This window comes from Ambystoma mexicanum, chromosome 4q (genome assembly GCF_040938575.1).
Source record: "Ambystoma mexicanum isolate Mex_15411 chromosome 4q, UKY_AmexF1_1, whole genome shotgun sequence".
Classification (NCBI taxonomy): Eukaryota; Metazoa; Chordata; class Amphibia; order Caudata; family Ambystomatidae; genus Ambystoma; species Ambystoma mexicanum.
In genome coordinates, this window is record NC_090928.1 from 1,237,555,517 (window position 1) to 1,238,623,402 (window position 1,067,886).

General features: G+C 48.1%; 1 protein-coding gene across 1 annotated transcript; it reads left to right on the top strand.

The window, feature by feature from the left end:
- The first annotated feature begins 239,519 nt into the window (after positions 1-239,519).
- On the top strand, positions 239,520-743,580 carry ZNF318 (zinc finger protein 318). Its single transcript, XM_069608802.1, has 10 exons — positions 239,520-240,340; positions 470,543-470,697; positions 549,315-550,215; positions 595,112-596,104; positions 605,860-605,959; positions 628,413-628,795; positions 735,904-736,092; positions 736,742-736,841; positions 737,498-737,616; positions 738,030-743,580. Exons 1-10 carry the CDS (start codon positions 239,699-239,701, stop codon positions 740,427-740,429), a joined length of 5,982 nt encoding a protein of 1,993 aa, XP_069464903.1. The 5' UTR covers positions 239,520-239,698; the 3' UTR covers positions 740,430-743,580.
- Positions 743,581-1,067,886: the final 324,306 nt, after the last annotated feature.

The following is a 1,067,886-nucleotide window of genomic DNA, read 5'->3' on the forward strand; positions in this document are numbered from 1 at the left end:
TTTAGGTGGACATGATTTGATACATAATGTTGATAAGGCCCATTTGAATGGCTGTGCGGAAGCTTAATATGCTGCCCCCTGGGACTTCCCCTTTAATGACGTATATTGTTACTTTTTGCTTTTGCTCTTTGTACTGGCATTTTGCGGTGAACATTCCTTTGCAGTCCAGTGGCCTGTTGGACCCATATGGATATATTAATGTGTCAGCCTTTTGTAATTCTTTCTTCACATCAAGAGCTTGGTATACTATGTCACTTATAACATTGACAGTAGCTCCTGTATCAATGAGGAATTCTAAATTTTGTCCATTTAGCTGAAGCAACAATGTGGGGCTGTACTCAGTTGCTGTGTCATTACCAATGGCATGAACGTATGCTCGTTTTCTCTCTCCACTGAACGATGATGATATAGCGTTTCTTCTGTCTTGTGGTGACTCGTCCAGGTATCTGATCCTTTGCCGCGGTTTTCGATGAGGAGAATGATGTCGGCTGTTGCGATGACTAGATATGTCTCTCCTTCCTTCCCGCCACCGGGTGGATGAGGTGTGCTCTCTTGATGAACTGGGCGAGCGCCGCCTGTTGGATGTGGCGGAGTGTTTGTGTATTTGCGTGGCCTTTCCCACCTCGAGCCTCTGCCGTATTGTCTTCCTGGCTCTCTGTTAACCTCAGTGCTTTGAAAGAACTTAATGTTTTTGCAGACTGACTGGAAGTGGTTCTCTCCCCACATTTGTCGCAGTGGTGCTTTATGGCAGGACAAGGTCTCACATGAGGAAATCGAAAGCCGCATCTGTAGCATTTCTTTTTATCTGACGAGTCATTCTGTGTGCGAATTGGGCAAGAAGTTGCTGCATTTGCAGTCTGCGTGATGGTGATGTTTCCTAGTGACTCAGTCTGGAGCGTTAATGCTGCATCAGCCCTTGCTATTTGAAGTATTTCTTCTAGCGTTCTGCTTTTCTGTAGCAATTTTTTGCTAAATTCAGGGGATCTACAGCCTGCAATGGCTTGAGATTTGAGTGCCTCATCCGTGGAATATTTATCAAAATCGCAATATTTGGCTCTTTTTCTTAGTCTCATGACAAAATTATCCATGCTTTCATTTTTGTCTTGGGTAGTTGTGTGAAATACATGTCTCTCATAATCAACATTTCTCAAGGGTGCAAAATATGTGTTCAGTGAGTCAATTATGCCTTGGAATGAGTCAGTGCTGGAATCAGGCATTTCAAAGACAATATCACGTACCGTGGGACCCAGTGAGTGTAACAGGATGCCTTTCAGGCGGCGTTCCTCTCTCACTCCCGAGGCATCAATGTAAATGTGGAGTTCTTTTAGCCACCTGGCCCACCTGGGCGCCAGACTATTAGTGTCTGTCATGTCGAAATGTGGCACTGCTTGTAGCTGCAGAGATTCGGAGTTGCCTTCTTCTTTGTTGCTGGCATGTCTGGGAGTGGAGCTGGTCTGAGGGCTTTGGAGGCCGCTATCTAGATTGTCCTCTGACACGGCTGCAGGTACATGATCTATAATGATTTACTTGGCTGTCGGGCAAGTCTCTCTCTGCAGTGCAGGACGGCATGCTTTTAATACGAGTCAGGAGCGTATGAAGGGCCACGGCATTGTTTTCATGGTCCGTGTCACACGCTGTGTTTCCTCCGTGGCGGTGCCACTGTAAGTGCACTGATTGATGTGTGCTTGTGTGCGCGGATGAGCACCACGCTCCGCATCGCAGCTGCTGCCAGCGTGTGAGCGATCGCTCGTTTTAATAATATGGAATGCTACGAGGGAAGTAAGTGCGGCTCTCGCACCTTACCGCAGCACGAAACGAATGGGTTCAGCTGGCGCGACTGCCCGGTCAGGAGATCCTCGTCGACAATGTTATATTCAGACTAGCATCTGAATCAAGTAGTAACGCAATGAGGCTGGCACAATCAATATAACAAATAAGACGCGGGAGCCGGGGTTGTATGCTTCTTATCTCTTTATTCACCGGCGCGAAAACTGGCGCCTGAGGCGGTAACCCCGCCTCTTCCCTTGTACGTGAGGCGAACACTATACTAAGTCTCTTCAGCCACGTTCCATTTGAGACAACTCACTTTGGACGATTTAATAATAATTGAACCCTGTGAGAGTGGCCGGTGGGATAGCTCATACTTGCACACAACCTCTCCTATAGTGCAAAATATCCTAGTCAAGGAAGTAGAAAACTTATGAATTCTAGGATACGACTTGGGAGAACTTAAGCAGGAGGGAGAGCAAAGAGAGAAGGAAGATGCTAATCCCCCCAAATGCACGAGGAGTGCCTGGCATAGAAAGGGCCACACCGACACGAGGCCTACTGTAGGTCACACATCAAAAACTATTCACCCATGGAAAAATCAAGACAAGAAACCAACAGCAGAGGTAACGATAAGGATGCTAGGAACGACCAACACTTACGTGGAGAACATAAAGCCCACCTGAGTTGCAGGCGGCACAACACAAGAGTACCCACTAGCTATACAGAAAAGAAGCCTGAAATCTCAAGAGACCCAGGAAGGGTTTCACGAGGGATGGATGAAAAAATAAGGATTACTTTCGACCAAAGTCCTAGATCAAAGAAGACAACATGTCTGTTAGTCGGCACGGAACACAACAGAAGCACAAACAAATAGTTACCTGGCAATGTTACAATGCAATGATGACTGAGAGAACAACTGACGTCATGCTCATTGTAAATACTTCTTGGAACTCAAAAGACATCACAAATGATCACTACATATCTACTGTTGACAAACTGTTTCGAAGAAGCCTGAGAACTACACCAGGTAAAATATATAATCATAAATGGTGACATAAATGGTGACCTAAACACTGTCAGGGTAATTCATGGAATTAATGTGCGCTGAAAAGGGGAGCGCAAGCGTAAAAATCGCAGCGCACATGTGCTAAAGCTATGCACGCAGCCGTTTGTCGATTCATGGAATGTGCTACGCGTGTTTTCCCTGGGATGTGCGCTAAATTCGTGGGTGGCACAGACGGGCACACACGTCATTAAACGCTGTGCGCAAGGCGCACAGCGAAAGCGCACACAACAAAAGGGGGCGGTACACAGGGCGGAACACGCGGAATGGGGAACAACACGTGAAAATGTCGGCATTAAGGGGGAAGTACCACAGCTAAATGCTCGCAACACCCACACGCGCGCTAACAACACATATTCATGGAATCGAACAGGGGAAACCCGCACGGCAAAAAAGACGTGCTAATCCAGAAACACGTACGCCAGCAGGAAGCAGGCGTAAGTGGCCCTGCGCAGCATAAAAGTACGCGCAACAAACAAACAAGCTCATACGCTACGATGAATATACCGTTCCTCGCAGCAGTGGTTGTGGGACACCGCAGGAGGAGGAGGATAGCCAGGCCTTGCATTCTTTTACCCAGGACCAGCCTTTTTGGGATGCCTGATGGTATATGGGAGGTACAGGTTTCCACCACAAATAATCCTAGAACTGGTTGCTGAGTGGGAGGATGAGCTCACATCACCCACCCTGTGCTCCCAAGCACTGAGTCCCTTGGAAAAGGTGCTCAATGTACTGCATTTCTTGGCTACTGGGTCATTTCAGTGGACAAGTGCCATAGTTGGGGGTGTCTCACAGGCCACGCAGTCACGCTGAATACACCAGGTGTTGGCAATCATGACTGCGCGCCCCTCAGTCCGCAGGCACATATACATGCCCAGAACACCTGCAGAAAAGCAGGCCGTGGTCCAGGACTTTTACGGGGTAGCACACTTCCCCAAAGTGCTAGGTGCCATTGATTGCACCCATGTAGCTCTACGCCCTCCCAGGGCTACTGAGCACATCTATCGAAACCGCAAGCACTGGCTTTCCATCAACGTGCAGGTTGTATGTGATGCCAATGGAATCATCACCTCAGTATATGCCAACTATCTGGGGTCCAGCCATGATAGTTTTATTTTCAGAATGTCACCCTTAAACCGGGACCTGGAAGCTGGGAGGCATGGCGACACATGGCTCATTGGTGAGTACAAATGCCTCTGCACATGCATGCATGTCAGACACTGAGAAATGGGAAAACCCAACTAATGACAACCATTATCACCTCCCCAGGGGACAGTGCCTACCCTCTGAGCACCTACATGATGATGCCAATACAGGACCCCACCACACCACACGAGGTAAGACACAACACAGCCCATATTGCAATCCGGGGCATAGTGGAGCACACATTTGGAGTGCTCAAGTCACGTTTACGCTCCCTTGACCGCTTTTGTGGCCAGCTGCTATATGCGCCCCCAGTAGTGCGCAGGATCATAGTGGCAGCATGTGTCCTGAAAAACGTTGCAACCCAGCGGGGTGTGCCGGTGGACATGGTGGTGCCCCCATATCCCCAACCATATGAACGCCCGCTGCGCATTGGAGGGGAAAGGGCACGTGGTGAGGCAGCCCGTACCCAGCTTGTGGCAAATGTCTTCACCTAAAATCCCACCCCTGCGGAGTGCATACAGGCCTGGCACATAACAGCTGTCAATTGATGATGATGATGACAAAAGGGACAGTCAACTGTCACAACCATACCACCCTGAGATTGTTTTCCTGGAAGTGCTACATTGTGTGCATCCCTAGCTACTTAAACAGACCCAATGCTGTGTCAGAAAAAGGCACACATGCATGCAGCATGATGGACCACCCCCTTGCAAAATAGTACACCCAAATAGAGGCATGTCACCCAACCCCTCCCTAACCCCATCTCAGCTACCCAACACACCATGGCATGGCATGCTATGTGAAAGCAACCAAATGAATGCACAATACATGACACAAGTGTCACAAAGTGCACTATCCCAAATGGAAATAGGCCACAGACAATTTCCTCTCACTAATGAAAAAGAAACATATGAACAAATACTTACCAGCAAGACAAAACATTAGTACAGGATCCAACAGTGGCAACGTATGACAGTAAAAAATGAAAGTACTGCAAGTGTCACAACCTGACAAAGGCAGCACATCGACCCCTTCCAACTGCAGTGTGTTGCTGGTAGGCAAATGTGGCAGTGTACTGCATACAACATGAACTGCATCTGCAATGGAGACGGGCTTGTTAAGACATGAAGAAGCTACATGTATATATGCAAAAAATCCTGTATGTAATACAATATACAAATCAACCATGCAGTGGAGAAAATCAACACCAATCCCCACTAGGGATGTATACACAGTTTGGACTACAGACTGCCCACATAACTTATGGGAGCCCAATGCCTCTGTGTAAGTTACTGTAACTTGGTCACACCCTTTGCGAGACCATGGAAAGGGGAAGCAGGAGGGACGTGTGTGTCAGGAACCCAAGTTTCTAACCCAAACACAGGACAAGCCTGCATGTGCCCAGCTGGAATACACAGTGGATGCCTACGGGAGCCACACAAAGCAACACACTGTAACATGAATTTCAAATCTGAAAGAAAATGGTTATCAACAAAAAAGTAAATGCAAATTAAATAAAGAAAAAGAAAAGTAAATGAAAAGTAAACAAAATAAATTAAATAAAAAAGTAAAACTAAAAATAAAAATTAAATTAAAAAAGAATAAATAAAAAGAAAATTAGAAAATCAAATTAAATATGAAATGAAAATGAAAATAATAAATAGAAAAAAGAAGAAAAAATGATAATCAAAAAATGTAATTATAATTTGCAATTCGGAATGAAATATGAAATAACAAAAATAAAAAAAAATTAAAAATATTGTAAAAAAATTAAAAATAAAAATAAAAAATGCCCATGTGTCGACCAGGGGAAGGCACCCAGGAGGGAGGAGGTACAGGGTGCACCCCAACACACACATGCGTGGATGTTGAGAAAAAGAAACCTCCATGGGCTCATGGCCTGCACGGCTACCCTCTAGTGGGAGAACTGCCTTCGCTGTCATCATCCTCTGGTGGTACAATTGAAGGTTTGCCTGATATCGGAGGCAGACGATGCAAAACCCTGGCATGCTCCTCCATGGCAGCAAGCATGCAGGTCTGAAAGGTTTGGTTCTACAGGATTATGGTACGGAGATCCCAGGTTACCTGGAGTTCAGCTGAGAGTGTGCGTGTTAGCTGCTCTAGCTGCTGTTCTGACCTTGTACTCTGGGACACCTCAAGTGCACCCAGAGTATCTCTGAGGGTACAGTGTTCTAACCTCAGGGTGACCCTGCAGATATGGCTGTGCGCAGAGTCTCCAGTCCAGCCGTCGGTCCCTGTTGGACGACAACATGTCCTCCCTGTGTGAGCGGCACATGGACTCTGTTGCCTGATGCTGGAGCTCCACCTGCCTTTTAGGGCCGAAAATGGAAGTGGCCACCCTATCCACGCCCTGAGCCATCATCTCACACGATGCCCCCTGTTGTGCTGCAATAGTATACATGGAGTTCTCCCACACAGTATTGCCTGGTGGCGCACAGCCACCGCGTTGACAGGCACCACACCTGTTTGGGGCAAGGTGATGTGCACCTTGCAGTGCTGGCACTGCCTGAGGCTGTAGGACTGTATTCCTCCTTTGATCTGCGGGCCCAGGAAAAGGAGCAAATATAGTGGAGTGTGACCCTGCATCCGTAATCACCACAGGCGGACATTCCAACACTAAATGCCCCATAGAGAGGTCTACCCCCAGTGCAGGTGGGTTGGACAGAACGGCATCCCTGCCAGAACCACTCACCTGTGACGGGACATTTGTCTCAATGTCAGATTCAGCACCTGAGCCATAGAGGTCTTCGGAGGTGTACCCAGAGACACCCGTGGATATGATGGTCTGTAGGAGTAATGGATTTTCACCCACCACCACCCCACGTCCTCTACTGGTGCCTGGTTGGGGCTGTGAGTACTCCTGCCCCTGCGCCATCTCCTCCTCCTCAACAGCATCTAGTGCCTCATCACCTGCACAAATATAAAACAAAAGTAATTGAGACTGGTATGAACAGCATAGGCGACACACATAGGCATCACAATTTACACATTGAATACATAAATTACACATGTCACACATGACACTAACTGTGGCATGCATGCACTAGTTATGAAGTGGAAGGGGACCCTAAAAGCAGACACTGAGGAGTCCAAGATGGAAAAGCAAAACATGTGCTGCATGCTGCATAGCACCTGCATCACACATTAGCCTGTGAGTGGCATGAACAATGACACATGCCAGCACACAGATGGCACGTAGCATAGCCATGGCAGATTTGACAAGGACACACAGATGGTAGTAAATCAGTACTGTTTCCCATCCATGTGAGATGGACATCATGAAATAGAACATGCAAAAGAGTGTGACAAAACATGCATGGGTCACACGCTGCAACAAAGCCAGTGTTTACTAATACAGTGATGGCAGGCACATGGATACATCAATGGTTGGTCACTTGTACATGACAGAAGTAAATTGTCATGTTGAACATTGAAAAAGGGCCCCGAAGTGATTGTGTGCAGAGCATGTGTAGGTGCTTAAAAGTCAATCAGTCTGATTTACGAAATTATTCCCATAATAAGTAAACAAATGTGGAGCATTGTGTGGTGAAATGTATGTCTGACGTATGGTGAATCTGGGGCACAACGGCACTAAAATGTGTCTTTAACATGCAAATGATTCCATCAATCAGGCAGAATGAACAGGAAAACAGTATCAACAATGTTGTGGCATGATGGCAGTTGAAGGGCAAGTGCAGTAATCCGGTGCAAAGTGTAAACTGCGGTCAGAAGGTATACTGTGAAAGCCAAACCCAAGGCCGGGGGATGGTTTGGAGGGAACACATGGATGACCCATCCCAGTCATCAATACACAGCCTCACCTGGCACTCAATCAGAACACATCACCCAAGCAACATACACATGGTTTGCACACACATGCATGACCACTCACCGGACATTGCCTCAAGATCTGGTAGGTCTCCCACGCCTTGGATCTGATCCTCTGTGATGAAGCCTCCAGCGATTGACTCATGTTCTGTGAGTACTTCCTCCTCTGGTGGAGAACCACTGCCAGTCACCAGAGTAGAGGCATGATTGGAAGCCAGCTTGTTTTTTGCTCTGCGTTTGAGGTCATTCCACCGCTTAGAGCAATCATCAGCTGTGCGCTTCACGAATCCAAGGCAACTAATCTGGTCCGCGATGCACTGCCAGTGGACCCTACGTTGAGCAGTCGTAGTCTTGCACCCTGCAGTCACCAGAATTTTGCGGCCAGTGGCCGACACGTAGCCCACAAGTGCGTCTAGTTCCACATCATTGAAACTCCACTTCCTTGACGTGCCGGAGGGGTGAGCCGTTTCTTGGGTCCCAGCCTCTACCGCAAGAGCACCCTTCTTCCTCTTGAGAGGTGATGTGGACCCCGAGTGGCTTACGCCGCTCTGGTCGCTAGGGCCAGAAGTGCAAGTGGACTGGGCACTGGAAGTAGCCAAAGGCACGATGACCAAAGGTCTCACTGCAGGCATTGGCAGCTGGGTGCTGTTGGCAGGACCAACTTTGGTGTGATGGTCTTGGACCAACACTGTCCCAGCTGGGTGACTCGGAGCTGGGGTGGATTGAGCTGCAGCTGCCCCTGCAGCCTCCTCACCCTGGCTACTTGGGGCAGCAGATGACATTGCTGCCCCAGATCCACGTGGCCTGGTGACAGCAACTTTCACCGCCACACGTGGCTTTGACTTGGTGACACGGAAGTCGGCCTGTGAGTCATCCCGTGCCAGTTCGGTGAACAATATGGGCCGGGTGAACAGGGCCTGAGCTGGGATGGTGTCACCTGCATCTCCCCGACCCATTGGAGGGGGCATAGGTGTCCCTGATTGGTCCTCCACACACTGGCCTCTTGGACCACCCTGCACATCCTGGCCATGTCCCCTACCGCGGACACCTCTTGGAGGTCGGCCACCTTTGCCTACCTTACCACTTGGTCGCCTCCCAACCATGGCACTGATGTTCTTGTGCGAATGGGAGGTGCACTAACAATTGTTCTGGGCAATTGGGGTGAAGGGGGCAGGGTACTAGATGGAATACGTACCCGTACCCTAGTGCTCTAGCAAGGCTGTCTGTGACCCCTGGGGGAAGATAACGGGTCAGGCAACGCTCAGGCACCCCGAAAACAAAATTTAATGTGCACGTGACCCCTGGTAGCTCGCGTACGTGGAATAAAGGACCTGCACTACGCTGTGGCACCCAGAAACACAAAAATAAGCGTACACGTGGTACACGCAGGCTACAATGACCTCTGAATGGGTACGCGACACACAGGGGCAACCACAGTAGAAAAATACGTGTGCGACTCACCGTCTGCCTGGAAAAATAACGTGAAAAAGACACGCGTGTGCACGTTGGCAATACCCCCGCCAAAAGAAGAATTGAACGCTGTCTGAGTATACAAGGAGTACGAAATGGAACCGTTGTGAAGTAATCGCATGTGAACCGACAAGAAGTACAAGAATCACCTGCTCGCTCTCCACAAAAAGCATGTACAAGAAAATGGTGTCCTACGCGTACCTTTTAACCCTGCCCACACGTACCACGTCACTTACGCGCTTACTCGCTATGGGCCTTTCCTCCAATTACACACAGTGACACCCGGACGTGCAGTTTTTGCACGTGTAGAATAACTATGCACGTGTGGAGGGAAATGCCCGTGCGTGTTACGTCACAGGCGCGCTTACGCGCTAAGGGCTTTTCCTCAGATTACACGCTGATGTGCATTTTTTTCACGTGCCAAATCACTCCATATCAAGCTGGCCACGCGACAACACATGGAAGACCATGCTCCTGCCCAGAAGGCCATTTTCCTGCCCCCCAGATCCCAGAGCCCACGCCCACCTCTCACCTGCCATCTGCTGTTGCCTGCCTGCCTGCTGGCCACGTGCCCTGCTATTTGGTGCCTGCACATCAGCCATCTGCAGGGGTCCAGTTGCTGTGACCACCCCAGCTGGAACAGTAGACTCCCGACTGCAGTTCCATCGCACCACAACCCAGCACCAGGACCCAGTTGCCCACCCACACCTGCCTCGGGGGTTGCCATGTCGGGGGAAACACCATCAGAGACCACTGGCATCCCCCAGCCAGAGAGGCAGAGGGCTACCAGCTTCAGTGCCGCAGAAGTTGGTATCCTGGTGGAGCAAGTCCTGGTGCATTATGATGCCCTCTTCGGAAGACCACGCGCCAACAATGAAGGACGGAAGAGGATCTGGAAGGACATCGTGGCTGCCATCAACGTGGAGGGGGTGGCAGCCCACGACATACAACACGTCCGGAAGCGCTGGGAGTACTTCAGGTCCAGGACCCTCAGCAAGGCCTGGCGCCTCTTGGAGGCAACGCATGAAGAGGGGTGCCGGGTCTGCCTTACCAACAACCAGATGAGGGTCCTGGAACGTATACGCCCAACGCTCCACCTCCAGGTCCTTCAGAGGCAGAACCGTCTGGAGTCTAGCGGTAAGTGTCCCTGTGTACTGATTGGATGCAGTGCATGTTGAGGTGTGCCAAGAGTGTGCAGCTTGGACATATGTCTTGAAAGGCCCATGTATGGATGTGTATGCACAGGGTCATGAGCCTGCCGCATGTGAGTCCAGTCATGAGTGAGGCACATCAATGGTGTATGTGTTCTAATGCATGATGCACGAATGCATGTGGGGATGCACACATTAGCATTTCTGTGTATATACTATGGCATGGTTGGGGTGTGACACATGGATGCTGCTTCCACCTTCATGTATGTGCACGGCATACATGTGCGTGTGTGTGTTTGACATATGTGTGAATGTGATACGCCATGGATGCATGTGACACAGACATGTGGGAACCCGATTGGCAGATGTGACATAGTCGACGATGATTGCACTGTGACAGGTGGTGGAGATGTACAGATGCATGTATGTCTGGTGGCATGTGTGCATGTGTTCGGCACTCCCCGTGTTGCATGTGATGTCAGGCTAACCTTCGGATGTTCATGCTGTTGTATGTGTATGGATGCTGCTGCCTGCTGCAACTTTCCTGTGAATTTGCACATGTGTGTGGGTTCATATGATATGTGTGTTGCGGAGTGTGATGCCAACTGTGAAGTTTGAGACTGCCACTCATGTGCAACTGTCATTTGTGTATCAGACCATTGTACAGTGCCCTGATGGCAGTGTTCTGTCTCTCCCTGTCTGCAGCGTCAACTGATGAAGAGGGTGGAGACGGTGCTGTGGAGCACAGCGTCCGGGATCCCACCGCCAGCAGGAGACGCAAGGCCCAGCTCCCCTCCCAGGTTTACATCTCTTCGGGAAGTGAGGAGTCTGGTGCTGCGTCCGCAGCCGCAGCTGCCGAGGGTAGGTCCAAGAGGCAGATGTCGGAGGGGGACTCCTCGGCAGCAGAAGGGGCAGCTGAGACTCCACAGGGGCCTATGCAGGAAAATGGCACAGAGTCATCCAGGTTGGTGGGGAGTTTGGTTGAGGAGGAGGCCGTGGAAGGCCCACGCATGGGGCCTGGAGGGGGGATTCCACTGGTGCTAGTGGTGCAGTCCAGAGGCACGGACAGGAGGCAGCACTGGCCGCCGCGGAGGTGCCTGTGTGTAATCCTGTCCCCGATCCTGTGACTGCATCATCCGGCACCAGCAGGGATGCCTCCGTCCAGACCCGTTTTCAGGGAGGGGATGCGCACACAACAACTGGCCTTCCTCTCCCTGCGGACGTGGCAATCCGGGACCGTGTTGAGCCTGTCCTGGCTGGGATGGCGTTGCGTCAACGTGGCATTCGGGATGACGTGCATGGTTCTCGTGTGGACAATGCACGTCATTTCGAATGCCTCATTGACCGCGTCAACCTACAAGGACGGATCAGCAGTGCTGGGTTCCTCCGTGTGCTGGAACATTTATCGACCCCCACCTCAACTGAACTCCCTATGCGCCAGTCATCCTCCGTGCCATCTTCCTGCCCACGTATCACCTGGGCACCCTGTGGAGCTGCCCCTGACCCAGCGGCCAGGCTAGTGGAGGACACATCTCTGCCACAGTCGGGAGTCGGAGGTCCAGCAGGGGTGGCCACCCCAGCAACTGGACCCCAGCGGGAGGAGGACGTGCAGGCATCGACAGGCAGGGCACATGCATGGCAGCAGCAGGTTCAAGGTGGGAGCAATGATGGCTCTGGGCCATCAACATCACAGGGACAGGCATCGGTCAGAGGGCAGGAGGACCCTGGATTGGGAGTGTCTTCCGTGTGGCAGCGGTTGGGCCGGCAAATAGATGCGGAGCGGCGGCGGGTGGAAGAGGCATGGCTCACTATGGTCAGGGCAGAGAACTCCATGTGCAGGGCGTTGAGGCGGGCTGAATGCCTCAAGGCAATTCGCAGGGAGTTGGAGGAGGCCATGGTTGCATCGCTGCGAGACCTCAGGGCCAGGAAAGAGCCTGCCTCCAAGACATTGAAGAGGAGTTCGATGATGCCCTGGCCCGGGACATCAACAAGTGAGCCGTTGGACTTGCCCGCGGCCTTTGTACATAGTTATTTAGGGTTAGGCCTCCTTTGTTTTTTCTTTATTTTGAAGTTCATGGACTTTGCTCCACTTTATGTACATAGTTATTTTTATAGGATTTTTGCTAGGTTTCCTTTTGTTTGGGCATCATGGACCCTTCGGACTTGCACTGTATATAGTTCCAGTTCCAGTTATTTTAATATTCCATGGATCAATGGTTTTTAAAAAATATTTCATGTACTTTATTTGGACATTGGAAATGGACCACTTCCCTTTTTTCCTCTTGTGGATTTTTGTTTTACATTGCATTTTTTTTCTCATTTCATTATTTCTTACTTTACAAGTTTGATATTTCATAATGTTTTTTCATTACATATTTTAATACAAATCATATATCTTCATTATTGGTGTTGTGTACTGTCATTGGTTTTGTGCATACCTCAATGAGCATTGCCTCAGTCATGTGTTGCCACTGTGTGGGTCTGTTGTACATTTATGCATGGCCATGGTGGTTCTTTTGAGGCTCTCATGGCATGGGTAATTTGGGAGTGGGTGCAGTGGGTGGTTGTGTGCTTGTACTGGGGTCACGGGGGATTTGTGTTGGCATTAGGCGCATGGGTCTGTTTTCTTAGAACATGGTGTTTGGCGGGACACATATCAGGGCCTGCTGGCAGGTGCCCGTAAATGGTGGGTGGGTGGTTGGGTGGGGGACATGAGTCAGGGCCTGCTGGCAGGTGCCCGTCAATGGTGGGTGGGTGGCGATATGAGTGGGGCCTGCTGTCAGGTGCCCGTCTAGACATGAGTCAGGGCCTGCTGACAGGTGCCCGTCAATGGTGGGTGGGTGGGGGACATGAGTTGGGGCTCAAAAGTGCATGGTGCCATGTGGGCTGCCTGCAGGGCATGGTCAGGGGTGTAGGGTAGTTCCCTGTGGTGTGGGATGCCTGCAGGGCATGGGGAGGGGGGAAAGGGCACACCCGAGAGGGTCCACAATGCCAAATCACGTGTAAAAGTACCCGCACACCCCTGAAATACACGTACCCCGCTCACGCCAGGCCTATCACGTGTGTAACACCCCGTGCACCCCCAAAATACACATACCACACTCACGCGAGGCCTATCGTGTGTGTAACTCCCTGCGCACTCCCAGAATACACGTACACCGCTCGCGCCAGACCTATCGCATGTGTAAATCCCTGCGTACCCCCGAAATACACATACCACGCTTGCGCAAGGCCTATCACGTGTGTAACTTCCCGCGCACCCCCGGAATACACGTACCCCGCTCACGCCAGGCCTATCGCAAGTGTAACTCCCCGTGTACCCCCGAAATACACGTACCAAGCTTGCGCAAGGCTTATCGGATGTGTAACTCCCCGCACACCCCCGGAATACACGTACCCCTCTCGCGCCAGGCCTATCGCATGTGTAACTTCCCGCGTACCCCTGGAATACACGTACCCCGCTCGCGCCAGGCCTATCGCGTGTGAAACTACCCATGCACCCCTGGAATACGAGCAGGCACCCCATCCACCCTGGGCATGCCCCACAGGAAGCCCATTCACCCTCCCCCTGCCCCACAGGCAGCCTATCCACCCTGGGCATGCCCCACAGGCAGGCCACACCACAGGGGTTACTTTTTCAATGCAATTTACCTGGCGCGTGTGGGTACGCGTATTCCGAGGAGTGCGCAAGTACATTTTCACACGTTTTGGCTGCTGTGAGTGGGGTACACGTAGTATTTTCACGCGATTACAGTGTAGCAGCCCTGTAAACTGGTGTAGGGTTAGTGCAGCCCTTTGCGCCCATTTGGGGATTTCAATGGCTTCTCCTTGCGCAAGGGGCGTTCTTGGGGGTGTAACTGGTGCTGAGGGATGTTAGCTGCGCCAGCGCTCAAAATGGCTTAGAAAATCCATGAATATGCGGTGCGCCAGAATGCTGTTTAGTGCACACGGCTGGCGCATGCTGGTGCACGCTCCCTCTCTGCGCTGCTCGCGTGCGCTGCCTCTGCACTGAAATCTATGAATTACCCCCTGTATGTCCAGAACTAGAAACAGAAAGTCCCATCAATCCCCATGTCCACCTTGCACGGGAACGAGGAAGAAGGTGGGAGAGTCTTATGGTCAAATGGAATTTACATAATCTCCACTGGCTGAGAGCTAGTAACAACTGGTTGCTACCAACGTGGGAAAGAGCCGACCAACGTGGTACCATGGACCACAACTATGTATCAAAGGAACTACTAGCTCTGATCGAATTGTTTAAAGTGAAAATAACGAAAAACTGTGGCCACAATATATTGGTAACATCTTGGCAGTCTCAGCAACCAACAATAAAACAAATGCCTCGAGAGATAGAAGTCTGCTCCAGAGGTCATCGGCTAAAACTGACTGATAAAATAATCAGAATTATCACGAAAATGTACAAGGAAAAAGAAATAGACTTTGACACAAAAAACTTCTGCCGAACTGCCAAAGTGGACTACGTGCCCCTACTGACAGCTCATTGTGTAACCAAAATCGGAGATGCACAAACTCGGGAAACCTTCCATCACACATAAAATCGACAGTTGGTTGCCCAAAGAGCGATTTTGAGGAACATCAAACGTTTGGCAAAAAAATCACCATCTTTAGAAATGTACACAAATTTAAAGTGGCAAAACGCACCTATAAAAACTGGGTGCGCCAACAACAAGCGAACATGTATCAACAAGATGCAGAGCAGATGCTTCGCACACTATGCACAAAAAAACTACGGACTTCTGGTCTCTAATTAAGTCAACTAACAAAAGCACAAACGACTGGCTCCAAAATAACTTGAGTGAAGCAAAGTGGGTCAAGTTCTTTGAAGACATGTACAAGGCTCCAACAAATTCAATTATAACTCCTAAACAATCACGTAAAACACCTTGGCAGATCCCATGTGACAAAGAGACCATCACAAATAAAATCATTAAACTGAAAAACTCTAGAGTCCCAGGTCCTGATGGGATATCAAACATGGACCTAAAGAACAACATGGACGCATGGACACTGCTTATTAGCAACATTTTCCAGAACTGCAATTTAAACAACTCAGTCCCTCCCTCTTGGAAGATAGCAAACATTGTGCCTATCTTTAAAAGAGGAGCAAAGGAAGATCCGAGACACTATCGCCCAGTAGCCCTGCTTGACGTCATCAGCAAGGTATTTGGGTAATTTGTTCTGGACACTTTTCACATGTGGTTAAAAGAATCAGATTTCATCGATCAGTACTATATAGGCACTACAGCAAACATCCTACTCTTGAGCAGCTTGAAAGCGAAGGTCCAACAAGGCAGCCCCAAAACATTCATGGCCTTTGTAGATCGTGTACAAGCCTTTGATTGAGTTAATAGGGATCATCTCTGGGAGAAGTTAACACTACGGCACTGCCCGAAAAAACTCCTAGCACCCATTAAAGCTCTTTATCAAGGAACATCGATGAGAATTAGATTGAACAGAGCAGGAGATCTATCAAGAGAAATCCCAAACGCACGAGGAGTGAAGCAAGGCTGTCCACTGGCTTCAGCCTTATACAGCGCCTATATAGCGAATTTTGAAGACTGGGAAAATAACATCAGAAGTTTCCCACCGACGATAGGCAAATACAAGGTGTCCAGACTCCTCTATGCAGATGACATCATATTACTAGATCAAACTGAAGTCGGTCTGCAAAGATAACTGAGTTACCTTCTAGAATACCTGAAGGTGAATAACTTGAAACTGAACAAAACAAAAACCAAAATCATGCTGTTCGAGAAACCGTTAAGGAAGGTGGAAAAAGGTAAATGGCATGTGGCAGAAGAGAAACTTGAAATAGTTAAGAGCTTTAAATATCTAGGCGTCACATTGAGCAACAGGCCCACAGAAGTTCTAATGCAGGTGACTCTGAAAGAAAAAATGAAGTCACTGACCACCCAGGCAAAGGCAGTGGACAAGAAGTACGGGCGTTTTTCACTTATCCCAGTAATGACCTTCTTCAAGGCAAAGGTAGTGCCGAGTATAACATACGGCATGGAAGCCATGCCCCAAATCCCAAAACATCTTTGGGACAAACTTGAAGGTTACTTTTGGCGGCAGGATCTCAGTTTTCCACAATCATCTCCGGTAGGTATCATCAGGTGCGAACTGTGTCTAACATCTTTGAGGGGTATCAGCGCAAGAAACACCATGATGCTTTACAGGAAAATCCTTCTGGAACCAAGAACAAAAATCTTTGACCTTATAAAAAAGGAAATCGACAGTGGAAAGAACAAAATGCTGTCAACGTGAGCTGCTGAAAACATCAACCTTTTAGATGAAATAGCCTCTACTGAAGAAACCCTTATAGGTAACCGAGATAAGGTGGCAAAGAAACTGATCGAACTAGACTGGATCAGAACGCAAGAGGCGGCAGCAAACTATAAACTAACAAAAAACTTTCCAATCCATCCAATGAAAGTGAATGAAGTCAGAGACTACCTGAGCAAATTTCCAAATAAAAACCTTGGATGCACCTTCCTGAGAATTCGACTAAATGTTACAAGGACAAACGAGGTAAGTGCGATCAGAGGCGAATCTTCAACCAACGATTGTCGCTTCTGTAACATAAAGGAGCAGGTAGAGACAACACGTCATTTACTGCGACGTTCACTGGCACGCAAAAAGCAAGAGACATCTACCTAAGTAAAATCTTGAAAGTGGCAACAACGCATGACGAAGAAACGTGGTGGACATTCTTAATGAGTGGTGAAAAAACTCACTGGACAATAGATGTGACATTATTCATGGAAAACATTGGCCTGGCCCAGCTAGACAATGACAAAAAAACAAACAGAAAAAACAGGAGAAACCAGGACATAAAGACACTTAGATTTTGATAACATTGGAGGCTATCATTCAATCCTTTTGTAAAAATTGTAATACAATTAAATCAAATAAGAAAAAAAAGAAGAAAAAATAATATTATTGTGCAGTAAATGCTAGGGCTCTTAGAGTAAACAGTTCAGAGTGCCGAAAAAACCGAGCTCAAAAATAACTTCCTTTTCACTTGCAGGTTACATGAGACTGAACACATCCATTTCAGAGTAACTGGACAAACGTGGGACATGATTTTGCACTTCTTAGCAGAACACAAAAAATAATGTATTTGCCTTTCTCAATATGATTGTCTTAGAATGATAAAAAATGTAGGAAAATAAAGGTAATCTTTTCTTTCACCTTTTTTCCTCTTTCAGATTAAAGAAACGAAGGTTGGATTCAGCTGCAGAAGAACTCGTGGCAAAAAAGTAAGTAAACTCCACTGTCCATATACAAATCCATGTGCTGTGCATATACTTAAGGCTTAAGAGAGTTCGGAAACTGACGAGCCTGTGAGGTCTTCTGGAGAAGGTTGCAACAATGCCTCCTATAAATGCTGAGAGCTGCCTCACAGTGAAGAAATAATGAAATTGACACTGCCTTGAATAATGTATCCTTACACACGGCGTGAGCTGCCTGGAGGCAAAGAAATAATGAAATTGACACTGCCTTGAGTAATGTATCCTTACACACGCCGTGAGCTGCCTAGAGTCGAAGAAATAATGGAAAGTAAGAAAAAGACTGGCACCGGTGATCAAGCTGAGAGCCATGAACTGAGCAATTGACACGCTGACTACACCAGTGAACACGCCACGGCGCGCAGCTTTCATATAAGAAATTAAAACAAATTCTCTTCCGGTGCAATTGTAAATCTTGAAATCCACAGTAGCTTTACAAAAGCAATGTTCCTACCACACGTAGTTTACTGGAGGCTTCTGGTGTCTTCCACAGCTGCAAGCTTCTGGCAACAGATACTGCAGGCATGGGCACTTGGAAACATACCTGACTTGCAAATAAACTGTAAGCACAGGATCCCCTCTTGATTGGGGGTCATTAAGGGGTGAACAAAGGCAGCACTGCACAGTTACTGGTACCTAGCATTTCTTGACCCCACCTGTGGCTGTCTTAGGACGTTTCTTTACTGACACGGCGGCATCCATCTTAACATGTCTTCTATGTACCATAACTTTCCATGTGCTTAAAGGATTGAGTCATGTTTCAGACAATGGGTTCCTGACAGCATACACTACACATGTTCGATGATTGTTCAAAACATGCCATGTTATTAAGGTACAAATAATATTAAATGCCTCACTATCCCTGCTCTACTGAGGATTTCCATGCCTAACAAAGCTAAGGGGAAACACGAACACAGGAGGTCTGGCCCTCCCACTTAAACATTAAATAAAAATATATGGCCATTCAAATATCAACAACATTCACAGTTTCTTGATAACCTCTCAATAACCTGGGCGAGTTCCCTTGCCCAGGATTCAATGTGAATTGAACTCCAATGTTCAACAAAAAGAAACAAGGAAATCCCTGTAGGTAAGATAGTCTCAGATCGGTTCTTCATGTCTCAATGTCAAGGCAAAGTTTTGTTAACTAAAGTTACAACAATAGCAAATCTTTTCTTCTTGGTGAAATATGGACTTTCCATTTCCTCAGAACAGCACCCATGGTATTCCCAGCCACGATGCTTGGCCACCGCTTCCAGTAATCCAAGAAGACATGCCACAGTTTAAAAGAAATACAACTTTTACAATTGTTAATGTTAATGTTAATGGAAATGTATACCACACACTAGCACCACCGTAGTGGTCCCCTGGCGCTCTGGCAGACCTGAAAGGTAAGAGGGGAGGATGGGTTGATAGGGCATAGTGGGACAACGGTAGAGCGAGAGTTGTGCTGGCCTGTTGAGTGCTTCAGTTCGGTTAACACATATCGCTGAGCTTGGGTGCGATTTACGGATCGTAAACTACCATGTGCTGTTGTGCGGGACTTTGTGTGGTTTTTGTTGTTGCAGTGTAGTGAAGTGTATGAGGATTGCTGTGCAAAGATGAAACACAGTTCTTGGTTAACAGTTATTATTTCACTAGTCACAAGATTTGGATTCACAATAGGTATCTTTGTCAGGATGACTTCACAGTGCGCTACTTCTACTTCAACAACTTCACTTGTACTAAAGTTTAACATGAGAACATTCTCCTTTGTCTCATAGTACTCCTCTTCATTTGTACTACTGACTTTTTGCATCTACAGACAACCAGATATGCCACCACAGTTTCAGTACTTTATGATTCCACCGCAGCCTCAGTACTTTGTGATTCAAAACAGGTTTTGAATCCGACAAGATTTACTTTAAGGCACTTCAACACCTTCCAACAGGCAAGGCACTCTTCCTCTGAATATCTCTCTTCAAAAGGGGCAGCCTCTTTGCCTCTCATGTCTGTCACAGCAACTAAAGTTTGCCTGTATGAACCACTTCTCTCTGTTGCTTAAAGTCTTTGGCAATATAGATTATGTCAACTTCAAATAATATTGAAGCAGGAGTCGGGATCCTGCCAATACCCCCCTCACCCATCGAGTTAATGACAAGACGAAAGGCCATAAAACACTGCAATCATCCATTCTATTTCGGCCTAATTCACAACGGACCAATGATTGATAAATATGCTGAGAGGTATCCCCTCACCCCTCAGCCAGCCACACAGACAAGGCGTGGTACAAATCTATCCATTTGTGGATGAAGAGCCGCAGGCCATGGTCATAGACACCTATATGTAGAGTCTGGACTAGAGCACCAAGAAGCCATGTTGCTGATGTCGATAGAGACACCACGACATAGCAGCATTTGACACAAAGCACACCTGCCATCCACACTTCAGGACACAAACACACACTCGAAAACATGAAGAACACGAGCGTACAGTTCTATAGTTAGAGGACAGACACATATACATACTGTCATTGCGTTTATTATTTTTGCCATTATCAAGTTCAGCAACGCACAAACCACATGGCACAAGAGATCCTGAGCAAAGCTTGCAGATGCTTAAACGCAAATAATCCTATGGAACTGCAGCAGCACCCATGGGACCAGAGAGAGCCAAGTGTGAGTAACCTATGGAGAATATAGTATAGCATGGACAATGTAGAAACCGCACTATAAGGTTTAGGAAAATTACAGCAGGCCCCGGACCACTGAGCAAGGGACAAGCTGAGCTGATTCAGGCTGGACAGAGAGCAAGACGTGTGAGACAGGACCCGCAGCCAGGTTCAAGAGATACGGATGACATTCCAATCCCAGACGACAAAGGGTCCAGCTGCAGGAAAAGGGAAGAAATCCTCATAATTCAGAGCTGCCGAGCTCAATTTTGTGGTCTCCAAACACGTGATACAGCTCAAGCAGACAATGGACAGTGATTGGTGGTGGTAAAGGAGAGCCAGTCTCAGGCAGCCAGACACAGACTGCAACAAGTATGCAACAGTATGCAACAAGAGTTGCGCCGAGCAAGAGAGCATTCTCATAAGGCAAAGGTGGTACACACAAGTTACAATACATACACATAATTGTTCTCATCACTTTGAAAAGGTACACAGCAAGCTGAGAACCATCTTAGGTCCCAGGCCTGGGGACGTCAGCTCTAGCCAGTTTAGTACCCTAGAGGTGGGTAGCAATGGGCAAGAACCAATGGTAAGTCCACAACACTGCAATCATGTTATAGTTAGTGAATTGGGGATGGACCGGGCCAGCCACCTGACCTGCGAGGGCCAGTAGAATAACACCTATAGTGTCCTGTGTAGATTATAGAATACTCAATCACCTGGCCCGATAGGTTTTCCTGAGAATGGCCAAGGTTTTGATGAAGTGCTGATGCCATTTGAGGGTAATACCGGCCTGCGGGCCGAGAAAGAGCGAGATGTGCATGAATAATTTTTTGTTCCATTGCTGATCCCTGTTAGTTTTGGCTGTAATAAACCGCAGTTTGAACTTGACGTTGACTGAGTCCTCTGTGTATTCTGGGGTGTAACGCTTACCTTAGGTCTCTGCGGGAGCGTAATGCCTTTTCAGCTGAGGACCTGTTGTCTGGGCACTGATTCTGTGGAAGCAACAATTATAACAAAACCATGATTGTAATCCCCATTCACAAACTAAAACTGTGATACAGTGCAGTGTACCTTCAAATAACCCTCCCTTCTCACCTGTGCTTTTGTTTTGTGGAGCTCTCCATCCTGTATTCTACAGGGGCGCGTTGGATAGGTGACTTTAAATCTGAGGTGGCTGTGGTGTCAAAAGATTCTTAACTGAACAATGCCCAAAACTTCTTCTAAAGGTATATTGGGCAAGTCTTTTGGTGAAAATAATAATTATATACAGTTCATCAGATACTGAATGGTCCCTATGTTGGAGAGATCTCTCTTGCTAGAATTTCCTTACATTTTTGCAGGTTTGTGGTTCCCTAACAAGGGCTGATGCTGTGGAATGGCTGCAGCTATACTCGTTCTGAGGAAACATTAATTTATGTCAGTTTATCGAAAAAACTGAGTAATAGCTGCCTTCAGAAACAAGTGCGGTAAGAAATAAGCGAAGAAAAGCCTTGCTGAGATTTCAGGTAAGCACATATGCAACTTCTTCTTTCTTTCCTTTTTACAAGTTAATTCATTCATTAAGTACCTTTGTTTTGCAGGTCTTCAGAGAAACTGTTGAAGAAAATACCTTCGGTTGATGCAGTGACTGCTGAGGAAAACTTTAGGAAGAATACACTGCGACCGTGGATGAAAGCTGCTGAGAGAAGAAATGCTGCGGCTGCGACGGAGCTTCTGACAGAAGATGCGGAGACTACGAATATAACACCGAACTGAGTAAAATACTTGTAAAAAACTTTGGTTCGGTAAGTCTTTACAATTCTACTGCTATTTTGTTGATTTTGCTGTGGAAATGAATACCTTTGACTTGTTTTCTTCTATTGACAGGTTCTGTCAAGAGATCGCTGGCAGCGTTACCCGCTGTCAGCAGAGAAGATGCGAAGCGAGAGCTTTGGCGGAGGCAGGGCTTAAGTAGCTCCCTCTGCAACAGGTGTAGAATGCACTGTGAGTTATCTATGGACTTAGCAGCAGCCATGTTGAGGGTAGGGAAGGCAATGCAAGTGTAATGAGCCTATAGGCATAATGCTAAGAGTGAGATAAATGTCTCTTGCGCCAAGCTTGAAGCCACTGTTGACCCACTGATGGATATGAAGTTCCTTGCCTCCCTAGTTTACTGAATGGGATCTGTATTCCTGTGCTGGGATCATGACAAGGGGAGGGTGTTGGGCCCTCTGAGTCCACGATCTTACAGTATCCTTCTTACATACCTGGGAGTTCTTCCCAACAATATTCATGAGCAGGAAGTTTCCCTTCCCCAACGTTGCCTTCATCTCTCTGCCAACTGTTAGCCAAAATAAATACCTAGAAGCCTTGGTGCCACTCTCTTGGCTTTAGGTAATGCTTGTTCACTTGTATCCTAGGTAGGATTGAACTTCTCTTAGACTCAAAGTATTGTTTAGATTGCGTTCTGGCTATAAGAAAGGCCGCTTTAAGTCTTAATACGGGAAAACACTTGGCTTGGGCAATGCTTGCTCTAACTTCAACAGTAGGTATAATTGTTTAAACACTTAGTTTCCTTTATGAGCATTTAACATTTGCGTGACTAAAGATGTCAAGGTCACTCTTCCATTGAAAAGTGAAATTAGGCACATGCGACCACTTCTTCATAAAGTTTACAACGTTTAAATATTTAATAATGGCTTTCTGCAGCATTTGCTCTTCACGCAAGTGAAAAGAAAAATTACTGATCACACACGAATGCTACTTTTTTATTGTCCCATTGTTAAAAAGTTCAACAAACAACTTCAGCTCTGCTTATAGGCGAGTGTAGATTGGACTGGATACTGTTGCCGGCAGTGCTTGCGCAAGGAATCAGAACGCCAAGTTTGACTCACTCGCTTCTGTGGTCCTTGTTCTATGGGTTGCACAACTTCCACAACTTCAGACACAACTTCTACTGCTTCTGGCTTCACAGGGACCCACACCCTTCGTCGCTGAAGGTGTCTCCGGTCCGGCCACTTCGTTAAGGAGCCCCTCTCGCTTATAAGGTCCACAACTTGAAAGCAGCTCCTTGCCTCGGTCTCCGAGACACTTCTGGCACGGCAATCTCCACAATCAGGCTCACATGGGGAAAAGCAGCCTTCATGTACGTCTTCTGCTGCGTAGCCTCTGCAACTCAGAGTTTGGGGGAACAGGACCCTCACAGAACAAGCAGGTGAAATCTGCTGCATCAATGTTTCGGCGTCCCTTTGGTTCTCCTACTTCTGCCTTGATTACCAACATAGTGGGACTCATTACGAGTGTGGTGGTCCGGAAACAAGGTTGCTGGTAAGCTTACCAGCACCCTTATTTCCAGACCACCACACTACAAGTCTGCCTGCCAGTGACGCCGCGCCCGACAGCTCTGACCCTGCTGGGTGCAACGGCCCCAGTAGGCAGAGTTGTCATGGAAGCACCGGCACCGTTAGCAATGGTGCTGGTGCTTCCAAGTCCCCATTCCCGTGGCGTCCTATTGGACGCCACGGGAATGGGGACTTACCAAATCCCCCGCCTGACTTCTCCCCCCGCCGGGATTTGTATTGTCCCGGTGGCACCCAGGAAGTAAGGTGGTGGATTTGGTGTTTCGAGGTCGGCGGCAACCCGCCGATAACCGGTGGGTTACCGCCAACCTCGTAATAAGGCCCTGTGTCTTCTTCTTTCTGCCTCTGCTACTACAGCACATACTCCAGCCACAGTTCCAGCACCTTCTTATTGCCTACACCTGAGGGGGACTTTTATGGCTGCCAAGTTCCTTCAGGTATGGGCTGTTAGGCTTAATTGCCTGACTACTGCTACAGCATGCCTCTTCAGTCCTCTTCCTCATCCCAGTACTCATGGCTTTATGGGATTTATAGTCCCCAACAACAAAGTTACTTCTTTCAGGCAGCTGCTTGTTTTTGTAGGGTAGATTCACTTCCCTCAAAATCATTTAAAGGTGAGCTACAGAGGAAGACAATTTACTTAAGGCAATATTTCTAGATTCCTTTACATTATACCTTTGGGAGTAAGGAGGGTGTTTATCCTGAAATACCTGGAAGGTTCTTTCTGTTGGTAATGCTGGCTCAGGTTTTATGGTAATTGTGCCATTCGTCAAAGATTTTATATGTGGTTCAGATACATTATAATGACAATACGCCATGACCTGTTTTGACAACCTTGAAAGGTTCTCCCTTTGAAAGGACAAATACTGTGCTTCATCCCACAGGATCACCTCATCACCCTGGGCCTTGTCTCCTCCCAGATGATCCTCCTGAAGTACACCATCCCCACGATTAGGGTCAGGAAGCATCTGCCCTAACCACCTGGGAGGAGACTTTCGGCAGGGTTTTAGTGAGTGATTCGTAGGATTCTTCACAGGGACTAATACCATCACTCTGGGGCAGTGGGACGGGTATGTCCAGACGTGGGTCCTGTGCCTGCTGGCCTAGCGACCCAAGCTATTCCTCACTGATGATACCCAATGAGACCGAAACATGCCTGGGAATGCTGGTGGTTTCATGCAGTAGGGATGTGACCTAGCAGTTCAGGCTGGGCTGCCCCTTTGTGGGTGGGACCAAGCCTGATTTGCATATGGTCTTTCACCTTTCTGTAATGGCTTGGCAGGCAAAGTACGAAGGCCTGGAGTGATGCCCAGAGCAATTGCCAGAGGTTTAAGATGAATACATTCTAAAGTTTCCAGCCATCACCTCTTTGTTTTTGCTTTGTCACCCCAAGTGGGGCGGGTATGCCCAGACGTGGGTCCCATGCATGCTAGGCCTAGAGACCCAAGCTTCTCCTCACTAGTGATGCCCAATGAGGCCGAAACATGTCTGGGGATGCTTATGGTTTCGTGCAGTAGGAATGTGACCTAGCAGTTCGGGCTGGACTGCCCCTTTGGGGGGGTGTCCATCGCCTGCATATTTCCTGTCTTTACATTATTGTGCAATCTATGTATACTGTACTAGTCCACTGCCGCAATTGTATTACTTAGGATTGCCAGTCCTCATCCTAGCAACCTGTAATGACTAGATATATTTTCTGCACCTAACTCTCCTGACCTCCTTACTCTAGCCTACACCGCCAGTAGCATACCCAGCAGCTTAGCAACCCACCATGGCCTCTCTAAGAGGAGCGACACTTGCTATGGCTACCTTCCTTCCTCTACTCCACAATATCTCACCTTTGAACTGTCTGCCCGCTTCAGGACAAAAAACAATACCCTACACTCACATTATTGCTCCGTCCCATCCTTAACCACCTTTGTCGTCAGCAGAATGGATCACTAGATTCGCCTCCCCTCCAACACCTCCTATCCCTTATCCTACGCCTTCGAGAAACGCTAGACTAGGTTCTCGCCTTAACATACCAAATGACATTAGGCCTGATGTCGCCTGCCCAATTCATTTGACAAATGCCAGATTAGGTTATCGCACCAGCTCTAGGCTTAAGCCCCCCAGGATTGTCACCCAACAGACCAGGAACCACAAACAGCGACGACTCATACTGAAACCTATATTAGCCACGATTGTGTCACATCCTACAACACTCCACCAGATAACCTCACAGCACCTACCTCCACTACCATTAAGGGCGCAATCATTAACGCTCGCTCTTTGGTAGCTCACGCCCCAGACGTTGCAGACTTAATCATTGCAAACCATTTAGACCTCCTTGCGGTCACTGAAACATGGCTCCACCAAGCAGCTGGCCCCACACTAGCTATTGCCATCCCAGAAAACTACAACATCATCCGCTCTGATAGAAAAAGCGGAATTGGGGGTGGGGTGGCCCTTATTGCTAAAACCAATCTGAACATTAGAGAAGTCACGAACACAACCCTACCTTCCGCTGAACTTCTTTCCCTCAAATTACCACTATCTAACACCCAAACCATACTCTTACACCTTATATACAGACCACCTAGTGCCATGTCCTCCTTCGAGGAGGACATCTCACTCTTACTGACAACCAATACTAAACCAGGCTCACAAATTATTCTCATGGGTGATTTTAAATTGGGCCTCAACGACCCTAATGATACTAACGCCACTTCTCTCAATGACACTATCACTCATTCAGGCCTAACACAACATATCAACAAGCCCACACACACAAAACGGAGATCCTTGGAATGGCTAGCTGACGCCAATTGCAACCTATCCATGACTGACATTACTCCTTGTGCATGGACAAACCACCATCGCATCACCTTCTTGCTACTTAGAGACGTGCCTAAAACTGTACCGTCTATCAGGGCACCACAAACCACATCCACGAATAATCGTAATATTACCACAGAAAACCTCAGACCTCTCCTAATGCCTATTACTAATGCTAACCATCCCGTACTGAATGCTACCCCGACTGCCCTTGTAGAACTCTACAACAACACTATGGAACAAGCCCTCAACCAGATAGCTCCCCTCAAACTAAGAAAGGCCAAACCAAATGCCCATATGAACAAATGGTTCTCAGCACAATTAAAAGCCCTTCGTAATATTAAAAGAGCTGCAGAAACTAACTGGAGAAAAGCCCCTTCCCTCTGATCTGCAGCTTCCACTATAAAACTGCTATCATAAACGCTAAAAAAGAGATTTACAACTTGAGAATACACAATGCCAAATGTGGCACGAAAGAGTTATTCTCCATTCTAAGAGAGCGAGCTCGAATCACCAATGTCACCCACAGAGGACTGTATCAAAGATAAAGCCTGGTGCAATAATATCCAACTAGCATTATCAAACAAAGTAGCCCTCCCACAAGCTAAAATAGAGTCTAAAAAAGCTAGCCTCGCTTCTAAAGACCACCTTAGCAGTAAAAAGAGCCCTACCACCCCCGCCTGCCCTCTTTTCCACTTCTCCCGAGTCACTGAGGACGAAGTAGTAAAGATAATTACCAGCCTTAAACCATCTAATTGCAAAGGTGACCTGTGCCCTGCCTCAGTCATCAAGGATGGAGCCAAAGATCTAGCTCCATTCATCACCTCTCTGATCAACTCCTCGTTCGGAAATTCAGCCGTACCAAACAACCTTAAAGAAGATTGGGTCCTTCCCCTCCTTAAAAAACACAATCTAGACCTTAATATACCTACGAACTATAGGCCCATCACAACCGTCCCCTTTCTCCTTAAAATACTAGACAGAGTGGCTTACCTCCAAATACAACAACATTTGGAAGACAATAACCTACTAGGCCTGCGACAATCCGGTTTTATACCCAGGCAAGGGATCGAAACTGCCCTCCTGGATCTAAAAATCCAAATGGATGAAGCCAAAGACAAGGGCAACTTAGCCATATTGCTCCTGTTGGATCTATCTGCGGCCTTCCACCTAGTTGACCACAAATTCTCACGCAACACCTCTCTTCGGCTGCCGCATTCTCACAGAATGCCACCAATTGAATTCAGTCCTTCTTGTCTGATAGGTTGACTAGGGTCTTTGCTCCATCTGCTGCTGACCCTGTCCCAATCCAATGTTGAGTACCCTAAGGTTCCTGTATTTCACCCATGCTTTACAACATCTTCACTAAGCTCCTTTTTGACCGTCTTGACAATCTGGCCGTCACTTATATCAATTACGCAGACGACACCCAGGTCCTCATCACACTCACAGGGTGCTATGAGAGAGATGTTGCAAAACTCAACGAAATCTACCTCGAAATTCAAGCATGGATGGCCACCCATAGCCTCTGCTTGAACGATAACAAGACGGAATTGCTCATCGTAGGCTCACAGGCCCGCCTCAACAAACTGGACACTAGGTACTAATCATTCACTATTGATGGCAACATCATAATAGTCTCTAAAGAAGTCAAAACGCTAGGCGTATACCTCGACTCCACTCTATCGCTCAAATTAAATAAATGCCACCATCTCATCTACGGCCTATACGAACAAACTCATTAATGCCTGCAGGCCATTCCTATCTACCACAAGCTGCCTCACCCTGTCCAGAGCACTGTTATTATCTAGACTAGACTATTGTAATACACTTTTCCTTAGCACCACTAACAGTAGTTTGAATAGACTCCAGGTCCTACAGAACAATGCCCTTAGATGCGCCCTCAACCTTCCGCACAAGGCCCACATCTCTACCGTCAGCAAGCAAGTCCACTGGCTCCTCATCTGGGAAAGAATTAAACTAAAATCGCTTGCCATCATACACAAATGCCTCTCACTGACCGCCCCACGCTATTTATCAGACACATTCTCCAGACACAACACCTCTAGACCCACCAGAACACTGTACATGCACCAACTGAACATTCCCAAATTCAATCTGAAAACAGCAGGAGGAGCTAGCTTCCCTGTGCTAGCAGCGAAATGTTGGAACACATCCCCTTGACAATCAGGTCTGAAGAATCTTTCTGGCCTTTCAGAGCCATGCTGAAATCCTGGCTCATTACTCAATGAAATGATATCTGCATGCTCACCTATACTGCATCTAGCAACTTCCATTCCGCACTTTGTAACTTAGCCTATACCACGAATTGGACCACCCTGTAACCCGGTCCTATGATACCACTGTATATGCCTTTATGCTACCCACTGTATTTGCTTCTATGCTACCTACTGTATGTGCCTAATGCTTCCATCACGTGCAACTTCTATGTAACTATGTTGTTCCTCAAGACTAATGCGCCCAGCTACCTGAGGGTTTGGTTGCGCTTTATAAATAAACTAACTAAACTAATCTAAACCTGATTTGCATATGACCTTTCCCCTTTCTGTGATGGCTTGGCAGGCGAAGAACAATGGTTTGGAGGGTTGCCCAGAGCAATTGCCAGAGGTTTAAGATTAATTGTCAATCTTCCAGCCATCACCTCTTTGTTTTTGCTTTGTCAACCCAAGGGGGATGGGTATGCCCAGATGTGTGTCTCGTACCTGCTGGGCCTAGAGACCAAAGCTACTCCTCACTGATGAGGCCCCATGAGGCCAAGAAATGTCTGGGGATGCTTATGGTCTTGTGCAGTAGGAATGTAACATAGCAGTTCGGGTTGGACTGCCCCTTTGGGAGGGGTCCAAGTCTGATTTGCATATGGTCTTTTCCCATTCTGTAATGGCTTGGCAGGCAAAGAACAATGGTCTGGAGGGTTGCCCAGAGCAATTGCCAGAGGTTTAAGATTCATTCATTCTAAACATTCCAGCCATCACCTCTTTATTTTTGCTTTGTCACTGTCAGGAATCCAGCTACAAGCAGCATTAAGCGATTACGGAGTCCAACATCTGCTGCTAAACTCATGAATAATTAACGTAGTTCCCATCATGTAGTTAGTTTGCCTTTAGATACATCCTGTTATACGCATGGGTTAGCTAAAAGAACATCTGCTGGCAAACTGAGAGTTCATGTTCAATGCAGTACTATTCTCCGGCAAGGTTTACGGTTCCGGAGATGCTGGGGGTTGCCATGGCCACTGTGGTCTCCGATCCATGTCAGACGCGGTTCATCATCACGACCGTTCCACGGGCAACGGATCAGGTGACCCTATATAAGCTCCTCCCCCAGTTGGGCCGGTGCTTCTGAATTTGTTTGAAACTCAGTAGAGTTTTGTGCTTTTTCTTGTCTTTTGAAACCATTGCTTACGAACTCGGCCTGCTATTTGGATTTCGTCTTCTCTACCCCTTGCATCGGATGTTTGCCTGGCTTTGACTTCGGACTTCGTACCTTGACTTGCATTGCTACACAGATTGTTTTTGTTCTTGTTCGCACAACGCCAACTCAGAACATTTTAAGGATTCCTTGATTTTCAAGTACGCGTGGCTTCTATTCCCATTGTACGGATCCACACTACCTTGAGACCACTTCACGTATTCTACCAAGGTTGGTCCCACAATTCTTCAGCTCCTGTTGAATCATCATTGCTCAACATCATTACACAAGGACGGCAATTAGGCATCCTCGTGCCGGCGGGGCAAGAGATAGTGCTTGACTTGAGACTTCCATTTAGCACACCTCTTGCCAGGTTTAGGCGTCCTCGTGTCGGTGGGTTTCAGGTTTTGTCTGTCTACCATCTGAACCAGCCAATCTCTTCTTCACCTGCTACACTGATTACTTCTTCCAGACCTCATCAAAATACAGCTCAACTACGGAATTGGTAAGAGATTTCAAAAGTCTTGTAACATTACGCATTCTAGTTAGATGTTCCTAGTTTTAAGTCTCTATCTGTTTACAGGGTTCTACCATCTGGTGTCATAAGGGATCTGCCTTGCTCAAGTGTTTATTCAGTGTCAACTATCCTAAAACAGGTCAGTCCACATAGTCATTAAGTATCTATTAAAGTAGTAGAGAGATTTTGTTTCTTTTTGACCTTGTACCTTTTTTCCCTCACAGCCAGCAGTGTCCCACGAGGTCCAGGAAAACATATCTTTTGGTCAATAGCTCCTTTAGGTTATTGATTTGAAAAACCTAAAAGTTACATTGACAGGAAGAACTTGTCTTCTACACAACGGGTTCAACTGTCAAGTGGGTTCCTCTCTTCCATTTCTTGTAACGGATTTCTGACAGTCACCCCGAGTGGGACGCGTATACCCAGATATGTGTCTCGTGTCTGCTGGGCCTAGAGACCCGAGCTACTCCTCACTGATGACGCCCAATGAGGCCAAAACATGTCTGGGGATGCTTATGGTCTTGTGCAGAAGGGATGTGACCTAGCAGTTTGGGCTGGACTGGCCCTTTGGGGGTGAGTCCAAGCCTGATTTGCATATGGTCTTTCCCCTTGCCAGAGGTTTAAGTTTAATTCATTCTAAACCTTCCAACCATCAACTCTTTGTTTTTGTTTTGTCATCCCGAATGGGACGGGTATGTCCAAACGTGGGTCAAGTGCCTGCTGGGCCTAGAGACCCAAGCTACTCCTCATTGACAATGCCCAATGAGGCCCATACATGTCTGGGGATACTTGTGGCCTTGTGCATTATGGATGTGACCTAGCAGTTTTGGCCTGGACTGCCCCTTTTGGGGTGGAAGCAAGCCTGATTTGTACAGGGTCTTTCCCCTTTCCGTAATGGCTTGGCAGGTGAAGAACGATGGTCTGGAGAGGTGCCCAGAGAAATTGCCAGAGGTTTAAGATTAATTCTAAACCTTACAGCCATCACTCTTTGTTTTTGCTTTATCACTTTTAATATTGGCATTGAAAAAAATCAAGGATAAGGAAACATGGCTTGCTGCACTAAGGTACAGAATCTGGAGGATGCTTGAGTGCTTTTGATGGGAGGTAACTATATAATCAAGTGACCAAGCGACCACAGTAACAGCCCTCCAGGGTCTGCAATAACATGTGGCTTTCCAGATGCATAGTCAGTGGTAAGGGAACATGGGAGTTATAGTGCAGAACATCAGAAGAGCTGCAATTTGCAGACCCCTGCTTTATTATCTACACAAGCATGGAATAAACATGTATGTCAACCCTGGAAAAGCCGAGCACGTTTCCTGCAACAGAATATTATTACAGGTGCAATTTAAATAATCGCCAAACGGGATCAGAAATGTTGTGGCTAAAACCATCTATGTTCTAGGATAGTATTCCGAGAGCACTATTCCTATTTCCTGTGTGGTTAGAAGAATGAATATCACAATGATGGGCAGTAATCATGGACTTAGTTGTGGATCCAGTCAATCACTACCTTGCAAGGTGGGAAACATTGCTAACCTTTTAGAATATGCCGCAGAGAAGCACAGTGCAGTGACTGCGGATTAGATCAAATGTATTGTAGGCTGCATCTAAAATAGACACATTGACATGGGAGCTATACAATACACCTCCTTCTCTCCACCTACAAAGCAACCACATCAGGAATCAACCTATCCACAAAAAAGGACCCAGGCGATGTCGGAGGAAGCCCTATTATACTGGCCAGAACAATCCACCCACCGCAGCATGCAGACCACTGCAATGCAGCATAACCCCACCAACAGACACCAATAAGAACCCGGAACAAAACCAGAGTCCCCTGCCTGTCATGTATCGACGATATCGACCCTTCTGGTCTGCCTGTTCCCTCAGTCAATAGACTTTATTGCAGTCACATTCAACAGGGCTGACGCTATGTTCAGGAGCGGTCTAGTTGTCCGTGCGGACCTCATGCTTCCTTGAAAACAATCACTCCCCCGCGCTTTCACGCGTCTCAACGCTCTGCTTGCCTGCCCTTCACCTGGCAAGTTGTGTACTCACGTTAGCCCTTTCCCTTCGCAAGCCCTGGTGTCCAATTCCTTTCATTCCTGGTTACCTTTTTCCCCAGTGCTCTCTCGGAACCCCTTTTCCCCGTATTATTATCCTGATTCCATCCTGGATTCTTCCTGGACTCTTCCTGGAGCAAATGAACGTATCCGAGCCTCAGCCTCTCTGCGCCCGGGAGCCGCGAACCTCAGCGTCTCTCCGAAGTCCAGCAGACTGGATTCAGAAGACTCCAGAGCCTACCTTTACAAGGCATGCTCATCCAGGAAAAAGAAACCCGCGCACTCAAAGAAGAAAACCACAAGAAGCAAACAGGTGAGTCACGAATCCGAGAACTCAGATTCTGACAGTTTGAGACACCATCTTACTACAACCGTACCCGTCATGGAAGCAGCCGTTCAAGACCTAATGAGAGGCATGCAGGAACTCACTACGGAATTTCAGAATCTTAAGGCTGAAAACGCCACCTTAAAACAGCTTGTTTTATCCAGGGACTCGGCATATCAGGAAAGTGCATCGGTCAGGGGCATTGTAGACAAGTATGATGGGAATCCAAAAACATTGCGCTCCTTCCTGGACTATTGTTTGGTTCATTTTACCTTTAAACCATACTACTTCTCTACCCCCAGAGCTAAGGTGGGGTTCATGATCTCTCATCTGCCTGGCAACGCACTGGCCTGGGCTACTGTTTTGGTTTCAGCTGGGGATTCGGTACTTGATAATTACGACAGATTTGTCCCTGCCCTCAAAACCATGTTTGACCGCCCAGATCAGGTGTACTCCGCCCAGGAAAAATTGTTAGAGTTTCGGCAAGGAAATCAGGATATGTTGACCTATGTTACTCGTTTCAAACAATTGGCTAAGGATGGTAACTGGAATTCAGAAGCCTGTTTTACCTTGTGCAGGCGCGAGTTAAGCAAAGAAGTCAAGGATGAATTAGCGAGAGTAGCCCGTCCAGCCTCCTATCAGGCCGTCTTGGATCTATCCTTACAGATAGATTTACGGATACAAGAGAGAAAGACCGAGCACAATAAGACACAGAATCTGCCACCAAAACCTCTACCTGAATACAACAGTCCCGGAGAACAGGAATCCTCTCTCCAAGCTCAATCCGAACATGGACCCATGCAACTAGGGTCCCTGAGAGGCCCCATTTCTAACCAGGAAAGAACAAGAAGGATCAATAGTGGTCTCTGCATGTATTGCGCGTCAGATAAACACTTACTGCGTAATTGCCCGATCGCCCCTCCTCGTCGCTAGGGAAACGCCAGTGTAACGCTCACCTGATTCCCACGGAGGCGCTGATCCCGGCTGGGCTGCTATCGTTTCTTCAATTGAGAAGCGTAGAGCTCGGACAACTCTCAGGACTTGGCTTCCTCTTATCGAATGTCTGACTTGCAGGGTAGGTTTTCTGCAGGTGGAAGAAAAAGGGTTAATCACCGTTTGATGGGATTCCTTCTCCCACCAATCGCCAGTTTCTCCCACAGCCTAGCTTTCTACTTGTCTCGGCGAGCTCTCACCTTAGGCGTATAAATGCTGAGCTCTCCATCCTGCGTCTGGTGCAGGGGTGCGTGGATTCCAGTTACGTCACTGGATGAGTTCACTGTTGAGGCTCAAGTCTTTTGCGGCCTTAGTTGTGGCACTGGTGCTGGGATGCCGAAGAGCGATGCCGCCGTTACTGCACGAGCGGATGCCTGTAAGTATACTGTAGTCTTTAGGCTTTAAAAGATGGGCACCTCAATAATGTCCCTTTTCCTTTGTTTCAGGCCTCGGGATGCTGTGGGCGTAGTTTTCCGTTGCCGCTGCACGTGCCGATGCACGTGAGTATAATGTTCGTTGACCGCTTTTAATGGCACCTCTAATAATGTCCTTTTTCTAGTTTTCAGGTGCCGGGATGCTGCGGGCTTTATATCCGTTGCCACTGCACGTGCCGATGCACATAAGTATAATGATCGTTGGCCGCTTTTAATGGCACCTCAAATAATGTCTTTTTCCTGTTTTTCAGGTGCCGGGATGCTGAGGTTGATGCGGCCGCTACCACGCGTGCAAAAACTGGTAAGTTAAGATGAATGCGACTGCCTTCACCCGGACCCCTTTTTAATTATGTCCTTTGCCTTTCAGGTGCAGAGAAGCTGCCGAAGAGAAGGCCGTGGTTAGCTCCGTTGCACGGATGGATCAGGTAAGCGGGCGCGGCTGCGAGCGAGTTGCACTTTTCTAACCTTATGTTTATTCTTTGCAGGTTTTGCCGGTGACTGGATTCCGGGATCTGGTAAGTATTGTTCTGTGTCTTTCTTCATCCACAGGTTGCTGCGCGGAAGCTGAAGATGACTCTGGACCTGGAATGCAGGAGCCGACTCGGTGAGCGTCCTGCTGCTGCTGCAGAATAACGCGAAGCACGTGTTTTCCATCGGGCGTGGTTTAAATAGCAGAGAAGTGCTTCCAGTGTGTGTTCTTCCACCGGTTCCACCCAGGTAAGAAAAGAGTTCCTGAATGGAGGGAATAGTTCCTCCCAGCCCTGATGGCTGGGGACTTCAACCAGACTGGATTGTTCTGGGTAAATATGCAGCATGGTCTGCCTCAGGTAAGTCCACCCAAGCATTATTACACTGTTTATCAATATGAGCCCGGCGCCTATGGCGCCGGGACTGAAACCCTTCATGAGCCTGGCGCCAAAGGCACCAGGACACGGTCCAAAGGGCCCCTGTAGGGGTCTGCTGGGTCCGGAGTAGTGGAAGACGGGTCTGCTTCCGAGGGCGCTGGACCAGTCCTGGCCCCTCGGGAGTAGCGCCCATGACAGCCAGCTCCCGATCCTGAACGGAGCCCAGTTTTGGGAAAAGGAAACCTGCTCTGACATTTCTCCTTCACAAGACTGTTCTTTGACCAATAATTTGGTGCTACTCAAGGTAAATCTTTCAACACCCAACCAAGAAATACATTCAATACTGGCCCTGGTGGATTGTGGTGCCATGGGTCTTTTTTTGGATGACGAGTGGGCACAGAGACATCACATTCCCCGAGAGAATAAGATGGTTTTCCAGGCGGTGGAAGGAATTGACGGAAGACCCTTGTCCTCCGGCCCCATAACTCAACAAACTTCAGAGCTTGCGCTGTCTATTCACAATCACCAGGAAATGTTGCGTTTTGACATCATCAGAGCAGCTCACTATCCCATTGTGCTTGGCATGCCATGGTTGAGAAAACACAATCCACATATCAACTGGACAGCTGGTTCCTTGTTCCTGGGTTCCGAGTTCTGTCTCACTAACTGTCTATCTGGGAAACCAAAACAGTCTACCGGAGTGAAGCTCCCAAAACCACAACACCTCACGGTCTCTACCATTACCCAGGTACCCGAGGAGTACCGTCAATTTTCAGATGTATTTTCTTCTGCCATTGTTCAATCACTCCCTCCTCATCGTCCTAAAGATTGTGCACAGAAGAGAATGCAGTTATCCCGTTTGGAAGGATGTTCATTCCATCAGAACCCGAGAAAGTTGCCTTGCGAGAGTACCTAGACACCAGTCTTTCCAATGGAACTATTCGTCCATCTAAGTCCCCAGCCGGAGCATCTCTATTCTTTGTACCCAAGAAGGATACCAAGGAACTCCGCCCATGCCAGGACTACCGAGGTTTGAATAAATGTACCCTGAAAGATAAGTACCCCTTGCCTCTTATCTCGGACATCCTGGAGGCCCTACGTGGAGCTGTCATTTTCACCAAGTTGGACTTAAGAGGGGCTTACCATCTGATTCGCATAAAGGAGGGCGACGAATGGAAGACGGCCTTTCAGACCCCCTTTGGTCACTATGAATATCTGGTGATGCCTTTCGGCTTAGCAAATGCTCCTGCCATGTTGCAGCGTTTCATGGACCGGGTCTTTTCTGACATGTTGTTCCTTTTTGTCATTGTTTACCTAGATGATATTTTGATCTATTCCCAGGACTTGACCTTACATCAGAAACACGTCTCCTTGGTCTTACAAAGGTTACGCCAACACCATCTGTTGGCCAGACCCGAGAAATGTATTTTCCACATGTCCACAGTCAAGTACTTAGGATTTGTTTTGAGTCCCCTAGGAGTATCCATGGATCCATCTAAAGTGGAAGCAATCCTCTCTTGGCCAGTGACAACCACAGTGAAACAGGTGCAGTCGTTCCTAGGACTTGCAAATTTCTACCGGAAATTCATTCCTTCATTTTCAGCCATCGTTCAACCCATTGTCCGTCTTTTAAAGAAGGATATCCCCTTTCAAAGTACTATCAGTCAAGAAGCAGCCTTTCAGAGACTCAAACATTTGTTTACTAGCGAACCCATCCTGGCTCAACCAGACACAACCAAGCCCTTCCTGGTAGAAACTGACGCTTCCGAACATGCTATTGGGGCCGTTCTCAAGCAAGCTACGGGAGATGGGTTGGAACACCCAATTGCTTATTTATCACGCACATTACAATCAAGTGAAACTCATTACTCTGTCCTGGAGAAAGAACTACTAGCCATCAGACAAGCCTTCACAGATTGGCGTCACCTCCTTTTGGGCGCAAGGCATCCGGTCGTGGTAAGAACCGACCATTGGAATCTCCAGGTTCTACAGGCCATGGAATGCCGAAATAGTCGTCAGGCAAGATGGGCCTACTTTTTTGCCCAATACCAATTCAGCATCCAACCCATCCCTGGACCATCCAATGTAGTAGTGGATGCTCTGTCACGAAGACCGGATTATGTAAAAGAGGGTGATCAAGTTCTTCCCAAGATGTTTTCCGACAAGGTGTTCATAGCACATGCTACCTCTCTCTTGGAACTGATACGTGAAGAGACTGCAACTTCTGATATTTGGAAGGAGTTCAATACCGATAATTCTTGGGCCCTCTCAACCACAGATGCATACCTCTTTAAGGACAAAGGTTTGGTTGTGCCAACCCCAAAGACTCAATCCAAGATCATAAGTATTTGTCATGACACGTTTCATTACGGGCATCGTGGTATAACCGCCACCTATCAGACAATCAGAAGAAACTTTTGGTGGCCTCAGTTGCGCTCTGATGTACGCGCTTATATACATGCATGTTCAGTCTGCAACCAAAATAAAATTGACAATAGGAAACCAGTAGGGTTGCTTCAGCAACCTGAATTACCATCTTGACCCTGGGAATTCATTGCCACAGACTTTGTTGTGGACCTTCCTCCCTCCAGAGGATTTACCACTATAATGGTCACTATAGACCTCTTCTCTCACATGGCCCATTTTACCCCCTTAACCAAGCTTCCTTCAGCTACCGAGATGGCACAGGTCTTTGTTTCTCACATATTCCGGTTACATGGACTACCCTCCAAAATCATCTCTGATCGTGGACCTCAATATGTTTCCAAATTTTGGAAGCATCTTTGTAAGCAATTGGGTATTCAACGGGCATTGTGATCAGGTTATCACCCTCAAACAAACGGGATTACTGAGAGAGTAAACCAGACCTTGGAACAGTATCTACGTTGTTTTGCATCTAAGGTACAAGATGACTGGTCGCTCCTTATTCCTGTTTCCGAATTTGCTTACAATAATTCAGACCATTCCACGACAAGAATAAGTCCGTTTTTGTGTACTCAAGGATTTCACCCTTCAGTGATACCCACACTTCTGCCTCCCCCCACAGTGGTTCCTTCAGTAGACGCATGGATTGCTCAACTAACTTCCATCCACAAGCAAGTTAAGGAACATCTTGAAAAAGCCAGGACGGACATAAAGAGATTTGCGGACATCAAAAGACGTCCCAGACCTTCTTACTCTGTCGGAGATAAAGTTTGACTCTCATCTCGTTATCTGCCCAAACACCTAAGGCCAAACAGGTTAGCCCCTCGCTTCTACAGTCCCTTCACAATAATTGAGATTATGAACCCAGTCGCCTTTCGACTCCAATTACCCACCACCTGGAAGAAGAGCCACCCTTTCTTTCATACATCACTGTTAAAACCTTTCCATCAGTCAAGCATGCCAGGTCCTCGACCTCCTCCACTTCTTGTTGACAACCAAATCGAATTTGAGGTGTCCCGGATCGGGGATTCCAGATACAGAAGAGGTTGTCTACAATATCAGGTGGAATGGAAAGGCTATCCACCTAGCGAGCGAACGTGGGAACCTGTCTCCAACTTAAATACACCACGCCTACTATTACGTTTTCACCGGTCTCACCCAGGCAAGCAGGGTGGACTGGAGTTTAGGAGGAGGCATGCTGTCATGTATCGACGATATCGACCCTTCTGGTGTGCCTGGTCCCTCAGTCAATAGACTTTATTGCAGTCACATTCTACATGGTCGACGCTATGTTCAGGAGCGGTCTAGTTGTCCGTGCAGACCTCATGCTTCATTGAAAACAGTCATGCCCCCGCGCTTCCGCACGTCTCAACACTCTGCTTGCCTGCCCTTCGCCCGGCAAGTTGTGTACTCGCGTTAGCCCTTTCCCTTCGCAAGCCCTGGTTTCCAATTCTTTTCATTCCTGGTTACCCCTTTCCCCAGTGCTCTCTCGGAACCCCTTTTCCCTGTATTCTTGTCCTGATTCCATCCTGGTTTCTTCCTGGACTCTTCCTGGAACAACTGAACGTACCCGAGCCTCAGCGTCTCCGCAACCAGGAGCCGCGAACCTCAGCGTCTCTCCAAAGTCCAGCAGACTGGATTCAGAAGACTCCAGAGCCTACCTTTACAAGGCACGCTCATCCAGGAAAAAGAAACCTGCGCACTCAAAGAAGAAAACCACAAGAAGCAAACAGGTGAGTCACGAATCCAAGGACTCGGATTCTGACATTGCCACAAACACACCTTTCATAACGAGAGATCGGAAAACATGCTATCCAGTCAATCAAAAGTCCAACTACGATGACACAAAACAGATAGGCCCATCAAGGAACTGACAGGAACTTCTCAACGAAGGGACAGAAAACTGTGATGAATCGTGGGATTCAGTCACTTCTCCACACAGGGGAGCATTTCCCTGTGAGGCTGGGGGGGGTGAGTCTACTATGCAATAATCCCCCTACGGTTGGCAGCAAATGGGACCTCACAGGGAGAGACTCCCCTCTTAGGGACAAGGACTCCCGTTCCACAGAGGAACTCCCTTAAACCCTTCCTTTTGGAACAGCAGTAACATCAGGACTTAGACTCAAGATCCAACCTGAAGAAATAGTAAAACTATTGTGAAGAAGAAGAAGAGTAAGCGGGTAATATCGATCACTCAGTGGTTGGAAACCAGCAACACTGTGATGAAGAAAATTGAGCGAGTAATGAGAGTGCTCAACTGGAAGAGAAAAGGAACTACAATCCTCCACTGGGGATGCCCAAGCAATGCATCATAAAAAGGAAAGAGGGACGGCTGTCAGAAAAATGTGGAGCATGGGAGTTTCATATCAGCAGAGTTGTGGAAGCTGACTGAGACCGGGAGATCCTCCATCGGGAAGAAGCAACAAGGGCCATGTGCGAGGAGCACTGAAAGAGCAGACGGCCCAAGGAGAACAGGGGATGAAAACCCTAAGAGAGAAAGCTAGTTGTGAGTGGAGGCATGACCTGTGAGAGGTGGACTGGTCAGTGTGGCATCAATGCCGAGATTGCTATAATGCTGGCCTCGCGGAGTCACAGACAAGAACCAGAAAGAGTCGGAATGAAAGCCGAAGCCGTACTGACTCAAAAGTGACGTCCCTATCCTGCAAGCAGGCCTGGCGATGCTAACCCAGGGAAAGCAAGGCAATGGGATGGCAGGAGACCCGGGAGGGAACTCAGGAATAAAGAGTACCATCAGCCTACTGGTCCCAGTGAATGGCCAGAAATGAAGAAGCGTGAGAAACATTCAGAGACTCAGCGTACTCGTCCCAACGAATGGCAAGAAATACGAAAAGTGAGAAGCATTAAGGGGCTCAACATACTTCTCCCAGTGAATGGCAAGACATTAAGAAGAGTGGGAAACATTCCAGGGACTCAGCATACTCATCCCAGTGAATGACCAGAAATTAAGAAGAGTGAGAAACATTCAGGGACTCAGCGTACTCGTCCCAGTGAATGGTCAGAAATTAAGAAGAGTGAGAAACCTTCAGGGATTCAGGATACTCATCCCAGTGAATGTCTCCATTATAATAAAAGTAAAACATATCACGGGAGTCTTCCAACCTGTTCCAGTGATACGAGAAGGAACAGAGAGAGTGAAACTCATCAAGAGACTCATCCTAGTCAAGGAAGAGCAGAGAGAGTGAAACTTATTACAGGACTGATACCACTTGTCCCAATGACACGAGAGAGAACCAAGAGAGTGAAAATCGATTTGAAACTCATTTTACTCATCTTAACAATGTAAGAAGTGAACAAGAGAATTAGAATAACTATTGGGTCTGTGTGTCCAGTCAAAGGGTCGAATACATTGTTTCGAATTACAATAGTTTCGAAACAAAAGGACTGAAAAAAAGGTTGAATGCCTTTTTTTAAATGTATTTTTATTTTTTGGCTTCCGTATAGGAAACAAATGTTTTTTACAACAAAAACAGAGGATTGGGGGCAGACCCCCACCCCCAAAAAAAAATATACAACCTTTTTTTTCTTGGTACTTTTGACTCGAATCGAAACTATTGCATTCGGATCAATTGCGGTCGACCCTTTCACCTACAACCTTGGGTCTGCTATATGTGCTCCAATAAGAAAATCAGTAAGCCAGAAAAGGAGGATCCTGATATCAAAAATCTTATTCCTAAGGAGCTAAAGAACCATAGGTATACGGGGAACAAGAGCCAAATAAAGAGGGGTCCAACATCCCTAAAAATATCAGAGAAAGAGAGACTTTTAAAAGATGTTTCAGAAAAACATTGTAAGAGAGATTCCAAAGCCAAGAACGCTAAGGAGAAGTCTACAAAGAGGATAGAAAGGGGTTTGTTTGTTTTGTTTTATTCGTATTTATACAGCGCACAACAGTCCAAGGACATCGTGGCACGTTACAGTACAATGCTTAGTTACATAGTCATGAGGCATGCATTAACAAAGACTGGGAAAAGTCCACTAGAGGAACAGAGTAAGCTAATCCAAGAGATAGCCAAAAAACTGCTAAAATGATCTATTAAGGCTGGGGAAGCCTATCCAGGAGAAGGGGGTGATTTTCCTGGGCTTTGGTGTTGTTTTGTCAAAACTATCTAAAAACTATCATGGCTGGAGAAGCTTATACAGTAGGTGGGAGTCATTCTCCTGGGCTTTTGGGTTGTTTTGCCTTAGTGGTAGAGTCAGTAGAGCTTAGTTTTGGACAGAGGACAGATTGTTTACTCTGGACTTCACATCAGACGACGAGCACCTTAGCTAGTTTGGTTAGGCAGGAAAATCCACAGACTAGGGATAGTAAGGCCATTTTACTTATTATTTCAATAAAACAGTTGTCAGAATACCAAAAACTGGACTGCCTCCTTCTTCTGACCTACCACACAATCTATCCATACACCAAGAAACAACCAGCACCCCCCTATTGATAGAAAAAAAAAACATGCATCCCACCCCCACTGGATCGGCAGAAAATGCACCCACAAACGAGTCATCCAAAATACACACACTATCCTGCAGCCTGCTCAACCTACGATTTATGGTAAAACACAAAACTGAAATCTACAACCTCCTGAACGAACGTGGCCTCGACGCTCTCGACCTCACAGAAACTTGTCTATCAGACAACTACAAAGTCATCGCTCACGAAGCCAGAACCGACAATTACAAACTAATAAAATTTAACACAGAAGGCAGAAGAGGAGAAAACCAAAAACCACATCAGCTCCACACTTTTACCGTCAAAGAATGTAGAAGACTGAAAATCACTCTTAGTCAATCTCAAATTCAACAAAAAATGTAAGTTCCTCTTCCATCTCACCTACAGACTTCCCATATACAACCCCAACTTTGCCAACATACTCACTGCTACCATAGACAACCTAGCCATACAACACAACAACATCATCGTTCTGGGAGATTTCAGAATTTGGTTTGAAAGAGAAAACAGAAACCACAACTAACTCCCTCATCGCCCTCCTGGAAAGCATCCATCTCCATCAAATGGTGAACAGTCCCACTCACAGAGCTGGGGACCCCCTCGATGCGATTTTCTGCAGGGATGGACTCTCTACTGCCACCCCACCAGTACCAATCATCTGGAGCGACCATCACATGATTCCGTTCACTGTCAAAATCCCAAAATGTGTAATACCCACAAACATAAAACATTCGATGACAAACATAAAAAAAACTGTAAAAGATTTGATATAGAAACACTAACACAACTACAAGAAACCACCAAACCCAATACTTCTCAACTAGACAAAACGGCGCCAGACACCGTGGAAGATTATCTACACACTTGGATCACTGATGTGTCTGACCAACTGGCACCCTTAAAATCGTTCATACACCATAGAAAGTTACAGTGAGATAATTCACAGAGGACCTGAGAGGATTCAAGAAAACAAACCATAAACTAGAAAAGACATGGTGAAAAAACTACAACTCACTGAACAAAAAGTACTACCAACGTCAAATTCAACTATACAAATCGGCTGTTCTGAAAGCAAAAAAGCACACTACGCCGCAAGAATCCAACTGGCAACAAACCCACAAAAAATAATTTACAGAATTATCAAGTGAAAAAAAATAACTTCCTGCAGCAATAACACTGTACCCTCGCAACTGCTATTTGAAAACATTGCAGACCACCTTAGAGCAAAAATACACTCAGTTTTAGAGGCTTGAGTCATCCAGTAGGACCACAAAAACACTGTACCTGAAACCAGAACCTCAATAACCAGCACAACTTTCCACAGATTTGGAACCAATTAGCAAAGAAACTTTCAGAAACTTACTAAAAGAAAGCAACACAGCCAGATCCCTCAGCGACCCATGCCCACCAGTGTCTACAAACAGCTACTCACCCATACACTCCAACCCTCAACACCCAACTACTAATTAACCTATCCCTGAACACTGGAATAGTACCACAATCATGCAAATCAGCATACATCAAACCACTCTTAAAAATCGAGGTTGGGAAAACAGATGACCCCACCAACTACAGACCTATATCAAACTTACCATATGCGGCAAAACTATTGGACAACCATGTGCACAAAGAACTACTGAGCCATCTGGAAACAAACAGACTACTTGACAAACCCAAGGTTGGATTCAGACCCAAAAAATGTAACTGAATCAACACTTCTTTCCATATGGGACAACCTAAAGTGCGACGCAGGCAACAACAATCAGTCCGCCCTTATACTACTAGAAATATCAGCTGCCTTCAATACGATTAAACATGCAACACTGCTCAAGAGACTGGGATAATCTGGTCCTCACCAACATAACTGAAAGAACCTACCTACCACTGCTCACATCGAACACAAAAATCATTACCTGTGGTGTACCACAAGGATCAAGCCTCTCCCCACCTCTCTAGTATTTACATGGCCTCCATGACCCCCTTATGAAGCTCCTACAAACACATGGGCTGATATCCTACAACTATGCAGACTACACCCAGCTTTCTTTGAAGATGGCGACAAAGAAGACCCTGACAATGTCGTCAATAAATGCCTCACCGACATAAACACCTGGATGGCAAATAACAATCTTACACTAAACCAACCAAAATGGAAATAATGATAACCCCACGAGACGACAACCTAACACAGACATCTCTGACCTAGCCCCTGAGTATGGGAAACCAAACTGAATCCTCAACATTGATTAAAATTTGGGAATACTCACAGACACCGGTCTCACCCTGGAACCAAGGATCAATGCAATATTTAAACATGTTTCTACCACTTTTGTCTAATAAGAGGGATCCTCCCATACAGAAACAGCTAAAAACCTGGCTATCAACTTGATGGGATGAATATGGATCAGCACCTACTATGCAACAACCATGCTTACATTGAGACTACTTCAACCCATATAATGCCTAAACCACATCCACAATCTGTATGCCAATGCAAATGTAAACACCCTACAATAAGAAAACAATAGCACAGCTGCATAATCGTCAGAGACCATTGAAAACCTATTTACCATTTCCTTTCTTTCTATCACCCTCCACCGACAACACTTACTTATACACACCCAGGTGACAAAACACCTAAACCGCACATCAGCCTCAAATCAACTCTCAAACCCATATAGCCTCCAACACCCAACAGAACAATTACTGAACAACACCCACCCGGAAACAAACATCCAGTGTACAAAGCAAAGCAAATCCGGAAAGCACACATGCTCATGAAACCAGTTTCTCCTGTTTCTAGACGCTTCAACAGATGAGCACAACACCTGCCTTGTCCCTCTCTTCCTAACCAACCACCCCACCTTCCCTTACAGAGGACAAGAGCACCTGGGGACCATGGAAATGGCAGCGGTTGGGTGGTACATAGTAACTTACTGTAACATAACATGCGGGCTATACAATAGCATAATGGTCAAAGGAAATTTGAGCTCTTCAGATTCCCAACAACTTAAACCGATAGTAGGATCTCCCCCAAATGATGGGTTATGGAAAGCGAGGGGAATAAAATCACCCCCAATGTTCTTCTTGAGTTTGGCAAGATATGACCTCAGCTAGCTCTCTGCTAGAGCTCTTGTGGCCTTATGTAGAGGGACCTCAAGGTTAATCGGCTGTTCTCCGATGCAGAAAGTGTGCACCATGGTGAAAGCTCTGTTGTGGTGTCAGACATTATTTTAAAGCTAGTTGCACTGTGTATGTTGGGGAGACAATTGTTAGAGGTTGCTTTTGTTTCCATGCTGCATTGATGTTTTACCCACATCTGCGCTACATTACAGTGCAGTAAAAGTATAAAATGATGAGGCTACCAATGCAATCCATAGCAACCAAGTCTCTGTGATGAAGAGTAGAGTTTGGGTCATTCCCACTTAACTAAAGTGGTAGTTTCACAAGCGCCATTTTGGATTTGGCAGAACACTCCTGATGAAACATTACAGTAAATGAAGCTCTATATTATATTACAGGAGAACATTTTGTGTTACAGGCTGTTTATGGAAGATAGAGCAATTCAGTGGTGCGCAACATATGGCTAGTGTGCCCGATGTAAATCTATAGAGCATGATGTATGCTCCTCGAGTCACTGGAATTTTACAATGAAATGTGGCCTGCTTCCAGATTGTTTGATCTATAAATGATATAGAGCAAACAAAGCAAAACCGGAGTTAAAGTAGTTGGCAGGTCATCTTCATTCTTTGTGTTTAGTTTCTTTTCAAGTAGGCAGTACTTCAACTGTACCATTAAAGGAAAAAAAAGAAAAATCAGTGCAGGAATGCTGCTTCAAGGGGCACCACAAGCTTCTCTGCATACTAAAAACCTTATCAAGCGTATTAGAAATGGCTCTTAATGGAGTGGTTATTGTTAGGAAAGATTCCCATTTATGTGAAGCTTTCCCTCCAGTTGTGTACACCCCCAACTTTTTGCTGCTGTTTTACACCATAGTCTGACTTTGCCAGTGGAGCACAGCCTTCTGCTGCACTCCCCTGGGCTTTTCGCTCACTTTATTATGGGAGACTTTGTTTCCCTTAAACCTTGTCAATGTTGCAACTTTTCTGCAAAATGTTGCAAGTGCACAATGTACCTTACAGTACAGTGCACCTGGGTCTTCCTGTCATTTCTAAAGGCCCTAGACACCCTCGAAGGATTTTTCGGGAGAAGTGCAGATGTGCCTTACACAGGGGTGGTGGCAGCTTATCTTTTCATATATTTGTAACCCTTTCCTACCAGGTAAACCGTGTTTACCGCGTTTGGCACAAATAGGTGGCCTGGCTCCAAAATGGCCATGCCACAAGGTTCTTTGTCCTGTCCTTTGGCCATCCTGCCCCTTCACCTTCCCCAGGCTGATCTGACCTGGGTCAGTCCTTATTTGGGCATGCATTTTCATGCGAAACGCCAAGCTTTTGCAGGCTTCTGCATGCCTTGTGTGTGTGCTTCCAGGATGTGGGTTGGACTGTTTGGTTCCAATACACATCCTGGGTTCCCAGAGAGTCTGGTGTGCTGTGAATGCCTTGGACCACTGTGGTGTGTGATTGGTCCACATATGGTGTGCCTGTATGTGAGAAGATCTCCCATTGGGTCCTCTTTGTTTTGGCGTGAAGTTGATTCTGGATAAGAGAAGGCTCCAAACACCCATACCAGGTCGATCTCTGGAGTTCTCACTGAACGAAGGATAGGATCCAAGTATCCTAAAACTAAGAAGCCGAGTCAAGGAACCGCTTTTGATCCGTTGGAAGGTTTGGCACCCTGAGCCCGCTGTCGTACCGGTGGACCCCTCTGCATCTGATTGAACTAGAAGGTCTGCGAAGACGCTTCGACCCATTTGAATAGTGGGGCCAACTATTCTCGGCACCTTCATCAAACCCTGCAAATAAGCCTTCTCGTAAGTGTCCCTGGGCCAACCTGTGGGCTGACCAGCTTGTGCAGGACCTTTGCTCTGACAACGGCGCTGTTTTGAAGAGGCCCTTGAAACTTGATACATCGCAAACTCTGTGTTCACGGCACTCGCACACCGAATCTCGTACACTTGGCGTTCCCATGTCTGAAGTAAAGAGAGAGCACACAAACCGGAGTACCTGCAGTTACTGTGTCACCCAGTGGTGACAAACTTTGCAGGTGCCTTGCAGCTGTGCCCCTCTGTGCCCTGAAGCCTGCTACAGTGAAACTGGCCTGATCCATCCACCAGGAGTGGGTAAATCGCCACTGTCCTGTTTGGGAATCAATGCTGTAACTTTGTCGCTGAAAGTCGCAGAGCCGCAGAATTTCCGCATTTGAACCTGCAACCAAGGTGGACTCGACTACTGAAATTTGGTCCGGAGTGCGCAGGGATCGATGAGTACTTCCCGGTGACCCCTAGTGCATCCACCTGTTGTTACACGAGTGGCCCATGAGGGCCCCTCTCTTTTCCATAGATAGCCTGAGCCATCGACCCATTCCTAACTCTTGGAACCTGCTCTGCCCCTTTGGGTAGAGCATCTACGAATAGTGGGAACAGAACCTGAATTAGACCCCGGTTCGCCCATCAGCACTATTGCGTGCGCCAGCATTGCAAGTACATTTGAGCAATAGGCTTCCCTCTTCTTAGGGACTGGATTGCCTTTCAGTTAGAATTATGACTACTGCAGAGCTGCCTAAAGACTCTCTGCACTACCTGCTTCCTTCCCTTTCAAGGTTGTGGACCCATTTTGTGCATTAACCGTTTAGGCCACTTGGTCTTGTATATATGTATTTTAGTAGGATTGTTTTGGTTCAAAAGCCTTACTGTTAATAACTATTGTGTTGAAACTCAAAGGCCTTGAATAAATGTATTTGTATTTTTAATATATCTACACCTGAGTGGGTGTGATTTCTAAGTGTCCTTTGCTCTGTGTGCTCATTGAGGTCTTTCAGTCACCCTCGCCCCTCCTGAGACCTAGTCATGACAGCCGGCAACACTACCTTGATTGGTCTGGCTTGTCCAGAAGGTTACCCTCTTCCAAGAAACTAGGCTGGCCTTCTGAATCTCCGCCCACCAGGTCAGAGTTCAGAAATCCATCTTAACAGTTATGAAACTGATCAATGTAAGGCTGACATAGAAAATGGTACTGTGGATCTATATGATTTGGTCAAATTATGTTTTACTGAATTTTTGTTCACCAAATTTAGTACTGAAAAATGAAGGGAGAGAACTCCCGGATCCCCCCTTTATGGATATGCCTAATTGCAACCCATCGTTTACCTGTTTGCAGTAAAATATCTGTCAAAGGTCATTTCTAATTAAAGTAGCTAGAATCTCCGGGGGAGTTTGCTGAGTTCATCCAATCCTATCCTAACTCATTGGGAATGAGGAAGAAATGGGGGTAACCCCCATTCTGGCTCCCTATTCATCTATCACCAACAACGCCGATTTTTTACCAGGTCTCGGGGGGCAGGGGGAGAGAGGGAGGCGCGTTTAGAGCATGGACAAGAGGAGGTCTAAAAACCCTGGCAGGTCGGCCCCTCGGTCTACAGAGTCTGTTCATGCTACTAAACTCCAATTAAGAGGTGATTGCTGCACTGAAGTTATTCTAAAGGTTTAACGTCTGGGCTGAGGAAGGGGTCTGAACAAGTAATTAGGGATGACTAGGTACCAATTGTTCAAATGGTCATCAACAAATGTGGCATGTTTCTAGCATAGATTCTGCACAATTTAAACTGACCCTCTTTGCCATTGCAAAATGTGCCAAATGTATGATGTTTATCCTTCATCCTTGCAAATAGACACTTCCTACTCTTTTTAAATACACTTTAAGGTATGTGTCTAAAGCAAGGGGCTTGTGGATGAAGCATACATCCTCTGTACACAGCAGGTTTCCACCACAATCCACCCTCCATGGCACAGTCACTACAGCCACTTGTGCAGTTGTGGAACTTGTGACACATAATTTGACATACCCTGACGATTATAAAAAAAAATGGTATCAAATAAATGTGTGAAATATGATATCCCTAGTCAAAACGAAAGCCAGTTCTTAAGCAAGCAAACTGCGTCGGAAAATGCTGTATTTAATCATTTGCAAAGTCATGCCCAGACGTGTGTATAAAATGTACATCAGCTAAATGAGCATGTTCTAAGTGCGTTAGTCATTGCTAGAGAATAAACAGGCTGCTTGTCGAAGATAAAAGCTTCTCACTGCTTGGGGGCGGGACCTTTATTTGCAGTACGCCCCACGTCACCGCGCATGCGGGCCGTGAGGCGGGTCTAACACTGTTATTTAAACATGCCAACTGCTCGATGATTGTTTGAGAATTGATAACGGCTCAGTGGCAACATGCTCACTTTGGAAGCACCACTACACGGAACAACACAGGTTCGATCCCTGGGTCCACCCTTAGAAACTTCTGGGTATTAAGCGAGTTATAACAAAAAATATCATATCATAAGCAAACAGGTCTCTTTGTCTCAGGATAAAATATACTTTAAAAATGGGTAAGAAGGCCGCTGTCCCAGTTTTGAAACATTGTTGTGGACTGAGGGGTGGTTAAAAAGAAGTATTGTGAACCGATTGTTAGTTCCGCACTAGAGTAACTCTCTTCTGCCCTCCCTTGCCGCCAGGGCACTTGCTCGCAGTAGGATGAATATTTCCCGTTGTGTCCCTATGCGCTGTAATGTTTCACATCTGTTCTAGGATACACACATTACTCCGCAGCCGAAAATGTCGCATTTATTATGCTGCATTTTGCACATATATGTGGAGGTGCGGGATAGGGTGATAATAAATGTGGGGGAGCATGCAGAATTTCTTGGCATCTGTTACCCATCTCTGAAGCCTGGGGGCGTGTTCAGTGACATAGGAGTGTGAGAGGAGGAGCCCATTCCTCTTAGTGGGTGATCCCAGCGCACCCCTACAGTGTTATTGGCTGGTGATTCCCACCTGCAGCAAAGTACGCAGTCCGCGTACCTCCATTGTACACTCCGGCGATCCCGCTGAGCGGTTGAATGCTCAGATCCTGCGCCCTCATCACAGCGATCCTGCTGTCTTTTCCTGCATCCCGGCATGGGAGATATACAACCTTAGTGCCTCCAGAGCCCCCACCGGCGATCCTGAGCCTTTAGCAGCAAGCCTCCTGTCACTGGACTCACTCCACGTATAAGCCGCGCGGCACTGCACCAGTGGTTCTCCTTCCCTGCCCAGTTTCTTCATCCACGGCCCGCACATAAAGAGGTCAGTGACTTTTCAACCTAAACGCTGACTGCATCAGAGCCACGACTCCTTCCCGTGCGACGCCCCATGTGCCTGCTACCTTGCCCTGAGTGATAGCACAACAACACGCAGCAGCAGACAAGACCCTCGAGTGTGTCGGCAGCTGAGCCAGTGAGAGCCACTGCACACAAACATGGCCCAGGCTCACGCCAACGCTGCAAGGAGTATAGTGCAACATGCACACACAAGGACAGACACGTGGTACGTCCCAAAAACAGCTCCAGCCAGGGACACAGTCATCCAGCTCACAAGACCCACCAGCGACTATGAGCAACCCTGCTACGCCGCCCTCTGTGCGCACCACTAAATCAGTCATGTTGCGCATGCCCCTTCCTTTTTCAATGACCCCACAAGCTGATAAAAGGCTGCGATGGACCGACTGGATGGAGGATTTTCATCACTTTGTGAGGGGATCAGGAGGGGACGGGGACTCGGCCCACCTGCGAGATGTATTCCTTAACCTGGTCGGCAGTGAGATAAAGACTATTGTTAAAACAATCCCAACAGCTGACCAGCCTGACTTCGCCTCCCGGATCACTGCACTGAACAAATTACTCATTATTGAACCAAACAGGGACTACGAGAGATATATATTCAATCAATGCACACAGAAGACTGAAGAGAACGTTGATGAGTTAATTACCCGCCTGAGGGTCGAGAGGGCCCATTGCCAGTTCCGTGCTTTCTCCCTAGATGAGGCCCTAAGGCTGCAAATCATTGATGGTTGCCTATCACCCACCCTCAAGAAACAGTTACTGAAAAAGCCACTCTCGATAGAAGTGGTCAGCAAGCTCATGAGAATCTTTGAGAGATTTGATGCCCAGGCCGCCTCCATGTCAGGCACCCCAGCTACGAAACATGATGGTGTCAAACTCATCGCCGCAGTCCAGCACTCAACTCAATGACCTGGGGAGAGGGGAGCCACTCCCTACAGGTCTAACAACCAGCCTGGACCCAGACAACAGAGGCAAGGGTCCTGCAGAGGTCTGCCAACTGTGGAAGGGAAGGACACTTCCAATCCATCTGCAGGTAAGGGAGACCGTTCCCTACCCCGAGACCCCATATGCCCAACAGGATGCCCTACCGACCACCACAGCCGCAATACTACCAGAATAGATTTTACCAGCCCAACCAACAACGCTATGTCAGGGCCGTGGAAGAGTACCACACACCGGACTACCCCCAAAACTATGGCTACTATGATCAGCCCTCCTGGGTGGTCGATGAATGTGACGAGCCCCCTCACGACTACCAAAAACATGACAACCCGAACCAGACCACGCCTTACCTGGGCACCACCTACTACGACCAACCGCTCACGATGAATACGTCAACCTCATCCAGGACCACAAAGAGGCGAGGGAGGCCCCAAGGATCCCAGTCAAGATGGGAAACAGCCTTTTCTATTTTCTAGTTGACTCTGGGGCTACTGTCAATATCATGGGGGAACAAGAATACCTGAAAATCCCTGACAAACCATCATTAAAGAAGACACATTAGAGAATTTTCCAATGGGGAGTGACAATGCCCCTACATGCCATTGGACACTTCAAACGTCAACTCCTTCACAAGGGCTTGAGGGTCGACACAACCATCCATGTCATTAGAAGCCCGACGTAAGGCTGATGCCTGCTCAGTTACCACACAGCTTTGTGCCTGGGGCTCATTGACATCCACTTCGGTGAAGGTAACGTGATAACCTCATCGGTGGAGGGTTGCGGATGTGAAGGCAACGTGTGCGCAATGAACACAGTCACCCTCCATGGCCTCGTCACCAAAGGCAAAATCCTGAAAAAGTTTCCCCGACTGTGCACAGGACTAGGAAAGCTGAGAGGTCCCCCCGTCAAGCTTCACATTGACCCGTCGGTGCAACCTGCCCCCCAGCACTCTAGAAGGGTTGGGTTCCACCTCCAGGAAGCGGTCTCCAAAGAACTAGACCAGCTGCTCACCGTTGCATGATTGAACCAGCCACAGGCCCGACCCCGTGGATGTCCCCTCTGGTTATTGTCCTGAAAGAAGGTGGGAGTTTGTGCCTTTGTATAGACATGAGGATGGCGAACATTGCCATTCAGAGGGAGAGGCACCAGGGCCGTGCATTGAGGACATGATAGTGCAACGCACCAAAGCAGTGATGTTCTCGAAGCTTGACCTGATTCAGGGCTATCACCAGTTAAAACTTCATCTCGAATCAAGAGGCATCACGACGTTTGCTACTCATGAGGGCTTATTCAGTTACCGACGTTTGAACTTTGGCATCTCGTCAGCAGCCGAAATCTTGCAAGAGGCCATAAGACAAGTGATTAGGCCGATCAGGTGCGCGCTAAATTATAGCGATGACATCATTGTGTTTGGGACCTCAAGAGAAGCACACAACGCATCGTTGCTCGCCACATGCGCAGCAGTACAAGACACGGGTCTGACGCTTAACATTGACAAATATCGATTCAGCAAATTCAAGCTGAAGTTTTTCTGCCACTTTTTTTCCCGCCGACTGGGTGACTCCAGACCCAGACAAAGTCAGCAACATCACCAATTTGAAGGAACCCCTGCAAGTGGCAGACATTCGCTCGTTCTTGGGGATGGCTAGCTATTGTGCAAGCTATATCCCGCACCATGCGTCCATTACTGAGCCCATCAGGAGGCTTCTGCAAAAGGAGATGGTGTTTGTCTGGTCCCCTGCCTGCCATAAGGCCTTCGAGTCCATCAAAAGAGCCCTGGCTAAAGCCCACCATCTGGCATACTTCGACCCAAGCTGGCACACTGAGATCACCGTTGATGCCAGCCCTGTTGGCCTTGGGGCCATCTTAGCACAGACAAGCGGCGCGGACACACATCCGAGGCACATCGTCGCCTATGCAAGTAGAGCCCTGTCTGCCCCTGAATCTGTGTACTCGCAGGCTGAAAAGGAGAGCATGGTGGCCATTTGGGCCTGCAAACAGTTTTATAATTTCCTAATTGGGAAGAAGTTCACACTGATTACGGACCACCAAGCGCTGTTGTCCCTGTTTGGCAATCCGCGCACAAGGATGCCCCCCAGAATAGAGCGATGGGCATCAGACATCAGACTATAAGAATACGACTACGACATCGTCCATAGACCGGGGGTGACCAGAATCCAGCCGACTACCTGTCCCGCCATCCTGAGGGCTCTCCAATCACCCGAGTGGGCGACGGTGAATACATTGCTTATGTCGGCCTCCCGTATTGTCTCTTGAGACGGTTGCAGCCGCATCGGCTGCTGACCCGATGATGGCACTGGCAATCAATTTGACTAATAACAACAAATGGAAGGACTACCCACGAGCGATGCTGAGCCACCCGGGGGTGTGCAGGGAGGAGATGGAAAGACTGGCAAGGATCCATACTGAGCTGGCCGTCAAGGACCACACTGTCTTACTGAGAGGGTGCCAACTAGTCATTCCTGCGGCTCTCAGAGCCGAAGTAGTTAAAACAGCCCATGAAGGACACTGCGGGGCAGAGAACACCAAGAGACAATTACTGTGTCACGTATGGTTCCCCTTCCTAGACTCACTGGTCGACAGCTGGGTAAAGAACTGCCTGGCCTGCCAGTGCACAGCATGAGCAGAGCCCCCAGTACCACTACAGCCAATGCACATCCCAGATCGACCTTGGGAGAGCGTGGCCGTTGATTACCATTGGAATCAGGGGATTACCTCTTGCTGCTGATAGATGAATATTCTCATTTCCCCATCGTCAAGAAAGTCACTACCACTGCATACTCCTGCATAGCGGCAACGCTTGATGAAGTCCTCAGTGAATGGGGCATCCCTAGAATAATAAAGTCGGACAATGGGCCGCCCTTCAATGGCTGAGAGTTTGCGGCATTTGCTAAGCCGTTAGTCCGAAAATAAGAGGCTACTGTAAAGCAATGAAGACACACCAGTCACGAGGAACAAAGGTATAAACAACAGTTTATTCACACTCGAGTGCGGACCGACTTTTACAAATGCACGGCATACAAGCATAGGAAAAGTGAGCTCCAACTTGTGGGTTTACGGATTTTATATACAGTTTTACAATATCATGACGAATTTTGGCTAGCTCATCACGTGATCATTGTTTGTGACCTAAAGACCCATGAACGTGGGCAATTCTCCATGGTAACATGTGGTCGAACACTCCATGTCACCCTGCAGATTATTTACTGTCTGGGAAGCAAAGCAGAAAGGATGTAGGAAGATATTGGGCCTCATTACAAGTCAGCCGGTCCGGACACAACGGTTACCGCCACTGTTGTTTCCGGACCGGCTGATTCCGAGTCCTGCAGGCGGGAGGTGTCACTCCCGATAGGTATGACCTGGCAGGAGTAACACCACCTGGCTGCAGGCGGACATGGAAACACCGGCTATGTCATATACTGAACCAGTGTTTCCATGGTCGCCGTCCCCATAGAGTCCTGTGGGACTCCATGGGAATGGGGATTTACAGAATTCCGCCTCCAGAATTACCGGGTCATCGGGGTTGTAATGCCCTGGTGATTCCGGCAATCACAGAGGCGGAACGGTATTACGGGTCTGGCGGCAGCCTGCTGATTTTTCCGGCACAGCTCCCACCGGACTCGTAATGAGGCCCATGGTGTTCTTCAGTACAAGGTAACATTCCTTGCGCTACCTTATCTATATTTGTGCTAAGCTAAAAGGTCAGTCTGCATGTCTAATTAGTAGTTTGTTCATTTTAGCAACAGAATATGCTGTAAATCGTGCTTTGCTTTAATAGTTTGGATGGCACATTCACAATTAACTGCAGAAAACAAGACAGTCAGGAAAGACAGAATGGCACCGAATTTACAGATTAGCTACGTTTGTGCCAGTGTTTCAAGGTTCGCTCTTGCAGAGTTCAGCGTGCACAGTGATTCTTAGCATTCCTGTGTGGGGGCAGGTTTTAGGGAAGTTTCTGAAGCTGTGACTTTATGAGCTTTTGTCACGCCTGGTCTCTCCCTCCCCTGACTCCTCCTCCTCACCTGTCTCCTCCGTTACTTCTTCCACCCTGGCTGTAGTCTTCTTCTTCCTGACTCTTTCCCCTTCAGCCGGCTTGTTCTTTTTTTTTTGTTGTAGGTAGGGACGCGCTCCCTCTACTCTATCTACTCTATCTGTCACAGTAGATCTGACTGTGACAGATCTAGGGGCTAATCGAGGAGCACGCCCTAAAAATGGGGAAAAAAGCCTCGAGGCAAAAAAAAAACAATTTAGATTCAGTTCACCTTTGAGATGGAAAAACGAGTCCTGGCAGGAGGTGTAGCCTTTGAGGTTCGAAGATTTAGGAGGAACGCCCACATCTGGCTCCACTCGTTCCAGTGAGCTGCGACTAGTAAGGGCTCAGTTTCCAAATCGGGTGTCTGGTTGACCTCGGGGTGGAGTTCCGGTGCAACGGAATGAAGGGGAGACTCGCTGCACACTGTGGCAGGTAAGAGATCCAAAAAGGAATGGAAGAGGAGAGGGGAAAGACAGAAGAGTATAGTTCAGCCGATACTACGAACAGTGGAAGAGAACGCTGATCGTTCTGGCTGGAAGAGATACAAGGAAGAAATAACATATATACGGAAGACGCCTGGTAGAACGCGTCGTGTGAGTCAGAAACGATCCCAATCACCTTACCTGAAAACAAAAGCGCACCTCTAGGGTAAGGAAAGTATAGGGACTAGGTATAGGAGGTAGTAGTAGTTGAAAGGCTGGACGCTGGAAGCGACTAGCAGGCACGTAACGAAAAACGATACAACGCAATGGGCGTTGCTCTGGTTTGCAGGTTAAAGCTTCCGTCAGCCATCTTGGAATAAACTAGACCCGTAAGATGGGACAGGCAGCAGCCATCTTAGTAGTACCTCCAATGATACATCTCCAAGGCTGATGCATAACAGTATGCCCCCTTCAATATCTGCACCCTCCTGGCTTTCCTGGATACAGCCTATGAAAACGCTGTACAAGTCGGGGAGCGTGCAAATGGGATCTTGGTTCCCATGTTCTTTCGGTGATAGGGTACCCTTTCCAATGGATTAGATATTGCAGAGTTCCTCTCCTGTAACGGGAATCCACGATTCTGCCAACTTCATATTCTTCAGGCTCTTCAGGCGGGGTAATCGCTGTTCTTCGCAGAGGTCTCTTGTACTGATCTTCTTGATGTGTCTTGAGTAAGGAGGCGTGAAAAACAGGATACACTCACCGCAAAGAGTGCGGTAGTCTGAGCTTAAAGGCTACAGGGTTGATCTGGGATATGATTGGGTAAGGACCAATATACCTGCTGCAAATTTCCCCAGATGAGTCCAGCGCGGTAGATATCGTGTGGACAACCAGACTAGATCCCCGGGTTTCCAAAGAGGAGCAGGACTATGTCTGGTATCCGCATAGGCCTTATAATTCTTGCGGCTTTCTTCCAAAGTTTGTACGGCCTCCTTGTGTATACGTTTGAGTTCCATCAGCATCTTCTCCAAAGCAGGAGTTATGATTTGGCTTTTGAAGGATAAGGCTCCTGTCACGATGCCCGCTCCCGGGGAGCCGGCTCAGGCCCTGTGTCCCCGAATGCGGACATCAAGTCCCTGGGGAAGGTCCCATCAACCCCTTATAGGGGCCCTTTGGACAGCGTCCTGGTGCCTATGGCGCCAGGCTCATAGAAAACGTCAGTCCTGGCGCCATAGGCGCCAGGCTCATTATGAAAGTGTTTGGGTGCACTTATCTGATGCAGACCATGCTGCAGAACCCCGGCCTCCTTGAGGCCTGAAAGGAACTACTTTACCTGTGGGACTCATTTACCACCCGGGCGGGGTCGGGGAAGGATACATACCTGATTGGAGGAAGGACACATTCTAGGAACTTCTTCCAAGGCTATTTAAACCACACCCGATCAGCCACGCGTGCTTCGCGTTGTTCTGCATCTAGCAGCTGGACGCTCACTGTGTCTGCTCCTGCATCTTGACTTCTGCCACACCTGCCAGCATCCTGAATCACCTGCAAAGGAAGGGAACAAGAGAACAGAAGAAGGAAAAGGCCTCACCTGCTAAATCTGCATCCCAGAGACATTTCGCCGACAATCCTGAAAAGGAAGACATTTATTTTTAAAAGCACATTGCATCGATCGCTGCAGAGCCGCATTCTACTCACCTTTACAGGGCGCCTCCATGTTCAGCAGTGACCATCCGGATTCGCAGTCGCGCCCCCGCGCCTAGGGAGAAAAAGACAAGAACAAAGGTGAGAGAAAGAAGGGAAAAGGGAAGCTAAAACTCCATGTCAAGACTTACCTGTTGGGTCATTCCCTTTTCATTTCGGGTCCGCGCCGCATCCAGGCATTTTCGGACCCCGGCCCCTAAGGGGAAAAAGACATCAGCGTTAATGAGTGAATGAAAAGACATTACCAAAACACTCATTAAAGACTTACCTGATTTCCACAAGGATTTCACCGCTCACCTCGGGTCGGTGCCTGTTCCCCGGCATTCCGTACCCCGGCCCCTATGGGGAAAAAGACACTAGCATTAGAACATTAATGCATGGACACAAGGGGAAACACTTATAGAAAAACTTACCTGGAAGCCAAGCAAGTTTGGTTCTCACCCATCCGAAAATCCAGTGACGTAACTGGATACCAACGCGCCCCTGCATCAGAAGCAGGATGGAGAGCTCGTCCTTCCAGACCCTAAGGTGAGACGCTACGGGGAAGCACAGGAGGGTGAGAGGGGTAAGTGGGAGGCCGATTGCATTACCCCGCAGACAGTTAACCCCCTATTCTCACCTACAGAAGGATACTTCTGCGAGTCAGACAAGCCAGATCTGGGGCCCGGTCCAGTCCGTCTTCCGAACCCTGCGCATCACCTTAGACGAGCTCACAGCAGCGCGAACCAGGCCAGCGCCCCCGTGGGAGTCAGGTGAGCATTACAGAACGCAAAGCCTTCCTACAAATTCCCACCCAGGCGCTATGGAAACTTCTGAGACTGATCAGGTGGCCCAATTACTGGGGGCATTACGGGTCGAAGTACATGCCGCTCGCCAAGAGACTAATGCCCTCAAGAGGGAATTAATAATATCAAAGGAAAGAACTGATGACCTGGCCAGACGGCTTTTGCAAGGTCAAGCTGGACAAACTCCTCTACCCTGTTCCGGGGGGTACCCCGCTCCTGTGGTTCCCAGTAAGCCTGTGCAGATTAATCTACCTGGAAACATGCCGCTGGCCCCACCTGAACGCTTTGCTGGGGACCCCAAACGATTCGCCGTATTCATGAATCAGTGTCGTTTGCACTTCCTATGCAGACCTGGGGCCTTCCCTAATGATCAGACCAAAGTAGCCTTTCTATTGTCATATCTCAGCGGCTGCGCTGCCGATTGGTCAGTTCCACTGGTTACTCAAGATGACCCGATTCTCTGTGATTTTCAAGGATTTCAAGCAAGCATGGAAAGGTTATTTGCTCGACACTCTCAGGGGCAGGCTCTGGATGACGAACTTCTATCCCTGCGACAGGGCAATCAGGACCTCCTATCCTATATTGCAACCTTTAATAGACTAATTGTGGAAACGGGATGGCCAGAGGATAAAAGAGTCACGTTATTTTATCGAGGTCTATGCGGAGAACTTAAAGATGTCTTGGCCCAAGTTGTAAATCCGCCCCAAGAATGCACAGAATATATAGACTTAGTGGTCCAATTGGATCACAGACTTCAAAACAGAAAAACAGATCGGTCCAGGTTTGAGACCCGGGTGTTGGTCAAGACCCACGCTAACCCCAAGGGAGTTGATGTCTCTGAGCCTATGCAAATTGGAGGGGTTAAAGAACCCTTAACTCAAAAGGAATGTGAAAGGAGGCGGCAGTTAAAATTATGTCTCTATTGTGGGAACTCTGGACACTTTCTACCAGATTGCCCGGCAAAACCACCCCGAAAAGCGGTAGGAGCCGCTGATAAAAACCATGAAGACTCTGTTTCGGGAAACGACTCAGCCCGACAAGCGTAGGGGTCCGCTTGCCGAGCTTGAAAACTAACTCTCAGACCTCGCATTTCATTGTGCCAATGGTTCTCGTAGATCCAGAAAAGCCTAAGCGGTTGCATGCAATAAAGGCATACATCGATAGTGGGGCTATTGGAAACTATGTGGATCGTGAATTGGCCTCTAGGATTAACTTCCCTCTCCGTCCTAAAACCAGCAAAGATGTCATCACCACAGTCGATGGAACTGAAATTGCCTCTGGACCGGTAACACATTCCATTACTGGGGTGACTCTTATTGGTCCTGACGGCCATCGGGAGGCAGTTGTGTTTGATGTAATCAAGGCTCCACAGTTTCAGGTTATTCTTGGAATTCCTTGGTTAGAGACACATAATCCTCGAATTGATTGGCGAGCTAAGAGAATAACCTTCCCGGATTGTGCACAAACATGCTACCCAGAAAACCTGAAGATTAATCTAGCATCTGTAACCTCTGCCTCCATGCAATTACCTCCGGAATACCAGGACTTTCAGGACGTCTTCCAAAAGGAACAGGCCAACACGTTACCTCCTCACCGATCGTACGATTGCCAAATCGATCTGGTGCCCGGTGCACAACTCCCTTGTAGCAGGATTTATGCCCTTACCGAACCTGAGAACCTGCATTTGAGACAATATTTGGATCAATACCTCGCCAATGGCTTTATTCGCCCGTCAAAGTCCCCGGCATCCTCGGCTTTGTTCTTCGTGCCTGAAAAAGAAGGCGACCTTAGAACTTGTATCGATTACCGCGCATTGAACCAGATAACAGTTAAAAATCGTTATCCTCTGCCTCTGATTCCTGAACTCCTTGACCAGGTGAAGGACGCTTGCATATACACCAAGTTAGATCTCCGGGGGGCATATCATCTGGTGCGAGTAAAAGAAGGCGACGAATGGAAAACAGCCTTCCGTACAAAATATGGATTATTCGAATACCAGGTAATGCCTTTCGGGTTGTGCAATGCGCCTGCTGCCTTCCAATTCTTCATGAATGATGTCTTTCGGGAACTCATCGATGTTTGTGTTGTCGTCTATATCGATGACATTCTAGTGTACTCCTCTTCGGAATCTGATCACAGAAAACACGTTCGGGCAGTTCTGGAAAAACTGTGCCAACACAAACTATTTGCTAAACTGGAGAAATGTGTTTTCCATACCACAGAAGTTGAGTTTCTCGGTTTCATCCTGACACCCAAAGGAGTCCGAATGGACTCAAGAAAAGTGGATGCCATCCTCAAATGGCCATCACCTAGCTCTGTAAAAGGGGTTCAAAGCATGCTCGGCTTTGCCAATTTCTATCGCAGGTTTATCGCGGAATTTTCACACATAGTACAACCCATTACTGCACTCTTGAGGAAAAATAAACGTTTTGAATGGTCTGAAGAAGCCGAGCAGGCCTTCCAGGATTTAAAAGCTAAGTTTACCTCTGCACCTATATTGAAACACCCACGTCCAGATCTCCCGTATGTCGTCGAAACTGACGCATCCAGCCTAGCCATGGGAGCAGTTCTGTCTCAAAGAGATCCTAAAACCAACCAACTGCATCCCGTAGCATTTTGGTCCAGAAAATTCTCGGCACCAGAGATTAATTACGCAATCACTGACAAAGAACTGTTAGCCATAAAGTCCGCTTTTAAAGCCTGGCGGCATTACCTGCTTGGCGCTCGACATACCATCACAGTGAAAACTGATCACCGGAATTTACAGTATTTAAAAACCGCCAAGGCTCAGTCATCACGGCAGCTCCGATGGGCTTTGTTTTTCGCTGAATTTGATTTCGTGATTACCTATCGACCTGGCTGCAAGAACGGCAAAGCAGACGCCTTATCCCGAATTGGAATGGGAGAATCTTATACAAACTCAGAACCAGTACCAATAATTCCCGAACAGAGAATTCTAGGCATGACTTCGTTACAGACGCTTGAAGACATTCAAGTCAGAGTGAAAAAACTCCTGGACCCTACAGTCCTACAGGATTGGATACAAAAGGGATCAGACTTTACCATAGATAATGGTTTACCTTATTACCAAGGACGCTTATTCCTGCCGCACAAGGATTTACACGAACTAGTTATTTCAGGTTATCATGATACATTAATAGAGGGACACCCCGGTATTGCCAAGACAATGGAAAAGGTGAAACAACAATTCTGGTGGCCCTCTTGGCGAAAAGATGTTAAATCTTTTGTGATGTCCTGTGGTGTTTGCGCCCAAAATAAAGGTCAAAAGAAAAGACCAGCCGGTCTCCTTCAACCTCTAGACATACCGCCAGCACCCTGGCACACCCTATCAATGGATTTTATTACGGACTTGCCTCCTTGTTCGGGATACAATACCATTCTGGTAATTGTGGATTTGTTTTCCAAAATGGCCCACTTCATTCCTTTGAAAGGTTTACCTTCAGCCTCTGTCCTAGCCAAAGAATTCCTCGAAAATATTGTTCGGCTACATGGATTCCCATCTATACTAATCTCTGACCGGGGAAGCCAATTCATTTCCCACTTCTGGCGCAAATGTTGTCAAATGGCACAAATCGACGTAAGATTATCGACCAGTCACCACCCTCAGACCGATGGTCAGACCGAGAGGACAAATCAGACCCTTGAGCAGTACTTACGGTGTATGTTACAGCAATCTGAAAGCAACTGGAAAGACATTCTTTGGATAGCCGAATACGCATATAATAATTCGGTACACTCTGGAACTGACCATAGTCCTTTTTATACCTTGTTTGGACATCACCCTCGAACCTCAAACCTCGACTCACCTCAGAACCTCGGAGTGCCCGCAGTAGAACATCTGCATTCTACCATTACCCGAGCCTTCAAAGAGGCAACCACGCATTTGCAACAAGCCAAGAGAAAATACAAGGAGAATGCTGACCTCCATCGGAGTGAAGCACCTCCGTATCAGATTGGGGATCAAGTGTGGTTAGCTACCAGACATTTACCGCTCAAAGGGCCTCGAACTTTTAACCCAAAATATCTGGGACCTTATTCTATTACGGCAATAATTAACCCAGTAGCGGTTAAACTTGATTTACCAGCTAATATGCGAATTCACCCTGTTTTTCATGTGTCACTTCTGAAACCAGTGGTCCCCAGAACCCGACTACTCAAACCTCCAGAACCTATTCAAATAGATGGGGAACCCGAATTCGAAGTGAAGAACATTTTAGATTAAAAAATGTTTAGGTCAAAGCTTTTCTACCTAATTGATTGGAATGGGTACGGACCTCAGGAGAGGTCGTGGGAACCCAGTGACCATGTGCATGCACCTCGATTAGTCAGGAAATTCCACCGACTCTTCCCAAACAAACCAAAACCCCCGGAGGGAACAACCTTGGGAGGGGCCTTGGGGGGGGAGTGCTGTCACGATGCCCGCTCCCGGGGAGCCGGCTCAGGCCCTGCGTCCCCGAAAGCGGACATCAAGTCCCTGGGGAAGGTCCCAGCAACCCCTTATAGGGGCCCTTTGGACAGCGTCCTGGCGCCTATGGCGCCAGGCTCATAGAAAACGTCAGTCCTGGCGCCATAGGCGCCAGGCTCATTATGAAAGTGTTTGGGGGCACTTATCTGATGCAGACCATGCTGCAGAACCCCGGCCTCCTTGAGGCCTGAAAGGAACTACTTTACCTGTGGGACTCATTTACCACCTGGGCATGGTCGGGGAAGGATACATACCTGATTGGAGGAAGGACACGTTCTAGGAACTTCTTCCAAGGCTATTTAAACCACACCCGATCAGCCACACGTGCTTCGCGTTGTTCTGCATCTAGCAGCTGGACGCTCACCGTGTCTGCTCCTGCATCTTGACTTCTGCCACACCTGCCAGCATCCTGAATCACCTGCAAAGGAAGGGAACAAGAGAACAGAAGAAGGAAAAGGCCTCACCTGCTAAATCTGCATCCCAGAGACATTTAGCCGACAATCCTGAAAAGGAAGACATTTATTTTTAAAAGCACATTGCATCGATCGCTGCAGCGCCGCATTCTACTCACCTTTACAGGGCGCCTCCATGTTCAGCAGTGACCATCCGGATTCGCAGTCGCGCCCCCGCGCCTAGGGAGAAAAAGACAAGAACAAAGGTGAGAGAAAGAAGGGAAAAGGGAAGCTAAAACTCCATGTCAAGACTTACCTGTTGGGTCATTCCCTTTTCATTTCGGGTCCGCGCCGCATCCAGGCATTTTCGGAACCCGGCCCCTAAGGGGAAAAAGACATCAGCGTTAATGAGTGAATGAAAAGACATTACCAAAACACTCATTAAAGACTTACCTGATTTCCACAAGGATTTCACCGCTCACCTCGGGTCGGTGCCTGTTCCCCGGCATTCCGTACCCCGGCCCCTATGGGGAAAAAGACACTAGCATTAGAACATTAATGCATGGACACAAGGGGAAAGGAAACACTTATAGAAAAACTTACCTGGAAGCCAAGCAAGTTTGGTTCTCACCCATCCGAAAATCCAGTGACGTAACTGGATACCAACGCGCCCCTGCATCAGAAGCAGGATGGAGAGCTCGTCCTTCCAGACCCTAAGGTGAGACGCTACGGGGAAGCACAGGAGGGTGAGAGGGGTAAGTGGGAGGCCGATTGCATTACCCCGCAGACAGTTAACCCCCTATTCTCACCTACAGAAGGATACTTCTGCGAGTCAGACAAGCCAGATCTGGGGCCCGGTCCAGTCCGTCTTCCGAACCCTGCGCATCATCTTAGACGAGGTCACAGCAGCGCGAACCAGGCCAGCGCCCCCGTGGGAGTCAGGTGAGCGTTACAGCTCCTAAATGATTTGTGTTGTAACCATAGGTGCACATGAAAGGACTCATCTTGATAGCTGTGTGGTAGGTGTTATTGTACGCAAATTCTGCCATTGGTAACAAGGTAGCCCAGTCGTCTTGTTTCCTGTTGCAAAAACAGCGAAGGTATTGTTCCAAATTTGAGTTCAATCTGTCTGTTTGTCCGTTGGATTGGGGGTGATATCCTGAGGATAACGCCTTCTGTATTCCTAATTGGCTGCACAGTGAATCCCAAAACTTGGAAGTGAATTGCGTTCCCCTGTCGGAAATGATGGATCGCGGTAATCCATGTAACCTTACTATCTCGCGGAGGATGACTGTAGCGGTCTCTGAAGCCGAAGGAACTCCTGAGAGGGCTGTAAAGTGGGCTAACTTGGTGAATGAATCAATTACCACCAGAATCACCCTTTTCTCCTGAGAAACTGGGAGCTCTGCAATAAAGTCCAAGGAGAGGTTTTTCCAGGGTCCTGTAGGCATCTTGGCTTGATGTAAAAGTCAGAGTGGTCTGTGATGAGGAGTCTTGATGACGGCACAGACAGGACAAGTCGACACATAAGAAGTAATGTCTCTTCGCATTGATGGCCACCAAAAAGTCCTGGATACCAGTTCGAAAGTTGCCGTCTCCCCCTTATGTCCTGCCAAGGGAAGATCATGACAAAAACTAATGGCCTGTCTATGGAGGTCATTGGTGGGCACAACTAATGCTGAATGGTGAAACCACAATCTGTTGCGTTCCTGTAATTTGTTGGATTGTCTCTCTTCCTGAGAAAGATTGTCGAGTTCACCATGTACCTTCTTAAGGAATATGTTTGCAATAGTGTGGCAACAGTCCTTGGGTAGAATTACCTCTCTTTCTTGACTTCTGAGAGATCCGCTTCCAACCAGCTTCGTGATAGAGCATCCGCCACACTGTTTTGGGATCCTGGTATGTACATGATCCGAAAGTCAAAATTAGAGAAGTAATAGGCCCAACGTGCATGCCTTGAATTCCTGCACTCCATCTGTTGGAGGACCTTAATATGCCTGTGATCCGTCCGGATGACGAACTGATGTGAGGCTCCCTGTAGTAGATGTCTCCACTCCTGACAGGCTGCCCGTATTGTTAACAATTCTCTCTCCAGTACTGAGTAGTTTCTTTCACTTCCTGTCAAGGTGCGAGAGTAGTAGGCGATGGGACGTTCCTCTCCATTGCTGTCTTCTTGCAACAACACCGCTCCTAAGGCGCCTCCTGAAGCATCTGTCTCCAGAATAAATGGCTTATCCTGATTCCGCTGAACCAGAACCGGGGCTGTGGTGAAACGTTTCTTCAAAGTATCGAACGCCTCTCGAGCTGTCGAACCCCAGTGGAACACTGTACCCTCCTTGAGAAGGGCTGTGATGGGTACTACCAGATCAGAGAAGTTGGGTATAAACCGGCAATAAAAGTTTGCTAGTCCTAGAAAACGTTGGATTTCCTTAACTGAAGAGGGTTCTGGCCATCTGTCTATGGCTAACACCTTGTTAGGATCCAAACGAATTCCGTTCTCGGATAATAGGAACCCCAGGTAAGGTATCTCAGTAGTCTCGAACAGACACTTCTCTGGTTTGGCAAAGAGTTGATTTTCCATCAACCTATGAAGAACTTCACACACGTGTATCTGGTGTTTCTCCAGGGAAGGGGATAAGATTAGTATATCATCAAGATATACGACTACCGATATGTACAACATATCGGCGAAGATCCTATCCACAAATCTCTGAAACACTGGGTGTTAACCAGTCCAAATGGCATAACACAGTACTCGAACAACCCCAGCAGTGTCCTAAATGCGGTCTTCCATTCATCCCCGTTCTTTATCCTTAACAGATTATATGCACCACGGAGATCAAGTTTAGTGAATACCTTGGAATCTCTGACGGCTTCCAGGATGTCTCTGATGAGTGGCATCGGACACTTGTCCCTGATGGTGATGCTGTTTAAGCCCCTGTAATCTATACTCTTTTAAAGCCTCCTTTTCGTTTAAGGACAACGGATACATCCGTCCGAATGGTAGAGAGGTCTCCTCCTTAAGATCTATGCTACAGTCCTCGTGGCGGTGAGGTGGGAGGAGTCTAGGGTTTATGTCTTCAAATACTCTTGCAAAAGCTTGATACTGTCCTGGTATGGAGGATATGGAAAGGTTGTACGGTGCCTGAGTTAGACTGGAATGTACTTTGCTCTGGGATTCTCTGCTTCCCAGGCAGTGTTCCTGGCAGTATTCGGAGTCGAAACTTAGCCTGTTGTTAGTCCAGTTGATTTTGGGGTTATGTCTTCTTAACCATGAAACACCCAATATCAATGGAAAATGAGCTGCTCTGATGAAGTCAAAGGAGAGTGTCTCGATGTGATGATCCATTCTTACGGTCACCGGTTCCGTCTCCATTGTAATGGGTCCGGATGAGAATGGACGGCCATCCACACCTTCTACTGGTATCGGTTTGTCCTTCTTCCTCAATGGGATTTGATTTTCCAGAGCCCAGGTCACATCTATAAAGTTGCCTGCAGCTCCACAGTCTCGCATAGCCAATACCGAGAGGTTCTGAGAAGGATACCTGGAATACCATCAAACTGTTTTCTTCTATTCTTTCATTAGTGGGTCGGGTAAGGTTGCTAGGGCTTGAATGGTTGTCCCCAGGGTTTCCCTTGCAAGCGCGTGGTGTCTGGCATTTCCCTGTCTCTTAGAGGGAATGTCTGGACAATCCTTAAGGGTGTGTTTCGACGAACCGCAGTACATACAAAGGTTTAATTCTTGCCTTCTTCTCCTTTCGGTCTTTGTTAGAGGTCCCCTGGAGGACCCTATTTGCATAGGTTCCTCTGGCGTGGGTCTTTCCCTTCTTCCTTGAGGGGGGCTATAGCGAGGCACCGAACCTCTTCCTCTCCTCCTCTCAGCCCTTCTTTCTTGCAGACGGTAGTCGATCTGCAGAACTAACGTAACCAGTTCTTGGAAGTTGTTGGGACGAACCACTCTGGCCAGTTCGTCCTTCAGGTCCTCATTTACCCCTCTGCAGAAAATGGTTTGTTGCGCCGTATCGGGCCATCCTGTGGACAGCGCCAGTGCTTGGAATTGAGCAATATAACCCTGCAAATCCTGGTTTCCTTGTCTGACATCGAGAAAGGCATCATATTTTGAATACTGTATGTCAGAGCGCTCGAATCTGTTCTTGAAATCCTGAACAAAGAGAGCGTAATCGTTTACCAGAGGGTCCTGATTAGTCACCAAAGGGGTAGCCCATGCCAGGGCCCTTCCCGTCAAGTTGGCTATGAGAAACCCAACGCGGGCCCTTCCAGATTCGAAAGCTCGAGGCCTAAAGGAAAAATAGACTGCACAAGCATCGAGGAAATCTTTGATTGACTTGGGGTTTCCATCGTATTTGCCGAATGTAAATGGCATTGGAGGTAGATCATCCCGACCAGCTTTCCTCGTGGCAGCTTGTTGGCGAAGAAGAAGATTCTCGGCGTGAAGCGACTGCATGTCCGCTCTAAGGCTCTGGATGGCATTACACATTTCCTGGATTGGTTCAGGTGACGCCATAGTGTCTTCTGGGCGTTGTATACTGTCACGCCTGGTCTCTCCCTCCCCTGACTCCTCCTCCTCACCTGTCTCCTCCGTTACTTCTTCCACCCTGGCTGTAGTCTTCTTCTTCCTGACTCTTTCCCCTTCAGCCGGCTTCTTCTCTTTTTTTTGTCGTAGGTAGGGACGCGCTCCCTCGGTAGCCTCTGTGATCTGACTGTGACAGATCTAGGGGCTAATCGAGGAGCACGCCCTAAAAATGGGGAAAAAAGCCTCCAGGCAAAAAAACCCAATTTAGATTCAGTTCACCTTTGAGATGGAAAAACGAGTCCTGGCAGGAGGTGTAGCCTTTGAGGTTCGAAGATTTCGGAGGAACACCCACACCTGGCTCCACTCGTTCCAGTGAGCCGCGACTAGTAAGGGCTCAGTTTCCAAATCGGGTGTCTGGTTGACCTCCGGGTGGAGTAGTAGTCTAATTGCTCTTTGCTCCAATGTCATGTTAAACAAGATGTCAGTAGTCTCATTAATAGTATTCTATAATACTCTCGCCAATCTCCTAATATCCTGTGAGTTAAGGACTTGGCCTCAAAAAGGAATCATGGCTTTTGCTATGTCACCTAATACCTGGAGGGGGGGGGGTCATCATCTATTCCCCTCCTATCTTTAGGCAACCAAGGATAGGCCTCTTTTCCACAAACAAAGTATATGGGTCCTCCAATGTATGAGGGCCTATTTTCGTTTACTAAAACAGCAGTACTCACACATTTATCATATGTGCCCATATACCGGGATCCTTCTTTTCTCAAGAAGAATGGTACTATATCTGGATCAGGATTAATAGTGTAAGAGGGAGGAACTGCGTCCCGGTTCCCTAAAGGTGCCATTTTAAATGAAATCATAGATTGATAGAGTCTAGAACGTTTATCAGAGTTCCTAGTGGAGGCAATATTTGTTGTACTCTTATTTGCAAAGACAGAGCATCTTAAGGGTAACAATACTAAACTATCGAATTTATTGATGTTCGTCCCATCAAAGTTACCAGTGGCACTATCGTTCCACTTCCCAAAGAATAGGGCTCTAAAGGATGCACAACACAAAGTTGACAGTGGAAGTGGATAGATGTACCATCCCAAAGCTTTCTCACCGTCATGTGGTAGATGAGAACATACCCAACAGTTGGTTTTATTCAAAATTGCATGTGTGGCATTCATAATTTGTATGAGTGTGTTATTGTGGTAACCTTCTCGATGTTTCAAATCATGTGGTTGAAGTGTGTGAGAGTGCAAATAAAGAGGAGAAAATGGGACGGGCAGTAGGCAACAGTATACTAAGCGGATGTGAACTCTCCAGGTACCATAACACAGGTATTAAAATGATCATAACACATGCTGCAAGAGTTATTACGATTAGTTTTTCCTTCGTTGACCATAACACTCTAGACATGGGCTTTCCAGTAGCGATTACATTTCTGCCCTCAATTACACATGCCCCAAAGATAGACATAGTTTTTAGTGTCTGTTTAGAAGCCTCACTAAAACAGGCTTTAAAAGTTCATCCGTCGGTGGCACTTGACCACGTTGCCTATCTTGCTTGTCTTCTTCTGGATCGATAAGTGTCTCAGTCTTCTTTTCCCAGCCCCGCTGTTACTCCAAAACAAAAATGTTGTCCGCGTCTTTGAGGGGATTAGAGGGAAGGCCGTTGGTTTCTTGTGGGTGCAGTATACAAACTACACTTTCCTAATTTAGCAGAAATATCATTCCCTATCTAGTTCTGTGGTTGAAGACTGTACCTTCTGACACCAGGAATAGTGTGATCGGTGAATAAAGAAACAGGATCTGAAGAAAGTGAAGAATTCCCAATTCGTTTGGGCTCAAAATGTAGCCCCTGATCAGAATAGCCCTTCCACCTGGTGCACTTGTGTTCCGGTCCTCTATGGTGTTTGCACCCTGCCTTTGGTACCCATCGACTCTTGTGGGCTTCTGTATCCCTGTGGCTGTTCCACAGTTCTTGGTCTCTCAAAGACGTCCAATCGTATGCTGCCGCTCAGTTCGCTTCCCTTGCTGCACCGGACGTCTAGTTCTCCAAGTCTAGGGTATGTTCTTCGGACACACTCCCTCCGTATCTCGGTCTGCGCCATTTGCTCTCTGTGGTGTGTGAGAAACCAGAAGGTGTATCAAACACTAGTCCCCGGGGATCTGTCATCCAGGTGGGCAGGACACGGCCATCGCTTTTGGATCCAGTTCCTGGGGTTGGACCAGTGCGAGAGAATCCCCTGGGTTAGGGGTCTTTGGGGAGTGGGACACTGGATGGTGAGACGTGGTATCCCCTTCCCTATAACACCTTTACCCCATCCTACCAGTTAGGATATTTAGGGCCTCATTACGACCCAGGCGGTAAGTTACCGCCTGGGCCGTGACTTTACCACCATGGCGTAAACTACGTTTACGCCATGGTGGTTGGCGGACTTACCGCCCCATTCCGACCTAGGCGGGGCGGTAAGTCCCCAATCCCCATTTACCCTTCCCCATTCCCATTTTTGCCCCATAGGGCATAATGGGAGTGGGGAAGGCGTTAACTACGCCACCGTAAATTACGGTGGCGTAATTAACTCCATGGTCCCTTAGCGCCATGGATTTTAACACCTGCTAAAAGCAGGTGTTAAAAGCACCATGGCGCTAGGGGACCTCGTACTCAGGCGGTAAGGGTCGGCGCTGTTAGCGCTGCCGTAAACCCCTTACCGCCTGAGTTGTAATGAGGCCCTTAGGAACTCTACCCCCAGACTCCTTTTACAACACAAACACTTTCTCACGGACAGCCCACTATGAGAGAAACCGGACTAACACCTGAGCCATATACCTGACGTGTCCCAATACAATGGTCAGGCAAGGGCAGGCAATTACTGATCATCACACACACCTGACTTCCATTCCACTTCCCCACACAGATAAAAGGCGGAGCATGAGAGCATACTCTGAGCGGGGCAAAGCACACAAGGAAACAGCAGTTTCGAGACGGCAGCTGAATGAGAAAGAAAGACGGCAAAACAGAAGGGGGTCGCAAGGAGAGAGATTCCCTTGACCTTGCAACAGGGAACCGTTACTTTCCAGAAACCTCAAGAATAAAAGCCTATCACTAATAAACCAGGCTGGAGAATCCTGTATTGTGTGTCAGAAATACCTGGGGTTCTCCCACATCAATAATCAAGGCTGAGAGATGCAGCAGCCTCTGTGGTACTGTCCTTGGCTCGAAGATCAAAGCAGCGTCAATGAAATCAACAGAGCCGGTGAGTTGGGGAGACCAACACAAGACCAGTCTGTGTTGAAGCCAAGGTTGCAATCAGCAACATTGTGTGGCGAGTGCTGGTACGAACATTGTTAAAACGCGTGTGATAAATGACGCAAGTAAAATTGAACTGCTGATGAGTGATTGAACTTTAAAAACAAGATATAATGGGCCTCATTACACGGTAGGCGGTAAAAATCGGAATTTTACGGCATGGCGCCATTAGCGTGTCCGCCCTCGCAAGAGGCCGCTAATAGCGTCCCATCACGAGTACGCGGACACGAGCATAGCGCCATGCCGTAAATGACCGTTCCGCCCTGCCGCTAAATACCCCAAAAAGCCCCTTACCGGCGCCCGCAAAACCGCCGATAGCGCCTCCGCCCTCCCACTACCTGTAAATAGCGGTCACCGCTATTACCGGTCACCGTTAAAAGGCGGAACCGGAAATAACGTCATCGCACAGGAACGGGAAAGAGCACAGCGGCCATCTTTAAAAACACAATCCATTGCCATCCTCTGCATCCAGGATATATATCCAGGCAACTCCGACCAGGAACCATACCGGATAGCTCGAGGATGCCGAAGGCGCTTAAAAAAACTGCTGCTCGCCAGCGCAAAGAAAAGTTTTCTAATGAGGAACTTATGATGCTGACCACCACACTTGCTGCAAATGCAGAAGTAGTATTTGTGAACGATATGCGGCGGGAGGCCCTCCTTAAGAAGAAGGCCATCTGGGCCGAAGTCACGCAAAAAGTCAGTGCGGTGGGCACCACCACCCGGAGTGTCAGGGAATGCCGCAAGAGGTGGGACGACCTCCGGGTGCGTGTGCGCAATATTTCATCTGTGAACCGCAACATGGCAATGGCCACAGGAGGTGGCGCAGAGTCCCCCTTGAAGACGAAGGAGTAGGAGGAGATATGTGCCTCCACAATTGGAGTCGAGTCGATAGAGGGGGTCAGCGATATGGAGCATGGCGTGGCCGTTTCATCGGATGGAGGTGAGTGTATACACCCAAAAATGCGCAGTGAAGGGTGAGGGGTCCCACAATCATGTGTCCATATGAATGCCGTGGATCCAGCCACAAACAGACATGCATGCATCATCACATACCCGCCAACACAGGGCCAATCATGCATGAGCCAGCCAACATCCCCATTCCATGCCTCCACAATGATGACCCCAAAATGCATCAAACTGCATGACGTATACATCTGCCATAATGCAGGTAGACCCATAGATGATGATTTACCCTTTTTATCACCCCTGCAGGATCACACACGGAAAATGAGGAGCCACGCACGTCAGCACCCACTCCCACACCCATGGAAAAAGCCAGGAGGGATGCCACCGGGGACCACGCAACATCCTCTAGGGGACCCAAGAGTAGTGACCGGGACAAAGGCAGCAGGAGCAGCAGTGCCACGCAGCCAGAGGCCATGCCTGCCGCTGTTGTGGTAACCCCGGGAGTGTGTCTCCCATCAATTGAAGGCAGCATGGAGGGAGTGCACTCTGCTGCCACCAGCTCTACGGGTGAGGCAGCAGCCACTGCCCCACTTTCCGATGCGGAGGAAGCACCGGTGATTGAGGATCTGAGTCAGAGCCCCATCCCGACACGCCACTTACTCACATCCCCAATGTTTTCACCAGGTCCGTTTAGCCAAGGCGGATCGCCCACCCACACACATGATGTGTCATGGAGCCCCCTGGAATCCACACCTGATGCCAGTGCTATTGATCCAGGCGCATCAGCCATTCCACCGGCAGACACCGTGCAACTTGACCTATCAGCCATCTTCCAGAGGCAGACCGAAATGGCTGGTCTGGTAGGTCAACATGTGGCTGAGACAGGGCGCCTGAGGGAGGACATTGGTGCATTCGCACGGCAGACGAGGGAGGGCATGGAGGCATGCACCAACCGGATCTGCAATGAGATGGGGCAACTCAGGCAGGCCATGAACCGCATTGCAGAGGCTATTGAGCGCAGATGTCCACTCCCTACCCAGGAGGAAACAGGCCCAGCCTCCTCTGGGAGTTCACGGCAAACAAGCCCCCTACGCCGCTCTATGCGCAACCTCAGGCACACAACATCGCAAATACCCGAAGAAGGAGCGGACAAATAGGGCCATCAAGGAATATCGGCCACATTTGGGGAAGGACATGTTCACGCCTTGAGACTCACGTGGGAGTGTTGTGGGGGGAGGGAGGGGAGGGTGTATTCGGGGGTGTTGTGGGGGGAGGGGGGTGAGGGTGTATTCAGGGGTGTTGTGGGGGAAGGGGGGGAGGGTGTATTCGGGGGTGTTGTGGGGGAGGGGGAGGGAGGGTGTATTCGGGGGTGTTGTGGGGGGAGGGGGGTGAGGGTGTTTGCACAGTTGGGGTAATGCACTTTCTGTTCACGTTATGTTCAAAATACACTCTTCTGCAGTTGAAAAACAGGCATGGTCTCCATCATTGTGTATGTGTGATTTTCTTTGGGAGAGGGCCCTTTGTGGGCCTCAAGACGGCCACAAGGGCAACAATGCACATCTCTCCATGCATGATATTCCACCTTTGTTCCTGATGCTATTCCTGATTCAGATGCTGACGCAGATCCTGTCCCGCCATGCTATCGCCTCTTGCATGTCCGGGCTGGGCATTTCAACAATACTCATCCACATCCACATCATGCTCATCTGGTGTTTGCATGGTGCCATGGGCACATTCTATCAGATGCACATTTAGTTGTGCCTTACACATACCATGGTCATCTTCGCCTTGATTCCGGGGGTTTGTTGGCTGCCCTTGTGGTGTTTCTGGGTGCCCCGGTGGTGCTTGCTGCGCCAGTCTCGACCTCCTCCTCCTCCTCCTACTCCTACGTCTCTTCGGTGCTGCCTTTTGTTGTTGGTGCTGCACTGCAGTCATGTACGCAGGCCCATGACATGCTGCTGGTGTTGGGACCATCTTGCTGTGGGAAGGGGTGTGGGAAGGGGTGTGGTGTGCTCTTTAGTGCTGGCTGTCTCCATTGACTCCACCTGTGCTGGTTGTGTCCACCTGGGGCAGATGGGAACACTGCTCAGGTCTCTTAACGTGTGGTTTTCGATGCTGTTATTAGCGCCATGCCGGTAAATGCTTTTTGGGTCTTTGGGATGCTGGTATTGCCGTGTGCGCATGGGTTGTGATTGCGTGCTATTAGCGCCATGGCGCTATTTATGGTGTGGGGGTCGCGCGCAAGCGGCCACGCCGCTATTGGTGGCACCGTACTTTACGGGTCCACTAATAGCGGTGGGTCCGGGTCGTGATCGGCTTGGGAAAATACAGTTACCGGTATTTCGTTACCGGTAACGGTATTCCCTTACCGCCTACCGTGTAATGAGGCCCAATACCTTTAACAGAGTGGTCCGGCACCATGTGGGTGCTCAATCAAAGGTCTCTCTAAGGTATCCAGCTGAGAAGTGGCAAAAGTGAAAGTGAGAAAAAGGTTATATCAAGAAGGGAATGAGTAATTGTCAATTGAAGTGGTCCTGCGATGGGTTGAGAAAAATCCTGCGTACAGTCAAAAGTGTTTGATTTTGATGGAGTAAAGAAAGTTTGGAAAATTAGATACATTTGGCCCGAGCACGACAGAGGGAGACAAATTGAATTATTTGTGTTAAAGTGGGTCTGAGCCAGGCAGAGGGGGACCCGGGTGAACAAATAAATCACCTGAGAAGTTGTATATGTGAAATCCCAAGAGGAAAGGAACTTTAATGTTTGTCGTGTTGCATCAGGCCCTCTGAAATAAGAGACTTTGAATGGAAAAGAGACTTTGGCACAGCAGGCCCTGATTTTGCGGTTTTGAACTGCAACACCATGTTAGAGAAGCCAGAGAGTGTGACGCCTTGTCCAGTGCTGGAAACGTGGGAAGGGAAGCCAACAGCTTAAATATCCTGACATATCATTTCTCGAACACTTTTTTTTTGCATAACATTGTTTCCCACACTATTTGTATCCAGGAGTAAGGACTGTCAATAGGTTTATTAGTATAGGCCCTTTAATTTTGACAGACATCACTAGGACTGCGTTACTATTATTTGATGGTCGTAGCTTGCTCTCATCTTTAGATTTAGGATTAGATAGGCATTTTTCAAACCCAATTGAAGTTCAATAAACCCCCTTGAACTGTGATCATTTGTGTCTGTATTACTGTTTGATACCATGCCTTCCTTACAGCTGCCTCGCTCGACTGTCTCTGGCTCCCCCACGGCCAAATGAGTGACAATGCCGTTCTCGCTTTTTACAGTTAGAATTGTGCAGGCTTTCTCCAGAGCACTAGGTAGCTGGTTGATGGTTTGGGGGTTGATCTATATTGTTCCTTGTCTCCTCCTCGTCCCAGTCTTGCGCCAAATTATTCTTAGTGGGCAATCCCCCCCTCCTTTGGGCATTCTGGTCTCTTCTCCATCTTAGTCCGCTTCTTCAATATAGTGTAAAAGAAAATAGTAGAATTAATATTCATACTATTTCTACTATGGTCTGGTTTAAGCGTCCCATCAACATTATGATCACCATACTTCAAAGCACGGATATCGCAGTGGTATATATTAGTATTGCCAGAGGAACTCATTATAGCCTCCAGGGTCTCACTGAGCTCATTAGAAGGAGCTTCCCTTCGGGAGAAAGGTTCGTCACAACAAGGTGAACATTGTTTTCCACCGGAAAATAATGATGCCACAATAGAATTAGAGGCTCTTGCTATTAAATGGTCTGTAGGACAACTGTGATATTACCTCACAGGTGGAAAATTCAAACTGGTGACAGATCACTCACCCTTAACCTGGCGCAGTCTATGTAAAGACACTAACCCTTGCAATATGTTATGTTAATGGAATTTATAAAGCACGGCTTACACCCAGAGGAAACATGGCACTGAAAAACCAAACAAGTAGTAGAAAATGGCTGAAGAAGCAAGAAAAGGACACTAAAAAAGAAAGGTCTTAAAATGACGTCAAAAGAGCAGATGGTTATTAATAGCATGAAGAAAATGATGAAGCATATTCTAAAGCTGGGCAGCTGCTACTGAAAAGGCACGGCCACCAGTTGTGGAGCGATGAAATCTGGGAACTTGGATCCAAAGGTCAGAGGCAGAATATAGTGGCGAAACATGGACTGTAATTATTCAGCCCCACAGCCATAGAAAGCCGGTGCACAACGCACAATGACTTAAACTCCATCCGTCGAGCAACTGGGCGCCATTGGAGGCTTCCCAAAATGGATGTTATGCGTTCATGCCTAAAAAGACTATAAACTGCTCTAGCAGCAGTATTCTCCAGAACTTGTAATCGATTGAGTACGTAAGTAGACTGGGACAAAGAAAAAGGGCATTACAATAATCCAATGTGCCAAAGATCAAAAAGGCATCCAGTAGAGTCCATAGATGGAGAGGCAACAAGGGAGAATCTTCCTCAGAATCTTGATTTTGAAATGTCAAGCTTGGAGCATCCATAGATAGAGTGGCAGAGATCTTAACACCTAGATCTTTTACTACCAAAACCCAGTCGAGGAAGCAAGCCCAGGGAGCGAGGACAGAAAGCAGGGGTCCAGAAAGAGGCCGCCAAAGGGGGGCCAATTACAAGGACCTCCGTCTTCTAGCCATTCAGTTTAAGCAAGTTCTGGCTCATCCAATCACCAACAGCTTTCAAGCAGGTCGTAAGCCTTTCTACCACCTCAGATTGGGTTGGATTGAGAGGAACCACAGTCTGAGTGTCGTCTGCATAGGTGTAACAACGGAAATGGCAAGACTTGGTAAGCTTAGCCAGTGGCTGGTGTGAGAAACCTGAGGCTCTTCTCCCACACTGTTTCTGGGGATCCCTGACTCAGGTGGCCAGTGAAAGGCCATCCCTCTGGGATCCCAACCCTGGGGGTGGACAAGCGAGGGAGAATCACCTGGAAAGGGTACCCTTGGAGATTATGGGAGGAACGTCTCTGGGTGAGACGCAGTATTCTACCCTTTCCGACACTCCCCTACCTAACACCCTCTCAGTCATTATGGGATGCTGTCATTCAAATCCCATCAAACCCCAGTATACTTCTATAACAACAAGAAAGAAACACAAAAGGAAAATAAAACCACCTTTGTATATTTACCCCCTTCACCCTGATAACAAAAAAACATGATTTTGATACATTTCTTCCCGACAACTATAATTTCCATAATTCCTCCCCACTGGGGTGAGGAAGAGGCAGACAAGTGTGATGGAGCTTACCCATAGGGACCAATACACCATGAGTTCCTATGGGCAGTCTCTCTGTTGTCCCATTAACAAGGTCAGGCAGAGTCAGGCAGGGCTGGACAATTGCTCACATATGACTCTTATTACCCCTCCCCACCAGTATACAAGGTGAAGCACAGAGACACACACAGAGGGAGCTGGGAATGCAGAAGGGTGCAGAGAAGCCTGCGAGAGACCGGTGGAGCTGGAAGGAACCTGAAAGCCCGCAGGAAAGAGAACTACCCAGTCACTGAGCCTGAGTGTGCAGGGGAGGCTGTAGTGTGGAGTAGAAGCTGTGCCTCCAGGACACCAAACCCAGGGAGAGCCGGGGATGCCTGGTGGCACCCACATCAGAGCTCCTCCACTGGGCGAAATTGGGGAGCCCAGGCCTCTGGGGGCAGGTGGTAAGACCCTGAACCTGGGTAAACATTCCTTTGTGCTCCTAATGCGCCTAAACCGCAAGAATGCCGTTTTGGGGAGCGAGTGAAATAGGTGCAAAATAGAGACAGATGCATTCTGGGACTGGAAGTCCAAAACTATTTATTTTAAGAAACTGTGAGCTAAAGGCCCGAGCCCGGCTGAGGGAGGCCTAAACAGGTCTGAGCCCGGCTGAGGGAGATCTGTGAACTTTTGAGAAGGAAGGCGTGAGCCCAGCTGAGGTAGGCCTAAACAGATCTGAGCCTGGCTGAGGGAACTCTGTGAACTTGTGAGAAGGAAGGCACTAACCTGGCTGAGGGAGGCCTAAAGAGGTCCGAGCCAGGCTGAGGGAGATCTGTAAACATTTGAGAAGGAAGGCACGAGCCCGGCTGAGGGAGGCCTACTGTGAATACTGAACTAAAGTGGAAGACAAGTCTGAGACCGAGGGAGACCTGTGGAAGTGTGAACTGTACCTATTGAGCAAGGAATAAGGCACGAAGGAGCTGCTCTTCCAGACAGGTGGCTGACCAGGCGAAGGAGAGCGAGAGGTCAAAGAACCAGGGGAGAGAGGCTGTAAGCGAAAGCCCCTTATTTGCCAGAACACGAGAACTCCAAGAGGCCAAGAAGGTTATGAGAGCCAATCCAGTTGGAAAGAGACTATTGCATACCGTGCCATAAGGCTGTCAGCTGCCCTCCCAGGTGAACGGCAGAGTTGGGGAGGTACCAGCAGATTGAGAAAGCCACAGCCTTGACTTCAGTTGAAAAGCCACGAAAGTAGCAAGCCTCCCTTTGCAACCAGTGAGTCAAGCAAGAGGATGAAAACCTGTGTCGTGGAGTACTTGCAAAAATTGTGTCAGAAGCTGAAGGCTGCGCGTAATGAAAATGAAACGTGAGTAAAGATTAAAGAACATGTATGAAAGGAATAGATAAGGATACAAAATAACCAAGTGGTCAGGCGAAGAATGAAAGCCCAGTCCAAGGTCTCGGTGAAATGTTCTCCCAAAAGTGATGTGTAAAAAAGAAGACTCAAGCCCGACCGAGGGAAGTCTTGAGTCTTGACAAAGTGCTAGCAAAACCATAGGGGAAGGGAACCCCGAGAAAGTGAGTGATGAAAAGAGACTTTGCTGGCTTGAGCGTGAGTGAGGGGAGCAATTGTTGAACTGTTGGTTTTGAGAAGGAGAGGCTTGAGCCCGAGCGAGGGGAGCCATTGCTGAACTATTACTATTGAGAGACATTGGGCCTCATTCTGACCCTGCCGGTCCAGAAACAAGGGTGCCGGTAAGCTTACCGCACTGATGTTTCTGGACCAGCAAATTACAGGTCTGCCTGCCGGAGCCACTGAGCCCGACAGGTCTGACCCTGCCGGGCGCAGTGGCCACGGTAGGCAGACTTGCCACTGGAGCTCCCATGTCCCCACACACATAGAATTATTATGGGTGTGGCGGGAACCCGCTCGTAGCACCGGCAGGGTTACCGCTGGACCCGTAATGAGGCTCATTGTCTGCACAACCAAGAGACTTTGAAAGACAGAACCAACTGCCGAAGTGTTCTCCAGACATAGTGTGCCCAAGGGCCGGTGTTCCACCTTAAACCCATGTGCAATATAACATGGGGAAGGGGAGACATAGCCATACTATATGCCATAAATGCTAAATTAAATAAAATACATACACTTGCCATTCTGGCATTTCTGTTCCAAATGTATTTTCCTGTGAAAAGCACATATACCTATATACATTTTTTTAATAGAGTGAAGGCAGGCATTAGGTTTATTAGTTTAACTGATTATGATTTTTTGACACGACTGACTAGGCACTGTTTTAATTTTTCTTTAAATGGTAGAGCAAGCTCCCATCTTAGGTTTAAGGCCAGACAGGAGTTTCTTCATCCCTTTTACCATAAATAAAGGTTTTCGAAACTGTTCATATTGTGCCATTCTCTACTTGCGAAACCATGCCTTCCTCACACTGGACATAAGCATTAAACAAGATTGGAGAAAGGGCAGTCCCCTGAGGGATGCCACAAGTAACGGGAAGAAGAGAAGACAAAAAAATAGTTAAGAGAAAGAGACTGGGAACGATTAACTAAAAAAGAACGTAACCAGGCCAGCACAGAGCTGGAAATACCTGTGGCAGTTATCCTATCTATCAGGATGGCATGGTTGATGGTAACAAAATCAGCTGATAAGTCAAGAACAATTAGACCGCCAAGGCCACCCGGATCCGAGAGCTGAGCGAGATCATACATGGCCGAAGCTAGGACCGTCTCGGTGCTGCGACCGGGTCGAAATCCAGATTAGAAAGCATCCAGAAAGCAAGAATCTTCAAGAAAAGAACTAAGAAGAGGAGTAACTAGAGATTCTAGTAATTTCATAAAAAAGAAAGGAGAGATATAGGGTGGTAATTAGCAAGGAGAAGGGGTCAAAGGAAGTGCTTTTTCAAAAGGGGATGTCCAACGTGTGTTTCAACGCAGAAGGGATGAAACTGGAAGCAAATGAATAATTGACAGCAGAGATGTCCAAAGGGCTGATTTCAGGCATAATTGACTTAATAATAGAACGTGGTATGGGGTCCAGAGAGGAGGCACATTTTAGCCTACTAGTTGCCTGAATGATATCATTAGTATCAAACACAGGAAAGGAAGACCAAGATTGGGACAAAACTGGGATGGAAAGGGGAACAACCCCAGGAATAGTAGTTGAGTTTGCCAAAACAGTGGATATTTTTGAGGCCTGAAAAAGGATCACTGAACTAGATGGAGAGATCTGAGACGACATGGATTTAACTGTTATAAATAGCTCTTTCAGCTGATTAAGAGCTGCCTCGATCTGGCAAGTAAAGTAAAGTTGTTTGGCTTAAAAAAATGGCTTGGTTATACGTCCGGTTAGCTTTACGATTCAGTGGGCCTCATTACAACTCAGGCGTTAAGGGTTAACGCCACCGTTAACCCTTAACGCCTCATTCTGATTTTAACGCCTGCTTTTAGCAGGCGTTAAAATCCATGGCGCTAACCTGCCATGGTACTAATTACGCCGCCGTAATTTACGGCGGCGTAATTAGCGCCTTCCCCACTCCCATTATGCCCTATGGGGCAAAAATGGGAATGGGGAAGGGAAAATGGGAAATGGGGATTTACCGCCCCACTCACCTTGGAATGGGGCGGTAAATCCGCCATCCACCATGGTGTAAACGGAGTTTACACCATGGTGGTAAAGTTGGTACACTTAGCACCAAGGTTGTAATGAGGCCCAGTGATTTGGCTAGCGGGCAAGAGTTAGCTTGCCATTTCCTTTCAGTCTCTCTGCGGGAAAGCCTCAGTTCAGCAAGTTGAGAAGAGAACCAGAACCAGAACCAGGCATGTCCGTAGTTTAGTTGGCTTCAATGGAGCCAAGTATTCAGCATTGTCACTAAAAACCTGTGAAAGCTGAGGGAAATCAGTGATATCAGAAGCATAGACTGTTTTAATCACTTCAACCACCTGGGAAGTGTCTATTAGGCGCCCTCGCCATCTAGGAAGATCACAGAACAGGGAACACCAAAGGGGAGGGACGCAAACCAGGGAAAGGTAGAATAAGATGATCGGTTCATAGAACACTAAAGGAAGGAAACATGTTGATCAAAGAGAGGGGGTGAACAAATCAGGTCTAACTTGTTGCCCTGGTTATGTGTATGGCCATTAACCAATTGCGGAAGTACAAGAGGCCATGACAGATAAAAAACAATCAGCCAATGTGGTAGATAGCTGAATAGAATGCAAATTAAAATCACTGAATATAAAAATAATTAGAGAGGAGATGTTTCAAATTAGCAGCCAGATCTAAGAAAGCAGAGCAAAATGCTGAATCACGCCCAGGAGGGTGATAAACTAAAAGTGGATGAAGAGTTACAGAAGCCGATATTGAGACATGAATAAGCATTGCTTCCATTTGAATGCTATGGACAAGCGGCAACAAGGAACAGGTTAGCACAGAATAAAAGAAAACAGCAAATTTTGGAAATATGAGGTTTGTCAACCTCGAACAAGTGCCGATACTGTGAAAACCAAGAACATATAGAAACAGTAAAACATCTCGTGCTATCTTGTCCAGGAACCACCAAACTAAGGAAAACGTATTTGAACCAGCACCTTGACAAACTGGAACTATATGAGGAGTAAGCCTGGTGGTCGCGACTGATGAGTGGGGAGAAGACCTCATTGGTGATTGCAGTGGCACAGATCCTGCAACAGACACTGGCCCGATTGAAAGAAGAATAAAGTAAAAGGAGGAAGGAAACGAAAATGGCAAAGCAAAATCAAATAGACCCAAATAATTAAGAACATAACAGTCATGGGAGGACAGTTTTGGAAAATCTTGCATATTCCTCCACAAGCTCTTGGCTGGACATTATGAGGAGGATATTTGTGGGGATCGACTTCCCTTGCACGCTCTACCCAGTCTCACTCTTCTTGCTTTTTCGTCTTTCGCTTCTTCCTTTCTCCACCCCCTTTTTCTATTTACCCACACGTTTACTTTGGTAAGAACGGGACTGGAGCAAAAGATTTACGCAGCACAAGTTGAGGAAATTGGTGTAAAACGGGACTGAAGTAAATGTTTTATTTCACAGAAGTTAAGAAAATTGCAACCTGGTAAAAACTGTAAACAATTAAAACAAGTAATAAAAATATAAAATAAAAGAATAACAGCAAGGCCACTCCCCGAATGGGCAGAATCCCTATCAACATGCAAAATGCTATAGTCAGATGGCAGGCCAAGCACTAGAAATGGGTGTGAAGAATCCTGCGGATCGCTCATTGAAAACCTACCTAAAGTCTTCTCCCAGGTAACTCAGGGAAGGCAGACGTTTCCTGATCCCAACCCCTGGGGGTCGTGTACTGCGGGAGGACCACCTGGGTGGAGACAATGGGCCTCATTACATTAGCTCCATGGCTGCTGCCAAACCGGGCTCCTTTACCGGGTTCCCAGAATGGGGAATTACCAGTCCATTCCAAGTTTGGAGGGCCCGGTAATTCCTCCCTCTGGGAACCCAGGCCCGGACCTTCCCCATTCCCATCTGAGCTCCCATAGGGCTCAATGGGAATGGGAGAGAGAGCTAACAATGGGCCGATTACGACCGGCCTGTTAGCTCCCTCTTCCCCTCGCGGGACCCGGTAACGACGCCTGGTTTTACCAGGCGTCCCTACCGGGTCCCCCGAGGGGATATCGTAATTTCACAGAATGGGTTTAACGGGTCCGCCTCCATTAGCGTAGCCCGTTAACCCGTTCCACGAAGGTCATAATGAGGCCCAATGCCCAGGGAAGTGAGGAGATGCCATGGGCTGGCACACTGTTTTTCCTCTAATGAGGAGAATATTACCGCTGTGCCAGGAGAGCTCAAGGCCCACTGTCATTTTAATATCTCTAAACCTCCTATGGAAACTAAGGTGGTAAACCCTAAAATTGTAACACCAAAACTTAATAGGCCAAAAGAACGAATATTTTCCATACTTAAAATTAAAAACCCTCTTCACTACCAAAGGTACACTACAAGGGATGGCGGAAATGTTGTCTTCTCTAAATCATCTTCCTCTAACCCAGTTAAAACATACAGCTCCTCTGTTAAAATTATAAAGGGAATTAAATCTACCCAAGTAGAAAAATATTACTTTGATAAAGTAAACTACATGTCCCAGAATCCTACTGGGACTGAGATGAAGAAGAGGACTGAAGAAGGATGTAGATGTAGTCAGGCAATTAAGCCTAACAGCATTTGCACAGGTCAGGCAATTGAAGTCAATGGTTTACACCTGAAGCCAGTTGCCAAACTTGTGAGGTATAAAAGGCTGCAGCAGGAGAGGAGAGGAAAAAGAAGCTGGAACAGGAGCTGGAAGGCTGGCATTAGAAGCAGTAGTAGCAGAGAACGAAGTTGGCAATTGAAGAAGAAGTGTGGTTACAGAAAGGACGCCAGAGCGTGGCGACAGCAGATTTCGCCTGCAAGTTCTGATAGGGTCCTGTGGTCTCGAACCCTGCATTGCCATTGCTGCACTAAGCAAGACGTGTTGAGAGTGGAGCTTTCCCCATGTATCCCTAGTAGCTGTGATTGCAGAGCCATGTCCGTGCTGAAGCTCATGGCCCGTAGCGGAAGGCAAGCTGAGGGACTGAGGGGTGAAGGAGACTCCCAATTAAATTGGCCAGTCCGCAGACACCAAGGCCTCAGGAAGCAGTGGGTCCAAAGAGTGTTAAGTAGCAGTAGTAGCAGTTGAAGAAGTCGGGAACATGAAGCAGCCCGCAATTGCAGTGTTCCTGGAGCCGGTGAGTGAAGCTTGGCGTTCAGGTTCACTTTATAAGCCTTGCCGGTAACGGTTACAAGCTAAGAAGTAACATGCGCAAGGTATAAAATGAGTATAAACTATTTCGTCATTGTGGAAGCTCTTCGTAATAATGGAAATGTATTACACGCACCATTAGTGAGAGCAATAGTGTACACGTAAGAGGGAGAGCCTGTTAATTCCATTGTCGAAGAATATACTGTTGCCGGAATGGTTGCGTGTCTCTCATAAAAAGGGGAACGCTTTTTATAGCCACTCCGAAAACCTTTCTTTAACTTCCCCAAGTGTTACACAAATATTCAGCATCAGAGGAAGGTTGAATGTGACCCATTGTATTTTCTTACAGGAGTCTCTGTGATATTAAATAAGAAATACAATCACCGGCATCTCTTTAAAGTTAAGAATCTATATGAAAGAATGATCGCGTGTACCTAAATCGTGTTGCCCTTTAAAGACTGAACTTTGCAGTAGTTCAAACATTTATTCCTGGAATCCTGAAGTTGTTTCGTTAACTAAAAGAACAAGCATTATCCAAGCCAAGAGGCCATCCCTTTCTACATTAAAACCAGCTCTATTAAGAACTATCCATCTGGTTTGCAAAGTTGTTAAAGGTCCAGTGTCTTCTGATACAAGTGTGGCATTACTACCTGAAGCTGGAAGAGTGGCAATACAGCTGGAGGGTGGTTACTGGAACCAAGAAGGAGTTAACAAATCTGGGGAAGGGAGCTGGGTACTTGTAATGAGTCAAGCAGAAGTACTTAAGTGGCAGAAAGGCAGACAGAAGAGGCAAAGAGGCTGCCCTTTTCTTGAAGTATAGGAAAGAAGAGTGTCTTGGCGACCTGTAGAGTTTGAAGTGTCTTGTCTTAAAATGCCTAAAATTCTGAAGTATGAAGGGGCATAAAAAGAAGTAGATGTACCCGAGCGACAGTAAGGCAGACGACAGAAGCGGAAAAGCAGCGGCCCTTTTCTTGAAGTATAGGAAGGAAGAGTGCCTTGCCTACCTCTAGAGGTCACAGAGTCTTGTCTTTACATGTCTAATAATTTTGAAGTACCAAATTGTAGAAGAAGTAGAAGAAGTACCTGAACTGTGGTGGTGTACAAACTGTCAGTGGATGTCACATTGGAAATGGTTGAAGAAATAGTATACTGTAGAACGAACAAGAATGTTCCCACTGTAACATGTTTAACACTGGTTCTCAAGAGTAAGTTAACAAACCAAGAAGAAGCATCCTGACAATTATACCAAATTTATTGCAGAAGCATCCTGACAATTATACCAAATTTACTGCAGAAGTCTTAACCAATTTTAAAGTTGTCGAAGAAGAAGTTGTTAACCTAATCTTTGAACTATGGGTATTAGTCTTGGAAAGAGAATGCCTAGAATTACCATTGGCGCTGTTTCCTTGGCAGAACTTGGAGGGGCATCTTTTCAACTGAAAGCTGAAGAATTGTTACCAGTGGATTTTTGTTTGTTGAACTTTTATATTGACTTGGAACTTAAAAGAACTGGTTCAAGCCTTTTCTTTCCTTTGAACATCTGGAGAACTGACTTTTAAAAACCCTGGGGAAGGTCATCCAAATACTGGTTAAATAATGTTTATACTTTTTATGTTATTTATGATTTCCTTTGAATGTTTTGTTGTTCAGTGTTAGGGCCAGTTTGTGTATGTTAGGAGATATTCCCTCAGCCCTTAGACCAGGTAGGAATTCTCTGATACAGTAGGGTTAGCAAGGATTTATTTTCAAATTGGTTTCTTAATAAAATGTGTATTGTTGGGAAAAACACAAGCAGTTGTCCACCTTGCATTACTGACCCCTCACAGGGGTTGGAGGACTCCCACAGCCAAGTCTCGGTGACAAAGCTCAGATCAGGAGAAAGCTCAGCAAGAAGTGCTGGATCAGAGGGAGCTAGTAAAAGCTCCGATGAGCATGAGTAAGTAATGGGCTAAAGAGTAATAAACACAGTATCAGAGCACGGCCTGTCTGAGACCCGGATGGGCACAGATTGGCTAGATTTAAGTGTGACTTCAACACTGCTAGCAAGATCCTGCTGCAGTTCCTGATTGCAATGTCCTTATGATGGTTCATGGTATCGCTGAAGCCAATCCCATGGATCTGGCTAGTAGGCAGCAAAGACAAACTGCTCATAATGAAATCGAGCGAGTAAGAAATAAAAACAGTCAGTGGTTTCCGGGCGCGAGACCCCAGAGCACTATCTGAGGTTGCCTAAATGGCATGCTTGGAACAAAAAAGAAATAAAGTAAAATAAAGTTTACAGAAATAATGAAATACAATGAAATAAAGATGGTAAGTGAAATAAAGTGTTCAGTCACATGCTGTGGCCCAGGAAAACCCAGCGCCTAAACGGAAATGAACAATAAAGGAAAGAAAACAAAAGTAAAAAGATTATGCAATTATGCATTGGTTTTTGGAACTACAACCATTTTACTTTCCTATCGGGCATAGGAAGGGGCAGGAACAAGGAAATGTGGATTTCTTGCCTTGGTTTCCAATGGGAATGGATGGGAAGCCGAAGGCTTATGGAAGGGGTATGTGATGATCCTTCAGATGGTGTCATTTCTCCCCAGAAAGGAGAACCTTTCCAGGAAGCTAGTGATGTGTGGCTGTTAAACAATAGTCCCCCTAGCAGTGGTAACATGCGGGAGGACATAATGAGGAGGAACTCCCCTCTTGGGCATAAGCACATGAGTCCGGGACACAGTCACTTTAACTCCGACCTCACCAAGTAGCAAGAACCCCCGTGCCTTATCTACCTATAATTCAGTCTGAAGCCATGTGTTATTGCAAACTGTCAGACAAGCTTGCTGTAACAAGTACAGCGAACAAGCAGATCCCTAGCACATTACAATCAAGTAGGAACTGTGCTCGACCAGCTGTTGTTAATGGACTTGATGTTACGTGGGGCAATCCCAACTATTTAAACCAAACAGCAAAGAAGAACCTTGATCTGTTCTGAATCCAGAAGGAGAACCTGACGAGCAAGGGCGCCATCGAGAAGCCCACAAGGGAGAAACTGGGGCGAGGCAGTGTAGCAGAGACGAGTAGCGGAACGGCTGGACTGCGTCTTGCGAGTCAGCTGGGAGCTGGCGTAATTGAAGTGGAGAAACTGAGAGGTGGTAGTGTGACCTGATGTGGGCAGATTGTGCAGTCTGAGAATGGTGCTGAGAATGCTTACTCTGGCCTACCGTGAAACCGTGTAGGCAAATATATGCGCAGTACGAAAATCGGTGGTGGTGGCATGACCTGTAACGGGTGGGCAGTCCGGTCTGGAAACTTGCGCCGAGACCACCAGCAGTACCTGGTCGTGAAGGATAAGGGAGTCATTCGCCAGAGTGGCACAAGAACTGTTTTTCTTAGATTAGAATTTATGTTTAAGTGGTAGGGATAGAATAGGAGTTTGGACTAAGATGGTGAACTTTGATTTGGACTACAGAGACTTTCTGATTGCCTGTGTTTTGAGTTGGTTTGGAAACCACCTCCAGTTAGGGATAGGTAGGTTTGGTTGTTCTATACATAGAAGTCTATAACAACCAATATGCCACCTTTTGGACAGACTTCTCATTCCATGCTGCCACATACCTTATTCTTACCTATAGCCAGGTGGAATAAAGCATTGGTCTCTAGCATGAGTGCAGTCTGCACTTCACAAATTCGTATCCCATGGCAGGACCAAGATTGATAAATTGAGTACAATAAAATGGTATAATAGTGACACCTGTTATTATAGTGCTTAGAAATGGGAGGAATCCATGATGAAGAGCTATGTAAGAGCACCATTTATTATTAGTTGGAAAAAAGAAATTCAGCACCAGCCATAGAAGGTTACCAACATAGAACATTACAGATTCCATATGATATATAAAAAAGTATAAAAAGATTAAAATAGAGTGAACACCATAGTAAAAAGAGAAATCATACAGACACATTTAAACATTTCAGGCAAAGCGCACAACCCTTGCATCCAGGCCACATTCAGATCGGGTAAAAGAGCTCATCTGCGCTGCATGTGTTGCTGAGTGTCATATTTGACGAGTGTCATATTTGACCAAAACAACAGAGTAGTGGAGGCGGTCACAAGGAGCAAACCCTTGATCTGTTACTCCCTGTTTTCTTTGTCATCGGTATTTGCCAAAATGTAGGGTTCGACGGAGAAAAGACTGAAAGTTATTTTTCCGAAAATAACGTTCTGTCTTCTCTCCCCTGAACATTTCAGACGTTGCCATGGCCCTCTCCCCTGCTTCTTACCTGTGGGCAGCACCGCCTTCTCCAACATCCCTCTGCAACGCTGGTTCCCTTCACTTATGTGCTTGGGAACCGGCGCCGCAGGGTCCTTTCCCTTTTTTTCCAAAACTTTTTTTTTTCTTTTACATAGGGGCAACCACCGCTCCTCATGTTCAGTATTTTCCCATTCGTACGAATGGTACAGGCCTTTTTCAGTCTTTTGTACCATTTGTACGAATGGATACAGTCTTTTTGGACATTTCCGCAAGAAGAAAGGGTTGAAGGTATCCCAGCGAAGCAAGATAACAAAAGTATGAAAAAACACGTGAAAAAGGGATAATGGTAAGTGGTAAAATGGAGCGCCGAAGAGAAGGCATGGATATAAAGAGTGGAGGGGAAAACTCCAACCCCACCACCACCAGAGGACGCATTTAACCAAACATGCATTTTTGTAGAAAGAATTAAAAAAGAGAGCACAACTATACAGTAAATGGGAAATGTCCAAAAAGACCTTATCCATTCGTACGAATGGTAGAAAAGACTGAAAAAGGGCTGTACCATTCGTACAAATGGGGAAAATACCAAACATAAGGAGTCGGGGCTGCAGGGGTGTCCCCCGCTCCCCATGTTCTGCATTTTTGGATTCGGGGGATGCAGAAGTGTCCCTCACATAGGGGTCACCCCCTTTGTAAGAAAAAAAAGAAAAGGAAAAAAAGGAAAGGACCCTGCAGGCACGTAAGTGAAGGGAACCGGCGTCACAGAGGGATGTTGGAGACAGCGGCACACAAAGAGGTGTGCCGCCCACAGGTAAGTAGGGGGTGGGGAAGGGCAAAGTCTGAAATGTTCAGGGGAGAGAACACGAAAGTTATTTTCAGAAAAATAACTTTTGGTCTTTTCTCCCTCGAACATTTCAGCTTCAGTCTTACAACCCAAATCCTCTTCTTCCAGCTTGCATCTGTCGCCAATGCCTGGTTTGTGAGTAATTCACCACTTAAGCCATATCTTTTTTAGTTAGAAACTTTCAGTCAATTTGATCTAAGTAAGTCCCTTATACGGCATGCATTTTGCTGTGCCACAGGGCAGCAGCACCCAAGGGAACCTCCTGCCACACCAAGTTCTGCAGCCACCAATATCATACTATGCCATGCTTCTTATAACTATGAAGAAGGATCAGTAGAACAAAGGAGACAAAACCAAGCCAAGCACCTTTACTTTCACAGACAACAGGTTGGGTGGGGTGGACACCTTTTAGGGGCTGTAGGGCCTGTCTATGCAACTTACTGTCCAATCAGAGTTCCCTAATACAAAGGAAAGCCCAGCAATACAGCACCCTGCAAGCTACTTATCCTTACAGCTCCCTTGCTTGGGGCATTACCTTATTTCACTCCTTCCAGTCAAGTGCTCTAAAAGGCTTCGCCACACCACAGGGTTCAAGTGCTTTCACCTTGTGCTAAAAAAGCTCTGCAGGACCTTTTTGCAACTCAGGATTCATGCACTTGAGAGTCAAGTTTCAGCATCTTGAGAGTCAAGTGCTCTGCAGCATGCTCACTGCTCCACCATTGCTTCAGCCCCAGCACTCCATTCTCACAACCAAGAAGAGTTCCTGATTTCTCAGAGGGTTAAATGTGCCTTCGCTTGAAACCACACATCCACACAGAGGCATTTAATGGATCTGCGTGTGTACATCTGTGAGTTCACCCAAAACCCGAGAAATTAAGCTGAGCAATGGCAATCTGTGCACCATTGGAGTTTCCGAGAAGCTGATCAACAAACCCTCTTATCCACACACCATGGAGAGAGACTGTAAGAAGAACAGACCCATAGTGGATTCTCAAATGGTATCCAGCGGAAGAAACAAAATGGCGGGTGGCGTATTTGTAAACTTTGAGGTAGCTGTATAGTCAAGCAAAGAAGAAGCGGCATTCTGAGGACTCAGCCAATCACTTTGAAAGCCAGAGGCAGATAACCTAGTAATTACAGGCCAAGGAATGAATGCAGATGCAGACCAGTGGAGTATAAAAAGTAGCCACCAGAGACACTGAATTGTTTCTTGTCGATCAAGGCAGTGTGACAAACCAGAAGGTGTCTCACCCACTAGTCACCAGGGATCTGTCATCCAGGTGGCCAGGACACGGCCATAGCTTTTGGATCCAGTTCCTGGGGGTGCACCAGTGCGGGAGGATTACCTGGATTAGGGGTCTTCGTGGAGTAAGACACTGGATGGTGAGATACGGTATCCCTGTTCTTGTAACACCTTTACCCCATCCTAACAGGTAGGATATTTAGGAACTCTACCCCCTCACCGCTTTACAACACAAACACTTTCTCACGGGTAGCCCGCTATGAGAGAAAACAGACTAGCACCTGAGCAGTATACCGGATGGGTCCCAATACAATGGTAAGGCAAGGCCAGGCAATTACTGACCATCAGACACACCTAACTTCCATTACACTTTCCCACACGGATAAAAGGAGGAGCACGAGAGCACACTCTGAGCGAGGCAAAGCACATGAGGAAACAGCAGTTTCGAGACGCCAGCTGAGCAAGAGAGGAAAGACAGCAAAAGCAAAGGAAATCACAATGAACCGTGAATCACCTTAGCAGCTGTATAAGTGAAAATACTGAGAGGAAAGGAACTTGAATGTTTTGTTGTGTTGCATCAGGCCCTCTGAAATAAGAGACTTTGACACAGAAGGTCCTGATGTTGAAGCCTTGAAATGCATCATTGTGCTATAGAAGCCAGTGAGTGTGTTAAGCTTGAGTGTACCGCTTTGTCACGTGCTGAAAACGTGGGGAATGGAAGCCAACGGTTCAAATATCCTGACATATCATTTTGTGAACACTTTTCTTTTGCACAACATTGTTTCCCACACTATTTGTATCCATAGGTAAGGATTGGCAATATTTATTAGTATAGGCCCTTTTATTTTGACAGATCGCGGCTAGGACTGCGTTATTATTATTTGATGGTCGTAGCTTGCTCCCATCTTTAGATTTAGGATTAGATAGGCGTTTTCCACACCCAATTGAAGTTCAATAAACACCCTTGAACTGTGATCACTTGTGTCTGTCTTACTGTCTGATACAATGCCTTCCTTACAGCAGGTAGCAGGATTCTGAGAAAGCGCGGCGGAAGGACACCAAGAATTGAGTGCTGGCGACTAAAGCAATGGTGGAACAGTGGACATGCCACAGAGCACTTGACTCCCAAGGTGTTGAAAGATTGAGACAAGCATTTGAACCCTGAGGTGCACCTAAGGTGCGAAAATCAGTTGACCCACAAGGTGCTAAGCGGCATAGAACCTAATTCACAAGGTGGTGGGGCGGACACATGAACCCTGAGGTGCAGACAGATCCTGAGGAGCTCTTGATCTACAAGGTACTGAGAGGCAGAGGAAGAACTTGAACCCCGAGATGTGGAGAAGCCTTGCAGAGCACTTGCCTATGAGGTCCTGGGAGGCTGAGACCAGCCCTTTAACCCTGAGGGGCAGAGAAGTCTTGAGGACCGAGAGGTTGAGAAGAGCACTTGAGCCCTGAAAGACAGAGAATTCTTGAAGAGCTCTTGACCCATGAGGTCCTCAGAAGTCTCAGGAAAACATCAATCATAGAAGTACTAGGAATCCTAAAGAAATCTAGAGCACAACACTGATGGGAACCTGGAGCAATACTTTAATATAGGAAGAACCATGATCCTGGGGTAGGTGCTTGAAGAATCTCCTCACGCAGTATGATGATTAGAAGAGGATTTATTGAATATAAACCTAAGACCACCGGTCACATCAATGTTACAGTATCAACTGACCAACACTGCATCCTTCCTAAACCTCTCTATGTTCTAGATCCTTCTACCACAACATTCTCCTACCTGTAATACAATGTTCTAATCCTTTTCAGATAAATGTAAATAAGACAATCAAATACATAAATGATAAACAATGAGATACTACAGTGCTGCAATCAGTAAATGCTTTTAAAGAAACAGGTATTAATAACTACCTCACCAGAATTAAGTATAAATTCTATATGTTATGTAATGTAATGTAACGTAATGCATAATTTGTATAGCGCCTTTCACCATTTATATGGACAGGACGTGCTGTAGGTTGAACGCCGTTGGAAGGACTGAATTAAAGGTATGGAAATTCAAGGAAGTGCTAGTATGCTGGTATGCGTGTGTGCATTTGGCCAATACGAGGATTGAAAGGGTGGCCAAGTCGCTGCTAACCACTTATGTCTAGATGGTATGTGGATGGGTGGTCTAGAGGGGATATGCGAGAGTGGGATAGTTTTGTGTGCAGCTACCTATTGTATTGTTGTTGTGAAGGCTAGCTACATCCTTATGGCACATGCTGTATTCTGATGTAGTAATTTAAGGTCGGATATGGGAGAACGGTTATATCATCACCAGAAGAAGTTCCCAAAGCAACTAAAAGGTTACCCGAGTTAGAGAAGTTGTTATTTTGGAGAAAAGCCACGAGAAGGACAATTCGGATATGTTGGTTTATTTTGTTCATTGCGATCCACTTCCCCACACATTTTTTTTTGAACAATTTCTTTATTAGCATTTCAGTTAACAGCATAACAGTCAACCAGACAACCAATCCCCTTAAACCGTCAAGTACACATGTGAAGGCAATACCGGAAACCAGAACCATCCTGAGTGACGGGTCAGTGTCTATCTGGGGAGCCCCTCAATGCAGTCCCCCAATCGACGGCACCGCATATCTCAAAGCCTTTATTCCTTGGATACAGTTCTAGAGGAGGGGTGGAGACTACATCCCAGAGTGCGGCCGAACAGGCGACCCCCGCTCCGCAGAAGGCTCAGGACCCCCCCTCCCAGCCGGCCAAGAAGGTATGCCGTGTATGCATCCCACATTCGACTGTCACCTCGGCAGTTCCCCTGCATCACATCACATCTCGTTTCCATATCATTACAGTATAGTATATCCTTCGACCATTGGGCGATTGTCGGATTCCGTTTACCACCCCACTCCATAGCTACCCGCCTCTTTGCTAGAATTAGAAGGAGATTTACCAATTTCCTAGTGTCTTTAGGCATCTGCACCGTGTACCCCAGCAGGGCTATCACAGGATCTGGCACACGCCGTTGCCCCACAATATCCCCAATCACCACAAACACCCCATGCCAAAAATGCACCTGCACCCGACACTCCCAAGCCACATGGAGGAAACCCTGCCTTCTCCTGTCCGCATCTGAGACAAGCCCTGTATCTCTGAGGAAAATAAGCGTTTAGCTGAGCTGGAGAATAATAGCACTGGTGTAAAAACTTAAATTGAACCAGCTTGAAGTTCGAATTGACCGCCTCCTTCCTGGTCATTTCACAGCAATACTCCCACATGTCTGCAGAGATATCCTTCCCCAACAATCTCTCCCACGACTCTTTGGGCGATCTCCCACCCACTAGTTTAGCCTTCAAAGCTAACCTGTACAGCCCGGAGAGCACCCGCTGTCCAATACCCCCCCAGCACGCCATCAAGCATAACATCCGTTGCCGGCGGCTCCGGGAAAGAAGGGAACAGCCGCTGCAATATTGCCCTCAGCCCATAGTATAGAAACACATCCAGTGCTGACAGGGCCCCTTTCTCCCTCAACTGGTCCAGCGAAAGGAACTTCCCACCCGGGAACAGGTCTCCTAACTGACTGACACACAACCGTTTCATAGTGGCCACGTAATGCGCTTCACTAGTCAGAGGGATTCCAGGGATAAATATCGGCGGAATATCTGGTGAGTAAAGTACACTACCAATGGGCGCATGCCTCAAGGTGGACCAGGCCCAAGACGTGAGTTCCACCAGATTCACAGGAGATCGAGCCCGGCTTGGAGCAGTCAGGATAACCAACCGTAGCAGCGCAGGCGATGCAATTGACCTTTCTATCTCGACATGCCTATGCTCCGCCCCCATCCCGTACCAGTACCGGAGATAGCTCGCCTGTGCTACTACGCTACTACATAATATAACTCAAAATCGAGAAGCGCCAAACCCCCCTCCCGAACTGGTGCCATAAGCCGCTCTAGAGAGACTGCGCTTTTTTCCCAGCCCATATGAAGCTCGTAATCGACGAACAAAGATCCCGAAAATATTTTTGATGGACTTTTATGGGCACATTAAGAAACACATAAGTGTTTGGGAAGGACAGACATCTTGACTACTGAGATCCTCCCGTATAGATTAAGAGGTAGTAGAGCCCAGCCCTGCATCGGTCTTTTAACCGAGTTCAAAGCTTCTACATAATTCGCCCCATACACCGTCTCTACACTCCTCGCAAGTTACCCCTAAATAGCGAGTACTCTGAAGGACCCACTGAAATCCCCAACTATCCTGAAACTGAGATGCCCCACCAGTCAATGGGAATATAACAGACTTGCTGGCATTTATATTAAGCCCTGAAAAGTCACCATAGCGCTGGAGGTCCTGCATAACCGGGTCCAAGTTAATTTCAGGATGACGAATGAACAGGACCATATCATCCGCATACAATGATATTATCACTTTATGGGTATGCAGTTGGATTCCCCGGTGTAAGTAAAACTCCCAAATCCATTCAGCCTACGGCTTTATCGCCAAGGCAAAAAGCAGGGGGGGACAACGGGCAACCTTGACGCGTCCCCCTTTCAAGTCACACCACACCTGTGGTCTGCCCGTTGACCCTCACCCTGGTCACTGGATCGGTGAAAACCAAGGAGACAAAGAAATTGCCCAAGCCCAACCTGCGCAAAACCGTAAACAAAAACGGCCATTCCACGGAGTCAAAAGCTTTAGCGGCGTCCAATAGGAATGCCACTGCCGGGTCCTCCGATGGTAACGCCGCCATCATACCAAACATCCTCCGCAGCCCGAACAAGTTCGAACGCCCCAGGACAAATCCCACCTGGTCGGCTCTCACCAAGGGTGGCATCAGCGGCACCAGCCGCCTCGCCACAATCTTCGCCAAGATCTTATTATCGAGATTAATAAGCGAGATCGACCGGTAAAATGAGCAGTCGTCCTCCGGTTTACCTGGCTTCAACAGCACTACCACTACAGCCTCTCTAAGGGAATCAGGCAATCAGCCCAAGGACACCGCCTCTTGGTACACCCGTAACAGATATGGCGCCAATCTGTCCGCATAACACTTATAAAAGTCGGCGCTAAAGCCATCAGGACCCAGGGACTTCCCACTCGGCAACGACTTAATAGCATCCACCACCTCCTCCAGTGTCACCGGCCTATTCAACCAGCCCCTTTGTTCCTCCAAGCACCAATACAGCCCCACCTCATCAAGAAACGCCTCTATATCTGCCTGCGCCGCCGATAGGCGGGACGAATATAGCTTACCAATAAAATTCCTGGAACTCATGAACAATCCCTTTAGCCTCATAATGAACAACTCCCCCTTCATCTGCGATCGCCGTCACTCTGTTCTCCCGACTACCCAACTGAATAAGTTGTGCGAGCAACCGCCCCGGGGCCTGTCCTTCCCCATAATGCTGAGGAGCCACCCTATCCCACATAAATTTAACCTCTCGCTAAGCCAGGGTATGAAACTCCTGTAGCTTCTGTTTAATACCTCCCCTTTCAGATGCATTCGGGACAGGTGTCCTTTCCTGCAGAACCCGTATTTCATCCTCCGTGGCCGCCAGATCCTTCTGTAGCTTCCTTAGAATCCCCATTTCCTTAGCGATACATTCACCTCTGATCACACATTTAAACCCTTCCCAGAGGGTGCCCACCGACGACACTGGCCCATCATTGTCCTCAAAATACGCCTTAATAGCCTTTGACAATTCCTCCTTAAAGACCACATCCATAAGTACCTCACTTTTGAACCGCCAGGGCGGCCTCACCCTATCTCTGCCTTCAATACGAATTGACAGCAGAACAGGAGCGTGTTCCGATAAGGTACGGGCTAAAATACCGACCCGCACAGATCGACCAATAATTGCGCGGGATACTAGGAAATAATCCAACCGGGCTGCCGAACCATGTGGGGCGGAGTAGTGCGTGAACTGACACGCCCCAGGATTTCTCACCCTCCATATGTCCTCCATATCCCACACCGGGAGCATGCCCCGAATTCTGGAGGAAGCCTTACTTCCAGGACGAACCGCTTCGCCCACTCTGTCCAACGAGGCATCCATGACCAAGTTAAAATCTCCTGCCCAAATAATTTCCCCATCAGGAAGTGCCCCTGGTTGCTTCTCCACCCAGTCAAGGGACTCCAACGTATCATGATTAGGACCATAGTAGCTTATCAATGTATACAACTTCCTCTGGACTACCCCTTGTAACACCAGTGCCCTGCCCTCTTGGTCTTTCACAGCCTTAACCAAACGGAAACCCACCGACCTATGTACCAAAATACACACTCCTCTAGAGTAAGAAGAATAGGAAGAGTAGTATCGGTGACAACCCCAGCTCTTGCCAAACTTAGACTCAGTGGCCACGGTCAAGTGGGTTTCCTGAAGAAAAGCCACCCCCACCTTATGGCGCTCCAAGTAGTGCAAAACCTTCTGACATTTGGGCCAACTACAATTCAGTGTGCCATTTGGGAACATTAGAGCACCTGTCAGCCCATCCACGCTCAGATCCATGGATTTCCAGCCCGTCCATGTGTACCACCAAACACCCTAAAACCCACCTCCTGCCCCCCCACACTACCAGCAACCCCCCAACCTGCCGGTGATTTCCCTCCCTCCGCAACCCCTTCCCACTGTAACCCCAACCCACAACACATAATCCCCACCCACCTTGCCCAGAACCCCAACAGTCTGGCATCCCCACCCCCCTCAAATAGAACACACACAGCTTTCGCACAAGGGACATCCAGGATCCCAACCTTCCCCGCACCCCTCCAGGATAGTCGTCTCCATGCTCAGCAGTAGCCCCCTTTGCCCTATGTGACTGCTGCATCCGGAAATCCTACTCTGCCTGCACTCATTCAATCAACCTCTACCCGCGGCCCAGGCAACCGAGGCAGCATATCAAGAAAAGAGGAAGCCTCCTCCGGAGTTTGAAAAAACATCGACTTGCCCTCATATACCACATGTAATTTGGCCGGGAACAGCATTGCATATTTCAAGCCCCTTTCCCTCATCCTCTCCTTGACATCCAAAAAACGTTTCCTGGCCGCCTGCACCTTATCTGAAAAGTCCGGGAACAGTTTGATGGTATCCCCTTTATAGGACAGGGTACCCTTCTCCCTGGCCTTCCTGAGTGCCATGTCCCTATCCCGATAATTCAGTAACCGGGCAATCAACAGACGAGGCGGAGCACCCGGAACTGGCCTCCGAACGCCTGGGATCCTATGAGCCCTTTCAACCACACAGACCGGAGAAAAGCCCTCCATGCCCAACATTTCCCGGAGTATGTCCTCCACCAGCAACTCCATGTTCCCCTGGTTCACCGACTCCGACAGGCCCACAATACGAACATTATTGCGACGGGCTCTCGACTCCAAATCCTCTTGCTTCTCTCTGAGTTCTTTTAAGGCTCTCCTGACCTTAGGCATTTCTCCCGCCACTGAAGCCGCCGTCCCCTCTATGGCTGCCAGGTGGCCCTCCGCTTCATCCAGTCGCTCCCCATGCCTGTCCAAACGGACCTGCATATGATCCACCTTGCATGTTAGAGTGTCTAGTTTACCATCTAGGGACTGGATTCCCGATTGTAGCTGCGTGAACATGTCCTTAATGTCCTGAAAGGCGGCCACTGGGTCCGGTACCGGCTCTGCGGCGTGCGGCACCGCATTGTCAGTCATCGCAGCACAGTCTTTGGACTGGGTGGGCACTTCAAAATTCAGCTTAGATTGATTTTTACCCCCCTTTCCAGACCTAGACATGGCCGGCACGAGGGGACGGTCCTCAGGCAGGATATCAAGTGCCAGCACCAAAGCTGACGGTGCCCCTTCACCCACCTCCCCTCGCTTCCTGGGGGCATCAGAATTTCACCCACGCTTCCTAAGGGATACCGGGTCGGGCCCCCACACCGGACCTCAGAATAGAGGCACATGCAGTGTGGGAAAAAAATAAAAAAAGGGGAACCCCCCCCAAGGCCACTCTGTTCCTAAATCCAGGGAACACCAGCTTATGTCCACCGGGGAGGCAACCATGAGAAGTCTTTGAGGAAATCAGAGGCAGCCAAGTCTACAGTGCCACGGCTGGGTAACACCCCTAATATGCAGCCCCCACCATCCAGTCCCCCGAGCACCATCTCAGGGCTATCTCGCCAGCGAATGGACCAGCGAGGGACCAAAGCACCACCCAATGCGCAGGCCGTCAGTGCCCCTCGCCGGGCCGCAGAGAACCCCCAGCATGCAGCCGCAGAACAGGTCCCACGAAAGGCAGTGCAGGACCCCCACCTCACCCGCCTGCTCCAACGTCCATGAAAGTGGCGGAGGCCCTCCCGATCCGCCCCCCAGGCCACGGAGTGCTCTGAGGTCTTATGCGCCGCGGCAGCCGCACCTGGGATCCTCAGCCACCGAGGGCCCCCCACCGCTGTCCAGCAAGACATGCCGCCAGCACACGCCCAGTCTTCCCGGCGCGGCCGCACACAGCACCGGGTACCGGCTGCCCTCACGCCGGCTCCAACGAAGGCATAGCTCTCAACCATTTGTGTTGCAATGGCGGGTGAAATCACCCGATTTTGTTTTTGGCGGGTGAGACGCCCATTGGAATGAATGGGCGTGCAGGAGGCTTGGCGGGTGAGTCAGCCTTTTACAAGTTGGGTGACACCCGCCAAAAGCGTGTGAGTTGAGAGCTATGCGAAGGGCAAGGGGCTCCGCTGCAGCCCTCACCAGCCTCGCCCACACAGCTTCGGCGACGCTATTCCAGCGGTCCCCATCAGCTCCGCTAGTCCGCAGGGGACGACAGGGGGCCGCGGCCACCCACCTTCGGCACCACCCTCTCAGTGCTGCGCCGCACCAGCAATCTGGCAGGTCCCAACTCCAAGACTCCACACCTGCAGGGACCGGGGATTCGCCGCCCACCACAGCCACCTCAAGACCGGGCTCGCATAATCACTGCAGCCGGTGCCTGAAACGGGGACGGAGCACCGCCCCTCCCCCTCCACACTTCACCAGGCCGCAGCTGCAGATCTCGTTCAGTTTGGCACCGTGCTTCACCTGGGGCACCCTCTTCGATCCACCACACGAGCAGGCAGAGATCCTCAACGAGGCTTCCTCCCAGAGACACGGAGACCGCCAAATATACCATCAGGATTTACGGGTTGTGAGGGAGCTTCACGGGCCTGCGGCCATCTTGGTCGGGCTCTCGAGCGGCCCCCTTCCCCACACATATTTAACTACTGTCAAGGAAATAATTCCTACCGAGCTTGGTACTCACACACACCTCTACATGAATTGTAGCTAGTACAAAGCCCTACTACCAGAGTCACACTGGGCTTAGCTTGCCAAGGTTCCCGGTGCCAAGTCCTTGGCTTCAAGGCTCAGCTGGTGGCCCATCAAGGACTGGTTCACAAATCGCAAAGCACCCAGTTGTGTGACCCAACAATACGAGGCCACCTATTGGTTGCAAAAGCCCCACAGTTTCCAAATGTCTTACCGAGTACAGCTATGTCCCATGGATAATAGTGTTTAACCCAAATTAAGTAAACTCTTCCCTCTGTTTACCTAAAGCTAACCATATGCAACATACGACGGCTGTATTTAAAGCCAATAGCCACGTGACAAGTCATAAAAGATCCCCTAGATGGATGTGCACTTATGGATGGATTTTATCTAGAGGAAACCGAGCTGGGAAGCAAAGTATTTATTGTACAACAAGCAGATGATGCCTGTGATATGATCACATAATATGGTAGAGTTGGAAGCCTATGGAGAGAGGTTTACAGACAGTGGGCACAGGTTAGGGCATGAACGGCACGAGCAGACTGGGTCAGTTACCTACCACCACTGTTTCCCTGTAGAGGCTATATTTCTGGGAGCTACCAATGAGCTGACTTTCTAACTGCACAGGTGAGGCCCCCGCTCAGGGAGTCCCTCTCCCTCCTATGGGCAGACCAACTCTTGAGTGTTCCTGTGTTCATTATTACCCATTGTCCCAAAAAGTGACTGGAAGCAGCAATTTGGTGCCATTTTTGTCTTTAAAAAATATAAAGACATTTCAAGAATGTGGAAAATCAAGCTTTGAGTTTTTTGTGGGCCTTTTTAGCTTCAGTAAATCATCTTCCCGCAGCAAGCTACCCTAGGGAGTCACTGGACCACACTACAAATGCTTTGGCTGATAAAGGACCCCTCAGAGCCTTTCAGCAGGCTCACAATAAACGAGCGCACATCAAAGACCCCCAGATCCAGATGACAGACATGGATGGGAAAGGGATGCCCCATGAATGGGACTTTGTGGCAGCGCCATTCAGTGTTACAGAATTTCTCTCATGGTAGGAAACCCCAGGGATGGAAGGTTCTGGTTCACAGATGGGTCTGTGTTCTGCTGTGCCAACATTTAGCATGAAGGAACAGCAGGTATGAGATGCCAAACTAAGAAAGGGAAGTGCGTGTAGGGTTTAAACAAACCAGCTCTGCTTTGAGCGTGGCCTCTGATCTATAAAAATAACACATTATACTAATAAGACAAAAAGATAGGTGTTACCAGGCTCGGACTGGCCTGTAGGGCAATAGGGCAATGCTGTTGAAAGTGGCCCTCGCACTACAAGAAGGATGCAACACCAGAGTAGTGGAACACACGCCCTCTTTATTCAATCTCCAATATGGAACTGCCCTTCCTCCTCCTTGGCCATAGCTCCCAACCTTTTTTGTCACCAAGGCGGGTGAAAACACCCGATTTTCTTTTTGGCGGGTGAGAGGCCCATAGAAGTGAATGGGCGTAGGAGGGGCTTGGCGGGTGATTCATCAGCTTTCAAGGCGGGTGACACCCGCCAAAAGCGGGTGAGTTGAGAGCTATGCCTTGGCTCCTCCCCTTCCTTCCTCGCTCCGCTTCCTTCCTGAAACCTGGGCTCTCCCTTAAAGGTGCAGAGACCTCTAACATCACCCCCTGACAAATGTTTTGTCATTGGGCTTAACATTCTTCCACCAGGCATGCTGGTCTCCTGATTGTACCTGAGGGTGTATGTTTCGCTGTGTCCTGATACTTCTGGCGCTCAGATGGGTCCTGTATTGCATGTCAATTCATCTCAGGGGGGATCCATGTGTCCTTTTGTGGTTCTCTGGGTCCATGGTCCGGTTCCGGTGGGAGTAGTTCAGGTTCTTCTCTTTTGATGAGGTGTTTGAACTGCAAGCTGTTCCTTCTTATTTCATGGGCCTAGTTCTGGGCTGTCACCATGGATCCTTTGACGGCAACCACTTTCAGCGTTCTTTGTGAGTATCTCGTGTTTGTTTTCCTGGTCATGGCTTGCTGGGCTAGGACTTCACCTCCGAGCTGGAAGTCTTTGGGCACTGCCCTTCTTCTCATGTCAGTGTCTATTTATGCATGTTCTTTTCTCTCTGTGTTTATCGTTATGATTTCTTCACTTTCCTTCTCTTGCTCACTGGTGTTTCTGACAATCCTGGTATGGACTTGGCAGCGCATCATTAACTCTGCAGGTGTCTTGTTGGTGGCTTCAAGGGGCGTGTTGCGATAGTCCTGTAGCAGCCTACAGAGTGCTTGATGAGGGTTGGTAGCTTCTTTGCGAGCTCTTTGGACAGTCTTCTTAATTGACGACATGAATCGTTCTGCCATTCCATTGGCTTGTGGCCATCTCGGGGTAATATTTTTGTGCAAGAATCCCATGTGTCTTGTGAATTCCGCAAACTCATTACTATTGAATGGGGGTCCGTTGTCTGACTTTATGGACCATGGAATGCCCCAGTGATATTGCGGGTGGTAGGGCGTTGGCAGCCATGTAGTTAAGGTATTCTGAGTCTCCTTTGTGGGTCATCGGTGCCCAAGACAGCTGGCGGGAGAGGCAGTCCACCCGATTTTGGTCACCTCCTGGCCTGTGGACGATGGTGTGATCATATTCCTGCAAACTGATGCCCCATCGTTCTATCCTGAGCCACAGTTTAGTGCAAGGGTTTCCAAAAAGTGAAAGCAGTGCTTGGTGGACCATGACCAACGTGAATCTTTTCCCAATGGTGAAATTGTGAAAATGCTTGCATGCGCACACTGCTGCCAGGCTCTCCTTCTGAGCTTGTGAGTATGCCGGCCGACAGGGCTCTGCTCGCGCATCTGGGGTGCGTGTCAGCTCCACTTGTTTGGGTCAAGATGGCACCCAGTCCCACCATGCTTGTGTCCACGTTTATTTCTGTGTGCCAATTGCGGTCAAAGTATGCAAGACGGCGTGCCTCACTATCCTCTCTTGAAGAAGTGCTTCTTTGGAGTCCAGATCTTTACTACACCATTCAGAGATCCTGCTGATTTTACATGTTCATCAACACTCCAGGTCATGTGACTGCAGTGTCCCTTCGGATTACAGTAAATCCATCGTCCCACGTGCTTCCTGTGATTTCTTGGATGCAGGAACTTCGCTCCCTCACGTGCTAAGATGCTGGCCTCTACATATTTTCTGATTTCTTCATCCATCAGTTCCTTAGGTCCAACCCCTGATTCGACATTGATCATAATCTTCATTCCTACTGTCTTTTTTGCTATCTTCTTGCACTGTGTGATTAATATCCTGATCACACAGAATCCAAACATCACCATCACTAATATTGCTCCCAGGAACTTGAAGATGTTCGCCATCCATTGTGGAACCCATGAGAAGATAGCAACTGTCATCTGCAATGTCTTCTGTCTCATCTTCCATTTGATCGTGCAACTTCATCAGCAACGTTATGGCCTCTGTCAAGGTCCCATTCTCGTCATCATGAGAAAGTATGAACATGCAATATGATTCTCCGATTTTGGCACCAACTCCTCCATCCATCGCTGTGATCATATCAAGGACATATCTATTCTGGAGGGTCATCAGTCTTATGGCCCTCAATCCTTCTTTGATCGCATTGAATCCCTTTATGGTAGTGTTGTTCGTCTGCAGGAGCTCCCAGCGAGTTATCTGTAACCACTTCACATTCGCCATTGTCTGGATCCCTGGCATAAAGATAGTTGCAAATATTGCTGAAGTCTGGCCGAACAACATGTGCTCATATGGAATAGAATCAAAGGCTTCTATTGACTTAGCTGAAAGGTAATTCTCCCTCTTTGTTCGGTTGAGAAATTCAAATAATCTTCTCCTCTGCTTTTGGAAACTCTCCAATGTTCAGGTCACTCTTCGGAATCACTAATGCTGAAACATGAATAAGTACTATAGAACACCTCCCTACCCACTCCTTGGGCAGCTTCATGTAGGCTCTGGACCCACAAGCCCAATAGTGGTCCATTAAGACAACTGTTCCATCCTTCATACCTTGTACATCGAAAATTCGGCCACACTGGTGATTTTTTTCCAACTTTCCACGTGCCATTATTTCTGAAACACAGGGCTGCACTAGCTAGAGGTACTATCTGCAACGGTCCTCCTTTATCGTCGACCCATATCAGTAACTTTGCAATATTTGGCCAGTGATGTTTGCATTCATTCTCTGCAGTATCTATAACTGTCTTGAAATACCCAGTTAATGCTGTGGCTTTACACACAATTAGGCCTTCAGCCCATCCTTCTGGAGACAACACTATTCCTTGGATTTGCAATTAGCCTCTTTCCTTACATCTCTGTATCTCTTCTTTATTCTTGCCTTGACAATTTAGCATCTGTCACATGTTTTTCCCCTTCTCACCTGTTTCTCTTTACTTGCGACCTTCTTGGAAGTGGCTTCCTTCTTTCGTACTGTCCGAGACTTGTATAGACCTGGGCGTGGGTCTTTGGATTCCAGCGTGAGTTCTTGATTGCCCTTGGCTAGGAAGTGTTCAGTATCCAGGATGTGGAACCAGGAGGGAGATAGAGTCCAGGCTCGGAAGGAGCCGAAGCGCCGTAGGACCGAGCACAAGATTAATCCATGAATGAACCACGGAAGGAGGAAAGGAAGGGAACGAACGGGTACCAGGAATAGGAAGAAGGAAAACAAAGGAATCAAAAAAGAGCATGGAGCGGACTCCGACAACACACGTCTAACTACTCCAAGCAGTAGTGTTGAGACGCGTGGCGCCACGGGGGCGTGGCTGTTTTCTAGGAAGTCGAACGTAATGCGCAAGTGCTGGTGTGCGGTGTTTCGAAACCTTCGGCCATGTTGGAAGGATCACGGAGTTCATACCGCGGTGCATCATGGACCAAGAAGTCCAGAATGGACGAATTCGGCGGTTCATGACAGCATCTTGTTTTCTTCCTTTCTGATTCCTGCTCCGCTCATTCCAGGCTGTTCATATCTTATTACTAGATTCCTTGTTTCTGGCTTCTCTTTTCTTCAAATCTTGCACATAGTTATCTTCTCTTTGAGACATCTTTTCAGTTATCCATATCAAGGATGCTGTTCAGCTCTGGAACTGTCCTCTTGTCTGGCAGAGTGTGCGATGCATCATGCAATGAACTCTTTGCACTGGTACTTCTGTAGCTATGAATATCTTAGAGGTTCCAATAGCATACAGTATGAGCGCGCAGACATAGCATCTCTCCTTAGACGTTCTTTCTCCCACCTTTTTAATGTGCTGATACCACATGTTATTACCCAGGTGTGCTGTACTATCTAGACAAGTGTTTATCCCATCATTGTCTTCCTCTGCACTCCTCCTGTCTCTTCCTAACAGGATTTTTGCAGCCCATGGAAACAACTCTAAAGCAGTCTTATGCTGGGGAGACAACACAAGGGGTGTTTTGGCTTCTCACTAATAAGCAAATCTACACGAGTTACTGGAGTGGGGACAATCAAAGGGAATTCTGCCTTCTTTGGATCAATAAAATAATAATCAGAAGGAACAAAAAGGCACCAAGCATAATGGTGCATATGTATAGCGCAAACCAACATATTAATCCCCACCATTTGTGCCATTCCGGTGTCTCTTTTGTCTCGCTCATTCTCTGAAATCGTACCATTTTCACCATTCCTCATTTTTACATCAATTTAAGGAAGGAAAAACACTTTACTCTGGTAACTGTAGTAGATTGGACAATTGCAGTACCTCCTCTACTATTGCTACAAGCAGCCTCCTTATTACAGGGCCCTTCTTAGGATCCTGAAAAAAGTGTGTATGTCCATGTCTTTTCTAACAAGAGCCGGATAAGCTCGAAGAATTAACACAAAAACAGCAAGCACGAGATGATGTACATCACTTTCTGGGAGGACCATGAACTCAGTCGAACAAGTACTCAGTCAGAAACTAATCGGTGTACTGTTCACATTTCTAATTATTAACCAAGTGTCATTCAGGCATAATCATGATATATTGACATTTCTCTAAAGTTAATTTTCAAAGATTTCTATGGCTCAAACAAGGAGTTGCATGCCTGCTATAATATCTATAAAGAGTGTTGAAGGGAAGCCACAGTCCAAATGCAAATCTGCATTTATTAATCCATTGGTTTATCATCCTTCTTCCTTGTCATCGATCGAGTCTGCACATGCTGAAATTCTCATTCTTGTCTTGCTTCTGTATCGATGGCTGGGGGTGTATAGTTTGACGTTGTTCAGGTGGATCCATGCTCGTCTGCCTTGAACTTTCACTGCTGAGGGAGTAATGTCCTCTACTACAAATGGGCCATTAAACCTTTGCTCGTGCCATTTCCTAGTGAAGTTTTTTAATCAACACGTTATCACCAGCAAAGAGTTTTGGAGCGGATAGAAGTTCAGAAGATCTGGTTGCTGAATTGTTTTAATCTGTGTTCTGAGACCGACCCCCCTGACGCTTGAGTTGATATGAAATTAGAGATACTAGCGGTCATACATGTCAAATAATCACGCATTTCATTTCCTAACATTTTTGCTGTATTCTGGGCATCAATTCTACTCCTTGATGTTGGAGTTAAAGGCATTCTCATTCGCCTTCCTGTCACTAGTTCATGGGGTATGGGGTGCTGGTTCCAACCAGGCTAATTCCTTACGGCTTATAAAGCTAAGGGCAGGCAATATAGCCATCCATTTTTCAGCATTAACTTAAGCTTGGCAATCCTTTTTTTAAGGAGGCCCTTGAGTCTCTCACATATCCCGTTTGCTTGCAGGTCATAAGCAGAAGAAAACTTGTGTTTAATGCTCAACAATACACTTATCTGTTCAAATACTTAATTAACAAAATGTGGCCCATTATCGGTTCTCAGCACCTCACACACTCCCCACCTTCGAAAGACTTCACATACTTAAAACTTTGCTGTGCAAGTGGCGTCAGGGTGTGTACATGGACCTGCTTCGATCCACCTGGTTATAGGACACACCACCACCATCAGGTACCTGTATCCACTACATACTTGCAGCATATCAACATAATTAATATGTAAATGCTGAAATGGACCATTTGGTCAAGGAATTACTCCTCTAATCGTTCGCAGTGTATGCCCAGCAGTAAAATCTTGACATACGATATAGTTTACTACATAAAATGCAACGTGTTCTAACAAATCTGGAATGAACCAGCGTTTCACAATTATTGCAGCAAGACTTTCCCTAGTTAAATGTGCAGGGTAGTGCTTTGTTCAAGCGCTACCTCTAACAGTTCTACTGGCATCCCCGGATTTCCAGAGCTGTCCTGTCACCATAATGCTTCAGCGGGTGATAAAGAACACCCCCTTTGTTTCTAGAATTCCTGCTGTTCCTGTTGTGCACTTCCTTGAATCTCCATTGATTGAGTTTTTCGGCAAATGATTAAATCCTTCCTTCACTACCATAATCATGACTAGTGGAAAGTCCTGGTTACCTTGCAAAAGTGAAGTTTCTTGTGAATCTTATACAAAAGAAGATTCTCATAATCATGACTACTTTCTCTTTGATCTGTGGAGTATCAAAACTTGAAAATGCAACCCTTTTGGCTTCTGCGGCTTTGTTCCCACAAGAAATAAAGTCAGTTTGCTTAGTATGCGCTGCGCATTTATCTATCGCTATGGCTACTGGGAGTTGAAGTCAAAAAACCAAGAAACCTAGTCGCACGGGCAAATAATTATGTAAGTAAAATTTGCAAATAAATTTGACTTCAATACACGAACAAAAGGGGATAGGCTTGGTCAGTGGGAAATGACATATTCATATTTTATTCATCAAATACATGCAATAGTATAAAAATAACAACACATGATTGACCATAAAACTAATGATAATACATTGTAAAAGGAACACAAATTTGATACTGCCTAAAGCTAAAATAATTGATCTGTATGAAGAGAGAATACTGATATAGAATAGCATGAATTGCTAACTAAGCCTAATTACATATGACCCTGCTGCAGTCAGGGTTAATGGCTATATTTCTCTCAAATTATAGATTTTATCTGAATGGGCATAAATAGTACCAAAATATTTATTTTGTGCAAATCGTCATAAAGTGCTATGTCAGTGCTAAAGAGCACACAACAAAAAGTGCTAACTGTCGACTACTAGTACCTTGTATAGTTTTATTGTATACATATCTCAAGGTATTCGGTTGTTGTGTAGTTTCGATGAATCCTTATATCTAATTCAATCCAGTCAAACAAGAGAGGAGTGAGCTGATATTCGTCTTCATCAGGACATACACACGGCAAGCTGAATTTTTGACAATTAATGTACAAAAACATATACAAAAATTAGTTGACATCTAGGCTTTCTCATTTCTGATCGATGATGAGGTAATCTTCATCTCGGATCCATTTTCAATCCACTTGTTGACTTGTTACATCCAGAGGAGGTTTGAAGAATAAATGCTCAATGCAACCGCCACGGAAATAGGGCAGGCACTGAAGAAATTAATCTCCATTAGTCTAGTAGAGAGCACATGCAATCTTAATGCGGATCCCCATCAAATTCTGATGACAGTGGGGTATATGAACGCAAAAGTCAAGCGTCCATTTAGAAAAAAGGCATGATGTGGAGCCTAGAAAATGAAAAGTGCCAAGTCCGCGAGACAGCCATCAAATCAAGCGAGCCTGGTCACGAGCAATAAACTGGGAGTCATAGTGCCTTGATAAGCCTGTCCAATAAGGATACATGCTGCACTGGAGACCCATCCGCACGGAGGTAGCCCCTTCGTTTCCAACGTGCTAGCCCTGCGTATACGGTTGACATCACATAGGCGGAGTCACTGTACACTGTAACTTCCTGCCCTGCATGATTCACGTACGCGCCAATGAGCGCTACCAATTCTGCTGCTTGTGCTGAAAAGTGAGACGGTAGTCTTGCACTTGCTACAACCTCAAACTCGCCATTTGCTCTATGCCTCATTACAGCTGCGCCAGAATGCCTTCCTCCACTTGTTTGATCAATTTTTGAAGAATTATCAATAAAGAGAATTGCCTCTCTTGACAATTCGTTCTCCTTTAAGCGCGGTACATCATCATAAAATTCTATGTAGTTTGCACAATCATGCACATGCTTGCCCTCTGCCACTGGCTCAGCTACAAATGTGGCAGGGTTCACTATTTTACATCTGACAATTTTAATCGCTCGGTTTGAGATCATCACTTCATATGCCGAAGCTCTCTGGGATGTCAACGTACCCTTGATGTTCTCTAATATACCAAACAAAGCATGTTCCACCAAAAGCGCCATAGAGCAACCCATTACAATACTTGTAGATTTCTCAATTGCGAACGTGGCGGCTTTCAGTGACTGTTTGCAAGGAAAGTGCCCTTTCATAACTGGATCTAAAATCCCACTGTAATATACCAGAGGTTTGTACCCTAATGTAGTCCTCTGTGTAAGCACTGCTGTCATGACTGTCCCATTTGTGTGCGAAAACAAGAAAAACTCCTCAGCATAATTGGGAATTCCTAAAACCGGAGCTGTACAAATTGCTCTCTTCAACTCTTCAAACCCTCCCTCCATGTCCTCAGTCCATTCTATTTCCTCCTTGCTCACATGTGCTTTCTTTAAAGCCTGCAAAAGGGGTCTTGTGTATGAACTATAGTCAAACACCCATGCTCTAACATAATTGCATAGTCCCAAAAACGTTTTCATCTGCTTTACCGTGCCTCAGCTCTTTCTCTGTTGTGAAATCAACTGGCCTATGTACAACACCTCTTCTTGACGGTGTCCAGTCAAAGGGTCGACTACATTGTTTCGAAATACAATAGTTTCGAAACAAAAGGACCGAATAAAAAGTCAAATGCCTTTTTTTAAATGTATTTTACTTTTTGTTGCTTTCGTATAGGACAAAAATGGTTTTTACACTAAAAACAGGTGTTTGGGGGGGACCCCCGTCAACAAAAAAAACATACATTCGACTTTTTTTTGTGGTCCTTTTGGCTCGAAACTATTGCATTCAAAACAATTGCATTCAACCCTTTCACCTATAACCCTTCTTGACAATACTGTAGCTTCTCTTTGTCTACCTTATATCCCTTGTCTGTTAGAATAGTCATCAACTAAATCAAGTCCTATCTGCATTCATCTTATGTGGTGATACAAACTAAAATGGCATCTACGTACTATATCACAGCGTTCTTCAAATCAAATTAGCCTAGCTCCGTCTGTATGACTCAATTAAAGATCGATGGGGACTCACAAACGAGTGTGTTTCAGATGATTTTGGCGGAACGTAAATGAAGTCAAGTCTTATGAGTCTTGTGAGTCTTTGTGCAACGGGATTGAGAAAACACATTTTCTAAATCGATCACTATAAAATCTCGAGCTTCTACTGGGATACTGCATAGTATCGTCGCTGGATTAGGAACTAAAGGAAATTCTGCCTCTCCAATCTGGTTAATCTGTCTCATATCTTGTATAAATCTCCACAACCCTCCCTTTGATTTTTTCACAGGGTATACCGCGGTCTTGCACGAAGATTCTGACGGCACCAGGGTACCTTGTTCCATCAGTGCTGATATAGGGCCTCATCACGAGTTGGGCTGTAGCCCTTTAATGCGGTGGTAACGGTATTACTGCCGCATTTAAGGCTGGCCCTATCCCGAGTTGGGCACTAAAGGGGCTGTTTTACCTCCAGCCTTTCCCTGGAGGTGAAAATCCCCTGTTTTCGGCTGTATTACTGCCGGCTGTATTAGCCCGCTTAATTAGCGCTGAAAATGCCCCATTGAATCCTATGGACCGAATGGGGAATGGGGATTTACCGTTAACACCCAACCCGTGATCCGGTGGTAATACCGCCGGACCGGCCGGTGCTAGGGCTATTACAGTCGGACGGTATTACAGCCGGGATACAGCCCAACTCGTGATGAGGCCCATAGTCTTAAAAATACCCTCATCCGCCTCTCGAGACATTGGGTACTGTCTTGCTCGTGGTGAAATTGCTCCTGGCTTCAACTTTATCTTAACTTCCCCCTATCTCCTTCAATAGGCCTACGTCATAAGCCCATGTAGTCCATAAGGCACTTACCATTCGCTGTGGGATCTCCCTTTTCTCTATTCTAATCCAATATGTAATGGTCATAAAGAACACTACTTCATCATCTGATGGATCATCTCTAAACATGTCATGGTCAGTGATGTCAGTCAACCTGTACCCTTCTCCAATAGCTATCATAGTCCTCCATGGCCTACCCTCGTCATCTATTCCTTCGAGCATTGCCCTTTCCCCTCGTACTATGGCTGCATCTAATTCTATAGGGATGGTCTGTCCCCCCTCTTCGTCCATTGGTATCTGTGGTCTAAACAAAAATTCATCAGGTATCCTCATAGCCCTCCCCTCTAAGCCGTGTAGCCATGTCAACACGATGCTCAACCCATAATGAAAAACCTCAGGCCCCATTGGAACTCCTGCAAGAGCCACATGCCCTGTAAACGCCAATATAAATTTGCCCACATTCATTATGTATCCCAGGAGTGGAGCACATTATCCCTTTGTCAGTAAATTTAATCGTCATGTTAGGCTTTGTCATCAAATCTCTTCCCAAAATGTTAACTGATGTCTGCCGTGAATACAACAATGGAACAGTCACGTCACACTCTCCTATAGAGACTGGTAATTCATCAGTAAAAGGAACTCGACTCGTAGCTCCAGAGAACCCTTGAGTATTCATGGCAATTCCCGACATTGGATATTTTCCTTCTCGTATACATGAACGAGTAGCCCCAGTGTCTACTAAAAATGAAAAAGATTTGCCTCCTATAGTCACATCGACCCTTGGTTCCTCTTGGGTGTCTGGTGTCACTGATAGTACTGAACACATCAAGTCGCCCTGTGAGCTGTCCTATTGTGGATACATACATACCCCGTTACCTGTGAAAGGATTTCCTCCCACCACAGTGACACTCCTGTTCTAGGTGTCAATAATTGTCCTTTGTTTGCATTCTGCTGTATCTGCATAGGGGCATACTACGACTGCCCTTGTGGTGGATTCATTTGCACTTGCTGTGGCTGCTGTGCCTGTTGCATTCGCGGAGTTCGTATCTGATACCCTGTCTGATCTTGGGCAAACCCTTCCCTAGCTTGTGAGCTATATGCTGGAGTATAAGCTGTCCCCCCTCTTGAGAATTGGCCATTCTGTACATACCCTTGGCTCCCACATGGGCGCGCAATGTGCCCTGTCATCCCAAAATTCCAACATACAGGAGGAGCCCTTCTAACTTGTCCCCCTTTGTTGAACCCTCCTTGCGCATTCTGATTCTCATTCTCGCATTATGAAACCCACCTTGATTGTTTTGGAATCCACCCCTTCCTCTGTACCACCATGCATCTACCTCGTTGTACAAATACAAACCCATTTCCTCCTTGGTCCATTGGGCGCTGATTATTCGCTGTGGTGTACCCGCCGTTTGCTGTACTCCCAGCCCTTCTCCGCTTGTCAATACCGCCCCTTCCATGGCATACTTTGACAATTTCTTCTGAACTAATTTAGCTTCCTCAAGTTTCTTAACCTCGTCTTTTTTCCTGTTTTTCTCGTGCAACAGCCGACAGTGATGCACTATTGTCAACTGTATTTCAGCCCATGGCTTTGCTTCCATTCACACTTGTTTTTTCATTTGCCTCTGTACTTGCTCGGGCAACCCTTGACATAGAATGTGGTAAAATAATGCCACAGTTTTTTCCCACGGTTCGTGCGTTTCAAGAGTCCACCACTCTTGAATGTCCTGAATGTAAGCAAGAGGATCTTTGTCTTCTTTCATCTTGCGTGTCATGTTTGCACCCATGACTGATGTGTCAGGATACTGCACCCCGTGAGCCCTCCAGACATCTAATCTACAATTATTAAACAGTGCTCCATTGTGTGCTCTGTTCTGTGCTGTCACACTTGAATAGCCTGCTCTCTTCCATATGTCATCAGCTCATTCCACAAGAATGGCTGCTAGGAGACCCTTAATGTCTCCTATTGACAAGGTATTTCCTCCTGTAATTTTTTCCAATTCCTAAATCCATTTTCCTGCATCCAGGAGTTTGCATCTTAAATTATCCTTATCCATCTGTGGTCTTGCTCCCCCTTTTTCCAGTAAGGGAAACTATGTAAACCCTAACATAACAACATCAGCTCCCATCGTCTGCCTATCCATGGTGGGGACAATGGTTCCTGACCGTCTCCTCCCTGGCTCAAATATGGCAGTGATTCTCCCTTCTCGCCATACGATCGTCCTTTAGGATGCTCTGGATATGCTATGGGATCTGGTGTCCTATCCTTAGTATGTCTCTAGATCGGACCATCTTACTTCCTTGTCTGCTTGCGGCTTCCCTTGGGGGCACGTGCACCTCCTCCCTCTTCCCCTCAGAAGTGTTCCCTTTCTGCGTCTGACATATCTAGTCCCCAACTAGTGTGACTCTCGTCCCCTTCACCCTTTTCTAAGGTCAGTCTGCTTAATGATAAGGCTCTATGCTCAAGGCTGAATGGATTATTCTCTTTGCTTCGTGATTGGAAGACCAGTGTTTGATCTCCCTTCCCTCGGCTTCCCGATTTACTACCTTCCCTTAAGTCTTGATAGGCTTTATCGATCCTATACCTGATGCTTCCTAAATATAAAGTTCTCTCCTAAGGCTACTCTAAATGGCCCTGACGTTGCTCCCTGTAACAGGAGGAACAGCTCTATACTGCCCCATTGTGTTGCTGGATTTGTCTCCATTAACTCCTTTTGAATGCGATCAATATCACACTCTCGCTGTCTCCTCTTTCGTTCTAATTCTTCATCTAATTCTCTTTGCTTCCTTGCTTCCCATCTAACTCTTTCCTCTTCCTGTCTTATTTCTTCTCTCCTTGCCCCTGCTCTCATTTCTTCCTCTTCTTTCCGTCTCTGTATTCTTTTATCCCTTAATTTCTGAGCTTCTTCTTCTTCTCCTGGAGGTGGAAACCTACCCTGCTGGGGTGTTGAGGGACATGTCTGACAGTTTCATCGATATGTAGTCTGACGGGTGCCCTTTGAGTTTTCCTAGACCTTTACATAAGTCCCCGAACCTGGATAGAATTTTCTCTTTTGTGATGTGGTTTGGTCCTGCAAACCTGCTCTCCATTGTTTCCCGCAAACGTGGTCGATTAAATCACCTCACCCTCCTGGATGTGGATGTCAATGAGGCCAAGACAGCATGCTGTATGATAGCTAAGGAGGCAGCGACCTTTCGTCGGGCTCCGGATGACATGGATGGTGGTGTCTAGCGCCAGACCATTGTGCGTCAGGTGTTTCTTGGATTGTCCAATCTAATGTAGGGGTAGTGCTACTCCCCATTGTAAAATTCTTGAGTTGGCTTTTGCAAGCACGGGTCTCTCCAGCATCTTGATGTTAATTGTCGCACCTGAGTCGATAAGAAAACAGCATTGTTTATTCCCTAAATTGACTGCTATTCTGGGCGCTTCTCTCGCCTCGTGGTCATCTTGGATGTGGTTGATGTATTCATCCAGTTAGCTTTGGTCATAGTTATCTCCACCTTGATACTGGGAGTTGTGTTGGTGTTCACCATAGGCCTGGTATGTATTTGGGGGTTCATCATATTCATCCCCGAATCGGGAGTACTGATCATATAGATCGTAGTCCTGGTCACTGTCCTGCAGGTGGGCCTCCTCTATTGCTCTAATGTACCTTCTCTGCCCTTGGTAGTATGGTATGATGGGCCTGTTCTGGTGGGTTGGGGCCTCGGGAGGCGGGCAGCCGTATGTCATGCTTTGCAGCTGTGCATTCATTCATGGGTGGAGAATGGTCTTCCTTCTCTGCAGACTGTCTGGAAATGCCTTCCCTGCCACAGTTGGCGCATCTTTGTGACAGTGCTGGGCAGGTCTCTGAATGTGGGAAGTTCATGGCACACCAGTAGCATTGTCTCTGTGACCTGAAACCCATTTGGCTGGTCATTCTGTTGGGCGTGGTCCCTCGATCCGTGGGTCATTGTGGTAGCGGTTAGATGGCAGCAATGGTCTCTCCTTTCGCACGTTTTGAGTTTGGGTTTCCTTCAATGAAGGCTGCTTGTGCGTCCACCCTCTCAAAGATTCTAGCCAGCTCGCTCACTTCATCAATGGAGAGGGGATTCTTCAGTAGTTGTTTCCTGAGGGCGGGCGATAGGCATCCTTTTATCACTTGCAATCTGATTGCCTCGTTGGTGGCGAATAAGTGGAACTGGCAATGGGCGCTCTTCACCCGGAGGCGAGTGATACATTCACAGATGAGTCTTCCACCCATTCAATCCACCTTGGGCCTTTGTCTGCCTGGGGTGTCAGGGTGAACGGTAGTGGCTTGCGCAGTAGGGCCACCTTGGACATGGCGGCAGGGGCGTGTGGTGGTGCCTCCAGATTACTCATAATGGCAGGGTGTTGAGTTGTGGTCGGAACTGCAGACCCTGGCCAGATGTGTGGAATGACTGGCAGGACTGCGACTGTGGTAGTGCTGTGTGTCTTTTTTGCTGGGGTGGTGCCCTTTGGTGGAGCGCTGTGCATGGCTCTTTCAGGGACCAGATGCTGGTGTTGTGGATGGAGCGCCTGCATGCTTCTGGCCGTGGCTCTGTTGCTAGTGTGCCGTGGGTCCTCGTTGGGAAGGAAGACTTATTTGTGGTTGACATTATGTGAGTAGCCTGTTTCAGTCTTTCAATATTTTATTTTCCTGGCAAGATCACCGTGTGGTGAGAGCAGATGCTGCTGTTTGGAACTTTGGAGGGATCGCCGTTCTCCCGTGATTGATAGGACTGCCGTGTTGTGAGAGTGGCTGCTGCTGTGTGATGCTGGCGGGTTCTCTTTGCACTTACTGTGCTTTTTCTTGTGTGCAGCACCTTCTGCTGCCACGTGGACCATGTGTCCTGGACCGGGAAGGTTGCTGGCGGATTGCCACTTGGATGGGCCTTGGCGGGATCGCCAGGCACCGCAGGGATGCTGATGGATAAACGCTGCGTGGGCGTGGAGTGGCAGACTGCCACGGCAGCGATTGTATCGCGGGAATGCCAGGCACCCCGGTATGCTGCGATGGAGGCGGGATCGCCCCTGGGAAGGAGTGGCGGACTGCCAGGAGCGGGCATGTCACGGAATCGCTAGACACCCCAGTGTACAACGTTGGAGGCGGGATCACTGGGTCAAACGGAGGACTCTGGTGTGCGGGGAGAACTCCCCGTCGCCAGTTGTTGAAAGTGGCACTCGCACTACAAGAAGGACCCAACACCAAAGCAGTAGAACACACGTCCTCTTTATTCAATCTACAATATGGAACTGCCCTTCCTCGCTCCCGCTTCCCACCTGAAACCTGGTCTCTACCTTAAAAGTGCAGAAACCTCTAACAAATGCCTGAACCACAAATGCAAAATGCTAGTTTTTTCGGTCAAATTGGGCCACTTTTTGGGCTTATCTGATGAGTTACTTCACTATGCAGCTAGTAGTTCTGGTCATTGTTGCTGAATACATTTTATTTAAATAGCACAATTTGTATCACATTTCATCAATAAACTCCCCCTTGGGTACTATTCAAACAGTCTGTCACAAAAGGAATGAATTGCCCTTTGCAACGGTGGTCCACTTTTTAATTGGTGCCGAGACCATTTTATGCCCCAGTCCGACCCTGGGTGTTATGTGTTTAAACCATTGGTGTTTAGCATGGGCAGTGCAGCCCGCCATGTTTTAAGGTGTTCTTATTACATGAAAAACATTGGATATAGTGTTTTGGGGCTGTGTAAACTCATGCATACATTATATATGTTTGTAACTTTTCCAAACATTCATTAATGACTACTGTGGACTTTTAAAACGATATGTACTGTTAACAGTATGTTATTTGGCACCAATTTTGACAAGTTGTTTAGCATAATTTCTATTGAATCCAAATATACACAATGCCTAACAGCAAGGCAGGTAAACATATAGACTTCCATAACATTGATCTATGAAACCTTTTGGGGAATTTCATAATAAAGTGGTTAGTGAATTGGTTCACAGCATTACACTCAAAGCATTTGATATAGAGACAGTTATAAGAGTTCCATGGTAAAACTGCTTTATATTTTGTACAAAGTGGTTTTTAGGGATTAGCCTTCAAGTTTTAATGTGGTTTTGAGAATCCAGCTTTAGTAGCTCTTAATGTACAGCTTAGCTTTGCAGGTCAGATTGCCAGTTAGACTTTTACAAGGTGGTGGGGGAGTCCCTGGCCCCACCGTAGTGCTCTATGAGCCCCGGGTCACCTCCCTCCTGAATGAGAGATTCAGAGACGGAGTTCTTTGCTCGGGCTCCCCGGTCGGGAATGACGTGGCCGGGAACACCCCCTTTATTAATAGTGCACGTGGCGGCATGCAACGTCACGCCACCGCGTGCATTCCCTTAAAGTGGACAGCACCACACTCCTCCTTTTTCATGACATAGCTCTCAACCATTTGCCTTGCAAAGGCGAGTGAAATCACCCGATTTTGTTTTTGGAAGGTGAGACGCCCATTGGAATTAATGGGCGTGCGGGAGGCTTGGCGGGTGAGTCAGCCCTTTGCAAGGCGGGTTATACCCGCCAAAAGCGGGTGAGTTGAGAGCTATGTCATGAGGACAAATAAACAATAACATAACAAACTGCACAACTCCAAATAACACAATAAACACACTAACACCCTTAACCCAAATAACTAAACTTCCCCATGAGCCCCTTTATTCACAGCTGACCCCTTAGCCCACTCAGCAGGTGCCTCCATGCCGGGATCCTTCACGAATACAAAGTCACTGAAACGAGCAGGTTTCCCTCGCCCTGCCCTCAGGGGGTACCTCCTGCTCGCCTCAGGGTTGGGGGTCACATTGTCGGCTGGCGTCCTCACCGGGGATCAAGGAAGGTGCTCGGCACCACCGCCTTCGTCGGGTATGTCCACACAGTCCTGGTCGGTGGGCGCATCAGCCCTGGGTTCACCCGGCTTCTTGAAGAAGCTGACGCTCCGGGTGACTGACGTCCGACCGTCAGGCGCTGTCACCATAGACCCCTTGACTGCTACCACGTCCAGCGGCTCAGGCTCATAGGTTAGTGACATCTTCCCTCGGGGGTGCCTATTTCTTATCAAGACCTCGTCCCCATGCACAAGTTGTTGTTGTTGCAGACCTCTCCTCTCATTCTCTTGTGCGGTTCTCAGTTGCCGCTCCAGCTCCATCTGTTGCATGTCGATGACCACCGGCTCCTTATCCCCCACCTCAGGTATCAGTCCTCTCGGACATCGCTTGAAGAGAGCTTTGGAAGGGGCTACCCCTGTTGAGGTGGGTGGGGCTGTTCTATATACCCTCAGGAATTGGTATAGCGCCCTCTCCAGACTCTGTCCTTGTCCATGTGCGAACCGAAAGACTTTGTTGAGCGTGCGCATCATCCTCTCTGCCTCTCCATTGGCACGTGGCCACAGGGGTGTGACCTTCCTGTGGTGCACCCCATAGTCTTCCATTAGGGCCGTAAAGCGCTCTCCTTGAAATGGGGCCCCATTATGAGAACAGAGTATTGTGGGGAGAACATGGGCCGCGAACACTTTCTCCACCGTCACCACCATGTGCTCGAAGGCCACCGACTGGATGAATTTCACCTCCGGGTACCTGGAGTACTCGTCCACAACCGCCAGGAAGTGGGTGCCCTGCGATGTAGACCCGAAGTCGGCATGGACCACCTCCCAGGGTTTCGTGCCGCATGGCATGGCCTCTATGGCAGGCTCCCTCTGGGCAGGTGACGCTGCCTGGCACCACACGCATGAAGCGACATAGTCATTCACTTGTTTTTCCAGCTCAGGGAACCAGACTTTGAGGCGGAGTCGGTCTTTGGTTTTTGCCGCCCTTTGATGGCCTTGGTGTGCGAGGCCTATCACCTCCTGTATATTCGCCTGAGGGACGACGATTCGGTCACCTCTGAGCAGCAGTCCTTTGTCTGAGAATGACAGCTCTTCTCGCACTCTCCACAGCTGTTCGAGGGTCACCTTCGCCTCCTGCGTGCACCCAGCCAGCGACTCCAGCACACTCTTCCATGAGCCTTGCTTCAGAGCCGCCTTTAGAATACGGAAGCACTCGTCGTTGGTCGCTGCGGCTTCCAGATCCTCCACCGGCAGGGCATTTGGAGTGGCTGCTTCGACTACCAGCTGAACATGGTCACTGGCCTCTTCCGCACAGTTGTCGTCTTTTCCGCTCTGGCGTCTCCCGGATGTTGAGAGAGGTAGTTGGCCGTGTTGTTTGCCCCGGCTGATACACCAGCAAGACCCCATACTCCAACAGGGCAAGCATCCACCTCTTGATCCTCGCCGGTGGCTTGGAGGATGAGCCAGCCAGGATCGGCAAGAGGGGCTTGTGGTCAGTCACCACAGTCACGGGCCTCCCCAGGATGAAAAGCCGGAAATTTCTGCACCCCCATAGGACCACCAACGCTTCCCGCTCAATCTGCGAGTATCGCTGCTCAGTGTCTGAGAGGACCTTGCTGGCATAGGCCACGGGGCGGATGCAGGAGTCCCACCCCACTTGCGTCAGAACCACTCCAAGGCCAAACTGGCTGGCGTCTACGACAATCTCAGACTGCAGGGCTGGGTTGAAAAAGGCCATTGTGTCTTCCTCCGTGAGGGCGCTCTTAATGTCCTCGAACGCTGCCTGTTCCAACGGGCCCCACTGCCACGCCGTTTCCTTCTTGGTAAGAGCCCGCAACGGCTGCGACCTGGATGCAAGGTTCCTGATGAACCGGCCACAGTACGTTACCATCCCCAGGAAGCTTCTCACCTCAGACACATTCTCGGGTGGTTTTGCTTCTTTGATGTACTTTACCTTCCTGGGGTCTGGCGACACTCCACCCTCCCTGAACATGAAGCCAAAGAACTCATTTCTCACACGGTGGAGTGTTAGGCCCAGCGACTGTAGCCTTTCGAACGTCTTTGCCAGTCTCTGTAGATGGTCGACCTCTGACTTGGCGAACACCAGGATGTCGTCACTGATGTTGAGAACACCCTCTAGGTCCGCCAAGGCCCCCTGATAATGTTTTGGAATACCTCAGCCGCGGAGGATACCCCAAAGCTGAGTCGTTTGTATCGATACAGACCTCGGTGAGTCATGAAGGTCGTGATGTACCGTGACTCCGGATGCAGAGGGACTTGATGGTAACCAGCCCTGAGGTCAAGCTTCGAAGAAAAACGAGCACCCTGCAGCTCTGGGATAATGTCATCAATCGTGGGAGTTATATGGCGTTCTCGCTTGATGGCTTTATTGGGGAGCCTCATATCCACACAGATCCTCACCGAATCCGGTTGCTTCGGCTTCCTGGCGATCACAATTGGGGACACCCAGGGTGTCGGACCTTCCACTTCTTCTATGATGTCCAGGTTCACCAGATTGTCAAGTTCTTTGTCCACCTGATCCCTCAGATGGAACGGCACCCTGTGATGTTTGAGTGCAATTGGCTGCACCGACTCATCAATGTGAAGTCGTACCGGTCCCCCAACCATTCGGCCAATTCCTTGAACGAGCCCTGAGTACTTGTCCAGGAGTGTTTGTATGTTTTCCACATACACGGAGTATGCAAAACACACCAGTCCCAGTGCTTCCGCTGCCGCACAGCTCAGTAAGGTGTTGGTACTGACTGGGGTGACAAAGAACCGGGCCTTGATTTCCGAACTTCCATGCCCGACCCGAGCCACAAACGCACCATCCAGGGGAATAGGATGTGATCCCCCAAATGTGAAGATGCGCGCTTTCAGGGTTGACAGTCTAGGAGGGCAGGGCATGGCATCATAATGCTGACGGGCCATCACGTTGACCGAGGCCCCCGTGTCCACCAGCACCGACACCGGAGAGTCATTTACAGCAACGATGCATCTCGGCTGTCTTAGGCCCTTGGACTGGAGGGTGTCAATGCTAGAAACAAAGAAGATGTTCTCCTCTTCCTCCTCTTCCTCGTTGGGCAGTTTCCCCCCCTTGATCTACTTGGGCAACGTTGGGAGGGTGAGACTGCCGGAAGAACCCAGACCGAACTGGGCCCCTCGGGACCATCACTGGCAGGGCCGCTCTGCACACCCTCGCAAAATGGTCCATCACCCCACACCGTCCACATGGCCTCCCTGCAGCTGGGCATTCCCCGGGGTGGGGCAGGTCGTACCCGCACTTATGACACGCCTCGCCTGGCTTTCCACCCCTGTCACAGAAGTTCCCAGGCGGTCTTCGGGCACCACTGCCACCCCGGCCCACCGCACACACTTCTTCTGACTTGGCTGCGTGGGACCCCACCTCCATCCGTGACGCACGTACCTCCGAAATCTCCTGGCAGCGGCCCAGCTCCAGGATGGGGGGAAGGGTGATGCCAGGTTCCCTTAGCACCTGTCTCCTCAGCTTGCCCGAGGAGCACCCTTGAATCAGTTGGTTCCTAATCATGTCATCAGCGTTGTCCCAATCACAGGCCACAGAAAGCCTCCTGAGGCGACCATGAAATGTGTCGAGGGTCTCGTCCTCCTTCTGCTTGGTGGAGAGCATTACAAACCTCTCGTAATCCGCATTGGCCAAGGGAAGGAAGTAGTTCTGCAGAGCTACTTTTGCTGCCGCATAGGTGTTATTCGCTGGCTGAAGAGAGTCAAAAATCTCATGGAGCACTGGGCCGGCGGCATAAAGCAGCGTGGCCAGCTTGCTGTCATCGCTAGTTTCCATGGTGGCCCAAAAGTACATGTCCAGGCGATCAACCCATCTCCTCCACCTGGGCCCCAGACTGGATGGGGGGCCGACACATCAAATTCGGGATTGGGTGGTAGCGCCGCTGGAGCCCTCATCTGGGCCATTGCTGGAGGTTGTGGTGGTGGGTTTGCTTGTCCTTGTGGAACAGCCTGAGCCCCGTCCTGATTGGCCTGGTCATTCATGGGTTCAAGCGCACAGGCACCCCTTCTTCATGCACAGAGGCCGCAACTCACCCAGCCAGCATGATCTTCACCTTCCCCACCAGGATCACTGGCCTCCAAGCCAACCTGATCTTCAAACACCCCCACAATCCTTCTTCCAGTGCGCACACGCACTCACCAGCCTCCAGCCGTAGTGTTGGTCCAGTGGCCAGCTGTTGGTGTCCAGTGAATGAGGATTATCCAAAAATTGAGTCAGTGACAAGCCTAGGTCAGGAGACACAGAATAGCAGGCCTCCCTCCCAGGGCTTACAATTCACTCGGTGAAAGTGTCCAAAAAATCACAAAAGATGAGAAAATTTGGCATCTGCTTGTAGGGACAGCAGTCAGCTATCAAATGCTCCACAAATTGTGCCTGGATGGCACTCAGAGGCCTCACCGGAGCTCTGAGAAGCAAAATGGCCGTTGCCGCGTGGGCTGCCCTTCCCCGTGCATATGGAACGAGATGATTTCTCCCTCGTTCAGTAAAAAAATGTGCATAAATGAATTCACCGCTGGGACCTGGCATAGCGTGCTCTTCGTAGCCACTGTCACAAGGCGGTGGGGGAGTCTCTGGCCCCCACCGTAGCGCTCCGTGAGCCCCAGCCCGCCTCCCTCCTGAATGAGAGACTCGGAGACGGAGTTCTTTGCTCGGGCTCCCTGGTCGCGAATGACTTAGCCAGGAACGCCCCTTTTATTAATAGTGCACGCGGCGACGTGCAACGTCACGCTGCCGCATGCGTTCCATTAAAGGGGACAGCACCACAGACATTACCTATTTGCTTGGAAACTGGATTTAATTGCACAAAGTGCGTAGTGCCTAGCAGCAACGATGGATATTCTATAATAAAGTGGATAGTGCTCAGTGCAAACTAATTAGTTATATTAATTTCCAAAGCTTTTAGCGTTGAGGCAACAATGATGGAAATTCCATAATAAACTTTAGTTAAGAAAAGGTTAAGGTGAACCAATTCAATGCAAAAAAAAACATGACACTTAGCAGGTGTTGGGAGTAACTCAGAGTCCCTGTGTTGGGTTCATCATGTCATTTCTGAGGTCATTGTTGATGCAATCTGAAATATCATGGATGTGCTCTGGGACTGAGCAATGGGAGCAATGCTTAATTTGTACAAAAATAAGTGCAAGGGCCCACACAATTTTTCTAGTATGTTTGTGACACGTTGGTGCGGGCAGCTCACTGCAATTGTTGCCACAAATCATGGCTGTTCCCCCACAGTGTCAACTGTGAAGGCATCATGAAGTAAGACACAGACAACAATATTAAAGTTCAAAATAAAATAATGCATTAAATGAAATGTCAAGATGGTAGAAGACCTAACTTTCCCTATGCTAAGGTGGTATTTCCCAACCTGAACAAAACTAAGGAAAGTCTTGGTCAAAGAGTTCAACTGAAAAGTCTGTTTGTGTCCACAACCTATCCTTACCCTCACAACTAAAACTAGAAAATGTGTAGGGATGTCAATAATGAAAGTACTGGTGATCAACATAAAGTTCTGAGCTTCGTCCAGCTCTTAACTTACTTTTCAGCACTCCTTCCCCAAGTTCAAGAAAGTTCACCAAAGTTTAAGATTACCTTTCCAAGGACGTCATTTAGGGGTCGCCAGAGGTCACAACCACGACCTCTGAGGTCTCCCTTTGCGACCTCTAAAAAAAAAAAAAGATATATCTTTTTTTTGTTTTGTTTTTGTAATTCAAGCTCCTGGGCTGTGACCAGCACCATGTGGCTCGTGACTGGCTTTCTTGTTCAGGCCTCTTAAAAAAAAGAAGAAAAATAAGAACAGGCGTGCCACAAGTAACACTTTCAGCACTGACCCTAAATAAGAAAGAATAGGAATACCAAATAATGTGTCTTTCTGGAATTCTATACAATAATTGCTAGACTCATTAAAGGTTTATTTCAGGCACACTTCAGTGGGTGAGTCACTGATTTAGTCTATTCCTAAATGCCTCAACTCAGCCTTTCATCCTTCTGAGGTCGATAAATGAGTACCAACACAGGTTGGGTGATATTGGGTGTATTTTTGTTCTACATAAAGCGCTTAAGCGTAAGTGCTTCATAATAACACATCATTATCATTTGGTCATGGACATCTGCTTGCATTCACAGTAATTTGGTAATATGGGCCTACACACACTGATCTTAACGATACATACGGCGATCCATTCTTGTATGAAATGTACATCACATTATAGTAATATCGTAACCATATTTTTAGTAGTTTGCAATGCTATGTGATGCCACTTCCTATTTTGTCAATGGGTGAAAGGTCGTGTTCCATCACTTCCTGCGATATTACTTTGGGGTGGGGTCAAGTGACATCACTTCCTCTGATGTCATCAGGGGGTCAAGGGTCGTATGATGTCACTTCCGCTACCCTTGGCATTTTGGTGAAATGACATCCCTGTACCTTTCCCGAATTCAAATCAATACAGTTCCACACAAGCCTCGGGGCTCCCTTCCCCAAGTCTCATGCAACACAGCTAAAAAAAGAGGTCTTGAGGCTCTGTCATCAAGACAGCACTTGTAGTCTATAAAGTCTCAGGGTTCCCTTCCCCAAGACTTCAACATAGCACCCTCTGGTTAGCCTCATCAGTCTGATTACATTGATTCGACTTGATTTCTTTCAGAATGCCTTTTAGCTTTCATCATTTTGGACTCAATGGTCTAGGCGCAGTTGTCAGACAACACGGTCCACCCATCACAGGTCGCGCAACCAGGAAACCCCAAGGTCTCCAGCTCAAACACGTTAATCTGTGTGTGCTCCTGTGCACAGATTCACATACATTTGCCAAGTCTCAGCCTGTTCACTTTAGGGGCAGGTTCACCCTTTCCTGGTTTCTCCTAGTTAGCCTCTTGGCTCCACATATTACACATCTCTTGCCAGGCTTTGCCCTTATCACTCTGTTTCCAGTCATAAAGTTCACTTTGTGGTGGTCTGGTTCATACCCCACTTTTTATCATACTAGCGCTTTTTTCTGCATGATGCTTTTCTAATGGGCACTTTCCACTTGGCTTCTGTTCGGCATTGGCTTTACCTATAAAACATAAAGTCTGTATTCAATATGCCTACTTTGGCTTAGATTCCAATTTTCACTCTGTTCGGTTTTTAATATATATATTTCAGCAGTGTTACAAGTTGGCACCCTATTTGGTACTCAATATGCATACTTTAACTTTGTTTCAAAGTTTCATCCCATTCAGCATTCAGTGATCCTTATAAGGCACTGCGTTACTTACTCGCAGTGCTCTAGAGGCGTCCTGGCTCTAAGTGACTTCCCCGACACTCACTGGTCTTTGGGGTCTTCTCTGGCGGCTCCGGCAGCCTTCTTCTTGCTTCGCTGGTCGACGGACCGGCCCCTGTGAGCCCCACTCGCACTCCTGGTGCTCTGCAGCACACGGCGGCATCTCTGCCTCCTCCATGCGGATGGCGTCCCTTTCTTCCTGCTCGCTCGCAGGTGCTGCTACAAGCAGCCCAGCACAGAGGTTCCAACTCCTGTGGCAATCCAATGGGCCACTTAGCCTGGGGGAGCACAGTTTTTCTGGGCATCGGCCGGCTCCCTGGCTTTATCGCAGGCCCCACCACATCTGCCTCCTCACGACACAGGTCCCCTACTGGTAGCTTCCACACAGGCCTCCCTGTTCCTCACCATGTTGTTTCACTGGCCTCTCTTTATACACCTGCAACCCTTTGTCACGCGGCGCGCGCCACTCGCCTGTTCTGGGGGTCGGGGTCCTCAGCTACGGCGGTCTCCCTCCTGGAGATTGTATCCGCGTTGGCGCCTTTCTCTTCGGCGTACCGCGGTCCGGGCTCCCGGCTCCCTGGGCGCGGCCATCTTGAATGTCCTGCGCATGCGCGGAACGTCAGTATCCGACGTTTCGCGCATGCGCAGTGACAGCGGCTTGCGTTCCAAGCCTCACTTTGGTCCCAGGCTATAAATAGCCGTTGCAGACCCGGAAACAACGTGTCTCAACGCGGTTTGTTCCGTGTTTGCGCTCCAGGAGCCCTACTTGCCTGAATCTCTGTTCTGCTCCTGTCCTGTTCCTGTTTCTACCTCGTGCTAGCCCAGTGCTCCTTATCCTTGCCTTGTTCCTTTTGCCCTGCCCTGCCTTGTTACTTGCCCTTTTGGGTTCCAGTCTGGTACTTGGTCTTTGGGGTAAGGTAGGTCCCTGCCTGGGTTCCTCTCTAGCCCTGCACCATTCCTTGGTTGGGAAGGGGTCCGGTCCTGGGGTGTTCGTTCTCTTCCCCTACTCTTCCTTTCCTCCTTGAATGGTCTGCCTCCCCATTTCCTTTCTGCTGGTCTTGTGCCCTGCCCGTATCTGTGCCATTACTACCACCGAGGAATTACCGAAGATCTGTCCCTCGAACTGCTGGTACCGAAGTGGACTTCACCTGGCCTTCTCTGTCAGTGTTTACACTGTCCTGACGTCACGCAAATACAGAGAAGTGCTACCCGTGACGTTGGGAGCTGGTTCAGCTCAATCCTGTCATTTATTGTCAGGAGGGTGTTGGGTCGGCTCCCCGCGTTGCTCTTTCATCTTTGCGAAGATCCATCGACAGACTGGCAGCCTCATCCCCTCGCTCCCCAGGAAGAAAAGGTAACCAGCGATCTCGTGACGCCTCTTATAACAGATTGAGACGCCTTTCCTCCAGCTCCGACATGGCAGACATGCAAGAACTACGTGAGGAAGTACGAGCCCTGCGTCTCGAGATGACCACCCTTCGCCAGGAGAATGACACTCTTCGGCAAGCAATGGGTCGAGGATTGAATATTGCTCCACTACCTGAGAATTCTATGGCCCACACAACTCCTATGAAGTTCGATGGTGATCCACGTCGAGTGGCGGAGTTTTGTACCCATTGCCGGATTCATTTTCAGTTTCGATCTAGCCATTTCAATCAAGACAAAGCCAAGATAGGGTACATCCTTGGTAACTTGACCGGCAACGCTCTAGCTTGGGCTGCTCCCCTGGTTTCCGCCGATAGTCCCTTGTTGAGTGATTTTGCTGCTTTTGAAAAGGCCTTTCTGGATATCTTCAAACCACCCAACCTGGCTGCCGTGGCCCAGAACCAGCTGATGGAAATCAAACAGGGATCTGGTGACATCATTAACTACATTAGTCGGTTTCGGCAGCTTGCAACTGATTCCCAATGGCCCGAAATCACTCAGAAGACTTTATTCCGTCGTGGGTTACGAGACGAATACAAGGATGAATTGCTGCATATTCCTGAACCAGAAACCCTACCCGCATTGTTGGATCAGGTCCTCCGTATCGACCACCGACTGGCTGAAAGGAGAAGTGAACGTCGTCGAACGGAAAGATACCATCCGGGACTCTCAGTACACCCTTCGGGATCTACAACCCCAACTGACGCGGGTCCTGAGCCCATGCAACTGGGAGCTATTCGCGGACCATTATCTGAGGCTGAGAAGAAGAGAAGACGTCAACAAAACCTATGTCTGTATTGTGGAGGGACTGGACATTATCTAGGTACCTGTCCTCTACGTCCCTTGAAGAAATCGGAAAACTAAAGGGCCCGCTGTGTGGTGAGAAGGCAGCGGTGGGCCGTTTTTCTGATTCAGACCTTCCTCCCATGCACTCGGTGCCCTTATTGGTCTTGGAAGTCGGTATTGCATGGCAAGGGAAATGCATTACGACCAGGGCTCTTCTGGACTGTGGAGCATCGGGCAATTACATTGATGCCTCGTTTGCGGTTTCCAATGGGATCCACCTGTATCGCAAGGAACATTCAGCAGTGGTTGAGGTAATCGATGGTACACCTTTGTCTTCGGGTCCTGTGTGCCAACATTCCGGTCAGTTATGGCTATCAGTGGAAGAACATCTTGAATGGATTTCGTTGGATGTGATCAAGTCTCCCTCCTTCCCGGTAGTGCTCGGCTTGCCTTGGCTGCTTTACCACAATCCACAGGTCAATTGGACTTCCCGAACCATGGTCTTTTCTTCTGCACGTTGTTCTCAGGAATGTCGTCTTCGTGATACCCTTCCGGCAAAATCTGGTTTGGGGCTACCCACTCCTGGAAACACCTCTGTCCGCCTATGTGTTACTCAGTCCATACCTCAGGAATATGCTGAATTTCTCAAGGTATTTTCCAAACCAGAAGACATTCCATTGCCTCCTCACAGACAGTTCGACTGCGATGCAGTCATTCCTTTCCTCATGGCAAGGTTTATTCTTTGACGCAATTAGAAAAGGGTGTCCTGCAGGAGTACATCGAGGATTGCCTTGATAAGGGCTACATTGTACCATCTAAATCCCCCGCGGGATTTCCGCTTTTCTTCGTCAAAAAGAAAGAGGGTACTTTGCGCCCGTGTATTGATTATCGCCGGTTGAATGAAATCACGTGCAAGGACCGATACCCCCTGCCACTCATCCGGGACATCATTGAATCCTTGAAATCTGCTCGGATCTTCACCAAGTTGGATTTAAGAGGAGCCTACCACTTAGTGCGGATTAAGGATGGTGATGAGTGGAAGACGGCCTTCAAAACACCTTTTGGGCATTACGAGTATAGGGTAATGCCGTTTGGACTTTGCAATGCCCCGGCCGTCTTCCAACGGTTCATGGATGTTGTCTTTTCAGATCTTGTAGGAGTGTCAGTATGGGTATATCTGGACGACATCTTGATTTTTTCTTCTACTCGCATGGCTCATGTTGAACATGTTCAGGAAGTCCTCCGTAGATTATCCGCCAATCATTTGTATGCCAAAGCTGAGAAATGCCAATTTCATCTGGAAAGTGTGGAATTCCTGGGCTATGTAATCAGCAGCACAGGAGTTCGGATGGACCCCACGAAACTGCAAGCCATACGGGAATGGAAACAGCCCCATGATGTTAAGTCACTGCAACGGTTCTTGGGCTTCGCTAATTTCTACCGACGTTTCATTCCACAATTTTCTCACTTAACTGCCATGTTGACTCGTCTGATCAGCAACAAGATTCCTTTCTTTTGGGATTCTCAGGCCGAAGTGGCATTTCAGGAATTAAAAAAAGCCTTTATTTCAGCTCCTATTTTGAATCATCCGGATGACAAAGAACCATTCTTAGTTGAAACGGATGCCTCGGACTATGCAGTTGGTGCAGTCCTGTTGCAGCGTGATCCAGTTACAGAAATAGAACATCCTGTGGCCTACTATTCGCGGAAGCTGTCACCCAGCGAAAGAAACTACGCTGTGATCGAGAAGGAACTTTTGGCCATAAAAGCAGCCTTCAAAGAGTGACGACATCACTTGCTGGGTGGTAAATATCCAGTGGAAGTGCGCACAGACCACCGTAACCTTCAATTTTTACGTTCCTTGCATTGCAGAACCTCACGGCATGCACGTTGGGCCTTTTTCTTTTCTCAGTTCGATTTCGTGGTGACTTACATACCTTGCTCTCAGAACATAAAGGCCGATGCCCTGTCCCGATCCTTGGAGGACGACATAGACAGAGCCAAGACCAAGGAACCCTTGATTGCTTCGAAGCATTTCCTATCGATGTTGACTCCTCAGCTTCAGCAACTCTTAGATGCGACTCGGGCGGATCCCTCCAGATCCCTGGTGTTGCGACATTACGACATCTGTGAACGCGACGGATTGCTTTTCTTCAAGGATCGCCTGTACGTCCCCACTCAGAATCTTCGAAGGACTGTCCTACAGAATTGTCATGATTCCGTTGTCTGTGGTCATCGTGGGGTCAATACCACCCAAGAATTGGTTGCACGACAATTCTGGTGGCCAGGATGGGCCAAACAAGTTAAGCAATATGTGGATTCTTGCCCTGTTTGTGCTCAAGTGAAGGTTTCACGCAAGAAACCCCTTGGTCTACTGCGACCTACGTCTACGCCACCGTACCCATGGCATACTATTGCCACGGACTTCATTGTTGAATTACCACCCTCTGGTGGGAATACGTGTATCATGGTGGTGGTGGATTGTTTTTCCAAGTTGGCTCACTTCATACCTTTTCCGAAGCTGCCCACTGCCTCCCAGATGGCTCGACGTTTCTTACATGAGGTGTATCGTCTTCACGGCCTTCCTGAGAAGATTCTGTCGGATCGTGGTTCGCAGTTTGTTTCTTCTTTCTGGGATCAACTGTGTCGTCATTTGGACATTCAGCGCGCTCTGAGTTCCGGTTACCATCCCCAAACCAATGGGCAAACCGAGCGTACTAACCAATCCCTAGAACAGTACCTGCGATGTTACGCCAATGCCACTCAGGACAACTGGTCAGATTGGTTAGACACCGCGGAGGTGGCTTACAACAATGCTGTTCATTCTGCTACCGGACTCAGTCCCTTCGTTTGTTCTGTTGGTCTGAACCCCAAGCTGCTGCCTCTTCGTCCGATGCCTCCTAGTGCCGTTCCGTCGGCTGATGCCATGGTGGCTCTCATCCGCGATCAACATCGCCTGGCGGCCAGTACCTTGGCAGTGGCACAAGCACGTATGAAGGTTCAGGCCGATAAACGGCGGAGTCCTGAGCCCGACCTTCAGGTTGGCGATATGGTTTGGCTATCTTCCAAGAATCTGCCTGCTCGCAATTTGCCCGTGAAATTGGCTCCCCGCTTTTTTGGGCCCTTTCGCGTCCTTCAACGCATTTCCCCTGTTGCCTTTCGTTTGTCTTTGCCTCACTCTTGGCGGATTCATCCTGTTTTTCATGTCTCCCTTTTGAAACCCTGTGTGCCCGATGTTCTTGGCCGTCCATGTTCCCGTCCTGCCCCGGTGTTGGTCCAGGGGGTCCCTGAGTTTGAGGTAGAGGAGATTTGTGATTCGCGGATTAGGCGTGGGGTGCTTCAGTATTTGGTCAGTTGGAAAGGCTATCCGGCTTGTGACCGCACTTGGGAGCCTTGCTCCTTTGTGCATGCCCCGCGCTTAGTTCGGGACTTCTTCCGTCGCTATCCCTGGAAACCTGGTGCCCCGGGGTTGTCCGGGAGGGGGTATGGTGTCACGCGGCACGCGCCACTCGCCTGTTCTGGGGGTCGGGGTCCTCAGCTACGGCGGTCTCCCTCCTGGAGATTGTATCCGCGTTGGCGCCTTTCTCTTCGGCGTACCGCGGTCCGGGCTCCCGGCTCCCTGGGCGCGGCCATCTTGAATGTCCTGCGCATGCGCGGAACGTCAGTATCCGACGTTTCGCGCAAGCGCAGTGACAGCGGCTTGCGTTCCAAGCCTCACTTTGGTCCCAGGCTATAAATAGCCGTTGCAGACCCGGAAACAACGCGTCTCAACGCGGTTTGTTCCGTGTTTGCGCTCCAGGAGCCCTACTTGCCTGAATCTCTGTTCTGCTCCTGTCCTGTTCCTGTTTCTACCTCGTGCTAGCCCAGTGCTCCTTATCCTTGCCTTGTTCCTTTTGCCCTGCCCTGCCTTGTTACTTGCCCTTTTGGGTTCCAGTCTGGTACTTGGTCTTTGGGGTAAGGTAGGTCCCTGCCTGGGTTCCTCTCTAGCCCTGCACCATTCCTTGGTTGGGAAGGGGTCCGGTCCTGGGGTGTTCGTTCTCTTCCCCTACTCTTCCTTTCCTCCTTGAATGGTCTGCCTCCCCATTTCCTTTCTGCTGGTCTTGTGCCCTGCCGGTATCTGTGCCATTACTACCACCGAGGAATTACCGAAGATCTGTCCCTCGAACTGCTGGTACCGAAGTGGACTTCACCTGGCCTTCTCTGTCAGTGTTTACACTGTCCTGACGTCACGCAAATACAGAGAAGTGCTACCCGTGACGTTGGGAGCTGGTTCAGCTCAATCCTGTCATTTATTGTCAGGAGGGTGTTGGGTCGGTTCCCCGCGTTGCTCTTTCATCTTTGCGAAGATCCATCGACAGACTGGCAGCCTCATCCCCTCGCTCCCCAGGAAGAAAAGGTAACCAGCGATCTCGTGACGCCTCTTATAACACCCTTCAACGGGTTCCAGGTGTGGACTCACCATCAGACTTGCACGACCATAGTTAAAGGGACATGCCTGGCCCTCACAATACTCTGTAGGCATCTTCCTCGTCCCAGTACCAAAGTGGTGAATAAAGTTTGAGTGTTCATTACTTTTAGTCGCTCTTCCTCATCTCAGTACTGTCAGAGGTTAAATGTGGGGAAATGAGGGGCGCTCTTCTACAGTAGCTTATAAGGGCCGGGGAGGGCTAGGCTCTTCGCCAACAGGGAAAGGGGAATACCATGTCTCTCTCGAGGGCATCCCACTCCCAAGCCCCAAGGAGCCTCCACCCAGGTGATCCTCCCTCGCTTCTCCGCCCCAGGGTCAGGATCCAAAAGCAACAGCCTTTCCCTGGCCACCTAAGAGAGGATCCAGAGGGTGTAGCAGTGAGGATACCCTTAGGTTTCTCACACAACATATTTTGGGATAAAGATGCGACTCACACAGGCTCATTGGGGTTGATGGCTGCGCTGACTATGGCAGATTTTTGGTTTACAAATACCAATGACCATAATACAAAATAACATGACATACTAGTTGTGACTTCAAGTGAGACACATATTTTAGTGTCTCATGAAATATATAATCATCGTTATCATTGTGCTGTGCTTCTTTAGATGGCAAGTGGAAGTTATTGACTGTCTAAACAACCAAAGCATGCTTTCCTCCTATGGTGAATGGATGGGCAAATGCAGGTAAAATCATTACTGAACAGATTAACTTTCCCGTCAAACACTGCAGCAAGATCTTCTTGTGTAGGTTGGTGCTCGGGACAGACACTCTTCCTTGGCAATGGCCTTTTGGCTGGCATTGCTCTGGTGTTGGTGCTGCAAGCTATCCTATTGTTGTCAGCCCGTTCTGCTGTGGCAGTGACTCTGGTTATTGCAGTATTGGAGCAGAATGACGGAAGTAGTGCAAGGGCATGGCCAGCACGGTCACTCAGTATTGTCACATTCCAACTCATTGGTATGCATGAAAATGCGTAACTGGCACTGCCACATCAGTGAGGGTCTTCAGGTTCATGAATTATATTGAGCCAGCCCCACATGCAGAGACACGTGACCAGTGTACACTGTTAATGCTTGTTGTGCGGCTACTACTGACTGATAAACAAAAGAATAACATTTCCAAAACACCATATCATAACTGAGTTTGTGACAGTAAGTGCCGGGGCTCAAAAATAAAACACCCCCACAAATTTAGCACTGTACAAGGGACTCCGAGTTAAGCTTGTCACCATTTCCAACACCTGCGGAATTTCATGGGTTTTGGTGCATTGAATTGTTTCACCTTAAATGCCTCTTAACTAAAGTATTTTTTACTGAATTTCAAGGGTTGTGTTATTCTATATCTTACTTCACCTGTAGTTGTAAATAACCATGGCCCACTGGCTATAGCCTATGGCCATGGCCAATTGACACATACTTTAGATGTGTCTCTGCCACTTTGAACCAATTATGATGAAAGACAATGGCCCACTGCCCAGTAATTTCACCTAGTTAGAGTAAAAGAATGTGGGCCACTGGCCATGCACTTTTGCTTTTGGCGTCTATCCCTTTAGTCATAATTTCCCATGGGCCACTGTCCACCAATTTGGGTAAAATACTTGCGCCCATGGCCTTCTGCGGTGGGCTGTTGCCACTTTCCACTTTTTTTTCTTTCAAATATGCTTTATTAGTGAATTAGCACAAATAGAACCAAAACAATACATGCTATTATCCATATATTACGAGATTCACAGTACACGTTTTAAAATGTGTCCCCCTCCCCAACAAAAACTTTGTATTCTTACCCAACCTCCCCCCTACCTCTACCCGTGACCCCTCCCCCACCCTCCACTCTAACTAGGCCCCAGGGTGGCCACAGCTGATATCTCGTTGGAGCCTGCTTTTGCTAGGCTCCTTCCATCGTTTGCCCCACCTTTAAGTTTGAGACTTTTTTTCCATGTTCACTGGTAGCTTCTACAGTATCTCTGTGGGGTCTGAGTTGAGGTCTGCCGGCATTATCCCTTTCCCCTTCCCCCTGTCTCCGTCTCAAGTCGCCTCTCCCCTCCACCTCCTTCTCTGTTTATGCTCACTGCATCGGTTTATACTCTCCTCACGGGGTCCCCCATAGACTCTGGGCCCCCATTCCTGGCATCCAAGTGCAGCCTCCCTGGGTCGTACTTCTCAAGGAAGGCTGCCCACTCCATTTCCCTTGATGGGGTCAGGTCATGTAATTGTTGGTCAGCTGTTCCATTCTATACATGTCCATGTCCAGAGCTTTTCAAGCCCATTGTCTTTCACTTGCAAGTTCCTCTCTCTTTTATTACTCTGCTAGGCAAGCCCTGGCTGCTAACAGCAAGTAGTGGGGCATATGCAGGAGTTTGTCCCAGTCCTCCTCCACTTCCTCCACCCCAAACAGTACAAGAAGGGGGTCCAGACGCCTGTCTACCCTGTCTAGGCTCCGTATCCATCCCAGGATATCCTTCCAGTATTTCTGTACCTTCTCGCACACCCACCACATATGCCAGTAGTCTGCCATTTGCCCGCATTTCCTCAGCAGTAGAGGCAGCTCCTGGATACATCTTTGATAGTCTTGTTGGGTCCCATTGACAGCTATATAGGAGTTTGAGCCCATGCAGCTTATATTGACAGGCTACTGAGGTGTGGTGTGCATTCACACATAACCTTCTCCACTGGTCTATCTCCATTTTCATTCCCATGTCCCTTTCCCATCTCTTCTTAAATACTTCAATCTCCCCACCCTGCGCCTCAAGAAGAGCTTGGTACAATTTAGATATTAGGCCCCTGATTCCCCTTTCCAAGTTCAGTATCCTCTCCGTACCTGTCAATTCCCTCTGGAGTTCTTCCTTCCAGTCATCTGACATCAGCACCCCTTTAAGCTGCAGGTATTTGAATATATAGATTTTACCTCCACCCAGAGTCTCTTCCAGCTCCCCCAGGTCTATGAATAAATCCTTCTTTAGGACTTGCCCCACTCTCTCCAACCCTGCCTCAAACCAGTCTTGGAATCTCTCATGGTCTGGGATGTGGTCTCTTATCGGTGGTGCCCATATGTGACTCAGAGGTGAGAGCCACGTCGTGACCCCTGCCATTTCCCTTTTGACCCTCCACAGACTCCAAAGCGGACTCAGAATCTTGTGCGTCTTTACCCTTCTTGGGGCTGCTTCCTGCGGTGCTCAGAGCCACTCCCCCAGTGTGACCGGTCTAAGTAGATAATTCTCGATGCCCACCCATTGCTTCTGTTTGTCCACCTGCACCACCCTCAGATGAGAGACCAGGGCTCTGAATTGAGCTTCCCTGTAGTAGGTGCGCATATCGGGTAAACCTACTCCTCCTTTTTCTTTGGGCTGCACTAGTACTCTATAAACTACTCTTTGTTTCTTTCCTTGCCACAGAAACCTCACTAACCTCCTTTTTAATTCAGTGAAATGTAGTTCCGGCAATCCTATTGGCAATTCCTGATATGAATATAACACCCTGGGGAGAAGCAGCATCTTTTTTTTTTTTTAACTTTGTTTATTAATTATGGTAGTACACGTCGCAGCTTGAACATGACATTACATAGAATACAATTGTTCTTATTACAAAGTCGAAACACAATTACAACCAGCATTTTCTTACACAGTCTGTTCGTTTTCGGGTCTAGTTGGGCTACTTCCGTCCGAACCCAGTTCACACAAGTAGACGCTGAACGGGGCCCAGATGTCTTTAGGCTTACATGGTCTTGGTAGCGATAATACATACTGTTCTTCACATTCGTTGACCTGAGACAGTTCCCTTAGAAAATGATTGATCAGTGGTGCGTATGCATTCTTCCACTGTTGCAGTATACATTTTTTTGCTACTATACATGCTACAATAAATAAACGCCTGGCCATCTCCGAGGTCTTACCAATGTCTCTGAAAAGATATTTTCGGGGCGACAGGTCTACAGGGATCTGTGTAATGTCCACCAGGATGGATGCAACTTCCCTCCAGAACTCGTATATGGGTGGACAACTCCAATACATATGGAAGGAATCGGCCTGTGCGCTTCCACATTTCGGACAACTGGTCGGGCCATTTCGAGTGAACTTAGCCACCTTCACAAGCGTATAGTGTAATTTATTTAGTACCTTAAATTGGATCTGGCGTAAGCCTGCATTTATAGACACCCGTTTGGTGAGGACACAGTATTTTTCCCATGCCTTGTCTGAGATGGTGCTTCCCAGGTCAGCCTCCCATGAAGCCCTGATACTATTTGTCGTGGGCGTATTCGCCTGTACCACTGCATAGAGCCCTGAGACACTAACCTTCTGTTGTGTAGACAGTATTGTGAGGCATGGGTGGGCAGGTGGTTCTTCTGGAAACAGGGGCCATCTGGCCTTAAAGGCCATCCGCATCCGTTGGTACTGTAATCTCTTCAGTTGATCCTTCCCCATACCAACTTTAAATTCCTCTAGTGTTATGAATTTACCATTAGGATATAAATCTTTCAGTTTGAATTCCTCATCTGGATCCCAGTTTTTTTGGATATCTGGGTCAAAAGATGGTGCTATACCGGGGAAGTTCCAGAAGGGGGCTTCCGAGTAATAGGGAGTCTCCAACCCCAGCCTGCGAAATAATCTGGACCATGCATGCACTGTTATGCTAACCGGGTGGAATGGGCAGTCATCCTTATGTTTTTTGCTAAAGATTATGGAGCGTAAGTCGGTGGGGCAAACAGCATGTCTTTCAATATCAACATGGGGGGAGGTACACTGTATATCATACCAGTGCCTGATAAATTGTGCCTGCGCCACTAGGTAATACAATTCAAAATCTGGGGCTGCTATGCCCCCTTTATTGTGAGGTTCAACCATTTTTTCCCACTTCATTCTGGCTGTGCCCCCTCCCCAAACAAATTCCACCGCCAAGGAGCGAAGGGTCGTAAAGAACTGTGCCCCCGGCCATAGTGGGACGTTTGTGAATATATACAATAACTTTGGTAATATTACCATTTTTAATATGGCCACTCGGCCCATGAGCGAAATGGGGAGTTTCGTCCATAAACGGAGCTTGGTGGACCTAGGAGATGTTCATGATTGTCAGAATAAAGGGTGGCACCGCCACTGGACACAATAATTCCCAGGTATCTCATTTTGCTTGGGGACCATTTCAACCCATATGTGTTGGCTGGGCATCTCGTGGCCGGGGTGAGGGGGAAAATCTCAGATTTGGATCTATTTGTTTTATAACCAGAATACTCAGCAAATTCCTGGATGGTCTCGATCGCCGGGCCTAAGTGTATATCTGGCTCACGGATATATAACAACGTGTCATCGGCGTATAGGGATATGGAGTGAGTCAGGCCGGCCATTGTGATACCTCTCTGTCCCTGGTGTTCCCTAATTGCCGCAGCCACTGGTTCAGTGGTGAGGGCGAATAGTATTGAGGAGAAAGGGCAACCCTGTCGCGTACCTCTCCCTAGCCCAAACCAGTCGGACATCGTGCGATTTGTCAGTACTCTGGCTCCAGGGTCAGAGTACAGCAGACTAACGCATCTCAAAAAGTATGGGCCTATACCAAATTTCTTCAACACTTTAAACAAAAACAACCAAGATACAGAATAGAACGCTTTTTCAGCGTCTAATGACACAGCCACTGCCTGAGCTTCTAGTTTTATCTGGGCCATGATCCCAAACAATCTCCTAAGGTTGAGGGCCGTTGACCTAGTGGGAATAAAGCCGCACTGGTCTGGGTGTATGAATGTGGGCATGTGCGGGAGGAGTCTCGTGGCCAGGATCTTGGCAAATATTTTAGCATCACAATTTATTAGGGACAAGGGTCTGTTAGAGGACATCTCGTTGGGCTGCCGCCTGGGCTTCAGCAAGACTGTTATTATGGCCTCTCTCATTGATGGTGGCAGGGTACCCACCTCAACTGCCTCCTCCCAAAACCGACAGCAGCACTGGGGATAGTTCCTCACTTAACTCCTTGTATAGTTCCGCCCCCAACCCATCTGAGCCCGGTGCTTTGCCGCTAGCCAGTGACTTGATCGCTTCGGCAATTTCATCCTTGGTCAGGGGCTGCTCCAACGCAAGTCTGTATTCCACAGGGAGTGTTGGGAGGGGAATGCTGTCGAGGTACGTTTCCACGTCACTCGATGATTTTGAATCATGGTTGGAATACAGGTCTGTGTAAAAACGAGTGAATTCCCTATTTATCCCTTCTTCGCTAGTGACCGCCGAGCCGTCACCCGTTGATATACTGGAGATCATCAAGTGCTGTCTATCTGCTTTAAGGAGATTGGCCAAGGTACGTCCAGCTCTGTTGCCCTCACCGTATCTACGCGCTCTATGAGGGGCTGACATATACAGCAGTTCTCTAGCCGCTAGTTTATTAAATTCCAATAGGGCACTATTGATTTCCGCAAGGGTCTCGTTGTCATGCTCATCAGTGTATTTCGCTTCTAAACTGCCCAATAATTGTTCCACCACTCCAAGTTCTTTCCTGACTGCCTTCAGCATGCCTGTGGATTTAGAAAGCAATATCCCTCTCACCCACACCTTGAAAGCCTCCCAGAGAGTATGGCGACTATCTACTGATCCTGTATTGGTTTCAAGGAAGTGTTCAACTTCTATATACAATGCCTCCGCTACTGTAGAGTCCTTAAGGATGTCCGGTGGCATCCTCCATCGCCTAACCATGGGAGCTGTATCCCTCAATGACATTTCCATTGTAACAGGGGAGTGGTCTGAAAGGGTGCGGGGAAGTATCTCACATATATCTATATGACTCATGAGGCTTGTGGAAGCAAGCCAATAATCTATTCTGGACTCTGGGTCATGTACTGTAGAGTGAAATGTGTATTGTTTCTTATAGGGGTGTAGTGATCTCCATGCGTCTATTATTGTCAATTGCGACAGAATTTGTGACAACATTACCGCAGCCTTGGAGGGGGATCAAGATTTTGTATTGGACCGATCTAGTGTGACGTCAAGGATTGTGTTAAAGTCTCCTCCCTAGAGGATCTGTTCAGAGCCCGTATACTCCAATTCCTGTACAACATTTACATTTCCCTCCCCGCAACACTACCCCACACTATAACATAACACCCATGAATGTCCACCTTACTCCTACCGAGTCGAAAACCCACAGAATGGTGTATGAGAGTGAGAACCCCCCTCGCCTGCGTGGAGTAGTCAGTATAGAATCTATGTTGTCCCCAGTTTTTCAAAAAGTCCATGTTTACCTTTCGGAGTGCATGAGTCTCTTGTAACATAATCACCTGTGGGAGGTGTCTAGTTACGTAAGCCCCAACCTTTCTAGACTTAGCCCGCCCGGTTATTTAAACCGCGGACATTCCATGTCAGGAGCTTTAACTTCATTCTGCTATCCCTTGTTCCGGTGTATGCCATGACTGTGCCTCAATATCATTTCACTTGTATCGGATTGAACCAGATGAATGTCATGTGCAACGACGCCACCAACATTTACAACCTGTAGAACCCTTTCAACTGGTTCTCCAATGCCCACCCCTCCATCATGAATCCCATATATCTCAACAACCAACATTGTAACATCCCAACTCATCCCCCCACCCACATCATCACCCCCAACAAGACGATGCTGCCCCATAACGCTCGGGTCTACCCCGATAGGCATTTTCCCCGATAACTTTGGAACTTTCCTAGGGGTACTTGCTGCATCCATCCGGCCGCCCTTTCGGGGGCTCACGGCTCAAGACTACATCGAATCTACATCTAGGCCGCTCTAAGCCATTCTTTTAGTTTTCATCCTCCACGTGGTCTCCCATGCCGGGAATCAGATATTGTAGACCCAATAGTCCGCTACATCAAGTCTATCTGCTCCAGGCTGGACTCCGCCGTTTTGATCATTTGCCCTTTCTCTGGGAGGCAGTGGTATAGACGCCTCCACGTAGGACATAGCGTCCACCGGATTCTCAAAAAAATGGGCTCTGCCGCCATGTTGAATTCTGATTTTCGCGGGGAAGTTCAGGGCATAGGGTACATTCCGCATTCGCAGTTGTCTTTTTACGGGTTCATGGGATCGACGTTGCGCCTGTACCCCAGTTGAAAATCAGGATATATGTGGATTCTTTGGTTATCAAAGTGCAAAGTACCTTTCTCTCTGGAGAGTCGAAGGATAGCGTCTCTGTCCCTATAGTTAAGGATGCGTGCTATTATGGTGCGGGGTGGTGTTCCGGGTTTCGGTGGAGGTGCCAGAGTGCGATGGGCTCTCTCCACTAGGAAATGTTCCGAGAAAGATTCAGCCCCCAGAGTATCTTTCAAAAGATGTTCCACTTGCCTCTCCATGTCGCCCTTGCCAAAGGATTCTGCCACACCCACAATCCGTATCTAATTTCTGCGGGACCTTGACTCTAAATCCTCGCATTTAACCTGGGTTTTACAAAGTTCTGTTTTATTTAGGGCTATGTCACGGCCATGTTGCGTGATGGTGTCCTTGTTTGCACTTATCCTGTTCTCTGTTTCTGTGATCCGCGAGCTTTCTTTCTCAACCCTGGCCTTAAGGGATCCGGTTGTCGCCACAATTTCGTCAAGTTTGACGTTTACTGCCATAAAGCCGTTTTTTACTAGCGTTGCCAAGCGCTCCAATGGGTCTTCATCCTGCCTATCCGACTGTTGCTGTGTTTCATCAGGCGCCTTGCTTGGTTGGGAGCTGGTGAAGGAATCCATTGGGCTCATCCTTTTCCCTCCCGTGCCTTTTTTTTTCGATGCGGCCCAAGTGGAATAGTGTGTAGTCTGGGAATGGGTTATGTCCTCCCACGTGTATTGTCGTTGATAGAGGCAAAATGATATGCGAGCCCAGTGTCTCCCTCGCTCACTGCCTGGGCCAAGTGGATGTGCTCCCACACTTGCTCTAGATCAAACAGACTGGCATTGCCACTATGCGGCTCCCCCCCGGCTATTTAGGATATTTGGAGCGTGTAGTTCTTAGGGGGGTGGTCCACGTGTCCACTTCGGATGATGCAAAGGGATTTATCGGCCAGTCCCGCTGTTGTGGCTGCTCAGGATGTTGGGGGCCCCCCGGTCTCACAGCAGGGGCGGATATGGAACCAAAGGCCGTATCACTCCAATCAGTGCGGGGCGCTGTCCTCTGCTTCTCTCCGCTTGCCTCTGCTAGTAGCCGCTCGGGCACACACCAACAATGCAGGCCGCAACCCCCGCCTCCAACCACCCGCTGCGTTCGTAGGGCCTTGTATCAGAAGTGGAGTCAGGTTCACACAAATTTCGCACCGTCCAAGGGCATCGCCTCGGTCGGTCTAGCAGCCCCGGGCAGCTTCACAGCATGGGACCCTCCGATCCAGCTGCACTTACTTGTTTTTGCTACGTCCGCCTTCGCGCAGTGTTCCAGGCGCTCCCGCACCGGCGGTGTCATGAAGCGGGCCCCAGCCCCAGGACAGCCGCCTCACGGCCTCCGAGGCTGCCTCCAACCTCGTCCGACACCGGAGCAGCCGGCCAAGCAGGTTTCCCCTCTGAACTCTGCGGTGCCGCAGATCGAGGATGTCGGGTCTCCGTAGCTCTGCTATGAGGGTTCGGCACCGCCACGCGTCACGTTGCGCCCCTCCCCCTCTGCGGCCTGATCCTCTGCGCTCAGCCAGCAGATTCCAGCAGGAGTGCCGTGGAGCCGCGGGGCGGCGACGCCCACACCACGCAGCCGCCTCTCTCCCTCGGGTGTAATTACTCAGCAGCCCGGGCACAGAAATTCTCAATTTTTGCAGGGGACCTTCAGGAGTCCCTACGGCACAGGAATCTTCGTGTCGTTAGTATAGAGAGCAGCGTAGAGAGGATATTCTTAGATCAGGATGTCTGTATGAGCCGGAGCTCTCCCTTCAAGCGGCCATCTTTGATGCGCGCAACAGCGCCCCCTCAAGAAGCACCATCTTTAACGCATTCAGCCGTCCTAGCCACAAAATAATGAGTTTCGACCACATGTCCAGTTCACCAAAGAGCCGGTGCAGTAGTGGGGGGAAGTTCCTCTCATATAAATTGCCCAGTTCCTTGGGTATTCTCACCCCCAGGTACTTTATGCTGTCCTCTTCCACCGGTATCCCTAGCCCTCCCCATTCTTCATTTTGTTCCTTGGTCAACTCTTTCAGGGGAAGGAGCACTGACTTATTCATGTTTACCTTAAAACCCGATACACATTCACACTCTTCTAGTATCTGGAGCACCCTTGGGACTGGCCCCATTACCTCTGGGAGATATAACAATATGTTGTCTGCATACATGATTATCTTATGGCTATCGTACCCCACCCTAATACCTTTTGTCTGGTCATCCTTACGTATCTTCTCCCCCAGTGGTTCCATTGTCAGGGCAAATAGCAGGGGTGACAGCAGGCACCCCTGCCTAGTACCCCTACTAAGACCAAATTCCCAGGACTTTGTCCCATTTACGACCACCCTCACTGTGAGTCCTGAATAAATTGCCCTGATAGCTCGGCACATTCTATCTCCCACCCCTACCTGTCATTGTACCGCAAATAAAAAAAAAATTTGACTCTGTCAAAGGCTTTTTCTGCATCCAAGCTCAATTGTGCATAATCCCCTGAGTCCCCCGATGTGTTCCATAAGATTCAAGGTCTTCCAAATTGCTTGCAGGCCCTGCCTACCTGCTATGAATCCCAGCTGGTCTGGGTGGACTATTCGGGGCAATTTCTCTTCAAAGCGCGTCGCTAAGACCCACGTGAATATTTTCTAATCCACATTCAGGAGCGAGATGGGGCGATATGATGAACATTGGGCTGGGTCCCTTCTTCCTTTGGGATTACCGATATTAATGACCTACTGAACGTGGCCGGTGCTTCCCCCGTTTCTAGGATGTGACTATATAGCTTCACCATGTGTTGTGACAGGGCCCCAGCGTATCTCTTATAAAACCCAATAGTATATCCCTCCTCTCCTGGCACCTTTCCATTTGGGAGGCGCAATATCGCCTCCTGTACCTCTTCAGGTGTTATTGGGCTATCTAAGTGTTCCACCTCTGGGCCTGTGAGTTTGGTCATGCTCACCTCCCTTAGTTATTCCCCCACTGTGGATTCCTCGCTGGGTTCGTCGGATTTATAAAGCTTCTCATAGTACTGGGCGAAACCTTCTGCTATATCTTTTGGTGAAACCCGACTGCCCCCTTCAAGGTCTCCCAAATTGGACACCCCTGCTCTCTTGAAACTTGTTTGGAGGTTCTAGCAGGGGAGCGCAGCTACTCATATACCCAGGAGACACCTGAGACCGGTACTTCTTCTAGTGGGGAACAGCCGTCTTCTGCGACCGAGCGCACAGCTTCGGGAGAGACGCATATGGAGCAGTGAGGGAGGAAGGGGGCACCCACCTAGCCAGCCAGATAGCGATCAATGGGGTGACAGATGACGCAGCCAGATCGACCTCACATCTGTCTTTCTGCTCTCTGCGCCCGGAGCCTCGTGGCTAGTAGCGCATCTGCCTTGTCCCCTTTTTCGTAATATTTCAGTTTGAGATACCTCAATTTCCACATGGTCTCTCCCACCCCCAGCGCTTTCAACTGCGCTCTCTTTGTTAGCAGCTCCTCTCTTATCTCCTCTGTGTTCCCATCTGTAGCATGCATCCTTTCCTCCCCCTCCACTATCTCTTTCCTTAATCTCTCTTCCTGTAGAATTATTTCCCTTTTACGCCTTGCCCCCTCTCTGATCAGTAGCCCCCTCCAGTTTGCCTTTCCCACATCCCAGACCACCTTTGTATGTACTTCCCCGGTGTCATTTAACTCAAAGTATTCAGTTATTGCCTTGGCCAATTGGTCTGCGAAGAGAGGGTGCCTCCAGAGCGATTCATTACAGAGCCAGCTACTATCCGGCCTAGCCTGATATCGCAGCCCATCGCCCTTGTCCCCCGGTCTCTGTTTAAAAGTAGGTAATCAATCCTAGTGTATGTTTTTTGCGGGGCTGAGAAAAAGGTGTTCCCTTCCTCCTGCGGGTGCTGCCGTCTCCACGCATCCAGTAGGCCACGTGTCTCTATTGCCCGCCCTAGGTACCACAATCTATCTTCTCCTCCCTTTGGCCCTCCCTCCTCCTGCCCCACCCTTCTGTCCCAGGTTTCATTCGCCCAGGAGTTAAAGTCCCCCCCCCTATGATGTACAGATCAGCTTCCAGCTCCTGTATCGCATTGAGCTCACTGAGTGTAAATTGTACTTGCCCCTGGTTGGGCGAGTATATCGCTGCCAGTAGCACTCTTGCCCCCTCTATGTTACTTTGCAATATAAGCAACCTTCCTTCCAACAGGTTCTTAGCTACGCACTCCCGTAATTTACATTGTTTGTGTAATACAATTCCGACAGCATCCCTCTTGGAGCTCCCTGATGCCCAATGGACTTGACCTATCCCTGCCCCTCTTAGTGTCTGCTCTTCCCCGCGTATTAGGCGCATTACCCGCTGAAAGAGCACGTCTAGGGAGGCCTTACGGAATTCTCTTGTGACTAGAGATCTCTTCCTCTGGGAATTTAGGCCTTTTACATTTAGCGTTCCTACAACCAGACCCCTGTTAGCTTCACCTGTCCCCATTGCGAATGCACTACCTTGCCCATCTATTCCTTGTTCACCTAGCTTGCCACTCTACACTTTCCTCCTCTCCCCTGTCTTGGGGACTACTTTCCTTGTGGCCGATGTCCTCTTCCCTGGGGCCATACCCATAACAAAAACCCCTTAGCAACTTCATAACTTTTTGTAACTTTAACTTGAGTTAAAGAGTCATTGAGTCATTGAGACGCCCACTCTCCCACAGAGGTCCACCTTGGAGCGGAGATATTTACCTCCCTCCAGCAATCCATTTTCATATCTGTACTTTCCACCTGGTATTGCAATTATCACTTCAGCTGTCACACTGTCTTTTCTCTAGAATTATTCTCCTGCGGCTGCTCTGGCGTTTTGGGTGTCTTGTGTGGCGACGGTCCATTCAGCCGCATGTATTTTCTGCCCGTTTGTCCTATCCTCTTCCTTTGTTGACCTGATGCAGAGCTTGGTCTTTCCCTGCATGTACTCGGTCCTTCAGGGTCCCTTGCTTGGTTTATAGTCATTTTTTCGAATGCAAAAATGTCGAAAGTCATTTTTTCGAAAAAATAATGTTGAAAAAAAAAAATCGCATTTTTTTTAAAATACGTTTTTTATTCGAAATGGGGGGTTTCCACCCCAACCCCCCTTTTTTAAATGTTTTTTTGTTTTACCCATTTTTTTTGACTCCCAGACCCCAAAATAAATATATAATAAAAAAAGGAATTCGACTTTTTTTTTCGACATTTTTTTTCTCGAAAAAATGACTGACCACCCCCTTGCTTCGATCTCTGTGTCCGCTGTGAGGTGACATATGGCGTGCTCTGCGTCTTCCGAGGAAGTTATGCAGTAATCCGCTGCTTCTACCTCAAATTGCAATGAGAATGGGTATCCCCCTCTGTACCTGATGCCGTTCTCTTGCAGCCACTTTGTGAGGGGCCTACAGTTTCTGTGCCTAGAGAGCGTGAGGTTGGACAAGTCTTGATAAATCATCACCTTGGAGCCATCGAAATCCATTTCCCTTTGTTGCTTCGCCCTGTTCAGTACCTCTGTTTTGTCCTTGTAGCTCAAGAACTTTGCTTATATGGAGCGTGGGCCGCTCCTGTATGGTTTACCTCCTCTGTGCTTCCTTTCAAATTGCACCTGTTTTCCCCCTTCTGCTTCAAATAGGTGGTGCACTAGAACTTGTACTCTCTCCTTCATTTGTCTGTGGGTTTCTCTGGCTATCTCCTTCAAGCCTAGTATCCTTAAGTTGTTCCATCTCTCTCTATTTTCTAAGTCATCCATTTTCAATATCACTTCTTCTTCTTGAAGTTCCTGCTCTGTCAGTCTGACGTAGAGCCTCATTTCAACCATGTCTGCGTTGAGTTGGTTGTTCTCTAGGCCCTCCACTTTGCTCTCTACCGTTATCATCCTGCTAGTTAGATCATTCAGCGAGGACTGTATATCTACCCTGAGGGCCTTAATGTCTGCCAAAATATGTCCTGAGTCCTCCTTGGTCGAGAATAGGGACATGTCCATCTCTGTCATCATTTTCATCTCCAGTGCCTGCCTTGTAGTCCCTCCTGGTTCCCCTGGTTGCGATGTCATGCCGTCCATCCCCGTCTTGTTGTTGTCCCAGGAGCCCCCCTTTGCTTCTGGTTCTTTATCTTCCCCCCTTTCTCTTACCCGAACATTTTCCTTTCTTCCCTGTTTGCCCAGCTTCCACTGTAGACTTGTGCTCCTTCTGTTCTTCCCCCAGGCCCCTGCTCTGTGCTCCTCCACTCTGCACCACCTTTATTATTATTCTCCTCTTCCCTCAGTGGTTTTTCCTTCTTTTATTTTCCCGGTAATGTTGGGCTTTCCCCACTTCACGTCCCTCCTTGAGGCTGCGCGTCTGCGCCCTAGTTTGATTGTTTGGCGGCCGTGTATCGTGTCCCTTGTTCTCCGTGTATGTCCTCAACGGCCAGACCCCTTTCCCTCTTCTATGGTTTGCAATAAATGTGGGGTGGCTCCCAGTGCTGGGCGTACTTCTGATCCTCGCCGTAGGATTCGTGTCTTGTTCATTCTGTGGGTGTTGGCACCCATGGGGTTGTATCAGCTACTCCACTGCCCTCCACCCCAGTGTTCTGAACATCTCTACTCACAGCCGTCAGGTTAGGTTGTGGGCCCTTCTCTGTGTATTCCTTGGGGTTCTGCTCCTCACAGCGCCCTCCAGCCACCTCTCTGGGCTTCTCTGGCCTCCTGCTGCGTATTCTATGGGCAAACACTCACCTCAGGGAAAGGAGGCGCCAGTGGGGAGTCTCCCTCCTGAGCACTCCGGTGCGCGGCTGGTTCTCCTCGCTTTATTTCCCTCTTATTTCCCTCTTATCCTGCTGCGCCGCTGTCTGCCCCTTTCCACTTGAGGGCTTGTGTGCTCTCTTACTGTTCTCTGATCTGCCTCCTTGGGCCTCACTGAGGGTAGTGTCACAAGCAGTGTGCACCCCCCTTCTGACGGTGCACGGTGGTGCCCTCGAGGGTAGTTCAGCCCCACCTCTATCTGCTGTGTGACCCTGGGGGTATATTATTCCCTTATGTGTCAATGCAGGGGGTCCAGGTCACATCCACACCTCACCTCTGCCTCCCCGGGCCTCCCCCACTCCTTGGTCTTACCCTCCACTCCACTGCTACTGGCTGGGGGAGTTGGGGAGTGCGGCTCAATGGTGGAGGGGCTGGCCACTCTGTGGGTCTCACTCTGCATGTCTACCCTGCCCGGCTGGCCTCTCTTCCCTCCTTGCCGGATCTCCTCCACTTCTCTAATTCTCCACGCTCCACCGGGGGGCCTCCTCTCACATGATGGGGCTGCACCTACCTCCACCACTTGTCCGCCTTCCCGCCTGGATCACGGTCACGGTCACGGCTCCTCTTCCTCTCTGGGCCGCCACGCCTCTCGGATCTCCCCTCGGTACACCTCTCAGTGGCGCACTTATCCGGGACTCTATACTTGCGTTTCGGCATCCAGAACCCTTGCCTGTGTACTTTTCCGTTGGGGGGACCAGCCCCTCTCCCCAACGCCGCTGTTCCCACCGGGCTCCTGAGGTGGCATGCTGCACTACTACGCAGCGCTGTCTGTATCGGGACACGGGCCGAGTCTCCTCTTCTTCTGCCGGAGGGCCTAGGCTTCGCCTCCCGCCACTGTTTGTTTCTTGTGGCCCACTTTCCCTCTTCCAACTGTAGTATTTTGCATTTCGTATGCCGTCGCCCACTTCCAAACACATTAATTTACTTATGTTCTGTGGGTGGAAATGCACAATATCATCTCTATCTTGCTGGAGGGAGCGGGAGCTGCACGCTTATGCTGCCATCTTCTCCCGCTCCCCCTAGAGGGCTCGCCACTTTCCACTTTTAAAGTAAAACACTGTGGCCCATTGGACAGTGATACACTTTTTTTTGTTTTAATTGCTTTAATTCCCTCACGATTTATCCCAGAGAATTTCCTACGGGAACATACATGCGAAACCCATTGCGGTGACTCTATTCCCACAAGAATGATTCCTGTGAAAATGCAACGTAGTGAGACAAAATCACCTTAAAATGTAAAGGTGTTACACAGCCACCCTTCAAATAAACACGTGCTCCCCTTCCCCTTTTGGATTCCTGACTTTCCCCGACAGTCAATGTGGCCTCTCCTTCTCTCCTAATATCATTTGTCTACCCCTTTCTTCCTGTGACGCACTTCAATTCCTGCTTGATTCACAAGATTTACTCACAAGGATTGGTCCAACCCTTAAATGCGGTGGTAATAGTGTTACTGCTGCATTTGTGGGGCCCTTGTCGGCCTGGGGCCTCAATCCCTTCAACTCTCTCTTCCTAAATATCTTCCTTCTCGAGCTCTTTGCTCATCCGCCTCCAACTCCCCCAGGGTCAGTCGCTTCTCCAAGCAACAAGTTGGTGGTAGATCTCTTTCTTCGGCTGGGGCCTCCCTCTGGAACAGCCTCCTTGTTTCCCTGAAACTTGAGGAGAACCACCTCCGGTTCCGGAAGCACCTCAAACCCTTCCTCTTTGCTTCTTCTTTCTCTCCTACTCTCCCCTGCTGAATTTTTGGCTGAAACTGCTCTGGTTACCTGGTCACCCTCTGATCTCGGGCCCAGGTCCCCTCCCCCACCAGTTACACACCTGCACTGCTTCCATGGCAGCCCCCGCACTTGGGGACTGTTTATCTGTAGTCCTACAGTCCCCCTCCAGCACTTGGCACCCGATGTCTGCACTTACCCTTGCACTTGCGACCGCTGACCTATTTCGCCTATTGTTTATTTATTCTGTTACCCCCTGCACTGTCGCCACCCCACCTCCCACTCTGCACTTTTCCTCTTACCCTGCACTTGCACAATCTGAATGACACCTGGCCTAGTAGGATCGCTGTCTCTGTCTTCCCTCTGTTCCCCCTCCCTTGCTGCATCGTGCCTTGAAACACTTGTGTATAGGTGCATTATAAATGCCATATCATATCATAACACATCATTTAACGACTATAGCACAACTCTTAATGAGGCCCGTAATGTCAAACTCCACATTTGGTTATCTTTCACCCACCCCGCACATCCTACTGAATGTCAAACCTCGCCTTTCCCTCAACCAAATATGATTTGGAGTGCTTTTCCTTTTTTCTTTTCCACTGTATTATTGCAGGAAAATCTTGCATCGAGCAAACAAAACAAATGGCGAATTTTCATTTTGGAAAAGCCTCAGTGCTGCAATGCACCAGGGGAGATACGGAAGTACATGAAAGTACTGTTAGCTGTGTGAGAACGTTGGGTGCAATTGACTGCATTACGGATCTTCGTGTTCACCTTTCAAGTACTTGCTCTTCCGTGCTCTGCTGAATTGCAGGATCAAAGCTGAGCGGATGTCTTTAAAAGACACACAGGAGCTGCCTGACTCGTTTCAGAGAAGTAAATAGTGAAAGTGACTTAAGTTCCTGTACTGGAAAGTAAACGTATACTGCCATTTCTATCTACTTGTGGCTGAACTAAACACCTCCCTCTCTTACTTGTTTGCAGCTTCTTTCTGATTGGGCTAGTGACTCCTTCTCCCACCCTTGATCCCGCCCACTTAACCTCAAAAATAGAGTGTGCAACGCCCTCGCGCGCGCACACGGAATACATGAAAGTACTGTTAGCTGTTTGCTGCTTTGCTGTTTGTGTACTTATACTTGCAACCTGCACCGTAGTTCAGGGGGAGAAACTGAATAAGTCTATTAGTGGAATATTGTATGGTGAGTCGATTCAATTTTTGTGTCATTTATATTGAACTTTGTTGTCACTGCTATTGTCCTTTCTGGGTTTTGTTGGAAAAGCTTATTGACAAAGCGAGAGAAAAGTAAGCCGCGACTGCCGGTAATTTAGTGATCTGCTACTTGAAAAAAAAGGGAAAAAACAAAATATACTCTGCAGTCCTACCATAATGGTGCTAACGCTGAAAACAGGAATGCCGCCCCAAGACAAAATAAAAGCTTGTGTGGCAGCGGCTTTCCAAACCCCAAAATCCTCCTTGCGCACCATTCAATTAGTACGTGCGTGTAAATCTGCTACAAACATACGATCCTGTGCACCCTTAGTTGACATATGCACATTTTGTGAACTGGGTGCTAAAATGGGGGGAGGAGGTGAAAAATCTCAATTTTCTCACTCAACCAAGGGGACTTGTATTGAACATGCAGATAAACAGGAAGAAATCTGGGGGGGTGATTGATTTGATAAATACCCCGCCTGATTCTCTAATAGCAGCTGATGCGCTGGCTATCATTAAAGAACAACTAGGAATAAGAGGGGAGTGAATGAAGTCGTACATACGGCAAAACCCCCAAATCCAACAAAGGACTTTGTATCTGATGATAAGGTTGAAATTATGGCTGAAACTGATTTCCCTGATATAGCTTTGAAAACAGCAACATCAAGCAGGGAAAATTGTACTAATAATAATGATGTTCGTGATGTGAGTTTTCCTAACTACAGCAAGGAAGTTAACTTAGAGTGTGAAACTGGAGCGAGCATTCATGATGATCTATCTAAATCACCAATGATGTTCTCCCCCTCGCCTATTGAGTCATCTGTATTGTCTTGCTCCTTCACGCACCCCACTCCACGGCGAAATCAATACACTCCGGCTTTAAAAAACCCACCCTCTCAAGGGACGTTTATCGTAGGTGTCAAACAATGAATGCAGCGTTATTTTCACTGACACCACTGTATGATTCTTTAGATTCGAAAATGAATGAGCAACATGTGTTATTAACTAAAGTACTACAGAATCAAAAGAATGCCAAGCTTTCATGCGACTGCTGTAATAATCAATATAATAGTGATTCAAATGTGAAAAAAATCTGTGAAGAGAAACCGGGGAAAATACATGCTGATAAATTTGAAAAAGCTGATGTACTACTAATTGATTGCTCACAGAATCAAAAACTGGTGTTACAGCATCAGGCAGGAAAGGAGAAAATACCAGTGCAAAATAATGATGCTGCTAATAAAGCTGGAGAGAAAGTGCTAGAAATTAAAAAGGGTGTAACTACTCCCACTCCTGAAGTCGAAATGTGTGTGAAGGATAATTGTGTTACTGGACAGCTATGCGCCAAAAAAAGAAAGGCAAAACTGAAGAACAAGAAACCCTGGCTCCATCTTCTAGTAGGAATGGCCAACAAAGCAAGGATGTTGAAATTGTAAAGGATTCTGTCCCAGATAACAAACGTACCACTTACATTATATTTGAGAAGCAAGCTAAAAAAGGACAAATTCCGATACCTAAGGCTACAAAAAAAACAAAAAATGTTAAATCTATTTCTAACTCTAATATTTCTGGGACAAGACAGTTCATACAGACGCTATCAAAACCTATTTCGGCAACTACAATGGCGCGGAAAGCTATTGCCAATAAATATCGTGATGTGTTATTGTTTAAAGCTAATCAAACCAAATTGGCCAAAATAGCGTCTTTGGTGTATGAACCTCTAGATAGCCTGGTTTCATTAAGTAATCACAACAATGCAATCGCCACCAATCAGGTGGCCTTGGCTTCAGCTCTGTTAGGGAATGACACGGTTTCTGTGGAGCCTGCTTCTGTAAATATAGTGAATGCTAAAGATTTGAAATCCTCTGATGAACTTTTGCCAGGAGAGCCTGCAAAATTGCCGGGTGTGGACACTTTAATAATGAAAGAATGGAAAGAAGAAATTGAGAAATCAGTTCAAAGAATTGTCTCTATGGTAAACAAATCTAATACAGCGGACTCTTTGGAAAAGAATATTTCGATCCAAGCAGTTCCAATGGCCTATCCAAATAAAATGTTACATCAAAGAGATCTAAAAACGAATCTTGCCTTAAGAGGGGCGCAGCCAGTGATGGACTGGCCCACCGGGAAACCGGGACTTTCCCCGGTAGGCCTCCGGGGCATAGGGCCTCTTTTCTTGCTTGGTGGAAGGATACAAAATGGGAACGAACATCATCCATGATCCAGGCCAGCCTGGGACATTTGCTGTTAACTGGCTGCTGCATTTCTCCCTGGGGCGTGCCAGCTCTATGGCTCATGCCTGTGTATTTGTGAGGGACCGTGCATTAAACAAACCGCAGGTGCCCTAGTGCCCATGTGACTGACTGTGCTTGCATACGCACTTGCGCAGGTGCAGCCCAGGCGCCCATGCTGACATTGCTCCAACGTCGAGAGCTGCCACCCCGTTCCAGATCCACCACAAAAACACAAAAAGGGATGTACGTGTGCTGCTACGGCTTAGGGCTGCCAGGGCACCCTGGAGCTCAGCGCAGATGCGGACGTTTAAAACGATCCGCCTGCCAAGAGCTGCCTCACTGGATTGCCTGGAGCCAGCTCACACCTACAGCTGTGTGTGTGCACATGAGACGAAGGGAATCTATGGAGTGAAGTGGGCAGATCGAAACATTTCTAGTAATGGTTTAATTTGTGAGGGTGCGGTAGAGGGCTTTCTTATCACAGTTAATAAGTACTCACTTAAAGCAGACGATTGGGGTTTGAATCTTGCGTGGGGTAGGGGAAAACAGAAAGAAGTGCGCAAGGAGTTAATAGCACGTGCACTGTGTAGGAGGGAACCAGAACTGTGCAGGGCTGGGAGTAGGACAGTGCAAAGGACACAGTGCATACAGCAGACTGGAGTGGGCAGACCGCAGACTGGGGGAGTAAAAGGGCATGAAAGTGCTTGGGAGTGCCTAGGCAACATTGTTTTGGGTAGCAGAAGGGAGCGGTCATCACAGGGCGGGGGAGGGAGCTGGACGTTCAATCTAGAAGGTCCTCAGCCATATGGTGCCAGTTAACCGCTTGTATTCGCTTATGGTACTAATGACCCTCTTTTAGTAGTGGTGACCCTCTTGTGACACTCGTATCGTACTAGTGACCATCAGATCCAATTATAGTCCCAGTGAGCCTCTTATGGGAACTTACTGAATTGGTGGCCCTCAAGTGTCCGCTTGCTGTACCCTCCTTGTAGGAATGCTGACCCTCTTATATACGCAATTCTGGTGCTAGTGAGTCTCATGTGTTCCCTTATGGTACTTGTGACCTTACCCTCTTATGGTACTAGTGCCCTCTTATAGCCACTTACTGTTCAAGTCATCCTCAAGTGTCCGCTTGTTGTACAGTGACCCTACCTTTAGTGGTGCTGGCCTTTTTATATTGGATCATGATGCTAGTGAGTCTCTTGTGTTCCTTTATGGTACTAGTGACCTGACCCTCTCATGGTACGTATAGCCACTTACAATAATAGTGACCTTGATCCAACTAGCCAGAAGAGGAAGTGCCGGTCGGAACAGTGGCCTGCAGGTTGCCAGCGCTCTAAAGGATGGGGAAGAGGGGACTCTAGTTTCAGGAAGGGCTGAGTCTGAAAGCTTCAAGGGGGGCGGGGGAATGAGGGTTGAAGAAGGGACAGCAGGCAGGGCTGAGGGATGCAATAGGGACCAAAGAATACATGGTGGGGTGAGTCTGCACTATAAATTGTGATCTGGAGGATAAACTGGGGCGGGGGATTGAGGAGATAGGCGAAGTGAGGACTACAGGAAATGTCGGAAACTGTAGAAATCGTAGAGGGACAAGGGCTTGATGAGGGAAGTGCCCCAGTCAGAAGAAGGAACTAATGTAGGCAAGAGGGATCACATATCTGCAGAGGGACTGGGCTCTGCAGGAGGGAGCGAGATCTGCAAAAAAGTCACTGGCCTGCTTAGCAGTGACCTCTGGTTGGTGTTGGACCAGTGGAGGAACCAAGGACCTCAGGCAGAACCAAAGTCTATGAAAAAGATAAGAACTAGTGAGATGGGTTACCTAGAAAGGAACAGTTCTTCGCAATTAACTTAGCTCTTCAGGGGGTGCCAAAAGCTGCTTGAGGGGTTCTAGGAAATAAGCCATCAAGTGGGGTCACAACTCACAAGGAGTGTTAATGGAGCTAGGTGCTGTGGAGAAGGTGGGCAGGCGAGGTGTCATGTGGGGGGGTGGAAGTGGATGAATTCTGGAAGAGGAACTGAAGGCTGCAGAGAGGTGTATGTGTGGAGAGGTGAAGGGGGGTACTAAGTGTTGCCTCACGGTGAGCGCGGGGGCTTGAAGTGAACCATAGAGGTTCTGTCCCAGTAGAGGTGTGTCGTAGCCCAACTCCCTCCATGTGGCCTGGCAGCCTGCAGCTGATACTCTGCCGACACATGGACCCTGGACAGTTATATTTCAGAAGGTATCCAGTTATAATATCGAAAGAAAAAGTGGAATGCAAAAAGGTTAAAAAAAATGTCGAAAAGAAATGTGAATGTTTTTTTTATTTGTATGTTGTTTTTGGGTTTAGCTAGTAAAAATAAACGGGGGGTTGGGAGGGAACCCCCCTGAATGAATTTTTCTTTTTAAAACATTCAAATTTTTTTTTCTACATTTTTTTTTCGACATTTTTGCAGTCAACGTTTTCACTATAAACCATTTCAGAAGGGTCCTGGAGATGGGCACTCGAAAGGACATGCAAGACAGGAATGGTGTTAGGACTTTTCTTCCATTTGAAATGGGTCCCAGGATTCTGGGGGTCCCGCAGCAGCTGCCCTCTGTGGGTAGTGTTATGGCACAGAAACATGCTCCTTTAAATCCGGACAATAAACATGTGCGGTTCACTCATTGCAGGCTTCCTTTTCTGCCATCAGGCCTGTGACTTCCCCAGCAACATTCTATTCACCTCATTGTTTTTCGTATACAGTTTCCCCATCATTGGCACCCTCCTGGCAAAGAACGATTAATAGTTTTTCAGCTGACATTGTGTTTCCAATCCCCTGCTGGCTGCCTGTCCCATGATACTCTGCAGCTATTAACCACCTTGATGTATTCCTTTGACTTCATTTTAATTTAAATACCCAAGGCGCACAGCTGAGTCTTTTGTAAGGCAAGGGGGTCTCAAACATCATGTTGAAATGGCCCCTTGCAACCTAACACATCTTCATCTGGCCCTGATACAGGGACACGTGACAGTGGATTCATGCCACCATTTATGCATATGGACATATTTAAGGAATACTGTGCATATACCAGTGTGATAGAAACAATACCTATTAAGTGAGTCCATTGAGTCTTTTGTAATTTGCTTGAATGTATCCTGGCAGCGTGTTCTCTTCTGTCCGCTGTACTGTTGGATTTCAGGAACACATGAGACACAAGATGCAGGGCACTCTTCCCATGAGCATATTCTCTGTCTCACTGAAGATTAGACATGTGCCAATTTCCTGTGTGCCATGGAACCGCACTCACCCACTGACAGATGCAGATGCAATGGCAATACCTTGCTTTGGCCTTTCATTGCAGCACCGCCCAATGATGCCCCCTCGCCCCCATCCTAGGTCTTGGCCATTTGGCCATGAGCTGCGTGTGCGGGACCTTTTAAAACACCCAAAGCACACACATCCATCAGAAACTGAAATGTCCTGATCGACCTAATAGACTGTTTCTGGCTCATTCGAGACGATGATACCTGTGAGTAGCGCGCACTGAACACGAGCCTCCAGAAGCTAAATGAGTGCATGCATCTATCTGAGCAGCAATGCATTTATATGTAAAAGACAAGGCTACGGGGGTGGGTGGCTTCTCAGTTGGACCGCCCCATGCAGTATGAGAGTGGGTGGCTTCTCACTTGAACCACCCCGTGCAGTTTGATGGTGGATGGCTTCTCACTTGGACCACCCCCGTGCAGTTTGAGGGTGGGTGGCTTCTCACTTGGACTACCCCTGTGCAGTGTGAGGTTGGGAGGCTTCTCACTTGGACCACCCCTGTGCAGTGTGATACAGCTATTTATTGGGGTGTATACCTGTGCCTGTTTGGACATGCAGGTTATTTGACTGGACTGGGTCCCTCTGTGTGCTGTAGCTCTGCTACTCAGTGCCATGACCACCCTACCCTACATAAGTAAGTGATGTTAGCGTTAGCGGTATTCTCTCAGCTCCCTACCCAACCCCTGCAGGTGTCGCCAGGGTACTCACTCACCAGTATGCCACTCCGGCATGCAGCAGGCTATTTTCTTACATGATGCTACTTTCACCAGCAAAGATAATGGGCCTCATTACGAGTTGGGCACAAAGGAATACCGGGCACCGGTAAGGACACCGGGGCCGGTAATCCCTTTGCGCCCTATTCTGAGTTCCCTTAGCGCGTCCCTTCCTTAATGCCTGGTTTTACCAGGCGTTAAGGACGGGACCCGTTAAGGGACTTTAGAGCTAATAACGGTACCGCAATTTGCGGTACCGTTATTAGTGCCTTCCCTCTTCCCATTGAGCCCTATGGGGGATCAAATGGGAATGGGGAATGGCTTTTTCAATGGGGACTTACCGGTCCAGCAAAGGTCAGAATAGACCGGTAAGTCCCCATTGAACGAGGGCGGACTCAGTATCGGTATTGGAGGCGGTATTGGAGGCGCTAATAGCGCCATGATTACCTCCAAACTCGGAATGAGGCCCAATATATCGAATCTCGAATAAGCGAGTAACCATTGAGTCTTTGACTCAGTGATTGGAAGTAGAGGCGTGGGGGGGGTGCTGGCTGGGTGGAGGCGCCGAGTTCAGTTGTGTATAATGTGAGCTATTAAAGCGATTTCCACGACCGGCATAGGTATAGTACGTACGTATCCTATGCATGGCACACACTTATTCTGCTTGGACTGGCAGGAGCTACAGATCTCATTCACCTTTGTTCAGGATTACATCAAGTAATTTGATTAATTCCAAACATCCTATCCCTCCCCTTGCAAAGCCATGGCTGTATGTCAGTGGGGTCACATTTAAAGCGTCACAGCCCAGTTCATCACTAACTGGGTCCTTATAAGGCGGCCCAGCCCCATGCATTATCACAGTGCCATGAGGCATGGTCGCCTTCCAGCACAGATAACACAGGGTAGCATTGAGCCTTTCCAGTCTGCAGCCTCAAGCACAGTCCATTATTGTATCACCCACATAGAGGAAATGGCTTTGAAAGTGAACAAATGGTGATTGTCAGTGGGTCTCCAGCAGCGGCTCCTGGGAGCAGAAGGAACGTGCAAATGCTCTGTAGGAAAAAGTGCCCCCGTATCACTACCCGTATGCCCGCAATAAGCAAGCCATACCCGGTGGAAGGCGAATACCGCCAGCCAATAGGAAATTGCCTGCAGCAACAGCATTGACCATTCTCATCTTCCTAGGCCGAACAGCTCTCTTGTAACTCAGAAACTTTTATTTTGGCTAAAACATGGAGAACGCCCCGATACATGAACATTGCTTGCTGATAGCTGACATCGGCCACCCTTTGCCCATGTGAGGATCATTTTAAGAATATTGGGTTTTCGAGGTGCAGTGGCTTGTGTACCCCTCCAGTCCAGTGCAGGGTCATCTCTTAAAGGGGCCATGTTAGGGAGAATTCTCCAGAATGGCTAATTTCCCTTACCTACTGAGTCCCTCAGCAGTTTTGCTGGATTTCTAGGATTTATTCTTTTCACCTGGTAAGAGTGTGAGGCTATGTTCCCACTCGTTCATGTGTTTTGCTGTGTGTTTTACATTGTTGTCTTCATAGACTGTGGACCCTCACCTACTCCATAGGCATCATCTTTTTACTCTGGGCCACACAGCACCTTTAGTGCAGTGACACAGGGTTGGCTTTTTCAGACTTCCCACTTTGAACTCCATTTTATGGGACTGACTACTGTCTCCCAGAACATTTAAAGTTGCCATTGACTTTATTAATCTTTTCAAATCCACAGATCCAGTACAGACTATCTTTCATAGAGTGCTGGAAAGGGTTAATAGTTATTCCTTTTTGTCTGTTTCTCATGGAACATTATTTCGTTCCTCTTTCTTTAAGATTTGGCTGGTGGCAGTGGTATCTACAATTTTTTTCCCTACCGTGGACTATGAAAATAGCCTTGGTACTGTTTTGGGCTAAGTTAGTAGCCTCAAACTTAAACCCGCTGGACCTCTTTACTTTTATTTCGGTTCCGGCTGGGTTTATTCGCCATTTCTTTTTGTAAAGGTCTTTCTCGTGTTTTACTCTGCGCGCCAAACCAGGTTTGGTTCCTTTGTTTGTCGTCCTTTGGCGGGCTTCAGCACAGAAGCCCTCCTTAGGCGCCTGAGTGTCTGGGTGGGCTGAATGTGAGAGAGGAGTTTTAGGCCCCCTGCACAGGGTCTCCTTGGAGACCCAAGTCGCCCTCTTGTTTGATTGGCTAGGTGACTGTCCCGCCAGGACAGCCACCCTGCTGTGTGATTGACAGCCAGGCTGTGTGAATGGGGGAAAAATGCATAAAAAGCAGGTCTCTGGGACTGGAAGGCAGAGTCACCACTGGATCGAGAGAACCGAAGAGAAGCTGAAGGGAGAGGACTATTGCAACTACTGAACCTACCGGTGAAGCCCTGCTGCGGGTCCAAATCTCCTACACTTCAACAACAGGGAAGATCTGCAAAGAGTCTTCTCCCCTTGAGCCTGGTGGGATTAACCAGCCCACAAAGCCCCTGGACCTCCCTCGTCAGCCTGGTCGAATTTGCTGTGCCATAGTGAACCGGATAGCCAGCTTGAGAGAGACTCTTTGTGCTTTTAAGGAGCGCACCTTTTATTAATCGCTTGGCTCCGTTGCTGGCTTCTTCCCTGGGATGCGCAGGACCCTCCAGTCTTCCTCCTTCTTGTCAATCCGACAGTCGCTTCAGGAACCGTGAGCCTGCCAGGAACTACCGCCGCAGCAACAGCATTCTTCTTCATCTAAGGTACTGTTCAAATCCGGTCGTTTGTTCCATCCGTCCGCGGTGAAAGTGTTTGAAATCTTTCGGTAATCCGAGGGCTTGTCCTTCTCTACTCTTTTAAATAACTTTTCTGCCGGCCAACTTCGTTTCAAACTCTTGGCAAAGACTTAACCGGGAACTACTCTGAACTATGTGATCCTCTGCAAAGACTCTGAACCATTAACATTGGCCCAGGCCTATTAATTTGAATCCTAGTTGTAGTTGTAGTAAGCGTTTTCTAGATTGACCTGCCTACTTACTTGTTGGTGCTGCTTAATTTTGTATAACCATGTCCTTTTCCTCCCTTTTTAAATTGCTAGAGTGCCATTTTGCACACACTTCATTTTGAACTTGTCCAGAATTCATTGGGTGCCATAAGATTGTGATTTTCCGCTGCTTTTACATTAGTGAATTGTTTTCAAATGATTGTGTAAATAGATGTATATTCTTTTACTCAGAAACCTTGAGTCAGTGTTTGTTAGAACCATAGCAATTGCTGCCCTTTGTGTAACTTCTGATACTGCTCACTTTACTCTTCAGATAAGTATGGCTGCTCAGCCATCGCTACCACTTTACTGTGTAGTACAGGCTTGTACCAAAGGTGAATTTGTACTGTCACTTGTAGTCTTAATTGTGTGTGGTGTACCCAAAGGGTACTGCATATGATTCTCCCTAACAGGCCAGGTGATCAGATCCTACATTGTGGGTTTACGAGAGCATGGTCACCTCCCAGCACAGATAACACAGGGTAGCATTGAGCCTTTCCAGTCTGCAGCCTCAAGCACAATCCATTATTGTATCACCCACATAGAGGAAATGACTTTGAAAGTGAACAAATGGTGATTGTCAGTGGGTCTCCAGCAGCGGCTCCTGGGAGCAGAAGGAACGTGCAAAATGCTCTGTAGGAAAAAGAGCCCCCATCTCACACCATGTATGCCCGCGATAAGCAAGCCAGACCCGGTGGAAGGCGAATACCGCCAGCCAATAGGAAATTGCCTGCAGCTACAACATTGACCATTCTCATCTTCCTAGGCCGAACAGCTCTCTTGTAACTCAGAAACTTTTAATTTGGCTAAAACATGGAGAACTCCCCGATACATGAACATTGCTTGCTGATAGCTGACATCGGGCACCCTTTGCCCACGTGAGAATCATTTTAAGAATATGGGGTTTTCGAGGGGCATTGTTTATGCACCCCTGCAGTCCAGTGCAGGGTTATCTCTTAAAAGGGCCAGGTTACGAGAGCAGTGAGCCCTACCACATGGACAGTGATGAAATAATTAGGGCATGCTGACATCTGTGGCGAAACCCATTCACCTAAATTATAATAATACACAAAATAGTTAGCTGCCTGATTGGGGTAGCAACGTGAACTGGCTCATCTACCCAAGAACTGCCCTCCAGCTAGGGATGGGGCTAGCCTCATAGTTTGGGGGTTAGGTGCACCTTTCACTCCAATGCAGGGGTATTTAATTTCACAGTGCCATGCTAATCACTGGAGGCGTGGGCCATCTGCAAATTGATCCCAGCCTTTGGTTTCATCATAGGGTTATTTTAACATGGCCCAAGCAGGCCTTTGTCCTCTGGCTCTGCATGTTTTCTGCTGCTGTCGCAAAGTTAAGGATGTAAATCCATTCTCCCAGGTGAGAAATTTGACACGCTCTTGCCATCACAAACCTTTGCCATAGGAACTCCCTACTGGGCAGAAAACTAATGCTACCTTCTGCCTCAAAGTCAGAGGTTTTAAGCTCTCCAAAGCCAGAGCCTGGCACTGCCTATGTCTCCAGAACTGGACCACGATGGGGACACCCACCCCAGGCTCTTCACTGCCTTATTCTCCGGAAACTTGTAAGCAGTAGGAACGTTTAGCTCTATTACAAGCAACACATTCATAGGTTTAAGACACTGCCTTCTCCAGGCCACTCTACCACTGAAGATCTACTTTGAGAGATCATGAATTTATTTAAAACAAGACTTTTTAATCCATACATGTTTAAAACATGCTTTAAATGCACTACTCTTGACTAATTGTATTCAACATTTATTTTCTTGGGGGTTACTCCCAATACCATCATAGAAGGGTTGTGCTCACGTGCTGTGCTTGCACGTTCAGCGAAATATGGGGCCACTTTGAAAAACAATTTCCAGGGCCACTTTTAGTTCCCAGTCCGGGCCTGGGCGCAGCGTACCCCTCTGAAACCTGTGTTAACACACCATCTAATTTTGCAGTGCTGCTCGCATCCGTTCCACGCATTTGATCTCAACAGACAGTCAGTCATGAACATCTTTGTGGATGTACCAGCTCTGGAAGGAATATGTTTGGCTGACATTGACCAGATAGAGTTCTTGCATCAAACTGACTTATCTGTCGTAAAGTTGTGGTTGAAATCGGGCTTTGTTAAAAATGCATTATGGCAAGCAAGAATGGATTTATACGAATTGGGGTTTCAACTGTTAAATAATTCAATGGCAGATCCCCCACAAATGTCTATAATGAGGAATCAATATCAGTCCAAAGCTTTCACAAATGCACAATATCAGTCTATAAACTGACAATCAGGTTCATCAATTGAAAGTGAAAGATGTTACAATGACAGAGAAGAGAAACCATGCAGAAATTAACTATCCCAGAAGTCAATCACTCTTTCTCTATCCTCTTGGAACCTGAGAGGATTTAAACATCTGACAAAAAGTAAGGATTGTCTGTTGGGTAAATTTGGTATCTTGGCTTTTCAAGAGATATGGTTAGCATCTGCCCCGGTCTGGGACAATCACATTATAGCTCTAGTTCCAGCAATTATGCCTATTAAGGGTAGACCTAGAGCTGGATTTATGGTAGCCATAAACATATCTCCAAATATTCAATTAGAGCTGTGGTTTTCCCCAAATAGTTTCCTTCAAATGGTGAGGATAAAAATTGATTCCAAGACCATAGGATTAATAAATATATACTGGAACCACGCAGTGTTAGGCACTCTGTCACTCATCCACACACACCCCAGAACACTGCTAGCATTTCCGCTACACCTTCGTCCCACTCGCACAACATTTCCAGGGTACGAGACTCACGTGCTTTGGTTGCCCCGCAGGACCGATTACCGCGTGCCAGGTGCAATATGCAGGCACGCCTACATCCCTTTTTGCACTGGCAGTTGCCATGGAGATCGCATGCTAGGAGGATCGGCAGAACGCTTCCGCATCGCCCAGCTGATTCTACCAGATCACGTGGTGCACAGCGTCCGTCACGTGACAGCAGTACGCGTCACGTGATCAGGAAGCGCCCAATACAAAACGCTTGATACCCGAAACATTCCTCGCTTCTCAGCTGTCTTCTGGACCCTGTTTGGCGTTACGTCTTGTTTAGCTTCCTGGAAATACCTTGACCTCGGATTAGTCACCTGGACTTCTTTGGATTTCCCTTTTGCTTTGTCACCTTGGAACTGTTACCTCGTTGCCGACTCTTGGACCATCCTTCACACTGCACTTGGATTTCCCTTGAACACTTGAAAGCACTTTGGCTACGTTCTTGTTCTCTGGCAGTTACGCTACGCAACCAAACCCCTCGCTCAGGTGGGTTAGCCTGCGACCACACGCAGCGTTGTTCCCTGCAGGACTTGGGGCTGCCACGCACTTGAGTCTCGAACCACCACTAGGTTTACCGCATTCTGACCCATTGGATAGGTAAGACCCTTTCAACTTGTTATTCTCTGCATTGCATTACTGTTATTGCCTGGTACTTAATATCGTTTTTCCTACAGCGGCTTTGTGGTTCTCGAGGCTCCGTGGATCCAGGCAGCGACATCTCCCACCTGTGGCCCCAAAGGTCGCACAGGGAGTACTTTTGGTTTCCCTGTGCGTCACTTGAGGACGGAGGTATCTTCGGTCTACACGACTCTCAAGTCAGAACAGACTGAGAAGCCATATAGTCGTGTTGGACCATGCAGGGATCCACGGATGAACCCATGGCCGCGCTAGTTCAGGCCATCACAGTATCAAGGGCAGATATGGCCGCTGCAAATACGGTCATACACCAAAGGCTAGACTCCATACAGAGCGTACAGCATCCCCTCCCTGCAGACCCCGAATTTGGGGATGCTGCTGCACCACCCACACCACCTCTGGTGCCTAGCACCCCCGCCCTGGCTCCCGTAGTTCTCCCAACACCCTTCCCGTTAGCAGCTCCTGAACACTATCATGGCAATCCCAAGAAATGCAGGACCTTTATCAATCAGTGTAAACTACACTTCTTGTGTAGACATCTGGCCTTCCCTGATGCAACCACCAAATCAGCCTTTACCTTATCGCATTTGGCAGGTACAGCCGCTACCTGGGCTAATCCATTGTTAGAGAATGACAGCCCTACACTCTATGACTTCGACCTCCTTGTGGCTGAAATGTCCCGAGTCTTCAACACCAGGCATAAGGTGCAGTCCAGGGATTTGGAGTTACTCGAGTTAGCCCAGAGCAGGGGTTCACTAATAGACTACATTACACACTTCAACCAGTTGGTCGCAGAGACCTCATGGCCAGAAAGTAACGGGCAGTGGTTTTCTACAGGGGTCTGAATAATCCTATGAAGGATGCACTATCAGTGGTTCCCTCCTTGCCCACTCAGTATCAAGAACTCGTCGATCTGGCGCTGCAGGTTGACGCACGTCATCTGAGCGCAGGGCCGAGTTGGGGTTCTCTCAGTCAGCACACGTCACTCCAACTGCATCCGCCTCAGAAGAACCTATGCAGGTGGGGGGAATACGGAGTCCCATTACCTCGCTAGAAAGGGAACAGAGGCGGGTGGACAACGCATGCTACTATTGTGGTTTAACAGGACATTATGTTAAGGAGTGCCCCCGACGCCCAAATAAGCCTCAGGTTTTTCGGACTGCTCGGCCCTAGATCTGGGGACTAGGTCGAGCACTCAATCTTCATCCTCGGCCACACCTCCTGCTTTTGGTCGCATACACCCCATTTTTGTGCAGGCCATCCTGCGTCCCTCTTCGGGTGTTTCTCACTCAGTCATGATAATCATAGATTTGGGTGCCATGGGGAACTTTATAGACATTGCCTTGGCTCACACACTCAATTTACCTTTAGTAGTTAAGTCCCGACCCGAACCGGTACAAGCCGTGGACGGGACTGCTTTGATTTCTGGTCCGATCAAGCACCAAACTGCCCCCCTTTTATTGACCATTCAGGACATCCACACGCAGACGATGAGTTTTGACTTGATTTCCATGCCCCAGTTTGGCATCATATTAGGAATACCCTGGTTACGTGAGCATAACCCACTCATTGACTGGAAAAGAGTACTGTTGTCTTTGAATCAGAGATCTGTCAAAACTACTGTCTCCTGGATCAACACGGGGTCGACACGCCATCACAGGCCCTGGGCACTATAGCAAATCTCACGGTGGAAGACAATGGGCCCATGTTCCCGAGCACACACACTATTGGGGTGATTGCCAATGGGGTTCCGCCTGTGTATGGGGATTACGAGAAGGTGTTTGACCGTAGCTCCTCTGAGGCGCTTCCCCCTCACCGGTCTTATGACTGTCCGATAGAGCTAGTCCCTGACTCTGTCATTCCCTCGGGTAGGATCTATTCCTTATCCCCCTCAGAGGAACAGGCCTTGAAAGGATACATACATCAAGCCTTACAGCTAGGTCACATACGCCCCTCTGCTTCACCAGCCGCAAGTCCCATTTCCTTTGTCCCAAAAAAGGAAGGGGACCTCCGTCCCTGTGTGGACTACCGCCGCCTCAATGCTATTACCAAAAAAGATAGATACCTGATCCCTTTGATCACGCCACTTCTGGACCGTTTGTCTCACGCATCCATTTTCACCAAACTAGACTTACGGGGTGCGTACAATTTGGTACGTGTCCGCGAGGGGGATGAGTGGAAAACCGCCTTCTGTACTCGCTATGGATTATACGAATACCTAGTCATGCCCTTTGGCTTGTGCAAGGCCCCGGCTACTTTCCAGCGTTTTATGAACGACATCTTCTGGGACATTCTGGACGTATTCATGGTAGTGTACTTGGACGATATCCTTATCTTTTCACAAAATCTGGATGAGCACGTACAGCATGTCCGAGAATTTCTGTCTCGCTTTAGGGAACATTCCCTATTTGCCAAACCTGAAAAATGCCAATTTCACCAAAGTTCTGTTGAGTTTCTGGGCTTCCACATCCACATCACCCCTGGAGGACTAGCAATGAATGAATCAAAGGTCCGAGCGGTCCTGGAATGGCCGGTTCCCCAGACACTCAAGGCTTTACAGGTGTTTTTGGGCTTCTCCAACTTCTAAAGGCGCTTAATTTCTTCGTTTTCTGCTATTGTAGCGCCTCTTACAGCTTTAACCCGTTCCCAGGTACCCTATCATTTGCAGAAAGAGCAGCAGGATTCCTTTGAGGCACTCAAAACGGCTTTCACCACAGCTCCGGTCCTCCAACACCCCAATCCTGAGCTCCCTTTTGTAGTTGAAGCGGATACTTCTTCATTCGCCCTCGGTGCTGTCCTGTCACAGATCTGTCCTACCTCTGGCAAACTACATCCGTTAGCATATCATTCCTGCAAGTTCACCAGTACCGAGGCCCATTATACGGTGACGGAGAAGGAGCTCCTTGCGATAATGGATGCCTTTCGGGTTTGGCGACACCACCTCCTGGGGGCCACACATCAAGTCACTGTATACTCTGATCACCAGAACTTGCAGGACATGGCTTCATTGAAGTGTATCAATAGTAGACAGGTCAGGTGGTATCTGTTTTTTGCCGCTTTTGATTTCCGCATCATGCATCGCCCTGGGGTCGCACATGGTAAGGCGGATGCCTTATCTCGTTCTCCAGGTGGGGTCTCCCTGCCATGTTACCATGAGACTCTTCTCAACAAATGCCACGTGATTTGTCTTTGTACGCCTTCTCTCCCTTTGTTGGATTCAGTGCGGGAATGGACAAGAGGTCACCCTGACCAACTGCAGGAGTGAGACCCGATTTACCATGAAGGGTTGCCCTTTGTCCACGAACGCCTGTTTCTACCCACACCCGACACCCGTAATTTGGCCCTTGAATGGTCCCATGACGCTCCAGTCAATGGACATCCCAGCCAGAAACGCACCATGGACCTCCTTAAACGCTGGTGTTGGTGGCCCTCCATGAAGCGTGACGTAGAGGGTTATGTGAACACTTGCTCTGTTTGCGCACAATGCAAATACCGAAGGGGTCGTCCGATAGGACTTCTGTTACCGCTACCCATACCCACGAGGCCATGGCATAAATTAACCATGGATTTTGTGACCGATCTCCCCAGGGTTCGGGGTTTTGATACCATCTGGGTGGTAGTGGATTCATTTACTAAGATGGCCCGATTCGTTCCATGTAAGGGGATTCCCACAGCTCCTGTCCTGGCAGACTTGTTTTTTGAATCTGTGTTCTCTTTGTTTGGGCTTCCCTCCGTTATCATCTCTGACTGTGGTTCTCAATTCACCTCACGCTTTTGGCGTGCATTGACTAAGCTGCTTGGCATTGATACACAGTTTTCCTCGGCCTACCACCCAGAGACCGACGGACAGACTGAGCGGACTAATCAGTCCATGGAGCAGTATTTGCGCTGCCTGGTTATGCAGCAGCAGACCCTCTGGCTGGGCGTTTTACACCTTGCCGAATTCGCCTATAACAACGTGACTCATTCTGCTACGGGCCAGTCCCCTTTCTATGCCCTTTACGGTTGGCATCCCAGGGTGTTGCTCGTTCCTGATTTTTCCGTGTCCTCGAATCCTGCTGCTGCGGCTTGCCTTAGGGACCTGTCTTCTGATCATACCCGTACCCTTGCTCACCTTGGAGAGTCAAAGGCCTCTATGAAATCAGGTATTGATGGGAAATGCTTGGCTGCCCCGTCTTTTTCTGTGGGTTCCCGTGTATGTCCTCTCGTCACCTGCGCCTGGTTGGTTGTCGCAAACTTCTGCCCGCTTTGTTGTTTCCCTATGTGATCTCTCAGGTGACCAATCCGGTGGCTTACCGTCTGGTTCTCCCGACTTCCTGGCGCATTCACCCCGTTTTCCATGTCTCCCTTCTCAAACCCTGCCCCGATGCTTCCCGTCTCTGTTCCCCGGTGGCCCCGGTGTCTTTGTCTACCCCTGATGTGTTTGAGGTATCTGCTATCCTGGGTTCTCGTTTCTTTAGGGGCCGTCTGCAGTACTTGGTGGACTGGACGGGGTATGGTCCGGAGGAACGTTCTTGGGTCTCGGCCGTGGATGTCCACGCTCCCCGACTGGTGGCCCGTTTTCATCTGGACCATCCGTCCTGCCCACGGGGTCGTGGGCCCTTGGGGGTGGGGGGGCTCTGTTAGGCACTCTGTCACTCATCCACACACACCCCAGAACACCGCTAGCATTTCCGCTACACTTTCCTCCCACTCGCACAACATTTCCAGGGTACGAGACTCACGTGCTTTGGTTGCCCCACAGGACCGATTACCGTGTGCCAGGTGCAATATGCAGGCCCGCCTACATCCCTTTTTGCACAGCAGTACGCGTCACATTATCAGGAAGCGCCCAATACAAAACGCTTGATACCCGAAACATTCCTCGCTTCTCAGCTGTCTTCTGGACCCTGTTTGGCGTTACGTCTTGTTTAGCTTCCTGGAAATACCTTGACCTCGGATTAGTCACCTGGACTTCTTTGGATTTCCCTTTTGCTTTGTCACCTTGGAACTGTTACCTCGTTGCCGACTCTTGGACCATCCTTCACACTGCACTTGGATTTCCCTTGAACACTTGAAAGTACTTTGGCTACGTTCTTGTTCTCTGGCAGTTACGCTACGCAACCAACGTGCCAAAAGAGGGGACATTCAGGAAGTCTCAGTGTGGAAAGCACAATATAGAAAAGACAAAAGACAGGTGATGTATTTGAACTGTTGTGATAGGGGACCCAAACTCAGATCGCTAAAGTGTAACTATAAGAACTGGTTGAAATCGAAACATGCTATATTGTACCAGCAGGATGCAGAAAATATGTTAGACAAACTGAAGTCTAAGAACTCAGCTAAGATTTGGTCCCTGTTGAATTACAGACAGTCCAAAGATCAAACAATCCACCAGCTGAATCCCATATCTCAAGAAGTATGTGCCTCTTTCTACAAGTCCCTGTATGCGGATATTAATTTAGAAGAGGCCACTACTTCAACTGATAATAGACAAGCTAAGGACTTGTCCTTCGATCTGGATGACATACTGTTTCATATTTCTAAACTGTCAACTTCTCGTGCACCAGGGCCTAATGGCTTATCTAATTATATGATAAAACAACATCCTATTGCTTGGGCGAAAATTTTTCTATGTATTTTTCTGAAAATAGTGAGAACTCGTTGTATACCTAGCTCTTGGAGGAAAGCAATAACTATACCCATCTACAAAAAAGGAGACCATGGGAATCCTGCTAACTATAGGACAATATCTTTACTAGACATACCAAGCAAAGTTTTTGGTAGATTGTTGTTAAGAGATCTGAATGACTGGTTGAATGTTGCGAAATTGAGAGACCCAAATCAAACTGGGTTTATGCTGGGAATGAGGACAGCGATTAATCTGCACATTCTGGAAGTTATCAAAAAGCAAGAACAGCTAAAAGTTCAAACATTGTACTTGGCCTTTATTGATTTTCAAGCGGCGTTTGATTCTGTGTGCAGGAAATTGTTGATAAAGAAACTCCGGGAGGCAAATTGTCCAGAATATCTAGTATTTTGGATAAAAGAATTGCACTCGGAAACAACTGTGCAAATCAGACTAGCCTCGGATGGAACACTATCAGATCCAATTCCGACATTCAGAGGCCTCAAGCAGGGGTGCATCCTGGCCAGCACTCTCTTCAATTTTTTCATGGCCGTGGTGTGTCATGACTTTTTGAATTGTAGAGCAGATGCCCCTCGAATTGGGGGTCGTCCTGTGCCGTGGTTGTTTTATGCGGACGACCTGGTGTTATCGGCCAAGACTCCTGGGGGTTTGCACAACCTGTTGGCTGCCCTGAGTAAGTATGCAGATGCAAACTTTTTGACAATAAATCAAGCGAAATGCAAAATTATGATATTGGGTCTGAAGAGAAAAGGTCCTCAGTTTAACTACCGTTGGGTGATACAAGATGTAGAAATTGAAATAGTGGCAGAGTATAAATATCTAGGCCTCCAATTTAGTAATGATACAGCTGATAAACCATTTTTTAGAGTTTTGAAAGAAAAAGTAGCAACTGGGATACACCAAATGAAAATATTACAGGCACAATATGGCAAGTTTTCTCTGAGGCCAGCAGTGATATTTTATAAACAGAAGGTTGTCCCTATACTAACCTATGCTTCTGGAACAAGAGAAATAATGAAGAAGTCTATATGGGTCAAAATGGAAGGCGAATTTTGGAAATCTGTATGTGGCCTTCCAATGTCAGTTTCAGTATGCCTATTAAGACATGAACTGGGTTTGGTATCCCTGAATGCAGTTTATCTTTGGAAAGTGCGGAGTTTATATCGCAAGTATTTGATGGTTTCTGAAGATAATGGTGTGATGTTTATGATGGGAAAATTCATGTTGAATACAGACAACAATAACATTATTAAGTGGTGAAAGTGGATTCAATCAATAATGACTGGTATTGATGACAAGCTCTTAACAAATAACCCAGTAAGAGCTAAAAAGAAACTATGGATGTTTGATTGGATCAAGACTAGGGATGCATGTGCAAAACGAAAGATTTATAAATGCCAATCTTTCGCTATCAGTGAAGTACATAAAGTAGAGCAATAACTTGTCCAATTTCCTAATCCAAAAAGCAGATTTAACTATCTGAGAATAAGATTGAATATTTGTCTTTCAAATGAAGTGCGTTTTATGCGTAGGATGACGACTAATGGGGATTGTAGATTTTGTAAGGAGCCGTTAAAACTTTAAAACATTTAATTGCTGTCTGTCCTGCATTGATTGAAAAGAGATGCACATTTTTCAAACACTTGTTCGGGAAACATGTCGTTACTGACTATGAGATCTTATGGGACAAATTGTACCATAGTCAACTGGCTAAAATTAATTTAGCTATACTTATGTTTGTTGAGACACTAAATCTGAAAGAATGTAACGACAAGTGTATTCTGGAAAATATGTAATATCTGAAAAGGACATTCTAAATTATATTTCTGGGTAGATAAGGATGAGCAAACTAAACTAAGAGACTGTAAAGGTCATGGCTAAATGTGAATGAACAAACTTCTTGAATTTAGTGCTAAATGTGATAACCATAAAAGGTGTGCAAAATAAATTGGTTTAAAAATGATTGATATTTTAGCATTTAATAATTTTTAATGTGAAATTTAGGGTGAAAAATGTAACTTTTTCTGATTTTTATTTTAAGAATGTAAAATGTAAAATGTATCTATGTAATGATTGGACTGTTTTTTGTAATGTTATGTTTTTTGTTATTTTGTCATGTCTTTTTTGAAAGGCTGTTTTCACAGCTAAATCAAATTTTTAAAAAAAATGTAAAAAAAGATATATAAACATATTTTAGGGCTGGAGGCACCACATTCTCTGTCCATTTTTTTTTTAAACTAAAGGATGGCTTTACTTCAAACCACAAAAAAGAAATAATTGCAGCCTGCGATTGCATTTTCTGAGGCATTGTGCAGAACTTTTTATTTTTGAAAATCAATCATTTTACATCTTTCTTTTAGCCCAAAAAACAGAAAACCGATGCACTATAGTAGATTGTACATTGTTACAAGTATGTTTGATGTAATGTGGAAAGCTTTTTACAAATCTCCCAGCACTTACTGCCTCAACACGAGTTTGGCAGTAACCCTTAAATGCGCCGGTAAAGCTATTACTGCCGCATTTAAGGGTCCGCCAAATCATGGGTTTGGCAGGATTTACCACCAGTTCTGAGCTGGGGGCAAATATGCTGTGATTTTGTCAATTTCCGGTGTTATTACTGCTGCGCTAATACCGCTGGCGATAGTAGCGTCGAAAATTCCCCATTGGGCCCAATGGGGTATGGGGAATTCCCGAATGGGCCCAATGGGGAATGGGAACTTACCGTTCTGCCAAACCCATGATCTGGCGCTAATAGCGCCGGGGGGTTTGGCGGTAACGCTAATAGACCCGGCGGTAATACCGCCCATCTCGTGATGAGGCCCCTAGTCTTCATTAGACTCATCTTCAGCCTCAGGCTCTCAAACCTGGCAGTTTTGCTGCAAGTCCTCGGATGAATCGGAGTCTAGTGCTGCATCCTGCTGTTGCTTGTTGTACTGCAAAAACACAAGTGCACCGACTATTTTCCTGCCAAATGATTACCCACTAGCAGACAAAATGATTTTGTAAATGGTAATGTAATAATGTAAATGCTGCTACTCTTCTGCATCAGCAGAACTTACTGTGAAGTCTTTGCACACTCTGTCCACTTTTGATAGTACTGGTAGACGGTCACCCATCACTAGCAGACAAAGGTCAATGTCATTCGTCTCAGAGACAGTTGCGCAAACTGCCTCAGAACCTACAAACTCCAAATACAGGGCGAACATCTGATCGGGACTCTCACTTAGTCCAGGTATTCCATAGTATTGCATTGTAGTTATTTTTTTAAGCTGCTGTATGAGTTGAGTTTTTCTTATTCAGACTCAAAGGAAGCAGCTAGCTAACCTGAGTCACAAAAAGGTACAGTGGCTGCAACGTGAGCAGTGCATTGTTAGTAAAGGTAATTTGGATGTCTTTGAGCAAATCGTGTGCCCTCCTAGCTAAAGGTGTCCGACTTTGAAAGATTCCTGTTAGATACCAGATGCTCTAAAACTTGTCAGCCACCAACTCTAGGTGAACTATCGTGCAATTCTTGCTATCGCTATTGAGTATGTTCTGCAGGGTGTCTAAGGAATCTGGGGGGGGGGGACTTGATCAAGCCCATCTCAGATCGAACCAACCATGTGTGGAAATTGTGACAAAATCTCTTGACAAAACGATGGGATGCAAACCTCTCTTCTCAAGTACTCTATTGTGCACCCGCTACTAAAAAAGTATTCTGCCAACCCCTCCATTCCAGAAAACTATTGCCCGATCTCTATCACCCCTTTCCTGGGCAAACTCCAGGAGAGGTTGGCTATCTCCCAGCTAACCCTCCACACTGAATCTGCTGGTTGTCTGCATGACCACCAGTCTGGCTTCAGAGCAGCTGCTCTCCTGAACACCTGTGAGGAACTGCTCTCTAACCTTGACTCCAGATCTCCCTCTGTCCTCATTCTCCTTGACCTTTGCTCCGCATTTGACACGGTCATCCACGCCATCCTGATTAATAATCTCTGCAAGAACCTAGGCAAAACGGATCAGGCCCTGGCATGGCTGACATCCTTCCTCTTGGATCGACCCTCCCAGGTTCAGATGGGGTCCTTTCTCTCCACCACCTCTCTTTCCACGTGTGGTGTTCCCCATGGCTATATCCTCTCACCCTGGCTCTTCAATGTCTATCTGGCCCCTTTGGCCCTCTTGATCTCGACATTTTCCTCTAACTTTCAGTGTTATGCGGATGACACGCAGCTCTCTTTCAAGCTACCCTCAGCCTCCTCCTTGCTCATCCTTGACTGTCTACCTGCTATTCAGTGTGAGAACCCTGAAGGTGTCTCACCCGCTAGTCCCCCAGGATCTGTCATTCAGGTGACCATGACACGGCCATCACTATTGAATACAGTTTCTGGGGGTGGACGAGTGCGAGAGGATCACCTGGATGAGGGGTCTTCGGGGAGTGAAAATGGGACACCGAAGGGTGAGACGCGGTATCCCCTTTCCTGAACCACCTTTTCCCTATCCTACCATTCCTGGATACCTGGAAGCTCAACACCCCCTCCCCTTTACTGACACACAAACACTTTGCAACAGACAGTTCATCGTGAGCGACTACCGTGTAACACTAGAGCCGTATACCTGACATGCTCCAACACCCTGGTCAGGCAAAGGTCAGACAATTACTAAACATTACACACACCTGACTGCCATCATACTTCCCCAAACGGATAAAAGGCAGAGCTCGAAAGCACACTCTGAGCAAGGAAAAGCATGTGAGGAAGCAGTAGTTCCAAGGTGGCGATTTAACACGAGGAGAAAGGCTGCATGACCAGAGAATGTTGCGAGGAGGGAAGTATCCTTGACCTATAGAAGCCGTTACTTTTACGAGCCGTGGAAAGTGAGAAGCCTAAGACCAGGAAGTGAAACTGAACAAGCCCACGCTGTGCATCAAAAGTATCCAGAGTGCTCCTGTGTCGATAACCCAAGCCAGGAGGAACAGTTGCCTCTATGGTTCTGTCCTTAGCTCCTGCAAGAAAGCCGCGCAAGTAGAAGCAGCACAGCCGGTGAGTCTGAGAAACTGATATGAAATCCACTTGTGTTTGATCCAAGGTTGCAAGCAGCAACATTGTATGAAGAAATACACAAAGAAAAGTATTTGAATCTCACGGAATGAGAGGCGCAAACAAGTGGAAACTAAAGGAGTGAATGTACTTGGAAAAAACCAAATCAGATACTATGTACAGAGTGGTCCGGTGCCAAGTGGGTGCTCATTTGAAGGTCTCTGTTAGGTATCCAACTGAATGGCAACTGCATTGTAATGAAGGAACTTTTTATAAAAGTGATCCTGCGATGGGTCAAGCTAAACCCGTGCACATTTGAAAGTCTTCCATAAGTATAAAGTGAACTGAAGTTGGTCCGAGCCTAACTGCGGGAGACTAATTGAATGTGAAGGTGAATAAAGGGATCTGAGCCCGGCTGAGAGGGATCCCCAGTGAACCGTGAGTCACCCGAGAAGGAATAAAGGGATCTGAGCCCGGCTAAAGGGAATCCGGGGTGAACCGTGAGTCACCAGAGAAGAAATAAAGGGATCTGAGCCCAGCTGAGGGGATCCAGGGAGATATACCCCAAATCACATAGTTATAAGAAGAAAATAACTTTCTAGTTTGTTTTGTACATCAGGCCCTCTGAATCAAGAGACTTTGATGGAAAAGAGACTTGAGCACCAAAGGCCCTGATGCTGGAATCTGAACTGTATCCTCACGTCAAGAAAACCAGAGTGCGTGCTTGGCTCGAGTAAACTGCCTTGCCCTGTGCTGAAACATGGGGAAGAGAGGCCAACAGCCCAAATATCCTGACTTATCATTTTGCGAACACTTCTTTCTTTTTCATGAACATTTCCCCACACTATTTGTAAAGTAGCAGTAAAGATTGGCACATTTCTTATTTTAGTATAGGCCCTTTTCTTTTGACAAGGCTCGACTAGGACTGCATTATTATTATTTGATGGTCGTAGCTTGCTTCCATCTGTAGATTTAGGTTTAGATAGGTGTTTTCCACCCCCCTTGTGAAAGCTCAATAAAACACCCTTGAACTGTGGTCACTAATATCTGTCTTACTTCGATACCATGCCTTCCTTCCATCAGGCATATTGCGCCTCTAACGATCTCTGCCTTAATGCTAGTAGGACTGAGACCCTTCTCATTGGACCCCTGCGCAAGCTTTTCCTCCCTCACTTTGGCCACCCTACTTGCGCCCTCACCCTCTTGTGAGGCAAAAAACCTAGGGGTCATCTATGACTCCACTCTCTCCACATCACAGACCTCGCCAAAAAGGCTCATGTCCAGCTGCGCCTCCTCAGAGGTATTCTCCCTTTTCTCACCTTCCCCCAGAAGCTCACTGTATCCAGAGCTCTGGTTCTCTCTAGGCTGGAATACTGCAACACCATCTTTCTCAATCTGCCTAACTCTACTCTTGGCCCTCTTCAACTAATCTAGAACAGGACCCCAAGACTTATCCTTGGCCTCAAGCCCAGGGAATGCATCTCCCCGGCCCTGAAATCCCGCCACTGGCTACCTGTGGCTGCAAGGATCAGGTTCAAGACCCTCGGCATCGCCCACAAGGCTTTCTGAGGCCGTGGCCTGACTATCTTCAACTATCTCTTCCTAGATACCTTCCTTCTAGAGCCTTCCGCTCGTCTACCTCTAATTCTCTGCAGGTCCGTCGTTTCTCCAAGCAGAGAATGGGGGTAGATTTCTCTCCTATGCAAGTGCCTTCCTCTGGTATGGTCTCTCTCCGTCTGCTGACTGGCTGCTTGGTGTCCTTTGAGTCTTACAGGGCACCAGGCACCAGCGCCCCACACCCCTGAACAGCCCCTCTGCACTTGCAGCCTGGCCCACCTTGCACAGCCGCCTGACTTACCTTGCACTACCTGGTTGGGATGCTTCCTGTAGCCCCAGCTTTCCTTGCACTTAACTCATAGCTCTGCCGCTGTGGTTGTACTTCCCCCTATACCATCTTCCCTGCACTTCTTGTTGCGCACTTGCACAATCTAAATGATTCCAGGCCTAGTAAGATTGTTTCTTGTCTTCCTTTGTTTCCCCCTCCCTTGCCTGGTTGCCCCTTGAAATACTTGTGTAAAGGCGCATAATAAATACTAAGTCAATTAATCAATCAATCAATCAATCAATAGAGGTAGAAAAAAGCAGATACCTGTCACTATGCATCAGAAGAGAGAGTAGGCAACAAACCCCTGCAGTGGGTAGCTACTCTGACTCATCCACACAGGACTGAGTTGCTAATGTCACATATATTTGATTGATGGCCCACTGCTCAAACCTTCTACTAACCCCTATCTTATCAAAAAATGCACCATATACAATATGTCAATATACAGTACTAAAAGTAATAGATGGCCCACACATAATGCACATGCACAAATGCTTCTGGTTTGATTCCCAATAAAGAACACTCAACAAACACTCTTACACTCTCATGTATAGTGTAATTCTTTTAATTATGAGAAATGAGTAATAAAGAGACATTTCCACTAGTATTAAGCTATACATAACACACTCAATATACAAAAGGTTATATATGAATATGCAGCTATTTTTGTCATTGCCTCGATGCCTACTCAAGACCAATCAACCATAATAGCCACTTCAAAAAGTAACTGATTACGTCAATACGTCTTCCTAGGCAACCCCATGAAATGAACTGCCTTTTCAATACCTCTCCTCTTTTCCAATGTGGTATTAAAGATGGGTAAAACAGGCCCTCATACTCACTACTGTCCTTAGAGTGTAGGGAGATGAGAGCTGGATGTATGGAGCCTGGAGGCTTGTGATGGGCACAATCCAAGAATAGGATTGAATCCAATTGGAAAATCTGTCTTTCAAAATCATCCCATGGGCCCCATCACAAGTCCGGTGGTAACCCTTAAAAGGGGCGTTAACGGAATTAGCGCTGCCAATACTGCTCTACTGCATCATGAGCCGGCGCAAATACTGCAGACTGCAAAAGCAGCCGGCACTATTACAGACGGCGCTATTACAGCCGGCGACATGAGGCACAAATACAGCCGCATCACAAGTCTATGGGCCTCATTACACGGACGGCGGTGGACCAAGGTGCTATTAGCACCTTGGTCCATGCCGGTAAAATACCGGCACCGCCTTGGTGGAAAGGGGAATTACCGCCCTATTCCAAGGTTGGTGGGGCGGTAATTCCCCCTTCCCACATTGCCCTTCCCCATTCCCATTTTTGCCCCATAGGGCATAATGGGAATGGGGAAGGTGCTAATTACGGCACCCCAAATTGCGGTGCCGTAATTAGCTCCCGGGTCCCTTTGCGGGTTGGTTTTTAACGCCTGCAAAAAGCAGGCGTTAAATTCTCCAACCCGCAAAGGGACCTCGTAGTAAGGCGGTAAGGGTTAACGGTCACCGGTACCATTAACGGTGACCATTAACCCTTACCGCCGTCCGTGTAATGAGGCCCTATGTCTGGCTCAATTAGCGCCAAAAACACAGCGCTGTTACCTCCAGCTTCCAGCTGGCGGTAAATGAACACAGGCACCTCAAATGAAGCCACAGATGATCTCAATCCACCCCAGAAGGCTACATAAGGCACACCCCTACCCCAAACACTGTTTCCAACACCATGCTGCCATTGGCCACTGTGAGCTGGGACAGCCATGTTGCTCATGCCGTGCCTGCAAGTAGAGAGGCAGAACAACCAAGCCAGGGCACAGGGAGCACAGGGTGGGGGTAGGGAAGAGGAGGGGGAGGAGAGCCCAAGCAAGCCGTGCACCGATCCCCAGGGTTAGGCCCTCATCTGGGCCCTTACAGACAGCCAGGTGGTCACCCTGCGCTGCCTCCACACGGAGATATAACAGAGTTGCTCACCATAATACAGGATGACATAGGGAGCAGGATCAACATCCGGACAGCTGTGCCCCCACTGCTGAAGCTAGTGTCTATCCTACAATTCCTTGAAACTGGCACCTTTCAGCACTCAGTGGACTTTATGCACGGCATGGCAAAGCCCACATTCTGCGCAGTGTTGGCCAAGTGCTTGAAGCCTTCCTGCGGCAAGTGCAGCGCCGCATCTCACAGTCTACCACCCCAACCCAGGTCAATGCAATACAGGCACAGTTATATGCCATTGCCCAAATGCCAAATGTGATCGCTGCCCGGGACTGTACCCATTTTGCGCTGGTGGCCCCCCAGGCCCACGAAGCAGTGTACCGAAACCGCAAGCACTACCACTCCCTGAATGTGCAGGTGACCTGCAACCCCAACCTGTACACCACCCACTGCTGTGCCCGCTACCCTGGTTCCACCCACGATGCCATAGTCCTACGGAAGAGCACACTGTCAGGATACATGGAGAGGCACAGAGGACAATGGAGCTGGATAGTGGGTGAAGAGAAAACCAGGCGCCACAAAGGACATGCCCAAATGGGGGAGGGGGTAATGTGAAGGACTATACAAAGAATGGCCTGACAAACGAATGCAAATACTGTACTTCACCACCTCCTGCACCATCGTCACAGTGCAGGCCGGTGAGCATGCAAATGTCAGACTTACCTGCATGGAGAAGCAGTTGTACACATACAGTAGCAACCATATACACCAAAATGACTACAGATACCACAATTGAACATGTACTTACCAAAGCAATGCTGACGAATCTCCACATTGTCTCACACAACACAACAACCCTGCCAGTACCAAAATCATCAGTGAAATAGACGGCACATGCCACAGAGAATCTATATCACATACATAAAGATTAAAAGGAATTGGAGCAAGAGTACAGCCCTGTTTTAATCCTATGTGTGTGTTAAATACAGTAGAAAGAGAACCCTCCCGGGTCAGACGCTCCCCCAAGGTAGTTCCTGTTTGCAAAAGAGCAAGAAGTTGGACCATCTTCCTTGGAATATTCCTTTTTAGCAGTTTGGTCCACAACATTGATCTCACGACACAATCAAATGCGCTGATCATGTCCAACGAGGTCATGTATACCACACCCACTTGACTGTTCTGGATGTTAGATAGAAGATGAGCATGAATAGTAGCGTTGAGAGAGGTCCCTAAATATTCCCTAAACCCCACCTGGAATCTGGACAAAGCATGGGACTGAGCAATATTGAAAACACCTTACTTGTCACGTCAATGAGAGTGATCGGCCTGTAGTTTGTTAGGTCAAGTGGATCGCTCTTTTTGAAAATTGGAATAACAATTGATTGGGTCCAAGATATGGGAATAACATGGGTGCTAAATAGTAGCTCAAATAGGGGTTTTAAGAGGGCTGCCCATAAAAGGGGGGAATTTTTCAAAACAAAAGGGGGGATGCCATCGGCCCCCGATGCCCGGGATGGTTTTAACTGATCAATTTCCCAACTAATGAAAGGCCCCTAAACAGGATCATCAAGTTTCGAGAAAGGCTCAACTAGTGTGTATTTGTTCTTGTAGTAGTACACCCATGTCTGTTCATTGATCAGGGACTCAGTAGAGATCCCAATAGATCCCAAAGTGTGATTGATGGTATCCCAAAATGTTCCTTCCCTTCCATGGTAAAGCTGGTGTAACATGAGCTGGTTATCCCTCACATACAGATCTATCTTTAGAGATCTGACAAAATTATTGTGGGATTGACAAAGCCTTTTCCTAGCCATCGTAAATTCTAATATAGACAGCCTCTGTTTCTTTAGAATATTTTTACATTTTAATATTTTTACATTTTAATCTCTTAGACTTCATGATTATCAAGTCAAAAGAATGTCTTAGCCCACTGTTGTCCTGAGAGGATTTCTGGTGTACAATGGTACTCACGCAGCCCATTTCATTGTCCCTCGTCTCAAGCATACTAAATGAATCAGACACTACCATCCTGTGATTCCATTTAAGCATAAACTCTCCTCTAGCAGGCAAAAGGCAAGCAAGGTCAGGTCCCAATTCAAAGGTGCACGGGGGTAGATCCAGGGAGAAGAGCAAAAGCAAGATATCCCCCATAACAGTTTTAAATGGTGCAGGGGACCACATTAAACCCTTAGGGTCGAGGAGATATAGAAATAATCTATCCTCGAGGTTAGACCACCTCTATGCGAGGTATAGGCCGGTTGGTCTGTATTCAGCACCCCCTCCAGATAGTACATGTCCTACTCCCCCAGTTAACGGTTCCAGCTCATCTCCCTTTGGAAATCGACCCGTAAAAATGTGGGGGTGGCATTATTGATATTACACATCGACCCCTCCGCACAATTTGAATTGAAATTGCCTCCTATTATTATACAGTTGTTATTTCCTTTTACAAACCATTCCTCAAAAAGAACTCCCAAACATGTCTGAATGAATTCCAAGGATACCTGTGCAGGATTCCAATACATATTAACCAACAAGATGTGAGGCTGAGTTGGACCGATAGCGAGCTTTACCGCCAAAAGCCATTCTGATTGGTGGAATAATACACATCTCATCTCTAGATTAAAATCTATCGCCAGAGCCAGGCACCCCCAGGTCATCCCAAGTTGTCTTTAACTGCGGGACTAGTAAATGTATGATAGCCTTCCAAATCAAAATGGGTAGTTGACATGGTCTCATGGAACATAAAAATATTGGAAGGTTCCACCCACCTTGTGGACCCCCCTCTTCTTTAAATGCCAGAAATAGCTTTGCGTCTGCAACAGATTTAATGCAAAACAATTCATAGCCCAAAATGATGAGGTTAGCCCGCTGCTCCCACACCATACTGGACACTATTTCCAAATGGAAATAACAAACCACACATTAGTTATTCATATTCACAAGGGGTAAGGTTATCCAGTCAATGTCATCCTATGTGATCAGCCTCAAGTGGGGAATCTGCTGGAAGATATCCAAGACCCTGGATCTATTTACTCTATTAGAGACATTTATTTGGTCATTGGATATCTTTGGTCATCCCAAACTCTTCGATGGGCAAGGCTCATCCCTAGCTCAACCCAACTCCTGTTTTTAAGTAGGTACTCCATCTGAGACACCCCATATACCTTGGTTTTGTTAGCAATCTAAGGGTACTCTCCCGATTAGACTCCAAGAATCCCTTATTCAGGTGGCCAGGGAAGGGCTGGCGTTCTCAGATCCCAACCCTGGGGGTGACGAGCAGCAGAGGATCACCTGGGTAGGGGAGCCTTGGGTTATGCTCAGGGGAATGCCCCAGGTGAAATGATGTATTACACCGGGGAAGAGGACGAGGAGGATGAACACGCTGAGGCTTTTATAGGCTGTTCCAAATCAACGTCCCTTCCACCCAAGGAAACTCTAGCAGAATCCAACAACCCCTCATCATCTGGTAAACCTATTAGGAACCCAAACCCTGTTGCAGTGGGAAATTACATCTCCCAGGACCCCTATTTTCCCGTTGCCTACCCGAGTATTCCCAGTCATTCTTCTCCCGTCCCTCTGATTATTATTTCCTGAACTCCCAGTCTGCTTTGACGAACACTACAGTTCCCACAATCCCCCCTATAAATTTCACAACAATAATCCCAGTCATTCCCTGGACAGACTTCCAAACTATTATTTTATGGGTTTTTCCCATTCCTTTCACAAACCCTACCATTCTCACCCTTCCGAGTTTACCAACCTCCCTAGGATGAGGTTTGATGAACAAGGAGGTAGAAAGAATCCCCATGGGAATATGAGGACTATAATTCCCTATGAAAGCCTGCCAGGTTGTCCCAATTTTGAGGCCAGGCAAGTCAGGCAATTGCTGATAACTACATCCACCTGACAGCCCTTTTGCTTCCCCATAGGGATATAAGCCGGAGCACAAGAGCACACTCTCTAAGCAAAGCCAAGGGCATGAGGAAGCATCTATTCCAGGACGGCGGTTCAAGCGGAGGAGAATGGCGGTGAGACCTGAAAGGACGACGAGAAGGGAATTGCCCTTGCCCTTTTCAACCCAGACCCACGGAGCCTCCGAGAAGGGAAATGTAAGGCCGGGTATTGCATCTGGCGAATAGTGCGATGGATGTCAGTGGTACATGGGACCCTCCTGCACTGATAGCCAGGGCGGGGAGAAGCAGTTGCCATCGTGGTACCGTCCTTAACTCCAGAGGCAGGAGACACCAAAAGAGTTGGGCACAGCCAGTGATTCAGAAAGAGCTGATAATAGATATAATACATAGTGTTGTGAAGAGCAACATTGTATGAAGAAGGAAGACTAAATCGTAAAGGTCTTTTGTAAGCAAAATAGGTATCAGTAAGGGTGGTCCGGCGCCACATAGGTGCTCAATCGAAGGACTCTGATTGATACCTCACTCCTGAAAAAGGAGAATGTGTTAAACTGAGAAATGGAAGTGGTCATTCGAGTGTCAAGCCAAACCCCTTGTACAGTGAAAGGTCTTTGGTTGTTGTTGAAACTACTAGGTGAGGCCGGAGTGCAGTGTCGAGGTGGCTGTACAACGGTCAAGCCAAAACCCTTCTACACTCGAAAGTCCTTGGCACGTTGCAGTACTCTTTGAGAAATATGAAAGTGTAAACCCAACTAAGGGAAATGTGAAGCTGGCATTTGAACCCAGATGAGGGGAACGCCGTGTGAACTGTGATATTTTGAAGTACGTACTTGCCAGAGAATAACAGAGTGACCCAGCAAGACGTGATCGCCCTTTGGAAGTCTTCGTTTGAACTAGCAAGTGCTTTAGGAAGCCGGTGAAGGAAGGTCTGTGCCCGGATGAAGGGGACCTAACTAACTTGATGGCTGTTTAAAAAGACAATTGGGGTGATTCATGGAATAAATGTGTGCCGAAAAAGGGCAGTTGCGCGCATTTTGCGTGCAAGCGCCCATTTACGTATTCATGGAACACATTGTGTGTGGATTACCTGAGACATGCGTTGAATCTGCGTGGGTGCAACACATCACTGCGACACCACGAACGCCTTGCACGATATGGCCAGCGAAGGCGCACACCATCCAGCGCACACACCTAAAAAGGGGGCGGAACACGTGGAATGGAGAACAACACGTGAAAATGAGGGCATTACGGGGGATGCACCACAGTAAAATCCTTGCAACGCCCACACACACGCTAACAACACGTATTTATGGAATCGAACAGGGAACACTGGCAAGTGGCAAAAGACGCGCTAACCCGGAAACACGTACGCCACGCGAAAGCTGTCATAAGTGCCCCTGCACACCAAATACCAATGCATAAAAGTGCGCGCAAACAACAAACGCACGTATACAGCTACGATGAATGTAGCATTCCTCGCAGCAGTGATCGTGGGACACCGCACGAGGAGGAGGAGGATAGACAGGCCTGCATCTTTTACCTGCCTTTTTGGGATTCCTGATGACCACGTCTATGGCAGGTATAGGTTTCCACCTCATATCATCCTAGACCTGGTCATTGAGTGGGAGGATGACCTCACATCACACACCCTTCGCTCCCGAGCACTGAGCCCCTTGGAAAAGGTGCTCAATTTACTGTATTTTTTGGCCACTGGGTCATTTCCGCGGACAACTGCCAAGTTGGGGGTGTCTCACAACCCACACAGTCATGCTGCCTACACCAGGTGTTGGCAATCATGACTGCACGCCCCTCAGTCCGTAGGCACATATACATGCCCAGAACCCCTGCTGAAAGGCAGGCCGTGGTCCAGGACATTTATGGAGTGGCACACTTCCCCAAAGTGCTTGGTGCCATTGATTGCACCCATGAGGCCCTACTTCCACCTAGGGCCACTGAGCACATCTATCGCAATCGCAAGCACTGGCATTCCATCAACGTGCAGGTTGTATATGATGCCAAGGGAATCATTACCTCTGTCTATGCCAACTATCCAGGGTCCACCCATGATAGTTTCATATTCAGTATGCCACCCCTAATCCGGGACCTCGACGCTGGGAGGCATGGCAACACATGGCTCATTGGTGAGTACAAATGCCTGTGCACATGCATGCATGTCACACACAGACAAATAGACAAACCCAACTAATGACAACCATTATCACCTCCCCTGGGGACAGTGCCTACCCTCTAAGCACCTACATTATGACGCCAATACAGAACCCCACCACAACACCCCAGGTAAGATACAATGCAGCCCATATTGCAACCAGGGCCATAGTGGAGTGCGCTTCCGCTCCCTTGACCACTCCGATGGACAGCTACTATGTGCACCACCAGTAGTGTACAGGATCATTGTGGCAGCATGTGTCCTGCACAAGTTGCAACACGGCGGGGCGTACCAGTGGACATGGTGGTGCTCACACATCCCCAACCACATGCATGCCTGCTGTGCATGGGAGGGGAAAGGGCACATGGAAAGGCTGCCCATACCCAGCTTGTGGCACAATTCTTCACCTAAGATCCCACCCCTGCAGAGTGCACACAGGCCTGGCACATTCCAGGTGACAATCGATGATGACAAAGGGACAATCAACTGTCACAACCATAACACCTGAGAATGTGTCCTTGGAAGTGCTACATCCCTAGCTACATAAACCAACACATTCCTGGGTGACCAAAAGGCACACATTCAAGATACAGTATGCCACTAACTCCATGCAAAACAGCACATCCAAATACTGGTATGTCACCTAAACCGTCCCAAAAGCCATGTCACCCGGCCAACACACCACTCCATGGAATGTAAAAAGTCACAAATAAATGCACAACACATGACACAACTGTCGCAAACTGCACTCTGACAAATGTAAATAGGTCACAAACAATTCCCCCTGGCACATAAAAATAAAACCATACACAGGAACATCCATTTACCAGCATAACATATCATAAACACAGGACCCAACAGTGAACATGTCAGACAGTGACCAATCACAATAGCACAAGTGCCGCAATGTGACAAAGCCACCACATGGACCCGTTCCATCTTGAGTGTGTCTCTGCTAGCTAAAGGGGGCAGGGTAACGCATACAGCATGAAGGGTATCAATGATGGAGACAGGCAAGGTAATACATGAAGATGTAACATTATAAAATACACATTTACCAATATCCAAAGCAAAATGCATGCTAAACATACAGTGTTCAAACAATCATGAATCCCCACACAGGGTGTATACACAGGTTGGACTTCAGACTGGCCACAGAAATGATGGAAGCCCAATGCCTCTGTGTAAGTTACTATCACACACTGCCCTCCTTGCAAGCCCATTGAAAGGGGAAGCAGGAGTGGCATATGTGTCTGGACCCCAAGCCACAAACACAAACAAGAGACAAGCCTGTATGGGCACAGCTGGAACACAAAGTGGATGCCTACGGATGCCACACAAAGCAACACACTGTTACATGAATGCACAATAGACAATTTAAATATAAAAATGGCCATGGGGGTAGAGGGGGTAGATACTCTTCTACAGGGGTAACCCCACGCTCTGGTGATAATCCCGCCTACTAAGTGAGGATGTATAACATGTATTTCAACAAAAGGAAGGAATATACAACAAACTATATCAAACAATGAACATATCCCCTCAGAAAGCAATATTAAATAACAGCCGCTAAACCAATATAGGCTGCATTATGTATTCTCAATGAACATAAAACAGTATTGTCAAAAAATATCATTTTTAATATATTAATCTCTAATTCAGCACAAGTAATACAAAAATTGTTTAAAAAACATATACACTTACAGGGTAATTCATAGAATTTCGCAGAAAAGTGTCGCAAGCGGCTGGCGCAGAGTGTCCGCGTGCGATTGACTGCGCCAGGCACGTGCGCTAACACCGATTTCCGCGCACAGCGTATTCATGGATTTTAGGCTCCCAAACCAGCCGTGGCGCAGAGTATCGCAGCGACCCTGCAGCAGCGCCAGTAACGTCCCCAAGAACGCCCTCGCGCAAGGAAAAGCCATCAAAATCGCTAAATCATCGCAAAGGGCTGCGCTAACCCTGGACCAGTTTACAGGGCTGCCAAACAAGGAACGCAAAGCGGGTAACGTGCATATCAGGGGTACGCGGGAAGTTATACACGCGATTAGCCAGGGTACGTGTATTACAGGGGTACGCGGGAAGTTTAACACGCGATTGGCCAGGGTACGTGTATTACAGGGGTACGCGGGAAGTTTAACACGCGATTAGCCAGGGTACGTGTATTACAGGGGTACGCGGGAAGTTTAACACGCGATTGGCCAGGGTACGTGTATTACAGGGGTATGCGGGAAGTTTAACACGCGATTAGCCAGGGTACGTGTATTACAGGGGTACGCGGGAAGTTTAACACGCGATTGGCCAGGGTACGTGTATTACAGGGGTATGCGGGAAGTTTAACACGCGATTGGCCAGGGTACGTGTATTACAGGGGTACGCGGGAAGTTAAACACGCGATTAGCCAGGGTACGTGTATTACAGGGGTACGCGGGAAGTTTAACACGCGATTGGCCAGGGTACGTGTATTACAGGGGTATGCGGGAAGTTTAACATGCGATTAGCCAGGGAACGTGTATTACAGGGGTACGCAGGAAGTTTAACACGCGATTAGCCAGGGTACGTGTATTACAGGGGTACGCGGGAAGTTTAACACGCGATTGGCCAGGGTACGTGTATTACAGGGGTATGCGGGAAGTTTAACACGCGATTCGGCTGGGTACGTGTATTACAGGGATGCGATTTGGCCAGGTACGTGTATTACAGGGGTGCGCAGGAATTATCACACGCGATTTGGCTGGGTACGTGTATTACAGGGGTGCGTGGGAATCATCACACGCGATTTGGCTGGGTACGTGTATTACAGGGGTGCGTGGGAAGTCACACGCGATTAGGCTGGGTGGGTCCTCACAGGTGTTCCCTGTACACCCTCCACGGCCCCTGCAGGCAGCCTACAAAACAGGGGACTACCCTGCACACCTGCTCATGTCCCCCTGCACCCCCACCCCCCAGCAGTGCAGGGGCAGCCTCCACCAGGCCCCCACTCATGTCTCCCACCACCCCCACCCTCCCGCCACCAGGGGAAGCCTCCACCAGGCCCCCACCCATGTCTCCCACCACCCCCACCCTCCCGCCACCAGGGGCAGCCTCCACCAGGCCCCCACCCATGCCTCCCACCACCCCCAACCCCCAGCAGTGCAGGGGCAGCCTCCACCAGGCCCCCACCCATGTCTCCCACCACCCCCACCCCCCCGCCACCAGGGGCAGCCTCCACCAGGCCCCCACCCATGTCTCCCACCACCCCCAACCCCCCGCCACCAGGGGCAGCCTCCACCAGGCCCCCACCCATGTCTCCCACCACCCCCACCCCCCCGCCACCAGGGGCAGCCTCCACCAGGCCCCCACCCATGCCTCCCACCACCCCCAACCCCCAGCAGTGCAGGGGCAGCCTCCACCAGGCCCCCACCCATGCCTCCCACCACCCCCAACCCCCAGCAGTGCAGGGGCAGCCTCCACCAGGCCCCCACCCATGTCTCCCACCACCCCCACCCCCCGCCACCAGGGGCAGCCTCCACCAGGCCCCCACCCATGCCTCCCACCACCCCCAACCCCCAGCAGTGCAGGGGCAGCCTCCACCAGGCCCCCACCCATGCCTCCCACCACCCCCAACCCCCAGCAGTGCAGGGGCAGCCTCCACCAGGCCCCCACCCATGTCTCCCACCACCCCCACCCCCCCGCCACCAGGGGCACTCTCCACCAAGCCCCCACCCATGTCTCCCACCACCCCCACCAGTGCAGGGGCACCCTCCACCAGGCCCCCACCCATGTCTCCCAACACCCCCACCCACCAGCACTGTGGGGCACGTGGCCAGCAGGCAGTCAGGCAGCAGCAGATGGCAGGTGGGAGCGTGCTCAGGGCTCTGGGGGGCAGTAATTTGGCCTCCTGGCCAGGAGCGTGGTCTCTCGTGTGTGAACGCGTGGACAGCCTGATAGGGAGTGAAATCCCACACGTCAGCAAAGGCCCTTAGCGCGTAAACCCGTCAACAGCATATGCGCGCCTATAGTCACCTGCACGTGCAGGAAATTGTTGCGTGACACGTCCCAGTGTCAAAGCGTGTGATTGGTGAAAATGGATCTACACGCAGAAGTGACAAAGCGTGTGATTGGTGAAAATGGATCTACACGCAGAAGTGACAAAGCGTGTGATTGGTGAAAATGGATCTACACGCAGAAGTGACAAAGCGTGTGATTGGTGAAAATGGATCTACACGCAGGAGTGACAAAGCGTGTGATTGGTGAACGTACACGCCGCGTAAGTGACGCTGTACGTGTGGGCCTGTATATAAGGTACATGTAGAACACCATTTCCTTGTACGTGCTTTTCGTGGAGAGCGAGTGGGTGAATTCTGTACTTCTTGTCGTTTCACACGCGATTTACTTCACGGCGTTTCCAGTTCGTATTTCCTGTTACCTCTGACAGCTTTTTCTCTTTTTTCTCTTTTACTGGTTTACCTGGGCCTGTTCCCTCAAACAGTGTCCCCTTCTACTGTTGTCCTGTCTTCTCAGACAGCGTACACATCTTCTTTTGGCGGGGGTTTAGCCAGCCAAACGCGCTCATTTTTCACGCTGGCAGACGGTGAGTCACACACGTATCCAACTTCTGTGCTTGCCCCGTGTGTAGCCTACCCCTTCAGAGGTCATTCTAGGCTGCGTGTGACACGCATACGTTCATTCTTGTGTTACTGGGAGCCACAGCGTAGTGCAGGTTTTTCTTTCTGCACACGTGGTCTAGGAGGGGTTGCGTGCACGTCATCTCCCTTTTTTGGGCCTCCTGTGCGTTGCGTGACCCGTCATCTTTCCCCAGGGGTTACAATCAGCCGTGCTAGAGCACTAGGGTACAATTACCATCTGGTACCCAACCCCTTTGACCCCCAATTGCCCAGGACAATTGTCTACAGCCACTCCCATACGCACATTAATATCAGTGCCATGGCTGGGAGGCGAGGATTCCGTAAGGGTGGCAAAGGTGGAAGAGCCACAAGTGGTGGCCGTGGTGGATCCGGTAGGGGACGTGGTCGTAACTTGCAGGGTGAGCCTGTCCCCCCATGTGTGGAGGACCAGTCAAGGGCACCCATCACCCCCTCCCTCCCCCCCCTCCCCCCCTCCCGTTGAGGCTGAAGTGGCTGACACCATCCATGCTCAGCCCTTGTTGGACCAGCCCATTGTGGCACCAGACCTGGCTGACTCCATGGCTGACTTCCAGGTCAGCAGGGCTACGACACGTGCGCTGGTGCACGTTGATGCCATCATGCCACGTGGATCTGGGGCAGCAAGGTCATCTGCTGCACCAAGGAGGCAGGGCGGAGAGGCTGCAGGGGCAGCTGCGGCTCCATCCACCCCAGCCCTCACACACCCAGCCAGGACAGTGTCGGTCCTAGTCCATGCTGCTGACATTCCCCCTGACACCATCACACTAGAGCCAATGCCTGCACCAACTCCCATGCTGAGTGTGCAATCCCACACTCCTGATACAGAGTCCACCAGGGCTCCTGCCCCTAGTGTCCAGAGCGGCGCAGGACACTCAGGATCACCACCACCTTCCAAGCGGAAGAGGAAGAGTGCTCGTCCGGCACAGGCTGATGCCCCAGACACGGCTACACAGTCCGGCCCGTCCAGGAAGCCCAGCTTCACGGATGACGAACTGAATGCACTTGTCGAGTATGTGTCCGGACATGACAACGAGATGGTCATTGTTGCAGGATCCAAGACCACACCTGCACAACGCCAGGCACACTGGCAGACCGTTGCGGACATCGTAAGTGCCCTTGGAATCGTGAGGCGCACAGCCAATGATTGCTATAAGCGCTGGAATGACCTAAAGCGCAGGGCAAAGAGTAAGCTGGCCTCAAGTCATGCCGCAACTCTAGTGACTGGAGGTGGGTCTCCAGTAGTAGACATGGAACTCACTCCACATGAGTCAGTCGCTGGGACCTACGTCACGGAGGAACAGATCCAAGGCGTGGGAGATCTGGCTGATTACGAGGCATTGTCCGGTGAGTGCACATGCATGTGTGTGTCATCCATGTGCATGGTGTGTGTGTGAGGGCTTCTGTTTGGGTGCCAGGTGAGAGTGTGTGCGCCTGAGTCGTATGGGTCAGCCATGTGCTTCATGCAATCCTTCCTGCGCAGCTGCATTTGGCCATAGCAATATCCCTTCTGCCAACAGTAGACATCTAGCACAACTGCACGCCAGTTGCCCTTGAAGTGTCACCTTGACACAACGGCCCTCATTACGACCCTTGCGGAAATCGGAAAACGATGGCGGAAATGCAATACCGCCATCGAATAGCGCTCGGTGCGACTATGACCCGTCACCGCAAAGTACGAAGCCATTAGCGACACCGTAGTGAACGCCAGCGCTAACTGCACCAAGCACGCGCGCGCGCGCCATGCAAAACCGCAAACACCACCATGGCGCAAGGGTACGCCAATTCCGACCCTAGCGGACATGTACCTAACGCCATCAGGCATGGCGTAATGTACCATTCCGCCATGGTGAGAAGTACGGCATCGCGAATCAACCGTAAACGGCCCCACTGAGTGCCTGTACACCGCTCCCTGCCCACAAAGTACAACTCCCCGTAGGTGCAATGAAGTCACAATGCAACCATTGAAATGTACAAGTCACCCATGCATGGCAACGAACAAAAGAAACACAAGAGGGGCCAATGGGAGCTGCAGGGCACAGATGGCACGAATACAGAAGCCATCCCAATGGACATGACCACAGTCCCCTACCAAGAAACGCACGCAAACACAGGCACCTGTGACCAGCAATATTCCGAGAATCACATCATTCCACCAGTCCACCTGGCTGACCGGCATCTGTTACACAAAACCCAATCCCCCGCCCCTGAGCATGACAACATTCAAACTGTCATATTGGCAGCCCCCATCCCTGACCTCACGGGCTTAGTAGGCAGACGCGCCCAGTACAGTACCACGCAACTAAACTCCGAAGCTGGAACCCAATGCAGATCTCCTCACAATACATCGCCCCCCAAATAGGCATATGCCACATCACTTGCAAAGAAAAACGCTACACGGGCCAAATCAGAATAGAAATTTAATGCACATCAAAGTCACCAAGCCCATACAGCCATCAGGCCATGAACTCCAAAACACCAATCACCATTGTGGGCTGCATCCGCAAGAAATGACCAGCCACTACTTGTGTGTCGCCCTGTTCCCCCATGGTACACAGAGCCACATTCACGTACGAAAAGGCAACATGGAAGCGCACAGAACCGCAGGGCCGTCCCAATGGGGAGGCACTAGTCCAGCTGAAAGGCCGAAATGTTGCTCCGAGCCACCAGTACTGCCTAAGGGCATGTGGGCCATTGGCGATCGTCCCATAAGATCGTAATGCTGCTCCACTGATTAACACGAAGCAGCAGGTGTCGGGAGTAAAACCCATCTGCAGGAGTGGCATACAGATGGCAGTGGCAAAAGGGGAGGAGATACCTGTCAACCAAAAGAAAAGAAAAAGAACAGAATGGCCATCAGAACTACATTCCAACAACTCACTTCAATGATCACACGAAATCCACAGCCATATGCATGCTAGCCCACTCCAAAGGATCATCACCACCCCAAAACCACTTGCGACTCATAACCATCTATATCGAGGTGCAAACACCATCACAAACGAGTGTACCTGTGCATGCGACTGTCAAAACAGAATCCATCAGATGGGAATGTTAACGTGCATGGACACAAGTGTCTGAGGGCGCGTCGAGACAGGGAGGGCTCAACAAGGCCAGATAGACGATGGTCCCACTATGGCAGCCCTGCATCACATAGCGTAGGGGAGGCGGATAGATCCCAAGAAGCCCTGTACATGGCAAACTCTGTATCAAATCACCTGCCCATGCATCCATTCATCATTCCCTCATCCCGGGATCAAAACGCCTGAATAATTACTCACATAACATTAGAAACATCCATTGAGTCTGTGCGTTATGCAGCCTGCAAAATCCACAGTGCCCCAGCCCATAATTCCAGTGTTGTGAAGTAACATGTATTTGGGAACGGCCGGCCTCATCGCCCACGTAGCTATTGCGCATCCCAAACTATTCATATCAATCATTGCTTCCTCGCCATGGGCCCTGTCTCAAGGACATTGAACAATAGAACGTTATATTTGCAGTCAGACCTGTGGGCATCTCCTCGCCGCTAGCTGGAAACCGAAAGCGCCGCCCTTCGAATTCCTCATTTGCAACATCACGTTGAAAAGGCATCTGTGGCCGTTTGAAATCACTAATTATTCCATCGAGTGCGGCTGTGTGTGAAAATGGCAACTGCCTTCACCCACAAATGGGACGCCCCGCCCGTCGTTGCAACTCGGTACAGTGATGCATGAGGGCCCACCGTTACTCGAGTACTACGTTCCACTGACCCTTCACAAGTCTGTTCGCGACTGCACAGATAGTATGTGAAACAATGGGACCACAGCAGAATGAACATATCAACCAATCTTACACGGCCATCGGGTACAAATACATGATTGCAATAGCAAGATGCCATTCCCCGAATTGCAGCGTTGTGCGCGGGACGTGCTCGGCCAAAGGGGAGAGCAGTTTGCACAGGTGGAATTAATCACCACAGGTGGAGGCCATACAGCCTGAAAACACATAAATTGCACAGCCAGTCTCCTCCCACAACCACACCGAAATGCTACCGGCAGGACTTGCGATGTTGGCCCTGGGGGACCTGATAGCACTGCAAGTGCTCCAACTCCAAGAAGAAGACGAACACCAACTACAACGAGCCGCACGGAGGAGACGCAGGAGGAGGAGGAGGCCAAGGCAGGGCCAGCAAGGCCCACCAGCACAGCCACTACCACCACGCAGGCAGCCCGCAATCCCACGCCTCCGAGCACATCCGTTCAACCTCACTGATGAGCAGATCCACACCCTCTACCGTCTGGACCGGGACACCATAGCCGCCATTGTGGACATGACACAGGCTGACCTTGTCAGCATGATAGATAGCCCAACCGCCATCCCACCCCTACTGAAGGTGGTGTCTGTACTCCACTTCCTGGCCACAGGCACCTACCAGCACACAGTCGGACAGTTGCATGGCATTTCTCAGCCACTGTTCTCACGGTGCCACTATTTCAAGTGCTCGATGCCCTCCTGCAGCACGCAGACGACTACATCTCTCTACCACGCTCGGAGCAGGAAATTACCAACACAAAAGTGGGATTCCATGCACTTGCCGGCATACCGGGTTGCATTGGTGCCATCGACTGCACCCATGTGGAATTGGTCGTCCCACATGCCATGGAGGCCCAGTACCGCAACCGAAAACAATTTCATTCCCTGAATGTACAAATGGTGTGTGACTCCAACAGGATCATTACACATTGTTGTGCCCGATTCCCTGGATCAACCCATGATTCTATGGTCTTGAGGAACTCTACAATACCACGCTACATGGAGCGACACGCAGGGAACAGATCCTGGCTACTCGGTGAGTCTCATTACATGCATGATTATGTGGGGTATGTGAATTGGCAATGACCTGGCAGGAAGGGGGGGGGGGTGTGCGTACGTATCAATGGCATTCCACATCATACGTTTCTCGTCCACATACAGGTGATGCTGGATATCCACTGAAGAGATGGCTCCTCACACCAGTCCGGAACCCACGGGACCAGCATGAGGAGGACTACAACCATGCCCACTCACGTACCCGTGTAGTCATTGAACAGGCATTCGGCCTACTGAAGACTCGTTTCCGCTGCCTCAGCAGGTCTGGCGGGGCACTCCTGTACCGCCATGAGAAGGTTGCAAAGATGGTCATGGCATGTGTCATTCTCCACAACATGTGCGTACGTAGAAATGTGCCCATGCCCCCTGACGCAGAACTGCAAGCACCTGATGATGGTCATGATGAGGGTGGGGATGTGGCAGCACCTCATGGAGTCTGCGAGGCACCGGAGGCCCGTGACATTCGTCAGCATCTCATTGATGTATGCTTCTAGCACTCACGCCTGGTGGCTGATACATGGACACGGGACTCGTGGCACTGCGTGTGTCTGGGACATGCACAATATGGACTGTACGCCTATGATGGCCTAGTACACAAAGATCAATGTCCACACATCTCATTGGTTGATCGTGCACTTTTTATGGCATATGTGATATCATGTTGAACACCCTATCGACCCGCCACCCAAGTGAGCCCAACACACCCCCTCCACCCTCCTACCTCCCCCCCGAACACCAGTGTCCAAAGATGCTCATTGTCAGTGGGCTGTCGCTATTGCAAGCCCCCTCTGCGGGTATCAGGGGCACCCCTGCCTGTGGAGCGCAGGTTCCTTCCAGATCTACGTTGGGGGCTGCCCTGGACGGAACTTGCAACGGATGATGTGTCTGCCTGCTCACGTCCATTCATGTCCCTAAGGGTTTGCGAGAGCTCAGTGAGCACACGGCGCACTGCGGCAAGTTCGGCACATACGTCTTTGGACGTCGCATGCAGTTCCCCCCTCAGGCTCTCGGTGCTTCTCTCCATTTGTGCCCTTAGCGTCTCTGTACCTCTCTCCATTTCTGCCCTAAGTGTCTCAGTTGATGTTTCTATGTCTGCCTTAGTGCCCCCACATTCATCGGCATGGTCCTTGAGGAGTGTGGCCAGTTGCTGCTGTTGTACGATTGACTGGTCGAGGGACTGTTGCCTCTGCTGGGCCATGGCCATTTGCGGGGGTGCCACAGAGGGGCTGTTGTCCTCATGTTGCCTTGCCACAGGGCTTGTGGGGGATGGCCAGTCGTCGTCTTGTGGGTGCCCCTGCGTGGTATCCTCATGTTGTACGGGATGGGACAGACAGACGGATTGGGACAGGTCATGGATGGATCTGACTTCGACATCCCCGTTTTCTGTGTCCGAGCATGCTGCCATCAATGGGGTGTCACCTATGGTGCTGCTGCCACCAGAGGCAGTGCCTTCTGTGGCATCCATTGGGGGGACCTGTGGTGGTGGTGTTGTGGGCATGCTGGCTGCTGGGGTGCCTGTTGATGTTCCCTCCTCTGTGCTGCCACCTGATTTGTGCTGCTGCCGTGTCTTGATGCGTGCAGCTGAGGTGGAGGGTCTCTGGCCGTTGGTCTTGGCCCTCTTTGCAGGTGTGCTGGTAGGGGTGTCCTGTAGCTCGTCGTTTGGATCGGACCCTGTGGTGGAGTAAAGGAGGGCGAGGGTTATTGATGGGTCTGTGGGAATTGGAATGGCATTGTATCACATGCTTTGGGGTGGTACCTGAGGGTGATTTGGGTCGGGGCCTTGGAGGTGCTTTAATTTGTGTGTGGAGTGAGGGTGCAGTTGTTTGGCAGCCTGCAGTTAGGGTGTGCCTGCTGCACGTGTAGTGCGTGTATTAGGGGTTTTTAATTATTTATGTATTTATTGTGGGTTTTAACGTGCGCTATCAGGCCGATGTGTGTGGACGTTCTCCTGGACATGTGTTTCTGTTGCACTATGTGGACGCATGGTACTTCACATGGATGGACTGTGTGGATTTGGCATTGTTTTATCGGGCCCACCTACCTGAATCTTCGGATGTCTGCACTCCTTTCTCCATCCCCCCGACTCCCTCTATGCTCTCCATTCCGATGGTGGAGGCACAGATTTCTTCCCAGGGGGTCAACTTGATGGGTGATTCAGGACCTCCCCCGGTGGCTGTGGCAATGTTGCGGTTGGCAGAGAGTATGCTGCGGACGCGTATCCGCAGGTCGTCCCATCGCTTGCGGCATTGCTGTGGGGTGCGGGGTGCGGTCCCCACCGCACTTACCCGCTGTGCCACCAGAGCCCATATGGTCTTCTTGTTTGCAAGTGCCGTTCTGGTCATTTGCGTGGAGAAGACGACGGCAGCATTCTCCTGGAGGGTCTCTGTTAGCACGGTGAGTTCCTCACGGGAGAAGTGGACCTGCCGCTTGCGGTCGCACGCTTTCTTCGCTACTTTTCCCATTTTTCTTGGTTTCGCTAGGGTGGGTGACGGGTTGGGGTGTGTTTCAGGGTAGTGATTTTAGTGGTTGTGTGGTTTTAGTGGTTTTATAGGTGTACGGCGGGATGTTTCCCGTTCCGGGCCCATGTTTTTACTTCCGTTTCCGTATATTTCCGGTCACCGTACTTTCCGGTAGGCGCACACTGCGGTGACCGCTAAGAGGGGTGGCGGTATAGCACCTAGGGCGCCGTACGGCGGCGGTGTGGGCCGTTTTGGGGTCATTTCCGCCATCGCGGACTTTGCACTTCCGCCGTGGCGTGGTGCTCGTGCCCGATGGGTCGGAATGGGCCGCACTTTGCTCCTTCGTGCAATGGCGGAAACGCTATTTACGCTGTGGCGCTCCGGTCAGTCACTTTCCGCCAGGGTCGTAATGAGGGCCAACATATTTGCTTCTTTTTCACTGTTCATTCAGTCAGTTTGTTTGCATTCCACCACTTTCACTAGGCATGTCGCTGTCCACTAGTCACATGTCTGACATGGGTATGGTAAAGTGGAGTGACTTTGTTACCTGGATATCATTTGTACACACATGTCCCTGTGCAATTTGACCATTTCAGACTGGCAGCTCCAGGTGAAAAATCTGACCTGTTAGAATTAGAAAAGCTATTACATGCGGGAACTGGACTGAATGAATAGGTGCTGCCCTCCTCTCCATCTTCACTCAATAGCAATGGTACATGCCATCTGTGTGATGGCATGTGTGTTTCACCTGCCAATCACAGGCCAATGTGTGATGCCACTGCCAGGCAGCATGCAGACAATTTGTTCATCTTCCATCTTGGTGTCATCAGTGTGTGCCATTTGCCTGCACTTCATACGCAGTGAGGGTGCATGCATGGGAGGGTTTTAGTCATGTGGGACATGTGTCAATCAAGTACTGGTTCTCTTGCTTCTCAGCCCTCAATGTGTGCCATGGTGCTAATGCCTGTTTCCATTTCTTTGTTTTCATGTCTTTGCAGGGGAAGACGCACCTGATACTGCTGGGGTTGTGGAGATGGTGCAGACCCAGGAGGTGTCCCAGGGCCGACCAACCACCAGTGAGGGACGTGGTGTGGTGGTGGGGGAGAACCCACAAGTGCTGCAGGTCGTGCTCTCAAGGGGTGTCTCTGGCTGCACCTCCCCCGAGCTGTACTCAGGTGTTGATTCGGATGAGACCTACGTGCCGTCGCAGGTGAGTGTTCCAGGGAGGGATTCTGTTCTGTCTCACCCACCTGCACCAGGGTCAGTACCCTCCATGGGGATGTCAGTGTTGGCAGCTACGCCTTCGGTGGTTACGGATGCAGGGTCACACTCCGCGACATCTGATCCTGTTCCTAGGCCAGCAGATCAGAGGGGGAATGCAGTCCTGCAGCCTCAGGCAGTGCCGGCACAGCAAGGCGCAGTTCGCCTTGCCCCAGACAGGTGTGGTGCCCGCCGACGTGGTGGCCGTACGCCACCCGGCAATACCGCCTGGGAGCAATCCATTTACGGTATGGCTACCCAACAGGCTGCATCATCCGAGATGATGGCTCAGGCCATGGATAGGGTGGCCACTTCCATTGTCCCCCCAGAAAGGCTGATGGAGCGACTAGAGCAGGCAACCGACTCCATCTGCCAGTCACACAGGGAGGACATGTTGGGGTCCAACAGGGACAGGCGGGCGGCACTGGCGACTCTGCAGGAGGCCATCTCCATTGAGTCCCAGGGCCACAGGGAAGCCCTGAGGCAGGAGCTCCTACACCTCAGGACGACTCTTGTTGAGCTTGAGGCTTCAACACACCAAAGGACAGAACAGCAGCTGGAGCGTCTCACCCGTACGCTCTCAGCTGAGATGCAGGCAACGAGGGCGGAGGTCCGGGCATCCCGTGAGTTGTTGCATGGGGACCTCCGCACACTCATCCTCCAGAACCAGACCTACCACACCCGCATGCTTGCAGCCATGGAGGAGCAGACTAGGGCCTTGCGTGGGCTGCCTCCCATAGTGCAACCACCTCCGGATGCAGCTGCACAGGGTGATAATAGCGACAGCAGTGATACTCCCACAATAGGGTAGCCGTGTGGGCCATGAGCCCATGGAGGTGTTTTATCTTCCCAGGATCCACGCAGGTGGGTTCTGGTGTGCATCCTGTCCTCGGACCTCCTGGGTGGCCTCCCCAACCCCCCCGGGCCCATCAATGGCCATTTTTGATTGTTTCTTATTTTTATTTTTATTTTGATTTCTTTTATTCCCAATTTTTTTGGGACGATCTGTTGGCTTCGATCTGTTGGCTTCGATGTGTTGGCTTCGATGTGTTGGCTTCGATCTGTTGGCTTCGATCTGTTGGCTTCCGTGGTTCCTGTGGGCATACGCTGCATTGTGGCTGGGCACATGCAGGCTTGTAATGTATTTGGTTCAGATGCTTGGGTTTGAGTCACACACACCCCTCCTGCTTCCCGTTTCCATGGGCTTGCAAAGGGTGTGCCCAAGTGACAGTGAATTACACAGTGACGTTGGACTCCCATGAGCTGTGTGGCCAGTCTGTAGTCAATACTGTGTATACATTCATAGTGCATATTGCTGTTGTGTTGTACACTGCATGTTGCATTGATGTGTAACTCTTCTTCTGTGTCTACCTCCCAATTTGCAGGTCCCTTCCTCAAGTCCACACAAGGACCTCTAGTCTGGAGATGGGGACCATGTTGGCAGCAGTGCACCTACAACTCTACATGGCGCCAACACTGCACAGTTGGTAGTGGTGGGAGTGCAGGCATTTCCAGGTGGTGAGACTACTAATATGTAACATTTGTGATGTCATGTTAATGGTACTACGTGCTCAAGTATGTTGTTGGTCCGGCATTGCTGTGAGCATTTCAGGTGTTGCAGGTTTCTAATAGTGCCACTGTACATAGTGAGAGTGATGTCATGTTGTGGGGATTACTTTGTTTACCTGCAATTAGCATGACATGGCACGGTGTGTCGTGTGGCAGTGCTGGGGTTGGGTTGGCTGACATGGCACTGTCCTCTTGTTGCATTTTGCAAGTGGGTATTCATTTTAGCTGCTTCAATGTGTAACTTCACAAAACTGCATTGGTGGTGTCTGTGTGGGTAGGGATGCACACATTGTGACACTTCCAGGTGAACAATCTCAGGCTGACATGGAATTCCCGGTTCATTCTCCAGACATTCAGGATCAGTGTCAGGTTGAGTCATCATTGATTGTCAGATGGAATGTGCCAGGGCAGTGTGCACTCCACAGGGGTGTGATTTCTATGTGAAGTAATTAGCCACTAGCTGTGTACGGGCTGCCTCCCCCCGTGCCCTTTCCCCTCCCATGCGCAGCGGCTGTGCATGTGGTTGGGGTTGTGGGGCCACCACCATGTCCACGGCCAGGCCCCGGCGTGTTGCAACGTTGTGCAGGACACATGCTGCCACTATGATCCTGCACACTACTGGGGGAGCGTATAACAGCTGCCCGCCAGAACGGTCAAGGGAGCGAAAGCGTGACTTTAGCACTCCGAATGTGCGCTCCACTATGCCCCTGGTTGTAATGTGGGCTGTGTTAAATCTTACCTGGGGTGGCGTGGTGGGGTTCCGAATTGGCGTCATCATGTGGGGGCTGAGAGGGTAGGCACTGTCCCCTGTGGAGGTGGGGATTGGTATCATTGGTGAGGTTGTGACCTTGCTCAGTATCCAACATGCATGCATGTGCAGTGGCATACATACTCACCAAGCAGCCATGTATCGCCATGCCGCCCAGCTTCTAGGTCCCGGCTTAGGGTGGACATTCGGTAAATGAAGCTGTCGTGGGTGGAGCCGGGATAGTTGGCATATACTGAGGTGATGATTCCCTTGGCATTACATGCTACCTGCACGTTGATGGAATGCCAGTGCTTGCGGTTCCTATAGATGTGCTCAGATGCCCTGGGGGGACGTAGAGCCACATGGGTGCAGTCGATGGCACCTAGCACTTTGGGGAATCGTGCCACTGCGTAAAAATCCAGGGCGGCAGCATGCCTTTCTGCAGGTGTTCTGGGCAGGTATATGTGCCTGCGGACTGATGGGCGTGCAGTCATGATGTTCAAGACCTGGTGTAGGCAGCGTGACTGGGTGGCCTGTGACACCCCACCCACTATGGCACTTGTCCGCTGAAATGATCCAGTGGCTAAGAAGTGCAGTACATTGAGGACCTTCTCCAGGGGGCTGAGTGCTTGGGAGCACAGGGTGGGTGATGTGAGGTCATCCTCCCACTCACTCACCAGGTCCAGTATGATGTGTGGTGGAAACCTGTACCTCCCATACACCTGGTCATCAGGCATCCCGAAAAGGCTGGTTCTGGGTGTGAATATTCTGGCCCTGACTATCCTCCTCCTCCTCCTTTGGTAGCCCACTGCCACTGCTGCTAGGAACGGTATGTTCATCCTGGCGTCTGAGCTTGTTATTGTTAAAGTCCGCAATTTATGCTTTGCGCGTGTTCTAGGCGAGCGTGTGACCCGCGCACCCCTGGAATCCAGTTCCCAGTCCAATAGCGTGTGGAAATTCACACGCACCACGGGATACAGCGTGTGACCCGCGCACCCCTGGAATCCAGTTCCCAGTCCAATAGCGTGCAGAAATTCACACGCACCACGGGATACAGCGTGTGACCCGCGCACCCCTGGAATCCAGTTCCCAGTCCAATAGCGTGCGGAAATTCACACGCACCACGGGATACAGGTTCGCTGACGTACTTGCGTGTGTAAGTGGCCGCGCACCCATTAAATACACGTACATAGGCCAATCGCGTGTACGCGCACTTTTGTCCAATTACACGCGATGACACTCTGACGTGCAGTATCTCCACGTGTGCCCCGTCATCACGTGCTGAGTGGGGAACACCCGTGCGGGTCACGTCACAGACGCGCTTACGCGCTGAGGGACTCTGGTCCAATAGAATCGCGTATGCGTGCTGACGCGCTTACGCGCTAAGGGCCTTTCCTCGGATTTCACGCTGACGTGCAGGATATTCACGTGCCAAATCACTCCGTATCAAGCTGGCCACGCGAAAACACACGGAAGCCCACGCTCCTGCCCAGAAGGCCGAGTTACTGCCCCCCAGTGCCCCGAGCAGCCTCCCACGTGCCATCTGCTGCTGCCTGCCTGCCTGCCTGCCTGCTGCCACCGTGCCCTGCCATTTGGTGCCTGCACATCAGCCATCTGCAGGGGTCCAGTTGCTGTGTCCACCCCTGCTGGAACTGAAGACTCCCGACTGGGATTACATCGCTCCACAGCCCAGCCCCAGGACCCAGTTGCCCACCCACACCTGCCTCTGGGGTTGCCATGTCGGGTACTTCCACATCTGGCACCAGTGGCAACCCCAGGCCAGAGGGGCAGAGGGGCACCAGCTTCACTGTCACCGAAGTTGGTGTCCTGGTGGAGCATGTCCTGGGGCAGTATGATGCCCTCTTTGGATCGTCCCGCGCCAGCAAGGAAGGACGGCAGAGGATCTGCGCCTCGTGGAGGGGGGCCGGGGCCGCATGAGTTCCATCCAGATGAGGGTCCTGGGACGCGTACGCCCAGCGCTCCACGCCCAGATCCTTGAGAGGGAGGCCCGTCTGGAGTTGAGCGGTAAGTGTCCATGCATTACTGTGTGAGACAGGGCATGTTGCGGTGTGCTGGTTCTATGATACTTGCCTGTATGTGTGCCATAGGCCATGTATGCATGTATGTGTGCAGGGACATCATGGTAATGCATGTGCGACCAGTGATGTGTGATGCACATGGTTGTTGCATGTGTTGAAATGCCGCATGGGGAGCCCTATTCAGATTTTGAACATGAGAGCATGCCAGTCTCTGTACCTGGACATGGGTGGGGGTGAGGGATGGGTGCTGATGCCAGGTACATATATGGTAGCCATGTCTGTGTGCCTGACCTGCGTGTCTGTGACTTGTGCATGCCATGGATGCATGACACATGTGTGTGACAATGCAGAGATTCAGTAAAGCAGCCAAATTACCCTTGTATCCGCTGTGTTTGGTGTGTTTGGGGCCAGATGGATGTGACTGAGGTGAAGTGTGTGCATGTGATGGGCATGAGCCATGATGCATGTGAGCTACATATCATTGAATGTTTCAAGAGTCCATTGGACATGCATGGAAATGTCCATGGCATGCACCATGCCTGTTACTGTGTGTGTTTTGCCTGGACTGACCCATGTGTTGTGGAGGGACATGATGGAAGTGTACTTTGACAGTGGTGCTCATCTGCTATTGCTTCCTGTCTAGGGGACCATTGTACAGTGCCCTGATGCTTGTGTTCTTTGTCTCCCTCTACGCAGCGGCTAGTGAAGAAGAGGGCGGAGACGGCGCTGTGGAGCAAGGCGGCGGGGATGCCCCCACGGCTGCAGCGGAAGGGGTGGGTGAGCCCCCACAGGGGCCTGCTACGGTGGGAGACGGTGAGGAGCCATCCAGGTTGGTGGTTTGCACAGAGGAGGAGGAGGCCGCCACTGGGGCACACATGGGGCCTGGTGGGGGCATCCCTGCTGGTGCAAGTGGTGCAGTCCAGGGCCAGGGGCAGGAGGCAGCACAGGTCACCGTGGAGGGGCCTGTGCATGTCGCTGTCCCTGACCCTGTGAGTGCACCACCATGCACCAGCAGGGATGCCCCGTCCCAGGCCTGTCCGCAGGTAGAGGGGATGTCCATGTCACCTGACTCCCCTCCACCTGCGGACGTGGGAACCCCTGGCCGTGCGGAGAAGGTCCTGATTGGGGTCGCGATGTGCACGGCTGTGATTCGTGATGCCGTGCGTGCTTCCCGGGAGGAGCACGCACGTCATCACGAAGTGCACCGTGCCGACGTGGCCCAATTGGGATCGGCCATGTTCGGGGGTTTCCTGCATGTGTTGGCCAATGTGGCGGCCCTCTCCTCCTCTGTGCAGGCTATCCACCAGTCGTTCTCCTTGCCGTCTTCCAGCCCAGATGCCACCAGGGCCCCCTGTGGACCTGCCCCGACCAATGCAGCCAGCTCGGTGGGGATCCCATCCCTGCCACAGTCGGGAGTCAGAGATCCAGCAGGGGTGGACACCAGAGCAACTGGACCCCAGCAGATGGAGGATGTGACGGCATCATCGGGCAGGGCACGTGCACAACGGCGTCGGTGGTTTCCATCAGCCTGGATGCCGTCGTGCTGGCACAGGCAGTTGCGTCGGAGGCAGCAGCAGGCTCAATGTGGGAGGCATCATGGCTCGGGGCCATCAACATCAGGGGTGCAGGCATCGGCCGGAGGGCAGGAGAACCCTGGAATGGGAGTGGCTTCCGTGTGGGAGAGGTTGTGCCAGCGGATAGGTGCGGAGCGGCAGCGGGCAGAGGAGGCACGGCTCACGATGGTCAGGGCGGAGGACTCCATGCGGAGGGCGCTGAGGCGGGCTGAGTGCCTCGAGGGTCTTCGCAGGGAGTTTGAGCTTGACACTGCGTTATCCCTGCGGGACCTCAGGGCCAGGGAACATGCCCGCCTCCAAGCCATTGACCAGGAGTTCGATGATGCCCTGGCCCATGACAACAACCAGTGAGCCGTCCGAATAGCCCGCTGCCTTTGTATATAGTTGTATAGTTAGGGTTAGGTTTCCCTTGTTTTTTTGATTTTTTTTTGGTTGCGATTGGACAATGCACCACTTTTTTGTATATAGTTCACTTTTTAGTTAGTAGTCAGTTAGGTTTAATTTGGTAGGGCTCATGGACCCAGGATGATCTTCTTCATTGGCTTATTTTAATTTTTCAGATTATTTTCTTGGACATTCATCTTGTTTTGTTTGATTTGCTTTGTGTTTTTTCTTATTTCATTTCCATTCTACTTGCTGTTAAATACATATTATTTTTTTAATCTTCAATGTGTCGTATCATCTCATTGCTTTCAGGCATGTCATGTTGGGTGTTTTGTCATTCACTTGCAGCCATTGTGTGTGACAGACATGTGTTAAATTGCATTATTTAAATTGGGGGTGTAACATGTAATTGCCTTTGATATGTGGGTGGGTGTGATAGTTGGTTGGGCCTTTTGGCAGGGGAGGATGGGCATTACGGACATGATTGGGGAATGTTGGGACCCAGGTGCAGGGGGGCATGGATTGGACATGGGTGGGGGCCTGCTGGCAGGTGCCCCACAGTGCTGGGGGGGTGGGGGTGGTGGTAGACATGAGTGGGGGCCTGGTGGAGGATGACCCTGCACTGCTGGGGTGTGGGGGTGGTGGGTGACATGAGTGGGGGCCTGGTGGAGGGTGACCCTGCACTGCTGGGGTGTGGGGGTGGTGGGTGACATGAGTTGGACATGGGTGGGGGCCTGCTGGCAGGTGCCCCACAGTGCTGGGGGGTGGGGGTGGTGGGAGACATGAGTGGGGGCCTGGTGGAGGCTGACCCTGGTGGCTGGGGGGTGGGGGTGGTGGGAGACATGAGTTGGACATGGGTGGGGGCCTGCTGGCAGGTGCCCCACAGTGCTGGGGGGTGGGGGTGGTGGGGGACATGAGTTGGACATGGGTGGGGGCCTGCTGGCAGGTGCCCCACAGTGCTGGGGGTGGTGGGGGACATGAGTTGGACATGGGTGGGGGCCTGCTGGCAGGTGCCCCACAGTGCTGGGGGGTGGGGGTGGTGGGAGACATGAGTGGGGGCCTGGTGGAGGCTGACCCTGGTGGCTGGGGGGTGGGGGTGGTGAGAGACATGAGTTGGACATGGGTGGGGGCCTGCTGGCAGGTGCCCCACAGTGCTGGGGGGTGGGGGTGGTGGGGGACATGAGTTGGACATGGATGGGGGCCTGCTGGCAGGTGCCCCACGGTGCTGGGGGGTGGGGGTGCAAGGGGACATGAGTTGGTGTTCATTAGTTCAAGGAGACATGTGCCTTTGCTGGGGGGCATGCCCATGGTGGGTGGGCTGCCTGCGGGACATGACCAGGGATGCAGGGTAGTCCCCTGTGGTGTGGGCTGCCTGCAGGGGCCGTGGAGGGTGTACAGGGTACACCTGGGAGGACCCACACTGTCAAATCACATGTGGAACTTCACGCGCACCCCTGATATACACGCGCCCAGGCTATTCGCGTGTGGAACTTCCCGCGCACCCCTGAAATACACGCGCCCAGGCTATTCGCGTGTGGAACTTCCCGCGCACCCCTGAAATACACGCGCCCAGGCTATTCGCGTGTGGAACTTCCCGCGCCCCCCTGAAATACACGCGCCCCCAGGCTATTCGCGTGTGGAACTTCCCTCGCACCCCTGAAATACACGCGCCTAGGCTATTCGCGTGTGGAACTTCCCGCGCACCCCTGAAATACACGCGCCCAGGCTATTCGCGTGTGGAACTTCACGCGCACCCCTGAAATACACGCGCCCAGGCTATTCGCGTGTGGAACTTCCCGCGCACCCCTGAAATACACGCGCCCAGGCTGTTCGCGTGTGGAACTTCCCGCGCACCCCTGAAATACACGCGCCCAGGCTGTTTGCGTGTGGAACTTCCCCCGCACCCCTGAAATGCACGCGCCCAGGCTATTCGCGTGTGTAACTTCCCGCGCACCCCTGAAATACACGCGCCCAGGCTATTCGCGTGTGGAACTTCCCGCGCACCCCTGAAATACACGCGCCCAGGCTGTTCGCGTGTGGAACTTCCCGCGCACCCCTGAAATACACGCGCCCAGGCTGTTCGCGTGTGGAACTTCCCGCGCACCCCTGAAATACACGCGCCCAGGCTGTTCGCGTGTGGAACTTCACGCGAACCCCTGATATACACGTAGCCCGCTCCCCCAGACCCGATCGCGTGTGAAACTTCACGCGAACCCCTGTGATGCACGTACCCTGCTGAAATCGCGTGTTAGACTTCCCGCGCACCCCGGTATACACGCACACGTATTTTTTGTCAGCGGGTGTCCGTGTTTTTGGGTACCCCTTTGCACGTCATTTTTCCTGGAGGGCCACAGTATGGGACATTCATCATGGCAGTATATAGGTGCGATTTGTTGGCGCACCTTTTGCCGCACATTTCTTACAGCCGCAGAGACGCTACCGCCTGCTTTCTTGTGGCGGTCGTGTTTGTGCCTGTGCGCTGGTTTGAGCGTGCGCTTTTTTCCCCTATTCTATTCCATGAATACGTGTTGTAGGCGAGCGTGTGGGCGTTCCGCGCACTTGTGCCCTGTACTTCCCCCGTGACGCCCACGTTTTGGCAAGTTGTTCCCCATTCCGAGTGTTACGCCCGTGTTCCGCCTACTTTTGTTGCGTGCGCCGCGCTATGTGCGATTTTCGCTGTGGCCTGTGCGATTTTCGCAGTGACCTGGCGCACGCTGTTAGATGGCCTGTGCGCCAACGTGCGCCGCGCACTTTTTATCGCACATCCGCTGGTTTTCTCGCGCACGGCCTTCCATGAATCGACGTGCGCTGCTTTTCGTGCGATTTTCGCAATTGCACTGCGATTTTCGCTATTCCACTGCGATTCGCACGTTTTTGCCCACTTGCGCCGCGCTAATTATTCCATGAATCGGCCTCTTAATATAGTCATATACATGTTAAAAACATTCCACCTCACAGTATAGAAACATTTATGCAGACAAATAGATCAGCATAACACAACAATGGCAACTTAATTGATCTCATTTCCCATTGTGTGTCACAGCCCCAAGTGTAGGGTAGAGGGGGTAGACCACCCAGGATGGAGGAGGTGCAGGGTGCACCTCAACACCCACATGCGTGGATGTTGAGAATTAAAAAAAAACTTCCATGGGTTCATGGCCTGCACGGCTAACCTATAGTGGGAGAGCTCTCACTGCTGTTGGCACCCTCTGGTGTAACATTAGAAGGTGAGTGTGGCAAGGGAGGCTGACCACGCATAGCCCTGGTAAGCTCCTCAATGGCAGCAAGCATGCAGGCCTGATAGGTCTGATTCTGCATGATTATGGCACCGAGGTCCCCATGTAGCACCTCACGTGTTGCAAGGCCTCACGTGACGTACAAATCTCCTCCCGGGTTGCATGGAGTTCAGCAGAGATGTTGTGTGTCAGCTGTTCATCTGCTGTTCTGCCCGTCTACTGCTGGCCACCTCAAGTGCAGCCAGAGAAGTTCTGAGGGAGGTGTTCTCTTCCCTCAGGGCATCCCTGTGGGCCTCTGCCTGTGCAGCTATGGCTGTGCGCAGATCCCCAATTTCAGCCCGTCGGTCCCTGTTGGCGGCCAACATGACCAGCCTGTGCGAGTGGCATGTGAACCGCACTGCCTGCTGCTGGAGCTCCATCTGCCTTTCGGGGGGGGGAATTGGCCACCCTTTCCACGCCCTGAGCCATCATCTTACATGATGCCCCCTGTTGCTGTGCAATTGCATACATGCAATTCTTCCACACAGTATTCCCAGGTGGCACACGGCCACCGCGTTGCCGTACACCACACCTGTCGGGCCCAAGGATACCTGGCCCTTGCTGCGCTGGCGCTGCCTGTGGCTGCAGGACTGTATTCCCTCCTTGCTGAGCTGCCCCAGGAACAGGACCAAACCGTGTGGAGCGTGACCCTGCATCCGTAACCACCACAGATGGATGTACCAACACTGACTGGCCCAGTGAGGGGTCTACCCCCCTGCAGGTGTGTCAGTCAGAACAGCATCCACAACAGAATCATCACCCACCTGCGACAGCAATGAGGGTTCAGTGTCCGATTCCGCACCAGAGGCATAGGGCTCTTCAGAGGTGTACTCAGAGACACCCCTGGCCAGGATGGTCTGGAGCACCATTGGATTTTCATGGCCCACCACACCACCGCCTCCACTGGTGCCTGGTTGGGGCTCTGAATACGTCACCCCCTCCACCATCTCCTCCTCCTCCACGTCCTCCTCCACTGCATCCAGTGTCTCACCACCTGCAGAAAATCAAAAGAAGACATGAACACACATGTTAACAGCATAGGCCACACACATAGTTATCACAATGTTGACAGCCAACACATGAACCAGCCATGTCACACACTGAACTGAAAGGGAAGGGGAGTCAGAAAGAAGACATGGATGCGTGTGAAATGGAAAAATAAGACATGTGCTGCATGGTGCATAGCACCTGCATCACACACAAGCTTGTGACTGGCATAGTCCTTCCACAAGCATGACAGATGCCAACACACATATGGCATATAACACAGCCATGCCCGATTGTCAACCAGACCCAGATGGAAGCTCAATACTACTGTCCATGAGCCATGTATAATGCATGTCATTTGACATTTCATTGAAATCACTATGATAAAACACACATGTGTCACAGGCTGCAACGCCACTAGGGTGTTGAAATACAGTGAAGGAAGGCACACAGATTCATCAATGGCAGGTCACCTTGACATCTCGCAAGTGAATAGGCAGGTGGAAGGGGAGAACAGGGTTCAGAAGTGTGTGGGTGCAGTGCAGTACATGGGTACGGCCTCAACTATCATTGAGAACACAGAGGCAGTATTGTGTATGTCGTGGACTGATGGCAGTGTAATGGCAAGTGCAGTCATTCTGTGTAAAGTGTTGGTAGTGGGTTGTAGGGATACAGTAAACCCCACACCCAAGGGCGGGGGATGGCTTGGAGGCAGTGTATGGCTCAAAATGGTTGCTCAGAGTACCGTTTTCTAGCAAACAGTGTGGGCAGGTGTCAATTGCATTATTTCAGTAATATGGGGCTACAGCAGGAGAGGAGGACAGTAAGCACAACACATGAGGAAGCATCAGAAGTGCCCCCAGACCCAGGGAAGCTACAACAGCAGTTGCATAGAGGCAGGGAGGCTGTACCAGAGGGAGGCTTCCGCACGACACAGACGAGGACCCCAAACTAATGGCCATGAGGAGCAATTGACCCTGAGTGCGCAGGAAAGGGATGATCAAATACCATGAGAAGGAAGCAAATACTGACGATGGAGTTGAATGAATTGCTTTCCCTGGACCCATAAGGACTTGCTGGGAATGCACAGGGTCCAGTAATGAACACTCATAGTCACTGTGAACCTGTGCCATCCGCACAGTCTGAGTGAGATACCCTGCACCAAGGCCAAAGGACGTTCCACACAGTCCAGGTCTGGCAGAGTTGCAGAGGGAAGAGTGTATATTCACAGAAATTTGGGTACAGCCCGTTGCAGTAGTCCGCCATCGGAATCAACAGTCCCATGGAGACAGTGAGCTGCTGGGGGATGGAGAGGTAAGGAAGATTGCCTCTGAGGAGGAACAGCTCACAGGGTGACCTCATAGAGATGTCAGTCATGAGACGATAGAAGGTGAGCGTTGAGTGGAAGATCGTCACAGGCTATCTGCGACCATAGGTTGGAGCAAGAATAGGGCCAAGAGAGGCTGCACAGAGATTGTCATGGAAGGAGGGAGCAGGTGTGGTGATGAGGATTGCCTCCTTGTGCAGGACATGGTTTGTATGCAGTCTGCATGACAACAAGCACGTATCAGTCCAACATCACATGGGTCACACATGGCAGTCATGTCAATGTAGCCTGAACTGGCAGACAATCATAACACATCAACCAAGCAACATACACATGGCCTGGACACACACGCATCACTACTCACCGGATATTGTGCCTCAATACGAGTTTGGAGGTAGCCATGCCGCTATTTGTGGCATGGTTGCCTCCAAACTCGGGTCCGGGATCCTTGAATGAGGAATTACCGGGCCATTCCAACCTTGGAGGACCCGGTAATTCCTCATTCAATTTACCCATCCCCATTCCCATTTCAGCCCCCATAGGGCTCGATGGGAATGGGGCGGGAGCTAACAACAGGCCCGTTAATAACGGGCCCGTTGTTAGCTCCCTGGACCCTCGCGGGTCCAGCAAAGGACGTCTGGTCTGACCAGACGTCCAGAGCGGGTCCCGCGAGGGAACCTCGTAATAGGGTGGAATGGGTTTAACGGCACCGGCACCATTACCGGCTCCGTTAAACCCATTCCGCCAGGGTCATAATGAGGCCCATTGTCTCATAATTTGGCAGGTCGCCCACACCTTGTGTCTGCTCCACTGCGATGAAATCACCAGCGATCTCCTCATGTGCAGTGAGTTCCTAGTCCTCTGGCGATGTCCCACTGCCAGTCACCAGTGTAGAGGCGTAAATTGCAGCCAGCTTGTCTTTCGCTCGGCGTCAGAGGTCATTCCAATGCTTAATGACATCATCTGCTGATCGCCTTTCATGTCCCAAGGCACTGATACGGTCCGCGAGGCACTGCCAGTGGGCCCTACGCTGAGCAGGCGTGTGTGTGCTCCCTACTCGCACCAGCATGTTGCAGCCATTTTCCCTCACGTAGTCCACAAGTGTGTCCAGTTCCTCATCACAGAAACTCTACTTCCTTGACGTGTGGGACTCCGTAGCCATGTTTGGGGTACCAGCATGTACCACTGGAGCGCGCTTTTTGCTCTTGCGAGGTGGTGCGGACCCTGAGTGGCTTCTGCCGCTCTGGTCAGTAGGGGCTAAAGTGCAGGTGGACTGGCCAATGGAATCAGGCAATGACATGACGACCAAAGGTCGGACTGCAGGTATTGGCAGCTGGGTGCTGTCATGCAGCTTTGCCTCCCTTACCACTTGTTGCCCTCCCAGTCATGGCACTGATTTACTAGCGCAATGGGAGGTGCAGACAACAATTGTTCTGGGCAATTGGAGTCAGGGGACAGGGTACGTGATGGAAAACGTACCACTGTGCTCCAGCAAGGCTGTATGTGACTACTGGGGAAAAAATAATGGGTCACACAACGCTCAGGCGCCCCAAAAAAAAAACAACGTGCACGTGACCCCTCTGTAGCCCACGTGCGATGAAAGAACATCCCGCAATACTCTGCGGCACCTAGAAACACAAACAATTCGTATGCAGGGAACACGTAGGCTACTATGACCTCAAAAATGGTATGTGACACACAGGGGCAACCACAGTGGGAATAGGCGTGCACGACTCACTGTCTGCCTGGAAAAAAGAAGAAAAACACACACGCTTGTGCGCATAGGCAGCTCCCCCACCAAAACAAGAAGTACGCACTGCCACAGTAGTGAACAATTTGCGTGTGAACCCACCAAAATATGAATCTCACGTGTCGGTCTCCACGAAAAGCACGTACATTGCACTGTTGTCCTACGTGGACCTTTAACCCATACTGAACGGCAACACCCAATGTCCAGTGCGCATCACATAACTTACGCGCTTAGGGCCTTTCCTCTGATTAAACACTAACACGCTGTTTCCGCATGTGCGGAGTCACTCTGCATCCGGCTGGTCACGCGAAAGCACACGGAAGACCCACACTCCTGCTCACATGGCCATTTACCTGCCTCCTACGAGCCATCTGCTGTTGCCAGCCCACTCTGTGTGCCTGCTGCCCACATGCCCTGCATTTTGGTGCCTGCAATGAATCCACCTCTGCTGATCCTGAAGACTCCTGACTGCCATACCACTGCTCCACAGCCCAGCCCCAGGACCGTCTTGCCCACCAACACCTGTCTCAGGGGTTGCCATGTCCGACCCTACACCATCTGAGGCAAGTGGCAACCCCGCGGCAGAGAGGCAGAGGGCTGTCGGCATCCTGGTGGAGCATGTCCTGGGGCATTATGATGCCCTCTTCCCTGGACCATCGTGACTCGACAAGGAAGGACAGAGTAAGATCTGGGCGGACATTGTGGGTGCCATCAACGCAGAGGGGGTGGCACCCCGCGACTACCAACATGTCCGTAAGCGCTGGGAAGACTTCAGGTCCAGGACCCTCAACAAGGCCCAGCGCCTCCTCAAGGCTGGTGATGATGGAGCGAGGCGCCGGGCCGGTTGACCAACGATGAGATGCGGGCCCTGGAGTGCATCAACCCAGCGCTGTACGCCCAGGTCGTGGATTTAGTGCTACGTCTGAAGTCGACTGGTAATTGTTCATGTCCATCATAGTGCATGTGTATGTTGACGTGTGGCTGGAGTGTGCACCTTGGCCTTATGCCTGGCATGCCTCCTGTACAGATGTCTGTGTGTATGTCCCTGACAGTGCAGCATGTGAGTCCATTCAAGCATGTCCCACATCAATGTTGTCTGTGTTGCAATGTTTAATTCGCACCGGCATGTACCGAGGTGCACATGTTTGCATACCTGTGTCGGCACTGGGGCATGTAAGAGGTCTGACACATGGGTGCTTATGTCACCATCATGGACATGCATGGTGTACATGTGCGTGTGTCTGAGTAGTGAGTGTCTGACTGGCCAACCCCATGGATGCATGACACATGAGCATCTCAATGCTTGATTGACTGATGCGGCCCAGTTGTCCCCAAGTGCACTGTGACGGGAGGTCTACATGGCCTGATGCATGACTGTCAGGTGATGTGTGTGTATGTGATATGCATGTACCATGATGCATGTGAGGTTCAGCCCCTCCTCTGATGTGCCCGCAGTGCCTTGTACATGGATGTTAATGTTTGTTGCACATGGCATGTGTGTTTGTGTATGTGTGTTGCTTGCACTGACCTGTGTGTTGGGGAGGGTGATGATGGTTGTGACGTTTAACAGTGCCACTCATGTGCATTTGCAAGCAGACATTTGTTCGGTACACTGATACTTGTGTTCAATGTCTCCCTATCCACAGCGGCGATGGAGGAAGAGGGCGGAGATGGCGCTGTGGAGCACCGCAGCAGGGATGCCTCTACCAGGCGGAGGCGCAGGGCCCAGTCATCCTCAAAGGTACCAACATCTCCGGGAGCGAGGAGACTGGTGCTGCGCCCGCAACAACAGCCGCAGCTGCTGAGGGGAGGCCCAAGAGGGTGACCTCGGTCGTGGGCTCCTCGGCAGCGGGAGGGACAGGTGAGACCACACAGGGGCAATCCAATGCGGAAGACAGTGGGGAGTCATCCAAGTTGGTGGTGGATGAGGAGGAGGAGGCCACATCAGCCCAGCACATGGGGCCCAGCGGGGGTGATGGGGTAGGTGTGACTAGTGCAGTCCAGGATCAGGGGCCAGAGGCAGTGCAGGTCACCGCAGAGTGGCCTGTGACTGATCTTGTCCCTGACTCTCCAACTGCATCAGAATGCACCTGCGGGCATGCCTCAGGCCGGACCTGTCCGCAGGTAGCGGATGCATCCACGGAAATGGATCTTCCACTACCTGCGGATGAAGCAATTTGTGACAGGGTTGAGCCGATGCTAGCCGGTATTGCGAGGCCTGCAGGCGCCATTCGTGTTAATGTGCAAGCTTCCAATCAGCTCATAGTCACAAATTTCTTATGTGTGCTGTCCACTGCTGTGACCCCCTCCTCCTCTTCTGTGTGCCAGTCGTCCTCCCTGCTGTCTTTCAGCCCATATACCACCAGGGCCCCACGTTTACCTGTCCCGACCACGGCAGCCAGTCTGGTGGAGACCACATCCCTGCCACAGTCGGGAGTCGAAGGAGGATCAGCAGAGGTGGTCACCGCAGCAACAGGACCAACGGCAATGGAGGTAGTGCAGGCACCCAGCAGCAGGGCACGTGCACGACAGCCCCGGGGGTTGTCATCATCCCAGAGGCTGTCCCGGAGGCGTAGGCACCAGGCTTTTCGGCAGCGACAGCAGGCTCGACGTGGGAGGCGACAGGACTCGGGCCCCTCGACATCAGGAGGGCAGGTATCGGGCAGAAGGGAAACGTGGACTTTGACACAAGGATGTCTTCCTTGTTGCAGCAAATGGGCCAGCAAATCGGAACAGAGCGGCAGCGGGCACAGGGGGCACGACTCACCATTACCCGGGCAGAGAACACTCTGCATCGGGCAGAGAGGCGGGCCGAGTTCCTCGAGGAGTCTCGCAGGGAGTTTGAGAGGAGCACGTTGGAATACCTGCGGGCCCTCGAGGGGAAAGCAGAGGCCCGCCACAGGGAAATTGACGCAGTGTTCGATGATGCCCTGGCCGAAACTATTGGTGAGTCGTAGGACTAGCCCGCTGCCTTTGTAAATAGTTCATTAGGGTTAGGTCTCCTTTCCTTTTGTTTTAATTTGGAGTTCATGGACTTTGCTCTGCATCTTGTAAATGGTTCTTTCTTCATGTGTTTCTTCGGATTTGGATTTATGTTTTGGGATCATGGACCCTGTAGCTTTGTATATAGTTGGACCAAGACTTTTTGTGGACGTTTTTATTCACCATGGAGAAATGGTTTTCGTATTATTTCAGTTTGCAATTTGAGAGGCACCACTGGACATGGACCACTTTTTTGTGTTTTACATTTTTTTCCATTACATGTTTTTTTTTCATTTCATTTTCATTTGGATTACATTCATGTTGATTTTACTGGTTGTCTTTTACATTAATACATTTCTATACCTTGCAATCAAAGTGGTGTCTGCTCTCAATGGTTTGGTGCATGTCGCACTCTTCCTTGGCTCAGTTATGTGTCCCTGCTGTTGAGCTATGTTGTTCATGTGTGTGCAAACATGCATGTGTGAATTTGTGATTGCCATGCCATGGGGCATGTACTGCCGAGTACAACCAATGGATGGGTGTTGTGGTGCACTGTGGTGGGACAGCGTGTGGTGGCATTTTAGTGGACATATGCTACATGATTGCATGTTGGGCCAATGTGTTGGAGGGGAGGGGGGACATGAGTTGGGGCCTGCCAGCAGGATGCCGTCACTGGTGGGGGATACATGAGTCAGGGCCTGCCTGCAGATTGCCGTCACTGGTGGGGGTGGGGGGGACATGAGTCGGGGCCTGCCTACTGGTTGCTGTCACTGGTGGGGGGGACATGAGTCGGGGCCTGTCTGCAGGTGGCCTTCACTGGTGGGGGCGGGGGGTACATGAGTCGGGCCTGCCTGCAGGTTTCTGTCACTGGTGGGGGTGGGGGGGACATGAGTCGGGGCCTGCCTGCAGGTTGCTGTCATTGGAGGTGGTGGGGGGGACATGAGTCGGGGTCTGCCTGCAGGTTGCCGCCACTGGTGGGTGTGGGGGGACATGAGTTGGGGCTGCCTGCGAGGTATGGTCACAGGTGGTGGGGGAGTCCCTTGTGGTGTGGGCTGCCTGCAGGGTATTGTCATGGGTGGGCAGCCTTTGGGGTATGGTCACAGGTGGTGGTGTGGGCTGCCCGCGGGGTATGGTCACGGGTTGTGGGGGGTTCCCTTGTGGTGTGGGCTGCCTGCGGGGTATGGACACAGGTGATGGGGGGGTGCCTTGTGGTGTGGGCTGCCTGCGGGGTATGGTCACAGGTGTGCTGCCTGCGGGGTATGGCCACCGGTGGTCGGGGGATCCCTTGTGATGTGGGCTGCCAGTGGTGTGGGTTACGGGCAGTGGGGGGTCCCTTGTGGTGTGGGCTGCCTGCGGGGTATGGTCGCGGGTGGTGGGGGGTCCCTTATGGGATGGGCTATCTGCACGGTATGGTCATGGGTGATGGGGGGGTCCCTTGTTGTGTGTGCTGCCTGCGGGGTATGGCCACCGGTGGTGGGGGGGTCCCTTGTGATGTGGGCTGCCAGTGGTGTGGGTTACGGGCAGTGGGGGGTCCCTTGTGGTGTGGACTGCCTGCGGGGTATGGTCACGGGTGGTGGGGGGTCCCTTATGGGATGGGCTGTCTGCACGGTATGGTCACGGGGGGTGGGGGGATCCCTTGTGGTGTGGGCTGTCTGCAGGGTATGGTCACGGGTGATGGGGGTTCCTTGTGGTGTGGGCTGCCTGCGGGTTATGGTCACAGGTGATGGGGGTCCCTTGTGGTGTGGGCTGCCTGCGGGGTATGGTCATGGGTGATGGGGGTCCCTTGTGGTGTGGGCTGCCTGCGGGGTATGGTCACGGGTGATGGGGGGTCCCATGTGGTGTGGGCTGCCTGCAGGGTATGGGCATGGGTGGGCTGCCTGCGGGGTATGGTCACGGGTGATGGGGGGCCCCTTGTGGTGTGGGCTGCCTGTGGGGTATGGTCACGGTGGGCTGCCTTTGGGGTATGGTCACGGGTGGTGGGGTGTCCCTTGTGATGTGGGCTGCCTGTGGGGTATGGCCACGGGTGATGGGGGGTCCCTTGTGGTGTGGGCTGCCTGCGGGGTATGGTCACGGGTGGTGGGGTGATCCCTTGTGGTGTGGGCTGCCTGTGGGGTATGGTCACGGGTGGTGGGGGGGTCCTTTGTGGTGTGGGCTGCCTTCGGGGTATGGTCACGGATGGTGGGGGGTCCCTTGTGGTGTGGGCTGTCTGTGGGGTATGGTCATGGGTGACGGGGGGGTCCGCAATTTGGCTGGTGCAAGCGGGGTACGCAAATTTGCGTGGGTACGCACAGACATTTACACGCGAATTGGCTGACGGGATCAGGGTATGCGATTTCGCAGGGGTGCAGACAGGGCACCTGCAGTTTTTTGCACGCGATTTGGCTGGCGCAAGCGGGGTACGCTCCGAATTTTTCACGCAATTACGATGGAGGGGGGCTGTATGCTGGGCCACGGATGGCACGGGGCCTTATGCCCTATTGCCCATTTCACTGGCTTTTTCCTGCGCACAATGTGGTGTTGGGGGCGTTGCTGGCGCTGCTTGCTGTTCATTGTGCCACGGCTACTGATGCGTCGGGAAATCCTTTCTCGGTGTGCGATGCGCGGCGCTTGCGCTGGATTCTATGAATCGGGCCCATTGAGACTTTTGAATACCAAAAATGAAGATAGTGTGATTGAAAGACAAATATGAACCCGGCTGAGGAATGGCTGCGAATTAGGATGAAGGAAAACTAAGTGAACAGTGTTATCTTGGCAAATGTGAACCCAACTGTGGGATGCTTGCTAATTAGGGTGAAGAGTAATACACCCGTGAACAATGTGACGGCAGACGTGAACCTGACTGAGGGATGTCCACAGTGAGTTGTTGGTCTGAGCCCGACTGAGGGAGGCTAATGTTGAGAAAAGGATTGGAGCCCAGCTGAGGGGGATCCTAGGTTGAAGAGTAATCGCCCAACATTAAGTTTAGTAGAAGAGAACTGTAACCTCTTGCTGGAGAAGCCCACGAGTGTGCTGTGCTCAAGAGACCAGCGCTTAAAACGCATGGAAGGGAGACCCCGGCCATAACATTCTGACTTATCATTTTGTGAACACTTCTTTCTTTTCTTGTGAACACTATCCCACACTATTTTGTAGCATAGGGGTAAGGATTGGCAATAGGTTTTCTTAATATAGGCCCTTTTTATTTGACAAGACTCCACTTGGACAGTATTCTTATTTGATGTCTGTAGCTTGCTCCCATCTTAGATTTAGGTTTATATTAGGCATTTATCTCACCCGTTTTTACAGTTTAATAAACACCCTTGTACTGTGATCACTTGTGTCTGTCTTGCTTTGATACCATGCCTTCCTTACAGTTCTCATGTCTACATGTCTGTTAGGAGTTGTTGTCCCAGAAAGGACCAAAGATGAAATACTACTGGACTCCAAACCCACATTAACACCATCCCCGCCATCTATGCAGTTTGGCTAGCGAATGTAACGGAGGGATGATTTTTTACTCAGTAGCTTCCCAAACAAGGTTATCTTAGTTTGCTTACTACAGGGATGATCCCCAAATCCCAAATTCTGTCCCTGTGTCTGTTGCAGTAACGTAAGTAACAAAATATAGCCAATCCTATATCCAGGTCTGTCGACAGAGACCCGAGACAAGTACGGTACCCTATCACATTTTACAATCTTAGGGTTTATCGGGTGAACCTCCGACCTGGTAGAGTTATCAGGAGGTGATGTAGTCTTAGAATCCACCCTGTTTGCCCTCCAGACATGAGCTTGCCCACCCAGCGAAGACACACCATCAGTCTCTTCATTTATTCTCAACTGAAGATCGAGGTCAATCAGAGTGTCAACCTCTAACAGTTGGTGTAATCCTTTTAAGGACGAGTTCCTTCCCTTGGACTTTGGAGCTGGCACGTTTTTAGCTTTTTTTTGTTGGATTACTGGTTGATTTCTTCCCTTTAGTAGATAGGCGATTGCTATTCAAAACTATGGTGGCCGCTTGTTCAACCATTGTCACTGAATTGTCTCCAATTACCTAGTGGGCCGAAGACACCATTTAGATATTCTCCAGACTTGTGGCAGCCGCCAATAATGCTGCCAGACTATTGGGCATTACTGAAAATATAGTTGTGTTAATATCCACAAAAGGGGGAAGCTCCACCAAATCGGGCACTGGCACATTTGATTCACCTACCAAACCCGCCTTCTCTATACTTGGCCCCACAGGTGATATCAGGTCCACCTCGGCAACTTCTGCTTCTCTAAAGATAGTATAGTCAGTTTGTTTTCACATAGTCAGCTGTTGGTACGGGGTATACCAATGTCCTTATCTGATGCAGAATTCTATATGGAAGAGGATTGCAAATTCAACAAGTAATCACCATTAATAGATCCCCTCCACCCTTTACGAACACGAGGTTCATCTGTGCTCTTAGCCCCAGCAATAGACGACCCTGGGCGAGCAAAAGAGTGGATAGTACAGTGTGAACAGGCAGTAGCTTTAGTAGTAGTAATGGGATACCTGTCCATTGAATCAACCCTGGGCCCCTCTTGGGTTGGACTGCCTGTGCGTCTTGGCCGTTCAAAAAGCGTACTCCTTCAAACACAGCGTTGCCCTTAGCACAAGTTTGTTTACCCTTCTGCTTAAGTGATGCCAAATCCTTGTGTATCGAAGCCATCTCCAAGTCTGCAATGTCTGTAAGAAGACCTTTAGTAGCAGACGAAAGAATGTGATGTGAGTCGTTAAATTTCACTCCCTCCCTCGGATCCACAAGTGGTCCCCATTGCAGCCCCCACTAGAGATAGAGCCTGTGTTTGTATGGAAGGTTGCTGTGTCAGTGTCGAAGTTGCTGGTGCCATCCCAACATTAGACTCACCGAATACAAATACTGCAGGGTTCAAAGGACACTGAGGTGTCCATGGATAGTCAGAGTTAGCCAAGTCAATCGAACTGTTACTATTCCTATTTCAATTTTTGATGTTGAATAGATGCAATCTTTTTTCGAGAGAGCTGGGTTGGGACTGTTGCGGAGTGGAGGTATGGAATCTAACAACCTTCCTCAACACCATAATAAGGGATTGCAGATGTACACTCCTGGCTGGACTCAAACTCGCCCAGACATAAATCTGAAGATTTTACAGACAGGTGGAGAAGACTCTTTTTAGACAGAAAGTGAGAGGACTGAACTTCTGTCATCCTCATTTCCTCCCCACCAGGCACGGACGTGTCCACAATCCTGTCTCTTTGTCGGAGACCTGGAGTCTCTTTTCCGAGACTGGAGCCGCTCCTCAAAGTTGGCATTGTATAAAGAAAAAAGAAAAAAGTAAATACAATACTTCAGGGGGTGCGAGAGATAATCTCTGAACCACTGTTTCCTTCCCACCAAACTGTGCCTTACCGCATCAAATATTGAATGTTCTATACATAGTTGCAGGGATGACGGGGGTGATGGATAAGGGCCTGCAGCCAAACGAGCACAGTGATCTTAAGCGTCAGGAAAGACAGGGGCAGTAACAGGGGCGGGGGTGGATGCAGTAAGCGACAACTGGTCCCAGAAGGCAAACTCAGTTGGTTCAAGCACCCTGCAACCCCTACCAAACACCTCCAAACACATAGCTGTCACTTTGATCTGCTTTGCGGAGTCGAGAGGTTATGTGGGAAAACCAGTTAAAGAGACAACAAGTTGTTTTCTGTTTCCTGTAGTAACAGCAACCAGCAACCAGCCGCTGTAGCACGATCCACATTCTCCTCCAGACACCTCCAAACACTTAGCTGCCACTTCGCAGCAGGGTTAAGAGGTTTTATGGGAAAACCAGTTAAAGAGACAGTACGTTATTTCCTGTTTCCTGTAGTAACAGCAACCAGCAGCCAGCCACTGTAGCATGATCCACAATCACCTCCAGACACCTCCAAACACTTAGCTTCCAGTTCGTACCAGGGTCAAGAGTCCATTTCGCACCAGGATTCGTGCACTGTTGCACCCAGGGCCACATGTGCAATGAGTAACTTTAAAAGAAGTGTACATCACTACAATTCCTGGATGTCTAGTGTGAGTTCAGTTTTAAAAGGCTTACTGGCTCATGTGTACATCTATTACAGCAATCATCTTCATTCCTGGATCAATTTGACTTTGATGTTATGAGTATTTGTAAGGTGCCACAAGACATCAAGTGGGTAGGGAATGTGAGAAACTTGAAAGGGTCACCCTGACTAGTCCCAGAGGATCTGTCATCCAGGTAATCAGGAAATGGCCATCGCTATCGGATCCAGTTCCTGGAGGTGGACCAGTGAGGGAGGATCACCTGGATGGGGGTTCCATGGGGAGTGGAAGTGGGACACTGATGGGTGAGGTGCGGTAACCCCCTTCCTATGACACATTTTCCCCAACCTATCACGTAGGATACACAAACACCTTACTCCCCCTTTCGTATATTACAAAGGACAACAGACTTACACTTGAGAGCCATTTACCTGACATGTCCCAACCCAAGGGTTAGGCAAAGTCAGGCAATTGACCAGAAACGCACACACCTGACGGCCCTTTCCCTTCCCCACAGGGATAAAAGGTGGAGCACAGGAGCGTAATACGAGCAAGGAAGAAAGCACAATGAGAGGGCTAACTCCGCATAGCAGTTCACGAGGAGGAGAAAGACAGCACCAACCGAGAGGGTGAGAAGCAGAGAAGCGACATTGCCCTTTCCAACCAAGGCCGTGAAGGAATCGTAAAACCGCAAACGAGAGAGATAGAGAGAGAGAGAAAGAGAGAGAGAGAGAGAGAGACAGAGAGAGAGAGAGAGAGAGAGAGAGAGAGAAGAAAAGCAAAGTGGTTCATTGGGTCATCACAGTCGAGGGGAGAACCGATAAGAAACAGGACTGTGTTGACCGAAAGTAGCAAATGGCTAATTGAACTGTGAAATAACAAAGAACTATTGATACCAAGACGGGGAAAACCAGCAGCAGAGGAGTCCGGCACTACGTGGGTTCTAACTCAAGAAAAGCTGGGTGATTACTCGATTGTTGAAACTACCAGAACCAGAAGACCTTGGGGAAGGCGAGAAGAGGATCAAAGTGGTCATACAGGGGTCTTGTAAAACCCTTTGTGCAGTCGAAAGTCTTTGACCGACAGATGATTGTGAAGCTAAGGGAAGTGAATCCTGCATCGTAAAAATTGAATGTGGAATTGACAAAGTTGGCAGGGGTGAACCCGAAAGAGGGATGCCGAGAAAAGGGAGCGAAGTCTAAAGTCCCAAAATACAGTGGGCCTCATTATAAGTTTGCCGATCCGGTAACAATGGTACTGGTAAGCTTGCTGGTACCGTTCTTACCGGACCGACAAACTACAAGTTGTGCTTGCGGATTCCAGAACTGGCCTGGCGGACTTACCGGCAACCCGCGAGCAGAGCATCCCACCTCCCCATTCCCATTTGAGCCCTCTCGGGCTCAAATGGGAATGGGGAGCATTTTTCTCCAGTGCCCGCAAATGGGCCATTACTGGGGCCGGCTGGCCCGTAATGACCCAGTAACTGCCCATTCATGGGCGCTGGAAAAAATCGCAAGTTTGGTGGCAGCCTGTCGGTTTTACCAGCAAGACTACCGCCAAACTTGTAATGAGGCCTAGTGTGTTGACAAGAGTGAACCCGGCAGAGATATGTCCACAATGAACTGTGTAAAAAGACATTAAGCTTTGTGAATGCCAAAAGGGGTCTGAGCCCGGAAGAGGGCAATTTAGGGGTGAAAAGGATCACCCAATGTATATGTGAAAAGGAACTATTTGTTTGTTATTTGAATACATCAGGCCAACGGCGGCAAGAGACTTTTTAATAGAAAAGAGACTTAACCACTGAAAGCCCTGATTGATGAAAGCAGAACTGTTAGCTCGTGTTGGGAAAGCTCGAGCGTGTACTTTGCTCCAAAGTCCTACCTTGTCCCATGCTGAAAATGTGGGGAAGGGAGACCTCAAGTACTGCATCCTGACTTATTATTTGTGAACACTTCCTTCTTTCTTAAGAACATTATCCAACACTTATTTTGTATTTATAGTAAGGATTTGGCAATAGGTTTTTTAGTATAGGCTCTTTTATTTTGACAAGACGCCAAAAGGACTGCCTTATTTTTTTTTGATTGATAGTCGAAGCTTGCTCCCATCTTAGATTTAGGTTTAGCGTAGACGTTTTTCCAATTTACCTTTACAGCTTAATAAACACCTTTGAACTGTGATTACTTGTGTCTGTCTTTACTGTTGCACTATGTGTTCCTTACAGGAAACAAGGGGAGTAACTAAACAATAACAATAAATAAACAATAGTAGTCCCATAGTCCTTGTCTCATTCGTGCAAGTGCAGTTAGAAGTGAAGGAGAGAGCGAAGGGGGAAGGGTGGTGGACCAAGGTATGGGCAGGTGCTACTGGGAACCCAGAAGGGGCAGTACCAAGGGGTGCCAGGGGAGGAGGCTACTGGCTAAGTGCTTGGGCAGAGGTGTCTCAAGTGGTGGATGCCCAGCAGTCAGGCGGGGGACCAGTGGGCCGTGCTGATGGAGTGAGTGCTAGTGTCGACCTGTAAGGCATGAATGCCCAGGCTGCCAGTCACAGCGGCTGTGGGTGACCACTGGGAGCCAGTGGAGAGATTTTAAAGCTGGAGAGATGTGGTCCCTGGCCTTCAGGCCAATAATAAGTCTTGCAGCCCTATTCTGTATTAGTTCAAGGGGGCAAAGAGAGGAAAGAGGCAGATTGAGGAAGAGGCTATTGCAATAGTCCAGCTGGGAAAGTACCAGATCTCTGAAGACATTGAGCTTCTGGGGGAAGACGAGGAAAGTGAGAATGCCTTGAAGGAGGTGAAGTTGAAAGTGTGCCTATTTGGAAAGGTCCAATATGTGAGGGGTGAATGAAAGAGTGGAGTCTTACATCACTCCCAAGAAGTTTGGTTTTCTAAGTGCAGATCCAGGATTCGAACCTCTGTTGCTCTGCGTGGTCTGGCTTCCAAGACCTGCGCGTTGCCCCTGTGATATCCTCTGTGCAAGTACATGTGACTCACAGGGTGGGATGTTGAGCCACCAAGCAAGGGCCCGCAGTGCAGGGGTGGCGGGGGGTGCTGGAATTGACTGGGACGAAGGGCCAGGGAACATGTAAGATTCACGAGTGTCAAGCCACCGGTCACAGCGGCAGTGGGGTGATTAGCAAGGAAGGGACAGAGGTAGAGAAGAGCACAGTTTTGAGCAGTTTCCAGAATTTAAGGAGATCCTGCTCAAGTCTGAGGAGGGTAGGGAGGCTGTTCCAAAGTGAGGTACCAGCCGAGGAGAGTGACCTGCCCCCCACTTTCTCGGCTTTTTACAATTAAACAAAAGTTGCAAACACTGTGTAGACGGTTCAAACTGGATTTATTAACGAACAAACAAAAAATATTGTGATGAGTGACACACATCATTTGAATCTTGAAGTCAACCTTTCAACAAGTTCAAGTTTGGGAGGGCAACCGTGTATTGCAATGTTTTGTGGCATAGACTGGGCCCTGGGAACATAATCTAGAGCTATTCCATGCGTTTGTATGGCCAGCACGTTCAATGTTAGATCTTTTACAAATTCAAAATCCATCGGCTGGAAGATTGGCATTGCCACCCACTGTTTGGTACCTTTGGTAAGCTCCTTGTTGTAATGGAGATTCCTGAATGTTCCTGCAGTTTTTGATTGTTTTCTGCCAACTTTTTTGTTATTTGCACGTACAGCCAGTCATGTTCTGGCCTCCATGCCACCTGTGGCAAAATGCAACCTTTTAGGCCCATACTTAAAGCGAATATCATGAAACACCTCCAAATCCCTGGTTTGGCAGAATTCAGTGAGTGCCCTCATGTTTCTTGAAAGCGTTTTGTAATACACAATCTGCTGGAGTCCTGTGTGAGAGGGGGAGCTTGGCACCAACCACCTTTTTTTACGCTCATGCTCCTTGCTTAATGGTCCATGTGCACATTCGTGGACATGTTTGTTTGATCCCCATGAGTGTTTGTTTGAACAATGGTGCATCAATTAACGCTATTTCTCGAGCAGTATATCTAAAGATCCATCACATGTTTTTGCGCTCTACCAAAGATGGTTGCTGATAGAATGGGACCAACTTAAATTTTTCTGTAGCCTTTTTTTTTTTAATCAAAATCTTTTTATTGAAACATCAAAACATTGCATTCATCAATAAACAAGTCAGTGGCAAAATGGTTGATTAAACAATACATCGATCAGTCGCCCCCTTGGCGCCTGTCCCTTGAATCCCTTCCTGCCACTCATAAGGTTTCATAAAGTTCAGCGTTTGTCACTGTTCATACAACTTCAATTAATTTGTCACAATGCATTAACATTTCATTTTAACATCTTTACAATTCTTGGTACTAAAACTGATTTGTGGATATCCATTTGGGGTATAGTATTGCCGCTTTGCATTCAATAATGCACTTAATTGGAAGGGAGAAGGAAGGAAAAAAAAATACATTTACAGTACCACTTTACTCATAGTCACCGTTAAATTAATTTAGATTCAGTTCATATCAACCCCTTCTTCAATTTTCCCCTGGATCCAAGTGTTGTCCTCAATGTCCCTCGGGATCGCCGTCCTTGCTCTCCAATCAATGGATCCTTCGTTTATTCCCAAGGTGTTCAGGGTTGAAGAAGGAATTTAATCAGTCTAGGTTGGAAGAACATGTGTTCTTTTTCCTCAACGTGTTCTAGGAATGGACCCCAGGTATTCTGAAATTTGTTCAATCGGTTTTCCATAGTGGCTGTTAATTTCTCTACTCCCAAAATGTCCCAGACTTTAACCCACCAGTGCGCAATGTGGGGTCCTTCTCGCTCTTTCCAGAATCGGGCGCGCATGAGACGTGCCACCATTAACAGCTGAGTTATTAGCTGCGCTCTGTGGCCAGATTGAGGGTGTGATCCGTCCTCTGGGGTGTCGCCCAGTACCATTATCAATGGATCCAAGGGGAGAAGAGTGCCGCAGATATCCTTAATTTTGGACCTGATCTCTAGCCAGAAGGATTGAATGATCGGGCAGTGCCACCACATGTGTCCCAAATCCCCCTTCGCCCCACAGCCATGCCAACAATCATCTGGGTAATCTATGTTTATTGCATGCAGCCTCTGTGGCGTAAATTACCATCTATATCTTAAGTGCACACTTTCTGGTAGTTGTGCATCTAGAAGACCTATGTGCCCTAACCATATTCTCCACCATGATTCTGGAGCTATCTCTCTCCCTATATCTCTTTCCCATGCTGTCATGTAAGACAATTTTTCTTCTTCTGGGACATGTTCTAGGAGGCGGTAGCAGGTTGCCACCTTGTGTGTTCGCTGCCCTTCCGCGACCGTCAATTCTAGACCCGTGGGCTGCCTAGAGGCCGCTTTCTTCACATTCGGGTTGGTGATCCAGTGTCTAAGTTGTATGTATCTAAATCTCTCCGTCTCTGGGAGGCTACATTTTTCTTTACATTGGATAAACGTCAGGAGGTCATTATCAGCATATAGCTCCTGTAGTCTCAGGGTCCCCGCTCTCGACCAATTATGGTAAGATTTAGAGTGGAGCCCTGGGGTGAACATTGGGTTCTGCGTGATTGGGGTCAGGGGGCCCAGTCCCGGGGCTAATCCTCTAAGAGTTATCTGCCTGTCCCAGCATCGGAGCGTGGAGCGCGTAGTTGGGAGAAGGGGTCTCCGGGAACCCTGTGCTTCCCGTGGTAGAAAGGGGAGGTGAGAAAGGGGCGCCCCTGCGAACAACTGTTCAGTATCTTGCCATTTGGGGGATCAACTTGAATTGCCCAGCTCAAGATGGGAGTAATTTGTGTGGCTCTATAGTATCTTAAAATTGAAGGGAGTCCTAGGCCTCCCAATTGTCTGCTTCTAGTGAGGATCTGGCACTGGATTCTGGGTGTTTTGCGCAGCCAGATAAATCTGCCTATTTCCTTCTCCAGGTTATGTAAGTCTCGCTCCGGGATGTGAATTGGGAGCGCCTGAAATGTGTAAAGCATTTGGGGTAGTAGGGTCATCTTGATGGCTGTTACCCAGCCAAGATATCTCCTGAGGGGCCCATTTGAGTAGCGAATCCTTCGCCTCTTTCAACAAAGAAGGGATATTGGCTCTTACTAATCCTGCGTATGTTGGGGTTAGGTGCACGCCCAGGTACGTTATTTTGGAATTTACCCACCTAAGAGAAAAGGTGTCCTGTAGAACATTTAGCACCTCTGGCATTTCAGAAAGGTTTAGGCCTTTTGACTTCGCCTTATTAACTGTGAAGCCCGCTATCCGCGCAAACCTTCCCAACAATCTCATGAACGGAGGGACCGAAGTCTGAGCCTCTCTTAAAAAACAAAGGACATCATCTGCGTACAACGCCACTTTGTGGGTTTGGGCTCCCACCTCGAACCCTTGAATTTCAGGGTGCAGGCAAATGTGTTGGGCTAAAGCTTCCATAGCTAAAGCGAAAACCAGAGGTGATAGGGGACATCCCTGCCTGGTCTCTTTGCCCAGTCTTATCTGCGGTGTCCATTGGGCATTGACCCGTATTCGAGTAGCAGGGATCTGAAAGTTGGCCAGGACCAATTTGGGAAAGTGTGGGCTGAAACCAAACCCCTCCAGAACTTGACGCAGGTAATCCCATGACATACTATCAAAGGCCCGGTGGGCGTCTAGGGAGAGCAATGAAAGGGGGCCAGGTATAGAGGGGGCTAGAGCTATTAAATCTATTGCTCTCCGGATGTTATCATGGGCCGATCTTCCAAAATAAATCCTGTCTGATCCCTGTCTATTAATGTAGGTAATATTCCTCCTAATCGCTGTGCTATGATTTTGCTAAACAGTTTGGCGTCCGTATTGAGCAAGTCTATGGGTCGGTAGGAGGCACAATTTGCTGGGTCTTTTCCGGGTTTTAGAATTAGGATTGTGGTAGATTCAGCCATAGATTGGGTGACCGGTCCCGTTTCCCATAGGATGTTGAACAGTTTTGTAAGATGTGGTGTGAGTTCCTTCGCAAAAATGTTATAGTATTTATTTGGGAATCCGTCCGGACCCGGAGCCTTGCCCATAGGGAGAGTTTTGATGGCGAGTTCAACTTCTTCCGACAATATTGGGGCATCGAAGAGTTCTAAAGAGGAATGGGGCAGCTGTGGGAGGTCCGCCTTGGATATAAATTCTTTAACACCTTGCGGGTCCCCCTTATGTGAGGTTGTATGTTCCCTGAAAAAATCTTCTATAATGCGGCATTTGCTCTCCTCAGAATATGTGTCTTTGGCTGATTTAACTCACAGGAGGTCTATCCTGTTTTGTTTCATTTGTTTACCTAGTTTAGCTGCCAATCGTTTGTTAGCTTTGTTTCCTTTAGTGTAAAAACATTGTTTAGTGTGCATCATGCTGTATGTCGCCTTTCCCATATGATGCGGTTCCAGGGCCTTTTTTGCCACTCTCAGGTCCCTTTATGAGTGCCGGGAGGGCTTTTTCTTGTGCGCCCCTTCAAGTCTGAGTACTTCCCCCTCTAATTGCTCTCTCAGGAGTCTCCTAGCTCTCCCTCGTTGTGTTGCCTGTTCTATCAAATGGCCCCTGAGCACCGCCTTACTCGCATCCCAAATCGTTCCCCAGCCCACCTCTCCTGTGTCATTCTCGCTAAAATATGCTTCGATAGTTTCTCTAATGTTGGCGTGGGTCAGTGGGTCATCTAACAGGAAGTCGTTTAGCTTCCAAGCAGGTTTCCTTGGTAGGGCCAGTCCAAGGGGGGCTATAGCCAACAGAACCGGAGAGTGATCTGCAAGCGCTTCGGGAAGTATGTCCACCATTCCAACATATTGAATTAGTGAGTCAGATATAAAGAACATGTCTAACCTTGAGAATCCCCCATGGACCGCCGAATAATAAGTGTAATCCCTTTCTTCCTGATGGCAGTATCTCCATACCTCAATCAGGGAGTGGTCCTTCAGTAGAGAGGTGAGGGCCTTAAAATTGTTTCTATCATTAGCTGTTGGGGGTAGGGTTTTGTCAACTAGGGGATTGACCACAGCATTGAAGTCCCCCCCAGAATCACTTCTCCGTCAGCATGATCAGATATCGCTTTTGATCATTTCAGGAAGAATTCGCTTTAGTTACTATTGGGGGCATAGATGGAGATCAAAGTGACCGTACAGCCATCTAATATGTCGTTGATCAACAAGAATCTCCCCTCCTCATCTCGGACCACTCCCTGAGTTTTAAATGAGATCCCCTTGCGCACCAGGATGGCAACCCCTCGCTTTTTCATCCCGCTAGAGGCAAAAGATTTGATGGGGTATGGCTTATCGTTGAGGCGGAATTCATCAGCCGGTTGTAAATGGGTCTCCTGAAGGAATAGGAGTGATGCATCTAGGGATTTTAATCTGTCGAAGGGGGCTTTGCGTTTCAGAGGGGAGTTTAATCCTTGAACATTGAGCGAGATGAATTTATAGCTAGGGGTTGCCATGGTGTATTCGCACAGGCTTTTGTCTAGCGTAACCACCTTTAATTAAGTTCGGCGAGCTGTTACTTTTGGGATTGAACTTTACAGTGCAGCACAACTCAGTGTAGTGGTAAATCAAAGAATAATAACCCCTCACCAGTTGCCAGATAGGGGTAAACACAAAAGAACTAAGAAAAGAATTATAATAGAAGCAGGTCATAACTAATGAGCATGTTACCTTCCTCAAAAATTGCATTACCCTTAGTCCCCAAGGTAATTCAAACTTAATACAAAACATGTCAGGCGTCATCCGTTCCGACGCCCGGATCAACTTTCAAACAGGATTTTCAGAACTTTCAAGCCCAGGCTCGGGTCAATCTAACCATGAGCTCAAGGGGGAGGGGGGAGAGGGCGCATAAACGCCCAAGATCCTCTCGGTTTGCTATTGTGTTGTGGTAGACTCACGCCACTACTTCGTTTGCAACCCGTCTAAGCTTGCAGCAAGAAGTTCCCAGGTGTTCTTCCGGACCAACGCAAAGTTTTCAATACATCCAGAGTTCCCTCTCTCATGGATCCCGCCTCCTCATGTAAGAGTATAATAAGGCCCAACCGGGGTCCTGAACGATAAACAACTCCCCACTGAGTACCTCAGAGTACCTTCAAACCTTCAAAACTCCCATCCTTGGACTGTTCAGGTTGCTGCCCAGCTTTCTCCCTCAGACGATGCTGGGAGTGAGGCATTTTCAGGGGGTTCAGGTGTTTTCCCCGGGTCTGGTCCATGGTTTGGGGTCGTGGAGTGGTGCGGTCGACGTTGTGACCTTCCCCGCCTCGGTTTCGATGGGCTACGTGGTGCGGAGTCATTCCCTTCCTGAGTTTGTGGATTGAGTTTGTGGATTGTGGGCGTCATCTTCAGGTGGTATCTCGCCCATTATATCTCTCGCTTCCTCCTCTGAAGTGATTATATTCTGTTGGTTATGAAGTTCAAAGATCAGCTTACATGGGAATCCCCAGCGGTAGCAGATTTTCCGGTCTCTCAACCAGGATGTCACTTTCTGTAGTCGCCATCTGCGCGCTAGTGTGTAAGGGGCTAGGTCTTTAAATAATCGGATCTCCGTGCCCTGAAACCGTATTGCGTCTGAGTCTCTGGCTGCAGCCATGATTTCCTCCTTTTGGCGATAGAAGTGCACTCGAGTGAGAACATCTAGGATTAGGTTTTTCTTCATCTGGGCCGATGAGTACACCCGATGTGTTCTATCCAGCTTAAGGTCCTCGTTTGGTGGTAGTTCCAAGAGGGCTCTGAAGAATGTCTCCACGTAGTCTGCCAGCTCCCGATCGGGTATCTTCCGGGGGATCCCCCGCAGGCGCACGTTGTTTCTCCTTGATCTGTTTTCTAAGTCGGCTTGTTTTGCCCAGATCTCCTGGCCTTTACTCTACCCGCCAGTACTTCGCTGTCATGAGATTGAATGCAGGTTACATTCTCCAAGTCGCTGACTCTGCATTCCAGCCCCCCAAGGTGGGATGTAATATCTGCCAGTGATTGGGCCAGGGAGTCTTTGGAGGTTTTGATCTCCTTCTTTATTTTTTGCGTGATATCTTGTTTAAGTGATTTCTTTTTTATTTTATTTTTATTATTTGATTTATTGATTTATTAAGTGATTTAAACATTCCCTCCAGATCCTCCCTGGATACCGCCATGTTGGTGGACCGGTTCAGGGGTGGGAGCAGGTGAGTTTCAGCCGTAATGGTACTTGTGTGAAGCGAGTCCTGGAGTTGTGGTTGTGGTTTCATATATGTCTGAATGCTCCGTGGCTTTTTTTTGGCTATTGGTTTGGGCATCACTTGCCAAGGTAGCCGCTGTCGCCTAATTGCCTTCACATATAGAACCTCCAGATGCTTCCCAAAGGTAAGGCGCGCAGGGGTTCCTCGCATATAACATACTGTTCATCAGGGGGATTCCAGGACGTATGAGGCTTGAGTTATCTATTGGGGTGTCTGTTATCGTCCATTAGGATTGCCTCACCAAGTTCTCTCTTGGAGCGTTGACCCTCCTCAGCCAGCCATCCTCATCTTAATTCTGGGGTCTCCGCATTTATCTGCTCCCTACTTCCCCATCCGTCTCCGATATATCTCTCTCAGTTAACACGCCGGATATCTCCGGCGCCGCCTGACCTGCTGGGCTGGCGAGGCAGCAGAAGCCTCCTTTTCCCGTCTCCAGGCCCCCCACCGGGCTCCAGTTCCACCGAGCCAAGGCAGTCCCTCTCGTGCCGCTCCCAGGTTGTCAGCCTAACAGTCTCATCAGGGGGGAAGGGCAGGAAGGGCCCTGCAGGTGCCGACTCTGGCTCCCAGCGCCACCCAGAATGAAGCGTCCCGGTGTCGGAAGGCTCACCTCCCCCTCTGTGAGTCTTCTCTTCTCGGCCTGCCGTCACCGCGCCACCGCTCGTCTCTCCAATGTGGTTCCCGTAGTTCGGGCCAAACGGATACCTCGCTTCTGTCGTGGACGGGGTCCCTCGGGAATCGCCTTCCCCCATCCGGTCCTCCTCTCTCCGCCGTGGGTTCATCAGCCAGTGGAGAGGCGGCACAGGCTGATCACGATTGCAGCCCTGCTCCCCCTCCCGATCGGAGGTTCTCTCGCCGCTGCTGCTCTCGTTGGTCGCTCCACCGACTTCACTCTCCCCGCGATCCCCAGCGGATCTCACGATGTGTTGCACGGGCTCGGTGGGGTCCAGCGCAGGGCTCAACGTCTCAGGGGCAGCACCGGGTGGCACGCGCCGCCATTTTGTGGATCTCTCCCCGACCCGTCTTTCCACTCAAAATAAGGCTCCGGGTCGAGCGTTCAGGGGAAATGAGTTCAGCGATAAATGCACCACCTTCTTGTTGTCATTTTCCTATGGTCTCCGGCCGAAAGTTACTCATTTTAAGGGCGAATTCAGCCGATCCGGGCGCCGTGACATGGAGCTCACGGGAAGCACGACCGCATGGCGTGCTACCCAGCCACGCCCCCTCATAGCCTTTTTTTACCAGCAGCTGTAACGTTTGTAGAAATTGATTTTGCCACGTACCATACATCATACTGATGCTGTATGTGTGGGAACTGCTCTTGCATGACCTTGTCTATTCCCAAGTGTTTGTCAATGGCTATCAGGCCTTTTGCATTCCTCTGAATTGCAGAGGTTCAATGGATTTAATTAACCCATATTTTTCCATTGCAACCAAAGATGTACATTCAAACACTTGCACAACGACTGAACTCACTATTTGTTTGGTTTCCGTGTCTTGGAAGTGGTAAGTGCAGTATTTAGCTGAAAAACCTGGACTGTCACACTGTCCATAACCCGCAATCCTGAGCCTTTTTCCATCGAAAGCACTGTCCAAAGATATTTGTTCAAGTATCCATGCCTGGCTAATTGCCGGGAACAAGAATTTCTTCTGATATCTGTAGTATTGGGTTTTTGCAAGGAACCCAAATCCCACAAATGTACAGAAGCTTGAGATTTTACTGAACGTTGATCCGCTAAACAGCAAATCAGATTAACAAAGTACATTTCCAGCAGGCACTTTTCGTAGTATAGGTTGAGCAGGCCATGAAAATGTGTTATGGTTGTGTACACAACTATCCTTCATCTTCAGGTTTGTGCCTTTAACTATACGGGTAAAGTTCAACAATGGTTTTCCCCAAATCCTCCTATATCATTTATGTTCACATCTTTATCATTTTCATAATCTGAATGAGCCAGCAGTCGAATACAATGTATTTTGGCCCCCGTACAGCTAATCGTCCTGCAGTACAGTGGTTTGTGATTCCATGGTGGAGGATAATGAATCTTGACTGGACCGTATAGAGCTTCAAAATGTAGCTAGTCACAATTGACATCAGTTTGGCAAGCCATATCATTAGTTTGTGTTGTTGTCTGCATCTTCATGCTCCTCTTCATCCTGGGTCTCTAATGGATGAAAAGAAATATGCTTAATTTTTTTGTACACATACATTATATATGAATTACAACCTCAAAATGTCAAATCAATACAATGCTTCATAAAGAACTTATTTAAAAACAAACATTTTCCTTATTTACCCTTTTTTTCTGAATTTTCCTTGGAACATTCAATTCCGATTTGCCAACCACAAGACCAAGCTGAAAAACCACATTTTGCAATTGTATCAACCATGCAATTTGCTCTTCAACATCAAGATTGATATATACAAATCTACACATATAACCAATTTTACTCTGGTAAACCTTAAAGAATGAAAAATATTACATGAATTTTATAAATGATGATAACTCTAAATTGATAAATATCTTATGTATACCTATGATCCATGGGTCTCTTCAATTTTGACCACTTCAGTATTACATTCCTTTTACATAACAAATCCAACAAAAATTATTTGTTAAACAATGTAAAGTTACAATTATTGATCTCACAAACTACATCAATACATTCTCTTTTTTTTAAAAATAAAATGTTTTATTGGTTTTTAAAGGCACATTATAAACATCAATACATTCTCAGTTGTTATACCTCATCCATCAGACCCGTTGCAGTAGACGAGTAGTACATAGTAGAAGTTCCAGCCTCACCCTATATCACGGAAATATCAATAATAAAGATTATAAAAGAAAATAAAAACAAAATTACACGCAAAAGATGGTCAATATTTACATAGAGGTCTACATGCCACTTAGAGAGGTTTCTGGATTTCTATGCACTTGGGTGGATTTCCAGTTATTGCAACAACATTCCGTGCTAATAAAGTCCCTCGTCTAAATACACCTCTCAAACTACCTCCACAGAACTGCAGTGTGCTATCTTTCTCTTTTCATGCTCAACCCCACTAACTACCCACCCTCCCTCCTTGCATTGCAGATCGGCCTTTGCGCCTGGAGACCACACAAGTAACGGGGGTTCTGGGAGTGTCTCTATCTACCGGAATATATTCCGGGTTAGAGTCTCAACTAGATTCTTTAGCTCACCATCCTTTCACAAGTTGCATCTTGCGTGTTAACTTTGTTTTGAAGGCTAAAATTGTACATAACCATAATCAATATTATTTATGTTTAACTTAAACAAATAAATATTTGGTATAGTCACATCTGAAGGATGGGTATTAAAAAATTACTTTAATGGTTAGTGCAGTTACTGTTGACTCCGGGATAGTGGTAGATGTACAATCTCGGTCATTTGATACATATATTAAGACCATGGTTAAATAGAAAATGTACATTAGTATTATAAATTAGACCACATCAAAAGCGAGAAAGTAGGTTTATGTGCAAGTAACTCAGCCTCACCATGTGGATGTTGGACGTGTCTGTGGTTCGCTCCATGGTAACGGTCTGTTCTTTCAGCAGTATGGTCTATGTAAACACAGAGATGGTAAACAACATATTTTACAGCATGAATTATTTGTAAATGACATAATGTATGTTTTTCGAAAAGGCTCACATTGCACCAAAGTATTAGTGTATCCCTAAACTAGGGATACACAAAGTTATCTACAGTTATAATTGTATAAACCATAGTACATTGTTCCATGAAGTCAACTTGTACATTGTCAATAGAAGTATTCCACAGAAATCTCCAAACAGTTTGTTACGTTGCCTGTTCAGACAATGTATTGAATAATCATTTGGAAAACATATTATATTGAACAAATTTAGAAACAAATCAAATACATTAACATATTCTGCATCCACTACACTACTCACCTGGGTCAGCGTATGCTAAAATTCAGTAGGTACTGTTCGTACATATCTCTGGAGAAGGGCATGCTGCAGATGCGGAATCGATTGTTCCTTACGTCAGCCAAGATATCGTTGGCTCCGCCTTCAATTTCGAACATTGGTAATCTTCAGTTCGACAGCCATTTTTCCACTTAATTGATATCCTTCGGCAAGACAAGCAGGACTGTTTTCTCACTTTTGGCATGGCTGACATTGGTGCATCCAAAAACGATACATGTGTTAGGCCTAGAAACCCTTGTGTACAGGCACGTTATAAATGCCACATCATATTATATCATATCATGAAGGCATTTTGGGATTTTCCTTATGATCTGTTAAAAAAACAACTACAAGAAATTACTATAAAGAATTGTCACAGGGAGTACATCAAACATTGCATTGCATTGATAATGAAGGTACATTTTAAAAAATGCCATCTAAGGCAAACATCCTTTGAAAACTATGAAATATTAAATTTGGAAGCAATACTCTGTAATGTTATATGATACGATATGTCAATTATAATGAACTGTACACAACTGTGTATAGGCAACAGAAGCCAAGGGAGGGAAGATAGGGGGAACACAAGGCAAATGGTCCTAGTAGGCGTTGTGTCATTCAGATTGTTGAAGTGCGACACCACGAAGTGCAGGGGGAAGGGAGAGGGTGAATTGCAAGGGAGAGGGTAGGAGGACGTAGAATCAGGGCAGCATGGCTCTGAGTAAGTGCAGCTAGAGCAGAGCGGCTCTGGGTAAGTGCAAGTAGTCAGGGGGGGCTGTATGGGTTAAGAGTTACAGCCCATAAGTGCGTGATAGGCCCAGGGGCAGTGCAAGGAAGACTGTTAATGGATTAGTCTGGTACTCAGTGAGACTCATAGGGTAGCCAAGCAACCAGTCTGCAAAGTAGACTGGTAAGTTAACAAGGAAGCGGGAGAGATAAGGCAGAGATAAAATTGAAGGTCTTGAGCTGCTTCAGGAACTTCTGGTGGCCTGGCTCAAGTCTGAGAGGTGCAGGGAGGCAATTTCAGAGGGAGGCACCTGCAGAGGAGGGAGATCTACCCCCCACTCTCAGCCTGCAGAAGTGTCCGTCCCTCTGCGAGTTGGATGTAGCTGAGTGAAGAGCTCTAGAAAGAAGGTATTTCGGAAGAGAGAGTTGGATTTAGTGTGGGCCCGGCCCCAGGAAGCCTTGTGGAAGATGCAGAGGGTATTGGACTTTATTCTTGCAGTCACCGGGAGCTAGTGGAGAGATTTCAGGTCTGGAGAGATACAGTGCCTGGGCATGAGGCCAATGAGGATAAGTATTGCAGTCCTGTTCTGGATTAGTTGCAGAGGGCGAAGAGTATAGTTAGGCAGACTGAGAACAAGGCAGTTGCAGTAGTTCAGCATGGAGAGAACTAGGGCTCTGGAAACAGTGAGCTTCTGGGAGAAAGTGAGAAGAGGTAGAATACCTCTGAGGAGGTGCAGCTGGAAGTGGTCCTTCTTGACAAGCTCTGTGATGTGAGGAGAGAAGGAGAGACTGGAGTCGATGATGACACCTAGGTTGTTTGCCTCACAGGAAGGCGAAGGTAGAGGGCCCCAGGAGGGCGGACAGAGTGAGAGAGACGGAAAGCGGGAGCATGGGTGCCAATGAGAAGGATATCAGTCTTACTGGCACTAAGGCAGTGATCGATTGAGGCACACCAATCCTGAATCACGGATAGACACTCAGGAATGAGAGAGGGAGGAGAGGAGGCTGAGGTGAGCCTGAAAGAGAGCCGAGTGTCATCGGCATAACACTGAAAGTTAGACGAGAAGGTATAGATCAAGTGGGCCATGTGCTAGTTACAGAGATAAAAGTACATAGGATGGTTGATAATGGTGTAGACTTTTTGAATATATTAAATTTAAAATAGGATGCTGTTAAGTAATGAGCTAGAGACAGAAAGGAGTGGTAACAGATTTTTATTTAATTCCAGCAGTTATCACGACGCTCAGTTAAATATGTCACTTATATTTCATAAGGCACAATCAGTAACATAGGACTTTCTCCATGATTTTAAACGTTCTTCAATAAAGTTTGTCAAGGCAAACCAGAGCGAGCCGGGTTTCAACTTAAATGCAGTCCATAAAGCCTTTCCTTAAAAAAAAAATGCAATTCGCACCTTAATAATATGTATGGAAAACCTCCTCGAAGCCGAACGTACTTTGTACTGGATTAGAGCGTTTTCTCTGCATGCCTTCTACTCCAGTGCTTGTTTCATAACCTTTCCCTGACTTGCTGATGGCTCTCCAGGATGCAGTCGTTCCTTGCTGGCCTCGGGCTTGGAATTACTTAGACAAACAAAACGTCCGGTGTCTGTTTTCACACTGGAATCTCCTTTTACTCAGGAGCCTTCATCCGCTGAGCATTCGGTCTGCAAACCAGGTATGGGGCACTTCGGTGTGTTTTTCGTTTCCTTCTAATATGCCCACCGATATGGGGAACTGGCCTCATACCAGTCCGAGTTCGCTCCGTCAGCCTCCTTCCACTCCTGCAAGGCGAGAGAGAAGTTGAGTTGTTTTCACCTGTTTTTAACTCCTGTGGCCCTCCTCCCCAGCAATTAACATCGGGCGTTCCCAGCCATGTGTTTCTCACCCCTGGGGCTAATTCTCCTCCTCCCTGCTTAACCCTCGCATAGCCTGCCTTATTTTTAACACCTGCCTGCCAGTGTTCCTTGTTATATGGAAACATGGTTTTCCGTCTTCCCCATCTCATTTCTTTACCCCTTTTCAGGCTTTTATGTTGAACATGCATCGGCTGGGGCATTCTGCGATGTGTAGATTGGGTCTTTGTTTGTTCACTCGTGTCCCTTCTATTTTGACTAGTAGTTGGCTGGTGGGGCATTCTGGGATATGTAGGTTTTCCACTTTTGACTCTTATACTTAGTATTTTGGTATCTTGTGGGACAATTGGCTTGTCCTCTTCACTGGTGTTTTTCCCGCAATGCTGGCCGCTACTGTTTCCCCATTACAGGTGTACATTGAGTAGAAAGCAATAGAAAGTGTCAGAGCATATAACACACACACTAAAGAAAACAATATTAAAAGTTGACTAACCGTTAGCTAGAAGAGTAGATGACCCGATTCAGCAAGCAAGGAAAAAAGTGGATAGATGGCGATATCCCAAGTCGATTTTAGAGATGTTTTCTTGGGAACTTCCACAGTGTTTATAAAGGCTTCCAGAGGTGGGTGGGTATGTGAATGTCTGACATGTTCAGTCACACCCACCAGGCCTCTGTGACAAATGTGGACCTCCTCTATCCCGCCAGTGAAACCCCCTTGCCAGCCCATGGCCACAGATGCAAATTGCCATTGATGGCAGAGGGGTATGAATGGATGTAGATAAAGGGTGCGCAATGGGACCGGAACACATTCAAAGAACACAGCCATATGTTGATTGCAGGGACGAGGCCTTCAAAAGGGAGTCTGGAGACACTGTGTCTGTGCTGGCTACATTGTTGATGGTACCGTGCAGAATGGCCCTTTGAGGTGTACATCAGCGCGCGGCCACAGGTGCAAGCTGCCATTGATACAGGAGGGGGATGGATGTGGATGAGGCAAGCACAATAGGCCCGGAACACAGTCAAAGGACACAGACATATGTTGATTGATGTGACGGGGTCTTCAAAGCGGAGTATGGAGACACTGGGTCTGGGCTGGCCATGTGGTCAATGGTCCCTGTGCCAAAGAGTGTTTTGAGCTGTACATGGCTTTCGGCAGCCTGATCCTTCCCACCCACCCTACCCCCTTGCGAGCGTCCGGCCACAGGTGTGAACTGCCATTGATGGCAGAGGGGGAATGGATGGATGTGGATGAGGTGAACGTGATAGGCCAGTAACCATGTTGAAGCACACCAATATTTCACAATACTCTTAGATGTTTGTACGTGTTGTGGATTTACTAATAATTTTGAATTTTCATATCGACTCATTTTTTTATTTCTTTTTATTTAGGTTTGTTAAGTGGATGGCAATGATAAACTACAAATTGTACTGCTGCATTCGAGATACTGTCTGCATAAAACTGCAGTATTGTCCGGAGTCACTGGGGAATTTCTCATGAATGTCGCACCACACAGGCAGGTATCACTCATTGATCGCGGAATCCCAGTCTTCCATGAATCCACCATGTAAACGCACGATAGGCCACAAGCCTGTACCACCTGTGCAAGAGATACAGAAATTGTTCATTTAAATGAGTCCAATAATTGCATGTATTTGTCATAAATCTCCCCCCGTCTCACCTGTGATCGGGATCTCCCTTGTTCAGCCGCAGGACTCTTCCTGTGGGTGGTTCGGGTCTTGAATAGGCTCGCCCGAGCCTCGTCAGGTTGCAGAGCGCGTTCAGAGTTCCGGGAAGTTCGTGGTTCAGGATTAGCGATAAACAAGCAATGTAGGGGGGAAGTCCAGGAACAGGAAAAAAGGCAAGGAAGGAAGTATGAGGATCAAGGAAGCAAATGTAGAGAGCAAACACACGTCGGGTCACTATTGAAGATAGCGTTGAGACGCGCGGACCCGCAAGGGCGTGACCAATTTATAGTACGTGCTACGACGTGAAAGCTAGTGCGTAGCACGGAGCTTGGTACGGCCATGTTGGGAGGAACAAGGAGTACAAGCCCTTCGTGACAATGACCATGAGGTCCAGAAGGGGCAATTTCGCCGGGTCATGACAGTATTATGTTTGAAATACCTTTTTAAATGATAATGATACAGTCATCACCACGGATGCTAGCTTGTGTGGTTTAGGTGCTATACTCAACCAGAAGAAAGGGCATACTGAACACGTAGTGGCATTCGCACGGCTGAGAAAAATTACTCCACAGCGGAGAAAGAGATGTTTTCCTGCGTATGGGCAGTAGAGCATTTCAGGACTTATGTATGGGACACCACTTTCAAACTGGTCACCGACCATAAGCCCCTCATTCATATGCTCATTCCAGGGGGGACAAGGTCGTCAACGCCTGGGTTGGCACGCATCACGGCAAAACTTCATGAATCCACATTCGAAATAACCCACATAGCCAGTTGGAGAAATTTCCATGCGGACTGCATGTCGGGATACCTGGAAACAAAGAGAAAGCCACCACGTTCCTGCAAGATGAATGCATTGTAGCATCTATCCAAGCCCTCAGGGGTCCAGAGTTGAGTGAAGGACACTGGAACGAGGAGGACAGTAAAGACCCCACCATGGTGAGACTTAGAGAGTGGGTCAGGAGCAGACAACTAGAAAAAAGGGCCATACCGGAATGAATGAGTCCGTATTGGAAAGTGGCAGAAGAAATTTCAGAGGTGGAAGGATTCTTCATCAAGAAAGACCAACTAATAAGCCAGTAGGAATGAGAAGAGTCATCCTGTGCAGGGCCCACTCAGGGCATTTAGGAAACACTGTGACACGGCGTCGGGTGAGAGAGGCGTACTGGTAGCCTGCCATGGACCAGGAAATACGCTCCATGATTGAGAGATGCCACAAGTGTCTCAACAGTGACAAACGCTTGAAAACTAGACAAGCCCCGATGATTCCCACCGAGAACCCAGAAGCGGTGTAGCACAAAGGGGGTTGGGTTTCCTAGGACCATTGAATGCAATGGCTCCCGAGCATCGGTATGGCATAGTGATGGTAGACTACCTGAGAAAATGGGTAGAAGCAGAATTTGTCCCCAACATTACTACAGCCACTGTCATAGAAGACCTCACATCCATTTTTCAGAGGGAGGGTCTCCCCAAAGATTTAGTCATGGACAATGGAGTACAGCTAGTGTCACGTGAAATTGAGTTATTCCTCACAAAAATAACATAAAGCACAGCAAGGCCGCGCTGTACCATCCCCAGGCAAAGGACTAGTGGAGAGGGCAAATAGGTTCATCAAAGGAGCCATCCAGTTAGCAAAGCATCGCACAACGGAAAGAAGCCAAGATGAATTTACCCCTTGTAAAAACCCTGACAGACATGCCAAGAGAGAGCAAGAACTAGAAACCTCTGCGAGAGAAATCACAAAGAGACAGAAAGAGAGGCGCAGGAAACATCCCAAGAAGTGAGTCAAGCACAGGACGCTGTTGGTAGGAAGATCATCCGAGAAGAGAGTACAGAACAACGGTGAAGTATGATGACTTTGTAATGGAATAAACTTTGCTTTGTTATCAAAAGGAGGTTTGTAGGGACCTTGCGAGACGCGTCACTGCATAGTCTCACGAGATTTCCTGCGCAACTCAGTGAGAGCCACGAAAAGAAGGCACCAATGCTCTGGAGCAGGTCACGGTCCCGGTGCTCTTCCTTACCAGAGACTCAGGACTGCCACAGCACTACAGAGCAGCACAGGACACCTCTGTCCTGCATTACTTACCTCCCTTGCTCATGAACATTTAAGGAACTTAGTTTCAAGTGTTAACTGCATTGTTGTTGCCATAACCAATAAAGTTGTCAAATCCAGCTGGCTGTTTCTCCTTTATTATACAACTACACTTCGGTTCTCCAAATGTTCTTGTAGCAATGTGTGCTTGAAGGTGCGCGTGTCTCGCGTGTGTGGTGTTGGGCACGTGCGGGTGTTCTATGAGTGGCGGTTGGGAACAGTTGTGGACCGCCGGGTGGGACGCCAGTGTCCCTCACATGCTATTTCTGTATGCCTAAGTGACCTAAGATGCTAAAGCAATAAACCTATCAACTATCTTACCTGACTGGAAGCTTATACTTACCTGATTGTTACAGTTCTCCCATAAGAATGTGCTCTTTAAAATTACTATGGTGGTGATACAGTGCAGGACAACGAGCATAGCAACATAACAAGAAGTAAACTGTTTCCCAGATGTTCAAGGTGACCCAAACAACAATTATTATGTATTTTAACGTATGTTAAAACAGCAGTCATTTAAACATCAAACCAGTGATTTTGTAATGCACAGGTATTGTTTGTTATGTAGTTCAATAAAGCCTATTTAAACAATGCCTACGAACGACTCCAAAAAAACGTTGAGATTCGTATACAAATTTCTAATAAAATGGCGGCGCGTTGCTAAGGGGGAACCCTTGGGAAGCAACTAGTGACCAAATTGTACAAAGAAGACCAGTCACCTGGGCACGAGCGTTATCTTGGTCTAGGGCACTGTCCATGATAATCTCAAATGCCTGACCCTAACATGGCTGTGCTCGTTCAGTTGCGCATGCTTAGTCAACGGCCCTTTCTGCTGTAAACGAGTTTCTCGTGCAGGTTGTCCCCTCACGCCGTTGCGTCGTTGCGCGCGCCCGCCGCTCCTCAGACACAGGCAGGCAGTGAGGGCGAATGCGCACTTTGCTGTGCGGCGCTTCTGTCAGTGTGTGTGAGACGTCAGCGCGCGCGCGCGCACTCACGACGGAACGGCCGCGGAGTAATCACCCCCGAGTACCGGACGGAGCTCGGGCGCTGGTAGCGAGCGGCTTCCGCCGCCATGTCCGAGATTGGGGAGCCCGCCTTTCCCAGGAAGCCCGCTCTCCTCCCGACCCCAGCCTGGACGCCACAGAATCCCCCTGCAGAGGCGCTCCATCGCCGTCCTCCTCTCCTCCCAGCGCCTCATCTCTCCGCCACCTACCCGTACCCGGAGCCCCCTGTGCGCCGTGGTTTGTCACCGCCCCCCCGCCGCTCCCTGCTCCCCACCCCGGTGTCCCCACCCTCTGCGGATCGCAGGGCCCATAGTCCGCCAGTAGGGCACCGAGGTATTTCCCCGTCCCGTGTCTACCGGCCCCCGAGTCCCACTGGGGGATACAGGACTCACCACGTAGGATACTTACCGCCCAGCCCTCCCAGGGGTTACAGGCCCCTTTCACCCCCGGGAGGATACCGAACTCTGTCTCCTTCCCGCAGACCCTATTCCCCTCCCTATAGGAACCTGTCCCCGCCTCCCTACAGGAACCTGTCCCCGCCACCGGGCTCCTACTCTCCCCCTGGATCCCGTAGACGTCCTTCTCCAACTCAGGGCAGGTCCCCCTCCCCCGAATCACGTGGGCCTTACACCCCGCACCACGGTTCCTCGCGCAGGTACCCTTCGCCGCCCTCGGAGAGATACTACCGCGAGCCGGAGAGCAGCAGACGGGTAAATAAAGACCGGGGAGTGGGTGGTGGGGAAAGAAAAGTGAAAGGCTCATCCGTTGTACTCACCCGGTTTGTTGTCCTGAGTAATTTCTGTCTTGCTCCATCTAACGTGCGACTATGACGTATTATTGGCAATTTAGCAAAATGTAACCATAGTCTGCATGGGCGCTGTACACGGACATGTTACCACTCATCAATTGTTGAAAATCAATGATCCTGTAGGTCGCTGTTCCAAGTGGCTCATCGCATTGATGTGCTTTGCACCCTGAAGTAAAGTGCACTGAGAATGGGTGTGTGTGGCTGGCTGACATACCCCGGAGCAGACATTGGGGGGGAGGTGAGAGTTGGGGTGCTGTGGCATACTGTGACCTTATGTGCACTCGCGTCACCTTGGTGTGGTTAATATTAAAGCTATTTCTATAGCGCACAGTCACCAACGGAGTTGGTCTCCAGGCGCTCAGGTGGTTCTGTAAACAAAAGGGGGGCGGGGTGGGTGAAGGGGGCGGAGGAAAGTGAGAGGTGGTGTACTATTGGCAGCTTCAGTTCGGTTTTCACTGTGCGCTGAGCTTGGGTGTGCATGTAGGATCGAAGCAGGTCCTCGCGTGCTGTTGTGGCATTCTATGTGTTTGTGGTTGCAGTGTGGTGAAGTCCATGCGGTTTGCTGTGAGAGGTGGTTGTGTGGGTTTTGTGTGCATTAAGTAAGCAGAAATTGGAGGTTCTATGTCTCATAATCCCTGTAGTTTAGTTTATGTATCAGATAGTCGTATTGGGTTGGTTTATTCTCTCTCTAGATATACTTGTCTAGTTTTTATGGTGATACTGTGGCTGGATTGGCTGATTAATTGGCATAGTACCCCTGGTTTGGTGAGCATTGTCCTTACATCGATAGTCATTAACCAGCTTTATTTACTGGCGATAGTCCATTGGGTGGTAAAACTTTTCTTCCCTTCCCTGACTGTCTAGTATCAGGACTCGGGGATGAGGTTGTCCTCCAGCTAAGGTGCACATATTGAAGGCAGGCGTCCCCAACCGGCACAATCCTCCCCGCAATGAGAGACAATGAAGGACTCTCCCAAATCGGGAATAAAGCCAAGACAGAGTGCGGGTGAGCTTAAATGGGAGTTTATCAGTCAGAATAGGGCATGCAAAGAACTCTGCAAACTCCGAGAGCGCGCTGTCTGACAATAGCAAAGACAGGCATATATATTTACAAAAAACGTCATAAGAACCTACATACTATAGGGGGCACAAGTTCGATGGGATTGGGTGGCGATGACTAACTATAGGTGCTGCTGCGATGCGGTTGGCTTTGGCTGGAAGACGTTACTGGTCAGCCTCGTGGGTTGGGCTGGGCCTGGCAGGTTGGCTGAGTTCATCCGGGCGGTTTTGTTGTGCCATCGCGGCCAGTGTCAGAGATGAATGTCTTTTCCTGACTTATTTGCCCTAGGCCATGCACACCGCAGTCATTCAGTCGTTGCAATATTATCTTCTTTAGTAAATCTTCCAATAGGTTATCCTACAGGTTAATGCAACACAGGAGGAATGCACCTTGTGAGGGGTGTGATGGTAATACGTCAGGACATGGTTACCAGTGTCCTGTTGACCGGGGCCATAGGTCGAGGTGCGAAGCTTCAGGGCCTGGGACGGGCGGTACAGGTCTTTCTGTCTTGTTAGAAGTTGTTATGGATGTGCCGCTGTGTGTTGTCAAAGTATTGGGCGTCCTGATTGCACAGGGCCATAAGTCTAAGATGATCCGGTGGGTTGTGGGGTTTACGAGGGGGCGCCTTTGGAAGTGTGTGTTCAGGCAGAGGTTTACTGCTGTGCTGTAAATAATGCAGGTGGCGGGCCGCGGCCTTGGGTGCTGCAGAGGGGGCTACAAATCTTTGAAGCGGCTCCAGTCTGTTTGGGGGAGGTGGAGCAGCGCGGCGCGGGCCTCTGCTCTCATGTTTTGGCAGCCTTCGCAGGGTGGGAGGGGGAATGGCCTTGCAAATATTCACAAAGGTATCTCCCTCGTGTGTTGCCGACTTTAGGTAAAAACATCACAAATATTTGAGCACTCTATAATACTTATTCAAATCACTTTAAAACATGCATTTCAACTTTGCTGGATGTGTCTCGATTATATCCAGTCTGAGCACCGTATTCGTACACTATGTTTTAACAACTACAGTATTTAGTTATATGCATATACATTTACAGTAAGTGAGGTAGTAGTCGGGTTGGTGGAGTACATAGAAAATGACCCGCCACTGTACGTGATGGTGGTGGCACATATGGGGCTTAGACATACACACATGACAAGTGCATTCTCGCGCATCCTTCACATGAGCCCTCTGTATGGTTACATTCGTCTTCTCTAGCAGCATTAGTTTGGTTATGGCGCAAAACCATGAAGTGTAAGTTTCCCAGTGATACACGTAACAAATAGATCCCTGGAATGCTCCTTCATTATTAGTACCCAACTGCAGTGGTGTGGGCTCGCCATTACTTATATCATGGAAGCATGCTTTCTTATGCTTATACATTTTACAGGTTTTTGTAATATAAGAGATTTTGTGGAGAAAAGCATACTTTGCAAGTGGTCTTGGCATTAATATGTAGAGACTTTCTGTCATCTAATGACCATTTTACTGTTCTTTTCATTGCCCAGGCCTGCTGGCCGGGTCATGCTGGGAGCGATGATACACTGCGGAAGGTGAACTGTTACAATGTTAGTGTATTACGCTAGCTCATGTCCGTCTTGTTCGTGGGAACGGGCTCGCAGCGGATCTGCCATGGTGCTGCGGCGACAGGGATAACAAACTTTCCGAAGGTGGGGGCCGCGCTACAGTGCGCTGAGCTCACACCATTTTTAGTAGACAAAATGGTTTCTGAGGCCTAGCTAAATTCTATACGTGCGGGCAATGTCTTCAGCAGGTGAACCCTCCACCACCTGGGCCCTGGTGGTAAGGAGGGGACGCCCAATGAGCCATGGCCCTCACCTGGGGTGGAGGTGTAGGCAAGGGGGGGGGTCTTTTGGACCACTCCTCCCCTACATTTCCCCCCTTTCGTTACTTAAGTAACGAATACTTTAAGTCCTCCAGCCTTCTACATTCTTCTTCGTCCATCACTGCCTCGTCCCATGCAGGTGTGCCTTTTATGGGCATCCATGCTCTGCACACCCCCCGTAAGCTTTCCCCTCTTCTGGCATATTCATCAGGGGGACAAGTCAGGTATATACATCCGCCATCTCCTGCCAAATCTACCCACACCTCCTGGTACCATTCTAGTACACGGGGCTCTCTAATGGTGGTGTGCCATGCTTTATCTATGATATCTTTGTTGTGATAGATAGGCACTAGCTGATATCTCGGTGTGTCATCTGTTCCTGTTTGTACCTGCACTTCCTGCATGTTTTGCATTGTCCCACGGGGGTTGCCCATTTGTCACCATCATCATTGCACCATTTGGTACTGCGTTAGCACAAACTCGAAGACCCACCTGGCAAGGCAAAAAATTAAAAGGAGGAACACCACAGCTGGCATCAAAAACTTCAGTCGTTCCAAGCCATGAGGGGACCCAGGAGAAGATGTTATCGAACCACGTGCTGTCTTCTGCTCCACCTTCCATTTTCATTTTTTCTCCTAGGTTGTGGACTGCTTCGATCACATGGGACAGGGAGCCGTTCTCTGCGTCGTCAGAAGGTACGAAAGTGCAGCAGGCACTTCCTATTTTTCGGCAAACACCTCCATCCATCGCCGTCAACAGGTCCAGGACATACCTGTTTTGCATGGTCATCAGTCGTAAGGCCCTTAGTTCCACTTTTATTACGTTGAACCCTTCTTCAGTGTCGTTTGCCAGCTGAATCAATTCCCAGCGTGTTATCTGGAGCCATTTTGTGTTTGCTCTTGCTTGGACACTTGAGACGAGTGAGGCAAAGAATGTTTCTGCTGAGCTGAAATATCGATATCTGTCTGGGATCTGAGCCAACAGTTCTGATGATGCCTTTGATATGTAATTTGATGCTCGTCTGTTACGGGTCAGCACCTCTCCCTTGCTTCCGGAAGACAGGACATATATTTGTGACTCTGCAGTTGGTTGGGCCGCACTCTGTTGTATGCGTTCCTGTGTCCTTTTGCTCCCATCGATGTGGCTTTCTGGTATCACCATTAGGGCTGAGTGCAGAGTGGCCATTGAGCAGCTGCCACTCCATGACGGGGGGAGGTGCAGGTATGCCTGGTTGCCGCATACCCAGTACGTGTCCATCAGGGCCGCTGTGCCTTTTCTTAGATCTGGGATGGTGAGGGTCTTGTTACAGTTCTTGTTTGTTCCCATGGAGGTCTTCCCCTCTCCTTTAAAACATAGTTCATAGTCTATTTCGTTCTGTAGTTTGAAGGGTTTTTCAATGGCGGTCACCCAAGTTAGTTTAGAAATATGTTCCTTCCACACTGGTGTGCATGTTTCTTCTATCCACTGCAATTTCTCTGGTGCCACACCTCTCAGTGCTTCAGCTTTACACATTACTTCTTCATCCTTCCACTTGTTGTCTGAAAAAAGTGTCCCTTGTATTACAAAAAATGGTTCTTCCAGACATACCACCCCTGCCGTTTTTGGGTAGCAAGTTTTCTCGTTCTGCAGCATTTGAAAAGTGACTTCGTGTGCCTGGAAGGTGTTCTTAATCCTGCATAACGTGAGATGAAGGAGACATTGGGCATCTATGATTGGCAACTCTTTGGGTAGCAATACTTTGGGTGTACCTGAAGCGTGAGGAATGAGGGAGCAGACATAACAGCTCTCGTTTGTTTAGCTGTGGCACTCATATCCGCATACCATTTATTTGTCTGGTGGGGGTGCCGTGGGTCTTCCATTTTATCTAGTCCTAACCCATAGTACTCATCATACTTCCTCCTCCCTGCTTCCCTCTTTCGTCTGTTATTCTTGTTCCTCATGTACTAGACCCCCCTTTCTCATTCCCGCCCCCCTTGGCCCATGCATCATATAATATTTTGTGTATTGCTAGCAGCTTTTCCTTTTTGTCCCTGACATTATCTTGCAGGTTGTTTTTTAGTATGGGGGCAGGCTGGCTGGTGGGGGTGTTGTACAACCATGATATGGCAGACGGGTTTCGGTCATTTAAACTGCGGGCATTGTAATTAGATATCCCTGGTGGAGACACTGTGTTGTCTTGCACTCCACCCTGTGGCTCTTTCTTTTGTAAGATGACAGCACTGGATGGTGTGGTATGATAACCCCATACAAGTTTAGTTCCGTCTCATACCAGAAAATCACCTTCCCTCGTATTGGCACTTGCAGTTGCGTTGGTCCCAGTAGTGCTGTTAATCCCAGTAGTGCTGTTAATCCCTCCCCCCTCGTTCATCTCGATAGAGATGAACGCTATAAACCAATATGTAACCAGGCCAAACATTAGTATAAAAAACAATGTAATGCACACAGATAATCCACACTCATACGAATATCTGCATCTCTCATGTAATAATTCTCTCATTCTACTAATTCTATCCGTTGCAGGCTGCCCGTTAGATGCCATGGTAGCTCCTGTTTGAGATATAAAAGTGCATTAAGTGCATGCATGTAAACATTTTGCTGGCACCATCAGTGCCAATATATATTGACGGGGAATGGAAGCGGGTAGGGATGCGCGGAAGGGTACTCGCAGACAAGGGTGTAAACATGTCATAATTTGGTCACTTCATTAATTACATATAAGTCCACAAGATAAAAAAGAAAAAAACGGTTTTTTTTTTTTCCAGTAACATAAGAATGCAAGTATGCTAATCAGTCATTTTCCCATTCAAGTCCAGTACTAACACACGTACACAAGTTCATATTCAGACATTCTGCTCAGTTGCATCGTTTGCTGTTGTCTGTGCCTCCTCATCTACCTCCTCTTGCACATTACTATATGCTTTCCGTACATCTGTCAAGTGCACCCAGTACCTCAAGCCCTTTACTTTCACTGCCGTGGGCGTGCAGAACACTACCTCGTACGGGCCATGGAACCGTGGTGCATTCCATCGACGCACAAAACTTCTGACATAAATTGAGTCGCCCGGCATCAGCTGTAGCTGTTCAGGCTCCGTGACAGACCCTGCTATGTTTCCCCCCTCTCTAGTGAAGGGTGGAGAGAGCTGCTTTGATATTGCGCGCGCTGCCCTTGTCAATTTCTTCAAATAGTCTGTAAACTCATCCCCCAATATCGCAGCGCTTCTGTGTGCATCTGAGTGTTCGCGCAGTGGAGAGTGTGCTGTGCACATTCGTCTCCCAGTCACGATCTCGTGCGGGGACAAATGGTGGTCTTTGCTTGGCTGATTCCTCAGCTCAAATAGCGCAAGGGGCAGACAGTAAATCCAATTCTTTTTAAGTGAGAAGCATAGTTTTGATAACCTGCCTTTTAACAGTCCGTTCATCTTTTCCACTACGCCATTACTTTGAGGATGATAAATCAGACACAACTTGTGTTTTATTCCCAATAATGTAGTGACTTCCTTGAAAAGTTCATTTACAAAATGAGTGCCATTATCTGAGCGAATCACGTCACAAATTCCCCAGCGCGGAAACACTTCCCTAACTAGGAACTTTGCAGCGCTTTTGGCATCAGGTCGTGCACATGGGCCTGCTTCTACCGACCTTGAGAATGGGCATACAACCACGATCATGTACCGTGCTCCATTACACCTCTCCCCAATGTCCGCGTAATCAATATGTAGCTCTCTAAATGGGCCAATGGGTTTTGGAATTGTTCCCCGGAGCGTGCGTAATGTCATTCCTGAATTGTATATCTGACATGTTGTGCATTCCATCGCTAATCGAGATACGTGCTCCTGGAGACAGGGCACGAACCATTCTTCCTGTATTTCTGCTGCAGTGTGCTGTCTGGTATTGTGTGCAGGTTAGTGTAGTTGTTGAAACGCAATTTCTAATAACTTGATTGGCATTACCACTTTCCCTGAGTTGTTTTGTCGCCACAGTAAGTCTGTTGCCGACTTGCTGCACCCTCGTTTTGTCCACATCAATTTTTCGTCTGCACTAGCTCCTTCCTGTAATTCTAGTATTCGTGATATAGGCATCATACTGTAGCCTTCTGGGAGCTCTTCGTTTGTTTTGTGCTGCAACATGTACTCACCTGCTTCAAATTTTTGAAAATAGGAAGCCTCCTTGGCGGCAGCGTCTGCTGCCGCGTTTCCCAAAGACACAACGTCTGTGTTGGATGTATGTGCTTGGCACTTCACTATTGCTACTGCAGTAGGGTTTTGTAGGGCCTCTAACTCTTTCAACAATTCTGCATGTTGTACTGGTGTTCCGTCTGCCCGTCGAAATCCCCTCTGCCCCCATCTTGCTAGACCTCCATGTACTGTCGTCGTCATGTAAGCTGAGTCTATATATTGTCACTGCGCAACCCTTTGCTGCATGTAGTGCTTCTATGAGAGCAATCAGTTCTGCTGCTTGTGCGGAGTAATGTGATGGGAGGCGGTACTGTACTAGTGTTTCATACTCACCGTCTTCTAACCTCACTACTGCCATACCAACATGTTTTTCTCCCGTGTCCACGTCAATCGATGCAGACCCATCCACGAAGTACACTTCCCCCTCGCTCAGAGCGTTCTCACACCACTGTGTCCTCCCCTTTTTCTCCTGTGTAAGTAGCACAATTGTGGTCCTGCATGTCCTCTAATGTGCACGCTTCTGTAATGAATGTGGCGGGGTTCAGTGTCTTGCATCTCACCACATGGATATTGGCGCTAGACAATATGATCTCATAGGCTGTTGCCCGCTGTGTTGTCAGTGTGCTTTTTGACCTCTCAAGTATTGCAAATAATAATGTTCCACAAACAATGTCACAGGGCAACCCATTACTATTGTGGCACTTTTCTCAATCGCGAACGCGGCTGCAGCAAGTGATTGTTCGCACGCGAAATGGCCTTGCATCACGGCATCTAAAGTGCCACTATAGTAAGCCAGAGGCTTGTGTCCTAGGGACGTCTTTTGTGTCAGAACAGCTGTCATGAGTGTTCCCTTGCAGTGTGAGAATAGGTAAAATTCGCGTCCATAATCGGGATTTGCTAGCACTGGAGCGCTTGAAATTAACTCTTTTAATGATTGAAATGATGCGCTCATTTCTCCTGACCATTCTATTTTTTTGTTCTCCTGTTGTGCTTCCTTGAGTGCTTGTAGGAGGGGCCTTGTGTATGCTGCATAGTCTAATATCCATGCTCGGCAATAGTTGCACATTCCCAAGAATTTCTGCATGTCTTTCACTGTTGTGGGTTCTCCTACTGATCTTATTGCTTCTACCCTGTCAGGGATTATTCTTTTTCCATCTTTTGATATCAGCTGTCCCAAGTATAAGACCTCTGTCATGCAGTACTGTAGCTTTCCCTTGTCTACCTTGTACCCCTTGTTGGCCAATAGTGTTAGGAGTGTTGTTGAATCTTTTCTGCATGTTTCCTGGTCTTGTGCACACACTAGTAAATCATCTACGTACTGAATGATTGTACTCTCAACTGATAGGTTTCCCAAGTCTTCATGCAATATGCGGTTGAATATGCTTGGGCTCTCACAGTATCCCTGCGGTAATCTGCAGTGTTCATATCTCTTTCCCCCCAATGTAAATGCTGTCGGGTATCTGCTCTCTTCAGCCAGAGGGATTGAGAAAAATGCGTTTTTCAAGTCTACCACTGTGAAATGTGATGCCGTTTTTGGGATGCTGCATAATATTGATGCAGGGTTCGGGACCAAAGGGAACTCTTTCTGAATTACATCATTTAGGGGGCGTAAATACTGTATCATCCTCCAAGACCCTCCCTTTGCTTTTTTGATTGGATAAATACATGTGTTACATGGGGAGTTTGAAGGCACTATTATCCCTTGTGCTAGTAGTGCATTTATTGTCTCTTTTATCCCTTCTTCAGCTTCACGGGACAATGGATACTGTTTCACTCGGGGTAAAATTGCTCCTTGCTTTAGTTTTATTATCACAGGTTGTACTCCATGCAACAGCCCTACATCATGGGGGCCCGTTGTCCACAAATTATTTGGTACGAGTCTCATGTCATCATCAAAAAATGACGGCGGTGCTCTTACCACTGCCATCAGTTGAGCAGGGATTTCCCTAGCTTGAATCAAAATGTCACAGGGCATCGCTATTTCCATTACAATTTCACCATCCCCCTCTGCATCTGAAAAGAGATCCTCGTCTGTTAAGTCTCTTAGGGCGATGTTGGCATTTGTGCACAGTACTGTACGCCACTCACATCCTTCCATATCTACTCCAATCACAGCAATCCTTTTCGCTGATACCTGTACAGCGTGCAAGTCTAATGATACCACTGACCCTGGTGCTGTGTCGGGGTACACTATGGGGCGGAAGAGGAACTCTGCTGGAATCCTCCAGTCCATCTTTCTCAGCTCTGGAATTATTAGAGCCAATGTCTTTAGCCCTTCGATGAACATTTCCTCATTTTCCGGCAACCCCCGCACTTCTTGTGTGGTTGTGTGGGCCTGTACTACCAACATTGTACGCAATGGGCATATTCCGGGTGTTGAACACACTATACCTCTCTCAGTGAATGATATGGTCATGTTGAGTTTACTCAGGAGATCCCTCCCTAATAAATTTATTGGTGAATGTTCATAATACAGTAAGGGCGTCTTTACAGTCTTACCCCCCCCCCCCCCACTGTTACATCCAATGCTTCTGTGTAAGGAACTTCAATTACAGCCCCAGAGAACCCCTGCGTCTCTAACTTCCGGTTAGATAACGGGAACCGGCCCTCTCTAATGCATGATTTCTCCGCTCCCGAATCAACCATAAATATGAACTGCTTGTCTCCTATCTGCGCCCCTACCAATGGTTCCTCTGCTGCATCGTAGGTGGTAGATAGAACTGGACACGCAAGTGTTCTCTGTGGGCTGTCCTATGCGGGGTGTCTCATCGCCCCCCCTTGATTAAAGACACTTCCTGAAACTACTGACACGCCGTTGTAGGGTGCTGGTGCGGGGGCCCCGTTTGCTGTTGTCGCAAAAGGGTGCCTGGCGTATACTGCATATTGTCATTGTTTTGTAGGTGGCTCTGTGTTCTATACTGGTGTCTCTGTTGTTGCTCATTATTTCCTTGGCCTGGGTTTATCGGTTGCTGTTGTTCCATTGGAAGACCATATGGGCTCCCCGGGTGGGGATGGCCATACTGTTCTACCTCTTGGAACCCGTTGTTGGGTCTGCTTCTGCACTCCCTAGAGTAATGCCCCCATCTCCCGCAGTTCCAGCAACTTCCTTGTGCACCTCTAGGACCCTGCCATCCATTTCCTCCCATTCCCCCGTACCCCGGTCCGCCTCCTCTTCGTCCCCTGTACCCACCTCGTCCCCCTCGAGGGGTCCACTCTTGCCACTGCTGACCTCCACCTTGTTCCTGCTCGTTCCACTGCCGCTGTCCTGCTCCAACCCAATTAGTTGCCATCCTTCCTTGTATTGCTATCAGCCCCTCCTCCTCTTCATCTCCCTCCCTGCTGTGTGGGAGCGCGGCTACTGCTGCTGCGACCTTCACCAACTTTGTCTGCACTAGTTTTGCTTCGTCTGCCAATCTCCTCTGCGCCACCTCCTTCTCCCTTTCCTTTATTCGCTTACAATGGTGCACTATTATGCTCTGAATCTCAGGCCATCCCTTCGCTTCAATGCCTGCTATTTTGTCAAGCGCCTTTTGCACCTCTTTTGGGAGCCCTCTTTTTATAATGGAGTAAAATAAAGATGTCGATTGATACCAGGGCGTACCCGTTTCCGCTCTCCACATCTCTTGGACCCGAAAAATATAATCCATAGCCTCCTCCCCGTCATTCATGGTACACTGCATTACTGACTGTAAGTCTGGTGTGTCTGGGAACGTTTCTCGCAAGGCATCCCACACCCTGGCACGCACTGTGTTAAAGGAAGCTCCGTCATGGCGGTCGCAGTCTAATGTTACTCCCGGGAAACCGGCCTTAACCCATACTCTATCAGCCTGATCCCCCACTGCTGATACGAGCAAGCTCTTCACATCTCCTATTGCTAGGGGTACCCCGGCAGTGTGTTTCTCAAAAGCGTATATCCACTTACTTGCCCCTCCTGATAACAGGGGCAATAGTTTTAATAAATTGGCTTTATCCATCTGAGCCCATGGGATATAATTCGGCCTCCCTCCTCCCCTGTGTATCAACGGGAGCTGTAGCCTTCCTTTTGTCGTTGCATCTACCCCTGTTTTGGCTGCTGATGTTCCCAGTGATGCTATTTTCCCCACCCTGTTCCTTAATCGTCCTGTCCACTCATCCAGTGTTCTCAGTGAACATGTACCATCCACCCCTTCACTTCCCCCTCCCATTGCCATGCTCAACCTGTCGCTTTCTTCTACATCGTCCCTTATATCACATAGTAGTTCCTCTCTGTCCCCTATAGGCCTTTCTTCATTATCAATATCAATACCTCCCTCTCGTGTCCCTACTTCAATTATTCGTGTCTGTTCTTCCTCAATTCTGAACAGTATCTCACCTTTTTTCCACCCGTCTTCGAGTGTTCTATTCTCACTCGGCGCTCTAGACATGCGCCCTGATCTTGCAGCATTAAGTGCTGTTTGTTCACATATGTCTTTTATCCTTGAGAGCTCATCTTTCGCTATTGAGAGCCTTGATTGTAAATCACCTGTTAGCTTTTCTATGTCCACCCTTTGTGTACTTGCCTGGGCTCGCTCCCTTGTACTTTCATATGGTGGGGGTGCTGTTGGTCGGTGGGGTGTAGTAGTTGTCGGGGGAGGCACATAAGTGGGGTCACTGTACCCCTCTGCGGGCACAGGCTTGTTTAATATCGGGTACAAGCTTATTACTTCTATGGGTGGCTCTACATTTGACAGTTCTTTAGCATCTTTCTGTATCATCAGTGGATTGTCTGTGGTGGATGGTAGGTCAGGATTTATTGCTGGTGCTTTAGGCGGTGGTATCTCTTCAAATAACCTCCAGAGATCCAATATTTCCCTCCTATTGTGCAACTGCTTCCCCTTGTATTTCAAACAAATGCATGTGGCCACCATATCCAGGACACTTTTATCAAAGGAGCCCCCCTCTGGCCATATCTGGGGTAGCCCCTCTCCCTTCAGCTCTGTTATCCATTGGTCGTGATATTTCTTAATCCGCTCCGCGTACCCTGGTAGATTCTTACAAATATGTGATAGGGGTGTTTCGGCCCCCATCTTTGTGCCCTCCTAGTACTTGTGTGTCTCTGTGTGTCCGCAACTAAAATGTAGATGTATTATCAATATTATTTTTCGTTTTCTACTTCACATTCAATAATGGGATCCTTTGTGCTCTTCCCCCTGCCTGCACAATACAAAACAGGCTGTACACAGTTTCTATTCTATCCTCTTTGGGGGGGGGCGCATACAAGAGCAAACCATCAGTGATTTTGACAATAACAACCCGGAAATCAAAAAGGTACCCACTCACTTCACCTTGTCATTTTTGTCTCCCAGAAGCCTTATCCGGCCACACTTACCATGACCATTCAATTACTATGCATTTATAGCCATTTTATACGCTCGCAGTTCCAAATTCTCTTCTGACGCACACAAGGTGCACACACCTCTCTGTAACACTCTACTCACAATTCAGGCTGCCCTCCCTTTCCTCCCTAACCGGCTGTCCCTGTCCGTCTTATTCAGATATATTGATGCGCATATATATATATATATATTTTGATTAACTCTTCCCTCTTCTAGTAGAACTCTCTGTGTCTTACTTTCTCCCTAACGTTTTGTACGGATCTCACCTTTATTTTCCCCCAACCTTAAAGAAAAGAATAGAAAAAAGAAATAGCAGTCACTAATATATTCTCCGTGTCCCCCTTTGCCAGACACTTTTAACTTATTATCCACTTCTTCATATATTCCCAGTACTAGTCAAGATAGCACTATGCGGCGCCGCCTTCCACCCCCTTTCAGGTTCCCGTCACTTTTATCTCTTATTCACCTCTTAATCCTAATGGCCATATGCAAAGAAAAAGCAAAGAAAGTCTAAGATGGTCCTTAGTAGACCTACGCGCCCCCCTTTCTACCCCTCCTCGTTCCCTGTCCTAAATTTCCTCCTCCACCCCCTTTATGATCGCTCGCACTCAATACTCACGTGCCCGTCTTGAACCGATAGTCTCCGAAACTGGGTCCGTCCAGGCAGTGTTGCCGTCAGCTCAACAGTCAGCCCCGGCTCCGGCGAGCGGTACTCAAAGGGGATTTTTCAACTGGGATCCCGTACCCTCTCTCTATTGAGTGCGCACTTCTTAGTGTACCGGTCGCCGTTGGCGGGCAGCCTCCCGGAGCCGGCTCACCGTGCGAATCCCTTTTCGACCGGAGATTCTCGTGCCAAAAGGGGACGGTAATGTTAAGTCGGGAAAAAATAATAATAGTAATAATCACGCTTTCGGGGTCACCACTGAAGGCAGGCGTCCCCAACCGGCACGATCCTCCCCGCAATGAGGGACAATGAAGGACTCTCCCAAATCGGGAATAAAGCCAAGACAGAGTGCGGGTGAGCTTAAATGGGAGTTTATCAGTCAGAATAGGGCACGCAAAGAACTCTGCAAACTCCGAGAGCGCTCTGTCTGACAATAGCAAAGACAGGCGTATATATTTACAAAAAACGTCATAAGAACCTACATACTATATGGGGCACAAGTTCGATGGGATTGGGTGGCGATGCGGTTGGCTTTGGCTGGAAGACGTCACTGGTCAGCCTCGTGGGTTGGGCTGGGCCTGGCAGGTTGGCTGAGTTCATCCGGGCGGTGTTGTTGTGCCATCGCGGCCAGTGTCAGAGATGAATGTCTTTTGCAATATTATCTTCTTTAGTAAATCTTCCAATAGGTTATCCTACAGGTTAATGCAACACAGGAGGAATGCACCTTGTGAGGGGTGTGATGGTAATACGTCAGGACATGGTTACCAGTGTCCTGTTGACCGGGGCCATAGGTCGAGGTGCGAAGCTTCAGGGCCTGGGACGGGCGGTACAGGTCTTTCTGTCTTGTTAGAAGTTGTTATGGATGTGCCGCTGTGTGTTGTCAAAGTATTGGGCGTCCTGATTGCACAGGGCCATAAGTCTAAGATGATCCGGTGGGTTGTGGGGTTTACGAGGGGGCGCCTTTGGAAGTGTGTGTTCAGGCAGAGGTTTACTGCTGTGCTGTAAATAATGCAGGTGGCGGGCCGCGGCCCTGGGTGCTGCAGAGGGGGCTACAAATCTTTGAAGCGGCTCCAGTCTGGTTGGGGGAGGTGGAGCAGCGCGGCGCGGGCCTCTGCTCTCATGTTTTGGCAGCCTTCGCAGGGTGGGAGGGGGAATGGCCTTGCAAATATTCACAAAGGTATCTCCCTCGTGTGTTGCCGACTTTAGGTAAAAACATCACAAATATTTGAGCACTCTATAATACTTATTCAAATCACTTTAAAACATGCATTTCAACTTTGCTGGATGTGTCTCGATTATATCCAGTCTGAGCACCGTATTTGTACACTGTTTTAACAACTACAGTATTTAGTTATATGCATATACATTTACAGTAAGTGAGGTAGTAGTCAGGTTGGTGGAGTACATAGAAAATGACCCGCCACTGTACGTGATGGTGGTGGCACATATGGGGCTTAGACATACACACATGACAAGTGCATTCTCGCGCATCCTTCACATGAGCCCTCTGTATGGTTACATTCGTCTTCTCGTGTACTCTAGCAGCATTAGTTCGGTTATGGCGCAAAACCATGAAGTGTAAGTTTCCCAGTGATACACGTAACAAATAGATCCCTGGAACGCTCCTTCATTATTAGTACCCAACTGCAGTGGTGTGGGCTCGCCATTGCTTATATCATGGAAGCATGCTTTCTTATGCTTATACATTTTACAGGTTTTTGTAATATAAGAGATTTTGTGGAGAAAAGCATACTTTGCAAGTGGTCTTGGCATTAATATGTAGAGACTTTCTGTCATCTGATGACCATTTTACTGTTCTTTTCATTGCCCAGGCCTGCTGGCCGAGTCATGCTGGGAGCGATGATACACTGCGGAAGGTGAACTGTTACAATGTTAGTGTATTACGCTAGCTCATGTCCGTCTTGTTCGTGGGAACGGGCTCGCAGCGGATCTGCCATGGTGCTGCGGCGACAGGGATAACTGAAACTTTCCGAAGGTGGGGGCCGCGCTACAGTGCGCTGAGCTCACACCATTTTTAGTAGACAAAATGGTTTCTGAGGCCTAGCTAAATTCTATACGTGCGGGCAATGTCTTCAGCAGGTGAACCCTCCACCACCTGGGCCCTGGTGGTAAGGAGGGGACGCCCAATGAGCCATGGCCCTCACCTGGGGTGGAGGTGTAGGCAAGGGGGGGTCTTTTGGACCACTCCTCCCCTACAATATCTCGGAAAAGGTGCATCCTTGGGCCTTGAAACGTGGTAAAGGCGGCTTGAGCTTTTTTCCTTGTGTGGAGATGATTTTTTGTCCAGTCCTCCTACGATCATGTAATATTTTGCCGATTTCAGGAATCTGTCTCATGTGCAGTGGCTGAAATCCAGGTTAAGGGGTGGGTTTCCAAATCTCATGTAGCCTGCAATGTCCGGAGGGTCTTAACGGGTAACTGCAAAATTTGGTGCAGATTGGTGGAACAGTATGGAATTGTATAAGGAACAAACAGATTTTCTGCTTTATAATTATAGATTACAGCTGACCAGTTGTGTTTGCGTATGTTTGTTGCCAAACAAGTTGAGTATGTTGGTTTTCCCACCACCAACTCGGGGATTCAAAAATGGGTCTTTACTAGTGTTTATAATCGTAGTTTTGGCCATAAGTAATGTACTTTTTCCTATGTATCTTTCTATGGTGAATGTAAATGGTATGTTGGTGTAAAATGTGTAATTGTATCCAAGGGACACGTAATTACAATCCATAAGTAATGTTAAGTGGTTTTATATAGCGCCCTTCTGCTCGTTTTTTTGGCCTTTAATAATCATGGGCTCTGTAAGAGGGGAGGGTTAGCAGGGGCGGCAGATGTGATTCCTGTGTAGTTCACGTCAGTGTCAAGTACCTGCTTCCTGGCTGCTGCTCTGCTTTCTATGGGTTTGCTGGAAACTCAGTGAGGTATCTGATTTGGGGGAGGGGAGTGTTTGGGGTCTGATGGATTACAGTGCAACAAATATGTTTATGGCAGATGAGTAAAGGACCGTTTGGAACTCGTTACCGAAAGTTACATCCAGTCCTCCAGATAAGCACAGTACCAGGCCATTTACGCATTCAAATCCTGTAAATACGACAGCTATTTTCGCACATGTTCAGAGCAGAGAGCAGTACAAAGGCAACGTTACTTGATAACACCAGAACGCTTCTTTTGATTTATATCTGCATAGATGTAATTGCAGTCCATGGGGGGGAAAAACCTCTGAAACCGTCACTTTTATTTCTCTGAAACCCTTTATAAAGAAACTGCAAACATTGCTCTACGGAATGGTTTCTTTCTAGTCGGCTCCTGCTGTGTTTTGTGTCTAGATGCTCATTTATTTATGTCCATGTTTATTTTCCTAGCATTCTAAGCACTTATAATTAATACGATGGAATATTGAGTTTCAACTGAGAATTATCTTTTGTAACAAACTATGCTTTATTCAGTGAAAGCAAATCAGTATTACACAAGTATTTTTCAGAGTTCCTCTGCTGTGTTAAATTATCTTCACGTTTTGGTTGCCATTTGCATACTTTTTACACGCTTTGTATTCTTATTTAAGTTGCACTCTAATCATAAAAACAGTATGTAAAATGAGTATGCAAGGTCTAGTTTACATCCATTCAACCTTAACTTGCAGTCAATGGGTTCAATAATTATAACTGGTCTGTGGCAGCGGAATCCTTGCTCAAGAGTGGGCCATTTGTCATTGCACCAATCACAAGAGTCGCAGCCTCTGTCACATTTTCAAAACTACAATTAAAACATCCAAAACCTGAGACTCAGTGAGGTTGATCAGTTATTTGTAATTGAAATGGAAACTAAGCTAAACCTATCCTTGTATGTGGTATTCAGATATGTATTTTAACTTGTGTAGCGGTTCGTCAATCTTCTGGGCACTTTGATTATTGTATCTCAGTCGGTAGAGTACCGACCTCCTGAAGTATGTTAGCTGGTCAAATAGCTCAGCCGGTTGAAGGCTCGCTGCTGCAATCTGCGCGATATACAGGTTCAAACTCCTGCAAGGCCAACTCGACCATGTGTGCTCTAGCACTTTGAAGGGCCCTCTATGCGCCATATGGAATTACCAGTAAATATCTTAGACCAATTAACCATACAGACCCAAGGAAGCTGGTAAAATACTGCTTTAATTTCAATGAAAGAAAGCAGGGGAGAAGTAACTATCAAAATGGATGCATGCGTTTTCACACCTTCTTGTTTGTACAGAGTTTATATACTTTTCATACGTCATTTATGATGTCATCCTACGTGTCATTTGCAAAACCGTTAACGGGGGGGGGGGATTGGATTAGGGGAACACGTCTAATCTCATTGCCTGCCCCTGAGCTCCTTCAACATATGTAGTATACTGATTATAGCAGAGATTATGGCAGTGTGTTAGTAACTGCAACATTGTATGCAAAAATGCGTGGCAGGCTTTATGATTGGTTGGCAACCCCATCCAACCTTGGACTTTCGGCTTGTTTAGCAGCACAGGAATAGAAATGAAATGTCAGTGTTTGAGATGCGTCATTTCATTTCTTGTTTTCCCATTTATTCCATTGTATGTTATAGCCAAGACCTTCTGTTAGTAGCTGAACTTGTAGTCTGCTTATTGTTCTGCAACATTCAAGGGAGTATGAGCAGACTGCTATCTCCAGCTGGGCTTTTTAATAAATGGCCCTTGTTTTCAACTTCTGAGTCGCGTGTTAGACCACAATTTTGTCCATTTCAGCCCTCATTTATGACTTTGATTTTATCAAACTGGTGCAACTACCCTTTCTGGCCTTTTAGAAACTTGCTCACTCCACCACGCATAGGCTTTTGCCCTCATGATTGCCCTACACTTACCCATCTAGCCTACTTGATCCCAAGTACTCCCTTAGTCTACACACACAACAGCTTTCAGTTTCTCAATTGGCAATTCTAGGCTCGTCTTTTGATGTAGCAGTGTGGATTTTTAACACAGGCCGTCGTCCATTTCCTTCCCATGGCTGTCCTTAATGTTGTGTACATATCCAGCCGTACAGATAAAGGGCGTATCGGCAACTTTTACTCCATTAAAAATAGGCAAATCGTCCCCAAAAATAAATATAGGGAGTAAAAATACTCATAATAAAAATGGAAAACTGACACATAGTAGGAGGCTTTATATTGTTTTTATCCACTAAGCTCCATGGATATGTTTGGACCAGTAGTAAACTTGATGCTACAAGAATAAAGTCTATATTCTGAATGGCTGTCTTAGTGCATATAGTCTTTCACGCAGTGTGATGCTGGAAATGCATTGGATGGACAGGGGATACCTGTCTTTGTTCTGTAGTCCTTTTTTGTGTATGTTCTGTTATTTTCTGTCCAGGAGTCCATAGTGCAGCTCTTCCTGTTTTTGGTTTGGTGTACAGACCCTTGGGATACCCTTATGGCACCCATTGGTGGGGGTACAACCCCTAGTGTGTTTTTGGCCCCCTGTGTGTGGCCCACATAGAAGGGTATGGGCTGGTGGCAGCTCCATCCTGAATTTGACAGGTGCTGAGTATCCTCCATTTTGGGATACCCAGGCACTGCCATTGGAATCAGTTGATTACTGATAGGAGACAAGATAGCCCCTGTGACCTCTTGATTTCTATTGCCTGTTACCTTGTTTTTCCCAAAGTCCTGGGAAGCCTTGACTCTGTTCCTTCCCCCTGACTGGCTGTTGGGTGGAAGTTCCATATATGGTATTGTGGGGGTAAGTCCAGGCCAGACTGCACTTCTTGTTATGGGTGTCTAGTTGATAGTATGTGATGAAAAGACTGAGACAGCCCTGCCCGAAACTGGTATGAATGCAGTGTGGAGTGTTGAATGGCTGGGTACTTGTCCCAATACTCATTCCTTGTTGTGAGTGTCTGAGAGGGAGGAGGATGGCCTAAATGCACTGTGAGCCTGATTGGCTGCCTGAATGCCCTTCTGAGTGATTGGTTGCCTGAGGTGACCCAGCAGAATGAATGAGAGTGCAAACTGTATAACTAGGGGCTTCTCACTGCTAGAAATCGCTCAGAAGCTGAAGTCGAAACTGATGCTTAATCTCGAAGTTGACCCCGAAGAATGTTGACTGCTGTTACCTTCACTGCAATCCGAAAGCTGCTGTGTGAACTGATCCAAGAGAGGACCTGGCTAGGAAACCTCTCCTTGAGCTACGATGGACCATCGTGCACTGCTATCCTTCGCTGAAGCGCCCTAGAAACCAGCCTTTGAAAGACTACCAGAGACTGGGTCCGCCGAGGAGAACGAAGAGAAGCACTAGACAGCTGTCCACTGTCTTTGACCAAGGTTTGCTATAACTGCTGAGGCCCCGTTGGATCCGTATTGCCCAGTAGAGGGATGAGCCGCTGACACCTGGAGCCGCAACGATCCATTGATTAAGACACTTTAAATTCACGGATGCTCTCGCCAGCACCGCCGGCTGCTTTGTCCCACTGGAGAAAGTGCAGGCCGCCGAGGAGCATCTGCCGCTGGGTTTCCCGCCAGCTGAAGACTGCGTAGACGCAGACGGCTCGATGCCCTTGCTGGGACAAAATTCTTCAGTGACTCTTTGCAGCAAAAACTATATTGTTGTTGATGTGCACTGCATGCCTCGTCTTCGCAGGACGTCCGCAACCGTTCGTTGACGCGCACTGCCAAGGCCGGAGCTGCTGCCTCTACGCCTTTGTTTGCTTTTTCGAGGGATCTCGGCGATCCTTGGCTCCTGCCTCAAAGGGAGCCGCTCAAGAAGGATCCGTGGACTACCTGTCGTCGAACTCTGCTATTCCAGGTACATTGGGGTGGTAGAACCTTTCTAGGGGGAAATAAGACTCATATGAACTATATAAGGACTGGGCTTGTATTATATCTTTATTTACAGGTTGCCCAAGTAGGGGGCACCTCACACACAATTGTGTAGGTAACGTGGCCAGTATTCTGCCTATTGTTTTAACCAACCTGCTTTCCTCCTATGTGTATTGTTGGTTCACTTTATTAACTGATTTGTATGACATTTGAACTGAATAAAGTTGATGCATGTTAATGGAATCAGAGTAATTGTGGTACCACATAGAAACGGTATATATTTACCATTTTAGATTAACTTGAGCACAACATGTGTATTATGATTATGTACACAGTGAAGGCAAGTGTCCCCAAAAGGCATTACCCTCCCCGCAATGAGAGGCAATAATAGACACACCCCGAAGTGGAATGAGGCTAGGAACAAGTGCGGGTAAAAGGTTCTTTATCTAATAAAATCGGGCATGCAAAGGACTCTGCAAGCTCCGAGAGCGCTCTGTCTGACAATAGCAAAGACAGTCTTATTTATTACAAAATTTCGTCATAAAAACCTATACACTATAGGGGGCACATGATCATGGGGATTGGGTGGCGTTGACTAACTATAGGTGCAGCTTTGATGAGCTGCTCCGTGGTTGGTGGACATCAGCTTGGTTCCTTTATTGTTGTGTGATGCAATCTATCTACTACATCCCCATCATAAGGTATAGGTACCATTCTGTACTTTGGCCCGGAAGCCTCACCTGTTTGTACTTGAGCCTCGTGCATGACCTGCGCCACTCCTCTAGTGTTGCCCTTTGTCACAATCATTGCACCATTAGGCACTACATTTGCGCAACAGCGAAGACCCAGCTGGCACACGCAAAAAAATCAAAAGTAAAAATACCACGATGGGCATCAGCCTTTTGATTGTTAATCCAAGCCAGGATGGTACCCAAGAGAAGAGGTTGTCGAACCAGGTGCTGGCGTCTGCTCCTCCTTCGTTTTTCATTTGTTCCCTCAGTTTGTGCACTGCTGCAATGACATGTGACAATGTACCTTATCTGCGTCTTCAGAAGGTACCAATTTGCAACATGCGCTCCCGATTTTTCCGCAAACACTGCTGTCAACAGGTCTAGGACATACCTGTTCTGCATCGTCATTAACCGCAGGGCTCTTAGCTCCACCTTGATCGCGTTAAACCCTTCTTCAGTGTCGTTAGCTAGCTGGATCAGCTCCCAGCGTGTTATCTGGAGCCAATTAGCGTTTACCTGTGCCTGGATGCTTGGAAAGAGTGAGGCAAAGAATGTTTCTGCAAAGCTGAATAGTCGATATTTGTCTGGGATTTGCGCCAATAATTCTGAAGAGGCTTTGGATATATAATTGGATGGCCTTCTACTCCTTGATAGCTTGTTGCCGGAAGACAGGACATACATTTGTGGCTCTCCTGTTGGTGGGGTGTTTTGTTCACAGGGGGCATCTGGCACTCTTTTTTTTCTCCCCCCGGCAATATGACTCTCCGGAATCACCATCAACGCAGATTGTAGCATTGCCAACGAACATGTGCCCCTCCAGGACTGCGGGAGGTGCAAGTATGCCTGTTTGCCGCAGACCCAGTAAGTGTCCATGAGTGCTGCTGTTCCCTTCTTCATGTCTGGTGAGTGTCCGATTACAGTTCTTGTTCACACCCATGGCGTTTTTTCCTTCCCCATGGAAGCACAGCTCATACGATATTTCTTTCTGCAGCTTTAATCGTTTTCTCTATGGCTATCACTCAGGTTAGCTTCGTGATCTGCTCTTTCTAGACTGGTGTGCATGTTTTTCCGATCCATTGTAATTTTTCTTCCGTCAGCACTCGCAGTGCCTCAGCTTTGCACAATATCTCTCCATCTTTCCATTTATTGTCCAAAACAATGTCCCTATGATTATGAAAAAAGGTTCTTTCAGACATATCACTCCTTTCACTCTCGAGTAGCAGGTTTTCTCATTCTGTAGCATTTCGAAGGATACTTTGTGTGCCTGAAAGGTGTTCTTAATTCTGCACAAGGTGAGATGAAGGAGACATTGGGCATCTGCAAGAGGCAATTCTTTTGGCAACATAACTTCAGGTGTGCCTGAGGCATGGGGGATAAGGAAACAGACACAACAACTTTCATTGGTTGTCTGTTTTGCGGTAGAACTCATGTCCGCATACCATTTGTTTGACTGGTGTGGATGTCTCGGGTCTTCTATTGTGTCTAGATCCAGACCATAGTACTTGTCATATTTTCTCCTCCCCCCAACTCCCTCTTCCTCCTATTGCTTCTAAGGTAGCCCCTTGCTTCTCGGGCTATGTGCGATATTGGACCCGCGCTCCCCTTTTTCCATTCATCATATAGAGACAAACTTCTCTGCCACTTCTTCATTCTCTTCATTTCCTCCTATAGGTACTGTAATCTCTGTTGTGGGAGTAGCTTCTAATGAAGGGGATATGGCAGTAGTATTGTATAGCCATGACATGACAGAAGGGTTGCGGTCATTTAAACTATACACATTATATTCCGAGACATTTGGGAGTGAGGTTGGGTTTATACTTGAGCTGCTATCGATATTACTTGAGAGCTATGCCTTGGGTGGGATTGTACCATAGCCCCATACAAGCTGGAATCCATCCCATATTAAGTAATCGCCGTCTTTAACCACTTTAGTTGCATTTTTTGTGTTGGTTTCATTCCCCCCTGCCCCCTCATTCAACTCTATTGAGATGAATGAAATGAACCAGTACGTACCTAAGCCAACATCATTGCAAAAAATAAAACGGCACACGCAAACAAACCACATTCATATGAGTATCTACACCAACTGAATATATTATTTACCTTTCTAACTGCCCTAACACTATTCGTTGCGGGCTGCCCGTTCGTTGCCATGGTCACTCCTATATGTTAAAACATAAAAGTGCATTAAGCATAGTTGAACAATTGACATTTTCATTTCTTGAGAGAGATTTTTGTAATTCAAAATTTTTTGCTTTTTCATCAGTAATTTTCATTTATCACCACAATACTCTTTGGCATTTCACTTTTTTCCATATTTTGAACCTTTTATTCTGTATCTGTTTCATGTACATCGTTTTGCTTTTTTCTGTATTGTTAATTATCTGCTGTTGTCTGCGCTTCCTCTTCTTGTTCCTCTTGGACACTATTATATGCTCTACGTACGTCGGTTAAATGTATCCAATACCTCAAGCCCTTGACTTTCACTGCAGTCGGGGTGCAAAATTTCACTTCATAAGGGCCATGAAATCTTGGAGCATTCCACCTTCGTACAAAACTTCTAACATAAATCTGGTCCCCTGGCATCAACTGCCCTTGCGGGCTTTGTTCGACAAATGTTACTGCTTTGTGCCCTTCTTCTCGTGTGAATGGTGGTGCAAGCTGCCTTGATATCATGCTGGCTGCTTTCGTGAGTTTTGTCAGATAATCAGTAAACTCCTCTCCTAATATCATGGCACTTTTGTGTGCATCTGAATGTCTGCGGAGTGGAGAGTGTGCTGTATGCGTGCACCGTCCCGTCACGATCTCGTGCGGTGACAAATGGTGGTCCTTGCTTGGCTGACTTCCAGCTCAGACAAGGCCAAAGGCAGGCAATAGACCCAGTTCTTTTTTAGGGAGAAGCACAATTTTGACAACCTGCTTTTTAGGAGACCATTGATCTTCTCAACCACGCCACTGCTTTGCGGATGATGAATCGAGCATAACTTATGTTTTATTCCTAACAAGGCTGTTACCTCTTTACTCAGTTTGTTAACAAAATGAGTGCCATTGTCTGAGCGAATTACATCGCAAATTCCCCAGCGCGGGAATACTTCCCTCACTAAGAATTTTGCAGCGCATTTGGCGTCAGGTTGTGCACACGGCCCTGCTTCAACCCATCTCGAGAAAAGACAGACCACCACTATCATATACCGTGCCCCACTACACCTTTCCCCCATATCTGCATAATCTATTTGCAGCTCTCTGAAGGACCCTACTGGTTTGGGTATTGTTCCTCTAAGTGTCCTCAGTGTCATTCGAGAATTGTATATTTGACATGTTGTACACTCCATTGCTAGTTTTGAGATGTTCCTGGAGGCCTGGCACAAACCAGTCCTCTTGAATTTCTGCTGCTATGTGTTGTTTAGCATTGTGGGCAGGGAAGTGTAGTTGCTTAAATGCTATTTCTAGGAGTTTGAGGGGCATTACTACCATTCCTGTGTTACTCTGACGCCACAAAAGATCTGTTGCTGATTGACTGCACCCTCTCTTCTCCCACAGCCCTTTCTCTTCCTCGCTTGCTCCTTCCTGTAACTCTATTATTTGTGACACGGGCATGGTGTTGTATCCCTCCGGAAGCTCCTCCACTGTATGGTGTTGTACTAAGTACTCACCTGATATTTCTTTTACTAAATATGAAGCTTCCTTGGCTGCAGCGTCTCCCAGAGAGATAACATCTGTATTGGACGTATGGGCTTGGCATTTCACTATTGCTACCATAGTGGGTTCTCTCAATGCCTCAATAAGTTCCTTCAGGAGTTCTGCATGTTGTACAGGTGACCCATCTGCTCTGCGAAACCCCCACCGTCCCCATCTTGCCAACCCACCATGTACTGTGGTTGTCATGTATGCTGAATCTGTGTAAATAGTCACTGCATCTTTTTGCTGCACGTAATGCTTCATTAAGGGCTATAAGCTCCGCTGCTTGGGCCGAATAATGGGAGGGCAGGTGATGCTGTGCTATCACTTCGTACTCACCTTCTTCCAATATCACAACTGCCACCCCCACATGCTTTTCCCCTGTATCTGAGTCGATTTATGCTGACCCATCTATGAAGTAAACATCTCCTTAGTTTAGGGCATTTTCACTTACCACCGTTCCTTCCCCCTGCTCTCCTGTGTAAGTGGCACAGTCTTGTTCCTGCATGTCTTCTAAGGTGCATGGTTCTGTAATGAATGTTGACGGGTTTACTGTTTTGCATCTAACTATGTGTATGTTTGCACTGGACAGTATTATTTCCGAAGCAGTTGCTCTTTGTGTTGTCCGTGTGCTTTTTGATCTTTCGATCGAATAGGGAGTGTTCCACAAATAGCGTCACAGAGCATCCCATCACTGTTGCACTTTTTTCAATGGCGAATGCTGCGGCTGCGAGAGATTGCTCGCAAGCGAAGTGTCCTTGCATCACTGCGTCTAGTGTGCCACTGTAATAAGCAAGTAGCTTGTGTCCCAGGGATGTTTTTTGTGTCAGTACTGCTGTCATGAGTATCCCCATACAGTGGGAGAACAGGTAAAACTCGCTGTCGTAATCTGGGTTAGCGAGTACCGGTGCACTTGAGATCAATTCCTTGAGTGAGGTAAATGAGTTACTCTTCTGCTGGCCATTTGATTTCTCTGTTCTCCCGCTGAGCTTCTTTGAGTGCCTGCAGTAGTGGTCTTGTGTATTCTGCATATTCTAATATCCATGCTCGACAATAGGTACAGTCCGAGAAGTTTTTGCATGTCCTTGACTGTGCTAGGTCTTACTGCCGTAATGGCCTCTACTCTGTCTGGTATTATCTTCTTACCTTCCTTTAGATATTAACTGTCCCAGGTACAGCACTTCTGGTTGGCAGCATTGTAGTTTTCCTCTGTCAACCTTGTATCCTTTGTGGGCCAACAGTGTCAAGAGAGCGACGGAATCTTTCCTGCATTCTTCCTCATTCTGTTCGCAGATGAGCAAATCGTCTACATACTGGATAATTGTGTTCATGTTTCCTAAATCTTCATGGAGGATGCGATTGGATATACTGGGGCTCTCACAGTACCCCTGTAGCAACCTACAATGTTCATACCTCTTTCCCCCAAGTGTAAAGGCTGTCAAATACCTGCACTCTTCTGCCAGTGGGATGGAGAATAAGGCATTCTTCAAATCAACCACTGTGAAATGTGAGGCATTCTTGAGGATGCTACACAATATCGATGCAGGATTGGGGACCAACGGGAACTCTTTTTGAATGTCATTGAGTGGGCTTAGATCTTGGATCATCCTCCATGCCCCACCTTTTGCTTTTTTAATTGGATAAATACAAGTATTACATGGCGAATTTGATGGTACTATTATTCCTTGGGCCAGTAAGGCACTGATTGTTTCTTCTATCCCCTCCTCTGCTTCTCGGGACAGTGGGTACTGCTTTACTCTGGGCAGAATAGCCCCATGTTTTAGTTTTATTTTGACTGGTGTAACTCCATGCACTAATCCCACATCATGGGGGGGGGGGCCTGTAGTCCACAGATTGCTGGGCACTAACTTCATATCATCATCATCAAAGAAGGAAGGCGGTGCCCCCACCACTGCCATCAGCTGTATTTGCACCTGCCTTTCTTGTATCATGATATCACAGGGTATTGCTATTTCCATTATTATCTCACTGTCACTTTGAGTCTGAAAAAAGATCTTCGTCTGACAGATCCCGCAATGCAATGTCGGCATTGATGCACAACACTGTGCGCCATTCGCAGCCGTGTATAGCCATTGCAATTACGGCTATCCTCTTGGCTGAGATTTGAACTGCATGTAAATCTAGGGACATTGCTGTTCCTGGTACAATCTCTGGGCATGCTATTGGTCGGAAGATGAATTCTGCGGGCACTCGCCATTCTAGCTTTTTCAACTCGTGTACTACGCGTGCCAATGTTCAGTTCTTGGATAAACATATCAGGATCCACCGGTATGCCACGTACTTCTGGCGCCGTTGTTCGTGCATGCATCACCAGCATTACGCGCAAGGGCCAGATCCCGGGGGTGGAGCAAACTATCCCTCTCTCCGTGAAGGAGATGGTCATGTTAAGCTTACTGAGAAAGTCCCTTCCGAGCAAGTTAATCGGTGACTGTTCGTAATATAGTAGGGCTGCTCTCACTGTCTTATCCCCCACCGTGGCATCTAAATCTTCTGTGTAAGGAGCTTCGACAACAGCCCCAGAGAACCCCTGCGTCTCCAATTTACGATTCCATAACGGAAACCGCCCTTCACGTAAACATGATTTCTCAGCTCCCGAGTCCACCATAAATATGAACTGTTTATTGCCTATCTGCGCCCCTATTAATGGTTCCTCTGCTGCATTGTAGGTCGTAGATAGAACAGGACACACAAGAGCTCCCTGTGGGCTGTCCTATGCTGGATGTCTCATGTTCCCCCTCCTCCCCCTTGACTAAAGACATTCCCTGATACCACCGCCACTCAGCCATATGGGGCTGGTGCACCGGTAGCAGTTGTGGTGAAAGGGTTACCTTGTGTATACTGCATGTTATCGCAACTTTGTGGATGCTGCTGTACATTGTGAGGGAGTTCTCTTCGCTGTTCCACATTCCCCCGCTCTTGCTGCCCTTGTGGTCCTCCCATGGGTAATCCATAGGGGCTACCTGGGTGAGGGTGACCGCATTGTTCTATATCTTGATACACATTGTTTGGTCTACTTCTGCATTCCCCCACAATTCCAACAGTTCCCCTGTCTCCCCCTTGGGCCTTGTCCTCCATACCCTCCATTTCCTCTGTACCCTTGACCACCCACTCTGTGACCCCTGTACCCACCTCGTGCTCCGTGGGGGGGGGCGGGGGGCAATCTTGCTACTGCGGACCTCTGTATTGCTCCTGTCAATTCCACTGTGGCTGTCCGTTGCCTGCCTAATTTGCGGCCATCCTCCCTTGTATTGCTACCAGCCCCTCCTCATCATCCCCCTCCCTGTCGTGGGGGAGCACCGCCACAGCTGCTCAGCGACCTTCACGTGTTTCGTTTGTACTAGCCTGGCCTCATCTGCCAACCTTTTCTAAGCAATCTTTCTCCCTTTCCTTCATTCTTTTACAGTGGTGTACTATTATGCTTTGTATTTCTGCCATCCTTTTGCTTCAATCCCTGTGATTTTGTCAAGTGCTTTTTGTGCTTCTTTAAGGAGTCCTCTCTTTATTATAAAGTAAAATAGAGATGTTGACTGATACCAGGGCGTGCCCGTTTCGGCTCTCCACATCTCCTGTACCCGGAAAATGTAATCCATAGCATCCTCCCCATCATTCATTGTACACTGCATTACCGATTGTAAATCTGGTGTGTCTGGAAATGTTTCTCTTAATGCATCCCATACCCTCGCGCGCACTGTGTTAAAAGACGCTCCATCATATCTGCTTGGTCTCCTACTCCTAATGGCACTCCTGCAGTGTGTTTTTCGAAGGCATATATTCACTTACTTGCCCCTCCTGATAGCAGGGGCAATGATTTTAACAAATTGGCTTTGTCCATCTGAGCACAGGGTATATAATTTGGCCTCTCACCTCCCCTATGTATCAATGGGAGTTGCAGTTTACCCTTTGTTGTCTTGCCAGTACTCGCCTTCAATCCTTTACTTCCTAACGGTGCCATTCTTCCCATTCTATTTCTTAACCTCCCTGTCCACTCCTCTTCCATTGTTCTTCCCAGAGATGTTCCTTCTCCTCTACTGGACTCTCCACCCATTGCCACACCCAGCCTCCCATTTTCCTGTTCGTCGTCTTCAATATCACACCACAATTCTTCCATGCCCCCGGTAGCCATTCCCTTATCACCTGTATTTTCATCCATCTCCTGTGGCCCCAGTTCAATTGTTCGAGTTGGCTCTTCCTGAATTCTGAATAATATTTCCCCTTTCTTCCATCCCTCCTCAGTTGTTTTGTCAAGTGTCTGTGCTCTAGGTGTTTGCTCACTTCTAACGGCATTAGTTCCATTCTGCTCACATATATTTCGTATTCTAGATAACTCGTCTCTTGCCATTCACAGTCTGGAATCTAAGTCCTGTTAATTTCTCTATCTGCTACAGGGGTACTCACCTGTCCGCGCTGTCTGGGGCCTTCATATGGTGGTGGTGCAGTTGGTCGTGGGGTGGCTGTAGGTGCTGCAGGGGGTACATATGTGGGGTCACTATAACCTTCTGCTGGCACTGGTTTGTTTAGGAGGGAGTACAACCGTGTCCCCTCAATCGATCCCTCTGTTCCTACCTCGTCCTTTCCAGCTTTAGGTATGAGTAGGGGGCCATAAACTGTGGAGGGCAGGTTGGACACCGATTCCTTTCTTTTGAGGGGAGGCACTTCCTCAAACAACCTCCCTTAGTTTAGTATTTCTCTTCTATTATGAAATTGTTTTCCCTTGTACTCCATGAATATGCATGTGGCCACCATATCTAGGACGCTCTTATCAAAGGATCCCCCTTCTGGCCATACTTGGGGGGGGTGGGGGGGGGTAGTCCTTCTTCCTTTAGTTCTGTGACCCACTGATCGTGGTATTTCCTAATACGTTCAGCATAACCAGGTAGATGTTTACAGATATGGGCCAGGGGTGTTTCCGCCCCCATTTTGTAACCTCTGCCTTTTTTTTTGTCCTCGTATACTAGTGGTATTTGACGCAGTATTATATATGTGTGTGCATGACTTTAAACATTTCTTAGGCGCACAAATAAAAGAAGAAACACTTGCTCACACTATTACTACCTTCAGATCAAAAACCATTTGCTTACAATATTATTACCTTCAGATCTTACCGGGTCACACTTAAATGACCATACCATAGACCTACACAATGTCATTAATTCAACATTATTTCTTCATATCCCATTAGAACCTTGTTACTTTAACATGTACAACATTGGACAGACACTTGACAGACTTTTGTCATACAACACAACATTTACCCCTCCCTTTTCCCTTGCCCCGTGTTTCTCTCCCTTTTCCCTGGATCATTAATTGTCCCTACACCTTTTAAACCTTCTCTTTCACGCAGTACTAAGATACCCGGACTAGAGAGAAAGAAAAAGAAAGTAGCAGTTTCTAAGTATACACTGTGTCTGCCTATTATCAGACCTCTTTATTTTATTCTCCACTTTTTGACTTATTCCCAGTACTAGTTGAGATAGCACTACCCGGCGCCGCCTTCTACCCCCTTGGAGAGCTAGGTTTCCGTCTCTTATCTCACCTTTTTGTCCTAATGGCCATATGCAGAGAAAGTAGATACTAGATAGCATTAACAGTTGAAAGTACCCCTTTTAAATGACCTTGTGTACTCTGACTCCCTGCCCCTTCTCCTTTTACAGTCACTCGCACTTAATACTCATGTGCCCGTCTTGAATCGAGATTCTCCGGACTGGGTCCGTCCAGGCGGCGCTGCCACACACTCAATGACCGCCCCGCAGCTCCGGCGAGCGGTACTCCAAGGGGTTTTTTCGAGCGGGATCCCGTACCCTTTGTTTTATTCCGTGTGCACGTCTAAGCGTACCAGTTGCCGTGGGCGGGCAGCTCTCTTGAGCGGGCGCACCGTGCGTCTCCACTGCCGCCCGGAATTTCTCGCGTCAGAGGGGGCGATGAAGAAATTTAAAAATGTAATCACGCTTTCGGGGTCACCACTGAAGGCAAGCGTCCCCAAAAGGCATTACCCTCCCCGCAATGAGAGGCACTAATAGACACACCCCGAAGGGGAAGGAGGCTAGGACCAAGTGCGGGTAAAAGGTTCTTTATCTAATAAAATAGGGCAAGCAAGGGACTGTGCAAGCTCCGAGAGTGCTCTGTCTGACAATAGCAAAGACAGTCTTATTTATTACAAAATTTCGTCATAGAAACCTATACATTATAGGGGTCACATGATCATGGGGATTGTTGTGATGAGCTGCTCCGTGGTTGGTGGATATCAGTGTGGTGCCAATGTGGGGCGGATAGGTCAGCTGGGCTCATCGGGGTGGTGCTGCCAGGCCAGGCGCTGTCAATGTCGTTGATGTACGGGCGCCCTAACTTTCTGCCCACACACAACATTCATTCGTTTAGATAATTCTGGTTGTCCTGTGAATCCTGCAATAGGTTACTCTAAAGGTTAATAAGACACAAGATGAATGCATATAATGTGAAGCTTTACCGATACATCAGGACACTGTTACCTCTGACCTGTTGAGCGGGTGTCGTAAACCCTGAGGTCTGGTCTAAGGGCATGAGGTGAGCTGCATTGTCATTCTGGTCTCCTTTAGATGTAGTGAGAGATTACTTTACGATGTGTTAGTACAAGGTTAAATATCTGCTCTCCGAGGCCCATTAACTTGGGGTGAACTGGAGTACCACTAGGTCAGTGAGGATATACCTCTGGCCCCTTGGGGTGGTGGGGTTTTAGGACCGGGTTGTAAATAATTCATTTGGCCGACCATGGCGGTCTGGGACATTGGGGGGGCGCGAATGCTTGAAGCGGGTCTAGCAGAATAGGCGGAGGTGGGGCTGTGTTGCTTGCACACCGGCTCGTCTTGGCGTGCATTGGTGGGAGGGGAGATGTCCTTGAATGTGTCTGTGAGCAGTTCTCTGTGCATGGGCTACACATTATGTAAAACAAGGACATGATTAATAAAGTGGGTAACATTAAAACAATCACACATTTCTACTTGTCTATACATTCTCACATTATTTTATATTTGCCTACGATAATTTGACAGTACTACATGCATCATTAAACATCTGGATGACTATATTTGAACTATTTCACACATGAGGTAGCAAAGAGGCAATACATTCAAAGATGATGATGCATTTGAACGTGTCCCTTCATGCACATATTTACATATACACATACTTGCAGCAATGCTCTGTTTGCCTTCCTTTGTACTTAGCAGCATTCGTTAGTTAGCTCTAGGTGGTCAGTATCAATTTCTTTTTGTTACACATGGTACTGCGTATACGCTGAAGCCATACTCGCTTTACCAATATTTATGACTTTTTATCTCTTTCTTAAACATGGAGGTTTATATTTACTTTGACACCCTTTGTAAACCGACAGGCATCGGAGTGTGGTGGGATATTGATAAGGGTTCATATGAGAGGGTATTCACATGATCAAGGCCTGTTCTGTTAGGATGGTTTTCTGTTATTTTCCAGACTTGAACCACGAGTCAGGTCACTCGGGGAAAGTGATGTACTGCGGAAGGTAAATGATAGTGTTTGTTCTGATACTTGTTCGTGTCTGGTTGCTCGTGAGAACGGGCCTTCAGCGGATCTGCCATGGAGCGGAGGCGCCAGGGGAAGGCTCTCTGTGTGGGGGCCAAGCGGCAGCGTTCGCAGGCAGGCTCTCATTGGGATTCGGGTTGGCAGTGTCTAAATTGGAGTCCTGATACTTTCCAAAATGGTGTCCATGGTCTGTTACAGTATGGCATGATCAGTCCTGTGTGTCGATCAGCAGCCACCCTGTCACCTGGGCCCTGGCGACAGGGGGCGCCTTTGACGAGCACGAACCTCACAAAGGTGGGGCTTGCCTGGGGGTGGGGGGGCCCCCTCAGACCTGTCCTCCATACAATAGCTTGAATCTTATTTATATAAAGCATTTCGTTTTCACTAACAGTGTGTGAACATTACTTTGTGGGGGTTTGTGGACTACACTGTACTTAAGAACCAGCCCGCATCACCTCCTTAGAGCTGAAGCCTTGATTGCTCGCCCATAGCTACCGAATAGAGAATCTTGGCTGGGGTGCCCTGTGCTTCCACTCTGCCATATAGAGAGCAGGAGTACATACACCCCCGCCCCCCCACCCCTCCCTCCAGTCTTTACACGCGGTATAGGAATGTTGCATGAATTCATGCATGGGCTCCCACTTGTTGCTCTTTGTCTGCTACTCCAATAGGACAGTGGTGAGAGGGCGGGGACCAGAGGAGAGGCATCCACCTGCTCCCCTACACTTGTGAGTTTGATAAATGATTACCAACTTTGGTTGGGTGATCATTTTATGTAAGTATGTTCTATGTACAGCCCTTTAGCAAAAGTGCTATATAAATAACAATCCTTAACTCTGTCGAGTCAAAATGTGACCAGGAGATTAGGTATAGAATTTAGCATTCAAACCTAGGGTTAGAAATCGAGTGGTGCTGGGAGCTATTTACCTCCTGCTTGCAGCCTACAAGAGCCTGGTTAGCTTGATTCAAACAGCCACTGCAAGCTGTTAGCCCCAAGCCAACGGATGCTGAACAAATGCACCTATTTGAAATTACCTGTGTGTGTTTGGGACCATTTATAAATGCACATCTATACAACATTTAAAGCATACAGGGTCCTGATAATGGACACGAAATGTTATGTTTGCATTCTATGTGGAAGTTGGATTTATGGAACGCTATGCATTAGCTCCTTGTTCCCCTTTGGTAGCTCCTGGTCACTGGTGAAGGCTGGATACTCAGGAGTTGCTTTTAGCGGCTGCTTATGCAGTCTTAATTTCGAGCCAGGGAGTCCTTACCTTTGTGCTATTCTATCATAATACTAGCATACCATTGGGTAGTACTAGTTCAGGAAATGTGGACTTTGATTAAACATCAAAAGACCATTCTGCTATTGAACCTCAACGCACAATGCAATTCATGTTTGCTTTACTGTGTAATTGGCCATGATTTTGTGTCAAGATCTAATGGCCAGGCATTGGAGAAATAATGAAAGGTGTATTGAGTGGCTTATCGCTCTGTATTATATTAACATCCCTGATCAATTGGCTGGCTCTCGCCCAATCTGAGATCTGACATCACATTTCTAGCCGGATCTTGGGATCTGGCTTGCCTCTGCCCCAGCAAACGATGCCCTGTATGAGATTTTTCAGTGCGTCCCCCGACTACCGGGGGCTGGGGTGTACTGAACAAACTACTCGCTGTCTCTTCTGTCCTATCAATTAGTGCACAGAGAGAACGGGAAAAAAGTTTCAGCTGGCCACAAACAATATAAGAACGGCAGGGGGCTCTGTTGCTGAGTGCTGTTCTTGTATTGTGTGTGGCCTGGCGTGTGCTCCTGGGTGTCAGAACTCTAGCTCCTGACACACACGGACACAACCCCCCCCCCCCCCCCCCCCCCCCCCCCCCCGCTTTGCTAACGGGTAAACTGTAGGCAGTGCAGACTTCCAGTGACCTGCCCGGTGTTGTAGGTCACTGAAAGTACTTCTGACTGCAACGTACTCCTTCAGGGATCCACAAAAGTGTGCAAGACCAGTCAAAGGATGCCACTTAGATCACTCATAGCTCCACAGAAGGTCAGGGTGCAGTGAAGTGTACAGGATGCAATGTTTATGCTGTTATTTGAGCATTTCCTTTGGTCAGAGTTCAACTGCCAGCTCCGCCCCTCTGAGCGCTGCCTCCTTGAATCTCTAGCACTTTCAGAATTCTACCCTGGATCCCCCTTCAAATGTTTTCCATTTCCACCACTGGGCACTTTAGTGTGCCTTTACTAACACACAAGTGCGGTTTTCCTTGTATCAAGGAATTATTTGTGCTTTTTCTCACTTTATAAGTCGTCTTAACGTGTTTCGGTCGCGTGTCTGTGACTAAGCCAGAGCATTGACAGTTGAAACGGAGCCCGTTTTATAGCTCAGGGAGTATGGACAGCTATGTAGGTGTATAACTCCTAGAACTGCCAGTCGAAATTGCTGTCACTCATTTATGTCTGAGGGGAATTTAGAAATGGGCCGCAAACGTCGGCATGCTCCCAAATCGCCCTCTTACCAAATGAGCTGTGCTGAAAGCCCGGCATACCGAAGACTGAAATACGCCAGTTTTTGAGCACCTCGGAAGCCAAACAAACAAAGGGTCCGTGGGCATAGGAGTGTGATGTTGCCAGAGCTACGTGCCTGGAGTCCCGCCTTTGTCAAGAGAAAACGGGTGCTGGGAGGCAAGGGGCACAGTGGCCTAGACAGGCCAGACAACATGTGGAGCAGGAGAGGCATATTGTCGCTGAAATCCATCAGGATTCAGCAATCGCGGGCAGAAACCAATTGAGCTCTGCATGAAATCTTTCAAAGATTTGTACGAGACTGCTTGACGAATCCTTGGGTTTTGGTCAAAAACAATGTTTCTGCTTTTTAAAATTTATTTAAAGATTTATAATTTTTGCAACAAGAAAACTATGTATATTCTCTGCCTTCCCTCTACACACTGGTATTATGCCTGTGACCCTAGAGTTTACGTCTTGGTCGAAATACTAGGTGATGTCCAAAAACGTAATTTTCTGCGGGAACATTTGAAGCCGGTAATACTCCCAGAGGTATTTCAAACCATCCCTCCCCCAATTCTCCCGAAATTTCATGTAGTCCCCTTTCATATTATGTTACCCACTCCATTGCTGGGATGTGCCAGATCTTCAGTAGCCATTCATGGAGAGTTGGGGCTTCCTTGCTTTTCCATTTCCGGGCAAACGCCTGTTGCACTGCCAGCACCATGACCATACATGCTTTATGCAGTGCCCTCCCCTGTGTCACCGAGTCACTTTCCCATAGACCCAGTAAGCACTCTTCCCATCCCCAGCAGGAAGCCTTGAGTCATTTCTTTTATTGACTCACCCGCTCTCAAAAGGGCAACGAAGTCGGGCATGACTATACGAAGTCGGGCATGACCATCGTAGGTGAGCCCAGTCCCCTCTCACCCTACAGCTGGTATGTGGACCCCAGTCTCTCTGGTGTGTAGTGTGCCCTTGGGTGAGCGATTTATATCGCACCTCTCATAGTTGAATCGACCGGGTGAGCTTGGGGATGTTAAACCACAGCAGTCGCATTCCTCCTGCAAAATGTGCCGTCCCAGCATCCTTTCCCATTTTGCCATGTAAAGCCTTTTCCCCTTCGTAGCCTCTTCAGAGATTATGGCGTATAATGCGAGGCCCCTGTGTGAAATGTGATCTATTTTTCAAACGTGGTGAATTGTCTGCACGCTGCTAGTTTGTTGGAAGGGTCCATCACCCAATGCCTGATATGATAGTACACGAGCCCATCTCCTTCGGACAGGCTGAAGGGTTGTTTGCACTGCTCAAAGGGCTTAATTTCTTGCCCCGGCATAATATCTCTTAGTCGTGTGCACTCCTGCATTTTTCCACTTCTCCATTGTCCCTGCTTCCATTCCTGCCGTGAACTGAGGATTCCCAAACAGTGGTGTGAACAGGCCTGGCAAAGTCGGTATCCCCCCTTATTTTATTAAGTCGTCTCACACTTCCCCCCCACCGGAGCCGTAATCTGGGACGACTGCATAGCTTAGCCAACCACAGCACCTCTGCAAGGGGAGGCCCCCAACCACTGCCCTGTCCATGCACACCCACAGTTGGACATCCTCCCCTGACAACTACTGCTTCAACACCTGCAGTAGGGTGGCTTGGTAATACTGTCTGAAGTTGGGGACCATGAGTTGCCCCCCGCCCCCCCACCCCACCCTCCTTGCATCTCGTGGCCATAAATACCAGCAGAGCCACTCTCGGCTTCTTATTACCCCCAGATAAAAGCAGATAGGAGCTGGTTAAGTGACCGGAAGAACCCCCGGGGCAGGGGAACTGGTAAGGCCTGAATAAAATAGAGAAATAGAGGTAACACGGGAGGGTCCCTATTCTTATCAAGGCCATCCATGAAATATAGAGCGGGTTCCAATGTGTCAGGCCCCTCTTCAGAGCACTAAGCAGGTGGGGGTAAGTCACGTGATAGACGGCGCCCAGAGATTTTATGTGGACCCCCCAGGTATTTAATTCTGTCCTTCGCCCATTGAAATGGGGAGTGTCCTTGAGCTTCCCCCAGGGTCTAGCCTTGGTATTGTGAGATTCAGCACTCCGACTTAAGCACATTCATTTTTAGCCCTGACACCTCACAGAAGGACACCATCTCCACAGCAACTTCTTTGAGCGATGCCGCTGGCTCTGAGAGAGCCAGGAGCATAATAGCCATTGTCTTGTGGACTATATCCCCAAGCGGAACTCCCTTTACTGCTGGTGCCTCTCGCAAACCTGGAAGGAAAGGTTCCAAGAAGAGTGCGTAAAGTAAGGGTAAGGGTGAGGGTGGACAGCCCGGCCTGGTTCCTCTTTCTAGGCGCATGGGACCAGAGAGTTGTCTGTTTATAGATGGGTGCAGGGTTGGTACTTGGTAGTTTGCCTGCTCTCGTCGAAGATGCCTCTCACCGAACCCCACGTGTGCCAGGGTGAGAAAGAGGAACGTCCACGCTATGCGGTCAAATTCTTTCTCTGCATCCAAGTACAGCTGGAATCCTATGTTTCGTGATCTTCTCCACTAGGTTGCACGCCTGCCTTGTGGTGTCAAATGTATGCCTGGATCTAACAAATCAAGATTGATCGGGGTGAATAAGGTCTGGGAGTAGACCCTAGAGCAGTGAGCAAAATGTGGGCAGTCTGGGCCCCCTCTAAAAATGCCAAATGGACAGTAAGTCCAAAATCGCTACATAAAATTTTGCATGCCGTCACCGCACCTACTCCAAGTATAGTGCCTGTGCGCCCCCACCTGCTCCCATCAGTCTGAGCTCCTCATCCGACTCCTAACCCAGTCCCTGGGCTCTCCCCACCACAGACCCTGGGCTCTCCCCAACCTGCTCCCATCAATGTCCCTGTGCCCCCCTTGCTCCTACCACTTCACTATGGCTCCCCCATCCTGTCCTCACAACAGTCCCTGGGTTCGCCCCACACCGCTCCCAGCACAGTCCCAGTGGCAGCTGGTGAATTTTTTTAAGTGGAGGGGCATAATTGTTCTCCCAGATCTGCCACAGCAACAGTGTAGCGAGGGAGCCCGAGCTAATCAAGGGGAATTTGGGGGGGGGTGTCTCCCTCCTGTACACTTTAAAATAATGGATGAAGGTGTGGCATTTAGAGTTTACTTTTTTAAACGGTAAAAATGAGTTTGCAATTGGCACTGGGGGTTGGGGATGAACCGCACTCCAGTTATTGGGTGATATATATATCGCGCCCATAGACAAGTGTTTCAAGGCACAACGAGGCAAGGGAGGGGTACAAGGGTGAAATAAAACAATGATCTTTCTAGGCTCAGTGACATTAAGAATGTGCAAGTGCAGGGGAGAGGGGGGCAGGAGGGTGGAAGTGCAAGGGAGGAGTGGAAAAGTGCTGTACATGTGATCAACAAATGCAGGTAGTGCGGCCAGCAGGTGGCAAGTACAAGAAAAAGGCGCAGACAACAGGTGTCTAATAAGTGCAGGAAAGGAACTGTAGGGTTGCAGATACAGACCCAAGTGCAAGGGTTGCCAGGAGGCAGTGCCGATGTGTGGCTGGGTGGGAAGGGATCTGGACCCGAAATCAGAGGGTAGCCAGGTGTCCAGTGCTGAAACAGACAGAGATCAGCAGGGGAGAGGAAGAGAGAAGGCAGAAGCAAAGAGGAAGGCCTTGAGGTGCTTCTGGAACCAAAGGTGGTTCTCCTCAAGTTTCAGAGAGGCAGGGAGGCTGTTCCAGAGGGAGGCCCCACCCGAAGAAAGAGATCTACCCCCAACTCGTTGCTTGGAGAGGCGACTGACCCTGAGGGAGTTGGAGGAGCGAAGAGCTCGAGTAGGAAGGTATTTCCGAAGGGAGAGTTGAAGGTATTGCAGACACAGGGCCCAGAAGTCCTTGCAAGGGGTCTTGAACTTAATCCTTGCAGCCAGAGGGAGCCAGTGAAGAGATTTCAGGGCTGGAGAGCTACGATCCCTGGGCTTGAGGCCAAGTACAAGTTTTCCAGTCCTGTTCTGGATGAGTTGCGGAGAGTAGTAGCAGGCAGATTAGCCTAGAGAGAACCGAGCTCTAGAGACAGTGAGCTTCTGGGGGAAGGAGAGGAAAGGAAGAATACCGCGGAGGAGGTGCAGTTGGTAGTTTGGCTTCTTAGAGACATCAGAGATGTGTGGAGAAAATGAAAGCGTGAAGTCGAACATGACCCCGAGGTTCATATCCTCACAGGTGGGTTCAGGGGAAGGGCCAAGGGAGGCCAGCCAGAGAGTGTTAGGAAAGGAAGGTGCAGGAGTGCCAATGAGGAGGATCTCTGTCTTACTGGCATTAAGGCAGAGGTTGTTGGCGGCACACCACTCCTGGATTACGGACAGTCCGAAAGGAGAGGGGGAGAAGAGGTGGCAGAGGGGAGCCTGAAAACTAGTTGCGTGTCATCTGCATAGCAGTGAAAATTGGAGCAGAGAGCAGCAATGCGGTAGGTGAGGGTTGCCAGGTATTGGTTGAAAAGCCAGGGAGAGAGTTTAGACCGCTGGGGAACACCAGAGCTGGAGAGTGAGATAGAGGAAAGGAAGGACCGAAGTTGGACCTGGGAGGATCGGTTGGAGAGGAAGGTCAGCCAGGCCAGGGCCTGATAAGTGATACCCAGATTAGCAAAGAGGCGGTTGAGCAAGATTGTTCCCAATGGTTACGCAAACTTCTTCCTCTGTGATGTCTACCTCTAGTGCCACTCTATTCGCCTCTAAAAATGCTGCAAATGTTGTTGCCCTTCAAGTATTCTTTCTGTGGGTCTTGAGGCCTATCGGAAGCATAGAGAGCACCATAAAGCACCTGATAATTCCCTCCTTGTCTACTAAGTCCTCCCCTGCTTCCTCCCGGATTCTCAGGATCGTCTGGGCTGCTCCATTGTGCCGAAGCTGCCTTATTAGTAGCTTACTGCTCTGCTCCCCCTTACATAGAATCTCTGCCTTGCTTTGAGAAAGCTCTTCTCCTCCTTGGCCCTCAGTAGGTCCAGTGGGCCCTGGTTGCCCTGTAGCTTGTACTTCCAGGTCTTCCTCCAGTTTTCTTGTCCATGGAGGCCTTGAGAGCAATCTGCTCTCCCCTGATCACCGCTTTGAAGGCATCCCACCAGTTCCCCGGGGAGGTGTCGGACATGGTGTTGTCGTGAAATGAGGCCTGTTTTTTTCCCCCTCCCCACAATAGCTGATAGGGCTGTGTCCCGAGTGTCCATTCTGGTAGGAACCACTGTCAGAGTCTCCTCTGTCCTTGACATATACACTGTCATGCCCAAAGGGGCATGGTCAGATAGTGCAGTCGTTCCCAGAGTTACCTCCCGATTCTGTTCTGCCAGTTGTGCAGACACCCAGATGTAGTCTATGCGTGATAGTGCCTTGTGAACACGCGATTAGTATGTATATACTGCCCCGAGCCCCTGCATTTGCTTCAAACATCCACCAGCCCTAATCCCTGAAACCTCAGAACAGTGTACCCTGAATTGTATGTCCTTTTCCACTGTGATCTTCCCCCGGCACCCACGCCACATTTAGATCCCCGTCAGTATTACATACACCTCGGGCCATCTCTTCAAGCTCTGTGATGTGACCTCGGCAAATGAGGTCCGTTAAACAGGTAAATTATTGTCATACTTTATTCCTCGTTACAATGCGGTACTGCCATAAGATGATCTGTGCGACACCGGCAACACCCCACCCGGCAGTAACAGTTAAGTCAAACTGTCAACCTTAGAATGTATCCACGCCATCACGCACTGCACGCTCTCATCTTCACGAGCCCTGCTTCCATTCACGTGCACAACACTCCAGCATGTAATACACATTACGACACACTGCCAATGTTGCTCTGAGAAAGCCATCTTGCTCAGTTTGTTGTGTAAACTGTTGCTAGGGTGAATATGTCTGCATTAAGACGGAATTTGACAAAAATAAATCGCCCTTTGCGTATCGCCCTTTGTGTCCTGAACCACCAGACCAGGAATGTTCCTGAAGGCTATTGAGACCCTGCTGTTTTATCGGCTGCATTAGCCTGAAAGATATGTGGATACATTTTTATGCAGAGCCTTCATTTATCGCTCTTCCGGATGTGGGTCTCTTGGAGAGTGAGAAACTCTGGTTTCTCCCGCCTTAAGAAGTGGTCCGACATTCGCTGCTTTACTGGTGAATTCAATTCCCTAATATTGTACGTGAGGACTTTGAAAGTGCTGTGCGGTCCACCCATGCACCACCTCCGTTCCCTTCTCTCTGTCTCCGCAAGCAGTTTCCCGATCCCAGTCCACCACATTTGTATGTTGTAACTAGCTATTTGTTGATGACCCCATCTCCCGCTTTCACTTCTTTTGACCTTCTAGTTCCTTCACCTAGAACCAATTCCAATGTGCCGAGACCTGTTCTCAAGATATTTGTGTTGAAGTCACAGGTTGGGTGACATCCGTGCTAGTTGGTCCAGTGCCTCAGCATTTTTCCTGGTGTCCTCTGCTAGTTCTTGAGGGCCTGTTGATTTGTGTCCACACACTCTTCCCCCCCCCCCCCAATTTCGAGAGTTCTCCCTTGATCTCTTGCACCCCTCCCTTGAGGTCTGACTTTTAGGATGAAAGCTGTCCTGACGTGAGTCTGTGATGCTCTTCTGTAGATCAGCTAGGCACTAGACCAAATCCTCCTCCTTTACTGCCATGGGGTGGCACTGTATCAAATCCTCCTTCTTGACCGCCATGGGGTCCGATGTTGGGGGACGGGGGGGGCTCGGGGGCAGTTAATCTCCCATCTGACCCAGTCTGCGGATGATGTGAATTTTATGACCCTCTGTCCAAATGCCAGCACTTGTTTAACCTGTTTATTGTGCTCTCTACCAGCTGGGAGGACGCTGTTGTGTGAGCTGTGGACCTGGGGTCTCCTTGTTACTTGCTTTGCTCTTTGACTTCGACATGCACACCATGGGGGGCGGGGAGTAACCCCCCCCCCCCCATACAAACTCCCCCCTGCCCCTGGCTCTCCAATGCTTAGGGGCCACATACTTCTATGTAGGGGCCCGCTCCTCCCGAGGAATACATGGGTGGCTTGCTCCCTCTACTGCCAAAACTTTCCACTGCTACCCCAGTACCCCCCCAACCCAACAACACCCCCCCCACTAGGGTGGACTCCTGCTGGAATATGAGCCCGTGTTGTCCAGGCCCCCTGGGCGCGATTTCTCCGTCTTTTGTTACTGTCAGACAACAGTTAACCAGTTATCCCTCGAAGGGTACCTACCAGCCGGAAAGCCCCTTTCCTTTCTTCCTCCAGGCTCCTCCTGTGTTTTCCCCCCTTCTGCTAATATGTTCTGATAATATTGCTGGCCCAGCTGCGTGGTGAGGGGGTACCCCTTCTTTATGTAACAACTGCTGTGTTAGTTGCAGCTTTCTACTGCTCCTCGGGAGAGGCGGGTCCCTCCACCGTGCTCCCTCTGGGCACGTCATCACCAGATCTGCGCACTGCACCGCACCTGCTCCCAAGTTTGGCCAGACCACACTCCGTGCTGGGCCCCGTGTTTCGTTATGCGCCTTCTATCTTGTGGCAGCACCTGCGCCGGCCCGCTACCCTCTGGCATCGCTGTTCAGGCTCCTGCAGCGCTGTCCATGTTACCATTTGCAGTGTGAAGGTGCCCACACGCCCTGTATACTTATCTCAGGGGTGGGGGGCTCGGACTACTTCATTGTCAACTTAAGTTACAGGCCGCGGACGAGCTGGCCTCGGCACACACTTTGGGTCGGCCATTTTGGAAAGTTGTTCTGCTTTTTAGCACAAAAATCAAAGCGCGCTCTTCATAAAGTAAAGCAACTGTTTCAAAGTTAAAGCTTGAAAGTCACATGCTGTGCAGGGTGAGGCATGTGAGGATCCATAAATAATTCCAACTATTTAGACATGGTAGTGTGTGCAAATATTTCGTCACACGGTCTCGCATCAAGGCTGTTCGATATCTAGTCCAGAATGATTTAACACTTCAAATACTAGCAAACTCACAGGCACAGCTTCAACATAGTCCAGGAACCCAATGGGCAAGGATGAGGACTCTTGCTGAGGGGGAGCAGTGGGTATATGCGCCTGCTGCAGAGATCTGTGTACTACCAGAGTGTGCTGGTTTGAATCTAGCTCAAGCCTTTCATCCTCCTGGGACCGATAATGGATGGAATTAGTTCTTCGAAAAAAAAAAAACGTATTTGTAACGGCGGATATTTATGAATCTGAGGTGGACGTCCACATTCTTTGTATTGGACAGAGAGAGAGAATCGATTAATTCACTGCAGGGTTTAGAGGTCAGGATGCCTTGCCATGCAGTATGCATAGATACTTTGCCTACCTGCCCAGCATTGTAGTATTTGCATCGCTCGTACACAAAGCAGTGGATATTTTATCAGCTCCACACAGTTTGGATATTATTCACATACTATAGCTTGGATATCTTAATGAGTTAATGTATCTACACTATGTTAAACTGTGCAATACTGATTTCAATACCAGGATAACTCATCCTTTTACCTTTCTAGGGTCAATGTTGAGTATGCTATGGTTAATAGTGGTATGCATTATTTGTGGTACTTGAAGCCTCCTAGTTGTATCCGAGAGGACTATATAAACACTAAGCATTGTTATGCAATTAACTTTGTACATGGCGACAGTTGACGCCTCAGGGCAATTTCAGTAACCTGTTGAACTGAGTTTGCTGGTGTCGTGTTCCTTGTCATTACGGATCACCAGACTAGGCTCTGCTTTCATGCCTTTCCATTCCTTTCCATTCTCTGTCTGTATGTGGCAATATAGATTTTTCATTTTACAGTTTTGTATTCTGTCCATTCCCAATGCACAACGAGGTTACTGAGGTGTACAAAGGGCAAGCGACTTACTCCAACATCACACGTCACTGTAAAACCAGGTTATACGTACGGTTAGGACAGCAAACCACAAATTGCCCTCTCCCAAATGCAGTTTTTTTTTAGATTGTGGAAAGTTCTGTTTTAGTGATGCACCCTTTAGCCACCTGCAAATTGGTGATATAGTGTTTTTTTTTTTTTTTTTTTTTCTTTTCCAAAATTGTTTTTATTGTTTTGGGCACAACAAGCTTTGCAAATATTCAAGTGTTACATGCTTTTGAGGTTTGTAATGGCACACAAGAAAAAAAAAACTGCAATTAATACAACGGAATCATAACAAATCATAAACTTTCTCCGAGAACAGAACAAATAATAACTAGAGGGGGGGAAAGGGGACAAGATTCAGGGCAGGAACGGGAAGACTGCATCTTTCACAGTTGGCGTACTGTGAAGCTGCCCTTATGTCTCGGTGCTTGGGCTCGGGATGGGTTCTTCGGGAAGTTTCTGCGGATTTGTGCAACCTAGTCTCGACAGTATTTAGTGATTCGGTTGTAAACGGGAGTTTTTTGATTCACCGGCTGTTTGTTATGCCGCTTTCCTTTCAGTCCTAGGTTTCCATCTAACGCAGTGCCAGGGGCCGTCTTGCCATGCCGGGGAATTGTTGTGCATATTCCAGGAAGGGGGCCCAGATACGCTCGAATTTGGTTCTGTTGTCGAGTATGATGGCCGTGATTTTTTTCGGCTGCTAACGATTTCCCAACATTTGGACCACCACATTTGCGCAGATGGACCTTCCGGGTTTTTCCATAGTCTGGCGATGGAAATTTTGGCGGCTGTCAGGAGGTGAGAGCAGAGGTCCGCCATGCAGCCTATAAAGGGGAGTTGACCATCCCCCCCCGTCGCCCCCAGCAACACGATTCCTGGGTCCCAGGGGATAGTAAGCCCAGTTATTGTTTTGATCTGTTCAAGGGTGTTCCTCTAGAATTGGGTGGCTTTCAGCCAAGTCCAAAAGCGGTGGAACAGGGTTCCTCGTTCCGGTCAGCCTCTCCAGCATTGAGCATGGGTGGCCGGGTTACTCTTGTTTAGGATCTCAGGGGTGCGGTACCATCTGTAGCAAACTTTGAACGCCCCTTCTTTGTCACACATTTTGAGCTTTTGTGCGCTCGGGTCCAGATATGATTCCATTCCTCCGGTTCGATCGTTCTTCCTATGTCGTCTTCCCATTTTAGCATGTATGGCTCTTTTTTGGTTGGGTCTGTTCTGTCCAGTAGTTTGTATAATGTGGAGATTTCCCCCCCTCGGAGGGTTGGCAGTGAGAGTGTGTTCTAGCGCTGTCATTTCTCTGCTGCCATGCTTCTTGGCTAGTTCACTCGAGAACCAGTGCCTCAGTTGCTTGTAGCAGAACCTTTCCGTTTCCGGGACCTTAAATTTGGCTTTGCACTCCTCGGAAGTTTAGTGGGCGTCCGTTCTCAAAGAAGTCTGTCATGGTCTCCAAGCCCCGTCTCTCCATTTCGCGAAATGATTTGGTGCAATTCCCGGGGAAAAGTCTGGGTTGTCCCAGATTGTTATGAGGGGTCCCATTGTGCTTCTGCACTTCCATAGGCGGGCTGCCTTTTTCCAGCTAGCGATTGTATTTCGCGTTGAGGGTAGAGGGCCCGAGTCTTGGGTCTCCTTGGGTTCTTTGATGTGGGGCAACGTCTCAATCGGGGTCTTGCTCCAATCTTCTTCCATTTGTAGCCACCGGGGTGGATTAGCGAGAAGTTTCCATGCAAAGGCCGGGGCTAGCTGAGCTACGAGGCAGTACCTGGCCACATCCGGGACCCCTAGGCCGCCCATCGCGGCACTCCGGAGCATGATGTGTTTCGGGATGCTTGACTTCTTTCCTTCCCAGACAAGGTTCAGTATGTCCCCCTGCAGCTTTTGGAGGTCTTTTTTCCGGATAGCCACTGGAAGGGCATGTGCAAAGTATAGCAACCGTGGGATTAAGTTCATTTGTATCGCCGTGATCTGACCAAACCATGAGATTTCTTGTTTTCTCCAGCGTCCAATGTTGTTTTTTACTCTTTAGAGTGCGGGAAAGTTTATCTTGTACAGCTTCTCTGTTTTGCTGGGTATCTGGACTCCTAGGTAGTTGATACTCCCCTTTGCCCAGGGGATCCGATACTCTGCTTCCAGTGCCGTTTTGAGCTTTTTTTAGTACGTTGATGCCCATCCCTACATATTTTGAGATATTTATTGTGAACCCTGAGGCTGTTCGCCACTCTTCCAAGGTTTGCCATAGGGCCCCTATGGATTCTTTCGTTTGGGTGAGTGTTAGCAGCACATCATCCGCGCATAGGGCCACTTTGTGGGATTCCTTCTTGAATGTGAGACCTTGTGTCGTTGGGTTAAGGCAGACTCTGTCAGCAAATGGCTCCATAGACAAGGCAAAAATGAGTGGGGAAAGGGGACATCTCTGCCTTGTGCCTCTGGTTATGTTGATTCTGTTGGATTTGGCACCATTTAAGCGTAGTCTCGTGGAGGGACTTTGGTAATTGGCTAGGACCCATTTTACAAAGTTCGGACCAAAGCCATAATGCAGCAGGGTTTCCTTTATGTATCCCCAGTCGAGCATATCAAATGCCTTATGCGCATCTAGGGAGAGGACTGTCAGCTTCGAGCCCATCCTATTTGCTGATTCTATTATGTTGATAGTTCTGCGGATGTTGTCCTGAGTACCCCGCCCTGGAATGAAGCCAGCTTGATCTGAATGGATGATGTCTGGGAGGAGCGGGGCCAGCCTGTTTGCCAATATTTTGGCAAATATTTTAGCGTCATTGTTTAGAAGAGTTATTGGCCTATATGAGGCGCATTGCGTCCGGTCTTTCCCCGGTTTTGTTATTTGCACCGTTAGAGATTCGTTCATGGCTGCCGTAGTGGAGTCAGAAGAGAGAAATGAGTTGTATAGGTTTGCCAGTTGGGGTGCTAGAAGGTGAGAAAATTTCTTGTAAAATTTTGAGGTCAGCCCGTCTGGTCCGGGAGTAGTGTTTTTCAGGAGGCGGATTGTCTCGCTTACTTCCACTGAGATTCAGCGCTCTAGAACAGGCATAAGGGGGTGTGGTTGCTTCTTTGGGATCGGGGCCAGGAATTGCACAGTGGCCAGGCCCGGTGTCGGGGACCCTGCCATAATTTCCTCGTGATGCTGAACCATTGTCTCAAGCTTTTCTATTTCCATGTGGTGCGGGGTGCCATTTTTGTCGACCAGGCATTGGATGTAGTTCCTTGTTTGCAGTTTTTTCAACTTATGCGCTAGGAGGCGGTTAGCTTTGTTGCTATTGAGGTAGTAGAATTGCTTAGTGTAGGTTAGTGCTCCGGCAGCCCGGTCTGCTAGGTGTATTTCCAGCTCCCTTTTCACTCTTTTTAGGTCTCGGTTTGTTGTTTTCGTGTGGCGCTTCTTGAGCTTGTTTTCCAGTTCTACAACCCTCTCCTCCAGCTTTCGTTGCTTCAGCAGATTTTGTCGGCTGAGTCTAGCTGTTGTGTCCATTGCTACCCCCTGAATTACAGGTTTCATAGCGTCCCACACAGTTTCCATTGGAGAGTCTGGGGTTGTGTTTTCTATGAAATAATTCTGAAGCGCCTCAGCGAGGTCAGAGCTGGCGGCTGCGTCAGACAAGATATGATCCTGCATTTTCCATTGCCGTTGGGCAGATTCATCGTGACCGGCGCATGGTCTGAGATTGCTATTTGCCCAATTTGGATTTCCTCCACATAGGGGGCCATCGTGTTTGCGACGAGCAAGAGGTCAATCCTCGAGTACCCACTGTGGACATGGCAGAAGAATGTATAGTCCCTTTCTCCCTGGTTGCGCAGTCTCCATATGTCAATCGTCTCGGTTTCCCGTAGGAATTCGGCCATGGCCAGGGCTTTGCTAAAGTCTTCCCTTGAAGGTGGTATGGTCTTGTCGAAGCTCGGTTTTGTGGGGAGATTGAAGTCTCCTCCGATTAGTAAGTGGCCGGCAGAGAAGGCAGTGATGATCGGGAGGAGGTTGCGAAGAAACTGGTCTTGCTCTTTGTTTGGACTATAGATTGCCACTAGGGTGATTGGGAGTTCAACTAGTAAGCCTTTTATGAGCAAGTAACTCCCCTCCGGGTCTCCTTTGGTAGTAATCTGAGTTCATAGCAGATTTTGACTCAGTAGTATCGCAACTCTTTTCTGTGCAGCGGAGGCGAAGTAGCATTTAGGGAAACGTCGGAAGCGTATCCGTTTTTCGTCCTCTGCTATCAGGTGAGTTTCCTGAAGGTAGACTATGTCGGCTGCTAATTGGTCCAGTCTATGTTGCACCGATTTCCGCTTTCTTGGGGCATTAAGGCCCTGTACATTCCACGTCGTGATGGAGAGTGTTTTATCCAAAACTTAATCTAGAGGTAGACCTAATACCACCTCCGGTGTACAGTCAAATCTAGAACTATACTTAATAGTACCTAATACCCTAACATCATCTCCGTGTACAGTTGAAGCCAGAAGTGCACCCAACAGTCTAATATCATCTCGGTGCAAATTGAACTTGGAAGTGTACCTAATAGCGAGCTCCCACTGAATTTAGAACTACAATTAGAAAGCCCTCCTAAACTCCACCTAAAAGTCCAACTAAAACCATACCTGGAGCGTTGCTACATTAAACTTCTCCTTAAATAGCCTTCCCATATTCCAGCTTACTAGAGGAATGCCAGCCCACTAAAGAAACTCTACCAACTGCTTAACTGCTGTAGCTACAACTAAATAGACTGCCTAACTAGCATAGCCTAGGGTCTAGCTACACCCCAAAATGGCCTAATATCTATAAACCCAAGTTTCAATTGAGACCACTCCTAACAGCTCGTACTAAGCATGAGTGCACCCACTCAAACAGAGTCTGTTGGAAACTACCACTGTGGACTGCCCTCACTTCCCGGTGTACCTTCTGCCCCATACCCCCCTTCCCAAATCACCCCACCCTCCTTTGCACTCCCTACCATTCCACTCTCCAAACACCAAGCCAGAGGGACGCGATGGCGAGCCAACCACCCTAAGACCACTCCTCCCCCGAACCCCACCACCGGCCAGCCCACGTTAACCACGCCCTCTCCCCTCACTAATTTAGCGGGCACACCTTGCCCTGCAAGCATCCACCTCCCGCCTTGCCCACAAACCCCCACCACCTTCCCGCCCTGAACACACCCTTTCCTGTCCCTAAAAACTGCACGCCTAGCCCTAGCAAGAACCGAAGCCGCATCCCTCTCCCCCTCCAACCCCCCTTCCCTCTCTCATACTCTAATCGCAACAAGGAAACTAAAGAGGAATCGCATCTGGTCCCCCTCAATCTCTCAGCACTCCTCGCCTCCCCTGTCCCGACCCACCTCCACTTTCCCCCAATCACCTCCATCCCCCGTAGCTTCGCCTGTCCTGAAACCCGTCTCCCTCGACTTCTCATCAACTGTAATGGAAACTCCTAACCGCCCACACCCCACTTTCAAATCCCCCGAGCCAAACCCGATCATCCCAACTCGCGCAGCAACCCAATCCCGCCCGAAGCCCGCCAATCCTTCTGCCCGCCCACTCTTCCCACTGATCATCACCCACCCCCTCCCCAGCTTCCTCTTGCTCTGCCACTACCCCTTTCCGCCCCAGCCCTGAGACCAACCTCGCCTGCCGACGTAAGCTGCATCCTATTTAATGCCCGATCCGTAGCAAAAAACAGATTCTCCATCTTTGACCTCCTCACCTCTGACAATCCAGACCTGGTTTTCATCACTGAAACTTAGTTCTCTGACGACTTTGCACCAATCGCCAGTGAAGCCCCCCCCCCCTGACTACTCCCTCATCCCACTGAACCGTCCCTCTAGAGGAGATGGAGTCGCATTCGTCTACAAGTCTTTCTTCCACGCCTCAATCATCGACAACCAACCTTCCATTCCTTCCTGCGAATCACTCCTCGTTAAACTATCCCTCTCCCCGTCGCTCTCGCACAGCTTCCTAATCTACAGGCCCCCAGGCTACGATAGACAATTCGCAAACAACCTCTGCGACTCAATCGCCACCCTTCAACTAAACCATCCCAACCTCACCCTTCTTGGAGACTTCAACATTTGGCTTGACATCCCCACCAACCCTATGACACACTCTCTGGTTGACGGTTTAGACGCAATTAACCTCCAACCCCACATAAATGGCCCGACTCACTATAAAGGACACACTCTTGATGCTATCTTTAGCTCCAACACCCGAATTCATTTAAACCCCCCCACCCCATCATCTGGTCCGATCACTTCATTCTCTCTTTCGCCATTCACTCACCCGACCCCAACCCCAACCCCGTACATGAATCTGAACCGCCAAATCTACGCAAATGCTGGAAAAAACTAATAATCGTCCCGGACCTAGCCGACGCACTCCTCCAATCTCCACCACCTACCTGCCAGCTGACTAAACAACTAACCCCCGAAGCCTTTGACTCATGGCTCAACGCATCTCTGATGCCGCTCACACCCCCTTGTAAGCCATCATCCCGCCGTGGCCTTTACCCGAGATGGTTCACTCCCGAGTTGAAGACCACTAAACAACTATATAAATACCTAGACCGCAAATAGCAGAAAGACAAAACCAAGGAGAACAGGACCATCTAGGCCCGACACCTCTATCAGTACAAGGCCGAAATCCGGAAAGCAAAAGAAGCCCACTACAACTCCCGAATCGTAAACTGCGAAAACCCAAGCAAGGAACTCCACAAAATCATCTCTTGAGTTCACCAAACCAGCTTGCACCACGACCGTCCCGACCCCCTCTCAATCACTGTGTGACTCGCTCTCCCTCCACTTTTACACCACGGCTCTCGAAAGAACAAATACTCTAGCCACCAAACTGGCTCTCTCACATCCACCAGGCAATACCCCTCCCACTTAGCGGCCAACCCCCCCAGCAGCGACCACTACGCAACCAACGTTCGAATCCTTTAGCCCAATATCACCAAAGCAATTTCTCAAACTTCTATCTGCCCGCAAACCATCTGGCTCCCCGCTGGACCCTTGCCTGGCCACAACCCTCATTTTCGCTTCCACCTGCGCAGGAGAACACGCAAGATCCATCATAAATGCCTCCCTTTCCTCTGGTATCTTTCCGGACGCATTCAAAACTGTTCATGTCAAACCACTAATTAAAAAACCTTCTCTCGACCCTCTCCAGCCCAAAAACTACCGCCCATCTCAAACACCAGATTCCTTGCAAAACTCACTGACCGAACCGCCTACTCCCAACTAAATGCCTTTGTTGAAGCCAACAATCTCCTAGACCCTGCACAATCAGGTTTCAGAGCCTGTCATGGAACCAAAACCACCCTAACCTCAATCTGGGATGACCTTAAAATGACGGCAGACTCCGCGGGATGCGCGGCACTAATCCTTCTTGACCTGTCCGCCGCCTTTGACACAATCATTCATTCAATCCTCCTAGACCGCCTCCACTCCCTAGGAATTCGTGAAACCACTCTTAAATGGATAGCGTCATTCCTCAAAGATGGGTACCAAATAACGATACTCTCCTCCTATACCTCCCAAGCCCGACCAGTCGACACGGGAGTCCCACAAGGAGCATGCCTATCTGCACTCCTGTTCAATCTCTACTTGATCACCATCCTTCCAATAGTTTGTTCACACAACATCCTGTTACAACTACGCCGACGACACTCAACTAATTCTAAAACTAATGAACTCAAACCCCAACTCCCGACCTGACCTGGCCTCCTGCCTCCTCGACTTAGAACTCTGGATGACCCCAAGCCACCTATTGTTAAACCCCTCCAAAACTGAAATCATGGTATGTGGCAACTCTGAGCTTCTTCCGCAACCACTACCCTGGCCACCCGCCATGGGCAGCTCACCGATGCCCCCCCCCCCCGCAAATCGGTGAAAAATCTTGGCTGCATCCTTGACTCTGAGCTAACACTCTCGCGCCAAGTCAACAATGTCTCAAAATCCTGCCACTACCACCTTAAAACCCTTAGGCGCATCTTTCCATATCTCTCCTTTCCTAACAGACTCTCTGCGGTCCAATCAATTGTTATGTCAAGACTGGACTATGCAAACCCCCTATACCTCGGTCTCCACGCGTACCAACTGAATAAACTCCAAAGGGCGCAAAACGCGGCAGCCAAATTGCTGCTTGCGCTCGGCCCAAGAGACCACATCTCTCCAGCCCTTAAGACACTGCACTGGCTTCCAGTAGCCCGAAGGGTGACTTTCAAAACATTATGCGTCTCCCATCGAGCACTGCATAAAACCGGACCTCGATATCTTCAAAACAAACTAAAACCCGATCACCCGCCTCGCACCCTAAAATCAAGCTCTGCCGGCCTCCTAGTCATACCTAAGACAAACTCAGCCAGATTAGGCGGATCATCATTCTCAGCCTTGGCCCCCACCCTGTGGAACTCATTCCCACCCCACATCCGCTAAACTGAGGATCTAACATCTTTCCGCAAACTGCTGAAAACCTGGCTCTTCCCCTAAAACCAACCGATAACCAAACCAACCCAAACAGACAGACAGCATCTCAACGACACCAACCCTTCAAACTACCTGAGACGAGAAATGGACAGCTGATAACCCTGAATATAAACTAGAAAGACAAACCGAATTAAACGAGTAAATTAGATCAAAACAGTGAAGTGGATAATAAGAATAAGTCATATGGAAACAGTAAGGAGATGTTAACTGCTGAAATGCACATAATGCGTGAGGAGGGAACGAAGTGAATAGCATCAATGAAATAGTTGGAATGGATGAAGCGTGTGAACAGATGAATGCACTGAATGAAAGAATGCATGAGTGGAAGAACAGATGACTATATAGATTGAATAAGTGTGTAAATCGAACGAGTAAGTACATCGGATAAGTGTATGGAATGGATGAACATGATAAGCGGCCGAGTGTGTAGAGTGGTTGGGTACGTAGATCAGACAAGCGCGGATGGCGGACGAGGGCATAAAAACAGAGAAGCGAATATAGAACTGATAATTGCACAGAACGTATGAGCGTGTAGAGTGGGGGCGATCAGAGAGCGGCTGAGGCCAGAGAGCGGCTGAGGCCAGGGAGCGGCTGAGGCCAGGGAGCGGCTGAGGCCAGAGAGCGGATGAGGTAAGAGAGCAAATGAATTTTTAGAACAGGATTACTGCATACTAACAAATGACTCTAAGGGACTGATGAGTGCATACTAATGTTGAATGCATGGAAAGCATGAGCGCATAGAGCGGATGAGTGTGCAGAGCTGGTGAGTGCCGGTAATGGGTGAATGCGGTGAGCGGATGACTGTGCACGGTGGGTGAATGCGAAGTACAGGCGCAGACAGGGTTTGCGGGCTGTCAGGAGCGTGCGGGGCGGACTGGAATGCATGAGTACGTTGAACAGACCGGAGTGTGTAGCACTGACGGAGACGCATGGAAGGAATAAAAGTTCATAGAACGTATGAAAGAGCATGTAACCCATCATGTAACCCCCCACGCTTACTCTCTTCTTTACACCACCACTCAACTAGAACACAGAGATACTATGACACCATTCGGTATACCAACAACTCCCACTCACTCCCCTGCTGGTTAAACACCCCCCAGCCAGGCGTTCTCCTCAGGCCTAACGCAGCCACAGTCAGTCTGTGTAACGCTTACCTGGACTCTGCGGGGACACTCACGATGGAACTACGTAACACAGTTCTTCTCAATTGGTGTAGCTCCCAATCCTCCCTTCAACCATACGAAGATGAGTTCCTAGGACAAACACAAGAGATTTCTAAGAATTTTGATTAGCACTTCTATGGAGTTTAAACTAATTCTACACTCTCATATAACACTTCAGCTTTTCTAATTACCTTAGGAATTTATGTTGTTAGCTCTCCATCCTGCATCTGTGCAGGGGCGCTAGTTCTGAAGAGGGGAGATGGTGCTAACTAATGTAGCTAGGAAGGAAATTCACTAATGTTCAATAAACTGGAAAGGTACAGCGCACAAATAATCACACAACAGATAAGAGTGTGAAACCAAGATAACTGCGCCTGACTGAAGTGACTGGAATTAGGACTGGGAAATTTAGGAGTACCTAAAGTGTGAGAGGAATTTCTACACCCACGCATTCATGGGCACCACAACCGGAAAACGAATTTACCTCAGCAAACGCACTCACAACCCCCAAAGCGTTCAAGCCTTTGAAAATAAGTGAAAAAGCATACGGCAAACATGCCATACAAGGCTTGTGGCGAACTCAAACAATATGTAAAGAACACACGCCAAACTAAGATCCAAAGCTAAGGAACACTCAGTAGCTAATGAAGCGCAAACCCAGCTCCATACGTTACGCGCAACAAATGCTCAGTAACTGATTACAACGCAACACTGAACTTCACAATATCATGGGAAAAGTTATGCTGCTTCAGAGGATAAGAGCAAAGATACTTGCGAAACATTTCTGACAGGAAACTCTTGAATTATGGAAGTCGTTCCGTGACTGGAAAATGACGGGGCTAAAGGAGTGACCGGAATGAAGTCTGTGACGAGAGTTCCAAACACCGACTGTGGAAGATACTATGACTGGAAATTGTAGGAATTGCAGGGAACTCAGGGAAACAATAACGGGCTGAAAAGGGAACCAAATGACAGAAAGGGAAGTGTAACTAGTGGCGCTGGAACGTGACAGGACCTAAAGCTGGACAGCGGCAAGCGTTGACTGGATTCTTTCCGAACGCGAAGCAGGGAATGCTCGAGGGGAGGGGCTTAAATAGGAGGAGAGAGAAAACAACTAGACCTACACTGCGCACTCTACCAGCATAAACCAGGCAGCCCTGTTGAGTGTTGGGAAGTACTGCCCATGCCTAACACTGCCCTGAGTTGCTTTTTCTTAACATCCACGAATGGTAGATTGAAGACCAATTCTTTTTGGACGCAATTGTAGGAACTTTTGCTGTGATCATGACAGTCTGGATAAATCCTGGCAGAACGAACACACACCCCTGATCTCAACCACCACACCTACCGCTAATAAGCAGCTATTTAACGAAAACCGCACCAGCTGCACACATACCCGGTGCGCACATGCGCCGTTGACTCTCTACTGACCTGAACTTCGGTTCCCAAGGGCGTTCAACCTACCAGCGCCTTCATACCATACCAATGGTATATAAGGCGCTATATAAGTGCAAAATAACATAACATCACATCTAGCGAACCCATCTTTTGAGCCCATGATGGTTCAGTTCGTTGTCTTCCCTGGAGGTTACTTGTTCCCAACTTGTCGTTTCCTTTTTCGGCAATGCCCCCCCTCCGCGTGGACCCCCCCTCCCACTATGACCCCCCCCCCCATCCCCTCCAGGGTTTCCGTACCAGCCTTCAACCAATGGGGCAACTGGCCGGACCGGTATAATAATGCTGATGGAGGCAACACAGTAAAGTTTGAGAAAATTCGGCTTTCTGATCTTAGGCGGAACTGTTAAAAATGTTCTGAAGGTGTTCAGGCCTTCTTCCCCGGGCCAGGCGTTCTTTTGGATCGATTGATCATACTGGCCTGACGGTCCAAGAAGATGGAGAGTCCGTGGTTTAGGTCAAGCGGCAGCTGTCTCGGACTCACTCCCCGCCAGGTTGGCGTTCGGAGGCTTGGAGGGGGACCTGTTAACTGCCCCAAATTGAGGTTGTAGCTGGAGGGGCTTCTTTCTTAGAGGTTGTTATTCCTCCTATTTTTGGTCGGGGGGCCCTGTTTGTGACGCACCTCTACCCTAGTCCAGGGCCTGGTGGGGTCCCTTTGGGGTCATTCCGTGTCTTCTGCAGGCCCCCTAAGATCCCCTTTCTCATTGTCCGGGTTAATGAAGCGCTCGGCTTCCTTGAGGGAGGGGATTAGACGTGGCTTACCATCCCATGTGAAAATCGGAGCCGTGGGGAACCCCCATCGATAGGTAGTCTTCCTCTCCCGCAGCCATTCGTTCAGTGGTTTAAGGGCTTTTCTTTTTGCGAGGGTGGCCGCTGCTTGGTCTTGGTAGAGGGATATTGAGGCGTCTCTGAAGCCAATTCGGGCCGAACTCTGGCTTCGCGCATTATTTCTTCCTTGACTCTATAGAAGTGGACTCTCGCCAGGACATCTGGTGGGGAGGTTGCATTCTGTTTGGCTCTGACCCTATGGACTCTGTCCAGTTCTAGGGCGGCTTCATCTGGGAGCGTTAGAATAAAGCGGAATAAGTCGTTGACATGGGCATTTAGTTCTTCCTCAGGGACAGAACTCGGGATTCCACTTAGGCGGATGTTGTTGCGCCTTGACCTGTTGTCTGCTTCTTCCTGCTTGTTTTCGAGGGCATCACATCTGGCCTCCAGCGCAGTGAGCCTGTCAACCCCCCCTCCCCAATCTCGAAGTTTTGCTCCTAGAGAGTTGTTTCAATTTCTTCTGTTCTGGCTTCGATTTCGCCAACTCTTGTCTAGGGACGAGATTTTGCTTTTTAGTTCTTCTGTGCCTTTTTGGTATTCCCTGGTTATGGCAGAGAGGAGCTCTTCGAGATCTGCTTTTGTGACTGCTTGGGTTGGCAAATCGGAATTGGGTTCAGGGGGTGCGTTGGAATTTGCATTGTCATTGCGTTCCCCTTTCTTTGACTTCTCCCCCATGGTAGTAGACAGCAGGATAGATATATTGGCCTGTTTGAAAGGTTTAGGGTTTCTGGACATTGTTCTGTGTAATTGTAGCGGGGATCTGATTCAGCCCTTCACGTCTGATGGGCAGATTTGGTTAACAGGAGGCGCTCTTCTAGCTCAGACTCCCAAATTCCCGCCCTGGAGGCTTCCTGGGGTTGTTGTGTGTTGTTTGGTGGCTCTGCCGTGGGGCGCTGAAGCGTGGCAGTCCTCAGTGCTCTACTGTTGTGCTGGGGCCCCAGGGGGTCCTTTGCTGGAGAGGAAGGCCTCCGGCCCCCACCCGGGGAGTGATAAGGACGCGATTGGCGCCCAGCTGTGTCCTCTCGTGCAGGAAGCTGGATGGAGTTGTTGGGGGAGACGTGTCCCCCAGCGGCCCTCGAGCGGCCCGCCCCCAGCTAGCAGGCCAGGACAGGGAACACCGGCCCGACTTTGGTCCCCCCCCCAGGTGGAGCTGAGGGGGAGAGACGCGGTTGCCTTTCTTTGGTCCAGATGGCCTGTTGATTAATTAACTTCGGGATGCCATCCTAATGTGATCCGGGGCATGCCGGACCCTCCTTGCCGTCAACGTAGAGATGTGTGAGGCTACACGGGCCTGGGTGGTGCGGCAGGTGCCACCCTACCTTCGTCCGGAAGCGGGTGCAGTAATCGGGATGTAGGGCCACTGGAAGGCCGCCTCCGCCTCCCACGTCGGACGCGTGCTGGAAACGAGCGGCTGCAGTGGGAAGTGCTGAATCACCGAAGCTGCTCGGGGCGCCGGTTGCACTGGACTGTCGGTGGAGGCCAGCAGGGGCCTGGTTGGTTGGACCGAAAGGAGCCTTCGCTGCGTTGCTTTGCGGTGGGACCCCCTGCGCTGCAGTTGGCCACCGTCCGTCTTGCTTAACTGGCGTTTTGTTAGCTGGAGCGGCTTGGTCCGCTGGGTCTCGGCGGGTGTCGGGTCCGTGCTACGCTCGTACCCGATCACGCCGGCTGCCGCCCATGGGTGAGCTCACCCCCCGGAGGTTGCTGACAGATTTGTCCAGTGTCGTAACGGGGATTCCCCGCCGCAGTCCTCTGGGTTATCTCTTATCCACCTGCCAGGGCTGATCGGGCTGAGGGGATCGGTTTAGGCACTGCTGCTGTCCGCCATCTTGGGAGCCCGTCAGACGCGCCAAGCCGCCTCGTTAGGAAGCCCGGCCAAAACTGTCTCTGCCGGGCCAGGAACGTTGAGATTGTAGCATGAGCTGCCTCAGCCTTCCGGCTCTTCAGGGCGCCAAGTTTTTAAGCAGAAGTTTTGACTTTACTGGGGCATTTTAGATAGACACGCGGTCTCGGCCAGGAGCTCTCACCGGGCCAGACCGTCCACCATGGCGCCAAGCCACGCCCCTCGATATTAGTGTTATTATTAAGCATTTTGAATTAAAATTCAATATGACTGAGCTGGGACTAGGCTGTGGCCTGTTGCATACATTCCTGCTTCAACACAAGTTCTGGGACACAACATGGCTTAAGCATTTCCCCCCATCCACTGCTGTCTGACAGACACTATGGTCCAAACACCTCTTGGAGCAGCAGAAACACTGTATTCCTTGATTTTCCCCTCTTCTCCCCCCACCAGCCCCCCGATACGTACCGACTCCTAATTTCTATAAATCTGTCAGAAATCTGAACATGTATTTTCTACCCCTGATTTGCAGTCTGTTAACTCTCATGACATTTCAGTCATGTGGGTGCACGTCTGAAACATTAGAAGGAAGCAAAAAAGGCAACCTCTATGGGTCAGCAAAAAGGTTATGATGGTGCAGCCTGCACTGACACCCCCCAGCCAGCACTCCACCTGCACTGCATGCAAATGCAAAAAAATGGGTCAATGCGAGATGCTCTGCCTAGTACAGGAGAACTTCTTGTGACTCAATAGAGATGTGTGGTGTCCATTGCACTAGCCCTTCCATACACCATACCATTCTGTGGTCCTATTAGTCGTGCTGGCAGTCCAATTGTACCCCTACACTCAGCTCAATTCTCCCATGTATCAGATATTGCCAGCTCTTTTCTATACCTAAGGGCCACCCACCATCAACCAACTCCCTCAGAAGGATGCACAGCAAGAATCTCTTTAAAGACCGCAGCGATACCCAGAGCAGGAGAGTGGCATAACACCCACTATTCCCCACGTACAGTCTTGCTGAAATGCAAGTTGCATTTTCCAGAGGTGGGCCCCTAGGAGTAGTTCATGGGGCAATCAGCACACCATGGAGGGCTGGCAGGCAATGGTGGACAAAACATATGCGTGTTTTTGATACTTCTAATAACTTCCCACTAATGTGCTCCACGGTTCGCCTTTTTCTTGTCTGTTTTCTGTTTTGAGGGTATGGGATTGATGAGTGTCTGATGGTAATATAGCAGCAAATAGCACGTCTTGCATGGCAGGAGTATATAGTGGAGCCAATGTATGGCACTTGTAAATTTGCAGTGATACCTTGCATCTTATTCCTTTGCCAAGCCTTCCTCGTCATTGATGGTAAACAATGGCTTTTCAAATAAAATCACAAAGCAGTGGGCTGCTGGCTTGCCAATGACCAAAGCTTTTCATATAGAAGGCATGGCAAGTAACCAATACTTGCTTACTTCCTTCCTTTTCTAAAAAAAGGCCTCCAACTGCCCCTCAAGAGGCCGCTCCTTGAAAGATCCATATCCACTCCTCTTACAAGAGTTGTTAACCCTGTTAGTGAAAGGTGCAGTCGAATTGGTACCTGCGGCGGAGAGGAATCAAGGCTGGTACTTGCTGTATTTTCTGATTTCCCCCAAAAAGGATTGAGGATCGTGACCCATTTTGGACTTATGATGCTTGAACAAGTTCCTCAGAAAGGGCACGTTCAAGATGTTTACTCTTTTGCAGATCCTCCAGGCCCTTCAGCTCCAGGCTTAGATGGTGACATTGGACCTCCAGGATGCTCACTTCCTGTGCTTGTGATGTATTGGCACATGGAAGTACCTGAGATTTGCCATTGGCAGTTCACGTTCTAAGTTTTGAGTTCTGCCTCTCGGGTTCACCTGTGCCCCAACAGTCTTCACCAAGTTGATGGTGGTGGCAGTAAATTTAAGGAGGGGGAGGGTTTCACATCTACCCCTACCTGGACAATTGGCTGATCAGAGTCCATTAACCTGAACAGGTTGTGCAACATCTAGACAGCACGTGTGTCATGATCTCTGCTTCCAAAAGGTCAGGGTTTTCCCAACTCCTTTGGAAGCAGATCCATAACCCAGGTTCCGAGTGCCAACCAGTCCCAATTGGGACCTTTTGGACCCAGTCCTGGCGCCAGTGGCACCAGGCTCATAAATATGCCCAGTCCCAGTGCTGGAAGCGCCGGGCTCATAATGCTTGGGTGGACTTACCTTCAGCAGACCATGCTGCTTACTTGCCTGCCAGTTGAGCCTCTGATCCTCTTCTGTTTGGAACTACTTTTCCTGTTGGGTGGGGCTGGAGCCACTCCCTAGATTCAGAACACTGGAACTCTTCTGGAAGGCAGGAACTCTTTTCTTACCAGGAACTCTTTTCTTACTTAGGCGTGGCTGTAGAAGGAGACACCTAAGCACTACAGGATGCTATTTAAACCACACCTGGTGAATGAATCTTGCTTTGCGTTATTCTGCAACCTCTGCAGCAGAACGCTCTTCGTGTCTTCTGCATCCGGTCCTGGGCCTAAGGAAAAAGGCTTACCATCCTGAATCCAGTCTTCAGCAACACCTATAAAGACAAGAAAGAACAGGTTAGCATTCCGGCATCTGAAAGGCAAAGGCTTACCATCCTGAATCCAGTCTTCAGCAACACCTATAAAGACAAGAAAGAACAGGTTAGCATTCCGGCATCTGAAAGGCAAAGGCTTACCTACTCTTCGTGCGCTCCGGAGGTCTTCACACTGCATTCCGGCATCTGAAAGACAAAAGTTTACCAACTCTTCGCACGCTCCGGAGGCCTTCGGCGCTGCATCCCGCATCTGAAAGACAAAACAAGGTGCGTTTAAAGACATCGGGGAACTTTAATACTCACGTGCCATTACTCCTTTCCACATCTAATCCAGTGGGTATTCCGGCACCCTGCAGCCGCTCTGAACTCGTACCTGCAAAATAAAAAGACAGTTAGAGGGCATAGTGAAGCAGGCAACAAGCGCTTACTTACGTGCTTCCAGGCGCTTCTATTCATTACACGGGCTCCATCTTCAACTCACTTCAGCCCGTCATCCGCCATCGCCGGAACCCTGCAAAACAAGAGACATCATTACTAAAGACTTTAAAGACATTTGAATGACTCGAAACTTGCCGTTCGTGCAGTAAACGACGGACAGCAGTCCCCTGAAGTCAAGAGGCCTGCGCTACCTATCCAGTGAAGAAACTGGTTACAGCACCCTGCCCCGAGGCAGATGGAGAGCTCGGCTTCACTTACCTAAGGTGAGAGCGTTAACCTTTGGGGGTCTACAGGAGAGGAGAAGAGGAAAGAGATAGGGACACCCCAATAACCCCAGTTCATTAACCCCATATTTTCTATCTGCAGACATCTTACTCTACACGTCAGGCATACAGTGCACAGAGGTCCAGCCCAAAGAGCCAACCGGGTGCTACACATCACCTTTGAAGATACGGTAGTCGCCCAGTCAAGACCGGCGCCTCTGCGAGAATCAGGTGAGCGTTACAACGTGCCACTCTTTCCACAAACTCGGCTCCTCCCTCAACTTCAAGAAGTGCCACATGACACCTTCCGAAAAGCTGCAATTCATTGGAGCAGTCCTGGACTCTTCCTCATGGAAAGTGTCTCCACCCGAGGTAAGTGCTCATCACATTTCAAAGATGGTAAACAAATTTCAGTGATCAACGTCTACCGACCTTCGATTTTTGTGAGGTTGCTGGGCCTCATGGCATCCAGCATTTTCCTGGTGCCAGAGGCTTGTCTGAGGGTGAGAGCCCTTCAGCGGGCCCTCACATCCCAGTGGTCCCAGTTCTCCGGCAGAAGGATGGACCTTATTCGGATCCAAGCAAGGTCGCTCGGGATCTCCTGTGGTAGGTCGGCGAGGAGAACGTATTGAAAGGGGGACCTTTTTGGCAACCATGGTGGACATAATGGTAGTTAAGGATGCCTCCCTCAAAGCTTTGGGGGGGGACACATAACCAACAATCTGATGATCAGCATTCGCTGGTCTCCGGAGTCCAAACTATACAACCTTTTAGAGCCCAGGGCCTTTCTGCCATCTGTATGAGGAAGACGTGTCCTTATAATGACGGACAACAGTGGCCATGCATTACCTCCTCTCTCTGCTGGCTTTTCACCTAGCCGGAGAGGCGAAAATGGCAGCGGACGCTCTGAGCAGCCAGAGCACAGCATCCTATCCCATTAGTGGGAATTGGCTTAGGAAGTCCTTCTAGAGATCTTTGCCCTTTGGGGATCTGTTCACATCCACTTTCAGCAGGAAGTGTGACCTGGGAATTTGGTGGATTAGGAATTATCGCTCCTGTATGCATTTCCACTTGTGCCTGTCGTTTCTCATGTTCTCAGGAGATTGTAAAATATCCAGAAGTTATTGATCCTGATTGCCCTCGATTGAGCCAGGAGGACGCGGTACTCAGAACCTCTGGAAATGTCCATCTGTCCTCCATTTCATCTTCATCAGAGGGAGGATTTACTCACTCGGGCAGGAGGTCCTCCACCTAGAAATCAAAACTCTGAACCTTCAGGCTGGTTCCTGAGAGGTTGAGATGCAGAGAGTGGGACCTTCCTGAAGACGTGATGGAGGTGTTGCTTTTGGCAAGAAGACCAGCAACAGTCTCTATACCGCTGCCTTTGGCACAGGTTTTATAGCTGGTGTAGACCGAAGAAAATTGACCCATTTTGCTTGTGACACACCATCAGTGTTATGTCTTCTGCATCTGACCCATCGGGGGCTTCAAGTTTCTAAGGCTAAGGGCTATGTGGCTGCGCTGCCCATTTTCAAGCGTTCGACGGAACAAAAGTACCTATTGTCATCCAATTTCTGGTTGACTAATATCTTCCCGGCGGTTCCCTTTTATTGTTCCGGTCTGGGACCTCAATCGAGTCTTGAGTTTCCCGATGGGTGCTCCTTTTGAGCCTCTGAATTCCTGTCCTCTCGGGATTCTTTCTCAAAAAACTGTGTTTTTAACAGCTATTACCTCTGTTGGCAGGGTTAGCGAGCTGCAAGCTTTGTCTAAACCACCATTTTTATTTTATTTCTAAAGACAAGTTAGTTTTGAAGGTTTGCCCTACTTTTTTTTTTACCCAAGGTGATTTTAGAATTTCATTTGTCGAAAAAGATCGTTTTGCCTACTCTCTACCCCCTTCCTCATCCATCTAAGGAGGAGGAAAGACTTCACAGACTGAATCTTTAGAGAGCGTTAAGTTTTTATATTTCTATTTAGACTCTCGTTTCTGCGGATTATCCTGTGTGTTTCTGAATGCTACAATCTGGCTGGAAAGGAAATTCCTGAAGGCATGAGGGCGCATTCCACTAGAAGGGTGGCTAATTTGTCTGCCCTTCAGAGAGGGGAACCATTGCAGGATATTTGTAGTGCTGCCACCTGGTGTTCGTGGCATACCTTCACAAAGCATTATTGCTTCTATTCCCTCTCTGGTCCGGATGCCTGATTTGGAAAGGCTGTTCTACACAGCATAAATCGGTAATAAATTCTCTTTTCCTACCTCCTGCAACGTACTTCTATGGGAGTATATGAAAGATGAGAAATACATGGGAGGACATAAATCCACTTGAACAAATTACTTATCCCTGCTAATGTTCTTTTGACTGGATGTTCTTCCCTTGATAAGTTACGTGGGAGGAACATCCAGTTGAAAAAACATTACCAGAGGTAAGTAATATGTTCTCCTAAATACAGACATTTGTGTTATTTCGAATACAAGGAGAGAAATCCGACCCCCAAGAAGGCATAAAGGGAAACGACCTAGCGATGAGAGACACTCTTTTTGGCCTACTTTAGTGTGAGAACCACCCACGCCAAACTTGGTAATACCAGGGTTCAGTTGATTGCGTAGTGTAGCCGTAGAAACCTTCCAGACAATGCAACTCCCAATAGTACAAAGGGACTATATTGGAAGGGGAATTGCCCAGAAGGTTATATGAGTCGGAACACAGCTACCTAGACAAAGAACACAATATCAGGAGTTGGGTTCATGAAATAAGTCGTAAACAAGGCAAACGGATGTAGATCAAACAACGTACTCATGAAGAGAATACCTCTGGGCTGGGCAAGGATAGCAAATCAGGCAGGACAGAGGGCCAGGATATCCAGGACATCAGTTTCGGTGCTTGACGGGTAATATCCTAGTCGTTGAAAAGAAGATGAAAGGAAGTTCGTCCGATGATACTGGTTCCAGTGAAAGGGACAATCCAACCTATACCTATACCCGCCGGCACGCGGACGCCTAATAAACAAATGTCCGTGAATAATCCGAGTGTCTTGTGATAAGTTCTGAAAGAAATGTGGAAGGTCCAATTAACAAAGTTCCGAGAGTCAAAGTTCCATGAAGTGCAAAATTCTGAGATGCCAAATCTAGAAAATGCCAGGCAAAAGAAGGGTCGTTCGTTCCGAGGTCGAGTAAACAGGCAGATCCAATACAAGGTTAAGGGGAAGTTCAAGATCAATCCGTGAGACAAAACAGGGTCCAAGATCCAAGAACACAGGCCAGACAAGAACACAGATAGAGCTCCAAAAAATAGTAAATTCAGAAGCAGCGTTCCGAATGCCGGGCGGAGATTTAAACTAATCACGTGACCCTGCGTGGAACGTTGCCATGACGTAACCGTGCACGAACGTGCTCAGGCAACCAACGTTTCCACGGCAACCCCCAGCGTTGTCTGATACTCTGGAAACGCTTCGGCTCCGTGTGTTGAGGAGTTGTGGAACGTGTAGTCTTGACGTAACGCTGGATGGGACGAGGAGCAGAAGCTGGTTTCTTGACAGTATCCTTCCCCAAAGATGCCCTCACTCCCCGAGAGGCCAAGAATCGAGCCAAGAGGACCGGAGCATGTACATTGGATTCAGGCTCCCAAGTACGATCCTCGGGTCCATAACCCTTCCAGTCAATAAGGAACACCTCGGGAAACCCTAGTGTCTAGAATAGCCTTCACCTCATACTCCTCCTCCCCCTGTATTTTGACTGGAGGCGGACGAACTGGGAGCCTGGTCCCCTCCGAACAAGGCTTCAGTAGAGATACATGAAAAACTGGATGGATCTTCCAAGTATTCGGTAGTTCAAGTCTCACTGCAGACTGATTGATTACATCCTTGACAGGATAAGGACAAACATATTTGGGTTTCAAACAACTCCTCGTAGGAATACGGAGATGTTTAGTGGAAAGCCAGACCAACATACCCGGGTGGTAATCGGGCGCAGGAGACCTATGCCGGTCGGCGTACTCCTTAGAACGATCCTGAGCTTCCTTCAAACGGGAATGAACATGTTGGTGTAGAGAAGTAATATCCCTAAGACTGTCTTGGACCGCAGGATTGTTTGACAAGACTGGAAGATCCAATGGCAGAGAACGGGGATGACAACCATACAAGGCAAAGAAAGGAGAAGTACCTGTGGAAGTATGAACAGAATTGTTGTACGCAAATTCGGCAGTCGCCAACGCCGACAACCAGGATTCCTGACGCTGCATAGTTAGACAGCGTAGATACTGCTCAAGCGTGGCGTTCAAGCGTTCCGTTTGACCGTCCGTTTCCGGATGATAAGCAGTGGAATACCTCGCATCAACACCCAGGGACATAGTAAGATGCTTCCAGAAACGCGAGGTGAACTGCGAGCCTCTGTCGGATATTATGATATCAGGAAGACCGAAACGGCGGAAAACATGGCGAAGAAACAGATCCACCAGAACCGGTGCCGTAGGCAAACCTTGACATGGAACAAACACGGCCAGTTTGGAGAAATAATCGATTATCACCCATATGGTGTCAAAACCCTGAATGGAAGGGAGTTCCGTGATGAAATCCATAGATATCATGGTCCATGGTTTGCTAGGAACCGGAAGAGGGCACAATAAACCCACGGGTTTCGTGGTTGAAGACTTACACTGGGCACAAATAGCGCAGGTAGAGATGTAATCTGAGACATCTTTCTGCATCGAAGGCCACTAACACCATCTCTTGAGTTGTTCCAGAGTTTTGCGTACCCCAGAATGGGCTGAAACCAAAGAATCATGACCCCACCTTAAAGCTGTTCGTCGGGAGTCGACATCTGGAAGATACAGACGACCTTTAACATAAGGCATAAAGTTAACTATGGTCATATTCAAATTCTCAATCTCCGGAGGATTCCCCGAAACCCATTCTCTAATGGATTCCTTCAATTGAGTCTTCAAGGTACAGGAGCATATTACCTGATTTGGTAACAACAGTCCACCAAAATCCTTGGGAGAAAAGTCATCCCCATACCTCCTAGAAAGTGCGTCTGCCTTGGAATGTAGGGCCCCAGGACGATACGTGATCTGGAAATTGAATTGTGAAAAGAACTCATGCCACCTGGCATGCCTGGCTGTGGTGCACTTCACTGACTGCATGGCAAGAAGATTGCGATGATCAGTGTAAACTTTTACTGGAACAGCAGTACCCAGATGATGGTGTCGCCACACCTTGAATGCATCACGCACAGACAATAACTCACGCTCAGTGACAGTGTATCTTGTTTCATATTTGGTAAGCTTCCTGGAATGAAACGCCACAGGATGAAAGAAACCTGTGTCCTTGCAATACTGAGACAACACCGCCCCAACCGCTTGATCCGAGGCATCAGCCTCCACATAGAATGGTTGCATAGAATCGGGATGCTGGAGGACTGGCGCAGAGGTGAACGCGACCTTGAGATCGTCAAAAGCTCTTTGTGCTTCCGCCGTCCACTTGAACCCATTCTTAGGACTGGTAAGGGCAGTCAACGGGGCTACAATATCAGAGAATGAGCGAATGAAACGTCTATAAAAGTTCGCAAACCCTAAAAAAGACTGCAAGGATTTGATAGATGTAGGAGCAGGCCAGTCCAAAACAGCCCTTACTTTGGAATCGCTCATACCGACTCCCTGGTTCGTGATATCGTATCCCAGGAATTCCACATGTTGAACATGGAAGATACACTTCTCTAGCTTAGCATAGAGATGATTGTCTCGGAGCCTTTGTAGCACCGTGGAAACGTGTTGAACATGGGTATCATAGTTCGGTGAGTAGATCAGGATATCATCAAGATATACAATGACATAGTGGTCGAGTAAATCACTGAAAACATCATTGATAAAGTACTGAAACGTAGCCGGGGCATTGCTCAAACCAAAAGGCATGACCAGATACTCATACAGGCCATACTTGGTTTTAAATGCCGTCTTCCACTCGTCACCCTTCCGTATTCTGACCAAATTATAAGCGCCCCGCAGATCCAACTTGGTGAAGATGGAAGAAGAACCCATTTGGTCTAGAAGAACCGAGATGAGCGGATTTGGGTATTGATTACGGATGGTGACAGCGTTCATTGCACGGTAGTCGATGCAAGGGCGCAATTCGCCTTCTTTCTTTGGAACAAAAAAAAGAGGCGATGCCGCCGGAGAACGCGATGGCCTGATAAAGCCAGAAGCCAAAGACTTGTCCAGATACTCCTTGAGCACCAAATCCTCCTTATGGGTTAAGGAGTAGACACGACCAGACGGTATAACAGCATTAGGAACCAAATCAATGGGACAGTCATACTGTCGATGTCGATGTGGTGGTAGAATCTCAGCACCTCTCTTGTCAAATACGTCCTTATAGTCTCGGTACTCCCCAGGCAACACCGAATTCCTTACTGCTCCAATGACCAGAGCGGACTCCAAGAGATGTGTACTGGGTCCCACAGATGAGGATCCTGATGTCCCACAAGAAGTATCACAGTATTCAGAATGAAAAGAAACCGTCCCTTTAGCCCAATCCACTAACGGATTGTGTTTCCTTAGCCAGGGCAACCCAAGGATTAACTTAAACTGGGGTGCTGTAATGATGTCAAAGGTTATGGTCTCGGTATGCCCAGAGGACATAGTCATGAAAAGATCCACCGTTTGTTCAGTAACCAGACCAGATAACAAGGTCGTGCCGTCAACGGCGTTGACCAATTCAGGAGAAGGCTTGGGAATCAGAGGAATACCATGATTCTTAACAAACTGGCTGTCGGCATAATTCCCAGTGGCCCCTGAATCCAATACAGCGTCTTCTGTACAAGAAACAATGGAAGGAGCGCAAATATCAACCGTTATGGGAAACAAAACCATGAGATCAGAGCCCGTATTCAAGGGACTCGACAAAGGGGCTCTGCTCTCTCTATTGCCGAGCTTTGGAGTTTCCCTGTTTTCGTGGTTTTCTGGGGCACTGTCTCAGGAAATGTTCCGAGGAGCCACAGTAATAACATAAATTGTTTTTCCTACGGTTCTCTCTTTCCTCAGACGAGAGCGGAGCCCTGAGGGTACCTATCTGCATAGGTTCAGGCGTAGCATGGCTCTGATCAGCAGCTACTGGCGTAGGATAAGGAACCAGACTCCTTTCCCCTTTGCGTTCTGCTCTCCTGGCATCAATTTGGAGTACTAGATCAACTAACTCCGAAAAACCAGTAGGAATCACTGGGACAGTGGACAAGACATCTTTGAGAGAGTCTGAAAGCCCTTTGTAAAACAGAGCCCCTTTCTTTGCCTCGGGCCAATCCGTCTCCGCCACTAGTTGGTTAAACTTGGCTAGGTAGGACAACAAAGACATATCCTTCTGTTGTAAAGAGAGTAGTTCCAAATCCGAGGCTTGGGATTTATATCGTGTGTCAAAGACACGGGACATAGCAGAGATGAGAGCATCACAGTCGTACAATAGATGGCTCCCTTGTTCCAATAATGGATTTGCCCAGACCGCTGCCGTACCCCCAAGGTAGGATAACACAAACGCCGCCTTGGTAGTGGCATCGGGGAAAGACGTAGGACGGCACAAAAAATGCAGCCTACATTGGTTGATGAAAGTGCGGAACGTCTTAGGATCCCCCATGAAACGTTCCGGAGGGGCCAAGGGAAACTGGGCCGTCATGTATACAGGTGCATCATCTTGTCGAGGAACGCCAGCTCCAAGGGCAGAACCAGAAGGAGAGGCGCTAACACCGCCACCCGCCTGTAAACCGGCCTGAAGGGCGTCGATCCGACGCTGGGTGGCATCATGAGCCGCAGTCATGTCTGCGCGTAAACCAGCAACCAACTGAACCAAAGCTGCCAATGGATCATCGGCAGCGTCCATGATAATGGAGATATGGCTTCTGAATATGTGAGAACCACCCACGCCAAACTTGGTAATACCAGGGTTCAGTTGATCGCGTAGTGTAGCCGTAGAAACCTTCCAGACAATGCAACTCCCAATAGTACAAAGGGACTATATTGGAAGGGGAATTGCCCAGAAGGTTATATGAGTCGGAACACAGCTACCTAGACAAAGAGCACAATATCAGGAGTTGGGTTCATGAAATAAGTCGTAAACAAGGCAAACGGATGTAGATCAAACAACGTACTCACGAAGAGAATACCTCTGGGCTGGGCAAGGATAGCAAATCGGGCAGGACAGAGGGCCAGGATATCCAGGACATCAGTTTCGGTGCTTGACGGGTAATATCCTAGTCGTTGAAAAGAAGATGAAAGGAAGTTCGTCCGATGATACTGGTTCCAGTGAAAGGGACAATCCAACCCATACCTATACCCGCCGGCACGCGGACGCCTAATAAACAAATGTCCGTGAATAATCTGAGTGTCTTGTGATAAGTTCTGAAAGAAATGTGGAAGGTCCAATTAACAAAGTTCCGAGAGTCAAAGTTCCATGAAGTGCAAAATTCCGAGACGCCAAATCTAGAAAATGCCAGGCAAAAGAAGGGTCGTTCGTTCCGAGGTCGAGTAAACAGGCAGATCCAATACAAGGTTAAGGGGAAGTTCAAGATCAATCCGTGAGACAAAACAGGGTCCAAGATCCAAGAACACAGGCCAGACAAGAACACAGATAGAGCTCCAAAAAATAGTAAATTCAGAAGCAGCGTTCCGAATGCCGGGCGGAGATTTAAACTAATCACGTGACCCTGCGTGGAACGTTGCCATGACGTAACCGTGCACGAACGTGCTCAGGCAACCAACGTTTCCACGGCAACCCCCAGCGTTGTCTGATACTCTGGAAACGCTTCGGCTCCGTGTGTTGAGGAGTTGTGGAACGTGTAGTCTTGACGTAACGCTGGATGGGACGAGGAGCAGAAGCTGGTTTCTTGACATTTAGTTCATATTGGTGGTAGGGTCAGGTAGTGTTATGTTTTGGTCTGGGGACCTTTACTTTGGTCTTAGTGATAGTTACTTTAGAATTGCTGGGAAATCCCTTTAGCAATTTGGAGAGCGAGGCCTTTTCTTTATACTTTCATTAAATTAAGCAAACCTGTTCTTAGTTTGTCTGACCCCCAACATCACCTACCCCACACGTAGCTGGCAACACCTTGGACCCTTGGTTTCAAGCAAAAAAACATGTCTCTATGGAAAATTGAATCTACCACCCCCTGCTTCTCCCCTTCCCCCATCAATGGCAGACAAACCGAGAAACCCCCTTATTTCTTGCCTCGACTCGCACCAGCCCCCTCCCCCGCGCACCATCATCAATCATTGCACAGGCATTTGGCAACATTGTCCTCCTCAAATCACAATAAACCATGCCCCACCGTCAGGTCACCCCCTCAAATAATGCTGCAACAAATGTAAAACCGCCATATGCAATGCCTGTGCCACCTACTGCACCCAAAAATTTCAATCCCTATCATACAAACTTTCGAACATCGTCAACTCCCTTTCCAAACCACCATACTCGCGAATGTGCAACTTTATTGAGCTACTTCAACACTAAACACAACAGCAGGCAAGCTACTCTCTGCTCTCCTGTCCCCACTCCCCCAGACCCATGGGACGCCTTACACCCTATTCCCACAGATACCCCCATTCCCTTACTGCCAAAACAAAACCTGCACACTTCCTGGATGATGGATGCCTACTTCAAGCTGCATATAATTGCATCCCCGCTCTCACTCCCCACTGGCTGAACATTATCAGCTCCTTTCTCTCACATTGTACTATTTCCCCCTGCACTCAAAACTGTACAAATGTCACCCCTCCTCAAAAACTGTCTCAACCAAAGCTCCTTAAAACTTTATATCTTACTTTCTGATGTTTGTTAATCTGCTTAGAATCACAATCTGTGTATAGGTCCGACATCCAGTGGTCACTGCGGAGTATTGCATTTTGTTTTTCGTAGTCGAAAAGGGGACGTCGACAATGGAAATGCAATAAATTTGACTCAATTGAACAACTGAATACTCTTCCCTATCTCACCTCCCCCTGCCCCCTCGTTGCTATCCCACTGTATATATCCATTGTACTATGTAACCAAGTCCTTCTGCTTGTAACAGCGCCACGATGCCTGATGGCTGCTGCATGCTTCATAAATGTGAATAAATAAATGGAACACTTCGTCACTACCCAACTTCACCCCTTACCACAAACTGCACTACTTGTACTTCTCTGCCGCCTTCAACACCTTTCGACTCCACATCCTATCCCACAGGGTGAAACTCTCAGGCACTGTCCTAGACTTGTTCACCACCTTCCTCACTGACAGAACATACTTTGTCTCCATGCCACCTTATTGATCAGATCCCACCCTGATCAAATACAGTGTCCTGCAAGGCTCCTCCTTGTTGCCACTCCTCTTCAATTTATACGTAGAATTCCTTGGGTAGACCTTTACCAAGCACAAAGTCCATTTCCGCCAATACGTGGACTTTGCAAATATACTTAAACAGTCTGAACTCCTTCACAACTCCAAACCCTCAAAAGCTGTCGCTCCACTACCACCACCTGGTAGGCCACCCACTTCCTCAAGCTCATCCCTTCCAAAACTGCTTATCATTCCCCACTGTACCTGAATCACACACCTGCCTCCCCTGGCACAAACCGGGCCTCACCCCCTGGGTCAAAGAACTTCACACTGACAACCAACCCATATCTCTCGACCACACTGTCAAATCCCTTGGCTTCACCTTTAAAATCCATGTTTACTTCACAAAACATGTAGCTGCTGTCACCAAATCATGCAATCTACCACTGCAGCCTCTATGAAGGATCGAACACCCCCCCCCCTGATGATTTTCTCACCAAGATCCACCAGAGCACCAAGAGACCACGCAGGTGGCAACAGTGCACGTTCTAAGATCCTTTTACCAGAGTCCAAGCTGGGCTACAGGATTGATTTCCTCACTGGGCACCCCAACAGCAGCATTACCCCCCCCCCCCCCGCATGCTATACAAAACGCACTCCAGGCCATTCACCAGACACAACCCACTTACCTTCATAACAAACTCAAATCTATCACCCACACAAACGCCAGACAGAACGCATCTTCTACACATTACACTCTGTAATATGTGAAAAATCAGAGGGTCATCCTGTACACAGGTGGCCAGGGAAAGGCCATCGCTTTTGGATTCTGACCCTGGGGGTGAACAAGCGAGGGAGGATCACCTGTGTATGAGGTCCTTGTTGAGTGGGGGAGAAATGCCCAATGGTGAGCCATGTTATCCGCCTTTGTCCACAAGCCATCTAAGCCCTATTCCTACTTATTTTATGGGAAACTGCAATGAGGAATGAGGTTAGAACTATGACCTCCCCTGACTTGTATTGGCTCTGCCCATGTAATTAGTCCAGGCAGAGTCAGGCACTTACCTCTAACAATGTACACCTGCCACTCATTAACGCTCCGTGTGAAGATAAAAGGTGGTGCCCACAGGCACACTTTGAGTGAGGCTGGATACGAGAAGGAACAGCTCTTCCGAGGCTGATGCGAAACAGACTGTGAAAGGTGGAAGGCCAACGTTGAGCGGACCAAGAGAAAGCCATGCAAGATTTCCATGCTTCCGGGAGGCCTTGAGTTTTCAAAGAGCTAAGCCGAACAACCGGGGGAAAGAAACCTTCAAGTTGGCAGAAGGTGGCCTGCAAACCTCCCGGGTGAGCTGCAGAGTTTGGGAGGAGCACAAGAGGCGTTGGTAACTCCAGCCATGAGCTGCAAGAAAGAGATCCAAGTAACATAGCTTGTGAGTTATTGAGGGAAACAAAAGTCCAGTTGATAAAGTAAAAATGATTAATTTGAAGGTTGTGTGTGTGCCGATTTTAAAACTTGGATGAAGAGAATAATTGTTGAAAGACAAAGATACAAAGTCGCAGAGTGGTCCTGTGAGATGAAGTCGCACACTGTGAAATGTTATGAATTTTGAAAGATATTACAAGCAGAGATCAAAGGAAATTGCAATAAGGAAAGAAAGTTGAATAAGAGGAAAGTGACATTTGTGAACTGAACTATGTCAAGAGGGCAAAAGTGAACTATAAGAACTTGGGAAAAAGGCCAAGAAGGCAAGAGAAGGAGAATGAGAACTACAAGTACCAAGAGGCAGTGGTGCTGCAAGACAAAATTGTGAATTGAAGGATTGTTGAAAGAGAGGTCGAAGTGGTCATGCAGAGGTCTATGTAAATTCCTTGCACTCTCGAAAGTCTTTGACAGTCAGATAGAACGTGCAAAAGGGAACCCCCACGAAGGAGAGACCCGCTTGAAGATGGTAGAGGGGAAGCCTGTGCAGAACTGTAAGAAAGGTACAATATAGGAACTGAGTATTGATGGCAAGGTGGGCGAAGTCTAAAGAAGTGAGAGAACTACCAGAAGTTGAAAGCCTGGATGGAACTATTGAATTGAACCAAAGTGTGCAGGACCGACAGAACTGTGCCATCCTCCCATCCTTTGTTTTTATTGAGAGACTCTCTAGACCCTGTGGGGTTGAACCTGGAGAAGGGAGTTGGTGCTCAAGCCATTCTGGCATTGCTTATGAGACACTATTTTCATTTTGTATTCCCTTAATACCTTTTGTTATTCTAAGAAGGAGGGCAAGGTTAGGTTTTCTTAGTATATGCCTTTTTATTTTTACCAGACTGACTCCCATTTTAGAGTTGGGGCCAGTTAGGAATTCTACCGTCCCAATAAAAAGTGTTAATAAAGGTTTTTGAGACTTGTATCCATTGTGTTTGTGTCTACTGCTCAATATCATGCCTTCCTCACAAATCTAACCTGCATACAGAAACGAGCATTCACCCAGTGTGCACCCATAGCATGGAACACCGTACTGCCTCACATCTGCACTTCACACACAACCCTGCCCGCTTCACCTCACCAGCTACCTTTTTTGTCTATACAAATCTTCTGATCCTGAAAACATTTTGTAATGACTGTCTGGGTAGGGCCATCACTAAACATAATTTAAATTAAATAAATACAAACATAGATATCCTACACAGATTCTCCTAAAACAGAAAAGGACACAAACTAATTGTGCACAGTAAGTCGTGTATCTATGTGCATGACTGTAAGGACTGTTTATGCACATTGATAAAGGACAAAAGCAGGTAATCTCAGAAAGTAGGAATAGATGCAAGCAACCTTGAACATCCGAGGGCAACACAAACCCGGACAAACACAAACCCCAAGAAAGTCACCTATCGCCCATATTAACTATTTACCCAATTTTCAAACAGAAAGGGCATTCATTTATCTTGTATGGGCACGTATCACAGTAAATGTAGTTGATATCAAGTTCCATGCAGTACCCATTCACATGTGTCTGTTTTCAATATCTATGTGAAAGAGCACCATCACCATTCATTAGATCAGTTCAAACCTTTTTCAGTCCATAACCGATGTCTCAAGTCACCATTTCTCCCTTCAATAGCCACAACATATGTTTGTATGTAGAATTCCCCATTATGCTTCCTCGTAGGAGTCCAATTTAGATGCTAAACACTTTTTGTTGAATGAGCTTTAGGTTCAGATCCGCTTTGCTGCGATCAGTGTTCCGACTGATCTGGTGAAGATGTCGTGACGTAAGTCAGGCATCCATTTCTTCCCCGGCCATTCCCAGCTTTTGGCATAGTCCCTTTTCTTGCATCGATCCTAAAAAGGCTGCAACAGCTCCTGGTGTTGATTTTAAACACTTTCGTATGTTTGGTTCGCTAGCTAATCTAGGTTCCATCTCTTGCATGTAGCCTGACCTTTCCTGCCAGGAAACAAATGTATCTCTTAATGCATCGTGTGGTGTTTTTTTATTATTTTCTTTGACACCCAGACACTACCAAACGTTGCTTTCTGTTAAGAATTGAAGTGCAAAAGTGTACCATAGGGAAGATTTCTCGTGCAGCCAGACTGTTTGCTGATTATCTTTTTTTAAATTGAGCTAACGGTAGGAAGTATGTGCCCATTGTCAGGCAGTCCATATATAGAGTATTATATAAACCTAGATTTCAGGGCTTGACAGTGTGGTTCCATATCCACCCAGGCCAGCTTGTCACGACTCAAGTTCAAAACCAAAAATGTTTTTTTTAATAGTACTAAATCACTTGCTGGATGTGGATTGTTATCCTATGCATCTTACCCTGAGCTGCTTTTCCTGTCCCTCCCCCAACCTTCTGCGGATCCCCTATGAACACATTTCCCCAAAACATTATCAATTTTCCTAAAAATATGTACCAAGTGGGAACGTAAGTGAACGGAAAATGTAGAGGGCTTTCAGGAGACTGTCATGCGTATGGCATACTTTTTGGCCCAAATACCTGCAACAATTTCTCCCACCTTTTTCCGTCATTTGCTTTAAATTCAATGCAAATCCTCCTTTAGAGGAACAAAGCTCACTTCATGATTTCACTGCAGGACCATTTTGTCATCTGCAGAAATCTATTTCCCCATGTATAACTTTCACAGCTTTGCTCTAACTGATGTAGGCCACCAGTTGTTCAGAAGTCGCATCTAAAATTAATGGCAATAGGGAGCTGGGGGGAGGGGCACCATTTCCTTGTTATTTTTTTTCGTAAAAGGTTCCTGATAATACTCCATTTGAGCGCACACTTGCAGATGCACCCTTAGATAGGCATTAAAATGGAGGTCTACAAGCTGGTTGATGAACACCAACTTGCTGAGTTTGCCTACCAATCACCTCCCTGTTGACCCGATCAAAGGCGTTTCCAGTATCAAAAATGTATGCTGTTGGAGGCATATTGCTATTAACCATCCTGATTAAACCGAGTAGTTTCTAGATATTGTATCCATAACCCTGCTCAGTAAAACCTGTAAGCGAGCATTGTATTTTATGTATGCACCCTTCCAAGCTATTGGCAAATATTTTGAAATGTGCAACAACATTTAGCAATGACATAGAATCAGTGCTCCAGATAACATTTTGAAGTGGGAGCTCCCTATTTTTAAAAGTTGGGAGTCAAATTATTTTTTGGGGAGTAAAATTTAAGTCCATTTCCCAATGGGGGAGTGAGGGGGGAATTTTTATAAGCGAGTAAAAATATTTTTATTGGAAACCTGAAATGTTTTTGTAATAATTTATTTCATTGCACCTATTCGTTAAGATACACATTTACTTTTTCCGAGCAGGCAGTGACAATAGCAGTTTGTTCCTGTGGTTAGCCCCACAGATAAGGGGAGTATCAGCCACTTGTTCTCCCTGATTGGCAAATATTCCCAAAAAATAAAAAGCGGAGTAAAAATGCTCCCAACAAAAAATCAGAAAAAGATATGTAGAATCTTGCACCACTGCTCTCACCTTCACAGCTACATAGATATGTTTGGACAGTAATACATGTAGTACCACAGGAAGAAACTACTATTTTAAGTGCCTCATTGTAAGAAGTAAACCTCTCTCTTTTAATGTGCATGAATAACAAGGTACAAAAAACATTTGTTTTTCAGTTAAAACATATTTAACTCGCTTATAAAATACTCTCATTGGGAATTGGACTTAAATTTTTACTCCTTAAAAATAATTTTACTCTCAACTTTCAAAAATAGGGAGTCAACATACTCCCACTTGCAAATTTTGTCTAGAGCACTGCCTGTGGTACTACATGCACAACTGGTCCAAACATAGCCATGGAGCTGTTTGGGTGAAAGAGGGGCACAAGTTCCTGCATGTCTGTTTACTATTTTTTATTGTGAATATTTTTACATTCTATTTTAATTTTTGGGCAGTACTTGCCCATTTTTAGGGAGTAAAAGTGGCCGATACACCCCTTATCTGTAGCACAATTTTAGATTTCACTGCTTGCAAAGTCTGTTTGTGTTCAATGTTGGCATGATAAAGACTTTCTTCATAGACTAGCAGAGCTCCCTCCCCTCCCCCACACTAGATGATTAAACCACTGACCCATTACTGGCACAGTTGGAGCCATAACTGGCACTTTTGTAGCCTTAAAGATCTGATCAAATTCTACATTTAGCGGTAGCCCATTGATTCCAAGACATTTACCTACAAATAGATGCCATTTGCACTGTAGTAATGTCATCCAGACTAATCCTTTAATCTGTTGTCGTCATAAGTGGTTGCTTGAATTGACCAGATTCTATTCTGATGCAGTAGGCATTGCCTTCTCTGCATATAGAAAGATAGAACTATGTACACATGCATTCATTCGTGGAATTGGAAGCATTATCATCCAATAACCTGGTAATCGGTCTCAGTTCTTTTATGCATTCAGCAGGGGGCAAACATTCAAGCTACTAGCCAGCCATAAAAAGTCTCTCTCCGCTTCAATTCTATACATGCACACAGACCATTTCTTACTCGTCAAGAGTCCAGTATTATTAGCCAATGACTAGTGACAAGTGCACATTTTGCACCCTGCCTTCAGTCTACTTTCTCAATGTTTCTGCTTGCTATAAAATCCCCCCTTCTCAGACAGAATGTTAGTATGTAGTATGTCATGTTGACTCTTCCCCGCCCCTAGTTTGCATCTACAGGTACAGCACAAGATAAAGCCAGAGTCCTTTTGAGTTTTTCGCAGCCCCTCTCATAAGCACTTGTTCTTGACATACCTTCTCTTGCTAAGAAACTGTCCACTGATCATAGCTTTAAAAGTCTTTATACCTCATGTTCTTCAGCTACAACCACATTTACTTTGTTTTTTTAACTCGTACAGTGCTGCTCACCAATTTGTCTGAGACCAGGAAATGATCAATCCTGGAGAGAGAAGCATGAACTGGAGAATAAAGGTAGTACTCCCTCTCGCCTGAACGCTGCACCCTCCAGACATCAGTTAGTTCATGTTCCTCCAGTATCTTGGGTTCCATGGGGGAGGTGTTCTTTCCCTCCCCACTTCGGGGTGGGGGGGTGCTTGTCTCTTTCTCTCTTTCCACTCTGGAGTTAACCCAGCTCTCCGCTCACTCAGGGCCTTCTTCGTTCTTAAGATGCATTTCTGAACTCTGACCTGGTGGGCAGAGGTTCAGAAGGCCAGCCTAGATTCTTGGAACAGGGTAACCTTCTGGACAAGCCAGACCAGTCAAGCTAGCATTGGCGGCAGTCTAGACTAGGTCTCAGGAGGGCAGAGAGTGATCAAAAGCCCACACAGTAAACAACACTACAATTTACTCTATCGGGTGTATATATCAAAAATACATATACACTTATTAAAGGCCTTTTAAATCGAACACAAAGCAAATTTCAGCAGTAATAACTAAACTAACACAAAGCTACTACGAAACCTATATACAGTTACAAGTGGCCAAAAGGAATAGTTCACAGTACGGGTCCACAACCTGTGAAGAAAGTGAGCAGACAGTGCAAATATTATTAAGTCAGTCTTTCACTTATCAAACCCTAACTAAGATGTAGTACATTCCCTACGATGAGTCGAGCCTTGTGCTCAAAAGTACTTTTGGTGCTGATGCATGCGATCGTGCATTTGAGCCGGACCGATGTCTCTTGCGGGGGCTGCAGCAGCATAGGAACGCGGGTGAGGCATTGAAGAATAAGTTCCCAACTATTTGAGGAGGGTCTCCCCAAGGGGGCAGAACAGGATCCAAGAGTTGGGAATAGCTTGGTAGCATAGGCTACCTCAATAAAGAAGAGTGTCCCTCAAGGGACACTCGTACGTAAAAATGGATGGATGCACCAGTAACCCCCGGTAAGGGTTGCAAGTACTCACTGACCCTCGGAGCACTCCGGACCAAACTTCTGCAGTCGAGTACACTTCGGTTGTGGGTTAGAATCCTGCAGTTGTACGGTTCTGCAGCTTTCAGGGGTTGCGTTCCAGGGATGATTCTGTGGCAGGACAGTGGCGATTGTACCGCTCCTGATGAAGGGAGCAGGCCATTTCCACTGCAGCAGGTCTGAGGGCACAGGGGGGCACAGCAGCAAGGCACCCACTAAGTTTGTCTCCACAGAAGGGTGACACGGTGACCGCGTATGCTTGGGTTCAGGCGTACTCTTCTAATTCCAGACCTAGGAATGCTAGGTGTAACGAAACTCGGCAAGCGAGTGCCTTATAGCCAGAGCTTAGTCTCCAAATGCTCAAGTGCCAACTCCAGACGGTGGCGGTTCCACAGCAAAGGTCCCGTGCAAGCTGGTCAGTTCACTGGGCGGTCCAGGAACACTTCCAAAAAAGGCTCGCTTACAGGTTAAGTTGGAGATGCCGAGAATAGTTTGTCCCACTATTTCTATGGGTCGAAGCGCCTTTGCAGACCTTTTTGAGTTCGAACAGAAACGGAGGGTGGGGGGAGGTGCGGACGACAGCAGCCTTAGGGTGCCAAACCTTCTAGCGGGTCACCAGCGGTTCCTTGGCACAGCTTCTTGGTTTCAGGATACTTGGTCCTAAGTTCGGTGATAACTCAAGAGATCGATCTGTTATTGGTGTAAGGGGCCTTCTCTTATCCAGATTCTCCTTCGCGCCAAAACAAAGAGGACCCAATGGGAGATCGGTTCACATAAAGCGATCGCAGACGTGGACCAATCGTGGACCACGGTGGTCCCAGTCATTCCCAGCACACCAGACATCCTGGCACCCAGGATGTGTATTGGAACTAGACAGTCAGTCCACATCCTGGAGGCATACACACAAGGCATGCAGAAGCTTGTGAAAGCTTGTGTTTGCATGGGGATCTGCATGACCAAATAGGGGTTTTCCCGGGTCTGGCACAAGATAGCCAAAGGGCAAAACAAAGGACCTTGTGGAATGGCCATTTTGGGTCCAAGCCACAGTCCTGGGCCAAACGCGGTAAACGCAATATGGACCACAAAAAAGGGTTACAAATATTAGAAAAATAACAGCTGCCACCAACTCTGTCCAAGGCACATTTGTACTTCTACCGAAAAATCGTTTGAGGGTGTCTAGGCCTTAAAAATGAAAGGAACACCCCAGCGCACTGTACTATAAGGTACTTTGTGCATTGTTAATATGTTGCTAAAAACTAGCAACAAAGTGAAAGACTAAGGGATACAAAGTCTCCCAGTATTGACTGTCTTTAAGGGCATGTCAGTTCCCGCCTTAACAAAGTGAGCGAAAACCCAGTGGAGTTCAGCATAAGGCTTGGCTTCACTGGAAAAAGTCAGGCTAGGATGGTCAGACAACAGCAAAAAGTTGGGGGGTTCACAACTGAAGGGAAAATTACACATAAATGGAAATCTTTCCAAACATCCGTTCTCTCCCCACGCTGGGGGTTCTTTCTCTCTCACTCCCTTCTTTTAATCCACCCATTCTGTGGGACTTCTCCTTTTACTGCCCACTCTGGGTTTCGTTCGTTCTCCACCCCACTTAGAGGCTTTTCTCCTTTTCCCCGAGCCGGGAGTTATTTCAGTCGCCTTCCTGGCTGGAGGCTCTTCTACTTCTCACTTCCCACTTTAGGCCTTTTCTTCTTTCTTTCTGTCCATTCTCCCCACTTTAGCTTAATAATAATGTATTTCTTGTATAGCGCTACACACCCATAGGTCTCGGAGCGCTCGAATAACAGAAGACATTATTATCACAGAGTGGTGCACAATTTATCGACCTCGGAAGGATAAAAGGCTGAGCTGACCCTCCGTGATTTCAACCTGCTACATCAGGCTGCACACAGATATCATGGGCGAGCGCTTAGCTACTGTGCTATCTGACCGGTGTTTCTTTCTCCCCATCCCGCCCCCACACTCCCCTTTGGGGTTTTTCTCAGCCCCATCTCCACGTTTCTTCTTCCTATCCCCCTCTGTCTGGGTTGTCTTTCTCTCTTTAGTCTTCCTTTCTTGTATTATCCCCTGGACACCCACATGCTTCCTGATTATTTCAAGCCAAGGGTACATAAAACCTTTACCTTGTAGATGACAGTCCCATCCCCAATGCCACCTCAAGGCCATAACCAGGAAGCCCTAGTTGAACTAGAGTCAACCTGGTCAAAAGCCGCTTCATCATCGAGCCCATTTCTCCTCCAACCCACTTGCCTTCTCTACCTCCAGCGGTAAAAGCCTGGTATTGAAGGAACATGGCAACTAGCGTGTAACAACTCCTGTTTTATCATAGCAAATGCTGTCTGATTATGTACCCTGCATGGCAGAATGTTCTGGAGATGCGATGGAAGGTCTTTTGCAAGAGCTTGCGGCCTGTGTTGAATATTGTGATGGGCCTACAGTTTTTAGGTAAGATTACTATCCCTTTCAGTCTTGGGATAATGTTCATCAAGGCCTCTATAAAAGTACATTCTGCTGTTCCAATCTCTCAAAAGCTGTGATACAGTTCTATTTGTTTTGGAGCTAACATCTTAAAAAAAAAAAATAAGGGCCAAAATATCTGTCATTGTCCCATTTTACCTGTGGTCGTTATTCTCTTTTGTATAACACGTTGATATCTCTTTCTGTGCCAATGCCAGCGGGCCATCTAATGGTTGAAAATCATCACTATTAAACGTTGTGAAATGTGGGATCTCCTCCAAGTATTAAGTGATGTTCAGAGTAGATGGATCACTTAGCTGGATACAGTTCACTATAATATTCAGCAAGGCCATCTGCAATCTACTGATCTTGCACAATGACCACCCCCTCCAGAATAAAGATTTTCCATAATAACTTACTAGAAAGTTTTAATTCTATTAAAGACACGGAGGCGAGCATTATGCTTCTCTTTCTTTCTTTAAATATTTAAAGAAAGCTTCGCAGCAAGATATTTTCTCAGTGTACAGAAAATATAACAATAAATTTAACAATGAAACGACACTATGTCCTATAAATCCTGAAAATAACATAAAACTTCATTTCCCAGGGGCCTGTGGAAAATTTCAATATAAGGTCACCAACGTGTGACCAGTATCCTCCACTGAGCGATCAAGTCCCCACATAAACAGTCTTGAATATGATGCACTTCCTCTTTCGAAGCTGCGAACTTGACCGATAGAAGATTCGGAACTGAAGTCAACTCATAGCAGTAGGTAAAAAGGTGCCGTGAATTAGGTGGATTTGTCAGTAGACGCTGTCAAGAGAGTGATATAATTGCAGTTAGTTCATGCATATTACAACCCTAGTTCCCGTAGAGGGATGTGAGAGAAATCCGTTGTGTTATTTTGATAACCAGTCATGCATTCAAAATCATATAACAATTATCAGTGCAGATATATAATCATTGAACGTGATACATTCCAGTTTCTCGCCGGGTGGGATAATGCTCCCCTCCGTGTCTTTAATAGAATTAAGACTTTCTAGTAAGTTATTTATTCTATGTCAAGACCGGAGGCTCACATTATGCTCGTTTAAAGCTTACTTACAACAATAGATGCCGGCTGTTCTACCGGTTTCAGGTAGAATTGCTTGAATACCGATTCACTTGCTCAGTCTGCCATTTTCATGATATCTTCCAGTCGGATCCCGACTTGAAAAGCCTTTGAAGCCATGGCTCCTCTCACGGAATGGGCTCCGAAGTGCAAGGTATCTATTCCTGCCTGGGTTAAAGTCCACCACACCCAGCGCGCTAGCGTCGGAGCGGAAACTGCTTTATGAGGTTTACGTAAGGCTATTAACAGTTGCCCATCAGGAGAGGTTCTAAGGGGAGCCGTGACCTCTTCGTAAACCTTGAGGCATCTGACTAAGCAGAGTTTGGGCTGGTCTCTAAAGGCAGGATAAGAAATTACTCTTGAGTTGCACTTCGTTCTTCTATGTATGTGGAACACTATGCCGTCGGGGGAGAAGGTTCTGCCCGCCAGATCGATGGCTCTGACATCAGAAACTCTCCTGCAGGAGACGAGACAGAGCAGTGTAGTGAGTTTGCTGGATAGGGCAGTGCGAGATAACGCCTCATTATCTGGCCAAGATAGGGAAAGGTTCAACACTTTAACGTCCCAAAGTTTACCGTAACGAGACGGGGAGGAGCCGTAAGTCTGACACCCTTGAGTAGCCTGCAGACCAGGTGGTGTTCACCTGCTGGAATTCCTTCTATGGGGTCGTGGCCTGCTGAAATAGCAGAGCGATATGCGTTAACTGTTCTGTAGGCCAGACCCCTTTCCACTAAGGGTGCCAGGAAATTCAGAATTTCCTCTATAGGTACCGAAACTGGATGTAAGCCTTTGTCTTGACACCAGCTCCTCCAGGCGTTCCATGAGTTACAGTATCTTTTGAGGGTGGCCGGGGCCCAACTCTCATCGATGAGGCTGACTGCCATGCGAGACATGCCTAGAACTCTCCACCTTGACCTGAAATCCTGCAGGCTGCTAGTACAAGAGATCCTTGGAGGAGAAGGGGGTGACGCCGACCCACAGGATTCAGCAGGAGATCTGGAAGTTGGGGTAGAAGGATTGGAAAATCCGAAGAAAGTTCCAGAAGAACTGGATACCAGGTCTGAGCGGTCCAGTCTGGGGCTCTAAGAACCAATTATGTTCGTTCCTGATGGGCTTTCGCCAGGGTCCTCGCAATCATGTTGAAGGGGGGAAAGGCATATTGTACCCCTTCGGTCGAGTGTTGGAGGAAAGCATCCGTTGCAGTCGCTGCTGGATCTGGGTTCCAGCTGGAAAACACAGGTAGCTGAGTGTTCAGGTGTGAGGCAAACAGGTCTTTGGACATGGGACCCCAAACCTGCTAAAGGCGAAGGAAGACTTCTCTGTCGAGCCTCCAGTCGCTGTAATCGACTGCATGTCGGGAGTACCAATCCGCCACTACGTTCGTAAGGCCTGGTAGATATTCTGCCGTGACTGAAATTCGATGCACTAGACAGTAATGCCAAAAATCTTTGGCTAGTTCCGCTAGGGGCCGAGATTTGGTGCCACCCAGATGATTGATGTATCTTACTGCTGAAATGTTTTCCATCTTTAGTAAGATACAACAGCTCACTCTGTCTTTGGTAAAGGAGCGTACTGCGAAGTAACCCGCTAGGAGCTCTAGGCAGTTTATATGCATTCCGAGTTCCTGAGGTGACCATGTCCTCCCTGTGGCCGCTGGACCGCATCTCGCTCCCCAGCCGGAACAGCTGGCGTCTGACTCTATCACTATGTCTGGGGCAGATCCGAAGATTGCCCGGCTGTTCCAGGCCTCCATGTGTATGAGCCACCAGTTGAGTTCCGTTCTCGCTTCTGGTGATAGTCAGCCGCTGTGAGTAAGAAAGACTGTGACTTGAATGCTGTCCCTTTAGCCTCTGTAACTCTTGATAGTGTAGAGGTCCGTGAAAAATAGCTTGGATAGAGGAGGAGAGAAGTCCTATTATCCTAGCTAGGTCTCGAAGGGATATATCGTCCCTCTGCAGGCGTCTGCGGATTTCCCGTTTGGTGGAGTGAATCTTGACCGCCGGAAGACGGAGCTGTGTCGACAACAAACACTAAAAACTCTTCGTTTCTGGATGCATGGAGGAATGATTTCTCCCAATTTATGAGGAATCCGAGACTGTAGTAGATCTATGGCCAGCTTGAGATTGCGCCATGAAGATAATATCGTCCAAATATATTATCAGTCCGAAACATTGTTCTCTTAAATGTGCCCCTACTGGTCTCAGGAGCTTGGTGAAAGCCCAAGGAGCTGAAGAGAGACCGAATGGTAGGCTCGTGAATTCCCAGTCTCAGTGTTTCCAGGAGAATTTCAGGTAGCTTGCGTGGTCCTGATGTATGGGCAACGCAAGCTACGCATTTTTCAGGTCCAGCCGCATAAGCCAGTTGTTGGGTCTCAGGAGGTCCCTGAGCATGTGAATACCCCCCATCTTGAAATGACGGTAAAAGATAAAATCGGTGATGGCCCTCAGGTTTATCACTGGACGCACTTTCTGCTTCCTGCGTACCAGAAATATCGCCTAGACTTGTGCAGGGGCGAATCGCTTGTTTCAATGCTAAACTGTGAATGTCCTTGTCTAGCGCTACCTCGTCCTCTTTGGACATTGTAAGTGGAATGGGTCGACCTGTCTGAAAAGGTTGTGCGAAGAATTCCAAGCGCAACTGTGTCTGACCCAAGTGTCCCCAGATACGGAATCCCATGCATGTGTAAAAGGAGCTAGCATCCCTCCTCTAGGCGTTAACTGCGCGGGTGCTGCGATAGGTAGACTGACCTGTGGTTTGTTGCTGTGCTGGGTATCGGACGGCTCTCCTCCAACCACAACCTTTTCCCCGCCCTCTCGAAGGGAAGAAGGTGTCTGTTCGATCCTGCCAGGCTTGATGATCCCTAGATTGCTGAGGTCTTCGATCAAGAGAGTATCGGCCAGACGAGCGACCTCTACCTCGTCCGGCCCTGGCGAAAAATTTTGAACAGAAAACTCTTTTGATGGAGGATTGCGCTTTGTCTAGTGCAGTAAAGGTGCCCACAAACTTAGACATCTCCTTCACAAAGGAGTCACCAAAGAGCAGATCTTGGGCATCGGTTCCGGTTAGAATGCTAACTCGGATAGCTTGGCATCGATTTTGTAAAGGATACCCTTGCGGTGCTCGGCTGAAATGGCACAGCTGGCGTAGCCCAACAAACAAATGGCTCTTTGAGCCCAGCCTGAAAGAATCACTGGGTCAATAGGATCACCTGTGGCTATGGCTGCTTCAGCCAGATCCATCATTTTTGCTAGCGGACCAGTGACGTCCAGCACCTTGTCTTGGCAGGACTTCCAGGCACGGTCTTTGCCCTTTCTTGGATCCATAGCATTCTTTCCCAGGAAAGTAATCATTTTGGAGTCTAACTCTGGTGTCAGGGCTACCTTGTCTGGGATTCCCGGGCGTGGGCATTCTGCTTTGAGTCTCGCTCGAACTTCAAAGGCTTGCGCAGCCTGTCTTTAATGTCTCTGTTGTCCTTGGAGATGGCTCGGAAGATCCGGGAGGCACTAAGTCTTACGGGCAAAACATCCCCTTAGAGGAAGAATGCTCCTTAGCTGTCTTCCTGGGGACGGGGGCTGCTGCAATCCCTGAGGTGGAGGGTCGTGACCCTATTGTTTGTCTTCGTTGGAAGAGACGGGAGACAAGCTGTTATAATCATAACCTTCTTGGTCAAAGCCCTGTTGGTATCCCTCCGGGCTCAATGGTCTTGTGCCCTGGTTTTCTTCCTCGGGGCAAGAGGGTCTATCAGCGGAAGGGGTCTCCTTCGTATTCAAAAAGGCCTTTTTCAGCCTGGAGAAGGCGTCTGAAAGGGCAGCAGTGGCTGGTTCTGTCTGGCTCGGGGGGGGGGGTCATAGAGTCTTTACTCAAGCGAGCCGGAATACATCCCCCACCCGAAAGGTGCTTTTCTTTTTTTTAGTCTTTTTTCTTGGTAGGGAGTTCTCTTGTAGTTGCTCCTCCATGTTGTCCAGGTGCTGCTGGATAGGCAGGAGCATCGCCGATACAGCTCTCTTGATGCTAGTCTCCACTGTGGAACCCAGCACCTTTTCTAGGCTGCTTGCCATCGCCACTTTCGTAATTTAGTAAGTATCTTCCTCGTATTCAGGCCAATCCTGGTCCTCATGAGTGAAGTACTGAGCTGCCATGATGTAAAATTGCACCTTTCTGTACTCCCTTATCTTTCTCTTTTTTTTTTTTTTAAAGTTTCTTATATATATATATATATATATATATATATATATATATATATATATATATATATATTTCCTGTGTGTGTGTATGTATGTATGTATGTATATATATATATATATATATATATATATATATAATTTCTTATCATTTTTTCTTTCTTTTGTGCGCACAAACCGCCTTCTCTCAAGCCCACAGTTGTGAAAATGAGGAGCCTCTATATAGCCCTGCTCAAATGGGCAGTGTCAGCGATAGGCTGTCTCCTCGTATGCTTTTAAAAAAAAAAAAAATGTTTATATGCTGAGTCAGATGAAGAAGAATGTGGAGAAACACAGCTCCTGGCGCTTGCGATCGCAAATTCGTTATGAAACGTAACGAAAAATGCGCTCGTGAGCGCAAGAAAGCTGAAGAAAGCACCTGCTGGAGCAGGCACTCCCTCTGGTGACTGCGGGCGGAACCTGGATCACACGGAGGTCGAAGCCGCTGCTTCCCCGAACTGCCTCACACAATGCCTGTCGTAGAAGCAGCAGAGAACACAGGCGAGGGTTCGCTTAGGCGGACCCTCGCATTGATAGTATACACGGCTTGTAAAGCCGAAAAATAATGATTACTTTGCCGCACAGTACTCTCCGACGCCAGCAGGAAGTAGCTGGCGTCAGAGAGATCTGATTACGCAGCTGATGGCGCGTAGAGCGTCTATGACAAACAAAGAAGGTTAACGACGCGCTGCGAACTCTAAATTTGAAGCAAAGCGTCGATATAAACAAGCATATGACAAAATGCAACAAACACAAACTAGCAGACAATACAGTATTGAATATGATGTGCTTATCTCTTGCTGTCAGCAGCAAAGAACGAGGAAGTGCATCATATTCAAGACTGTTTATGTGGGGACTTGATCGCTCATTGGAGGATACTGGTCAAATGTTGGTGACCTTATGTTGAACTTTTCCACAGGCCCATGGGTAATGAAGTTTAATGTTATTTTCAGGACTTATAGGACATATGTCGTTTCAATGTTAAATTTAGTGTTATATTTTCTGTACACTGAGAAAATATCTTGCTGCTGAGCTTTCTTTAAATATTTAAATAAAGAAAGAGAAGCATAATGTGAGCCTCCGGTCTTGACATAGAATCTTGATTCCACTAACAGGGATCGAGGATTTCTGTTTCTTGATCTTCAGATATGAAGCCAGAAAAAAATCTGGTACGCAGTGATAATGTTGCTGGTAAAATGTCTTCCGGTTGGTGACATTTCCCTAAAAATAAACCCCCAGACAAAGACTCGCCAAATGTTGTGGGGTTGGAGGTAATAATATATAATTATACCCCTCCTAGAATATTTGGGGCAAGAATATAGGGCCCAGGAAAGAAGTTGCCTACCTGGCGGCTTTTTCACAGCGACATTATCACATGGAACAGAAAATTCACTGCTCTGTGGACCATGCCATGGTATTTGGTCTTTATCTTTAATATTGTTCCACACACTGCGATGGTCACTGGCATATTATATTCAAATCTCAGGCAAGTAGACCCTAATGTAATGTTTAGGCCTGTCCCTATCCTCCCTTTCTGTTCTCTTGACTTCATCCACTTCTTTGAGTGCAGCACTTTCAAATGTGGTGTCATTATACTGTCATCTGCCTGTTTTATAGCTACTCATTGCTATGTCCAAATTAACATCCAGAGGCTGCTAGGAAAAAGACAATTGGATATCTGTCAGCCGATTTAAGGCATTAAGGAGTTGTTTGCTAATAATCGCATAATCTGTCCTTGACAAAGCATTGTGTGCTGGGGAGAGCAAGTTGTAATCCCCATCCTTTGATAGGGGTCAATATTTCAAGAGGCAAGCTATAAATAAGCTATAAAAAGTCACTCACCACCGCAATTCTATGCATACACACATCACATTATTTCATATTTGGCAGAGATATTTAAAACAAGGTGCATGCATTCTGCACTTCTCATTCGCTAAACGGATGCCACATGCTATTTTATAACTGTCAAATATGCCAGACCGCTGCATGAAATCAACAACATTGGCTCCTATGAAGTCCTCTCCTGACACTTCCCTCGCTCCCCGACGGATACAGTCACTTTCCATCTCATCTACAGACCACCAAAACCCAACACTGCCCGCATCTGAGATTTCATCGATCGGGTCACCACCATGTCCCTCACGCACGCCAATAACATCTTCCTCAGTGACTTCAACCTCCCAGGCAGCCAACCTCCTTGTCACCCTCAGCATCACACAGCACATGAAAGACACAACACGTTAGAAAGGTAACATCCTTGACCTAATCATCACTGCACTGTCTTCCCTCCACTACAGCTCTCCTGCTTCACTGGTCTGACCAAATATCCGTGCCTTTCCTGCACACCACCCCAGGGGAGCACTATCAGCAGAAATCCATCAGACAAACCTTCAGGTCCTTGAAGAACCTCCTTGTGGAAGACCTCGCCAACCTCCACTTTACATGGTCCCAACCCCCCACCCCCAACTGAACTGCGACTCTACTAGAAGCACTCAACCCTCCATCGACTGACCCGCACCTCTGAAACAACACACCTGCATACTGAAACCATCAGCACTCTGGCACGCGCAAGAACTCAACCTCTGCAGTCATCGGGAAATAACCTGGTGCTGCTTCAGGATCGAATCCGATCTGGTGCTCCTCAAAGAACTTGGAGCAACCCGCCGGTGCCTAATTAGCATAGCCAAGGCCTCCTACTGTCGGAACACCATAGCAGAAGCCGACAACAAAAGCAGAGCGCTCTTCAAAGCGGTCAAGCACTGTGTCAACTTGCTAACTGCCCCAGCCATACGAAATTCCATCAAAAAAATCCACCGCCATCAATGCCTTCTTCATCGACAAAATCATCAATATTTGCCAGCACATAGACGCCAACTCTGTATCCACAGACCCACCTTGCGTCCCTCCTCGTGAAATCTCCACGCCCTGGACAACATTCAAGGCACTCTCGGGTCCATGACACCCTCAACATCCTTGATGATGGCCACCTCTGCCTCCTGGTTCTACTCGAGCTTTTTTTGTTTGTTTTTTGTTGGCATTTTGCATTGACAGCAAACCAACCCCCTCCACAACCCAGAAACTCCAACCACCCTCGCCTCCCTTTTCCCTGCTGTGCATGGCTTAAATCATAAAACTGTAATTGTTACAACTCAATCAAGCAATTCCCAAAATTCGAAGTTTTTGCGGGCAAGACCTAACATTGTGGTCCTCATGCAAAAAGTCCAGAATTATGTTCCATTCTTTGGAGAAGTTGGAGTGTTCCCCCTGCATAGCGTACGTCACCCATTCCAAAGGCTATCGGGTAATATTATCCCCATATATATGGTCGCTGTAAATAATATCGCCGGGAAAAGGTTGTGGCGATATTATTTGGGTGACCATATATATGGGGACAGGGGCAAAAAAATAATGTTGCCACAAAAAACGGCCATTTTTCAGCAATATTTTTGTATGGCGAGATTTTTGTGGTGACATTATTACATGGAATCTTCCAAAGCCTGAAAGTTCCAAACCTTGGTGAGCCATTTGACAATATGGGGGGATTCCTTCGATTTCCATTATTTGTGCAAACGCCAGCAGAGCGCTACCTGTAGTATAGCAAAAGCCTTCAATGTTTGTTTTGGGCTTTGTCGTAGCTGCTACTACCAAAAGACATGATCTCAAAGTCCTGGGTTCCTGCAAACCATACATTTGAACTATACATTTATTAACCTACCCCCAATATTGCGTCGGCCCAGGACAGCCCCACCAATTTGGTTCCAATCTCCTACCATTCCGCATTCTCTACATCATAAATCAGAGAGAGGATTTCATTTTTCTTACTCGAAGACGCTTGTAGTGCCACTGCACCATAATTTGTACCAAAATTTGTACCAGACATTCTGAAGTGACTCAGTGAGTCTAGGTGTTATTTGCAGTTGTGCCTCCCAGTCTTCGCCTGGCACCACCTCCCCAATGTAAAATGCCAGCGTCGTTTATACCTTATTAAAGCCTCAGGAGTGACACTGTCCATCAAATTGTATACATTTGTTGTAAGAGCCTTATTTCCAGGGCTGGATGTCACACATTTTTCGAAAGGTGTCAGATCTCTTATTCCCACTTTTCTTATTGGTGGGGCAAGGATCCAGTGTCTCCCCTGAAAATATTGGGAGCGACTGGTTTCACGCAGAGCAAGCTCCTGTTTGCAATGCATACATTTATTTGGGTTACTCCCCTGAAACATGTCTCTCACACACCCCGTTCTCTTCCATTCCCCAAAGGCATTAGGTTTGAGTCTTGGGGTGAATTGGGGATTAAAAAATGGCAGTTTAAGAGAAGGAAATGTCGTCAGTTGATCATTTTTAACTGCTGCATCCCACACCTCCTCCACCAGATTCGTAATTACACATGCATGCATATTCAGTGGTCAGTCTTGCTTAGGCAGCCACAGGTTGTCCCCCATCCTAGGGCCCTCCAGCCCCCTCTCTATCTGCACTCATATTTTCCCTGCGCCTGCTGCGCACCAGCCTTCGAGGACCATAATTTGAGCTGCCTGATAATATTTCTTAAAATTCAGGAGACCCACAACCCCCCCCCCCCCCCCTTTTCTGTAGGGGCCTTTACCGTACTGAACACTAACCTTGGGGTTTTTCCTTTCCATATAAATGCAGAGATCGTTCTGTGCATCTTACGAAAGAACGGTGTAGGAACCCAAATAGGTATAGCTTGGAACATATATAAAATCCTTAGAAGTGTGACAATTTTTACTGAATTGATTATACCCAACCAAGATATTGTGAGGGGGCCCCAATTTAGTTGAGTTTGAATTGCTCTCAGCATAGGGGGATGATTAGCATATTATAGCCCATCCATTGTGTGAGTGATGGTTACTCCTAGCAGTTTGATCGCATCTTGCACCCACCCGAATTGTGTACACAACCTTAAATATTGCTCTTCGGAGGGGGTAAGGATTGGGGTCAAGAGCTCTGATTTAGTTTCATTAATTTTTAGTCCCGCGACCTTACCAAATTTCACAAATTCTCGGGTTGCTGCTTACAATGTATTTAAGGGGTCTGAGGCCAAAAGGAGCAGGCCAGGTCGTCTGTGTACTCAGTAATTTTATATGAAAAACCCCCACGTGGATGCCTCTAATCTCCTTGGTCTGCCTAACTTTAGCGAGTAGCATTTCCAAATGAAAAGTGCATACACCAGAGGTGATAGGGGACACCCTTGTTTAGTCCCACATTGCAAGAAAATGGGAGAGGATAACTGTCCGTTAATAATCTCGATCATGGTTGTTTATAGTTAGCCCTGTGTATTATTTTTGGACCAAATCCCATCTTTTCCAAAGTAAGAAAAAGAAAAGACCATTCGACCCGGTCGAAAGCTTTCTCTGCATCAATGGAGACAAGCACAGCCGGGATCTTTTTCTTCCCTATTTTTTTCTAATATATGACATGTTCTGCGAAATATTATAATGCGTCTGTCGGGACTTGATAAAACCTCTTTGGTCAGGATATATTAATGATGGGAGTAGACCCTCCATCCTATTGGCTAACACTTTGGTGTAAATCTTTGCATCCATACTCATTAAGGCAATAGGACGATATGACCCACAAGTAGTCGTGTCTTTGCCCTGCTTAGGAAACAAGACTATTTCTGCCTCTTGTATAGTAGGGTAGATACAGCCTGAAGAGGAAAAATAATAAAATTTAGTTAATTTAGGCACCAGTATATTTCGGTATGTTTTGTGAAACACTGCTGAGCATCCATCAGGGCCAGGGGATTTGTTTAGCGGGAGATCACAAATCACCCGTAGTACTTCCTCCTGAGTGATCTCGCATTCAAGCCGCTTGCTATCTGTCTGCGCAAAGTAGGGAAAGGTGACCGTCTCCAAATATTCCAATTGGGAATGTAAATCGGGGACTTCTGGTATATATAGTTTTGAATAAAATGCGTGGAATTGCTTACGAATGTTAGAGGTCTCAGTGACTACGACTCTGCAGTGAAGCTGAACCACTGTATAGTACGAGAGGCCACTCTCTGGCCAAGTTGGGCAGCTAATAGTTGATCTTTCTTGTTAGATTTGATATATTTTTGTTTAAGGAAAAGCAAGGATTTCTCCGCTTTCTTAGTCTGGCAAAGATTAAGCCTCCCGGCAGCGGCTCTGATCTCTTTTTGTATAGACTGGCCTGTGTTTGTTTCCATCTTTTTCATTACCTGTCTGGGGTGATCCTCGAACTCTTTCAACTGCCATTTTCTGCTTGCTTCCAGTAGCCTCCTCCACTTTTAGGGTGCCCCTCAGTGTAGCCTTCAGAGCATCCAAAATTAAACTAAGCGTAGTTTCCCCCCACAGGATTGAACAAAAACAATTCTCCTATTAGCATTTCTATTTTATCTCTAATCACCTGGTCTTGCAGCAGTTCCGATGGGAATCTCCATGCCCAGAGTCTCTAGGTCTTCTTGGCCACCTCTAGATCTTCTTGGCCACCTCTAGATCTATCGTTATTGGTGCATGATCAGACAGTGTTATTGTGGGAGTCGTGATTTGTGTGATCTTGCCAATCAATGAGATAGAGCAGGGGATGTCACAATACTGCTCATTGAAGATTGTGGTTGGTAATGATTACACGTACATTTACAAGACCCAGACTAGACTGTAAGCTTGGGGGTGGCCGCAGAATTCCTACGCGGAATGCTCAAGTCTGGTCCTCAATGGAGGAAGATATATCAGTTAACGTTACAATGCTTTTAAGGAATAGTGGGGTTGTATTAGAGAAGAAAGGGAATATGGTTAACACCCTTGTCTGCCCACCTCACTAAGGGAGAGAACAATGAGGGCTCTCATTGACAACTCTCAGGTTCAGCCTATTTGCCCCTTACTGTGGCAATAAGGGTTGATCTCTGTCTGACTTTCCTTGCCCTGGCCTCAGTTCCTGGTTAGTGTCTTTGCGTCTTTGCAGGAAAATGAGTTTACAGGGTGGGATGCCTGTGTAAACCTAAACATATGCTATATTAAATAATGGTTAGATAAGGTTCCCACCCCCCTGTTGTGAATAGTCTGAACAACACCCGTAGGGCCAGGATCCCTTCCAGGATCATCTGTTAATGCCTTGGACTCTCAAAGCTTGGTGCAACACATTTTTAAATAAATGGTTTGGATTGGTCATTCCTCGGTCTGTCCCACTTCGTTTCTTGGTACTGGTGTATTTGATCTGATTTTGTTGATAATTAAAGTTTGTCACAGATGGCTTCAAGAACACAGCAACTTTTGAAGACTGTTCAAGAGCCTTTATTGATATACCTCAGAAGGGACGCACTAAGGATCGTCCCCCTCTCTCGTCTCCCTGAGCTGGTTCCCTCTCTAGCCCAGGCATCCAAAAATCTAGGATGGTCACTAGAGCTTGGAAACTCCAACTGACTGACTGGTTGTGATGTCCTATAGTCAAACACACTTTCTCTAACTCTGGAAACAATTTAGGGGACTCTTAACCTAGGCCCAAAAATAATATAGTACAAGAACATGTGGCTGTCAATCACGCACAATTACGTCTTTATTGATGTCTTGTTGACAATTTGATGAACACTGCACTATGCATCACTGACTGCTGCATGATCCAGCTGCAGTGCACCTTGAACTGAAAAAATGTTATCAGAGCTTTTTTTTTTATCAGATCTATTAATGTGGTCCATTCATGCAGCGAACCTTTACATTTTAAAAGACACTCATTGCACTGATGTATTACTTCAGAGGTACATAGAAATGCTGTATTCTTGCTAATTGTATGTCTTGGGGGAGGGGGGGTAAAACTAACTTCTGGTGACATTTAAAATAGGAGTACAAAATTGCTAATCAAATATGTCTATTTGCTAATCAAAAATATTTTAATTAGCAAATTCTGCTAATCAACGAATTTATGCCTTACCATACCTGGCTATCAACCATTACTCTGAGGACTTCACATTTCAGCTCACCTCCTGCGCCAAGTCCCTCGGGTTCCACATCGACAAGTACCTCTTCAGCTAAGAAAACTCACTTCTCCCTCCTGCGGAAAGCCAAGCCCTTCCTCCCACCGGACAGCTTTATATCCACTGTTCAAGTACTGGTCCTATCCCACCTGGATGGGGCAGTGCACTCCTCAAAGGCTTCCCGTCGTCCTCCCTTGTGCCCCTGAGAATTGTCTTACACAGCCGCATGCCTCATCAAGGGTCTATGCAGATACTACCACATCACTCCAGCCCTCAGCCACCTTCACTGGCTTCCACTGCACGCACAAATCACCTTCAAGTCTTGCTGCATCATCTATAAGGCAGTTGCCCTCAAGTCATCCAGCTACCCCGCGGAGAAACTCAGCATCTCCAATGGACAGCGCACTACCAGAAGCCAGGACACGTGCAGACTTGAAATCTGCAGCTGCAAAAAGGAAAGGACCAAGCCTTCTCTGCCTACGCCCCAAAACTAAGGAACCTCCTCCCAGACGGCATCAGCCTTGCCCCCCACAATTCAGAAAAGAACTCAAGACCCACCTCTTCAAGGAATCTCTCCTCCTCAACACCTAGGCCATCACGTCGCCCTTGCGCCACCTGACTCGCTAGATGCCCCTTGCTTTTTACTGTTCTGTTGTTACCTCTAAAAGTGCTCCGTTCTGCATCTGTAGTGTTGTCTACCTCTGTAAAGCGCTCCATTGCTTTTTGAAGCTAGGTCTGTGCTCAATAAATGCCATAATAATAATAATAATAATACAACACTGCATGTTCTGCTACAGCTAGAACTTGAGCTATCAAAGTGTATTTAAAAATTAAAAGGGGGCCTACAATGGGAAAAATAAATGTTTATATGACTTGGACAGCACAATTAAGTACTTGAGTTATGCTGAAGAAAAAAATAGAAAAAAATGCATTTAAAACAAAATAAAGTTTCCAGATCACACTTTCCAGCACATCCATGCAATCATCAGCAGTAGGAGGGGATATTGGGCGGTTCCATTGACCGCTTCACTTTGGTTGTTGTGGGAGGAGTGAGGAAGAGGTGCATTTATCAAGTTGGGAGGTTTGATCTGTAGTGCTGAGAACATGGTACTCCGGTTTTGTAGCTGAAAAGTGAAGAAAGAGGAGGTCTGCACAAAGATGAATGAATCTACATTATTACCAAAGGACCGCAATCAAAAGGGCCTGTCTGCAGCTGTCCGCAGATGGGCGCATCAAGAGGCTTCTTATACGGTCAGATTTGCAAGTAACATAGTGCTTGTTTGCTCATTTTTAAAAGCTCTCCCTACAGGCCATTCTCGCCCTCGTCTTTGCACGCCGCTGCCTATAGTGCCCCTGTCTGATCTGAACATTCCCGCATTACCGTGCCGACTCATGCTTATCACCATGCTGCACTAACGTTGATCTCCACCACGATAGTTTTAGCACCACACTGACTTCGCAACTGTGCACCAAGACTCATTTCGAAACTATGCCCTGCCTGTTGGCGTCACGCCAATATTGTACGTCATCGTGTCCTGCTGGTCCCTACTGTGACTTTATCTATATCTGCCCCATGTTGGTACATACAATGATATGCTGTTTGCTGTGCACTGTCTAGGGCTGTATCATAACTGTCACTATAGACCTCTGTGGCCTATTCTACTCTGTTGCCATTGTATAGGTTGCATCTTGCCCCCAGGCGCCGCATGCTGGATTTTTGCATTTAGCCTATATTGATTTTTGCATTTAGCCTATATTGACTTCTACATGCCCTGTTGCCACTATGTATGTTGAATCTTGCCCAAAGGCGGTGCATGCTGGATTTTTGCATTTAGCCTATATTGATTTTTGCATTTAGCCTATATTGATTTTTGCATTTAGCCTATACTGATTTCTACCTCCCCTGCTGCCATTGTGTCTGCTGCATATGTATTGCATGCATTGCTATATGTATATATTGCATGTATTGCCACCCAAATTCACTCTTGCCACCCTGCAAATTGTGAACCCGCAATACCTTGCCTTCATCCTCTGCCACTACTACCTTCTACCACCACAACCTGGAGCCTAATCACCCATGATGGCCACCCTAAGAGGCGCCACCCTGACTATGGCAACACTCCTCCCTTTACTCCACCATGTCTCACCTCAGAACTGCACTTGCTCGACTACTCCACTTTACCCAGAATGACTATCCCCAGTGGAATGGATAAACACATTTGCCTGCCCTTCCACACCTCTTAGAAATACACGTCTAAGCTCTCGCCTCTTCCTACCCACCACCACCACCATCCAGTATGTAGTCCCGCCCATCCAGTTTAGAAACGCTAAACTCAGCCTCCGCACTAGCCTTAGCCACAAATCCGTCAGAGCAACCACCAACCAGACTAAGAACCATATGCAGCAGACGCCGCAGACTCCACAACTAGCCAAAACCTCACAACACCCCACACCCCGCTTCCCATGAAAGTCAACCCTACCTCCATTCCCATTAAGGGTGCTCTCATCAATGCCCGCTCCTTGGTAGCTCACGCCACCGATGTTGCAGACATTATCTCCGCTAACCATCTCAATTTCATCGCCATCACTGAGACGTGGCTCCACTCAGCAGCCGGTCCTACATTAGCCTTAGCCATCCCTGATAACTACAACATCATCCGTGTTGACAGAAAAAATGGAATAGGAGTAGGTGTGGCAATTATTGCTAAATCTAACCTAAACATTAGAGAAGCAACTAACACAACCTTACTTTCTGCCTAACTCCTTTCCATCAAACTCCCATTATCAAACACCCAAACCCTCCTCCTACACATTATATACAGACCTCCAGGAGCCCCATCCACCTTTGAAGAGGATAACTCTCTGCTACTCACCACCAATACTAAACTCAAATCACAAATCCTCATCATGGGTGATTTCAACCTGGGACTCAATGACCCCAACGACAATCACACCACCTCTCTCAATGACACCATCATTCATTTAGGCCTCACTCAACACATTAACAAACCAACACACACAAAAGGCAGATCCTTAGACTGGCTAGCAGACACCAACTGCAACCTCGCTCTGATAGACATCACACCCTGTGCTTGGACCGACCATCACCTCATCACCTTCTCTCTACCCAGAATTGTGCCCAAAATGACACCGCCTTCCAGGACACCACAAATAATCTCCAGAAACAATCGCCATATCACTATTGAAAACCTTAGACCACTACTAAAGCCCATTACTAAAGCCAATTTACCCACTCAGAATGACAACCCGTCCACCTTGGTAGATCTCTACAACACCACGTTGGAACTAGCCCTCAACCAGAACAACGAAAAGCCAAACCCATTGCCTATAGCATCAAATGGTTCTCAGCAGAACTAAAGGCTCTCCGCAACATCAAAAGAGCTGCGGAAACTAACTGGAGAAAAGCCCCATCTCCCTCCACTAAAGACAAGTTCGCCACAGCTAACTCCACCTACAGATCTGCTATCTTAAACGCCAAAAAAGAGATTTATAACACAAAAATACATGACGCCAAATCTGGTACGAAAGAACTATTCTCTATACTAAGAGAACTTGAATCACCACTGCCACCCACAGAGGACTGCACTAAGGATAAGGCATGGTGCAATAATATCCAACCAGCCCTCTCCATCAAAATCGCCCTGCTACAAGCTAAGATAGAAGCCAAAAAAGACCCCACCATTCCCAACTGCCCCCCTTTCCACTTCTCCCCGGTCACTGAGGAGGAAGTAGTTAAGATAATCGCTAGCCTTAAACCATCCAACTGTAAAGGCGACCTATGCCCCGCAGCCATCATCAAAGATGGAGCCAAAGATCTAGCTCCTCATCACCTCACTGATCAATTCTTCTTTCAAGAACTTGGTAGTCCCTAACAACCTCAAAGAAGCGTGGGTCCTCCCCCCTTCTCAAAAAACCCAACTTAGACCCTAACATCCCCACAAATTATAGACCTATCACCACGCTCCTTTTTCTCCTCAAAATATTAGACAGACTAGCCTACCTCCAAATACAACAACATTTGGAAGACAACCTCCTAGGCCTGTGACAATCCGGCTTTAGACCCAGGCATGGGACCGAAACCGCGCTCCTAGATCTAAAAATCCAAATGGATGAAGCCAAAGACAAGGGCAACTTGGCCATCTTGCTCCTATTGGATCTCTCCGCAGCCTTCGACCTGGTTGACCACCAGATCCTTACACAACACCTCTCCTCGGCTCCCGCATTCTCGCAGAATGCCACCAATTGGATTCAGTCATTTCTGTCTGACAGGTCGACTAGGGTCTTCGCCCCCCTCAGCGGCTGCTGACCCTATCCCAATCCAATGCGGATTTCCCCAAGGCTCCTGCATCTCTCCCACACTTTACAACATCTTCACTAAGCTTCTCTTTGACCGTCTTGACGAACTGGGTGTCAGCTACACTAATTACGCAGACGACACCCAAGTCCTCATTAAACTCACTGGTTGCTATGAAGAAGATGTTGCAAAGCTCAACGAAATCTACCTAGAAATCAAAGCCTGGATGGCCACACACAGTCTCTGCCTCAATGACGATAAGACAGAACTGCTCATTGTAGGCTCCCACGCCTCAATAAATTGGACTCTAGGTACCAATCTTTCACCATTGATGGCAACATTATAAAAGTCTCCAGAGGTCAAAACTCTAGGTGTGTACCTCTACTCCACCCTTTCTCTGAACAAACACCCAAATAAATGCCACCATCTCTTCCACCACCTACGCAAACAACTTATCAATGCCTGCAGACCTTTTCTATCCCCCTCCAGCTGCCTCACTTTATCCAGAGCGCTGATATTGTCTAAATTAGACTACTAGAACACTCTTCTTGGGCACCACTACAAAAAATCTGAACAGACTCCAGATTCTTCAAAACAACAGCTGCGCTCTTAACCTCCCACGCAAGGCTCACACGGCCAGTAAAGATGTCCACTGGCTCCCAATCCGAGACAGAATTAAGCTAAGAACCCTTGTCATTAAACACAAGTGCCTGTCACTGACTGCCCCGCGCTACCTATCTGACAAATTCTCTAGACACAGCACCATCAGACCCACCAGAACTCTTTACTTGCACCAACTCAACGTCCCCAAATGCAATCTAAAAACAGCAGGAGGCTCCAGCTTCCCAGTTCTTGCAGCTCAATGCTGGAACGCACTCCCTCATGCAATCAGATCGGAAGCTTCCTTCTGGCCATTCAGAGCCATGATGAAATCCTGGCTCTCGGCCTAACACTATGCCTCTTATTCACGTACCGACTAGGTCTTCTCACTCTACCAATTACTTCCCTATGTCTTAACTATACCTTGAAACGGACCACCATGTAACCCGGTCCTATATCTATTGTATTTATCTCATGCCACATACTCTTTTTGTACCATTGAATGTATGTACCTTTTTTTTTTTTTTTTTTTTTTTTTTTTTTGCTGCGCGCAACGATATGTAACTATGTTATCCACATGATTATGCGCCCAGCTACCTGAGGGTTCGGACGCGCTCTATAAATAAACTATACTATACTAAACTAAACTACCACTATTCTGTCCCAGCATTTTTGACCACTACTTCAGATTATGGGAAGTTAATGGAAAAAGTGAGGTGGTGCATTTGTTAGGTGCCTATACAACAAGTACATTGTGTTTCAAAGCGCCCACAGGGCAAAAGGGAGGGGGAAATGGGAAAGAAGCAAGAAATACAACAATGAATGATAGAGGCAGACCTACTAGGCCTAGCAAGCATTCGGAGGGGGGAAGGGGGGAAGAGAGGGATAGGGGAGCGGGAGGGGGGAGAGGGAAGGAGAAGGAGAGGGAGATATCGATATCTCTTGTAGCCTAGCCAGCTGATTGTGAGAATCTGTGTACAAGCTAGAGAGTTCTCACAATATTGTGTATGTATGCGAAAACTATTAATTCAAAATGAATATGCCCTCACAGACCGAAATGGCTGCTCTCACAACTAACGCTATTGTTGCACCGAAATCTATATCTCGAACCATTCACCTGTGGCACACAAAGTGCCCAGCTCTGTATGCCCGAGCTCGCCCTCCCACGTCTGACATTCGGGAATTTTGTGCAATGGACACGAAATCAACAGCCAGGCCTCGTGCTGTTTGCTCGCTTCCCACGTCAGATGCAACACCGAGCGATCTTTCTCAGAACTACATCACGGAAACATGCGTTGATTTAACTGATACGCCTAATGATTCCTTAGGGCTTGCAGGTGCTATATTAATTCCCACCTTATACTCCGAAAAGACATCAAATGTAATAGTGGATAAACTAAGCTGCCAAGCACTGCCACGCCTTCGTGTAGCGACAGTCGAGCACGAATCAGCAGCTCTGCAACCGATATAATGCTGTTAGAAACCAGCGATGAAAAATGGACACATCCATCTCAGGAGACTGTGGCCGGCATCTCACATCTGAGTTTATATACAGCCACTAGTGCCCCGCAGATCAGAGTGTTCAAGAAGAGATCAATCACAATCTCCTGTAATGTTTTGTAATGTAGATCAGAACTCTTCAGTGCTGTCCATTTCCTTTAATCATCCAACACCAAGGCGAATGCATGCCTCGCCCAGTATCAGATCATCCTTGGCTGATGTGAACTAGTCCACAAATGTGGATACTTAACTTCTGTCCATGAACGTAGCGCTTTTTTCCCTGACCAAACTCTACGAGACTTTGGATGCTAAATTTAATGCACATTACGAGCTCTTAATTGATCTTAAAAACTGGCCAATTAACGTTTTACGTGATTACTCTATTGGAAGCATCCAGCAAGTCTCTGCCTGCCATGCCCTCACGTGCAACGTTCCAATTGCTTATAAATGTGCGACTGATGTAAAAACAAAAGATTGTGTTGACCCTCAGCTACCACCTGATTCCAAATATGCACAAGAAAATGTGCAAGACTCTGTACCCCCAACAGGTTCCAAGGAGAAAATATTAAGTTACAGCTGTCTCAAATAATTCAAATGAGTGTGACTGTGAACTTGATAAACCGTCTATGAAAAAAAGGAAAGCAAAAACCAAAAACGTTACGGTCCCCGTCCCTTTGAAAGAGGACCCGCTGACCACAGCGGAGCCCCAAGTGGCCGCTCCAGAATCTGTTGTGGTTACTTCCACCACCTACAATATACTTAAGAAGAAAAGCAGTAATAAAGCTGCTAACTTATCAACAAAGAATATAAAAACAGGTGCCAGTGATAAACCAAGCGGCTCACGACATTTCAATGAAAATCTGTCTCTTCCCAAACCCGCGTCGAGCCTTGTGAGCCAAGGTATTTTGAAAAAATATAAAAAAGCGGCTGCGAAGCAAATTTCATTTGAAAAAAATGAATGATCCACAAAAACATTTTTTAATATGAGCCCATGGATGCTTTGGTCAGACTAACTGAAATGCAAGGAGATCTACAATCTGTGAACATTGCAAAAACGCAATGCAAAGTAAATACTAGCACTTTGCTAGCGAATAATATAAGGACCTCCCATACCATACCCCTCACAAAAAAAGCTGCTTCAGGTGAGCAGTTGAGCCCCGACTCGGTTCAATTCCTGTTGCTTGAAGATAGACGAGAGCAAATTGCTCAATCTTTACAAGTCTATTTTTCTCATCCAAGGCAAGCTAAATTGCTCTTGAAAAATAATGAGCAAACAAGCAAGGGTTACCTAATAGAACCCCTGATTTTAAAAAAAACAAACAGGTTCCTCAACCTTCTCCCATTCATTCTGTTCGCCATGTAAAACCGGAAGCGAGAATCACAACTGAAAAAAGTGAACTTATTCCAACATATTCTACAATGCCGAGCTCATCCCTTTCAATCTTATGACCTAAATAGGCATTCTATCATGAACGTTCTTGCCGTGATTCCCGACATAGGGAAATTTCTACAAATTACATTGATCAAGTCGAATTTTTACAGAACCATGATCTCTCGGTCGTTAAACTATGGATGAGGTTGGGTCTAGTGAGAAATGCTTTGTGGCAAACTCGTTCGGCCCTGTATGATATGGGTTTCCTCCTAATCAATCGTTCCCTGACCGACAGCAAATCTCTAATCTAGGGCAAGCTCATGCGAAATCCTCCAGGGACCCATATAATCAATTCCTATCGGGGCCATCTATAAAAAAACAATCGGAGTAGACCAAATTGTGACCTAGCAACAATTACAAGAACCATTAGGAATTCATCTTAACCATCCATTAGTACTGGCTTTTATAGCTTGGCATCTTGGAATACTAGAGGATTTAAACATTTAAACTCTTCTAAATGTAATCCTTTAATGAAATATGACATTGTTGCTCTCCAAGAGTTCTGGCTTTCCATTCCAGATACTATTCCCCTGCGTGGACGGCCCATGACTGGCTTACTAGTTGCTATTAATATCGCTGTGAATCTCGTGTGCAAGCCGTTGGCCTCACCCAACTCCTTTTTCCAATTGGTTGAACTGAAATCCGATACTGAGATCTTGTGACTATTGGAATCGCTCACAAATTCCAGATGACTTCCATTACAGATCTAGAATTTGTTGTGGATTTAATAGCTGCCGATCGCACTTGCGATCGCACTATATTCTAGTTGGTGATTTTAATATTCAATGTATCAAACGTACATCAGAGCTTCTCTCTCCCTTAGCCCTTGGATGGAATTCCATAATGAAAAAACATCAACTGTTCATGCTAAATGGCAGCCTCCGTGGCGACATCCTGCCGGCTGACACCTGTCATAGAGGCAGCCATAAAGCTCTCATTAATTATACTTTTACCAACAAGATCATGTTGAATACCATCTGCTCCTTCCAGGTAAATCCCCAAAAGATCAGCTATCATGACATTTTGAAGATCACGTGGTGTTGGTATACTCCTCGGCAGAAATTACTTCCTTCTGCTTCCCATCATCTGGCACTGAATAATGGCAATAATAGATTTCATTGGACTCTTGCCTCTTTATGCCTTCGACAAAAAGCTCTGTCAATCATCACACCAGTGCATTGCTCGTAATTCTGAAGATCAGTCTTATTTGGGAGTTATGCAAATTTAAAAGAAACAAAGTATCCCTAAATAAGAAGGTAACAAACTACGCTACATATGGAAAATTCTCGGTTTCAAAAGGAAAGGTTGATCCTATCCTCACCTTTGGAGCTGAGACGAGAAGCTGGCCATCCAGGCTTTACTGGCAAAGGCTTGAAGGTGCCTATTGGAGATCCATCTTATTTCTGCCACAATGAACTTCAATATGCAATATCCTTATGAATTGGGAATAGTTTTCCTTTATGCAATTTATACTTGGAAACTCCTATCTTTGTATAGGAAATACCTGATGGCAGACAATCAGTATGGTATTCTAGGTATTATATCAAAATATGTACTAATGAATAAAAAAATGCAATGCTGGAGACATAACATAGTTATAATCCCGAAGTAGCTAAGAGGAAATCTACTTTCCGTGCAGAGAAAAGACAACTTGCCCTTTTATCTCCCCCTATGAAGCTGGCATGACTAAAAGCCCTCAAATGATCTTATATAAATTGGTTGAAGGCTAGGAAAGCTCTACTTTACCAACATGATGCTAAAGAAATGATGAAGTAGCTGGCGTCTAAAAATTCAGCTGCTATATGGGGTCTCCTGAATCGAGCTCTCACTCCTTTGCATCCTACTGCCCAAATCAATGTCATTCCAGAGGAAGTCTGGGTGCTTTTCTACATATCAATATATGCCCCTACTCTGAACACATTTGCACCATTCTACCCTTTTGAAACTTGTGCAGGTCAGCTCCAATTTGATAATGATTTTCTTGTTTTCTTTATCTCTAAATTGAGTAATTCTTGAGCCCCTGGGCCCGACGGGTTGACGAATCTAATGCTAAAACTACATCCGACAGCCTGGCCCTGAATTTTATGTTCCATCTTTAGACATGCTAATCATTTCCATCGAGTTCCCCCGTCGTGGAAAAATGCCATTGTTATCCCCTTTTACAAGAAGGGTACCGTTCTAACCCTGCTAATTATAGGCCCATCACTCTTTTAGATGCTCTGTGCAAACTTTTTTCTAAACCAATTCTATGAGAATTTGATCAATGGCTTGATTCCTCTAGTATAAGAGACCCTAATCAAACAGGATTTATGCCCGGTTTAGGGACTGCCATTAATCTCCACACATTACATGCTATTAAATAACAGTAGCAACAACAAAACCAGCCTGTATATATGGCCTTCATTGATTTTCGGTCAGCTTTCAACTCTGTCTGTAGACACCACTTTATGCACAAGTTGACTAAAGCTGCTTGCCCGAAACATCAAATTTTCTGGATCAACCAACTCCACTCAGAAACATCAATCCAAATAAGATTATCATTAGATGGCAACCTCTCTGAACCTATTAAAACCGACAGAGGCCTCAAAGAAGGTTGCTTATTGGCCTCCACGCTTTTCAATTTCTTTATAGCAGACTTTCGTCATGACTTTGCTATTGTCTTTTCTGACTCCAAGATTAGAGCGTTGTGCGGCCCCCTGGCTATTCTACGCTGATGACATTGTTTTGTTGGCTAAGTCACCGAGGGGACTGCGTGCCCTACTATCCAGATTGAGCGAATATGTAACGCTAAATCTTCTGATGATTAATCAGAATAAATGTAAAATAATGATCATGGGTATGAGCAAAAAGAAAAAGGTCAAAAATCATCTCTGGCAATTCCAAGATATCAAGCTAGAAGTCGTACCAGAGTACAAATACCTGGGCATCCTCGTTAGCAATCAGATCTCTCATAAGCCTTATCATACTGATCTGAAGCGAAAACTGAAAACCGCAACCTCTCAAGCCAAAATCATACAGGCAAGATATGGAAAATTCTCAGTTTCAAACGGAAGGTTGCTCATATCCTCACCTTTTGGAGCTGAGACGAGAAGCTGGCCATCCAGGCTTTACTGGCAAAGGCTTGAAGGTGCCTATTGGAGATCCATCTTATTTCTGCCACAATGAACTTCAATATGCAATATCCTTATGAATTGGGAATGGTTTTCCTTTATGCAATTTCTACTTGGAAACTCCTATCTTTGTATAGGAAATACCTGATGGCAGACAATCAGTGTGGTATCCTAGGTATTATATCAAAATATGTACTAATAAATAAAAAAATGCAATGCTGGAGATCCAAAATTCAGGGCATCCTGCAAAATGAGGGGATTGCACCCACTATGCTGATATGTGATCCTGACACAGCCAAACAAAAACTCTGGCACAGTGATTGGATTAGAACTATGGATAAATGTGCCACACTACACAAATTCTTAGCACAAGCACTCGGATCAAAAAAACTTTATACCATTGAAGCATATATGTCACGTTTCCCTGATTTTCACTACAGAAACCTCTAAATGAGATTAAGGCTGAATCTTTGGCATACAAATGATGTTCTATACAAACGAAAACTTAACAAAAACAACAGATGCATATACTGTGCTCAGCCCTCTCAACTTGAGACATTAAGACATCTTATTACTGAGTGTCCTATGTTGACCGAATTAAGAGCTACATTTTTCTATCATTTCCTTCAGGAATTCCGATATGTGAACTCAGAAATGCTGTGGTGTTTTTTGTTTGAATGTCAAAGGCCCTTGATAAATATAGCAGTAGTTACATTTATGAAATCTATCCACATACTAGAGTGCCAATCCCAACTAGAAACCACATGATTTTGCCTGATGCACATGAAAGATTGTTTTAAGAGTTTTCACTAATAATGTCATACACTTCATTCTTGAAAAGTAAGAACAACTTGCACCTGCTTATATGTCTTTGGCACTGTTCGCCAATTTTGATCATTGTAATGATTGTATATGGAAAGCATGCGGACTGACTAGGTATTTTTAGTCATCTAATTCAAGTTCTTAAAAAATTACCTTTACTGTATTTGAGTTCCTTTTATACTTACCCTTCAGGCTTATGCAAAAATGTGTAAAATGATGCGTATTCTGTGATATTTGAAAGGCTGTTATTATTTTTATTTTATTTAATATGGCTGTAAAAAAGTAATACAGACCTTATCCTGACTGCTGCTAATGTCAAGCTGTGGAAGGAGCTCACCGAGTTTCAGGAATGCATTCCTCCTGATAGGCTCCAAGACTTTAAGGGCAGCTTATCCGATGCCAGAGTTCTGGCGCAGGATCTGCTGGATGCCGCAACCCATCATGTAGACACTTCCGCTCGAGGCCTTATGGTCGGAGTAGACATCTCCCGCCAAGCGTGGCTGCATGCTATGATGTCTTCGAAGGAAGTTCAGGACAAGTTGCTTGATCTCCCCTTTGAGGGTAAGGAACTTTTCCACTACTCCACGGATGAGGAACTTGCAAAGACCAAGGCAAGTACTCAAACTGCCAAGTCATTGTCAGTCCTTGCAAAAACTCCAGTAAAGGCACCATATACTCGGAGGTCAGGGTCTCATACGAGGTCCTTCTCTGGTTTCAAAGGCTTTCAGGACCGCCGTGTGCACCGGGTAGCGGCTCCCTTTGGTGGCCCTCGCCATAAAGAGCAAAGGCAGGGTGGACGGTTTTTCTCTGTCAACAGCCTCCTCTCCAGCAACGGGTGGTCTCCCTGCCGATAAACCATCTAAATGATGTTTTCAATTAGTCGCACAAGACTCCGGTGGGAGGACTAATTTTGTCTCATCTGGAAGCGTGGTAGACCATCACAGAAGACCAAGGGGTTTTGGCCTTCCCTCGGGTGGGCTTACGCTTACCCCACCCTCTCACCCTCCTCTCCAGCAGACTGGGTCGCCCTCCCTCAGAGCCAAGGTACAGAAACTTCTAGACCTTGGAGCAGTGGAACCTGTTCCCTTGCGGGAGCAAAGGGAGGGCTATTACTCCTGTCTGTTTACAGTGCCCAAACCCAGCCAGGCTGGCTTGCGCACTATCCTCGACCTCTCCAAGTTCAATCTCTTACTACCCCAAGAGAAATTCAAGATGATTATGCCCTGCCAGATAAAGTCCTCTCTTCGGAAGGGCGATTGGCTCAGCGTAGTAGACCTTCTGGATGCCTACATGCATATGCTGATCTGAAAATATCTGCGGTTCTCTGTGGGAATGGAACACTTCCAGTAACGCGTGCTTCCGTTTGGTCTCAGCTTGACACTGCATGTCTTCACGAAGATGATGGCGGTCAACGCAGCATTCCTCAGAGTTCATGTATATCCATACTTGGACGATTGGCTCCTGCGCAGTCCTTGCACACATGCTGCTACGGCCAATCTTCAGTCACTCCTTCAGCTCTTGTTCCATCGTGGGCTATCAGTGAACTGTCGGAAATCGTCTGACAGTCGCTCAAGACCTGATCTTTCTGTTTTCCGTTGGGATACCGTCAGTACCAGAGTGCTCCTGATGGAGGACAGGATTGCGGACCTTTCAGCCACGTGCCAGCTCTTCCTGCAGTACTCCCACATGTTGGCCTGGGGCTTCCAGAGACTCCTGGGCCTCATGGCCTCTTGTGTGTTAGCTCTACTTCTTGCATGACTGAAAATGAAGCACACTCAGCTCTTTGGTGCTGCTGGTCCAAGGCTACATATCCAGACTCAAGATGATTCCAGTCCCATCCTGCATGACGGCGGATCTTCAGTGGTGGTGGTCTGCCAGCAACCTTTCAGTGGGAACCTCCTTCCAGGAGCCCTGCCCACAAGCGACTGTTACTACAGACTCCTCCCTTCTGGGGTGGGGAGCGACACTGCGCCACCTCTAAGTGTACGATTTGTGGACGCCGCCGAACTGGCGGTTCTGTATCAATTATTTGGAGCTCGTAGCAGTTTTTCTGGCGCTCAAGGCTTTTCAACCCTCCATCACCAACAGTGTGGTTCGAATTTGCACGGACAATTCTGTAGCGATGTTCTAGATCAACAAGCAGGGGGCACCAATCCTCCTCCTCTGATGGACCTTGCTATCTAAATTTGGAATAGGGCTATCCAACCCAATGTCTGGCTTCAAGCTGTGCACATTCCAGGTCACATCAATCTGGCTGCAGTCTCCCTCGGCCGCCAATCTGCGGCGAGTTACGAATGGGAGAGGAACACTGATGTTCTCACCAAGATCTTACAGCAATGGGGTTCTCCAGCGGTGGACCTCTTTGCGATTTCATCGAACCAGAAACTTCCTCTTTATGCTTCCAGGGATGGGCTCGGAGTGTCTTCCTTGGGGGACACCCTTGAGATCACGTGGGACAACATGAAGGCTTACGCTTTTCCTCGTTTGCCGGTGATTCATTGGTCACTCTGGAAACTCAGGAGTGCCTCCAACTGCACTCTCCACTTCATAGCTCCTTGGTGGCCAGCCAGGTTCTGGTTTTCGAAACTGCCGCACTTGTCATTCGTGTCTAGCCAAAGAGCTTGATCCAAAACAGGCTTCTATTGACTGTCTTGTCTTTTGCATTTGACCTTGCAGCCTCTGGCATCCATGTCTTATCATGCAGGACATATTTATCTGCCATTGCGGCTTATTGGTCTACAGACAGTTGCTCTTTTTCACTGGCGAAAGCAGTCATCAAGAGACATTTTGAATGTCTTCTCCATCTTTTTCCGCCGGTTCGGGCCCCTCATCCCAAAGGGGATCTGAATGTGGTCTTCACCGCTGTATGTCATAAGCCCTTTGAACCTATGGCCACTACCGAGCTCAAGTACCTTTCTTGGAAGATGGCTTTTTTGATTGCGGTAACATCTGCAAGACGAATAAGTGAGCTTCAAACTCTGTCTGTCGAACATCCGTTCCTAACTTTCCACAAGGATAAGGTTGTGCTTCGCACTCATCCTTCTTTCCTTCCCAAAGTGGTTTCTGAATTCCACTTAAACCAGTCAGTATCTTTACCAGCCTTCTTCCCGTACCCAGTCTCCGGTTTCCGATGCCGAGAGGGTTTTACACAATCTGGACATCAGACGTGCTCTGAAGTTTTACCTAGACAGAACAAGCAAAGTTCTTCACAACTCTTTGTTAGGTTTGGGGACCCAAAAGGGAAACCAGCCTCAAAAGCGTTCATCTCTCGTTGGATAGCTTCATGTATTTCCGGGGCCTACAAAATTAAGGCCTTCAGCCCCCAAAGGGCATTCATGCATATCTGGTTTGTGGCAAAGCGGCTGCTGTTGCCTTCCAAAATACATACGTCCCTTGGGAGTCCATTGCCAAGGCTGCTACGTGGGCTTCCCCATCGGCTTTTTGCAGACATTATTGTCTTGACCTGAGCTCCCTGGCTGATGCCCAATTTGGCCAGGCAGTTCTTAAGATTTTGTTCCAATAAGGGAATTGCCATCCACCCGTATTTCCTGTGGGAGATTCCCAAGCACTGACCGTAAGTATGGAGGAAAGGCGACGGGACATAGGGGTATGACCAAGTTACTGACCATAGTGACTTCCTTACTCCTAGTCCGTAGTCGCCTTTCCTCCATACGCCCCCCCCCCACCGTCCCCTCTAATAAGTATCCTCTATTGTTGCTAAATGGTCCTGCACCTGGCGATAGAAAAGGACTGAAGGGCGATGAATGGTCCTGCACCTGGCGATAGAAAAGGACTGAAGGGCGATGAATGGGGCGGAGCTCATGAAGGCGGGGCAATGGTCACGTGTGGTGGATCCGTGTAAAAATAAAAGGATGACAACGAGTTAATTTTTTGATGCTTTAAAAGTTCTCCGGTTCTTCACGAAAGATGGAATGTCCCACAAGTATGGAGGAAAGGGGACTATGGACTAGGAGAAGTTAGTTGCTACGATGAGTAACTTTGTTAGTCCCTTCACTTAAAAAATTCACCAGCTGGGACTGGGCTGGGAGCAGGTTGGGGGAGCCCAGGGACTAAACTGGGAACAGGGTGCGGCGACGGCATGCAATATTTCAGAGCCATTTGGACTTGCTGTCCATTTGGCATTTTTTGGGGGGCTCGTTGTCATGCCTCCTCACGTTCTCCATGCTCCAAACAGTGTTTTGCACGAAGAACGGCTGCCAGTCCTTTTTATTCTTGCTATAGGCTCTTTGGCAGGCTCTCAAGGGAGAACCTGCCAAAGGACTGTTTACTTTAAGATTGTTTCTGTTAGCTGATTTAACATCTGACAGTACCGGGTCACATGGCTGGGGGGCGTGGTGTTCTTTACTTAAACACTCCTCTCACAGGAGCCCGCTGCTTCTGATTGTTGTTTCCATTCCTGAAGCTTTGTTCCACGTTTGCGTTGTTACTTTCACCTGGTCCCCCTAAGCGGATGCTCTGCATTACCTGCAAGCTACAACGTTTCACAGCTGCCTTCCCGTGGCTGTTTTCCTTTGAAGTACTTTTCGTTGAAGCTGCTCCTTCCTGCTCCGCATTGACAGGCGAGCTTCAGCGTTCCATCACCGCCTTCTCTCAGCTATTTTGCTTTGAAGTTCTTTTGCTGAAGCTGCTTCTAAGGCTCCTTCCTTCTCCGCATTGACATGTAAGCTTCAGCATTCCTTAACTGCCTTCCCGCGGCTGCTTACCTTTGCTCCCGGTTTTCCGCTTTGTGTTGGCGCGCAGGCTCAGCATTTCCCAGCCACCTTTGTCCGCAGCTGTTTTTTCAGTTTGTTTGCCTAATAGTTGAAAGCTCACACGAAGCACGCGGGATTCCTGCGTTTAGGAACTGGCTTGGTTTGCGTCCCTTTCATACCTCGAATATGTTGCTACATCCACTGATTTAGGGGCCATAGAGTTAACTTTGTTGCACCCAGCCTCTTTGGAGATTACAGCTTCAAGTTCTTATCGCTGCTCCACACTTGTTACAAGGATATTCCTTCTTCATCCATTTAAGGATTTGGTGTTTGCCGTTTGGATACTTTATGAACTGTTCCAAGTGCACACACTCCTGGACTCTTTGCAGATTCAGTGCACCAGCCCGACACTAGTGCGTCCCTCGTGCCGCTCAGGTTTAGTCCCTTACTAGCCTTCTCATTATTCACTGGATTCATCTCCTCAAGGACCTGGTTATTCCCTGAGAAGATAGGGTTCTTTTATTTGTCCATCTCAGAATTGGCTAGGGAACAAAGGTGGGGGAATGAACACTGGGAAGGTTTTCTGTTCACAGGAAGAGTATCATCAATAGGCATCTTAGCAATAACTCATCCTTATCTTATTGCATTTGGCGGTATTTGGTACGCCTAGTGTAACACCCGGCCTGACCACATTTTGCTTAGGGGGGCTCAAGCCAAAAATGTTTGAAGACCACTGCCATTGACTATTTATAGGCACAAAAACACTTGTGTTACTAAACACGATTTATCACACACTCATGCACTTATCTGTTTCCCCTGGACCCGCTTGCGAGTCCAGAGGCCCTAGGTTTTCCAGCAGTAGTCATCCTCTCCAATCTCGCTGCTGGCGTGTCTTCAGTCTCGCTGCTGGCGAGTGTTTCAAACCGTCCAACTGAGGCCACCGTTCACCACTGCGGCCTGGCTGCTTTAAATAACACCGACAATGGAACAGAATGCTCCCATCTTCAACGCTGCGGCCCGCACTTCACAGAACAACCACTTGGAATAAGGTACCGCAGCCTGTCCGCTCACAAACCCAGACACGCTGGCACCACATGTGCCTCTGGTGCTTTATCACAAGCACATGTGCCAGGGGCACAGGCCTCCTTTAGCTGCTTGCACGCGCACACGCCTTCTGGGAAATGCAGTCCCGTGCCGGAATCATAGCTTCCCTTTGCTCCACACGACTCTGAAACTGGCACTCCTGACATGTGGCCCTGACATTTGTTAAAGTACTCGCCCAATGCACCAGTCTGCGCTTTCAGGTCCAATCATTTTGATATCTCACATGGACTGTAGAGAGTCTGGCACCAGCTGCCACACTGTACACATGCCCCACAGCTTTCGCTTTAACATCCTCTGAATGGATGCATGGGATAGAAGGATCTTTGCATCTTGAAGCTTAGTGCACTATTTGATAAATGCAACATGCACTATGGCTCAGTGCACTGTGAAGGGTCAGGAATGAAACTCGGACACAGTGGATTCATTTTTTGGATATAGACTTATGAAACCAAATGGGTTGGAAAAGGCCTTTCTGCCCATTCTGTAAGAGGTATTCTCCCGAACAAAACAAAATGAATGGGTCAGTCCTTTGTCAGACTGTCCAAAACAATATGTCCCGTGTCCAAAGTACTATTCTGACCCTTCCATTGTAACAAACAAAAGTTCCAAAATAAATATGGCTCATAACTCCTGAGGATAATTCCCTTCCCCTGGATTTCTCTTAACTTAATAGCAGTTCCTTTATAGCAGTAGAATGAGTATACAAAGTACCGCCTAGTGTACTCTACTGCTAGGCTTCCTCTTACTCTGTGATGTTTTTTTCACTCTTTGGTTATCTCTTGAAATCTTTCTGTCAAGATTCTCTCATATAACATTGTCCAAATTGACCTTGCCTGGAAAGTCCTCTTGCCAGGGGCTTACCTTTTGCACAAGCACCTCTTGCTTGCAAAAGCCTGTTTTACTCATCTGACATGGCTTTACACTTCTTTTCATATACTTGTATTTTGAAAATGCCTGGTACACTCTCCTGCCAGGGCTTTATCTGCATGTAAACCACTTTTCTCATACAGTTATTTTCATATTCATATTCTCTGAGTTACAATGCCTGGTATACGCTACAGCCAGGATTTCTTTCAGATGCACACTTCTGTACTTTAGAGCGGCATGGTATACTCTCCTGTCAGGACTTCTATACTCTTACTCTACACACTTGTTAACTTGATAGCCCTTGTTGTAACACTGTTTGGTTTCTTTAAATATTTTAGCTCCTCTCGTGCCGTGCCGTCTCATTCAGCTTATATGCTTTATTTTCCTTTCGGCGCCATTGTTTGCAACTTTGACAATCTCTTGATATTATATGGTTCTGATTGTTTAAATCATAATCCACCTACCTTTCCTTTACTTTGGTTGCCTTTCGGAATGTTTGTTTGCCATATAAGGAAGGCATGGTACCAAACAGTGAAGACATGCGCAAGTGATCACAGTTCAAGGGTGTTTATTGAACTTCAAATGGGCTGGTATAATGCCTATCTAAACCTAAAGCTAAGGATGGGAGCAAGCTACGACCATCAAATAATAATGCAGTCCTAGTGAAGTCTCTGTCAAATAAAAGAGCCTATACTAATAAACCTATTGCCAATCCTTCTAAATACAAAAGGGTGTGGGAAAATGGTGTATGCAAAAAGGAAAGTGTTCAAGAAATAATATGTCGGGACGGTTGAGCAGTTGGCTTCTCTGTCACACACTCTGGCATCTTGGCCACAAGGCTACAGTTCAAAGCACAGATGTCGGGGCCTTTTGCCAAAACCTCTTCAATAACAGTCTCTTACTGCAAAGGGTCTGTCGTAACAAACAAAGTCTCAAAGTTCCATTCCTGTCCGGATTTTCACATGCACAAGTTCTCGCTTTCAATGTTCATCATGGGTCTCCCTCTTCAGGCTGAGACCCACTTTTGTCACACTATTCACACTTGGTCTACCTCGTTCGTGCTCGGACGATGGATCTCCCTCATTTGGGCTCAGATCCTCTTTAAACGGATCTCCCTCATTCGGGCTCGGATCCTCTTGATAACAAAATCGAAGACATTCGAATATGCAATGGGGTTGGCTTAACTTCAATTAACTTTGCACAATTATTCACATCAATCTTCTCTTGTAGGGATACCTTAAGAGGCTTTCGATTGAGCTCATTCACGGTGCTGGACCACTCTGTCAACATCATCATATATTTCCTTCTTAAGTTCAAACATTCATCAGCCGTGTAGCTTTACCTGCATCGTTTACCACATGCATTTAACAATGTTCGTTCCAGCGCTCGTTATACAATGTTGCTGCTTGCAAACTTGACTTCAACACAGACCATTCTTGCATCGGCCTCCCCAACTCACCGGCTGTGTTGTGTTCTGATACTTCTTGGTTCTTGGAGCCAAGGATGATACCACAGCGGCTGCTGCTGCTCCTCCTGCTACTCCCCGCCTTGGTCAGACAACGCTGGAGGGCCTTCGGTATCTCCAACACAATGCAGGATTCTTTAGTCTGTTTTCCTGGCCTTACACTTTATGCCTCTGAGGATTTTTTAAAGTAATAGCGTCTGGCCGAAAAGGTCAAGGGTAATTCCCTTCTTACGAACCCTTCTTGGTTTGCTGTCTTTCTCTCTTTGTTTAGCTGCCGGCATGAACTGCTGTACCTTCATGTGCTTTGCCTCGCTCAGAGTGTGCTTTCGTGCTTTGCCTTTTATCCGTGTGTGGAAGTCTGATGGCAGTCAGGTGTGAATGATTGTCTGTAATTGACTGACCTCAGTAGCGGGACTTGTCAGATACACTGCTCGGGTGTGAGTCTGTTTTCTCCCAGAGCGGACTGTCTGTGTGAAGTGCTGGAGAAGGAAAAGAGGGGGGTGGGGGGTTTAAGGTTCCCACGTATCCTACCTGGTAGGATGGGGTAAAGGTGTTGCAGGGGGGGGGATACCGCATCTCGCCATCCGGTGTCACACTCCCCAAAGAACTGTCACCCAGGTGATACTCCCTCACTGGTCCACCCCCAGGGTCTTCAGCCAAAGGTGGGGGCCGGGCCCTGGCCACCTGAGAGAGAGAGAGATCTGCGGGCACTAGCGGGTCAGACACCTTCTGGTTGCTCACAGCATTCCCCGGTATCCCCTCTGCCCTTGAGCAAACTCACTGGGTTGTTGCAACGGGGATAGCCTCTTGCGGTAAAACGCCACTGGCCTGCCGGTGTCCTGTTACCTTATTTGAGGCTCGCCGCCTCTGCCGTACGGTTCTCGTCCTTCTCGCTTGTCTCTCTCGCCTGCTGTTCGCTTTCCTGGACTCGAGTAGCGCGGATGCTGTTCTCGGTACAGCTGCATGTCGGTACGCCATCTTTCTCACTCTGGTGTTCCCGCAGCTTGCCGGTCTGAGCAGTCTTCCTCCTCTGTTTCCTTTTCTGAGTCGCCTGGCTCCGCAGACCTCAACTCTTGCTGGTAGTCCTTCGGTCAGCACTGAGTGGAATATCGTCCGCCATGCAAGCTGTCCCCTACACAGCTGATATCTCTGTTTAAATGTCCTGCCTGCAGGCAGACACTCACAACCACTAGAACGCAGCGTGCGTTCCTGGCCTTCAGTGATCCTCATTACTCTGCTCATTTTCCTTGTGGCAGTGGTTTGAGTATTAGAAAAAGTAAAGTCAACTTGTGTTATTATACAGGCAGAGTTTGAGGATATTCCTTCAAGGAGTCTTAAGTGCAAGTTTGACCTTCTGTGTGTAGGATTGAAGAGATGTTTGCAATAATTTTAGAAGGGGCATTTGGCAAGTTATTTACAGTGACTTGATTGGCCCTTAGGGCGTGATTCCCTGCCCGCCTCCCCACCCCCCTCTACCCTTAGGTAGGGCTGTGTGGGGGGGGCACAGAATCACAAGTTATGATGAGAGGCGCCTCAGGGGTTCGGCCTAGCGCTTTTGACAGTTCCCCGAGTTCTGCACCCCTTGTCATACTTTACAAAAATACAGCCAGAAAATATTGTGTAGTTGTTGTGACTCAGAGACCTTATTATGAAGCTGACACTTGAAGGTAGCAAGTCAATATATTTATTATCGCTTCTGTTCTCGACCAGCTTTGACTGGGACTCCAGTCTGGAATCAACCTTATGTGCTGGTTGATTGTGATGTTTGTTTTGGCTTCTGAGGCCGTTTTTGTGGTCTGGGCTGTATCCAAAGGGTGTAGTTCTTTTGTGTCTGGCCTTTTCCCAGTCCCAACCTCCCCCCCTCCAACCCGCCCTGATTGGTACATTCACCTGGTCATAACTGACCTTCCCATGGCAGCCCTCTGCCCGGCAGCCCCTGCGGCTAAGGACCTCAAGGCAAAGGGCGGCTCCTGCAATGGCGGCTCCAGAAAGTGTCTGCCGGTCTCAGCAGGGGAAGCCAGTGAAGCCAGCAGTGAACATACACCAACAAAACTGTAAGTGTGGCATGGGTGGGGTGTAGAGCAATCACTCTACTCCAGAAAGCCCCGCCACTCTACCTTATCTTTCCTTAACGTAAACTGCCATAGACTCACACCATGCACACCTAGAGTGATTTGACGTCCAAGCTAAATCCATTCAAGGCTGGAATGTAAATGTTGTCCTGCATAACATACTAACATACTTACCAATGTTAACTTGTGCCACTCCCAGAGACAATGATGAAGATTAACCATCCTCACACTAAGAAAGGTGCAACAATGTTACCAAGAGCCACACTTAGATGGAATCATGAATGATATAATGTCCCACACTTAGATGGAATTGTAAATGATAGCTTGTACCTCATCTAGACAGATTTATGACTGGTAGCATATAGCTCACTTAGTTGGTACTGCAAATGATAGATAGAATTGCGAACAATAGCATGTGCCACACCTGAAAGGAATTGTGAATGATGGCATATCCCACACTTAAATAGACTGGTGAATGATATCTAGAGAGTGTGCCTGCCCTAATAGCATCTCTGTGTCAGAGCTGAACTTGGAAGGTGTGCCCTAATAGAGTCGCTGTGTTAAAGTTGAACTTGGAAAGCATGCCCGAATAGCGTTGCTGTATTAAACTTGAACTTAGAAAGCGTACCCTAATTAGCGTCACTGTGTCAATGTTAAATCTAGAAGATATTCCCAACATCAACGTGTGTGCCCTAATAGCGTCATTATCTTAAAGTTGAATCTAGAAAGTGTGCCCTAATAGCGTCACTGTGTATTGAAGTGTGCCCTAATAACGTCACTATGTTAAAGCTGAACTTAGAAAGCGTGCCCTTATAGCATTATTAAACTTGCAGCAGATTGTGATTTCCTGTGATAGTTAGCATATCCCGCTCTTGGTTGGAATTGTGAATGTTAGCATGTCCCACTCTTGCAGAACGCTGAATGATGGCATGTCCCACTCTTAGTTGAATTGTGAATGATGGTATGTGCAGCACTTAGACACAATTGTTATAAATACCATGTGCCCTAATAGCGTCAATGTGCTAATATGGAAGCTAGACGGTATTTCCAACACCATTGAGTGTGCCCAATGACATCAGTGTGTTAAAGTTGAATCAAGAAAGTGTCACCATGTGAAAGCTGAATCTAAAAGTGTGCACTAATAGCGTCACTGTGTTAAGGTTGAATCTAGAGTGTGCCCCAATAGCGTCACCATGTTAAAATTGAATCTAATAAGTGTTCCTTAAAATCGTCACTGTGTTAATGTTGAATCTAGAGAGTGTGCCCTAATAGCGTCACTGTGTTAACCCTTTAAGTGCCATGGGTATTTCCCCCCAGTGCCAGGGCTTTTTTTGGTGATTTCGGTATGTGGCCATTCAATGCCTTGTATCTTTTTTGTTACATGAGATATCTCGGCCAAATTTGGCTCCTTTTTTTCCCCACATGTAGGCGGTCGGAATCCTAGGTTGCTGTAGGTTGTGTAGGTTGCCCACAATTTATTACCCAGAAACCCAGACAAAGTGAACATTGTGTTTTTTCCCCACCAAATATCACACTTTGTCGGGGATTGTGGCTAGTAAAAACAGGGGCACTTCGCGCAAATCAGACCTCTGTGGATTCCTACGGGTGTCCTCTTTTGGGAAATGCATGGGGTTCCCTGTTTTCCTTGCTGGCTTCGTCACCCTAGGCCCAAATCTGTAGGTTGCCCATATGAACAAATTGTGCTTTGGCGAAAGGCTTGGGGTTACCATCGGGTTACCCTTTTCCTTTTGTGCCCCCGGTAGGTGCACCCACACATGTGAGGTACCTTTTTCGTCGGGACACCTGTGGGAACGCGAGAATGTATGTCCTCTGTTGTTGGCGACGTGTTTCGGTGAGTGGACACAGGGAAATGTCTCTGAAATTGGCTGGAAATGAAGACAATTTTCAGACATTTCGCTCTTTTTAGGGGGGGCCCACAGCCCCCCTAAAAAGTGTTCCACCATTTTCACTTTAAAGATATGGGGAATTTTCTAATGGGACGGGGTAGTGACCCTCACCCCAAATGGGTGGCGGGGCACCTCATGCAGGCCTCCCTGGTCCTCCTACAAACGGCTGTAGGCTTGGGGTGGAGGGGGGAGAGGGCCCCCAAAAATGGTGGGGCAGTAAGGTTTGGGCACCCCGGCGCCAGATTGGCACACCAATGTGCCCCTCTGCGCCAAGGCAAGTTTTCGTAAACCAAACAAATAAATGGAAAATGTACACTACACATTAGGGCGGGCTGAGGGGCACCCTAAACTGCCAGGTAATTTTCTAATGTACTGGGGGGTGACCCTCTACCCCCCCCCACACCAAATGCAAGGGGGCATCTCATTCAGCCTTCCCTGGGGGCAGATAAGAGGGAGGCATCTCATGCAGCCCTCCCTGGAGTCAGATGCCCCTTCCTAGGAGCAGATATCTGCCCCCAGAGAGGGCTACAAGGGGTGCCCCCATTTCCCCTTGGGGTGAGGGGGAAAGGGCCACCCCCCATTTCTGTAAAATATATCCCTGGTGGCTAGTGCCCCCCCCATCCCACCCAAAATTCCCTTTTTCTTATTTTCATTTTTTTGTTTTTTTTTTGTTTTGCCCCCTTCCCTGGGGGCAGATGATCAGCCATCAGCCAAACGGATCTCTATTGATCCTGTGACATTGCTGCTCACGGATCGGGCGCCCCGCACCTGATCCGTGAGCAGAAATGCCACACAATGGGTATCGTTGGAAAGGGGAATATCTCCCCTTTCCAACGATACCCACCTCGATCTCCGGCTCGAAATACAGCCGGAGATCGAGGCTGACAAAGAAGGGCACTCACCTTCTTTCTTCACTGCAGCAGCCGAAAATGGCGGCTGCAGTGATTTTACTTTGTTTCACGCCGACGTGAAACTGAAGGTAATCCAGCCCCCTGGCAGTGAGGGGGGAACGCCCCCTCACATAGCCCGGGGGTTGGATTACAGTTTTGAGCGATCCCTGCTTTGCAGGGATCGCTCAAAACAAGGTGCCAAAAAGGACGAGCTATCTCGTCCTTGGCACTGTACATGCACTTCCAAGGACGAGATATCTCGCCCTGGGCACTCAAGGGGTTAAAGTTAATCTTAGTAATTGTGCCCTAATAGCGTCACTGTGTTAAAATTGAACTTAGAAAGTGTGCCCTAATAGCGTTGTTGTGTTAAAGTTGAACTTGGAAAGTGCGCCCTAATAGAGTCGCTGTGTTAAAGTTGAACTTGGATAGCATGCCCGAATAGCGTTGCTGTGTTAAAGTTGAATTTAGAAAGCGTACCCTAATTAGCGTCAATGTCTCAATGTTAAATCTAGAAGATATTCCCAACATCAATGTCTGTGCCCTAATAGCGTAATTATTTTAAATTTGAATCTAGAAAGTGTGCCCTATTAGCGTCACTGTGTTAAAAGTTAAATTTAGTAGGTAGATTGTGCCTGATTGCATACACTTCACTGATTACCACAATATCACACTACGACGCTTACTCTCCTATACACCACCAATCAACTAGAACACAGCAGTACTATGACACGTTTGATAAACCTGTTCTCATACTAACATGACCCATCAAACCACCCATCATCCTATTAAAACACAGCTAGCTAGCACACACCGGCTAGCTTAGGCGTCTCCTCGGGCCTAACACAGCCATAACTCAGTCTGGGTGTCAGCCATCCAGACTGAACACATTCAACTGATCTCCTCAGCACCACACCTACCGCTAAGAAGCAGCTATCATGCAACAACCACACTGGCTGCACACATACCTGGTGTGCCCACGCACTTTACGACTCTCTCTCTCTCTCAACTGACTTGAACTGCAGTTCCTGAGCACGTTCAACCTACCAGCGCCTTGAGATCATACCAATGGTACATAAGGCGCTATACAAATGCAAAATAACATAACATAACATCATTATGCCTGCTATAATGATAGCCATAATAACATAGGATACTATTATATATATAAAGCGTTATTGCATAAGCTACAAACATAATTGTCATCTAACAAAGATTGAGTACAATTCATAATTCTTAAAACACCAGCTTGAGCAATCATGTGGTTCATTTTATGTAGTCTAAGCTATGCTATGCTATGGTATGATCAGGAGTGGAGTGACATAATAAAGCACGCTGTCAGTCTAACATGCAAAAAAGTTCAACCAATGCACTTAAAACTCACGATTTCCAGGCCTTGCTGTTCTGAATGCAAAGTGACCACGGGGGCCTGCTGCTCTGACCTGCTATCGAATGCTCTTCCCAGCCCCCCGCGATCTCGTTTTCTCTCTGCTCGCTACAGCCGAGTTCTCTTAGCCTTAGTCTGTTGTGCTTTTTATATTGGCAGACGTGACTTAGTCTACATGTACTATGTGCGTCATTTCCTTGGCCTGGACAGAACGTCTACGGTCTGACCATGCTCTTGAGCTTAGCTTTGCATTGCACCCATGATTTACCTATATGAAAACTCAAGTGACGGGTACTGTCTTTGCTTCTTGATTATTTCCATTGGAATGCTTGGGTTTCCGCTTGATGACCAAGCAAAGCGCTGTGTTCTCTTCTGGCCTATTTCAAATGCCATTATATTGGATGCATTTTCTGAAGGGGTTTGAGCGCGACAATAGCTTTGAATACTTAAACCGGATATCATGCTTCCTGTTCAAAGGTGCTTATCAGTGCAGAAGCATCTCTTTGCTCTGCTATAAGCTCATCTACAACAGGAAGCTGTCACTTGTGGTTGGCTTTTTTTCTATTGGAACCGGGGAAAATGTTCGCCTTTAGCTGACCCTAACGGCACGTGTTTGTGAGTCTACAGTTAGTGTCTGATTTTGTTCTTTGGAAGCCAAGCTCGCATTGTATGTGAATTTGTGCTGTTTGCCAAAGTACATCCATAGCTTATTACTAGGATGGTGTCAGCACCATGTGTATTTTCAAGGCATTAAACAGTTGAAGACAAGAGTCTACTATTCTGTGGTTAGGGAGAGGAATCATGTCTTCTTAATCACCTTTGCTAAAGCCACGCAACAAGCTATGCGCTTGCTTTTTGCTGAACCCATGAGCGTTATTCATCAATGACAATATATTGTCTACAGTAAATGTCTAACTTTGTCTTCTGACACTAGCCCTTGTGCAATCGTTTACTTTGCATTCTGTGGCACAGCTGTCTTAGCTCGTTCGTAACATTTGTAAATCATGACAACAGAGCTGGAAAAAGCATTTCCAATAGTCGCAGATGGCAAATAGGGTTTTAAATAACTTGACAGTGATAAATATCCTCATCACCCTCTGACTAGTCCTAATTCCAATAGCACGCCTAATCTCCCTAATGGGGCTTTGATGGCCAGACACTCCATCCTTACCTTTAGATGACTATTGGGGGTAACTATATGCCATTAAGGCATGGCAGACTGGGGAAACACTCTTTAAGGGAAAAGGAGGATATGTGTTTTCCTACGCTGATGTCAACAGGTTTCCCTGAGAGCAACCCTCCCCCAGGTGGTCCTCCCTCATATATCAGCACCCAAGGTTAGGATCAGCTATTGGCTGCCATTCCCCTGGCCACATAGGAGGGTGCTCTCCCAGGGAAAGAAGTGATGGCATCCTTGAATTCATCACAGCACCCACCGAACACGACCAGTGAAGCGGGTCCGAATTTGACTCCTGATCTTCAGGGTCTGTTTCAGCAACTTATTTGTGATTGAAAGGAAATATCAAAACAACCGCTACTTACCATGGTTGATGCCACTAACAGCGAGATTCATGGGCTTTAGTGCCTTGTCAGTCGCTTTTCATGGATGAGGACTTCGCATTTTTGATATGGACCTCTATTGTGCGTTTTTCCTGGAGAGGATTTGGTCCCTATCATCCTCTACAGCCTTGGCATTGTGTTGAAAGACTCCCATTACAAATTTAGTCCTTCTCTTCACCCTCTTGTGTGCTCACAGATATTCTGTCCGTGGGGGCAGTGCCAGCCCACTTTTACAGTGTGATGGTGCACATCTTTCCACACCTCCATGACTGACTCTTGAGGGTATGGTCAGTATGTGCTCTCTGGGCTCAAAAGATTTGCTAGCCCACTCGCATTGGTGAGAAGATTTTATGATGGGTGAGCACTGTTTTCATGGTACTCCAACCTTGCTGACGAGTAAGGGGATGTTAGAAACCTTTCAAATAAAGTTTCACTTTTCAGGGCTGGTCTTTGGTGGCAGCATTGCAACAAATATGAAGTGTGCTTATGCACCATTTTATAGAAAGCAATGGTAAATATTTTGTCACCTGTCACCATGGGGCAAGTGCTGAGTATTGGGGCTGTGCGATATTTCGAGTTTTGGAAATATATCGATATATTTTCAAAATCGATATGGGATATGAGAATATCGTTAGCATCGAGATACATTATTACATAATCTACAATTCTATTATTTACATTTTTCTATTTACACAGCTGTCTGTATTCTCAAGCAGGGAGAGGAATGCTGTATTTGCACTTTATTTTGATCAATGTCTTATAAATAAAGGTGTTTGTGACATCTTGCATGTAATCGGCACCTTACAACTGAGCTTTTAACCCACATAAACAATATCGAGATATATATATATTGTATATCACCGTCAGCCTGGCTTGTTTTCATTTATTGGGATTCTCAATCAACCTGAAGATTCCATTGATCGCCTGCACGCACCACCAATTCATTGGGGTAGTCCAGATGTGTAGTTTTCATAGTCTAACTCTCTGGGGGTGGAAATATTATCATCCAGTCAACAGCATCTCTGTTGTAAACCAAATGTTGAATTTGTGCCTGGGGTTTTTCTGAGAATGCTGTGTCTCATGGCGGGAAATATGTTCTTGGTTCGGAAGCAAGAATGCAGATGTGACAGTTCTCCATGAGGAGGTCCAAGATTCTAGTGGACACGCTCTTTGCCACCCCTCAACCTGGTCAGGATCTGCAGGGGTGGATCCATCTGGTCAAAACATCATCACTCTGGTGACAGATTTGTTATTGATTGGTTGGGAGCCACCGTCTACATCTATTGTTTAAAGGGCTATAGACTGCCGGCAGTAGTTCTTTGACTTAAGTTTACATGTGCTTTGGGCCGTTCATCTGACATTACATTGGTGCCATCCAGTTGACTTTCTGGGCCCTCATGGGCAACACCAAAATGCCCTACATCAACAAGATCTTTGTGTTGGGGAGGTGCAGGGGTGAAGTTTCTCTCCCTTTTTATTGTGTGCAAACTCCTATCTTTGGGGGGAGATTAACAGTAAGGTGATTGTAACAGCTTCTCGCCTAGTGGGCAGTCTGAACACTCAATTGGATGTGGTGAGACGACTCTCAGGAGTGTCGTAAGAGAGGGAGCTGAACAAGAACGTTGTGGAGGATGTGCCCTAAACCCCACTGATTTATCCAGCTCTGAGAAATTTGGAACATAGCAGGACCATGGCCTTTATTGGTCCAGGCTGGGCACGGATGACATCATACTAGACATACCTCTGTGGCATCCTTAGAGGATCTCAAGGAATGAAGATTCTCCGACACAGGCTTGCGCAAACATAGTTAACACCAATGCTCAGCAATTGAACCTTCATTCATGACTTATTGAGGGGTCCCTCTGAAAAGGTTCTTAGTGAATTGACACCTTGCACACAGCATTACACAGTCTATTAAGGCATGTTGTTTGGACCTGGATGTACAGTTATTTGCTTATCTTTTTTTAAATTGAATTTGATAATTAATCATTGAGAATATAACATGTAAATTACATACAATTTTAAGAGTTGTCCAATATCTTTTGATAAGCAAGGCCTCAATGTTGGTACAGTAAAGGGATACCTGGCGACCCTGTTTATAAGAACCCCAGAAGAATGGCAATATTTCACAGTCCTCAGCGATGAAATTCCTCAGGGACCTGACAAATTCACTTCCTTCCAAGCCTTCTTTTATGCTTTTATGGAACTTTAATCTAATGAGGCATTTTTCATGAAGGCTCAGTTTGAGCCTGTGCACTCTTGCCCTTTACTTGCCCTTTACTCGTTTAAAGTGTGTTTCTTTGTTGAAATAATATTTGCTCAACATTTCCTATCCAGGCTTTTTCTGTTGCACCACACTTTTTTGGGTGTTTTTGAAAGAGGTTATGGGTAGAAAAGAAGGTCTGATCCTTAAAGAGGTCTTTGAATTCCACCTTCTAATGTTCTTCCTTATTCTGCTTCCATTGAAGACAGAGGAGCACGTTCACATGGTGGATACAGTATTCCTCCAGACTTCTCATCAGCCTTACCACCTAAAAAGTGGTGGATAGGTTGTTCCTGTTGTAAGGTTATAACAAAACCATTTAAATAGTTTATCCTTCTAGATTTTTTATTTGATTTTTACTAAGCTTTTTTCTTTAAACTATGAACATAAGAAAAAAAAACATAAAATAGAGAGATCAGAGTACTCTATCACAGAAATTAGTAAAATTGTAGCACTACTTTACATACCCTCCTTCCTTATGCGTTACCCCATGAGCTCTGTGATTCAAAGAGAGACTTAAACAGCAACACCCATCTTCCAATTCCTTCTCCCTCCCAGTCCCCTCCTAATCCACACGCAGTAAACATTTAACAACATGTGGATTTCATAGTCGGTTAACTCCTGTCACTTCTCCACAAATTGGAAGCCGGATCAAACGCCTGTCTCTCGTCCCCCTACCTTTACTCCAGCCCTCTACTGTCTTTCTTACTTCTGACTGGACCTGCTGTCTAGTCTCCAGAAAAACTCTTTTCCCCCCTTAGCAAATTCCCCCTTCACACGCATCATCCTTTCCTGACTACCACTTCGAGTGTACCCAGTCTATTCTCAGTACCTATTCTGTCTTGTTCTCACTTGCTGCAGTATTCTCCTATCTTTTCCTTTTCCCTTTGCCTTTATCAATCCTAGTTATCCCTTTCACTCCCTCAACTGTTGTCTTCTCCTGTCCTCACTCCCCCCTCCTCTAGTTACCCTGCTGCACCCGTTCACTGTAACTGGTTCTTGTTCCAAAAAGAGGGAAAAAAATGCACTACCTGAACACACTACTCCGTGGCGACTTTACATGCATCTGTCTACTTTGCCCTCCCTCTCGCAGCTCTTCCTCAGTCCGGATCTGTACATTCTGTCTCGTATCCCATTAAAATATTGGGAAGGAGGCAAGACTATTTGGTAGCTATCCTGGAACTAGAGAGTACTGCTTTAGAAAGACCCATCACTCCTCCGTAAATGTACCCACGTAGTCGTGAACTAAGAGGTCTTCGCTGTCAGAAAAATACTGCATATCTCTTGTAGCCAGTCAACTCTGTCCGGAAGAAGAGAGGCCTTCCATGTCAGTGCTACTGCCAATCTCCTTGCTCGCAGTACTGCTCCCCATAGCTTAGGCAGTCTACATGTCTCGTTATTTTCTGGAGGTGTCCCAAATAAGATCAGTATGGCATCTAGCTCCAGCAGTGTTTTCACTATATCTTTTATTCAGCTGAGAAGTTCTGCTTAGTAAATCTGGATCTCCGGGCACCCCCACCACATATTGCAATATGTCTCTTGACCTCTGCATCCTCTCTGACACTTGGGAGAGGATCCTTGGAACATCTTGGGTAGCCTCACCGGATCAAGATGCCATCTGTGATGAATCTGAAAATTAAGAATCCTAGCGTGTGTAGAGAGGTTGCTGTGTAGAATGTGTGAGAAACCTGAGGGCGTTCTCACATCTACTCCCCATGGATCCTCTATACATGTGGTGAGGGAAAGGCCATCGCTTTTGGATCCTACCTCTATGGGTGGACAAGTGAGGGAGGACCAGCTGGATGGAGGACCTTTGGGGATTGGAGGCGGGCGGCCCTTGGGTAAGACACAGTATTTCACACACTCCTGTCTGGAAGGAACCCCTATACCAGAGGTGGTTATGGGATATTGTTCTCTTGTTCCTGAGAACGACAGGAGATATTATCACCCCAGACGTGTTTGAAAGAGGAGGAGACAAATTGTCGATGAGGTACTTTGTGACAAAACACACTATTCCCCTTGTCCTTGTAATAACCAGCACAACCCTTCCCCGACCTTTAGGGGTCATCGAGCAGTTCCCCTTTATTCCCCTCCTGGGGTACATGACAGTACTGAGACGAAGAAGATGACCAAAGAGGCACACCAGTATACTGAACAGCCATGTCCCACTAATGGGTTCAGGTAAAGTCAGGCAATTGAAACCAAGTATGCCGACCTGCAACCTATCAAAGTCTGTGTATGAAAGGAGTAGTCACTGGAAGGAAGTTGGAAGAGTAGCCGAGATGCCAGAGTTACCCAGGACCAGTCGGTGGAGAGTGAGACCTCGAGAGTCTGCAAAGTAAAACCGTAAGAAGAAACATGGCGAGGGAGCCATGTCTCTAGGGAGCTGGAGGAGTCCAGAGAAGGGAGCAGGAAGGCATGCTGATTCCTTGTGAAGTGGTTTGGGGGAAATGGCTAGTTTCCCTGGGCTGAGAAGGAAGCCTAGGAGTGTATGAGGGGCTGATGGCGAGGCCCTGACCCAGCAGGGAAAAGAAGTTTCACTCGACTCCAGCGGGAAGCCAAGAACACAACCAGCGAGTTTCAAATTGGATACCCTGTATGTGAAAGCTCGAGTGAATAGATTGTAACTAACCGTGTGTGAACAAACGCACATCCTTAATCTCCGAATAACGTTAGGTGAATGAACAATGATGAAACTAGAAGGCTAAGTGATACTGAGTAACAGAGTGGTTGCGTGTCAAGAGCTACGTTCTCAAAAGCCTCTGTGAAAAGAAAGAAAGCCTTTTTAAGGGGGGGGGAGCGACGCGAAAGGCCAAGTATGAGGAAGAAGCCCAAGAAAGATCGAACTGGATAAAAACAAGCAAACTACATATATATATATATATATATATATATATATATATATATATATATATATATATATATATATATATATATATATATATATATATATATATATTATTTTTTTTCTATTGCCGTTTTGTATTAATAAAAAAACAATTACTTATACCAAAATTCTCTTATTTGGATTGACCTTGTACATTTGGGTATAGCTTTCCATAATACCTCCCAATCTTCTTCCGGTACTTCCTCCCCCAATGTCAAATGCCACTGTGCTTTATAGCTCAGTGAGAGTCTTGGGGGTGGGGGGACCTGTATACACCAACAATTTGGGTATATTAGAAATGAGGGCTTTATTCCCTGGGTTAGATCTCACATATTTTTCAAAGGGTGTAAGTTCTCTCACCGCCGCCTTGTGAACCGGTGCGGCCAGGATCCATTGCCTAACTTGGAAGTATTGAAACCGACCAGTTTACCGAATGACGAAATCCTGCTTACATTGTGAAAAAGATTTAGGATCATTCCCCTGAAACATATCTCTAAGCCTCTCACATCCTGCATGTTTCCATTCCGTGAATGCATTGGACCCAAGACCTGGGATGAATTGTGGATTTAAAAATATAAGGGTAAGGGGGGGGAAGGAAAAGTCATCAGATGGAACTTTTTAACTGCTGTATCCCAGACGACATCTACCAAACACGTAATCACACGCAAATGCATATGCCGGGGTTGGTCTTGTTTAGGCAACCACAGTTTATCCCTGAATCGCGGGCCCTCCACCGCACTCTCCATCTATACCCACCTTTTCCCCATGTCTCGAGCGCACCAATCTTTGAGAACCCTGATTTGAACTGCCTGGTATTATTGTAAAAACATTTGGAAGACCCAGCCCACCCTACTCTGTAGGGGCCATTAGAGTACTAAACGCTACCCTGGGATTTTTATTGTTCCAGATAAATGCAGAGCTTGCTCTGTGCAGCTTCTTAAAAAATGTTATGGGACCCCGGATGGGTAAGACCTGGAACATATATAACTCTTTGGGAAGTGTAACCATTTTTACTGTATTAATTCTTCTCAGCCACAAGATTGTAAGGGGACCCCAACTAGATCATTGTGACTTCATTTCTTTCAACAATTGGGGGTAATTAGCTTCATGTAAACACTTGATTCGAGGAGTTATCGAGACCCCGAGCAGTTTAATCCGACCTCAATTCCTGCACATCGTCAGAGGAAAGGGAAAGATTCAGAACCTCCGACTTTGTTTCATTTATTTTCCGGCCCGCGACTTACCCCCAAGTTCACACATTCTGGTGTCACTGCCTTTAGCGTAGTTAAGAGGCCAGCAAAAGCCCCCTAAAATGGATTCCTCTTATATCTTCAGTCTGTCTTACCTTGGCTAATAGTTGCTCCAAATGAATAGCATACAGTAACAGTGATAAAGGACACCCCTGTTAAGTTCCTCGTTACAAAGAGATAGGTGGGGACAAATTACCATTTATTGATAGTCTCGCGATAGGATGTCTAGACTTTGCCCGAATTTTGTGTATGAATTTAGGGCCAACCCCCATCTTTACCAATGTGAGAAAAAGAAACGACTATTGTACTCTATCAAAGTCTTTTTCCGTGTCTATAGAGACGACTACAGCCGGGATCTTATTTTTCTCCACTTTTTCTAATATGTGACAAGTTCTACAAATTGTGTTGTGTATCTGACGGTGCTTAATAAAAACTGTTTGATCTGAGTAGATTAGCATGGGAAGTAGATCTTCTAACCTATTGGCCAAGATTTTTGTATAAATCCTGGCATCCACATTCATCAGTGCAATAGGGCGGTATGACCCACAATTTGTTGGGTCTTTGCCTGGCTTGGGAAATATTACTATTTTCGCTGCCTCCGTAGTAAAAGACCCTGCCACAGTTTGTGAAGGATTTAAATAATTGAGCTAATTTGGGATTAAAATGCCTACGTTTTATGAGTCCTAGGTAACCGTCCGGACCAGGGGATTTATTTAGGGGAGGGTGCAAATCACGTGAAGCACCTAGTCCTGAGTTATGTCAAGTTCGAGCGGCTCCCCTTTCCAGTTGTGTCAGGCATGGGAGGGTAACCGAGTCCAGAGATACACGCTGAGGGTGCTGCTCTGGGAATTCCAACTGATATAAAGTGGTAGAAAACAATTGATATTGTGAAAGGATGTGGGGGGTTTCAGTGATCCCTTCCCACGAGGAGAGCCGAATCTGCTGTGTGAAAATGGAGGCAGCTTTCTGGCTGAGTTGGTTGGCCGAAACACTGTCTTGTTTGCTTTAATATGATATTTCTGTTTAAGAAAAAGTAGGGATTTCTCTGCTTTCTTAGTTTGATAAAGAAGTCTACCCACAGCGGCCCTAAATGTTTTCTGTGTAATCGGACCAGTATTAGTTTACATATTTTTCATCAGCTGTCGAAGTTCCTTCTCCAGTTCTATTTCGAGTGCCATTTTTTGCTTTTGTCTAATTGCCTCCTTTGCTATCCATACCCCCCTCAGAGCAGCTTTAAACGCATCCCATAGTACATTGAACTTGATCCACCCGCCCTCCTGCCTGGTTTAAATTAAAAAAATTCCCGGAATTGCATAGCGCTTTAATCCCAATAACTTGATCTGGCAATATGTCAGATGGGAATCTACACACCCAAAGAGTTACAATTGGTGACCTTTTTTTTTATTTTTTATTTTATTTGTTTTGGTTTATAACCAACCTTTACAAAAAGATACAAGAAAAAAAAATCAACAGCGAATATACATGAATAAACGAAATGAAAAGCACAAAACAATATGATAGCGAAAAAAGACCATAATCTCAAGTGAATTTAAAACACAATTGAATCAGTTTCAGAATAAGATAAGTTTACAAAATAAAAATCAGATAGTCAAACGAATTCATTGTTTTGCATAAAATACTTATTCATAGTGGGCATAATAGGTAAAGAATCAATAAGATAGCTGAATAGACAAAAGTGTAACAACAAAGATCTTGGTACAGTTCAAACAAGAAGAACAAAAAAAAATCACAGTAACTTTTAGAACCTAACATAAAACCTCTTTCATTTACTTAGAAACAGCCCTAGAACAATTTCAAACCAATTTCGAAATAGAGGAGCGCTCTTTCGCCACACTAACATAAGTCGCAAACATTTCTTAGAAATGAAGTGACACAAATGTTCATTATTCTTGAATTCTCGTGTAACATTCTGTGCCATATAAATTCTCTGTTTACCTCATAGGTGGAAGGAACAAATTAGGCAAAATAACTTATCCTATAAGGTAAAAGCCCAGGACACACCAACAGAATATGTTGTACAGTTTCTACGACTCCTTCCTTTTTACAGAAACACCATTTCCAATCCCCTGTAGTGCAGTTTCTGATGCATTTAATTTGATTGGTTTGAATTACATTAAAACGAAAACGCATGTAATTGTTCCGCATTTGTTTGCTAGGGTATTTCTTAAGGTAGCTTTCCATAGCCGGAAGCCATTTCCAAACGGAGTGTTTGTATAATTTTGTTTCAGAAATGTTTCTTTTGGTTTCTTGCCAGTCAAGGAGACTGGTTTTGACTTTGACTTTCTTGGGTTTATTGCAAAGTGAAACTACAGACATACCAATCCTAACTAGACTTTGCAATGTCTCTTCATGTAGCAAGTTGAAAAAAGGGTTGATAAGGTCCCTGGCCGCACTTACATACAAAGAGTCCTCTGCCGCCTTGTTGCATTTACGCCACAGGTTCATACGTTTCCAAGCAACAATAGTGGCAAGGGAAGTAAGTCCAAATTCATATTTAATTAGTTCAAATGGCAAACATTTAGGCAGAAAAAAAGAGTACGGACCTCCAAATATTACCTTCTATATAAGTCAAGTATGTGTGTAGATCGTCAGAAAACAGTTCCAGGCCATAGGTAAGACGGGGCATGGCTTTACTGATATAGAACTCCCTCATTGGAGTTGCTGAAAACTTCCAAAAATTTGTATCAATCGCACGCATTTGTCTAATCACAATCTCAGCTTTTAGTTTCAGTTGATTTTTAATTAGAATATTAGACCCTGTCCCAGAGAAGTGGAAGCCCAAATACTTGAAAGCAGATTGGGCCTTGATGGTTTTATTGCCACAAAGCCAGGAGAAAGCGTTTTCCTTCTTATTAGGTCTACCAAAGCGTACAATGACCGTCTTGGAAGGATTGATTTTTAATCGTAGGTCACAAATGAACTTCTCAAAGGCCTTGAGCAACAGTGAAGGCCGACCTTAGTGTTGTCCATAAGTATGAAGTCATCTGCATACGCCATCCAAGATAAACAGATACCATTCAACTTGGGACTGATCAAACCCTTATTATTCAAAGCCTTATTGGCACCACTCAAATAAAGATTAAAAATCGTAGGGGCTAACATGCAACCTTGTCTAAGGCCATTGGGAATGACAAGTTCTTTGGAGAGAAGACCTTCTGAATTTAGTCGCACTCTTATCCTAGTATCTGAATAAAGAGCCATGATAATTTGAAGCAAATGAATAGGGATATCAAGATCTTTAAGTAATAGCCATAGTATTTTCCTGTCAACAAGATCAAAGGCAGAGCTAAGATCCATTTATGCCCCAAAAGTGGATGGGTTGCCCCCCTTTATAGATCTGGAAGTTAGAGATTTTAGTATTAGGCCTCCACAGTCGGTACCAACAGTTTTTTTTAAGCCTATCTGTTTTACGTCAAGAATGTGCTTGTCAGTAATCCATTTTTCCAAAATCACGTAAGACCAGCGAGGCAAAGATTTTGGATTCTAGATACGCAATTGCAATAGGTCTATACCTTGACGGATCTAACCGAGAGCCCTTTTTAAATACAGGAATTACAATAGACACCCTCCAAGATAAAGGAATGTATTTACATAAAAGAACATTTTCAAACAGCAAGAACAAAATGTGGGCCCAAATGGATGGATCAAGCTTAAGCAATTTGTTAGAAAGGTTGTTGGGACCAGGTGCACCCGAATTCTTGGATTTAACAATAAGGTTCACAATGTCCTCTTTAGAGTATTCTAGATCCCAATTCAAACTCCATTCTATCTCCAAAGGAGCAGCACTTGTGTTAAGAGTGAACAGATTAGCAAAATGACCCAGCCATATATCTTCACCAATGGTATTCATATTGGACAGCTTTTGAGGTCTCTCCACTTCATTGATTAAGGATCAAAAGGTGGAGCAGTTGGAACCTTTTAAAGCATGTAGCATAGCTTCACCATCCATTTGTGAGCGTTGACCTTTGTGGTGGATCAGCCAGTTTTTGTAGCTTTGTTTTTCTTTTTTTAACATGATATCTAGTTGGGAAACACTTGATTCATGAAGATGTCTTAATTCTTTCCTATAGGCACATCTACGTTCATGGACAGTGATATCAGTACTATGATTATAACGTTTTTTAATTCCAGTTTTTTGCCTATTTGTTTTTCTATTTTATTAGTAGTGGAATGGATGTATGCAGTAAATTTCATAGCAGAATAACAATCTGCCCGTTGACAAGGAGTCATGGTATCATAGTCTGTCACCATAGTAGAGGTGAACTTGACATTCTTACCATGTGTCCATTTTATTCTGTTTCCTTGTACACTGGAGGTCAGATCATATTTGTACATATAAACCTTTGTACTTTGTACATTGACATTTGTTTCGAACATCAAGAAGCAATGGTCGCTACAGCTAGTTTCTTTGATCTGAAATTTGCGCATACAAATAGATAATCAGTAGACAGAAAAATATAATCAATGGTAGAGGTGAGACCTCGGGCTTTCCATGTAAAATGGTCATTGTGCAATAGATCAAGAGCCCATAGTTCCGCAAAATGAGTCCACATTCTACCCCTCATCTTGGAGTTACCCCCTGTTTTACCCAATTCACTATCATTGGCTAAGTTGATGTCACCAGTCAGACGTTCAGTATAGCAATCAGCATTGAGGTCTCCTGCAATCACAATCTGGCCACCTTTGTTGTTATCCAACCACAATTCAATGATAGATCCCAATTTAGTTAACTCATTGGCGAGTTCCTGATCTGAGAGTTCATTTGGGTTCCAATACAAATTGACAATAAGAAGGGCTATACAATCTTGATGAGCCCCAAGCTGGAAGGAAACCACGAGAAAGTGATGAAGACATCGCCATTCCCCCGTTTTTACCAGATCATTTGTTATTTTGGCGGCTATAGTAAGGCCCTCTTTGGGGCGACCCTTATTGCCACCATATGCACAGTTAGAAATCATCAAATAGCCATCCCAACACAATTCTGTTCTAGACCATGTTTCTTGTAATAAAATAAAATCAAACTGTACCAAAAAACACATAAGATCCTCATTATGTTGGAGGTTAAAACTACCCCTCGAGTTCCAACTTACAAAATTTAGAGCACGCTCAGAGCTAGAGTGGTTTGCCTAGCTGTTTGAGCGAGTCAATCGACTCGCGTAAAGACAGGGCTAGCCACCTCCACTCTTGCTTATCAAGTTCAGAGTTGGCGTTAGAATTGACCCTTTCTACATTGTGCATTGGGTGGCCTGTATCACCATTCGCTTGCCTACAAGGCCTGGTGGGGACCTCAGGTAAATGGGCCTTGTGTTCGTATATGTCAAACCCTCGAGATTGGAGTTGCTCGGCCTCTTTCAAGATTAGCTCTCTCACCAATGGAGACGGAATGATCAATCTAACATAGTCATACCTGAATTTATGAAGGAAATCAACCATAAAGATATCAGTGGATGAAATGAGACTAAGTTCAGGGATAGCCGCAAACAGAGATAAGATGTATGGTCTGTTTAAAACGGCATTGCCGTTGTCATCAAATAGCGTTGTAAGGATTAATCCACGTAGATCTGACCTTGCTGGAGGTCTAAGATCAAAGTCAGGCTGAACAATAGTTGATATTCTCTGTTCGTAGCATTCTTTAGATTCATTAGGGTATAGTTGCTCACCAAACCCTTAGTCACTCGGGGGGCAATTCCTCTCTCACTATCACATTTAATTGTATTGTTTTTGGCTGGTGAAGCAGGCAGGTTACTCTCTGGTTGTAGTAGCATATTGTCTTTAAGCACTTTCCGAATAAGTTGGTACATTTCTTCCTCCCTATTATCAAAGACAAGCCCCTCCGGCCCTTTACCCACAGTACTAGGTAACTTAGGGAACTCATGCATGTTATTTGCCACATTGACAGGGTGGCCTTGACTGTTTGCTGTTATCTGAGTGGGGGTTTTAGGTACTTTTGGACCGATGGTAATCAAGCCAGTACTAACAGTAGTGCCACAGTTCTTTCCAAAGTTGACCATGGGTCCGGTTTTAGGGACCTGTTGGTCAAGTTTCTTCTCAGTCATACAATTATTTACAGTCATGTCAACTTGAACCTTCTTTCCCCAGACCTGATTAGTAAAGGGCGGCCCTATATAATTTTCTAGTGAGGGGGATGCTTTAAAAATCTCATACATGGCTTCCCTTTTTTTTTCAAAACATCACACAAAGCCTGTTCCGCCTCAGAGAAAAAGCCTTGTGTATCAGGGACATTCACTACATCTAAGTCCGCATGGTTACATTGTATGTTCATGTTTTTTTTGTGATTTACATCCGGTACAAAAATTACATCCACATCTTCCAACATTTCTTGTTTGATTTCAGGTCCCCTCATGAATTTAAGAGAAGATTTTTTTAAAAGCTTCATTACTATTTTTTTTCCTAATTTTGGCCAGTTTTTTGCCCTGTCTTTTTGATATTTTCACTTCAAAGTCATTGTTATTGGAGATCTCTTTTTCAACTGTGGACAATTTAGCTTTCTCCCCTTCACCATGGGTCTGAGCACCACAGACCTCCTCCTGAGTCGGAGGTAAAATTATTATTTCATTGGTTGTTGGGGGGTTAGTTGTCACATTCAGATCGTTGGCACATTTTTTATTCCTCAGTTCGTTCACCAGAATAGGGGGGAGTACCATGGCGATTGACTCACACACCTTCTCAGGTAGGTTCCCTATTACAGAAGCCAGATGAGTTTGTGCATCTGTCTGTTTTTTTAATTCTGATAGAATTGGCCGATAGAAAATCCCCATCATTGCCATCAGGTCAGTGTTGGCAGCAGGAAGTCTGTGGTCGGCCAGCTTTGCTGTACCAAAAGCAGCTGATTGACCCGAGCCCTGTGCGGACAAATTAACTTCATCTAATGGAAAGGAAGATGGAAGATCAAAGTTTTCATAGTCAAAACCACTAGATGTACATGGTTCTAGGGTGTTGGTATCGCTATCTTTAGATACAGATGCTTTGGATTTGGGTTGGCTTTCCTCAGGGAACTCGAGCTCTAAAAAGAGTGGTTGTGAAGGGTCAATTTGGTCATCAATGATTTTACCAGCAGTAGAGCAATCTTGTGCACATTGCAATAGTGCTTCTTCATCGTCATTGATGTCAGGTAAAGGGAGGGAACCAGCACGGGCCAGGATGCCAGGCTCTGACATCATTTTTCATACCTAGCATTTTGTTTTTCCTCATGTTTGGATTACAAACAGAGTGGGGTTGCAAAAAAAAAAAGAAGAAGAACTGAATGCAAATATAACCACAGATAGTAATAGCAGTTTCAACAAGCAGAAATTTGCCCAAAACCTCAACCCCCAACCGTCACCAGCGGACTGGAGGCAGTAGGCGGGCAAAAAAGCAAGAAGAAAATTAAGAGTGCCCCAATAAGCACACAAAATAACACTGAGCACTCACCAGTTGGGGCAGGAGCAGAAGCAAAGCTACCCACAGAGCCTTTCAGTAAGGGGTTGCCCTATACAAATATTCCCCTGGAGATTACCCCATAAAAAATGAAGCCCCAACGCCCCGCGCCGCGCACCGTGAACAGTAAACAGTACTTAAATGTACTTCTGGGAAATGGGCTTTTATCCTTGTTGGAAAAAGCGGCGTGGACGCCCAGGGGGCGGAGCCAGAGCCACAAGGCAAGACCTAAAAAATAAAAAAAAAAAACACAAAAAGATGGTATCAGGAGCACAAACACTGAAGGCAGTTCCAAACGTGCACAGAAACAGCCAGTTCCAAACGTGCACAAAAACGAGTTCAAACGTGCACAAACGTGCATACGAGCATTAGCAGTCCCCTTTGTCTATGTTGATGGAGCCAGGCAGAAAGTGCAACTCAAAAGGACGTCCGCCAGACGAAATTCACTCGTGCCTCCCTGCTGGAGATGCAAGGTAGCAAATCTTCACGAAGTTTAACCAGCACTCGCAGATGACAGCCTGCCGCCCCAGTAAACAGTACTTAAATGTACTTCTAGGTGCGCGCGCAGGTGCGCTGGGAAATGGGCTTTTATCCTCGTTGGAAAAAGCGACGTGGACGCCCAGGGGGCGGAGCCAGAGCCACAAGGCAAGACCGGGGTCCCTTGGACTGGATGGGTTTTCTTGTTGATGATTGCTCCGATTTTGGGTATTGCCAGCTTTTGTAGGGTTTTGATCTTGAGTTATATACTGCGCGTCCTGCGCCGTCAGAAGCACATCAACTTGGGTCACGTAATCCCAGAGAAGGGGGAAGTTCTGACCTTTAAATCTAGCGGTATGAGCGCATGATCCGATAGTGCTATTGTGTGGATATTAATCTGTGTAATACGTCCAAACGGCGGAATGGATACCCAGGCATAGTCTATTTGTGAAAATAAATGGTAAACATGCGAATAAAAAGTATTCCCTTTGTCCGTTCCCTTAAGAGATAACCAGGCGTCCACTTGGGACAATTGTGCAAATGTTGGTTGTAGAGTGACAGAGGGGGGAGTTTGGGCATATCGTGTCTGTGTACTGCGATCCCGAGCTGTATCCCACACCATGTTAAAGTCACCTAAAAACATTCATTCCCCCTCCCTGAAGGATTCTAATTACCCCAGGTTTTTCAACAAGCTTTCCTGACCCGTATTGGAGGCATATAATCATGGCTATCGTCAATATAAGAGACTTTAATTGTAAAATTGTAAATATCTGCCCTCTTTATGCGCTTCTGTGCTTTGTGTTCCGGCCCCGATTACTAGGAGCATCCCTGCTACCTTCCCCACCGCAGTTGCCTGTAAAATAATCGGGTACTGTGATAGATGCAATCTCCATATGCCTTTGCCCCGAATATGGGTTTCTTGGAGCGTCACCAAATCCTGTTGGTGGCACCTCACCAAACCCACCAGTTTCCGTCACTTAACCGTTAACCCCCAGACATTCAATGATAGAAACCCGAAATGCACTCTATTCGCCTTGTCCTGGGGCTGATCAGTGTGTCTCCTTTCCCACTAACCAACTTCAAATAACCCCATGCAGAGCACATTTCCCTTACCCACAAACCCCTTTCCCCCCAACAAATATCCCCCCGCAAGGTCCCCTGGTGTGAGACACAACCTACTGTTACCCGGGGTAAAGACCACCGGCCGTGGATCATGTTCTATCACAGGGCAAAGGGCACATGTGCTACCAAAGCAGGTTGATTCCAAAATGTTGCGCTCCATCTCTTCTATCCTAACTGTACCTTTTGCCGTTTCTTTAACTATTCCCCAAAAAGTCACTTTACAGAACCTTATTTTGAAGATTATGGGTTAGGTCCTCTAAGACGGATCCGCCAGTCATCCTTTTGCACATCTTTGGGTTTTCTTCTCTGCTGATCAATTGGGGACCATTCGCCAGATGCAGTCGGCTTGGTACGGTGTCCCATTGTGTCCTCAGCTCCTCCCATTGTTCCCATGGCTTCTCCTTCCTCGATTTGAAGCAGCACTATGCCCTCTTCTCTGGATGTAATTCTATGCTGTTTACCATCCAATGAAAAAATCAAACCAAATAGGAAGGTCCATCTGTACTTAATGTTACGTGCCTGGAAAGTTTTCCTCACCTCCTGCATTTCTCAACGCCTTTGTAAAGTTACAAGTGAAAGGTCTTGATACAGTTGGATCTCCATCCCATTGTACATAATCGGTGATACATTTCTTGCCTCTCTCAATATTTGTTCCTTTTGCGAATACTGTGCGCATACTGGCAATACATCACGTGGACGTGCCCCGTGGACGTTTTCGGTCCCGTCCTGTGGACCCGATCTAATGGAATGGTCGTAGGCTCTTCCCCTGCAATAAGATCTGTGAAAATCTGCATGACTGCATCTTTTAATTCTGATTCCAACACCGATTCAGGGAGATTTTTAACTGGGATATTGGAGCGTCTGGATCGATTTTCCAGGTCTTTGTATCGAATTTCGAAATTATGGGTAATCCTTCACAGTTCTTCTAGGACAATATCCGATAGTTTGTCTTCCGTTAGTTCTTGAATAGCCTGCTCATTATTAGTGTCTACGTGCTCCCTTAGAGAAGAATACTCTTTGCTGAATTCAGCAAGTGAATGCCTAATTTCCAAAGTTAACGATGTAAATTGTACCTGGAAAGAGGCTGAAAACGTATCTTGAAAGTCCTGAAAGCTTTTGTTGAAGTCTTCTTTAGATGGAGCCATGTCCAAATCTTCCGTGGTAGGGACTGATGGAAGCTGAGGCGCTGACAATCCAGCTGGCAATGTAGATTCCAAACGCTTTGTCCATAGCTTTTCCAAAGGACTAGGCTGTTTAGAGCAGGGCTGTATGTTCCCGGCCGCAGTCTGTTTTTACCTACCACCAGACGTGTGCTTAGAGCCTTATTTATTAATGGCATTTGTGTAACGCCCAAACCCAGGGTATCACAGCGTTTGTTACAGGCATTAAGTGATCGGCGTGTAGTCATACAGTGATGCAGTAATATCAAAACCGAGGTTAGTCATATTTATCAAAAAGCCAGCTTTTGGCTAAGTTTCTCATGGAAGAGGGTAGAGAGTTTCAGAGGGTGGTAGCAGAAGCTGTAAAGCTGGAGCCTCCTGCCCTTACACTTTTGTAACAGTAAGTGACAAGAGAGAGGCTGGCGCTTGATTTGAGGGTGCGACTAGGTGTTTTCCGAGTGATGGTCATTTAGGAAGGGCATTGCTTCTTCGTAGATGCATTTGTGAACAACGGTAAGTGTTTTGAAGACAATCCGAGCTTTGATGGGCAACCAGTGGCGATTGTGTCCGATGGCAGAGATGTGGTTGCTGCGTTTTAGTCCAAGAGCGGCTCAACAGGCTTTGTTTTGTAGAAGCTGCAGTTTGGATCGGTTAGAGGCTGATGTACCTAGAAGGAGTGCATTGCAATAGTCCAGTTTGGATAGTATTTGCGCTCGTGCACGTGTCAGGCAGTTTTCAGGTGATAGAAATTGTCTACTCGGAGGTATGAGTCTGGAGGTGTAGGCCGTGGAGGAAGGTAGAGAGTTAATCTGTTTGGACATTGCCAGCTCGGCATCCAGGTAAACTCAGTGTTTTCACCTGTTTGAGGACTGGGATTGCTATGCCATCAATTCAGATGGAAGAGTAGCTGCTTTCAAGTGCTTTTAGCCGAGAGGGGTGCCCATAATGTGGAGCTTGGTTTTATCATCATTTAGACAGAGGCTGTGTGTAGCCATCCAATTTTGAATGGTGCTGAAGATTTAGTTGATTGTGGTGGTGTCCTGAGTGTAATGACCAGGTCTTGGGTGTCATCAGCAAAGTTTGTGTATGTGATCCCCATTGAGTCTAAGGTCAAAGAGTGGTTTAGTATATAGGTATTGTATAGTGTGGATTAGAGGCAGGAGCCTTGGGGGTCTCAGAGTAGCACAGGGATGGGCTTGGCTGCCTCTTAGCCAAGGAAGACTCTGGTGGTACAATTGGATAGGAAGGACTGGATGCAGGTGAGAAATGAAAATTGTAACAGTGGTTTTGGCACAGTTCTTCGTGGTCAACCAGGTCGAATACTGCAGACAAATTGAGAAGCCGTAGAATACTTTCCGCAGTCACATATGCTCTCCATCTGGATTTTTAGGTGCAGAAGGGCGGTTTCTGTGCTGTTTGGGGTGGGAACCCGATTGTCTGGAGCCAAGGAAGTGGTTGAGCCCAAGGAAGGATTGGATTTGTGAGTATGCTACAAGGCCAAAGCGACGTACGCTCCGTGCTGCCCTCTGCATCCCACTGGGATCTTCACCAGGCTGCCTGCATACCTGTATCCCACTTGTAGGTGTATGGGATATCACACGCTATCGCCGGTAAGATCTGTCCCACATCTGCCACTATCCGCACCCCAGATTGAGCGCACCTCTCGTTCCCTGAACCCTAAAAGTAACACGTACGACCCAACCAACTTCGTTTGCTAGCGGCATCACGCTGCAATGTTTTGATTACCCATGCGCCACTAGTGCACTTCCCAGACTCTACGACCGCATGAAGCCCGAACTTGCTCTAATACTTCACCAACGCATACCACGCTATGCATTGCATGCCTGGTCAGCCCAACACCGGCACATTATACCCCTGCCACCTGACAATTGCATTTAGCCTATCTGTGCCTTGCCGTTGACAATTGCATTTAGCCTATCTGTGCCTTGCCGTTGACAATTGCATTTAGCCTATCTGTGCCCTGCCTTTGACAATTGCATTTAGCCTATCTGTGCCCTGCCGTTGGCCATTTGACCATTGCATTTAGCCTATCTGTGCCCTGCCTTTTACAATTGCATTTAGCCTATCTGTGCCCTGCCTGTGATAATTGTATCTAGCCTATGTCTATGCCTGCTTTAGCAGTATACTAGTTTCACACCCATACTGTGCCTGAACTCGCCCTTTGCCAATTCTCTGCCTGCTCCAACCCACTGCCCATTGTGGCTGATAAAGTTAGTTTAGCCCCGCCTTACCATATTATAACGGATATAGCTATGATAGGTTGGATATTGATCACCATGTTCCCCTTCTGCCTTGTCCAAGGAGACGCACCCTGCACAGGCAGTCACTTTCTCACTTTCAGAAACGGTCTCACCAAATTGGCTTGCCCGAGACATTGCCCACTCCCATGCCCTACCCCCTTCCTCCCACACATGCCTCCATTCCTGCCTTTTCCCAGCCAGACTCTCAGCCCTAATGACCGTAATACAATAGATGAGAAAGATCATTCTTCATTCTCAACTCACCCGATGACCTGTTCTCACTCCCCAAACTCACAGCTAACGATAAAACATATCCAATTTTAGGGAATGAGTGAACGCCTCGCCTAAGAGCACGGACTAAAGTACCCTACCACAATCCTACTCCCACCTCCCTGCCCTCTAGACCACCTAAACCCACGGATCTCAGGAAAAACAAAAAGTTGGCACATCCTACAGCAACAAATACCAAAGAACTCCTAACGATCCCACCGTTCAAACAACCAAGCATGCTCCCATAAAGGACCCCAAACCTCCCATCAGCCCCAACAATGCTCCCATTAACGCCTGTTCCTTAGGAGCCCACGCTATCAAAATACATGATCTTATCATCGAACGAAATCTGGATTTTCTAGTTATCACAGAAACCTGGCTACACAAGCTTCAGGTCCACCGTTAGCATTGGCCATCCCACCAGATTACACCATTCTCAGAACCGACAGAACCACCTCCACAGGGGTGTTGCCATCATAGCGAAAAATGCCCTCCAAATTAGATCAAGCTCTATCGAAATAATCGCAAGATATGAACTACTGCTCGCCAAACTCGCCATGAACAAAAACACCACAGTCCATATTGTGGTTATCTACAGAACCCCTAGCACCAATAGCCACCCAGAAACAGACATCCCACTAATACTTGCACTCATCCTAAAACCTAAAACGAAATGTATCATCATTGGGGACTTGAATCTCGGATTCAATGCCGGTCAAGTGGCACAGCGAGTAGAGCGCTCGCTTTGACATCAGTGCAGAGACTGCGAATGCAAGTTCGAATCCCGGCAGCGCCAAACTCAGCGTTTCATCCTTCCGAGGTCGATAAATGAGCACCACACACCGTGGGTAATAATAAGCAGCGCTCAGATACCTGAGGGTTCGTAGCGCTATATAAATGCCGAATTATTATTATTATAATGATGACCAAGACCAAGAAGCAGCCGTCCTTCTCCTTGCACTTAAAGACATGAACTTCAGCCAACACGTTAATGCCCCCCCCCACATTAAGGGCAGAACCCTTGATTGGATCCTCACCCTCAGCACTAAAATTACAATAGGCCTGATTACTCCACTTAGCTGGTCAGACCATTACTGTGTAGAATTCACCCTCATGAGTGATGTTCCCTGCCCCCCAAAGGCCAAAATAAGGCCAAAATAATGGACCCCATTGAAAGTAGAAATCCCAGGAAGCTTACTGTATAAAATCTCGACCCCACCTTGAATAAAAACTCACTCAATCCTCAGCAACGATCCCACTGCCATTGCTGAGTAGTACCATAAATAACTCTCCACTGCTATTGATGCAGTAGCTCCCGTCACTACCAAATTGCGACGTGTCAATAAAAAAATCCAACTTCTGATTTAACGAAGAACTAGTCGCCCTAAGAAGGAAGAAGCGCTCTCTTGAACACGCCCATAGTAAGCACCACTCCCCTGACTCGGCCAAAGCTTTCAAAGACGCCAACAAAACCTACAAAACGACCATCATCGCCCACAAAGACAATTCCTACAACGCCCACATCAGCAATGCAGCCTCAGACTCTAAAGAGCTCTTCTCTATCCTTAGAGAACTAGAAAACCCCCTACCAGCTGAAACTTCCACCAATGCCAGTAAAGAATGGTGTACTCCCATACAAGACGCACTTGCCTCCAAAATTGCTGTACTCCAGAACAAAATAACCACCAAAAGACTACTAGCAGATAAAAATACCCCAACCCCCTCACCACCACCAGCGATAACCCTAACCCTCCATTCCATTTCACACCTGTCACACAAGATCTTGTACTCAACACTATCTCCAAATTAAAAGCTTCCAATTGCAAAGGAGACACAGTCCCAGCTAAACTAGTCAAAGCTTGGGCCTCCACCTTGTCCCCTACCATTACCAAGTTCCAGCCAGCATCAAAGAAGCCTGGTTTACCCAGCTTCTAAAAAAAGACAAACCTAGATCCCACCATTCCGACTAATTATCACCCCATAACCACGGTCCCGTTCCTACTTAAAATCATTGACAAACTAGCTTACAACCAAATCCAAACCCATTTGGAATCGCATCAGCTCCTTGGCACCAGACAATCAGGATTTAGGCCGAACCACAGTACAGAAACAGCACTTCAAGTGCCTTGTGTCCTCCAACGTATTCCTCATCTTAGATATGTATTCCATGAAGCCCTGAGGTGGAAAGGGCTGTGGAAGCAAAGCTGTTTGCTGTGGCGAGTGGAAGAGAGACATTATATCTATCCTCCTCTTAATAACCTGAGAAAACCAGAGAAGCCCGTGGAAGAGGGGAGAGGTGCGTGTGCCTTTAACATTTGGGTTGTCAGCTGACCACCCAGCTGACTACTTGAGGCCGCCTCCGTGACCCTTGCGGCGTGAAGCCCTGAGGTGGAAAGGGCTGTGGAAGCAAAGCTGTTTGCTGTGGCGAGTGGAAGAGAGACATTATATCTATCCTCCTCTTAATAACCTGAGAAAACCAGAGAAGCCCGTGGAAGAGGGGAGAGGTGCGTGTGCCTTTAACAGTTGGGTTGTCAGATGACCACCCAGCTGACTACTTGAGGCCGCCTCCGTGACCCTTGCGGCGTGAAGCCCTGAGGTGGAAAGGGCTGTGGAAGCAAAGCTGTTTGCTGTTTGGCGAGCGGCGAACAATGGAGTCTACCCAGTCCCCTGTGCTAAGGACCCGGGCACAGAGGCGGCGTGATGGTGTGGCAGCCTCTGATGAGATAATGGCTACTCGGCGACCTGCACGCTTACAGAAAGTAAGTTGTTATCATTCATGCACCTCTGAAACTGATGAGCACAACGAAGGTCTTATTCAAGCACACGAAGCACAGCTCCCCGAAAACGCAGCAATCAACATTTCTAATCTACCCCCTCTCTGTGACAATGTGTTCGACACTGCATGTTTCACACATGATGTCATTAAGGGTCGCGACTTTACTCACGGGTGGCACGGGGCGGCAAATGAATGCCGCGCGCCGGATGTCGGTGAGCCCCTGCATGCAATCGCGGGGTCTGGGGATTGTGCGGTTCTTGGAGCCCCGCCGACTCGAGGTGGCGTCAGCGCCAGTGGCGAACCGTTTGGACACCGTCGCGGCGGTTCTCTCATCCCGGCACTTGACGTGGGGTGTGTTCGCTTGGCCGCCGCTCCCGCGAGCGATTACGCTGCGGGGGCGGGTCTTGGAGCGCGCGAGTCCTTGAACGCGCGCGGCCAAGGCAGCCTAGTCTCCGTCACGGCTCGAGGTCTCGCTGAAGACGGAGCAGCTCCCTCTAGTAGTGTGCTCGCTGCAGAGCAGGATATTGATCAAACGAAGGAACCGAATTCTGCCGAAAATCAGACCGCTGGCCCTCGGCCGGCCATTTATTCTCCTGCTATTTTACCCTGTGACGATGTGGGGCTCATTTTAAATGACTCTAGTACAATGATCACTGCGAGTTCTCCAGGGAGTGTAACCACGAGACCGTCCACAGTGGGCTTGCATGAAGAAATCGTATACATGAATGCGAATGATTCTAGCAATCAACATAGCATTTTGACCTCAAGTTTGCACGATTGTGATCGCAACTGCGTTCTTAACTTGGAGCACGGTACAAGGGGCGAGCCAGAGGCGCGTGATTCAATGCTCGTAAGAAGAGACTCCCGTGGGGCAGAGAACAACGTTCCTCACAACTTATCGCTCTTGAACAAAATGTGCGCCAGTAAGGCATCTAAAGAGCCGATCCTTTCAGCCGAAACGAAAGCAAAAACTGCAGTTAAACGCAATAACAGCCAGCTGTTGGGGGCAACTTCTGACATATGGCCTGACTCGTGTTATAAACGGTTAAAAGCAACCGATCAATCCTTAAATGTCGACTCGAGGCACGAGACATCTGATTTACATCTGACTTCCCAAAAAACACTTGCCATCTCTAAATGGATGAATCTGATGGTAACGAACATTCCTCACATAACGGGTCTATGGACTCTTCATTAATGGAACGCCCATTTCCGAAAATTCGTCGTGACAAGGAGCCACATGAGACCAGACCTGCCGAGTCTCAACCCAATTCATCTTGCACAAACCTGTCGACGATGTCTTCTTCAACGGAAATACAAGCCCTTTTCATGGCCTCTTTGTCGATTTCCTTGGCCCCGTTTACGAAACTGTACGAAAATATACACGAAGCCACTAAGGACTTAACAACGGTGGTCGCAATGATGAGCTCCAAATTAACTCAGATTGAAAAAACTTGCGACCGCTCGTATGTAGAGCAACATGAGTGCCTTAAACGACTGGAAGGAGCGTTTACCTTGTTAAACGAGTGCAAGAAAACCGACTCCTCTGACAAAAGACTGTTCGCCGAAGTGGCGCGAGAGACCCTTGCCCTATTTAAACATGACATCAAAAATGCAAGTAGGCGGCTATCTGAAGAGTGCCCATGTGGCAAGTTCACTAGCTTGAAAGATAAGCCTCAGGTTGAACAAGACCTTACTAGGACATCAAAACAACAGCACTCATCAATTGATGCTGCTCCAAACCAAGATCCTCTGTGCTCTCAATCGTCACAATCGACACATATCTCTTTAGTGGAAGTGGATCTTGCTCTGGCACCTGTAAAGGCCCTTGGAGCCCCTCACGACACAGGGCTCATGATCGTTTCACCTACTTCAATCACTGGGCATTGCTCATCGGTTATTCCGTTTGTACCAAACAGTGTCAACTTGTCATTTAACACAGCATTTGAGCAAGCTAGATGTGCTGCTAACAAGGCCTCCGTAGACCCCCAAACGGCTTCTTCCTCGGGCATTGGTTCTGTAACTAAAGCGACTGCAGATGTTGCGACTATCCCCGCAAATGTAGGTTTACCCAAGGTCTTTTCCGTTTTTACAGGATCCTCTAATGTTACAGGAAATCTGGCGACTTCGTCTTTAAACTCAAAACTTGCTGTAACCAGTAAGAAACCGAAAATCCAAAAGACAAAGAAAAAAGTCTCAAAGGGATCTCAAAAATTTTTACGCAACATAAAGATGGTACAGGCCGCTTCTATTGACTCGGACAAAACTTTAACGGCTCAAGCTCCAGCTATAAGTAACGCCTTAATATCACAAAAAAGTGCACATTCGATTTCAGCCAATCATTCTCAATCAAAGAATACTAAGCCATCTGATGACGACATAACTGAACTCCTGGACGTCTCAACTTACGATGACCCAGAATTTGTAGAGTTAGAACCTGTCTCACCCACAAGCTTTGAGGTGCCCCTAATCACTGTGCCATTACCTAAAGTTGATCCGATTTCACGTGTGGAGAAATCCGTACCATCATTGGTCAAAGTCGCTTCAAATACTGTAATAACAAATCAGCCTTGTACTAAGGAGGATACTGGTAACAATTCGACATTCAAACACAAGTCCCACGAAAGACACTGTGAGCTGATTGAAGTTTGTGATAATTCGAACTCTACGTCCCTGCCAACAATCAGTCCTGTGTTTATGACCATGGCCGACAAGCGGAATTTTTGCATAGCTCAGGCTCAAATCACCAGACCAGGGGGACCCTTGGCATTGTCACGCCCCTCGATCAAAACAGATAAAAATAAGGAGCCCGTAAGGACTCCGCTGGAATGTATCGAGGAAGATCACCTTGAAACCAATCGAAGAAGATTTAAAGAATTGGTGGTTGAAAGACGTCCTCAAACTTCACACGATAAGGTTCTAAAATCAGCGCTGAATAAAGTCTGCATATATAAGCTGGCAATTGAGAGCCTGGAACCAATCAAGAATCTGATCTTGAATCGAAGAACGGTGCTTCAGCTACTTCACCTCGTTCCAAGCCTTCGTGCAATCTCCTCAAACGACATAAAAGTCGTGGAGTTTCCAGCGGAAGGCACGAACGACAAGGTGTTGCTTCACTTTACATCGAACCTTCTGATCAACTCAATATTAAAAGAAAACGTAGCATTGTTTTCATTAGGTTTCGATGTTTACAATCTGAACGTCTCTGATGTACCACCGCAATACTCTAGTGGAGTGCCTAATAATGGAAAGGACGCACCTTCGATTGATGTTGCAGTTCCAATGCTGTCGAAAGATGTGCCAATAAGGACACCGGAAGGATCGTCTCTTTTGACAAACACCCGTATTCAAAGCTTCAACCAATCACCGCGCCGGCCAAGGATTCCTCAATTGCCATCTAGCGAGGCTACTGCTAAATGTGACGGCTCCAATGCTCAAATAAGAATTACAATTAAAAGAAAGGATTCTTTCAACGGAACTCTTAATTAGTGTCAGCACCTCACAACACCTGCAGCTGAAAATCTAGAATGGAATTGGCTTGCCGGGGCGTTAAATGCTAAAAAGAGCCAATAACGCCAGGACTCTAAAGCACCTACGGTTTGTTCTGTTGCCTCATGGAACACTCGAGGGTTTTTTCACCTGTTTAACAACCTGTTTATTCAAATTGTGTGCCTACAGGAAACATGGCTAAGTGAATTACCACTCATAGCGGACTTTGAGTCTGTAATAAATCCGGCCATAAAACCCAAGATGGGTCGCCCTATGTCAGGGCTTCTAACGATGGTCAGAAGGACTTCTGGCTGGCGCGTCACAAATTCCGTTAATCACTCTCCATATATTCAGGAAATCACCATTGAAAATTTAGGGAGACGGGCCATGCAGAAGGACATGATGATAATATTGAACGTATATTGGAACCATCTACGTGCCGGTAAAATGGAGTTCATTGACCAGATCACCGGCGTTATTGATCATCTAATGGAACATTCTGACTCTCCAAACATTCTCCTGTGCGGCGACTTAAACATCGATCTATGTAAGGAGCCACAGTTAGCCCAAAACTCACTGGCACTGGCTTGGATAACTGAAATGAAGCTACGTAACTTTCAGATGTTGAATGGTAACACTCGCGGCGATTTACCATCTATGCAAACATGGCACCGTATGAACTCATCCTCAACAATCGATTATATGTTCGCATCCGAAGCTTTACATCCGAGGATTCAATCGTTGAGGATTTGTGAAAAAGATCATAGCGGCCACAACATGTTGCTTATGGAATTTGTATCAAGCTGCACCATTCAAAGACCAAAATGGACTCATAAGCTCGAGGTTGAATCTAACAGAGTTCGCTTAAGACTAGAGGAGAGCGAAGTTAAGGGGGTGATGCTCCAGTATTGTCATCCGAGTGCTGACCTCGAATATGAACATCTTTTGACACAATTCAAAACGGTAAAAGTGGGCTCCAAAAACCCCAACATGGTACGTGCCCACCATTTTGATATTGAGATATTGACGCAAAAACGAATGATGCGCACAGCCATAAGGAGAGCTAAGGCTCTTGACAGGGTCACTCGTAAACTAGAAATAAAGGCGGCAAAGCAAAAATACAAAAATTGGTTGAAAATGCACAAATACATACAAGTGCAAAACGACGCAGAACAGATGTTAAATACTTTAAAAAACAAAAACACGTGTGATTTTTGGAGACTCATTAACAACTTTCAGGCTCCTCAATTGGCACTACAGTCCAGCATGGTTTCAGAAGAAACCTGGATTAATCATTTTGAAGCCCTATATAAAGATAAAATCCCTGAGATTACCACTTTGGGATTATCCGCGAATCCATGGAATTTGACGTTCCCAAGAGAAGAGATTGTGTCTATTATTAACAAAGCAAAAAAATCAAGAGCTCCTGGACCGGATGGGCTTTCCAACTTCACGATCAAACAACAGCCTGAGCTATGGGCGTCCATATGCGTAATCCTATTTGATAGGATTTGTAAATCTCCAAAAACTCCGAAATCCTGGAAATCTGCGGTTATTGTCCCAATATTTAAGAAAGGCGACAGATCATGCCCAAAGAACTATCGTCCTGTGGCTTTACTCGACAGTTTGGGGAAAATCTATGCCACAATGTTACAACACAAACTGGTGAAATGGGCAAATGAGTCTAATCACGTAGATAAAAGACAATCGGGTTTCGTTAAGCAAGTAGGCTGCTCTTTAAACTTGTTAGTCCTAAATTTGTTGAAAATGGAAGCATTAAAATCTAAATCTAAGGTCTACTTGGCCTTTATCGACTTTTCTTGTGCCTTCGACACCATTGACAGGTCCCGCTTGTGGTCAAAATTGCAAAGTTGGGGATGTCCTGTCGACTTATTGGCAGCAATCCGCGAATTGCACTCTGAAACCTCCATAAAAATCCGGTTGGATCAAATTGGAAACGTAACAAGCCCAATTAAAACCTATAAGGGGGTAAAGCAAGGTTGTCCCTTAGCAGCTGCAATATTCAGCCTATTTATCTCCGACATTGGATTGGCAATTAATGCCGTAAGATCTTTTCCGCCGAAGATTGGCAAGACCTGCTTAAGTTGGCTGTTATATGCTGACGACCTTGTTCTTATGGATCTAACTCCCGTAGGTTTGCAGAGGAAATTGAACGCAGTTGCCCAATATGTTGCATCAAACCACTTGGTAATAAACACAAAAAAGTGTGAAATTATGGTGTTAAAAAATCTTAATAGCGGAAGTCAAAACAAGAAAAATCAACCAAGATGGTATTTGGGTAGTGACACCATCCAGACAACTCTGAACGTAAAATATCTTGGAATGTTACTAAATTCATCAGTCAACGACGGCCCTTGGATAACTGAAAATAAAAGGAAATGCAAACAATTGGCCAGTCAAGCAGCCATCATACAGAACAAATATGGGAAATTTTCACTAAAACCGGTCCTTGCCTTTTACCATCAGAAGGTAATCCCAGTGTTACTATATGGCGCAGAAAACGCCTTGGGCTGCAGTTATGAGACATGGTCTTCGCTGGAGCATTGCTTTTGGTCGAAGGTACTGGCGTTGCCTCGGGGGATTGCTACTGCTTGTGTGAGGTACGAACTTTCGCTTATTTCGTTACACGCAAGGGTGTGCTGGGCCCTAATAAGCTTATTTCGAAAATCGCGCCAGCGTGAGCACATTCCACAATTTGACATCTTTCACGACCCTTCATCGGCATATAATAGCATGTTGTCATTATGGTCGAGAAGATGCGAAGAGATCTTAAGTATTCATGGAATCACCATGGATCAGCTGCATAACGACCCGAACGCTGCGAAATTAAAAATCTGGCGTGCGGACTGGGAACAAACTTGTACTCGACGCACCACAGCTGCCATGATGAAGGACGCCCCACTTGAGATGAGGCCTTTCAACATCCTACAACGTTACATTGAATTATTTCCAGGCCCACAGGCCCGAAGAGCGTTCATGCTGATGCGGCTGAATGCATTTAAAACTAGCGAACGGCTGGCGTCTTGGCGAGCAAATAAAGTTGCATCCTTGAAGTGTAGAATATGCACTAAAGACAAGGAAACCCTAAAGCACTTGGTGCTATTTTGCACTAAGCTTCGCTCTGAAAGGACATTTCATCTGGGGCCTTGGGGAGCAAATTACCCCTCCCGTTGTGCGGATGAGTGGTGGGCTTCTATGTTTCAAGGATGTGACAGGAAGCTGATATTACCATTAACCCGATTTCTGATGTTGATTGAAAATCGACTGAACGCACTGTCGGTTGATGTTCAAGGGTGACAATGTCTTGTATTGTTGTCGGCGATCTTGGAGGGGTATCGCTAAGCGATTGCTAAGGGACTGTCAAGCGATTGTCAACGGACATTTCTCTCTTGATGAAATCCAGTGTTGTTTGTTTGTAAACATTTTAAAGGTTTGTAATAAACCGATAAAAATAAAAAAAAAAATAAAAAAAAAAACAAATTTGTATTCCATCCAGCTTTGCTGCTCTTTGGAAATTTTTTCAGCAGAGGGCGCCGTGCGTCCATGTCGTCGAGTCAATGGTCCCTCGAAGGCCTCCATCGAGGGTGACGTCATCGCGTGTATAATTGGCACGCGTGGCGCCCGTTGGCCTCAGTTCTGTTTTTCGAGAGCATTCGTTGCTTCGGACATTCGGCGCGTCTCGAGTTCTGTGAGAAGATAAATAATATGTCCTCGTCATCGACGCCGACCATGACCCTGAAATCGGGATTCAAAAAGTGCAAATCGTGCGGGTCAAATATGTCGATCACGGACCCGCATCGAGAGTGTTTGTGGTGCCTCGGAGAAGACCACGACATAGAGGCCTGTACGAAGTGTCAGGCGATGACGGGCAAGGCCTTGCGAGAGAGGAGAGGAAAGTTACAGGTAGGTAGAAAAACCGATCGAAAAACCTCTAGCGTCGAGTCGAGATCCCGTGAGGAGAATTCTCCATGACGCGAAAGGCATCGATCGAGGTCCCGTAGCGATTCCCATAGCTCGTTGTCTTCGTCAAAAAGATTGAAGAAACAACGCCACAGGTCTCCCTCCACCTCGTCGTCAGACGAGTCTCCAAAAAAGATGAAATGCCCCACGAAACATTCGTCTATCGAAGAGTGGGAAGCATTCAGGGTCAAAATGATGGAGGTGTTTGAAAAAGCGAAGCCTCGGTCCGCGCCTTCTTCGGAAGCCAGCCGGGAGCATCATCGCCCCGACACTCGCGCGCCCTCGAGCCCGGGTGGTCGAAAAAGGAAGGATAGAGAACCTTCCTGGACGCCGAGTGAAAAACGCTCGAGTCGACCGCTCGAGGTCATCGACGCCGTCCGAGACCCATCATACCTCGAAGGGGAAATCTTTGAAGGTCGCCTCGACGTCCTCGAAGCAGACCCTGTCGACGACTACAATGTCGTTGACGCCGAAACCCTCGGCGCCAAAGGCTCCAGCCAAGCCAGGGAAGCCAGAAAAAGAGAAGGATAAGGTTACAAAACCTGTATTGTCCTCGGAGCCAGGTACTAGACCTCTTCCTCCTCCTCTCCCAGAGAAGGTTTTCAAGCCTCTCCCCAGAAAGGAGTTTTTCAAATCCCTGACCTCAATTTTTGAGGAACAGGAGAGATCTGATGAGGAGAATGTACCTTTTGGGCTGGAATATGGCACCCCAAATGTCCCAGAATGCTCAGAAGAAAGCAGAATGAGGGACTTGGTGGAATCATGCCACAATGCAAATGGCATTGACAAATCTCCTGAAAACGACTTTGGTAGACCAGAACCAGGAGAGCATGCCAGTCCATCATACCGTCAATTAATGACGAAGGTAGTAGATTACTTAGGATGGGCTAAACCATCAGCCCAATTCATCCAGGATGATTTAACAGATCTATTGGACCATGGTCCCACCGAAGACACAGTACTACCCTTTCATGTAGCCCTGCAAAATAGGGTGGCCAAGAATTGTGAAACTCCGGATTCTATTCCTCTGGTAAATAAATCGCTCGCCTCAAAATACCGCCCGGCCAGTAGCGACCCCGGCTATCTGTCCAAACACCCAACTCCCGAGAGTCTGGTCATACAGGCAGCCATAGGTTCTAACAAACTTGCATACCCGTCTATCCCTCCAGACAGGGACGATAAGCATGTGGATGGTTGGGCACGGAAGGTATTTTCAGCCGGGAGCATGGCATTAAAATCTGCCAACTCCACATGTGCCTTGGCAACATTTTCGTACACTCTTTGGGAGTGCATTGCAATGGCGGCGGAGCACAAGGGGAAGAAAGGGAAGGGTTATTGCCATCGTTAGAGATAGAAAGGAAGCCATGCAGGAATCCCTTCAATCTGGATTGGACACTGCAGATAGTGTAAGGAGGACCATGGGCACTAGCACGGTAATGCACAGATTTTCGTGGTTACGGAAGTCGGGTTTCGCACCGGACGTACAGAACCACCTTCTGAACATGCCTTTTGACGGGTCCCACCTTTTTGGCAACAAGGCTGACGAGAGCCTTGAGAGGTTGCAGACCTCAAAAGCAGCTGCCAAATCTTTAGGAGCTGCTATTAGGCAACCTCAGCCTTTTTGTGCGCAAGGAGAGTCATGGAGGGGACGATCCTATCGTTACTACACCTCATATGGAAAGGCAAGAGGAATGGCCAGTCAAAGGGGCCAGAGAAAGGCCACTCGTGGTGGACGAGGAAAACGTGCTAAACCAGCTCCAGCTGCAGCCTCTCTGCCATCAGCGGCTGCAACATCCGCCATAAAACCACTTTGAGGACTTGCATCACAAAACACCTATAGGGGGCAGGCTGTCACAGCATCTGCAAGAATGGCGAGCCATTACTTCAGATGTTTGGGCTCTAGAAATAATAGCCCAAGGTTACTGCCTTCCTTTTCTAACGCAACCTCAAAGCAATCCACCAGGGAGCCACCCGTTGAAGTCTTCAAACCCGCTCCTACAGCAGGAAGTTTTAACCCTGCTGGAGAAAGGTGCTATAGAACCAGTACCTGTAGCGGAGAGGAACAAGGGATGGTACTCCCCATATTTTTTGATCCCCAAAAAGGACAGAGGACTGAGAACCATCTTGGACTTAAGAAACTTGAACAAGTTCCTCAGAAAGGACAAGTTCAAGATGGTTACCCTTTCTCAGATCCTTCAGGCCCTTCAACTTCAGGACTGGTTGGTGTCATTGGACCTCCAGGATGTTTATTTTCATGTGCCGATTCATCTCAAACACAGAAAATACCTGAGGTTCGTAGTTGGCGACTCACATCAGTTTCGAGGCCTGCAAGTTTGTGTGGACCTCCGCCCCGAGGGTCTTCACCAAGTTAATGGTAGTGGTGGCAGTGCACCTCAGGAGAGGGGCGATTCATGTCTACCCCTACCTGGACGATTGGTTGATCAGAGCGCGTTCTGCCAAGCAAGCACTGGATCATCTGAAAGTCACCTGCCACTTCCTCCACAAACTGGGCTTCTCCCTCAATTTCAAGAAGTCACAGATGACACCTTCCCAACAGCTTCAGTACATAGGAGCTGTATTAGACACGTCCTTGGGAAAGAGCTCACCTCCCAAGTCGAGGACTCAAGACATTCTTCAGATGGATTCCAATTTCCAAAATGCCCAAAATCTCCAGGCTTACGACTTTTTAAGGTTGCTCGGCCTCATGGCATCCTGCATCTTTCTGGTGCCAGAGGCACGCTTGAGGATGAGATCCCTTCAATGGGCCCTAAAGACTCAGTGGTCCCAGTTCTCGGGTCAAATGACAGATCTTCTTTAGATTCCGAACAAGGTCAGACAAGACCTTCTATGGTGGACCTGTACAGAGAACATCCTAAAAGGAGAACCTTTTTGGCAACCATGGCCGGAGATCACAGTAGTGACGGACGCCTTTCTCCTGGGGTGGGGAGCTCATGCCAACGATTTGACTATCAACAGTCGTTGGACTCCATCAGAGTCCAAACTACATATCAACCTTTTAGAGCTGAGGGCAATCAGACTTGCGCTGAAGGCCTTCCTGCCATCTGTCAGGGGAAAGAATGTCCTAATAATGACGGACAACACCGTGGCCAGGCACTACCTAAACAAAAGAGGAGGTGTGGGGTCACTACCTCTGTGCAGAGAGGCAATGCAGCTCTGGTATTGGGCGATTCAGGAAGGAATCTCTTTAACAGCAATTCATCTAGAAGAGAGTATGACGGCAGATGCTCTGAGCAGGCAGAGCACAGTATCCCACGAATGGGAACTGGCTCAGGAAGTCATTCAAGAGATCTTCGCCCTTTGGGGAACCCCTCAAGTAGATCTGTTTGCAACCGGAATCAACCGAAAATGCGGAAGGTATAGCTCAAGGGAATTTCCCCCGAGAGGAGCCCTGGGGGACGCGTTTGTGGTGGAGTGGAATTTCTCACTATTGTACGCGTTCCCTCCGATTCCCGTCATTCCTCAGGTCATCAGGAGGCTGAGAAGGTTTCGTAGCCGCATGATCGTAATTGCCCCGGATTGGGCCAGGAGAACGGGGTACCCGGACCTTGTAGACATGTCCATCTGTCCTCCAGTACGTCTTCCTCAGAGAGAGAACCTTCTCTCTCAAATGGAGGGTCTGGCTCTCCATCCAGAGGTCAAAACGCTCAACCTTCATGCTTGGTATCTGAAAGGCTGAGATACAGGGATTGGAACCTTCCAGATGACGTTATGGAGGTGTTGCTTTCGGCAAGAAGGCCAGCAACAAAGTCTCTATACCGTTGCCGTTGGAAAAAGTTTTGCAACTGGTGCAGAGAAAAGAATGTCGATCCTTTCCTATGTTCTATTCCGGAAGTATTATCTTTCCTTCTGACCCTAGCACATAGAGGTCTGAATATCGGAACAATAAAAGGTTACCTTGCGGCGCTTTCCATTTTCAAGCGCTCATCGGAAGACTGCTCCTACTTCAAAATTCATTTGATAATACAATTCTTAAAAGGACTCACTAATGTGATTCCTCCTCACCCATTTCAAGTACCGATCTGGGATCTAAATTTAGTCCTAAAATTCTTAATGTGTGCTCCTTTTGAGCCTATGCACACTTGTCCATTAAGATTACTAACGTGGAAATCTGCCTTCTTGGTTGCTTTAACATCAGCAAGAAGAGTGAGCGAATTGCAGGCACTGTCTTCTGGGCCACCCTATACTGTGTTCCATAAGGACATAGTTGTGTTGAGGGTAAAACCATCATTTTTACCGAAAGTAATATCTGATTTTCATTTAAGTCAGAAAATTCTTACCCGCATTCTATCCTCCACCCCATCCTTTGAAGGAGGAGGAAAGATTACACAGGTTGGATCCGAAAAGAGCTTTAAGCTTTTACATCTCTAGAGTTTCCAGACTTAGAGTGGACAACCAGCTGTTTATAGGTTACACAGGAAGGAAACTGGTCAATCGGTGACAAAACAGACAATTTCATGCTGGATTGTGCTTTGCATTTCAGAATGCTACAGACTAGCTCAAAAAGACCCTCCGGAAGGGTTAAGGGCTCATTCCACCAGAGGCATCGCCTCCTCCACGGCCCTTCAAAGAGGTGTTCCAATAAGATCCATTTGCGAAGCAGCAACTTGGTCTTCCCTACACACCTTCTCAAAATTCTATAACCTGGATGCTTCCCAGTCTAGGGAGCTAACTTTTTGAAAAGCAGTACTATACTCAGTAAGAGTATCGAAAAATCTACCCCCTCCTCCAGAGGAATTGTCCATACTGCTTTGCGAGTCTATCTAAGATGTGGAATATGTTGGAGGACACAATCCACTCGAAGAACAAGTTACTTACCAACTGGTTACGTTCTTTCGATTGGATGTTCCTCCAACGTATTCCTCATCGCCCTCCCAGCCTACCCCTCTGTAGATTTTTCCGGGTTATTACCATCTCAAATCTCGCATGGCTCATACCTGTCTGCCGGTACTATCTACACAGTACATGATCAAAGATAAAAGGGGAAAAACAGAACTGAGGCCAACGGGCACCGCGCGTGCTACTTATACACCCGATGACGTCATCCTCGACTGAGACCTTCGAGGGACCATCGACTCGACGAGATCGACGCACGGCGCCCTCTGCCGAAAAAATTTCCAAAGAGCAGCAAAGCTGGATGGAATACATATCTAAGATGAGGAATACGTTGGAGGAACATGCAATCGAAAGAACGTTACCAGTTGGTAAGTAACTTGTTCTTTTGGACCTCAAAATCCAGATGGATGCTATTAGAGATTCTGGGAAATTCTGCATACGCCTGCTGTTGGACCTCTCTGCAGCATTTGATCTGGTGGACCATGATAAACTTTGTACCTCACTCGCCCAAGATTTCAACTTCTCCAGCGAAGCCACTGCATGGGTAAAATCCTTCTTAACCGATCGTACCTCCAGAGTGTCTATAGGCAAAGAAGCGGCCAACCCCATCCCAGTCCCCATAGGAGTGCCCCAAGGTTCTTGTCTCTCCCCTGCGCTGTACAACGCTTGTACCAAATTCCTTTTTTCAGCACTAGATGACATGGGTGTCATATATACAAATTTTGCGGATGACACCCAGATCCTCATACCACTCACAGGCAACTATGACCAGGATACTGCAACTATTAACAAAATAAACGTCATCATTCAAAACTGGATAGCACTAAATAGTCTGTCTCAACAACGAGAAGGATCCCCAGCCAAAATAGCAACCCTCCACCCAGACTACTCAGCCATTAATATCGATGGCACCGTTATTCCTGTGCTGAAGCAAGTGAAAACATTAGGAGTCTACATTGACGCTAGCCTTACCATGACTAAACATATTAACGCGCTCTCCTCTTCCACGGCCTACACTTCCAAACTCATTGTCCTCTGCCGACAATTTCTGACCGCAGCTAATTGCCTTACCTTAGCTAGAGCTTTAGTATTATCGAAATTGGATTACTGTAATGTATTATTACTAGGCACATCCAATCTCAATCTCTCCAAAATGCAACTACTGCAAAACAAAGTCCTAAGTGCAGCCTTGGATATAAAAAAATCAGACCACATCTGCAAGACAAGGAAGGACGTTCACTGGCTTCCTATCAAAGCTAAAATTATCTTTAAAACACTATGTATTGCACACAAATGCCTGACCAAAAACGGCCCAATTTATCTTAACAATACTCTACACCTAAAAGAATACAGGAGATCACTAAGATCCAACGATAACCTCCTACTGGCACCCCCTCGCTTCAAAACCACTAGAGCGGGGGGCAGCAGCTTCACTGATTTAGCCCCTAAACACTGGAACACCCTCCATCAATATCAAAAAAAGAATCCTCCTTCCCCGGATACAAGAAATTGTTAAAAACCTGGTTATTTAACCAATATTAGCACCTAGGGACAGGTCTCCGACAAGTGTAACACGCCAGGGAAAACTGTAAACGGTAAATATGACCTATCCTGTTGCACCAGCTAGCCAGTGATACTTATATCTGTACTCTGTAACAATGTTTTACTAATTCGTAAGCTGTCTTGTAACCACGCCGTGATACCCGAGGGTCTGGGCGTGTAACAAATAATAGATTTTTATTTATTTTATCTTCAAAAGGAAAGGGACTGTGGTAATAGGTCTGTAGTTGATAGGAATGAGTGGGTCAAGTGTAGGTTTGTTGAGGCAGTGGATGATCTACGCTGCTTAGCTGTTTGCTGGAACAAGGTTGGTGGTGAAGGATACGTTAATGAAATCAGTGATGATGGGGATGAGAGTGGGGGCACATAGTTTTAAGTGTGCGGGACAGATGTCCCCTTTACAGTTAGTAGGTTTTAGGGCTAGGATGGTGGACAGCACCTGTTATTGCAATACCTTGGTGAATTTGAATGGTGGCGTGTCGGGGGGGGGGGCAGTTTTGTTACTGTCGATTTTGCTAGCTTGGGGCAGTTTGGTTGCGAGGGAGTCTCTTGGCATTGATTTTGGTTAGAAGAGAGTCAATTTGGTTAGCTAGTGCATTTTGAATGACTGCACCATGTTTTGTACGCTTGGGTGGATGGGGCATCTGGGGTGGGCAATTCTAGTTTTCTGAGTATAGTGAAGAGCTTTTTGGTGTTGGAGTTAGCATTGGAGATGCGCATATTGTAGGAGTTTGTTTTGGTTCCACGACTGCCGTTTTGTAAATTCTTGAGACTGTGGTTAAGGCTTTGCCATTGGGGAAGGTGGGGTTCTTTTTGTACAGATGTTCGAGGGCTCTTTGGGCGCGATGTAAGTTAATGAGATCTTCATCAAACCAAATGCTAGCTGGTTTGTGTGGTTTCGGGGTTTTACCAATGAGTGGAGCATGGGAGTCTAGCGTAAGCTGCAGGCAGGTGAGGTAGAGGTTGGAAATGTTGTATGGAATGGTGTTGGTGTGGTTGTGTTTGGAGAGTGAGGCAAGTAGTGTAGGCTTGAGGCAATCCAGTGAGGCGGCTGTGTAATGAGCAGGTTAGCGATACATAACTCAAAGTTGATGAGGAAGTGATCTGACCAGGGGATTTCTGTGATAGCAGAGATATTGATGCTGGTGTTGGAGGAGAGAATCCAGTCTAGGATTCGGCCTTTGTTATTGGTGGGCGTACTGACTAGTTGGTTGAAGATCATGCCATCCATGGCTGCGGAGAAGGCACATGCTTTAGGGTCATCTGGATCGGTAAAGCCTAGATTAATATCAGCCAAGGTCAGAATGTGTCTGAAAGTCCCAGCAATGCACCTAGTCTTCAGATTACTAATTAGACCTTAAGAATCGGGCCCCTAGTCCAATGTTTCTGCCTGAATGCAACACAAGATGTTCCCTATATCCTGTTACTCCACATACCAGTAGATGATTGTTCTTCCCCTCCTATCAGCCTGCCCGCTGTAGGCGCCACTCCAAAACGAAAAGGAATGACTTTAGCGTATGGGGTTAAAGTAGTTGCATATCACGAAGAGCACTGCTATGCACCCAGTGTTCTATTGCAGCCAGCTGCCAGGAACGAGATTTGCAAATTGTTACTCGGCTACATGGGCAGTTCCACCAGGGTGCCCAGTAAGCCAGGTCAGCTGTAGATTCCGTCCTCCATCTGGCCAAAATATGTTCCTGTGCAGACCCCCAGCTCACTGTTCGCCCAACATTCAATTAATGTATAAGGAGGTTTTGCGGAGTGCAGTGTCCCCCACTCACCACATGTGGGGAGCCGCCTTGCAGCAAACAAGAAGTTCCAGTGGAGCAGCGCCCAGTCTTGCGGTGCTAACTCCCTCTTCTCTGTGCCGTCCCCACTGCCTCCGGGTCCTTCTTTCAGGGGTCCTTCTTTCAGTTACTGGGGCCCACAAGGAGCACCCACCTTCCACAAACCGGCGATCAGCCCCAGGGTTAAACGCCAGAGGCTTCCAGGCGGGTGGCCACACCCACCGCCAGCATTAGCCCTGGTCGCAAAGTCGCAGGATAAGCCTGATCCCCTCGTGCTGGGATCACACAAAGCACCCCCGAACACTGTATGTTAACTGCGGCCCACCGCCTCTCAATTTCTGAATCGTCAAAAATGTCAGTTGCTGATGGAGCGCTTGCGCGCACAACCTCACTGTGTGGCGGCCATCTTGGAATCACATACTACTAATATTGAATACTGAGCTGAATGAAAATAAGCAAACTGCTAATATTGAATACCGAAATGAATGATTGAAAAGAAGTACATTGCTAACACTGAATATTGAACTGAATTATACATTTTCGACATAGTCCATATCAGGTCTTGTGCTTAAGGAGATGGTTACATCCAGTTACTTTTGATGCTTAGTCAAATATTTAATGCAGAACAGGAATATGGGGTACTAGGTAAATGAGCGCCCGGGTGAACTGGTCAATGCCGCTGTACAATTTATAAGATCTGAGGAAAAAGAGGGGTGGGGCAACTGCTGCAACCCAAAGGAACTGTAGGTAACCCCAATCTACTTCTTAGAGATAAAAGAAACTAGTTGTTCCAAGGAGATGCGCTGTCGCATTTGGTTAATGAAGGAGAAAATGTTAGAAGGCTTTGCATGGTGAAATACTGAAATCACCAAAAAAGGCCGTGGCACTGGGCTGGAAAACCCATGGCAGTTAAAAGGTTAATTATAGAGCAGATAACAATACAGTCTTTCGGTCTGTTTTTTAATCACAATCAATATTAGATTTGAGCTGGACTTCACAAAACAAATGCCTAAGCCGAACTTAACCAAACAATTGCTAACATGTGTTTCGACCACCTTTGGTATTTTTCAAGGCAAAACTGACTTGTTACAAATCACTTAGTTGGTATGAACATGGTGAACAAAATATCAAAAATTTGTCGAAGGGACCATAAACAGAAACACAAATGAATAAGCATTGTCATTACGTAGCAAGAGAGAGGAAGGGAAGAAATATAGATATTTCAAAAGCATCATAATGTACATAGAAATTGTGTTGATATTCATAAAGAAAAGAAACCAGATACGCCTTTTCAATCATATTATGTACATCCTAAGTTTAAGGATTAGCCTCAACGGATCATTACATGTCCATTGAAAATGGGCCTACCAATGTTGATTTGTGCTTTATCATGTCACAGATTTTAAATACATTGAAGACCAAACGAGATCCGCCCTCACAAATAGTAAATATTTATTGCATGAAATAGTCTATAGAAAGACATCTAATGTCTGAGTCTGGTGTTATTGCGTTCTGTTATTGATGACTGACGCCATGTGAGCCCATTTTCGAGTTTCGAAAAACAAACTGTAATACTCCGCAACTTCTACTAGATGTCGGCCTATGCACAGCATGTGAATCTAAGCAGATACAAGCATCAGAAATACGATTACGGTGAGTAATTTATCTTATATATATATATATATATATATATATTTACACACACACACATGATAAAGTAGATCAACTGATTACCTGAGCCAATTGTGAATGCTCAAGAACAATCTGAATTCAAATGTAGTAATCATAAGAAAACATTCATGATCTTGGTTGAAACCGAGCGGTGTACACATCAATTTACATATAGTCCGGTCTTCTAGCTAACATAAAAGTGGCTGGCGGGCACCCACTCTGGTATGTGCATGTGCCTGCTGTAGTCCTACAAAGCAAATGTCTTTTTGTTGTCCCATTGATGGTGACTCTGCCAATGGACCGCAGACGGTAGCTTCGGGTTCTGGCTGTTCAGAGTTGAGAGGTATTCTTGTATCCGTATACAGAGTTTGCGTATTGTACTGCCAACATACACTTTTTTACACACACATAAAATAGCGTAGACAAAAAAAAATGATTTACAGTTGATGAAATCACGTCTGTAGATTGTCAGGCCTTGATGACACGTGAACTTGCTTATTGGTGGGAGAGCATATTGACAACAATTGCACACGCCACATTTGTGAAACCCTGAGGGTCGACTTTTAATCCAACTCAAATGTTGGAATTGGTCAAGCCGGGGTTCAAGGAAAAAGGGATTAAGTTTATTTTTCAATGTCTAGTTTTTGGTAAAAATACGCTTAGGTCTTGTAGAAATGTATGAACTTAAGTCTGGATCCAATTGTAAAAAGTGCCAGTGTTTATTAAGTAACTTCTACAGGACATCACTGTCTTGCACATATTTAGTAATAAAGTTCACCTCTTGGGTGGACTGTGCTACCTTAGAACTGGTTGAGTGCAAAATAGAATCTCTCGCGAGGAGATTAGTCTTGTGTAAAGCCTTATTAATACACTGTGATGTATATCCCCGTTGCATGAACCTTTGCTTGATCAATTTACATTTCTGCTCGTACGCTGCCTGTGAACGGCAATTTCTTCTCGCACAATGAAATTCCCCAACTGGGATGTTGTTAATAACTGACTGCTTATGGCAACTACTAGCATGCAGCGGCGTAGCATTAACAGCTGTGGTTTTCCTGAAGGTCCTAGTGTGCAAGGTGTCATTAATTATGTCAATCCCAAGGTCGAGAAATTCAAGCGACTTGTTGGTGCAACCAGAAAACTCAATACCAAATGTGTTACAATTCAAATATTGAATAAAAGAGTAAAAACGCTCCGATGTTCCATTCCAGGAATTCACAAAACAAGTGCCTAAGCCGAACCTAACCATACAATTGCCAACATGTGTTTCGACCACCTTTTGGTCTTTTTCAAGGCAAAACTGACTGTAACAAATCACTTAGTTGGTATCCAACATAGTGAACAAAATATCACTCATTTGTCGAAGGAACCATAAAAAGAAAAACAAATGAATAAGCATTGTCATTACATAGCAAAGAGAGAGGGAAGAAATAGAGATGTTTCAAAAGCACCATAATCTTTATAAATTGTGTTGATACCATTCATAAAAAGAGACACCAAAACAAATTAAAAGCATGATGGGAAACAAAGGATTTATGCAGTTACAGTTACAGTTGCGCTATGGATACGTTTCAAGCTTAGACCGAGTCATAACAATTGACATATTGCATAATACTTATCTTGGATCACTTAGATGTGCCTCATCTGAGGAGGCTAGGGTGGTGTTTAGTGCTCAGGGGCGGGCAAGGGGTAGTTTTTAATATCTTGGTTGAAGATCCAGGTTTTGAGTTTTCTACGGAATGACCAGAGTGAAGGCTCCGTCCTTAGCTCCGGGGGCATGGCATTCCAGTAGTTGGCTGCAATACCAGTCCGCTGTATCACTGTGGGGTCAGCTGCCCCAAGTAGGCATATGTTGTTGTTCTGGAGGGTTGAGCTTTGGATATTTGGTTGGAGAAGTAGCGTGGGGCGGTTTTAGGCATTTGTGTGTGAGTGAGAGTATTTTAAATTTAATGCAGTCTCTGACTGGGAGCCAATGGATATTTCTTCTGGTTGTGCTGATTTGGGGATGCTGAGTGCTGCTCTAATCGCATTGTTTTGGACAATCTGAAGTTTTGGGATTTTTTCTGCTGAGGAGCCTGCGAAGATGGCATTACAGTAATCGATCCTGGAGAGGATCAGGGCTCTGGCCAATGTGATGCATTTCTCAGCGGTTAATAGAGGTTTGCAAGCTGTGATGAGTTTCACAGTATATGCAGAGGCAGAGGTGATGGCATTGACTTGATGGGTGAGAGTTAGTGCTGAGTCTAGGTATACCCCTAGTGTTTTGACTTCTTTGGCAACTGTGATGTTGTTTCCATCTGTGTCAAAGGATTTGTAGGTGGATGGGTGTTTCTTCGGCCTGGTAGGGCTGCCTATGATCAGAATCTCAGTTTTATCGTCATTAAGACAGAGTTCGTGTTGAGCTATCCATGCTTGGATAGCGAGATAGATGGAGTTCAGGGATTTGGAGACGGTGTTGTAATCATCCGTGATTGGTAGGAGTATTTGGGTCTCATCAGCGTAATTTGTGTATGTGACACCCAATTTGTCTAGCCGGTCAAAGAGCGGTTTTGTGAACGCATTGTGTAGCGTAGGGGTGACATGCAATCCTTGTGGGACTCTGCATGTGACTGGGATGGGTGTGCTGCTGCCGTGGGGGAGAAGACTGATTGATCGATTTTAGAGAGGAATTATTCTATCCAGCTCATGGCGTTTTTCGAGAAGTGGGCGTCGCTAGCTAGCTGGCGGCATAGGAAGTTCTGATTCACCAAATCGAAGACCCCTGAGAGGTCAAGTAAGAGGAGGATGGCTAGGTCACCTCTGTCTCTGATTTGATCCATTTGGATTTTAAGATCTAGCAAGGCTGTTTCAGTGCCATGGCCGGGATTAAATCCTGATTGGCGAAGGCCGCGTAGATTATGCTTTTCGAGGTAGTTCTGGATTTGTACATAGGCCACTCTGTCTAATATTTTTAGTAAAAAGGGAACGGTGGTAATGGGCCTGTAGTTGGTTGGCACTTTAGGCTCTAGTGTGGGTTTCTTCCGTAGTTGAAGTACCCATGCTTCCTTCAGATTTTCTGGCACCTTGTTAGAGGCAAAGGAGTTGTTAATTAAGGATGTGATGAACGGGGCTAGATTATTTGCACACTCTTTGATCAGCGTGACAGGGCAAATGTCTCCTTGACATTTTGATGGTTTTAGGCCTGTAAGTTTTTAGTAATAGGTGAGAATTCGAACCTTGGGTGAGTTTAAATAATAAATGTCTGGAAGATAATTCAAGGTTCATGGCTACATGACCTGTAATGGGTGGACCTTGCGCTTGAACAACTACGCCAAGAGCAGAGAACCCCTATATGCTAACAAGGATGCCTGCTGTTGTGTTGAAAGGAAAACTACTATTGGTGCCTATGAGACTTGGGGAAGGGAACCCTGAGCTGTGAAGACTTGCTGAAAGTCAGTTTAAAGACAAAGCTTCAAGATACTTCTTTTGTGACATCTTTTTGAAATTGAACTTGGGGATGAAACCCTGAGACTTGCTGCCCTGGAATTATATTGAACTTGGGGAAGGGATCCTGACATTTATAAAGGTGTGGAACTTTAAGTCCAAGAGAAGGTAATTTGAACATTGTGATGAAGTTGTTGGTATTTGGGGAAAGGAAGCTGAAGATTAAGCTCCAACTGGAAATAGCTCAGAACTTTGCTTGTCAAACACTGTTTAGTTTATGGTTGACATCCCTCCACACAGTTTTGTCTTAGTTGCAAGGGCATAGCAAAAACAAAGAGCAATGCCAGTGGTTAAGATTCAGTCTAAACCTTCCAGCCATCACCTCTTTGTTTTTGCTTTGTCACCCCGAGTGGGACGGGTATGCCCAGACGTGGGTCCCGTGCCTGCTGGGCCTAGAGACCCAAGCTACTCCTCACTGATGAGCCCCAACAAGGGTGAAACATGTTTGGGGATGCTTGTGGTCTCGTGCAGAAGGGATGTGACCTAGCAGTTCGGGCTGGATTTCCCCTTTTGGGGTGGGGCCAAGCCTGATTTGCATATGGTCTTTCCCCTTCTGTAATGGCTTGGCAGGCGAAGAACGATGGTCTGGAGGGTTGCCCCGAGCAATGCCAGTGGTTAAGATTCAGTCTAAACCTTCCAGCCATCACCTCTTTGTTTTTGCCTTGTCACCCCGAGTGGGACGGGTATGCCCAGACGTGGGTCCCGTGCCTGCTGGGCCTAGAGACCCAAGCTACTCCTCACTGATGAGCCCCAACAAGGGTGAAACATGTTTGGGGATGCTTGTGGTCTCGTGCAGAAGGGATGTGACCTAGCAGTTCGGGCTGGACTTCCCCTTTTGGGGTGGGGCCAAGCCTGATTTGCATATGGTCTTTCCCCTTCTGTAATGGCTTGGCAGGCGAAGAACGATGGTTTGGAGGGTTGCCCCGAGCAATGCCAGTGGTTAAGATTCAGTCTAAACCTTCCAGCCATCACCTCTTTGTTTTTGCTTTGTCACCCCGAGTGGGATGGGTATGCCCAGACGTGGGTCCCGTGCCTGCTGGGCCTAGAGACCCAAGCTACTCCTCACTGATGAGCCCCAACAAGGGTGAAACATGTTTGGGGATGCTTGTGGTCTCGTGCAGAAGGGATGTGACCTAGCAGTTCGGGCTGGACTTCCCCTTTTGGGGTGGGGCCAAGCCTGATTTGCATATGGTCTTTCCCCTTCTGTAATGGCTTGGCAGGCGAAGAACGATGGTCTGGAGGGTTGCCCCGAGCAATGCCAGTGGTTAAGATTCAGTCTAAACCTTCCAGCCATCACCTCTTTGTTTTTGCTTTGTCACCCCGAGTGGGACGGGTATGCCCAGACGTGGGTCCCGTGCCTGCTGGGCCTAGAGACCCAAGCTACTCCTCACTGATGAGCCCCAACAAGGGTGAAACATGTTTGGGGATGCTTGTGGTCTCGTGCAGAAGGGATGTGACCTAGCAGTTCGGGCTGGACTTCCCCTTTTGGGGTGGGGCCAAGCCTGATTTGCATATGGTCTTTCCCCTTCTGTAATGGCTTGGCAGGCGAAGAACGATGGTCTGGAGGGTTGCCCCGAGCAATGCCAGTGGTTAAGATTCAGTCTAAACCTTCCAGCCATCACCTCTTTGTTTTTGCTTTGTCACCCCGAGTGGGACGGGTATGCCCAGACGTGGGTCCCGTGCCTGCTGGGCCTAGAGACCCAAGCTACTCCTCACTGATGAGCCCCAACAAGGGTGAAACATGTTTGGGGATGCTTGTGGTCTCGTGCAGAAGGGATGTGACCTAGCAGTTCGGGCTGGACTTCCCCTTTTGGGGTGGGGCCAAGCCTGATTTGCATATGGTCTTTCCCCTTCTGTAATGGCTTGGCAGGCGAAGAACGATGGTCTGGAGGGTTGCCCCGAGCAATGCCAGTGGTTAAGATTCAGTCTAAACCTTCCAGCCATCACCTCTTTGTTTTTGCTTAGTTGCAAGGGCAAGCATAGGTTTTGGACACAGACAGTTTTCAGTTGAACTCACTGATGCAGACTATCCTTAGTTTCTTTAGGTAGGGAAATCCCACCTTAGCATAGGGCAAGTTAGGCCTTACACCACCTGTCATTTTCTTTTGTTCCACATTGAATCTGTTGTCTGCATCTCCTTCCATGATGCCAACCTCACAAATGGCATTGTATATTTGAATCCACAATTTAAGGGGTACCATCCCTAGATCTGTCCCTGGTGGTTTTAAAGGCAGGTTTAACGCTCTCTCCACTTATTGAGATTGCCCTGTGATTTCATTCCTTTCCTCCTCTGCACTGTAGAAATGGCCCTCTCAGCGGGAGCCAGTTCCCAAATCATTTTCCTTTTGTGTTAAGGCATCCAGTAATAGGTCATCAATCCGCAAACTCTTCTCCTAACATCTCCCTAATCTCGTCGTTGATTTAATTCTGCCTCCTTCCACCAACTGGTGTTCACTCTCCAGACCCGCATCCGACCAGGCATGTGCTCTTCGTATGTCCAGCTTTCCCAGGTCTATGGGAATACACCAGTGAGTTCCAATGTAATGGCCATATCGATAGAAAATTGTTAGCCACACCATCTTTCACATATACAAACTGGGTGCTTACGAACCTTCTGCGGGTCCTGCTCCCTTGGTGACCATAGATAGTCTCTCACGTTCTTCAGATGAGTCACCCAATTTTCATAAAAGGTCCAAGATGTCCTCTGGTCGTCCCTCATATATTCCAGACAAATTCGAAGTTGAGACACCGTCTAGTAGTCCAACTTACTTGGGAATTCAAATCCCCCCCACCCCCATATCTTTTGTAAGCGATAGCACTGTTATCCCAATTCTCGCCCACTTAACATTCCACAGAAATGTTATTTCATAATTATTATCCTTGTTAAAGGATTGGGGTATTGTTACTGGGAGCATTGTGAATAGGAGCACAAGACTGGTCAGCAGATTGATTTTAATGGCTGTCATTTTGCCCAGAAGCGACGGTTAGCCCTCCCCATATGGATAAGTCCCCTTTCATCATTTGCAAGAAAGGCACTACATTCAGGAAATATAAGGCCCTCTGGTCACGAAGCATCTGCACTGCCAAGTACTTTATCGATTGCCCCGCAAAATTCATCCATTTGCGTTCAGTATTTATTTCCGGTTGATTCTCAACCTTCCTCAATGGGAGGATGTAGAATTCTGTGTAGTTCACTTTGACACCCAGACACTGCCTGAGCCTTATGTGGGTAACTCTAACATCACTGCTGCCACAGATATCTCCATATTTGACAAGTATTAAAGGATGTCATCAGTGAACAATGAAATCTTAAACTCCTATATTGTGGCTCTGTGCCCGTGACCTCAGTTTATTTTGTCTGCGCACTCAGGAACTCACTAGTCAAGGTTTTTGAATTTCTTTGATACCACACCTAACCCTCTGAAGGCCTCGGGGCACACACTGTGCACGTGTTGCGGTCAGCAGTTGTTGGCATCGGATCCACACCAATATCTTTCTATAGCTTTGGAGAGGAGCACGACCATCCAGGACTGCGGGTCGTGCCAGACCATGCACCCGAACATGTGAACAGTCGGCAAAGATCTTCACCTACGTCCATAAGGCGAAGGTTTGAAGTTGTGCGATGTGGATCGATGTTCCGAAGAGAGGGCACCCCTGCACAAGGAGAAGGACAAGAAGAAGCACTGCAAGAGATCCCGCTCCCCAGGTGATCCTAACACTGGCCTTCTTCGTCCTCTTCTAAAAAGTTGAGTCACTGCTACAGGGATTCCCCAGAGATGGTGGCTCACATTCCAACTCAGTCCTCCATTCCCGAGGAATGGGAACATTTTTGTCTGAAGATGCTTCACATCTTCACAATTCCGCTGCAGCTTTGGCGCTGTCTGCTCCGGCAACAGCTCTGACGGCCACTGCGCTGATGGGTCTCCCCGCATCCTCTGTGATCAGCAGGGTACCTGCTGCCGACTACTCCCACATGCCTGCAAACTCGGCCCTGGACCCAAGGAGTCCCTCAGCAACGTTAAGCCCTGCCTTTGGTCATTGAGGTCTCAGTGCCGACCTATTCCTTTCTGCCCACCTCTTTCCCAGGTTACCATCTCTACTAAAGAAAGATAAACTACTCTGTATTAAGGCAATAGAGACGGTCACACCGACATGGTAAGGCTGCAGATTTTTTTCTTGTCTATTTACAGTGACTAAACACAACCAGACTGGCCTGCGCATGATGTTACAGTTGTCCATTGTCAACCTGCATCGTCCCCTAGAGAAATGAAAGATGATCTCCATGCACATAGCCGAACTACTATCCAATAGAGAGATTGGCTCGCCTCATCCCGGTTTGGTGCCAGCATCGGGAGCGTCTTCAATTTTCAATCGGAAAAGCTTATACTCCTACGTCCCGTCCCCTTTCCTCCATACTTATGGGACATTCCTCCGTCCTGTGGGACGGGACCAGAGCACTTTGTAAAAGCATCCAACATTTTGCTAAAAAAATGTTTTAGTCCTTCCTCTCTTTCTACACGGGGGCCGGCACGTGGCCGTAGCCCCGCCCATCTCGACTCCGCCCCACGCATCATCCATCAGTCCTTTTCTCCGATCGTTCAGGACTGGACGCACTTGCATCCGCGGAAGATTTTCTTCCTTTTTTCCTCCTCTCTGGCTCTCGCTAGCGATCGTGTACTAGTCTGTCTATGTCGTTCAGACTAGACTTTCCACATTGTTCATCGTGTCATCGACGCTTCGCGAGGGCGGATCCCCATTGTTTAGATTGTTTGGGTCCGGACCACCATTGGGACTCCAGTTTTTATTGCGATTCCCTTTCGGTCCGGGCACTTCAACGTCGATTGGAGCGGTGGGAGGAGGTGTTTCTACGTACTCCTCCTTCGCATTTTCATTCTTTTATCGACGAGAAGAAGAAGAGCCCGGTAAGTTCTTGTCATGATCACTGCTTCCAAGGAGCCAGGACCAGCCCAACGTCCTTGGAAGCAGGCCCCTAATCCTAAGCCTAGGCACCAGCCGGTCCCTACTGGGACCTTTTGGACCTTGTCCTGGCGCCAGTGGCACCAGGCTCATCAAAGCCATCGGTCCCGACACTGGAAGCGCCGGGCTCATAATATGTGTGAAGATGCTTGGGTGGACTTACCTGCAGCAGACCATGCTGCTTACTTACCAGCTACATAGGAATCCTCTGTAAGCCGGAACTATTTTCTTACCTGGGTGGGGCAAGCTCCACGCCCTGGATACAACACTGGAACTCTTCTGGAACAGGAACTCTTTTCTTACCTAGGTGGGCCGTGGAGGAAGACGCCTCATCACTCCTAGGCTATTTAAACCACACCCGATCGATGAAACGTGCTTCGCGTTATTCTGCATCTGCAGCAGAACGCTCACCGAGTCTGTTCCAGCTTTTCTTCCGATCCTGTACCTGCAAGTACAATACTTACCATTCCAGTATCCAGTCTTCAGCAGCGCCTGTAAAAGACAAGAAACAACAGGTTAGCACGACGACTTCACATGCAACGCATTCCTTACCTGGTCCATCGGCAGCGACCATTTCTTCACGCTGCACCTCCGCCTGTGGAGACAAAAGCATAGTTATTTCTTACCGGCAATCCGCGAATTCCGGATGTTTTCATTACTGCAACCCAGCATCTGAAAGACAAAAGAAGAGACATTAGACAGGTATTTACTTACGCCCATCGCGCTCTCCACAATAGAGCGCCTGCAACTACTCCGGCGTTTTCCATCATCTCTTCAGCACGAACTCACAGCTGTGAAGGAAAAAGACAGTTAAAGCGCTTGCATATACTCACGCATTTCCAAGCGCTTGTTTCCAAGGCTCTGGCTCCAGCTTTGAGCTCTGCAAAACAAATAGAACAAAGCATTATTCCGAGCCCTGTTCAATACTTACGTGTCCACGCACCTAAAGACTATATGGACTAAAAGGTGTCCGGAAACTCACCGCTCGTGCTGTTAACGGCGGTTGCGATCCTCCGATGTTAAGAGGCCTACGTTTCACCCAGTGAAGGAACTGGCAACGGCACCCTGCACCAGACGCAGATGGAGAGCCCAGCATTCACCTATCTAAGGTGAGCACGTTACCCTGGGGGCTCTACGGAGAAGCTTAGACGAGAGAGAGAGAAAGAGAGAGAGAAGGACACTCAATTGCCCAGATCTTTAACCCCATATATTCTTTCATCTGCAGAAATCTCACCCTTCGAGTTCGACACACAGTGCGAAGAGGCTCCGCCCCAGAAGCCAATCGAGTCCTGCACATCACTTTTCGAGTCACAGACTCCTTCCTGCCTAGACCAGCGCCTCCGTGGGAATCAGGTGAGCGTTAAAGAACGCGAAGCCCACCACAAAACTCCTACCCAGGCGCAATGGAAACCTCGGACACAGACCAACTGGCCCGAATGCTTGGGGAACTAAGAGCAGAGGTACATGCAGCTCGTCAGGAAACAAACTCTTTGAGAAGAGAGCTGATAATATCCAAGGAGCGAACGGAGGACCTCGCTAGGCAATTACTACAAACACAGGCAGGATAGACTCCTTTGCCCGCTCCAGGAGTAAGTTACCCTTCAGCATCCTCAAATCCAGTGGAAATCAATCTACCCGGTAATGTGCCTTTGGCTCCACCCGAACGCTTTTCTGGTGACCCAAAGAAATTTGCAGTGTTTATCAACCAGTGCCGCCTACACTTCTTATGTCGCCCAGCTGCCTTTCCAACAGACCAGACCAAGGTGGCTTTCGTGCTTTCTTATCTCAGTGGCAGTGCCGCAGATTGGTCGATCCCTTTGGTCACTCAGGATAGTGGAAACTCAATGGCCGGAGGATAAAAGAATAACGCTTTTCTACAGAGGCCTGCGTGGAGAGCTCAAGGACATGTTAGCTCAAATTGTGAATCCTCCACAAGAATGCTCAGACTATATTGACTTAGTTGTCCAATTAGACCACCGATTACAGAACAGGAAGGCTGACCGTTCCAAATTTGATACCCGAGTATTTTCTAAACCACAGACCTCTACTAGGGGAGCCGACACCGTGGAACCCATGCAATTAGGGGGCATGAAAGGACCTTTAACTCAAAAGGAGCGGGAAAGAAGAAGACAGCTGCAATTATGCCTCTATTGCGGAAACTCGGGGCACTTTCTTCGAGACTGCCCAGTGAAACCAGCTAAGAAGGCTGTAGGAGCCGCAGATACCTGTACCCAAAATTCTGAGCAGGGAAACGACCTAGCCCGACAAGTGTAGAGGTCCTCTTGCCGAGCGTTAAAATGTGTCCCGTGACCTCGCATTTCGTGGTGCCTATGGTCCTCATTAGCCTAGAACGTCCGGATCGTTTGCATGCAATTGAAGCTTACATCGACAGCGGAGCAATCGGTAATTATGTGGACCGTGAAATGGTATCAAGGATGAATCTACCTCTTGTCCCTAAGGCAGTAAAAGACGTCATTACTACAGTGGATGGCACGGAGATAGCCTCCGGACCAGTAACACATGCCACCCAAGAAGTGACGTTAGTGAGCCAAGATGGACACCGAGAGAAAATCGTGTTCGATGTGATCAAGGCCCCTCAGTTCCAGATCATTCTGGGAGTTCCTTGGTTAGAGAAGCACAATCCTCAGATCGATTGGCGAGCAAAGACGGTTCAGTTTCCAGAATGTTTTACCACTTGTTATCCTCGGCCTGATGTTTCACTGGCAGCGATCTCTTCCGAGGTTCCCAAATTACCTCCCGAATACCAGGAATTCCAAGACTTCTTTCGGAAGGACCAAGCTAACACCCTGCCTCCTCATAGGTCCTACGACTGTCAAATAGACCTGATACCCGGAACAACTCCTCCTTGTAGTAGGATTTATGCCCTCACCGAGCCAGAGAATCTTCACCTCAGACAATATCTGGACGAATACCTAGCCAACGGGTTTATCCGTCCTTCAAAATCTCGAGCTTCCTCGGCTTTGTTCTTCGTTCCGAAAAAGGAAGGAGACCTTAGGACTTGCATAGATTACCACGCCCTGAATCAAATCACCGTTAAAAACAGATACCCGTTACCTTTGATCCCTGAACTCCTGGACCAAGTCAAAGACGCATGTATGTATACAAAGTTGGATCTCAGAGGAGCCTACCACTTGGTACGAATAAAAGAGGGCGATGAATGGAAGACGGCATTCCGCACCAAGTATGGGCTGTTCGAATATCAAGTGATGCCCTTTGGACTTTGTAACGCTCCTGCCGCTTTTCAGTATTTTATGAACGATGTCCTTAGAGAACTCATAGATGTGTGTGTTGTTGTCTACATTGATGACATCCTCGTCTATTCATCATCTGAAGAGGAACACCAGAGACACGTCAAAGAGGTTCTCGAGAGATTGCGTCAACATAACCTTTTTGCTAAGCTTGAAAAATGCGTTTTCAAAGTAACTGAAGTTGAGTTCCTGGGATTCATATTGTCACCTGACAGAGTCCATATGGATTCAAAGAAAGTCGATGCAATCATTAAGTGGCCATCACCAACCTCTGTAAAAGGAGTTCAAAGCATGTTAGGCTTCGCTAACTTTTACCGCAGATTCTTTCCTGAATTCTCTCGGATAGTCCAGCCCATCACCGCTCTGTTAAAGAAGAACAAACGTTTTGAGTGGTCTACTGAAGCAGAACAAGCTTTTCAGGACTTAAAAGCTAAATTCATTTCTGCACCTGTTCTAAAACATCCTTGCCCAGAACTCCCATACATCGTGGAAACGGATGCTTCTAGTCTTGCTATGGGGGCAGTTTTATCACAAAGAGATCCGGTCACACACCAATTACATCCTGTAGCCTTTTGGTCCCGCAAATTCACGGCTCCCGAGATCAACTATTCAATTACAGACAAGGAACTTTTAGCCATCAGATCGGCCTTTAAAGCCTGGCAGCATTATCTTTTGGGAGCCAGACACACAGTCACCGTAATGACTGATCACCGCAATTTACAATATCTGAAGACAGCCAAAGCGCAGTCTTCCAGACAGCTTCGCTGAGCTCTGTTTCTGGCTGAGTTTGACTTTATAATTACTTATCGACCAGGCAGTAAAAACGGAAAAGCAGATGCTCTCTCCCGGATGGGAGTAGATGAACATTTGACCAATCCAAAACCAATACCCATAATCCCAGAACAAAGGATTTTGGGTTTGGTCAGCGCTCAATCCTTTGAAGACATCAAGACTACAGTCAAATCACTCCTAAATCTGGCCGATTTGCAGGACTGGCAATTAAAGGGAAAAGAGTTCTCAGTGGATCAAGACCTACCATATTTCCGAGGACGATTGTACTTGCCCTGTGAGAAAATACAAAAACAAGTAATCTCCTGTTATCACGACTCTCTGATGGAGGGTCACCCTGGCATTACCAAAACCATGGAAAAGATCAAAAGACATTTCTGGTGGCCATCATGGAAGAAGGATATTAGAGACTTTGTAATCTCCTGCGGTGTGTGTGCCCAGAATAAAAGTCAGAAGGAGAAACCAGCCGGCCTATTACACCCATTAGACATCCCTCCCTGTCCATGGCATACCCTGTCCATGGATTTCATCACGGACTTACCTCCATGCTCAGGGTATAATACCATTTTAGTAGTCGTGGATCTATTCTCCAAGATGGCTCACTTTATTCCCCTGAAGGGCCTACCTTCAGCTTCAGTATTGGCCCGAGAATTCTTAGAAAACATTGTTCGGTTACATGGTTTTCCCTCGGTTTTGGTCTCCGAGAGGGGAAGTCAATTCATCTCCCACTTTTGGCGAAGTTGCTGTCGTCTAGCCCAAATTGATGTAAGACTTTCAACCAGTCACCATCCCCAAACTGACGGACAAACTGAGAGGACAAATCAGACGTTAGAGCAATATCTATGTTGCATGCTCCAACAAACTGAAAACCCTTGGAAGGATATTCTTTGGATCGCTGAATACGCTTACAACAATTCGACTCATTCTGGAACCGGGAAGACTCCCTTCTTCCTATTATACGGACACCATCCTAGAACCTCTAACCTGGATCCTCCCCAAGAATTCGAAACACCTGCTGTGGATTACTTGCACTCGGAGATCACTCGTGCTTTTAAGGAAGCCACTGCCCATCTGCAAAGAGCTAAAGCGCAATTCAAAAAAGGAGCAGATCGACACCGTAAAGAGGCCCCTCACTACGCAGTAGGAGACCAGGTCTGGTTATCCACTAAGCACCTGCCTCTAAAAGGACCCCGCACCTTCATCCCAAGATACCTTGGACCCTATCTCATCTCTGCCATAGTTAATCCGGTGGCTGTCAAATTGGAATTACCTGCGCATATGAAAATACATCCAGTCTTTCATGTCTCCTTATTAAAACCAGTACAACGAGAAACCCGATTGACTAAACTCCCAGAACCTGTTTTGGTAGAAGGAGAACTTGAATTCGAAGTAAAGAACATCCTAGACTCCAAAATCGCCAAATCTAAATTATATTACCTGATTGATTGGAAAGGAGACGGCCCCCAGGAAAGATCTTGGGAACCCTCAGAATATGTCCACGCACCTCGTCTGGTCAAGAAATTCCATCTGAATCACCCCGACAAGCCAAAACCCCCGGAGAAGACACGCTTAGGAGGGGCCTTGAGGGGGGGTACTGTCATGATCACTGCTTCCAAGGAGCCAGGACCAGCCCAACGTCCTTGGAAGCAGGCCCCTAATCCTAAGCCTAGGCACCAGCCGGTCCCTACTGGGACCTTTTGGACCTTGTCGTGGCACCAGGCTCATCAAAGCCATCGGTCCCGGTACTGGAAGCGCCGGGCTCATAATATGTGTGAAGATGCTTGGGTGGACTTACCTGCAGCAGACCATGCTGCTTACTTACCAGCTACATAGGAATCCTCTGTAAGCCGGAACTATTTTCTTACCTGGGTGGGGCAAGCTCCACGCCCAGGATACAACACTGGAACTCTTCTGGAACAGGAACTCTTTTCTTACCTAGGCGGGGCCGTGGAGGAAGACGCCTCATCACTCCTAGGCTATTTAAACCACACCCGATTGATGAAACGTGCTTCGCGTTATTCTGCATCTGCAGCAGAACGCTCACCGAGTCTGTTCCAGCTTTTCTTCCGATCCTGTACCTGCAAGAACAATACTTACCATTCCAGTATCCAGTCTTCAGCAGCGCCTGTAAAAGACAAGAAACAACAGGTTAGCACGACGACTTCACATGCAACGCATTCCTTACCTGGTCCATCGGCAGCGACCATTTCTTCACGCTGCACCTCCGCCTGTGGAGACAAAAGCATAGTTATTTCTTACCGGCAATCCGCGAATTCCGGATGTTTTCATTACTGCAACCCAGCATCTGAAAGACAAAAGAAGAGACATTAGACAGGTATTTACTTACGCCCATCGCGCTCTCCACAATAGAGCGCCTGCAACTACTCCGGCGTTTTCCATCATCTCTTCAGCACGAATTCACAGCTGTGAAGGAAAAAGACAGTTAAAGCGCTTGCATATACTCAAGCATTTCCAAGCGCTTGTTTCCAAGGCTCTGGGTCCAGCTTTGAGCTCTGCAAAACAAATAGAACAAAGCATTATTCCGAGCCCTGTTCAATACTTACGTGTCCACGCACCTAAAGACTATATGGACTAAAAGGTGTCCGGAAACTCACCGCTCGTGCTGTTAACGGCGGTTGCGATCCTCTGATGTTAAGAGGCCTACGTTTCACCCAGTGAAGGAACTGGCAACGGCACCCTGCACCAGACGCAGATGGAGAGCCCAGCATTCACCTATCTAAGGTGAGCACGTTACCCTGGGGGCTCTACGGAGAAGCTTAGACGAGAGAGAGGGAAAGAGAGAGAGAAGGACACTCAATTGCCCAGATCTTTAACCCCATATATTCTTTCATCTGCAGAAATCTCACCCTTCGAGTTCGACACACAGTGCGAAGAGGCTCCGCCCCAGAAGCCAATCGAGTCCTGCACATCACTTTTCGAGTCACAGACTCCTTCCTGCCTAGACCAGCGCCTCCGTGGGAATCAGGTGAGCGTTACAGTTCTTTACTTTTCAGAGCACCCCGGCCGGGAGACATCTTTCTGGGCTCTTCCCGGGCTGGGAGGAGCGTCGACCGCTCTATCACCGGGGATTGCCCCGAGGTGCCTTCTGGGCCTAATAATAGTACTGGAATTTTCTCCGAGGGTCTCCGTAAGGTGCCTGTGGATACTGGAGTACGCTCCGAGTCCCCTCCTGTGGGGGCTGCTTGTAGACCTAGTTTTGAGTCATGGGCTAACGGAGCTCGCTCTGAGACCTCTTTATCGGCTTCCCTCAAAAGTACTGGGGTGCGCCCCGCGGCCATGGTTGGGATTGGTGATACGAAGCGCATGTTCGAGGCCTGTGCTTGTAAGGCTGTGACCGGACCTGGGTCCGAGGTCACTCGTCCCTTATCGGTGAAAGCTGTTTCTCACCGTTTCTGCTCTTGTGGCGACTCAAGAACTGTTGAGGGGACAAGGAGTTGAAAGTTCCTCCTTTACCGGCAGTGCCGAGGTCCTTCCTGTGAAGGCTAGTCACTTCCCCACGTGCCGCATTTCCCCTCAGGTGATGGCAAAATGGCGGCCCTTCCTGCCACGACCACGGCAGCTATTTTGGGTGCTTTCCCTACAACTACGCCATCGGCCTCGGGTGTAGGGGTCAGTTCTGGGGGTGAACATAAGATTCCTTGTTCACATCCGTTTCGTCCAGTTTAGGACTGGAACGCTCAGATGCCTCTTCCGCACAATATCTCGTTGCCTGTGAGTTCGGCACCCTTAATTTTTGTAGACACTTCGGAGGATGGTTCTGTTTGGCAACCCTCCCCTCTGCGTCCCTGGAAATATCCTCCTCATGAGAGGCCTCCGGCAGCTCCAAAACCGTCTCCGGACGACGCCTTTTTCAGCAAATTTCAGACACTCATGCGTACCGACCCCATGAGAGAGTATTTCAAGGGTCTTTTTAGGGAGATATGCCCGCCTGCGCCTCCGGCTCCACCCGCTCCCCCGTTGGTTCCGCCGGCATGGCCTTTGCCTACGGTGCCTCCCCCGACCCTTCCGCCCTTGCCTCCATTGTCCCCGTGGACAAAGCGGTGCCTGACACGGTTCAGCAGGATCCTGACCTGTCGAATGATGCGCAGGGCGATCAGGACAGCGAAGAGCAGCCACACTCTATTAGAGCTTTCTGTGACCGCGTACTGGACATGATGTGCCTATTGGATATTCCAGTGCCTGAGGCACCCACTCTGCAGGAGGGTGTGCTTTCGGGGGCATTCATCCTGTCTCCTTCAGAGCATACTGGCCTGTTCTTGCAGAAGGACGTTTTGGCCGAGGTCCGTAGGGTCTGGGAAAAACCACACTCTGGACTTTTCGTCAATAAGAAAATTGACGCGCGATACAGGCTGCATTCTTCGGAAGAGGTGGCCCTATCATCTTGTACGCCTCCCTCCTTCACGGTGGTGGCTGCGGCCACTTTACAGTCCAGGCCTGCAGCATCCTCTTCTACTCCTACTCAGGTTCTGGGTAAAGAGGACAAGCTCCTCGACTCCCTTGGGAGGAAGATTTTCGCTAACTCGGCCTTGCAGCTCTGGCAGGCCAATGCAAAACTGGTGTTAGCGGAGGCGAATATGAAGATGTGGAAAGGTCTGTCTGAGTTCAAGGAGTTCATTCCGGTCGAGAAGCTGGAAGACTATAAGGCGGGATTGTCTGATGCCAGGGTCTTGGCCTGCTGGAGGCCGCGGCGCATCATGTCGACACTTCGCCTCAGGGCCTTATGCTGGGAGTTGATACCTCTCGACAGGCGTGGTTACATGCCACCAAATTCTCAAAGGAGGTGCAGGACAAGGTGTTGGACCTGCCGTTTGACGGTAAGGAGCTTTTCCATTCCATAACGGATGTGGAGCTGACCAAAACGAAGGACAGCACCATACAGCGAAGTCCTTGTCCGTCCTGGTTAAAACTCCTCCTTTTAGGACCCAGATACCGTTGTCGCAAAGCCGGCCCTCCTCTGGTTTCAGGGGGTTTCTAGACTGGAAATCCCACAGAGTGGATACCCCTTTGGGTAATTCCCGCCGGAAGCAGCAACGGACTTGGTTTTTCTCCCGCTCCTCAGCCTCCTCAGGTTCAGGTGGTAACACCACTGAAAAGCCTGCCAAATGAGGGTTCTCCGCGCTCGCACGAGACCCCGGTGGGAGGAAGCATTGCGTCTCATTGGGAGGCGTGTCAGACCCTCACCGAGGACAGGTGGGTCTTGTCAGTTGCTCGGGCAGGCTTCCGCTTACCCTTACCCCACCCTTCAATCCTCCCTTCCAGAGTCGCTGTCCTCCTCCCTGAAAGCCGAGGTTCGGAAACTGCTGGACCTCAGAGCTGTGGAACCTGTTCCACTTGGGGAACAAGGGGAGGGCTCCTACTCCTGGCTGTTTACGGTGCCCAAACCCAACCAGGCTGGCCTGCGCAGCATCCTAGACCTTTCCCAGTTCAATCTTTTCCTACCCCAAGAGAAATTCAAGATGATCACGCCCAGCCAGATACGGTCCTCCTTGCAGATGGACGATTGGCTCAACGTTGTGGACCTTCAGGATGCGTACATGCATATCCTGATTTGGGCCCCACACAGGAGGTACCTCCGTTTCTCTTTGGGAGAGGAGCACTTCCAGTTTCGGGTGCTTCCTTTTGGCCTCAGCTCGGCACCGCGTGTCTTCACAAAGATGATGTTGGTGATTGCGGCCTATCTTCGTCTTCAGGGTATCCATGTGTATCCTTATTTGGACGATTGGCTTCTACGCAGCCCTTGTCCGCTGGCGGCAGCGGGCAACCTCTAGTCTCTCCTTCAGCTCCTGTTCCATCTTGGGCTGTTGGTGAACTGGCGGAAATCCTCCATGACGGTCTCACAGGACCTGACTTTCCTGGGTTTTCGTTGGAACACAATAGACTGCCGAGTGTATCTGACCGGGGACAGAATGGCGGATCTGTTGGCCACGTGTCAGATGTTTACGCAGTCGGACAGCATGTCGGCCTGGTGGTTCCAGAGGCTTCTGGGCCTCATGGCCTCGTGTGTACTGGCTCTTCCTCTTGCTCGTCTCAAAATGAGACGGACCCATATGGCTCTGCGGAGTTCCTGGCGTCAGGCTGTGGACCCGGATTCCAAACGGATAATGATTCCAGATTCCATGAGAGTGGACCTGGACTGGTGGTCATCTCTCAGCAACCTGTCAGTGGGCGTGGGGTTCCAGGACCCAGCCCCCATGGTGACGATCACGACAGACTCCTCCCTTTTCGGGTGGGGTGCAACGTTAGATCTTCTTCAGGTCTCTACCCTCTGGTCACCTCAGGACAAGCTCCTGCACATAAATCAATTGGAGCTTCTGGCGATTTTTCTGGCGCTCAAGGCGTTCAGACCTCTCATTATCAACAAGGTGGTCCGCATAAGAACGGACAATGCGGTGTCGATGTACTACATAAACAAGCAAGGGGGAACGAAGTCTCCCCCTCTCGTGGATCTGGCCATTCAGATTTGGGAGTGGGCCATGCTTCATGGGGTCTGGCTGCTTGCAGTGCACATCCCGGGCCGGCTGAATGTCACCGCGGATGCCCTCAGCCGGCGGACAGTGGTCAGCTACGAGTGGGAGTTGAAGGCGGAGATCCTCTCATGGATTTTCTCGCTTTGGGGCACACCGGAGGTGGACCTCTTCACCACGGCGGTAAACAAGAAGCTTCCTCAGTACGCCTCCAAAGGGGGGCTGGGAGCCTCCTCTCTGGGGGACGCACTCGAGATCCCATGGCACAACATGAGAGGTTACGCCTTCCCGCCTCTTCCTCTGGTTCATCGAGCAATTTGGAAGTTGAAGAGTTCTGTCAACTGTTCTCTTCTACTGATAGCTCCGTGGTGGCCGGCCAGGTTTTGGTTCTCAGAACTTCAACACCTGTCGGTGTGTCCGCCGATCAGGTTACCAGTAACTCCCGATCTTCTTCACCAAGGGGAACAGCAGATGTGGCACCCCTCCACACAATCGCTCAACTTGGCGGCATGGTGCCTGAGTTCATGGCTCTAGAGCCTTTGGATTTGTCTGCGGATAACATGCGCATTATCCAGGCAGCCAGGAAACCCTCGACCAGATCCCAATACAAGAGTAAATGGCTCAGGTTATGTCATTGGTGTTTGGAGAATGAATTGGACCCGAGGGTGGCGACGATTGAAACGGTGCTGTCCTTTGTCTCCTCCCTAGCAGAGTCAGGGGTTCATGTCTTGTCCTGCAGGACTTATCTCTCGGCGATTTCCGCCTACCTCTCTACAGACCAGTGTTCTTATTTGTTAACTAACCCGGTGGTGAAGAGACATTTTGCTGGTTTGACACGCCTCTTCCCTCCGGTTCGTAGTCTGCACCCGCCTTGGGACCTAAATGTAGTCCTGACGGCGCTGTGCCATAAACCCTTTCAGCCAATGGCTACGGTTGACCTCAAGTACGTGTCCTGGAAAGTGTCCTTTCTGGTCGCCGTTACGTCAGCGAGGGGAGTGAGTGAGCTCCAGGCATTGTCGGTGGAGCATCCTTTCTTGGTCTTTCACAAGGACAAGGTAGTCCTTCGGACGAACCTAGCTTTCCTACCAAAGGTAGTGACCGAATTCCATCTGAATCAGTCAATTTCCCTTCCGGTCTTTTTTCCGAACCCTGCCTCGGAGGCGGAAAGGGTTCTACACTGCCTGGATGTCCCAAGAGCTCTTAAGTTCCACCTGGACAGGACTGCCGAGTTTCAGAGCTCTTCCCAACTGTTTGTGACCTTCGGTAAACCCCAGGGCAGGCCGGCGTCTAGGGCATCCATTTCGAGATGGATTGCTGCCTCTATCACGGAATCTTTCACCGTCCAAAAGCTGAAACCTCCTAAGGGTATCCATGCACATCAGGTGCGAGGCAAGGGAGCTGCAGTTGCTTTTCAGAAGTATGTTCCCTGGGAGTCCATCGCTAGAGCGCCTACTTGTGCCTCCCATCTGCTTTCTGTAAGCATTACTGCCTCGATATGAGCTCTAGGGCTGACGCTCAGTGCGGCCAGGCTGTGCTGAAGTACCTGTTTCAATAAGGGGTATTTCCATCCACCCATAGTTCCTGTAAGGAGTGCTTTGGAATCTCCCATAAGTATGGAGGAAAGGGGACGGGACGTAGGAGTATTACCAGGTTACTCACCGTGGTGACCACCTTACTCCTAGTCCATAGTCCCCTTTCCTCCATACGCCCGCCCGCCGTCCCCTCTAATAAGGTTCCTCTGTTATTGCTAATGGGTCTTGGACCCTGCGATAGAAAAGGACTGATGGGCGATGCGCGGGGCGGAGCCAAGGTGGGCGGGGTTACGGCCGCATGCCGGGCCCCGCGCAGGAAAGCGAGGAGGGACACATTTTTGAAAACAATTTGGATGCTTTTTACAAAAGTGCTCCGGTCCCGTCCCACAGGACGGAGAGATGTCCCATAAGTATGGAGGAAAGGGGACTATGGACTAGGAGTAAGGTGGTCACTACGGTGAGTAACCTGGTAATTCCTCAATGGTCTCCTTTGCCTAGGGTGGTTTGTCAAATGGAACAGTCCGGTCTGTGTGTGCGTTAAAGTAGTAGCCACTAAAAGGTATTACTAACTCCTCAGGCACCATCTCTTAATATTGCTAGACATTTAGCTCTATTGGCACCTTCCTTATAGTTAGACATTTACATCCAAACCTCAACATTTCAAGAATCTTTCAAATCTTAAGTCTTAAAATCTGTCCCACCGAATCTCCCCCCTAGTCTGGAGCATTTTACTAGTCCTCGATCTGTTTTCACTTTAGTTGGGTAAGCAAAGGTTTCCATAATGTGGAACCCTAGCATGTTTGCGCATATTGGGCACTACTATTCTTCAACTTTGACGTTTTCTCTCCAGGTAAAACTAGTCCAGTTTTAAAATTGCATATAATCTGTTTGATACCACTTTGACTACCTGAAAATATTGGGTTGCGACGATAAATGCTTCAGCTTTTGAAGTCCCAGATTATCCTGTGGCCACCATCTGATGAATTGATCAAAAACTTTGTTCTACCATCCCAGCCTAATATTTTCGATTGGTCCATAAAATGGGTCAAAGGATTTCTGGAGGGGCGGTGGGGATGATGGATATTGGGTAAGGATGCCGGTGCCGTTAACCCCCTACCGCTCTATTAGGAGGTCCCTTGGCGGGACCCGTTAAGGGACCATGGAGCCAATAACGGGCTGTTATTAGCTCCTTCCCCATTCAGCCCTGTGGGGGCACAAATGGGAATGGGGAATGGTTTTCGAAATGGGGACTTACCGGGTCCGCATAGGTCGGAATGTCCCGGTAAGACCCCATTCCGACACCATGGACATGGACCTGAGCTTGGAGGCAGCCATGGTGCTATTAGGCCCATTGAATTTGAGGGGGGGGGGGAGCAAGAGTTTCAGGACTCACAAAGGTCAGAAAAAAACGGACTTCAACTACTAGTGATGTGCATGCTTGGAGTTATTTTTTTTTTTAAAATATTTTTATTTTATTTTTAAGTCAAACAAACACACTACAACTGTTTCAAAGCATAGAAAGCATCATAGTCCAACACATTTTCATTAGAACTTCCCAACTCCCCCCCTCCCTCCACCCCTCCCCCCCCCTTAAATTAGAGCCGGTTCTCACATGTCATTTACAGGAGCATCATTGGGTAGCACAGTACTTAGGCAGTCGTCATCCGGGTCCTCTGTACCGTTGTTACCCTGATGAGAGTTTGCCATAGAGGCCACCAATTGCCGCCAGGCCAGCAAGGGCCCTACTTCCTCCTCGCCCCCCCTAGTGACCGCTTCAAACCAGACTACAGATTCAGCTTCCGCCCACCTCAAAAGGTCCGCCCACCATAGCTCCACCCTGGGTCTGTGGGCCGCCTTCCAGCCCATGGCAATCCTTCGCTTGGCCAAAACACAAGCCAAGCCAGGTCCTTCATCTTGCTTATGTGTTTTGAATGCCGGGGTCTAGGAAAAAGCCCAAGCATGCAAGCCCAGGCCGATTCCACATCCAGCACCACCTCCCCACCGGCCAGTTTCGTCTTAACCTCGTCCCAAAATCTGTGCACTTCCGGGCAAGCCCAAAACTTGTGTAGCGGTCCCGCATTCACCTCCCCACACCTAGGGCATTGCTGCGTAGCTGGTCCCCCAAATTTTGCAATCTTCCCGGGAGTTAAATAAGCCCTGTGGGTAACGTACAATTGAAGCTGTTGGAATCTCGCGTTCCAGGACACCTTTTTATGGTACCTCTGGGCCCATTCCCATTGCCCGTCTGTCATGGGTCCTCCCACCTCTTCCTCCCAATCTTGTCTCAATTGAAGCAACTCCTTCCCTGCCCTTACTCGCAGGAGCTCGTATAGCCTTGATATTTCGTGCCCGCCCTCCGATACATCATACATAGTTTCCAGGGAGGCGTCGGGGTCTTCCGCTAGCACTGTCTCGGGCCATCTTTCTCTAGTCTTTTTCACAAGCCTAGTGTAGGTTATATATTGGCCACCATGTACCCCCGTCTCTTGCTGCAACCTCTGAAAGTCCAATGCCTCCCCTTCCTGCCATATGTCCCCAAGGGTGGCCAGGCCTACCTGTTCCCAGTATCTACGGACCGATTCAAGTAGTTGAGTCACTCCCGCACAGCGCCGCCAAAGGGGCCTACTGGGAGTACGGCTCTGAATCCCCCACAATCTTCCATGTCCTGTGCCAGATCTCCCAGTCCAGCCTCAGTAGCCGCCCCCTGCCCACCAGTTTGTCTCTGCCCAACCACACCACTTCCATTAGAAAGTATGGGGCTAAGTCTCCACGCAGAAGCCTAGCTTCCGCCAAGTCTTCAGCCGAAAGCCACCTGGCCACGTACTGCAGCTGCCCCGCCAGGTGAAAGAGTTCAAAATTAGGCAGGCCTATTCCCCCCCCCCTGTCGCATGGGTTCTGGAGCTTCCACAGAGCAACCCTATTCCTAGAGCCGCCCCACACGAAGCCCCTACACACACGCTGTGAAGTTTCGCAAATAGGCTCCTAGGTATCAAAAACGGGACATTCATGAAAAAGTGCAAGAGTCTAGGCAGGACCACCATCTTGAGCAAGGCCGCCCTCCCCATCATGGTCAGGGGCAATCTAGACCAAAATACCATGCTGTTCTTGATCCCCTCTATTGCCTTTTCCGTGTTATGCTTGTGTTCTGCCTCGACCTTGTGGTAAATATTTATTCCCAAATACCTAAACGTCACGGGCTGCCATGGTATTGGCAGGACAGGCAGCCTCTGTACCGGGACATTCCTGTATCTGCCCAAAGGAAACAGACTAGAATTTCTAGGGTTCACCGAAATGCCCGAAAGGGTGGCGTACTGTTCTATTACCTCCAGCACATACTGCAGGTTTTCTTCTGGATAACGCAAATAAAGGAGCATATCATCTGCATATAGTGATATCAGGTGCCCTCCACTGACAGTGCTTATGCCCACCTCCCCATATTGTTGTCGCAGGCATATTGCCAGCGGCTCTAATGCCAGTATATATAGCATGGGTGACCAGGAGCATCCCTATCTGGTCCCCCTGCAAAGTTGCCAGGTATCTGAGATTGTGGACCCTGTTTTGACTCTCGCCATCGGGGTGCTGTAAAACAACTGGACCCATCTGAGGTATCCAGGTCCCATTCCGCACCCCTTCAGGACCTCTTTCAGCCAGGGCCATCGTACCGAGTTGAAGGCCTTGACCGCATCTAATGACACTATAGCCAACTCGCCCGTGTCCTCCTCAGTTTGGTCAATGATATGGTGTAGCCTCCTGTGGTTATCGGTGATGCTCCTGCCTGGAACATATCCCGTCTGATCTGGGTGTATCAGTTTCCCAATCACCTTCTTCAGTCTATTGGCCAGCACAGCCGTAAGTATTTTGCTGTCCTGGTTAAGCATGGACAACGGTCTGTAAGACCCGCACTCCACGGCCGGCTTGCCTGGTTTCAAGAGTGGGATGATCACAGCCTCGCGGAGGGACAATGGGAGTTCCCCCTGCTCATAGGCCTCGTTGAAAGTGGCAAGCAGTGGCTGAAGCAGCTCTTGCTTGTATGTTTTGTAGAACTCACTAGACAGCCCATCCGAACCAGGCGCCTTGCAGGTGGGCAGATTCCGAATCACTACCTCCAGCTCATCCGAGGTGACGGGTGCGTCTAACTCCGCGCGTTCTAGGTCATCCAGGGTGGGCAGTTCTATGTCCTCCAATGTGTCCAGTATGTCTTGACACATATCCTCCCCCGTGTCCTCATACAAGTGTCTGTAAAACTTAAGGAACTCCTCATTTCTCCAGCATTGGATCTTTCATGGATTCACATGCTTAGAATATTCCCCGTTGTCAGACTGGGACCCCTGGGTACACATATATAGCCTTTTCCTATAGGAAAACTTCCGACACTTTTGTGTCCTATCTACGTCCTTTTAGGACCCGCCTACGCATGCTCCGTAGGCCGTCCCAGTATAAGAGGCCCGCCCCCGCGGTTCCCCTTCAGATTTCAACCGTCTCCAAAGTAGTGGGATCTCCTCGCGTTGTCTTACTATTTTGTACAAGGTTGTATACCTGGAGTTGGAGTTGGAAAAATGTCCTCCATGTCAGGAAAAGCGCTGTTCCGTCCATGCGCGACGTGCGGCTTGAAAAAAGTTTACGTGTGGGACGGACATATGGATTGTATATATTGCCTCCACCCTCATCATTCGGCTGATAACTGCGACATATGCAAAGGGTTTTCTCAAAAAACCCTCAAAGACCGGAGTCGACGGCTGGTGGCATGGCTGAATGATGGAGCGGGGGCATACCTCCCTTCGGAGGTAGGCTCCACACAATCGGTGAAAACATCACGCCGCGCTACCTCGTCGGAACCGCCGGCGAAGAAATCTCGACCGACGGAAAAAGAGTCTTCTGGGAGTCACTCAGCTAGAGACTCCTCGTCAAAGAAATCATCTTCATCGAAAAAGCATGAAAAGGAAAGGAAATCCTCCTCGGGCGATCATCATAGATCGACCACGAGTCGAGAGTCGAGTAAAAGCAGGCCAAGTGTGGAAAAGGCGGGACCGCCTAAACCAGCTGCTAAGTCACCGTCGTCGACGGCGGTCCAGTCATCGGCCTCCACCCTGCCACTAACGCAGGTGGCATTCACCGTTCCACCGACAACGGCGGCAACGTCGACGGGGGTTCTACAGGAGGCCTGGAGGCCTGAAGTTTTTGATCCGATCCCCCCCGGATACTTTACTGCAAGAACAGGCTGTGTCGCTGTCCTCGGAGGACGAGAACGAGAGAATAGCTGGCCCAGCTGACCTAGGGCTACGAGTGGCTGACAAGTCGTCGACGAGGGGATCCGGTATACCGGTATCTGCCCCTCTTCTCAATCCTCAATCTGTTTTGTCGTTGGAAAATCTGTCCACGCTTCAGTCCTTGCTACAGTCGTTGGACCAGAGACTACCTCAGGCAAACCTGCCACAGTCACCCGTCGACGAGCCGGGCCTGTCCCGTCCACCGACGCACCTACGCACGCCAATCTCAGCACTGGCACAAGAGGAAGGTGAGCTGCCAGATTCGGAGTCTGACAGGGGAGCCATGTCGGATATCTCATCTTCCCCCTCCAGGGATCCAACCTGGGAGTCGGAGGTGGAGTTGGAAACCCCTAAGCCCAGCTCACCCGTCCCCTCCGGACGACATTGCATCATTCCATTCTATGATGGAGAAGGCGTGCAAAGAATTTGGTTTGTCCCAGGAAGAACAGAAAAAGGACTGTTTTTTGTTCGACCACATGGGCAAGAGAAGGAGGTCTGTGTTCTCAATACCAATACTAGACCACGTGTGGAAGGAGGGGTTGCAGACAATGCATCACCCTTTTTCAGAGCCGGCAGTGAAAGGACGCCTCGAGAAAAAGTTTAAGGCTCCAGAGTCTACCTCCAAGTGTTTATCCTCCCAACCAACGCCAGACTCGGTGGTGTCAGCGGCAGCGGCGAGGAAGGCGAAGGCCCAACACAAATGCACGACTCCACCTGAAAACGAAGCGAGACGCCAGGATGCCTTTGGCAAAAAAGTGCTATCCGTGGGAGCAACCACAGTAAAGGCCGCAAACTCTCTGGCGATTGTAGCCAGATACGACAGGGAGATGTGGCACAGGCTAGCTCCGTTGCTTGATCATCTTCCGGAAGAGCATAGGAAGGCAGCGATGTTACTTGTCCGAGAGGGTGAGGAAGCCTCAAATCACGCAATAAATATAGCGGTGGACCTCGCTGAGTCAGGCTTCAAGCAAGTCAATAATGGGGTCGTATTACGACGACAGTCATGGCTTAAGTGTACCTACTTCAGGCCAGAGGTACAATACAAAGTTTTAGATATGCCCTTTGAGGGAGACCTTCTTTTCGGTGAGAAGGTGGACAAAGCCGTAAAGGGAATGAAAGAGGACTCGGACACGGCACGTTCATTGGGTGCCCTCCAGAGTGGCCGAAGCTACAAGTCTTTTCGTCCCTTTAGAGGGGCTTCAGGTAATTCCAGATTCTCTGCGTCTGGAGACAGATCCTTTGGCAGATCGGCTTACCCCTCCCAAGGATACAGACGTGCTTCCCAAACGGCAAACCGACGCCGTAACTTCCAGACGTCCAGGAAAAGACCATCATATCCGTCGTCGTCGAGAGACAAGCAAAATAAAGATCAGCAGTGACATACAACACACCGTTCTGGGGGGAAGAGTGTCAGCATATGTCGACGAATGGGAACGAATAACGACGGAATCATGGGTGCTGGACACTATAAGAAACGGACACTCTCTACAATTCAAACACAGCCCTCCGCACATTCCACCTGCGTTCACCGTTCATTCCCATCTGAAGATACTGCAACAAGAGGTAACACTCATGTTAGCAAAGGGCGTGATAGAATTAGTTCCAACATCACAGAGAGGTCAAGGAGTCTACTCAAGATATTTCGTCGTAAAAAAGCCGAACGGCAAATGGCGTCCCATTTTAGACTTACGCGATCTCAACAAGTCTTTAAAGAGCCTAAAATTCAAGATGCTCACTCTGCAGGAAGTGATCCGCGCCGTTCAAGAGGGGGATTTTCTAGCGTCCCTGGATTTACAGGACACGTACTTCCATATTCCAATGTGTCGGAAACACAGGAATTTCCTGAGATTTGTAATAGGGCGGACTCACTACCAGTTCACGGTTCTCCCCTTTGGGTTCAAGACCTCCCCCAGAACGTTCACGAAATGCCTGGCTCCAGTAGCGGCCTGGCTAAGGAAGCAAGGCCACCATGTATACCCATACCTCGACGACTGGCTGGTAAGGGGATCCTCCCCAGCGTCGACCAACACAAGTTTACAAGCTACCATGCAGCTTCTACAACAGCTGGGATTCGCCATAAACTTCGAAAAATCCTCTCTGCGGCCATCGAGAACGCTGGTATTCCTGGGGGCACAGTTCGAGACCCAGTTAGGGCTAGTGAAACCTTCTCTCGACAGATCCTCAAGACTCAATCAGCAAGCGAGCCGACTACGGCGAAACACCAGGCTCTCAGTGAGAAAATACGTTTCGGTCCTAGGGGCCATGGCATCCTGCATCCATCTGGTGGAAAACTGTCGCCTGTTCATGAGGCCAGTCCAGGAATTCCTCGCGGACCAATCGACGCAGGCTCAAGGATCGTGGTCAGGCAAGATAAACATCGACGACGACAAGCTGCTTCGGACCCTTCAGTGGTGGCAGAGTTTCCACAATCTGAACAATGGTGTACCCCTACAGGAACCGGAGTTTCAACGAACCATAGTCACGGATGCGTCCCTAACCGGATGGGGAGCTCACATGGGTGCTCTCCAAACGCAAGGTCGCTGGTCTCCAACGGAGTCACTCCTACACATAAACGTGTTAGAGCTCAGAGCAGTACGATGGGCCTTGAAGGCATTCCTACCACACATCAAGGGTTCGCGAGTACGTGTTCTGACCGACAATACAACGGCCATGTTTTACCTGAGGAAACAAGGAGGGACGCGATCAAGAACTCTTTCCATAGAAGCCCAGAAAACATGGCATTGGGCATTAAAGCACGAAATTTCCATCGTGGCTCACCACCTCCCAGGAGTGAGGAACTCCCAAGCAGACTCCCTCAGCAGAAGCATGGCCCAGATACACGAGTGGGAAATGGACACAGTGTTCGAGAAATGGGGTCACCCCCCTCTGGACGCCTTCACGACCAAAGACAACAAGAAATGCGAGCAATTCGCAAGCAGATGGCCTCAAGAGGGTTCCATGGGGGAGGCATTCTCCTTCCCATGGACGGACATGTTCCTTTATGCTTTTCCCCCGTTTCCCCTCATACGGAGGACGATACAGTGGATACGCAGATACAATTGCCGGGTAATACTAGTGGCACCATACTGGCCAAGGCAACCGTGGTTCTCCGACCTGCTTCACCTGTCGCTGGAACATCCCATAGCGTTTCCGAGAATCCCGAACCTACTATCCCGGGACAAAGGCACGGTGTGGCATCACGACCCGGACAGTCTCAACCTTACAGCCTGGCTCCTGACTTTTCGGAGTTCGGTGCTTTAGACGTTTCGGAGGATTGTCAAAAAATTCTGCAGGCGGCTCGAGCCCCTTCTACAAACAAATCTTACTCCTATAAGTGGCGGAGGTTCTGTGAATGGTGTAGAGGACAACAAGGCCTTCAACCGATGTTGGTGACGCCGGAACAAGTTCTACCTTACCTGCTCCTCTTGGCGGAGAGGGGGTTATCCTTCACATCGATAAAGGTGCACCTGGCGGCCATCTCAAGGTTCACGAGGAAGAGGCAGTCGTCTCCTTTATTTAGCGACAGACTTGTGAAACACTTCATGAGGGGTTTATTTCGAGTTTTTCCCCCGGTAAAACGTTTCCCCCCAACTTGGAATCTCAACACAGTGTCGGCAGGCTTAATGAAACCGCCTTTTGAGCCTATGGCCACGTCCGACATAAAATTCATGTCGTGGAAGTTGGCATTCTTGGTTGCTATCACATCAGCTAGGAGAATCTCGGAACTGCAAGCGCTGGTCGTAGACCCGCCATACCTAAGATTCTTTAAGGACAAAGTGGTCCTGGCAACTAATCCTACGTTCGTCCCAAAAGTTCCGACAGTGTATCACAAACACTCGTCCATTGTTCTCCCTACTTTCTTCGCCACACCATCATCGACAGCAGAAAAAGCTCTTCATACCCTGGACGTTAAGAGGGCTCTGAAATTTTACCTACATCGTACACAGGAACTCAGGTCTACTCGACAACTGTTCATCGCATATGGTCCGTCGACGAGAGGAAAAGCAATCTCTAAACAGGGATTGGCTCGATGGGTCTCATCGACGATTGCGTTTTGTCACTCCAAGGCCGGAAGGCCACTGCAAGGACATCCTAGAGCCCATTCTACAAGATCAATGTCCTCCTCAGCAGCTTTATGGGCAGGAATTCCGCTGACGGACATATGCCAAGCGGCGGCATGGTCAGTGCCCCACACGTTTACCCGCCACTACTGCCTTGCCAGGCAGCATGCGGACGAGGTGCAGATGGGAAGAGCTGTCCTGCGCCATCTGTTTCAGTAAGGTAAGCTCCACGCTGTGGAGAATCTGTTTTCTACCTTTTTTGATGACAGTATACTTTCTGTGGGTAAGGTTATATGAGTTAACTTATTCCTACTGTACATATGCATTGTGTAGTATGGTGAGGGTATATTACATTACATTCTCACCGCCGTCTCAAGTGTTACTGCTATACAATCTATTCTAAGCATGTGAATCCATGAAAGATCCAATGCTGGAGAAGGGAATAGTTTCTTACCTGTAACTCCATTTCTCCAGCATTGGTATCTTTCATGGATTCACATGCGCCTGCCAACCTCCCCGGAATGCAATGTATTTGATTGATAAGTTTAACCCTTCCTAATTTGGAGGGGCCGAAATCTGAAGGGGAACCGCGGGGGCGGGCCTCTTATACTGGGACGGCCTACGGAGCATGCGTAGGCGGGTCCTAAAAGGACGTAGATAGGACACAAAAGTGTCGGAAGTTTTCCTATAGGAAAAGGCTATATATGTGTACTGAGGGGTCCCAGTCTGACGACGGGGAATATTCTAAGCATGTGAATCCATGAAAGATACCAATGCTGGAGAAATGGAGTTACAGGTAAGAAACTATTCCCTTATCTCTTTCTGAGTGTTGCATATGCAACCTCTCTCATCCTTGATCTCACTGACCCCCGAGCGGGGGGTCTCACTCTTATACAGCCAGGCCAGCAATCTTCCCGGCTTGTCGCCCCATGCGTGTATCCTCTCCGTATATTTCCTGTAATTGAGTCTGCATAGCCTATGCCAGAGTGCGCTGCAGGACAACTGTAGTTCCTTTACTTTGGTTCTGTTATCATGAGCGGTGCTCTCGCAACGCGTGAGATCCTCTAGCTCCCTTTCCGCCTCTTGGAGTTCCCTTTCGATACCCCCCTGTAGCCCCTTAGCTTGGGAAATGGCTACCCCGCGCACCACCACCTTAAAGGCTTCCCAAAGTGTGCCCACAGAGCTGACGCTTCCCGTATTTATATCAAAGTATTCTTCGATGGCATCCCTCAGGCCCTCCCGAAACCCCTCGTCCTGCAGAGCCTCGGTCCTGAGTCTCCATGTAGGGATCCACGGTCTCGGGGGCTGGTGTCTCCAGTCCACCACCAAGGGCGAGTGGTCATATAGTACTCGGGCCTTGTATTCCGCTCCTTCTATGTCTCTCACTATTTCGGCTGTCACAAACATGTAGTCCAACCTTGTGTGCAAGTCATGTGGCGCTGCGAAGTGTGAATACTGCCTATCCGTGGGATGCAGCCTTTTCCACGCATCCTCTAGGCCTAGGTCTTTCAGTAAGGTACCCAGCGCTTTGGCCGCCGGTGCCGTTTTCCCTACCCTGTCCTTGGACCTGTCCATTCTGGGATTCACGGTACAGTTAAAGTCCCCCCCCACACTACTGTGCCCCCTGCCAGCGAGCCAAGTTTACTGTAGAGGGTCCTAAAGTAAGCCGCTGTGTCGTTATTGGGGGCGTATAAATTTATTATATGCACTTCTCTGTTTTCCAGGAGACCCGTCACCACCACCATTCTACCCTCCGGGTCCACCGTAGAATCAAGCAGCCGAAACGGCACATGAGGCGCCACCCAAGTAATGACCCCTCTCGTGTACGCCGAGTACGCCGCCCCCACAACATTGCCCTTCCATTTTCACCTGACCACCTCCAGCCTTTCCCTAGTAAGGTGGGTCTCCTGCAGCAGGGCTATGTCTACACGCATCCTCTTTAAATTCAACATCACTTTATTACGTTTCAGGTAGCTGTTAAGGCCCCGTACATTCCAGGTCACAATTCTGAGATTACCCGATGCCATCTGGTCGGACTATCCCCATCCCATCCCCTCCCATAATGCTCCCCGTGCTAGTTAGTTTCCTGGCTCTCTCCCTTCTATTCACAAACACCACCCCCTCCCCCCCCAACTTCACACCACTGCACACAACTCCCCGCCAACCCCCAACAATAGCCCAGCTCCATCCCTGGATCTCAGGCCTACCCACGTCTGGACCTGTCTCGTATCCGAAGACAAGGACCCCGCGGGGTGTCACCTATCTAACAGTGACCTAACTAAGTGTACTACTATTGGGTACAGAGGGTGCTCCCCAGTAGCTCCCAGTCATCTATTTAGGAGAAGTGCATTCAACAGGACCCGCCGGCAGATACCATGACTTCCTCCCCACAAGCACAATATCGTACTATATTCCAGTCCCAATGTCGTAACTATGGCCTCACGGGTGCCTCTGCAGCGTGCTACTTATCTTCAGCCGCTTCTGTCTGGGCATCCGATTCCTGAGGTCGACGCTGCATATCCAGCCATTCCCATCGCTTCGGTCGGCGTCTCAAAGAAGAGGGATCTATTCTTATAAAACACCTTTAACCTAGCGGGGTAGAGCAACATGTAGCGATGGCCTGCTTCTCTAAGCCTCCTTTTCACCGTTCCAAAGTTCATTCGACTCCGCTGTACGACTAGCGTATAGTCCGGATACGCCGTTATTTTCGCTGACCCCCTTTCTATCGTACCTCCTTTTCGGAAAAATTAGAGGATCTTTTCGCGGTCACGATAGTTCAAGATCTTCGCGATCAACGGCCGCGGGGGGGCTCCTCGGGCCGGTCTCCTGGTCAGGGCCCTATGCGCCCTTTCAACCGCGAACCCCTGGGTCAGCTCCCCACCTGTAATCTCCTGCAAGAACATGGTTTCAACGTATTCCGTGGGGTTCGATCCTTCCATTCCCTCCGGAACACCCACTATGCGTATGTTGTTGCGCCTGGCGCGCCCCTCTGCCTGCTCTGTTCTGTCCTCCAGATTGCCCACTCGTTGCACGAGGGCATGAAGCTCCTTAGCATGTGCATTGCACGCCTCCGTGGTCGGTGCCAACTCCTTCTCCAGTTCCCCAGTGCGCTCCGCGATCGTTCGCACGTCTTGACGCAACAGGTTCACCTCTTCTCGGACCGCTCCGATCTTAAGGTCTAGGCCCTCCTGCAGCTCTTTCATGGCCAGGCCCAACTTCGTCTCCTAAGCCACCTTCAAGTCGGCAATTGCTGCCAGCACCTCCTGGATAGTACCCGGTGGGTCCGTCGCCGCCGCAGGGGCTTCTTTACTCTTGCTCCCTTCCGCGCCCGGGGGCGACCTAGCGTAGGCCTCCATCGTGGGCTGTTTGATCTGGGGTCGCACCACCTTGGAGGACATCCTGCTGCGTCGGTTGGGCACACGCGCCCAGATGTGTCTCCGGCGCTGCGACCCCTTCACGGCAAGACTCTGCTAAACTCAGGTTCGCTCTGCTGGCACGCCACGATCCAGGGCCTCCTCAGTGGGGGCCCGCACTTATGTTCTTGCCACCGCCCATAGACGCCTGCGACGCGTCCCTCTGGTTGGGCTAGCCCCCGCTCCGGCCGGCTTTGTCTTCCTCAGCTCCACGGACCATTTATGGCCCTTTGTCCACGGGCGGCCATCTTGGGTGCTGCCCTTCCACTGCGTGACCGCCACCTTCTTCGAAGTCTAATTCTGTGGATATGCAGTCTCGCTGGCGGGGAGGCCACTCACCATGTGCCCCCCACTTTCATGCACCCTTGGATGCACCGTGGGCTCGAAAGTCCGCCGAAAACCATCACTTCTTCCCAGGATCAAAATCGGATCATCGGGAGCTCCTCCAAGGAGCGTCCTCTCACGTAGCCATCAAGCCACGCCCCCCCTGCTTGGAGTTATTTAGCTCCTGCTTCTAGCCTGGAAGTGTGGTTGCCTCAACAGCTACTGGGAACACCTCTGGCCGAAAGGTACTAACAAACCTCTACGTGACCAGCTCTGGGTTTGGGAATGTGTTACCCAGAGCATTCGAGCACATGATGTCGAATCATAAATTATCTGTCAAATATCGTGTGGAACTTGCATTGCGACTTGCAATTTACTAGCTCCTACTACAATTAGTTTAAAAAATTGATTAGCAGAGTTTGCTAATCAATTAGTGAACAGACCCATTTGATTGCAATGTTGTACTAATATTGCTAATGTCACCAGAGGTTATTGTACCGAATACATGAAATGAGCAACAATTGCATACAGCTGAATTAGTGAGAACAGTTGGATAGAACGGTTGGCGTGCATAGAACAGTTGGAGTGCATAGAACGGTTGGAATACATGGAACTACTTGAGTGTGCTCGATCACAAGCACCTATGCTGAACCACCATATCGCATCCCCACGCTTACTCTCTCCTTTCACCATCACTCAACTAGAACACAGCAATACTATGACGCCATTCGGTATAGCTGTTCTCATACCATCACTAGCCTCATACTCCACATCATCCTAACTACACACAGCTGGCTACTCACCCTCCAGCCAAGCGTTCTCCTCAGGCCTAACGCAGCCAGAATCGGTCTGGATAACAACCTGCCAGAACGAACGCATACTCCTGATTTCTCAACCACCACACCTACCGCTAAGAAACAGCTATCACACGTATGCCACACTTGCTGCACACTTATCCGGTGCTCACAAGCACCTTATGACTCTCTCTCTCTCCGCTGACTTGAACTTTGGTTCCCGAGGGCGTTCAACCTACCAGCGCCTCCTTCAGCTCCTGTTCCATCTTGGGCTGTCGGTGAACTGGCAGAAATCCTCCATGACGGTCTCTCAGGACCTGATTTTTCTGGGTTTTCGTTGGAACACGATCGACTGCAGAGTATACCTGACCGGGGACAGAATGGCGGATCTGTTCGCCACGTGTCAGATGTTTGCGCAGTCGGAGAGTATGTCGGCCTGGTGGTTCCAGAGGCTTCTGGGCTTCATGGCCTCCTGTGTGCTGGCTCTTCCTCTTGCTCGTCTCAAAATGAGACTGACCCAGATGGCCCTTCGGAATTCATGGCGTCAGGCAGTGGACCCAGACTCCATGCGGATAATGATTCCGGATTCCATGAGAGTGGACCTGGACTGGTGGTCATCTCTCAGCAATCTGTCTGGGGACGCAGGGTTTCAGGACCCGGTCCCTATGGTGACGATCACGGCGGACTCCTCCCTCCTAGGGTGGGGTGCGACGCTAGATCTCCTTCAGGTTTCAGACCTCTGGTCGCCTCAGGACAAGGTCCTGCACATAAACCATTTGGAGCTTCTGGCGATTTTCTTGGCGCTCAAGGCGTTCAGACCGGTCATTGTCAACAAAGTGGTCCGCATAAGAACAGACAATGTGGTGTCAATGTGGTGTCAATGTATTACATCAACAAGCAGCACAAAGTCTCCCCCCCACCCCCCTCGTGTACCTGTCCATCCAGATTTGGGATTGGGCCGTGCTTCATGGTGTCTGGCTGCTTGCAGTGCACATCCCGGGCCAGCTGAATGTCACAGCAGATGCCCTCAGCCGGCGGACAGTGGTCAGCTACGAGTGGGAGTTGAAGGCGGAGGTCCTTTCAGGGATTTTCTCGCGCTGGGGCACACCACAGGTGGACCTCTTCGCGACGGCGGCGGACAAGAAGCTTCCTCTGTATGCCTCCAGAGGGGGGCTGGGAGCCTCCTCTCTGGGGGATGCTCTAGAGATTCCATGGCACAACATGAGAGCTTACGCCTTCCCACCTCTGCCTCTGGTTCACCGGGCAATTTGGAAGTTGAAGAACTCGGTGAATTGTTCTCTTCTACTGATAGCCCCATGGTGGCCGGCCAGGTTTTGGTTCTCAGAACTCCAACACCTGTCGGTTTATCCGCCGATCAGGTTACCGGTAACTCCCGATCTTCTCCACCAGGGGGAACAGCAGCTGTGGCACCCCTCCCCACAATCGCTCAGCTTGGCGGCTTGGTGCCTGAGTTCAGGTCTTTAGAGCATCTGAATTTGTCTGCGGATAACATGCGTATTATCCTGGCAGCCAGAAAACCCTCGACCAGATCTCAGTACAAGAGTAAATGGCTCAGGTTCTGTCATTGGTGTCTAGAGAAGAAATTGGATCCAAGGGGGGCCACGGTTGACACGGTGTTGCCCTTTGTGTCCTCCCTAGCAGAGCCAGGGGTTCATGTTCTGTAGTGCAGGACTTACCTTTCAGCGGTCTCTGCTTATCTTTCTACAGATCAGTGTTCGTACTCTCTGGCTAACCCAGTGGTAAAGAGGCATTTCGCTGGTTTAACACGCCTTTAACCTCCAGTTCGTAATCCGCACCCGCCATGGGACCTGAATGTTGTCCTGACGGCGCTGTGCCATAAACCCTTTGAGCCGATGGCTACTGTGGACCTCAAGTACTTGTCTTGGAAAGTGTCCTATTTGGTCGCCGTCACATCGGCAAGGAGAGTGAGTGAGCTCCAGGCATTGTCGGTGGAGCATCCTTTCTTGGTCTTTCACAAGGACAAGGTAGTCCTTCGAACTAATCCGGCTTTTCTGCCGAAGATAGTGACCGAATTCCATTTGAATCAATCGATCTCCCTATCGGTCTTTTTTCCGAACCCCGCCTCTGAGGCGGAGAGGGTTTCAACACTGTCTTTATGTCCGAAGAGCTCTTAAGTTCTACCTGGATAGGACTTCCGAGCTTGGAAGTTCTTCTCAACTTTTTATGACTTTCGGCAACCCTCAAGGCAAACAGGCGTCTAAGGCAACTATTTCTAGGTGGATTGCCGCCTGTATCACAGAGTCTTTCACTGTCCAAAAGCTGAAACCTCCTAAAGGTATTCATGCACACCTGGTGCGGGGCAAGGCAGCTGCGGTTGTTTTCCAGAAGTATGTTCCCTGGGAGTCCATCGGTCAGGCTGTGCTGAAGAACCTTTTTCAGTAAGGGGTATTTCCATCCACCCGTAGTTCCTGTAAGGAGTGCTTGGGAATCCCCCACAAGTATGGAGGAAAGGGGACGGGACGTAGGAGTATTACCAGGTTACTCACCGTAGTGACCACCTTACTCCTAGTCCATAGTCCCCTTTCCTCCATACGCCCGCCCGCCGTCCCCTCTAATAAGGTTCCTCTGTATTGGTAATGGGTCTCTGATCTGGCAAAGAAAAGGACTGAGGGGCGATGCGCGGGGCGGAGCCAAGGTGGGCGGGGTTACGGCCGCGTGCTGGGCCCCGCGCTGGAAAGAGAGGAAGGACACATTTTTTGGAAAAATGTGGATGCTTTTTACAAAGTGCTCCAGTCAAGTCCCACAGGACGGAGAGATGTCCCACAAGTATGGAGGAAAGGGGACTATGGACTAGGAGTAAGGTGGTCACTGCGGTGAGTAACCTGGTAATTCCTCATCATGTTTTTCATTATTCTTCCATCCATTCACCAGTCTTTATTTTGGATAAACCATCTTTTCCATAACAGCACATACAGAGGCTTCTTCATAAAATTATCATAATCCTACGCATACCCCCTGCTATGTTATTTGTTTAATTCCATGCAACACATTTTGTAGATTTTTGTTCTTCTTTCTTTGATTGGCTTTTATTATTATGCTTCTCATAATACATATGCTTGGATACAAACTGTCAAATTAGTATAGACACTTATATGAAAATGTTTTCTCATTAAAGGCTTTTTTAATGTATTACAAATATCTATTCAGCTTGTTAATACATGTTAGATAATAATATGCAATTATTTGGTGTGTTCTTGGTGTAGTACTATATACAGGATGCAACATTTGCTCACGCCACTAGCCATTGATATTACACTCTGGGTGAGTAAGAAATGGCTTGCCTTTTTTATTTATGGCTGGCTAGTAACTTGAATTTAAAGTTCAACACACATTTTTGAAGACACAAAATGCATGCTTTGAGAAACTAGAAGGTGCCATACCCACTAGTGCCCGGGGATCGGTCATCCAGGTGGCCAGGACACAGCCATTGCTTTTGGATCCAGTTCCTGGGGGTGGATCAGTGTGGGAGTATCACCTGGGTGAGAGGGTCTTCGGGGAGTGGGATACCTGATGATGAGACGTGGTATCCCCTTCCCTGTAACACCTTTACTCCATCCTACCAGGTAAGATATTTAGGAACTCAACCTCCCGACCCCCCTTTTACAACGCGAACACTTTCTCACGGACAACCCGCTATGAGAGAAAACGGACTAATAACCGAGCAGTATACCTGACGTGCGCCAATACATTGGTCAGGCAATTACTGACCATCACACACACACCTGACGTCCATTACACTTACCCACACGGATAAAAGGCGGAGCACGAGAGCGTACTGAGCGAGGCAAAGCACACGAGGAAACAGCAGTTTCAAGATGGCAGTTCAACAAGAGGAGAAAGATGGCAAAACAGGAAGGGATTGCAAGGAGGGGAGTTCCTTTGACCTTTTTGACAAGGGACTGTTACTTGCATGAAGCCTTGAGAACAGAAAGCGTAAGACCAGAAAACCAAGCTGAGTGACGATTACTGCATTGTGTGTCGGAGGTACCCGGGGCCCTCAAGCGAGGAGGAAGAATCGCCTGCTGCCGTGGTATTGTTCTTGGCTCCAACAACAAAGCAGCGTCAGTAAAATCAACACAGCCGGTGATTCGGGAGACGGAAACAAGACCGGTCTGTGTTGAAGCCAAGGTTGCAAGCGCCAACATTGTATGGCGAGCGCTGGAAGGAACATTGTATGAAACGCGTGTGATAAGCAACGCAAGTAAAGTTGAACTGCAGATAAGTGATTGAACTTTTAAACCAAGATACGGTACCTTGGACAGAGTGGTCCGGCAGCGCGTGTGTGCTCAATCGAAGGTCTCTGTAAGGTATCCAGCTGAGAGTTGACAAAAGTGAAAGCGTGGCAAAGGATTGTGAATCGAAGTGATCCTGCAACGGGTCAAGCAAATTCCTGCGCACAATCGAAAGTCTTCGATGTTGATACAGTAAAGGATGTTTTGTGTTACCATAGATAAATTGGTCCAAGCCCGACAGAGGGAGACTGATTAAAGATTTAGTGTCGAAGCGGATCTGAGCCTGGCGGAGGTGGATCCGAGGCGAAGAGTAAATAACCAAAGAGAATTGTATATATGTGAAATACAAACATGAAAGGAACTTTGTTTGTTGCATCAGGCCCTCTGAAAGAAGAGACTGAATGGCAAAGAGGCTTTGGCACAGAAGGTAATAATGTTGACGCTTTGAACTGCACCCGCATGCAAGAGAAGTCGGAGACTGTGCTAAGCTCGAGTGTGCCGCCTTGTCCCGTGCTGCAAACGTGGAGAAGGCAGCCAACAGCTTGAATATTTTCAGCAGAGGGTGCTGTGCGTCGATGGCGTCGACTCGATGTCCCTCAAGGGCCTCAGTCTTGAGGATGATGTCATCGAAGGCATATATAGCTTGCGCAGCGCCCGTTTGCTTTAGTTCCATTTTTACGCGAATGCTATCGCTTCAAGAAATACTATGCGCTTCTTTACTTCAAGTAAAAACTTCTTGCTTCGAAAATCGAATGTCTTCTTCGTTGACACAGACTACCCCGAAGACCGGGTTCAAGAAGTGTCCAGATTGCGGGTCAAAAATGTAATTGACCCATCCTCACTGTGTATGTTTATGGTGTCTCGAGGTGAAGCATAACATCTCGGGCTGCTCCAAGTGCCAGTCAATGACAGGAAAGGCTTTGAAGGAACGAAAGGGGAAATTGACGGTAGGTCGAAACCCTAAATCATTTACCCCGACAAAAAACCTTCGACCACAGAGTTGAGAGGTGACTCACTCTCCTCGGAGGAACAAAGTTAGAGGTTGAGATCAAGGAGTGGGGAGAAGTCCAAGAAGAGGCACCATAGGTTGCCTTCTTCGACTTCGTCGGACAGTTCCTCTGAGAGGCAAAAAAATCCACATTCCAGAGCTGAGATGCTAAAAATATTTGAAAAGCAGGAACCTCCAAGCCATGCTCCTACCGCGCCTTCCAAAGAAGCCTGTAAGGAAAGGGCCCGACCTAAATCCTACGCGCCCTCGAGCCCGGGACGAAGGCCTGATCCCCATCTGGAGCTGTTGAGGCCTCGATCCAATGACGTGTCATCGAAGGATCTGTCGAGCCGAAAGCATAAACACAAGTTGAGATTGACGCCAGCTGCACCTTCGAGGCCATCAATGCCAGCTGCGCCATCGTTGTCTGCTGCGCCATCGACGCCAAGCACCCCATTAAAACCTATGGCGCCAGTAACAAAAATGTTTTGACGGCTCTTCCAGCGTCTAATCCATTATTCACTAAACCCTCGATGCCTGGAAAAACGTATGTGCCTTTACCAAGGAAGGACTATTTTAAGTCCCTTACCTCAATATATGAGGAAAATGAACACTCCGATAGCGAGGCACCATTTGGCCACCAGTTTGGTAAACCAAATGTATCAAAGTTTTTATCTTTGAGGAATTAAGGTTGAGAGACAGTTATGACAACCTGCAGACGGCCAGTGGGGTGGGCACCTCACCTGAGCTAGAATTTGGAACACCAGAGGCAGCGGAGCATGTTGATGCATCATACAGACAGCTCATGTCCAAGGTAGTGGAGTATATGGGGTTGAGTAGGCCTCTGTTACTATTTGAACAGGATGATCTGACAGGCATCCTGGATAAGGGTCCTCAGTCGGATCCTATATTACCTTTTCATATTGCTCTGCAAAAATGGCTGGTGGCGAATTGGGAAACACCAGAAACCAATCCGGCTGTTTATAAAAATTGACCAAAAAGTACTGCCCTTCCAGTAGTGACACCGACTACCTGTCAAAACACTCCACACCAGAGAGTTTGGTGGTACAGGCAGCAACAGCAACTTCTAAGCAAGCATCTTACCATACCATCACTCCAGAGGGGGACGACAAAAGAGTAGATGGATGGGCAAGGAAGGTATTGTCTGTAGGGAGTAAGGCGCTTAAATCGGCCAACTCCACATATGCCCTTGCAAAATTTACATTCACTCTAATGGACTGCATTTCCATGGCGGCAGAGCACATTCCCGAGGGGGATTAAAGAGATGGGTTTTAGCCATAATTAGAGACGGCAAAGAAGCCATGTGTGAATCTCTTCAGTCAGGTTTGGATTCCGCTGACCGCACCGTTATGTGCAGGTTTGCGTAGTTGCGGAAGTCGGGTTTCGCACCGGATGTGCAATCCAGACTTCTGAACATGCCCTTTGACAGGTCTCACCTTTTTGGCAACAAGGCTGACGAGAGCCTTGAGAATTTGCAGACCTCAAAGGCGGCAGCCAAATCTTAAGGTGCCGCTATAGGTGCTGCCATTAGGCAGCCCTAGCATTTTCGCCCCTATTGGACAGCCTTGGCGTGGTAGATCTTTTCGCTACTACTACTGCTAAAGTGCCCTCGTGGTGGACGAGGGAGAGCTGCGAAGACAGCTCAAGCAGGCGCATCTTTATTTATTTTATTTATTTATTTGCATTTTTAAAGCGCACAACTGCCCTCGGGCATCGTGGCGCTGTTACATGAGGCTTACTTGACATGGGAATAATATGAGGACAAGAATAAGAGATTGGTTACAGACCTTGCTTATGTTCCAAGATTACATGGGAACACTGAGCACAGGTAAAATGTGTGGGCACAAGTAAAAGATTGTTACAGACATTATTCGTGTTTCAGGTATACTCCTACGTCCCGTCCCCTTTCCTCCATACTTTGGGGCATCTCTCTGTCTTGTGGGACGGGACCAGAGCACTTTGTAAAAAGCATCCAAATTTTTCCAAAAATGTGTCCTTCCTCTCTTTCTTGTGCGAGGCCCGGCGCGCGGCCGTAACCCTGCCCACCTTGGCCCCGCCCCGCGCTTCGCCCATCAGTCCTTTTCTCCGCTCGTTCGGGGCCGGACGTACTTGCATCCTCGGAAGATTTTCTTTCCTTTTTTCCCTCTCTGGCTCTCGCTAGTGTTCGTTTATTAGTCTGTCTATGTCTTTCAAGTTAGACTTTCCAGATTGTTCATTGTGTCACCGTCGCTTCGCGAGGGCGGAGCCCCATCCTCTTTGTTTACAGTGTTTGGGTCCGGAACACCGTTGGGACTCCTGTTTTTACTGTGACTCCCTTTCGGTCCGGGCACTTCAACGTCGGTTGGAGCGGTGGGAGGAGGTGTTCCGACGAACTCCTCCTTCGTATTTTCAGGCGTTCATCGACGAGAAGAAAAAACGTCCGGTAAGTTCTTTACTTTTCAGAGCACCCTGGCCGGGGGATACCTTTCCGGGTTCCTCTCGGTCCGGGAGGGGCGTTGATCGCTCTGTCACCGGGGTTCGCCCTGAGGTGCCCGTCGGGACTAATAATTCTACCGGAGTTTTCTCCGAGGGTCTCCGTAAGGGGCCTGTGAACACCGGAGTACGCTCCGAGGTCCCTCCTGTGGGGGCTGTTTGTAGACCCAGTTCTACTGAATCGTGGGGGTACCGGAGCTCGCTCTCTGGCCTCTGTCGGCTTCCCTCAAAAACAAGACCGGGGTGTGCCCCGAGGACTTGGCTGGGCTTGTTACCGAACGGATGTTCGAGGCCCGTGCAGATAAGGCTGTTACCGGGCTTGGGTCCGAGGTCCCCGTTCAGAGGCTAAAGCCATCAACAGTTCTGAGAGGCCAGACAAGGCCTTGTCGGTGAAAGCGGTTGCTCACCGTTCCCGCTCTTGTGGTGACACCAGATCTATTGAGGGGGCAAAGAAGCAAAGTTCTTCTTTTACCGGTAGTGCCGAGGTCCTTCCTTCGAAGGCTAATTTGGCGGTTGGTATGTCTCAAAAACATTCCAGGCCTCATAGTACCGGCTCTGCCGAGGTTCCTTATGTTAAGGCTAAGATTAAGACCCCTGATCCATCGATGGGGACCCCTGCCTCACTTCCTCACGTGCCGCATTTCCCCTCAGATGAGGACAAAATGGCGCCCGTTCCCACCACGACCACGGCGGCCATTTTAGGTGCTACCCCTACAACTACGCCATCGGCCTCTGGTGTAGGGCTTGGTCCCCTTTGTGAACCTAAGGTCCCTTGTGCGCATCCTTACCGGCCGGTTTATGATTGGAACGCCCGGATGCCTCTTCCGCACAATGTTTCGTTGCCCGCGGGGGCGGCACCTTTGATTTATGTGGATACGTCGGTGGAGGGGCCGGTGTGGCATCCTTCCCCGTTACGTTCCTGGATTTGTCCACCTCGTGAGAGGCCTCCTCAGGTTCCGAAACAATCTCCTGAGGACTCCTTTCTCAGTAAATTTCAAGCGCTTATGCACAAAGACCCCATGAGGGAATATTTTGAAGGGCTTTTCAAGGAGATATGTCCACCTACGTCTCTGGCTCCACCCGTTCCTCCAGTGGTTCCGCCGGCGCCTCCCTTGCCCCTGGTGCCTCCCCCGGTTCTTCCGCCTGTGCCTCCGTTGTCCCCAGTGGACCAGGCAGTGCCTGACACGGCTCAGCAGGATCCAGACCTGTCCGATGATCCTCAAGGCGATCAGGACAACAAGGACCTTCCCCGCTCTATCAGAGCCTTTCATGACCGGGTACTGGACATGATGAGTTTCTTAGATGTTCCGGTGCCCGAGACACCCGCTCCGCAGGAGGGCGTGCTTTCTGGGGCGTTCACCCTGTCTCCCTTGGAGCGTACCGGCCTGTTCCTGCAGAAGGACGTTCTGGCCGAGGTCCGAAGAGTCTGGGAAAAGCCACACTTGGGACTTTTTGTCAATAAGAAGATTGACACGAGGTACAGGCTGCATTCCTCGGAAGAGGTGGCCCTGTCGTCTTGTCCGCCTCCCTCCTCCACAGTGGTAGCTGCGGCCACGTTCCAATCCAGACCTGCAGCATCCTCTTCCACGACGGCTACTCAGGTCTTGGGAAAGGAGGACAAGCTCCTTGACTCCCTAGGGAGAAACATTTTTGCCAACTCGGCCTTGCAGCTCAGGCAGGCCAACGCTGAGTTGATATTAGCGGGAGCTAACATGCGGATGTTGAAAGGTCTGTCAGAGTTTGAGGAGCACATCCCTGTCGAGAAGCTGGAGGACTTCAAAGGAGGCCTTTCCGATGCCAGGGTCTTGGCCCAGCATCTCCTGGAGGCTGCGGCTCATCACGTAGACACCTTGGCTCAGGGCCTTATGCTGGGGGTTGATACCTCACGGCAGGCGTTTCTGCATGCCACTAAATTTTCTAAGTAAGTGCAAGGCAAGGTGTTGGAGCTTCCATTTGATGGTAAGAAGCTTTTTCATTCTTCTACTGATGTAGAGCTCACCAAGATCAAGGATGGCACTCAGACGGCTAAATCATTGTCTGTTCTGGTCAAAGCTCCTTTCAAATCCCAGAGACCGTTGTCACAAATTCGACCCTCCCCCGGTTTTAGGGGCTTCCTCGACTGAAAATCCTGCAGAGTGGATACTCCAGTGGGGAATAACCACCGTACCAGCGCTCACGGTTTTTCTCTCGCTCCTCAGCCTCCTCATCAGGTTCAGGTGGCACCGCCATCGATAAGCCTACCAAATGAGGGTTTTCCGCGCTCGCACGAGACCTCGTTGGGAGGACGCATTGCGTCTCATTGGGAGGCGTGGCAGACCATCACAGAAGACAGATGGGTCTTGTCAGTCGCTCAAGCGGGCTTCTGCTTACCTTTACCCCCAAACCCCACCCCTCAACCCTCCTTTTCAGCTGTCGGGCTCACCCTCCCTCAAGGCCGAAGTTAAGAAACTTCTGGACCTCAGAGCTGTGGAACCCGTTCCCCTTGGGGAGCGAGGGAAGGGCTTCTACTCCCGGCTGTTTACGGAGCCCAAACCCAACCAGGCTGGCCTGCGCACCATCCTAGACCTTTCCCAGTTCAATCTTTTCATACCCCAAGAGAAATTCAAGATGATCACGCCCAGCCAGATACGCTCCTCCTTACAGATGGGCGATTGGCTCAGCGTTGTGGACCTTCAAGATGCGTATATTCATATCCTGATTTGGAATCCACACAGGAAATATCTCTGCTTCTCTTTGGGAGAGGAGCACTTTCAGTTTCGGGTGCTTCCTTTACGCCTCAGCTCGGCGCCGCGTGTCTTCACGAAGATGATGTCGGTGATTGCGGCCTATCTTTGTCTACAACTGGCGGAAATCCTCCATGACGGACTCACAGGACCGGATTTTCCTGGGTTTTCGTTGGAACACGATCGACTGCAGAGTATATCTGACCGGGGACAGAATGGCGGATCTGTTAGCCACGTGTCAGATGTTTGCGCAGTCGGAGAGCATGTCGGCCTGGTGGTTCCAGAGGCTTCCGGGCCTCATGGCCTCGTGTGTACTGGCTCTTCCTCTTGCTCGTCTCAAGATGGGACGGACCCAGATGGCTCTTCGGAGTTCCTGGCGGCAGGCTGTGGACCCGGATTCCAAGTGGATAATGATTCCGGATTCCATGAGAGTGGACCTGGATTGGTGGTGATCTCTCAGCAACCTGTCGGGGGGGCGGGGGAGTGCAGGGTTTCAGGACCCAGCCCCCATGGTGACGATCACGATGGACTCCTCCCTTCTGGGGTGGGGTGTGACGCTAGATCTTCTTCAGGTCTCAGACCTCTGGTCGCCTCAGGACAAGCTCCTGCACATAAATCACTTGGAGCTCCTGGCGATCTTCCTAGCGCTTAGGGCGTTCAGACCGCTCATTGTCACCAAGGTGGTCCGCATAAGCACGGACAACGTGTTGTCAATGTATTACATCAACAAGCAAGGGGGAACAAAGTCTCCCCCCCACCCGCCCTCATGGACCTGTCCATCCAGATAAGGGAGTGGGCCTCGCTTCATGGTGTCTGGCTGCTTGCAGTGCACATCCCGGGCCAGCTGAATGTCACAGCGGATGCCCTCAGCTGGCGGACGGTGGTCAGCTACGAGTGGGAATTGAAGGCAGAGTTCCTCTCATGGATTTTCTCGCGTTGGGGCACACCGGAGATGGACCTCTTCGCTACAGCGGTGAACAAGAAGCTTCCTTGGTATGCCTCCAGAGGGGGGCTGGGAGCCTCCTCTCTGGGGGATGCCCTCGAGATTCCATGGCACAACATGAGAGCTTGCACCTTCCCGCCTCTGCCTCTAGTTCACCGTGCAATCTGGAAGTTGAAGAACTCGGTGAACTGTTCCCTTCTACTCGTAGCCCCGTGGTGGCCGGCCAGGTTTTGGTTCTCAGAACTTCAACACCTGTCAGTGTATCCGCCGATCAGGTTACCAGTAACTCCCGTTCTCCAGCATTGGGTCTGGCATGGATTCACATGCTCATGAATATTCCCCGTCGTCAGGCCGGGAATCCTCGGTATAGAAAAAATCAGTATCAGTTTCGTTTCCGATCTGTCTTTCTTAGTAGTAACCAATCACTGGTCTCTGGGTCATACTGCCCCCAGCCAATGACTGCCCTCTCCCTAAGCCCCGCCTCTGGCAGCCATCCTCAGATTTTTACTGCATGTTCAAGTTTTGGGAGTCCTTGTGCTGTAGCTCTCGAGCTTTTGCTGCGTTTTTGCGCTTTTTCAGGAGATTTTTCTCATTTTTCGGTTAAATAGAGCCTCAAGCTCCACCGTTTCTACATCCGATCAACGGGGACCCGTTTCGGAGTTTTGTACGCCCCTAAAGGGTGAAGATTTCGTCGAGTTACATTTTTGGAGGATTCCAGAAGTTCCGAGGCCTTCCCCGGACATAGCCCAGGAGAAAGGAAGCTCGACGCCCGGGAAGCTGTTCAGGACCTGCCCTGGATGCCAGCTTCAGAATGTGTTCAAGGAGGACGAGCACTCGTTATGCCTCTACTGTCTCCATGAGGACAAGACACACGTGGAGAAGGACTGTGTGTTTTGTGGGAACAAGTCGGAGCGGACTATGAAGGATCGCCACCTCCGCCTCGCCAACTGGCTGGAAGGGAAGAGCCTGTCAGGCGAGAAGAAGAAGAAGAAGAAGTCAGAGCGGGCTTCTAAGTCCTGTGAGGGCTCCCCGGTGACGGGGGCCCAACAAAAGGCCAAGCACCGGGAGTGCCGAACGGTCGGGCTCCTTGGCTGCCAGGCAGGGCTTTTACTCCCTGGCGCCATCAACCACGAGCAAACGCTCTGGCTCGGGTAAGAGGAAGTCCGAGAACCCGACGAAGCTTCTGGAGAGGCCCCGGTCAATCTCAAAGATTTCGGCAGAGGGGGAGTGAGGCTGGGACCCTCCCCCCAAGGTGAAGGCCCCAGGCGTGCAGAAGGTGACAATGGCCTTAATTCACCCTGCTAAGACCTTGATTGAGGATGTCGCAGCGGCCCTGGCTCAGCCTGTGGAGGCTACACCAGTGGAGACGACCTCAGGATCCAGAGTCTCCCTGCCACCGCGGAGGGAGTCGTCTTTCAGGCCCATCGAGAAGACCCCCACGAAGTCCCCATTGGAAAAGGAGGGGGAGGGGGAGGGGCAGGTGGCCATCGTAGATACGGACACGACCTCTGAAGAAGAGCTCATCGAAGTCGTGGAGGAGGCCCAGCCCATCGGGAGGGATCCCGACGAGGGCGACTACGAGAGCGACGGTGTCGCGGACGAGGTTCCTCAAGAGCACTCGCGCCCGTCGTTTCTGGTACCGCAGGACACTTCGGCGGCCATTTTGTCAGCGAATCAGTCTGTATGCTCGGAGATAAGGACAAGGTTTCCCCTCCCCCCGACGGAGGTACTTGAGCCAGACCCGACAGGGGAACCGGAGCCGGGACCTTCGGAAAGTCCACCGCATAAGAAGAGGAGGATGCATCCTCTGCCACTTCTCCCACCTCTGCGGCCTGCTCTGCCTTCCCCCCGGTCAACTACCCACAGGGATGATACAGGCACGGACACGGCTACGACAGGTACAGATGACGACGGAGGTGACAACGGGACGTGTCCCCCGTCGCTCCCTGCTCAGGCATTCCCGCCCAACGAGATTGGATCCTTCCATGCCATGATTTCCAGGGCATCTGAGCTCTTCCAGCTCTGCCCCGAAGAGAAGAAGAAGGAAGGGTTCCTTTACCAACAGCGGGAGGCTAAAAGGAAGACGGTCCTCGCCGTACCACTTATTGATGACATCTGGGATGAGGGCTTTCCCTCCTCAAGAACCCTGCCACGGCGCCTGCGAAGAGGGACCGGTACGAGAAGAAGTACCGGGTCCCCGACGCTGCCCCCTTGTGCCTTCGGGCGCAACCTACCCCGGATTCGGTCATCTCGGCGGGCTGAGGCCCTTGAAATCTTACAGGAAGGTGAGATTGCTTCGGACCACGCCATCACGGTGGCAACGGACATCGCCGACACCGGTTTCCGTCAGTTGGGCAACAGCGTTTGCCTGAGACGACGAGGATGGCTCAAGGCGACGGATTTCCGCCAGGATGTACAAACCAAAGTTTTGGACATGCCCTTCGACGGGAACAACATGTTTGGGAAGGTGGTTGATGAGTCCCTTCAGGCTATCAAGACAGACACAGAGACTGCCTGGGCACTGGGAGTGCTCCAACGACGACGGCTGTCTTTTCGGAGCTCCTGATGCAGACAAGGTGCCTCCAAGGGATCCGGCAGTGGCTCCTCGATGTACCGCCAAGCAGCAAGATCTTCATCTCAGGAGGCCTACAGGGGACGCAGTCAGGTGGTGCCCGTCGTCGTCGACAGGGAGGTCAAGGAGGCAAGGCGGCCCTCAAACAAGATTGAACCGACCGTGGGGTCAGGCCCCCGCCAAAGCACCCCGGTGGGAGTCCGGCTGACGAGGTTCGTCAGCGTGTGGGAGTCCATCTCCACCGACCGTTGGGTGCTGGACGCCCTGGCCCAAGGGCACGCCCTCGAGTTCCAGAAGAAGTGCCCTCGCGTTCCACCCGTGGCCAGGAAGGAAAATCACGTCCCTCAACTACTGTTGGAAGTAAGGGCGATGCTCAAGAAAGGTGCCATCGAGCTCGTCCCAAAGAGGCTTTGGGGCTCCTGAGTTTACTCAAGGTACTTCCTCGTAAAGAAGAAGACAGGAGGATGGCGTCCCATCCTGGACCTGTGACGACTGAACAAGTACATCAAGGCACAGAAGTTCCGGATGGTCACCCTCCAGCACGTGCTGGGACAGCTGGAGGAGGGCGATTTCCTGTCGTCGTTGGACTTGGAGGATGCGTACTTCCACATCCCCATTCTAAAAAGACACCGAAAGTTCCTCAGGTTCGTGGTCCAAGGGTGGCACTACCAGTTCAAGGCCCTCCCGTTCCGATTGAAGTCGGCACCCAGGGTGTTCACCAAGTGCCTCGCATCGGCGGTGGCGCGGCTGCGCCTGCAGGGGATCCAGATCTACCCCTACCTGGACGACTGGCTCATCCGGGCAAGGACAAGGGAGCTCGCCGAGGAGCACACTGCGAAGACCGTCCAGCTGCTCACGGACCTGGGGTTCTCCATCAACTTTCCAAAATCCCACCTGGTCTCGTCGCAAGTCGCCCTGTTTCTGGGAGCCAAGCTCGACACAGTGGCGCGGCTGGCCTCGCCGTCGCAGGAAAGGACCAGGACCATCCTGGGCAAGGTGCAGCGTCTGCTAGCCACGGACATGGCCAGGGTAAGATCTATCAAGTCCCTCCTCGGGATGATGTCCTCTTGCATTTATCTGGTGCGCCTTTGCAGGCTTCAGATGCGCCCCTTACAAGAGTTCCTCGACGCCCGCGGGGTTCAGTAGACGGGCAGCTTCGAGGACAGGATCCCACTCAACGAGACGTTCCGTCGGGCGATCCGGTGTTGGGGTACCCGCTCTCATCTGTCGGCGGGCACAGACTTTCAGACCCCAGCTCACCAGGTGACGGTGACGACGGATGCCTCCCTGGAAGGTTGGGGAGCGCACTCCAGAGATCTTCACGCGAGAGGCCTTTGACTCCCGGAGGAGAAGTAACTCCACATCAACATCTTGGAGCTCAGCGCAGTGTTCTGGGCCCTCAGGTCTTTTCTTCCGTCCCTCAAGGGCAAGGTGGTGAGGATCTTCACCGACAACACCACCACGATGTTCTACATCCGGAAGCAGGGCGGAACCAGATCCCCTGCCCTATCCAAGGAAGCCCAAGATCTGTGGCATTGGGCCGTCACCCAAGGGATGTTTCTGGTGCCTTTTCACCATCGCCGACTCACTCAGCAGAGAGCTGCGCTCGTGCCACGAGTGGAAACTACGCCAGGATCAAGTGGATCGACTCTTCCGACGATGGGGCGAACCCCAGATCGATCTCTTCGTGACAAACTCCAAGTGCCGGAGGTTCGCCAGCAGGTTCCCCCAGCCGAGGAGCATGGGCGATGCTTTCTCGTTCCCCTGGGACGGCCTATTTCTTTATGCGTTTCCTCCGTTGCCGTTGCTGTTCCGGCTCATCAACCAGCTCAAGAGGTCCCGGTGCAGGATGATCCTCGTCGCACCGGCGTGGCCGAGACAGATCTGGTTACCGGACCTTCTGGACTTGTCAGCGTCCACACCAGTCAAGCTGCCGACGGACGCGGATCTTCTCTCCAGAGAAGGAGGTGCCGTTCTTCATCACAACCCGAGTCGCTGAACTTGCAGGCTTGGCTCCTGCAGCACCAGAGTTTGCAGGGTACGACTTCCCAGCCGACTGCAGAGAGGTTCTTGCAAAGGCCAGGTATTGCCGTACCTACTGTCATTGGCTAAGGCTGGACTAGCTCACGCTTCCATCAAGATACATCTGGCCGCCATCTCACGATACACCAGAACTACAGGACGGGCGTCCTTGTGGTCTCATCGGCTGGTGAAGGAATTTATGAAAGGATTGTTCCGATCATTCCCGCCGGTGAAGGCCCCTGCCCCGGCGTGGGAGCTCAACGTGGTGCTGACCAGGCTCATGGGGGCCCCATTTGAGCCTATGCATTCGGCACCGTTGAAGTTTCTGTCGTGGAAGACAGCATTTCGAAGGGATTGGGTCCTCCGACGTATTCCATATCTATGACAGGTAATCACCACAGCTGTGCTGCTTCGGAAACTTTTTTCTGCGTCTTGCGTCGATGCGCCGTCGTCGAGGACCTCGTCCGACGTCATCCGATGTGATAAGTAGGACGCACGACGCCCATAGCCTCCGTTCCGTTTTTTCCGCGAACGTGTTGCTTCGTGAATCTTGGTTACGCCTCGACTCTTTGGAGTTCTGTTCTTCTCGGTTCTTCAAACCTGTTCGTTTTTGTGAGAAAATCTTTCGTAAGAAGATGTCTTCTACTTCCGTCTTCGACCCCGTGTCCGGGCTTCAAGAAGTGCGGGGAGTGTGGGTCCAAGATGTCGGTGACGGACTCGCACGACGCCTGCCTCTGGTGCCTCGGGGAGGCCCACGACACGGATTACTGTATCGACTGTCAGTCGCTCACGTCCAAAGCCTTACGGGAACGTAAGAAGAAGTTGTCGGTAGGTCGGGTGTCCAAACCCCGGAAGTCGAAGTCTGCGGGGCTTTCGACGGATGTTTTGAGAGGTGGCTCTCCGTGTCGTCGTCGGAAGTCTCGTGGTCTCGCCACTCCTTCGAGTCATTCTCAGAAGCGCCAACAGCGGTCGCCTTCCGGGTCCTCTTCTGCCCGGCACGTCGCTTACCCCACCAGACATGCGACACCGGAGGAATGGGCGTCCTTCGGGAAGAAAATGCTGGCGATTCTCGAGTCGCAGGGTACTAAGCCGTCCGCGCCCCCGAGTGGGGTCGGCCGTGTGAGGTCGAGAGACACCTTTCGCAAGAGTGGTCAGCACGAGTCATGGGAAAGGTCCCGTTCGGACAAGGGGACTCGCTATCGACGTACCCGTTCCAGGTCCCGGTCCTCGACGCGTTTGAGACTGTGTGCACCTGTGATGTCTTCGAGGAAGACATCGACGCCTGAGGCGTCAAAGGCGTTGACAGGCTTTCTCGAGGCTCCGGCTCCGAGGAAGTCGTCGAAGCCGTCGACGTTCAGGTCGTCGAAGGACATGCTCGGAGCTCCGGCTTCGAGGACTGTGTCGACGCCGTCGATGCTGGCGGCGCTGCATCTGACGTCGACGCCGATCCTCTCGGCGCCGGCGCCTATTCACTCGACGCCTTTCGAGGCCTGGGTGTCGGAGGTACCCCGTGGCACAGGGGAACCCCCTAGAAAGGCTCTGGTTAAGAGCAAGCACTCTCGGGTGCCTTCTTTTCACCACCTGGAATATATTTCGGAGGTGGATGAGGATTCTGATGGCCTGGTTCCTAGTCAGGTTCCAGATGAGATGGTCTCGGGCCATAGCCAATTTGACGATTAAAGGCAGTCACTGCATGATGCCAGTGGACTGGACACCTCTCCGGAGGTGGAGTTTTGTAGGCCTGAGCCTGGCTCTCATGCCGATTCCTCGTACCGGCGCCTTATGGCTAGGGTCTCCGAGTACTTGGGATGGTCTGCTCCCCCAGGGGAGTTTGTGCAGGATGATCTCACAGACATCCTTGATGTTGGTCCCCCAACTGACCCGGTACTGCCATTTCATATGGCTATACAGAGAAGGGTGGCGGCGGCTTGGACTGCTCCGGAGAGTCTCCCGGCAGTGGGCAGATCCTTGTCGCGAAAATACCATCCAGCCAGTAGCGACCCCTGCTACTTGACTAGGCACCCCACTCTGGAGAGTTTGGTGGTGCAGGCGGCCACGGCCCCGGCAAAGCAGGCGTCGTACCCTACCATCCCTCCTGATAGGGACGACAAACATTTTGATGGCTGGGCGAAGAAAGTATTTTCTTCAGGTGGTATGGCGCTTCAGGCGGCCAACTCCATATGTGCCTTGTCTCGTTTCACACACACTCTGTGGAACTGTGTTGCGTTAGCGGCTGAACATCTTCCCGAAGGGGACGAACGGGATGGTTTTCTTGCTATGGTCCAGGATGGTAAGGATGCCAGGGTTGAATCCGTTCAGTCGGGTTTGGACATGGCTGAATGTGTCAGCAGGTCCATGGCGGCGAGCACCGTGATACGCAGGTTTGCCTGGTTGTGGAAGTCGGGGTTTGCTCCTGATGTGCAGTCCCGGCTCCTCAACATGCCCTTTGACGGTGAACACCTTTTTGGCAGCAAGGCTGACGAGAGGCTTGAGAGGTTGCAGACCTCCAAAGCTGCAGCGAAGTCGTTGGGCGCTGCAGTTCGCCAACCTCCGCCTTTTCGTCCTAGGGGACAGCAATGATGGGTGGTTCCTTTCGCTATTACTCGTCCTTCAGTAAAGCGAGAGGAGCTGGCAGTCAAAGAGGCCAATGCAGGGGTACCAGAGGTGGACGACAGGGTACCCGTGGTGCCAAGGCTGCTCGGGCAGTTGCCTCTTTGCCCTCAGGTAACGCCGCAGCCGCTACCACTCAGTGCTGAGGCAATGTTACACGGTTCGCCGGTTGGGGGAAGGCTGGCGCAGCATCTTGTAGAGTGGCGTGCCATTACTTCAGATGTGTGGGTTCTGGAGATCATAACCCACGGCTACTGTCTTCCTTTTCGGCAGAGGCCTCATGACAATCCACCAGGGAACCTCTCTTTGCAGAGTCCGGATCCGCTCCTTGTGCAGGAAATTCAAGCCCTGCTGGAGAAAGGCGCCATAGATCTGGTGCCTGTAGCGGAGAGGATCAACGGATGGTATTCCCCTTATTTTTTGATTTCGAAGAAAGACGGGGGATTGAGACCCATCATGGACTTGGGCGGTTTGAACAAACTCCTCAGGAAGGACAAGTTCAAGATGGTTACTCTCTCTCAAGTCCTCCAGGCCCTTCAGCTTCAGGACTGGTTGGTGTCTCTCGACCTCAAGGATGCTTACTTCCATGTGCCGATCCATCCCAAGCACAAGAAGTACCTGAGGTTTGCGGTTGGTGACTCGCACTTTCAGTTTTGGGTCCTGCCGTTCGGATTGACCTCCGCCCCGAGGGTTTTCACCAAGCTCATGGTGGTGGTGGCAGCGCATCTCAGGCAAGGGGGGATTCACGTCTATCCCTACCTGGACGATTGGTTGATCAGGGCGCGCTCTCCCGAGCAGGGCCTGGATCATCTGTCCGTCACCTGCCTCTCCCTTCACAGGCTGGGCTTCTCCCTCAATTTAAAGAAGTCCCATTTGACGCCAACACAGCGGCTCCAGTACATCGGAGCAGTGCTCAACACTTCCCTGCGGCAGTGTTTTCCTCCCCAGGTGAGGGCTCTTCACATTCAGCAGATGGTGCACAAGTTTCAGCATGCCCAGACGCTCCCAGCGTCCGAGTTCTTGAGGTTGCTCGGCCTCATGGCATCCTGCATTCTTCTGGTGCCAGAGCTCGCTTGCGTATGAGATCTTTGCAGTGGGCACTCAAGATGCAATGGTCGCAGTCCTCCGGCAGGATGTCGGACCCGGTTCAGGTGCCGTCCTCGGTCGCCCAGGACCTTCTGTGGTGGGCCGCTGAAGGCAACTTGATGAAGGGGGCTCCGTTTTGGCTTCCCTGGCCGGAGGTGACGATCGCGACAGATGCATCCCTCACGGGATGGGGAGCTCATGCCAACGAGCTGACAGTCAGCGGTCGTTGGTCTCCGTCGGAGTCCAGACTCCATGTCAATCTGTTAGAGCTTTTGGGCCGTCAGGCTAGCCCTACAGGCTTTTCTGCCGACTGTGCGAGGAAAGAATGTCCTGATCCTGACGGACAACACAGTGGCCATGCACTACCTCAACAAAAAGGGGGGGGGGGCAGGGTCACTTCCTCTGTGCAGGGAGGCGATGCAGCTCGAGTTCTGGCCCATCCAGCAGGAAGTTTCGATCTCGGCAGTTCATCTGGCCGGAGACGAAAACGTGACAGCGGCCGCTCTGAGCAGGCAGAGCACGATCTCTCACGAGTGGGAGTTGGCTCAGGAGATTCTCCTGGAGATCTTTGCCCTTTGGGGGACCCCTCAAGTGGATCTCTTCGCCTCCAGTGTCAACCGGAAGTGCGAGAGGTTCTGCTCGCGGGAATTTCCTCCAAAAGGAGCCTTAGGAGACGCGTTCGTGGTGGAGTGGTCATTCCCACTGCTGTACGCGTTTCCTCCAGTCCCCGTCATCCCGCAAGTGCTGCGGAGGTTACGGAAGTTCGGTTCCCGGATGATCCTCATTGCTCCGGCGTGGGCTCGGAGGACGTGGTACCCGGACCTTCTCGACTTGTCCATCTGCCCTCCACGTCGTCTTCCCTACCGAGACGATCTGCTCTCACGGGAGGGGGGGGTCAGGTTCTCCATCCAGAGGTCAGATCCCTCAACCTTCACGCTTGGCTTCTGAAAGATTGAGGTATAAGGATTGGGACCTCCCTGAAGACGTGATGGAGGTGTTGCTCTCGGCCCGACGGCCAGCAACAAAGTCTCTGAACCGTTGCTGTTGGCGTAAGTTCTGCGACTGGTGCAGAGTTCAGAATGTGGATCCTTTTGCATGTGACATCCCCATGGTTCTGTGCTTTTTTACTTTCTTTGGCCCACAGGGGCTTGCAAGTGGGTACCATTAAAGGTTACCTGGCGGCGCTGTCCATCTTTAAGCGGTCGTCTGAAGAGTGTTCCTACTTTAAAATTCCTTTAATTTCACAGTTTCTGAAAGGGCTCACTAATGTGTTCCCTCCGTCACCTTTCCTGGTGCCCGGTTGGGATTTGAACCTTGTTCTCCGGTTTCTTACGGGTGCTCCCTTTGAGCCTTTGCACTCTTGTCCTTTGAGACTCTTGACTCTTAAAACTGTATTTTTAGTTGCGGTCACTCGCAGAGTGAGTGAGTTACAGGCACTTTCAGTTAAGCCTCCCTTCACTGTTTTCCATAAGGACAGGGTTGCCCTTAGAGTCCGTCCTTCTTTTCTTCCGAAGGTAGTGACGGAATTTCATTTGGCCCAGAAGGTTGTTCTTCCGGCATTCTATCCTTCTCCGCATCCTGGTAAGGAAGAGGAGAGGCTCCATAGGCTTGATCCTAGGAGAGCTTTAAGCTTTTATGTTTCACGCATGTCCCGGGTCAGAGTGGACAATCAACTCTTTATTGGTTACGCTGGAAAGCGTTTGGGACAAGCTGTGACGAAACAGACTTTGTCTCGCTGGATTATTTTGGCCATCTCGGAGTGTTACCGCTTGGCGGGTAAGGACCGACCGGCTGGCTTGCGGGCCCATTCTACCAGGGGTATGGCTGCATCTACTGCCCTGCAGAGGGGTGTTCCTATTCGCAACATCTGTGATGCAGCCACCTGGGCTTTCAGTACATACATTTGTACGTCACTATTCCCTCGATTCCATCCGAGGACAGGATCTGGCCTTTGGTAAGGCGGTCCTTTGCTCTGCTATTTGATTGGCAATTCTAAATTTTTATTCTAAATTCTTTCCCTCCTCCTTGCTCTGGTACTGCTTTGGGAGTCTGTCATAGATATGGAATACGTCGGAGGACCCAATCCCCTCGAAGAACAAGTTACTTTCTTACCTGGTAACGTTCTTTCGATGGGATGGTCCGACGACGTATTCCATATCGCTCCCTCCCTACCTTCCACGCTGCAGAATTTCTTATGCGATTGCAGCTTACGTTCCGCAAGGCTTTGTGTCTGACTGGCAGTAGACTAATGTCACACGTTCTGGGGGAAAAAACTACAACTGAGGCTACGGGCGTCATGCATCCTACTTATCACATCGGATGACGTCGGAGGAGGTCCTCGACGACGGCGCATCGACGCAGGACGCAGAAAAAAGTTTCCGAAGCAGCACAGCTGTGGTGATTACCTGTCATAGATATGGAATACGTCGTCGGACCATCCCATCGAAAGAATATTACCAGGTAAGAAAGTAACTTGTTCTTCTCGTGGCCATCACCTCCGCACGACGAGTGGGAGAGATCCAGGCCCTATCTTGCAAGCCACCATACTTGACTTTTCACGACACAAGGGTGGTGCTGAGGACGCACCCCTCCTTCATGCCCAAGGTGCCGTCGGACTTCCACCTCAACGCACCCTTGGTGTTGCCAGTTTTCTTCCCGTCGCCTTCGTCGCCGGCTGAGAGGAGACTGCTCTCGCTGGACGTAGCTAGAGCGCTGAAGTGCTACGTGGACCGCACAAAGAGTTTTCGGAAGACATCACACCTGTTTGTAAACTTTGGACCTGTGAACCAAGGGAAGGCTCTCTCGAAGGCTTCCATTTCCAGATGGCTCTCTGGCTGCATCATGCACTGTCACCGGTTGGCACACCGACCGCTGCCCGGCCGTCCGAGAGCCCACTCGACCAGAGCGATCGCTGCTACCACAGCGTTCCTATCTGGTGTGCCCCTGCTCGACATCTGCAGGGCTGCGACATGGAGGTCGACACACACCTTCACGACATTCTACTGCATTGATCGGGACTCCAGGGAGGAGTCCAGGGTCGGCCAAGCAGTGCTGCGCAACCTGTTCGCTTAAGGTGAGCCTGGTGAGGAGGTAAGAGATGCTTAATGTTGAGCCTGTTGCCACCTCCCGTGATTGTGCATGTGTATACTGCTATGTGTTCTTATATTCATGAGCATGTGAATCCATGCCAGACCCCATGCTGGAGAAGGAACAAGTTACTTACCTGTAACTGTTGTTCTCCAGCATGGGTCTGGCATGGATTCACATGCGAACCCTCCCGCCTACCCCTTTGCGGCTCTTCACTTGGTCATACTGCCACTTTACGTGCTACCAAATCTGAGGATGGCTGCCAGTGGCGGGGCTTAGGGAGAGGGCAGTCATTGGCTGGGGGCAGTATGACCCAGAGACCAGTGATTGGTTACTACTAAGAAAGACAGATCAGAAACGAAACTGATACTGATTTTTTTCTATACCGAGGATTCCCGGCCTGACGACGGGGAATATTCATGAGCATGTGAATCCATGCCAGACCCATGCTGGAGAACAACAGTTACAGGTAAGTAACTTGTTCCATCTTCTTCACCAGGGGGAACAGCAGATATGGCACCCCTCCCCACAATCGCTCAGCTTGGCGGCATGGTGCCTGAGTTCAAGTCTTTAGAGCATCTGAATTTTTCTGCGGATAACATGCGCATTATCCAGGCAGCCAGGAAACCATCGACCACATCTCAGTACAAGAGTAAATGGCTCAGGTTCTGTCATTGGTGTTTGGAGAAGTTGGATCCAAAGGTGGCCACGATTGACATGGTCCTGTCCTTCGTGTCCTTCCTAGCAGAGTCAGGGGTTCATGTTCTGTCATGCAGGACTTACCTGTCAGCGGTTTCCGCTTAGCTTTCTACAGACAAGTGCTCGTATTCTCTGAGTAACCCGGTGGTTAGGAGGCATTTTGCAGGTTTGACACGCCTCTACCCTCCGGTTCGTAGTCCGCACCCGCCGTGGGACCTAAATGTTGTCCTGACGGCGCTGTGCCATAAACCCTTTGAACCAATGGCTACGGTGGACCTCAAATACTTGTCTTGGAAGGTATCCTTTTTGGTCGCCGTTAAGTCGGCAAGGAGAGTGAGTGAGCTCCAGGCATTGTCGGTGGAGCATCCTTTCTTGGTCTTTCACAAGGACAAGGTAGTCCTTCGGACAAACCCGACCTTTCTACCGAAGGTGGTGACTGAATTCCATCTGAATCAATCGATCTCCCTACCGGTCTTTTTTCCGAACCCTGCCTCTGAGGCTGAGAGGGTTCTACACTGTCTTGATGTCCGAAGAGCTCTTAAGTTCTACCTAGAAAGGACTTCTGAGCTTAGGAGTTCTCAACTTTTTGTGACCTTCGGTAACCCCCAGGGCAGGCAGGCGTCTAAGGCAACTATTTCTAGGTGGATCGCCGCCTGCATCACGGAGTCCTTCACCGTCCAAGGGCTGAAACCTCCTAAGGGTATTCATGCATACCTGGTGCGTGGTAAGGCAGCTGCGGTTCCTTTTCAGAAATATGTCCCCTGGGAATCCATTGCTAGGGCAGCTACTTGGGCCTCCCCATCTGCTTTCTGTAAGCATTATTGTCTCGACATGAGCTCAAGAGCTGACGCTCAGTTTGGTCAGGCTGTACTTTAAAACCTTTTTCAGTAAGGGGTATTTCCATCCACCCATAGTTCCTGTAAGGAGTGCTTGGGAATCTCCCATAAGTATGGAGGAAAGGGGACGGGACGTAGGAGTATTACCAGGTTACTCACCGTAGTGACCACCTTGCTCCTAGTCCATAGTCCCCTTTCCTCCATACACCCGCCCGCCGTCCCCTCTAATAAGGTTCCTCTGTTACTGCTAATGGGTCTTTGACCTCGCGATAGAAAAGGACTGATGGGCGATGCTCGGGGCAGAGCCAAGGTGGGCGGTATTACGGCCGCGTGCCGGGCCCCGCGCAATAAAGAGAGGAAGGACACATTTTTGGAAAAATTTGGATGCTTTTTACAAAGTGCTCTGGTCCCGTCCCACAGGACGGAGAGATGTCCCATGAGTATGGAGGAAAGGGGACTATGGACTAGGAGTAAGGTGGTCACTACGGTGAGTAACCTGTTTTTTTTTTTTTTAACAATTTTTATTATTTCAAAATAAACAAAACAAAACACCAACCAAACACGCAGTACAAGCAACAATACAGTTCCGCAATATTAACACTCAAAATTAACCACTGCTCTCCTTATCCCGCCCTCCCCAACGAGCCTATTGTTCATCTCGCTCTTCATCCTCGCCGCGTGGTGGGGTCACCTTTCCTGTGGATTCTGTCAACTCTTGTGTTGTACCGAACAGTTCCGCTACCTTCAGTTTCCATGCCATCAGGGTTCCCACTTCTTCCTCTCCCCCTATATTACTTGCATCCTGCCATACCATGGTCTCTGCTTCCGCCCATTTCTGTAATTCCTTCCACCACATCTCCACCCGTGGCTTGTGACAAGCCTTCAATCCCATGGCAATTCTCCTTTTTGCGAGCACATACGCTAGATCCTTCAGTTTGTTAACATGCTTAAGTTTCTGCGATCTGGGGAACATTCCCAGTAAACAAGCCCAGACTGCGTCTATGACAATAATAACCTCCTTTGCTGCCAGTTTCCCTGCTACCTCACTCCAGAAGCGCTCAATCACCGGGCAGGACCAGAACATATGTACCATATCAGCCTTTTCCTCATCGCATTTGGGACATGCCTGTCTGCTAGCGTTCTCAAACCTCGATATCCTCAGGGGTGTCATGTATGCCCTATGCGTGATATATAGTTGTCTCTGTTTTAATATGGCGTTTCTCAACACCTTTTTGTGGTATCCCAGGGCACGCTCCCACATCCCATCCTCCATCGGGGCTCCCACCTCCGCTTCCCAGTCTGATCTTAATTGCATTGGTTCCTTTCCAACCCTGGTCATCAGCATTTCATACAATCTAGAGATCTCGTGCCCTCCTTCCGTTATATCATATATCGTATCTATGGTAGCATCAGGCTCTCCTACCAGTACTGTCTCAGGCCAAGTTCTTTTAATTTCCTGCACCATTTTGTAATATGTAATATATTGACCCACATGTAGCCCCACTTCCTCTTCTAACTCTTCAAAATGTATGATAGCCCTTTCCCGCCAGACATCTCCCACAGTCACCAACCCCACCGACTCCCAGTGGCCCCTAATTGTCCTTCGTAGCTGCTCGTCTCCCTTGGTCAATGCCACTAATGGTATCTGCCGGGAGCATGGGGCTGGGTTTCCCATCATCTGGCACGCTCGGCGCCAGATCCTCCACCCTAGCATCATCAACATAGGACGTGCTTTCATTTCTGTTTTAGGCAGCCAGATCATTTCCTTTAAATAGTATGGGGCACAATCTGTTTTAAACAACCTAGACTCAGGTGTCACTTCGTCCGAGAGCCATTTGGCAACATATTGCAGCTGACTAGCTACATAGTAAACCTCATAGTTAGGTAGTTTTATTCCCCCTTTTTCATAGAAGTTCTTCAACTTCCATACCGCCACCCTATTCCTGGTACCCTGCCACAGGAAGTCTCTGCATAGGCCATTTAATCTAATAAAAAACTTCTTAGGTATTAGATACGGAATATTTCCAAAATAATGTAGGAGCCTGGGCAAAACTACCATTTTGAGCATTGCACTTCGCCCCATCATTGCCAGAGGGAGCTTTGCCCCAAATGTCATGTTTTTTTCGATTTTTCTTATGGCTACCTCGGTATTATGCCTATGCTCTTCTTCTACTGTATGATACACATCTATCCCAAGGTACTGAAAAGCATCAACAGCCCAAGGAGCCTGCAGCACCGGCAATCGCTCAGTAGTGAGCCCTTTGTAGTTACCCAATGGAAAAATGATAGATTTCTGTGGGTTCACCGCTATGCCAGACAGCCTCGCGTACCTGTCCATGACTTCCAAGACATACTGGAGATTCTCTTCTGGGTATCTCGGGTACAGCAGCAGATCATCCGCATATAAGGAGATCAAATGTCGCTCCCCACCCACTTCAATACCTATCATATCGTATTGCTGCCTAAGGTATATCGCCAGAGGCTCTAAAGCTAATATGTACAGCATAGGGGACCATGGGCACCCCTGTCTGGTGCCCCTGCCTAGTTGCCATCTTTCAGAAATCACTGCTCCTGTTTTGACCCTGGCCAACGGCTCGCTATATAACATCTTTGCCCACCTTATGTATCCAGGCCCCATGCCATAACCTGCCAAGTCTGCCAGTAACCATGGCCACTTGACAGAATCAAAGGCCTTCACAGCGTCTAAGGACACTATCGCTATTTCGCCATCATTTCTACACCCCCATTCAACAATCCGATGGAGTCGCCTATGGTTATGAGTTATCTTTCTGTTCGGGATATACCCTGTCTGGTTGGGGTGTATTAGCTTGCCAGTGACCCTACGCAGTCTGCTTGCCAGGACAGCTGTCAGTATCCTGCTGTCCTGGTTCAGCATTGAGAGCGGCCTATAAGAACCACAGCTGTGTTCAGGCTTGGGTTTGGGAAGTGGTATTATTATCGCTTCTCTAAGTGACTCTGGCAGCCATCCCGTCTCAAATGCTTCATTTAGCATGTCCAGCATCGGGGGGAGCACTTTTGCCTTATACACTTTATAAAACTCGCTTGGAAAGCCATCTGCCCCCGGGGTCTTGCTAGTAGGTAGCTGTCTCACTACTGCTTCCAGCTCCTCCATGGTAATCGGTGCATCCAGTTCCTCTCTTTCTTCAATGCTTATTGTTGGTAGACCTATGTCATCTAGTGTCTCTCTTATTTCTCCACAATTGCTTCCCTCCACATCCCCGTATAGGTCCCTGTAATAAATTGCAAACTCCAGATTAACTTCCTCCTGAGTATCAGCTACACTGCCATCTTCTCTTGTAATCGTCCTGATGGTGGGCCTGGGGACCTCGCTTTTGTATAACCATGCCAAGAGCCTTCCTGTTTTATCTCCTCCCGCGTGCTGTCTTTCAACATATTTCTTATAATTAAGGTTACACAGTCTATCCCACAGCTCCGCACATGTCTGTTGCCATTTGAGTATCAACTCCACATCTATCCCAGTATCATCTTTTCCCTTCAGCGCCTCTTCCAATTCCCTTTCTACATTATTTAGTTCAGCCAGGATTCCCCCTTGCAGGCCTTTAGGGTTTGCTATGGCTATGCCCCGCAGCACCACCTTAAAAGCTTCCCATAGCGTGCTCGCTGAGTCCACACTGCCTGTATTCACCTCAAAGTAATTTATAATCTCCTCCCTTATATCTTCTCTAAAAAGGGGGTCTTTGAGTGCCTCCGCCCGGAGGCGCCACGTCGGTATCCTCGCTCTTGGGGGGCGGTATTGCCAGCTAACTACCAGGGGCGAGTGGTCCGACAGGACCCGCGCCTTATATTCTGCTTGCACTACCTCTGCCACAGTTTCAGACGTGACAAAGACGTAGTCTAGCCTCGTGTGCAGCTGCTGTGGGGCAGAATAATGCAAGTACTGCCTTTCATTTGGATGTTTACTCTCCATACGTTCACTAGGCCAAAATCGTCTAGCAGTGTCTGTAACGCTTTTGCTGCTGGAGCAGGTCTATCAAACCTCTGGTCTGATCTATCTATCGTAGGGCTTAATTCACAGTTGAAATCACCTCCCCAAATCACTGTGCTTCCCATACACATACTAAGATTAGTACTCAGGGCTCTGAAATATGTCGCCGTGTTCTGATTGGGGGCATAAGTGTTCACAATGCATACATCCTTATTCTCCACCAGTCCCCTCAACGTAACCATCCTCCCGTCTGCTTCCGCAGTTTCTTGCAACTTGTAAAATGGGACATGCGGTGCCACCCAGATAAGCACACCTCTGGCATATGCCGAGTACGTCGAGCCCACTACGACCCCTTTCCACTTCTTCACAACTATTTCCAGCTTTTCCCACGTCAAGTGAGTCTCCTGTAACAGTGCAATATCTATCTTTTGTCTACGCAAGTATAACATCACTTTGTTCCTTTTTAAATAACTATTAAGGCCTCTGACGTTCCACGTAATTATTTTAAGGTCCCCCATGGCATGTAAGGATTCCCGCCCCCCCCCCCCCCTCCGCCAGTGCAGACCAGATTCTCTTTACATTTCTGACTATATAGGCTTGTTCCCCAATACCAACTACAACACCCCTTAACCAAAAACACCCCAAACTGCCCCCCCCCACCACCCATCTCTTACCCAACAACAACTGTTGCCCAGCTCCATCCCTGGATCTCAGGCTCCCCCGCATCTAGCTCTTTCTGGCTCACGCCTGTACTCGAAGCTCCGCAGGGCGAGGTCCCCCCCCTAGTGGCGCACCTACTACTACTACAAAGATAAATTGGGGGGTAGGGTGCTGTCGCCCTGCCGCTCCTACTGAGCTTAAAGTTGACTACACATTGCTACACAGTTTGCGTATGTATTTGCGCTACTATATTCAAGTCCTTCAAATACGTTGCATTGGCGGCAACTTATCAAAAAATCAGCATCATTTGCCACACCCATTAATCAACATTTTTAACTAATCACCCCTAGAGTGCCCATCTTACACCATGACAATGCGTATACAATGTCTCAGTCACTTATCCTGTTCCTCTCTGGCCTCCTCCGTATCTCCATCCGGGCAGCCCTGCAAATCCAGCCATGTCGATAAGTCCTCCAGAGTGTCAAAAAAGAACATTTTACTCTTGTGCACCACCTTCAGTTTAGCTGGGTACAGAAGCATATATTTAATCCCAGCCGCCCGTAGTCTCCTTTTGATAGCCACGTAGCTGTACCGTTGTCTCTAAACCAAAATTGTGTAATCCGGAAACGCTGTGATGGTGCTTGAAGCTCTTTCGATTGTCCCACCTTTTCGGAAGTACTCCAGTATCTTCTCGCAGTCTTTATAGTTCAATATTTTGGCGATTATAGCACAGGGAGGGGCCCCTGGTCACGGTTTCCTCATAAGGGCTCTATGTGCACGTTCCACTGTGAATCCTTGCGAGAGTTTTTCGGCTCCAATTCCCTGTAAAAGGTAAGTTCTCAACATAGTCCGTCGGGTCCCGTCCCACCTCTCCCTCTGGCAGGCCCACCACGCGAATGTTATTCCTTCTCGCTCTCCCTTCTGCTTCCTCCGCGCAAGACTGCAAATTGGCTACCTGTTGTTTGAGCGCGTGGATCTCCTTTGCGTTGCTGGAGCTGGTATCCGTGTTGGTCTTCACCGCACTTTCCAAATTGCTTGTCCGTTCTGCCAGACCCCTGACATCTTGTCTCAGCAGGGTGACCCCTATGCCTACCGCGTCTATTTTAGCCTCCAAGGAAGGGTGTAGGTCTGACATTGCTATCCCCCATGAGTCTTTTAGTTCCGTAATGGCAGCCAATATGTGATGGTTTTCCGTTGCCGCTACACTCTCCGCTGGTGTCATAGAGTTTGTGGGCGTCGTGGCAGCGGGAGACTGTTGTGTTTTAGCAAGTGTCCATTGTGGCTTGCTTAATCTTGCTTTTACTTGCGACTCCTCGCGCTGCCATTCTGAGGCCTGTGTCTTGCGCCCAAGGTTGCCAGCACCCTGGTGTGACAGTCCTGCTTCCCTGTATCGATTTTGCGCCACTGCGTCTTCCTAGCCGTGGGGTGATTACCGTTGAGTAGCCCTTATTAAGAGTGGGTTGTGCCCTGGGTCCTGGCGTCAGCTTGTGTATCCTGAGCTCCGGCTTTAGGATGCTTTGTGTCCTCCCACGTATCAAACGTCTCGCTGCATCCTAGTGACCACGCAGCTCCTTGATGTAGTCACCCAGCTACCAGGCTCTTCATATGCGACACACCACTAGCTTAGTCTCCAGCCCCTTGGGCACGCTTACATACTTTGGTACCTGGTGACCCCCACTTTTCACTCTTATTGCATCTCCCTGGCTCTCTGAGAAGCCCAGCTCTCCATAATGCCACTCGCTCTCTTTGTTCCTCACTCGTCGTTTCAAGAGGTGCGATTACATTCCCTTGGAGCCTATTTGATGACCATGCCCACTGTTTCAGAAGTGGCTGCTGTCGGGGATCCGTCCCGCCCTCAGCAACCACCGTGTGTAGGCTGCTTGTGCGCACTGTTCGTTGCTCTTTTACTGCCCTGCCGGGGGTGCAAGCCCCTGGTGCTGCACACCCTCCGCTCTGGGGTACACTCCCGGAGGTCAGCCGCCATCACAGGTCTGCTGCACCCGGGCCTGCAGCCTTCAGTCGCGGGGACTCCAGTTCCTCCCCATATTTTCGCTTGACTCCTTCTTCCCAGCCGGTAGGTCCTCACGTATAGTGGAAACCAGCGGGGCGTCGGCATACCCCTCGCGCTACTTTTGCTATGCGGCTCTCATTGCCTCCTTACTTGTCACCAAGGCGTTTATTCTGCCGGGTCCTCCCTGCATGCGCTCAGGGACTGCACGGCACTATGTGCCGGTTCTCGTTCCATGCCTGCCTTTTCTTTTCTGTCAGGGGCCGGTCCGCCTCCGTCCGAGCCCTCGTCACAGGTCAGTGCAGACCTGCCATCCTTTGTTTATCAATCGGAGGGGCTCCGAGCCTTTCCACCGTGCTGGCTTCCACGTCCGCTTGTTGTGTGCTTTCTTCTCAGGGCTGCCTCAGTGATTCCAGAATCACAGTCCTTTGTTGTCGGCCATCTTGCTACTTTGTCTCTCACGGCCGCGACTGTTCTTCAAGTGATATTTCAAGTTCCTTGCATCCAAAACAATCGATCCTCCCCATATGTGCTGAGCACACGTTCCGGTGCCCGTGCTGTAGCTTCAGGGTCTTTTAAAGCATTTTTAAGCGTAGTTTTTGCAAATTGTTTATCGGATCGTCTGAAGCCCTTCAGGACGCACGTCCTACTCCATGGCTTCCCAAGCCACGCCCTGGTGAGTAACCTGTTAAGTGTTTTAGGCACAGATTTACTTGAATAAGATGGTTTTCAGTGCCTTTCTGAAGGCCAAGAGGGATGTTTCAGATCTCAGCTGAGGTGTTAGTGAGTTCCAAGATTTTCGTGCTAGAAATTCGAAACTCGAGCCGTCGGCTTTGGTTCTTTTGAAGGTAGGGACTGAGAGTTGGTTTGTGTTCAAATCCCTTTTGGGTCTAATTGTCTGCACTTGTATTCGTTCAGTTAGATAGCTGGGAGCAGATTGGGATATGCATCTATAGGTTATAGTGAGCGTCTTGAACAGGATGCGTTCTTTGACAGGGAGCCAGTGGGCTTTTTGTCTTGCTAGGGAGATGTGCTCCCTCCCGGGAATACTGAGGGCTGCTCTCAGTGCGTTCGTTGTGTAATTTGTAATCTGTTCATGTTTTTGGCGGAAGTGCCCAGTAGGAGGTTGTTAGAATAGTCCAGTTTTGCACCTATGGGGGCCCTGGCAATGTTGAGGCAGTTTTCAGTGGATAGGTGAGGTTTTACTGCATTGATTATTTAGTTGTCAGTGCTGCTGCTGAGGAGATATAGCTTACATGTCTATCCATGGACAAGGTTGAGTCTAGGTACACTCCCAGAGTTTTCACCGAAGAAGAGACTGTAATTACAGTGCTCTCAATTTTGAAATTGCTGTATTTGCTGTCTAGTTTACTGAGGGTTTCTTTAGGGCCCACCAGTAAGATCTCTGTCTTGTCCCCATTGAGACAGAGGCCATTGGCTACCATCCAGGCCTGGATGATAGCATATGTGTTTTGTAAGGTTTTTAGGTATTGCTCGTAATCACCAGATAATGGGAGAAGAATTTGTGTATCAGCATAATTGGTGAAAGTTATGCCGAATTCTTCTAAGTCGTTAAAGAGCGGTAGTGTAAATAGGTTGTAGAGCGTAGGGGAGGTGCAGGAGCCTTCTGGTACTCCGCAGCTAATGGGGGAGGGAGTGGCTGATGCTTGGTCTGAGAATGAGACCCTCATAGCTCTGCCCTCCAAGAAGGATTTAATCCATGTAGTGGCCTCCGTGGAGAAGTGAGCCGTGTCTGTGAGGTGCGTATTTGGGATTTTGTGGTCAACTAAGTCAATGTAGCCGACAGGTCGAGAAGTAAGAGGATGGCACATTTGCCCTTGTCCATATTTCGTAGGAGTTGGTTTTTTAAGTCAAGCAAAGCGGATTCAGGGCCATGCCGCGGACGAAAACCATAGGATGTTGTGTAACTCTAGGTAGGCTTGTATCTGTAGATATGCAGCCTTATCCAGGATTTTCAGCAAGAATGGCACAGTTGTAATCGGCCTGTAGTTGTTAGGATAGTCTGGGTCTAGGGTGGGCTTTTTTTTAGCAGTGGCAGAACCCATGCTTCCTTAAGAGAAGAGGGTACTGAGCCTGAGGCAAATGAAGTGTTAATAAAAGTTGTGATGAACGGTGCCAGAGACTCAGCGCAGTCTTTGATTATGTTTGCTGGACAGATGTCCCCTTTGCATAGTGAGGGTTTTATTTGCTTCATAATGAGTAGAACCTCAGGAATAGTTACCTTTTTTAAAGGTAAATGACGGTGGTGGATTGCTGTCATACTGGATGGGTGGTTTAGGATTAGGAGCAGTCTGTGTTGTCCCGGTAGTCTTGGGTAAGTTGTCAAAATTTGCTGTGATTTTTTATTTTTTATTTTTTTGAAGTAGGTCAATTTTGTCCTGAACAGCCTTCTGGTTGTCATTACACCATTTCTCGTCCTTAACCGTTTGATGTTTGGACGTGGGAGGTATGAACAGCTCAGAAGATGGCGAATAGTTCTTTGGAGTGGGATTGAGCATTGTCGGTTCTAGTGTTATAGGTAGCGGCTTTAGCTTTGGCTATGGCATTTTTATATTGTTTAGCAATAGCTAAGTAAGAGTCATGAGTGGGAGCAGAGGGACAGGATTGCCATTTGTTAACGGCGTGTCTTTTGAGTACTTTTAGGTCATGTAAGTCTTGGTTGAACCATGAATTAACATGAAAGAGTCTTTTATCTTTTTTACGCTCTAATGGGGCGATTATGTCTATCACCTCCTTAATAGTAGTATTGTAGAGATCAACCAGTTTTTTAGGGTTACTTGAGAGGGGTGATTCTAATGCTGAGACTTCTAGGAGTGGGAGAATTCTCTCTTGTGAGTAGTTTTTTAGATCTGGCTAGTGCAGCTGGCATCGGAAGGTTTTGTATGGATGACACATTTGTTGGGATGTAGAAATGGATGAGATGGTGGTCGGTCTACGGTTGTGGGGTGTTAGAACTGATATCTACTCTGCAGTTGTGGTCGACTAACCAGTCTAGTATGCGACCTTTAGTGTGAGTGGCAGAGTCGACTTTCTGGATGAATTGTAGGTCCTGGAGAGTTTTAGCAAAAGCTTTATTGTGTTTGTCTTTAGTATCCTTAATCCGAGATCTCTCGCTAGAGTCTTCCCTCGGTCAGGATGGGAACTTTAGAAAAGCAGTCCTGCATTTGGTTCATGAAAACCTATAAGAAACTGAAATTCTTAATTCCTCCACCAAATCCAACACTGCTTTGGTAGTCTATCAAAGATGAGGAATACGTGGGAGGACACAATCCATTCAAAGAAGACGTTACTTACCCCTTTAGACTGGATGTTCCTCCCACGTATTCCTCATCGACGTCTCAACCTACCCCACAGTAGAATTTCCCATGCTATTACAGCTTACGTTCCTTCAAGGCCGAGTACGGTCACTCCCGTGGTTATGCTGTTATTTCTACTGTAAGAAAAAATAGAACTGAAGCCAATGGGTGCTGCGCGTGCTATATATGCATTTGATGACTTCATTCTCGAGACGGAGGCCCTCGAGGGACATCTATTCGATTCCATCGACACACAGTGCCCTCTGCCGAATTCTTTTTCTCCAAAGCAGCTAAAGCTGGTTATCGAATATCAAAGATGAGGAATACATGGTAGGAGCATCCAGTCGAAAGAAAGTTACCAGGGGTAAGTAACTTGTCCTTCTTGAACACTTTTCTTTTGCATTACATTATTTCCCACACTTTGTATTTAGAGGTAAGGATTCGCAATAGGTTTATTAGTATAGGCCCTTTTATTTTGACAAGGCACCACTAAAACTGCGTTCTTAGATGGCTGTAGCTCGTTCCCATCCTTAGATTTAGGATTAGATGGGCGTTTTTCAAACCCAATTGAAGTTCAATAAACACTCTTGAACTGTGGTCACTTGTGTCTGTCTTACTGTTGATACCATGCCTTCCTTACAATACTTGGTTTACACTTTGCTGATTGTTTTTGTTGCTGACATTCTTTTCTTCGGTTTCCATTTTTTCTGATGCAGAGACGCTCTCCTCCGAGTCGCCGTCCAGGCAAGGGTGTGGAGGCGAACCTGCGAATAACTGTTGGAAATGACTTTTTCCTCAGTGGCACACCTGACCGAAAGAGCCCACCTGATCTAGTTGGGTCATTGTTGAGCAGCACAGTCTTTTTGCACAGGTAGGATTCTTGGATAACTAGATGGGTAATTGCTTTCTGGGTATTCAAAAGGTATGCCTTGATGCATGGCATGAGCTAGGCTTTAACTGATTGATTAAAATCAGTAAGATGTTGAGAATGTTGTTTGGATGAAAGTGGTCCTAGCTCTAATTGAGAAGGAAAAGCCTTGAGCGGGAGGATTGGTTGGTGGGATTGCCAGTAAAGGTGGGGTGGGGAGTGAGATGATCCTGGAATGCTATGTTGTGCGGGGTAAAGGTTGATTGGGAATGCATGAACTGCTAATACACAAAACACATGCTGTGCTTTTAAAGTTTAGTGGCTTTTGTATTGGTTGTTTTATACTCCTACGTCCCGTCCCCTTTCCTCCATACTTATGGGACAGTCCTCCGTCCTGTGGGACGGGACTGGAGCACTTTGTAAAAGCATCCAAAATTTTGCAAACATTTTAGTCCTTCCTCTCTTGCTACGTGGGGCACGGCACGCGGCTGTAGCCCCACACATATCGGCACCGCCCTGCGCATCGCCCATCAGTCCTTTTCTCTGCTCGTTCGGGACTGGACGCACTTGTATCCGTGGAAGATTTTCTTCCTTTTTTCCTCCTCTCTGGCTCTCGCTAGCATCGCGTAGTAGTCGGTGGGTCAAGGGTCTTCATTTTAGCCTTTAAACAAGAAACCTCGGCCGAGCCGGTACTATGTGGCCTGGAATGTTTCTGCGACATACCAATAGCCAAACTAGCCTTCATAGGAAGGACCTCGGCACTGCCGGTAAAGGAGGAACTTCCACTCCTTGCCCCCTCAACAGTTCTGGCGTCGCCACAAGAGCGGGAACGGTGAAAAACAGCTTTCACCGATAAGGCCTTGTAGGTCCTCTCAGAAATGTTGGTTTCCTTAACCTCTGTACGAGGGACCTCAGACCCAAGTCCGGTCACAGCCTTACTAGCACGGGCCTCGAACATCCGTTCGGTAACACCAAGCCCAACCAAGGCCTCTGGGCGCACCCTGGTACTTTTGAGGGAAGCCGATAAAGAGGCCTCAGAGCGAGCTCTGGTACCCCACGATTCAGTAGAACTAGGTCTACAAGCAGCCCCCACAGGAGGGGCCTCAGAGCGTACTCCGGTATCCACAGGACCCTTATGGAGACCCTTGTAGAAAACTCCGGTACAATTATTAGGCCCAGAAGGCACCTCGGGGCAAGCCCTGGTGATAGAGCGGTCGACGCTCCTCCCGGCCCGGGAAGAACCCGGAAAGGTGTCTCCCGGCCGGGGTGCTCTGAAAAGTAAAGAACTTACCAGGCGTTTCTTCTTTTCGTTGATAAAATATTGAAAATGCAAAGGAGGAGTACATCGAAACACCTCCTCCCAGCGCTCCAATCGACGTTGAAGTGGCCGGACCGAAAGGGAATCGCAATAAAAACAGGAGTCCCTTCCTCTTACCCTTACCCCACCCTTCAACCCTCCTTTCCAGCAGTCGGGGTCGTCCTCCCTAAAAGCTGAGGTTCAGAGACTTCTGGACCTCAGAGCTGTGGAACCCGTTCCCCTTGGGGAACGAGAGGAGGGCTTCTACTCCTGGCTGTTTACGGTGCCCAAACCCAACCAGGCTGGCCTGCACACCATCCTAGACCTTTCCCAGTTCAATCTTTTCCTACCCCAAGAGAAATTCAAGATGATCAAGCCTGGCCAGATACGTCCTCCTTGCAGATGGGCGATTGGCTCAGCGTGGTGGACCTTCAGGATGCGTACATGCATATTCTGATCTGGAATCCACACAGGAGATATCTCTGTTTCTCTTTGGGAGAGGAGCACTTCCAGTTTCGAGTGCTTCTTTTTGGCCTCACCTCGGCGCTGCGTGTCTTCACGAAGATGATGCCGGTGATCGCCGCCTATCTTCGTCTGCAGGGTATGCATGTGTATCCGTATTTGGACGACCTTCTCTTATGCAGCCCTTGCCCGTTGAAAGCCGCCTGCATTCTTCAGTCTCTCCTCCAGCTCCTGTTCCATCTCGGGCTGTCGGTGAACTGGCGGAAATCTTCCATGACGTTCTCTCAGGACTCGAGTTTGCTGGGTTTTTGCTTTAACACGATCGACTGCAGAGTGTACCTGACCGGGGACACAATGGCGGATCTGTTGGCCATGTGTCAGATGTTTGCGCAGTCGGAGAGCATATTGGTCTGGTGGTTCCAGAGGCTTCTTGGCCTCATGGCCTCGTGCGTATTGGCTTTCCTCTTGCTCGTCTCAAGATGAGGCAGACTCAGATGGCTCTTCGGAGTTCTTGGCGTCAGACTGTGGATCCGGACTCCAAGTTGATAATGATTCTGTCTTCCATGAGGGCAGACCTAGAGTGGTGGTCATCTCTCAGCAACCTGTCGGTGGGGGTGGGTTTTCAGGACCTAGCCCCTATGGTGACGGTCATGACGGACTCCTCCCTTCTAGGGTTTGGTGCGACGTTGGATCTTCTTCAGGTCTCGGATCTTTGGTCGCCTCAGGACTAGCTCCTCTACATAAATCTTCTGGAGCTTCTGGCGATATTCCTAGCGCTCAAGGCGTTCAGACCGATCATTGCCAACAAAGTGGTCCGTATCCGCACAATGTGGTGTCGATGTATTACATCAACAAGCAAGGGGGCACCAAGTCTTCCCCTCTCGTGGACCTGTCCATCCAGATTTGGGAGTGGGCGGTTCGACATGGTGTCTGGCTAGTTGCAGTACACATTCCGGGCCAGCTGAATGTCACGGCAGACGCCCTCAGTCGGCGGGCGATGGTCAGCTACGAGTAGGAATTGAAGGCAGAGATCCGCTCATGGATTTTCCTGCATCGGGCACTCCAGAAGTGGACCTCTTCGCGACAACGGCAAACAAGAAACTTCCTCTGTATGCCTCCAGGAACGGGCTGGGAGCCTCCTCTCTGGGGGATGCTCTCGAGATTCCATGGTACAACATGAGGGCTTATGCTTTCCCGCCTCTGCCTCTGGTTCATCGGACGATTTGCAAGCTGAAGCACACAGTGAACTGTTCCCTTTTACTCATAGCCCCGTGGTGGCAGGCCAGGTTTTGGTTCTCAGAACTTGGAACACCTGTCGGTGTATCCACCAATCACCTCCTGAGCCCCGATCTTCTTCACCAGGGGGATCAACAGTTGTGGCACCCCTCCCCACAATCGTTCAGCTTGGCAGCATGGTGCCCGAGTTCAGGTCTTTAGAACATCTTAACCTGTCTGCGGATAACATGCATATTATTCAGGTAGCCAGGAAACCCTCGACTAGGTCCCAGTACAGAAGCAAATGGCTCAGGTTCTGTCATTGGTGTTTACACAAATAACTGGACCCAAGGGTGGCTACGATTGACACGGTACTGTCTTTTGTATCCCACCTAGCAGAGTTGGGAATTCACGTTCTGTGATGCAGAACTCATCTTTCGGCGGTATCTGCCTATCTATGTACCAATGCTCTTACACTCTGTCTAATCCAGTGGTTAAGAGACATTTCGCAGGCCTGACGCGCCTTTATCCCCCGATTCGTAGTCCGCACCAGTCGTGGGATCTAAATGTGGTCCTTTCGGTGTTGTGCCATAAACCTTTCGAACCAATGGCCACGGTGGACCTCAAGCACCTGTCGTGGAAGGTGTCCTTTTTGGTTGCCGTTACCTCAGCAAATCGTGTAAGTGAGCTCCGGGCTTTGTCGGTGGAGCATCCCTTCTTGATTTTTCACAAGGATAAGGTGATCCTACGGACAGACCCTTCTTTCCTCCCAAAGGGGGCCTCTGATTTCCATCTAAATCAATCATTCTCCCTGCCGGTCTTCTTCCCAAACCCTGCTTCAGAAGCGGAAAGGGTTCTGCATTGCTTGGATGTTAGAAGGGCTCTTAAGTTATATCTGGACAGAACCTCTGAATTTAGGAGCTCTTCTCAACTGTTGGTGACCTTAGGTAATCCACAAGGTAAGCAGGCCTCTAAGGCGACCATCTCCAGATGGATCGCTGCTTGTGTTACGGAGTCTTACACTGTCCAAGGACTGCAGCCTCCTAAAGGTATTCATGCACACCTGGTGCGGGGCAAGGCAGCCGCCTTTCAGAAATATGTCCCCTGGGAGACCATCACAAAGGTGGCTACTTGGGCCTCCCCATCGGCTTTTTGTAAACATTATTGTCTAGACCTGAGCTCCAGGTCTGATGCTCAGTTTGGTCAGGCTGTGCTGAAGAATCTTTTTCAGTAAGGGATTTTCCATCCCCCCGTAGTTCCTGTAAGGAGTGCTTGGGAATCTCCCATAAGTATGGAGGAAAGGGGACGGGAGGTAGGAGTATAACCAGGTTACTCACCGTAGTGACCACCTTACTCCTAGGCCATAGTCCCCTTTCCTCCATACGCCCGCCCACCGTCCCCTCTAATAAGGTTCCTCTGTTATTGCTTAAAGGTCTCTGATAGAAAAGTACTGATGCGCGGGGCGGAGCCGAGATGGGCAGATCTGCGGCCGTGTGCCGTGTCCCGCGTAGAAAGAGAGGAGGGACTAACATTTTTGCAAAATTTTGGATGCTTTTACAAAGTGTTCCGGTCCCGTCCCACAGGACGGAGGAATGTCCCATAAGTATGGAGGAAAGGGGACTATGGACTAGGAGTAAGGTTGTCTCTACGGTGAGTAACCTGGTTATTTTACTACTCGGAGTTTGTACAATACCACCATAATAAGTTACGTTCATCACCCTAAATTAAAATAGTTTTTTTTTCATATTATGCTTCAAGCACAGTCTCTAAGCACGGGACTGGGTATAGAACTGATGCGTCTCGGGCAGCGTCTTGCTTCCAAGACGAGTGCATTGCACCCAGAGCTTACCTCCCAGCCCATACCCTACCATAGCATTTGTTTCTTATGCAGTCTCTCACGTCATGGTGGTCTCAAATCAGATGCATCATATATTGTGCCTAGGACCTTGTGCCATATTGTGTGCATACTTCCCTTATGCACTTGTTGTCTAATTTTTAACAAGGTGATCTCGCTCAGCCCTTTCCAATTTCCTCAGTTGCTTCATCCAGTGGCTATATGCTAGCTCCTCCTTTCTTCCAACGTTTGGCTAGATACTTTAACTGCTCATAAGTCCTAAGAGACACAGCCCGATTAAAGCCTCAGGCGAAGATCCCCATCGGACTATTAAGTCTCATGCGGGAATTTCCCAATCTCCCCACAACCCCACCACGTATGTAAGCAAGACGCCAGATAAGATTTTAAAGTTTTGAGAATTTTCTTTTAAGGGAGTAAATAAGGAATTCCCATTTGAAATTGGTGAAATTGTTTTATTTGTGTTAAACATTATTTTAAGGAAGAAACTAAATCTTTTTGTAATCTATACTTCGAATGGATTGTGTCCTCGCACGTATTCCTCATCTTAGATATATCTTTACCTTCAGCTTGCTGCTTCTGCAATTTTTTTTTCTTCTCTCTATCAGAGGGCGCTCCTCGAGGCCGCGGTGTCGATGTCCCTCAGCGGCATCAGTCGAGCACCGACGTCATCCACTGTATAAGAGCCTCAAGCGCGCCTGTTGGCTTCAGTTCCATTTTTTCCGTTAGTTTCGCTTCGGATCGTTTCAAACGGCGCTTCAGTCTTTCGTAAAAAGAAAAACAATGTCTTCTTCATCGAACCCTTCCACACCGAAGACTGGATTTAAAAAATGTCTAAAATGTGGAAAGAAAATATCTTTGACTGATCCACACAAGAATTGTCTCTGGTGCCTTGGTAACGACCACCGAATTGAAGACTGTGGTTCGTGCCAATCGATGACCCATAAGGCCTTAAAAGAACACAGAGGTAAACTGGCGATGGGGCAGGGTTCATCGAAGTCTACTTCAAAGGGGAAAGACTCGGGCCAGTCTTTGAAAGAACATCATAAAAAATATAGGTCGAGGAGTAGATCGGGAAATACTCCTACGTCCCGTCCCCTTTCCTTCATACTTATGGGACATCTCTCCGTCCTGTGGGACGGGACCGGAGCACTTTGTAAAAAGCATCCAAATTTTTTTCAAAAATGTGTCTCTCCTTTCTTTCCTGCGCGGGACCCGGCACGCAGCCGTAACCCCGCCCACCTTGGCTCTGCCCCGCGCATGGCCCATCAGTCCTTTTCTCCGCACGATCGGGGCCGGACGCGCTTGCATCCTCGGAACAGTTTCTTCCCTGTTTTCCTCTCTGGCTCTCGCTAGCGTTCGTTTACTAGTCTGTCTATGTCTTTTAAACTAGATTTTCCAGACTGTTCATCGTGTCACCATCGCTTCGCGAGGGCGGATCCCCATCCTCTTTGTTTAGAGTGTTTGGGTCCGGAACACCGTTGGGACTCCTGTTTTTACTGTGACTCTCTTTCGGTCCGGGCACTTCAACATCGGTTGGAGCGGTGGGAGGTGTTCGGACAAACTCCTCCTTCTCATTTTCAGGCGTTCATCGATGACAAAAAGAAACGCTCTGTAAGTTCTTTACTTTTCAGAGCACCCCGGCCGGGGGATACCTTCCCGGGTTCCTCTCGGGCCGGGAGGGGCGTTGATCGCTCTGTTACCGGGGTTCGCCCTGAGGTACCTGTCGGGCCTAATAATTCTACCAGAGTTTTCTCCGAGGGTCTCCGTAAGGGGCCTGTGTTCACCGGAGTACGCTCCTTGGCCCCTCCTGTGGGGGCTGTTTGTGGGCCCAGTTCTACTGAGTCGTGGGGTACCGGAGCTTGCTCTGAGGCCGCTCTTTCGGCTTCCCTCAAAAACAAAACCGGGTTGCACCCCGAGGCCTTGGCTGGCCTTGAAGTTACCGAACGGATGTTCGAGGCCCGTGCCAATAAAGCTTCTACCGGGCCTAGGTCCGAGGTCCCTCGTACAGACGCCAACAGTTCTGAGGGGCCGGGCAAGGCCCTGTCGGTGAAAGCGGTTGCTCACCGTTCCCGCTCTTGTGGTGATGCCAGATCTGTTGAGGGGGCAAAGAAGAAAGTTTCTTCTTTTACTGGCAGTGCCGAGGCCCTTCCTTCGAAGGCTCAGTTGGCGGTTGGTATGTCGCAGATGTTCCTTACGTTAAGGCTAAAATTAAGACCCCTGACCCATCGACGGGGACCCCTGCCTCACTTCCTCACGTGCCGCAGTTCCACTCAGATGAGGACAAAATGGCGGCCGTTCCCGCCACGACCACGGCGGCCATTTTAGGTACTACCCCTACAACTACGCCATCGGCCCCTGGTGTAGAGTTCGGTCCTTTGGGTGAACCTAAGGTCCCTTGTGCGCATCCTTACCGGCCGGTTTATTATTGGAACGCCCGGATGCCTCTTCCGCACAGTGTTTGGTTGCCCGCGGGGGCGGCGCCCTTGATTTATGTGGATACGTCGGTGGAGGGGCCAGTGTGGCACCCTTCCCCGTTAAGTCCCTGGATTTGTCCACCTCATGAGAGGCCTCCTCAGGTTCTGAAACAATCTCCTGAGGACGCCTTTTTCGGTAAATTTCAAGCGCTTATGCGCACCGACACCATGAGGGAATATTTCAAAGGGCTTTTCAAGGAGATATGTCCACTTGCGCCTCCGGCCCCACCCGTTCCTCCGGTGATCCCGCCGGCTCCTCCCTTGCTAGTGGTGCCTCCCCCTGCGCTTCTGCCTTTGCCGCCATTGTCCCCAGTGGACAAGGCAGTGCCTGACACGGCTCAGCAGGATCCTGACCTGTCAGATGACCCTCAAGGCGATCAGGATGAGGACCTTCCCCGCTCTATCAGAGCCTTTCATGACCGGGTACTGGACATGATGAGTTTATTAGATGTTCCGGTGCCCGAGGGACCCGCTCCGCAGGAGGGCGTGCTTTCTGGGGCGTTCACTTTGTCTCCCTTGGAGCGTACCGGCCTGATCTTGCAGAAGGACGTTCTGGCCGGGGTCCGAAGAGTTTGGGAAAAGCCACACTCGGGACTTTTTGTCAATAAAAAGATTGACGCAAGGTACAGGCTGCATTCTTCGGAAGAAGTGGCATTGTCGTCTTGTCCGCCTGTCATGATGCATACCCCCGGGCATCCAGACCACGACCATCAGCCCCGGGAGCAGGCATCATGTTGCCTTGAGAAAACCGAGCAACCTCTGCTAGGGGCTGTCTGGGTTCAGTCCTGGCGCCCATGGCGCCAGGCTCATATGGGACATCAGTCCTGGCGCCATAGGTGCCAGGCTCATAGGTGCACACTTACCTGATGCAGACCATGCTGAAAGAAGATCCAAGCCCATGTGAGGCCTGCAAGGGACTACTTAACCTTAGGGACTATTTTGTTAATCGGGTGTGGTCGGGGAGGAATACCTACCTGGGACTAGTTTGGGGGCTATTTAAACCACGCCCGAAGAGCAGCACACGCTTCGCGTTATTCTGCATCCAGCAGCGTAACGCCCGCCGTGCCAGTAGCAGCATCCAGCCTTCTGCCACGCCCGCCTTGAACCTGGAGCACCTAGAAAGAAGGAAAGAAGCAAAGGTTAGAACAAGAGTATTACCTGATTTCTTACCTGATTCCGGATTCACCGCATCTTCAAACCAGAGGAAAGACTTTGTTTTAAAGGCGTCGCATCGCCAGCAGCAGCACCGCGCCATACTCACCGTTCCACGCAGCATCTCTTCGATCCGGCGCTGTCTCCATCTTTACATCGCCGAATCCCGGCACCTAAGGGGGACAAGAAACAACAAGGTGAGCAGAGAGAACAGACGGAGACAATCTCTTTAGCCGCCATATGCTTACCTGATTTTACAGCCGGAGGTATAATTCTTCAGCACGCCACACCTTCTAATGCCGCACCTGTAAGGTAAGGAGAAAGCAGCAAATTTAACCGTTGGCATAATTTACCGGACAGTTTTGGGTAACACAGACTTTTACCGGAGCGCTTTCAACTGTCAATCTTCTTATTGGGCAGGAGTGAATTCCAGAAATTTTGAACTCTTACGAACTATATACTTAAGGCTCTTCGCCAGGACCTCTTGGAGTCTGGATTAGTCTACTACTCTTCCAATATCTTCAGGCCAGTGAAGTAACTGGTCATCAACGCGCCCATGCGTGCTTCGCAGGATGGAGAGCTCATCCTTCAAGAATATAAGGTGAGATTGCTGAGAGGGCGCTTCAGAGGTGATTAGTGGAGAGGACTGTGGGGGTGCGAACACTTGAATCCACAAGTGGCTAAATCTATCTCTCCACTTGTAGGAGAATATTTCTACGGGCAAAGCAGACAAGATTAGGAGGGCAGATCCAGTCAGTCATCGCTGCACTACGCATCACGTGGGTGGAGGCCGCAGCAGTCCGGGTCCGACCGACGCCCTTGTGGGAGCCAGGTGAGCGTAACACCGCCTCCCTCCTCCACAGTGGTGGCTGCAGCTACGTTGCAATCCAGCCCTGCAGCATCCTCCTCTGCGACGGCTACTCAGGTCTTGAGAAAGGAGGACAAGCTCCTGGACTCCCTAGGGAGGACAATCTTTGCCAATTCGGCCTTACAGCTCAGGCAGGCCAATGCAGAATTGGTTTTGGCGGGAGCTAACATGCGGATGTGGAGAGGTCTGTCGGAGTTTGAGGAGCACATTCCGGTCGAGAAGTTGGAAGATTTCAGGGGGCCTTTCCGATGCCAGGGTCTTGGCCCAGGATCTCCTGGAGGCTGCGGCACATCACGTAGACACCTCGGCACCTGATGCTTGGGGTTGATACCTCGCGGCAAGCGTGGCTGCATGCCACTAAGTTTTCGAAGGAAGTGCAAGACAAAGTTCTGGACCTTCCATTCAATGGTAAGGAGCTTTTTTACTCTTCTACTGATGTAGAGCTCACCAAAACCAAAGATAGCACGCAGACGGCTAAATCATTGTCTGTTCTGGTTAAAGCTCCTTTCAAATCCCAATGACCGTTGTCTCAAAGTCGACCTTCCTCTGGTTTTAGGGGCTTCCTCGACCGCAAATCTTGCAGAGTGGATACTCCTGCAGGGAATAATCGCCGTAGACAACAGCGTACGTGGTTTTTCTCCCGCTCCTCAGCCTCCTCATCAGGTTCAGGTGGCACCACCACCGATAAGCCTGCCAAATGAGGGTTTTCCGCGCTCGCACGAGACCCCGGTGGGAGGACGCATTGCGTCTCATTGGGAGGCGTGACAGACCATCACAGAAGACAGATGGGTCTTGTCAGTCGCTCGAGCGGGCTTCTGCTTACCTTTACCCCCTACCTCACCCCTCAACCCTCCTTTTCAGCTGTCGGGCTCACCCTCCCTCAAGGCCGAGGTTCAGAAACTTCTGCATCTCAGAGCTGTGGAACCCGTTCCCCTTGGGGTGCGAGGGGATGGCTTTTACTCCCGGCTGTTTCCGGTGCCCAAACCCAACCAGGCTGGCCTGCGCACCATCCTAGACCTTTCCCAGTTCAATCTTTTCCTACCCCAAGAGAAATTCAAGATGATCACGCCCAGCCAGATTCGCTCCTCTTTGCAGATGGGCGATTGGCTCAGCGTGGTGGATCTTCAGGATGCGTACATGCATATCCTGATTTGGAATCCACACAGGAGATACCTCCGCTTCTCTTTGGGAGAGGAGCACTTCCAGTTTCGGGTGCTTCCTTTTGGCCTCAGCTCGGCGCCGCGTGTCTTCACGAAGATGATGTCGGTGATTGCGGCCTATCTTCGTCTCCAGGGTATCCATGTGTATCCCTGTTTGGACAACTGGCTCCTACGCAGCCCTTGTCCGTTGGCAGCAGCGGGCAACCTCCAGTCTCTCCTTCAGCTCCTGTTCCATCTTGGGCTGTCGGTGAACTGGCGGAAATCCTCCATGACGGTCTCACAGGACCTGACTTTCCTGGGTTTTCGTTGGAACACGATCGACTGCCGAGTGTATCTGACCGGGGACAGAATGGCAGATCTGTTGGCCGCGTGTCAGATGTTTGCGCAGTCGGAGAGCATGTCGGCCTGGTGGTTCCAGAGCGACTGCCGAGTGTATCTGACCGGGGATAGAATCGTAGATCTGTTGGCCGCGTGTCAGATGTTTGCGCAGTCTGAGAGCATGTCGGCCTGGTGGTTCCAGAGGCTTCTGGGCCTCATGGCCTTGTGCGTGTTGGCTCTTCCTATTGTTCGTCTCAAGATGAGGCGGACCCAGATGGCTCTTCGGAGTTCCTGGCGTCAGGCTGTGGACCTGGATTCCAAGCAGATAATGATTCCGATTCCATGAGAGCGGACCTGGACTGGTGGTTATCTCTCAGCAAACTTTCAGGACCCAGCCCCCATGACGGACTCCTCCCTTTTGGGGTGGGGTGCGACGTTAGATCTTCTTCAGGTCTCGGACCTCTGGTCGCCTCAGGACAAGCTCCTGCACATAAATCATTTGGAGCTTCTGGCGATTTTTCTGGCGCTCAAGGCGTTCAGACCTCTCATTGTCAACAAGGTGGTCCGCATAAGAACGGACAATGTGGTATCAATGTATTACATGAACCAGCAAGGGGTAACAAAGTCTCCCCCTCTCGTGGACCTGTCCATCCAGATTTGGGAGTGGGCCGTGCTTCATGGGGTCTGGCTGCTTGCAGTGCACATCCCTAGCCAGCTGAATGTCACTGCGGATGCCCTCAGCCGGCGGACAGTGGTCAGCTACGAGTGGGAGTTGAAGGCGGAGATCCTCTCATGGATTTTCTCGCGTTGGGGCACACCGGAGGTGGACCTCTTCGCCACGGCGGTAAACAAGAAGCTTCCTCTGTACGCCTACAGAGGGGGGCTGGGAGCCTCCTCTGTGGGCGACGCTCTCGAGATTCTATGGCACAACATGAGAGCTTACGCCTTCCCGCCTCTCCCCCTAGTTCATGGAGCAAATTGGAAGTTGAAGAGCTCTGTCAACTGTTCTCTTCTACTGATAGCTCTGTGGTGGCCGGCCAGGTTTTGGTTTTCAGAACTTCAACACCTGTCGGTGTGTCCGCCGATCAGGTTACCAGTAACTCCCGATCTTCTTCACCAAGGGGAACAACAGATGTGGCACCTTTCCCACAATCGCTCAACTTGGCGGATGGTGCCTGAGTTCAAGTCTCTAGAGCATTTGGGTTTGTCTGCGGATAACATGCGCATTATCCAGGCAGCCAGGAAACCCTCGACCAGATCCCAATACAGGAGTAAATGGCTCAGGTTGTGTCATTGGTGTTTGGAGAAAGAATTGGACCCGAGGGTGACAACGATTGACACGGTGCTGTCCTTCGTCAGGGGTTCATGTTCTGTCTTGCAGGACTTATATCTCAGCGGTTTCCGCTTACCTCTCTACAGACCGGTGTTGTTCTTCTCTAACTAACCCGGTGGTGAAGAGACATTTTGCTGGCTTGACACGCATCTACCCTCCGGTTCGTAGTCCGCACCCGCCTTGGGACCTAAATGTAGTCTTGACGGCGCTGTGCCATAAACCCTTTGAGCCAATGGCTACGGTTGACCTCAAGTACGTGTCCTGGAAAGTGTCCTTTCTGGTCGCCGTTACGTCAGCGAGGAGAGTGAGTGAGCTCCAGGCATTGTCGGTGGAGCATCCATTCTTGGTCTTTCACAAGGACAAGGTAGTCCTTCGGGCGAACCCAGCTTTCCTACCAAAGGTAGTGACCGAATTCCATCTGAATCAGTCGATTTCCCTTCCGGTCTTTTTTCCGAACCCTGCCTCGGAGGCGGAAAGGGTTCTACACTGCCTGGATGTCCCAAGAGCTCTTAAGTTCTACCTGGACAGGACTTCTGAGCTTCGGAGTTCTTCCCAACTTTTTGTGACCTTCGGTAACCCTCAGGGCAGTCCGGCGTCTAAGGCATCTATTTCCAGATGGATTGCCGCCTGTATCACGGAGTCTTTCACCGTCCAAAAGCTGAAACCCCCTAAAGGTATCCATGCACACCTGGTGCGGGGCAAGGCAGCCGCGGTTGCTTTTCAGAAGTATGTTCCCTGGGAGTCCCTCGCAAAAAGCGGCTACTTGGGCCTCCCCATCTGCTTTCTGTAAGCATTACTGCCTCGATATGAGCTCTAGACCTGACGCTCAGTTTGGCCAGGCTGTTCTGAAGAACCAGTTTCAGTAAGGGGCATTTCCATCCACCCATAGTTCCTGGAAGGAGTGCTTTGGAATCTCCCATAAGTATGGAGGAAAGGGGATGGGACGTAGGAGTGTTTCTCCAGCATGGGGTCTGGCATGGATTCACATGCTCATGAATATTCCCCGTCGTCAGGCTGGGAATCCTCGGTAAAGAAAAAACCAGTATCAGTTTCGTTTCTGATCTGTCTTTCGTAGTAATAACCAATCACTGGTCTCTGCGTCATACTGACCACAGCCAATGACTGCCCTCTACCTAAGCACAGCCTCTGGCAGCCATCTTCAGATTTTTACCGCACGTTCATGTGTTGGGATCCTCGTGCTATTGCTCTCGAGCATTAGTGCTATTTTTCGCGCTTTTTCACAAAAAACTTCGATTCTTTCGGTCAAAAGAGCCTCAAGCTCCACCGATCCTACATCCGATCAACGGGGACCCGTGTCGGATTCATCTGTGCCCCTCAAGGGTAAAGATTTCGTCGAGCTACGCTTCGGAGGACTCCAGAAGCTTCTCAGGCCCGGTCTCGGAGATGGCCCAGGAGAAGGGAAGCTCGACGCCCGGAAAGCTGTTCAGGGTCTGCCCTGGATGCCAGCTGCAGAACGTCTTCAAGGAGGACGAACACTCTTTCTGCCTTTACTGCCTTCATGAGGACAAGACGCACGTGGAGAAGGACTGTGCGTTTTGCGGCAACATGTCGGAACGGACCATGAAGGACTGCCATCAACGTCTCGCCAACTGGCTGGAGGGTAAGAGCCCGTCTGGCGAGAAGAAGAAGAAATCCGAGCGGTCTTCTAAGACCTTTGAGGGCGCCCCGGCGACGGGGGCCCAACATAAGGCCAAGCACCGCGAGTCCGCTGGCACCGGGAGCGCCGAACGGTCGGGCTCTACGGGCGCCAGGCAGGGCGCACCCTCCCCGGCACCATCAACCACGAGCCAACGCTCTGGGTCGGGTAAGAGGAAGGCCGAGCACCCGGCGAAGCTCCTGGAGAGGCCCCGGTCGAGCTCTAAGGCAGAGGAGGAGCGTGGCAGTGCCCCCTCCCTCAAGGATAAGGCGGTGAGCGCACCTAAGGTGGTGAAGGCCTTGATCCATCCGACCAAGCCCTCTATCGAAACGGTCGCGGCGGCCCTGGCTCAGCCTGTGGTGGCTACACCAGTGGTGGCGACCTCAGGGCCCAGAATCTCCCTGCCTCCGCGGAGGGAGTCTTCCTTTGTGCCCATCGATAGGACCCCCGTGAAACCCTCCGTGGGGAAGAAGAAGGGGGGGCAGGGCGTCGTCGTAGATTCGGCCTCAACCTCAGAAGAGGAGCTGATCGAGGTCTTAAGCCACGGCCTAGGCGTGGAAGAAGGCCAGCCCGTCGGAATGGACCCCGACGCAGGTGACGACGACGACATCGTCGAGGATACCGACGGGGCCCCTGCTCGCCCGTCGGATTCCCCTCTGCCAGCGCCGCAAGACAACTCGGCGGCCATTTTGTTGGCCATACAGTCCTTATGCTCCGAGATAAGGACGAGGCTACCGTTACCGACGGAGGAACCTCTCCCGTCGGGGGATCCAGAACCGGGACCTTCTGGTGTTCCCCCCACCAAGAAAAGAAGGATCCATCCACCACCTCCTTTTCAACCGTCGCGCCCCGTCCAGCCCTCCTCCCCGTCCACCCGAGGGGATGATACGGGGACTGACACGGCAGCGACGGGTACGGACGCGTTCCCTCCCTTGCCTCTGCTAATCCGGCTCGTCAACCAGCTCAAGAGGTCACGGTGCAGGATGATCCTCGTCGCACCTGCGTGGCCGAGGCAGATATGGTTCCCGGACCTTCTGGACTTGTCAGCGTCCCCGCCGATCAAGCTGCCGGCGGACGCGGATCTACTCTCCAGGGAAGGAGGCGCCATCCTCCACCACGACCCGAAGTCGCTGAACTTGCAGGCCTGGCTCCTGCAGCGCTAGAGTTTGGAGGATACGGCATACCGGCCGATTGCAGAGAGGTTCTTGCAAAGGCCAGGGCGTCCTCGACTCTTAAATGCTACGGACACAAATGGAAGAGGTTCTCTGTCTGGTGCCACGCACAGAAGATTAACCCTCTACGGATTACGGCTCCCCAAGTACTGCCGTACCTGCTGACGCTGGCCAAAGCTGGTCTGGCACACGCGTCCATCAAGATTCATCTTGCTGCGATCTCCCGATACACCAGAACCACGGGGCGGACGTCCTTGTGGTCTCATCGTCTGGTGAAAGAGTTCATGAAGGGACTGTTCAGATCGTTCCTGCCGGTGAAGGCTCCGGCCCCGGCGTGGGAGCTCAACGTGGTGCTGACCAAGCTCATGGGACCTCCGTTCGAGCCTCTGCACTCGGCCCCGTTGAAGTTTCTATCGTGGAAAACAGCTTTTCTTGTGGCCATCACCTCCGCACGACGAGTGGGAGAGATCCAGGCCCTTTCCTGCAAGGCCCCGTACTTGACTTTCCACGACACGAGGGTAGTGCTCAGGACGCACCCCTCCTTCATGCCCAAGGTGCCGTCGGACTTCCATCTCAACGAACCCTTGGTGTTGCCTGTGTTCTTCCCGTCGCCTTCGTCGCCGGCTGAGAGGACTTTGCACTCGCTGGATGTGGCTAGAGCGCTGAAGTTCTACGTGGACCGCACGAAGTGTTTTCGGAAGACGTCACAACTCTTTGTGAACTTTGGACCTGTCAATCAGGGGAAGGCTCTCTCGAAGGCTTCCATTTCCAGATGGCTCTCCGGCTGTATCATGTACTGTCATCGCTTGGCAAACCGACCGCTGCCTGGCCGTCCGAGAGCCCATTCCACCAGAGCGATCGCAGCTACCACGGCGTTCCTATCTGGTGTGCCCCTGCTGGACATATGCAGGGCTGCTACGTGGAGGTCGACTCACACCTTCACGAAATTCTACTGCGTCGACCGGGATTCCAGGGAGGAGTCCAGGGTCGGCCAAGCAGTGCTGCGCAACCTGTTCGCCTGAGGTGAGCCTGGTGAGGAGGTAAGATGCTTAATGTTGAGTTTATGTGATGCTTAATGTTGAGCCTTTGCCACCTCCCGTGGTTGTGCATGTGTGTACTGCTATGTATTCTTTATTCATGAGCATGTGAATCCATACCAGACCCCATGCTGGAGAAGGAACAAGTTACTTACCTGTAACTGTTGTTCTCCAGCATGGGTCTGGCATGGATTCACATGCGAACCCTCCCGCCTACCCCTCTGCGGCTCTTCACTTGGTCATACTGCCACTTCACGTGCTTCCAAATCTGAAGATGGCTGCCAGAGGCGGTGCTTAGGTAGAGGGCAGTCATTGGCTGTGGTCAGTATGACGCAGAGACCAGTGATTGGTTATTACTACGAAAGACAGATCAGAAACGAAACTGATACTGGTTTTTTCTTTACCGAGGATTCCCAGCCTGACGACGGGGAATATTCATGAGCATGTGAATCCATGCCAGACCCATGCTGGAGAACAACAGTTACAGGTAAGTAACTTGTTCCTACCAGGTTACTCACCGTAGTGACCACCTTACTCCTAGTCCATAGTCCCCTTTCCTCCATACGCCCGCCCGCCGTCCCCTCTAATAAGGTTCCTCTGTTATTGCTAATGGGTCTTTGACCCTGCGATAGAAAAGGACTGATCGGTGATGCGCGGGGCGGAGCCAAGGTGGGTGGGGTAACGGCCGCGGGCCGGGCCCCGCGCAGGAAAGATAGGAGGGACACATTTTTGAAAAACATTTGGATTTGGGGAAGGCGCTAATTACGGCACTGTAAATTACAGGGCCGTAATTAGCACCAAGGTCGCTTAGCGCCTTGGAATTTAACGCCTGCAAAAAGCAGGCGTTAAAGTGTGAATCAGGCGTTAAGGGTTAACGGCGCCGTTAAACCCTTAACGCCTGACTTGTAATGAGGGCCAGAATGTGAAAAAATAACTATCGTAATAGGCCTGTCGACATTTCTGATAGTGCAAGTGCATAGAACAAGTAAGGCAAGAGGGATGAGAGAAGAAGGAGATCAAAGCAAGCAGTAACATTACTATGTCTGACGACAATTGATGTAGTGCAGGAGGTAAAACAAGAGGAGGGGTGGGAGGGGGAGACGGGGGGATAAGAGTGGGGAGAAGGAGATGAACAAGAAACGCTACTGTGCAAATTTGTCAGTGACAAATTTAAAAAGCAGGGGTGGGGGAGGAGGGAGAAGAACAAGGAGGGGAGGAGGGGAGACAAGCTGCTATCAAAAGTCAAGGGAAACAGATGATAAGAGTAAGTGCTAAGAGGGGGAAGGCTGAGAGGAGGGAGAAATAAGTGGGATGGGGAGTAGGAAGATGGAAGAAGAGGAGGGCTTTATGGAGGGGGAAGGAGGTAGAAGGCAGGTAGGGGGCAAGGAGGTACACAGCGCCAAAAAAAGAAGGGGGGGCAAGGCAGAGTGGGGGCACACATACTCACGGGGGGCATGGGGGCACACAGACACTCAAGGGGGGGTGAGTCACGGGGGGTGACACACAGACACTCATGGGGGCATGTGGGTACACAGACACTCATGGGGGGCATGTGGTTACACAGACACTCACGGGGGGCATGGGGATACACAGACATGGGGGGCATGTGGGCACACAGCACTCACGGAGGGCATGTGGGTACACAGACACGGGGGGCATGGGGGTACACAGACACTCACGGGGGGCATGGGGGCTCACAGACACGGAGGGGCATGGGGGCACACAGACACTCACACACTCAAGGGGGGGTGAGTCACGGGGGGTAACACACTGACACTCACAGGGGGAATGTGGGCACACAGACACTCACGGGGGCATGGGGGCACACAGACACTCACGGGGTGCATGTTCTTGCAAAGGGACGTTTTAACCGAGGTCTGTAAAGTATGGGAGAAACCACACTGGACTGTTTGTAAATAAAAAGATTGATGCTCGTTATAGGCTACATTCTTCGAAAGAAGTGGCCTTAGCGTCGTGTCTGCCCCCTTCCTCCACGGTGGTGGCTGCTGCTACATTACAATCTAGACCCGCTTCATCGTCTTCTACAGCGGCAACGCAGGTTCTGGCCAAAGTGGACAAGCTTCTTGACTCTTTGCGGAGGAAGATTTTTGCTAATTCAGCCCTGCAGTTATATCAAGCTAACGCGGAACTGGTTTTAGCGGGGGCAAATATGAAAATGTGGAAAGGTCAGTCAGAGCTTGAGGAATTAATTCCCGCTAACAAACTAGAGGATTTTAAGGCGGGATTGTCAGGTGCCAGGGTCCTGGCGCAGGATATGCTGGAGGCCGCAGCGCATCATGTCCACACCTCGGCTCGGGGCCTTATGCTTGGCATGGACACCTCTCGTCAGGCTTGGCTACACGCTACCAAGTTCTCTAAAGAGGTGCAGGATAAAGTTCTGGACCTGCCTTTTGATGGCGAGGAGCTTTTTCACTCAACGGCAGATGTTGAGCTGACTAAGACTAAGGACAGCACCCAGACCGCCAAGTCCTTGTCTGTCTTGGTGAAACCGCCTTTCAGGGCACACAGAACGTCTTCGCAGCCGTGGTCTTCCTCTGGTTTTAGGGGATTTCTGTATCGGAAGTCCCGTAGGGTCGATACTCCATCGCGTAATGCCTGCTGACGGCAACAACGGAGCAGGTTTTTCTCCCGTTCTTCAGCCTTCTGTTCAGGTGGCGGCGCCATAGATAAACCAACTAAATGAAGTTTCTCTGCGCTCGCACGAGACCCCGGTGGGAAGGTGCATTGGGTCTTGTAAATCACTCGGGTGGCCTTCTGCTTGCCTCTTCCCCCTACCCCACCCATCAATCCTCCCTTCCAGCAGTCGGGGTCGCCCTCCCTCAGAGCGGAGATACAGAAGTTGCTGGATCTCAGAGCGGTGGAACCCGTTCCCCTAGGGGAGCGAGGGGAGGGCTTCTACTCCCGGCTATTTACGGTGCCCAAATCCAACCAGGCTGGCCTGCGCACTGTCCTAGACCTTTCCCAGTTCAATCTTTCTCTACCCCAAGAGAAATTCAAGATGATCACGCCCTATCAGATAAAATCCTCTTTACAGAAGGGCGATTGGCTCCGCGTGGTGGACCTTCAGGATTCTTATAAGCATATTCTGATTTGGAGTCCGCATTGCAAACACCTATGTTTTTCTGTGGGGGAGGAGCATTTCCAGTTCCGAGTGCTCCCGTTTGGCCTCAGCTCGGCACCGCGTGTCTTTACGAAGATGATGTTGGTTATCGCAGCTCATCTTCTGCTTCAGGGTATCCATGTGTATCCGTATTTAGACAATTGGCTGCTGCGCTGTGCTCGTCCTCAATCAGCCTTGAGCAATCTTCAGTCTCTCCTCCAGCTCCTGTTCCATCTTGAGCTGTCGGTGAACTGGTGGAAATTCTCCATGACTATCTCTCAGGACCTGATTTTTCTGGGTTTTCGGTGGAACACGATCGACTGCAGTGCGTATCTGACCGGGGACAGAGTAGCGGATCTTTTGACCACGTGTCAGGTGTTTCCGCAGTCAGAGAGCATGTCGACCTGGTGGTTCCAGAGGCTTCTGGGCCTCATGACCTTGTGTGTGCTGGCTCTTCCCCTTGCTCATCTCAAGATGATGCGAACACAGATGCTCTTCGGAGTTCTTGCCGCCGAGACTCCAAAATGATTCCTGTTCCATTTTTCATGAGAGCGGACCTTGTGTGGTGGTCGTCTCTCAACAATCTTATCAGTGGGCGCGGCCTTTCAGCATTCCGGCCCGCTAGTAACGATCACGACGGACTCTTCCCTGCTGGGATGGGGTGCGACGTTGGACCTTCTTCAGGTTTCAGATCTCTGGTTACCGCAGGACAAACTCCTTCATATAAATCACTTGGTTCTCCTGGCGATCTTCCTGACGCTCAAAGCGTTCCAGCCGGTCGTTGTCAACAAAGTAGTTTGCATCCGCACAGACAATGTGATGTCCATGTTTTATATCAACAAGCAAGGGGGTACCAAGTCCCCTCCTCTTGTGGATCTTGCCATTCAGAAATGGGAATGGGCGGTTCAGCATGGCATCTGGCTGGTGGCAGTGCACATCCCGGGTCCGCTGAATGTTAATGCGGAGGCCCTCAGGCGACGTACAATAGTCAACTACGAGTGGAGGTCCCCTTGCAAATCTTCCGGTGTTGGGGCACTCCAGAGGTGGACCTCTCTGCAACAGCGTCAAACAGGAAACTTCCCCTGTATGCCTCCAGGAACGGGATGGGAGCCTCCTCTCTGGGGGATGCCCTCGAAATTCCCTGGCTCAATATGAGAGCCTATGCTTTCCCGCCTCTGCCTCTAATTCATCGGACACTGTGCAAGCTGAGGAGTACAGTGAATTGTTCTCTTCTGCTCATAGCACAGTGGTGGCCGGCCAGGTTTTGGTTTTCAGAGCTTCAGCATCTGTCGGTGGGTGTACCGATCAGGCTTCCTCTGGTTCCCGACCTGCTTCACCAGAGAGATCGGCAGCTGTGGCACCCCGCCCCACAATCGTTCAGCTTGGGGGCATGGTGCCTGAGTTAAGATCTTTAGAACACCTCAACTTGTCGGCTGATAAAATGCGTATTATTCAGGCGGCAAGGAAGCCCTCGACGAGATCTCAATACAGGAACTTTGGTTCTGCCACTGGTGCTTAGGCAGACAGCTGGACCCCAGGGGGGCTACGATCGACACAGTGCTGTCCTTTGTCTCTCATCAAGCAGAGTCGGGCATCCATGTCTTGACATGCAGGACTTATCTTTCAGCTGTTGCTGCATACCTATCCACGGACCAGTGCTCTTTTTCACTGTCAAACCCAGTGGTTAAAAGGCACTTTGCTGGTCTCATGCGTTTTTACCCTCCTGTTCGCAAACCGCATCTGACGTGGGATCTCAACGTGGTCCTTACGGCCTTGTCACATAAACCCTTTGCGCCAATGGCTACTGTAGGCCTTAAGCACCTTTCGTGGAAAGTGTCCTTCTTGGTCGCTGTGACTTCGGCAAGACGTGCAAGACGATTTCCCATCCAGACCTCAGGTAAGCGTGTGCTAGTGACCCCCTGCCCCCCCCCCCCCCCCCCTTTGACCTTCATGGCGGCGCTGCTGTTTTCGGGACCCTTGCGGGCTCCCCAGCTGTGTCGTAGCCTCCAATCTCGAGGTCCCGCCTCCCGGGTCTCCCCTGTTCCCCTGGCCCTTATTGGCCGAATCATCCCTTATCCTGGACCGGATCAGGGCAGCCCTCTGCCCGGCAGCCCCCTTCGGCTAAGGGCCCAAGGCAAAGGGCGACTCCTACATGGGCGGCTCCAAGATGTGTCTGCAGGTGTCCGCAGGGGAAGCAAAGGAAGCCAGCAGCCAACAGACACCAACAAAACTGAGTGTGGCACGGGTGGGGTGTAGAGCAATTACTCTACTCCAGAAAGCCCTTGCCACTCTACCTTCTACCTTACTTCTCCATAATGTAGACTGCCACAGAATTACAACTTGCATACTGAAAGAGATTTGTTACCACCAGCTTAATTCCATTCTTGGCTGGACTGTAAATGTTGCATTGCATTACGCACTAACATACTAGCCAAACGCTAACTATTGCCACATCTATAGTGATCGGTCAAGATTAGCCTTCGTCAAACCTAGATAGAGATATGAATGTTAGCATGTGCCACACTTAGATGGAATCCTTAACCCTAAATATAACCAAATATTTCCTCGTCATCGATGCCGACCACGACCCCGAAATCGGGTTTCAAAAAGTGCAAGTCGTGCGGTTCAAAAATGTCGATCACAGACCCGCACGAGAGTGTTTGTGGTTCCTCGGAGAAGGCCACGACATGGAGGCCTGTACGAAGTGTCAGGCGATGACGGGGAAGGCCTTGCGAGAAAGGAGAGGAAAACTACAGGTAGGTCGCAAAACCGTTCGTAAAGCCTTTAGCGTCGAGTCGAGGTCCCATGAGGAGAAATCTCCTCGACGCGAAAGGCATTGATCCAGGTCCCGAAGCGATTCCCATCCCTCGTCGTCTTCGACAAAAAAATCTAACAAACGCAGCCACAGGTCTCCCCCCAGCTCGTCGTCAGACGAGTCTCCGAAAAGGATGAAATACCCCACGAAACATTCCTCTCCCGAAGAGTGGGAAGCATTCAGGGTCAAAATGATGGAGGGGTTTGAGAAAGCAAAGCCTCGGTCCGTGCCTTCTTCGGAAGCCGGCCGGGAGCGTCATCGCTCCGACACTCGCGCGCCCTCGAGTCTGGGTGATCGAAAAAGGAAGGATAGGGAACCTTCCAGGACGCCGAGCGAAAAACAGTCGAGTCGACCGTTCGAGGTCACCGACGTCGTCTGAGATCCATCACACCTCGAAGGGAAAATCTTAGAAGAACGCCTCAACACCCTCGAAGCAAACCCCGTCCTTATCGACGTCAAAGCCCTCGGTGCCAAAGGCTCCAGCCAAGCCGGGCAGCAAGAAAAAGGGAAAGATAAGGTTACAAGACCTGTGATATCCTCAGAGCCCTGTAATACACCTCTTCCTCCTCCTCTCCCAGAGAAGGGTTTCAAGCCTCTCCCCAGGAAGGAGTTTTTCAAGCCCCTGACCTCAATTTCTGAGGAACAGGAGAGATCTGATGAGGAGAATGTACCTTTTGGGCTAGAAAATGGCACCCCAAATGTCCCAGAATGCTTGATTTCAGAAGAAAGCAGAATGAGGGACTTGGTGGAATCATTACACAATGCAAGTGGCATTGACACATCTCCTGAAAATGACTTTGGCAGACCAGAACCAGGAGAGCATGCCAGTCCATCATGCCGTCAATTCATGACGAAGGTAGTAGATTACTTAGGATGGGCTAGATCATCAGCCCAATTCATCCAGGATGATTTAACAGATATATTGGACTACGGTCCCACCGAAGACCCAGTACTACCCTTTCATGTAGCCCTGCAAAATAGGGTGGCCAAGAATTGGGAAACTCTGGTTTCAATTCCTCCGGTAAAAAAATCCCTCACCTCAAAATACCGCCCGGCCAGTAGCGACCCCGGCTATCTGTCCAAACATCCAACTCCCGAGAGGCTGGTCATACAGGCAGCCACAGCTTCTAACAAACTTGCGTACCCTTCTATCCCTCCAGACAGGGGCGATAAGCGTGTGGATGGCTGGGCACGGAAGGTATTTTCAGCTGGGAGTATGGCTTTAAAATTTGCCAACTCGACATGTGCCTTGGCAACATTTTCGTACACTCTGTGGGAGTGCATCACAATGACAGCGGAGCACATACCAGAAGGGGAAGAAAGGGAAGGGTTCCTAGCCATCGTTAGAGATGGAAAGGAAGCCATGCAGGAATCCCTTCAATCTGGATTGGACACTGCGGATAGTGTAAGCAGGTCCATGGGCACTAGCACAGTAATGCACAGATTTGCGTGGTTACGGAAGTCTGGGTTTTGCACCGGACGTACAGAACTGCCTTCTGAACACGCCTTTTGACGGGTCTCACCTTTTTGGCAACAAGGCTGACGAGAGCCTTGAGAGTTTGCAGACCTCAAAAGCAGCTGCCAAATCTTTAGGAGCTGCTATTAGGCAACCTCAGCCTTTTCGTGCGCAAGGACAATCGTGGAGGGGACGATCCTATTGTTACTACTCCTCATATGGAAAGGCGAGAGGAATGGCCAGTCAAAGGGGCCAGAGAAAGGCCACTCGCGGTGGACGAGGAAAACGTGCAAAGCCAGCTCCAGCGGCAGCCCCTTTGCCATCAGCGGCTGCAACAACCGCCACAAAACCACTTTGAGGACTTGCATAACAAAACACCTGTAGGAGGCAGGCTGTCATAGCATCTGTAAGAATGGCGAGCCATTACTTCAGATGTTTGGGCTCTAGAAATAATAGCCCAAGGCTACTGCCTTCCTTTTCTAATGCAACCTCAAAGCAATCCACCAGGGAGACAACCGTTGAAGTTTTCGGACCCGCTCCTACAGCAGGAAGTTCTAACCCTGCTGGAGAAAGGTGCTATAGAACCGGTACCTGCAGCGGAGAAGAACAAGGGATGGTACTCCCTGTATTTTTGATCCCCAAAAAGGACGGAGGACTGAGACCCATCTTGGACTTAAGAAACTTGAACAAGTTCCTCAGGAAGGACAAGTACAAGATGGTTACCCTTTCCCAGATCCTTCAGGCCCTTCAACTTCAGGACTGGTTGGTGTCATTGGACCTCCAGGATGCTTATTTTCATGTGCCGATTCATCTCGAGCACAGAAAATACCTGAGGTTCGTAGTTGGCGACACACACTATCAGTTTCGAGTCCTGCCATTCGGATTGACCTCCGCCCGAGGGTCTTCACCAAGTTAATGGTAGTGGTGGCAGCGCACCTCAGGAGAGGGGGGATTCACGTCTACCCCTAGCTGGATTTGTTGATCAGGCCACGTACTGCCGAGCAAGCACTGGATCATCTGAAAGTCACCTGCCACTTCCTCCACAGACTGGGCTTCTCCCTAAATTTCAAGAATTCCCAAATGACACCTTCCCAACAGCTTCAGTACATAGGAGCTGTATTAGACACATCCTTGGGAAAGAGCTCGCCTCCCAAGTCGAGGGCTCAAGACATTCTTCAGATGTTTCCAAATTCCAAAATGCCCAAAATCTCCAGGCTTACAACTTTTTAAGGTTGCTCGGCCTCATGGCATCCTGCATCTTCCTGGTGCCAGAGGCACGCTTGAGGATGAGATCTCTTCAGTGGGCTCTAAAGACTCAGTGGTCCCAGTTCTAGGGTCAAATGACGGATCTTCTCCAGATTCCGAACAAGGTTCGACAAGATCTTCAATGTTGGACTTGTACAGAGAACATCATAAAAGGAGAAACTTTTTGGCAACCATGGCCGGAGATCACAGTAGTGACGGACGCCTCACTAATGGGGTGGGGAGCTCATGCCAAGGATTTGACAATCAACGGTCGTTGGACTCCATCAGAGTCCAAACTACATATCAACCTTTTAGAGCTGAGGGCAATCAGACTTGCGCTGAAGGCCTTCCTGCCATCTGTCAGGGGAAGGAATGTCCTGATGACGGACAACACAGTGGCCATGAATTTCCCAGTTTTGTATGCGTTCCCTCCGATTCCCATCATTCCTTAGGTCATCAGGAGGCTGAGACGTTTCGGGAGCCGCATGATCCTAATTGCCCCAGATTGGGCCAGGAGAACGTGGTACCCGGACCTTCTAGACATGTCCATCGGTCCTCTAGTACGTCTTCCTCAGAGAGAGGACCTTCTCTCTCAAATGGAGGGTCAGGTTCTCCATCCAGAGGTCAAAATGCTCAACCTTCATCCTTGGTATCTGAAAGGCTGAGATACAGGGATTGGAACCTTCCGGATGATGTTATGGAGGTGTTGCTTTCGGCAAGAAGGCCAGCAACAAAGTCTCTATACCGTTGCCGTTGGTAAAGGTTTTGCAACTGGTGCAGAGAAAAGAATGTCAATCCTTTTCTATGTTCTATTCCGGAAGTATTCTCTTTTCTTCTGACCCTAGCACATAGAGGTCTGAATGTTGGAACAATAAAAGGTTACCTTGCGGCGATTTCCATTTTCACGCGCTCGTCGGAAGAATGCTCCTACTTCAAAATTCCTTTGATAATACAATTCCTAAAAGGACTCACTAATGTTTCCTCCTCACCCATTTCAAGTACCGATTTGGGATCTCAATTTAGTCCTAAAATTCTTAATGTGTGCTCCTTTCAAGCCTATGCACACGTGTCCATTAAGATTACTTACATGGAAAACTGCCTTCTTAGTTGCTTCAACATCTGCAAGAAGAGTGAGCGAATTGCAGGCACTGTCTTCTGGGCCACCCTATTCTGTGTTCCATAAGGACAGAGTTGTGTTGAGGGTTAAACCATCATTTTTACCGAAAGTAGTATCTGATTTTCATTTAAGTCAGAAAATTGTTTTACCCGCATTCTATCCTCCACCCCATCCTACCAAGGAGGAGGAAAGATTACACAGGTTGGATCCAAAAAGAGCTTTAAGCTTTTACATCTCTATACTTTCCAGACTTAGAGTGGACAACCAGCTGTTTATAGGTTACACAGAAAGGAAACTGGGTCAGTCGGTGACAAAACAGACAATTTCACGCTGGATTGTGCTTTGCATTTCAGAATGCTACAGATTAGCACAAAAAGACCTACCAGAAGGGTTAAGGGCTCATTCCACCAGAGGCATTACCTCTTCGACAGCCCTTCAAAGAGGTGTTCCAATAAGGTCCATTTGTGAAGCAGCAACTTGGTCTTCACTACACACCTTTTTAAAATTCTATAGCCTGGATGCTTCCCAGTCTAAGGAACTGAGTTTTGGAAAAACAGTGCTTTATTCCGCCATCTAAGGGCATTGAAAAATCTAACCCCTCCTCCAGAGAAATTATACATACTGCTTTGGGAGTCTATCTAAGATGAGGAATACGTTAGAGGACACAATCCACTCGAAGAACAAGTTACTTAACAACTGGTAACGTTCTTTCGATTGGATGTTCCTCCAACGTATTCCTCATCGTCCTCCCAGCCTACCCCTCTGTAGATTTTTCCAGGTTATTGCCAACTCAAATCTCGCAAGGCTGATACCTGTCTGCCGGCACTATTTCCACAATACAAAATCAAAGATAAAAAGGGGAAAAACAGAACTGAGGCCAACGGACGCCGCACGTGCTACTTCTATACCCGATGACGTCACTCTCGACGGAGGCCTTCGAGAGACCATCGACTCGACGACATCAACGCACGGCGCCCTCTGCTGAAAACATTACTGAAGAGCTACAAAGCTGGATGGAATACATCTAAGATGAGGAATACGTTGGAGGAACATCCAATCGAAAGAACTTTACCAGTTGGTAAGTAACTTGTTCGTTAGAAAGTGCCCTACTTAGATGGAATTCTTGACCTTAGCTCACGCCGTATCTAGATAGAAATGTGAATGTTAGCATGTGCCACACTTAGATGGAATCCTTAACCCTAGCTTGCGTCACATCAAGACAGGATCATGAATGTTAGAACACTCAAATGAAACTGAATGATGACAAGTGCAACTCTTAAATGGAATCATGATCACTAGCCTGCCTCACGTCTAGACAGAATATTGAAAATTAGCAAGCACCATACCTAGACATAATTGCAAGGACAGAAATGCCAACTAACCAATCCACTAACAATTCCATCCCTCTGCATACACCTCTCAAACTCTTACCAAACACAACCACAAGCCTAAAACGCAGCAATCTGCACAAACTTCACTACACTGCAACAACAAAACAAATCGCACATAGACTTGCACAACAGCACACGACGACTACCGACCGTAAAACGCCTCAAGCCCAGCCAACGGACCCACCGGGCAACATCACTGCTATCTTGCACTTTCCCAGCTCATTGCCACTAACCCACCCCACCTCCCTTTTTTCAGAGCCTCCACATCGCCAGGGGACCACTCCGGTGGTGATAGTGCGCGGTACAAATATCCTTTAACATTAAAATTAACATTAACGTGTGAGTGAGCTCCAGGACTTGTCGGTGGAGCATCCCTTTTTGGTTTTTCATAAGGATTAGGTTGTCCTGAGGACGAATCCTTCTTCTTTCCTTCCAAAAGTAGTCTCTGATTTTCATCTGAATCAGTCAATCTCCTTGCCTGTCTTCTTTCCAAACCCAGCCTCAGAGGCTGAGAGGGGTTTGCATTGCCTGGACGGTGGAAGAGGTCTTAAGTGCTATCTGGACAGAACATCTGAATTTAGGAGTTCTTATCAGCTCTTGGTGACCTTCGGTAATCCGCAGGGTAAATAGGCCTCCAAAGCGACTATTTCCAGATGGATCGCTGCCTGTATTATGGAGTCTTACGCTGTTCAAGGTCTTCAACCTCCAAAAGGGGTTCATGCACATCTGGTATGGGGCAAGGCAGCTGCTGTTGCCTTTCAAAAGTACATCCCCTGGGAGACCATCGCGAAATCCACTACCTGGTCCTCTCATCGGCTTTTTGTAAACACTACTGTTTGGATCTGAGCTCTAGGTCTGATGCTCAGTTTGGCCAGGCTGTGCTTAAAAACCTTTTTCAGTAAGGAGTTTTCCATCCACCCGTAATTCCTGTGAGGAGTGCTTTGGAATCTCCCATAAGTGTGGAGGAAAGGGGATGGGACTTAGGAGTATGATAAGGTTACTCATCATAGTGACCACCTTACTCCTAGTCCATAGTCCCCATTCCTCCATATAACCGCCCACTGTCCCCTCTAATAAGGGTCCTCTGTTATTACTTAAAGGTGATAGAAAAGGACTGATGGGCGATGCACTGGGCGGAGCTAAGGAGGGTGGGGTTACGGCCGTGTGCGGTACCCCGTGTACAAAGAGGGGAAGGACACAGTTTTGAAAAATGTGATGCTTTTTACAAAGTGCTCCGGTCCCGTCCCACAGGACGGAGGAATGTCCCATAAGTATGGAGGAAAGGGGACTATGGACTAGGAGTAAGGTGGTCACTACAATGAGTAACCTTATTATTTCTTGACATTCTTATAATCCAAAAAGAATGGGAATTGAGAAACCTCCTTATAGCATAAACCCAAAGATACAAATGAACTATTACATTTTGGAAGATATCATCCACAAATATTGAAAGACAATCTCCCCTATGGTCAGTTCCTCAGCATCAAACAGAACTGTACTGATTAAAAAAATATTTTGAGACACCTTCCAGTGATCTCCAGGAGCGACATAAAATGAGGCTATCCAACTAGAGTTATAAAAAGAGCAGGCAAAAGGCCAAAATACACTGACCGAGAATCATGTCTTAATATACAAAAAAATATGAAACTATTACTTGTGTCAAAACCGACAGTCTTATTAGAAGTAGATACTCCTACATCCCGTCCCCTTTCCTCCATACTTGTGGAACATTCCATCCTTCGGGACGGGACCGGAGCAACTTTGTTAAAAAGCATCAAACATTTTATTTTTTCCTTTTATTTTTACGTGGGGCTGCCGCTTACGGCCGTAACCCCGCACTCCTGAGCTCCGCCCCGTGCCGCGCTTCGCCCTTCAGTCCTTTTCTCCGCGTGGTCGGGGCTGGATGCACTAACATCACCGGGAATAATTCTTTTTATTCCCTACTCCGGTTCCTCGGTCATCTAGTCCTCCGTCTATGCCGGAGAGTCTGGGATGTGTGTCTTGTTCTTCATGCGAATGTCGTTTTGCGAAGACGGATCCCCACTCGCTCGCTTAGAGTGTCTGGGCCCGAAATATCGCTGGGACTCGTGTTTCTATTGCTATTTCTTCTCCTTCCGTGCACTTCAACGTCGGCTTCTTCAGTGGGAGGAGGTGTTTCAGCGCGTTCCTCCACCGCATTTTCAGCTCCTCATCGAAGAAACAACGCCAAGTAAGTTCTTTACTTTTTAAGGTGCCCCAGCCTGGGGTCTTCAGGACTGGGAGGGGCTCGAGTAGCTCTGTCACCAGGGGTTCCCCTGAGCTGCTGAATAAAGGGCCTAATATGCGCACCGGAGTGTTCTCCGAGGGTTCCTGCAGCGCAGACACTGTTCTGAGGTTCACCGTTTGGGTGCTAAAGTTCACCCCTGTTCTTATGTGGCTGTGGATACCTGGGTTCGCCCTGAGGTCTCAGTTTCTGGAGATTTTCTGTTACTCACCACTCCGGATACAGGTCAGAGTCTTGGTTAGGTGACCTCGAAGGCAGAAGTTTATACAGAAAATCAAGGTTCAAGCTCCAGGGTTCCAGCTCCCCTGAATTCTTAAGATTCAGGCTTCCTCTGAAGAGGGGCTCTTCTCTATGATGTACCTCTCTGCTGTTTCAATCAAAACAGGCAGAGGTGTCAATCGCATAAAAGAGCGGGGAAAACCCGCACCGCCAAACCAATTCTGCAAAGGAATACAAAGAGGATTAGAAGTGCTTTGTTAAAGGAGTAATGTAACAAGGCAACAATAACTAACTGAAATACCTAGGCAAGGTTTGCAGTAGAGTTCACTATGGAGATGAACCTACAAAGAAACAAACCCAAATACCATAGGTATAAAATGTAACCTAATAGACTCTCCCTGTGAATAAGCAAACCAAAAAACAGACCTGAAAGGAGGGATTCCCAAAAGTTAATGATGTCCAGTTCGGAGAGCAACAACGACAGGAAAAAACAATAAAAAGAAAGGTTAGTACGGGAAGGTATACCCAAGCGGCACGAGGGTCGCACTAGGGACGGGTTGGTGCATGCACAGGAAAGCGTCACAATAATGCACTTAGAAACTGTTCCCGTAGAACAATGCGGTCCAGGTAATGTTCAGTAGAATCAGGCAGCAATATGGAAATGTTCTAGGAATCCCAGTAGATGAGTGAGATATGAGTGAAGCAGTTCAGATGGGGTAGCGCTAGGAGGAATCCCCAAACAGAAAGTGAAATGTTTTGTTTACCTTATTTTAAAGACACAGCCACGGGCAGGGTATAGCACATCCGTGGCGTCCAGGAAGAAATAAGGTGAGGACACTGCATGGAGGCAGCGGGCGCGGGTAAAAGCAATCTGGGAGCGTTCAAAGTCGAGAGCAGGGGTGCGGGAAGCCAAAAATAAGCAGTGCCGGCAGTCCGGGTCAGCAGCGTAGCAGTCTGAGACAAGGCCAAAGGGAGAAGACAAAAGCAGTCCAGGTAAACACACGTAGGTCAGAAGCCAGGAAAATCAGCAGAACTTCGCAAGGGGCTCACAAAGAGGACACAATGTAACCGGAGACAAAGCAACGGCACAATTAGCAGCAACAAGCCGCCGGGTTCTTTCTGGAGAGGAGCGTCTGCTACCTTTTTTTAAATGGCCTGCGCACTATCGATCTTTCCCAGTTCAATCTGTCTCTTCCCCAAGAGAAATTCAAAATGATCACGCCCTGCCAAATAAAGTCCTCTCTTTGGAAGGCGATTGCCTCTCTGTGGTGGACTTCCAGGATGCGTACATGCATATTCTGATTTGGAGCCCGCATCGGAAATATCTGCGGTTCTCCGTGGGAGCATAACACTTTCAGTTTCGAGTACTCCCTTTTGGTCACAGCTCGGCTTGGTGCACAGGAGACTCCTCGAGGGCCCCTGCAGCGGGCCTGCCAAACCCAGATCTTCTTCCGAGGTTCCCTGTTGGGGGCTAAGGTTGAGCCCAGTTCTTCTGTGGCTCTGGATACCAGGGTTCACCCTGAGGCTTCTGCATCTGGAGCTAAGTGAACCGAGTCTCGGCTCGAGGCCCCTCTCGATGTGGCTATATGTACTGGGGTTAAACCTGAGGTTCCCCTTCTTGGAACTAATTGGGACACCAACAGAATTGTGGGTCCCTCATCGAAGGTCTTGGCTGGAAGGTATACCCCTCAGCCTTTCCATGTGCACGGCCATGGTGATACCAGTTCTGTTGAGGGGGCAAAAGAAGGCGGTCACGCAACACAGAACTTCCAGTACCGGCTCTGCCGAGGATCCTCCACTAGAGGCTAATTCTGGGACAGTCCCTAACATGTCGAGTAAACACTGTGGATCTGCCAGTACTGGCTCTTCCGAGGTTCCTTGTTTCAAGGCTAAGATGGCACACAAGGCCCCTGACTCCCCGAGGAGACTATTGCCTCACTTGCTCCTGTGATGCAGTTCGCCCCATACTTCGACAAAACGGCAGCCCAACCTTTGCGGACCAGAGTGGCCATTTTGAATACCTCCCTTACAGTAACAATGTAGATCGTGTTGGTACTGACTATTCGGTGGTGATGTTTTACATCAACAAGCAGTGCGGCGCCAAGTCTCATCTTGCCATACAAATTTGGGACTGGACTATCCAGCACAATGTTTGGCTCCAGGCTGTACACATTTCGGGTCACATCAATGTGGCCACAGATTCACTCAGTCACCAGTTTGCAGCAGTTACGAGTGGGAGATGAACAGCAATGTCCTCTCCAAAATGTTCCCTCAATGGGGCACTCCAGAGGTGGAAACTTCTTCAAACAAGAAACTGCCTCTTTATGCGTCCATGGATGGGCTCAGACCGTCCTCTCTGGGGGACGCCCTTGAGATCTCGTGGGACAACATGAAAGCTTATGCTTTTCCTTCATGGTCTCTGATCCATCGCTCGCTCTGCAGGCTCAGGAGCACATCGAACTGCACTCTCCTGTGCAAGGCTCCTTGGTGGACAGCCAGATTCTGTTTTTAGAAACTACAGCATCTGTCGGTACATCCCCCCCCCCCCGCACCCCAAATCAGATTGCTGTAGATTCCTGACCTGCTTCACCAGAGCATTCACCAGATGTGGCACCCCTCCCCACAATCGTTTAGCTTGGCGGCTTGGTGCCTGAATTCAGATCGTTAACACAGTTCGATCTGTCCATAGACAATGCACGCATTATCCAAGCGGCCAGGAAGCCTTTTACGTGGGCTCAGTACAGGAGCAAATGGTTCTGATTTTGCCATTGGTGTTTAGCAAAGCAATTCGATCCCAGGCAAGCTTCGGTCAACACAGTTCTATCTGTTGTTTCTCATATGGCCGTTTCTGGCATCCATGTTCTGTTATGTAGAACTTACTTATCCGCTTTTGCGACTTATCTGTTCACGGACAGCTGTTCCTTTTCATTAACTAATCTAATCATCAAAAGGCATTTTGCAGATCTCTTTATTTCTTCCCGCCGAGGCGTTATGCCATAAGCCATTTGAACCCATGGCCATTACCGATCTTAAGTACCTTTCTTGCAAGGTTGCATTTATGATCGCAATAACATCGACAAGTAAGTGAGCTCCAAGCTCTTTCCGTGGAACATCCGTTCCTCACTTTCCACAGGGATAAGGTGGTGCTTCGCACTCACCCTCCCTTCCTCCTTTCCTCCCTTCCTCCCTTCCTCCCTTCCTCCCTTCCTCCCTTCCTCCCTTCCTTCCTTCCTTCCTTCCTTCCTTCCTTCCTGAGGTGGTTACTGATTTTCATTTGAACCAATCGGTCTCCTTACCTGTCTTCTTTCCTAAGCCGGCATCTGGTGCTAGGGAGTTTTACACATCTTGGATGTCAGGTGAGCCCTGAAGTTTTACCTCAATTGAACGAGTGAACTCAGAAGCGCCTCACAACTCTTTCACACATTCGGAGACCTGAATGGGAAACCAGCTTCCAAAGGAACTATTCCCTGCTGCATTGCCTCATCTTTTTCAGAAGCCTATAACATTCAAGGCCTTCACCACTGAAGAGCACCTTGCACATCTAGTCTGTGGCAAAGTGACTGCTGTTACCTTCCAAAGTATGTCCCTTTGGAGTGCATCGCCAAGGCGGCTTTGTGGGCCTCCCCATCGGCTTTACCTGAGCTCCAGGTCTGATGCCCAATTTGGCCTGGCTGTTCTTTAGAACTTATTCCAGTAAAGGTGTTTTTTCATCCACCCGTACTACCTATGGTGTGTGCTTGGGAATCTCCCCCAGGTATGGGGGAAAGGGGACGGGACGTAGGAGTATAACAAAGTTACTCACTGTAGTGACTACCTTAGTCCTAGTCCCCTAAATTAATACAGGGAGTAGCTTTGTTATTATGGAAAGTCATCATTAAAATGTGTCAAAAATGCCAGAGTTCAAACCTAAAAAGCCCCAGTTCTCATTCAAGCGATCAAAAAATGTTAGACAATCTTTGGTACATAAGTAAATAAAAAAACAGATACCATAGAATGTACTATACAAAACCTAGGGGTATGAAACCAGTTGTGGGTCATTTCAAATGTGGCAGTTGTTCTGTCTGCACTAACAATAAACCTAAAAGAGATTGATTGGGTTATTGTGGAAATAGAAATTTCTCAAACTGATCATGTGACCCAGTGCCCATGTAAACTACTATATATAGGAAAACATTATGAGAAATTTGACAGAATTTGTGAGCACAGGTCGTGTATATGGACTAAAATGCTGGATAAATCACTATTGGAACATTTGGTACAGTCGAATCATACGGCACAATAGTTATTTTGTTTGTGATATTTTTTTTAAATTTCTTTATTTTCATATAGTTTATTACAAACTTTTTTTAAAAAGGGAACAGCAGTTAAAAATAAACTAAAAATAGATGAATAAACATCACCAGTCCATCGTCAATTCCTCTGACGTTTCTCACTTTTCCTTTTCTGGGTTTTTATTTATTTTAAGTGTTAGATCGACTTCCACAAGCTTCTTCTGCATCTGTTCCAGAAACAATGTAAGGGCTATTGTCAAGTTTTTGCAGTTTCTGCTGTGCATTCTCGTCCACCACTTTTCACTATTGTAGGTCGTGCCTTTTCTCAGCTCCTGACACAAGTATTTTGTTCTTAAAGTTCTTAATTATAGTACAATGGAGAACCAGATATTTTAATGCTTCATTTTGACACTGACGGAAGTGACATTTAAGGTCTTCCATTCCAACTTTCTGTCTTAGTCTTTGGATTTATTTTGTTACAAAGAGGTTCAGCCTGAATTTCAAATAGATTTTTCTTAGGCGCTTGCACAGGAATATTTCCATATATTTGGGTAGGCTATTAAGACTCTTCGCTTCAGTTGGGGAATTTTTCATACATTTATGATTTGCTCTCTTCTGCGTTGTTTCTATCCAATCTAGTTGGAACCATTTTTTTTTTTTTTTACAACATTCGGGCTGTTTGTGAGAGTCTTTTCTTCTGTATCTAGTTGTTTTAGAATATCTTTACATTGTTGTCTCCAATTTTGTAGTCGGTCTCCTCATGATTTTTCTGATTGACCATTACTTCAAATTGCCGCAAGTCGGCCTCTTCTGTGGTCTTACTGAATAGTGCTAACGTATTCCACATGATTCTGGCGTTCAGAGTGGCCAAACTCACTTCATATAATTCACATGCTGTTGGGATTCCTTGGGGCAGCTGTAAAATTCTCTTCCAACATGGTGCTTTCACATCTAGACCATATCTGGCTTGCACATCCAAACATACTTTCAAAGGGATTGTGTCCTCCGACGTATTCCTTATCTTTGATAATACGTTTCCATCTTTCTTGCCTCGGAAATTTTTTCTGTAGAGGGCGCTGCGCGTCGACGTTCGCCGAGTCGATGTCCCTCGACGGCCACCGTTTCGGCGCCGACGTCACCATGCCCATAAATAGCCACACGCGGCGTCCGTTGCTCAGTTCCGTTTTTCTGAGCTTTGTGGGGCCTCGGAACATCGTTGCTCAGTTCAGTCAGATAAACCTTCTACATCTACTCGAATATATCACTCGTTCTCGATGGCATCTTCATCGGAACCGACAACGCCGCGATCCAGCTTCAAAAAATGTCGAGACTGCGGTAAAAAAATGTCGATAACGTATCCACACATGATCTGCTTGTGGTGCTTGGGAGCCGAGCAGCATTGTTCAGAGTGTGAGGACTGCATGTCCATGACGGCGAAAGCCTTGAAGGAGCGCAAGGGGAAGCTAGAGAGAGGTAAGTCAGTCAAAACCTCCTCAAAGGTTTCTTCGGCTGAGTGGAGGCATTCGTCTCCTCGCCATCGAAAACATTCCCATTCTAGATCTCGAAGGAGCTCCCACCATTCGTCGAGATCAAGACACCCAAAGAAGAGACGTCGAGAATCCCCTTCCTCGTCTTCTGTTTCCCCAGAAAGGGTCTCCTGCCCCACAAAACACAGCTCTCAGGCTAAGTGGGAGGAATTCAGGAAGAAAATGTTAAGCGTCTTCGAGAAAGCGGCCTCGACCCCCTCGAAGTCAGCTGAGGGTGATACCCCGGGTGAAAAACCCCAAAAAATCAAAACGCTGCGAGTCGCAGCACCCAGCGAAACATTCCACCCGAGAGCACCACGGGCCATCGGGTAATAAGGCACCGTCTTCGACGCCGTCGTCGAAGATCCCTTCGACGCATGGATGGGTGCCATCGACGCCGTTGTCGAAGGGTTCTTCGACGCATCGGTCGATCGACTCGACGCCATCGTCGACGCCGACATCGATGCCGATGAAAGAGAAGACCATGGCTACTCCACAGCCAACGGTGATTCCAAGAGCCTCCGGCACGACGCCGAGACCGTCGTCGACACCCTCGAGTAGGATCCCAATCCTCTCGAATTCTTCGAGGCCTCTTCCAGTTTTCTCGATGCCGTTTTCGGCGCCTTCGAAGCCTGTCACATCGGCGTCGACGACATCAACGTTTTCTCGCCCAATAATGACGAGTTTGGCTCCTTCTGCCTTAGAAATGGGTTTTATACCATTTCAGAGGTCCGAATACCCTGGATTATCTTCAATTTATGAACAAGGGGAAGATTCTGACCAGGAAACAAACGGGTTGCAGAGGACCATACTACCAATTTCAGAGGATTTCACCTCTGAGGAAAGAAGGTTGAAAGACCTACAGGAGTCATTACATGAAGCAAAAGGGCTGGACACTTCCCCAGAAGTGGATTTTGTTATGCCAGACCCAGGGGAACATGCCGAAACACCCTATAGAACCCTGATGGCAAGGATTATTGAATTTATGGGTTGGTCTGCGCCTTCGCCTGTTTTTCAACAGGATGACCTGACAGACATATTAGACAAAGGTCCACAGGAGGATCCTGTGGTCCCCTTCCATGCAGCCTTACAAAGAAAGATTGCATCTAATTAGGAAACTCCTGAAGTTATCCCTGCTGTCAATAAAAGATTATCAGCCAAGTATATGGTAGCTCCAGCTGACCCTGAATACTTATCAAAACACCCGACTCCAGAGAGCCTGGTGGTCCAAGCGGCAACTTCATCAAGCAGCAGGACCACTTACCCTACTGTCCCACAGGATAGAGATGACAAGAGGTACGATTCTATGGCAAAGAAAGTCTTCTCTGCTTGTAGTATGGCATTGAAGTCCATCAACGCCACCTGTACGCTCGCCAGGTTCAGTCGCACACTGTGGGAGTGTGCTTCATCATCGGCTGACTGCATACCCGAAGGAGAGGAAAAGGAAGCCTTCCTTAACATTATAAAAGATGGCAAAGATGCCATGTGTGAGTCACTTCAAACTGGCATCGATTCCGCTGACAGTATCAGCAGGGCCATGGCGGCAAGTACAACAATCCACATGCATGCTTGGTTGCGAAAGTCTGGCTTTGCTCCAGATGTACAGGCCAGACTTTTGAATATGCCCTTGGACGGCTCTTCATTATTCGGAAAAAAGGCTGATGACAGTCTGGAAAAATTGTAGACATCTAAAGCAGCAACAAAATCTTTAGGAGCTGCTATCTGCCAAACTCCTTTTCGTCCCTCAGGAACCTCTGGGAGAGGAAAGTCCTTACGCTATTATTCCGCATTCGGGAAAGGCAGAGGACAGCCGGCTCAAAGAGGCCAAAGGAGATCCACCAGAGGTGGACGGGTTAAAGGTACTAAGGCCCCAGCAGGAGCAGGTGCCTCTTTACCCTCAGCATCTGCATCAGCCGCCCCCAAACCACTCTGAGGTCTTTCCACACAAAACACCTGTAAGGGGGCAGGTTAACTCACCATCTTACGGAATGGCAGGCTATTACGTCAGATGCTTGGGCTTTGGAGACAGTTGCCCAGGGTTAATGCCTACCCTTTCTACACATCCCTCAGAGTCATCCACCGGGGCACAGCTCTCAAAGTTCCAGATCCGCTTCTCTGGCAGGAAATTATAGACCTGCTAGAGAAAGGTGCCATAGAACCTGTAGCGGACAGGAACAAGGGCTGGTACTCCCCCCTACTTTCTCATACCAAAGAAGGACGGAGGACCGAGACCCATCCTGGACTTATGACAATTGAACAAGTTCCTCAGGATGGACAAGTTCAAGATGGTAACTCTCTCTCAGATCCTTCAGACCCTCCAGCTCCAGGACTGGCTTGTATCTCTGGACCTTCAGGATGCTTATTTCTATGTGCCAATCCATCTCAAACACAGGAAATACCTGAGGTTCGCAAATGGCGACTCTCATTATCAATTTCGAGTTCTGCCATTTGGGCTGACCTCCGTCCCGAGGGTCTTCACTAAGCTAATGTCGGTAGTGGCTGCGAGTCTAAGGAGGGAAGGGATACACGTCTACCACTACCTGGACGATTGGCTAATCAGGGCTGTATCTTCGGAACAAGTTCAGATCCAGCTAGATTATGTCTGCCACTTCCTTCACAAACTGGGTTTCTCCCTCAATTTAAAGAAGCCACAGATGATACCATCACAGAGACTCCAGTTCATTGGAGCGGTCCTGGACACTTCCCTGGGAAAAGCCTCGCCACCAGAGGTGAGGGCTCAAGATATTCTGCAGATGGTCAACAAGTTTCAAAATGCCCAACGTCTCCCAGCCTTCGACTTTTTGAGGTTGCTAGGCCTCATGGCATCCTGCATTTTCCTTGTGCCAGAGGCTCGCCTGAGAATGAGATCTCTTTGGTGGGCACTGAGAACTCAGTGGTCGCAATTCTCAGGGAGAATGACAGATCTCCTCCGGATTCCGGACAAGGTAGCCCGCGACCTGCAATGGTGGGCCTATCCACAGAACTGTTTTGGAAACCATGGCCGGAGATAACAGTAGTCACAGACGCCTCACTCACGGGGGGGGGGGAGCCCATGCCAACGACTTGACCATCAGGAGACGCGTTCGTAGTGGACTGGGAGTTTCCACTCATTTATGCATTTCCACCAGTCCCTGTTATTCCTCAAATGATCAGGAGGTTGAGAAGATTCCGGAAAACCATGATCCTAATTTCCCCGGACTGGACCAGGAGAGCGTCGTACCCGGACCTTCTAGATATGTCCACCTGCCCTCCAATACGTCTTCCACTCAAAGGGAATCTTCTCTCGCAGAAGGGAGGTCAGGTTCTCCATCCAGACATCAGAACCCTCAACCTTCACGCTTGGCTTCTGAAAGGGTGAGGTACAAGGATTGGGATCTCCCTGATGACGTCATGGAGGTGTTGCTTTCGGCCAGAAGGCCAGCAACAAAGTCTTTATACCGCTGCCATTGGACCAAATTTTGCAGCTGGTGTAAAGAAGGGAATATTGACCCTTTTTCATGTGGTACACCAACGGTGTTATAGTTTCTACTCTACTTGGCAAACTCAGGCCTTCAAGTTGGCACTGTAAAAGGCTATCTCGCAGCGCTTTCAAACTTCAAGCGCACTGCAGAGGAACCATCGTATTTCAAACTACCTCTAGTGATTCAATTTCTCAAGGGATTAACTAATGTTTATCCTCCAAAACCATTCCAAGTTCCCTTATGGGACTTAAATTTAGTCTTAAACTTCCTAATGGGCACTCCATTCAAACCACTTCACTCTTGTTCGCTGAGATTTCTCACGCTTAAAACTGTCCTATTGGTAGCACTAACATCTGCTAGGAGGGTGAGCGAGCTTCAAGCTCTCTCCTGTTAATACCCACATACAATTTTCCACATGGACAAAGTTGTCCTACAGATGAAGCCTAATTTCCTCCCAAAGGTGGTTTCTGAATTTCATATTACTCAGAAAATTACCTTACCTTCGTTCTACCCTCCTCCCCATCCGGGGAAAGACGAAGAAAGGCTACATAGGCTGGACCTAAGGCGAGCTCTAAGCTTTTACATCAGCAGCATGGCTAGGATCAGGCAAGCAGACCAACTGTTTGTAGGATACTCAGGTCACAAGTTGGGATTACCCATAACAAAACAAACCATTTCCAGGTGGATTATTTTGGCCATTCTGGAATGTTACAAACTGGCAGGGAAAGAGCCACCCGAAAATCTTAGGGCTCATTCAACCAGGGGTATCGCAGCCTCTTCGGCTCTCCAAAGAGGGGTACCCGTCAGAGACATATGTGCGGCTGCCACATGGTCGTCCGCACATACATTCACAAAATTTTACAACCTGGATTCCTCCACTAGTCAAGAGACCAGATTTGGCAAAGCCGTATTACATTGGGTTCAGCCCTAAGGGGTGCATGACATTCTTACTACCAGCTCCAATTACATGCCACTGCTATGGAAGTCTATCAAAGATAAGGAATACGTCGGAGGACACAATCCCTTCGAAGAACAAGTTACTTCTTACCTTGTAACGTTCTTTCGATGGGATGTTCCTCCGACGTATTCCTTATCGCCCCTCCCATCCATCCCCCCAGTAATACTTCCTTTGTGGTTGCAACTTACGCTCCTTCAAGGTCAATAACCAATTCAGGCATGACTTTTCTTATGCTACAAAACGGAACTGAGCAACGGACGCCGCGCGTGGCTATTTATGGGCATGGTGACGTCGGCGCCGATATAGTGGCCGTCGAGGGACATCGACTCGGCGGAGGTCGACGCGCAGCGCCTGCCGATACGGTGGCCGTCGAGGGACATTGACTCGGCGGACGTCGACGCGCAGCGCCCTCTTCAGAAAAAATTTCCGAGGCCAGCAAGCTGTAAAAGTATTATCAAAGATAAGGAATACGTCGGAGGAACATCCCGTTGAAAGAACGTTACAAGGTAAGAAGTAACTTGTTCTTCTGGTTCTTTTTTGTGCCAGCTTTAAACCATCAGCCACAGATCTTTTGGCTAAAGGACTCTTGTCTGAGCAATCCATTCTCAACCAGTCAAAGGTACCGGCTGGAGTCTTCTTATCAGACCCCTTTGGGGCATAGTTCTGATGGGCATTGTTGTCAGGGCCATCTTTGCGTTTAAGAGTAGAAGATCTCTAATCACTTGGTCCGCGATTGCAATTGAATTGCGTTGGTTTTTATTAGGGCTGTATTCGAAGTTCTCTACTTGCAGGCTGGAATCGCCTAAGACTTCCCACATTTCGTCATCTCCTACATTAATCGAGTTGAGAGTATTCAAGGTAGCCCCCACAGACCCAATTGGGCCCAGTGAGTTGGTATGGTCGACATCCTGAAGCCCTAGTGCTCTAGAAGACGGGCCACTTGACTTATTCAAATTACACACGTCCAGGATCGTAACTTTTTGGCTATTTGTGTTTTTTGTATGGACAAAGCTCTTATTGGGGCTGGGGACTAATTAAGTCCTTCTTTTATTCAAGTCCGTCTTTAGGCAAGCAATTTTCTGCTGCAGGTTGTCAGACTCTTCGGGTGTTCGAGCAGGTTCATTACCGCTGCTCTTTTGAGTGCTGGACCTTCTATTGCTTTTGGCTGTATTTGTTTCTATGGCTGATTTGCCTGTCCTTTCGACGATGGTCCACGCCATTAATTTCAATGGCTGTATGATCAGGTTACTCTTTGGTGACAGTGTGAGATGTTCTTCTCGTGCTGATTGGATCTTCCGGCTTGGCACACCTGCTATTAGCGCACTGTTATTTGAAGCTTCAGTTTCGCCTCTAATTGCACTCTTGCGGCTGTCAGAGTTGACAAAGCACTCGATCTGCTCCTCTGATGGCAATCCGAGCCATTTGTCCACATTTTTAACCAAAGTGCAGTCCGTCTTTTGTGGCGTCACACCCTTGAGCATTGGTGCAGATATTTCCAATAATTGGCCAAGTGGGGCTGACGCTGTACTTCGCACTGATGTTAGGTCTGATACACAGGGTGATGGGAATCAGGAAGCGGACTTGCAACCATCATTTTGTGGGTGTAAGTAAGCAGGGGAACAAACTGGGAGCACTACAATTTGGTCCTCCTCCTCCCCGCCAAACTCCCCACCCCCCCTTACTTCCAATGTCTGTCTGCTTTTCTGGGCGACTGCTATTAGGATCATCCTGCTCGTGACTTTTCGACTGCTCATTTATAAACGCTTGGACGCGGACGTCATGCTTTTCCCTCGTTTAACCTGGTGCGCGTCATGGGTATTCCTGTTCTTGAGTCCATGGCCCACATCAACACGGCTCACAAGGAACACAAGTAACACACTCCTGCCACACTCCGCGACGCTCCGTGTCTGGCAGGATGGTATGAAGGGGTTGCTCCTCCCTTCACAACAGAAAGGAAAAAAACACTGTAGACTTGCAAAAACAGCAGCAGCTCCACACAAGTAACACACTCCTGCCACACTCTTTAATAATTTATAAACCCACCCTTGTGGCAGCAACAGAGAGACAATTGAAGAAAATTGAGCAGAGATGGATAAAAAGCCTTAACACTATAGAGAAAGGTCTAAATGATTGAATAGGATGGAAAATTCTCGTGAGTGATAAATAAATAGAATGTCTTTTGTATTCTCCAGAACAAAGGCAATAGGCCAGGGGGACCACATTTGGTTTCCAAGCTCGGGCCGGAGTCTTCACCAATGGGAAAGTCCTGAAGAAACCCCTGAGGAACACCTTAACAAGCCTGTGTGACCACAAGTAGAGTTTGCCTGCTGCCCATGTGCACTGGGATATGGCAGCTAGGTAGACCTTGATAGATGCATGGGCAATCCTAGGCAGCGAGAGCAGTTCTGGAAGGAGCTGCGTAGCAGTGATGCACAGAGGTCAACTTTTCTGCACCAGGCACCACACTGTGAAACACTGTCATGTAGCAACTCAACGTACAGGGGGCCCAGGCCAGGATCTTCTTGCATTCCAAGGGCAGCGAATAAGGGTAAAAATTGTAAGGCTGCAGGAGCCAGGCGTAATGCTTGGTGACGCTGGGGTCATGGTGCAGGAGGATGGTCGGGAAGTGGAGGCAGTTGGGTGGCTGGAACCACCGACAGATGGAGAAAGTCCAAATACCAGATCTGCCTCAGCCACGCCGGCGCGATGAGGAGCATCCTGCAGTGGCAACGTCGGAGTGTGTTGATCACATGTAGCAGAAGTGGAATTGGCGGGAAGGTGTAGAGGAAGAGCCTCTACCAGGGGAACGCGAAGGCATCCTCCAGACTCCTCAGTTGAGGATATCTGGTGGCAAACCTCTGACACTTGGAGTTGGCAGCAAGCATTGCACTGTACGAAAGGAGTGAAACGGAGACGGAAAGACAGATAATAAGCCGCCCAATATATGGTAGCCGCTCCTGAATTGGCGATCCACGATTATGGAACTGTTTAGTCAGTCACCAAGATGTAATGGCAAGACATGCATATGATGTCTAACTGGGACAATACAACAAAAGTACAGAATAAAGGTTGTTATGTTATGTTATGTTATTAACATTTGTAAAGCGCACGTTCGCCCAAAGGCATCATGGCGCTGGAAGGAAGCTACCCAGTCGGAGAAGACCAGTGGAGTGGTCAGGCTTAGAACAGGTTGGTTTTCAACGCTCTTCTGAATCCGAGATGGTTAACAGTGGCCCTAAGAGGTTCAGGGAGGCTGTTCCAAAGTATGGTCGCGGTAACAGAGAAGGCTCTACCACCGAGCCTTGCCCAGTTAAACCTAGGGACAGTAAGCAGGTTAGAAGTAGCAGAGCGGAGGTCCCGGCGCGGACAATATCGGATGAATTTAAGATGCAAAAATCCAGCACCCTGACCGTGAATAGCCCGGTGAACAATACACAGAGATTTAAACTGAATTCGTTGGTTCACCGGGAGCCAATGCAGTTGACGAAGCACTGGTGTAATGTGGGCATCATAAGGGGAGCCAGTAGCCAGCCTAGCAGCCAGGTTCTGCATACGCTGAAGGCGATGTATAAGGCCGATAGGTTGAGACAAATAGAGCGAATTGCAATAGTCCAGTCGTGTGAGGACTAACACGGCTACCACAGGGGGGCGGAGGGCTACCGGGATCAAGGGCATGACCCTCTTAAGGATTCTGATCTGGTGGTGAGTGGACTGGCACACGGCCGCAACCTGGTTAGACATTGACAAAGAAGCATAGAGGATAACTCCTAAAATCTTGACTTTGCTAACTGGGTTGGGTAGCGGGCCCAAGGCAGCGGGCCAGAAAGCAGGGGTCCACAGGGAGGGGTTGGGGGGAAGAACATAAAGCAACAGAATCGAAATACACTATAAATTGATAACTGAATTTTTTTTCAATAAATTCAACAACAAAAAAAGGAATGTGCAGAGTTAATTAAGTCAGAAACAATCAGTGTCTACGCAACAACTGTGTTCCATCAAGACAATTGCCCAACTCAAAACGCAAAATGCAGAATATTGCAGCCCCAATACAGTTTTTAGCACATCCAGGCAACCCAGTATGCCCATGGGTGTAATGGTTGGACAGTTTTCAAGTGTATTTGAGAGCCATACGAGGGGCTAAATACAATGATGATTTAAAGGAAGCCACATTGTTGAATTGTGTGGGTGCAGAAGCCCTGAGAATATTCAGTACATTACCTGATGTAGTTAACATCGAGGAAAGTTCTGAAGATTCAGCCACCACAGCTGGCAACAATAGAAAATATGAGACTGCAGTAGCGAAATTGGCAAAACATTTTGCAAACAAAACTAACATCGTGTTGGAGTGATACCGTTTCTTCTCCAGGCGGCAGAACAAAGGAGAGAGCGTTGACACTTATATAGCTGCGCTAAGGGGTCTCGTATCAACATGCAAGTTTACAGGCATAGCTGACGAATATTTAGGGGATTAATTGGACCTGCAAGTTGCAGAACCCCACATCCAACAACGATTATGGCAGGCGAAAGACCCAACGTTAGAGCAAGCTATAGAAATAGGTAGAGCAATGGAACTGGGTGAGAAATGCATAAGGGAAATACAGAACAAAATAGGAAGCACTGAAGTAAGGTTCATTCAAGTTGTACAAGATGAAAACCATGACGAGGATGAGCAAACACTAATTGCGAGGGTAAAGAGAATGACCAAAAGCGATACCAGCAAGGAATCGGTTAATTGGATGCACGGCAGGTGTTACAAATGTGGCAAGTACAGACACACCAACATAGAAACGGAATGTCCACCGTATTCTGCAGAGTGTTACAGATGCGGTTATGTTGGTCATTTCAGTAAAGTATGCCGGAATGCCAGAGGCAGAGCTAATTTATATCCCATGGGCGGAATGCAGAGAGATGGGAGTCGTTTTGTGAGAGGTAACATGACGAGCATAAAAGCATTAGAAGAGATTGGTGGTCCAAGCAGTTTGTCACACTGATGGAGTGGAGGAGGAAGTACAAATCATGGTGCTCACACCAGTTGTGGGAAGTGTGGGTCCATGGGTACCCATGATTATAAATGGAGTATTGCTACAGGTAATGGTTGACACCGGCTCACCATACACAATGGTCGATGTAGAGACATATGTGAGAGACCTGAACGGGGAAAAAAGAGAATTTGCAAACAACCTGGGTGAGAGCAACTGGATATGGAAAGACGCACATTAATATAATTGGATATAGATGGGTACATTTGTGTTTCAAAGGAAGGGGAAAATATTGCAAACTGTATGTAGCAGAAAATGGTTTTTCCAATCATAGGATGGTGGGAACTAGCGTCCTTGCTTTTTAAAATACACCCAGGAGAAAGTACCCCCATCCTGATTATCACTGAAAACAGCTGTGAAACCAGTGAAAATCTAGCCAAGAGTTTTCCGAGAGTATTCAACGAGACCATTGGAACTCAAAAAGGTTTTAAGCACCGGATTGTGTTGAAAAGAGGTGCCAATCCAGTGGTACACAAAGTGAGGAATTTACCGATTGGCAGGAGGGAAGCCCTGCAGAAAGAGTTGACAAGACTCTGTGAGCAAGACATGATCGAACCAATAGAGAGCTTGCAATGGCTTTCTCCAATTGTCATTGTGCGCAAATCGGATGGATCTATTAGGATGTGTGTAGATCTGAGAGATCTTAATGCAAATATACGGGGGGATTGACATCCTTTGCCGAATATAGGAGAGATGCTTACCGCAGTGAAGCCAGCGAAGTTCTTTACAAAATTAGACTTATCTTCAGCCTATCATCAGGTGGTACTGGATGAAGAATCAAGACATCTTACGTCTTTCATCACTCCATTAGGGGAGTTTAGATACAAGAGGATGCCCTTTGGTTTAGTTGGGCAACAGCTGCTTTTCAGATGTTGATGCATCAACTATTCAATGGTCTCCAGGGAGTGCATTATTTTCAAGATGATATACTCATTTCAGTCTTGACTATGATGAACACAACGCAAAACTGTTGGGAGTCTTACAAGTTATTCAGGAGAAAGGCCTCACGCTCAAGATAGACAAGTGAAAAATTAAAAGGAATGAAGTGACATATCTGGGCCATTACATAAATGCTGAAGGAATTAAACCAAAAAAAGCCCTAGTAGATACAATTTTGAACATTCCAGATCCCACAATTAAAGACCAACTACGGAGCTTCCTGGGGTTGACTGAGTACTATTCGAAATGTATACATCATTATTCGGACAAGACAAGGCATATGAAGGATTTGATGAGCAAAGGTACAAGGTTCATATGGTCGATGAGTGCAAGGGGGAATTTGACCACATAAAGAGATTAATAAATGAAGCTCCAACCTTTTTGAAATGTTTGACTGCAATGTTAAGACCATGATATCAGTGGATGCCAGTAACATCGGTCTAGGTGGTGTCCTCGAACAGGTGCAGGGGGCATGGTAGTGCCAATTTCTTTTGCATCTAGAATTCTGAGAGGTGCATAAAAGAATTATTCAACCATTGAGAGAGAAGCTTTGTCTGTAAAGTGGATTTTGGAACATTTTGGAAGTCTTATTTGGGGTGTTACAGTCGAACTGAAAACTGATCATGAAACATTAATTCATGTACTGAATTCTAAATGTCCACATTTGACATCACCACGAATAAGGAGGTGGACATTAGACATCATGCAATATAATGATCAGGTGAAATACACTCCAGGGAAGTCTAATGTGGTAGCAGACTGTTTTTCTAGGCTGCCGTGGGTTTGTGACAACAATGATTTAGGAGATGACGCAACAGAAGAACAAAGTGCAGAGTGTATTGTGGTGCACATAAGTCTGAGTATTTCTAAGGAAGGATGGGTTAAGGCAAAGAATGAAGATGCTGAACAGGAATGTTTAAGGAGAGCCATCAGAATCGGCTGGAGGGATGCCAATCGGAGTATCAAGAGGTTTAAAAAAAAGGAAGACGAAATTTCTAGTGACAGCACATGTGTTTACCGAGGTGATCGAATAATTCCACCGAAATCATTGAGAGAGAGAATAATGGAGATCGCTCATGAAGGCCATGTTGGAAGAAGTCTCACTAAGAAAAGGGGCAGAGAAGTATATTGGTGGCAGAATATGTGGAATCAGATGGAGTTATTATTTAAGGAGTGTACAGCATGTACTGTGAGTGATAAAGGGAAGAGAACACAAACCACACCTTCACAACCTGTGCAAATACCAAGATCTGTAGGGACTAAATTGGCCATCGACATAACAGGGTCCTATGAAACACTAGGGCTCCAAAAAGTGTATTTTGTTGTGTTAGTAGACTACACATCCAAGTGGGTGGAGTGGGGAGTAGCGGAAGGTACGGTTACTGCTGTAAAAGTTGTGAACTTTTTGGAAGAGATTTTCAATCGCGAAGGAGACCTACAGGAATTGATATCAGATAATGGAGTCCAATTTATGTCTTTAGAGGTGCAAACATTTTTGAGGGAAAGAGCCATCGAACACAGAACCACAGCGTTATATCATCCAATGGCCAATGGATTAGCCGAAAGAATTAATGGATTCATAAAGGGAATTATTCAGCTAGCGATTGTCAACAATTTGCCTTGGAAGGAGACACTGAAGGAAGCGTTGAATACATACAGAATTACCCCACACTCTGTGATAGAAGAGGAATCTTTTACGCTAATGAGAGGAAGAACAGCTACCAATAGACCTGCTTGGTTTTTGTTGAGGAAGAATAGAGAAATTAATATGGAAGAGATAGTGAAGAGAGTGAGGCAAGATGAGTATAAGAAATATTAGGACGACAAGAGACATGTAACAGAAAGTACAGTCGAAAGAGGGACTGGATTCGGGTAAAAGAACCAAGGAAGATGTTTAAAGGAGAATATAAATACAGAGCTCCAAAGAGTGGTGAAATGTTCAAGGAAGTCCGTGATTCTAGAGGATGGCAAGAAGTGGTCTTGTGATGACATTATACCAGTGAGAAAAGAAGATTCATTGGAGGAGGAGTTTGTGGAAGAAGTTTCCAGTGACATTGGTGGGGACAATGACATGTCATCAAAGAACAGGAGAATTATACGAAACTTCAAGAAGGATTTAATTTATTATTAAACATTGGTTGGGTGGCAGCATCTTTTTGGCGGACATCCTGTGATGCAAGAAGTGCTTGCACTGCAAACCATATCCTTTTCAAAGTGTATAGTTAGTTGTTTTTCTTGTTATTTATGCACTAATTTAAATTCAGACGTGTGTGGGTCTTTCCCGCATCACAAGTATCTCTATTTTTCATGAGTTATTCCCCATATCTTCTCCTATGTGTTTAATTTCTCAGCCATTTCCTTCTATCCTTCTTTGACTCCATTTTGACGTTCAATTGTTCTTTGTGAGGAAAGTGGAGGGGGAGATGTTATGATGTATGGTACTGGTGATGTATCCTCATGATGGTGTGGGATTCTGGAATCATCTGGTTCCAGAATCGTACATCAAGTGAGCCCAGCTGATGGAGACTGCATCCACCTGGGGAGCTCCTCTTCTTACAATTAACCCACAAATAATCTTAAGAGACACGTGTGGCGAACATCTTAATTTACAATAGCTCCCCCAAACCAAAGCTTTCAACATCTGGGACAGAGGGGCCTACTTTTGTGGCTGAGCAGCCTTTTCCACAAAACATGGATAATCGAAACCCTTTCTCCCCACCAACTGACTGGCATGAAAGGTTTCCGCTGCCACACACAGTCTCACTTCGTCCTACGTCCACTCCGCTCCTTTACTTTATGTGGATCCAGCTGTAGGGGGGCCTTCTTGGCAACAGACCTCAATGTAATCTTGGGTGTATTCCCCTCCAGAGCAGCCTCTACCTACTCCTCTGCCTAGACCTTCCTCTGAGGACACGTTATTTGGCAAATTCCAGGTGCTCATGCACTCGGACCCGATGAAGGCTTACTTTAAGGATCTGTTCAAAGAAATATATCCTAAGCCTCTTGAGCCACAGCCTGCTCCTCCTCCTCAGCATCAGCAGGTTCCGGTAGTGCATCTCTGCTTTTAGTGGAGCCTCCTCCTACACTGCCACTATTGCCTCTGCTTTCACCAGTTCTTACAACACCAGTAGTGGAAATGGATATGCCCACGGTGTCTGAGGTGCCACGTGTTGCTTATCCGTTTTCTGTTCGCGGATAGTGAAGAGCTGCCCCACTCTGTCAGAGCTTTTAATGACTGGGTCTTGGATATGATGGCCTTGCTGGAAATTACAATACTTGAGCCTCCGGCTCTGCACAAAGGAGTTCTTTCAGGAACATTGACTCTTACTGCAAAGGAGCGCACAGGTCTTTTTCTTCAAAAGGATGTGCTGGCTGAAGCCCGTAAGGTCTAGGAAAAAAAACTCATACTCCTACGTTTGTCATTTAGTCCTTCATTTATTTTTATGCGAGGTACCGCACGTGGCTGTAACCCCGCCCTCCTGAGATCCGCCCAACGCATCGCCCTTCAGTCCTTTTCTCCGCCCGGTCGGGGCTGGATGCACTAGCATCAGTGGGAATTTTTATTTGTATTCCCTTTGTCCTTCCTTCCTGCTCCGGTTTCACAGGCATCTAGTCCTCCGTTTATGCCAGAGCATCTGGGATTCGTGTCCTGTTCTTCATGCGATCCCCGCTCTTTTCTTGGAGTGTCTAGGGCCGGAACATCGCTGGGATTTGTGCTTCTATTGCGACTCCCTCTACATCCGGGCACTCCAACGTTGTCTTCTTAGGTGGGAGGAAGTGTTTCAACGTGTTCCTCCACCTCATTTCCAACTTTTCATCGACGAAAAGAAGAAAAGCCCAACTTTTTAGGGCGCCCCCGTCCAGGGGACTCCTTCCCGGGGTCTTCCAGGACTGGGAGGGTTCCTGCAGCGGACCTGCCAAAACCGGACACCTTTCCGAGGTTCACCATTTGAGTGCTAAGGTTCAGCCCAGTTTGTCTGTGGCTCTGGATACCAGGGTTTGCTCTGAGGTCTCCGTTTCTGCAGCTTTGCACACCAAGGCCCCGCTTGAGGGAGCTATACGTCCCGTGTTAAAACCAGGTGGTACCGGTTCTGTCGAGGGCGGAAAAGAGGGCGGTCACAGACCATAACCTCTCCACTACCGGCTCTGCTGAGGTTCCTCCAATGGAGGCTAATTCTGGGGCAGTTTCTAAGATGTCCAGTAAGCATCTGAGACCCCCCAGTATGATACTAATTCAGTCACTGAACAACAGGATGTCAGGGTCCCATACTTTTCACGTTTAAAACATACCATCTGGAGAGGTGGGATGCCTAAGTTTTAGACAGAGAACTAAAGGGGGAGCACTATTGTTTGTGGAAATGGTAGAATTACAATGTTAAAGGAATTTCCTTAATATATCCTTCAGGATCCCTTTGTTTCCCCAGGGCAAGATGGAGGTGCTGTGCAGCAGTGTTGATTGGCTGGGGCTGGGTGTGAGGTAGTTTGGAATTCTTTTTAGAATTCTAAACTGCCTTTTATTCTGTCAGGTTCATCTTCAGAATTCCTGCAGGAGTGATGGTACCCCACCAGACCCCCTAAGCCTGCCTACCCAACAGTCTTAGAATTATAACTATTAAGCTGGCAAACCCAAGGGGAAGGGGAAGTGGAGAAAATAACAACCTCAGGTTTCTTCTAGGCCTGCATTTCCTCAACGACTGGATTGCCGTGAAGATAACCTAAAAGGTCATTATAAACACAATAAAACTTGTCTGGCCTTTTCCCTACCTATCTTTTCTGTGTAAACCTCCCAACCTTCCCTGCATACCAGTTGCCTATGCTTGGTTAGCTGATAGGCCCTTTAGTTGCTGTAAATTGAAGTGATTGCAGTTGAGTTCCTATTTAACTTGAACATCAACTACTGCCTTTAATCTTACTGCATACTGTAATTCCCAGACTTTCATTCAGAAATGCTTTTATTAGCCAATGGCTCTGAATCACTGCCCAGTAGCAAACTACTTCTGATCCTTTTAGTAAGTCTTTAAAAATAAACCTTTACACTCTTTCTAAAATAGACTTCCATAAAGACGTGTTTTTACCTCACGGGAAACTAAACTCTTGCTCTTTCCCCTTGGGTTTGCCAGCTTAATAGTTATAATTCAAAGACTATTGGGTCGGCAGGCTTAGGGGGGTCTGGTGGGCTATCACTCCTGTAGGAATTCCAAAGCAGGACCCGACACAGGAGACCCAAGGTGGGCGGGGGGATCAATATTAACATGAGGATGATGTCTACGTCATGCCCTCTCCCGACCAACTTGATGCGCCAGTGGCAGATTGACCAGTGGACAATTAAACCCAGTTAAATCATATGCTCTTAAAGCAGCCAAGCATTTTCAAATCCAAACCCAAGAGACTCGGGTGGATAAGGATTTTGTGGATTTATCTTGGGGGGGGGGGGGGTAATACAGCTGTTACCCAGTTTCTACCCCTCCGCCAATCTATACAAAGGAAAATACAGCCATCGCTAGAGACGCTAAGCCAAACAAGGGCTGTAAACCCACGTATTGAAAAGTTGTTCCACTCTGCACCTACAGATCCACTCTTTATAAGGGGTCAACTTAAACCTGACTCGTTGGTAGTGACTACTACATGAAAGAGGGCAGGAACACTGCTAGCGTCCTCTGAAGCACCACCAGATAAGGAAAGCAAAAAGCTTTACACCCTAGGGAGAAAGGTGGCCACCTCGGCGGCCTTTCAAACAAGCATTGCAAACAAAACCACATTATTGTCGAGTTACAACTGCCAGAAGTGGGATGAGGTTGCAACACTAATGGCATCAGCATCTGAACCCCTCAAGTCACAACTGTCCCTCGCAGTAGTAGAGGGGAAGGCGATATCAGGCTGCATCCTGAAAAACAATCTGGATGCCGCAGATAACGCATGCAGAATCCTCGCCGAGGGAACAATATTGAAACGCCATGCATGGCTTTGCCAGTCCAGTTTCAAAGTGGAAACGCAGGGAACTGTATTAAACATGCTATAGAACCAAATGTCCCATTTGGAAAAGTTGTTGAGGATGCTCTAAAATCAGCCAAATAAGAATATGACACACAAATCCCTAAGCCAATAAACTACTAAACCACCAGCCAAAGAAGCGGAAGAAATTTTCGTTGCTTTCGAGGCCAGAACTCACAAAGGGGTTCCAGTTATGGACAAGGCCAGGCTCATCCTGGTGGAACAATTGGGTACAGGCTTCGCAGGGTTTCCAAAGAGGCCAGCGGAGATCACGTGGCTGGGGGAGGTCTTCCACTTCCTGAGGTGGACCTACACCTCCTAAACATTGACCACCCGCTTCAGGTCCCCTCCCATGCCTCTCCAGTCAAAGGGTGGATAACACACTTCACCCACACATTGGAGGGAATCACCTCTGACAAATAGCCGTAGCGGGCGGTTATTGCGTGGAACTACTTCAGCGACTCTCAAACCAACCCCTGCGTCAAAAACCAACCACGAAGGAGGAGCAACGCATCCTCCTGGATGAGTTTGCAACGCTGTTACTCAAGGACGCCATCGAAATCGTCCCAGCGAACCAGGTAAACAAGGGTATCTCTTCAACTTACTTCCTTGTGCCAAAGAAAAATCTAACGATGCACCCAGTATTAGACCTACGCCCTGCAAACACCTATGTCAAGCCACAAAAATTCTGCATGACAACGCTACAAGAAGTAATCCCACTTCTAAAACGGGGGGGCTACATGGCAACATTGGATATGAAAGATGCCTATTTTCATATTTTAATGTTCCCAGCGCACAGAAGATTCTTGCATTTCAAAATAGAAAACCAGCACCACCAATTCAAGGTGCTACCCTTCGGCATAGCTTCCGCTCCACTGGTATTCACCAAGGTACTGCCGGTGGTGGCAGCGCACCTGCTCAGGGAGGCAATCCCAGTGACCCCTACCTGGACGACTGGCTGATCCCCTAATTTGCAGGCAAAATACTCAAAGAAGCATAAAGCGTCTTTTCCAATTGTGCTTCTCAATAAACGAGAAAAAATCAAGCCTTGTAACGAACAGTTTCTAGGAGCTTTCATGAACACGGAGGAAGGACTAGTCTTTCCATCAAAGGATAGAGTACAAATCAAAGGACAGAGGACAGAGTACAAAACATGTTTTTGCAAATACATCAATATCACACCGATCACCAGATAAGCGTACGCAAGGCTATGCGCTTGCTAGGCATGATGGCATCTTTCATTTACCTGGTCCCACACGCACGCTTGCACATGCGTCTAATGCAGGAGTGGTTGGCGAAACAGTGGTCTCAGGCAAGCTGTCAGTGGGACGATCTAGTGGTCGCTTCGCCAACACTAGTACAAGATCTTCGCTGCTGTACGAAGGAGAATCTGTTGAAGGGAAAACCCTTCCACAATCCGGAGGTGCAAGCGGTAATAACAACAGATGCGTCACTCTCTGGGTGCGGGGGCACATCACCTTCATCTCACAGCACATGTTTTGTGGCCTCGCATCACGGCACAGAACCACATCAACCGGCTGGAACTTCTAGCGGTATTCAGAGCGCTTCAGGCATTCAAAGCACAACTGACAAATCAATCGGTACAAATCCTAACCGACAGCACCGCTGCAATGTTCTACATCAACAAGCAGGGGAGCCCTCATTCTCCAAATCTGTCCAAACTAGCACAGAGAATATGGAAATGGGCTCTCAAACGGGGGATGTTCCTATCTTCCCAACATGTTCCAGGGGAACTCCAAACCCTGGCAGATTCACTAAGCAAAGATCCCCTACCAGAGTGGCAATTAGACACAAATGTCGTATACCACATCTTCTCACAGTGGGGTTACCCCACACAAGACTTGTTCGCTACAGTAGAAAACAAGCAATGCTCAGACTTTGCATCCAGGTTTCCCAAGCCAAAGTCCAAGGGGAACGCCCTATGGATGAGCTCCCCACCCCTCTCCCCCAACTCCTCTAATGAGCAGGGTGGTGAACAAATGACGCTCATCCTAGTTGCTCCTTTGTTGGCAAGGTATCCACATCTGTGCAAACTGGCGATGTGCGATTCCGTAAATCTCCTGTGCCACTCCAATCTGCTGACCCAACAAGGGGGAATGACAGTACACCCTCAACCTCACTCTATGAACCTGGCCACATGGACACCTAAATCTTCCACAGAGGTGTATGGATATCCTCAAGGAGGCACGTAAACCAAATGGCAGTCACTGTTATTTCGGCAAGTGGAGAAGATTTATTTAGTGCCAGTCTAAACAAATAAACCCTGTAATAATGTACCCCATCCCACATTCCAAACTATATGCTCCACTTGTTAGACTCAGGGTTAGTATTTAACTCCATAATGGTCCACCTGGCAGCTTTATCAGCTTACACCACCTCTCAAAGTAAATTATTGTGGTGGGCATTTCCCATCATTAAAGCATTTATGGAGGGAGTAAAACGACTCCACCCCCCATTTCAAACACACCGCCAGGCTGAGACCTCAATATAGTACTCGCAAAGCTCATGGGACCCCCCTTTGAGCCTATGCATAAGTCTAGTCTAAAACATCTGACATACAAAACTGCCTTCTTAGTGGCTATCTCATCTATAAGAAGGGTTAGTGAACTTCAAGCATTGTCAGTGCAGGATCGATTCTTTGTCATACACAAGGATAATTTGGTTTTACGCACACACCCTAGATTAATTTCCAAATGTCACGTGAACCCATCCATTGAGCTACTGGCCTTCTTCCAGAACCCTACGAGCTCAGCTTAGAAAAAAACTCCATACACTAGCTGTAAGGATGGCAGTACTTTCCTATGTAAACAAGAACGGACCGCTCAGGAAAACAGACCAACTGTTTGTCTCTGTAGCACCAGGCAGAGAAGGAGACCACATTTCGAGGAATGCAATCTCCAAATAGATAGTCACATGCATACAGCTTTTTTACTCATATCAAGCAAAACACTGCCTTTCACACCAAGAGCTCACTCCAAAAGGGGTACAGGAGCTACTTTGGCTTTAATCGCAAATGTCCCACTGGACACCATTTGTAAAGCAGCTACATGGAGCTCAGTACACACTTTCACTCATTGACATTCATTCCAAAGCAGATACACAGTTGGGACAAGCGGTTCTAAAACATCTGTTTGCCACTGGACCTTCTCACTACCCACCACCTTCTCCTAACACTGATCGCTAATCTGTGCACAGCGTGTGATCTAAGCAGATTCCACAAGCCTCAGATGGGATACATTACTCACTGTAATCGTATTTCTGATTCTTGTAACTGCTTATATTCACATGCGCCCACCCTTCCTCCCTTTGGAGAGAAGGTGCATGGATATTCATATGCCCTTTATCTGATCATACCTGCTTTAATATACCTGTACTCAAGCTACACTTCATGCTACCTCATGTCAGAAACAAAACAATCTGAGGGACCCCTACGAGTGAAGGACCATGGATACAGTGGACGTCACACTAGGGATAGTTTTACTGGCACGCCTTGTCGACGTCCCTTTTCGATTTTCGAAAACAACAACTGTAATACTCTGCAGCTTCCACTAGATGTCAGCCTATGCACAGCATGTGAATCTAAGCAGATACAAGCATCGGAAATAAAATTAGGGTGAGTAATGTATCCCATATATCTGGAGCTTGTTTGCGAAAATCGAAAACAGACCTAGACAGGGCATGTTTAGTAATACTACCCCTAGTGTGACATGTACTGTACTTATGGTCCTTCATGCGTTGAGGTCCCTCAGATTGTTTTTTTCTGCCATGGAAGTCAGTCACAAATGCAGAGTTCTCTTCCAGGCTGATGCCTTTTGATTAGCTAAGGTTGTACTCATAGACTTTCTTTCTTTCCTTTGTTGTTCGCCTTGCCGCACGACCACTTGACTGCTCGACGGCTCCCGATGAACAACCTTATCGTCAGCGACTGACTAATCGACGACCAGACGCTGCCTTCACAGGCCTCTTGGGGCTTTCGGCCCATTACAATAGGGAGAGAGGGGTGGAGGTTTTTCATACTGATCTCTTTAGAGAATGCTTATTCCATCATCCCCTTCCTTCTTTTCTCACCAATCTGCCCTTCTAAAATATAACGGACAAAACCCCATTTAAATTTTGCCCCTTCTGCCACTGAAAATTCCTGTGTGCAATCGTTGTGTTCAGAGGGATCACTTCTAAAAGGATTGTAAATGAGTGACGCCAAGGCCAAGCAGGGTTTGTCGGAACCGCATGTGCGACCCGACTTGAAGAAGCAGGCCAGCGGTTCTGTGATGGAGAAGAAACCCGGTGGCCAAGGCACACACAAGCGCAAACGCCACAGCCGACTCTCGAACACAGTCGAGCGTCAAGGCCCATGCGGTGACCGGAGATAAAGCCTTAGGTTCCTCACTGTCCTCTGGGCCATTGTGCATGCTTTCACCTATTCACAGCTCCCAAAAACCGAAAGAAAAGGTCAGTTCGGACACCGCATATGAAAAGTCACTCCTTTTGCGTGCTGAAGAACAGGCGTTTTTCTGCGTCTCCTCAAAAAGCGGCGAACATATATGCGCTAATTCAAAAACATGTTAGCGTCTCTCTTCTAAAGGCAAGGTCGCCGAAAAACACAATCCCGACGCCATCAACCCCTGAGGCCACCCAGACAGTCTTCTACTCCCTTAGACACCCTCTCTAGGGCTATGCTCCTTAAAGACAGCATTCCCACAAAAACCAAGTAAAGATGTCACCCCTTCCAAGCGCCCTGTCATCTCTGGCTTCCCACCAGAATGTCGCTTTACTCCAGAACAATTTAACACGATTTTACTGACAATTAGGGCTGTACCGAATAGCATATTTAGTATTCGGCCGGATACCGAATAGTTTGTCAACTATTCGGCCGGAGCCGAATAGTGAGCCGAATAGTTTTTTTTTTTTTTTTGGGAAACATATTCTAGGGCATAAAAAATCAGCATTTCAATGAATAAACTAAGGAGGCATTCTATTGCATGGGTACATATTTATTAATTGGACACATCTCTGTAAGCTTATGAGAAAAGACAAAGAAAAAATACAAAAGTTACGGGAAAAGCCCTCACTCTTAGTAAGAGTAACCTGTAAGGGGAAGGTTGTATTTTAGGAAAACAAGCCTTTCAACATTTTCAGCTAAGAGGCTGCTTCTGTGTTCGGAATAAATATCTCCAGCTGAACTGAACACTCTCTCGCTGTCCACACTGGTAGGAGGAGGTGCCAAGTACACACGCGCAACTTTTGCCAACCCTGGAAAACGAACACTGTTCATGTCCCACCACTCCAGCGGGTTTGCAGTTTTAGGGAGCAGCGGCTCTCTCAAAAAGACAGTGAGCTCAGTGTCCAGGGAACTTATGGACTGACTCACACCAGCTGTGGACTGCTCAACAACACTGTCCCAGAATGCCCATATGCCACATGGTGGAACGCTCTTCTTGGGTGGTGGCTCATCCTCTTGTGGGTCAGGGTCTGCAGGTTGCCCCTCAGGAGGGGAGGACTGCTCGCAGAGGGCTAAGGCAGTAGAGTGCATAGAACATTTCACATTGTTGGCCACAACATCATTGCTGAAAAATGTTAATTTGAACCGCGGATCGATGCCTATTGCCACACAGTAGATAGATATAGCCTCAATGTCTTTGAATCTTGCCTCTACAGCCTTCAATAACTCTGCTTTCACTAGCTTCACACCAGTGTCCCTAACCTCGCCAGAGCTCAGGTAGGCCCTTAAAGCTTTCACAGCAGGAACAACCAAGGAGATGCTTGATGCATGAGAGCAAATCTCCTTTGTGAGCTCTGCAAAGGGTGCCAACAAAGATAAAAAAATGTCTGCCAAAAGCCACTGGCAGGCAGAAAGATTTGACACTTTATCGTCCTCCGCACAGTACAAACTTACTGGCCGCCTCTGCCCCACCAGTCGCCCCAGCATCAAAAAGGACGAGTTCCACCGTGTAGATACATCTTGAATCAATTGCAATTCAGGCAGCCCTAGATCTTTTTGCAGTGCGTGCAGGCGGGACGTGGCCGAACTAGAATGTTTGAAGTGGCCTACAAGTTTCCTTGCATGTGCCATCATGTCTGACACAGATCTTTGCACAAAAAGGCCATCATGGATGCAAAGCTGTAGGGTGTGAGCAAAACACCCCACACTAGCTAGGTCTGCTTCTCTGAAGGCCTTGCACATGTTAGCGGCATTATCCCGAAGAATGACGTGCACTTTGGAATGGCTAATTTGCCACCTTTCTAGCATTTCTTGAAATGCTAATCCTATTTTGGCACCAGTATGGCTTCCACCAAAAGCCTCGCACTGCAACAAAACTCCATGCCTTTTCATGTTGCTGGCCAGCCAATGCCCTGTTAAGCTCATAAAAGATTTCACAGTGTTATCAGATGTCCAAATGTCCACAGTAAATGCAATTTTCTCAGCCCTCTGAACCTCTGAAGCAATAAACTGGCTCACTTTCTCATACAGGTCGGGGATGATGCGCGTTGAAAAATATTTACGTGATGGAACCTTGTACCTAGGCTCCAATTTATGGAGTAAACGCACAAAACCGACATCCTCAACAACAGAAAATGGTTGCAAGTCTAGCGCTATCATTTCGCCAATACTGCGATGCACTGCATGTGCGGAAGGGCTGTCCAGAGGCCATGCTTGTTTTTTGTCCAGACAATCTTTAATGGACAGCTGTGACAATGCCCTCTTGCACTTTGCGGGAGACACATTGCTATTGATTCTCCCAACAACTGCCTCTTTTTTCCTTTCATATTGGACATATTCATTGTGATGTTTGGACCGCAGATGGTTGGTCAGTGCTGATGTGCTGCACTGTCTCGAGTTTGCAGATCCAGGAGACAAAACTGCAAGGCACACAGAACACACTGCCTTGGAGTTATCGTCCATTTTTATGGTAAAGTAATCCCACACAGGGCTGGTTTTCTCCTTGGTGCTACTCATGCCGACAACGAAGGGGGTTCTGCAGCTCTGAGGGATAGGGTTTCTGCTGGGCACGTCTCCTAGCTGTTGCTTGTGGGCCTTTCGGTAAATCAGAAGCTCGTACTGGTGACAAAGAAATGTAAAGCAAAAGTCAAACTTAATTTTTTGGCAGGGCAGTACTGCATGATGGCTCTGGGCTCTGAAGTGGTATCAGGGTTCCCTTTAAAAAAGTTTTTGAAAAAACCTTTTATCAAAAATAACTATGTAAAAAACCAAAATATGAACGACAAAAACCTCACTTGAAATTGCCAGGAGTTGGTGTCATTATGTACATCCATTGACGACAGCAAGCATAATATAGCAGTCTTTCATTTAATCAGGCATATGAGTGTTAACCTCCCACCGCAAGCTTCCCCTGAATAGTAAAACCCCCATAGTACTCACCAGGATTGTGGGCACTAAGCAGGCATCTGCATCAAGGTGGTGTAAGTCCGTCTCAGGGGTGAGCTTCCTTGGTACGTGCTGTGTCTTTTCTGGGCTGTGGTATAACTAAAGTAAAGAAAAGGATGATGTTACTGCTAGACAAGTGTTGCGGGATTAAGAAAATGCACAATTATTCTACTCTTCACATTTTGTCACAAGTCTACAAGAACAAATGGCAGAACATTGCAGGACAACAGTGGGGGTGGGCGGGAACATGGGAGATCATGTGACAATTGAGGGGTGGGGGTCAATGGGAGTACATTGCTGGACAACTGTGGGGGTGGGGGGAGCATGGGGGACACATTAGAAATGGAGGCCGCCGGGGTCGGCAAAGTGCCCCGGCGGCCTCATAACTCTGGGGGGGGGCCGCGGCCCCCCTATGCAATACAATCTCGGGGCACCGGCTTTGGCCCGGTGGCCCGACAAACACAACATTATTGCGGTGAGGCCGCGGGGGTTCTCTGTGGCCCCGCGGCCTCACCGTGCTCAAGGGGTGAGGGGGGGCACATTTCACAGCGAGGCCGCCGGGGTCGGCAAAGTGCCCCGGCGGCCTCATGAGTCTGGGGGGCCGCTCCTGTAGGAGCGGCCCCCCAATGCAAAACAAATGTCGGGCCACCGGCTTTGGCCCGGTGGCCTGACAAACACAACATTATTGCGGTGAGGCCGCGGGGGTTCCCTGTGGCCCCGCGGCCTCACCGTGCTCAAGGGGCGAGGGGGGGCACATTTCACAGCGAGGCCGCCGGGGTCGGCAAAGTGCACCGGCGGCCTCATGAGTCTGGAGGGGCCGCTCCTGTAGGAGCGGCCCCCCAATGCAAAATAAACGTCGGGCCACCGGCTTTGCACCGGTGGCCCGACCAGCATACCTGCAATTACTGCGGTGAGGCCGCGGGGGTGCAGGGCACCTCCGCGGCCTCACCGTGGTGAGGGGGATGGGGGGCACATTCGAAATCGAGGCCGCCGGGGTCGGCAAAGTGCCCCGGCGGCCTCATGAGTCTGGGGGGGCCGCTCCTGTAGGAGCGGCCCCCCAATGCAAAACAAATGTCGGGCCACCGGCTTTGGCCCGGTGGCCCGACAAACACAACATTATTGCAGTGAGGCCGCGGGGGTTCCCTATGGCCACGCAGCCTCACCGTGCTCAAGGGGCGAGGGGGGGCACATTTCACAGCGAGGCCGCCGGGGTCGGCAAAGTGCCCCGGCGGCCTCATGAGTCTGGAGGGGTCGCTCCTGTAGGAGCGGCCCCCCAATGCAAAACAAATGTCGGGCCACCGGCTTTGCACCGGTGGCCCGACCAGCATACATGCAATTACTGCGGTGAGACCGTGGGGGTGCAGGGCACCCCCGCGGCCTCACCGTGATGAGGGGGTATGGCGGGGGGGGGGGGTCACTTACCTGGTGATTTCTCTGGGTCCGGGTGCTGGCATCTGCTGGAGCCCGTCTGTTGGCATAGGAAGCGAGGGAAGGGAAGAACTGTTCCCTTCCCTCGCTTCCTATTTCAACACGTTAGGCTGGTTCCTCTGTGGTCAGACTGCAGAAGCCAATAGGCAAACAGCTTATTTGGATTCTGCAGCCTGAACACTGTCAAACTTTCTATGATTGGCTGTCATCTCCCAAACAGGGAGAGGGCAGCTAATCATAGAAAGTGGACTTCGGCTTCGAGTCCCTAAACAGAAACTATTCTGCCGAAGCCGGATAGCTGTATTTCAGCCGAACTTCGGCAGAATAGGGACTCGAAGCCGAAGTTCGGTACAGCCCTACTGACAATGTCCTGTTTCGTGGACTTCATGGACAGACACCCAGATCAATGAACAGTACTACGAGATGCCTTGCAGCCAGGGGCATCAGCAGAGCCACCCCCTGCCAAAAACTCCTGCCTTGAGCCACAGCCCAGCACCTCTGCTCTAGGGACTCTGCCTCGGCACCCCAAGACATCGCTCAGTATCAAGACCCATCGCAAGACTCATATTATAATGACCAAGCAGGGTCTCAGGGGGGGTCTCTATATCCAGGATCAAGACCAGTACTATGTCATTTGCGAAATTGATATAGTACAGTCACCGGACCAGCCGGTTGCAGATTCGCCAGTTGACAACCAACTACAGTATAACAAATTTGTTACTGAAGGCGGGACAACATTTCAACATTGACACTGAGGAGACACAAGTCGGTAAGGACTTTGTGGAAAACATCATGGAGGACAAAGGCAGCCACACAATTCATACCTCTATTGCAGTCAATCCAGAGACACATTCAACTATCCCTCATGACACCTAATCTTACAAGGCCGGTCAACCCAAGAATAGAAAAACTGTGCAGGCCCGTACCCACTGATCCCCTGTGCATTAAGGGCCAGTTTAAACCAGATTGTCTGGTATCTACCACCACCATCAGAAAGAGGGCAGGCACTCCCCTGGTGTCAGCAGAAGCCCCGCCAAACACAGAAAAAATGTACACGATTGGGAGAAAGATAGCTTCCTTGTTTGCTAGTAACGGCTGCACAAATGGGACGAGCTGGAACAAGTACAGGCCGTCCCAGAAACACTAAAAGCCCAACTGCTTAAGACTATTTTAGAAGACAAAAAAATCTCAAGCTGCATCCTGAAAAACAACCTTGTTGCAGCAGAAAACGCAGGACGCATCATAGCCGAAGGGGCGCTTATTAAGCAGCATGCCTGGCTGAAACAGTCAGGGTTTAAGCTAGAGATGCAAGCAACCCTCCTGAACATGCCAGTAGAACCAAACGTCCTACTCGGTAAGGCCGTAGAGGACGCCCTAAAGAGTGCCAAGGACAGATACGACACTCTTAAGTCCCTTGGCCAGTTGACTAACAGGCCTTATTCCCAACGAGTTTCCCAAACTTTGAAGAGATTTCGGGGACAAGAGTGGTCAACGTTTCTTGGGCTACCCTCAGGGAGGGCAGTCGTCGTCCTGGAACCAGTCTCAAGGCCAAGCTTCCTCGTCCAGCTTTCAAAGAGGGAATAAAGGAGGCAGATATAGAGGCAGAACCTCACCTGGGATAGGCTCAGCCCCTCCCAAACAATGACATGCCGTTTCGGGTCCCCTCCCAGGCCAATCCCATAGGAGGCCAAATCACTAAAGTCAACCACGGATAGGAGGGGATAATATCGGTTGTCCACTGTGGTACTGCCTCGAGTTGCTTCAGTAACCAACTTTCCGCCCACCAACATAGAAGAAACTAATAGCAGAAGAAACAGCTATACTGCTGGAGGAAATAAAGGCGCTGCTCGAAAAGGACGCAATATAAATCGTCCCAGCGAACCAGGTAAACAAGGGTAACTATTCAATGTACTTCCTTGTGCCAATCAAAGACTTTACCATGTGCCTAGTACTAGATATGCACCCCACAAACAAATAAGTCAAACCACATACGTTTTGCATGACCACCCTTCAGGAGGGGATTCCACTCATGAAACGGGAAGACTACATGGCGCCATTGGACAAGAAAGATGCATAATTTCATATTTTGAAGGGATTGTGTCCTCCAACGTATTCCTCATCTTAGATATATCCTTCCAGCTCTGCTGGCCTCGGAAATTTTTTTCTGTAGAGGGCGCTGCGCGTCGACGTCCCTCGAGTCGATGTCCCTTGACAGCCGCCGTATCGACGCTCGACGTCATCCTGCCTATAAAGGCCGCGCGCAGCGTCCGTTGCTCAGTTCCGTTTTTCCGCGCTTACTCGGTGCCTCGGAATACCGTTGCTCAGTTCTTAGTCAGATTAATCCTATTTACCTCGTGTTATTCGATCCATACTCGATGGCTTCCTCGTCGGAACCGACAACTCCTCGATCCGGCTTCAAAAAATGTCGAGATTGTGGGAAAAAGATGTCATTGACCGATCCTCACAGAAATTGTCTGTGGTGCTTGGGAGCTGAACACCATTGTTCGGAATGCGAGGACTGTATGTCCATGACAGCTAAGGCCCTGAAGGAGCGTAGGGGGAAGCTGGAGAAAGGTAAGACTTTTAAAGCTTCTTCTTCGTCGACGAAGTCGAGACATTCGTCTCCTCGTCACCATTCGCACTCCAGGTCTCGGAGTGGGTCTCATCACTCCTCGAGATCGAAGCACTCGAAGAGGAGGCGTCGAAGATCCCCTTCTCCGTCTTCCTCTGTTTCGCCAAAAAGAATCCCTTGCCCCACGAAACATAGTTCCCGGGCTGAATGGGAGGAATTCCGAAAGAATATGATGAGCGTCTTCGAGAAAGCGGCCTCGACCCCCTCGAAGACTGCCGAGAGCGATGCTCTGGTCGAAAGACTCGAAGGTCAAAAACGCCGCGAGTCGCAGTACCCGGCGAAAGAAACCTCTCGAGCGCATTTCGAACCCTCGAGCAGGACTATGACCTCCAAACCTTCCTCGAAGGTTCCGTCGACGCCGTCGACGAAGGTCCCGTCGACGTCGATGTCTTCGGCGCCGTTGTCGAGGGGACCTTCGACACACGGGTCTGTCGACTCGACGCCGGCGTCGACGCCAAGAAAAGTCACGGTGACCACACATCCAGTGACTATCCCCAGGCCCTCGACGTCGATGGCGTCGATATTGTCGAGTAGAATTCCAATTCTGTCGAGGTCCTCGAGGCCTCCACCTCTGTTTTCGACGCCACGCTCGAAGCCTTCGACGTCGGCATCGACGACATCGACGTTTTCGAGGCCAATAATGACAAGTTCGGCACCCTCTGCCTTGGAAATGGGATTTACTCCCTTTATGAGTTCAGAACAATTGAGAACTATATCCTCAATTTTAGAAGAGGGTGATTTGTCTGAACAAGACACATTTGAGTTACAGGGACCTGTAACCCCAGTTAGAGAGGAATTTTCCTCTGAAGAGCGCAGATTAAAGGATCTTCATGATTCTTTACATGAGGCAAGTGGGTTAGACACTTCCCCTGAGGTGGATTTTGCTAAGCCAGACCCGGGGGAGCATGCTGAAACCCCCTACAGAGCCTTAATGGCCAGGATTACAGAGTTCATGGGGTGGTCTGCACCTTCACAATCTTTCCAGCAAGATGACCTCACGGATATTCTTGACAAAGGCCCACAAGAGGATCCTGTGGTGCCCTTTCATAAAGCTCTTCAGAGAAAGATCATGACAAACTGGGAAACCCCAGATGTAATACCAGCAGTAAATAAAAAACTGTCTGCAAAGTACAGGGTATCTTCCACAGACCCAGAGTTTTTGTCTAAACATCCATCCCCAGAAAGTCTGGTGGTACAAGCAGCATCCTCTACCGATGTCAAGACGGCTTATCCTACAGTCCCACAGGACAGGGAAGATAAAAAATATGATGCTATGGCAAAGAAAGTCTTTTCAGCATGTAGCATGCCGTTAAAGTCTGTTAATGCTACTTGCACCCTTGCTAGGTTCAGCCATACACTTTGGGAGTGTGCTTCTACAGCGGCTGACTGCATCCCGGAGGGAGAAGAAAGGGATGCGTTCCTGAATATTATACAGGACGGTAAAGACGCTATGTGCGAATCCCTCCAGACGGGCATTGATTCGGCTGACAGTATCAGCAGAGCAATGGCGGCAAGTACATCAACCAGGAGATTCGCTTGGTTGAGAAAGTCGGGTTTTGCCCCAGATGTGCAAGCCAGGCTCTTGAACGTGCCATTCGATGGCTCTTCTTTGTTCGGGAAAAAGGCGGATGACAGTTTAGAGAAACTGCAAACTTCAAAAGCTGCAGCAAAATCCCTAGGAGCTGCAATCCGTCAGACTCCTTTTCGTCCCACAGGAACCTCTGCAAGGGGCAAGTCCTTTCGCTTCTACTCCGCATTCGGAAGAGGTAGAGGACGACCGGCTCAAAGGGGTCAAAGAAGAACTACCCGAGGTGGACGGGGTAGATATTCTAAAGCCGCAGCAACAGCAGGTGCCTCTTTACCATCGGCATCTGCATCAGCCGCCCCAAAACCACTCTGAGGACTCCCCTCACAGGACACCTGTAGGAGGCAGGTTGACCCAACATCTGACGGTATGGCAGGCTATCACGTCAGATGCTTGGGCATTGGAAACAGTCGCCCAAGGTTACTGCCTGCCTTTCCTACGTATACCTCAGAGTCATCCACCGGGGATCAGCTCTCAGAAAGCTCCAGATCCGCTCCTCTTGCAGGAAATTTTGGACCTGCTAGAGAAAGGTGCCATAGAACCGGTACCTGTAGCGGAGAGGGACAAGGGCTGGTACTCCCCTTACTTTCTCATTCCGAAGAAAGACGGAGGAGTGAGACCCATCTTGGACTTGCGAGAATTGAACAAATTCCTCAGAAAAGACAAATTCAAGATGGTCACTCTTTCTCAGATCCTCCAGGCCCTTCAGTTTCAGGACTGGTTGGTATCTCTGGACCTTCAGGACGCTTATTTCCATGTGCCTATCCATCTCAAACACAGGAAATACCTGAGGTTCGCAATTGGCAACTCTCACTATCAATTTCGAGTACTGCCATTTGGGCTGACCTCTGCCCCGAGGGTCTTCACCAAGTTAATGTCAGTAGTGGCTGCAAGTCTAAGGAGGGAAGGGATTCAAGTCTACCCCTACCTGGACGATTGGCTGATCAGGGCTGTTTCTCCGGAGCAAGCTCAGATCCAGCTAAATCACGTGTGCCATTTCCTTCACAGACTGGGCTTCTCCCTCAATTTAAAGAAGTCACAAATGATACCATCGCAGAGACTCCAGCTCATAGGAGCGATCCTGGATACTTCCCTGGGAAAAGCCTCGCCAACAGAGGTGAGGGCTCAAGATATTCTACAGATGGTTACCAAGTTCCAGCATGCCCAACGTCTCCCAGCCTTCGACTTTTTGAGGTTGCTAGGCCTCATGGCATCCTGCATTTTCCTTGTGCCAGAGGCTCGCCTGAGAATGAGATCCCTCCAGTGGGCACTGAGGACTCAGTGGTCACAATTCTCAGGGAGAATGACAGATCTTCTTCAGGTTCCCGACAGGGTGGCTCGAGACTTTCAGTGGTGGGCCTGTCAGGAGAACATTCTGAAAGGAGAACAGTTTTGGCAACCCTGGCCGGAGATAACAGTAGTCACGGATGCCTCACTCACAGGGTGGGGAGCCCACGCCAACGACTTGACCATCAGCGGTCGTTGGTCTCCATCGGAGTCCAGACTACACATCAACCTGTTAGAGCTGAGAGCCATCAGACTTGCGTTGAAGGCTTTCCTGCCAGCTGTACAAGGGAAGAACGTCCTGATAATGACGGACAACACGGTGGCCATGCATTACCTCAACTAAAGAGGAGGCGTAGGATCACTACCCCTGTGCAGAGAGGCGATGCAGCTCTGGTTTTGGGCAATCCAAGAAGGAATCTCTCTATCGGCAGTTCACCTAGCCGGAGAGAAGAACTTGACAGCGGACGCTCTGAGCAGGCAGAACACAGTCTCCCACGAGTGGGAGCTAGCTCAGGAAGTCCTTCAAGAGATCTTCGCCCTTTGGGGAACCCCTCAGGTAGATCTGTTCGCCACCAGCCTAAACAGGAAATGCGACCTGTTCTGCTCAAGGGAATTTCCTCCGAGAGGAGCTCTGGGAGACGCGTTCATAGTGGACTGGGAGTTTCCGCTTCTGTACGCGTTCCCACCGGTCCCTGTCATTCCTCAAATGATCAGGAGGTTGAGAAGATTCCGGCGAACCATGATCCTAATTGCCCCGGATTGGGCCAGGAGACCGTGGTACCCGGACCTTCTAGACTTGTCCATCTGCCCTCCAATTCGACTTCCTCTCAGGGAGAACCTACTCTCACAGAAGGGAGGTCAGGTTCTCCATCCAGACATCAAAACCCTCAACCTTCACGCTTGGCTTCTGAACGGCTGAGGTACAAGGATTGGGACCTCCCTGATGATGTTATGGAGGTGTTGCTTTCGGCAAGGAGGCCAGCAACAAAGTCTTTATACCGCTGCCGTTGGAACAGATTTTGCAGCTGGTGTAGAGAACAGAATATCGACCCATTTTCATGTGGTACACCAATGGTTTTGTCCTTCCTACTATATTTGGCAAATTCAGGCCTTCAAGTTGGCACCATTAAGGGCTATCTCGCAGCGCTATCCATCTTTAAGCGTACTGCGGAAGAAGCATCCTATTTCAAATTACCCTTGGTAATACAGTTTCTAAAGGGGTTAACCAATGTTTATCCCCCAAGACCAATCCAAGTTCCCTTATGGGATTTAAACTTAGTACTAACTTTCCTGATGGGTACACCTTTCGAACCTCTCCATTCTTATTCGTTAAGATTCCTTACCCTTAAAACTGTTTTATTAATAGCACTTACATCTGCTAGAAGGGTGAGCGAATTACAAGCTCTTTCTTGTAAACCCCCTCATACAATCTTTCACAAAGACAAAGTTGTCCTGCAAGTGAAGCCTAATTTCCTCCCAAAGGTGGTTTCTGAATTCCATATCACTCAGAAGATTACCCTACCATCTTTCTATCCTCCTCCTCACCTGGGGAAAGAGGAAGAGAGGTTACACAGACTAGACCCTAGGAGGGCTTTAAGTTTTTACATTAGTAAACTAGCCAGGATAAGACAGGCAGACCAGCTGTTTGTAGGTTACGCAGGTCACACGCTGGGGTTACCAATAACTAAGCAGACCATTTCCAGATGGATCATTCTAGCCATTCTGGAATGTTATAAACTAGCAGGGAAAGAGCCCCCTCAAAACCTTAGGGCTCATTCGACCAGAGGTATTGCAGCTTCATCGGCCCTCAAAAGAGGCGTGCCGGTTAAAGACATATGTGCGGCCGCTACATGGTCGTCTGTCCATACCTTTACACGTTTTTACAATCTGGATTCCTCCTCCAGTCAAGAGACTAGGTTTGGAAGGGCTGTACTGCATTCTATTCATCAATAGAAGACAGCGTGAAGTCAGTACTCCCTCCTCCGAATATAGAATACTGCTATGGGAGCCTATCTAAGATGAGGAATACGTCGGAGGGCACAATCCCTTCGAAGAACAAGTTACTTCTTACCTTGTAACGTTCTTTCGACGGGATGTTCCTCCGACGTATTCCTCATCGACCCTCCCATCCATCCCCGCAGTTCTACTTCCCTTGTTGTTGCATCTTATGCTCCTTCAGGGTGATTAGTCTAGTCCAGACAGTAATACTGTGGGCTACAAAACGGAACTGAGCAACGGACGCTGCGCGCGGCCTTTATAGGCAGGATGACGTCGAGCGTCGATACGGCGGCTGTCGAGGGACATCGACTCGAGGGACGTCGACGCGCAGCGCCCTCTACAGAAAAATTTTTCCGAGGCCAGCAGAGCTGGAAGGATATATCTAAGATGAGGAATACGTCGGAGGAACATCCCGTCGAAAGAACGTTACAAGGTAAGAAGTAACTTGTTCTTCTATGCACCCCGCGCAGAGAAAATACCTGCGTTTCAAGATGGCGGGAGTACACTACCAATTCAAGGTACTCCCATTCAGCATTGCTTCTAAGGTACTCACAGTAGTGGCAGCACACCTGCACAGAAAGTCCATCCCGGTATACCTTTATCTGGACGACTGGCTGATCACTGGGGAATCTCCTCAAATTTGCAGGTTAAATATGCCAAAAAAACTATAGACCTTCTTTTTAATCTGGGTTTCTCCATCAACGAGAAAAAATTAAGTATAGTACCCAGCCAAACAAAATAATTTCTGTGGGCTATCCTAAACACCAAAGAAGAGCTGGCAATGCGCTTGCTAGGGATGATGGCCTCTTGCATTTATTTAGTTTCTCAAGTGCGCCTGCGCATGCTTCAAATGCAGGAATGGTTAGCGAAACAGTGGTCTCAGGCAAGCGGACAGTGAGACGATCTAGTGGTTGTTTCGCTAACCCTGGTTCAGGATCTTCGCTGGTGGTCCAAAGACAACCTGTTAAAAGGAAAAACTTTTTGTGTTCCTCCGGCCTAAGCAATCCTAACTACAGACTCCTCACTCGCCCGTTGGGGGACGCACTACCTCCACCACACAGCCCATGGACAGTGGACACTCGCTACTGCCCAAAGACATAACAACTTCCTGGAGCTCTTGGCAGTCTCAAAGCTCTTCAGGCTTTTCAGCAACATCTCCAGGGTCAGACAGTACAGGTCCTCACAGACAGCACCACAGCTATGTTCTTTCTGAACAGGCAGGGATGCACACACTGTGTTTGTCCAACCTATCCCAGAAGATATGGAGGTGGGCACTCAAGCGGAACATGTTGCTAATATCCCAACATGTTCCAGGGGAATTCAATTCTCTGGCAGACAAGTTAAGCAGACACCCTCTACCAGAAGAACACGAGTGGCAACTCAACAGAGATATCCTAGACGGAATAGTCTCACTATGGGGTCGCCCCACACTAGACTTATTTGCCACAAAGCTAAACACTCAATGCCCAGACTTCGCTTCCAGGTTTCCCCAGCCACGGTCCAAGGGGAACGCTCTGGATAAACTGGTCAGGGGAATTTGCTTGCACTTTTCCCCCGACACCACACCTGTGTAGGGCGCTACTTTCTCAAAAATGGACGAGGATTATTGGTGGTCATACCTAATGAATGGGCTAAATCGAAGACCAGTAATCGCAGTGGCAAATTTTATACATAGTCTGAAGCTGGACGTCAGATGCGATCAACTGGAATGAGCACTAAAGGATTTAGCCCGTTTTTGACAAGTACCTGGACAAATTCATGTGGAAACAGACATGCTTCTTTTGGAAAAACTGCTAACAGTTAAACAAAATAAAAAAATAAATTTAAAAAAAGCGCCTGGTAGATAAGGCGATCACATATCAAAGGGCGTCATCTTCAGATGGATATTCAAATGCATACAACTCTGCTATTGCCTATCTAAAAAGGTTCTACCTTTTACCCCAAGGGCACACTCTACCAAGGGGCTACCTTAGCTTTCATTGCAAATTTCGCTCTAGACGCCATCTGCAAAGCTGCTACATGGAGTTCCATCCATACATTCCGCCAACCTTGCTGGTCGCCTATTCGGAGCTCGCAAGAGTTAATATTGCTGACTTTGTCCCCACGACTTACAGTTGTCTAGTCTCCAGACTATTCTTCTCGACGACTGCCTCGTGGGCTTCCTGCCACCGAAGACCACCTCAACTGCTCAGCTACTGTAGAACTGCTCGACGACTGTTGACCGCGTGGCCTCGACCCTCCGGCTAGGCCATTACAGTAGTGAGAGTGGGGCCCTGGGTTTATTCTTCACTAAGAATGTATTTCCTTTTCCCCTCTCTTTGTCTTCTTGGTCTGGCTGCCGTTACCCTTTACTATGGAGAGGACGACCTTTAAATTTTGCCTGTCATGTAACGAGAAGTTTACTTGGAAGGACACCCATCGTTGTTACAATTGTTATCTTCCTCGAGACCACGACGAGCGTTCATGCAAGTCCTGTAAGCTCTTTCGACCGAAAACGTTGACGGACAGGCGGACTAAATGGTGGGAGACCTACGCCATACAGGTTGAAAGCCATTCCCCCTTTGGCGCCGGTGCTTCGGACGGTGAATCCCATCGGCAGCCAAGCCATCGACCTTTCGGAAAAGCTTTCAGGCTCTCAAATAGCCGGCCCCGACAGACCGGCCACCGGCTCTGTTATCGGGAGTTCACATCCCGGCGATGACAAGGTCACCCACGCACCACAAATACAGAATCACACAACCCGGAAGGCCTCTTCGACGGAGTCGTTGAAGAAGTGCACAACGCCAACAGGGCCATCGAAAACTTTGACGGCACCTTCCGGACCTCGCGGTTTGGCGCTCTCCATGAAACTGCCTTTGCGGCATGCGACTGGGCTTTCCTCTGGTAAGGGCGTTCATCCCAAAAAACATACAATCGTCGACACACTGTCCAAGGGCGCTCAAGCACCTAAGGCCTTGGTGGAGTCGCTGACCTCGACAGCACAGTCGGTCGCGTTGAGACCTTCGTTTCAACTGCCGAAAATCCACCAAAGCCTCACGGCTATCATTTCAGCAGCTAGAGAGCACAAAATTGCCCCCTCTTGTCGAGAGGAGAATTCTGAAGCCCTACAGCCTCTCTCGAAGGCCTTATTAGGACAGTCTCCCCCTTCTGGGCAACCTTTTCCACCTCCAGACCCTTCTGCATCTTCCCTATGGACTAGGGAGATATTTGAACAATATATGAACAGAATTGCTCAATTTATTGAATTTTCCGATAGGTACAATACTCCCAGGAGACCCAGGGAAGAGGACTCCTACCCCATTCCTTCTAAACTGCAGAACACCAGGATGATATCTTGGATGTCCCATAGGACCCATCACAGGATGAGACCTGTGAGGATAATCCATTTGCACAGGACAATTCTGATCAAGACCCAGACTGGGATTGAGATCAGTCAGGGGATCAGGGCCCTTGGCTATCACCCACACATACCCCTGATCTGGACATGATTTGTCTAGATCCCCCTTTTTCGCCCCCACAGGGGGAATTCGTCACCTGTGGACGATCAAATGTTCAATGCTATTTTAAAAAGAGCAGCTGATCATTTCCAGATTGCAATACATGAGGCAGCTCCAGACTCTGACTTTGTTGAGGATATCCTCAAGGAGAAGCCTCCGACCAATCAAGCCACCCTCTTACTCCACTCTATAAAGAGGCGTCTAGCCCCCTCCTTGTTGTCAACCTCTCTCACACGGGCGGTCCCCCGGGTTGAAATGTTATTCCGCCCATCACTTTCCGACCCACTATATATAAGGGGTCATGCTACACCGTACTCCCTGATGGTTACTACCACTCGGAAAAGGTCGGGGGTTCCACTGTCCTCTGCGGACGCTCCTCCCGATAAAGATTGTAAGAAGTGTTATGCCCTGGGTAAACGGGTCACTGCCTCTGCAACCTACTCTACTAGGATCGCTACCAATACTACTCTCCTGGCAATCTACAGCAATGTCCAATGGGGCCTAGTCCAGGATGGCCTTCAATTTGTTCCAGAGCCCACCCGATCACACTTGCTGGCAGTCGTGGCTGAGGGCAGACCGGTTACTCATTACATTAAAGAATACTCTGGACTCTGCTGAGACCGCTGGATGCACCCTAGCCCAGGGGACTTTACTTAAGAGACACGCCTGGTTGAAGAACTCCGGCTTTAAACCCGAAACTCAGGCCTCCCTTATCAACAAACCAGTTGAAGACTCCAACCTTTTTGGGAAAGCTGTTAATGACGCCCTGGAGACTGCGAAAAAGAGCATGAAACATTAAAGTCCCTTAGCCATATCACGGCTAAGCCCTTCCACGAGCGTGGAGGCTGTAACTCCCGCCGGTCCTTTCATGGGCAATCTTTTTCCCGCTCTCCCCATGGACAATATGGGTCGGGGCGAACCCCCTGGTTTTACGGCTCAGGCTCTTCTAACAACCAATATCAACAAAGAGGTCCTCGTATACTCCTATAGGCTCCCTGGTTCGGGTCACCTCCCACACTTCCCTGGTCGGGGGTCACTTGTCATCATTCATTCATTAAAGATATGCATTTCACACAACTTGTGAATGCCCCTACCCATATTGAGGGTATGACACGGGATTGGATACTCTCACTCAGCGCTACTTTAGCCATTGAGTCAATCACACCATTAGGCTGGACAGACCATTCTAGTGTGAACTTCACCCTCATATGTAATGAAATATGCCCTTCTAAGACTAAGACAATGGACACCTATGAAACGAGAAACATTTGTAAGTTCTCAGCTGAGAGCCTCAAACCCTTCTTAAGTAACGCCCTTACTACCAATTTGATCACTAGTGATAATCCATGCCTCCTGGCAGACATCTACCGCAATTGTCTTACTACTTCAGTAGATTCTTTAGCACCTCTCACAACTAAAACAAGACGTGCCGGCAAAAAAACATCCTTTTGCTTTAACGACGAACTAGTATCACTAAGGCGAATTAAACGCTCACTAGAACACATCCATAAAAAATCTCGCACCATAGATCACACGATCGACTTCAATGCTTCAAACAGAACCTACAAAGCGGCAATTATTGCTCACAAAACTGACGCATACAACATCCGTATCAGCAATGCCTTCTCAGATTCAAAAGAACTGTTTTCCGTCCTCAGAGAGTTGGAAAATCCTATCCTAGCATCCACCCCAGTTAACACCAGCAAAGAATGGTGCACGACCATCCAAGATGCACTAGCTTCCAAAATTGAACTGCTTCAAAAGAAAATGATCACTAAAAGAAAATTACTATCGGAAAAATGCACCCGTCCTAACACTCCTACTATCTCCAAGGACTATAATACTCCATTGTTCCACTTCACCCCAGTGTCCCAAGAACTAGTGAATAATACTATTGCCAAGTTGAAAGCCTCAAACTGCAAAGGGGATAACTTCCCAGCCCGCTTGGTTAAATCATGTACATCTACCCTCACTCCTATTATAACTAATTTCGTTGATGCATCCTTCAGCACCAATCTGGTCCCAGCCAGCTTTAAAGAAGCTTGGGTCACACCGCTTCTAAAAAAAAAAAAAAAAAAAAAACCCTTGACCCTCTTGTGCCCACCAACTACCGACCAATAACTACGGTCCCATTCCTTCTTAAAATCATAGACAAAATAGCATATTCACAAATTCAAACCCATCTTGAACAAAAACCTCTGCTAGGAGCTAGCCAATCTGGATTTAGGCCGAACCATAGTACGGAAACCGCACTCATTGATTTAAAAATTCAGATGGACAGATGCTGCCGACCCCATAGCAGTCCCCATTGGGGTACCTCAGGGCTCATGCCTTTCACCAACTCTTTATAATGCCTACATGAAGCGTCTCTCCTCAGCACTTGATGATATGAGTGTCATCTACACCAACTTTGCAGATGACACCCAAGTCCGCATCCCCATTTTTGGGAACTATGAGCAAGACACATTGACCATTAACAAAGTCTATGCCATTATCCAAAACTGGATGGCCCTGAATAGCCTCTGCCTTAATAATGAGAAGACCGAGATTCTCATTGTTGGCTCCCAATCTCAAATAGGTACCCTTCACTCAGATTATTCGGCAATCAACATTCATGGCACGATGATTCCAGTACTTAAACATGTAATAACTTTAGGAGTATACTTAGATGCCAACCTCACCATGTGGCAAACATATCTTGACACTTGCGTCCTTCACATCTAAACTAATCACATTAAGCTGCCATTTCCTTACACCTACAAACTGTATTACCTTGGCCAGAGCCCTGATTCTAGCCAAGTTGGACTATTGTAATGCTTTATTACTAGGAACTTCCAATACAAACCTCAGTAAGCTACAACTAATGCAGAATAAAGCAATGTTAGGGAGAATTATCTTATAAGGCTAATTTCCCAAACCTAGTGAGTCCCCCAGCAGCTTTGCTGGATTTTTGGGGTTTGTTTTTTTTCCTGCTAAGAGTGAGACTCTTTTACTCCCACTCTTAGGCATGATTTGAGGTATGTCTTTGACTTGTTATGTGCTTATGGGCTATGGGGTTCTTTTTACTCCATAGGGTATCATCTGTTTTTCTGTATGTGTGGTACACAGCACCCTCAGTGCAGTACCACAGGGGTGTCACAGTGACCCCCAAACATAGACTCCATACCCTGAGACTGACTACTGTCTCCCAGGGCATGTAAAGTCACCATTGACTTTACTAGTCCTAAATTGTGAACAGAACCAGTACAAACCATCAAATTGTGGAAATACTGGTAAGGGGTAATTCGATTGCCCCAGGGTCTGTTTTCGAGGGGGCACTATCCCGTCCCCCCTCGTCGAGTTTCTGGCTGGTGGCAGTGGTTACCACGCAAAATATTCCACCGGAATATTCTCTATGGGATTTTCCCATTGATTTTAAACGCACCACTTTTTGGTGCAATGTTAAAGATACCGCTGGTTTATTCATTTAATATTAAATCACCGGTTGGGTCTTTTTGCCAGAACTCGATTCTAAAATGGCGTTTGTGTCCGTCTCTGTAACTCTGACCAAGGTCGAGCCCTTTGTTCCACTATTTTGGCGGGCTTCTCCACAGAAGCCCTCCAAATGGTGCCACTCTGTCTGGGTTCCACAGAAAGGGTGGAGGGGGGAATTGGCACCCTGGACTGCGTTGCCTTAGCAACCCAAGTCACACTCTACTCTGATTGGCCCAGTGGTGAGCTGCCCGGCTCACCACTTAGCATGTGTGATTGACAGCTAGGCTGATGAATGGGGGTTTTTCTGCATAAAAGCAGGGCCTTTGGGACTGGAACTTCAGAAGTCGCCACAGGACCTAAGAATCCGAAGAGGGAAGAAGCTGAGCCATCTGCAACGACGACACCACCAGTGAAGCCCTGCTGCAACTACCTCACCACTTTCCCGACGACAAGAGAAGATCTTCTGCTGGACGAGTCTTCTTCCCCTGAGCTGGTGCGATCAACCAGTTCGCCCTTTTCGCCTTCCAAAGACGTCTCTTGGTCGAATCGCCCGTGCCAAGCACCCCGGTGGCCGGATAGCCAAGCTCACCACTTTTGACCGCGAATAAAAGGACCGCACCTTTTAATTGTGAACTCCTCGGCTGGTTTCATCCCTGTGCAGTGCAACGACTCCACGTTCCCTCCTCGACTAGATCTTCTCTTCCCCTGGTCGGAACCACGAACTTCAACCACTGCCAGGAACAACTGCCCCCGCTGGAGCTTCCTGTCTGTTTAAGGTACTGTGTCCTGTCTGGCCTCCCTTTCTACAGATTGCTAAAGGTGACCCTTAAATCCTTGGCTTCTAAACTGGGTTGGCTCCAGGCCTTCTAACTATATCTTTTGAATCTCCCCAACCTCTTTTGAACACTCTGCAAAGACTTTCAGTGCACTTTAAACTGTGTGATCGTGGGCACATTTCGCTTTGCTCCATTTAAAGTGGGCCTGGCCTATGAACTTTGGCTCTACAGTATAACCTGCCTTTCTCCCCTTGCTCTGAATTCCTAAAAGTGTTGGGAACTGTTTTATTCTTCTGCTCTGCCTTTTTCTCTCCCTTTAACTACATTATCAGAGTGCCATCTTGGTTAAGCGCTCACATCTGTTCTAACAAATAGTGTTTTAACCCTTACTTGTCTGATTACTATTAAGGGAGGTGTATACTTTACCCGACTGTGTTTTAACTTGCTTTGATTGAGAGTGCTAGTATATGCCATAAAGTGTGTTTTAAATAAATAATTATATACTTTTTATACAAAGCTCTGGTCAGTGTTCGTTTGCTCTACTATGTTTTGGCCCTATTTTGTATACTCTGCATACTGCCATACTCTTCTGGAGAGAGGTCTGACTGCTCAGCCACAGGTACCATGTAAATCTGGGTGGTGCAGACTGCTACCAATTGGGTTTACTGCTTACTACTGTAGTCTTAATCTTTTTGCAGTGTTCCCCAAGGGAACTGCACAGGATTCTGCCTAACGAGCAATACGGGAAGCGCTAGGAATAAAAATAATTGACCACATATCCAACATTAGGAGGGAGACTCACTGGCTTCCCATTAAGGCCAGAATCATTTTCAAAACGTTGTGTCGCACACAAATGTCTCGCTAATAAAGCCCCCATTTACATGAACCACACCATCAAGAAAAAAACATCCAGTAGGACTCTCAGATCTAATAACAATGCACTCCTTGAGATCCCGCGCTACAAATGCACCAGCGCAGGAGGTAGCAGTTTCCAAATCCTAGCCCCCAAACACTGGAACTCCCTCTGTCTTAATATCAAAAAGGAGGAATGCCTGCAAGGCTTTAAAAATAACCAATTCTAGCAAACGTTAGTCAGCCACCTCGGACCGTATTAGTCTCTCTAGGGTTAACAAAAAAGTCATCTTGTGGTGGATTGAGCTGAACATTGTAAATAATTGTGAGTGCTTTGTCCGCTATCCTATGTATATTAGCCTCTAAATGACGATTTTTGTTACCTCATTTATCTGTTGTATGTAAGTAACTCTGTCCAAGCCTAATGCCAAAGCTGTCTGTAACACGCTGTGATACCTCAGTGTCTGGGCGTGTAACAAATGTAATAAATAAAATAAAATAAATTCACGCCTGGGAGGGGATCGCATCAGACCAGTGGGTGTTAAAGACTGTCACCCACGGCTACTGCATAGAGTTTCACTGACCACCTCGATACCACCCACCGAAGAGTAGATGCCTGTTGCCAGAAAACCTGTGCATCCGGCTGAAAGAGGTTCAGGTTTTTCTGGAAAAGGGTGTCATAAAAGTTGTCCCCATTCACCAGGTAAAGCAGGGTATTTATTCAGTGTACTTACTTGTACCCAAACATGATCTCACCATGCGCCCTGTGTTAACCGGTGCCCAGCGCACAAGTACGTCAAAACTCATAAATTCAGGATGACAACACTGCAGGAAGTAATCCCACTGCTGTGGCTGGCGGATTACATGGCCACATTGGACTTGAAAGATGCATACTTTCATATTTCAATGTTGCCAGCGCACAGAAAGTACCTCAGGTTCATGATAGAGGATACCCACTATCAGTTCAAGGTTCTCCACTTCGGCATTGCCTCAGCATCACGCGTATTCACGAAGGTACTGTCGGTAGTAGCTGCTCACCTGCGCAGGCAGTCCATCGCAGTCTATCATTACCTCGACGACTGGCTCATAACAGGGGATTCATATGGAACATGCCAAGCAAATACCCAGAAGACGGTAAACCTTCTCTTCAACCTAGGTTTCTCTATCACCAAGAAAAAATCCAGCCTAGTACCCAATAAAGTCAAACAGTTTCTGGGCGCTCTCATTCCGACCAAAGACAGCCTTGTTTTTCCCTCCAATAAGATGGTCCAAAACATGCTGTTCCTGATCCCTCGAGGCGTGAAGGATTTTGGGATACCACACGTCACGTTACGGATAGTGTTACAGTTACACCCATGTCAACGTCCCCTTTCGATCTTCGAAAGAAAGATGCAATACTCTGAGATTTCCACTAGATGTCGGACTATATGCACAGCATGTGAATCTAAGCAGATACAATCATTAGAAATGCTATTACGGTGAGTTCTGCAACACGCACACGCCTGATTGACAACACATTTCTTGCAGCATTTTCTTCCATTTTATGTTTACCTTTATTGGTGACGCACTGTTGACAACACAACAGCGTAAAACATGTTACTGTCCATGTGTGGAGGCTGATTATGGGGGGAAAAAAAGGAATTTGCAGCATATGTTTTCATAGCATAGTACGTTGGACTTAGAGCAGGGACGAGAATGATGATACTATTTAAAAGGTGATCCATTTGCCTGGGCGATTGAAAACCATGATATTTTGTTTCTTCATCTCTTGACAAAAATCTCTATGCACATTTGTTGGTTTAAATAAATTAAATGCATTATGCTGGTTGAGTATAATGGTGAGATGTTCATGAGCATGTGTCTTATTTTTTCAGGGAACGCAATAATGAGGACCAGCCACCAAGCCCTAACTTTTGCAGGTACAAAGATGAATTCAGTGGTGGTGACACATTTCCCCATAGCTCACCCTATTCTGGCCATCAAGATGATGCCCCCAAAACACCTGCAAGAGATTCTGACAAAGACAATGTCCTCTCAAAACATGATGCAGGCCGTGAACGCCGATATCCACGTGACGAGGATGAAATCCAGACCTCTGAATTGGGAGTCCAGAAAATCAGAAAGAGAAAAGCAAGAACAAGCAGCAGTAGCAGCAGCAGCAGTAGTAGCAGCAGCAGTAGTAGCAATAGTAGCAGCAGTAGTAGCAGCAGAAGCAGCAGCAGAAGCAGCAGCAGCAGCAGCACTAGTACTAGCAGGAGTAGGAAAAGAAGCCGTAGTAGGAGCCACAGCAAGGGTAGAATGCAAATTCGAAACAGAAGCCATAGTAGAAACAGAGGCAGGGGTCCCTATCGGGACAGGAGCCAGAGCAGAGACCGGGGAAGAAGTACACATAGGGGCCTAAGCAGGAACAGAGACCGAGGCAGAAGTAAAAACAGGGAGAGAAGCCGAAGTCTAAACCGGGACAGGAGTACAAATATGGGCAGAAGCCGAAGTCCAGACAGGTGTAGAAGCAGAAATAGGGGCAGAAGCAGGAGCCCATACCGGGGTAGGAGCACAAACCCGGGTAGGAGCAAGAGCCGCTCAAGGAGCAAGAGCCGCCACAGGAGCAGAAGTCGCCACAGCAGCAAGAGTGTAAGCCCGCCTTATAGAGAACTGGAAGTTGCCAGGAAGAAGCAGGAACTGGAAAACCTGAACAAAGAACTTAATTCTGTTCCCAAGAAGTCAATTCTGAAGAAGCAACCAGAGAAGGAAGGAGATTGCCAAAGAGCTGAAGAGGTTTGATTCAGATACATTTTGTTTTTAATACAGTGTCGGAGATATCTTGCCTGAAGTTCTAATGTCATCAGAAATGCTGCCTGGGAGATGGTGTAGATTAATTAATTTCAATGCATCCTTTCATTTGCGATGTGAATTTCAACCTTTAAGTAGAAAATGTCTATAGAAACTAAGCTTAAGAAGATACGCTGCACCTGCCATGTTGATTTTGTTATAATGTACTGTTGCAATAGCTTGGAGTTATCATGGTAATTATACATATGCTATATGTTGGGGCACTCTGTCCATATGCTCACCCAACATCTGTCTCTTTACTGTGGCAGGAATGCACAGCTGGTGCTTGAGGTGCCAGCTTTACATGATCTGCAACATATTCATGAGGTACATATCCTTCCAATATTTTAGCCTGTTTTTTGTACAACCCCCCTGGTGGGGGCTGTACAGCAATCCAACTAAAAGGTGAGACCTCTCTACTGTAGTTAGCTGTGGCAGAGAAATCTGGCTTCCCATAAGGGTGGTGAAGTAGGCTGACAGAGGTACAGTTACTCCACACAGTTAACCACACTGGTATACTGAAAAATATAAACCGTTATTTAGTTCCACATAAATGTCTATTAATTCAAATAAGTACTTGTGCAGGCAGGACACATTGTAAAAACAAATGTTGAATGTATAAAAACAGTAAATTGGTAGTGAAGACACTGCTTGCACCTATGCCACGATGTACGCCCACTATCTAGTGATTGGCACAACACTTATAGTGACAAGGTGAGGGGGGCTAAGACCTAAAATTTCACATGGCCCCACTTGCCAATACCACACACAGTCTCAACATTCCCAGCTTCTAAGACATAATGGGCCTCATTACGACAGCCATGCCCTTAATAAGGGTATGGCTGCCTCCAAAATGGTGTCCGGGTCAGAACTTGTATTCTGTGGCCCAACCTTGCACTCATTTACAATGGTTAGCAGGAAATGTAATTTGACTTCGGGCATGCCCGTGATTAATCCTGGGCAATTGTTCAATGTGGACCAGTTGAAAATGGCGGCGAAGAAAATCGCCAGTAAACCTAGCCGCAAGTCCCAAAACATGCAGCGTTCTGTGTCCCTTTCATCTGATATTCGCCTATATTACGCTCATGAAACACTGCCCAGTAAGGGTAATGTTTTGCACTCGTCCACGTCCACCGAGTTGACCACGCTGAATGCTCCCGAACATTTCTTAGTTCCGGAACATGCGGTGGATCGGACAGGGAATCTAGTGAGTGATGCGAGCGTGAGTGGCAGGGGGGACGTTATGCTTTTTCTAGTATGCCTGAGGCTCCAAGTATATCGGTGGAAGTAACGGACATGACTATGGTATCAGCCTTTGCTTTGGAGCGTTTGTTGCCATGTGTAGAGAGTTTGCCTTTAGCCGATCTGGATCCAAGGGGCATATTGGATCCTATATATTGCTCAGTGGCTGCCCAACACCGATTGCGTGCAGCGCATGAGGTGCTCACTCAGGCAGGGGAAATCGATGACGAGGCAATGGACTTTCTCCAGCATGGGGTCTGGCATGGATTCACATGCTCATGAATATTCCCCGTCGTCAGGCTGGGAATCCTCGGTAAAGAAAAAACCAGTATCAGTTTTGTTTCTGATCTGTCTTTCGTAGTAATCACCAATCACTGGTCTCTGCGTCATACTGACCACAGCCAATGACTGCCCTCTACCTAAGCACCGCCTCTGGCAGCCATCTTCAGATTTTTACCGCACGTTCATGTGTTGGGATCCTCGTACTATTGCTCTCGAGCATTAGTGCTATTTTTTCACGTTTTTTCTCAAAAACTTCGTTTTTTCGGTCAAAAGAGCCTCAAGCTCCACCGACTCTCCATCCGATCAACGGGGACCCGTGTCGGATTCGTCTGCGCCCCTCAAGGGTGAAGATTTCGTCGAGCTACGCTTTTGGAGGACTCCAGAAGCTTCTCAGGCCCGGACATGGCCCAGAAAAAGGGAAGCTCGACGCCCGGAAAGCTATTCAGGATCTGCCCTGGATGCCAGCTGCAGAACGTCTTTAAGGAGGACGAACACTCCTTTTGTCTCTACTGCTTACATGAGGACAAGACGCACGTGGAGAAGGACTGTGCGTTTTGCGGCAATATGTCGGAGCGGACCATGAAGGACCGCCATCAACGTCTCGCCAACTGGCTGGAAGGGAAGAGCCCGTCAGGCGAGAAGAAGAGGAAGAAATCCGAGCGGTCTTCTAAGACCTTTGAGGACGCCCCGGCGACGGGGGTCCAACACAAGGCCAAGCACCGCGAGTCCGCTGGCACCGGGAGCGCCGAACTGTCGGGCTCTACGGGCGCCAGGCAGGGCGCATCCTCCCCGGCACCTTCAGCCACAAGCCAACGCTCTGGGTCGGGTAAGAGGAAGGGCGAGCACCCGGCGAAGCTCCTGGAGAGGCCCCGGTCGAGCTCGAAGGCCCCATCGGAGGGGGAGCGAGGCAGTGTCCCCCCCCCCTCAAGGATAAGGCTGTGAGTGCACCTAAGGTGGTGAAGGCCTTAATCCATCCGGCCAAGCCCTCTATCGATACTGTCGCGGCGGCCCTGGCTCAGCCTGTGGAGGCTACACCAGTGGTGGCGACCTCGGGGCTCAGAGTCTCCCTGCCACCTCGGAGGGAGTCCTCTTTTGTGCCCATCGATAGGACCCCCGTGAAATCCCCGGCGGGGAAGAAAAAGGGGGGGCAGGGCGTCGTCGTAGATTCGGCTTCAACCTCGGAGGAAGAGCTGATCGAGGTCTTAAGCCACGGCCTTGGCGTGGAAGAAGACCGGCCCGTCGGGATGGATCCCGACGCAGGTGACGACATCGTCGAGGGTGCCGACGGGGCCCCTGATCGCCCGTCGGATTCCCCTCGGCCAGCGCCGCAAGACAACTCGGTGGCCATTTTGTTGGCTATACAGTCCTTATGCTCAGAGATAAGGACGAGACTACCGTTGCCGACGGAGGAACCTCTCCCGTCGGGGGATCCCGAACCGGGACCTTCTGGTGTTCCCCCGCCCAAGAAAAGAAGGATTCACCCTCCACCTCCTTTTCAGCCGTCGCGCCCCGTCCAGCCCTCCTCCCCGTCCACCCGAGGGGATGATACGGGGACTGACACGGCAGCGACGGGTACGGACGACGAGGTATACGACGAGGATCTACCGTCGTCACCTCCCACCAGGGCTTCTCCGCCCGACGAGATTGGATCGTTCCACTCCATGATCGCCAGGGCAGCCGAGCTTTTCCAACTCTGCCCTGAGGAGAAGAAAAAGGAAGGTTTCCTTTATCAACGGCGCGAGGCCAAGAGGAAGACGGTCCTCGCGGTGCCTCTACTGGACGACATTTGGGATGAGGGCCTCGCCCTCCTCAAGAACCCTTCCACGACGCCAGCTAGAAGAGACCGGTACGAGAAGAAGTACCGGGTCCCGGACGCGGCCCCCCTGTGCCTCCGGGCGCAGCCTACCCCGGACTCAGTCGTCTCCGCGGCGGCCAGGAAGAAAGCGGGGGGGTGCGGCCTCCACATCGACTTCCCCACGGGACGGCGAGGGAAAGAAATTGGACGCTATGGGACGCAGGGTCATCTCGCCTGCAGCGACGACGATTAAAGCGGCCAACGCCTTGGCTATCGTGGCCCGCTACGACAGGGAGCTATGGTACAAACTGGCTCCCCTGCTGGACTTCCTACCGGACGACAAGAGGGCGGATGCCCTGGAGATCCTACAGGAAGGTGAGGTGGCGTCGGATCACGCCATCACTATTGCGACGGACATCGCCGACACTGGGTTTCGCCAGTTGGGCAACGGCGTGTGCCTCAGGCGGCGTGGATGGCTCAAGGCTACAGACTTCCGTCAAGACGTACAGACCAGAGTCCTGGACATGCCGTTCGATGGGAACAACCTGTTTGGGAAAACAGTGGACGATTCCCTTCAGGCCATTAAAGCGGACACTGAGACGGCCCGGGCCCTTGGGGTTCTGCAGCAACGACGGACGCCCTTTCGGAGCAGCGGAGGCAAGGGCGCCTCCAAAGGTTCCCGCGGCGGTTTCTCCGCCTACCGTCAAGCGGCCCGCTCGTCGTCTCAGGAGGCCTACAGAGGACGAGGCAAGTCTGGCGGACCCTGCCGTCGTCGCCAAGGAGGTCAAGGCGGCAAAGCCTCGTCGAAACAGGATTGAACCGGCCGTGGGGTCGGGCCCCCACCGAAGCACCCCGGTGGGAGGCCGGCTGGCGAGCTTCGTCAGCGTGTGGGAGTCCATCTCCACCGACCGTTGGGTGCTGGACGCCTTAGCCCGGGGCCACGCGCTCGAGTTTCAAAGAAGGTGCCCGCGCGTCCCCCCCCGTGGCCAGGAAAGAGCTTCACGTCCCTCAGCTTCTCCTGGAGGTAAAGGCGATGCTCAGGAAGGGCGCCATCGAACTCGTCCCAAAGAGGCTTTGGGGCTCCGGAGTTTACTCGAGATACTTCCTCGTGAAGAAGAAGACGGGAGGATGGCGCCCCATCCTAGACCTGCGACGTCTGAACAAGTTCATCAAGGCGCAGAAGTTCCGGATGGTCACCCTCCAGCACGTCCTGGGTCAGCTGGAGGAAGGAGACTTCCTGTCGTCGTTGGATTTGGAGGATGCCTACTTCCATATTCCCATCCTAAAGGGGCACCGAAAATTCCTCAGGTTTGTGGTCCAAGGGCGTCACTACCAGTTTAAAGCCCTCCCCTTCGGACTTCGGTCGGCACCCAGGGTATTCACCAAGTGCCTTGCACCGGTGGCGGCGCAGCTGCGCCGCGAGGGGATCCACGTCTACCCCTACCTGGACGACTGGCTCATCCGAGCCAAGACGAGGGAGCTCGCCGTGGAGCACACGGCAAGGACCGTCCAACTTCTCACGGACCTGGGCTTCTCCGTGAACTACGCCAAGTCCCACCTGGTACCCGCGCAAAACGCACTGTTTCTGGGAGCGAAGCTCGACAGTGTCCCTTCTGGCCTCCCCGTCGGAGGAAAGGACCAAGTCCATCCTGGGCAAGGTACAGCGGATGTTGGTTTCCGACGCGGCCAAGGTGAGGTCCATCAAGTCCCTCCTCGGAATGATGTCTTCTTGCATCTACCTCATTCCCATGTGCAGGCTCCGGATGCGCCCGTTGCAGGAGTTCCTGGACGCGCGCTGGATCCAAACGACGGGCGGCTTCGAGGAGAGGATCACACTCGACGAGAGTTTCCGCCGAGCGATCTGGTGGTGGGGCACCCGCACGCATCTGACGGCGGGCATGGACTTCCAGACCCCAGACCACCAGGAGACAGTGACCACGGATGCCTCCCTGGAAGGGTGGGGAGCGCACACCGAAAATCTGCACGCGAGAGGCCTTTGGCTCCCGACGGAGAAGTCCCTCCATATCAACGTCCTGGAGCTCCGTGCAGTGTTCTGGGCCCTCAGGTCCTTCCTTCCGTCCCTCAAGGGCAAGGTGGTGAGGATCTTCACCGACAACACCACCACCATGTTTTACATCAGGAAACAGGGCGGAACCAGGTCCCCAGCACTGTCCAAGGAGGCGCAGGACCTGTGGCATTGGGCCGTCGCCCAAAGGATGTTTCTGGTGCCGTTTCATCTGATAAAAAACACCATCGCCGACTCACTCAGCAGGGAGCTGCGCTCGTGCCACGAGTGGGAACTACGGCAGGATCTAGTGGATCGCCTCTTCCGACGGTGGGGCACACCCCAGATCGACCTGTTCGCAACGGCAAGTGCCGGAGGTTCGCCAGCAGGTTTCCCTAGGCGAGGAGCATGGGCGATGCTTTCTCATTCCCCTGGGAGGGCCTGTTCCTCTACGCGTTCCCTCCTTTGCCACTGCTAATCCGGCTCGTCAACCAGCTCAAGAGGTCACGGTGCAGGATGATCCTCGTCGCACCTGCGTGGCCGAGGCAGATATGGTTCCCGGACCTTCTGGACTTGTCAGCGTCCCCGCCAATCAAGCTGCCGGTGGACGCGGATCTACTCTTCAGGGAAGGAGGCGCCATCCTCCACCACGACCCGAAATCGTTGAACTTGCAGGCCTGGCTCCTGCAGCGCTAGAGTTTGGAGGATACGACATACCGGCCGACTGCAGAGAGGTTCTTGCAAAGGCCAGGGCGTCCTCGACTCTTAAATGCTACGGACACAAATGGAAGAGGTTCTCTGTCTGGTGCCATGCACAGAAGATTAACCCTCTACGGATTACGGCTCCCCAGGTACTGCCGTATCTGCTGACGCTGGCCAAAGCTGGACTGGCACACGCGTCCATCAAGATTCATCTTGCTGCGATCTCCCGATACACCAGAACCACGGGCCGGACGTCCTTGTGGTCTCGTCGTCTGGTGAAAGAGTTCATGAAGGGACTGTTCAGATCGTTCTCGCCGGTGAAGGCTCCGGCCCCGGCGTGGGAGCTCAACGTGGTGCTGACCAAGCTCATGGGACCTCCGTTCGAGCCTCTGCACTCGGCCCCGTTGAAGTTTCTGTCGTGGAAAACAGCGTTTCTTGTGGCCATCACCTCCGCACGACGGGTGGGTGAGATCCAGGCCCTTTCCTGCAAGGCCCCGTACTTGACTTTTCACGACACGAGGGTAGTGCTCAGGACGCACCCCTCCTTCATGTCCAAGGTACCGTCGGACTTCCATCTCACCGAACCGTTGGTGTTGCCTGTGTTCTTCCCGTCGCCTTCGTCGCCGGCTGAGAGGACTTTGCACTCGCTGGATGTGGCTAGAGCGCTGAAGTTCTACGTGGACCGCACGAAGTGTTTTCGGAAGACGTCACAACTCTTTGTGAACTTTGGACCTGTCAATCAGGGGAAGGCTCTCTCGAAGGCTTCCATTTCCAGATGGCTCTCCGGCTGTATCATGTACTGTCATCGGTTGGCAAACCGACCGCTGCCTGGCCGTCCGAGAGCCCATTCCACCAGAGCGATCGCAGCTACCACGGCGTTCCTTTCTGGTGTGCCCCTGCTGGACATATGCAGGGCTGCTACGTGGAGGTCGACGCACACCTTCACGAAATTCTACTGCGTCGATCGGGATTCCAGGGAGGAGTCCAGGGTCGGCCAAGCAGTGCTGCGCAACCTGTTCGCCTGAGGTGAGCCTGGTGAGGAGGTAAGATGCTTAATGTTGAGTTTGATGCAATGCTTAATTTTGAGCCTTTGCCACCTCCCGTGGTTGTGCATGTGTGTACTGCTAGGTAGAGGGCAGTCATTGGCTGTGGTCAGTATGACGCAGAGACCAGTGATTGGTTATTACTACGAAAGACAAACTTCACTTACATTTCACCGTTTATTCAAGTAACAAAAGTAACAAAAGTAGAAATCAGGAGTACCAAGATGACATCTGGAACTCTGGGACAAGTACCGGCGCAGAAATTAGCGATATTTAACATTTATTGGAACCAAGCAACAATTCAGATTGAAGAATTCATTGACACTTTATTCTCAGCTGTAGATGATGTAATGCTGGACGATAAGGACCCTGAAATAATTCTATGTGGCGATCTTAATATTCACCTATTCGACTGACAAGGAACAACGATGGAGAAAAAACTCCTCTCAGCAAGAGCGAAAAATTGGATTAAAGAAACCACATGGCGACAGCTTTACTGTACCAATCAAATGAACCACAGAGCAAACAGTATTACCTGGTCTAATGGGAAAGTGTCAGCGACTCTATATTACATATACATGTCATCAACTTTACTGTCACTAGTAACGACACAAGACATTACAAGAACAGAAAATAGTGATCATCAAATACTCAGTATTACATGGAAAGCACCGTATTGTGAAGGTAGTAAAGTGTACTTACCTTCTGTGGAAACTAATTCTGCAGTCACTCGACTACGTATTAGTGACAATCAAATGAAGAGTTTAGTAAGCACTTACATCAATCCTGAGGTGACTGGCATGGAACAAATAAACTATGAATGGATACTCTTACAGTTTCTACGAAAGATCCACAAACAAGACTCCTCGAAGAAAAGTCATCCACATGCATACAATATCCAAGTAGTTAACAAAAAAGAACTGAGGAGAACGCTCACGGAAATTAAAAGAAAGAACGAGGGCAACACGTGGAACGCCAATCGACAAGAAAAACAAGGCTACAGAAATTGGATAAAGAATGCAAAAGCATTGCTCTCCCAACAAGATGCAGAAGCAATCCTAGCCCTTTTGAAAAATAACAATACAAGAGGATTGTGGAACCTACTAAATCCGCAAATGGTCAGCCAACACAAACTAATCCAAGGGATTGAAGAAGCTGCATGTCTTAACCATTTTAAATCCATTTATGAACGAACAGTGACAAATCAACCTATCAGAATGGAGCAGAGTGAATCGATTCCTTGGACAAACTCTTGGACATTGGAGGACATACTACCAATTATAAAGAAGCTCAATTCATCAAGGGCTCCAGGTCCAGATGGCCTTAGTAATATACTCATTAAGAAAAACATCCAGAGGATTGGGCTAAATTCTGTGTCCATTTATTTGTGGCAATTGAGAAAGCAAAACAAATCCCGATGACATGGACAACAGCTATTCTGGTACCAATATACAAAGCAGGTGATGGACAACAGCCGATAAATTACAGACCAATTGCTCTCTTGGATCCAATTGGAAAGATCTTTGCAATGCTCCTCCTCAACAAACTTAACGTATGGATCGAAGAAACTGAGCAATTTGATATCAGGCAGACAGGATTTACTAAAAGTATTGGTACACATGTAAACCTGATGATCTTGAATCTATTGAAACAGGAGGCATTGGTCAACAACCACACGACATATATACCTGCACATGGTCTTTGATATGGTTAAAAGGACAACACTGTGGGGAAAACTAAAGAAGTGGAATTGCCCACCTATCCTATTGGAACCCATCAAACAACTATACACCAATACCACTCTAAGAATCAGATTATCACAACAAGGACAATTGTCAGCACCCATTGAAGTAGAAAATGGGCTCAAACAGGGGTGTCCCCTTGCAGCAACGTTGTTTAAGCTGTACACCATGGAGCTTTCAGAAGGCAAATCCACCCAAATTAAGTAACCAGCAGATTCACCACTTGATGTATGCAGATGACATTGTCATTGTAGACAAAACTGAGCTAGGGCTACAAAGGAGTCTCCGGGACTTGGAAACTTACATGTTGGAAAATGGCTTAGAAATAAACACCGCAAAAACAAGAATCATGCCACTTTCAGCAAAGAAAGGACAGAAAAGAAAACAACAACCCCCAGTTCCAAATGAATGAACAAAAACTGATCATGGTAACTGAAATTAAATATTTAGGAGTCCTAGTGAACCAATCAGCAGTAGAAACTCCTTGGATAATGCATCTGAGAACAAAAACAGCCTCATTGGCGAGACAAGGGCTTTTCATACATAGAAAATGTGGAAAATTCTCTTTGCAACCAATTCTCATATTTTACCGCCAAAAAGTGATCGCGATCCTCAGCTACGGGAGCGAGACTGATTAATCTTGATCAATCTATCTGGGATATCTTGGAAGGCCTCTTTTGGAGGAAAATCCTTGGACTATCAAACTCATTCCCGATTAAAAGAATTAGACATGAGATTGCAACAAGATCAATAGTCGAGTGGAAAAAACTCTATCTGTTCAGAAAAATGATCAATGAGGATGAAATTCCAGCATACAAACTATTCCACGAAGAAACATTACGGTGGCGAACATGGCATTAGCATTATGGAAGGATGCAATGGAAAGCGTCATGGCAGTAAACAGTATAACAACGGAGATGCTTGTGAATCGCCCTCAATGTGCCAAACAAAGACTACAGCGAAATGATTGGATAGCTACTCTAACAGAGAAATCAAGTTATCAGATGAACTTGCACTGTGACTTGGACAATCGCGCTATATATGTTTTACCTGCGTATTTGAAGCAATTTCCAGATAAGCAAATTAGGGACACATTTATTAGACTACGATTAAACCAACTACCGACCCAGGAATTGATGGCAAATAACAGACAAATCCTGAAAGAGGAAGCATTCTGTCGATTCTGTGAGAGTAAACAGATGCTCAAAACTATCCATCATATCATCATGATTTGCCCTGCATTAGCCGAAAAAAGAAACTGGTTTCGAGAAATGATAACAAAACCCGGGTATGAACTCACTTGCCAGGACAGATGGAATCTAATACTGTCAGGGAACAACAGGAGCCTTCCTACGGTTATAATTCCATTTTGGAACCATATAATCATGATGAAGAGGACTTAACCTTACCACTCATAGCAGTTTTCAATGTAGTAAGAAAATGACCATAGATGCTTTGGAGAGGATGCTTTTTCTTTTTTTCTTTTCTCTTTCTTTCTTATTATTGTGAATTTCAGTATTATATGCTGTTATGGATAAATGAAAAGTTTTTTAATAAAACTACAACATTTAAAAAAAAAAGTAGTATCCAATCACTGGTCTCTGGGTCATACTGGCCCCAGCCAATGACTGCCCTTTCCCTAAGCCCCTCCCCAGGCAGCCATCCTCAGATTTTTACCGCACGTTCAAGTGTTGGGAGTCCTCATGCTATAGCTCTCGAGCTTTTACTGCGTTTTGCGATTTTTCAAAGAGTTTAATCTCATTTTTTCGGGCAATCGAGCCTCAAGCTCCACCGTTTCTACTTCCGATCAACAGGGACCCGTTTCGGAACTTTCTACACCCCTCAAGGGTGAAGTTTTCGGCGAGTACGCTTCTTGGAGGATTCCAGAAGACCTTGAGGCCTACCCCGTGGACATGGCCCAGGACAAAGGAAGCTCGACGCCCGGATCCAAGCTGTTCAGGAACTGCCCTGGATGCGGATTGCAGAATGTGTTCAAGGAGGACGAGCATTCTAGATGCCTCTACTGCCTTCACGAAGACAAAATGCACGTGGAGAAGGACTGTGCGTTTTGCAAGAACATGTCAGAGCAGACCATGAGGGATCGGCGGATCCGCTTCACGAACTGGCTGGAAGGGAAGAGCCAGCGGTAGGTGAGAAGAAGAGGAGGTCCGAGCGGTCTTCTAAGTCCTTTGAGGGCGCTCCAGCGACGGGGGCCCAACAGAAGACTAAGCACCGCGAGTCCACCAGGCCCCGGGAGCGCCGAGCGGTCGGGCTCCTCGGCTGCCAGACAGGGTGCACTTTCACTGACGCCATCAACCACGAGCCAACGCTCTGGCTCGGGGAAGAGAAAGTGTCATGATCTCTGCTTCCAAAAGATCAGGACTTGCCCGACTCCCTTGGAAGCAGACCCATAACCCCGGTTCCGAGTGCCAGCCAGTCCCAATTGGGACCTTTTGGACCCTGTCCTGGCGCCAGTGGCACCAGGCTCATAAAGATGTCCAGTCCCAGCGCTGGAAGCGCCGGGCTCATAATGCTTGGGTGGACTTACCTGCAGCAGACCATGCTGCTTACTTACCTGCCAGTTGAACCCCTGATCCTCTTCTGTTTGGGACTACTTTTCCTGTTGGGTGGGGCAGGAGCCACTCCCTAGGTTCAGAACACTGGAACTCTTCTGGAAAGCAGGAACTCTTTTCTTAGGCGTGGCTGTGGAAGGAGACACCTAAGCACTACAGGAGGCTATTTAAACCACACCCGATGGATTAATCTTGCTTTGCGTTATTCTGCATTCTCTGCAGCAGAACGCTCATCGTGTCTTCTGCTTCTGATCCTGGGCCTAAGGGAACAAAGGCTTACCATCCTGGAATCCAGTCTTCAGCAGCACCTGTAAAGACAAAGAAAGAACAGGTTAGCACTACGGTCTTCAGTGGCAGCGCATCTCTTACCTGGTCCATGGGCTGTCACCAACGCCTCGCGCTGCATTCCGGCATCTGAAAGACAAAGGCTTACCTACTCTTCGCATGCTCCGGAGGTCTTCCCACTGCATTCCGGCATCTGAAAGACAAAAGCTTACCAGCTCTTCGCACGCTCCGGAGGCCTTCGGCGCTGCATCGCGCATCTAAAAGACAAAAGAAGGTGCGTTTAAAGACATTGGGCAACTTTATTACTCACGTGCCATTACACCTTCCCACGCCGAATCCAGTGGGTATTCCAGCACCCTTCAGCTTCTCTAAAGCTCCGAACTTGTACCTGCAAGATAAAAGGGACAGTTAGTGCGCATCGTGAAGCAGGCTACAAGCGCTTACTTACGTGCTTCCAGGCGCTTCTATTCCTCGCGGGTTCGATCCTCAACTCTCATCAGCCTGCCATCCGCCATCACCGGAACCCTGCAAAACAAGAGATATCATTACAAAAGACTTTTAAGACATTTGACGTGCCCAGAACTTACCGTTCGTGCAGTTAACGACGGACAGCAGTCCTCTGAGGTCAAGAGGCCTGCACCCTTATCCAGTGAAGAAACTGGTTACGGCACCCTGCCCCGAGGCAGATGGAGAGCTTGGCGTTCACTTACCTAAGGTAAGGGTGTTAACCTTTGGGGTTCTACAGGAGAAGAGAAAGGGAAGAGGAGAGAGGCACCCAATAACCCCAGTTCATTAATCCCATATTTTCTATCTGCAGACCTCTTACTCTTCGAGTCAGACATACAGTGCACAGAGGTCCAGCCCAAAGAGCCAACCGTGTGTTACACATCACCTTTGAAGATACGGCATTCACCCAGTCAAGACCGGCGCCTCTGCGGGAATCAGGTGAGCGTTCCAGAACGCAAAGCCTATCGCAAAACTCCCACCCAGGCGCTATGGAAACCTCGGATACCGACCAGCTAGCCCAGTTACTTGGGGAACTAAGAGCAGAAGTGCATGCAGCCCGTCAGGAAACTAATGCTCTAAGAAGGGAACTGATTATTTCCAAGGAGCGAACAGACGATCTCGCTAGACAATTGCTACAGTCACAAGCCGGACAAACTCCGTTACCCGCATCAGGGGCAAATCTTCCTTCAACATCCTCTACGAACCCAGTGCAGATCAACCTACCTGGGAATGTACCTCTGGCTCCGCCCGAACGATTTTCTGGTGACCCAAAGAGGTTTGCAGTATTTATTAATCAGTGCCGGTTGCACTTCTTATGCCGGCCAGCAGCCTTTCCAACTGATCAAGCTAAGGTAGCTTTCGTGCTTTCGTACCTTAGTGGCAATGCGGCAGACTGGTCGATCCCTCTAGTTAATCAAGATGATCCGGTTCTCCATGATTTTCGAGCTTTTCAGCTCAGTATGGAAAAACTGTTTGCAAGACATTCACAGGGGCAGGCCTTGGACAATGAACTCCTTTCATTGCGACAGGGTAATCAAGACCTTTTGGCTTATATTGCGTTTTTAAACCGACTGATAGTGGAAACTCGATGGCCTGAGGACAAAAGGATTACGCTGTTTTATAGAGGTCTACATGGAGAGCTCAGAGATGTGTTAGCCCAAGTAGTGAATCCCCCGCAAGACTGTTCGGACTATATTGACTTAGTCGTTCAAATTGACCACAGACTGCAGAACAGGAAGGCCGATCGTTCCAAGTTTGATGCTCGAGTATTTTCCAAACCACCAACTCCTACCAAAGGAGTAGACTCCGGGGAACCCATGCAAATAGGGGGCCTGAAAGGACCACTAACACAAAAGGAGCGGGAAAGGAGAAAACAGCTGCAATTATGCCTCTATTGCGGAAACTCGGGGCACTTTCTTCGAGACTGTCCGGTGAAACCAGCCAAGAAGGCAGTAGGAGCTGCAGTTACCAGGGTCACAAACTCTGAGCAGGGAAACGACCTCGCCCGACAAGAATAGAGGTCCTCTTGCCGAGCGTTAAAACCAGTTCCGTGACCTCCCATTTCGTGATACCTATGGTCCTCATTAGCCCTGAACATCCGGATCGATTACATGCGATTGAAGCTTACGTCGACAGCGGTGCCATCGGCAATTATGTGGATCATGAAATGGTTTTGAGGATGAATCTGACTCTTTGTCCAAAGGCTGTAAAGGACGTCATTACTACGGTGGATGGTACGGAGATAGCCTCCGGACCAGTAACGCATACCACCCAAGAAGTGACGCTAGTAAGTCAAGATGGACACCATGAGAAGATCGTGTTCGATGTGATCAAGGCCCCCCAGTTCCAGATTATTCTAGGAATTCCTTGGTTAGAGAAGCACAATCCTCAGATCGATTGGCGAGCAAGAACGGTTCAGTTTCCAGAATGTGTCTCTACTTGTCACCCTCGACCTGGTGTTGCACTGGCAGCAATTTCCTCGGAGGCTCCTCAGTTACCTCCTGAATATCTAGAATTCCAAGATGTTTTCCGGAAGGATCAGGCTAACTCTCTACCTCCTCATAGGTCTTATGACTGCCAGATAGACCTGATACCTGGATCTACTCCTCCTTGTAGTAGAATTTATGCCCTCACCGAGCCTGAGAATCTTCACCTCCGACAATACCTGGATCTATATCTAGCAAATGGGTTTATTCGTCCTTCCAAGTCCCCTGCTTCCTCAGCTTTGTTCTTCGTTCCAAAAAAAGAAGGGGACCTTAGAACTTGTATAGATTATCGCGCCCTGAACCAGATCACCGTTAAGAATAGATATCCGTTACCTTTGATCCCTGAACTCCTGGACCAAGTCAGAAAAGCATGCATATATACAAAGCTGGATCTTAGAGGAGCCTACCACTTGGTACGAGTAAAAGAGGGCGATGAATGGAAGACGGCCTTCCGCACCAAGTATGGGCTATTTGAATATCAGGTCATGCCCTTCGGACTTTGCAATGCCCCGGCCGCCTTTCAATATTTTATGAACGATGTCCTTAGAGAGCTCATAGATGTGTGTGTTGTTGTTTACATTGACGACATCCTCGTTTATTCTTCATCGGAAACTGAACATCGGAAACACGTGAAAATGGTCCTCGAGAGATTGCGTCAACACAAACGTTTCGCTAAGTTGGAAAAATGTGTTTTCAACGTGACTGAAGTTGAATTCTTGGGATTCATATTATCACCTAGCGGAGTGCGTATGGATTCAAAGAAGGTCGATGCAATTCTCAAATGGCCATCGCCATCCTCCGTAAAAGGTGTTCAAAGCATGTTAGGCTTCACTAACTTTTACCGCAGGTTTATCCCCGAATTCTCTCGAATAGTCCAGCCCATCACCGCCTTGTTAAAGAAAAACAAACGTTTTGAATGGTCTACCGAGGCGGAACAAGCTTTCCAGAATTTGAAGACTAGATTTATCTCTGCACCGATCTTAAAACATCCTCGCCCAGAACTCCCCTACATCGTTGAAACTGATGCTTCGAGCCTTGCCATGGGGGCAGTTCTATCACAAAAGGACCCAGTAACCAATCAGTTGCATCCCGTGGCATTTTGGTCCCGCAAATTCTCGCCTCTTGAAATCAATTACACTATTACTGATAAGGAACTTCTAGCTATCAAGTCCGCCTTTAAGGCTTGGCGGCATTATCTTCTGGGGGCCCGACACACCGTTACTGTGATTACAGATCACCGAAACCTGCAATATTTGAAAACCGCAAAAGCTCAATCCTCTAGGCAACTCCGTTGGGCACTATTCTTTGCCGAGTTTGACTTCATAATTACCTATCGACCTGGTACAAAAAACGGTAAAGCTGATGCCCTTTCTCGGATGGGAGTGGAAGAACATTTGATCAATCCTAAACCTGTACCTATCATTCCCGAACAAAGAATTCTAGGTGTAATCGCCACACAATCCATAGAGGAAGTTAAGGATAAAGCCAGGCTACTGGTAACTCCAGCAGACATACAGAATTGGCATCTGCAGGGAAAGAACTATACGGTGAAGGACAACCTATTATATTTCCAAGAACGGTTATACCTGCCCAGCACAGATTTACAGAAAAAGGTAATCTCTTGTTATCACGATTCTTTAATGGAAGGACATCCCGGTATGACCAAGACCTCGGAAAAGATCAAGCGCTACTTCTGGTGGCCGTCTTGGAAAAAAGATATCAGAGACTTTATAATGTCCTGTGGAGTATGCGCCCAAAACAAGAGTCAAAAGGAAAAACCAGCCGGCCTCTTACGCCCTATTGACATCCCGCCTCGCCCTTGGCATACGCTTTCTATGGACTTCATCACCGATCTACCTCCATGCTCCGGATACAATACGATCCTAGTAATCGTGGACCTATTCTCCAAGATGGCGCATTTCATTCCACTCAAAGGCTTACCAACAGCAGCACCTCTGGCCCGAGAATTTCTCGAAAACATCGTCCGACTCCACGGTTTTCCTTCAGTTCTAATTTCGGATCGAGGTAGTCAATTTATTTCTCATTTTTGGCGAAGTTGCTGTCGGTCGGCTCAAATTGATGTGAGACTTTCGACCAGCCACCACCCTCAAACCGACGGACAAACCGAGAGGACCAATCAAACTCTGGAACAGTATTTGCGCTGCATGCTACAACAAACTGAAAAAACTTGGAAAGATATCCTTTGGATAGCCGAATATGCCTACAATAACTCTGTCCACTCGGGAACTGGGAAGACCCCGTTTTTTCTTTTATACGGTAGTCACCCTCGAACCTCGGAGTTGGATCCACTCCAAGAGCTTGGAACACCAGCAGTAGACCACCTGCATTCTACAATCACCCAAGCCTTTAAGGAAGCCGTTTCTCACCTTCAAAGGGCTAAAGAACAATACAAGAAAGGAGCAGACCAACATCGGAAGGAAGCCCCCCAATATCAAGTAGGAGATCAAGTCTGGTTATCCTCCAAATATCTACCTCTAAAAGGACCACGCACATTCAACCCAAGATACCTTGGTCCCTATTCCATCACTACCATAGTAAATCCAGTAGCGGTCAAGTTGGACTTGCCCCCTCACATGAAGATACATCCGGTCTTCCACGTCTCTCTATTAAAACCCGTGCAACCTCAAACCCGACTAACTACATCTCCAAAACCTATTCTAGTTGATGGAGAACTCGAGTTTGAAGTCAAAAGCATCCTGGATTCCAAGATCTCCAAATCTAAACTATTTTACCTGATTGACTGGAAAGGCTACAGTCCCCAAGAAAGATCCTGGGAACCTGCAGAATATGTCCACGCGCCTCGTCTAATCAAAAGATTTAATCGAACATTTCCTAACAAGCCCAAACCCCCGGAGAAGCCCGGTTTGGGAGGGGCCTTGAGGGGGGGTGCTGTCATGATCTCTGCTTCCAAAAGATCAGGACTTGCCCGACTCCCTTGGAAGCAGACCCATAACCCCGGTTCCGAGTGCCAGCCAGTCCCAATTTGGACCTTTTGGACCCTGTCCTGGCGCCAGTGGCACCAGGCTCATAAAGATGCCCAGTCCCAGCGCTGGAAGCGCCGGGCTCATAATGCTTGGGTGGACTTACCTGCAGCAGACCATGCTGCTTACTTACCTGCCAGTTGAACCCCTGATCCTCTTCTGTTTGGGACTACTTTTCCTGTTGGGTGGGGCAGGAGCCACTCCCTAGGTTCAGAACACTGGAACTCTTCTGGAAAGCAGGAACTCTTTTCTTAGGCGTGGCTGTGGAAGGAGACACCTAAGCACTACAGGAGGCTATTTAAACCACACCCGATGGATGAATCTTGCTTTGCGTTATTCTGCATTCTCTGCAGCAGAACGCTCATCGTGTCTTCTGCTTCTGATCCTGGGCCTAAGGGAACAAAGGCTTACCATCCTGGAATCCAGTCTTCAGCAGCACCTGTAAAGACAAAGAAAGAACAGGTTAGCACTACGGTCTTCAGTGGCAGCGCATCTCTTACCTGGTCCATCGGCTGTCACCAACGCCTCGCGCTGCATTCCGGCATCTGAAAGACAAAGGCTTACCTACTCTTCGCATGCTCCGGAGGTCTTCGCACTGCATTCCGGCATCTGAAAGACAAAAGCTTACCAGCTCTTCGCACGCTCCGGAGGCCTTCGGCGCTGCATCGCGCATCTGAAAGACAAAAGAAGGTGCGTTAAAAGACATTGGGCAACTTTATTACTCACGTGCCATTACTCCTTCCCACGCCGAATCCAGTGGGTATTCCAGCACCCTTCAGCTTCTCTAAAGCTCCGAACTTGTACCTGCAAGATAAAAGGGACAGTTAGTGCGCATCGTGAAGAAAGCTACAAGCGCTTACTTACGTGCTTCCAGGCGCTTCTATTCCTCACGCGGGTTCGATCCTCAACTCTCATCAGCCCGCCATCCGCCATCGCCGGAACCCTGCAAAACAAGAGATATCATTACAAAAGTCTTTTAAGACATTTGAAGTGCCCAGAATTTACCGTTCGTGCAGTTAACGACGGACAGCAGTCCTCTGAGGTCAAGAGGCCTGCACCCTTATCCAGTGAAGAAACTGGTTATGGCACCCTGCCCCGAGGCAGATGGAGAGCTCGGCGTTCACTTACCTAAGGTAAGGGTGTTAACCTTTGGGGTTCTACAGGAGAAGAGAAAGGGAAGAGGAGAGAGGCACCCAATAACCCCAGTTCATTAATCCCATATTTTCTATCTGCAGACATCTTACTCTTCGAGTCAGACATACAGTGCACAGAGGTCCAGCCCAAAGAGCCAACCGTGTGTTACACATCACCTTTGAAGATACGGCATTCACCCAGTCAAGACTGGCGCCTCTGCGGGAATCAGGTGAGCGTTACAGAAAGTCGGAGATCCCGGGTAAGCTTCTGGAGAAGCCCCGGTTGATCCTGAAGGAAGCAGCCGAGGGGGAGCGAGGCGGTGTCCCCCCCCCCCCAAGGTGAAGGCCTCAAGCACGCGAAAAGTCGTCAAGGCCCTGATTCACCCGGCTATGGCCTCTATCGAGGGAGTCGTGGCGGCCCTGGCGAAGCCTGTGGAGGCTACCCCAGTGGAGACGACCTCGGGGCCCAGAGTTTCCCTGCCACCGCGGTGGGAATCCTTTTTTCAGCCCATCGATAAGCCCCTGTGAAGACCCCGGTGGAAAAAGAGGGGGGGCTGTGGCCATCACGTACATGGATACAGCCTCTGAGGAGGAGCTAGTTGAAGTCGTGCAAGGCCTCAACAAGAGGTTTGAGGAGGTCCGGTCCCAAGGGAGGAATCCCAGAGGAGGCAGACGAAGAAAGCGACGGTGGCGCTGATGGGGCTCCTGAGGAGGAGGAGCAACCATCGCGCCCGTCGCAGCCATTGCCGGACAACTCAGTGACCATTTTGATGGCAATCCAAACCTTATGCACGGAGATAAGGACGAGATTGCCTCTACCCCCAACGGACGACCCAGCAGAACCGGGCCTGTCGGGAAGCCCTCCAAACAAGCGGAGAGTTAATCCCCCCGCCTTTCTAGCCCTCGAGGCCAGCTCAGCCTTAATCTCCTTCCCCTGATTCTAGGGATGACACGGGAACAGATACGGCCACGACGGGGACGGATGACGACGGTGGTGACGACAGGATGGGCCTTCCATCACCACCCCCTCGGGCCTGCCCGCCCAACGAAATTGGCTCCTTCCACGCCATGATTTCCAGGGCATCCAAGCTCTTCCAGCTCTGCCCCGAAGAACAGAAGAAGGACGGCTTCCTCTATCAACGGCGCGAGGCCAAGAGGAAGACTGTCCTCGCGGTGCCGTTGCTTGACGACATCTGGGACGAGGGACTTGATCACCTGAAGAACCTGTCCATAACGCCTGCCAAGTACCGGGTCCCTGATTTCCGCCCCTTTGTGCCTTAGTGCGCAGCTGACCCCGGATTCGGTCGTCTTTGCGGCGGCCAAGAAGAAAGCGGCGGGGCGACGGCTTCAACTTCAACCTCCCCACCTGACGGCGAGGGAAAGAGACTCGACGCCATGGGACGAGTCATCTCGTCCACGCCGACGGCATTTAAGGCAGCCAACGCCCTAGCGATTGTGGCCCGCTACGACAGGGAGTTGTGGTGCAAGATCGCCCTCCTGTTGGACTGGACTTCCTACCGGACGACAAAGTGTTTTCTTCTGGTGGTATGGCGCTTCAGGCAGCCAACTCCATTTGTGCCTTGTCTCGTTTCACACACACTCTGTGGAACTGTGTTGCGTTAGCGGCTGAACGTATTCCCGAAGGGGACGAACGGGATGGTTTCCTTGCTATGGTCCAGGATGGTAAGGATGCCATGTGTGAGTCCGTTCAGTCGGGTTTGCACTTAGCTGAATGCGTCAGTAGGTCCATGGCGACGAACACTGTGATACGCAGGTTTGCGTGGTTGCGGAAGTCGGGGTTTGCTCCTGATGTGCAGTCTCGGCTCCTCAACATGCCCTTTGACGGTGAACACCTTTTTGGCAGCAAGGCTGACGAGAGCCTTGAGAGGTTGCAGACCTCGAAAGCTGCAGCGAAGTCGTTGGGCGCTGCAGTTCGCCAACCTCTGCCTTTTCGTCCTAGGGGACAGCAGTGGAGGGGTGGTTCCTTTCGCTATTACTCGTCCTTCAGTAAAGCGAGAGGAGCTGGCAGTCAAAGAGGCTAACGCAGGGGTACCAGAGGTGGACGACAGGGTACCCATGGTGCCAAAGCCGCTCGGGCAGTTGCCTCTTTGCCCTCAGGTAACGCCGCGGCCGCTCCCACTCAGTCATGAGGCCGCGTCCCATGGTTTGCCGGTTGGGGGAAGGCTGGCGCAGCATCTTGTAGAGTGGCAAGCCATTACTTCAGATGTGGGGGTTCTGGAGATCATAACCCACGGCTACTGTCTTCCCTTTCGGCAGAGGCCTCACGACAATCCACCTGGGAACCTCTCTTTGAAGAGTCCAGATCCGCTCCTTGCGCAGGAAATTCAAGCACTGCTGGAGAAAGGCGCCATAGAACTGGTGCCTGTAGCAGAGAGGAACAAGGGATGGTATTCCCCTTATTTTTTGATTTCGAAGAAAGACGGGGGATTGAGACCCATCATGGACTTGCACGGTTTGAACAAACTCCTCAAGAAGGACAAGTTCAAGATGGTTACTCTCAAGTCCTCCAGACCCTTCAACTTCAGGACTGGTTGGTGTCTCTCGACCTCAAGGACGCTTACTTCCATGTGCCAATCCTTCCCAAGCACAAGAAGTACCTGAGGTTCGCGGTTGGCGACTCGCACTTTCAGTTTCGGGTCCTGCCGTTTGGATTGACCTCCGCCCGAGGGTTTTCACTAAGCTTATGGTGGTGGTGGCAGCGTATCTCAGGAAAGGGGGGATTCACGTCTACCCCTACCTGGACGATTGGTTGATCAGGGGGAGCTCTCCCGAGCAAGTCCTGGATCATCTGTCCGTCACCTGCCACTCCCTTCACAAGCTGGGCTTCTCCCTCAATTTAAAGAAGTCCCATTTGACACCAACGCAGCGGCTCCAGTACATCGGAGCAGTGCTCGACACATCCCTGGGGCAGTGTTTTCCTCCCCAGGTGAGGGCTCTTTACATTGAGCAGATGGTGCACAAGTTTCAACTTGCCCAGAATCTCCCAGCGTCCGAGTTGTTGAGACTGCTTGGCCTCATGGCATCCTGCATTCTTCTGGTGCCAGAGGCTCGTCTGCGGATAAGATCTTTGCAGTGGGCTCTCAAGCTCCAGTGGTCTCAGTCCTCCGGCAGGCTGTGGGACCCTGTTCAGGTGCTGCCCTCGGTCGCCCAGGACCTTCTGTGGTGGGCCGTCGAAGGCAATCTGATGAAGGGGGCCCCATTTTGGCTGCCCTGGCCGGAGGTGACGATCGTGACGGACGCATCCCTCACGGGATGGGGAGCTCATGCCAACGAGTTGACAGTCAGCGGTCGTTGGTCTCCGTCGAAGTCCAGACTCCATATCAATCTGTTGGAGCTGAGGGCCATCAGGCTTGCCCTGAAGGCTTTTCTGCCGACGGTGCGAGGAAAGAATGTCCTGATTCTAACGGACAACACGGTGGCCATGCACTACCTCAACAAAAAGGGGGTGGGGGAGCAGGGTCACTTCCTCTGTGCAGGGAGGCGATGCAGCTCGAGTTCTGGGCCATCCAGCAGGAAGTTTCGAGCTCGGCTGTTCATCTGGCCGGAGACGACAACGAGACGGCAGACGCTCTGAGCAGGCAGAGCACAAACTCTCACGAGTGGGAGCTGGCTCAGGAGATTCTCCTGGAGATCTTCGCCCTTTGGGGGACCCCTCAAGTAAATCTCTTCGCCTCCAGTGTCAACCGGAAGTGCGAAAGGTTCTGCTCGCGGGAATTTCCTCCAAAAGGAGCCTAAGGAGACGCGTTCGTGGTGGAGTGGTCATTCACACTGCTGTACGCGTTTCCTCCAGTCCCCGTCATCCCGCAAGTACTGCGGAGGTTACGGAGGTTCGGTTCCCGGATGATCCTCATTGCTCTGGCGTGGGCCCGGAGGACGTGGTACCCGGACCTTCTCGACTTGTCCATCTGCCCTCCACGTCGTCTTCCCTACCGAGACGATCTGCTCTCACGGAAGGGGGGTCAGGTTCTCCATCCAGAGGTCAGATCCCTCAACCTTCACGCTTGGCTTCTGAGAGGTTGAGGTATAAGGATTGGGACCTCCCTGAAGACTTGATGGAGTTGTTGCTCTCGGCAAGGCGGCCTGCAACAAAGTCTCTGTACCGTTGCCGTTGGAGAAAGTTCTGCGACTGGTGCAGAGTTAAGAATGTGGATCCTTTTGAGTGTGACATTCCCATGGTTCTGTCTTTTTTGCTTTCCTTGGCCCACAAGGGCTTGCAAGTGGGGACCATTAAAGGTTACCTGGCGGCGCTGTCCATATTTCAGCCCTCGTCTGAAGAGTGTTCCTATTTTAAGATTCCTTTGATTTCTCAGCTTTTGAAAGGGCTCATTAATATGTTCCCTCCGTCACCTTTTCTGGTGCCCGGTTGGGATTTGCACCTTGTTCTTAAGTTTCTTATGGGTGCTCCGTTTGAGCCTTTACATTCTTGACCTTTGAGGCTGTTGACTCTGAAAACTGTGTTTTTGCTTGCGGTTACTTCTGCTCACTTTCAGTTAAGCCACCCTTCACTGTGTTTCATAAGGACAGGGTTGTCCTTAAAGTTCGTCCTTCTTTTCTTCCGAAGGTGGTTTCGGAATTTCATTTGAGCCAGAAGGTTGTTCTTCCTGCGTTCTTTCCTTCTCCACATCCTGGTAAGGAAGAGGAGAGGCTCCATAGGTTTGATCCTAGGAGAGCGTTGAGCTTTTATATTTCGCGCATGTCCCGGGTCCGAGTGGACGATCAACTTTTCATTGGTTACGCTGGAAAGCGTTTGGGACAAGCTGTGACGAAACAGACTTTGTCTCGTTGGATTATTTTAGCTATCTCCGAGTGTTACCGCTTGGCGGGTAAGGACCCTCCGGCTGGCTTGCGGGCCCTTTCTACCAGGGGAGTGGCTGCGTCTACTGCCCTGCAGAGGGGTGTTCCTATTCATCACATCTGTGATGCAGCCACCTGGGCTTCAGTACATACTTTTGTACGGCACTACTCCCTCGATTCCATCCGAGGGCAGGATCTGGCCTTTGGCAAGGCAGTCCTTTATTCCGCAATTTGTTTGGGCATGCTAAATTTGTGTTCTAAATTCTTTTCCCACCTCCTTGCTTGGTACTGCTTTGGGAGTCTGTCATAGATATAGAGTACGTCGGAGGACCCAATCCCCTCGAAGAACAAGATACTTTCTTACCTGGTAACTTTCTTTCGATGGGATGGTCCGACGACGTATTCCACATCGCTCCCTCCCTGCCTTCCCCGCTACAGAATTTCTTTTGCGATTGCAGCTTGCGTTCCGCAAGGCCTTGTGTGTCTGACTGGCAGAAAACTGGTGGCACACGTTCCTGGGGGAAAAAACTACAACTGAGGCTCTGGGCGTCGTGCGTCCTACTTATCACATTAGGTGACGGCGTCCGTTGGAGGAGGTCCTCGGGGACGGCGCATCGACGTCATTGATGCAGGACGCAGACGCCGAAGATTTTCCGATGCAGCACAGCTGTGGACATTACCTGTCATAGATATGGAATACGTCGTCGGATCATCCCATCGAAAGAACGTTACCAGGTAAGAAAGTAACTTATTCTTTTATGTTGAAAAATAATGTTTTCTTGATTAAATCAACTTTCAATAAAAAATTTTTTTAAAGTAATACAAACTTAGAAATCTATATAAAATCACTGGTGAAAGCTAAAATTTCAGTCTCTGATTTTAAATTCATTGGATCCAAGGTGGATTCAGAAAAATTGCCAGAGTTGGGTGTAATGAATTACAATTTAGTTATCACAGATTCCCTGGCGGTAGCCTCCTCTCATGTGGCCATGGGACGGCAGCCACTACTTGATCCTGACCCTGGGGGTGGCTACATGAGGGAGGATCCCATGGGAGGATAGGGCCACTGGGCAGATGTCATGGCTTCATTGGATAAGGCGTGGTATGCCCAGTTATCCCATGAGAAAGACTCCTTGTTACCCAGTACCCTAATGGCCTATTGCCATGCATCTGTTTCCCCTGTGAGAAACCAAAGGGTGTCTCACCTACTTTTCCCCAGGGATCTCTCTCTGTGGTGGCCGGGGCACGGCCTTCGCCTTTGGATCCAGACGCTGGGGGTGGACTAATGCGGGAGGATCACCTGGGTGAGGGGTTTTCGGGGAGTGGGATGAAGCAATCGATGGTGAGACGCAGTATTCCCCCCCTTTCCCGCACCCATGACACCCTATTTTAAATGATGCACAATTCACCCCCCATTACCCCTTTCTGCTCAAATAGTGGGCCGAGGAAGAGGGCGACTGAGAGTAAAGGGGCTAACCCTTACATATCTCATTGGACATGTCCCGTTAATCGGGTCAGGCAAAGTCAGCCAATTCACTTTATTCACATACGTCTGATGCCCATTAGCTCTCCCCACACAGATAAAAGGCGGAACATAGAGACACACTCTGAGCAAGGTAGCACACGAGAAGGAGCAGAACTTCGGGGCAAAGGCAAACCTACTGGAGCAGACTGACCGACAGAGGGACGAGAGCAAAGGGTAGAGAAACCCAGGAGATCCCTGTAGGACGTCATTGCCTCAGAAGAGCTGTGAAAGATACACAGAGAAGGCCAAATCCCAGACAAGAAGACTGCATTGTGTTTTAAGGGTGCCAGCGACCCTCCCAGGTGAATGACAGGATTGGGGAGGCGAGGCCAAACCTGTGGTATTAACCTTGAGCTGTGAATTGAAAGGAATGCACACAGACGGTGAGTTGACGTGCGACATGAAAGACTGATGTGTGTTAAAGAAAGATTGAAGTTGCAACAGTATATCTCACAATTGAAGGCTGCACGCGTGGTGATGAGACGCGAAGGAAGGTAGACCTGTGGTGAACTTTAAATTACCGATAACTGTGAAGCCTGTGATACAGAGTAGCAGAGTGGTCCGGCGAATGGAAGTAGCTCAATCGAAAGTCTCTCCAAAAGGTGAAATGTTTTGTTATAAAGCAACAAAGTGAATGAACTCTAAAATGCTTAATGAGCAAGAATAACCTTGCCAAAGGGAAGTGAAAAGTTGAATGTTGAACTTAAGTGCTCATGATACTGAACCACCCAGACCAAGACACAGTAGGGCAAATTATCACAAGATTGTGAACTGAAGGAAAGTTGAAGTGGTCCTGCGGAGGTCTATACTAAAAGCCTCACACATTTGAAAGTCTTCAACACCAGGAAAAGGTCCAACCCCAACTGAGGGTGGCCTGAAGTGTGATAAACTTGGGGAAGGGAACCCCTAAATAATGTGAATGAAGCTTTGGGAAGGGAGGCACTAACGAATGTGAATTAAGCTTGGGGCAGTGAACCCCTGAAAGTGCTCTGATTGTGAAGTCCGAGCCCGACCAAGGGAGACCTACGTGAACTTCTGTTGAACTGTGAAATAACTTTTTGAAAGCTGGAATTAGAGACTTTAACGTGGAAGGCCAGGCGGCCCTCGATCCACGTTTTGAACTGCCTTTGTTTTGAGAACCTAAGCTGGAGTGTCATTCAGTCTACGGGGGCCGCCTTTCTCCGTGCTGTGCAATGTGGGTAGGAGAGCGGACTCAGTCACTTTGATCCTTTTTGTTATAACACTGATTTACTCCGACGTCCGGTCCCCTTTCCTCCATACTTATGGGACATCTCTCCGTCCTGTGGGACGGGACCGGAGCACTTTGTAAAAAGCATCCAAATTTGTTTCAAAAATGTGTCCCACCTCTCTTTGCTGCGCGGGGCCCGGCACGCGGCCCTAACCCCGCCCACCTTGACTCAGCCCCGCGCATCACCCATCAGTCCTTTTCTCCGCACGATCGGGGCCGGACGCACTTGCATCCTCGGAAGATTTTCTTCCTCCTTGTTTTCCCTCGCTGGCTCTCGCTAGCGTTCCTTTACTAGTCTGTCTATGTCTTTTAAACTAGATTTTCCAGACTGTTCATCGTGTCACCGTCGCTTCGCGAGGGCGGATCCCCATCCTCTTTGTTTAGAGTGTTTAGGTCCGGAACACCGTTGGGACTCCTGTTTTTACTGTGACTCCCTTTCGGTCCGGGCACTTCAACGTCGGTTAGAGCGGTGGGAGGAGGTGTTCGGACGGACTCCTCCTTCGCATTTTCAGGCGTTTATCGACGAGAAGAAAAAACGCCCAGTAAGTTCTTTACTTTTCAGAGCACCCCGGCCGGGGGATACCTTTCCGGGTTCCTCTCAGGCCGGGAGGGGCGTTGATCGCTCTGTTACCGGGGTTCGCCCTGAGGTGCCTGTCGGGCCTAATAATTCTACCAGAGTTTTCTCTGAGGGTCTCCGTAAGGGGCCTGTGAACACCGGAGTTCGCTCCGAGGCCCCTCCTGTGGGGGCTGTTTGTAGACCCAGTTCTACTGAGTTGTGGGGTACCGGAGCTTGCTCTGAGGCTGCTCTTTCGGCTTCCCTCAAAAACAAAACCGGGGTGTGCCCCGAGGTCTTGGCTGGGCTTGAGGTTACCAAACGGATGTTCGAGGCCCGTGCCGATAAGGCTTCTACCGGGCCTAGGTCCGAGGTCCCTCATACAGAGACTAAGGATACCAACAGTTCTGAGGGGCTGGGCAAGGCCCCGTCGGTGACAGCGCACCGTTCCCGCTCTTGTGGTGACACCAGATCTGTTGAGGGGGTAAAGAAGAAAGTTTCTTCTTTTACCGGCAGTGCCGAGGCCCTTCCTTCGAAGGCTTAGTTGGCGGTTGGTATGTCGCAGAAACATTCCAGGCATCATAGTACCGGCTCTGTCGAGGTTCCTTACGTTAAGGCTAAAATTAAGACCCCTGACCCATCGACGGGGACCTCTGCCTCACTTCCTCACGTGCCGCAGTTCCCCTCAGATGAGGACAAAATGGCAGCCGTTCCCGCCACGACCACGGCGGCCAATTTAGGTACTACCCCTACAACTACACCATCGGCCCCTGGTGTAGGGTTCGGTCCTTCGGGTGAACCTAAGGTCCCTTGTGCGCATCCTTACCGACCGGTTTATGATTGGAACGCCCAGATGCCTCTTCCACACAATGTTTCGTTGCCTGCGGGGGCGTCTCCCTTGATTTATGTGGATTCGTCGGTGGAGGGGCCGGTGTGGCACCCTTCTTCATTACGTCCCTGGATTTGTCCACCTCATGAGAGCCCTCCTCAGGTTCCGAAACAATCTCCTGAGGATGCTTTTTTCGGTAAATTTCAAGCGCTTATGCGCACCGACCCCATGAGGGAATATTTCAAAGGGCTTTTCAAGGAGATCTGTCCACCTGCGCCTCCGGCTCCACCCGTTGCGACGGTGGTTCCGCTGGCGGTTCCGCCGGCGCCTCCCTTGCCCGTGGTGCCTCCCCCTGCACTTCCGCCTGTGCCACCATTGTCCCCAGTGGACAAGGCAGTGCCTGACACGGCTCAGCAAGATCCTGACCTGTCAGATGACCCTCAAGGCGATCAGGACAACGAGGACCTTCCCTGCTCTATCAGAGCTTTCCATGACCGGGTGCTGGACATGATGAGTTTCTTAGATGTTCCGGTGCCCGAGGCACCTGCTCTGCAGGAGGGCGTGCTTTCTGGGGCGTTCATCTTGTCTCCTTTGGAGCATACCGGCCTGTTCTTGCAGAAGGACGTTTTGGCCGAGGTCTGTAGAGTTTGGGAAAAGCCACACTCTGGACTTTTTGTCAATAAAAAGTATGACGCGAGGTACAGGCTGCATTCTTCGGAAGAAGTGGCCTTGTCGTCTTGCCCGCCTCCCTCCTCCACAGTGGTGGCTGCGGCTACATTGTAATCCAGGCCTGGAGCATCCTCCTCCGCGACGGCTACTCAGGTCTTGGGAAAGGAGGACAAGCTCCTGGACTCCCTATGGAGGAAAATCTTTGCCAATTCGGCCTTGCAGCTCAGGCAGGCCAATGCAGAATTGATTTTGGCGGGAGCTAACATGCGGATGTGGAGAGGTCTGTCGGATTTTGAGGAGCACATTCCGGTCGAGAAGTTGGAGGATTTTAGAGGAGGCCTTTACGTTGCCAGGGTATTGGCCCAGGATCTCCTGGAGACTGCGGCTCATCATGTAGACACCTCGGCTCGGGGTCTGATGCTTGGGGTTGATACCTCGCGGCAAGCGTGGCTTCATGCCAATAAGTTCTCCAAGGAGGTGCAGGTTAAGGTTCTGGACCTTCCATTTGATGGTAAGGAGCTTTTTCACTCTTCTACTGATGTAGAGCTCACCAAAACCAAAGACAGCACTCAGACGGCTAAATCATTGCCTGTTCTGGTTAAAGCTCCCTTCAAGGCTCAAAGGCCGTTGTCGCAAGGTCGACCTTCCTCTGGTTTTAGGGGCTTCCTCGACTGAAATCTCGCAGAGTGGATACTCCTGTGGGGAATAACCGCCATAGACAACAGCGTACGTGGTATTTCTCCCGCTCCTCAGCCTCCTCATCAGGTTCAGGTGGCACCGCCACCGATAAACCTGCCAAATGAGGGTTTTCCGCGCTCGCACGAGACCCCGGTGGGAGGACGCATTGCGTCTCATTGGGAGGCGTGGCAGACCATCACAGAAGACAGATGGGTCTTGTCAGTCGCTCGAGCGGGCTTCCGCTTACCTTTACCCCCTACCTCACCCTTCAACCCTCCTTTCCAGCTGTCGGGCTCACCCTCCCTCAAGGGCGAGGTTCAGAAACTTCTGCTCCTCAGAGCTGTGGAACCCGTTCCCCTTGGGGAGTGAGGGGAGGGCTTCTACTCCCGGCTGTTTACGGTGCCCAAACCCAACCAGGCTGGCCTGTGCACCATCCTAGACCTTTCCCAGTTCAATCTTTTCCTACCCCAAGAGAAATTCAAGATGATCACGCCCGGCCAGTTCGCTCCTCTTTGCAGACGAGCGATTGGCTCAGCGTGGTGGATCTTCAGGATGCGTACATGCATATCCTGATTTGGAATCCACACAGGAGATACCTCAGTTTCTCTTTGGGAGTGGAGCACTTCCAGTTTCGGGTGCTTCCTTTTGGCCTCAGTTCGGCGCCGCGTGTCTTCACGAAGATGTCGGTGATTGCGGCCTATCTTCGTCTCCAGGCTATCCATGTGTATCCCTATTTGGACGACTGGCTCCTACGCAGCCCTTGTCCGTTGGCAGCATCAGGCAACCTCCAGTCTCTCATTCAGCTCCTGTTCCATCTTGGGCTGTCGGTGAACTGGCGGAAATCCTCCATGACGGTCTCACAGGACCTGAATTTCCTGGGTTTTCGTTGGAACACGATAGACTGCCGAGTGTATCTGACCGGGGACAGAATGGCAGATCTGTTGGCCACGTGTCAGATGTTCGCGCAGTCGGAGAGCATGTCGGCCTGGTGGTTCTAGAGGCTTCTGGGCCTCATGGCCTCATGTGTACTGGCTCTTGCTCGTCTCAAAATGAGATGGACCCAGATGGCTCTTCGGAGTTCCTGGCGACAGGCTGTGGACCCGGATTCCAAGCGGATAATGATTCCGGATTCCATGAGAGTGGACCTGGACTGGTGGTCATCTCTCAGCAACCTGTCAGTGGGCGCTGGGTTCCAGGACCCAGCCCCCGTGGTGACGATCACGACAAACTCCTCCCTTTTCGGGTGGGATGCGACGTTAGATCTTCTTCAGGTCTCGGACCTCTGGTCACCTCAGGACAAGCTCCTGCATATAAATCATTTGGAGCTTCTGGCGATTTTTCTGGCGCTCAAGGCGTTCAGACCTCTCATTGTCAACAAGGTGGATCTTCATAAGAACGGACAATGCGGTGTCAATGTATTACATAAACAAGCAAGGGGGAACGAAGTCTCCCCCTCTCGTGGACCTGTCCATCCAGATTTGGGAGTGGGCCGTGCTTCATGGGATCTGGCTGCTTGCAGTGCACATCCCGGGCCGGCTGAATGTCACCGCGGATGCCCTCAGCCGGCGGACAGTGATCAGCTGCGAGTGGGAGTTGAAGGCGGAGATCCTCTCATGGATTTTCTCGCTTTGGGGCTCTCAGCCCGCGGACAGTGGTCAGCTACGAGTGGGAGTTGAAGTTGGAGATCCTCATGGATTTTCTCGCATTGGGGCACACCGGAGGTGGACCTCTTCGCCACGGCGGTAAACAAGAAGCTTCCTCAGTACGCCTCCAGAGGGGGGCTGGGAGCCTCCTCTCTGGGGGACGCACTCGAGATTCCATGGCACAACATGAGAGCTTACGCCTTCCCGCCTCTTCCCCTAGTTCATCTAGAAATTTGGAAGTTGAAGAGCTCTGTCAACTGTTCTCTTCTACTGATAGCTCCGTGGTGGCCGGCCAGGTTTTGGTTCTCAGAACTTCAACACCTGTCGGTGTGTCCGCCGATCAGGTTACCAGTAACTCCCGATCTTATTCATCAGGGGGAACAGCAGATGTGGCATCCCTCCCCACAATCGCTCAACTTGGCGGCATGCTGCCTGAGTTCACGTCTCTAGAGCATTTGGGTTTGTCTGCGGATAACATGCGTATTATCCAGGCAGCCAGGAAACCCTCGACCAGATCCCAATACAAGAGTAAATGGCTCAGGTTCTGTTATTGGTGTTTGGAGAAAGAATTGGACCCGAGGGTGGCGACGATTGACACAGTGCTGTCCTTCGTATCCTCCCTAGCAGAGTCAGGGGTTCATGTTCTGTCTTGTAGGACTTATCTCTCAGAGATTTCCGCTTACCTCTCTACAGACCGGTGTTCTTATTCTTTAACTAACCCGGTGGTGAAGAGACATTTTGCTGGTTTGACACGCATCTACCCTCCGGTTCGTAGTCTGCACCCGCCTTGGGACCTAAATGTAGTCCTGACGGCGCTGTGCCATTAACCTTTTGAGCCAGTGGCTACGGTTGACCTCAAGTACGTGTCCTGGAAAGTGTCCTTTCTGGTCGCCATTACGTCAGCAAGGAGAGTGAGTGAGCTCCAGGCATTGTCGGTGGAGCATCCTTTCTTGGTCTTTCACATAGTCCTTTGGACAAACCCAGCTTTCCTACCAAAGGTAGTGACCGAATTCCATCTGAATCAGTCGATTTCCCTTCCGGTCTTTTTTCCGAACCATGCCTCGGAGGCGGAAAGGGTTCTACACTGCCTGGATGTCCGAAGAGCTCTTAAGTCCTACCTGGACAGGACCTCCGAGCTTCGGAGCTCTTCCCAACTGTTTGTGACCTTCGGTAAACCTCAGGGCAGGCCGGCGTCTAAGGCCTCCATTTCCAGATGGATTGTCGCCTGTATCACGGATTCTTTCACCGTCCAAAAGCTGAAACCTCCTAAAGGTATCCATGCACATCAGGTGCGAGGCAAGGCAGCCGCGGTTGCTTTTCAGAAGTATGTTCCCTGGGAGTCCATCGCTAAAGCGGCTACTTGGGCCTCCCCATCTGCTTTCTGCAAGCATTACTGCCTCGATTTGAGCTCTAGAGCTGACGCTCAGTTCGGCCAGGCTGTGCTGAAGAATCTGTTTCAGTAAGGGGTATTTCCATCCACCCATAGTTCCTGTAAGGAGTGCTTGGGAATCTCCCATAAGTATGAAGGAAAGGGGATGGGACGTAGGAGTATTACCAGGTTACTCACCGTAGTGACCACCTTACTCCTAGTCCATAGTCCCCTTTCCTCCATACGCCCGCCCGCCGTCCCCTCTAATAAGGTTCCTCTGTTATTGCTAATGGGTCTTGACCCTGCGATAGAAAAGGACTGATGGGCGATGCGCGGGGCGGAGCCAAGGTGGGCGGGGTTACGGCCGCGTGCCGGGCCCCCGCGCAAGAAAGAGAGGAGGGACACATTTTTGAAAAAAAATGTGGATGCTTTTTACAAAGTGCTCCGGTCTCGTCCCACAGGACGGAGAGATGTCCCATAAGTATGGAGGAAAGGGGACTATGGACTAGGAGTACTGTGGTCACTACGGTGAGTAACCTAGTAATTCCTTTCCATACATATTCCCCTTTACACATGTTTTGTATAAGATATAAGGGAGGCATTATGTTTTATTAGTATAGGCCATTGTGATTTGACAGAGACTGACTAGGACTGTGTTTTCTTTATTATTTGATGGTAGAGACTACTCCCATCATAGCTATAGGGAAAAGCAGGAGTTTTTCCAAACCCCGAAATTTGAATAAAGGCATTAAAATTTTGTGTCAGTGTCATACTTTTGACCGCATACCTCCCTACACCTTCCTATCGGGAAGGTTAAAACAAAAACCTTTTTCCAATGCCCTTTACGCCAAACTCCCATCCATAACCTGAACAGTAAAAGCTCCCCAAAAACGTTTTAGTTCTAGTTTTCCTTCAGGTAGAATGGATCTTCCATGTGGAATCATTGAGCAAAGCCCTCCAAGTACAATGCATCAGAAACCATGAATGGACTTCAAGTCCCACAACCACCTAAATCAGCAGTTAATATCAGTTGACTTCAATTCCTTCAACCACCTAATAACTGAGATAAAGCGGATGAATGAATTGATATAGAGCAACAAGAGCGTGAAGTGTAATGAGCGTGCTAGTCATTGGATGAAAACACCTGTGTGCGGGACCTTTACAAATGGTAATTGAACTGTGAGAGAGCTCAGGAGAAGATGTATCTCTGTTGACGCAGACAGAAGCTGGGGGCACGAGCTGGTGTGCGGAAGTTGGAGGCGTAAGCCGCCGTGCGGAAGCTGGTGGCGCGAGCCGGTGTGGCGGAGGGAAGGAGCTCGCCAGTAGAAAAGGAAAGAATGTGCGAGCACGGCGTGCTGTGGAGACGCCAGGAACCGCAATAAGAACCCTGGGCATCCGGAAGCCAAGAGAAGCAGTGTTGTCCTTACCGGGAGCCAAAGAGAAGCCAGCTTGCAGGAGCGGAACCATGAAAGAAGCTGGAGAGACTTCAGAGCCGGCCAGAGTTGGAATCGAGCATCAAAGGTACTCTGCACGAGCAAGACCAACGGCGCTACACAGATCCTGTGAGTCCGCCAGAGCAGAGTGGGGACCACGTCATTTTGGTGATCGCGCTAAAGAGAATTTGAACATTGTGAAGTTAAGGAAAGAGAAATGCTAAAAATATTATTTATGAATAGGTAGGGCAGGGTGCCAACCTGACCCCCAATAAGAAATGAATGCAAATGTGGGGAAAGCTTAAAATCAAAGTGAGACCGGTAGATATATCAAGCCAAGAAAGGTATATGCTACTTTGTTGTAAAGTGGAACTATAAAATGAGAAAGTCCTGGCAAACCTACACCAGGCAGTTGAAAGCACAAGAGTAGTACTGGCAGGAGAGTACCTCAAGGAGAAACAGTGTTTGTTAAACAAAAGAATGAACTTGTATTAAAAGAAGGAACTTCTGATAATGAAGAACTTACAAGGCTGAATAGTTTTCATCTCACAGGATTGTTGTGGGCCAAGAACACAATAACGGTGAGATCCAAAGACATTTGTGATACCTGTAAAGAATCCAGGATAAGAGGTTCACCCTGTGGAATGAAGGTTCTTTCCATTTTGGAGAACATTTATGTTGGAGCTATTCTGTTTTTATTTAAGAACACTGCTTGCTAATATTAGGCTAAAGACATTTGCCTTGTCGCCTTATTTTGTTTGTAGTGGGGCGGGGGGTTCAGGATAGAACGTTTGACACAAGGATGGTCTTGAAATCCTAACAAAGACAGGTCCTTGGTTTTTGGTAGGTAAACTCCTCTTGGAGCAGAGTCGGAGAGGCATTTTACCAACCTGTTTAAGTTAAATAAAAGTCCTTAACCAAAAACATGACAACTTTGTGTCCAGCTTTCATTTCTGACTCCTCACACAAGTTAGTACTTCTAAAGAAACTTACAAAAGGTTTCAGGCTGGAGGCCACCATGGGGCACACAGATGATGACAGCCTGACCGTGATGCTCTAGGTACACTGGAGAGAAACTGGCACTGAGCCCTTAGTTCTGCCCCTCCCCCCCCCACCCATCCTGCAAGCATTGTCCAGACTGCTCTACGAACCCTTGCTGTCCCCATTGGACCCGATCCGAGCTGGCAGAGCAGAGATATGGGCCTGCTAAAGCGAGCTGCATAGCCCATCCGAAGACAGCTCTCAGGACAATTCCTCATGGCGCAGGTTCAGTGCACGGCTCCGAACAAGAACAGAGCAGAGGCCCACGAGGCCTCACGTCGACTGGACAACACGGAACAGAGCCATTTTGCATGTGGATACAAGAGGGAACATTGAGGTAACAGACTTGCCTCCCCACTGACCATAGCTTCAAAGAACAGGGTTCCCAGGTAATCAGCCTGGATGTGAAGGGCCATTGCTTCTTGGTTGCGCCATATATGAGGACCCTGAGGAGGCACTGTGAACTGATGCTAGGAGGATCTGCCGCCCCTGCCGCTCCCCACGAGTAAACACAAAGGTGAGCGCCGTACGTGCGCCAAGGAATCGGAGGCGCAGGGCCCAGTGAGGTCTCTGCAATACACCTTCCTGTGAAGTGAAGCAGGAGCCTAGAGGCAGTGTAATATTCCAGGGTGCTGCCAAGAAACTTGGTGCACACTATCTACCAGAGGTTTCAGGGGCAGCCCAGTGTGGATGCATGGTCCTGGGGACTAGTGCAAACTGACGGCAACGTGGGACTCAGATGACAATATAAGCGGTAAGACTGTTATTCAGGAGAAGGGCACTGACTGTCTGCAGTCAGAAATTTTATTGGTGTCTTGTTGATAGCCTGAGGATTGGGTGCCGGGGGTGACGACTCCCCTCGCGCTCATATTAGTAACTCTTTCTTGTGCCTTGTGAGAAGGGGTTCCCGAACGCCTAGTCAGGGTGAACTCCAATTGTACCGGGTTGAGAGTGGCAGAAGGAAGAGATGCTTCCCACTCTTCGATCGGTGCCTCAGAATCAAGCGTTGACCCAAGGACGGTGAGCCACAGCTGGTTGCTCACCCGGCAGGGGACCCACCAGTATCGGACATAACTTGTTGCAGGATAAGACTTCAAAGTAATATGAATGCCACTTCCTTAGCCTCCATTGTCAGCGAGTGGATTCCCATAGATGAGCTGGAATGTCACTCTTCAGAAATTTAAATAAGCTTTCCCTGAACCCTCTCATTTTGCTCAAGTTTCAGAAATGGCGGAAGACGAGATGTCCATAAAGAAAGAGATAGCAGTGTTGCTGGAGTAAATCGGAGGTATACGGTTGGATATCAGCTATAGATTGGATGGCCTCGGCAAGAAAGTAGATGCCATGGATGATAGACTTCAGGGATTGGAGTCTACTCCTGTATCTTTTCATGTATGTAACTAAGTCTCAAGCGCCTCAGGGTTTGGTGCGCGAAACACATAATACACAAATACAAACAAGTTGTCCATCTTCGTCTTAGAGATCCAAATTGACATGAGACTCTTGGAATTGGGCAAAAGGGAAGAGGATATGGCTCTTAAAGAGACCAGGGAGAGACTAAAAAGATTTTTTGGCTTTCCAGAGCAAGGAGAGACGCAGAGGGACATTGTAAGGGCTATTAATGAAATGATTAAGACATTGTTTGGCAATGACGGAACTACCGAACCGACGATTAACAGAGCCCACAGGGCGGGAGGAAGGGCTCTGGGACCACGTTCGATATTGGCTAGATTTCATTTTTACCCAATAAAAGCCAATATCCTTGAGAAAGTCAGGAGGGAAGGTCCGGTGGAGTGTTGGTCGGCAAAGATTACCATATTCCAGGACCTGTCTTCCTACACCCTGGCTAGACGCAGGCTATGTGCCCCCATTGGCACAACAAAAGTGACGAGATATAGATCGGGGTTCCCCTTTTCATTGGCGTTTGAGTGTGAACAGTATAAATATAAATGAATCACTGAGGACAACATCCGTAGGGTTTCTGGTGGATTGATGGCAGAGTCGACTCTGTTGGTGAATACTGCCCATCCCAAAGATGTTAGGTGAATTCCAGGCTCTCGCAAATTCAAGAAATTGAATACCACTCCACCTGCAAAGGCTGGAGCATGAGCCAAGGGTGTAGTAATGCTATATGCTGATAATTCCAGTGGGGTAGACATGCTAAGTCTAGTATTTTATGTTTTAGGAGCACTCACATGGTTGTTTCTTTGGTGCTCCTCCAGAGGGAAGGAGGTATGGGGAGTTGAAGTTGTGTTAATATACCATGGAAATGAGTTGCCCGTGATAGGTGGATTCTGGGGAGGAAGCGGGCGCTCTCGGAGTGACTTTTGGTGAGGTTTATCCAGTGGTCCGACAGTTACTGATGGTGTGGTCCTGTGAGGGTCTTTCCGATGATGTAGAAGCAATGACGCCACCGAAAGCGCAAAGTAAGTCACTAAAACTCGACCCAGACAATCACCTCTTCTATCACTATGCTCACTCTCTAATCTACACCGACACACAATTAGAGCGCAGCTACACCCCTCAATCAATTCGGCCTAGCCGCTCAAATACAAACAATACTCCATGAACACCTCAACATTCTGATAAAACGCAGCTAAACCCACGAAATCTGGGACTAGCTGCACATATAAGTGTCTAACACCGGCCTAACACAGACAAAACCCAGTCTTGGTGAACTCCCTCCAGACTGCACACATTCAACTGATTTTAAATACCACCACACCTAATGGTAGGATGCAGCTACCATCAGGCATTCGCATCAGCTGCGCCCAAAATCGTTGCACCCAAGCACCCTATTACACCCTACTCTCTCGACTGTCCTGGACAGTGGTCCCTGAGGGTGTTCAAACTACTAGCGCTTTGAGGTCATACCAATGATGTATAGAGCGCTATATAAATGCCAAATAACATAACATAGAACCGGACACTGGAAACAGGGTTGGGAAGAACTTATTGTGTGGGTGGAAGCGAAGTTATTAGTGAATGTGTACATAGGGGCCATCTGACATTGGTTGAAAAGTTTGTGGAAGTCAACTTCGTAAACTACAGGCAGACTACAGAAAAAGGGGAAGAGGTGAGCAGAAGTTGTGCGACTTTGGATGAGACCCAATGATTAATCTGGATTGTGCACTGAAGGTGGGCTAAGAGGACTAAACTCCCAGTTTAAAAGGTCTTTGACAACTCGATTGTAATCAATTGAAACTTGACCTGTTATGCATACAAGAGACCCATTGGTTAAAGGCAAGTTCCATAGGAGCAGTCTACAAGGCCTCGGACACATCCCCCCCAAAAAAGGGGGTGGAGGCTATGTGGGGCGATGGTGGTGGCTAATAAACTTGGCTTTTTGTTGGAAAGTAAACTCGATCACCCAGGGGGGGTTACATTTTTCTTAAGAGAATTGTGAGAGGAAATAAACTTAAACTGGGATCAGCTTACTGTCCTAATGAAGGTCAAATAACATTTTGGGAATCCGTTAAAAGGGAGCTCCAGCTTTTCGTTGACTGCCCGCTCGTGATGGTGGGGGAGATTATAATGGTTCTTGTCCCATTAAGAGACAGAAAAAAGTGTCTGGCCAGACCCTCCAACAGGTGCGGGCAGCGCAATTCCAAATCTTTTAGGAAATCAATCCGGGATTGGGGATAGTGGACTCCTGGGTCCATAGATTGGGGTGGGACCCTCCATTCACATATTACTCACAGGCCCATGACTCCTACTCAAGCATAAACTACGTATTTGTGGATACCAGGCCCGAAGGCATATGTTACTAACTCAACCACTGTACTGGTACCATGGTCAGTCCATGACTTAGTGAGTATTGAAATTGGTAAATGGAAAAGGGAAGCTGTGCAATGTTTTCTTGTTGAAGGATGAGGAGCTTGCACCAGGACTTCTAGCCAACATAAAAGAATATTTCGAAGGGATTGTGTCCTCCGACGTATTCCTTATCTTTGATAATACGTTTCCAGCTTGCTGGCCTCGGAAATGTTTTCTGTAGAGGGTGCTGCGCGTCGACGTCCGCTGAGTCGATGTCCCTCGACAGCCACCGTATCGGCGCCGACGTCACCATGCCCATAAATAGCCACACGCTGTGTCCGTTGCTCAGTTCCGTTTTTCCGCGCTTCGTGGGGCCTTGGAACGTTGTTGCTCAGTTCAGTCAGGATAACCCTATATCTACTCGATTAAATACCTACTCGTTCTCGATGGCATCTTCATCGGAACCGACAACGGCGCGATCCGGCTTCAAGAAATGTCGAGACTGCGGTAAAAAAATTTCAATAACAGATCCACACAGGATCTGCTGGTGGTGCTTGGGAGCCAAGCACCATTGTTCGGAGTGTGAGGACTGCATGTCCATGACGGCGAAAGCCTTGAAGGAGCGCAAGGGGAAGCTCGAGAGAGGTAAGCCAGTCAAAACCTCCTCGAAGGTTTCTTCGGCTGAGTCGAGGCATTTGTCTCCTCGCCATCGAAAACATTCCCATTCTAGATCTCGAAGTAGCTCCCATCATTCGTCGAGATCAAGACACTCAAAAAAGAGACGTTGTCGTCTTCTGTTTCCCCTGAAAGGGTCTCCTGTCCCACAAAACACAGCTCTCAGGCTGAGTGGGAGGAATTGAGAAAGAAAATGTTAAGCGTCTTCGAGAAAGCAGCCTCGACCCCCTCGAAGACCGCTGCGGGTGATACCCTGGGTGAAAAACCCAAATAATTAAAACGCCGCGAGTCGCAGCCCTGGCGAAACATTCCACCCGAGAGCGCCACAAGCCATCGGGTAAGAAGGCACCATCTTCGATGCCGTCGTCGAAGATTCCTTCGACGCATGGATCGGCGCCATCGATGCCGTTGTCGAAGGGTTCCTCGACGCATCGGTCGATCGACTCGACGCCATCGTTGACGCCGACATCGACGCTGATGAAAGAGAAGACCAAGGCTACACCACAGCCAACAGTGATTCCAAGGGCCTCCGGCACGACGCCGAGACCGTCGTCTATGTCCTCGAGTAGGATCCCGATCCTCTCGAGTTCTTCGAGACCTCTTCCAGTTTTCTCGACATCGACGTTTTCTCGTCCAATAATGACGAGTTTGGCTCCTTCTGCCTTAGAGATGGGTTTTACACCATTTTAGAGGTCAGAGTACCCTGGACTATCTTCAATTTATGAAGAGGAGGAAGATTCTGACCAGGAAACATTTGGGTTACAGAGGAATACACTGCCTATTTCAGAGGATTTCACCTCTGAGGAAAGAAGGTTGAAGGACCTACAGGAGTCACTACATGAGGCAAGTGGACTGGACACTTCCCCAGAAGTGGAATTTGTTAAGCTAGACCCAGGGGAACATGCCGAAACACCCTATAGAACCCTTATGGCAAGAATCATTGAATTTATGGATTGGTCTGCGCCTTCGCCTGTTTTTCAACAGGATGACCTAACAGACATATTAGACAAAGGTCCACAGGAGGACCCTGTGGCCCCCTTCCATGCAGCCTTACAAAGGAAAATTACATCTAATTGGGAAACTCCTGAAGTTATCCCTGCGGTCAATAAAAGATTGTCAGCCAAGTATAGGGTAGCGGCTGCTGACCCTGAATACTTACCAAAACACCCGACTCCAGAGAGCCTGGTGGTTCAAGCGGCAACTTCATCTAGCAGTAGGACCGCTTACCCTACTGTCCCACAGGATAGAGATGACGAGAGGTATGATTCTATGGCGAAGAAAGTCTTCTCTGCTTGTAGTATGGTGTTGAAGTCCATCAACGCCACCTGTACGCTTGCCAGGTTCAGTCACACACTGTGGGAGTGTGCTTCATCAGCGGCTGACTGCATACCCGAAGGAGAGGAAAAGGAAGCCTTCCATAACATTATTAAAGATGGCAAAGATGCCATGTGCGAATCACTTCAAACTGGCATCGATTCCGCTGGCATTATCAGCAGGGCTATGGCGGCAGTACAACAATCCGCAGGCATGCGTGGTTGCGAAAGTCTGGCTTTGCTCCAGATGTACAGGCCAGACTTTTGAATATGCCCTTTGACGGCTCTTCACTATTCGGAAAAAAGGCTGATGACCGTCTGGAAAAGTTGCAGACTTCTAAAGCAGCAGCAAAATCTTTAGGAGCTGCTATCCGCCAAACTCCTTTTCGCCCCTCAGGAACCTCTGGGAGAGGAAATTCCTTTCGCTATTATTCCGCATTCGGGAAAGGCAGAGGACAGCCGGCTCAAAGAGGCCAAAGGAGATCCACCCGAGGTGGACGGGTTAAAGGTACTAAGGCCGCAGCAGGTGCCTCTTTACCCTCGGCATCTGCATCAACCGCCCCCAAACCACTCTGAGGCCTTTCCACACAATACACCTGTAGGGGGCAGGTTAACTCACCATCTGACGGAATGGCAGGCTATAACGTCAGATGCTTGGGAATTGGAGACAGTTGCCCAAGGTTACTGCCTACCCTTTCTACACATCCCTCAGAGTCATTCACTGGGGAACAGTTCTCTAAAAGTTCCAGATCTGCTCCTCTTGCAGGAAATTATAGACCTGCTAGAGAAAAAGGTGCCATAGAAACGGTACCTGTAGCGGACAGGAACAAGGGCTGGTACTCCCCCTACTTTCTCATACCAAAGAAGGACAGAGGACTGAGACCCATCCTGGACTTACGAGAATTGAACAAGTTCCTCAGGAAGGACAAGTTCAAGATGGTAACTCTCTCTCAGATCCTTCAGGCCCTCCAGCTCCAGGACTGGCTGGTATCTCTGGACCTTCAGGATGCTTATTTCCATGTGCTAATCCATCTCAAACACAGGAAATAACTGAGGTTCGCAATTGGCGACTCTCATTATCAATTTCGAGTTCTGCCATTTGGGCTGACCTCCGCCCCGAGGGTCTTCACCAAGCTGATGTCGGTAGTGGCGGCGAGTCTAAGGAGGGAAGCGATCCACGTCTACCCCTACCTGGACGATTGGCTGATCAGGGCTGTATCTTCGAAACAATCCCAGACCCAGCTAGATTATGTCTGCCACTTCCTTCACAAACTGGGCTTCTCCCTCAATTTAAAGAAGTCACAGATGATACCATCACAGAGACTCCAGTTCATTGGAGCGGGCTTGGACACTTCCCTGGGAAAAGCCTCGCCACCAGAGTTGAGGGCTCAAGATATTCTTCAGATGGTCACCAAGTTTCAAAATGCCCAACGTCTCCCAGCCTTCGACTTTTTGAGGTTGCTAGGCCTCATGGCATCCTGCATCTTCCTCGTGCCAGAGGCTCGTCTGAGAATGAGATCTCTTCCGTGGGCACTGAGAAGTCAGTGGTCGCAATTCTCAGGGAAAATGACAGATCTCCTCCGGATTCCGGACAAGGTAGCCCGCGACCTTCAATGGTGGGCCTATCCAGAGAACATCTTGAAAGGAGAACTTTTTTGGCAACCATGGCCGGAGATAACAGTAGTCACAGACGCCTCACTCACGGGGTGGGGAGCCCATGCCAACGACTTGACCATCAGCGGTCGTTGGTCTCCATCGGAGTCCAGACTACACATCAACCTATTGGAGCTGAGAGCGATCAGACTAGCTCTGAAAGCTTTCCTGCCATCAGTACAGGGGAGAAATGTCCTGATAAATGACGGACAACACGGTGGCCATGCACTACCTCAACAAAAGAGGAGGCGTAGGATCACTGCCACTGTGCAGAGAAGCGATGCAGGTCTGGTTTTGGGCAATCCAAGAAGGAATCTCTCAATCGGCAGTCCACCTAGCCGGAGAGAAGAACTTGACAGCGGACGCTCTGAGCAGGCAGAGCACAGTCTCCCACGAGTGGGAGCTAGCTCAGGAAGTCCTTCAAGAGATCTTCGCCCTTTGGGGAACCCCTCAGGTGGATCTGTTCGCCACAAGCACCAATAGGAAGTGCGATCTGTTCTGTTCAAGAGAATTTCCCCCGAGAGAAGCTCTAGGAGACGCGTTCGTAGTGGATTGGGAGTTTCCATTCCTTTACGCGTTCCCACCAGTCCCTGTTATTCCTCAAATGATCAGGAGGTTGAGAAGATTCCGGAAAACCATGATCCTAATTGCCCCGGACTGGGCCAGGAGAAAGTGGTACCCGGACCTTCTAAATATGTCCATCTGCCCTCCAATCCGTCTTCCACTCAAAGAGAATCTTCTCTCGCAGAAGGGAGGTCAGGTTCTCCATCCAGAACCCTCAACCTTCACGCTTGGCTTCTGAAAGGGTGAGGTACAAGGCCAGCAACAAAGTCTTTATACTGCTGCCGTTGGAACAAATTTTGCAGCTGGTGTAGGGAAGAGAATATCGACCCTTTTTCATGTGGTACACCAACGGTTTTATCGTTTCTACTCTACTTAGCAAACACAGGCCTTCAAGTTGGCACTGTAAAAGGCTATCTCGCAGCGCTTTCAATCTTCAAGCGCACTGCGGAGGAACCATCGTATTTCAAACTACCTCTAGTGATACAATTTCTCAAAGGATTAACTAATGTTTATCCTCCAAAACCATTCCAGGTTCCCTTATGGGACTTAAATTTAGTCTTAAACTTCCTAATGGGCACTCCATTCGAACCACTTCACTCTTGTTCGCTGAGATTTCTCACGCTTAAAACTGTCCTATTGGTAGCACTAACATCTGCTAGGAGGGTGAGCGAGCTACAAGCTCTCTCCTGTAAACCCCCACATACAATTTTCCACAAGGACAAAGTTGTCCTACAGGTGAAGCCTAATTTCCTCCCAAAGGTGGTTTCTGAATTTCATATTACTCAGAAAATTACCTTACCTTCGTTCTACCCTCCTCCCCATCCGGGGAAAGAGGAAGAAAGGCTACATAGGCTGGACCCAATGTGAGCTCTCAGCTTTTACATCAGCAGAATGGCTAGGATCAGGCAAGCAGACCAACTGTTTGTAGGATACTCCGGTCACAATTTGGGACTACCCATAACAAAACAAACCATTTCCAGGTGGATTATTTTGGCCATTCTGGAATGTTACAAACTGGCAGGGAAAGAGCCACCCCAAAATCTCAGGGCTCATTCAACCAGGGGTATCGCAGCCTCTTCGGCTCTCCAAAGAGGGGTACCGGTCCGAGACATATGTGCGGCTGCCACATGGTCGTCCGCACATACATTCACAAAATTTTACAATCTGGATTCCTCCACTAGTCAAGAGACCAGATTTGGCATGGCCGTATTACATTCGGTCCATCCCTAAAGGGATACATAACATTCTTACTCCCACCTCCAATTACATGCCACTGCTATGGGAGTCTATCAAAGATGAGGAATACGTCGGAGGACACAATCCCTTCGAAGAACAAGTTACTTCTTACCTTGTAACGTTCTTTCGACGGGATGTTCCTCCGACGTATTCCTTATCGCCCCTCCCATCCATCTCCGCAGTAATACTTCCCTAGTGGTTGCAGCTTACGCTCCTTCAAGGTCAATAACCAATTCAGGCATGACTTTTCTTATGCTACAAAACGGAACTGAGCAACGTACGCCGCGCGTGGCTATTTATGGGCATGGTGACGTCGGCGCCCATACGGTGGCCGTCGAGGGACATCGACTCGGCGGACGTCGACGCGCAGCGCCCTCTACAGAAAAAATTTCCGAGGCCAGCAAGCTGGAAACGTATTATCAAAGATAAGGAATACGTCGGGCGAACATCGCGTCGAAAGAAAGTTACAAGGTAAGAATTAACTTGTTCATCTATTAAAGAGGTGAGAGCAGGACAACGGAAAGGCAAAATGATCTTCATGGTGATTCTGGTTCTTATTCCCTGCTCTTCTTACTGGTACTAGGGGTCGGGAGACCCTAATGAACTAAAGATGGTTTGGTGTTAAGTTTATGGGGTGCAAGGTTTGTGCACTAGTGGCTTTTTTAAGATTGAAAAGTCATAAAAGGGGCTCCACTAAGCCTTATGTGAAAGAGGAGGTAATTACTTGGTGACTGTGGCAGGATAATATTACTTAGTGAAGCATAATTAGAAATGCGAATGATGCACATATTATTTTAAGCTAACACGCCAATTCCAGTAAGTAATGGCAGTGTTGCATCTGGTGGGTGTGAGCGGCTTGCTGGCACACACTGCATCAACAAGTAACAATATCTCACCATAATCAGATAGTGATTTTCCCTTCTTCCACATAAGGTTAAAAGGAGATACTTTTGTGAATATTCCACCTTGAGAAAGCGCTGGCGGCACAAAACGCTCGCTGGCCTTGTTTCATTGAAAATAAATGTTCACCTATAAAGAATAGCGCACACACTTGTGAAAACGTTATTCACCAGAACAAAAATGCTAATGGAATATCACAACATTTATCTAAATACGATCATATCTAAAGCAAGATAAGGTTTGTTTTGTGGACGTGCAGCTTAACTCCAAAAGAACACATTTCAGAGTGGCGTGCTGGTCTCCTCAAAATCCCCTGTTAGGCCACATACCAAGTCATGTTGTTGAGGGAAGAGAAAAGACTAAGCAACCTGTAAACACCATGAAGATCATTGTTCCTATTACTGTGAAACCAAGTCCCATCATAACACACTTCGCTTTTACGGATATTTTATATGGCCCAACCAAAGGCTTGTGCTATTGGGATATTTTTCAGGACTAAATGCATTCAGAAAGTGCATGCGTTATTGGATAGTACAACAATGTTTTTATTTGGACATGTTTGAGGTAATTTAATGAACTTGTATTTGAATCTAAGGTGATGCAGAATTTGAACACAGGAAAACTGTCATTTTTTTTCTATTGCAGCTTGAAGGTTATGCTGGCAAAGAGTCTGATCAACCGTCGGGCCCTGACACATCCTCCCTGAGCTCCAGCAATGCATTCTCTTCTATAGTTGAAAGTTTGCTAAAAAAAATAAGCAAAGATGGCCCTTCTGAGATTGGGAATGAATCATCAAAAGAGAGCGTTCCGGACAAGACCACCCTTCATGTAAAACTTGGAAATATTTCAAGCCAGGCTGAGAAGCCTCAAAATATGACAAAGGACACATTTGTTAATGATCCTGGTTTGCAGTGTTCTCAGGAGCGCACTAGCCAGGATAGTGATAGCTTCCCAGACGTAGAAGATGAAGAGAAATTTCTTTATGGCGACGAGGAAGAAAATACTATACAGGCAGTGCCAGATCAGCAATCCCCTGTCGAAGAGGAGTCAGACAACCATGCTGATGGGGAGTTTAAACACATCCATGATATGCTGATGACAGTAGGAGTTGACATGAAAATAGCTGAAATTGGTGAGCTAGCAGACCGCACCACAAAATCAGAAAAGGGAAAGTCCTGGGAGTTTCCACATACGAGTCGCACCTTATCTCCTGGATTGAGTCCCCTTCATGGTCTCTCTGCAACTGTCTCTACTGGGCAGTCTCGAGAGAGGTCTATGCAGCTGGTATCTCCTTACTCCATAAAAGGTGAAGACATGGAATTGGGAGTCGTTTCTCCAGTTCAGGAGCCTTGCACTATTGCTCTGGAATTGGGAAAGCACTCCATTCCTGGTCATGCACCTCAAAACACACAACCCCCCACTTCTGCATGTCAGTTCAACATTACAAGCGCTGCACAATCTCACATACCACAGACCCATTCACCTCCTTCATTTAGCCCTGATTGCCATGGTCCCTCTGGGCCCTATGTGCCGTACACAGCACCTAGCGGTACTAAGCACCCAGTCAATCAAACCACGCAGATATCAAACGCTGCTGCAGAAAAGCTGTCGGACGAAAAAAAACAGAAATTTCACCAGGTGAGATTGGCATACCTTTTTATATATTTGTAGAGGGGGTGGGAATGCAATGTTTACCCATATTTAAAACCTTTGCCAAATGCATAAACTAAGTACTTTGTTGTCTGTGCCTGTACCAATTGCATCATCTCTAGTACCATAATCATTTCAAAATGATTTTGTTGTATTTTAACCTTTATACAGATGGTACAGATTTGTAGCCCAATACAAGTCACTGATGTTTGTTGATCATTATCCCATTCTAACAACTTGTTTTTGTTTTGTCTTCTATTCTTTGGGGGCGTTATGTAAAATTTCGCATCGAAAACCTGTTTCGGATTGTGAATAGTTGATGTTGGGGCATAAAGTAGACTGTGTCATAAGCATTGATTCCTTGTGGCCTTTGCGTTTGACACCAGTCTAAACAAAAGTTGCTGACTGATATGCGATGGGTACCTCTGTGCACTACAGTGCATGCTTTTCTGTGGCCTGTAGATAATGCTTTTTGAAGGTGATCTGTGGTGTCAATTTGGAGCCTGAAAATGTGTTACTTTCATCATGTTATGTAATCTGTGCTTAAAATGTACCTCAGTTCAAGCTCCAGAATAGGTTCCTAAATTGTGCAACTACAATTTTATGGGATCTGCATCCATTTAGTAACTAATTGGACTAAATTGATATGTTTTTCGATCGTTAAATGCTTTAGCACAAAACAGTGCTTTTCATCATGTCACCAGAAGACTCTTGACTGGGTGTTTTTGGTTGGTAGTTGTTTGGATGTTTTTTTCAAACCACCTTCAATGGGACCCCCAGCATTATCTGCTGACTTATTTGAACCCTGGTTGGCTTTATGGTAGGTGTTCTTTTAAATTTTCCTCAACCATTTTGTTTTGAAGGCACTGGTAAGCCCTTAAGTCTTCCAGTGTAGGGTGACTATGCTCGCCCATTGAAACCTATGGCACAGCAGAAATAGCTTCTTTATGCTGAGTGCTGTAGGGAAACTCTGTTTCCCCTTTTTTTCGAAACTGTATTTTGATACTTTTTAATATATCCTGAACAGGCTTGCGCAGTGCTAATTATTTTTGTTTAATAGGTACACAACCGTGCACCATTATTTCCTAGCACAGAAAAGCATATTTGCCATTTACCAAAATGGTTTAAGCACTGATCTTTGGTTTCATTCTCTTTGTTGGCTTTCTTCCTCCCAGGAAGGGCAGGGAATGGCCATATGTGGGCAAGCACTTTTGAGGGCTTCTTGTAATAAGCCAAGTGAACTTGCTGCAATTTGGTAGAGGAATGCAGGCATCGCCAATACACAAACCTGCAAAAGTGATGTCATTGTTTCTAGAGGAGCAGGCTGCGCAGGATTGGACACCTCCACTCTGCATGTTTGAGGTCCTTCAGTCGGTGTGCTGTGCCGCAGTCTCTCAGAGCCTACTTTGTGAATAAGAGGGTCTGGTGCTATTTGGGATGTCGAGGACTGGAGCCAAGAAAGCAAAACTTGAGTTTTGACAGAGTAATGCCAAAGGACTTCTGCTGGAACGACCATTGTCCAAGTCAGCTACTGCAAGCAAAGCTCTTCCCCTCTATTAACAGGGGAGACCTGGAAGAGATGATGTCCTCCTCTTAGACTAGTGGGCTTAACTAATCTTTTGTCCTACTCTGCTGTTCTCAACCACAGCAGCTCAGAAGAGTTAGTTGAGGTAGTATTTGTCGGGCATATTCTGTATTGCATGGACCTTTTCTAGCCCTGGGCTGAAAAACTCATAACCATCTTTGTTGTGACAAGGGAAGTTTGCATCCTTGGTCTGCAGCGTCTTCTATTGACCAAAAAGATGGGCCTGCTTTCATCATGCCTGCTGACCCCATGTGGGGTCTCGCCAACTGTACCTCCCGCCTTTTGCATCGATAGGGATCCTCCAACATCAGAGTCCGATGCAGAGTCTTCTTTATTCAGCCCGAGGACCATCCTTATGATGCTTTTATTGGTTAGGTCGCTGACGGAGATCGGAATTGCCAGGCCCAGCTGTTAGACTTGCTTGTCTGGAGAAGAGGTGCGCCCGTGATCCGTGGACCCTCCAGCTACAGCACCAAGAGTGAGAGCATTTATCCCCAACAATCTAACTTGCCTGTGGTTATTTCTACTTATTATATTTCAAGGTGCTGAGTTACCTACGTGCCCTCATATTAAACCGTTGGGCGTAAAGTCCACCTTAGCAGCTACCTTTACCTTACCATTGGTCATGGAGTGTGCATAAATTAATCCAATCGGCCACAGCGATCCCATGGTGGAACTGATAGATGCACTTTAGCGTCTCAAGAAGCTTAATTTCTCCATTGTGGCAATTTTCACTATCAAAAGCTTTGACTATGGTGCTATTAGAGATTTCTGAGTAACTCTAAAATATCTGCCAAAGTACTTTAAATCAAGATGAACACTGTTCTTAGGATAGGAAATGGCTCATTTTATAGAGTCCGCTTTTAATCGTTCGATTGTTTTATTTTTCTTGCAGTGGTTTTAACAAAAAATAGAACTATGTATAGATAATTCTTGGTATTAGAAAGAATGATTTTGTTATTATGAAGTATTGTCTGTATTTTGATGTGCTTTGTTTAAATGTTAACACATTTTTGTTTAAGGTATTATTTGTACCAAAAACACACAAAAAAGGATCATATTAGTTTTGGTCCTACATTATAACTAAGGTCTATGGTAAATCTCGTAACATTTTTCCCTGCTGTAGTCATTGTTGGTACAAACTGTGTTTGAAATCTCAAGTGTGGTGGGTTTCCAACAGAATAGGCAGCTGTGATTGTGCATAAACATGCATGTAATGTAATGTAATGTAAAACAAGTTGAGCACAAGAACCAAGGCCAAAAAGGCATCTGGGTGCTAACCACCAAACAGGAAGGATCAGTCGGACTCTCACCTGCATAGTGTCTTTACTTCCCTTAACTTAATGCAAGTGTGCCTTTTAATTAGTTTAAATATTTATCTGTGTGGCCAACCTATGGCTTGTGTACTTGCCAACTGTACTTGACACCAGTCCTCTCCCTCGTGAGTCTTAAGCCTACCTGCTCAGTCACACTACCAAGTGAGCTAGATTATACTATGTACCCATCTCATCCAGTAAAGGTTGGATTCCTAGAACCCTACACCAGTAGTAGTTCTGTAAAACCCTCCAGTGGTGTGTGACTGCATGCAGATATAGTTAATTTACTCTCATTGTAGGTTCTGCTGGTATGATTTAATGCTTCTGGGCTTGAGAATGTTGTTTGTATTCATAAAACTATTTCTGATGTTTGTTAATCTGCTTAGAATCACATGCTGTGCATATGTCCGACATCCAGTGGTCACTGCGGAGTATTGCATTTTGTTTTTCGTAGTCGAAAAGGGGGCGTCGACAAGGCGTGTCTGTAACACTATCCCTATAGTGACGTGCGTTGTACCCATAATCCCTCACGCGTCGAGGTCCCTCAGATTGTTTTTTTCCGCCCAGCTTCTGGTCGCCTTACGCGGAGCTCCTAGAGAGACATTGCTAATACTTACGACGGACCTCGGTCCTTAATTATACTTATTATATTGTTAAAGATCCCTCCCCTCGACGTTAGCTGTGAAGCTGTTTCTCCGCCGAGCAAGTTTTCGACAGAGGGGAAGAGACGGAGGAGATCCTTCGGCGCTGCCAAACACGTGGCCTGGCCTCGCCGGCCAACAATACAGTAGGGAGAGTGGGGGTTCGAACTTTTATCTTCTCTTTGAGAATGTCTTTCTTTCTCCCCTATCTTTCCCCTGGGGTTGTTATCACCAGTTATTATTGCCTCAGCTATGGAGAGGACACCTTTTAAGTTTTGCCCACGCTGTAGGGGCAAATACACTTGGAAGGACAAACACAAGCTCTGTAATCGTTGCTTGCCCCTCGATCATAAGGAAGACAGCTGCGCGGCCTGTAAGCTCTTGAAACCAAGAACTCTTAAAGAACGCAAAGTTAAGAGGTGGGCGGACTACGCTATGTCGAAGTCAGTTTCCTCACCCGCCGCCGCTGTTACAGAAAGTGACGAGGAGGGTGATAACTCGACGTCCGTTACGGAAGTCATTAACCCCCAGAAGGAGCGCTCGCGCTCCTCGACGTCCGTCCCCGGCCCCGACGGGCTCGGCTCACGCCCTGCTTATGGGGATGAACACCCCAGCGACAAGGACGCACACAGACCCCATAGGCCTAAGCACACAACCCACGGCTCTTCTTCGTCAAAGACGAAGGATCCATCAGCGCCGAAGGGGACGCAGGGCACTCCGGCATCTATCTCAGACCGTAAGGGTCTCAAGCCCCACCCGCAAACGCAGCCGCGACCAGCGATTGGGCTTTCATCAAATACGGGCGCTACCCCAAAATCATCCGACGTAACGCTCCATAGAGCGGCCGTCGAGGAACAACGCGTAACGCAGGCAACGTCGACACCAGAGTCCTCTACTGACAAACTCGTTGTCGAGAGCCTGGCGAGAATTGTTTCCGAAGACAAACGTAAGCGGACGACGAAACAAACGTCGAATACCTCACAAAAAGCTATGGAAACGCTGAAAAAGCACAAGAGTAGCCAGGAACTGCCCCCTTCATCTAAGGGCACTTCTGAACTACCGGAGGGCTTTTCAGAGGGAGACGGAAACCTTTCTTCGACGTTGTGGGAGCGTTATAAGCGTTTTGAAGGTGAAAACACTGATTTCCCCCCTCTAGACTATTCAAGGGTCCCCCATGAGACCCTTGAAAGACTCCATTCTTGTATGGAGAAAATGGAAAGGTTTTTGGGAAACCAAAACCCACCCACACCCAAAAGACTAAGAGAATGGCCCCAGGATGACCCTAGGGTCAAGATTCCTAGGCTGTTTCCCCCTTCTACAGAAGTATATGACCTCACTGAAGAGGAGCAATACCTCCAGGAAGATGAGGAATGTTTGGGTGGAGAGGAAGAACATGAGGAAGAGGGGTTTGAAGAAGATCCTTACACTAGTGCAGGAGCTTTCGAAGAAGATACAGCTACCTCGCAGCCCTGGCAATCCCCATCAGTGCAGCCTTGGCAATCCCCATCAGTGCACTCAGACCCTGATGTCTTTCACCCTTCTCCTCCCAAGGATTCACCTATTGGAAACGCCTCTCCCATAGATGACCAACCTTCACTTAATGCACTATTGCGCAAGGCAGCAGCACATTTTGAAATAGACACAGGGGAGAGTCTTCCTGACATAGACTTTGTAGAGAAATGTATTAAAGAAAAAGCCCCTGTTAGTCAGTCTATTCCGCTCCTGGCTTCTATAAAGAGAAGAATAACTCCTTCCCTTTCCAATCCTGCCTTAGTCAGAGGGGTCAACCCTCGGATAGAAAAGCTCTTCAGCCCTTCGTCCTCTGACCCTTTGTACATCAGAGGCCATTCTATTCCGGACTCCCTCGTAGTTACTAATACAAGGGAAAGAGCAGGGGTACCACTATCCTCTAGTGAGGCACCACCTGACAAAGAGGGCAAAAAGCTCTATGCACTGGGGAAGAGAATCACGACGTCCGCCGCCTTTTCAACTAGGATTGCAAATAACAATTCCCTACTAGCTAGCTACGCAGATGCACAGTGGAGCAAGCTGCGCAGCGAAGCAGAGGACGCACCAGAACCCCTGCGTTCACGCCTGTTAGCTACAATCTCAGAGGGAACTCTTGTAAACCAGGGCATCGTAAAGAACTCCTTAGATGCCGCAGAAACGGCTGGCCGTTCCCTGGTTCAGGGGATACTTCTCAAACGCCATGTCTGGCTGCGCAATTCGGGATTTAAGCCGGAAACACAGGCTTCCCTGATAAATAAGCCCATAGAACAAACACATCTGTTTGGGAAAGCAGTTGATGAGGCCCTAGAACATGCGAAGAAAGAGTTTGATACCATCAAGACTCTTGACCAAATTTCTAGGCCCCCTAACAGACGCGGCTATGGCAATAGACGCTCCTTTCGTGGCCAACGCCAGCAGCAAAACCAACAGCAATTTTACTCTGCTACCAACTGGCCCTCTAACCAGGGTAACACCCAGTTCAGTCAAAGAGGCCAACGCCGTGGCAGAGGAAGAGGTCGCGGCTTCAGCCCCAAAGGTTCCACGCCCAATAACAACAAATGACCCGAAGATTCGGGTCCCCTCCCATGCATCACCGGTCGGGGGCCGGCTAACATCGTTCCTTTCAGCATTGGAGGGAATATCGTCAGACCGCTGGGTATTATCCACCATAGCCCACGGATACTGCATCGAATTCAACGGTTCCCCGAAGTACAGACCCCCACGGAACCGACGCATGACACTGGAACACCTCACCATTCTTCTTCAAGAAGTAGAAGAGCTACTGAAAAAAGAAGCTATAGAGGCTGTCCCCCTATCTCAGGTAACAGAAGGTATTTATTCAGTGTACTTCCTTGTACCCAAAAAGGACTTAACCATGCGCCCTGTATTAGATCTGCGCCCAGCGAACAAGTTTGCCAAACCCCAAAAGTTTCGTATGGTGACCTTGCAGGAAGTAATCCCACTGTTATCACAAGGGGATTACATGACAACACTAGAGATGAAAGATGCATACTTTCATATTTTAATGTTGCCAGCGCACAGAAAATACCTCAGGTTCAAGATAGAGAACAAACACTACCAGTTCAGAGTACTACCCTTCGGGATAGCATCTGCACCAAGGGTATTCACGAAAGTACTGGCAGTGGCAGCGGCCCACCTGCGCAGGTTATCCATCCCGGTATACCCTTACCTCGACGACTGGCTCATAACAGGGGATTCTTACGAAACATGCTTCTCCAATACTCAAAAGACTGTAGACCTTTTGTTCCAACTGGGCTTCTCCATCAACGAAAAGAAGTCCAGCTTAGACCCCAGCCAAATCAAACAATTCCTAGGGGCTCTAATTCGAACAAAGGACGGCCTCGTCTTCCCCTCCAACGAGAGGGTCCAAAACATGCTGTTTCAGATCCCCCATTATGTGGCAGGTCGAGAGGTGACGGTACGCAAAGCAATGCGCTTGCTAGGGATGATGGCGTCATGTATTTATTTGGTACCTCACGCGCGCCTGCGCATGCGCCCAATGCAAGAGTGGCTCAACAGCCAGTGGTGTCAGGCCAGCGGACAATGGGATGATCTAGTGGTGGTCTTGCAGGCCTTGGTTCTCTCGCTACGGTGGTGGACAAAAGAAAACCTGTTATTAGGGAAAACTTTTGCCACACCCGCAGTGGAAGCCACTCTAACCACAGACGCATCCCTTACAGGATGGGGGGCTCACCTATCCCATCAGACTGCTCACGGAGCGTGGACTCCGAGTTTAGCATCCAAGCATATAAACCTGCTGGAACTACTAGCGGTGTTCAAAGCACTGAAAGCCTTTCAGGAACACCTACAAGGAAAGACAGTGATGGTCCTCACAGACAGCACCACAGCCATGTACTACCTCAACAAGCAAGGGGGCACTCACTCTCCAGGACTGTCCAAGCTGTCCCAGAACATCTGGAAGTGGGCTGTCAAACACAACATGTTCCTACTATCACAACATGTACCAGGGGAACTCAATCTGCTAGCAGACAAACTCAGCAGAGACTTCCCCCTGCCCGTAGAGTACGAATGGCGGTTACAAGAAGACATCGTCTTCGACGTCTTCACACAGTGGGGTTTCCCAGAAATAGACCTGTTTGCAACTCTGGAAAACTCTCAATGCCAAGATTACGCCTCCAGGTACCCCCAGAACCAGTCCAAGGGGAACGGTCTATCGATTCCATGGTCAGGGAAATTTGTTTACGCTTTTCCCCCGACTCCCCTTCTCAACAAGATAGTGCACAAGATGCACCAGGAACAGGTTACCATGATACTAGTGGCCCCAATGTGGGCCCGGCAGCCATGGTTCGCTCACTTGATGGAGATGTCCCTATCTCCCCCAGTGAGACTTCCCTGCCCGTACAACATGCTGTCACAGGACAAGGGCAGGACACTGCATCCATGCCCTCAGACCATGAACTTAGCAGCCTGGCTCCTGAGATCATAGAATTTGGACATCTACAACTCCCGCAGAGATGTATGGACATCCTCAGGGAAGCCAGAAAACCTAATACTCGCCACTGCTATTCTAGCAAGTGGAAAAGATTTGTCATCTGGTGTAGAGGTAAGAGCATCAACCCGGTGGATTGCTCTCCCACGAACATTGTTCTGTACTTGACCCATTTACTGGATTCAGGTCTAGTGTTCAATTCCATTAAAGTCCACCTAGCGGCACTTTCTGCATACACCACTTCCCAATTTAAAGTGTCGTGGTGGAAGATACCAGTTATCAAAGCCTTCATGGAGGGGGTAAGGAGAGTACACCCTCCCATAGCTAACCCAGCTCCCGGATGGGACTTAAATGTGGTACTTTCTAGACTCATGGGCCCTCCCTTTGAACCCATGCACAAGGCAACTCTTAAGGACCTCACTCTTAAGACTGCTTTCCTAATTGCTATCACCTCCATTAGGAGAGTAAGTGAACTACAGGCTCTTTCTGTTCTAGACCCCTTCGTAACAGTTCACAATGATAAGGTGGTTCTACGCACACACCCAAGGTTTGCACCAAAATTCATCTCTAAATTTCATGTAAACCAGTCAATAGAACTACCAACGTTCTTTCAAAACCCTTCCAGCTTGGGAGAAAAAAGTCTGCATACACTAGATGTACGCAGAGCTGTCATGTTCTACATGGAAAGAACCAGACCACTGAGAAAGACTAACCAGTTCTTTGTCTCGGTGGCAGCAGGAAGAGAAGGAGATGCAGTCTCAAAGTCCACTATATCTAGATGGATTGTTCAATGCATCACTCTCTGTTACACTCTTGCTAAGAGAGAACTACCCTTCAAGCCAAGAGCGCACACTACTCGAGGCACTGGGGCATCCATACCATTCATTGCAAATGTTCCCCTTGAGTCCATCTGCAAAGCGGCAACCTGGAGTTCTGTACACACCTTTACAAAACACTACTGTCTAGATGCCCACTCTAGATCTGATTCCCAGGTGGGACAAGCAGTATTAAGACATCTTTTCTCTACTGTTCCTTCTCACAACCCACCTCCAACTCCGGGTACTGCTCGCTAGTCAATGCACAGCATGTGATTCTAAGCAGATTAACAAACATCAGAAGACAATGCATTACTTACCGTAAAAGCATTTCTGATGGTTGTATCTGCTTAGATTCACATGCGCCCACCCTTCCTCCCCGCTCGGATGGAAGGAACATAGACATCCTTTTCTATATCTCTCTCTTTTCTGTACTCACTCACGTCTAGAAGGCTCCCTCAGGGCAGAAAAATACAAACAGAGGGACCTCGACGCGTGAGGGATTATGGGTACAACGCACGTCACTATAGGGATAGTGTTACAGACACGCCTTGTCGACGCCCCCTTTTCGACTACGAAAAACAAAATGCAATACCCCGCAGTGACCACTGGATGTCGGACCTATGCACAGCATGTGAATCTAAGCAGATACAACCATCAGAAATGCTTTTACGGTAAGTAATGCATTGTCATACTAGTTCTTACAGGTTACTGCACCTGCAAAAGTGGTATTTTTGATAATTCGCAGATAGTCATGGTTTCTAGCATAGTATGATGTCAATGTGTGTAATTAAAGTATGTTGCTAATAGTAGCTAGTCACATTAGTGGTATGTATTTGATATCGTGAACTTGTGTTACTTATTATTATATTCTTACTCCTCATCTCTCGTCGTCCTTTTTTTGAGGTCACTGAGGAGATCAAGAAGCTGAAGACCGAGCGCGAAGTGCGGGAGAAAAAGATGCAGTACTTGCAGACCGAACTAGAACAATTAAGTAAACAGCAAGGTATGAAATGAGGTTCATTTTTCTGAAATATGGTCTTGTGAAACAGTGCATGTGAGACTGAAATAAATGTTGGATAGTGAAAATAAATATGTTTTTTCTGAGCAGAATGATACCGTACTGAATTTTAGTAAATAGAATAAAACACATATGTTAATTGTGTAGACAAGTACTGAAAGAGCTGTGAATATTTGACTACACCAATTCTTTTTTCTTAAACTGGTTGCTGGTTGTTGACATCTTTCTCTGATGTGTTTGTTTATGGTGTGCTGCCCTCAGCCAGTATGGCTATCCAGCACCTTTTTGTCCCTAGGACAGTTTCCACACCCAGAAAGTGTGTTGGAGAGTTGGTTGATGGCAGCTGCATGTACATGTTCTGTTTTTGGATGCACTATATTGTAGGCCCTTTGACACCTTGGTAGCCAAATGCCCCTGTGTGATGGCCATTGGACTATCCAGACATTTTAAAAGTCGTACAACCAGGTGATTTTTCTTTGTGGTCTTCATGTGGTTGGAATTACTCAGACTTTGTGTGTGTCTCTGTATGTGGATCCTGAGATATTTTCTAGTGAGGTGCTTGTAGCTGAAAGGGAACAGAATGCTGTGCTGAAGATCTTTGCTGTGGGCTGTGCTGCTTCCTCCAAATCTTCCACTGGCAACCTCTACCTCTCTGTCCAGAGGAATCCTGTTTTGGACTCTTCCTCTCACTGATGAAGCAGGAACAGCTGGACCTTCCTTCACTACGGTGTTGTGTGTCTCGGTCAAAGCTCTGCCTCCTTTCTCTTACTCTAGGAAAGATGTGGGTATCTGTGCTGCTGCTTCTCAAATCCGTGTTCGTGTTGGCGGACATCCTGACTCAAGCCCCTGCAGCTGCTCCTTTTCTATAGGCGTTCTGCTTCCAGTGCATAGTCTTTTCTCCCTACTTAAGCCGCCTGTGACCTACCTGGAAGGATAAGCTCTCTGCTCCCCTTGTCATCAATGCTGTTGCCATGCTCTCGTACTAATGTTTCACCTGAGAGCTCCTCATTAGACTTGGATCCAGTGGGTTTTGTTCTTGACACCCCCTTGGACTCTGAACTGAACCAGAGTCCCAAAAAAACACCTAGTGGGACCCAAATGAGTCATCAGAAGTGACAACTGCACTCATGTTTCCTTCTCCTTCCTCTCAGCAGTCATCAGTCTGGGCAGCCTTCTCTGGGTGCTGTGACACCGATCCTGTCTTGACTTCTGCTTCAGGGTCTCTGTTGGGGATCAGGTCCAGCAGATATATATTTTACCCAGATCCCAGTCTTTCTTTTGTTGGCTTGGGTCCTACTCTTTAGCCATCTTTTTTTAGGCCTCTGATTGTGGAATGTGGGCACTGAGCTCCTCCGGTATCGTACTGCTGACTACGCAGCTATATGGTTGCTGACATCTTCCCACCTTTGGACTGTCAGTAACATATACCTTCTTTTACACCAAATCCGCAGGAAACCTAGTAGGTTTGTCCCGTTAAACCCTGTGGACCTTCTTTGGCTCTTCTAAAATTAACTCAAAGTGACAGTAACATTTACTTACAAAATAGACTGCCTTTGCACATTTTTCCCAATCCTTTGTGTGCTTATGGGTTGACAAGCTGTACCTTATTAACCCTTGGCTTAATGCCCAACAGTGAGATATGGCTGCTCTGTCATGTCAGTTTCAGGGCAGAAATTCATTTTTGAGTATTCTTTAGTATATAGCCCTTCGGCTCCTAGGACAGGGGTGCTTCTTAAGCACCCCATGTTGGCTCTATGGTGATTATACCACCCTACATTGGTTTTAGAGAGTAAGCTGGTGGTAGCTGTAATTTAGTTAGGGCTTCACGAGGTCTGCAGCCTGATAAACTGTATTAGTAGCCCAGTGTACCTCTTTGGTAGCCATTGGGATACTAATGTGTTTAAGTCCTGCTCGCTGCAATTTGTTTAGCGAAGCTCAGGGTATGCCTAAAATTACTGTTGTGAATTGTACGTTGTTTTAAATGTGTACTGCTTTTTTAACCCTCATGATATTATTTTGGTTGAATGATGTACAGTTGGATGAATTTCTATTTGAATAAACTTATATAAACTTATATTGATGATGATGACTGTTGTGCAAACATAGGCTCACCTTTAGTGATTTGGACTGGATTAGACCAGTCCCTGGCCCCTGAGAGGGCAATACACATTCTGTGGGTGGACCTGGGTGTTTGGCAGCTTTATTGGCTGACCTCCAAAAACTTTGCTAGTGCCCTTTCGTGTGATGGGAGGGCTTGCTTAGGCCAGCCTCTGAGTTTAAATGGGCCTAGGGGAATTGCTCACCGTGCCTCAAGTTCTGCTGGTTTTCTGCTGAGATTCTGCAGGTTTATCTACCTGCTGTGGCATTTTAACACAAAGCTACTACTGATGCAATTTTAGGACCTGGCCTGGCAGGGCTGACTGGATCATTGTCCTTTCCCTGTGCCTTGAGTTTGTTTTTGGCTGTTGGATCTCCAGCTTAGGCTGTCCTTGTTCTGCCACTTGTCCTCCTTAATGGGTGGGCAGAGATACTCGTACTGGCACCATTGCTAGGCTGTTTTAATGTCATCTTTGTGAATTACCTCCTTGACTAAGTAAAATGCCATTATCCAGAAGTCTAGTGGGACATCAATACCTTACCTCTGCTGTTCATCCGTTCTATCCTGGGCTATCTTCACTGTTATTTTCTCTTTTGAACTGTTTTCTGAAAGCTGGCTGCTCTTCATTGCCCTTGGAACCACCAGAATCTGCTTGGTTTTTGGTTCCTCAATCTTCTAGACACGTTTTTTGCCTCTGTTTTCACTTTCCGGATGGTGGGTCGCATTCCCTAAGAAGGCCGATTGTTCTTCTTTTGCGTGGCCTGGGTCATCATTGGTCTTGGTCTTGGTTTCAGATCCCTGGATGATTGGGTCCTGCAAGCCAACCTGTAAAGCAAGAGTTTCATTCATCAGGCTGTTTTGCTGTTTCTGAGCTGTTTTTTCAGGAACTGCCACTGTCTGTACTGGCCTCTGGGACCTGTGTTTTGTCAGTTCTCCAGCATGGGGTCTGGCATGGATTCACATGCTCATGAATATTCCCCGTCGTCAGGCCGGGAATCCTCAGTAAAAAGAAAAGAGTTTAACTTTCACATACAAACTGTATTTCTCCTCCAAACCAATCACTGTACTCTGGGTCATACTGTCCCAGCCAATGACTGACCTCTCCCTAAGCCCCTCCTCTGGCAGCCATCTTCAGATTTTTACCGCATGTTCAAGTGTTGGGAGTCCTCTTGTTTTTTGCTCTGTGAGCTATTCTATGTTTTTCATGCTTTTTTTCGATAAAAAGTCCTATTTTTTTCAAACGGTGCCTGTGTCCTCTTTCTCTCCATCGGCCGACAAGCGAGGATCTGTTTGTTGGTGAATTTAAGCGCCCCTCAAGGGAAAGAATCATCACAGTTTCATCGACAATTCCAGAAGGCCATCGGGGCCTTCTCTGCACTCCGGACCATGTCAGAAGAGAAGAAAGAAGGAAGCTCCCTTTTCAAGCTCTGCTCCAGCTGCGGACTACAGAACGTGTTTGTAGAGGACAAACACCTTCAGTGCCTCTACTGTCTCCATCCGGACCAAAGTGAAGCGGATTGCTAAATCTGTCTTGGGTTCTCCGAGCGAACCATGATGGATCATCACAGTAGACTGGCGGCGTGGCTCAGCGCCAAGGCCTCTACACTGTGCGCCAAGCAGGGGCCTGCCTCACCCAGGACCGGCAGGTCCGAGGAGCGGGCTTCTAAGTCCTTTGAGGGCGTCCCATCTGTGGGGGCCCAAGACAAGGCCAAGCACCTCAAGTCCGTTTCCGTCGGGGACACCGCGCAAGCGGGTCCCGCGACGGGCATGGCGCGTTCATCGTCACCATCTGCCTCCATCTCCGGCCACTGATCCAGCTCCTCCTCGAAGAGGAAATTGGCTAACCTGGCGAAGCTGTGGGAAAAGCATGAGAAGACGAAGGTGCAAGAAAAGGTGACCGGCCTGCCCCAGGCGGTCCAGGTAAAGTCGTCTTCAACGATTGAGTTGGTGGCAGCCGCCCACTCGAAGGCCAAAGGGGCTGACCCAGTCAAGGTAGCCCCGGCGCTGCCCAGAGTATCCTTATCCCGAAGGTGGGAGGCCTCGGCTGGGCCAGCAGAGAAGACACCAGAAAGGAAAATGCCAGCGCTAAGCCCAAACTCAACACCTCCGGATGCAAGAAAGGGGGTGGGGAAGAGGCCTCAGGACAGGCTTGACTCCAGGGCACGGATATTTCTTCCTCGGACGAGGAAGACCACAAGTCCATACACCCGATCCAAGATGACGTGGGGGGCACCGACGACTGAGGAAATGCTGACGTCGGTGAAGGGCCTAGTAGGCCTACTGCTCCGACCCAACAGAGAGATGCATCGATGGACATCCTTTTGACCCTACACACCCTGGTTTCGAAGATTCAGAAAAGGATGCCAACGACACTGGCCTCAGTGGCCCTGGATCAACCTCCAGTGAAAAAGAGGAAGCAGCACCCTATGCCACTGCATCAACCTCCACACAAGCGCCACATGCCTTCCCCCCCTAGGGATACGGCCACGGTGACTACGTATGACGACATCGCCACAGCGGGCGGTTTACCGCTGCAAAGGGCTTCTCCACCGGACATGGTGGGATCATTCCATGCCATGTTCGCCAGAGCCTCTGAACTCTTCCAGCTGACGCCAGAAGAGACCAAGAAAGAAGGTTTCCTCTACCACCGGCGCAAGACCAAGCGGAAGACCATCATGGCGGTGCACCTCCTGGACAACGTTTGGGAGGAGGGGCCTAGCTTTGATGAGGAATCCGGCCACAGCAAAGAGGGATAGGCTGGAGAAAAAGTACTGGGTGCCGGAGTCCACACCCAAGTGCTACGATCGCAGCCATCTCCGGACTCAGTGGTTTCGCAGGCAGCACGAAAGAAGTTATCCAACACCTTGTCTTCATCCTCTGTTCCTCCGGATAGCGAGGGGAAGAAGTTGGATGCAATGGGAGAAAGGTGATCTACTCTGCGGCATCAACAGTTAAGGCAACCAACACATTTGCAATCCTGGCCAGGTACAATAGGGAGCTTTGGTATAAGATTGCCCCGATTCCTGCACGATGATAAACGGGTTGAGGCGATCTCCATCCTCCAGGAAGGGAATGTGGCATCGGACCATGCCACCACAGTGGCCCTGGACATGGCCGGCACGGGGTTCCGGCAGATGGGGACCGGTGTCTGCCTCCGTTGTCGTGTCTGGCAGGAGGTCCAAAGGAGGGTGCTGAACGTGTCCTTTGACAGGGACAACCTCTTTGGGAAGGCCGTCGATGAGTCGTTGCAGGCCATTAAAACTGATAGGTAGACGGCCTGTACCCTGGGCGTTCTTCAACAACACTGTTCTTCCGTTCGTGCCTCTGGTGGGAAGTCCGGCAGATCATCGAAAGGTTTTGGCAGAGGGTCTCCTTCGTACCGTCAACCCCCCCCCCCCCCCCCCCCGGTCCATGACCCAGGAGGCTTACAGAGGCCGTTCCAGGGCTTTCGGTGGAGGTGGCCAGCGTCATCGCCCCCAAGGCGGCACACAGGCCCCGAAGCAAGACTGAACGGCCAGGACGTCGGGCCCCCACACATGCATCTCGGTGGGAGGCCGGCTGGCGAGCTTCGTCAGTGAGTGGAAGATCTCCACTGACTGAGAGGTGCTGGGCGCTCTAACCCACGGACATACTCTAGAGGCCATGATAAGAAAAAAGGCGATAGAGCAGGTTCCAAAGCGAGTCCGGGGCTCCAGAGTCTACTCCAGAAACCTCTTTGTGAAGAAGACGACAGAGGGCTGGAGGCCCATACTAGACCTGCGGCATCTCAACAAATACTTCAAGTCCCAAAAATTCAGGATGGTCACATTGCAGCATGTGCTCGGCCAACTGGAGGAAGGAGACTTCTTGATGTCGCTGCATCTAGAGCAAGCGTACTTCCACGTCCCCATTCAAAAGAAGCATTGGAAGTTCCTGCGCTTAGTGATACGGGGAAGACACTACCAATTCAAGCCCTCCCCTTCTGACTGAAGTCGGCGCCCAAGGTGTTTACGAAGTGCCTGGCGCCAGTGGCGGCCCATCTGCGTCTCCAAGGAATACACGTGTACCCGTACCTTGATGACTGGCTCATCCAGTCAACGAAAACGGCCGTAGACTAAATGGAGATGACCTTCCGGCTGCTGACGGATCTGGGGTTCCCAGTCATCCAAATCCTCCTTGATACCATCTCAGAGCGCACTTTGTTTGGGGTCCAGGCTCAACACTGTCTCCTGCCTGTTTTTGCCAGAGATGCAGAGTGAGCCGTTGGTGCTGAGCACGTAATGAAAGCTGGAGGCCAGGAAGCTGATGCAGCAAAACCTTGACGAGTCTGGAGGAGAGCGGGATGCCGAGACACTGACCCAGTGTGCTGTGCGGCTTGAAGCGTGGCGAGGGAGCCGTGTCTCCAAGGAGCCGGACTGGGACGTGTTAAGCCCTGTGAGTCGTGACCAGGCAGATGCTTGTTTCCCTGGGAGAAGACCAGGTCCCAGAGGTGTTTGAGGGGCAGGTGGTGAGACCCTGACCTCAGGATTGAAGTCAGTGAGCCGTCCCGAGCACATTGCGTTACCTGGTGAGTTTCTGAATGTTGAAGAAACCCAGTACGCGTATGAAGCTTAAGCGGGAGGCTGAAAGGGAAGAAACGTGTGCGAGTGGCAGGACAGAAAGAAAAGGATACAGAAGTGTGCGAGCGGCACAAAAGGCAAAAGCATTGAAAGCATGTAAAGAAAGGATAAAAGTAAGAGGGTGCGAGCAACCCGAAAAGGAAAGTAAGAATGAAAGTTTAAACGTGCAAGCGACACAGATGAAAAAAAAAAGTGACAGTGTGCAAACGGATGCATACGATTTGGCTGTGGCACAATTGTTTGCTGCCGAATTGACTTTGGTCAATTCGGCCACAAAGACAATTTTGCTGCGGCCAAATCGGGCCAAACATGAACCCCCAATACACTCCCCCACCCACTGCCTACTTACATTTTTAAGGTCCACTCATCTTCAGACCCTGCAGCGTCGGATCCGTCCCTCTTCCGTGAGTCGGATCGGACGCTGCATGGTCAGTTTTTCTTTTTCCCGTCCCTGCCTCCAAACCTCCGGAAGCGAAGGACACACCTGCCACCTTCAAAGGCCATCACTACCAAACATGGGGAGTGGGAGACACCCCTGCTTTCCATGTTTGGTAGTAATTACCCAAACTGATAGTTTACAATCGATCAAATGGTACTGGACGAATTCAGCCAGATTTACCATACAATCAGATCAGAAAGGAGGCATAATTAAGAGGCACGAAGAAAAAAAGAGTGCACGTGGCACAGAAAGACAGAAGGAAAGAAAGATGCACGAGGCATAAGATAGTAAACGAAATAAGGGAGAATAAAGAGGGTGCCAGAGACATGTATTAGAGGCACTGTAGCAGCCAAAGCAAAACAGAAAGTAAGAAGAGGGGCTGTGCATCAGAGTGGTTGTCCATAGGGAAGAGTAAAGGCCATGCGTTCTCGAAGGTCTCTGATGCTGCCCCAGTGTTGAAAAGAGGAGGAGAGCGGCACCACTTGAGAGAAGGTGGGAAAGGGGAACCTACATTGATAATGAAGTGGGATCCCCAAAGTGTTATAAAAGCTGTTCTGACCTAAGAGAAGGAACTGTGTTTTGAAAAGTGAATCTTCACAAGTTGAACTGTGTTTTACGAATTTGTGGTGAACCATTGAAACAGAGGGGCCTAAACTTGGGGAAGGGAACCCTGAGAGGCCCAAAGAGATTGGGAGCAGAATCTTTGAAACGAGTGAGGCGTAAGCTAGTTGAAGGGAACCCTGAGAGGCCGACAATGAGCTGTAAGCTTTGAGAAGCTTGGGGAAGGGAGTCCCAAGAGAACATAGGAACCAGTACCTTCAAGGGTCTTAAGGTCCATTTTGAGTGGACCTGGAACTTTTGTGAACTGATTTGTTTTAAAGCTATAAGAGCCGTGCCTAGAAGATTCCTAGGGCACTTTTTCATTTGAACTATTTTGAACTGGTAAAGCTGAACGGATTGACGTATTTAGGAGCCCCTCATCCAGCTTAAACCCGATACCAGTCAAATAAAAGTACCTTTATGAGCTCTGCGGAGACCATACATGGGCAGAACAGCCATTTTGGAAATACCTTGTGGCTCAAACAAAGGAACACCATAACATAAAATGGCCGCTCTGTGGTACTTTTAAAATGCATTGGTAGTAATTTGTTACCACATAGCTACCAACGCAGAAGTTATTGAATGGTGTAGCCAAAAGTAAATCGTGTAGCTGCCACCAGCTTACTCCCCAACACACTTTGTGTGGAGAATCTCACCTTGCTTTTTTTCTTTTTCCCTTTTTTTTTGCTACTAAATTGGCACGGGTGTCCCTTTTGTGAGTGAATTGGATACAAATAACAATAAGCCAGGTAGATAGAAATGTATATGTTATTATTGAGAGACTTTTTCTGTACTATTACTTTGTTCTTTGATCCTGCATACAGGTAGAGACGTTAAGTGTCAATGAATTTAATGAAGATACCTTTGATGGGAGAGCTAGTATTACACTATGTAACTTATTTTCTTTTTTTTTTTTACATGCTGCACTGCCTACAGGTCCACAGTGGGACAATTATATAGGACTCTGTAAGGGATGAAGAAATCCTGCACTCACTTGCAGGGGGGTTGGGGGGCCCTCTTGGTCAACCCTAAACTGTTGAGGGTGAATTCCTGAAAGGAATGTTCAAACGTTTGTTGGTCCTCCAACCACTCCGAATTCAGGTGGTTTCCCTCCAGCTAGTTTGCCCAGCATTGTTTTGCAAAAGCAATGATTTGATTGGGCGTCTGGGTGTGGGAGTAGGCTTTATTCATTTGTGTCTGCTATATGATACAGAATGATCACACTCTCAGGTTCAGCAGTTCACCACAAGTGAATTCATATCTCCTGCACCATCTGGGTGAGGCAGATACATTTCCAAGCTACAGCAGAGCAAGAGGTTGTGTTCCCTCCATGTCCTAGTGAAGACAAAAGGACCAGAAAAACAGTAAAGATCCATATTGAAACCTGTCAACAAGTGGGTGAAGAGGATCAAGCGGTTGGTGCTTCAAAGACAATTGGATGCTGCCATAAACTTTGTAGCTTCATGCATCACATTCAGATTTTCCAAAAATATAGAATTTTAACAAATAACATTACCAATACAGTGGGTTACAGTTTTATCAGGTATTGTGAGCATGGGTTTGAAGGACTTGTTATAATAGGCAGTCTGCATAGTTATACACACATATAGGGAGGGTTTTGCCACAAGGCTGTTTCCAAAAGACTCTTCAGCGAAGAATCAGAGTCTTTTGGAGTTTATTATCAAATATCAGAGAGATATTGATGACCTCTGGTAGTTGGTAAAAAACATTACAAGGGGCTGGCTGTGGACACATAGATGTCATTTCTGGGCAGCTCGAACTCTTCCCAGAGCAGAGTGGAGCCACCAAAAGTACAAATACTTTAGATAAAAAAAAACAGTATTACCAATGTTTTGTTAACTTAGAGGAAACAGCTGTCCGGTATAGCTCAACTCTTTCATGTGCCTTGAATATGGCGTTATATATTGTTTACAACTGGACGGCTCTCAACTCCCACATTTCCATCTGTCTTGACAATACATGTGTATCTGCAGTAAGATCTTGGCACTGTATGTACGCGCTCAGGTGCCCAGGGCTTGTTATACCAAATCTGTCCTTGTGCCAGAAGCAGCAATCAAATGGATACACATCTGCTGCCAACATCACAGAAAGGGGGTAAGAAGTACAGCTGGACACTTAACTAAAGAGCAGAATGACTTCGAAGTTGGTTGGACCCCATGAATAGTTTGGCCTGTATCCTGCACTTGACATGTAAACAGTGTATACTGCGCAGGACATCTTGTTACTAGCTTATGCATGACATAGTAATTTGTCAGGTAAATAACCCTGTTCATACCTAAATAATCCAGGCACACCTGTATTAAAATGCTCTTCAAGCTGCAGTAAATGTTTAAATTTACATCCTTAACACAAGGTTGTGTTAGAACTGCAATCAATTATGCAGTTCGGGACGGAACCAGAGCACTTTTTAAGCATCGGAAAGCTAACTTCTTTTCTACTTTTATGTGGGGCCACCGCACGTGACCGCAACCCTGCCTTCCTGAGCTCCGTGCCACGCATTGCCCTTCAGTCCTTTTCTTGTCAGGGTCGGACGCACTAGCATCTTAGGGAATTTTCTTTTTGTTCCCTTGTCCTTCATATACCTGCTCCGGTTCCACAGTCTTCTTTCCTCTGTCTATGCTGGAGCGTCTGGCATTCGTGTCCCGTTCGCAAGTGCGGATCCCCATTCTCTGTCTGGAGTGCTTGGGCCTGGAGCACCGGTGGGACTCTTGCTTCTACTTCAACTCCCTCTCTGCCCGAGCTCTCCAGCGTCGGCTTGTTGGGTGGGAAGAGGGGTTTCCGCGAATTCCTCATTTGCAGCAGTTCATCGGGGGAAAAAAAAGGAAGCATCCGGTAAGTTCCTTCCTTTTTAGGGAACCCCGGCCAGGGGACTCCTTCCCGGGGGTCTTCTGGTTCCGTGAGGGGCCCAACTGGCTCTGGTACCAGGGCTCTCCTTGAGGTATCCCGAAAGGGATCTAACCTGGACTCCAGAGCTTACTCTGAGGTTACCTGTAAGGGGGCTGTCAGGACCGGATCTTCATCAGAGGTTCCCCTTCTGGGGGCTAAAGTTAGGGGAGACCAGTCTCGAGGTTTCCAAAGTGACTAAGAGCACCGGGTTTACCCCAGAGGATCCTTGACTAGGGGTTATATTTAAAACCGGCAAGATTGAGGGGCCCCCTTCGAGGGCTCTGGCTACGGGGGTGGGGGCCCTAAGCCTTCCCACACAGGTTCCTGTGGCCGAACCGATCCTGTTGAGGGGGCAAATAAGGAAGGCAAACACCTTAACCCTTCATATACCGGCTCCGCCAAGGTTCCCTCACCGAGGGCTAATTCTTCAGTAGGCTCTAAGGCGTCACAAAAGCGCCCTACCCCTGCAAGAACCGGCTCTGCCTAGGTTCCCTGTCACAAGGGTAAAATGGAAAAAAACTCCCCTGGTTACCCTTGTGGTGAGAACGGCCTCACTGACAACCTGTACCGTAGTTCGCCTCAGGCAGTAACAAAATGACGGCCCAACCCCCACGGTCTGAGTCGACCATTTTGACTACCTCTCTCACACCAATGTTCTCAACGCCTGGTACCGAGGTGCCTGTTTTTGGGGCTGAGCAGCCTTTTCCACATACTGTGGACAATAGGAATCCGTTCTGCCCTCCAATGGATTGCCATGCTCTTTTTCCGCTGCTGCACACAGTCTCGCTCCCTCCTACGTCTGCACACTTAGTTTACATGGATCCAGCTGGTGGAGGGCCATCCTGGCAACCAACCTCTTTACAATTCTGGTGGTATGCCCCTTCAGAGCGGCCTCTCCCAACTCCTGTGCCTAAACCCTCCTCTGAGGGTGTGTTTTTTAGCAAGTTTCAGGCCCTTATGCACTCTGATCCCATGAAGGCATACTTTAAGGATCTATTCAAAGACATGTATCCTACGCCTCTTGAGCCGCAACCTGCTCCGGCTACTGCTCAGTAGGTTCCGGTAGTGTCACCTCCTCCTCTTCCGGTGGAGGCCCCTCCTGCACTACCACTGCTGCCTCTACTTTCACCTCTACTTAAGTCTCCCGTTGCGCAAGCAGATCTGCCCATGGGGTCTGAGGTGCCACGTGCTGCGGAGCCGCATTGGTGAAGATCAAGCGGACCAGGATAGCGAAGACCTGCCCTCCTCTATCAGAGCCTTTAATGACCGGGTTATGGATATCATGGCGTTATTAGATATTCCAAAACCTGAGTCTCTGGCTCCGCAAGAAGGTGTACTTTCTGGAGCCTTTACTCTTTCGACACAGGAGCGCACAGGCCTTTTTCTTCAAAAGGCTGTTCTAGCTGAAGCCTGCAAGGTCTGGCAAAAACCTCACTCCCCTTGTCAATGGTGGTGGCAGCAGCTACGCTCCAGTCTGAACCGTCCTTTACATCCTCCACGGCAGTGTCTCAAGTCCTTTCCAACAAGGTCAAGCTTCTTGATGCCATTGGGACAAAAAGTATCTTCCAATTCGGCTCTTCAGCTGCAACAGGGTAATAACGAGATCGTCCTGGCAGCTGTTAATCTCAAGCTGTGGAAGGAGCTTGCAGTGTTCCAGGAATGTATCGCTCCTGACAGGCTCGAAGATTTTAAGGGCAGCCTATCCAATGTCAAAGTTCTGGCTCAGAACCTGCTGGAGGCCGCGCCCCATTATGTCAACCCTTCCGCTCGGGCCTTATGGTTGGAGTCGACATCTCCCGCTAAGCGTTTCTGCATGCTACAAAGTTTTCGAAGGGGGTTTAGGACAAAGTACTTTTATCTTTCCTTCGAAGGAAAGGAACTATTCCACTCCTCTACTGATGAGGAACTCGCCAAAACGAAGGCAAGCATGCAAACAGCATAATCTTTGTCGGTCCTTGCCAAAACCCCAGTTTAAGCACCTTATAATCCGAGTTTGGGGGTCTCAAACGAGGACCTTCTCTGGTTTCAGAGGGTTCCAGGACCGCTGTGTGCGCCGGGCAGTAGCTCCTGCTGGTGGGCCTTGCTGCAAGTAGCAAATGCAAAGTGGGCAGTTTTTCTCTCGGTCAACAGACTCCTCGCAGCAACTAGCGGTCTCACTGCCAATAAACCATCTAAATGTTTTTCATCAGTCTCACGAGACTCCGGTGGGAGACGAATATCGTCTCATCTGGAGGCGTGGCAGACTGTCACAGAAGACCGATGGGTTTTGTCTGTCGCCTGGGTGGGTTTCCACTTGCCCCTCCTTCCTACCCCACCCTCTTCAGCAGACTGGGTCGCTTTCCCTCAGAGTAGAGGTACAGAAGCTTCTAGACCTCATAGCGGTGGAGCCTGCTCCTTTGAAGGAGCAAGGGGAGGTCTATTACCCCTGTCTCTTTACAGTGCACAAACCCAACCAGGTTGGTCGTTGCACTATCCTCGACCTCTCCAATTTCAATCTTTTTCTACTCCTAGAGAAATTCAAGAGGATTACGCCCTGCCAGAAAAAGTCTTCTCTCCGGAAGGGCGATTGGCTCAGTGTTGTAGACTTTCAGGACGCCTACATGCATATCTTGATCTAGAGCCCACATCGGAAATATCTGCGGTTCTCTGCGGGAGCGACACACTTCCAGTATCGAGTGCTACCGTTTGGTCTCAGCTGGGCACCGCGTGTCTTTACGAAGATGATAGCGGTCATCGCAGCATTCCTCAGACTGCAGGGTGTTAATGTATATCCATATTTGGACAATTGGCTCCTGCGCAGTCCTTGCCCACAAGCCGCAACGGCTAATGTTCAGTCGCTCCTCCAGCTCCTGTTCCATCTTGGGCTGTCGGTGAACTGCCGAAAATCGTCTGACGGTTATTCAAAACCTTACCTATCTAGGTTTCCGTTGGGATACTGTCAGTACCAGTGTTCCTGACGGAGGACAGGATTGCAGACCTTTTCACCACGTGCCAGCTTTTCCTGCAGTCCTCCCATGTGTCGACCTGGTGGTTACTGTCATGATACCTACCCCCGGAGCACCAGGCCAGGCCCAGCACCCCCGGGAGCAGGCATCATGCCCCCGGGTAAAAGCCCAGCGGCCCCTTATAGGGGCTCTTTGGACTCTGTCCTGGCGCCGCTGGCGCCAGGCTCATGTTGGACATCAGTCCTGGCGCCATAGGCGCCAGGCTCCTAAAGGAAGGTGTTTAGTGCACTTACCTGATGCAGACCATGCTGCAAGATTCAGGCCTTCCTGAGACCTGAAAGGGACTAGTTTTTCATTGGGCCTATTTTGCCACTCGGGCGTGGCCGGGGAAGGATACTTACCTGGAACTACTTTGGAGGCTATTTAAGCCACGCCCAGACAGTAGCTCACGTTTCGCGTTGTTCTGCATCCAAGCAGCTGAACGCTCACCGTGTCTGCTCCTGCATCTGGTCTCCAGCCATGCCCGCCTCGATCCTAGAACACCTGTAAGGAAAGAAGAGAAGACAAAGGTGAAAACCAAGAATTTTATCAAACTTCTTACCTGCATCCGGAACCTTCACGCCAGCGTTCCTGAGAAAAGACTTTCATTTAAAAGCACTGCGTTGCTTGCTGCAGCGCCGCGCTTCACTCACCTGTCCTCGGGAGTTCTTCTGGCTCCACCACGACTGTCTGCACCGGTCGCCACCTCTCTGCGCCTAGGGGAGAGAAGAAGAGACAAAAGGTGAGCAGAAGGAACATATGAGGAAAGCCTAATTTTCCGCCATAACACTTAACAGTCTTCTGTTGGTGGACCATTCCTCATTTCGGGTCGGCGCCGCTTCGTTGGCAGGTACCGCACCCCGGCCCCTAAGGGGAAAGGACAAAAGACATTACTGGAGGAATATAAAGACATTAAGATGGATCGCCCCCATCGCTAACTCACCTGAGTTTACCATCGGCAATTCAATCCCTCAACGCATCGCCTTCATTCTGCACCTGAAATAAAGGACAGATGACAGGTTAGGAAGGCAACAGAAAAGGAGGCTCTACACTTGAACTTTTGTAATCTTCATACTTACGGCGTTCCGCTCGGAAAAGTCCAGTGGATTTTGCCAGCGCCATTCTGAAAACCAGTGAAGTAACTGGACAAACACGCGCCCCTGCACCAGAAGCAGGATGGAGAGTTCATCCTTTCAAACCATAAGGTGAGCTTCAACCGGGGATTTCGGAGGAAGTTAGAGAAGAACGAAGGGGGGAAGGGGGGAGCAAGCACACTATTCTGCAGACTGTTAATCCCCTTTCTCATCTGCAGAAGGATATTCCTACGGGCCAGACAAGCAAGATTTGAGGGTCCTGTTCAGTCGGTGTTCTGAGTTCTGCGCATCACGCTCGAAGAGACCACAGCAACCCAGACTAGACCAGCGCCTCCGTGGGAGTCAGGTGAGCGTTACAGTTACAGAGACTCCTTGGCCTTATGGCCTCTTGCGTGTTAGCTCTACCTCTTGCAAGACTGGAAATGAGGCACACTCCTATGAGGCTTGCTTTTCGGGAGCTGTTGGTCTCAGGCTATGGATCAGGACTCCAAGATGATTCCAGTTCCATCCTCCATGATGGCGGAACTTCAGTGGTGGTCTTCCGCAGCACCCTTTCCATGCGAACCTCCTTCCAGGAGCCCTGCACACAAGTAACGGTTACTACAGACTCATCCCTTCTAGGATGGGAAGGGCGACGTTGAGTCACCTTGAGGTGTACGATTTGTGGCGTTTTCTGGCGCTCAAGGCTTTTCAGCCCTTTATCAACAATTTCGTAGCGATGTTCTATACCAACAAGCAGGGGGGGGGCACCAGGTCTCCTCCTCGGGTGGATCTAGCTATACTCATTTGGGATTGGGCAATTCAGCACAATGATTGCCTTCAGGCCGTGCACATTCCGCGTTACATCAATGTTGCGGCAGACTCACTGAGCTGCCAATCTGCAGTGAGTTTACGAGTGGGATATGAACACCGATGTTCTCACCAAGATCTTCCAGCAATGGGGTGCTCCTACGGTGGAACTCTTAGCAACCTCAACAAACAGGAAACTTCCTCTTTATGCTTCCAGGGATGGTCTCAGAGTGCATTCTTTGGGGTACGCCTTTGAGAGCCCTTGGGACAACATGAAATCTTATGCCTTCTCTCCTTTGCTGCTGATTCATTGGTTGCTCTGGAAACTCGGGAGCGCTTCCAACTGCACTCTCCTCTTCATAGTTCCTCGGTGGTCAGCCAGGTTCTGGTTTTCGGACTTGCCGCAACTGTCGGTGTCCCACTCGATCAGGTTGCTGCAGATTCCTGACCTTCTTCACCAGAGCAATCACCAGTTGTGGCATTCCCCCCCAACAATCCTTCATCTTGGCGGCCTGGTAACTCAGTTCCGGTCCTTAGTGCAGTTCAACCTTTCAGAGGATAACATGCGCATAATTCAAACGGCACGTAAGCCTTCTAAGAGAGCTATGTACAGGAGCAAATGGCTTCGTTTTTTGTCATTGGTGTCTAACTAAACAGCTCGATCCTTGGCAAGCCGCCTTGGCAAGCTGGCATTGACGTCTTATCATGCAGGGTATACCGATCCGCCATTGTGGCTTATCTGTCTACAGACGGTTGCTCTTTTTCACTGGCAAACCCAGTCATCAAGAGACATTTTTCAGGTCGTCTTCATCTTTTTCCAACAGTTAGGCCTCCTCACCCAAAATGGGATCTGAATGTGGTCCTCACCGCCTTGTGCCATAAGCCATTTGAACCGAAGGCCACTACCAAGCTCAAGTACCTTTCTTGGAAAGTGGCGTTTTTGATTGCAGTAACATCTGCAAGAAGAATAAATGAGCTTCAAGCTCTCTGTCGAACATCTGTTCGTAACATTCCATAAGGATAATGTTTTCGCACTCATCCTTCTTTCCTTCCTAGAATTGTCTCTTGAGTTCCACTTAAACCAGTCAATATACTTACCTGTTTTCTTTCCAAACCCAGTCTCCGATGCTGAGAGGGTTTTACACAACCTAGACGTCAGACAAGCTCTGAAGTTTTACCTCGACAAAACAAGCAAACTTAGAAGTTCTTCACAACTCTTTACGTTTGGTGAACCAAAAGGGAAACCTGCTCGAAAACATCCATCTATCGTTGGATAGCTTCATGTGTCTTCGAGGCCTACAAAATGTAAGGCCTTCAGCCCCCATAGGGCATTCACGCACATTTGGTCTGTGACAAAGCGGCTGCTGTTGCCTTCCAGAAATATGTTCCTTGGGAGTCCATAGCCAAGGCTGCTACGTGGGCTTCCCCTTCGGCTTTTTGCAGACATCCCCAAATACAAGTTACAGACAGCCGGAGGTGCTAGTTTCCCAGTCCTTGCTACCAAATTCTAGAACACACTGTCACTCACCATTAGAACCCTGCCTTCTCCTACCTTATTCAAACACAAAGCCAAGCTCTAGCTATCCGCTATACCTGACCAACTACCATCACTGGCCATCTGATCTTCACCTTCTCTCATGTTGTGCCAATCTGCCTGCCAATCTGTACTGCTTTGTACTTTAATGCTCTTGTGAAGGTAAATGATTGATTGTAACTGTATTCCATGCCATTCATGTACCAGTTGCTCTAAGATAGGTTCCCGGTTGCCCTCGGGCCTGGTGCGCTATACAAATAAATAAAATACAAATACATTATCTTCAAGTGAGCTCCCGACTGATGCCCAGTTTGGCCAGACAGTTCTTAAGAACTTGTTCCAATAAGGGAAATTTCCATCCTCCTGTTTTTCCTTTGGTCAGCGCTTGGGAATCTCCCACAAGTATGGAGGAAAGGGGGCGGGATGTAGGAGTATGACAAACTTATTCACCGTAGTGACACCCTTACTCCTAGTCCATAGTCCCCTGTCCCCTTTCCTCCATACGCCCGCCTGCCATTCCCTTATCCTCTATTTTTCGTAAATGGTCCTTGAGCTGGTGATAGAAAAGGACTGAATGGTGATGCTCTGGGCGGAGCTCAGAAAGGCATGGCTGCAGTCGCGTGTGGTGGCCCTGCGTAAAAATAAAAGGACAAAAAATGTTTTTGATGCTTAGAAAGTGCTCCGGTCCCGTCCCGATAGACGGAATGTCCCACAAGTATGGAGGAAAGGGGACTATGGACTAGGAGTAAGGTAGTCTCAATGGTGACTAACTTTATCTGGGACGAAGAAGAAGGATGAAGAGGTACAATGTTGCAGGACTGGTCAGTTCATTCATGCAGATGACCCACACCTGAGGGAGACGGAGGCTTAAAAGGCCGCCTCAGGTGCAGGCCATCGTGTTGCTACTGTTGGTGAAGAGTAGAGGAAGTCCGAATCAGAAGCAGCATGGTTTGTGCTGGCAGGCCACGCAGAAGCTGGCGGACAGAGAAGGCGATGGGACCACTACTTGTCAGATATCAGCTGCCGGTACTGAGAGTGTCTGTGCCCCGAGACATCTGAAGTGCAGATGTCGCGCAGCGGTTAGCGTGCAGGAGGCAGACGTCCCCCCTTTTGACCTGTTCTGCAGAGGCTGCGCTGCGGGAAGCGTGCAGGAGGCTGTCTCATGTGGCTGGCGTGCACCAGAGGCCCTCGGGAGCAAGAGGAGCTCCGATTGGATGTGGTGTTGGCAGACTAAACAAAGCAGACTTCCGGGTCACAATGAGCCACAACAGCAGAAGTCCTGTGAACAGAGTGGGGAACAGAAGTGAGTTCACAAGTTGTCAGTGACCCCAGAGCGCTCTGTCCCCACTCGCATGTTTAAATCATGTGTTAGGCCAGTGAGCAACGCTCGCTTAGAAGCAAAAGCGGTGCAGAGAACAGTTTTGAATACCAAACTATTACAAAGCAGCAGAAGCATCACTCGCATTTGACAAAGTGTTTCGCAAGTTAATCCTGAATATCAAACTGGGGAAAGCAGCAAAAACCTATCTTAACCAAAGCCAAATTACTGTAACTTTGACAGAGTGAGTCTGTGGAAAACCCAAGCATCCGAGGGGGAAATTTGTTTAGGAGTTAATGTTAATAAGCATTACCCAAGCCAAGAGAGACTGGAACCAAGACAAATGCAATCTAGCCAATCCTGTCAACAGCAGAAGGGGGCTAATGCAAGGTCTATAAGCTCTGAAACGTTTTTCCCATATTGTGTACAACATCTGGTACAAGCAGGGCTATACACACTTTGCCAAAACCAGGGGAAAGGCTTGGAGAGACCATAACAATCTTTGGTTGCTTGTGTAGTGGGGAAACGAGTGGCAAAAAGGCTGCCCTTCTGGGAACATATACACAGGAGAGGAGAATAATTTGCAGAATAAAGAGCATGAATAGGAATTTTGTTTTCACTGAAAAGGTTTCGAAGCTGCAATTTGTTGAATGCTGTGAAGCTGTTGTAAACCTCTGGTCAGTTACAGTTACCACCAAAGTACTTGTTGTTGTGAAACGCTGTTCGGGCAGGCGAGTATACCCATATGGCAAACCTTTGGCGATTGTAGGCCTGGCATGGAAGCAGGTCTGGTGGAAGTTGATGGAATGCTGCAAGGTGGTACCGACAGAGGCACTTTATGTTGTTACTGGTGCTAGGCTGTTATAGAGAAGTTGTGTTCTTTGAGTTATGAGTGGCAAATCATCCTGAACTAGACAAACATTGTTGCTATTGAGGAACTGAAATTCTCTTCAAGCAAGAAGACCCTTATATCTTTTGTGTTGGAACTTTCTGTTTACAAGTTGAAGTTGCATGGAACTGTATTGGAACTGTGTTACAAACCAGGATTTCCCTGTGTTCTTTTCTTTAACTGCGAAGCAGAATGACGTTTAAACCCGGGGAAGGCAAAGTTTGCCCAGGTTATGAAGAGAGACTGTTGTTACATTGTGAATTTAATCATTATTATTTTGAACTGCCATGCATTTCCTTGTTTAGTTGTTTTATAGGTGTGAGGGACAGATATCCATTGTTAGAGTTTCCTTTAGTTTTTTTTAGGCAGGGAAATCCTCTGCAGGGTTGAGATCATGGAACGTTCATCAAACCGTATCAAAAAAACAAAATGGCATTTGTTGAGAAAACTTTACAACGATGGTCCACCTCACATTTCTGACCCCTCGCAATACAAATGCATGACATGCAAAAGTAGTCAAGTGGACTGGACTGCGACTACCCATTGGAAAATCATAAAAGCACAAGAGCCATCCTGTCTTCTGCATGATCACAACACTACCCAGGGACTCACTCAAACATCAATAGAATCTGAACTAGCCAGCCACACGCTGCGAATCCCCAGACCATGCACTTTGCTGTATCACCATTCTGGACAGTATTTGTAATCGGATACTGTGTTGCTACCGTGTTTTGCGATTTCTTGTGAAAATAGCTTCATAAATCCTGCGTAATCTGAGCATGCAATCCAACCCTAGCCACCTGTAATGTATAAGTCATGTTGAATCTTGCATGCTTTTTAAAGATACTTACTATTCCGTTAACTGTAATTAAAGTATCTTGGTATGCAAAAACCGGGCTCACCAGAAAGTCCTACTTAAGCACAGAACACCAAAGCGTGCCACTGGGTCACAACACTACTTGGCCAATAGAAAGTGAAACGGCCACTACACACACACCACCGCAACCATGTGCATTGCAACCCGATGCATAAGTAATCTGGCGGAAACTTGTAATTGATAACTGGCTATACTGGGCAATTCCTCATGCAGTGTCTTGTTTATACCTTTGTAATCTAAGCGTGCAAAGAAATAAATTTCATTCGACAAGGTGCACAGTACCTTTTTCTTTTTATAATGTATGTGGAATGTGTTCTGTCATTCTATGTTAATCAATGAGGTTGTAGTCTTTTTTTCTGTAATTTAGTGTTGATCATTGGTATTGTACTTTTATGTTTTGTATTCTAGCTGAGAAATCCTATTACAGGTGAATTGAAAGTCTGATTATGACCAGCAGTGCCAATACTTAGTCTGCATTTTAGTTGCACGGGAAGGTAAGGGTTGTCTCCCCGTTACTGTTAGTTTTCGTCTGGGTTTTGCTGTCTTATTTTAAGTGGATCTGTGGATCTGCTGCCCATATGGTATGTTGTTTGTTTGTGCCAGGTTTCGTGGGCGAGCACATTCAATGCACATCCAACGCATAATCCAAAGGCGCTATGGGCATTTGCCAGTCATTTTCATCCCTGGATTTAATGCATTCAGCATGTGTTTGAGTAAATTCTCCAGTCTGTGTGAGCATAGCAATAAGCAGAGTGCCCGATGGCATGCCTTTGTCTTTGCACAGCAGATAGTCTTCCAGTGTTCGCACAGAACTGGAACATAGTAGTTCGGCCAGTAAACTGCAGTGTTGAATGTGTTGTAGGCCGGACTTTGCAACATGTTCTCCACCTTCCATTCCTAGACTTGTGTTTGGATGACACTATCTGCTCACCTGACAAATACCTTTCCCTCAACTCTATTTTAGTGGGCAAAGTTGAGGGCCATGTATGCCAATGGCAGAATCCGTGCTTTTCGGTACCCTCTGTGTATGACAGTGGACATTAGGGCGCCAGAAAAATGTAGTTTCCAATCCTGTACCCTAAATCTTACTTTCTGCTCTGCATTTGTCTTCCCTGTGTAAAATACATTTTCTAAGCACAGATTTAATCCTGTTTGGGATCTCGCCTGATAAGAGGTTAAAGAAGAGGAACAGCACTCCAAAAGGTTGGGGAGAGAGGGTAGTTGTGAATTGAAAGAGAAAATACAGTGTAACATTTTGTTTTAAAAAGAGGGAAAGGGATTGAATGTTTTTGGCACGTGCTTTGGAAGCCATTTCACCTTCAGACAACACTGTTTGTGGACATTCACTTTGGAGGACTGTGTGAAGGCTGGTGTTGGGACTGTTGCATTGCGTCTACATTCGTAATCAATGGCTGCCTTGGGCTGAAGGATCCTCGTTACAATATGAGAACTTCAGTGGGCGATGTGCATGCACTCCACCCCTCAAGAACGGATTCTATACAAGTATATTACCCCAGAAATGCAACCCATATGCAAACACATCTGTTAATTGATCCTATTAGGCATACGATTATTTCAGCTTGGTGCCAACAAATCCATTCGCCCGCCACCCATGCGCTGAGTATTTGTAGGTCAAGTAAGAAAAAATAATCTATTTGTTTGCAGATGTTGCATATCTGGCCAAATGGACATCCATCCATCACCCTCTTCAAGCACATGCTCTTACCCTTCCTCATCTCTGTAAAACTCTAGCAGAGTACTCGATACAGCACTGTGGAGTTCTGCTGTGCTCCCAAAGAGCACAGCAGAGCACTGTGGGTGACCACTGATGCAGAGGGAGCTGAACAAATCCCATGCGGAGAAAGGGCACAGGTGACCTTGACACCAGGTAATATTGCTATTTGTGTATTAATTGCGGAGTATGTTAAGGCTTTGTGTGTGAGGCGGAGGGGAGGGGGACTGTCTAGCCAAAGATTTGAAGCTTAAGCAATGTCAAGCAATATGTTGAAAGGTAAGAGCAACTTTTCTTTTAATATTGGACTTTGGGATTGAATATCTTTGTGCAGACAAGAGCTGGCCTTTGTTGTTAAAAACACCCCGTATATGTTTGAAAAATATAGTTTATGCACATCTTCTAACCACACTTGCTGCTTTCTAATTTAGCTTAATTGTAATCCATGTACATTTTTAAAAGAAGCTATAGTTGACACTAAACTTGTTGACACAATACCTTTTCCCTGTGCCCTGTAACATCAAACTACATGTACTTGGTTGCATTGCTTACCTGTTCTGTTCTCTTTTCTTGCATCAGGTGAGATGCTGCGCAAGAAACGCCGGCAAAAGGATGGTCATAAGGACCCACTTTTGGCAGAGGTTAACAGAGTTCATGATTACCTTATCAACGAGATTGCAACTCTGCAAAGTCAGAGTGATGCAGCTGATAAGAGAGAGTATGAGCTTGATAAGGTAGCAAATGCTCTGTCATCTGACATTGGCATACAACTTGATGCTTTGACGGAAACCGAGAATTCTGAGGAAAAAGCCAAAACATTGCATGTAACCAAAAGCCCAGAATTGGGTGACAAATTCACACATTCAAAAGAATCTGTCAACACTAGAAGCCCAGAAAACCATTCTCTGTCACCTGACCGAGGCAGAAAGCGAAAATACTCAGGAAGCTCGTCTCCTTCTAAGGTAAATACATGCCTTTTTGCTGTTCAAGCTGCATCATTTTAAACACACACCTAATTCTGCTATGCCTGGTAGTTATTTGGAGATTGTATGTAAAAATGTATTCGTCTGCTCTTTTACTCTACACAGTGATGCATAGATACACCTACACATTTAAATAGAGTATTGTTCTGGAGTTTCTTCAGCATGTAGTAGATATCCAACTTGGCACACTGTATTCATTAGGTTTGCAGTGAGCCTCATGTGGATTGATTGGAATGAAGTGTTTCCTTCTTAAGCTGTTCATTAATATCCATACATTTTGAAAATCTCAGTATCTGGCCGAAATCTTAGGACAGTTATCTAGCATACATTATTTCCAAACAAGAAAATACACTTTAACCTACCTTTCTTTGTTTCATATAAATGCATATTGTTGCAACAAAAAAAGCACATATTTGCTGCCTTATATCAGGCATGTACCTCTCAATCCCTATATGAAAACTTAGTACTTGACAGCAATTAGGCTACCCTTTCCAGCTAATGAAAACACCACCTACTCACTTCATGGGAGCTGGGCTGCTTGTGAAACCTCATCATGCGTTGTAGTAACAGTTGGGACTCCGTTCGGTTTTCCGCTCTGTAGAGCAAAGTTCTGAGAGCCCTCATCAAGCCTTGTCACAAACAAAACGGTCTTCTTTTTCAAGCAATCTGACAGTTACTTATGTTTTTTTCAAAATGTGTGTTAGTGTCTTTTGGTTACAATTAAACCTTATACACACTGTTCACAAACATAAAATCTGACCATTGTTAATACATCACCAAAAAATCATAATACATATGTGGTTATCCATATAAACATTATTACATACAAGAATATACAAAATGTTATTAAAATATTCATATGAACATATTAAACAGCTTGTTTAACCCATCAACCCATTGTTTATCATTTCTTCTTTGACCACCGGCTATAATAAATCTCAATAACCAGAATTGAACAATGGTCAGACAAAGCCCTAACTGATTGCCATCACGGACACATTCTGTGGAAAGTCAGCCATAGAAGAGGTACAAGAGGACATGTTTGGTTCAGGTGGCGTATACACCTCCTCTACTCCTTATCTCAAGTATGGATTCCCTGTGATGGAAAACATCAATCAGACTGTCTCACAAATTAACTCTGTCCAAATCTATGCTAACCTACTCTCTGTCTTGCCACTATGAAAAGAAAGCAAGAAAGAAAGAAATGTAAGCTTCATCTTAGTATTGGGTTACTCCCCCTTTGTGGTGGCTGGTTTTCTGAACCCCACCTAAGAGTTCTCACGGTCTCTTCCAGGTTGTCCTAACAGCCTCTGGTTTTTCCCATCTCCTATGATGTGCTTACTTGACCTGGATAGGTCAGCATTCGCAACAAAAAACAAAGTTCACTCTGTGTCCCTCCTGGGTTGTCCGACTGTCTTAGCCGTGTGTAGGCTTTAAGCCTGTCCTGCTCCGTTTGATTTCATCCTTCTTTCACCTCTTCATGGGATAGTTGTTGGGTCGGTAGACACCCCGGGGAGGGCTACCAACCTGCTCACCCCTCCCATGGTTATTCCTTTTCTCTCCCTCTGAAGGGGAGCAGGGAAGTACTGCTGGAGTGCCTGTCCTGAACTCTGCAGATCCCACGTTCGTCGGAGATGCCGGCACCAGAGCTGCCTGGTCCAAACTCTGCAAAGTTGAACTCAGTAAAGGAGCCGGCACCAGAGCCGCAGGCCCTGAACTAGGCAAGATTGCCTTTTGCAAAGAAGCCACCAACCCCCTCAGAATAATCGTGAGGTTCCATAGAACTGCAGAACAGGACGCCGCGCCAAGGCTTGCACCACTGGAGAGGAGACCCGATGGAATGAGGGCATGGAAGGCCCATAACCCAGCCAAGGAGGAGCACAGAAGACTGCAATCGTGGCAGGGCATGATTGGTCCAATGAAGGGAGTAGAACACTGAAACAGCATGACCAACAGGGATGGTGTCATGGCGGCGCAGACCAGCAGCAGGGTTGGAGTATAAACTGGGCAGAGTCTAAAACACATTAGGCCGGGAACGAGAACAGGGGAAGACAATAATGGATTGGTCCAACGCAAGTGCTGCCTCTATAAATGCAGACCAAATGGATGTAGTGTGTCACAACAACTTCCTTCATTTCAGGGTGAAGACGCTACACAGGAGGGCTCCTTTTACCTGTGGGCCTATCTGACGGAGTGATGAGGGGAGAGCAGAAAAGAAGAAACCAGAACCACCCATTTCTATACAGAGACTAAAGCTGGACTCATGTTGTAGAAACCGAGTGAAGAGATGTAACCAACCTATACTGCAAGAAACCTCAATAAAAAGCACTTATTTAGACTCAACTGGAGTCCGGTCGCCTCTATTTCCCCCCACCCTCCTCGGGTATTCGTAGTATTCTCAACCCGGTGTGTGTTACGGGCCTGCTCAGCCCTGCTTGGCTTGTTACTTCTCTTATCTCTCCTGGGGTATTCGGGTTATTAGGCCTGTGTGATCTATGGGTCTGCTCAGTTCTGTTTGTGCGGTAGGTTCCCACCATCTTGCAGGGTATTCAACATTTCAGCCCAGCGTGGAAGTCTAGCTTCTTTACGGCTTCTTTAGCTCACCTTGGTCTGTTGCTTCTCTCATCCTCTCGCCAGGTGTTCCGCTCCTTTGCCCTGCATGTTTTTCAGGCTTCTTTAACCCAGCATGGTCTGTTGCTTCTCTCACCCCTTCGGATATATGTATTCTCAGTGCAGCTTCGGCTCAGTTGCTGCCTCACCACCCTCCAGCTGTGTTGCGATTAGACTTCTCTCAGGACATATCCTGAAGCTATAGCTATCTCTGGGAGCCATGAATGAAATTGCCCCAAAGCCCTCCCAGAAAGGTGAGAACCCTGGTAGTGAAACCAAAACACCTATGAAGGGATCCCATCTTACTGTGTAGAGGGGGATTATCCTATGCACCTCTCTATAGGTTCCTGGCAACCTGGACCAGGAGCCTTTGAGGGAAAGTATGAGAAAGGAAAGGTCAAGGAAAGCATGATACCAAAATAAGAATCTAGCAGGGAATCTAGCGTAGTGTATTCACAAGGGAGGAATGTCTCAGTACCAAGAATTAATGCAGTCCGGTCGTCTCAGGAGTGAGATTGCAAGACCCCGTTTTCACTCTTCTCAGTGTTTTATCTTCTGTGAAATAGCCTAAGCTGTGTCTGTACGCATTGGGTAGGAACAACACGGTGGCCATCTTGGAAGGGGCTGATGTGTGATTATAAGGTGGCCATTTTAGCAGGTGCCAATATGTTGTTTCTTATTAGACTTCTGAAAATCTTGGCGGCCATATTGGTGTAGGGGGTAATGGTAGTCCAGTTTGGCTATCGAACAGAGGGCAAAGCATGTTTCCGACGGTGGATTCTCATCGGGTAATGGGCCACAGCCACCAGCTGACAGTGGGTCAATCGAAGCTGCCAAAGTTTCCCTAGAAAAAGGGCACATAAGTAAGTGGCACTGTGATGTCCTAACAAGCTGCTTGTCAGATGCTGCTGCGTTCCTTCTCCACAGCGGTGCTGCTATGTAGTGGAGGCAGTCTCTCTAGCCCATGAGAATCTGCATCCTTGATTTTGACCTAGCTACACGGTTGGTTGTTGGGGATTTCTTTTCCCCTTTACTGGGCTTGGCTGACAGATTGTTGATGCGTCCTGTTTCCTTCGGTTCTGCTTCCTTCCTCAGCGGTCCCTGGCTCATATGGGTTTTCGCCTTAGTTATAGCGGCAGCACTCCACATGATGCCTTGGGTCTCCGCCCACCACACAGACTATCTTGTTCTCAGCACCTCCTGTGAGGGAGTGACTCCCCCCTCCTCTCATCTATGCACTCCAGGGTTTCTACCTCTCTGACGGTTTCTCTCCTCTGTTGACATCTGGCTGTAATTAGGTTTCACCCAGGAATCGAAGGAAGATTCCATTGCTCCTGGTCCTCGCAAGAAGGTGGCAACCAATACAGGTCAGAAATCAAGACATCCTCATTAAACGGCCCTGTACCTGATTGCCATGTTAAATTCCGATATAACAACCAACATTAACGAATTTGAATTGAAGGGAGGTGGCAGGGAATCCTTGCTCAGGCATTCCTTCTCCCAAGAGTGAGGTTCGTCCCCTAGTAGGATCCTGTTTGCCGTGACCCCTAGAGATGGTATGGTGTAGTGGGCTAACCTCCCTAGTCCCAAAGGGGGGCTGCCCAGCTGATGAGAATGTACGAATTCCCTGTATACGTCACAGTTACAAGACGAAATCAATGTCCCTCCTATCTACATCATGTATAAAATATTTTAAAAATTCATTTCTATCCGTCTGTAATACTGGACATTTGAGAAATAATATTTTAACTTCTCTAATTAATGGGGTGCTTTACACAAAAGGCATTTTGTGTATGCCTAGATATTCCCCTGCAAGCCCCTACTATCTCCAAAGTCTACTAAATATTTAGTCTGAATTTCAAAAACATTCTGCAAAACAAATGGATTTGGAAAGTGTAATATATTTAGGAAAAGTACTGCTTCTAAATGGACGTAGGCCATGCTTATTCAATCTACTATTGCTGAAAACCAGACACCAGTTCTTCTGGCGATCCCATTCATGTGCTTTTTTCTTTAGGGGTAGAATATTTTTCTCTATAGGATCTTCCTCCCTCTATAAAAAATCAAAACATCAAGAAAAAAAATGATTTGTTCCTCTGTTGAATAGCCAAAAGGTGGCTTATTTTTCCTATTTCAGTGGCTCTTTTCAAGATATATTTTGTATCTTTTCTGTTAGCCTGGATAATTTTGAGATTAAATTGAAGCTCTGCTCTTTAGAATAGATGCTGGACTCAATTCTGTTTGCAATAATGCAATTAAAACATTGCGTGGTAGACCTAGAGAACCACACACCACCCAGGCATTTTTTCTAGAGTATCAAGATCAAATAACATTGTTTGCTTCTAAAGTTTTATCAACGGAATAGGCGAGAAACCACCCAATTTAACATCTGCACCACGTATCAAACTCACCAACCCTCTTACTCCCCCGTTACTTATAATATTTTACACATTGAGGATGTCGCAAAGATTTCTAGACCTAGGTATATTTTATTTATTTATTTATTGAATTAGACATATGTTTAGCCAAAAGACTTTATATATCACAAAACATACATCACATACAAGTAATCATACAAAAGACTAAAATTACACTGTTCTCAAATACAGCGAGCAACTACACATTAAAATACATCATTCAATAAAATTTTAATCATTTTAAATCATTTTAATCATTTTAAAATCGCCACAATCTTTACATAAAATACGACAAAATGGTAAATTAGATTAATATCGTTGCCTCTCATAAAAGACATCCATAATTCAGTAATATGCATCATGTCAATAGCATTATTAAAATATTTAAAAGATTTAGTTCTTATTACAGTCAGGCTTTCACATTTCATAATTGGGTGGTAAAGTGACTCATAAATATCATTGCCACATAAACGACATTTCCTCATTTCATGTGGAATACCAACAATATCTCCTTTGGTAGCTAATGCTTCCGTCATATTAAATTTCATTAGAAGATATGTACGAAAAGTGCTAGTGCTAGGATATGCTTCAATATGTTTTGGAGGCGTAGTTCTCCAGCATTGGATCTTTCATGGATTCACATGCTTAGAATATTCCCCGTCGTCAGGCTAGGAATCCTCGGTAAATTATATAGACCTTTTCCATAGGAAAAATGTCGACACTTTAGTGATATGATATGATAGTTTATTTATATAGCGCCTATACACAATGTGTTTCAAAGCGCTTCAAGGAGGGAGGGGACATAGGAAAAATACAGTTACATTCAGCAAAAGTCCTTGAAACAATACAGAATGTGAAAATAACTATCATACTAGGCCTGTCGACATTTCTAATAGTGCAAGTGCATAGAACAAGTAAGGCAAGAGGTGATGGAAAGGAAGGAAAACAGAGCAAGCAGTAACATTACTAAGTCTGACAACAATTTACGCAGTGCAGGTGGTAACAAGAGGCGAGGGGGGGGGCAAGTGGACGGAGGGGGGAAGGAGAACAAGACACGCTACTGATCAAAAAGTCAGTGACAAATTGAAAAGTAGGGGAGGGGGAGAACAAAAAGGAGGGGGGGGACAGACAAGCTGCTATCAAGAGTCACGGAACAGATGATAGGAGTAAGTGCTAGGAGGCGGAAGTCTAAGAAGGAGAAAAGGAGGGGGAGTAGGAGGGAAGTTGAAGAGGATGGAAATGAGATGGGGTGGAGCACAGAGCAAGAGGGGGGGAAGCAGGGTGAGGGCACACAGATACTCACGGGGGGGCAAACAGAATCTCAGGGGGGGCAAACAGACACTCACGGGGGGCAGGGGGGGCACACATACTCACGGGGGGCAGGGGGGGCAGAGGGGGGGCACACAGATACTCACGGGGGCAGGGGCGCACACAGATACTAACAGGGGGGGAAGGGGGGGCACATAGATACTCACGGGGGGCAGGAGGGGGCACAACAGATAGTCACGGGGGCAGGAGGGGGCACAACAGATAGTCACGGGGGGCAGGGGGGGACACAAATACTCACGGGGGGGCAGGAGGGGGGCAACAGATACTCACGGGGGGCAGGGGGGGCACACAGATACTCACGGGGGGTAGGGGGGGCACACAGATAGCACAACAGATAGTCACGGGGGGCACACAGATAGTCACGGGGGGGCAGGGGGGGGACACAAATACTCACGGGGGCAGGAGGGGGCAACAGATACTCACGGGGGGCAGGGGGGCACACAGATACTCACGGGGGGTAGGGGGGCACACAGATACTCACGGGGGGCAGGGGGGCACACAGATACTCACGGGGGCAGGGGGGGCACACAGATAGTCACGGGGTGCAGGGGGGGACACAAATACTCACGGGGGGGCAGGAGGGGGGCAACAGATACTCACGGGGGGCAGGGGGGGCACACAGATACTCACGGGGGGTAGGGGGGGCACACAGATACTCACGGGGGGCAGGAGGGGGCACACAGATACTCACGTGGGGTAGAGGGGCACACAGATACTCACGAGGGGCAGGGGGCACACAGATACTCAGGGGGAGCACACAGACACTCACGCACGGAGGGGCCGGCGATCCGGCGTGCCGCGGTAGACAGGGCCTTTGTTGTGGGCCTTCGGTAGTGTGGCCGGCTCCCGCCTCCCGGTTGCTGCCATTGGCTAAAGGGGGCCAAGGCAACCAATGGGAGAGGGAGGCAGGAGCTGGCCCAGAAAAAGAAGCACAAAGACAAATATAACATCAACAACGTGCAAACGGCCATCTTGGAAAGGCCTTCTGGCAGCAGGCACGAATAGGGCATAGCACATATGAAGCCCAAGTGGGATGTGCCCTGAGCGCAACAAGCAGATGGTAGAAGCAGTGTGCACGCACGGCCGAAAAGTGCATTTCCAGTCATTTTAGGCGGTCGCTCGCAGCATCAGCAATAAATGTCAAAGTGTCTTTTTCCTTACCCCCAGCCATGCGCAGCAATGATGGCAGTCCGGCGCAGGTGGAAAAAGCTGGGGAGCAGAGGGAAAGGGGCTCCATCCGGGTCAGGAGATAGGCAGAGATTGAAAGGGGATGGTGGAAGGGCCTTGTTCAGAGCCTTCGGTAGTGTGGCCGGCTCCCGCCTCCCGGTTGCTGCCATTGGCTAAAGGGGGCCAAGGCAACCAATGGGAGAGGGAGGCAGGAGCTGGCCCAGAAAAAGAAGCACAAAGACAAATATAACATCAACAACGTGCAAACGGCCATCTTGGAAAGGCCTTCTGGCAGCAGGCACGAATAGGGCATAGCACATATGAATCCCAAGTGGGATGTGCCCTGAGCGCAACAAGCAGATGGAAGAAGCAGTGTGCACGCACGGCCGAAAAGTGCATTTCCAGTCATTTTAGACGGTCGCTCGCAGCATCAGCAATAAATGTCAAAGTGTCTTTTTCCTTACCCCCAGCCATGCGCAGCAATGATGGCAGTCCGGCGCAGGTGGAAAAAGCTGGGGAGCAGAGGGAAAGGGGCTCAATCCGGGTCAGGAGATATCTACGTCGTTTTGGGCCGCGTACGCCTGCGCCACTAGGACGTAGAGGTATAAGTAGCCCCGCCCCCGCGGCTCCCTCAGATTTCAACCGTCTTCCAAAGTAGTGGGATTACCTCGAGTATCTACTATTTTTGCTAGGTTGCGCGTTCTTCTTCTTCGACTTCCCTCGAAATGTCTGGAAAGGCGTTGTTTCGTCCGCGTGCTACATGCGGTCTTAAGAAAGTGTATGAAGGTGATGGGCATATGGACTGTATTAACTGTCTTCACCCTCATCATTCGGCCGACACGTGTGAGATCTGTCAAGGCTTCTCCCAGAAGACCCCATAAGGACCGAAACAGACGCCTGGTAACTTGGCTCAATGACGGGGCGGGTGCGTACCCTGCATCGGAGGTAGGCTCTACTGTCTCGAGATCTAAATCTCCGGTGCCCCCTCGTCGCTCTGCGTCGGCAGAGCCCCCGACGAAGAAACCACGTTCATCGGAAAAACACCCCTCTGATAAACATCCTGTGAGGGACTCTTCGTCAAAGAAAACGTCCTCTTCTTCCTCCTCATCAAAAAAGGAGAAAAAATTGAAATCCTCCTCGGGAGACCGCCATGGCTCTACCTCGAGTCGAGTTTCGTCGACCCACAAGCCGAGTTCAAAACCGGCGAGTGCGTCACAAGGCTCTGCGCCAAAAACTTCGTCGTCGACGACGGTCAGATCGTCAACGTCTTCTTTGCCACCTGCGCCTGCTCTTCCCGCGATCACTTCGGTGGGTCAAACAGCGGTTATGGAGAAAATGTCATCGTCGACGGTGGCACCTTCGGTGGGTTGGCTACCGGAAGCTTTCGACCCGATCTTGCCTGAGGCCTTGTTGCAGCCAGAAGCGGCCCTTTCCATCTCGTCGGCGGAGGATGACGTGGTCCGATCGTACAGCCGACTGATCTGGGGTTACGTGCAATCAGTTCGGGGGAACTCCCGAGTAGGAGTGCCATCCCAACCGCCTCTTCCTTGCTGAATCCCCAGTTTCTATTGTCCCTGGAGGTGTTGAACACGTTACAGAAGCTGTTACAGCGTCTGGACACGCAGTTGCCTCACAGTAGTGTCCCGACGGTACCGCAGGCTACGCCGGTCGTCGACGAACCAGGCCAGGCTCCTCGCTCATCGACCAGAATACCTACAACTTGCCCGGTGGAGCAGGATTGTTCTCGCCCACACTCGGAGGAGGGAGAACTGCCAGAGTCGGAGTCAGAACGTGAAGGGTCTCTTTCAGACGTCTCATTATCCCCCTCAAGGGACCCCACATGGGAGTCGGATGCGGAGATGGAAACTCCAAAGAGCCCGGCGCAATCATCACCACCGGATGACATCGGGGCCTTCCATGCAATGATGGGAAAAGCGGGTGCGGAATTTGGCCTAGCGCCGGAAGAAGTAAAGAAAGATTGCTTTCTCTTCGATCAAATGGGCAAGAGAAGAAAATCGATATTTGCTATCCCCATTTTGGACCATATCTGGCAAGAGGGGTTGAGGAACATGCGTCATCCTTTCTCAGAACCGGCGATAAGAGGACGGTTAGAAAAGAAATTCAAGGCTCCGGAGTCAACCCCCAAATGCTTGACATCTCAACCTTCGCCGGATTCGGTGGTGTCAGCTGTTGTGGCCAGAAAAGCGAGGTCGCAGCACAAATGCACGAACCCGCCGGACAACGATGCCAGGAGACAAGATGCGTTTGGAAAGAAGGTATTGTCAGTCGGTGCAACTACAGTGAAATCAGCCAACTCCCTGGCCATTATGGCGCGGTATGATAGAGAGATGTGAGATCGTTTGGCTCCTATCTTGGACCATCTGCCAGAGGAACACAGGAAGTCTGCTATGCTACTAGTACGTGAAGGGGAAGAGGCTTCCAATCACTCCATAAATATCGCTGCCGACCTGGCGCAGGCCGGTTTTAAGCAAATCAATAACAGCGTAGTGTTGAGGAGGCAAGCCTGGCTTAAGTGCATGACTTTTAGACCAGAGGTGCAATACAAGGTGCTGGACATGCCGTGCGAAGGGGAACAACTGTTTGGCGAGAAAGTGGATGAAGCCTTGAAGGGCATGAAAGAAGACTGACACTGCTCAGTCACTCGGAGCCCTCCAAAGTGGCAACATTTTTTGTTCCTTTCGTCCTTTCAGAGGTGCTTCCGGGAACTCCCGGTTTGGATCACCTAGAGACCGAGGTTTCAGTTGGCCCTCGCACTCTTCCCAAGGCTACAGACGAGCAGCCCAAGCTACTCGTAGAAGCAGAGATTACCAGTCCTCAAGGAGGAGAGGCTCCTACTCATCGTCGGCGAAGGATCGACAGGCAAAAACCCAACAATGACATGTTTCAAGACGGCCTGGGGGGCAGAGTGTCTCGTTGCGTCGACGAGTGGGAATGCATAACAACGGACCAATGGGTTTTGGACATGATACGTCTGGGTCACTCCCTACAGTTCCAAGGACAAGCCACCACACATTCCGCCAGTGTTCTTGCCACAATCCCATCTTCAGATACTGGTGCAGGAAGTGACGCTTATGCTGCAGAAAGGGGCTATAGAAATGGTCCCGGTGGCAGAAAGAGGAAAGGGAGTGTACTCCCGTTACTTCGTGGTCAAGAAACCCAATGGAAAATGGCGTCCCATTCTAGATCTACAGGCTCTCAACAAGCTGCTAAAGAATCTAAAGTTCAAAATGCTCACTCTGCAAGAGGTTATCCGATCGATATAACCGGGAGATTTGTTTTCGTCGCTAGACCTTCAGGACGCGTACTTTCATATCCTGATGCGTCGACGACCCAAAAGATTTCTGCGGTTCGTCGTCGGACGAACCCACTATCAGTTCAATGTCCTCCCATTCGGACTAAAATCGTCTCCCAGGACGTTCACGAAATGTTTGGCACCAGTGGCAGCCTGGTTACGGAAGGAAGGTCATCATGTGTACCCATATCTGGACGATTGGTTAGTAAGGGGATTATCTCCGGAAAGGGCACGGGACAGTCTGAATGCCACCATGTCCCTCCTACAGCGCTTGGGCTTCGCAATAAACTTCGAGAAGTCCTCCTTAACGCCATCAAGGACCTTGGTCTTTCTGGGGGCGGAGTTCCAGACGCAGTCAGGATTGGTAAAACCATCCGTCGAAAGAGTTCTGAAATTACGGCACAAGGCATCGGAATTGAAAGTCAACACCAGAGTGTCGGTGAGAAGGTACATGTCCCTGCTGGGGACCATGGCGTCCTGTATACCCTTGATCAACAATTGTCGTCTCTTCATGAGGCCCATTCAGGAATTCTTGACGGATCGATGGGCACAGAGTCAAGGTCGTTGGTCGGACAAATTGACCATCAACAGCAAGCTCGTCCAGGCACTTCAGTGGTGGAGAATCTCCAAAAATCTAACAAGAGGAATGCCCTTAATGGAACCTGCGTTCCAGATGACTGTGGTGAGAGTCTTCTCTGACTGGATGGGGAGCTCATCTGGATTCCCTTCAAGGTCGGTGGTCATCGGAGGAGTCCAGCCTTCACATCAACGTGCTGGAGTTAAGTGCAGTGCGTTGGGCCCTGAAGTCCTTTCTACCACGCATAAGGGGATCCGTTGTACGGATAATGACAGACAACACGACAACGATGTTTTACCTGAGAAAACAGGGGGGTACTCGCTCCAGGACTCTGTCGACTGAAGCCCAGGAGATCTGGCATTGGGCCCTCTGCCACAGGATATATCTATTGGCGTTCCACTTACCAGGAGTCAAAAATGTGCAAGCAGACTCTCTCAGCAGAGAGATGAATCGACTACACGAATGTGAATTGAACTACCAACAACCACACCGTGTCTTCGAAAAGTGGGGTCGTCCGGCTCTAGATCTCTTTGCGACGAGAGAGAACAGGAAGTGCTCACAATACGCGAGCAGGTGGCCACTGCAAGACTCACTGGGGGAAGCGTTCTCCTTCCCGTGGACGGACAAGTTTTTGTATGCGTTCCCCCCGTTTCCTCTCATATACGTCGGACGCTGCAATGGATTCACAGATATCCATGTCGGGTGATCCTGGTGGCCCCGTACTGGGCGAGACAAGTGTGGTTCTCCGATCTACTCCATCTTTCGGCAGCGGAGCCCATGAGGTTCCAGAGGATCCCGAACCTTCTGTCTCAGGACAAAGGGGCGGTTTGGCACCACGACCCGGACAGCCTCAGTCTGACAGCCTGGCTCCTGATTTCATTGAGTTTGGTACGTTAGCAATTCCACCCGACTGTTGTCACATTTTGCAAGCTGCAAGGGCGCCGTCCACGAACGCTTCGTACACATACAAATGGAAAAGTTTCTGTATTTGGTGCGGGGATCAGCCAGGTTTACGTCCACTTCACATCACACCGGAGCAGCTTCTACCATACTTGCTACTCCTGGCTCAAAAAGGTTTGTCTTTTTCATCGATAAAAGTGCATCTGGCGGACATTTCGAGATTTACTCGGAAGAGACATTCAACTCCATTGACCGGTTGATTATACATTTTATGAAAGGATTGTTCTGAACTTTTCCTCCAACGAAGAAATTTCCTTCAATCTGGAGTCTTAACCTGGTTCTGGCAGCACTAATGAAGGCTCCTTTTGAGCCGATGTCATCGTCGTCATTGAAGTTCTTATCATGGAAACTGTCTTTTCTGGTGGCTATTACTTCGGCTCGTCGTCTGTCAGAAATACAAGCGTTAGTGATTGATCCACCATATTTGAGGTTTTTCAAAAATAAAGTCGTGTTGGCTACTAATCCTCATTTCATTCCTAAAGTCCCTACCATGTTCCATAAGCACTCTTCTATGGTACTACCGATGTTTTTTCCAACACCTTCGTCTGCTGCGGAGAGGACTGTCCATACGTTGGACGTGAGAAGAGCTCTGAAATTTTATCTCCATCGCACTCAAAATCTCAGGGACACAAGACAGCTATTTGTGGCCTATGGCCCTTCGGCTAAAGGTAAAGCAATCTCAAAACAAGGACTGTCACGCTGGGTGTCATCTACCATTTCTTTTTGCCACTCAAAAGCTGGGAAACCGCTGGAAAGACGTCCACGAGCCCATTCGGCGAGATCCGCTTCGTCGTCGTCGGCGGCATTGTGGTCCGGGATTCCGCTGGGAGATATGTCAGGCGGCTTCCTGGTCGGTACCATATACGTTTACCCGGCATTATTGCCTCGAACAACAACATGCTGAGGATACACAGATGGGCCGTGCAGTCCTACGGCACCTGTTTCAATAAGGTAGGCCCCAATAAAGGGGGTATATACTTCAACTAATGTACGTTAAAGTGTTGTTTTTTAGCTGTTCCTGTACTATGATTTGAGGTTTAGCCGTGGCAAATATGCATTTATGGTTATGGTGTTATTGGTTTGCATACACACCTCCAACTATGGGGAATACTGCTGTACAATCTATTCTAAGCATGTGAATCCATGAAAGATCCAATGCTGGAGAAGGGAATAGTTTCTTACCTGTAACTCCATTTCTCCAGCATTGGTATCTTTCATGGATACACATGCGCCCACTGGCCTACCCTAGCATGCAAACCAGATGCCCCCCCCCCCCCGCGGGGGCGGTGCTACTTATACCTCTATGTCCTAGTGGCGCAGGCGTACGCGGCCCAAAACGACATAGATCGGACACAAAAGTGTCGCAATTTTTCCTATGGAAAAGGTCTATATTATTTACTGAGGATTCCCAGTCTGACGACGGGGAATATTCTAAGCATGTGAATCCATGAAAGATACCAATGCTGGAGAAATGGAGTTACAGGTAAGAAACTAGTCCCTTCTAGTTAAGTACTCTTTGAGATATGGACCACTATTTGACTTCGAAACAAAATTAATTACATTTTGCTCGTTCCAACAATCAAACACTTTGTTTTTTATATCCCTTTTTTGTGTGACAATCGTTAACAAACCTGGAGTACACCCAGGCAACCATTTTCTATAAAATCTTTATAGTATGCCAAGGGTACCAACGCGCATCATTCCTTCTAAACGGTGATAAGCTTGCACATACGGTACAATGATCGTATCATTTGCTAGAGTTACCGCCTTTTCATAGCTCAGTACACATTGGCATGTATAGGCACACCATATACCTTTGATTGCAAATTCCAGATATAGATATTCAATACTAAGATTGTATGGTAGCCGAAATACCTTCCTCAAGAGTTTTGACTCAAATACTACAATGCGTTTAACAAAGGAGTGGCCCCATATCTCCGCAGCATACAGAATCATTGACCGTATTTTGGCCAAATATATATTTACGACGGAGATGGCAAAATAGCCACCATTTCGACCAATAAATATACTTAGTGCATTTGTAGACGCAATACACCGATTCTGCAGTGCAGACCAATGGGATTCCCATGTTGGCTTCTCATCGACAATGATGCCGAGGTATTTATATGCGATTACTTGTTCCAAATGTTTTTGATCAAGGTTCCACAAATATCTCGTTGGTCTTCGTTTTTTTGAAAAGACCATAATTTTGCTTTTGTCTATATTAATAGTCAAACCATTTGTAGCAGAATAAGCCACCAACGAATCAAGCATATGCTGGAGACCAGCTGGAGTATAATCCAGTAACAACAGATCGTCCTCATAGGCAAGCCATCCAACAATTACACCATTTACTTTCACAGGATTAGCATTTGTTAGATTAAAAGCATGCATCATATCGGACAAATAAAGATTGAAGAGTATTGCCGCTATCATGCACCCTTGCTTCACCCCACAATGGGTTGCCATATTTTTCGATAACCGTCCTGCTGCATTGAGTCTTATTCTCACCGAAGTGTCGGTATGAAGTAACCTCAACATCCGCAGTAAACCTTGTGGGATTCCCCAAGAATTGAGTTTGTGCCACAATCTATTGCGTAGAATAGGGTCATATGCAGCAGAGAAATCTATATAGGCACAGCATACATCTAAGTGCCGTTTGGTCCAAGCATGCTCAATAGCAGATGTTAATCTTAGTAAATTATGTGTGGTGCTTGATTTGTCGCGAAACCCAATTTGATTGCCTGGTAATATGTTGGAATCGGCAATCCATGCATTCAACTCTTGGAGCAGAACCTTAGTAAAATTTTTGGATGCAACATCAAGCATTGCTAACATTCTAAAGTTGGCAGGATTGTCCCATGATTCTTTTTTATGTACCGTTAAAATATGGCTTGTTTGCCATGAAGGGGGAATCACACCTGACCTACCAACTTGTTTAAATAACATCAACACCACCTTGCCCCATAAGATAGGTTGTTTTTTAATAACTAAGTTACAGACACCATCGGGGCCTGCCGCCCAAGAGTTTTTTAATTTATCTATGATCTTAATAATATCTAGGACAGATAGATTGCAATCCCATATAGCTTGCGGCAATGAAAGAATGGTATTGGGTTGTTCATTTTTGCCCAGAGTGTCTTTAATATAGAGGGCCCAGGTGTCCTCTGAGATACAATTAATCGACAAATCTCGCTTTTTATGTTTTCGAAGAAGGTGCCCAATGTCTTGATTATTATTACACATGGCTAGTGTAGCGATTTTTTTTCCATAAGTGTATTTCAGTTTCTCTTTTATGTATCCTAATCCACTTTCTATATTCTAATTTAAGAATTTTAATATGAGATGCAACTGCTTGATCAGATGGTGCAGGAGCACATGGTATCACTGCCATTCGAATTGCATTGCGAAACTGCTTTTTTGCTGCACTGATTATTTTATCATTGCCCGCCCTTTGGGGTATCATCATATTTGTTCGTTCACCGGCAGATTTGTACTGCCTACGTTTACATATATGGTCACGAATGTTCTGCATAAGCAGGCTGAATTGGAACAGAATAGTACTAGGAGACATGAGACCTGAGGCACCTTCCTCAATAAACACAGGTAATAGATCAGAAACAACCATAGTTACATTCTACAAATTGCGATTATTCCACACAATTCTGTTTTTTCCTTCATTCACATGAATCATCCCATTTTCATCATAATCAATTCCAACATCACATTTACCCAGGAGTGAAAATACGAGGCATAGTGGAAAGTGATCACTTTCTTCACGTTCCACAACACCCATATATTTAATGGAAAGTTGTTAGCAAAGATGTAATCTAGGATTGCAGCTGATCTTCCTTCAACCCTGGTGTATTTCATCATGGCATCACCTGGAGTCAGACCATTTAATTTTACTAAACAGTGGCTATTTGTAAGAGGTATATTTTATTTCTGTCACCACTTTTAATGGCACATCTGCTAGATTATTGGAGGAATGGGTGGTTATATGATTTTTCTGCGCATAAAACTTCTGAAGAGGACGCAGGTAGGCATAGGGGTGGATGATCTAATCAAATTAGATTTGCATACGCATATAATGGTAGATGCAAATATTTTCACAAGTCTATCATGAATGTTATGTAGATGTTAAAGAATAACATGCCAAAGGACACATTCTTGTTTCACCCATGTATTGGTAAAAATTAGGGGAGAGTCATTGCACCACGTTATCCAGTTTAATTCTTACAGAAGTACTGATGTATAAACCCACTATGCATTTTAGCCACTCTTTTGGCAAGTATAAGCGCTGTAGCTTAGTAAACGGACCACCCCGCACACAGTATCAAAAGCTTTAGAGAGCTCTATAAACGCCACATATAAATGAATACAATCTTTCTTGTAGGCGTCCTTCATTAGTGCATTGATCTTAACAAGACAATTAACAAGATTCTCTAAAGCCAACCTTTGTTTTATTTAATTAAAATTAAGTTGCTTGTTACCCAGGACCACATTTTTCATAATGGGAGTTTCATAGGGCAGTAAAACAGCCCGGCGGGTTGAGGGCCTGCTGTTGCGATCTGTGTGTGATCTGCAGGTTCGAATCCCGGCAAAACCAACTCAGCCTTTCATCCTTCTGAGATTGATAAATGAGTGCCAACTTTAGGCGTAAGAGCAATATAAATAACAGACCATTATCACAAAAAGCATCAAGTAGAGCTATTAAACAATAATTTCCTGGATCAGATCTTAGCTCTTTATTTATAGATGGGAATAATAGTTTCTTTCTAAGAAGCAGGAATAGTTCCTGTTTTCATGAGTGTATCATATAGTGGCAGTGCGTATGATACCTGTTTTTCAGGCTGTTGGGCACAGGTCATATTAGCCAGCCAATCGGCGCTGGGAACTTTAGATTTATTCAAAGTTTTTAATATGCTGACCATTTCCTCATCAATTAATGGAATGCTAGGGTGTATGATATCCAATTTCTCAACATTGAATTTGGTGCATCCAGAATACGCAGAATGAATTCTGGTCAATGTTTGTCTTCCATTGTAGTTCTGAGATTGACATTAGTTGTCTGTATTCATCCACACCAGATACCTTAGCAAGCAGTTTCCAGAAAGCCTGGGTCTTTTAATTTCACTGCTTCCCAAATATCCCACCACTCTTTATGTGCCTGAAGACATTTGCGTGAACGTAGTGAATGTTTGTATTTCACCATTAAACCTTTAATTGTACTGAAATCTTCCTCCACGTAGTTTTGACGTGGAAGTGCTCGAATGTCTCTCCTCAAATCACTCCTAAAAATATTTCGAATGGATTGTATCCTCCCACGTATACCTCATCTTATGATAATTCCGAAGCAGCTGAAGCTGGAAAGATAATCGTTTTTTTGACCGGGGAGCTGTGTGCCGTCTCGTCCAGTCGATGTCCCTCAAATACCTCAGTTCGACTGTCGACGTCATCATCGGTACAAGTAGCGCATGCAGCACCCGTTGGCTTCAGTTCCATTTTTTCCAAGCTAACGCTTCGAAGAATGATGGCGCGCTTCGTTTCTTCTGTGAACTTCAATAGTTATTTTCTTTTCGAAAATGTCTTCCCCATCAGCTCCATCAACGCCTAAGACGGGCTTTAAGAAGTGCCAAGAATGCGGATCGAAGATGCCCATCACCGACTGTTAGGAAAGATTGTATGCAGTACCCTGTGCGAGACTGCACCAGCCTTGTCCTCTTGGCAATAGTTAACCCAAACTTTGGTATAAGCATGTACTACACAAGTTGGTAGAGTGAGCTGCCAGGCTTATCTTATCTCAAGAGGGGTCAATGTGAGCTGTAGGGTTATCACACAGAGATTCACAGTGACAAGTATCCAAATAAACACTCTCAATGTTTCTTGATTAAGCAATTATTTATTAATGTAAGACTGTTGAATAAGCCTTCTTTAGAAGGGAGCAATAGATATGTAACACAAAAATATACTTCAAAATACAGTAGATACTCATTGGGGATGGCACACAGATAATTCTTACACCCTGGGGTGACTTAACTTAACTAGGACACTGATATTTCACTGGGGCATTTAGAGCAATACTGAGATTAGTGTCAAAAGAAAAGAGGCAATAAAACAATGGTTAACAAATATTCTTAAACACATAAGTACTTTTTGAACCCTCCAATGAAAGTAAATTAACTCTTTCCTGGAGGAAAGGTAAAGCACACAGTCAGAGGTAAGAAGAGTCTTTCAGGGAGCCAGGCCAGCCAATGTTAATTGCACAAAAGTCTATGTGAGCTGAAGCACTTCTTGCAGGTAGGTAAAAAGTCTTGCACAATGTTTCAGAAGTCTTTGTTTAAAATGAAATCACTGTAGGGCCACACGATGGGAGGCTTGTGAGGGGCAAAGCTGCAAGCAACTCTACAACCAAGACAAGTTAACTGAGAGCTAGCAAAGCTACACAAGAGGGTAAGCAACCCCTTTGTTTTACAGTACCTTTGGTTTGAAGAACGTGGTTCCAGCTGGCTTCTGTTCCAGTGTAGGTCTGCAGATCCTTTTGTTCCTGGGCTTCTGTCGTGGGTACAAGAGGGAGGACGTCTGGAGACTCCTGCACTACAAATTGAAGGTCAGCGGCAGCAATGGGCCAACTTCAGATCAGCGACACTAAGCGGTTTCAGCTCCGCGCGGCTCTCGCAAATAGCACCACTGCGGTTCTCGGATACCTTGATGGACTTTCGTGGCATCTGGGGTCCAGCACTCTGTTGAGGTGGCTCAGGCTTGGTCAGTCCTGCTTAATGTGAGTCCGGAGGATCTTCCTGTAGCTCGAGTCCGACTTAAAAACTAACGCGATTCTGGTGTTCCTCTCCCTTGCAATCGGTTACTGCAGCAGCAATGGAAGTACAGCCAGCTCCGAGAGGATGTCCAGACGAGTCGGTTTTGGGGTTGTCTGGTCCCACGAACCCAAGGGGAGAAGTCGTCCGTTGCAGGGCTTCTCTAGTCGAGGTGAATTGAGAGCTTCAGCAATGCAGCAGGGCTTCACCGGGCAAACCAACGGTCCAGGAGTTGCAGCAAGCGTCTCTTCCAAGTTCTTCTTCGGATTCCTTCGTCCAGTGGTCAACTCTGCCTTACAAGCAAAAAGCCTTGCTTTTTATGCAGGTTTCTCCTATTCATTTGCAGCCTAGCAGTCACTCATACAGCAGGGTGACTGCAAGCCAAGGACAGCCAGCCAGCCAATCACCTTCGGGTGCATTCCTGTAACTAACGGCATTAAGCACAGGGAGTTTCCGGCACCTCCCTCACTTGCTGCCCTGCCAGACACGCTGGAGCCAGAGGCAGACTTCAACAGTGAATCCCGCCAAAGACAAAATGAACAAAGAGACCAAACGTAGTTTGGCGCGCAGAGGAAATCTCAAGAAGCACTTTTCCAACAAGAAATGGCAAAAAAAGACGACCAGGGACTTTTTGACAAAATAGGCACTGATGGGTGCTTTACTGCAGCTGCAATTGCAGCCCGTGGTAGAAACCCACAATGGTAGGAAAAAGTAAACCACTGCCACCAGCCATTAATTGTAGAAACGGTAACATAAAAATTGTTAAATGAGAATCTAGACAAAGGGGATACTAAGTAATCCTGCACGCACCCTATGGTTAGATAGTGTGTGTTGAGTCTAGAAAGTTACAAAATATAAATAAAGTAAATTTCACTTCACTGTTCTTGGAAACAGTAGTTTAACCAAGAGAAGGTATTCAAACATTTGAGAAATCTAAGACTTCCCTGTGGCACTGCACTGAAGGTGCTGTGTGGCACAATGTAAAGATGATGCCTATGGAGTTTGTCAGACTCCAAAGTCAAAAAGAAACACAGAGTCCAAATTACAGAAAACTACATGAGAGAGTGGGGAAAAAGGCCTCACTCTGTCCAGGTTCGAAATTAAAAGTCATAAAGTCCAGCAAAAAGACCTGGGGGTCTCTAAGGTAGAAGGGAATTAGCACATTTCTGAGAAATCTCCCTAACACTGACCCCCACCGCATATGTCTGTGGTGTCTTGGTACCGGTCACCGTAACTCCGACTGTGGCTCCTGTCAGGCGATGACCGAAAAGGCTCTTGGGGAGCGTAAAGGTAAATTGGCAGTGAGGCGGTTGCTTACTAAGTCTTCTTTGAAGAGTTCAAAGAGAAAGACCGATGAGTCGAGGGATTCTTCTAGACGTAAAAAATCTAAACAGTCTCGATCGAGAAGTCGATCATGCATTCTCCGTCTTCGTAGAAGGCCAAGAAACGGCGTCATCGGTCACCTTCGACCTCTAGTGATTCATCGGCTCAGGTAATCAAGTGTCCAAAAAATCAGACTCCCCAACAAAATGGGATGCGTTTCATAATGCTCAAAATGTTCGAGAATGCGGCCTCAACATCCTCGAATGACAAGCAGAAAGCCCATGCCAATGTCGATCTGCGAAAAGACAAATGGAAGTCGAAGACAAAATCATCGAAACCGAGCCTTAAGCCGGTTCTGCATCGGGAAAAATCTCAATCTGATGAGAAATTGTCGAGGGCTTCAACGAGTCAGGAATCCAGCCCATCGAGGGTTCCTTCGAAAAAACATAAGTCGACAACATTGCCGTCTTCACCGTCGCCGCTGTCGACACCAGTATCGAAGTCGACGCTGACAAAGGCGTTCCCGACTTCAAAGTCATTGTCAATGATTACTTCGAAATTGTCGAAGCCGGTGGTAGTCCAGGAAATGATTTTCAAACCTTTATCCAAAAGAGACTTTTTATGATCTTTATCAGCACTCTGTGAAGACAATGAACAACCTTCGGATGATGACACACCACCACCATTTGGGTTACAATTTGGCACCCCTAATGTGCCAGATGAACTCATTTCTCATGTGTCTAGATTAAGAGACTTATATGACAACCTTCAGTCAGCAAGTGGGTTAGATACTTCTCCCGAATTACAATTCGGCAAACCAGATCCTACTGAACATGCCGACTCCTCGTATAGGTGATTAATGAGTAAGGTTATAGATGTTTTAGGCTGAAGCAGGTCTACTCCTTCTTTTGAGCAGGATGACATGACAGACCTCTTGGACCAGGATCCCCAGAAAGATCCAACTTTGCCATTTCACACTGCACTACAAAAAAGGGTCTCAGCAAATTGGGAGACACCAGAAACTGCAGCTGCGGTGAATAAAGATTTTCCTAAAACATACAGACCATCCAGCAGCGACCCAGAGTACCTGACTAAACATCCAACGCCAGAAAGTTTGGTGGTTCGAGCTGGTACATCTACCAAGCAGTCAGCATGCCCATCCATCCCTCCTGATAGGGATAAGAGAGTGGATGCCTGGGCGAGAAAGGTATTTACTGCTGGCAGTAGGGCGTTAAAGTCAACTAATGTAACTTGTACCTTGTCAGGTTTTACGTTTACCCTGTGGGACTGCGTAGCTATGACGACAGACCACATCCCAGAAGGAGAGGAAAGACAAGGCATTCTGGCAATCATGGATGGTAAGGAGGCAATGGGTGAATGTCTTCACTCAGGCCTGGATACTGCAGACAGCATCAGCAGATCCATGGTAACTAGCACAATGTTAGGCAGGCTTGCGTGGTTGAGGAAGTCCGGGTTTGCACCAGATATGCAAGCTCGACTACTCACCATGCCCTTTGACGGCTCAAGGCTGTTTGGCAGCAAGGTGGATGAGACCTCAAAAGCGGTGGCTAAATCCCTTAGAATTGGAAGATGAAGATGACAAGCCGGCCAAAGAGGCCAAAGAAGATTCCCACGTGGTGGACGGGGGAAGAGGTGCTAAGCCAACCTTCAGCTGCCTCAAAACCACTCTGAGGCCTTGATTCACAAGACCCCGGTGAGAGGCAGACTTATTCAGCATCTGAATGAATGGCGAGGCATTACTTCAAATGCTTGGGCAAAGGAAACTGTAGCCCAAGGTTACTCCCTTCCTTTCCAAGAAAGGCCTCAGGATCATCCACCAGGGAACAACTCTTTCAAAATTCTGGATCCACTCTTTGTGCAGGAAATTTTGACCCTGCTAGAGAAAGGTGCAATAGAACATGTACCTATAGCGGAAAGGAACAAGGGTTGGTATTTGTTAGACAGAAACCTTTGCAGTTCCTTTAGGGACCACTGCAAAAAGTTTAACACCACAGGAGTAAGCAGCAAACCCAATTGGTAGCAGTCTGCACCACCCAGATTTACTTGGTAGCTGTGGCTGAGCAGTCAGACTTCTCTCAAGAAGAGTTAGGCAGTATATAGAGTGTACACAATAGGGCTAAAAATACAGTAGAACAAGCAAACACTGACCAAAGCTTTGGTATTAAAAGTATATAATTATTTATTTAAAACACACTTATGAAAATACACTGGCACTAATATATCAAGCAAGTTCAAACACAGTCACTATAAGTATATACACCTCCCTAGTTAATTATTCGACAAGTCTAGGTTAAGACACTACTTATTAGCAAAACAGAGGTGAGTGCGTAACCTTAGATGGCACTCCAATAATTTGTTAAAAAGGGAGAGAAAAGGCAGAGTAGGGAAATAACACAGTACCAACACTTCTAAGAAACCACAGCAAGTCAATAAAGGCAGGGTCTACTGTAGAGCCAAAGTTCATAGGCCAGGCCCACTCTTGGAGAGAGCAAGGCGGAATGTGCCCAAGATCACACAGTGGAAATGCTCTCAAAGTCTTTGCAGAAAATGTCAAAAGAGGTTGGATCAGTGCAGAAAGGCAAAGTTAGCAGGTCTGAGGTCAACCCAGTTGGAAAGTCAAGGATTTACGGGACACCTTGGACAATCTGTTGCAAGGGAGACCCGGCGGGACACAGTTCCTGAAATGGTGAGAAAGCTCCAGCGGTGGCATTTGTTCCTGGCAGCGGGTGCAAGTCGGGCTTCGACCAGAGGAAGAGATGATCTTGACGAGGAAGAAAGCTGGAGGTCGTTGCACTGCCAGGGAAGAAACCAGCCGCAGAGTTCCCGATTATTCGCGGTTAGTGGTGAAGCGTGGCTATCCGACCGCCGGGGTGCTTAGCACGGGCGATTCGGCCACGAGACGTCCAGGAAGGTGAAAAATACGAACTGGTTGGTCCCACCAGCTCAAAGGGAAGAAGACTCTCCTGAAAGAAGATCTCATCTGTCGTCGTGGAAGTGGTGAGTTCGTACAGCAGGGCTCCACCGGTGGTGTCGTTGTAGATTGCTCAGCTTCTCCCCTCTTCGGATTCTTTAGGTCCTTTGAAGTTCCAGTCACCAAAGCCCTGCTTTTAAGCAGAAAAAACCCCATTCAACAGCCTAGGTGTCACTCAAACATGCTAAGTGGTGAGCCGGGCGGCTCACCATTGGGCCAATCGCACAAGAGTGCGACTTGGGTTGCCAAGGCAACTCAATCCAGGGTGCCTAATCCCCCTCCCACACATCCTGTAGGCCCCAGACAGAGTGGCACCATTTGGAGGGCTTCTGTGCAGAAGCCTGCCAAAAAGTGGAACAAAGGGCTCGACTTGGGTTTGAGTTTCAGAGGCGAACACAAACGCCCTTTTAAAACAGAGTCCTGGCAAAAAGACCCAACCGGCGAATAAATATTAAATATATAGCCCGGCGGTATCTTTAACATTGGACCAAAAAGTGGTGCGTTTAAAATCAATGGGAAAATCCCATAAGAAATATTCTGCTGGAATATTTTGCGTGATATCCACTGCCACCAGCCAGAAACTCGACAAGGGGGGACTGGACAGTGCCCCCCTTGGAAAACAAATACAGGGGCAATCGAATTACCCCTACCAGTACTTCCACAATATGATGGTTTGTACTGGTTCTGTTCACAATTTCAGACTAGTAAAGCCAATGGTGACTTTACATGCCCTGTGAGACAGTAGTCAGTCCCAGGGTATGGAGTCTGTGTTTGGGGGTCACTATGACACTCCTGTGTTACTGCACTGTGGGTGCTGTGAAACACACATACCAAAAGCACATGAAGCCCTATGGAGTAAAAGACCCCATAGCCCATAAAACACATTCACAGTCAAAGGACAGTCTCATATCATGCCTAAGAGTGGGAGAAAAAGAGTCTCACTCTTAGCAGGAGAAAAGAAATAAACCCCAAAAAATCCAGCAAAGCTGCTGGGGGTCTCAGGGTTGGGAAATTAGCATTAACAGAGAATTCTCCCTAACAGTATTCCCCATACTTTCTGATTCCCGAAAAGGACGGAGGATTGAGACCCATCTTGGACTTAAGAAACTTGAACAAGTTCCTCAGGAAGGACAAGTTCAAGATGGTTACCCTTTCCTAAATCCTTCAGGCTCTCCAACTCCAAGACTGGATGGTATAATTGGACCTTCAGGATGCTTACTTTCATGTGTCTATCCTTAAGCACAGAAAGTACCTGAGGTTCGGGGTTGGCAATTCTCATTATCAGTTTCAAGTTCTGCCATTCAGGCTGACCTCTGCCTCAAGGGTTTTCACCAAGTTGATGGCAGTGGTGGTAGCGAGTCTCGGGAGAGGAGGTATTCACATGTACCCCTACCTAGATGATTGGCTGATCAGGGCTCGTTCACCCGAACAAGCCCGGGAACATCTCAGAGTAACCTGCCATTCTCTCCACAGACTGGACCTCTCCCTCAATTACAAGAAGTCCCACATGATACCTTCTTAAAGACTCCCAATTTATTGGAGCAGTACTGGATACTTCCTCGGGTAAAGCATTGTCCCCCGAGGTAAGAGCTCAACACATTCTGCATATGGTCACCAAATTCTAGAGTGCCCAGCATCTTCCGGCCTTAGATTTTATTTTGAGGTCCCTCGGTCTTATGGCATCCTGCATTTACCTAGTGCCAGAGGCTCGCCTGAGAATGAGATCTATTCAATGGGCTCTCTGGACTCGATGGTCCCAGTTTTCAGGCAGAATGTCAGATCACCTGAAAGTTCCGAATCGAGTCTCTTATGAACTTCCTGTGGTGGGCTTGCAAGGACAACATTCTCATGAGAGAATCTTTTTGGCAGCCCTGGCCGGAGATAACGGTAGTGACGGAAGCCTCACTCAAGGGGTGAGGATCCCATGCCAACGATCTGACAATCGGCGGTCGTTGGTCTCCATCAGAGTCCAAACTACACATCAACCTTTTGGAGCTAATGGCAATCAGACTAGCGCTGAAGGCATTTCTGCCCTCTGTACGTAGAAGGAATACCCTGATAATGACGGACAACACAGTGGCCATGTACTACCTTAACAAGAGAGGAGGTGTAGGGTCACTACCGTTGTGCAGAGAAGCAATGTAGCTCTGGTTCTGGGCAATTCATGAAGGAATCTCTATCTGCAGATCACCTAGCCGGAGAGCAGAGCATGGCGGAGGATGCTCTGAGCAGGCAGTGCACGGTCTCCCACGAGTGGGAACTAGCTCAGGAAGTCCTTCAAGAGATCTTCACCCTTTGGGGAACCCATCAAGTGGATCTGTTTGCGACCAGTGTCAACCGGAAGTGCAAACTGTTCAGCTCCAGGGAATTTCCCCGAAGAGGAGCTCTAGGAGACATGTTCGTGGTGGACTGGGAGTTTCCACTCCTGTATTCGCTTCCTCCAGTCACCGTCATTCCTCACGTGATCAGGCAGTTGAGAAAGTTCGGGAAACCCATGATCCTAATTGCCCCGGATTTTGCCAAGACGACGTGGTACCCGGACCTTCTAGACATGTCCATCTGCCCTCCAATATGTCTTCCACAAAGAGAGGATCTTCTCTTACGAGAGGAGAGTCGGGTTCTCGATCCACAGGTCAAGACACTCAACCTTCACGCAAAGTTTCTGAGAGGTTGAGGTACAAGGATTGCGACCTCCCAGATGGCATAATGGAGATCTTGCTTTCGGCCAGAAAGCCAGCAATAAAATCTTTGTGCCGTTGGTACAAGTTCAGCAGCTGATGCAGGGATACGAATTTGGATCCTTTTCTATGTGGCACACATATGGTGCTTTCCTTTTTGTTACATTTGGCAAATCTGGGACTCCAGATTGGAACAATTAAATGTTACCTGGCGGTGCTATCTATTTTCAAGCGCTCTTCAGGGGAGGATTCATAGTTTAAGATCCCTCTGATTGTTCAATTTCTACAAGGTCTTACTAATGTATTTCCACCAGTTCCATTCAGTGTCCCTGTATGGGATCTCTATCTGGTGTTAAGATTTTTAACATGCATTCCTTTTGAGCCTTTACACTCATGCCCATTGAGACTTTTGACATTCAAAACTGTTTTGCTTATTGCAATAACATCAGCCAGAAGGCTAAGCGAGTTGCAGGCTCTTTCCTGTAAAACTCCACATAGTTTTCCATAAAGACAAGGTTGCTCTCAGGGTGAAAACCTATTTTTTACCTAAGGTAGTCTCTGACTTCCACTTGTCGCAGAAAATCACTTGCCTAACATCCTGGCTATTGGTGAATGTTACAGATAAGCAGGCAAGGAACCGCTGGAAGGCCTAAGGGCACATTCCACAAGGGGCATGGCAACCACTGCTGCTATTCCAAGAGGTGTCACAATCAAAGACATATGTTCAGCGGCCACTTGGACGTCTCTTCACACGTTTGTGAGACATTACTGCCTGGATTCATCTTCCAGTCACAGAGGACAATTTGCAAAAGCGGTCCTTCATTCGGTCCATGATTGGAACAAAATGTAATTCGTACTTCCACCACCAAATTATTACTGCTTTGGGAGTCTATCATAAGATAAGGAATACGTGGGAGGACATAATCCATTCAAAGAACAAGTTACTTAACCTTGGTAACGTTCTTTCGATTGGATGTGCCTCCCCTCCAAGCCCACCCCAGCGTACAATTTACGTGTTCTTACACTTTACTCTTTCTTGGAGCCTACGGTCTATGGCACGCCTGGTAATACATCTTTGGGGTTGGGGGGGGGGGCGAACTGAAGCCAATGGGCGCTGCGTGCGCTAGTTGTACTGATGATATCAGTCGAACGGAGGCCCTCAAGGGACATCGACTCGACGAGATGGCACATAGCGCCCCCTGTCGAACGAAAATTCAGAAGCAGCTGAAGCAGGAGAGATCATTATCATAAGATGAGGAATATGTGGGAAGAACATACAATCGAAAAAGAACATTACCAGGGGTAAGTAACTTGTCCATCTCTTTCAAAGGCCTGCTGGTATTATATAAGCCGGCCTCTTTTGAGTCATACATTTTATTTTTTAGTCCACATACTGGTTAAATCAGAATATTGATATATGGCCAACTAAGGATGAACGTGCAGAAAATGTAGGGATCCTCACAAAACATCTATATATTTATTTCGAGGGGATTGGGTCGTCCGACGTATTCCATATCTATGACAGTAATCACCACAGCTGTGCTGCTTCTGAAAATCTTTCTGCGTCGCTGACGTCGATACGCTGTCCTCGAGGGCCTCCGTCGAGCCGACGTCACCGGATGTTATAAGTAGGACACAAGACGCCCGTAGCCTCAGTTCCGTTTTTCCGCGAACGTGTTCGCTTCGGAGATCTCGGCGCGCCTCTATTCTGCTGAATCCTGTTCTTTCGGTTCTTCAAACCTGTTTCTTCATTGCTATTGAATGATGTCTTTGGCTTCTTCCACCCCGCAGTCCGGGTTTAAGAAGTGTCGGGTGTGCGGGTCCAAGATGTTGCTGATGGATGCGCACAACGCTTGCCTCTGGTGCCTCGGGGAGGACCATGATACGGACGAATTTGTCGACTGCCAATCGCTCACATCGAAGGCCTTGCGGGAGTGTAAGAAGAAGCTGTCGGTCACTAATGTGGCCAAGCCTAGGAAGTCGCGTTCCACTGGTCTTTCGACAGACGATTCGAGGGGCGACTCTCCGCATCGTCGTCGTGAGTCCGGGGGTTCTCGGTCTGGGAGTCGGTCCCGCGATTCCTCTGCCTCTTCGAGGCACTCCAGGAAGCGCCGTCACAGGTCGCCTTCCCCGTCCTCTTCCGAGGATTCCGCCCGTCGGCAGGTTGCTTGTCCCAACAAGCATTCCACTCCTGAATGATGGGATTCCTTCCGAAAGGAGATGTTGGCCATTTTTCAATTGCAGGGCTCCAGTCCGTCCGCGCCATCTGAGGACGCCGGGCGTGGCCATGCTAGAGACACCGCTTGTCCGCCTTCGGGCTCAAGCATGGTCTCGCTAGACATGCCCGTTCCAGGTCCCGGTCCTCGATGCCTACGCGAGCGCGAGAACCTGTGAAGTCTTCAAGGAAGACATCAATGCCGGCGACGCCGAGGTCGTCAACGGGACTCTCGAGGCCCCGCCTCCGAGGAAGTCGTCGACGCCATCGACGTCCAGGCTGTCGAGAGACGCGCTCGGGGCTTCGCCCTCGAGGCCTTTGTCAGCGCCGTCGAAGTGTCAGCGCCACGCTCGACGCCGATTCCATCGATGCCCTCAACGCCTTTCGAGGTGGCTTTGTCAGAGGTGCCCCGTGGCACGGTGGCACCCCCCAGGAAGGCGCTGGCCAAGGCTAAACATGTCTATGTCTTTGTGCCTTTTTCTGTGCCCTCCTTCCAGCCTATGGATTATATTTCTGAGGTGGATGAGGGGTCTGAGGAAGGTGAGGTTCCTGCAGGGGTTCCTGATGACATTGTTTCTGGTCATAGTCAACTTGAGGACCTGCGTCAGTCGCTGCACGAGGCCAGTGGTCTAGACACCTCACCGGTTTGATAGGCCGGAGCCTGGCACGCATGCCGAATCCTCATACCGGCACCTCATGTCGAGGGTCACGGATTACACGGGTGGTCTGCCCCCCCCCCTGCGGATTTTCAGCAGGATGACCTGACTGATATCCTGGACCAAGGTACTCCAACTGACCCGTTGCTGCCATTCCATATGGGCTTGCAGAGAAGGGTGGCTGCGGCTTGGACTTCTCCGGAGAGTCTCGCGGCAGTGAGCAAGTCCTTGCCCAAGAAATATCGCCCAGCCAGTGGCGACCCCTGCTACTTGACCACGCACCCTACTCCAGAGTTTGGTGGTGCAGGCGGCTACGGCCCTAGCAAACCAGGCGTCGTACCCTACCATCCCTCCTGATAGGGACAACAAACGTTTTGACGGCTGGGCGAAGAAGGCGTTTTCTTCTGGGGGTATGGCACTTCAGGCTGCCAATTCTGTTTGTGCCTTGTCTCGTTTCACGCACACTCTGTTGAACTGTATTTCCTTAGCGGCTGATCATATTCCCGAAGGGGAGGAGCGGGATGGTTTCCTTGCTATTGTGCAGGATTGTAAGGATGCCATGTGTGAATATGTTCAGTCAGGTCTGGACATGGTTGATTGCGTCAGTCGGTCCATGGCGGTGAGCACCGCAATACGCAGGTTTGCATGGTTGCGGAAGTCTGGTTTTGCTCCTGATGTGCAAACCCGGCTCCTCAACAAGCCCTTTGATGGTGAACATCTTTTTGGCAGCAAAGCTGACGAGAGTCTTGAGAGGTTGCAGACCTCCAAAGCTGCAGCAAAGTCGTTGGGCGCTGCAGTTCGCCAACCTTTGCCTTTTCTTCCTAGGGGACAGCAATGGAGGGGAGGTTCCTTTCGATATTACTCGTCCTTTAGTAAATCGAGAGGAGCGGCAAGTCAAAGGGGCAACCATAGGAGTGCCAGAGGTGGAAAACAAGGTACTCGAGGTGCCAAGGCCGCGCGAGTAGTTGCCTCTTTGCCCTCGGTCACTGCCGCAGCCGCTTTAGCTCAGTCATGAGGCCCATGCTACTCCGTTTGGGGGAAGGCAGGCGCAGCATCTTGTAGAATGGCGTGCCATTACTTCAGATGTGTGGGTTCTGGAGATCATAGCTCACGGCTATTGTCTTCCTTTCCGGCAAGGCCTCACGACAATCCACCCGGGAATCTCTCTTTAAAGAGTCTGGATCCGCTCCTTGCGCAGGAAATTCAATCCGTGCTGGAGAAAGGCGCCATAGAACTGGTGCCTGTAGCGGAGAAGAACAAGGGATGGTATTCCCCTTATTTTTTTATTTCAAAGAAAGACGGGGGATTGAGACCCATCATGGACTTGCGCGGTTTGAACAGACTCCTCAGGAAGGACAAGTTCAAGATGGTTACTCTCTTTCAAGTCCTCCCGTCCCTTCAACTTCAGGACTGGTTGGTGTCTCTCGACCTCAAGGACGCTTATTTTCATGTGCCGATCCATCCCAAGCACAAGAAGTACCTGAGGTTCGCGGTTGGCGACTCGCACTTTCAGTTTCGGGTCCTGCCATTCGGATTGACCTCCGCCCCGAGGGTTTTCACCAATAAAATGGTGGTGGCAGTGTATCTCAGGAAAGGGGGGGATTCACGTCTACCCCTACCTGGACGATTGGTTGATCAGGGCGTGCTCTCCCGAGCAAGTCCTGGATCATCTTTCGGTCACCTGCCACTCCCTTAACAAGCTGGGCTTCTCCCTCAACTTAAAGAAGTCCCACTTGACACCAACGCAGCGGCTCCAGTACATCGGAGCAGTGCTCGACACGTCCCTGGGGCAGTGTTTTGCTGCTCAGGTGAGGGCTCATCACATTCAGCAGATGGTGCACAAGTTTCTACATGCCCAGAGTCTCCCAGCATTCGAGTTCTCGGCCTCATGGAATCCTGCATTCTTCTGGTGCCAGAGGCCAGGTTGCGGATGAGATCTTTGCAATGGGCTCTCAAGCTCCAGTGGTCACAGTCCTCCGGCAGGATGTCGGACCCCGTTCAGGTGCCGCCCTCGGTCGCCCAGGACCTTCTGTGGTGGGCCGTCGAAGGAAATCTAATGAGGGGGGCTACGTTTTGGCTACCCTGGCCGGAGGTGACGATCGTGACGGACGCCTCCCTCACGGGATGGGGAGCTCATGCCAACGAGCTGACAGTCAGCGGTCGTTGGTCTCCGTCGGAGTCCAGACTCCATATCAATCTGTTGGAGCTGAGGGCCGTCAGGCTTGCCCTGAAGGCTTTTCTGCCGACTGTGCGAGGAAGGAATGTCCTGATTCTGACGGACAACACAGTGGCCATGCACTACCTCAACAAAAACTGGGGGGAGCAGGGTCACTTCCTCTGTGCAGGGAGGCGATGCAGCTGTGGTTCTGGGCCATCCAGCAGGAAATTTCGATCTCAAGCAGTTCATCTAGCCGGAGACGAAAACGAGACGGCGGATGCTCTGAGCAGGCAGAGCACGATCTCTCACGAGTGGGAGTTGGCTTAGGAGATTCTCCTGGAGATCTTCGCCCTTTGGGGGACCCCTTAAGTGGATCTCTTCACCTCCAGTGTCAACCGGAAATGCGAAAGGTTCTGTTCGCGGGAATTTCCTCCAAGAGGAGTCTTAGGAGACGCGTTCGTAGTGGCGTGGTCTTTCCCACTGCTGTATGCGTTTCCTCCAGTCCCCATCATCCCGCAAGTGTTGCGGAGGTTACGGAAGTTCGATTCCCGGATGATCCTCATTGCTCCAGCATGGGCCCGGAGGACGTGGTACCCGGACCTTCTCGACTTGTCCATCTGCCCTCCACGTCGTCTTCCCTACCGAGACGATCTGCTATCACAGGAGGGGGGTCAGGTTCTCCATCCAGACGTCAGATCCCTCAACCTTCACGCTTGGCTTCTGAAAGGTTGAGGTATAAGGATTGGGACCTCCCTGAAGACGTGATGGAGGTGTTGCTTTCGGCCAGACGGTCGGCAACAAAGTCCCTGTACCGTTGCCGTTGGAGAAAGTTCTGCAACTGGTGCAGGGTTAATAATGTGGATCCTTTTTCATGTGACATTCCTGTGGTTCTGTCTTTTTTGCTTTCTTTAGCCCACAGGGGCTTGCAAGTGGGTACCGTTAAAGGTTACCTGGTGACGCTGTCCATATTTAAGCGCTCGTCTGAGGAGTGTTTTTATTTTAAAATTCCTTTAATTTCTCAGTTTCTGAAAGGGCTCACTAATGTGTTCCCTCCGTCACCTTTCCAGGTGCCCGGTTGGGATTTGAACCTTGTTCTCAAGTTTCTGATGGGTGCTCCATTTGAGCCTTTACATTCTTGTCCTTTGAGACTGTCAACCCTTAAAACTTTATTTTTAGTTGCGGTCACTTCCGCTCGCTGAGTGAGTGAGTTACAGGCACTTTCAGTTAAGCCACCCTTCAGTATGTTTCATAAGGACAGGGTTGTCCTTCGAGTTCGTCCTTCCTTTCTTCCGAAGGTGGTGTCGGAATTTCATTTAAGCCAGAAGGCTATTCTTCCTGCATTTTATCCTCCTCCACATCCTGGTAAGGAAGAGGAGAGGCTCCATAGGCTGGATCCTAGAAGAGCTATAGGTTTCTACATTTCACGCATGTCCCGGGTCGGAGTGGACGATCAGCTCTTTACTGGTTACGCTGGAAGGCGTTTGGGACAAGCTGTGACTAAGCAGATTTTGTCTAGATGGATTATCTTGGCAATTTCTGAGTGTTACCGCCTGGCGGGTAAGGACCCTCCGGTAGGTTTACGGGCCCATTCGACTAGGGGTATGGCTGCCTCTACTGCTCTGCAGAGGGGTGTTCCTATTCGTAACATCTGTGAAGCAACCACTTGGGCTTCGGTTCATACTTTGTTACGTCACTACTCCCTAGATTCTTCCCATGGGCAGGATCTGGCCTTTGGCAAGGCGTTCCTTTACTCTGCAATTTGATTGGACATTCTAAATTTGTATATTCTAAATTCTTTTCTCACCTCCTTATGTTGGTACTGCTTTGGGAGTCTGTCATAGATATGAAATACGTCGGAGGACCCAATCCCCTCGAAGAACAAGTTACTCTTACCTGGTAACGTTGTTTCGATGGGTTGGTCAGATGACGTATTCCATATCGATGCCTCCCTGCCTACCCCGCTACAGAATTTCTTATGCGATTGCAGCTTTCGTTTCCGCAAGGCTTTCTGTGGTCATACTGGCAGTAGATTGGTGCCACACGTTCTGGGGGAAAAAACTACAACTGAGGCTACGGGCGTTGTGCGTCCTACTTATAACATCCGGTGACGTTGGCTCGACGGAGGCCCTCGAGGGCAGCATATCGACGTCATCGACACAGGACGCAGACGCCGAAAGATTTTCCGAAGCAGCACAGCTGTGGTGATTACTGTCATAGATATGGAATACGTCGTCGGACCATCCCATCGAAAGAACGTTACCAGGTAAGAGAGTAACTTGTTCTTCTGAGGCGTGTGGAATCTGCTTAGATCACATGCTGTGCATAGGCCGACATCTAGTGGAAGCCGCGGAGTATTAGTTTGTTTTTCAAAACTCGAAAATGGGCGTCGACACAGGGCGTGCCAGTAATACTATCCCTAGTGTGACGTCCACTGTACCCATGATCCCTCACGCGTGTAAGACCCTCAGATTGTATTTTTGCTGACATGAGGTAGCATGAGGAGTAGCGCTCGTACAGATTATCCAACCAGATAGATAGAAAGATAAGACTACAAGCATCCATGTGCCTTCTCTCAGAGGGGAGGAGGGGCGGGCGCATGTGAGTCTAAGCAGATACAAGCATCAGAAATACTATTACGGTGAGTAATGTATCCCTTCTGAGGATTGCGGAATCTGCTGAGATCACATGCTGTGCATAGATTAACAAGCAGTGTTAGAAGAAGGAGGAGGGAGGTGAAAAGGGTAATGAGCAAATAAATGTCTTCGAACCGCTTGTCCCACTTGAGTATCTGTCTTGGAATGAGTGTCAATTCAGTAGTGCTGAGTAAGGAACAAGTTACTTACCTGTAACTGTTCTTCTCCAGCATGTGTCTGGCATGGATTCACATGCTCATGAATATTCCCCGTCGTCAGGCTGGGAATCCTCGGTAAGGAACAAGTTACTTACCTGTAACTGTTGTTCTCCAGCATGGGTCTAGCATGGATTCACATGCTCATGAATATTCCCCGTCGTCAGGCTGGGAATCCTCGGTAAAGAAAAAACCAGTATCAGTTTCGTTTCTGATCTGTCTTTCGTAGTAGTAACCAATCACTGATCTCTGCGTCATACTGACCACAGCCAATGACTGCCCTCTACCTAAGCCCCGCCTCTGGCAGCCATCTTCTGATTTTTACTGCACGTTCAAGTGTTGGGATCCTCGTGCTATTGCTCTCGAGCGTTAGTGCTATTTTTTCACGTTTTTTCTCAAAAACTTCGTTTTTACGGTCAAAAAGAGCCTCAAGCTACACCGTTTCTTCATCTGATCAACGGGGACCCGTGTCGGATTCGTCTACGCCCCTCAAGGGTGAAGATTTCATCGAGCCACGCTTTTGGAGGACTCCAGAAGTTTCTCAGGCCCATCTCGGACATGGCCCAGGAGAAGGGAAGCTCGATGCCCGGAAAGCTGTTCAGGGTCTGCCCTGGATGCCAGCTTCAGAATGTCTTTAAGGAGGATGAACACTCCTTTTGTCTTTACTGCCTACATGAGGACAAGACGCACATGGAGAAGGACTGTGCGTTTTGCGGCAATATGTCGGAGCGGACCATGAAGGACCGCCATCAACGTCTCGCCAACTGGCTGGAAGGGAAGAGCCCGTCAGGCGAGAAGAAGAACAAGAAATCCGAGCGGTCTTCTAAGACCTTTGAGGACGCCCCGGCGACGGGGGTCCAACACAAGGCCAAGCACCGCGAGTCCGCTGACACCGGGAGGCCCGAATGGTCGGGCTCTACGGGCGCCAGGCAGGGCGCATCCTCCCCGGCACCATTAACCACGAGCCAACGCTCTCGTTCGGGTAAGAGGAAGGCCGAGCACCCGGCGAAGCTCCTGGAGAGGCCCCGGTCGAGCTCGAAGGCCCCATCGGAGGGAGAGCGAGGCAGTGTCCCTCCCCCCAAGGAGAAGGCGGTGAGCGCAACTAAGGTGGTGAAAGCCTTATTCCATCCGACCAAGGCCTCTATCGAGACAGTCGCGGCGGCCCTGGCTCAGCCTGTGGAGGCTACACCAGTGGTGGCGACCTCGGGGCTCAGAGTCTCCCTGCCACCGCGGGGGGAGTCCTCTTTTATGCCCATCGACAGGACCCCCGTGAAACCTCCGACGGAGAAGAAAAAGGGGGGGCAGGGGGTCGTCGTGGATTCGGCCTCAACCTCTGAGGAAGAGCTGATCGAGGTCTTAAGCCACGGCGTTGGCGTGGAAGAAGACCAGCCCGTCGAGAGGGATCCCGACGTAGGAGACGACTATAACGTTGAGGGTGCCGACGGGGCCCCTGACCGCCCGTCGGACTCCCCTCAACCAGCGCCGCAAGACAACTTGGCGGCCATTTTGTTGGCTATACAGTCCTTATGCTCGGAGATAAGGACGAGACTGCCGTTACCACCAGCGGAGGAACCGCTCCCGACGGGGGACCTGGAGCCAGGCCCTTCTGGGAGCCCTCCCCCTAAGAGAAGAAGGATTCACCCTCCACCTCCTTTTCAGCCATCGCGCCCTGTTCAGCCCTCCTCCCCGTCCACGACTCGTGGGGATGATACGGGGACTGACACGGCCGCGACGGGTACGCACAACAAGGTTTACGACGAGGATCTGCCGTCGTCACCTCCCACCCGGGCTTCCCCGCCCGACGAGATTGGATCGTTTCACTCCATGATCGCCAGGGCATCCGAGCTCTTCCAGCTCTGCCCGGAGGAGAAGAAGAAGGAAGGTTTCCTTTATCAACGACGCAAGGCCAAGAGGAAGACGGTCCTCTCCGTGCCTCTACTGGACGTTATTTGGGATGAGGGCCTCGCCCTCCTCAAGAACCCATCCACGACGCCGGCTAGAAGGGATAGGTACGAGAAGAAGTACCGGGTCCCGGACACGGCCCCCTTGTGCCTCCGGGCACAGCCGACCCCGGACTCCGTTGTCTCCGCGGCGGCCAGGAAGAAAGCGGGGGGGGGGTGCGGCCTCTACGTCGACTTCCCCGCCGGACGGCGAGGGAAAGAAATTGGATACGATGGGACGCAGGGTCATCTCGTCTGCAGCGACGACGATTAAGGCGGCCAACGCCTTGGCTATCGTAGCCCGCTACGACAGGGAGCTGTGGTACAAACTGGCCCCCCTGCTGGACTTCCTACCGGACGACAAGAGGGCGTATGCCCTAGAGATCTTGCAGGAAGGAGAGGTGGCGTCGGACCACGCCATTACGATTGCGACGGACATCGCTGACACTGGATTTCGCCAGTTGGGCAACGGCGTGTGCCTTAGGCAGCATGGATGGCTCAAGGCTACTGACTTCCGTCAAGACGTGCAGACCAGAGTCTTGGACATGCCGTTCGATGGAAACAACCTGTTTGGAAAACAGTGGACGATTCCCTTCAAGCCATCAAAGCAGACACAGAGACGGCCCGGGCTCTTGGGGTTCTCCAGCAACGGAGCGGCGGAGGCAAACAGGGTGCCTACAAAGGTTCCGGCGCAGATTTTCCACCTACCGTCAAGCGGCCCGTTCGTCGTCGCAGGAAGCTTACAGGGGACGAGGCAAGTCAGGCGGACCCCGCCGTCGTCGCCAAGGAGGTCAAGGCGGCAAAGCCTCGTCGAAGCAGGACTGAACCGGCCGTGGGGTCGGGCCCCCACCGAAGCACCCCGGTGGGAGGCCGGCTGGCGAGCTTCGTCAGCGTGTGGGAGTCCATCTCCACCGACCGTTGGGTGCTGGACGCCCTAGCCCAGGGTCACGCGCTCGAGTTTCAAAAAAGGTGCCCGCTCGTCCCCCCTGTGGCCATGAAAGAACATCACGTCCCTCAACTTCTCTTGGAGGTAAAGGCGATGCTCAGGAAGGGAGAAGACGGGAGGATGGCGTCCCATCCTGGACCTACGACGACTGAACAAATTCATCAAGGCACAGAAGTTCCGGATGGTCACCCTCCAACACGTCCTGGGTCAGCTGGAGGAGGGCTATTTCCTGTCGTCGTTGGATTTGGAGGATGCCTACTTCCATATTCCCATCCTAAAGGGACACCGAAAGTTTCTCAAGTTCGTGGTCCAGGGGCGTCACTATAAGGGATGTAACGGTATTACGGTATACCGTTAAAGATACCGTGAACCACTTAATTGAACAATAATAACCGTCACATTGTTTATACCGGTATACCGTTCATACCGTTGCTTTTCAATCTGATTTGGAAAGGCTGCAGTAAGCAAGTGCTGCGTAGTCTTGGCAGACGGCACATCCAACAGTGCAAGACCAAGTAGTTTCAGATGGAGCAGTTTTTAATGCCATTTCATAAACCACACGTGCCTGACACAAAATCAATATGTTAGCAATAGGAAGAATAAATACAGTGCCAAGAAGGAAAAGGGTTTACTTTGGGTTGGAGGCTTTGGGGTTTATATATTTATTTATTTTTTTTTTTAAATTTCACTTTTATTGGTTTTCGAAAGCTTTACAGTCACATAAATGCAGCTTACATCTCTTCTTTACAAAGAAAGCGAGCATGTAAGTAGAGTTACAATCTCTTATTTCGCATAACAAGAAAACCGAACCTTTGTTTCTAATTATATCCCACCCCTCAACTCCCACCCCCCGCACATGATATCAGACCTGGAACTAAAGAGAGCGTTAAACAAAACCATTAAACCGCCATTTTAGTCATGGCATTGGGCATAGAAGTCATGTATTGATTCAGCTGACACGCACTCGAGTCATTTCAGGCACTAAACCATAATAACCTTAGGTAAAGCGTAATTCAGGCACGTTTCACGAAGCATATGCGGAGCGAAACTCCAACCAGGTGTTCTCTACAGTGGCACGGTCCCCGTGCAATGCTGCAGTCAAGCATTCCATTCTGTATATGCTCAATGCGACTGCTCGCCATTCACTCTTGCTGGGGAGCGTGGGCCTTTTCCATGTCATGGTAAGGCATGCTCGAGCAGCCATCAGTAGGCCCTGTACCATTTTGCACGCCACCATCATCCTATCCTCAGTTTCAGTTAAGGAAAACAAAACGAGTAGTGGGTGCTTCTCTCTTCCCTCTCCGTCAAGGTCCCTGATCCAGCTAAGGACTTCTGACCAGTAGGTCTGGACCTGTGCGCATCCCCACCACATATGCCAGTAATCGGCCCGCCTCCCACATCCCCTCCAACAATTCGGGCTTACTCCCTGGTACATTTTGGCCAGCCGGGCAGGGTCGTATTGCCACCTGTATAGTAGTTTGATAGCATGTAATTTGTATTGACACGATAAGGATAATTTCGCCGTTCGTCTGCACATTTGTAACCATAGCTTTGGGGAGATTTGCCTGCCCATATCTACTTCCCATTTGCCCTTGAGTGTCAAGGAGCGTTTAATATCAATTTCAATGAGTGCAAGGTACATGGCACTGATCAGGCCTTTGGAGTTTGTGCATGAATCAAGGATCTTTTCAAACGGTGTGAGGTCTCTCTGTAACTGTTGTTTCCATATTGATCTAGTCATTACCCCCTTGAGTCTAAGATACAGGAAGACCGAGAGGTTACCTATGCCTAGGGCTTCCTGCAACTCCTGAATGGTAATGAAGGAGTCATTTCGGCGCAATTGGCCTGCCCTTTCTAGCCCCGCCTGGTACCATGTTTCAAAACTTCCTGGCTCGGGAATTGCGTCGCGGATCCCAGGTGACCAGAGATGCCCCAGTGGGGCGGGCCATGTAGTGACACCCACCATTTTCCTCCCTGGTTTCCATATTGACCATATCGTGCCTATGATGGGGTGAGATTTGACAGTATTACGTAGTTGTGGTCCGGGCACCCATAGCCATTCACACATGATGAAGGGACGAAGGTGATAATTATCAAGTGCTATCCATTGGGGCTCAGACTGCTGCCTGAAATGTGGGACAAGGACTCTAAGCTGAGTGGCTCTATAATATGTCTCAATGTCTGGAAGACCCACCCCAGGGTTATCTTTTCTGAGTTGAAGGAGGGATCTCGGGATTCTTGGCTTCTGGCCGTGCCATAGAAAGTTTAATATCAATTTCCTCGTATCTGTAAAGTATTCTGGGGGCATTTTAATAGGGAGCATTTGAAAGAGATATAGTATCTTAGGGAGCAGGATCATTTTTATAGCATTTAAACGCCCTAGCCATGAAATGGTAAGTTTGGACCACAATTGGACATCTTTCTGAAGAGCAAGGGACATTGGGGGAAAGTTGGCCTCATATAGGGATCCAAGGTCACGGGTGAAATTAATGCCCAGGTATCGGAGCGTAGTGAGGCTGACTTTTACTCCCAAAGGGGCGAAGCGCTTGGCATCCGAGTCTCTGCGTTTATCTATTGGAAGGAGGACAGATTTCCCTGTATTGATTTTCAGTCCCGCAAGCTCTCCATATTCCTCAATAATACTAAATGCTGCCGGGATCGAGTCTAAGGGGTCAGTCACATGTAGCAAAATATCATCACCGTATAGGCCCAATTTATATTCCCGGTCGCCCACTGTGATACCCCTAACTCTGGTGTCATTTCTCAGCTTTTGTGCCAGTGGCTCCAGAGACATCACAAATAGGATTGCTGACAGTGGGCAACCTTGCCTTGTGCCTCTCTCAAGGGGAAACCAACGAGAGTATCCCCCGTTCACCGCCACTGACGTCATGGGGGAGCTATAGAGTGCTTTAATGGCACGGGAGAGCTGTGGTCCTAGCCCATATGAACTCAGCACCATCTCCAGGAATTCCCATGAGACCCGATCAAAGGCCTTCTCGGCATCGAGAGACAGAAGGGACGGGTCTCCTTCCATCTCCTGCGCTTCATGGATTAAATGCAGCGTTTTCCTCATCGTATCCGCGCCTTGTCTGCCAAGGACGAATCCAACTTGGTCGGAATTTATCAATCTAGGGAGGAATGTTTCTAACCGGGCCGCAATCACTCTAGCGTATATCTTCGCATCGATGTTAAGTAAGGAGATGGGGCGGTATGAGCTACAGTGCCTGGGGTCACGGCCTTCTTTTGGAATGACAGCAAGGAGGGCTTGTGAGAAGGATGGAGGTGCTTGGCCTGTGACAAAGATGTGGTTAAACAATGATGTAAGGAAAGGGGCAATAAAGGGGGAAAATGTTTTGTAAAACCCAGGTGTGAATCCATCGTCCCCTGGGGCTTTCCCCGTCTTCAACCTCTTGATGGCCTCTATGACTTCCTCTTCAAGGACAGGCATGTCCAAGGAATCCGCTTCAGTGGGTGTTAGTGTGGGGATCCGCAAATCCTTCAGATATGTGTCTATGCTCCCTACGGGGGGGGGCGGGTCGCACATATATAAGTCTTCATAAAAGTTGGCAAATGCTTCCTGTATATCTTCGGGGGCTGTGACTACCGTGTCCGTGAGAGTGCCATCCAGTCTCTCGATCGTTTCAACCCATCTCTCCGCTTTTTGCGCGCGAAGGCGGGCAGCCAAGAGAGCATCGGCCCTGTCGCCCTTCTCATAGTATTTTTGCTTGAGATATTGCAGGGTCTGGGCCGTCTTACCGGCAATGAGTATTTTCAACTCTTCCCTAAGACGGCGGGCTTCAGCATTATATACAGACCTCTCGGATGGAGATGACTGTGCCATATCCTGGGCCTTCCCAAGCCTTCCCCTTATATCTGCCTCTACCAGGGCACGTTCACGTTTTTTATCGGCTCCCTCCTTTATTAGTATTCCCCTCAGCGTTGCTTTGGCGGCCTCCCAAACGTATGTCTTCCCCACCTCCCCTGTATCATTGATAAGGAAAAACTGCTTGATTTCAGTCTCGAGGTTTTCCATGAAGACCGAGTCAGCCCATAAGGAATCATTACATCTCCATTTGGAGTTTCGTGGGGCTAGATCGTGCCAGGGTATATCCACCATCACCATGTCGTGGTCCGTCCATGCAGAGATTTGTATACTAGCTGCCTGCAAGATGCGCAAGAGGTGCTCTGAGAGGAAAATGTAATCAATGCGCGCAAGTGTGTCATGGGGGAGGGAATGGAAAGTGAAGCCTCTCTCCAACGGGTGTAAGTGGCGCCAGGAATCGGTGAGGCCAAAGAGGTCAAGGGACAGTTTGATGCTTGCCTCGTTTTTGGTACCGGGCGGGTCTACTGTATCTGCTTTAGATTGTCTGTCTAAGGAGCTGTCCATCCATGTGTTAAAATCCCCGCCGAGGACCGTGTGTCCTCTGGCCATTCCAAAGACCTTCTCACTGATTCTATGCAGAAATCTGTTTTGCCCCTGATTAGGTGCGTAAAGTGTAGCAAGGGTGACTATCGTGCCCCTTATGTTAGCAATGACTATGAGAGCCCTCCCCTCCTGATCTGTCCATGTCTCCATGATTGTGCTCCGCAGGCTTTTGCGGATTATGATCCCCACTCCCGCTTTCTTCAAAGTGCCCGAGCTCCAAAAGGTGGGTCCAACTTCCCGGGATGGGATCGTTCTCTCCTCACCCTTTCGATATCGCGTTTCCTGAAGGAAAAGAATGTCAATTTTCGATCTCCTAAATTCCCTGGCCACCATGGATCTTTTGGTAGGGGAGTTCAGTCCCTTGACATTAAGTGTGCAGATACGTATCGTGTCCGTGCAGAGTGTATGTGCCATTTTAGGTTATGTACGTGTATGTGCGCCTCGAGTACGCCTGACTCCATGCCATTTTCGTGTGTGGAGCCCTCACATTTACGCGTATTGTGCTGTTCCTCTCTTCAAGTATGAGTTGTGCTCGATGAAATATTCCCCAAAAGCCCCCCCCACCCCCCCTATCCTCTTTATGATCGGCGCCCGATCCGTCTGGGTTAACCTCACCCAGTCGAACTCGGACCATCAGTGGTGACCGCAAGAACAAGCGGTCCCGTCTTACTACAAGCATATATAACAGTGAGCCCCCAACAGACAACTCATACAAAAACTTTAACAATCCGCAGCTTCGGAATAGTACTATCAACTCCCCCCAGGGTGTCTTTACTGCGTGGATATTACTTCATATCCTTCGCCAAGTTTCTCATGCATACAGAATCGAGTGCTCCATGCGCTCAGGCAGGTTAACATATTGCAGTCGAGGAGCGCCTCGAGGGAGACATGTGGAACAATGATCTTCAGTATGCGAGTACCATCCCAGTCGACACTGCGACCTGGTTACGCGCCACCCCGGGCGGGGTCCTAAGTGGCATGGTCGGGCAAAAGTGCCCATGAGAAGAAGCTATTATCCTCAGCAATTATGCACACAAGTCCTCTGTCCAAGTTAATGTTCCATATCTTGCGAGTTATTCATCCTCCGAAATTTCCTGGATCCTTGGATCCGCCTCCGACGGGGACCCTTGATATGCCATTGAGCTCCCTTTTTGTTTGGATCTCCCTGGGAGGAGTCCTCTGCTTGGTCGCCCAGGAGATCAGCTGTGCAGTCTGTAATTTCCTTTTCCGAAGCGAGCTTTATTGTCGAGCCTTGCCACCAAAGGTGAGAGAGAACGGGTAACCCCAGCGATATCTGTTTCCCTTGTCCTTCAACATCTTTGTAATTGGGATACATTTCCTCCTCGGGGCAAGCGTGAGTGATGATAAGTCCTGATAAAGAGAGACAGTTGTGTCACCCATGGTGAGTGGCGGGGCATTTCTAGCTTTTTCCAAGATGCGGGTCCTATCAGCGTAGTTATGGAATCTGACTAGGACTGAACGTGGGCCCCCTGCCCTGCCTCCTGCTCTGTGAATGCGATCAATTTTGGGTTCGTCTATCAGATCGTCTTTAAAGAGGAGTTTTAAGATGCTGTGAATGGTTTGTTTCAAATCAAGGTCAGTTTCTCCTTCTTTTTCAGGAATACCGTGGACACGTATGTTGTTGCGGCGTTCTCTGTTTTCAAGATCGTCCACTTTCAGCTTTATTTCTTCTTCCCTGTGCTCTAACTGTGCAATACGAAGGTCCATCTGGGCTTCCAGCGTGTTTAAGGAGGTCTGATTGTGTTCGAGCTGCTCCACTCTGTCATCCATTTTATCCATCCTTTGCGTAATCTTGTCAATCCGACCCCCTATGTCTGCCCTCATACTTCTCATTTCCTTGAGTAGGTCAGCTACGTCCCCTTTGGTTGCTGCGGCCTCAGACCCTTGGGAATCCATCGTTTGCTCGTCGGGGCCCTGGGGGTCTTCCTGCGATGGGGCAAACTTATACTTTGCCAGTTTGTCCTTAGGGTCCATGAGTAGTGGGGTCACAACCATACAGTGGGGTGCTCTCAGGTCAACGTCTGCACAGAGTTCCAGTAGTGCAGTGCGTCTTGCGGTCCAGATAGATTCAGTTGAGACCTGTTGAGGTAGGTCAAATCTCTTATATGTCCAATAGATGGTGTATTGGAACGCTGTATGAGGGCGGGGGCCTCTGTAAAGGAGCCACCTCCAAGGGGTACCTGCAGCTGTATCCGGAGGTCCCCGCAGGAAAAGTCCTGGCCAGGCGGGGTGTTAGTTCAATGGGACCAGCAGGTGCTAGGGTCGCGATGGGGGCCGAGGAGGGCACACGCCCTGGACACCAGGGGCCCAACCCTCAGCCCACTGAAGCCTGGGGAAAGTGGAAATATGAAGCGCCGTGCTGCGCAACGCGCGTAGTCCCAGTACCCCGGAATGGGGCTGTGTCTGCCCCACGTTGAGTGTGTCTTTCCTCAGTTGAGCCCACAGAAGAGCTGAAAGTTCGGGGGAGGGTCTGGTAGATCCACGTAGAAAGGGCCTTCCTCCGCCGCCGCCCGGGCGGGAACCCGCGCACGGGTCACCGGGGCTCGGCGCGCAAGCCGCGGCCCGGAGTCCGGGGGAGGTCCACTGTGGGCGCGTATGTGGTCTCCACCTGCGTGAGGCCACCGCGACGTGGGGGTTGCTGCGGTCTGGCCACTGATTTTGAGGTGGGTCGCGTGGCTCAGGAGGGGCCACAGCCTAGAGTCGGGGACCGAGTCTCCCGCGTTCAAGCCCGTGGGTGGCTGACTCCCTGTAGACCTCCTGCAGGTCCGTGCGTCTTTTTGATTGCACGTACCTTCTCGTGGGGTTCAGCCGAACCGGGAGTCCGCGTCGCAGCAGGCTCCGTGGAATCGTGTCGATGCGACGTGTGCTGGAAGCTTCCAGGCCTCATCTGTCCCCCTTCGATGTGACGCGGGAGAGTATTTCGCCAGAATGCAAGGTCCGATTTCGATCGGAGTTGGAACCTGACGGTGCCTGGGTGGTTCCGACACCAGGTTCCGACGCTATTTCAGCCGGCGGGGGGTCTCGTGGTGGGGGCTCAACCCACTTTCCGGGACCCTTGCGCAGAGCTCACACGGGGAACGTCTCCATCCGTGCGCCCCCTGGTGGCCGATGGGTTTATATATTTATAATGGATAATGTTTTCTAAACATATGAAAATGGGGATTTCCCTGGTTCTATCATTGAATGTACATATAAGTCACACTGCGAAATGTACTCATCTCTGTGGGTATTCCTTGTTGCCATACCAAAGGGTAACATGTCTGTGATTACTGAACACCTTTTGGCCCGCAAGTAAACTCAAGGCTGTAACGTAAAGATAGAGTGCGTGTGCATGAGCACAAGCGTATACTACCATCAGACTCCATTGATCTGTGACATGCAGGTTATCGAGATGGCAACATGTTCATCTTCACCAGTAGCCAGTGGGGGAGCGAAAAGCCTAAATGACCACTTAAGAAAAGCTATTCAGTTTGCTTTGCCAGTCGCAGCAGGGCTCGCCCCCACCCCTCTCCTCTCCACAGGTGTGTTTGTGTTTGGTGGAATCAAGGGGTGGCATTTCAGTGGAAAGTATGTTGAAAAGCCCAATTCTGCCAATTCTGGTTTTGTTTGTGATGATAAATCTGACAATTTATGACCTTTTAGAAAATATTTGTTAAGATTAGTTAACTCCACCTGCTATACCGCGATAACCATGATATACCGTCATTTGGCAAGAAGGTTATTGTACCGTCATAAAACTAATACCGTGACACCCCTAGTCACTATCAGTTCAGAGCCCTTCCCTTCGGACTAAGGTCGGCACCCAGGGTGTTCACCAAGTGCCTCGCACCGGTGGCGGCGCAGCTGCGCCGAGAGGGGATCCACGTCTACCCCTACCTGGACGACTGGCTCATCCGAGCCATGACGAGGGAGCTCGCCGTGGAGCACACGGCAAGGACCGTCCAACTTCTCACGGACCTGGGATTCTCCATAAACTACGCCAAGTCCCACCTGGTGCCCGCGCAAGACGCACTGTTTCTGGGAGCAAAGCTCGACACAGTGTCGCTTCTGGCCTCTCCGTCGGAGGAAAGGACGAGGGCCATTCTGGGCAAGGTGCAGCGGTTGCTGGTTGCGGACGTGGCCAGAGTGAGGTCCATCAAGTCCCTCCTCGGAATGATGTCTTCTTGCTTTTACCTCATCCCCCTGTGCAGGCTCCGGATGCGCCCGTTGCAGGAGTTCCTGGACGCGCGCTGGATCCAGACGACGGGTAGCTTCGAGGAGAGGATCACACTCGACGAGAGTTTCCGACGAGCGATCCGGTGGTGGGGCACCCGCGCACATCTGACGGCGGGCATGGACTTCCAGACCCCCGGCCACCAGGAGACAGTGACCACGGATGCCTCCCTGGAAGGGTGGGGAGCGCACACCGAAAGTCTGCACGCGAGAGGCCTTTGGCTCCTGACGGAGAAGTCCCTCCATTTCAACGTCCTGGAGCTCCGTGCAGTGTTTTGGGCCCTCAGGTCCTTCCTTCCGTCCCTCAAGGGCAAGGTGGTGAGGATCTTCACCGACAACACCACCACCATGTTCTACATCAGGAAACAGGGCGGAAACAGGTCCCCAGCCCTGTCCAGGGAGGCGCAGGATCTGTGGCATTGGGCCGTAGCCCAAAGGATGTTTCTTGTGCCGTTTCATCTGGCAGGGATAAAAAACACCATCGCCGACTCACTCAGCAGGGAGCTGCGCTCGTGCCACGAGTGGGAACTACGCCATGATCAAGTGGATGAACTCTTCTGGCGATCGGGCAAACTCCAAATAAACCTGTTCGTGACGAACTCCAAGTGCCAGAGGTTCGCCAGCAGGTTACCCCAGCCGAGGAGCATGGGCGATGCTTTCTCGTTCCCTTGTGACGGCCTGTTCCTTTATGCATTCCCTCCGTTGCCATTGCTGCTCAGGCTCATCAACCAACTCAAGAGGTCCCGGTGCAGGATGATCCTCGTCGCACCGAAGTGGCCGAGACAGATATGGTTCTCGGACCTTCTGGACTTGTCAGCGTCCCCACCAGTCAAACTGCCGACGGACGCGGATCTTCTCTCCAGAGAAGGAGGCGCCATTCTTCATCACAACCCGGAGTCGCTGAACTTGCAGGCCTGGCTCTTGCAGCACTAGAGTTTGGAGGATACGATATCCCGGCTGACTGCAGAGAGGTCCTTGCAAAGGCCAGAGCGTCCTCAACTCTCAAGTGCTACGGACACAAGTGGAAGAGGTTCTCTGTCTGGTGCCGTGCACAGAAGATTAACCCTCTCAGGATTACAGCCCCTCAAGTGCTACCATACCTACTGTCGCTAGCCAAAGCTAGACTATCTCATGCTTCAATCAAGATACATCTGGCAGCGATTTCCCGATACACCAGAACTACAGGGCGGTCATCCCTGTGGTCTTATCGCCCGGTGAAGGAATTTATGAAAGGACTGTTTCGATCGTTCCCGCCGGTGAAGGCGCCAGCCCCAGCGTGGGAGCTCAACGTGGTGCTGACCAGGCTCATGGGTCCGCCATTCAAGCCGTTGCATTCGGCCCCATTTAAGTTTCTGTCATGGAAGATAGCGTTCCTTGTGGCCATCACCTCTGCACGACGCATGGGAGAGATTCAGGCCCTATTCTGCAAGCCTCCATACCTGACCTTTCACGATATGAGGGTAGTGCTGAGGAAGCACCCCTCCTTCATGCCCACGGTGCCGTCGGACTTCCATCTCAACGAGCCCTTGGTGTTACCTGTTTTCTTCCTGTCGTCTTCGTCGCCGGCCGAGAGGAATTTGCACTCGCTAGATGTAGCTAGAGCGCTGAAGTTCTACATGGACCGAACGAAGGGAAGGCTCTCTCAAAGGCTTCCATTTCCATTTGGCTCTCCGGCTGCATCATGCACTGTCATCGGTTGGCAAACGGACCGTTGCCCGGCCGTCCGAGAGCCCATTCTACCAGAGCGATCGCTGGTACCACGGCGTTCTTGTCTGGTGTGCCCCTGCTGGACATCTGCAGGGCTGCTATGTGAAGGTCGACGCATCGACCGTGATTCCAGGGAGGAGTCCAGAGTCGGCCAAACAGTGCTGCGCAACCTGTTCGCTTAAGGTGAGTCTGGTGAGGAGGTAAGAAATGCTTAATGTTGAGTTTTGATGTAATGCTTAATCTTGAGCCTTTGCCACCTCCCGTGGTTGTGCATATGTGTACTGCTATCTTATATTCTTATATTCATGAGCATGTGAATCCATGCCAGACCCCATGCTGGAGAAGGAACAAGTTACTTACCAGTAACTGTTGTTCTCCAGCACGGTGTCATGATCTCTGCTTCCAAAAGGTCAGGGTTTTCCCAACTCCCTTGGAAGCAGATCCATAACCCAGGTTCCGAGTGCCAACCAGTCCCAATTGGGACCTTTTGGACCCAGTCCTGGCGCCAGTGGCACCAGGCTCATAAATATGCCCAGTCCCAGCGCTGGAAGCGCCGGGCTCATAATGCTTGGGTGGACTTACCTGCAGCAGACCATGCTGCTTACTTGCCTGCCAGTTGAGCCTCTGATCCTCTTCTGTTTGGAACTACTTTTCCTGTTGGGTGGGGCAGGAGCCACTCCCTAGATTCAGAACACTGGAACTCTTCTGGAAAGCAGGAACTCTTTTCTTACCTAGGCGTGGCTGTGGAAGGAGACACCTAAGCACTACAGGAGGCTATTTAAACCACACCCGATGGATGAATCTTGCTTTGCGTTATTCTGCATCCTCTGCAGCAGAACGCTCATCGTGTCTTCTGCATCTGATCCTGGGCCTAAGGAAAAAGGCTTACCATCCTGAATCCAGTCTTCAGCAACACCTATAAAGACAAGAAAGAACCGGTTAGCATTACGGTCTTCAGTGACAGCTCTTCACTTACCTGGTCCATCGGCTGTCACCAACGCCTCGCGCTGCATTCCGGCATCTGACAGACAAAGGCTTACCTACTCTTCGTGCGCTCCGGAGGTCTTCACACTGCATACCGGCATCTGAAAGACAAAAGCTTACCAACTCTTCGCATGCTCCGGAGGCCTTCGGCGCTGCATCCCGCATCTGAAAGACAAAACAAGGTGCGTTTAAAGACATTGGGGAACTTTAATACTCACGTGCCATTACTCCTTTCCACATCTAACCCAGTGGGTATTCCGGCACCCTGCAGCCGCTCCGAACTTGTACCTGCAAAATAAAAAGACAGTAAGAGCGCATCGTGAAGCAGGCAACAAGCGCTTACTTACGTGCTTCCAGGCGCTTCTATTCATCACACGGGCTCCATCTTCAACTCACTTCAGCCCGTCATCCGCCATCGCCGGAACCCTGCAAAACAAGAGACATCATTACTAAAGACTTTAAAGACATTAGAATTACTCGAAACATACCGTTCGTGCAGTAAAAGACGGACAGCAGTCCTCTGAAGTCAAGAGGCCTGCTCCCCTTATCCAGTGAAGAAACTGGTTACAGCACCCTGTCCCGAGGCAGATGGAGAGCACAGCGTTCACTTACCTAAGGTGAGAGCGTTAACCTTTGGGGTTCTACAGGAGAAGAGAAAGGGAAGAAGAGAGAGACATTCAATAACCCAGTTCCTTAATCCCATATTTTCTATCTGCAGACATCTTACCCTTCGAGTCAGACATACAGTGCACAGAGGTCCAGCCCAAAGAGCCAGCCGTGTGTTACACATCACCTTTGAAGATACGGTATACGCCCAGTCAAGACCGGCGCCTCTACGGGAATCAGGTGAGCGTTACAGAACGCAAAGCCTACCACAAAACTCCCGTCCAGGCGCTATGGAAACCTCGGGTACCGACCAGCTAGCCCAGTTATTTGGGGAACTAAGGGCAGAAGTGCATGCAGCCCGTCAGGAAACGAACGCTCTAAGAAGGGAACTGATTATTTCCAAGGAGCGAACAGATGATCTCGCTAGACAATTGCTACAGTCACAAGCCGGACAGACTCCGTTACCCGCATCTGGGGGAAATCTTCCTTCTACATCCTCTATGAATCCAGTGCAGATCAACCTACCTGGGAATGTACCTCTGGCTCCGCCCGAACGATTTTCTGGTGACCCAAAGAGGTTTGCAGTATTTATCAATCAGTGCCGGTTGCATTTCTTATGCCGGCCAGCAGCCTTTCCAACTGATCAAGCTAAAGTAGCTTTCGTGCTTTCGTACCTTAGTGGCAATGCGGCAGACTGGTCGATCCCTCTAGTAAATCAAGATGATCCGGTCCTCCATGATTTTCAAGCTTTTCAGCTCAGTATGGAAAAACTGTTCGCAAGACATTCACAGGGGCAGGCCTTGGACAATGAGCTTCTTTCGTTGCGACAAGTTAATCAAGACCTTTTGGCTTATATTGCGTCTTTCAACAGACTGATAGTGGAAACTCAATGGCCTGAGGACAAAAGGATTACGCTGTTTTATAGAGGTCTACGTGGAGAGCTCAAAGATGTGTTAGCCCAAGTAGTGAATCCCCCACAAGATTGTTCGGACTATATAGACTTAGTCGTTCAAATAGATCACAGACTGCAGAACAGGAAGGCCGATCGTTCCAGGTTTGATGCTCGAGTATTTTCCAAACCGCCAACTCCTTCCAAAGGAGTAGACTCCGGGGAACCCATGCAAATAGGGGGTCTGAAAGGACCTCTAACACAAAAGGAGCGGGAAAGGAGAAAACAGTTGCAATTATGCCTCTATTGCGGAAACTCAGGGCACTTTCTTCGAGACTGTCCGGTGAAACCTGCCAAGAAAGCAGTAGGAGCTGCAGTTACCAAAGTTACAAACTCTGAGCAGGGAAACGACCTCGCCCGACAAGAATAGAGGTCCTCTTGCCGAGCGTGAAAACCAGTTCCGTGACCTCGCATTTCGTGATACCTATGGTCCTCATTAGCCCTGATAATCCGGATCGATTACATGCAATTGAAGCTTACGTCGACAGCGGTGCCATCGGCAATTATGTGGATCATGAAATGGTTTTGAGGATGAATCTGACTCTTTGTCCCAAGGCTGTAAAGGACGTCATTACTACGGTGGATGGTACGGAGATAGCCTCCGGGCCAGTAACGCATACCACTCAAGAGGTGACGCTAGTAAGTCAAGATGGACACCATGAGAAGATCGTGTTTGATGTGATCAAGGCCCCTCAGTTTCAGATTATTCTAGGAATACCTTGGTTAGAGAAGCACAATCCTCTGATCGATTGGCGAGCAAGAACGGTCCAGTTTCCAGAATGTGTCTCTACTTGTCACCCTCCACCTGGTGTTGCACTGGCAGCAATTTCTTCAGAGACTCCCCAGTTACCTCCCGAATACCTAGAATACCAAGATGTTTTCCGGAAGGATCAGGCTAACTCTCTACCTCCTCATAGGTCTTATGACTGCCAGATAGACCTGATACCTGGATCTACTCCTCCTTGTAGTAGAATTTATGCCCTCACCGAGCCTGAGAACCTTCACCTTCGACAATACCTGGATCAATACCTGGCAAATGGGTGTATTCGTCCTTCCAAGTCCCCTGCTTCTTCAGCTTTGTTCTTCGTTCCAAAAAAGGAAGGAGACCTTAGAACTTGTATAGATTATCGCTCCCTGAACCAGATCACCGTTAAGAATAGATATCCGTTACCTTTGATCCCTGAACTCCTGGACCAAGTCAGAAAAGCATGCATATATACAAAGCTGGATCTTAGAGGAGCTTACCACTTGGTACGAGTAAAAGAGGGCGACGAATGGAAGACGGCCTTCCGCACCAAGTATGGGCTATTTGAATATCAGGTCATGCCCTTCGGACTTTGCAATGCCCCGGCCGCCTTTCAATATTTTATGAACGATATCCTCAGAGAGCTCACAGATGTGTGTGTTGTTGTTTACATTGACGACATCCTCGTTTATTCTTCATCGGAATCTGAACATCGGAAACACGTGAAAATGGTCCTCGAAAGATTGCGTCAACACAAACTTTTCGCTAAGTTGGAAAAATGTGTTTTCAACGTGACTGAAGTTGAATTCTTGGGATTCATATTATCACCTGGCGGAGTGCGTATGGATTCAAAGAAGGTCGATGCAGTTCTCAAATGGCCATCACCATCCTCCGTAAAAGGTGTGCAAAGCATGTTAGGCTTCGCTAACTTTTACCGCAGGTTTATCCCCGAATTCTCTCGAATAGTCCAGCCCATCACTGCCTTGTTAAAGAAAAACAAACGTTTTGAGTGGTCTACCGAGGCGGAACAAGCTTTCCAGGATTTGAAGACTAAATTTATCTCTGCACCAATCTTAAAACACCCTCGCCCCGAACTCCCCTACATCGTGGAAACTGATGCTTCAAGCCTTGCCATGGGGGCAGTTCTATCACAAAAGGACCCGGTAACCAATCAGTTGCATCCCGTGGCATTTTGGTCCCGCAAATTCTCGCCTCCTGAAATCAATTACACGATTACTGACAAGGAACTTCTGGCTATCAAGTCTGCCTTTAAGGCTTGGCGGCATTATCTGCTGGGGGCCCGACACACAGTTACTGTGATTACGGATCACCGAAACCTGCAATATTTGAAAACCGCAAAAGCCCAATCCTCTAGAAAACTCCGTTGGGCATTATTCTTTGCCGAGTTTGACTTCATAATTACCTATCGACCTGGTACAAAGAACGGTAAAGCTGATGCCCTTTCTCGGATGGGAGTGGAAGAACACTTGATCAACCCTAAACCTGTACCAATCATTCCCGAACAAAGAATTCTGGGTGTAATCGCCACAGAATCCATAGAGGAAGTTAAGGATAAAGCCAGGCAACTTGTAACTCCAGCAGACATACAGAATTGGCATCTGCAGGGAAAGGACTTTGCAGTAAAGGACAACTTATTGTATTTCCAAGAACGATTATACCTACCCAGCACAGATTTACAGAAAAAAGTAATCTCTTGTTATCACGATTCTTTAATGGAAGGACATCCCGGTATGGCCAAGACCTCAGAAAAGATCAAGCGCTGCTTCTGGTGGCCGTCTTGGAAAAAAGATATCAGAGACTTTATAATGTCCTGTGGAGTATGCGCCCAAAACAAGAGTCAAAAGGAAAGACCAGCAGGCCTCTTACGCCCTATTGACATCCCACCTCGCCCTTGGCATACGCTTTCTATGGACTTCATCACCGATCTACCTCCATGCTCCGGATACAATACGATTCTAGTAATCGTGGACTTATTCTCCAAGATGGCGCATTTCATTCCGCTCAAAGGCTTGCCAACAGCAGCAACTCTGGCCCGAGAATTTCTCGAAAACATCGTCCGACTGCACGGTTTTCCTTCGGTTCTAATTTCGGATCGAGGTAGTCAATTTATTTATCATTTTTGGCGAAGTTGCTGTCGGTCGGCTCAAATTGATGAGAGACTATCGACCAGTCACCACCCTCATACCGACGGACAAACCGAGAGGACCTATCAAACTCTGGAACAGTATTTACGCTGCATGCTACAACAAACTGAAAAAACTTGGAAAGACATCCTTTGGATTGCCAAATATGCCTACAATAACTCTGTCCATTCGGGAACTGGGAAAACCCCGTTTTTTCTTTTGTACGGCAGTCACCCTCGAACCTTGGAGTTGGATCCCCTCCAAGATCTTGAAACACCAGCAGTAGACTACCTGCATTCTACACTCACCCAAGCCGTTAAGGAAGCTGTTTCTCACCTTCAAAGGGCTAAAGAACAATACAAGAAAGGAGCAGATCAACATCGGAAGGAAGCCCCTCAATATCAAATAGGGGATCAAGTCTGGTTATCCACCAAATATCTACCTCTAAAAGGGCCACGCACATTCAACCCAAGATACCTTGGTCCCTATTCCATCACTACCATAGTAAACCCAGTAGCGGTCAAGTTGGACTTGCCCCCGCACATGAAGATACATCCGGTCTTCCACGTCTCTCTATTAAAACCCGTGCAACCTCAAACCCGACTAACTAAATCTCCAAAACCTATCCTAGTTGATGGAGAACTCGAGTTTGAAGTCAAAAGCATTCTGGACTCCAAGATCTCCAAATCTAAACTATTTTACCTAATTGACTGGAAAGGCTACGGCCCCCAAGAGAAATCCTGGGAACCTGCTGAATATGTCCACGCTCCTCGCCTAATCAAAAGATTTCACCGAACATTTCCTGACAAGCCAAAACCCCCGGAGAAGCCCGGTTTGGGAGGGGCCTTGAGGGAGGGTACTGTCATGATCTCTGCTTCCAAAAGGTCAGGGTTTTCCCAACTCCCTTGGAAGCAGATCCATAACCCAGGTTCCGAGTGCCAACCAGTCCCAATTGGGACCTTTTGGACCCAGTCCTGGCGCCAGTGGCACCAGGCTCATAAATATGCCCAGTCCCAGCGCTGGAAGCGCCGGGCTCATAATGCTTGGGTGGACTTACCTGCAGCAGACCATGCTGCTTACTTGCCTGCCAGTTGAGCCTCTGATCCGCTTCTGTTTGGAACTACTTTTCCTGTTGGGTGGGGCAGGAGCCACTCCCTAGATTCAGAACACTGGAACTCTTCTGGAAAGCAGGAACTCTTTTCTTACCTAGGCGTGGCTGTGGAAGGAGACACCTAAGCACTACAGGAGGCTATTTAAACCACACCCGATGGATGAATCTTGCTTTGCGTTATTCTGCATCCTCTGCAGCAGAACGCTCATCGTGTCTTCTGCATCTGATCCTGGGCCTAAGGAAAAAGGCTTACCATCCTGAATCCAGTCTTCAGCAACACCTATAAAGACAAGAAAGAACCGGTTAGAATTACGGTCTTCAGTGACAGCTCTTCACTTACCTGGTCCATCGGCTGTCACCAACGCCTCGCGCTGCATTCCGGCATCTGAAAGACAAAGGCTTACCTACTCTTCGTGTGCTCCGGAGGCCTTCGGCGCTGCATCCCGCATCTGAAAGACAAAACAAGGTGCGTTTAAAGACATTGGGAAACTTTATTACTCACGTGCCATTACTCCTTTCCACATCTAACCCAGTGGGTATTCCGGCACCCTGCAGCCGCTCCGAACTTGTACCTGCAAAATAAAAAGACAGTTAGAGCGCATCGTGAAGCAGGCAACAAGCGCTTACTTACGTGCTTCCAGGCGCTTCTATTCATCACACGGGCTCCATCTTCAACTCACTTCAGCCCGTCATCCGCCATCGCCGGAACCCTTCAAAACAAGAGACATCATTACTAAAGACTTTAAAGACATTAGAATTACTCGAAACTTACCGTTCGTGCAGTAAACGACGGACAGCAGTCCTCTGAAGTCAAGAGGCCTGCTCCCCTTATCCAGTGTAGAAACTGGTTACAGCACCCTGCCCCGAGGCAGATGGAGAGCACAGCGTTCACTTACCTAAGGTGAGAGCGTTAACCTTTGGGGTTCTACAGGAGAAGAGAAAGGGAAGAAGAGAGAGACATTCAATAACCCAGTTCCTTAATCCCATATTTTCTATCTGCAGACATCTTACCCTTCGAGTCAGACATACAGTGCACAGAGGTCCAGCCCAAAGAGCCAGCCGTGTGTTACACATCACCTTTGAAGATACGGTATACGCCCAGTCAAGACCGGCGCCTCTACGGGAATCAGGTGAGCGTTACACACGGGTCTGGCATGGATTCACATGCGAACCCTCCCTCCTACCCCTCTGCGACTCTTCACTTGGTCATACTGCCACTTTACGTGCTACAAATCTGAGGATGGCTGCCAGAGGCGGGGCTTAGGGAGAGGGCAGTCATTGGCTGGGGGCAGTATGACCCAGAGATCAGTGATTGGTTACTACTAAGAAAGACAGATCAGAAACGAAACTGATACTGATTTTTTCTTTACCGAGGATTCCCAGCCTGGCGACTGGGAATATTCATGAGCATGTGAATCCATGCCAGACCCATGCTGGAGAAGAACAGTTACGGGTAAGTAACTTGTTTCTTACTCAGCACTACTGCATTGACACTCATTCCAAGACAGATACTCAAGTGGGACAAGCGGTTCGAAGACATTTATTTGCTCATGACCCTTCTCACATCCCACCTCCTTCTTCTAACACTGCTTGCTAATCTATGCACAGCATGTGATCTCAGCAGATTCCGCAATCCTCAGAAGGGATACATTACTCACCGTAATAGTATTTCTGATGCTTGTATCTGCTTAGACTCACATGCGCCCGCCCCTCCTCCCCTCTGAGAGAAGACACATGGATGCTTGTAGTCTTATCTTTCTATCTCTCTGCTTGGATAATCTGTACGAGCGCTACTCCTCATGCTACCTCATGTCAGCAAAAATACAATCTGAGGGTCTTACACGCTTGAGGGATCATGGGTACAGTGGACGTCACACTAGGGATAGTATTACTGGCACGCCCTGTGTCGACGCCCATTTTCGAGTTTCTAAAAACAAACTGTAATACTCTGCAGCTTCCACTAGATGTCGGCCGATGCACAGCATGAGAATCTAAGCAGATACAAGCATCAGTAATACTATTACGGTGAGTAATGTATCCCATATATAGATCAAAAGCCAGTACATGTTTATCCAAATATGAGGCTGCCTTATGTATTAAGAATGATCTCCTTCATCAGAACATTTTATCCATTTGATTGAGTTCTCAATCCCATGGTCAGAATTAAGAAAGCATGGTCACTATCAATTTTCACTGATCAGAATTTGTGAAAATGTAGACTAGATTGATAATATCTAATAAAATTACCTGGTATGTCGTCCTGAGTTTGACCATTAATCATCAACAAATACCAATAATAACAAATTCTGCCTGTTGGAGACCTTTAGTGTTTCCCTTTTTTTGTAATAAAACGGCATTTGGAGCTTTTAGGCTAGAGTCGTTTAAACAATGTTGTTGAGTTCCTAGCTAAGCGTCTGGCATTTAAATCTCTGGCACATAGAATCAGAGAATCTATACAATGCTCATTAAGAGCATTGAATAAAGATTTAACCTCTTGGGGATTAGCAGAAGCATAAGAGATTAATAAAAGAAAAAATTCCTAAGCACCTGGAGCCACTGTCGGATCTATAGTTAAAGCAATAAGATTAGATCCTCAGTTCTTTTCCATAAAAGCCAAAGATTAATAATGCCCACAAATACGACCTAACATTCTCTTCTCTGACAAGTTGTTGTACACTGAAAACCCATCGCACAACAATTGAGCTGTCAACCATGATTCCTGAACCATAAAGATAACTTGCACTAATGTGGAACCAAGAAAATGAGTGGCCTCTAGAGTTCTATGATTGTATGCACAGTTTACAAAGCACTATATTAGGGTCGCAATGAGCCCCCTCTTTAGAACTTCTGGTAGCCATTTCCAAACTCATGTTCTTAATTTAGAAGGCAGGGGCAAGATGGCAATGACCACTCATAGCTGCATTATCAATCAAGTATGTCATTTTATTATTTGTCTTGAAGAGAACCGGGCATGTTGACTTTTGTGTTTCGCTCTTAGGGCCAAAGGAGACAGTGCTTTGGGACTCACCGCATTAGAGCTTATCGGTTCAGGTCCAGTGTAGTAGACAGGGGTGTTACATTAAGAGTATTGGAAATAAAATCTGAATGGGCCCTTATTTCTCACCCCTAAAATGGGATGATACTGAATACACCTGCTGTAAATCCCTAGCTACCAGCAAAATCTCTTCACCTGTTCCCAGATTAAATGTGTGGTCCTTTAAGTGAGGTGGTTAAGGTGAGTACAAGAGCATTCCGTCAGTGAGGGTCAGAACATTTTCGGAAGGCTGCACCGATTCATTTAACAAGCCCATTTGTTAATACATTTGTTCCCAAATTTCTTTGTGAACAGGGCAAAATGTCGTAGCTGTTAATAAATATGCTGACGGTGGTCTTCCTTAATAAGGAGCAGGATTTATATTTTTAACATGATGAAATAAGTGCACCAGGTTGTTTTACTTTATGAATTGGAAGTGACTCACTTGGTGTATTCTCGTTATCAGGGTGGCTGTGAGTTATATGTAGGCATTGCTTTTGTAGTGGTCGAGAAGTTTATACAAATCTAAGCTGCATTACCTTACAATGTCCAGGTTTTTCAATACAGCCCAGTGTTCACACTTGCCTGTAATAAGCAGATGTTCTTTCTGCAATAAAAAATTCCCCTGAAGAGGGGAACACAGTGCGTAACTACTGTCTCTCTCGGGATCACCAGGCGGATAGGTGTCGAAGTTTGTATGCTCTTTAAAACAGTGATACTTGAGAATAGATGGTCCAAATACGCTTGCGGCCCATGATATGCAGACTGAGGCATCTGGCGGACCCTTCCCAGTTGCGGAAGGCACAGTGGCAGAGCAGAACATGCTTAGCTTTGATAGCGAACCTGAGACAACCATTGGTGAACATGTGGATTTTCCTGAGCCAGTACCTGGCTCCGGAAGGCAGGCCTCAGTCCCAGCCATGGAGACTACTCCTGGCAACAACCAGACTAAACATATAAAACACCCATGCAAGGGTCGGTTGTGATCGATGCAAGAGTGATCTACAGCAAGTAAATCAAAAGTTACTTACCTGTACAAACGCTCAATTCCACTTTCACTGCTCACGGCAAAAAATAAATTGGAAACAAAATACTTTGCCTTGAGTGGCCTACACTCATCTCAGGTCTCCAAAACATCACAAGCAGTAAAACTAGCATCTCAAGCACCAAAACTATCTGTTTCGTCAACGGTTTCAAAACCAACACATATCTAGCCACACAGTGGGAGTTGCCTCTCTTACATAGGCATTAAAGAAGGTTCTTCCTCAGGTTGCAGAATCGGAGGAAGAGAGCAAGGGCATGATCTTTCCATTAACATCTACTTCCACTCCTGGACAAAGAGGAGATTTCAGAAAACTATAAACAAAATGTCCTCTTTTACAGAGTTCCTAGAGAAAACATATTGTTACAGATGACATTTAACCATCAAAAAAACGCATAAAAGGACAGCAACACCAGTATATGATGAACCCATTGAGGTATTCGGAATATACTGACAAAGAAAAAGGCACACTCGGATGTCCTGACTACCCTGTGCCTTCCCCCTGATATTTTCGATGATCCAGTCTCTCATATTCTACATAGTCTCCTAAAGAAGGCTGCTGATTACTTTAATATAGAAACACACGAGTCTGAGGAGGATACTGATTTCGTCGACTAAATCCCTTAATGAGAAATGGCAAATATGATAGTACATTCCCCTTTTGCAGTCAGTGCAAAGGATACATCCATCTCTCTTCACTCCTGCGCTCACTAAAGATAAAATAAAGTTTCAAACCTGCATTAACAGACCCTCTTTATATCAGAGGCCGCCTTACGGAAGACTTACTTTCAGTTACCATTACTTGTTAGAGAGCACTTGTCTGACACACCACCAGATAAGGAGAGCAAGCAAATATATGCTCTGGAGAAGAAGATAACCTCTGCAGCATATGAAACTCTAGATTGCGAACTCCACAGCCCTCATGGCTAGTTGTAATAGGGCACAGTGGGATCAAATGGAGGATCTTGTTAATGATGGCAATGAGCCCTTGAAATCACAAATGCTATTGGACTGTTGGAGGGCATACAATCTGAAAATGCAGTTATTAAAAATAAGCTTGAACAAGCAGAGACTGTGGGCAGACTAGTAGCTGAGGCCACTCTAATTAAGAGACAAGCCTGGTTGCTTGGAACTGGATTCAGATTAAAGAAGCACGCCAATCTCTTAAGCATGCCAATTGAGGACAATGTTTTATTTGGTAAGGCGGTGGAGTAAGCTTTGGAAAAGACCAAAAAGGAGCACAAGATCATACAAACCTTGGCCTAGATCACAAATAAAATATTTCAACCAAGGTTTTTGGCAACCAATCCATGTGGTTTTTACACTGAAAGCTTTTCCAGAACGGCTTCTGTTTGTCTGCGTACCAGGCTCAGGAACAAGTACTTAGTTTGCAAACCAAGGTCAACAGCGCGCAGCGTCTTCTGGCTTACAAAGACAGTTTAGGAGAGGAAGAAGTCATGGAAGAGGCCATTCCTCTGCAGGGGCAGCTGCTCTAACACCCACCCATGGGAGGGAATTATTTCCGACAAGTGGGTTTCTTCGACCGTAAAGAAGTGGTATTGCATAGAGATTGTTGAGGAACTGCTCAATCTTCCCCCGAGAATCGGGATAATGCCGCTAGAACACCTTCAAATTCTGCAAGTGGAAATACAGACCCTACTTGAAAAAGAAGCAATAAAGCAAATCCCACTATTGCAGGTAAACAAGAGTATTTATTCTGTGCACTTCCTTGTTCCAAAGAAAGACCAAACAAAAAGACCAGTGGTATGTCTACAATTAGAAAATGCATATGGCAATACTCCTACATCCCGTCCCCTTACTCTTACGTCCCGTCCCCTTTCCTCCCTACTGCATGGGCGTCCCTCGCTTGGTACGGGAAAAAACCTTCCCCTTTAAATTTAGAGGCACGGCCCTGGGAGCATGTGCTCGCCTGACTCCGCCCACCGGTGCCACTCCTCAGTGCCCTTTTCTGCGTCTTCGGGAACGGTCCGATTTCACCCACGCTCCTGGGTTTGGCTTTGGCCATGTACTACCACGCGCTCTTCCCCGGATACTTCTATCTTTTTGTCTTCTTTTTGTCATTCAGGTACTTGGTCCTCTGGCGCCACGTTCCTCGGCGGCACATGTCGACTTCGGCGGGCTTCAGCAGGTGTCCAGCTTGCGAGGGGCTCTTTCCTATGTCCGATCCCCACGATCTTTGCCTCCGCTGCCTTGGCCCCGACCACAGCTGGTAAGGTTGCACAGCATGCAACGCACTGACCCCACGCACACGGAAGAACAGGCTAGCCAGTTAAAGGGAGCTCTTCGAAAGGTCGCCTCCAGAGGACGTGAAGGACTTAGTCAGACAGAGATGGAGGCCCAAAGGAGGGCCGCTATTTTCCATTGCACCCCGTAAGGGCGACTCCCTCCCAAGGAACCGTCGAGCGGGAGGAACTTCTCGGGTTCTCGCCAGCACACGTACCGAGGCTAGTCCAGCTATCGGCCCCACAGCCCGAGGGGTCATAAAATCCTTCCGGAAGCAGTGCTGAGGGACTGCAAGGTTCTTTTACTGGGTGTACACCCGAGGGGCAACGCCCTAGTACCACCCTAATGTCCGAGGGGGCGCCTGCACGCAGCACTACCGGCGGCATTGCCAAGGGCAATACACCTTCTAGGCCCCGGCCTGTGCTACACAGGCAAGAATCTTGGAGGAGCCCAGGGAGCCAAGCAACACGACTTTGGCACGTGGCAGACAGCTCGACAAAATGGCCGCAGTGCCAGACAACCTGGCCGCTCATCCAATGCCACTCCTAGGAACGGAGCAGGCAGGAGAACGAGTTTCAAGGTTGGACTGGTGTCAACCAGGTATGTGGTCTACAGTTTATCCATAAGCAGCACAGAGCAGGTTCCCCCTGCAACCTAGACAGAGTGCGCTCCGGCCCCAGCAGCCCCTAGCCACTCTGTCAATGTCATCTGCCACCTCTTCAGCCTTCGAAGACAGGTTCTTCAAAAGGTTCCTGGTGCTGATGCGAACCCCCAGATGGGGACCATCCTGCGAGATGCAGTCCCTCCGGTCACCCCACCGGCGCCCATAGTCATGGCTCCGGCGCCACAGGCCCCAGCGCAGCCCCTCCTACCCCCTGCTGGCTCAGTCGATTCCGGCTCCCCTGCCTCCCACAGAACAGGTGCTTCCACACCAGCTCCGGCTCCGATCACAGCACCCAGCACTCCGCCACCCGCTCCAGACACTCTGGTGGACATAGAGGAGGAGGAGGACATTGGCACGCCGTTGTCAGCAAAGGCCTTCCACGACCGGCTTGCAACGTTTGGCTGAATATTTGGGCCTTCCTCAAACTGAAGTTGAGCAGCCCGAGGAGGGGGTCTTGGCAGAAGTCCTCACTCTACGACCCCCTACCAAAACGGGTAATCCGATGCAGAAGGATGTCATTGCCTTGGCCAAGAAAGGGTGGCTCAAGCCACACTCGGCCCAACCTGTCAATCAGTGCATCGATGCCAAGTATAGAGGAGGGGGCTCAACTCTAGCTGTCAGCGCACCCTCAACCTCACTCTTAGGTGATCGCTGCAGCGTCACTCTACTCTAAGCCTCAGTCGTCCTCGGCCACCTCATCCTCGGCACTGCTAGGCAAGGAGGAGAAGGTCTTGGCGGCGTACGGGAAGAAGCTGTACTCCAATGCCTCGCTGCACCTGCGTCAATCCAACGCAAGAATAACCAGGCTGGCCTGAGATTTGATTGGACCTCTCCACCGACAACCTCTCCCTCCCTCTTCAGAAATTCAAGATGGTTACGCCAGCACTCATTGGGGAGACACTAGACAAGGCAGACTGGATGTGCTCCCTGGATCTGAAGGACACTTATCTACACGTCCCGATTTGGCAGCCACATCGCTCCTTCCTGCGCTTCAGGATCATTGGCTGCCATTTCCAATACAAGGTGCTACACTTTGGTCTCAACTCAGCCCCAGGGTATTTACCAGACTCGTGAATGCAGTGGCAGCCCTCCTCGGGGCCCAGGGCCACCACGTCTACCCATACCTGTATGACTGGCTGGTCTGAGCGAGATCTCCGTAGGGGGTTTTCAACACTTCCTCCGCACTTATGAACACACTCCATTGGCCTGGGGTTGAACACACTCCATGACCTGGGGTTTACTATCAACCTCAAGAAGTCTCAGCTGCAGCTCACGCATAGCCTCACCTTCTTGGGCCTCATCTGAGATACAAGCTCCAAGAGGGTCTTTCTCTCGGAGGACTAGATTGTGGCCATCAAGAGAACCATTACTCACCTACCACAGCAGTGACCTCGGCCTGGTTGTACCAACACTTATTGGGTATCATGGCAGCGGTCCTACTGGCCGTGCCACACTCGACACTCAGGATGAGGCGGTTACAGCTGCACTTCGCAGCCTCATGGAATCAGGAGAAGGGCTCCCAAGCGGAGCTGGTCAGCATACCTCCTTCTCTCCACGCAGACATCCCATGGTGGTCCAGGGACTGCAACCTGCGGACTGGCAAACCCTTCCGGCAGCTGGCCCTGCAGGTCACCATCACTACAGACTCCCCCCCTGGAAGGCTGGGGGACCACTCTGGACAACCACAGCGTCCATGGAGTTTGGACCAGGCAGGAGTTGCATATCAACTGGCTGGAGCTCGGGGCCATCTGTCTATCTCTGAGCTTTCCTTCCGCTCATTGGGGGCAAGACTGTCCTTATCCAGACCGACAACTCCACCAGCATGTACTATATCAACAAGCAGCGGGGTACCAGATCCCCTCCGATGTGTAGCCTAGCGGTCAGCATGTGGGAATGGGTCCTAGACAACATCGTCTATCTCACGGCCGTCCACCTCCCGGGGAGGCCAACTGGGAAGTGGACAGGCTCAGCAGCCTAGGAGCGGACAGTTACGAATGGCAATTGAACGACCAGGTGCTACTGGAGGTAATCAGCAGATGAGGCATCCTCAGGTGGATCTGTTTGCCTCCTGGAAGAACAGGAAGAGCTATCAGTTCGCGTCCTGCCAGGGGCAGGGCTCTGGCTCTTTGAGCGATGCATTACAGATACGGTGGGGCGGCATGACAGCCTATGCCTTTCCTTCCACACCCCGTATCCACAGAGTAATCTGCAAGATAAAGGAATCTTGCCACCTCAGCATCATTCGGATAGCTCCATGGTGGCTGGCGAGACTGTGGTTCTCCGAAACTGCTCAGCCTCACGGACAGACCACCCATTCACCTTCCGATGGGACCGGCCCATCTCCTGTTCCAGCAGGGGGGCATGGTCAACCACCTAGCCCCACAGGAGCACTCGGAGCAGGTCACCCTCGGGCACCTGAACCTATCACAGGCTAACCTGGAGATAATTCAGGGCGCCAGGAGCAAGGCTACCCGAAGGCAATAGAAGAGTAAATGGACTAGCTTCTGTCATTGGGCGGACTGTATGGAGATTGGCCCCCTTACGTGCATGCTGGATGATGTGCTCTCCTTCTCGGCACACCTTGCGCACTCTGGCGTACAGGTAGGCACATGTCGCATCTATCTGGCAGCCATAGGGGCCTACAGAAATTCGGAGGAGGAGGTCTTCTCCTCTTCCAACCCAATCGTCAAACATTTGGCTGGCCTGTCCAGGCTCTACCCGTCCATCAAGAAGCCACACCCCGTGTGGGACCTCAGTGTGGTGTTGGGCGCCTTGGCGCACAAACCCTTCCGAGCCAATGGCATCCGCGGACATCAGGCTGGTCACCACTAAAGCAACTTTGTTAGTGGGCCTCACCTCCGCTCGCAGTCAGCGAGATCCAGGCTCTGGTGGCTTCAGAACCCTATTCCACTTTCCACAAGGATAAGGTGGTCCTGCGGACTCACCCTGCGTTCCTACCTACGGTATCCTCTGCTTTCCATCTAAACGAGGAAATAGTCTTAACTATGTTTTTTGCTGACCCCAAGGACGATGCTCAGAGAGTCCTGCACTGTCTGGATGTCGGTCACGCTCTGAAATTCTATCTGGCCAGGACCAAGGACTTCCGCAAGTCGGATGCACAGTTTTACACCTTCGGGGGTTCCAGGCCCGGGTATCAAGCATCCAAGGCCTCTATTGCACGGTGGATGGTTGCGGCCATCAAGGAAGCCTACGAGCGGCAGCAGAAGCCGCTGCCAGCTAACATGCATGCTCATGCTGTCAGAGCCAAGGCCACGGCCATTGCGTTCCAACCGCAGGTTCCAACGGCAGGTTCCGTGGCAGGTCATCGGCAGGGTGGCCATCTGGGCCACCCCTTCGGCTTTCTGTAAGCTTTACTGTTTGGAGGCCGGCACTAAGTCTGATGCGGTCTTAGGACAGGCGGTTCTAAGGAACCTATTCGCTTAAGGAGGGTCTCCTCTCCACCCTGGTGCTAAATTCAGTTATAATCGCCCATGCAGTATGGAGGAAAGGGTACGGGACATAAGAGTAATTACTAGTTACTCAACGTAGTGACTAAAGTACGCTTAGTCCTTGGTCCCCTTTTCTCCATGCGCCCCACTATCCTCCCCCTTAATAATAGTGGTGTCATTAGGCAATGTTAAATATTGTCGACATGTCAATGGGGACTGAGGAGTGACGCGGGTAGGCGGAGTCAGGCGAGCGCATGCTCCAGGGCCGCGCCCCCAAGCGCCTCTTAAATTTAAAGGGGGAAGAAGGTTTTTCTGGTGAGAAAGGTACCGTCTCCCGTCCCTAGCGAGGGACGACCATGCAGCATGGAGGAAAGGGGACTAAAGTCTAAGAGTACGTTAGTCACTATGGAGAGTAAATAGTAATTTCCTCCATACTTGTGGAACATTCCGTCCTTCGGGACGTGACCGGAACACTTTTTAAAGCATCAAAACATTTACTTTTCTGTCCTATTATATTTTACGTGGGGCCACCGCACGTGACCGTAGCCCTGCCTTCCTGAGCTCTGTCCCACTTATCGCCCTTCAGTCCTTTTCTCCCCATGGTCTGGGTTTGACGCACTTTTATCTCAGAGAATATTATTCTTTTTGTTCCCTTGTCCTTCATTTTCCTGCACCGGTTCCACAGTGATCTTTCATCAGTCTATGCTAGAGCATCTGGGATTCGTGTCCTATTCATCGTGCGAACATTTTTTCGCGTAGGCGGATCCCCACTCTCTTTGACTGGAGTGCTTAGGCCCGGAACGCCGGTGGAACTCGTGCTTCTATTGCGACTCCCTCGCCACCTGGGCACTCCTGCGCCAGCTTGTCACGTGGGAGGTGCTGTTCCAGTGAATTCCTCCACCGCATTTACAGCAGTTCATTGAAGAAAAAAGGAATCGACCGGTAAGTTTGTTCCTTTTTTAAACCACCTTGGCCAGGGGACTCCTTCCCGGGGTGTTGGTGTCCAGGAGGGGCTCAAGTGGCTCTGTTACCAGGGATCTCCCTGATGTGTCCCGAAAGGGATCTAAGCGGCACTCCAGAGTTTCCTCTGAGGTCACCTGCAAAGGGGCTGCCAGGACTGGATCTTTTTGGGGGCTAAAGTTATGCCCAGTACTTCTGGGGCCGTTGTTACCAGGGTCAGTCCGAGGTTTCCACATCTTGGGGCTATATCTAAGATCAGTAAGATTGAGGGGCCCCCTTTGAGGGCTCTGTCTTCAGGGGGTGACTCTAAGCCTTCCCACACTCAGGCCTCTGGTCGAACCGATCCTACTGAGGGGGCAAACAAGCCGGTTAAACACCTTAAGTCTTGGAGTACCGGGTCAGCCAAGGTTCCCTCACTGGGGGCTAAATTAACAGCAGACTCTTAAGGGGTCGCAGAAACACTCTAGGTCTGCTAGTATCAGCTCTGCCGAGGTTCCTTGTCACAAGGCTAAAATGGAACATCAGTCCTCTGATTCCCCTGTGTTGATCATGGTCTCACTGGCACCTGTGACGAAGTTCACCTCAGTCGTTAACAAAATGGCGCTCCAACGGGAGGATAGCTCAGGGGCAATGCGCTCATCTTGGAAGCAAGACGATGCGGAGCAACACATGTTCGTTCCTCGGGTCCACACTTCGAAACCTCTCTGTATTAAGCATGTTATAAATGACCCATTACAATTACAACCACAGCGGTCCATGGCAGCCATTTCGTCTACCTCTCTCACCAACGTTCACAACGGCTGGTACTGAGGGGCTTGTCTTTGGGGCTGAGCAGCCTTTCCATGTTTTGTGAATAACGAGAACCCTTTCTGCCCTCCAATGGGTTAGCGTGTTCGGACTACGCTGCCGCACCCAGTCTCGCTCCCTCCTACGTCCGCTCCTTTGGTTTACGTGGATCCAGTTGGTGGAGGGCCATCCTGGCAACCATCCTCTTTAGGACCCTGGGGTATGCCCCTTCCGAGTGGCCTCTAACCTCTCCAGTTCCAGTGCCTCGACCTTCTTCTGAGATTGCGGTGTTTGGCAAGTTTCAGGCGCTTATGCATTCTTATCCCATGAAGGCATACTTTAAGGATTTATTTAAGAAAATGTATCCTAAGGCGCCTATACCGCCCTTGCTACGGCAATCCCACTGCAGGTCCCGGTAGTGCCACCACTTCCTGTGGGGCTTCCTCCTCCACTGCCTCCTCTGCCTCCATTTTCTCCTGTGGAAAAGACTCACGTTGTGCAGTGAACCCTGCCCTCGGGGCCTGATGCACCACATGCAACGGATCAGGTTTCTGCTCCCGCCTCACTGGATGAGAATCATGCAGACCAGGACAGTGACGACCTGCACTGCTCTATTAGAGCCTTTCCCGACCGGGTTGGGGATATGATGGCGTTGCTAGACATCCCAATACCCGAGCCTCTCTGGCTCCACAAGAAGGGGTACTTTCTGGAGTTTTTACTCTGTCGACACAGGAGCGCACTGGGCTGTTCATTCAAAATGATGTCCTGGCCAAAGGCACCTATCCTTGTCTGCATGTCCACTCCCCTCATCAACAGTGGTGGCAGCAGCTACACTCCAGTTGATGCCGGCCTTTACATCCTCCACTGCAGCTTCTCAGATCCTTTCCAATGACGATAAGCTTCTTGATGCCATTGGGAAAAAGGTATTTTCCAATTCGACTCTTCAGCTGCGTCAGGCTAATACCAAGATTTTCCTGGTGACTTCTAATGTCAAGCTGTGGAAGGAGCTTGCTGAGTTCCAGGAATGTATTCCTCCTGATAGGCTCAGAGACTCTAAGGGCAGCTTATCTGATGCCAGAGTTCTGGCGCAAGATCTGCTGGAGGCCGTGGCCCATCATGTAGACACTTCCGCTCGAGGCCGTATGTTCAGAGTAGACATTTCCCGCCAGGCATAACTAAGGGCTATATTTAAAACAGGCAAGATTGATGGGCCTCCTGTGAAGGCTCTGGCTACGGGGGTGACCCTAAGCCTTCCCACAAAGTCTTTTGGTCAAACCGATCCTGCTGAAACTGCAAAGATATAGGGCTAAGGCCCGAGTCTTCAAGTACCAGCCCTGCTGAGGTTTCCTCACGGAGGGCTAATTCTTCTGCAGAGTTCAAAGAAGCTCAAAAGTGCTCTAGATCTGCCAGTGCCCTGTCACAAAGATAAAATGGATAGGAAAGCCTATGAAACAAGTTCCTTCCTTTTTAGGGTACCGCAGCCTGGAGACTCCTTCCTAAGGTCTTCTGGTTCCGGGAGGGGCCCAAGTGGCACTGATACCAGGGTTCTCCCTGAGGTGTCCTGAAAGGGATCTGACCTGTATTCTGGGGTTCGCTCTGAGGCCCACTGTCAAGGGGCTGTCAAGACCAGATATTCTTCCGAGGTTCCCCATCTGGGGGCTCAGGTTAAGCCCAACTTTTCTGGGGCTGTTTTAACCGAGGTCATTCCTGAGGTTTCCTGTACAGTGACTAAAGGCACCAGGGTTATCCCCGGGGATCCCCAACTAGGGACTATATTTAAAACCGGCAAGATCGAGGCACCTCTTTCAAGGGCTCTGGCTACGGAGGATGACCCTAAGCCTTCCCACAAACAGTCTTGTGGTTGAACCGATCCTGCTGAAAGGGCAATGAAGTATGGCAAAGGCCATAAGTCTTCGAGTACCGGCACTGCCGAGGTTCCCTCCTCGTAGGCTAATTCATCTGCAGGCTCCAAAGGACCTCAAAAGGACTCTAGGACTGCCAGTATCAGCCCTGCCAAGGTTTCCTGTCAAAAGGATAAAAAGGATTTTAAAAAGCCCCTGAAACTCCTGCAGTGACGATAGCCTCACTGATACCTCTGACGCAGTTCACCTCAGCCAGTGACAAAATGGTGATTGAACGCATGCAGAATGATGCAGCCATTTTGTTGAGCTCTTTCGCACCAACTTTCTCAACGGCTGGTGCAGAGGGGCCTATATTTGGGGTTGAACAGCATTTTCCACAGAATGTAGACAATAAGAATCCTTTCCGCCCTTCAATGAATTGCGTGCTCGGTTTCTGCTGCCACACACAGTCTCGCTCCCTCCTGCATGTCATCTTTGCAGCAGCTTATCTCAAGCTGTGGGAGGAACTCGCGAATTTCAGGAATGTATCCCTCAGGACTGGCTTGAAGATTTTAAAGAGGGCCTATCCGATGCCAGAGTTCTGGCTCAGGAACTGCTGGAGGCCGCGGTCCATCATGTAGACACTGCTGCTCGGGTCCTTATGGTTGGAATAGACCTCTCCCGCCAAGCGTGGTTGCATGCTACAAAGTTCTCGAAGGAGGTTCAGGATAAAGTATTTGATCTTCCCTTCAAAGGTGAAGGGCTGCTCCACTCCTCCACCAATGACGAAACTCAATAAAACAAGGGCAAGCACACAAACAGCTAAATCTTTGTCGGCCCTTGCCAAACCCCCAGCAAAAGCAGCCTATACGCAGAGGTCGGAGACCCAGACAAGCTCCTTTTCAGGTTTGAGAGTATCCCAGGTGGCTCCTCTGGTGCACCTCTGCGCAAGCAGCAAAGGCAAAGTGCCCGGTTTTTCTCTCGTTCATCAGCCTCCTCTTTGGCAACAGGTTGTCCCGCCCCTGATAAGTCATCCAAATTATGTTTTCCATCGGTCACACAAGACTCTGGGGGAAGGACGTGTATCGTCTCATCTGGAGGCGTGGCAGACCATCACAGAAGATCAAATGGGAACACAAACACTGTATTTTCCTCCAAGGTTCCCCGTCTGGGGGCTAAGACTTAGCCCAACGCTTCTGGGGTTGCTTCAACCGGGGTGATTCCCAAAGGTTTCTCAGCCTGGGACTAAACGTACCGAGCCTAGTCTCGAGGTTTCCTGTCAAGTGACCAAAAGTACCAGGGTAAATTCCAGAGGATCCCCAACCAGGGACTCTTTCAAAGATTAGCCGGATCGAGGAGCTCCATTCAGGAGCTCTGGCTACCGGGCGTGCCCCTAAGCTTTACCACAAAAATCTTGTGGTCGTAGCGGTCCTGCTGAGGGGCAAAGGCCCTAAGTCTTCAAGAACCAGCCCTGCAGAGGGTCCCTCGCTGATGGTTAATTACTCCGCAGAAACCAAAAGGGCTGAAATGTGCTCCAGGTCTGCTAGTACCGGCTCTGCTGAGGTTCCCTGTCGAAGGTCTAACACCGATCCAAAAGCCCCTACAATCCCTGTGGAGACAGTGGCCTCACTAAAACCTGTGACGCAGATCACTTCAGGCAGTGACAAAATGGCATTTCAAACCACACAGTCTGAAGCGGCCATTTTGACAAGCTCTTCTACACCAACAATGCCGAGAGGGCTTTACACAATATAGATGTCTGGCGTGCTCTGAAGTTTTACCTCGACAGAACCAGCAAACTTAGAAGCTCTCCACAACTCTTTGTTACATTTGGTAACCCAAAAGGGAAACCAGCTTCAAAAGCGTCCATCTCTCGTTGGATAGCTTCATGTATTTCCGAGGCCTACAAAATTGAAGGCCTTCAGCCCCAAAGGACATTCATGCACATCTGGTCCATGGCAAAGCGGCTGCTGTTGCCTTCCAAAAATAAGTCCCTTGGTAGTCCATAGCCAAGACTGCTACGTGTGCTTCTCTTATCAGCTTTTTGCAGACATTATTGTCTCGACCTGAGCTCCCGGGCTGATGCCCAATTTGGCCAGGCAGTTCATAAGAATTTGTTCCAATAAGGGATTTTCCATTCACCCGTATTTTCTATGGTCAGTGCTTGGGAATCTCCCACAAGTATGGACAAAAGGGGACAGGACATAGGAGTATAACAAAGTTCTCGAGCATTGGATCTTTCATAGATTTAGATGCTTGAATATTACCCGTCAGACTGGGAATCCTTTGTGATTAAAATAATTATTAAAAAATGTTTTAATATACATCCATTACTTGATAGAGAATGCATGTAAATACCCCATTATGGCCTATGAGCCATTCCATTGTGTAGTCCCTCCACCTCACTTTGGTCCTTAATGGCCCCAACCAATGAGGTGACAGGGCTCAAGCTCCGCCCCAGTCAGCTATCTTCAGATTTTTAACTGCAGTCTAACAGATGGAGGGAATCCTCCAACTCTCTGAGCTTTCAAATATTTTTCTCCTTTTTTTGTAGTTTATATTGTTGAAATATATTCTACTGCTTTCCCCTGCTTAGGGGCTATCTATTCTGAACTTTTGGGCTCCGAAAATCTTTTTTCTTGCCCCAAAATCGTTGAGAGAAATACTCCTCAGCATGGCTGATCTTCAGGCTGTCAAGAAGCCTTCCCTGTTCAGGGACTGCACGAGGTGCAGGAAGAAACTGGTTTAAATTAAGGATCCACATGACCACTGCATCTACTGCCTGTACCCTCATGACCTCAATACATGTGACATTTTCAGGTCTTTTTCTACCAAACCCCTGCATACAGGCACAGGAGACTTCTGTTGCATCTAGAAGCCAAAGATCTGTCCTCTGACGAGGAGTCTGCTAAAACAGCTCCTGTACTTTCTCGTCAACCATCTGAGACAAACTTCTAAGAGAAGGGCCTCTTCAGTGGAAAGGAGTTCCTCTCCCACTAAAGAGTAAGAGAAAGCTGGAAACCACTTCTTCCATGCCTCCCTTGGGCTCTGGAGGCCACAAGAAGTGGCATCCTGAAGAAAAAACCACCTCCAAGGGTAAGGAGGCGTTTTTCAAAAAATTGGGGTTTTGGGGGTGGGGGGGTCAGTCGTCCATGGAGAAGCCGTCCACGAGCGGCAGCAGAGATAGAGGTCCATTGATGACGAAACCGTTGACGAAACCCTCATCGACGGACGACGACGACCCTCCAAACCTCATCGTCCACAACCAAATCTTTGTCGTCAAAGTCAACATCCACAAAACAGTTGTCGACGAAGGAAGCTCATCACTCGTCCACAAAGCTCTTGTCGACGAATAAGGGTCATCAACCATTTTCAAAGGCTTCGTCGACGAAGCCGTCGCCGACGAAAGCACTGTCGACGACACCGCAAGCTTCTTCATCTATGGAAGAAATAAGGCCCAAAACTCCCCTCGCGGCCGCCACGGATAGACCATCCAAGAGAGGAATCTCCCCAAGCCTATGGGAGCAACGCCTCCTGTTTCAGAAGCTCCTGAACTGGTTGGAGCACAATTATCTCCTTTAAAAGAGATGACGGAACTCCCTGACCTCATTCTTCAAGAGGAGTTCTCGGACACAGAATTTGTTGGTGAACAACCCTTTCTCACCCCCAAGGAACACAGCCCTCCCTGGCAACCGACTACGGAGGTCATTGCCGATCCTTATGACCCTGCACTCATGGAATCGATGCAAAGGATCATCAATGAATTCCACAGACGTCAATTAGAAAAGAATAGGTGATCTGTACCGAAGGAGTCAAGATCACCCCAGAGGGACATCTCACCTCGGCATAGCACACCGAGACACTCATCTGCCGGGAGTAGACCACAGAAAAGAGGATGATCGCCTGAGCCTCCCCGCAGATCCAGGAGCAGGGCACTCATTGCTTCACCGACAACAGTCCCGTCTCCAGCATCGTCACATAGGCCAAGATCTCCGGTTCGCGATCCAACTATGGTGCCATCGTCTGTGTCTGTTTCAGATTGGCAAGAGGACCCGTTCAGGGATTTCACGGACCCTGAGGAAGGTGAGATCACACGGGAGCCTGATGCTCCTAGCGAATATGACGAATATATTGGTGAGAAGCCCAGAAAGAAGGACTCTCTAGGTGATTCTTCACCACCGGACGATTTAGTGTTGTTTCATACTATTATCGACAAAGCTGCGGACTTGTTCAAATTACAAGTTACATCGGAAGAGAAAGTCAGTGCTTTATGAGCACAGGGACAAACGTAGAAGAACTGTAACCACCATTCCTCTTCTCGACACCATATGGGAGTCTGGGTCGAAGATACTGCCCATGCCATTATGCGCTCTGGTTTCAAGACCTGATAAGAAATACAAGGCACCAGATTCAGCACCGCTTTGTCTAAGGGGTCATACTAAGCCAGATTCTGTCATCACAGTAGCAGCCAGAAAGAAGCTAGCCAACCCTTCATCACCGCTGTCAGCATCGCCAGACAAGGAACGTCATAAGTTGGAGGCCATGGGTAGAAGGGTATCTTCCTCAGCATCTCTCACTATTGGAGCGCGCAATGTGCTAGCCATGACAGCTAGGTTTGACCGCGAGCTGTAGCTTTGTATGTCCAAGTTCACCAAACATCTGCCTGTGGATCTTCATTAAGAAGCCAGGTCAGTCATATCAGACGGAGAGGCTACTTCAGATCACATGATAGATGCAGCAGGTTATGTGAAATCCTACCCAGTACCTAGAAAGACGGTTCTCTTCCTGGGGGCGGAGTTCGACACCAGCATTCCCAGGGTGAGACCATCGGCAGACAGGGTAACAGCTACCCTCTGTTCGACTTTATGGTTCCTAGAAAAAGGGACAACCACAGTACGCTCTTTCAAATCCCTCCTGGGCATGATGTCCTCATGTATATTTCTCATACCAAATTGCAGACTTCGCATGAGAACAGTTCAGGAGGCCCTGGACCACCAATGGAAGCAAGCTATAGGGTCATGGGAGGATGTTGTCCAGATACCGACTACAGTACACAAGGCACTTCATTGGTGGAATACTCTGTGGAACCTGCTACAAGGAATGCCATTCCAGACACCAACATCTACCCTTCTCTTAAGGACAGATGCATCCCTGTCGGGCTGGGGAGCTCACCTAGCGGACATCCAAACCTAAGGGACTTGGTCAGCCCAGGAATCCCAGCTCCACATCAGTGTTTTAGAGCTCACAGCGATAAGGTGGGCTCTGAAAGCCTTCCTTCCAGTAGTAGCTGGACAGGTACTGACCGTCCAAACAGACAATACAACCTCCATGCACTACGCAAACAAGGGGGCATGAAATCGGAGATCTTGTCACAAGAAGCTCAACTGCTATGGGCATGGGCCTTGCACCACAGAGTCCAAATCAAGGCGGAACATCTCCCGGGAGTGGACAATGTCCTAGCAGACAAACCGAGCAGGGAGTACATGTCATCTCACGAATGTGAGCTAGACGAAACACGAGTCCAGCGGATTTTCTCCGTATGGGGCCATCCACAGATCGACCTCATTGCCACCAGAGCCTACAAAAAATGCCAAGAATTTGCCTCAAGGTACCCGGAACATCGGTCAGTAGGAGATGCTTTCTCGGTGGATTGGACAGGGAAATTCCTATATGCCTTTCCCCCCATTCCACTCATAGCGAGAATTGTACGCAGAATGCAGGAACAGAATTGCTCTATGATCCTAATGTCGCCGGACTGGGCGCGGCAGATCTGGTACTCGACTGTACAGCATCTATCCCGATGGCCCCTGATTCGCCTCAAAGCGCATCAATATCTATTGACACAGCAGAACCACAAAGTCCTTCACCTCGACCCACCTAGCCTCTCCCTCAGGGCTTGGTTCCTGCGCAACATAAGCTTATGAATCTGCATCTCCCTGCAGATTGCTGGGACATAATCAGGGCCTCAAGAGCCCCCTCTACGAGAATCACCTAAATCCGGAAATGGACTTGTTCTGCAAAGGGTGTGAGAAGTCTGCAATGAATCCACTTACTGCTTCGGTAGAGCAGGTACTACCTTACTTATTGCATTTTGCTAAGGCAATGCTCTCACTAGGTTCATCTATCGGCCATAAAACAATACACGACGACTCCAGAAACCGTCATTACTCTCCCTTCCGGCTGTCGAGGTCTTCCTGAAGGGGTTGATGCGTACTTACCCTCCTACGCCCTCACCAGTTCCAACCTCGAGTCTAAACACTGTACTAACAGCTCTCATGGAACCCCCTTACGAGCCCATTCACAGATGTGACATGAAATTCTTATCTTGGAAAACAGCTTTTTTGATAGCTATCACATCGGCCAGGAGGATCAGTGAGTTGCAAGCTTTGTCTTCAGAACCTCCTTTCACTTTGTTTCACAAATACCGCGTCATTTTGAGAACACATTCTAAATTCCTTCCCAAGGTCTTATCGGAAATGACACTCGCAGAGCGTATTGTCCTACCGTCTTTCTTTCAGAATCATACCTCTATTGCATTCTCTAGATCTGGCAAGAGTTTTGAAATTCTACTTACAGAGGACTAAGGAGTTCCGCTCCTCAAACGGACTGTTCATTGCCTTTTCTGGTCGCACAAAAGGACAGCATATCTCCAAACAAGGTCTGAAACGTTCGGTCTCTCCATGTATCACCCACTGTCATCAAGCGAAGGGCGACCCCCCTCACTGAGCTGCCTTTGGCGCACTCCACCAGAGGGAGAGCTGCTCCAGTAGCGTTTCACGCAGGGGTAGCCTTGAATGACATATGCAGAGCTGCTACCTGGAGCATTCTGCACACGTTCGCTAAGCACTGCTGCCTGGCAGAAGATACCAACAAAGAGTCTGCAGTTGGACAGGCAGTGCTCCGCCACCTCTTTGCATAAGGTAGGACCAGCCTCCTTTCCCACCTTTCCCTGCGTATGTAACCTTTGTTTTGCTGTATGGTAAAGGTTTGTCCGAAATATTTTTTCTGCATATATATATGTTTCTGAGGCTTGTGGAATCTGCTTAGATCACATGCTGTGCATAGGCCGACATCTAGTGGAAGCTGCGGAGTATTACAGTTTGTTTTTCGAAACTCGAAAATGGGCGTCGACACAGGGCGTGCCAGTAATACTATCCCTAGTGTGACGTCCACTGTACCCAAGATCCCTCACGCGTCTAGGATCCTCAGTTTGTTGTTTTCCGCCATACTGGCCGGAAGCATTTTGCAGAGTCCCCTGGCCTTAGCCATACTTTTGCTAAAAATTTAAAATAATAATCTATTGACATCCTTCCCCACCCCAACGTCGAACTTCGACACTCGACGCCGGCTGGAGAAGAAATCGACCGTCGGCTGCTGCACGACGGATTTGGGCCTCGGAAGGCCGCTGGCCTCGGCCCTGCAAGTAGGGAGAGTGGGGGGTGGTACATACTCTACACTCTTGGTATATAGGTACACCTTATACATTTCCTACACTTAACAGCCCGCTGCCTCAAGGTGCGTATGGAGGGTACCCCTTTTCAATTCTGCCCCAAGTGCAATCGCAAATACCCTTGGGTCGACAGGCACGCCACGTGCAATCTCTGCTTGCCGAGGGACCACCCCGAAGCGAACTGCAGAGCGTGTAGTAGGTTTAAACCTAAGACACTTAAGGACCGTTCGACGAAGAAGCTCACCACGCAAGGTAGGCGGCCATGGCAGCGGAGGGCGCCTTCAGCGACGGCAACGACGCCGTACTTTCGGACGGCGAGGGCATTACGGCGTCGAAAGACAGCCGAGCGCAGGTCCCCGACCTCGGAAGGTTGTCCGGCAGGGCGGCTATGGGGAAGACCCCCGGCGACACAAGCGCTTCACATACTACACACACTAAACACACTTAAGTCCAACCGAGACTCGACGACGTCGAGTTCTCGGAAAGAGGCACAAACAGAACGGTCCGACTCGGTGTCCTCTGGGCGCTCTCGATCAAGATCGCCGCATGACTCCAGGCAATCATCCACTCTTGCCAAGAGTGCCTCGCTCCCTAGGCTAACAGAAGTTCGATCGTCGGAAGACGACTTCCACCCCCAGGCCGCGCTCCAGGAGTCGGAGCCCGCAGTTAAAACCAGCGAGGCCCCACGCTCGAAGGACAGGGACACCACCCCCGATCCACGACGCCAGGCGTCGAAAACCTCCGGAGCCACTAAAGGACAGGGAAAACATTTTTCCACTCACGGGGAGGGGGGAAAACAGCAGAAGAAACAACCTTTGCACTCTTCCACACCTGTGAAACACACCACTCCCCCTAAACAGACAGACAAAACCAGGTCTGCTGATATGTCTAAAACCAGCAAAGCTACTCAAGATAAATCCCATAGACTTGCTGAGAGAGTCATCCCCAGTTCCAAAAAATGGTCCAGTGAAGACATAGATAGGGTCATGTCAAGAATGCCTTCTTTGGCAGATTTTTATGATAAAAATCCAGAACATTTCCTCTCGTATGATCCACAGGGGGCGACACCCTCAGGCTCTACTGATCCTATCCCCCCGAGTAAGAAGCCCCGGTTTGAAACTCCGATGAGGTCAGAACCCTTCGAGGTACAACCATACGCAAGACCATACTCACTGTATCAAGGAGAGGCTTCCTTTTGTGAGGACCAAGAATTTGGTATGATAGAAGAGCAAACCGGGACGGGCTACTATGGGGATGATGAGGACCAGGAAGAGGAAGAGGAGGACCCGGAAACATACAGAGTAGATTCCCCGTTCTCGCACGCGCAGCAGAACATTTCCACATTGACACCCACGGTGTCCAGGAGGAAAGGGACTTCGCAGAAGAGTTAGTTGGAGAAAGGAGGCCTGTTGCCCAGACCATCCCTATCCTTAAGTCCATTCAGCGGAGAATAGATCCGTCCCTGGTGAACCCGAACCTCACTAGAGCAGTCAATCCCAGGGTTGAAAAACTTTTCAGGGCGGCCCAGTCTGACCCTCTCTATATAAGAGGACATCTGAAGCCAGACTCCCTAGTTGTCGCCAACACTCATAAGAGGGCTGGAACACCCTTGTCATCGTCCGAAGTTCCTCCTGACAAAGAGAGCAAAAAACTATACGGTTTCGGCAGGAAGGTAGCCTCAACGTCCGCCTATCAAGCAAGGATTGCAAACTCCACCACCCTGTTGGCCAGCTACAACTGCCATCAGTGGGAAGAAGTCGCGGCACTCATAGCCTCTGCTCCTGAACCTTTAAAGGGCCAGTTCGCTCGGATTTCCGCAGAGGGTAGAGCCGTGTCTGGTTGCATTTTGAAAGCAACCTTCGACGCCGCGGACAACGCAGGCAGATTGATAGCGGAAGGCACTGTTATCAAAAGACATGCGTGGTTACGGCAGTCTGGTTTTAAGGCAGAAACCCAAGCATCATTGTTGGACAAACCGGTGGAAACCGATCTGTTGTTTGGTAAGGCGGTCGAAGACGCACAGAAGAATGACATGGACGAATACGAAACACTCAAGTCCCTTGGCCAGTTAACCAATAAACCCCCTAACCAGAGAGGGAATAGTAATTTTCGTCGCCCACGCGGCCAAAATTCCCAGAGAGGATCTACCTATTCCCAGGGGCAGGGTACACAGTGGAACAACCATCAACAGTCTACCCAGGGTTACGGCAGGGGTTGGCAGCCCCAACAAGGGAGGCGGCACGCCTCCACCAAAGCAGTGACGCTCAGTTCAGGGTCCCTTCTCACGCAACCCCAGTAGGGGGACGCATTTCCAACTTCACCCAGGCTTGGGAAGGAATCACATCAGACAGATGGGTGCTGTCAACAGTATCCACAGGATATTGTATAGAACTACTGCAGCGTCCCCGGAACCATCCTCCACGACAAAGAGTACACTCTTAGAACATCAGAAGATTCTCCTCGAGGAGATCGCCATTCTGCTAGAAAAGGACGCGATAGAACTCGTCCCGGGACACCAGGTAAACAAGGGCATTTATTCAACTTACTTCCTTGTGCCGAAGAAAGATTTGACAATGCGCCCAGTATTGGACTTACGGCCTGCCAACAAGTATGTCAAGCCCCAAAATGTTCGTATGACCACGCTACAAGAGCTAATCCCCCTCCTAAAAAAGGGGGATTACATGGCAACCTTGGATATGAAAGATGCTTATTTTCATATTTCCATGTCCCACCGCACAGAAAGTATTTGCGCTTCAAGGTGGACAGTCGACACTACCAATTCAAGGTACTGCCCTTCGGGATAGCTTCAGCACCAAGGGTATTCACCAAGGTACTGGCGGTGGCGGCTGCACACCTACGCAGGGAGGCAATCCCAGTGTACCCTTATCTGGACGACTGGCTCATAACGGGGGAGCCCCAGGAATTTGCAGGACAAACATTCAAAGGACTATCGACCTCCTTCACGAGTTAGGCTTCTCAATCAACGAGAAAAAGTCAAGCCTAGTGCCAAGCACCTCAAAACAATTCCTAGGAGCAATCCTAGATACCATAGAGGGGTTGACCTTTCCTTCAGAAGAAAGAATTCGGAATATACTACTGCAAATTCCGCATTATCAGTCCGGTCAACAAATAACGGTACGCAAAGCAATGCGTTTACTGGGCATGATGGCGTCATGTATTTACCTGGTCCCCCACGCGCGCCTGCGCATGCGTCCCATGCAGGAATGGTTGGCAAAACAGTGGTCTCAGGCAAGTGGTCAGTGGGACGATCTAGTGGTCGTTACACCAACACTGGTACAAAGCCTGCACTGGTGGACAAGAGAGAATCTCGCACAGGGGAAACCCTTTTACGATCCCGAGGTACAGGCAATAGTCACTACAGATGCATGCCTGACGGGGTGGGGAGCTCACCATCTCCACCACACAGCTCAGGGTCTCTGGTCTCACTCAGTTGCCAAGAACCACATCAACCTGCTAGAGCTTCTGGCAGTATTCAGAGCGCTTCAGGCGTTCGAGCCCCACCTACTAAACCTGTCAGTGCAAATCCGGACGGACAGCACAACAGCCATGTTCTACCTGAACAAGCAAGGAGGGACTCGCTCGCCAAATCTGTCCAAGCTTGCCCAGAAAATCTGGATATGGGCACTCAGACGGAACATCTTCCTGTCATCACAACATGTTCCAGGGGAGCTCAATTCCCTAGCGGATGCTCTGAGCAGAGACTCCCTCCCAGAGGAACACGAATGGGTTCTACACAGAGAGGTCGTAGAAGATATCTTCTCTCAGTGGGGTTTCCCCACTATAGACCTATTCGCCACAAGCGAAAACAGACAATGCCCAGGATTTGCATCCAGGTTCCCCCAACCAGACTCCCAGGGGAACGCCCTGTGGATGAACTGGTCAGGGATGTTTGCGTACGCTTTTCACCAACTCCTCTCATCAGGAAAGTGGTGAACAAGATGAACAGAGAGTCGATGACGCTTGTCCTAGTTGCTTCCATGTGGGCAAGACAACCGTGGTTCCCACACCTACGCAGGATGGCGGTGTGCGAACCCATCAAACTTCCAGCCTGGTACAACCTATTGTCCCAGCACCAAGGTCAAACAGTGCACCAGCAACCCAACTCAATGAACCTGGCAGCATGGCTCCTGAGGTCATAGAGTTTGGACATCTCAATTTGCCACAGAGGTGTATGGACATCCTAAAGGAATCTAGGAAACCAAACACAAGGCACTGTTACTTTGACAAGTGGAAGAGGTTCGTTATTTGGTGCCAGAGTAGATCAATCAACCCCGTTGATTGCACTCCTTCCACTATTGTTACATACATGCTCCACCTGCTGGATGCAGGTTTGTTTTTTACTCACTGAAAGTACACCTGGCAGCCCTGTCGGCTTACACCACTTCCCATAGCAAGGTTTCGTGGTGGAAAGTACCAGTAGTTAAAGCCTTCATGGAAGGCGTAAAGATACTTCACCCTCCTATTTCAAACCCACCACCAGGGTGGGACCTTAATGTGGTGCTAGCCAAGCTCATGGGCCCCCCTTTGGAACCCATGCATAAAAGCAGTCTCAAACATCTGACTTATAAAACGGCCTTCTTAGTAGCTATTACTTCTATAAGAAGGGCTAGTGAAATTCAGGCTCTGTCAGTGCAGGATCCCTTCTTTACTGTCCATAAAGACAAACTGGTTTTACGCACACACCTTAGGTTCTCACCTAAATTTATATCTAAATTCCATGTAAACCAGTCCATCGAGCTTCCGGCTTTCTTCCAGGACCCGCAAAGCTCGGCTTAGGTGAAACTACACACCCTAGATGTGCGTAGGGCGGTCCTCTACTATGTAAATAAGACCAGACCGCTAAGAAAAACAGATCAACTGTTTGTCTCCGTAGCTACAGGCAGAGAGGGGGATCGCGTCTTTAAAGGTGCCATCTCGAAGTGGATTATTAACTGTATCCAGCTGTGTTACTCACTTTCTGAAAGAACTCTGCCTTTCACGCCAAGAGCCCACTCTACTAGAGGCATTGGGGCCACTCTGGCTTTCATTGCAAATGTACCCCTTGACACCATTTGCAAAGCAGCTACTTGGAGCTCTATTCACACTTTTACTCAGCATTACTGCATTGACACCCATTCCAAGGCAGATACACAAGTGGGACAAGCGGTTCTAAGACACCTATTTGCTCATGACCCTTCTCACATCCCACCTCCTTCAGGTACTGCTCGCTAATCTATGCACAGCATGTGATCTAAGCAGATTCCACAAGCCTCAGAAGGGATACATTACTCACCGTAATCGTATTTCTGATGCTTGTATCTGCTTAGATTCACATGCGACCCACCCTTCCTCCCCTCTGAGAGAAGGCGCATGATGGCTTGTAGTCTTACCTTTCTGTCTATCTGCTTGGATTATCTGTACTCACGCTACTCCTCATGCTACCTCATGTCAGAAAAAATACAATCTGAGGATCCTAGACGCGTGAGGGATCTTGGGTACAGTGGACGTCACACTAGGGATAGTATTACTGGCACGCCCTGTGTCGACGCCCATTTTCGAGTTTCGAAAAACAAACTGTAATACTCTGCAGCTTCCACTAGATGTCGGCCTATGCACAGCATGTGAATCTAAGCAGATACAAGCATCAGGAATACGATTACGGTGAGTAATGTATCCCATATATATATATATATATATATATTCTGAGGCTTGTGGAATCTGCTTAGATCACATCACATGCTGTGCTATTCAAGCATCTGAATCTATGAAAGATCCAATGCTGGAGAAGTCTTAGTTACTTACCTGTAACTGTATTTCTACAGCATTGGTATCTTTCATAGATTGACATGCGTCTACCCGCCTCCCATGAGAGGCTGCTCCTACGCTCAGCACCCATCATACTGTAGTTCCTACGGATCAAAATCTGAAGATGGCTGACTGGGTTGGAGCTCAAGCCCTGTCACCTCATTGGTTGGGGCCATAAAGGACCAAAGTGAGGTGGAGGGATTACACAATGGAATGGCTCATAGGCCATAATGGGGTATTTATATGCATTCTCTATGTAGTATTGGGTGTATATTAAAAATATTTTAATAATTATTTTAATCACTGAGGATTCCCAGTTTGAAGGGGAATATCCAAGCATCTCAATCTATGAAACATATCAATGCTGGAGAAATACAGTTACAGGTAAGTAACTTAGAATTACTCACCATAGTGACTACCTTACTCCTAGTCCATATCCCCTTTCCTCCATACGCCCGCCCGCCATACCCTCTATTGTTGCTAAATGGTCCTGGACCTGGCTATAGAAAACGACTGAAGGGCCATGCGCGGGGCAGAGCTCAGGATGGCGGGGCTACTGTCATGTGCAGTGGCCCCATGTATAAATAAAAGGAGGACAATAAAGTTAATTCTTTGCTTTAAAAAGTGCTCCCGTCCCGATGGGCGGAATGTCCCACAATTATGGAGGAAAAAGGACTATGGACTTAGGAGCAAGGTAGTCACTATGGTGAGTAACTTTCAGTCCCAAAAATTTAGAATGACATTTCAGGTGGTGCCAAGGAGGGCGATTTTCTGGCAACACTGGATATGAAAGATGGATACTTTCTTATTTTAATGGTGGCAGCACATCAACTGAAGATTCATACTAAGTCCTGTTCATTATCTATTCATAGATCTCCCTTTTGTGATTCCATCAGCCCCTCTAGTGTTCACGGAAGTACTGACAGTTGTAGCAACACACCTCGCCAGGAATGGCATTCCGGTGGAACTTCCAGCAGTGTACAGAGCACTGCATGCTTTTCAACAGCAGTGCAAAGGAAAAGAATATGCAGATTTACTATATAGAGCAGCCCAACGTTTTGGAATCCAGATGAAGATGTAGACTTCATAGAGGATATTTTAGGGAAAAAGAAGCAAATCTATCATTGCATTCCTCTACAAGCCTCAATTAATTACATCCTCTGCAATTAAATCAGTCACAACAAAGCCAGTAAACCTGCAAGTAGAGAAGAAGTACAAACCATGAGCCCTTCTGCATCAGGGCCCAGTTAGCTGCAGACTCCTCAGTAGTAGTGCCGCCTACACGTTAACGGGCTAATTTACCCATGGCAGTCACCGAATACTCATCAGACAAAGAATGCAGATGCATATATTGGAGGGGATTGTGCCCTCCGGCGTATTCCACATCTATGACAGTAATCACCACAGCTGTGCTGCTTTGGAATAAATTTCCGCGTCAATGACGTCGATATGCTGTCCTTCGAGAGCCTCCGGCGAGCGCCGACGTCACTGGATGTTATATGTAGGACGCACGACGCCCATAGCCTCAGTTCTGAAAGTCACAGAAGGTTCCTAACATTTGAGGTATTAATCGAACACTACTAATGCAAGGTGTTGGAATAACATCGGCACCTCTTGTATTCACCAAGGTGCTTGCAATAGTGGCAGTGCCCCTCTGCTGCCAAAATATTCCTGTGCCTGTATATGGACAACTGGCTCATAACAGGGGGAACACTAGATGTTTGTCTAAAGAATACACAAACATTGCATCTTTTACACAAACTGTATCACAATCGAGGAGACAAAGTCTAGCTTGTTGTTGACCCAAAAGGAACTGTTGCTATGTGCCATATCTGGCAAAGAACTGGCATTAACATACCCATCTCTGGATAAAGTGCAGATGCTAGCCCAAATTCTTAGTTACCAGGTTGACACACAAATAGATTTCAGTCAGGAAAGTCATGAAGTTATTAGGCATGATGCTATCCTGTATATAGATAGTACCACGCAGACGCCTAAATATGCGTACCATTCATCCTTGGCTATCACGTCGGAGTATTAAAGTATCTGGCGGATTGGATGGTCTAGTGGAGAGATCAAGAGAGGTGGTTAGTGCTCTGCATTGATGGACAAAATCAAACCTCTTTAAAGGGAAGACCATTCACGAAACCATCAGTACACGTAACATTGACTACAGATGCCTCCCCGCTATGCTGGGAGGCACAAGCACAAGGAGTATGGACAAAACAGGAGTCGGACAAGCACATACAATAGTTGGAACTCCTACTATAACAATGGCACTGTTATCATTTCAAACAATACCCATCAAGTCATTACAGACAACACCACAGCAATGTCGTTCATAAACCAGCGGGGGGAACACATGCTATACTGCTATCCACACTAGCAGAGGTCATATGGCACTGGTGCATCAAAAAGGAGGATTTACATCCAAGCACATGTTCCCCTGGATCACAATTTTCTTGCATGCAACCTAAGCCGAGTGCTTCAACAAAACACAAGTGGGAGATCAACCAAAACACACTCGAACAGATTTTAAAAATATCGGGTCACCCAACAGCCAAATGCCCTAATTTAGTATACAGGTATCCAGAGAAAGGGTCACTAGGGAGCACACTAGCAATGAACTGGTCCGGGATGTTTGCATATGCTTCCCCACCTCCCCCAAAATCTCTACTCTGCAGATTAATATGCAAACTACTCCACGATCATCGGCAATCAGTATCGCAGTATCATCTTCCTGTGATACTGATTGCCCCAACTTGGGCATGACCAACATCGGCATCTCATTTTCCCAACCATAAAAGTTCAAATAGTACACAACTTACTAACACAGTAGCTCAGGCAATTTACACACCTATGCCCACAGACACTGAACCTGGCAGCATGGCACTTGAGGTTCTAGAATTTGGACATTTGCAACTTCAAAAAAGATGCCTGGAAATACTAACGAGGCCATAAAACCCAACACTAGACATTGTTATTTCAACTAGTGGAAATGTTTTGTGGTATGGCGCACATCAAAAGAAATACAACCTATTCACTGCACAACTGCAGATATTGTCTAGCCTAGTTTTTAACTCTCTGAACTTCATCTGACAGCCTACACCACAAAAATGATATATTCTGATTGAAAGTATCAGTAGCCAAGGCGTTTATGGAAGGGTTTAAATGTATCCACTCTCCAGTGGCAAAGTTCTGCAAAGGATCATGGGTGTTCCTACAATCCTATGCTGAAACCAACATTAAAAGACCTTGCATATATGGTTGCTTTTCTAATAGCAGTTCCATCTATTAGAAGAGTATGTAAACTACTGGCTCTTTCGGTTACAGAACCCTTTGTATCCATTCACGAGCACAAGATGGTTTTAAAGATTCACCCTCGCATTTCTCCAAAATACGTGTAAAAATACCATGTCAACCAATCCATCGAACTACCTTCTTTCTTTCCAAATTGTCAGAGTAGGAGAGAAAACGCTTTACACACATTGGATGACCATACAGCAGTAATGCTCCATCTTAAAACAATGTTATAAGGATAACAACCTCGTTGTTCATTTCTTTTGCAGTGGAGTGAGACGGGGGTCCTGTAACCAAGGTCATTATTTCTAGATGGATTGTCAGATGAATTCAGCTATATTATTCTTTAGCTCATAAAACATTGCCATTTAAAGCATGAGCCCATTCCACATGTAGCACTATAACAGCATTGGCCTTTATTGCTAATATACTAGTAGAAGCAATATGCAAGGCTGCCACATGGAGTTCAGTCAGTACATTTGCACAACACTATTGTGTCAACACACAGACTAGCATATTCACAGGCAGGGCAGCTTTTCTTAAACAGCTATTCTTTACTGTTCCCGGAAGACTCGCCGACCACCTTCTTCAGGTACTGCTTGCTTATCTATGCATAGCATGTGAATCCAAGCAGATTCCCAAGCCCCAGGCGACAAACATTATTTAACCCAGTACTAGTCTTTCTGACACTTATATTTACTTAGAATTACATGTGCCCACTATAAGGGGTCAAGAGTAAGACTCCGACACAGTAACCAGTTTGGATACAATTTTGTTATTTTATTGATAAATAATGATTGGGGAAATCCTACCTGTACCTAAATCTAGGAGGGACGTCCATGCCTCAACAAAACTAAGTCATGTCTGTGTCAGGATATTAAACAAAATATCATCCTCCGTCCTGTGTCCACAAATCCTAATTGGACCCTTACACTCTTAACTCAATATAATGTGTACAGGGAGGCTTGGATAAGCTATACACTTGTAACATGTTCCAAAAGTTGTCAGCGTAAAGTTTCAAGGTGCAGAACGGAAAAAGGACATAAAGCTTATGACTGAGATCCTCCCTTCCCCTATGTTTTCTTGGGTAATTAAGAAGTTTATCCAGCACCTCTGGATGAAAGTCAGTAATGTTCCATACAAATGGTGATTGAAGGGGGGTGGGGTTGGTTCCTCCCCTGTACATCGCTCTTCTCACAATATTTCACTTCGCAATTCAAGGGGGAATGCCTTCTTACCCCTGGGTTTTACGCTCTTGCCAAGATATCTCTTTACTTCTCGCTCCTGGTTTACTTCTTTGCCAGGGTATCACTTTGCTTCTCACTTTTGGTTTACTCTCCTGCTAAGATATCACTTCGCTTCTCACTCCTGATTTTCTCTCCTGCCCGGATATTGCTTCACTTTTTATCTCGCCCCTCCTGGGTCTGAGTCTCATACTCCGTTTGCCTGGTGCACTAAAATGCCTGGGCTTTTTTTTCCTTATTCACGCTTTCTTTCATCCACGGCCCAATAGCTTTCCACAGTTGGGTCTCTGACCCCTTTACCAATAGAGTTTGTATTTACTTTCCACTTTCCAAAGGTTGTTTCAACTCTGTCCTTATGTATAACAGTTCATCTTTTACAGTTTTGGGCTTCAGTTTCACTTTCAAGGATGTTCACATACACGTAATTCCCTCCTTTGGAATACTGGATCAGCGACTAGTCTTTAACAATGTTCTCATTTATATCAGTTCCTTTACTATTTTCAATGGCTTTCTCTCGCATACTTAGCGTGACATGGCATTCGCTGTTAGGCGCCCTGGTAGCCCATTCTGTCTCTCCTGGGCTTAACTGATATCTCTGGCGGTCCTTGCGTCTCCTCTTTGGCTTCTCATGACGTACGCTGACTAGGCGTACGTCATGTCAGCCAGTCCGTCTTCGCTCTGGTTTCTCTCACTCCGGGCGGCTCCTGCTGCTCCCGATCACCAGGTGGCAGGCTACGTTCGGTTTGGTTCCTCCTCACACTGTCTATTTGGGCCTCTGCGTTGTGACTCTCAATCTCCTGGTTTCTAACATCTTTGTCAGCGTTTGCACTAGTTACTGACAGCCTCAGACTCTGCCACACTCTGTCATTGCTATCAGCTGTTAGTTTTAAACTTCTGGGTTCAGTCAAAAGATTCCAAACACTAGGCTTTGGCTTACCGCTTCTATGCATCTTCATTGCTCCATCTCACTTCCTCGTCTCAATACTTAAATGGGCGGGGGGAGGGTGGTGGAGAAGGGATTTGGCTTGAAAAATCTGGGATTTCTTCTTCTGTCACAAAAAGCCATACAAGTATGTTGTACAGGTGTATGGGCGTCATGTGAATTAACGTTGCCGTTTTTTTTTTTGCTACCTCTCTGGCGTTGGTCCTGACCCCCGCCATTCCCCCCCCCCCACGGGTAAGAGTCAGGTAGGTTACGCCCTTACTTGGTCACATAAGAGAAGCTTCCCTTCAGAGAATCAGTGGCGATATCCCTAATTCGTCCCACCACCGAACCTCCCCTCAAAGGAGCAACAGGACAGTGCAAAATATCAGCTACACTCTCAGCTGCACACACAACAATAATGGTCAGGACAGAAAAACAATATGAGGACGTCACGGCATAAAGCGAGTGAGTCCCTGTGCACGTAGGATAGGGATAGTGTGACAGGAATGTGCCCTGTCAACACCCGTTTATGAATTCGAAAAATGATGCGATGCGCTGAGCCAACGACTAGATTGCAGACTATGCACAGCATGTGATTCTAAGCAGGTGTAAGTTTCTGAAAGAAAGTTACTGTGTAATGTTCTGTGCATATTTGTCATATAGATGCAAAAGATAAAATATGTGGAAAGGGAGAAAAGTCAAGACCGCCTGGGAAAAATATAACCTGAAATCCAAGTTGAAACTGGCGGCTGCTTCTAAAGTCTCCCTACCACCAAGGGCGAAACTGCTGGCTGCCTCTAAAGCAGTCCTACCATCAAAGGCGGAGGGGAAAAAGCTAAGCTTCACAATCAAATTCTAGAAAGCAGTTAAAACTAATAAAAACCACGCAGCACAACGTTCAAAATGAAGTTGATTGGTCATGGATGGCCGAAGCCCTAACTACGAAGAAGAAACAATAGACCGAAAATGTCATAATTGAGAAGAATGTGAGAATTGCTTCATGGAATACCTGAGGATTCAAGCACTTATTCTCAGCTGAAGATAATTTCCTAGGACAATACGAAATTATCTGTCTACAAGAATCATGGATAAGGGATAAACCAATTTGTGAAGATTACGATGTTTACATCAACCCTGCAAGGAAAGGTGAGAAGGGAAGGCCTTATGCTGGCCTATTAGCTATGGTCAAAATAAACAGTGATCTCGAAGTATTGGAACATCATATCCTGAATCCCTTTGTCCAAATTCTACGGATAAAGAAACGTTTGAGGAAACAGGAGAGAAAAATCCTCCTAATTAACACCTATTGGAGTGAAACTAAGTGCCCTACTGACAAGCACATAAGAGACATCATGAACAAATTGAGAAGTCCATGATAGAAGATCCTAACCAATTAATACTAGTCTGTGGCAATCTTAACATTAAATTGTTAACCAGAGATGGGAAACCAAAGATAATCCAGCACTTGGAAGAAAAGGAGCGAATGGAAATGGAAATCCGCTCCATGATCATGTTAAATGGGTCAACCTTAGGGGATTTTGATGGTGCGCCTACCTGGTTCTGTGGTGCTAGTAGTGCTTGCCTTGATTACTGGTTTGTTAAAGGCAACACTGTGCAATCTATTAGATCATTTATAGTAAAAATAAACAACAACTAGTGACCACGCTTTGCTGGACATTGAAAAGACCTGGGTAGAGGAAGGAAGTGAGAGGCCTAAAATAATTCCATCTGAAGTAACACGGGGACACAACAAACTGAGAATAAAAAGGTAGACCCTCCCTAAACTGGCCACGTACCTTGACCATTATGTTGCTAATAACCCAGAGGAGGTTAAATATGGGTGGTTACTGAAGGAGTTTGAAGTCAAGACCAATTTAACCAAAACTACAGTGGTCAATAGGAAACACGCTTATATTATAGAGTTAGTGAAAAAAAGGAAGGAATAGAGAGCACAATTACTCTATCAAAGACTGACGGTCCCCAGAAAGTGGATGAAATTAAAAAGTCTAAGAAGACTTATAAAAATTGGTTAGAGTACAAAAGCCAAAAGAGCACAATATGATGCAGAAAAAATGCTGGCAGCGATACGTGTGTGCAATCCACAATATCTATGGGACATTATTAATAAGGGAGACGATTTTCAAGATGCAGTAACAATCCGTCGGGTGGCGGAGGAGCGTTGGTTCTCCCATTATACGCTTCTCTTTGGGCGAAAGGAACCCATAAATTGACAAGAAAAGATCAGGATATTGGCATGGTCAATTGATTTTGAAGGGACATAAATCTTGGGGATGATAACTAAACTAAGCAGCTCCTCAAGGGCAGCGGGGCCCGACGGTGTCGATTTTGATGCTCAAGGAAAACAAAGAAAGCTGGGCCGACTTGACATACCTGATATTCAGCCAAGTCAAGCAAACAAGAACAGTACCTCCATCTTGGAAGGATGCAATCATTGTCTCCATTTTTAAAAAGGGAGACCGTAGTAATTCTCGTAACTACAGACCAATAGCACTATTACATTCTATTGGGAAAATCTTTGCGTCAATTCTTTTGCGTGACCTTAAAAACTGGGCAGTGAAGGCAGACATCCTAGACAAATGGCAAACAGCTTTCATAAGTGGAGTAGGCACCTCCCTGAACCTTTTAATCTCTTGAAGCAATGAGCGCTAGAGTCCAAGTGTAAAGTCTACCTTGGATTCGTAGATTTAGAACAAGCGTTTGACTGCATTATTCGAGAACTTCTATGGTCCAAGTTAAAACAATGGAATTGCCCAGGCAATATAAGCTCTGTATACGGATACAATTTAGATTCAGCTATCTAGAGATGGTACCACAACGAAGAAGATGCATACTTTTCGAGGGATTAAACAAGGGTGTGCCTTAGCTCCCTTCCTTTTTCGCATTATACTTGGCTTATATAAAGGATTCCTAACTACAAGTCTGAGCCTTCCCTCCCAAGATTGGAGATGGTGAAATGCTGTGGATCCTATATGCGGACGATTTTGTTTTTATCGATTTGACTGCTATAGGACTCCAGAGACGATTAGAAGCGCTCAAAATCTATCTGGATAAAAACGAGATGAGGATCAACATTGAGAAATCCAAGGTGTTGATAATGAAATCCACATGTGGCAAGCAGGAAAAATCAAAAATCTTTAATTGGAGTATCGAAAATCGACCGCTTGAAGTAGTACAGTCGATAATTTAGCTTGGGATACAAATCAACAAAAATGTCAATGAGCTGGGCCACTAACAACTGATTAAGGAGAAACTGATGAAATTAACCAATCAGGGAAGAGCATTACATCATCGTTTTGGGACCTTTTCTATGATTCCTATCGTAATCTTCTATAAGCAGAAGGTATCTGCAGTGATTACATATGGCGTGGAAGTCCATGTTAATCTTGCCTGGAATACTTGGGACCTATGTGAAGCCTTCTTTTGGAGGAAAATCCTACGGCTACCTACATCAGTTTCAGTAGCCATAATAGGACATGAGCTAAGATTGCAATCTTTGACATCTACAGTTATGTAGAAAACGATCTCCCTCTTTCGAAAGTGTGCACTAGACTTTCCACCATCAACTTTTGAAATACTAGGAGGTATAGAGCCGGCTAAGAATAAAAACTTTCCCAAGATGGGAAGTTCACGGCAAAGAATACTTAGATCACTTCAACATCAAGATGGAGACTTTAAAAGGAAACCCGAACAAGGTTAAAAAGATTCTACAGGAGAAAGATTGACTATCGAAATCAAAAGCAAAAGTAAATTATGCCCTAATATTATATGGGAACGTAAGAAACTCGATGAACTACCACCATATTTGAGAAAGTTCCCTTCTGCACACTACAGAGACCTATTGCTACGCTGTAGATTTAACATCTTAGCAACAAGAGAAGTGATGCTACTACGGAAGCAAATCGCATCAAAGGAAGCTACTTGTCGCTTCTGTTGCGATATGGATTCTATTGAAAAAATAAGACATCTGATGCTTAACTGTCCATTTCTAAGTGATCAAAGGACAAGGGCAATGGAGGCCTACTCCAACGAGTGTGACTCTGCTCTAGAAGACCAATTGTGAGAGAGGTTGCTAACTGCAGATCGACTCACACAATTGACACTTTGAAATTTGTAGAGGTATTGTTAACCAAGAAAGTGGATGAGATCAACCAATGAACTGGGGCAGGGCAAAAACTGTTACTTGGGGGGCTGGAGAGTTGTTAGGCTTGATTTGTTTCTTTTCTTGTCTCTCTCCTCCTTGCCCTGCTCCCCCTGAGTTGAGTTGATGATGGTTGGACTTATGTTAAAGGTTGAAATATAATTAACCAATAAAACAATTTTAAAAAAGGGCATATATGCCCAACTTCCACTCACTGTTTCCACTCGGAGATATGGGGATTGCAACATTTAGACCATACACTTTCTATCCGTTTTTTCCGAAACCCTTCACTAGCATCTGACTGATATTGTCACCAGCCCCACCAGCCTTGCTAAGTCAGTGGCTTGTTGCCAGACTCACTCCAGCTCAACCCTATCAGCTCTCAAAAAGCCCTAGCCTCCCAAGATTCCCAGTGGCCTGTGAGGGTTCCTGTCTCAAGTCAGAATCTGCATTTCCTTACGATTGTAATCGAACACAATCCCACTTTGGTATTTCACATGGTGTTTCACCAATCCTTTCATTCAATCAGTTATGCATCAGCTAAAGGCTTCTATGGAGGTGCCAGCAACACACGGGCCTGTCAGTGTGCATTGAGATAAAGTATAAACATTTGCCTAGCAACCAAATATCAGACATATTGGTAATTACCACTGTGCATAAACAAAGCAGCACCCCAGGCTTTACTATAGACACACTAACCAATGGGGAAAGCAAGTGTTTTTTCCATATGGAAAAAAAGATGGTGACCATTGCATACAATGCTAGCGCTACGACTTTGATATAATTGTTCCCAGTGTAGTGTATGCTATGCATGACTTCTTACACAAACCTGCCTCAAAGGAATCTAGCTGAAGGGTAGGCCATTAAAGAGGGCCTGCTTGCTTCCCTTCTAGGCTTAAAAAGCACCATAGACTGAAAAGAAAGGCTGGCCAGCACACAGCGCACACTGTAGTGCTTGGTGTAATGTGTGGCTTCATGTGACAGTTGTTAGGCTTGAAATACAGGCCACCTTATTTATTAATTTATTAACATTTATAAAGTGTGCAGCAGCACTGAGGCATCCTGCGCTGTAACAGAGAAGGTTGCTGGTTACAAAAGAAGAATACTTCGTCCTGATGCTTGTTAATCTGCTTAGAATCACATGCTGTGCATATGGTCTGACATCCAGTGGTAACCGCAGAGTATTGCATCTTGTCTTTCGGGGACCGAAAGGGGACGTCGGTATAGGCGTGTCTGTAACACTATCCCTATCGTGACGTGTGTAGTACCCAAAATCCCTCACGCGCCGAGGTCCCTCAGATTGTTTTTTTCCGCCCAGATAACTGGTCGTCCTAAAGCAGAGCTCTTACTAGAGACATTGTTTATCTTTACCGAATTGTCGGTTTATTCCCCGTTAAGTCACTTTGCCAATAACTACAACTTCGACGAAGACTATGGGGGAATCGTCTACGGCTGTGGATTTCGGCGCCTAAGATCCGGCTGCCGGATTGTTCACGTGGTCGGGCCCTCTGGCCGACCTATACAGTAGGGAGAGTGGGGTCGGGGTGGCCATATTGTTTAGTATGTCTTTCCTCCTTTCCCCTCTTTTTCCTTGCAGTCTGGTCATCCTTCCCTTTTGCTATGGAAAGGACTCCTTTTAGATTCTGCCCTAAGTGTAGGGTCAGAAATCCTTGGAAGGACGAACACAGGATTTGTAACGCCTGTCTCCCCCTAGAGCATGATGAGAAGCGGTGTGCGGCGTGCAAACTCCTTCGGCCCAAGACCCTTAAGGAGCGCCGTGTAAAGTGGTGGGCTGCGTACGGTATGTCACGTGTGGTGCCCTCCTCCCCCACCGCCACACCAGCCGAAAGTGATGGGGGTACTTCGGATGACCAAACGTCCAACGCGGATGTTATAGACCTTGAGGCGGACACTTCTAGGTCCGCCACGCCCATCCCCGACCCTTCCAGGCTTGACTCTGGTCTTGCTACAGGGACCACACCCGGCGACAGGGGCGTACAAGCGCATCGCACTAAGCACACAACCCCTACGCCAATTTCGACACCTTCGTCGAAAAAGGCGAAAGCGCCAACGGGGCCGCCGAAGTCTTCGCCAGTTCCCTCAGATCGCTCTGATCCAAAGCCTTCCCCGCATTCGCAGCAGCGTATGGCGACTCGGCAATCAAAACTTAAACAAGGGCGCTACTCCAAAACCTACACAGGGCGAAAGTCGGGAGTCCGACATTTCGACGATTTCCAAGGCCTCAGTAGGCCTGAAAAGTACGGCTAGGCCTCTACCCGGAAACCCGACCGCTACGCCTCCTGGTGGCGTGGACGGTATTTCTACTTCCCACAAATCATCAGAGCTTTTGTCTCCCGACGATTCGCAGACTATCCAAAGTAGCATCGGAAGAATCGCAGCAGCGGTGGGCCTTATTCCGGTTCCGCCGAAGGTTATGGGTCAATCCACGGAAAAGATTTTGGCGGATTGGATTCCTGATTCCGGTGATATCTACCTAGATAGTCAAGAGACTCTCTCTGACACCCTTAGTGGTTCCCGTCGGCACCAAAGGGCGGAGAACGTCACTTCTCCTCCCGCCAGCCCGTTTGGGTCCTCTAAATGGACTACCGAAAAATTTGAGGGTTGTATGGATCGGCTGGAGCGGATTATCAGTTCTTCTGATCATCCGCCCCCTAAAAGGGCTCGGGTAGACCCTAACCCCCAAATTCAAGTAGATCAGTCTCAGGTTTTCTAACAAGAAGACGTGATCCATATGGATAATTATAGAGACATCTATAATTAAGAAGAGGAAGCTTCCTTTCGCGAAAACTATGAAGAGGATCAACAGGATACGACGGACAACTGGGAGGAATCCCAGCAGGGAGGTGAAAACCCTTGGGCACAACAAGCTCAAGACTCTGATATTTTGTGCCTAGATTCTCCTCCGTCCACCCCGGCTCGCCAGGCCTCCCCTGTGGATGACCAAATGGCTTTCAACTCCAGGTTGAAAAAAGCGGCAGAATTCTTCAAAATAGCCACTCAAGCGGTGGTACCGGAGCAGGATTTCGTGGAGGATATTATTAAGGAAAAACCTCCGGCGAGTCAATCCATCCCCCTTCTTAACTCTGTTAAGAGACGGGTAGCTCCCTCTTTGGTCACACCTGCTCAGACAGGCGCAGTGAACCCAAGAGTGGAAAAATTATTTCGGCCTTCTCCTACCGACCCTCTGTATATCAAAGGGAACGCCATCCCAGACTCACTGGTAGTTACTACCACTCGAAAGAGGGCAGGGGTACCCGTTGCCACGGGAGAATCACCACCGGACAAGATAAGGTTGTATGCCCTGGGCAAACGTGTCACATCAGCAGCTGCATACACCATTCGGGTTGCTAATAATACTACGTTATTAGCAAGCTATGCTGATGCCCAATGAAACTTACTCCAAGAAGGCCTCCAAGAGGTTCCTGAACCCACCAGAACAAAGCTTCTCGCTATTGTTTCAGAAGGAAAGCTGGTTAACCAGATTGTGGTGAAGAACACCCTGGACACTGCAGAAACAGCAAGCAGGTCTCTTGCACAAGGTACCCTTCTGAAAAGACACTCATGGCTGCTACATCGGGCTTCAGACCTGAGACTCGGGCCTCCCTCATTAATAAACCCATTGAGGAGACTAAACTCTTCGGGAAAGCAGTTGATGAAGCGTTGGAGGCGGCCAAGAAGGAGCACGAGACTATTAGGTCTTTGCACCAAATTACACAAAAACCCTCCTCCCAGAGGGGTAACAATTCTCGGCGGTCCCTTCGAGGACAAGCCCGAGAAACTTCAACATGAATCGAGCACCCGGAAGCCCTACTTACTACCCTCTTCAGCCTGGGTTTTTCAATCAACGAGAAGAAATCCAGCTTAGTCCCCAGCCAAGTAAAACAATTTCTGGGAGCGCTAATTCGGACGGAAGACGGCCTTGTCTTCCCCTCCAGCGAGAGGATTCAGAAAATGCTCTCTCAGATTCCTCAAATGTAGCCAGTCGGGAGGTGATGGTATGCAAAGCGATGCGTTTGCTAGGGATGATGGCGTCATGTATATACTTGGTTCCCCACGCGCGGCTGTGCATGCGTCCCTTGCAAGAGTGGCTCAACAGCCAGTGGTGTCAGGCCAGCGGACAATGGGAAGATCTGTTGTCTTACCCTCCTTCTCTTTCGGCAGTGGTGGTCAAGAGAAAACCTCTTGAAGGGGAAGACCTTCACCACCCTTGCAGTGGAAGCCACTCTCACGACAGACGCATCTCTCACGGGGTGGGGGGTTCACCTGCTTCAGCAGACAGCACACGGAGTGTGGTCCCCTCAAGTAGCTTCCAACCATATAAACTTGCTGGAACTACTAGCGGTGTTCAAAGCATTGAAAGCATTTCAGGTGCATCTGCAAGGGAAGACAGTACTGATCCTAACAGACAGCACTACAACAATGTATTACCTGAACAAACGGGGGGCACTCGCTCTCCAGGGCTATCCAAGCTGTCCCAAAACATTTGGATATGGGCTCTCAAACACAAGATGTTTTTGCTGTCTCAACATGTTCCAGGGGAACTCAATCTTCTGGCAGACATACTCAGCAGTGATTTGCCTCTGCCAGAAGAATACGAATGGCGACTGCACAAAGACATTGTGTCCGTCTTCTCAGAATGGGGTTTCCCAGCGATTGACCTGTTTGCTACTCGGGAGAACGCCCAATGCCAAGACTACGCCTCCAGGTACCCCCAGAACCGATCCAAGGGGAACAGTCTCTGGATAACTTGGTAGGGGAAATTTGTCTACGCTTTTCCCCCCCGACTCCCCTTCTCAACAAGAAAGTGCACAAGATGCACCAGGAACCAGTCACCATGATACTGGTGGCCCCCATGTGGGCCCGCCAACCCTGATTCGCTCACCTAATGGAAATGTCCCTCTCCCCACCAGTCAAGCTGCCCTGCCCGTACAACATGTTGTCTCAGGACAGGGGGGGGGAGTCCCTACACCCATGCCCACAAACTCTGAACTTAGCAGCCTGGCTCCTGAGATCATAGGGTTTGGACACCTGCAACTCCCTCAGAGATGCATGGACATACTCAGGGAAGCGAGAAAGCCTAATACACGTTATTGCTATGCCAGCAAATCTAAACGTTTTGTCATCTGGTGCAATTCCAAGGGCGTCAATCCCATTGATTGCTCACCCTCACACATTGTGTTGTATCTAACCCACCTGTTGATCTCGGGGTTAGTCTTCAATTCCCTAAAGGTTCATCTGGCTGCTCTGTCAGCCTACACCACATCACAACAAAAAGTATTGTGGTGGAAAATACCAGTAATTAAAGCTTTATGGAAGGGATCAAGAGGATTTATCCTGCCATCTCTCACCCAGCCCCTGGGTGGGATCTGAATGTGGTTTTGACCAGGCTCATGGGAGCTCCCTTCGAGCCTATGCATAAAGCAAGTCTGAAAGATCTCACTTATAAGACAGCCTTCCTAGTGGCTATCACTTCTATCAGAAGAGTTAGCGAACTACAGGCCCTGTCTTTATTAGAACCCTTTGTTACAGTCCACAAAGACAAGATAGTTCTGCGCACACATCCCAGGTTTGCGCCTAAATTCATTTCAAAATTCCATGTGAACCAGTCCATCGAACTACCCACTTTCTTCCAGAACCCTACTAACATGGCCGAAAGAAGTCTTCACACACTAGACGTGCGCAGGGCAGTCATGTTTTACCTGGAAAGAACTAAACCACTAAGGAAGACTAAACAATTCTTCGTTTCAGTGGCAGCTGGTAGAGAAGGGGATCCTGTCTCTAAATCGGCCATCTCAAGGTGGATTGTCAAATGCATCACACTATGTTACACTCTTGTGAAGAGAGAACTGCCCTTCAAGCCTAGAGCACACTCTACTCGAGCCACTGGGGCATCCATAGCATTCATTGCAAATGTTCCTCTTGAGTCCATTTGCAAAGCGGCAACCTGGAGTTCTGTACACACATTTACAAACACTATTGCCTAGACACTCATTCTAGGGCTGATTCTCAGGTGGGACAAGCAGTACTAAGACATCTTTTCTCTACTGTTCCTTCTCACAACCCACCTCCAACTCCGGGTACTGCTCGCTAGTCTATGCACAGCATGTGATTCTAAGCAGATTAACAAGCATCAGAAGACATGCATTACTCACCGTAATAGCATTTCTGATGATTATATCTTCTTAGATTCACATGCGCCCTCCCTACCTCCCCGCTCGGGGTGGAAGGAACATAGACGTCTTACTACTTTCTCTCTTTATGTACTCACTCACTATAGCCTTGGGCTCCCTCTTGGCAGAAAAAATACAATCGGAGGGACCTCTGCGCGTGAGGGATTTTGGGTACTACACACGTCACGATAGGGATAGTGTTACAGACACGCCTATGCCGACGTCCCCTTTCGGTCCCCGAAAGACAAGATGCAATACTCTGCGGTTACCACTGGATGTCGGACCATATGCACAGCATGTGAATCTAAGCAGATACAATCATCAGAAATGCTATTACGGTGAGTAATGCATGTCTTACATGACAGTGAGGAGTGAGAGCAACAAACAGTGGTAAAAAGGACAAAAACATGCTGAGAAAGGATTGTCCGGGAGGTGGGGGGAGAGGTTAATTGAAGAGTGTTGTTTTGAAGGTTTTGAGGAAGGCAGTGAGAGGTTTCTGCTCTGAGAGCATTGGGTAGGGCAATCCAGAGCTTGGGTGCTAAATATGGAAAACAGATTCCCACTGCTTTTGCTATTTTGAAGGGAGCGTATGCGCAGTTGGTTGGCGTAGTGACTTCTCCTGGGACGGGTGGAGGTATCTCTAGAGATGGTTTCGGTTAGGTGGGGGTGGTGGGCAGTGAGGCATAGGCATTTGTGAGTTACCTTAATTAACAAGATTCTGGACAGGGAGTACCATTTGGAAAAGTTAAAGAAATATAGCAAAATGGAAAAGGAAACATTAAAGGCATGAGGCCCAATCTCGAGAATGAGTTACTCATTTAGAGGAACAGGCACTACCCGGGCAGTATACCATGGTATTAAGTTTGCTCAAAGCTCGACACCCACAATAACACTTGCAGCAAACCCAGGCATATTAGTGGAAGTACACGCCGATTCACAACGCAAGAGCTTGTGCTAGAGGCATCTCCCAGCAGAGATGGAGCAGTTCCTAAACCATGACCTTTTATACCAGGTTCCCTCCCATGTTTCCCAGTTCGGGTAGAATAGCTAGATATGCCCACATATAGGAGACCATAACTACAGACAAGTGGGTACTCTACACTGTAAGAGATGGGTACTGTGTGAAATTGCACACATCACACCAATAAAATCAAAGCTAGAACACCATTGGCTGCTCCTAGCAGCGTTAGTAACACTAATTTAACAGCTGGCCATAGAGCAAATAACCTCAACCGGAAAGAAAGACTGGTATCTACTTTGTCTTTTTCCTCATCACAAAGAAGGATCTTGCCATGCGCCCATCCATGGATCTGCAACCTACAAGAAGTTCATCAAAGACTACAGATTCTGAATTACAACTTTACAAGAGATCATTCTATTGCTAGAGAAGTGGATTAAATGTCCACATTGGACATGAAAGGTCTACGTTGATATTTCCATGGTCGAAAGAAACGCTGCAAATATCTAAGCTTCAAGGTAGTGCTGCCATTTTAACTTTTAGCCTATTTGGGATAACCTTGGCACCCCACATTCGCTAGCAGTGGTGTCTGCGCTGAAAGAGAATACATGTTAACCCCTCACTGGATGTCTGCCACATAACTGGGAACAGCACCAAGCAGTGCTACCAGTCTACGCAAAAGGCCATAGCATTACTTCCCTGATTGGGTTTCCCTATAATCCCCACACTGAGCCTAGCACCTTACCTTTCTGGGAACATGCTAGGAATGAGCCCGTTGTGCATTTTCCTGATATTCTAGCAAGACTGCACGTGACGCTGCTACAAGAGTGGCTCAGTGGTCACATGCAGCAGAGCAGAACGATTTAGTGGTGGTATCGAAACAGGCTGTGCAAGCTCTACTGTTGTGGAACTCAACAAACATGTTGACAGGACAACCATTTTAAAACTCCCCTCCGCAAATGACCCTTATGACAGACACCACCATGTCAAGTTAGGGAGCACTCCTTAGTGCTCCGAGCACAAGGAAAATGGACGCTCCAAGAAACACTGCTACACATTAAGAATTCTTCCAGAAACTGCTCATGGGCAAGAGTGTTCTCATAAATATTGGCAATACCACATCAATGTTATATGAACCCGTAGGGGGCACGTTCCCTAAAGCCATATCAGGCGTCATAATAAACCTGGCACTGGTTCATAAAGCAGTGACTTTAGCTTCAAAACCAGCATGTCACGTGAGTGCAGAATTTTCTAGCAGACAACCTCTGCAGGCTTTTACAACTACTACCGTCTATCCCTGTAGTCATACCCACCTACACTCACTTTCACACTCTCTATAATGCCCCCTCTACACTTCTTTTACTCTGGCTCTAGCTTTCTTTCTCTTAACTCATACGTCCCGTTCCCTTTCCTCCATCCTTGTGGGCGTCCCCCAACATTTTCTTCACCACCTTACGGGGCCTTGCCTCCCCCGGCGCATGTCGGCAGCAGGAGGCTTTGAGATGTGCATCCTGCAATCGGTTATTCCCGGCCTTGGACCCTCATGCACTCTGCCTTTAGTAGCTGGGGCCCGACCACCGCTGGGACGTGGGCATGGCTTGTAGTTCTTGCGGTCATCGTTCGTAGAAGAATCGAGTTTCTCACTGGAGGGAGATCTTCCAAACTTCACCTCCCGGGCATCTGAAGGACTTTGTGGCGAAGGCCTCGCGTCACGACAAGGCAGGTCCTTTATTCTCGAAGGTACCTCTGCCTGGGATGTGTCCTCTGCACTCTAACAACAGTGGTAGGCCCAAGGCCAGTAAGGCTACTGGCGCATTCGCCAATGAGCCCAGGTGCTCTTCCAGCCCAAACACTGAGGGGCGCTCCAGCTCTGCTTCTTCTGCACTGGGGTGCGAGGGGCTTTCGAGCTCTGATTCAGGCACAAGCCTGAGGTGCAGTCCAATACTACAACCAGCTTGGCGGATGAGGGCAGAATTCCAGATCCATCTGTGTAGTCGTTGCACAGGGGGACAAAATGACTTCCAACCTGCTGGCTAAGGGTCCTAGGCCTTCCAGAGCCCTCTCTGCGGTCGGCGCTTCTGCTTTAGGGTTGGGGCGCAAACAGTCCCCCAGCTATGACACAGCACGAGGATTGGTGCCTTTGCGCCTTCCCTCCCAGGGCGTGGCACATGCTCCCAAAATGGCAGACAAGCATGTGGCTGAGCCTGCACGACAGGTGGCCATCTTAGATTCTGACATCAGGCCTCCGGTGGTACCCTTGCCCTCAGAATGGGTGGCTCAGGGCAGTTCCAGTCCCTTTCCTCCGAGGGCTGGGGGGGTTGTCTTCGGGCCTCAGGGTCTGGGCGGGTGGTCATCTCAGGGTTATCTATCTATATGCCAGCCAGCCGTTCGGATACCCTTCCCAGGTACTCGACATAACGAGCCCGACAGAAGTCCCAGCACGTCAGACGGCCAAGCTCCTCCCTCACAGGACCCAGCGGCCTGCGAGGACCGTTTTTTCAAACACTTTCTTCTGCTTGTGCTCTCTCTGAAGATGTCGGGACTCCTTAAGGAACTCCTCAAAGAGGTGGTCCCCCAGGTGTTTCCCCCAAGGCTTCTTCCTTTGGGCCCCCCACCAGTTCCTCCGGTGGTTCCAGTACCACAGCTCATAGCCGCTCCAGTCCTGGTCTCCCCCTCCTCCTCTTGTTCCAGTGCCCACTCCACTGCCGCCTCCACCTTTGTCACAAACACCCATAACGCTGGTACAGCCTTCTCTGGGTGCGGGCCAGGGGGGCTTCCTCTGGCTCTGCTGCAGCAGGAGCCTTCCATGTTGGTCATAAACGCCTAGCAGAGTTTTTGGCCGTGCCTCATCCTAAACAAGCCGCCCAAGAGCCAGTGGTGCTGGTGGAGGTCTTGGCATTGCATGTCACTGACTGCTCAGGCATTCCTCTGCAAACAATGTGCTCTCATTGGCCAGGAAGGTTTGGGGAAAAGAGTCGGGCCAATACTTAGATCAACAAGAAGCTGGGTGGCCGCATACTGCTCCTGGTGGGGGCACTAGTTCTCCTATAGTCCCACCCTCAGCCCCACTCTTCAGTCATGTCAGCTGCGTCTTTATAGTCAGTCTTCATCTTCCTCTGCAGCCGGCACCGCCTCCAAATGCTTGACTAAGAGGTGTTATCTCAACGCCGGTTTTCATATCCGCCAGGCCAACGCCATTCTCGTTGCGGCGAACCAGAAATTGTGGTGGGAGATTGGGGATTTTCTTCCATGCTTACCCTTAGTCAGGCACCCTTCAAGGTAGGTCTGGTGGAGGTGCGCGCGGCTGCGCAGAATCTTATGGGATCCACGGTCTCCCATGTCGACACAGCCAGCAGGGTCCTCTGATTTGGTGTAGAGATAAGGTGGACCGCGTGGATGCACGCAACAAAGTTTTCTTCGGATGTGCAGGATAGGATCCTCGATCTCCCTTTCAAGGGCTCCAATCTGTTTCACTCGTCAACAAAATAATTAACAAAAAAAGATGTCTACCCAGACCACGAAGTCCTTGGGATCCATAGTACTCGCCCACCAGACAGGTCACCCAGTGAGCATAGGAGGAAGCAGCAGATGACGTTGCAGGGCTTCTTTCGCTCCCCCCGCCTCCACTCCTGCCTCTGACGGCAAAAAGCAATGATGTTTTGACCAGGGACCACAATTCTCCTGTGGGGGGGCCAGCTGGCTTTCTGTGAGCAACTGGAAGCTTTTTTTCATGAATCCCTGAATTCTGTCAATGGTCTCCACGGGGTTCTGTCTCCCTCTTCCTTCTCCCCTCCTTCTCCTCCGTTGTTGTAGATGGGGTCGCCTGCCCATCTGCGGGAGGTCCTGCTCCTTTTGGACATGCAGGCGATGGAACCGGTGCCTCCTCTAGACTGGTGCTTTTTGGGTATTATCCCATGATTTTTGCGGTGCCCAAGAACAAGCTGACAACCCTGAGAGTAGTCCTGGACCTTTCATTCCTCAAGTTGTCTTTAACCCTCGAATGCTTAAAGCTGATAACTCCTGCTCACATAGCGGAGTCGCTGTGCGCAGGGTACTGGTTGTGTTCTTTAGACCTCAAAGATGCGTACCTACATGTCCCCATCTTGCAACTGTACTTGAAATTCCTGCAGTTCACGATAATGTTGCAGCACTTCCCATACAGAGTGCTGCCGTTCAGCCTCAATTCGGCCCCTCAAGTTTTCACCAAGATTATGAACGCGGTGGCTGGCCGCCATCGCTTGGAGGGCCACCACCTATACCGTTATCTGGACGATTGACTGGTGAGGGCCAGTTCTCCTGAGGTGGCTCTTCACTCCTGCCAGTTCATGTACTTCACCAACTGGGGTTTTCCTTCAACCAGTGGTAGTCGCACTTAAACCTCTCCAAGGATCTTGTTTTTCTCAGGTGGGACATGGCTGTTCAGAGGGTTTTCCCCACGGCCGACATGAGAGTAGTTAATCCGGAGAGCAGTTAATCCGGAGAGCAGTCAGTCACTTTCTTTCCAACTCGACTACCTCCGCGTGGTGGTTCCAACACCTGCTGGGTCTCATGGCTTCATGCGTACTCACGATGTGATACGCCAGACTCGAGATGCCTCCAGCTCCATCTGGCGTCCACTTGGGACCAAGAAACGGGGGTGTAGTTGGACAGGCTGCCTATTCCCCCAGGCCTTCATGTGCATCTTCACTGGTGGCTCCTCGACAGCAGTGTAGCAGTGGGAACCCCCTTCACTCAGCTGGAGCCAACTCTGATGGCGACAACGGACTCCTGGCTTGGGGGGCGACTGTGGGCGGCTACTCGGTTCATGGTCCAGGACCAAGGCCCTCCTTCATATCAATCTTTTGGAGCTCAGGGTGGTGAGCCTGGCTCTCAGGGGTTTCCTACCAGGCAGTCAATGCTTTATTTCGGTATTAAAACCATAAAAGCAACAGGAACGAGAGCATACAAATATTAACAGCAATACGCATAAAAACAAACTCATAAAAATTATTAAAACATTTAAAAAAACAAATGACATTATTAGCAGTCAATAAGAAACATTCATTACAATAATATAGTTAATTTTACGTAAAAGCATTTTCTTAAAGCAGGGCTTTCCTACCAGTCATCAAGGGCAAAGCGGTTCAGGTCAGGACCGGAAATTCGACAGCAATGTTCTACTTGTACAAGCATGGGGGGGGCTTGGTCTCCTTTCCTCTGCATGGAGGCGTCCATCTGGGAGTGGGCATTGTCGGAGCGGATCTGGATCTCAGTGGTTCATCTCCCGGGAGTCAGCTATGTAGCTCAGGTTTCCGGATCCGGACTTCTTTCCATCTCCTCAAAACTCCAAATGCCCCCTATTTGCATCATGGGCCGACCAGGGCCATGGGTCACTGCGGGATGCGTTCCAGCTTTGCTGGCACGGCCGCAGGTGCGATGCGTTCCCACCCTGCCCCTCTGTTGCTCCAGCTGACCCTCTGCAAATTTCAGGATCTTGGGCTGCAGCCTTAATCCGATTGCTCCTCCCCCCACCAACCCCCCCACCCCACTGGCTGTCGAGAGCCTGGTTCTCGAACCACGTCCAACTCCAGTCGCAGGGGCTGGTTTATCTTCGGATTCCCAGCAGCAGCTTCTCACCCAGCAGCACGGGCAATGGATCAGCTGAAGATGAAGCTACATCCCTCACTGTTCGCTGAACGTAATTGGGAGATTATAAAAGAGGCCGTACACTTGCTCGCAGTACAGAAATAAGTGGACCAGATTCTGCCACTGAGCTCAAGGAGAGGGTATTGACCCCCTCTCCGCTCGAAGAGAGGGCATTGAACCCCTCTCCTTCTCCCTGGATGCTGTGTTGACTTTTTCAGCACACCTCACCTGCTCAGGGATAAATGTGGATACTTGCCGCACTTACTTGGCGGCCATCAGACGTACAAAAACTCGTCAGAACAGACTTTCTCAGCGGCCAACCCGGTGGTTAAGGCCCACCTCGATGGCTTCCCCAGACTGTTCCCACCTGTACATAGGCCCCATCTCATCCCATATGGGACCTAAATGTGGTTCTCTCTGCCTTACAGCGTAAACCATTTGAGCCTATGACTTCGGTCGACATCCGGTGGGTTACACTCAAGGTGGGTCTGCTGGTGGCACTCACCTCTGCGTGTAGAGTCGGCGAGCTGCAGGCACTGTCGTCGTGTGAACCCTTCACTACTTTCCACAGCGACATGGTCTCACCTTTCCACTTAAACTAGGAAATATGTTTGCCTGTGTTGTTCCCAAATCCACAGTCAGAGGCAAAGAGGGCGTTGCTTCCATCGATCTGTGAAGAGTGCTCAAGTTCCATCTCTCCTGGACGAGATCTTTCCAGAAGTGGGAAGTGCATTATGTCACGTTCGGGATGGTCCGGGCCATTTCAGAAGCTTATGTGGCCATGGGTAAGATGGTGCCCACAGAGATCCATGCTCACACGGTCAGGGCCTGGCTACTGCGGTCGTCTTTCAAAGGCACGCTTCTTGGAAGTCATTAGTAAGGCGGCTATGTGGGCCACTCGGTCTGCTTTCTGTAAACACTATTGCTTGGATACTAGTTCCAGACGGAATGCAGAGCTGGGGCAGGAGGTTTTGAGTAACTTTTCGCTTCCCAAAGTATGATGCATGTTGTCACAGCTCTCCCCAGTTGTCTTGTTTCCGGTGGAATCGCCCACAAGGTTGGAGCAAAGGGGATGGGACGTATGAGTAATTTAAAGCTACTCACCGTATTGACTAGAGTACTCTTAGTCCTTGGTCCCCTCACCTCCATATGTCCCACCCACCTTCCCCCGCTAGTATGCCAGGGGATAAAATTATCAGTGCAGCCAGGTTTACAAGTGTCCACACGCGCACCTCTTCACACTGCATTACATGCAATTGGTACCACTCTCGCAATCAATACCTTACCTGAACTCTGCTCTAACTCTGCCACCAACTCTTCACTGTCCGCCCTCTTGTCTTGTCTCTCGGTCCTTCTCTACAACCTCTGACCTTTTACCCCTACCAGCCACACTCTACACTCCATTCCTTCCCCTTTTCTGCTCTTTCCCTTTCTCTGACAACATCCATCCCCGCCTCTTCTTTAGCTGCAGCGCTCACCTGACTCATCAGCAAATCTAATGCTGCTGTGTTGCCAGGGACTAAGTTCACCATATGTGAAGCTTTTTTAAAAAAACTCATAGCCCACCCCCTTTTCAGTCTCTACTTGCATGATATTGGCCAGATGCTCAGGTTGCATGTTTTCCTGGTGGTGTTCTTTCCCTTTGGTTTGGGAAGCTTTTCTGTGTCTCTCCTGTTCCCCTGCTCTCGTCTCGTCTCTCGTCATTGCCAGCTTGTTTTCTTTTGCCCTACCATTCGCCAGGGGCCCTTCTGGGGTTGGTAGGTCAGGTGTTAGGTGGGGTGTTAAGCAACTCATTTCTGTTTAGAAAGAAATCATTCTATTCTTGTTCTCTACTCCATTCCCCTAGTTCCGGTGCAGGTTTTCTTGTTTGCTCCCAGGTGCAATCGGGACAAAGTTGTTCTGAAACAGAAAAGAGAGAACACCGGTCAGAAAATGCTGGGAGGCATTGGGCGACAGGCAGTGCCACCAGCATTAACACTCATGGCACGACCGGAGGGTGGTAGGGGTGTCAAGAACTGGGGCTCCCTCCCCAGTGCTTCCACATGCTTACACCCTGCTAGGCACCCTGACCCAAGTTGGGAGGGGTCCCTCACGCTCCAGGCAGGGTCGGGTTAATGGCCCTGTCACCAATACTGCAGCCTTTAGATCCTCAGACATTGAATATGCTAGCTGATGAAGTTGTAGTCAAAAACATCTGGAGAGCCAAAGGTTTCAGCCAGTAGCCCCAGGGTGTCGAAATTAATGTGGATTGTTGTTGAAGGACTTGGCGATTTTTAGACTACTTTGGCTAATAGATCTACTTCCCCTTTTCACCAATACCCTATGTATATATGGTAGGTGCTGACCACCATTTCTGGGGCCTCCCACATATACCATAGGTGGGTTGTGTCATTAGGACACTGAACTTGATTTCCAGGCCCATATGAGGCTTTACCTGCTTGCTAGATTGTGTGGTTCCCTTGTTCACCCTACCCCTGTTAATTTATGTTGGGTGCCTGTCTGTGGTAGTGGACCCACATCTAGGCACTGGGTTAGGGAGAGTCCTTTAAAATCATTCTGTTTTTGTAATATACTGGGTATGTTTTTAATAGTCAGTATAATACCATAAGTACTTGTTTGACAGGATGGAGTTCTATGTGTGATTTAAAGTAAGTTTTCTTTTTTTCAGTGTCGGGTATAAAATAGAAAGGTGTGTGGCTGTATGTGACTAATTGTAACTGTGTGCCAGCCTGAGAGGTCAGCGTTGTGGCTCTGACCGTGTTACCTACATTAAGAGAGCTTTGGCTTCCTTTTCCTGCCAGGTGTGTTAGCCCCTTATTAAAGTCAGTGGTTGTAGTGCCCTCAACAGAGGGTGGTACAAAAGCTGCCTTAACAATTAGACAGAGGTAATCCTTGTTGGCAACCATTTCTTCATTGCTAACATTAGTCCTCTACCATCCGGATCAGTGTCTGCCTCATGTTTAACCTTGCTAGATATTGTATTGTCTTTATCACTTTCACTCTTTCTGCATGAGCAGTCATTATTTTTAGCACTGCTCTAGCATATCAGCCAGTGGCCACTTAAAAGGTACAGACCAAAGTTATCAGTAGTGCAGTAGAGATTGTGAAGCATGATGAGAAGTAACCAAGACCCATGTTAATGCTTTGATCAATGGCCATGTGAAAAATGTAATGCGTATTCAAATAGCAGAATATACAGAAACAAAGTGGCTTTAAACTGACACTGTTTTCCACAAGAAATGTCAAGTCTGTCCGCTGGTGCACTGTCCTGTCTAACCAAAATATGTAGCAAAATGCTATCAAGAGGGACTTACACAGCACATTTTCCTGCTGGTTAAATTGTGCAGACAAGCTTTATTTGATCTACTGTTAATACATTTCACCTTTTCTCTACCCCTCATTCTAATATTTGCACATTGTCAACTCACATCCACACAATAAAGGGCTTTCAAGAGAATGTACTGATGCCTTCATGGCTTTTGCATTAGTAACCGGCTCTAGGAGTTAGGGCATGCCACACTTTCTGACTTGTCTCAAACCTATTTTCATTGTTCTTTCTAGGACTCCAAGGACATTACACAGTCCATGGCTGAATGCTCCACAGCCAGCAAGTCATCTTCTAGCTCAGTCCTTTTGGCCGAACTTTATGCATATTTTGATGCCGGGAGCCACTGGTGCAGTGACTGCAACCTTGTCTGCGGGACCATGTTTGATTTTCTCACACACATGCACAGCAAAAAGCACAGACTGGTATGTACGAGTATTACTTACATTTGCTTTTAAAATGTATGTTTTGTTGTAAGCTCTCATTCTACTTGTCTTGAGTTTTCAGATAGATCTCCTATTCACCACAATCACATGGTGATCGAGCATCCTACAGAGTGGTTTGTGTTTTTCAGCCATCAAGACTGCCACCTGGAACCAGAGTGGTCTATCATGGTGAAGCTGGATGCTAGTGCACCACTGCTCTGTGATCCAGTCGGATATCTTGCTTCTGCAAGGTGTTGATTGTGACTCATTTCAAGAGCAAGAGAGGGGATGCTCACATAGGAGAGACAATATTTTCATAATGTTTCGCTGGAATGTTCTCATGTTTACAGGGGGTGGGGGTCATATTGGTGTCTTAATGATTTATCGGGGAGATAAATGTGGACAAGGTTGTCCATCTTTTAATGAATGTGATTTGTAAATACTGTAGTGACTGTTCTAACTTTGAATGTGTCTTTTCTACAAGTTATTTCCTTTGTGTCAGTGGGTGGGGGATTATTGTGGGAAGAAATGCTGTTTTTGTAATCACTTTTCTAGAATTCAATTATCATTTTGTCGAATACTTGTAAACTGTCAATTTAATGTTTTGCTTGTGGTATGAGCCTTTATTCCTCTGTCATTGTGCAAATAGACCCTGGATCCTTACAAGAGACCGTGGGCTTCAGAGATATTAAGTGAAAACAAGCAAGACACAATCAAAGGCATCAAAAAAGTTGTAATCCCTGCTGCAGGTATGTGCCCATATTAGTTTCCTTGAGCATTTCTGCCTATGTCGTTGTATTGCTACAGTGGGACTAAAAGTATTTTGTATCATGGGAAATATTGAAAGCCATTCTGCCTCCACATTTTAAGGCGTTCATTGAGCAAGGTATAATATGCGTATGTATGCTGTAACTTTTGTGCCTGCATCTAAAAGGTCAAAAATGCCTATACTTGCACAAAGGGGAAGCTGTTTCTTTGCTGTCAATTTAACACATTTCTATAATTGCTGCTGTGCTCTATTATTATGCTGAAGAGAATCCATTTAGAAATACAGTATCTTCATGTTTGGCATTTAACATATTTCAAGTTTTGAAAAATCATGCTTTTGTCTATCTGATACTTGGCATTGTGTTTTGACTTTCAATGAGTTTGCCACAGTTCTGATTTATTAATCTAATTCTGCGCGTAGCTCTTCTTGGAGAGCTTTTAAAACTGCTTTCATGTAGCCGGTAAAAAATTAACCTGTACTTCTTTTGCCGCTCTTTTCTTTGGTATTATCATATCTAAGTGTAAAGGCTCCAGTGTTGGAAGATTGGCTTTTTAGTATTTATTTCTCTGACCCTGATTAGTTTTCCATTATGGTGTGTTTGTGTGGTACTCATGCTTTCCTCCGTTTCCTTTTCAGGCCCAGAGTTCCTGATGCCCTTCACTGGGTTTTACTGCCAGCTCTGTCAACAGTTCTATGGGGATCAGATCTGTGCTGAGCAGCACATAAAGTGTTATGATCACAACCAGGCATACAAGGTATATGCATAAATGTGCCTTTTTGTTGGCGCATCTCGGCATACTTTCACTTTTGGATTTACACGGTACTCCATGAAAGATCAGTAATTTACATCGCCCACACCTCTCAGTCCATATTTACCATGGGTGTAAGCTTTAATCGCTTGGCCCCTTTTGCAGCTCTATTTGTTAACTGATGTTTAACTTCTCATAGTTTCTTTGTATTATTACAGTGATAACATGCGTTTTAATTTTACTTAGTCCCTTTTGAAATGCATTATTTTTTGTCGACTTAACATCGAATGGCATTTTAGAATATTTCCCTTTTATACCTGATGAAGACTTCAACTTTTGTGATTGACTCAAGAGTACTGGGAAATTGTATTTTAAAGTGTTTTTATAACAATGTGACAAACAGTTGTGTATTTTCACAGAACTATGTGGATGAAGACCAAGGCTACGAAGAGAAGAGAACACTGGAAAGGCAGATAGGCATTGGTAAAGTAGTGAATGTTTTACAACATCAGAAATTGGATGAAACACCAAAGGACAAACATGTGAAAGAACTTACATTGGCAAAGAAAGCAGAAAGGAACCATAGAGAGAGCCCAGACACGCAAGCTGGGAATGAGGGGCATGCCCAAAAGAGTTCTTATGAAATTGAGAGTGAGCCTAAGCCAGGTCTGAAACTCGAACATGAAAAGAGTGATGATGAGACAAAGAAATCCTATAAAAAGGAGGCCATAGCTACTGTTATTTCAGATCGATTTACCAAGGAAAGCCATAATGAGAAATCTCCTCAATCTGCAACATCAGGTGTTGGCAGCGAAGATAGCACAGATGGAAGTAAAAGTGGTGTAAAAGAAAAGGAAAATAAAGTTCAAATTGGGAAGTCCAAGGCCATTGCAATTAAACTCTCTAGGAAAGTAGCCACACAACGGTCACTTACGCGAAGATTTGGCTCTTCAACTGCACAAGCTAAAACGTGTCCTAGTTTGCCCATTCCATCCTCGAGTTTAAGGACATCTGGTGCCACCAATAAAAACAAGCCAGCACCTTTGAATACATTTTTGTCTATATCCTCATCTGGTGCTACCTCTAAACCTCTACCTGTGGTGAAATCTTCATCCCGCTCTAACTTTGCTTTAGATCCATTTGTCATATCAAAGGCATTTGGAGGCGAAGAGGTGATTCTGAAGGAGACTGTGAAAGGTCCTAAAGTGCAAGAGAAAAAAGAGCCATCTCCTCAGTCTCAAAAGCCTCAAATGTCTAAGTCATTTGTACCGCCTCTGGCTAAAGCCTCACAGATAAAAGACCCATTTATCAAGCCTAGCATGCCTCCTCCGAGATCGCCTGCCAGTGTCCAAAATCGACCTCCAACTATGCAGGCCAGGATTCCACCACCACCTATTCAGGCGCAGATGCCACCACTGTCTCTCCAGCGTCACATTCCACCGCCAACACTTATTCCACCACCTCCTATCGAGCCCCCCCGCATTCCACCACCTCCTATCGAGCCCCCCCGCATTCCACCACCTCCTATCGAGCCCCGCCGCATTCCACCACCTCCTATCGAGCCCCCCCGCATTCCACCACCTCCTATCGAGCCCCCCCGCATTCCACCACCTCCTATCGAGCCCCCCCGCATTCCACCACCTCCTATCGAGCCCCCTCGCATACCACCACCGCCTATTGAGCCCCCTCGCATACCACCACCACCTATTGAGCCCCCTCGCATACCACCACCGCCTATTGAGCCCCCTCGCATACCACCACCGCCAATCGAGCCCCCTCGCATACCACCACCGCCAATCGAGCCCCCTCGCATACCACCACCGCCAATCGAGCCCCCTCGCATTCCACCGCCTCCTATCGAGCCCCCCCGCATTCCTCCACCGCCTATCGATCCTCCCCGCATTCCTCCACCACCTATCGATCCCCCCCGCATTCCACCACCGCCTATCGAGCCTCCCCGCATTCCACCGCCGCCTATCGAGCCCACCCGGATCCCGCCACCACCTATCGAACCCCCAAGGATTCCACCGCCACCTATCCAAACAAATATTCCTCCACCACCACTTATTAGGCCAAATATTCCACCACCACAGTTTGTTAAGCCTAGTATTCCACCGCCACACTTTAATAAACCTAATATACCACCACCTCCAACAACACACTTTCTGCAAGCTCAGAGATCGCCAGAAACTGTGACATTGATGGCCAAAAGCTCAACTCAGAAGGAACTGACAAAAGATTCTAAAGGAAGTTTCACTAGACTTCAATCTTTTCAAAAACCAGCTAATAACTTGTCTAATATTCCACAGGTTGTGGTGGTTCCAGGCGCTTCACAATGTGACCAGAATATGTTTGCAGTACCTCAACTTCCTCCATCAAAGCCCCCTAATCCGCCTTTGTTTGTTGGAAAGTCCTTTCCAAAAGTGAACATCCAACAATTCGGACAGGTCCCAGCAAATGCTCAAAATCTTTATGACATTTTTTATGGTAGTGGTACAAAAACGTCCTCCACTCCTTCGAAAGATCAAAAGCAAAGTACTGCACAATGTGATGATGATCTTTCTGTGTGCACTTCGTCTGAGGAGATGGAAACTGTTTTCGAAAAGAGCCCAGAACCTAAAGAGACTATCAATTCTGGCTCTTCATTGAACTCTGTGGTTGCAGAACAAAGCAGTTCTGGAGCTCAGAACAATGTGTCTGAATCTGAAAAGTATATGGTTTGTGTCACCCAAGATGAAAGCAGCGATGATGCTGATGATAATGAAGATGATGATGATGATGATGATGGTGTATATGGGGCAGAGGCTTCTGACGAATAAACTACTTTGGTTCCGTTAAAAAAATTTATGAACAAGTGCCAAGGCAGATTTTTACCCAGGGAAATTGGTTAAGCGAGAGAAAACGATGGGTGCAGTGAATCAGTAAATGTCTGTCAACAAGCAGTAACACAGAATGCTGTTTAGACTGTACGTTGACATGACTGCCTGAAACCCATGTCACACATTACAACTACAATTCGGCAGAACCAAACAATTACTTGTTGTAGAAAAGATTTAGATGCTAACAAGCACATGGTTGGCAACAATGGGAAATCACTCACTGCAAACTCATTTTTTGAAACTAAAAAGAAATGAAATCTCAGCTAAGACTCTTTTTTAATTTAACATTTCTCTACTGGGCTATAATGAAGAAGCTTAAAAGCAATTAAGCTGTTGTAGCAATTTCAGGCCTGGCTGAACATGTGTCTTGTATGCATTAGCAAAAGGCATTCATTTAGTCTTGGACAGTATTTTATAGAAACTGGTTAATTGGAAATTGCTTAATGTAAGAATTCTGTCTTAATGGGGTCAAACGCTTTCCCAGTATAATGGCCCTTGAGACTAGATCAGATGACATCTAGAAAAAGTAAGTAAATTGAGCGCAATTCACTGGGTATTCGGGAGGAGGCATTGCATAGGTCAGTGCTGGAGAATAGTGCCCTGTTGCGACACCAGATGCAAATTCGAAATAAACCATGGGAATTCTGAACCCGTTGAATCTTGTGCATGAGTCTAGCATTGACTCGTAAACTACACTAAATAGCTGCCAATTGGGTAACATGCTTTAATGTGGGGGATGGTTGCATAGAGGTTCATCCTGAAGCTGTATTCATTAGTAAAAATCTTTGTTGCAATTATATCGTAATTCCAAGTACAATTACATTAATAATTGGCTTTACAAATTTCATCTACAAGGTAAAATAAGTTGGAATGTTTTGGTTAAACAAAACTTTTTAGGGGTGCCCACCAGTCCCTGACACACCATCACCTCCATGAAGCATTCAATTAATCCCACTTCAATCCTCGAAATCGCATTTCTGTAGGAGAATCATTATTTTAAATTGTGCTTCTCCTTTCCTTCTGAATAAGCGTCCACCTATTGAATGATTCTGCTCCAAAACTTCCAGCTGGCCCTACCTTGTATCTGTCCTTTCCCTTTTCTCACATCTGTTACACCCGCCCCATCCATTTCCTGTCCAGGTCCATGTCTCTGACCCAACTCCTTCAATACCTTCCAGCCCCCAACCCCTGTCTTAGTTCCATCTTTATTTACCCACCATATTCATATGATGCTTCTCTGCCCACTCCCTTTTCCATAGCTTAGTCCTGGCTTCTTCCTGCTCAGTGTTTGGCCACCGCTTCTCGTTACATTTGGTATTGCTGAATTCTGGACCTAGCCAGCGCACAGTCTTTGCGTCCACGCCCTCCTGACCCTTAGTGTTTCAGCTCACCCCTTTCCATTTTGTGGTACCCTGGCACAAATGTTCTTTTCAATGATACTACATAGTCAGTCATAGTCAGTCAAATAGGTGTGTTTACTTGAATTTGTATTCGGATTCCATGTCCTCAATTTGTACTTGGTCTACCGTTTTTGGGTTCTTCAGTGCTGGACCAAAAGGCAACAGGCATTGAAGTTCATTTAAAAAAATATTAATCAATGCAAAAATGCAGTTTGGAAAATTATCAACCGGAGTTGCCTTGCTGGTTTAAAGTTGTTGCATTCATTTCTCAGTTATACTTGAGCAATGGTATTAGCAGTTTATAATGGGAACTCTAGGTTGCTAGTCAAGACGGTAGCTCAGCTCTGCACCAGATAAGCTCGGGTTTTTCTCCCTGAATTTGAGTAATACGCACTTCTGGGAATATCATTGAACTGTAAACTGGCTCAATATGGGGATACCCATAAAGAATAGATTGCAGCAAGTAGTCTTATGTTTACAGATGATGTCTAACAAGGTAAAATGGTATGGCTTTCCAGTGCTAAATCTGATTCTCCAATCAGCAGCCATGTTGAATCTCTGGGGAGACCCGGAAAGATTATATTCATAAAGTGGTGACTTTTACTTCATTGCTTCCTATTCTGGGGTAGGCTTTGGCTAGCCTAAACCTAATTCTGAAGCAGTGAAAACTTCAGTGTAAAATATAAATCCGAATAAAGCATCATTTATGAGCACATTTGCATTGAAAGGAATAGCATTGCTGTTTTCTCCACATATAATGTTCAATAGATGTCACAGAAAATACTTTGAAGTTGGGCAGTTCTGCAGCAGGTCGCTGAAAATTGAGCATGAACGGCATGTTAGACGGTATTTTCTGTGTATTGTTATTAAGAGGATTATCCAAGTAATGTTTTGTTGTTGCTGTGAATGAGCTGCACGGATCTCTCACGAGAACCCATATCCTAGTGAAACAGCAATGATCACAGCAGTGACTTTTCAGCATCAAACCAAGATGATACAAGCTGTGAAATTACAGACAACACCTTTATTGAAAAGGTTAATCATCGAGATAGGGTTTGCAGATGTCCTGTGTAGTGGTTTGATCCAAAGCCTATGCAACATGGCTGGTCTCTCCAAACAGTAGCCTGAACACACTTAGGCCTGAAAAAACACAACTGTTTAAAGTTTAATCGAAATGCCTCGGAGTGAGGTACGGCTGCTTTCTTTTTTCAGCAAGGCATACTTTTAAGTTTTTCATGCATTGGGGGTGCCACATTTGCAATGATAAAACATTTCTGGTTTGAAGACATTCTTGATTTTTTTTAGTTCCGAGTTATAAAGGAAATGTTCTGGCGATTCATACTGTTGAGAGTTATATTGAACCGTACAACTTATGTTTTTTATCTAGTTTTTTTCAAATGTAGATTTATGGAACAAGGTAAGTGGACTGCTCTGACTAGAATTTGTACAGAAAATTGTTAAATATTCTTCCTAGTTTACCAAGAGACTAAGTCTTCAATTAATGAAAAATAATTGACGCAAATATCCATGGTAAATGCAACATAGGAATATGTAAATATGTATATATTGTGCAGGCTGCAACTTTTTAGGAGCATAAAACAATGTCCATGTAAGTAGGCCTACTGGGAATTTCATTGTATGTTTACATTTGCAAGAGATTTCAATAAAAAAATCCTTTTGTGTTCGGTTAAGACATCCTCATTCTATTCAGTCACATTGCATACAGATTGTCCTTTGTAAGAAAGAACCATACAAAGTAAAGATTCTAGATTTATTTTAAGAATGCTGTATAAATTCTCAGCCGATGTAAGAAGTATCTACACAAAAGCAACATTTACATTTCGTTCTCTTCATAAGATTAGTAACATGATTGTTAATGTAATGGCATGTTCAGTGTGGGTTGTGCGGTTTTATAGCAAAACTATACAGGAAATGGGCCTTCACATCATGGCCACAAAACCACAGCATGGACTCCCCTAAAATTGCTCTCATCCAGCCTCAGCCCACACCCTTTTTCCTCACCTTTATGATGTGGATCTGCAATTAATGTTCGTTTCTTCAGCAACAGGTACCATGGAGTAGATGTTGTAACACAAACATTTCACTTAGATTTTCTTTTATTCCTAGATACGGTTCAGTTCTTGAAACAGCTCCCTAGATTTCCTGGGTTTTTTATGTTGGGTCATTTTTATTTTTATTTTATTTATTCCAGTTGTTTCAATTTAATAGTGGGTGTTTAGAAATGTCAGGAAGTGCAGGCCTTACAGCGCTTTTCTTTTCAGAGTCTTTCTGTTGAACTTTCAGTTCCCCATCGTCTGATCTTGGGACAAAGAAAATTATTTGTTTATGTTTTTGCAATCCAGTCAAACTTCACACAATTGCTTGACTTGGGCCAGATTTTAAAGTACTTATATCAATCTGTAATCTATTCATTGCCTGCTATGCAGTCTGGCACCCCACTGAGCTTATAATTGTACAAATGAAAGGGGGCACCATTATGTTTTACGTTGTGTATCCAAGGTTTGCAAAGAGAAAAATGAATAGCTGCTGACCTGACCCTGGATTCTACCTGCTCGGTTAGTGTTAGAGCTGAGACCGACTGCATCATGTCACACCTTGTACCCCCAATATCACACCATAGCACCTAGTACGCCATCTAGACTGATTTTCCTTGTACAAAGCAATGGCAGGAAGAATATTTAGTCACAGGCAGCCTGTTAAACAAAACAATGTGTATAATGTGCAAGTAGTAAAATATTTGCTGGTATCGTACGCAGGTATAAAAATGTAAACTTGCTGAAGTCGAAGCATATAAAAGGCACTAGTCACCTGGCATACCATTTCTTAATTGCCAAGAACCAATTGTCCCTCGCCAATGGCTAGAAGCAAGAGCCTGTTTGTACCTGTCGGGGCATCCACCCACTTTGCTTCAAATACATTCTGTATGTGCGTCTCAAAGTTCATGAGTTAACCATTGAAGAGGATGTGGCCACCTTTCAATAGAAACAAAAGTCAAAGCGGCAATGACTGCGGTTTTGTTACCTGTCACCCCCAAAAGGCAGAAATGGTTGGAGTGTACGATTTATATTTTAATGGGAATCTGAAGCAAGCCTGAACTTTATCAGCAAGCACAGTCCTTGTTTAACAGCCGCCTACATGAACTGTCTTAATTCATTCATCTCCCTTTAAAAAGTATCTAATGTACTCCCATGTCTGTCTCCTTCCTTTCCTCAATAACTTTAGGATATCTTCCTGAGAAGGGAACAGAACCAGGGCACTCTATTGCATAGAACGTAATAGGAAAAGCATGCCGGGCACATGTGCAGGACATGCCCGTGCACACACCTCTTCTGCTTGTCTGGTACCATGTAACCGTAATTTTCTATGCCTTAACGTATTCCGTCAATCATTGTACGGTATCGCTTAGCCCTACTTAATTGTATTGGGAAGGCGGGTTACCTTCCTACGCTAGCGTTTAATACACCATAAGCGGGAATGCAAGAGGTGGTGTCCTTCTTGCGATTAGTTTTCTGGCGTGGACCCAAGCATCCATCTATGAGTGCCTGGGCCGGAACCATGCCCGTTTCTCTCTTAGATGAGCTCTCTCTCCTGAGCCACACTGCAGTTTCCTGGTGAAGTAGTTGAGTATCTTCTGACAACCTGCTCCAGTGAACTTCATAAGCTTTTTGGAGAACAAGTCAGGCAAGTAAAACACCTTAACTTGGATGGCCTACCAAACTGGACTACCTGTTCCCTGTTATGCAACAGGGAAAAAACGCTTTTTAGCATGTGCACATAATGCGCCCAATAGGCGTTTTTCTTTCTCCGTTGCCCTCATGATCTAACACCGGGTCTTGACTTGAGGTGCAGCCTAACACAAACCCTTGATGTATGGATCCCTCTGGGGCTAATACACTGGCTGGAGCCTCCTTTGGGATTGTAATAACTGTCCTCGAAATCCAGTGCCTCATCTGTTGCCGTGTAATGCCAGTGACCAAACCTGTAGTGTGCCCAATTTGTGTAGACTCACTGGCTGTGCTCTGATCATTAAACGTTCAAGTCTGTGTTCCACACAGTATGGCTAAAGGCAGAGTGTCCTCTAGACCATCAGATCCTAGTCTCGGCAGAGTAGATTCTCTCAGGATAAAGAGTAAGAACCCTCAGTGGCTGTTTTGATAGCCTAAAGTCTACATTATTTAGATTTAGACTCTACCACCTCTATGGCTCTGAACTCTGTTGGTTATGTTTTGAATCCAATGGAGTCATCACAGATTCCCCAGCGGAAACTGCCTCATTTTGCCAGGAGACGGCAGCCGCTACCTGATAATGACCCTGGAGGCGGTTACGTGAGGGAGGATCACATGGGAGGAGACGACTACCGGGGAGATGTTATGACTTCATTGGACGAGTCACAGTATTCCCCACTTTGCCATGAGGAAGACCCCCTGACACCCAAGACCTTAATTGTCTATTGTCCGCTAATGGTTCCCCCTTATAGGGGAAGTTGGGGGAACCTTTTCTCTACATTATTCTAGTCAGGCCCCCACCTTGGACTTAACCACCCACAACTCACAGAACATCTTTTTTTTTTCTGATGTGCCTTTATGTGAAATCCATGAGAAAAACCATCTAAGAGTGAAAAGTCCAAGGCAGTTGAAATTGTACAAAGATTCCTGGCAGGAGAGTATGCCAGGTGATCTGCAAAGTTACAAGAATTTCTGCAGAAAGACTGTTTTATAACTTTTTGCTTGAACAAGATCTTTGTGAGTCCAGTGAAGACACAAAGGAACTGTTAGCTAATGAGACATTTTAAGAATCCACGGGAAGGGGACCACCCTCTGGATCCAAGTGTCTTTACATTGGAGAATATTTTCGTTGGAGTCATTCTTATACTTTTGGTTTTGAACACTTTCTTACATCAAGTTAAAGACATCCCTTTCACCTTTTGTTGTTTGTTTTTAGTGTGAGGGCAGGATAGGATGTTTTGGACACGAAAGACTTTTCAGTTACTGACAGGCTGGCACAGACAGATCCTTAGTTTTTGATTTCCAGGTAGGGAAGTTCCTCTTTCGAATAGGGCTAGAGAGGCATTTTCCCAACCCATTTTTATTTAATAAAAATGTCTTTAGCCAACAATACAACAACCTTGTGTCCGGCTCTCATTTCTGACCCATCACAATTTGCTTGGTCCATTACGTTTCTGGTTTTACAGTACCTTCAATGAATTTCCAAACCTGAGTTCAGTGATTACCAAGTACAAACCTCGTTAGATCCACCCACACTGTCATTGAGAATGTGACTGCTCCTTGGAGAATGTTCACCTAACATGGGACAAATTCCATCATTAGATACGCCCTGAGGGAAGACTTCTGTTGAAGTAGTCCTTCATTGCGGGTTTCATAAGAGCTCTTTCTATCTGCTCCTTTGCTACCAACTCTAGCACCTGTGATGAATCACAGGTATTTGTCCCTTTTCCCTAGGGGCAAGAGGCCCCCTGTGAGGCTATGGAGGTGATCATTCTCCACAAGACCTGCCATGGGGGTCGTATATAGACTGTTTTCCATGGAGAATACTATGAAGTCTTCATGGTTGGCTGAGCGCAATGCAGAAAGAAATCCATCTAAAGAAAATAAGGAAAATGTCCCTTTAACTCGAGATGTGTTTTCAACTGCAATGGTTCCGAGCGGAAGGAAAGGAGACACTAATACGCAGGGGAAGCCCCTTGCTGCATCACGCCTTGTAGAGGCAGAGCAGACCGTGAATTTCAAAGAAGCAGAGCATCAGATTGTGAGATGACAGAATCCCAGTGTACAGGTCCACAAGGAAAGTGGTAAGAATTAGACAAGTGGGTACTTGGTTGTGGTGCAACTATACATGCAGAGTGGTGGACAGGACACCCGAAGAACAGTTACGAGACTACCACGACAGGAAGCCTAAACATCTTCTGAGTACCACCGTATGCAGACGGTAGACGTCAGAACGGGATAGAGCGAGAAGCAGTACCCGAGCAAGAATCGAGTCCTGCAACCCTTCCCCACATCACGAGATGTACCGGGAGAAAAGGGAACAGCCGGATTCCACTGGGGAATCATTATTTACATGAAGCAAATCGTCCCAGTCTTAAGGCCGAAACCAGAAAGCTGGGTGGTTTGAAATGTTAAAATCAAAGTGTACACATAATAAATAATCCGGGAGTGTATGAAAAGAGAAACTTGTCTCAGTATCAAGATCAGAATATTGTGTAAGGGCCCAGATAAGAAGGGAAGTGAACAACCAGTGATAAGAGAGACATTTAAAAAACCGAGGTGGGTAACTAAGATTAACTGGAAACAGAAACCCTGGGAAGAAGGGCAAGAACCTTATATGTGCAAAGTTGAAGTGTGTGGGAAGGAAAAGCCTAAAACATATAACGAGAAAGGAAAGATGAGGCTCCCCATTGAAGAGGATAGAAGAACCCAAAATCCTAGAGCAAGTACAATTGACCAAGAAAGCCTGAAAGGAAATAGAAGTAAAGATACCTTGCAAAGGCATAAACTGAAATATTGTGAAGAACATGTATGTGACAACAAGAAGAGGAGAAATGTTTGTAGGGAAAACTACTACTGAGTGAGGACGGTAGAAAGTCCAGAACTAAAAGTTGTTTTGAAGGACTACAAGACTTAATAAAGACTTTCAGAATGGACTAGATTAGGAAATATATAGTATAACAAGAAACTTGGATAAAGAGAAGAGCAGATATTTGCTTGGCCTGTTATTCTTCAGTTATATTTAGTGGGTAGGGTCAGAGAGGGTTAGCTTGGACGGAGGATAGATTTACCTTGTATGCATTAAGTTTGGCCTTGTTCGGGATGCCCTGATAGACCCACAGCAGCCATAAATCCGGGATCCAACAGTCTCAGCCGCCCCGTGTTGGAGCTGGGATTACAGGCGCACACCACTGCGCCCTGTTACTTTGGACTTCCTGACATTTGGCGAGCACCTCTAGTTTCTTTAGACAGGTTAGGTATTCCCTTTAATCTGAAGAGAATGACATCCCACACCCCCAGGAGGAGTGAACATCTGTCAAGGACACAGCAGCTGTCAGATACAGGGACCAGCAAAGATTGTAGCCTTTGGGGGGCGTGGTTTACACACATTCATCACACACTGACGAATTTGAGGATTTCATCACAGGTGATGGGGAACCAGATCATATTCCAATCAGGGACTCGCCCCCTGAAATGAGGTATGGGTTTTTCACATGCTTATTTCCAGGGGGGCCAGGATATTTGGCATTACACTGGAGGAGCAGTGCAATGACAGTGTGCTCTATCGGCTCCGAGAGCAGCGCAGGAAATCTGTGATTTACATCCCGCTGTTGGAAGATGGTCTTGGAGGATGGCCTGGTTACCTTGGCTCATCCTGCTACTACCTCAGCACAAAAGGACCGGTTAACCAAAAAGTACAGGGTCCCCGAGAGTGCTCCCGCCTCTTTCTGCACCCAACCCACTTTAGACTCTGTTGTCTCTGCTGCCGCCAGGAAAAAGTTGGCTAACCCATCGTCCTCCAGCTCTGTTTCTCCAAACGAGCAGGGCAAACGCCTCAACACCATTGGGAAGAAGGTTATTCTCCAGCATGGGGTCTGGCATGGACTCACATGCTCATGAATATTCCCCGTCGTCAGGCTGGTAATCCTCGGTAAAGAAAAAATCAGTATCAGTTTCGTTTCTGATCTGTCTTTCGTAGTAGTAACCAATCACTGATCTCTGCGTCATACTGACCACAGCCAATGACTGCCCTCTACCTAAGCCCCGCCTCTGGCAGCCATCTTCAGATTTTTACCGCACGTTCAAGTGTTGGGATCCTCGTGCTATTGCTCTCGAGCGTTAGTGCTTTTTTCACGTTTTTTTCTCAGAAAAATTTCTCTTTTTTCGGTCAAAAGAGCCTCAAGCTCCACCGTTTCTTCATCCGATTAACGGGGACCCGTGTCGGATTCGTCTACGCCCCTCAAGGTTGAAGATTTCGTCGAGCCACGCTTTTGGAGGACTCCAGAAGTTTCTCAGGCCCATCTCGGACATGGCCCAGGAGAAGGGAAGCTCGACGCCCGGAAAGCTGTTCAGGGTCTGCCCTGGATGCCAGCTTCAGAATGTCTTTAAGGAGGACGAACACTCCCTTTGCCTTTACTGCCTACATGAGGACAAGACGCACGTGGAGAAGGACTGTGCGTTTTGCGGCAATATGTCGGAGCGGACCATGAAAGACCGCCATCAACGTCTCGCCAACTGGCTGGAAGGAAAGAGCCCGTCAGGCGAGAAGAAGAAGAAGTCGTCCGAGCGGTCTTCTAAGACCTTTGAGGGCGCCCCGGCGACGGGGGTCCAACAGAAGGCCAAGCACCGCGAGTCCGCTGGCACCGGGAGCGCCGAACGGTCGGGCTCTACGGGCGCCAGGCAGGGCGCATCCTCCCCGGCGCCATCAACCACGAGCCAACGCTCTGGCTTGGGTAAGAGGAAGGCCGAGCACCGGGCGAAGCTCCTGGAGAGACCCCGGTCGAGCTCGAAGGCCCCATCGGAGGGGGAGCGAGGCGGTGACCCTCCCCCCAAGGAGAAGGCGGTGAGCGCACCTAAGGTGGTGAAAGCCTTAATCCACCCGGCCAAGGCCTCTATCGAGACAGTCGCGGCGGCCCTGGCTCAGCCTGTGGAGGCTACACCAGTGGCGGCGACCTCTGGGCCCAGAGTCTCCCTGCCACCGCGGAGGGAGTCCTCTTTCATGCCCATCGACAGGACCCCCGTGAAACCTCCAACGGAGAAGAAAAAGGGGTGGGCAGGAGGTCGTCGTGGATTCGGCCTCAACCTCTGAGGAGGAGCTGATCGAAGTCTTAAGCCACGGCGTTGGGGTGGAAGAAGACCAGCCCGTCGGGAGGGACCCCGACATAGGAGACGACGAGAACGTCGAGGGTGCCGACGGGGCTCCTGACCGCCCGTCGGACTCCCCTCAATCAGTGCCGCAAGACAACTCGGCGGCCATTTTGTTGGCTATACAGTCCTTATACTCGGAGATAAGGACGAGACTGCCATTACCACCAACGGAGGAACCGCTCCCGACGGGGGACCCGGAGCCAGGCCCTTCTGGGAGCCCTCCCCCTAAGAGAAGAAGGATTCATCCTCCACCTCCTTTTCAGCCATCGCGCCCTGTTCAACCCTCCTCCCCGTCCACGACACGTGGGGATGATACGAGGACTGACACGGCCGCGACGGGTACAGACGACGAGGTTTACGACAAGGATCTCCTGTCGTCACCTCCCACCCGGGCTTCCCTGCCCAACGAGATTGGATCGTTTCACTCCATGATCGCCAGGGCATCCGAGCTTTTCCAACTCTGCCCGGAAGAGAAAAAGGAGGAAGGTTTCCTTTATCAACGGCGCAAGACCAAGAGGAAGACGGTCCTCGCTGTACCTCTACTAGACGATATTTGGGATGAGGGCCTCGCCCTCCTCAAGAACCCATCCACGACGCCGGCTAGAAGGGATCGGTACGAGAAGAAGTACCGGGTCCCGGACGCGGCCCCCTTGTGCCTTCGGGCACAGCCGACCCTGGATTCGGTCGTCTCCGCGGCGGCCAGGAAGAAAGTGGGGGGGCGCGGCCTCTACGTCGACCTCCCCGCCGGACGGCGAGGGAAAGAAATTAGACACGATGGGACGCAGAGTCATCTCATCGGCAGCGACGACGATTAAGGTGGCAAACGCCTTGGCGATCGTAGCCCGCTACGACAGGGAGTTGTGGTACAAACTGGCCCCTGTGCTGGACTTCCTACCAGACGACAAGAGGGCGGAAGCCCTAGAGATCTTGCAGGTAGGAGAGGTGGCGTCGGACCACGCCATTACGATTGCGACGGACATCGCTGACACTGGATTTCGCCAGTTGGGCAACGGCGTGTGCCTTAGTCGGCGTGGATGGCTCAAGGCTACTGACTTCCGTCAGGACGTGCAGACCAGAGTCTTGGACATGCCGTTCGACGGAAACAACCTGTTTGGGAAAACAGTGGACGATTCCCTTCAAGCCATCAAGGCGGACACAGAGACGGCCCGGGCTCTTGGGGTTCTCCAGCAACGGCGGCCACCCTTTCGGAGCGGGGGAGGCAAACAGGGTGCCTCCAAAGGTTCCAGCGGCGGATTTTCCACCTACCGTCAAGCGGCCCGTTCGTCGTCACAGGAAGCTTACAGGGGACGAGGCAAGTCAGGCGGACCCCGCCGTCGTCGCCAAGGAGGACAAGGCGGCAAAGCCTCGTCGAAGCAGGACTGAACCGGCCGTGGGGTCGGGCCCCCACCGAAGCACCCCGGTGGGAGGCCGGCTGGCGAGCTTCGTCAGCGTGTGGGAGTCCATCTCCACCGACCGTTGGGTGCTGGACGCCCTAGCTCCGGGTCACGCGCTCGAGTTTCTAAAGAGGTGCCCGCGCGTCCCCCATGTGGCCAGGAAAGAACATCACGTCCCTCAACTTCTCTTGGAGGTAAAGGCGATGCTCAAGAAGGGCGCCATCGAGCTCGTCCCAAAGAGGCTTCGGGGCTCCGGAGTTTACTCAAGATACTTCCTTGTGAAGAAGAAGACGGGAGGATGGCGTCCCATCCTGGACCTACGATGACTGAACAAATTCATCAAGGCACAGAAGTTCCGGATGGTCACCCTCCAACACGTCCTGGGTCAACTGGAGGAGGGCGATTTCCTGTCGTCGTTGGATTTGGAGGATGCCTACTTCCATATTCCCATCCTAAAGGGACACCGAAAGTTTCTCAGGTTCGTGGTCCAAGGGCGTCACTACCAGTTCAAAGCCCTTCCCTTCGGATTGAGGTCGGCACCCAGGGGTTCACCAAGTGCCTCGCACCGGTGGCGGCGCAGCTGCGCCGAGAGGGGATCCACGTCTACCCCTACCTGGACGACTGGCTCATCCGAGCAAAGACGAAGGAGCTCGCCGTGGAGCACACGGCAAGGACCGTCCAACTACTCACGGACCTGGGATTCTCCATAAACTATGCCAAGTCCCACCTGGTGCCCGCGCAAGACGCACTGTTTCTGGGAGCGAAGCTCGACACAGTGTCGCTTCTGGCCTCTCCGTCGGAGGAAAGGATGAGGGCCATCTTGGGCAAGGTGCAGCGGATGCTGGCTGCGGACGCGGCCAGGGTGAGGTCCATCAAGTCCCTCCTCGGAATGATGTCTTCTTGCATTTATCTGATCCGCCTGTGCATGCTCCGGATGCATCCGTTGCAGGAGTTCCTGGACGCGCGTTGGATCCAGACGACGGGCAGCTTCGAGGAGAGGATCACACTCGACGAGAGTTTCCGACGAGCGATCCGGTGGTGGGGCACCCGCGCGCATCTGACGGCGGCCATGGACTTCCAGACCCCCGGCCACCAGGAGACAGTGACCACGTATGCCTCCCTGGAAGGGTGGGGAGCGCACACCGAAAATCTGCACGCGAGAGGCCTTTGGCTTCCGACGGAGAAGTCCCTCCATATCAACGTCCTGGAGCTCCGTGCAGTGTTTTGGGCCCTCAGGTCCTTTCTTCCGTCCCTCAAGGGCAAGGTGGTGAGGATCTTCACCGACAACACCACCACCATGTTCTACATCAGGAAGCAGGGCGGTACCAGATCCCCAGCCCTGTCCAAGGAGGCGCAGGATCTGTGGCATTGGGCCGTCGCCCAAGGGATGATTCTGGTGCTGTTTCATCTGGCAGGGATAAAAAATACCATCGCCGACTCGCTCAGCAGAGAGCTGCGCTCGTGCCACGAGTGGGAACTACGACAGGATCTAGTGGACCGCCTCTTCCGACGGTGGGGCACACCCTAGATCGATCTGTTCGCGACGGCGACAAACTCCAAGTGCCGGAGGTTCGCCAGCAGGTTTCCCCAGCCGAGGAACATGGGCGATGCTTTCTCGTTCCCCTGGGAGGGCCTGTTTCTATACGCGTTCCCTCCATTGCCATTGCTGATCCGGCTCATCAACCAGCTCAAGAGGTCACGGTGCAGGATGATGCTCGTCGCACCTGCGTGGCCGAGGCAGATATGGTTCCTGGACCTTCTGGACTTGTCAGCGTCCCCATCAATCAAGCTGCCAGTGGACGCGGATCTTCTCTCCAGGGAAGGAGGCGCCATCCTCCATCACAACCCGAAGTCACTGAACTTGCAGGCCTGGCTCCTGCAGCGTTAGAGTTTGGAGGATACGACATACCGGCCGACTGCAGAGAGGTTCTTGCAAAGGCCAGGGCGTCCTCAACTCTTACATGCTATGGACACAAATGGAAGAGGTTCTCTGTCTGGTGCCACGCACAGAAGATTAACCCTCTACGGATTACGGCTCCCCAGGTACTGCCGTACCTTCTGACGCTGGCCAAGGCTGGACTGGCGCACGCGTCCATCAAGATTCATCTTGCTGCGATCTCCCGATACACCAGAACCACGGGGCGGATGTCTTTGTGGTCTCATCGTCTGGTGAAAGAATTCATGAAGGGACTGTTCAGATCGTTCCCGCCGGTGAAGGCTCCGGCCCCGGCGTGGGAGCTCAACGTGGTGCTGACCAAGCTCATGGGACCTCCGTTCGAGCCTCTGCACTCGGCTCCGTTGAAGTTCTTGTCGTGGAAAACAGCGTTTCTTGTGGCCATCACCTCCGCACGAAGAGTGGGAGAGATCCAGGCCTTTCCTGCAAACCCCCGTACTTGACTTTTCACGACACGTGGGTAGTGCTCAGGACGCACCCCTCCTTCATGCCCAAGGTGCCGTCGGACTTCCACCTCAACGAACCCTTGGTGTTGCCTGTTTTCTTCCCGTCGCCTTCGTCGCCAGCCGAAAGGACTTTGCACTTGCTGGATGTGGCTAGAGCGCTGAAGTTTTACGTGGACTGCACAAAGTGTTTTCGGAAGACGTCACAACTTTTTGTGAACTTTGGACCTGTCAATCAGGGGAAGGCTCTCTCAAAGGCCTCCATTTCCAGATGGCTCTCCGGCTATATCATGTACTGTCATCGGTTGGCAAACCGACCGCTGCCTGGCCGTCCGAGAGCCCATTCCACCAGAGCGATCGCAGCTACCACGGCGTTCCTATCTGGTGTGCCCTTGCTGGACATCTGCAGGGCTGCTACGTGGAGGTCGACGCACACCTTCACGAAATTCTACTGCGTCGATCGGGATTCCAGGGAGGAGTCCAGGGTCGGCCAAGCAGTGCTGCGCAACCTGTTCGCCTGAGGTGAGCCTGGTGAGGAGGTAAAATTGCTTAATGTTGAGTTTGATGCAATGCTTAATGTTGAGCCTTTGCCACCTCCCGTGGTTGTGCATGTGTGTACTGCTATGTATTCTTTATTCATGAGCATGTGAATCCATGCCAGACCCCATGCTGGAGAAGGAACAAGTTACTTACCTGTAACTGTTGTTCTCCAGCATGGGTCTGGCATGGATTCACATGCGAACCCTCCCGCCTACCCCTCTGTGGCTCTTCACTTGGTCATACTGCCACTTCACGTGCTACCAAATCTGAAGATGGCTGCCAGAGGCGGGGCTTAGGTAGAGGGCAGTCATTGGCTGGGGTCAGTATGACGCAGAGATCAGTGATTGGTTACTACTACGAAAGACAGATCAGAAACGAAACTGATACTGATTTTTTTCTTTACCGAGGCTTCCCAGCCTGACGACGGGGAATATTCATGAGCATGTGAATCCATGCCAGACCCATGCTGGAGAACAACAGTTACAGGTAAGTAACTTGTTCCTTACCACCACAGCCATGACTATCAAGGCAGCAAATGCAATGGCCATACTCGCAGGTTATGATCACGACCCTCAACGCATTCGGAAAGAAGGTTATTGCTAGCGCAGCCACGACTATCAAGGCAGCAAATGCAATGGCCATACTCGCAGGTTATCATCGCGGGCTGTGGTACAAGATGGGTCCCCTACTAGAGTTTCTGCTGGATGACAAGAAACAGGAAGCCATGGACATATGTGAGGGTGAATTGGTGTCAGACCATGTCATCACGGTCTCAGTGGAAATCAGTGATACTGGTTTTTGCCAGCTTGGAAAAGGAGCGGTTCTGCACAGGCAAGGTTGGCTCAAGGCCACAGACTTTCGACCCAATGTCCATGCCCTTCGATGGAACAGACGTATTTGGGAAGAAGGTGGATGAGGCTTTACAGTCCATCAAAGCAGACACAGAAACCGCTCATTCCCTGGGCACGCTGCAGCAAAGGTGCCAGTCCTTTCGCTCTGGGAAAGGGGGTTATGGTAGAACTATGAAGGATAACCGCTCTACAAGACCCTGTACTCCTCAGTGGACCAGTATAGAAAGAAGTTCCAATCCTACAGGGTTTGTGGCGCCTCACAATCTAGGGGCCTGTCCGGCAAACACCATGACCAGCCCAGTTCCCGGTCCTCCCGCTCCCCGGTGGGAGGACGACTGTCAAGGTTCGTTGAAGAATGGTAAAACATCACAACCAACAAATGGGTGCTATCCCTCCTCCAGCATGGGTCACTTGCCTTCCCTTTGGCCGTTCTGCTCCATAAGTGTTTACCAAGTGCCTTGCACCAGTGGTGGCACACCTGCGGCGGAAGGGCATTCACGTATACCCGCATCTAGATGACTGGTTGGCGAGAGCCCCCTCCTACCCTATGGCAGAAGTCAACTATCCAGTGTCTACAGCAACTGGGTTTCTCCATAAACTTCCCAAAATGTCACCTGATTCTATCACAACAGGCACTCTTATCTCTGGGTAAGACACCCAGACCTGCACCGCCAATCCCTTGCACGAAATGGTGGCGACTCTTCTGGAGAATGCACTGCATCAGCAGTGCCCGGGTAACGAGTCCGCAACTACAAATCTTTGCTGGGGATGCTGTCATCGTGCAACCCGTTGATCACTCACTGCCAGTTGCATGCGAGGCCGGTGCAGGAATTCCTGGATGCCCGTTGGATACAATCCTCTGGGTCCTGGGACGACCGCATCATTCCGAATCGTGATTCAGGCAGATCCTTCGCTGGTGGTCGGTCAGGGAACATCTGGTGCAGAGTGCCCCTTTCCAGTTGCCCGACCATCAGGTGATCGTCACGACGGGTGCTTCACTGGAAGGATTGGATGCCCATTGTCAAGACCAGCCTACCAGAGATGTATGGTCCATGGAGGAAGAGACAGCACATTGCCTGATGGAGCTGTGGGCCATTTTCTGGGCCCTAAAGTCTTTCCTCTTCCTCCTAGTGGGGGAAGGTGTTGTGGATTAACACCGACAACATGACATTGATGTTTTATGTCCGCAAGCGAGGAGGAACAAAGTTCCCACAGCTTTCCAGGGAGGCCCAAGCCCTCTGGCATTGGGCTCTACAGCACAACATGTTTTTCATTCCCCTTCACCTGCCGGGAATTCAAAACACTCTAGCGGACTCCCTCAGCAGGGAGATGTGCTCTTGCCACGAGTGGGAGCTGCACGAAAATCAACTTCAGCTGTTTCAAATGTGGGGCACTCTGGAGATCGACCTTTTTGCCACATACGACAACAGTTGGTGCAAGACCTTTGCCAGCCGCTTCCCCCCATCCAGAGAGCCTGGGGGATGCCTTTGAATTTCCATTGGAAGGGAACTTCCTGTATTCATTTCCCATGATTCCTCTCGTGCCTCGAGTCCTACACACCTTCAGACTGTATTGGTGCAAACTGATATTAGTGGCGCCTGCGTGACTGAGCCAGTTTTGGTACTCTGACCTACTTGCTCTCTTGTCAGCAGCTCCTCTCAAGCTGCACCCACAACAGACGCTCCTGGCCAGGAACCAGAGGGCGGTGCTCCACCACGACCCAGCCTCAATCTTGACGGCCTGCCTCCTGTGTTCTTAGGATTCAGAGCTCTATCCCTTCCGCAAGACTGCCAGGCGTTCATGACCTGAGCTCCGTTCACCTTAAAGTGCTACAAGAACAAGTGGGAACGTTTTCAGGTGTGGTGCAGGGACAATCAGTTGCGAACTCAGACCATCCGGCCGGAAGATCTGTTACATTATCTGTTGTCCCAGGCTCAGTCTGGCTTGATGCATTCTTTGATTAAGGTGCACCTAGCAGCAATCTCCAGGTACAACCGCTCCGCAGCAGTGCCAACTCTGTGGTCCTACCTGTTGGTGAAAGAGTTCTTACGTGGGTTCTTCCGGTCTTTTCCACCTGTCCATTGCCCAGCTCCAGCGTGGGAGCTAAATGTGCTACTCGCAAGGCTCATGAGGCCGCCTTTCGGGCCAATTCACCAAGCATCCATTAAGCATCTTTCCTGGAAAACGTCCTTGTTGGCCTTAATATCTGCTAGTAGAGTGGGAGAAATCCAGGCATTTTCCTCCAAACCGCCGTATTTGGCATTTCATGAGGGCAAGGCTATTCTACGCACTAACACAACCTTTATGCCTAAGGTTCTGTCCTCTACATCTCATTCAACAAGTGGTTCCGCCCATAATCTTTGGCATACGTTTCCAGCTGAGCGAACACTACACGCTGGTTGTGGTGCACGCCCTCAAGTGCTATGTGGTGCGTGCTAAGTTGTTCCGTGCTAATGATCAATTGTTTGTCTCATTTGGACCTTCTGGGCCCGGGAAATCTCTTTCAAAATGTTCCATTTTAAGATGAATTGCAGCCTGCATTGCTTTCTGCCGCCGCCAGGCCGCTTTCCGGCAGACCCCGTCCTCACTCCAGCTACTGCTGTTGTGCAACTACTGCTTTCCTGTGCAGCCACCTGGAGATCGGTGCCTACATTCACCAGGTTACGCTGTGTTGACAGATTCCGCAGAAGAGTCTAGAGTTGGCCAGTCAGGTCTGCTGAACCTTTTTGCGTGAAGGTAGCAAGTCTCCAGTGGCAAATTATGCTGGGAGCTTGCCTCCCGCCCATAAGTATTGTGGTTATTACTGCTTTGTATTCTATTCACAGCATATGAATCTATGAAACATCCAATGCTGGAGAAGGAATTAGTTACTTACCTGCAATTTCCGTTCTCCAGCATTTATATCTTTCATAGATTCACATGCAACCTTCCCTCCTCCCCGTATGGCTGAAATGTTGGCTCTTACTGCCACTCAGGTGCGCTTGCTAAATCTGAAGATGGCCGAGAGGGTAGGAGTTAAGGAAGGTGTTCCTATTGGCTGCGGGCAGTATGACCCAAAAGGACCACTAGAGCCCAAAAGTGACTGAAAGTTTTCAGTTTAGTTTTAAACTGCTGTTACAGTGGATTCCCAGCCTGACAACAGGGAATATTCACAGAATATGAATCTATGAAAGATACCAATGCTGGCAAATTAGAGTTACAGGTCTTCCAACCCATTTGCCAGAGGATTGCATCCTTTCCTCAAACAACACTAGATCTTCTGGGAGTCTCCTTTAAATGAAGAGATAGTAGTTTCCTCAAGGGATGAATCTCTTAGAAGGGTCCTTACCTTTGCTTGGAGGTCTAGTAGGGGGCTCCTCTAGGAAACATGATCCAGCACAAAGGCCAGAGGCTCAAACTGGTGCCTCCAATTAAACATCAAGAGAAGGCAGGTTAAGTTAAGCCATACTTGGGGGTAAAAATACCTCTAACGTCTTCAGCACCTGAAGAGGCCATGGCTGTCCCCTCGACAGTTATCTCAACAGTTGTCCACTGAGAAATCGTCTACATTGGAAACTGCCTGTCAACTGGCTACTCTATGATGGTATCAAGCATACACTGCCCTTCAACAAAGAGAACATCAGAGGTTCAATTATCTCCCGTTTATCCATCATCTGACAAAGTTTCATTGAATACATCTGCGTCCTAGGGCATGCCCACAGTAGTCAAAATATTAAAAGTATCATACATCTAAACAGACTGCAACTGTTTCAGCTGTTTTGCCACAGTGGACCTGGCCTACCCCTAAAGATTTCGAAGGATCCTCTTCGGACACTGACAAAGAAAATTATTTCAGGGACAGTTCCTAGTAACAAAACTCACCCTTTTCTGGTTATAGTCGCAGACAAATGGCTCCATGATTGGGAGGGGCACAAGGAGATTGTGGATGTGGTAGAGAAAGATCTGAGACAGATGACTCCTTTGCACCCAAATAGGGGAAATTCTGCTAGAGGGTGAATAGGATAACTAAGTTGTAGAAAAACTGGAAAGCACCCAAATTTCCTTACAACCCCTATGATTCCTCCGATATTGCTGCATTTCACAAATGATTGGCCACGTTGTCATGCCTAATGAGCTGCATATCACGGATTAAGAGAAAAAGAACCTTCAAAACAGGCACAGGAAAAGACAACAGATCTACAACCCCTATTCCAATACTTGGTAAGATTTTGGAGATGAACAAATAGCTCATGAATACACCCTTGGCTCTGGATAGGGCAGGCAAGGATTCTGATGCTTTCTGAGAGGTTAGACAACGCTGGACTCTGCAGTTCGTAACTGTACAGAAACACTTTTCAAACTCTGCTGTGACTCACTATCCCTCTGGATGTGAAGGGCATGTTTTTAGATATTATGGGAAATACTCTTTCATTGGCATTATGGTCAGAGCGGCAAATGCTTGTGCTTTCAAGCAAGTTGTGATGGAGAAATTGCATCCATTTGCACAAAGTATATGACTTTGGACATGTTCCGATCATGATTTAGGCAACTAACGAAAGGTGCTCTCTAGCTTCGCCAAGGTTGGATGAAGTCAAGCCATTTCATGCCGGAGGTGCAGGCAAACCTCCATGGCTTGGTGTTAAACATTAGCAAACTTTTAGGGGTACAAAATGATGGCCTTCAAGTGCACCCTAATAGCACGTCCAACTCATTGCTGCTGGTCAGGCGTCCTTTTCGTTTCAATCAAAATTCAGAGGATTGGGGTTCCCACATCTGTTACCAGCAGGGGCAGTACATTTGTCAGTCATCTTATTTGTCCTGACTTAGATTCCAACGAACGCATACACCCTAGGAAACCGAAATAGTAGTAGAGGATTGGGATACAGCAAGTCCCAATCTTCCAGTAAGGCCTGACTCTCCTATCCAACAGTTATGGGAAAAGTATTGTATGAATTGGTTCCCTGCATGGAAGGGGTGCCAGAGGATCAGTGTGCCTTGGGTCTTTACTCCACATATTGTTTTGCTTTTTAAAAAAACCTCTCTTGGTGGAAGATCCTTAACCTCTGTTGCCTCTAAAATCGATCTAGAAGCAGTTATTTCCAATGACCACCCTGCAAAGAGGGCTTCCATGCTTCAGACAGAACACGTGCCTTACAACTATCAATTTGGAGAACCTCCACTACCACATACCAATGTGTCAGTCCGACAGAAATTATCTATAAATAGACATGCAGTGAGCCATTTGTTACACTCAACAGAATTTGATTGCGTCCAATATAGAGGTCTTTTGAATTTGGTATTTCCCCTATATATGTAGTATTGTTTTTGAGTATAAAACAGAGTTGTTGGAACATGGTTGTTTTAGAAGCTGGCGTTAAAGCATTCGAAGCCAGCTGAAGGGGAATGCAATGACTTTAGAGGGAGTCCTGTGGGAGCTAACTGTACAGCGACCCAAAAGAAATGAGGGTTGCCATGCCAAGCATTTGGAGGCCGAAATGTCCGCAGAGCTGTTCCCTATTGAAAGGTGAAATGCTGTGGATTCTTTAGTCATGTAATTGGCTGTTTTGACAGTTGGGTGATGAGCTCGCCCCTTGGAAAAAAGAATAAGGAGTTTATCCTACATGCTATGAGATGAGTGGAGGGCTCATCCATGACCGGCTTAAGATATTATTATTAGGGTATTCATTGAGCGTGGACCTAGCTTCGGGAAGCAACACAGTGCTTTACAATCATAAGGGAACGAATAAGGTTAGGGAGCATAAGAATGTCCCGTGAAATAAAGGATTAAAGAAGAGTGTTTATTTGAATTGGAAATGCATAAATTGTTACATATTGTATAGTCAACCATTTTGAATTGATATGAATTGGCGGTTACATTAGTATAATAAACTTGATAACTTTATTAGTGCTTAGTTTCCCCAGCATTAGACCCCTGAAGACGTTCCAGCAATAGGTGTGTTTTTTAAAGAACGAGACATGTTGGGATGGTGATTAAAATAAAAGTGGAGTATCAACCAGGACCATTTGCTAGATCTTATGAGTGTCAAATTGGAGGACTATAGAACATAAGTATCATCGTACACAGAATATATACTTTCCGAATGGTTCTAAAAGTAAAATACTGTTGCAAATAGTATGAAGTGGTGTATGGGGAGTAATTAATTAGTTGGATGCTTGATGAGAAAGATATGAATTTAATTACATGTTTTGAAATATGTTGAAATTGTGTATTACATTTTATTGTTTGTTATTGTCACACTGGCACCTTAGAGACATTCGTCAGAATATTGTAATGTATATGGTACTGTTGCAATAACGCTTTAAAAATATCTGTATTAGCAACCTGTGATAAATGTGGTGGAGCTGTGTTATTAGCAATTAAATTGGTTGCTTCATGCTCAAATACAATACAAAAATATAGGGGAAATATCAAATAAATCTTGCTTATTGGATTCCATCACATTCTGTTGATTGTAAGGAATGGGTCTGTGCATTTCTGTTTATTAAAGGTAGGGGTGGCCCATTATGTGTAATCTATGTCTCCAAAGACTAGGAGCACACCTATCTTTAATTCCCTTTTAGGTATTTAGAGGTGGGGTGCAAGGGAGATTAACCAACCCGGACACTACGTGATATCAACAAGGATATTTCGGACAGACGTTCCTAGGTAAGAGAGAGCTTTGAGGTTTCTTTAAACCACTTTATTGCATCAATCTCGTATTTCTTGGAACGTTAGAAAGCACATTTTAAGCATTAACAAACTATCTTTTTCACAGATCATAGGTCGTATCACATGTGAAAGACAAGAATACGAGTATGCCCTAACATAGAGACCATCAGTAGGTAAGAATCTTCATAATATCATTAGATTTAGACAGGAGACTGAAATCTCAGCAGAATCTGTGACATAGTTCCCTAAACTATCTTACAGGAGGACATTGGAGGGAAACCTACACTTATGTGAGAGTGGAAGATCTACAGTGATAGAAATAAGCTATTCTCTGCCAGGAATACAATATTTTTTTTTATTTGAAATTTGCGCAATAACAATGAGGTAATCTCGTTAGTAGTCTTCTTAAATAGGATTTATATAGCGCCTTCCTTTTAATTTGTTATCCATAGGAGAAAGCGGTTTACTGAATGAAACTTAAACACAAGGAAGTTATGAATAATTGAATAACATTCCTAGCAAACACAGCGTCCTCCAGGTGATTATCTATATTCAGGGATACATGACAGAAATTATTGTCAGCTAATGGATAACACATTAACTAATATATGATTATACATAATTAATCCTAGAACAGAAAAGAAATAGAACCACAGCAAATCAGCAGCTCCTGAAGAATGGAATGTTTTCCCGAAACGCGTAGAGCAGGAGCACAAGCTATTGGGAGACAACAGTTAAACATTTGTGTAGATTGCATTTGAAATTGATTGGACTATCTACTGTGTTTTCCTACATTGGAAATTATGCAATAATAGAATTTCGATTTAATTTGTTTTTGAATCTTGTGAACTAACAAATACAGATGATTTAATGAAACACTGTTCATGTATATATGAAAATTGAGATACATAAGAGTAAATGTACCTTTTTTTAAAGAATATGATTGGAGCAATATTTCTTTATAATAAATTGATTGGTTGTATTTACAACACACATAGGGTGTGCAAGGGACGGGAGGGTTCCACAAAATTGTGGACATTGATGTTTCTTCCATTATGTGTAATCCCCTACAGTCTCTTGTTAGGTTTTACTAGTTCCAACAGGCAGAAATGACCTACATTTCATGAGATCCCAGACAGCTACCATTTCCGGAAGCTCTTGTGTCTATGGTTGGTACTGCAGGTATTTGCTGAATGCCTGGCACTGGTGGGTGCACATCTCTGCAGGAGCATGGTGTTGGTGTATCCCTACCTGTATTATTAGATGGTCAGAGCACACAACTTTTCCGAAGCACAGAAAGAAATGCACCGTACTGTGCAAATATTCACAGATTTACGCTTTCTCTTTGCAAAGTTAAAACTGCATCCAACCTGGGCAGCTCCTTTCCTAGGAGCTCACTTGGACACCTCTGTACCAATTTGACCTCATTCATAAGACCGTCAGCAACAGCGTCTTGCTGTGGTTGGATTTCAAACTAAAAAAAGTCCTTCACCGTTGGGCATTCATATCGGTCCTGGTTGTGATGGCGTTGTACATAGGTTTAGTTCCCCATTGTCGGTTACGATTGAAAACCCTGCCGGAACTCCTAGACTCAGATCTTTCAAGCGATGCTAATAGGCATGCATGTTAGTAGAGCTGCACACAAACTTCCCCAAGGCTCTTCGACTTGAACAAGGATTTGTGTCATTCCAAGATTCACGTCCATGATTGTTGGCCTTGAATTCTGTAAGGAACTCGTGGTGGCAACAGTGAAGACAAACACAAGTGATCACAGTTCAAGGGTGTTTATTGAACAATGTTTGCAAGGTGGAAAAAAGCCTAAACTAAACCTACATCTAATATGGGAATAAGCGTCAACCATCAAGTGAAAATAAGGCAGTCCTAGTGGCGTTGTGTCCAAATAAAATGGCCTAAACTAAGGAACCTATTGCTAAGCCTTACAACTAATACAAAAAGGGTTTTTTCTCAAATAATATGTTGGGATGCGGTAGCTTCGATCTTCTTTCCCCACGTTTTGTGCACAGGGTAAGGTGGGATCTTGGAGCATAGCACACACTAGAGTTCTCCCAGCACGAGTCGACAGTCCTGATCCAGTTTGTCAGGAGCCTTGTTGGCCAAGTCTTGTTTCACAAGTTTCTGATGCTTGTGAATCTGCTTAGAATCACATCATGTGCATATAGTCCGACATCTAGTGGAAATCGCAAAGTATTGAATCTTTCGATGATCGGAAGGGGACGTCGACATGGGCGTGACTGTAACACTCTCCCTAACGTGATATTTAGTGTACCCAAAATCCCTCACGCATCGAGGTCCCTCAGATTGTTTTTTCCGTCTAACTTAGTTGGTCATGCAAGTCCTGTAAGCTCTTTCGACCGAAAATGTAGAAAGACAGGCAGACTAAGCGGTGGGCGGCTTACGTTATGCAGGCCGACAGCCATTCTCTGTTGGTGCCGTCGCTTTGGACGACGAGGAATCCATCAGTAGCCGTGGCTTGAATTGGATGCCATCTGTATCGCTTACCTCTGGTGCCTTGCAGGAGTGCCTGGTCCGTATTGACGGGAGTGTGTTCCTGGGGATGTGGCTTCTGGAATGAGGTGGGAGGTGATGCAAGTCCAACTCACTCCTTTCCCACTGTTTTGCTGAAAGGCAACTGCCCAGCTTGCAATGTGGTTGGGAGTGGCTTGGTAAGGACCTCCTGTGTTGGATGTCCTTGTTGACCCTACGGTCAAACAAGTGAGTGTGTTAGGACTGAATCTCCTATCTTGCACCCCCACCTCCCTCTTATTCCCCAGGGCTGCTGTCTGAGAATGTGAAACCCAGCTCACCTACGCTGTTTAGTGGTGCTCATCAAGGATCAAAACCGCATCCAGTCCAGTTGCGTCACTGGAGAGTGGCCCAGTACAGCGCCGGCGCAAGTGATAAGTTCTAGGGTGAGTTTCACAATGTCTGTAGTTTGCAGGTAAGTTTTGAGTCTTTGGTTATTATGCTGTGTTCTGTTGCAGTGTTTCCTCTGGTGTGCCTGCAACATTGCAAGTCTTTATGTGCAGCGGTACGCGCGTTATGTCAGCAAGTCTCTTCTCGGTCGTTGCTTTCTTTCAGGAACTGCGTGTTTTGGATCATCTGTTAGATGCTGCATGAAGGAGCTGTCAGTGGATGGCGCGGTACACAGATTTTGGAAGCAGAGTTTCTGGAGGATGAAAACCTAGAGCGAGGGTTCAGGAGCACTCAGATGCTTACAGTGTTTTCTGTCTTTCCTTGGAAGGTAGGCTGCAGTAGATCCGTTGCTGCTTCGGTGTGAGCTGAGCCGGGTATGCCGCCGACGAAGACTGGTGGACAGATAGAGTTCCAGGTAAGTATGGAAAGCAGAAGGAGTTCCGAGGAGCTGGTGAGCTGCGTAGAGTGCGCTGTAAGCTGGAGTCTTGTCACACGTGCTCGAAGTAACGCAGCAAGCATTAAACCATGCGCGCTAAGCAGAGGAGAAAACACTAAGCACAGGGTGTGGCCCAGGGCGGGGCTTTTATATCCCTGGGCTGCAACCTCCCGCTAGACCACCAATGATGCTGAAAGTATGGGCAACTTGGGGGCCATCTTTGTTCTCACTTCGAGTCTTGACTTGGCAGCCAATTTAGCGGGGGCTGTCAGAGATCACAAACGGGTGCCAACTCCAGCCAGCAATCCTGATTGCCCAATGTTTACCCCTATGGTTTTGCAATGGTGCACTAGTGGTCATGACACCATCTGAGCCGTCTGTTTCAGCAGAGCCTTTAGGCTCGCAAATGCCTGTCCCCGGCCCGACGGAGAGGCCACCGGCTCTGTTATGGGGAGTTCACACCCTGACGGCAAGGGCTCCCAAGCACCACAAATACAAAAACACACAACCCCTAAGGCCTCTTCAACAGGGCCTATTGAATGAACCACTTCTATTGAAGACTGAGTTGGTTGTCGGAAGCGGCTGCTGTGCAGTGTCGGTTTGACAACTGGTTACGAGTGGTTTCGAGCATCGAGTTTGGAGGACGAGAGGTCCCTTCCTCTAACAGCTCAGTGCGCTGTCCCTGGATCCGGAGGCAGGCAGCTGAAGGTGTTTGCCATCGTGGTGCGTTGCTGACAGCTGTAGGTCTTAGCAGTTTGGTCTTTGGGAGTGGGAGAGCCTGAAACGGTTCAGGCAGCCCGGAGCAACTCACAGCAGCCTGTAGCATTTCGGTAGCACTTTGAAGGTATTGAGTTTTCGCTTTACCTTTTCTCTCACTATCATCTCTTTTTTTTTTATGGGCGTATTTTGTGGGCATAAATTTCCTCAAGCGCCTAGTTTTTTTATGCTCAGTACGCCTTTCCGCCTACCATTTTGTCAATTTAGGAGCAGGCTGGGCTCCAATTTTATTATACTGCAAGTGAGGTGCAGGGATAACAGCGCCTGATTTTGTTAGGGACTGTGTTTAAATACTGGTAATAAATGGATGCTTTGTTGAGTGCCTCCATTGCGTCTCTCTTCCGCATCGAGTGGGAGCTGCGGGCTCTGCCTTTGACCCACTCGATCCAAGCACTTGTTTATACAACCTAATCTTTAAATTAATCCACGGAAGTGATAAACTTTCTGGACTACTAGTCCCTCAAATTGGGCGTGCCTTTGTCTCCCAAAACCAATTACAAATTTAAAAATAAAGTCTACAACCTAAGAAGTTCGGTGTCGAAGAAAGTTTCTGATAGAAAGCTTAATCCCTCTAATAATTCCATCGACCGTTATACTGCCATAGAAGGAGGTTCAACTTTCAAACCATACAAAAATGGGGCTGGGGGGTTATTTTCCTCCTCAGAGCGTGTTTGTAAATGACCTCCAAATCCCTACAACTTCTGGTTTAAGCCTAACCGGTGGGGCCTTGAAAAACAATACTAATGCGTCCACCCCGGCTAATCCCTACAAAAAAATCTGCTGAATTTGGATTTAAATTATAACCTGACGTCCACCACTATGAAAACAACGATGGGAAACTTCTTCCCTGGGGCTCCTAAAACAGTCAAAGTCTCCACCTCTGGGTTTATATCCGAGGAGCCGAACTGGGAATCCAGCCATCCGACATCTCAAGCTGTGGCTAGGATTTTAGATTCTCTTACTGACCCGGGGGCGGGGGAGTGCAGAGAATGAGACATTTTTAGGCTGCCCCAGATACCTCCTATGAACTGAACCAATTATCAGCCATTTGAGTGGAAGCCCGTGGAGCTGAAAAAGAAACTGCTCAACTTTCTGGAAATCAATGGGTCTCCCCCCACCCCCTGAAAGTTCTCTCACCAGGGATGCCTAATGAACTGGGCTTTGGCTCTAACTCTATTGCTGCTCTCAATTTTGTTCTCAGCTCCCTAGTGAACATTTTTGAGAACATTAAATCAGAAGTTCTGCAGCACTCAGGAATTCTGCTTGAAGTCACAAAAGAGCTGGAAGTCAGTGAAACGTTGATGGTCGCTTTAAATGCATCGCTTAATGAATTTAAGGCTGAAACATCATCCTTATCGACCGCTTTGTTTCAGACTCTGCAGGAAAAATTGACTCACTGACTAATCAGTGCTATACTCTTAAAGAGGAGATGGAGAGTCGGAACAACAACCTGGAAGAAGCTACAAGGCTAATTCTTCAGAATAGGTGTGCCATTTGCCATCCTGCCTTGAATCCAGCTGTCCCAATGGTAGAAATGGAGGATACACCATTCTCTGTTTCCACTATGGAGGAATTCATACAACTAGCTCAGTTAGCAGAGGGTAAATTGCCCCCAGATCAGGATGACGAAAGTGTGATAATTGTGGATGCTGCTGCCAATAATGAACTGACAAAAAGGTCCAAGAAATTCGATGGACAATCAAAGAAAAGAAGAAAAAGACAGAAGAAAGCCGCTGAGGAGGCTTCCAAGGGTATTCCCCAGGAAGCAGTAAACTCATTAAAACAAAAAAAGTGGTGCTAAAATAAATAATTTCCTTAAAAGGCTGAAAGGACTTAACTTGGAGGCTTTGAATAAGGAATCTATAAAGGACTCAAATTCATCTGGGGTAAAAAACAAAAGAAAGTAGCAGTTGCATTAGGCTCAACACCAGTTTTCAATGATAAATCTCACCCAAAAAAGGGGATTACAGTGGGAAGTCAAACAGAAACCCTGGTTCCGCCGAGGAAGATTGGCCTGCAAAAGTGAAAATCGTTCCTATTTGCCTCAAACCCTTGTGTACTACAAAATCTGTGGTTCCGTCATCGGGAGAACAAGATTTACCCCGAGGGTTGTATCCCGTGGCCAACCAATTTCCTCTGGCGACGGTGTCTACAGATATTCTGTCCACAGAAAAGACTAAAAATCAGGAGGAACTAACCGCTGCAAAAAGGCAGGACAAGAGGCCGCAAGATGCTAACTCAACGAAGGAAGCCAAGTCTACAAGTGCTAATTAAAGGCCTTCTGACTAATCATTCAGGGCTGACAATCTTCCTGTCGAATAGGTCAACGTTCAGGGAGGATTTGCAACCATTAAATCGATCAAGAATCTTGAAAGAAATGAGTACTATACCAGCTCTTAAATTTCTATCCACCGGAGACATAAAGCTTTCTGCACTATCCAGATGCTAATATTGCTGAATTGCAAATTAACTCTAAACTGGCATTTGAGAGCATTTTAGGGGCTGATTTGGACTGGGCTACAAGAGGTTTTGGTATCTCCACAACGTTTCCTGAAGGGATTAACACAAAGGTGGTCTACACCTCTCAGAACCAATTTTCTACAACTGACCTGAAATACGAAAATAGATCTTTGGCAGGGTCAAATATCTGAGAATGTGTTTCTGAAATTATTTCCCAGATCTTCCTTGAATTAGGATTATCCGAACAGAAACTTTAGTGACGGATGACTATCATGGAATATGAGCGGTTTGAGCTCAATTCTGAATGAGGATAAAATGTTTTATTATTCAGAACTTCCAGCTGATTGCATTTCAGGAAACTCTGTTCTCTGATATTTCGAATGTAGAAGGTTTCTCTTCTTTCCAGCAAAAGGCCCTTAAAGGATTTAAGGGCCGACCAAGTGGTGGTTTGATGGTCCTATGCAGTAACTTGTTCTTTGTTGCCTCAAGCCTTCTTTCGAATGAGGTTAATGGCATTTTGGTTGTCAGATTGGAAAAAAGAGTTGCAGAGATATCTTCCAATTGGATTTTATTCAATTTGTATTGGAATCTGGCGACCTGCTAGTTGGTTGACTTTCTGGGACAAGTGTCAGACCTTTTGGTGGACCTCTCCTTTCAATTCCCTGATGATCAGATCATTTTAATGGGTGATCTCAACTCTGTGTGTTGAGACGCAAATTGAGAGTATGAGTGTTAAAAAAAAATTCTAATAGTTATGCTTGGTGCAACTTTGTCATCTTGGGACCTGTGTATGCCTAATGGCAATATAAGGGGTGACGTCCCTAATAGAGAAACTTGGCAACGAGGCACTGCATTCTCTACTATTGATTACATCTTTGTTTCTAAATCACTTTTGGACGCCTATACTGAATTTAGATAACACAGGGTAACCCTGATGACCATAATATCTTAGAAGCAACTTTTAAGCTACCGCAGAGAAAGCAGGCCTACATCTATACTCAAGAAGTAATTGTAAATAATCCAGGCAATCTCGTTGTGCGGTTTGAAAGAGGTGGTCGAACTCTTACAAAGCAATTAGTATCGGCCCTAAATGTTCTCCCATCTGACCAACTGGGGAAGGTTTGTTATCCCCTAATGTTCAGTGAATTTGTCTGGGATTTAAATCCCCCCCTCTCTGGCCCCAGTAATTGCTTGAGACCTCATAAATACTACTTTGACTCCAAAATACATCAAAGGAAAAATGTTATAAGGCATCAAAGACGACTCCTAAATAAAACTGTAAAGGATTCTAAAGCCATGGACCTGGAATTAAGAGCCTTAAACAACTCCCATAGAAACTGGTTACGATAGGATAAATTCCAGAGAGAACAAATAAAGGGGGAGGAAATGTTAAGGGCCGTTGGTGCTAGAAACTCAAGAAATTTCTGGCCGATTGTAGGGTCACTTAAGGGGTCTAATTTTGACCAACAAGAAACGGTTATACAAGAGTCTGCCTGGATGAAACACTTTACTGGCGTATATGGATTGACAGGCACACAACCCCTAAGCCAGCTACGTCTACGTCATGGTCCTTAAATTATTCCAGAGAGGACATTGAAACCCTAATAAGAAAAGCTTCTACCTCAAAGGCTGCTGGGCCTAATGGCCTGAGTAATGCTGTGCTAAAGTTGAACCCAGAACTATGGTCTAGGGTGTTGAAGACCCTGTTTGATAATGTCCTGCTCACTAAATTACCTCCGGAATCACGGAAAAGATCAATAGTTATCCCCATCTATAAAAAAAAGGTGACAGACTGGTTCCTTCAAACTATCGACCCATCTCACTTTTAGATATGGCTGGGAAGATCTTCTCCGGTCTTATATTGGCAGAATTGGAAAATGGGCGGAGGTTGAAGGCATCATTCCGAACCAGCAAACTGGCTTTAGGAGAGGGCTTTCTTTATCTCTTAATACATTAATTCTAGGGTGTTTGATTTCTGACTCTATCAAAAAGGGAGGCACGCCCCTGTTTGGAGCCTAGGTCGATCTCTCCCAGGCCTTTCATTCCATAAATAAAAACTGTCTCTGGACAAAATTAAAGTTATGGGGACTGCCAGACGCGTTACTATCTATTCTAGTTGAATTGCATGAAAGGTCTTCATTAACAGTCTATCTAAATCAGGACTCCTGTCTGATTCTATTCAGCTAGAGGGGGTGGGGTTGACAAGGCTGCTTGTTAGCACCTTTTCTCTTTATTATTTATTTAGCAGACCTTGTTGAATGGCTGGGGAGTTCTGGTTTGGTGAGTCGGAGATTACGCAATCGGAAAGTGAATTAGCGTATACGGACAACATTGTTGTCTTTGATCAGACGCAAGTCGGTCTACAGCGCTTACTTAATTCACTTCAGGAGTATGCGAAAGCTAATGAATAAAAAATCAATCCTGAAAAATCTAAAATCATTGTCTTTAAACATCCGGTGAGGAAGATAAAATCCTCTGTTGGGCAGATAGATAATTCTATAATTATTATGTCCAAAGAGGTGATTTATCTCTGCTCTAAAATTTCTGCTTTCCCCACTAGATGCGATTTACTGTCAGCTATAGACCTAAAGGTTGTCAATTTTATTGCCCAGATGAAGAAAATCTGTAAGCAATATTGTACATTTTCACTGTTACCGCTCATAAAATTCTTGGGGAAGGTGGTTTCAGTGGTTATATTTGGTATGGAATGTAATATGCAGGCTTATCAAATTGATTGGGACAAGATTGAATGCAAAATTTGGAAGAAGTGTCTGGGTTTTCCAGACTGTGTCCCGATCTCCTCTTTAAGATTTGAACTTGGCATCATATCATTAAAAAATTGGCTGGAGTGGAGATGGATGTCTTGTTATAGACTCATTCTAGATCCCCCAAATTATCGCTTTATGAGGTAGTTGCAGTTTCTATGGTTAAAGCATCTAATCTTTTATTGAATACCTTGAAATCTAGATGTATTGAACTATTGACTCTTTCCGATCTAGATATTGATACTCTTGTACGAAACCTGTTGAAAACAAAGGAAAGACTACAACATTTGGACTGGATTAGAACTACTGAAAAAATGAGAAGCGCCAAACTATCCTCATCCCCCCAGTTAATTGACAAGCCTAGATCTTTCTTGCCTCAGTACCTAAAGAATTCACCAGATGCGAGAACACGGATGGACTTACTAAGATTAAGACTGAATTTACTTCCAACCCTGGAAATCCTCATTGTTCGATATAGTGACCTTTATTCTAGTGAAATATGTGACAAATGTAATGCTAATATGACCCAATCTATCCGTCATCTGTTGATTGACTGCTAGGGAACCTGGCCTCTGAGACTGTTAAGATTCAAATGTTTTGTTCATTTTCTCTTGGATATGTTTTGGGATAGATTAATATCTGGGAGTGAAATATTCCTCACTTCTGAGGTAGTGTTAGTTTTGAAAGATCTGAATTTGGTGGGTAATAGGGGAATAATGCCTAACTAATTACTACTCGATGGATTCTAATTCTGCCTTAGTCAACGATGAGGTCTTCTTTTTATTTTCTGTATTTGAGTTTATCTAATTGTTTGATGTTATTTTTTTTCTTTTGTTCTTTCTTTTATCATGATATGTTATGCTTGTTTTTATGGCTCCATTTTTATACTGTGTAAAAAGTCATAATGTTTTGGCTATTCCATAATAATAAAATTTAAAAAAGCACTCAACACCAACAGGGCCGCCAATAACTTTGGCACCTTCCGAACCTTAGCGGCAAGAGACTGGGCATTCCTCAGGAAAGGGCTTTCACCCTAAAAAAAATAGTCGCAACGGCACCGTCGGGCGCGTTGAGACCTTCGATTCAACCGCCAAAAATCTGCAAAAGCCTTGCGGCTATCATATCGCCCTCTGGTCGAGAGGAGTATTCTGAAGCCCCCCAGCATCTCTGTAAGGCCTTATTGGGAAAATCTCCACATATGGATTAGGGAGAGATTTGGACAAAAAGGCCCAGTTTATTGACTTTTCTGATCGGTACGTTACACCCAAAAGACACGGAAGAAGACTCCTGCCCCATTCCTTACCAACTGCTAACATTCCCTATCTCTGCACAGGGACACCAGGAGGATATCTCGGATGTCCCAGAGGAACCAGCACAGGAGGATATCTATGAGGACATTAATCCCTTCGCACAAGACAAAGCTGATCAGGACCCAGACTGCGATCAAGATCAGGAGGGGGATCAGGGCACTTTGCTATCACCAACGCCTGGCCCTGACATCTTTTTAGATCCCCCTTCTTCGCCTCCACAGAGGGATTTGTTGCCTGTTGGCGACCAGATGTTCAATGCTATTTTAAAAAGAGCAGCCGATCATTTCCAGATTGCAACACATGAGGCAGCTCCAGACTCGGACTTTGTTGAGGATATCCTCAAGGAGAAGCCTCCGACTAGTCAGTCCATTCCCTTACTCCACTCTTAAAGAGGCGCCTAGCCCCTTCCTAGTCCATCACACTGGCGGTCAACCCCCGGGTGGAAAAATTATTCTGCCCATCACCTTCCGACCCACTATACATAAAAGGTCATGCTACACCGGACTCCCTGGTGGTTACTACCACTAAGAAAAGGTTGGGGGTCCCACTGTCCTCTGAACCCCCTCCGGATAAAGATTGTAAGAAGCTATGTGCCCTGGGTAAACGCGTCACTGCCTCTCTTTGGCCTACTCCTACTAGGATCGCAAACAATACCACTCTCCTGGCAAGCTACAGCGATGTCCAATGGGGCCTAGTCCAGGATGGCCTTCAAGATGTCCCAGAGCCCACCCGATCACACCTGCTGGCGGTCGTGTCTGAAGGCAGACATGTTACCCGCAGCATATTAAAGAACACTCTGGACTCTGCTAAAACCGCTGGGTGCACCCTCAGGGGACTTTACTTAAAAGACACGCCTGGTTAAAGAACTCCAGCTTTAACCCTGAAACTCGGGCCTCTCTTATCAACAAACCGGTTGAGGACTCAGCTAAGATGTTCCACCAGCGTGGAGGCTCTAACTCCCACTGGTCCTTTCTTGGGCAATCTCTTTCCCGCTCTCCCCATAGACAATATGGCTCAGGGTGATCCTCCGGCCAAGGCTCTTCTAGTAGCAACCAATATGAACAAAGAGGTCCTTGTAGAGGCAGGAACTCTACTCCTAGAGGCTCCCTGGCCTTCACCTCAAAGTGACTCACTGGTTCAGATCCCCTCCCACGCTTCCCCGGTCGGGGTTGCTGGTCATCATTCATTCACGCCTGGGAGGGGATCACATCCAAGCAGTGGGTATTAAAGACCGTTACCCACGGCTACTGCATCGAGTTTCACTGACCAGCTCAATACCACCCACTGAAGAGCAGACGCCTGTCGCCAAAACACATGCGCATCCTGCTGGAAGAGGTTCAGGTCCTTCTGGAAAAGGGCGCCATAGAAGTCGTCCCCATTCACCAGATAAACAAGGGTATTTATTCAGTGTACTTCCTTGTACCCAAAAAGGATCTCACCATGCGCCCTGTGTTAGACCTGCGTCCAGCGAACAAATGTCAAACCTCAAAAATTCAGGATGACAACACTGTAGAAGGTAATCCCACTGCAGCAGCAGGGGGATTACCTGGCCACATTGGACATGAAAGATGCATACTTTCATATTTCAATGCTGCCAGTGCACAGAAAGTACCTCAGGTTCATGATAGAGGACACCAACTATCAGTTCAGGGTTCACCCCTTCGGCATTGCCTCGGTATTCACAAAGGAACTGGCGGTAGTAGCTGCTCACCTGCGCAGGCAGTCCATCCCAGTCTATCCTTAGCTTGACAACTGGCTCATTACAGGGAAGGAACATTCCTAACAAATACCTAGAAGACGTTAAACTTTCTCTTCAACCTAGGTTCCTCTATCAACGAGAAAGAATCCTGTCTAGACCCCAATCAAGTCAAACAGTTTCTGGAGGCTTTGATTCGGACCAAAGACTGCCTCGTCTTTCCCTCCAACGAGAGGGTTCAAAACATGCTGTTCCAGATCCCTCACTATGTAGCCAGTCACCAGGTGACCGTACGTAATGCCATGTGACTGTTGGGGATGATGGCTTCCTGCTTCTACCTAGTTCCTCACGCTCGTCTGCGCATGCGCCCCATGCAAGAGTGGCTCTCGAGCCAAAGGTGTCAGGCCAGTGGGACGATCAAGTGGTTGTCTCTGCAGCCCTCGTTCAGTCTCTGCAGTGGTGGTCAAAGGAAAACCTTCTGCAGGGGAGGACCTTCACCACCCCGCAGTAGAAGCCACTCACCAAAGATGCATCTCTGATGCAGTGGGGGGCTCACCTCCTTCAACAGAGGGTGCACGGCGTGTGGTCCCCAGCAGTAGCATCCAATCACATCACTAGCAGTGTTCAAGGCCCTGAAGGCCTTCCAAACACACCTCCTGGGGAAGACAGTTCTAGTCCTCACGGACAGTTCTACTGCCATGTATTACTTAAACAAACATGGGGGCTTTTTCACAACATGTTCCAGGGGAACTCAATCTTCTGATGTACGTACTCAGCAGAAAGTTCCCCCTACCAGCAGTGCACGAGTGGCGGCTACAGGAGGACATTGTACTCCATGCTTTTGCAGAATGGGGCTTCCCAGAGGTCGACTTGTTTGCCACTCTAGAGAATGCCCAATGCCCGGATTACGCCTCCATGTACCCTCAGAACTGCTCCAAGGGGAACAGTCTTTGGATAACATGGTCCGAGACGTTTTTCTACGCTTAAACCCCTCCCCTACCCTCTCGTCCCCCGATTCCCATGCTCAACAGAATAGTGCACAAGATGCACCATAAGCCAGTCAGGATGATTGATGTGGGCCCGCCAGCCTTGGTTCTCCCATCTCATGGCAATGTCAGTCGCCCCTCCCAGGAAGCTGCCGTACCCATACAACATGCTGTCTCAAGACCAGGGAGAAACACGAAATCCATGCCCTCAAACCCTCAACTTGGCCTGGCTCCTGGGGTCATAGAGTAGAGGCACCTCCAGCTCCCTCAAAGATGCATAGACATAATCAGAAAAGCACGGAAACCTAACACCAGGCATTGCTACACCAGCATATGGAAGCGCTTTGTCATCTGGTGTAACGACAAGGGCATCAATCCTATTGAATGCTCACCTAAAGATATCCTGTACCTAAACCCACCTGTTAGATTTCAGGTCTGCTTTTCAGTTCTCTAAAGGTCCACTAGGCCGCGCTTTCGGCATACACCACGCCACACAGCAAGTTTTCATGGTGGAAAATTCCTGTAATTAAAGCCTTTATGGAAGGGGTAAAGCAACTTCATCCCCCTATTTCCAACCCAGCTCCCGGTTGGGACCTAAATGTTGTTCTTACCAGACTAATGGGGCCTCCCTTTGAATCAATGCTCAAGGCTAGCTTTAAAGCACTCACCTACAAGACCGCCTTTCGAGGGGATTGGGTCCTCCGACTTATTCCATATCTATGACAGTAATCACCACAGCTGTGCTGCTTCAGAAAATCTTTGGCGTCTGCGTCCTGCATCGATGACGTTGATACGCCGCCCTCGGGGAACTCCTCCGACGGCACTGGATGTTATAAGTAGGACGCACGACGCCCGAAGCCTCAGTTCCGTTTTTTCCACGAACGTGTTAACTTCGGTAATGTCGGCGCGCCTCGACTCTTTGGAGTTTCTGTTGTTTCTCGGTTCTTCTAACCTGTTTGGTATTGTGAAGTCTTTCTTTGTGAGGATGTCTACCTCGTCTTCCACACCGAGTTCAGGCTTTAAGAAGTGCAGGGTCTGTGGGTCCAAGATGTCGGTTACGGACTCACACGACGCCTGCCTCTGGTGCCTCGGGGAGGCCCATTACACGGATTACTGTGTCGACTGCCAGTTGCTCACGTCTAAAGCCTTGCGGGAGCGCAAGAAGAAGTTATCGGTAGTTAAGGTGTCCAAGCCCCGGAAGTCGAGGTCTGCGGGGCTTTCGACGGACGTCTTGAGGGGCGACTCTCTGCGTCGTCGTCGTAAGTCCAGCGGGTCTCGGTCCCGGAGTCGGTCTCGCCACTCCTCTGCCTCTTTGAGGCACTCCCGTAAACGCATCATCGGTCGCCTTCACCGTCCTCATCCGAGGACTCTGGCCATCGGCGGGTCGCTTACCCCACCATGCATGCAACGCCGGAGGAGTGGGCTTCCTTCGGGAAGAAAATGTTGGCGATTCTCGAATCGCAGGGCACTGGTCCGTCTGCGCCTCCGAGTGGGGTCGGTCGTGATCAATCGAGAGACACTGCTCGCACACCTTCGGGCCTGGGTGGTCGTCACGATTCGCGGGAGAGGTCCCGCTCGGACAAGGGTTCTCGTCATGCCAGGTCCCGGTCCTCGACGCGCTCGAGACCGTGTGAACCTGTGGTGTCTTCACGGAAGACGTTGATGCCGAGGTCGTCGACGGACTCTTTTGAGGCCCCGCCTTCAAAGAAGTCGTCGACGCCATGTTTGAGGGCCGTTGAGGGACACGCTCGGGGCTGTGTCCGCGCCGTCGATGCCATGTTTTGCGTCGACGCCGATTCACTCGATGCCTTTCAAGGCTGTATCGACGGGGGCCAATGTCAAGCATGGCTTTGGTTCACGTTCTGTGCCTTCTTACCGCCATCTTGAGTTTATTTCAGAGGTGGATGAGGGCTCTGATGATGGCATGGTTCCTGATACGGTGCCAGACGAGATTCTCTCGGGCCATAGCCAATTTGAGGACCTGAGGCAGTCCCTTCATGATGCTAGTGGGCTGGACACCTCTCCGGAGGTGGAGTTTTGTAGGCCTGAGCCTGGCACTCATGCGAATTCCTCGTACCGGCGCCTTATGTCAAGATTTACTGAGTACTTGGGATGGTCTGCTCCCCCAGGGGAGTTTCTTCAGGATGACCTTACAGATATCCTCGACCTTGGTCCACCAACTGACCCGGTACTGCCGTTTCATATGGCTCTACAGAGGAGGGTGGCGGCAGCTTGGACTGCTGCAGAGCCTCTCCCGGCAGTGGGCAAGTCTTTACCGCGAAAATACCGCCCAGCCATTAGCAACCCCTGCTACTTGTCCAAGCACCCTACTCCAGAGAGTTTGGTGGTGCAGGCGGCTACGGCCCCGGCAAAGCAGGCGTCGTATCCTACCATCCCTCCTGATAGGGATGACAAGCGTTTTGACGGCTGGGCGAAGAAAGTGTTTTCTGCAGGGGGTATGGCGCTTCAGGCGGCCAACTCCATATGTGCCTTGTCATGTTTCATGCACACTCTGTGGAACTGTGTTTCCTTGGCGGCTGAACATATTCCCGAAGGGGACTAACGGGATGGTTTCCTTGCTATGGTTCAGGATGGCAAGGATGCCATGTGTGAGGCCGTTCAGTCGGGTTTGGACATGGCAGATTGCGTCAGCCGGTCCATGGGGGCGAGCACCGTGATACGCAGGTTTGCGTGGTTGCGGAAGTCAGGGTTTGCTCCTGATGTGCAGGCCCGGCTCCTCAACATGCCCTTTGACGGGGAACATCTTTTTGGCAGCAAGGCTGACGAGAGCCTTGAGGGGTTGCAGAACTCAAAAGCTGCAGCGAAGTCGTTGGGCTCTGCAGTTCGACAACCTCTGCCTTTTTGTCCTAGGGGACACCAATGGAGGGGAGGTTCCTTTCGTTATTACTCACCCTTTGGTAAAGCGAAAGGAGCTGCCAGTCAAAGGGGCCACCATAGGAGCGCCAGAGGTGGAAAACAAGGTACTCAAGGTGCCAAGGCCGCTCGGGCTGTTGCCTCTTTGCCCTCAGGCAACGCCGTAGCCACTTCAACTCTCATGAGGCCATGTCCCATGGTTCGCCGGTTGGGGGAAGGCTGGCGCAGCATTTTGCAGAGTGGCGTGCCATTACTTCAGATGTGTGGGTTCTGGAGATCATAACCCACGGCTACTGTCTTCCTTTCCGGCAGAGGCCTCAAGAGAATCCACTGGGGAATCTCTCTTTGAAGAGTCCGGATCGCTCCTTGCGCAGGAAATTCAATCCCTGCTGGAGAAAGGCGCCATAGAACTGGTGCCTGTAGCGGAGAGGAACAAGGGATGGTATTCCCCTTATTTTTTGATTTCCAAGAAAGACGGGGGATTGAGACCCATCATGAACTTGCGCGGTTTGAACAAACTCCTCAGGAAGGACAAGTTCAAGATGATTACTCTCTCTCAAGTCCTCCAGGCCCTTCAACTTCAGGACTGGTTGGTGTCTCTCGACCTCGAGAACGCTTATTTTCATGTGCCGATATATCCAAAGCACAAGAAGTACCTGAGGTTCGCGGTTGGCGACTCGCAATTTCAGTTTCGGGTCCTGCCGTTCGGATTGACCTCCGTCCGAGGGTCTTCACCAAGCTCATGGTAGTGGTGGCAGCGCACCTCTGGAAAGGGGGGATTCACGTCTACCCCTACCTGGACGATTGGGTGATCAGGGCGTGCTCTACCGAGCAAGTCCTAGATCATCTGTCAGTCACCTGCCACTCCCTCTACAAGCTGGGCTTCTCCCTCAACTTAAAGAAGTCCCATTTGACACCAACTCAGCGGCTCCAGTACATCGGAGCAGTGCTCGACACGTCCCTGGGGCAGTGTTTTCCTCCCCAGATGAGGGCTCATCACATTCAGCAGATGGTGCACAAGTTTCAACTTGCCCAGAGTCTCCCAGCGTTCGAGTTCTTGAGACTGCTCGGCCTCATGGCATCCTGCATTCTTTTGGTGCCAGAGGCCAGGTTACGGATGAGATCTTTGCAATGGGCACTCAAGCTCCAGTGGTCTCGGTCCTCCGGCAGGATGTCGGACCCTGTTCAGGTGCTGTCCTCGGTCGGCCAGGACCTTCTGTGGTGGCCCGCCGAAGGCAATCTGATGAGGGGGGGCTCCATTTTGGCTGCCCTGGCCAGAGGTGACGATCGTGACGGACGCATCCCTCACGGGATGGGGAGCTCATGCCAACGAGTTGACAGTCAGAGGTCGTTGGTCTCTGTCTGAGTCCAGACTCCATATCAATCTGTTGGAGCTGAGGGCCGTCAGGCTAGCCCTGAAGGCTTTTCTGCCGACTGTGTGAGGAAAGAATGTCCTGATCCTGATGGACAATACGGTGGCCATGCACTACCTCTACAAAAAGGGGGGCGCAGGGTCACTTCCTCTGTGCAGGGAGGCGATGCAGCTCTGATCCTGGGCAATCCACCAGGAAGTTTCGATCTCGGCAGTTCATCTGGCCGGAGACGAAAACGAGACAGCGGACGCTCTGAGCAGGCAGAGCGCGATCTCTCACGAGTGGGAGTTGGCTCAGGAGATTCTCCTGGAGCTCTTCGCCCTTTGGGGGACCCCTCAAGTGGATCTCTTCGCCTCCAGGGTCAACCGGAAGTGCGAGAGGTTCTGCTCGTGGGAATTTCCTCCAAACGGAGCCTTAGGAGACACGTTCATGGTAGAGTGGTCATTCCCACTGCTGTACGCATTTCCTCCAGTCCCCGTCATCCCGCAAGTACTGCGGAGGTTTGGTTCCCGGATGATCCTCATTGCTCCGGCGTGGGCCCGGAGGACGTGGTTCCCGGACCTTCTCGACTTGTCCATCTGCCCTCCACGTCGTCTTCCCTACCGAGACGATCTGCTCTCACGGGAGGGGGGTCAGGTTCTCCATCCAGAGGTCAGATCCCTCAACCTTCACGCTTGGTTTCTGAAAGGTTGAGGTATAAGGATTGGGGCCTCCCTGAAGACGTGATGGAGGTGTTGCTCTCGGCCAGACGGCCAGCAACTAAGTCCCTGTGCCGTTGGCGTAATTTCTGCGACTGGTGCAGGGTTAAGAATGTGGATCCTTTTGCATGTGACATTCCCATGGTTCTGTCTTTTTTGCTTTCTTTGGCCCACAGGGGCCTTTAAGTGGGTACCATTAAAGGTTACCTGGCGGCGCTGTCCATATTTAAGCGCTTGTCTGAAGAGTGTTCCTATTTTAAAATTCCTTTAATTTCTCAATTTCTGAAAGGGCTCACTAATGTGTTCCCTCCGTCACCTTTCCAGGTGCCCGGTTGGGATTTGAACCTTGTTCTCAAGTTTCTGATGGGTGCTCCGTTTGAGCCTTTGCATTCCTGCCCTTTGAGACTGTTAACTCTTAAAACTGTATTTTTGGTTGCGGTCACTTCCGCTCGCAGAGTGAATGAGTTACAGGCACTTTCAGTTAAGCCACCTTCACTGTGTTTCATAAGGACAGGGTTGTCCTTCGAGTTCGTCCTTCATTTCTTCCGAAGGTGGTGTCGGAATTTCATTTAGGCCAGAAGGTTGTTCTTCCGGCGTTTTATCCTCCTCCGCATCCTGGTAAGGAAGAGGAGAGGCTCCATAGGCTTGATCCTAGGAGAGCGTTAAGCTTTTATATTTCACGCATGTCCAGGGTCAGAGTGGACGATCAACTCTTCATTGGTTACGCTGGAAAGCGTTTGGGACAAGCTGTGACGAAACAGACTTTGTCTCGCTGGATTATTTTGGCTATCTCTGAGTGTTACCGCTTGGCGGGTAAGGACCCACCGGTAGGCTTTTGAGCCCATTCTACCATGGGTATGGCTGCCTCTACTGCCCTGCTGAGGGGTGTTCCTATTCGTAACATCTGTTATGCAGCCACCTTGGCTTCGGTACATACTTTTGTACGTCACTACTCCCTCGATTCCATCCGGGGGCAGGATCTGGCTTTTGGCAAGGCGGTCCTTTACTCCGCAATTTGATTGGGCATGCTAAATTTCTGTTTTCTAAATTCTTTTCCCACCTCCTTGCATTGGTACTGCTTTGGGAGTCTGTCATAGATATGGTATACGTCAGAGGACCCAATCCCCTCGAAGAACAAGTTACTCTCTTACCTGGTAACGTTCTTTCGATGGGATGGTCCGACAACGTATTCCATATCGCTCCCTCCCTGCCTTCCCCGCTACAGAATTTCTTATGCGATTGCAGCCTACGTTTCCGCAAGGCTTTGTGTGTCAGACTGGCAGAAGACTGGTGGCGCACATTCTGGGAAAAAACTACAACTGAGGCTACGAGCGTCGTGTGTCCTACTTATAACATCCAGTGACGTCGGCCGTCGGAGGAAGTCCTCGAGGGCGGCGGGTCGACGTCGACGCAGGACGCTTACGCCGAAGATTTTCCGAAGCAGCACAGCTGTGGTGATTACTGTCATAGATATGGAATACGTCGTCGGGCCATCCCATCGAAAGAACGTTACCAGGTAAGAGAGTAACTTGTTCTTCTGGTCTGATCACCTCTATAAGGAGAGTTATTGAACTGCAAGCCCTTTCAGTTCAGGACCCATTTGTCACGATTCACAAACACTAGGTGGTTTTGCACACACACCCTCACTTTGCGCCTCCATTTATCTCAAAGTTCTATGTAATGCAATCCATACAGCTACCCACCTTTTTCCAGAACCCCGCTAACGTGGCGGAAGGAAGCCTTCACAAACTGTATGTAAGGAGAGCGGTTATCTACTATCTGGAAAAGACAAAGCCACTAAGAAAAATAAACCAGTTCTTTGTTTCAGTGGCAGCAGGTAGAGAAGGGGACCCTGCCTCTCAATCTATTTCTAAGTGGATTGTTAACTGCATCACACTGTGTTACACTCTTGCCAAGAGAGATCTACCCTTCACGCCTAGAGCATACTATTCAGGGCACAGGGGCTGCCATAGCATTCATTGCTAATGTACCTCTTGTTCCCATTTGCAAAGCAGCAACCTGGAGTTCTCTAAACACCTTTACACAACACTACTGCCTAAATACACACTGTAGGTCTAATTCTCAGGTGGGACAAGCAGTACCAAGACATCTCTTTGCTACTGTTCCTTCACACATCCCAACACCATCTCCGGGTACTGCTTGCTAGTCTATGCACAGCATGTGGTTCTAAGCAGATTCACAAGCATCAGAAGACATGCATTACTCACCGTAATAGCATTTCTGATGATTGTATCTGCTTAGATTCACATGCGCCCACCCTTCCTCCCCTCATGGAGTAGAAGGAACATAGACCTCTTATACCTTCTCTCAGAGGGACCTCGACACTTGAGGGATTTTGGGTACACTACACGTCACAGATAGTGTTACAGTCACACCCATGTCGACGTCCCCTTTTGATCTTCGAAAGGATGCAAAACTCTGCGATTTCCACTAGATGTGGACTCTATGCACAGCATGTGAATCTAAGCAAATACAATCATCAGAAATACTATTACGGTGAGTAATGCATGTCTTCAACAAATGAAAGTTTGTTTCCTGCTATTCACCTCTGGGCCCCCCTCTTCCGGGCGCTGACCCCTGTTCCTAGCGATATCCAGGCCTCAGAGGTTGTCTCTCCTGGTTCTGAGTGCCCAATAGATTTTCAAATTACCAAAACAACAAACACACAAAGTCCTGTTCTATGTACTTCCCGGGTGATGGATTCACCCCGGGGTCCCCCTTGGGTGGACTTGGATCCCTCTTGACTATTGTCCTTTTTACAATGAACTTTGGGTAATAGCTTTACGCCTGGATCTCCTTCGTTCGGGCCCGGACCCCTCTTAAATGTCAATGGGCCTCAGGAGTTTGCTGGTTTCGGAAACAAGGATACCAGTAAGCTCATCATCGCCCTTGTTTACGGATTGCCAAACTGAGTCTGCCTGCCGAAGCCGCTATGCCTAACAGGTCTGACCCTGCCGGGGCAACAGCCACGGTAGGCAGACCGGTCACGGAAGCACCGGCACCGTTACAAACAGTGCCGGTGCTTCCGTGTCCCCACTCCCATAGAGTCCTATTGGACTCTGGGAATAGGGACTTAAATTTTACCTGCACCTGACTTCCAGGGCCCCTAGAGTTGTAATCTCCCAGTGGCACCGCGAAGTCAGGCGCGGGTAAAATATTACGGGTGTGGTAGCAACCTGCCGGTAGTACCGTCGGACCCATAATGAGGCCCAACGTCTTTTTAAACAGTTCATAGTGGACATCCCTCGGCCGGGTTCACTTTTGTGAACACACTGTTTCTTGGGGCTTTAGACTTGCCCCCTTCTCATCAGCATCACTCGGTCAGGTTCACTCTTGCCAACTTCACGTTCACAGTTGTTTGCGGGATTCACTGCCCTTGCTTTTTCACAGTACTTGGGTCAAAGGCTTTCGACTGTACAGGGATTTTGATTGACCTCCTGTATGATCATTTTGACCTATCTTGGCGGCTTTCCTACAGCCTTGTGGTACTTGTAGTTTCATTCAAATGGGGATCAACCAGAGTCTCTCGAGTTAGCACCAACGTGGTGCCGGTTCCCTCTGCAGCTGGTCTTGTCTCAACACTTTTACAGTTCTTTGAACTTAGTTCAACTTGCCACTTTTTGCGTCTTTCATTCACCACAGCCCGGCTCTTATCGGCTCTCCTCTCGACTCACTCGCTGTGATGAACCACTTGGCTTTCTTCGTAACTGGAGTCAAGGCTGGTACCACCGTAGCAGGAGTTTCCCTCGCTGCTGCTTACTGCGTCGACACGCTCAATGTACCGTTGACATCTGCTGCAACACACTTGGGCTATTTTCCTCGTTCTTACGATTCACTCTGCAGAGGTTTTGCGGGTCTGCGTCGAAAAGGGCAAGGTCGTGTCCCTCCTTGGGAGTGTTAGGCAGAAACCTGTGCAGTTCCCTCTGGGACCACTGCAAAAGATTTAGGACTACAGGTGTTTGGCAGTAAACCCACTTGGTAGCAGTCTGTACCACACAGATTCACTTGGTAGCTGTGGCTGAGCAGTCAGACTTCCCTCAAGAAGAGTTAGGCAGTATACAGAGTATTCACAATAGGTCAAGAGCACACAATAGATCAAGTAAACACTGACCAGGGCTTGGTGTAAAAGAGATATAGTTATTTATTTAAAACCACATCTAGAAAAACACACAGGCACTAATAGTAAGCAATTCCAAAACACGGTCACTAAAAGATATACACTCCCTTAAAAGAATATTAGACAAGTCTTAAGTAAAGCCCCGCTTATTTTCAGACAGCGGTGAGCGCTTAGCGTAGATGGCAATCTAATAGTTTGTTTTTAAAAGGGAGAGAACAGCAGAGAACAAAATGGAAACAGATCCCAAGACTTTTTCAAGAACACAACAAGGAAGGAAGGCAAAGTAAAACCGTGAAGTTAGAGTTCAAGAGGCCGGATCCACTTTCGGAGGATCCAACCGAAATGTGTCCAAGGTCACACGGTCGCAGTGCACAAAGGTCTTGTAAATGTTCAAAAAGGAGTTGGACCACAGAAAGGGACCAGTTAGAGGGTCAAGGAGGCCAGCCCAGTCCAGAAGGTTAAGGAGTTATTATTACCTTGTAGCAATCTTTAGAAAGGGAGGCCTGGCGGACACTGTACCTTAAAGTGGTGAGAACGCTCCAGCGGGGGCAGTTGTTCCTGGCAGCGGGTGCACATCGGTGCTTCGTCTGGGGAAGAGAGGATCTCGTCGTGGAGGAAGACAGGAGTCCGTTGCACTGCCAGGGAAGAAACCAGCCGCGGAGTTTCTCAGGTACAAGGAGCGGTCCAGTGATTCGCAGTTCAGTGGTGAGTGGCTATCCGGCTGCCGGGGTGCTTGGCACGGGCAGTTCGACCACAAGCCAGGCTGGGGTGCGAAGAAAGAAAGGAAAACTGGTTGTGCCCACCAGTCAGGGGAAGAAGCCTCTCCAGCCGGGAGATCTTCTCTGTCGTCGGGAAGTGGTGAGTCGGTTTTGCAGGGCTCCACCGGTGGTGTCGTCGTGGTAGGTCGGCTCAGCTTCTCCCTCATCGGATTCTCAGGTCCTGTGGCGACTTCTGAAGTTCCAGTCCCCAAAACCCTGCTTTTATGCAGAAAACCCCCATTCACTCAGCCTAGCTGTCACTCAAACATGCTAAGTGGTGAGCCAGCCGGCCGGCTCACAACTTGGGCCAATCACACAAGAGTGCGACCTGCGTTACCAGGTAACTCGGTCCAGGGTGCCTAAACCCCCTCCCATACCCCCTGTGTTACCCAGACAGAGTAGCACCACTTTTGGAGGCTTCTGTGGAGAAGCCCGCCAAAAAGTGGAACAAAGGGCTCGACTTGGGTTGGAGTCACAGAAGAGAACACAAACGCCATTTTAGAATCGAGTCTTGGCAAAAAAATACCAACTGGAGAATTAATATTAATTAAATAAACCGGCGGTATAATAATAATAATAATAATTTGGCATTTATATAGCGCTACGAACCCTCAGGTATCTGAGCGCTGCTTATTATTACCCACGGTGTGTGGTGCTCATTTATCAACCTCGGAAGGATGAAACGCTGAGTTTGGCGCTGCCGGGATTCGAACCTGCGTTCGCAGGCTCTGCACTGATGTCAAAGCGAGCGCTCTACTCGCTGTGCCACTTGACCGGCTGGTATGTTCGAGGCTATAAGAATTAAATAATTAAAGTTGGTAGCCTCGAACAATGGGAAAATCCCATAGGGAGATATTTGCGGTCGAATATAAAAAGTAGTTTCCACTGCCACCAGCCAAAACTCGATCAGGGGGGACGGAGACGTGCCCCCTCGACTAACAGACCCCGGGGCAATCGAATTGCTCCGACCAGTACATCCACAATATGATTGTTTGTACTGGTTTCTGTTAATAATTTGGGACTAGTAAAGCTAATGGTGACTTTACATGCCCTGGGAGACAGTAGTCAGTCCCAGGGTATGGAGTCTATGTTGGGGGGTCGCTACGACACCCCTGGGTTACGGCACGGAGGGTGCTGTGTAACCCACATCAAAAACAGTTATTCATTGCATTTGATAATGCCGACCAAGGGCTGGTTCCGTTTAAGCAAGGTACTGCCAGGGGGCTTTGCTTGCACCCAATTTGCGACCAATGGGGCCATCCATGTCCTGGCACGCTCATTGAGAGGCAAAGCAGCTAACGCACCCTTCCAAGACAGCATCCACATGTAGACCTTCCTCCAGGCAAACCCTCTGAGAACCTCTCCCACATTCACAAAGCATTTATTCTTGGAGTCAGGTTTCAGGGCTGAGACAGCTTTTGGATAAGTGGTGTTGCAAAATCTCTTCCCCCATAAATGAGACTCTGTTCTGTTGTTACTGTCGCACCCATATCCCCCCTCTTGATTGTACCATATTATGTTTTCTTCAACTGCAATTAATTTGTGTGCACTTGGTGGAATTTGAGCAAAAGTGCACAAACAAATGACATACATTTTTTATGTGTATGCTAGTGTGCGGAGGGGGTTAAGGGGTGGTGGTATGAGGGTTTCTAGAGGGGGACGTGTGGGAAACCCCATTTGAAAGAAATGTGGGCAAGACCATAACAAAGTGCAAACAATTTTATTGATGTCGAAAAACATCTTGCAAATCTAAGAAAGTTACCAATGCTAGAGAACTAATTACAGTTCAGTACATCTCCCCCTACGCTAATGCAAATGTCAGGCTTTCAGTAAGCTATTGTTACATTGTAGCGGTTCCTGCAATGCCAAAGATTCATTCTAAAATTGCTTTCACAGCTGTCCATTTGGGGGCTACTTTACATATAGTCTTTTGCCATTTACCAAGTTGCCATTGGTAGTTTCTTCAATGGTTTAAAAGAAAAATCAGTCATGCACTTCTACCTTAACCAAGACATTTTGCTTCCTTTTGTTTTCCCATAAAGCTATTAGATTAGGCACAAAGAGTATTTTGTTGTGACCTGGCACTTTCCCTGTGTCTGTCTGAGTAAATGAGTGGTGAGATATTGTGGAACGTGGGAGCCCTCTGGGTTCCATGAAGGGCCTTTGGGGACTTCAGGATAGGAGGTCAAACATGTCACAGCTTTCCCTCTCACATACCTCAAATCTGTTGAACCACACTAAAGACACCAACTTGCCAACCAAGACCAAATTGCTGAAAAACTAGAAGCACCACCAACTAAAATCGCCACAAGAACCACCACATGCTAATAAACCAACACCACCACAAGAACCACCAACTCTCCCTGGAAACACATTGAAAAAGCAGAAATATAAAGAAAAGGAACAAACCAAACAAAAGACACAAAACACACACAACTAGAAGGTAGTAGAACGTTAGACTTGCACACAAACACTGGATGTAAAACAAAATCATCTCCCAAGTTCCCACGGATCCATGCACAAAATGACTTTATCCCCAATTTGTGAGTATACAACACATGCTTCTCTAGTTGTGTATATTAACTTCAACTCCTCAACTGATGTACCATTACTAAACTATTTTAACTCAATTGTTTGGGCATTCTATGGCTTAAAGCCACATCTTGTGAACTAAACTCCTGCATGTTAAGTCCTTGTGGCCTACTACTCCTACACACACACACACGTTTAAAACCTCTGGCACTCCAAGTGCTTGTGGCACACAACTCTTGCTCAAAGCTCTGGTACATTATGCTTAAACTTTTGCACACACTATGTGCTATCAAAGCCCACTAAGCTCCAACAGTGGAACTTCTATCTTCTGCTGATATACAAACATAAAACGTTTACAATTTAATCTAAATCCATTCCATACACACTATCGGTACGATTTAAACTGCATCAATGTAAACACGCAAGAAGGTCTCAATTTCTCACACGGTTTCAATTTCTAAAACATTTCACACAGTTAATTAGTTCTTCATTCTCAAACCGAGTCACCCATGCCATCCACGCACTCTAAATGGAATGAAAACTAAAACCCCTGCAAGGAAATGGTGATCATGCATCACCTTGCAGAAGCTGAACAGTGCAAAGCAGATATGCATTTCTTAATACTTCAACATTTCTATATTTGCATGTGACACAGTATGTGGCTATGGTAACTTTTAATCTATTGCCGGGTTTCCTGCAGTAAACGCTACAATAAACACGTTTGTTGAAACAGTACTTCAAATAACTTTCCTCTGCATTACATACAACTCACGTAACTTATTCATGTATCCCTGCGCACTACATTTACTTAAGAGACGCCAAATATCCCTTCACATGGTCAACTGTAAATTCTGAATTTTAAAATACATCTAATTTTCTTTTCATGCTGCATGCTTCCAATAACTCTAAGGTTTGTAAACCTCATGACCCTTCGTATTATGCCAAAGCATCAACTCATCAAATACTCCCACGTTCAACATAATGCTTCACTTTCAACCTTGCGACAAAGCTCTAAAATGCAACTAATAAATTATTCCCACGCTCTCATTTGTTTTCCTCACCCTGCACCATACACAAAACCATGCATTCACAAACATTTTACTTTCTCAGTATAGTAGCAGCCCAGCCTGCCACTATGTGTACTTAAAGTATATGTCACTTGATGTTAAAACTCTGTCAAAAATGGGGAAACTGCTGGGACATCTCTGAAGCTGCGGGTGACAAACCGCTTTGTAAAACTTCAACCATGCTGACACACTACACAATAACAATACTTTGAATGGATTGTGTCCTCCCGTGTATTTCTCATCTTTGATATATATCCAGCTTCAGCTGCTTCGTAAAAAATATTTTTGCCAGAGGGTGCTGTGCATCGATGGTGTCAACTCGATGTCCCTCGAAGGCCTCCATCTCGAGGATGATGTCATCGAAAGCATATAAAGCACGCGCTGCACCCATTGGTTCCAGTTCTTTTTTTCCGCGACAGCTTTAGCTTCGAGAAATACAGCACGCTTCTTCACTTTTGTGACAACTTTGTTATTTCGAGAATTCAAAGTGTCTTCTTCATCGACACCGACAATCCCGAAGACCGGGTTCAAAAAGTGTCGGAATTGTGGGTTCAAAATGTCTTTGACCGATCCCCATCAAATCTGTTTGTGGTGCCTCGCGGCGGACCATAACACCTCAGACTGCTCCAAGGGGGAAGTTGAAAGTATGTTGAATCCCTAAATCTCCTACCCCGACCAAGAAACCTTCGACCGACGAGTTGAGAGGCGACGCTCCTCGGAGGAAGAAGGCCAAGCGGTCGAGGAGTGGCTCCCACCACTCTTGTTCGTCCTCAAAGAAGTCGAAGAGAAGGCACCGTAGGTCGACTTCATCATCGGACGCTTCCCCGGTGAGGGTTTCTTGCCCAACCAAAAGGTCCACTATGGCCTAATGGAAGGCCTTCAGAGCAGAGATGCTTAGAAAATTTGAAAAACGCCTCCAAGCCATGCTCCTGCAGCGCCTTCGAAAGAAGCCGGAAGGAAATGGCCTGACCTAAATACCATGCACCCTCGAGCCTGGGAGGCCTCGATCCTATGAAGTCTCATCGAAGGATCAGTCGAGCCGGAAGCATAAGTCGATGTCAGCCAACCATCGATGTCAAAGGTTTCGACGCCAGCTGCTCAATCATTGCCAGCTGTGCCATCGACACTGAGCGCCCCAGTCAAATCTACAGCACCAAAGAACAGCAGTTCAACGGCTCTTCCAGCGTCAAACCCATTATTTGCAAAATCCTTCATTCCTGAGAAAACAATGGCCGCTAGCCAGGAAAGACAATTTTAAGTCTCTTCCATTTATGAAGAGAATGAGCAGTCGGATGAAGAGGCTTCATGTGGCCTCCAATTTGGTAATGTACCTGGGAGTTTTATTGCAGAGGAGTCAAGGTTGAGGGACCTCTATGACAACCTACAGACTGCAAGTGGGGTGGATACCTCACGTGAGTTGGAGTTTGGGAGACCAAAAGCTAGGGAGCATGCAGATGCGTCCTACAGACAACTAATGTCTAAGGTAGTGGACTACATGCGGTGGAGTAGACCTCCATTGCCATTTGAACAAGATGATCTAACAGGCACCTTAGATAAGAGTCCTGAGTCAGATCCCATATTACCATTTCATGTTGCTTTGCAGAAAAGTGTGGCGGCGAATTAGGAAACACTATAAACCAATCTGGCTGTAAATAAGGACTTTACCAAGAAGTACCGCCCTTCCAATAGTGACCCCGACTACCTGTCGAAACACCCCACTCCAGAGAGTCTGGTGGTGCAGGCAGCTACTGCAACATCTAAGCAAGCGGCTTACCCTAACATCCCTCCACAGGGAGTAAGGCATTCAAATCTTCCAACTCAACATATGCCCTCGCAAAATGTACGTTCACTCTATGGGACTGCATTTCCATGGCGGCAGAGCACATTCCTGACGGATGAAAGAAACGGGTTCATATTTAGAGGCGGCAAAGAAGCCATGTGCGAGTCTCTTCAGTCGGGTTTGGATTCTGCTGATAACATCAGTAGAGCCATGGCTACCAGCACCGTTATGCGCAGGTTTGCGTGGTTGCATAAGTCGGGTTTTGCACCGGATGTGCAGTCCAGACTTCTCAACACGCCCTTTGACGGGTCTCGCCTTGTTGGCAACAAAGCTGAGGAGAGTCTTGAGAAGTTGCAGACCTCGAAGGCGGTAGCCAAAGCTTTAGGTGCCGCTATTAGACAACCTCAGCCTTTTTAACCTAGTGGACAACCATGGAGGGGTAGATACTTTCGCTACTACTCCTCAGTTGGAAGGGCCAGAGGAATGGCCAGTTAAAGGGGCAAAAGAAGATTTCCTTGTGGTGGACGAGGAAGGGGTGCAACGCCAGCTCAAGCAGGGGCTTCTTTACTGTCTGCCGCTGCATCAGCTACCTCAAAACATCTCTGAAGTCTTGAGTCACAGTTCACCAGTGGGGGGCAACAGTCTAAAACCACAAACATGAACAGTATGAACTGATAAAAGAAATCACCAGAGAAAATCATATATTGAGAAGTGAAAGAGAAGTCAAGAAACCTCAGGAGAAGGGAGACATTCTCCTGATTTTGCGTTGGTACAAAATAGTGGTGGTGTCAGATAGGTTAGAGTTGGGCGGATTTCATTTATAGACATTCACTGACGAGTACCTTAGCTAGTTTTATTAAGTAGCGACGCCTTGTAGATTGGGGAAAGGAAGGTATTTATTTGTTTCCTTTAATAAAACTCGCCAGTAAAATGTCTAATACGAGTCTGCGTTCTTCTGACCTACCACATCTCTCAAATGTATATAGAAAGGGGACACAGCATATGAACAAGTACTCACTGTGTTGGCTACCGTATTTCTAGTCCTTGGTCCTCTTTACTCTCTACTTGCCACTCTCTATCCCTACTAAGAAGAGTCGTGCTGCTTTTTTAAACATTTTTTAAAGGATTGGCAGTTCTATGCCTCTACATGAACAACATGTTTTTTAAAGTAATTTTTTTCCCGAAGAAATTAGTTTTAAAAAAAACCATCAAATTGTATTTCTTTTCATTTTGGGGGGTCTATCCCTCCAACCCCCCTTCCCTATACTATTATCTTGATCCCTTTGCCACCTTTTTTAGCCTCTTACCCACCACAGGTCATCTAGGCAGAGTGTGGTATTCTTGATGTCTTCCAGGTTGAAGAGGATGATGAACATGTCCTGAAGAATGGCCCATCACCACAGGGACTGGGCTTCCAGGGAGAGAGCTTGGGAGTGCATCCCTCCCTGTTTCTGGATATAAAACATGGTGGTGGTGTTGTCTGGCTTTGAGGGACAGCCTGTGTGTGTTTCTGACAGTAATTTGGACATGAATGCTACTCTTTTGAAATATATGTTCCTTAGTCTGTTCTGTTGTGTTATACATTTTGGGAGATAACGGCAGGAATGCAAATCAAGTTCCTATAGTTCGAATCATTCCCCTAGTGTTTGTGTACACAACGGTAATTCTCCAGTATGGGGTCTGGCATGGATTCACATGCTCATGAATATTCCCTGTCGTCGGACCGGGAATCCTCGGTAAAAGAAAAAAGCTTCACTTTCACTTACAAACTGTCTCTCTTTTCTAAAGTAATCACTGTACTCTGGGTCATACTGCCCTCAGCAAATTACTGCCCTCTCCCCATGCCCCTCCTCTGGCAGCTATCAGATCTTTACCGCACGTTTAAGTGTTGGGAGTACTCGAGTTTTGCTCTGTGAGCTATTCTACAGGTTTCACGTTTTTTCAACGGAAGTGCAAGGAGTTTCCAGAAGGCCACCAGGCCTACTTCGCACCTCCGACCATGACGTAGGAGAAGGAAGGAAGATCCTCTTTCAAGCTCTGCACCAGATGCAGACTGCGGAACGTGTTTGAGGAGGACAAACACCTTCAGTGCCTCTACTGCCTTGACCAGGACCACAAAGAAGTAGAGTGAGATATCTGCCTTGGCTTCTCCAAGAAAAAGAAGAAGGATCAACACAGTAGACTGGCGGCGTGGCTAAGCGCCAAGACCTCTGTCCCGTGCCCCATGCAGGGTCATGCCTCACCTAGGACCGGCCGGTCCGAAAAGCAGGCTTCTAAGTCCTTTGAGGGCGCTCCATCCGTGGGGACAAGGCCAAGCACCTCAAGTCAGTTTCCGTCAGGGTTGCCGCGCAAGCAGGTCCTTTGATGGGCAGTGCGTGATCAACGTCACCATCTGCCTCCATCGCCAGCCATCGATCAAACTCAAAAAGGAAGTCGCCCAACCCGGTTAAGCTGCGGGAGAAGCCAGAGAACCCCAGGGTGGAGGAAAAGACTGCTTACCTGCCCAAGAAGGCCCAGGCAGCGCAGGAAAAATCATTGACGATGATTGAGCTGGTGGCAGCTGCTCTCTCGAAGGCCAAAGGGACTGACCCAGTGAAGGTAGCCCCTACTGCGCCCAGGGTGACCCTGCCTCAGAGGCAGGAGGCCTCAGCCGGGGCAGTGGTGAAGTCTGCTGGCACACCAGAGAAGAGGATGCCATCGCTGAGCCCGGCTCTGACCATTTGGGGGCAAAGAGGGGGGGAATGAACTTCCAGGCCAGCCACAGGCCGTGCCCCAAGACATGGATGTTTTGTCCTCAGACGAGGAGGACCAGGAGTCCCTGCACACGGTCCACGAGGACGTGGAGGGCAACGCCGGCTTTGACACAGGGCCTAGTGTACCGACCACGCCAGCTCAGCCAAGAGATGGCCTGGACATCCTTTCGACCCTATACACGTTGGTGTCAGAAATCCAGAAAAGGATGCTGCAGGCCCCGGTCCCTGCGGCTAAAAAGAGGAAGTGCCATCCAACGCCCCTGTATCAACCTCTGCACCTGTGTCAGGTGCCCTCCCCCCACACCCTGGTGGACCCAGACACAGTGACGACGGACGACAATGTCACGGCAGGCGGATCGCCGCAACCAAGGGCTTCCCCACCAGATGCGGTGGGGTCGTTTCATGCCATGGTCACCAAAGCTTCTGAACTTTTTAATATGACGATGAGGAGACCAAGAAGGAGCGTTTCCTATACCAGAGGCAAGAGACCAAGCTGAAGACCATCATGGTGGTGCCCCTCCTGGACGACGTGTGGGAGTAAGGCCTGGCCCTCTTGAAGAATCCTTGCACAGATGCCGTCCAAGTGGGATATGCTGGAGAAAAAATACCGGGTGCCAGAGTTTACACCCAAGTGCCTACAGTCACAACCAGACTGTTTTGTCAGCAGCTCCGAGGAAGAGGTCGTCGAACCCCTCATCGACCTCAGTCCCCCCGGACAGCGAGGGGAAGAAGTTGGATGCCATGGGGAGGAAGATAATTTACTCTGTGGTGGCAACCGGCGAGGCAGCCAATGCACTGGCGATCCTGGCCAGGCACGACAGGGAACTGTGGTACAAGCTGGGCCCAATTCTGGATTTCCTGCCCGACATCAAGAGGGTGGAGGCGATCGCAATCCGCCAGGAAGGTGAAGTGGTGTCGGACCATGCCATCACAGTGGCCCGGGACATCGCTGACACAGGTTTCTGACAGATGGGGAACGGTGTCTGCCTCAGTCATGGAGGCTGACTGAAGGCCACACATTTCTGCCAGGAGGTCCAGACGAGGGTACTGGACATGCCCTTCGACAGGGATAACCTCTTTGGGAAGGCCATTGATGAGTCCTTGGAGGCCATCAAGGCGGATAAAGAGACGGCTCGTTCCCTCGGCACTAACCAACAGCACCGCTCTTCCTTTCGTGCCTCTGGAGGTAAGTCAGGCAGATCAACGTAAGGTTTCCCCTTCGTACCGTCAGCCCTCCAGGTCCATGACCTAGAAGGCCTACAGAGGCCGTTCCAAGGCCTTCGGTGGAGGTGGCTAGCGCTGCCGTTACCCCCGCCCCCCAAGGCTGGACTGAACCAACCAGAAGGCCCCCACCCATGCACTCCGGTGGAAGGCCGGCTGACTGGCTTAGTCGGCGAGTGGGAGAAGATCACCACCGACAGATGGGTGCTGGATGCTCTCGCCCACGGACATACCCTGGAGTTTCAGCACGTGTCGGCGGATCCCTCCAGTGGCCCGGCAGGAGAAGCACATCCCTCCACTTCTGCAAGAGTTGCGGCCATGCTATGAAAAGGGGTCATAGAGCTAGGAGTCTATTCCAGATACTTCTTAGTCAAAAAGAAGACCGGGGTCTCTCTAGACCTGCGGCATCTCAACAAGTACCTCAAGTCCCAAAAATTCAGGATGTAATCACGTTGCAGCACATGCTCGGCCAACTGGAGAACTGGAGGAGGGAGACTTATTGACGTCACTGGACCTGGAGGATGCCTACTTCCATATCCTCTTTCACAGGAAGCACCAAAAGATCCTATGCTTTGTGGTACAGGGAAGGCACTACCAGTTCAACGCTCTCCCTTTCGGCCTGAAATCGGCTCCCAGGGTGTTCACGAAGTGCCATGGCGACCCTTCTACGTCGACGGCTAGCTCATTCGGTCCAATTCACAAGAGGTAGCTGTCAAACACACCATCCAGCTGCTGATGTATCTGGGGTTTTCCATCGATTATCCAAAGTCCTGCTTGAGTCCATCAGAGAATGCATGCAATGTTCCTAGGAGCTAGGCTAAGGTAACAAATGGAAGCGTTTCGCGAAGTGGTGCCGGTCATGGAAGATCCCCCCTCTGAGGTTCACGGCACCGCAGATTCTTCCATACTTGTCCTTGGCCATGATGGGGCTGGCGCACACCTCTATCAAGGTGCATCTGGCGGCTATCTCACCCTACACCAGGCCTCCAGGAAGATCTTCTCTTTAGTTATACCGTCTCATCAAGGAATTCCTCAAGGGACTGTTCCTCTATTTTCCGCCGGTGAAGGCCCCTACCTGGCGTGGGAACTTAATGTGGTGCTGACGAGGCACATGGGGGGGGGGGGGCCCTTTGAACCTATGCATCAGGACCCTCTGAAGTTCCTCTCATGGAAAACAGCTTTTCTTGTGGCCATCACCTATGCCAGAGGCGTGGGTGAGATCCAGGCCCTATCCTGCAAACAGCCATAACTGTTTTTTTCATGAATCACGGGTGGTGCTGCGGACGCACACCTCCTTCATGCCGAAGGTTCCGCTGGAATTCCACCTCAACTAGCCTTTGGTGTTTCCTGTGTTTTTTCCGAAAACTTTGTCGCTGGCTGAAAGGGCTTTGCACTCGCTGGACGTTGCTTGTGCTCTAGAGTTCTACGTGGCACGCACAAAGAATTTTCGGCAGACTTCTCAACTGTTTGTGAACTTTGGTCCTGTCAACCATGGGAAGGCCTTGTCCAAGGCTACCATCTCAAGTAGGCTATCCGGTTGCTTAATCGCACTATAATCGGTTGGCGTACCGACCGCTGCCTGCCCGTCTGTGAGCCCACTACATCAGTGTGATCGCTGCGATAACAGCATTCATGGCTGGTGGGCCCCTGCTGGACAGCTGCAGGGCTGCTACGTAGAGGTCCACGCACACCTTCACGATCACGAAGTTCTACTGCATCGACAGGGATTCCAGAGAGGAGTCCAGAGTCGGCCGAGCAGTGCTACACAACCTGTTTTCTTGAGGTGGGTCTGTTGCAGAAGTAAGTGTTTGCTTCTATTGAGCCTTGCCCCCTCCCCCGGTTGTGTAATGGTGTACTGCTATGTATTCATTATTCATGAGCATGTGAATCCATGCCAGACCCTATGCTGAAGAAGGAACAAGTTACTTATCTGTAACTATTGTTCTCCAGCATGGGTTTGGCATGGATTCACATGCAAACCCTCCCTCTTGCCCCTCTGCGGCTCTTCTTGGTCATACTGCCACTTACCAAATCTGAAGATGGCTGTCAGAGGAGGGGCTGAGGCATCGAGCAGTCATTTGCTGGGAGCAGTATGACCCAGAGTACAGTGATTGGTTTAGAGGAGAGATACACTTTGTAATTGAAAGTGAACCGGTATTTTCTTTTACAGAGGGTTCCTGGCATGATGACGGGGAATATTCATGAGCATGTGAATACATGCCAGACCCATGCTGGAGAACAATAGTTACAGGTAAGTAACCTGTTCCTTTCTTGGGGCTTGCATGCAAAGCAACCTGGTGGGTAGAAACTGATTTTTAATTGCCTTCTGAAGGAAGACAAATGGGGCAAGGAGCATAAATCTTTCAGGACCTAGCAAAGACACTTTAAAAATAGGTGTGACCCAATCTTTCCACCTCTCGTTTAAATCAAATGTACAAGCACACTTGTGCGTGGCTATCTTCACTGAAGCACCTTCTGCTTCACAAGTAGAAGCTAATTAAAACAACTTGTTGTATAAAATCTTCTTCACTGCGACTCTGCAAATATTCCTGATAAAGATTAGTTGTGTGAAATTTACAGCACTTTATAAACCTGTTATTTGCGTTTTGGTTAAACCGCCTCTATTTTGACACTGTTTCTTTACAAGTTGCTATGGGACAGATCCAAAGACCATCTAGTATTTTTTTATAGTTTGACGGTCTCTGATCTATCTCACACAAGCATACACTGGGGAATCTAGAAAGAGCATATGATTTATTTCGGGAAAAGCTGGTAGTCGTATGTGTCTGTCGCGTTTAAGCTAACGGATTTGACTGTTTACACTTATTTTGGGAGTTTGAATGTCATGCCCCCTACTCACTGCTACTTCCCGAAGTGTGTCAGTGAGGAACTGCACTCCCTTACATGAGCAGTTAACTGAACCTCTTATCTTGGAATATCAACTATAGAATGTTGTATTGAGACTAGGTTTTTCATTATAAAACTATATCCACAGAAAATAGATTCGTTTTTTCAAACTCTTATCCATGGAGGAATGCTTAAATGGCTTTTTTTTTTAGATATGCACCTTTTGGCCATATAGTACTTATTTATTGAGTATTTATAATGCACCTATGCAGCAAAATTGTATTTTAAGGTGCATATAGTAGTACTCAGAATGTCTATCCCCCTCCTAAACTGTACTTGCCCAAAGGTGATGGTTTGTGCAAGTGGGAGAGAAAGCAAAACATTGTCTGGCGGATCTTAGCTGGTGTGGTACTTTGAATTGTTTTAGCAGTGATGATACAGTAAGCTCCTTGTTCTGATGCAGGAATAATTCTACTTTGGCTGGTGACTTTCAGTACATCTAGAAAATATCTAATACTACTTGCGAAGTGTGGCACTTCACATGTCTCCTTTTAGTACACATCTTTAGATGTCTCTGAGGTGGATAACTACTTCAAGTCTTTATTTGAATCCTGTCCTCCTATGCACATAATTTCCTCAACTGAATCTTTTTGGGAACCTTTTATACGCATCTTGGCATGCTACGGAGGGACCTCAAAGTGACCAACGGAAGGTGTGTGTCGCACATTACACCTTCTTGCACATTCCTAGCCTCATAATGTTGTCCCATGCCTTTGCATGCTGGATGCATTCTACTTTTAATTGAAAGGGTAATTGTTTTTCTGGGGTCAGTATGATTGGCTGCTCACTGGTATTTCATAATGTTGACTTTCTTTTCTCATTTTCTGTAGATGCCACCAATATTTGTAGTTAGTGAAATGTATTGGGGATTTCAGAAATCCCATGCTACAGGTAAGTGACGGGTGGACTTTCTCCGGTTCTTTGAATTTCTTTTCTTCAAACATGTCTATTCTATCCCTTCATTAGCTGTGTTTTTTGTGATTTGATTTTCCCTACTCTTTCTAGTCTAAATTAAATGTATTAACATTGATCTGTGTTGATGAACAGCTCTCTGAAATGTACCCCACGCTGGAATTAAACCGTTTTGCTACAGAGCATTACCTCGTGGTTTGCCCCCTGTCAATTTGATGTGTATACATTGATACTTGCTTCCTGGTTCAGTTAGAATGCTTTTACAGATCTCACTTGTTGCAATTCAACGTCTGTTAATCTTAAAGCCTTACAGAACTTCCACACAAAGCAACACAGCTGGTGGCACTTAACCGGTGGGTATTGAAAAATAGAAAGCTCAAGCATTGTTTCAAAAGGCAGACTTTGGTAAGACTCCAGAATCGCTCCTGTTTGAATTATGTGAGATTGAAGAACAAAAGTTGCTGTATAGCTTTTGTTTAATTGCTATTTGATTCAAGGAATGTTTTGTGCTAACCACTTAGCAGCCGTTCAAGCATGAAGAACCAAATGAGCATAGCAGCAGATCCCGGAAGTGCATCTGGCCTCTACAAGACCATGGAAACCAAACTTAGGTTCTAGAGAAGACCTACTGAAAAGATGTTTTGCTGTTTTTAGTTTCTAGATGAAAATATTTAGCATTTTCACTTATGTTTGCACCATTGTTTTGTTAATCAAAATAAATCACAGTAAGTTGAATTGTGTTTTTTTTGTTTTGTTTATTCTGCTTGTTTCTTTTTAAAAGCTGTTCGGCGTTTGAATCCCTACAAATGTGTTCCATGTTGAGTCCTTGACCATAGCTCAATTGGGACCACCAAAACATATTACGTTTGAAATGATGTTGAAATTATATAATTAAGGGAAAAAATTACTGAGTTACAGTATTTAGGCTTGGTCTGTGTGAGGGTTCAAAAATGTGAGGCAAACAAATCTGTGAAGTTTTCTCAATAAATGCCATTTTATTAAATTAAAAGGTTGGATACGCATCTTACTATCCCTACCCTGATGAGGATTTCCCTAGGTAAAATAAACTAAAGGAAATATTCTAACAAACGCTATCTGTCTCTCACACTTACAATAAAGAAATGCATAGCAGTTATAAACAATAAGTAAATTCGTATTGCAACAACAGTCTCTTCTCAGAGCCTGGATGTTTTCCCCTTCGTCGGATTTCAGTTTCACAGTTCAAGAGAGGAAAATATGAAATCCTGGTTTTCAACAAAGTTCCAAAACAGTTCTCAGCTTCAATTCGGCAACAGAAAAGTTCCAACAATCTGATAGTTCAATAAAGAAAATCAGAAGATTCTTCTTCTCCTGGTATGATTTATCCTCCTTCGATTTCAGACAACTTTTCAGTTCATCAACAATAATAAAACTACGTCTTAGGATGATTTGCCACAACTGACAAGTTCCAAAGCAATATAGCTTCTTAAAAAACAGCTGTAGTCTGCGTTTCTTCAGACACAAAAGCAACATAAATTGTCTCTGTCAGAACCACTTTGTAGCACTTCTCCCTCTTCTACCTGGTATACCCCCATGCCAGGCCTACTACCATGGTTTGCCATCCGGGTATACTCTCCTGCCCAAAGAGCGTTTCACAACAAGTGCTTTTGTGGTTACGGTCAACTGACAAGAGGATCGCAACAACTTCACAGTGTTTAATATTGTACAGCTTCACAACTTTTAACAACTCTTTGGGGAAAGCAAGATTCACATTAGTGCTCTTTAACACTCTTCTGTACATAATGCTAATGCTCCTCTCGTTCTGAATATCCTTTTCCAGAAGGGCAGCCTTGTTTTGATGTTAGTTACTTTTGTCTTAGGCAATACTTGTGGGTATCATTTCTCAACAATATCAGCACATCCGATTGCTATGCTTTCCATAGACTCACACGTTTAAAGTTAGTCATTTAATTTAGTTAAATACAGCTTTCACTGCTATACAACATTTCTTCATTCTTAATTGCTTGGGAAACAGCTTTCACACTTACGCGAGTGCTGCATTTGCTGCTTGTCAATATTTCGGAATTCAAAGTTACTTTCTGCGTCGGTTTCACTCATACACAAGTACTGCTCTCTTGCGGAAGGCCTGCCTTGCACACGCAAGCAGGTACAGAGCTCCCTAGCATGTGAATTCACAGGGTAAGGCATGTGCCCCAGGTCCCCTGGCTGCTCACAGGACTTCTGCTTTTGTGGCTCCTTGCGACCCAGCAAGCTGCTTCCCATAGTTTGCCTTCACCCACTCCACCTGCTACCAGAGCTACTCCTGCTCCTGAGGCCCTCCTGTGAACGCCAGTCACTGCAGACAGTCTCGGGTGCTCACCACCCACTGGAGACAGCCTCTGGGGAACGAAAGCTTCCCTCCCCTTCGCTTCCCACTGCGTAACCTCTTCACTTCAGGAGTTGAGGGACCCAGACCCCCTCAGGACTGGCAGTGGATTTCTGATGTACTGTGGCCCCCACGTCCTCTCTCTCCAGCTTCTGTCTGGCTGCCTGCACGAACCACACTGTTTCTGCTGGCTCTTCTCACTCTGCCTCTCTCCTATGGCCTGCACTTGAGGGGGGCTTTTAAGGCTGTCTGTCTCCCTCAGGTGTGGGTCATTTCTGTTAATGATCTGACCACTCCTGCAACATTGTACATGTTTGTCCATCTTCTTTGTACAAGCACTTATGGAATTATGGGACTTGAAGTCCCTAATGGCAAAGTTAGTTCTTAATTCTTGTGTTTTACCTTTAAGCCCAAATCTATTCATTATAATTTCCTTAAAAGGAATATAATAAAGGTTAGTTACCAAGCATGATTGGAAAAGCAGAGGTCAGTACTTTGTGGTCGTTGTTATTCCCAGATTTCCTTTCACTATACCTTTGGGGGGGTGTGGAGGAGGGTAGGGAGTCTCTGGGATTTTAGACTGCTTTTTATTCCTCCCAAGAACTAGGAGTGTGTGCACGTTTTAACCTGTATTCATATGTGTGTTTTGTTGAACCAAAGGATGATCATTACAACAAGCCATTACATACTTTGGCATTGAGAAGAGCTCCTCACTAGACTAGAGGAAGGCAAATACTGTGTCTCATTTTCTCCTCCCCCTGCAGAACACCACCCCCAATGTCAGGATCAGGAACCATCTGCATTTCCCTGGCTGCTTTATAGAGCAGCTTGTGATTTGGATATTCTTCTCACAGTTTGATCTAGCAAATTGTTTTTCCAATATTGGATCTTTCAGCGATTCACCTGCTCTAAAAGTTTTCCTGTCACTAACATGAAAATCTATAGTGCGATAGATTATAATTCATTGCAATAGCAGTTTATATGGTGGCTTATTTAAGGAAGTGCAAAACGGAGGCTCTCCGTGAGCATCGGAGAGCAAACAGCAGGGCACACTTTTGTACAATATAATTGTTAAGCCATTTGTACTATGATATAACGATTCAGTAATTTGTTGAGGTACCTGGACCTCGATAATTATTTATTTGACTCAATAGGTAAAAAATAAAAATAGGTTAATCAGAAATATATATTTCAACATCTCATTTGTTGAAACATGGTTTTCACATAGTGTCATTAACATTTGTCAAAGGTTTGTATCAAAACATACATAGTCAATTTCACAAATATGTTAGAATCGCATATCATAATAGTTTTTCTTTTCTTTGATCCTAGACTTGAATGGTCAGATATTGTATTAGGCATCAATCTTTGCAGCACTTATGGAGAGTTTTTTTGTCTCTGCCTGTGTATTCTAACTACGCGTTTCAGGACTCACAATCTCTTCTTCAGGTTTGTATATCTGAGGCAGTCATAAAATGTCTATAAAAGTAAAAATGAAAAATCATTGTTTGAATCACAAAATGTAAGTTTTGGCTAAGAATATAGAGTTTTGAGGTTCTCGCTAACCTATCATGCATACGTTTTCTACAGTATGCACGTTGTCTGTCAAGGTAAATGTAAAAGTACTATGAGTGCTTGTATTAATGATGCCGGTCTTGTGTGGGCCAGTCGCTACTTAAAAGCACTGGGTCCCACATCAAGACCGGCAAGCGTCAATACAACTGTTTTTATAGAAAGGATTTTTTTTAAATGATTGATGAACACTCACCCTTTGAGTGAAGTCCTGAGGGATTCACTGCCCTTCCTTGTATGCATGGCTTCTGTTGTGTCTCACTAATCCCAACGGAATTGGCGTGACTCTGTGAACAAGTACATGTCTAGTTCAACTGAACATCCAACTGCTACTTCTCCAGCATGGGGTCTGGCATGGATTCACATGCTCATGAATATTCGCCGTCGTAAGGCTGGGAATCCTCGGTAAAGAAAAAACCAGTATCAGTTTCGTTTCTGATCTGTCTTTCGTAGTAGTAACCAATCACTGATCTCTGCGTCATACTGACCACAGCCAATGACTGCCCTCTACCTAAGCCCCGCCTCTGGCAGCCATCTTCAGATTTTTACCGCACGTTCAAGTGTTGGGATCCTCGTGCTATTGCTCTCGAGCGTTAGTGCTATTTTTTCACGTTTTTTCTCAAAAACTTCGATTTTTCGGTCAAAAAGAGCCTCAAGCTCCACCGATTCTTCATCCGATCAACGGGGACCCGTGTCGGATTCGTCTACGCCCCTCAAGGGTGAAGATTTCGTCGAGCTACGCTTTTGGAGGACTCCAGACGTTTCTCAGGCCCATCTCGGACATGGCCCAGGAGAAGGGAAGATCGACGCCCGGAAAGCTGTTCAGGGTCTGCCCTGGATGCCAGCTTCAGAATGTCTTTAAGGAGGACGAACACTCCTTTTGTCTTTACTGCCTACATGAGGACAAGACGCACGTGGAGAAGGACTGTGCGTTTTGCGGCAATATGTCGGAGCGGACCATGAAGGACCGCCATCAACGTCTCGCCAACTGGCTGGAAGGGAAGAGCCCGTCAGGCGAGAAGAAGAAGAAGAAATCCGAGCGGTCTTCTAAGACCTTTGAGGACGCCCCGGCGACGGGGGTCCAACACAAGGCCAAACACCGTGAGTCCGCTGACACCGGGAGCGCCGAACGGTCGGGCTCTACGGGCGCCAGGCAGGGCGCATCCTCCCCGGCACCATCAACCACGAGCCAACGCTCTGGTTCGGGTAAGAGGAAGGCCGAGCACCCGGCAAAGCTCCTGGAGAGGCCCCGGTCGAGCTTGAAGGCCCCATCGGAGGGAGAGCGAGGCAGTGTCCCCCCCCCCCAAGGAGAAGGCGGTGAGCGCACCTAAGGTGGTGAAAGCCTTAATCCATCCGGCCAAGGCCTCTATCGAGACAGTCGCGGCGGCCCTGGCTCAGCCTGTGGAGGCTACACCACTGGTGGCGACCTCGGGGCTCAGAGTCTCCCTGCCACCGCGGAGGGAGTCCTCTTTTATGCCCATCGATAGGACCCCCGTGAAACCTCCGACCGAGAAGAAAAAGGGGGGGCAGGAGGTCGTCGTGGATTCGGCCTCAACCTCTGAGGAAGAGCTGATCGAGGTCTTAAGCCACAGCGTTGGCGTGGAAGAAGACCAGCCCGTCGGGAGGGATCCCGACGTAGGAGACGACGATATCGTCGAGGGTGCCGACGGGGCCCCTGACCGCCCGTCAGACTCCCCTCAACCAGCGCCGCAAGACAACTCGGCGGCCATTTTGTTGGCTATACAGTCCTTATACTCGGAGATAAGGACGAGACTGCCGTTACCACCAGCGGAGGAACCGCTCCCGATGGGGGACCCGGAGCCAGGCCCTTCTGGGAGCCCTCCCCCTAAGAGAAGAAGGATTCACCCTCCACCTCCTTTTCAGCCATCGCGCCCTGTTCAGCCCTCCTCCCCGTCCACGACTCGTGGGGATGATACGGGGACTGACACGGCCGCGACGGGTACGGACGACGAGGTTTACGACGAGGATCTGCCGTCGTCACCTCCCACCCGGGCTTCCCCGCCCGACGAGATTGGATCGTTTCACTCCATGATCGCCAGGGCATCCGAGCTCTTCCAGCTCTCTCTGGTGGAGAAGAAGAAGGAAGGTTTCCTTTATCAACGGCGCGAGGCCAAGAGGAAGACGTTCCTCTCCGTGCCTCTACTGGAGCGATGGATGGCTGGATCCGCAAGGATGCTGGCTGAGATGAGCTACTGAGTAAGTGTTGGAAGCCCGGAACAGGTAAGGATGTGCTCCGACTGTGGTGACTGCTGGTACCAGGTAAGATGCGCTGCAGGTGATGATTATTGTGGGAATCAGGTAAGACGCGCTTCGGGCAATGGTATTGCTGGAGTCAGGTAAGATGCGCTGCAGCGGATGATATTGCTGGAATCAGGTAAGATGCACTTCAGGCGATGGTTTCACGATGGTATTTGGGATGAGGGCCTCGCCCTCCTCAAGAACCCATCCACGACGCCGGCTAGAAGGGATAGGTACGAGAAGAAGTACCGGGTCTCCGTCATCTCTGCGGCAGCCAGGAAGAAAGCGGGGGGGGTGCGGCCTCTACGTCGACTTCCCCGCCGGACGGCGAGGGAAAGAAATTGGATACGATGGGACGCAGGGTCATCTCGTCTGCAGCGACGACGATTAAGGCGGCCAACGCCTTGGCTATCGTAGCCCGCTACGACAGGGAGCTGTAGTACAAACTGGCACCCCTGCTGGACTTCCTACCGGACGACAAGAGGGCGGATGCCCTAGAGATCTTGCAGGAAGGTGAGGTGGCGTCGGACCACGCCATTACGATTGCGACGGACATCGCCGACACTGGATTTCGCCAGTTGGGCAACGGCGTGTTCCTTAGGCGGCGTGGATGGCTCAAGGCTACTGACTTCCGTCAAGACGTGCAGACCAGCGTCTTGGACATGCCGTTCGATGGAAACAACCTGTTTGGGAAAACAGTGGACGATTCCCTTCAAGCCATCAAAGCAGACACGGAGACGGCCCGGGCTCTTGGGGTTCTCCAGCAACGGCGGCCTCCCTTTCGGAGCGGCGGAGGCAAGGGTGCCTCCAAAGGTTCCGGCGGCGGATTTTCCACCTACCGTCAAGCGGCCCGTTCGTCGTCGCAGGAAGCTTACAGGGGACGAGGCAAGTCAGGCGGACCCCGCCGTCGTCGCCAAGGAGGTCAAGGCGGCAAAGCCTCGTCGAAGCAGGACTGAAACGGCCGTGGGGTCGGGCCCCCACCGAAGCACCCCGGTGGGAGGCCGGCTGGCGAGCTTCGTCAGCGTGTGGGAGTCCATCTCCACCGACCGTTGGGTGCTGGACGCCCTAGCCCAGGGTCACGCGCTCGAGTTTCAAAGAAGGTGCCCGCGCGTCCCCCCTGTGGCCAGGAAAGAACATCACGTCCCTCAACTTCTCTTGGAGGTAAAGGCGATGCTCAGGAAGGGCGCCATCGAGCTCGTCCCAAAGAGGCTTCGGGGCTCCGGAGTTTACTCAAGATACTTCCTCGTGAAGAAGAAGACGGGAGGATGGCGTCCCATCCTGGACCTACGACGACTGAACAAATTCATCAAGGCACAGAAGTTCCGGATGGTCACCCTCCAACACGTCCTGGGTCAGCTGGAGGAGGGCGATTTCCTGTCGTCGTTGGATTTGGAGGATGCCTACTTCCATATTCCCATCCTAAAGGGACACCGAAAGTTTCTCAGGTTCGTGGTCCAAGGGCGTCACTATCAGTTCAGAGCCCTTCCCTTCGGACTAAGGTCGGCACCCAGGATGTTCACCAAGTGCCTCGCACCGGTGGCAGCGCAGCTGCGCCGAGAGGGGATCCACGTCTACCCCTACCTGGACGACTGGCTCATCCGAGCCAAGACGAGGGAGCTCGCCGTGGAGCACACGGCAAGGACCGTCCAACTTCTCACGGACCTGGGATTCTCCGTTAACTACGCCAAGTCCCACCTGGTGCCCGCGCAAGACGCACTGTTTCTGGGAGCGAAGCTCGACACAGTGTCGCTTCTGGCCTCCCCGTCGGAGGAAAGGACGAGGGCCATTCTGGGCAAGGTGCAGCGGATGCTGGTTGCGGACGCGGCCAGAGTGAGGTCCATCAAGTCCCTCCTCGGAATGATGTCTTCTTGCATTTACCTCATCCCCCTGTGCAGGCTCCGGATGCGCCCGTTGCAGGAGTTCCTGGACGCGCTGGATCCAGACGACGGGCAGCTTCGAGGAGAGGATCACACTCGACGAGAGTTTCCGAGGTGCGATCCGGGGGTGGGGCACCCGCGCACATCTGACGGCGGGCATGGACTTCCAGACCCCCGGCCACCAGGAGACAGTGACCACGGATGCCTCCCTGGAAGGGTGGAGAGCGCACACCGAGAATCTGCACGCGAGAGGCCTTTGGCTCCCGACGGAGAAGGCCCTCCATATCAACGTCCTGGAGCTCCGTGCAGTGTTTTGGGCCCTCAGGTCCTTCCTTCCGTCCCTCAAGGGCAAGGTGGTGAGGATCTTCACCGACAACACCACCATCATGTTCTACATCAGGAAACAGGGCGGAACCAGGTCCCCAGCCCTGTCCAGGGAGGCGCAGGATCTGTGGCATTGGGCCGTCGCCCAAAGGATGTTTCTGGTGCCGTTTCATCTGGCAGGGATAAAAAACACCATCGCCGACTCACTCAGCAGGGAGCTGCGCTCGTGTCACGAGTGGAAACTACGACAGGATCTAATGGACCGCCTCTTCCGACGGTGGGGCACACCCCAGATCGATCTGTTCGCGACGAACTCCAAGTGCCGGAGGTTCGCCAGCAGGTTTCCCCAGCCGAGGAGCATGGGCGATGCTTTCTCGTTCCCCTGGGAGGGCCTGTTCCTATACGCGTTCCCTCCATTGCCATTGCTGATCCGCCTCATCAACCAGCTCTAGAGGTCCCGGTGTAGGATGATCCTCGTCGCATCTGCGTGGCCGAGGCAGATATGGTTCCCGAACCTCCTGGATTTGTCAGCGTCCCCGTCAATCAAGCTGCCAGTGGACGCGGATCTGCTCTCCAGGGAAGGAGGCGCCATCCTCCATCACGACCCGAAGTCGCTGAACTTGCAGGCCTGGCTCCTGCACCGTTAGAGTTTGGAGGATACGACATACCGGCCGACTGCAGAGAGGTTCTTGCAAAGGCCAGGGCGTCCTCAACTCTTAAATGCTACGGACACAAATGGAAGAGGTTCTCTGTCTGGTGCCACGCACAGAAGATTAACCCTCTGCGGATTACGGCTCCCCAAGTACTGCCGTACCTACTGACGCTGGCCAAAGCTGGACTGGCGCACGCGATCTCCCGATACACCAGAACCACGGGGCGGACGTCCTTGTGGTCTCATCGTCTGGTGAAAGAGTTCATGAAGGGACTGTTCAGATCGTTCCCGCCGGTGAAGGCTCCGGCCCCGGCGTGGGAGCTCAACGTGGTGCTGACCAAGCTCATGGGACCTCCGTTCGAGCCTCTGCACTCGGCCCCGTTGAAGTTCTTGTCGTGGAAAACAGCGTTTCTTGTGGCCATCACCTCCGCACGACGGGTGGGAGAGATCCAGGCCCTTTCCTGCAAGGCCCCGTACTTGACTTTTCACGACACGAGGGTAGTGCTCAGGGCGCACCCCTCCTTCATGCCCAAGGTGCCGTCTGACTTCCACCTCAACAAACCCTTGGTGTTGCCTGTTTTCTTCCCGTCGCCTTCGTCGCCGGCTGAGAGGACTCTGCACTCGCTGGATGTGGCTAGAGCGCTGAAGTTCTACGTGGACGCACGAAGGGTTTTCGGAAGACGTCACAACTCTTTGTGAACTTTGGACCTGTCAATCAGGGGAAGGCTCTCTCGAAGGCTTCCATTTCCAGATGGCTCTCCGGCTGTATCATGTACTGTCATCGGTTGGCAAACCGACCCCTGCCTGGCCGTCCGAGAGCCCATTCCACCAGAGCGATCGCAGCTACCACGGCGTTCCTATCTGGTGTGCCCTTGCTGGACATCTGCAGGGCTGCTACGTGGAGGTCGACGCACACCTTCACGAAATTCTACTGTGTCGATCGGGATTCCAGGGAGGAGTCCAGGGTCGGCCAAGCAGTGCTGCGCAATCTGTTCGCCTAAGGTGAGCCTGGTGAGGATGTAAGAATTGCTTAATGTTGAGTTTGATGTAATGCTTAATGTTGAGCCTTTGCCACCTCCCGTGGTTGTGCATGTGTGTACTGCTATGTATTCTTTATTCATGAGCATGTGAATCCATGCCAGACCCCATGCTGGAGAAGGAACAAGTTACTTACCTGTAACTGTTGTTCTCCAGCATGGGTCTGGCATGGATTCACATGCGAACCCTCCCGCCTACCCCTCTGCGGCTCTTCACTTGGTCATACTGCCACTTCACGTGCTACCAAATCTGAAGATGGCTGCCAGAGGCGGGGCTTAGGTAGAGGGCAGTCATTGGCTGTGGTCAGTATGACGCAGAGATCAGTGATTGGTTACTACTACGAAAGACAGATCAGAAACGAAACTGATAATGGTTTTTTCTTTACCGAGGATTCCCAGCCTGACGACGGGGAATATTCATGAGCATGTGAATCCATGCCATACCCATGCTGGAGAACAACAGTTACAGGTAAGTAACTTGTTCCTTATGTTGGCAGGTTGCCAAAAATATGGCAACTCACAAAAACTTCAACTATGAATATTCCTAGATTCCATACTCACCTATGCACGGTGGTTATGGATGCCTTAACTGGCAGGTTGTTGTAAGCGGGTTAGGGCAGGCAGTGTTGCACTCTGTATGTTCAGTTCCCGTCGCATCTATAAATGAGCGTACTGTTTTATGTGTTAATTCTACTATCCTTAATTCTATATTTCAAAGGGATTGTGTACTCCGACGTATTCCTTATCTTGATAGATTACTTCCAGCCTGCTGGCCTCGGAAAGCTTTTTCAGTAGAGGGCGCTGCGTGTCGACGTCCCTCGAGTTGATGTCCCTCGACAGCCTCTGATCGGCGCCGACGTCATCGTGCATGTAAATAGACTCGCGCAGCGTCCGTTGCTCAGTTCCGTTTTTCCGCGCTTCGTGGGCCTCGGAATCGTGTTGCTCAGTTCTTTATTCAAGTATTTCTTATTATTCCTCGAAGATATCTTCTTCATTCGATGGCTTCCTCTTCCGAACCGTCGACCCCACAGACCGGCTTCAAAAATTGTCGAGATTGTGGGAAGAAAATGTCGTTGACAGATCCTCACAGGATCTGTTTGTGGTACCTGGGATCGGAGCATCACTGTTCTGAATGCGAGGAATGTATGTCCATGACAGCGAAAGCCTTGAAGGAGCGTAAGGGGAAGCTAGAAAGAGGTAAGACTCTTAAAACTTCAATTTCTTCGAAAGTTTCCTTGGCAGAGTCGAGACATTCGTCTCCTCGCGGTCACAGGAAACATTCCCGTTCAAGGTCTCGAAGCGGTTCCCATCAGTTATCGAGATCTAAACACTTGAAAAAGAGGCGTCGTAGATCTCCCTCTTCTTAGTCCTCTTCCACTTCCCCGGAAAGGGTCACCTGCCCCACGAAACACAGCTCTCCAGCTAAGTGGGAGGAATTCCGTAAAAAAATGCTTAGCGTCTTTGAGAAAGCGCCCTCGACCCCCTCGGAAACGGCTAAAGGTGATACCCTGGGTGAAAGACCCAAAAAATAGAAATGCCGCGAGTCGTTGCACCCGGTGAAAGAAACTGCCCGAGAGCGTCATGAACCCTCGAGCAAAGGCAGTTAGACTGCGTCATCCATGCCGTCGTCGAAGGTTCCTTCGACTCATAAATCTGCGTAATCGACGCCTTTATCGAAGGGCCCGTCGACACACAAATCGGTCGAATCGACGCCATCCTCAACGCCGCTGTCGACACCGATAAAGGACAGACCTACTGCTGTTACTACATCTCAGTCAGTAGACGTAACGAGGGCTTCGACCATGACCTTTAGGATGTCGTCGATTACCTCGACGCCTCCGAGTAGGATTCCGATCCTCTCGAGTTCTTCGAGGCCTCTTCATACTTTTTCGACACCTTTTTCGGTTTCATCGAAGCCTTTGACTTCCGCGTCAACAACTTCGATGTTTTCTCAACCGGTGACTACAAACTTGGCCCCTTCTGCTCTAGAGATGGGTTTTAAACCATACCGAAGGTCAGATTATTTCAGAGCTTTGTCCTCTATATATGAGGAAGGGAAGGATTCTGACCATGAAAAACCGTTTGGGTTACAGAGGACCACTACACCTATACCAGATGAATTTATCTCTGAAGAGAACAGATTGAAGGACCTTCAAGATTCTTTGCATGAGGCAAGTGGTTTAGATACTTCTCCAGAAATAGAATTCGCTAAACCAGCCCCTGGGGAACATGCTGAGACCCCTTATAGGGTCTTAATGTCCAGAATAATAGAGTTCATGGGGTGTTCTACACCTTCACCTTCTTTTCAACAGGATGATCTTACGGACATTTTACTTAAACGCCCACAGGAAGATCCTGTGGTTCCCTTTCATGCTGCATTGTAGAGAAAAATATCTGTCAACTGGGAAACTCCTGAGGTTATCCCGGCAGTTAACAAAAAACTATCTGCCAAATATAGGGTATCTGCTTCTAACCCTGAATATTTGAGCAAACATCCAACTCCAGAGTTTGGTTGTACAAGCAGCATCTTCATCGAACAGTAGATCTGCATACCCTACTATTCCACAAGACAGGGACGATAAAAGTTTTGACACTATGTCAAAAAAGGTTTTCTCAGCATGTAGCATGGTGCTTAAATCCATTAATGCTACTTGCGCGCTCGCAAGATTCAGCCATACACTTTGGGAGTGAGCTTCATCTGCTGCTGACTGTCTCCCGGAAGGAGAGGAAAGGGAAGCATTTCTGAACATCATTAAAGATGGTAAAGACGCAATGTGTGAGTCCCTTCAAACTGGCATTGATTCTGCTGACAGTATCAGCAGGGCCATGGCGGCAAGTACTACAAACCGCAGATTTGCGTGGTTGCGAATGTCTGGTTTTGCTCCAGATCTACAGGCCAGACTTTTAACTATGCCCTTTGACGGCACTTCTTTGTTTGGTAAGAAGGCTGATGACAGCCTAGAGAAGTTACAAATATCCAAGGCAGCAGCAAAATCTCTTGGAGCTGCAATCCGTCAAACTCAGAATCGCCCCTCAGGAACCTCTTCGAGGGGTAGATCCTTTCGCTTTTATTCCGCATTCGGAAAAGGCAGAGGCCAAAAACGATTCACCCGCGGTGGATGGGTTAAAAGTACAAAAGCCGCAGCAGGTGCCTCCTTGCCCTCGGCATCTGCGTCAGCCGCCTCTAAACCACTCTGAGGTCTCTCCTCACAAGACACCAGTAGGGGGCAGGTTAACTCAACATCTGACGGAATGGCAGGCTATTACGTCAGATGCTTGGGCATTCGAGACAGTTGCCCAAGGTTACTGCCTGCCTTTTCTACGCACCCCTCAGAGTCATCCACCGGGGAACAACTCTTTGAAGTTTCCAGACCCGCTCCTTTCGCAGGAAATTCTAGACCTGCTAGAGAAAGGTGCCATAGAACCGGTACCTGTAGCGGAGAGGAACAAGGGTTGGTATTCCCCCTACTTTCTAGTACCGAAGAAGGACGGAGGACTGAGACTCATCTTGGACTTAAGAGAATTGAACAAATTCTTCAGGAAGGACAAGTTCAAGATGGTAACTCTCTCAGATACCTCAAGCCCTCCAGCTTCAGGAGTGGCTGGTGTCTCTAGACCTTCAGGATGCTTATTTCCATGTGCCAATTCATCTCAAACACAGGAAATACCTGAGGTTCGCAATTGGCAACTCTCACTATCAATTTCGAGTTCTGCCGTTGGGGCTGACCTCCACCCCGAGGGTCTTCACCAAGCTAATGTCGGTAGTGGCTGCAAGTCTAAGGGGGGGAAGGGATCCACGTCTACCCCTACCTAGACGATTGGTTGATCAGAGCAGTATCTTCGGAACAAGCTCAGATCCAACTAGATTATGTCTGCCACTTCCTTCACAAACTGGGCTTCTCTCTCAATTTAAAGAAGTCACAGATGATACCATCACAGAGACTCCAGTTCATCGGAGCGGTCCTGGACACTTCCCTGGGGAAAGCCTCGCCACGAGAGGTGAGGGCTCAAGATATTCTGCAGATGGTCACCAAGTTTCAAAATGCCCAACATCTCCCAGCCTTCGACTTTTTGAGGTTACTAGGCCTCATGGCATCCTGCATCTTCCTTGTGCCAGAGGCTCGCCTGCAATTGAGAGTGGGCACTAAGAACCCAGTGGTCGGAATTCTCAGGAAGAATGACAGATCTCCTTCAGGTCCCGGACAAAGTGGCTCGAGACCTTCAGTGGTGGCCCTGTCGGGAAAACATTTTGAAAGGAGAACTGTTTTGGCAACCATGGCCGGAGATAACAGTAGTCACGGGTGCCTCACTCACGGGGTGGGGAGCCCATGCCAACGACTTGACCATCAGCGGTCGTTGGTCTCCATCGGAGTCCAGACTACATATCAACCTGTTGGAGCTGAGAGCTATCAGATTAGCGCTGAAGGCTTTTCTGCCATCTGTACAAGGGAACAATGTCCTAATAATGACGGACAACACAGTGGCCATGCACTACCTCAACAAAAGAGGAGGCGTAGGATCATTGCCACTGTGCAGAGAGGCGATGCAGCTCTGGTTTTGGGCAATTCAAGAAGAAATCTCTATCGGCAGTTCACTTAGCGGGAGAGAAGAACTTGACAGCGGACGCTCTGAGCAGGCAGAGCACAGTCTCCCACGAGTGGGAGATAGCTCAGGAAGTCCTTCAAGAGATCTTCACCCTTTGGGGAACCCCTCAAGTGGATCTGTTCGCCACCAGTATCAACAGGAAGTGCAATCAGTTTTGTTCAAGGGAATTTCCCCCGAGAGGAGCTCTAGGGGACGCGTTTGTAGTGGACTGGGGTTTCCACTTCTGTACGCGTTTCCTCCGGTCCCTGCCATTCCTCAGATGATCAGGAGGTTGAGAAGATTCTGGAACACTATGATCCTAATTGCCCCAGACTGGGCCAGGAGAACGTGGTACCCGGACCTTCTGGGCATGTCCATCTGCCCTCCGATTTGTCTTCCGCACAGGGAGAATCTTCTCTCGCCAAAGGGAGGTCAGGTTCTCCATCCAGACATCAGAACTCTCAACCTTCACACTTGGTTTCTGAAAGGTTGAGATACAAGGATTGGGACCTCCCAGATGACGTCATGGAGGTGTTGCTTTCGGCTAGAAGGCCAGCAACAAAGACTTTATACCGCTGCCGTTGGAACAAGTTTTGAAGCTGGTGTAGAGAAAAGAATATCAAACCCTTTTCATGCGGTACACCAATGGTGCTATCTTTTTTGCTCTGTTTGGCAAATTCAGGTCTTCATGTTGGTACGATCAAGGGCTACTTCGCAGCGCTGTCAATCTTCAAGCGCTCTGCGGAGGAGCCATCATATTTCAGATAACCCCTAGTAATTCAATTTCTGAAGGGGTTAACTAATGTCTATCCCCCTAAGCCGTTTCAAGTTGCCTTGTGAGACTTAAATCTAGTCTAAATTTCCTGATGGGTACTCCCTTTGAACCACTCCATTCTTGTTCATTAAGATTTATTACCCTTACTAGTGGCTTTGACATCTGCCAGAAGAGTGAGCGAATTACAAGCTCTATCTTGCAAACCTCCTCATACAATTTTTCACAAAGACAAAGTTGTCCTACAAGTGAAGCCTAATTTCCTCCCAAAGGTAGTCTCTGAATTCCACATCACTCAGAAGATAACCTTACCTTCATTCTATCCTCCTCCCCATCCAGGGAAAGAGGAAGAGAGGCTACATAGGCTGGATCCAAGGCGAGCCTTGAGTTTTTATATCAGTAGACTTGCCAGGATAAGGCAAGCAGACCAACTGTTTATAGGTTATGCAGGACACAAATTAAGATTGCCAATCACAAAACAGACCATTTCAAGATGGATTATTTTGGCCATTCTAGAATGCTACAAATTGGCAGGGAAAGAGCCCCCTCACACCTTAGGGCTCATTCAACCAGGGGTATCGCAGCCTCTTCGGCCCTCCAAAGAGGGCTACCGATTCGAGACATATGTGCAGCTGCCACATGGTTGGCCGCACATACCTTTACAAAATTCTACAATCTGTATTCCTCCTCTAGCCAGGAGACAAGATTTGGCAAAGCTGTGTTACACTCTTCTTAAAGGGAAATATTACAATTTTACTCCCACCTCCGTTTACACACCACTGCTATGGGAGTCTATCAAGATAAGGAATACGTCAGAGGACACAATCCCTTCAAAGAAATAGTTACTTCTTACCTTGTAACGTCGGAGGAACATCCCATCGAAAGAACGTTACAAGGTAAGAAGTAACTTGTTCATCTCCTTTGAACTTCTGCAGCGATGATTAGTAAGGAAGGCATGGCATCAACAGTAAGATACACTAGTGACCACAGTTCAAGGGTGTTTATTGAACTTCAACAAAGGATTTGATAAACGCCTATCTAAGTCTAAATCTACTGATGGGAGCAAGCTAATAAAATCAAATAAAAAGAACCCAGTCCTAGTGGTGTCTTGTCAAAATAAAAGGGCCTATACTAAAAAAAACACTTCCGGGGGCGTGGCCTGGAGCGCCAGCGATGAGGCAGCTCCACTAATGGCCTCCGCATGGGCCCGCGGCTAAAAGCTATTTTCTCCTGGTTTCTGCTATGCCCGCCATGAACACCGATATACTAATGCAGCAGAACATCCCCAGCACCATCGCCTGCAACCTGGGAGCTTAACGCCCCCAGGATCCCTGTAAATGCAGCGAAAGAAATGCTCCTCCGGCACCGCAACCAAGATGGCGGCCGCTCCCCTGAGCCTGCGCTTCGGCACCCTGCCAACTCCTCTTTCCCTCGGAAATCGGAGCCTCTCCAGTGTGCTTTAGGGGGGTGCTGACGGCCCCCGGGGGCCCAGCGTACTGCCCGCCATTGGACCCTGCCCGATGTCTCAGTGAGCCCGCCACCAGTGTAATCCACGCACCGGGCCTCCGGGAGCCTGAGCCGAGGAGCTGAACTTGCTATGTGCCCTCCTGGAGAAGGGGCCCCCACCTACCACTCATGGCGTGGCCCTCACGAGGGGCCCTTGTGCCACCCAGGTGAGCCCTGTTGCCCTCTAACGGACGTGGCAAGCCCTGCTTTCTCCTGCATTGAGGACTTTGGGGACTCTCTTTTTTCCCCGCTGGCTCAATTTGCCTTCAGCTGTCCTTTGGAGGTCTCCCCTGCTGGGGCTCGCAACATCTGCCCCCCCCAGCGGCCTGCTAACCCACGCAGATCTACACTGCCCACTCCTTGTGGGGCTGTGACGCCTCCCTTGCCTTCCTGGGGCGCCCCTACCCAATTCCCTTCTTCGCCAGCCGAGGAGAGCCTGCTACCGCCAACTGAATCCTGGTCTCTGTCGCAGAGGGCCGCCTGGAGATCCGTGGCTGCCTCGCACTGTGAGGCCGCTCCACCGCGGCGACCTACTCCACCTCCTGAAGGCCTGGAGGCTCTTCCTACCTACTCAACCTCCTGGGGCACTCCGGCCCACTCCATCCCTGCTTGCCTTGGCTTCCTCCTCACTCCGAAGCCATGTCCAAAGCATTGAAGTCCTCCAAATCGGTTGACATTTCCACCATGCTACAGGCTTCGGAAAAAAAGGAAAGAAAACAGACCCCCCCTAAACTTACACCTCAGAAGGCGACCGACGACAAAGGTACGCTCACAACCAAAGAGGACCTCCAGGCCTTTATGTCGGACATCAAATCAGAATTCAGAACCTGCATGACGGAACTCACTGCTAAATTGGAACAAACTGACCAAAGGATCAGTAGCATTGAGCAGAGGATGGGGGAGGCCGAGGACCTGGCCATAGATCACTCCAACTCACTAACGGAGATGCAGCGCACCATCCAGACGTTAACGGAGAGAACCAAAATTCTCGAATTTAAACAGGAAGACATGGGAAACCGCTCCCGCTGCAACAACCTGCGCATCCGATGGGTGCCTTCATCAATCCTTGACAAGTAGCTCCCTGAATATGTAAGTACCTTCTTCCAGTGCCTATTGCCGGATCTGGACGAGGCCCAACTTCTACTTGATCGAACCCATAGATTGCGCCTCCGCCGGGGAGTGAACACAGACCCCCCTCCAGACGGAATTACAGGAGTCCACTTCTACACCACTAAGGAGGCCATTGCAGCAATGGGCCGATCAATGGATGAGCTCTCTTTCCAGGGCATCCCTCTACAGATCTTCCAGAACCTCTCCCCTCTAACTCTCCAGAAGCGCAGGATGCTTTGCCCACTCTCGCTCTTCCTCCGAGACCAGCAGATCCGCTACCGGTGGCTCTTCCCCACGGCGCTGCAATTCTCGTATAAAGGCACCTCCCGCACCATCAGCCACCTTGACGACGCAGCATTGATTCTCTGTCCGGACTTCCCCGGGACCTCAGACCCATCCTTCCCGGGCCGCACGAGCCCGGCCCCAAACACTTCCTCCCCAAAGCCAAATCGGGCCCCCTGGTCCAGAGTGCAGAGAAACCGCAAACCCAAGTGACATGCGACGACGCCCGCACAGAACACGTAGCATTGGAACCACCCAAATATTTTGAGCTCGCCGCAGACCCCATGCAGACCACACCATCTCCTCCAAGTCGAATGCCACCACCTTACCCTTGGAGAAACTTTCAACCATGTTGGTTCTGTCGAACGACAGCCTGGGCGGCCAGGGGCCATGCCGATAGTTTAAAATCGACCCACCTGGTCGCAGTTTGGACCTCCCGTTGGAGGCAGTTGTTGAATGCTCATATCTCCCGTTGGAGATCAGTTTTAAAACCTTCAACCACAGGAGACCTTCAAATAGCTATGCTCTCACAGCCATGGCTGACTTGACCACCCCATGCCTCCCCCCTAAAGCAAGCGGATCCCTTGAACCAGCTGCCACATCTAAAACTCAGGTTCACCACCCTGAATGTTAGGGGCTTGAATTCCTCCCCGAAGAGAAAATCCATTTTGCAAAGGCTACAGAACGACAGGACCTCGATCGTTTTCCTGCAAGAAACTCACTTAATCCCATCAGACTTCTCTCACCTGCGAAATAGACTCTTTCCGCTACAATTCTATGCTTTCAATGGAACTAAGAAGGGAGGCACCGCTATCCTATTCGCGAAAGATCTGAGGCCCAAGATCCTGGACTTGCTACGATGTCAGGATGGTCGCTTCATCGCGATAAAATGCATCGCCCTTGGTCAACTTTACACTCTCATTTCGGCCTACGCTCCGAACGAACAACAAGAAGGCTTCTACCAAGACCTGGAAGACTCCTCCCATTCATTGAGGGGCAGGTTGTCATGGGAGGGGACTTCAACAGGGTCCCGGATCCCCTCAAGGACAGATCCCATCCCCTGACATCCAGAGATCTGAAGTTGGCCACTGGCCTGCTCCACCTGTTACGCACACTGAACGTTGTAGACTCCTGGAGGGTATTGTTCCCCGAATGAGAAAGATTTCACTTTCTACTCATACGTGCATCGCACCTTCTCCATGATTGACTGGCTCCTGACCTCCCCGCAGATCCTGACCTTCACGGACGATGTGGCGATTGGCCCCCGGATCCTCTCGATCACGCTCCAGTCACACTAACCCTGCAGTCCCATGACCCGGAACCCCCTCCTCGCCACCAGTGGAGCCTATATGACCCTATTCTGGGGGACATGGCAGTGAGACTCAATTGCAAGAGCAATAAAAAACTTCTTTGCAGAAAACCTGTGACGAAGATACTTCCCCGGCCAACACCTGGGACGCCATGAAAGCAGTGCTCGGAGGGGAATCGATCGCCCAAAGCGCCACATTTCACAAAAGAAAGCAGGTGACCCGGGCCACCCTGGAAGCCGAAGTCCGTGAAGCTGAAGCCACCCACAAAAGAAAGGGCTGGGCCCCTAAATCCTACAGGGTCCTGCAAATAGCAAAGAAGAGGCTCGAAGCGCACTACGCTGACGCCACAGTGAGCCTACTAACTAGAACCAAGCAATGGTATTATGTCCATAACAATAATGCCAACAAACTGCTGGTTAACAAGCTGGCCAAGGAGAAGAGCAGAAATAATCATCCTGGGCCTTCGCGACCCGCGGGGGGTGATCCACTACACGGACAACGAGAAGCTACGCCTGGCGGCCGCCCACCACTCCAAAAAATGATGGCAGCCCCAAGGGTCCCGGGTGAGCAGCGTGCATACATCCAAGATGCAGCCCCCCCACAGCTGACCCCGGCAGCCAGGGAAGAACTCGAAGCACCCATTATAACCGAGGAAGTGGAGGCAGCCATCAAAAGCTTGAAAACCAGAGCCCCAGGCCCGGACGGATTCTCCACCCGCTTCTACAAACTCTTCCGGCCCCAACTAGCGGCCCGTTTCTTCAACTCATTTGTGGCCACCAGGACGATCACCCCAACGATGCAGGAATCCATCACTGTCCTCATCCTCAAGCCGGGAAAGGACCCCCAAGATATCAGCTCGTATAGACCCATCTCTCTGTTGAATTTGGACTCCAATATATATTCTAAGATCCTGGCCAACCATCTTGCACCTATCCTTCTGAGCATCATAGACCCAGATCAAACAGGGTTTATAAACTACAGGTCAACAAAAGATAACATCCGCAGGGCACTGGACCTAATAGAGATCGCCAATCGAGACTCCCAACAACTGGCCTTACTGGCGCTAGACGCCACTAAGGCCTTTGATAGGGTGGACTGGTCTTACCTGCGCCTCACCCTAGAGGCTTTCGGCTTTGGCCCGACCTTCGAGAAGATGATCTTTGCGAACTACCAAGCCCCTAAGACCAGGCTAAGAGTCAACGGCCGCCTATCGGACCAATCCATCTCACATGCGGGACGAGGCAGGGATGCCCATTATACCCGCTGCTCTTTGCTCTGGCCATGGAGCCGCTGGCTCGGCGAATCCGCAAAAACCCCCAGATCAGTGGCCTGAAGATCGGCTCCGAGCAACATAAAGTTGCCCTCTACGCAGACGATGTTCTGCTAACCATCACGAAAATCGAAGGGTCCATGAGGACGGCCCTGGCTGAAATCCACGACTTCGGGAGGGTATCTAGATTCGCCATTAATTTCCAAAAGTCAGCGGCACTCGGAGTGGGCCTGACCCCAGCCGAATGTGAGGCCTTAGAGGAACGTGGCCCATTCAAATGGAGCACCCACTCGATCCCGTACCTGGGGGTCTGGATCCCCGCTCACCCATCAAAGGTCTATCAGGCTAACTTCCTGCTGCTCTTCGAGGAACTGGAGAAGGACCTGACCCGCTGGCAATCGCAAGAAATCTCCCTGCTAGGCCGCATCACGACATGTAAAATGAACCTACTCCCTTGCTTCCTCTATGCCTGAGCCTCCCTCCCAGCCCAAATTCCGCCCCCCCCCTACAGCGGCTCCAAAGGAAGATGGTTGACTTCATCTTGAAAGGGAAGAAAGCACGTATCCCGCGAAGATCGATGATGACCAGCACGAGAATGGGTGGATTGGGGGTCCCCAACCTCCGAAAATACCAAATGGCAGCACAGCTAGCCCACCTCCAGGCATGGTGGCTCGCCACGGGGCAGCCGAAATGGGTGGAGATTGAGCAATCCTGCCTCCCTCTCCCCTTCCGCTTCCTCCTGTTTCTCCCTTACGCCGGAGCTGGCCGGGAGTACTGACTGCCACGAAACAATCGATAAAGGCTTGGGAGTAAGCCCACAGGCATCGTGGCGTTCCAGGAGACCTGAGTGCACTCTCTCCAATCTTCCTCAACCCAGCGTTCTCCCCCAGAGCCCATCCAAGGAACTTTAGGAACTGGGTCGCAGGAGGCCTTGAAAGACTGGGGCAACTCTTTGATGAGGACTCCCCCCTAATCTTTGAACGATGTAAATTGGCATTCCAGCTAGCAGAGACAGACAGATACTCCTACGCCCAACTCGGGCACTGGTGCTCCCACCCCCGGACCTAAGCCGCGGCCACGAGACCCCTTACTCCACTGGAGCTAACAGTGGATGACCTCCCTGCCCGGGGGAAGATCTCAGCCCTTTCTAAACTGCTACAAGATTACCCTTTCCGTTCCAAGCCCTCCTATATGTCCCAATGGGAGATGGACCTTGGGCATGCCATAGAAGATCACACGTGGGTGGACATCTGGTCCAGAACGCGCACAGCATCCCGCTGCATCACCAACCAGGAGTGCGCCCATAAACTGCTCCTGCGATGGTATTACCCCCCCCGTGCGCCTCCATCACTTCCAACAGGCCCTGGATCCTCAATGCTGCCGTCTCTGCGGCCTCCCCGGATCATACTGCCATATGTGGTGGACCTGCCCCAGAGTACAGGAGTTCTGGTCTCACTGCCTAGCCACTATAAAGGACGTCACTCAGGTGACCATTCTGCTAACGCCTGAGCAAGTTCTCTTGGGGATCCCGCTGCCAGACATATACCCGAGATCAGGGAGGAAAGCGTCCCTAATATCCCAGTTTTTGCTGGCAGCCAAAATCACAGTGGCCAGCACTTTGAAATCCGCAGAAGGAGCCTTGATGACCCTCTGCTGGGTCAAGCTCTGGGATATTCTGATAGCTGAGAAGGTCATGGCATCTAAAGCAGGACTGCTTCATTGATTTATGTACATTTGGGCACCGGTGCTAGATTATGATCAGAACTTCCGGGCCCTGACATTTAAACTACGCCTGATTGCCACAGCCCTTCACTCTATGGACGATCCGTCGCCGGACCAGGCCGAATGAGACCAGAGAATGGTACCCACCGTGGAACATTGGGGGTGGGGGGAGAGGATTCTGTGCTTTGTATGCTTTGAGAAGCTATAAGTAATGTGTATGTATAAGCGCCTGTGTGTTGATTTATAAATAAACAAATTAAAAAAAAACACTTGCCAATCCTTACCTCTAAATACAAATCGTGTAGGGAACAATGTTATGAAAAGAAAGAAGTGTTCAAAATGATATGTCAGGTTGTTCAGGCCATTGGCTCCCTTTCCACGTTTTCAGCACGTTTTCAGCATGGGGCAAGGCGGTTCACTCGAGGGTAGTACAGTCTCTAGCGGCTTTAGAATAAGGGTACAGTTAAACAAAAGAGTTCTTCGATTTGCACATGTACCCCTCAGCCGGCTCATATCCCTTTTCACAATTTATTCTCCTTCGATTTGCACTAGTGCTCACTTCGGGTGATTCACTATTCACCCCAGAGTCCCCTCAGCCGGGCTCAGATCCCTTTTCACAATGTACGTCACCTTACATCTACCTCATTCGAGCTCAGATCCCTTTGGCAACATTTTCGTAGTATATTCTCTTTCTCGGGCGACTAACAGTTCACCCCCGATCCCCCTCAGCCAGGCTCGGGTCCCTTTTTCATACAATTAGTCTCTCCGTTGGGCTAGGACCAATGTCACTTTTACATCAAATATCGAAGACTTTCGAATGTTCACAGGGTTTGGCTTGACCCTTCGCAGGACCTCTGATTTCACAATTCCTCTTGTTTTAACTTTTGTCACCTTTTCGTTGGATACCTAACAGACTTTCGCATGAGCACCCACGTGGTGCCAGACCACTCCGTCTATGGTATTGTATCTTCGCTTTCTTAGCTTCAAAGTTCCATCACTCATCTGCTGTTTTAATTATGTTATGTTATATGAATTCATAGAACACACATACGTCCTAAGGCATCTTGGCGCTGAGCAGTAGAAAGAAGAATGATAGATCGCCGGATGGTCAGATGGTTGGAGGTTGCACAAAGTGCCAATGGCAGCTCTTTCCACACCTTTGCGGTATCCACGGAGAAGGAACGGCCGCCAGACTCTGTCCCTCTGATACGGGGTAAAAATAGCAATATGGCAACTTGGGACCAAAGGGGACGAGCAGGAACATAGTGAACAAACTTTTCCTGAAGATATTCTGCACCTAACTTGTAAAAGGCTTGGTGCACCAGGCACGTTGATTTAAACAAAATCAGTTTTTCAATCGGGAGCCGTTTCAGGAGCGGTGACATGTGTGTTTGTGCCGCCGCATTCTGGAGCATTTGAATGCAATTTATCAAATAGCTTGGTTGGCCATAGTACAGCGAATTACAGTAATCGGCTGTACTAAGAACAAGGGCTGCTACCACAGGAGCATGGAAGTGACCCGGAATGAAAGGAAAAACCTTCCGCAGGGTGCGCAGTTTAAAATGGCCAGACTTGCAGACTGCAATTATATTTGTGCCACTCGCCACATAAGATTCATGCACTGTTCTCTTCAATATTCTTTATACAATGCTTGCAACCTTGGTTTCCTCACAGGCTGGTGTGTTTTCAGTCTCCCCAACTCACTGGCTTCACAGGTGCTGCTTTGTTGTAGGAGCCCAGGACAGTACCAAGGCGGCAACCGATTCTCACCGCCTTCACTGTCGATGCGGGAGAGCCCCAGGTTCCTTCGACGCACAATACAGAATTCTGCAGCTTTGATTCCAGGTCTTCTGGTTCTTATTCTTGAAGGCTCAGGAAAGATGCAGGCTGTTGGGGGAAAGGTCAAGGGGACTTCCCTCCTTGCAATCGTCTTTGGTCTTGCCGTCTTCCACTTTGTATTAAACTGCCATCTTGGAACTGCAGCTTCCTCGTGTGCTTTACCTTGCTCAGAATGTGCTTTCGTGCTCTGCCTTTTATCCGTGTGGGGAAGTGTGATGGACGTCAGGTGTGTGTATAATGATGAATAATTGCCTGACCCTGCCTGGCCTTTGTAGTGGGAAACGTCAGGTATACGGCTCGGGTGTTAGTCCATTTTCTTTCACAGTGAGCTGTCCGTGGGAAAGTGTTCGTGTTGGAAAAGGGGGGTTGAATTCCAAAGTATCCTACCAGGTAGGATGGGTAAAGGTGCTACAGCGAAGGGGATAGCGCTCTCGCCATCAGGTATCCCACTTCCACTCCCCGAAGACCCCTCATCCAGGTGATCCTCCCGCACTTGTACAACCCCAGGAAATTGACCCAAAGGGAAGGCTGAGTCCTGGCCACCTGGAAGACAGATCCACGGGGACTAGCAGGTGAGACACATTCATGTTTCTCACACTTATCTATCTTTTATTATGTTGTATGTTGTCCTTCTAGACCAAGGAGGGCGTACAAGTTATGCTTTGCTCCAGAGGCCATTGCTAGACTCCTGACTCATACAAATGATCATGCTAATGCTTAGAAATTCAAAACTAATGTTGCCTAGAAATGATTTGCTTAGTTTGTGTAAAAGGGTGCTTTATTAATCTACTGACACTCTCTGGCCTTTCAACTTCGCTCACTATGATTGAGAAATCTCCAAAATGTAAATCAACATAACTTGAAAGAAAGCCGTCCCTTTTCAAGAACTGTGGGGGAGATTGATCTTAACGTGTATCTGAATTATTCTCAGGAGTACTGTTCTTAGTGCTTATACCCTGGCGGCTTTGTTGAGGATATGTCCGAGTTTTTATATATCTTCATATATGCTTTATTCAACATTTGTCATTAGCAATTCATCATGGTACACATTTCAAACATCATAGATAAACCCTACATGACTAAAAATATACATTAATCAGGTTAAATTATGGAAGCAATTCATTTTCTTTTTACGGGAAGGTGCACCTAATAACATTATGATACAAATATCCTCTAAAACACAATATGTAAAATTCATAATATAAAATCAAGCTCATGACGTTACATGGATAATTAGTACCAGCGAACACTACAGTAGTTCCTACCCCTATTTCTTATTTTATGTGATTAACCAATAGGCTGCGCCGTAACCATGCTCGGTGCACAGATTTTGCTACGAAATCTACATCATTAATGTTCAAGGCATAAATTAGTTTTCAAAAATTGATTAGCAGAGTTTGCCAATTAAAATGGTATTGATTAGCAAACGGACCTATTTGATTAGCAATGTTGTACTAATATTGTTAATGTCGCCAGAAGTTATTTGTACCGTATACATGAAATGAAGAAACAAAACAGCCTTTTTGTGTACAGCTGAAATAAGACATCAGTGAGAACAGTTGGGACTTACAAATTCATTAAAATTCAGATAGACCTGCAGGTTAGGTAACTTTTTTTTTATTTATTTATTTATTTAATGTGTTGCAGTTTAGCTAATAAACTTTACACATGAGTAACAACATAGTGCATTTATAAAATTAAGATTACACAACTAAAATTTAACATTCTTAGTAAAATATCTATAGATAAATAAATAGATGATGAATAATTAGGTAACTTGGTTTACCTATTTGACCTAAGAATATGCACTCAACCCATAGCAACTGATTACAACACATTTAAATGTGATATCTGTAAAATGGTGTATGTCCCTACAAACCCGCTTTATGGTTGACACACTGCTACTAGCCAGAGACCAGCTATGCACAGTGAAACTTTTATTTGACATTTACTGCAAGGTAAAGGATAAATACAAGTTTCAAACATCCCTTGCAAATGGTACTCACCCTTCATAAAATCTAGTCAACTATGTGAGTGGCCGAAAAGACTTTGCGAGCTGTGGATGAGTGTCTGTAAAATGTAAAGGGTTAGTTACATGAATGGACACAAAACGATATGATAAAACTGCTCTGAAAACAGTTTGGTCGCTGTCTCTTAAAGGTGCTAATATATTATGCAATCATAATTATAAAGCACATTGGGCTCTGGAGGCTCACTACAGTGTATGTTAGTGCAGTAGATATGTAGAGGTAGCAACTGGATGGAACTGTGATCACTACTTTGTGTAAAGATCTAGTTAGCTTTGTGTATTCCTTATGTAAGAGGAAAGACTAGAAGACTACGCGGAGTGGATGGCGTAGCAAGCCGAGAACTCAGAAAACTAGGTGCAATATTGTAGTTTGTGTTAATCCCGCTTTCAGAGTAGCTGGTATAAAGCAAAAGTGTGATACGATAGAAATCAATGAGTATGGGATCAGCCTATGGGTTGAGCACCAATTGCACAGATGTATTCAGCCAGCAAGTTACAGAACTAGGTTTGCCATCAAAAGCATTTGATCGTGTGATCATGTACATTTTTCAAAGTGTTCACTTGGCAGCATGATGCATTTTCTTCAACAAAATTCAATATGAGATTTAGATACACTAACCTAATATTTACTGTAATGCATGGAGACAATGCATTGTTTTACATTATGAATACTATAATTATGCATTATGTAACAATTTACATTTTTAGGAATGGAATTGCATGACTGTCTTTTAAAAAATATAAAGTTAACACATACTGGTCTCTGCCAGACAAGATATAGTTAGCTTAATAAAAGTATTACTAAAACTATCATCCCGATAACTTCTGCTTTGCAATTATTTGAAAAAGAAACATTCGATTTTGTCTAGCACTCCCACACAGGCCTTTGGCATGGAGGAGATGATTACTGCTGCACTTTCTCTTTCTCTCCATTAGCACTTGAAGTGAACAGAGAAAAGAGTGATAAGAGCACCTAGGGCAAGAGAGGAATGCAGAGCTAGCTGTGCTTTCATTGAACATAGAAACTTAAATAGCAAGCTTTGCTACACAATTGTCAATTTGATTGGCAAACCTACAGAATTGTATAGCAAATTGCTATGCGACACTGCTTATTTTATGTCTTGATGTTATTGGTGGACTGGCATAATGTTACGGCTTCCATTGGGCAAGTAATACTAGCTTTTATAAATAGTGGTATTTATTTATTTATTCTTTAATGTGATTTAGTTTGAAAGAATTCAAGCTTTACACATAATACACAAATGTACATTTAAGTCAAAAGAAACAAGCAAATATTATTAAGGGAAGAAGAAGAATATTTTAAATAAACTAATAATAATATACCAAAATTATACTATGCATAAAATCTTAGGCCGTAAAAATATTTCAAAAATAGCCCAAAAAATGTAAGCAATACTGTCTTTTCCCAAAGTTCTGTACAGGCTTAGCCACTTGAAATAGTAATATACATGAGTCCAAAGCTACCCACATCAGGATCATGTGTTAGAAATGATTCGCAATGTACCAATGATTAGCCCCGCTGTGGAGTTTGTTTTTCTTAGCATTGCAGTTCTCAAATTACTCAAATCAGAGAGCCCAACTTTGATTCAATGTTTAGCCATATATTATAAAGGGCTATGAACAAGTGCATGTTAACGAGTGTTAGTGCAATATAGCCAGAATGACATTTCGCCGATGGTTTCGGGGTTATGTACAAATTTACCAAGATGTAATACAATTGTACTAGTCAATATCTGGCATTCCGTTAATAGGTGTTTGGCTGTCTCCAAGGATTCATATGAATTACAAAGTTATAGCGGTATCAAATACTGTCTTCTCAAGTCAACAAATTTGTCACAAAACAGCAAGAAGTGTATTAAGGACTCCATCCTCAAATTACAAAGCGGACAACTTCGCAATGGTTGGTTTTCCAGTTTTTCATACACTTTGTGGTTTTTAAAGTACCTGTTCTGAGTTCTGTAGGGGAGGCATGGTATGACACTGACACGATGGGCACAATTTGTAAAACCTTTATTGAAATTGTTGGGGTTGGACAACCTCCTACTGGGCCCTATAACTAAGATGGGAGTGGTTGCGACCATCAAATAATAAATAATGCAGCTAGTCCGTCAAATCAAAATGGCCTATGCTAACAAAACCTAATGCCTGTTCTATCTCTTGTGCACAAAAAAGAGTAAAATTGAGAAATGTATGCAAAAGCAAAAATCAGTGTTCAAATTAATAACTCTGGTTGAACCAGCTTGCCTCCCATGTTAGACCTCACGGAGTAAGGCTTTCCTTGTAGGTAGGATGACACATTCTGGCTTGGTTTCCAACACAATAAACAGTTCCAAAATGTGGATTAAGGACTGTCTGGCCTTCCACTTTTAAGTGTCTTTTCTTGACTTCCAAAATAATGTACCACAAAAAACTGCTACCCGCCTACACACGTACTAGGTGTGTTCAATTGCAAAAAGTGCCACGATTCATGTCAATCAATGACAGTATGAAGTTGCCGCAAGCTAAACAGTTTGTTTGACGAACAGGCGATGAAATAACAACATTGAAGAAATCGGGCAATTGCCACCTCGCAGTGGATTTTGCTAAGACGCGCTGAGGCTAAATCATTTTTGGCTGAATAACGTGAGAGCAGTGCTTCTTTTGCACATAGTTTAATGTCCTGCGAGAATTAAAACTTTGGGTAACCACGAATCACCTTCAATATTACTGCATATAAATCCCCACACGTCTTTAAAGTAATTAAAAGATTGTCAGAAGTGAAGGCTCTCAGTTTATGGGCCACCATCCTACATCTCTCACTATTTTGTCATCACACCACGTCCTGAAGACGGGTCCAGCAGACATCTTACAGTATATTTGTTTGGCTAGAGATTGTCAGATTTAGTTGTTGTGGCTAGGACCTAGAAACACATTATTCTGTGTCGACATAGTCCAGAACAAGTACACCATGATTTAAGGATACATGAAATAACAAAATGTTTACCTCACGTCCCTACTAACCACACAATTTTGTGATAAAAAGACGATTGTGTACAGCCCAATCAGGGGCTTACTTTTTTTGTTGGTCCAAAAATTACTTTCACTGAATGTTTTTATGTGATGTTTCTTGCAAGTGATGTTTTCTTTTTTATTTAAAAAAACTATTTTTGACCATTTTGTATATATGAATTAAAATGTGTATCTCTATTTTTCTGTCTGCATATATTGATTTAAATGAATCGTGGCACTTTTTGCAATTGAACACACCTAGTACATGTGTAGGTGGGTAGCTGTTTTTGTGGTACTTTATATATACTTTTGGATTACTTGCCCTCCACCACACAGCCCCCTAAAAAAGAGGACTATGTAGCTCTTTTTTAGCTTTCTATTCCAAAATAATGTTTCAAACAAAAAGTTCACAAAGGTCCACTCTGTCTGGCTCAGACCTCTCACGGTACAGTTCAACACAAGGGGGCTCCCTTCCCCAAGCGTATTTCACTTTGGGTCTCTCTCTGTCGGGCTCGGACCCTTTTCAGATGTCGAAGGCTTTCGAATGTGCATGGCTTTATTTATAGACCACTGCAGGACCACTTCGAAATCAAAGTTTACAGTTCAACTTTCACTCTCCCCTTCTCTAGCCGTTCAACTTCTTTTACTTATTCACTTTATCGCTTCAAACAATTTACTTTTCACTGAGACTTTCGAGTGGGCTATTTCCTTTTGCCGGACCACTCCGTTACTCAGTATCACTGATTTCGCAGCTGTCTTGTACTTCAAAGTTCATTCACAGGTCTGCCTTTCCTCACATCTCATTAACATGCGTGCAGCCTTTACTTGTGATAAAAATGTTGCTACTTCAAACTTTAACCCACACTAGTATTTCAGGTTGCTTCCCAATTCACAAGTCAAGGTTAGTACCATAGGCTTGGCCTTGCCTCCCCAATTCTGCCGTTCACCCGGAAGGGTCGCTGGCATCCTTGAAACACAATGCAGTCTTCACTTGTGGGATCTGGCCTTCTCCACGTGTCTTTCGATGCCTGTCAGAGGCAACGGCCTGCAGAAGGGAACTCCTGGGGCTCTCGACCCGCTACTCTCTTTTGGTCTGCTGTCCCTGCTCGTACTAGTGTTCCGTCTTGCTCAGAGTGTGTGTTTGGGTTCTGCCTTTTATTCGTGTGAGGAGAACTAATTGCTATCAGGTGTATGCACTTAGCCAAGTGCCTGACCAGATTAGCAGGACATGTCCAGTACGATGTGTGAAAGTTAATGTTGTTACTCTGTCACCCTCTTCCTCGGCCCAGTGCGTGTTTAGAAAGGGGGAGTTGGGACCTTGGAGAATCCTAAAATATAGGATGGGTGGGATAAAAAACAATAGGGGGAATACCGTGTCTCACCATCAGCGGACTCGCCCCCCACTCCCTGAAGGCCCGTCACCCAGGTGATTCTCCCGCACTGGTCCACCCCCAGGGTCTGGATCCAAAGGCGATGGCTGTGCCCTGGCCACATGAGAGGGAGATCCCAGGGGACTAGCGGGTGAGGCACCCTCCTGGTTTCTTACAGTTCCAAAAACAATGTACGTGTATAAGCAGGTGTTATAAGATCCAGATATCTGTGAAAGCCTTTCTCGGTTTTTAAACACAAATAATGAATGCCCAGCTTTAATTTTAGGCAAGTTTATCGCGGTCTCACAATTTAACAGCTTTCTAGCAGACTTTAGTGCTTCTCTTGTGGAAGTTGGTACAGTCCCTGCATCCTCCCAAATGGCTTCTAAGCCCAACCATTTCAATTGTTTTTTAGCATAACTTGCCCGTGGCAATGTCCGCCTACCTGGTATATTTTATTAAACTGAAATTGCCTCTCTAAACCTTATTACGTCTAAGGATGTCCATAGTCCAATCCAATAAAATATCGGTTTCCAGACTAGTTGGGTGGTGATTGGCTCAAGACCACATTCCATCTGCAAAAGTGCATTCGGGAAACTCTTTGGGAGGCACAACAGGTTTTTTAAAAACATGTTCTCGATAATCTCGAGTTGGTCTCCTTTGCAGTACCCCGACAGTTTTCCATATAAAGCAGCAGGGACAGATTGGATTTGATAGATGTTTAGGGCGGGGGAAACCGCCCTGTTGACATAAAATGTCCTTACTCCCCCACTGTTTCTAGCCACAACAGTCCTGGATTTGCCCGTCTGTAGTGACCAAGTACCAATTTCAGCAAATCTAATTCCCAAATAATCATAATAGGGTGTTCCCAAATAATCATAATAGGGTGCTTGTTCTAATTCAACCCCTTTTGAGTTTTTTATCGAACATGCACAATGTTTCATTTCTGTTGGTCTGAAAATCATAACCTTTGTTTTGGATTTATTTAGTTTCAGTCTAAGGCGAGAACAATTATCAATAAAAACAATTCAAGTTCGGCATAAGCCCCATTGGGGAAGTTGCCAGTAATATGGTGTCATCCGCAAAAAATAATGCCGGAATAACATTGTTACCAATTTTCAGGGGATCAAGGTAGCCAATAATACACTTCCAATAGGGCCAGAATAACTTAATTTATAAACAATGAGAACAGTAACAAATTCCCACCCCCTCTGTTTCTTTGTTCATTTGCTCTTCATTCAGCTTCCTCCCACGCTTGGCCTACTTTTATAGGCATCCATGCTCTGCACATGCTTCTCAAGCTTTCTCCATGCTCTGCATATTGTTCAGGGGTACAGGTCATATATATATATATACATCCCCCATCACCCGCCAAATCTACCCACACTTCCTTAGTCTCGGGGTCTGGTGGGGTTGCAATAGTCGGGTGATCTAGAGTGTCAACTTCATCCCCATGGCCACGGTATATAAGCGACCATGCGATTTGGACCCTCATGTTCTCCTGTCTGTATTTGCGCTTTTTGAGTATCATGAGGCAACGGTTTACTATTGCTATTCCCAATTATCACCATCGTCATTGCCATTAGGTATCGCCTTTTCACAACATCGGAGACCCAACTGGCACACGCAAAAAATCAACAAATGGAATACACTGATAGGGATCAGCATTTTCATAGTTGTACTTAGCCATAATGGTACCCATGCAAATGCCATGGTTGCCCAGACGTCCTCTTGAATTCCTGCTTCCTTTTTAATTTTCACTCCGTTCATGTACTGCTGCTATTATGTGTGATAGCATCTGCAAAAGGTCCCATTTTCAGCATCTGTAAAAGGTACGAACGTGCAACATGAACTCCCAATCTTTTTGCATATCCCGCCCTCCATAGCAGTGAGGAGGTCGAGGACATACCTGTTCTGCATTGTCATTAGCCGGAGTGCTCTCATTTCCACCTTGATGGGGTCAAACCCCTCTTTAGTGTAATTTGCCATCTGGATCAGCTCCCATCTGACAATTTGAAGCCACTTGGCGTTCAATCACGTCTGGACACTAGGCACAAGGGATGCAAAAAATGTCTCTGCTGAGCTAAAATGTTTATATACGTTTGGTATCTGTGCAAGTAGATCAGCGGTCTCTTGGGACAGAAAGTTTGAGAATCGCTTTTTCCTGAACAGGCAATTGTGCCGCTCTTCTTCTGCAAGTATTCGGAAGATGGGGGTGGTGCAGTAGGCATTACTTCTGTTGTCTCAGGCATTGTTCTCCATCATCAGGCACTGGTCCCCTCTTTAGGTGGTTCTCTGGAACTACTAACAGAGCTGAGTGTAGTGTTGTGCGCGAACAATAACCCCTCCATGATGACGGGAGGTGCAAGTATGCCTTTTTACCACAAACCCAGTAGTAGTTAATCAGCGCCGACGTTCCTTTTCGAAGATCTGGAATAATTGCTGTTCTGTTGCAGTGTTTGTTGGAGCCCACAGAAATTCTTCCCTCACCATAGTAACAAAATTTGCTATACTTTCAATGGTTTTTCAATGGGGGTGACCCATGTTAGCTTTGTGATGTGCTCTATCCATATGTGCACACATGTTTCTGCTGCAAAGGCAAATTTTTCATCAGAAAGGCCACAGAGTGCTTCTGCCTTGCACATGAAAGTTGGCTCTTGACACTTATTTTCTGTGAACCTTGTGCCATCCATAGCCAGGAATGCCTACTTGAAGCATTTGGGATCTTTTTAGCCCACTTTAAATTTTCGTCTGTCCGGATCAAGGAGCTTTAGTTTGACGCTGCGTGCCTGAAAGGTGCCCTTTATCCTACATCGTGCAAGGTGGATGAGACATTGTGACTCTCCTAAGGGTACCTCTTGCGTCACTAAAACAACTGTTGATTGTTCGCCTTCCCATGGCACTCATGTCTGAGTACCAGCTATTCAAGTGCCCAGGATGGCAAAGGTCCTCCACTTTATCTAGTCTTAAACCATGGTATACATCATATTTGTACTGGCGTGTTTGCCGTTTTCTTCTGCTATTGCACAAGGGAAATAGCTGTTTCCCTACCAGGGTTCTACATGATCTATTTTTGTTACATAGTGACCTTTGTACATGTGGTGGTAATAGCTGGACCATTAAGCTACCGCACGGTGTGGATTGGGAGTCGCTGCACACAGCATTTGTCGTGTTAGGTATTACATGCTGTTCACTATTCATTGGTAAAACATTATTTACATTCATTTGTTCATTTAGCAATGTTGGGTAGAAGGATCTTATTACTACTTTAGAAACGGGTAGGTAATTAGTTATATACTGAGGTGGGCAACATATTAGGTTCTGAGGTAGATTGTTGATCTGTTAACATCGTGGGGGGTACAAAAGTAACATTTGGTACATCTGGTATACTTTCAGTCATATTGTCATTGAGTATAAGAGCCCCTGGGGTTTTTCGTGTGACATTTTTATTTACACTTGTTAAGTTCCAGGACATGTTACCGTTCCACTTCCATTTAACCCCCTCCTTTTACATGGTACCCCCAGATAAGAGATGCTCCCCAATAAATTCCCAAAATAAACATTAACTATATAAACAATATGGTGCTAAAGTGCAGGTCCCAATCATAGCTATACTTTCTAGTAGAACTAATCCTATCCCTACTGCTATCTATATTTACATTCTCGTTGAGCAGACCCATTTCCATCACTGTAGTGCCTGTGGAGAGGGAATAGAACAGGGTGGGTATTAATAGAAATGTAGACGGGACGAAAGAAGAGGAAGAGATAACAGATAGGGAGAGACAGGGAAAGAGAGAGAGAATCGCTCCTAGCATCTCATGCTCTTAGTATCTGTGCATGTTCCTCTTAACATATGTCACATGCAATAGTTAAGTCTTCACTTATGGCCACTCTTTTAGGATGTAGTGGCAGTGTTCTGGCTTTTGCTCCGAGTGCTTGGAGCCACACTACCCTGTGCTTTCCGGACATCTGGAAGGTGGATCCAGTACCACAACCCTTTCACTTTTAGAGCGAGCAGGGAGCAGTATACCACTTTGTACAGGCCGTGGAACCTTGGGGAGTTCCATTTCCGAATGAAGCGTCGTACATAGACCCATTCTCCTGGCATTAAGGGTTGGACGGGACTACTTTCTAGTGGAGTACCTGTGGTTGTCTCACTTTCTGTTGTGAATGGGGGTTCTATTTGTTTTGATGTACATTTTATCGCACGTGTGAGTTGTGTGAGATATTCTTTGAACTCTTCCCCTAGTACCGTTGCTGTTTATGAGCGTCAGAGGCCCTTCTCACTGGTGATAGTGGCGTTTGCATACGTCGACCAGTTAAAATTTCATGGGGGGACAGGTAGTGGTCCTTGCTAGGTTGTGTGCGAAGCTGAAACAGTGCCAGAGGCAGGCAGTACACCCAATACTCCTACGTCCCGTCCCCTTTCCTCCATACTTGTGGGACATCTCTCCGTCCTGTGGGACGGGACGGGAGCACTTTGTAAAAAGCATCCAAATTTTTCAAAAAATGTGTCCTTCCTCTCTTTCCTGCGCGGGGCCCGGCACGCGGCCGTAACCCCGCCCACTTCGGCTCTGCCCGCGCATTGCCCCTCAGTCCTTTTCTCCGCTCGATCGGGGCCGGACGCACTTGCACCCTCGGAAGATTTTCTTCCCTGTTTTCCTCTCTGGCTCTTGCTAGCGTTCGTCTTATATTCTGTCTATGTCTTTTAAATTAGACTTTCCAGACTGCTCTTCGTGTCATCGTCGCTTCGCGAGGGCGGATCCCCATCCTCTTTGTTTAGAGTGTTTGGGTCCGGTACACCGCTTGGACTCCTGTTTTTACTGTGACTCCCTTTTGGTCCGGGCTCTTTAACGTCGGTTGGAACGGTGGGAGGAGGTGTTCCGACGCGCTCCTCCATCTCATTTTCAGGCGTTCATCGACGAGAAGTAGAAACGCCCGGTAAGTTCTTTAGTTTCAGAGCACCCCTGCAGGGGGATACCTTCTTGGGTTCCTCTCGAGCCGGGAGGGGCGTTGATCGCTCTGTCACCGGGGTTCGCCCTGAGGTGCCTGTCGGGCCTAATAATTCTACCGGAGTTTTCTCCGAGGGTCTCCGTAAGGGGCCTGTGTACACCGGAGTAACTTCCGAGGCCCCTCCTGTGGGGGCTGTGTGTAGACCCAGTACTGCTGAGTCACAGGGTACCGGAGCTTGCTCTGAGGCCTCTCTTTCGGCTTCCCTTAAAAACAAGACCGGGGTGCGCCCCGAGGCCTTGGCTGGGCTTGTGTTTACCGAACGGATGTTCGAGGCCCGTGCCGATAAGGCTTCTACCGGGCCTAGGCCCGAGGTCCCTCGTACAGAGGCTAAGGCTACCAGCAGTTCTGAGGGGCCGGGCAGGGCCCTGTCGGTGAAAACGGTTTCTCACCATTCCCGCTCTTGTGGTGATACCAGATCTGTTGAGGGGGAAAAGAAGCAAGGTTCTTCTTTTACCGGCAGTGCCGAGGTCCTTCCTTCGAAGGCTCAGTTGGCGGTTGGTATGTCGCAGAAACATTCCAGGCCTCATAGTACCAGCTCTGCCGAGGTTCCTTATGTTAAGGCTAAAATTAAGACCCCTGATCCATTGACGGGGACCCCTGCCTCACCTCCTCACGTGGCGCAGTTCCCCTCAGAAGAAGACAAAATGGCGGCCGTTCCCGCCACAACCACGGTGGCCATTTTAGGTACTACCCCTACAACTACGCCATAGGCCTTCGGTGTAGGGTTCGGTCCCTTGGGTGAACATAAGGTCACTTTGCGTATCCTTACCGGCCCGTTTATGATCGGAACGCCCGGATGCCTCTTCCGCACAATGTTTTGTTGCCTGCAGGGGCGGCCCCTTTGATTTATGTGGATACGTCGGCGGAGGGCCCGGCGTGGCACCCTTTTCCGTTACGTCCCCGGATTTGTCCACCTCATGAGAGGCCTCCTCAGGTTCCGAAGCAATCTCCTGAGGACGCTTTTTTCAGTTAATTTCAAGCGCTTATGCGCACCGACCCCATGAGGGAGTATTTCAAAGGGCTTTTTAACGAAATTTGTCCACCAACGCTTCCGGCTCCACCCGTTCCTCTGGTGGTTCCGCCGACACCTCCTTTGCCCGTGGTGCCTGCCCCTGCTCTTCCGCCTTTGCCACCGTTTTCCCCAGTGGACAAGGCAGTGCCTGACACGGTTCAGCAGAATCCTGACCTGTCAGATGACCCTCAAGGCGAGTAGGACAACAAGGAACTTCCCCGCTCTGTTAGAGCTTTTCATGACCGGGTACTGGACATGATGAATTTCTGAGATGTCCCGGTTCCCGAGGCACCTGCTCCACAGGAGGGCGTGCTTCCTGGGGCGTTCACCCTGTCTCCTTTGGAGCGTACTGGCCTTTTCCTGCAGAAGGATGTTTTGGCTGAGGTCCGAAGAGTCTGGGAGAAGCCACACTTGGGACTTTTCGTCAATAAAAAGATTGACGCGAGGTACAGGCTGCACTCTTCGGAGGAAGTATCCTTGTCGTCTTGTCCGCCTCCCTCCTCCACAGTGGTGGCTGTGGCCACGTTGCAGTCCAGACCAGCAGCATCCTCTTCCGCGACGGCTACTCAGGTCTTGGGAAAGGAGGACAAGCTCCTGGACTCCCTAGGGAGGAAAATATTTGCCAATTCGGCCTTGTAGCTCAGGCAGGCCAATGCCGAATTCATTTTGGCGGGAGCTAACATGCGTATGTGGAAAGGTCTGTCGGAGTTTGAGGAGCATATTCCGGTCGAGAAGTTGGAAGATTTCAGAGGTGGCCTTTCCGATGCCAGGGTCTTGGCCCAGGATCTCCTGGAGGCTGCGGCTCATCACGTAGACACTTCGGCTCGGGGCATGATGCTCGGGGTTGATACCTCGAGGCAAGCGTGGTTGCATGCCACCAAGTTTTCGAAGGAAGTGCAAGACAAGGTTTTGGACCTTCCATTCGATGGTAAGGAGCTTTTTCATTCTACTGATGTAGAGCTCACCAAAACCAAGGATAGCACTCAGACAGCTAAATCATTGTCTGTTCTGGTTAAAGCTCCTTTCAAACCTCAGAGACCGTTATCACAGAGGCGACCTTCTTCTGGTTTCTGGGGCTTCCTCTACCGCAAATCGCGCAGAGTGGACACTCCTGCGGGAAATAACCGCTGTAGACAACAGCGTACACGGTATTTCTCCCGCTCCTCAGCCTCCTCATCAGGTTCAGGGGGCACCGCCACCGATAAACCTGCCAAATGAGGTTTTTCCGTGCTCGCATGAGACCCCGGTGGGAGGACGCATCGCGTCTCATTGGGAGGTGTGGCAGACCATCACAGAAGACAGATGGGTCTTGTCAGTCGCTCGGGCGGGCTTCCGCTTACCTTTACCCTCTAGCCCACCCCTCAACCCTCCTTTTCAGCTGTCGGGCTCACCCTGCCTCAAGGCCGAGGTTCAGAAACTTCTGCTCCTCAGAGCTGTGGAACCCGTTCCCCTTGGGGAGCGAGGGGAGGGCTTCTACTCCCGGCTGTTTACGGTGCCCAAACCCAACCAGGCTGGCCTGCGCACCATCCTAGACCTTTCCCAGTTCAATCTTTCCTTACCCCAAGAGAAATTCAAGATGATCACGCCCGGCCAGATTCGCTCCTCGTTGCAGGCGGGCGATTGGCTCAGCGTGGTGGACCTTCAGGATGCGTACATGCATATCCTGATTTGGGCTCCACACAGGAGGTACCTCCGTTTCTCTTTGGGAGAGGAGCACTTCCAGTTTCGGGTGCTTCCTTTTGGCCTCAGCTCGGCGCCGCGTGTCTTCACGAAGATGATGTCGGTGATTGCGGCATATCTTCGTCTTCAGGGTATCCATGTGTATCCTTATTTGGACAATTGGCTTCTACGCAGCCCTTGTCCGCTGGCGGCAGCGGGCAACCTCCAGTCTCTCCTTCAGCTCCTGTTCCATCTCGGGCTGTCGGTGAACTGGCGGAAATCTTCCATGACGGTCTCTCAGGACCGGATTTTTCTGGGTTTTTGTTGGAACACGATCGACTGCAGAGTATACCTGACCGGGGACAGAATGGCGGATCTGTTGGCCACGTGTCAGATGTTTGCGCAGTCGGAGAGTATGTCGGCCTGGTGGTTCCAGAGGCTTCTGGGCCTCATGGCCTTGTGTGTGCTGGCTCTTCCTCTTGCTCGTCTCAAAATGAGACGGACCCAGATGGCCCTACGGAATTCATGGCGTCAGGCAGTGGACCCAGACTCCATGCGGATAATGATTCCAGATTCCATGAGAGTAGACCTGGACTGGTGGTCATCTCTCAGCAATCTGTCTGGGGGCGCGGGGTATTAGGACCCAGACCCTATGGTGATGATCACGATGGACTCCTCCTTCCTACGGTGGGGTGCGATGTTAGATCTCCTTCAGGTCTCGGACCTCTGGTCGCCTCAGGACAAACTCCTGCACATAAACCATTTGGAGCTTCTGGCGATTTTCTTGTCGCTCAAGGCATTCAGACCGGTCATTGTCAACAAAGTGGTCCGCATAAGAACGGACAATGTGGTGTCAATGTATTACATCAACAAGCAGGGGGGAACAAAGTCTCCCCCCCCCCTCGTGGACCTGTCCATCCAGATTTGGGAGTGGGCCGTGCTTCATGGTGTCTGGCTGCTTGCAGTGCACATCCCGGGCCAGCTGAATGTCACAGCAGATGCCCTCAGCCGGCGGACAGTGGTCAGCTACGAGTGGGAGTTGAAGGCGGAGATCCTCTCTGGGATTTTCTCGCACGGGGGCAAGCCGCAGGTGGACCTCTTCACGACGGTGGCGACCAAGAAGCTTCCTCTGTATGCCTCCAGAGGGGGGTTGGGAGCCCCCTCTCTGGGGGATGCTCTAGAGATTCCATGGCACAACATGAGAGCTTACGCCTTCCCGCCTCTGCCTCTAGTTCACCGGGCAATTTGGAAGTTGAAGAACTCGGTGAACTGTTCTCTTCTACTGATAGCCCCGTGGTGGCCGGCCAGGTTTTGGTTCTCAGAACTCCAACACCTGTCGGTTTATCCGCCGATCAGGTTACCGGTAACTCCCGATCTTCTCCACCAGGGGGAGCAGCAGCTGTGGCACCCCTCCCCACAATTGCTCAGCTTGGCGGCTTGGTGCCTGAGTTCAGGTCTTTAGAGCATCTGAATTTGTCTGCGGATAACATGCGTATTATCCAGGCAGCCAGAAAACCTTCGACCAGATCTCAGTACAAGAGTAAATGGCTCAGGTTTTGTCATTGGTGTCTAGAGAAGAAATTGGATCCAAGGGGGGCCACGGTTGATGCGGTGTTGTCCTTCGTGTCCTCCCTAGCAGAGTCAGGGGTTCATGTTCTGTCATGCAGGACTTACCTGTCAGCGGTCTCTGATTATCTCTCTACGGATCAGTGTTCGTACTCTCTGGCTAACCCAGTGGTAAAGAGGCATTTTGCTGGTTTAACACGCCTTTACCCTCCAGTTCGTAATCCGCACCCTCCATGGGACCTGAATGTTCTCCTGACGGCGCTGTGCCATAAACCCTTTGAGCCGATGGCTACTGTGGACCTCAAGTACTTGTCTTGGAAAGTATCCTTTTTGGTTGCCGTCACATCAGCAAGGAGAGTGAGCTAGCTCCAGGCATTGTCGGTGGAGCATCCTTTCTTGGTCTTTCACAAGGACAAGGTAGTCCTTCGAACTAATCCGGCTTTTCTGCCGAAGGTGGTGACCGAATTCCATTTGAATCAATCGATCTCCCTACCGGTCTTTTTTCCGAACCCCGCCTCTGAGGCAGAGAGGGTTCTACACTGTCTTGATGTCCGAAGAGCTCTCAAGTTCTACCTGAATAGGACTTCCGAGCTTAGAAGTTCTTCTCAACTTTTTGTGACTTTCGGCAACCCTCAAGGCAAACAGGCGTCTAAGGCAACTATTTCTAGGTGGATTTCCACCTGTATCATGGAGTCTTTCACTGTCCAAAAGCTGAAACCTCCTAAAGGTATTCCTGCACACCTGGTGCGGGGCAAGGCAGCTGTGGTTGCTTTTCAGAAGTATGTTCCCTGGGAGTTCATCGCTAGGGCAGCTACTTGGGCCTCTCCATCTGCTTTCTGTAAGCATTACTGCCTCGATATGAGTTCTAGAGCTGATGCTCAGTTTGGTCAGGCTGTGCTGAAGAACCTTTTTCAGTAAGGGGTATTTCCATCCACCCGTAGTTCCTGTAAGGAGTGCTTGGGAATCTCCCACAAGTATGGAAGAAAGGGGACGGGACGTAGGAGTATTACCAGGTTACTCACCGTAGTGACCACCTTACTCCTAGTCCATAGTCCTTTCCTCCATACGCCCGCCCGCCCGCCGTCCCCTCTAATAAGGTTCCTCTGTATTGGTAATGGGTCTCTGACCTGGCAAAGAAAAGGACTGAGGGGCGATGCGCGGGGTGGAGCCAAAGTGGGCGGGGTTACGGCCGCGTGCTGGGCCCCGCGCAGGAAAGAGAGGAAGGACACATTTTTGGAAAAATTTGGATGCTTTTTACAAAGTGCTCCAGTCCCGTCCCACAGGACGGAGAGATGTCCCACAAGTATGGAGGAAAGGGGACTATGGATTAGGAGTAAGGTGCTCACTACGGTGAGTAACCTGGTAATTCTTCTTTACACCCAATTCCCTATCAGTTAGTTTGTATAGTCTACTCTTTAGGCAGCAGTTTATTTTCTCTACCACCCCATTTGCTTGCGGCAGTAAATCGAGCACATTTTATGTTTTATCCCTAGCATTGACGTGACCTCTTTCAACAGTTCGTTAAAGAAGTGTGTTCCGTTGTCTGACCGTATGACCCCACACATTCCCCATTGAGGTAATATCTTCTAACTAGGTACTTTGCTGCACACTTTGCATCTGGGTGGGCACAGGGCCCTGCCTCCACCCATCGAGAGAAGGGACACACCACCACAATCAAGTACCGGGCCCCATTGCATCTTTCTCCCATATCTGCATAATCAATGTGTAGTTCACGGAAGGGACACACAGGGCGGGGCTGAGTGCCTCGTAACGTACTTAGTCATCCCTCTGTTTGACACGTGGTACACTGGACCACCATCTTGTTTAGGTATTCCTGTAGATTTTTTAATAAACCAATCTTCCTGGAGATCTGCAGCTTAGTGTTATTTCGAACTGTGTGCAGGGAAATGTAGTTGTTCCAATGATATGTAGTAATTCAACTGGCATGACAACCTTCCCTGTCATTTGTTGTCTCCATAGCAGATCAGTGGGTGACTGGGTACAGCCACGTTTAAGTCATAGCTAGTGCTCTGCACTCGGTACTCTACTTTGCAGCTCTATTATCTGTTCTATGGGGAGCACCGTGAACGCGTCTGTTTTGGGAGTTCCATCTTTGCTTTTTACAATGCATTCTGTACTCATGGGTATCGGGAGACACGCTGCTTGTTTGTCTGCCGCGTCTGCGTTCCCCAAAGATTTTTCATTCTGTGTATGTGCTTGGCATTTAACGATGCCCACCACAGAAGGTTCTGCGAGGGCTAAGATCAACTTGTTTAGTAATTCTGCATGTTGTACCGGCAAACCATCTGCTCTCCTGAACCGGCTCCTTCTCCATCTCGGTAGACCAGCGTGCACTGTTGTGGTGATATATGCTGAATCAGAATAAATTGTTACACAGCATCCTTTGGATGCGCTGAGCGCCTCAATTAGAGCTACAAGCTCTGCTGCTTGTGCAGAAAAGTGCATTGGCAATCGTTTCATGATCAAAGTCTCGTACTCCCCCCTTCTTGCAATCTCACTACGGCAGCCCCTACATGTTTTTTACCTGTGTTATGAACTGGTGCTGTTCCATCCACAAACAAAGCAAAGAAACATTACGCCACCCAGTCCGGAATCACATACGCTAACTCTTCCTGCGTTGTTCGTCGTTCCTGTCAAGATACAGGTTGCCATGGTGACGGTCTGTGCTTCATCGCTCAAGCCAGTTACCCGGAAGCAGCTTAATAGCTGATTACCGTAATGCGCAGAGACGCACACACGGAATGGTTAAAACAAGCCCCTCGGGGGGGGCTTCTGATTGAAGTTCTGACCCGCTCTTCCTTCGCTTCGTGTTTGGACTTCGCTTGTGGTTTTGAACCTTGTTTAAGCCCTGTTTGGTCCCTTTATCCTTCCCTTACCTCTTTATCTCCCTCTGAACCCTTCTTCGTCTGCTCCTGTTTCAAGTATTCCTTCATCTGCTCCTGTCTCAAGTATTCCTCCGTCTGCTCCTTCCTACCCACTGACAGAACTCGGATTGCTAAACTGACCTCCTTCTGCCTCATGTTTATACCATTGGTCTGCCCGCACGTAAACAGGACTCGGATTGTGCATCGGATTTCCTTCCGCCTCATGTTTACTTCCTCGGTTTTGCCCGCAAGTTACCAGGACTCGGACTGCACACCGGACCTATTTTGTCACACGTTTTGTACTTCACCTTGCCCGCACGTTAACAGATATGGATTGAAAACGGACTGCAAGTGGCTGCATTTCAACGACTTCTGTATTCTGCCAGCACCAGGACTAGAGACGCTTGCTGTCAGGTGCTCTTATTAGGCGTCATCATGACAGCGGGGTAGGGTCTCAGAACTTTCCTGGAATTAGGTGCCCTCGTTCCGTCGGGAATAGGTCCTGGGAAATTACCTTCATCACCTTGAAACTACCTGCTTACAGAAGACTACAGCTACTATTGGACAAAGCACCTTATCCTCTTTTCTCAGGTATTGTGATACTGTTGTATCCTTGCATCCTAGTGTTGTTTGATCTCCCTTGGTGGTCTCTCGTATCTTGGGTTGTTTTTCTCTAGATTCTGTACTGGGACCTTGGGGATCTTAGGGACCTATAACACTGCCTAGATTTACCTATTCTCCTGGATCTCTCCAGATTGGTCCCATACACAGAGAGCGGGGACAGCACATTATTCTTATTAGAGGTACTGACCTGTTTTCTTCTGTTCTTACAGCCGGAGAGTCCTGGGCGTGTCTCCTCTTCCGACTGCTAGATCTCTCTCTCTCTCTGTCTTGTTTAACAGCAGAGTGGTACAACAGTAGGAAGAATTCTCCGGCTACTGCTTCAGCTTCCTGGATCTCATTTGCCACTGCGTGGTATGTTTCCCGTGGAGTGGGTTGTGACAACCTGTTTCATGGTCAATGGATGCTGACCCATCAACGAAGAACACTTCGCCCTCCTCTAGGGCTTACTCTTTTGCCTTCGGTATGTCATCCCCGTCTCCCTCATGTTGCACAGCTGTGCCCTTGCATGTCCTCAACAGTGCATGGTTCTGTAAGAAACATGGCAGGATTTACTGTCTTACACCTTACCAGATGGATATTGGGGCTGGACAAAATTATTTCATAAACTGATGTCCTCTGTGTAGTCACAGTGGATTTAGATCATTCCAGTATTGCGAATAGTGAGTGCTCAACTTATAGCATGACTGAGCACTCCATGACAATGGTAGAGCTTTTATTGATGGCAAAGGCGGCAGCTGCGAGTGCTTGTTCGCAAGTGAACTGACCGAACTGACCTTACATTACTGAATCAAAGGTGCCACTACAATATGCAAGTGGCTTGGGTCCCATTGAACTTTTCTGTGGCAGCACTACTGTCATGAGAGTGCCATTTAAGTGTGAAAATAAGTAAAATTCCCGATCATAGTCGGGGGTCGCTAGCACTGGGGCTGTTGAGATCAGATTCTTTAAGTCATTAAAGGATGTTATCCTTTCTGCTGTCCATGTGATACATGTTTTTTTCTCTTTGTGCTTCCTTAAACCCCTGCAGGGGTGGCCTGGTGTAAGCTGCATAATCTAAGAACCAGGCCCTGCAATAATTGCATAGTCCTAGGAACATATGCATTTCTTTTACTATGTTTGGTTTGGCAGTGGCACGTAGTGTTTCCACTCTGTCTGAAATTAGTCTCTTGCCATCTTTGGAAATAAGTTGGTCCAAGTATAGGACCTCTGTCAAACAGTACTGAAGTTTGTTCTTGTCCACCTTGTATTTCTTTTGTACCAGGATCTGGAGCAGAATGATGGAGTCCCTCTGTCAGCTCTGTACGCTGTCACTGCAGACCAGTAGGTCATCTACATATGGAATGATTGTGTTAGGAACTTGAATATTGCCAAGGTCTTCGTGCAGTATTCTATTCAATATGCTGGGGCTTTCACAGTACCCCTGGGGTAAGCGGCTGTGTACATATCTCCTCCCCCCCAGCCTAAAGGTCGTGAGGTATTGTGATACTAGGTTGAGCAGTACTGAGAATAAGGCGATTTTCAAATTCAGCACGGTAAAATGAGTGGCTTGCTTTGGGATGCTGCACAGGATGGAGGCAGGATTTTGGACAAGAGGACATTCTTTCTGTACAATATCGTTAAGGGGCGAAGGTCCTGGATCATCCTCCAACTCCCGTCTGTGGCATTCTTGATGGGATAGATAGCGGTGTTACACAGGGAAGTAGAGGGGCCAATTATTCCTTGCTGTAAGAGGGCTCGCAGTGTTTCCTGTATCCCCGCCTCTGCTTCCTTAGACAGGGGTATTGTTTCACTTTTGGTAATATGGCTCCTGGCTTAAGTGTTATCTTTACAGTGGTAACATCTTTTAGCATTCCCACATCATGTCAGTTAGTGGTCCGTAGGTGTGGCCGGACCTGCTGCATGTCTGTTTCATAAAAAGACGGGGGTCCGCTGATGATAGCCATGAGGGGTTTGGCACCTTCCTGTACTGTATCATAATGCCACAGGGGATGCAAATTTCTAGCACAATTTACCCATCATTGTTGTCGTCAGCGAACAACTCATCAGTTAACTCATGTAATGGTATGTTAGGGTCTATGCACAGCACTGGGCGCCACTCGCACCCATGGATGTCCGTACCGAGTACCACTATTCTTTTGGTTGACACTTGCACCGCTTCTAGATCTAGAGACCGGATGGTACCAGCTACCACTTCGGGGGTCGATACATGCGAAAGACAAAATCTGCGGGCACTCTCCATTCTTTTCTGGTGAGTCCAGGTACTGCTCTTGCTAACACCAGTTTTCCATATATAAACATGTCTGGGTTTACAGGTATTCCTCTCACCATTTTTTCATTCGCCACTGCATGGATCACCAACATTGCTCTGAGGGAGCACATGCAAGGGGTGGAACAAACGATCCCTCTCTCAGTGAATGATATGGTCATGTTTAGTTTACTGAGCAAATCTCTCCCTAGTAAGTTGACGGGGGAACTATCGTAATAGAGGAGCGGTGCTCGCACTACCCTTCCTCCTATCTTTACATCTAAATCTTCTGTGTAAGGAACCGTTACCACAGCCCCAGAGAATCCTTGTGTGTCGAGAGTTTGGCCAGATAACGGGAAGTCACCTTCACAAATGCATGACTTTTCTGCCCCCGAGTCCACCATGAAGATGAACGGTTTGTTACCCATCTCTGCCCCCACCAGTGGTTCCTCTTCTGGATGCAAGGTTGTTGATATTACTGGACACGCAAGTGCTCTCTGTGTGCTGTCCTAGTCAGGGTAGGTGTCTGTCCCCGGGCATGCAAAGGGGTCACCTCCCAGCACACAGGCACCTTGATATGGTGTTGGGGCGGTGGCGAAGGGATTACTGTTTCTTCCTACCTGTCGGTTGGGGCTGTTCTGGGGTATCTGCATTGTGTGAGGGGGTGGCGATAAGTCCTGGTGCCAGTGAAAGGGTGACCCTATAAGGGTACCCTTACTTCTAAGTTTGTTCCTTAATTGCCTTCACACCAGAGTAAATGCACCTCTCTAGGGAAGCAAGGCCAAGAGTCTTCTCTTGCCAGGATAACAAGTTTAATCATTACAGAAATGAGTATGGGGCAAAGAACTCTGCTCCTTGAACGGTGTTTTATGTCCCTTAACCATTCCAAGTTCCTCCAGACTGGTGCCAGGCAGGAGCCTTGTATATTCTTAACTAGGTCACTGCATATGGTCATGGTTCAATCCAAAACGGTCCTCCTTCCCTACAAGGAGTACTGCAGCCTTCCTTCCTGTCTGGTGATGTCTGTTTTAGGACACATTATTTTACATATCACTAGCCTATGCAAAAATACACTGTAGCTTAATTTTCCATCATTTTGCTACATATATAAACACATTTTCCCGTCATGCTCTCCATAGAGCACTCATATTCATATGTTTATCTGGTCCAGTAATTCCCCTTAAAACCTTGTTTTCCCATAATTCTGCATGTCGCGCATTGAGCATGTACACTCCCATTTTAGAATACATGGGTTTTTGATGGACAGGAAACAACTGGTGAGCCACTTCGTATGCTCTGCCTGAGCTTAGCCTAAGTGACTCAACACTGCATTACCTGTGATCCATTTTTAGTGCAGGCCACATTCCTTCTGGGAAGGGAGGGGGAGTATTTTTCACTCCTGTCGTGCTAAGAACTGCATAGGTTTTGACATTTACAAATTCATTCAGCTGATAGTATTTAAATATAAAGTCCAAATAACTAACTGCCTTCTTTTAGTCCATGGCCACTTCTGTGTGTGATGATATTTGCATGAAACAGTCAAAAGAAGTCTTGCCTAATTCTGGGAATGAATGAAGGAAGGAAGGTGCTAGCTCCATCCAAACATTCCCCCCTTTCGTTTCTTCTACAGTAACAAACTCATCCCTACCAGACATATCTGCAACCCCAGAGATATTTGTTTGACTTTCACTGTTTATTGTATGGAAAGGTTTGAGATCCCCCAATTGATACCATCATCTTTGCACTATATGAACACAACATCAGAGACCCAATTTCCACCTGCAGAAGAGGACCAAGAAGAATATGCTCACAGGCACCAATATTTTTACTGCTGCCCCAAGCCATGGCGGGACCCAATCAAAGGCAAGCAATAGCCAAGCTGTGTTCTTAACTCCACCTTCTTTCTTCATTTGAACACCTAGATTGTGCACCGCCTCAATGATGTGAGATAGTGACCCATTCTCAGCATCCTCCGGGGGTATAAAAGTGCAGCAGCTGCTTCCCAATTTTTTTACACACTCCTCCTTCTATGGCTGTTAGTAAATCCAACATGTAGCGGTTCTGCCTCACCATGAGTCTCAATGCACAAAGATCTACTTTGATGATATTGAACCTATTCTCTGTGTCATTGGCCAGCTGGACTAGCTCCCGTTGGATGATCTGAACCCTCTTGGCATTAGCCGCTGCTTGTATCCCAGGAGCCAAAAAAGATTAAAAGAAAGTCTCTGCTGAGCTAAAAATGATACTCGTCAGGTATTCCTCTGAACAGTGTAGAAGAGTCCTTTGAGACATAGTTTGATCTCTTTCTTCCCCGATGTTGAAATTGTTCTTTTTCTGACAGCATACTAACTTCTTGTGTGGTCTGCAAGTTTCTTTCTGCTTCTTTAGGTGCTGGATTGGCTGTTGGCACCTTGTCAGACATGTCTTCCCCCTTCAGGTGTTCTTCCGGGTGCAGGGTGGCCAATGAACACTTGCCCCTCCATGAGGGTGGGAGGTGCAAGTAGGCTTGTTGGCCACGAACCCAGTAGTAATACATCACTGCTGCCGTACCTTTTGTCATATCAGGGATCACAAGAGTGTGGTTGCACTGTGTGTTTGCGCCAACAGGAACTGTTCCTTCATTGCTAGGACAAAGTTCATAGTCTATGTTTCTATGCATTCGCACTGGCTTCTCCATTGTTGCAATCCATGTCAGCCTTGTTATGTATTGGGACCATATTTGCGCACACAGTCTCTACTTAGGCTATTGCTTCTCCGCTGTTCTCGATCAGTCCATCTGCCGGGCATGTCACTGTGGTGCCCTACCATTCACCGTTAACATGCAAGTAACCTCCCAAGGAAAAATATGGTCCTTGTAGACACTGGCGGTATTTCGTGTTGCCATTGCATAACGCTGGGTCTAAATCGATGCTCCTCAACTGCACGCTGTGTGCCTGGAATGTGTCCTTTATCCTACATGGTGCAAGATGTACCAGGCATTGTGCCTCTGTAATTGGGACTGAATGTGAACTAAAACCTTAGGAGCCCCTGATGCATGTGGGATAAGTGCACACATGTAACAGCTTTCAATGATTACATTCCTTCCTGCAGTGCGCATATCGGAGTACCAGCTATTGGAGGATTCTGGATACCCGATATCAGAAATGGCATCCAAGCCCAACCCCTTATAAAAGTCATTCGTACTTCACGTTTTATTCATCTAAGAAAATGTGTAGGGGTGGCTGGCAAAGAGTGAGACATTTTGTGATTGTGTTTTTGTTTCATAGATATATTCATACTAGCATTATTTTCCAACTGTCCATCCCCCCCTTAATATGGCCACCCCATATAACAGAAGTACCTTCATCCACGACCAGTGTCCTACAAAACATAATACTAAAAAGACACAGTATAATTTACAGAACAAATGTAATGTATCTTAACTTTATCCCTACATAACAAAGAGGTTTGAAGATGTCGGTCAGGCATCCTTGTTTATTCCTGGAGAGGAGTAAAAAGGTTATTGAGAAAGAGAGAGAAAAGGAGAGAAGGGAAAAAAAGGGAGCGAGGAGAGAATGGGAAAAAAAGGGAGAGGGGAGAGAGGGAAAGGGTGAGGGAGAAAGACCTTTTTCCCACCAGATCCAACCGAGTTCTGGACCTTCAAGAATACTGAAAAATTCAAAAAAGATAAAGTGAAACGAGAAAAGAAAGAAAAATCAGACGTTTACCACTGCCCACAAACCTGGCATGGATCCCCATTTTAAAGAAAATGTGTTCTTCTGTTGCTAGGTCTTTATTGAGCTTTGCCTTGTCTCAGGTGCTCTTCGGACATCCGAGTGATGCACCCAATATTTTAACTCCTTTACACGGACAGCAAGAGGAGTACAGACCACCTCATAGGGTCCTTGAAATCTTGGATTGTTCCACCTAGGCACACCCTTTTTCACGTAGATCAGCTCCCCAGGTAATAATGGTCCAGTTGTGGCAGATATGATTGCAGTTGCTGTCCCTTCCAGTGTGTCCTGTCCTTCGCTCCTGGGTGGCACAATCTGTCGAGAGATATATTTGATAGCACTGTTCAATATTCCCTAAATTACTCTCCTAGTACTGTCGCTGCTTTATGTGCATCTGACTCTATCCTCACAGGGGATATGGGGGGGTCTGCATGCGCCTGCCTGTGACTATTTCATGTGGTGTCAAATGGTGGTCTTTACTAGGCTGTGTGCGTAACCTGAACAGGGCCAAGGGCAAACGGTGCACTAAGTTTTTCTTCAACGTGCAACACAATTTTGACAGTTTAATCTTCAACAGTCCATTGATCCTCTCCACAACGCCATTAGCCCGAGGGTGGTAAATTGTGAACATTCAATGTTTTATGCCCAATAGTGCTGCGACATGCTGAAATATTGCATTAAAGAAATGTGTGCCATTATCTGATCTCAACACTTCGCACATGCCCCATTGTGGAAACACCTCTCTAACCAAGAACTGTGCTGCACACCTTGCATCTGGTTGTGCACATGGTCCTGCCTCCACCCACTTTGAAAAGGGGCAAACCACCACAATAAGGTACATATATCCATTGCACCTGTCCCCCATATCTGCATAATCTATATGCAGTTCACGGAATGGCCCTATAGGGTGAGGTAATGTACCTCTTAATGTCTGTAATGTCATCCCTGTGCTGAAACTTTGGCATGATATGATAGGTTATTTATAACTTGCTTAATACCCAGCGGTCTATAAGCGCAGACCTGGGGATCGAACCTGTGGTACTCTGTGTCTTCTTGCTTCCAAGGCAAGCACGTTGCCCCTGAGCTATCCTCCCGAGACATGTCAGACAATCTGTTGCTGTTTTTTAAATGCTCTCCTGCAGGTTTGGCACACACCAGCCCTCCTGAATATCTGCCACAATATGTTGTTTGGAGCTGTGGGAGGCGAAATGGAGTTGCTCAAATGCCACAGAGTAATTATTGGGGCATTACCACCTTCCCAGAGCTCTTCTGTCTCCACAATAGATCAGTGGGAGACTGTTTGCATCCCACCATAGCTCCTTTTTTCCCTCGGGCGCTTTCCTTTGCAACTCTACAATCTGTGATCTAGGCAATGCTGTGTATGGACATGTGGTCTTGCGCTCTGCAGAGGTGGTCAATGTACATTCTGTTAACATTGTATCTGGGAGATAGGCTGCCAACCTGGCTGCCTGGTCTGCAATCGAGTTGCCCTTCGAGATTTCATCCATGGCATTAGTATGGGCAGCGCATTTGACAACTGCCACAGCAGAGGGCCATGATAAGGCTTCAATCAATTCTTCCAACAGCTTTGCATGCTGCACTGGAGAACCATCTGCCCTCCGAAACCCTCTACTCTTCCACCGAGACAGACCCGCATGAACTGTTGTTGTGACATATGCTAAGTCTGAGTAGAAGGTGACACACTGCCCTTGAGAGGCTCTCAATGCCTCAATGAGAGCGACAGGTTCCACTGCCTGAGCTGAATAATGCATAGTTAATTTTTTCATGATCTGATCTTAATACTCCCTCCCCCCACCATACTTAACCATGCACCACTGCGTCCCTGTGTGCCTCTGTCCCATCTCCTGGTCAATTGTTGATGACCCATCAACATATAGTGCCTCTCCTTCTTTTAATGCACTGTCTTTAGCTCCAGATTGACTCTCCTCTTCACCCTCTTATGTAGCACAGTCGTGCATTTTCAGGTCATTATCAGTAGATGCCTCTGTAAATAATGTGGCAGGATTCACCGTCCTACACCTGACTATATGAATATGAAGATTTGATATTATAGTCTCATATGCAGAGGCTCTCTGAGTTGTCAAGACTGATTTAGATCTTTCCAAAATGGCAAATAGTGAATGTTCCACAAACAAGGTAACAGAGTACCCAATGACAATCGTGGCACTTTTCTCTATCGCAAATGCAGCTGCTGCGAGTGCTTGGTCACAAGCAAACTCTCCCTGCATGACTGAATAGAGTGTCCCACTATAATAGGCCAACGGCTTGTGACCCATTGTTCTCTTTTGGGTCAATACTGCTGTCATGTTCTGTCCATTAGAGTGGGAAAATGAAGAAAACTCCTGTGTGTAATCTGGTGTTGCTAAAGCAGGGGCCGTGCAAATAGCTTCTTTCAAGTCCTCAAATAGTCTAGTAATTTCTTTAGTCCATTCGAATTTACAATTTTTTACGTTCTGTCCTTCTCTGAGACTTTGTAACAGCGGCCTTGTCTAGGCTGCATAGTCTACGATCCATGCCCTACAATAATTGAGAGTACTGGGCCTAGGGTCCAATCTGGCAATATTTGTTTCCCATTTGCAGAAATGAGTTGTCCCAAGTATAGTACCTCCTGTTGGCAGTATTGTAGCTTCTTTTTATCTTCTTTTATCTGCCTTGTACCCTTGGCGAGCCAGCTGCAACAGAATGACTCCTGCACTGTTCATTTTCACTACATACCAGCAGATCATCCACATACTAGATGATTGTTTTAGGCACCTGAATATTTCCCAAGTCGGCATGCAGTACTCTATTGGAAATACTTGGACTTTCACAGTACCCTTGAGACAATCTTGTGTGCTCAAGCGCAGTTGACCATGCGTAAATGCAGTGAGATACCATGAACCAGGGTGATTTGGGATTGAGAAGAATGCATTCTTCAGATCCACCACTCCAAAGTCTGTCACTGGGCCTCATTATGAGGAAGGCGGTTAACGGGGCGGGTAGAGCTGCTGGCCCCGTTAACCCCCTACTGCTTCATTATGAGGTTCGCTCGCGGGACCTGCTAAGGATGCCTGGTTTTACCTGACGTCCTTAGCGGGTCCCGTGAGCGGTCCAGCATGCTAACAACGGGCCCGTCATTAATGGGCCCGTTGTTAGCATGCTCCCCATTCCTATTGAGCCCTATGTGGGCTCAAATGGGAATGGGTATGGACCGGGTCTGGGTTCCTTGAATGGGGAAATACTGGGCCCTCCAAGGTCAGAATGGCCTGGCATTTCCCCATTCAGAGAACCCGGTACCCGGAATGGGGGTAGCCATGCCGCAAAAAGCGACATGATTACCTCCTTCCTCGTAATGAGGCCCACTGTTTTGGGAATTCTACATAGGATTGTTGCCGGATTTGGGACTACCGGAAACTACTGCACCATGTCATTAAGAGGATTTAGATCCTGGATCATCCTCTGACTACCCCCTGTTGCTTTCTTGACTGGGTATATGGCCGTATTAAACATATATGGCACAATGATCCCTTGCTCTAATAGAGCCTGAATAGTGCCTTTTATCCCTTCGTCTGCTCCCCTTGACAACAGGTACTGCCACACCCTCAGGAGAACTGCTCCTGACTTCAATGTAATCTGTACTGGGGTCACATCTCTCAGTAACCCAAGATCATGTGGAGTAACAGTCCATAATTGTGCTGGAACATATCTCATGTCCTCCTCAAGAAATAAGGACGGGGTCACCACTGCCATCAGGGGGCACTGTACCCTCCTATACTGAACCATATCACATCACAGGGGATGCAAAGTTCCAAAATAATCCCCCCATTGTGCTCACTGTTCTCAAATAACTCATCAGTCATTTCGTTCAATTGTACTGTTGGGTCTATACATAATGCTGTGCGCCACTCGCACTCGTCCTGGTCTGTTCCAATCAGGACTACTCTTTTGTCTGACACTACTAGTCCTTGCAAATCTAATTACAATATTGTCCCTGCCACCACCTTGGTGGCACCATGGGTCAGAAAATAAAATCTGTGGGCACTGGCCAAACTTTTGTCGCAATTTGAGGCACTGCTTTTGCTAATACCTTGAAACCATAGACAATGGTATCACAGGAACCCCACTGATTAGTGCCTCCCTTGCCATTGCATTGATTATTACTATTGCTCAAGCTACACACATCCCTGGATGTGGAACACACTACCCCTTGATCTGTGAATGATATAGTTATATTTAGTTCACTGAGAAGATCCCTTCCGAACAAGTTAACAGGGGAACTCTCTGAATATAACAAAGAGGCTGGTACTACCTCCCCTGCAACTTTTATATCCAGCTCCTCAGTGTATGTAACCATAGAAATAGCCCCACAGAATCCCTCTGTGTCAGGAGTTTTACCTGATAATGGAAAGTTCCCCTCCATGATGCATGATTTAGTTGCATCTGAATCTACAATAAATATAGAAATTGAGTATGAGGCCATAGGAAAGGATGAATGGGAAGGTGCTGATGAAGGAGATGTTGTGTTGACACAAGTTAGAACATGGACTAAAGCAGGGTGGCCTCACAAGAATCTTATTGAAAAGAAATTTGACAGGTATTATGGTATAAAGGATGAGTTAAATCTGTCGGAGAATGGTTCCAAACTCAGGAAAGGCAGTAAAGTTGTTCCCCCCAGTAACATCAGGCCTCAGTTAGTGAGCATAGCTCATCAAGGACATTTAGGCATGGGAGGCACTAAAAGATATCTTCGACAATCCTTTTGGTGGCCCGGAGTTGATAGTGATGTTGAGAGGTGTGTAAAGAACTGTAGGGAGTGTGAGAAAAGTGATGAGAACAAAGTTATCAGGGAAGCACCGATAAGTCCCGTAATTGAGAGGCTCTCAATGCCTCAATGAGAGCGACAGGTTCCGTGTTTTTCATGATCTGATCTTCATACTCCCTCCCCCCACCCTACTTTACCGTGCACCACTGCGTCCCTGTGTGCCTCTGTCCCATCTCCTGGTCAATTGTTGATGACCCATCAACATATAGTGCCTCTCCTTCTGTTAATGCACTGTCTTTAGCTCCAGATTGACTCGTCTTCACCCTCTTATGTAGCACAGTCGTGCATTTTCAGGTCATTATCAGTAAATGCCTCTGTAAATAATGTGGCAGGATTCACCGTCCTACACCCGACTATATGAATATGAAGTTTTGATATTATAGTCTCATATGCAGAGACTCTCTGAATTGTCAAGACTGATTTAGATCTTTCCAAGTGCCCAACGAACCTTGGAAAAAAGGTGCTGTGGATTTGGTGGGACCATTGCAGAATTTAGGTGATGCTTTCAAGTATTTGGTTGTTCTAGTTGATTACCACTCAAAGTGGATTGAGTGGAAGGCGATTCGCGAAGCCACCATTTCAGAAATTATTTTGTTTTTTGAGGAAGTGTTTCATAGAGATGGCTTCCCCACGGAACTTTTTTCTGATAATGGTGTTCAATTCTGTTCTGATAAAATGTTGGCTTTTCTCAAGAAATTTTGTATAAAACATTCTAGGACAGCTCTATACCACCCCAGGGCCAACGGCCTGGTGGAAAGGGCAAACCGATTCGTGAAAGGTGGTTTACAACTGGCCATGGCATCGGGTTTGAACTGGCAGAAAGTCTTAAGAGAAATTATATGGAATTATTGCACTAATCCACATACTGTAACTAAAGTTTCTCCATTCATGTCTCTGAAGGGTAGGCAACCAGGTACAAAACTCTTCCCAGGTTGGTTAAACATGACAAGGAGTGTTAATGTGGATAGGGAGAAGATCATGACACTTATTAGAGAAGCACAAAACAAATACAAGGAGATGTTTGATGTAGAAAAGAAAGCCAGAAAGATAAACTGGAAAGAGGGGGACTTGGTCTTTTTCAAGAATCCCAGGTTGTCTCCCAAATGTCTAGAGAGTAAGTTCATTGGTCCAAAGAAGATTGCTGTAGTGAGAGGTAATGTAGTCATCATGGAAGGGGGAGAGTGTTGGTCCATGTCTAAATTAGTTAAGTGTAACCATAATGGTGAGGCAGAAGACCATGACACAAGTGACAATAGCACTAACAATGAGCAAATGTGTGGAGCAGGATTGAGTAATAATGTACAAAAGGATAGTAACATGGATGCAAACTCAGAGAGAACAAGAAACAAACCCTCCTGGTTGAAAGACTACTATTTGGAGTAAACTTGTTAACATTGTAAGGGAGGAGATGTGTTGGGTTTGATTACTTTATTAAATATACTTTATGCAGCAGATTAGTTACGGAATAGAATGTTAAGTATGTTCCAAACTCACAAGTTCTATGTATATGTTTCTCCATTAGATACGCACTGTGTTGCATTATGATTTCATGCCATTCTTTTGTGGAGTGTTTACCTTTATGTAGGATTCTGTGATGAGTCAGTTGGAGCCTGCTATCCAGGGCAGTGCCTGCTGTCGCGAAGGCTCTCATTTAATAAACCTTCAACTTGTTATGAGTGTCTGAGCTTCCTTTTCAACAACCAGGTTTGTATACCCTACTGCAGGTTTAAGAGTTACGGGTAAATCCCTTTACATTGGATCTCTTTATCACCTTCCTGATCTTCCACAGCCTCAAATAATGGCCAGAGATCTAGAATCTCGTTTTTCTTTTTTGTAATATATTGCCTGTATATTTTGCTGCTAAAAAGATGGACATTTTTTCTAGCATGTTTTTGTTATGGGAGCCCTGCTCTGATCAGGATCAGGACACCCCCCCCATCCTTTGTTTCTACTATCCATTGTTTATGGTACTTATTTATTCTGTCACAATACAGTGGCAGGACCCTATGCATGCATTTTATTGGGGTTTCTTCCTCCATAATGTCGCGCGCGTCCCTAATGCTTCACTTAGACCCTTCTGCTATGCTGCACACACTTCTGCTTATTAAACAAAAATACAGATCAACCCATGTACAGAAGGTCCCAACACCTTCTGTGGGTCCTGGCACCCCGGCATGAGGAAAGGGACTCTGAAGCACATTGGGAAACTGAAGCAGGATTTCAAAGAGATCAAGTTTTTATTTTCTTCCAACAGGCAGGACACATTATACAGCAAAGACATCTCTGGAACTCTACTAAAATCTCTGGGCTCTCCCTGTCTTATATACACTCTAAGAAAGTGAGGTGATGGCCTGATTAAAAGTACAACCTCTTTCCTGCCTGTGATTCGTTGGCCTATAATGGCATGATCAATATATAACCCGTCTTCCTGCTTGTGAATGGTCTGCCACTCGGAACTATTCTAAACAGGTTTTACTCAGCTCATATTTCACCAGTGGACTCTAGATGAACTTTTATTTAAAAAAAGTTCTCCATTGATGTCATAATGACTTATCAGAAAAACTACCATGTTAGAAATTGCCTGACCCATGCCTGACTTATCACAAAATGGTGGATTACCCTATTCCTGGTCAAAATTTGATACCTGCTCCGATTCGAATCTAGTTTTTCAGTAACTTATGATAAGCAAGTACTACTTAACATACTTTCTATCGCACAATACATTTCTAAGACATTCTGACCCCATAAAATAGATCGTCCTCCAAAGCGCTTTTCTGCAAAGCACTATAATTCTGATTTCTGCAACATTTAAAGTCATTGATCAACCCAACAAGTTATCAACATTCAGTTTGAGGTGGAGGGGTTCTATCTTCACTACATTCAGTTTGAGGGGGAGGGGGTCTATCTTCACTACATTCAGTTTGGAGGGTGGGGGGGGTGCACGTCCCTGTACACTCTCCCCTTTATTGTAATTAGTCATCTGCTCAATACATACAACTATACCCATGTTCACCCTCCTCAGTTTTCAATGTACCTACACATCTCTGACCTTATCACCCTTTTCTATAAGACAATTTACTTCAACCTGAGAAGTATCCTAACACATTTCTACAACATCAGTACTAACACATTATACTCTCCTAGTCCATGTATGTGTCCCTAAAAGCGACTTTTATTTGAGCCCCACCTCCATTCTCCAATTTACTTTAAACTAACTATATGCCTCAGACAATTCAAAGGCCAATCCTGTCACATTTTAGTGTCTCTTTTTTCCACAGAGCACTCGTATTTATAGTTCATAATTCCGTTTAAAAGTCAACAAGAGGGGGCATTTAGCTAGGGAACACAAGGATGGGGGAGTCTTTTGCAGAACATGTTTGAACGAATGTGATTTATAATTGGGCATGTGGTTGGGTTCCTCAGTGACTTCTCTCTGCTCATATGGTTAGATGCGGCCAATTCTCTGAGTCACATAGGTCGTTCCTCGTTGTCCACCTGTAATATAAAACAGAATGAGTTTCCTTTTAAAATAAGTATGTCTCTATTATCAATACATTTCTTCTCAACCCAACCCCTAAAAACCCTTTTTAAGTGTCCTGTCTAAATTCTCCTGCCTTCTAAACATACTTCATTTAGTCAGTGCGTAAGCGGCAGGCGTAAGCAGTCGAGCGCAGTGCGCCAACCCCCACTCTTGATCCCTCTCGCTGCCAACCACACATATATACTCTTACTACCTGGGTCCACAGTATATGTCCCACAACGCTGCTCCTGACCCTGTTTCACCCGAACTACTCTATAAACTGGCACACACCAACACAGGGAAACTCTGCTTCAAATGCCTTTGCCTTTTTATATTATGTTTACTCTGTCTTTCATAAGTGCTAACTGTGTAATGCATCTCTGAAACTCGTAAATTGTAAACGCTGAAGTACCGCCAGATATATGATAGATCACACTACTTGTCCTCGAAATTTAGAAGTCGCCTATTCTTGTACTCGCGTTTACCTACCGTTCAGTCATACGACACTCGTATGGGTACGCGTGTGGTCTTACAAGCCGTCCCAAAGTACCTAAAACCTAACAGCTATGCATTACTGTTTGTATGAATTGCTAAATGCTAATTAACCGACCACTGTTTGCACGAACAATCACCATGTATTCAAGTTACAAAGGATCGTGCCTGATGATTACTGAGTACGCGCTGACTATCCTCCCCTCTCCAGAACGTATGTCTGCTGTAGTTCTCATTGGTACCACTTGTACAGCTGTGTCTACGAATACTCAAACTAGATCATTTGCAATTAGATTGTGTAGTTAGCTAGATTTCTCATAGTTACTGTACTTCTAAGGATCACTGCTTACTGAATGATAACTGCATGCTATTTCTGATGCATTTTTCATACTACTGGTTGTCTATCTCGAATTGCCTGTCCCTAATCACTCTGCTAGCCACATCGTAAACAGCCTACCTTAACCACAGGTGTGGCTTTACAATGTTAACTACAATAGCCACGCCACTCTCCACATGGTACCCACACTTACAGTAGTAAGTTCATATAGCTACTACAACAGTCCAACATTGTACAATATGTACACATTAATCCTTCCACTGCTACTAGTGTTGGGGCTGCCTTACAGCACCCTCAACCACCACTCCATACAAGGGGGTACTATTGCCTGATAATGTCCACTACTAAAAACCTTGCTTCTGTGATTAGAGCCACTCCTTTTCTTCCATCATTAAACCTTAACATACCTAATGCGTCATTCAGACCCTCCACATTCCTACCCAAGCTATGCCCTGACCCATTAATTCCTACTAAAAGTGTCACATCTAACGCCCTCACATCAGCTCTACCTACCAGGGACTCCACAGTAACGCCTCCTCCCAACAAGTCGACTGTTGCATTATCGGCTACTGAGCCCATCCCAACTTACGCATTGGCAACTCTTACTAACATCCCACGCCGCTACTCACAACAAGCTTATATGCAATGAGAATCATAGCAAACCCAGGCTTACCACTTCAACTAATTCCTCGATTAGGAACTCGGTTGCAAATAAACTCCCCCACAACCAGACTCCGCAACCAAAAAAGCTTAAACGTAGTGCCACTATTTCCAGTGACCCCATTCCTATGATTAAAGGAGCATTAATAAATGCAAGGTCTATGATAGCTCATGCCACCGACATAGCTGACATCATCTTAGCAGAAAACATAGATTTTCTAGCTTTTAACAGACTCCTGGCTGCATGTAGCTGCTGGCCCCTCGCTACTACTTGCGGTACCAGATAATTACTCTGTCATTAGAATGGACAGACCTGACTCCAGAGGGGGGGTATTGCCATTATTTCTAAAACTAACTTGGACATCAGACTAGCTTCTGCATCATCATTGGCCTCCTGCGAACTGCTAACAGCCAAACTGCCGACCCCAATACACTTAATTTACAGACCCCTGGGCCTATAGGCTAATTTGAAGAAGACATGATGACCTTACTCACTGATAATATTAAAAACCACCTCGCAAGTTGTAATACTTGGTGATTTCAATCTAGGTTTTAACGACCCGAACAACCACAATGCACTGTCTCTAGCCAACACCATTTCTGAACATGGATATTTGCAAAAAATTACCCAGCCTACACATGAAAAAGAGAGGACCCTTGACTGGTTAGTAGACCTAAAGTGCAACATCGCAGTCACAAATGTCTCACCGCTAACTTGGACTGACCACTACCTTCACTCATTTGAGTTCGCCATCAACAATCTACCTAACAAATCAAACCTCACTGTACCTCCGTATCCTACTAGAAATAAATGACAGACTGCAGAGGTGATTATGCCTTTGGTGATCCCTACCTTAAACTCTCTTCAGAATACTACCGACCCAAACTTACTTGTTGATGCCTACAGCTCAATAATGACCAAAGCTTTAGACATGGTTGCCCCCTCAAAATATGCAAAGGCAAACCAAGAGGACATCTGAATTCTTGTTTCACTCCTCAGTTGAAAACATTATGAACTGAAAAAAGAAAACTTGAAACCATCTGGAGACATACCCCTTCATTAGAGAATAAAACCAATTTGACCAATCTCTCTGCCAAATACATAGATGAGATTATCCGCACCAAACGTGACACCTATAATAACAGGATTAACCAAACTAGTTCTAGCACTAAAGAGCTCTTCATCATCTTGAAAGAAATGCAGACGCCCAACCCACCCACCGATTCGTGCACCAAAGACAAGCTTTGGTGCACGAACATTCGGAATGCCCTCACTAACAAAATTGCCACTCTACAAATGAAAATAGTAGACAAATGACACAACCTAACCAACCTAGACTCGACTCTCCAGCCCCCAGAGCCTCGCATCCAATCTGCCCACTGCCCAAGGTTTCAAGTTCTCAAAAGTGTCGGTACCACAGGTCCAAATAATTATTGCCTCCCTGAAACCGTCTAGGTGCCAAGGAGATAGTTGCCCGGCACATATCATTAAAGATGCCGCCAGAGACCTGGCCCCTTTCATAACAAAGCTAATAAATGTCTCCTTCGCCAAAGGTATTGTCCCTTGTAACTTGAAGGAATCATGGGTTCTTCCACTACTTAAAAAACAATCATTAGGGGGGCGCTGTTGAGCGCCGTTCAAGATGGCCGCCTGAAGGTGACTCTCCGTGGCAGACGGGCTGCAAAATCCTCTTTTGTGGCACTTCCCACTCCTACACCCGTATCCAGAGCGTACGATTCGACGGGGGAGGGCTTGGGCTCCATCTGGCCCGAACCCCGAGAAGAAACGGAGCCGGGGACCGGACACCGCCTGTCTCTGCACCCCTCCCCCACCTGTGAGGCGACTCACGCTGACGACCGGGCCCGACTGGGCTGAAGCGCCGGGCCTCTCTACCCACCGGTGCCGTCACCCGCCCCCGGCGGTGACCCCCGCCCGCCCCTGCTGAGACGGGCCGCTCATCGAGGCCCCCCTGCGGAGTCTTCATTCCGCCCTCCTCCACGGAGGGTGGACACACTCGGCTGAAGCCGCCGCGGACCTGCTCCTCCTCGGCCGCGGCTCTGCCTTCTGCCTCGTCCGGGGACAATACGCTGGAGACTCTGCGTGCCGTGGCCGCGCCGGCGAGGACCCCCTCTTCTCTTGGTTCCAGAGCGACCTGCGCCGTGGCTGGGCTCCCTGGGACCCCCCTGCCCCCGGTGTGGGGTGCACCGAAGGGGGCGTCGAGCTGCGGCGCACCCTTTTATACCTGGTGCCGTGCTCCCCCCCTGTCTCACGACGCCGGACCCCGGACCCTATAAGGTACGTAGGGGGGGATCGCTCCCTGGGTTGCTCCGCGCCCGGGTGCCGCCGGGGCCGACCCCTGGGCGCGAGGGGGCGCCCCGCGGCTGCAGGGACCTCCACCCATCACGGACCTGCCTACACCTGAGATACCAACTGGGGGGATCCCGGTACCATCCACGTCTCGGCTCTGGCGGGCCTCTTGCCCGGGGGACCGCCGCTGCCTGCGCTTCACAAATACGGCCCTGAACCACAACCCACTCACCGCACCAGCAGCTTATAAGACTGTGTGATAACCACATCTGGAGCGTTGCATCTGTGGTAACCATCACACGTCACTGCTCACCACTCCTGCGTTTCCCTACGCCCGAGCTCCTCGGATTGCACCCTTCATATCATCTGGAGCTGACTGATCCCTCGCAGGCTACCTCGGCAGTCACAAGCATTACTCACGTGTGGCCGCCGCCACTTGCCTCCCCCCGCTCCCCACCATACCTTGCACGCTCCTCAGCGGGTTGAGTTCCTCAGCTCTCTCTCCTTGAGCCGCTGCGCTCCCCATCTCATACCACTGAAACTCAACGCCGCCACTATGACCAAGGGAGCTGCGAAGAGACAGGGCTCCATCAATATGTTCGCGAAACCACCGGCGAGATCATCGGAGGAGGCCGCCGACCTAGCCCCCACTGCGTCATCATCCGCCACAGCTCCAGAGTCCCAAAACATGATGGACTTTATCCGGGAGGGCTTCTCCGCACTCCACTCCAAACTGGACGACATGAACGGCACTATATCTTCTATCAAAGCCCACATTGAGAGGACAGATAGCCGGGTGGCGGAGGTCGAGACACGAGTGAGCTCCGCTGAGGATGCACTGGGCTCTCTACGCTCTGAGGTCGTCGCTCTTTCCAACCGAGTCCTGGAGGTGGAGAAAAAGAACGAGGATTTGGAATCCCGATCAAGACGCAATAACCTCCGAATTATAGGGGTCCCTGAAAATGAGATCCATGAATCAATGGAAGACTTTGTTGAACACACATTGCTGGCTCTCCTAGATTCTCCCAAACTCTCCCCGCAGTTCGCTATAGAGCGTGCACATCGTGCTCTGACGGCTAAACCCAAACCTGGTGCTCCTCCTCGTCCCATCATAGCCCGTGTGTTGAATTTTCGCGACCGCGATGCCCTCCTTAGGGCCGCGAGACTCAAAGGCGAGCTCTTACTGGACGGCGCAAGGATCCATCTCTACCCAGACTTTTCAATAGCTGTCCAGCGCGAACGCAAGTCTTTTCTAGCAGTAAAGCGCAGGCTTCGTGATCATTCAATCAAATACGCAATGCTCTATCCAGCTAAACTTCGCATAGAACATGCCAACCGGGTGTTCTTTTTCACACTCCCGGAGGAGGCTTCCAGATTCCTGGACGAACAGTTCCCGGGCTGACCTCCCCCCCCGCCGATCATGGCTAGGGGTTCCTTTCGAGCCCTTTGTGGAGGGACCAGGCCCGGTCATTCCCTTACTCTGGAACCATACTGTTTCTTAGTTCTGTACCTTGTTCTGATGGTTTCTCTTGTATGGTTATGTGCCACATCAATATGTGCAAACTCTCCGTCCAAGCTACGTACAAATTTTCATTGATGGCACCTTAAGTTTCACATTGACCTGCCATGCCCGGAGAGACACAGCCAATCCGGCCTACAGCCCCCCAGGCGCTGATGCCTTTGGTTTGGTTCTCGTTGAGGGGGTTTGGGATCGTCATCCCTCTGTTTGGGGGAGGGATGTAGGAGGGGGTGGGACATGTTGGGGGTTATATTATAAAAAGTTTGGTGTTGGCAGCAGGGACGGACAGCAGGGTGATACTCACAAACTGGCACTGCAGGAAAGCTAATCTGACCCACAGGTCAGGGATACTTTACTGGATCCGGCATCAATGTCTGAGGGTGACGTGACTTTTATGAGCTGGAATGTGCGGGGGTTGGGTAACTACAAGAAGATGAGGCAGCTCCAGCTGCAGGCTGAGCGCGACGGGTCTAGGGTCCTTTTCCTGCAGGAGACACATGCCCGCACGGAACAATGCATGAAATTCGCTAAAACATGGGGCCCTCACAGATTTTTCACTAACTTTTCTTCCCAAAGCCGCGGGGTAATGACCCTCATACATAAGAGCCTTAAGTTCACTCTTATCTCTTCACAAATAGACCCTCAGGGTAGATATGTGTTGTTGCATGCCACACTTCAAAACAGGGAGGTTGTCCTGCTAAACATTTATGGTCCCAATATAGATGACCCGGATTTCTACACTCAGGTCACTTCTCTCCTCGATGGATTCCCCCTTATTCCCATCCTCTGGGGGGGCGATTTCAACACAATTTTTGATGTAACCCTTGACAGATCTGGGTCCAGGCCCTGCCAGCTTTCCAGAGCGGCCTATGCTGCACTGTCATCCCTACCCCGTCTCGCCATGGTTGATGCATGGAGGTTCTTCTACCCGGATTCTCGAATCTATTCCTTCTACTCCTCAGTCCATGATTCCTATTCCCGCATCGATAGATGGGTGATTTCCAATGAGTTGGTTAAGAATGTCCTACAACTGACGATCCTCCCCAGAACCCTGTCCGATCACTCTCCTGTTACCATCACTGTGAGTTGGGGCCCGGATCCTGGTCGAACCCGTTGTTGGAGGCTGAAACCCCTCTCCCTTCTAGACCCGGAGTTCAGCTCTGACCTCGAGGCGTCTATCGAGGAGTTTTTCGAGACAAACACAGGCTCAGTGACATCACAGGCTACCTTATGGGAGTCCTTCAAGGTCTATATTAGAGGGGTGGCGCTGTCGAGGGAGAGTGGTATTCTCAAGTCGATCCGTGGGGCTCTCACCGAGAGTGAATCTAAATTATCGATCCTTGAGACCAAATGTTCACTACACTCCACCCCAGGGACTCTGGCGGAGATCGGGGTGGAGCTGGACACGTTCCGGTCCCTTGCGGAGCGCGAACAAGCATTTCTGGATAACCCTGGCATGGCAAGGAGATACGGAGAGGGCGAGCGCCCTGGTCGATTTCTAGCGAGGCTGCTCCGCCATGAGACGGGGGCCCCGCGTATACTTGGGATCGAGAGGCCGGATGGCTCCATGGCGGTCACCTCACGGGACATTAACACGGAATTCTTTACATTCTATGAAACCCTATATTCCAACTCCGATGAGGTGCCGGTGACGGAGATCGATTCCTTTCTTGATGCTCTCCCCCTATCTACTCTCTCCCCGGAGGCCGCGGGCTCTCTGGACTCTCCACTCACGCTGGAAGAGCTTTCCGACGCTGTGGACTCCCTGTCCTCAGGGAAGGCTCCCGGCTCGGATGGTATCCCAGTCGAATTTTATAAGCGCTATAAGCCATTGCTACTCCCTTACCTGATGGCGCTCTGGGATGAGTCGGTGGAGGCTGGTGCTTTTCCCCCTTCACTCCGGGAAGCCACAATTACAGTACTGCTTAAATCGGGTAAATCCCCCACGCACTGCGGCTCGTACCGCCCGCTGTCACTTATCAATTGTGATGTAAAAATATATGCCAAGGCTCTGGCGCTTCGCTTAGCTCCCTTTCTACCATCTATTATCCACCCGGATCAGGGGGGCTTTATCCCGGGTCGCTCCACCTCTCTGAACCTTAGGCGCCTCTTCAACATACTTGATAGAATCCACCCTTAGACACAAGCAGTGGCTGCCATGCTCGACATGCAAAAGGCGTTCGACTCCGTTTCATGGCGGTATCTGTGGCGGGTCCTCGTGAACTGTAAATTTGGTCCCTCGTTTCTCTCATGGGTTAAACTGCTGTACTCGTCTCCTGTGGCTAGGGTCCGCTCTGACGACCGCTGTTCCCCTCTCTTTGAGATCGCCAGGGGGACGAGACAGGGTTGCCCTTTTTCTCCCCTGATCTTCGCTATAGCGATAGAGCCCTTCGCTGATATGCTCCGCCAATTTCACGCACATAGAGGTCTTCGCACCGCGGGCCATGCGGACATAGTGTCACTATACGCGGACGATGCATTGCTGTTTATACGTTCTCCTTCTTCCAATTTAGCCCCAATATTGGAAGACGTCAGGCTCTTTGGCCGAATCTCGGGCCTCAAGGTGAATTGTTTGAAATCCATACTTTTCCCACTTACAGAATGCACCCTCCCCCCTCCTGACACCCAGGGGTTCACGTGGGCCCAGTCTACTGTTACTTACTTGGGGATTGAGGTGACACGCCACCGAGCCTCGACCTTTCACGAAAACTACCAGAAATATCTTACACACCTATCATCCAAAGTCCGGATCTGGGACAAACTCCCGATATCCCTTGCAGGTAGAATAGGCCTACTGAAAATGGTGGTGTTGCCCCAGCTATTATACAGGTTCACCAACATTCCCGTGTGGCCAGGAGGGGACTTCTTCAGCGAATTGACTCGTACAATCAACACATTTCTCTGGCACTCGGGCGCGGTCCGTCTTAAACTCGAAACCTTGTCCACCCCCATGATATACGGGGGCTTTGGAGCTCCTGATTTCCTGAAATACTGGCTGGTATCCCAAATTCAATACGCATCTCACTGGTTCAGCATAGAGGACTCCCCCCCCACACGTCAAGCTCAAGAAGCTTGCGGTCTGCGACCGCGATATCCGCTCCTTGGTGATACAGCCCGTCCCCCTGGCGCTGGACTCACAGAGCCCAGTCGCCTGTACATCCTTGGCACTAGCCAAAACGTGGAAGCTGTCTGGCACTGTTTATACCTTCCACGGCAACCTCCCTCTCTGGAACTTCTTCCCCGGGGTCCTACGGGTATCACCTGCTATGGTTCGACGCTGGGCCGGGGCGGGATACGAGCTGATGCGCGATGTGTTCGACCAGGGGGTATTTATTGAATGGCCCGACCTCCCATTGCCCTTGAGAACTGGCCAGTGCGTATGGCTCCAATACTCATCCCTCCGCAGGTTCCTCAAACACCACTACCAGATGTTTCCAGCAATACCACCTGACGACCCTATTATTGAGGAACTCACCTCCCCCTCACCCACTAGAGGTAAAATATCCAGATTATACACTATGCTGCAGTCAAGATCCATCCCAGATTTCTCCAAACTGAAGCGAACATGGGAGGCGGACCTGGGTGTTGAAATGTCCGACGAGCGCTGGGCGCACCTCTGTGACCGCATACACCGTGTGTCTTTCAACTCTCGTTTCAAGCTGATTCAGTTTAAAGTTTTACACAGGTTTCACTTTACCCCGATCAGATTGCACCGCATATCCAATGTTAACCCGTCTAGCTGCCCTAGATGCGGTCAAGACTCAGCTGATTACATCCACATGATTTGGTCCTGTCCCCGCATCTCACAGTTTTGGGAGGCAGTTTGCTCGACGATGACTGCTATGCTCGACCACCCCATCAGCCCCTCCCCATGGTCTGTCTCTTTCACGACCTCCCTGGCCTCCCCCGGAATCCCAGGAAACTTGCCGGCCTCTGCATGCTTCTCGCAGTACGTTCCATCCTACTTTGCTGGCTTCGCCCCTCACCACCCACACATGCCCAATGGCTAAGGGCGGTCACATGGGCCTCTGACACAGAGGAAGCCTGGTCTCACCTGCAGCCTACCTACTCCAGACCCAGGAATATCTGGCTTAGATTCCAATCCTACATGTCGGATCTGAGTACGACATCGGACACATCCTCCCCAGCTGCTTCTCCTCGCCTTCACGGGGCCTCACCCCTCACATAACACCCGGCCACTTTGCTCATGTCCTCCAAAATGCCTAATGTTTACGTTTATATCGTAATGTAACTGCTGTATGTCTGTTTTGCATATAATGAGCTTACACTGTATTCTCCTGGCGCTGTTCGCCCATGTTTTGCTGCCATGCTAAATTAATAAAAAGAAGTTTAAAAAAAAAAAAAACAATCATTAGACGCTACAATTCCTACAAATTACAGGCCAATCACCACTGTCCCATTTCTGTTGAAGAGATTAGATCTTGGACAGGGTTGTATACCTGGAAATCCAAGAATACTTCAGAGGCCAAGCAATTACTGGGGATTCGGCAATCTGGCTTTAGACCTCAACACGGGACTGAAACGGCCCTGATTGTTTTAAAAAGCCAGATTGATGAACTTAAAAACAAAGGTAAAATGGCAATCCTGCTCCTCTTAGACCTATCGGCTGCTTTCAACTTGGTTGACCACAGAGTTCTCTGCAATCACCTTGCCACGGCAGCCCACTTCTCCCAAACGGCTATTACATGGATAGAATCATTCCTTAACAATAGGACCATGCGAGTCTTCTCACAGTCTGTAGCAGCTGACCCCATACCTATCATATGTGGAGTGCCTCAGGGTTCGTGTGCATCACCTACCATGTATAATATGTGCACAAAGCTGCTATTTGTTGAGCTGGACTGTCTGGGTGTCCCCTACACGAACTACACAGATGACACCCAGATCCCTCTAACTGGCATCTATGACTCTGATGTACGGCTTGTGAGCAAAATGTTTCTAATCATTCAGGCACGGATGGCCATCCATGGCCTCTGTCTGAATGATAACACTGAACTTGGTTGGTAGGCTCATCAGCCAACATCAACAAGATCAGCCCAAACTATGCCCTTTTTAACATAGATGGGAACAACATCCCAGTAGCCAAACAAGTAAACACATTGTGCCTCATTACGAGTCTGGTGGTAACCGAGCTGGAAAAACCAGCAGGTTACCGCCGGACTCATGTTACCATTACGTAATCACTACGTGATTCCCGGAATTACCAGGGCATTACGACCCCGGTGACCCGGGAATTCCGGAGGCAGAATTCTGTAAATCTCCATTGCCATGGAGTCCCATAGGGCTCCATGGGGATGGGGACCATGGGAACACAGCTTCAGTCTTTGACAGAGCCGGTGTTTCCATGTCCGCCTGCTGGCGGGTGGTGTTAAACCCGCCAGGTCAGACCTGGCAGGAGTGACACCTCCCGCCTGCAGGACTCTTAATCAGCCGGTCTGGAAAGAACGTCAGCGGTTTTACCACCACCGTTATTTACGGACCGGCAGGGTCGTAATGAGGCCCATTGGGTTTTTACCTTGACACTACTTCCAACTTACATAAACACGTTAACATGACCACCTCAGCCACCGCCTATACGGGCAAACTAATAAGGGCCAGCAGACCACTACTTTCTTCAGAAAGTTGTCTCACCCTAGCCAGAGCACTTATACTGTCCAAACTGGACTATTGTAACAGACTCTATTTAGGTGCTAGTAAGTTTGTGCTCAATAAACTGCAAATAATGCACTCAGTCGCCTTAAACATCCCTAGGAATGAGCATATCTCTGCAATAAGAAGACAACACAAATGGATCTCTGTCAAGGAAAAGATTGAGTTGAAAACTTTGTGTCTTATATTGAAATTCTTGAACCACACAGCCCCACCCTACCTAAGTGAAATCAGATCCTCCACACAGGTCACCTGGTCACCTAACACGTCCTGTCTAGTGGTCCCGAGGTATAAACTAAAAAAAACAGGAAGGAGTAGTTTCCCTGTCTTGGCAGCCCACTTATGGAATACTCTCCCACCTTCCATCAAGACAACCCAGCTCTTTACCAATTTCAGGAGAAACACCATCTCCTGGCTAGTCGGTAAGAAATAATTGACTAATCCAATTATATCTCTTCTCTAATGCCTATGTCTGTAACAACTGAATTAGTACTATAATTTTGAATACTTGCCTATGTCTGTAACATTTTTCCTGTGTTCAAATGCGCCCAGATACCTCAGGGTCAGTTGCGCTATAGAAATACATAAAACAAACAAACAATACTTTTAGAACATCCCTGCCTCATAGAAAAACTACATTTAAACATTTTGGTTCTTTGTATACCAAAGGTACTAGTTCTCTCCCTTTTTTGTACTTTATCAAATTTACTTTACTGTACGTGGTGTGCCTGCTGGAACCTGATTTGTTTACAATAAACCTATTCAGTTGTGTCTATATTTTTATGCAATAAATACATTTGCCTGTCTCATTTTGTCTGCCCTTATGTCATCTGAGCTTTCTTTTTATACACATTATATTTGTCCCTTCAGGGGACTTTCATTTTTCCTATAGATCGACATTCTCAGATGTTCAAAACATTTAAACAATAATTTAGGGGCGTGGCTAACTAGCCATGAAATAGGACACGCCTAAGAGAGCCGCTCCGAGGATCTGGAATCGATTCGCAAAAACATGCTTTAAAAATTAACAACCAACTTCAAGAATATAATAAGCGTGTGAATATGATGCCCGGCTACAACTGCAAAAAGCGAACTGATTGGGAGAGCAGCAGTGGTGAAATTGACATCGGAGCAGTCAGCGGCATCGAAACAAAGTGTCCAAAATGGCAGAGAACAAAGGAGGTGCAGCCGCGATAGCAAGATCAGCCGAAAAGATCCTAGCGCGAGACGGATGAAGAAACATCGTCTCTGGGAGGTCGCGTGGACCTTTGCACTGGGAACGGTGTGCGACGAGTGGCAGCAAGGTCGCAAGTAGCCGTGTGGGGCTCAGAGTGACAGGCAGACCCAGGCTGCGAGTGCGGAGGTTGTATAAGAGGAATAGTGGAGACCGGTATCTGGAGCCCGCGCAGCCCCCCCAGCCGCATAAGACTATCATGCGAGCGGCTCCTCACTGCCCGCGTGTGAAGGTACTGTGGGGAAACGGGGGCTGCAGACCAAGAGCGGAGAGAAGGCGGATGACCCATGCGAGGAACAGCCGCCGGGCAGTGTTAAAATAGAACAAAGGTCCCATGTATGCACGTAGGGCGCTCCCAAAATACACAAAGGCACCTACGCGAGCAGGACTGTCGGGTTAAGGCTCGCTGAATTAAGCGATGCATCGGGAGTCAGACCGAGCGGGATAAAGGAGCAGAGCGGCTTGCTGAACATTGTCCCTACACAGTAGGCGAACTCGAACGCTGAAGTAACTGATACGAAAAGCTACGGGCACACTGTTGGAAGCACAACGGTGCGGGCATAACAACGAGGAGCCCCTTGCCACACACGGCCAATACTGGGTTGAACTGCCCATGGAGGAAAGGCTCTTGCACCGAATGTTGGCAGGGTGCGGGAGCGGTTAAAAAGAGGTGAAGCCCCAAATACACATTGACAATCCCCTGAGCCCACGGCTGCAGCCACCTGAGGAGCATTGTCAAGCAAACCAAGGTCACCTGGAACTATCACCACAGAGCAAGTCGTACTGGGCGAAGTACTCCGGCACAGTGCAGTTTCAGACTAAACAGCAAAGCTAACCACAAACAAGGGAAGACATAACCCACCCAAAGACAAGCTCAGTGCACATGAATCTGTACGGGCACACCAAGGATAATGACCTGGCCCTGGAGTGACTGATTGGCGGCACAGCGTGATAGAGAGATAGAGCTGCCGCACCACAGACGAAGTAATCGGGGATACTGGACCAAGGTTGCGAGATGACAGGGAGAGTGGTCAAAAGCAAAAGCAAACAGCCCACAATGGAAGCGTTTGCTAAGACGCAGCAGTCCCCAGCAGGGCCGAAGCACAGTGGCGCAAATATACCCATGGAAAGTTCTCTGGCGACTGACAATCACCAGATACTAACTGCCATCATGGAGCTAAGAGACTCATGGGGGACAGCAATGGCAGAACTACGGACCTCTCTGGAGGCTAAAATAGACGCGGTGGGGATAGAAGTCAATCTGCTGTGACAAGACGTCAGGGCATTGGCAGACAGAACGAGCAGCCTGGAAAGTGCGGTCAAATCTAACACGACCACCAGCACAGACAACTCAAACGAAGTCCACATATTAAAGCAGCAGGTGGCTAACCTGGAGAACCGCGCTGAGGAGGCCGAAAGAAGAGTGAGACGGAACAACATTCATGTGGTTGGTCTGCCGGAAGGAGAAGGCGGCCAAGACCCTACGGATTATGTAGAAAATATGATCCTACAGGAGATAGGGGCCGACAAACTCTTGCAGGGATTCACAGTAGAGCGAGCGCATAGAGCCCTCATGAGGAAACCAAAACCAGGAGCCCCTCCCAGCGCAATAATTGCCAAGATACTGAACTATAAAGATCGTGAGAAAATTTTGGTGTATTTTAGAAAAGGGGGAATGATCGAAAGAGCCTCGGCTACCATTACAGCTTTTCCTGATTATACAATGCTGGTCCAGAGGCAGAGGTATAACTATGTAGCGGTGAAGAGGAGGCTGCGCATGGCTGGCATCAAATACATGCTTCTGTACCCTGCAAGATTGAAAGTGTTGCACAAAAGTAGAATGTTCTTCTTTGACACCCCACAAGAAGCTGTCACATGGCTGGACTTGCAGGGCTGCCCGGAACAAGAAGCGGAACAGGCCCGAGGAGAACAAGATAAGTGACAGAGACACTCTATGCATACTGATATATCACATTGTGAGGTATCCCAGCAGAGACTTGATAAGATATTGATAGATGTAGAGAGATGGGTAGTGTTGAAGCCAGGTTAGGATAGCTTTGATTGTGCTGATGTGTAACGGACTGGAATATAGAGCATTGAATATATGAGCAGATTGAATAGTAGTATGTGATGGAATTGTAGCATATAGGAGCGGCAGTACGTAGGCACCTTACCCCCCAAGGAACAGTAGAAGTAGCAGGATAGCCATTAGGGTGACCTCACCCTGCTGAGCTTCGAGTACAGGCTATTGTCAGAAAGAGCTAGATGCGGGGGTGCCTGAGATCCAGGGATGGGGCTGGGCAACAGTTGGGGGGGCACAGTTGGAGAAGGGAAGGGAGGCGGGAGGGAGAGGGGCAGGGGTGTTTGGGGTGTTTGTAGTTAAGGGAAGTTTGAAATGGGGACCGAGCCTATACAGAAAGAGATGGAAATTGTAGTGGGACTGCACCGATGGGAGTGCGGGGGAACTCTAATGGGCCATGGGGGACCTTAGAATAATTACGTGGAATGTCAGGGGACTTAATAGTTATCTAAAGAGGAACAAGGTCATGTACCTACGTAGACAAAAGATAGACATTGCACTGTTGCAGGAGACTCACCTGACACGGGAAAAGATCGAGATGGTTGGAGTTGTGGCGGGCTCGTCATATTCTGCTTATGCTAGGGGAGTGCTCATTTGGGTGGCGCCGTATGTCCCATTTAAACTGTTGTAGGAAAGGGCAGAAATGGATGGGAGGATGGTCATACTAAGGAGATTGGTAGAGAATAGGGAGATAAGCATTGTAAATACATACGCCCCCAATCAGAATACGGCGGCATATTTCAGTACTAACCTTAGCATGTATATGGGGAGTGCAGTGATCTGGGGAGGTGACTTTAACTGTGTATTAAACCCCAGGGTGGACAGATCAGATGAAAAGATTGACAGACCCACCCCAGCTGCTAAAGCGTTGCAGACATTGCTAGACAACTTTGGTCTGGCAGATGTGTGGAGAACGAGACACCCCCAAGAAAGGCAATACTCGCACTATTCCGCCCCGCAGCAGTTGCATACGAGGCTGGACTATGTCTTTGCCATGTCGGAGGTAATAATAGAGATTACACAGGCAGAATATAAAGCAAGGGTCCTCTCGGACCACTCCCCCCTGGTCCTTGGATGGCAATACTGCCCCCCCGAGAGCAAGGATCCCAACATGGCGCCTCCGAGCAGATCTTAAGGATACCTTTTTTAGGGAAGATATGAGAGAGGAGTTTATAAACTATTTTGAGACAAATACTGGCAGTGTGGACTCGGCGGGTACATTATGGGAAGCCTTCAAGGTTGTGATGAGAGGGATAGCCATTGCAAAATCTAAAGGCCTGCAAGGTGGGATCTTGGCTGACCTACAAGAAACAGAAAGGGAACTGGAGGAGGAGTTGAAAGGTGAGAGTGACATGAAAGGAGACATGGGGCTGATACTTAAACTGCAGCAGAAATGTGTGGAGCAATGGGAAAGATTGTGTAACCTCAGCTATAAAAAATATAGAGAAAGACAACATGCAGGAGGGGATAAAACGGGAAGGCTGTTGGCATGGTTATACAAGAGCGAAACCCCCAGACCCACGATTAGAACAATCATGAGAGAAGATGGTAGTGTAGTTGACACTCAAGAGTGAGTTAATCGGGAGTTTGCAGAGTATTATAGGTTATTATATGAGCATAAGGAGGGGAAGCAGTCACGAGACGATAACAGAAACATTGGAGGACATAGGACTGCCTAAGATAAGTGCGGAGGAAAAAGAGGAGCTGGATGCACCAATTACTTTGGAGGAGAAGTGGTGAGGCAGCTGCCCACTTGTAAGACTATGGGGGCAGATGGGTTCCCAAGTGAATTTTATAAAGTATATAGGGAGGAAGTGCTCCCCCATTGTTAGAAATGTTAAATGAGGCATTTGAGGTGGGACGGCTGTCAGAGTCACTTAGAGAGGTGATAATAATACCGCTTCACAAACCCAACAGGCCTGGGCATAGCTGTGGCTCCTACAGACCTCTGTCAATGTTGAACCAAGACGGCAAGATATTGACGGCTGTCTTGGCGAACAGACTGCGGAGAGTTATCGGCAAACTGATACACCCCGATCAGACGGGCTATGTCCCGAATAGGAATATAACTCATAATCATAGACGACTCCAAAGGGTTGTTGAGGTGGGGAGCATGAACGAGGGCAAAATGGCAATTGTGTCCTTGGATGCAGTGAATGCTTTTGATTCGGTTAAGTGGCCATGGCTGCTGGCGGCCCTGGCTGGCTATGGAATGGGGCCAGGATACATAAGATCGGCGAAGATGCTATATAGTGAACCGTTGGCCAGGGTCAGTACAGGATCAGTGATATCCGAAAGGTGGCAACTTTGTAGAGGCACCAGACAAGGATGCCCGTGGTCCCCAATGCTTTATATATTGGCCATGGAGCCCTTAGCAATATACCTCAGACAACAATACGATACTGTAGGCATCTTGGTGGGAGGAGAAAGACACTTGATCTCCTTATATGCGGATGACTTGCTGCTGTACTTGAGGCACCCACAGGAAAATCTCCAGTACTTTTTGGAAGTGATGGAGAAATATGCCGGGCTATCTGGTATAGTGGTGAATCCCCAAAAAATCTAGCATTTTCCCGTTAGGTAGTTTAAAAGGGATTCCTGTGGGACGGTAACCGGTGTTACAAATACCATGGGTAGTTAGTACTTTCCGGTATCTTGGGATAGATGTGTACCACACAGTGGAAGAGGAGCACAGGCACAACACCGAGAATTGCATGAAATTCTGGGTGAAGTTGCCCCTAGCAATGATGGGACGTGGGGCAATGCTCAAGATGGTGGTCCTACCTAGGCTCCTGCACTATTTTGGAAATATTCCATACCTGATACCCAAGAATTTTTTCACTAAACTGAACAGTATATGTAGTGATTTCCTATGGCATGGCACGTGGAATAGAGTGGCACTATGGAAGCTGCAGAACTTCTATGAAAAAGGGGGGATAAAACTGCCTAATTATGAGGTTTACTATGTAGCGAGCCAACTGCAATACATTGCCAAATGGCTCTCAGATGAAGTGACCCCCGAATCTAGGTTGTTTGGACAAGATTGCGCTCAATATTATTTAAGGGAGATGATCTGGTTGCCCAAGACAGAAATGGAAGAGCGCCCTAAAATGATGATGCTTGGGTGGAAAATGTGGCGCTGGGCATGTCGGATGATGGAGAACCCATCCCTGTGCACCCCGCAGGTACCACTAGTTGCATTGACGGGGAGAGATGAGCAGCTAAGAATGATAATCAGGAACCACTAGGAATCAGTGGGGTTAGTGACGATGGGAGATATCTGGCGAGAGGGGACCATAGTAGATTTTGAAGTGCTGAGGCAAGAAATGGGGGTACACCCGGGCCAATATATTACGTATCACAGAATGGTGCAGAGGATTAGGAAAACGTGGCCTGAAACGGTATTGGAAGAAGAACCAGATGCTTCCATAGATACTATATATGACATAGTGGAAGGGGGGCACGAGATCTCTAGACTATACGAGATGATGTCTAAGGTCAGAAAGGAATTAACACAATTGAAACTAGACTGGGAAGCGGAAGTAGGAGCCCCGATAGAGGACGGGATGTGGGAACGTGCACTGGGGTACCACAAGAAGGTGTTGAGGAATGCGAGATTAAAACAGATACAATTATATATTACACACAGGGCATATGTGACACCCCAGAGGATATCTAGGTTTGAGAATGCTGGACAACAGGCATGTCCTAAATGCGACGAAGAAAAGGCTGGCATGGTACACATGTTTTGGTCATGCCCGGTTATTGAGCGTTTCTGGGGTGAAGTAGCACAGAAACTAGCCGGAAAAGGGGTCACGATTACTATAGATAGAGTTTGGGCTTGCTTGCTGGGGGGATTCCCCAGATCGCCGAAACTGTTATACTCACCTGGTTCCCGCAGGGGCGTTGAACGGAACTGAACAGCAGTGGTCTCCACCAGCGTGAGTCATAGGGCGGAGATGGCTGACTAGACTGGCACCCCTAGTTTTGTCTGCTTGACCCGTAAGAGTAGTTGCCTGGAAACAGTAGAAGGGAGTTAGCCACCCGTGGATTGCGAGGATACCTGCACCCAATTCGTTCCCACTGAACACCTCCGATATTCCCTTTATGTCCTTACCTTAGTGCTTGAAATGATGAGCTCTCCATCCTGCGCTGATTGCAGGGGCGCGTAGAATGCCAGTTACTTCACTGGATCGAAGGAATAGGGTGCGTTCCAGACGAATAAGGGCTCTGGGGTATGTGGCGTGGAGCCTTAATTATATACTTTAGAGTTCCAATATCTGCTATTCACTCATTTCCCTTTTCCTTTATTTATCTTGCAGCTTGGTCCTTAAGGAATTCTCCTGATTGGCAGCAGGTCACGCTAAGGTAAGAGTCTGTATTACCCAGCACTGACCGGAAGAAAATAATGATCCTAAATGTCTCTAACCAAGTGCTTTTGTCTTCTTACAGCTGCGGCGTAAGAAGATGCTGGATGCCAAAGAATTATACCTCGGGCGGCAAATCAAGTAAGTGCCTGGCGGTAACCAAGATTGTCCATGTTTGCTCTCGGCTCACCTTGTTTTTTCTTGTCTTCCTCTAGGTGCCGAGAATGCAGCTACGAAGAGATGTCAGCTGCGCTGGATCGTGTGGATGCTGTGAAGACTGGTAAGTATGGCGCGGCACTGCTGCTAGCAGTATGGCGCGTTTTTTTTCAAAGTCTTTTTCCTTGTGCAGGAATGCGGTGGATTCAGGAGCCGATGAAGATAAGAAGGTAGGTTCTTGCTCTAACCTTTTCTTCTTCTTCCCTTCTTCCCAGGATGCGGTCCGGATTCGGATCGGGCGTGGCAGGTAACAGGATGCTGGCTGTAGGCACGGTGAGCGTTACGCTGCTGAATGCAGAATAACGCGAAACGTGTTCTGCTCTTCGGGGCGTGGTTTAAATAGCTTCCAAAGTAGTCCCAGGTAAATAGTTCCAAGCACCACACCCAAGTAAAAAAATAGTCCCTGAAGAAAAGTAGTCCTTCCCTGGCCTCACAAATGCCAATGCTTGAGTTCCTTGCAGCATGGTCTGCATGAGGTAAGTTTGACTGTATGAGCCTGGTGCCTACGGCGCCAGGACTGATCCCATATATGAGCCTGGTGCCTATGGCGCCAGGACTGAATCCATAAAGCCCCTAACTGGGCTTTGTGGGTTCCAATAAGGGGCTGGAGGTCTGCCCTCTGGACTGATGGACTTGATCCGGAAGTCCGGGGGTAGGCATCATGACAACTTAAGCATGTTTGTAAATTGAAAGATCTAGCATATGTGCTCACCAAAAGGATTGCCATGGGTTGGAAGACATGCCACACACCACGGGTGGAGGTGTGGTGGATGGTGGAAAGAGTTGCAGAATTGGACGGAGGCAGAAACCATTGTATGGCAAGAGACGAGCAATGTAGGGGAGAGGAAGATACGGGAACCCTGATGGCATGGAAATTATTGATAGCGGAATTGTTTGGAACGATACAAGACCTTACTGAACCCACGGAAAGGGAGACCCTACCACGGGAGGCAGAAACAGAGTGTGTGGAATAAATAGGCTCGTATTGGGGGCTGGGATATGGGGAGCAGTGACTGAAATGAAGCAATGTACAACTGTGTTGTTGATATATGCACTGCGTGTTTGGTTTATATTGTTTGTTGTTTGAAAAATCAATAAAATTGTTTTTAAAAACAAAACAATAATTTAAAAAGGCATGTCGTTGTCTTCTCCATCTCCCAGGCTCACCCGTAGCAGAAGAGGACATCTTTTTTGGCAAGGATCCCTGTTTTCTGTTGAGAAACAAAAATAGGGACAAAAGTCATTCGGGTACTGGCAAGGAGGTCAAGTTTCTTCCTGAGCTAAATTCTTTCTCCTTGCTGCTAACAAAAATGTTTACTAGATTCGTTTCTATCCCTTTTTCAGCCTGTTTAACTCATAGGCTTTCCCTAACCCGTTGGTGCACATACGATTTTCAATAATTTCTTTTAGGCCTGTACACTATTTAACCTTTTCTTTGTTTTTTCTCAGCTCAGCTGAACGTTCTTCATTCTGCTCTGCTGTAAATACTTCCTGCAATGCTGTAAATGCTTCATTCTGTTTTGCTGCATGTGCTTCACCTTTCCTTCGTCCTCTTCCATTCGATCATGTTGGACCATGGTCATTTTCTTCTGTGCTTTGTTTTCATCCTGTTGAGACAAAATAAGAAGTTTGCTGCACATTATCTCCTCCTTACCCCACTAAACTAATCTAGTCTACCCCTGTTTTTTCTAGACTATAGCACCAATTCTTACTACGTGCCTTCATATTATAACATAAGATACTCATCGTTTGCCTTTCTTAACCATTTTTTTTATATGTGTTTAAACTCTACCCTTGTTGGCATTCTGCCAACTATTTAAATTTATAAAAGGTTACCCACCTTCCATTCAGCGCTTCTATGTTCTGCATTTGTTTGTGGTGGCCATGCTTACCTTTATATGCTACTCTATCTGCACCTATCTTTGGACAAAATGGCTACATAATTGAAGACACTGGGCCTCATTACGAGTCCGGCGGTAACCGCGGCGGTAAAACTGCCTGGTTACCGCCAGACTCGTATTACCATTCCGCCACCGTGATTCCCGGAATTACCGGGGCATTACAACCCCGGTTTTCCGGGAATCACGGAGGCGGAATGGTGTTAATCCCCATTCCCATTGAGTCCTATGGGGCTCGATGGGAATGGGGATCATGGAAACACCGGCAGCATCTCGTAATGCTGACCTGGCGGGAACATCACCTCCCGCCTGCAGGAGTTGTGATCGCCCGGCATGGAAACAACGGGCGATTTGTAATGAAGCCCACTATGTCTCTGCCTCTTTTTCTGTTACTCACCTGGGTCCTCTTATTTCTAATAATGATCAACAGTGTGTCCACACTCTGTGGTGTGAACCAGTACTTACCTTTTTTTTCTTTCTTTCTCTTCTCCCTATCCACTAACACTTACCTGTGTCATAGTATACTGTTGCTTCCCCTATTAAGGCCATACAGACATTCCTCCTAGGTTCACGCAAGGTCGATGATTTTCATCTGTAACATAAACCAACATCATTACAGTTACTCAAACTGTATTTTACTTACCCTTGTATTTTCTCCTTGAATTGGCTCTGTACAACATTTTCCTTGTCTTGTTAACCGAATTTTGGTCGAACATACCCCTTTTTTGGTTCTTCATTAATTCCATAATGCTTTTTTATTTCACTGCGCAATGTATTCAGTTATGGCCTTTAACCGTCATTGATGCTATTTATTTTTTCAATTTTGAATTTTTGCTTCTTTTTGTGCTGATTTAAGATCCATTCCTTCATTCATCCAATCCTTTCTTCATTCATTTTTCCTTTCATTCATTTTTATTTATTTATTTTGTCCAAATGATGCCAAATTTTTAAACTGACCTCATTATTCTTATACTGTATAAGGTAAATTATTTATTTTCATCTTCTCCTAATTCATTTTTCTGGACCCATGCCACAAGGCCCAAAGTCCACCTATGGGTTTTGACACTTTTTCCAATCTTTTTTAATTTATACTGGATGCTGCTACATTATTGCCATATATGCTAAAATGTTTTGTTTCTTTTTAATGTGTGATGTCCCTAAAGAAAGCACCATTTCATATTCCATTAAGCCCTATCTCGATCTATCATTATCCGTGACGTTAATTAACCTAAACCTTTTTATGAGAACCATTACTGTCCTCCATGATTCATTTTTATTATTCAATCCTTGATCATTTGCCATGTTTCCTTAGTCTATGGCCGTTGCTAATTTTATGGGGGGCATCTGTGCCCCCTCTTTGTTCATAAATATCCGTGGTCTGAGACTGAATTCACCAAATACTCTCACCACTTTTCCATTAGGTCACACAGTATTCTTATAATACTGCGCTTTTGCTACAACAATAAAAACCTCTGGTTTCTACCAGAAACGTCTCATCAGGCCTTTTGCCCTGTACATGCCACTATGGATGCACCCATATTCAAATGGTGCATTCCCAAAACAAAACACGCCTTTCCTTAATCACCTAAACAACATCATCATGCTTAGGCTTGTATTATCCATTTGTTTCCTCAAAATGTTAGCAAATACCTGTTACAAATATATGAGCCTGCATGTGGGCGCACTTACTTGCCCTCTGCAATAAATCGGTTTTGCACCTTTCCTAAGCCACTGTACCTGCTGCACTCCCAGCGCTCATGTCTGATATAATGTCTGACCCTGGATAAAAAAAACTTTTTTGATTTGTGAGCTATTCACTAGGGGTGTGCTGTCCCCCCCCCTCTCAAGAATTTCTCATTTCTGTACAAATCCTTGGCTTCCACGCATGCGTGCAAGGTGCTCTGACATACTGCATGTCCAACCTACAGAAGGTCTCCTAATTTGCCGCACCTGCATGTTTTGACTGTTCCTCTGCGTGCTTTGAAACCCACCTGGGTTACTCTGGGAATTTCCCTGATTATTCTGAAAGCCTGTACCTAGGGAGCCTTCCCTACCCCATGGAACGAATCCATTATTACCTTGATCAAACTACCTTTGGTCATTCACCTGCGGCATGCTTGCTGTTTGCCGTGAATCCGATCCTTCCCCCCTAGTCATCATTGCCTTTTCATGGCATATTTTAACGATTTTTCTGCACTACTTTCACCTCTGCACCTTTGCTAGCATAATTTTTCCTTCAATTCTTCTCTCGCAGTAATCTGAAATAATGCGCGATGGCCAGCTGAATCTCTGACCATGGCTTCGCTTCCAGGCCCACTAATTTCTTAAGCTGCTTCTGCATATTATAGCACCCCGTCTTAATCTGACATATTTTGTCATTTTTGTCTATCCATAGAAAAAGCTCTATGCCTGTGTATACTGTGTGCTCTGTCACATCTGCAGGGGTGCAAGCTGTTGTTTACAAAAGCCTGTTTAATACTTAATTATTTGCCCGCAATGCACTCACTGAGTGCCGCATTCCTAACTTTCTTTATCATCAGCCAATTTTTACTTTGGCAGACTTTTTCTCACGGCCGCCCAGTATGTGCGATACTGCTACATTCTTTTTATTTTTTTATTTTTTATTGATTTAGCTGATTTCTCAACTTTTCAATTTTTACAAAAAAAAAACTATCAAAATTTCATAAAATTACATAAAAATTCCTACTTCATCACAAAATGTACAGGATGTACAGAACACAGTAACAGCTACGACATTTAAACATTTGAACTTTTAAGCGCTGTAACAAATATGTAACAAATATGTAAAAATACAAGTATGCAAGCATATAAGCCACAGTTCAGTTCATAGAATGTTTGTAAGCCGCCCATTTCCTATTTATTTTTTAAATTTTTTTTTCAGTGGGACTAGGCCTGCTTTCTAGATTCAAAGCATTAAGAAAATTAGCTGTGGCAATGTATAGACACATATTTTCAGTCGTGAGTATTTTTAGCCATCTGTGTTCTGGTAGCACATATGACATGTAGATCAAATGATTTGCATAGTATCTATTTCTCAAATCACATAGTGCAGTGCACTTAGTTATAAGATGTTCAAGTGTCTCTTGACTAGAAGGATCAAGACAAAATCGACAAAAATTTTGTTCCAGACTAAGCTGTTTTCTTTGAGCCTGGATGTCTCGAGTACACCAGAGATTTAGACGTAGGCATAGAATAGCTGCATGTATTTTTGGATTTGGAGCTTTGAGCAAATAGGTCTCTGTGACCCCCATTTTTTTTATCCAAAAATGCTTGCGCATTGAAGTGTTTCAGCAAACAGTACGAGTATTAATCCAATCTTGCAGAAAACATTTTTTTTTTTTTACTTTGTCCGGATTATTGATCAATGAGTCAAGGGTGGCTTCAGCCGTGGCCAGAATTGATATCACATTATTTATCCATTCTTGGATAAAGCGATGTTTTGATTGAAACATATAATTTGATACTGTTGACAACAAAGTATTCGTTCTTTCATAGATTAAACATTTTCTAAACAATGCACATAATTGCCAATGATACCTGGCATGTAAGGATGTGAGACCCAACTCATATCTCAGCCAGGGTCCAGGTGTGCACACAGGAAGTCTCAATAATTGCCGCCAAAATTTTGCTTCAAGTTTTTCAAAGAAGGAATTTTCAATGAATGTTCTAGTTTCCAAACCATAAAGAAGAGTAGGCGTGATTTTTTGTCGCCAATATTGAATTGCGGGCAGTGTGGAAAATTTGCCAAATTTAAACAGAATTATTTTGGTCTGGGATATGGCTGGAATCACTTTGTTTACAACAATAAGTTTTTGAGTGTCAGCATTCGGAACATCATCAAATGCTAGGCCTAAATACGTGTAGTGTTGTACAATATAAAGGTCGACATCTTTAATTTTCCAGCTCATCTTATAATACATTGAGATTTTTGGCACGTATTGCACGACCTGTGACTTCTTTAGGTTTATGGTAAGAGCATTAAGGTCAAAATAATGAGTCAAAGCTGTCAAAAGTTTTTGCAGACCACTAGGGGTTTTGGATATGAGAACAAGATTGTCCGCATACCAAAGAGCTTGGATAGCCACATTCCTGTCCTGCGATCTCACCAGAACTCCCATGTTTTCTCAAACTGCTTTCCTATCTACTTTAAAAAGTCTTTGCTTACGACTGCAGTAAAATCTAATTGCTGTTCTTCATTCTCGCTTGCGTACTGCAAGAATCTCAGTATTTCTAAATATAAATACGCAAATCTCTGCCCTTCCTAGTTTTCCATAAAAGGACCAGCTGTTCTCTATGTCAGCTATCCTTTTAACTTGTAAAAGACATTCTATATATTCGTGGGTGTGTGTTTGCAAGTGTGCATACGCTTTCTTAAATGCATTGTCCATGGTGCACAAATTATTTACACTTCCATAAAATCATGTGTACCTTTGTTTATGTGTGTGCATGGGTTTGTGTGTTCTTTCTCATGTCAGTGCATCTTCATGGATGCCTGCATATGCAGGTACACCTTCCTAGCACTTCCTTCAATGCTTTACTGCTTCTTTTAAACTACATTTAATATTTTTCCAAATTTGTCATGTTAGCTCAACAATGTCCATCAAATGATTTTTCCCATTTATTTCTGTCATTTCCCATATCTTATTTACTGTGCCTGGTCCAACTACTGTCCACTAGCACATTGTCTGCTTTTTGACGTATTTTGCACACAAAAACACAATTTGAATCTCAGCCACACCACTCTCAACTTGTTTGTTTGTTTTATTTATTTGTAAAGCGCTCCAAACCCAGAGGTAGTGGTGTGATCCTGGACACCTTTTTTCTAATTTTATTTCCAAATGTCTTCAAAATTCTCAGACATACTATATATCATTGGGAACATCTCTCCCTCGCTTGACATCTGTCTACTGTGCAAATCTATTTGGTGCTCATTTTTTAAACTTGCATGCATGCTATCATTGTAGTGCAATATTTCTCTATTCTCATCTCTTGTCATGGCGCAGAATAAAACACATTTTATTTAAACAAAATAAAATGCCTCAGCAAAACCACCAACTTTAAACATATTCTCATATTATTTTGCCATATTTTTAGACAACGCACCTTTGTGCACTTTTATCCATAGTTCATATTTAAATCCTTTTTTCTCCATAATTGATCACTTTAATTTCTGGCTTAATGCCAATTTTTCTAAATCAATAGAAAATACATTTTTCTTAATCCTAAATCATGAACAAATATACAGTGCACTCATATAACGCACAATACAACACATACATATATTTTATTAAACAAACAAGAACTGGCCGGCCACATGCACTTTGTCTTCTCTCATAAGACTCATTTCACCCCTAAACATACTCCATACAGAGTGTGAACAGACCTCCTTAGGTTTGTCTTTAATCAAACCTGTCTCATATGGCCTCCTCTATGGGATTTTAGGTGCTGTTCTTTCTGTTACGGTCTTTAAAACGCAGGCCCTGGACGTACTCTCTATCGTGGCTCCTCCTCACGATACATCTTAATTGCTTGGCTCCTCCTCGAGTCAATTGCTCAATAACTCAATGGCTTGGCTCCTCCTCAAGTCAATTGCTCAATATTCAAAACTCATTGTTTCTCAAGTTACTTTTACCCCAATCTTGTTTACTTCTAAGCTACTATATTACACTCTAAAGACATTTATTTTCCCCCAAAAAATTTCTAAGGGGGGTCCCCCACAAGTGATTCAAGTTGTTTCTGAAAGACCCTGACAAAACACCCCATAAGTGCTTTCTAAGTTTTATCTAAAAAAACTTTCAAAAATGATCAAGAATACATTTTTCTAAAATGGGTCTCCCACAAGTGGGTAAATAATTAAAGAAAATGTTTTGAAGACCCTTGAAAAAAACTATTTAAATATTTTTGGGAAGATTTCCAAAAAAGAACTTTAACATAATTTTTCTTGGCCCCCTCCCATGCTATAAGGCCTGCAAGACCCTTCTCTTTAGTGATGTGCGGGCAACTGCAGTTTTGCCCTCCCATCTCTCTCTCCCGTCCCCTCTTTCAGGCCCCATAGCATGTTTATCTGTTCTTCCAGGTGCATTTTGTCTTGAAGAAAAATATCATCTTAAGAATCCTGGGCAGCTGGCTCGCCATGTGTACAGAAGGTCCCAACACCTTCTGTGGGTACTGGCACCCCGGCATGAGGAAAGGGACTCTGAAGCACATCAGGAAACTGAAGCAGGATTTTCAAGTTATTTTTTTTCATCGGGGCGCCACAAAAAGACAGGTACATGGACATATAGGACAAAGATGAGACAGTACACTTGGTAAGACTAAGACGGAAAAAAGGAACTGTCACCTAATTTGGGGCTGTCACCTCACTGAAAGCTGCCTTAATTTGGAAAGGGTTGTTTTCAACTTCTTTCTGAAAATTAGGTGGTTTGATTCCAGTCTCAAGTTCAGGGGTAGTTTGTTCCAGCTTGCGGCTGCACGGTTTGGAAATGCTCTTCCCCAGCCATTTGCTTTCTTATGTGGGTTAACTACATTAAGGCCCTGAGCTTCTGATCTTAGTGCTCGGGTAGGATTGTAGCTGACAATTTTAGATTTCGAATAGACCTGGGCTTTGCTATACAAGCACTTGTGTGTCGGAGATGAGCGATTTGAACAAGATACGATTTTCGATCTTCAGCCAATGTAGATTACGCCTGGCATCGCTAATCTGGTCTGATCTTGCTTTTTGCTATTCTGACTGTCTTGTTTTGAATAAATTGGTATTTCATCAAGCTTTGTTTACTGCCACCAAGTAGAAGCGCCTTGCCATAATCCAGGCAGGATAAGATGGCTGCTCTGGCGATGGTAGTGCAGTTTACTTCATTGAGTAGAGGTTCAATTGCTCTCAGCAGCCCGAAGTAGTAAGAACAATTTTTGCTTACATTCATGGCTTGGGCATCTGAGTTCATGGAGGCTTCCAAGGTCATGCCCAAGGTTTTGACCTTACCCACTACATTGATGTGTGTGTCTTTGATCTCAAAAGTCTCATATTCTGATGTTAATTTAGCCCTGCCTGATTAGAGCCAAAGACTATCAGCTCGGTCTTATTACCATTCAAACACATCCAGTTTTTGATCCATCCATGATCCTATATTTTTGTAGCAGTCTTTCACTAGTATACTGTCCTTACCATAATCACCGCTCAATTCCACCACCAGCTGAGTGTCACCAGCATAGTTGGTGAAAAAGCCCTGGATGTTATTTAGTAACTCGCAGAGAAAACTTAAGTACAAGTTAAATAGTAGTGGTGAGAGGCTGGCCTATAAAGGCATGATCAATGTACAACCACCCTTCCTGCTTGTGATTGGTCGGCCTATCTGCCACTCACAACTAGTCTAAACAGGTTTTACTCAGCTCATCCATCACCAGCGGACTCTAGATGAACTTTTATAAAAAAAAGTTCTCCATTGATATCATAATGACTTAGCAGAAAAGACACCATCTTAGAAATTGCCTGACCATGCCTGACCTATTACAAAATGGTGGATTACCCTATTCCTGGTCAAAATTTGAAACCTGCTCCAATTCAAATCTAGTTTTTCAGTAACTTATGATAAGCAAGTACTACCTAACATACTTTCTATCGCACAATACATTTCTAGACATTCTGACCCTATAAATAGATCGTCCTCCAAAGCGCTTTTCCGCAAAGCACGATAATACTGTTTCTGCAACGTTTAAAGTCATTGATCAACCCGACAAGTTATCAACATTCGGTTTGAGGTCAAGGGGGTCTATCTTCACTACATTCAGTTAGAGGGGGGCTGCACGCCCCTGTACACCCACTTTTCCCCCCACTCCCCTTAATTTTTCCCACTTTGATTTCACACACACCGCAACTCATCCACCGTCCTTCCTTTTTTACCACAAAAGACATCAAGAGAAAATTTACAAAAAGAACTGACTGAAATCCAGACCCCTTCCTTATACCGAGCCACTACTTTTTTTCCTTATATCGTTTGTAACACCACCTACCCAGCTTAATATGCTGAGGATCCCATTGCATTTATCGTCATAAAAGAATAAAGCATGGTACTATCTTCTCAACCTATTATGGCTGAGGATCCCTTACCTCCTAGTCCTTGTACGCGGAGGCTCCCTTCTTCCTTTATAAAAAGTAGAAAAACAAAAATACGTGACAATTTCAATACATAAACTTGAAAAATAGGAACGGAGGATCTTCCGTTCCTGAGCATGCTCACTCGTAATACTCCTTCCGGAGTATGTTAATGTTTGTTAAATTTGATTATTTCCAAGACAATGTTGTTTGAAATTTACTCCAAAAGATTGAATCAAACAAAAAGAGCGTGATGTATATCATTACAATGACACTCCAGTGTCTTAGTTTATTTCTTTTTTACCTGACAAATAAGTGCCCAATTCTTTCATTGCCAATGCATTTCGAACTGTGTCCATCGTCAGGGATCTTAGGCACTGATTGTTGATCATCTATTATCAACATATCACAGTATCCACATTAATCTGTTACATGGATTTTCGCATTAAAGTAAGGACAAGTGTTATTTCAATATGGACCATTGTACATGTGCATAGTGTACCATTATCAATAATATCAAGAACGTTTTTGAAATTGCACGTACCCGAACATAGTAGTAGTCCATAAGAAGATTTGCAGAATATAAGTATTGTTGCTAATTTAAAATAATAATAATGTCATGTTCATACCTGTGATACTGTGTATTCACTGAGCTGGATCACTGTCCAAAATTAAATCCAAATAAATAGTTCAATGATTGTATCTATTTTGCTTTGTATCCCAATACAACACACATGAGTTGGTTGGCAAAACATCTGTTTCCTTACCTAAATGGAGATCGATATGGCTGTGCAATCTGTAAGAATTACAAGGTATCCTAATTAGTTTTGCTATACTGCCTCTATCTCCCTATTATTCCCATTCTAATTTGAGAGATAAACTAGTGAAGACCAGAACAGGGATGAAAAAACAGGTCACCGCAAGGAAAGGAACATACCCATGCCTTCACTGCAGTAATTGCAATTTCATAACAAAAGGAGAAACTGTCAACCATCCCCGAACAGGAGAAAAGATCAAACTCAAGAGTTATGCGACGTGTGACACACCCAATATCATATACGGGATCAAATGTCCTTGTGGCATGTATTACGTGGGACAATCCAAAAGACCTGGGAAAGTTTGTTGGAATGAACATGGATATAAAGCAAAATAGATACAATCACTGAACTATTTCTTTGGATTTAATTTTGGACAGTGATACAGCTCAGTGAATACACAGTATCACAGGTATGAACATGACATTATTATTATTTTAAATTAGCAACACTACTGTTAAGCTCTCCATACTTCACTCATTATATTCATATTTACATGTACACTCCCATTTTAGCATACATGGGTTTTGATGGACAGGAGACAACTGGTGAGCCACTTTGTGTGCTCTGCCAGAGCTTAGCCCCAGTGATACAACACTGCATGCTCTGCCATCCATTTTTAGCGCAGGCCACATTCCTACCGGGAAGGCAGGGGGAGTATTTTTCACTCTTATCGTTCTAAGAACTGCATAGGTTTTCACATTTACACATTAATTCAGCTGATAGTCATTTGCACCTTCTATTTAAATACGAACTGCCTTCTGGGGGGTGCTGTTGCGTGGCTGGCGAAGATGGCCGCTGCCTGAGAGGCTCCGGCAACAGCCCATAAAGCCTCTAAATTATCCTAGCCCGGACAACCCGATTATCCCCAGAAATCTGCATAGCAGCAATGCGAATGGTCAAGGTACACATCAGAGAAAACTGAACCTGAACCGAGACGTGTGTGCGCAAACACCTTGTGTGAGGTACCATACTCTCCCCTGGATCAGAAGAGTGGGGGAGGTGCAGATTGCAGGTGCAGTTGGAGTATTCGTACGGTGGCCGCGGGTCTCCAGGAAAACAGTCCCATCCCAGGCGAAAATCAAACTTTTCTCCCCGCATTACACGTGTGATTGCTGCAGGAGCTAAGAGGGAGCACAGCATGCTGGAAGCCCTCGGATTGAGGCCATGGTGGTACACCATGGTGCAGAGGTGAGCTATGCCCCACTGCCAGGAGAAGCTTGTGTGGGCTGGTGTTCACCCCGAATAGTAAAGAGGAGGGACTCCCCCGACCTCGCTCCCATTGCGGCTAACCGCCGTCAACAGCACATACCATTGGAGGGCGCAGGTTGAGGGGCTCCCGAGTGACTGTGAGGTGGTGGTGGTGGTGGACAAGCACCCCTCTGCAGAGCCAAGGGCAGTTGTTTTCCCAGGAGGGGCAGGCTCACGACTAACAGGGAACGAACCATAGTGGATCCCCTCTGGGGGCGCGCTACACTGCAAAGTTCCCCTCACGGATCCTGCCTCACAGTCTGGACTTCTCAACGTCCTGGCCGTGGTGAGGGGGGAGTCTGTTCTCTCCACATTGGCCCATAGACTCACGAGTTGGGGCACCTGGGCCAGCACTGAGGGCACAACACAGCATTGCGGGCGGTGGACACCTCCTTGCCCCCTGAGAGGTGCCAAGCAGAATCATAGACTGAAGTCAGGAGGGGGGCCCACTAACACTGTCCTCATCTTGGCCTTGGGACCAACGACCCAGATCCTTCTATAGGCTCTTGGATCACATTGCAAAGAGTTGCATTTCCCCCCCGGACTGCATTGCCCCCGTGCCCCACTGTGACACCCCTTCCTATACGACTCCTCCAAGCTACCAGCAAAGAGACAATCAAGCTATGCAAATATAACTGCGGTTGCAGACGGGCTGGTAAAGGAGTTTGGAGCTCCTTGCAACACCTAAAACTGGAGAGTGGTGTGGCCCACAAAAGAGCCACCACAAGTGTTGCACCATCTTGCGAACTCATCAGCTGAACTTGGACCCCTCCCGCAGGGATCATCTAATCCCACTACTACGCCCATACAAACGACTGAAGATGGATCTGCGTCCTTAGTTCCCGCCGGCACCCCAGAGTAGCCCCTGTTATGCTGCTGGAAGGAGGAGACATCTGGAAGATATATCATGAGACTGAGACAGGGACATCAAAGTCTGGAATACATCGGTGTGTATAAGGAGAAGTCCAGACTTGCGCAAATGAGTACCCAGTAGGGGAATCCTGACTGCAAGATCATCTGGGTCACAGCCCACGCCACTAGAGACTGAGACCCCGCCTGTTGTCAGAGCCCAGCCCGAGCCAAACAACTCACCTCCCACTGCCGGTCATCCGGCTCCAGTATGGTCAACCCAAATAAACCAGGCAAAATTGGATCAATTCGCCCGCAATGACCAAGCACCACCGATCACCTCCCTCCCCCCATCACAGCCAGCAACGCAGATTGACGTATCGGCTCTGAACCAGTCACTGCTGGGGCTAAAGGGCATCACGGATGACCTGGGGGCGAAGATTGACACACTTACATGTAAAGTAGATATCTCTGCGATACAAATAGATAAGTTATGCGGGCGCATGTCGGAAGCAGAACAAAGAATCGGGCAGGGCGAGGACAAGGTGGCAGCGCTGCAGAGCGAGGTGGCAGCTCTACAACAATCTGTGAGGAACGTAATCGCCAAGAATGAGGAACTAGAAGGATGCTCTAGGAGAAACAATATTTGTATTTTGGGCGTACCAGAGTCCACACAAATAGACAATATGCAAAAATGCGTGGAACAACTACTAGTCAATATCCTGGAGAACCCGTCCCTATTGAACATGTATATGGTGGAACATGCTCACCGGCACCAAGACCACCCCAGGCGCCCCGGAACGCCCGATAATGCCAGAATCTTTTGCTACAGAAACACTATACACTAAGTTGCCAGCTAGGGAAAAGAAAAAGCTGAAATGGGGGTGGCTCCATGATACGACTCTTACCGGACTTCAGCCCAGCAGTTCAAGACCAACTGAAAACCTTTCAAGCAGTCAAAACTATGCTCCGGAAAAAAGACGTAAGATACTCAATGATGAATTGAATACAGCATGTACAATGTTGATCACCCCGGAAGCCTCAAAACGGTTCACCAGGAACATTCCAGACCCGGGTGGATCGCCACGCCATTCGCCATGATATTATCGCCATATCCTATCATATGTACGCTGAGCTGTGAATAACATCAGGGCCCTGCTTCAAGGCCCCTGGCGCATTAGACGGAGGGTCTGGTACACCAGATATGCATTCTGGTTTGATTATGTTTTGGTTGGGATGTTATAAAGAGAGGGGCGGGGGCAGGGAGCCGATAGGTTATTGTTTCTGTAAGAGGCACAACACATATTGAACCCTCGGGCCCCACACTGAGGCATGAACACAAATGACCCATCAGATAGACACACAGAATGATAATATGGCAGACCTGGAGTTGCATCTCCTAAAACAGTGGAAACATTAAAAAACAACACTGATGGCACGCCTGACGTAGACGCTAGGCAGACCAGTGTAGAAGAGGAGCCAAGAACCCCTACCTCAACCGTTCTGCCCCTTTTACCTGTATGTTGGAAACCAGAGTATGTGACATACACAGAACAGTTGAACCAACAAAGAGCAGAATATGGACTCTGTCCAGTATTAGTGAAAGTACCAATACTTAAGAGAATCTGGGAGGCAGGGTAACCATTGAGAAAACCATACCTGCATGCAAGAAAATATGATGGCCATTTGAATTAAATCCCTGAAGAAGCAGAGTAAATAAATGGCAAGGAAGAATGGTAACGTCACTAAACACTGCCAGTATACATTGTGCAGAGCTGAAATAATGTACCCAGAAGAGATGCAGAGACGAGAATGCAGATATTCTATAAGGCATCAAGAAAGTATCAAGGATAAGTGATACCTTGGGATCAAGGTGAAGAAGCTTATGCCACAGAAACAGATGAAGATATCAAGTCATTTTACACGTGTGCAGATGCAAAAGAAACACAAGCAGATGAAGTAATCTTAAGGCTGGCTTTATAGTGAATAGATTGCGGCAAGCGCCTATATATATATAAATATATATATATATATATATATATATGGATAAGTGAAGGATGGATGTTTCCACTACGCATTATCGCAGTGCTGGACAGTAATAAGAAGGCCTCATTTCTTGTGTGTCGCAGTTAAAAAGCAAATTAAATTACAAAGTGAATCTCGCCAGACGAGGCTAGGTGAGCCAAGAAGCAAAGGTCTTATCTAACTGGAGTGTACTGACATTGGATACAAATTGTGGGAAAGAACTGAACTCCTGTTCAGAAGGCATGAACATAACAAGGAAGACGTCCGAGGTCCATTAAAAAATAGTATTGAATGCACCAAAAGGGCACGATTCCATGGTCTCCAGTCACATGGAAGCATGAAGTTGGACGAACGAGATGGTCACACCTACGCACGAGGGCAGACTGTGCTTTTCACGCCCTACATTTCTCAGATCTAAGAACACTCTCAAGGCCGAGCTGCAAAGGCCTTATTGACAGTAGACCACTGAGGTGATGATGGATTGATATGCTAATTGGTGGAAGCAATGGTTAAGACGAGCTTACCAGAATCTGGATGTCCAGCCTGCCTGCTGCTAGACGTAGGTGGAAAAGTAGAGACTGAAGTTAGAGTGCCAACCAATTGTAGAGAACTGCGTATTTAGGAGTCCTATAGTTATGTAAACCAATGGGATGTCATGTATTTAGTGATGTTCATAGTGGCCGTTTTTAGGGGAGGGCTTAGTTGCCCCACCTGATGTTAAGTAGCCAATCACATATGGACACTTTTTTTTACACCAGTATGGATCGCATACTTAGATGTTCCCTTAGAACCAATCACCCATACTCATAGGTTTTTTGTAGTTTGCCACGTAGGATGACGTTAGTACATACGTAGGTTAACGTCATTGGTGACGTATTTTGCTTCTAAAATCTCTGTTTTTACTAAGAATGTTTGAGTAAGTGGATCAAGCGAGTTCGTTATGCTCCCTGTTTTAGATAATTGACATTAAAACATTTATCCTTTTGCCAATTGCCTGAGTCGTCTCTATTATTGATGTATGAATAAAATCTGCATCCCCATCGATCTTCAGAATAATTGCTACTCATCAAAGGTGCTGGGCTATCCAGTTCACTACAGCGCTATCGATAATGTCATGGAATGTTAGAGGCCTCACCAATCAGAAAAAATTGAGGTTTATCGCCAATTATGGCAGGAACCATGGCGTCAACATCCTATGCACACCTGGCTCACGATGCACCTATCCCGCGGATGCCTGGCTTGGGCATACATAGATATGGCTCCTCCTACACCACTCATTCCAGAGGGGTTGCGACATATATACACAACTCTCTGAACTTCAGGCTTCATGAGCAAATAAGAGACAATGAGGGGAGGTGTGTGGTCCTAGCGGGGGCATCCACGGGCTGAAGCTCCTGCTGATAAATGTATATGCATGAAACAGACTCCCTGGAATTCCTCCACAGTTGCGCCAAACATATATATAAGTTCCTGGGATACGGCATCACTTGGGTAGGAGACTTCAACATGGCCCTCACATTGGAACTCGACAGAGCCTCCACAGCACAGCTGTCACTGCCACGAGCCGCACAGTCATGGCAGTTCATAGCAGGGCACCACAATTTACACAACGTATGGCGTGAAAACCATGCATATGAGAGGGAATATACTTCTCTGGAGTCCACGGTAGCTTGTCTAGAATAGACTACAGAATGGCCAATTCCACTCTGACGAGAAGTGTAACAGAGGCAGTAATAGTACCAGGCACCCTTTCTGATCACTTCCCCGGTTCTAGTCCATATGACTGGATCACTGGGACCCCCCAGAAAACTGCGGTGGAGGTTCAGAGCCACAGCATTAGAAGACGTGGCTTTCCGAGAAGAAATAGCCCAAGATATCCAGACATACTTTGCCACAAATGTACCCTCTGGCTCCGACCCGGGAGTGATATGGGAGGCCTTTAAAGTCTACATGAGAGGCTGCTGTATTTCCAAAGAGGTGGGTGTACTAGGCGTATATTGGAGGACACAATAAGAACCTACAAGTCCAACAGGGGGTACGGGACACTGATGGAATACGTGAAACCCTGAACGAACTAAGGGAAGAAATACAGCAAATATCAATAAAGGAGGAGAGGTGCAAGGGAGACCCGATAGCAGCGGCAAAATACGGGGAATGTGTCCGCCCCAGTAGGACATTAGCTAAGGCTATACAACAGGAACAGCAGCTAACACCCATTATGGCCATCACAAACCAGAACTGCATCCTCATAAGAGATCTGGCAGCTATCAACGCAACCTTTAGGGGATACTACGAAAAACTATACATCTCCCAGGCCAGTACGGAACACGAAACATTGATGCAATACCTAGACAAGGTAGCTCTGGGCTGGATAGACCCTGAAGTGGGAAGGGAACTGAATAACCCAATCACAGACGAAGAGATACAGAAAGTCATTCTCTCCCTCCCTAACGGTAAAGCCCCAGGTACTTAGGCAATGACGGCATAACAGCAGAGTTTTACAAAGCGTACGTAGACCTGCTTCTCCTCAGCTTGAGGGAAATGTACGACAATGCCATGGCAAAAGGTACACTCCACGAGTCCACAAGAACGGCACTGATTACTGTATTACTCGAGCCAGAAAAAGACCCCAAAAAATGTACATCATATAATTAATATAGATAATAAGATTATTGCGAAAATATTGGCGGAGAGACTCCTCACACATATGCCCGCACTGGTCCTTCCTGATCAGGCAGGATTCATACCTGGCCGTTCTACTTAACACAATCTGAGAAGATTATTTGAACTAATGCATAACGTCAACCCAGATATCCCCATAGCGATAGCGGCATTAGATGCTGAAAAAGCATTCGACTCAGTGGAGTGGCTCTTCCTATTCGAGGTAATCCAGCACTCTGGCCTCGATCTACAATTTATACAGTGGATTAAGCTGTTGTACGTGGCCCTTAGGGCAGCAGTATACACGGAAGGGGATGATGTCAGAACTCATATACCCATCGAGGGGCACTAGTCAAGGTTGTCCTTTTTCACCAATATTGTTTGCCCTGGTAATGGAACCCCTAGCCTGCCATATCAGGGACCTATATGCCCACCAAGGCGTGTGACTACAGTCACACCTTAACATCATATCGCTATACGCGGACGACTTCTTATTATATCTCAAACACCCTAAAGAGAATCCCCCCCCCTCGATGCAAGAAATCACCAAATTTGGGTAACTCTCCGGTCTCAGAATCAACTGTACCAAATCTGAGATACTAACCTTGATCCCAGCACTACAGTGAACGGTCATTGGCCCTGACTTCCGCTGGTGCCCCTCCGGGAAGCGATACTTGGGAATACTAGTAACCACCAATGTCAGGGATCTCTATTCGTACAATTACGTAAAAGCATTGGATATACTGGAACGAAAAGTGGAATCCTGGATATACCTCCTGATTTCCCAAGCAGCACGCATCACATTAGCAAAAATGGTCCTATTGCCCAAGTTACTGTATGTGTTTAACAACGTCCCCGTCTGGCTCCCCAGAATTTTTGGACTCGAGTCAGAAGTCTTATGAGAAGATTGGTATGGGCAGGCAAAGACGCAAGAATTCCATACCACACCCTTATATTATCATATGAACAAGGCGACTTAGAATACCCCGATCCATATACATACTATCTGGCCGCCCAGATACAGTACACAGCGGGATGGGACCAAGCCACACCTGACTCTCCACACTCCCGGATTGCCAGAGAGGCAGCGTATCCTGATGACTATCCACACTCCCGGATTGCCAGAGAGGCAGCGTATCCTGATGACATTAGGGTAATGTTGTGGGGAACACAACCGCGCATACCACGTGGGGAGATCCAGCCATGGCTATGACATGCAAGGCCTGGGAACGAATAGCATAAATGACTGGCACACCAACATTATATTCCCCAAATTTCCCACTATTCAACATACATGGGATAACACGAGAGATCCTTCCAAACTCATTTCCAAAAGCTAGGAATCCAGACCATGCAATACCTGGTTCAGGGCGGGAAATGTATACCCTATATGAAATAAGGGAGAATGGACAGCGGTGACCCTACTTATGTTTACAGGATAATTTGCTCGAAAAGGCCTGAATTCCCATGTGCAACCGCAACACACTCAATCCTACAATGTGTGTTAAAACCACTAACAACTCAGAAACTGGTATGCACAATATATAAACTGGTCACGGGGCGGAGGGCACTCCATGTGCAGAAACAAAGGGCTAAGTGGGAGGATGATCTGGGGAACCCATAAATTAACACCAATGGAAATGTATTGGCCGCCAAACTCGCAACCTGCCCATCAAGAACCGATTTAGGTTGATACATTATAAATTCCTACATCAAGTCTATTACTCTCCGCCCACGTTGCATAGAATTTACCCAGAAAGGTCCTCAGCATGCATGAGATGCAACATGGCGCCCGCAGATTTCTACCATGTGGCATGGTAATGCCCACGCATGCACCCCTCTGGGAAGGGATAACAGGAGCTATGTCAGAGATGTCCACCGCATGGGACTATAGCCTGTTCTTTGACTCCTTGCACTGATAGGAGATGGCCCCCGTGGGGAAAAGAGGCTCATGGGGATGGCCTCAGTGACAGCAAGATACCTCACAGCCCGCATGTGGGGGAAACACACCGCCCCAGCGTTTGGCAGATGGATGGAGTACATGAACTTGTGTGAACAGAGAGAATCCTGATATTCACAATCGCTGCCGCTCAATAGCCGCCTGTTACTCACTACGCCTATACTGCCAGGGGTGATGTCGTCTCAGAGGTAGGCGAAGCCACAAAGCCAAGATCGACAACGAGCCTGATTCGAAAACGACCTGTCAGAATACAGGCTTCCTCAACTTGAGGGAAGCTCTTTTTTACGATACACCCCTCTGCTGTTGTAAAGAGACAGACAGAGGAGTTGATCCCACAAAAGAGCGGGGAATACACGCACCGCTTACACCAATGCTGAAAAAGAAACACCAACCGTTAATGGTCTGCACAAGTCTCATCAAATACAATCCCACTAGAGAACAGAGTAAGTACCTCGTATTATCTGGTTAAGGACAGGAAATCCCAGACCTAAGGAATAGGGAATATATCAATGGATGGATAGAAGTTCTTGATGCCACACCCCTCCTATTCAAGAACTAGTTCTTACCAACTAATATGATTCCGCAGGTCAAGTGAAATGAAACAGGCCAAACCAAATAAGGAATCAACGGCAGGAAAAAACAACGAATAGGAAGGTTAGTATGGGAACCTAACCAAGGCGGCACGAGGGACACACTGGTGACGGGATGGTGCACTGGTTCAGCAGAGCGTTATAAGTGCACTTGAAATTCGAGGTGTTTGTAGTTCGGTATGGCCAGGTCTGGGAAATAACCAAATGAGTTTCAGGAAATAGGGATCAGAGAGTACGTTGGATTCTGGGAAATGTAGTTTGGATACACTGGTATGAGAAAACTGGAGAGTAATTAAAGAATAGAATACTGTCCCCAGAAAAACTCTAATTCGCTTACCACAGCTGGGAGAACCTGCCTCTGATTCAAGAGACGCCGAGTATGTGAGCTGGACGATGCTGTTCTCCCGATGCGGCATGCAGAAAGTAAGCCGATTGGAAGTGGGACCTCCTGTGGTCTGCGGTGGAGGCAGCACGCGGAACAGGTTACAGGAGAAAAGAATTCCCACGGAGGAAGACGCCATGACCAGAACGGTAAGAGAAGGCAGGTCGAATACATTCCAGGGATCGTTACCAGGTAGACCAAGTCTGTACTAATTCGGAAGGCAGGAGCTGATCGGAGCATGAAGCAGGGTCGAAAGCCGGGTGATCAAACAAGGAGACGAAAGGTAGCTCGCAGGTAAAGGTCAGAGGAATAACTTCAATTAGAAGCACTGGAAACAGGAAGAGAAGCTATTTAACTTACGTCAGGTCCTCACGTGACTCGGACAATGGGTCTTTGTTGTTATTCTCCATGGCAACCTCCATTTATTCCATACGGAAGGGTTTCTGGACAAAAACTTACCCCGGGAGTGAACCCCGATTTTGAACGTTGTCCATGGTCGTTGCGTGGCCAAGGTCCTGCGCATAACAGCATTCGCCCCCAAAGACCCCGGCAACCCCTTGGAGAAACTCAGATAAGAGCCAGGGGGCATGGATATGTTCCAAGGGCTCCCAAGTCCTGTCCTCAGAACCGTAGCCTTTCCAATACACCAAACAATAATCTTTCCCTCTCGTTACCCGATGGTCCACAATACGAGAAACGACATACTCCGCCTCACCATCAACCAGGACAGGAGCGGGATGTACTAGAAGATGTGTGTTGGGCAAACAAGGCTTGATTAAGGAGACGTGGAAGACCGGATGTATCCACCAGGAGACCGGCAAGGAGAGTTTGACAGCAGCCGGGTTGATGATGGATTCAATAGTGTAGGGACCAACAAAGCGTGACAGCAGAGCACGCCGACCCGGCATGTGTAAATGGCGAGTAGACAACTATACTTTTGCCCCAACCTGATATAGTAGTACTGGGGATCTATGGACGTCTGCGTGCTTCTTGGACCGGGCCTGGGATCTCAATAGATGAGCATGAACATCCCTATGCACCTGATCCATGTCTCTTACACAGGCTGTAGCTGCTGGATTGTCCAAGGGAACCATAGGGTCCAAGGGCAAGGAGCGCGGATGAAACCCATATAGGGCAAAAAACGGAGAGACCCCCGTAGAGGTGTGCAAAGAATTGTTCTAGGCAAATTCAGCCTGGAACAACACTGACAGCCAGGACAATTGGAACTGAAGAAATAGACAACGTAAGTATTTTTCCAACGTGGCATTGATTCTTTCTGTCTGGCTGTCAGTTTGTGGATGATAAGCTGATGAAAAACGATCATCAATATCCAGTGCCTTCGTATGAGCCCTCGAAAAGCGGGAGGTAAATTGAGTACCACGGTCGGTGACAATTATTGCTGGTAGGCCGAATCTCCGGAAGAGATGAGACAGAAAGAGTTATGCCAGTTTAGGTGCTGAGGGCAACCCCACACATGATACGAAGACACTATACTTCGTGAAGTAGTCTACTATTACCCAGATTGTGTTGAAGCCCTTGACTTCAGGCAATTCTACAATGAAATCCATAGAAATCATTTGCCATGGTTTATATGGAACTGGCAAAGGTTGTAACAGCCCCATAGGTTTACCACGGCTGGACTTACTCTGCACACATACTGCACAGGTAGCCAAGTATTCCATGACATCACGAAACATAGAGGACCACCAAGCCCAGCATCACAAGGACTCCAATGTTTTCTATTGCCCTGGATGAGCTGCCATAACCGAATAATGAGCCCACTGCAGGGCCCAAAAACGTGGTTGACTAGGAGGAATGAACACTTGTCCCTGAATATAGGGAAGATCACCAACCACATTGAGATTGAAATCCGCCACTAGTTCCGGATGGGCCGAGACCTAGGGCCTCATTACACGGATGGCGGTATTAGCACATGGACCAAGGTGCTATTAGCACCTTGGTCCATGCCGGTAAAATACCGGCACCGCCTTGGTGGAAAGGGGAATTACCGCCCCATTCCAAGGTTGGCAGGGCGGTAATTCCCCCTTCCACCACTGCCCTTCCCCATTCCCATTTTTGCCCCATAGGGCATAATGGGAATGGGGAAGGTGCTAATTACGGCACCGCAATTTTGCGGTGCCGTAATTAGCACTAAGGTCCCTTAGCGGGTTGGTTTTTAACGCCTGCAAAAAGCAGGCGTTAAAGCACCAACCCGCTAAGGGACCTCGTAGTAAGGCGGTAATGGTTAACGGTCACCGTTATCATTAACGGTGACCGTTAACCATTACCGCCATCCGTGTAATGAGGCCCCTAGTCTTCGATATGTTTCCTCATATGAGGTTGCACAGAGCAGGCACAGATCACTTTAGCAGATAACAGCGGCAGAGGATCAGAATGAGGATTCCCCAAATCAGAATGCAATCGAGATAGAGCGTCTGCTAAAGCTTGAGCTTTAGCCGGACGGTAGGTGATTGAAAAAACAGTACTGGCAAAAGAAAAGATGCCAACTGGCCAGTCTGGCAGTAAGACATTTCATGTATTGAAAAGCCAAGAGACTGCGATGGTCGGAATAAATGGTGACCGAATGGCGAGCTCCCAACAGGTGGTGATGCCATTCAGCAAAAGCATCTCTGATGGCCAGTAGTTCTCTTTCCGTTATAGTATAATTCTTTTCGTAAGGAGTTAGTTTCTGAGAAAAAAAGGCCACCGGGTGAGTCTCACCTGATTGAGAACATACCTGGGAGAGAACAGCACTGATAGCAAAACCAGAAGCGTCATCTTCAACAAAGAACGGCTCTTCCGGATCTGGATGTTTCAGGACAGGCGCCGTAGTGAAGGCTGTTTTCAAGGTGTCAAAGGCTGTCAGTGCTTCTAGAGTGCACAAGTAATTCTTCTTGGAGCTGGTCAATGCAGTCAGAGGAGACGAAATAGCAGAGAAACCATGAATGAGCCACCTGTAAAAATTAGCGAATCCCTGAAAAGAGTGCAGAGACTTCACTGAATTAGGAGCGGGCCACTCCAGTACTGCTTTTACCTTGGTTTTGCTCATACGAACGCCATTTTTGGTGAGATCATAGCCGAGAAATTCGACCTTTGAAGCATGAAAAATGCATGTTTCAGCTTTAGCAAAGAGAATATTATCTCGTAAATGCTGTAACACAGTACAGACATGACTTATATTCTCGGATATGGATCGGGAATAAACCAGGATGTCATCTAAATAGACAACTATGAATTGATCCAGAAATCATGGAATAGGTTGTTCATGAAAGCTTGAAAAGTGACTGGTGCGTTGCACAGACCAAATGGCATCACCATGTATTCATAGAGACGTAACGAGTTTTGAACGCTGTTTTCCACTCGTCACCGTCTCTTATTCGAACCAAATTGTATGCCCCCCTTAAATACAACTTGGTGAATATTTGAGAGGAACCCAGTTGATCAAGTAGAACCGATATCAATGGCAGGGGGTATTGGTTTTTTACCGTTACTGCATTGAGTGGCCTGTAATCAATGCATGGTCTGAGATCCCCTTCCTTCTTCGGAACAAAGAAAAGGGGAGAGGCTGCAGGGGACTTAGAAATACGAATGAAACCCATTGCTAGAGCCTTATCAATGTACTCTTTCAGTACCTTGTCTTCCTCAAGTGTCAAAGAATACACTCTACCCGCTGGGATTTTGGCACCTGGAATCAAGTCAATCGGGCAGACGTATGGACAATGAGGCTGCAGTGTTTCTGCTCTGCCTTTGTCGAATACATCCAGATAATCGGAGTACTCAGTAGGAACTTTAACCACAGAAATACTAGATATGGCCCCAATATGGGAAGGGACAGAGACTAACGTGGAGCTGGGACTCGAAGGTACCACAGTATGGATGGTCATACATTGTTCATTACAGGTTGCAGAAGGGAACTGAACAGTTTAACCTACCCAGTCTATAACAGGATTATGATACTGTAATCATGGGATTCCCAAGATTACTTTGTAAGCCGGTGCCATTATGAGATCAAAGTTGATTTCTTCAATATGGCCTTCATCAATACACATAATCAAGGTTTCGGTTTGATGAGTAACTAGGCCGGACACCAAAGTGGAACCATCTACGGCACTAACAGTTTCAGGCTGTGCCTTCAATGTAGAGGAAATCCCAAGCGAGGTAGCATACTGCTTATCAATGTAGTTGCCAGTAGCACCTGAATCCAAGATTGCTTTGGCCCTAATAGAAAATTCAGTTTTAGTAGTGAAGACTACTGGGAGATGAAAGAGCATGGGAGGATTATCCAAAGGGTAGTCCGAGGGACCCCTTACCGACGTAGGGACTCTGTCTACGTTTGGGATTTGGCGTTTGCCGCCTTCCTTTTGGGTTTCTTAGGACAATCGGGCAACAGGTGATCGCACGCACCACAATACATACAGAGATTGTGTGTCCTGCGGTGCTCTCGTTGAGCTGGTGTAAGCGGACCCTGGACAGCTCCAATCTGCATAGGCTCTGCCACGGGTACAGAGGTTACCGCTGACTCAACAGCAATTGGATAGAACGCAGGTTTCTTTTCACCTCGTCTCTCTGAACGCCATGCATCTATCTGGGGTATCATATCCAGAAGTTCTGGAAATGCAGTGGGCACGATTGGAACTGTGGACAAAGTGTCCTTGAGTTCTTCAGATAGCCCTTGATAGAAGACTGCTGCTTTTGTTCCTTCCGGGTAATCCGTCTCAGCGGTCAACTGATTGAAGCGAGCCAAAGAGGTTGAAAGGGGCCCTTAGGGGTCCCTCACGATATGGAAACAAGGCAATAACCATACATGAAAGGATGCGCCAAACACGAGGTTCAAATTCCCAATGCTAGGGTTTTATTGCAAGCAAAATAGTCCCAATTGGCCAACTGTGGTCTCACGCCCCGCAACGTGTATTCTCTAGACCTCGAGGAACGCAAGAGAGCGAATTACGTACATCAGTTACATATATACAAAATGCATATCATACAATCAGCTATGACATGTTTAACACCCCCCTTTTATTGAGTTTCTTTGAACTCGGGATGATGATGGACATTTCTGACGAGTATGACAATTATGACCCTTTCGGTGTCTATTCTAGTAACAATGTGCAATTTAGAAAGTGCGGAGGCATCTTCTAGTTGTTGAACAGAACATGGTGCTTCTGTTCTTGGAAGCAAGCTGCACATGGGGGAAGAGTCACATTCCAAGCTTTGCTATCTATGAGGTGCTATTCGTGTCCTGGGAGCCGACACACTCTAAAGGGTTTTGTGAAGGGGGACCGTAAGAAGAGCATAATTCAAGCCTTTAGCTGCTTTATTCTAACATATTCTACCACAGTACGAGACTGGCTGGCAGCTGTGAAATGATTAAATGCCCTGCAGCTCTCCCTCAAGGCTACAGAGAGGGAGCGTGGGCATTCCTTTCTGGGCTGCTCATGAGGAGTTTCAACAAACTCCTCAGTCCCGCGGCCTTGCCCTTTCATATTCAGACAACAATGTTGAGCAGAGTAAGCAGAAATCGCAAGAATTGCAAGCTGCAAAGCAGTTTAGACAGAAAGCAATGAGCAATGGTTAACAAGCAAAATGGCGATTCTTGCTACATTTAAAATGGCCGCTTGTTGGTCAAGCATAGCAGTCTGTATTTCTGTAATTCTGTGCATAAGACGTTTGGCCTTCGGCCATCAAGATACGTCTATCATCCAAATGAAGGGTATTCATTTTTCCAGATTGAGAAACCTTCCTTTTGGCCGTATGCCAAAAGTCGTATTCATTCATTGTATACTCCTCTGATGAGGATAAGTCTGGGGTATCTATGTCTGAACCTTTCATGCTATCATAAGCATCATCTTCATCATTAATGTCTATAGCCATGAATTGTTTTACTGTTTTTGTTTCATCAGTGTCTCTGTTATTTCGGCCATGCGTTTGTTTTCCTCTCGACACCATGTGCATACATCCCTTAGTACATCCCTCAGTTATCTCAGTGCAAACTATTGGTAGGCATTGTATGCAACAGCAACATGTTATGAATATACCAAGTACCACCACTAGTATTGAAATTAGCTTCCATCCCCAGGACCGCAATAGTCCCCAAAACCAGGATCCTATCCCCAAACCCTCTTCTTCAGTAGAGAGTGTGGAACTTAGGACATGTAATTTCCGGATTGCTTTAAATATCGTAGGGAAGTAATCATCTATAAACACACAGCATGCAGTTTTTACGAGTTTTCAAACTCCCCCACGATCAACTAATATTATATCAAGAGCCATTCTTTTTTGTAGTGCCATTAGCCTAATTCCTTTTTCTTCCAACGTCATGTTGTATAAGATATCCGTTGTTGTATCTATTGTATTTTTTAGTATTCTGGACAGTTTCCTTATGTTATAGGAGTTTTCTATTTGGGCCAAGAATGGTATAAACGATTTGGCTACATTCATTGCTATCATTCCAACTTCACTACTCCTTCGGGTTCTACCTTTTAATCGCCTCACTACTTCTGCAGTTTCTAAGAGGAACACTCCTGGGAATAGTAGACCCAAGTAACACGTACCTCCCCAGTTTCTAGGTAACAATGGATATGCTTTTTCCCCACATATAAAGTAAACAGGGTCCCCTACGTACAAGGGTTCTATTTCGTGCTTTAAAACCACTGTGTTCAGGCAGCTGCTAAACGTTCCTACTTTATAGGAACCTTTTTTCTTTAAACATGGGGGAGCAGTTTTTGGGCTGCAATCCACTGTATAGGCAGGGGGCACAGCATCTTTATTCCATTCATCCCTTATTCGAAATGTCATTACTGATGTTTCTTCTGCTGGCGGGGTCGGTCTATTCTTCCAATGTAATCTATCTAGTCTTGTTGTCTTTCGCATATTTTTCCTCATGGGATCTGGTGAAAACACGTGAGCTTTGTGGAATATGGAACAACCCACAGGTCTCATGGTCACTTCCTCAAATTCATTCATATTGGTCTCATCTAGCTGACCCGTATTACTCTTGTTTCATTTCCCAAAGAACATTGCACTCAACGATACTTCACATGAATAAACCAATGATAACGGTTGTACATACCAGCCTATCCCTTTCCCACCGTGCTGTGGTAAATGGGCACAAACCCAGCAATCTTTTTTCTTTAAAAACGCATGGGTCATGTTCTTGATGAGCAACAATGTATTGTTGCCATATCCTTCTCTATGTCTTTCTTCCATTGGGGACAAAGTACCAGTGATTACATGAACCGGGCTTTCAGTAGCTGCTTTTAGCAAAAGTGTTTCTAATGGGTGCACGGACTCCAGGAACCATAGTGTAATAGCTATTATTGTTGGTACTACCATACTTAGAGAACACAGGACCAATGTCCAAATCAGTACCTTATTCCTGTTACCATGCTTTTTTCCTAAATTGACAGTCTCTAAAACTATCATCTTTTCAGCAGGGGTGCAGGAGGAGGCTGAAACCGGTCTTGATGTGTTCTTCATCGTCCTTCTTCTTGCTGGCAAAGTTCGTCGCAAATGTCTCTCGTTCTTGATGCCAAAAGTTCAATGAAAATGTCACAGTTCAATTCTGCCAGCCCTTTCACTGCCTAGATCACTTATCCACTCTGAGCAAGATTAGTTGTTCTTTCTCCCACTGCTCAGATGATTTCTGAACAGTTCTTTATTGACAGAGTACTATGTGCATCCAGCTTGTCCCGCTCTGGCTTAGGACACATGTACTCTATCAGCCTTAGTACTTATGTGCGTCCAGCTTGTCCTGCTCTGGCTCCTGACACATGTACTTTATTATAAGCGCATCGAGGAGCCGTGAGTCTTGAATTGTCCGACTTGCACAACTCTCACACTTCTCTCCTCTACGCCCCTGGTTCCTACTCCGTCCGTGAGTGGAACCAAAGGCAAAAGTAAAGCACCAACGATCTGTGGATCACTTTGCCTGTCGAGGCCGCAAATTATACCGTTTCACTCCTGGTATTGTATGATCCGTGAATAGTGCCGTTGCACTTCCAGTATCAGGCTCAGTGTCAGCCTGCGGCACAATGATGGGTAGCGATGAGCGCCGTGGCAATGATGTAGTTTCTTTCTCTGGCCTTGGTGCGTTTGCAGAAGCTGGTGGGCGCCAAAGGGCTACACGCGTTGTTTCTGCTCGTGTTTGCAATGCAGAGTTTGTGTCGCTCGGCAGTAATGTTGTTTTTGCTGAGCAACATTGGGGCACTTTTCACCCTTTCCCCTTCCTGGCAGCCTCCTCAGGCTCTGTTTCGAGTTTCACTTCTCGCTTAGGCTTTGTCTCAATTTTCACTTCTCACTCAGGCTGATGCTGTGGCAGTGGACTGGCAACAGTTTCTTTCGTTTCCGAGACCGTTTCCTTTCTCTGGTCGTCGGAAGTTGTCAGCAGTCCTGGGAATCTTTTGCCATGTGTCGCATGGATCCATGCCTTGCGACCGTCCACTCGAATGCCGTCTGTGTCGCCAAAAGTACTTGGTAGGGGCCGCACCACCTGGGTGCTAATGACGTCTTCCGTTGAAAGTTCTTTTGTGCCCCGGTCCGGTGTATCGCACTGGTAACGCCTCCTGCACCTGCTGATGAATCAAACGCAACTTCTGCATTAAAAGGCCACAGTACGTGCTTAACACAGGATGCGCGACCTCACATAATCTTTTGGGCTGCGGTGCGCACCATACATTTGCCGGTCTCCCCATTATAATTTCATAGGGGGAGAGCCCAGTTTTAGCCTGCACAGACGTGCGCATGCACAATAGCGCTAGGGGTAATGCATCCACCCAACTCAACTTGCTCCCAGCACAGATTTTAGCTATCTTTGACTTTAAGATACCGTTATGTCTCTCAACAAGCCTGGCAGAACTGGGATGCCTGGAGCTGTGGAATCGCTTGTCAATCTGCAGACCTGCACAGATCTGTAGTACTACTGCGCCCACAAAGTGTGGCCCGTTATCTGATCACAGGACACAGGGCAGCCCGAACCGGGAGAAATACTCCTTCAACATTACTTTTGCCGTTGACATGGCAGTACAGTCTTTTAAAGGATATGCCTCCACCCACTTGCTAAATGCACAAATCACCACTAACACATATTTGTAGTTCTGGCACCTTTCCATTTCTATGAAATCAAAATGGATCACCTCGAATGGCATAGAGGGTGGGCCAAAACTACCTACCGGAGTCACGGTTCCCTTCCCTACATTGTGTTGCAGGCACATAATACAATTCTGCACTAGCCTTTCTGCATTCTTTTTTATGTGCTCATTTTTCCATACTGTGGATAAATGCTGTACCATCTTCTTCGCGCAAATGTGGGTAGGGCTATGCGCCATTGTAACCATTGCCCTACATTGTGTTGCAGGCACGTAATACAATTCTGCACTAGCCTTTCTGCATTCTTTTTTATGTGCTCATTTTTCCATACTGTGGATAAATGCTGTACCATCTTCTTCGCGCAAATGTGGGTAGGGCTATGCGCCATTGTAACCATTGCGGTTACGTAACAATTTGGCAACATCCAGTTCTTGGTCTCTTTGTTCACCCAACATCCTTCCAAATCTAACTCAGCAGAGCCCTCAGCCCACCCCTGAATCTCTTCGGTCGTGGCCTCAGCCTGCATTTCTTTGACTGTGGCAACTCCATTCTCTATCATACAAGGTACTTCCTCAGTCATAACTGTCATCATTTTATTTCCTAAATCAGTGGCTGTTTGTTTCGCAATCCTGTCTGCAAATGCGTTTCCCTCTCCCACTTTACATGTTACTTTTTTATGCGCCTCGCATTTCACTATAGCTAGGCGCTTTGGAAACGTGAGTGCAGACAACAATCGTACAATCAAAGGCCCATGCTGAATCCTGGCCCCATGTGAACAATCATGGGGTGGTGATTCGTTGTCACCAATTTCTGCTATGGGCAGTGGCATTAATTCTGCAGGATTCAATGCGCTGCACCTCATAATTTGGATGTGGGGTGCAAACAAGATGAGCTCATATCTTGTTAATCTAGCAGAGGTGAGGTGTTGCGTCTGTGTTCTGTTTAATAGAACGTCTATGGCGTGTGGCACCATCAGAATTAAAGTATGCCCCAATACCATTCCTTCCGTTTGTTTCACTGATGCAGCAACCGCTGCAACAGATCGCAAACATCGTGGTAGTGCGTGCGCTACAGGGTCCAGCGCGCAAGAATAATAGCCGCACGGCCTATTTCTTCCACCTTGTTCCTGTGTCAAAACCGCCAATGCACATCCTTCACTCTCGCTCACAAATAGTCTAAATATTTTCTTGTAGTTTGGTGTGCCTAAAACTGGCGCAGAACATAATACAACTTTCAATTGTTCAAACGCTTTCTGACATTCCTCATCCCACTGTAAAGGCATCACTGCATCCTTTTTAGTTAATTTTATCATCGGCTTCACAATCAACGCAAAATTACTGATCCACTGCCGACAATAAGAGGCCATGCCAATTACAGCTCTCACTCCTTTTTGAGTTTTTGGAATAGGCATACTAGAAATACTTTCTATGCGTTCTGGTGTTAATCTTCTCCCTTCTTTCGAAAGTAGGTAACCCAAATAAGACACCTCCTTTGATTATACTGGAATTTCTTCAAACTTGCCTTGTGACCATGGGTCGCTAGGTGTGTCAATAGTAATATAGTACTTTCTTTGCAGATCTCTTTTGTGTCAGCATCTAGTAACAAGTCATCTATGTACTGCAAGAGTGCGCAACCTGCTGGTAGTTCTAGCATATCTAGCTGTTCCTTTAGTGCTCTGCTGTAAATGCTCGGGCTTTCTGTGTATCCTTGTGGAATGCGTGTGAATGTGAATGATCGACCTCCTAGAGTGAACGCGAACAGATATCTACTGCTTTTATCCACTGGAATGCTAAAGAACGCGTTCTTTAAATCAACTACACTAAAGTATTCTGCAGTGGCCGGTATCATTGTCAGTATTGTTGTGACATCTGGGACCAAAGGGAATTGTGGGTCTACCACTTTGTTCAATGCGCACAGATCAAATATGAAACGATATGGTACTTCATTGCCTCCTTTCTTGTAAACTGGAAGAATCGGGCTGTTGCACGTGCAACCTGCAATTTCTTCAACCACCCCCAATCTCACCAGGTCAGTAACAATACTCTTTAATCCCTTCGCACCTTCAACAGAAATTTTATACTGGGGAATTCGTGGTAATGTAACACCTTCTTTCAAAGTTATTTTTGCTGGCTCTATTTTCAAGCATCCTACATCGTTATCATGCATTGCCCATAGACAGGTTGGTACTCTACTTAGCTCTTCTGGTAACGCTTTTGACATAAATTCCGTCACCGGTGCATCGTGAGGCCAAATCGTGAGGAACACCCCATCTGCCGTACAATGTATAACTGCCCCAATTTTCTCAACAAGTTTACTCCTAGCAAGTTCTCCCCACAATTTTCTGTCAGAAGAAATGGACACTGTTCCGTAAATGGTCCTATTGTAATTGGGACAGCTTCGACACGGGGTTAATTACTGGTGTACCTGCGAACCCTACAGAAACACTCTTTTGCCCCGACAGTGGGATCTCCGGAACCAAGTCGTGGTCTATCGAACACTTTTGTGCCCCTGTATCTACAAGGAAACGGTGATCCTTAATCCCGACTCTCATTTCTACGTAGGGTCCTCTCTGATTCACGGGAATAGACATTGGTTCCGACCCCTGCCGTGGGCTGTCCTATTGCGAAAATAACAAATCGCCCGATGTGTAGTCACCGCTGCTGCTATAATACGTGTTTGGCTGTGTATCAAAAATATTCACATTTCCCCCTCGGTGTCCTCCACTCTGATCATTTCTCTGTTGGCCCTGCCCATCCTGATTTTGGTTCGGAACACTTTGGTTCAATGCCTGGTTCTGTTGAGCTTGGTTTTGACCATAGGATTGGTTTTGATTACCTCCATTGGTATATCCCTGCTGCTGCTGCATGCTATTTCTGCTTGGGCCATTTGACCTCTGATGTCCTCTATGAGGCCTTCTCTGGCCAAACCCACCTCTATTCTGTAGGTGCGGGCATTGCGCTCGCCAGTGTCCTTCCTCTTTACAGTACGCACATTGATTTAATCCCAATGACACCCCGTGCATATTATTCAAATTTCCCCTGCCTTGTGCATTTCCTCTACCTCTATTGTATCCAATTGCCTGCTGCAGTAACACCCCTACCATCGTTCGCATTGCTTCTTTTCTCATCTCCAATGGGTACCCATTACACATCTCACTTACTTCCTCCACTGACGTTCTTTTGTTCAACATCCATCGCATTGTTTCCCCCACCCATGCCTGCAATCTTTGTTTATCACCTATTTGTCCCAGTGCCGGCAAATGCTTTGCACCACCTGGAAAAAGTGTCGGCCACGATTTTTGCATATACAACCTCGACGCCTCCTTCCTACCTTTCTTAATACACTCATGACTATATTCAGGTGTAGCAAACATTTCAGCATATCTATCTTCGATTTCATTTTTCAGTTCAATGAGTTTGTACACATGTTCTCTTACACCTTCATCTCTTTGCTCACTGCGTGCTAACTTATTCAAATCTAACAATCGTTGTGGCGGTAAATTCCCAAGTAACTTTTTCCATTCTCCCACCAAAAATGTCCCCATGTATTCCAACACTACCTGTCTCTCGTTGCTTCTTCGGTACCCATATAATGAGGCCAATGCTGCCGTCCCATCATTTCCTTCTATGTACATTTCTGCCTCTTGCTGTAATTCAACCTTTCTTTCTTTGCTGATCGCACTGCGAGTTACCCGTCCAAATCCTGTTCCTTCAGCCCCGCCTCTCGCCTCCCCGGTCTCAATTTCGACTTCGGGAGGGGTGGATGGTGCTGAATCTGTCTCTGGAGTGGGAGGTGCGGATGGGACAAGTGACACAGGTGGCATCTGTGAAGGGCCTTGCTGGGTGCTGGGAAATTGCGCGTCTGTGCTTGTGGGAGGGCTCGAGCTGTGGGTGGGGCGTGGGTTAATGCTTGCGTGAGGGGAAGTGCTTGGGCTGAGGGAGGGGGTATGAGAGCTACTGGTTGGGACTGCGCAGTCACTACTGGCGTGTTTGGTTTCGATCCTGGTTTTGGGCCTCGACCCGTATGGGTTAACAAATGTTCCATTAATTTGTCTGCTATGTGTAGTTCCTGCTGCGGGTATATTCCTTCTATGTTCATTTGCTCACGTCTCCCTTCCCGTCTTAGACTTGCCGTCCACTCCTCCTCCTCCTTTTCTTCTGCTACTTCAAGCTTCGATTTGTGCCTACGCGCATGCTTCTCTCTACTCCTAAATCGGAGCATTGCTTCCCTCCTCCAATCTTTGATAGTCTCAAAAGCTACGGGTCGCGCTTTTTCCCTTATCAACACCCTTTCTAAGTTATCTATCCTCGCAATCTCAAAGCTACAATTAATCGGCCACTGATGGTCCTGTTGCTTTCTAGTTTGCCTATGCCAAATTTCACAAAATATTATCGCACCCACACCATATTTTGCATACATGTCATAAGCCGGCGCTCCCCCAGGCGGTGCACTTTAGCCATTTTCCAAGGACTGTCTACCGCAGCGGAAAAGCCCCGCTAAAGTGGACAGTACTCCAGGCATGTTTTTAACCTTCCCCTTGGTTAACCAACTTTACTCTGGATGTTTGAATTTGCAAAATCAACACTCTACCAATAATCAGGGTTTCGTTTGAATCGGGGAATGACTCACCTGATAAAACAAGTCGCCTGTGTCCTGACGCAACCTCTCCCAACGTCGTGTCTGCGCTTCTCTGGCTTCTGCCTCGTTTCGGGACCCTCGCCTCCTTTGCCCTCTGGCCCGGTACGTCGATCAGGGATCAGATGTGTGCATATCTGCGAAGGAATCTCTCCAAACTTCTACAGGGCGCCCGGCACACCTCTTGATCCTGGCTCGATTGTCCCGTCCTCGCCGGTCTCCGCCTCTACTCCGTTACAACGTCTACGAAGGGGCAAGTGGGGGAGGGTCCCTATTCGGGCGCCATCTTGAAAGGGTCCCTTAGGGGTCCCTCGCGATATGCAAACAAGGCAATAACCATACACAAAAGGATGCGCCAGACACGAGGTTCAAATTCCCAATGCTAGGGTTTTATTGCAAGCAAAATAGTCCCAATTGGCCAACTGTGGTCTCACACCCCGCGACGTGTATTCTCTAAACCTCGAGGGACGCAAGAGAGCGAATTACGTACATCAGTTACATATATACAAAATGCATATCATACAATCAGCTATGACATGTTTAACACCCCCCTTTTATTGAGTTTCTTTGAACTCGGGATGATGATGGACATTTCCAACGAGTATGACAATTATGACACTTTCGATGTCTATTCTAGTAACAATGTGCAATTTAGAAAGTGCGGAGGCATCTTCTAGTTGTTTAACAGAACATGGTGCTTCTGTTCTTGGAAGCAAGCTGCACACAGGGGAAGAGTCACATTCCAAGCTTTGCTATCTATGAGGTGCTATTCGTGTCCTGGGAGCCGACACGCTCTAAAGGGATTTGTGAAGGGGGGCCGTAAGAAGAGCATAATTCAAGCCTTTATCTGCTTTATTCTAACATATTCTACCACAGTACGAGACTGGCTGGCAGCTGTGAAATGATTAAATGCCATGCAGCTCTCCCTCAAGGCTACAGAGAGGGAGCGTGGGCATTCCTTTCTGGGCTGCTCATGAGGAGTTTCAACGAACTCCTCAGTCCCGCGGCCTTGCCCTTTCATATTCAGACAACAATGTTAACAGTTGAGCAGAGTAAGCAGAATTTGCAAGAATTGCAACCTGCAAAGCAGTTTAGACAGAAAGCAATGAACAATGGTTAACAAGCAAAATGGCGATTCTTGCTACGTTTAAAATGGCCGCTTGTTGGTCAAGCATAGCAGTCTGTATTTCTATAATTCTGTGCATAAGACGGTTGGCCTTCGGCCATCAAAATACGTCTATCATCCAAATGAAGGGTATTCATTTTTCCAGATTGACAAGGTGAGTAGAGACGTGTTGCCTTGTTTGAGTTTTAATAGTTCCAAATCAGAAGCCTGGGTAGTGTATCTGGTATCAAATACCTTGCTCATCTTCTTCAATAGAGCATCACAGTCGTAGAGGAGGTCACTGTGGGCTTCCAATAATGGATTCACCCAGGCTGCAGCTGTGCCACTAAGATGCGATAATACAAAGGCAGCTTTCGTGGTTGAAGTAGAATATGAATCGGGACGGCATAAAAAATGCAGTCTGCATTGGTTAACAAAGGTGCGGTATGTCTTAGGATCCCCCGTAAACCGTTCTGGTGCAGCTAGGGGAAACTGGGTTGTAGACACTACTACAGGAGTAGGTTCTTGACTGGGGGTAATTCTGACACCATTTGTGCAATTTGGGTCAGAGCCTCAGTAGGATCTGTAGACATGTTAGGCTTCTAATTCTGTTACTCACCACGCCTATACTGCCAGGGGCGATGTCGTCTCTGAGGTAAGCGAAGCCACAAAGCCAAGATCGACAACGAGTCTGATTCGAAAACGACCTCCCACAATACAGGCCTCCTCTACTTGAGGGAAACTCTTTTTTACGATACACCCCTCTGCTGTTGTAAAGAGACAGACAGAGGAGTTGATCCCACAAAAGAGCGGGGAATACACGCACCGCTTACACCAATGCTGAAAAAGAAACAACAACCGTTAATTGTCTGCATAAGTCTCATCAAATACAATCCCACTAGAGAACAGAGTAAGTACCTTGTATTATCTTGTTGAGGACAGGAAATCCCAGACCTAAGGAATAGGGAATATATCAATGGATGGATAGAAGTTCTTAATGCCACCCCCCCTCCTATTCAAGAACTAGTTCTTACCAACTAATATGATTCCGCAGGTCAAGTGAAATTAAACAGGCCAAACCAAATAAGGAATCAACGGCAGGAAAAAATAACAAATGGGAAGGTTAGTATGGGAACCTAACCCGTGCGGCACGAAGGACGCACTGGTGACGAGATGGTGCACTGGTTCAGCAGAGCGTTCTAAGTGCACTTGAAATTCGAGGTGTTTGCAGTTCGGTATGGCCAGGCCTGGGAAATAACCAAATGAGTTTCAGGAAATAGGGATCAGAGAGTAAATCGGATTCTTGGAAATGTAGTTCGGATACACTGGTATGAGAAAACTGGAGAGTAATTAAAGAAAAGAATACTGTCCCCAGAAAAACTCTAATTTGCTTACCACAGCTGGGAGAACCTGCCTTTGATTCAAGAGACGCCGAGGATGTGAGCTGGGCGATGCTGTTCTCCCGATGCCGCGTGCAGAAGTTAAGACGATTCGGAAGCGGGCCCTCCTGTGGTCTGCAGTGGAGGCAGCACTCGGAACGAGTTACAGGAGAAAAGGATTCCCACGGAGGAAGATGCCGTGACCAGAACGGTAAGAGAAGGCAGGTCGAATGCAGTCCGGGGATCATTACCAGGTAGACCAAGCCTGTACTAATTTGGAAGGCAGGAGCTGATCGGAGCACGAAGCAGGGTCGAAAGCCGGGTGATCAAACAAGGAGACGAAAGGTAGTTCACAGGTAAAGGCCCGAAGAATAACTTCAATTAGAAGCACTGGAAAACAGGAAGAGAGGCTATTTAACTTCCTGAACTGAGCGGAGCATGAACGGAAGTAAGCCGCCGTGGCGTACATCGGGTCCTCACGTGACTCGGACAACGGATCTTTGTTGTTATTCTCCATGGCAACCTCCATTTATTCCATACGAAAGGGTTTCTGGACAAAAACTTACCCCGGGAGTGAACCCCGATTTTGAACGTTGTCCGTGGTCGTTGCGCAGCCACGGTCCTGCGCATAACACTGCCGCATAGATTACCTGCCACCGTTCAGGCTATACTATTAAGATTGGAAGCAGGGTGGGCGGGAGGGAGAGATGGATTCAGCATTGGGGCAGGACAGTGCGGATCACACTGGAAATGGTGTGGAGTAGAGACAGAGCCGTGAATGTCCATAGACTAAGAAGCCATGTGGCAGCATGCAAATAAAGCCAAAATGACGGATGAACCATATGTTTCACTGGTGAACAACTCTAAATATGCATAAAACTGTCTGATTGCATTACAGTCGTGCCTAATATGAGCTAAGAGGGGAGGGGTGTATAAGGGAGGGGGGTATTGGGGGTATTTGTGGCTACCGTACAGTGTTCAGTTGTAAGTTGTATTGTATTGTATTGTATTAAAACAAGAAAACGCAATAAAGAATGTTTTTTTAAAAAAAATACTGCCTTCTTTTAGTCCCTGGCCACGTCTATGTTTGTGATTATATTTGCATGAAACAGTCAAAAGAAGTCTTGCCCAATTCTAAAGTGTTTTGGAATGAAGGAAGGCGCTAGCTCCATCCCGACACCAGGCATCTGCGGAGGTTACTCGGGGTATGGTATAGGTACTTCATATGCTCCTGGTGCTGGTTCGTGTGGGCTAGCGGGGTGGGAATTCCCATATTGTTGTTGCTGAGTGTAATAGGGTTGGTTGTATGAATAGTTTCCTCCCTGCCTGCTGCGGCATTCCCTGGCGAAGTGCCCCCATCTCCTACATGACCAACACTGTCCTGGGCCCCCTCCTCTGGGCCCTTGTCCTCCGAATCCCCCTCCCCTCTGCCCTCGGGACCCACCTCATCCTCGTGGCGTCTTCCTTGACACTGGGGTCCCATGCATTGTTGATTTTATTTTTTATTTTATTGTTTTTAGTTTGTAAAACAAACCTTTACAAAGAAGTATTATTATATAAACATGTATAATCATAATAATTTCGTAAAACATTCACATAATCAGTATGTAGTGTTATCACATAAAATAGAAGCAATCCAAACTAATAATAAAAAAACAACAAGAGATATAAGCATGTTCTTAAGATGACAATTAGAAGAAGCAGATAACTAATATACAATTGCTAAATCAAAGAACTACGGTTTCTAAACTCAAGACTTTCCGTTTATATGCTAAAAATTACTGTTTAACAATAGAACCTGGCCTTAATATCAAGACTTAACATTTCCATTAGTTGGATCCATGGATATGCAACCGCAATATTCATACATTCGATTCCATATATAATCAAGTAATAAAGTTGTTAGGCTTGAGCAAATATCCACATATAGTATTAATGCATGCGAGAAACATCAGGAATATCCTGAGCATATACATCATCAAAAAACATTGAAGACCATTCGTACCAATATACAACAGAGAAAGAAAAGAAAAGACAGCATAAAATATCAATTGCAAATTAACAAAATACATCAATGACCATCGAGAAGCATAAGCATCTTTATCACAGAGATCAAGAACCTCTTTAAAATTTGTGGGTGAATTCATCACTTTATCTAAATTCAGACAACATACAAATGTGAGAATTTTTTATATTCAGATCAGAACTGATTATTTTCAGAAAATTAATTGAGGCAAGAATTAGAGACCGATTATTGCCCCACATTAATCTATTCTAAAGCATTTCCCGAGAATCAATATTGTCGCCTAGAAGAAAAGAGGCAAGTATAGAAGTTCTCTTTATATCGTAATGGGAACAATACAGAACTAAATGCTTTAATGTTTCTGTATGGTGAGCAGCAGAACAAAAATGACACAAATCTGTAATGCAATCGTTGTTAGTAACATTCCAATGTTTAGGTCTCTCAAGAATATGGAGTTGATTTAATCTAAATCTTAGATACAAATCATGTGCCATATGACAGGTTAAACAGTTGCAAATATGACAATCTTGGAATTCTTTTTGTCAAGAAACATGAATATTCCTTATAGCTCTTCTATGCTTCTATTGTAACATGCCAGTCGTACTTGTAAAGTTTATGCTTAACATACGTGGGGAGTGTACATAGATCTTCACAATTTGTATAAATCTTTTCCAAAATTGCTTTCATTTTGTTATTAAAGCAAATCATGGATAATGGATATTGATCTTGAATCATATTAGCGAGATCTACATACAAAGAGTTACAACGTTCATTAGCATTTTTAAGTAATTTGAAAGTAATCTCCATGAGTATTTGGTGGATAGAGAAGGAATCCCTAGCTCATGTCTTAAAATCATTGACGCAGTGTATACTTCCAGATTTTTCCTTGAATTTGATCAAGTAAAGCATCAATATTCTGAAGACGCATATCCAACCCAAATAAAATAATGGCTTCTACTTTCAGAGTATAGAAATCGAGCACTGGTACTAACCAGGAGTATTTACAACATTTCTTATATATTACCTTCATCTGTGCAATAAGAGGGATGATTTTCTAATTAAGAGTTGTTTTCCACATGAGACCAGAAGAAATATCACACAGGTTGTAGCTCGGATATCTGAGTGCAGGGATTTGATGAATTACTTTGCCATTGATGGACCACTGAAATCTACACAATTTTCTTTTCATATTGTTAAAAACAATAATCATGGATTTCATGGCATTAGACTGGAGATTCAATTTGTGTGCATACATGCAAAAATTCTGCAGTTTGGCTTGGAAGCCATATGGTATTTTATCAAAAAGAATGATGTCATCGGCGAATGCCATCCATTCAAGACTAACAGGCTGATTCATGGAATCAATGTGCGCCGAAATGGGTAGCGCAAGCATGAGAAACGCACGCAAGTGCCTGTTTCCTGATTCATGGAAGGCACTGCGCATGGCTTACCTGGATCTGCGCGTAGAGCACACGTCACTACGACATCTCGAAAGCTGTGTGCGAGTTGCCCAGTGAACGAGCACAACGTCCAGCGCACGCACACCTAAAAAGGGTGCGGAAAACACGGAATGGGGAACAACACGTGAAAATGTGGGTGTAACGGGGAAGTTCAGCAGCGAAATCCCTGCAACGCCCACATGCGTGCTAACAACACCTCATATCATCCTAGACCTGGTCACCGAGTGGGAGGATGACCTCACATCACCCACCTTGTGCTTGCATGCACTGAGCCCCTTGGAAAAGGTGCTCAATGTCCTTTATTGTTTGGCCACTGGGTCATTTCATTTCAGTGGACAACTGCCATAGTTGGGGGCGTCTCACAGGCCATGCAGTCATGCTGTCTACACCAGGTGTTGGCAATCATGACTGCCCCCCCCCACAGTCTGCAGGCACATATACATGCCCAGAACACCCACAGAAAGGCAGACCGTGGTCCAGGACTTTTACAGGGTGGCACACTTCCCCAAAGTGCTTGGTGCCATTGATTGCACCCATGTGGCCCTACGTCCACCTAAGGCCACTGAGCACATCTATCGCAACCACTGGCATTCCATCAACGTGCAGGTTGTATATGATGCCAAGGGAATCATCACCTCTGTCTATGCAAACTATCCCGGGTCCACCCATGACAGTTTCATATTCAGAATGTCATCCCTAGACTGGGCCCTGGAAGCTGGGAGGCATGGCAACACATGGCTCATTGGTGGGTACAAATGCCTATGCACATGCATGCATGTCACACACAGACAAATATACACACCCAACTAATGACAACCATTATCACCTCCCCAGGGGACAGTGCCTACCCTCTGAGCACCTACATGATGATGCCAATACGGAACCTCACCACACCACCCCAGGTAAGATACAACGCAGCCCATATTGCAACCAGGGGCATAGTGGAGCACATATTCGGAGTGCTCAAGTCACGTTTCCGCTGCCTTGACCACTCTGGTGGGTAGCTACTATATGCGCCCCCAGTAGTGTGCAGGATCATTGTGGTTGCATGTGTCCTGCACAACATTGCAACATGGCGGGGCGTACCGGTGGACATGGTGGTGCCCCCACATCCCCAACCACATGCACGCCCGCTGCGCATGGGAGGGGAAAGGACACGTGGTGAGGCAACATGTACCCAGCTTGTGGCTCAATTATTCATCTAAATCCCCCCCCCCTGCGGAGTGCACACAGGCCTGGTACATTCCAGGTGACAAAGGGACAGTCAACTGTCACAACCTTAACACCCTGAGAATGTGTCCTTGGAATAGCAGCATTGTGTGCATCCCTAGCCACTTAAACACAATCCTGTGTGACCAAAAGGCACACATGCAAGCTACAGATTCCACCCCCCATGCAAAACAGCACATCCAAGTGCTGGTATGTCACCTAATCCTCCCTCAACCCCATGTCACCTACCCCACACACCCGGACTCTGAAGAAATATCCAACCTATACTAAAAGGAGGTAAATGCATGCCACCAAAGGCATGAACACCAAAAGCTCGAACCTTTGGTGGCATTCATTTCAGGGAATCCCAAAAAAGAAAAGAAAATGCAGGTGCTGCAGGGTTGTCCCCAGCAACACCCCGCTCACTACACAACACAGTACAGTGAGTGGTGTTTGCGGCCTGGAAATCCCTGCAGCTGCATAAGCAAAAAAAGCAAAAAAATGAGCCTGCGGCGCCAGTTCACGATCACGAAAGTCAATGTGAACTTGTGCAGCAGGGACACAGCATGTCTCAGAAGGCAAGTAGTGTGTGCGTGAGTGGATGTTGGGGTGCTGTTGGGGGTGGGGGTGTGTTGTGTGTATTGTGGGGGTGTGTTTGCAGGGCTATTCAATGCATGTTAGCATGGGAAATGCATGAACCTTCAGTGTTGCGTACATTTTCCATGTGAACTACTCCATTGTGGACACATCTGCAACGGAAACATATTGACGATCCTGTGACACATCATAAGCAAAAACAACAAAAGTCTATCAATTTACCAGCATAACATATCATGAACACAGGGCCCAACAGTGACAATGTCAGACAGTGAGGTAACACCATAGCACAAGTGCCTCAATGTGACATTGCCACGACACGTCTCCCTACCAACATGAGACTGGCTTTGACAGCTAAAGGGGTCATGGGACCGCATACAGCATGAAGTGCATCAACAATGTATACAGTCAAGGCACTACATCAATAAGCAAAATGAAATCATGCACAATCAACAATATACTCACCAAAATGCAGTCCAACCATGCACTGGAGAAACCATCATGAATCCCCACTAGGGGTGTATACACAAATTGGACTTCAGAGTGGCCACAGATATGATGGAAGTCCAATGCCGCTGTGTAAGTTACTGTCAACTGGTGCCATTCTTGCGAGCCCATGGAAAGGGGAAGCAGGAGTGGCATCTGTGTCCGGACCACAAACACAAACACAAGACAAGCCTGTATGGGCCCAGCCGGAACACACAGTGGATAACATTGGATGCCACATAGCACCACACTGTAACAAAAATGTACAATAGATAAAAAATTCAAATGGCCATAGTGGACTCAGAGAGGTGGAGGGGTGGGGGGGTGGTGTTGCACCCAGGAGGGGTGAGGTGCTGGGTGCACCTCAACACCCACATGTGTTGATGTTGAGATTAAAAAAAAATCCTCCATGGGCTCATGGTCTGCACGGCCCAACCTGAGTGAGAGATTCGTCGTCACCCTCTGGTTGTACTTCAGAAGGTGCGCGTGGTATAGGTGCCTGACCACGCATAGCCCCTGCAAGCCCCTCCATGGCAGCAAGCATGCGGGCCTGGTTCTGCAGGAATATGGCACAGAGGTCCCAATGCAACACCTCACGTGAAACATAGAGTTCCTCCTGGAAGGACTCCCGCGTAGCACGGAGTTCTGCCAGTGAGGCTTCAAGTGACAGACAGACCTCCTCCCCCCTGGCATGGAGTTCAGCCGAGATGGTGCGTTCCAGCTGCTCCATCCTCTGTTCTGTCCGTGTCCCCTGGCCCATAATGAGTGCAGCCAGAGTAGTTCTGAGGGAGGTGTTATCTTGCCTCAAAGCTTCCCTGTGGGCCTGTGCCTCACCAGCAATAGCTATGCACAGGGCCACCAGTTCAGCCCGGCGGGCCCTGTTGGAGGCCGTCGTACCCAGCCTGATTGAGCGGCAGGTGGACTGTGTTGCCTGCTTCTGGAGCTCCATCTGCCTATCTGGGGGGAGAATGGAATCGGCCACACATTCCATGCCTTGAGCCAACATCTCAATTGCGTTGCTGGACACCACACCTGTTGGGCACAAGGAGACGTGGACCTTGCTGTGCTGGCACTGCCTGTGGCTGCAGGACTGCATTCCTCCGTCGATCTGCTGCCCCAGGAACAGGAGCAACTGGTGTGGAGCGTGACCCTGCACCTGTAACCACCACAGGCTGACATTCCAACACTGACTGGCCCCTTGAGGGGTCTAGCCCCACTGCAGGTGGGGCGGACAGAACAGCGTCCACTGCAGAATCACCCACCGTCGACGGCATGGATTGATGAGCATCCGATTAAACATCAGAGTCAAAGAGATCCTCAGAGTTGTACCCAGAGGCATCCCTGGACAGGATGGCCTGGAGCACCGATGGATGTTCGTGGCCTACCACACCATGACCACCACTGGTGCATGGTTGCTGACCTGAACCTTCCACCCTGTCTCCCTTCTCCTCCTCCTCCTCTGCTTCTGGTGCCTCATCACCTGTAACAAAATAAAAAAACACATGAGCACACATGTCAGCAGCAAATACCACACACATAGACATCACAATATCGACAGCCAACACATGAAGCAGCCATGTCACACACGACACAAACTCCGGCATGCATGCAGTGGCAATCAAATGGAAGGGAACCTGAAAGCAGACATGGATGCATATCAAATGTGAAGGCCACACATGTACTGGATGTTGCATATCACCTGCATCACACGCAACCTCCTGGCAGGCATAGATCTTAGCCCAAAATGACAGATGGCAACAAAGAGATGGCACGTAACATAGCCATGGCAGAATTCCCAAATAGCCAAAGCAGTAAGTTAAATAGAACTGTCCATGGCACATGTAAAATGCATGTCAAAATGCACTACAAGAAAATAAAAATCCAAAAATGTACACGTGTCACAGGAAGCAACAACTCAAGTGCATTGAAATACAGTGAAGGGAGGCACATGGATACATACATGACAGGTCACTTTGACATCACACAAGTGAATAGGCATGTTGAAGGGTGAAACATGGCTCAGAAGTGCATGGGTGCAGTGCAGTACATGTGTACGGCCTCAACTATCAACATGAACAAAAATGTGCTGTCAATGACGTGACATGACGGCACTGTAAGTGCAAATGCAGTCATCACGTGCAAAGTGTTGACACTGGGTTGTAGGGATACAGTAAACCCTTGCCCCCCCACGGGAAATGGCAGGGAGGCAGTGCATGGCTCTGAATGGCTGACCAGAGTACTGTGTAGTTGCAGACAGTGTTGGCAGGTGCCAATTGCATCAGGTCAGTCAACTGAGACTACAGCATATGAGAGGGGTACGGAGAGCAGGACACATGAGGAACCATCAGAAGTACACCCATACACGCAGAAGCCACAACACCAGTTGCCTAGAGGCAAGGTGGCTGTACCAGAGGGAGGCCTGTGCATGACACAGACAAGGGCACCCTAAACATGTGCGTGATGAGGAAGTGACCCTGAGTGAGCATTAAATGGATGACCAAATACCATGAGACTGATAAAATACCAGAGATGTAGTACAATGAGTAGCCTGCCATGGACCCATAAAGGCTTGCAGGGAATGCACATGGTCCATGAATCAACACTCATATTCACTCTGATCCTGTGCCATCTGCACGGTCTAAGTGAGACACCCTGCATCAAGGACAAAGGATGTACCCCACAGTACAGGTTTGGCAGGGTTGCAGAGGGAAGTGTGCATGTACACAGGAATGGGGAACAGGCCATTGCAGTAGTCCAACACGGAATTCACCAGTACCATGGAGACAGTGAGCTGCAGGGTGGTGGAGAGGCAAGGAAGCGTGCCCGTGAGGAGGAGCAGCTTGCAGGGTGACCTCAAATAGCCGTCAGTCATGTGATGACATAGGCCGAGTGTTGAGTGGAACAACACCAGAGGCTCTATGCAAACATGTCAGTGAGCATGAACATGGGCAGGAGAGGCTGCAGAGCGTCTTGCATGTAAGTAGGGTGCATATGTGGTGATGAGGACTGTCCCCATTGTGCAGCACATGGCCTGCATGCATACTGCATCATAACAAGCACGCATCAGTCAAGCATTGCATGTGTCAGACATGGCACTCATGGATACATAGCCTGAACTGGCAGTCAATCACAACGCATCACACAAGCATCAACACTCACCGGACGTTGCCTCATAATCCGCCATCCCTCCCACTCCCTGGATTAGTTCCTCTGCAATGAACTCTGCAGAGATTTCCTCGTGCGGAGTGAGTTCATCCTCCACTGGTGGTGGCCCACTGCCAGTCACCAGAGTCAAGGCGTAATTAGAGGCCCGCTTTTGTTTTGCACAGCGTCGGAGGTCAGTCCAACGCTTGCAGCAATCCTGAGCTCTGCACCTCTCAAATCCCATGGCACTTACACTTTCCGCAATGCACTGCCAGTGGACCTGACGCTGGGCAGGCGTAGTATGGCACCCTGGGCCCACCAGCATTTCGCGGTTGTGTGCCGACACGTAGCCCACAAGGAAGTCCAGTTCCTCTTTATTGAAGGACTTCTTCCTTGACGTGTGGGAGGCCGGAGCTGTGTCTGGGGTCCCAGCCTCTTGCGCAGGAACACTCTTCCACCTCTTGGCCGGTTGTGCAGACCCTGAGTGGCTAATGCCGCTCTGGTCAGTAGGAGCAGTGGCGCTGGTGGACTGGCCAATGGGAGTAATCAATGGCATGAGGACGGAAGGTCTGCATTGAGTCATTGGCTGCTGGGTGCTGTTGCGAGGACCCAGCGGCACAACTGCCTCAGTGCCAAGGGCTGTGACCAACACAGTCCTGGCTGGCAGACTCACAGCCGGGGTGGTGTTGGCTGCATCTGCCCCTGCAGCTCTCACCACCTGGCTGCTCGGGGCAGCAGATGTCACCACTGCCCCAGATACATGTGCCTTGGTCACAGCAACCTTAGACACACGTGGCTTGGCCTTCCTGACCTGAAAATCTGCCTGGGAGTCCTCCTGTGCCTAGGCAGCCTGCGCTGGCTGGCCACGAGCATGGGTGGTGGTTGCTGCAGCTGCACCTCCAGCTTCCACTACATGGTGTCCCGTGCAGATGACACTGGCTGTGGGGTCAGATGTGCGCTGGGGATGTCTGCAGCAGCAGCATCTCCCTGAGCCGCTGGGGGTGGTGGCATGGCTGTCCCAGCATGTGGCTAGAGAACATGCCCCTGTGGAACACCCTGGCCACGTCCACCTCCGCGTCTACCTTGGCCACTCCAGCCACGTGCCCCACCATGCCCAGCCCTGGGAGGTCGCCCAGCTTTGCCACCCTTACCTTTTGGTGGCCTCCCAACCATGGCACAGATGGATGATTGCCAATGGGAGGTGCACACAACAATTGTCCTGGGCAATTGGAGTGAAGGGGTCAGGGTATGTGATGGTAGACGCGCCCCTCTGCTCCTGCGAGGCTGTATGTGACCCCTGGTGATAAAAGACAGGTCAAGCAACGCTTAGGCACCCCGAAAAAACAATATAAATGTGCACGCAACCCCGGTAGCCCACGTGCGTGGAATAAACCTCCCGCAGTACGCCGTGGCACCCAGGGACACAAAATGTGTACATGTGGAACACGCAGGCTACTCGGATCTCGAAAATGGGGTATGCGACACACAGGGGGAACCACAGTGGGAAAAATAAGCGTGCGCGACTCACTGTCTACCTTGCGTGGAAAAGAAAAACACGCGCGTGTGCACGTAGGCAACTCCCCCACCAAAACAAGAAGTACAAGAAGAAGAAGAAAACAAGAAGTACGAACTCTAAGCGTTGTGAAGAAGAAGAAACACACGCATTGGTCTCCACGAAAAGCACGTACAGCGACCTGTTGTCCCGCACGGACCTTTAACCCGTGCCGAAGGCAACGCCCGTGCGCATCACATCACTTACGCGCTAAGAGCCTTTCCTCGAATTTCACGCTAATGCGCTGTTTTTTCACGTGCAGAGTCACTCTGCATCAAGCTGGTCACGTGTACACACGGTAGACCACTCTCCTGCCCAGAAGGCCATTTACCTGCCCCCCAAAGCCCTGAGCAGCCTCCTACAAGCCATCTGCTGCTGCCAGCCAGCCTGCTGCCAACGTGCCCTGCAATTTGGTGCCTGCACAGTAGACATTGCCAGAGGTCCTGTTGCTGCGACCACCTCTGCTGGAATAGAAGACTCCCGACTGCTGTACCATAGCTCCACAGCCTAGCTTCAGGACCCAGTTGCCCACCCACACCTGCCTCAGGGGTTGCCATGTCAGGCCAAGCAACATCTGGGGCTAGTGGCAACTCCCAGTCAGAGAAGCAGAGGGCTGCCAGCTTCACTGCCAATGAAATTGACATCCTGGTGGAGCAAGTCCTGGGGCATTATGATGCCCTCTTCTCGACATCGTGCCTCGACAAGGAAGGACGGAGGTGGGATATGGTCGGACATCATGGATGCCATCAACGCGGTGGGGGTGTCATCCCGCGACTACCAACGCGTCCGGAAGCGCTGGGAGGACTTCAGGTGCAGGACCCACAGCAGGGCCCGTCGCCTTGTTGAGGCTCGTGGAGAAGTGGGGCGCCGGGACCGGTTGAGCAACATCCAAATGCGGGTCCTGGAGCACACACACCCAGCGCTTCACCACCAGGTCCTCAAGTTGCAGACCCGTCTGTAGTCGAGTGGTAAATGTCCATGTGTTCTTTTCCAGCGTACTGCATGTTGAGGTGTGGCAGGAGTGCGCACCTTGGCCATATGTCTGGCATGCCCCATGTATGGATGTCTGTCTGCAGGGACGTGACAGTGCTGCATGTGAGTCCAGTCAAGCGTGTTCCACATCAATGGTGTTTGTGCTGCAATGCATAATGTGCATCAACATGTGATGACGCACTAATGTATGCATGCCTGTGTGTGTGGTGTGATTCATGGATGCTTATGTCACCTTCATGGACGTGCACAGTGTACATGTGCGTGTGTCTGAGTTGTGTGTGTGTGTGACTGGGAATCGCCATGGATGCATGACACATGGCCATCTCGATGCCTGATTGACTGATGCGGCACAGTTGCTAATGTGTGCTCTGTGACAGGAGGTAGACATGGCTAGATGCATGACTGTCCGGTGTTGTGTGTGCATGTGATCGGCATGTCCCATGATGCATGTGACGTCCAGCCCCCGTTCTGATGTTCCAACAGTGCCTTGGACATGGATGCAAATGTCTGTTGCATGTGCCATGCTTGTTTGTGTATGTGTGTTGCTTGCACTGACCCATGTGTTGTGGACGGTGATGTTGGTTGTGACGTTTGACAGTGCCACTCAAGTGCATTTGCTTTGTGTCTAGCAGACTATTGTACAGTACCCTGATGCTTGTGTTCAATGTCTCCCTATTTACAGCGGCGATTGAGGAAGAGTGCGGAGACGGTGCTGTGGAGCAAAGCGGTGGGGATGCCTCCACCAGCCAGAGGCACAAGGCCCAGTCACCCTCCCAGTTCAGGTAATCTTCCGGGAGCGAGGGGACTGGTGCTGCGTCCACGACTATGGCCGCAGCTGCCGAGGGGATTCCCAAGAAGGTGAGGTTGGAAGTGGGCTCCTCTGCAGCACATGGGGCCTGGAGGGGGTGATGCCACTGGTGTAAGTGGTACAGTCCAGGGGCAGGACGCAGAGCAGGTTGCCGCGGAGGGGCGTGTGCCTAATCCTGTCTGTGAAACTGAGACGCCTCAGTCCAGGCCCGTCCGCAGGTAGGGGAGGAGTCCACGGAAACTGACATTCCTCTACCTGCGTACAAGGCAATCCGTGACAGGGTTGAGCCCCTCCTAGTCGGTGTCGCGATACGCACACGCGTCATTCATGATGAAGTGCGTGCTTCCTGGCAGGACCGCGCACATCATCACAAACAGGTGTGTGCCATCCTGAACTGGCTAGGGCGGCTCATTGTCAGGGGTTTCCTCCCTATGCTGGGCACTCTTGCGACCCCCTCCTCCTCTTCACCCACTAGGCGCCCGTCGTCCTGCATGCCGTCTTCAGGCCCAGATGCCACCAGGGCCCCCTGTGGACCTGCCCCAGCCACCACGGCCAGGCTGGTGGAGATCCCATCCCTGCCACAGTTGGGAGTCAAAGGTTCAGCAGAGGTGGTCACCCCAGCAACAGGACCCCTGGCAATGGAGGTTGTGCAGGCACTTTCGAGCAGGGCACATGCACGACGGCCCCGGGGGTTGCCATCTTCCCAGAGGCAGTAGTGGTGGCACAGGTAGATAGCTAAAAGGCAGCAGCAGGCTCGACGTAGGAGGCGTCAGCACTCTGGGCCAAGTACATCACAGGGGCAGGCATCGGCCAATGGGCAGCGGATGGCCCGGCAGATAGGAGCAGAGCGGCGGTGGGCAGAGAGGGCATGGCTCACCATGGTCAGGGCAGAGAACTCCATGCGGCGGGCAGAGAGGCGGGCGGAGTTCTTCGAGGAGACTCGCAGGGAGTTGGTGGAGAACATGGCTGCGTCCCTGTGAGCCCTCGAGGACAGAGCACAGTCCCGCCTCGGGTTATAGACACCGAGTTCGATGATGCCCTGGCCAAAACATTTGGTAACAACGGTGAGCCATAGGACTAGCACGCCACCATTGTAAATAGTTCTTTAGTGTTAGGTTCCCTTTCTTTTTCTTTGGAGTCCATGTACATTGCTCCACTTTTTGAATATAGTTGTTTTTTTATTGGACTTTTTTGGGGACTTCTTTTGGTTTTGGGATCATGGACTTTGCTTGTATATAGTTGGACTATTGTGGATTTTTTTTTTACCCATGAAGTAATGATTTTTATTGGGTTATGTCTGGATGTGCTATAATGACTTGGGACAAGGATCAGTTACACGATTTAGATTTTTTTTTGGGACTTTTTTTTTTACATTCATTTCTTTTTCATTGTCATGTTTGATTTTCATTTGGTCAATTTTTATATTTTATTATACATTTCCATGCAGTCCTATATTAGTGTTGTCTGCTCTCATTTGTTTGGTGCATGTTTCAGTCGTCATTGGCTCAGTCATGAATCACCGCTGTGTGGCCATGTTGGGCATGTCTTTGGGTGCATGCATGTGTGCTTTTGTCAATGACATGCCATGAGGCCTGTACTGGGAAGTGGGGACAATGGATGGGTGTGGAGTTGCACTGTGGGGGGGCAGCGTGGTGTGGGATTTGGGTGGACCTTTGCTACAGGATTGTATGTGGTGACAATGTGTTTGTTGGGGGGACATGAGTCGGGGCCTGCCTGCAGGTTGCCATCACTGGTGGGGTGGGGGGACATGAGTCAGGGCCTGCCTGCAGGTTGCCATCACTCGTGGGGTGGGGGAGCATTAGTCGGGGCCTGCCTGCAGGTTGCCGTCACTGGTGGGGTAGGGGACATGAGTCGGGGCCTGCCTGCAGGTTGCCGTCACTGGTGGGGGGACATGAGTCGGGGCCTGCCTGCAGGTTGCTGTCACTGGTGGGGTGGGGGGCAGGGGGAGACATGAGTCGGGGCCTGCTGCAGGTTGCCATCACTGGTGGGGTGGGGGGAACATGAGTCAGGGCCTGCCTGCAGGTTGCCATCACTGGTGGGGGGACATGTGAGTCGGGGCCTGCATACGGTCTATGGTGCCATGTGGGCTGCCTGCGGCCATGGTCACGGGTGATGGGGGGATCCCTTGTGGTGTAGGCTGACTGCGGCCATGGTCACGGGTGATGGGGGGGCCCTTGTGGTGTGGGCTGCCTGCGGCCATCGTCACGGGTGATGGGGGGCCCTTGTGGTGTGGGCTGCCTGCGGCCATCGTCACGGGTGATGGGGGGACCCTTGTGGTGTGGGCTGCCTGCGGCCATCGTCACGGGTGATGTGGGGGTCCCTTGTGTTGTGGGCTGCCTGCAGGGTGTGTTCACGGGTGATGGGGGGTCCTTGTAGTATGGGCTCCTTGCGGCCATGGTCACGGGTGATGGGGGGGCCCTTGTGGTGTGGGCTGCCTGCGGCCATAGTTACAGGGGTTAGGGGGGTCTCTTGTGGTGTGGAATGCCTGCGGCCATGGTCACTGGTGATGGGGGGATCCCTTGTGGTGTAAGCTGCCTGCGGCCATGGTCACGGGTGACGGGTGGGGGGCCCTTGTGGTGTGGGCTGCTATGGCCATGGTCATGGGTGATGTGGGGAGGTCCCTTGTGGTGTGGGCTGCCTGCAGGGTGTGTTCGCGGGTGATGGTGGGGCCCCTTGTGGTGTGGGCTGCCTGCAGCCATGGTCACAGGTGATGGGGGGTCCCTTGTGTGGGCTGCCTGCAGGGTGTGTTCGCGGGTGAAGGGGGGGCCCTTGTGGTGTGGGCTGCCTGCAGGGTGTGTTCGCGCGTGATTGGGGGGCCTTTGTGGTGTGGGCTGCCTGCGGCCATGGTCACGGGTAATGGGGGGATACCTTGTGGTGTGGGCAGCCTGCAGGGTGTGTTTGCGGATGCTGTCGGCACGCAAGGCTTTTTTCACGCGATTTGACAAGCATGAGCGCGGTATGCAAGTTCACGGGGGTACGCAAGGTGCTTTTCACGCGATTTCGCTTGCGCGAGTGGGGTACGCGTATTCAATGGGGTGCGTGAGGAGTTTTCACACGGTTTGGCTGGCGCAAGCGGGGTACGCGTATTCAAACGGGTGCGCGAGGAGCTTTCCTGCAATTTGGCGGGGTACGCGTATTCGCAGGGTTACAGTAGGCCCTTTTCACACGATTTGGCCTGCGCGAGCCGGGTATGCATATTCAAGGGGTTACAGTAGGCCTTTCTCACGCGATTTGAATGGCGCGAGCGGGTTATGCGTATTCAAGGGGGTGCGTGGACAGATGTTCACGCGCTTTTGCTGGCGCAAGCAGGGTACGCGTACTCAAGAGGGTGCGCAGGTAGATTTTCATGCGTTTTGGCTGGCGCGAGCGGGGTACACGTATTGAAGGGGTTACGGTAGGCCTTTTTCACGTGATTTGGATAGCACAAGCGGGTTACGCATGTTCATGGGGGTGCACGGGTAGATTTTACGCGATTTGGATGCCGTGAGCGGGATACGTGTATTCAAGGGCGTGCGCGAGCAGATTTTCACACCATTTGGCTGCCGCAACCGGGGTATGCGCTGTTTTTCACGCGAAAGCGGTGTAGGGGGCCTGTATGATGGTGTCACATTCTGGTCTAGCTGAACCGCCATTAGGATGTTCCACCACGTTCTCCTCCGAACAACTGCAACGCTCTAGTGTTTTCCCATCATGGCCGCTGCTGGGATTACTTAGTTCCTGTTATCCCAGCGGTCGACGCGTTGCAACCGTCCAGATCGGCTTTCTTGCTCTTTTCGGTTCCGACGCTAAGTATTCCTACTGTAACTTCTGCTTCATACTGAAGCTCTTTTTCTTGCTCTCTCCTTTGCTCCCGCATTCCGCCTTGCCTTTGTTGCCTTTTCTTTCAGTACGCTCTTTTCCGTGTGCCTGTACCCTCTCATTCTATTTTCTCCCTCTACTTACCTGTTCACTGGAGCTCCACTCGCTCCCTTTATTTACGCATTTATTCTTCTCTCTCCTCCTTCTTCAGTTAGGCTCCTGCTGCTCGCTCCTGCTTTTTCTTACTTTGAACTCTGGAGCGAGCTCCTTCGCTTCTATTGTTGCCTTCCTCTTCACTCTCGTTGCTTAGGAAGGTTTTGGTAGTTTGCCCTACTTTCTTGAACCTACTTACCATCGAAGTAGTATCTTCCTGTTCCTATCGGAAGGAGGCCAGCTATGCTCACTACACCCAGGGTTTTTTTTCTGACTTTTGGCATTTTCCCCCAGATTGCCTGTGCCCGGGGCTGGAGTCATGGTGTGGTTTTGTCCTAAATCCACCATGGCTTCTACCCATGTCAGGTCACCCACACCAAAGAAGGAAAAGAATTATCTGTCCCACCGGAAAGGCACCAGCGAAACCAGATTCTACAGGTGAGGAGAGTGGTGCTGAGAGTGGGGAGGATGGAATCCCACGTCTTGGGAAAGAAGGTCCTTCGGGGGAGTCACAGGACAGATTGCAACGCCAAACAAATGAGATGGCAACACCTGAGCAAGTCCAGGAGCTATGGGCCGCTGTGCAAGGCCTCTCTCAGGAATTACAGACTGTGAAAACCGAAAACGCTGTTCTTAAGCAGCTTGTGTCTACTCGGGAACAACAAGCCCCTGAATTACCTCCAATGGCTTTGTCTTCAGGAAAGTTTGGTGGTTCACCCAAGAAGGTGAAGGAGTTTTTAGAGGCGGCTACGGTCTATGTTACCTTCAGACCTCAGATGTTTTCTACTGACCAATCTAAGGTGGGATTCCTGATTTCTAATATAACAGGCAACGCTCTTGCCTGGGCAACCCCTCTTGTCACTGGAGGAAATCCCATTCTACAAGACAATGGAGGCTTTCAGGCACGCCTTAAACAGACTTTTGAAAGACCTGAACTGACTTTCACGGCTTGTGAAGATCTCTTGGATGTCCGTCAAGGGTCCTCCAATCTTCTTACCTATATAACCACATTCAAGACATTGGCAGCTGGAGCTGGATGGCCAGAGCAGGCTTAATACGCCATATTCCGCAGGGCACTCAAAGAGGACATAAAGGATGAGCTGGCCCGGTCTTCACACCCCTCATCCTTGTCTGATCTACTGTCAGCGGTGCTGCAGATTGAGTATCGCCTTCAAGAGAGACGCCACGAACGGAGACGCCTTAGGGGAAACCTTCCAATTGGAGACTCACCCATTACTCCTACTACTTTACCGTCTCTATCCAGAGTGGAACCCATGCAGATCAGAACCACTCGAGCACAACTCTCCACCGAAGAAAGAAGACGCAGAAGAGAACAAGGCCTGTGTGCCTATTGTGGGTCCGATAAGCATCTTCTTAAGGATTGCTCTGTTTTACAGACAAAAAGATCGGGAAACGAACAACCTGGGGCCTGAAAGGGACTAAGATCCGGGGGTTATCCGACCATTCCAGTCCCTATGTGTCTTTATCATTATCAATGAAAAGAACTCCAGAAGATTCTCGACTCATGGTGGTAAACCTACGATTGGACATCAATAACCAGCAAGTAGAGACACTAGCTCTGCTGGACTGTGGGGCAGCGGGCAATTTTGTGGACACTTTCTGGGCTGACAAGGTTGGCCTTAAACGATTGGCTCGCAAAGAAGGACAGACTGTGGAGAGTGTGGATGGATCACCCCTCTCATCTGGACCCATTACGCATACCACTGAGGATCTTCAAGTTTGGATCTTCCAACATTGTGAGACACTAAAATTTGACATCATACGAGCAGCTCATTTTCTGGTAATTTTGGGGATTACATGGCTTAAACGTCATAACCCTCATATTGATTGGGCGGCTAATCAGTTGTGCTTCGTATCTTCTTATTGCAAGCAACATTGTCTTCCCAGCCATCGTACGCCAAGATACAGATGAATTCTCCCGATACTCAAGATATCCTAGGAGTCCATGCTTTACCACCTTTTGTACTCAGTTTTCGAGTGTCTTCACAGAGATCAAACCTGCTGAACTACTACCCCACCTGCCTGAAGACTGCTCAATCAATTTGGAGCCCAATGCTTTGGTGCCATTTAGTCGTATGTTTCCGCTTTCCTTGCCAGAGAAGAAGACGTTACGTGACTATCTCGATGCCAATCTCCACAATGGTCTCATCCGACCTTCCAAATCTTCAGCTGTTGCCTCCCTATTTTTCATCACAAAAAGAGATTCCAAGGACTTAAGACCATGCATAGATTACAGGGGGCTTAACAAGGTTACCATCAGAGACCGGTACCCCATGCCTTTATTCTCGGATATCATAGAGGCAGTTCAAGGGGTGGAAGTTATTTACAAAATTGGATCTCAGAAACGTTTACCATCTGCTTCGAATTACAAAGGGAGACGAATGGAAGCTTTTCGCACACCTTTTGGGTTGTATGAATATAGGGTGATGCCCTTTGGCCTGGTCAACGCGCCTGCAGTTTTCCAACGGTTCATGGACTGTATGTTCTCCGACCTCTTGTTCTTGTCCGTCATCATTTACTTGGACGATATTCTGATATTCTCTGTCAACCAGGAGGATCATGAGCACCATGTACTGACAGTATTGAATCATCTTAAAGATAATCGACTGCTGGCGAAACCGGAGAAATGTGTCAGAACGCCATTTCCTACTACACGTTCCCGCGTACCCGACAGACTTACGGGAGTCAAAATAGCTAGGAACAGCAACAAGCGCTTCCATTCCTCTAAAGGCTTGTTTCGAAGGCATTGGGGGTTGCCATGGCGACGATGGCCACTACTACGTCTGCAGTCACGTGTTGCTCCGGTTTCCCGGTCACGTGACTCCCGCGTTGTGGTCACGCAAATTTAAGTCCGCCCAGTTCGCTGTTTCGGTGCTTCTGATTGTTTTCCTTGGATTACTACAGTGGCGCTTGATACTTTTGGATCTTGTCCCTTCTTGACCTCTGGCCTGTCTATTGGATTTTGCTCTTGTCTTGCCCTCGGTACTTCTGCTTCGAACTTCGGCTACGAACACCTGCTACGACCCGGACTTCCTTTTGACTTGGATTCTTGTCTCATGCTTTGTTTTGTCTGATTACCTGATTCTGACCCGGAACTCTTGGATCCTTCTTCCTAGGCGTACGCGTGCCGGCGGGAATAGGAGACAAGTGCTGGACTAGAGACTGCCTGTAGCACTTCTGGGATTCTTCACTCTAGGCGTACGCATGCCGGCGGGAATAGGATACGAGTGCTGGACTAGAGACTGCCTATAGCACTTCTGGGATTTCCTATACTGTCCAGGCGTACGCGTGCCGGCGGGAATAGGACTTGTACCGAACTGAGGATTTCTTCAACACCGTGAGTCTGGGCTTCATCCTACTTTCCTCGTTGCTTCCCGTCTCACGGATATACAAGTAAGAGTCCTTATTTCCTGTTCATTTTCCAGTTATTGGTTCTTTTGCCTTTCCTTGTCTTATATAAGTCTTGTATCTTTACAGAGGCATTGTACTTCCAATCTGTTGTCGTTTTCTTGTCGGAATGTACCGTACCTTACCCTACTGACAATCAGTGAGTTGTCAGTCTATCTTGTGAACTTACCAGTCATCGGGAAGGAACTTGCAGTCATCAGGAGTTCCAGAGGGTCCTGTTCATTCTTCAAACATCTTTCAACCAATTGACCGCTCAGACTGTTTTTATACACAACTGAGTGTTACATTGGTGGGAAGAATATACTACTGCACTACGGGTTCAACAGCTTCTCTTCGATCACCAGACGCTTTACCCTGTTTAGGTTCAGTGTTCTGACAGAATCAGAAGCCTATAAAATGGACACAGCCAATGATCCTTTGGCTACCTTGGTGCAATTAGTGGCTGATTTACGTGCTGACATGCAAACTGCCCATGATGCCACTCATCGCCGTATTGATGATATTCAAGCGGGATTAAGGGTTAGCGCCATTGAACCTCCATCAGTTGCAGTGGCTTCCGGGTCTGGTACGGCCGGTGCTCAGGCCAGGGCAGACCCGGTTCCGGTAGTTATGACACAATTCCCGTTGGCTCCTCCTGAACGTTTCTTGGGCGATCCAAAAACCTTCAGAACGTTCATCAATCAATGCAGACTGCATTTTCTTTGTAGACCAACATCATTTCCCGATTCAACCACTAAGGCCGCTTTTATATTATCTAACCTAGGGGGTACTGCTGCAGTCTGGGCGAATCCTCTCTTGGAGCAAGGAAGTCATTTGTTATTTGACTCTGACGCTCTCATAGAGGCGCTTACCAGAGTTTTTGACTCCCGATACAAATCTCAGGCAACTGATTTGGAGTTATTGAATTTACAGCAAGGCGATTCTACTCTCTTGACGTATCTGGCTAAGTTTAACCAATTGGTTGCTGAAACCAACTGGCCAGACGAGAAGAAGGCAGCCTTGTTTTATAGGGGTTTGTCGGATTCCCTCAAAGATGTCATTGCTACGGTACCTGTGGTCCCCGTCTCCTTTCCTGACTTTTTGGATCTAGTTCTTCAGATCGATGCCCGTAAAGCGGAAAGGAAGGGGGAAAAGAGGATTTTGCCCCCGGTCCCAGTTAGTCTGACAAGTTCGGCTTCAGGTAATGGGGAACCCATGCAAATAGGGGCGATAAGAGGACCATTATCTAGCGAAGAAAGAGAGAAGCGTAAAAGGAACAAGTTATGCTTTTATTGTGGTTCTTCTGGTCATTTTTTGAGTCTATGTCCCAAGAAACCCGCGAAGACGGGAAACTCCAAAGCCCGACAATAGAGGGAGCCCCTATGTCGAGCATTGATCTTCCGGGCTCCAAATTCTCAGTTCCTTTCACTATTAAGGTCGTTGTTGCTTCTCCGGACGGCGAAACATGGTCCTCTGAAGCGGTTTTGGATTCTGGGGCTACTGGAAATTATGTTGATCTCCAGTATGTGAAAGACTGGAACATTCCCCTGGTACCAAAGGAACAACCCGAGGTGGTCAACGCAGTTGATGGTACCACACTACTCTCAGGGTTGGTAACGGAGTCGACAGTGCCCCTGAATTTACTCATAGACGGCTGTCATATCGAAGTCATTTCATTCGATGTCATTACTGCACCTCAATTTCGACTAATTCTGGGTCTACCATGGCTTCGGCTCCATAACCCCTTGGTAGATTGGATTGCAGGGTCTGTTTCGTTTACCTCAACTTATTGTTCAGGACATTGTGGCCTAACGACTCAAGAGAAAAACAACCCCTGTCAAGCCTTATTGGAATCTGTTTCGATGGTAGGGGGTATTGTCAATACTATTTTACCCCCAGAATACAAATCTTTCGCAGATGTCTTTGACAAAGGTGAGGCAGAAAGGTTACCGCCTCATCGTATTTATGACTGTCCCATGGACCTTAAGGAGGGAGCTAGGATCCCCTCTGGGAGGATTTACTCTCTTACTTTAAAGGAAGATGCAGTTTTGAAGGAGTATTTGGACAAGGCTTTGGCTTCTGGTTTCATTCGCCCCTCCCGTTCTCCTGCTGCATCTCCCCTGTTCTTTGTTCCGAAAAAAGAGGGGGACCTGAGACCATGTATAGATTATCGGGACCTGAATGCAGTCACAATACGGAATCAGTATCCCATACCACTGATTTCAGTACTTTTGGATCAGCTAGACTCTTCAGTGATATACACCAAATTGGACCTCCGGGGTGCGTATAATCTAGTGAGGATAAGAGAGGGGGACGAATGGAAGATGGCATTCAAAACCAGATATGGCCTCTTTGAATATTTGGTCATGCCGTTTGGACTATGTAATGCCCCTGCCACATTTCAACATTTCATCAATGACGTTTTTCAGGACATGATTGATCGGTTTGTGATCGTCTATTTAGACGATATCTTGATATATTCCCCTTCTCTTGTACTACACCGTCAACATGTTACTGAAGTACTACAACGTCTGCGTAAGAATAAACTATACGCAAAACTAGAGAAGTGTATTTTTCATACTACTTCAGTTGAATTCCTGGGCTATGACATTACTAACCAGGGTGTTCTGATGAGCCAAACCAAGGTCAAGGCTGTATTGGAATGGCCCGTCCCAGGTACACTAAAAGCTTTGCAGTCTTTTTTGGGGTTCGCAAACTTTTATCAGCGGTTCATCAGGCACTTCTCTAGCATTGTGGCTCCACTTACTGCTTTAACAAGCAATAAGCATCCGTTTCAATGGAATCCCGAAGCACAGAAATCATTTGAGACTCTCAAGGAAGCCTTTACTTCAGCTCCGGTACTTCAACATCCTAATGTCAAACAACCGTTTGTTGTAGAGGCCGATGCGTCTGACGTGGCAGTAGGGGCAGTTCTCTCCCAGTTTTGTCCTGACACAGGGATCCTCCATCCTGTCGCGTATCATTCACACAAGCTTACTTCGTATGAGGTAAACTACACCATTACCGAACGTGAACTGCTATCTGTCCGGGAGGCTTTTACAGTTTGGAGACATCATCTCTTGGGAGCAGAGACTCCGATTCAAGTGTTCACTGATCACCGAAACCTACTGGCCCTTCAATCATTGAAATGCACCACAGCGCGCCATGCACGTTGGCATGAGTTCTTCTCTATGTACAACTTTGTATTGACTTACCGTCCGGGGACGTTGCACTCCAAGGCAGACGCCCTGTCAAGACTTTTTGAAAACCCAGTGCATCGGCCACAGGCGGGTCGACTACTCTTGCCCAACCAGGTCGTGTGTGGCTGCACATTGCAACCATCCCTGAAGACAGCCATTCAGCAATGGGTCTCAGAAAAACATCCTGAATTGGAGGATCTTAATCTGGATGTTATTCAGTCCTTGCCATACGTTCAAGGTAAAATCTATATACCTGACTCTCATACCCGCAGGATTGCCATGTCTTGGTGTCATGACTCCATGTTGGCCGCACACCCCGGTCATCGTAAGACTTTGGAGTTACTCAAGCGCTGGTGCTGGTGGCCTTTCATGTCAAAAGACATTGTGCTGTACATCGCAAACTGCGCAGTATGCGCTCAATGTAAAACCGTCCCGGCCAAACCAATGGGTCTTTTACAACCCCTGCCAGTACCTGCTAAACCCTGGGCCATGCTTTCCATGGACTTCGTAGTGGAACTACCTTTGATTGGTGGATTTGATACTATTTGGGTGGTAGTCGACAGTTTTACTAAGTTGGCCCTTTTTGTGCCTTGTCGGGGTCTTCCATCCGCTACTACTCTGGCGGACCTGTTTTTACGCAATGTCTTCCGCTTCTTTGGTCTTCCTGAGATCATAATAACTGACAGGGGTGCGCAATTTACCTCTCGTTTTTGGAAACATCTTACACAGTCCATGGGTATTGACGAGAGGTATTCTACGGCTTACCATCCACAAACTGATGGCCAAACCGAGCGACTCAATGCCACCATGGAACAATACTTGAGATGTCTTATTCTACAACACCAAGAAACCTGGCTCTCCGTATTGCCTATGGCAGAGTTCGCTTATAATAATTCTGCGCATTCTTCTACGGGGGTCTCTCCTTTCTATGCCATGTATGGACAACACCCACGCTCTCTACCCTTGGATTTTTGTATATCCTCGGATTGTCCAGCGGTCCAATCTTGTCTTAGAGACCTGACATCGTTGCGTAAGAGCGTTATGGAACACTTAATACATGCGCAGGAACAGGCTAAGAAGTATGCCGATCGCCATCGCCAGCCAGCACCGCAGTATACTACAGGTATGTGTGTTTGGCTTTCTACCAAGAATCTCAGTATTCCAGGTCGTAAAACCCTGTTACCTCGCTTTGTGGGTCCTTATGTTGTTAAGGAGGTGATCAATCCCCTTGTGGTCAAGTTGGAATTGCCTCCTACTTGGAAAATACATCCCGTTTTCCACGTGTCTTTGGTTAAACCATGTTCTGAGCAGGTGAGGTTACCTATCCGTCCCCCCCCCTGTTGGTACAAGGGGTGGAAGAATATGAGGTTAATGCTATTTTGGATACTAAACTATCACGTGGTGTACGTTTGTTTTTGATAGATTGGAAGGGTTACGGTCCGGAGGATCGCACTTGGGAACCTGAGTCCAACATCCATGCACCCGTGCTATTATCCCAGTTTCTAGCATCTCAAGGTCTCGAGGGACCTTTGGGGGAGGATACTGTCAGAACGCCATTTCCTACTACACGTTCCCGCGTACCCGACAGACTTACGGGAGTCAAAATAGCTAGGAACAGCAACAAGCGCTTCCATTCCTCTAAAGGCTTGTTTCGAAGGCATTGGGGGTTGCCATGGCGACGATGGCCACTACTACGTCTGCAGTCACGTGTTGCTCCGGTTTCCCGGTCACGTGACTCCCGCGTTGTGGTCACGCAAATTTAAGTCCGCCCAGTTCGCTGTTTCGGTGCTTCTGATTGTTTTCCTTGGATTACTACAGTGGCGCTTGATACTTTTGGATCTTGTCCCTTCTTGACCTCTGGCCTGTCTATTGGATTTTGCTCTTGTCTTGCCCTCGGTACTTCTGCTTCGAACTTCGGCTACGAACACCTGCTACGACCCTGACTTCCTTTTGACTTGGATTCTTGTCTCATGCTTTGTTTTGTCTGATTACCTGATTCTGACCCGGAACTCTTGGATCCTTCTTCCTAGGCGTACGCGTGCCGGCGGGAATAGGAGACAAGTGCTGGACTAGAGACTGCCTGTAGCACTTCTGGGATTCTTCACTCTAGGCGTACGCATGCCGGCGGGAATAGGATACGAGTGCTGGACTAGAGACTGCCTATAGCACTTCTGGGATTTCCTATACTGTCCAGGCGTACACGTGCCGGCGGGAATAGGACTTGTACCGAACTGAGGATTTCTTCAACACCGTGAGTCTGGGCTTCATCCTACTTTCCCCGTTGCTTCCCGTCTCACGGATATACAAGTAAGAGTCCTTATTTCCTGTTCATTTTCCAGTTATTGGTTCTTTTGCCTTTCCTTGTCTTATATAAGTCTTGTATCTTTACAGAGGCATTGTACTTCCAATCTGTTGTCGTTTTCTTGTCGGAATGTACCGTACCTTACCCTACTGACAATCAGTGAGTTGTCAGTCTATCTTGTGAACTTACCAGTCATCGGGAAGGAACTTGCAGTCATCAGGAGTTCCAGAGGGTCCTGTTCATTCTTCAAACATCTTTCAACCAATTGACCGCTCAGACTGTTTTTATACACAACTGAGTGTTACATTGGTGGGAAGAATATACTACTGCACTACGGGTTCAACAGCTTCTCTTCAATCACCAGACGCTTTACCCTGTTTAGGTTCAGTGTTCTGACAAAATGTATATTTGGAGTGTCTTCGATACCATACCTCGGTTTCATCCTTTCCGACCAAGGTATTGCCATGGACCCTCACAAGATATCTGCTATTCTGGAATGGCCCTCTCCCTCTACCATCAAAGAGGTTCAACGTTTCCTTGGACTGGCCAATTTTTACAGAAGATTTATCCCTAAGTTTTCAGAAATTGTTCTTCCCATTACAACTCTACTTAGGAAAACCTCAGGTCCATTTACGTGGACTGCCACGGCCGAGTAGAGAGCTTTAAACATCTCAAGTCGCTATTCTGTACCGCACCCATTTTGCTGCAGCCGGATCAGTCTCAACAGTTAATAGTAGAGACCGATGCATCCTCAGCGGAAATCTGTACAGCTCTGCTCCAGGACAAGAATGGTGTGGAACACCCAGTAGCCTATCTTTCTCGCACTCTTACACCAAGCCAACTTAACTATTCAGTTCTCGAAAAGGAGTTGTTGGCCATGAAGCAGGCCTGTGAGGAGTGGCATCATCTACTCCTGGGAGCCAATCACCCTTTTTTCATCCGTACGGACCACAAGACCCTTAAGGTCCTTCAGTCTATAGAATGTTCCAACTCCTCCTAGGCTCGCTGGGCTAATTTTTTTGCCCAATACAATTTTTGAGTCACCTATATCCCCGGTTCTCAGAATATTCTGGCTGATGCACTTTCACGTAAGGGCTTGAACTCAATGACTGATACTCACCCTCCGGAATTGATGTTCCAACGGAATCGCATTGTGGCACAAGTCAATACCTTCTTACAAGAAGTTAAGGAACCTATGGCTTCAGACTCTACCACTACTGTAGAAAGGCAACCCTCATCTACCAAGAGAGAGAAGGACTCTGGTTTTACCAGAACAGATTGTACATTTCTCCAGGACCTCTTCGTAAGAAGATACTAGGGTGGTGTCATGATAACAGGACAGCGGGTCACCGAGGACAATCTAATACCACAGAGCTCGTGGGAAGAACATTTTTTTGGCTCAATCTGAAACGAGACATTCGGTCTTACGTTTTGTCCTGTCCAGTTTGTGCTATGGCAAAAAACTTCACTGGCAAACCGTTGGGTCTTCTTACGCAGTCCGAGGTTCCACAACGTCCCTGGGGCCATATCTCTACCGATTTCATCATAGAGCTTCCTGTTTCAGACTCCTGCACTTGTATAATGGTCACCATAGATTCACTTACTAAGATAGCTCATTTTTCCCCGCTGTCTGGTTTACCCTCCGCAGCACAAATGGCCGAGGTCTGTACCTGAGATGTTTTCCGTTTACATGGTCTTCCTGACAAGATCACCTCTGACCGAGGCAGCCAGTATGTTTTGAAGTTTTGGAAGGCACTCTATTTGGTTGGGAATTGACCGGGCCTTGTCCACGGGGTTCCATCTGCAAACTAAAGGCCAGACAGAGAGGCTTAACGCCACACTAGAGCAATATCTTAGGTGTTACAGCAATCAGTTTCAGGATAATTGGGTTCAGCTCCTTCCCAACACTGAGTTTGCCTATAATAATTCTAAACACTCAGCTACTGTGCTTACCCCCTTCTACTGTACTTATTGGGTCCATCCCCGATCTATTATACCTATTCTCTCTAAGTGTAGCTGTTCTCCAGCAGTGGAATCTGCCATTGCAGAAATAACTAAGGCTCACAAGACAGCTAAAATCAGCCTAGAAATCAGCCTCAGAAACTACAAGACACAGTCAGACAGACATAGGCGTAAGAGTCCAGACTGGGCAGAAGGCTCCAAGGTGTGGCTCTCCACCAATTTTACCACGGTGGGTTCACCCTTCTGAATTGTCCCCCAGATATTTAGGTCCATTCCTTGTATTGAAGAGAATAAATCCTGTAGCCTATAAATGTAAGCTGCTTGCCAATCTTAGTCGCATTCACCCGGTTTTTCATTCTTCTCTTCTGAAAGAATACCTACCTGACAAAGACCGCAGGCCGAGGTCCCACCTCAGAGACATACAGGGTACTACACCAGATGAATATGAAGTATCCAAGATCCGAGATTCACGATACTACAGGGGACTCCTTCAATATCTACTATCCTGGAAGGGTTACCCTAGGTCAGAGGACTCCTGGGAACCGGCTCACTATGTTAAAGCCCCCAGACTACTGAGCCGTTTCCACCGGAATCATCCGGGTTAACCTGGGGGAAACCAGTATTAAGAGGGGGCATACTGTCACATTCCGGTCTAACTGGCGGTGGTTGCCGCGGATACGGCTGAACCGCCATTAGGATGTTCCACCACGTTCTCCTCTGAATGGCTGCAACACTCTAGTGTTTTTCCATCATGACCGCCGCTGGGATTACTTAGTTCCTGTTATCCCAGCGGCCGACACGTTGCAACCGTCCGGATCGGCTTTCTTGCTCTTTTCGGTTCCAACGCTAAGTATTCCTACTGTACCTTCTGCTTCATACCGAAGCTCTTTTTCTTGCTCTCTCCTTTGCTCCCGCTTTCCGCCTTGCCTTTGTGCCTTTTCTTTCAGTACGCTCTTTTGCGTGTGCCAGTACCCTCTCGTTCTATTTTCTCCCTCTACTTACCTGTTCACTGGAGCTCCACTTGCTCCCTTTAGTTACGCATTTATTCTTCTCTCTCCTTCTTCAGTTAGGCTCCCGCTGCTCGCTCCTGCTTTTTCTTACTTTGAACTCCGGAGCAGGCTCCATTGCTTCTATTGTTGCCTTCCTCTTCACTCCCGTTGCTTAGGAAGGTTTTGGCAGTTTGCCCTACTTTATTGAATCTACTTACCATCGGAGCAGTATCTTCCTGTTCCTATCGGAAGGAGGCCAGCTACGCTCACTACACCCAGGGTTTTTTTTCTGCCTTTTGGCTTTTTCCCCCAGTTTGCCTGTGCCCGGGGCTGGAGTTGTGATGTGGTTTTGTCCTAAATCCACCACGGCTTCTACCCGTGTCAGGTCACCCACACCAAAGAAGGAAAAGAATTATCTGGCCCACCGGAAAGACATCAGTGAAACTACCACCTCGGATTCTACAGGTGAGGAGAGTGGTGCTGAGAGTGGGGAGGAGGAAACCCCACGTCTTGGGAAAGAAGGTCCTTCGGGGGAGTCACAGGACAGCTGGTCCAGGGTTAGCGGGGCCCTTTGCGCCGTATTGGGGATTTCTATGTTTTTTTCTGGCACAGGGGCGTCCTTGGGGGCGTTACTGGCACTGCTGGATTTTCGCTGCGTCACGATTGCAAATTGCTTGGGAAATCCAAGAATTCACGGTGCGTCAAAATGCTGTTTTGCACTGCGCCTGGTGCACAGGTGGCGCACGCTCCCTCTTTGCGCCAGGCCCGTGCGCTACTTCTGCACTCAATTCTATGAATTGACGCCTAAGTTTTCCAAGTTTAACAGGAAAACCAACATCAAGGTTCCAGATCCCATCAAAATCAGAGAGATAGATATTGAAAAGAGTGGCCGCCAAATTGCAGCCCTGTTTTACTCCTACATGGGTCTTGATGGGGTCGAACAAGGCTCCATCTGAGGTGATCCTGATGCGATAACATATGTTGGTATGCATTTTGGCAATCCTAGAGATTAAGCGCTGCAGAAAACCCAAGTTTGTGCATTTTGTCCCATAGAATCTCTCGGATGATGCAATCAAAGGCAGCGGAGAGATCAAGAGACGCCATGTAAACTGCTCCTGTGTTTTATAGTTTAGATCTTTCCAGGACATCTGCGAGAATTGCGGCATTAAGAGTTGTTCCCATCCCATTTCGGAAACCTACTTGATAACGTGAAAAAATATTGTGTTGGACAATGAAACTATTCAGTTCTCTAAGAAGAAGCATGGCAAATATTTTAGCAGAGATGTCCATGAACGCAATGGGGAGGAAATATTCAGGCAAGGATGGATCACCCTTTTCAAAAATCGGAATAATAATTGAAGTGAGCCAGGACACAGGAATGGTGTTATATTGGTAAATATTGTCAAACTTAATCTTGAGGATGGAGGCCCAAAGTGCCGGGTCATGTTTTAAAATGCAGGCTGGAATTCCATCTAGGCCTGCGGCCTTTGAATATTGCAACTTGCGAATTGCATCCGTAATATCTTCTATGGACCAAGTACAAGGACTAGAAGGCGAAGTGTTATAATTTAAAACTGAAACTTTACAATAGTCAAGCGGAAGTATGAATTTCGCTGACATGTAGGTGGCCCAAGTCTCTGCAGTAATCGAGCAACTCATTCTACAATTAGATTAGTCCTCGGCATTTTTCATTAAAGCCCATACAGACCTTTCATTGTTGGAGCATAGATTACGAACCATCTTTTGATTATCATAAGTCTATGTTAGATTTTTGAGTGTACAGATAATTTTCTGATGAATTTGCTTCTTCATGATGTAGTATAATGAAGAAGGTACATTAGATGCCTTTAAGGACCTTAATTGCATATTTTTTGCACGTTTGATAGTAACAATTCAGGATTGTAAGAATGGGGAAAATGCCTGCTAGATGTTTTTTGCCTTAAGAGCTAGCATATGGAGTAGGCCTTTAATAATGCTACAATTCCTCTGTTCAATAAACTCAATATCTGATCCACGGTTTGCCTCCTGTGATATGTTTTTTCATCAGTTCTGTCAGTTCATAGCACAGCTTGCGATTCCACTGAATGGAAATCTGAGATTGATCAATCTCCACCAATTGAAGCTCAACAGGATGATAATTAAATGTTCACTGAGGTTCGGATTGATACATGTTACTGGATTACATAATTTGATTACGTTGGAAGAACCACAAAAAAGTCAATGTATGATTTCATGTGACCCCTATGCCAGGTAAAGTTAGGGGCACTGTGGTCGGGAGGTAAAAAGAATAGGTCCCATTCTAAAAAGATTTGAGATCCATCTTCTACCTCTGTGTCAAGAGTCAGAAACCATTAGCGATTTGTTATATTGGGATAAAGAGAATGAATAGTCGCAACAGTTGAAATTAAAATCGACGCCAATAACAAATCTGTACTCAGAATTTCTGGAATAGGAATCTATTAGAATGGAATCAAGTTTCTTCAGCATGGTATCTAGAGATATGGAAACAGGATTCCATTATAAAGAAATAAATAATAAACACGTGGGTGTTGAACCATGAATAAATAGATCAGAAAACTAGTACATCAGAAGAATTTAAGACTAGCTTGGACACAACTTTCAAGTTGTTGTTAATTAAAATAGCCAATCCTCCACAGGATCTACCTAACAGACCAATTTTGTCAGGAGAAAGATAGGTGGCATAGACATTGGGCCTCATCACGACCTCGGCGGTAACCCTTAAATCCGGCGATAGCGCTATTACCGCCAGATTTAAGGGTCCGGCGAATCAGGACCTCGGCGGATTTCAACCCAGCTCTGAGCTGGTGTGAAATCCGCCGAGAATTCGCGCTCATACCACCGGCGGGAAATCCGCCGGCGGTATGAGCGCGAAATTTCCCCATTGAGCCCAATGGGGAATGGGGCATTCCCGAATGGGCTCAATGGGGAATGGGGACTTCCAAGTCCGCCCAACTCGTGATCCTGCGCTATTAGCGCCGGGAGCTATGGCGGTCGTGCTAATAGCCCCCACGCTAATACCGCCGGCGTTACCGCCGAGGTCGTGATGAGGCCCATTAACTTTAAAGTTGTGTATGTTCATGGATTCTTGAATATAAATCACATCAGGATACATAGAACTGGGTTGTGAGTTGACCCAGAGTGCCAGATTTTTAAATCCACAGGAGTTCCATGAGGCAATTTTAAGAAAATGTGTGCTACGGTTGACTTACATCTATATTAGCATGTGCAAAAACGTTTAATAAAGGCCCTAGCCAGTCCTTTATGACTGTTGACAGTGGCGCAAGTTGAGTCAAGTGAGAGGCCGTGTTGTTGATTTCCTCCCCAATGTTCCTGCCCGTTGGCTGCCCACAAAGTGGCCATCCTCTCCTATGTGGCGATGGAGACACCTCCCTCTTCTCCCATCTGCACTGGGTGCAGGGCTGCTGCCACGGCAGCTACCTTCAATAGTTTTGTTTTGATCGAGTTTCGCTTCCTGGGCTAACCTCCTTTGAATAGTTTCATTTTCTCTCTCTTTGATCCTGCTACAATGATGGACTATGATGCTTTGAATTTCGGACCAACCTTTTGCTTCTATCCCTTTTATCTTATCAAGGGCCTTCTGTACTTCCTTTGGGAGTACCCGTTTTATAATTAAGTAGAATAGGGACATGGATTGGTCCCACGCCATGCCCGTCTCTGCCCTCCACATCTCTTGGACCCTAAGAATGAACTGCGCAGCGGCTTCCTCATCTTCCATAGTGCATTGCACAATGGAGTGTAAATCAGGAGTATCTTGGAAGGCTCTCTGCAGTGCATCCCACACACACGCCCGAACATTGTTAAATGACGCCCCATCATGGGTTTCGTTACTTATAGTCACTCCTGGGTACCCTGCTTTCACTGATTCTGCCTGATCTCCCACTGCAGAAACAAATAGACTTTTGATATCCCCTATGGCGAGGGGTACCCCTGCCGTCTATTTCTCAAATGCGTAAACCTCTTTCCCGCACCTGCCGTCAGTGGGAGGAGGGATTTGAGGAGGTTGTTTTTGTCCATATGTGCCTATGGGACATAATGAGCCCGCCCTGCTCCTTTGTGGATGAGAGGCATTTGTCGTCTTTGTATCACCTTCCCACCTTTCACTCCGCTCACTTTCCTTTTTGCTAAAGCCATTCTCCAGAACCTCCCTCTCAACCTACCCTCCCATGTCCCGTCCACCCTAGGTATGGTCAACTGCACCTGCTGGACCCCTCCCACCGCACCTTCTTCCACATCATCAAAGTCACTCCAATACTCCTCGCCCCTAACTGACCCAATGTTCTCATATCCTAAACTATCTGTCTCCCCTTCTCTTTCTACACGCACAGCCCGTATGGGCGCGTTGTTGATCCTGAAGAGGAAGTCTCCTGGCTTCCACTCATCTTCCAGTGGGGGAGGAGGGCTACCTGGGAGCCGTGGCCCGCCTTCTGGGCCTCCTGCTGTCTCACATGCTACCCGTAATCTAGCCAACTCAGTACAGGTGGAAGTCAATGCCACTTCAAGATCTCTAGCATTTACTCCTGTGTGGGTGGGGGTTGTAGTTGAAGGGTCGTATGGTAGGGGAGGGGTGCTGTACTTGCTGTTGCTTCAACACTTCCCCCTGACACACAGGTTGGATTTGAATACCCCTTGGCTGGTCGTGTTAGTAACGGATGCATTTTCTTTGGTTCCACTTCTCCTTTTTTGCTTTCTACCATATTCCCGTTACTTTTAGGTAAGTGTTCTGATACTGTTTCCCTTTTTTCTGCAGCTTGTGTTTCTTCAAACATCCGCCATAGATCTAATATCTCCCATCTGTTTCGTAGCTGTCTCCCCTTATACTTAGGAGTCAAATATGTGGACAAGTGGTCTAAAGTACCCTTATCAAATGACCCGTATGTCATGCCTGCCAGGTCCTCCCATGCTCAGCACCCTACACTTACAGCCCAGAGATCAGCCAGACCATTTTATACTCGGTGGCGACTCTGGGGGAAGATTCCTGGCAAACGCCTTCATTCCCGCTAATTCATTGTCAGACTTCCTTATCTTCTGCCTTTTGCGAACGGGCGGACATTCCTTATCAAGCATACCGCGCATACCATTTACCAATACCAGTTGCATTCCACAGGTATGCGCGAGTATCACATGACTGGACGTCATCGCGCTACTCACGCATTCTCATCAGCTGACTCGTATTTAAACGGAAGCCTCCCGCTAATCGGCGCTTCTGATCGTTGTTCTTTGTTCTTCGTTCTGGAGCTCGGTTTCTACCCTGCTTCTAAGCAGTTTCCAAATTGCTTTTTCCTTTTGCTACCAGCCGGACCCGCGCTGCTATTGTTGGCAGTTTCCTGAACTGCTCTTTCCTTACTGCCAGCCGGATCCGCCCTGTTATACACGGCAGTTTCCAGACTGCTTTTCCTTTGCTATCAGCCGGAACCGCGTTGCAAGTCTCGGCTAGAACTCCAGCTATCCTGACGCCACGGTCCTGTGGCTCCTCGCAGCAACACCCTGCGGTTCATACCGCTATCTTCAGCTGGTTATTCTATTCTCAACATCTGGATTTCGGATCCATCTCAAACCTCTAAAGGGCTCTGCCAGTCCCAGCCTATCCTGGACCTTCCTGTTCTAGGAATACCTTTTCCATCCAGACCTCCATCCAACTACATCTACAAGGATAGTGCACTGAACTTTATGGACGCTATCTGGTGTGCACCAACCCGTCACTAGTGCGGCCCTCGTTCCGTTCGGGTTAGTTACCTTACTAACTTCCTTTTTCCCTTCGTTGGTTTTTATTTTCGGATTTGTATTCCTGGAACTTAGTCTTCAGTAAACACAAACTACAGGTTAGTGTATCCTTAATCTAACCCATACATAGTAATTGGATCATTTGACTAGTGACTAAAACTCATTATTCTTTATACAGCAGATTGGTGGTATCATCCCATATCTGGCCCTTTCCACTAATTACTCTCTCAGGCTGTTTTTTGTTTATCAATAGTCTGAGAGTGGCACTGGTTGGAAGGTTTTCAATCATCAAACTCATCTCCTTAGAAGTCACCCGGAATAGCCGATTGTGAGAAGCCCTCCGGGAACTCAACTTGTATCCTTTTTATTGTTGTACATCTGAGTATCCTTTTGGTGTTGTGCCAACGTTCTAAATCTGTGATTGTAACAGAATCAGAAGCCAAAGATGGAGGGTACCGATCCCTTACACGTCCTCACACAGCTCATAGCTGATCTGAGGCACGAGATGATATCCGCTCAGGATACCCTCCGTCACCGCATGGACGTAATGCAGGACGCTATACGAGCGGCACCACAAGGAGCGACAGGTGGGGAACCACTGGCTTCCGGCTCGGGTTTTCCTCCTCCCTCCAGGGAGTTACAGGTCCTGATGCCTACCCAGTTCCCCTTGGCCCCACCGAGAGGTTTTTGGGGGACCCCAAATGCTACCGTACTTTCGTAAACCAATGTCGCCTGCACTTTCTCTGTAGGCCCAGCTCCTTTCCGGACCTGACCACTAAAGCGGCTTTTGTGCTGTCCCATTTAGGCGGTTCTGCTGCAGCTTGGGCCAATCCGCTATTAGAGTCAAACAGCCCCTTACTATATGATTGTGACGCCCTATTGTCTGCCATGAGTAAGGTATTCGATATGCGCTACGCTAACCAGGCTACGGATCTGGAGCTTCTAAGCTTACAACAGGGTAACCAGACACTCTTGGCCTACCTCGCTCACTTTAATCAACTGACGGCAGAGACCCAATGGCCTGAAGACAAGAAAACGGCTGTTTTCTACAAAGGACTGTCAGAAGAACTAAAAGACGCTGTGTCAACGGTTCCTGTGGTCCCTGCTGGTTATTCAGAGTTTTTGGATTTAGTCCTCCAAATAGATGCACGGCGATCCGCAAGGAAAGGGGAGAAGAAACCCTTTACGTCAGCTTCTGGTCGCTCTGATGCGTCTCAACCCATTCCTAGCGAACCCGAACCCATGCATATTGGCGCTATACGTGGCCGCTTGTCGTCCGCTGAACGCGAGAATCGCCGCAAAAACAACCTATGTATGTATTGCGGTTCCGCTGAGCATCTATTGGTTTCTTGCCCTAAGAAACCGCTTAGAAAAGCGGGAAACGCCAAAGCTCGGCAATAGCAGGGGTTCCTTTGTCGAGTACCAAACAGGACTCCGCTTTATATGTAGCCTCCTCCATAGAGGTAGCAGTCTCTTTGGAGTTCAACGGAACCACCGTCTTTTCCAAGGCGATGTTAGATTCCGGTGCTTCCAATAAATACATAGACATCACGTTCGCTGCACAATCGGCTATTCCCACAGTTACCAAAACAGTACCTGAATCTGAACTTTATGGACGCTATCTGGTGTGCACCAACCCGTCACTAGAGCGGCCCTCGTTCCGTTCGGGTTAGTTACCTTACTAACTTCCTTTTTCCCTTGTTGGTTTTTATTTTCGGATTTGTATTTCTGGAACTTAGTCTTCAGTCCACACAAACTACAGGTTAGTGTATCCTTAATCTAACCCATACATAGTAATTGGATCATTTGACTAGTGACTAAAATCCGTCAACACCGTTGACGGATCAGCCTTGTCTTCTGGTTTAGTAACAGAAGAAACTATCCCCATTAAGGTAACCCTGCCTGATGGCCACACTGAATACCAGGTTTTCGAGGTGATTGCTGCGCCTCAGTACCCACTGATTTTGGGTTTATCATGGCTCAGACTGCACAACCCTCACGTAGATTGGGTAACCGGTCACATTCAATACCCATCAGCCTATTGCAATAAAAACTGCTTTCTGGAGTCAGAAGTGGTATCCACGCCTGTGTTGGCCTTCCTTGACAGTTCTCCTAGTATTGGGGCACTCCGCTCTAACACAGTCCTGGTGCCTACTGAATACAATGCGTATTCCGACGTTTTTGATAAGGGTAAAGCGGAGGCATTGCCACCACACAGGCAATACGACTGTCCTATTGAATTAGCGGCCGGTGCCAAGATAGCAACGGGACGTGTGTATTCTCTCACTCCAAAGGAAGATGCAGTCCTGAAAGACTACATAAACAAGGCCCTCACCAATGGGTTAATTTGTCCTTCTCAATCTCCGGCGGCCTCTCCTTTGTTCTTCGTCCCAAAGAAGGAGGGGAACCTCAGGCCTTGCATTGATTATAGGGCCCTTAATGCCATAACAATAAAGAACCAGTACCCATTGCCCCTGATCAACGTCCTTTTGGACCAATTGGGTGCTTCTGTCATCTTTACCAAGTTGGATTTGCGGGGGGCGTACAATCGCGTGGGTATTCGACAAGGTGACGAATGGAAGACCGCCTTTAAGACCCGGTATGGTCTCTTCGAATACCTTGTTATGCCGTTTGGCCTGTGCAACACCCCCGCAACTTTCCAGTATTTCATGAATGACATTTTTAGTGATTACATCGATCAGTTTGTAGTCGTCTATCTCAATGACATACTGATATATTCAACCTCCCTCCAGGATCACGTCACACATGTCACCAAGGTTCTCCAGAGACTGAGAGAAAACCACCTGTTTGTAAAAACAGAAAAATGCGTTTTTCACACTTCCGACGTTGAGTTCCTGGGTTATGATATCACCAGTCGGGGAGTTAGAATGAGTCAATCTAAAGTCAAAGCCATCCTGGACTGGCCTGTACCCGTCTCCGTCAAATCTTTGCAATCATTTCTTGGTTTTGCAAACTTTTATAGGCGGTTTATACACGCCTTCTCTAAGACAGTAACACCTCTCACTGCACTAACAAGTCCTAAAGTTGCGTTCCGCTGGACGACAGAGGCCCAAAAGGCTTTTGATCTGCTGAAAGAAACCTTCACCACTGCCCCGGTTCTGCAACACCCTGACCCTAGTTTGCCTTTTATAGTGGAGGCAGATGCCTCCAACATGGCCATTGGCGCTATCCTTTCCCAGGTGTGCAAATCCACCGGAGCAGAACATCCTGTGGCCTTCTTCTCCCGCAAACTGGCTCCTTATGAAAGGAATTATACAGTCACGGAGAAGGAACTTTTGGCCATTAAAGATGCCTTCCTGACATGGCGGCATCATCTTCTCGGGGCTAAATATCCGGTGTGTGTTTATTCAGACCACAGGAACCTCCAAGCCATAAAGACGATGAAGTGTCTGACCGCACGGCAGGCTCGATGGCATTCATTTTTTGCCCAGTTTGATTTCCGGATCACATATCGCCCTGCCAGAGAACACACCAAAGCCGACGCCCTGTCCCGGCTCCATACGGTTGTTACCAAAGACTCAAGCAAGCCGACCTTATTGGCTGAGAAGGTGATTTGTAGTTGCTCTGTTCAACCGTCTTTGAAACAAGAGATCGCAGATTGGGTTTCTCAAAATCCCCGAGAGGTACTACGCCTGAACCTCGACATCCGTGGCGGTCTCCCATACTACAATGACCTCTTATACCTACCCACAGAAAACACCCGTGCCAAGGCATTAAATTGGGAAACTGGGGTCATGACTCGTTGGTTGCGGCCCATCCAGGTCAGAAGAAAACATTGGAATTAATCCGGAGGTGGGCCTGGTGGCCGAGCATGTCCAAGAACGTGATAGACTACGTCACCTCCTGCTCTATATGCATTCAAAGTAAGGGATCGCTTCAGAAACCAATGGGGCTTTTGCATCCCTTGCCTGTACCCCATAAACCCTGGTTTATGGTATCCATGGATTTCGTGGTCGAATTACCTCCTATCCAAGGATTCGACACAGTGTGGGTCGTGGTGGACTATTTCACGAAAATGGCACTGTTTCTGCCTTGTCAGGGTGTTCCTACAGCGGCTATTCTAGCTGATCTGTTTTTGAAACATGTATTCTGGTTTTTTGGTTTACCCTCTGTGGTCGTCACCGACAGGGGGTCACAGTTTGCGTCTCGTTTCTGGAGGGCATTGTCAACAGCCCTCCTGATGGATGAACGCATGTCTAGTTCCTACCACCCTCAGCCAGACGGCCAGACGGAACGGGTCAACGGTACAATGGAACAATACCTACGGTGCTTGGCTTTACAGTACCAATCTATCTGGCTGGAGGTACTGCCCGCAGCCGAGTTTGCATACAATAATTCCGTTCATTCTTCAACGGGAACTTCTCCGTTCTACGCTTTATACGGACAGCATCCTAGGTCCATTCCAGTGGACTTAGAGCCTTCCGGGTTGGTTCCTAGGGCTGATGATAAATTGAAGGAATTGTCATCCTTGCATTCTTCAATTAAAAAGAATCTGCAGAAAGCGCAGGTTCGTTCCAAACATTATGCTGACAAAAATAGACGTCTGTCTCCTCTTTATAAAGTGGGTATGTCGGTGTGGTTGTCCACCAAGAACCTGAGAATGCCGGGAAAAAGAAAACTGCTACCACGCTTTGTGGGACCGTACAAGATCGCCAAGGTGTTGAATCCAGTGGCTGTACGTTTGAATCTACCCTCGCATTGGAGAGTACATCCAGTGTTTCACGTCTCCTTAGTGAAACCATTCATAGCCGGAACTCGGCTACCTGTTCGGCCTGTGGCTCTTTCTGTGAAAGGTTCCGAGGAGTACGAAGTACAGGCGATACTAGACATGAGAATGCGTGCAGGGGTTCCACATTACCTCATGGATTGGAAGGGTTACGGTCCAGAGGACCGCTCCTGGGAACCACTCACTAACATCCATGCTCCCGCTCTTCTGCGCCGGTTCCATGATTCCAGGGCGGTGGCGCGCCCTTTGGGGGATGGCACTGTCATGCCTGCCAGGTCCTCCCATGCTCGTGCTCAGCACCCTACACGTACAGCCCAGAGATCAGCCATACCATTTTATACTTGGTGGCGACTCTGGGGGAAGATTCCTGGCAAACGCCTTCATTCCCGCTAATTCATTGTCAGACTTCCTTATCTTCTGCCTTTTGCGAACGGGCGGACATTCCTTATCAAGCATACCATGCATACCATTTACCAATACCAGTTGCATTCCACAGGTATGCGCGAGTATCACATGACTGGGGCGTCATCGCGCTACTCACGCATTCTCATCAGCTGACTCGTATTTAAACGGAAGCCTCCCGCTAATCGGCGCTTCTGATCGTTGTTCTTTGTTCTTCGTTCCGGAGCTCGGTTTCTACCTTGCTTCTAAGCAGTTTCCAAATTGCTTTTACCTTTTGCTACCAGCCGGACCCGCGCTGCTATTGTTGGCAGTTTCCTGAACTGCTCTTTCCTTACTGCCAGCTGGATCCGCCCTGTTATACACGGCAGTTTCCAGACTGCTTTTTCTTTGCTATCAGCCGGAACCGCGTTGCAAGTCTCAGCTAGAACTCCAGCTATCCTGACGCCACGGTCCTCTGGCTCCTCGCAGCAACACCCTGCGGTTCATACCCCTATCTTCAGCTGGTTATTCTATTCTCCACATCTGGATTTCGGATCCATCTCAAACCTCTAAAGGGCTCTGCCAGTCCCAGCCTATCCTGGACCTTCCTGTTCTAGGAATACCTTTTCCATCCAGACCTCCATCCAACTACATTCTACAAGGATAGTGCACTGAACTTTATGGACGCTATCCGGTGTGCACCAACCCGTCATTAGTGCGGCCCTCGTTCGGTTCGGGTTAGTTACCTTACTAACTTCCTTTTTCCCTTTGTTGATTTTTATTTTCGGATTTGTATTCCTGGAACTCAGTCTTCAGTCCACACAAACTACAGGTTAGTGTATCCTTAATCTAACCCATACATAGTAATTAGATCATTTGACTAGTGACTAAAACTCATTATTCTTTATACAGCAGACTGGTGGTATCATCCCATATCTGGCCCTTTCCACTAATTACTCTCTCAGGCTGTTTTTTGTTTATCAATAGTCTGAGAGTGTCATTGGTTGGAAGGTTTTCAATCCTCGAACTCATCTCCTTAGAAGTCACCCGGAATAGCCGATTGTAAGAAGCCCTCCGGGAACTCAACTTGTATCCTTTTTATTGTTGTACATCCGAGTATCCTTTTGGTGTTGTGCCAACGTTCTAAATCTGTGATTGTAACACCGTACTCTGGCCAGGCGTGGGGCAGTCCCTCCCCTTTTGTCTCTGTCACCCCCTATCCATGATATTTCTTAATTTTGTCACTGTACAGGGGTAGGTGTTTGCATATATGGGATAGTGGGGGTATCTATTCCCACGGTTGTCACTTTCTCTAAGCAGTATGTCACAAAAGGATGTTCGTCCAGAGTCGTCCTCCTCCACCCGTCTAAACCTTTGTGGCCCTCAGTGTCCGTCAATTGATAAAATGTCACATATACGTTGGAACTGTCCTTCGTGTAGTTAAACAAAAATAGAAACAAATGCGTTTTATCCACAAACAACAAAACACATAAAAACAAAATGTATACTTCACAACCCCTCTCCTTCCCATTTCTCACTTACTCACTCCTCATTCACATCACACCTGCCCCTCCTGGGCCTCCTCCATGCATATATATATATATATATATATATATATATATATATATATATATATATATATATATATATATATATATATATATATATATATACTTATTATTTTAGCCTATTATGTTTAGTGTTTATATATATATGTATATATATATATATATATCACACTAAACATAATAGGCTAAAATAATAAGTTAAAATAACAACCACTACTTGTTCCCGAGCCCTCTAATTATATGGGGCTGCTACTTTGTCTCTGTATTTGTAAATCTCTGCACTTGTCGGGACAGTGCACTGTGGCTGCCACCTTCTGCCCCCTCGCGGGGGTAGGCTCCAGTTTCTTCCTCTTTTATATTCTCCATATAACTTAAAATTAGAAAAAGGAATAATAAATGGCCATAAAAATTCTTCACATTCACATACTCCAACCGTTCATTCACTGCGTGTTCCCTTCACTCATACTGCTCTATACTCAAAACCCCACACTTTGTTATTCCTTGCAATCTATACCCATGTGTCTGTGTTCTTCCGAAAGCCTCCGTTTGCGGTTAATCCACAACACGTCTGGGCCTCTCCCTGGGGCAGCACCAGTCTCCAAATAGCAGGTGGGGTATTTGCAAAGCCGGATCCCACAAGAACTGCTTCTTCTTTGTACGCGTTTTATGGGACTGGTCAGCTGTAGGTGGCCACTGCCATTCCGGAGGGGCCCATGGATCTCGCTGCAAGTACAGGGACTAAGGAATCACGCCACAGGGGTCACCCAATGAAGGCTTAGACCTCTGAACGCACACTCCAAAGTAAGTACAACCCACTAGTGAATAAAGCCATGAGATAGTTTTGCAAGGATAACAACGTTTATATAATATATATGCCAGCAAAGAACTCTGCTGCCCGAGAGCGCTCTACCAAAAATTACATGGACAGCACATTAAAAAGGCCAAACGTCATCAGGGACGAGGACATATACATTAGAGATTCACATAGCTGGTTAGTGTGGGCATATAGCAGGGCCTGCTCCATAGGGCATGGCAGGTGCTAATTGGCTGCCTCTTACCGGTCAATCTTGGTGCATGTGGGTCAGTTGGGTCCATCCTTGCGGCGAATGTCAGGCCGCATGTTAGAAACATTCTATCTAATCTAAGCTAAACAACAGGAACTAGTTATTCATTTGTCATGGCAGGCACCTGAACATCATATGAAAGGGTTGCCCAAGAGAAAGGAGGATAATAGGTATGTTGACCCCCACATTCAGGGCTTCATTAATACTGCAGTTCCCGCACCTAAGCTTCTCCCCCGGGGGGGTTTGATCTACGGTTTACCTTCCCTGGTGCCTCATGATATGAAGAGACGCGTGTTGCTATTGAGAAGATATACAGGCTTTAGATCTGTGGTGGGCAATATGAAAAAAGGTCAGGATCAGGGGGTCAGATTCTTGTCGGGGTGGTGAAGTGTAGCTGGCTCAGGCCTGGCGGGGTGGGGGTCACGGGTGCAATGGCAGTTTAGTGTGATGGATGGACACTGTGCTGGGGCCTGGTACTGTCTCACGCTCTTCACAGGGAGCATTCTTGGAAACAATACTAGATATTTGCAACATTGAGAGGGCAGGGAAAAGATGGACTTCCGTGGGAACAAGGCTTGTGCGGAGCTGGCAGATGGTTCGGTACCTCTGTGTGAACTCGGGATGAGAGCGATGCAGCCCTCAGTGTCTGTTCTGGGCCTAATACAAAATGGAGTCGCTGGGCAGGAGCATGGGTAGTGTTATTCACCTATGTCTATGCGCTATCAGGTTTTTATATGCACCCTTTGGGGGGGGGCTGACCTGCCTTGTCTTTGTATGGAGTTTACTTAATTTGGCCGCGATTAGGGGGGGGAGGGTGGTTTAGCATCATTTCCTTCCCAACAATTCTCCTGCAGTTCCCCACCTTACCACCGATAGATTCTTGCTATACAGCTGCTGAATTATACTTACCAATTCCACTGGTAAACCCCGCTTGATCAAGACCTGCCACAGCCGGTCCTTAGTGACTGAATCGAAAGCGGATCTGTAAGTCCACGAATACAGCATATACCCGGATTCTCTTCAATGTTGTATATTTTTGGAGGCGTAAAAACAACCGATGGAACTGGTCTCCAGTGCTTACACCTATATGAAAACCCGCCTGTAGATGAGAGACTAAGTCGTTTGAATTCACACATTTTTGCAAATGATCAAAGATCATTTTGGCATATAATTGACCTTTTCTGTCCAGCAAGGAGATTGCCTATAGTTGCAAGGTAGGCCTTTATTGCCTTTTCTATATTACAGCACAATCAGAACCTTGCGCCAAGATTCTGGGACATGCTTTGACTTAGCAATTGTGTTAAATAACTTTAGAAGAACTGGTGCCCATACATATGGTTCGTCTTTCATCACATCTACAGGTATCCCATTAGGGCCAGGGGCATCATGGCTTTTTGCGTTTGAGATTGCACGATGTAGAACTGGTGCTTTCCAACCCATTCCTTGATTTGCTTATTTTCTCCAGGGTGTGATCGCATCTATACAGCTCAGTAAAGTGACTCAACCAGTCTTGAGGTGGGAATAACAGAATGTAGTTTGTTGTAGGTTTTCTTGTCGTCCGAGACGAGCGTCCAAAAGGTTTTACAATCTTGTGACATAGCTGCTTCCTTTAATTCTTCCCACTTAAGACAGTAGTATCCTTCTTTTTTCTCCCATATTAAACGCTTATATGAATTCGTACAGAAGCGCCTTGTCTAGCTTGCCATTATTGGCACGACAATTACGCAATGCTCTCTTGGATGTTCTGCATTCTTCATAATACCAGGTTTTTTTTTAATATATGACCCTCATCCAACCCACAAACTCAAGACCACCTAAAAAGAAAGGACCTATGTTAAATAAATTTGGAAGAAATATTATATGCAATATATTAAGGTATGGGGCAATGTTTTAGAGATAACTGTGATACTGAAATATTTAATAAAAAAGTGGAAGTGTTTCTTAACATCTACCCCAGTTTAAAACTGGTGTCACCAAAGATTTCAAAGCCAGGTGTAATAGATCAAATCATGGTTGACAATGAGGCAGATAATTAATTGGAAGAAATGGGCAATGGGGTCGGTCATCTTGTGCAGGCAGGTTTCAGAAATCAAACCACTACTGGCATGTTATAGTAATTGTCATGATTGTTCTGCATGACCAATGGCATTTTTATACATTTCAGGTCTTTGGAGCTCTGGATTGTCCAGGGAGTTCATACACTTAACAGAACACCATCTACAGTATGTAACACGGATACTGAAAGAAAAGCTAAACAATCTCCATATTGTGTTTAAACTGGTGGGAATGGAGTGTGGCACCAGCAGCCTAAGTGGATGGAACAGACTTGAGACTGACCGAAATCTCACCTTCCTCCACATCTTCCAAACCAAGGTGGGGAAGAGTCACGCACCACCTACATTGTCAGCAGCAAATAGCATCAGGAATTTGGTTGTTAGGGTTAATTCAGACAGAAAAACCTCTTCGCCTGGCCTCTTGCCATCCGGACACAGCTCCATCACCTTTCTATAGGATTGCACCAAAGACTTTGCCAAGTTGAAGTCTCTATAGATATGATATGGCATTTGTAACGCGCCTATACGCAAGTGCTTCAAGGCACGATGAGGCAAGGAAGAGGGAACAGAGGGAGGACAGAGACAACGATCTTACTAGGCCAAGTGATATTGAGATCCCGCAAGTGCAGGGGAGGGGAAAAGTGCCAGGGGAAAGGGGAGGGGCAGGCTGTACATGGGTTCAAAACAATAACAAAAAGTGCGGCTAGCATCTGGCAGGTCTAAGGGTAAGTGCAGACAGCAGGTGTCCAAAAGTGCAGGTCGGGGGACTGTAGGGTTACAGATACAGACCCAAGTGCAAGGGTTGCCGGGAGGCAGTGTGTGTGCGCGCAACTGGGTGGGCAGGGACCTGGGTCCAAAATCAGAGGGTAGCCAGGTGACCAGTGCAGTATCAGACAGGAAATCAGCAGGAGGATGAGAGAAGGCAGAAGCAAAGAGGAAGGTCTTGAGGTGCTTCCGGAACAGGAGATGGTTCTCCTCAAGTTTCAGAGAGGCAGGGAGGCTGTTCCAGAGGGAGGCCCCAGCCGAAGAAAGAGATCAACCACCAACTCGTTGCTTGGAGAAGCGACTGACCCTGAGGGAGGTGGAGGAACGAAGAGCTCGAGTAGGAAGGATTAGGAAGGTATTTACGAAGAGAGAGTTTGAGGTATTGAGGACCCAAGCCCCAGAAGGCCTTGTGGACAATGCAGGGGTCTTGAACTAAATCCTTTCAGCCACTGGAAACCAATTCAGAGATTTCAGTGCTGGAGAGATATGATACCTGGGCTTGAGGCCAAGGACAAGTCTTGCAGTCCTGTTCTGGATGAGTTGCAGAGGGCAGAGAGTAGAAGCAGGCAGAATTCGAAAGAGGCTGTTGCAGTAGTGTAGCCTAGAGAGAACCGGAGATCTAGAGACAGTGAGCTTCTGGGGGAAGACGAGGAAAGGAAGAATACCTCTGAGGATGTGCAGTTGGTAGTTTGATTTCTTAGAGACGTCAGAGATGTTAACAGAACGAGAGAGGTTCACGCTTGATGACCTCTCATAGAGAAAGTGATTCAGCAGCAGCGTTGTGGGAGCTGCCATCCGGAGGCCGGCTGTGAATGCTATTGGAGAGCCAGACTGTGCACACCACGGGGTGCAGCTATGCCGTAGCATTGATTGTAACACATATCTCACTGTCGTGAAAGAGGAGCCCCAGAAGTGTTTGAGGTGGGGGATCCCCCCTAACACACCAATAAGGGTGCCCTGGTGGATGGTTCTTGGGATCTGGACCCAGTGAAGGCATCCAGTAGGTGAATTCATCTGACCTGCTTGGTGGCGCTATCTAAGGGTATTGGAACTGTTACCCCTGCACAAGTGGGAACCTCTGGTGAGCTGAACCCTTGGTCTGGTGGTGTGAAAGAGCCTGCCGAAGAAATGTAACCAGAGTAGGCCTTTGAGAAAAGCTGGGAACTGCCATGCTGAAGTGCTTTTCAGGAAAAGCGTAAGTGTTGCAGGACACAATATTGAAGGTGACTGGACACCTGTTCATCGATAATTGTTGTTGCTCACCTGCAGCAAGTTTTTCACAGTAGAGCTGTACCCAGAAAGTCTTTTGTCGAGAGTTAAGCAGTGATTCTAGCTGGAAGGAAGATGAGAAGATTGCTTCTGCCCGTGCTGTGAAGAGGTTGATTCTGTAATGGATGTAACACCTAAGCTGGCAAGACCGGAGGAGGGAAAGCTGCATAAGGACATAAATAAGATCCTCACGGAACTGAAGGCTTTCAGGGCAGAGGTGCAGACCTCGATTGGAGCCATCAAGGAGCAGGTTAAGAAAGTTGCAGATAGGGTTGAGCCCTGGAACACAATCAGTTATCAAAATATATCATGGAGGCGAAGGTGGAAAGTGACTCAAAGAAGTGGAGAGGTCGGAAAGGTAAATTAGACACAAACTGGACAACATGGAAAATAAAGAAAGTGGGAATAATCTACAACTATTAGGGCTTCTGCAGAAAGATGGCGAAACACAGAGGGATCTGGTAGTGTGCCTTGTATAAATATTTAAGAAACATCTTTGCCCAGATGACCAAAGGGAAATACTATTTGATAAGAGTCCATAGACTGCAGGGTCTGGTCCGAGATCTGTGGTAGCATTGGGCTGTTATGTCTGTGACAAGGAATACTATGGAAGGCTGGAGAAATGGAGGTACTGGACTGGGAAGAGGGGCCTCTATTTTCCAAGATGTATCGCCCTTCACTTTGGAACAAAGACGGAGATGCAGGCCCCTGGCCTCATGGCTAGGGGCAGAAGGCATATGTTATCGGTGAAGGTTCCTTTTGGCTTTGTCTTTTGAATATAAAGGCGAACAGTATGAGGTCCAGCAACGGGAGATGCTGAGCATCTTCTCCATGAGACCCAGGGGGAAGGGCCCACACATACGCAAGATGGCTAAAATCAATTTAGTGAGAGATTTAAGAAGGCCTTCGCGCAGCCAGGGGGACGGAAGAAAGTAACTGATTTCAGAAAGTTCAGGAAAACGTCCCCATTGCAGTCAAAGAACCCAGGGTGAAGTGATCGGCTAATACTTAATAATATGGAGAAGCAGTAGAGATGGCGGATATATTTGGGTTTTTGAAATACGAATGCGATGGGTTTGAAGGAACATTTTATTCCTAGTGGCCTGGTACTCACTGGGTGTCTCAATTGGGTCTGGTTCATGACTCATGTTTGTTTGGTTACAATGGGTATCTGTGGAGGGATTTAAGGTTTGAGCCAGGGGTACAATAGGGTAAGGGGGAGAATAGCTTGCACAGTTGTTGGGTCTAACTGCAGCACACTTGGGTCACATGTACAAGGGGTTTACAGAGATTGGGCAGAGACCAATATGGCTCAAGTTAGAGTTGCTACCCTGAATATTAAGGGGCTTAACTCTCCACACAAGAGATCTCTATTGTGTGGTACATTTTGTAAACTTAAACTTGCAGTTCTTTTTCTGCAGGAGACTCATTTTAAGAAAGGGGAGGAGATACGGTTACGGGGCAAGGGTATTGGACAAACATTCTTGGCCTCACACAAGTAGAAGAGCAAGTGAGGTGTTGGGATTGTTCTGGCTGAGGAGATCCTGATTAAAGTGGTTTAGGTTAGGAGAGGGTTGATGGAAGGCTCATTCTGATTAAGGGATATTTATAAGATGTGAAGATTACTTTTGCCAACTATTATTCCCCAATATAAAACAGATTGAGATCCTCTAGTCAGCTTTTAATATACAGAAAAATGGTGTGTGAGACTAACCATGGTTGGAGGCAATTTTAATATGATTCCTGACCCAGTTCTAGACTGGAAATCAATAAGAGGTACAGGGTACAAAGAGTGTAGTAAAGTTAACTTACAGTTTTTGCGCCGCATGCTTTATCCTTTTTGATCGGACATGGAGATGAGATCTAAAACTAGTCACCAGTGGGTTATACGTTTTACTCGGCTCCTCATGCGACCTACACAAGGATAGATTTTCTCTTAATACCACATAAGGTGCAGCAAGGTATTGACTCCACATGGCTGGACATGATTTCTTGGTCTGATTATGATATGGTCGTAGCTGGCCTGACACTGGGGACTCAGCAGAAGAATCAATCTAGGTGGCGCTGCAATTAAGTGCTCCTTCGATATTTAGTTTTTAGGGAATTCATGGAAAAGGAAAACAAAAGCTATTTCAAGGTAAATGATACGGAAGAGGTTCCAATGAGATATGTCTGGACTGCAGCTAAGGCCACTTTTAGGGAATACATCATAGCTGATGGGGTGAGGAAGAAAAGAGAAATGGGTCTGATAGACGAGATGCTGAAAGAAGAAATAAGGATACTCTGAGTCAAGTTAGCAAATGAGAAGGAGGAGGTGGTGGCAGTTGTGACATCTATCAGGGGAAAAAGAAATGAATTGCACTTGCTCCTCATGGCCGAGGTGCCCAAGAGGATGAGATACACAAAACAAAAATACTATGAAAAAGGAGACCAGGTAGGGACAATCTTGGCTAATAGGCTACGTGAGAGGAAGACTGACAGACTGGTGGAGCGGATTGGGGGGGGGGGGGGTCAATGGGAAAATGGAGCTGACGCAGGAGGCTATTCTTAGGCAATTTGCTGATGTTCATGATTGTTTATACAGTCCGCAGGAGGAGGTGGACGAAGCTGAGATTGAAAGCTATTTGGGGCCACTCCTGATGCCTTTGTTGACTTCGCCAGAAAGGGATAGGCTTGAATCTGTAATAACAGCTGAGGAGGTTATACAAGTTATCTTGCATATCAAACCGGGGAAGGTGCCAGGTGAAGATGGTTTCATATCAGGCTTCTATAAGCTATAAGGCATTTGATTGGGTGAGTTGCGCCTTCATGCAGACTAAGAAAATCGGTATGGGAACAGCATGGTTGGGTTGGATCAAAGCTCTATATTCCACCTCTACAGCCGTGATGAATGTGGACGTAAAGGGTTTTCCCCCTTGGTAGAGCGATTCAGCAGGGATGTCCCTTATCCCCCCTCCTTTATGCCCAGGGCATGGCCCTACTGGCCATAGCAGCAAGAGGAAATGATAGAACTCAGGGGGTAGGGTGTCCCGCCAAAGGAGGGGTATAGAGCATATCCACGCCCCCTCACTAACCACCGAAGCCGAAAGGAGTACAACCCTCCCACCTTAGTTGGCACGGGTCCCTGATTTTTGGAAAAACAGGTTACCACAAGTCAGCCAATGAGGGAAAGTGGGGTAGGGAAATGTTGTGGATGGTAGGGGGAAAGAGGAACACCGGAAAGCGGATTAGGGTAGCGTAATAGATGGGTACGGGGGAGTTTAGGGAAAAACATACACATTCTTAACATAACGTCTTCCCTGACAACACTCGGACACTTCTTGGTTAGTGTCTAAGCAACTCACAGTACCTGGCTACTTCCCTGATCAAACACCTGCTCTCCTACACATGCATAGAACACTTTACCCCTGTTAACTGCTCACTTGTAGCATTACCCTTGTTTCCTGATCACTCATGCCCAATGTTCACTCTAACAAAGCATGATGAAATGAACATGATGTTGCATGAAAGTCATAATGGCACACATAAAGTCATGACATGGAAACAAAATATGGCATAGACTAGAACGGATGGTAATGAAACACAGTATCAGATGATGGCTCTCATACACTTGCAATTCCGATACTGGGCGAGCCTGCTAACTTGTAATGTCTTTAAATATTCTGAAATGCTCCCTGCACCATATTGCATGTCAGAGAGGTTGTTTAACACACTGTTAACCCCACAGCATGCTCTGAAGGTCATATTTTAATCATGAGCAAACATTTACACACTTTTAACCTTACAGCGTGTTACAAGGTTGTGCTTTGTTAGACCATAGTGGGGGTCTCTGCATACAGGCCGCACACACAAAGCACGGGAGCTACTTTTTCATCCTGACCTTCCCTTTATTCCTCCATATTACATACTGTCCTTCACTTCCCTTGTCCCCTCCCTTTCCTCCCACCTCCCGCTCCCTCCCATAGTCTCAAGTCCTTTTCTTAAAGGGGCTGTGCCCTTATTCCCTCGCAACACCCCCCCCACTTAACACAAGACTTCCCGGGCTACATATGCTCAATAAGCCTTTGGGGTCTCTTTGTGGTTCGATGAGGCCTGCTCGGTTGCTCGTGGGTCTCGCCCGCATTTTCTCGTTGGCAGTGTTTCATATGTGTCTTCACTCTGTTTCCTCCATCTCGATCGCTGCCTTTTTCGTTGGTTCATCTTCCTCCAGGTATAGCTCATGGAAGAGGGAGGTCTTTGGCGTCATTTCACTGTGGTCCTTTGTCATGGTTGGCACTGGTTCTTTGTCCCTTGTCGCTAGGATGGGATCTGCACTGTCCTTCCTTTCTTTGGCTTTCCTTGTCTCTCCCGTCTCTTGTTCAGACGTATAGTCCTTCATCTGGGTGACTTCAAATGATCTGTAGTGGATGTTGAAGAGGGCGCGCTGTAGTGCCGTCCGATGGCTGAGGCGGCTGTGTCCTATGGCGGGACTCGGTATCATGTGGATGGTGGTGGTTACTCTGTGATGTCCCTGGGTTGGGCCGCATCGTGACTGTCCTTTTGGTTGTACTGGCTGTGCTATTCCCCATTGGAATACATGTGCGTGGGACCTGCCCAGGGGGTATGCTTCTTCTCTGGTTTGATAACGTTGCTCGTTGTTGACGTTGACAGTGGCCTCCGTGTACCCCCCCTCCCGTTTCAGCATCTCATAAGGCCCTGGGTGACTGAACTCCGGGTGGAGTGGGTGTCCGGGTGGGGCAGTGTTCATGGCTTCGATGGGCCCCATGACGGCTGGCCGTGCCACTGGTGGTATCGGGTACCTCTCTTGGGGTAGCAGTGCCTGGATCCTTCCGTGTTCTGGCCAGTCGTTGGGGCCCCCTTGATGGTTCAGGCTGCCTGGTCAGGGGTGGTGGTGGTGCAGGTCGGCATGCAGGGTTTGTAGGCGGTCTCACCCTGCACATCACCTGGAAGTGGTTTTCTTGGCCACATTGGCAGCATCTCCGTCCGATTGCTGGGCATGGTCGTCTGTGTGGGACCCCAAATCCGCACCTGTGGCATTGTGTGTTGCTCAGAATTTAGTGCCGTGGGCTTCTGAGAGTTTGTCTCCTCCTGGGTCCTGGAGGCTTAGAGTATAATGCCTGTCCTAACTTGATGGCCGCAATGGAGTAGCGTCTATTTCTGTTTTCGATGGCGACTGCCTGTGCGTCTACACGCTCGAACGTATTTGCTAGGTTGAGTATTTTATTTAGGGGCAGGGGCTTTTTTGAGGAGGTGTTTCCTGAGTATTGACGCGGTGCACCCTTCTATGATCCTCAGCCGTACTGCCTCCTCATCATTGAAGTTGGCGAAGTCACAGTCCATTATGTCCTTCTGGAGGCGGATGACAAACTCACTAACAGACTCATGTGGGAGCTGCACACGTTGATTAAAAGCGTAGCATGCATAGTCCTTGTTGGGGCTTGTTATCAGCTTGTCGTTGACTGCGGCGAGAAGGCGTTGGTGGTGCTTCTGTCTTGCGTGAGGATAGTTTTCATGACCCCTTTGATTTCCTTGCCTGCTAAGTTGACGAATATGTCCACTCTGGGGGTGCGGGTCTCCTACTGCCCGCATGAAGTTCTCAAATTCATCAACCCATTCTTCCCACCTTTGTCCTTGGTCGTGGTGTGGGTGAAGGGTAAATGCGTTAGGGCGTCTCAAGGACGTGGCGTAGGACGTAGGCCATAGGCTTGCAGGGTTTTGGGCACCCGCAGCTGTAGCCCGTTGCGTTCTGTCTGTCATCCTGGCGGTGCTAAGTGTCCTCCTCAGTGGTGGTGCCGAGTGCGGTGGGTAGGCGATGTGCGCATCTGGCTTCTCTTGGTTGCGGCTCTGTTTGCCTAGGCCATCAGGCATCGGGTGTTCCATTGGAGCCCTCCATGTAGCGACTGGTGCTTGGTTCTGGGCTTTTCTTATTATTATTTTCTCTAGACCCGGGTTTTCTTTGCCCTGCTGCGGGTGTCGTGGCGCTGGTGGTCGGGTTTACCCGTGGTGATGGGGCGTGATGGGCCTGATGGTGTGATGGCTCGGCATTGATATGCACTCTCTTGGTGATGAGGGTAGCCTGTATGGGTGCAACCTCTACTGTATCAGTCTACGATTGCGTTGGATCGAGGACTTTCCTTGTTGTGTAACCCTTGCATGGGCATTGGTTGAGGCGGGTGCATTACGTCCTTTGGCCGTTGATCCCCATGTGTGTGGTGCTTTGCACGTGTTGCTGGACGTCGGGGCACGTATTGCCAGTTCTTGTAGTTTGGCAGTATTTTAATTTGCTAGTTCCGGTGAATTAGTGGATTATTCGATGATGCATGTCACACCGTGCCATTTTTCTTACTGCCTTGTACGCGGTGGCGGCTGCGACGTAGGGTCAATGGTGCGGTATCAGAACATTTGTGCGTGGTCCTTTTTGTGCCGTATGACACATGTCCATGAGTGGTGTGGGTATGGGCCAGGGTGGGCTTATGTTGCCTCCTCACGGCTGTCGACGTGGCTCCTGGGTGATTTGTCTGCTTTGCAATGTCGATGCGTGTGCCTTCAGGTCTGGGTACGATCCTCTGTGGCTGCAGGCGTAGATTGCTTCTTTCCTCCTCTGGTCGTGTTCTGATCATCCTTGCCTCCTTTCCTCCAGCCCCGTGGTTGGTGCGCACGTTGTACGCGTACTGGCCACTCCGTAGTCACTGTCCCTCCTGTTGTGGGTGCGCGGGTCGAGTCCCTGTCTGCTGCTCTATGCTGGGTTTACGGTCATATGCGTTGGGCACCGTCTTGTGCAACTCTGTTCCTGCTGAACAGGTCATGTGCACTTAGTCTGCGGGCACACGGGCCACTATCTTGGCGTACACATATCTCTGCTGTGAGCCTTGCTGCTGGGCATTCTGCTCCCGTCTGGCCGTGATAGCGTGCTGTTGTCCTTGCAGCTGGGCGATTGTTGTCGTAATTTGACGTCGCCCGCTGCACTGCTATCTGCTGGTCCACTGCTGGGCACACCAGCCCCATCGACACATTGCTTGGCTCGTGCAACCCACCGTCCTTCTCGTCCTCTGTGCTGCTGGCCACGCGCGACTGTCGTTTCTATACGCTGCTGGGCACCTCCGTCCCTCCGCTCCACTGCCTGGGGCTCTCCGCCAACGCTGCTGGGTCCGTCCTCGCAGCTTCCATTTGCGGTGTTGCTGGGCTCCTTCCACTTGTCTCTGATGGGTAGCTCACTGCTGGGCTCCACACACTCTCCTCCCTGCTGGGGGCCTTGCCCGTAGTCCTGCAGGGCTATATCCACCTGTCACTGCCACAGGTCAACCTCTCCAGTTGCCACTCCTCTTTGCAGAGTGCTACCTGCATAGCACCGTTGGTGTTCGTTTCCCTTCATCGCCAGTTGTTAGACCCTAGTGGGGGTCTCTCCATACAGGCCGCACACACAAGGCACAGGAACCACTTTCCTCCTGGCCTTCCTCCATATTATATACTGCCCTTCACTTCCCTTCTCCCCTCTTTTTCCTCCCACCTCCAGCTCCCTCCCATAGTCTCAAGTCCTTTTCTTAAAGGGGCTCTGCCCTCATTCCCCCGCAACACGCTTCAATACCGAACATTAATTCTTTACAATGTACTTCACTCACGCTTGGGGAGCTAGCCGTGGCGTCCCAGAGCATAGACGAAGTGGGCGAAATAATCACCGGAGCATGACCGTCTCTGCTTGGATGCCGGTCTCCTGATGCCATTGGGCTTGCGCAATCACCAAGTTCACCGCTGCACGTGGGATGGTCCAGATTCACATGTCGCAACGTCCTGCACGCCGCGCCCTGCCCGTGCCGCCGTGTTCCAACAACAATCAGCAACTCGGCACGGGCAAGTGCGATCAATTAAGGCTGCCGGCAGCATGCACCGCTAAGCCTCATGGGACTTGTAGTTCCTGGGCGATCCACGGCCCCAGGGACCGCACTGCCATGGCTTATTAGCCAATTCCCATGACTGCCCCACAAACCCTCACAGTAGGATAGGGGAGGTGTGATACAAAATGAGCCTCTTTGCTGACGATGCATTGCTATACATCACTAGACCAAGGCAATCGGTTCCTGTTTGCTACAAGGTGTCTTAGTCTACGGTAGGGTGTCAGGATTTAAAACAAACCTAGATAATTCAGTGGTATTCAAAGTAGGAAGGGTGAAGACTCAGAATATTCTAATGGGCTCCCATTGCAGATTCAGGACGAAGGGTTGCACCATATGGGGATTCAAATCCCAAATGAACTTGGGAGCCTATGTTCGGTTAATTATCTTCCTCTATGGGCGGTGGTCATGGTTGCTATGGAGACATGAGAAACATTTAATTTGTCCTGGATGGCAAAACTGAAATATATTAAAATGACAATTCTCCCCAAGTTTCTGTTTTTATTTTTTTATTTTTTTTATTGTAACATATAGTTTATTACAAACTTTTATTACAAAAACCAAATCCTCACTATTCATTTCATTTGTTCCAGTTAAACTTCAGCCCTTAGTCTTTCGTACGCGTGACTACGCATTTTCATATCCAGTCTCACTTTCATTTGGCCCAGAATTTTGTCTATATAATTGATCACAGAACATGTTAAGTGCACAGAACTCCCACTTAATATGCGCCACCACCAGTCGTCGAGATTTCTGTTTAGCGGAACAAATTTGCCGAGGTGCAGGGTTCTCAAATCTCTCAGATTAGTGCAGTCAACTTTTAAGTGTCTTATTGTTTCAGTTTCCTCCTGACAATATCTGCATAAATTGTCTTTGGTGTCACGATCGTGTCTCGTCAGCAACATTTCCTTCGTTTTAATTGCGTTCACACGTAGGCGCAAAAAGCTGTCACGATGATGGTGTGAAGGAAATTGTAGCAGGTAATTCGGCATTGTGTTTAGTTTATTTTTAGTTGCTCCTAATTTAGGAGCTTTTTGATAGGCCTTCAAGCCTGTCCAAATTTTGAATCCATGCCCATTCTTTCAGTTTTCTTTTTGCTATTTGTGGTTGGTCCAATAACATATTGCAGTTTATCTCAGTGGCTTGTAAAAGCATCTTTAGTCTTTGTAACCATTGCATTAAGATGTTCTCATATGGTTGCATGTTATGTTCAGCAAATATTGCATACGCAGGTTCCGGATTTGGAGTTATCATCTTTCTGTAGAGCGACATTGTCTTCCAGATGACATTTACATACAATTCTTCAAGAGCGAGTTCATGCCTGATGACAATGATTGAAATGTATTTTGGTAATTTCAGCACTCACTTCCAAAATAATCCTTCCAATTTTGCCCATATTCTGTAATCCAGATTCCACCCTGCTTCAGAGCCAAATGTTATGGCAGGTATTACCTTTTGTAGATAGAATGTACGTATAGGTATTAGGGTGAATTTTCCATATAGGTTATGGATTAGGGCTCCTTGTATGGCCAATGTTTTGGTTCGCCGCACAATGTCTTGTATCCAACTCCATTCACTTATAGATTTACTAACCTGTACACCCAGATATCTGATTTCAGTAATCTCTTCTATGATGGTGTTGTCAATGTACAAACGGAAATTTTTGTTCTTATGTCCTTTCCGTGATCCAATTTGCATAATTTTTGTTTTGCTGACATTTATCCTTAGCTCATTATCATTCATGCAATGTTGTAACTTTGTCAGCATCCGTTGCAGCCCTATTTGTGTGGTGTCAACCACAACTAAATCGTCTGCGTAAGTCATGCAATTAATATGATGGCCATTTATCTTCGGTGGAAAACATCTCACATCACTCAGATACTCCGGCAGGTCAGCAATGAAGAGTTTGAAGAGACAAGCGGCTATCGGACAGCCCTGTTTCACTCCTTTTCGCGTGTTCATTGGTTCTGATAACTGGCCTTGTTCATTTATTCTGATCCTAATTGTTGTTTTTGTATGTAGAGCTTTTATTGGCTGAAAAAGGCACTCCGGATAATCCCAGTTTTTTAATTTTTGCCACAACAGTTCTCGCTTGATTGTGTCGAAAGCTTGATGCATGTCAATGAAAGCTAGGAACAGATTTGACCTTTCATCCAAGGTGTTCAATTTTAACAAGTTTACCAAGGTTAGATTGATTTCGGTCCCAACACCTTTAGTAAAACCTGTTTGACGTACATCAGTTATTCCCTTCATGATTGCCCATCTTGTTAGTTGCTGCTGAAGAGTGTTTGCAAAAATCTTGCCGATTGTGTCGAGTAGGGCAATCGGGCGATAGTTCTGATCCTGATTAAAGTGGTTTAGGTTAGGAGAGGGTTGATGGAAGGCTCATTCTGATTAAGGGATATTTATAAGATGTGAAGATTACTTTTGCCAACTATTATTCCCCAATATAAAACAGATTGAGATCCTCTAGTCAGCTTTTAATATACAGAAAAATGGTGTGTGAGACTAACCATGGTTGGAGGCAATTTTAATATGATTCCTGACCCAGTTCGAGACTGGAAATCAATAAGAGGTACAAGGTACAAAGAGTGTAGTAAAGTTAACTTACAGTTTTTGCGCCGCATGCTTTATCCTTTTTGATCGGACATGGAGATGAGATCTAAAACTAGTCACCAGTGGGTTATACGTTTTACTCGGCTCCTCATGCGACCTACACAAGGATAGATTTTCTCTTAATACCACATAAGGTGCAGCAAGGTATTGACTCCACATGTCTGGACATGATTTCTTGGTCTGATTATGATATGGTCGTAGCTGGCCTGACACTGGGGACTCAGCAGAAGAATCAATCTAGGTGGCGCTGCAATTAAGTGCTCCTTCGATATTTAGTTTTTAGGGAATTCATGGAGAAGGAAAACAAAAGCTATTTCACGGTAAATGATACGGAAGAGGTTCCAATGAGATATGTCTGGACTGCAGCTAAGGCCACTTTTAGGGAATACATCATAGCTGATGGGGTGAGGAAGAAAAGAGAAATGGGTCTGATAGACGAGATGCTGAAAGAAGAAATAAGGATACTCTGAGTCAAGTTAGCAAATGAGAAGGAGGAGGTGGTGGCAGTTGTGACATCTATCAGGGGAAAAAGACATGAATTGCACTCGCTCCTCATGGCCGAGGTGCCCAAGAGGATGAGATACACAAAACAAAAATACTATGAAAAAGGAGACCAGGTAGGGACAATCTTGGCTAATAGGCTACGTGAGAGGAAGACTGACAGACTGGTGGAGCGGATTGGGGGGGGGTCAATGGGAAAATATTGCTGACGCAGGAGGCTATTCTTAGGCAATTTGCTGATGTTCATGATTGTTTATACAGTCCGCAGGAGGAGGTGGACGAAGCTGAGATTGAAAGCTATTTGGGGCCACTCCTGATGCCTTTGTTGACTTCGCCAGAAAGGGATAGGCTTGAATCTGTAATAACAGCTGAGGAGGTTATACAAGTTATCTTGCATATCAAACCGGGGAAGGTGCCAGGTGAAGATGGTTTCATATCAGGCTTCTATAAGCTATAAGGCATTTATTGGGTGAGTTGCGCCTTCATGCAGACTAAGAAAATCGGTATGGGAACAGCATGGTTGGGTTGGATCAAAGCTCTATATTCCACCTCTACAGCCGTGATGAATGTGGATGTAAAGGGTTTTCTCCCTTGGTAGAGCGATTCGGCAGGAATGTCCCTTATCCCCCCTCCTTTATGCCCAGGGCATGGCCCTACTGGCCATAGCAGCAAGAGGAAATGATAGAACTCAGGGGGTAAGGTGTCCCGCCAAAGGAGGGGTATAGAACATATCCACGCCCCCTCACTAACCACCGAAGCCGAAAGGAGTACAACCCTCCCACCTTAGTTGGCACGGGTCCCTGATTTTTGGAAAAACAGGTTACCACAAGTCAGCCAATGAGGGAAAGTGGGGTAGGGAAATGTTGTGGATGGTAGGGGGAAAGAGGAACACCGGAAAGGGGATTAGGGTAGCGTAATAGATGGGTACGGGGGAGTTTAGGGAAAAACATACACATTCTTAACATAACGTCTTCCCTGACAACACTCGGACACTTCTTGGTTAGTGTCTAAGCAACTCACAGTACCTGGCTACTTCCCTGATCAAACACCTGCTCTCCTACACATGCATAGAACACTTTACCCCTGTTAACTGCTCACTTGTAGCATTACCCTTGTTTCCTGATCACTCATGCCCAATGTTCACTCTAACAAAGCATGATGAAATGAACATGATGTTGCATGAAAGTCATAATGGCACACATAAAGTCATGACATGGAAACAAAATATGGCATAGACTAGAACGGATGGTAATGAAACACAGTATCAGATGATGGCTCTCATACACTTGCAATTCCGATACTGGGCGAGCCTGCTAACTTGTAATGTCTTTAAATATTCTGAAATGCTCCCTGCACCATATTGCATGTCAGAGAGGTTGTTTAACACACTGTTAACCCCACAGCATGCTCTGAAGGTCATATTTTAATCATGAGCAAACATTTACACACTTTTAACCTTACAGCGTGTTACAAGGTTGTGCTTTGTTAGACCATAGTGGGGGTCTCTGCATACAGGCCGCACACACAAAGCACGGGAGCTACTTTTTCATCCTGACCTTCCCTTTATTCCTCCATATTACATACTGTCCTTCACTTCCCTTGTCCCCTCCCTTTCCTCCCACCTCCCGCTCCCTCCCATAGTCTCAAGTCCTTTTCTTAAAGGGGCTGTGCCCTTATTCCCTCGCAACACCCCCCCCACTTAACACAAGACTTCCCGGGCTACATATGCTCAATAAGCCTTTGGGGTCTCTTTGTGGTTCGATGAGGCCTGCTCGGTTGCTCGTGGGTCTCGCCCGCATTTTCTTGTTGGCAGTGTTTCATATGTGTCTTCACTCTGTTTCCTCCATCTCGATCGCTGCCTTTTTCGTTGGTTCATCTTCCTCCAGGTATAGCTCATGGAAGAGGGAGGTCTTTGGCGTCATTTCACTGTGGTCCTTTGTCATGGTTGGCACTGGTTCTTTGTCCCTTGTCGCTAGGATGGGATCTGCACTGTCCTTCCTTTCTTTGGCTTTCCTTGTCTCTCCCGTCTCTTGTTCAGACGTATAGTCCTTCATCTGGGTGACTTCAAATGATCTGTAGTGGATGTTGAAGAGGGCGCGCTGTAGTGCCGTCCGATGGCTGAGGCGGCTGTGTCCTATGGCGGGACTCGGTATCATGTGGATGGTGGTGGTTACTCTGTGATGTCCCTGGGTTGGGCCGCATCGTGACTGTCCTTTTGGTTGTACTGGCTGTGCTATTCCCCATTGGAATACGTGTGCGTGGGACCTGCCCAGGGGGTATGCTTCTTCTCTGGTTTGATAACGTTGCTCGTTGTTGACGTTGACAGTGGCCTCCGTGTACCCCCCCTCCCGTTTCAGCATCTCATAAGGCCCTGGGTGACTGAACTCCGGGTGGAGTGGGTGTCCGGGTGGGGCAGTGTTCATGGCTTCGATGGGCCCCATGACGGCTGGCCGTGCCACTGGTGGTATCGGGTACCTCTCTTGGGGTAGCAGTGCCTGGATCCTTCCGTGTTCTGGCCAGTCGTTGGGCCCCCTTGATGGTTCAGGCTGCCTGGTCAGGGGTGGTGGTGGTGCAGGTCGGCATGCAGGGTTTGTAGGCGGTCTCACCCTGCACATCACCTGGAAGTGGTTTTCTTGGCCACATTGCCAGCATCTCCGTCCGATTGCTGGGCATGGTCGTCTGTGTGGGACCCCAAATCCGCACCTGTGGCATTGTGTGTTGCTCAGAATTTAGTGCCGTGGGCTTCTGAGAGTTTGTCTCCTCCTGGGTCCTGGAGGCTTAGAGTATAATGCCTGTCCTAACTTGAGGGCCGCAATGGAGTAGCGTCTATTTCTGTTTTCGATGGCGACTGCCTGTGCGTCTACACGCTCGAACGTATTTGCTAGGTTGAGTATTTTATTTAGGGGCAGGGGCTTTTTTGAGGAGGTGTTTCCTGAGTATTGACGCGGTGCACCCTTCTATGATCCTCAGCCGTACTGCCTCCTCATCATTGAAGTTGGCGAAGTCACAGTCCATTATGTCCTTCTGGAGGCGGATGACAAACTCACTAACAGACTCATGTGGGAGCTGCACACGTTGATTAAAAGCGTAGCATGCATAGTCCTTGTTGGGGCTTGTTATCAGCTTGTCGTTGACTGCGGCGAGAAGGCGTTGGTGGTGCTTCTGTCTTGCGTGAGGATAGTTTTCATGACCCCTTTGATTTCCTTGCCTGCTAAGTTGACGAATATGTCCACTCTGGGGGTGCGGGTCTCCTACTGCCCGCATGAAGTTCTCAAATTCATCAACCCATTCTTCCCACCTTTGTCCTTGGTCGTGGTGTGGGTGAAGGGTAAATGCGTTAGGGCGTCTCAAGGACGTGGCGTAGGACGTAGGCCATAGGCTTGCAGGGTTTTGGGCACCCGCAGCTGTAGCCCGTTGTGTTCTGTCTGTCATCCTGGCGGTGCTAAGTGTCCTCCTCAGTGGTGGTGCCGAGTGCGGTGGGTAGGCGATGTGCGCATCTGGCTTCTCTTGGTTGCGGCTCTGTTTGCCTAGGCCATCAGGCATCGGGTGTTCCATTGGAGCCCTCCATGTAGCGACTGGTGCTTGGTTCTGGGCTTTTCTTATTATTATTTTCTCTAGACCCGGGTTTTCTTTGCCCTGCTGCGGGTGTCGTGGCGCTGGTGGTCGGGTTTACCCGTGGTGATGGGGCATGATGGGCCTGATGGTGTGATGGCTCGGCATTGATATGCACTCTCTTGGTGATGAGGGTAGCCTGTATGGGTGCAACCTCTACTGTATCAGTCTACGATTGCGTTGGATCGAGGACTTTCCTTGTTGTGTAACCCTTGCATGGGCATTGGTTGAGGCGGGTGCATTACGTCCTTTGGCCGTTGATCCCCATGTGTGTGGTGCTTTGCACGTGTTGCTGGACGTCGGGGCACGTATTGCCAGTTCTTGTAGTTTGGCAGTATTTTAATTTGCTGGTTCCGGTGAATTAGTGGATTATTCGATGATGCATGTCACACCGTGCCATTTTTCTTACTGCCTTGTACGCGGTGGCGGCTGCGACGTAGGGTCAATGGTGCGGTATCAGAACATTTGTGCGTGGTCCTTTTTGTGCCGTATGACACATGTCCATGAGTGGTGTGGGTATGGGCCAGGGTGGGCTTATGTTGCCTCCTCACGGCTGTCGACGTGGCTCCTGGGTGATTTGTCTGCTTTGCAATGTCGATGCGTGTGCCTTCAGGTCTGGGTACGATCCTCTGTGGCTGCAGGCGTAGATTGCTTCTTTCCTCCTCTGGTCGTGTTCTGATCATCCTTGCCTCCTTTCCTCCAGCACCGTGGTTGGTGCGCACGTTGTACGCGTACTGGCCACTCCGTAGTCACTGTCCCTCCTGTTGTGGGTGCGCGGGTCGAGTCCCTGTCTGCGGCTCTATGCTGGGTTTACGGTCATATGCGTTGGGCACCGTCTTGTGCAACTCTGTTCCTGCTGAGCAGGTCATGTGCACTTAGTCTGCGGGCACACGGGCCACTATCTTGGCGTACACATATCTCTGCTGTGGGCCTTGCTGCTGGGCATTCTGCTCCCGTCTGGCCGTGATAGCGCGCTGTTGTCCTTGCAGCTGGGCGATTGTCGTCGTAATTTGACGTCGCCCGCTGCACTGCTATCTGCTGGTCCACTGCTGGGCACACCAGCCCCATCGACACATTGCTTGGCTCGTGCAACCCACCGTCCTTCTCGTCCTCTGTGCTGCTGGCCACGCGCGACTGTCGTTTCTATACGCTGCTGGGCACCTCCGTCCCTCCGCTCCACTGCCTGGGGCTCTCCGCCAACGCTGCTGGGTCCGTCCTCGCAGCTTCCATTTGCGGTGTTGCTGGGCTCCTTCCACTTGTCTCTGATGGGTAGCTCACTGCTGGGCTCCACACACTCTCCTCCCTGCTGGGGGCCTTGCCCGTAGTCCTGCAGGGCTATATCCACCTGTCACTGCCACAGGTCAACCTCTCCAGTTGCCACTCCTCTTTGCAGAGTGCTACCTGCATAGCACCGTTGGTGTTCGTTTCCCTTCATCGCCAGTTGTTAGACCCTAGTGGGGGTCTATCCATACAGGCCGCACACACAAGGCACAGGAACCACTTTCCTCCTGACCTTCCTCCATATTATATACTGCCCTTCACTTCCCTTCTCCCCTCTTTTTCCTCCCACCTCCAGCTCCCTCCCATAGTCTCAAGTCCTTTTCTTAAAGGGGCTCTGCCCTCATTCCCCCGCAACACGCTTCAATACCGAACATTAATTCTTTACAATGTACTTCACTCACGCTTGGGGAGCTAGCCGTGGCGTCCCAGAGCATAGAAGAAGTGGGCGAAATAATCACCGGAGCATGACCGTCTCTGCTTGGATGCCGGTCTCCTGATGCCATTGGGCTTGCGCAATCACCAAGTTCACCGCTGCACGTGGGATGGTCCAGATTCACATGTCGCAATGTCCTGCACGCCGCGCCCTGCCCGTGCCGCCGTGTTCCAACAACAATCAGCAACTCGGCACGGGCAAGTGCGATCAATTAAGGCTGCCGGCAGCATGCACCGATAAGCCTCATGGGACTTGTAGTTCCTGGGCGATCCACGGCCCCAGGGACCGCACTGCCATGGCTTATTAGCCAATTCCCCATGACTGCCCCACAAACCCTCACAGTAGGATAGGGGAGGTGTGATACAAAATGAGCCTCTTTGCTGACGATGCATTGCTATACATCACTAGACCAAGGCAATCGGTTCCTGTTTGCTACAAGGTGTCTTAGTCTACGGTAGAGTGTCAGGATTTAAAACAAACCTAGATAATTCAGTGGTATTCAAAGTAGGAAGGGTGAAGACTCAGAATATTCTAATGGGCTCCCATTGCAGATTCAGGACGAAGGGTTGCACCATATGGGGATTCAAATCCCAAATGAACTTGGGAGCCTATGTTCGGTTAATTATCTTCCTCTATGGGCGGTGGTCATGGTTGCTATGGAGACATGAGAAACATTTAATTTGTCCTGGATGGCAAAACTGAAATATATTAAAATGACAATTCTCCCCAAGTTTCTGTTTTTATTTTTTTATTTTTTTTATTGTAACATATAGTTTATTACAAACTTTATTACAAAAACCAAATCCTCACTATTCATTTCATTTGTTCCAGTTAAACTTCAGCCCTTAGTCTTTCGTACGCGTGACTACGCATTTTCATATCCAGTCTCACTTTCATTTGGCCCAGAATTTTGTCTATATAATTGATCACAGAACATGTTAAGTGCACAGAACTCCCACTTAATATGCGCCACCACCAGTCGTCGAGATTTCTGTTTAGCGGAACAAATTTGCCGAGGTGCAGGGTTCTCAAATCTCTCAGATTAGTGCAGTCAACTTTTAAGTGTCTTATTGTTTCAGTTTCCTCCTGACAATATCTGCATAAATTGTCTTTGGTGTCACGATCGTGTCTCGTCAGCAACATTTCCTTCGTTTTAATTGCGTTCACACGTAGGCGCAAAAAGCTGTCACGATGATGGTGTGAAGGAAATTGTAGCAGGTAATTCGGCATTGTGTTTAGTTTATTTTTAGTTGCTCCTAATTTAGGAGCTTTTTGATAGGCCTTCAAGCCTGTCCAAATTTTGAATCCATGCCCATTCTTTCAGTTTTCTTTTTGCTATTTGTGGTTGGTCCAATAACATATTGCAGTTTATCTCAGCGGCTTGTAAAAGCATCTTTAGTCTTTGTAACCATTGCATTAAGATGTTCTCATATGGTTGCATGTTATGTTCAGCAAATATTTCATACGCAGGTTCCGGATTTGGAGTTATCATCTTTCTGTAGAGCGACATTGTCTTCCAGATGACATTTACATACAATTCTTCAAGAGCGAGTTCATGCCTGATGACAATGATTGAAATGTATTTTGGTAATTTCAGCACTCACTTCCAAAATAATCCTTCCAATTTTGCCCATATTCTGTAATCCAGATTCCACCCTGCTTCAGAGCCAAATGTTATGGCAGGTATTACCTTTTGTAGATAGAATGTACGTATAGGTATTAGGGTGAATTTTCCATATAGGTTATGGATTAGGGCTCCTTGTATGGCCAATGTTTTGGTTCGCCGCACAATGTCTTGTATCCAACTCCATTCACTTATAGATTTACTAACCTGTACACCCAGATATCTGATTTCAGTAATCTCTTCTATGATGGTGTTGTCAATGTACAAACGGAAATTTTTGTTCTTATGTCCTTTCCGTGATCCAATTTGCATAATTTTTGTTTTGCTGACATTTATCCTTAGCTCATTATCATTCATGCAATGTTGTAACTTTGTCAGCATCCGTTGCAGCCCTATTTGTGTGGTGTCAACCACAACTAAATCGTCTGCGTAAGTCATGCAATTAATATGATGGCCATTTATCTTCGGTGGAAAACATCTCACATCACTCAGATACTCCGGCAGGTCAGCAATGAAGAGTTTGAAGAGACAAGCGGCTATCGGACAGCCCTGTTTCACTCCTTTTCGCGTGTTCATTGGTTCTGATAACTGGCCTTGTTCATTTATTCTGATCCTAATTGTTGTTTTTGTATGTAGAGCTTTTATTGGCTGAAAAAGGCACTCCGGATAATCCCAGTTTTTTAATTTTTGCCACAACAGTTCTCGCTTGATTGTGTTGAAAGCTTGATGCATGTCAATGAAAGCTAGGAACAGATTTGACCTTTCATCCAAGGTGTTCAATTTTAACAAGTTTACCAAGGTTAGATTGATTTCGGTCCCAACACCTTTAGTAAAACCTGTTTGACGCAGATCAGTTATTCCCTTCATGATTGCCCATCTTGTTAGTTGCTGCTGAAGAGTGTTTGCAAAAATCTTGCCGATTGTGTCGAGTAGGGCAATCGGGCGATAGTTGACAGGATCAGCCCGATTGCCCTTTTTAAAAATTGGAACTATTATGGCAGATGTCCAGGATTGTGGTATTTCTCTATATTCAGCAATTTTTGCAAATAGTTTCCCAATGAAGGTTGACCATTCCTGTTTATGTGTCTTCAGCATCATATTAGTGATGCCGTTGGGCCCTGCTGCATGTGAATTGTTCAGTTTTGTAATTATTGCACTGATGTCTTCATCTAGCACTATACAGTCCCATTTTGTCTCCACTACTTCATCAACTTGGATTGTTGTTACATTGTTCTGGGTAAATACTTTGTTGTAGTGTTTTTTCCACGCACTTTCAGAAACTCCACTGGCCATCGTACCTGCCTGATTGATGGTACATTTGTTCAAAATACACCAGATTTCTCTGCAATTGTTTGATTTAATTAGGCCCAACATTGTCTCTCCTCGGTCTTGATCTTGCAAAAAGGCAAACGCTTTTATCCAGTTTCGATATTTTTGCCTCCGTTTTTTTATTTTATCTTGAGTCCCCGTACCTCCTTGAGATTTGAAATTTCGTATATCTCTGTTGACCTTCTTTTTTTCTTCCTTTACTTTCTTGCTCCAATCGTGTGTGTGTTCTTTAGTTGTTTGTTTTTGCCATAACGGTCTTACTTTACGTTGTGGGAGCAATTGAAGGTAGTTTACAGACCTTCCCTGTGCCTTGGGTAGTTTTTGGAATTCATTGGTCAGCGTGACTATCTGAGTATTGGATATTGTGAGCCTATTTAGCCCATTATTTATCTCCAGGTTTTGCTCTATTCTTACGATGTCTGATTTCCTCGGTAGTTTCATCGTCATGACCACTGCATTGTGGTCGCTGTTTTTTGTAGAGATTATTCTCAGCCCCACGATTTTGTGCCAGAAATGGTTTGATACCCAAATATAGTCCAAGGTCTTCTCAAAACCCATATTGTGCCAAGTCTTTTTGGGCGGTATGTCGCCCACCATTTCACCGTTAGCCATATCACAATCACGTGCCTCCATTTCACTTTCCCATTTATTTCTTCTGGATAGGTGCGATGGTCCTTGTTTCTTAACTTCTTTAATGCGATCTCCATTTGCATTAAACCATGTTATGTTCATGTCGCCACATGTTATGATAATGAAGTTGTGATAGGTTTGTTGATGTTTATCAATAATCTGTGTTACTGATGACACAAATTTTCCTGAGGTTATCTGGGCCGGATTCCAGTATACGTTAATCAATAACAGATAGCACGTGTTAGAAGTTATTTCAGATCGATGTTGCAACAACGTGCTTTGTACAAAGATGTTCGGATTTTCCGATTCCAGCACTTCCCAGTTTGTCCCTACTTTTATCATTGTTAACAAGGTCGACCCTTAGCGTTTTTCCCTGCAGGATTTAACAAGGTCACATATCCGTCTTTTACTGGCGGACTCCTCAACCAGGTTTCTTGAAGGCATATTGCAAGATTATTGCTCAGGTCCAAGGGAAATTGATCGTACAAATGTTGGAAACCTCTTGTATTCCAAGATATTGAAGACAGTGATGTGTCCTCAGGGAATTGGTCTAGCTAATGCTTGTTCCCACCGTAGTTCCCTTTTCCAGACTGTTGTTGTGTCTTTGAGACGGTAGACACATTTTGCCTTATTTCATCTCTACATTGCTCTTGGGAAGTCCCCTTGTATTGGCTCTGACTAGCTTTAGGATAGTTTCGTTGTAATCCAGTTATTTCTTCTGAAACCTCAAAACCAAGCAACAGCAGCTCTTCTTTTGCAGACAGTATTATCTTGCGCACAGCTTGCGAGTACACTCGGTCAGCTTGGTCTTTTGAAGTATACTCGACAATGGCAATGTCGTGTGAGGACACAGTACGGAGCGCTGGTACCGAGTGTAGTAATCGGATCACATTCCCTCTATTTAAGTTCCCATCATTTTCATCTTCAAATACATTAGCAACAAGGATTTTCACACTTGATTGCTTGAGATCCGCCCCACTTTGTTGGTTAAATTTTCTTTCTTCTTTCTGTCTCTGTGCAGTCGTTAATTTGGGATTCAATTTAACTGTCGGGTTGTTGATCATGTCTTGAGACTCTGAATGCTTGCTTACTTGTATGTCCCTGTGAGTGGCTTCTGATGGGGGCTTCCCTTGCCTGATTCCGGTTTTCCTTAGTTTAACTGTACAGGCGCACTCACCCACAGGTCTTTTTTTCTGTTTGGTTTTCAGAGTCCAGGAGTTACGAGTAATACTTTCCGCCAGGCTGTCGTGCCTGACTGACTCATTCTTGCTGATTAGACTCTCCTCAGGGTCTTCAGCAAGTTCTTCAACCTCGTAATCATTAGAATAGGTGGAAAGATTACATAGGTCTTCGGAGGACGTTACGGAATGAATTTGATGCTTCACCGGATTTTAGGTCATCAGCCATCCTTGGGTTCACCGTCTCACTCTTTTTCGCCCGTGCAAATAGGCTTGGTTTCTTCGGTGTGGTCAGATTTCGAATGAACTTTCTTGAACTACTGGTCGGTTTGTTTGCAGGACAGTTTTTCTTTTTGTCCTTTTTTGTTTTTGGTATCGTTTGATCATTTCTTATCTCCTGCTGTTTCGGGTTTGCCTTTGCCATGATAACATTTTTGGCCGCTCCAGTAAATATCCCAAAAAACGTTTTTGAACCGTGTGCTGTAGTCGGGGAATGCTGTTCAATTACTTTATCAAGGATCGTTTTATCATTCTTTTTTCGTTACTTGTCATCTTTCTGTGTTCGTCAATCAGCATCGCTGGTACGTGGTCACAATCTGAATTTAACGCATTCCCAGCTTCAAACGGGATTGCGTTCGCTCCCAGGGCTGCTGTACTGGCTTTGGGACCATTTACTGGCAGTATAGCATTTCCCTCCGGAGTTGAATTTCTAGTCTCTATGGAGATAGCAGCAGATTGAGCAGCTGTTTTCTGTGTGATCAGCCTAGGGGAGTCAGTTGCCAAGACATCTGGAGACCAATGTGTCTGTGTCATCGCATTTGAGGTGCTACATCTCGCACTCAATCATGGCATCCATCAGTGATTTCTTTTCCATTATTTCATTTGCAGCTGTTTCGTTCGCTCTATTGAGCCACGATGTTAAGGTGGCAGTTTCCTTGTCTAAACGGCCTTGTAGCGTATTGTTAGTACATTCCAGTTTAAGCAGCTTTTCATTCAACTGTCCTAACATTGCCCCATTATTTTGAACGGCTTCATGTAGGCTCTCATACAATTTGGTAAAGGGAATTAACTCCAGCGAGGACGCTGCAAGAACGTTATTATGGATCTGAATGGATGCAGCAGCTGATAGATTTGATTTCATGGCTGCAGATGCGTCCTTGAGTACATGTGTGAGTTCGATGTCATTGCTTGCATAGAACGGTTCATGCTCACTTTGTATTTCAAGTCCCATGGTTCCTTGCACAGATTGCCCTGTCCCAGTCACTTCAGCCCGCGACTTTGGAGTCGAGCAGTGCGACATGGGCCTCGGTAAGATTTTGTTTTTATTAATTATGTTTATCGAAGTCCCATTAGTTCGAGTGGGCACTATTTTCTGCAGAGATCTTTGTTGCACGGGCTGCGCCTCCCCCGTGTCTTTTAACTGAATCAGCTGTAATTGTTGCGGTTGTTTTGCCATGTTCGAATATGAATTTTGTAGCATACTGCTTTCTCCCGCTTTCTGTATATGATCGAGATCTCCACCCAGTGTTTTTTTATTTGATGTTACAAAACTTTCAGATAGGCGCTCCTTCATCGCCTCAAAGTCGACTCTGAGGCGTTCTGTTAACCGTGCTTCTCATCCAGCTAAATCAAGCCCATGGAAGCAGCTATTTTTGTCTACTCTTGGCTGAATTGAGGTTGATTTTGTGGGTAGCTCTAATGCAGTATTGCATGTCTGATTTTGTGCAAAGCTCGTGCAATGTTCTGACACTTTTTTTGGGCTTTCGTTATGAGGTGAAGGGTTTTGTTTGTTTCCTTTTGTAACATTTGCCAAAAATGGCAATTCTGTCTGTTTCCACATATGCAGGGGAGCAAAAGTATCTTTTTCTTTAGTTTGCTCAGGATGTTTAACGGTTTCCTTTATTTTCTCAGGAAACATACATTTTAATAGCCTTGTGTCCAGGTCCCTTGTATGGACTTCCATCTCCAATAGCTCAGTATCAGTGACGTCAAAAGGAGATTGGAAGGCGATCGTGTTCACCTCAACAACGTTTAGTAATACATCTTCAGTACCGGTGTGTTTCTTTCTGACGCCGTCCTCTTCTCTGAGGAGTACTCTCTCCACAATAGCCTCGTCAGGTGCTACGGCGAGCGAGACCTCGGCCTCAGCCCGCGAAGCACTTTCAGGTGCAGGAGTAGAGTCCTCAGGCTCGCGGTTCTCTAGCTCGCGGTCGTCGGCATTACGGGGAGGCGAGACCTCCGCCTCAGCCCGCAAAGCACTTTCAGCTGCAGAGGTAGAAACCTTCGGCTCGCGGTCATCAACATTACAGGCAGGTGTCATTTTAAAAGTTTTTGCCACGTGTAATTCCGCATGTATTCCCAATGCATACTGTCCATTACAGTGTATGCGAGCTGTTGCTAGCTGAAGCAGGGAATTTGGGCAAGTACTAGGGATGCATTAGGGGGTGCAGGGCAGGGGGGCGCTGGGGTTTGTGGACATGTCAGTCCTTGATTGCTATCCACTCGAGCCTCCGTCCCCCCTCTTAGCCAGTCATAACCCCCCAGAGCTCCCGATCCCTCTGCTTGTATTGTGCCTTGTTCATTTTGTTGGTGCATAGTTTGATTTGGAGGACTATCACGTAATTGCAGGGATTGCTTTAGCATAGAACATAGAACAAATTCGACCATGAGTTTAATGGTCTTACCTCTTGCCTCTGCGTTCAGCTGCGGACTGCTGCAGACTGAACTCTGCGCCCGTACTCCGCGCGCGCTCTGCGCTCATCTGGAGTATTTAAGGGCTGTAGGGGTTGTTTTTTGCTTAAAGGTGAACACACCAAAACACAGGATATGGGTTCCAGTCACTAGTAGCCAGTAGCTGCAGCTCCTCACTCCACCAAGACTTCTGCAGACTGAACTCTGCGCCCAAACTCTGTTTTTATTTCAAATGTTGCACACAGTAGTCCCACCTGTATTCTTCAGGGAGATCAAGGATGTTTTATTGACATTTTTATGTGGGGGAGCCAAACATAGGAATGCCTATGGGACACTCATTCTATCTAGGTCGAAGTCTAGGTCGGAGGGATGTGCGTTAATTTTCGATTTTTTGTTATATTATAAAGCTTCTCAGCTGCCAGTAATGGCGGCCCACCTGAACCCGATGGCAGTGAAACAATGGCTGGCCATGGATAATGCAGTTCTGGCGCCCGGAACGTTGGCAGAATGGCCCTGGTTCCCTCAAGATGCAATACCAAGGAGGGTATTGGACCATCTACTTCTCAAAGTGCTGTGGGAAAGTCTACGAGTTGGCTCACTTCATGGCCATCCCCCCTGAGTTGCATTTGGGCCCTCACACTTCGGAATGCGATTGCTGACCCACTTAGTTTTCAGATTTGGTATGAGGAAGGATTAAGTTGGGTGGGTCAGCTATCGGAGAAGGGTATGTTTTTATCCCCACAACGTTTTAAGGGGCTGCCTCCAGATTGGGACATTGTCTATATTGTGCAATTGAAAGGGACCCCATCTGGCACGAGATGGGAGTGGGGCGGCAAGGGGGGGCAATCTTTGCAGATGATTGACGTCTTTTGAAAAGGCGTGGCTTATAAGAACGGGAACAAGAGGCTTGATGGCCAAGCTCTATAAGGAGCGGTTGGCGGAGCAAATATATCGTACTAGAGACAATTGTGCAAGGGCTCTTGATATAGATTTGATGGATACATTGTGGTCCAGGATTTGTTGCAAGGGACTGCACTTCACATTCTCCTTACAATATAGAATGTAGGCCGTTAAGTTGCTTCACTGGTGGTGTAACACCCCCACCCCCCCTGAAATTGACCAGGATGTACCTGGGAGTGAACTCCAACTGCTGGAAGTGTGGGCTGAGTGAGGGGCATCATTACTATGTGCTGTGGAAATGCCAACATAGACAAACATTTTGGAAGGAAGTGACCTGGATAAGAGACCTGAACGGGATTCAGAGGGCACGCTCGCCTTCGTTAGTGCTGCTAGGGGGCAAGGGACTGTGATGATGAAGAACTGGACCTCACCCCAACAATATGGCAGAAGTCCTTCTGGTGGCTGCCAGAACCTGTGTGGCACGATTATGGAAAAGACCTAGGGTTCCAAATCAGGGGGAGTGGTTACAGAGGGTCAGGGACATCTGTGACATAGAATCTCACCTACCTCCTGGATGAATCTAAGGTGGATATAGAAGGTATTTGGTTGCTTTTTTTCATTCATAAGGGAGGTAGTATTTTAAACATACAGGTCAACAGAATGGACATAATTAGTGTCGCCTCTGCTGCAGTTTTACCAGTGTTCATTATGGCGCATGATTGTGGGATGTGTGGGCTTTGGGGACGAGGGAGGGAGGTAATGTGAAGCTGGAGTGGGTCACCTCAAAGCTGTTATTCTTGATATATTTTTGATGATTTGTAACAATTTTTCTCTCCTTTGTCACATTGTAAAATGTAATAAAATGTTGATTAAAAACAATAAGCTATTTGTTGCTCATGACTGCAATCCAGGCTATAATTGTATGCATCCAAAAGGAACACATATTACAGAAAACCATCACTTCTATCCATATGAGAACGACAACGAGACAAAGTATAGTAGACATTGGGCCTCATTACGAGAAAAACCGGCAGGCTGCCGCCGGACCCGAAATAACATTCTGCATCCGTGCTTGTCGGAATCACTGGTGCATTACCCGGTAATTCCAGAGGCGGAATTCTGTAAATCCCCATTTCCATGGAGCCCTATAGGACTCCATGGGGATGGGGACCATGGAAACACCAGAAACACTATGACAGAGCTGGTGTTTCCATGTCCGCCTGCAGGCGGGTGGTGTTACCCCTGCCAGGTCAGACCTGGCGGGAGTGACATCTCCCGCCTGCAGGACTCGGAATCAGCCGGTCCGGAAACAAAGGTGGCGGCGGATTTACCGCCACCGTTTTTCCGGACCGGCTGACTTATGATGAGGCCCATTGAATGGAATACAATCCAACCAGATTTGCTGATAAGATAATAGCAGACGGTCCCCAGGAGCATTCGGTGTGTTGGCCGGTGTGGCTTGTCTTTACAGACATGCAGTACCTGAGTGCCGTGAGTGCCGTTGTCCATCACTTTTTATGCTGTTGGAAGCTGGTGAGCTGTGGCGCTCGAGGACCTGGAAGGATGAGTGGTCTCGGTTTGCCACTATGAAAAAGAATAGCTTGCCTATAGTGTTAAAGTATGATCCTGACTTCACTGACAAAAACTAACAACAGTGATATCTTAATACATCCAAAGCCATGGCACAGTTCCTCAGTGGATGCTGTCAACAAAGAGGGATATCAGGAGTTACAGATCTCTTCACCCCTGTGAAAATCATCAAACAAAAATGAGGAAGACTATCAGGGGTATGAGGCACCAGTGAACTAAACAGACGCATTAACAATTAAAATGAGGCCATAACCGTGTGTGGATTAAGACTTTTGGAGTACTGATTGTACAACAAATAGACATTTATCTATTGTGGTAAGTCACAATCAGGAGATGGACAAGGTGATATCTTGATCAAAAGAGAGTTGCTTTATTTTGAAGCTCTCAAAACCTGGCCTTTCCCTACATATATCTGCTCTAATCTAAAGAAAAGAAGTCTAACTCCAGTCCACTCTCCAGAAACCTATTCTGGTCTGACTTCTGTCTCTACCACTTGGTACAAAGAAAACAACCTAATTCTTATCAAAAAGCTAAAGCAAGGGCTGTCGCCAAAACAAAGAAATGGTGGTTGGCCCCTGACCCCACCATGTTGTCCCTTACTGAAAAAAACCAGGATTCCTTGCCCCGTTGCACAGGTCTAGTTGGGACACCAAGATTCTCTTATAGGTTCCCCTCTTCTATGGGGTTAAGTCCCAATCTCTGGTTAGTCTGTTTTCCTTGGGAGTCACAAACTGTTTTTCTCAATCTTAGGTCTGCATTCAGTCTTTTAGGTTTTTCCTGGCACGTACGTCGACATCAGGTATTTTCCGGGGGTTCCCCACCCCGGTATTTTGCTGTACTCTTTCCAGTTTGTTTTCTCATGGGTTCCTCACACGCCCTGGGGTTCTGTGTCTCACCCTGCCTTCGGGCCAGGTTTCTTTCACCCCTCCTTGTGGTTTGGTTTCTTCACCCGGCATTGGGGTCTGTTTTTCACCCATATTCTATGAACCCCTATACTTTTGGCTTTTGTTTTACACCGCTTCACTTCCATGGCCTCTTTGCTCATTTTTCATGGGGAAACTGACTGGTTTTGTACTTGTTACCTGTTTGTGTAACTTTTTCATATTGCACACAGCATCTTCCAATGCAGTGCAATAGGGATACATTTCTATCACTAGGCCTAGACTCTTACTCAGGGGAGTTTTGGTCACTTTTAAATGTGCCTAAAGACAGGCTGGTGGCAGCAGTTACATTTGTACAATTTTTGCTATATTTTTACTGTGCCCATTTATGTTTACCACGTTTGGCTACTTACAGTGGCTTGTGTCCTAAAATAGCCATGCCACGTGATTTTCGTGTGTTCTTTGGCATTCGTAGGTCAGGAATTAACTTTTATGGTCATACATTTGCCCGGGAAAGCTGCTGTTTTTGCAGGCTAGTGCATGCCATGTGTGTATAGACCCAGGAAGTGGGCGGGGACTGCCTGGTCCAATTCCACAAACTGGTGCCAGTGAGTCTAGTGTGCATGCATGAGACAGCCCCCACAATGGTCCCTGAATGGACCACTGCTGGTGTGCACGAGTGGTGCAGATCCTTGCTATTGGAGAGCTGAGTTTGATTACTCACCTGAATTTAGAATAAGAAGAGGAATCCTGCATCCATTCCAGCTGATCAGAACAGGAACAAGTAGCCTGTGTAGCTGTGCAGACGGGAGATCCAAGGACGAATCCTGAAGTGGCCTGGCAACCATTCTTGCTGCTGTTCCGGTGAAGCCCTGCTGGACTACCTGATCTCAGAAGACCCTTGCTGGTGCCTAGACCCTTTGGACTGGTGGGACCAACCAGTATCGACACCTTCTCACGAACATGCCGCCTGGAGCATTCAGAGGTGTCCGTGGACCACCCAGTGGATTCACCAGCTTGTTTTGGGCTGTTCTGCCAGAAGTGTTGCCGTTCTGCTTTTTTGCCTGGAACCTCGGTAGTCGTCAGCTAGTCCTACAAGTTGCCTTCCTGTCAAGTTTCAGTGTCCCAGTGCTGAAGGATCCTGTTCTGGAGGGCTTGCTTTGTTCCAGACTGGAGAACCGCTTCCTGATGCCTGTGTGCGGTAACTGTCAATGCAACCGGCCTCCCAGCCACCGTTTGGTAGTGTCCTGAAGAGCCATGCATCCGTGCCTACTGCATTTCTTTGCTGGAAAGGGTTGCACTCTGCTTCTGAACCAGACCAGAAACTTCTTTGCACCCACAGTGCCTGGGGATCTTCTACTGGATCCAACGGCAGGAAAACTTACGTCCAGCGACTCCCATTTGACCTGCCAAGTCCTTAGGGAAAATCAGACTAAGGGCTGTGAGTAATCTCAATACTTTGCCGTTCCTGCTGAACCACCAGGGTGTAGTCAGGGGAAATACTGATCACACTGGACCCCATCCTTAGTTCTTGCTTGTCTCTTGTTGCTCCTAATACCATGTCCCTGTGGTTCATGAGCCGTGCCATGATCGGCTTGGGGAAGGTGCCGGGGTTAGGTCGTGTAGCTAGGGATCTCTGTACTCGTTCAACTACAAACATTGTCGACCAGCCTTGGTCCCCAAGCAATTCTTTCAATAGCTCTTCAACAGCCAATTCCATTGGTCCCTTCAAGGCGTTCTCTGGCACCCCTATAATGCGGATATTGTTACATCTAGATCTCGCCTCTAGATCCTCGCACTTCAATTTGACAGTGCCAAGTCTTTCGCCATGCTTGTCACCGTGTTCTGAAGAGCCTCTATTGCATCCTCCGCCGTGCCGATCTGCGTCTCTGCCTCTGGTATACGTTGAGTTGCTTTTTCCAGCAGGGCGTGGATTCTTGTGACATTGATATTGATACCATCAAGCTTGTCATTTATGGATGCAAATCCTTGTTGCAGCGAGGTAAAGACGTTCTGTAGGTGCATGGTCGCCGGGGCTGACATTGATGTTGATGATTCTGGCCCGTCAAGTCCTTCGTTTCCTGTGCTGTTCGATTTGGCGGTAGGTTTGGCAAATTTATCCATCGCTCCACTTTTCTTAGAGGCCGCCCCCTTAGGCATTTTGTTACGCTCTGGGCTCCCACACTATATGTTGTTTTACTTGTTGTATGGAGTGTGTTAGTTCAAAATGTGCCCCACTGGTACCTTCCCAGGGTGTGATCCCTTCTATGATGGTATGGGAACCAGTCTGGTGTGTCAAGCATGGATCTGGCTTGCGTCGCTTGCCTCCTTTCTCTGGGTGGCTCCTTAGCGCCCTCAGTTTTGTTGCGTGGAGGGCCTCCTGTTATGTACCATGGGTCAACCCCCTGACCACCTTCCCAGACTGCAGAGTTGGGTATGGCCCTTGTTCCAGTGTCTCCCCAGGTGACTTGTATTCAAATATTCAAAGTGTAACTAAAAGCGCTGTAGCGCAGTTGCTGTTTCGCCACAGGCCTAGTTACGTCTGTCTATGCCCGGGTGTCCGCTGCCTCCAGTGGTGGGTGTTGAGCTATTTAGGCTATTGCCAGGTGTCATACGATGCGGGAGACAATCCTGCAATACAGTCTCGGTGGCCCACCAGGGGTGAGATGTTCGGATATGCACTTGTGGAAGCCAGTGGTGCACTGCTTGGCTTTCAAGTGCAGGTCAGCCCCCGCTCGCCACGTGATATGGTCACGCTATGGATCGTTCTCCTCCTGCTTGGATCCTCTTTGTTTCCCTTGGCCTGTTTGCATAACACTGCGTTCGGTAGCTCCCGCCCATGTCGGGCCCCCTGTTAAAGTGTGGGTCTTGCTGATGTCACTATTGCTCAGAGCGCCAGGGGAGTGTTCACGGGCCGCGACCTGGATATGGAGGTTTGCCACGCTCCTGAGCCTTGGGAACAGTCATTATGTCCCGTTGCAAATCTTTCAGCGCTCAAGGACTCGGAACGTTCTGTCCCCCATTCCCTCTTACTATGCTTGCTGCATGTTCTCTGTTACGGCGTGCGCGCAGGGGGTCATCAAGGGAGGCCGGCAATAGTCAATTGCCCTGCAGCCATGATTCGGAGTACCATTATACAATCGTGGACCGCCTCTGTTCGCTGCCCCACTTTGCTGTAAGTCTAGCGTCGGGAAGCAAGTGGAGCTCCCTCGGGTGTATCTCTGGTGACGGCTTCTGCTCGCGGCCATCCGTTGCTAACGTTTCCACCCTCAAGCGGGTTAGGAGCGTCGTCCTCCGTCCCCACCGCCCGTGGCTGTTCATTGAACCATTTATTTATTTATCTATTTAACATTTGTATAGCGCACAGGCAGCCCGTGGGCATCACTGTTACGCTCACCTGGACCCCACAGGGGTGTCGATCGGACCCGGACAGCTGCGGTCTCCGTCAACGTGATGCGTAGTGCAGAGATGACTGTCTGGACTGGCCCGCCTAGTCTTGTCTGCTGGACCCGAAGAAGTATTTTCCTGCAAGTGGAGACAGGGATTAGCCACCTGTGGGTTTTAGTGATGGCCTCCCAACTGTTCTCGCTCTCCCCCACTAATCACCTCCGATATCCCCTAAGTAACCTCACCTTATGTTTGTAAAACATGAGCTCTCCATCCTGCGTGTCTTGCAGGGGCGCGTAGATACCAGTTACTTCACTGGTTTGAAGGCGTTGGGAGAGTTCCGGTAAGCATTGACTCTGAAGTCCCAGGCGGGATTGGAAAGTATCAAGTTCAAAGAGTTCAATGTGCCCGATGTTCACTCTTGTCCCCTTCCTTCCTTAAGTTGCAACTGAGTTCGTGAGAAGAAGGTCTCGTAGCTGCTGCTGGCGTTCAGGTAAGAGTCTGTGTTACCCAACGCTGTCCGGTAACTATTGCATACGTTAACGTGTTGTTTTTCTCCCTCTTTACAGATACGGCATATGAAGATATGGAGAATAATACCACCGGTGGTAAATCAGGTAAGTCTATGGTGGTAAGAGGTATTTGTTGATTCCCTTGGCTCACCTTGTTATTCTTGTGCCCCTAGGTGCCGCAGGGTACGGCGAAGAAATGATGGAGACAGTGCCGGATCGAAAGATGCTGTGAGAACTGGTGAGTATGTCACCGTGCTGGAGCTGGCGAAGCGACGCGTGCAGGACTGATGTACTTTCCAGGTCGGGAGATGAAATGGATCCGGAATCAGGTGAGGAATTTGAAATGTTTGTTTTCTAACCTTGTCCTTTTCTTCCTCTTTATTCTAGGAGCTTCGGCTTCGAGGCAGGCGTGGCAGAAGACTGGATGCTGGCTGCAGGCACACGGGCGTGGCAGAAGACTGGATGCTGGCTGCAGGCACGGTGAGAGTCACGCTGCTGGATGCAGAATAACACGAAGCATGCGCTGCTGTTCGGGCGTGGTTTAAATAGCCTCCCAAGTAGTTCCAGGAAAGAAGTTCCCCAGGACCACACCCGAGTAAAAAATAGTCCCTGTAGTAAAATAGTCCCATCCAGGCCTCACGTTGGCTTGGATTTATTTGCAGCATGGTCTGCATGAGGTAAGTAATGTCTATGAGACTGGCGCCTATGGGTATACATAGCAGCTACATATCATACAGTATTCATTTTAGTACAGGTGTATTTCAGGGCTAGGAGAGCGCGGTGAAAGGTGATAAGGAGTGTGTTGAGAGGTGATCAGATGAAGATCAGTGTTTTTAGAGCTTTTCTGAACGCTAGGGGAGAGTTTTCAGCTCGCATGGGTGGTGGCAGGGTGTTCCAAAGTTGGGCTGCTAGGCAAGGGAAGTTGACCCCTCCTGCTCAGGCTGTTTTAATTTTGGGTAATGTGAGCATGTTTGTGTACAGTGTTCTGGTCGGTCTTGTTGATGTGGAGAAGTGTATTGTTGCAGATAGGTATGGAGGTGCAGTAAGGTGGATGCATTTGTGGGTCAAGGCAAAGGCTTTGAAGATTACCCGCTCTTCGATAGGGAGCCAGGTAGCTTGCTTTCTGGCGGCAGTGATGTGTTCCCTTTTCGGTATGCCGATGGCTGCGCACAGGGAATTATTTTGGATAACTTGTAGTTTATCCATTTATTTTGGAATGAGCCTAGGAAGGGGACATTGCAGTAATCTAGTCTTGACCCTGTAATTGCTCTAGCAATGGTGATGCAGTTGTCTTTGGAGAGGAATGGTCTGACCGAGTATAGAATTGTTGCACGTTAAGCTGCAGATGAGGCGATGGCGTTGACATGCCTAGTCATTGATAGATTGGAATCAAGGTAACACCTAGATTTTTTACTGAGTCTGCGACTGGGATTTTGATTCCATCAATGTTGAAATGGATGGATTGGGAATCAAAGTTTTTGAGTATTTCAGTAGATCCTATCAGGAGTAGCTCGGTTTAGTCAGAATGTAGACATAGTCCGTTTGTCGCCATCCATGCTTGGATGGTGGCGTAGATTTCATTGAGGGTCCTGGAGTCAGTGTCATAGTCGCCTGTCAGTGTGAGAAGGATTTGTGTATCGTCCGCATGGTTTGTTTATGAGATACCCTGTTAGTCGAGGATGTAGAAGAGGGAAGGTGTAAAGATATTGTAAAGGGTGAGTGAGATGCAGGACCCGTGTGGCACGCCACATAGGATGATGGTCGGTGACGCAGAGGCTATGTCGGAGAAGACTTGCATGGTCCTTCTTTGTAGGAAGGATGAGACCCATGCAGAGGCTTCAGGTGAGAATTTAGCTGTGGCGGTTAAGTGGTGGCATAGGACCTTGTGATATACAAGGTGAAATGCTGCTGATAGGTCAAGGAGAAGGAGAAGGGCAGGTTTGCCCGAGTCTCTTGCCTTATCCATCTGGTTTTTCAAGTCGAGGAGGGCTGTCTCAGTGCCGTGTCCTGGGCGGAAGCCTGATTCACAAAGCCCAAGGAGTTTGTTGCCCTCAATAAATTGTTGTACCTGTAGGTAGGCAGCTCAGTCCAGAATTTTTGGTAAAAAGGGGACCGTGGTGAGGGGCCTGCAGTTATTGGGTAAGGTGGGGTCCAAGGTGTTTTTTTTAATCAAAAGGCTTCCTTGAGGCGGGACAGGACTTTCCCAGTGGCAAAAGAGGTGTTCTGTTGTCCTGGAGCAGGTCGGATGATCCGTCCGGGTGGAATATTTGATGTCCAGCTTCTGAATCCTTGCTCGCCGTTAATGTTTGTGTTGCTCCCAGCCAGAGGAGTTCCCAGGAGCGCGGCGTCCCCCGCCTCAGAGGCCGCTGCAGGCCCAATTTGAAGAACGGCCGTATCTCCGGTTCTTCCCGGACGATTTGCAAAGTTCTTGGGCAGGGGGTACCCAGCAACCTCGTAAGCATCTCTGTTTGGTGTGGTGGGAAACCAGACTCTTATCAGCTAGTTTTTTGCCCAGAACCCGGGCTCGCCACCGGAGCTCACGCAAGAGCTTACATTCAGCTGCCTGCGCACCAGCGCCCCCACTCCTCCGTAGTCTCAATACTTACTGGTTCCTCTATCTCCTCCATTATTATAAAGTTTGTGAAGAACTTTGATTTATTTTCCATTCCATTTCTTTTCAAATGTTTTTTAAATAGCTGTTCTAAAAGATAGTAAAATAACTTTACCTAATTGTAAACGTCCTGAGAAGTCCTGGAACCTTGTTCATCCCCCACAGGAACATTAGGCTCTGCAGCATGCTTCCTGGACAGGGTGCGGCAGAAGTTCTTTGAACCCGAAACCAAAGACAAAGCACCTGCCTGCAACACACTCCCTACCTTTGGGCCATCTGCCTTAAAGGAGAACGCAAGCCCATTGAAGAAGCAGAGAAAGTGCAACAACAAGCATCCACTGCTTCCACCTTAACAGACATTTTTGAGCCAGTTAGGTTCCTCGATCCGTAACCGACTGCAACGCTGACCACCGACAGCCGCAGTTGCTAAAAGAAACAGTGCTTCAGAACCACCAATCAGCATTGAGACAACAATTCCTGACGCGGAGTCGCTGTGAAGGCTAGCCTTCAGCCGTTTGCCAAGCTTTGCTTACCGCTGACTCCTATCTTGAACTCTGTCGCAGAAGCTTGAAAAGCACCCTGAAACAGGCCAGATGCTGACGAGCACGAAGAATAACTACAGCAAGAGGTACATTGTTGTTCTGTCCCCCTAGTTCTTCCTAAAAGGCTCCTATATACATGTTAAGAACCTTTGGCAGCCTTTTGAAAAACACTTGTGGTTATTAATCATCGTACCAACTCCCCTCCTGTCAGTATCCAGAGTGAATCCCTTTTCCTTCTTAGAAACTGCCTTTTCTCTGCATTCATTTACAGGGTGGGTTTTATTTAGTAGTGTTATTAGATTGTCTGTTGTAATAATAAAGTAGATATTTTGATACAACCTTGAATGGACACTCCTTTTATCATTGGGTATTAATTGTATTTTCGCTGTGTTGCAAATGACCAATGATCCACGACCTTTAGAGGAGATAAGCCTGCCGTTCTATCCACGTTACCAAAATCGGACAAGGAGGTTTATCATTTTAAATGTTATGCTTGTTAATCCAATCTGTTCAGATCCATTCTGGTGTATTACAGGTGTGGGGCTGATTGATGGTTTGGAAACCGATAGTCACTCCTGGACCATTGGTACCCAGAATTTGATTTGTCACACCCACCCTGGGGTCGGTTTCTCACCCCGCCTTGGAGGTTAGTTTCTTTCACCCTGCCTTTGGGTCTGGTTTTATTCAACCTGTTTTAGGGTCTGGTTTCTTTCACCCCACCTTGGGGTCAGGTTTCTTTCACCTTCCTTGGGGTCTGGTTTCTTTCACCCCGCCTTGGGGTCAGGTTTCTTTCACCCTACCTTGGGGTCAGGTTTCTTTCACCCCGCCTTGGGGTCTGATTTCTTTCACCCCACCTTGGGGTCTGGTTTCTTTCACCCCACCTTGGTGTCTGCTTTCTTTCACCCCGCCTTGGGGCCTATTTCTCACCCCACCTTGGTCCTGCGCAGGCATCCTGTTCCACTTGCCGCTCTCTGGGACTAGGCCTCTCTGGTCTGTTTCCTGTCGAGGCTGGCATGCGTTGCACAGGCTTATCCGCACCTTCTTTGTTTGGGAGGCTGGGCGGGAGCTTCCCGTCTGCCTCTGCACCTCCAAGGAGGTTTCATGGCCTCTGCTGCTCCATGGTCGGTTCTTGCTCGCTTCCTGTGGTTTGGTGCTTTTTTTTTGGTCAGTTATCCAGCTTCTCTCTTTGACACGGATGGTGTATTGAATAGGTCAGAAGCCACACCAGCCATTTCTCTATACCATTGCCAGTTATCACATAGGTTAATTGCCCAATAACCAATGAAGTTGTTAGTTTCTGGGAACAAGGGAGGATAACATAAATCCATATCTAGGGGTTGCTTGTCCTTTAAGGGGGGCCACCCCCAGTTGGATCCTGCTTGCCCTCTCCCCGGCCCCAGTCCCAAAGGGGGACGAATTCCCTGGACTCGTCACACTATGTGCATTATACATAGCACCTCTCCCGTCCCCATTCTACAACTAAGATATTTTCCACTGAATAAAGGCAGGGAGCCTCTATTTCTAATCCTGAAGGTACATTGTATGTGCTCACCTGAACACACGGACACTGAAATACTACATATACGATGAGGGAAATAAAAATCACCAACAATTAAAACCCCTACCTATGCTCAAATAGGAAATAAAGCTGCAGCCCAAACTTGAAAATTAGATTATGCCAGGAACAAATGAGACCAACTCATGGCTCTAGAAATCTATATAGAAGTGTAAGGCAGCACGTGGAGGCACCCCACGGCAGCGGAGTCTGTAGCAACCTGTTTCTTGGAATCTTCCTGTGCCGTGCTGGTGTGGAGCAGTCGCTTTACCCAGTGGAGGTGTGTCTCATTTAATAGCATCGCCGAGAGCGAAGCGTGAGGTACGTGGCCAATGGAGGCAGTCTACGTCATTCATCCGGCAATCCTCTGATGCTGTGGTAGTAAGCTTTCAGACTCTTGCTTAGTGGTGAATCCACTGTTCTATTTACTCGCCCCTTTGAAGCCTCTACTTGCCGCTGTTCCAGGAGAAAATGTCATATGCCTATGCCTTGCGCAGCAAATCATCTGTGACGTCGCATTATTCAGCAACGGTGCAGGATCTTACCATGCTGCCGGCTATTATCTCAACGTTAGTAGGGATTTTGCCAGTGAGCTTCATTCAATATGAGGGAAATGATAACGGCTGAATTTCTAGGTCTAGGCAACCGGCTGTTCCAAGAGAATGCGATCATTTGAAATCTTATTGTCCTCTTCAGATAACTCCATCTTGTCATGTCGCAGAGGGCAGAAAGGTGGTTGAATGCTTTAATTGTCCATCAATACAGAATACAAAAGGTTTTATTCCTTTATTTCAGGCTGGTTGTTTGACTTTGCATACAGTAGACGCGATTCTCCTTCAAGAGACATGGTTCACGTTTATTTATTTATTTATTTTTTTCCCTTTCTTTCTTTATTTATTTATTTATATAGCGCCGACCGCCCGCAGGCATCGGGGCGCTTACATGTAGACATGTGCAAAGCTCAAGGTGGAGCCTGAAGAAGCAACAGGACAAATACATAAAACTACAGGTTGGCTGATTCATTGGGTCCTAAACATGTGTTTCTTGAAAAGCTCTGTTTTTAGTTTTTTGCGGAAGACCAAATGATTGGACTCCAATCTAAGGTACTTCGGCAATTTGTTCCAGTTAGAGGCCGCTCGGTTAGGGAAGGCTCTGCCCATACCAAGTTCCTTCTTGTGTTTCAGAGGCGTTATGAGCCCATTAGCTTCTGATCTTAATGCCCTGGAAGGATGGTAACATGTGAGTTTGGACTTCAAATAGGCTGGTGCCTTGCCATATAAACACTTGTGAGTAAGGCACATAGACTTAAATTGTATGCGTTCCTCTTTTCTCAGCCAATGGAGGTCTCGCCTAGCTTCACTGATGTGTTCACTTCTTGCTTTCTTTTTGACCATTCTGATAGCATTGTTTTGGACCAGCTGGAATTTTTGGATACTTTGCTTACTAGCTCCTACTAGGAGGGCATTACCATAGTCCAAACGTGACATGATGGTAGCTTTGCTATTGTGGCACAGTTTTTCTCACTCAATAGTGGTCTAATGGCTTTAAGTAGCCGGATGTAATAATTACAGTTTTTACTCACATACGTTGCCTGGGCATCAGAGTTGAGGGATGCTTCCAACGTGATGCCCAGTGTTTTGACCTTATCAGACACTGGAATAAGAGTTTCTTTAATTTGGAAGGCCTGATATCGAGCGGGGAGTTTGGCTCAGCCTGGATGGATCCCAAAATCATTAATTCGGTTTTATTGCCGTTCAGGCACATCCAGTTATTGTCCATCCAATCTTCGATGTTTCCGTAGAGTGTATTTAGTACTGTTTAGCTGTTATTGATTGCTTTACTTCGATATGATCTCCAGCTCACAAGGGGTTAAAGGGAAGGCCAACGTCTGTTCTATTATTGGCAGTGAGAAATAGTAGTGGCTTTTCCTTGCAAGAATTGTTTAACCCTAATTCTTTTATACAGGTCAGTAAATTGAAATGGCCGGAAAGTAATTCTCTGAAAATGGGTTCTTCATCTCTAATTAACGCATATTGGAACCCTCTGCTATTCTGACTGCTGAGTTTCTAGATGCCTTGGCGGATGTCTTAGACACTTGCCTTCAAAGTGATGAATTCTCCTCCGTTATTATGGGGAGTGATTTCAATGTTACCTGCCCAAAGCTAGATGGTGGCTTCCCAGCTCGGATGAAATGTCGAATTTAATCATGAAATAGAGGTCGGCAATTGAACTTCTTGACTGAATCTGGAGACTTGCTTATGCTCAATGGTGCGGTACACAGTGACATGCCAGCAAAAGCCGCCTGGAGAAGAGACAAACAGGTAGCTATGAATGATTACTTTGTTGTCACTGGAGCTATTTTATCATACTATTTTTTGGGATATGACAGTCTCCTTTTCTTCCTGTAGTGACCAGGCACTTCATTCAACTAGATGGCTAATCCCTCCCGCAATGCAATGTTCCCAGTCCTATCTATCCAAAATTGAAATAAATACAGGGAGAAACCGATTGAAGTGGGACACTCCTCTAGCAGGGAATCTGCTTAACAGCTTGGCTATTACATTTAATAGGGTGGTATCCTGCTGAACCTGGCCGGAGGGGATGTTTACATGAGTTCTGCAATCTTTCGCTACTGTGCAAACCAGTTCCTCTAGGAACAATTTTCAGCACAAGCATGTTTACATCGAATCATTAGATCCCAGAGATTGTAAATCAAAAGCCTCTCTGGAGATGACTTTTCTGGTCGTCACAAGGCAAGGAAGAGGTTGAGATTGTTCTATAAGAACTGGCTGAGAGGCTATAAGGCCTGCATGAACCAGAGAGATTCAGTAAGTATGCGTTCTGATATAGTTTCTAAGAATGTAGGAGAAATATGGAGATTGATTAAGCAGGGGGATACCCCGCAGATGGCTCTCCAAACCAATACTGTATCCAATGCTCTTTAGGTCGATTACTTCTCCAAGCTTTTTAAAGATGATAAAAATGAAGTTTACTGTCAAAATAACCCTACTAAACTCGAGTGGTGTCTGCAATTTGAAAGAGCGGATGCATTTGACCTGATCAAGTAAATCAGTTTGTCAAGAGCCCTGGGGCCCGATGGGCTTTCAAATACATTGCTAAAGGTCCATCCTGAACTATGGGCAAATGTGCTAGTTCTAATTTGTAATCGGATTCTAATGACCAGATAGATTCCTCCGTCCTGGAGGATGGCAATTAGTGTGCAGCTCTTTAAAAAGTTTTATCCCTGGGAACTAACCCCCAATATTTGTGGCCTTATTGCTATCTAAGCTGAATGACTGGATTGCATCCTATTCTGTGTATGACATAATCAGTCAGGTTTTGTTTAGGGCATAGGGACTTTGTTAAACAGGTTTATGTTGACTTTGCTTAAGACACAAGCTTTCTTGCCTAAAACTCTGTTGATTGAGCTTTTATTGATTTTGAGTTACCCTTTGACAGTGTAGATGGCTGGTTGTTATGGAAGAGGTTATCTCTTTGGGGCTGCCCTGGATATCCGTTAGAATTAATAGAAGGTTTATACACTGAAATTTCAATTCGAGTTCGCTAGACTTTCCAGGGTGATTTATCATCTTCAATCACCACTTATCGGGGGCTGAAGCAAGGATGCCCCCTTATTCCAGCGCTTTGTACATTATTTATTGTTGACCTTAATACTCATGTGGAGAAAATCTGGGCTTTCCCCCACATATAGGTAAGCGCCCAGTGAAGTGGCTTTTATACACAGGCGATTTAGTCCTTTTACACCAAACGTCTATTGGACTACAGCAGCAGTTAGAAGCCTTAGAATTATATTCTACTGAAAATGGGCCAAGGATAAATGTCATCAAGTATAACATTAGGAGGGTCTATCCTAGCGCGCAGAAGAAGCAGGCCAATATTAAATGGCAGTTGGCTAAGAGTAAGATTATATTGGTAAAGGAATATCATTATCTGGGGTTTTGTTTTAATGACCAAAGGAGATCATCCCAATATATTAAAATGAATAGTGGCTATGGACGCTCAAGGATGTCTCCTTCATAGAAGGTTTGATCGATATTCACTGTGCCCACTGTTACTTTTTTACAAACAGACGGTCCTTCCAGTGCTTTGTTATGGTGCAGAGATTCTAATCAATCAACTGAGTGTGAATTAGACGTATTTAGAGGGTATTTTTTGCAGGAGGCTTTTGGGGGTACTTGTCAAGATCCAACAACCCCTCCGATCCTCCTCCTCACCTGATACCTTGATGGGTTCCTTTTGGGTCTCTGGTTCCTTCTTTCTGTGGGTCTTCTTGGTATCCTTTGCCCTTTTGTGTTTGTTTTGTATGTAAATAGGGGCGAGCCACCTTGGCCTTTGAGAGTACTTAGGCCACAGGGAACTCCAAGGAACAAGTCCCCAAAAAGTACAGGGGAAAAGCCTAAAAGGCACAAAAAACCCTGTGGAAGTCTTGACCAGATGCGCAGCGTCACAGCTGGTTAAGTGATGAAACAGTCTCTCACTTGATAAAGTTCCAATAGTATTCGTGGGAAATGTTCTGCCATAAGTCCTTATGAAGTACGTGAGCCCCGGAATGGAGGTAAGCAGTCTGAGATGACAAGAAAAGAATCTCTCAGAAATTCCTAAGGACAAGGAAAGCTGAGCCGCTGGGAGGTCCGGTAAGCAGCTATGGAAATAGCCACCGAGGTGTGGAAAATGTAAGTCCTAAACAGAAAGAAGAAAGGAGAGGGGAATTTACCTACAAAGAAAGAATAAAAAAGAAAAAATAGGAGGACCATAAAAAGAGGAGGAGAAGAACAGAAAAGCTAGGACAGGAGAAAAGAAAGAAATGTTGGTGAACTCTGCATGCGAATGCAAGCGGAGTGAGAGGAAGAGGCAGGGAACAGATAAGAAAAGATGGAACACCACCTACCGAAGGAGAGGAGACGGAGTTAGAGTACAGATCAAGCATCATAACGCGGTTACGGGTAAAACAGATATAAACAAGGAAGCTGTGATAGCAAGGCGAAATGAAATATAGCGGGGAAGAGAAAAAGATAAAAGAAACAGGCCGACAAGAAAATAGATGTTGCAAAAGGGAAACTCAGACAAAACCGAGGCAGAGAGAAAACGCTAGTGAAAAACAAACAGAACAGAAGACAGAACAGCGATAGAGAGCAGTTGCAGGAGAATAGTACTAGGAGGAATACACAGAAAACAAGTAGCTTTTACAAGAAGGGAGAAAAGCACAAAACAGACACTGGAAATGCCGGTACAACAGGAGTGAAGTACTTGCACAGCACCTGGGTCCAAAGGACAGATACAACACACAGGAAACAGAGACACACCCACAGAAATACAGGCGGCGGACATATTGGGAGAGTGCTAGACCATGCAGAGTAGTTAGAGGAATGATTACAGATCACTGCAGTTTCCATCGGCTCCAGCATTTCCATGCCAGCGCATGACAGTACTTAACGGCACTCCTATGCCGGTAATTCGGTTTGAGCTGGGCCTACTCTCTTTTGGTCATGGTACAATGGAAAAGGCTTGCCTTATTTAGAAAATTCCTTATTGCAGTACCCACCTCACCACTCTACAGGTTAAGACAAGTGCCCGAAATGACCTACAACCGCATACTAACAAGTTGGAAACAAGAGTGTATGGCGGATATGACTGAAGCAGACATTCATCTAGATTTACTTCTAAATAATCCAGTCAAAGCTAAGCGTAAGTTGTGGATCAAGGACTGGTTAATGACACCGTCTGTCTGTGAGAATCTCAGAGGAACACTTGTGTACAGGCGCGTTATAAATGACATATCATAAAATGGTAAATGTTTCAATGTCTTGCCCAAATATCTGGGCAAGTTTCCGAGCCTGGTTAATAGGAATATGTTTTTAAGAGTAAGATTTAATTTGTATCTGACTAGGGAAGTTTTAGGAGCACAAGCGAAGGAAGGAATATTTGATTGAAAGCGCAGGTTTTGTAAGCTAACTTTGGAAACCCTCCGTTATCTTCTGATGGAGTGTGAGGAGCTATGTGAGCTAAGATCTCTTTATTTTAATTATTTTATAGCCAAACATAGGACTTTAATGAGAGAAAAATGGTGGGGAATTATATTTTAATTATTTTATAGCCAAACATAGGACTTTAATGAGAGAAAAATGGTGGGGAATTATATTAACTATTGTAGTTGTGAAACTGACCTTATAGTGATTAATGGATTTGGACCATTTCAATTTCCGTCATTTACTCAAAACTGCTCTCTTTTGTTAAACTGTTTGTTAGCTGCGGTCTTGTTGTGTTCCTCCTCACGCCAAGATGCCTTTGGGTGAACATGCACGTAATAATTTCACATAACATAACAATGGCACTCTAGAAGATTTTATTTATTTGTATTGTTTTTCTTTTTAAAATTGTGTGGATGTAGAAGTGTTTTAGATGTGGGTAAAGTTTCATGTATTTGAGATGAATACCAAATACATAAAGGAAAGATTGAGGCAGAGACACAAGTAACTTATTCAAACTCCCAACAAAATACAGGACAATGCTTAGAACAACCAAATGGTATGAAACCAATTGTGGAGAGGTGGTAAGACAACTAGAATTATTTCTACAAAACTATTTTGGCCACAACCCTGAAGGAATGAAACTATACTCCAGGGACAAGACCACAATCCTGAAATGGAGAGCAAGCACTGCCATTGCAGTGTTGTAGAAACACAGACAAAACCAGAAGAGAGACCAGAACACCTGATGACAAACTGCAAATCCAGCTGAGAGGCATCTCTCTGTTGTGGAATAAATGAAGGAAAATGCATCACAGTTTAGGCTCAATAAAAGGAAATCTATGGAAAAAAATACTTGAACTTCTAAAGCTAGGGAAGAAAAGTGACTCACACCAGACCAAATAGATTTTATCAACTGACTGCAGAGGCTAGAAACTACTATAAGACTTTCAAATACACTTGTATGTAACAGTAAACATGGCGCGATAAGCGAGCACTTGGAAATACTTAAAATCTTGCAAAGCAGTGGGACCAAACTAAAAAATCAATTAAATGATCAATACTGCCCCACCAAATTACTTTCAACAATACTGAAGCTATTCAGTTTAGTCCCCCGGGCCATTTTCCAAAAATATGGGCTCAAACTCTGATTCCCCCGCTCAATATACAAAAATGTGACCAACTAGATACAAATAACTATGGGGTTATGGGAGGGGTCAAAATGTGAGACTGACAAGTCACTATTTTATTAAATAATAAGGGTGAGATAAACGCCTATCTTCCCCTAACCTAACAAGGATTTCCCTACATATCCAACTAAGGCTAAAGGAAAATGACCTAACGTCCAATATTATCTGTCCCTCACAATCATACATACAACAAAATCATACAGGAATTATTTGGAAAATAACTTATAAATTCAAGCATAAAATTGTAAACCGCATTCCTTGTAACCAGAGTTGAATTCCCTTCCCCTGGATCAATTCAGGATATTTCAAACCAAAGTTCAAAATCAGGAAAGTTCTTCTCGATAGCCAAGTCCCACTCCAAGCATAACACAAAGTTCTTTTCATTCCATATGTCCTTTACTTTGCAAATTGACTGTGTTAATTCCAAAAAGGATTTCTCACTCTTCAAGGCAATTGTTACAGTTTTCCCAACCTTCTGTTTGACTAACAAAAAAAGCCTTTTTCTTCATACACCAAGTCAGTAGTAAATATAATTATTCTTTTCTCTGAAGACCAATCATTTTTCATCTCATCCTAGTTCTTCATAAGAAACACATTAGTCAGGATGATTCATACATTTAGTCAGGATGATTATATACCAGTTCATAATTTCATGGTGGTGGAATTGCCACTTATTTTTCTACCACAACCTTCTACCACATTCACATTACATCAAATCATCTTCTTCCTGGTCCACTTGCCTTCCAGGCAGGACTTACCACTATTTGTCTCTTTCCTGGTTTACTCACCTGCCAGGATAAAGACTCCTAATAGTACAACTTGTACCTTGTGGTGAAGTTTGTTCCAAACCTTCCACACTTACATCCTCAATGGGGAAAGTTGAACCAACAACTGCTTCTTGAGTAAGTCTTTTGACTTTTAACACAATTGGTTTATAACGTCTTTCACATGTATCTTGTACACGTTTGCTCCAGGCAATGCAGGTTACAGTTCTCTCCCCCTTGATACTTTCTACAAGGAGGGCTTTTCTCCTGCAATCTTTGGTTTCTGCCTACGCCATCAACTGGCTGCTGGTAATGCAGTTTCCAACTTCCTCTCCTAGGGTATCTTGTCATGGGACTGTTATTTTCAAATTGCCTTAGTGGCACTTCCAGCTTTCTTTGACTTAGGCAATACAAGTTATAACATCCCTTTACCGGGTATCCCTCTTTAGGAAAGTTGTATCCCCTGTGGGTTCTTAGTGCCCATGTTTGACTTTGGTAATACTGGTTATAATATTCCCTTTATTGGATATCCTACTTTTGATAGATCACCTTGGCTTTGTTTGAATATTGTCCCCTTTTGACTTTGACAATGTTGGTTACAATATTCTCTGATTTGATATCTCCCTTGTATGCGGGTCATAGTATTCTCCCACTCAACCTCTCCTTATAGGATAGTTGCACCCAATTGGCTTGAATTCACAAGTTCGGTATTCAAAAGCTTCATGTTTGTACAGCGGTCTACTTCAGAGCGCCCGGAGTCACCTATAACAGGCCAACTCACCGGTATGTCCTGGCATCTCCTAACTCGCTGCGTCTGCTTCTTCGTTTGTCAGCACTTCCCTGGTTCTTAACAGCTCTGGTCAGAGTCCCGCTGCTTATGCTTTCTGTACATTGAGCTTTCTCCGCTTCCCACACACTCTGGTGAATGCCACACACCGGAGCGGGATGCAAGGGAAAGAAATCTTCTCTCTCGTTCAGGATGGCTGATTTCACTATCGCTTCCTGCAGCAGGTTCTCCGCATTTTCCCGGACTCCCCACTTATGCCACTTTCTCGATACAGTGTCCCAATGACAACACAGCAGAGTCTCTGTATTTTGCTTCTTTCCGCTGCTAACTAATGGCCTGCACCTGAAAGGCCTTTAAATGTTTAAAGGTCCCGTTCAGGTGTGGGTCATTACAACCACTAGACCGCTCACCATGGTTTGGTGACTCTGGACCCCTCTTCCTCGTCTCAGTACTAAGAGCATTATGGTGACTTGAAGTCAAGAATGTTTTTATTCATTTTAAGATGATTCAATCCACTCTGTTTGAGTGATTTAAAGGATGTACCTGTAGGGAAAGTTTTCAAAGGAGATGAGGAGTTTCTCTTGGGTCTATAATTCAAACACAGTGTAGAATGACAACTATTAGAAGTAGTTGTGTTCACTCCCTGACACTTACATCGTTTCCATGTTTATAAAAAAAAGGGGTCCCATGCTTGACACCTCGGTTAAGTCTGGGAGGGGGGACTTACTCTTACAGCATTCCATTAAGTATTCAGGCAAACCTCCTCAGAAGAGGATGAATACTGCATCTGTCCTGACTGAGTCACCACGGTCCCTTGACAGCTTTCTCCTCCCATGGGATTCTGCCTCCGAACACCACCCCCAGGGTCAGGATCAGGTTGCGTCTACCTTCCTGTGGCCATATGGGAGGAGACTCTAGGCTGGGGATCAGTGATGACTCCATAGGATTTATCACAGTTATTTTTTATTCATTATTTATTTATTAAGTGCATTTGGTTAATTAACCTTTCACACTACATATAACCCATTCTTAAAAAAGCAATAAAAGATCATTCATCTAAATGTCATACATTTCAGGACAATTCAAGAATATAATATACAAAAGTAAGCTCATAAGAACATCTGACTCACTCATACCAATAATCTAGTTTTCACAATATTCCAAATGTGGAGGGCCCCTAAGGTTACAACAAGCAATTCAGCCCCATATAACAGACTCCAAAATTGGTCATGTTCAACATTTCTGAACTTGGCATATCCTTTATCGTACAAAGAGCGAAGCTTAGGATATTGCGTTCAGATATGTTGTGCGGTCTCTACCACTTCCCCGCACATTCTGCAGAGTCTCATCTCTCTAGGTATTCCTTCCCAAGCACGGGTATAGCCCAATACTGACAAAATATAGAACCTTCAGTATAGGATGAAATGGATCAACCCAGGATAGCGCAGCTTAGTAAGAGAACGCGGAAGTGTCTCCCAAACTGGCCTTGATGGGAGTATTGTACATATCTGGGTCGTCGAGCCAGTTGGTCTAAGGATAATATGCTATGTTGGTAGCAAGTTTTCTCCTCAATTTTAGCAAGATGGAATTCGACCTCAGACTTCAGCACTTCACTCACACCAATGTCTGAGAAATGTCTCATGGCTGTTTGTTCCATCTCCCTAAACCAAATACTCCTGGAACCCCACGTGAGTGTCCCACTGTAAGGTTCAAGAGAGTCTAACGAGAGTCAAAAATAACCGTATTGTCGGCATATGTGAGGTAGTAAGTAACCTTGCTGCCAAACCTGGGGGGATGGTTGTTCACCGATCTCAAAGATGGTTCAAAATCAGACACATATAGATTATATAGAATGTGGGCAAGCACAGAGCCCTGCTTCAAGCCTTTGTTATTAGAGATGTAGTTACCTAGTTGAGAAAAGCAAACCTGTACCTGTGTATCACAGTGGAGTTGTTTAAAACAAAATACAGGACCGATTTGTCAATCCCCCAGCCCTCCAACTTTCTCCAAACTTATCTCAGGGAACACTGTTGAATGCAGAACTGTAATCAACAAAACATATATACAGTGTTTGGTCAGGGGATTGGAGTGTGTCTGAGATCAGAGTAAGGAGGACCCACACAGGGTAGATCGTGATATGATATGATAGTTTATTTATGTAGCGCCTATACACAATGTGTTTCAAAGCGCTTCAAGGCAAGGGAGGGAACAAGGGAAAATACAATTACATTCTTACAGGCCATGAACAGTATCTATAGTACTCGGCCTGAAGACATTTCAGATGGTGCAAGAGCTAAGACATAGATAAGGAAGGGAGGGGGAGAGTGGGAAGGAAATGGAAACAGACAGGTGACTACCGTACTAGGCATGATGACATTTCTCGTAGAACTGGAGAAAACAAAAAGGTGAGGGAGAGAGGTGCAGAAAGGGTGGTGAGGAACAAAACAAGCGACAATCGTACTAGGCCTGACGACATTTCAGATAGTGCTGGAGGGAGAGGGGGGTAACAAGTAAGAGGAGGGGGGAGAAGACAGACGAGGTTGCTATCATACTAGGTCCAGGGACAATTCTGATAGAGTAAGTGCATAGAAGAAAGTAAGGGGAGGAGATGGGGAGGGAGAGGAGGAGAGAACAGAGAGTAAGCAGTCAAAAAGAGTGGAGAAGCAAGAGGGGAGAGCGAATACAATTGCAGAAGTGAGTAGTAACACATAATGTTGCAAGCCTGGATACAAGATGAAGATGAGAACAGCATGATTCAGGGCATCCATGAGAAAGGGTGACGCACCGTGAATCAATGTGGTCCGTAAAAGTCAAATCCAGCATTGGCCACAAGACGGTGATGGTGAAACCAGAATGTATCAGGACAGACTCCTGCAGAAGTAGGCTGGAGGGGGGGTGGCAGGGGAGAATAATCAAGCAAAACAGGCAATACCTGTGTGTGAGAAGCGCGGGGCACAAGGGAACATCACGGGGGATCAGAGGGTTGGGGACGGCCTGTGGAGACAGAGGGAGTAAACACATGTTGGTGCATGCTTTTTTTTTTTTTTTTAAACTTTCTTTATTGATGGTCACAAAGGTACATCGGCATCACATTACATAAAAAAAGGAAAAGGAAAAAAGGAGCTTGCATGTATGACAATGAGTGCGTTCAACCATAGTTCTATGTACACTGTTACAATGGCATGTCATCATTCTCAATCGTGTTACACAAATAGACCCTGAAGGGGCCCCATATGTCCTTGGGCCTGCATATTGTAGGTCGGGTAATAACAAATTGTTCCTCTGTCTCATTTACATGCGTTACCTCTTTCAAAAAATGATTCATACTAGGCGGGGCGGGACTCTTCCATTTCTGGAGTATGCATTTCTTGGCAATGGCACAGATAATATTAAATAATCTACGTATTTTTTCAGAACATTTGCCAATATCGCCAAATAAGTATTTCTGAGGAGTCATAACCGGGGGAACTTGTGTTATTTCCTCCAGTAATTCCGCCACTTCTCCCCAGAACCCCGCCACCACCGGACATCTCCAATACATATGGAAGGCATCAGCCTGAGGTGAATCGCATTTAGGGCAGGAATCGGAGGCCCCCGGCACAAACCTAGCAACCTTGGAGGGTGTATAATGTAACCTATTTAGGATCTTAAATTGAATCAGTCTCAAACCAGAGTTAAGCGAGACGTTTTTAGTAAGCATGCAATACCTTGCCCATTTGTCCTCCTCAATTGGTGTCTGTAGGTCTGCCTCCCACCTCTCCCTGACGCGGCTAAGTGTAGGCGTATGGGCCTGAACCATGGTGTATAACCTGGAGATCCCCAAGCCTTTGGTAGTTGTTACTAACTGTATACACGGATGACCAACCGGTTCATCCGGAAACATCGGCCATCGCTTAATAAATGCAGACCTCATACGGTAGTATTGGAGAGTTTTAAGTGGTCCATCTCCCAGTGCCCTCAGGAACAACTTCAAATCCGCAAACTTTCCCTCCACAAACATATCACCTACTTTCATCTCCCCATCAGGGTCCCACGATTCTCGTATACCAGTATCATGCGTGGGAGGCAAGCCCGGAAAGTTCCAAAGAGGGACCTCCGGGTTATAGGGTGTCTCAATCTTCAGCCTTTTGAATATCGCCTCCCATGCCCCTACAGTGGAGCTCACAGGGTTATAATCACAAGTATCTCTATACTTGGTGTCGAAAAGGACAGATTGTATATTTGTGGGGTGTGTGGTACGTTTCTCTATCCATGCATGTGGTGTGCTTTCTGGGGACTCGTACCAGTGTTTTGCAAACTGAGCCTGGGAAACATAATAGTACAGCTCAAAGTCAGGGGCAGCTATGCCCCCCATGGAATATGGTTCCGTCATTTTTTCCCAGCTTATTCTAGCCGTTTTTCCGCCCCAGACAAATGTGACAGCCATAGTACGGAGTTTGGTGAAAAAGATTCTGCCTGGCCATATGGGGATGTTGACAAAAAGGTACAGTAACTTGGGAAGGATCACCATTTTAAGGACCGCGACTCTACCTGCCAGCGAGAGAGGGAGGCGCCCCCACATCTGGAGTTTCGCGCCTACGTTACGCAGTACAGTCTCATGATTGTCGGTGTACAACGTGTGTTTGTCTCTAGATACCAGAACCCCCAAGTATCTGATGTGGTGCTCTGACCATCTAAGCCCTCCAGTGGTGGGGGGCCTAACAGTGGCCGGGGTAAGTGGAAAGATCTCAGACTTGGTTTTGTTTATGGTGTACCCGGAGTATGCTGCAAACTCCTGTATCTCTTCCATTATAGGTGTCAAATTCACCTCGGGTTCTTTGATATATAGTAATGTATCATCCGCATAGAGTGAAACCAGCTGGGTGGACCCCTTCATCAAAATCCCTCGGTGTGAATGTCTCAGTCTGACTGCGGCCGCCATTGGTTCAATGGTTAAGGCAAACAGAAGGGGCGAGAATGGGCATCCCTGTCTGGTACCCCTGCCCAAAAGGAACATATCAGAGATGGTTTTATTGGTTAATACTCGTGCACCAGGTTTAGTATATAGTAACCGAACATAGTTTATAAAATTGGGGCCCATCCCGAACGCCTCAAGAACCGCAAGAAGGTAGACCCACGAGACAGAGTCGAATGCCTTTTCTGCATCGAGGGCTATAGCCACCGCGCTTTTACCCGGATCTATCTGTGCCATAATGCCAAAAAGTCTGCGCAGATTCAGGGCGGTGGACCTCGTGGGAATAAACCCATTCTGATCAGGGTGGACAAGGGTGGGAACAGCTGGGAGAAGTCGGTTCGCTAGGACTTTCGCAAATATTTTTGCATCTGTGTTTATAAGTGACAGGGGTCTATATGACGAAACGTCCTGTGGTGGTCGTCCTGGCTTGGGGAGGACCGTTATTACAGCTTCCCTCATGGTTGGAGGAAGGATTTTATTTTCAAGAGCCTCCTCCCACACCTGTATTAATATAGGGACAAGTTCCTCGCGGAACTCTTTGTAAAATTCGGCCCCAATTCCATCCGACCCAGGGGCCCTGCCTGACGAAAGCCCCTTGATTGCTTCCGTGACCTCGTCTGGGGTTATCGGTAGGTCCATGGTGAGGCGTTCCTCCTCAGTGAGCTTAGGGAGTGAGAGGGCCTCTAAATATGACCTAATTTCCGGGAGTGACTTCAAATCTTTGTTTGAATAGAGGTGTTTATAGAAGTTTGAAAATTCCCCATTTATCTCTGCGTCAGTGAGGCGTACATCGCCTTGTGCTGTATGAATACTGGTGATCAGGGTGGGTTGTCTACCCTGCTTAAGTAAATTGGAAAGGGTTCTACCCGCCTTATTTCCCTCCCCATATCTGCGAGCTCGTATGGGTGCTGCGATATATTGCACCTCTCTGCCGGCCAATTTGTTAAACTCTAGCAGGTGTACTTGTATGTCTCCCAATATGTCTTTATTTTGGGTACGTGTGAATTCAGCTTCCAACCTATCTAGTTTGGACTCAACCTCAGTTAACTCGGTTCTCACCCTTTTAAGCATACCAGCAGACCTGGATATCAACACTCCCCTCAACCAAACCTTAAAGGATTCCCATACTGTTGAAATCTTATCAACCGATCCCACATTGTTCACCAGATACTCCACAATTTCAACATGCAATGTCTCAATTTCCCCGGGGTCTGAGAGCATTCCACCGGGCATCCTCCACCTTCTGGCGGGTGCGGGAACATTCTGGAGCAATAGGTTCAACAACACTGGGGAATGGTCTGTCATAGTGCGTGGAAGAATCTCACATCCCTTCAGCGCCGTCATCATTGATGAAGAGAGCAGCCAGTAATCAATTCTAGATTCAGAGTCGTGGACTGAAGAGTAAAATGTGTATCGTTTACCATCAGGATGTAGCTCCCTCCAAGAATCCACTAACAGTAGTTGAGACAGGATGTGTGTGAGAGTCTGGGCGGCTTTGCTGGGAGCTCTAACAGCCTTAGAGGCCCTGTCTAGGCTAGGGTCAAGGACCAGATTAAAATCTCCACCCCAGATTATCTTTGAAGTTTCAAGCGAAACAATTATCTGATAGAGTTCCAGGTAAAATGCAGGGTCGTCGACATTGGGCCCATACGTGTTGACTAGAAGAAGGCGCAGGGAGGAGATTGCCCCCCAAACCAAAACATACCTCCCCAGCTGGTCCACCCTGTGGCCCTCCGGCCTAAACCCCAGTCCTGGATGTATGAGTGTGATGACCCCCCTGGACTGAGACGAATAGTCTGTGTAGTATCTAAGGGATCCCCATCTAGGCAATATGCGCATATTATCGGTCCCCACCATGTGAGTTTCCTGTAACATCAGTATCTGGGGATTGTGTCTGGTGATGTAGTTATCAATCTTTTTCACTTTCATATGATTATTTAGCCCCCGAACATTCCATGTTAAAAGTTTAACCTTCAGACCCTCGCCTGGACATTATAAGGAAGCGTCTGTCATTGCCATGAGCAGGAGTTCTATAGTATTCATACACTTTGCTCGGTACCGGTACAAGTGTGACCACATTTTTCCGTTTCAAATCATAGATACCAACTTTGTGCCACAGTAGGGCTGATCCAGTCCTGTAACGTCCAATCCCAACTCCCCTTCCCACCCCCCCACCCTCATTGTCACCCCCAACTTGACAATGGATCAAACCAAACTCGTGGAACCTTCCGAGGGTAGCCATGTTGCTTCACATGGCCGCCGACTGGGTCCCAGCCTCCACCTGCTCGTAGTGTCTGGACCAATAAGTGTTACTCATCTTCTTAATTACATCCCTCGAGCCCCTTATGTTATATCTGCATTTGTCACATGCGATCATAATCCCCCTTCAGTCCGCCGGTCTGGGCCTGTTGTTTTGCGCCGGCCTGCCCCCCTTGGGAGGTAGAGGTATAGAGGTTTCGATGTAGTGTGTAGCCTCAGCCGGGGATTCAAAAAAATGCGCCCTGCCTGCATGCTGGATCCGCATCTTGGCAGGAAATATGAGAGCATATGGGATTTGACGGTTTCGCAGGAGCTTTTTAACGGGCTCGTAGGATCTCCTGTCTGCCTGCACCCCGGCAGAGAAGTCAGGATATATATGAATGCGATTTTCCTCGAATTGAAGTGTTCCTTTCTCTCTTGCTCTGCGTAGGATTGTGTCCCTATCTCTGTAGTTCAGGAGTTTTGCAATAATAGTGCGTGGCGGGGCACCCGGTTTAGGAGCCGGGGCCAAAGTGCGATGCGCCCTTTCGACCAGAAAGTGATCTGAAAATGCCTCTCGCCCAAATAATGTTGTCAGTAGCTCCTCCAATTGTCGCTCCATCTGGCTTTTCCCAAAGGATTCAGAAACCCCCACCACACGGATGTTGTTCCTCCTTGATCTAGATTCGAGATCCTCGCACTTGTTTTGCAGTTTGGCCAAGTCTCCTTTGATCTGGGCGATATCTCGGGTGTGGTGTGTGATGGTATCTTCATTGGAACTTATTCTGTTTTCAACCTCTGTGACACGTGAACTTTCCTTCTCCACTCTGGCCTTAAGTGAGCCCATGGTGGAGACAATGTCATCCAATTTCGTATTAATAGAAAGGAAGCCACTCTGAACTATTTTTGTTAATTTATCAACGTGATCGCCAGGTTCAGGGTTCGAGGTCACCTCAGTGGAAGAATGGAGCTCCTCAACCGTAGCAGTGTTTTGACTTCCCGTGTATGCGTCCATCGGGCCCCTCTTCTTGCCTGCCGGGGTTTTGGAGCCCCTTGCCGCCTTGGATGGTTCCCCCATAATAATATCCGCTATATTGGCTGTGTCGATGGAGTGGTCTCACCCTCGTGCTGTGTGTATGAAACGGGACGGGATGAGGTGATTCACCCCCGACTCCTGAGGGAAGCCACCCAATATGTCTGAAGGACCGTCCCCAAACCCGCTGTGGAACGGCGGTGCCAACTCGTGATCCTGTAGGTGTATGTTAACCCCTCCGGCCCCCGAAAGTTATTTCACCGGGAGATGGCTGCGAGCCGAAAATGTAGGAGCGCCGGGTGGGTCCACCTCACCTTATTCGGATGTGAGCCGCTCCCGGGGGACCTCCGTCAGGCGGGCTATGGCGTATGCAATTCCCTCCTTCAGCCGGGAACCCGCCAAAATGATCAGCCCGGCCGCTGGACCCACCGGAGCTCCAAGCGCGGCGTCGCTCTAGGATGGGTGTCCAACCGGTCGCGGGGTCAAGTCTTCCAGGACCGCTCCCCCAGCAGCAAGCTCAGCAGCGCGATCCCAGCACGGAGAGCGGGCGCCGGAATGGGCCTCAGGCTCCTCCCCCACGCGGCCTCTCCGAGCGCCAAAGCCGCGGCTCTCGAGTGAACCGCCCTGGTATCCGACTCCGGGCCTCGACCGCCGCAGGGGCCGGTTAATGTTCGGGCCGGAACAGCTCCGACCTCCCCGGTCACCGGCAAACAGGAGTTGCAGGGGATGGTCTCGAGTACTTGGGCCAGCGATGCCTGTGTCCTGGGTACGCTAGGCAGGTCCAAGACGGATTTATTCCAACAGGATTTGTCAGTGGAGCGGGAGCTCAGCAATCAGGCGGCCATTTGCAGCGTGCGCAACAGCGCCCCCCATGTTGGTGCATGCTTACCATCTCTCTGAGCAGGGGTTCGGGCCCTGGACCCTCTTGGTCAGAATAGGTCCTAACAGGAATTGCCCTTTTCTTTGTCTGAACCTTCACTAAGGATGCCCAGCTGAGAGACGCCCTGGATCTAAGAGTTAAGAACAGGAAGGAAGAGGCAGGGCTAAGAAGGTGGGTGGTGCTTAGGCCAGGTGACCAAGGTTCACTTGCACTTGCTCCCCATCTGCAAAGGAAAAGAGGGTGGAGGGCTCTATAGTAGGGAAAAAGAGCGGCAAACAGTAAGGCACCAGGTGGGCGGGGCTTGCTAAGTGGGGAAAAATAGCGACAACCAGCAAGGCACCTGGTGGGCGGGGTTTAGGCCAGTTGACCAAGATCCAGTTGCACCTGCACCCCATCTGCCCGTGGAGCACTTTTTCCTAAAACCTGTCTGTGTGAGATTCAGGAGAGCACTATTCTCGGCCCAACTGGACAGCGTCTCCAATAGCAACTTTGCAAATATCTTAGAAGCGCTGTCCAGCATCGCCAAGAGTCTATAATTCTGAGGCAACAGCCGTGATCCCTTTTTATGCACCAGGATTAACACTGACTGTTGCCAAGACTTAGGTATTTGGCCAGTCTTGTAGACATGCAAAAATAGAAGGTGTATTTAGTACTGATGCCAAATATTCAGGTTCACTCTTAAAGATGACATTACATAAACCATCCGGGCCAGTTTACCAAGAAGCAGATAATTTGCTTATAATAAGTTACATGTCTGCTTCCTTCACCTGCCTCCCAACCACAGTGTTGTCCATGGGCCTACAGGGTGGAGTCAGGATAGGATCCTGAACAACCCAGTAGTTTTCCTGGATGAAGGTTTCCCAATGGGATTCTGCTACACTGCAGACTTCAGGTGTCCCTGTATCCACCAAGTTGGTTCGGATTAGGTGCCCGAATGTTCTTGAGTCCTCCTCTTTAATGAGTTTGTTAATTAGCATCCATCCAGCACTGGCCTTACTATGACGATGGTTAGAGAGCCATTGCTTATATGTGCCTCCAAGGGCATTGATACATTCTTTCCTCTCGGTATGGCTAATGCTGAACTGCCTTCTTACATGGCAAACAGCAGCCCACAGTTCTCTCTTCCTAGTTGCTATCGCTGCATCATAGGGGTTCCTGGGTTTTGCGAGCCTCTGCTAGTGACTATGCTCCTATTATACTGCAGCGTATATCTAGCCACCAAAGTGTCCATTTTGCAACTGAATTACTGTACTGTCTGGATCCCCATTGTTTCCGCCCTACTCAGTCTAGCATTTAGTTTGTGTATGTAGCCCTGTGTCCAGCATAATCTGTTGACCTGTGCATTTACAGTAGGGTTATATGCGATATTTTGGATAGTTTCACTATGGGTGGCCTTGAATGACATGTCCATTATAGTATGATCCCTCATTGTAACAGGTTGAACTTTCAACATACGGGAGTGTTTATGTGATGGGTCATTCACAAAGGCAAAATGTAGGCAACTAATTTGCCTGCAATTAGACCAGGTGTGATAAATTTCATAAGGAGAGGGATTCAAAAGCTCGAAGTCAAATTCCCCCAACAAGTCCCTCCAATTTTGACCCTGGATTTGGTGCTTGATTTGTATATCTGCATTACCCTGAGTCAATCTAGGTCCATAGTCATAACAATCCACATTGAAGCCACCTGCCACCAGTATTCCTCCTCTAGGATGTTGTGATTGCCAAAGATGTAGAAAGTCAATAAGGACCTTCTTTAGTCTGCTGGTTTGGATACCACCCGGTGGGTCATACAAAGTAATCACCACCAGGCTACCTCCACCCATCGGCAACCCAGTAAGTGCGACACACAATAGACACTCCTTGGTGTGGACCATAGTGATCTGTTTCCCTTGGAGAGTGGTTCTCACTCCAATGCATAGGCCACCCACCGGGCGGACGACCTTAGGACGGGGGGATATAATATAAATGATATCATAATTTATTTAACTAGCGCCTATACACAATGTGTTTCAAAGCGCTTCACGGCAAGGGAGGGAACAAGGGAAAATACAATGACATTCTTACAGGCCATGAACAACAAGAATGTGAAATTAACTATCGTACTCGGCCTGACGACATTTCAGATAGTGCAAGAGCCAAAACACAGATGGGAAGGAAATGGGAAACAGACAGGCGACTACCATACTAGGCCTGATGACTTTTCTGGTAGAGCTGGATATTAACAAGAGGTGAGGGAGGGGGAGGGGAAAGGAGGGAGAGGAACAATACAAGCGATTATCGTACTAGGCCTGACAACATTTCAGATAGTGCTGGCGGGGGACTATTAAAGGGAGGGGGAGGAGACAAACATTTGTTGCTATCATACAAGGTCCAGGGACGATTCTGATTGAGTAAGTGCACAGAAAAAAGTAAAGGAGGGCGGGAAGAGAGAGGGAGAAGGGAGAGGAGGAGAAAACATAGAATAAAACAGCAAGAACAAAATATATATATATAAATATGTAAAACGCAGATGCCAACCTTGGAGCTGTATTTCTGTGAGGTTCCAATACATCTGAACTTCAAAACTGCAATGTTCAGCCAGCAGTCTGCATCACTGTTCTCATCTGAGGCTGTTCCTGGTATGGTATATGGTGTAATAACAAAAATAAGGTGTATCCAACCAGATCAAAGCGAGTGGTGAGCCAAGTCTCCTGTAATAAAAATATATAATTAAGAATCATAAAATCAACAACTGCCCTGTTATTCAGAAATGATAGATGGCGTCCGGAATTCCATGACATAACCCTGGCAGAGTCCCTAAAAGGCGCCTTATTTCATCGTGGCATGTTGGGAGGAACAATCCAAATGCCCTCCTTCCTCACATCCATTCTTCCATAATCGGAGGCCTGCACTTCTGACACGACCCTTACTGCATTTGCTGCATAGGTAGTATCAGGGGCACATGCTGGTCTCTGGTTCCAGCAAAATACGTTTATATCAAAACCCATAAATAGGAAAGCGCTGGTGTATTTACAAATGCGTTCCACCACCATGGGTGATACAAAAGTGGCTAGGACCCAGTTCATCACACTGTTATAAGTAGATAGTTCCAGACGCTCTATGTCCTTTGTTGTAATATCAGTTAGTTATGGAATTTGGTGAATCAAATTAAGTAACTAGGTCCTATTTAGGAATGTGCTTTCTACCGTAGGATATCTTTCAACACATTTTGATGTTTCAGGCCAGCATAACAATCTGGGTCAGGCAGAGATGATACAAACGCTGACCTTGCGACCTGTGTGGCCTCCACATACACAAACAAGCTATCATGTGTAAGGGCCTGTGTGGTACCTTGCTGCCCGAGGGGTCCAAACTCTCGGGACTATAAGTCTCAAGTCTGTACTGGCTGACTCTTCCCGGTACTCACTCTGTTAAGATAATATGTTGTCCGGGTAGTCTCTCCCCCTCCTTTGTCACTATCCAACGTGTGGGAACAAATTCAGTCCATAGAGGATGCTTGAGCTTGACCATGTGGTCAAGATGTTCCTTTAAGTTGTCTGCTTTATTAGTGTTGGGCTCAGATATGTCTGGGTAGCCCAGTTATCCTTTACAAGCGGACACCAACTCAGGCCGTTGTCTGGTCATCGCTGTATGTGGGTCACCCAGCCATTTGTCCAAGGGGCCATGCGGCTGTACCTGTCGGACCAAACCATCTCCTACCCTGAGGGTAATAGTGTATCGGCCAGCAGGGGTTATCCGCACGCGGTCATCTGTAACCCGGGTTGGTCTCTTTGCCTTCAGTGGTCTTTTTAGACTTTTGCCCTGGGTTATCGTAGGACAATGATGTTTTGGTTTCTTGGAGACTTCATGGATGGTTTCATCGCAGAGAGAGGGCTATCCAACATGGATAGTTCGACACACAGAGCATCTAGCGCTTGGTCCTCTGTAGTTGCAATGATGTTGTCATGTGTCATACCCATTCATGACTGGGCCTTTAAAATGAGATCATTCTTGGTCTGCTCACTCCCTCTCCCAGTAGTTTCAATGTGGGTTTCCTCCTGCATAGCATGGATTTGTTTAGCACTTATAGGAGGCTGCCCTAGCATGTGAGCAACCAGGTGGCCCACAGAATTATTTAGTTCGGACTGGCCCATTGCCAAGCTCACACACAGTTGCAGAAGTGATTCTAGCTTGGTTTCAATGTGCTGCATGGTGCTTATACTATATATAGATCCTGCTTGTTTCCAGATGTCGTCAGCTCCCTCCCCTATGTGAAGCTGAGGTGAACGGAAGAAGAATGAGGGCCGTGATAGACTCTGTGAGCCTGCAAAATGCAGTAAGTGCTCAATTGGTGGGACTGCTCATGTGGAAGGAACCCCAGATATGGGTTAGATGTATACATGGGGACATAAAACCCCACCCTCAGCAGAGCAAATACACACAAAACTCCTGGGACAAGAGCTAAGGTTACCCATTGTGGTTTTCCCATCCCTGTCGGAACCAGTAGTGATAAGCCTTGACGTGCCAAGGTTTACTGAGATTGTGATGAAAGCAGAACGAGAATGGTTAACTCATTCGCCCTTTCACAGCTATGAGATAAGACCTCCTTCATGTGGAAACCAACCCAGTAGAAAAGAACAAATGCAAAAGGAACAGTACATTGTTGTTACGGGCCTCTGTGAATTGGCAGATACCCATAGGAATCAATGGGCAATAGATTCCTACAGGCAGTCTCCATGTTGTCCCGATAATGAGGTCGGACAGAGTCAGGCAGACAGGAACAACTACTCACACCTGACCCTAATCAGCTGTAGCTGGGAGTATAAAAGCAGCAGCCAGAAACAGTATTCTGAGCGAGCTGGGGAGAACCTGGAAGGCTTGGTGGAGGAAGAGCTACACAGACACTGGACATGTGAGCACAAGGGAAGCTGCCAAACCAGGGGCAGCTGGGGTTACCTGGTGGTACCCACATTAGAGCCCCTCCCCTGGCCCACAAATGAGAATCCAGGCCTTTGAGGGGCAGCTGGTAGGGAGCTAGCCAAGTGGGAGCAAAATGCATTCTGTGACTAGAAGTCCAAAACTGGTTCTTTGTGAAAACTGAGAGGGGTCTGAGTACGGCTGAGGGAGACCTTTGTGTAAACCATTAAGGAGGGGTCTGAACCGGACAGAGGGAACCGTAAAAACTTTTGGGAAGAAGTTGGGAACACGGAGAGGACACGGAAAGCCAGAGTGCATAAAAAAAAGCCTTGAGAGACCGGAGATGAACGTGAAGCCAAGATGCCAATTCAGAGTGAAGAGAGGCTGTGGCATGGCGAGGGAGACATATCTCCAGGCAGCCAGTGAGTTATGAGAACGTGTGCAAGGCTGAGCTATGTTGAACAAAGGCTCCCAGCGGCGAGAGAGTCACTGATGAAATATTGGTGAAACCGCGAGTGAGGTGATCCAGATAAAAGTGGAACATTGTGGAAAACAAGAAGCAAGACCCGTTTTCTACATGATAGCAGAGTGGTTCGGCACTACGTGGGTGCCCAGTCGAAAGATCTCTGCCAGGAAAGTATACTGCAAATAGAACTTTTGAGACTGGATAGAAAGATCAAAGTGGTCCTGCGAGGGTCTAAGAAAAATCCCTAGCACAATTGAAAGTCTTCGATCCCAGGAAGAGAATAAAAGATAGGCTTGCACCCGGTCGAGGAGCGCATGCAACGGTGACAAACATATAGTATTGAAGTTACTCAACTCAAAGGACATTACGATAAGTGAAAAGAATGTCTGAGCCTGAACGAGGTGGGCCTACGGTGTCTTTGAAAGCGTAGGGAGTTCCAGCCCGGCTGATGGAGACCCCTGGGTGGATGATCCTTTCGCTTGTAGCATACATCGGGTGGAAGAGAAATTTAAGTTGTTAGATCGTTTTGTTGAACAAGACTTTCTTCGAGCAAGAGACTATTTGTGTTGTTAAGAGATTCTGGGCCTCATTATGACCCTGCCGGTCCGGAAAGGATGGTACTGGTAAAACTGCTGCCACCATTCTTTCCAGACCGGTTGAATAAGAGTCCTGCAGGCGGGAGGTGTCACTCCCGCCAGGTCTGACCTGGCGGGTTTAACACCACCCGCCTGCAGGTGGACATGGAAACACCGGCTCTGTTAAAGACGGAACCAGTGTTTCCATGGTCCCCATCCCCATGGAGTCCTATGGGAATGGGGATTTACAGAATTCCGCTTCCGGAATTCCCAGGTCACCGGGGTCGTAATGCCCCAGTAATTCCGGGAATCACGGAGGCGGAATGGTAATACGAGTTCGGCGGTAACCTGCTGGTTTTTCCGGCTCGGTTACCGCCAGACTTGTACTGAGACTCTCTGTCTTAAAAGGTCCTGCTGTGCCTTAGAGATTGCCTCCTCGTGATAAGAGAAGCCACAGTGTGCTATAGAGCCGAAGCGCTCTACCTTCCCCCGTGCTGAAAACGTGGGGAAGGGAACTTTATTGCTCTACCATTCTGACGTATTATTGTGAACACTGTTCCTTTTTGCATTTCATACCCCTTTAGCATTTTGTTGTATTTAGAGGTAAGGATTGGCAATAGGTTTATTAGTATAGGCCCTTTTATTTTGATAAGACACTATGAGGACTGCTTTATTATTATTTTAAGGTCGTAGCTTGCTCCCATCTGTAGATTTAGGATTGAACTTTGATCACTTGTGTCTGTCGTCTTACTGTTGATACCATGGTTTCCTTACACGTATTACTACCTTTCATGGCCCAGGTTGGCATGCCTATGGAAATTATGACTGATAAAGGTACCAACTTCACTTCTGCCGTTATGAAACAGTACTTCTGAGCCCTCCACATTAAACAGTGAAGAACAAAGCTTTATCACACACAAATGGACTGTCTGGTGGAAAGATGCAATCAAACCATCAAACAGATGTTGAGGAAATCCCTAGACTGGGGGACCGAAACTGTGACCACTTCAACCTGATTATCCTGAGGACCCTGTGGAACACTCCACAGTCGTCCACCGGGTTCTCTCCCTTGGAACTGTTGTTAGTCGAAACCCCCGATCCCTAATAGATGTGCTGGAGGAAGAACCTGCACAGGAAAGGACGAATATGTTGAATACTTGGCCCAAACTATGGAGAAACTACAGGCAGCAGCCAGGACCCATTTACAGCAGTCACAAAGGGTGAAAAAGACGCACTTAAACTGAAGAACACGCCTGCCAACGTTCAAAAAGGGAGGCAAAGTTCTTGTATTGCTACCTACTTTAGAAAACAAGAGGTTGGCTACCTGGAGAGGGCCTTCTACTGTAGAGGTGGTTGTGGGCCCTGTAACATACAGGGCTCTACAGGATGACCAAAGACCACTGTGCCATCGTATGATGTAAATCTCCTGAAACGATTGAAGGAGGCCCCACTTGATATGGCATTTATGCGAACAGAAGCAACCGTACTACCCACCAAAATGCATACTGGAAAAACCAACTTCAGGATGGAGGGTCTCTATATCATTCTGGACTTTGAGCCAGCCAAAGGATACAATTAGATGCTGTACTCCATAGGTACCAAGACACCTTCTCACCCCTTCCTTGAAGACCAGGGAGGTAAGCCATAGCATCAAAACCTTACCAAGACAGATTGCTCATTTAAGACATTATTCGATCCCTGAAGCACAAAAAAAAGCTGTTGGGCAAGTAATACAGAGCATGCTGGACATGGGTATCATAGAGCCTGTGACGAGCGAATGGTGTTCTCTGATAGTCTTGGTGCCTACAACGGACGGTAGCATCCAGTTTTGCATAGACTTTAGAAAGTTAAACAGCATTTCACGATTCAATGCCACGCATATAAGAGTTAATGGAATGCTTTGGACAATCACGATGCATCACAATGGACCTCACCAAATAGTATTGGCAGATTCCCTTACAACCAAAAGATACAGAGAAAACTGACTTTGCCACACCCGGTGGGGTTATATCAATTTATGGTACTGTCCTTCGGCTTGCATGGGGCACCCTCATCCTTCCAGCCGCTAATGAACAAAATGCTACAAGGTCATCTGGACTATGCAGCAGCCTACTTGGATGACATCCTTTACAGCAGGACTGTAAGAAACAGATAGTAAGTCAGACAAGTTCTGGAAGCACTGACAAGAACAGGCTTAAAAATAAACCTGAGGAAAACGGCAATGGGAGCCTCGCACACCAGATACCTTGGGTATTATGTGGCAAACAGAGTGCTACAGCCACAAAAATACAAAATAGAAGCCTTGTACAACATTCCCTTCCCATCGATCCCTAAGGTGGTATGGGCCTTTGTGGGTTTGTTGGCTACTACCGGCTGTTTATCCACACTTTGTGACCCTGGCGGCCCTGATGAGGAATTTGCTAAAGAAACACTCTTATAGTTCTGAAGATGATAGGATGGAGAAAGCAATGTAGGCTTATGAGGACCTGAATAAGACCCTGGATGCAAAGGCAATTCTCCATTGTTTGGATTGCCGAGCACTGTTCTTCCGGACACATCTGGTACAGGGTTGGTGGCCCTCTTATTCCAGAGCCAAGGTGCTGAGGAGCAGCCTGTGCTGTTCATGAGCTTGACACTGTTGCCGCATGAGGCAAACTACGCTACTATCACAAAAGAATGCCTTACTGTCAAATGGGCGATTGAAGCATTGCGTTACTACCTCTTGGGACAGCACTTCACCCTGGTTATGGATCACACGCACCTGGTTTGGTTGACAAGAAACAAGGATAGCAACCCCTGGGTTCTACAGTGGTTCTCAGCCCTGCAATGCTTTTCTTTTATTATTACTGACCTGGGCAATTGTTGTCTCAGGTGCATTCCATGTCTCGGTCCTGTTCTGTGACCGAAGTGACAAGTCTTTATATATATGTAAGAATTTTGTAAAGGTTTTTAAAAACCACGAACAAGAAAAAATAAAAAGGAAGGGGTGAATGTGTGAAGATTCCCCCTCTGTGTCACTTGCCAGGGAGCCTTCACCAGCGGTAGCCCGGGACCCCGGGATCAGTGGCGTCGCCAGGAATCAAATTTATGAGGGGCACAGAGGAGGCCAAAGACAAACGTAGGGGGGCACAGACAAAAGTAGCGGGAGAACATGGTCACTGCTCGTCTTAGGTAAGGGGGCAAAAGGGTGGGGCACAGGGTTTCGCAGGGGGCGCCTGGCCCCCCCAGGCCCCACCCTAGCGACGCCACTGCCCGGGATGCCTTCTCCAGCAGCGGTTAGGACCCCTGCGACATCGCGGGTGAAGACACAGGACATGATTTGGCCGAGCCCGGCCACTTCTCCTGTTCTCCAAAGCAAAGCCACGGCTGGGCCCGGACGAGCTGTATGAAAGGATTCAAGAGGCACTGCAGCGGCATAGGCTCTAGAGTCGGGGGGAAGGGAGTGAACGGGTTGCCTTCTGACCACCACAAGCACCGTTCTAACAGTGGTGGAAGCAAGAGGGGGGCAGGGCTACCCCACAGGTTCCCCTCAGGATACAGAGGAGGGGCCAGGGACTGATATGCAACTTCATTGGTTCCCCAGGATGGCGAGGGGGATTTAAAGTAGGGAGGGGTGAATTATGAAATTATGAAAAAGATAACCGACCCCAGCTCGTCTACACTTGGACCTACTAAAGGCAAGACAGGACCAGGCTGAGAAAAAAGGACACTGCTCTGGCCATCCAGGAATAACAGAATTAAACATTGGAAACTGAAGGATGGAACAAGACTAGCAGGACAACATTGGAAACTGATCATTAACGGGTCCTGGTACATTCCGATTAGCATGTGTGCATGAAAGGAGGGAGTCAAGTGCAGCCGTAGTGTAGTGCTGCAGGGGAAATGCACACAAACTTTCAATTAAGGCAAGAGCACTAACATGGCATGGCAGGAGTGGGTGTACTGGCTGTGGGGGCAGCGATAATACCGGAACATTGAGGATACCAAAGGCCACTTTTCAAGCAGTCCAGAAATCTTAAACCCAGTGCTGTGTAGGAGAAGAAAACCACAGACAGTCGGTAACAGATTGTTTGACAAGAAAAGTCTTTCATTTTTTCCTAAAGACCAGAGGATCTTTTCGTGCTATAGTTGGGGTGCGAGAGAGTCCCAAAGGCAGGCGCAACCAGAGCTGATTGAGCGTTTCACCAGACGCCGGCCTTCTCCTGAAAGAGATTGCAGGAACTGTATTTTGGTAGTTGAGGATCTTAGAGTTCCTCTTTTGAAGACGCCAGCTATTCTGTAATCTTGCCGCAAAGAGCCTTGTATATGGTTCTATGAACCTTTGCCACACATTTTTTGCCTAATGTTGCACTTTTTTGCACCCGCCACCCTTACTATCCCCACCCCCACATATACCTTACCCCGTTTATCATATGCATTATGCTGCAAAAAAAGGCAAATAAAACAGAGCAAATGCATCCGGCGAAGGTGGGCTAGACCTTGTATATGAGGCACAGAGATGTAAACTAATGCAATGTCCACAGTAAGCCATTGCAGAGCCTTCGGGTTTGGTTTGATACCATCACACATGTTTGTCTTGAGGATGAGCATCAGATGTTTTGGGTGACCAAGGGATGAGCTGTTAGACTAATCAAGCCTAGCTAGTGCAATGCCCCTGGTGACCTCACCTTTATGGTGGACTTAGGATAGGAGCCGCAGGATGCATTAAAGCATTAGCATATGGAGATGCACTCATTGGATAGTTCGCAGACCTGGCGGCTGAAGCAGAGCTTTCCACAGAGAAAGCTACCTAGGTTTTTCTGCTTCAGAGATTGGGGGAGAGGGATGGGATGATCATTCCGATGAACACAATCTGGCTTTGCTGCGTTTAGACACAACTGATTGTCAATTGTCCAGTCCTGAAGTAGATCAGGCATTTTGTGATGATGTGAGATGCACAAGTGGAATTTTGGAGCTTGAAGGAAATAGCGGTCACGTACAGCTGGAATGATTATTAAAGGTGTTCAGCAAGTTTGCAAAAGGCTTTGTATATCAGTTCAAGAGCAGGCGGTCGAGATGAACAAGTGCGCGCTATCCGGCTTCATGAACAAAGAAGCGCCAGAGAGATCAACACAGCCGGTGAGTTAGGGAGCCCGATGCAAGACCGGACCGATATGATATTTTATTTATATCGCGCTCATACACAAGTGTTTCAGAGCGCGGCAAGGCAAGGGAGGGGAACAGGGGAGAACAAAACAACGATCTTACTAGGCCCAGTGACATTGAGAACGTGCAAGTGTGTGGGAAGAGAAGAGGAGGAAAAGAGCATGGAAGTGGGAGAAGTGGAAAGTGCAGAACAGAGGAGAAACAGATAAATAATAAATAAAATAAATAAATAAATAAGGCGATAAACGGTGTTAGTGCAGCCAGCAAGCAGCAAGTACTGGGTTTAGCCGACAGGGTATAACTGATAAGTGCAGAAGGAGAGCAGGGTGGGGGACTGTATGGTTACAGATACAGACCCCAGTGCAAGGGGTGGCCTGGAGGCAGTGCATGAGGGTGGCAGGGTGAGCAGGTACCTCTGTCCGGGGGACAGAGGGTGGCAGGTGCACAGTGCCAAGAGAGAACAGATCAGCAGGAGAGAGGGGGAGCAAAGGCAGAAGCAAAGAGGAAGGTCTTGAGGTGCTGCCTGACCCGGAGATGGTTCTCCTCAAGTTTCAGAGTGGCAGGGAGTACGTTAGAAAGGGAGGCCCCTAGCTGAGGACAGAGATCTACCGCCCAGCTTGTTTTTTTGAAAAACGACTGACCCTGAGGGAGTTAGAGGTAGAGGAGCAAAGAGCTCGAGAGGGGAGGTATTTAGGAAGGGATAGTTGAAGGTATTTAGGACCCAGGCAACAGAAAGCCTTGTGGACAATGCAGAGAGTTAAAATGTTATCCTTGTATTGTATTTTGCTGTTTATTGAAAAACAAACGTTCATCTGCTACATACCTGCCTGACAGCACTGCGAGCTTTGTACAGCTCTTGCTGTGAAGCACTTGCTTCCTGGAAGAGGCGGAGCTTGCCGTGACCACATGACGCATCACGTGCCCTTTTCCCGGCATTTATTCACAGCCCAGCCACCCTCGCGGCGTTAAGCCCGTAGCGGGGACAAGGGCGTGGCATCTACAGTACTGTTTGTCTGCTGTTTGGCTCTGGAGGGCCTCGGAGGAGCGCGAATCGAAGGTAACTGTGCGGCGGCTTTGACATATTGCATTTAGCGTTAAAGAGCTGCTTGACGCCTCACCTGTACAGCAGTGGGCCCCCCGGGTCCGAGCATAAGTAAAGTGCACTTACGGATACAGGGCTCTAGGGTGTTTCAGTGATAAGTGAGGTCCCCCATAGAAGTGGGAGTTTGTGGCGTTAAGGAAGGTTACAATCTAATAACAAACAAACCTCTCATCAAACCTAACTAACTCACATTGCGCCACCACCTCTTGCTTTGTCCGGCTCATCTTTCAACATATTTTAGCTCCATCGGGGCAACAAATGAGACTCCGTAACTCTCCCTTCCTAGAAAACATGTCTGATCAGGAAGGCTCATATTTGGACAGAGGGGAGGTATAAGGGTCAGCCGTCCCAAACACTCCTGTTCTAACCTTAATTCAGCCAGCTCCTGTTACTGTACACGCTCTTATTCACGCGCATGGTCATCAAACAATGGGGGAAACTGCCCCTACCTCCCTCATCCAGAAAGGATGGAAGCGGGGTTTGGAATATACAATTACGACAAAGAAGATTCAGAGCAGAATAAACGATCATTTTTACAGGAAAAGAAATAAAAGCGTGAATGATCTGGCTGACATGATTGACACTACATGGCAGTCACTCGACTGTGCTCAAGAGGGTGAAGCAAGGGCACCCTCCCTCGAAAGGACCCAGAGAAAATCTTTGCCACTAGATGCAAGCATGCAAAATGAGGCGAGACTGCCCACACCTCAGGACCACTTAGATGGTTCCACCATCGCCTCTACAGGTACCTCCTCACAAGCTAGTGACGGCACACTGGCTGCTTTAAGCTTTGTGTTAAATTCTTTGGTCTCAGTCTTCGAACGTTTAAAATCGGAGGTGCAAACTCAAGCAGGATTACTATTGGAATTGTCAAATGAGATGTCCAAGAACGAATCAGCAATGGTGGCTCTAAGTAACATCATGAGCACCATCTTGATCCCTACTTTAAAAGAAACACAAGTAGAAGGAGTGAAACAAGGGCTGGACATTACTCAAATCTTCAGTTTACTGAAAGAGGGGACAAGGGAAAATGTCGCTACACAGGAGTGCCTAAAAGATCTTCCAATGAAAGTCCTAAACATTCAAACCCATGGACAGCCCATCAGTGAAGAGGTCCTTTAGGACAATTCAATTTTCGATGACACCCCGTTATCAGATTCAATCTTGGAAGAATTTAGGAGACTAGCCAATGTAGTCATCGACGAAGTTGAAGAGGTCGCTGACAGCACCTCGATAATTAAGGATAAGGCCTCTCAAGGTCCTTCCTCTAGTGAAGTATACTGGAATCGAGCGGCCTCTCAAAACTACAAAGGACGAAGGAGGCTAAAACGGAAAAAAGGGCGCAGTGCGAAGCCTAGAACTCCACTCCCGCAGTCGAAAAGACCTCAGAAAAAGTCAAAAAATCAGAAAAATCCAGTTACAAAGAATACAGGAACAAACTCTTTTCTGAAAAATCTGGCATTACCAACTGATGAGAAGTCGCTGGAAACCATTGTACCTGTCTTATTAGTCTCTGAATTGGCACAGAGTTCGAGCCCAAATCAAATTACTCCAGCTGAACCAACTCCCGGAAAAAAAGGGGAACAAAAAAGGGCCTTCCGAACCAAAACATAGGTCCCAAGGGCGCCAAGGCACAAACATCAAGTATTGGTTTGCAAACAGATCCTGCAATCTCCCCGAAAAAGGTTTTGACCAATCAATGTCAAAACATGGGTCAGGTAAACATTAAGATTGCTCCAATATTCCTAAAAAACAAAGCGCGAAAGGCTCAAAAAGATAAGGTCACTCCTGAGACTTCAAAAGTGGCTACAAAGATCGCTGTGAAATTGGCTCCAATCTTCTTGAAACCAACGGCAAAACCAGTGTCACCTGCGGCCCTGAGCATCGCCTGTCACACCACCCATATCCAAGAGGAAGTGTTATTAAGGCCCATACCAAATGAGAATGACTGTTGGAATGGCTTGGGGAAATTCAGAAATCTTGAGTCTCCTCTTCAGGGGAATGGCGGAGAGGGGCAAGATGGAAACTTGACCATTACACCAGCTAAATAAAATGAACCTGAGGTGGCCGACTTCACAATCCCAAAGGCATGGCTTAGGCTTGTTAAACAAAACAAGAACAAATCACTCTGTAGATCAGTGTTATTGACTGAGATTAAAAAAAATCATAACCTGTTTCTCTTTACATCAGAGGATATCGAGTATGTAAAGTTCTTTGTGGAAATTGGATTGAACTCAAAAAGAGCCCAACAAGCCTTATTTAACAACAAAAACAAACTTGCTAGAGATGGCCTGATGGGCTATAAGTCCGGGGAGGAGGGCAGTTTTGAGAAACCCTCCAATATAAAACAAATGGGGGCGGAGGAAGGTGCTAAAAACGATGGTTTTGCTGGAAAACTAAGAGAGTCAGACAGGATCATGGCTGCAGGGTCAAGCATAGATGGGAATCTCATAGCAAAACTTCCAGAGATCATTTCCCAAATAATCTTAAAGCTAGGAGTGGAGGAAAATAGCCTTTAGACAAAGGGGCCTAAGATTAGTGTCCTGGAATACGAGAGGCCCAAGTTTCATGAAAAAGAAAAATCTGAAGGAGGAACTTTTAGGGCAAAATGACATTCTGCTACTCCAGGAAACGTGGCTCGTCAAACCTATAGAGATAGAGGGCTTTACAACTTTAAATCTTCGCGCCTCACAAAAACTAAAAGGGAGACCAGCGGGAGGGTTGATAAATGCACTCAAAAATTCAGTATCAAAGAGATTATACCATTATGTAACAACAAAGTGGGAATCAAAGCTTGTAAAGCAGAACTGGAAATGGACATCCCACATCCTGTTGTGGCAATTGTCAAGATCTACTGGAATCCCGCCAGCTCAAAACTCCAGCATTTCTTAGAAACTTTGGATTCCGTCCTAACGGTGGTGAAGACTGACTATGAGGGAGCTCACATCCTATTAGCAGGGGATCTTAATGCAGATCACATTTATCCTGTGAGTGGAAAGCCTGGGCAACCAAAGTTGAGTATATTGTGAAAAGGAAAATGGTGGAGGGACTGCCTGTCATTCTGGGATCTAGAAATGATACACGAAAAGCTTGAGGGAGCTGAAAAAGTGGGAGCAACCTGGCGGCAAGGGACCTTAGAGTCCACTCTAGATTACATTTCTGTTTCTTCCGGTCTCACAGTTCTCTGCTCCAGCCTCACCTTAAACTGGGAGGGGGGCAGCGACAATGCAAGCCTGGAACTCTCGTTCCATGACATACAGAAGTTTCGGCATATCAACAATGCTCAGGAACTCGAAGGTCTTAAGGGAAAACTGAGAGTCGTAAAATATAGCATGGGGGAAAAACGCTGAACAAATTACTCAATGCATCTGGAGAAATTTGGGAATTTTGTTTGGTCTATACATCCTCCAAGCGAAACAAAGGTTGCAGGCAAACAAGAACATCTTCATCTCTTCGACGAAGAAACACAAAAGAAAAAGAAAATTCTGCGACAAACACTGCGTCATATAAAAAATGGTCAAGATGATTCCATCACTCGCAAGCAAGAACTAAGAATGGTTAAACAGACCTATAGAAATTGGTCAAAAAATCATAAACATCAGAAGTTGCAAGAAGATGGTGAGAGAATGCTCTATCTACTAAACGCGAATAACTGCAGCAACTTTTGGGCGGTGCTAAGCCAATTAGAGACCGGTCATAACAGCTCTCTTTCCAATCTGGTCCCAGAGCATAAATGGGTGGCATATTTGTTAGAAAACTTTAAACCAACTGGGTCCATATATTTCACTTTGCCATCAGACCCATGTTGGTCCCTCACATTTAACAAACAGGACATCGTGGAGCTTATATTATCTTCTTCCCCATCGAAAGCGGCATGCCCAAATGGTCTTACCTATCAGGTTCTAAAAAATAACCCGAAACTGTGGGCTAAGCTGCTAAATCACCTCTTCCAGGAAATTCTCCAGAATAGGGTTTTTCCTCCATCATGGAAGAATGCATTAGTCATTCCATTTTTCAAGGGGGGCGCTCGGTTAAGTCTGGCAAACTATCGCCCAATCGCCCTCCTTGATATTGACAGTAAACTCTTTATGCAGCTGCTATTAAAAGAACTCACATACTGGGTGGACTCTAGGCGGATCCTCTCACAGCACCAAACAGGTTTCAGAAAAGGCCTTTCTACCAGCCTCAATGGGCTCATTCTGAACCTACTCAGTGAAAAGACAAATGAGAAAGAGGGCACCCCCCCTCTATGGGGCCTGGGTCGATCTGTCCAAAGCATTTGATCTAGTGGACGGATCCCTTCTTTGGTGGAAACTCCATAGTTGGGGGATCCCAGCTCCCCTTCTATCAATGCTCATGGAGCGCCACAAAAACACCACCATAAGACTGAGACTGGACGATCTTGGTCACCTGTCGGATATAATACAGGTTTCTAAAGGGGTGCGGCAAGGATGTCTGGAAGCCCCACTATTTTTCAATCTATTCCTGTCAGACATAGGAGACTTCCTGGCTTCATCATCACTGGCCAGCCCCAGGATTAATGGGAGGACAATATATTGGCTGGCTTATTGGCTTAGTTCTGCTGGACAGATTGGCGATCGGTCTCTAGCGGCTCTTGTCCAAATTAGGGCAATATGCCACACTAAATGGGCTTCTAATTAATCTCCTGAAATCCAAGATCCTTATATTCAAACATCCCAAAAGGAATCTAGGCTCCAGAAATTGGGTTTTGGATGGAAAAGCTGTCCCCCGTGTCGAAGAACTCACTTATCTCGGCTATGAAATCATAGACTCTCCTGCTCAGAATAAAGCGACCAAGGCCATTTTGGACAAAGCCACCAAGATCATCTCGCAAATGAAAAAACTGAATGTAAAATTCTGTAAATTCTCATTACTCCCTCTCATCAAATATTACACGGCCAAAGCAGTCCCGGTCCTTTTGTATGGTCTGGAAGTGAAGCCTCTGCTTTGGCACTTCAATTGGAATAAAATCGAGGGTCTCCTGTGGAAAAAATCCTTCACTCTCCCAATGTGTACTCCACTCGTGAGCCTTCGGTTTGAACTGGGATTGACCTCTCTGGTAGTCGAGCAGATTGGAAACTTTTATCTCTATACCTTGAAATAATAACAGCAGGCCAATCCTCCCTTTACTTTGATGTAAATGAACATCTTAAAAAAGCAAAATCTAAGCAACTTCTCGGTCTGGAGAAGAAAGCGAGAGATATCCTGCTCAGGCTTGAATTGACACCAGAAACTTTAGCTCTCAATCCGATGAAAGTAAAAAAACTACGGAGTTCGGGCGCAGAGTTCAGTCTGCAGCAGTCTTGGTGGAGTGAGGAGCTGCAGCTACTGGCTACTAGTGACTGGAACCCATATCCTGTGTTTTGGTGTGTTCACCCTTAAGGAAAAAACAACCCCTACAGCCCTTAAATACTCCAGAAGAGCGCGGAGTGCGCGGGCGCAGAGTTCAGTCTGCAGCAGTCCGCAGCTGAACGCAGAGGCAAGAGGTAAGACCATTAAACTCATGGCCGAATTTGGTCCACAGACTCGTTCTATGCTAAAGCAATCCCTGCAATTGCGTGATAGTCCTCCAAATCTAACTATGCACCAACAAAATGAAAAAGGCACAATACAAGCAGAGGCATCAGGAGCTTTGTGGGGTTATGACTGGCTAAGAGGGGGGATGGAGGGTCGAGTGAATAGCAATCAAGGACTGACACATCCACATGCGGAATTACACGCGGCAAAAACTTTTAAAATGACACCTGCCTGTAATGTTGACGACCGCGAGCCGAAGGTTTCCACCTCTGCAGCTGAAAGTGCTTCGCGTGCTGAGGCGGAGGTCTCGCTTGCCCGTAATGCCGATGACCGTGAGCTAGAGAACCGGGAGCCTGAGGACTTTACTCCTGCAGCTGAAAGTGAGTTGGGTGCTGAGGCGGAGGTCTCGCTCGCCGTAGCACCTGATGAGGCTATTCTGGAGAGAGTACTCCTCAGAGTAGAGGACGGCGTCAGAAAGAAACACGCCGGTACTGAAGATGTATGACTAAACGTTGTTGAGGTGAACATGATCGCCTTCCAATCTCCTTTTGACGTCACTGATACTGAGCTATTGGAGATGGAAGTCCATACAAGGGACCTGGACACAAGGCTATTAAAATTTACGTTTCTTGAGAAAATAAAGTATCCAGCAACACGCCGAATTTGAAAAAAAGAAAGAAAAAAATCAAAACAAAATGTCGGGCGCGATGCGGCGCCAGAGCGAGGCTCGGCATCCTGGTTGCTAAGCAACCGTGCTTCTTAGCACTCAACATCCGCCGGCAGGCGGAAGAGCCGGCCACACGCAAAGGCCACTCTAAGGCCCTGTTTGCCCCTGTTCGCCGCTAACGGCGCGTGGCGAGTCCCCCTACTATTCACTCACGAACCTCTGATGCCTAATGACAATACATGGGCTTACACTGGGGAACGCAGCGGCTGAGCAGGAGCTCACGACACGGCAGAAGCAGCGGACTTGGCTTGGAAACCCTCCGGGAACAAATACCTGGTAAGCGCGGCCACATTGCGCTACTTTTAACTCTGTTTCTGTGTTGGTCTGCCAGCCTCGATTTTGCTTCATTTGGTATAAAGGCACACAAGTGCTCCGAGTTGCCCCATAAAGGCCTAGGCAACGTGCACATGCATGCCCCTCAGCCTCTGTATCACTCTCATGCTCATTGCCTTACTCTGCACCTACCTTGCCACCCTCTTACCCTCCACATCCAGCCACGTACTCAAATACTTTGACGCACTCCAGCCAACATACAACCCTATTGTATATGAGTTGTGTTGTGCCCTATGATCGCCCCTGACCCCATTTGAACTGTGTTGTGCCCTAATGGTCGCCCCAGACCACATCTGAACTGTGTTGTGCCCTAATGGTCGCCCCAGACCACATCTGAACTGTGTTGTGCCCTAATGGTCGCCCCAGACCACATTTGAACTGTGTTGTGCCCTAATGGTCGCCCCTGAACTCATTTGAACTGTGTTGTGCCCTAATGGTCGCCCCAGACCACATTTGAACTGTGTTGTGCCTTATGGTCGCCCAGACCACATTAGAACTGTGTTGTGCCCTATGGTCGCCCCTGACCACATTTGAACTGTGTTGTGCCTTATGGTCGCCCCTGTCCACATTTGAACTGTGTTGTGCCTTATGGTCGCCCCTGACCACATTTGAACTGTGTTGTGCCTTATGGTCGCCCCTGACCACATTTGAACTGTGTTGTGCCTTATGGTCGCCCCTGACCACATTTGAACTGTGTTGTGCCTTATGGTCGCCCCTGACTACATTTGAACCGTGTTGTGCCCTATGGTTGCCCCAGACTACATTCGAACTGTGTTGTGCCTTATGGTCGCCCCCAGTCTTTATTTGAACTGTGCTGTGCCCTATGGTCGCCCAGACTACATTGCCTGTCCCTGACTGCATTCAACCTGTCTCTGATTGCATTTAGCCTACATATGATTGCTCCGTCTAGCCTAGAGGTACCCGACTCTTGCAAACCAACAGCCTAAAACCAGGCCACAATGATACTAACTTTTATTTACCTGTCAGCCCTTTGGACCACAATGCCTAAAGTAAACCACTATCCGAGGCCCACACTACAGGGCATACCGCCTGTAGATGAAGGACTCTTAACTCCCCCCCTAGAGCCCAGCCATCTACTTTCACACTCACTTATTACACACCAATCACTAACACACCTTCCCTGTGACATCGCAAATAGAAACGCAAAACTACGCTCAAGACTACCTAAAATTCACGAACCATTAGCTAGACTCAATACCTCCTGCAATAGAAGTAACGCTAACATCCGAAACACTCCTCCTGTAAAAACTGACCTCCATCGCAACAACCGCCTAAATAAGCAGCCCAACACTAACAATAGCATACCAAAAAAGAAAAGCAATGCCACCCAGCCCACAGTAAAGCCGAACATCCAACTGAAGTGCGCCCTTATTAATGCCAGGTCACTAATAGCACACGCTACCGAAATTGCGGATCTCATTCAAATAGGAGACTATGACATCTTCGCCATAACAGAAACTTGGCTGCACCAAGCTGCAGGACCTGCCCTAATGCTTGCGTTACCCCATAATTACACCATACTTAGAGAAGACAGAGTCAACTCTCGAGGAGGTGGCCTAGCTATTATTGCTAAAAATAATCTCTCCCTAAAAATTGATTCAAGCTCAACAACCAACTCCTGCGAATCATTAACTGCTAAACTCCTCGCATCTCCCTCTCAAACTATTACTATTCACCTTATCTATAGACCACCTGGCCCTATTGGCACGTTCGAGGAGGACATTTCCACAATCCTCTCAAATAACCTAAAAACTTCATCCCAAGCTATCCTTCTGGGTGACCTAAACCTAGGCTACAATGACCCTAAAGACCGGCAAGCAACTAATATCACTAATGTCATCTCAGAACTAGGCTTCTCCCAAAAAATCCTACAACCCACACACGAAAAAGGCTGTATACTTGACTGGATTGCTGACTATAACTGCAATACAACGATTGTCGATATCACCTCACAAATCTGGACTGATCATGCACTGATAACTTTCCTCCTAAATGTTAACTTGGCCCTACCTATTGAAAATGCGCTGGCTCCCCCCTTGCTAACCAGAAACAAAAAACTTATAACTACAGAAAAACTGCTACCACTCATCCTCCCTAGATTAAACTCTCTACCTGACTCATTGGACACCTCATCACTAGTAAATGAATTCAACTCTTCTATGGCTACAGCTCTAGATAATATTGCCCCACTGAAACTGAGAAAGAGCAAGCCCAGAGCCCACCTAAACACCTGGTTTACTCCTCACCTTAAATCTCTAAGACTTGAAAAACGTAAATGCGAATCTGCTTGGCGACTAACCCCGACAGAGACAAATAAAATTACACTCATCAATGCCTCCAAGATCTACAAAAATGAAATAAAGAAAGCAAAAAGAGATAACTTCAACAACAGAATACTGCAGGCCAAATCTGGAACGAAAGAACTATTCCTTATACTAAAGGAACTAGAAAACCCCATTCCTGTCCAAGATAATTGTGACAAAAATAAAATATGGTGCTCGAACATCCAAAAAGCACTAAATGACAAAATTGCCACATTCCAAACAAAAATTGAGATAAAAAAACAGAATATTCCACCCTCAACTAACCCAAGAGGCAAACCACCAATCAGCACTAAACTTGACTATAAATTTAACTTCTCGAAAGTAACTATACTCGAAACTGAAAAGATAATACTTTCACTTAAGCCATCCAATTGCCGAGGCGACCTATGCCCAGCCCAACTAATAAAGGACGCGGCCAGAGACCTCTCCCCATTCATTTCTAAGCTTATTAATGCCTCCTTTGCTTCAGGCACCATACCAGATAACCTCAAGCAATCCTGGGTCCTCCCCCTCCTAAAAAAACAAACACTGGACCCATCCATCCCGACTAACTACAGGCCTATCACAACGGTACCCTTCCTATTAAAAATTCTAGACAGGGTAGCCTACCTACAGATCCAAAAACATTTGGAGTTGCACCACCTCTTAGGCACAAGACAATCAGGCTTCAGACCCCAGCACGGAACTGAAACCGCGCTCATCGATCTTAAAACTCAGGTTGATGAGCTGAGAGACTCTGGAAAGATGGCCCTACTCCTCTTGCTGGACCTCTCTGCAGCCTTCGACCTGGTGGATCATGATGTGCTCTGCACCCACCTTGAAACAGCTGCCCATTTCTCCACACATGCCATCGCATGGATTAAATCATTCCTAACCGGTAGAACTATGAGAGTCTTCTCTACTTCTGCTGCTGCTGACCCTGTATCCATCACATGTGGAGTCCCACAAGGTTCTTGTGTCTCCCCCACTATGTTCAACGTCTTCACGAAGCCCTTGTTCGATGATCTAGATGATCTGGGTGTTACCTACACTAACTATGCGGATGACACTCAGATTCTCATACCACTTTCAGGGGATTATAAACAAGATTTGGCCTTGGTGAACAAGACTTATCTCATCATTCAGGCATGGATGGCCACCCACGGGCTATGCCTGAATGATGACAAAACTGAACTTATCATACTGGGGAACAAACAAAACATCAATAGATTAAAAGAAGAATACTCCTCCTTCGTCATACACGGCAATATTATCAAGGTTGCAAAAGAAGTAAAAACATTAGGGTTTTACCTTGATTCCCACCTCTCCCTAACCAAACAGGTGAGCGCAATGGCATCCAGTACCGCATATACCTGCAAGCTGATTAGAGCCGCAAAACCATACCTATCCACTGCCAACTGCCTAACCCTTGCTCGAGCATTAGTGCTGTCGAAATTGGACTATTGCAACGCACTATACTTAGGGGCCAATAAACATACGTTGCAAAAAATTCAAACACTTCAGAACAATGCTCTTAGAGCTGCCTTAGGAATTCCAAGAAGGGAGCATATTTCAGAAGCTAGAAGACAATCCAACTGGCTCTCCACAGTGGACAAAATCAAACTCAAGACAGCTTCTCTAACTTTCAAAAGTATCAACCATCTAGCACCCAAATACCTAGCCGCTAGATTCAACAGAAAAATCTCCACCAGACCCACCAGAGAAGCATACTCCAACCAGTTAGTGATCCCCCCATTTAAACTAAGTACGGCCGGAGGAAACAGCTTCCCGGTCAAAGCTGCCCAGCTTTGGAACTCCCTCCCGCCCGGCCTGAGATCTACCCAATCCTACGCCCTCTTCAGATCTAACTGCATCAACTGGATCAAAGAAAATGACTGATAGTCCCGCCCTACACCAATATAACTACTGTCCTACAGTCATACTATGTACATAATTAAATACTCTCTATCTTCCTACTGCATATTTCCTGTATATACTATGCTATATGTCTATATTATGCACAATGTATATTCTCCCTATTGTCCTGCATTATGTAATTTCTACTATGTATAACTACCATCTGTAAGCATGCGTAACCTGTAAAGTTTAAAGTATCCTTGAACAACGCGCCCGGTTACCCTCGGGTTTGGTGCACGCTATAAATAATAAACAAACAAACAAACAAACAAATAAAAGAAACCGTTAAACATCCTGAGCAAATTAAAGAAAAATATACTTTTGCTCCTCTGCCTATGTGGAAACAGACAGAATTGCCATTTTTGGCAAATGTCACAAAAGGAAACAAACAAAACCCTTCACCTCATAACAAAAGCTCAAAAAAAGTGTCGGAACATTGCACGAGCTTTGCACAAAATCAGACATGCAATACTGCATTAGAGCTACCCACAAAAACGACCTCAATTCAGCCAAGAGTAGACAAAAATAGCTGCTTCCATGGGCTTGATTTAGCTGGACGAGAAGCACGGTTAACAGAATGCCTCAGAGTCGACTTTGAGGCTATGAAGGAGCGCCTATCTGAAAGTTTTGTAACATCAAATAAGAAAATACTGGGTGGAGATCTCGATCATATACAGAAAGCGGGAGAAAGCAGTATGCTACAAAATTCATATTCGAACATGGCAAAACAACCGCAACAAGTACAGCGATTCAGTCAAAAGACACGGGGGAGGCGCGGCCCGTGCAACAAAGATCTCTGCAGAAAATAGTGCCCACTCGAACTAATGGGACTTCGATAAACATAATTAATAAAAACAAAATCTTACTGAGGCCCATGTCGCACTGCTCGACTCCAAAGTCGCGGGCTGAAGTGACTGGGACAGAGCAATCTGTGCAAGGAACCATGGGACTTGAAGTACAAAGTGAGCACGAACCGTTCAATGCAAGCAATGACATTGAACTCACACATGTACTCAAGTAGGCATGTGCAGCCATGAAATCAAATCTATCAGCTGCTGCATCCATTCAGATCCATAAAAAAGTTCTTGCAGCGTCCTCGTTGGCTTTAATTCCCTTCACCAAATTGTATGAGAGCCTACATGAAGCCGTTCAAAATAATGGGGCAATGTTAGGACAGTTGAATGAAAAGCTGCTTAAACTGGAATGTACTAACAATACGCTACAAGGCTGTTTAGACAAGGAAACTGCCACCCTAACATTGTGGCTCAATAGAGCGAACGAAACAGCTGCAAATGAAATAATGGAAAAGAAATCACTGATAGATGCCATGATTGAGTGCTTAAAGCAAGTGACTAACACCAGGACTCACAAACTAGCGTCAGGCCTTGAGACGAGATGTAGCACCTCAAACGCGATGACACAGACACATTGGTCTCCAGATGTCTTGGCAACTGACTCCCCTAGGCTGATCACACAGAAAACAGCTGCTCAATCTGCTGCTATCTCCATAGAGACTGGAAATCCAACTCCGGAGGGAAATGCTATACTGCCAGTAAATGGTCCCAAAGCCAGTACAGCAGCCCTGGGAGCGAGCGCAATCCCGTTTGAAGCTGGGAAAGCGTTAAATTCAGATTGTGACCGCGTACCAGCGATGCTGATTGACGAACACAGAAAGATGACAAGTAACAAAAAGAATGATAAAACGATCCTTGATAAAGTAATTGAACAGCAGTCTCCGACTACAGCACACTGTTCAAAAACGTCTTTTGGGATATTTACTGGAGTGGCCAAAAATTTAATCATGCAAAGGCAAACCCGAAACAGCAGGAGGCAAGAAATGATCAAACGATACCAAAAAGAGAATAATCTCTACAAAAAACAGTGACCACGATGCAGTTGTCATGACGATGAAACTACCGAGGAAATCAGACATCGTAAGAATAGAGCAAAACCTGGAGATAAATAATGGGCTAAATAGGCTCAGAATATCCAATTCTCAGATAGTCACACTGACCAATGAATTCCAAAAACTATCCAAGGCATAGGGAAAGTCTGTAAACTACCTTCAATTGCTCCCACAACGTAAAGTAAGACCGATATGGCAAAAACAAACAACTAAAGAACACACACACAATTGGAGCAAGAAAGTAACGGAAGAAAAAAAGAAGGTCAACAGAGATATACGAAATTTAAAATCTCAAGGAGGTACGGGGACTCAAGATAAAATCAAAAAACGGAGGCAAAAATATCTAAACTGGATAAAAGTATTTGCCTTTTTGCGAGATAAGACCGAGGAGAGACAATATTGGGCCTAATTAAATCAAACAATTGCAGAGAAATCTGGTGTATTTTGAACAAATGTACCATCAATCAGGCAGGTACGATGGCCAGTGGAGTTTCTGAAAGTGCGTGGAAAAAACACTACAACAAAGTATTTACCCAGAACAATGTAACAACAATCCAAGTTGATGAAGTAGTGGAGACGAAATGGGACTGTATAGTGCTAGATGAAGACATCAGTGCAATAATTACAAAACTGAACAATTCACGTGCAGCAGGGCCCGACGGCATCACTAATATGATGCTGAAGAAACATAAACAGGAATGGTCAACCTTCATTGGGAAACTATTTGCAAAAATTGCTGAATATAGAGAAATACCTCAATCCTGGACATCTGCCATAATAGTTCCAATTTATAAAAAGGGCAATCGGGCTGATCCTGTCAACTATTGCCCGATTGCCCTACTCGACACAATCGGCAAGATTTTTGCAAACACTCTTCAGCAGCAACTAACAAGATGGGCAATCATGAAGGGAATAACTGATCTGCGTCAAACAGGTTTTACTAAAGGTGTTGGGACCAAAATCAATCTAACCTTGGTAAACTTGGTAAAATTGAACGCCTTGGATAAAGGATCAAATCTGTTCCTAGCTTTCATTGACATGCAGCAAGCTTTCGCCACAATCAATCGAGAACTGTTGTGGCAAAAATTAAAAAGCTGGGATTATCAGGAGTGCCTTTTGCAGCCAATAAAAGCTCTACATACAAAAACAACAATTAGGATCAGAATAAATGAACAAGGCCAGTTATCAGAACCAATGAACACGCAAAAAGGAGTGAAACAGGGCTGTCCGATAGCCGCTTGTCTCTTCAAACTCTTCATTGCTGACATGCCGGAGTATCTGAGTGATGTGAGATGTATTCCACCGAAGATAAATGGCCATCATATTAATTGCATGACTTACGCAGACGATTTAGTTGTGGTTGACACCACACAAATAGGGCTGCAACGGATGCTGACAAAGTTACAACATTGCATGAATGATAATGAGCTAAGGATAAATGTCAGCAAAACAAAAATTATGCAAATTGGATCACGGAAAGGACATACGAACAAAACTTTCCGTTGGTACATTGAAAACACCATCATAGAAGAGATTACTGAAATCAGATATCTGGGTGTCCAGGTTAGTAAATCTATAAGAGAATGGAGTTGGATACAAGACATTGTGCGGCGAACCAAAACATTGGCCATACAAGGAGCCCTAATCCATAACCTATATGGAAAATTCACCCTAATACCTATACGTACATTCTATCTACAAAAGGTAATACCTGCCATAACATTTGGCTCTGAAGCCGGGTGGAATCTGGATTACAGAATATGGGCAAAATTGGAAGGATTATTTTGGAAGCGAGTGCTGAAATTACCAAAATACATTTCAATCATTGTCATCAGGCATGAACTCGCTCTTGAATAATTGTATGTAAATGTCATCTGGAAGTCGATGTCGCTCTATAGAAAGATGATAACTCCAAATCCGGAACCTGCGTATGCAATATTTGCTGAACATAACATGCGACCATATGAGAACATCTTAATGCAATGGGTACAAAGACTAAAGATGCTTTTACAAGCCGCTGAGATAAACTGCAACATGTTATTGGACCAACCACAAATAGCAAAAAGAAAACTGAAAGAATGGGCATGGATTCAAAATTTGGACAGGCTTGAAGGCCTATCAACAGCTCCTAATTTAGGAGCAACTAAAAATAAACTAAACAGAATACCGAATTACCTGCTACAATTTCCTTCACGCCATCATCGTGACAGCTTTTTGCGCCTACGTGTGAACGCAATTAAAACGAAGGAAATGTTGCTGACGAGACACGATCGTGACACCAAAGACAATTTATGCAGATATTGTCAGGAGGAAACTGAAACAATAAGACACTTAAAAGTTGACTGCACTAATCTGAGAGATTTGAGAACCCTGCACCTCGGCAAATTTGTTCCGCTAAACAGAAATCTCGATGACTGGTGGTGGTACATATTAAGTGGGAGTTCTGTGCACTTAACATGTTCTGTGATCAATTATATAGACAATATTCTGGGCTAAATGAAAGTGAGACTGGAAATGAAAATGCGTAGTCATGCGTATGAAAGACTAAGGGCTGAAGTTTAACTGGAACAAATGAAATGAATAGTGAGGATTTGGTTTTTGTAATAAAAGTTTGTAATAAACTATATGTTACAATAAAAAAAAAAGCTACTAGAAATAAGTAACTGGATCACTACTATTGATGGAGTAAGGAACCTTAACCCCCCGAGCCAACAATCCCTCAGACACTTGTTAATGGAGTGCAAAGGCACTTGGGAAACAAGACTGTTGTTGCTTGGGAGATTTGTGGCCAAAGAAGACAGTCTAATGCATGTTTTTTTTTGGGATAGGCTGATTGCTGGTCAAGAAATTATGCTCACGGCTACAATAGTAAAAGTCTTGGGAAAATGTTCTATACTTTCAAGTTCGTAAGTCATTCACCATTCATATGAGCATAAGAGGGCCACAATCGGTCTCCCCCCTTGCAGCCCCTGGTTTTCTTGGCATCTTTTCCTCGTTCCTTTCTGTTTGTATCTCTATATTCCTAATTTGTTTTATGTATTACTATGGTTTTTTAAAGGTTTTTCATTTAAAACCAAAACAAATAAATAAAAAAATAAAAAATAAATGTTATCCTTGCATACACTGGGAGCTGGAGAGATACAATCCCAGGGCTTGAGGCCAAGGACAAGTCTCGCCGTCCTGTTCTGGATTAGTTGTAAAGGGCGGAGTGTGGAGGCAGGTAGATTTAGAAAGAGGCTGTTTACAATAGTCCAGCCTAGAGAGAACTCGAGCTTGGGAGACAGTGAGCTTCTGGGGGAAGGAGAGAAAAGGCAGAGTACCTCTGAGGAGGTGCAGTAGGAAGTTTGACTTTTTAGAGACATCAGATATGTGGGAAGAGAAGTAAAGTGTGGAGTAAAAGATGACCCTGAGGTTCTTAGCCTCACAGGTAGGGGTACGAGGGGGGCCAAGGAAGGCCGACCAGAGAGTGATCTGAAAGGATGGTGAAGGTGTACCGACGAGGAGGATCTCAGTCTTGTTGGCATTTAAACAAAGATCGTTTGCAGCACACCAAACTTGAATGGCAGTTAGGCAATCAGAGATGAGAGAAGAAGAGGAGGTGGCAGAGGGAAGCCTGAAAATGTGTTGAGTGTTATCAGCATAGCACTGGAAATGTGAGCAGAAAATGGGAATCCAGCGGGCGAGAGTTGCCAGGTATTGGTTGAAAAGCCAGGGCGAAAGATTAGACCCCTGGGGAACACCACAGGTAGAGAGGGAGATAGATGATAGGAAAGACCCAAGTTGGACCTGGGAGGTTCGATCAGAGAGGAAAGAGGTCAGCAAGACCAAAGCCTGATCGGTGATACCCAGGTTGTCACGGAGACGGTTGAGCAGGGTGATATGGTTGACCGTGTCGAAGGCAGAGGAGAGATCGAGTAGGATGAGCACAGAGGGAATATTAGAGTCATGGTTGTGGAGCAGGTCTTCACAGATGTTCAGGAGAGCAGTTTCCGTGCTTCTGGCAGGTCTGAAACCAGATTGGTGGTCGTGGAGAGAGCCCACAGAATCAGAATGAAGGTTAAGCTGAGAGATGGACAACTTTTCCAGGAGGTTACCCAAAAAGGGAGTAATGGAAATTGGGCGATAGTTAGCCAGACAAGAAGGATCAGCTGTGGGTTTCTTGAGGAGAGGATGCACAAGGGAGTGCTTCAGAGGGGAGGGGAAAGATTCTGAGGCAAAGGTGAGGCTGCAGGAATCTGCAAGGGCAGGAGCGAGGGTATCAATGTGGTCCTTGATGGTTTTAGAGGAACAAGGATGAACCTGTTTTGACGAGGATTTCATATATCGGACTTGTCTAATGACCTCATCAGGGGAGAAAAGAGGAAAGGATGAGAAAGAGGGTGGGGGGGCAGCTGAAGGAGGGTCAGCCAGCAGAGATGGAGAGGGGAGAGGAGCGGTGGGGGAGGGTAGACAGGATGTTCTGGGTTTTAGAGATAAAGTGAGAGGCAGGGGCATTGTAAAGAGCCTGGGAGGCAAGAGGAGGGGTCAAGACTGCAACAGAGTTGGCCAGCTCCTTGCGGATTTTAAAGAATTCGGCCAAGTTGGATGCCGCAGAGACACGGGGCCTCATTACAAGTGAGGCGGTAAGGGGTTAACGGCGCCTGTAAAGGTGCCGACGCCGTTAACCCCGTACCACCTCATTACGAGGTTCCCTCGCGGGACCTGCTCTGGACTTCTGGTCAGACCAGACGTCCTTTGCGGGTCCCGCGAGGGGACCAGCATGCTAACAACAGGCCCGTCATTAACGGCCGGTTGTTAGCATGCTCCCCATTCCCATTGAGCCCTGTTAGGGCTCAATGGGAATGGGGATGGTCCGGGTTCCCTGAATGGGGAAATGCCGGGCCCTCCATAGTCGGAATGGCCCGGTATTTTCCCATTCAGGGACCTCGGACCCGGACCCGAGTTTGGAGGCTCACGGGCTTGAGTCAGAGGTACGCCCTGGCGAGTTGATGGGGGGAGCCCGAAGTGGGGCAGAGGGGGAGGGAAGAGAGGGTAAGGTAGCCAAGGGAGGAGAGGAGGGGACAGCAGGACATGAAAGAAAGTTGATGAGGTGAGGGAACTGCCTATCAAAGAGGAGGAGATTGGCCTGAAGGCCTTGGACCATGACAGTGCCATTTTGGTAGACATTAATGATGACTCTGGAGGAGTCAAAGGAATCCATGAGGACTTCCCAGTGAGTGCCACCATTAATGGGAGGAGGAGGAGGAGACAGGACAGAGCATAGAGATCATATGAGGGGTCCATAGATATGGCGAAGGAACGACAAAGAGTATGTCAGTGAGGGTCTGTCTGGAAGAGACACTGGAATAGGTATCAGCAATGGGGAGACCTGGGTTGGAGGCTAAGGATACTGCCGGGGCTATTGCCATTACCGCCAACCCCCCTGGTGCTATTAGCGCCGGATCACGGGTTTGGCAGAACAGTAATCCCCCATTCCCCATTGGGCCCAATGGGGAATCTTCAGTGGTATTAGATTTCTGGCAGATTTACCCCTGGCTCAGAGCTGGAGGTAAATCCAGCCAACCCTGTGATTTGGCCGACCCTTAAATGCGGCGGTAATTGCGTTACAAACTCATGATGAGTCAGTTAGTGAGAAGGGAAGGATAGTTGATAGAGAAGCAGTTGGAATCGATAGGAGAAACAGATAGCGCCATGGGTGAGTGGAGGGAGGAGACAGTGGGAGACGTATGCAAGTACAGCGATGTGGAAAAGTCATTGGGCTAGCAGGTTACAATTTATGGCCAAAGTTAAATGAAAATAAACAAACAGAACCTGTCATCTGCTGACAGGTGGTCCCTAACGGCACTCCAAAAGGGTAAATGACCCCTACAATATTTAATGTGAGTACATTCAATATAAATCACAACAGGAATTTGTTGTTCGTGTAAAATAATTATTTTTATCAAGGTTAATGCACCTTCAACATGAACAATATTTCAAAGCAAATATTAAACACAGATTTTATTTCAAACAAATAGATTTTTCACCAACACCCTTCATGCTAACTAGCAGGTGTTCGGTTGAAATTGTAATACATTTAGTCAACAATTCTACATTGATTAGTGTAGAGCCAAGTCTACTGTTAGATCACACTGAGCACATACTTTTCATATGGAAAGTTAAGGAGTTGTAACATTCATCATAGGTCTATAGAGTGTCAATATCCCAATGATTCTTCCAGTTATTCTTTGTTACAACCAATTGTATTTCCTATATTGATGTCCCAATGTGTTCCAATTCAGTGGGCAGTGTCCACATTATTCTGTACAAAAATGCCAATGCGTTTTGGAGACACTTTTCAGTCCCTGTGCACCTGAAATATATTCACCAGCTAAGAGTGTGAACACTTAATTCTTCCTTTATGTTCTTGGAAGCATAGCATACTTACTATATTTACTATTACTTTGTACTTTGTAGTGCCCCTCCCCCTCCCTTTATTTGTTGTTTAGCAAAGTTAAATGAACAACACACCCAAATTTGACTTTCAAAGTTAAATGAAAAACACACCCAAATTTGACTTTCAAAGTTAACTGCTAAGGCACCGTACATAAAGAAATGAGGTATGAATCAGAAGTTAGAGGTGAGCGCTGAAACATGTGCATTAGAGAGCATAGCAGGGAGACCTGTTAGGACAAGCAGAGAAGAGAGTGAAGGTCCCAAGAAGGGAAGGAAAGGGCAAACAGAAGGAGGGAACTAACCCATGATTATGGAAGTGAGAGAGTCTTCGTAGTCTAGTTTCATAGTTGAGTGAGGTAGCAACCTCGGGAAGAGTCAGGTCATGGCAGTCGTTTCATGTATCGTCCTGGTAGCGGACAGAGAGCAGAAAAGGGCCTTAGAAGTGGGCCTTTGCTGAGGGGGCCGGCTCCCGCCTCCCGGACACCCTAGTTGTCCCAAAAAGGAAGTCAGTGGCTAATCAGATGGGTCCAGGCTGCATGCAGTGGAAGGGGCATCCACTTGAAGAAGGAGCAGCCATCTTGGAAAGTCCAGAAAAATGGCAAAAGCACATAGAATTCATTGCCAGTGGATTTAATTTCAGCACAGGGGGCACGCAGGCAAAGGCAACACAGCCACGAGGAGGCGCACAGGCAAATGCAACACAGCTGCGAGCTGTGTGGGCATCCAGGAGGAAGGCCCCCGAATGTATGGGCCATTTCGCGCACACGGTGGCTAAAGCACCAAAAGTGCGCAAAATTATATTTTTAGGGCTCCAATAAATCCAGGAAGCACAGCAAAGGTGGCTTACCTTTGGGGGAGTTGGTAGAGGGGCTGGAGGCACCAATCTGATCAGCTGCTCGGCACAGAGAGAAAGAAGGAGGGATGAAGTCTGTGTTGAAGTCAAGGATGCAAGCGGCAATATTGTATAACGAGCGCTGGAACGAACATTGTTAAATGCGTGTGATGAAAGACGTGAGTAAAGCTAAACGGCTGATGAATTTTTGAACTTGAGAAGGCTAAATACAATACCGTTGACAGAGTGGTCCAGCACTGTGAATGTGCTCAATCAAAGGTCTCTGTAAGGTATTCTGCCAAGAAGTGGTAGAAAGGAAAGTAGAAGATTGATCAGAACATTGTGCAAAGTGAATCAAAGTGGTCCTGTAACGGTTTAAGCAAAACCCATCGCACATTCGAAGGTCTCTGATTTTAATATCAAGAGGAAACCGTAGAAAGTGAGATGGCATGGTCCGAGCCCGAACGAATGGACCAAGTGCAAACATTGTGGTAAAAAAGGGGTCCAAGCAGGAGGAGAAAGACCGATGATGAACACTGGAAGAAAGAACTTGTGCATGTGAAGATCCTGATAAGAGTTGAACATTGATATTTGTTTGGTACAACAGGCCCTCTGAAGTAAGAAATTGTTATTGGAAAAGAGGCTTTGGCAGAAGGCCCTGATACCTATGCTTTGCACTGTATCCTTGTGGCAGAGAAGCTAGAGTGGGTCTCGAACATACCGCCTTGCCCCTTGCTAAAAACGTGGGCAAAGGAAGCCAACTGCTCAACCATCCCGACATTATTTCTTGAAAAGTTTTCTTTTTGCATACACAATTGTCCCACACACTTTTGTATTTAGAAGTAAGGATTGGCAATAGGTTTATTAGTATAGGCCCTTTTATTTTGACAGAGACTCGACTAGGACTACGTTATTATTATTTGATGATCGTAGCTTGGACCCAACGGGGTCGGGGTGGTGCTATTAGTGCCATGCTAATAGCTCCAAAATTGAGATTTGTACCTCCAGCAAAATGCTGGAGGTAAAGCTCCCATTTTTCACCAGACTCCTGAAACGTCCAGCTCTTAAATGGGGCACTAATAACGTTACCGCTGCATTTAAGGGCTAACGACCAACTCGCGATGAGGCTGTTTGTCTACATGTGTCTCAGATGCAGAGGTTGTGCAGCGGGAAGTGTGCTGAGGAAACGCTGGCCCTTTGTAGGCTCATTCTGCAGAAGCTGCCCAGCAGACGGGGGAATCAGTGAGGGAAGTTTTCCCTCTCGAGAGGTTCCCGGTGACTGCCTTGCACCAGGAACTCTCAGGGGCCAGGAAGTCTGCAGCAACGAGTGGCGTGGGCGATGGTGGAGCAAGAGAGGCTGTTCGCCGGAGTCCAGAGAGCCACAGCAGCTGGAGACCTGCAAATGTGGAGAGGATCGATAGCATGTAACCTACCCGGTGAGTCTGCAGCATGAAAGTGACTCAGTGCTACTCCGAGACGGCACAGGTAGTTTCACTCACGTGTGAGTGAAAGCAGTGCTAATAGTACTTTTGAATATCCAACAATTAAAAAGCAGCAAAAGTGGTATTTTAAGAAACCAAGTAACTGTAAAATGACACATGTGCGTTTATGGGAAATTCAACAACCTTGTGAGGCAACATTGTTATAAGCTAATGCCTACAACAATTACCCAAGCCAAGAAAATATAAAACCTAAGCAATATAAGTCCAGCAAATATTGCCAAAGGCGAAAGGGGAGTAATGGAAGATCCAATGATTGTGAAGTTTGTTTTTCATGTTTGATGAACTATATCACAACAGCTAATATAAACACACATTGCCAAAGCCAAGATAGAAGCAGAACAAGCTTGTATCCATGCCAATATTTGCTTACTGGTACAGTGGGGAAACAAAAGTGTCAAAGAGGCTGCCTTTCTGAAAAAGGCTATTCAGAGGGAGAGGAGCATATTTCGCAGAGCAGTCTTGAAGAGTACAAATAACTAAGAACATTGTGAAGCTGTTGTTATCACTGAAGCACGTTCTGTTTATGAAGAGCTGTTCGGGCAGGGGTGTATACCCGGATGGCAAACACTTGAAGTAGTAGGCCGGGCATTAGATTAGACAAGGTAGTAGTTGACAAAGTGCTGAAGTGTGGTTCTGACAATCATTATTATATCATTTATGGGGCGCTGAAAGAAGATATGTATATTATATCATTTATGCTGCTGAAATAATATCTATATAATCCTGCTGTGGAGGAGCTACATTTCTCGAAAAGCCTTTAGTTGTGACAAGAAAACACCCTGACAAGACAATTTTTGTTATCTTGTGGAGAAATTTATTTTGAGGTTCATTCTTGCGCGAAGAAGAGAAAGAACATACTCTTTTGAACTGTTAGAACTTTCTGTTGTCCAGTGCAAGTTCCAAAGAACTTTGTTTACCAGCCAGAACGTTCTTATTTCTTCTGAACTGTGAAGCAGGAACCCTGGCTGAATCTGGGGAAGGGGAATTCACCCCGATCATAAGCCAGGACTGTGGTCTGTAAGGAACTCATGGTGGCAACAGTAAAGATAGACACAAGTGATTGCAGTTCAAGAGTGTTCATTAAACTGTGTAGGTAGGTTGATAAACACCTAATCTAAACCTAAATCTAAGATGGGAGAAAGCTTCGACCATCAAACAATAATAAGGCAGTCCTAGTGGTGTCTTTTCAAATAAAAGAGCCTATACCAAAAAACCTATTGCCAATCCTAACGCTAAATACAAAAAGAAGTGTGGGATAATGTTCATAAGAAAGAAGGAAGTGTTCACAAATAATAAGCCAGGATGCCTTAGCTGGTGTTCTCCCTTCCCCACTTTTTGAGCACAGGACAAGGTGGGATTCCGAAGCACAGCACACCCTCAAGCTTTTCCAGCACGAGCCAACAGTTCCGCTCTCAGCAATCAGCATACATGCCAAACCTCCCGATTTAGGCGGGAGACTCCCGATTTTGCCTTGAAAAATATTGCTATTTTTCACTTTCTCCCGCCTAAAATAAATCTGAGCTCAATGCATTCCTATGGCAAAATCTTTGTCTCCCGATTTTTTTGGACGAAATCTCCCTCTCAGGTGGTTTGAAATGTTGGCATGTATGAATCAGGGCCTTCGGTGGGTAAGTCTCTTTTCTACAAAAAGTCTTGGGCCTCCGAGGACATGATGTATTCAAAACAATACAAAAAAAAGGTTATTTTCCGTATGCCCAGCGGGTGATGATTCTTAACCCATGGATCCCCCTCTTCCGGGCTCAGATCCTTCTCAATGTTAGCTTTCCCTCAGTCTGGCTCACTACTGCTTTCAACACAATTCCATCTGTGACATTCTCAAATCTTAATGTCGTCTTAAACAGTTCACTATAGACATCCCTCTGCCGGGTTCACTCTTGTCAACACACTAGGGCTCATTACAAGTCTAGCGGTAACCGTGCCGGTACTACCGGCAGGTTGCCGCCAGAGCCGTAATGATTTACTGGCGCCTGACTTGCTGGAAACACTGGGGGATTACAACCGGTTCATGCCGTCTTTCTCCTTCGCTTGAACTGCCGTGCTGAGTTAGCTCTCACGTCGTGTAATCTGCTTTGCTCGTATTGTGCTATCGCGCGCAACCTTTTATCCCTATGGGGAAGGGAAAGGGCCATCAGGTGTATGTGATTCTGGGCAATTGCCTGACTTTGCCTGGCCCTTATGTTGGGACAAGTCAGGTAAATGGCTCGGGTGTTGGTCCGTTGTCCTTCGTGATACGTGAAAGTGTTCGCGTCGGAAAGGGGAGTATAGTGTTTTTTTATTTTATTATTGTGCAATTAGTTTAATTCATTAAAAATTTCAGCACATTTCATATCAAAATTATCAACATACACATCATTCTAACATTTCCTTCATGTCTAAAATTTCTCTTTGTTACATCAAATTACACATAATTAAAACCTTTTCCAGCATGTAGAGAATTCAATCTATAAACATAATCTCTCAAGTGTACAATTTGGGAGTTCATCCCCTTTTTTCTTAATCTCCTTCTATATATCATCTGCTGCTGTACTTACTACCACAGATGTTGTCCCATATTGTACTGTCCTCCAATTTACTCAGAGATTTTCCATAGCCCTTCACATACATGAGAATCAAGGCTTTACATTGAGACAAAATATGGTGACTAATTTCTACTTCTTCGTTACAACATCTGCATAATCGTTCTGCATAAGGAATGTCCAACCATGCTCCTGTAAATTCCCTTTTATGCAAAATATTCATGCACAGGTGTAATATAAAGTACTTGAGCTCGATACTGGTTATCTTTGTCAGATAAAGTGATAGTGTATGTCTTTGCAAATCCTGGTATCGCATCTTTGTATGTAAACTATCCACATTATTAAACATGTCCCAGTCCTTTGCTTTCTTTCTTATTTTACTCTCAGCATTTGGGTCCTGTAATAATGTTTCTGGGTCTAAATTCAGCTGAGCTATGAACTCTACAGCTGAGTAGAGTATTTGAGTATCCTACGTGGTAGGTTGGGGAAAAGGTGTTATAAGAATGGGGATACCGCATCTCACCTGTCGGTGTCCCACTTCCACTCCTTGAGGACCCCCCGTCCAGGTCATCCTCCCTTACTGGTCCACCCCCAGGAACTGGATCCAATAGCGATGGCCATGTCCTGGCCACCTGGATGGCAGGCCCCTGGGGACTAGTCAAGGAGACACCTTCAGGTTTCTCACAGGTCATAATACTGGTTCAATTGCCAGCTTATTTTGATGTGTTGAACTGCCATGCATTACCTTGTCCAATGTATAAGTGTGAGTGACAGATATCCTTTGTTAAAGTGTTTCTGTTAGTTACTTCAAGCAGGGAAATCCTTGTTAGGGTAGGGACAGCGAGGCGTTTATCCAACCCTTTTGATTTATTAAAATGGTGAATTTTGAAAGCTCTGTACAAAGTCGTCCACCTCACATTTCTGACCCCTCACAGTCGACTCACCGGTTCAATGTGTAGCTGTGGCAGAGGTTTTCTGTTGGGTAGGTATTTCCCATCATACCAGGTCTCTCTCAGTTCCCGCGTTGGCTTTTTACTGCTTTGCCGATGGAACTGTTGCCACTTCGTATGACTGCATCCTCTCTGGTGCCACAGTGAAGATTTCTGTTTGAGCGGTCTCTACAGGGCTCCCACTTTGAGTTTACCAGAGTTCCTCTCCTCCGGCACCTTACATCTCCAGGCAGGGCTAGTCTCCGTAGTGTTGCCTCTGCATCCGCTTCCTGCTCCCCGCTCTCTGCAGCTCGCTTTGACTTCTCCTTCTCAACTTGTAGTTGATTTATTAATTTAAATGTCCCGCGCAGATGATTGAGTGATTGACACTTGGTATAACTGTTACTCCATATTAAATCCCTGCTCCTCTTCTTTGTCCCAGTACTCAAAGCTTTCTGGGAATTGGAGTTCAAGGGATTTACGATGTTCACACTGTTTAAAGTTACATACACTCTATTGCGTGGCTCCACCGAAGGAGCAGGAGCACCAGGACCACTGCTGGAGCAGCTGCCTCCACCCCAGGAGATGAACCAGAGACCCGCACACCCATCCAGTGAGAGTGTGGCTTATTCTGCTATTGCTACCCAGAAACGCCTGAAATGCATCTGATATTCCACACAAAGTACATTGAATAGTGCGCGCCTGAGAGAAATCCCTTATTACTTTCGTTTTGCATCTGAGGCTGATCCTTGCAGGTGCAGTGACCTGCACCCCAGCAACCATCATTGTGCACCACAAGGCTGCACTTTACAAGATGGCCGCCCCGATTTCGGCCCTCTCACCACCTGCCTCACCCTGCCCTGGCTGATGCCTGATTGGCTGCTGTGTCCATTTTGAGCACCTATCACAGCCGGCAGGTGAAAACTGGCCCACCATAACGAAGGCCCAGGCAGTGTTGCCAATTTAGCGACTTTCTCGCTATATTTAGCGAGAAAGTACGCCCCCCTAGCGACTTTTTCATTGAAAAGCCGCTAGCGAGAAATCTAGCTACTTTTTTCAATTGGTTTGGAGACTTGCTCATTTACGCAAGTTTCCAAAACAATTGAAAAAAAGTGTGGTCATTCGCCCGTTTTCTAACGGGAGTAATGCAAAAACACATTGATAACTTAAAAGGGAGGTGTTAAAAGGGGAGGGGGCCACAGTAAAAGCCATAAATCGCAGGGGGAAAGTGGAGGTAATTATGCAAATTAGGCAGTGACACCATCTAGCTACTTCTGGCGACTTCTAGGGGAGCCAATAGCTACTTTCTTCACTGAGGAGTTGGCAACACTGGGCCCAGGAACTAAGGCCATTTCCTGTCCCGAGCCTGTCCACTGCCGTACACGCCGTCAGCCAGACACTCTGGACCTATTGTTCCCCATTCTCCTCGCCGAAACTATCCGATGTGACTACTACGAACTGACCTATCAACTTGTGCATCGCATGTCTTTGTGAGGCATCCCAACGCTGCTGCAGCAATTACACCCAGGTACGCTCCACACTAATCATCAGTAACTCCAGCGAAATCTGTAAAAAACGTTACTGGCACAGCGTGAACTATAGCGGGCTGCCACCTGTATGTATATTGCCGTTAATATGCCTGATTATTTATGCCCACGTACACTCTCATGAAGGCTTTACTGCTACCTATTGTAGTCCAGCCAGACTGCTGTAACGCGTGTTCTCAATCTGTCAAACACTATTACGTCATACTATGAGTTACATTACATAATGCCAATTCTCCTCCCCCACCACCATTCTGTTACTACCACTGGCATCGATATTTGCAGTGCTCATGAATATCCCTCAATTTCAATGCAGCATATGTCTATTCCTAATAGTATGGCACTGAACTGTGCATGCCGGCTTATATATTACATGCTTGAATAGAACTGCCTTGCTCCCATATATGCCTAAGTGTTATATCGCAACTGATTGCTTGCAGTTGTACTTATGCGTTATATTTAATCTACACTGTCCGAGTATGTTCTGCCTCTGCTGGTAATATTTATGCACATGCCTTACATTGGCTACAATTCTGACTACTCAGAAATGCTAATATTTAGCCACCAGGTCACTGCCGCAGTAGCATCCTGAAATGCTACAATTGAACTGCCTGTTGCTCTAACTTTCTGAGAAGCTATAACTACCTGCCTACCTTAGTGAGAGTAGTCCAAAGTATCGGATCTCGCCCCCACAAGACTGTAGAATAACAGGGCACTGAACCCACACATACCCCCCTCTCTTACCAATCACCAGGAACCTACACTTGATACACAATGTACATTCCAGGTATTTGCACAGCCCTACTGAGAGTGTTCTGCATCTAATCCACTCTACCAGCTATCTTAGCCCACTCCTCACCTCTGCCCTAGCAGTTGCCCCACCACCCAACACCAGAACCCTTACCTTTCCACCCACACTCACCCACTCATTCACACCTTCCAGCATGTCCATGCCTTGCACTCCCACTGTCAGAAATCTCAGACTACGTGCCAGATTACCTAAAATATTTGAACCTCGAGCCAGAGACCTCATTCAAACTACACATAACAACCGGACTAGCCGTGAGTACAGAGGCACACCCACCAGCCCTCCCTTAGACAGAGCCACACACTACCTCAGTAGCACCAATGCCAAACTCAGTCCAGTCAACCCAGCCTCCTTGCCTTCCCCCACTAAGACCATTACCCCCCATCAGAGGCACCCTAATAAACGCACGCTCCATAGTAGCACACACTACTGACATAGCAGACCTTATACTGGACTTCTTAGCCATAACTGAGTCCTGGCTCCATGCAGCAGCAGGCCCAGCCCTTATGTTAGCTATCCCTGAAGACTACACCATCCTCAGAACAGTTAGAACTGAATCAAGAGGTTGAGGCCTTGCCATAATCTCTAAAACCCACCTCAACATGAGACTTGTCCCGTCAGACATCCTCAACTCCTGCGAAACACTTATAGTTAAACTGCCCACCATGTACTCCCAAACACTTACCATCCACCTACTCTACAGGCCTCGAGGCCCCCTTGTCTCTTTCGAGGAGGACCTAACTACCACTCTCACAAACAATTTAAAAAACACTACCCAGAGTCTTCTCCTAGGCGACTTTAACCTCGGCTTTAAGGACCCCAAAGACCCTCAAGCCACACTTAATGCTAACACCTCCGAGCTAGGATTTGTCCAAAGGGTGACTGCCTTGCCTCCATCACCGCCATCTCCTGCAGCCATGGTCGGACCATCATCTCCTTACATTCTCCCTCGAGGCCTCAAACCCGACCACTCCCAACAACTCACCAGCCCCGGCCATCGCGACAAGGAACAAAAAAACATCACATCTGAAAAACTCATCCCCCTTATTCTCTCGACACTGAACTCACTCACAGAATCCTCCAACCTCCATACCCTTGTAGACGAATGCAATAACATCATGAGGAAGCCCTTGATTCCATCGCTTCGATGAAATTTAGAAAAAGCAAACGCAAAAGACATCTGAACTCATGGTTCTTCCCACACCCGATACACCTCAGACTCAAAAAACACAAATACAAACAGGCATGGAGACAATCACCTTCAGATAACAATAAAACGAACCTCAACAAAATAACTACTCTCTGCAAGAAAGAAATAATAATGGGCAAGCAAAGGACCTACAACTCGAGAGTTTCACAAGCCAATTATATCATAAAAGAACTGTTTACCATCCTCAAAGAGCTTGAAACACCCACCCCTATCCCAGACACATGTGTGAAAGACAAACAATGGTATACTAGTATCCAAAATGCCCTTACCAACAAAGTTGCAGGCCTACAAATTAAAATAAACAACAAGAAAGAATTCCGTTTTGGCACTGCCCGTGTAGCCAACATCACCCCCCCCCTTCTCCAAAAATCTACTCCAAACCCCCCTGTCGTTTCTGCTTCTCCAAAGTAACCACGCTAGAGGTTGAAAAGATAATTCTCACCCTTAAACATTCTAATTGCCAGGGTGACCTCTGCCCCTCACAAATTATCAAAGATGCTTCCAGAGACCTCTCACCTTTCATCGCCAAACTCATCAACTCCTCCTTCTCCTAAGGCACCATCCCCAGCAACCTCAAAGAGTCTTGGGTTCTCCCTCTACTCAAAAAACCCTCCTTAGACCCTTCAATATCCACGAACGTCAGACCCATCACCACCGCCCCCTTCCTGCTTAAAATATTAGATAAGGTAGCCTATCTTCAAATACAACAATACTTGGGACAAAATCATCTCCTGGGAATCCGTCAGTCTGGCTTTAGGCCACAACATGGAACTGAGACTGCTCTCATAGACCTTAAGGCTCAGATTGACACTCTCAGAGACAATGGGAAAGCTGCCCTACTACTTCTACTTGACCTCTCAGCAGCATTTGATTTAGTAGACCATAAAATACTCTGTAACCACCTAGACTCGGCAGCCCACGTTTCACAAGAGGCAATCAGTTGGATTCAATCCTTCCTCAACAACAGGTCTATGCGTGTCTTCTCTACCACCGCCTCCGCCGACCCCATCCCCATCACTCGTGGGGTTCCCCAGGGCTCATGCATCTCCCCCACCCTGTACAATGTGTTCAAGAAGCCCCTGCTCGACGATCTTGATGGTCTTGGTATCACCTACACCAACTATGCCGATGATACCCAGATCCTCATCCCGCTGACGGGAGATTACGACAAGGATTTGGCCTTGATGAACAAAGTGTACCTCATCATCCAGGCATGGATGGCCTCTCATAGTCTATGCCTGAATGATGACAAGACTGAGCTCATCATCCTTGGCGGCCCCGCAAGTTAATCAAACTTGATCATAAATACTCTAGCTTCATCATAGACGGCAACTGTATTAACGTAGCCAAAGAAGTAAAAACGCTAGGATTTTGCCTCGATGGCACTCTCTCCTTCGGTAAACGGGTCAGTTCCATGGCCTCCACCACAGCCTACATTTGTAAATTCATTAGAGCAGCTAAGCCCTTCCTCTCGACTCATAGCTGCATTACCCTAGCTAGAGCCCTAATTCTGTCAAAACTGGACTATTGTAGTGCCCTGTATGTGGGTGCCAACAAAAATGTCACTGGCAAAATCCAGATTTTGCAAAATAATGCTCTCAGAGCAGCACTGAGCATCTCCAAAAAAGAGCACATCTCCAACACTAGAAGAGCCAATAACTGTCTCACCACAACCGACAAATTCCTGCTGAAGGTAGCCTCGCTAACTCACAAATGCCTCAACGACACAGCCCCCTGATATCTCGTAGACAGATTCCAGAGACACACCCCCAATAGACTTACTAGAACAGCAAACTCCAACCTCCTTACTGTTCCAAGATTTAAACCATCTAAAACTGGAGGTAATAGCTTCCAAGTGAAAGCGGCCCAACACTGGAACTCCCTGCCACCCATTTTAAGGACCTCCCAAACCTATCCTCACTTCAGGCGCAATTACATTCATTGGTTAAAGGAAAATGACCGCTAACTCCACCCCTGCCTTGACTCCAACATGTACGTTTTGTAATTTACCCTTACCGCATTTGCTTGTACTTATGCCTTTTTCTGTTCCTTATAATCCTATATTACTCATGCATATAGACTTGTAAATTCCTGTACAGCATTGTAACCAAGCTGAAAATACACTTGTTGCTCCTGCGCCCTGTTACCTCTGGTCTGGTGCGCATTACAAATGAATAAAACAAACAAACAAACAAACATAGTTTTGTCTACACAGCAATCATCATAAGCATCAGATGTCAAATGTGTTTCAGAGGCGTTATGTATATGTGAGGAATGAATGCAGTTCTGTTTGAGATGTTTAACAGAAGTAGGTTTTAATTTATTACAATTAAAGAGGTCTGAATAATGACAACATTCCAACAGAAACTCTGGACTTAGAGGATCTTCCTCAGAGAAAGGGGAAGAATAAAACGTGTCTCCTGTTGGAGCCATCACCTTCCCCAGGCAGCCATCTCCCCCAACATGATCCTCCCTCCTGGCACCACCCCCAAGGTCAGGATTCAGGATCCGGTAGCAGCTGCCTTTCCCTTGCCATGTGGAAGGAGACTACCACTTGGGAATCAGTGATGACTTTGCAGAATTCATCACGGTCCATACCGAATTTCCCTAAATAGCCCAGTAGCCCATCACAGATACATAAACCCAACTTACCACAGTCTGTAAACAGAACTCCGGCAGACACCAAAATCCCAAAAACAATTTACCTGGAGCACACACTAACCACTGTTCCAGACAACTCACACAATATATAATACTAGAAACCACAGAGATCTCATATCAACTGTGTAACATAGCAACCTTATATCCTGTTCCTATATTAGGCCCATACCCCGCCTCTTGCAGATCCTAAAGCTCCATAACTTGAACATTGTAGACGATCTGCTAAACAAGACTCAATAACCTAGCATAATAGGACATAGGAAAGAGCTTCTTTTTTTTAAACTTAATTTTATTTGTGTTTGGAAGATATAAACATACATTGACAGCAGTATGAAAACCATTCTTGCGCTGGGCTACAACAACAGACACAGTGGTCCACCTTCCGTTTGGCATACATTGCAAATTATTCCCTGCACCCCATGGCGTGAACTATCCCACTTTGAGCAACAGTCTTCCACAACCACATACTGGCTCAGCTCTCTAGGTTGCTTGGATAAGTACGAAACTCACACCATATGTCCCTAGGCCTAGACATACTCGATAGGGTAGAAATATATATAGTTCCTCACAATCTTCTGCCCTGATCAAGTCGGAGAACCAGTCTTGTTGTGTTAGTGGATTGGCCTTTTTCCAGTGTAGCAATATGCCACGTTTAGCAATCATGCACCCTGTGTTTAGAAAACCTTGAATACACTTTTCCTGAATGGTCCCCCACAGGCCAAACAACACCTCCACAGGGGAGTACGTAAGCGGGCGTTGCACTATCGCTGCCAATGTGTCAATCACTTGTTTCCAGAAATGCTGAAGTACAGTGCAGCTCCATAACATGTGCAGGTGACTGGCACCCGCGATTTTGCACCTGGGACACATGCCATCCTGTTCTGGGTATATCCTGTGGAGTGTGTCCGGTGTGTAATACAACCTATTGAGTATTTTATATTGAATGAGTTTAAATCTTGATTCGGGGGATACAGATTTAGTCAGGAAATGCATTTTATGCCATTGCGCATCCTTCATTTCAATAGCCAGGTCTTCTGCCCATCGATTTCTACACAAAGATGTCAGCCCACCCGTCTTATCAATAATCCTCTTATAAAGTGCAGCCATGCTTCTACGGCATCTATATGACTTGCATACATACAACACAAATCTGTTATCTGTTGGCTCCGTCAGGTACATATCCCACCATCCGGATATCGCTGCACGCATTCTGTAATATTGTAAGACATCCATCACAGTACTCTCGTCTCCCTGTTTCCATGTCTGCATAGTAATGAATGCCCCCCCCCCCTGGGAACAGGTCCCCCATTGCCCAGTATCCCCTTGCTTCCCATCTCCCTCTGAGTGTGCTATCCCATATGGAGGTGAGCCCCATGAATTTCCATATTGGCAGCCATTTGTAGTAGGGGCTGGGCGTCCCTGTTTGTCGAAAGATGTCTGGCCATGCTCGTAGCGTGGTTTGCACCGGGTCAAAGGGACAGTCGGCAACATATTTCCTATCTAGCAATGGAGTTCTGGTGTCAATGTCAGCCTTGTCGGCTGCCCTCTTTTCCAGTGTAACATGTGGAGGCACACCTTCTGTCCCATACCAGTATGTTGAGAATTGGGCTCGAGCAGCAAGCCAGTATACTTCAAAATTAGGTGCAGTGAATACCCACTTCTCATATGGGTATGCCGTATCCACCCATTGTTTACAAACTGCCCCAGAGTGCCACAGCAACGGAGCTAGTGTGCCATAGAACCCGGCCAAGAACTCCCTACCCGGCCATATGGGCACATTGCTAAACAGATACAACAGTTTGGGCAGTAATATCATTTTGACCAATGCTAGCCTACCAGCTAGTAATAACAGGGCGGACCGCCAACGGTGCACCCTCCCCGCAACGGCGCACCCTCCCCGCCACATAAGTCTGGTGTGCTTTATAATTATGAGCTAGCAAAGATTCTTTATCTCTAGACACCTGGACTCCTAGGTAGCAAAACCCATTTGGCGCCCACGTCAAAGGGTATAACCCAGCGGGTTTAACTGTCTGATCCGTAAGGGGGAACATTTCTGATTTTGAATAACTAATCGTGAAGCCCGAGGTGATCCCAAATTCAGTGATATCACATATTATCGGGTCAAGATTTACGCTGGGGTCCCTAACATATGGTAATACATCATCCACATATAATGAGATGTGTTTGTTGAGCCCATGATTCTGATCCCCCTCTTCTTATGGAGCTCACGGACCATGCCTGCCATGGGCTCAATTACTAATGCAAACAGCAGTGAGGATAAGGGGCAGCCCTGGCGCGTGCCCCTCCCTAACTGTATTGGATTGGACAGCTGTGAGTTCACTAGTACTTTGGCCATTCGATGCTCGTACAGGAGTTGATGAATCGCACCATGTTGTCTCCTAGACCACATTTTGTGAGAATAGTAAACGTATACCCCCAGGAGACCATGTCGAAGGCCTTCTGAACATCTAGCACTGCAGCTACTGCTGCGACGTCAGGTCTGAGGCTGACCATGATGTTGAACAACTGGCGGATGTTCAGCAATGTGGATCTCCCCAGTATAAATCCTGCTTGGTTATTGTGCACTAAGTGCATCATAAAAGGCAAAATTCAGTTTGCAATAATGTAGGCAAAAATCTTTGTATCTGCGTTCATTAATGAGAGGGGTCTATATGACCTGCATTCATTGGGTGGTTTACCAGGCTTAAGCAGTATTGTTATAGTAGCCTTCCGCAGTGTCTTTGGTAGGACTGAGTTTCTCAGCGCCTTTTCCCACACCCCCAGCAAGTAGGGAGCCAGGATTTGGCCATATGCCGCATAAAACTCAGCCGTTAGGCCGTTAGGCCGTCAGGCCCCGGGGATTTACCTCTTCGAGTTTCGCCTATAACCTCAAAAATGTCCTCTATCGTGAACAGGGCATCAATTACTTCCCTAGCGCTTTCCGCTAGCCTAGACAGTGTTATCTCCTCCAGTAGAGAGTCAATGGCCTTGGTCCCACTGAATGGCATAAAAGCGTTCAAATACTGCAAGGATTTCCTCATCAGAATGCTTGATTTGCCCTTCTTCATTCAGAACCAGATCCACATACCTACCCGGCCACTCACCCTCATCAGAAGGCTGCGCTGCTGCTGGTCTAGCAAAATATTTAACTTACCTGTGCGAGTGGGTCTGAAATTGATCCAGTGTGGAGCGTATTTTGGCCTTGACTGCTGGGACAGGCTTAGTTGCATATGTTTTGTCTAGTGTTTTTAGCCAGGGCTCGCAAGCCGCTATATCCCGTCTAATGGTTTTGAGGGCCCCAAATTCTTTAGAGATCACCACCCCTCTAATATAGGCATCCACTGCCTGCCTTTGTGTCACATTCGAAGTGTCCTCTGGCTTATTGTTGTGAAAATAGGTGCGGATATCCTCCCCAATGTCTGATCTAAAGACCAGGTCTTGAAGGGCTTCTGACTTGAAGTGTCACAGGTTTTTCTTGCGTCCACTCCCTGTGAGAACAGCGTAAGCACTAACCTGTTCTGTTGTCCTGGATGTAGCTTGGTGAACAGGCAAAACTTCCCAGAAAACTCTTGTGACTCTTTGGTAAGAAGACCGGACTCAGGAGAATTTTCCGGGAAATCCACTTTGGGAAAAAAACCCTCTTGGGGCAGAAAAACCCTTGGCGAGCGGCAGAAGATATTGGAAGAGATGTTGCGTGAAGCTTTGACGGTCCGCAGCTGTAGAATGGAAGAATCCGGAGAACTGCAACAGCGTAAACCAGGAGTTGCTGGTGGATGAACAAGCCAGGGGAGGTCAGCGGAGCTATATGAGTGGTAAGCAGCAGAGTTGAATGCAGAGAGAGAGACCCCGAAGCAAAAGAGAGGAGAATCTCTCTCCGACAACCAGGAAGGATTCGGAAGGAATAAGGTAAGAAACACAGAGAAGAAGGGGAAAAAATCACAGATTAGACTAGCGTTTTGTCACATGAAACGAAGCAACGCATCTGTTTATCGTTGTGTGTGCAGTTTTAAACTGCAGTTAACTTCCTTCTCTGTGCTGGTAGGGTGCCATCTTGAAATCAACTAGACTGCTTGATGCAGCATAAGCGATAGGGGTAATGCACCGCCATCTTGGTAGGAACAACGAATAACATCTTTTGTATCACACCCATCTGGACCACAGGGACCAAGGAGAGTTCTTCAGTTTCCTGACACTCCCACAGAAATCGACATGGTCACCGGGGAGTGATCTGAGAGTGTGCACGGGAGGTGCATCATCCTCCAAATATCCCTCAGCTCTAGCTTCCCCATCTGTTCAGTCAGACTGTGGCTAGCATTAGATAGTGGTTTAGGAGCTGTCCCTGTGCGATCCAGGACCTGGTTGAGTAACAGTTCATGTTGCCCACCAAAAGTACTGGGATCAGCAAGTATGTCCCGATGGTATCAGCCAAAGCATCATAGAAATCCTCTGTGTCTACATTCGGGCCGTATGAGTTGACAAGCAGTATTTCAATCCCCTCAAGCACACTATGCACAATCTTATATCTGCCCTAAGGGTCGATTTGTGTCCCTTGGAGCCTGAATTTGATTGATTCGTGTATCAGTATCATGACCTCTCTGGATTCAGTCAAGTACAATATAAAATACCTGTGGGGACCCCAGGAAGGCAGGATCTGGTGGTTGATTGCCGCCATAGTGTGTGTTTCCTGAAGGCAGAGAATATTAATGCTATGTCTTTTGACATACGCTAGTATTTACCAGGTCTTTGTGTAACTTCCCAGGCCCCTTACGTTCCAGCTTAAAAGATTAATCACCCTCATGGGGTCTCCATTTGGTGTCTAATCTGCACAAGTAGCCCATCCCAGCCACAAGAAAATGTCTGTGCCCTGTCAGTGCAACTCTGCATTTGTCTGCCAAAACACTTTTTGAAAGCTATCTTACTCCTATTGAACCCTCCCCTACCCACCTGCATCCCCATTCCAAACTTTGTAGGTACGCCCCTGTACTGGACGACCTTCAACAGAACATTTCAACTTAACAGAGCAACTTTGCATGGGGAAGCTAGTACTTTACCTCTCTTTCGCCTACGTTACCAACACCCACAGCCCATTGATCAGATACATTATTGATAATGTACAACAAAGACCTCACTGATTACTGTGAAATCGGGGATCGATGCCCCAACTGTAACAACATTATTTGAAAGAGTAACACCCTGAAGGGGCAACAAGTCACCTTAGTATGATAGCCTAGAGTTCTCCTAGTCTAGGTTTTTAGGCCACCCGTCGCTGCATATTGATTACTGTGGCATGGAAGGGGGATATTTACTTCAATGTATGCAATAACTTCCTGCGGCAGCGTGATGAATGTTTTCCCCTGGTGTTGATGTTGCGGCCGTGCTGGAAACAGCATAGCATACCGCACCGAACCGAACTGTCCCTTAAGAGTTTCTTCACACCTAGGAATGTCCTGTGGTTCTGCTGGACTGCTGTGGAGAAATCGGGTAAATGTGGCTATCAGCCGATTCATATCAGAGGGGACTTTTCTCCCTGGCCAGTCGTAGAATGAGGTTGCAGTCTCGGTAGTTCAACAATCAGATCAGCATGGGCATAGGAGGGGCCCAATGCCTTGGTTTCGTAGTGGGTGACCTATGGGCTCCCTCCACAATGAACGATGATGAAAATGGCGGATCCCCTAGTGTAGGTCCTTGAGGAGAGTTTCAACTGCCACTTCCATGGGCTCCTTGCCAAAACCTGCAGGTAGACAACCATACCGATATTGTTGCATCTGGAGCGGTATTCAAGGTCATCGCAGCGCTGCAGGGAACGCCTGAGGCCCCTGGACATGGTCATTTGCATTTTCAGTTCCAAGATGTCATCCTCCGCCGTCCCCATGCAGGTTTCTGTGTCTGTCACCCTTGCGCTCTCTTGCTCCATTTGGCACTCATCGCCGCCACATTGGTGTTGATGTCATCCAGTTAAACACTTATGGACGCAAAGTCAGATTGCATATTGTCCATTATCTGCAGTAAATCTGGCATTTCTGAGATTCCCGCTGCAACATAGTCCCCAGGGGTGTTCCTCGCCTCCAGAGGCATTTTGGGCACCTGCTGAGTAAAAGAATCAATATTGCTTTGCTTTTTATGGGCACCACTTCCTTTTGTCATGGTTGCGATAGTGTGCCCTTTGGGCCACGGGCTCAAACCTGAATCGCAACCCCTGCACAGGGATCTTTCTCCTAACAGGATGCGTAGCAGCACTCGCTGCTTACTTGTGGCAGTGGGGGGACATCGGACTCCCAGTAGCCAGTCCAGTCCAACCATGGGCCCCCCTGCACCACAGCCTGCTATATACACTTACTGGATTCACAACTTGGGGCCAGGAATGTCTTCTCAGTCACATGCCCAAAGGGTGGGTACGAGGATACAGAAGCAGGGTTGCCAGTTATATATAGTGTCGTAGAAGTGTATTACTGTGTGGGAGCAGGAGCTTGGCAACAGCAGCATAGAGTTTTTGCAAAACAGTCTGGTTTTACGGGTTGCCTCAGCAGGGTGGAGCAAAAACATAAAATATTGTTATGCTGTATTTGCGGCTAGAAATGGAGCGTGCTCCAGTGCAGGGCAGCCCCCGGGAGGAGTGTGAGGACTGAGCCACGGGGTCCAGCCTCCCAGTCTTAATCCCCTCCGTGTCTCACTTCTTCTCCAGTTGTCCAATGGCAGCCCCAGTGTAGAGCGCCTTCACCCGCAGGGTTTCGGGTTTGTTGTAGCTGTGATGCGCGTGCCTGCAGGGGTCCATGCTGTATCCCTCAGTCACCAGCTCCTCACCTCCTATATAGTGCCCCAGGCTGAGCATACCCCTATAGTGTGTGTGAAAATGAGCTAAAACAACATGGCACCGGTGCACAGCCATTTTGGACATTCACTTCCATCACCGCAATGAGAGCATATGTTTTTGTGGGCTCTGTAAGTAAGTGTGAAGTTTGCAAACAGTTGCAAGGTCAGGATGATCTCAGATGAGCTAGCGGGAAGGAATGTTTGTTTGCTCGTCCACTGAAGGACGAGCCGAGGAGGTAGTTGGTGCTTGGCAGGTTCAGTGATAAGGGGTTGTTAGGGTAATTTCTGGGGGTCGGCAGGGCTGTACCCGGGGTCCGCGGACCTCCAGCTCTCGGAAGACCCTAACTACTTCCTTGTCCCAAAGAAGTACGAGGCCCACACAAGAGCAATAGGCTACTGTTTATTACATGAAAACAGACTGGGACAGGTTCATGGAGCGTAGGTTCCGAACAACTTCTTGTTGTGATCGGGCTCGCAGGCACCTTTTTTACCTGAGTGACGTAACAATGTGCATCATCTGCGAAAGCTCGTCCCCAAACCTACCGCCACTCCAGGTTGGTTCCCTGAGAGATGGTTTCAGTATAGGACTGTATAGTGAAAACTTTTATTAATAGAGTTGAGGTCAGGTGGTACGCTTGGGTTGTCCCTAAAACCTGCTACTTCTAAATGGTTACATGGAGAGAGTTAGTGATTGGTTGTGTTGTGATATCATCAGTGGATAGCCCCCCGTGCCCTGATGGGTCCATCACGAGCCCCCAAGCCTGGGACCATCGTCGTTCCCAGCTCGCGATGTACCTGGTGTTGGCAACAATGTGTGACTATGTGCCAGTGAAAGATGGACAGGTCCTGTTACTTGCCGTTAGAGCACTCCTTTCCCGTCGCTGCCGGTGTCTAATTTGTTACTTCTTTGTTGCAAGCTAGGTCCCAGACGTGGGACCCCAGTGCTTCTTCAGTCCTTGGAGATTGGCATTGTATCAGGTCGGCCTGGTCACGTGTTGAGAGATCGTGGCTGAGGCAGAATTACAGGGATTTGATTTGTATGTCTGCTCCAGGGAGTCGTAGCAGTGGCAGGTGTAATCTTGGCTTGGAGAGCACGGAATGTTGATTGCAACGTTGCAACCTTGGCTGCAGGGCTCTAGTCAAGGGCTGGGCTGCATGGTCAGCACCTTGTAGTTCTGTACAAACTGCCACAGGTCTGTGGACTCTTGTTTGCAGCCTACTTCGGCTTGGTTGTATGTGGCGGTATAAGGTCCATAAGGCAAGGGGTTGGGGGGTGCGGTGTGGTTCTTTGTACATTGGTCCATTTATAGGTTCTCATCTTCAGGGTTTAGTAGCATGAAGCGTCTGCAAGGATATACACGAACTCTTCTGGCATCTTGCGTTTCTATGATGCGGTTGTTGACCTATGTGAAAAATAATAACGATGCATGTCTGTGAGTGTGCACGGTCCTCTAAGTCATAGCACTGAGTGTGTTCTTCGTGTGAGTTGTGTGTGTCTGATCCAGGTGTATGGCAGCACATGTGTTTTCTGTTCGTTGTGGCTATGTCGTCATGTCATCTCTAACGATGGCAGCGTAGGTTTGTGACGTTTAGTCGAGCTGGTCCATGTGTTCCGTCTCAGCTCCATCTTGGTTCCCATCTCATGCTCTGGGGGGGATGCGGCCAGGTTGTGGAGGTGGAGCGTGGTCACAGTGGATATTGACATTTGTGGCGGTGGACAGAGATGTGAACTCATCCCGCTGAGGGTACTTGGGTCGTGACGTCATCAGCCATAGTTTGTACGTGGGTCGGGGAAGGGAACGTCCCATTTTACCTCTTCAGTCCCTCCTCTGGTCGACTTGTAGACCACAAAATTATCCACTCTTTTATCTCCTCGTACTCGCCACACCTTTGTTATTCCTGCCAGGTGTCCGTAGCGGTTTACGTGATCTTCAAATGACCAGTACATGTATACACATCCATTACAATAAACCCATTTCCCAACATAGTTCTTCAGATTACGGGGATCTCAACCTTTATCGATGGTGGGTACAAGTCTTCTTCCATTATCTGTTGGCGTAGCCGTTCGCGTTCCTTGCGGATGACGTCTGTGTTTAGTTTGTCTTCTGCAGGCTTTAGGATCTGCATGTTGATCATTTCCTCTGCTGTACGCTTTGACCTTGCCATCCATAACTTTATTCCCATCAGCGACGCCATTCCCAGTATTATGCATCCTGCCAAAACCTTGAGACCATCCGCTAGCCATGATGGCATCCATGACCAGATGTATGAAAACCAGCTACCATCATTTTTTGTCCCCTTCGCTTCTTCTTCCATCTTCGCGTGCATCTTGCCCATTTGCGATACCGCTTCCGATAGAGTGCCATTATCTTCGTCATTCGCAGGAATGAAAGTGCAGCAGGAACTTCCAATTTTTGCGCAAACTCCTCCTTCCATAGCATTTAAGAGGTCGAGCACGTACCTGTTCTGCAAGGCCACCATTCTTATTGCTCTTAGCTCTTCTTTTATTGCGTTGAATCCGTTCAACGTGGAGTTGACTGTCATCATCAGCTCCCACCTGGTTATATGCAGCCATTTCGCATTCACAAATGCTTGCACTCCCGGATATATTACGGAGGAGAAGAACATGGCTGCTCTACTGAACAATCTGTAAGCTGCTGGGATGTCGCGGCGTGCTGTTTCTAATTTACCCAAGAGGTAGTTTCTAGTCAGTGGTTCTCCTTGTCGCTTTAACCGTAGCTAACGTTCTTCTGGTGGGCGTGCTACTCTGGGAGGTGCTAGCCATCTGTGCCACTGATCTTCTCCTTCTCCTGCTTCCTTCATCCATTTTGGAGAGGTTTTCAATTTTAATGTGTTTCTGTGGTACTACAAGGGAGGGTGCGTTGACGTGTACCAAAGTGCATTCTCCACCCTATTGTGGTAGCCTGTGATATGCTTTTGCTCCACAGGCCCAGTAGTGGTCCAGTAGTACTGCTGTTAAAGCTCCCCCCTCAGGTAGCTTCACTATTCATGTGCACCCTTCGTTCGTTCCTACAGCTGTCTCTCTATCATGCTGGTAACATAGCGAAGGTGATTCCACAGGGATAATTGCTAATAGCTCCTCTTCCTGATCTAACCATGTGAGCAGTCCTGCACGTTTTGCCCATTCCTGTACCTTTATCACTGGAACTTTTGCCAATGTCAATATCTTGCTTCCCACTACTCCGTCCACCCATTCGTTCTTTGTGTACACCGTGCCATATATTATTATCAGTGGTCTCTCCCAGCATCCAGGTTCACCTCCTACCTCACTAGCGCTCCATTTACATGGCAGATAATCCAGTGTCACTTCTGTCATTTCTCCTTTGTCTGGCCAGTCTGTTATGTATCGTAGTCCTTCTGTGAGTTGCCAATAATTATCGAACATAGGTAATGTTTTAATGAAGTTATCTTCATAAGGGTTCCTTGACCTAAATTTCCACCTCAGTGTCGTTGTTCTATCTTGGAACCATCCTCGTGTCTGAATCAGTGCCAGATACAGGAGACACTACGCTGTGGACGCTGGCACCTCAGTTGCCACGAAAGTTCGGGAGGCGCTCATGGTGTATGGAATCACCGAGCAGACGTAACAGTTGTCCTTTGTCATATCCTTATCAGTTAGAAACGTGCACGGACTCTGTAAGATATGGGTCGACCCCATGTACATCAAGGGAAACACTACGTTTACCTCTTCTTACGTTTTGTCCCGTGCTACTCGTACCACCTGACACAGTGCTCCTTGCGGCTGAGATAGGGGAAATGTTAGTATTGGGTTTTGCGGTTACATGCAAGGCATAGTAGGCCTGCCAGACAGTGGCAGTTATCAGTCCAGTGGTTAAAAATACCCCCACCATTTTAATGACAGTTGTCATGACCACTGGCATATTGATCTTACTTTTGCTGCCGTCCTGCAGCTATTTAGTTCGGATGATACAGGTGCCCGCCTGAAATTGTCTAAATTTTGCGTTATTACCGTTAGTATTTGTTACTTAAGCCATGCGTATCAAATAGTCATTCAATGCCCATGTGAAAAGCTCCTCCCACATCTGCCTTACTGCCCTGTCTCTTAGAGCAGGTAGGGCCGCGTGGAGGTGCGGATCTGAGTGCACTCTAAAATTGTATAAACGTGTTATAGTATACGTGTGGCCGCCTGGGCCTGAAGTATTTTAATCCCGTGTATAAATTGGTGTGATAGTGCTTCTGGTTGGTCGTTGGGAGGTAACATTTAAGCCTGGGCAGTGATCGATGTGTTTTATCAGATATTTGCATACAACAATTATAATGTGCAGTGCCTGCATGTACGAGACAAAAAGAGAAGAGAACATACACGTGTTTACACATTGTTGTGTGTAGTGTGTGTAGTGTCAATATCTTTATCAATATCTTTATCGATGTTTGTTCTTTATTCACTTTTGTTTATTCACTTTTGTTTGGTCGTATAATTTACTCTCTACTGCCTTATTCCAATATCACCATTACATTTAGAGTTGTATCAATAGTGAAGCGGGGACATTTTGTGTCTGTGATCTCCTTTGCATAGGGTGTGCTGTGGCTCGTTTATGTCCTTGGGTGTATCTGATGCCTGTAATGTGTCTTTTTCATCTTATGTTGTTGCTGTTGCCGATGTGTTTGCACTGTTGCTGCAGTGATGGGGCGCGGTCGGTACTTTGTGATGATGTGTGGCCCTGTGAATCTAGGTGCGTTCCATTTCTTCCTGAAGTTCCTGAGGAGAACTGTGTCTCTTTCTTTCACTGCCCACTGTCCAGTTTGTTCCTCGTTGTTAGTTGCTTCCTGTTGATTGTTCACTGACCCGCCCTGCGTCCGTTGAATCTGTTAATAAAGGAGGCACTAGTAACCAAAGAAGTGACGCAGTCATACATTTCTTGACCAAAGACATTGTCTGTTCCTTCACAGTCGTACATCACTCTTGTCGGTGGTGTTATTGGGAGGTGCATTTGGCGCCCAGTGACCACCTCGTGGGGCATAAGGTGGTGGTCCGAACCCGGCTTGTTCCTTAACTGAGACAGAGCCAGAGGAAGGCAATAAAGCCAACTCTTCTTGGTGGTCTGCTGCGTTTTTGCTGTTGATTCTTTTAGGAGGCCGTTGAGGTGTTCACAGATGCCATTGGCATGTGGGTGGTATGCACCGGCAAATGTATGTTTAATCTCAAGCAGGGCAGTGATGTGCTGAAATCGTTCATTTGCAAAGTGTGAGCTGTTGTCTGATCTCAATACCTCACAGAACCCCACTTCGGGACCACCTCCCTCACCAGAAATGTTGCTGCCCGAAGTGCGTCTGCATGGGAGCATGGGCCAACGTCAATCCACCTTGAAAAGGGGCATATTACCACAATCATGTATTGGTAGCCTTGACATACGTTGATCATGTCAACGTAGTCAATGTGTAAGTGCAGGAAGGGACCTTCAGGCAGTGGTATTGTACCCTTGATCACTTGCAACGTGTGACCGGCTGTAAATTGCTGGCAGGTAAAGCAATTGCTGATAAAGTTTGCAATGTGTGCATTTAGTTAGGGACAGAACCAAAACTCTTTTATCCGTGCTGCAATGACTTCCTTTCCTGTATGAGTGGGATGGTGTAGTTGGGCCAGCGCTGTTTTTAGTAGGGCCAGGGGCATGACTACTTTTCCTGTGTGATTTTGTCTCCATAGTGCATCTGTTGTGGACATAGTGCATCCTCTTTTTACCCACAACTCCTTTTCTGCCATTGGGGCTGCCGCCTGTAGTTCCATAATCTGTGTTTCTGGAATGTGTGTGTAACCGTCTTTCATTATC

What these genes read in the sequence shown, in the direction of transcription:
- ZNF318 (XM_069608802.1), top strand. Translation starts at nt 239,699, where the DNA reads ATGTCCGAGATTGGGGAGCCCGCCTTTCCCAGGAAGCCCGCTCTCCTC. An exon ending in ATTGCCAAAGAGCTGAAGAG is followed by an intron (nt 550,216 to 595,111) that starts GTTTGATTCAGA and finishes TTTCTATTGCAG; the next exon opens with CTTGAAGGTTATGCTGGCAA. An exon ending in AAAAACAGAAATTTCACCAG is followed by an intron (nt 596,105 to 605,859) that starts GTGAGATTGGCA and finishes CCTTTTTTTGAG; the next exon opens with GTCACTGAGGAGATCAAGAA.